At 43.9% G+C, this 1,153,433-nt stretch overlaps 1 long non-coding RNA gene across 4 annotated transcripts; it reads right to left on the bottom strand.

The window, feature by feature from the left end:
* Positions 1–349,611: 349,611 nt before the first annotated feature.
* LOC307181213 lies at positions 349,612–1,108,916 on the bottom strand. 4 transcript variants are annotated; one of them, XR_013826110.1, is made up of 5 exons: positions 1,108,831–1,108,916; positions 486,638–486,719; positions 481,900–481,981; positions 477,162–477,243; positions 349,612–349,668 (listed from the first exon to the last, which is right to left on the bottom strand). It is a non-coding gene; the product is annotated as an uncharacterized lncRNA (long non-coding RNA). The 4 variants fall into 4 exon arrangements; XR_013826111.1 differs by lacking the exon at positions 1,108,831–1,108,916 and adding an exon at positions 622,445–622,536; XR_013826112.1 differs by lacking the exons at positions 349,612–349,668; positions 1,108,831–1,108,916 and adding exons at positions 425,093–425,138; positions 622,445–622,536 and having other exon boundaries at positions 477,166–477,243.
* Positions 1,108,917–1,153,433: the final 44,517 nt, after the last annotated feature.

Raw genomic sequence — 1,153,433 nt, 5'->3', positions numbered from 1 at the left:
GTGTTTCCTGAAACATCTAAAAAACAAAGCAACAGAACCTAGGGCACTTCCACTTATGGTCCTATAGCTTAGGGAAATTAAAATCAAAAAGACACAGCCACCCCAAAGTTTGGGACGCCTCTGTTTACAAGAACCTCGTTTACAGTACAAGTTCAACATCGCAGAAAGTGAAAAATGGATAAAGAACTTGTGGTATTTACTTACAATGCAGTATCACTCAGCAATGAAATCTGTGTCATCAGGCCCTTAGCAGCACAATGAGTGGATTCAGGTATGATGATTCTAACTGAAATAAGTCACACAGAAAAAGAAACATCATAAGATATCAGTAATACACGGAATGTAAACTTGGCTACACAGGAACTGAATTACAGAACAGAACAGGGTCTCAAATTTAGAAAAGCAACTTATGCTTGCTTAAGAGTAAAGGTGAGTTGGGGTGCTGCATAAAACCAGAGATTGAAATGAGCACAGATAAAGTTCCTTAAGTCAAATATGGAATAGACAAGAGCTACTCCTTGCTCAACGAACTGGACTCAACACCCCATATTAAACGCCTAAGAATGTACCTGACTTGTAAGTATCTTAAAACCTATGGATTGCTATGTCTCCGAAAGAGAATCAAGCATGTGTACAGGGGCATAAACGCAGCAGTGATAGGATTGGAGAGGTTCAGTGAGCAAATGAAGACCCTTTGAAGTCATATTGCATGGTACCCATTCCACGGGTTTCAACTACCCAGGTTTAAGGTATTCTTCCTTCAGCTAAAACATGCATGTGGAACCTAGAGTATGATCAACCATGTGATCGGGAGACGTGTTCAAATATGTCTCAGTTTTCGTACCCTGGTACTCGGGTGCAACATTCCAGACGCTTTACTAACACTCTCCCTACTTGGAGAGTCAGTGCCTTTAACCTCCTGTTTGGCCCAGTTTGCAATTTCTGCGGAAGATGAACAGGAATAGCGAGAACCAATGAGAGGCTAGCTGGAGGTGTCTGGACGGGCAAATTTAACTCTCATTTCCCACCAGGAAGAGGAATTAACCAAAGGCTCAGCGTGCCGTGCATGAACCAGATTAGGGCCTGAAGCCATCCTGCGGTGTTGCGGCCAGCTCACAAGAAAGCGAGTTGAAGAAAGGAGCTCAGGGGCACTGTAATTCACAAACCTGCAGAGTTATAAATGACAGCTATCGTCCAAAAATAGACTGAAGTAAGGCTGCCAAGAGGACTTGAAAGCGGGGCAGAATTGCAGGAAACCGATTTCAGGAGGTAGACTGGAATTGCATTGAAAGCATAGGAAAAGAGGCAGAACGTCCACAATGATGCACTTGGCCAAAAAGGGCGTATGCGTTTTTTCCTGAATATATTCAGGAAAAAACGCATACGCCCTTTTTGGCCAACCAAGCAAGCTTGCAAAGGAAATCTGCACTACAATGAAGTCTCACTTCCCCCCGGTCAAAAGGGCCATCTGAAAAAAGTGTAAAATCCAGAAAGGCAGGACAGGCCATGGAGAACTGGGAGCCTTGTTATGCTGATGGGCGGGATGTAAATTGCCAACAGACACTCCGGAGAAGTGTATGGTGTTTCCTGAAACATCTAAAAAACAAAGCAACAGAGCCTAGGGCACTGCCACTTATGGTCCTATAGCTTAGGGAAATTAAAATAAAAAAGACACAGCCACCCCAAAGTTTGGGACGCCTCTGTTTACAAGAACCTCGTTTACCGTACAAGTTCAACATCACAGAAAGTGAAAAATGGATAAAGAACTTGTGGTACTTACGTACAATGCAGTATCACTCAGCAATGAAATCTATGTCATCAGGCCCGTAGCAGCATAATGAGTGGATTCAGGTACGATGATTCTAACTGAAATAAGTCACACAGAAAATGAAACATCATAAGATATCAGTAATACACGGAATGTAAACTTGGCTACACAGGAACTGAATTCCAAAACAGAACAGGGTCTCAAATTTAGAAAAGCAACTTATGCTTGCTTAAGGGGAAAGGTGAGTTGGGGTGCTGCATAAAACCAGAGATTGAAATGAGCACAGATAAAGTTCCTTAAGCCAAATATGGAATAGACAAGAGCTACTCCTTACTCAACGAACTGGACTCAACACCCCATATTAAACGCCTAAGAATGTACCTGACTAGTAAGTATCTTAAAACCTATGGATTGCTATGTCTCCAAAAGAGAATCAAGCGTGTGTACAGGGGCATAAACGCAGCAGTGATAGGATTGGAGAGGTTCGGTGAGCAAATGAAGACCCTTTGAAGTCATATTGCATGGGACCCATTCCACGGGTCTATACTCTCCAGGTTTAAGGTATTCTTCCTTCAGCTAAAACATGCATGTGGAACCCAAGTATGATCAACCATGTGAACGGGAGACGTGTTCAAATATGTCTCAGTTTTCCTCCCCTGGTACTCGGGTGCAACATTCCAGACGCTTTATTAACACTCTCCCCACTTGGAGAGTCAGCGCCTTTAACCTCCTGTTTGGCTCAGTTTGCAATTTCTGCGGAAGATGAACAGGAATAACGAGAACCAATGGAGACTAGCTGGAGGTGTCTGGACGGGCAAATTTAACTCTCATTTCCTACCAGGAAGAGGAATTAACCAAAGGCTCAGCGTGCCATGCCAGAACCAGATTAGGGCCTGAAGCCATCCTGCGGTGTTGCGGCCAGCTCAAAAGAAGGCGAGTTGAAGAAAGGAGCTCAGGGGCACTGTAATTCACAAACCTGCAGAGTTATAAATGACAGCTATCGTCCAAAAATAGACTGAAGTAAGGCTGCCAAGAGGACTTGAAAGCGGGGCAGAATTGCAGGAAACCGATTTCAGGAGGTAGACTGGAATTGCATTGAAAGCATAGGAAAAGAGGCAGAACGTCCACAATGATGCACTTGGCCAAAAAGGGCGTATGCGTTTTTTCCTGAATATATTCAGGAAAAAACGCATACACCCTTTTTGGCCAACCAAGCAAGCTTGCAAAGGAAATCTGCACTACAATGAAGTCTCACTTCCCCCTGGTCAAAAGGGCCATCTGAAAAATGTGTAAAATCCAGAAAGGCAGGACAGGCCATGGAGAACTGGGAGCCTTGTTATGCTGATGGGCGGGATGTAAATTGCCAACAACCACTGGGGAGAAGTGTATGGTGTTTCCTGAAACATCTAAAAAACAAAGCAACAGAACCTAGGGCACTTCCACTTATGGTCCTATAGCTTAGGGAAATTAAAATCAAAAAGACACAGCCACCCCAAAGTTTGGGACGCCTCTGTTTACAAGAACCTCGTTTACAGTACAAGTTCAACATCGCAGAAAGTGAAAAATGGATAAAGAACTTGTGGTATTTACTTACAATGCAGTATCACTCAGCAATGAAATCTGTGTCATCAGGCCCTTAGCAGCACAATGAGTGGATTCAGGTATGATGATTCTAACTGAAATAAGTCACACAGAAAAAGAAACATCATAAGATATCAGTAATACACGGAATGTAAACTTGGCTACACAGGAACTGAATTACAGAACAGAACAGGGTCTCAAATTTAGAAAACCAACTTATGCTTGCTTAAGGGTAAAGGTGAGTTGGGGTGCTGCATAAAACCAGAGATTGAAATGAGCACAGATAAAGTTCCTTAAGCCAAATATGGAATAGACAAGAGCTACTCCTTGCTCAACGAAATGGACTCAACACCGCATATTAAACGCCTAAGAATGTACCTGACTTGTAAGTATCTTAAAACCTATGGATTGCTATGTCTCCGAAAGAGAATCAAGCATTTGTACAGGGGCATAAACGCAGCAGTGATAGGATTGGAGAGGTTCAGTGAGCAAATGAAGACCCTTTGAAGTCATATTGCATGGTACCCATTCCACGGGTTTCAACTACCCAGGTTTAAGGTATTCTTCCTTCAGCTAAAACATGCATGTGGAACCTAGAGTATGATCAACCATGTGATCGGGAGACGTGTTCAAATATGTCTCAGTTTTCGTACCCTGGTACTCGGGTGCAACATTCCAGACGCTTTACTAACACTCTCCCTACTTGGAGAGTCAGTGCCTTTAACCTCCTGTTTGGCCCAGTTTGCAATTTCTGCGGAAGATGAACAGGAATAGCGAGAACCAATGAGAGGCTAGCTGGAGGTGTCTGGACGGGCAAATTTAACTCTCATTTCCCACCAGGAAGAGGAATTAACCAAAGGCTCAGCGTGCCGTGCATGAACCAGATTAGGGCCTGAAGCCATCCTGCGGTGTTGCGGCCAGCTCACAAGAAAGCGAGTTGAAGAAAGGAGCTCAGGGGCACTGTAATTCACAAACCTGCAGAGTTATAAATGACAGCTATCGTCCAAAAATATACTGAAGTAAGGCTGCCAAGAGGACTTGAAAGCGGGGCAGAATTGCAGGAAACCGATTTCAGGAGGTAGACTGGAATTGCATTGAAAGCATAGGAAAAGAGGCAGAACGTCCACAATGATGCACTTGGCCAAAAAGGGCGTATGCGTTTTTTCCTGAATATATTCAGGAAAAAACGCATACGCCCTTTTTGGCCAACCAAGCAAGCTTGCAAAGGAAATCTGCACTACAATGAAGTCTCACTTCCCCCCGGTCAAAAGGGCCATCTGAAAAAAGTGTAAAATCCAGAAAGGCAGGACAGGCCATGGAGAACTGGGAGCCTTGTTATGCTGATGGGCGGGATGTAAATTGCCAACAACCACTCGGGAGAAGTGTATGGTGTTTCCTGAAACATCTAAAAAACAAAGCAACAGAGCCTAGGGCACTTCCACTTATGGTCCTATAGCTTAGGGAATTTAAAATCAAAAAGACACAGCCACCCCAAATTTTCGAACGGCTCTGTTTACAAGAACCTCGTTTACAGTACAAGTTCAACATCGCAGAAAGTGAAAAATGGATAAAGAACTTGTGGTATTTACTTACAATGCAGTATCACTCAGCAATGAAATCTGTGTCATCAGGCCCTTAGCAGCACAATGAGTGGATTCAGGTATGATGATTCTAACTGAAATAAGTCACACAGAAAAAGAAACATCATAAGATATCAGTAATACATGGAATGTAAACTTGGCTACACAGGAACTGAATTACAGAACAGAACAGGGTCTCAAATTTAGAAAACCAACTTATGCTTGCTTAAGGGTAAAGGTGAGTTGGGGTGCTGCATAAAACCAGAGATTGAAATGAGCACAGATAAAGTTCCTTAAGCCAAATATGGAATAGACAAGAGCTACTCCTTGCTCAATGAAATGGACTCAACACCGCATATTAAACGCCTAAGAATGTACCTGACTTGTAAGTATCTTAAAACCTATGGATTGCTATGTCTCCAAAAGAGAATCAAGCATGTGTACAGGGGCATAAACGCAGCAGTGATAGGATTGGAGAGGTTCGGTGAACAAATGAAGACCCTTTGAAGTCATATTGCATGGTACCCATTCCACGGGTTTCAACTACCCAGGTTTAAGGTATTCTTCCTTCAGCTAAAACATGCATGTGGAACCTAGAGTATGATCAACCATGTGATCGGGAGACGTGTTCAAATATGTCTCAGTTTTCGTACCCTGGTACTCGGGTGCAACATTCCAGATGCTTTACTAACACTCTCCCGACTTGGAGAGTCAGTCCCTTTAACCTCCTGTTTGGTCCAGTTTGCAATTTCTGCGGAAGATGAACAGGAATAGCGAGAACCAATGAGAGGCTAGCTGGAGGTGTCTGGACGGGCAAATTTAACTCTCATTTCCCACCAGGAAGAGGAATTAACCAAAGGCTCAGCGTGCCGTGCATGAACCAGATTAGGGCCTGAAGCCATCCTGCGGTGTTGCGGCCAGCTCAAAAGAAAGGGAGTTGAAGAAAGGAGCTCAGGGGCACTGTAATTCACAAACCTGCAGAGTTATAAATGACAGCTATCGTCCAAAAATAGACTGAAGTAAGGCTGCCAAGAGGACTTGAAAGCGGGGCAGAATTGCAGGAAACCGATTTCAGGAGGTAGACTGGAATTGCATTGAAAGCATAGGAAAAGAGGCAGAACGTCCACAATGATGCACTTGGCCAAAAAGGGCGTATGCGTTTTTTCCTGAATATATTCAGGAAAAAACGCATACGCCCTTTTTGGCCAACCAAGCAAGCTTGCAAAGGAAATCTGCACTACAATGAAGTCTCACTTCCCCCCGGTCAAAAGGGCCATCTGAAAAAAGTGTAAAATCCAGAAAGGCAGGACAGGCCATGGAGAACTGGGAGCCTTGTTATGCTGATGGGCGGGATGTAAATTGCCAACAACCACTCGGGAGAAGTGTATGGTGTTTCCTGAAACATCTAAAAAACAAAGCAACAGAGCCTAGGGCAGTTCCACTTATGGTCCTATAGCTTAGGGAATTTAAAATCAAAAAGACACAGCCACCCCAAATTTTCGAACGGCTCTGTTTACAAGAACCTCGTTTACAGTACAAGTTCAACATCGCAGAAAGTGAAAAATGGATAAAGAACTTGTGGTATTTACTTACAATGCAGTATCACTCAGCAATGAAATCTGTGTCATCAGGCCCTTAGCAGCACAATGAGTGGATTCAGGTATGATGATTCTAACTGAAATAAGTCACACAGAAAAAGAAACATCATAAGATATCAGTAATACATGGAATGTAAACTTGGCTACACAGGAACTGAATTACAGAACAGAACAGGGTCTCAAATTTAGAAAACCAACTTATGCTTGCTTAAGGGTAAAGGTGAGTTGGGGTGCTGCATAAAACCAGAGATTGAAATGAGCACAGGTAAAGTTCCTTAAGCCAAATATGGAATAGACAAGAGCTACTCCTTGCTCACGAAATGGACTCAACACCGCATATTAAACGCCTAAGAATGTACCTGACTAGTAAGTATCTTAAAACCTATGGATTGCTATGTCTCCAAAAGAGAATCAAGCATGTGTACAGGGGCATAAACGCAGCAGTGATAGGATTGGAGAGGTTCGGTGAGCAAATGAAGACCCTTTGAAGTCATATTGCATGGTACCCATTCCACAGGTTTCAACTACCCAGGTTTAAGGTATTCTTCCTTCAGCTAAAACATGCATGTGGAACCTAGAGTATGATCAACCATGTGATCGGGAGACGTGTTCAAATATGTCTCAGTTTTCGTACCCTGGTACTCGGGTGCAACATTCCAGACGCTTTACTAACACTCTCCCGACTTGGAGAGTCAGTCCCTTTAACCTCCTGTTTGGTCCAGTTTGCAATTTCTGCGGAAGATGAACAGGAATAGCGAGAACCAATGGAGACTAGCTGGAGGTGTCTGGACGGGCAAATTTAACTCTCATTTCCTACCAGAAAGAGGAATTAACCAAAGGCTCAGCGTGCCATGCCAGAACCAGATTAGGGCCTGAAGCCATCCTGCGGTGTTGCGGCCAGCTCAAAAGAAGGCGAGTTGAAGAAAGGAGCTCAGGGGCACTGTAATTCACAAACCTGCAGAGTTATAAATGACAGCTATCGTCCAAAAATAGACTGAAGTAAGGCTGCCAAGAGGACTTGAAAGCGGGGCAGAATTGCAGGAAACCGATTTCAGGAGGTAGACTGGAATTGCATTGAAAGCATAGGAAAAGAGGCAGAACGTCCACAATGATGCACTTGGCCAAAAAGGGCGTATGCGTTTTTTCCTGAATATATTCAGGAAAAAACGCATACGCCCTTTTTGGCCAACCAAGCAAGCTTGCAAAGGAAATCTGCACTACAATGAAGTCTCACTTCCCCCTGGTCAAAAGGGCCATCTGAAAAAAGTGTAAAATCCAGAAAGGCAGGACAGGCCATGGAGAACTGGGAGCCTTGTTATGCTGATGGGCGGGATGTAAATTGCCAACAACCACTCGGGAGAAGTGTATGGTGTTTCCTGAAACATCTAAAAAACAAAGCAACAGAACCTAGGGCACTTCCACTTATGGTCCTATAGCTTAGGGAAATTAAAATCAAAAAGACACAGCCACCCCAAAGTTTGGGACGCCTCTGTTTACAAGAACCTCGTTTACAGTACAAGTTCAACACCGCAGAAAGTGAAAAATGGATAAAGAAGTTGTGGTATTTACTTACAAAGCAATATCACTCAGCAAAGAAATCTGTGTCATCAGGCCCTTAGCAGCACAATGAGTGGATTCAGGTATGATGATTCTAACTGAAATAAGTCACACAGAAAAAGAAACATCATAAGATATCAGTAATACACGGAATGTAAACTTGGCTACACAGGAACTGAATTACAGAACAGAACAGTGTCTCAAATTTAGAAAAACAACTTATGCTTGCTTAAGGGTAAAGGTGAGTTGGGGTGCTGCATAAAACCAGAGATTGAAATGAGCACAGATAAAGTTCCTTAAGCCAAATATGGAATAGACAAGAGCTACTCCTTGCTCAACAAAATGGACTCAACACCGCATATTAAACGCCTAAGAATGTACCTGACTTGTAAGTATCTTAAAACCTATGGATTGCTATGTCTCCAAAAGAGAATCAAGCATGTGTACAGCGGCATAAACGCAGCAGTGATAGGATTGGAGAGGTTCGGTGAGCAAATGAAGACCCTTTGAAGTCATATTGCATGGTACCCATTCCACGGGTTTCAACTCTCCAGGTTTAAGGTATTCTTCCTTCAGCTAAAACATGCATGTGGAACCTAGAGTATGATCAACCATGTGATCGGGAGACGTGTTCAAATATGTCTCAGTTTTCGTACCCTGGTACTCGGGTGCAACATTCCAGACGCTTTACTAACACTCTCCCGACTTGGAGAGTCAGTCCCTTTAACCTCCTGTTTGGCCCAGTTTGCAATTTCTGCGGAAGATGAACAGGAATAGCGAGAACCAATGGAGACTAGCTGGAGGTGTCTGGACGGGCAAATTTAACTCTCATTTCCTACCAGGAAGGGGAATTAACCAAAGGCTCAGCGTGCCATGCCAGAACCAGATTAGGGCCTGAAGCCATCCTGCGGTGTTGCGGCCAGCTCAAAAGAAGGCGAGTTGAAGAAAGGAGCTCAGGGGCACTGTAATTCACAAACCTGCAGAGTTATAAATGACAGCTATCGTCCAAAAATAGACTGAAGTAAGGCTGCCAAGAGGACTTGAAAGCGGGGCAGAATTGCAGGAAACCGATTTCAGGAGGTAGACTGGAATTGCATTGAAAGCATAGGAAAAGAGGCAGAACGTCCACAATGATGCACTTGGCCAAAAAGGGCGTATGCGTTTTTTCCTGAATATATTCAGGAAAAAACGCATACGCCCTTTTTGGCCAACCAAGCAAGCTTGCAAAGGAAATCTGCACTACAATGACGTCTCACTTCCCCCTGGTCAAAAGCGCCATCTGAAAAAAGTGTAAAATCCAGAAAGGCAGGACAGGCCATGGAGAACTGGGAGCCTTGTTATGCTGATGGGCGGGATGTAAATTGCCAACAACCACTGGGGAGAAGTGTATGGTGTTTCCTGAAACATCTAAAAAACAAAGCAACAGAGCCTAGGGCACTTCCACTTATGGTCCTATAGCTTAGGGAAATTAAAATCAAAAAGACACAGCCACCCCAAAGTTTGGAACGGCTCTGTTTACAAGAACCTCGTTTACAGTACAAGTTCAACATCGCAGAAAGTGAAAAATGGATAAACAACTTGTGGTACTTACGTACAATGCAGTATCACTCAGCAATGAAATCTATGTCATCAGGGCCGTAGCAGCATAATGAGTAGATTCAGGTACGATGATTCTAACTGAAATAAGTCACACAGAAAAAGAAACTTCATAAGATATCACTAATACACGGAATGTAAACTTGGCTACACAGGAACTGAATTCCAAAACAGAACAGGTCCTCAAATTTAGAAAACCAACTTATGCTTGCTTAAGGGTAAAGGTGAGTTGGGGTGCTGCATAAAACCAGAGATTGAAATGAGCACAGATAAAGTTCCTTAAGTCAAATATGGAATAGACAAGAGCTACTCCTTGCTCAACGAAATGGACTCAACACCGCATATTAAACGCCTAAGAATGTACCTGACTAGTAAGTATCTTAAAACCTATGGATTGCTATGTCTCCGAAAGAGAATCAAGCATGTGTACAGGGGCATAAACGCAGCAGTGATAGGATTGGAGAGGTTCAGTGAGCAAATGAAGACCCTTTGAAGTCATATTGCATGGTACCCATTCCACGGGTTTCAACTACCCAGGTTTAAGGTATTCTTCCTTCAGCTAAAACATGCATGTGGAACCTAGAGTATGATCAACCATGTGATCGGGAGACGTGTTCAAATATGTCTCAGTTTTCGTACCCTGGTACTCGGGTGCAACATTCCAGATGCTTTACTAACACTCTCCCGACTTGGAGAGTCAGTCCCTTTAACCTCCTGTTTGGTCCAGTTTGCAATTTCTGCGGAAGATGAACAGGAATAGCGAGAACCAATGGAGACTAGCTGGAGGTGTCTGGACGGGCAAATTTAACTCTCATTTCCTACCAGGAAGAGGAATTAACCAAAGGCTCAGCGTGCCATGCCAGAACCAGATTAGGGCCTGAAGCCATCCTGCGGTGTTGCGGCCAGCTCAAAAGTAGGCGAGTTGAAGAAAGGAGCTCAGGGGCACTGTAATTCACAAACCTGCAGAGTTATAAATGACAGCTATCGTCCAAAAATAGACTGAAGTAAGGCTGCCAAGAGGACTTGAAAGCGGGGCAGAATTGCAGGAAACCGATTTCAGGAGGTAGACTGGAATTGCATTGAAAGCATAGGAAAAGAGGCAGAACGTCCACAATGATGCACTTGGCCAAAAAGGGCGTATGCGTTTTTTCCTGAATATATTCAGGAAAAAACGCATACGCCCTTTTTGGCCAACCAAGCAAGCTTGCAAAGGAAATCTGCACTACAATGAAGTCTCACTTCCCCCTGGTCAAAAGGGCCATCTGAAAAAAGTGTAAAATCCAGAAAGGCAGGACAGGCCATGGAGAACTGGGAGCCTTGTTATGCTGATGGGCGGGATGTAAATTGCCAACAACCACTCGGGAGAAGTGTATGGTGTTTCCTGAAACATCTAAAAAACAAAGCAACAGAACCTAGGGCACTTCCACTTATGGTCCTATAGCTTAGGGAAATTAAAATCAAAAAGACACAGCCACCCCAAAGTTTGGGACGCCTCTGTTTACAAGAACCTCGTTTACAGTACAAGTTCAACACCGCAGAAAGTGAAAAATGGATAAAGAAGTTGTGGTATTTACTTACAAAGCAATATCACTCAGCAATGAAATCTGTGTCATCAGGCCCTTAGCAGCACAATGAGTGGATTCAGGCATGATGATTCTAACTGAAATAAGTCACACAGAAAAAGAAACATCATAAGATATCAGTAATACACGGAATGTAAACTTGGCTACACAGGAACTGAATTACAGAACAGAACAGTGTCTCAAATTTAGAAAAACAACTTATGCTTGCTTAAGGGTAAAGGTGAGTTGGGGTGCTGCATAAAACCAGAGATTGAAATGAGCACAGATAAAGTTCCTTAAGCCAAATATGGAATAGACAAGAGCTACTCCTTGCTCAACAAAATGGACTCAACACCGCATATTAAACGCCTAAGAATGTACCTGACTTGTAAGTATCTTAAAACCTATGGATTGCTATGTCTCCAAAAGAGAATCAAGCATGTGTACAGCGGCATAAACGCAGCAGTGATAGGATTGGAGAGGTTCGGTGAGCAAATGAAGACCCTTTGAAGTCATATTGCATGGTACCCATTCCACGGGTTTCAACTCTCCAGGTTTAAGGTATTCTTCCTTCAGCTAAAACATGCATGTGGAACCTAGAGTATGATCAACCATGTGATCGGGAGACGTGTTCAAATATGTCTCAGTTTTCGTACCCTGGTACTCGGGTGCAACATTCCAGACGCTTTACTAACACTCTCCCGACTTGGAGAGTCAGTCCCTTTAACCTCCTGTTTGGCCCAGTTTGCAATTTCTGCGGAAGATGAACAGGAATAGCGAGAACCAATGGAGACTAGCTGGAGGTGTCTGGACGGGCAAATTTAACTCTCATTTCCTACCAGGAAGAGGAATTAACCAAAGTCTCAGCATGCCATGCCAGAACCAGATCAGGGCCTGAAGCCATCCTGCGGTGTTGCGGCCAGGTCACAAGAAAGCGAGTTGAAGAAAGGAGCTCAGGGGCACTGTAATTCACAAACCTGCAGAGTTATAAATGACAGCTATCGTCCAAAAATAGACTGAAGTAAGGCTGCCAAGAGGACTTGAAAGCGGGGCAGAATTGCAGGAAACCGATTTCAGGAGGTAGACTGGAATTGCATTGAAAGCATAGGAAAAGAGGCAGAACGTCCACAATGATGCACTTGGCCAAAAAGGGCGTATGCGTTTTTTCCTGAATATATTCAGGAAAAAACGCATACGCCCTTTTTGGTCAACCAAGCAAGCTTGCAAAGGAAATCTGCACTACAATGAAGTCTCACTTGCCCCTGGTCAAAAGGGCCATCTGAAAAAAGTGTAAAATCCAGAAAGGCAGGACAGGCCATGGAGAACTGGGAGCCTTGTTATGCTGATGGGCGGGATGTAAATTGCCAACAACCACTCGGGAGAAGTGTATGGTGTTTCCTGAAACATCTAAAAAACAAAGCAACAGAACCTAGGGCACTTCCACTTATGGTCCTATAGCTTAGGGAATTTAAAATCAAAAAGACATAGCCACCCTAAATTTTCGAACGGCTCTGTTTACAAGAACCTCGTTTACAGTACAAGTTCAACATCGCAGAAAGTGAAAAATGGATAAAGAAGTTGTGGTATTTACTTACAATGCAGTATCACTAAGCAATGAAATCTGTGTCATCAGGCCCTTAGCAGCACAATGAGTGGATTCAGGTATGATGATTCTAACTGAAATAAGTCACACAGAAAAAGAAACATCATAAGATATCAGTAATACACGGAATGTAAACTTGGCTACACAGGAACTGAATTACAGAACAGAACAGGGTCTCAAATTTAGAAAACCAACTTATGCTTGCTTAAGGGTAAAGGTGAGTTGTGGTGCTGCATAAAACCAGAGATTGAAATGAGCACAGATAAAGTTCCTTAAGCCAAATATGGAATAGACAAGAGATACTCCTTGATCAACGAAATGGACTCAACACCGCATATTAAACGCCTAAGAATGTACCTGACTTGTAAGTATCTTAAAACCTATGGATTGCTATGTCTCCAAAAGAGAATCAAGCATGTGTACAGGGGCATAAACGCAGCAGTGATAGGATTGGAGAGGTTCGGTGAGCAAATGAAGACCCTTTGAAGTCATATTGCATGGTACCCATTCCACGGGTTTCAACTACCCAGGTTTAAGATATTCTTCCTTCAGCTAAAACATGCATGTGGAACCTAGAGTATGAACAACCATGTGATCGGGAGACGTGTTCAAATATGTCTCAGTTTTCGTACCCTGGTACTCGGGTGCAACATTCCAGACGCTTTACTAACACTCTCCCGACTTGGAGAGTCAGTCCCTTTAACCTCCTGTTTGGCCCAGTTTGCAATTTCTGCGGAAGATGAACAGGAATAGCGAGAACCAATGGAGACTAGCTGGAGGTGTCTGGACGGGCAAATTTAACTCTCATTTCCTACCAGGAAGAGGAGTTAACCAAAGGCTCAGCGTGCCATGCCAGAACCAGATTAGGGCCTGAAGCCATCCTGCGGTGTTGCGGCCAGCTCAAAAGAAGGCGAGTTGAAGAAAGGAGCTCAGGGGCACTGTAATTCACAAACCTGCAGAGTTATAAATGACAGCTATCGTCCAAAAATAGACTGAAGTAAGGCTGCCAAGAGGACTTGAAAGCGGGGCAGAATTGCAGGAATCCGATTTCAGGAGGTAGACTGGAATTGCATTGAAAGCATAGGAAAAGAGGCAGAACGTCCACAATGATGCACTTGGCCAAAAAGGGCGTATGCGTTTTTTCCTGAATATATTCAGGAAAAAACGCATACGCCCTTTTTGGCCAACCAAGCAAGCTTGCAAAGGAAATCTGCACTACAATGAAGTCTCACTTCCCCCCGGTCAAAAGGGCCATCTGAAAAAAGTGTAAAATCCAGAAAGGCAGGACAGGCCATGGAGAACTGGGAGCCTTGTTATGCTGATGGGCGGGATGTAAATTGCCAACAGCCACTCCGGAGAAGTGTATGGTGTTTCCTGAAACATCTAAAAAACAAAGCAACAGAGCCTAGTGCACTTCCACTTATGGTCCTATAGCTTAGGGAAATTAAAATCAAAAAGACACAGCCACCCCAAAGTTTGGGACGCCTCTGTTTACAAGAACCTCGTTTACCGTACAAGTTCAATATCACAGAAAGTGAAAAATGGATAAAGAAGTTGTGGTACTCATGTACAAAGCAATATCACTCAGCAATGAAATCTATGTCACCAGGCCCGTAGCAGCATAATGAGTGGATTCGGGTATGGTGATTCTAACTGAAATAAGTCACACAGAAAAAGAAACATCATAAGATATCAGTAATACACGGAATGTAAACTTGGCTACACAGGAACTGAATTACAGAACAGAACAGGGTCTCAAATTTAGAAAACCAACTTATGCTTGCTTAAGGGGAAAGGTGAGTTGGGGTGCTGCATAAAACCAGAGATTGAAATGAGCACAAAGTTCCTTAAGCCAAATATGGAATAGACAAGAGCTACTCCTTGCTCAACGAAGTGGACTCAACACCGCATATTAAACGCCTAAGAATGTACCTGACTAGTAAGTATCTTAAAACCTATAGATTGCTATGTCTCCGAAAGAGAATCAAGCATGTGTACAGGGGCATAAACGCAGCAGTGATAGGATTGGAGAGGTTCAGTGAGCAAATGAAGACCTTTGAAGTCATATTGCATGGTACCCATTCCACGGGTTTCAACTACACAGATTTTAGGTATTCTTCCTTCAGCTAAAACATGCATGTGGAACCCAGAGTATGATCAACCATGTGATCGGGAGACGTGTTCAAATATGTCTCAGTTTTCCTCCCCTGGTACTCGGGTGCAACATTCCAGACGCTTTACTAACACTCTCCCCACTTGGAGAGTCAGTCCCTTTAACCTCCTGTTTGGCCCAGTTTGCAATTTCTGCGGAAGATGAACAGGAATAGCGAGAACCAATGAGAGGCTAGCTGGAGGTGTCTGGACGGGCAAATTTAACTCTCATTTCCCACCAGGAAGAGGAAATAACCAAAGGCTCAGCGTGCCGTACCGGAACCAGATTAGGGCCTGAAGCCATCCTGCGGTGTTGCGGCCAGCTCAAAAGAAAGCGAGTTGAAGAAAGGAGCTCAGGGGCACTGTAATTCACAAACCTGCAGAGTTATAAATGACAGCTATCGTCCAAAAATAGACTGAAGTAAGGTTGCCAAGAGGACTTGAAAGCGGGGCAGAATTGCAGGAAACCGATTTCAGGAGGTAGACTGGAATTGCATTGAAAGCATAGGAAAAGAGGCAGAACGTCCACAATGATGCACTTGGCCAAAAAGGGCGTATGCGTTTTTTCCTGAATATATTCAGGAAAAAACGCATACGCCCTTTTTGGCCAACCAAGCAAGCTTGCAAAGGAAATCTGCACTACAATGAAGTCTCACTTCCCCCCGGTCAAAAGGGCCATCTGAAAAAAGTGTAAAATCCAGAAAGGCAGGACAGGACATGGAGAACTGGGAGCCTTGTTATGCTGATGGGCGGGATGTAAATTGCCAACAGCCACTCCGGAGAAGTGTATGGTGTTTCCTGAAACATCTAAAAAACAAAGCAACAGAGCCTAGTGCACTTCCACTTATGGTCCTATAGCTTAGGGAAATTAAAATCAAAAAGACACAGCCACCCCAAAGTTTGGAACGGCTCTGTTTACAAGAACCTCGTTTACCGTACAAGTTCAATATCACAGAAAGAGAAAAATGGATAAAGAAGTTGTGGTACTCATGTACAAAGCAATATCACTCAGCAATGAAATCTATGTCACCAGGCCCGTAGCAGCATAATGAATGGATTCGGGTATGGTGATTCTAACTGAAATAAGTCACACAGAAAAAGAAACATCATAAGATATCAGTAATACACGGAATGTAAACTTGGCTACACAGGAACTGAATTACAGAACAGAACAGGGTCTCAAATTTAGAAAACCAACTTATGCTTGCTTAAGGGGAAAGGTGAGTTGGGGTGCTGCATAAAACCAGAGATTGAAATGAGCACAAAGTTCCTTAAGCCAAATATGGAATAGACAAGAGCTACTCCTTGCTCAACGAAGTGGACTCAACACCGCATATTAAACGCCTAAGAATGTACCTGACTAGTAAGTATCTTAAAACCTATAGATTGCTATGTCTCCGAAAGAGAATCAAGCATGTGTACAGGGGCATAAACGCAGCAGTGATAGGATTGGAGAGGTTCAGTGAGCAAATGAACACCTTTGAAGTCATATTGCATGGTACCCATTCCACGGGTTTCAACTACACAGATTTTAGGTATTCTTCGTTCAGCTAAAACATGCATGTGGAACCCAGAGTATGATCAACCATGTGATCGGGAGACGTGTTCAAATATGTCTCAGTTTTCCTCCCCTGGTACTCGGGTGCAACATTCCAGACGCTTTACTAACACTCTCCCCACTTGGAGAGTCAGTCCCTTTAACCTCCTGTTTGGCCCAGTTTGCAATTTCTGCGGAAGATGAACAGGAATAGCGAGAACCAATGAGAGGCTAGCTGGAGGTGTCTGGACGGGCAAATTTAACTCTCATTTCCCACCAGGAAGAGGAAATAACCAAAGGCTCAGCGTGCCGTACCGGAACCAGATTAGGGCCTGAAGCCATCCTGCGGTGTTGCGGCCAGCTCAAAAGAAAGCGAGTTGAAGAAAGGAGCTCAGGGGCACTGTAATTCACAAACCTGCAGAGTTATAAATGACAGCTATCGTCCAAAAATAGACTGAAGTAAGGCTGCCAAGAGGACTTGAAAGCGGGGCAGAATTGCAGGAAACCGATTTCAGGAGGTAGACTGGAATTGCATTGAAAGCATAGGAAAAGAGGCAGAACGTCCACAATGATGCACTTGGCCAAAAAGGGCGTATGCGTTTTTTCCTGAATATATTCAGGAAAAAACGCATACGCCCTTTTTGGCCAACCAAGCAAGCTTGCAAAGGAAATCTGCACTACAATGAAGTCTCACTTCCCCCCGGTCAAAAGGGCCATCTGAAAAAAGTGTAAAATCCAGAAAGGCAGGACAGGACATGGAGAACTGGGAGCCTTGTTATGCTGATGGGCGGGATGTAAATTGCCAACAGCCACTCCGGAGAAGTGTATGGTGTTTCCTGAAACATCTAAAAAACAAAGCAACAGAGCCTAGTGCACTTCCACTTATGGTCCTATAGCTTAGGGAAATTAAAATCAAAAAGACACAGCCACCCCAAAGTTTGGGACGCCTCTGTTTACAAGAACCTCGTTTACCGTACAAGTTCAATATCACAGAAAGTGAAAAATGGATAAAGAAGTTGTGGTACTCATGTACAAAGCAATATCACTCAGCAATGAAATCTATGTCACCAGGCCCGTAGCAGCATAATGAGTGGATTCGGGTATGGTGATTCTAACTGAAATAAGTCACAAAGAAAAAGAAACATCAAAAAATATCACTAATACATGGAATTTAAACTTGGCTACAGAGGAACTGAATTGCAAAACAGAACAGGGTCTCAAATTTAGAAAACCAACTTATGCTTGCTTAAGTGGAAAGGTGAGTTGGGGTGCTGCATAAAACCAGAGATTGAAATGAGCACAGATAAAGTTCCTTAAGCCAAATATGGAATAGACAAGAGCTACTCCTTGCTCAACGAAATGGACTCCACACCCCATATTAAACGCCTAAGAATATACCTGACTAGTAAGTATCTTAAAACCTATGGATTGCTATGTCTCCAAAAGAGAATCAAGCGTGTGTACAAGGGTCATAAACGCAGCAGTGATAGGATTGGAGAGATTCGGTGAGCAAATGAAGACCCTTTGAAGTCATATTGCATGGTACCCATTCCACGGGTCTCAACTCTCCAGGTTTAAGGTATTCTTTCTTCAGGTAAAACATGCATGTGGAACCCAGAGTATGATCAACCGTGTGAACGGGAGACGTGTTCAAATATGTCTCAGTTTTCGTCCCCTGGTACTTCGGTGGAACATTCCCGACGCTTTACTAACACTCTCCCGACTTGGACAGTCAGTCCCTTTAACCTCCTGTTTGGCCCAGTTTGCAATTTCTGCGGAAGATGAACAGGAATAGCGAGAACCAATGAGAGGCTAGCTGGAGGTGTCTGGACGGGCAAATTTAACTCTCATTTCCCACCAGGAAGAGGAAATAACCAAAGGCTCAGCGTGCCGAACCGGAACCAGATTAGGGCCTGAAGCCATCCTGCGGTGTTGCGGCCAGCTCAAAAGAAACCGAGTTGAAGAAAGGAGCTCAGGGGCACTGTAATTCACAAACCTGCAGAGTTATAAATGACAGCTATCGTCCAAAAATATACTGAAGTAAGGCTGCCAAGAGGACTTGAAAGCGGGGCAGAATTGCAGGAAACCAATTTCAGGAGGTAGACTGGAATTGCATTGAAAGCATAGGAAAAGAGGCAGAACGTCCACAATGATGCACTTGGCCAAAAAGGGCGTATGCGTTTTTTCCTGAATATATTCAGGAAAAAACGCATATGCCCTTTTTGGACAACCAAGCAAGCTTGCAAAGGAAATATGCACTACAATGAAGTCTCACTTCCCCCCGGTCAAAAGGGCCATCTGAAAAAAGTGTAAAATCCAGAAAGGCAGGACAGGACATGGAGAACTGGGAGCCTTGTTATGCTGATGGGCGGGATGTAAATTGCCAACAGCCACTCCGGAGAAGTGTATGGTGTTTCCTGAAACATCTAAAAAACAAAGCAACAGAGCCTAGTGCACTTCCACTTATGGTCCTATAGCTTAGGGAAATTAAAATCAAAAAGACACAGCCACCCCAAAGTTTGGGACGCCTCTGTTTACAAGAACCTCGTTTACCGTACAAGTTCAATATCACAGAAAGTGAAAAATGGATAAAGAAGTTGTGGTACTCATGTACAAAGCAATATCACTCAGCAATGAAATCTATGTCACCAGGCCCGTAGCAGCATAATGAGTGGATTCGGGTATGGTGATTCTAACTGAAATAAGTCACACAGAAAAAGAAACATCATAAGATATCAGTAATACACGGAATGGAAACTTGGCTACACAGGAACTGAATTACAGAACAGAACAGGGTCTCAAATTTAGAAAACCAACTTATACTTGCTTAAGGGGAAAGGTGAGTTGGGGTGCTGCATAAAACCAGAGATTGAAATGAGCACAAAGTTCCTTAAGCGAAATATGGAATAGACAAGAGCTACTCCTTGCTCAACGAAATGGACTCAACACCGCATATTAAACGCCTAAGAATGTACCTGACTAGTAAGTATCTTAAAACCTATAGATTGCTATGTCTCCGAAAGAGAATCAAGCATGTGTACAGGGGCATAAACGCAGCAGTGATAGGATTGGAGAGGTTCAGTGAGCAAATGAAGTCCTTTGAAGTTATATTGCATGGTACCCATTCCACGGGTTTCAACTACACAGATTTTAGGTATTCTTCCTTCAGCTAAAACATGCATGTGGAACCCAGAGTATGATCAACCATGTGATCGGGAGACGTGTTCAAATATGTCTCAGTTTTCCTCCCCTGGTACTCGGGTGCAACATTCCAGACGCTTTACTAACACTCTCCCCACTTGGAGAGTCAGTCCCTTTAACCTCCTGTTTGGCCCAGTTTGCAATTTCTGCAGAAGATGAACAGGAATAGCGAGAACCAATGAGAGGCTAGCTGGAGGTGTCTGGACGGGCAAATTTAACTCTCATTTCCCACCAGGAAGAGGAAATAACCAAAGGCTCAGCGTGCCGTACCGGAACCAGATTAGGGCCTGAAGCCATCCTGCGGTGTTGCGGCCAGCTCAAAAGAAAGCGAGTTGAAGAAAGGAGCTCAGGGGCACTGTAATTCACAAACCTGCAAAGTTATAAATGACAGCTATCGTCCAAAAATAGACTGAAGTAAGGCTGCCAAGAGGACTTGAAAGCGGGGCAGAATTGCAGGAATCCGATTTCAGGAAGTAGACTGGAATTGCATTGAAAGCATAGGAAAAGAGGCAGAACGTCCACAATGATGCACTTGGCCAAAAAGGGCGTATGCGTTTTTTCCTGAATATATTCAGGAAAAAACGCATACGCCCTTTTTGGCCAACCAAGCAAGCTTGCAAAGGAAATCTGCACTACAATGAAGTCTCACTTCCCCCCGGTCAAAAGGGCCATCTGAAAAAAGTGTAAAATCCAGAAAGGCAGGACAGGACATGGAGAACTGGGAGCCTTGTTATGCTGATGGGCGGGATGTAAATTGCCAACAGCCACTCCGGAGAAGTGTATGGTGTTTCCTGAAACATCTAAAAAACAAAGCAACAGAGCCTAGTGCACTTCCACTTATGGTCCTATAGCTTAGGGAAATTAAAATCAAAAAGACACAGCCACCCCAAAGTTTGGGACGCCTCTGTTTACAAGAACCTCGTTTACCGTACAAGTTCAATATCACAGAAAGTGAAAAATGGATAAAGAAGTTGTGGTACTCATGTACAAAGCAATATCACTCAGCAATGAAATCTATGTCACCAGGCCCGTAGCAGCATAATGAGTGGATTCAGGTATGGTGATTCTAACTGAAATAAGTCACACAGAAAAAGAAACATCAAAAAATATCACTAATACATGGAATTTAAACTTGGCTACAGAGGAACTGAATTGCAAAACAGAACAGGGTCTCAAATTTAGAAAACCAACTTATGCTTGCTTAAGTGGAAAGGTGAGTTGGGGTGCTGCATAAAACCAGAGATTGAAATGAGCACAGATAAAGTTCCTTAAGCCAAATATGGAATAGACAAGAGCTACTCCTTGCTCAACGAAATGGACTCCACACCCCATATTAAACGCCTAAGAATATACCTGACTAGTAAGTATCTTAAAACCTATGGATTGCTATGTCTCCGAAAGAGAATCAAGCGTGTGTACTGGGGCATAAATGCAGCAGTGATAGGATTGGAGAGGTTCGGTGAGCAAATGAAGACCCTTTGAAGTCATATTGCATGGTACCCATTCCACGGGTCTCAACTCTCCAGGTTTAAGGTGTTCTTCCTTCAGCTAAAACATGCATGTGGAACCCAGAGTATGATCAACCGTGTGATCGGGAGACGTGTTCAAATATGTCTCAGTTTTCATACCATGGTACTCGGGTGCAACATTCCAGACGCTTTACTAACACTCTCCCGACTTGGACAGTCAGTGCCTTTAACCTCCTGTTTGGCCCAGTTTGCAATTTCTGCGGAAGATGAACAGGAATAGGGAGAACCAATGAGAGACTAGCTGGAGGTGTCTGGACGGGCAAATTTAACTCTCATTTCCCACTAGGAAGAGGAATTAACCAAAGGCTCAGCGTGCCGTGGCGGAAACAGATTAGGGCCTGAAGCCATCCTGCGGTGTTGCGGCCAGCTCACAAGAAAGTGAGTTGAAGAAAGGAGCTCAGGGGCTCTGTAATTCACAAACCTGCAGAGTTATAAATGACAGCTATCGTCCAAAAATAGACAGAAGTAAGGCTTCCAAGAGGACTTGAAAGCGGGGCAGAATTGCAGGATACCGATTTCAGGAGGTAGACTGGAATTGTATTGAAAGCGTAGGAAAAGAGGCAGAACGTCCACAATGATGCACTTTGCCAAAAGGGCATATGCGTTTTTTCCTGAATATATTCAGGAAAAAACGCATACGCCCTTTTTGGCCAACCAAGCAAGCTTGCAAAGGAAATCTGCACTACAATGAAGTCTCACTTCCCCCCGGTCAAAAGGGCCATGAGAATAAAGTGTAAAATCCAGAAAGGCAGGACAGGCCATGGAGAACTAGGAGCCTTGTTATGCTGATGGGCGGGATGTAAATTGCCAACAGACACTCAGGAGAAGTGTATGGTGTTTCCTGAAACATCTAAAAAACAAAGCAACAGAGCCTAGGGCACTTCCACTTATGGTCCTATAGCTTAGGGAAATTAATATCAAAAAGACACAGCAACCCCAAAATTTGGGACGGCTCTTTTTAGAGGAATCTCTTCTACGGCACAAGTTAAATATCCCAGAGAGCAAATAATGGATAAAGAAGTTGCGGTACTTCTGTACAACAGAATACCACTCAGCAATGAAATCTATGTCACCAGGCCCGTACCAGCATAATGAGTGCATTGAGGCACGATGATTCTAAGTGAAATAAGTCACACAGAAAAAGAAACATCATAAGGTATCACTAATACACGGAATGTGAACTTGGCTACACATGAACTGAATTACAAAACAGAACAGGGTCTCAAGTTTAGAAAACCAACTTATGCCTGCTTAAGGGGGAAGGTGAGTTGGGGTGCTGCATAAAAGCAGAGTTTGAAATTAGCACAGATACCGTTCCATAAGCCAAATATGGAATAGACAAGAGCTACCCCTTGCTCAACGAAATGGATTCAACAATGAGGTATCACCTCACACCTGGTAGAATAGGCATCATTGAAAATCTACAAACAAAAAATGCTGGAAAGGGTGTGGAGAAAAGGAACCCTCTTCCACTATTGTTGGGAATATAAATTGATACAGTCATTATGGAGAACAATATGGAATTTCTTAAGAAACTAACAATAGAATTACCATATGATACAGCAATCCCAGTACTGGACATATACCCAGACAAAACCATAAATCAAAAAGAGTCATTCACCGCAATGTTCATTGCATCACTATTTACAATATCGAGGTAATGGAAGCAACCTAAATGCCCACAGACAGACGAATGCATAAAGCTGTGGTACATATATAAAATGGAATATTACTAAGCCATGAAAAGGAATGAAATTGGGTCATTTGTAGAGACGTCGATGGATCTAGAGACTGTCATACAGAGTGAAGTAAGTCAGAAAGAGAAAAACAAATCTTGTATATTCATGCATATATGTGGAACCTAGAAATACTGTACAGATTAACCATTTTGCAAGGCATAAATAGAGCAACAGATGTAGACAACAAACGTATGGACAACAAGGGGGGAAAGCTGTTGGGGGGGTGGTGGTGGGAGGAGTTGAGAGACTGGGATTGGCATGTATACATTTATATGTATAAAATAGATAACCAATAAGAACCTGCTGTATAAAAATATAAAATAAAATTCAAAATTAAAAAGAAATAAAATTTAAAAAATAAAACAGAAAAAACAATTATTCCCTGCACATACATGTATTTATATGAATAAATTATTTCCATGCTTATATCTGTAAATACAAAAAAGAGGAATAAAATCTACCTTGAACCAAAAACGAAAAAGAGAAAAAAAACACAGAACCCACCAGTTACACAGAGGAAAACCGTATCAGGGCACTTGCTCCAGTTGTAAACAATTCTGAAGTTGGTCAGTGGTGGGGAATCGTCTCCCATTCAGCCAGCAGCCCCCACACAACAAGCGTCCTCATTGCAAAGCTGGGGCACCGTGCCGAGGCATCTGTGAGTAAACGTGAGCTGAGCCCCAGGCCAGTTGCTGCTGAACTATTCCCACCCGTCCCAGGTAAAACACCTGAATATATACAAGGACTTGAAAGCCTAGAGGAAGGGCCATAGAGCCACACGAGTGACAGCATGCCGGCCGACTTGGTGCCTGCAGGCCAGCCAGGATGGTCCTGGCCCTGGGTGCTCTTCTGGAAGATTTCCATTTCCCTGCCTGAGATACCCGTCCTGTCCCTGCCCCCACTGCTTTTTTCCTTCCTCACCTCTGCCCAGGGAGAAATTCCAGCAGCAGGTATGGGTGACACATCCTCTTCTTTAGCAGGTGGCAGCCTGGCAACTGCTGCAGAAAGTCCAGCAGAGCCCCACTCACACTGGGCCACCCACAAAGCCGTGGCCTCTCACTCCCTCCCACCAGCCCAGCCCCGAGACTGCTGACAGGGCAGAGAAAATGGCGTCAGGCACGGCTGCAGGGGCTCTTGCTGCCTGGAGTGGTATTTATATTGATCTCAACCCAGGCACACCTGGGGAGGGCTGGCCGGCACGGTAAGGCTGCCCAGGTCAGCCAATCATCACCCCTCCGGGGCTCACAGTTGCAGAAAATGGAACTTGCTGAACCGGCCAGGTCCAAGGAACAGGTGTGGGCTCCTGAGAGTCAGGATAGACAAGGGGCTGCAGCTTTGGCTTGTTTTCTAATCATTTTATCTGGCCCATGAGTGGGAGACAACTTCAAGAAAACCCTCTCCTAATGAGAGGAACCCAGGAGTCAGGCAGAGGAGGGGTGGGTGGTGGTTGGAGACAGAGGCCTGGTGCCCCGGGTGCAGTGGAAGTCTCTGGAAGACCAGGTGGAGGGAGGCCTCACAGAGTGATGCCCAGGGTCACAGACCTGTCGCAGCTGCTGTTTGTTAGTTCAAGTCCTGCTCTGAGGTGCTCTGTGTCAGCTCTGAGCGACAGGTGAGCTGGGGGTGCTCTGCAATGAGGGCTATGTGCACGGTTCCTGTGTGCCCAGCCCTGCCACGGTACCTGCAAGGGTAGCTCTGTATCCTGGGAGGGGCCTGACCACGAGAGCCCCGTGGGCTGGGGTGGGGGTGGGGTACCTGCCCAGGTGAGCTCCATATTCTGGGATTGGTCTGACCACGAGAGCCCCATGGGCTGCTGGGGACCTGGTAAAGGATGTCAGGACAGTCAGTGAAGCCACCGAGGATATACCTCCAGTTGCTCCTAATTCCTACACCCTGCTGGTCATTCTACCAACCACCAGGACATGGTATTCTGTATTAGTCTTCAATGATGCCTTCTTTTGTATTCCATTAGTCCCAGAGTCACAAGAAATTTTGGCTTGTGAGTGGCAGGACTCCACATACAACTAAAACAATACTTCCGGGCCGTCTGGCCCCAAGGGTGCAAAAATTCCCACACCATCTTTGGGGAAAGCTTAGCTAAAGACCTAAAAGTTCTACCTCTGGAAAAGGAAACCCTCCTTCAATATGCAGACGACATTCTGATCACCAGCCCTACTAAGGAGGCCTCTGAACTACCAAGCCAATAAAGGATAGAAGTTGTCCAAGAAAAAGCTCAAATATCACAGACTGCGGTGACCTGCCTGGGCTTCATTCTCACAGAAGGTCAGAGAAGCCCATCCCAGGAAAGGGAAGAAACCATTTTCAGCCTTACCCCTTTCTAAAACTAGAAGACAGCTTAGGGGTTCCTGGGGAGGCCAGGGTTTGCTGCTTCTGGATCCCTAACTACAGTCTACTAGCTGGGCCTCTATATGAAACACTGAAAGGAAAAGATGATGATCCTTTTGAATAGAATCCAGAAGTGGCCTTTCAAGAATGGAAAGAGCAGTCAATTCAGACCCTTGCCCTGGAACTCCCTAATTTAGCTAAACCCTTTGACCTTTACATTCCCAGTGAAAGGTGAATCGCCATTGGAGAATTAGTGCAAAAACTGGGACCGCTTGAAATGGAACAATGCAAGAATGCCATCCAGGTAGGATAAACTACGGTCACTAAGGGGCTTGGCCCACTGCCACATCTGGCCAAGATACTGGCGGTATCTAAAAACCTGGAAATCAGCAGCCCAAAAGGCCACCTCCCTCCTAAGGGAAAAGGACCCCACGTGGTGATCCTAACCACCAACCATGCCCTGAAGTTGCAGGGTTCGCTCCGTGGGCACACCGACCTCGAGTGAGGAGGCCCTCCAACTCCAACATCCAGAGAGATAACCGGGGGCAACAGGGCACCATGACGACTCGTGTGAACATCACTTGACCTGGAGTTTCTCTCATAAAACAACAAGAGTGTGTCCCAAAAGAGTAGACTACTGCTTGCAGGACTTACTGCACCCAGAGGGGAGCTAATAATCTTGGCGGGGGAACAGTATACCACACTGTCACCATAGAAAAGCCTACAGACACCGTGATGATGGTGGCCAATAAGACCGGCTGGACTCCTGTTTACTTCAAAAGGCTGTTGACTCAGTAGCCATCATGGTCCTTGGTCACCACTGACCCTGGACTGTCTGGGAGTTGAGCGGGCAGGGCTCTGACACCTGGTGCTGTTTGTACGTTAATTCAGGGGCCTAATTGAAGAAAGCGCAGACTACTGGTCAGAGCATCTAGGCTGGCAGAGACGGTCAGCCTAAGGTGGCCGAACAAATGTGGGGCGGGGTGAAACCGGCCCCCACAGCGTCTCTGCACATCTCTTTCCTGGACCCTTAAAGGTCATTAGAATCTATAACACTTCCAATGCTGGTGCTCAGGTGGACGAGCAGGGAGGCAGGGGTCCTGGGGACAATCAACGTCACCGGGAGGCTGCTGGGGAGAAGCTCTGACCCTCGCCCCAGGGTATGAGGGCTCCCAACTCAGCACTCAGCAGTTACAGAAGAAGGGTCTGCACCCTCAGCACTCCAAGAATGAGGAACGGGACAAAAGGCAGAGGAGGGGTTTGTCCCCAGCAAAGCCCATTAAAAATCCCTGGGAGATAAAAATAGAATCTGGGCAATAAAGTCAAGTCTAACCTTTTTTATCCTTTGTGCTTTGTCTAATTTCACGTGCTCCTAGGGTCCCGCATGCAGAGGTTCCACACCCGGCACTTCAGACCAGATTTCCTAGTGCAGAATGGCTGGGTCGACACCTCAGCTCCTGGGGCCCAGTGCAGACTCCACGATATAGAGCCTGAGCTACAGCCAACCCGGCCCTCGAGAGCTCCGCCGCCTCCCTCCCTCCCACTGACTCTGACAGGATCTCTACACAGCAGCCCAGCCCACAGCCCACGGGGTAGTGCATGCTCTCACCTCTCCATTCTCTGATCAAAATATAAAGTTTCCTTTGCTTGTGAACCAAACTCAGTCTCGATCTGTTGGCCCCAATGACACTGGGCAGGGGGACACTTGTTGGGGTCCACTCTGGAGGATCAGTAACAGAAATTGAGACTATTGTAACCTCAATGAACAGATGTGTGAGCCAAACTGTAGTTAACATAGAACAGTGTATAAGGCTCGGGTAAAATAAGATGTTTTTAACACTTCCATTTGATATTTCCATCACTTTTTATAAGCAAGTTCAGTGAAAAGGTTTGTCTTATTTGTCAGGTCAATATTAGAGAAACGAAGTGATTTCTTTCCAAGGATGTACAGCTAATAATCTTGGTTAAACCTTCAATCTTGTTTTAAATGCTTTTCCATTGAAAATGATACCTCTCTTTCAGCTCCCCCATTTCTGAGAAGTATAAAATCTTATAATTTATTATTACCAAAGGGGAAAGGTGGGAGGAGGGATAAATTAACAGTTTGGAATGAACACATACACACTGCTATGTATAAAATAGATCATCAACAAGGAACTACTGTATAGCACAGGGAACTACACTCAACATTTTGCAATAACCTATAAGGGGAAATAATCTGAAAAAGAATAGATATTTTTATTGACATCATCTATCAATGACAGTTAAAGTGTAGCCTAAGGGAAGCTGGTGGTGAGTGCTTCTGACCCTGAAGACTTCAATCATCTAAAGTTTGGACTCTGCCTACTTCCCAAGGCCCTTAATGAACATATGTGTAGCCGTAGCTTAAAAACTTCCCCAGTTTGGGTTTCGGGGAGACACTGATTTTGAAAAAGCCCTGGTGTTCTCCTTACATGAATGGGACTCTTCCTACTGCTAAAACATGTCTGTCACACCCAGAGGATGGTATACCGTCTGATCGGGAAGAGTTTGGAAAAGGCATCTCATCTCCTCATCTCCTGGTGCTCGGGTTCACCCCTCCAGCGTCTTTACTAACAGTCTCCCCACTTGGAGATGTCAGCACTGTCAACATCCTGTTGCGTACAGTTTGGAATTTGTCCAGAGGATGAAGCGGAAGGATGAGGAACAATGAGAGACAAGTCCTAGGTGTTCAGACAGGCACATGTCACTCTAATTTCCAATCAGGAAGACGAATTGACCAAAGGCTAGGGTTGCCCATGGAAACAGTATAGGGCTTGAGGAAATCCCGCTGCTTTGTGGCCAGTTCCCATAAACACGAGTTGAACAATGGAACTCAGGGGCAGTAAAATTCACAAAACTGCAGAGTTGAAAATATCCATCACTGAAAAATGTCTTGAGGAAAGTCAGAGAAAAGGACTTGTAAGCAAGGGAGAATGGCAGGAAAGGGATTTGAGGAGGTAGAAAGGACTCGCCATTAAGCACAAGAAAAGGAGCTGAACATTGCCAACATTGCAGTTGGCCAAAAAGGGTGTATGCGTTCTTTTCTGTATATATTCAAGAAAAGGGCATACACTTTTTTAGCCAACCAAACAGGTGGGCACTGGAAGTCAATACTACAAAAGATATCACTTCGCATCAGTCAGAAGAGCCATCCTCATAAAGCGTAAACAACAGAAATGCAGGACAGGGCAACGAGAAGAGGGAGCCCTGTGAGACTTATAGTGGAAATGTATATTGCCAACGGCCATTCTGGAGAAGTGTATTGTGTTTACTAAAGCATCTAAAAAATGAGCTACAGAGCATAGGGCACTTGCACTCATGGGCGTATATCTTGGGAAAAACAAAAATCGAGAGGACACAGGCACCCCAATGTTTACCCCCTCTCTGTTTAAAAGATCCTCGACTAGGATATAACTTAAATGTCTCTGGAGGGAAAAAATGGATAGAGATGTGGTACTTAGGTAGAGTGGAATATTATTCAGCCTGGAAATCAATGAAATACGGCCAGTTGTAACAACTCCGGAGGAGTTACGTATGATCATTCTAAGTGACAGAATTCAAAAAGAAAAAGACACATATCATAAGATATCACTTAAAGGTGGAATCCAAAATGGCTACACATGAAATAAATTACAAAACAAAAACATAGTCAAATATGTAGAAAACACGCATAAGGCTGCTAAACGGGAAAGGTGGGGAGGGGTGAGGCATCATCCAGGAGGTTGAAATTAGCAAAGATACCATTCCAAATACCAAACTGATAATCAACAAGGCCTACACGGTAGCTAAAAGAACTGCACTCAGCACACTCAAGTCACCGGAAAAGAATATATACGACTGGTAAGAATCTGAAAAAGAATTTATTGATGTCTCTCTGTACGCGAATCAAGTGGATGTACAGCAGCAAGAAACAGAGCTTTGAAAATCAGCTGTAACCAATATAGTAATAAATTGAAAAAAATAAACGACAGAGAGACAGAGAAAACCTCTTACAACTTTTCCTCAGGGACGGTGATGCAACATGGATTGAACACATCTAGACCCACAGCAGGATGAGACATAAGGCTGGAAACTGTTTGCGCTAAGAGAAATGTGAGGTTGGGTGAGGAAATGCACACCCTTTAAAGTAATACTACCTGGTACCCATTCAATGGGTCCCAAATCTGCAGGTTCAAGGGATCTTCCTACAGCTAAAACATGCATGGAAAACCCAGAGGACTGTACACCATGTGATCGGGAGATGTGTCTAAAATGCACCTCATTTATCCTCTCCTGGTGCTCCTGTTCACCATTCCAGCCACGCTACTTAGAATCTCCCCACTTGGAGAATCAGCACATTTAAACTTCTGTTTCACACATTTTGCAAATTGTGAGGAGGATGAACGGGAAGAGGGGGAACCAATGAGAGAAGAGTTGTAGGGGTTTGGACGGGCACATATCACTCTAATTTCCCATTAAGAATAAGAATTAAAGAAAGGCTCAGCCTGCCTCACCGGAGCCAAAATAGGGCCTGAAGCAATCCTGCGGGTTTGAGGCCAGCTCACAAAAGAGCAACTTAAAAAATGGAGCTCAGGGTCACTGCAATTCACAAACCTGCAGAGTTATAAATGAAAACTAACGTCCAAAAATATGTTGAGGTAAGGCAAAGAAGAGGATCTGAATGCAAGACAGAATTGCAAGAAACAGATTTCAAGAGATAGATTGGACTCGTCTTTAACGCACATGAAAAGCGGCAGAATTTCGACAATGATGCAGTTGGCCCAAAAGGGCGTATGCGTTTTTTCCTGATTATATCCAGGAAAAAACGCATACGCACTTTATGGGCAACGAAGCAAGCAAGCAATGCAAATGTGCACAACAAAGAAGTCTCACTTCCCACCGGTCAAAAGGGCCATCCTAAAAAATTGTAAAAACCAGAAATGCAGGACAGGCCATGGAGAACAGGGAGCCTTTATACGCTGATGGGCAGTGTGTGAACTGCCGAGAGCCACTCTGGAGAAGTGTATGGTGGTTCCTAAATCATCTAAAAAACAGAGCTACAGAGCATAGGACACTTCCAATCATGGGAGTATATCTAGGGAAGTCTAAAAATCAACAAGACACAAGCACACCACAGTTTAGGGCTACTCTGTTTACAAGAACCTCAACTTCAGTACACCTTAAATATCCCAGGAAAGAGAACAATGGATAAAGAAGATGTGGTACTTATGTACAATGGAATATCTCTTCACCATGAAATCAATGTAATAAGGCTAGTAGAAGGATAAAGAGTGGATTTAGGTCCGATAATACTACTTGAAATAAGTCAAACAGAAAAAGAAACATATCATAAGATATCACTTATAGAGGGAGGGTAAATATGGCTGCACAAGAAATGAATTACAGAACAGAACGGTGTCTCACATTTAGAAAACACACTTATGTCAGCTTAAGGGGAAAGGAGAGGTGGGGTGATGCATAAAACCAGAGTTTGAAATTAGCACAGATACCGTTCAATAAACCAAATAGGTATTAGACAAGATCTACACCTTGCTCAATGAACAGGCCTCAACACACCCTATACACCGCAGAGAAATATATCTGAGGAATAAGAATCTTAAAACCCATGTATTGATATATCTCCATAAGGGAATCAAGTGTGTGCAGAGCGGCACAAACACAGCAGTGAAAAGGAGCTAAACCCCATTATAGAAATAAATTTTAAAAACAAAACGCTGAAACAATGAAAGAGAGAAAAATTCTTACAAAATTCGCTCAGGGGCTGTGATGCAACCTGGATTGACCACATATAAACCCACAGCTGGATAAGACATAAGGCTGGACACTTGGGGCTGACAGGATTGGTGAGCTTTGGTGAGCAACTGCCGAAAGTTTAATGCAATACTTCATGCTACTCATTCCAAGGGTCCCAACACTCCAGGTTGAAGGGAATCTTCCTACAGCTAAACCATGCTTGGGAAACCCAGCGACTGGTATACCATATGATCGGGAAAGGTTTCTAAAACGCACCTCATTTTTCCTCTCCTGGGGCTCCGGATCGACATTCCAGCCGCTTTACTAACAACATCCCCACATGGAGTCAATGCCTTTAAGTTCTGGTATCGCACAGTCTGCAGTTAGTGCAGAGGATGAATGGGAATAGGGGGAACCAGTGAGAAACTAGCTGTAGCGGTTTCAATGGGCACATGTCACTCTAATATCACATCAGTAAGAAGAATTAACCAAAGGCACAGCAAGGTGCCCCAGAAGAAAAATAGGGCTTCAAGGAATCCTGTGGTTATGGGGCAAGACCACAAAAATAAGAGCTAAAAAATGGAGCTAAGGGCCACTGCAATTCAAAAACCTGCAGAGTTATAAAGGCCAACTATTTTTAAAAAATATATTGAGGTAAGGCTATGAAGAGGCATTGAAAGCAAGGCAGAATTGCAGGAAACCGATTTCAGGAGGTAGACTGGAATTGCATTGAAAGCATATGAAGAGAGTCAGAAACTCGACAATGATGCACTTGGCCAAAAAGGGCGTATGCGTTTTTTCCTGAATATATTCAGGAAAAAACGCATACGCCCTTTTTGGCCAACCAAGCAAGCTTGCAAAGGAAATCTGCACTACAATGAAGTCTCACTTCCCCCCGGTCAAAAGGGCCATCTGAAAAAAGTGTAAAATCCAGAAAGGCAACAGGCCATTGAGAACTGGGAGCCTTGTTATGCTGATGGGCGGGATGTAAATTGCCAACAGACACTGGGGAGAAGTGTATGGTGTTTCCTGAAACATCTAAAAAACAAAGCAACAGAGCCTAGGGCACTGCCAATTATGGTCCTATAGCTTAGGGAAATTAAAATCAAAAAGACACAGCCACCCCAAAGTTTGGGACGCCTCTGTTTACAAGAACCTCGTTTACAGTACAAGTTCAACATCGCAGAAAGTGAAAAATGGATAAAGAAGTTGTGGTATTTACTTACAAAGCAATATCACTCAGCAATGAAATCTATGTCATCAGGCCCTTAGCATCACAATGAGTGGATTCAGGTATGATGATTCTAACTGAAATAAGTCACACAGAAAAAGAAACATCATAAGATATCAGTAATACACGGAATGTAAACTTGGCTACACAGGAACTGAATTACAGAACAGAAGAGGGTCTCAAATTTAGAAAACCAACTTATGCTTGCTTAAGGGTAAAGGTGAGTTGGGGTGCTGCATAAAACCAGAGATTGAAATGAGCACAGATAAAGTTCCTTAAGTCAAATATGGAATAGACAAGAGCTACTCCTTGCTGAACGAAATGGACTCAACACCGCATATTAAACGCCTAAGAATGTACCTGACTAGTAAGTATCGTAAAACCTATGGATTGCTATGTCTCCGAAAGAGAATCAAGCGTGTGTACAGGGGCATAAACGCAGCAGTGATAGGATTGGAGAGGTTCGGTGAGCAAATGAAGACCCTTTGAAGTCATATTGCATGGTACCCATTACACGGGTCTCAACTCTCCAGGTTTAAGGTATTCTTCCTTCAGCTAAAACATGCATGTGGAACCCAAGTATGATCAACCATGTGAACGGGAGACGTGTTCAAATATGTCTCAGTTTTCCTCCCCTGGTACTCGGGTGCAACATTCCAGACGCTTTACTAACACTCTCCCCACTTGGAGAGTCAGCGCCTTTAAACTCCTGTTTGGCCCAGTTTGCAATTTCTGCGGAAGATGAACAGGAATAGCGAGAACCAATGAGAGGCTAGCTGGAGGTGTCTGGACGGGCAAATTTAACTCTCATTTCCCACCAGGAAGAGGAAATAACCAAAGGCTCAGCGTGCCGTACCGGAGCCAGATTAGGGCCTGAAGTCATCCTGCGGTGTTGCGGCCAGCTCAAAAGAAAGCAAGTTGAAGAAAGGAGCTCAGGGGCACTGTAATTCACAAACCTGCAGAGTTATAAATGACAGCTATCGTCCAAAAATAGACTGAAGTAAGGCTGCCAAGTGGACTTGAAAGCGGGGCAGAATTGCAGGAAACCGATTTCAGGAGGTAGACTGGAATTGCATTGAAAGCATAGGAAAAGAGGCAGAACGTCCACAATGATGCACTTGGCCAAAAAGGGCGTATGCGTTTTTTCCTGAATATATTCAGGAAAAAACGCATACGCCCTTTTTGGCCAACCAAGCAAGCTTGCAAAGGAAATCTGCACTACAATGAAGTCTCACTTCCCCCCGGTCAAAAGGGCCATCTGAAAAAAGTGTAAAATCCAGAAAGGCAGGACATGCCATGGAGAACTGGGAGCCTTGTTATGCTGATGGGCGGGATGTAAATTGCCAACAACCACTCGGGAGAAGTGTATGGTGTTTCCTGAAACATCTAAAAAACAAAGCAACAGAACCTAGGGCACTTCCACTTATGGTCCTATAGCTTAGGGAAATTAAAATCAAAAAGACACAGCCACCCCAAAGTTTGGAACGGCTCTGTTTACAAGAACCTTGTTTACAGTACAAGTTCAATATCACAGAAAGTGAAAAATGGATAAAGAACTTGTGGTACTTACGTACAATGCAGTATCACTCAGCAATGAAATCTATGTCATCAGGCCCGTAGCAGCACAATGAGTGGATTCAGGTACGATGATTCTAACTGAAATAAGTCACACAGAAAAAGAAACATCATAAGATATCACTAATACACGGAATGTAAACTTGGCTACACAGGAACTGCATTCCAAAACAGAACAGGGTCTCAAATTTAGAAAACCAACTTATGCTTGCTTAAGGGGAAAGGTGAGTTGGGGTGCTGCATAAAACCAGAGATTGAAATGAGCACAGATAAAGTTCCTTAAGCCAAATATGGAATAGACAAGAGCTACTCCTTGCTCAACGAAATGGACTCAACACCACATATTAAACGCCTAAGAATGTACCTGACTAGTAAGCATCTTAAAACCTATGGATTGCTATGTCTCCAAAAGAGAATCAAGCGTGTGTACACGGGCATAAACGCAGCAGTGATAGGATTGGAGAGGTTCGGTGAGCAAATGAAGACCCTTTGAAGTCATATTGCATGGTACCCATTCCACGGGTCTCCACTCTCCAGGTTTAAGGTATTCTTCCTTCAGCTAAAACATGCATGTGGAACCCAAGTATGATCAACCATGTGAACGGGAGACGTGTTCAAATATGTCTCAGTTTTCCTCCCCTGGTACTCGGGTGCAACATTCCAGACGCTTTACTAACACTCTCCCCACTTGGAGAGTCAGCGCCTTTAACCTCCTGTTTGGCCCAGTTTGCAATTTCTGCGGAAGATGAACAGGAATAGTGAGAACCAATGAGAGGCTAGCTGGAGGTGTCTGGACGGGCAAATTTAACTCTCATTTCCCACCAGGAAGAGGAAATAACCAAAGGCTCAGCGTGCCGTACCGGAACCAGATTAGGGCCTGAAGCCATCCTGCGGTGTTGCGGCCAGGTCACAAGAAAGCGAGTTGAAGAAAGGAGCTCAGGGGCACTGTAATACACAAACCTGCAGAGTTATTAATGACAGCTATCGTCCAAAAATAGACTGAAGTAAGGCTGCCAAGAGGACTTGAAAGCGGGGCAGAATTGCAGGAAACCGATTTCAGGAGGTAGACTGGAATTGCATTGAAAGCATAGGAAAAGAGGCAGAACGTCCACAATGATGCACTTGGCCAAAAAGTGCGTATGCGTTTTTTCCTGAATATATTCAGGAAAAAACGCATACGCCCTTTTTGGCCAACCAAGCAAGCTTGCAAAGGAAATCTGCACTACAATGAAGTCTCACTTCCCCTCGGTTAAAAGGGCCATCTGAAAAAAGTGTAAAATCCAGAAAGGCAACAGGCCATGGAGAACTGGGAGCCTTGTTATGCTGATGGGTGGGATGTAAATTGCCAACAGACACTTGGGAGAAGTGTATGGTGTTTCCTGAAACATCTAAAAAACAAAGCAACAGAGCCTAGGGCACTTCCACTTATGGTCCTATAGCTTAGGGAAATTAAAATCAAAAAGACACAGCCACCCCAAAGTTTGGAATGGCTCTGTTTACAAGAACCTCGCTTACAGTACAAGTTCAACATCGCAGAATGTGAAAAATGGATAAAGAAGTTGTGGTATTCACTTACAAAGCAATATCACTCAGCAATGAAATCTATGTCATCAGGCCCTTAGCAGCACAATGAGTGGGTTCAGGTATGATGATTCTAACTGAAAAAAGTCACACAGAAAAAGAAACATCATAAGATATCAGTAATACACGGAATGGAAACTTGGCTACACAGGAACTGAATTACAGAACAGACCAGGGTCTCAACTTTAGAAAAACAACTTATGCTTGCTTAAGGGGAAAGGTGAGTTGGGGTGCTGCATAAAACCAGAGATTGAAATGAGCACAGATAAAGTTCCTTAAGCCAAATATGGAATAGACAAGAGCTACTCCTTGCTCAAGGAAATGGACTCAACACCGCATATTAAACGCCTAATAATGTACCTGACTTGTAAGTATCTTAAAACCTATGGATTGCTATGTCTCCGAAAGAGAATCAAGCATGTGTACAGGGGCATAAACGCAGCAGTGATAGGATTGGAGAGGTTCGGTGAGCAAATGAAGACCCTTTGAAGTCATATTGCATGGTACCCATTCCACGGGTTTCAACTACCCAGGTTTAAGGTATTCTTCCTTCAGCTAAAACATGCATGTGGAACCTAGAGTATGATCAACCATGTGATCGGGAGACGTGTTCAAATATGTCTCACTTTTCCTCCCCTGGTACTCGGGTGCAACATTCCAGACGCTTTACTAACACTCTCCCCACTTGGAGAGTCAGTCCCTTTAACCTCCTGTTTGGCCCAGTTTGCAATTTCTGCGGAAGATGAACAGGAATAGCGAGAACCAATGAGAGACTAGCTGGAGGTATGTGGACAGGCAAATTTAACTCTCATTTCCCACCAGGAAGAGGAAATAACCAAAGGCTCAGCGTGCCATGCCGGAACCAGATTAGGGCCTGAAGACATCCTGCGGTGTTGCGGCCAGGTCACAAGAAAGCGAGTTGAAGAAAGGAGCTCAGGGGCACTGTAATTCACAAACCTGCAGAGTTATAAATGACAGCTATCGTCCAAAAATAGACTGAAGTAAGGCTGCCAAGAGGACTTGAAAGCGGGGCAGAATTGCAGGAAACCGATTTCAGGAGGTAGACTGGAATTGCATTGAAAGCATAGGAAAAGAGGCAGAACGTCCACAATGATGCACTTGGCCAAAAAGGGCGTATGCGTTTTTTCCTGAATATATTCAGGAAAAAACGCATACGCCCTTTTTGGCCAACCAAGCAAGCTTGCAAAGGAAATCTGCACTACAATGAAGTCTCACTTCCCCCCGGTCAAAAGGGCCATCTGAAAAAAGTGTAAAATCCAGAAAGGCAGGACAGGCCATGGAGAACTGGGAGCCTTGTTATGCTGATGGGCGGGACGTAAATTGCCAACAACCACTCGGGAGAAGTGTATAGTGTTTCCAGAAACATCTAAAAAACAAAGCAACAGACCCTAGGGCACTTTCACTTATGGTCCTATAGCTTAGGGAAATTAAATCAAAAAGACACAGCCACCCCAAAGTTTGGGACGCCTCCGTTTACAAGAATCTCGTTTACCGTACAAGTTCAATATCACAGAAAGTGAAAAATGGATAAAGAAGTTGTGGTATTTACTTACAAAGCAATATCACTCAGCAATGAAATCTGTGTCATCAGGCCCTTAGCAGCACAATGAGTGGATTCAGGTATGATGATTCTAACTGAAATAAGTCACACAGAAAAAGAAACATCATAAGATATCACTAATACACGGAATGTAAACTTGGCTACACAGGAACTGCATTCCAAAACAGAAGAGGGTCTCAAATTTAGAAAACCAACTTATGCTTGCTTAAGGGTAAAGGTGAGTTGGGGTGCTGCATAAAACCAGAGATTGAAATGAGCACAGATAAAGTTCCTTAAGTCAAATATGGAATAGACAAGAGCTACTCCTTGCTCAACGAAATGGACTCAACACCGCATATTAAACGCCTAAGAATGTACCTGACTAGTAAGTATCGTAAAACCGATGGATTGCTATGTCTCCAAAAGAGAATCAAGCGTGTGTACAGGGGCATAAACGCAGCAGTGATAGGATTGGAGAGGTTCGGTGAGCAAATGAAGACCCTTTGAAGTCATATTGCATGGTACCCATTCCACGGGTTTCAACTACCCAGCTTTTAGGTATTCTTCCTTCAGCTAAAACATGCATGTGGAACCCAAGTATGATCAACCATGTGAACGGGAGACGTGTTCAAATATGTCTCAGTTTTCCTCCCCTGGTACTCGGGTGCAACATTCCAGACGCTTTACTAACACTCTCCCGACTTGGAGAGTCAGTCCCTTTAACCTCCTGTTTGGCCCAGTTTGCAATTTCTGCGGAAGATGAACAGGAATAGCGAGAACCAATGAGAGACTAGCTGGAGGTGTCTGGACGAGCAAATTTAACTCTCATTTCCCACCAGGAAGAGGAATTAACCAAAGGCTCAGCGTGTCGTGCCGGAACCAGATTAGGGCCTGAAGCCATCCTGCGGTGTTGCGGCCAGGTCACAAGAAAGCGAGTTGAAGAAAGGAGCTCAGGGGCACTGTAATTCACAAACCTGCAGAGTTATAAATGACAGCTATCGTCCAAAAATAGACTGAAGTAAGGCTGCCAAGAGGACTTGAAAGCGGGGCAGAATTGCAGGAAACCGATTTCAGGAGGTAGACTGGAATTGCATTGAAAGCATAGGAAAAGAGGCAGAACGTCCACAATGATGCACTTGGCCAAAAAGGGCGTATGCGTTTTTTCCTGAATATATTCAGGAAAAAACGCATACGCCCTTTTTGGCCAACCAAGCAAGCTTGCAAAGGAAATCTGCACTACAATGAAGTCTCACTTCCCCCCGGTCAAAAGGGCCATCTGAAAAAAGTGTAAAATCCAGAAAGGCAGGACAGGCCATGGAGAACTGGGAGCCTTGTTATGCTGATGGGCGGGATGTAAATTGCCAACAACCACTCGGGAGAAGTGTATGGTGTTTCCTGAAACATCTAAAAAACAAAGCAACAGAACCTAGGGCACTTCCACTTATGGTCCTATAGCTTAGGAAAATTAAAATCAAAAACACACAGCCACCCCAAAATTTGGGACGCCTCTGTTTACAAGAACCTCATTTACCGTACAAGTTCAATATCACAGAAAGTGAAAAATGGATAAAGAACTTGTGGTACTTACGTACAATGCAGTATCACTCAGCAATGAAATCTATGTCATCAGGCCCGTAGCAGCATAATGAGTGGATTCAGGTACGATGATTCTAACTGAAATAAGTCACACAGAAAAAGAAACATCATAAGGTATCACTAATACACAGAATGTAAACTTGGCTACACAGGAACTGAATTCCAAAACAGAACAGGGTCTCAAATTTAGAAAAGCAACTTATGCTTGCTTAAGGGGAAAGGTGAGTTGGGGTGCTGCATAAAACCAGAGATTGAAATGAGCACAGATAAAGGTCCTTAAGCCAAATATGGAATAGACAAGAGCTACTCCTTGCTCAACGAAATGGACTCAACACCGCATATTAAACGCTTAAGAATGTACCTGACTAGTAAGTATCGTAAAACCTATGGATTGCTATGTCTCCAAAAGAGAATCAAGCGTGTGTACAGGGGCATAAACGCAGCAGTGATAGGATTGGAGAGGTTCGGTGAGCAAATGAAGACCCTTTGAAGTCATATTGCATGGTACCCATTCCACGGGTTTCAACTACTTAGGTTTAAGGTATTCTTCCTTCAGCTAAAACATGCATGTAGAACCTAGAGTATGATCAACCATGTCATCAGGAGACGTGTTCAAATATGTCTCAGTTTTCGTACCCTGGTACTCAGGTGCAACAATCCAGACGCTTTACTAACACTCTCCCCACTTGGAGAGTCAGCACCTTTAACCTCCTGTTTGGCCCAGTTTGCAATTTCTGCGCAAGATGAACAGGAATAGGGAGAACCAATGAGAGACTAGCTGGAGGTGTCTGGACGGGCAAATTTAACTCTCATTTCCCACCAGGAAGAGGAAATAACCAAAGGCTCAGCGTGCCGTGCCGGTAGCAGATTAGGGCCTGAAGCCATCCTGCGGTGTTGCGGCCAGCTCACAAGAAAGCGAGTTGAAGAAAGGAGCTCAGGGGCACTGTAATTCACAAACCTGCAGAGTTATAAATGACAGCTATCGTCCAAAAATATACTGAGGTAAGGCTGCCAAGAGGACTTGAAAGCGGGGCAGAATTGCAGGAAACCGATTTCAGGAGGTAGACTGGAATTGCATTGAAAGCATAGGAAAAGAGGCAGAACGTCCACAATGATGCACTTGGCCAAAAAGGGCGTATGCGTTTTTTCCTGAATATATTCAGGAAAAAACGCATACGCCCTTTTTGGCCAACCAAGCAAGCTTGCAAAGGAAATCTGCACTACAATGAAGTCTCACTTCCCCCCGGTCAAAAGGGCCATCTGAAAAAAGTGTAAAATCCAGAAAGGCAGGACAGGCCATGGAGAACTGGGAGCCTTGTTATGCTGATGGGCGGGATGTAAATTGCCAACAGACACTCGGGAGAAGTGTATGGTGTTTCCTGAAACATCTAAAAAACAAAGCAACAGAGCCTAGGGCACTGCCACTTATGGTCCTATAGCTTAGGGAAATTAAAATCAAAAAGACACAGCCACCGCAAAGTTTGGGACGCCTCTGTTTACAAGAACCTCGTTTACCGTACAAGTTCAATATCACAGAAAGTGAAAAATGGATAAAGAACTTGTGGTACTTACGTACAATGCAGTATCACTCAGCAATGAAATCTATGTCATCAGGCCCGTAGCAGCATAATGAGTGGATTCAGGTACGATGATTCTAACTGAAATAAGTCACACAGAAAAAGAAACATCATAAGATATCACTAATACACAGAATGTAAACTTGGCTACACAGGAACTGAATTCCAAAACAGAACAGGGTCTCAAATTTAGAAAAGCAACTTATGCTTGCTTAAGGGGAAAGGTGAGTTGGGGTGCTGCATAAAACCAGAGATTGAAATGAGCACAGATAAAGTTCCTTAAGCTAAATATGGAATAGACAAGAGCTACTCCTTGCTCAACGAAATGGACTCAACACCCCATATTAAACGCCTAAGAATGTACCTGACTAGTAAGTATCTTAAAACCTATGGATTGCTATGTCTCCAAAAGAGAATCAAGCGTGTGTACAGGGGCATAAACGCAGCAGTGATAGGATTGGAGAGGTTCGGTGAGCAAATGAAGACCCTTTGAAGTCATATTGCATGGGACCCATTCCACGGGTCTCAAATCTGCAGGTTTAAAGTATTCTTCCTTCAGCTAAAACATGCAGGTGGAACCCAGAGTATGATCAACCGTGTGAACGGGAGACGTGTTCAAATATGTCTCAGTTTTTCTCCCCTGGTACTCGGGTGCAACATTCCAGACGCTTTACTAACACTCTCCCCACTTGGAGAGTCAGCGCCTTTAACCTCCTGTTTGGCCCAGTTTGCAATTTCTGCGGAAGATGAACAGGAATAGCGAGAACCAATGAGAGGCTAGCTGGAGGTGTCTGGACGGGCAAATTTAACTCTCATTTCCCACCAGGAAGAGGAAATAACCAAAGGCTCAGTGTGCCGTTCCGGAACCAGATTAGGGCCTGAAGCCATCCTGCGGTGTTGCGGCCAGCTCAAAAGAAACAGAGTTGAAGAAAGGAGCTCAGGGGCACTGTAATTCACAAACCTGCAGAGTCATAAATGACAGCTATCGTCCAAAAATAGACTGAAGTAAGGCTGCCAAGAGGACTTGAAAGCGGGGCAGAATTGCAGGAAACCGATTTCAGGAGGTAGACTGGAATTGCATTGAAAGCATAGGAAAAGAGGCAGAACGTCCACAATGATGCACTTGGCCAAAAAGGGCGTATGCGTTTTTTCCTGAATATATTCAGGAAAAAACGCATACGCCCTTTTTGGCCAACCAAGCAAGCTTGCAAAGGAAATCTGCACTACAATGAAGTCTCACTTCCCCCCGGTCAAAAGGGCCATCTGAAAAAAGTGTAAAATCCAGAAAGGCAGGACATGCCATGGAGAACTGGGAGCCTTGTTATGCTGATGGGCGGGATGTAAATTGCCAACAACCACTCGGGAGAAGTGTATGGTGTTTCCTGAAACATCTAAAAAACAAAGCAACAGAACCTAGGGCACTTCCACTTATGGTTCTATAGCTTAGGGAAATTAAAATCAAAAAGACACAGCCACCCCAAAGTTTGGGACGGCTCTGTTTACAAGAACCTCATTTACAGTACAAGTTCAACATCGCAGAAAGTGAAAAATGGATAAAGAACTTGTGGTATTTACTTACAATGCAGTATCACTCAGCAATGAAATCTGTGTCATCAGGCCTTAGCAGCACAATGAGTGGATTCAGGTATGATGATTCTAACTGAAATAAGTCACACAGAAAAAGAAACATCATAAGATATCAGTAATACATGGAATGTAAACTTGGCTACACAGGAACTGAATTACAGAACAGAACAGGGTCTCAAATTTAGAAAACCAACTTATGCTTGTTTAAGGGTAGAGGTGAGTTGGGGTGCTGCATAAAACCAGAGATTGAAATGAGCACAGATAAAGTTCCTTAAGCCAAATATGGAATAGACAAGAGCTACTCCTTGCTCAACGAAATGGACTCAACACCGCATATTAAACGCCTAAGAATGTACCTGACTTGTAAGTATCTTAAAACCTATGGATTGCTATGTCTCCAAAAGAGAATCAAGCATGTGTACAGGGGCATAAACGCAGCAGTGATAAGATTGGAGAGGTTCGGTGAGCAAATGAAGACCCTTTGAAGTCATATTGCATGGTACCCATTCCACGGGTTTCAACTACCCAGGTTTAAGGTATTCTTCCTTCAGCTAAAACATGCATGTGGAACCTAGAGTATGATCAACCATGTGATCGGGAGACGTGTTCAAATATGTCTCAGTTTTCGTACCCTGGTACTCGGGTGCAACATTCCAGACGCTTTACTAACACTCTCCCGACTTGGACAGTCAGTCCCTTTAACCTCCTGTTTGGTCCAGTTTGCAATTTCTGCGGAAGATGAACAGGAATAGCGAGAACCAATGGAGACTAGCTGGAGGTGTCTGGATGGGCAAATTTAACTCTCATTTCCTACCAGGAAGAGGAATTAACCAAAGGCTCAGCGTGCCATGCCAGAACCAGATTAGGGCCTGAAGCCATCCTGCGGTGTTGCGGCCAGCTCAAAAGAAGGCGAGTTGAAGAAAGGAGCTCAGGGGCACTGTAATTCACAAACCTGCAGAGTTATAAATGACAGCTATCGTCCAAAAATAGACTGAAGTAAGGCTCCCAAGAGGACTTGAAAGCGGGGCAGAATTGCAGGAAACCGATTTTAGGAGGTAGACTGGAATTGCATTGAAAGCATAGGAAAAGAGGCAGAACGTCCACAATGATGCACTTGGCCAAAAAGGGCGTATGCGATTTTTCCTGAATATATTCAGGAAAAAACGCATACGCCCTTTTTGGCCAACCAAGCAAGCTTGCAAAGGAAATCTGCACTACAATGAAGTCTCACTTCCCCCTGGTCAAAAGGGCCATCTGAAAAAAGTGTAAAATCCAGAAAGGCAGGACATGCCATGGAGAACTGGGAGCCTTGTTATGCTGATGGGCGAGATGTAAATTGTCAACAACCACTGGGGAGAAGTGTATGGTGTTTCCTGAAACATCTAAAAATCAAAGCAACAGAACCTAGGGCACTTCCACTTATGGTCCTATAGCTTAGGGAAATTAAAATCAAAAAGACACAGCCACCCCAAAGTTTGGGACGCCTCTGTTTACAAGAACCTCGTTTACAGTACAAGTTCAACATCGCAGAAAGTGAAAAATGGATAAAGAACTTGTGGTATTTACTTACAATGCAGTATCACTCAGCAATGAAATCTGTGTCATCAGGCCCTTAGCAGCACAATGAGTGGATTCAGGTATGATGATTCTAACTGAAATAAGTCACACAGAAAAAGAAACATCATAAGATATCAGAAATACACGGAATGTAAACTTGGCTACACAGGAACTGAATTACAGAACAGAACAGGGTCTCAAATTTAGAAAACCAACATATGCTTGCTTAAGGGTAAAGGTGAGTTGGGGTCCTGCATAAAACCAGAGATTGAAATGAGCACAGATAAAGTTCCTTAAGCCAAATATGGAATAGACAAGAGCTACTCCTTGCTCAACGAAATGGACTCAACACCGCATATTAAACGCCTAAGAATGTACCTGACTTGTAAGTATCTTAAAACCTATCGATTGCTATGTCTCCGAAAGAGAATCAAGCATTTGTACAGGGGCATAAACGCAGCAGTGATAGGATTGGAGAGGTTCAGTGAGCAAATGAAGACCCTTTGAAGTCATATTGCATGGTACCCATTCCACGGGTTTCAACTACCCAGGTTTAAGGTATTCTTCCTTCAGCTAAAACATGCATGTGGAACCTAGAGTATGATCAACCATGTGATCGGGAGACGTGTTCAAATATGTCTCAGTTTTCGTACCCTGGTACTCGGGTGCAACATTCCAGACGCTTTACTAACACTCTCCCTACTTGGAGAGTCAGTGCCTTTAACCTCCTGTTTGCCCCAGTTTGCAATTTCTGCGGAAGATGAACAGGAATAGCGAGAACCAATGAGAGACTAGCTGGAGGTGTCTGGACGGGCAAATTTAACTCTCATTTCCCACCAGGAAGAGGAATTAACCAAAGGCTCAGCGTGCCGTGCCAGAACCAGATTAGGGCCTGAAGCCATCCTGCGGTGTTGCGGCCAGCTCACAAGAAAGCGAGTTGAAGAAAGGAGCTCAGGGGCACTGTAATTCACAAACCTGCAGAGTTATAAATGACAGCTATCGTCCAAAAATAGACTGAAGTAAGGCTGCCAAGAGGACTTGAAAGCGGGGCAGAATTGCAGGAAACCGATTTTAGGAGGTAGACTGGAATTGCATTGAAAGCATAGGAAAAGAGGCAGAACGTCCACAATGATGCACTTGGCCAAAAAGGGCGTATGCGTTTTTTCCTGAATATATTCAGGAAAAAACGCATACGCCCTTTTTGGCCAACCAAGCAAGCTTGCAAAGGAAATCTGCACTACAATGAAGTCTCACTTCCCCCCGGTCAAAAGGGCCATCTGAAAAAAGTGTAAAATCCAGAAAGGCAGGACAGGCCATGGAGAACTGGGAGCCTTGTTATGCTGATGGGCGGGATGTAAATTGCCAACAGACACTCGGGAGAAGTGTATGGTGTTTCCTGAAACATCTAAAAAACAAAGCAACAGAGCCTAGGGCACTTCCACTTATGGTCCTATAGCTTAGGGAAATTAAAATCAAAAAGAAACAGCCACCCCAAAGTTTGGAACGGCTCTGTTTACAAGAACCTCATTTAAAGTACAAGTTCAACATCGCAGAAAGTGAGAAATGGATAAAGAAGTTGTGGTATTCACTTAAAAAGCAATATCACTCAGCAATGAAATCTATGTCATCAGGCCCTTAGCAGCACAATGAGTGGATTCAGGTACGATGATTCTAACTGAAATAAGTCACACAGAAAAAGAAACATCATAAGATATCAGTAATACACGGAATGGAAACTTCGGTACACAGGAACTGAATTACAGAACAGAACAGGGTCTCAAATTTAGAAAACCAACTTATGCTTGCTTAAGGGTAAAGGTGAGTTGGGGTGCTGCATAAAACCAGAGATTGAAATGAGCACAGATAAGGTTCCTTAAGCCAAATATGGAATAGACAAGAGCTACTCCTTGCTCAACGAAATGGACTCAACACCGCATATTAAACGCCTAAGAATGTACCTGACTAGTAAGTATCTTAAAACCTATGGATTGCTATGTCTCCGAAAGAGAATCAAGCATGTGGACAGGGGCATAAACGCAGCAGTGATAGGATTGGAGAGGTTCGGTGAGCAAATGAAGACCCTTTGAAGTCATATTGCATGGTACCCATTCCACGGGTTTCAACTACCCAGGTTTTAGGTATTCTTCCTTCAGCTAAAACATGCATGTGGAACCCAAGTATGATCAACCATGTGAACGGGAGACGTGTTCAAATATGTCTCAGTTTTCCTCCCCTGGTACTCGGGTGCAACATTCCAGATGCTTTACTAACACTCTCCCCACTTGGAAAGTGAGCGCCTTTAACCTCTTGTTTGGCCCAGTTTGCAATTTCTGCGGAAGATGAACAAGAATAGCGAGAACCAATGAGAGGCTAGCTGGAGGTGTCTGGACGGGCAAATTTAACTCTCATTTCCCACCAGGAAGAGGAAATAACCAAAGGCTCAGTGTGCCGTGCCGGAACCAGATTAGGGCCTGAAGCCATCCTGCGGTGTTGCGGCCAGCTCACAAGAAAGCGAGTTGAAGAAAGGAGCTCAGGGGCACTGTAATTCACAAACCTGCAGAGTTATAAATGACAGCTATCGTCCAAAAATAGACTGAAGTAAGGCTGACAAGAGGACTTGAAAGCGGGGCAGAATTGCAGGAAACCGATTTCAGGAGGTAGACTGGAATTGCATTGAAAGCATAGGAAAAGAGGCAGAACGTCCACAATGATGCACTTGGCCAAAAAGGGCGTATGCGTTTTTTCCTGAATATATTCAGGAAAAAACGCATACGCCCTTTTTGGCCAACCAAGCAAGCTTGCAAAGGAAATCTGCACTACAATGAAGTCTCACTTCCCCCTGGTCAAAAGGGCCATCTGAAAAAAGTGTAAAATCCAGAAAGGCAGGACAGGCCATGGAGAACTGGGAGCCTTGTTATGCTGAAGGGCGGGATATAAATTGCCAACAAACACTCGGGAGAAGTGTATGGTGTTTCCTGAAACATCTAAAAAACAAAGCAACAGAGCCTAGGGCACTTCCACTTATGGTCCTATAGCTTAGGGAATTTAAAATCAAAAAGACACAGCCACCCCAAAGTTTCGAACGGTTCTGTTTACAAGAACCTCGTTTACAGTACAAGTTCAACATCGCAGAAAGTGAAAAATGGATAAAAAAGTTGTGGTATTTACTTACAAAGCAATATCACTCAGCAATTAAATCTGTGTCATCAGGCCCTTAGCAGCACAGTGAGTGGATTCAGGTATGATGATTCTAACTGAAATAAGTCACACAGAAAAAGAAACATCATAAGATATCAGTAATACACGGAATGTAAACTTGGCTACACAGGAACTCAATTACAGAACAGAACAGGGTCTCAAATTTAGAAAACCAACTTATGCTTGCTTAAGGGGAAAGGTGAGTTGGGGTGCTGCATAAAACCAGAGATTGAAATGAGCACAGATAAAGTTCCTTAAGCCAAATATGGAATAGACAAGAGCTACTCCTTGCTCAACGAAATGGACTCAACACCGCATATTAAACGCCTAAGAATGTACCTGACTAGTAAGTATCTTAAAACCTATGGATTGCTATGTCTTCGAAAGAGAATCAAGCATGTGTACAGGGGCATAAACGCAGCAGTGATAGGATTGGAGAGGTTCAGTGAGCAAATGAAGACCCTTTGAAGTCATATTGCATGGTACCCATTCCACGGGGTTCAACTACCCAGATTTTAGGTATTCTTCCTTCAGCTAAAACATGCATGTGGAACCCAGAGTATGATCAACCATGTGATCGGGAGACGTGTTCAAATATGTCTCAGTTTTCCTCCCCTGGTACTCGGGTGCAACATTCCAGACGCTTTACTAACACTCTCCCCACTTGGAGAGTCAGAGCCTTTAACCTCCTGTTTGGCCCAGTTTGCAATTTCTGCGGAAGATGAACAGGAATAGCGAGAACCAATGAGAGGCTAGCTGGAGGTGTCTGGACGGGCAAATTTAACTCTCACTTCCCACCAGGAACTGGAAATAACCAAAGGCTCAGCGTGCCGTACCGGAACCAGATTAGGGCCTGAAGCCATCCTGCAGTGTTGCGGCCAGCTGAAAAGAAAGCGAGTTGAAGAAAGGAGCTCAGGGGCACTGTAATTCACAAACCTGCAGAGTTATAAATGACAGCTATCGTCCCAAAATAGACTGAAGTAAGGCTGCCAAGAAGACTTGAAAGCGGGGCAGAATTGCAGGAAACCGATTTCAGGAGGTAGACTGGAATTGCATTGAAAGCATAGGAAAAGAGGCAGAACGTCCACAATGATGCACTTGGCCAAAAAGGGCATATGCGTTTTTTCCTGAATATATTCAGGAAAAAACGCATATGCCCTTTTTGGCCAACCAAGCAAGCTTGCAAAGGAAATCTGCACTACAATGAAGTCTCACTTCCCCCCGGTCAAAAGAGCCATCTGAAAAAAGTGTAAAATCCAGAAAGGCAGGACAGGCCATGGAGAACTGGGAGCCTTGTTATGCTGATGGGCGGGATGTAAATTGCCAACAACCACTCGGGAGAAGTGTATGGTGTTTCCTGAAACATCTAAAAAACAAAGCAACAGAGCCTAGGGCACTGCCACTTATGGTCCTATAGCTTAGGGAAATTAAAATCAAAAAGACACAGCCACCCCAAAGTTTGGGACGCCTCTGTTTACAAGAACCTCGTTTACCGTACAAGTTCAATATCACAGAAAGTGAAAAATGGATAAAGAAGTTGTGGTACTCATGTACAAAGCAATATCACTCAGCAATGAAATCTATGTCACCAGGCCCGTAGCAGCATAATGAGTGGATTCGGGTATGGTGATTCTAACTGAAATAAGTCACACAGAAAAAGAAACATCATAAGATATCAGTAATACACGGAATGTAAACTTGGCTACACAGGAACTGAATTACAGAACAGAACAGGGTCTCAAATTTAGAAAACCAACTTATGCTTGCTTAAGGGTAAAGGTGAGTTGGGGTGCTGCATAAAACCAGAGATTGAAATGAGCACAAAGTTCCTTAAGCCAAATATGGAATAGACAAGAGCTACTCCTTGCTCAACGAAATGGACTCAACACCGCATATTAAACGCCTAAGAATGTACCTGACTAGTAAGTATCTTAAAACCTATAGATTGCTATGTCTCCGAAAGAGAATCAAGCATGTGTACAGGGGCATAAACGCAGCAGTGATAGGATTGGAGAGGTTCAGTGAGCAAATGAAGACCTTTGGAGTCATATTGCATGGTACCCATTCCACGGGTTTCAACTACGCAGATTTTAGGTATTCTTCCTTCAGCTAAAACATGCATGTGGAACCTAGAGTATGATCAACCATGTGATCGGGAGACGTGTTCAAATATGTCTCAGTTTTCCTCCCCTGGTACTCGGGTGCAACATTCCAGACGCTTTACTAACACTCTCCCCACTTGGAGAGTCAGTCCCTTTAACCTCCTGTTTGGCCCAGTTTGCAATTTCTGTGGAAGATGAACAGGAATAGCGAGAACCATTAAGAGGCTAGCTGGAGGTGTCTGGACGGGCAAATTTAACTCTCATTTCCCACCAGGAAGAGGAAATAACCAAAGGCTCAGCGTGCCGTACCGGAACCAGATTAGGGCCTGAAGCCATCCTGCGGTGTTGCGGCCAGCTCACAAGAAAGCGAGTTGAAGAAAGGAGCTCAGGGGCACTGTAATTCACAAACCTGCAGAGTTATAAATGACAGCTATCGTCCAAAAATAGACTGAAGTAAGGCTGCCAAGTGGACTTGAAAGCGGGGCAGAATTGCAGGAAACCGATTTCAGGAGGTAGACTGGAATTGCATTGAAAGCATAGGAAAAGAGGCAGAACGTCCACAATGATGCACTTGGTCAAAAAGGGCGTATGCGTTTTTTCCTGAATATATTCAGGAAAAAACGCATACGCACTTTTTGGCCAACCAAGCAAGCTTGCAAAGGAAATCTGCACTACAATGAAGTCTCACTTCCCCCCGGTCAAAAGGGCCATCTGACAAAAGTGTAAAATCCAGAAAGGCAGGACAGGCCATGGAGAACTGGGAGCCTTGTTATGCTGATGGGCGGGATGTAAATTGCCAACAGCCACTCCGGAGAAGTGTATGGTGTTTCCTGAAACATCTAAAAAACAAAGCAACAGAGCCTAGTGCACTTCCACTTATGGTCCTATAGCTTAGGGAAATTAAAATCAAAAAGACACAGCCACCCCAAAGTTTGGGACGCCTCTGTTTACAAGAACCTCGTTTACCGTACAAGTTCAATATCACAGAAAGTGAAAAATGGATAAAGAAGTTGTGGTACTCATGTACAAAGCAATATCACTCAGCAATGAAATCTATGTCACCAGGCCCGTAGCAGCATAATGAGTGGATTCGGGTATGATGATTCTAACTGAAATAAGTCACACAGAAAAAGAAACATTATAAGATATCAGTAATACACGGAATGTAAACTTGGCTACACAGGAACTGAATTACAGAACAGAACAGGGTCTCAAATTTAGAAAACCAACTTATGCTTGCTTAAGGAGAAAGGTGAGTTGGGGTGCTGCATAAAACCAGAGATTGAAATGAGCACAAAGTTCCTTAAGCCAAATATGGAATAGACAAGAGCTACTCCTTGCTCAACGAAGTGGACTCAACACTGCATATTAAACGCCTAAGAATGTACCTGACTAGTAAGTATCTTAAAACCTATAGATTGCTATGTCTCCGAAAGAGAATCAAGCATGTGTACAGGGGCATAAACGCAGCAGTGATAGGATTGGAGAGGTTCAGTGAGCAAATGAAGACCTTTGAAGTCATATTGCATGGTACCCATTCCACGGGTTTCAACTACACAGATTTTAGGTATTCTTCCTTCAGCTAAAACATGCATGTGGAACCCAGAGTATGATCAACCATGTGATCGGGAGACGTGTTCAAATATGTCTCAGTTTTCCTCCCCTGGTACTCAGGTGCAACATTCCAGACGCTTTACTAACACTCTCCCCACTTGGAGAGTCAGTCCCTTTAACCTCCTATTCGGCCCAGTTTGCAATTTCTGCGGAAGATGAACAGGAATAGCGAGAACCAATGAGAGGCTAGCTGGAGGTGTCTGGACGGGCAAATTTAACTCTCATTTCCCACCAGGAAGAGGAAATAACCAAAGGCTCAGCGTGCCGTACCGGAACCAGATTAGGGCCTGAAGCCATCCTGCGGTGTTGCGGCCAGCTCACAAGAAAGCGAGTTGAAGAAAGGAGCTCAGGGGCACTGTAATTCACAAACCTGCAGAGTTATAAATGACAGCTATCGTCCAAAAATAGACTGAAGTAAGGCTGCCAAGAGGACTTGAAAGCGGGGCAGAATTGCAGGAATCCGATTTCAGGAGGTAGACTGGAATTGCATTGAAAGCATAGGAAAAGAGGCAGAACGTCCACAATGATGCACTTGGTCAAAAAGGGCGTATGCGTTTTTTCCTGAATATATTCAGGAAAAAACGCATACGCCCTTTTTGGCCAACCAAGCAAGCTTGCAAAGGAAATCTGCACTACAATGAAGTCTCACTTCCCCCCGGTCAAAAGGGCCATCTGAAAAAAGTGTAAAATCCAGAAAGGCAGGACAGGCCATGGAGAACTGGGAGCCTTGTTATGCTGATGGGCGGTTTGTAAATTGCCAACAACCACTCGGGAGAAGTGTATGGTGTTTCCTGAAACATCTAAAAAACAAAGCAACAGAGCCTAGGGCACTTCCACTTATGGTCCTATAGCTTAGGGAAATTAAAATCAAAAAGACACAGCCACCCCAAAGTTTGGAACGGCTCTGTTTACAAGAACCTCGTTTACAGTACAAGTTCAACATTGCAGAAAGTGAAAAATGGATAAAGAAGTTGTGGTATTTAGTTACAAAGCAATATCACTCAGCAATGAAATCTGTGTCATCAGGCCCTTAGCAGCACAATGAGTGGATTCAGGTATGATGATTCTAACTGAAATAAGTCACACAGAAAAAGAAACATCATACGATATCTGTAATACACGGAATGTAAACTTGGCTACACAGGAACAGAATTACAGAACAGAACAGGGTCTCAAATTTAGAAAACCAACTTATGCTTGCTTAAGGGGAAAGGTGAGTTGGGGTGCTGCATAAAACCAGAGATTGAAATGAGCACAAAGTTCCTTAAGCCAAATATGGAATAGACAAGAGCTACTCCTTGCTCAACGAAATGGACTCAACACCGCATATTAAACGCCTAAGAATGTACCTGACTAGTAAGTATCTTAAAACCTATAGATTGCTATGTCTCCGAAAGAGAATCAAGCATGTGTACAGGGGCATAAACGCAGCAGTGATAGGATTGGAGAGGTTCAGTGAGCAAATGAAGACCTTTGAAGTCATATTGCATGGTACCCATTCCACGGATTTCAACTACGCAGATTTTAGGTATTCTTCCTTCAGCTAAAACATGCATGTGGAACCCAGAGTATGATCAACCATGTGATCGGGAGACGTGTTCAAATATGTCTCAGTTTTCCTCCCCTGGTACTCGGGTGCAACATTCCAGACGCTTTACTAACACTCTCCCCACTTGGAGAGTCAGTCCCTTTAACCTCCTGTTTGGCCCAGTTTGCAATTTCTGCGGAAGATGAACAGGAATAGCGAGAACCAATGAGAGGCTAGCTGGAGGTGTCTGGACGGGCAAATTTAACTCTCATTTCCCACCAGGAAGAGGAAATAACCAAAGGCTCAGCGTGCCGTACCGGAACCAGATTAGGGCCTGAAGCCATCCTGCGGTGTTGCGGCCAGCTCAAAAGAAAGCGAGTTGAAGAAAGGAGCTCAGGGGCACTGTAATTCACAAACCTGCAGAGTTATAAATGACAGCTATCGTCCAAAAATAGACGAAGTAAGGCTGCCAAGAGGACTTGAAAGCGGGGCAGAATTGCAGGAAACCGATTTCAGGAGGTAGACTGGAATTGCATTGAAAGCATAGGAAAAGAGGCAGAACGTCCACAATGATGCACTTGGCCAAAAAGGGCGTATGCGTTTTTTCCTGAATATATTCAGGAAAAAACGCATACGCCCTTTTTGGCCAACCAAGCAAGCTTGCAAAGGAAATCTGCACTACAATGAAGTCTCACTTCCCCCCGGTCAAAAGGGCCATCTGAAAAAAGTGTAAAATCCAGAAAGGCAGGACAGGACATGGAGAACTGGGAGCCTTGTTATGCTGATGGGCGGGATGTAAATTGCCAACAGCCACTCCGGAGAAGTGTATGGTGTTTCCTGAAACATCTAAAAAACAAAGCAACAGAGCCTAGTGCACTTCCACTTATGGTCCTATAGCTTAGGGAAATTAAAATCAAAAAGACACAGCCACCCCAAAGTTTGGGACGCCTCTGTTTACAAGAACCTCGTTTACCGTACAAGTTCAATATCACAGAAAGTGAAAAATGGATAAAGAAGTTGTGGTACTCATGTACAAAGCAATATCACTCAGCAATGAAATCTATGTCACCAGGCCCGTAGCAGCATAATGAGTGGATTCGGGTATGGTGATTCTAACTGAAATAAGTCACACAGAAAAAGAAACATCATAAGATATCAGTAATACACGGAATGTAAACTTGGCTACACAGGAACTGAATTACAGAACAGAACAGGGTCTCAAATTTAGAAAACCAACTTATGCTTGCTTAAGGGGAAAGGTGAGTTGGGGTGCTGCATAAAACCAGAGATTGAAATGAGCACAAAGTTCCTTAAGCCAAATATGGAATAGACAAGAGCTACTCCTTGCTCAACGAAGTGGACTCAACACCGCATATTAAACGCCTAAGAATGTACCTGACTAGTAAGTATCTTAAAACCTATAGATTGCTATGTCTCTGAAAGAGAATCAAGCATGTGTACAGGGGCATAAACGCAGCAGTGATAGGATTGGAGAGGTTCAGTGAGCAAATGAAGACCTTTGAAGTCATATTGCATGGTACCCATTCCACGGGTTTCAACTACACAGATTTTAGGTATTCTTCCTTCAGCTAAAACATGCATGTGGAACCCAGAGTATGATCAACCATGTGATCGGGAGACGTGTTCAAATATGTCTCAGTTTTCCTCCCCTGGTACTCGGGTGCAACATTCCAGACGCTTTACTAACACTCTCCCCACTTGGAGAGTCAGTCCCTTTAACCTCCTGTTTGGCCCAGTTTGCAATTTCTGCGGAAGATGAACAGGAATAGCGAGAACCAATGAGAGGCTAGCTGGAGGTGTCTGGACGGGCAAATTTAACTCTCATTTCCCACCAGGAAGAGGAAATAACCAAAGGCTCAGCGTGCCGTACCGGAACCAGATTAGGGCCTGAAGCCATCCTGCGGTGTTGCGGCCAGCTCAAAAGAAAGCGAGTTGAAGAAAGGAGCTCAGGGGCACTGTAATTCACAAACCTGCAGAGTTATAAATGACAGCTATCGTCCAAAAATAGACTGAAGTAAGGCTGCCAAGAGGACTTGAAAGCGGGGCAGAATTGCAGGAATCCGATTTCAGGAGGTAGACTGGAATTGCATTGAAAGCATAGGAAAAGAGGCAGAACGTCCACAATGATGCACTTGGCCAAAAAGGGCGTATGCGTTTTTTCCTGAATATATTCAGGAAAAAACGCATACGCCCTTTTTGGCCAACCAAGCAAGCTTGCAAAGGAAATCTGCACTACAATGAAGTCTCACTTCCCCCCGGTCAAAAGGGCCATCTGAAAAAAGTGTAAAATCCAGAAAGGCAGGACAGGCCATGGAGAACTGGGAGCCTTGTTATGCTGATGGGCGGGATGTAAATTGCCAACAACCACTCGGGAGAAGTGTATGGTGTTTCCTGAAACATCTAAAAAACAAAGCAACAGAACCTAGGGCACTTCCACTTATGGTCCTATAGCTTAGGGAAATTAAAATCAAAAAGACACAGCCACCCCAAAGTTTGGAACGGCTCTGTTTACAAGAACCTCGTTTACAGTACAAGTTCAACATTGCAGAAAGTGAAAAATGGATAAAGAAGTTGTGGTATTTAGTTACAAAGCAATATCACTCAGCAATGAAATCTGTGTCATCAGGCCCTTAGCAGCACAATGAGTGGATTCAGGTATGATGATTCTAACTGAAATAAGTCACACAGAAAAAGAAACATCATAAGATGTCAGTAATACACGGAATGTAAACTTGGCTACACAGGAACTGAATTACAGAACAGAACAGGGTCTCAAATTTAGAAAACCAACTTATGCTTGCTTAAGGGTAAAGGTGAGTTGGGGTGCTGCATAAAACCAGAGATTGAAATGAGCACAAAGTTCCTTAAGCCAAATATGGAATAGACAAGAGCTACTCCTTGCTCAACGAAATGGACTCAACACCGCATATTAAACGCCTAAGAATGTACCTGACTAGTAAGTATCTTAAAACCTATAGATTGCTATGTCTCCGAAAGAGAATCAAGCATGTGTACAGGGGCATAAACGCAGCAGTGATAGGATTGGAGAGGTTCAGTGAGCAAATGAAGACCTTTGAAGTCATATTGCATGGTACCCATTCCACGGATTTCAACTACGCAATTTTAGGTATTCTTCCTTCAGCTAAAACATGCATGTGGAACCCAGAGTATGATCAACCATGTGATCGGGAGACGTGTTCAAATATGTCTCAGTTTTCCTCCCCTGGTACTCGGGTGCAACATTCCAGACGCTTTACTAACACTCTCCCCACTTGGAGAGTCAGTCCCTTTAACCTCCTGTTTGGCCCAGTTTGCAATTTCTGCGGAAGATGAACAGGAATAGCGAGAACCAATGAGAGACTAGCTGGAGGTGTCTGGACGGGCAAATTTAACTCTCATTTCCCACCAGGAAGAGGAAATAACCAAAGGCTCAGCGTGCCGTACCGGAACCAGATTAGGGCCTGAAGCCATCCTGTGGTGTTGCGGCCAGCTCAAAAGAAAGCGAGTTGAAGAAAGGAGCTCAGGGGCACTGTAATTCACAAATCTGCAGAGTTATAAATGACAGCTATCGTCCAAAAATAGACTGAAGTAAGGCTGCCAAGAGGACTTGAAAGCGGGGCAGAATTGCAGGAATCCGATTTCAGGAGGTAGACTGGAATTGCATTGAAAGCATAGGAAAAGAGGCAGAACGTCCACAATGATGCACTTGGCCAAAAAGGGCGTATGCGTTTTTTCCTGAATATATTCAGGAAAAAACGCATACGCCCTTTTTGGCCAACCAAGCAAGCTTGCAAAGGAAATCTGCACTACAATGAAGTCTCACTTCCCCCCGGTCAAAAGGGCCATCTGAAAAAAGTGTAAAATCCAGAAAGGCAGGACAGGCCATGGAGAACTGGGAGCCTTGTTATGCTGATGGGCGGGATGTAAATTGCCAACAACCACTCGGGAGAAGTGTATGGTGTTTCCTGAAACATCTAAAAAACAAAGCAACAGAACCTAGGGTACTTCCACTTATGGTCCTATAGCTTAGGGAAATTAAAATCAAAAAGACACAGCCACCCCAAAGTTTGGAACGGCTCTGTTTACAAGAACCTCGTTTACAGTACAAGTTCAACATTGCAGAAAGTGAAAAATGGATAAAGAAGTTGTGGTATTTAGTTACAAAGCAATATCACTCAGCAATGAAATCTGTGTCATCAGGCCCTTAGCAGCACAATGAGTGGATTCAGGTATGATGATTCTAACTGAAATAAGTCACACAGAAAAAGAAACATCATAAGATATCAGTAATACACGGAATGTAAACTTGGCTACACAGGAACTGAATTACAGAACAGAACAGGGTCTCAAATTTAGAAAACCAACTTATGCTTGCTTAAGGGGAAAGGTGAGTTGGGGTGCTGCATAAAACCAGAGATTGAAATGAGCACAAAGTTCCTTAAGCCAAATATGGAATAGACAAGAGCTACTCCTTGCTCAACGAAATGGACTCAACACCGCATATTAAACGCCTAAGAATGTACCTGACTAGTAAGTATCTTAAAACCTATAGATTGCTATGTCTCCGAAAGAGAATCAAGCATGTGTACAGGGGCATAAACGCAGCAGTGATAGGATTGGAGAGGTTCAGTGAGCAAATGAAGACCTTTGAAGTCATATTGCATGGTACCCATTCCACGGGTTTCAACTACACAGATTTTAGGTATTCTTCCTTCAGCTAAAACATGCATGTGGAACCCAGAGTATGATCAACCATGTGATCGGGAGACGTGTTCAAATATGTCTCAGTTTTCCTCCCCTGGTACTCGGGTGCAACATTCCAGACGCTTTACTAACACTCTCCCCACTTGGAGAGTCAGTCCCTTTAACCTCCTGTTTGGCCCAGTTTGCAATTTCTGCGGAAGATGAACAGGAATAGCGAGAACCAATGAGAGGCTAGCTGGAGGTGTCTGGACGGGCAAATTTAACTCTCATTTCCCACCAGGAAGAGGAAATAACCAAAGGCTCAGCGTGCCGTACCGGAACCAGATTAGGGCCTGAAGCCATCCTGTGGTGTTGCGGCCAGCTCAAAAGAAAGCGAGTTGAAGAAAGGAGCTCAGGGGCACTGTAATTCACAAACCTGCAGAGTTATAAATGACAGCTATCGTCCAAAAATAGACTGAAGTAAGGCTGCCAAGAGGACTTGAAAGCGGGGCAGAATTGCAGGAAACCGATTTCAGGAGGTAGACTGGAATTGCATTGAAAGCATAGGAAAAGAGGCAGAACGTCCACAATGATGCACTTGGCCAAAAAGGGCGTATGCGTTTTTTCCTGAATATATTCAGGAAAAAACGCATACGCCCTTTTTGGCCAACCAAGCAAGCTTGCAAAGGAAATCTGCACTACAATGAAGTCTCACTTCCCCCCGGTCAAAAGGGCCATCTGAAAAAAGTGTAAAATCCAGAAAGGCAGGACAGGCCATGGAGAACTGGGAGCCTTGTTATGCTGATGGGCGGGATGTAAATTGCCAACAGCCACTCCGGAGAAGTGTATGGTGTTTCCTGAAACATCTAAAAAACAAAGCAACAGAGCCTAGTGCACTTCCACTTATGGTCCTATAGCTTAGGGAAATTAAAATCAAAAAGACACAGCCACCCCAAAGTTTGGGACGCCTCTGTTTACAAGAACCTCGTTTACCGTACAAGTTCAATATCACAGAAAGTGAAAAATGGATAAAGAAGTTGTGGTACTCATGTACAAAGCAATATCACTCAGCAATGAAATCTATGTCACCAGGCCCGTAGCAGCATAATGAGTGGATTCGGGTATGGTGATTCTAACTGAAATAAGTCACAAAGAAAAAGAAACATCAAAAAATATCACTAATACATGGAATTTAAACTTGGCTACAGAGGAACTGAATTGCAAAGCAGAACAGGGTCTCAAATTTAGAAAACCAACTTATGCTTGCTTAAGTGGAAAGGTGAGTTGGGGTGCTGCATAAAACCAGAGATTGAAATGAGCACAGATAAAGTTCCTTAAGCCAAATATGGAATAGACAAGAGCTACTCCTTGCTCAACGAAATGGACTCCACACCCCATATTAAACGGCTAAGAATATACCTGACTAGTAAGTATCTTAAAACCTATGGATTGCTATGTCTCCAAAAGAGAATCAAGCGTGTGTACAAGGGTCATAAACGCAGCAGTGATAGGATTGGAGAGATTCGGTGAGCAAATGAAGACCCTTTGAAGTCATATTGCATGGTACCCATTCCACGGGTCTCAACTCTCCAGGTTTAAGGTATTCTTTCTTCAGCTAAAACATGCATGTGGAACCCAGAGTATGATCAACCGTGTGAACGGGAGACGTGTTCAAATATGTCTCAGTTTTCGTCCCCTGGTACTTCGGTGGAACATTCCCGACGCTTTACTAACACTCTCCCGACTTGGACAGTCAGTCCCTTTAACCTCCTGTTTGGCCCAGTTTGCAATTTCTGCGGAAGATGAACAGGAATAGCGAGAACCAATGAGAGGCTAGCTGGAGGTGTCTGGACGGGCAAATTTAACTCTCATTTCCCACCAGGAAGAGGAAATAACCAAAGGCTCAGCGTGCCGAACCGGAACCAGATTAGGGCCTGAAGCCATCCTGCGGTGTTGCGGCCAGCTCAAAAGAAACCGAGTTGAAGAAAGGAGCTCAGGGGCACTGTAATTCACAAACCTGCAGAGTTATAAATGACAGCTATCGTCCAAAAATATACTGAAGTAAGGCTGCCAAGAGGACTTGAAAGCGGGGCAGAATTGCAGGAAACCAATTTCAGGAGGTAGACTGGAATTGCATTGAAAGCATAGGAAAAGAGGCAGAACGTCCACAATGATGCACTTGGCCAAAAAGGGCGTATGCGTTTTTTCCTGAATATATTCAGGAAAAAACGCATATGCCCTTTTTGGACAACCAAGCAAGCTTGCAAAGGAAATCTGCACTACAATGAAGTCTCACTTCCCCCCGGTCAAAAGGGTCATCTGAAAAAAGTGTAAAATCCAGAAAGGCAGGACAGGACATGGAGAACTGGGAGCCTTGTTATGCTGATGGGCGGGATGTAAATTGCCAACAGCCACTCCGGAGAAGTGTATGGTGTTTCCTGAAACATCTAAAAAACAAAGCAACAGAGCCTAGTGCACTTCCACTTATGGTCCTATAGCTTAGGGAAATTAAAATCAAAAAGACACAGCCACCCCAAAGTTTGGGACGCCTCTGTTTACAAGAACCTCGTTTACCGTACAAGTTCAATATCACAGAAAGTGAAAAATGGATAAAGAAGTTGTGGTACTCATGTACAAAGCAATATCACTCAGCAATGAAATCTATGTCACCAGGCCCGTAGCAGCATAATGAGTGGATTCGGGTATGGTGATTCTAACTGAAATAAGTCACACAGAAAAAGAAACATCATAAGATATCAGTAATACACGGAATGGAAACTTGGCTACACAGGAACTGAATTACAGAACAGAACAGGGTCTCAAATTTAGAAAACCAACTTATACTTGCTTAAGGGGAAAGGTGAGTTGGGGTGCTGCATAAAACCAGAGATTGAAATGAGCACAAAGTTCCTTAAGCGAAATATGGAATAGACAAGAGCTACTCCTTGCTCAACGAAATGGACTCAACACCGCATATTAAACGCCTAAGAATGTACCTGACTAGTAAGTATCTTAAAACCTATAGATTGCTATGTCTCCGAAAGAGAATCAAGCATGTGTACAGGGGCATAAACGCAGCAGTGATAGGATTGGAGAGGTTCAGTGAGCAAATGAAGTCCTTTGAAGTTATATTGCATGGTACCCATTCCACGGGTTTCAACTACACAGATTTTAGGTATTCTTCCTTCAGCTAAAACATGCATGTGGAACCCAGAGTATGATCAACCATGTGATCGGGAGACGTGTTCAAATATGTCTCAGTTTTCCTCCCCTGGTACTCGGGTGCAACATTCCAGACGCTTTACTAACACTCTCCCCACTTGGAGAGTCAGTCCCTTTAACCTCCTGTTTGGCCCAGTTTGCAATTTCTGCAGAAGATGAACAGGAATAGCGAGAACCAATGAGAGGCTAGCTGGAGGTGTCTGGACGGGCAAATTTAACTCTCATTTCCCACCAGGAAGAGGAAATAACCAAAGGCTCAGCGTGCCGTACCGGAACCAGATTAGGGCCTGAAGCCATCCTGCGGTGTTGCGGCCAGCTCAAAAGAAAGCGAGTTGAAGAAAGGAGCTCAGGGGCACTGTAATTCACAAACCTGCAAAGTTATAAATGACAGCTATCGTCCAAAAATAGACTGAAGTAAGGCTGCCAAGAGGACTTGAAAGCGGGGCAGAATTGCAGGAATCCGATTTCAGGAAGTAGACTGGAATTGCATTGAAAGCATAGGAAAAGAGGCAGAACGTCCACAATGATGCACTTGGCCAAAAAGGGCGTATGCGTTTTTTCCTGAATATATTCAGGAAAAAACGCATACGCCCTTTTTGGCCAACCAAGCAAGCTTGCAAAGGAAATCTGCACTACAATGAAGTCTCACTTCCCCCCGGTCAAAAGGGCCATCTGAAAAAAGTGTAAAATCCAGAAAGGCAGGACAGGACATGGAGAACTGGGAGCCTTGTTATGCTGATGGGCGGGATGTAAATTGCCAACAGCCACTCCGGAGAAGTGTATGGTGTTTCCTGAAACATCTAAAAAACAAAGCAACAGAGCCTAGTGCACTTCCACTTATGGTCCTATAGCTTAGGGAAATTAAAATCAAAAAGACACAGCCACCCCAAAGTTTGGGACGCCTCTGTTTACAAGAACCTCGTTTACCGTACAAGTTCAATATCACAGAAAGTGAAAAATGGATAAAGAAGTTGTGGTACTCATGTACAAAGCAATATCACTCAGCAATGAAATCTATGTCACCAGGCCCGTAGCAGCATAATGAGTGGATTCAGGTATGGTGATTCTAACTGAAATAAGTCACACAGAAAAAGAAACATCAAAAAATATCACTAATACATGGAATTTAAACTTGGCTACAGAGGAACTGAATTGCAAAACAGAACAGGGTCTCAAATTTAGAAAACCAACTTATGCTTGCTTAAGTGGAAAGGTGAGTTGGGGTGCTGCATAAAACCAGAGATTGAAATGAGCACAGATAAAGTTCCTTAAGCCAAATATGGAATAGACAAGAGCTACTCCTTGCTCAACGAAATGGACTCCACACCCCATATTAAACGCCTAAGAATATACCTGACTAGTAAGTATCTTAAAACCTATGGATTGCTATGTCTCCGAAAGAGAATCAAGCGTGTGTACTGGGGCATAAATGCAGCAGTGATAGGATTGGAGAGGTTCGGTGAGCAAATGAAGACCCTTTGAAGTCATATTGCATGGTACCCATTCCACGGGTCTCAACTCTCCAGGTTTAAGGTGTTCTTCCTTCAGCTAAAACATGCATGTGGAACCCAGAGTATGATCAACCGTGTGATCGGGAGACGTGTTCAAATATGTCTCAGTTTTCATACCATGGTACTCGGGTGCAACATTCCAGACGCTTTACTAACACTCTCCCGACTTGGACAGTCAGTGCCTTTAACCTCCTGTTTGGCCCAGTTTGCAATTTCTGCGGAAGATGAACAGGAATAGGGAGAACCAATGAGAGACTAGCTGGAGGTGTCTGGACGGGCAAATTTAACTCTCATTTCCCACTAGGAAGAGGAATTAACCAAAGGCTCAGCGTGCCGTGGCGGAAACAGATTAGGGCCTGAAGCCATCCTGCGGTGTTGCGGCCAGCTCACAAGAAAGTGAGTTGAAGAAAGGAGCTCAGGGGCTCTGTAATTCACAAACCTGCAGAGTTATAAATGACAGCTATCGTCCAAAAATAGACAGAAGTAAGGCTTCCAAGAGGACTTGAAAGCGGGGCAGAATTGCAGGATACCGATTTCAGGAGGTAGACTGGAATTGTATTGAAAGCGTAGGAAAAGAGGCAGAACGTCCACAATGATGCACTTTGCCAAAAGGGCATATGCGTTTTTTCCTGAATATATTCAGGAAAAAACGCATACGCCCTTTTTGGCCAACCAAGCAAGCTTGCAAAGGAAATCTGCACTACAATGAAGTCTCACTTCCCCCCGGTCAAAAGGGCCATGAGAATAAAGTGTAAAATCCAGAAAGGCAGGACAGGCCATGGAGAACTAGGAGCCTTGTTATGCTGATGGGCGGGATGTAAATTGCCAACAGACACTCAGGAGAAGTGTATGGTGTTTCCTGAAACATCTAAAAAACAAAGCAACAGAGCCTAGGGCACTTCCACTTATGGTCCTATAGCTTAGGGAAATTAATATCAAAAAGACACAGCAACCCCAAAATTTGGGACGGCTCTTTTTAGAGGAATCTCTTCTACGGCACAAGTTAAATATCCCAGAGAGCAAATAATGGATAAAGAAGTTGCGGTACTTCTGTACAACAGAATACCACTCAGCAATGAAATCTATGTCACCAGGCCCGTACCAGCATAATGAGTGCATTGAGGCACGATGATTCTAAGTGAAATAAGTCACACAGAAAAAGAAACATCATAAGGTATCACTAATACACGGAATGTGAACTTGGCTACACATGAACTGAATTACAAAACAGAACAGGGTCTCAAGTTTAGAAAACCAACTTATGCCTGCTTAAGGGGGAAGGTGAGTTGGGGTGCTGCATAAAAGCAGAGTTTGAAATTAGCACAGATACCGTTCCATAAGCCAAATATGGAATAGACAAGAGCTACCCCTTGCTCAACGAAATGGATTCAACAATGAGGTATCACCTCACACCTGGTAGAATAGGCATCATTGAAAATCTACAAACAAAAAATGCTGGAAAGGGTGTGGAGAAAAGGAACCCTCTTCCACTATTGTTGGGAATATAAATTGATACAGTCATTATGGAGAACAATATGGAATTTCTTAAGAAACTAACAATAGAATTACCATATGATACAGCAATCCCAGTACTGGACATATACCCAGACAAAACCATAAATCAAAAAGAGTCATTCACCGCAATGTTCATTGCATCACTATTTACAATATCGAGGTAATGGAAGCAACCTAAATGCCCACAGACAGACGAATGCATAAAGCTGTGGTACATATATAAAATGGAATATTACTAAGCCATGAAAAGGAATGAAATTGGGTCATTTGTAGAGACGTCGATGGATCTAGAGACTGTCATACAGAGTGAAGTAAGTCAGAAAGAGAAAAACAAATCTTGTATATTCATGCATATATGTGGAACCTAGAAATACTGTACAGATTAACCATTTTGCAAGGCATAAATAGAGCAACAGATGTAGACAACAAACGTATGGACAACAAGGGGGGAAAGCTGTTGGGGGGGTGGTGGTGGGAGGAGTTGAGAGACTGGGATTGGCATGTATACATTTATATGTATAAAATAGATAACCAATAAGAACCTGCTGTATAAAAATATAAAATAAAATTCAAAATTAAAAAGAAATAAAATTTAAAAAATAAAACAGAAAAAACAATTATTCCCTGCACATACATGTATTTATATGAATAAATTATTTCCATGCTTATATCTGTAAATACAAAAAAGAGGAATAAAATCTACCTTGAACCAAAAACGAAAAAGAGAAAAAAAACACAGAACCCACCAGTTACACAGAGGAAAACCGTATCAGGGCACTTGCTCCAGTTGTAAACAATTCTGAAGTTGGTCAGTGGTGGGGAATCGTCTCCCATTCAGCCAGCAGCCCCCACACAACAAGCGTCCTCATTGCAAAGCTGGGGCACCGTGCCGAGGCATCTGTGAGTAAACGTGAGCTGAGCCCCAGGCCAGTTGCTGCTGAACTATTCCCACCCGTCCCAGGTAAAACACCTGAATATATACAAGGACTTGAAAGCCTAGAGGAAGGGCCATAGAGCCACACGAGTGACAGCATGCCGGCCGACTTGGTGCCTGCAGGCCAGCCAGGATGGTCCTGGCCCTGGGTGCTCTTCTGGAAGATTTCCATTTCCCTGCCTGAGATACCCGTCCTGTCCCTGCCCCCACTGCTTTTTTCCTTCCTCACCTCTGCCCAGGGAGAAATTCCAGCAGCAGGTATGGGTGACACATCCTCTTCTTTAGCAGGTGGCAGCCTGGCAACTGCTGCAGAAAGTCCAGCAGAGCCCCACTCACACTGGGCCACCCACAAAGCCGTGGCCTCTCACTCCCTCCCACCAGCCCAGCCCCGAGACTGCTGACAGGGCAGAGAAAATGGCGTCAGGCACGGCTGCAGGGGCTCTTGCTGCCTGGAGTGGTATTTATATTGATCTCAACCCAGGCACACCTGGGGAGGGCTGGCCGGCACGGTAAGGCTGCCCAGGTCAGCCAATCATCACCCCTCCGGGGCTCACAGTTGCAGAAAATGGAACTTGCTGAACCGGCCAGGTCCAAGGAACAGGTGTGGGCTCCTGAGAGTCAGGATAGACAAGGGGCTGCAGCTTTGGCTTGTTTTCTAATCATTTTATCTGGCCCATGAGTGGGAGACAACTTCAAGAAAACCCTCTCCTAATGAGAGGAACCCAGGAGTCAGGCAGAGGAGGGGTGGGTGGTGGTTGGAGACAGAGGCCTGGTGCCCCGGGTGCAGTGGAAGTCTCTGGAAGACCAGGTGGAGGGAGGCCTCACAGAGTGATGCCCAGGGTCACAGACCTGTCGCAGCTGCTGTTTGTTAGTTCAAGTCCTGCTCTGAGGTGCTCTGTGTCAGCTCTGAGCGACAGGTGAGCTGGGGGTGCTCTGCAATGAGGGCTATGTGCACGGTTCCTGTGTGCCCAGCCCTGCCACGGTACCTGCAAGGGTAGCTCTGTATCCTGGGAGGGGCCTGACCACGAGAGCCCCGTGGGCTGGGGTGGGGGTGGGGTACCTGCCCAGGTGAGCTCCATATTCTGGGATTGGTCTGACCACGAGAGCCCCATGGGCTGCTGGGGACCTGGTAAAGGATGTCAGGACAGTCAGTGAAGCCACCGAGGATATACCTCCAGTTGCTCCTAATTCCTACACCCTGCTGGTCATTCTACCAACCACCAGGACATGGTATTCTGTATTAGTCTTCAATGATGCCTTCTTTTGTATTCCATTAGTCCCAGAGTCACAAGAAATTTTGGCTTGTGAGTGGCAGGACTCCACATACAACTAAAACAATACTTCCGGGCCGTCTGGCCCCAAGGGTGCAAAAATTCCCACACCATCTTTGGGGAAAGCTTAGCTAAAGACCTAAAAGTTCTACCTCTGGAAAAGGAAACCCTCCTTCAATATGCAGACGACATTCTGATCACCAGCCCTACTAAGGAGGCCTCTGAACTACCAAGCCAATAAAGGATAGAAGTTGTCCAAGAAAAAGCTCAAATATCACAGACTGCGGTGACCTGCCTGGGCTTCATTCTCACAGAAGGTCAGAGAAGCCCATCCCAGGAAAGGGAAGAAACCATTTTCAGCCTTACCCCTTTCTAAAACTAGAAGACAGCTTAGGGGTTCCTGGGGAGGCCAGGGTTTGCTGCTTCTGGATCCCTAACTACAGTCTACTAGCTGGGCCTCTATATGAAACACTGAAAGGAAAAGATGATGATCCTTTTGAATAGAATCCAGAAGTGGCCTTTCAAGAATGGAAAGAGCAGTCAATTCAGACCCTTGCCCTGGAACTCCCTAATTTAGCTAAACCCTTTGACCTTTACATTCCCAGTGAAAGGTGAATCGCCATTGGAGAATTAGTGCAAAAACTGGGACCGCTTGAAATGGAACAATGCAAGAATGCCATCCAGGTAGGATAAACTACGGTCACTAAGGGGCTTGGCCCACTGCCACATCTGGCCAAGATACTGGCGGTATCTAAAAACCTGGAAATCAGCAGCCCAAAAGGCCACCTCCCTCCTAAGGGAAAAGGACCCCACGTGGTGATCCTAACCACCAACCATGCCCTGAAGTTGCAGGGTTCGCTCCGTGGGCACACCGACCTCGAGTGAGGAGGCCCTCCAACTCCAACATCCAGAGAGATAACCGGGGGCAACAGGGCACCATGACGACTCGTGTGAACATCACTTGACCTGGAGTTTCTCTCATAAAACAACAAGAGTGTGTCCCAAAAGAGTAGACTACTGCTTGCAGGACTTACTGCACCCAGAGGGGAGCTAATAATCTTGGCGGGGGAACAGTATACCACACTGTCACCATAGAAAAGCCTACAGACACCGTGATGATGGTGGCCAATAAGACCGGCTGGACTCCTGTTTACTTCAAAAGGCTGTTGACTCAGTAGCCATCATGGTCCTTGGTCACCACTGACCCTGGACTGTCTGGGAGTTGAGCGGGCAGGGCTCTGACACCTGGTGCTGTTTGTACGTTAATTCAGGGGCCTAATTGAAGAAAGCGCAGACTACTGGTCAGAGCATCTAGGCTGGCAGAGACGGTCAGCCTAAGGTGGCCGAACAAATGTGGGGCGGGGTGAAACCGGCCCCCACAGCGTCTCTGCACATCTCTTTCCTGGACCCTTAAAGGTCATTAGAATCTATAACACTTCCAATGCTGGTGCTCAGGTGGACGAGCAGGGAGGCAGGGGTCCTGGGGACAATCAACGTCACCGGGAGGCTGCTGGGGAGAAGCTCTGACCCTCGCCCCAGGGTATGAGGGCTCCCAACTCAGCACTCAGCAGTTACAGAAGAAGGGTCTGCACCCTCAGCACTCCAAGAATGAGGAACGGGACAAAAGGCAGAGGAGGGGTTTGTCCCCAGCAAAGCCCATTAAAAATCCCTGGGAGATAAAAATAGAATCTGGGCAATAAAGTCAAGTCTAACCTTTTTTATCCTTTGTGCTTTGTCTAATTTCACGTGCTCCTAGGGTCCCGCATGCAGAGGTTCCACACCCGGCACTTCAGACCAGATTTCCTAGTGCAGAATGGCTGGGTCGACACCTCAGCTCCTGGGGCCCAGTGCAGACTCCACGATATAGAGCCTGAGCTACAGCCAACCCGGCCCTCGAGAGCTCCGCCGCCTCCCTCCCTCCCACTGACTCTGACAGGATCTCTACACAGCAGCCCAGCCCACAGCCCACGGGGTAGTGCATGCTCTCACCTCTCCATTCTCTGATCAAAATATAAAGTTTCCTTTGCTTGTGAACCAAACTCAGTCTCGATCTGTTGGCCCCAATGACACTGGGCAGGGGGACACTTGTTGGGGTCCACTCTGGAGGATCAGTAACAGAAATTGAGACTATTGTAACCTCAATGAACAGATGTGTGAGCCAAACTGTAGTTAACATAGAACAGTGTATAAGGCTCGGGTAAAATAAGATGTTTTTAACACTTCCATTTGATATTTCCATCACTTTTTATAAGCAAGTTCAGTGAAAAGGTTTGTCTTATTTGTCAGGTCAATATTAGAGAAACGAAGTGATTTCTTTCCAAGGATGTACAGCTAATAATCTTGGTTAAACCTTCAATCTTGTTTTAAATGCTTTTCCATTGAAAATGATACCTCTCTTTCAGCTCCCCCATTTCTGAGAAGTATAAAATCTTATAATTTATTATTACCAAAGGGGAAAGGTGGGAGGAGGGATAAATTAACAGTTTGGAATGAACACATACACACTGCTATGTATAAAATAGATCATCAACAAGGAACTACTGTATAGCACAGGGAACTACACTCAACATTTTGCAATAACCTATAAGGGGAAATAATCTGAAAAAGAATAGATATTTTTATTGACATCATCTATCAATGACAGTTAAAGTGTAGCCTAAGGGAAGCTGGTGGTGAGTGCTTCTGACCCTGAAGACTTCAATCATCTAAAGTTTGGACTCTGCCTACTTCCCAAGGCCCTTAATGAACATATGTGTAGCCGTAGCTTAAAAACTTCCCCAGTTTGGGTTTCGGGGAGACACTGATTTTGAAAAAGCCCTGGTGTTCTCCTTACATGAATGGGACTCTTCCTACTGCTAAAACATGTCTGTCACACCCAGAGGATGGTATACCGTCTGATCGGGAAGAGTTTGGAAAAGGCATCTCATCTCCTCATCTCCTGGTGCTCGGGTTCACCCCTCCAGCGTCTTTACTAACAGTCTCCCCACTTGGAGATGTCAGCACTGTCAACATCCTGTTGCGTACAGTTTGGAATTTGTCCAGAGGATGAAGCGGAAGGATGAGGAACAATGAGAGACAAGTCCTAGGTGTTCAGACAGGCACATGTCACTCTAATTTCCAATCAGGAAGACGAATTGACCAAAGGCTAGGGTTGCCCATGGAAACAGTATAGGGCTTGAGGAAATCCCGCTGCTTTGTGGCCAGTTCCCATAAACACGAGTTGAACAATGGAACTCAGGGGCAGTAAAATTCACAAAACTGCAGAGTTGAAAATATCCATCACTGAAAAATGTCTTGAGGAAAGTCAGAGAAAAGGACTTGTAAGCAAGGGAGAATGGCAGGAAAGGGATTTGAGGAGGTAGAAAGGACTCGCCATTAAGCACAAGAAAAGGAGCTGAACATTGCCAACATTGCAGTTGGCCAAAAAGGGTGTATGCGTTCTTTTCTGTATATATTCAAGAAAAGGGCATACACTTTTTTAGCCAACCAAACAGGTGGGCACTGGAAGTCAATACTACAAAAGATATCACTTCGCATCAGTCAGAAGAGCCATCCTCATAAAGCGTAAACAACAGAAATGCAGGACAGGGCAACGAGAAGAGGGAGCCCTGTGAGACTTATAGTGGAAATGTATATTGCCAACGGCCATTCTGGAGAAGTGTATTGTGTTTACTAAAGCATCTAAAAAATGAGCTACAGAGCATAGGGCACTTGCACTCATGGGCGTATATCTTGGGAAAAACAAAAATCGAGAGGACACAGGCACCCCAATGTTTACCCCCTCTCTGTTTAAAAGATCCTCGACTAGGATATAACTTAAATGTCTCTGGAGGGAAAAAATGGATAGAGATGTGGTACTTAGGTAGAGTGGAATATTATTCAGCCTGGAAATCAATGAAATATGGCCAGTTGTAACAACTCCGGAGGAGTTACGTATGATCATTCTAAGTGACAGAATTCAAAAAGAAAAAGACACATATCATAAGATATCACTTAAAGGTGGAATCCAAAATGGCTACACATGAAATAAATTACAAAACAAAAACATAGTCAAATATGTAGAAAACACGCATAAGGCTGCTAAACGGGAAAGGTGGGGAGGGGTGAGGCATCATCCAGGAGGTTGAAATTAGCAAAGATACCATTCCAAATACCAAACTGATAATCAACAAGGCCTACACGGTAGCTAAAAGAACTGCACTCAGCACACTCAAGTCACCGGAAAAGAATATATACGACTGGTAAGAATCTGAAAAAGAATTTATTGATGTCTCTCTGTACGCGAATCAAGTGGATGTACAGCAGCAAGAAACAGAGCTTTGAAAATCAGCTGTAACCAATATAGTAATAAATTGAAAAAAATAAACGACAGAGAGACAGAGAAAACCTCTTACAACTTTTCCTCAGGGACGGTGATGCAACATGGATTGAACACATCTAGACCCACAGCAGGATGAGACATAAGGCTGGAAACTGTTTGCGCTAAGAGAAATGTGAGGTTGGGTGAGGAAATGCACACCCTTTAAAGTAATACTACCTGGTACCCATTCAATGGGTCCCAAATCTGCAGGTTCAAGGGATCTTCCTACAGCTAAAACATGCATGGAAAACCCAGAGGACTGTACACCATGTGATCGGGAGATGTGTCTAAAATGCACCTCATTTATCCTCTCCTGGTGCTCCTGTTCACCATTCCAGCCACGCTACTTAGAATCTCCCCACTTGGAGAATCAGCACATTTAAACTTCTGTTTCACACATTTTGCAAATTGTGAGGAGGATGAACGGGAAGAGGGGGAACCAATGAGAGAAGAGTTGTAGGGGTTTGGACGGGCACATATCACTCTAATTTCCCATTAAGAATAAGAATTAAAGAAAGGCTCAGCCTGCCTCACCGGAGCCAAAATAGGGCCTGAAGCAATCCTGCGGGTTTGAGGCCAGCTCACAAAAGAGCAACTTAAAAAATGGAGCTCAGGGTCACTGCAATTCACAAACCTGCAGAGTTATAAATGAAAACTAACGTCCAAAAATATGTTGAGGTAAGGCAAAGAAGAGGATCTGAATGCAAGACAGAATTGCAAGAAACAGATTTCAAGAGATAGATTGGACTCGTCTTTAACGCACATGAAAAGCGGCAGAATTTCGACAATGATGCAGTTGGCCCAAAAGGGCGTATGCGTTTTTTCCTGATTATATCCAGGAAAAAACGCATACGCACTTTATGGGCAACGAAGCAAGCAAGCAATGCAAATGTGCACAACAAAGAAGTCTCACTTCCCACCGGTCAAAAGGGCCATCCTAAAAAATTGTAAAAACCAGAAATGCAGGACAGGCCATGGAGAACAGGGAGCCTTTATACGCTGATGGGCAGTGTGTGAACTGCCGAGAGCCACTCTGGAGAAGTGTATGGTGGTTCCTAAATCATCTAAAAAACAGAGCTACAGAGCATAGGACACTTCCAATCATGGGAGTATATCTAGGGAAGTCTAAAAATCAACAAGACACAAGCACACCACAGTTTAGGGCTACTCTGTTTACAAGAACCTCAACTTCAGTACACCTTAAATATCCCAGGAAAGAGAACAATGGATAAAGAAGATGTGGTACTTATGTACAATGGAATATCTCTTCACCATGAAATCAATGTAATAAGGCTAGTAGAAGGATAAAGAGTGGATTTAGGTCCGATAATACTACTTGAAATAAGTCAAACAGAAAAAGAAACATATCATAAGATATCACTTATAGAGGGAGGGTAAATATGGCTGCACAAGAAATGAATTACAGAACAGAACGGTGTCTCACATTTAGAAAACACACTTATGTCAGCTTAAGGGGAAAGGAGAGGTGGGGTGATGCATAAAACCAGAGTTTGAAATTAGCACAGATACCGTTCAATAAACCAAATAGGTATTAGACAAGATCTACACCTTGCTCAATGAACAGGCCTCAACACACCCTATACACCGCAGAGAAATATATCTGAGGAATAAGAATCTTAAAACCCATGTATTGATATATCTCCATAAGGGAATCAAGTGTGTGCAGAGCGGCACAAACACAGCAGTGAAAAGGAGCTAAACCCCATTATAGAAATAAATTTTAAAAACAAAACGCTGAAACAATGAAAGAGAGAAAAATTCTTACAAAATTCGCTCAGGGGCTGTGATGCAACCTGGATTGACCACATATAAACCCACAGCTGGATAAGACATAAGGCTGGACACTTGGGGCTGACAGGATTGGTGAGCTTTGGTGAGCAACTGCCGAAAGTTTAATGCAATACTTCATGCTACTCATTCCAAGGGTCCCAACACTCCAGGTTGAAGGGAATCTTCCTACAGCTAAACCATGCTTGGGAAACCCAGCGACTGGTATACCATATGATCGGGAAAGGTTTCTAAAACGCACCTCATTTTTCCTCTCCTGGGGCTCCGGATCGACATTCCAGCCGCTTTACTAACAACATCCCCACATGGAGTCAATGCCTTTAAGTTCTGGTATCGCACAGTCTGCAGTTAGTGCAGAGGATGAATGGGAATAGGGGGAACCAGTGAGAAACTAGCTGTAGCGGTTTCAATGGGCACATGTCACTCTAATATCACATCAGTAAGAAGAATTAACCAAAGGCACAGCAAGGTGCCCCAGAAGAAAAATAGGGCTTCAAGGAATCCTGTGGTTATGGGGCAAGACCACAAAAATAAGAGCTAAAAAATGGAGCTAAGGGCCACTGCAATTCAAAAACCTGCAGAGTTATAAAGGCCAACTATTTTTAAAAAATATATTGAGGTAAGGCTATGAAGAGGCATTGAAAGCAAGGCAGAATTGCAGGAAACCGATTTCAGGAGGTAGACTGGAATTGCATTGAAAGCATATGAAGAGAGTCAGAAACTCGACAATGATGCACTTGGCCAAAAAGGGCGTATGCGTTTTTTCCTGAATATATTCAGGAAAAAACGCATACGCCCTTTTTGGCCAACCAAGCAAGCTTGCAAAGGAAATCTGCACTACAATGAAGTCTCACTTCCCCCCGGTCAAAAGGGCCATCTGAAAAAAGTGTAAAATCCAGAAAGGCAACAGGCCATTGAGAACTGGGAGCCTTGTTATGCTGATGGGCGGGATGTAAATTGCCAACAGACACTGGGGAGAAGTGTATGGTGTTTCCTGAAACAACTAAAAAACAAAGCAACAGAGCCTAGGGCACTGCCAATTATGGTCCTATAGCTTAGGGAAATTAAAATCAAAAAGACACAGCCACCCCAAAGTTTGGGACGCCTCTGTTTACAAGAACCTCGTTTACAGTACAAGTTCAACATCGCAGAAAGTGAAAAATGGATAAAGAAGTTGTGGTATTTACTTACAAAGCAATATCACTCAGCAATGAAATCTATGTCATCAGGCCCTTAGCATCACAATGAGTGGATTCAGGTATGATGATTCTAACTGAAATAAGTCACACAGAAAAAGAAACATCATAAGATATCAGTAATACACGGAATGTAAACTTGGCTACACAGGAACTGAATTACAGAACAGAAGAGGGTCTCAAATTTAGAAAACCAACTTATGCTTGCTTAAGGGTAAAGGTGAGTTGGGGTGCTGCATAAAACCAGAGATTGAAATGAGCACAGATAAAGTTCCTTAAGCCAAATATGGAATAGACAAGAGCTACTCCTTGCTGAACGAAATGGACTCAACACCGCATATTAAACGCCTAAGAATGTACCTGACTAGTAAGTATCGTAAAACCTATGGATTGCTATGTCTCCGAAAGAGAATCAAGCGTGTGTACAGGGGCATAAACGCAGCAGTGATAGGATTGGAGAGGTTCGGTGAGCAAATGAAGACCCTTTGAAGTCATATTGCATGGTACCCATTACACGGGTCTCAACTCTCCAGGTTTAAGGTATTCTTCCTTCAGCTAAAACATGCATGTGGAACCCAAGTATGATCAACCATGTGAACGGGAGACGTGTTCAAATATGTCTCAGTTTTCCTCCCCTGGTACTCGGGTGCAACATTCCAGACGCTTTACTAACACTCTCCCCACTTGGAGAGTCAGCGCCTTTAAACTCCTGTTTGGCCCAGTTTGCAATTTCTGCGGAAGATGAACAGGAATAGCGAGAACCAATGAGAGGCTAGCTGGAGGTGTCTGGACGGGCAAATTTAACTCTCATTTCCCACCAGGAAGAGGAAATAACCAAAGGCTCAGCGTGCCGTACCGGAGCCAGATTAGGGCCTGAAGTCATCCTGCGGTGTTGCGGCCAGCTCAAAAGAAAGCAAGTTGAAGAAAGGAGCTCAGGGGCACTGTAATTCACAAACCTGCAGCGTTATAAATGACAGCTATCGTCCAAAAATAGACTGAAGTAAGGCTGCCAAGTGGACTTGAAAGCGGGGCAGAATTGCAGGAAACCGATTTCAGGAGGTAGACTGGAATTGCATTGAAAGCATAGGAAAAGAGGCAGAACGTCCACAATGATGCACTTGGCCAAAAAGGGCGTATGCGTTTTTTCCTGAATATATTCAGGAAAAAACGCATACGCCCTTTTTGGCCAACCAAGCAAGCTTGCAAAGGAAATCTGCACTACAATGAAGTCTCACTTCCCCCCGGTCAAAAGGGCCATCTGAAAAAAGTGTAAAATCCAGAAAGGCAGGACATGCCATGGAGAACTGGGAGCCTTGTTATGCTGATGGGCGGGATGTAAATTGCCAACAACCACTCGGGAGAAGTGTATGGTGTTTCCTGAAACATCTAAAAAACAAAGCAACAGAACCTAGGGCACTTCCACTTATGGTCCTATAGCTTAGGGAAATTAAAATCAAAAAGACACAGCCACCCCAAAGTTTGGAACGGCTCTGTTTACAAGAACCTTGTTTACAGTACAAGTTCAATATCACAGAAAGTGAAAAATGGATAAAGAACTTGTGGTACTTACGTACAATGCAGTATCACTCAGCAATGAAATCTATGTCATCAGGCCCGTAGCAGCACAATGAGTGGATTCAGGTACGATGATTCTAACTGAAATAAGTCACACAGAAAAAGAAACATCATAAGATATCACTAATACACGGAATGTAAACTTGGCTACACAGGAACTGCATTCCAAAACAGAACAGGGTCTCAAATTTAGAAAACCAACTTATGCTTGCTTAAGGGGAAAGGTGAGTTGGGGTGCTGCATAAAACCAGAGATTGAAATGAGCACAGATAAAGTTCCTTAAGCCAAATATGGAATAGACAAGAGCTACTCCTTGCTCAACGAAATGGACTCAACACCACATATTAAACGCCTAAGAATGTACCTGACTAGTAAGTATCTTAAAACCTATGGATTGCTATGTCTCCAAAAGAGAATCAAGCGTGTGTACACGGGCATAAACGCAGCAGTGATAGGATTGGAGAGGTTCGGTGAGCAAATGAAGACCCTTTGAAGTCATATTGCATGGTACCCATTCCACGGGTCTCCACTCTCCAGGTTTAAGGTATTCTTCCTTCAGCTAAAACATGCATGTGGAACCCAAGTATGATCAACCATGTGAACGGGAGACGTGTTCAAATATGTCTCAGTTTTCCTCCCCTGGTACTCGGGTGCAACATTCCAGACGCTTTACTAACACTCTCCCCACTTGGAGAGTCAGCGCCTTTAACCTCCTGTTTGGCCCAGTTTGCAATTTCTGCGGAAGATGAACAGGAATAGTGAGAACCAATGAGAGGCTAGCTGGAGGTGTCTGGACGGGCAAATTTAACTCTCATTTCCCACCAGGAAGAGGAAATAACCAAAGGCTCAGCGTGCCGTACCGGAACCAGATTAGGGCCTGAAGCCATCCTGCGGTGTTGCGGCCAGGTCACAAGAAAGCGAGTTGAAGAAAGGAGCTCAGGGGCACTGTAATTCACAAACCTGCAGAGTTATAAATGACAGCTATCGTCCAAAAATAGACTGAAGTAAGGCTGCCAAGAGGACTTGAAAGTGGGGCAGAATTGCAGGAAACCGATTTCAGGAGGTAGACTGGAATTGCATTGAAAGCATAGGAAAAGAGGCAGAACGTCCACAATGATGCACTTGGCCAAAAAGGGCGTATGCGTTTTTTCCTGAATATATTCAGGAAAAAACGCATACGCCCTTTTTGGCCAACCAAGCAAGCTTGCAAAGGAAATCTGCACTACAATGAAGTCTCACTTCCCCCCGGTCAAAAGGGCCATCTGAAAAAAGTGTAAAATCCAGAAAGGCAGGACAGGCCATGGAGAACTGGGAGCCTTGTTATGCTGATGGGCGGGATGTAAATTGCCAACAACCACTCGGGAGAAGTGTATGGTGTTTCCTGAAACATCTAAAAATCAAAGCAACAGAGCCTAGGGCACTTCCACTTATGGTCCTATAGCTTAGGGAAATTAAAATCAAAAAGACACAGCCACCCCAAAGTTTGGGACGCCTCTGTTTACAAGAAACTCGTTTACAGTACAAGTTCAACATCGCAGAAAGTGAAAAATGGATAAAGAAGTTGTGGTATTTACTTACAAAGCAATATCACTCAGCAATGAAATGTGTGTCATCAGGCCCTTAGCAGCACAATGAGTGGATTCAGGTATGATGATTCTAACTGAAATAAGTCACACAGAAAAAGAAACATCATAAGATATCACTAATACACGGAATGTAAACTTGGCTACACAGGAACTGCATTCCAAAACAGAAGAGGGTCTCAAATTTAGAAAACCAACTTATGCTTGCTTAAGGGTAAAGGTGAGTTGGGGTGCTGCATAAAACCAGAGATTGAAATGAGCACAGATAAAGTTCCTTAAGTCAAATATGGAATAGACAAGAGCTACTCCTTGCTCAACGAAATGGACTCAACACCGCATATTAAACGCCTAAGAATGTACCTGACTAGTAAGTATCGTAAAACCGATGGATTGCTATGTCTCCAAAAGAGAATCAAGCGTGTGTACAGGGGCATAAACGCAGCAGTGATAGGATTGGAGAGGTTCGGTGAGCAAATGAAGACCCTTTGAAGTCATATTGCATGGTACCCATTCCACGGGTTTCAACTACACAGCTTTTAGGTATTCTTCCTTCAGCTAAAACATGCATGTGGAACCCAAGTATGATCAACCATGTGAACGGGAGACGTGTTCAAATATGTCTCAGTTTTCCTCCCCTGGTACTCGGGAGCAACATTCCAGACGCTTTACTAACACTCTCCCGACCTGGAGAGTCAGTGTCTTTAACCTCCTGTTTGGCCCAGTTTGCAATTTCTGCGGAAGATGAACAGGAATAGCGAGAACCAATGAGAGGCTAGCTGGAGGTGTCTGGACGGGCAAATTTAACTCTCATTTCCCACCAGGAAGAGGAAATAACCAAAGGCTCAGCGTGCCGTACCGGAGCCAGATTAGGGCCTGAAGTCATCCTGCGGTGTTGCGGCCAGCTCAAAAGAAAAGGAGTTGAAGAAAGGAGCTCAGGGGCACTGTAATTCACAAACCTGCAGAGTTATAAATGACAGCTATCGTCCAAAAATAGACTGAAGTAAGGCTGCCAAGTGGAGTTGAAAGCGGGGCAGAATTGCAGGAAACTGATTTCAGGAGGTAGACTGGAATTGCATTGAAAGCATAGGAAAAGAGGCAGAACGTCCACAATGATGCACTTGGCCAAAAAGGGCATATGCGTTTTTTCCTGAATATATTCAGGAAAAAACGCATACGCCCTTTTTGGCCAACCAAGCAAGCTTGCAAAGGAAATCTGCACTACAATGAAGTCTCACTTCCCCCCGGTCAAAAGGGCCATCTGAAAAAAGTGTAAAATCCAGAAAGGCAGGACAGGCCATGGAGAACTGGGAGCCTTGTTTTGCTGATGGGCGGGATGTAAATTGCCAACAACCACTCAGGAGAAGTGTATGGTGTTTCCTGAAACATCTAAAAAACAAAGCAACAGAACCTAGGGCACTTCCACTTATGGTCCTATAGCTTAGGGAAATTAAAATCAAAAAGACACAGCCACCCCAAAGTTTGGGAAGCCTCCGTTTACAAGAACCTCGTTTACCGTACAAGTTCAATATCACAGAAAGTGAAAAATGGATAAAGAACTTGAGGTACTTACGTACAATGCAGTATCACTCAGCAATGAAATCTATGTCATCAGGCCCTTAGCAGCATAATGAGTGGATTCAGGTATGATGATTCTAACTGAAATAAGTCACACAGAAAAAGAAACATCATAAGATATCAGTAATACACGGAATGTAAACTTGGCTACACAGGAACTGAATTACAGAACAGAACAGGGTCTCAAATTTAGAAAACCAACTTATGCTTGCTTAAGGGTAAAGGTGAGTTGGGGTGCTGCATAAAACCAGAGATTGAAATGAGCACAGATAAAGTTCCTTAAGTCAAATATGGAATAGACAAGAGCTACACCTTGCTCAACGAAATGGACTCAACACCGCATATTAAACGCCTAAGAATGTACCTGACTAGTAAGTATCGTAAAACCTGTGGATTGCTATGTCTCCGAAAGAGAATCAAGCATGTGTACAGGGGCATAAACGCAGCAGTGATAGGATTGGAGAGGTTCGGTGAGCAAATGAAGACCCTTTGAAGTCATATTGCATGGTACCCATTCCACGGGTCTCCACTCTCCAGGTTTAAGGTATTCTTCCTTCAGCTAAAACATGCATGTAGAACCCAAGTATGATCAACCATGTGAACGGGAGACGTGTTCAAATATGTCTCAGTTTTCCTCCCCTGGTACTCGGGTGCAACATTCCAGACGCTTTACTAACACTCTCCCCACTTGGAGAGTCAGCGCCTTTAACCTCCTGTTTGGCCCAGTTTGCAATTTCTGCGGAAGATGAACAGGAATAGTGAGAACCAATGAGAGGCTAGCTGGAGGTGTCTGGACGGGCAAATTTAACTCTCATTTCCCACCAGAAAGAGGAAATAACCAAAGGCTCAGCGTGCCGTACCGGAACCAGATTAGGGCCTGAAGCCATCCTGCGGTGTTGCGGCCAGGTCACAAGAAAGCGAGTTGAAGAAAGGAGCTCAGGGGCACTGTAATACACAAACCTGCAGAGTTATTAATGACAGCTATCGTCCAAAAATAGACTGAAGTAAGGCTGCCAAGAGGACTTGAAAGCGGGGCAGAATTGCAGGAAACCGATTTCAGGAGGTAGACTGGAATTGCATTGAAAGCATAGGAAAAGAGGCAGAACGTCCACAATGATGCACTTGGCCAAAAAGTGCGTATGCGTTTTTTCCTGAATATATTCAGGAAAAAACGCATACGCCCTTTTTGGCCAACCAAGCAAGCTTGCAAAGGAAATCTGCACTACAATGAAGTCTCACTTCCCCTCGGTTAAAAGGGCCATCTGAAAAAAGTGTAAAATCCAGAAAGGCAACAGGCCATGGAGAACTGGGAGCCTTGTTATGCTGATGGGTGGGATGTAAATTGCCAACAGACACTTGGGAGAAGTGTATGGTGTTTCCTGAAACATCTAAAAAACAAAGCAACAGAGCCTAGGGCACTTCCACTTATGGTCCTATAGCTTAGGGAAATTAAAATCAAAAAGACACAGCCACCCCAAAGTTTGGAATGGCTCTGTTTACAAGAACCTCGTTTACAGTACAAGTTCAACATCGCAGAATGTGAAAAATGGATAAAGAAGTTGTGGTATTCACTTACAAAGCAATATCACTCAGCAATGAAATCTATGTCATCAGGCCCTTAGCAGCACAATGAGTGGGTTCAGGTATGATGATTCTAACTGAAAAAAGTCACACAGAAAAAGAAACATCATAAGATATCAGTAATACACGGAATGGAAACTTGGCTACACAGGAACTGAATTACAGAACAGACCAGGGTCTCAACTTTAGAAAAACAACTTATGCTTGCTTAAGGGTAAAGGTGAGTTGGGGTGCTGCATAAAACCAGAGATTGAAATGAGCACAGATAAAGTTCCTTAAGCCAAATATGGAATAGACAAGAGCTACTCCTTGCTCAAGGAAATGGACTCAACACCGCATATTAAACGCCTAAGAATGTACCTGACTTGTAAGTATCTTAAAACCTATGGATTGCTATGTCTCCGAAAGAGAATCAAGCATGTGTACAGGGGCATAAACGCAGCAGTGATAGGATTGGAGAGGTTCGGTGAGCAAATGAAGACCCTTTGAAGTCATATTGCATGGTACCCATTCCACGGGTTTCAACTACCCAGGTTTAAGGTATTCTTCCTTCAGCTAAAACATGCATGTGGAACCTAGAGTATGATCAACCATGTGATCGGGAGACGTGTTCAAATATGTCTCACTTTTCCTCCCCTGGTACTCGGGTGCAACATTCCAGACGCTTTACTAACACTCTCCCCACTTGGAGAGTCAGTCCCTTTAACCTCCTGTTTGGCCCAGTTTGCAATTTCTGCGGAAGATGAACAGGAATAGCGAGAACCAATGAGAGACTAGCTGGAGGTATGTGGACGGGCAAATTTAACTCTCATTTCCCACCAGGAAGAGGAAATAACCAAAGGCTCAGCGTGCCATGCCGGAACCAGATTAGGGCCTGAAGACATCCTGCGGTGTTGCGGCCAGGTCACAAGAAAGCGAGTTGAAGAAAGGAGCTCAGGGGCACTGTAATTCACAAACCTGCAGAGTTATAAATGACAGCTATCGTCCAAAAATAGACTGAAGTAAGGCTGCCAAGAGGACTTGAAAGCGGGGCAGAATTGCAGGAAACCGATTTCAGGAGGTAGACTGGAATTGCATTGAAAGCATAGGAAAAGAGGCAGAACGTCCACAATGATGCACTTGGCCAAAAAGGGCGTATGCGTTTTTTCCTGAATATATTCAGGAAAAAACGCATACGCCCTTTTTGGCCAACCAAGCAAGCTTGCAAAGGAAATCTGCACTACAATGAAGTCTCACTTCCCCCCGGTCAAAAGGGCCATCTGAAAAAAGTGTAAAATCCAGAAAGGCAGGACAGGCCATGGAGAACTGGGAGCCTTGTTATGCTGATGGGCGGGACGTAAATTGCCAACAACCACTCGGGAGAAGTGTATAGTGTTTCCAGAAACATCTAAAAAACAAAGCAACAGACCCTAGGGCACTTTCACTTATGGTCCTATAGCTTAGGGAAATTAAATCAAAAAGACACAGCCACCCCAAAGTTTGGGACGCCTCCGTTTACAAGAATCTCGTTTACCGTACAAGTTCAATATCACAGAAAGTGAAAAATGGATAAAGAAGTTGTGGTATTTACTTACAAAGCAATATCACTCAGCAATGAAATCTGTGTCATCAGGCCCTTAGCAGCACAATGAGTGGATTCAGGTATGATGATTCTAACTGAAATAAGTCACACAGAAAAAGAAACATCATAAGATATCACTAATACACGGAATGTAAACTTGGCTACACAGGAACTGCATTCCAAAACAGAAGAGGGTCTCAAATTTAGAAAACCAACTTATGCTTGCTTAAGGGTAAAGGTGAGTTGGGGTGCTGCATAAAACCAGAGATTGAAATGAGCACAGATAAAGTTCCTTAAGTCAAATATGGAATAGACAAGAGCTACTCCTTGCTCAACGAAATGGACTCAACACCGCATATTAAACGCCTAAGAATGTACCTGACTAGTAAGTATCGTAAAACCGATGGATTGCTATGTCTCCAAAAGAGAATCAAGCGTGTGTACAGGGGCATAAACGCAGCAGTGATAGGATTGGAGAGGTTCGGTGAGCAAATGAAGACCCTTTGAAGTCATATTGCATGGTACCCATTCCACGGGTTTCAACTACCCAGCTTTTAGGTATTCTTCCTTCAGCTAAAACATGCATGTGGAACCCAAGTATGATCAACCATGTGAACGGGAGACGTGTTCAAATATGTCTCAGTTTTCCTCCCCTGGTACTCGGGTGCAACATTCCAGACGCTTTACTAACACTCTCCCGACTTGGAGAGTCAGTCCCTTTAACCTCCTGTTTGGCCCAGTTTGCAATTTCTGCGGAAGATGAACAGGAATAGCGAGAACCAATGAGAGACTAGCTGGAGGTGTCTGGACGAGCAAATTTAACTCTCATTTCCCACCAGGAAGAGGAATTAACCAAAGGCTCAGCGTGCCGTGCTGGAACCAGATTAGGGCCTGAAGCCATCCTGCGGTGTTGCGGCCAGGTCACAAGAAAGCGAGTTGAAGAAAGGAGCTCAGGGGCACTGTAATTCACAAACCTGCAGAGTTATAAATGACAGCTATCGTCCAAAAATAGACTGAAGTAAGGCTGCCAAGAGGACTTGAAAGCGGGGCAGAATTGCAGGAAACCGATTTCAGGAGGTAGACTGGAATTGCATTGAAAGCATAGGAAAAGAGGCAGAACGTCCACAATGATGCACTTGGCCAAAAAGGGCGTATGCGTTTTTTCCTGAATATATTCAGGAAAAAACGCATACGCCCTTTTTGGCCAAACAAGCAAGCTTGCAAAGGAAATCTGCACTACAATGAAGTCTCACTTCCCCCCGGTCAAAAGGGCCATCTGAAAAAAGTGTAAAATCCAGAAAGGCAACAGGCCATGGAGAACTGGGAGCCTTGTTATGCTGATGGGCGGGATGTAAATTGCCAACAACCACTCGGGAGAAGTGTATGGTGTTTCCTGAAACATCTAAAAAACAAAGCAACAGAACCTAGGGCACTTCCACTTATGGTCCTATAGCTTAGGGAAATTAAAATCAAAAAGACACAGCCACCCCAAAGTTTGGAACGGCTCTGTTTACAAGAACCTCGTTTACAGTACAAGTTCAACATCGCAGAAAGTAAAAAATGGATAAAGAAGTTGTGGTATTTACTTACAAAGCAATATCACTCAGCAATGAAATCTGTGTCATCAGGCCCTTAGCAGCACAATGAGTGGATTCAGGTATGATGATTCTAACTGAAATAAGTCACACAGAAAAAGAAACATTGTAAGATATCAGTAATACACGGAATGTAAACTTGGCTACACAGGAACTGAATTACAGAACAGAACAGGGTCTCAAATTTAGAAAACCAACTTATTCTTGCTTAAGGGGAAAGGTGAGTTGGGGTGCTGCATAAAACCAGAGATTGAAATGAGCACAGATAAAGTTCCTTAAGCCAAATATGGAATAGACAAGAGCTACTCCTTGCTCAACGAAATGGACTCAACACCGCATATTAAACGCCTAAGAATGTACCTGACTTGTAAGTATCTTAAAACCTATGGATTGCTATGTCTCCGAAAGAGAATCAAGCATGTGTACAGGGGCATAAACGCAACAGTGATAGGATTGGAGAGGTTCGGTGAGCAAATGAAGACCCTTTGAAGTCATATTGCATGGTACCCATTCCAAGGGTTTCAACTACCCAGGTTTAAGGTATTCTTCCTTCAGCTAAAACATGCATGTGGAACCTAGAGTATGATCAACCATGTGATCGGGAGACGTGTTCAAATATGTCTCAGTTTTCGTACCCTGGTACTCGGGTGCAACATTCCAGACGCTTTACTAACACTCTCCCCACTTGGAGAGTCAGCGCCTTTAACCTCCTGTTTGGCCCAGTTTGCAATTTCTGCGGAAGATGAAGAGGAATAGCGAGAACCAATGAGAGACTAGCTGGAGGTGTCTGGACGGGCAAATTTAACTCTCATTTCCCACCAGGAAGAGGAAATAACCAAAGGCTCAGCGTGTCGTGCCGGAACCAGATTAGGGCCTGAAGCCATCCTGCGGTGTTGCGGCCAGGTCACAAGAAAGCGAGTTGAAGAAAGGAGCTCAGGGGCACTGTAATTCACAAACCTGCAGAGTTATAAATGACAGCTATCGTCCAAAAATAGACTGAAGTAAGGCTGCCAAGAGGACTTGAAAGCGGGGCAGAATTGCAGGAAACCGATTTCAGGAGGTAGACTGGAATTGCATTGAAAGCATAGGAAAAGAGGCAGAACGTCCACAATGATGCACTTGGCCAAAAAGGGCGTATGCGTTTTTTCCTGAATATATTCAGGAAAAAACGCATACGCCCTTTTTGGCCAACCAAGCAAGCTTGCAAAGGAAATCTGCACTACAATGAAGTCTCACTTCCCCCCGGTCAAAAGGGCCATCTGAAAAAAGTGTAAAATCCAGAAAGGCAGGACAGGCCATGGAGAACTGGGAGCCTTGTTATGCTGATGGGCGGGATGTAAATTGCCAACAACCACTCGGGAGAAGTGTATGGTGTTTCCTGAAACATCTAAAAAACAAAGCAACAGAACCTAGGGCACTTCCACTTATGGTCCTATAGCTTAGGAAAATTAAAATCAAAAACACACAGCCACCCCAAAATTTGGGACGCCTCTGTTTACAAGAACCTCATTTACCGTACAAGTTCAATATCACAGAAAGTGAAAAATGGATAAAGAACTTGTGGTACTTACGTACAATGCAGTATCACTCAGCAATGAAATCTATGTCATCAGGCCCGTAGCAGCATAATGAGTGGATTCAGGTACGATGATTCTAACTGAAATAAGTCACACAGAAAAAGAAACATCATAAGGTATCACTAATACACAGAATGTAAACTTGGCTACACAGGAACTGAATTCCAAAACAGAACAGGGTCTCAAATTTAGAAAAGCAACTTATGCTTGCTTAAGGGGAAAGGTGAGTTGGGGTGCTGCATAAAACCAGAGATTGAAATGAGCACAGATAAAGGTCCTTAAGCCAAATATGGAATAGACAAGAGCTACTCCTTGCTCAACGAAATGGACTCAACACCGCATATTAAACGCTTAAGAATGTACCTGACTAGTAAGTATCGTAAAACCTATGGATTGCTATGTCTCCAAAAGAGAATCAAGCGTGTGTACAGGGGCATAAACGCAGCAGTGATAGGATTGGAGAGGTTCGGTGAGCAAATGAAGACCCTTTGAAGTCATATTGCATGGTACCCATTCCACGGGTTTCAACTACTTAGGTTTAAGGTATTCTTCCTTCAGCTAAAACATGCATGTAGAACCTAGAGTATGATCAACCATGTCATCAGGAGACGTGTTCAAATATGTCTCAGTTTTCGTACCCTGGTACTCGGGTGCAACAATCCAGACGCTTTACTAACACTCTCCCCACTTGGAGAGTCAGCACCTTTAACCTCCTGTTTGGCCCAGTTTGCAATTTCTGCGCAAGATGAACAGGAATAGGGAGAACCAATGAGAGACTAGCTGGAGGTGTCTGGACGGGCAAATTTAACTCTCATTTCCCACCAGGAAGAGGAAATAACCAAAGGCTCAGCATGCCGTGCCGGTAGCAGATTAGGGCCTGAAGCCATCCTGCGGTGTTGCGGCCAGCTCACAAGAAAGCGAGTTGAAGAAAGGAGCTCAGGGGCACTGTAATTCACAAACCTGCAGAGTTATAAATGACAGCTATCGTCCAAAAATATACTGAGGTAAGGCTGCCAAGAGGACTTGAAAGCGGGGCAGAATTGCAGGAAACCGATTTCAGGAGGTAGACTGGAATTGCATTGAAAGCATAGGAAAAGAGGCAGAACGTCCACAATGATGCACTTGGCCAAAAAGGGCGTATGCGTTTTTTCCTGAATATATTCAGGAAAAAACGCATACGCCCTTTTTGGCCAACCAAGCAAGCTTGCAAAGGAAATCTGCACTACAATGAAGTCTCACTTCCCCCCGGTCAAAAGGGCCATCTGAAAAAAGTGTAAAATCCAGAAAGGCAGGACAGGCCATGGAGAACTGGGAGCCTTGTTATGCTGATGGGCGGGATGTAAATTGCCAACAGACACTCGGGAGAAGTGTATGGTGTTTCCTGAAACATCTAAAAAACAAAGCAACAGAGCCTAGGGCACTGCCACTTATGGTCCTATAGCTTAGGGAAATTAAAATCAAAAAGACACAGCCACCGCAAAGTTTGGGACGCCTCTGTTTACAAGAACCTCGTTTACCGTACAAGTTCAATATCACAGAAAGTGAAAAATGGATAAAGAAATTGTGGTACTTACGTACAATGCAGTATCACTCAGCAATGAAATCTATGTCATCAGGCCCGTAGCAGCATAATGAGTGGATTCAGGTACGATGATTCTAACTGAAATAAGTCACACAGAAAAAGAAACATCATAAGATATCACTAATACACAGAATGTAAACTTGGCTACACAGGAACTGAATTCCAAAACAGAACAGGGTCTCAAATTTAGAAAAGCAACTTATGCTTGCTTAAGGGGAAAGGTGAGTTGGGGTGCTGCATAAAACCAGAGATTGAAATGAGCACAGATAAAGTTCCTTAAGCTAAATATGGAATAGACAAGAGCTACTCCTTGCTCAACGAAATGGACTCAACACCCCATATTAAACGCCTAAGAATGTACCTGACTAGTAAGTATCTTAAAACCTATGGATTGCTATGTCTCCAAAAGAGAATCAAGCGTGTGTACAGGGGCATAAACGCAGCAGTGATAGGATTGGAGAGGTTCGGTGAGCAAATGAAGACCCTTTGAAGTCATATTGCATGGGACCCATTCCACGGGTCTCAAATCTGCAGGTTTAAAGTATTCTTCCTTCAGCTAAAACATGCAGGTGGAACCCAGAGTATGATCAACCGTGTGAACGGGAGACGTGTTCAAATATGTCTCAGTTTTTCTCCCCTGGTACTCGGGTGCAACATTCCAGACGCTTTACTAACACTCTCCCCACTTGGAGAGTCAGCGCCTTTAACCTCCTGTTTGGCTCAGTTTGCAATTTCTGCGGAAGATGAACAGGAATAGCGAGAACCAATGAGAGGCTAGCTGGAGGTGTCTGGACGGGCAAATTTAACTCTCATTTCCCACCAGGAAGAGGAAATAACCAAAGGCTCAGTGTGCCGTGCCGGAACCAGATTAGGGCCTGAAGCCATCCTGCGATGTTGCGGCCAGGTCACAAGAAAGTGAGTTGAAGAAAGGAGATCAGGGGCACTGTAATTCACAAACCTGCAGAGTTATAAATGACAGCTATCGTCCAAAAATAGACTGAAGTAAGGCTGCCAAGAGGACTTGAAAGAGGGGCAGAATTGCAGGAAACCGATTTCAGGAGGTAGACTGGAATTGCATTGAAAGCATAGGAAAAGAGGCAGAACGTCCACAATGATGCACTTGGCCAAAAAGGGCGTATGCGTTTTTTCCTGAATATATTCAGGAAAAAACGCATACGCCCTTTTTGGCCAACCAAGCAAGCTTGCAAAGGAAATCTGCACTACAATGAAGTCTCACTTCTCCCCGGTCAAAAGGGCCATCTGAAAAAAGTGTAAAATCCAGAAAGGCAGGACAGGCCATGGAGAACTGGGAGCCTTGATATGCTGATGGGCGGGATGTAAATTGCAAACAACCACTCAGGAGAAGTGTATGGTGTTTCCTGAAACATCTAAAAAACAAAGCAACAGAGCCTAGGGCACTTCCACTTATGGTCCTATAGCTTAGGGAAATTAAAATCAAAAAGACACAGACACCCCAAAGTTTGGAACGGCTCTGTTTACAAGAACCTCGTTTACAGTACAAGTTCAACATCGCAGAAAGTGAGAAATGGATAAAGAACTTGTGGTACTTACGTACAATGCAGTATCACTCAGCAATGAAATCTATGTCATCAGGCCCGTAGCAGCATAATGAGTAGATTCAGGTACGATGATTCTAACTGAAATAAGTCACACAGAAAAAGAAACATCATAAGATATCACTAATACACGGAATGTAAACTTGGCTACACAGGAACTGAATTCCAAAACAGAACAGGTTCTCAAATTTAGAAAACCAACTTATGCTTGCTTAAGGGGAAAGGTGAGTTGGGGTGCTGCATAAAACCAGAGATTGAAATGAGCACAGATAAAGTTCCTTAAGCCAAATATGGAATAGACAAGAGCTACTCCTTGCTCAACGAAATGGACTCAACACCGCATATTAAACGCCTAAGAATGTACCTGACTAGTAAGTATCTTAAAACCTATGGATTGCTATGTCTCCGAAAGAGAATCAAGCATGTGTACAGGGGCATAAACGCAGCAGTGATAGGATTGGAGAGGTTCGGTGAGCAAATGAAGACCCTTTGAAGTCATATTGCATGGTACCCATTCCACGGGTTTCAACTACCCAGGTTTTAGGTATTCTTCCTTCAGCTAAAACATGCATGTGGAACCCAGAGTATGATCAACCATGTGATCGGGAGACGTGTTCAAATATGTCTCAGTTTTCCTCCCCTGGTACTCGGGTGCAACAATCCAGACGCTTTACTAACACTCTCCCGACTTGGAGAGTCAGTGTCTTTAACCTCCTGTTTGCCCCAGTTTGCAATTTCTGCGGAAGATGAACAGGAATAGCGAGAACCAATGAGAGACTAGCTGGAGGGGTCTGGACGGGCAAATTTAACTCTCATTTCCCACCAGGAAGAGGAATTAACCAAAGGCTCAGCGTGCCGTGCCGGAACCAGATTAGGGCCTGAAGCCATCCTGCGGTGTTGCGGCCAGCTCACAAGAAAGCGAGTTGAAGAAAGGAGCTCAGGGGCACTGTAATTCACAAACCTGCAGAGTTATAAATGACAGCTATCGTCCAAAAATAGACTGAAGTAAGGCTGCCAAGAGGACTTGAAAGCGGGGCAGAATTGCAGGAAACCGATTTCAGGAGGTAGACTGGAATTGCATTGAAAGCATAGGAAAAGAGGCAGAACGTCCACAATGATGCACTTGGCCAAAAAGGGCGTATGCGTTTTTTCCTGAATATATTCAGGAAAAAACGCATACGCCATTTTTGGCCAACCAAGCAAGCTTGCAAAGGAAATCTGCACTACAATGAAGTCTCACTTCCCCCCCGTCAAAAGGGCCATCTGAAAAAAGTGTAAAATCCAGAAAGGCAACAGGCCATGGAGAACTGGGAGCCTTGTTATGCTGATGGGCGGGATGTAAATTGTCAACAACCACTGGGGAGAAGTGTATGGTGTTTCCTGAAACATCTAAAAAACAAAGCAACAGAGCCTAGGGCACTTCCACTTATGGTCCTATAGCTTAGGGAAATTAAAATCAAAAAGACACAGCCACCCCAAAGTTTGGGACGCCTCTGTTTACAAGAACCTCGTTTACAGTACAAGTTCAACATCGCAGAAAGTGAAAAATGGATAAAGAACTTGTGGTACTTACGTACAATGCAGTATCACTCAGCAATGAAATCTATGTCATCAGGCCCGTAGCAGCATAATGAGTAGATTCAGGTACGATGATTCTAACTGAAATAAGTCACACAGAAAAAGAAACATCATAAGATATCAGTAATACACGGAATGTAAACGTGGCTACACAGGAACTGAATTCCAAAACAGAACAGGTTCTCAAATTTAGAAAACCAACTTATGCTTGCTTAAGGGGAAAGGTGAGTTGGGGTGCTGCATAAAACCAGAGATTGAAATGAGCACAGATAAAGTTCCTTAAGCCAAATATGGAATAGACAAGAGCTACTCCTTGCTCAACGAAATGGACTCAACACCGCATATTAAACGCCTAAGAATGTACCTGACTTGTAAGTATCTTAAAACCTAAGGATTGCTATGTCTCCGAAAGAGAATCAAGCATGTGTACAGGGGCATAAACGCAGCAGTGATAGGATTGGAGACGTTCGGTGAGCAAATGAAGACCCTTTGAAGTCATATTGCATGGTCCCCATTCCAAGGGTTTCAACTACCCAGGTTTCAGGTATTCTTCCTTCAGCTAAAACATGCATGTGGAACCTAGAGTATGATCAACCATGTGATCGGGAGACGTGTTCAAATATGTCTCAGTTTTCCTCCCCTGGTACTCGGGTGCAACATTCCAGACGCTTTACTAACACTCTCCCCACTTGGAGAGTCAGCGCCTTTAACCTCCTGTTTGGCCCAGTTTGCAATTTCTGCGGAAGATGAACAGGAATAGCGAGAACCAATGAGAGGCTAGCTGGAGGTGTCTGGACGGGCAAATTTAACTCTCATTTCCCACCAGGAAGAGGAAATAACCAAAGGCTCAGTGTGCCGTGCCGGAACCAGATTAGGGCCTGAAGCCATCCTGCGGTGTTGCGGCCAGCTCAAAAGAAACAGAGTTGAAGAAAGGAGCTCAGGGGCACTGTAATTCACAAACCTGCAGAGTCATAAATGACAGCTATCGTCCAAAAATAGACTGAAGTAAGGCTGCCAAGAGGACTTGAAAGCGGGGCAGAATTGCAGGAAACCGATTTCAGGAGGTAGACTGGAATTGCATTGAAAGCATAGGAAAAGAGGCAGAACGTCCACAATGATGCACTTGGCCAAAAAGGGCGTATGCGTTTTTTCCTGAATATATTCAGGAAAAAACGCATACGCCCTTTTTGGCCAACCAAGCAAGCTTGCAAAGGAAATCTGCACTACAATGAAGTCTCACTTCCCCCCGGTCAAAAGGGCCATCTGAAAAAAGTGTAAAATCCAGAAAGGCAGGACATGCCATGGAGAACTGGGAGCCTTGTTATGCTGATGGGCGGGATGTAAATTGCCAACAACCACTCGGGAGAAGTGTATGGTGTTTCCTGAAACATCTAAAAAACAAAGCAACAGAACCTAGGGCACTTCCACTTATGGTTCTATAGCTTAGGGAAATTAAAATCAAAAAGACACAGCCACCCCAAAGTTTGGGACGGCTCTGTTTACAAGAACCTCATTTACAGTACAAGTTCAACATCGCAGAAAGTGAAAAATGGATAAAGAACTTGTGGTATTTACTTACAATGCAGTATCACTCAGCAATGAAATCTGTGTCATCAGGCCTTAGCAGCACAATGAGTGGATTCAGGTATGATGATTCTAACTGAAATAAGTCACACAGAAAAAGAAACATCATAAGATATCAGTAATACATGGAATGTAAACTTGGCTACACAGGAACTGAATTACAGAACAGAACAGGGTCTCAAATTTAGAAAACCAACTTATGCTTGTTTAAGGGTAGAGGTGAGTTGGGGTGCTGCATAAAACCAGAGATTGAAATGAGCACAGATAAAGTTCCTTAAGCCAAATATGGAATAGACAAGAGCTACTCCTTGCTCAACGAAATGGACTCAACACCGCATATTAAACGCCTAAGAATGTACCTGACTTGTAAGTATCTTAAAACCTATGGATTGCTATGTCTCCAAAAGAGAATCAAGCATGTGTACAGGGGCATAAACGCAGCAGTGATAAGATTGGAGAGGTTCGGTGAGCAAATGAAGACCCTTTGAAGTCATATTGCATGGTACCCATTCCACGGGTTTCAACTACCCAGGTTTAAGGTATTCTTCCTTCAGCTAAAACATGCATGTGGAACCTAGAGTATGATCAACCATGTGATCGGGAGACGTGTTCAAATATGTCTCAGTTTTCGTACCCTGGTACTCGGGTGCAACATTCCAGACGCTTTACTAACACTCTCCCGACTTGGACAGTCAGTCCCTTTAACCTCCTGTTTGGTCCAGTTTGCAATTTCTGCGGAAGATGAACAGGAATAGCGAGAACCAATGGAGACTAGCTGGAGGTGTCTGGATGGGCAAATTTAACTCTCATTTCCTACCAGGAAGAGGAATTAACCAAAGGCTCAGCGTGCCATGCCAGAACCAGATTAGGGCCTGAAGCCATCCTGCGGTGTTGCGGCCAGCTCAAAAGAAGGCGAGTTGAAGAAAGGAGCTCAGGGGCACTGTAATTCACAAACCTGCAGAGTTATAAATGACAGCTATCGTCCAAAAATAGACTGAAGTAAGGCTGCCAAGAGGACTTGAAAGCGGGGCAGAATTGCAGGAAACCGATTTTAGGAGGTAGACTGGAATTGCATTGAAAGCATAGGAAAAGAGGCAGAACGTCCACAATGATGCACTTGGCCAAAAAGGGCGTATGCGATTTTTCCTGAATATATTCAGGAAAAAACGCATACGCCCTTTTTGGCCAACCAAGCAAGCTTGCAAAGGAAATCTGCACTACAATGAAGTCTCACTTCCCCCTGGTCAAAAGGGCCATCTGAAAAAAGTGTAAAATCCAGAAAGGCAGGACAGGCCATGGAGAACTGGGAGCCTTGTTATGCTGATGGGCGGGATGTAAATTGTCAACAACCACTGGGGAGAAGTGTATGGTGTTTCCTGAAACATCTAAAAATCAAAGCAACAGAACCTAGGGCACTTCCACTTATGGTCCTATAGCTTAGGGAAATTAAAATCAAAAAGACACAGCCACCCCAAAGTTTGGGACGCCTCTGTTTACAAGAACCTCGTTTACAGTACAAGTTCAACATCGCAGAAAGTGAAAAATGGATAAAGAACTTGTGGTATTTACTTACAATGCAGTATCACTCAGCAATGAAATCTGTGTCATCAGGCCCTTAGCAGCACAATGAGTGGATTCAGGTATGATGATTCTAACTGAAATAAGTCACACAGAAAAAGAAACATCATAAGATATCAGAAATACACGGAATGTAAACTTGGCTACACAGGAACTGAATTACAGAACAGAACAGGGTCTCAAATTTAGAAAACCAACATATGCTTGCTTAAGGGTAAAGGTGAGTTGGGGTCCTGCATAAAACCAGAGATTGAAATGAGCACAGATAAAGTTCCTTAAGCCAAATATGGAATAGACAAGAGCTACTCCTTGCTCAACGAAATGGACTCAACACCGCATATTAAACGCCTAAGAATGTACCTGACTTGTAAGTATCTTAAAACCTATCGATTGCTATGTCTCCGAAAGAGAATCAAGCATTTGTACAGGGGCATAAACGCAGCAGTGATAGGATTGGAGAGGTTCAGTGAGCAAATGAAGACCCTTTGAAGTCATATTGCATGGTACCCATTCCACGGGTTTCAACTACCCAGGTTTAAGGTATTCTTCCTTCAGCTAAAACATGCATGTGGAACCTAGAGTATGATCAACCATGTGATCGGGAGACGTGTTCAAATATGTCTCAGTTTTCGTACCCTGGTACTCGGGTGCAACATTCCAGACGCTTTACTAACACTCTCCCTACTTGGAGAGTCATTGCCTTTAACCTCCTGTTTGCCCCAGTTTGCAATTTCTGCGGAAGATGAACAGGAATAGCGAGAACCAATGAGAGACTAGCTGGAGGTGTCTGGACGGGCAAATTTAACTCTCATTTCCCACCAGGAAGAGGAATTAACCAAAGGCTCAGCGTGCCGTGCCAGAACCAGATTAGGGCCTGAAGCCATCCTGCGGTGTTGCGGCCAGCTCACAAGAAAGCGAGTTGAAGAAAGGAGCTCAGGGGCACTGTAATTCACAAACCTGCAGAGTTATAAATGACAGCTATCGTCCAAAAATAGACTGAAGTAAGGCTGCCAAGAGGACTTGAAAGCGGGGCAGAATTGCAGGAAACCGATTTTAGGAGGTAGACTGGAATTGCATTGAAAGCATAGGAAAAGAGGCAGAACGTCCACAATGATGCACTTGGCCAAAAAGGGCGTATGCGTTTTTTCCTGAATATATTCAGGAAAAAACGCATACGCCCTTTTTGGCCAACCAAGCAAGCTTGCAAAGGAAATCTGCACTACAATGAAGTCTCACTTCCCCCCGGTCAAAAGGGCCATCTGAAAAAAGTGTAAAATCCAGAAAGGCAGGACAGGCCATGGAGAACTGGGAGCCTTGTTATGCTGATGGGCGGGATGTAAATTGCCAACAGACACTCGGGAGAAGTGTATGGTGTTTCCTGAAACATCTAAAAAACAAAGCAACAGAGCCTAGGGCACTTCCACTTATGGTCCTATAGCTTAGGGAAATTAAAATCAAAAAGAAACAGCCACCCCAAAGTTTGGAACGGCTCTGTTTACAAGAACCTCATTTAAAGTACAAGTTCAACATCGCAGAAAGTGAGAAATGGATAAAGAAGTTGTGGTATTCACTTAAAAAGCAATATCACTCAGCAATGAAATCTATGTCATCAGGCCCTTAGCAGCACAATGAGTGGATTCAGGTACGATGATTCTAACTGAAATAAGTCACACAGAAAAAGAAACATCATAAGATATCAGTAATACACGGAATGGAAACTTCGGTACACAGGAACTGAATTACAGAACAGAACAGGGTCTCAAATTTAGAAAACCAACTTATGCTTGCTTAAGGGTAAAGGTGAGTTGGGGTGCTGCATAAAACCAGAGATTGAAATGAGCACAGATAAGGTTCCTTAAGCCAAATATGGAATAGACAAGAGCTACTCCTTGCTCAACGAAATGGACTCAACACCGCATATTAAACGCCTAAGAATGTACCTGACTAGTAAGTATCTTAAAACCTATGGATTGCTATGTCTCCGAAAGAGAATCAAGCATGTGGACAGGGGCATAAACGCAGCAGTGATAGGATTGGAGAGGTTCGGTGAGCAAATGAAGACCCTTTGAAGTCATATTGCATGGTACCCATTCCACGGGTTTCAACTACCCAGGTTTTAGGTATTCTTCCTTCAGCTAAAACATGCATGTGGAACCCAAGTATGATCAACCATGTGAACGGGAGACGTGTTCAAATATGTCTCAGTTTTCCTCCCCTGGTACTCGGGTGCAACATTCCAGATGCTTTACTAACACTCTCCCCACTTGGAAAGTGAGCGCCTTTAACCTCTTGTTTGGCCCAGTTTGCAATTTCTGCGGAAGATGAACAAGAATAGCGAGAACCAATGAGAGGCTAGCTGGAGGTGTCTGGACGGGCAAATTTAACTCTCATTTCCCACCAGGAAGAGGAAATAACCAAAGGCTCAGTGTGCCGTGCCGGAACCAGATTAGGGCCTGAAGCCATCCTGCGGTGTTGCGGCCAGCTCACAAGAAAGCGAGTTGAAGAAAGGAGCTCAGGGGCACTGTAATTCACAAACCTGCAGAGTTATAAATGACAGCTATCGTCCAAAAATAGACTGAAGTAAGGCTGACAAGAGGACTTGAAAGCGGGGCAGAATTGCAGGAAACCGATTTCAGGAGGTAGACTGGAATTGCATTGAAAGCATAGGAAAAGAGGCAGAACGTCCACAATGATGCACTTGGCCAAAAAGGGCGTATGCGTTTTTTCCTGAATATATTCAGGAAAAAACGCATACGCCCTTTTTGGCCAACCAAGCAAGCTTGCAAAGGAAATCTGCACTACAATGAAGTCTCACTTCCTCCCGGTCAAAAGGGCCATCTGAAAAAAGTGTAAAATCCAGAAAGGCAGGACAGGCCATGGAGAACTGGGAGCCTTGTTATGCTGAAGGGCGGGATATAAATTGCCAACAAACACTCGGGAGAAGTGTATGGTGTTTCCTGAAACATCTAAAAAACAAAGCAACAGAGCCTAGGGCACTTCCACTTATGGTCCTATAGCTTAGGGAATTTAAAATCAAAAAGACACAGCCACCCCAAAGTTTCGAACGGTTCTGTTTACAAGAACCTCGTTTACAGTACAAGTTCAACATCGCAGAAAGTGAAAAATGGATAAAAAAGTTGTGGTATTTACTTACAAAGCAATATCACTCAGCAATTAAATCTGTGTCATCAGGCCCTTAGCAGCACAGTGAGTGGATTCAGGTATGATGATTCTAACTGAAATAAGTCACACAGAAAAAGAAACATCATAAGATATCAGTAATACACGGAATGTAAACTTGGCTACACAGGAACTCAATTACAGAACAGAACAGGGTCTCAAATTTAGAAAACCAACTTATGCTTGCTTAAGGGGAAAGGTGAGTTGGGGTGCTGCATAAAACCAGAGATTGAAATGAGCACAGATAAAGTTCCTTAAGCCAAATATGGAATAGACAAGAGCTACTCCTTGCTCAACGAAATGGACTCAACACCGCATATTAAACGCCTAAGAATGTACCTGACTAGTAAGTATCTTAAAACCTATGGATTGCTATGTCTTCGAAAGAGAATCAAGCATGTGTACAGGGGCATAAACGCAGCAGTGATAGGATTGGAGAGGTTCAGTGAGCAAATGAAGACCCTTTGAAGTCATATTGCATGGTACCCATTCCACGGGGTTCAACTACCCAGATTTTAGGTATTCTTCCTTCAGCTAAAACATGCATGTGGAACCCAGAGTATGATCAACCATGTGATCGGGAGACGTGTTCAAATATGTCTCAGTTTTCCTCCCCTGGTACTCGGGTGCAACATTCCAGACGCTTTACTAACACTCTCCCCACTTGGAGAGTCAGCACCTTTAACCTCCTGTTTGGCCCAGTTTGCAATTTCTGCGGAAGATGAACAGGAATAGCGAGAACCAATGAGAGGCTAGCTGGAGGTGTCTGGACGGGCAAATTTAACTCTCACTTCCCACCAGGAAGAGGAAATAACCAAAGGCTCAGCGTGCCGTACCGGAACCAGATTAGGGCCTGAAGCCATCCTGCGGTGTTGCGGCCAGCTCAAAAGAAAGCGAGTTGAAGAAAGGAGCTCAGGGGCACTGTAATTCACAAACCTGCAGAGTTATAAATGACAGCTATCGTCCCAAAATAGACTGAAGTAAGGCTGCCAAGAAGACTTGAAAGCGGGGCAGAATTGCAGGAAACCGATTTCAGGAGGTAGACTGGAATTGCATTGAAAGCATAGGAAAAGAGGCAGAACGTCCACAATGATGTACTTGGCCAAAAAGGGCATATGCGTTTTTTCCTGAATATATTCAGGAAAAAACGCATATGCCCTTTTTGGCCAACCAAGCAAGCTTGCAAAGGAAATCTGCACTACAATGAAGTCTCACTTCCCCCCGGTCAAAAGAGCCATTTGAAAAAAGTGTAAAATCCAGAAAGGCAGGACAGGCCATGGAGAACTGGGAGCCTTGTTATGCTGATGGGCGGGATGTAAATTGCCAACAACCACTCGGGAGAAGTGTATGGTGTTTCCTGAAACATCTAAAAAACAAAGCAACAGAACCTAGGGCACTTCCACTTATGATCCTATAGCTTAGGGAAATTAAAATCAAAAAGACACAGCCACCCCAAAGTTTGGGACGCCTCTGTTTACAAGAACCTCGTTTACCGTACAAGTTCAATATCACAGAAAGTGAAAAATGGATAAAGAAGTTGTGGTACTCATGTACAAAGCAATATTACTCAGCAATGAAATCTATGTCACCAGGCCCGTAGCAGCATAATGAGTGGATTCGGGTATGGTGATTCTAACTGAAATAAGTCACACAGAAAAAGAAACATCATAAGATATCAGTAATACACGGAATGTAAACTTGGCTACACAGGAACTGAATTACAGAACAGAACAGGGTCTCAAATTTAGAAAACCAACTTATGCTTGCTTAAGGGTAAAGGTGAGTTGGGGTGCTGCATAAAACCAGAGATTGAAATGAGCACAAAGTTCCTTAAGCCAAATATGGAATAGACAAGAGCTACTCCTTGCTCAACGAAATGGACTCAACACCGCATATTAAACGCCTAAGAATGTACCTGACTAGTAAGTATCTTAAAACCTATAGATTGCTATGTCTCCGAAAGAGAATCAAGCATGTGTACAGGGGCATAAACGCAGCAGTGATAGGATTGGAGAGGTTCAGTGAGCAAATGAAGACCTTTGAAGTCATATTGCATGGTACCCATTCCACGGGTTTCAACTACGCAGATTTTAGGTATTCTTCCTTCAGCTAAAACATGCATGTGGAACCCAGAGTATGATCAACCATGTGATCGGGAGACGTGTTCAAATATGTCTCAGTTTTCCTCACCTGGTACTCGGGTGCAACATTCCAGACGCTTTACTAACACTCTCCCCACTTGGAGAGTCAGTCCCTTTAACCTCCTGTTTGGCCCAGTTTGCAATTTCTGCGGAAGATGAACAGGAATAGCGAGAACCAATGAGAGGCTAGCTGGAGGTGTCTGGACGGGCAAATTTAACTCTCATTTCCCACCAGGAAGAGGAAATAACCAAAGGCTCAGCGTGCCGTACCGGAACCAGATTAGGGCCTGAAGCCATCCTGCGGTGTTGCGGCCAGCTCAAAAGAAAGCGAGTTGAAGAAAGGAGCTCAGGGGCACTGTAATTCACAAACCTGCAGAGTTATAAATGACAGCTATCGTCCAAAAATAGACTGAAGTAAGGCTGCCAAGAGGACTTGAAAGCGGGGCAGAATTGCAGGAAACCGATTTCAGGAGGTAGACTGGAATTGCATTGAAAGCATAGGAAAAGAGGCAGAACGTCCACAATGATGCACTTGGCCAAAAAGGGCGTATGCGTTTTTTCCTGAATATATTCAGGAAAAAACGCATACGCCCTTTTTGGCCAACCAAGCAAGCTTGCAAAGGAAATCTGCACTACAATGAAGTCTCACTTCCCCCCGGTCAAAAGGGCCATCTGAAAAAAGTGTAAAATCCAGAAAGGCAGGACAGGCCATGGAGAACTGGGAGCCTTGTTATGCTGATGGGCGGGATGTAAATTGCCAACAACCACTCGGGAGAAGTGTATGGTGTTTCCTGAAACATCTAAAAAACAAAGCAACAGAACCTAGGGCACTTCCACTTGTGATCCTATAGCTTAGGGAAATTAAAATCAAAAAGACACAGCCACCCCAAAGTTTGGGACGCCTCTGTTTACAAGAACCTCGTTTACCGTACAAGTTCAATATCACAGAAAGTGAAAAATGGATAAAGAAGTTGTGGTACTCATGTACAAAGCAATATCACTCAGCAATGAAATCTATGTCACCAGGCCCGTAGCAGCATAATGAGTGGATTCGGGTATGGTGATTCTAACTGAAATAAGTCACACAGAAAAAGAAACATTATAAGATATCAGTAATACACGGAATGTAAACTTGGCTACACAGGAACTGAATTACAGAACAGAACAGGGTCTCAAATTTAGAAAACCAACTTATGCTTGCTTAAGGAGAAAGGTGAGTTGGGGTGCTGCATAAAACCAGAGATTGAAATGAGCACAAAGTTCCTTAAGCAAAATATGGAATAGACAAGAGCTACTCCTTGCTCAACGAAGTGGACTCAACACCGCATATTAAACGCCTAAGAATGTACCTGACTAGTAAGTATCTTAAAACCTATAGATTGCTATGTCTCCGAAAGAGAATCAAGCATGTGTACAGGGGCATAAACGCAGCAGTGATAGGATTGGAGAGGTTCAGTGAGCAAATGAAGACCTTTGAAGTCATATTGCATGGTACCCATTCCATGGGTTTCAACTACACAGATTTTAGGTATTCTTCCTTCAGCTAAAACATGCATGTGGAACCCAGAGTATGATCAACCATGTGATCGGGAGACGTGTTCAAATATGTCTCAGTTTTCCTCCCCTGGTACTCGGGTGCAACATTCCAGACGCTTTACTAACACTCTCCCCACTTGGAGAGTCAGTCCCTTTAACCTCCTGTTTGGCCCAGTTTGCAATTTCTGCGGAAGATGAACAGGAATAGCGAGAACCAATGAGAGGCTAGCTGGAGGTGTCTGGACGGGCAAATTTAACTCTCATTTCCCACCAGGAAGAGGAAATAACCAAAGGCTCAGCGTGCCGTACCGGAACCAGATTAGGGCCTGAAGCCATCCTGCGGTGTTGCGGGCAGCTCAAAAGAAAGCGAGTTGAAGAAAGGAGCTCAGGGGCACTGTAATTCACAAACCTGCAGAGTTATAAATGACAGCTATCGTCCAAAAATAGACTGAAGTAAGGCTGCCAAGAGGACTTGAAAGCGGGGCAGAATTGCAGGAATCCGATTTCAGGAGGTAGACTGGAATTGCATTGAAAGCATAGGAAAAGAGGCAGAACGTCCACAATGATGCACTTGGCCAAAAAGGGCGTATGCATTTTTTCCTGAATATATTCAGGAAAAAACGCATACGCCCTTTTTGGCCAACCAAGCAAGCTTGCAAAGGAAATCTGCACTACAATGAAGTCTCACTTCCCCCCGGTCAAAAGGGCCATCTGAAAAAAGTGTAAAATCCAGAAAGGCAGGACAGGCCATGGAGAACTGGGAGCCTTGTTATGCTGAAGGGCGGGATATAAATTGCCAACAAACACTCGGGAGAAGTGTATGGTGTTTCCTGAAACATCTAAAAAACAAAGCAACAGAGCCTAGGGCACTTCCACTTATGGTCCTATAGCTTAGGGAATTTAAAATCAAAAAGACACAGCCACCCCAAAGTTTCGAACAGTTCTGTTTACAAGAACCTCGTTTACAGTACAAGTTCAACATCGCAGAAAGTGAAAAATGTATAAAAAAGTTGTGGTATTTACTTACAAAGCAATATCACTCAGCAATGAAATCTGTGTCATCAGGCCCTTAGCAGCACAGTGAGTGGATTCAGGTATGATGATTCTAACTGAAATAAGTCACACAGAAAAAGAAACATCATAAGACATCAGTAATACACGGAATGTAAACTTGGCTACACAGGAACTGAATTACAGAACAGAACAGGGTCTCAAATTTAGAAAACCAACTTATGCTTGCTTAAGGGGAAAGGTGAGTTGGGGTGCTGCATAAAACCAGAGATTGAAATGAGCACAGATAAAGTTCCTTAAGCCAAATATGGAATAGACAAGAGCTACTCCTTGCACAACGAAATGGACTCAACACCGCATATTAAACGCCTAAGAATGTACCTGACTAGTAAGTATCTTAAAACCTATGGATTGCTATGTCTTCGAAAGAGAATCAAGCATGTGTACAGGGGCATAAACGCAGCAGTGATAGGATTGGAGAGGTTCAGTGAGCAAATGAATACCCTTTGAAGTCATATTGCATGGTACCCATTCCACGGGGTTCAACTACCCAGATTTTAGGTATTCTTCCTTCAGCTAAAACATGCATGTGGAACCCAGAGTATGATCAACCATGTGATCGGGAGACGTGTTCAAATATGTCTCAGTTTTCCTCCCCTGGTACTCGGTTGCAACATTCCAGACGCTTTACTAACACTCTCCCCACTTGGAGAGTCAGAGCCTTTAACCTCCTGTTTGGCCCAGTTTGCAATTTCTGCGGAAGATGAACAGGAATAGCGAGAACCAATGAGAGGCTAGCTGGAGGTGTCTGGACGGGCAAATTTAACTCTCACTTCCCACCAGGAACTGGAAATAACCAAAGGCTCAGCGTGCCGTACCGGAACCAGATTAGGGCCTGAAGCCATCCTGCAGTGTTGCGGCCAGCTGAAAAGAAAGCGAGTTGAAGAAAGGAGCTCAGGGGCACTGTAATTCACAAACCTGCAGAGTTATAAATGACAGCTATCGTCCCAAAATAGACTGAAGTAAGGCTGCCAAGAAGACTTGAAAGTGGGGCAGAATTGCAGGAAACCGATTTCAGGAGGTAGACTGGAATTGCATTGAAAGCATAGGAAAAGAGGCAGAACGTCCACAATGATGCACTTGGCCAAAAAGGGCATATGCGTTTTTTCCTGAATATATTCAGGAAAAAACGCATATGCCCTTTTTGGCCAACCAAGCAAGCTTGCAAAGGAAATCTGCACTACAATGAAGTCTCACTTCCCCCCGGTCAAAAGAGCCATCTGAAAAAAGTGTAAAATCCAGAAAGGCAGGACAGGCCATGGAGAACTGGGAGCCTTGTTATGCTGATGGGCGGGATGTAAATTGCCAACAACCACTCGGGAGAAGTGTATGGTGTTTCCTGAAACATCTAAAAAACAAAGCAACAGAGCCTAGGGCACTGCCACTTATGGTCCTATAGCTTAGGGAAATTAAAATCAAAAAGACACAGCCACCCCAAAGTTTGGGACGCCTCTGTTTACAAGAACCTCGTTTACCGTACAAGTTCAATATCACAGAAAGTGAAAAATGGATAAAGAAGTTGTGGTACTCATGTACAAAGCAATATCACTCAGCAATGAAATCTATGTCACCAGGCCCGTAGCAGCATAATGAGTGGATTCGGGTATGGTGATTCTAACTGAAATAAGTCACACAGAAAAAGAAACATCATAAGATATCAGTAATACACGGAATGTAAACTTGGCTACACAGGAACTGAATTACAGAACAGAACAGGGTCTCAAATTTAGAAAACCAACTTATGCTTGCTTAAGGGGAAAGGTGAGTTGGGGTGCTGCATAAAACCAGAGATTGAAATGAGCACAAAGTTCCTTAAGCCAAATATGGAATAGACAAGAGCTACTCCTTGCTCAACGAAATGGACTCAACACCGCATATTAAACGCCTAAGAATGTACCTGACTAGTAAGTATCTTAAAACCTATAGATTGCTATGTCTCCGAAAGAGAATCAAGCATGTGTACAGGGGCATAAACGCAGCAGTGATAGGATTGGAGAGGTTCAGTGAGCAAATGAAGACCTTTGGAGTCATATTGCATGGTACCCATTCCACGGGTTTCAACTACGCAGATTTTAGGTATTCTTCCTTCAGCTAAAACATGCATGTGGAACCTAGAGTATGATCAACCATGTGATCGGGAGACGTGTTCAAATATGTCTCAGTTTTCCTCCCCTGGTACTCGGGTGCAACATTCCAGACGCTTTACTAACACTCTCCCCACTTGGAGAGTCAGTCCCTTTAACCTCCTGTTTGGCCCAGTTTGCAATTTCTGTGGAAGATGAACAGGAATAGCGAGAACCATTAAGAGGCTAGCTGGAGGTGTCTGGACGGGCAAATTTAACTCTCATTTCCCACCAGGAAGAGGAAATAACCAAAGGCTCAGCGTGCCGTACCGGAACCAGATTAGGGCCTGAAGCCATCCTGCGGTGTTGCGGCCAGCTCACAAGAAAGCGAGTTGAAGAAAGGAGCTCAGGGGCACTGTAATTCACAAACCTGCAGAGTTATAAATGACAGCTATCGTCCAAAAATAGACTGAAGTAAGGCTGCCAAGTGGACTTGAAAGCGGGGCAGAATTGCAGGAAACCGATTTCAGGAGGTAGACTGGAATTGCATTGAAAGCATAGGAAAAGAGGCAGAACGTCCACAATGATGCACTTGGTCAAAAAGGGCGTATGCGTTTTTTCCTGAATATATTCAGGAAAAAACGCATACGCCCTTTTTGGCCAACCAAGCAAGCTTGCAAAGGAAATCTGCACTACAATGAAGTCTCACTTCCCCCCGGTCAAAAGGGCCATCTGACAAAAGTGTAAAATCCAGAAAGGCAGGACAGGCCATGGAGAACTGGGAGCCTTGTTATGCTGATGGGCGGGATGTAAATTGCCAACAGCCACTCCGGAGAAGTGTATGGTGTTTCCTGAAACATCTAAAAAACAAAGCAACAGAGCCTAGTGCACTTCCACTTATGGTCCTATAGCTTAGGGAAATTAAAATCAAAAAGACACAGCCACCCCAAAGTTTGGGACGCCTCTGTTTACAAGAACCTCGTTTACCGTACAAGTTCAATATCACAGAAAGTGAAAAATGGATAAAGAAGTTGTGGTACTCATGTACAAAGCAATATCACTCAGCAATGAAATCTATGTCACCAGGCCCGTAGCAGCATAATGAGTGGATTCGGGTATGATGATTCTAACTGAAATAAGTCACACAGAAAAAGAAACATTATAAGATATCAGTAATACACGGAATGTAAACTTGGCTACACAGGAACTGAATTACAGAACAGAACAGGGTCTCAAATTTAGAAAACCAACTTATGCTTGCTTAAGGAGAAAGGTGAGTTGGGGTGCTGCATAAAACCAGAGATTGAAATGAGCACAAAGTTCCTTAAGCCAAATATGGAATAGACAAGAGCTACTCCTTGCTCAACGAAGTGGACTCAACACTGCATATTAAACGCCTAAGAATGTACCTGACTAGTAAGTATCTTAAAACCTATAGATTGCTATGTCTCCGAAAGAGAATCAAGCATGTGTACAGGGGCATAAACGCAGCAGTGATAGGATTGGAGAGGTTCAGTGAGCAAATGAAGACCTTTGAAGTCATATTGCATGGTACCCATTCCACGGGTTTCAACTACACAGATTTTAGGTATTCTTCCTTCAGCTAAAACATGCATGTGGAACCCAGAGTATGATCAACCATGTGATCGGGAGACGTGTTCAAATATGTCTCAGTTTTCCTCCCCTGGTACTCAGGTGCAACATTCCAGACGCTTTACTAACACTCTCCCCACTTGGAGAGTCAGTCCCTTTAACCTCCTATTTGGCCCAGTTTGCAATTTCTGCGGAAGATGAACAGGAATAGCGAGAACCAATGAGAGGCTAGCTGGAGGTGTCTGGACGGGCAAATTTAACTCTCATTTCCCACCAGGAAGAGGAAATAACCAAAGGCTCAGCGTGCCGTACCGGAACCAGATTAGGGCCTGAAGCCATCCTGCGGTGTTGCGGCCAGCTCACAAGAAAGCGAGTTGAAGAAAGGAGCTCAGGGGCACTGTAATTCACAAACCTGCAGAGTTATAAATGACAGCTATCGTCCAAAAATAGACTGAAGTAAGGCTGCCAAGAGGACTTGAAAGCGGGGCAGAATTGCAGGAATCCGATTTCAGGAGGTAGACTGGAATTGCATTGAAAGCATAGGAAAAGAGGCAGAACGTCCACAATGATGCACTTGGTCAAAAAGGGCGTATGCGTTTTTTCCTGAATATATTCAGGAAAAAACGCATACGCCCTTTTTGGCCAACCAAGCAAGCTTGCAAAGGAAATCTGCACTACAATGAAGTCTCACTTCCCCCCGGTCAAAAGGGCCATCTGAAAAAAGTGTAAAATCCAGAAAGGCAGGACAGGCCATGGAGAACTGGGAGCCTTGTTATGCTGATGGGCGGTTTGTAAATTGCCAACAACCACTCGGGAGAAGTGTATGGTGTTTCCTGAAACATCTAAAAAACAAAGCAACAGAGCCTAGGGCACTTCCACTTATGGTCCTATAGCTTAGGGAAATTAAAATCAAAAAGACACAGCCACCCCAAAGTTTGGAACGGCTCTGTTTACAAGAACCTCGTTTACAGTACAAGTTCAACATTGCAGAAAGTGAAAAATGGATAAAGAAGTTGTGGTATTTAGTTACAAAGCAATATCACTCAGCAATGAAATCTGTGTCATCAGGCCCTTAGCAGCACAATGAGTGGATTCAGGTATGATGATTCTAACTGAAATAAGTCACACAGAAAAAGAAACATCATAAGATATCTGTAATACACGGAATGTAAACTTGGCTACACAGGAACAGAATTACAGAACAGAACAGGGTCTCAAATTTAGAAAACCAACTTATGCTTGCTTAAGGGGAAAGGTGAGTTGGGGTGCTGCAAAAAACCAGAGATTGAAATGAGCACAAAGTTCCTTAAGCCAAATATGGAATAGACAAGAGCTACTCCTTGCTCAACGAAATGGACTCAACACCGCATATTAAACGCCTAAGAATGTACCTGACTAGTAAGTATCTTAAAACCTATAGATTGCTATGTCTCCGAAAGAGAATCAAGCATGTGTACAGGGGCATAAACGCAGCAGTGATAGGATTGGAGAGGTTCAGTGAGCAAATGAAGACCTTTGAAGTCATATTGCATGGTACCCATTCCACGGATTTCAACTACGCAGATTTTAGGTATTCTTCCTTCAGCTAAAACATGCATGTGGAACCCAGAGTATGATCAACCATGTGATCGGGAGACGTGTTCAAATATGTCTCAGTTTTCCTCCCCTGGTACTCGGGTGCAACATTCCAGACGCTTTACTAACACTCTCCCCACTTGGAGAGTCAGTCCCTTTAACCTCCTGTTTGGCCCAGTTTGCAATTTCTGCAGAAGATGAACAGGAATAGCGAGAACCAATGAGAGGCTAGCTGGAGGTGTCTGGACGGGCAAATTTAACTCTCATTTCCCACCAGGAAGAGGAAATAACCAAAGGCTCAGCGTGCCGTACCGGAACCAGATTAGGGCCTGAAGCCATCCTGCGGTGTTGCGGCCAGCTCAAAAGAAAGCGAGTTGAAGAAAGGAGCTCAGGGGTACTGTAATTCACAAACCTGCAGAGTTATAAATGACAGCTATCGTCCAAAAATAGACGAAGTAAGGCTGCCAAGAGGACTTGAAAGCGGGGCAGAATTGCAGGAAACCGATTTCAGGAGGTAGACTGGAATTGCATTGAAAGCATAGGAAAAGAGGCAGAACGTCCACAATGATGCACTTGGCCAAAAAGGGCGTATGCGTTTTTTCCTGAATATATTCAGGAAAAAACGCATACGCCCTTTTTGGCCAACCAAGCAAGCTTGCAAAGGAAATCTGCACTACAATGAAGTCTCACTTCCCCCCGGTCAAAAGGGCCATCTGAAAAAAGTGTAAAATCCAGAAAGGCAGGACAGGACATGGAGAACTGGGAGCCTTGTTATGCTGATGGGCGGGATGTAAATTGCCAACAGCCACTCCGGAGAAGTGTATGGTGTTTCCTGAAACATCTAAAAAACAAAGCAACAGAGCCTAGTGCACTTCCACTTATGGTCCTATAGCTTAGGGAAATTAAAATCAAAAAGACACAGCCACCCCAAAGTTTGGGACGCCTCTGTTTACAAGAACCTCGTTTACAGTACAAGTTCAATATCACAGAAAGTGAAAAATGGATAAAGAAGTTGTGGTACTCATGTACAAAGCAATATCACTCAGCAATGAAATCTATGTCACCAGGCCCGTAGCAGCATAATGAGTGGATTCGGGTATGGTGATTCTAACTGAAATAAGTCACACAGAAAAAGAAACATCATAAGATATCAGTAATACACGGAATGTAAACTTGGCTACACAGGAACTGAATTACAGAACAGAACAGGGTCTCAAATTTAGAAAACCAACTTATGCTTGCTTAAGGGGAAAGGTGAGTTGGGGTGCTGCATAAAACCAGAGATTGAAATGAGCACAAAGTTCCTTAAGCCAAATATGGAATAGACAAGAGCTACTCCTTGCTCAACGAAGTGGACTCAACACCGCATATTAAACGCCTAAGAATGTACCTGACTAGTAAGTATCTTAAAACCTATAGATTGCTATGTCTCTGAAAGAGAATCAAGCATGTGTACAGGGGCATAAACGCAGCAGTGATAGGATTGGAGAGGTTCAGTGAGCAAATGAAGACCTTTGAAGTCATATTGCATGGTACCCATTCCACGGGTTTCAACTACACAGATTTTAGGTATTCTTCCTTCAGCTAAAACATGCATGTGGAACCCAGAGTATGATCAACCATGTGATCGGGAGACGTGTTCAAATATGTCTCAGTTTTCCTCCCCTGGTACTCGGGTGCAACATTCCAGACGCTTTACTAACACTCTCCCCACTTGGAGAGTCAGTCCCTTTAACCTCCTGTTTGGCCCAGTTTGCAATTTCTGCGGAAGATGAACAGGAATAGCGAGAACCAATGAGAGGCTAGCTGGAGGTGTCTGGACGGGCAAATTTAACTCTCATTTCCCACCAGGAAGAGGAAATAACCAAAGGCTCAGCGTGCCGTACCGGAACCAGATTAGGGCCTGAAGCCATCCTGCGGTGTTGCGGCCAGCTCAAAAGAAAGCGAGTTGAAGAAAGGAGCTCAGGGGCACTGTAATTCACAAACCTGCAGAGTTATAAATGACAGCTATCGTCCAAAAATAGACTGAAGTAAGGCTGCCAAGAGGACTTGAAAGCGGGGCAGAATTGCAGGAATCCGATTTCAGGAGGTAGACTGGAATTGCATTGAAAGCATAGGAAAAGAGGCAGAACGTCCACAATGATGCACTTGGCCAAAAAGGGCGTATGCGTTTTTTCCTGAATATATTCAGGAAAAAACGCATACGCCCTTTTTGGCCAACCAAGCAAGCTTGCAAAGGAAATCTGCACTACAATGAAGTCTCACTTCCCCCCGGTCAAAAGGGCCATCTGAAAAAAGTGTAAAATCCAGAAAGGCAGGACAGGCCATGGAGAACTGGGAGCCTTGTTATGCTGATGGGCGGGATGTAAATTGCCAACAACCACTCGGGAGAAGTGTATGGTGTTTCCTGAAACATCTAAAAAACAAAGCAACAGAACCTAGGGCACTTCCACTTATGGTCCTATAGCTTAGGGAAATTAAAATCAAAAAGACACAGCCACCCCAAAGTTTGGAACGGCTCTGTTTACAAGAACCTCGTTTACAGTACAAGTTCAACATTGCAGAAAGTGAAAAATGGATAAAGAAGTTGTGGTATTTAGTTACAAAGCAATATCACTCAGCAATGAAATCTGTGTCATCAGGCCCTTAGCAGCACAATGAGTGGATTCAGGTATGATGATTCTAACTGAAATAAGTCACACAGAAAAAGAAACATCATAAGATGTCAGTAATACACGGAATGTAAACTTGGCTACACAGGAACTGAATTACAGAACAGAACAGGGTCTCAAATTTAGAAAACCAACTTATGCTTGCTTAAGGGTAAAGGTGAGTTGGGGTGCTGCATAAAACCAGAGATTGAAATGAGCACAAAGTTCCTTAAGCCAAATATGGAATAGACAAGAGCTACTCCTTGCTCAACGAAATGGACTCAACACCGCATATTAAACACCTAAGAATGTACCTGACTAGTAAGTATCTTAAAACCTATAGATTGCTATGTCTCCGAAAGAGAATCAAGCATGTGTACAGGGGCATAAACGCAGCAGTGATAGGATTGGAGAGGTTCAGTGAGCAAATGAAGACCTTTGAAGTCATATTGCATGGTACCCATTCCACGGATTTCAACTACGCAATTTTAGGTATTCTTCCTTCAGCTAAAACATGCATGTGGAACCCAGAGTATGATCAACCATGTGATCGGGAGACGTGTTCAAATATGTCTCAGTTTTCCTCCCCTGGTACTCGGGTGCAACATTCCAGACGCTTTACTAACACTCTCCCCACTTGGAGAGTCAGTCCCTTTAACCTCCTGTTTGGCCCAGTTTGCAATTTCTGCGGAAGATGAACAGGAATAGCGAGAACCAAAGAGACTAGCTGGAGGTGTCTGGACGGGCAAATTTAACTCTCATTTCCCACCAGGAAGAGGAAATAACCAAAGGCTCAGCGTGCCGTACCGGAACCAGATTAGGGCCTGAAGCCATCCTGTGGTGTTGCGGCCAGCTCAAAAGAAAGCGAGTTGAAGAAAGGAGCTCAGGGGCACTGTAATTCACAAATCTGCAGAGTTATAAATGACAGCTATCGTCCAAAAATAGACTGAAGTAAGGCTGCCAAGAGGACTTGAAAGCGGGGCAGAATTGCAGGAATCCGATTTCAGGAGGTAGACTGGAATTGCATTGAAAGCATAGGAAAAGAGGCAGAACGTCCACAATGATGCACTTGGCCAAAAAGGGCGTATGCGTTTTTTCCTGAATATATTCAGGAAAAAACGCATACGCCCTTTTTGGCCAACCAAGCAAGCTTGCAAAGGAAATCTGCACTACAATGAAGTCTCACTTCCCCCCGGTCAAAAGGGCCATCTGAAAAAAGTGTAAAATCCAGAAAGGCAGGACAGGCCATGGAGAACTGGGAGCCTTGTTATGCTGATGGGCGGGATGTAAATTGCCAACAACCACTCGGGAGAAGTGTATGGTGTTTCCTGAAACATCTAAAAAACAAAGCAACAGAACCTAGGGCACTTCCACTTATGGTCCTATAGCTTAGGGAAATTAAAATCAAAAAGACACAGCCACCCCAAAGTTTGGAACGGCTCTGTTTACAAGAACCTCGTTTACAGTACAAGTTCAACATTGCAGAAAGTGAAAAATGGATAAAGAAGTTGTGGTATTTAGTTACAAAGCAATATCACTCAGCAATGAAATCTGTGTCATCAGGCCCTTAGCAGCACAATGAGTGGATTCAGGTATGATGATTCTAACTGAAATAAGTCACACAGAAAAAGAAACATCATAAGATATCAGTAATACACGGAATGTAAACTTGGCTACACAGGAACTGAATTACAGAACAGAACAGGGTCTCAAATTTAGAAAACCAACTTATGCTTGCTTAAGGGGAAAGGTGAGTTGGGGTGCTGCATAAAACCAGAGATTGAAATGAGCACAAAGTTCCTTAAGCCAAATATGGAATAGACAAGAGCTACTCCTTGCTCAACGAAATGGACTCAACACCGCATATTAAACGCCTAAGAATGTACCTGACTAGTAAGTATCTTAAAACCTATAGATTGCTATGTCTCCGAAAGAGAATCAAGCATGTGTACAGGGGCATAAACGCAGCAGTGATAGGATTGGAGAGGTTCAGTGAGCAAATGAAGACCTTTGAAGTCATATTGCATGGTACCCATTCCACGGGTTTCAACTACACAGATTTTAGGTATTCTTCCTTCAGCTAAAACATGCATGTGGAACCCAGAGTATGATCAACCATGTGATCGGGAGACGTGTTCAAATATGTCTCAGTTTTCCTCCCCTGGTACTCGGGTGCAACATTCCAGACGCTTTACTAACACTCTCCCCACTTGGAGAGTCAGTCCCTTTAACCTCCTGTTTGGCCCAGTTTGCAATTTCTGCGGAAGATGAACAGGAATAGCGAGAACCAATGAGAGGCTAGCTGGAGGTGTCTGGACGGGCAAATTTAACTCTCATTTCCCACCAGGAAGAGGAAATAACCAAAGGCTCAGCGTGCCGTACCGGAACCAGATTAGGGCCTGAAGCCATCCTGCGGTGTTGCGGCCAGCTCAAAAGAAAGCGAGTTGAAGAAAGGAGCTCAGGGGCACTGTAATTCACAAACCTGCAGAGTTATAAATGACAGCTATCGTCCAAAAATAGACTGAAGTAAGGCTGCCAAGAGGACTTGAAAGCGGGGCAGAATTGCAGGAAACCGATTTCAGGAGGTAGACTGGAATTGCATTGAAAGCATAGGAAAAGAGGCAGAACGTCCACAATGATGCACTTGGCCAAAAAGGGCGTATGCGTTTTTTCCTGAATATATTCAGGAAAAAACGCATACGCCCTTTTTGGCCAACCAAGCAAGCTTGCAAAGGAAATCTGCACTACAATGAAGTCTCACTTCCCCCCGGTCAAAAGGGCCATCTGAAAAAAGTGTAAAATCCAGAAAGGCAGGACAGGCCATGGAGAACTGGGAGCCTTGTTATGCTGATGGGCGGGATGTAAATTGCCAACAGCCACTCCGGAGAAGTGTATGGTGTTTCCTGAAACATCTAAAAAACAAAGCAACAGAACCTAGGGCACTTCCACTTATGATCCTATAGCTTAGGGAAATTAAAATCAAAAAGACACAGCCACCCCAAAGTTTGGGACGCCTCTGTTTACAAGAACCTCGTTTACCGTACAAGTTCAATATCACAGAAAGTGAAAAATGGATAAAGAAGTTGTGGTACTCATGTACAAAGCAATATTACTCAGCAATGAAATCTATGTCACCAGGCCCGTAGCAGCATAATGAGTGGATTCGGGTATGGTGATTCTAACTGAAATAAGTCACACAGAAAAAGAAACATCATAAGATATCAGTAATACACGGAATGTAAACTTGGCTACACAGGAACTGAATTACAGAACAGAACAGGGTCTCAAATTTAGAAAACCAACTTATGCTTGCTTAAGGGTAAAGGTGAGTTGGGGTGCTGCATAAAACCAGAGATTGAAATGAGCACAAAGTTCCTTAAGCCAAATATGGAATAGACAAGAGCTACTCCTTGCTCAACGAAATGGACTCAACACCGCATATTAAACGCCTAAGAATGTACCTGACTAGTAAGTATCTTAAAACCTATAGATTGCTATGTCTCCGAAAGAGAATCAAGCATGTGTACAGGGGCATAAACGCAGCAGTGATAGGATTGGAGAGGTTCAGTGAGCAAATGAAGACCTTTGAAGTCATATTGCATGGTACCCATTCCACGGGTTTCAACTACGCAGATTTTAGGTATTCTTCCTTCAGCTAAAACATGCATGTGGAACCCAGAGTATGATCAACCATGTGATCGGGAGACGTGTTCAAATATGTCTCAGTTTTCCTCACCTGGTACTCGGGTGCAACATTCCAGACGCTTTACTAACACTCTCCCCACTTGGAGAGTCAGTCCCTTTAACCTCCTGTTTGGCCCAGTTTGCAATTTCTGCGGAAGATGAACAGGAATAGCGAGAACCAATGAGAGGCTAGCTGGAGGTGTCTGGACGGGCAAATTTAACTCTCATTTCCCACCAGGAAGAGGAAATAACCAAAGGCTCAGCGTGCCGTACCGGAACCAGATTAGGGCCTGAAGCCATCCTGCGGTGTTGCGGCCAGCTCAAAAGAAAGCGAGTTGAAGAAAGGAGCTCAGGGGCACTGTAATTCACAAACCTGCAGAGTTATAAATGACAGCTATCGTCCAAAAATAGACTGAAGTAAGGCTGCCAAGAGGACTTGAAAGCGGGGCAGAATTGCAGGAAACCGATTTCAGGAGGTAGACTGGAATTGCATTGAAAGCATAGGAAAAGAGGCAGAACGTCCACAATGATGCACTTGGCCAAAAAGGGCGTATGCGTTTTTTCCTGAATATATTCAGGAAAAAACGCATACGCCCTTTTTGGCCAACCAAGCAAGCTTGCAAAGGAAATCTGCACTACAATGAAGTCTCACTTCCCCCCGGTCAAAAGGGCCATCTGAAAAAAGTGTAAAATCCAGAAAGGCAGGACAGGCCATGGAGAACTGGGAGCCTTGTTATGCTGATGGGCGGGATGTAAATTGCCAACAACCACTCGGGAGAAGTGTATGGTGTTTCCTGAAACATCTAAAAAACAAAGCAACAGAACCTAGGGCACTTCCACTTGTGATCCTATAGCTTAGGGAAATTAAAATCAAAAAGACACAGCCACCCCAAAGTTTGGGACGCCTCTGTTTACAAGAACCTCGTTTACCGTACAAGTTCAATATCACAGAAAGTGAAAAATGGATAAAGAAGTTGTGGTACTCATGTACAAAGCAATATCACTCAGCAATGAAATCTATGTCACCAGGCCCGTAGCAGCATAATGAGTGGATTCGGGTATGGTGATTCTAACTGAAATAAGTCACACAGAAAAAGAAACATTATAAGATATCAGTAATACACGGAATGTAAACTTGGCTACACAGGAACTGAATTACAGAACAGAACAGGGTCTCAAATTTAGAAAACCAACTTATGCTTGCTTAAGGAGAAAGGTGAGTTGGGGTGCTGCATAAAACCAGAGATTGAAATGAGCACAAAGTTCCTTAAGCAAAATATGGAATAGACAAGAGCTACTCCTTGCTCAACGAAGTGGACTCAACACCGCATATTAAACGCCTAAGAATGTACCTGACTAGTAAGTATCTTAAAACCTATAGATTGCTATGTCTCCGAAAGAGAATCAAGCATGTGTACAGGGGCATAAACGCAGCAGTGATAGGATTGGAGAGGTTCAGTGAGCAAATGAAGACCTTTGAAGTCATATTGCATGGTACCCATTCCATGGGTTTCAACTACACAGATTTTAGGTATTCTTCCTTCAGCTAAAACATGCATGTGGAACCCAGAGTATGATCAACCATGTGATCGGGAGACGTGTTCAAATATGTCTCAGTTTTCCTCCCCTGGTACTCGGGTGCAACATTCCAGACGCTTTACTAACACTCTCCCCACTTCGAGAGTCAGTCCCTTTAACCTCCTGTTTGGCCCAGTTTGCAATTTCTGCGGAAGATGAACAGGAATAGCGAGAACCAATGAGAGGCTAGCTGGAGGTGTCTGGACGGGCAAATTTAACTCTCATTTCCCACCAGGAAGAGGAAATAACCAAAGGCTCAGCGTGCTGTACCGGAACCAGATTAGGGCCTGAAGCCATCCTGCGGTGTTGCGGCCAGCTCAAAAGAAAGCGAGTTGAAGAAAGGAGCTCAGGGGCACTGTAATTCACAAACCTGCAGAGTTATAAATGACAGCTATCGTCCAAAAATAGACTGAAGTAAGGCTGCCAAGAGGACTTGAAAGCGGGGCAGAATTGCAGGAATCCGATTTCAGGAGGTAGACTGGAATTGCATTGAAAGCATAGGAAAAGAGGCAGAACGTCCACAATGATGCACTTGGCCAAAAAGGGCGTATGCATTTTTTCCTGAATATATTCAGGAAAAAACGCATACGCCCTTTTTGGCCAACCAAGCAAGCTTGCAAAGGAAATCTGCACTACAATGAAGTCTCACTTCCCCCCGGTCAAAAGGGCCATCTGAAAAAAGTGTAAAATCCAGAAAGGCAGGACAGGCCATGGAGAACTGGGAGCCTTGTTATGCTGAAGGGCGGGATATAAATTGCCAACAAACACTCGGGAGAAGTGTATGGTGTTTCCTGAAACATCTAAAAAACAAAGCAACAGAGCCTAGGGCACTTCCACTTATGGTCCTATAGCTTAGGGAATTTAAAATCAAAAAGACACAGCCACCCCAAAGTTTCGAACAGTTCTGTTTACAAGAACCTCGTTTACAGTACAAGTTCAACATCGCAGAAAGTGAAAAATGTATAAAAAAGTTGTGGTATTTACTTACAAAGCAATATCACTCAGCAATGAAATCTGTGTCATCAGGCCCTTAGCAGCACAGTGAGTGGATTCAGGTATGATGATTCTAACTGAAATAAGTCACACAGAAAAAGAAACATCATAAGACATCAGTAATACACGGAATGTAAACTTGGCTACACAGGAACTGAATTACAGAACAGAACAGGGTCTCAAATTTAGAAAACCAACTTATGCTTGCTTAAGGGGAAAGGTGAGTTGGGGTGCTGCATAAAACCAGAGATTGAAATGAGCACAGATAAAGTTCCTTAAGCCAAATATGGAATAGACAAGAGCTACTCCTTGCACAACGAAATGGACTCAACACCGCATATTAAACGCCTAAGAATGTACCTGACTAGTAAGTATCTTAAAACCTATGGATTGCTATGTCTTCGAAAGAGAATCAAGCATGTGTACAGGGGCATAAACGCAGCAGTGATAGGATTGGAGAGGTTCAGTGAGCAAATGAATACCCTTTGAAGTCATATTGCATGGTACCCATTCCACGGGGTTCAACTACCCAGATTTTAGGTATTCTTCCTTCAGCTAAAACATGCATGTGGAACCCAGAGTATGATCAACCATGTGATCGGGAGACGTGTTCAAATATGTCTCAGTTTTCCTCCCCTGGTACTCGGTTGCAACATTCCAGACGCTTTACTAACACTCTCCCCACTTGGAGAGTCAGAGCCTTTAACCTCCTGTTTGGCCCAGTTTGCAATTTCTGCGGAAGATGAACAGGAATAGCGAGAACCAATGAGAGGCTAGCTGGAGGTGTCTGGACGGGCAAATTTAACTCTCACTTCCCACCAGGAACTGGAAATAACCAAAGGCTCAGCGTGCCGTACCGGAACCAGATTAGGGCCTGAAGCCATCCTGCAGTGTTGCGGCCAGCTGAAAAGAAAGCGAGTTGAAGAAAGGAGCTCAGGGGCACTGTAATTCACAAACCTGCAGAGTTATAAATGACAGCTATCGTCCCAAAATAGACTGAAGTAAGGCTGCCAAGAAGACTTGAAAGCGGGGCAGAATTGCAGGAAACCGATTTCAGGAGGTAGACTGGAATTGCATTGAAAGCATAGGAAAAGAGGCAGAACGTCCACAATGATGCACTTGGCCAAAAAGGGCATATGCGTTTTTTCCTGAATATATTCAGGAAAAAACGCATATGCCCTTTTTGGCCAACCAAGCAAGCTTGCAAAGGAAATCTGCACTACAATGAAGTCTCACTTCCCCCCGGTCAAAAGAGCCATCTGAAAAAAGTGTAAAATCCAGAAAGGCAGGACAGGCCATGGAGAACTGGGAGCCTTGTTATGCTGATGGGCGGGATGTAAATTGCCAACAACCACTCGGGAGAAGTGTATGGTGTTTCCTGAAACATCTAAAAAACAAAGCAACAGAGCCTAGGGCACTGCCACTTATGGTCCTATAGCTTAGGGAAATTAAAATCAAAAAGACACAGCCACCCCAAAGTTTGGGACGCCTCTGTTTACAAGAACCTCGTTTACCGTACAAGTTCAATATCACAGAAAGTGAAAAATGGATAAAGAAGTTGTGGTACTCATGTACAAAGCAATATCACTCAGCAATGAAATCTATGTCACCAGGCCCGTAGCAGCATAATGAGTGGATTCGGGTATGGTGATTCTAACTGAAATAAGTCACACAGAAAAAGAAACATCATAAGATATCAGTAATACACGGAATGTAAACTTGGCTACACAGGAACTGAATTACAGAACAGAACAGGGTCTCAAATTTAGAAAACCAACTTATGCTTGCTTAAGGGGAAAGGTGAGTTGGGGTGCTGCATAAAACCAGAGATTGAAATGAGCACAAAGTTCCTTAAGCCAAATATGGAATAGACAAGAGCTACTCCTTGCTCAACGAAATGGACTCAACACCGCATATTAAACGCCTAAGAATGTACCTGACTAGTAAGTATCTTAAAACCTATAGATTGCTATGTCTCCGAAAGAGAATCAAGCATGTGTACAGGGGCATAAACGCAGCAGTGATAGGATTGGAGAGGTTCAGTGAGCAAATGAAGACCTTTGGAGTCATATTGCATGGTACCCATTCCACGGGTTTCAACTACGCAGATTTTAGGTATTCTTCCTTCAGCTAAAACATGCATGTGGAACCTAGAGTATGATCAACCATGTGATCGGGAGACGTGTTCAAATATGTCTCAGTTTTCCTCCCCTGGTACTCGGGTGCAACATTCCAGACGCTTTACTAACACTCTCCCCACTTGGAGAGTCAGTCCCTTTAACCTCCTGTTTGGCCCAGTTTGCAATTTCTGTGGAAGATGAACAGGAATAGCGAGAACCATTAAGAGGCTAGCTGGAGGTGTCTGGACGGGCAAATTTAACTCTCATTTCCCACCAGGAAGAGGAAATAACCAAAGGCTCAGCGTGCCGTACCGGAACCAGATTAGGGCCTGAAGCCATCCTGCGGTGTTGCGGCCAGCTCACAAGAAAGCGAGTTGAAGAAAGGAGCTCAGGGGCACTGTAATTCACAAACCTGCAGAGTTATAAATGACAGCTATCGTCCAAAAATAGACTGAAGTAAGGCTGCCAAGTGGACTTGAAAGCGGGGCAGAATTGCAGGAAACCGATTTCAGGAGGTAGACTGGAATTGCATTGAAAGCATAGGAAAAGAGGCAGAACGTCCACAATGATGCACTTGGTCAAAAAGGGCGTATGCGTTTTTTCCTGAATATATTCAGGAAAAAACGCATACGCCCTTTTTGGCCAACCAAGCAAGCTTGCAAAGGAAATCTGCACTACAATGAAGTCTCACTTCCCCCCGGTCAAAAGGGCCATCTGAAAAAAGTGTAAAATCCAGAAAGGCAGGACAGGCCATGGAGAACTGGGAGCCTTGTTATGCTGATGGGCGGGATGTAAATTGCCAACAGCCACTCCGGAGAAGTGTATGGTGTTTCCTGAAACATCTAAAAAACAAAGCAACAGAGCCTAGTGCACTTCCACTTATGGTCCTATAGCTTAGGGAAATTAAAATCAAAAAGACACAGCCACCCCAAAGTTTGGGACGCCTCTGTTTACAAGAACCTCGTTTACCGTACAAGTTCAATATCACAGAAAGTGAAAAATGGATAAAGAAGTTGTGGTACTCATGTACAAAGCAATATCACTCAGCAATGAAATCTATGTCACCAGGCCCGTAGCAGCATAATGAGTGGATTCGGGTATGATGATTCTAACTGAAATAAGTCACACAGAAAAAGAAACATTATAAGATATCAGTAATACACGGAATGTAAACTTGGCTACACAGGAACTGAATTACAGAACAGAACAGGGTCTCAAATTTAGAAAACCAACTTATGCTTGCTTAAGGAGAAAGGTGAGTTGGGGTGCTGCATAAAACCAGAGATTGAAATGAGCACAAAGTTCCTTAAGCCAAATATGGAATAGACAAGAGCTACTCCTTGCTCAACGAAGTGGACTCAACACTGCATATTAAACGCCTAAGAATGTACCTGACTAGTAAGTATCTTAAAACCTATAGATTGCTATGTCTCCGAAAGAGAATCAAGCATGTGTACAGGGGCATAAACGCAGCAGTGATAGGATTGGAGAGGTTCAGTGAGCAAATGAAGACCTTTGAAGTCATATTGCATGGTACCCATTCCACGGGTTTCAACTACACAGATTTTAGGTATTCTTCCTTCAGCTAAAACATGCATGTGGAACCCAGAGTATGATCAACCATGTGATCGGGAGACGTGTTCAAATATGTCTCAGTTTTCCTCCCCTGGTACTCGGGTGCAACATTCCAGACGCTTTACTAACACTCTCCCCACTTGGAGAGTCAGTCCCTTTAACCTCCTATTTGGCCCAGTTTGCAATTTCTGCGGAAGATGAACAGGAATAGCGAGAACCAATGAGAGGCTAGCTGGAGGTGTCTGGACGGGCAAATTTAACTCTCATTTCCCACCAGGAAGAGGAAATAACCAAAGGCTCAGCGTGCCGTACCGGAACCAGATTAGGGCCTGAAGCCATCCTGCGGTGTTGCGGCCAGCTCAAAAGAAAGCGAGTTGAAGAAAGGAGCTCAGGGGTACTGTAATTCACAAACCTGCAGAGTTATAAATGACAGCTATCGTCCAAAAATAGACGAAGTAAGGCTGCCAAGAGGACTTGAAAGCGGGGCAGAATTGCAGGAAACCGATTTCAGGAGGTAGACTGGAATTGCATTGAAAGCATAGGAAAAGAGGCAGAACGTCCACAATGATGCACTTGGCCAAAAAGGGCGTATGCGTTTTTTCCTGAATATATTCAGGAAAAAACGCATACGCCCTTTTTGGCCAACCAAGCAAGCTTGCAAAGGAAATCTGCACTACAATGAAGTCTCACTTCCCCCCGGTCAAAAGGGCCATCTGAAAAAAGTGTAAAATCCAGAAAGGCAGGACAGGACATGGAGAACTGGGAGCCTTGTTATGCTGATGGGCGGGATGTAAATTGCCAACAGCCACTCCGGAGAAGTGTATGGTGTTTCCTGAAACATCTAAAAAACAAAGCAACAGAGCCTAGTGCACTTCCACTTATGGTCCTATAGCTTAGGGAAATTAAAATCAAAAAGACACAGCCACCCCAAAGTTTGGGACGCCTCTGTTTACAAGAACCTCGTTTACCGTACAAGTTCAATATCACAGAAAGTGAAAAATGGATAAAGAAGTTGTGGTACTCATGTACAAAGCAATATCACTCAGCAATGAAATCTATGTCACCAGGCCCGTAGCAGCATAATGAGTGGATTCGGGTATGGTGATTCTAACTGAAATAAGTCACACAGAAAAAGAAACATCATAAGATATCAGTAATACACGGAATGTAAACTTGGCTACACAGGAACTGAATTACAGAACAGAACAGGGTCTCAAATTTAGAAAACCAACTTATGCTTGCTTAAGGGGAAAGGTGAGTTGGGGTGCTGCATAAAACCAGAGATTGAAATGAGCACAAAGTTCCTTAAGCCAAATATGGAATAGACAAGAGCTACTCCTTGCTCAACGAAGTGGACTCAACACCGCATATTAAACGCCTAAGAATGTACCTGACTAGTAAGTATCTTAAAACCTATAGATTGCTATGTCTCTGAAAGAGAATCAAGCATGTGTACAGGGGCATAAACGCAGCAGTGATAGGATTGGAGAGGTTCAGTGAGCAAATGAAGACCTTTGAAGTCATATTGCATGGTACCCATTCCACGGGTTTCAACTACACAGATTTTAGGTATTCTTCCTTCAGCTAAAACATGCATGTGGAACCCAGAGTATGATCAACCATGTGATCGGGAGACGTGTTCAAATATGTCTCAGTTTTCCTCCCCTGGTACTCGGGTGCAACATTCCAGACGCTTTACTAACACTCTCCCCACTTGGAGAGTCAGTCCCTTTAACCTCCTGTTTGGCCCAGTTTGCAATTTCTGCGGAAGATGAACAGGAATAGCGAGAACCAATGAGAGGCTAGCTGGAGGTGTCTGGACGGGCAAATTTAACTCTCATTTCCCACCAGGAAGAGGAAATAACCAAAGGCTCAGCGTGCCGTACCGGAACCAGATTAGGGCCTGAAGCCATCCTGCGGTGTTGCGGCCAGCTCAAAAGAAAGCGAGTTGAAGAAAGGAGCTCAGGGGCACTGTAATTCACAAACCTGCAGAGTTATAAATGACAGCTATCGTCCAAAAATAGACTGAAGTAAGGCTGCCAAGAGGACTTGAAAGCGGGGCAGAATTGCAGGAATCCGATTTCAGGAGGTAGACTGGAATTGCATTGAAAGCATAGGAAAAGAGGCAGAACGTCCACAATGATGCACTTGGCCAAAAAGGGCGTATGCGTTTTTTCCTGAATATATTCAGGAAAAAACGCATACGCCCTTTTTGGCCAACCAAGCAAGCTTGCAAAGGAAATCTGCACTACAATGAAGTCTCACTTCCCCCCGGTCAAAAGGGCCATCTGAAAAAAGTGTAAAATCCAGAAAGGCAGGACAGGCCATGGAGAACTGGGAGCCTTGTTATGCTGATGGGCGGGATGTAAATTGCCAACAACCACTCGGGAGAAGTGTATGGTGTTTCCTGAAACATCTAAAAAACAAAGCAACAGAACCTAGGGCACTTCCACTTATGGTCCTATAGCTTAGGGAAATTAAAATCAAAAAGACACAGCCACCCCAAAGTTTGGAACGGCTCTGTTTACAAGAACCTCGTTTACAGTACAAGTTCAACATTGCAGAAAGTGAAAAATGGATAAAGAAGTTGTGGTATTTAGTTACAAAGCAATATCACTCAGCAATGAAATCTGTGTCATCAGGCCCTTAGCAGCACAATGAGTGGATTCAGGTATGATGATTCTAACTGAAATAAGTCACACAGAAAAAGAAACATCATAAGATGTCAGTAATACACGGAATGTAAACTTGGCTACACAGGAACTGAATTACAGAACAGAACAGGGTCTCAAATTTAGAAAACCAACTTATGCTTGCTTAAGGGTAAAGGTGAGTTGGGGTGCTGCATAAAACCAGAGATTGAAATGAGCACAAAGTTCCTTAAGCCAAATATGGAATAGACAAGAGCTACTCCTTGCTCAACGAAATGGACTCAACACCGCATATTAAACGCCTAAGAATGTACCTGACTAGTAAGTATCTTAAAACCTATAGATTGCTATGTCTCCGAAAGAGAATCAAGCATGTGTACAGGGGCATAAACGCAGCAGTGATAGGATTGGAGAGGTTCAGTGAGCAAATGAAGACCTTTGAAGTCATATTGCATGGTACCCATTCCACGGATTTCAACTACGCAATTTTAGGTATTCTTCCTTCAGCTAAAACATGCATGTGGAACCCAGAGTATGATCAACCATGTGATCGGGAGACGTGTTCAAATATGTCTCAGTTTTCCTCCCCTGGTACTCGGGTGCAACATTCCAGACGCTTTACTAACACTCTCCCCACTTGGAGAGTCAGTCCCTTTAACCTCCTGTTTGGCCCAGTTTGCAATTTCTGCGGAAGATGAACAGGAATAGCGAGAACCAATGAGAGACTAGCTGGAGGTGTCTGGACGGGCAAATTTAACTCTCATTTCCCACCAGGAAGAGGAAATAACCAAAGGCTCAGCGTGCCGTACCGGAACCAGATTAGGGCCTGAAGCCATCCTGTGGTGTTGCGGCCAGCTCAAAAGAAAGCGAGTTGAAGAAAGGAGCTCAGGGGCACTGTAATTCACAAATCTGCAGAGTTATAAATGACAGCTATCGTCCAAAAATAGACTGAAGTAAGGCTGCCAAGAGGACTTGAAAGCGGGGCAGAATTGCAGGAATCCGATTTCAGGAGGTAGACTGGAATTGCATTGAAAGCATAGGAAAAGAGGCAGAACGTCCACAATGATGCACTTGGCCAAAAAGGGCGTATGCGTTTTTTCCTGAATATATTCAGGAAAAAACGCATACGCCCTTTTTGGCCAACCAAGCAAGCTTGCAAAGGAAATCTGCACTACAATGAAGTCTCACTTCCCCCCAGTCAAAAGGGCCATCTGAAAAAAGTGTAAAATCCAGAAAGGCAGGACAGGCCATGGAGAACTGGGAGCCTTGTTATGCTGATGGGCGGGATGTAAATTGCCAACAACCACTCGGGAGAAGTGTATGGTGTTTCCTGAAACATCTAAAAAACAAAGCAACAGAACCTAGGGCACTTCCACTTATGGTCCTATAGCTTAGGGAAATTAAAATCAAAAAGACACAGCCACCCCAAAGTTTGGAACGGCTCTGTTTACAAGAACCTCGTTTACAGTACAAGTTCAACATTGCAGAAAGTGAAAAATGGATAAAGAAGTTGTGGTATTTAGTTACAAAGCAATATCACTCAGCAATGAAATCTGTGTCATCAGGCCCTTAGCAGCACAATGAGTGGATTCAGGTATGATGATTCTAACTGAAATAAGTCACACAGAAAAAGAAACATCATAAGATATCAGTAATACACGGAATGTAAACTTGGCTACACAGGAACTGAATTACAGAACAGAACAGGGTCTCAAATTTAGAAAACCAACTTATGCTTGCTTAAGGGGAAAGGTGAGTTGGGGTGCTGCATAAAACCAGAGATTGAAATGAGCACAAAGTTCCTTAAGCCAAATATGGAATAGACAAGAGCTACTCCTTGCTCAACGAAATGGACTCAACACCGCATATTAAACGCCTAAGAATGTACCTGACTAGTAAGTATCTTAAAACCTATAGATTGCTATGTCTCCGAAAGAGAATCAAGCATGTGTACAGGGGCATAAACGCAGCAGTGATAGGATTGGAGAGGTTCAGTGAGCAAATGAAGACCTTTGAAGTCATATTGCATGGTACCCATTCCACGGGTTTCAACTACACAGATTTTAGGTATTCTTCCTTCAGCTAAAACATGCATGTGGAACCCAGAGTATGATCAACCATGTGATCGGGAGACGTGTTCAAATATGTCTCAGTTTTCCTCCCCTGGTACTCGGGTGCAACATTCCAGACGCTTTACTAACACTCTCCCCACTTGGAGAGTCAGTCCCTTTAACCTCCTGTTTGGCCCAGTTTGCAATTTCTGCGGAAGATGAACAGGAATAGCGAGAACCAATGAGAGGCTAGCTGGAGGTGTCTGGACGGGCAAATTTAACTCTCATTTCCCACCAGGAAGAGGAAATAACCAAAGGCTCAGCGTGCCGTACCGGAACCAGATTAGGGCCTGAAGCCATCCTGCGGTGTTGCGGCCAGCTCAAAAGAAAGCGAGTTGAAGAAAGGAGCTCAGGGGCACTGTAATTCACAAACCTGCAGAGTTATAAATGACAGCTATCGTCCAAAAATAGACTGAAGTAAGGCTGCCAAGAGGACTTGAAAGCGGGGCAGAATTGCAGGAAACCGATTTCAGGAGGTAGACTGGAATTGCATTGAAAGCATAGGAAAAGAGGCAGAACGTCCACAATGATGCACTTGGCCAAAAAGGGCGTATGCGTTTTTTCCTGAATATATTCAGGAAAAAACGCATACGCCCTTTTTGGCCAACCAAGCAAGCTTGCAAAGGAAATCTGCACTACAATGAAGTCTCACTTCCCCCCGGTCAAAAGGGCCATCTGAAAAAAGTGTAAAATCCAGAAAGGCAGGACAGGCCATGGAGAACTGGGAGCCTTGTTATGCTGATGGGCGGGATGTAAATTGCCAACAGCCACTCCGGAGAAGTGTATGGTGTTTCCTGAAACATCTAAAAAACAAAGCAACAGAGCCTAGTGCACTTCCACTTATGGTCCTATAGCTTAGGGAAATTAAAATCAAAAAGACACAGCCACCCCAAAGTTTGGGACGCCTCTGTTTACAAGAACCTCGTTTACCGTACAAGTTCAATATCACAGAAAGTGAAAAATGGATAAAGAAGTTGTGGTACTCATGTACAAAGCAATATCACTCAGCAATGAAATCTATGTCACCAGGCCCGTAGCAGCATAATGAGTGGATTCGGGTATGGTGATTCTAACTGAAATAAGTCACAAAGAAAAAGAAACATCAAAAAATATCACTAATACATGGAATTTAAACTTGGCTACAGAGGAACTGAATTGCAAAGCAGAACAGGGTCTCAAATTTAGAAAACCAACTTATGCTTGCTTAAGTGGAAAGGTGAGTTGGGGTGCTGCATAAAACCAGAGATTGAAATGAGCACAGATAAAGTTCCTTAAGCCAAATATGGAATAGACAAGAGCTACTCCTTGCTCAACGAAATGGACTCCACACCCCATATTAAACGGCTAAGAATATACCTGACTAGTAAGTATCTTAAAACCTATGGATTGCTATGTCTCCAAAAGAGAATCAAGCGTGTGTACAAGGGTCATAAACGCAGCAGTGATAGGATTGGAGAGATTCGGTGAGCAAATGAAGACCCTTTGAAGTCATATTGCATGGTACCCATTCCACGGGTCTCAACTCTCCAGGTTTAAGGTATTCTTTCTTCAGCTAAAACATGCATGTGGAACCCAGAGTATGATCAACCGTGTGAACGGGAGACGTGTTCAAATATGTCTCAGTTTTCGTCCCCTGGTACTTCGGTGGAACATTCCCGACGCTTTACTAACACTCTCCCGACTTGGACAGTCAGTCCCTTTAACCTCCTGTTTGGCCCAGTTTGCAATTTCTGCGGAAGATGAACAGGAATAGCGAGAACCAATGAGAGGCTAGCTGGAGGTGTCTGGACGGGCAAATTTAACTCTCATTTCCCACCAGGAAGAGGAAATAACCAAAGGCTCAGCGTGCCGAACCGGAACCAGATTAGGGCCTGAAGCCATCCTGCGGTGTTGCGGCCAGCTCAAAAGAAACCGAGTTGAAGAAAGGAGCTCAGGGGCACTGTAATTCACAAACCTGCAGAGTTATAAATGACAGCTATCGTCCAAAAATAGACTGAAGTAAGGCTGCCAAGAGGACTTGAAAGCGGGGCAGAATTGCAGGAAACCAATTTCAGGAGGTAGACTGGAATTGCATTGAAAGCATAGGAAAAGAGGCAGAACGTCCACAATGATGCACTTGGCCAAAAAGGGCGTATGCGTTTTTTCCTGAATATATTCAGGAAAAAACTCATATGCCCTTTTTGGACAACCAAGCAAGCTTGCAAAGGAAATCTGCACTACAATGAAGTCTCACTTCCCCCCGGTCAAAAGGGCCATCTGAAAAAAGTGTAAAATCCAGAAAGGCAGGACAGGACATGGAGAACTGGGAGCCTTGTTATGCTGATGGGCGGGATGTAAATTGCCAACAGCCACTCCGGAGAAGTGTATGGTGTTTCCTGAAACATCTAAAAAACAAAGCAACAGAGCCTAGTGCACTTCCACTTATGGTCCTATAGCTTAGGGAAATTAAAATCAAAAAGACACAGCCACCCCAAAGTTTGGGACGCCTCTGTTTACAAGAACCTCGTTTACCGTACAAGTTCAATATCACAGAAAGTGAAAAATGGATAAAGAAGTTGTGGTACTCATGTACAAAGCAATATCACTCAGCAATGAAATCTATGTCACCAGGCCCGTAGCAGCATAATGAGTGGATTCGGGTATGGTGATTCTAACTGAAATAAGTCACACAGAAAAAGAAACATCATAAGATATCAGTAATACACGGAATGGAAACTTGGCTACACAGGAACTGAATTACAGAACAGAACAGGGTCTCAAATTTAGAAAACCAACTTATACTTGCTTAAGGGGAAAGGTGAGTTGGGGTGCTGCATAAAACCAGAGATTGAAATGAGCACAAAGTTCCTTAAGCGAAATATGGAATAGACAAGAGCTACTCCTTGCTCAACGAAATGGACTCAACACCGCATATTAAACGCCTAAGAATGTACCTGACTAGTAAGTATCTTAAAACCTATAGATTGCTATGTCTCCGAAAGAGAATCAAGCATGTGTACAGGGGCATAAACGCAGCAGTGATAGGATTGGAGAGGTTCAGTGAGCAAATGAAGTCCTTTGAAGTTATATTGCATGGTACCCATTCCACGGGTTTCAACTACACAGATTTTAGGTATTCTTCCTTCAGCTAAAACATGCATGTGGAACCCAGAGTATGATCAACCATGTGATCGGGAGACGTGTTCAAATATGTCTCAGTTTTCCTCCCCTGGTTCTCGGGTGCAACATTCCAGACGCTTTACTAACACTCTCCCCACTTGGAGAGTCAGTCCCTTTAACCTCCTGTTTGGCCCAGTTTGCAATTTCTGCAGAAGATGAACAGGAATAGCGAGAACCAATGAGAGGCTAGCTGGAGGTGTCTGGACGGGCAAATTTAACTCTCATTTCCCACCAGGAAGAGGAAATAACCAAAGGCTCAGCGTGCCGTACCGGAACCAGATTAGGGCCTGAAGCCATCCTGCGGTGTTGCGGCCAGCTCAAAAGAAAGCGAGTTGAAGAAAGGAGCTCAGGGGCACTGTAATTCACAAACCTGCAAAGTTATAAATGACAGCTATCGTCCAAAAATAGACTGAAGTAAGGCTGCCAAGAGGACTTGAAAGCGGGGCAGAATTGCAGGAATCCGATTTCAGGAAGTAGACTGGAATTGCATTGAAAGCATAGGAAAAGAGGCAGAACGTCCACAATGATGCACTTGGCCAAAAAGGGCGTATGCGTTTTTTCCTGAATATATTCAGGAAAAAACGCATACGCCCTTTTTGGCCAACCAAGCAAGCTTGCAAAGGAAATCTGCACTACAATGAAGTCTCACTTCCCCCCGGTCAAAAGGGCCATCTGAAAAAAGTGTAAAATCCAGAAAGGCAGGACAGGACATGGAGAACTGGGAGCCTTGTTATGCTGATGGGCGGGATGTAAATTGCCAACAGCCACTCCGGAGAAGTGTATGGTGTTTCCTGAAACATCTAAAAAACAAAGCAACAGAGCCTAGTGCACTTCCACTTATGGTCCTATAGCTTAGGGAAATTAAAATCAAAAAGACACAGCCACCCCAAAGTTTGGGACGCCTCTGTTTACAAGAACCTCGTTTACCGTACAAGTTCAATATCACAGAAAGTGAAAAATGGATAAAGAAGTTGTGGTACTCATGTACAAAGCAATATCACTCAGCAATGAAATCTATGTCACCAGGCCCGTAGCAGCATAATGAGTGGATTCAGGTATGGTGATTCTAACTGAAATAAGTCACACAGAAAAAGAAACATCAAAAAATATCACTAATACATGGAATTTAAACTTGGCTACAGAGGAACTGAATTGCAAAACAGAACAGGGTCTCAAATTTAGAAAACCAACTTATGCTTGCTTAAGTGGAAAGGTGAGTTGGGGTGCTGCATAAAACCAGAGATTGAAATGAGCACAGATAAAGTTCCTTAAGCCAAATATGGAATAGACAAGAGCTACTCCTTGCTCAACGAAATGGACTCCACACCCCATATTAAACGCCTAAGAATATACCTGACTAGTAAGTATCTTAAAACCTATGGATTGCTATGTCTCCGAAAGAGAATCAAGCGTGTGTACTGGGGCATAAATGCAGCAGTGATAGGATTGGAGAGGTTCGGTGAGCAAATGAAGACCCTTTGAAGTCATATTGCATGGTACCCATTCCACGGGTCTCAACTCTCCAGGTTTAAGGTGTTCTTCCTTCAGCTAAAACATGCATGTGGAACCCAGAGTATGATCAACCGTGTGATCGGGAGACGTGTTCAAATATGTCTCAGTTTTCATACCATGGTACTCGGGTGCAACATTCCAGACGCTTTACTAACACTCTCCCGACTTGGACAGTCAGTGCCTTTAACCTCCTGTTTGGCCCAGTTTGCAATTTCTGCGGAAGATGAACAGGAATAGGGAGAACCAATGAGAGACTAGCTGGAGGTGTCTGGACGGGCAAATTTAACTCTCATTTCCCACTAGGAAGAGGAATTAACCAAAGGCTCAGCGTGCCGTGGCGGAAACAGATTAGGGCCTGAAGCCATCCTGCGGTGTTGCGGCCAGCTCACAAGAAAGTGAGTTGAAGAAAGGAGCTCAGGGGCTCTGTAATTCACAAACCTGCAGAGTTATAAATGACAGCTATCGTCCAAAAATAGACAGAAGTAAGGCTTCCAAGAGGACTTGAAAGCGGGGCAGAATTGCAGGATACCGATTTCAGGAGGTAGACTGGAATTGTATTGAAAGCGTAGGAAAAGAGGCAGAACGTCCACAATGATGCACTTTGCCAAAAGGGCATATGCGTTTTTTCCTGAATATATTCAGGAAAAAACGCATACGCCCTTTTTGGCCAACCAAGCAAGCTTGCAAAGGAAATCTGCACTACAATGAAGTCTCACTTCCCCCCGGTCAAAAGGGCCATGAGAATAAAGTGTAAAATCCAGAAAGGCAGGACAGGCCATGGAGAACTAGGAGCCTTGTTATGCTGATGGGCGGGATGTAAATTGCCAACAGACACTCAGGAGAAGTGTATGGTGTTTCCTGAAACATCTAAAAAACAAAGCAACAGAGCCTAGGGCACTTCCACTTATGGTCCTATAGCTTAGGGAAATTAATATCAAAAAGACACAGCAACCCCAAAATTTGGGACGGCTCTTTTTAGAGGAATCTCTTCTACGGCACAAGTTAAATATCCCAGAGAGCAAATAATGGATAAAGAAGTTGCGGTACTTCTGTACAACAGAATACCACTCAGCAATGAAATCTATGTCACCAGGCCCGTACCAGCATAATGAGTGCATTGAGGCACGATGATTCTAAGTGAAATAAGTCACACAGAAAAAGAAACATCATAAGGTATCACTAATACACGGAATGTGAACTTGGCTACACATGAACTGAATTACAAAACAGAACAGGGTCTCAAGTTTAGAAAACCAACTTATGCCTGCTTAAGGGGGAAGGTGAGTTGGGGTGCTGCATAAAAGCAGAGTTTGAAATTAGCACAGATACCGTTCCATAAGCCAAATATGGAATAGACAAGAGCTACCCCTTGCTCAACGAAATGGATTCAACAATGAGGTATCACCTCACACCTGGTAGAATAGGCATCATTGAAAATCTACAAACAAAAAATGCTGGAAAGGGTGTGGAGAAAAGGAACCCTCTTCCACTATTGTTGGGAATATAAATTGATACAGTCATTATGGAGAACAATATGGAATTTCTTAAGAAACTAACAATAGAATTACCATATGATACAGCAATCCCAGTACTGGACATATACCCAGACAAAACCATAAATCAAAAAGAGTCATTCACCGCAATGTTCATTGCATCACTATTTACAATATCGAGGTAATGGAAGCAACCTAAATGCCCACAGACAGACGAATGCATAAAGCTGTGGTACATATATAAAATGGAATATTACTAAGCCATGAAAAGGAATGAAATTGGGTCATTTGTAGAGACGTCGATGGATCTAGAGACTGTCATACAGAGTGAAGTAAGTCAGAAAGAGAAAAACAAATCTTGTATATTCATGCATATATGTGGAACCTAGAAATACTGTACAGATTAACCATTTTGCAAGGCATAAATAGAGCAACAGATGTAGACAACAAACGTATGGACAACAAGGGGGGAAAGCTGTTGGGGGGGTGGTGGTGGGAGGAGTTGAGAGACTGGGATTGGCATGTATACATTTATATGTATAAAATAGATAACCAATAAGAACCTGCTGTATAAAAATATAAAATAAAATTCAAAATTAAAAAGAAATAAAATTTAAAAAATAAAACAGAAAAAACAATTATTCCCTGCACATACATGTATTTATATGAATAAATTATTTCCATGCTTATATCTGTAAATACAAAAAAGAGGAATAAAATCTACCTTGAACCAAAAACGAAAAAGAGAAAAAAAACACAGAACCCACCAGTTACACAGAGGAAAACCGTATCAGGGCACTTGCTCCAGTTGTAAACAATTCTGAAGTTGGTCAGTGGTGGGGAATCGTCTCCCATTCAGCCAGCAGCCCCCACACAACAAGCGTCCTCATTGCAAAGCTGGGGCACCGTGCCGAGGCATCTGTGAGTAAACGTGAGCTGAGCCCCAGGCCAGTTGCTGCTGAACTATTCCCACCCGTCCCAGGTAAAACACCTGAATATATACAAGGACTTGAAAGCCTAGAGGAAGGGCCATAGAGCCACACGAGTGACAGCATGCCGGCCGACTTGGTGCCTGCAGGCCAGCCAGGATGGTCCTGGCCCTGGGTGCTCTTCTGGAAGATTTCCATTTCCCTGCCTGAGATACCCGTCCTGTCCCTGCCCCCACTGCTTTTTTCCTTCCTCACCTCTGCCCAGGGAGAAATTCCAGCAGCAGGTATGGGTGACACATCCTCTTCTTTAGCAGGTGGCAGCCTGGCAACTGCTGCAGAAAGTCCAGCAGAGCCCCACTCACACTGGGCCACCCACAAAGCCGTGGCCTCTCACTCCCTCCCACCAGCCCAGCCCCGAGACTGCTGACAGGGCAGAGAAAATGGCGTCAGGCACGGCTGCAGGGGCTCTTGCTGCCTGGAGTGGTATTTATATTGATCTCAACCCAGGCACACCTGGGGAGGGCTGGCCGGCACGGTAAGGCTGCCCAGGTCAGCCAATCATCACCCCTCCGGGGCTCACAGTTGCAGAAAATGGAACTTGCTGAACCGGCCAGGTCCAAGGAACAGGTGTGGGCTCCTGAGAGTCAGGATAGACAAGGGGCTGCAGCTTTGGCTTGTTTTCTAATCATTTTATCTGGCCCATGAGTGGGAGACAACTTCAAGAAAACCCTCTCCTAATGAGAGGAACCCAGGAGTCAGGCAGAGGAGGGGTGGGTGGTGGTTGGAGACAGAGGCCTGGTGCCCCGGGTGCAGTGGAAGTCTCTGGAAGACCAGGTGGAGGGAGGCCTCACAGAGTGATGCCCAGGGTCACAGACCTGTTGCAGCTGCTGTTTGTTAGTTCAAGTCCTGCTCTGAGGTGCTCTGTGTCAGCTCTGAGCGACAGGTGAGCTGGGGGTGCTCTGCAATGAGGGCTATGTGCACGGTTCCTGTGTGCCCAGCCCTGCCACGGTACCTGCAAGGGTAGCTCTGTATCCTGGGAGGGGCCTGACCACGAGAGCCCCGTGGGCTGGGGTGGGGGTGGGGTACCTGCCCAGGTGAGCTCCATATTCTGGGATTGGTCTGACCACGAGAGCCCCATGGGCTGCTGGGGACCTGGTAAAGGATGTCAGGACAGTCAGTGAAGCCACCGAGGATATACCTCCAGTTGCTCCTAATTCCTACACCCTGCTGGTCATTCTACCAACCACCAGGACATGGTATTCTGTATTAGTCTTCAATGATGCCTTCTTTTGTATTCCATTAGTCCCAGAGTCACAAGAAATTTTGGCTTGTGAGTGGCAGGACTCCACATACAACTAAAACAATACTTCCGGGCCGTCTGGCCCCAAGGGTGCAAAAATTCCCACACCATCTTTGGGGAAAGCTTAGCTAAAGACCTAAAAGTTCTACCTCTGGAAAAGGAAACCCTCCTTCAATATGCAGACGACATTCTGATCACCAGCCCTACTAAGGAGGCCTCTGAACTACCAAGCCAATAAAGGATAGAAGTTGTCCAAGAAAAAGCTCAAATATCACAGACTGCGGTGACCTGCCTGGGCTTCATTCTCACAGAAGGTCAGAGAAGCCCATCCCAGGAAAGGGAAGAAACCATTTTCAGCCTTACCCCTTTCTAAAACTAGAAGACAGCTTAGGGGTTCCTGGGGAGGCCAGGGTTTGCTGCTTCTGGATCCCTAACTACAGTCTACTAGCTGGGCCTCTATATGAAACACTGAAAGGAAAAGATGATGATCCTTTTGAATAGAATCCAGAAGTGGCCTTTCAAGAATGGAAAGAGCAGTCAATTCAGACCCTTGCCCTGGAACTCCCTAATTTAGCTAAACCCTTTGACCTTTACATTCCCAGTGAAAGGTGAATCGCCATTGGAGAATTAGTGCAAAAACTGGGACCGCTTGAAATGGAACAATGCAAGAATGCCATCCAGGTAGGATAAACTACGGTCACTAAGGGGCTTGGCCCACTGCCACATCTGGCCAAGATACTGGCGGTATCTAAAAACCTGGAAATCAGCAGCCCAAAAGGCCACCTCCCTCCTAAGGGAAAAGGACCCCACGTGGTGATCCTAACCACCAACCATGCCCTGAAGTTGCAGGGTTCGCTCCGTGGGCACACCGACCTCGAGTGAGGAGGCCCTCCAACTCCAACATCCAGAGAGATAATCGGGGGCAACAGGGCACCATGACGACTCGTGTGAACATCACTTGACCTGGAGTTTCTCTCATAAAACAACAAGAGTGTGTCCCAAAAGAGTAGACTACTGCTTGCAGGACTTACTGCACCCAGAGGGGAGCTAATAATCTTGGCGGGGGAACAGTATACCACACTGTCACCATAGAAAAGCCTACAGACACCGTGATGATGGTGGCCAATAAGACCGGCTGGACTCCTGTTTACTTCAAAAGGCTGTTGACTCAGTAGCCATCATGGTCCTTGGTCACCACTGACCCTGGACTGTCTGGGAGTTGAGCGGGCAGGGCTCTGACACCTGGTGCTGTTTGTACGTTAATTCAGGGGCCTAATTGAAGAAAGCGCAGACTACTGGTCAGAGCATCTAGGCTGGCAGAGACGGTCAGCCTAAGGTGGCCGAACAAATGTGGGGCGGGGTGAAACCGGCCCCCACAGCGTCTCTGCACATCTCTTTCCTGGACCCTTAAAGGTCATTAGAATCTATAACACTTCCAATGCTGGTGCTCAGGTGGACGAGCAGGGAGGCAGGGGTCCTGGGGACAATCAACGTCACCGGGAGGCTGCTGGGGAGAAGCTCTGACCCTCGCCCCAGGGTATGAGGGCTCCCAACTCAGCACTCAGCAGTTACAGAAGAAGGGTCTGCACCCTCAGCACTCCAAGAATGAGGAACGGGACAAAAGGCAGAGGAGGGGTTTGTCCCCAGCAAAGCCCATTAAAAATCCCTGGGAGATAAAAATAGAATCTGGGCAATAAAGTCAAGTCTAACCTTTTTTATCCTTTGTGCTTTGTCTAATTTCACGTGCTCCTAGGGTCCCGCATGCAGAGGTTCCACACCCGGCACTTCAGACCAGATTTCCTAGTGCAGAATGGCTGGGTCGACACCTCAGCTCCTGGGGCCCAGTGCAGACTCCACGATATAGAGCCTGAGCTACAGCCAACCCGGCCCTCGAGAGCTCCGCCGCCTCCCTCCCTCCCACTGACTCTGACAGGATCTCTACACAGCAGCCCAGCCCACAGCCCACGGGGTAGTGCATGCTCTCACCTCTCCATTCTCTGATCAAAATATAAAGTTTCCTTTGCTTGTGAACCAAACTCAGTCTCGATCTGTTGGCCCCAATGACACTGGGCAGGGGGACACTTGTTGGGGTCCACTCTGGAGGATCAGTAACAGAAATTGAGACTATTGTAACCTCAATGAACAGATGTGTGAGCCAAACTGTAGTTAACATAGAACAGTGTATAAGGCTCGGGTAAAATAAGATGTTTTTAACACTTCCATTTGATATTTCCATCACTTTTTATAAGCAAGTTCAGTGAAAAGGTTTGTCTTATTTGTCAGGTCAATATTAGAGAAACGAAGTGATTTCTTTCCAAGGATGTACAGCTAATAATCTTGGTTAAACCTTCAATCTTGTTTTAAATGCTTTTCCATTGAAAATGATACCTCTCTTTCAGCTCCCCCATTTCTGAGAAGTATAAAATCTTATAATTTATTATTACCAAAGGGGAAAGGTGGGAGGAGGGATAAATTAACAGTTTGGAATGAACACATACACACTGCTATGTATAAAATAGATCATCAACAAGGAACTACTGTATAGCACAGGGAACTACACTCAACATTTTGCAATAACCTATAAGGGGAAATAATCTGAAAAAGAATAGATATTTTTATTGACATCATCTATCAATGACAGTTAAAGTGTAGCCTAAGGGAAGCTGGTGGTGAGTGCTTCTGACCCTGAAGACTTCAATCATCTAAAGTTTGGACTCTGCCTACTTCCCAAGGCCCTTAATGAACATATGTGTAGCCGTAGCTTAAAAACTTCCCCAGTTTGGGTTTCGGGGAGACACTGATTTTGAAAAAGCCCTGGTGTTCTCCTTACATGAATGGGACTCTTCCTACTGCTAAAACATGTCTGTCACACCCAGAGGATGGTATACCGTCTGATCGGGAAGAGTTTGGAAAAGGCATCTCATCTCCTCATCTCCTGGTGCTCGGGTTCACCCCTCCAGCGTCTTTACTAACAGTCTCCCCACTTGGAGATGTCAGCACTGTCAACATCCTGTTGCGTACAGTTTGGAATTTGTCCAGAGGATGAAGCGGAAGGATGAGGAACAATGAGAGACAAGTCCTAGGTGTTCAGACAGGCACATGTCACTCTAATTTCCAATCAGGAAGACGAATTGACCAAAGGCTAGGGTTGCCCATGGAAACAGTATAGGGCTTGAGGAAATCCCGCTGCTTTGTGGCCAGTTCCCATAAACACGAGTTGAACAATGGAACTCAGGGGCAGTAAAATTCACAAAACTGCAGAGTTGAAAATATCCATCACTGAAAAATGTCTTGAGGAAAGTCAGAGAAAAGGACTTGTAAGCAAGGGAGAATGGCAGGAAAGGGATTTGAGGAGGTAGAAAGGACTCGCCATTAAGCACAAGAAAAGGAGCTGAACATTGCCAACATTGCAGTTGGCCAAAAAGGGTGTATGCGTTCTTTTCTGTATATATTCAAGAAAAGGGCATACACTTTTTTAGCCAACCAAACAGGTGGGCACTGGAAGTCAATACTACAAAAGATATCACTTCGCATCAGTCAGAAGAGCCATCCTCATAAAGCGTAAACAACAGAAATGCAGGACAGGGCAACGAGAAGAGGGAGCCCTGTGAGACTTATAGTGGAAATGTATATTGCCAACGGCCATTCTGGAGAAGTGTATTGTGTTTACTAAAGCATCTAAAAAATGAGCTACAGAGCATAGGGCACTTGCACTCATGGGCGTATATCTTGGGAAAAACAAAAATCGAGAGGACACAGGCACCCCAATGTTTACCCCCTCTCTGTTTAAAAGATCCTCGACTAGGATATAACTTAAATGTCTCTGGAGGGAAAAAATGGATAGAGATGTGGTACTTAGGTAGAGTGGAATATTATTCAGCCTGGAAATCAATGAAATATGGCCAGTTGTAACAACTCCGGAGGAGTTACGTATGATCATTCTAAGTGACAGAATTCAAAAAGAAAAAGACACATATCATAAGATATCACTTAAAGGTGGAATCCAAAATGGCTACACATGAAATAAATTACAAAACAAAAACATAGTCAAATATGTAGAAAACACGCATAAGGCTGCTAAACGGGAAAGGTGGGGAGGGGTGAGGCATCATCCAGGAGGTTGAAATTAGCAAAGATACCATTCCAAATACCAAACTGATAATCAACAAGGCCTACACGGTAGCTAAAAGAACTGCACTCAGCACACTCAAGTCACCGGAAAAGAATATATACGACTGGTAAGAATCTGAAAAAGAATTTATTGATGTCTCTCTGTACGCGAATCAAGTGGATGTACAGCAGCAAGAAACAGAGCTTTGAAAATCAGCTGTAACCAATATAGTAATAAATTGAAAAAAATAAACGACAGAGAGACAGAGAAAACCTCTTACAACTTTTCCTCAGGGACGGTGATGCAACATGGATTGAACACATCTAGACCCACAGCAGGATGAGACATAAGGCTGGAAACTGTTTGCGCTAAGAGAAATGTGAGGTTGGGTGAGGAAATGCACACCCTTTAAAGTAATACTACCTGGTACCCATTCAATGGGTCCCAAATCTGCAGGTTCAAGGGATCTTCCTACAGCTAAAACATGCATGGAAAACCCAGAGGACTGTACACCATGTGATCGGGAGATGTGTCTAAAATGCACCTCATTTATCCTCTCCTGGTGCTCCTGTTCACCATTCCAGCCACGCTACTTAGAATCTCCCCACTTGGAGAATCAGCACATTTAAACTTCTGTTTCACACATTTTGCAAATTGTGAGGAGGATGAACGGGAAGAGGGGGAACCAATGAGAGAAGAGTTGTAGGGGTTTGGACGGGCACATATCACTCTAATTTCCCATTAAGAATAAGAATTAAAGAAAGGCTCAGCCTGCCTCACCGGAGCCAAAATAGGGCCTGAAGCAATCCTGCGGGTTTGAGGCCAGCTCACAAAAGAGCAACTTAAAAAATGGAGCTCAGGGTCACTGCAATTCACAAACCTGCAGAGTTATAAATGAAAACTAACGTCCAAAAATATGTTGAGGTAAGGCAAAGAAGAGGATCTGAATGCAAGACAGAATTGCAAGAAACAGATTTCAAGAGATAGATTGGACTCGTCTTTAACGCACATGAAAAGCGGCAGAATTTCGACAATGATGCAGTTGGCCCAAAAGGGCGTATGCGTTTTTTCCTGATTATATCCAGGAAAAAACGCATACGCACTTTATGGGCAACGAAGCAAGCAAGCAATGCAAATGTGCACAACAAAGAAGTCTCACTTCCCACCGGTCAAAAGGGCCATCCTAAAAAATTGTAAAAACCAGAAATGCAGGACAGGCCATGGAGAACAGGGAGCCTTTATACGCTGATGGGCAGTGTGTGAACTGCCGAGAGCCACTCTGGAGAAGTGTATGGTGGTTCCTAAATCATCTAAAAAACAGAGCTACAGAGCATAGGACACTTCCAATCATGGGAGTATATCTAGGGAAGTCTAAAAATCAACAAGACACAAGCACACCACAGTTTAGGGCTACTCTGTTTACAAGAACCTCAACTTCAGTACACCTTAAATATCCCAGGAAAGAGAACAATGGATAAAGAAGATGTGGTACTTATGTACAATGGAATATCTCTTCACCATGAAATCAATGTAATAAGGCTAGTAGAAGGATAAAGAGTGGATTTAGGTCCGATAATACTACTTGAAATAAGTCAAACAGAAAAAGAAACATATCATAAGATATCACTTATAGAGGGAGGGTAAATATGGCTGCACAAGAAATGAATTACAGAACAGAACAGTGTCTCACATTTAGAAAACACACTTATGTCAGCTTAAGGGGAAAGGAGAGGTGGGGTGATGCATAAAACCAGAGTTTGAAATTAGCACAGATACCGTTCAATAAACCAAATAGGTATTAGACAAGATCTACACCTTGCTCAATGAACAGGCCTCAACACACCCTATACACCGCAGAGAAATATATCTGAGGAATAAGAATCTTAAAACCCATGTATTGATATATCTCCATAAGGGAATCAAGTGTGTGCAGAGCGGCACAAACACAGCAGTGAAAAGGAGCTAAACCCCATTATAGAAATAAATTTTAAAAACAAAACGCTGAAACAATGAAAGAGAGAAAAATTCTTACAAAATTCGCTCAGGGGCTGTGATGCAACCTGGATTGACCACATATAAACCCACAGCTGGATAAGACATAAGGCTGGACACTTGGGGCTGACAGGATTGGTGAGCTTTGGTGAGCAACTGCCGAAAGTTTAATGCAATACTTCATGCTACTCAGTCCAAGGGTCCCAACACTCCAGGTTGAAGGGAATCTTCCTACAGCTAAACCATGCTTGGGAAACCCAGCGACTGGTATACCATATGATCGGGAAAGGTTTCTAAAACGCACCTCATTTTTCCTCTCCTGGGGCTCCGGATCGACATTCCAGCCACTTTACTAACAACATCCCCACATGGAGTCAATGCCTTTAAGTTCTGGTATCACACAGTCTGCAGTTAGTGCAGAGGATGAATGGGAATAGGGGGAACCAGTGAGAAACTAGCTGTAGCGGTTTCAATGGGCACATGTCACTCTAATATCACATCAGTAAGAAGAATTAACCAAAGGCACAGCAAGGTGCCCCAGAAGAAAAATAGGGCTTCAAGGAATCCTGTGGTTATGGGGCAAGACCACAAAAATAAGAGCTAAAAAATGGAGCTAAGGGCCACTGCAATTCAAAAACCTGCAGAGTTATAAAGGCCAACTATTTTTAAAAAATATATTGAGGTAAGGCTATGAAGAGGCATTGAACGCAAGGCAGAATTGCAGGAAACCGATTTCAGGAGGTAGACTGGAATTGCATTGAAAGCATATGAAGAGAGTCAGAAACTCGACAATGATGCACTTGGCCAAAAAGGGCGTATGCGTTTTTTCCTGAATATATTCAGGAAAAAACGCATACGCCCTTTTTGGCCAACCAAGCAAGCTTGCAAAGGAAATCTGCACTACAATGAAGTCTCACTTCCACCCGGTCAAAAGGGCCATCTGAAAAAAGTGTAAAATCCATAAAGGCACGACAGGCCATGGAGAACTGGGAGCCTTCTTATGCTGATGGGCGGGATGTAAATTGCCAACAGCCATTCTGGAGAAGTGTATGGTGTTTCCTGAAACATCTAAAAAACAAAGCAACAGAGCCTAGGGCACTTCCACTTATGGTCCTATAGCTTAGGGAAATTAAAATCAAAAAGACACAGCCACCCCAAAGTTTGGAACGGCTCTGTTTACAAGAACCTCGTTTACGGTACAAGTTCAATATCGCAGAAAGTGAAAAATGGATAAACAACTTGTGGTACTTACGTACAATGCAATATTACTCAGCAATGAAATCTATGTCATCAGGCCCGTAGCAGCATAATGAGTGGATTCAGGTATGATGATTCGAACTGAAATAAGTCACACAGAAAAGAAACATCATAAGGTATCACTAATACACAGAATGTGAACTTGGCTACACATGAACTGAATTACAAAACAGAACAGTGTCTCAAGTTAAGAAAACCAACTTACGCTTGCTTAAGGGGGAAGGTGAGTTGGGGTGCTGCATAAAACAAGAGATTGAAATGAGCACAGATAAAGTTCCTTAAGCCAAATATGGAATAGACAAGAGCTACTCCTTGCTCAACGAAATGGACTCAACACCGCATATTAAACGCCTAAGAATGTACCTGACTAGTAAGTATCTTAAAACCTATGGATTGCTATGTCTCCGAAAGAGAATCAAGCGTGTGTACAGGGGCATAAACGCAGCAGTGATAGGATTGGAGAGGTTCGGTGAGCAAATGAAGACCCTTTGAAGTCATATTGCATGGTACCCATTACACAGGTCTCAACTCTCCAGGTTTAAGGTATTCTTCCTTCAGCTAAAACATGCATGTGGAACCCCGAGTATGATCAACCGTGTGAATGGGAGACCTGTTCAAATATGTCTCAGTTTTCCTCCCCTGGTACTCGGGTGCAACATTCCAGACGCTTTACTAACACTCTCCCCACTTGGAGAGTCAGCGCCTTTAACCTCCTGTTTGGCCCAGTTTGCAATTTCTGCAGAAGATGAACAGGAATAGCGAGAACCAATGAGAGACTAGCTGGAGGTGTCTGGATGGGCAAATTTAACTCTCATTTCCCACCAGGAAGAGGAATTAAGCAAAGGCTCAGCGTGCCGTGCCGGAACCAGATTAGGGCCTGAAGCCATCCTGCGGTGTTGCGGCCAGGTCACAAGAAAGCGAGTTGAAGAAAGGAGCTCAGGGGCACTGTAATTCACAAACCTGCAGAGTTATAAATGACAGCTATCGTCCAAAAATAGACTGAAGTAAGGCTGCCAAGAGGACTTGAAAGCGGGGCAGAATTGCAGGAAACCGATTTCAGGAGGTAGACTGGAATTGCACTGAAAGCATAGGAAAAGAGGCAGAACGTCCACAATGATGCACTTGGCCAAAAAGGGCGTATGCATTTTTTCCTGAATATATTCAGGAAAAAACGCATATGCCCTTTTTGGCCAACCAAGCAAGCTTGCAAAGGAAATCTGCACTACAATGAAGTCTCACTTCCCCCCGGTCAAAAGGGCCATCTGAAAAAAGTGTAAAATCCAGAAAGGCAGGACAGGCCATGGAGAACTGGGAGCCTTGTTATGCTGATGGGCGGGATGTAAATTGCCAACAGACACTGGGGTGAAGTGTATGGTGTTTCCTGAAACATCTAAAAAACAAAGCAACAGAGCCTAGGGCACTGCCACTTATGGTCCTATAGCTTAGGGAAATTAAAATCAAAAAGACACAGCCACCCCAAAGTTTGGGACGCCTCTGTTTACAAGAACCTCGTTTACAGTACAAGTTCAACATCGCAGAAAGTGAAAAATGGATAAAGAAGTTGTGGTATTTACTTACAAAGCAATATCACTCAGCAATGAAATCTATGTCATCAGGCCCTTAGCATCACAATGAGTGGATTCAGGTATGATGATTCTAACTGAAATAAGTCACACAGAAAAAGAAACATCATAAGATATCAGTAATACACGGAATGTAAACTTGGCTACACAGGAACTGAATTACAGAACAGAACAGGGTCTCAAATTTAGAAAACCAACTTATGCTTGCTTAAGGGTAAAGGTGAGTTGGGGTGCTGCATAAAACCAGAGATTGAAATGAGCACAGATAAAATTCCTTAAGTCAAATATGGAATAGACAAGAGCTACTCCTTGCTCAACGAAATGGACTCAACACCGCATATTAAACGCCTAAGAATGTACCTGACTAGTAAGTTTCTTAAAACCTATGGATTGCTATGTCTCCGAAAGAGAATCAAGCGTGTGTACAGGGGCATAAACGCAGCAGTGATAGGATTGGAGAGGTTCGGTGAGCAAATGAAGACCCTTTGAAGTCATATTGCATGTTACCCATTACACGGGTCTTAACTCTCCAGGTTTAAGGTATTCTTCCTTCAGCTAAAACATGCATGTGGAACCCAGAGTATGATCAACCATGTGATCGGGAGACGTGTTCAAATATGTCTCAGTTTTCCTCCCCTGGTACTCGGGTGCAACATTCCAGACGCTTTACTAACACTCTCCCCACTTGGAGAGTCAGCGCCTTTAACCTCCTGTTTGGCACAGTTTGCAATTTCTGCGGAAGATGAACAGGAATAGCGAGAACCAATGAGAGGCTAGCTGGAGGTGTCTGGACGGGCAAATTTAACTCTCATTTCCCAAAAGGAAGAGGAAATAACCAAAGGCTCAGCGTGCCGTACCGGAACCAGATTAGGGCCTGAAGCCATCCTGCGGTGTTGCGGCCAGCTCAAAAGAAACCGAGTTGAAGAAAGGAGCTCAGGGGCACTGTAATTCACAAACCTGCAGAGTTATAAATGACAGCTATCGTCCAAAAATATACTGAAGTAAGGCTGCCAAGAGGACTTGAAAGCGGGGCAGAATTGCAGGAAATCGATTTCAGGAGGTAGACTGGAATTGCATTGAAAGCATAGGAAAAGAGGCAGAACGTCCACAATGATGCACTTGGCCAAAAAGGGCGTATGCGTTTTTTCCTGAATATATTCAGGAAAAAACGCATACGCCCTTTTTGGCCAACCAAGCAAGCTTGCAAAGGAAATCTGCACTACAATGAAGTTCTCACTTCCCCCCGGTCAAAAGGGCCATCTGAAAAAAGTGTAAAATCCAGAAAGGCAGGACACGCCATGGAGAACTGGGAGCCTTGTTATGCTGATGGGCGGGATGTAAATTGCCAACAACCACTCGGGAGAAGTGTATGGTGTTTCCTGAAACATCTAAAAAACAAAGCAACAGAACCTAGGGCACTTCCACTTATGGTCCTATAGCTTAGGGAAATTAAAATCAAAAAGACACAGCCACCCCAAAGTTTGGGACGCCTCCGTTTACAAGAACCTCGTTTACCGTACAAGTTCAATATCACAGAAAGTGAAAAATGGATAAAGAACTTGAGGTACTTACGTACAATGCAGTATCACTCAGCAATGAAATCTATGTCATCAGGCCCTTAGCAGCATAATGAGTGGATTCAGGTATGATGATTCTAACTGAAATAAGTCACACAGAAAAAAAAAACATCATAAGATATCACTAATACACGGAATGTAAACTTGGCTACACAGGAACTGAATTACAGAACAGAACAGGGTCTCAAATTTAGAAAACCAACTTATGCTTGCTTAAGGGGAAAGGTGAGTTGGGCTGCTGCATAAAACCAGAGATTGAAATGAGCACAGATAAAGTTTCTTAAGTCAAATATGGAATAGACAAGAGCTACTCCTTGCTCAACGAAATGGACTCAACACCGCATATTAAACGCCTAAGAATGTATCTGACTAGTAAGTATCTTAAAACCTATGGATTGCTATGTCTCCGAAAGAGAATCAAGCATGTGTACAGGGGCATAAACGCAGCAGTGATAGGATTGGAGAGGTTCGGTGAGCAAATGAAGACCCTTTGAAGTCATATTGCATGGTACCCATTACACGGGTCTTAACTCTCCAGGTTTAAGGTATTTTTCCTTCAACTAAAACATGCATGTGGAGCCCAAGTATGATTAACCATGTGAACAGGAGACGTGTTCAAATATGTCTCAGTTTTCCTCCCCTGGTACTCGGGTGCAACATTCCAGACGCTTTACTAACACTCTCCCCACTTGGAGAGTCAGTCCCTTTAACCTCCTGTTTGGCACAGTTTGCAATTTCTGCGGAAGATGAACAGGAATAGCGAGAACCAATGAGAGACTAGCTGGAGGTGTCTGAACGGGCAAATTTAACTCTCATTTCCCACCAGGAAGAGGAAATAACCAAAGGCTCAGCATGCCGTGCCGGAACCAGATTAGGGCCTGAAGCCATCCTGCGGTGTTGCGGCCAGGTCACAAGAAAGCGAGTTGAAGAAAGGAGCTCAGGGGCACTGTAATTCACAAACCTGCAGAGTTATAAATGACAGCTATCGTCCAAAAATAGACTGAAGTAAGGCTTCCAAGAGGACTTGAAAGCGGGGCAGAATTGCAGGATACCGATTTCAGGAGGTAGACTGGAATTGCATTGAAAGCGTAGGAAAAGAGGCAGAACGTCCACAATGATGCACTTTGCCAAAAGGGCATATGCGTTTTTTCCTGAATATATTCAGGAAAAAACGCATACGCCCTTTTTGGCCAACCAAGCAAGCTTGCAAAGGAAATCTGCACTACAATGAAGTCTCACTTCCCCCCGGTCAAAAGGGCCATCAGAATAAAGTGTAAAATCCAGAAAGGCAGGACAGGCCATGGAGAACTGGGAGCCTTGTTATGCTGATGGGCGGGATGTAAATTGCCAACAGACACTCGGGAGAAGTGTATGGTGTTTCCTGAAACATCTAAAAAACAAAGCAACAGAGCCTAGGGCACTTCCACTTATGGTCCTATAGCTTAGGGAAATTAATATCAAAAAGACACAGCAACCCCAAAATTTGGGACGGCTCTTTTTACAGGAATCTCTTCTACGGCACAAGTTAAATATCCCAGAGAGCAAATAATGGATAAAGAAGTTGCGGTACTTCTGTACAACAGAATACCACTCAGCAATGAAATCTATGTCACCAGGCCCGTACCAGCATAATGAGTGGATTGAGGCACGATGATTCTAAGTGAAATAAGTCACACAGAAAAAGAAACATCATAAGGTATCACTAATACACGGAATGTGAACTTGGCTACACATGAACTGAATTACAAAACAGAACAGGGTCTCAAGTTTAGAAAACCAACTTATGCCTGCTTAAGGGGAAGGTGAGTTGGGGTGCTGCATAAAAGCAGAGTTTGAAATTAGCACAGATACCGTTCCATAAGCCAAATATGTAATAGACAAGAGCTACCCCTTGCTCAACGAAATGGATTCAACAATGAGGTATCACCTCACACCTGGTAGAATAGGCATCATTGAAAATCTACAAACAAAAAATGCTGGAAAGGGTGTGGAGAAAAGGAACCCTCTTCCACTATTGTTGGGAATATAAATTGATACAGTCATTATGGAGAACAATATGGAATTTCTTAAGAAACTAACAATAGAATTTCCATATGATACAGCAATCCCAGTACTGGACATATACCCAGACAAAACCATAAATCAAAAAGAGTCATTCACCGCAATGTTCATTGCATCACTATTTACAATATCGAGGTAATGGAAGCAACCTAAATGCCCACAGACAGACGAATGCATAAAGCTGTGGTACATATATAAAATGGAATATTACTAAGCCATGAAAAGGAATGAAATTGGGTCATTTGTAGAGACGTCGATGGATCTAGAGACTGTCATACAGAGTGAAGTAAGTCAGAAAGAGAAAAACAAATCTTGTATATTCATGCATATATGTGGAACCTAGAAAAACTGTACAGATTAACCATTTTGCAAGGCATAAATAGAGCAACAGATGTAGACAACAAACGTATGGACAACAAGGGGGGAAAGCTGTTGGGGGGGTGGTGGTGGGAGGGGTTGAGAGACTGGGATTGGCATGTATACATTTATATGTATAAAATAGATAACCAATAAGAACCTGCTGTATAAAAATATAAAATAAAATTCAAAATTAAAAAGAAGTAAAATTTAAAAAATAAAACAGAAAAAACAATTATTCCCTGCACATACATGTATTTATATGAATAAATTATTTCCATGCTTATATCTGTAAATACAAAAAAGAGGAATAAAATCTACCTTGAACCAAAAACGAAAAAGAGAAAAAAAACACAGAACCCACCAGTTACACAGAGGAAAACCGTATCAGGGCACTTGCTCCAGTTGTAAACAATTCTGAAGTTGGTCAGTGGTGGGGAATCGTCTCCCATTCAGCCAGCAGCCCCCACGCAACAAGCGTCCTCATTGCAAAGCTGGGGCACCGTGCCGAGGCATCTGTGAGTAAACGTGAGCTGAGCCCCAGGCCAGTTGCTGCTGAACTATTCCCACCCGTCCCAGGTAAAACACCTGAATATATACAAGGACTTGAAAGCCTAGAGGAAGGGCCATAGAGCCACACGAGTGACAGCATGCCGGCCGACTTGGTGCCTGCAGGCCAGCCAGGATGGTCCTGGCCCTGGGTGCTCTTCTGGAAGATTTCCATTTCCCTGCCTGAGATACCCGTCCTGTCCCTGCCCCCACTGCTTTTTTCCTTCCTCACCTCTGCCCAGGGAGAAATTCCAGCAGCAGGTATGGGTGACACATCCTCTTCTTTAGCAGGTGGCAGCCTGGCAACTGCTGCAGAAAGTCCAGCAGAGCCCCACTCACACTGGGCCACCCACAAAGCCGTGGCCTCTCACCCCCTCCCACCAGCCCAGCCCCGAGACTGCTGACAGGGCAGAGAAAATGGCGTCAGGCACGGCTGCAGGGGCTCTTGCTGCCTGGAGTGGTATTTATATTGATCTCAACCCAGGCACACCTGGGGAGGGCTGGCCGGCACGGTAAGGCTGCCCAGGTCAGCCAATCATCACCCCTCAGGGGCTCACAGTTGCAGAAAATGGAACTTGCTGAACCGGCCAGGTCCAAGGAACAGGTGTGGGCTCCTGAGAGTCAGGATAGACAAGGGGCTGCAGCTTTGGCTTGTTTTCTAATCATTTTATCTGGCCCATGAGTGGGAGACAACTTCAAGAAAACCCTCTCCTAATGAGAGGAACCCAGGAGTCAGGCAGAGGAGGGGTGGGTGGTGGTTGGAGACAGAGGCCTGGTGCCCCGGGTGCAGTGGAAGTCTCTGGAAGACCAGGTGGAGGGAGGCCTCACGGAGTGATGCCCAGGGTCACAGACCTGTCGCAGCTGCTGTTTGTTAGTTCAAGTCCTGCTCTGAGGTGCTCTGTGTCAGCTCTGAGCGACAGGTGAGCTGGGGGTGCTCTGCAATGAGGGCTATGTGCACGGTTCCTGTGTGCCCAGCCCTGCCACGGTACCTGCAAGGGTAGCTCTGTATCCTGGGAGGGGCCTGACCACGAGAGCCCCGTGGGCTGGGGTGGGGGTGGGGTACCTGCCCAGGTGAGCTCCATATTCTGGGATTGGTCTGACCACGAGAGCCCCATGGGCTGCTGGGGACCTGGTAAAGGATGTCAGGACAGTCAGTGAAGCCACCGAGGATATACCTCCAGTTGCTCCTAATTCCTACACCCTGCTGGTCATTCTACCAACCACCAGGACATGGTATTCTGTATTAGTCTTCAATGATGCCTTCTTTTGTATTCCATTAGTCCCAGAGTCACAAGAAATTTTGGCTTGTGAGTGGCAGGACTCCACATACAACTAAAACAATACTTCCGGGCCGTCTGGCCCCAAGGGTGCAAAAATTCCCACACCATCTTTGGGGAAAGCTTAGCTAAAGACCTAAAAGTTCTACCTCTGGAAAAGGAAACCCTCCTTCAATATGCAGACGACATTCTGATCACCAGCCCTACTAAGGAGGCCTCTGAACTACCAAGCCAATAAAGGATAGAAGTTGTCCAAGAAAAAGCTCAAATATCACAGACTGCGGTGACCTGCCTGGGCTTCATTCTCACAGAAGGTCAGAGAAGCCCATCCCAGGAAAGGGAAGAAACCATTTTCAGCCTTACCCCTTTCTAAAACTAGAAGACAGCTTAGGGGTTCCTGGGGAGGCCAGGGTTTGCTGCTTCTGGATCCCTAACTACAGTCTACTAGCTGGGCCTCTATATGAAACACTGAAAGGAAAAGATGATGATCCTTTTGAATAGAATCCAGAAGTGGCCTTTCAAGAATGGAAAGAGCAGTCAATTCAGACCCTTGCCCTGGAACTCCCTAATTTAGCTAAACCCTTTGACCTTTACATTCCCGGTGAAAGGTGAATCGCCATTGGAGAATTAGTGCAAAAACTGGGACCGCTTGAAATGGAACAATGCAAGAATGCCATCCAGGTAGGATAAACTACGGTCACTAAGGGGCTTGGCCCACTGCCACATCTGGCCAAGATACTGGCGGTATCTAAAAACCTGGAAATCAGCAGCCCAAAAGGCCACCTCCCTCCTAAGGGAAAAGGACCCCACGTGGTGATCCTAACCACCAACCATGCCCTGAAGTTGCAGGGTTCGCTCCGTGGGCACACCGACCTCGAGTGAGGAGGCCCTCCAACTCCAACATCCAGAGAGATAACCGGGGGCAACAGGGCACCATGACGACTCGTGTGAACATCACTTGACCTGGAGTTTCTCTCATAAAACAACAAGAGTGTGTCCCAAAAGAGTAGACTACTGCTTGCAGGACTTACTGCACCCAGAGGGGAGCTAATAATCTTGGCGGGGGAACAGTATACCACACTGTCACCATAGAAAAGCCTACAGACACCGTGATGATGGTGGCCAATAAGACCGGCTGGACTCCTGTTTACTTCAAAAGGCTGTTGACTCAGTAGCCATCATGGTCCTTGGTCACCACTGACCCTGGACTGTCTGGGAGTTGAGCGGGCAGGGCTCTGACACCTGGTGCTGTTTGTACGTTAATTCAGGGGCCTAATTGAAGAAAGCGCAGACTACTGGTCAGAGCATCTAGGCTGGCAGAGACGGTCAGCCTAAGGTGGCCGAACAAATGTGGGGCGGGGTGAAACCGGCCCCCACAGCGTCTCTGCACATCTCTTTCCTGGACCCTTAAAGGTCATTAGAATCTATAACACTTCCAATGCTGGTGCTCAGGTGGACGAGCAGGGAGGCAGGGGTCCTGGGGACAATCAACGTCACCGGGAGGCTGCTGGGGAGAAGCTCTGACCCTCGCCCCAGGGTATGAGGGCTCCCAACTCAGCACTCAGCAGTTACAGAAGAAGGGTCTGCACCCTCAGCACTCCAAGAATGAGGAACGGGACAAAAGGCAGAGGAGGGGTTTGTCCCCAGCAAAGCCCATTAAAAATCCCTGGGAGATAAAAATAGAATCTGGGCAATAAAGTCAAGTCTAACCTTTTTTATCCTTTGTGCTTTGTCTAATTTCACGTGCTCCTAGGGTCCCGCATGCAGAGGTTCCACACCCGGCACTTCAGACCAGATTTCCTAGTGCAGAATGGCTGGGTCGACACCTCAGCTCCTGGGGCCCAGTGCAGACTCCACGATATAGAGCCTGAGCTACAGCCAACCCGGCCCTCGAGAGCTCCGCCGCCTCCCTCCCTCCCACTGACTCTGACAGGATCTCTACACAGCAGCCCAGCCCACAGCCCACGGGGTAGTGCATGCTCTCACCTCTCCATTCTCTGATCAAAATATAAAGTTTCCTTTGCTTGTGAACCAAACTCAGTCTCGATCTGTTGGTCCCAATGACACTGGGCAGGGGGACACTTGTTGGGGTCCACTCTGGAGGATCAGTAACAGAAATTGAGACTATTGTAACCTCAATGAACAGATGTGTGAGCCAAACTGTAGTTAACATAGAACAGTGTATAAGGCTCGGGTAAAATAAGATGTTTTTAACACTTCCATTTGATATTTCCATCACTTTTTATAAGCAAGTTCAGTGAAAAGGTTTGTCTTATTTGTCAGGTCAATATTAGAGAAACGAAGTGATTTCTTTCCAAGGATGTACAGCTAATAATCTTGGTTAAACCTTCAATCTTGTTTTAAATGCTTTTCCATTGAAAATGATACCTCTCTTTCAGCTCCCCCATTTCTGAGAAGTATAAAATCTTATAATTTATTATTACCAAAGGGGAAAGGTGGGAGGAGGGATAAATTAACAGTTTGGAATGAACACATACACACTGCTATGTATAAAATAGATCATCAACAAGGAACTACTGTATAGCACAGGGAACTACACTCAACATTTTGCAATAACCTATAAGGGGAAATAATCTGAAAAAGAATAGATATTTTTATTGACATCATCTATCAATGACAGTTAAAGTGTAGCCTAAGGGAAGCTGGTGGTGAGTGCTTCTGACCCTGAAGACTTCAATCATCTAAAGTTTGGACTCTGCCTACTTCCCAAGGCCCTTAATGAACATATGTGTAGCCGTAGCTTAAAAACTTCCCCAGTTTGGGTTTCGGGGAGACACTGATTTTGAAAAAGCCCTGGTGTTCTCCTTACATGAATGGGACTCTTCCTACTGCTAAAACATGTCTGTCACACCCAGAGGATGGTATACCATCTGATCGGGAAGAGTTTGGAAAAGACATCTCATCTCCTCATCTCCTGGTGCTCGGGTTCACCCCTCCAGCGTCTTTACTAACAGTCTCCCCACTTGGAGATGTCAGCACTGTCAACATCCTGTTGCGTACAGTTTGGAATTTGTCCAGAGGATGAAGCGGAAGGATGAGGAACAATGAGAGACAAGTCCTAGGTGTTCAGACAGGCACATGTCACTCTAATTTCCAATCAGGAAGACGAATTGACCAAAGGCTAGGGTTGCCCATGGAAACAGTATAGGGCTTGAGGAAATCCCGCTGCTTTGTGGCCAGTTCCCATAAACATGAGTTGAACAATGGAACTCAGGGGCAGTAAAATTCACAAAACTGCAGAGTTGAAAATATCCATCACTGAAAAATGTCTTGAGGAAAGTCAGAGAAAAGGACTTGTAAGCAAGGGAGAATGGCAGGAAAGGGATTTGAGGAGGTAGAAAGGACTCGCCATTAAGCACAAGAAAAGGAGCTGAACATTGCCAACATTGCCAACATTGCAGTTGGCCAAAAAGGGTGTATGCGTTCTTTTCTGTATATATTCAAGAAAAGGGCATACACTTTTTTAGCCAACCAAACAGGTGGGCACTGGAAGTCAATACTACAAAAGATATCACTTCGCATCAGTCAGAAGAGCCATCCTCATAAAGCGTAAACAACAGAAATGCAGGACAGGGCAACGAGAAGAGGGAGCCCTGTGAGACTTATAGTGGAAATGTATATTGCCAACGGCCATTCTGGAGAAGTGTATTGTGTTTACTAAAGCATCTAAAAAATGAGCTACAGAGCATAGGGCACTTGCACTCATGGGCGTATATCTTGGGAAAAACAAAAATCGAGAGGACACAGGCACCCCAATGTTTACCCCCTCTCTGTTTAAAAGATCCTCGACTAGGATATAACTTAAATGTCTCTGGAGGGAAAAAATGGATAGAGATGTGGTACTTAGGTAGAGTGGAATATTATTCAGCCTGGAAATCAATGAAATATGGCCAGTTGTAACAACTCCGGAGGAGTTACGTATGATCATTCTAAGTGACAGAATTCAAAAAGAAAAAGACACATATCATAAGATATCACTTAAAGGTGGAATCCAAAATGGCTACACATGAAATAAATTACAAAACAAAAACATAGTCAAATATGTAGAAAACACGCATAAGGCTGCTAAACGGGAAAGGTGGGGAGGGGTGAGGCATCATCCAGGAGGTTGAAATTAGCAAAGATACCATTCCAAATACCAAACTGATAATCAACAAGGCCTACACGGTAGCTAAAAGAACTGCACTCAGCACACTCAAGTCACCGGAAAAGAATATATACGACTGGTAAGAATCTGAAAAAGAATTTATTGATGTCTCTCTGTACGCGAATCAAGTGGATGTACAGCAGCAAGAAACAGAGCTTTGAAAATCAGCTGTAACCAATATAGTAATAAATTGAAAAAAATAAACGACAGAGAGACAGAGAAAACCTCTTACAACTTTTCCTCAGGGACGGTGATGCAACATGGATTGAACACATCTAGACCCACAGCAGGATGAGACATAAGGCTGGAAACTGTTTGCGCTAAGAGAAATGTGAGGTTGGGTGAGGAAATGCACACCCTTTAAAGTAATACTACCTGGTACCCATTCAATGGGTCCCAAATCTGCAGGTTCAAGGGATCTTCCTACAGCTAAAACATGCATGGAAAACCCAGAGGACTGTACACCATGTGATCGGGAGATGTGTCTAAAATGCACCTCATTTATCCTCTCCTGGTGCTCCTGTTCACCATTCCAGCCACGCTACTTAGAATCTCCCCACTTGGAGAATCAGCACATTTAAACTTCTGTTTCACACATTTTGCAAATTGTGAGGAGGATGAACGGGAAGAGGGGGAACCAATGAGAGAAGAGTTGTAGGGGTTTGGACGGGCACATATCACTCTAATTTCCCATTAAGAATAAGAATTAAAGAAAGGCTCAGCCTGCCTCACCGGAGCCAAAATAGGGCCTGAAGCAATCCTGCGGGTTTGAGGCCAGCTCACAAAAGAGCAACTTAAAAAATGGAGCTCAGGGTCACTGCAATTCACAAACCTGCAGAGTTATAAATGAAAACTAACGTCCAAAAATATGTTGAGGTAAGGCAAAGAAGAGGATCTGAATGCAAGACAGAATTGCAAGAAACAGATTTCAAGAGATAGATTGGACTCGTCTTTAACGCACATGAAAAGCGGCAGAATTTCGACAATGATGCAGTTGGCCCAAAAGGGCGTATGCGTTTTTTCCTGATTATATCCAGGAAAAAACGCATACGCACTTTATGGGCAACGAAGCAAGCAAGCAATGCAAATGTGCACAACAAAGAAGTCTCACTTCCCACCGGTCAAAAGGGCCATCCTAAAAAATTGTAAAAACCAGAAATGCAGGACAGGCCATGGAGAACAGGGAGCCTTTATACGCTGATGGGCAGTGTGTGAACTGCCGAGAGCCACTCTGGAGAAGTGTATGGTGGTTCCTAAATCATCTAAAAAACAGAGCTACAGAGCATAGGACACTTCCAATCATGGGAGTATATCTAGGGAAGTCTAAAAATCAACAAGACACAAGCACACCACAGTTTAGGGCTACTCTGTTTACAAGAACCTCAACTTCAGTACACCTTAAATATCCCAGGAAAGAGAACAATGGATAAAGAAGATGTGGTACTTATGTACAATGGAATATCTCTTCACCATGAAATCAATGTAATAAGGCTAGTAGAAGGATAAAGAGTGGATTTAGGTCCGATAATACTACTTGAAATAAGTCAGACAGAAAAAGAAACATATCATAAGATATCACTTATAGAGGGAGGGTAAATATGGCTGCACAAGAAATGAATTACAGAACAGAACAGTGTCTCACATTTAGAAAACACACTTATGTCAGCTTAAGGGGAAAGGAGAGGTGGGGTGATGCATAAAACCAGAGTTTGAAATTAGCACAGATACCGTTCAATAAACCAAATAGGTATTAGACAAGATCTACACCTTGCTCAATGAACAGGCCTCAACACACCCTATACACCGCAGAGAAATATATCTGAGGAATAAGAATCTTAAAACCCATGTATTGATATATCTCCATAAGGGAATCAAGTGTGTGCAGAGCGGCACAAACACAGCAGTGAAAAGGAGCTAAACCCCATTATAGAAATAAATTTTAAAAACAAAACGCTGAAACAATGAAAGAGAGAAAAATTCTTACAAAATTCGCTCAGGGGCTGTGATGCAACCTGGATTGACCACATATAAACCCACAGCTGGATAAGACATAAGGCTGGACACTTGGGGCTGACAGGATTGGTGAGCTTTGGTGAGCAACTGCCGAAAGTTTAATGCAATACTTCATGCTACTCAGTCCAAGGGTCCCAACACTCCAGGTTGAAGGGAATCTTCCTACAGCTAAACCATGCTTGGGAAACCCAGCGACTGGTATACCATATGATCGGGAAAGGTTTCTAAAACGCACCTCATTTTTCCTCTCCTGGGGCTCCGGATCGACATTCCAGCCACTTTACTAACAACATCCCCACATGGAGTCAATGCCTTTAAGTTCTGGTATCACACAGTCTGCAGTTAGTGCAGAGGATGAATGGGAATAGGGGGAACCAGTGAGAAACTAGCTGTAGTGGTTTCAATGGGCACATGTCACTCTAATATCACATCAGTAAGAAGAATTAACCAAAGGCACAGCAAGGTGCCCCAGAAGAAAAATAGGGCTTCAAGGAATCCTGTGGTTATGGGGCAAGACCACAAAAATAAGAGCTAAAAAATGGAGCTAAGGGCCACTGCAATTCAAAAACCTGCAGAGTTATAAAGGCCAACTATTTTTAAAAAATATATTGAGGTAAGGCTATGAAGAGGCATTGAAAGCAAGGCAGAATTGCAGGAAACCGATTTCAGGAGGTAGACTGGAATTGCATTGAAAGCATATGAAGAGAGTCAGAAACTCGACAATGATGCACTTGGCCAAAAAGGGCGTATGCGTTTTTTCCTGAATATATTCAGGAAAAAACGCATACGCCCTTTTTGGCCAACCAAGCAAGCTTGCAAAGGAAATCTGCACTACAATGAAGTCTCACTTCCACCCGGTCAAAAGGGCCATCTGAAAAAAGTGTAAAATCCATAAAGGCACGACAGGCCATGGAGAACTGGGAGCCTTCTTATGCGGATGGGCGGGATGTAAATTGCCAACAGCCACTCTGGAGAAGTGTATGGTGTTTCCTGAAACATCTAAAAAACAAAGCAACAGAGCCTAGGGCACTTCCACTTATGGTCCTATAGCTTAGGGAAATTAAAATCAAAAAGACACAGCCACCCCAAAGTTTGGAACGGCTCAGTTTACAAGAACCTCGTTTACGGTACAAGTTCAATATCGCAGAAAGTGAAAAATGGATAAAGAACTTGTGGTACTTACGTACAATGCAATATTACTCAGCAATGAAATCTATGTCATCAGGCCCGTAGCAGCATAATGAGTGGATTCAGGTATGATGATTCGAACTGAAATAAGTCACACAGAAAAGAAACATCATAAGGTATCACTAATACACAGAATGTGAACTTGGCTACACATGAACTGAATTACAAAACAGAACAGTGTCTCAAGTTTAGAAAACCAACTTACGCTTGCTTAAGGGGGAAGGTGAGTTGGGGTGCTGCATAAAACCAGAGATTGAAATGAGCACAGATAAAGTTCCTTAAGCCAAATATGGAATAGACAAGAGCTACTCCTTGCTCAACGAAATGGACTCAACACCGCATATTAAACGCCTAAGAATGTACCTGACTAGTAAGTATCTTAAAACCTATGGATTGCTATGTCTCCGAAAGAGAATCAAGCGTGTGTACAGGGGCATAAACGCAGCAGTGATAGGATTGGAGAGGTTCGGTGAGCAAATGAAGACCCTTAGAAGTCATATTGCATGGTACCCATTACACAGGTCTCAACTCTCCAGGTTTAAGGTATTCTTCCTTCAGCTAAAACATGCATGTGGAACCCCGAGTATGATCAACCGTGTGAACGGGAGACGTGTTCAAATATGTCTCAGTTTTCCTCCCCTGGTACTCGGGTGCAACATTCCAGACGCTTTACTAACACTCTCCCCACTTGGAGAGTCAGCGCCTTTAACCTCCTGTTTGGCCCAGTTTGCAATTTCTGCAGAAGATGAACAGGAATAGCGAGAACCAATGAGAGACTAGCTGGAGGTGTCTGGATGGGCAAATTTAACTCTCATTTCCCACCAGGAAGAGGAATTAAGCAAAGGCTCAGCGTGCCCTACCGGAGCCAGATTAGGGCCTGAAGTCATCCTGCGGTGTTGCGGCCAGCTCAAAAGAAAGCGAGTTGAAGAAAGGAGCTCAGGGGCACTGTAATTCACAAACCTGCAGAGTTATAAATGACAGCTATCGTCCAAAAATAGACTGAAGTAAGGCTGCCAAGTGGACTTGAAAGCGGGGCAGAATTGCAGGAAACCGATTTCAGGAGGTAGACTGGAATTGCATTGAAAGCATAGGAAAAGAGGCAGAACGTCCACAATGATGCACTTGGCCAAAAAGGGCGTATGCGTTTTTTCCTGAATATATTCAGGAAAAAACGCATACGCCCTTTTTGGCCAACCAAGCAAGCTTGCAAAGGAAATCTGCACTACAATGAAGTCTCACTTCCCCCCGGTCAAAAGGGCCATCTGAAAAAAGTGTAAAATCCAGAAAGGCAACAGGCCATTGAGAACTGGGAGCATTGTTATGCTGATGGGTGGGATGTAAATTGCCAACAGACACTTGGGAGAAGTGTATGGTGTTTCCTGAAACATCTAAAAAACAAAGCAACAGAGCCTAGGGCACTTCCACTTATGGTCCTATAGCTTAGGGAAATTAAAATCAAAAAGACACAGCCACCCCAAAGTTTGGAACGGCTCTGTTTACAAGAACCTCGTTTACAGTACAAGTTCAACATCGCAGAAAGTGAAAAATGGATAAAGAAGTTGCGGTATTCACTTACAAAGCAATATCACTCAGCAATGAAATCTATGTCATCAGGCCCTTAGCAGCACAATGAGTGGATTCAGGTATGATGATTCTAACTGAAATAAGTCACACAGAAAAAGAAACATCATAAGATATCAGTAATACACGGAATGTAAACTTGGCTACACAGGAACTGAATTACAGAACAGAACAGGGTCTCAAATTTAGAAAACCAACTTATGCTTGCTTAAGGGTAAATGTGAGTTGGGGAGCTGCATAAAACCAGAGATTGAAATGAGCACAGATAAAGTTCCTTAATTCAAGTATGGAATAGACAAGTGCTACTCCTTGCTCAACGAAATAGACTCAACACCGCATATTAAACGTCTAAGAATGTACCTGACTAGTAAATATCTTAAAACCTATGGATTGCTATGTCTCTGAAAGAGAATCAAGCATGTGTACAGGGGCATAAACGCAGCAGTGATAGGATTGGAGAGGATCGGTGCGCAAATGAAGACCATTTGAAGTCATATTGCATGGTACCCATTACACGGGTCTCAACTCTCCAGGTTTAAGGTATTCTTACTTCAGCTAAAACATGCATGTGGAACCCAGAGTATGATCAACCATGTGAACGGGAGTCGTGTTCAAATATGTCTCAGTTTTCGTACCCTGGTACTCGGGTGCAACATTCCAGACGCTTTACTAACACTCTCCCGAATTGGAGAGTCAGTCCCTTTAACCTCCTGTTTGGCCCAGTTTGCAATTTCTGCGGAAGATGAACAGGAATAGCGAGAACCAATGAGAGGCTAGCTGGAGGTGGCTGGACGGGCAAATTTAACTCTCATTTCCCACCAGGAAGAGGAATTAACCAAAGGCTCAGCATGCCGGGCCGGAACCAGATTAGGGCCTGAAGCCATCCTGCGGTGTTGCGGCCAGGTCACAAGAAAGCGAGTTGAAGAAAGGAGCTCAGGGGCACTGTAATTCACAAACCTGCAGAGTTATAAATGACAGCTATCGTCCAAAAATAGACTGAAGTAAGGCTGCCAAGAGGACTTGAAAGCGGGGCAGAATTGCAGGAAACCGATTTCAGGAGGTAGACTGGAATTGCATTGAAAGCATAGGAAAAGAGGCAGAACGTCCACAATGATGCACTTGGCCAAAAAGGGCGTATGCGTTTTTTCCTGAATATATTCAGGAAAAAACGCATACGCCCTTTTTGGCCAACCAAGCAAGCTTGCAAAGGAAATCTGCACTACAATGAAGTCTCACTTCCCCCCGGTCAAAAGGGCCATCTGAAAAAAGTGTAAAATCCAGAAAGGCAGGACAGGCCATGGAGAACTGGGAGCCTTGTTATGCTGAAGGGCGGGATGTAAATTGCCAACAACCACTCGGGAGAAGTGTATGGTGTTTCCTGAAACATCTAAAAAACAAAGCAACAGAGCCTAGGGCACTTCCACTTACGGTCCTATAGCTTAGGCAATTTAAAATCAAAAAGACACAGACACCGCAAAGTTTGGAACGGCTCTGTTTACAAGAACCTCGTTTACAGTACAAGTTCAACATCACAGAAAGTGAAAAATGGATAAAAAAGTTGTGGTATTTACTTACAAAGCAATATTACTCAGCAATGAAATCTGTGTCATCAGGCCCTTAGCAGCACAATGAGTGGATTCAGGTATGATGATTCTAACTGAAATAAGTCACACAGAAAAAGAAACATCATAAGATATCAGTAATACACGGAATGGAAACTTGGCTACACAGGAACTGAATTACAGAACAGAACAGGGTCTCAAATTTAGAAAACCAACTTATGCTTGCTTAAGGGTAAAGGTGAGTTGGGGTGCTGCATAAAACCAGAGATTGAAATGAGCACAGATAAAGTTCCTTAAGCCAAATATGGAATAGACAAGAGCTACTCCTTGCTCAACGAAATGGACTCAACACCGCATATTAAACGCCTAAGAATGTACCTGACTAGTAAGTATCTTAAAACCTATGGATTGCTATGTCTCCGAAAGAGAATCAAGCATGTGTACAGGGGCATAAACGCAGCAGTGATAGGATTGGAGAGGTTCGGTGAGCAAGTGAAGACCCTTTAAAGACATATTGCATGGTACCCATTCCACGGGTCTCAACTCTCCAGGTTTAAGGTATTCTTCCTTCAGCTAAAACATGCATGTGGAACCCAGAGTGTGATCAACTGTGTGAACGGGAGACGTGTTCAAATATGTCTCAGTTTTCCTCCCCTGGTACTCGGGTGCAACATTCCAGATGCTTTACTAACACTCTCCCCACTTGGAGAGTCAGCGTCTTTAACCTCCTGTTTGGCCCAGTTTGCAATTTCTGCGGAAGATAAACAGGAATAGGGAGAACCAATGAGAGGCTAGCTGGAGGTGTCTGGACGGGCAAATTTAACTCTCATTTCCCACCAGGAAGAGGAAATAACCAAAGGCTCAGCGTGCCGTGCCGGAACCAGATTAGGGCCTGAAGCCATCCTGCGGTGTTGCGGCCAGCTCACAAGAAAGCGAGTTGAAGAAAGGAGCTCAGGGACACTGTAATTCACAAACCTGCAGAGTTATAAATGACAGCTATCGTCCAAAAATAGACTGAAGTAAGGCTGCCAAGAGGACTTGAAAGCGGGGCAGAATTGCAGGAAACCGATTTCAGGAGGTAGACTGGAATTGCATTGAAAGCATAGGAAAAGAGGCAGAACGTCCACAATGATGCACTTGGCCAAAAAGGGCGTATGCGTTTTTTCCTGAATATATTCAGGAAAAAACGCATACGCCCTTTTTGGCCAACCAAGCAAGCTTGCAAAGGAAATCTGCACTACAATGAAGTCTCACTTCACCCCCGGTCAAAAGGGCCATCTGAAAAAAGTGTAAAATCCAGAAAGGCAGGACAGGCCATGGAGAACTGGGAGCCTTGTTATGCTGACGGGCGGGATGTAAATTGCAAACAACCACTCGGGAGAAGTGTATGGTGTTTCCTGAAACATCTAAAAAACAAAGCAACAGAACCTAGGGCACTTCCACTTATGGTCCTATAGCTTAGGGAAATTAAAATCAAAAAGACACAGCCACCACAAAGTTTGGAACGGCTCTGCTTACAAGAACCTCGTTTACAGTACAAGTTCAACATCGCAGAAAGTGAAAAATGGATAAAGAAGTTGTGGTATTTACTTACAAAGCAATATCACTCAGCAATGAAAACTGTGTCATCAGGCCCTTAGCATCACAATGAGTGGGTTCAGGTATGATGATTCTAACTGAAATAAGTCACACAGAAAAAGAAACATCATAAGATATCAGTAATACACGGAATGTAAACTTGGCTACACAGGAACTGAATTACAGAACAGAACAGGGTCTCAAATTTAGAAAACCAACCTATGCTTGCTTAAGGGTAAAGGTGAGTTGGGGTGGTGCATAAAACCAGAGATTGAAATGAGCACAGATAAAGTTCCTTAAGCCAAATATGGAATACACAAGAGCTACTCCTTGCTCAACGAAATGGACTCAACACCGCATATTAAACGCCTAAGAATGTACCTGACTAGTAAGTATCTTAAAACCTATGGATTGCTATGTCTCCGAAAGAGAATCAAGCATGTGTACAGGGGCATAAACGCAGCAGTGATAGGATTGGAGAGGTTCGGTGAGCAAATGAAGACCCTTTGAAGTCATATTGCATGGTACCCATTCCACGGGTTTCAACTACCCAGGTTTTAGGTATTCTTCCTTCAGCTAAAACATGCATGTGGAACCCAGAGTATGATCAACCATGTGATCGGGAGACGTGTTCAAATATGTCTCAGTTTTCGTACCCTGGTACTCGGGTGCAACATTCCAGACGCTTTACTAACACTCTCCCGACTTGGAGAGTCAGTCCCTTTAACCTCCTGTTTGGCCCAGTTTGCAATTTCTGCGGAAGATGAACAGGAATAGCGAGAACCAATGAGAGACTAGCTGGAGGTGTCTGGACGGGCAAATTTAACTCTCATTTCCCACCAGGAAGAGGAATTAACCAAAGGCTCAGCGTACCGTACCGGAACCAGATTAGGGCCTGAAGGCATCCTGCAGTGTTGCGGCCAGGTCACAAGAAAGCAAGTTGAAGAAAGGAGCTCAGGGGCACTGTAATTCACAAACCTGCAGAGTTATAAATGACAGCTATCGTCCAAAAATAGACTGAAGTAAGGCTGCCAAGAGGACTTGAAAGCGGGGCAGAATTGCAGGAAACCGATTTCAGGAGGTAGACTGGGATTGCATTGAAAGCATAGGAAAAGAGGCAGAACGTCCACAATGATGCACTTGGCCAAAAAGGGCGTATGCGTTTTTTCCTGAATATATTCAGGAAAAAACGCATACGCCCTTTTTGGCCAACCAAGCAAGCTTGCAAAGGAAATCTGCACTACAATGAAGTCTCACTTCCCCCCGGTCAAAAGGGCCATCTGAAAAAAGTGTAAAATCCAGAAAGGCAGGACAGGCCATGGAGAACTGGGAGCCTTGTTATGCTGACGGGCGGGATGTAAATTGCCAACAACCACTCGGGAGAAGTGTATGGTGTTTCCTGAAACATCTAAAAAACAAAGCAACAGAACCTAGGGCACTTCCACTTATGGTCCTATAGCTTAGGGAAATTAAAATCAAAAAGACACAGCCACCCCAAAGTTTGGAACGGCTCTGTTTACAAGAACATTGTTTACAGTACAAGTTCAATATCGCAGAAAGTGAAAAATGGATAAAGAAGTTGTGGTATTTACTTACAAAGCAATATCACTCAGCAATGAAAACTGTGTCATCAGGCACTTAGCATCACAATGAGTGGGTTCAGGTATGATGATTCTAACTGAAATAAGTCACACAGAAAAAGAAACATCATAAGATATCAGTAATACACGGAATGTAAACTTGGCTACACAGGAACTGAATTACAGAACAGAACAGGGTCTCAAATTTAGAAAACCAACCTATGCTTGCTTAAGGGTAAAGGTGAGTTGGGGTGCTGCATAAAACCAGAGATTGAAATGAGCACAGATAAAGTTCCTTAAGCCAAATATGGAATACACAAGAGCTACTCCTTGCTCAACGAAATGGACTCAACACCGCATATTAAACGCCTAAGAATGTACCTGACTAGTAAGTATCTTAAAACCTATGGATTGCTATGTCTCCGAAAGAGAATCAAGCATGTGTACAGGGGCATAAACGCAGCAGTGATAGGATTGGAGAGGTTCGGTGAGCAAATGAAGACCCTTTGAAGTCATATAGCATGGTACCCATTCCACGGGTTTCATATACCCAGGTTTAAGGTATTCTTCCTTCAGCTAAAACATGCATGTGGAACCTAGAGTATGATCAACCATGTGATCGGGAGACGTGTTCAAATATGTCTCAGTTTTCGTACCCTGGTACTCGGGTGCAACATTCCAGACGCTTTACTAACACTCTCCCGACTTGGAGAGTCAGTCCCTTTAACCTCCTGTTTGGCCCAGTTTGCAATTTCTGCGGAAGATGAACAGGAATAGCGAGAACCAATGAGAGACTAGCTGGAGGTGTCTGGACGGGCAAATTTAACTCTCATTTCCCACCAGGAAGAGGAATTAACCAAAGGCTCAGCGTACCGTGCCGAAACCAGATTAGGGCCTGAAGCCATCCTGCAGTGTTGCGGCCAGGTCACAAGAAAGCGAGTTGAAGAAAGGAGCTCAGGGGCACTGTAATTCACAAACCTGCAGAGTTATAAATGACAGCTATCGTCCAAAAATAGACTGAAGTAAGGCTGCCAAGAGGACTTGAAAGCGGGGCAGAATTGCAGGAAACCGATTTCAGGAGGTAGACTGGAATTGCATTGAAAGCATAGGAAAAGAGGCAGAACGTCCACAATGATGCACTTGGCCAAAAAGGGCGTATGCGTTTTTTCCTGAATATATTCAGGAAAAAACGCATACGCCCTTTTTGGCCAACCAAGCAAGCTTGCAAAGGAAATCTGCACTACAATGAAGTCTCACTTCCCCCCGGTCAAAAGGGCCATCTGAAAAAAGTGTAAAATCCAGAAAGGCAGGACAGGCCATGGAGAACTGGGAGCCTTGTTATGCTGACGGGCGGGATGTAAATTGCCAACAACCACTCGGGAGAAGTGTATGGTGTTTCCTGAAACATCTAAAAAACAAAGCAACAGAACCTAGGGCACTTCCACTTATGGTCCTATAGCTTAGGGAAATTAAAATCAAAAAGACACAGCCACCCCAAAGTTTGGAACGGCTCTGTTTACAAGAACATCGTTTACAGTACAAGTTCAATATCGCAGAAAGTGAAAAATGGATAAAGAAGTTGTGGTATTTACTTACAAAGCAATATCACTCAGCAATGAAAACTGTGTCATCAGGCCCTTAGCATCACAATGAGTGGGTTCAGGTATGATGATTCTAACTGAAATAAGTCACACAGAAAAAGAAACATCATAAGATATCAGTAATACACGGAATGTAAACTTGGCTACACAGGAACTGAATTACAGAACAGAACAGGGTCTCAAATTTAGAAAACCAACCTATGCTTGCTTAAGGGTAAAGGTGAGTTGGGGTGCTGCATAAAACCAGAGATTGAAATGAGCACAGATAAAGTTCCTTAAGCCAAATATGGAATACACAAGAGCTACTCCTTGCTCAACGAAATGGACTCAACACCGCATATTAAACGCCTAAGAATGTACCTGACTAGTAAGTATCTTAAAACCTATGGATTGCTATGTCTCCGAAAGAGAATCAAGCATGTGTACAGGGGCATAAACGCAGCAGTGATAGGATTGGAGAGGTTCGGTGAGCAAATGAAGACCCTTTGAAGTCATATAGCATGGTACCCATTCCACGGGTTTCATATACCCAGGTTTAAGGTATTCTTCCTTCAGCTAAAACATGCATGTGGAACCTAGAGTATGATCAACCATGTGATCGGGAGACGTGTTCAAATATGTCTCAGTTTTCGTACCCTGGTACTCGGGTGCAACATTCCAGACGCTTTACTAACACTCTCCCGACTTGGAGAGTCAGTCCCTTTAACCTCCTGTTTGGCCCAGTTTGCAATTTCTGCGGAAGATGAACAGGAATAGCGAGAACCAATGAGAGACTAGCTGGAGGTGTCTGGACGGGCAAATTTAACTCTCATTTCCCACCAGGAAGAGGAATTAACCAAAGGCTCAGCGTACCGTGCCGAAACCAGATTAGGGCCTGAAGCCATCCTGCAGTGTTGCGGCCAGGTCACAAGAAAGCGAGTTGAAGAAAGGAGCTCAGGGGCACTGTAATTCACAAACCTGCAGAGTTATAAATGACAGCTATCGTCCAAAAATAGACTGAAGTAAGGCTGCCAAGAGGACTTGAAAGTGGGGCAGAATTGCAGGAAACCGATTTCAGGAGGTAGACTGGAATTGCATTGAAAGCATAGGAAAAGAGGCAGAACGTCCACAATGATGCACTTGGCCAAAAAGGGCGTATGCGTTTTTTCCTGAATATATTCAGGAAAAAACGCATACGCCCTTTTTGGCCAACCAAGCAAGCTTGCAAAGGAAATCTGCACTACAATGAAGTCTCACTTCACCCCCGGTCAAAAGGGCCATCTGAAAAAAGTGTAAAATCCAGAAAGGCAGGACAGGCCATGGAGAACTGGGAGCCTTGTTATGCTGATGGGCGGGATGTAAATTGCCAACAGACACTCGGGAGAAGTGTATGGTGTTTCCTGAAACATCTAAAAAACAAAGCAACAGAGCCTAGGGCACTTCCACTTATGGTCCTATAGCTTAGGGAAATTAAAATCAAAAAGACACAGCCACCCAAAAGTTTGGGACGCCTCTGTTTACAAGAACCTCGTTTACAGTACAAGTTCAACATCGCAGAAAGTGAAAAATGGATAAAGAAGTTGTGGTATTTACTTACAAAGCAATATCACTCAGCAATGAAAACTGTGTCATCAGGCCCTTAGCATCACAATGAGTGGGTTCAGGTATGATGATTCTAACTGAAATAAGTCACACAGAAAAAGAAACATCATAAGATATCAGTAATACACGGAATGTAAACTTGGCTACACAGGAACTGAATTACAGAACAGAACAGGGTCTCAAATTTAGAAAACCAACTTATGCTTGCTTAAGGGGAAAGGTGAGTTGGGGTGCTGCATAAAACCAGAGATTGAAATGAGCACAGATAAAGTTCCTTAAGTCAAATATGGAATAGACAAGAGCTACTCCTTGCTCAACCAAATGGACTCAACACCGCATATTAAACGCCTAAGAATGTACCTGACTAGTAAGTATCTTAAAACCTATGGATTGCTATGTCTCCGAAAGAGAATCAAGCATGTATTCAGGGGCATAAACGCAGCAGTGATAGGATTGGAGAGGTTCAGTGAGCAAATGAAGACCCTTTGAAGTCATATTGCATGGTACCCATTACACGGGTCTCAACTCTCCAGGTTTAAGGTATTCTTCCTTCAGCTAAAACATGCATGTGGAACCCAAGTATGATCAACCATGTGAACGGGAGACGTGTTCAAATATGTCTCAGTTTTCCTCCCCTGGTACTCAGGTGCAACATTCCAGACGCTTTACTAACACTCTCCCCACTAGGAGAGTCAGCACCTTTAACCTCCTGTTTGGCCCAGTTTGCAATTTCTGCGGAAGATGAACGTGAATAGCGAGAACCAATGAGAGACTAGCTGGAGGTGTCTGGACGGGCAAATTTAACTCTCATTTCCCACCAGGAAGAGGAAATAACCAAAGGCTCAGCGTGCCGTGCCGGAACCAGATTAGGGCCTGAAGCCATCCTGCGGTGTTGCGGCCAGGTCACAAGAAAGCAAGTTGAAGAAAGGAGCTCAGGGGCACTGTAATTCACAAACCTGCAGAGTTATAAATGACAGCTATCGTCCAAAAATAGACTGAAGTAAGGCTGCCAAGAGGACTTGAAAGCGGGGCAGAATTGCAGGAAACCGATTTCAGGAGGTAGACTGGGATTGCATTGAAAGCATAGGAAAAGAGGCAGAACGTCCACAATGATGCACTTGGCCAAAAAGGGCGTATGCGTTTTTTCCTGAATATATTCAGGAAAAAACGCATACGCCCTTTTTGGCCAACCAAGCAAGCTTGCAAAGGAAATCTGCACTACAATGAAGTCTCACTTCCCCCCGGTCAAAAGGGCCATCTGAAAAAAGTGTAAAATCCAGAAAGGCAGGACAGGCCATGGAGAACTGGGAGCCTTGTTATGCTGACGGGCGGGATGTAAATTGCCAACAACCACTCGGGAGAAGTGTATGGTGTTTCCTGAAACATCTAAAAAACAAAGCAACAGAACCTAGGGCACTTCCACTTATGGTCCTATAGCTTAGGGAAATTAAAATCAAAAAGACACAGCCACCCCAAAGTTTGGAACGGCTCTGTTTACAAGAACATCGTTTACAGTACAAGTTCAATATCGCAGAAAGTGAAAAATGGATAAAGAAGTTGTGGTATTTACTTACAAAGCAATATCACTCAGCAATGAAAACTGTGTCATCAGGCCCTTAGCATCACAATGAGTGGGTTCAGGTATGATGATTCTAACTGAAATAAGTCACACAGAAAAAGAAACATCATAAGATATCAGTAATACACGGAATGTAAACTTGGCTACACAGGAACTGAATTACAGAACAGAACAGGGTCTCAAATTTAGAAAATCAACCTATGCTTGCTTAAGGGTAAAGGTGAGTTGGGGTGGTGCATAAAACCAGAGATTGAAATGAGCACAGATAAAGTTCCTTAAGCCAAATATGGAATACACAAGAGCTACTCCTTGCTCAACGAAATGGACTCAACACCGCATATTAAACGCCTAAGAATGTACCTGACTAGTAAGTATCTTAAAACCTATGGATTGCTATGTCTCCGAAAGAGAATCAAGCATGTGTACAGGGGCATAAACGCAGCAGTGATAGGATTGGAGAGGTTCGGTGAGCAAATGAAGACCCTTTGAAGTCATATAGCATGGTACCCATTCCACGGGTTTCATATACCCAGGTTTAAGGTATTCTTCCTTCAGCTAAAACATGCATGTGGAACCTAGAGTATGATCAACCATGTGATCGGGAAACGTGTTCAAATATGTCTCAGTTTTCGTACCCTGGTACTCGGGTGCAACATTCCAGACGCTTTACTAATACTCTCCCGACTTGGAGAGTCAGTCCCTTTAACCTCCTGTTTGGCCCAGTTTGCAATTTCTGCGGAAGATGAACAGGAATAGCGAGAACCAATGAGAGACTAGCTGGAGGTGTCTGGACGGGCAAATTTAACTCTCATTTCCCACCAGGAAGAGGAATTAACCAAAGGCTCAGCGTACCGTGCCGAAACCAGATTAGGGCCTGAAGCCATCCTGCAGTGTTGCGGCCAGGTCACAAGAAAGCGAGTTGAAGAAAGGAGCTCAGGGGCACTGTAATTCACAAACCTGCAGAGTTATAAATGACAGCTATCGTCCAAAAATAGACTGAAGTAAGGCTGCCAAGAGGACTTGAAAGTGGGGCAGAATTGCAGGAAACCGATTTCAGGAGGTAGACTGGAATTGCATTGAAAGCATAGGAAAAGAGGCAGAACGTCCACAATGATGCACTTGGCCAAAAAGGGCGTATGCGTTTTTTCCTGAATATATTCAGGAAAAAACGCATACGCCCTTTTTGGCCAACCAAGCAAGCTTGCAAAGGAAATCTGCACTACAATGAAGTCTCACTTCACCCCCGGTCAAAAGGGCCATCTGAAAAAAGTGTAAAATCCAGAAAGGCAGGACAGGCCATGGAGAACTGGGAGCCTTGTTATGCTGATGGGCGGGATGTAAATTGCCAACAGACACTCGGGAGAAGTGTATGGTGTTTCCTGAAACATCTAAAAAACAAAGCAACAGAGCCTAGGGCACTTCCACTTATGGTCCTATAGCTTAGGGAAATTAAAATCAAAAAGACACAGCCACCCAAAAGTTTGGGACGCCTCTGTTTACAAGAACCTCGTTTACAGTACAAGTTCAACATCGCAGAAAGTGAAAAATGGATAAAGAAGTTGTGGTATTTACTTACAAAGCAATATCACTCAGCAATGAAAACTGTGTCATCAGGCCCTTAGCATCACAATGAGTGGGTTCAGGTATGATGATTCTAACTGAAATAAGTCACACAGAAAAAGAAACATCATAAGATATCAGTAATACACGGAATGTAAACTTGGCTACACAGGAACTGAATTACAGAACAGAACAGGGTCTCAAATTTAGAAAACCAACTTATGCTTGCTTAAGGGGAAAGGTGAGTTGGGGTGCTGCATAAAACCAGAGATTGAAATGAGCACAGATAAAGTTCCTTAAGTCAAATATGGAATAGACAAGAGCTACTCCTTGCTCAATGAAATGGACTCAACACCGCATATTAAACGCCTAAGAATGTACCTGACTAGTAAGTATCTTAAAACCTATGGATTGCTATGTCTCCGAAAGAGAATCAAGCATGTATTCAGGGGCATAAACGCAGCAGTGATAGGATTGGAGAGGTTCAGTGAGCAAATGAAGACCCTTTGAAGTCATATTGCATGGTACCCATTACACGGGTCTCAACTCTCCAGGTTTAAGGTATTCTTCCTTCAGCTAAAACATGCATGTGGAACCCAAGTATGATCAACCATGTGAACGGGAGACGTGTTCAAATATGTCTCAGTTTTCCTCCCCTGGTACTCAGGTGCAACATTCCAGACGCTTTACTAACACTCTCCCCACTTGGAGAGTCAGTCCCTTTAACCTCCTGTTTGGCCCAGTTTGCAATTTCTGCGGAAGATGAACAGGAATAGCGAGAACCAATGAGAGGCTAGCTGGAGGTGTCTGGACGGGCAAATTTAACTCTCATTTCCCACCAGGAAGAGGAAATAACCAAAGGCTCAGCGTGCCGTACCGGAACCAGATTAGGGCCTGAAGCCATCCTGCGGTGTTGCGGCCAGCTCAAAAGAAAGCGAGTTGAAGAAAGGAGCTCAGGGGCACTGTAATTCACAAACCTGCAGAGTTATAAATGACAGCTATCGTCCAAAAATAGACTGAAGTAAGGCTGCCAAGAGGACTTGAAAGCGGGGCAGAATTGCAGGAATCCGATTTCAGGAGGTAGACTGGAATTGCATTGAAAGCATAGGAAAAGAGGCAGAACGTCCACAATGATGCACTTGGCCAAAAAGGGCGTATGCGTTTTTTCCTGAATATATTCAGGAAAAAACGCATACGCCCTTTTTGGCCAACCAAGCAAGCTTGCAAAGGAAATCTGCACTACAATGAAGTCTCACTTCCCCCCGGTCAAAAGGGCCATCTGAAAAAAGTGTAAAATCCAGAAAGGCAGGACAGGCCATGGAGAACTGGGAGCCTTGTTATGCTGATGGGCGGGATGTAAATTGCCAACAGACACTCGGGAGAAGTGTATGGTGTTTCCTGAAACATCTAAAAAACAAAGCAACAGAGCCTAGGGCACTTCCACTTATGGTCCTATAGCTTAGGGAAATTAAAATCAAAAAGACACAGCCACCCCAAAGTTTGGAACGGCTCTGTTTACAAGAACCTCGTTTACAGTACAAGTTCAACATCGCAGAAAGTGAAAAATGGATAAAGAAGTTGTGGTATTTAGTTACAAAGCAATATCACTCAGCAATGAAATCTGTGTCATCAGGCCCTTAGCAGCACAATGAGTGGATTCAGGTATGATGATTCTAACTGAAATAAGTCACACAGAAAAAGAAACATCATAAGATATCAGTAATACACGGAATGTAAACTTGGCTACACAGGAACTGAATTACAGAACAGAACAGGGTCTCAAATTTAGAAAACCAACTTATGCTTGCTTAAGGGGAAAGGTGAGTTGGGGTGCTGCATAAAACCAGAGATTGAAATGAGCACAAAGTTCCTTAAGCCAAATATGGAATAGACAAGAGCTACTCCTTGCTCAACGAAGTGGACTCAACACCGCATATTAAACGCCTAAGAATGTACCTGACTAGTAAGTATCTTAAAACCTATGGATTGCTATGTCTCCGAAAGAGAATCAAGCATGTGTACAGGGGCATAAACGCAGCAGTGATAGGATTGGAGAGGTTCGGTGAGCAAATGAAGACCCTTTGAAGTCATATAGCATGGTACCCATTCCACGGGTTTCATATACCCAGGTTTAAGGTATTCTTCCTTCAGCGAAAACATGCATGTGGAACCTAGAGTATGATCAACCATGTGATCGGGAGACGTGTTCAAATATGTCTCAGTTTTCGTACCCTGGTACTCGGGTGCAACATTCCAGACGCTTTACTAACACTCTCCCGACTTGGAGAGTCAGTCCCTTTAACCTCCTGTTTGGCCCAGTTTGCAATTTCTGCGGAAGATGAACAGGAATAGCGAGAACCAATGAGAGACTAGCTGGAGGTGTCTGGACGGGCAAATTTAACTCTCATTTCCCACCAGGAAGAGGAATTAACCAAAGGCTCAGCGTACCGTGCCGAAACCAGATTAGGGCCTGAAGCCATCCTGCAGTGTTGCGGCCAGGTCACAAGAAAGCGAGTTGAAGAAAGGAGCTCAGGGGCACTGTAATTCACAAACCTGCAGAGTTATAAATGACAGCTATCGTCCAAAAATAGACTGAAGTAAGGCTGCCAAGAGGACTTGAAAGCGGGGCAGAATTGCAGGAAACCGATTTCAGGAGGTAGACTGGAATTGCATTGAAAGCATAGGAAAAGAGGCAGAACGTCCACAATGATGAACTTGGCCAAAAAGGGCGTATGCGTTTTTTCCTGAATATATTCAGGAAAAAACGCATACGCCCTTTTTGGCCAACCAAGCAAGCTTGCAAAGGAAATCTGCACTACAATGAAGTCTCACTTCACCCCCAGTCAAAAGTGCCATCTGAAAAAAGTGTAAAATCCAGAAAGGCAGGACAGGCCATGGAGAACTGGGAGCCTTGTTATGCTGATGGGCGGGATGTAAATTGCCAACAGACACTCGGGAGAAGTGTATGGTGTTTCCTGAAACATCTAAAAAACAAAGCAACAGAGCCTAGGGCACTTCCACTTATGGTCCTATAGCTTAGGGAAATTAAAATCAAAAAGACACAGCCACCCAAAAGTTTGGGACGCCTCTGTTTACAAGAACCTCGTTTACAGTACAAGTTCAACATCGCAGAAAGTGAAAAATGGATAAAGAAGTTGTGGTATTTACTTACAAAGCAATATCACTCAGCAATGAAAACTGTGTCATCAGGCCCTTAGCATCACAATGAGTGGGTTCAGGTATGATGATTCTAACTGAAATAAGTCACACAGAAAAAGAAACATCATAAGATATCAGTAATACACGGAATGTAAACTTGGCTACACAGGAACTGAATTACAGAACAGAACAGGGTCTCAAATTTAGAAAACCAACTTATGCTTGCTTAAGGGGAAAGGTGAGTTTGGGTGCTGCATAAAACCAGAGATTGAAATGAGCACAGATAAAGTTCCTTAAGTCAAATATGGAATAGACAAGAGCTACTCCTTGCTCAACGAAATGGACTCAACACCGCATATTAAACGCCTAAGAATGTACCTGACTAGTAAGTATCTTAAAACCTATGGATTGCTATGTCTCCGAAAGAGAATCAAGCATGTATTCAGGGGCATAAACGCAGCAGTGATAGGATTGGAGAGGTTCAGTGAGCAAATGAAGACCCTTTGAAGTCATATTGCATGGTACCCATTACACGGATCTCAACTCTCCAGGTTTAAGGTATTCTTCCTTCAGCTAAAACATGCATGTGGAACCCAAGTATGATCAACCATGTGAACGGGAGACGTGTTCAAATATGTCTCAGTTTTCCTCCCCTGGTACTCAGGTGCAACATTCCAGACGCTTTACTAACACTCTCCCCACTAGGAGAGTCAGCACCTTTAACCTCCTGTTTGGCCCAGTTTGCAATTTCTGCGGAAGATGAACAGGAATAGCGAGAACCAATGAGAGACTAGCTGGAGGTGTCTGGACGGGCAAATTTAACTCTCATTTCCCACCAGGAAGAGGAAATAACCAAAGGCTCAGCGTGCCGTGCCGGAACCAGATTAGGGCCTGAAGCCATCCTGCGGTGTTGCGGCCAGGTCACAAGAAAGCAAGTTGAAGAAAGGAGCTCAGGGGCACTGTAATTCACAAACCTGCAGAGTTATAAATGACAGCTATCGTCCAAAAATAGACTGAAGTAAGGCTGCCAAGAGGACTTGAAAGCGGGGCAGAATTGCAGGAAACCGATTTCAGGAGGTAGACTGGAATTGCATTGAAAGCATAGGAAAAGAGGCAGAACGTCCACAATGATGCACTTGGCCAAAAAGGGCGTATGCGTTTTTTCCTGAATATATTCAGGAAAAAACGCATACGCCCTTTTTGGCCAACCAAGCAAGCTTGCAAAGGAAATCTGCACTACAATGAAGTCTCACTTCCCCCCGGTCAAAAGGGCCATCTGAAAAAAGTGTAAAATCCAGAAAGGCAGGACAGGCCATGGAGAACTGGGAGCCTTGTTATGCTGATGGGCGGGATGTAAATTGCCAACAGACACTCGGGAGAAGTGTATGGTGTTTCCTGAATCATCTAAAAAACAAAGCAACAGAGCCTAGGGCACTTCCACTTATGGTCCTATAGCTTAGGGAAATTAAAATCAAAAAGACACAGCCACCCCAAAGTTTGGGACGCCTCTGTTTACAAGAACCTCGTTTACCGTACAAGTTCAATATCACAGAAAGTGAAAAATGGATAAAGAAGTTGTGGTACTCATGTACAAAGCAATATCACTCAGCAATGAAATCTATGTCACCAGGCCCGTAGCAGCATAATGAGTGGATTCGGGTATGGTGATTCTAACTGAAATAAGTCACACAGAAAAAGAAACATCATAAGATATCAGTAATACACGGAATGTAAACTTGGCTACACAGGAACTGAATTACAGAACAGAACAGGGTCTCAAATTTAGAAAACCAACTTATGCTTGCTTAAGGGGAAAGGTGAGTTGGGGTGCTGCATAAAACCAGAGATTGAAATGAGCACAAAGTTCCTTAAGCCAAATATGGAATAGACAAGAGCTACTCCTTGCTCAACGAAGTGGACTCAACACCGCATATTAAACGCCTAAGAATGTACCTGACTAGTAAGTATCTTAAAACCTATAGATTGCTATGTCTCCGAAAGAGAATCAAGCATGTGTACAGGGGCATAAACGCAGCAGTGATAGGATTGGAGAGGTTCAGTGAGCAAATGAAGACCTTTGAAGTCATATTGCATGGTACCCATTCCACGGGTTTCAACTACACAGATTTTAGGTATTCTTCCTTCAGCTAAAACATGCATGTGGAACCCAGAGTATGATCAACCATGTGATCGGGAGACGTGTTCAAATATGTCTCAGTTTTCCTCCCCTGGTACTCGGGTGCAACATTCCAGACGCTTTACTAACACTCTCCCCACTTGGAGAGTCAGTCCCTTTAACCTCCTGTTTGGCCCAGTTTGCAATTTCTGCGGAAGATGAACAGGAATAGCGAGAACCAATGAGAGGCTAGCTGGAGGTGTCTGGACGGGCAAATTTAACTCTCATTTCCCACCAGGAAGAGGAAATAACCAAAGGCTCAGCGTGCCGTACCGGAACCAGATTAGGGCCTGAAGCCATCCTGCGGTGTTGCGGCCAGCTCAAAAGAAAGCGAGTTGAAGAAAGGAGCTCAGGGGCACTGTAATTCACAAACCTGCAGAGTTATAAATGACAGCTATCGTCCAAAAATAGACTGAAGTAAGGCTGCCAAGAGGACTTGAAAGCGGGGCAGAATTGCAGGAATCCGATTTCAGGAGGTAGACTGGAATTGCATTGAAAGCATAGGAAAAGAGGCAGAACGTCCACAATGATGCACTTGGCCAAAAAGGGCGTATGCGTTTTTTCCTGAATATATTCAGGAAAAAACGCATACGCCCTTTTTGGCCAACCAAGCAAGCTTGCAAAGGAAATCTGCACTACAATGAAGTCTCACTTCCCCCCGGTCAAAAGGGCCATCTGAAAAAAGTGTAAAATCCAGAAAGGCAGGACAGGCCATGGAGAACTGGGAGCCTTGTTATGCTGATGGGCGGGATGTAAATTGCCAACAGACACTCGGGAGAAGTGTATGGTGTTTCCTGAAACATCTAAAAAACAAAGCAACAGAGCCTAGGGCACTTCCACTTATGGTCCTATAGCTTAGGGAAATTAAAATCAAAAAGACACAGCCACCCCAAAGTTTGGAACGGCTCTGTTTACAAGAACCTCGTTTACAGTACAAGTTCAACATCGCAGAAAGTGAAAAATGGATAAAGAAGTTGTGGTATTTAGTTACAAAGCAATATCACTCAGCAATGAAATCTGTGTCATCAGGCCCTTAGCAGCACAATGAGTGGATTCAGGTATGATGATTCTAACTGAAATAAGTCACACAGAAAAAGAAACATCATAAGATATCAGTAATACACGGAATGTAAACTTGGCTACACAGGAACTGAATTACAGAACAGAACAGGGTCTCAAATTTAGAAAACCAACTTATGCTTGCTTAAGGGGAAAGGTGAGTTGGGGTGCTGCATAAAACCAGAGATTGAAATGAGCACAAAGTTCCTTAAGCCAAATATGGAATAGACAAGAGCTACTCCTTGCTCAACGAAGTGGACTCAACACCGCATATTAAACGCCTAAGAATGTACCTGACTAGTAAGTATCTTAAAACCTATAGATTGCTATGTCTCCGAAAGAGAATCAAGCATGTGTACAGGGGCATAAACGCAGCAGTGATAGGATTGGAGAGGTTCAGTGAGCAAATGAAGACCTTTGAAGTCATATTGCATGGTACCCATTCCACGGGTTTCAACTACACAGATTTTAGGTATTCTTCCTTCAGCTAAAACATGCATGTGGAACCCAGAGTATGATCAACCGTGTGATCGGGAGACGTGTTCAAATATGTCTCAGTTTTCCTCCCCTGGTACTCGGGTGCAACATTCCAGACGCTTTACTAACACTCTCCCCACTTGGAGAGTCAGTCCCTTTAACCTCCTGTTTGGCCCAGTTTGCAATTTCTGCGGAAGATGAACAGGAATAGCGAGAACCAATGAGAGGCTAGCTGGAGGTGTCTGGACGGGCAAATTTAACTCTTATTTCCCACCAGGAAGAGGAAATAACCAAAGGCTCAGCGTGCCGTACCGGAACCAGATTAGGGCCTGAAGCCATCCTGCGGTGTTGCGGCCAGCTCAAAAGAAAGCGAGTTGAAGAAAGGAGCTCAGGGGCACTGTAATTCACAAACCTGCAGAGTTATAAATGACAGCTATCGTCCAAAAATAGACTGAAGTAAGGCTGCCAAGAGGACTTGAAAGCAGGGCAGAATTGCAGGAAACCGATTTCAGGAGGTAGACTGGAATTGCATTGAAAGCATAGGAAAAGAGGCAGAACGTCCACAATGATGCACTTGGCCAAAAAGGGCGTATGCGTTTTTTCCTGAATATATTCAGGAAAAAACGCATACGCCCTTTTTGGCCAACCAAGCAAGCTTGCAAAGGAAATCTGCACTACAATGAAGTCTCACTTCCCCCCGGTCAAAAGGGCCATCTGAAAAAAGTGTAAAATCCAGAAAGGCAGGACAGGCCATGGAGAACTGGGAGCCTTGTTATGCTGATGGGCGGGATGTAAATTGCCAACAGCCACTCCGGAGAAGTGTATGGTGTTTCCTGAAACATCTAAAAAACAAAGCAACAGAGCCTAGTGCACTTCCACTTATGGTCCTATAGCTTAGGGAAATTAAAATCAAAAAGACACAGCCACCCCAAAGTTTGGGACGCCTCTGTTTACAAGAACCTCGTTTACCGTACAAGTTCAATATCACAGAAAGTGAAAAATGGATAAAGAAGTTGTGGTACTCATGTACAAAGCAATATCACTCAGCAATGAAATCTATGTCACCAGGCCCGTAGCAGCATAATGAGTGGATTCGGGTATGGTGATTCTAACTGAAATAAGTCACACAGAAAAAGAAACATCATAAGATATCAGTAATACACGGAATGTAAACTTGGCTACACAGGAACTGAATTACAGAACAGAACAGGGTCTCAAATTTAGAAAACCAACTTATGCTTGCTTTAGGGGAAAGGTGAGTTGGGGTGCTGCATAAAACCAGAGATTGAAATGAGCACAAAGTTCCTTAAGCCAAATATGGAATAGACAAGAGCTACTCCTTGCTCAACGAAGTGGACTCAACACCGCATATTAAACGCCTAAGAATGTACCTGACTAGTAAGTATCTTAAAACCTATAGATTGCTATGTCTCCGAAAGAGAATCAAGCATGTGTACAGGGGCATAAACGCAGCAGTGATAGGATTGGAGAGGTTCAGTGAGCAAATGAAGACCTTTGAAGTCATATTGCATGGTACCCATTCCACGGGTTCCAACTACACAGATTTTAGGTATTCTTCATTCAGCTAAAACATGCATGTGGAACCCAGAGTATGATCAACCATGTGATCGGGAGACGTGTTCAAATATGTCTCAGTTTTCCTCCCCTGGTACTCGGGTGCAACATTCCAGACGCTTTACTAACACTCTCCCCACTTGGAGAGTCAGTCCCTTTAACCTCCTGTTTGGCCCAGTTTGCAATTTCTGCGGAAGATGAACAGGAATAGCGAGAACCAATGAGAGGCTAGCTGGAGGTGTCTGGACGGGCAAATTTAACTCTCATTTCCCACCAGGAAGAGGAAATAACCAAAGGCTCAGCGTGCCGTACCGGAACCAGATTAGGGCCTGAAGCCATCCTGCGGTGTTGCGGCCAGCTCAAAAGAAAGCGAGTTGAAGAAAGGAGCTCAGGGGCACTGTAATTCACAAACCTGCAGAGTTATAAATGACAGCTATCATCCAAAAATAGACTGAAGTAAGGCTGCCAAGAGGACTTGAAAGCGGGGCAGAATTGCAGGAATCCGATTTCAGGAGGTAGACTGGAATGGCATTGAAAGCATAGGAAAAGAGGCAGAACGTCCACAATGATGCACTTGGCCAAAAAGGGCGTATGCGTTTTTTCCTGAATATATTCAGGAAAAAACGCATACGCCCTTTTTGGCCAACCAAGCAAGCTTGCAAAGGAAATCTGCACTACAATGAAGTCTCACTTCCCCCCGGTCAAAAGGGCCATCTGAAAAAAGTGTAAAATCCAGAAAGGCAGGACAGGCCATGGAGAACTGGGAGCCTTGTTATGCTGATGGGCGGGATGTAAATTGCCAACAACCACTCGGGAGAAGTGTATGGTGTTTCCTGAAACATCTAAAAAACAAAGCAACAGAACCTAGGGCACTTCCACTTATGGTCCTATAGCTTAGGGAAATTAAAATCAAAAAGACACAGCCACCCCAAAGTTTGGAACGGCTCTGTTTACAAGAACCTCGTTTACAGTACAAGTTCAACATTGCAGAAAGTGAAAAATGGATAAAGAAGTTGTGGTATTTAGTTACAAAGCAATATCACTCAGCAATGAAATCTGTGTCATCAGGCCCTTAGCAGCACAATGAGTGGATTCAGGTATGATGATTCTAACTGAAATAAGTCACACAGAAAAAGAAACATCATAAGATATCAGTAATACACGGAATGTAAACTTGGCTACACAGGAACTGAATTACAGAACAGAACAGGGTCTCAAATTTAGAAAACCAACTTATGCTTGCTTAAGGGGAAAGGTGAGTTGGGGTGCTGCATAAAACCAGAGATTGAAATGAGCACAAAGTTCCTTAAGCCAAATATGGAATAGACAAGAGCTACTCCTTGCTCAACGAAATGGACTCAACACCGCATATTAAACGCCTAAGAATGTACCTGACTAGTAAGTATCTTAAAACCTATAGATTGCTATGTCTCCGAAAGAGAATCAAGCATGTGTACAGGGGCATAAACGCAGCAGTGATAGGATTGGAGAGGTTCAGTGAGCAAATGAAGACCTTTGAAGTCATATTGCATGGTACCCATTCCACGGATTTCAACTACGCAATTTTAGGTATTCTTCCTTCAGCTAAAACATGCATGTGGAACCCAGAGTATGATCAACCATGTGATCGGGAGACGTGTTCAAATATGTCTCAGTTTTCCTCCCCTGGTACTCGGGTGCAACATTCCAGACGCTTTACTAACACTCTCCCCACTTGGAGAGTCAGTCCCTTTAACCTCCTGTTTGGCCCAGTTTGCAATTTCTGCGGAAGATGAACAGGAATAGCGAGAACCAATGAGAGGCTAGCTGGAGGTGTCTGGACGGGCAAATTTAACTCTCATTTCCCACCAGGAAGAGGAAATAACCAAAGGCTCAGCGTGCCGTACCGGAACCAGATTAGGGCCTGAAGCCATCCTGCGGTGTTGCGGCCAGCTCAAAAGAAAGCGAGTTGAAGAAAGGAGCTCAGGGGCACTGTAATTCACAAACCTGCAGAGTTATAAATGACAGCTATCGTCCAAAAATAGACTGAAGTAAGGCTGCCAAGAGGACTTGAAAGCGGGGCAGAATTGCAGGAAACCGATTTCAGGAGGTAGACTGGAATTGCATTGAAAGCATAGGAAAAGAGGCAGAACGTCCACAATGATGCACTTGGCCAAAAAGGGCGTATGCGTTTTTTCCTGAATATATTCAGGAAAAAACGCATACGCCCTTTTTGGCCAACCAAGCAAGCTTGCAAAGGAAATCTGCACTACAATGAAGTCTCACTTCCCCCCGGTCAAAAGGGCCATCTGAAAAAAGTGTAAAATCCAGAAAGGCAGGACAGGCCATGGAGAACTGGGAGCCTTGTTATGCTGATGGGCGGGATGTAAATTGCCAACAGCCACTCCGGAGAAGTGTATGGTGTTTCCTGAAACATCTAAAAAACAAAGCAACAGAGCCTAGTGCACTTCCACTTATGGTCCTATAGCTTAGGGAAATTAAAATCAAAAAGACACAGCCACCCCAAAGTTTGGGACGCCTCTGTTTACAAGAACCTCGTTTACCGTACAAGTTCAATATCACAGAAAGTGAAAAATGGATAAAGAAGTTGTGGTACTCTTGTACAAAGCAATATCACTCAGCAATGAAATCTATGTCACCAGGCCCGTAGCAGCATAATGAGTGGATTCGGGTATGGTGATTCTAACTGAAATAAGTCACACAGAAAAAGAAACATCATAAGATATCAGTAATACACGGAATGTAAACTTGGCTACACAGGAACTGAATTACAGAACAGAACAGGGTCTCAAATTTAGAAAACCAACTTATGCTTGCTTAAGGGGAAAGGTGAGTTTGGGTGCTGCATAAAACCAGAGATTGAAATGAGCACAAAGTTCCTTAAGCCAAATATGGAATAGACAAGAGCTACTCCTTGCTCAACGAAGTGGACTCAACACCGCATATTAAACGCCTAAGAATGTACCTGACTAGTAAGTATCTTAAAACCTATAGATTGCTATGTCTCCGAAAGAGAATCAAGCATGTGTACAGGGGCATAAACGCAGCAGTGATAGGATTGGAGAGGTTCAGTGAGCAAATGAAGACCTTTGAAGTCATATTGCATGGTACCCATTCCACGGGTTCCAACTACACAGATTTTAGGTATTCTTCCTTCAGCTAAAACATGCAGGTGGAACCCAGAGTATGATCAACCATGTGATCGGGAGACGTGTTCAAATATGTCTCAGTTTTCCTCCCCTGGTACTCGGGTGCAACATTCCAGACGCTTTACTAACACTCTCCCCACTTGGAGAGTCAGTCCCTTTAACCTCCTGTTTGGCCCAGTTTGCAATTTCTGCGGAAGATGAACAGGAATAGCGAGAACCAATGAGAGGCTAGCTGGAGGTGTCTGGACGGGCAAATTTAACTCTCATTTCCCACCAGGAAGAGGAAATAACCAAAGGCTCAGCATGCCGTACCGGAACCAGATTAGGGCCTGAAGCCATCCTGCGGTGTTGCGGCCAGCTCAAAAGAAAGCGAGTTGAAGAAAGGAGCTCAGGGGCACTGTAATTCACAAACCTGCAGAGTTATAAATGACAGCTATCATCCAAAAATAGACTGAAGTAAGGCTGCCAAGAGGACTTGAAAGCGGGGCAGAATTGCAGGAAACCGATTTCAGGAGGTAGACTGGAATGGCATTGAAAGCATAGGAAAAGAGGCAGAACGTCCACAATGATGCACTTGGCCAAAAAGGGCGTATGCGTTTTTTCCTGAATATATTCAGGAAAAAACGCATACGCCCTTTTTGGCCAACCAAGCAAGCTTGCAAAGGAAATCTGCACTACAATGAAGTCTCACTTCCCCCCGGTCAAAAGGGCCATCTGAAAAAAGTGTAAAATCCAGAAAGGCAGGACAGGCCATGGAGAACTGGGAGCCTTGTTATGCTGATGGGCGGGATGTAAATTGCCAACAACCACTCGGGAGAAGTGTATGGTGTTTCCTGAAACATCTAAAAAACAAAGCAACAGAACCTAGGGCACTTCCACTTATGGTCCTATAGCTTAGGGAAATTAAAATCAAAAAGACACAGCCACCCCAAAGTTTGGAACGGCTCTGTTTACAAGAACCTCGTTTACAGTACAAGTTCAACATTGCAGAAAGTGAAAAATGGATAAAGAAGTTGTGGTATTTAGTTACAAAGCAATATCACTCAGCAATGAAATCTGTGTCATCAGGCCCTTAGCAGCACAATGAGTGGATTCAGGTATGATGATTCTAACTGAAATAAGTCACACAGAAAAAGAAACATCATAAGATATCAGTAATACACGGAATGTAAACTTGGCTACACAGGAACTGAATTACAGAACAGAACAGGGTCTCAAATTTAGAAAACCAACTTATGCTTGCTTAAGGGGAAAGGTGAGTTGGGGTGCTGCATAAAACCAGAGATTGAAATGAGCACAAAGTTCCTTAAGCCAAATATGGAATAGACAAGAGCTACTCCTTGCTCAACGAAATGGACTCAACACCGCATATTAAACGCCTAAGAATGTACCTGACTAGTAAGTATCTTAAAACCTATAGATTGCTATGTCTCCGAAAGAGAATCAAGCATGTGTACAGGGGCATAAACGCAGCAGTGATAGGATTGGAGAGGTTCAGTGAGCAAATGAAGACCTTTGAAGTCATATTGCATGGTACCCATTCCACGGATTTCAACTACGCAATTTTAGGTATTCTTCCTTCAGCTAAAACATGCATGTGGAACCCAGAGTATGATCAACCATGTGATCGGGAGACGTGTTCAAATATGTCTCAGTTTTCCTCCCCTGGTACTCGGGTGCAACATTCCAGACGCTTTACTAACACTCTCCCCACTTGGAGAGTCAGTCCCTTTAACCTCCTGTTTGGCCCAGTTTGCAATTTCTGCGGAAGATGAACAGGAATAGCGAGAACCAATGAGAGGCTAGCTGGAGGTGTCTGGACGGGCAAATTTAACTCTCATTTCCCACCAGGAAGAGGAAATAACCAAAGGCTCAGCGTGCCGTACCGGAAGCAGATTAGGGCCTGAAGCCATCCTGCGGTGTTGCGGCCAGCTCAAAAGAAAGCGAGTTGAAGAAAGGAGCTCAGGGGCACTGTAATTCACAAACCTGCAGAGTTATAAATGACAGCTATCGTCCAAAAATAGACTGAAGTAAGGCTGCCAAGAGGACTTGAAAGCGGGGCAGAATTGCAGGAAACCGATTTCAGGAGGTAGACTGGAATTTCATTGAAAGCATAGGAAAAGAGGCAGAACGTCCACAATGATGCACTTGGCCAAAAAGGGCGTATGCGTTTTTTCCTGAATATATTCAGGAAAAAACGCATACGCCCTTTTTGGCCAACCAAGCAAGCTTGCAAAGGAAATCTGCACTACAATGAAGTCTCACTTCCCCCCGGTCAAAAGGGCCATCTGAAAAAAGTGTAAAATCCAGAAAGGCAGGACAGGCCATGGAGAACTGGGAGCCTTGTTATGCTGATGGGCGGGATGTAAATTGCCAACAACCACTCGGGAGAAGTGTATGGTGTTTCCTGAAACATCTAAAAAACAAAGCAACAGAACCTAGGGCACTTCCACTTATGGTCCTATAGCTTAGGGAAATTAAAATCAAAAAGACACAGCCACCCCAAAGTTTGGGACGCCTCTGTTTACAAGAACCTCGTTTACCGTACAAGTTCAATATCACAGAAAGTGAAAAATGGATAAAGAAGTTGTGGTACTCATGTACAAAGCAATATCACTCAGCAATGAAATCTATGTCACCAGGCCCGTAGCAGCATAATGAGTGGATTCGGGTATGGTGATTCTAACTGAAATAAGTCACACAGAAAAAGAAACATCATAAGATATCAGTAATACACGGAATGTAAACTTGGCTACACAGGAACTGAATTACAGAACAGAACAGGGTCTCAAATTTAGAAAACCAACTTATGCTTGCTTAAGGGGAAAGGTGAGTTGGGGTGCTGCATAAAACCAGAGATTGAAATGAGCACAAAGTTCCTTAAGCCAAATATGGAATAGACAAGAGCTACTCCTTGCTCAACGAAGTGGACTCAACACCGCATATTAAACGCCTAAGAATGTACCTGACTAGTAAGTATCTTAAAACCTATAGATTGCTATGTCTCCGAAAGAGAATCAAGCATGTGTACAGGGGCATAAACGCAGCAGTGATAGGATTGGAGAGGTTCAGTGAGCAAATGAAGACCTTTGAAGTCATATTGCATGGTACCCATTCCACGGGTTTCAACTACACAGATTTTAGGTATTCTTCCTTCAGCTAAAACATGCATGTGGAACCCAGAGTATGATCAACCATGTGATCGGGAGACGTGTTCAAATATGTCTCAGTTTTCTCCCCTGGTACTCGGGTGCAACATTCCAGACGCTTTACTAACACTCTCCCCACTTGGAGAGTCAGTCCCTTTAACCTCCTGTTTGGCCCAGTTTGCAATTTCTGCGGAAGATGAACAGGAATAGCGAGAACCAATGAGAGGCTAGCTGGAGGTGTCTGGACGGGCAAATTTAACTCTCATTTCCCACCAGGAAGAGGAAATAACCAAAGGCTGAGCGTGCCGTACCGGAACCAGATTAAGGCCTGAAGCCATCCTGCGGTGTTGCGGCCAGCTCAAAAGAAAGCGAGTTGAAGAAAGGAGCTCAGGGGCACTGTAATTCACAAACCTGCAGAGTTATAAATGACAGCTATCGTCCAAAAATAGACTGAAGTAAGGCTGCCAAGAGGACTTGAAAGCGGGGCAGAATTGCAGGAATCCGATTTCAGGAGGTAGACTGGAATTGCATTGAAAGCATAGGAAAAGAGGCAGAACGTCCACAATGATGCACTTGGCCAAAAAGGGCGTATGCGTTTTTTCCTGAATATATTCAGGAAAAAACGCATACGCCCTTTTTGGCCAACCAAGCAAGCTTGCAAAGGAAATCTGCACTACAATGAAGTCTCACTTCCCCCCGGTCAAAAGGGCCATCTGAAAAAAGTGTAAAATCCAGAAAGGCAGGACAGGCCATGGAGAACTGGGAGCCTTGTTATGCTGATGGGCGGGATGTAAATTGCCAACAACCACTCGGGAGAAGTGTATGGTGTTTCCTGAAACATCTAAAAAACAAAGCAACAGAGCCTAGTGCACTTCCACTTATGGTCCTATAGCTTAGGGAAATTAAAATCAAAAAGACACAGCGACCCCAAAGTTTGGGACGCCTCTGTTTACAAGAACCTCATTTACCGTACAAGTTCAATATCACAGAAAGTGAAAAATGGATAAAGAAGTTGTGGTACTCATGTACAAAGCAATATCACTCAGCAATGAAATCTATGTCACCAGGCCCGTAGCAGCATAATGAGTGGATTCGGGTATGGTGATTCTAACTGAAATAAGTCACACAGAAAAAGAAACATCATAAGATATCAGTAATACACGGAATGTAAACTTGGCTACACAGGAACTGAATTACAGAACAGAACAGGGTCTCAAATTTAGAAAACCAACTTATGCTTGCTTAAGGGGAAAGGTGAGTTGGGGTGCTGCATAAAACCAGAGATTGAAATGAGCACAAAGTTCCTTAAGCCAAATATGGAATAGACAAGAGCTACTCCTTGCTCAACGAAATGGACTCAACACCGCATATTAAACGCCTAAGAATGTACCTGACTAGTAAGTATCTTAAAACCTATAGATTGCTATGTCTCCGAAAGAGAATCAAGCATGTGTACAGGGGCATAAATGCAGCAGTGATAGGATTGGAGAGGTTCAGTGAGCAAATGAAGACCTTTGAAGTCATATTGCATGGTACCCATTCCACGGGTTTCAACTACACAGATTTTAGGTATTCTTCCTTCAGCTAAAACATGCATGTGGAACCCAGAGTATGATCAACCATGTGATCGGGAGACGTGTTCAAATATGTCTCAGTTTTCCTCCCCTGGTACTCGGGTGCAACATTCCAGACGCTTTACTAACACTCTCCCCACTTGGAGAGTCAGTCCCTTTAACCTCCTGTTTGGCCCAGTTTGCAATTTCTGCGGAAGATGAACAGGAATAGCGAGAACCAATGAGAGGCTAGCTGGAGGTGTCTGGACGGGCAAATTTAACTCTCATTTCCCACCAGGAAGAGGAAATAACCAAAGGCTCAGCGTGCCGTACCGGAACCAGATTAGGGCCTGAAGCCATCCTGCGGTGTTGCGGCCAGCTCAAAAGAAAGCGAGTTGAAGAAAGGAGCTCAGGGGCACTGTAATTCACAAACCTGCAGAGTTATAAATGACAGCTATCGTCCAAAAATAGACTGAAGTAAGGCTGCCAAGAGGACTTGAAAGCGGGGCAGAATTGCAGGAAACCGATTTCAGGAGGTAGACTGGAATTGCATTGAAAGCATAGGAAAAGAGGCAGAACGTCCACAATGATGCACTTGGCCAAAAAGGGCGTATGCGTTTTTTCCTGAATATATTCAGGAAAAAACGCATACGCCCTTTTTGGCCAACCAAGCAAGCTTGCAAAGGAAATCTGCACTACAATGAAGTCTCACTTCCCCCCGGTCAAAAGGGCCATCTGAAAAAAGTGTAAAATCCAGAAAGGCAGGACAGGCCATGGAGAACTGGGAGCCTTGTTATGCTGATGGGCGGGATGTAAATTGCCAACAACCACTCGGGAGAAGTGTATGGTGTTTCCTGAAACATCTAAAAAACAAAGCAACAGAACCTAGGGCACTTCCACTTATGGTCCTATAGCTTAGGGAAATTAAAATCAAAAAGACACAGCCACCCCAAAGTTTGGAACGGCTCTGTTTACAAGAACCTCATTTACAGTACAAGTTCAACATTGCAGAAAGTGAAAAATGGATAAAGAAGTTGTGGTATTTAGTTACAAAGCAATATCACTCAGCAATGAAATCTGTGTCATCAGGCCCTTAGCAGCACAATGAGTGGATTCAGGTATGATGATTCTAACTGAAATAAGTCACACAGAAAAAGAAACATCATAAGATATCAGTAATACACGGAATGTAAACTTGGCTACACAGGAACTGCATTACAGAACAGAACAGGGTCTCAAATTTAGAAAACCAACTTATGCTTGCTTAAGGGGAAAGGTGAGTTGGGGTGCTGCATAAAACCAGAGATTGAAATGAGCACAAAGTTCCTTAAGCCAAATATGGAATAGACAAGAGCTACTCCTTGCTCAACGAAATGGACTCAACACCGCATATTAAACGCCTAAGAATGTACCTGACTAGTAAGTATCTTAAAACCTATAGATTGCTATGTCTCCGAAAGAGAATCAAGCATGTGTACAGGGGCATAAACGCAGCAGTGATAGGATTGGAGAGGTTCAGTGAGCAAATGAAGACCTTTGAAGTCATATTGCATGGTACGCATTCCACGGATTTCAACTACGCAGATTTTAGGTATTCTTCCTTCAGCTAAAACATGCATGTGGAACCCAGAGTATGATCAACCATGTGATCGGGAGACGTGTTCAAATATGTCTCAGTTTTCCTCCCCTGGTACTCGGGTGCAACATTCCAGACGCTTTACTAACACTCTCCCCACTTGGAGAGTCAGTCCCTTTAACCTCCTGTTTGGCCCAGTTTGCACTTTCTGCGGAAGATGAACAGGAATAGCGAGAACCAATGAGAGGCTAGCTGGAGGTGTCTGGACGGACAAATTTAACTCTCATTTCCCACCAGGAAGAGGAAATAACCAAAGGCTCACCGTGCCATACCGGAACCAGATTAGGGCCTGAAGCCATCCTGCGGTGTTGCGGCCAGCTCAAAAGAAAGCGAGTTGAAGAAAGGAGCTCAGGGGCACTGTAATTCACAAACCTGCAGAGTTATAAATGACAGCTATCGTCCAAAAATAGACTGAAGTAAGGCTGCCAAGAGGACTTGAAAGCGGGGCAGAATTGCAGGAAACCGATTTCAGGAGGTAGACTGGAATTGCATTGAAAGCATAGGAAAAGAGGCAGAACGTCCACAATGATGCACTTGGCCAAAAAGGGCGTATGCGTTTTTTCCTGAATATATTCAGGAAAAAACGCATACGCCCTTTTTGGCCAACCAAGCAAGCTTGCAAAGGAAATCTGCACTACAATGAAGTCTCACTTCCCCCCGGTCAAAAGGGCCATCTGAAAAAAGTGTAAAATCCAGAAAGGCAGGACAGGACATGGAGAACTGGGAGCCTTGTTATGCTGATGGGCGGGATGTAAATTGCCAACAGCCACTCCGGAGAAGTGTATGGTGTTTCCTGAAACATCTAAAAGCAAAGCAACAGAGCCTAGTGCACTTCCACTTATGGTCCTATAGCTTAGGGAAATTAAAATCAAAAAGACACAGCCACCCCAAAGTTTGGGACGCCTCTGTTTACAAGAACCTCGTTTACCGTACAAGTTCAATATCACAGAAAGTGAAAAATGGATAAAGAAGTTGTGGTACTCATGTACAAAGCAATATCACTCAGCAATGAAATCTATGTCACCAGGCCCGTAGCAGCATAATGAGTGGATTCGGATATGGTGATTCTAACTGAAATAAGTCACACAGAAAAAGAAACATCATAAGATATCAGTAATACATGGAATGTAAACTTGGCTACACAGGAACTGAATTACAGAACAGAACAGGGTCTCAAATTTAGAAAACCAACTTATGCTTGCTTAAGGGGAAAGGTGAGTTGGGGTGCTGCATAAAACCAGAGATTGAAATGAGCACAAAGTTCCTTAAGCCAAATATGGAATAGACAAGAGCTACTCCTTGCTCAACGAAGTGGACTCAACACCGCATATTAAACGCCTAAGAATGTACCTGACTAGTAAGTATCTTAAAACCTATAGATTGCTATGTCTCCGAAAGAGAATCAAGCATGTGTACAGGGGCATAAACGCAGCAGTGATAGGATTGGAGAGGTTCAGTGAGCAAATGAAGACCTTTGAAGTCATATTGCATGGTATTCATTCCACGGGTTTCAACTACAAAAATTTTAGGTATTCTTCCTTCAGCTAAAACATGCATGTGGAACCCAAGTATGATTAACCATGTGAACAGGAGACGTGTTCAAATATGTCTCAGTTTTCCTCCCCTGGTACTCGGGTGCAACATTCCAGACGCTTTACTAACACTCTCCCCACTTGGAGAGTCAGTCCCTTTAACCTCCTGTTTGGCACAGTTTGCAATTTCTGCGGAAGATGAACAGGAATAACGAGAACCAATGAGAGACTAGCTGGAGGTGTCTGGACGGGCAAATTTAACTCTCATTTCCCACCAGGAAGAGGAATTAACCAAAGGCTCAGCGTGCCGTGCCGGAACCAGATTAGGGCCTGAAGCCATCCTGCGGTGTTGCGGCCAGGTCACAAGAAAGCGAGTTGAAGAAAGGAGCTCAGGGGCACTGTAATTCACAAACCTGCAGAGTTATAAATGACAGCTATCGTCCAAAAATAGACTGAAGTAAGGCTGCCAAGAGGACTTGAAAGCGGGTCAGAATTGCAAGAAACCGATTTCAGGAGGTAGACTGAAATTGCATTGAAAGCATAGGAAAAGAGGCAGAACGTCCACAATGATGCACTTGGCCAAAAAGGGCGTATGCGTTTTTTCCTGAATATATTCAGGAAAAAACGCATACGCCCTTTTTGGCCAACCAAGCAAGCTTGCAAATGAAATCTGCACTACAATGAAGTCTCACTTCCCCCGGTCAAAAGGGCCATCTGAAAAAAGTGTAAAATCCAGAAAGGCAGGACAGGCCATGGAGAACTGGGAGCCTTGTTATGCTGATGGGCGGGATGTAAATTGCCAACAACCACTGGGGAGAAGTGTATGGTGTTTCCTGAAACATCTAAAAAACAAAGCAACAGAACCTAGGGCACTTCCACTTATGGTCCTATAGCTTAGGGAAATTAAAATCAAAAAGACACAGCCACCCCAAAGTTTGGAACGGCTCTGTTTACAAGAACCTCGTTTACAGTACAAGTTCAACATCGCAGAAAGTGAAAAATGGATAAAGAAGTTGTGGTATTTACTTACAAAGCAATATCACTCAGCAATGAAATCTGTGTCATCAGGCCCTTAGCAGCACAATGAGTGGATTCAGGTATGATGATTCTAACTGAAGTAAGTCACACAGAAAAAGAAACTTCATAAGATATCAGTAATACACGGAATGGAAACTTGGCTACACAGGAACTGAATTACAGAACAGAACAGGGTCTCAAATTTAGAAAACCAACTTATGCTTGCTTAAGGGTAAAGGTGAGTTGGGGTGCTGCATAAAACCAGAGATTGAAATGAGCACAGATAAAGTTCCTTAAGCCAAATATGGAATAGACAAGAGCTACTCCTTGCTCAACGAAATGGACTCAACACCGCATATTAAACGCCTAAGAATGTACCTGACTAGTAAGTATCTTAAAAGCTATGGATTGCTAAGTCTCCGAAAGAGAATCAAGCATGTGTACAGGGACATAAACGCAGCAGTGATAGGATTGGAGAGGTTCGGTGAGCAAATGAAGACCCTTTGAAGTCATATTGCATGGTACCCATTCCACGGGTCTCAACTCTCCAGGTTTAAGGTATTCTTCCTTCAGCTAAAACATGCATGTGGAACCCAAGTATGATCAACGATGTGAACGGGAGACGTGTTCAAATATGTCTCAGTTTTCCTCCCCTGGTACTCAGGTGCAACATTCCAGACGCTTTACTAACACTCTCCCCACTTGGAGAGTCAGCGCCTTTAACCTCTTGTTTGGCTCAGTTTGCAATTTCTGCGGAAGATGAACAGGAATAGCGAGAACCAATGAGAGGCTAGCTGGAGGTGTCTGGACTGGCAAATTTTACTCTCATTTCCCACCAGGAAGAGGAAATAACCAAAGGCTCAGTGTGCCGTGCCGGAACCAGATTAGGGCCTGAAGCCATCCTGCGGTGTTGCGGCCAGGTCACAAGAAAGCGAGTTGAAGAAAGGAGCTCAGGGGCACTGTAATTCACAAACCTGCAGAGTTATAAATGACAGCTATCGTCCAAAAATAGACTGAAGTAAAGCTGCCAAGAGGACTTGAAAGCGGGGCAGAATTGCAGGAAACCGATTTCAGGAGGTAGACTGGAATTGCATTGAAAGCATAGGAAAAGAGGCAGAACGTCCACAATGATGCACTTGGCCAAAAAGGGCGTATGCGTTTTTTCCTGAATATATTCAGGAAAAAACGCATACGCCCTTTTTGGCCAACCAAGCAAGCTTTCAAAGGAAATCTGCACTACAATGAAGTCTCACTTCCCCCCGGTCAAAAGGGCCATCTGAAAAAAGTGTAAAATCCAGAAAGGCAGGACAGGCCATGGAGAACTGGGAGCCTTGTTATGCTGATGGGCGGGATGTAAATTGCCAACAACCACTCGGGAGAAGTGTATGGTGTTTCCTGAAACATCTAAAAAACAAAGCAACAGAGCCTAGGGCACTTCCACTTATGGTCCTATAGCTTAGGGAAATTAAAATCAAAAAGACACAGCCACCCCAAAGTTTGGGACGCCTCTGTTTACAAGAACCTCGTTTACAGTACAAGTTCAACATCGCAGAAAGTGAAAAATGGATAAAGAAGTTGTGGTATTTACTTACAAAGCAATATCACTCAGCAATGAAATCTGTGTCATCAGGCCCTTAGCAGCACAATGAGTGGATTCAGGTATGATGATTCTAACTGAAATAAGTCACACAGAAAAAGAAACATCATAAGATATCACTAATACACGGAATGTAAACTTGGCTACACAGGAACTGCATTCCAAAACAGAAGAGGGTCTCAAATTTAGAAAACCAACTTATGCTTGCTTAAGGGTAAAGGTGAGTTGGGGTGCTGCATAAAACCAGAGATTGAAATGAGCACAGATAAAGTTCCTTAAGTCAAATATGGAATAGACAAGAGCTACTCCTTGCTCAACGAAATGGACTCAACACCGCATATTAAACGCCTAAGAATGTACCTGACTAGTAAGTACCGTAAAACCGATGGATTGCTATGTCTCCAAAAGAGAATCAAGCGTGTGTACAGGGGCATAAACGCAGCAGTGATAGGATTGGAGAGGTTCGGTGAGCAAATGAAGACCCTTTGAAGTCATATTGCATGGTACCCATTCCACGGGTTTCAACTACCCAGCTTTTAGGTATTCTTCCTTCAGCTAAAACATGCATGTGGAACCCAAGTATGATCAACCATGTGAACGGGAGACGTGTTCAAATATGTCTCAGTTTTCCTCCCCTGGTACTCGGGTGCAACATTCCAGACGCTTTACTAACACTCTCCCGACTTGGAGAGTCAGTCCCTTTAACCTCCTGTTTGGCCCAGTTTGCAATTTCTGCGGAAGATGAACAGGAATAGCAAGAACCAATGAGAGACTAGCTGGAGGTGTCTGGACGGGCAAATTTAACTCTCATTTCCCACCAGGAAGAGGAATTAACCAAAGGCTCAGCGTGCCGTGCTGGAACCAGATTAGGGCCTGAAGCCATCCTGCGGTGTTGCGGCCAGGTCACAAGAAAGCGAGTTGAAGAAAGGAGCTCAGGGGCACTGTAATTCACAAACCTGCAGAGTTATAAATGACAGCTATCGTCCAAAAATAGACTGAAGTAAGGCTGCCAAGAGGACTTGAAAGCGGGGCAGAATTGCAGGAAACCGATTTCAGGAGGTAGACTGGAATTGCATTGAAAGCATAGGAAAAGAGGCAGAACGTCCACAATGATGCACTTGGCCAAAAAGGGCGTATGCGTTTTTTCCTGAATATATTCAGGAAAAAACGCATACGCCCTTTTTGGCCAACCAAGCAAGCTTGCAAAGGAAATCTGCACTACAATGAAGTCTCACTTCCCCCCGGTCAAAAGGGCCATCTGAAAAAAGTGTAAAATCCAGAAAGGCAACAGGCCATGGAGAACTGGGAGCCTTGTTATGCTGATGGGCGGGATGTAAATTGCCAACAGACACTCAGGAGAAGTGTATGGTGTTTCCTGAAACATCTAAAAAACAAAGCAACAGAGCCTAGGGCACTTCCACTTATGGTCCTATAGCTTAGGGAAAATAAATCAAAAAGACACAGCCACCCCAAAGTTTGGAACGGCTCTGTTTACAAGAACCTCGTTTACAGTACTAGTTCAACATCGCAGAAAGTGAAAAATGGATAAAGAACTTGTGGTACTTACGTACAATGCAGTATCACTCAGCAATGAAATCTATGTCATCAGGCCCGTAGCAGCATAATGAGTAGATTCAGGTACGATGATTCTAACTGAAATAAGTCACACAGAAAAAGAAACATCATAAGATATCACTAATACACGGAATGTAATCTTGGCTACACAGGAACTGCATTCCAAAACAGAACAGGTTCTCTAATTTACAAAACCAACTTATGCTTGCTTAAGGGGAAAGGTGAGTTGGGTTGCTGCATAAAACCAGAGATTGAAATGAGCACAAATAAAGTTCCTTAAGCCAAATATGGAACAGACAAGAGCTACTCCTTGCTCAACGAAATGGACTCAACACCGCATATTAAACGCCTAAGAATGTACCTGACTAGTAAGTATCTTAAAACCTATGGATTGCTATGTCTCCGAAAGAGAATCAAGCATGTGTACAGGGGCATAAACGCAGCAGTGATAGGATTGGAGAGGTTCGGTGAGCAAATGAAGACCCTTTGAAGTCATATTGCATGGTACCCATTCCACGGGTTTCAACTACCCAGGTTTTAGGTATTCTTCCTTCAGCTAAAACATGCATGTGGAAACCAGAGTATGATCAACCATGTGATCGGGAGACGTGTTCAAATATGTCTCAGTTTTCCTCCCCTGGTACTCGGGTGCAACATTCCAGACGCTTTACTAACACTCTCCCGACCTGGAGAGTCAGTGTCTTTAACCTCCTGTTTGGCCCAGTTTGCAATTTCTGCGGAAGATGAACAGGAATAGCGAGAACCAATGAGAGGCTAGCTGGAGGTGTCTGGACGGGCAAATTTAACTCTCATTTCCCACCAGGAAGAGGAAATAACCAAAGGCTCAGCGTGCCGTACCGGAGACAGATTAGGGCCTAAAGTCATCCTGCGGTGTTGCGGCCAGCTCAAAAGAAAGCGAGTTGAAGAAAGGAGCTCAGGGGCACTGTAATTCACAAACCTGCAGAGTTATAAATGACAGCTATCGTCCAAAAATAGACTGAAGTAAGGCTGCCAAGTGGACTTGAAAGCGGGGCAGAATTGCAGGAAACCGATTTCAGGAGGTAGACTGGAATTGCATTGAAAGCATAGGAAAAGAGGCAGAACGTCCACAATGATGCACTTGGCCAAAAAGGGCGTATGCGTTTTTTCCTGAATATATTCAGGAAAAAATGCATACGCCCTTTCTGGCCAACCAAGCAAGCTTGCAAAGGAAATCTGCACTACAATGAAGTCTCACTTCCCCCCGGTCAAAAGGGCCATCTGAAAAAAGTGTAAAATCCAGAAAGGCAGGACATGCCATGGAGAACTGGGAGCCTTGTTATGCTGATGGGCGGGATGTAAATTGCCAACAGACACTCGGGAGAAGTGTATGGTGTTTCCTGAAACATCTAAAAAACAAAGCAACAGAGCCTAGGGCACTTCCACTTATGGTCCTATAGCTTAGGGAAATTAAAATCAAAAAGACACAGCCACCCCAAAGTTTGGGACGCCTCCGTTTACAAGAACCTCGTTTACCGAACAAGTTCAATATCACAGAAAGTGAAAAATGGATAAAGAACTTGAGGTACTTACGTACAATGCAGTATCACTCAGCAATGAAATCTATGTCATCAGGCCCTTAGCAGCATAATGAGTGGATTCAGGTATGATGATTCTAACTGAAATAAGTCACACAGAAAAAGAAACATCATAAGATATCACTAATACACGGAATGTAAACTTGGCTACACAGGAACTGAATTACAGAACAGAACAGGGTCTCAAATTTAGAAAACCAACTTATGCTTGCTTAAGGGGAAAGGTGAGTTGGGGTGCTGCATAAAACCAGAGATTGAAATGAGCACAGATAAAGTTTCTTAAGTCAAATATGGAATAGACAAGAGCTACTCCTTGCTCAACGAAATGGACTCAACACCGCATATTAAACGCCTAAGAATGTATCTGACTAGTAAGTATCTTAAAACCTATGGATTGCTATGTCTCCGAAAGAGAATCAAGCATGTGTACAGGGGCATAAACGCAGCAGTGATAGGATTGGAGAGGTTCGGTGAGCAAATGAAGACCCTTTGAAGTCATATTGCATGGTACCCATTACACGGGTCTTAACTCTCCAGGTTTAAGGTATTCTTCCTTCAGCTAAAACATGCATGTGGAACCCAAGTATGATTAACCATGTAAACAGGAGACGTGTTCAAATATGTCTCAGTTTTCCTCCCCTGGTACTCGGGTGCAACATTCCAGACGCTTTACTAACACTCTCCCCACTTGGAGAGTCAGTCCCTTTAACCTCCTGTTTGGCACAGTTTGCAATTTCTGCGGAAGATGAACAGGAATAGCGAGAACCAATGAGAGACTAGCTGGAGGTGTCTGGACGGGCAAATTTAACTCTCATTTCCCACCAGGAAGAGGAATTAACCAAAGGCTCAGCGTGCCATGCCGGAACAAGATTAGGGCCTGAAGCCATCTTGCGGTGTTGCAGCCAGGTCACAAGAAAGCGAGTTGAAGAAATGAGCTCAGGGGCACTGTAATTCACAAACCTGCAGAGTCATAAATGACAGCTATCATCCAAAAATAGACTGAAGTAAGGCTGCCAAGAGGACTTGAAAGCGGGGCAGAATTGCAGGAAACCGATTTCAGGAGGTAGACTGGAATTGCATTGAAAGCATAGGAAAAGAGGCAGAACGTCCACAATGATGCACTTGGCCAAAAAGTGCGTATGCGTTTTTTCCTGAATATATTCAGGAAAAAACGCATACGCCCTTTTTGGCCAACCAAGCAAGCTTACAAAGGAAATCTGCACTACAATGAAGTCTCACTTCCCCTCGGTCAAAAGGGCCATCTGAAAAAAGTGTAAAATCCAGAAAGGCAACAGGCCATTGAGAACTGGGAGCCTTGTTATGCTGATGGGTGGGATGTAAATTGCCAACAGACACTTGGGAGAAGTGTATGGTGTTTCCTGAAACATCTAAAAAACAAAGCAACAGAGCCTAGGGCACTTCCACTTATGGTCCTATAGCTTAGGGAAATTAAAATCAAAAAGACACAGCCACCCCAAAGTTTGGAACGGCTCTGTTTACAAGAACCTCGTTTACAGTACAAGTTCAACATCGCAGAATGTGAAAAATGGATAAAGAAGTTGTGGTATTCACTTACAAAGCAATATCACTCAGCAATGAAATCTATGTCATCAGGCCCTTAGCAGCACAATGAGTGGGTTCAGGTATGATGATTCTAACTGAAATAAGTCACACAGAAAAAGAAACATCATAAGATATCAGTAATACACGGAATGGAAACTTGGCTACACAGGAACTGAATTACAGAACAGAACAGGGTCTCAAATTTAGAAAAACAACTTATGCTTGCTTAAGGGTAAAGGTGAGTTGGCGTGCTGCATAAAACCAGAGATTGAAATGAGCACAGATAAAGTTCCTTAAGCCAAATATGGAATAGACAAGAGCTACTCCTTGCTCAACGAAATGGACTCAACACCGCATATTAAACGCCTAAGAATGTACCTGACTTGTAAGTATCTTAAAACCTATGGATTGCTATGTCTCCGAAAGAGAATCAAGCATGTGTACAGGGGCATAAACGCAGCAGTGATAGGATTGGAGAGGTTCGGTGAGCAAATGAAGACCCTTTGAAGTCATATTGCATGGTACCCATTCCACGGGTTTCAACTACCCAGGTTTAAGGTATTCTTCCTTCAGCTAAAACATGCATGTGGAACCTAGAGTATGATCAACCATGTGATCGGGAGACGTGTTCAAATATGTCTCACTTTTCCTCCCCTGGTACTCAGGTGCAACATTCCAGACGCTTTACTAACACTCTCCCCACTTGGAGAGTCAGTCCCTTTAACCTCCTGTTTGGCCCAGTTTGCAATTTCTGCGGAAGATGAACAGGAATAGCGAGAACCAATGAGAGACTAGCTGGAGGTGTGTGGACGGGTAAATTTAACTCTCATTTCCCACCAGGAAGAGGAAATAACCAAAGGCTCAGTGTGCCATGCCGGAACCAGATTAGGGCCTGAAGCCATCCTGCGGTGTTGCGGCCAGGTCACAAGAAAGCGAGTTGAAGAAAGGAGCTCAGGGGCACTGTAATTCACAAACCTGCAGAGTTATAAATGACAGCTATCGTCCAAAAATAGACTGAAGTAAGGCTGCCAAGAGGACTTGAAAGCGGGGCAGAATTGCAGGAAACCGATTTCAGGAGGTAGACTGGAATTGCATTGAAAGCATAGGAAAAGAGGCAGAACGTCCACAATGATGCACTTGGCCAAAAAGGGCGTATGCGTTTTTTCCTGAATATATTCAGGAAAAAACGCATACGCCCTTTTTGGCCAACCAAGCAAGCTTGCAAAGGAAATCTGCACTTCAATGAAGTCTCACTTCCCCCCGGTCAAAAGGGCCATCTGAAAAAAGTGTAAAATCCAGAAAGGCAGGACAGGCCATGGAGAACTGGGAGCCTTGTTATGCTGATGGGCGGGACATAAATTGCCAACAACCACTCGGGAGAAGTGTATAGTGTTTCCAGAAACATCTAAAAAACAAAGCAACAGAGCCTAGGGCACTTTCACTTATGGTCCTATAGCTTAGGGAAATTAAATCAAAAAGACACAGCCACCCCAAAGTTTGGGACGCCTCCGTTTACAAGAACCTCGTTTACCGTACAAGTTCAATATCACAGAAAGTGAAAAATGGATAAAGAACTTGTGGTACTTACGTACAATGCAGTATCACTCAGCAATGAAATCTATGTCATCAGGCCCGTAGCAGCACAATGAGTGGATTCAGGTACGATGATTCTAACTAAAATAAGTCACACAGAAAAAGAAACATCATAAGATATCACTAATACACGGAATGTAAACTTGGCTACACAGGAACTGCATTCCAAAACAGAACAGGGTCTCAAATTTAGAAAACCAACTTATGCTTGCTTAAGGGTAAAGGTGAGTTGGGGTGCTGCATAAAACCAGAGATTGAAATGAGCACAGATAAAGTTCCTTAAGTCAAATATGGAATAGACAAGAGCTACTCCTTGCTCAACGAAATGGACTCAACACCGCATATTAAACGCCTAAGAATGTATCTGACTAGTAAGTATCTTAAAACCTATGGATTGCTATGTCTCCGAAAGAGAATCAAGCATGTGTACAGGGGCATAAACGCAGCAGTGATAGGATTGGAGAGGTTCGGTGAGCAAATGAAGACCCTTTGAAGTCATATTGCATGGTACCCATTACACGGGTCTCAACTCTCCAGGTTTAAGGTATTCTTCCTTCAGCTAAAACATGCATGTGGAACCCAAGTATGATTAACCATGTGAACAGGAGACGTGTTCAAATATGTCTCAGTTTTCCTCCCCTGGTACTCGGGTGCAACATTCCAGACGCTTTACTAACACTCTCCCCACTTGGAGAGTCAGTCCCTTTAACCTCCTGTTTGGCACAGTTTGCAATTTCTGCGGAAGATGAACAGGAATAGCGAGAACCAATGAGAGACTAGCTGGAGGTGTCTGGACGGGCAAATTTAACTCTCATTTCCCACCAGGAAGAGGAATTAACCAAAGGCTCAGCGTGCCGTGCCGGAACAAGATTAGGGCCTGAAGCCATCTTGCGGTGTTGCAGCCCGGTCACAAGAAAGCGAGTTGAAGAAATGAGCTCAGGGGCACTGTAATTCACAAACCTGCAGAGTCATAAATGACAGCTATCATCCAAAAATAGACTGAAGTAAGGCTGCCAAGAGGACTTGAAAGCGGGGCAGAATTGCAGGAAACCGATTTCAGGAGGTAGACTGGAATTGCATTGAAAGCATAGGAAAAGAGGCAGAACGTCCACAATGATGCACTTGGCCAAAAAGGGCGTATGCGTTTTTTCCTGAATATATTCAGGAAAAAACGCATACGCCCTTTTTGGCCAACCAAGCAAGCTTGCAAAGGAAATCTGCACTACAATGAAGTCTCACTTCCCCTCGGTCAAAAGGGCCATCTGAAAAAAGTGTAAAATCCAGAAAGGCAACAGGCCATTGAGAACTGGGAGCCTTGTTATGCTGATGGGTGGGATGTAAATTGCCAACAGACACTTGGGAGAAGTGTATGGTGTTTCCTGAAACATCTAAAAAACAAAGCAACAGAGCCTAGGGCACTTCCACTTATGGTCCTATAGCTTAGGGAAATTAAAATCAAAAAGACACAGCCACCCCAAAGTTTGGAACGGCTCTGTTTACAAGAACCTCGTTTACAGTACAAGTTCAACATCGCAGAATGTGAAAAATGGATAAAGAAGTTGTGGTATTCACTTACAAAGCAATATCACTCAGCAATGAAATCTATGTCATCAGGCCCTTAGCAGCACAATGAGTGGGTTCAGGTATGATGATTCTAACTGAAATAAGTCACACAGAAAAAGAAACATCATAAGATATCAGTAATACACGGAATGGAAACTTGGCTACACAGGAACTGAATTACAGAACAGAACAGGGTCTCAAATTTAGAAAAACAACTTATGCTTGCTTAAGGGTAAAGGTGAGTTGGGGTGCTGCATAAAACCAGAGATTGAAATGAGCACAGATAAAGTTCCTTAAGCCAAATATGGAATAGACAAGAGCTACTCCTTGCTCAACGAAATGGACTCAACACCGCATATTAAACGCCTAAGAATGTACCTGACTTGTAAGTATCTTAAAACCTATGGATTGCTATGTCTCCGAAAGAGAATCAAGCATGTGTACAGGGGCATAAACGCAGCAGTGATAGGATTGGAGAGGTTCGGTGAGCAAATGAAGACCCTTTGAAGTCATATTGCATGGTACCCATTCCACGGGTTTCAACTACCCAGGTTTAAGGTATTCTTCCTTCAGCTAAAACATGCATGTGGAACCTAGAGTATGATCAACCATGTGATCGGGAGACGTGTTCAAATATGTCTCACTTTTCCTCCCCTGGTACTCAGGTGCAACATTCCAGAGGCTTTACTAACACTCTCCCCACTTGGAGAGTCAGTCCCTTTAACCTCCTGTTTGGCCCAGTTTGCAATTTCTGCGGAAGATGAACAGGAATAGCGAGAACCAATGAGAGACTAGCTGGAGGTGTGTGGACGGGCAAATTTAACTCTCATTTCCCACCAGGAAGAGGAAATAACCAAAGGCTCAGCGTGCCATGCCGGAACCAGATTAGGGCCTGAAGCCATCCTGCGGTGTTGCGGCCAGCTCACAAGAAAGCGAGTTGAAGAAAGGAGCTCAGGGGCACTGTAATTCACAAACCTGCAGAGTTATAAATGACAGCTATCGTCCAAAAATAGACTGAAGTAAGGCTGCCAAGAGGACTTGAAAGCGGGGCAGAATTGCAGGAAACCGATTTCAGGAGGTAGACTGGAATTGCATTGAAAGCATAGGAAAAGAGGCAGAACGTCCACAATGATGCACTTGGCCAAAAAGGGCGTATGCGTTTTTTCCTGAATATATTCAGGAAAAAACGCATACGCCCTTTTTGGCCAACCAAGCAAGCTTGCAAAGGAAATCTGCACTTCAATGAAGTCTCACTTCCCCCCGGTCAAAAGGGCCATCTGAAAAAAGTGTAAAATCCAGAAAGGCAGGACAGGCCATGGAGAACTGGGAGCCTTGTTATGCTGATGGGCGGGACATAAATTGCCAACAACCACTCGGGAGAAGTGTATAGTGTTTCCAGAAACATCTAAAAAACAAAGCAACAGAGCCTAGGGCACTTTCACTTATGGTCCTATAGCTTAGGGAAATTAAATCAAAAAGACACAGCCACCCCAAAGTTTGGGACGCCTCCGTTTACAAGAACCTCGTTTACCGTACAAGTTCAATATCACAGAAAGTGAAAAATGGATAAAGAACTTGTGGTACTTACGTACAATGCAGTATCACTCAGCAATGAAATCTATGTCATCAGGCCCGTAGCAGCACAATGAGTGGATTCAGGTACGATGATTCTAACTAAAATAAGTCACACAGAAAAAGAAACATCATAAGATATCACTAATACACGGAATGTAAACTTGGCTACACAGGAACTGCATTCCAAAACAGAACAGGGTCTCAAATTTAGAAAACCAACTTATGCTTGCTTAAGGGGAAAGGTGAGTTGGGGTGCTGCATAAAACCAGAGATTGAAATGAGCACAGATAAAGTTCCTTAAGCCAAATATGGAATAGACAAGAGCTACTCCTTGCTCAACGAAATGGACTCAACACCCCATATTAAACGCCTAAGAATGTACCTGACTAGTAAGTATCTTAAAACCTATGGATTGCTATGTCTCCAAAAGAGAATCAAGCGTGTGTACAGGGGCATAAACGCAGCAGTGATAGGATTGGAGAGGTTCGGTGAGCAAATGAAGACCCTTTGAAGTCATATTGCATGGTACCCATTCCACGGGTCTCAACTCTCCAGGTTTAAGGTATTCTTCCTTCAGCTAAAACATGCATGTGGAACCCAAGTATGATCAACCATGTGAACGGGAGACGTGTTCAAATATGTCTCAGTTTTCCTCCCCTGGTACTCAGGTGCAACATTCCAGACGCTTTACTAACACTCTCCCGACTTGGAGAGTCAGTCCCTTTAACCTCCTATTTGGCCCAGTTTGCAATTTCTGCGGAAGATGAACAGGAATAGCGAGAACCAATGAGAGACTAGCTGGAGGTGTCTGGACGGGCAAATTTAACTCTCATTTCCCACCAGGAAGAGGAATTAACCAAAGGCTCAGCATGCCGGGCCGGAACCAGATTAGGGCCTGAAGCCATCCTGCGGTGTTGCGGCCAGCTCACAAGAAAGCGAGTTGAAGAAAGGAGCTCAGGGGCACTGTAATTCACAAACCTGCAGAGTTATAAATGACAGCTATCGTCCAAAAATAGACTGAAGTAAGGCTGCCAAGAGGACTTGAAAGCGGGGCAGAATTGCAGGAAACCGATTTCAGGAGGTAGACTGGAATTGCATTGAAAGCATAGGAAAAGAGGCAGAACGTCCACAATGATGCACTTGGACAAAAAGGGCGTATGCGTTTTTCCCTGAATATATTCAGGAAAAAACGCATACGCCCTTTTTGGCCAACCAAGCAAGCTTGCAAAGGAAATCTGCACTACAATGAAGTCTCACTTCCCCCCGGTCAAAAGGGCCATCTGAAAAAAGTGTAAAATCCAGAAAGGCAGGACAGGCCATGGAGAACTGGGAGCCTTGTAATGCTGATGGGCGGGATGTAAATTGCCAACAACCACTCAGGAGAAGTGTATGGTGTTTCCTGAAACATCTAAAAAACAAAGCAACAGAGCCTAGGGCACTGCCACTTATGGTCCTATAGCTTAGGGAAATTAAAATCAAAAAGACACAGCCTCCCCAAAGTTTGGGACGACTCTGTTTACAAGAACCTCGTTTACAGTACAAGTTCAACATCACAGAAAGTGAAAAATGGATAAAGAAGTTGTGGTATTTACTTACAAAGCAATATCATTCAGCAATGAAATCTATGTCATCAGGCCTTTAGCATCACAATGAGTGGATTCAGGTATGATGATTCTAACTGAAATAAGTCACACAGAAAAAGAAACATCATAAGATATCAGTAATACACGGAATGTAAACTTGGCTACACAGGAACTGAATTACAGAACAGAACAGGGTCTCAAATTTAGAAAACCAACTTATGCTTGCTTAAGGGTAAAGGTGAGTTGGGGTGCTGCATAAAACCAGAGATTGAAATGAGCACAGATAAAGTTCCTTAAGTCAAATATGGAATAGACAAGAGCTACTCCTTGCTCAACGAAATGGACTCAACACCGCATATTAAACGCCTAAGAATGTACCTGACTAGTAAGTATCGTAAAACCTATAGATTGCTATGTCTCCGAAAGAGAATCAAGCATGTGTACAGGGGCATAAACGCAGCAGTGATAGGATTGGAGAGGTTCGGTGAGCAAATGAAGACCCTTTGAAGTCATATTGCATGGTACCCATTCCACGGGTCTCAACTCTCCAGGTTTAAGGTATTCTTCCTTCAGCTAAAACATGCATGTGGAACCCAAGTATGATCACCCATGTGAACGGGAGACGTGTTCAAATATGTCTCAGTTTTCCTCCCCTAGTACTCGGGTGCAACATTCCAGACGCTTTACTAACACTCTCCCCACTTGGAGAGTCAGCGCCTTTAACCTCCTGTTTGGCCCAGTTTGCAATTTCTGCGGAAGATGAACAGGAATAGCGAGAACCAATGAGAGACTAGCTGGAGGTGTCTGGACGGGCAAATTTAACTCTCATTTCCCACCAGGAAGAGGAAATAACCAAAGGCTCAGTGTGCCGTGCCGGAACCAGATTAGGGCCTGAAGCCATCCTGCGGTGTTGCGGCCAGCTCAAAAGAAACCGAGTTGAAGAAAGGAGCTCAGGGGCACTGTAATTCACAAACCTGCAGAGTTATAAATGACAGCTATCGTCCAAAAATAGACTGAAGTAAGGCTGCCAAGAGGACTTGAAAGCGGGGCAGAATTGCAGGAAACCGATTTCAGGAGGTAGACTGGAATTGCATTGAAAGCATAGGAAAAGAGGCAGAACGTCCACAATGATGCACTTGGCCAAAAAGGGCGTATGCGTTTTTTCCTGAATATATTCAGGAAAAAACGCATACGCCCTTTTTGGCCAACCAAGCAAGCTTGCAAAGGAAATCTGCACTACAATGAAGTCTCACTTCCCCCCGGTCAAAAGGGCCATCTGAAAAAAGTGTAAAATCCAGAAAGGCAGGACAGGCCATGGAGAACTGGGAGCCTTGTTATGCTGATGGGCGGGATGTAAATTGCCAACAACCACTCGGGGGGAAGTGTATGGTGTTTCCTGAAACATCTAAAAAACAAAGCAACAGAACCTAGGGCACGTCCACTTATGGTCCTATAGCTTAGGGAAATTAAAATCAAAAAGACACAGCCACCCCAAAGTTTGGGACGCCTCTGTTTACAAGAACCTCATTTACAGTACAAGTTCAACATCGCAGAAAGTGAAAAATGGATAAAGAACTTGTGGTATTTACTTACAATGCAGTATCACTCAGCAATGAAATCTGTGTCATCAGGCCCTTAGCAGCACAATGAGTGGATTCAGGTATGATGATTCTAACTGAAATAAGTCACACAGAAAAAGAAACATCATAAGATATCAGTAATACACGGAATGTAAACTTGGCTACACAGGAACTGAATTACAGAACAGAATAGGGTCTCAAATTTAGAAAACCAACTTATGCTTGTTTAAGGGTAAAGGTGAGTTGGGGTGCTGCATAAAACCAGAGATTGAAATGAGCACAGATAAAGTTCCTTAAGCCAAATATGGAATAGACAAGAGCTACTCCTTGCTCAACGTAATGGACTCAACACCGCATATTAAACGCCTAAGAATGTACCTCACTTGTAAGTATCTTAAAACCTATGGATTGCTATGTCTCCAAAAGAGAATCAAGCATGTGTACAGGGGCATAAACGCAGCAGTGATAGGATTGGAGAGGTTCGGTGAGCAAATGAAGACCCTTTGAAGTCATATTGCATGGTACCCATTCCACGGGTTTCAACTCTCCAGGTTTAAGGTATTCTTCCTTCAGCTAAAACATGCATGTGGAACCTAGAGTATGATCAACCATGTGATCGGGAGACGTGTTCAAATATGTCTCAGTTTTCGTACCCTGGTACTCGGGTGCAACATTCCAGATGCTTTACTAACACTCTCCCGACTTGGAGAGTCAGTCCCTTTAACCTCCTGTTTGGCCCAGTTTGCAATTTCTGCGGAAGATGAACAGGAATAGCGAGAACCAATGGAGACTAGCTGGAGGTGTCTGGACGGGCAAATTTAACTCTCATTTCCTACCAGGAAGAGGAATTAACCAAAGGCTCAGCGTGCCATTCCAGAACCAGATTAGGGCCTGAAGCCATCCTGCGGTGTTGCGGCCAGCTTAAAAGAAGGCGAGTTGAAGAAAGGAGCTCAGGGGCACTGTAATTCACAAACCTGCAGAGTTATAAATGACAGCTATCGTCCAAAAATAGACTGAAGTAAGGCTGCCAAGAGGACTTGAAAGCGGGGCAGAATTGCAGGAAACCGATTTCAGGAGGTAGACTGGAATTGCATTGAAAGCATAGGAAAAGAGGCAGAACGTCCACAATGATGCACTTGGCCAAAAAGGGCGTATGCGTTTTTTCCTGAATATATTCAGGAAAAAACGCATACGCCCTTTTTGGCCAACCAAGCAAGCTTGCAAAGGAAATCTGCACTACAATGAAGTCTCACTACCCCCAGGTCAAAAGGGCCATCTGAAAAAAGTGTAAAATCCAGAAAGGCAGGACAGGCCATGGAGAACTGGGAGCCTTGTTATGCTGATGGGCGGGATGTAAATTGCCAACAACCACTCGGGAGAAGTGTATGGTGTTTCCTGAAACATCTAAAAAACAAAGCAACAGAGCCTAGGGCACTTCCACTTATGGTCCTATAGCTTAGGGAAATTAAAATCAAAAAGACACAGCCACCCCAAAGTTTGGGACGCCTCTGTTTACAAGAACCTCGTTTACAGTACAAGTTCAACATCGCAGAAAGTGAAAAATGGATAAAGAAGTTGTGGTATTTACTTACAAAGCAATATCACTCAGCAATGAAATCTGTGTCATCAGGCCCTTAGCAGCACAATGAGTGGATTCAGGTATGATGATTCTAACTGAAATAAGTCACACAGAAAAAGAAACATCATAAGATATCACTAATACACGGAATGTAAACTTGGCTACACAGGAACTGAATTACAGAACAGAACAGGGTCTCAAATTTAGAAAACCAACTTATGCTTGCTTAAGGGTAAAGGTGAGTTGGGGTGCTGCATAAAACCAGAGATTGAAATGAGCACAGATAAAGTTCCTTAAGCCAAATATGGAATAGACAAGAGCTACTCCTTGCTCAACGAAATGGACTCAACACCCCATATTAAACGCCTAAGAATGTACCTGACTTGTAAGTATCTTAAAACCTGTGGATTGCTATGTCTCCGAAAGAGAATCAAGCATGTGTACAGGGGCATAAACGCAGCAGTGATAGGATTGGAGAGGTTCGGTGAGCAAATGAAGACCCTTTGAAGTCATATTGCATGGTACCCATTCCAAGGGTTTCAACTACCCAGGTTTAAGGTATTCTTCCTTCAGCTAAAACATGCATGTGGAACCTAGAGTATGATCAACCATGTGATCGGGAGACGTGTTCAAATATGTCTCAGTTTTCGTACCCTGGTACTCGGGTGCAACATTCCAGACGCTTTACTAACACTCTCCCGACTTGGAGAGTCAGTGTCTTTAACCTCCTGTTTGTCCCAGTTTGCAATTTCTGCGGAAGATGAACAGGAATAGCGAGAACCAATGAGAGACTAGCTGGAGGTGTCTGGACGGGCAAATTTAACTCTCATTTCCCACCAGGAAGAGGAATTAACCAAAGGCTCAGCGTGCCGTGCCAGAACCAGATTAGGGCCTGAAGCCATCCTGCGGTGTTGCGGCCAGCTCACAAGAAAGCGAGTTGAAGAAAGGAGCTCAGAGGCACTGTAATTCACAAACCTGCAGAGTTATAAATGACAGCTATCGTCCAAAAATAGACTGAAGTAAGGCTGCCAAGAGGACTTGAAAGCGGGGCAGAATTGCAGGAAACCGATTTCAGGAGGTAGACTGGAATTGCATTGAAAGCATAGGAAAAGAGGCCGAACGTCCACAATGATGCACTTGGCCAAAAAGGGCGTATGCGTTTTTTCCTGAATATATTCAGGAAAAAACGCATACGCCCTTTTTGGCCAACCAAGCAAGCTTGCAAAGGAAATCTGCACTACAATGAAGTCTCACTTCCGCCCCACCCCCGGTCAAAAGGGCCATCTGAAAAAAGTGTAAAATCCAGAAAGGCAGGACAGGCCATGGAGAACTGGGAGCCTTGTTATGCTGATGGGCGGGATGTAAATTGCCAACAACCACTTGGGAGAAGTGTATGGTGTTTCCTGAAACATCTAAAAAACAAAGCAACAGAGCCTAGGGCACTTCCACTTATGGTCCTATAGCTTAGGGAAATTAAAATCAAAAAGACACAGCCACCCCAAAGTTTGGGACGCCTCTGTTTACAAGAATCTCGTTTACAGTACAAGTTCAACATCGCAGAAAGTGAAAAATGGATAAAGAAGTTGTGGTATTTACTTACAAAGCAATATCACTCAGCAATGAAATCTGTGTCATCAGGCCCTTAGCAGCACAATGAGTGGATTCAGGTATGATGATTCTAACTGAAATAAGTCACACAGAAAAAGAAACATCATAAGATATCAGTAATACACGGAATGTAAACTTGGCTACACAGGAACTGAATTACAGAACAGAACAGGGTCTCAAATTTAGAAAACCAACTTATGCTTGCTTAAGGGGAAAGGTGAGTTGGGGTGCTGCATAAAACCAGAGATTGAAATGAGCACAGATAGAGTTCCTTAAGCCAAATATGGAATAGACAAGAGCTACTCCTTGCTCAACGAAATGGACTCAACACCGCATATTAAACGCCTAAGAATGTACCTGACTAGTAAGTATCTTAAAACCTATGGATTGCTATGTCTCCGAAAGAGAATCAAGCATGTGTACAGGGACATAAACGCAGCAGTGATAGGATTGGAGAGGTTCGGTGAGCAAATGAAGACCCTTTGAAGTCATATTGCATGGTACCCATTCCACGGGTTTCAACTACCCAGGTTTTAGGTATTCTTCCTTCAGCTAAAACATGCATGTGGAACCCAGAGTATGATCAACCATGTGATCGGGAGACGTGTTCAAATATGTCTCAGTTTTCGTACCCTGGTACTCGGGTGCAACATTCCAGACGCTTTACTAACACTCTCCCGACTTGGAGAGTCAGTGTCTTTAACCTCCTGTTTGTCCCAGTTTGCAATTTCTGCGGAAGATGAACAGGAATAGCGAGAACCAATGTGAGACTAGCTGGAGGTGTCTGGACGGGCAAATTTAACTCTCATTTCCCACCAGGAAGAGGAATTAACCAAAGGCTCAGCGTGCCGTGCCAGAACCAGATTAGGGCCTGAAGCTATCCTGCGGTGTTGCGGCCAGCTCACAAGAAAGCGAGTTGAAGAAAGGAGCTCAGGGGCACTGTAATTCACAAACCTGCAGAGTTATAAATGACAGCTATCGTCCAAAAATAGACTGAAGTAAGGCTGCCAAGAGGACTTGAAAGCGGGGCAGAATTGCAGGAAACCGATTTCAGGTGGTAGACTGGAATTGCATTGAAAGCATAGGAAAAGAGGCAGAACGTCCACAATGATGCACTTGGCCAAAAAGGGCGTATGCGTTTTTTCCTGAATATATTCAGGAAAAAACGCATACGCCCTTTTTGGCCAACCAAGCAAGCTTGCAAAGGAAATCTGCACTACAATGAAGTCTCACTTCCCCCCGGTCAAAAGGGCCATCTGAAAAAAGTGTAAAATCCAGAAAGGCAGGACAGGCCATGGAGAACTGGGAGCCTTGTTATGCTGATGGGCGGGATGTAAATTGCCAACAACCACTCGGGAGAAGTGTATGGTGTTTCCTGAAACATCTAAAAAACAAAGCAACAGAGCCTAGGGCACTTCCACTTATGGTCCTATAGCTTAGGGAAATTAAAATCAAAAAGACACAGACACCCCAAAGTTTGGGACGCCTCTGTTTACAAGAACCTCGTTTACAGTACAAGTTCAACATCGCAGAAAGTGAAAAATGGATAAAGAAGTTGTGGTATTTACTTACAAAGCAATATCACGCAGCAATGAAATCTGTGTCATCAGGCCCTTAGCAGCACAATGAGTGGATTCAGGTATGATGATTCTCACTGAAATAAGTCACACAGAAAAAGAAACATCATAAGATATCAGTAATACACGGAATGTAAACTTGGCTACACAGGAACTGAATTACAGAACAGAACAGGGTCTCAAATTTAGAAAAGCAACTTATGCTTGCTTAAGGGGAAAGGTGAGTTGGGGTGCTGCATAAAACCAGAGATTGAAATGAGCACAGATAGAGTTCCTTAAGCCAAATATGGAATAGACAAGAGCTACTCCTTGCTCAACGAAATGGACTCAACACCGCATATTAAACGCCTAAGAATGTACCTGACTAGTAAGTATCTTAAAACCTATGGATTGCTATGTCTCCGAAAGAGAATCAAGCATGTGTACAGGGACATAAACGCAGCAGTGATAGGATTGGAGAGGTTCGGTGAGCAAATGAAGACCCTTTGAAGTCATATTGCATGGTACCCATTCCACGGGTTTCAACTACCCAGGTTTTAGGTATTCTTCCTTCAGCTAAAACATGCATGTGGAACCCAGAGTATGATCAACCATGTGATCGGGAGACGTGTTCAAATATGTCTCAGTTTTCGTACCCTGGTACTCGGGTGCAACATTCCAGATGCTTTACTAACACTCTCCCGACTTGGAGAGTCAGTGTCTTTAACCTCCTGTTTGTCCCAGTTTGCAATTTCTGCGGAAGATGAACAGGAATAGCGAGAACCAATGAGAGACTAGCTGGAGGTGTCTGGACGGGCAAATTTAACTCTCATTTCCCACCAGGAAGAGGAATTAACCAAAGGCTCAGCGTGCCGTGCCAGAACCAGATTAGGGCCTGAAGCCATCCTGCGGTGTTGCGGCCAGCTCACAAGAAAGCGAGTTGAAGAAAGGAGCTCAGGGGCACTGTAATTCACAAACCTGCAGAGTTATAAATGACAGCTATCGTCCAAAAATAGACTGAAGTAAGGCTGCCAAGAGGACTTGAAAGCGGGGCAGAATTGCAGGAAACCGATTTCAGGAGGTAGACTGGAATTGCATTGAAAGCATAGGAAAAGAGGCAGAACGTCCACAATGATGCACTTGGCCAAAAAGGGCGTATGCGTTTTTTCCTGAATATATTCAGGAAAAAACGCATACGCCCTTTTTGGCCAACCAAGCAAGCTTGCAAAGGAAATCTGCACTACAATGAAGTCTCACTTCCCCCCGGTCAAAAGGGTCATCTGAAAAAAGTGTAAAATCCAGAAAGGCAGGACAGGCCATGGAGAACTGGGAGCCTTGTTATGCTGATGGGCGGGATGTAAATTGCCAACAACCACTCGGGAGAAGTGTATGGTGTTTCCTGAAACATCTAAAAAACAAAGCAACAGAACCTAGGGCACTTCCACTTATGGTCCTATAGCTTAGGGAAATTAAAATCAAAAAGACACAGCCACCCCAAAGTTTGGGACGCCTCTGTTTACAAGAATCTCGTTTACAGTACAAGTTCAACATCGCAGAAAGTGAAAAATGGATAAAGAAGTTGTGGTATTTACTTACAAAGCAATATCACGCAGCAATGAAATCTGTGTCATCAGGCCCTTAGCAGCACAATGAGTGGATTCAGGTATGATGATTCTCACTGAAATAAGTCACACAGAAAAAGAAACATCATAAGATATCAGTAATACACGGAATGTAAACTTGGCTACACAGGAACTGAATTACAGAACAGAACAGGGTCTCAAATTTAGAAAAGCAACTTATGCTTGCTTAAGGGGAAAGGTGAGTTGGGGTGCTGCATAAAACCAGAGATTGAAATGAGCACAGATAAAGTTCCTTAAGCCAAATATGGAATAGACAAGAGCTACTCCTTGCTCAACGAAATGGACTCAACACCGCATATTAAACGCCTAAGAATGTACCTGACTTGTAAGTATCTTAAAACCTATGGATTGCTATGTCTCCGAAAGAGAATCAAGCATTTGTACAGGGGCATAAACGCAGCAGTGATAGGATTGGAGAGGTTCAGTGAGCAAATGAAGACCCTTTGAAGTCATATTGCATGGTACCCATTCCACGGGTTTCAACTACCCAGGTTTAAGGTATTCTTCCTTCAGCTAAAACATGCATGTGGAACCTAGAGTATGATCAACCATGTGATCGGGAGACGTGTTCAAATATGTCTCAGTTTTCGTACCCTGGTACTCGGGTGCAACATTCCAGACGCTTTACTCACACTCTCCCTACTTGGTCAGTCAGTGCCTTTAACATCCTGTTTGCCCCAGTTTGCAATTTCTGCGGAAGATGAACAGGAATAGCGAGAACCAATGAGAGACTAGCTGGAGGTGTCTGGACGGGCAAATTTAACTCTCATTTCCCACCAGGAAGAGGAATTAACCAAAGGCTCAGCGTGCCGTGCCGGAACCAGATTAGGGCCTGAAGCCATCCTGCGGTGTTGCGGCCAGCTCACAAGAAAGCGAGTTGAAGAAAGGAGCTCAGGGGCACTGTAATTCACAAACCTGCAGAGTTATAAATGACAGCTATCGTCCAAAAATAGACTGAAGTAAGGCTGCCAAGAGGACTTGAAAGCGGGGCAGAATTGCAGGAAACCGATTTCAGGAGGTAGACTGGAATTGCATTGAAAGCATAGGAAAAGAGGCAGAACGTCCACAATGATGCACTTGGCCAAAAAGGGCGTATGCGTTTTTTCCTGAATACATTCAGGAAAAAACGCATACGCCCTTTTTGGCCAACCAAGCAAGCTTGCAAAGGAAATCTGCACTACAATGAAGTCTCACTTCCCCCTGGTCAAAAGGGCCATCTGAAAAAAGTGTAAAATCCAGAAAGGCAGGACAGGCCATGGAGAACTGGGAGCCTTGTTATGCTGATGGGCGGGATGTAAATTGCCAACAACCACTTGGGAGAAGTGTATGGTGTTTCCTGAAACATCTAAAAAACAAAGCAACAGAGCCTAGGGCACTTCCACTTATGGTCCTATAGCTTAGGGAAATTAAAATCAAAAAGACACAGCCACCCCAAAGTTTGGGACGCCTCTGTTTACAAGAACCTCGTTTACAGTACAAGTTCAACATCGCAGAAAGTGAAAAATGGATAAAGAAGTTGTGGTATTTACTTACAAAGCAATATCACTCAGCAATGAAATCTGTGTCATCAGGCCCTTAGCAGCACAATGAGTGGATTCAGGTATGATGATTCTAACTGAAATAAGTCACACAGAAAAAGAAACATCATAAGATATCAGTAATACACGGAATGTAAACTTGGCTACACAGGAACTGAATTACAGAACAGAACAGGGTCTCAAATTTCGAAAACCGACTTATGCTTGCGTAAGGGGAAAGGTGAGTTGGGGTGCTGCATAAAACCAGAGATTGAAATGAGCACAGATAGAGTTCCTTAAGCCAAATATGGAATAGACAAGAGCTACTCCTTGCTCAACGAAATGGACTCAACACCGCATATTAAACGCCTAAGAATGTACCTGACTAGTAAGTATCTTAAAACCTATGGATTGCTATGTCTCCGAAAGAGAATCAAGCATGTGTACAGGGACATAAACGCAGCAGTGATAGGATTGGAGAGGTTCGGTGAGCAAATGAAGACCCTTTGAAGTCATATTGCATGGTACCCATTCCACGGGTTTCAACTACCCAGGTTTTAGGTATTCTTCCTTCAGCTAAAACATGCATGTGGAACCCAGAGTATGATCAACCATGTGATCGGGAGACGTGTTCAAATATGTCTCAGTTTTCGTACCCTGGTACTCGGGTGCAACATTCCAGACGCTTTACTAACACTCTCCCGACTTGGAGAGTCAGTGTCTTTAACCTCCTGTTTGGCCCAGTTTGCAATTTCTGCGGAAGATGAACAGGAATAGCGAGAACCAATGAGAGACTAGCTGGAGGTGTCTGGACGGGCAAATTTAACTCTCATTTCCCACCAGGAAGAGGAATTAACCAAAGGCTCAGCGTGCCATACCGGAAACAGATTAGGGCCTGAAGCCATCCTGCGGTGTTGCGGCCAGCTCACAAGAAAGCGAGTTGAAGAAAGGAGCTCAGGGGCACTGTAATTCACAAACCTGCAGAGTTATAAATGACAGCTATCGTCCAAAAATAGACTGAAGTAAGGCTGCCAAGAGGACTTGAAAGCGGGGCAGAATTGCAGGAAACCGATTTCAGGAGGTAGACTGGAATTGCATTGAAAGCATAGGAAAAGAGGCAGAACGTCCACAATGATGCACTTGGCCAAAAAGGGCGTATGCGTTTTTTCCTGAATATATTCAGGAAAAAACGCATACGCCCTTTTTGGCCAACCAAGCAAGCTTGCAAAGGAAATCTGCACTACAATGAAGTCTCACTACCCCCCGGTCAAAAGGGCCATCTGAAAAAAGTGTAAAATCCAGAAAGGCAGGACAGGCCATGGAGAACTGGGAGCCTTGTTATGCTGATGGGCGGGATGTAAATTGCCAACAACCACTCGGGAGAAGTGTATGGTGTTTCCTGAAACATCTAAAAAACAAAGCAACAGAGCCTAGGGCACTTCCACTTATGGTCCTATAGCTTAGGGAAATTAAAATCAAAAAGACACAGCCACCCCAAAGTTTGGGACGCCTCTGTTTACAAGAACCTCGTTTACAGTACAAGTTCAACATCGCAGAAAGTGAAAAATGGATAAAGAAGTTGTGGTATTTACTTACAAAGCAATATCACTCAGCAATGAAATCTGTGTCATCAGGCCCTTAGCAGCACAATGAGTGGATTCAGGTATGATGATTCTAACTGAAATAAGTCACACAGAAAAAGAAACATCATAAGATATCATTAATACACGGAATGTAAACTTGGCTACACAGGAACTGAATTACAGAACAGAACAGGGTCTCAAATTTAGAAAACCAACTTATGCTTGCTTAAGGGTAAAGGTGAGTTGGGGTGCTGCATAAAACCAGAGATTGAAATGAGCACAGATAAAGTTCCTTAAGCCAAATATGGAATAGACAAGAGCTACTCCTTGCTCAACGAAATGGACTCAACACCCCATATTAAACGCCTAAGAATGTACCTGACTTGTAAGTATCTTAAAACCTGTGGATTGCTATGTCTCCGAAAGAGAATCAAGCATGTGTACAGGGGCATAAACGCAGCAGTGATAGGATTGGAGAGGTTCGGTGAGCAAATGAAGACCCTTTGAAGTCATATTGCATGGTACCCATTCCAAGGGTTTCAACTACCCAGGTTTAAGGTATTCTTTCTTCAGCTAAAACATGCATGTGGAACCTAGAGTATGATCAACCATGTGATCGGGAGACGTGTTCAAATATGTCTCAGTTTTCGTACCCTGGTACTCGGGTGCAACATTCCAGACGCTTTACTAACACTCTCCCGACTTGGAGAGTCAGTGTCTTTAACCTCCTGTTTGGCCCAGTTTGCAATTTCTGCGGAAGATGAACAGGAATAGCGAGAACCAATGAGAGACTAGCTGGAGGTGTCTGGACGGGCAAATTTAACTCTCATTTCCCACCAGGAAGAGGAATTAACCAAAGGCTCAGCGTGCCGTGCCAGAACCAGATTAGGGCCTGAAGCCATCCTGCGGTGTTGCGGCCAGCTCACAAGAAAGCGAGTTGAAGAAAGGAGCTCAGGGGCACTGTAATTCACAAACCTGCAGAGTTATAAATGACAGCTATCGTCCAAAAATAGACTGAAGTAAGGCTGCCAAGAGGACTTGAAAGCGGGGCAGAATTGCAGGAAACCGATTTCAGGTGGTAGACTGGAATTGCATTGAAAGCATAGGAAAAGAGGCAGAACGTCCACAATGATGCACTTGGCCAAAAAGGGCGTATGCGTTTTTTCCTGAATACATTCAGGAAAAAACGCATACGCCCTTTTTGGCCAACCAAGCAAGCTTGCAAAGGAAATCTGCACTACAATGAAGTCTCACTTCCCCCCGGTCAAAAGGGCCATCTGAAAAAAGTGTAAAATCCAGAAAGGCAGGACAGGCCATGGAGAACTGGGAGCCTTGTTATGCTGATGAGCGGGATGTAAATTGCCAACAACCACTCGGGAGAAGTGTATGGTGTTTCCTGAAACATCTAAAAAACAAAGCAACAGAGCCTAGGGCACTTCCACTTATGGTCCTATAGCTTAGGGAAATTAAAATCAAAAAGACACAGACACCCCAAAGTTTGGACGCCTCTGTTTACAAGAACCTCGTTTACAGTACAAGTTCAACATCGCAGAAAGTGAAAAATGGATAAAGAAGTTGTGGTATTTACTTACAAAGCAATATCACGCAGAAATGAAATCTGTGTCATCAGGCCCTTAGCAGCACAATGAGTGGATTCAGGTATGATGATTCTCACTGAAATAAGTCACACAGAAAAAGAAACATCATAAGATATCAGTAATACACGGAATGTAAACTTGGCTACACAGGAACTGAATTACAGAACAGAACAGGGTCTCAAATTTAGAAAAGCAACTTATGCTTGCTTAAGGGGAAAGGTGAGTTGGGGTGCTGCATAAAACCAGAGATTGAAATGAGCACAGATAGAGTTCCTTAAGCCAAATATGGAATAGACAAGAGCTACTCCTTGCTCAACGAAATGGACTCAACACCGCATATTAAACGCCTAAGAATGTACCTGACTAGTAAGTATCTTAAAACCTATGGATTGCTATGTCTCCGAAAGAGAATCAAGCATGTGTACAGGGACATAAACGCAGCAGTGATAGGATTGGAGAGGTTCGGTGAGCAAATGAAGACCCTTTGAAGTCATATTGCATGGTACCCATTCCACGGGTTTCAACTACCCAGGTTTTAGGTATTCTTCCTTCAGCTAAAACATGCATGTGGAACCCAGAGTATGATCAACCATGTGATCGGGAGACGTGTTCAAATATGTCTCAGTTTTCGTACCCTGGTACTCGGGTGCAACTTTCCAGACGCTTTACTAACACTCTCCCGACTTGGAGAGTCAGTGTCTTTAACCTCCTGTTTGGCCCAGTTTGCAATTTCTGCGGAAGATGAACAGGAATAGCGAGAACCAATGAGAGACTAGCTGGAGGTGTCTGGACGGGCAAATTTAACTCTCATTTCCCACCAGGAAGAGGAATTAACCAAAGGCTCAGCGTGCCGTGCCAGAACCAGATTAGGGCCTGAAGCCATCCTGCGGTGTTGCGGCCAGCTCACAAGAAAGCGAGTTGAAGAAAGGAGCTCAGGGGCACTGTAATTCACAAACCTGCAGAGTTATAAATGACAGCTATCGTCCAAAAATAGACTGAAGTAAGGCTGCCAAGAGGACTTGAAAGCGGGGCAGAATTGCAGGAAACCGATTTCAGGAGGTAGACTGGAATTGCATTGAAAGCATAGGAAAAGAGGCAGAACGTCCACAATGATGCACTTGGCCAAAAAGGGCGTATGCGTTTTTTCCTGAATATATTCAGGAAAAAACGCATACGCCCTTTTTGGCCAACCAAGCAAGCTTGCAAAGGAAATCTGCACTACAATGAAGTCTCACTTCCCCCCGGTCAAAAGGGCCGTCTGAAAAAAGTGTAAAATCCAGAAAGGCAGGACCGGCCATGGAGAACTGGGAGCCTTGTTATGCTGATGGGCGGGATGTAAATTGCCAACAACCACTCGGGAGAAGTGTATGGTGTTTCCTGAAACATCTAAAAAACAAAGCAACAGAACCTAGGGCACTTCCACTTATGGTCCTATAGCTTAGGGAAATTAAAATCAAAAAGACACAGCCACCCCAAAGTTTGGGACGCCTCTGTTTACAAGAATCTCGTTTACAGTACAAGTTCAACATCGCAGAAAGTGAAAAATGGATAAAGAAGTTGTGGTATTTACTTACAAAGCAATATCACGCAGCAATGAAATCTGTGTCATCAGGCCCTTAGCAGCACAATGAGTGGATTCAGGTATGATGATTCTCACTGAAATAAGTCACACAGAAAAAGAAACATCATAAGATATCAGTAATACACGGAATGTAAACTTGGCTACACAGGAACTGAATTACAGAACAGAACAGTGTCTCAAATTTAGAAAAGCAACTTATGCTTGCTTAAGGGTAAAGGTGAGTTGGGGTGCTGCATAAAACCAGAGATTGAAATGAGCACAGATAAAGTTCCTTAAGCCAAATATGGAATAGACAAGAGCTACTCCTTGCTCAACGAAATGGACTCAACACCGCATATTAAACGCCTAAGAATGTACCTGACTTGTAAGTATCTTAAAACCTATGGATTGCTATGTCTCCGAAAGAGAATCAAGCATGTGTACAGGGGCATAAACGCAGCAGTGATAGGATTGGAGAGGTTCAGTGAGCAAATGAAGACCCTTTGAAGTCATATTGCATGGTACCCATTCCACGGGTTTCAACTACCCAGGTTTAAGGTATTCTTCCTTCAGCTAAAACATGCATGTGGAACCTAGAGTATGATCAACCATGTGATCGGGAGACGTGTTCAAATATGTCTCAGTTTTCCTCCCCTGGTACTCGGGTGCAACATTCCAGACGCTTTACTCACACTCTCCCTACTTGGTCAGTCAGTGCCTTTAACATCCTGTTTGCCCCAGTTTGCAATTTCTGCGGAAGATGAACAGGAATAGCGAGAACCAATGAGAGACTAGCTGGAGGTGTCTGGACGGGCAAATTTAACTCTCATTTCCCACCAGGAAGAGGAATTAACCAAAGGCTCAGCGTGCCGTGCCGGAACCAGATTAGGGCCTGAAGCCATCCTGCGGTGTTGCGGCCAGGTCACAAGAAAGCGAGTTGAAGAAAGGAGCTCAGGGGCACTGTAATTCACAAACCTGCAGAGTTATAAATGACAGCTATCGTCCAAAAATAGACTGAAGTAAGGCTGCCAAGAGGACTTGAAAGCGGGGCAGAATTGCAGGAAACCGATTTCAGGAGGTAGACTGGAATTGCATTGAAAGCATAGGAAAAGAGGCCGAACGTCCACAATGATGCACTTGGCCAAAAAGGGCGTATGCGTTTTTTCCTGAATACATTCAGGAAAAAACGCATACGCCCTTTTTGGCCAACCAAGCAAGCTTGCAAAGGAAATCTGCACTACAATGAAGTCTCACTTCCCCCTGGTCGAAAGGGCCATCTGAAAAAAGTGTAAAATCCAGAAAGGCAGGACAGGCCATGGAGAACTGGGAGCCTTGTTATGCTGATGGGCGGGATGTAAATTGCCAACAACCACTTGGGAGAAGTGTATGGTGTTTCCTGAAACATCTAAAAAACAAAGCAACAGAGCCTAGGGCACTTCCACTTATGGTCCTATAGCTTAGGGAAATTAAAATCAAAAAGACACAGCCACCCCAAAGTTTGGGACGCCTCTGTTTACAAGAACCTCGTTTACAGTACAAGTTCAACATCGCAGAAAGTGAAAAATGGATAAAGAAGTTGTGGTATTTACTTACAAAGCAATATCACTCAGCAATGAAATCTGTGTCATCAGGCCCTTAGCAGCACAATGAGTGGATTCAGGTATGATGATTCTAACTGAAATAAGTCACACAGAAAAAGAAACATCATAAGATATCAGTAATACACGGAATGTAAACTTGGCTACACAGGAACTGAATTACAGAACAGAACAGGGTCTCAAATTTCGAAAACCGACTTATGCTTGCTTAAGGGGAAAGGTGAGTTGGGGTGCTGCATAAAACCAGAGATTGAAATGAGCACAGATAGAGTTCCTTAAGCCAAATATGGAATAGACAAGAGCTACTCCTTGCTCAACGAAATGGACTCAACACCGCATATTAAACGCCTAAGAATGTACCTGACTAGTAAGTATCTTAAAACCTATGGATTGCTATGTCTCCGAAAGAGAATCAAGCATGTGTACAGGGACATAAACGCAGCAGTGATAGGATTGGAGAGGTTCGGTGAGCAAATGAAGACCCTTTGAAGTCATATTGCATGGTACCCATTCCACGGGTTTCAACTACCCAGGTTTTAGGTATTCTTCCTTCAGCTAAAACATGCATGTGGAACCCAGAGTATGATCAACCATGTGATCGGGAGACGTGTTCAAATATGTCTCAGTTTTCGTACCCTGGTACTCGGGTGCAACATTCCAGACGCTTTACTAACACTCTCCCGACTTGGAGAGTCAGTGTCTTTAACCTCCTGTTTGGCCCAGTTTGCAATTTCTGCGGAAGATGAACAGGAATAGCGAGAACCAATGAGAGACTAGCTGGAGGTGTCTGGACGGGCAAATTTAACTCTCATTTCCCACCAGGAAGAGGAATTAACCAAAGGCTCAGCGTGCCGTGCCAGAACCAGATTAGGGCCTGAAGCCATCCTGCGGTGTTGCGGCCAGCTCACAAGAAAGCGAGTTGAAGAAAGGAGCTCAGGGGCACTGTAATTCACAAACCTGCAGAGTTATAAATGACAGCTATCGTCCAAAAATAGACTGAAGTAAGGCTGCCAAGAGGACTTGAAAGCGGGGCAGAATTGCAGGAAACCGATTTCAGGAGGTAGACTGGAATTGCATTGAAAGCATAGGAAAAGAGGCAGAACGTCCACAATGATGCACTTGGCCAAAAAGGGCGTATGCGTTTTTTCCTGAATATATTCAGGAAAAAACGCATACGCCCTTTTTGGCCAACCAAGCAAGCTTGCAAAGGAAATCTGCACTACAATGAAGTCTCACTTCCCCCCGGTCAAAAGGGCCATCTGAAAAAAGTGTAAAATCCAGAAAGGCAGGACAGGCCATGGAGAACTGGGAGCCTTGTTATGCTGATGGGCGGGATGTAAATTGCCAACAACCACTCGGGAGAAGTGTATGGTGTTTCCTGAAACATCTAAAAAACAAAGCAACAGAGCCTAGGGCACTTCCACTTATGGTCCTATAGCTTAGGGAAATTAAAATCAAAAAGACACAGCCACCCCAAAGTTTGGGACGCCTCTGTTTACAAGAACCTCGTTTACAGTACAAGTTCAACATCGCAGAAAGTGAAAAATGGATAAAGAAGTTGTGGTATTTACTTACAAAGCAATATCACGCAGCAATGAAATCTGTGTCATCAGGCCCTTAGCAGCACAATGAGTGGATTCAGGTATGATGATTCTCACTGAAATAAGTCACACAGAAAAAGAAACATCATAAGATATCAGTAATACACGGAATGTAAACTTGGCTACACAGGAACTGAATTACAGAACAGAACAGGGTCTCAAATTTAGAAAAGCAACTTATGCTTGCTTAAGGGGAAAGGTGAGTTGGGGTGCTGCATAAAACCAGAGATTGAAATGAGCACAGATAAAGTTCCTTAAGCCAAATATGGAATAGACAAGAGCTACTCCTTGCTCAACGAAATGGACTCAACACCGCATATTAAACGCCTAAGAATGTACCTGACTAGTAAGTATCTTAAAACCTATGGATTGCTATGTCTCCGAAAGAGAATCAAGCATGTGTACAGGGGCATAAACGCAGCAGTGATAGGATTGGAGAGGTTCGGTGAGCAAATGAAGACCCTTTGAAGTCATATTGCATGGTACCCATTCCACGGGTTTCAACTACCCAGGTTTTAGGTATTCTTCCTTCAGCTAAAACATGCATGTGGAACCCAGAGTATGATCAACCATGTGATCAGGAGACGTGTTCAAATATGTCTCAGTTTTCGTACCCTGGTACTCGGGTGCAACATTCCAGACGCTTTACTAACACTCTCCCGACTTGGAGAGTCAGTGTCTTTAACCTCCTGTTTGGCCCAGTTTGCAATTTCTGCGGAAGATGAACAGGAATAGTGAGAACCAATGAGAGACTAGCTGGAGGTGTCTGGACGGGCAAATTTAACTCTCATTTCCCACCAGGAAGAGGAATTAACCAAAGGCTCAGCGTGCCGTGCCAGAACCAGATTAGGGCCTGAAGCCATCCTGCGGTGTTTCGGCCAGGTCACAAGAAAGCGAGTTGAAGAAAGGAGCTCAGGGGCACTGTAATTCACAAACCTGCAGAGTTATAAATGACAGCTATCGTCCAAAAATAGACTGAAGTAAGGCTGCCAAGAGGACTTGAAAGAGGGGCAGAAATGCAGGAAACCGATTTCAGGAGGTAGACTGGAATTGCATTGAAAGCATAGGAAAAGAGGCAGAACGTCCACAATGATGCACTTGGCCAAAAAGGGCGTATGCGTTTTTTCCTGAATATATTCAGGAAAAAACGCATACGCCCTTTTTGGCCAACCAAGCAAGCTTGCAAAGGAAATCTGCACTACAATGAAGTCTCACTTCCCCCCCACCCCCGGTCAAAAGGGCCATCTGAAAAAAGTGTAAAATCCAGAAAGGCAGGACAGGCCATGGAGAACTGGGAGCCTTGTTATGCTGATGGGCGGGATGTAAATTGCCAACAACCACTTGGGAGAAGTGTATGGTGTTTCCTGAAACATCTAAAAAACAAAGCAACAGAGCCTAGGGCACTTCCACTTATGGTCCTATAGCTTAGGGAAATTAAAATCAAAAAGACACAGCCACCCCAAAGTTTGGGACGCCTCTGTTTACAAGAACCTCGTTTACAGTACAAGTTCAACATCGCAGAAAGTGAAAAATGGATAAAGAAGTTGTGGTATTTACTTACAAAGCAATATCACTCAGCAATGAAATCTGTGTCATCAGGCCCTTAGCAGCACAATGAGTGGATTCAGGTATGATGATTCTAACTGAAATAAGTCACACAGAAATAGAAACATCATAAGATATCAGTAATACACGGAATGTAAACTTGGCTACACAGGAACTGAATTACAGAACAGAACAGGGTCTCAAATTTCGAAAACCGACTTATGCTTGCTTAAGGGGAAAGGTGAGTTGGGGTGCTGCATAAAACCAGAGATTGAAATGAGCACAGATAGAGTTCCTTAAGCCAAATATGGAATAGACAAGAGCTACTCCTTGCTCAACGAAATGGACTCAACACCGCATATTAAACGCCTAAGAATGTACCTGACTAGTAAGTATCTTAAAACCTATGGATTGCTATGTCTCCGAAAGAGAATCAAGCATGTGTACAGGGACATAAACGCAGCAGTGATAGGATTGGAGAGGTTCGGTGAGCAAATGAAGACCCTTTGAAGTCATATTGCATGGTACCCATTCCACGGGTTTCAACTACCCAGGTTTTAGGTATTCTTCCTTCAGCTAAAACATGCATGTGGAACCCAGAGTATGATCAACCATGTGATCGGGAGACGTGTTCAAATATGTCTCAGTTTTCGTACCCTGGTACTCGGGTGCAACATTCCAGACGCTTTACTAACACTCTCCCCCTTGGAGAGTCAGTCCCTTTAACCTCCTGTTTGGCCCAGTTTGCAATTTCTGCGGAAGATGAACAGGAATAGCGAGAACCAATGAGAGACTAGCTGGAGGTGTCTGGACGGGCAAATTTAACTCTCATTTCCCACCAGGAAGAGGAATTAACCAAAGGCTCAGCGTGCCGTGCCAGAACCAGATTAGGGCCTGAAGCCATCCTGCGGTGTTGCGGCCAGCTCACAAGAAAGCGAGTTGAAGAAAGGAGCTCAGGGGCACTGTAATTCACAAACCTGCAGAGTTATAAATGACAGCTATCGTCCAAAAATAGACTGAAGTAAGGCTGCCAAGAGGACTTGAAAGCGGGGCAGAATTGCAGGAAACCGATTTCAGGAGGTAGACTGGAATTGCATTGAAAGCATAGGAAAAGAGGCAGAACGTCCACAATGATGCACTTGGCCAAAAAGGGCGTATGCGTTTTTTCCTGAATATATTCAGGAAAAAACGCATACGCCCTTTTTGGCCAACCAAGCAAGCTTGCAAAGGAAATCTGCACTACAATGAAGTCTCACTTCCCCCCGGTCAAAAGGGCCATCTGAAAAAAGTGTAAAATCCAGAAAGGCAGGACAGGCCATGGAGAACTGGGAGCCTTGTTATGCTGATGGGCGGGATGTAAATTGCCAACAACCACTCGGGAGAAGTGTATGGTGTTTCCTGAAACATCTAAAAAACAAAGCAACAGAGCCTAGGGCACTTCCACTTATGGTCCTATAGCTTAGGGAAATTAAAATCAAAAAGACACAGCCACCCCAAAGTTTGGGACGCCTCTGTTTACAAGAACCTCGTTTACAGTACAAGTTCAACATCGCAGAAAGTGAAAAATGGATAAAGAAGTTGTGGTATTTACTTACAAAGCAATATCACGCAGCAATGAAATCTGTGTCATCAGGCCCTTAGCAGCACAATGAGTGGATTCAGGTATGATGATTCTCACTGAAATAAGTCACACAGAAAAAGAAACATCATAAGATATCTGTAATACACGGAATGTAAACTTGGCTACACAGGAACTGAATTACAGAACAGAACAGGGTCTCAAATTTAGAAAAGCAACTTATGCTTGCTTAAGGGGAAAGGTGAGTTGGGGTGCTGCATAAAACCAGAGATTGAAATGAGCACAGATAAAGTTCCTTAAGCCAAATATGGAATAGACAAGAGCTACTCCTTGCTCAACGAAATGGACTCAACACCGCATATTAAACGCCTAAGAATGTACCTGACTAGTAAGTATCTTAAAACCTATGGATTGCTATGTCTCCGAAAGAGAATCAAGCATTTGTACAGGGGCATAAACGCAGCAGTGATAGGATTGGAGAGGTTCAGTGAGCAAATGAAGACCCTTTGAAGTCATATTGCATGGTACCCATTCCACAGGTTTCAACTACCCAGGTTTAAGGTATTCTTCCTTCAGCTAAAACATGCATGTGGAACCTAGAGTATGATCAACCATGTGATCGGGAGACGTGTTCAAATATGTCTCAGTTTTCGTACCCTGGTACTCGGGTGCAACATTCCAGACGCTTTACTAACACTCTCCCTACTTGGTCAGTCAGTGCCTTTAACCTCCTGTTTGGCCCAGTTTGCAATTTCTGCGGAAGATGAACAGGAATAGCGAGAACCAATGAGAGACTAGCTGGAGGTGTCTGGACGGGCAAATTTAACTCTCATTTCCCACCAGGAAGAGGAATTAACCAAAGGCTCAGCGTGCCGTGCCGGAACCAGATTAGGGCCTGAAGCCATCCTGCGGTGTTGTGGCCAGGTCACAAGAAAGCGAGTTGAAGAAAGGAGCTCAGGGGCACTGTAATTCACAAACCTGCAGAGTTATAAATGACAGCTATCGTCCAAAAATAGACTGAAGTAAGGCTGCCAAGAGGACTTGAAAGCGGGGCAGAATTGCAGGAAACCGATTTCAGGAGGTAGACTGGAATTGCATTGAAAGCATAGGAAAAGAGGCCGAACGTCCACAATGATGCACTTGGCCAAAAAGGGCGTATGCGTTTTTTCCTGAATACATTCAGGAAAAAACGCATACGCCCTTTTTGGCCAACCAAGCAAGCTTGCAAAGGAAATCTGCACTACAATGAAGTCTCACTTCCCCCTGGTCAAAAGGGCCATCTGAAAAAAGTGTAAAATCCAGAAAGGCAGGACAGGCCATGGAGAACTGGGAGCCTTGTTATGCTGATGGGCGGGATGTAAATTGCCAACAACCACTTGGGAGAAGTGTATGGTGTTTCCTGAAACATCTAAAAAACAAAGCAACAGAGCCTAGGGCACTTCCACTTATGGTCCTATAGCTTAGGGAATTTAAAATCAAAAAGACACAGCCACCCCAAAGTTTGGGACGCCTCTGTTTACAAGAACCTCGTTTACAGTACAAGTTCAACATCGCAGAAAGTGAAAAATGGATAAAGAAGTTGTGGTATTTACTTACAAAGCAATATCACTCAGCAATGAAATCTGTGTCATCAGGCCCTTAGCAGCACAATGAGTGGATTCAGGTATGATGATTCTAACTGAAATAAGTCACACAGAAAAAGAAACATCATAAGATATCAGTAATACACGGAATGTAAACTTGGCTACACAGGAACTGAATTACAGAACAGAACAGGGTCTCAAATTTCAAAAACCGACTTATGCTTGCTTAAGGGGAAAGGTGAGTTGGGGTGCTGCATAAAACCAGAGATTGAAATGAGCACAGATAGAGTTCCTTAAGCCAAATATGGAATAGACAAGAGCTACTCCTTGCTCAACGAAATGGACTCAACACCGCATATTAAACGCCTAAGAATGTACCTGACTAGTAAGTATCTTAAAACCTATGGATTGCTATGTCTCCGAAAGAGAATCAAGCATGTGTACAGGGACATAAACGCAGCAGTGATAGGATTGGAGAGGTTCGGTGAGCAAATGAAGACCCTTTGAAGTCATATTGCATGGTACCCATTCCACGGGTTTCAACTACCCAGGTTTTAGGTATTCTTCCTTCAGCTAAAACATGCATGTGGAACCCAGAGTATGATCAACCATGTGATCGGGAGACGTGTTCAAATATGTCTCAGTTTTCGTACCCTGGTACTCGGGTGCAACATTCCAGACGCTTTACTAACACTCTCCCGACTTGGAGAGTCAGTGTCTTTAACCTCCTGTTTGGCCCAGTTTGCAATTTCTGCGGAAGATGAACAGGAATAGCGAGAACCAATGAGAGACTAGCTGGAGGTGTCTGGACGGGCAAATTTAACTCTCATTTCCCACCAGGAAGAGGAATTAACCAAAGGCTCAGCGTGCCGTGCCGGAACCAGATTAGGGCCTGAAGCCATCCTGCGGTGTTGCGGCCAGGTCACAAGAAAGCAAGTTGAAGAAAGGAGCTCAGGGGCACTGTAATTCACAAACCTGCAGAGTTATAAATGACAGCTATCGTCCAAAAATAGACTGAAGTAAGGCTGCCAAGAGGACTTGAAAGCGGGGCAGAATTGCAGGAAACCGATTTCAGGAGGCAGACTGGAATTGCATTGAAAGCATAGGAAAAGAGGCCGAACGTCCACAATGATGCACTTGGCCAAAAAGGGCGTATGCGTTTTTTCCTGAATACATTCAGGAAAAAACGCATACGCCCTTTTTGGCCAACCAAGCAAGCTTGCAAAGGAAATCTGCACTACAATGAAGTCTCACTTCCCCCCGGTCAAAAGGGCCATCTGAAAAAAGTGTAAAATCCAGAAAGGCAGGACAGGCCATGGAGAACTGGGAGCCTTGTTATGCTGATGGGCGGGATGTAAACTGCCAACAACCACTCGGGAGAAGTGTATGGTGTTTCCTGAAACATCTAAAAAACAAAGCAACAGAGCCTAGGGCACTTCCACTTATGGTCCTATAGCTTAGGGAAATTAAAATCAAAAAGACACAGCCACCCCAAAGTTTGGGACGCCTCTGTTTACAAGAACCTCGTTTACAGTACAAGTTCAACATCGCAGAAAGTGAAAAATGGATAAAGAAGTTGTGGTATTTACTTACAAAGCAATATCACGCAGCAATGAAATCTGTGTCATCAGGCCCTTAGCAGCACAATGAGTGGATTCAGGTATGATGATTCTCACTGAAATAAGTCACACAGAAAAAGAAACATCGTAAGATATCAGTAATACACGGAATGTAAACTTGGCTACACAGGAACTGAATTACAGAACAGAACAGGGTCTCAAATTTAGAAAAGCAACTTATGCTTGCTTAAGGGGAAAGGTGAGTTGGGGTGCTGCATAAAACCAGAAATTGAAATGAGCACAGATAAAGTTCCTTAAGCCAAATATGGAATAGACAAGAGCTACTCCTTGCTCAACGAAATGGACTCAACACCGCATATTAAACGCCTAAGAATGTACCTGACTAGTAAGTATCTTAAAACCTATGGATTGCTATGTCTCCGAAAGAGAATCAAGCATTTGTACAGGTGTATAAACGCAGCAGTGATAGGATTGGAGAGGTTCAGTGAGCAAATGAAGACCCTTTGAAGTCATATTGCATGGTACCCATTCCACGGGTTTCAACTACCCAGGTTTAAGGTATTCTTCCTTCAGCTAAAACATGCATGTGGAACCTAGAGTATGATCAACCATGTGATCGGGAGACGTGTTCAAATATGTCTCAGTTTTCCTCCCCTGGTACTCGGGTGCAACATTCCAGACGCTTTACTAACACTCTCCCTACTTGGTTAGTCAGTGCCTTTAACCTCCTGTTTGCCCCAGTTTGCAATTTCTGCGGAAGATGAACAGGAATAGCGAGAACCAATGAGAGACTAGCTGGAGGTGTCTGGACGGGCAAATTTAACTCTCATTTCCCACCAGGAAGAGGAATTAACCAAAGGCTCAGCGTGCCGTGCTGGAACCAGATTAGGGCCTGAAGCCATCCTGCGGTGTTGCGGCCAGGTCACAAGAAAGCGAGTTGAAGAAAGGAGCTCAGGGGCACTGTAATTCACAAACCTGCAGAGTTATAAATGACAGCTATCGTCCAAAAATAGACTGAAGTAAGGCTGCCAAGAGGACTTGAAAGCGGGGCAGAATTGCAGGAAACCGATTTCAGGAGGTAGACTGGAATTGCATTGAAAGCAGAGGAAAAGAGGCCGAACGTCCACAATGATGCACTTGGCCAAAAAGGGCGTATGCGTTTTTTCCTGAATATATTCAGGAAAAAACGCATACGCCCTTTTTGGCCAACCAAGCAAGCTTGCAAAGGAAATCTGCACTACAATGAAGTCTCACTTCCCCCTGGTCAAAAGGGCCATCTGAAAAAAGTGTAAAATCCAGAAAGGCAGGACAGGCCATGGAGAACTGGGAGCCTTGTTATGCTGATAGGCGGGATGTAAATTGCCAACAACCACTCGGGAGAAGTGTATGGTGTTTCCTGAAACATCTAAAAAACAAAGCAACAGAGCCTAGGGCACTTCCACTTATGGTCCTATAGATTAGGGAATTTAAAATCAAAAAGACACAGCCACCCCAAAGTTTGGAACGGCTCTGTTTACAAGAACCTCGTTTACAGTACAAGTTCAACATCGCAGAAAGTGAAAAATGGATAAAGAAGTTGTGGTATTTACTTACAAAGCAATATCACTCAGCAATGAAATCTGTGTCATCAGGCCCTTAGCAGCACAATGAGTGGATTCAGGTATGATGATTCTAACTGAAATAAGTCACACAGAAAAAGAAACATCATAAGATATCAGTAATACACGGAATGTAAACTTGGCTACACAGGAACTGAATTACAGAACAGAACAGGGTCTCAAATTTAGAAAACCAACGTATGCTTGCTTAAGGGGAAAGGTGAGTTGGGGTGCTGCATAAAACCAGAGATTGAAATGAGCACAGATAAAGTTCCTTAAGCCAAATATGGAATAGACAAGAGCTACTCCTTGCTCAACGAAATGGACTCAACACCGCATATTAAACGCCTAAGAATGTACCTGACTAGTAAGTATCTTAAAACCTATGGATTGCTATGTCTCCGAAAGAGAATCAAGCGTGTGTACAGGGGCATAAACGCAGCAGTGATAGGATTGGAGAGGTTCGGTGAGCAAATGAAGACCCTTAGAAGTCATATTGCATGGTACCCATTACACAGGTCTCAACTCTCCAGGTTTAAGGTATTCTTCCTTCAGCTAAAACATGCATGTGGAACCCCGAGTATGATCAACCGTGTGAACGGGAGACGTGTTCAAATATGTCTCAGTTTTCCTCCCCTGGTACTCGGGTGCAACATTCCAGATGCTTTACTAACACTCTCCCCACTTGGAGAGTCAGCGCCTTTAACCTCCTGTTTGGCCCAGTTTGCAATTTCTGCGGAAGACGAACAAGAATAGCGAGAACCAATGAGAGGCTAGCTGGAGGTGTCTGGACGGGCAAATTTAACTCTCATTTCCCACCAGGAAGAGGAAATAACCAAAGGCTCAGCGTGCCGTGCCGGAACCAGATTAGGGCCTGAAGCCATCCTGCGGTGTTGCGGCCAGCTCAAAAGAAAGCGAGTTGAAGAAAGGAGCTCAGGGGCACTGTAATTCACAAACCTGCGGAGTTATAAATGACAGCTATCGTCCAAAAATAGACTGAAGTAAGGCTGCCAAGAGGACTTGAAAGCGGGGCAGAATTGCAGGAAACCGATTTCAAGAGGTAGACTGGAATTGCATTGAAAGCATAGGAAAAGAGGCAGAACGTCCACAATGATGCACTTGGCCAAAAAGGGCGTATGCGTTTTTTCCTGAATATATTCAGGAAAAAACGCATACGCCCTTTTTGGCCAACCAAGCAAGCTTGCAAAGGAAATCTGCACTACAATGAAGTCTCACTTCCCCCCGGTCAAAAGGGCCATCTGAGAAAAGTGTAAAATCCAGAAAGGCAGGACAGGCCATGGAGAACTGGGAGCCTTGTTATGCTGAAGGGCGGGATGTAAATTGCCAACAACCACTCGGGAGAAGTGTATGGTGTTTCCTGAAACATCTAAAAAACAAAGCAACAGAGCCTAGGGCACTTCCACTTATGGTCCTATAGCTTAGGGAATTTAAAATCAAAAAGACACAGCCACCCCAAAGTTTGGAACGGCTCTCTTTACAAGAACCTCGTTTACAGTACAAGTTCAACATCGCAGAAAGTGAAAAATGGATAAAAAAGTTGTGGTATTTACTTACAAAGCAATATCACTCAGCAATGAAATCTGTGTCATCAGGCCCTTAGCAGCACAGTGAGTGGATTCAGGTATGATGATTCTAACTGAAATAAGTCACACAGAAAAAGAAACATCATAAGATATCAGTAATAAACGGAATGTAAACTTGGCTACACAGGAACTGAATTACAGAACAGAACAGGGTCTCAAATTTAGAAAACCAACTTATGCTTGCTTAAGGGGAAAGGTGAGTTGGGGTGCTGCATAAAACCAGAGATTGAAATGAGCACAGATAAAGTTCCTTAAGCCAAATATGGAATAGACAAGAGCTACTCCTTGCTCAACGAAATGGACTCAACACCGCATATTAAAGGCCTAAGAATGTACCTGACTAGTAAGTATCTTAAAACCTAGGGATTGCTATGTCTCCGAAAGAGAATCAAGCATGTGTACAGGGGCATAAACGCAGCAGTGATAGGATTGGAGAGGTTCGGTGAGCAAATGAAGACCCTTTGAAGTCATATTGCATGGTACCCATTCCACGGGTTTCAACTACCCAGGTTTTAGGTATTCTTCCTTCAGCTAAAACATGCATGTGGAACCCAGAGTATGATCAACCATGTGATCGGGAGACGTGTTCAAATATGTCTCAGTTTTCCTCCCCTGGTACTCGGGTGCAACATTCCAGACGCTTTACTAACACTCTCCCCACTTGGAGAGTCAGCGCCTTTAACCTCCTGTTTGGCCCAGTTTGCAATTTCTGCGGAAGATGAACAGGAATAGCGAGAACCAATGAGAGACTAGCTGGAGGTGTCTGGACGGGCAAATTTAACTCTCATTTCCCACCAGGAAGAGGAAATAACCAGAGGCTCAGCGTGCCGAGCCGGAACCAGATTAGGGCCTGAAGCCATCCTGCGGTGTTGCGGCCAGGTCACAAGAAAGCAAGTTGAAGAAAGGAGCTCAGGGGCACTGTAATTCACAAACCTGCAGAGTTATAAATGACAGCTATCGTCCAAAAATAGACTGAAGTAAGGCTGCCAAGAGGACTTGAAAGCGGGGCAGAATTGCAGGAAACCGATTTCAGGAGGTAGACTGGAATTGCATTGAAAGTATAGGAAAAGAGGCAGAACGTCCACAATGATGCACTTGGCCAAAAAGGGCGTATGCGTTTTTTCCTGAATATATTCAGGAAAAAACGCATACGCCATTTTTGGCCAACCAAGCAAGCTTGCAAAGGAAATCTGCACTACAATGAAGTCTCACTTCCTCCCGGTCAAAAGGGCCATCTGAAAAAAGTGTAAAATACAGAAAGGCAGGACAGGCCATGGAGAACTGGGAGCCTTGTTATGCTGATGGGCGGGATGTAAATTGCCAACAACCACTCGGCAGAAGTGTATGGTGTTTCCTGAAACATCTAAAAAACAAAGCAACAGAGCCTAGGGCACTTCCACTTATGGTCCTATAGCTTAGGGAAATTAAAATCAAAAAGACACAGCCACCCCAAAGTTTGGGACGCCTCTGTTTACAAGAACCTCGTTTACAGTACAAGTTCAACATCGCAGAAAGTGAAAAATGGATAAAGAAGTTGTGGTATTTACTTACAAAGCAATATCACTCAGCAATGAAATCTGTGTCATCAGGCCCTTAGCAGCACAATGAGTGGATTCAGGTATGATGATTCTAACTGAAATAAGTCACACAGAAAAAGAAACATCATAAGATATCAGTAATACACGGAATGTAAACTTGGCTACACAGGAACTGAATTACAGAACAGAACAGGGTCTCAAATTTCGAAAACCAACTTATGCTTGCTTAAGGGGAAAGGTGAATTGGGGTGCTGCATAAAACCAGAGATTGAAATGAGCACAGATAAAGTTCCTTAAGCCAAATATGGAATAGACAAGAGCTACTCCTTGCTCAACGAAATGGACTCAACACCGCATATTAAACGCCTAAGAATGTACCGGACTAGTAAGTATCTTAAAACCTATGGATTGCTATGTCTCCGAAAGAGAATCAAGCGTGTGTACAGGGGCATAAACGCAGCAGTGATAGGATTGGAGAGGTTCGGTGAGCAAATGAAGACCCTTTGAAGTCATATTGCATGGTACCCATTCCACGGGTTTCAACTACCCAGGTTTTAGGTATTCTTCCTTCAGCTAAAACATGCATGTGGAACCCAGAGTATGATCAACCATGTGATCGGGAGACGTGTTCAAATATGTCTCAGTTTTCGTACCCTGGTACTCGGGTGCAACATTCCAGACGCTTTACTAACACTCTCCCGACTTGGAGAGTCAGTGTCTTTAACCTCCTGTTTGGCCCAGTTTGCAATTTCTGCGGAAGATGAACAGGAATAGCGAGAACCAATGAGAGACTAGCTGGAGGTGTCTGGACGGGCAAATTTAACTCTCATTTCCCACCAGGAAGAGGAATTAACCAAAGGCTCAGCGTGCCGTGCCAGAACCAGATTAGGGCCTGAAGCCATCCTGCGGTGTTGCGGCCAGCTCACAAGAAAGCGAGTTGAAGAAAGGAGCTCAGGGGCACTGTAATTCACAAACCTGCAGAGTTATAAATGACAGCTATCGTCCAAAAATAGACTGAAGTAAGGCTGCCAAGAGGACTTGAAAGCGGGGCAGAATTGCAGGAAACCGATTTCAGGAGGTAGACTGGAATTGCATTGAAAGCATAGGAAAAGAGGCAGAACGTCCACAATGATGCACTTGGCCAAAAAGGGCGTATGCGTTTTTTCCTGAATATATTCAGGAAAAAACGCATACGCCCTTTTTGGCCAACCAAGCAAGCTTGCAAAGGAAATCTGCACTACAATGAAGTCTCACTTCCTCCCGGTCAAAAGGGACATCTGAAAAAAGTGTAAAATCCAGAAAGGCAGGACAGGCCATGGAGAACTGGGAGCCTTGTTATGCTGATGGGCGGGATGTAAATTGCCAACAACCACTCGGGAGAAGTGTATGGTGTTTCCTGAAACATCTAAAAAACAATGCAACAGAGCCTAGGGCACTTCTACTTATGGTCCTATAGCTTAGGGAAATTAAAATCAAAAAGACACAGCCACCCCAAAGTTTGGGACGCCTCTGTTTACAAGAACCTCGTTTACAGTACAAGTTCAACATCGCAGAAAATGAAAAATGGATAAAGAAGTTGTGGTATTTACTTACAAAGCAATATCACTCAGCAATGAAATCTGTGTCATCAGGCCCTTAGCAGCACAATGAGTGGATTCAGGTATGATGATTCTAACTGAAATAAGTCACACAGAAAAAGAAACATCATAAGATATCAGTAATACACGGAATGTAAACTTGGCTACACAGGAACTGAATTACAGAACAGAACAGGGTCTCAAATTTAGAAAACCAACTTATGCTTGCTTAAGGGGAAAGGTGAATTGGGGTGCTGCATAAAACCAGAGATTGAAATGAGCACAGATAAAGTTCCTTAAGCCAAATATGGAATAGACAAGAGCTACTCCTTGCTCAACGAAATGGACTCAACACCGCATATTAAACGCCTAAGAATGTACCGGACTAGTAAGTATCTTAAAACCTATGGATTGCTATGTCTCCGAAAGAGAATCAAGCGTGTGTACAGGGGCATAAACGCAGCAGTGATAGGATTGGAGAGGTTCGGTGAGCAAATGAAGACCCTTTGAAGTCATATTGCATGGTACCCATTCCACGGGTTTCAACTACCCAGGTTTTAGGTATTCTTCCTTCAGCTAAAACATGCATGTGGAACCCAGAGTATGATCAACCATGTGATCGGGAGACGTGTTCAAATATGTCTCAGTTTTCGTACCCTGGTACTCGGGTGCAACATTCCAGACGCTTTACTAACACTCTCCCGACTTGGAGAGTCAGTGTCTTTAACCTCCTGTTTGGCCCAGTTTGCAATTTCTGCGGAAGATGAACAGGAATAGCGAGAACCAATGAGAGACTAGCTGGAGGTGTCTGGACGGGCAAATTTAACTCTCATTTCCCACCAGGAAGAGGAATTAACCAAAGGCTCAGCGTGCCGTGCCAGAACCAGATTAGGGCCTGAAGCCATCCTGCGGTGTTGCGGCCAGCTCACAAGAAAGCGAGTTGAAGAAAGGAGCTCAGGGGCACTGTAATTCACAAACCTGCAGAGTTATAAATGACAGCTATCGTCCAAAAATAGACTGAAGTAAGGCTGCCAAGAGGACTTGAAAGCGGGGCAGAATTGCAGGAAACCGATTTCAGGAGGTAGACTGGAATTGCATTGAAAGTATAGGAAAAGAGGCCGAACGTCCACAATGATGCACTTGGCCAAAAAGGGCGTATGCGTTTTTTCCTGAATATATTCAGGAAAAAACGCATACGCCCTTTTTGGCCAACCAAGCAAGCTTGCAAAGGAAATCTGCACTACAATGAAGTCTCACTTCCTCCCGGTCAAAAGGGACATCTGAAAAAAGTGTAAAATCCAGAAAGGCAGGACAGGCCATGGAGAACTGGGAGCCTTGTTATGCTGATGGGCGGGATGTAAATTGCCAACAACCACTCGGGAGAAGTGTATGGTGTTTCCTGAAACATCTAAAAAACAAAGCAACAGAGCCTAGGGCACTTCCACTTATGGTCCTATAGCTTAGGGAAATTAAAATCAAAAAGACACAGCCACCCCAAAGTTTGGGACGCCTCTGTTTACAAGAACCTCGTTTACAGTACAAGTTCAACATCGCAGAAAGTGAAAAATGGATAAAGAAGTTGTGGTATTTACTTACAAAGCAATATCACTCAGCAATGAAATCTGTGTCATCAGGCCCTTAGCAGCACAATGAGTGGATTCAGGTATGATGATTCTAACTGAAATAAGTCACACAGAAAAAGAAACATCATAAGATATCAGTAATACACGGAATGTAAACTTGGCTACACAGGAACTGAATTACAGAACAGAACAGGGTCTCAAATTTCGAAAACCAACTTATGCTTGCTTAAGGGGAAAGGTGAATTGGGGTGCTGCATAAAACCAGAGATTGAAATGAGCACAGATAAAGTTCCTTAAGCCAAATATGGAATAGACAAGAGCTACTCCTTGCTCAACGAAATGGACTCAACACCGCATATTAAACGCCTAAGAATGTACCGGACTAGTAAGTATCTTAAAACCTATGGATTGCTATGTCTCCGAAAGAGAATCAAGCATGTGTACAGGGGCATAAACGCAGCAGTGATAGGATTGGAGAGGTTCGGTGAGCAAATGAAGACCCTTTGAAGTCATATTGCATGGTACCCATTCCACGGGTTTCAACTACCCAGGTTTTAGGTATTCTTCCTTCAGCTAAAACATGCATGTGGAACCCAGAGTATGATCAACCATGTGATCGGGAGACGTGTTCAAATATGTCTCAGTTTTCGTACCCTGGTACTCGGGTGCAACATTCCAGACGCTTTACTAACACTCTCCCGACTTGGAGAGTCAGTGTCTTTAACCTCCTGTTTGGCCCAGTTTGCAATTTCTGCGGAAGATGAACAGGAATAGCGAGAACCAATGAGAGACTAGCTGGAGGTGTCTGGACGGGCAAATTTAACTCTCATTTCCCACCAGGAAGAGGAATTAACCAAAGGCTCAGCGTGCCGTGCCAGAACCAGATTAGGGCCTGAAGCCATCCTGCGGTGTTGCGGCCAGCTCACAAGAAAGCGAGTTGAAGAAAGGAGCTCAGGGGCACTGTAATTCACAAACCTGCAGAGTTATAAATGACAGCTATCGTCCAAAAATAGACTGAAGTAAGGCTGCCAAGAGGACTTGAAAGCGGGGCAGAATTGCAGGAAACCGATTTCAGGAGGTAGACTGGAATTGCATTGAAAGCATAGGAAAAGAGGCAGAACGTCCACAGTGATGCACTTGGCCAAAAAGGGCGTATGCGTTTTTTCCTGAATATATTCAGGAAAAAATGCATACGCCCTTTTTGGCCAACCAAGCAAGCTTGCAAAGGAAATCTGCACTACAATGAAGTCTCACTTCCCCCCCCCCCGCCCCGGTCAAAAGGGCCATCTGAAAAAAGTGTAAAATCCAGAAAGGCAGGACAGGCCATGGAGAACTGGGAGCCTTGTTATGCTGATGGGCGGGATGTAAATTGCCAACAACCACTCGGGAGAAGTGTATGGTGTTTCCTGAAACATCTAAAAAACAAAGCAACAGAGCCTAGGGCACTTCCACTTATGGTCCTATAGCTTAGGGAAATTAAAATCAAAAAGACACAGCCACCCCAAAGTTTGGGACGCCTCTGTTTACAAGAACCTCGTTTACAGTACAAGTTCAACATCGCAGAAAGTGAAAAATGGATAAAGAAGTTGTGGTATTTACTTACAAAGCAATATCACTCAGCAATGAAATCTGTGTCATCAGGCCCTTAGCAGCACAATGAGTGGATTCAGGTATGATGATTCTAACTGAAATAAGTCACACAGAAAAAGACACATCATAAGATATCAGTAATACACGGAATGTAAACTTGGCTACACAGGAACTGAATTACAGAACAGAACAGGGTCTCAAATTTAGAAAACCAACTTATGCTTGCTTAAGGGTAAAGGTGAGTTGGGGTGCTGCATAAAACCAGAGATTGAAATGAGCACAGATAAAGTTCCTTAAGCCAAATATGGAATAGACAAGAGCTACTCCTTGCTCAACGAAATGGACTCAACACCGCATATTAAACGCCTAAGAATGGACCTGACTTGTAAGTATCTTAAAACCTATGGATTGCTATGTTTCCGAAAGAGAGTCAAGCATTTGTACAGGGGCATAAACGCAGCAGTGATAGGATTGGAGAGGTTCAGTGAGCAAATGAAGACCCTTTGAAGTCATATTGCATGGTACCCATTACACGGGTTTCAACTACCCAGGTTTTAGGTATTCTTCCTTCAGCTAAAACATGCATGTGGAACCTAGAGTATGATCAACCATGTGATCGGGAGACGTGTTCAAATATGTCTCAGTTTTCGTACCCTGGTACTCGGGTGCAACATTCCAGACGCTTTACTAACACTCTCCCTACTTGGTCAGTCAGTGCCTTTAACCTCCTGTTTGCCTCAGTTTGCAATTTCTGCGGAAGATGAACAGGAATAGCGAGAACCAATGAGAGACTAGCTGGAGGTGTCTGGACAGGCAAATTTAACTCTCATTTCCCACCAGGAAGAGGAATTAACCAAAGGCTCAGCGTGCCGTGCCGGAACCAGATTAGGGCCTGAAGCCATCCTGCGGTGTTGCGGCCAGCTCACAAGAAAGCGAGTTGAAGAAAGGAGCTCAGGGGCACTGTAATTCACAAACCTGCAGAGTTATAAATGACAGCTATCGTCCAAAAATAGACTGAAGTAAGGCTGCCAAGAGGACTTGAAAGCGGGGCAGAATTGCAGGAAACCGATTTCAGGAGGTAGACTGGAATTGCATTGAAAGCATAGGAAAAGAGGCCGAACGTCCACAATGATGCACTTGGCCAAAAAGGGCGTATGCGTTTTTTCCTGAATATATTCAGGAAAAAACGCATACGCCCTTTTTGGCCAACCAAGCAAGCTTGCAAAGGAAATCTGCACTACAATGAAGTCTCACTTCCCCCTGGTCAAAAGGGCCATCTGAAAAAAGTGTAAAATCCAGAAAGGCAGGACAGGCCATGGAGAACTGGGAGCCTTGTTATGCTGATAGGCGGGATGTAAATTGCCAACAACCACTCGGGAGAAGTGTATGGTGTTTCCTGAAACATCTAAAAAACAAAGCAACAGAGCCTAGGGCACTTCCACTTATGGTCCTATAGATTAGGGAATTTAAAATCAAAAAGACACAGCCACCCCAAAGTTTGGAACGGCTCTGTTTACAAGAACCTCGTTTACAGTACAAGTTCAACATCGCAGAAAGTGAAAAATGGATAAAGAAGTTGTGGTATTTACTTACAAAGCAATATCACTCAGCAATGAAATCTGTGTCATCAGGCCCTTAGCAGCACAATGAGTGGATTCAGGTATGATGATTCTAACTGAAATAAGTCACACAGAAAAAGAAACATCATAAGATATCAGTAATACACGGAATGTAAACTTGGCTACACAGGAACTGAATTACAGAACAGAACAGGGTCTCAAATTTAGAAAACCAACTTATGCTTGCTTAAGGGGAAAGGTGAGTTGGGGTGCTGCATAAAACCAGAGATTGAAATGAGCACAGATAAAGTTCCTTAAGCCAAATATGGAATAGAAAAGAGCTACTCCTTGCTCAACGAAATGGACTCAACACCGCATATTAAACGCCTAAGAATGTACCTGACTAGTAAGTATCTTAAAACCTATGGATTGCTATGTCTCCGAAAGAGAATCAAGCATGTGTACAGGGGCATAAACGCAGCAGTGATAGGATTGGAGAGGTTCGGTGAGCAAATGAAGACCCTTTGAAGTCATATTGCATGGTACCCATTCCACGGGTTTCAACTACCCAGGTTTTAGGTATTCTTCCTTCAGCTAAAACATACATGTGGAACCCAAGTATGATCAACCATGTGAACGGGAGACGTGTTCAAATATGTCTCAGTTTTCCTCCCCTGGTACTCGGGTGCAACATTCCAGATGCTTTACTAACACTCTCCCCACTTGGAGAGTCAGTCCCTTTAACCTCCTGTTTGGCCCAGTTTGCAATTTCTGCGGAAGATGAACAGGAATAGTGAGAACCAATGAGAGGCTAGCTGGAGGTGTCTGGACGGGCAAATTTAACTCTCATTTCCCACCAGGAAGAGGAAATAACCAAAGGCTCAGCGTGCCGTGCCGGAACCAGATTAGGGCCTGAAGCCATCCTGCGGTGTTGCAGCCACCTCACAAGAAAGCGAGTTGAAGAAAGGAGCTCAGGGGCACTGTAATTCACAAACCTGCAGAGTTATAAATGACAGCTATCGTCCAAAAATAGACTGAAGTAAGGCTGCCAAGAGGACTTGAAAGCGGGGCAGAATTGCAGGAAACCGATTTCAGGAGGTAGACTGGAATTGCATTGAAAGCATAGGAAAAGAGGCAGAACGTCCACAATGATGCACTTGGCCAAAAAGGGCGTATGCGTTTTTTCCTGAATATATTCAGGAAAAAACGCATACGCCCTTTTTGGCCAACCAAGCAAGCTTGCAAAGGAAATCTGCACTACAATGAAGTCTCACTTCCCCCCGGTCAAAAGGGCCATCTGAGAAAAGTGTAAAATCCAGAAAGGCAGGACAGGCCATGGAGAACTGGGAGCCTTGTTCTGCTGAAGGGCGGGATGTAAATTGCCAACAACCACTTGGGAGAAGTGTATGGTGTTTCCTGAAACATCTAAAAAACAAAGCAACAGAGCCTAGGGCACTTCCACTTATGGTCCTATAGCTTAGGGAATTTGAAATCAAAAAGACACAGCCACCCCAAAGTTTGGAACGGCTCTGTTTACAAGAACCTCGTTTACAGTACAAGTTCAACATCGCAGAAAGTGAAAAATGGATAAAAAATTTGTGGTATTTACTTACAAAGCAATATCACTCAGCAATGAAATCTGTGTCATCAGGCCCTTAGCAGCACAGTGAGTGGATTCAGGTATGATGATTCTAACTGAAATAAGTCACACAGAAAAAGAAACATCATAAGATATCAGTAATACACGGAATGTAAACTTGGCTACACAGGAACTGAATTACAGAACAGAACAGGGTCTCAAATTTAGAAAACCAACTTATGCTTGCTTAAGGGGAAAGGTGAGTTGGGGTGCTGCATAAAACCAGAGATTGAAATGAGCACAGATAAAGTTCCTTAAGCCAAATATGGAATAGACAAGAGCTACTCCTTGCTCAACGAAATGGACTCAACACCGCATATTAAAGGCCTAAGAATGTACCTGACTAGTAAGTATCTTAAAACCTAGGGATTGCTATGTCTCCGAAAGAGAATCAAGCATGTGTACAGGGGCATAAACGCAGCAGTGATAGGATTGGAGAGGTTCGGTGAGCAAATGAAGACCCTTTGAAGTCATATTGCATGGTACCCATTCCACGGGTTTCAACTACCCAGGTTTTAGGTATTCTTCCTTCAGCTAAAACATGCATGTGGAACCCAGAGTATGATCAACCATGTGATCGGGAGACGTGTTCAAATATGTCTCAGATTTCCTCCCCTGGTACTCGGGTGCAACATTCCAGACGCTTTACTAACACTCTCCCCACTTGGAGAGTCAGCGCCTTTAACCTCCTGTTTGGCCCAGTTTGCAATTTCTGCGGAAGATGAACAGGAATAATGAGAACCAATGAGAGACTAGCTGGAGGTGTCTGGACGGGCAAATTTAACTCTCATTTCCCACCAGGAAGAGGAAATAACCAGAGGCTCAGCGTGCCGAGCCGGAACCAGATTAGGGCCTGAAGCCATCCTGCGGTGTTGCGGCCAGGTCACAAGAAAGCAAGTTGAAGAAAGGAGCTCAGGGGCACTGTAATTCACAAACCTGCAGAGTTATAAATGACAGCTATCGTCCAAAAATAGACTGAAGTAAGGCTGCCAAGAGGACTTGAAAGCGGGGCAGAATTGCAGGAAACCGATTTCAGGAGGTAGACTGGAATTGCATTGAAAGTATAGGAAAAGAGGCAGAACGTCCACAATGATGCACTTGGCCAAAAAGGGCGTATGCGTTTTTTCCTGAATATATTCAGGAAAAAACGCATACGCCCTTTTTGGCCAACCAAGCAAGCTTGCAAAGGAAATCTGCACTACAATGAAGTCTCACTTCCTCCCGGTCAAAAGGGCCATCTGAAAAAAGTGTAAAATACAGAAAGGCAGGACAGGCCATGGAGAACTGGGAGCCTTGTTATGCTGATGGGCGGGATGTAAATTGCCAACAACCACTCGGGAGAAGTGTATGGTGTTTCCTGAAACATCTAAAAAACAAAGCAACAGAGCCTAGGTCACTTCCACTTATGGTCCTATAGCTTAGGGAAATTAAAATCAAAAAGACACAGCCACCCCAAAGTTTGGGACGCCTCTGTTTACAAGAACCTCGTTTACAGTACAAGTTCAACATCGCAGAAAGTGAAAAATGGATAAAGAAGTTGTGGTATTTACTTACAAAGCAATATCACTCAGCAATGAAATCTGTGTCATCAGGCCCTTAGCAGCACAATGAGTGGATTCAGGTATGATGATTCTAACTGAAATAAGTCACACAGAAAAAGACACATCATAAGATATCAGTAATACACGGAATGTAAACTTGGCTACACAGGAACTGAATTACAGAACAGAACAGGGTCTCAAATTTAGAAAACCAACTTATGCTTGCTTAAGGGTAAAGGTGAGTTGGGGTGCTGCATAAAACCAGAGATTGAAATGAGCACAGATAAAGTTCCTTAAGCCAAATATGGAATAGACAAGAGCTACTCCTTGCTCAACGAAATGGACTCAACACCGCATATTAAACGCCTAAGAATGTACCTGACTTGTAAGTATCTTAAAACCTATGGATTGCTATGTTTCCGGAAGAGAGTCAAGCATTTGTACAGGGGCATAAACGCAGCAGTGATAGGATTGGAGAGGTTCAGTGAGCAAATGAAGACCCTTTGAAGTCATATTGCATGGTACCCATTACACGGGTTTCAACTACCCAGGTTTTAGGTATTCTTCCTTCAGCTAAAACATACATGTGGAACCCAAGTATGATCAACCATGTGAACGGGAGACGTGTTCAAATATGTCTCAGTTTTCCTCCCCTGGTACTCGGGTGCAACATTCCAGATGCTTTACTAACACATTCCCCACTTGGAGAGTCAGCGCCTTTAACCTCCTGTTTGGCCCAGTTTGCAATTTCTGCGGAAGATGAACAGGAATAGCGAGAACCAATGAGAGACTAGCTGGAGGTGTCTGGACTGGCAAATTTAACTCTCATTTCCCACCAGGAAGAGGAAATAACCAAAGGCTCAGCATGCCGTGCCGGAACCAGATTAGGGCCTGAATCCATCCTGCGGTGTTGCGGCCAGGTCACAAGAAAGCGAGTTGAAGAAAGGAGCTCAGGGGCACTGTAATTCACAAACCTGCAGAGTTATAAATGACAGCTATCGTCCAAAAATAGACTGAAGTAAGGCTGCCAAGAGGACTTGAAAGCGGGGCAGAATTGCAGGAAACCGATTTCAGGAGGTAGACTGGAATTGCATTGAAAGCATAGGAAAAGAGGCAGAACGTCCACAATGATGCACTTGGCCAAAAAGGGCGTATGCGTTTTTTCCTGAATATATTCAGGAAAAAACGCATACGCCCTTTTTGGCCAACCAAGCAAGCTTGCAAAGGAAATCTGCACTACAATGAAGTCTCACTTCCCCCCGCTCAAAAGGGCCATCTGAAAATAGTGTAAAATTCAGAAAGGCAGGACAGGCCATGGAGAACTGGGAGCCTTGTTATGCTGATGGGCGGGATGTGAATTGCCAACAACCACTCGGGAGAAGTGTATGGTGTTTCCTGAAACATCTAAAAAACAAAGCAACAGAGCCTAGGGCACTGCCACTTATGGTCCTATAGCTTAGGGAAATTAAAATCAAAAATACACAGCCACCCCAAAGTTTGGAAGGGCTCTGTTTACAAGAACCTCGTTTACAGTACAAGTTCAACATCGCAGAAAGTGAAAAATGGATAAAGAACTTGTGGTACTTACGTACAATGCAGTATCACTCAGCAATGAAATCTATGTCATCAGGCCCTTAGCAGCATAATGAGTGGATTCAGGTACGATGATTCTAACTGAAATAAGTCACACAGAAAAAGAAACATCATAAGATATCAGTAATACACGGAATGTAAACTTGGCTACACAGGAACTGCATTCCAAAACAGAACAGGGTCTCAAATTTAGAAAACCAACTTATGCTTGCTTAAGGGGAAAGGTGAGTTGGGGTGCTGCATAAAACCAGAGATTGAAATGAGCACAAATAAAGTTCCTTAAGCCAAATATGGAATAGACAAGAGCTACTCCTTGCTCAACGAAATGGACTCAACACCCCATATTAAACGCCTAAGAATGTACCTGACTAGTAAGTATCTTAAAACCTATGGATTGCTATGTCTCCAAAAGAGAATCAAGCGTGTGTACAGGGGCATAAACGCAGCAGTGATAGGATTGGAGAGGTTCGGTGAGCAAATGAAGACCCTTTGAAGTCATATTGCATGGTACCCATTACACGGGTCTCAACTCTCCAGTTTTAAGGTATTCTTCCTTCAGCTAAAACATGCATGTGGAACCCAGAGTATGATCAACCATGTGAACGGGAGACGTGTTCAAATATGTCTCAGTTTTCCTCCCCTGGTACTCGGGTGCAACATTCCAGACGCTTTACTAACACTCTCCCCACTTGGAGAGTCAGCGCCTTTAACCTCCTGTTTGGCCCAGTTTGCAATTTCTGCGGAAGATGAACAGGAATAGCGAGAACCAATGAGAGGCTAGCTGGAGGTGTCTGGACGGGCAAATTTAACTCTCATTTCCCACCAGGAAGAGGAAATAACCAAAGGCTCAGCGTGCCATACCGGAACCAGATTAGGGCCTGAAGCCTTCCTGCGGTGTTGCGGCCAGCTCAAAAGAAAGCGAGTTGAAGAAAGGAGCTCAGGGGCACTGTAATTCACAAACCTGCAGAGTTATAAATGACAGCTATCGTCCAAAAATAGACTGAAGTAAGGCTGCCAAGAGGACTTGAAAGCGGGGCAGAATTGCAGTAAACCGATTTCAGGAGGTAGACTGGAATTGCATTGAAAGCATAGGAAAAGAGGCAGAACGTCCACAATGATGCACTTGGCCAAAAAGGGCGTATGCGTTTTTTCCTGAATATATTCAGGAAAAAACGCATACGCCCTTTTTGGCCAACCAAGCAAGCTTGCAAAGGAAATCTGCACTACAATGAAGTCTCACTTCCCCCCGGTCAAAAGGGCCATCTGAAAAAAGTGTAAAATCCAGAAAGGCAGGACAGGCCATGGAGAACTGGGAGCCTTGTTATGCTGATGGGCGGGATGTAAATTGCCAACAGACACTTGGGAGAAGTGTATGGTGTTTCCTGAAACATCTAAAAAACAAAGCAACAGAGCCTAGGGCACTTCCACTTATGGTCCTATAGCTTAGGGAAATTAAAATCAAAAAGACACAGCCACCCCAAAGTTTGGAACGGCTCTGTTTACAAGAACCTCATTTAAAGTACAAGTTCAACATCGCAGAAAGTGAGAAATGGATAAGAAGTTGTGGTATTCACTTAAAAAGCAATATCACTCAGCAATGTAATCTATGTCATCAGGCCCTTAGCAGCACAATGAGTGGATTCAGGTACGATGATTCTAACTGAAATAAGTCACACAGAAAAAGAAACATCATAAGATATCAGTAATACACTGAATGGAAACTTCGGTACACAGGAACTGAATTACAGAACAGAACAGGGTCTCAAATTTAGAAAACCAACTTATGCATGTTTAAGGGTAAAGGTGAGTTGGGGTGCTGCATAAAACCAGAGATTGAAATGAGCACAGATAAGGTTCCTTAAGCCAAATATGGAATAGACAAGAGCTACTCCTTGCTCAACGAAATGGACTCAACACCGCATATTAAACGCCTAAGAATGTACCTGACTAGTAAGTATCTTAAAACCTATGGATTGCTATGTCTCCGAAAGAGAATCAAGCATGTGTACAGGGGCATAAACGAAGCAGTGATAGGATTGGAGAGGTTCGGTGAGCAAATGAAGACCCTTTGAATTCATATTGCATGGTACCCATTCCACGGGTTTCAACTACCCAGGTTTTAGGTATTCTTCCTTCAGCTAAAACATGCATGTGGAACCCAAGTATGATCAACCATGTGAACGGGAGACGTGTTCAAATATGTCTCAGTTTTCCTCCCCTGGTACTCGGGTGCAACATTCCAGACACTTTACTAACACTCTCCCCACTTGGAAAGTGAGCGCCTTTAACCTCTTGTTTGGCCCAGTTTGCAATTTCTGCGGAAGATGAACAAGAATAGCGAGAACCAATGAGAGGCTAGCTGGAGGTGTCTGGACGGGCAAATTTAACTCTCATTTCCCACCAGGAAGAGGAAATAACCAAAGGCTCAGTGTGCCGTGCCGGAACCAGATTAGGGCCTGAAGCCATCCTGCGGTGTTGCGGCCAGCTCACAAGAAAGCGAGTTGAAGAAAGGAGCTCAGGGGCACTGTAATTCACAAACCTGCAGAGTTATAAATGACAGCTATCGTCGAAAAATAGACTGAAGTAAGGCTGCCAAGAGGACTTGAAAGCGGGGCAGAATTGCAGGAAACCTATTTCAGGAGGTAGACTGGAATTGCATTGAAAGCATAGGAAAAGAGGCAGAACGTCCACAATGATGCACTTGGACAAAAAGGGCGTATGCATTTTTTCCTGAATATATTCAGGAAAAAACGCATACGCCCTTTTTGGCCAACCAAGCAAGCTTGCAAAGGAAATCTGCACTACAATGAAGTCTCACTTTCCCCCGGTCAAAAGGGCCATCTGAAAAAAGTGTAAAATCCAGAAAGGCAGGACAGTCCATGGAGAACTGGGAGCCTTGTTATGCTGAAGGTCGGGATATAAATTGCCAACAAACACTCGGGAGAAGTGTATGGTGTTTCCTGAAACATCTAAAAAACAAAGCAACAGAGCCTAGGGCACTTCCACTTATGGTCCTGTAGCTTAGGGAATTTAAAATCAAAAAGACACAGCCACCCCAAAGTTTCGAACGGTTCTGTTTACAAGAACCTCGTTTACAGTACAAGTTCAACATCGCAGAAAGTGAAAAATGGATAAAAAAGTTGTAGTATTTACTTACAAAGCAATATCACTCAGCAATGAAATCTGTGTCATCAGGCCCTTAGCAGCACAGTGAGTGGATTCAGGTATGATGATTCTAACTGAAATAAGTCACACAGAAAAAGAAACATCATAAGATATCAGTAATACACGGAATGTAAACTTGGCTACACAGGAACTGAATTACAGAACAGAACAGGGTCTCAAATTTAGAAAACCAACTTATGCTTGCTTAAGGGGAAAGGTGAGTTGGGGTGCTGCATAAAACCAGAGATTGAAATGAGCACAGATAAAATTCCTTAAGCCAAATATGGAATAGACAAGAGCTACTCCTTGCTCAACGAAATGGACTCAACACCGCATATTAAACGCCTAAGAATGTACCTGACTAGTAAGTATCTTAAAACCTATGGATTGCTATGTCTTCGAAAGAGAATCAAGCATGTGTACAGGGGCATAAACGCAGCAGTGATAGGATTGGAGAGGTTCAGTGAGCAAATGAAGACCCTTTGAAGTCATATTGCATGGTACCCATTCCACGGGGTTCAACTACCCAGATTTTAGGTATTCTTCCTTCAGCTAAAACATGCATGTGGAACCCAGAGTATGATCAACCATGTGATCGGGAGACGTGTTCAAATATGTCTCAGTTTTCCTCCCCTGGTACTCGGGTGCAACATTCCAGACGCTTTACTAACACTCTCCCCACTTGGAGAGTCAGTCCCTTTAACCTCCTGTTTGGCCCAGTTTGCAATTTCTGCGGAAGATGAACAGGAATAGCGAGAACCAATGAGAGGCTAGCTGGAGGTGTCTGGACGGGCAAATTTAACTCTCACTTCCCACCAGGAAGAGGAAATAACCAAAGGCTCAGCGTGCCGTACCGGAACCAGATTAGGGCCTGAAGCCATCCTGCGGTGTTGCGGCCAGCTCAAAAGAAAGCGAGTTGAAGAAAGGAGCTCAGGGGCACTGTAATTCACAAACCTGCAGAGTTATAAATGACAGCTATCGTCCAAAAATAGACTGAAGTAAGGCTGCCAAGAAGACTTGAAAGCGGGGCAGAATTGCAGGAAACCGATTTCAGGAGGTAGACTGCAATTGCATTGAAAGCATAGGAAAAGAGGCAGAACGTCCACAATGATGCACTTGGCCAAAAAGGGCGTATGCGTTTTTTCCTGAATATATTCAGGAAAAAACGCATACGCCCTTTTTGGCCAACCAAGCAAGCTTGCAAAGGAAATCTGCACTACAATGAAGTCTCACTTCCCCCCGGTCAAAAGGGCCATCTGAAAAAAGTGTAAAATCCAGAAAGGCAGGACAGGCCATGGAGAACTGGGAGCCTTGTTATGCTGATGGGCGGGATGTAAATTGCCAACAACCACTCGGGAGAAGTGTATGGTGTTTCCTGAAACATCTAAAAAACAAAGCAACAGAACCTAGGGCACTTCCACTTATGATCCTATAGCTTAGGGAAATTAAAATCAAAAAGACACAGCCACCCCAAAGTTTGGAACGGCTCTATTTACAAGAACCTCGTTTACAGTACAAGTTCAACATTGCAGAAAGTGAAAAATGGATAAAGAAGTTGTGGTATTTAGTTACAAAGCAATATCACTCAGCAATGAAATCTGTGTCATCAGGCCCTTAGCAGCACAATGAGTGGATTCAGGTATGATGATTCTAACTGAAATAAGTCACACAGAAAAAGAAACATCATAAGATATCAGTAATACACGGAATGTAAACTTGGCTACACAGGAACTGAATTACAGAACAGAACAGGGTCTCAAATTTAGAAAACCAACTTATGCTTGCTTAAGGGGAAAGGTGAGTTGGGGTGCTGCATAAAACCAGAGATTGAAATGAGCACAAAGTTCCTTAAGCCAAATATGGAATAGACAAGAGCTACTCCTTGCTCAACGAAATGGACTCAACACCGCATATTAAACGCCTAAGAATGTACCTGACTAGTAAGTATCTTAAAACCTATAGATTGCTATGTCTCCGAAAGAGAATCAAGCATGTGTACAGGGGCATAAACGCAGCAGTGATAGAATTGGAGAGGTTCAGTGAGCAAATGAAGACCTTTGAAGTCATATTGCATGGTACACATTCCACGGGTTTCAACTACGCAGATTTTAGGTATTCTTCCTTCAGCTAAAACATGCATGTGGAACCCAGAGTATGATCAACCATGTGATCGGGAGACGTGTTCAAATATGTCTCAGTTTTCCTCCCCTGGTACTCGGGTGCAACATTCCAGAAGCTTTACTAACACTCTCCCCACTTGGAGAGTCAGTCCCTTTAACCTCCTGTTTGGCCCAGTTTGCAATTTCTGCGGAAGATGAACAGGAATAGCGAGAACCAATGAGAGGCTAGCTGGAGGTGTCTGGACGGGCAAATTTAACTCTCATTTCCCACCAGGAAGAGGAAATAACCAAAGGCTCAGCGTGCCGTACCGGAACCAGATTAGGGCCTGAAGCCATCCTGCGGTGTTGCGGCCAGCTCAAAAGAAAGCGAGTTGAAGAAAGGAGCTCAGGGGCACTGTAATTCACAAACCTGCAGAGTTATAAATGACAGCTATCGTCCAAAAATAGACTGAAGTAAGGCTGCCAAGAGGACTTGAAAGCGGGGCAGAATTGCAGGAAACCGATTTCAGGAGGTAGACTGGAATTGCATTGAAAGCATAGGAAAAGAGGCAGAACGTCCACAATGATGCACTTGGCCAAAAAGGGCGTATGCGTTTTTTCCTGAATATATTCAGGAAAAAACGCATACGCCCTTTTTGGCCAACCAAGCAAGCTTGCAAAGGAAATCTGCACTACAAAGAAGTCTCACTTCCCCCCGGTCAAAAGGGCCATCTGAAAAAAGTGTAAAATCCAGAAAGGCAGGACAGGACATGGAGAACTGGGAGCCTTGTTATGCTGATGGGCGGGATGTAAATTGCCAACAGCCACTCCGGAGAAGTGTATGGTGTTTCCTGAAACATCTAAAAAACAAAGCAACAGAGCCTAGTGCACTTCCACTTATGGTCCTATAGCTTAGGGAAATTAAAATCAAAAAGACACAGCCACCCCAAAGTTTGGGACGCCTCTGTTTACAAGAACCTCGTTTACCGTACAAGTTCAATATCTCAGAAAGTGAAAAATGGATAAAGAAGTTGTGGTACTCATGTACAAAGCAATATCACTCAGCAATGAAATCTATGTCACCAGGCCCGTAGCAGCATAATGAGTGGATTCGGGTATGGTGATTCTAACTGAAATAAGTCACACAGAAAAAGAAACATCATAAGATATCAGTAATACACGGAATGTAAACTTGGCTACACAGGAACTGAATTACAGAACAGAACAGTGTCTCAAATTTAGAAAACCAACTTATGCTTGCTTAAGGGGAAAGGTGAGTTGGGGTGCTGCATAAAACCAGAGATTGAAATGAGCACAAAGTTCCTTAAGCCAAATATGGAATAGACAAGAGCTACTCCTTGCTCAACGAAGTGGACTCAACACCGCATATTAAACGCCTAAGAATGTACCTGACTAGTAAGTATCTTAAAACCTATAGATTGCTATGTCACCGAAAGAGAATCAAGCATGTGTACAGGGGCATAAACGCAGCAGTGATAGGATTGGAGAGGTTCAGTGAGCAAATGAAGACCTTTGAAGTCATATTGCATGGTATTCATTCCACGGGTGTCAACTACACAGATTTTAGGTATTCTTCCTTCAGCTAAAACATGCATGTGGAACCCAGAGTATGATCAACCATGTGATCGGGAGACGTGTTCAAATATGTCTCAGTTTTCCTCCCCTGGTACTCGGGTGCAACATTCCAGACGCTTTACTAACACTCTCCCCACTTGGAGAGTCAGTCCCTTTAACCTCCTGTTTGGCCCAGTTTGCAATTTCTGCGGAAGATGAACAGGAATAGCGAGAACCAATGAGAGGCTAGCTGGAGGTGTCTGGACGGGCAAATTTAACTCTCATTTCCCACCAGGAAGAGGAAATAACCAAAGGCTCAGCGTGCCGTACCGGAACCAGATTAGGGCCTGAAGCCATCCTGCGGTGTTGCGGCCAGCTCAAAAGAAAGCGAGTTGAAGAAAGGAGCTCAGGGGCACTGTAATTCACAAACCTGCAGAGTTATAAATGACAGCTATCGTCCAAAAATAGACTGAAGTAAGGCTGCCAAGAGGACTTGAAAGCGGGGCAGAATTGCAGGAAACCGATTTCAGGAGGTAGACTGCAATTGCATTGAAAGCATAGGAAAAGAGGCAGAACGTCCACAATGATGCACTTGGCCAAAAAGGGCGTATGCGTTTTTTCCTGAATATATTCAGGAAAAAACGCATACGCCCTTTTTGGCCAACCAAGCAAGCTTGCAAAGGAAATCTGCACTACAATGAAGTCTCACTTCCCCCCGGTCAAAAGGGCCATCTGAATAAAGTGTAAAATCCAGAAAGGCAGGACAGGCCATGGAGAACTGGGAGCCTTGTTATGCTGATGGGCGGGATGTAAATTGCCAACAACCACTCGGGAGAAGTGTATGGTGTTTCCTGAAACATCTAAAAAACAAAGCAACAGAACCTAGGGCACTTCCACTTACGGTCCTATAGATTAGGGAAATTAAAATCAAAAAGACACAGCCACCCCAAAATTTGGATCGGCTCTGTTTACAAGAACCTCGTTTACAGTCAAGTTCAACATCGCAGAAAGTGAAAAATGGATAAAGAAGTTGTGGTATTTACTTACAAAGCAATATCACACAGCAATGAAATCTGTGTCATCAGGCCCTTAGCAGCACAATGAGTGGATTCAGGTATGATGATTCTAACTGAAATAAGTCACACAGAAAAAGAAACATCATAAGATATCAGTAATACACGGAATGTAAACTTGGCTACACAGGAACTGAATTACAGAACAGAACAGGGTCTCAAATTTAGAAAACCAAATTATGCTTGCTTAAGGGGAAAGGTGAGTTGGGGTGCAGCATAAAACCAGAGATTGAAATGAGCACAGATAAAGTTCCTTAAGCCAAATATGGAATAGACAAGAGCTACTCCTTGCTCAACGAAATGGACTCAACACCCCATATTAAACGCCTAAGAATGTACATGACTAGTAACTATCTTAAAACCTATGGATTGCTATGTCTCCGATAGAGAATCAAGCATGTGTACAGGGGCATAAACGCAGCAGTGATAGGATTGGAGAGGTTCGGTGAGCAAATGAAGACCCTTTGAAGTCATATTGCATGGTACCCATTCCACGGGTTTCAACTACCCAGGTTTAAGGTATTCTTCCTTCAGCTAAAACATGCATGTGGAACCCAGAGTATGATCAACCATGTGATCGGGAGACGTGTTCAAATATGTCTCAGTTTTCGTACCCTGGTACTCGGGTGCAACATTCCAGACGCTTTACTAACACTCTCCCGACTTGGAGAGTCAGTCCCTTTAACCTCCTGTTTGGCCCAGTTTGCAATTTCTGCGGAAGATGAACAGGAATAGCGAGAACCAATGAGAGACTAGCTGGAGGTGTCTGGACGGGCAAATTTAACTCTCACTTCCCACCAGGAAGAGGAAATAACCAAAGGCTCAGCGTGCCGTGCCAGAACCAGATTAGGGCCTGAAGCCATCCTGCGGTGTTGTGGCCAGGTCACAAGAAAGCGAGTTGAAGAAAGGAGCTCAGGGGCACTGTAATTCACAAACCTGCAGAGTTATAAATGACAGCTATCGTCCAAAAATAGACTGAAGTAAGGCTGCCAAGAGGACTTGAAAGCGGGGCAGCATTGCAGGAAACCAATTTCAGGAGGTAGACTGGAATTGCATTGAAAGCATAGGAAAAGAGGCAGAACGTCCACAATGATGCACTTGGCCAAAAAGGGCGTATGCGTTTTTTCCTGAATATATTCAGGAAAAAACGCATACGCCCTTTTTGGCCAACCAAGCAAGCTTGCAAAGGAAATCTGCACTACAATGAAGTCTCACTTCCCCCCGGTCAAAAGGGCCATCTGAAAAAAGTGTAAAATCCAGAAAGGCAGGACAGGCCATGGAGAACTGGGAGCCTTGTTATGCTGATGGGCGGGATGTAAATTGCCAACAGACACTTGGGAGAAGTGTATGGTGTTTCCTGAAACATCTAAAAAACAAAGCAACAGAGCCTAGGGCACTTCCACTTATGGTCCTATAGCTTAGGGAAATTAAAATCAAAAAGACACAGCCACCCCAAAGTTTGGAACGGCTCTGTTTACAAGAACCTCATTTAAAGTACAAGTTCAACATCGCAGAAAGTGAGAAATGGATAAAGAAGTTGTGGTATTCACTTAAAAAGCAATATCACTCAGCAATGTAATCTATGTCATCAGGCCCTTAGCAGCACAATGAGTGGATTCAGGTACGATGATTCTAACTGAAATAAGTCACACAGAAAAAGAAACATCATAAGATATCAGTAATACACTGAATGGAAACTTCGGTACACAGGAACTGAATTACAGAACAGAACAGGGTCTCAAATTTAGAAAACCAACTTATGCATGTTTAAGGGTAAAGGTGAGTTGGGGTGCTGCATAAAACCAGAGATTGAAATGAGCACAGATAAGGTTCCTTAAGCCAAATATGGAATAGACAAGAGCTACTCCTTGCTCAACGAAATGGACTCAACACCGCATATTAAACGCCTAAGAATGTACCTGACTAGTAAGTATCTTAAAACCTATGGATTGCTATGTCTCCGAAAGAGAATCAAGCATGTGTACAGGGGCATAAACGAAGCAGTGATAGGATTGGAGAGGTTCGGTGAGCAAATGAAGACCCTTTGAATTCATATTGCATGGTACCCATTCCACGGGTTTCAACTACCCAGGTTTTAGGTATTCTTCCTTCAGCTAAAACATGCATGTGGAACCCAAGTATGATCAACCATGTGAACGGGAGACGTGTTCAAATATGTCTCAGTTTTCCTCCCCTGGTACTCGGGTGCAACATTCCAGACACTTTACTAACACTCTCCCCACTTGGAAAGTGAGCGCCTTTAACCTCTTGTTTGGCCCAGTTTGCAATTTCTGCGGAAGATGAACAAGAATAGCGAGAACCAATGAGAGGCTAGCTGGAGGTGTCTGGACGGGCAAATTTAACTCTCATTTCCCACCAGGAAGAGGAAATAACCAAAGGCTCAGTGTGCCGTGCCGGAACCAGATTAGGGCCTGAAGCCATCCTGCGGTGTTGCGGCCAGCTCACAAGAAAGCGAGTTGAAGAAAGGAGCTCAGGGGCACTGTAATTCACAAACCTGCAGAGTTATAAATGACAGCTATCGTCGAAAAATAGACTGAAGTAAGGCTGCCAAGAGGACTTGAAAGCGGGGCAGAATTGCAGGAAACCTATTTCAGGAGGTAGACTGGAATTGCATTGAAAGCATAGGAAAAGAGGCAGAACGTCCACAATGATGCACTTGGACAAAAAGGGCGTATGCGTTTTTTCCTGAATATATTCAGGAAAAAACGCATACGCCCTTTTTGGCCAACCAAGCAAGCTTGCAAAGGAAATCTGCACTACAATGAAGTCTCACTTTCCCCCGGTCAAAAGGGCCATCTGAAAAAAGTGTAAAATCCAGAAAGGCAGGACAGTCCATGGAGAACTGGGAGCCTTGTTATGCTGAAGGTCGGGATATAAATTGCCAACAAACACTCGGGAGAAGTGTATGGTGTTTCCTGAAACATCTAAAAAACAAAGCAACAGAGCCTAGGGCACTTCCACTTATGGTCCTGTAGCTTAGGGAATTTAAAATCAAAAAGACACAGCCACCCCAAAGTTTCGAACGGTTCTGTTTACAAGAACCTCGTTTACAGTACAAGTTCAACATCGCAGAAAGTGAAAAATGGATAAAAAAGTTGTAGTATTTACTTACAAAGCAATATCACTCAGCAATGAAATCTGTGTCATCAGGCCCTTAGCAGCACAGTGAGTGGATTCAGGTATGATGATTCTAACTGAAATAAGTCACACAGAAAAAGAAACATCATAAGATATCAGTAATACACGGAATGTAAACTTGGCTACACAGGAACTGAATTACAGAACAGAACAGGGTCTCAAATTTAGAAAACCAACTTATGCTTGCTTAAGGGGAAAGGTGAGTTGGGGTGCTGCATAAAACCAGAGATTGAAATGAGCACAGATAAAATTCCTTAAGCCAAATATGGAATAGACAAGAGCTACTCCTTGCTCAACGAAATGGACTCAACACCGCATATTAAACGCCTAAGAATGTACCTGACTAGTAAGTATCTTAAAACCTATGGATTGCTATGTCTTCGAAAGAGAATCAAGCATGTGTACAGGGGCATAAACGCAGCAGTGATAGGATTGGAGAGGTTCAGTGAGCAAATGAAGACCCTTTGAAGTCATATTGCATGGTACCCATTCCACGGGGTTCAACTACCCAGATTTTAGGTATTCTTCCTTCAGCTAAAACATGCATGTGGAACCCAGAGTATGATCAACCATGTGATCGGGAGACGTGTTCAAATATGTCTCAGTTTTCCTCCCCTGGTACTCGGGTGCAACATTCCAGACGCTTTACTAACACTCTCCCCACTTGGAGAGTCAGTCCCTTTAACCTCCTGTTTGGCCCAGTTTGCAATTTCTGCGGAAGATGAACAGGAATAGCGAGAACCAATGAGAGGCTAGCTGGAGGTGTCTGGACGGGCAAATTTAACTCTCACTTCCCACCAGGAAGAGGAAATAACCAAAGGCTCAGCGTGCCGTACCGGAACCAGATTAGGGCCTGAAGCCATCCTGCGGTGTTGCGGCCAGCTCAAAAGAAAGCGAGTTGAAGAAAGGAGCTCAGGGGCACTGTAATTCACAAACCTGCAGAGTTATAAATGACAGCTATCGTCCAAAAATAGACTGAAGTAAGGCTGCCAAGAAGACTTGAAAGCGGGGCAGAATTGCAGGAAACCGATTTCAGGAGGTAGACTGGAATTGCATTGAAAGCATAGGAAAAGAGGCAGAACGTCCACAATGATGCACTTGGCCAAAAAGGGCGTATGCGTTTTTTCCTGAATATATTCAGGAAAAAACGCATACGCCCTTTTTGGCCAACCAAGCAAGCTTGCAAAGGAAATCTGCACTACAATGAAGTCTCACTTCCCCCCGGTCAAAAGGGCCATCTGAAAAAAGTGTAAAATCCAGAAAGGCAGGACAGGCCATGGAGAACTGGGAGCCTTGTTATGCTGATGGGCGGGATGTAAATTGCCAACAACCACTCGGGAGAAGTGTATGGTGTTTCCTGAAACATCTAAAAAACAAAGCAACAGAACCTAGGGCACTTCCACTTATGATCCTATAGCTTAGGGAAATTAAAATCAAAAAGACACAGCCACCCCAAAGTTTGGAACGGCTCTATTTACAAGAACCTCGTTTACAGTACAAGTTCAACATTGCAGAAAGTGAAAAATGGATAAAGAAGTTGTGGTATTTAGTTACAAAGCAATATCACTCAGCAATGAAATCTGTGTCATCAGGCCCTTAGCAGCACAATGAGTGGATTCAGGTATGATGATTCTAACTGAAATAAGTCACACAGAAAAAGAAACATCATAAGATATCAGTAATACACGGAATGTAAACTTGGCTACACAGGAACTGAATTACAGAACAGAACAGGGTCTCAAATTTAGAAAACCAACTTATGCTTGCTTAAGGGGAAAGGTGAGTTGGGGTGCTGCATAAAACCAGAGATTGAAATGAGCACAAAGTTCCTTAAGCCAAATATGGAATAGACAAGAGCTACTCCTTGCTCAACGAAATGGACTCAACACCGCATATTAAACGCCTAAGAATGTACCTGACTAGTAAGTATCTTAAAACCTATAGATTGCTATGTCTCCGAAAGAGAATCAAGCATGTGTACAGGGGCATAAACGCAGCAGTGATAGAATTGGAGAGGTTCAGTGAGCAAATGAAGACCTTTGAAGTCATATTGCATGGTACACATTCCACGGGTTTCAACTACGCAGATTTTAGGTATTCTTCCTTCAGCTAAAACATGCATGTGGAACCCAGAGTATGATCAACCATGTGATCGGGAGACGTGTTCAAATATGTCTCAGTTTTCCTCCCCTGGTACTCGGGTGCAACATTCCAGACGCTTTACTAACACTCTCCCCACTTGGAGAGTCAGTCCCTTTAACCTCCTGTTTGGCCCAGTTTGCAATTTCTGCGGAAGATGAACAGGAATAGCGAGAACCAATGAGAGGCTAGCTGGAGGTGTCTGGACGGGCAAATTTAACTCTCATTTCCCACCAGGAAGAGGAAATAACCAAAGGCTCAGCGTGCCGTACCGGAACCAGATTAGGGCCTGAAGCCATCCTGCGGTGTTGCGGCCAGCTCAAAAGAAAGCGAGTTGAAGAAAGGAGCTCAGGGGCACTGTAATTCACAAACCTGCAGAGTTATAAATGACAGCTATCGTCCAAAAATAGACTGAAGTAAGGCTGCCAAGAGGACTTGAAAGCGGGGCAGAATTGCAGGAAACCGATTTCAGGAGGTAGACTGGAATTGCATTGAAAGCATAGGAAAAGAGGCAGAACGTCCACAATGATGCACTTGGCCAAAAAGGGCGTATGCGTTTTTTCCTGAATATATTCAGGAAAAAACGCATACGCCCTTTTTGGCCAACCAAGCAAGCTTGCAAAGGAAATCTGCACTACAAAGAAGTCTCACTTCCCCCCGGTCAAAAGGGCCATCTGAAAAAAGTGTAAAATCCAGAAAGGCAGGACAGGACATGGAGAACTGGGAGCCTTGTTATGCTGATGGGCGGGATGTAAATTGCCAACAGCCACTCCGGAGAAGTGTATGGTGTTTCCTGAAACATCTAAAAAACAAAGCAACAGAGCCTAGTGCACTTCCACTTATGGTCCTATAGCTTAGGGAAATTAAAATCAAAAAGACACAGCCACCCCAAAGTTTGGGACGCCTCTGTTTACAAGAACCTCGTTTACCGTACAAGTTCAATATCACAGAAAGTGAAAAATGGATAAAGAAGTTGTGGTACTCATGTACAAAGCAATATCACTCAGCAATGAAATCTATGTCACCAGGCCCGTAGCAGCATAATGAGTGGATTCGGGTATGGTGATTCTAACTGAAATAAGTCACACAGAAAAAGAAACATCATAAGATATCAGTAATACACGGAATGTAAACTTGGCTACACAGGAACTGAATTACAGAACAGAACAGTGTCTCAAATTTAGAAAACCAACTTATGCTTGCTTAAGGGGAAAGGTGAGTTGGGGTGCTGCATAAAACCAGAGATTGAAATGAGCACAAAGTTCCTTAAGCCAAATATGGAATAGACAAGAGCTACTCCTTGCTCAACGAAGTGGACTCAACACCGCATATTAAACGCCTAAGAATGTACCTGACTAGTAAGTATCTTAAAACCTATAGATTGCTATGTCACCGAAAGAGAATCAAGCATGTGTACAGGGGCATAAACGCAGCAGTGATAGGATTGGAGAGGTTCAGTGAGCAAATGAAGACCTTTGAAGTCATATTGCATGGTATTCATTCCACGGGTGTCAACTACACAGATTTTAGGTATTCTTCCTTCAGCTAAAACATGCATGTGGAACCCAGAGTATGATCAACCATGTGATCGGGAGACGTGTTCAAATATGTCTCAGTTTTCCTCCCCTGGTACTCGGGTGCAACATTCCAGACGCTTTACTAACACTCTCCCCACTTGGAGAGTCAGTCCCTTTAACCTCCTGTTTGGCCCAGTTTGCAATTTCTGCGGAAGATGAACAGGAATAGCGAGAACCAATGAGAGGCTAGCTGGAGGTGTCTGGACGGGCAAATTTAACTCTCATTTCCCACCAGGAAGAGGAAATAACCAAAGGCTCAGCGTGCCGTACCGGAACCAGATTAGGGCCTGAAGCCATCCTGCGGTGTTGCGGCCAGCTCAAAAGAAAGCGAGTTGAAGAAAGGAGCTCAGGGGCACTGTAATTCACAAACCTGCAGAGTTATAAATGACAGCTATCGTCCAAAAATAGACTGAAGTAAGGCTGCCAAGAGGACTTGAAAGCGGGGCAGAATTGCAGGAAACCGATTTCAGGAGGTAGACTGCAATTGCATTGAAAGCATAGGAAAAGAGGCAGAACGTCCACAATGATGCACTTGGCCAAAAAGGGCGTATGCGTTTTTTCCTGAATATATTCAGGAAAAAACGCATACGCCCTTTTTGGCCAACCAAGCAAGCTTGCAAAGGAAATCTGCACTACAATGAAGTCTCACTTCCCCCCGGTCAAAAGGGCCATCTGAATAAAGTGTAAAATCCAGAAAGGCAGGACAGGCCATGGAGAACTGGGAGCCTTGTTATGCTGATGGGCGGGATGTAAATTGCCAACAACCACTCGGGAGAAGTGTATGGTGTTTCCTGAAACATCTAAAAAACAAAGCAACAGAACCTAGGGCACTTCCACTTACGGTCCTATAGATTAGGGAAATTAAAATCAAAAAGACACAGCCACCCCAAAATTTGGATCGGCTCTGTTTACAAGAACCTCGTTTACAGTCAAGTTCAACATCGCAGAAAGTGAAAAATGGATAAAGAAGTTGTGGTATTTACTTACAAAGCAATATCACACAGCAATGAAATCTGTGTCATCAGGCCCTTAGCAGCACAATGAGTGGATTCAGGTATGATGATTCTAACTGAAATAAGTCACACAGAAAAAGAAACATCATAAGATATCAGTAATACACGGAATGTAAACTTGGCTACACAGGAACTGAATTACAGAACAGAACAGGGTCTCAAATTTAGAAAACCAAATTATGCTTGCTTAAGGGGAAAGGTGAGTTGGGGTGCAGCATAAAACCAGAGATTGAAATGAGCACAGATAAAGTTCCTTAAGCCAAATATGGAATAGACAAGAGCTACTCCTTGCTCAACGAAATGGACTCAACACCCCATATTAAACGCCTAAGAATGTACATGACTAGTAACTATCTTAAAACCTATGGATTGCTATGTCTCCGATAGAGAATCAAGCATGTGTACAGGGGCATAAACGCAGCAGTGATAGGATTGGAGAGGTTCGGTGAGCAAATGAAGACCCTTTGAAGTCATATTGCATGGTACCCATTCCACGGGTTTCAACTACCCAGGTTTAAGGTATTCTTCCTTCAGCTAAAACATGCATGTGGAACCCAGAGTATGATCAACCATGTGATCGGGAGACGTGTTCAAATATGTCTCAGTTTTCGTACCCTGGTACTCGGGTGCAACATTCCAGACGCTTTACTAACACTCTCCCGACTTGGAGAGTCAGTCCCTTTAACCTCCTGTTTGGCCCAGTTTGCAATTTCTGCGGAAGATGAACAGGAATAGCGAGAACCAATGAGAGACTAGCTGGAGGTGTCTGGACGGGCAAATTTAACTCTCACTTCCCACCAGGAAGAGGAAATAACCAAAGGCTCAGCGTGCCGTGCCAGAACCAGATTAGGGCCTGAAGCCATCCTGCGGTGTTGTGGCCAGGTCACAAGAAAGCGAGTTGAAGAAAGGAGCTCAGGGGCACTGTAATTCACAAACCTGCAGAGTTATAAATGACAGCTATCGTCCAAAAATAGACTGAAGTAAGGCTGCCAAGAGGACTTGAAAGCGGGGCAGCATTGCAGGAAACCAATTTCAGGAGGTAGACTGGAATTGCATTGAAAGCATAGGAAAAGAGGCAGAACGTCCACAATGATGCACTTGGCCAAAAAGGGCGTATGCGTTTTTTCCTGAATATATTCAGGAAAAAACGCATACGCCCTTTTTGGCCAACCAAGCAAGCTTGCAAAGGAAATCTGCACTACAATGAAGTCTCACTTCCCCCCGGTCAAAAGGGCCATCTGAAAAAAGTGTAAAATCCAGAAAGGCAGGACAGGACATGGAGAACTGGGAGCCTTGTTATGCTGATGGGCGGGATGTAAATTGCCAACAAACACTCGGGAGAAGTGTATGGTGTTTCCTGAAACATCTAAAAAACAAAGCAACTGAGCCTAGGGCACTTCCACTTATGGTCCTATAGCTTCGGGAAATTAAAATCAAAAAGACACAGCCACCCCAAAATTTGGGACGCCTCTGTTTACAAGAACCTCGTTTACCGTACAAGTTCAATATCACAGAAAGTGAAAAATGGATAAAGAACTTGTGGTACTTACGTACAATGCAGTATCACTCAGCAATGAAATCTATGTCATCAGGCCCGTAGCAGCATAATGAGTGGATTCAGGTACGATGATTCTAACTGAAATAAGTCACACAGAAAAAGAAACATAAAAAGATATCACTAATACACGGAATGTAAACTTGGCTACACAGGAACTGAATTCCAAAACAGAACAGGGTCTCAAATTTAGAAAACCAACTTCTGCTTGCTTAAGGGGAAAGGTGAGTTGGGGTCCTGCATAAAACCAGAGATTGAAATGAGCACAGATAAAGTTCCTTAAGCCAAATATGGAATAGACAAGAGCTACTCCTAGCTCAACGAAATGGACTCAACACCCCATATTAAACGTCTAAGAATGTACCTGACTAGTAAGTATCTTAAAACCTAGGGATTGCTATGTCTCTGAAAGAGAATCAAGCGTGTGTACTGGGGCATAAATGCAGCAGTGATAGGATTGGAGAGGTTCGGTGAGCAAATGAAGACCCTTTGAAGTCATATTGCATGGTACCCATTACACGGGTCTCAACTCTCCAGGTTTAAGGTATTCTTCCTTCAGCTAAAACATGCATGTGGAACCCAGAGTATGATCAACCGTGTGATCGGAAGACGTGTTCAAATATGTCTCAGTTTTCATACCCTGGTACTCGCGTGCAACATTCCAGACGCTTTACTAACACTCTCCCGACTTGGACAGTCAGTGCCTTTAACCTCCTGTTTGGCCCAGTTTGCAATTTCTGCGGAAGATGAACAGGAATAGGGAGAACCAATGAGAGACTAGCTGGAGGTGTCTGGACCGGCAAATTTAACTCTCATTTCCCACTAGGAAGAGGAATTAACCAAAGGCTCAGCGTGCCGTGGCGGAAACAGATTAGGGCCTGAAGCCATCCTGCGGTGTTGCGGCCAGCTCACAAGAAAGTGAGTTGAAGAAAGGAGCTCAGGGGCACTGTAATTCACAAACCTGCAGAGTTATAAATGACAGCTATCGTCCAAAAATAGACAGACGTAAGGCTTCCAAGAGGACTTGAAAGCGGGGCAGAATTGCAGGATACCGATTTCAGGAGGTAGACTGGAATTGTATTGAAAGCGTAGGAAAAGAGGCAGAACGTCCACAATGATGCACTTTGTCAAAAGGGCATATGCGTTTTTTCCTGAATATATTCAGGAAAAAACGCATACGCCCTTTTTGGCCAACCAAGCAAGCTTGCAAAGGAAATCTGCACTACAATGAAGTCTCACTTCCCCCCGGTCAAAAGGGCCATCAGAATAAAGTGTAAAATCCAGAAAGGCAGGACAGGCCATGGAGAACTGGGAGCCTTGTTATGCTGATGGGCGGGATGTAAATTGCCAACAGACACTCAGGAGAAGTGTATGGTGTTTCCTGAAACATCTAAAAAACAAAGCAACAGAGCCTAGGGCACTTCCACTTATGGTCCTATAGCTTAGGGAAATTAATATCAAAAAGACACAGCAACCCCAAAATTTAGGACGGCTCTTTTTACAGGAATCTCTTCTACGGCACAAGTTAAATATCCCAGAGAGCAAATAATGGATAAAGAAGTTGCGGTACTTCTGTACAACAGACTACCACTCAGCAATGAAATCTATGTCACCAGGCCCGTACCAGCATAATGAGTGCATTGAGGCACGATGATTCTAAGTGAAATAAGTCACACAGAAAAAGAAACATCATAAGGTATCACTAATACACGGAATGTGAACTTGGCTACACATGAACTGAATTACAAAACAGAACAGGGTCTCAAGTTTAGAAAACCAACTTATGCCTGCTTAAGGGGGAAGGTGAGTTGGGGTGCTGCATAAAAGCAGAGTTTGAAATTAGCACAGATACCGTTCCATAAGCCAAATATGTAATAGACAAGAGCTACCCCTTGCTCAACGAAATGGATTCAACAATGAGGTATCACCTCACACCTGGTAGAATAGGCATCATTGAAAATCTACAAACAAAAAATGCTGGAAAGGGTGTGGAGAAAAGGAACCCTCTTCCACTATTGTTGGGAATATAAATTGATACAGTCATTATGGAGAACAATATGGAATTTCTTAAGAAACTAACAATAGAATTACCATATGATACAGCAATCCCAGTACTGGACATATACCCAGACAAAACCATAAATCAAAAAGAGTCATTCACCGCAATGTTCATTGCATCACTATTTACAATATCGAGGTAATGCTAGCAACCTAAATGCCCACAGACAGACGAATGCATAAAGCTGTGGTACATATATAAAATGGAATATTACTAAGCCATGAAAAGGAATGAAATTGGGTCATTTGTAGAGACGTCGATGGATCTAGAGACTGTCATACAGAGTGAAGTAAGTCAGAAAGAGAAAAACAAATCTTGTATATTCATGCATATATGTGGAACCTAGAAAAACTGTACAGATTAACCATTTTGCAAGGCATAAATAGAGCAACAGATGTAGACAACAAACGTATGGACAACAAGGGGGGAAAGCTGTTGGGGGGGTGGTGGTGGGAGGAGTTGAGAGACTGGGATTGGCATGTATACATTTATATGTATAAAATAGATAACCAATAAGAACCTGCTGTATAAAAATATAAAATAAAATTCAAAATTAAAAAGAAGTAAAATTTAAAAAATAAAACAGAAAAAACAATTATTCCCTGCACATACATGTATTTATATGAATAAATTATTTCCATGCTTATATCTGTAAATACAAAAAAGAGGAATAAAATCTACCTTGAACCAAAAACGAAAAAGAGAAAAAAAACACAGAACCCACCAGTTACACAGAGGAAAACCGTATCAGGGCACTTGCTCCAGTTGTAAACAATTCTGAAGTTGGTCAGTGGTGGGGAATCGTCTCCCATTCAGCCAGCAGCCCCCACGCAACAAGCGTCCTCATTGCAAAGCTGGGGCACCGTGCCGAGGCATCTGTGAGTAAACGTGAGCTGAGCCCCAGGCCAGTTGCTGCTGAACTATTCCCACCCGTCCCAGGTAAAACACCTGAATATATACAAGGACTTGAAAGCCTAGAGGAAGGGCCATAGAGCCACACGAGTGACAGCATGCCGGCCGACTTGGTGCCTGCAGGCCAGCCAGGATGGTCCTGGCCCTGGGTGCTCTTCTGGAAGATTTCCATTTCCCTGCCTGAGATACCCGTCCTGTCCCTGCCCCCACTGCTTTTTTCCTTCCTCACCTCTGCCCAGGGAGAAATTCCAGCAGCAGGTATGGGTGACACATCCTCTTCTTTAGCAGGTGGCAGCCTGGCAACTGCTGCAGAAAGTCCAGCAGAGCCCCACTCACACTGGGCCACCCACAAAGCCGTGGCCTCTCACTCCCTCCCACCAGCCCAGCCCCGAGACTGCTGACAGGGCAGAGAAAATGGCGTCAGGCACGGCTGCAGGGGCTCTTGCTGCCTGGAGTGGTATTTATATTGATCTCAACCCAGGCACACCTGGGGAGGGCTGGCCGGCACGGTAAGGCTGCCCAGGTCAGCCAATCATCACCCCTCCGGGGCTCACAGTTGCAGAAAATGGAACTTGCTGAACCGGCCAGGTCCAAGGAACAGGTGTGGGCTCCTGAGAGTCAGGATAGACAAGGGGCTGCAGCTTTGGCTTGTTTTCTAATCATTTTATCTGGCCCATGAGTGGGAGACAACTTCAAGAAAACCCTCTCCTAATGAGAGGAACCCAGGAGTCAGGCAGAGGAGGGGTGGGTGGTGGTTGGAGACAGAGGCCTGGTGCCCCGGGTGCAGTGGAAGTCTCTGGAAGACCAGGTGGAGGGAGGCCTCACAGAGTGATGCCCAGGGTCACAGACCTGTCGCAGCTGCTGTTTGTTAGTTCAAGTCCTGCTCTGAGGTGCTCTGTGTCAGCTCTGAGCGACAGGTGAGCTGGGGGTGCTCTGCAATGAGGGCTATGTGCACGGTTCCTGTGTGCCCAGCCCTGCCACGGTACCTGCAAGGGTAGCTCTGTATCCTGGGAGGGGCCTGACCACGAGAGCCCCGTGGGCTGGGGTGGGGGTGGGGTACCTGCCCAGGTGAGCTCCATATTCTGGGATTGGTCTGACCACGAGAGCCCCATGGGCTGCTGGGGACCTGGTAAAGGATGTCAGGACAGTCAGTGAAGCCACCGAGGATATACCTCCAGTTGCTCCTAATTCCTACACCCTGCTGGTCATTCTACCAACCACCAGGACATGGTATTCTGTATTAGTCTTCAATGATGCCTTCTTTTGTATTCCATTAGTCCCAGAGTCACAAGAAATTTTGGCTTGTGAGTGGCAGGACTCCACATACAACTAAAACAATACTTCCGGGCCGTCTGGCCCCAAGGGTGCAAAAATTCCCACACCATCTTTGGGGAAAGCTTAGCTAAAGACCTAAAAGTTCTACCTCTGGAAAAGGAAACCCTCCTTCAATATGCAGACGACATTCTGATCACCAGCCCTACTAAGGAGGCCTCTGAACTACCAAGCCAATAAAGGATAGAAGTTGTCCAAGAAAAAGCTCAAATATCACAGACTGCGGTGACCTGCCTGGGCTTCATTCTCACAGAAGGTCAGAGAAGCCCATCCCAGGAAAGGGAAGAAACCATTTTCAGCCTTACCCCTTTCTAAAACTAGAAGACAGCTTAGGGGTTCCTGGGGAGGCCAGGGTTTGCTGCTTCTGGATCCCTAACTACAGTCTACTAGCTGGGCCTCTATATGAAACACTGAAAGGAAAAGATGATGATCCTTTTGAATAGAATCCAGAAGTGGCCTTTCAAGAATGGAAAGAGCAGTCAATTCAGACCCTTGCCCTGGAACTCCCTAATTTAGCTAAACCCTTTGACCTTTACATTCCCGGTGAAAGGTGAATCGCCATTGGAGAATTAGTGCAAAAACTGGGACCGCTTGAAATGGAACAATGCAAGAATGCCATCCAGGTAGGATAAACTACGGTCACTAAGGGGCTTGGCCCACTGCCACATCTGGCCAAGATACTGGCGGTATCTAAAAACCTGGAAATCAGCAGCCCAAAAGGCCACCTCCCTCCTAAGGGAAAAGGACCCCACGTGGTGATCCTAACCACCAACCATGCCCTGAAGTTGCAGGGTTCGCTCCGTGGGCACACCGACCTCGAGTGAGGAGGCCCTCCAACTCCAACATCCAGAGGGATAACCGGGGGCAACAGGGCACCATGACGACTCGTGTGAACATCACTTGACCTGGAGTTTCTCTCATAAAACAACAAGAGTGTGTCCCAAAAGAGTAGACTACTGCTTGCAGGACTTACTGCACCCAGAGGGGAGCTAATAATCTTGGCGGGGGAACAGTATACCACACTGTCACCATAGAAAAGCCTACAGACACCGTGATGATGGTGGCCAATAAGACCGGCTGGACTCCTGTTTACTTCAAAAGGCTGTTGACTCAGTAGCCATCATGGTCCTTGGTCACCACTGACCCTGGACTGTCTGGGAGTTGAGCGGGCAGGGCTCTGACACCTGGTGCTGTTTGTACGTTAATTCAGGGGCCTAATTGAAGAAAGCGCAGACTACTGGTCAGAGCATCTAGGCTGGCAGAGACGGTCAGCCTAAGGTGGCCGAACAAATGTGGGGCGGGGTGAAACCGGCCCCCACAGCGTCTCTGCACATCTCTTTCCTGGACCCTTAAAGGTCATTAGAATCTATAACACTTCCAATGCTGGTGCTCAGGTGGACGAGCAGGGAGGCAGGGGTCCTGGGGACAATCAACGTCACCGGGAGGCTGCTGGGGAGAAGCTCTGACCCTCGCCCCAGGGTATGAGGGCTCCCAACTCAGCACTCAGCAGTTACAGAAGAAGGGTCTGCACCCTCAGCACTCCAAGAATGAGGAACGGGACAAAAGGCAGAGGAGGGGTTTGTCCCCAGCAAAGCCCATTAAAAATCCCTGGGAGATAAAAATAGAATCTGGGCAATAAAGTCAAGTCTAACCTTTTTTATCCTTTGTGCTTTGTCTAATTTCACGTGCTCCTAGGGTCCCGCATGCAGAGGTTCCACACCCGGCACTTCAGACCAGATTTCCTAGTGCAGAATGGCTGGGTCGACACCTCAGCTCCTGGGGCCCAGTGCAGACTCCACGATATAGAGCCTGAGCTACAGCCAACCCGGCCCTCGAGAGCTCCGCCGCCTCCCTCCCTCCCACTGACTCTGACAGGATCTCTACACAGCAGCCCAGCCCACAGCCCACGGGGTAGTGCATGCTCTCACCTCTCCATTCTCTGATCAAAATATAAAGTTTCCTTTGCTTGTGAACCAAACTCAGTCTCGATCTGTTGGCCCCAATGACACTGGGCAGGGGGACACTTGTTGGGGTCCACTCTGGAGGATCAGTAACAGAAATTGAGACTATTGTAACCTCAATGAACAGATGTGTGAGCCAAACTGTAGTTAACATAGAACAGTGTATAAGGCTCGGGTAAAATAAGATGTTTTTAACACTTCCATTTGATATTTCCATCACTTTTTATAAGCAAGTTCAGTGAAAAGGTTTGTCTTATTTGTCAGGTCAATATTAGAGAAACGAAGTGATTTCTTTCCAAGGATGTACAGCTAATAATCTTGGTTAAACCTTCAATCTTGTTTTAAATGCTTTTCCATTGAAAATGATACCTCTCTTTCAGCTCCCCCATTTCTGAGAAGTATAAAATCTTATAATTTATTATTACCAAAGGGGAAAGGTGGGAGGAGGGATAAATTAACAGTTTGGAATGAACACATACACACTGCTATGTATAAAATAGATCATCAACAAGGAACTACTGTATAGCACAGGGAACTACACTCAACATTTTGCAATAACCTATAAGGGGAAATAATCTGAAAAAGAATAGATATTTTTATTGACATCATCTATCAATGACAGTTAAAGTGTAGCCTAAGGGAAGCTGGTGGTGAGTGCTTCTGACCCTGAAGACTTCAATCATCTAAAGTTTGGACTCTGCCTACTTCCCAAGGCCCTTAATGAACATATGTGTAGCCGTAGCTTAAAAACTTCCCCAGTTTGGGTTTCGGGGAGACACTGATTTTGAAAAAGCCCTGGTGTTCTCCTTACATGAATGGGACTCTTCCTACTGCTAAAACATGTCTGTCACACCCAGAGGATGGTATACCGTCTGATCGGGAAGAGTTTGGAAAAGGCATCTCATCTCCTCATCTCCTGGTGCTCGGGTTCACCCCTCCAGCGTCTTTACTAACAGTCTCCCCACTTGGAGATGTCAGCACTGTCAACATCCTGTTGCGTACAGTTTGGAATTTGTCCAGAGGATGAAGCGGAAGGATGAGGAACAATGAGAGACAAGTCCTAGGTGTTCAGACAGGCACATGTCACTCTAATTTCCAATCAGGAAGACGAATTGACCAAAGGCTAGGGTTGCCCATGGAAACAGTATAGGGCTTGAGGAAATCCCGCTGCTTTGTGGCCAGTTCCCATAAACACGAGTTGAACAATGGAACTCAGGGGCAGTAAAATTCACAAAACTGCAGAGTTGAAAATATCCATCACTGAAAAATGTCTTGAGGAAAGTCAGAGAAAAGGACTTGTAAGCAAGGGAGAATGGCAGGAAAGGGATTTGAGGAGGTAGAAAGGACTCGCCATTAAGCACAAGAAAAGGAGCTGAACATTGCCAACATTGCAGTTGGCCAAAAAGGGTGTATGCGTTCTTTTCTGTATATATTCAAGAAAAGGGCATACACTTTTTTAGCCAACCAAACAGGTGGGCACTGGAAGTCAATACTACAAAAGATATCACTTCGCATCAGTCAGAAGAGCCATCCTCATAAAGCGTAAACAACAGAAATGCAGGACAGGGCAACGAGAAGAGGGAGCCCTGTGAGACTTATAGTGGAAATGTATATTGCCAACGGCCATTCTGGAGAAGTGTATTGTGTTTACTAAAGCATCTAAAAAATGAGCTACAGAGCATAGGGCACTTGCACTCATGGGCGTATATCTTGGGAAAAACAAAAATCGAGAGGACACAGGCACCCCAATGTTTACCCCCTCTCTGTTTAAAAGATCCTCGACTAGGATATAACTTAAATGTCTCTGGAGGGAAAAAATGGATAGAGATGTGGTACTTAGGTAGAGTGGAATATTATTCAGCCTGGAAATCAATGAAATACGGCCAGTTGTAACAACTCCGGAGGAGTTATGTATGATCATTCTAAGTGACAGAATTCAAAAAGAAAAAGACACATATCATAAGATATCACTTAAAGGTGGAATCCAAAATGGCTACACATGAAATAAATTACAAAACAAAAACATAGTCAAATATGTAGAAAACACGCATAAGGCTGCTAAACGGGAAAGGTGGGGAGGGGTGAGGCATCATCCAGGAGGTTGAAATTAGCAAAGATACCATTCCAAATACCAAACTGATAATCAACAAGGCCTACACGGTAGCTAAAAGAACTGCACTCAGCACACTCAAGTCACCGGAAAAGAATATATACGACTGGTAAGAATCTGAAAAAGAATTTATTGATGTCTCTCTGTACGCGAATCAAGTGGATGTACAGCAGCAAGAAACAGAGCTTTGAAAATCAGCTGTAACCAATATAGTAATAAATTGAAAAAAATAAACGACAGAGAGACAGAGAAAACCTCTTACAACTTTTCCTCAGGGACGGTGATGCAACATGGATTGAACACATCTAGACCCACAGCAGGATGAGACATAAGGCTGGAAACTGTTTGCGCTAAGAGAAATGTGAGGTTGGGTGAGGAAATGCACACCCTTTAAAGTAATACTACCTGGTACCCATTCAATGGGTCCCAAATCTGCAGGTTCAAGGGATCTTCCTACAGCTAAAACATGCATGGAAAACCCAGAGGACTGTACACCATGTGATCGGGAGATGTGTCTAAAATGCACCTCATTTATCCTCTCCTGGTGCTCCTGTTCACCATTCCAGCCACGCTACTTAGAATCTCCCCACTTGGAGAATCAGCACATTTAAACTTCTGTTTCACACATTTTGCAAATTGTGAGGAGGATGAACGGGAAGAGGGGGAACCAATGAGAGAAGAGTTGTAGGGGTTTGGACGGGCACATATCACTCTAATTTCCCATTAAGAATAAGAATTAAAGAAAGGCTCAGCCTGCCTCACCGGAGCCAAAATAGGGCCTGAAGCAATCCTGCGGGTTTGAGGCCAGCTCACAAAAGAGCAACTTAAAAAATGGAGCTCAGGGTCACTGCAATTCACAAACCTGCAGAGTTATAAATGAAAACTAACGTCCAAAAATATGTTGAGGTAAGGCAAAGAAGAGGATCTGAATGCAAGACAGAATTGCAAGAAACAGATTTCAAGAGATAGATTGGACTCGTCTTTAACGCACATGAAAAGCGGCAGAATTTCGACAATGATGCAGTTGGCCCAAAAGGGCGTATGCGTTTTTTCCTGATTATATCCAGGAAAAAACGCATACGCACTTTATGGGCAACGAAGCAAGCAAGCAATGCAAATGTGCACAACAAAGAAGTCTCACTTCCCACCGGTCAAAAGGGCCATCCTAAAAAATTGTAAAAACCAGAAATGCAGGACAGGCCATGGAGAACAGGGAGCCTTTATACGCTGATGGGCAGTGTGTGAACTGCCGAGAGCCACTCTGGAGAAGTGTATGGTGGTTCCTAAATCATCTAAAAAACAGAGCTACAGAGCATAGGACACTTCCAATCATGGGAGTATATCTAGGGAAGTCTAAAAATCAACAAGACACAAGCACACCACAGTTTAGGGCTACTCTGTTTACAAGAACCTCAACTTCAGTACACCTTAAATATCCCAGGAAAGAGAACAATGGATAAAGAAGATGTGGTACTTATGTACAATGGAATATCTCTTCACCATGAAATCAATGTAATAAGGCTAGTAGAAGGATAAAGAGTGGATTTAGGTCCGATAATACTACTTGAAATAAGTCAAACAGAAAAAGAAACATATCATAAGATATCACTTATAGAGGGAGGGTAAATATGGCTGCACAAGAAATGAATTACAGAACAGAACGGTGTCTCACATTTAGAAAACACACTTATGTCAGCTTAAGGGGAAAGGAGAGGTGGGGTGATGCATAAAACCAGAGTTTGAAATTAGCACAGATACCGTTCAATAAACCAAATAGGTATTAGACAAGATCTACACCTTGCTCAATGAACAGGCCTCAACACACCCTATACACCGCAGAGAAATATATCTGAGGAATAAGAATCTTAAAACCCATGTATTGATATATCTCCATAAGGGAATCAAGTGTGTGCAGAGCGGCACAAACACAGCAGTGAAAAGGAGCTAAACCCCATTATAGAAATAAATTTTAAAAACAAAACGCTGAAACAATGAAAGAGAGAAAAATTCTTACAAAATTCGCTCAGGGGCTGTGATGCAACCTGGATTGACCACATATAAACCCACAGCTGGATAAGACATAAGGCTGGACACTTGGGGCTGACAGGATTGGTGAGCTTTGGTGAGCAACTGCCGAAAGTTTAATGCAATACTTCATGCTACTCAGTCCAAGGGTCCCAACACTCCAGGTTGAAGGGAATCTTCCTACAGCTAAACCATGCTTGGGAAACCCAGCGACTGGTATACCATATGATCGGGAAAGGTTTCTAAAACGCACCTCATTTTTCCTCTCCTGGGGCTCCGGATCGACATTCCAGCCGCTTTACTAACAACATCCCCACATGGAGTCAATGCCTTTAAGTTCTGGTATCGCACAGTCTGCAGTTAGTGCAGAGGATGAATGGGAATAGGGGGAACCAGTGAGAAACTACCTGTAGCGGTTTCAATGGGCACATGTCACTCTAATATCACATCAGTAAGAAGAATTAACCAAAGGCACAGCAAGGTGCCCCAGAAGAAAAATAGGGCTTCAAGGAATCCTGTGGTTATGGGGCAAGACCACAAAAATAAGAGCTAAAAAATGGAGCTAAGGGCCACTGCAATTCAAAAACCTGCAGAGTTATAAAGGCCAACTATTTTTAAAAAATATATTGAGGTAAGGCTATGAAGAGGCATTGAAAGCAAGGCAGAATTGCAGGAAACCGATTTCAGGAGGTAGACTGGAATTGCATTGAAAGCATATGAAGAGAGTCAGAAACTCGACAATGATGCACTTGGCCAAAAAGGGCGTATGCGTTTTTTCCTGAATATATTCAGGAAAAAACGCATACGCCCTTTTTGGCCAACCAAGCAAGCTTGCAAAGGAAATCTGCACTACAATGAAGTCTCACTTCCACCCGGTCAAAAGGGCCATCTGAAAAAAGTGTAAAATCCATAAAGGCACGACAGGCCATGGAGAACTGGGAACCTTCTTATGCTGATGGGCGGGATGTAAATTGCCAACAGCCATTCTGGAGAAGTGTATGGTGTTTCCTGAAACATCTAAAAAACAAAGCAACAGAGCCTAGGGCACTTCCACTTATGGTCCTATAGCTTAGGGAAATTAAAATCAAAAAGACACAGCCACCCCAAAGTTTGGGACGCCTCTGTTTACAAGAACCTCGTTTACGGTACAAGTTCAATATCGCAGAAAGTGAAAAATGGATAAAGAACTTGTGGTACTTACGTACAATGCAATATCACTCAGCAATGAAATCTATGTCATCAGGCCCGTAGCAGCATAATGAGTGGATTCAGGTATGATGATTCGAACTGAAATAAGTCACACAGAAAAGAAACATCATAAGGTATCACTAATACACAGAATGTGAACTTGGCTACACATGAACTGAATTACAAAACAGAACAGTGTCTCAAGTTTAGAAAACCAACTTACGCTTGCTTAAGGGGGAAGGTGAGTTGGGGTGCTGCATAAAACCAGAGATTGAAATGAGCACAGATAAAGTTCCTTAAGCCAAATATGGAATAGACAAGAGCTACTCCTTGCTCAACGAAATGGACTCAACACCGCATATTAAACGCCTAAGAATGTACCTGACTAGTAAGTATCTTAAAACCTATGGATTGCTATGTCTCCGAAAGAGAATCAAGCGTGTGTACAGGGGCATAAACGCAGCAGTGATAGGATTGGAGAGGTTCGGTGAGCAAATGAAGACCCTTAGAAGTCATATTGCATGGTACCCATTACACGGGTCTCAACTCTCCAGGTTTAAGGTATTCTTCCTTCAGCTAAAACATGCATGTGGAACCCCGAGTATGATCAACCGTGTGAACGGGAGACGTGTTCAAATATGTCTCAGTGTTCCTCCCCTGGTACTCGGGTGCAACATTCCAGACGCTTTACTAACACTCTCCCCACTTGGAGAGTCAGCGCCTTTAACCTCCTGTTTGGCCCCGTTTGCAATTTCTGCGGAAGATGAACAGGAATAGCGAGAACCAATGAGAGACTAGCTGGAGGTGTCTGGATGGGCAAATTTAACTCTCATTTCCCACCAGGAAGAGGAATTAAGCAAAGGCTCAGCGTGCCGTGCCGGAACCAGATTAGGGCCTGAAGCCATCCTGCGGTGTTGCGGCCGGGTCACAAGAAAGCGAGTTGAAGAAAGGAGCTCAGGGGCACTGTAATTCACAAACCTGCAGAGTTATAAATGACAGCTATCGTCCAAAAATAGACTGAAGTAAGGCTGCCAAGAGGACTTGAAAGCGGGGCAGAATTGCAGGAAACCGATTTCAGGAGGTAGACTGGAATTGCATTGAAAGCATAGGAAAAGAGGCAGAACGTCCACAATGATGCACTTGGCCAAAAAGGGCGTATGCGTTTTTTCCTGAATATATTCAGGAAAAAACGCATACGCCCTTTTTGGCCAACCAAGCAAGCTTGCAAAGGAAATCTGCACTACAATGAAGTCTCACTTCCCCCCGGTCAAAAGGGCCATCTGAAAAAAGTGTAAAATCCAGAAAGGCAGGACAGGCCATGGAGAACTGGGAGCCTTGTTATGCTGATGGGCGGGATGTAAATTGCCAACAAACACTCGGGAGAAGTGTATGGTGTTTCCTGAAACATCTAAAAAACAAAGCAACAGAACCTAGGGCACTGCCACTTATGGTCCTATAGCTTAGGGAAATTAAAATCAAAAAGACACAGCCACCCCAAACTTTGGAACGGCTCTGTTTACAAGAACCTCGTTTACAGTACAAGTTCAACATCGCAGAAAGTGAAAAATGGATAAAGAAGTTGTGGTATTTACTTACAAAGCAATATCACTCAGCAATGAAATCTGTGTCATCAGGCCCTTAGCAGCACAATGAGTGGATTCAGGTATGATGATTCTAACTGAAATAAGTCACACAGAAAAAGAAACATCATAAGATATCAGTAATACACGGAATGTAAACTTGGCTACACAGGAACTGAATTACAGAACAGAACAGGGTCTCAAATTTAGAAAACCAACTTATGCTTGCTTAAGGGTAAAGGTGAGTTGGGGTGCTGCATAAAACCAGAGATTGAAATGAGCACAGATAAAGTTCCTTAAGCCAAATATGGAATAGACAAGAGCTACTCCTTGCTCAACGAAATGGACTCAAAACCCCATATTAAACGCCTAAGAATGTACCTGACTAGTAAGTATCTTAAAACCTATGGATTGCTATGTCTCCAAAAGAGTATCAAGCATGTGTACAGGGGCATAAATGCAGCAGTAATAGGATTGGAGAGGTTCGGTGAGCAAATGAAGACCCTTTGAAGTCATATTGCATGGTACCCATTACACGGGTCTCAACTCTCCAGGTTTAAGGTATTCTTCCTTCAGCTAAAACATGCATGTGGAACCCAGAGTATGATCAACCATGTGAACGGGAGACGTGTTCAAATATGTCTCAGTTTTCCTCCCCTGGTACTCGGGTGCAACATTCCAGACGCTTTACTAACACTCTCCCGACTTGGAGAGTCAGTCCCTTTAACCTCCTGTTTGGCCCAGTTTGCAATTTCTGCGGAAGATGAACAGGAATAGCGAGAACCAATGAGAGGCTAGCTGGAGGTGTCTGGACGGGCAAATTTAACTCTCATTTCCCACCAGGAAGAGGAATTAACCAAAGGCTCAGCATGCTGGGCCGGAACAAGATTAGGGCCTGAAGCCATCCTGCGGTGTTGCGGCCAGCTCACAAGAAAGCGAGTTGAAGAAAGGAGCTCAGGGGCACTGTAATTCACAAACCTGCAGAGTTATAAATGACAGCTATCGTCCAAAAATAGACTGAAGTAAGGCTGCCAAGAGGACTTGAAAGCGGGGCAGAATTGCAGGAAACCGATTTCAGGAGGTAGACTGGAATTGCATTGAAAGCATAGGAAAAGAGGCCGAACGTCCACAATGATGCACTTGGCCAAAAAGGGCGTATGCGTTTTTTCCTGAATATATTCAGGAAAAAACACATACGCCCTTTTTGGCCAACCAAGCAAGCTTGCAAAGGAAATCTGCACTACAATGAAGTCTCACTTCCCCCCGGTCAAAAGGGTCATCTGAAAAAAGTGTAAAATCCAGAAAGGCAGGACAGGCCATGGAGAACTGGGAGCCTTGTTATGCTGATGGGCGGGATGTAAATTGCCAACAACCACTCGGGAGAAGTGTATGGTGTTTCCTGAAACATCTAAAAAACAAAGCAACAGAACCTAGGGCACTTCCACTTATGGTCCTATAGCTTAGGGAAATTAAAATCAAAAAGACACAGCCACCCCAAAGTTTGGAACGGCTCTGTTTACAAGAACCTCGTTTACAGTACAAGTTCAACATTGCAGAAAGTGAAAAATGGATAAAGAAATTGTGGTATTTACTTACAAAGCAATATCACTCAGCAATGAAATCTGTGTCATCAGGCCCTTAGCAGCACAATGAGTGGATTCAGGTATGATGATTCTAACTGAAGTAAGTAACACAGAAAAAGAAACATCATAAGATATCAGTAATACACGGAATGTAAACTTGGCTACACAGGAACTGAATTACAGAACAGAACAGGGTCTCAAATTTAGAAAACCAACTTATGCTTGCTTAAGGGTAAAGGTGAGTTGGGGTGCTGCATAAAACCAGAGATTGAAATGAGCACAGATAAAGTTCCTTAAGTCAAATATGGAATAGACAAGAGCTACTCCTTGCTCAACGAAATGGACTCAACACCGCATATTAAACGCCTAAGAATGTACCTGACTAGTAAGTATCTTAAAACCTATGGATTGCTATGTCTCCGAAAGAGAATCAAGCATGTGTGCAGGGGCATAAACGCAGCAGTGATAGGATTGGAGAGGTTCTGTGAGCAAATGAAGACCCTTTGAAGTCATATTGCATGGTACCCATTCCACGGGTTTCAACTACCCAGGTTTTAGGTATTCTTCCTTCAGCTAAAACATGCATGTGGAACCCAGAGTATGATCAACCATGTGATCGGGAGACGTGTTCAAATATGTCTCAGTTTTCGTACCCTGGTACTCGGGTGCAACATTCCAGACGCTTTACTAACACTCTCCCCACTTGGAGAGTCAGCACCTTTAACCTCCTGTTTGGCCCAGTTTGCAATTTCTGCGGAAGATGAACAGGAATAGCGAGAACCAATGAGAGACTAGCTGGAGGTGTCTGGACGGGCAAATTTAACTCTCATTTCCCACCAGGAAGAGGAATTAACCAAAGGCTCAGCGTGCCGTGCCGGAACCAGATTAGGGCCTGAAGCCATCCTGCGGTGTTGCGGCCAGCTCACAAGAAAGCGAGTTGAAGAAAGGAGCTCAGGGGCACTGTAATTCACAAACCTGCAGAGTTATAAATGACAGCAATCGTCCAATAATAGACTGAAGTAAGGCTGCCAAGAGGACTTGAAAGCAGGGCAGAATTGCAGGAAACCGATTTCAGGAGGTAGACTGGAATTGCATTGAAAGCATAGGAAAAGAGGCAGAACGTCCACAATGATGCACTTGGCCAAAAAGGGCGTATGCGTTTTTTCCTGAATATATTCAGGAAAAAACGCATACGCCCTTTTTGGCCAACCAAGCAAGCTTGCAAAGGAAATCTGCACTACAATGAAGTCTCACTTCCCCCCGGTCAAAAGGGCCATCTGAAAAAAGTGTAAAATCCAGAAAGGCAGGACAGGCCATGGAGAACTGGGAGCCTTGTTATGCTGATGGGCGGGATGTAAATTGCCAACAGACACTAGGGAGAAGTGTATGGTGTTTCCTGAAACATCTAAAAAACAAAGCAACAGAGCCTAGGGCACTTCCACTTATGGTCCTATAGCTTAGGGAAATTAAAATCAAAAAGACACAGCCACCCCAAAGTTTGGGACGCCTCCATTTACAAGAACCTCGTTTACCGTACAAGTTCAATATCACAGAAAGTGAAAAATGGATAAAGAACTTGTGGTACTTACGTACAATGCAGTATCACTCAGCAATGAAATCTATGTCATCAGGCCCGTAGCAGCATAATGAGTGGATTCAGGTACGATGATTCTAACTGAAATAAGTCACACAGAAAAAGAAACATCATAAGATATCACTAATACACGGAATGTAAACTTGGCTACACAGGAACTGCATTCCAAAACAGAACAGGGTCTCAAATTTAGAAAACCAACTTATGCTTGCTTAAGGGGAAAGGTGAGTTGGGGTGCTGCATAAAACCAGAGATTGAAATGAGCACAGATAAAGTTCCTTAAGCCAAATATGGAATAGACAAGAGCTACTCCTTGCTCAACGAAATGGACTCAAAACCCCATATTAAACGCCTAAGAATGTACCTGACTAGTAAGTATCTTAAAACCTATGGATTGCTGTGTCTCCAAAAGAGAATCAAGCGTGTGTACAGGGGCATAAACGCAGCAGTGATAGGATTGGAGAGGTTCGGTGAGCAAATGAAGACCCTTTGAAGTCATATTGCATGGTACCCATTACACGGGTCTCAACTCTCCAGGTTTAAGGTATTCTTCCTTCAGCTAAAACATGCATGTGGAACCCAGAGTATGATCAACCATGTGAACGGGAGACGTGTTCAAATATGTCTCAGTTTTCGTACCCTGGTACTCGAGTGCAACATTCCAGATGCTTTACTAACACTCTCCCTACTTGGAGAGTCAGCACCTTTAACCTCCTGTTTGGCCCAGTTTGCAATTTCTGCGGAAGATGAACAGGAATAGCGAGAACCAATGAGAGACTAGCTGGAGGTGTCTGGACGGGCAAATTTAACTCTCATTTCCCACCAGGAAGAGGAATTAACCAAAGGCTCAGCGTGCCGTGCTGGAACCAGATTAGGGCCTGAAGCCATCCTGCGGTGTTGCGGCCAGCTCACAAGAAAGCGAGTTGAAGAAAGGAGCTCAGGGGCACTGTAATTCACAAACCTGCAGAGTTATAAATGACAGCAATCGTCCAAAAATAGACTGAAGTAAGGCTGCCAAGAGGACTTAAAAGCGGGGCAGAATTGCAGGAAACCGATTTCAGGAGGTAGACTGGAATTGCATTGAAAGCATAGGAAAAGAGGCAGAACGTCCACAATGATGCACTTGGCCAAAAAGGGCGTATGCGTTTTTTCCTGAATATATTCAGGAAAAAACGCATACGCCCTTTTTGGCCAACCAAGCAAGCTTGCAAAGGAAATCTGCAGTACAATGAAGTCTCACTTCCCCCCGGTCAAAAGGGCCATCTGAAAAAAGTGTAAAATCCAGAAAGGCAGGACAGGCCATGGAGAACTGGGAGCCTTGTTATGCTGATGGGTGGGATGTAAATTGCCAACAGACACTTGGGAGAAGTGTATGGTGTTTCCTGAAACATCTAAAAAACAAAGCAACAGAGCCTAGGGCACTTCCACTTATGGTCCTATAGCTTAGGGAAATTAAAATCAAAAAGACACAGCCACCCCAAAGTTTGGAACGGCTCTGTTTACAAGAACCTCGTTTGCAGTACAAGTTCAACATCGCAGAAAGTGAAAAATGGATAAAGAACTTGTGGTACTTACGTACAATGCAGTATCACTCAGCAATGAAATCTATGTCATCAGGCCCGTAGCAGCATAATGAGTAGATTCAGGTATGATGATTCTAACTGAAATAAGTCACACAGAAAAAGAAACATCATAAGATATCAGTAATACACGGAATGGAAACTTGGCTACACAGGAACTGAATTACAGAACAGAACAGGGTCTCAAATTTAGAAAAACAACTTATGCTTGCTTAAGGGTAAAGGTGAGTTGGGGTGCTGCATAAAACCAGAGATTGAAATGAGCACAGATAAAGTTCCTTAAGCCAAATATGGAATAGACAAGAGCTACTCCTTGCTCAACGAAATGGACTCAACACCGCATATTAAACGCCTAAGAATGTACCTGACTTGTAAGTATCTTAAAACCTATGGATTGCTATGTCTCCGAAAGAGAATCAAGCATGTGTACAGGGGCATAAACGCAGCAGTGATAGGATTGGAGAGGTTCGGTGACCAAATGAAGACCCTTTGAAGTCATATTGCATGGTACCCATTCCACGGGTTTCAACTACCCAGGTTTAAGGTATTCTTCCTTCAGCTAAAACATGCATGTGGAACCTAGAGTATGATCAACCATGTGATCGGGAGACGTGTTCAAATATGTCTCAGTTTTCCTCCCCTGGTACTCGGGTGCAACATTCCAGACGCTTTACTAACACTCTCCCCACTTGGAGAGTCAGTCCCTTTAACCTCCTGTTTGGCCCAGTTTGCAATTTCTGCGGAAGATGAACAGGAATAGCGAGAACCAATGAGAGGCTAGCTGGAGGTGTCTGCACGGGCAAATTTAACTCTCATTTCCCACCAGGAAGAGGAATTAACCAAAGGCTCAGCATGCCGGGCCAGAACCAGATTAGGGCCTGAAGCCATCCTGCGGTGTTGCGGCCAGGTCACAAGAAAGCGAGTTGAAGAAAGGAGCTCAGGGGCACTGTAATTCACAAACCTGCAGAGTTATAAATGACAGCTATCGTCCAAAAATAGACTGAAGTAAGGCTGCCAAGAGGACTTGAAAGCGGGGCAGAATTGCAGGAAACCGATTTCAGGAGGTAGACTGGAATTGCATTGAAAGCATAGGAGAAGAGGCAGAACGTCCACAATGATGCACTTGGCCAAAAAGGGCGTATGCGTTTTTTCCTGAATATATTCAGGAAAAAACGCATACGCCCTTTTTGGCCAACCAAGCAAGCTTGCAAAGGAAATCTGCACTACAATGAAGTCTCACTTCCCCCCGGTCAAAAGGGCCATCTGAAAAAAGTGTAAAATCCAGAAAGGCAGGACAGGCCATGGAGAACTGGGAGCCTTGTTATGCTGATGGGCGGGATGTAAATTGCCAAGAGGCACTCAGGAGAAGTGTATGGTGTTTCCTGAAACATCTAAAAAACAAAGCAACAGAGCCAAGGGCACTTCCACTTATGGTCCTATAGCTTAGGGAAATTAAAATCAAAAAGACACAGCCACCCCAATGTTTGGAACGGCTCTGTTTACAAGAACCTCGTTTACAGTACAAGTTCAACATCGCAGAAAGTGAAAAATGGATAAAGAAGTTGTGGTATTTACTTACAAAGCAATATCACTCAGCAATGAAATCTGTGTCATCAGGCCCTTAGCAGCACAATGAGTGGATTCAGGTATGATGATTCTAACTGAAGTAAGTCACACAGAAATAGAAACATCATAAGATATCAGTAATACACGGAATGTAAACTTGGCTACACAGGAACTGAATTACAGAACAGAACAGGGTCTCAAATTTAGAAAACCAACTTATGCTTGCTTAAGGGTAAAGGTGAGTTGGGGTGCTGCATAAAACCAGAGATTGAAATGAGCACAGATAAAGTTCCTTAAGTCAAATATGGAATAGACAAGAGCTACTCCTTGCTCAATGAAATGGACTCAACACCGCATATTAAACGCCTAAGAATGTACCTGACTAGTAAGTATCTTAAAACCTATGGATTGCTATGTCTCCGAAAGAGAATCAAGCATGTGTACAGGGGCATAAACGCAGCAGTGATAGGATTGGAGAGGTTCGGTGAGCAAATGAAGACCCTTTGAAGTCATATTGCATGGTACCCATTCCACGGGTTTCAACTACCCAGGTTTAAGGTATTCTTCCTTCAGCTAAAACATGCATGTGGAACCTAGAGTATGATCAACCATGTGATCGGGAGACGTGTTCAAATATGTCTCAGTTTTCCTCCCCTGGTACTCGGGTGCAACATTCCAGACGCTTTACTAACACTCTCCCCACTTGGAGAGTCAGTCCCTTTAACCTCCTGTTTGGCCCAGTTTGCAATTTCTGCGGAAGATGAACAGGAATAGCGAGAACCAATGAGAGGCTAGCTGGAGGTGTCTGGACGGGCAAATTTAACTCTCATTTCCCACCAGGAAGAGGAATTAACCAAAGGCTCAGCATGCCGGGCCGGAACCAGATTAGGGCCTGAAGCCATCCTGCAGTGTTGCGGCCAGGTCACAAGAAAGCAAGTTGTAGAAAGGAGCTCAGGGGCACTGTAATTCACAAACCTGCAGAGTTATAAATGACAGCTATCGTCCAAAAATAGACTGAAGTAAGGCTGCCAAGAGGACTTGAAAGCGGGGCAGAATTGCAGGAAACCGATTTCAGGAGGTAGACTGGAATTGCATTGAAAGCATAGGAAAAGAGGCAGAACGTCCACAATGATGCACTTGGCCAAAAAGGGCGTATGCGTTTTTTCCTGAATATATTCAGGAAAAAACGCATACGCCCTTTTTGGCCAACCAAGCAAGCTTGCAAAGGAAATCTGCACTACAATGAAGTCTCACTTCCCCCCGGTCAAAAGGGCCATCTGAAAAAAGTGTAAAATCCAGAAAGGCAACAGCCCATTGAGAACTGGGAGCCTTGTTATGCTGATGGGTGGGATGTAAATTGCCAACAGACACTTGGGAGAAGTGTATGGTGTTTCCTGAAACATCTAAAAAACAAAGCAACAGAGCCTAGGGCACTTCCACTTATGGTCCTATAGCTTAGGGAAATTAAAATCAAAAAGACACAGCCACCCCAAAGTTTGGAACGGCTCTGTTTACAAGAACCTCGTTTACAGTACAAGTTCAACATCGCAGAAAGTGAAAAATGGATAAAGAACTTGTGGTACTTACGTACAATGCAGTATCACTCAGCAATGAAATCTATGTCATCAGGCCCGTAGCAGCATAATGAGTAGATTCAGGTACGATGATTCTAACTGAAATAAGTCACACAGAAAAAGAAACATCATAAGATATCAGTAATACACGGAATGTAAACTTGGCTACACAGGAACTGAATTACAGAACAGAACAGGGTCTCAAATTTAGAAAACCAACTTATGCTTGCTTAAGGGTAAAGGTGAGTTGGGGTGCTGCATAAAACCAGAGATTGAAATGAGCACAGATAAAGTTCCTTAAGCCAAATATGGAATAGACAAGAGCTACTCCTTGCTCACCGAAATGGACTCAACACCCCATATTAAACGCCTAAGAATGTACCTGACTAGTAAGTATCTTAAAACCTATGGATTGCTATGTCTCCGAAAGAGAATCAAGCTTGTGTACAGGGGCATAAACGCAGCAGTGATAGGATTGCAGAGGTTCGGTGAGCAAATGAAGACCCTTTGAAGTCATATTGCATGGTACCCATTCCACGGGTTTCAACTACCCAGGTTTAAGGTATGATTCCTTCAGCTAAAACATGAATGTGGAACCTAGAGTATGATCAACCATGTGATCGGGAGACGTGTTCAAATATGTCTCAGTTTTCCTCCCCTGGTACTCGGGTGCAACATTCCAGATGCTTTACTAACACTCTCCCCCACTTGGAGAGTCAGTCCCTTTAACCTCCTGTTTGGCCCAGTTTGCAATTTCTGCGGAAGATGAACAGGAATAGCGAGAACCAATGAGAGGCTAGCTGGAGGTGTCTGGACTTGCAAATTTAACTCTCATTTCCCACCAGGAAGAGGAATTAACCAAAGGCTCAGCATGCCGGGCCGGAACCAGATTAGGGCCTGAAGCCATCCTGCGGTGTTGCGGCCAGGTCACAAGAAAGCGAGTTGAAGAAAGGACCTCAGGGGCACTGTAATTCACAAACCTGCAGAGTTATAAATGACAGCTATCGTCCAAAAATAGACTGAAGTAAGGCTGCCAAGAGGACTTGAAAGCGGGGCAGAATTGCAGGAAACCGATTTCAGGAGGTAGACTGGAATTGCATTGAAAGCATAGGAAAAGAGGCAGAACGTCCACAATGATGCACTTGGCCATAAAGGGCGTATGCGTTTTTTCCTGAATATATTCAGGAAAAAACGCATACGCCCTTTTTGGCCAACCAAGCAAGCTTGCAAAGGAAATCTGCACTACAATGAAGTCTCACTTCCCCCCGGTCAAAAGGGCCATCTGAAAAAAGTGTAAAATCCAGAAAGGCAGGACAGGCCATGGAGAACTGGGAGCCTTGTTATGCTGATGGGCGGGATGTAAATTGCCAACAACCACTCAGGAGAAGTGTATGGTGTTTCCTGAAACATCTAAAAAACAAAGCAACAGAACCTAGGGCACTTCCACTTATGGTCCTATAGCTTAGGGAAATTAAAATCAAAAAGACACAGCCACCCCAAAGTTTGGAACGGCTCTGTTTACAAGAACCTCGTTTACAGTACAAGTTCAACATCGCAGAAAGTGAAAAATGGATAAAGAAGTTGTGGTATTTACTTACAAAGCAATATCACTCAGCAATGAAATCTGTGTCATCAGGCCCTTAGCAGCACAATGAGTGGATTCAGGTATGATGATTCTAACTGAAATAAGTCACACAGAAAAAGAAACATCATAAGATATCAGTAATACACGGAATGTAAACTTGGCTACACAGGAACTGAATTACAGAACAGAACAGGGTCTCAAATTTAGAAAACCAACTTATGCTTGCTTAAGGGTAAAGGTGAGTTGGGGTGCTGCATAAAACCAGAGATTGAAATGAGCACAGATAAAGTTCCTTAAGTCAAATATGGAATAGACAAGAGCTACTCCTTGCTCAACGAAATGGACTCAACACCGCATATTAAACGCCTAAGAATGTACCTGACTAGTAAGTATCTTAAAACCTATGGATTGCTATGTCTCCGAAAGAGAATCAAGCATGTGTACAGGGGCATAAACGCAGCAGTGATAGGATTGGAGAGGTTCGGTGAGCAAATGAAGACCCTTTGAAGTCATATTGCATGGTACCCATTACAAGGGTCTTAACTCTCCAATTTAAGGTATTCTTCCTTCAGCTAAAACATGCATGTGGAACCCAAGTATGATCAAGCATGTGAACGGGAGACGTGTTCAAATATGTCTCAGTTTTCCTCCCCTGGTACTCGGGTGCAACATTCCAGACGCTTTACTAACACTCTCCCCACTTGGAGAGTCAGCGCCTTTAACCTCCTGTTTGGCCCAGTTTGCAATTTCTGCGGAAGATGAACAGGAATAGCGAGAACCAATGAGAGACTAGCTGGAGGTGTCTGGACGGGCAAATTTAACTCTCATTTCCCACCAGGAAGAGGAAATAACCAAAGGCTCAGCGTGCCGTGCCGGAACCAGATTAGGGCCTGAAGCCATCCTGCGGTGTTGCGGCCAGGTCACAAGAAAGCAAGTTGAAGAAAGGAGCTCAGGGGCACTGTAATTCACAAACCTGCAGAATTATAAATGACAGCTATCGTCCAAAAATAGACTGAAGTAAGGCTGCCAAGAGGACTTGAAAGCGGGGCAGAATTGCAGGAAACCGATTTCAGGAGGTAGACTGGAATTGCATTGAAAGCATAGGAAAAGAGGCAGAACGTCCACAATGATGCACTTGGCCAAAAAGGGCGTATGCGTTTTTTCCTGAATATATTCAGGAAAAAACGCATACGCCCTTTTTGGCCAACCAAGCAGGCTTGCAAAGGAAATCTGCACTACAATGAAGTCTCACTTCCCCCCGGTCAAAAGGGCCATCTGAAAAAAGTGTAAAATCCAGAAAGGCAGGACAGGCCATGGAGAACTGGGAGCCTTGTTATGCTGATGGGCGGGATGTAAATAGCCAACAGACACTCGGGAGAAGTGTATGGTGTTTCCTGAAACATCTAAAAAACAAAGCAACAGAGCCTACGGCACTGCCACTTATGGTTCTATAGCTTAGGGAAATTAAAATCAAAAAGACACAGCCACCCCAAAGTTTGGGACGCCTCTGTTTACAAGAACCTCGTTTACAGTACAAGTTCAACATCACAGAAAGTGAAAAATGGATAAAGAAGTTGTGGTATTTACTTACAAAGCAATATCACTCAGCAATGAAATCTATGTCATCAGGCCCTTAGCATCACAATGAGTGGATTCAGGTATGATGATTCTAACTGAAATAAGTCACACAGAAAAAGAAACATCATAAGATATCAGTAATACACGGAATGTAAACTTGGCTACACAGGAACTGAATTACAGAACAGAACAGGGTCTCAAATTTAGAAAACCAACTTATGCTTGCTTAAGGGTAAAGGTGAGTTGGGGTGCTGCATAAAACCAGAGATTGAAATGAGCACAGATAAAGTTCCTTAAGTCAAATATGGAATAGACAAGAGCTACTCCTTGCTCAACGAAATGGACTCAACACCGCATATTAAACGCCTAAGAATGTACCTGACTAGTAAGTATCTTAAAACCTATGGATTGCTATGTCTCAGAAAGAGAATCAAGCATGTGTACAGGGGCATAAACGCAGCAGTGATAGGATTGGAGAGGTTCGGTGAGCAAATGAAGACCCTTTGAAGTCATATTGCATGGTACCCATTACACGGGTCTTAACTCTCCAGGTTTAAGGTATTCTTCCTTCAGCTAAAACATGCATGTGGAACCCAAGTATGATCAAGCATGTGAACGGGAGACGTGTTCAAATATGTCTCAGTTTTCCTCCCCTGGTACTCGGGTGCAACATTCCAGACGCTTTACTAACACTCTCCCCACTTGGAGAGTCAGCGCCTTTAACCTCCTGTTTGGCCCAGTTTGCAATTTCTGCGGAAGATGAACAGGAATAGCGAGAACCAATGAGAGACTAGCTGGAGGTGTCTGGACGGGCAAATTTAACTCTCATTTCCCACCAGGAAGAGGAAATAACCAAAGGCTCAGCGTGCCGTGCCGGAACCAGATTAGGGCCTGAAGCCATCCTGCGGTGTTGCGGCCAGGTCACAAGAAAGCAAGGTGAAGAAAGGAGCTCAGGGGCACTGTAATTCACAAACCTGCAGAGTTATAAATGACAGCTATCGTCCAAAAATAGACTGAAGTAAGGCTGCCAAGAGGACTTGAAAGCGGGGCAGAATTGCAGGAAACCGATTTCAGGAGGTAGACTGGAATTGCATTGAAAGCATAGGAAAAGAGGCAGAACGTCCACAATGATGCACTTGGCCAAAAAGGGCGTATGCGTTTTTTCCTGAATATATTCAGGAAAAAACGCATACGCCCTTTTTGGCCAACCAAGCAAGCTTGCAAAGGAAATCTGCACTACAATGAAGTCTCACTTCTCCCCCGTCAAAAGGGCTATCTGAAAAAAAGTGTAAAATCCAGAAAGGCAGGACAGGCCATGGAGAACTGGGAGCCTTGTTATGCTGATGGGCGGGATGTAAATTGCCAACAGACACTCGGGAGAAGTGTATGGTGTTTCCTGAAACATCTAAAAAACAAAGCAACAGAGCCTACGGCACTGCCACTTATGGTTCTATAGCTTAGGGAAATTAAAATCAAAAAGACACAGCCACCCCAAAGTTTGGGACGCCTCTGTTTACAAGAACCTCGTTTACAGTACAAGTTCAACATCGCAGAAAGTGAAAAATGGATAAAGAAGTTGTGGTATTTACTTACAAAGCAATATCACTCAGCAATGAAATCTATGTCATCAGGCCCTTAGCATCACAATGAGTGGATTCAGGTATGATGATTCTAACTGAAATAAGTCACACAGAAAAAGAAACATCATAACATATCAGTAATACACGGAATGTAAACTTGGCTACACAGGAACTGAATTACAGAACAGAACAGGGTCTCAAATTTAGAAAACCAACTTATGCTTGCTTAAGGGGAAAGGTGAGTTGGGGTGCTGCATAAAACCAGAGATTGAAATGAGCACAGATAAAGTTCCTTAAGTCAAATATGGAATAGACAAGAGCTACTCCTTGCTCAACGAAATGGACTCAACACCCCATATTAAACGCCTAAGAATGTACCGGACTAGTAAGTATCTTAAAACCTATGGATTGCTATGTCTCCGAAAGACAATCAAGCATGTGTACAGGGGCATAAACGCAGCAGTGATAGGATTGGAGAGGTTCGGTGAGCAAATGAAGACCCTTTGAAGTCATATTGCATGGTACCCATTCCACGGGTTTCAACTACCCAGGTTTAAGGTATTCTTCCTTCAGCTAAAACATGCATGTGGAAGCCAAGTATGATCAACCATGTGAACGGGAGACGTGTTCAAATATGTCTCAGTTTTCCTCCCCTGGTACTCGGGTGCAACATTCCAGACGCTTTACTAACACTCTCCCCACTTGGAGAGTCAGCGCCTTTAACCTCCTGTTTGGCCCAGTTTGCAATTTCTGCGGAAGATGAACAGGAATAGCGAGAACCAATGAGAGACTAGCTGGAGGTGTCTGGACGGGCAAATTTAACTCTCATTTCCCACCAGGAAGAGGAAATAACCAAAGGCTCAGCGTGCCGTGCTGGAACCAGATTAGGGCCTGAAGCCATCCTGCGGTGTTGCGGCCAGGTCACAAGAAAGCAAGTTGAAGAAAGGAGCTCAGGGGCACTGTAATTCACAAACCTGCAGAGTTATAAATGACAGCTATCGTCCAAAAATAGACTGAAGTAAGGCTGCCAAGAGGACTTGAAAGCGGGGCAGAATTGCAGGAAACCGATTTCAGGAGGTAGACTGGAATTGCATTGAAAGCATAGGAAAAGAGGCAGAACGTCCACAATGATGCACTTGGCCAAAAAGGGCATAAGCGTGTTTTCCTGAATATATTCAGGAAAAAACGCATACGCCCTTTTTGGCCAACCAAGCAAGCTTGCAAAGGAAATCTGCACTACAATGAAGTCTCACTTTCCCCCGGTCAAAAGGGCCATCTGAAAAAAGTGTAAAATCCAGAAAGGCAACAGGCCATTGAGAACTGGGAGCCTTGTTATGCTGATGGGCGGGATGTAAATTGCCAACAGACACTTGGGAGAAGTGTATGGTGTTTCCTGAAACATCTAAAAAACAAAGCAACAGAGCCTAGGGTACTTCCACTTATGTTCCTATAGCTTAGGGAAATTAAAATCAAAAAGACACAGCCACCCCAAAGTTTGGAACGGCTCTGTTTACAAGAACCTCGTTTACAGTACAAGTTCAACATCGCAGAAAGTGAAAAATGGATAAAGAAGTTGTGGTATTCACTTACAAAGCAATATCAATCAGCAATGAAATCTGTGTCATCAGGCCCTTAGCAGCACAATGAGTGGATTCAGGTATGATGATTCTAACTGAAATAAGTCACACAGAAAAAGAAACATCATAACATATCAGTAATACACGGAATGTAAACTTGGCTACACAGGAACTGAATTACAGAACAGAACAGGGTCTCAAATTTAGAAAACCAACTTATGCTTGCTTAAGGGTAAAGGTGAGTTGGGGTGCTGCATAAAACCAGAGATTGAAATGAGCACAGATAAAGTTCCTTAAGTCAAATATGGAATAGACAAGAGCTACTCCTTGCTCAACGAAATGGACTCAACACCGCATATTAAATGCCTAAGAATGTACCTGACTAGTAAGTATCGTAAAATCTATGGATTGCTATGTCTCCAAAAGAGAATCAAGCATGAGTACAGGGGCATAAACGCAGCAGTGATAGGATTGGAGAGGTTCGGTGAGCAAATGAAGACCCTTTGAAGTCATATTGCATGGTACCCATTACACGGGTCTCAACTCTCCAGGTTTAAGGTATTCTTCCTTCAGCTAAAACATGCATGTGGAACCCAAGTATGATCAACCATGTGAACGGGAGACGTGTTCAAATATGTCTCAGTTTTCCTCCCCTGGTACTCGGGTGCAACATTCCAGACGCTTTACTAACACTCTCCCCACTTGGAGAGTCAGCGCCTTTAACCTCCTGTTTGGCCCAGTTTGCAATTTCTGCGGAAGATGAACAGGAATAGCGAGAACCAATGAGAGACTAGCTGGAGGTGTCTGGACGGGCAAATTTAACTCTCATTTCCCACCAGGAAGAGGAAATAACCAAAGGCTCAGCGTGCCGTGCCGGAACCAGATTAGGGCCTGAAGCCATCCTGCGGTGTTGCGGCCAGGTCACAAGAAAGCAAGTTGAAGAAAGGAGCTCAGGGGCACTGTAATTCACAAACCTGCAGAGTTATAAATGACAGCTATCGTCCAAAAATAGACTGAAGTAAGGCTGCCAAGAGGACTTGAAAGCGGGGCAGAATTGCAGGAAACCGATTTCAGGAGGTAGACTGGAATTGCATTGAAAGCATAGGAAAAGAGGCAGAACGTCCACAATGATGCACTTGGCCAAAAAGGGCGTATGCGTTTTTTCCTGAATATATTCAGGAAAAAACGCATACGCCCTTTTTGGCCAACCAAGCAAGCTTGCAAAGGAAATCTGCACTACAATGAAGTCTCACTTCCCCCCGGTCAAAAGGGCCATCAGAAAAAAAGTGTAAAATCCAGAAAGGCAGGACAGGCCATGGAGAACTGGGAGCCTTGTTATGCTGATGGGCGGGATGTAAATTGCCAACAGACACTCGGGAGAAGTGTATGGTGTTTCCTGAAACATCTAAAAAACAAAGCAACAGAGCCTACGGCAATGCCACTTATGGTTCTATAGCTTAGGGAAATTAAAATCAAAAAGACACAGCCACCCCAAAGTTTGGGACGCCTCTGTTTACAAGAACCTCGTTTACAGTACAAGTTCAACATCGCAGAAAGTGAAAAATGGATAAAGAAGTTGTGGTATTTACTTACAAAGCAATATCACTCAGCAATGAAATCTATGTCATCAGGCCCTTAGCATCACAATGAGTGGATTCAGGTATGATGATTCTAACTGAAATAAGTCACACAGAAAAAGAAACATCATAAGATATCAGTAATACACGGAATGTAAACTTGGCTACACAGGAACTGAATTACAGAACAGAACAGGGTCTCAAATTTAGAAAACCAACTTATGCTTGCTTAAGGGGAAAGGTGAGTTGGGGTGCTGCATAAAACCAGAGATTGAAATGAGCACAGATAAAGTTCCTTAAGTCAAATATGGAATAGACAAGAGCTACTCCTTGCTCAACGAAATGGACTCAACACCCCATATTAAACGCCTAAGAATGTACCTGACTAGTAAGTATCTTAAAACCTATGGATTGCTATGTCTCCGAAAGAGAATCAAGCATGTGTACAGGGGCATAAACGCAGCAGTGATAGGATTGGAGAGGTTCGGTGAGCAAATGAAGACCCTTTGAAGTCATATTGCATGGTACCCATTCCACGGGTTTCAACTACCCAGGTTTAAGGTATTCTTCCTTCAGCTAAAACATGCATGTGGAAGCCAAGTATGATCAACCATGTGAACGGGAGACGTGTTCAAATATGTCTCAGTTTTCCTCCCCTGGTACTCGGGTGCAACATTCCAGACCCTTAATAACACTCTCCCCACTTGGAGAGTCAGCGCCTTTAACCTCCTGTTTGGCCCAGTTTGCAATTTCTGCGGAAGATGAACAGGAATAGCGAGAACCAATGAGAGACTAGCTGGAGGTGTCTGGACGGGCAAATTTAACTCTCATTTCCCACCAGGAAGAGGAAATAACCAAAGGCTCAGCGTGCCGTGCTGGAACCAGATTAGGGCCTGAAGCCATCCTGCGGTGTTGCGGCCAGGTCACAAGAAAGCAAGTTGAAGAAAGGAGCTCAGGGGCACTGTAATTCACAAACCTGCAGAGTTATAAATGACAGCTATCGTCCAAAAATAGACTGAAGTAAGGCTGCCAAGAGGACTTGAAAGCGGGGCAGAATTGCAGGAAACCGATTTCAGGAGGTAGACTGGAATTGCATTGAAAGCATAGGAAAAGAGGCAGAACGTCCACAATGATGCACTTGGCCAAAAAGGGCGTATGCGTTTTTTCCTGAATATATTCAGGAAAAAAAGCATACGCCCTTTTTGGCCAACCAAGCAAGCTTGCAAAGGAAATCTGCACTACAATGAAGTCTCACTTCCCCCCGGTCAAAAGGGCCATCTGAAAAAAGTGTAAAATCCAGAAAGGCAACAGGCCATTGAGAACTGGGAGCCTTGTTATGCTGATGGGCGGGATGTAAATTGCCAACAGACACTTGGGAGAAGTGTATGGTGTTTCCTGAAACATCTAAAAAACAAAGCAACAGAGCCTAGGGTACTTCCACTTATGGTCCTATAGCTTAGGGAAATTAAAATAAAAAAGACACAGCCACCCCAAAGTTTGGAACGCCTCTGTTTACAAGAACCTCGTTTACAGTACAAGTTCAACATCGCAGAAAGTGAAAAATGGATAAAGAAGTTGTGGTATTCACTTACAAAGCAATATCAATCAGCAATGAAATCTGTGTCATCAGGCCCTTAGCAGCACAATGAGTGGATTCAGGTATGATGATTCTAACTGAAATAAGTCACACAGAAAAAGAAACATCATAACATATCAGTGATACACGGAATGTAAACTTGGCTACACAGGAACTGAATTACAGAACAGAACAGGGTCTCAAATTTAGAAAACCAACTTATGCTTGCTTAAGGGTAAAGGTGAGTTGGGGTGCTGCATAAAACCAGAGATTGAAATGAGCACAGATAAAGTTCCTTAAGTCAAATATGGAATAGACAAGAGCTACTCCTTGCTCAACGAAATGGACTCAACACCGCATATTAAATGCCTAAAAATGTACCTCACTAGTAAGTATCGTAAAACCTATGGATTGCTATGTCTCCGAAAGAGAATCAAGCATGAGTACAGGGGCATAAACGCAGCAGTGATAGGATTGGAGAGGTTCGGTGAGCAAATGAAGACCCTTTGAAGTCATATTGCATAGTACCCATTACACGGGTCTCAACTCTCCAGGTTTAAGGTATTCTTCCTTCAGCTAAAACATGCATGTGGAACCCAAGTATGATCAACCATGTGAACGGGAGACGTGTTCAAATATGTCTCAGTTTTCCTCCCCTGGTACTCGGGTGCAACATTCCAGACGCTTTACTAACACTCTCCCCACTTGGAGAGTCAGCGCCTTTAACCTCCTGTTTGGCCCAGTTTGCAATTTCTGCGGAAGATGAACAGGAATAGCGAGAACCAATGAGAGACTAGCTGGAGGTGTCTGGACGGGCAAATTTAACTCTCATTTCCCACCAGGAAGAGGAAATAACCAAAGGCTCAGCATGCCGTGCTGGAACCAGATTAGGGCCTGAAGCCATCCTGCGGTGTTGCGGCCAGGTCACAAGAAAGCAAGTTGAAGAAAGGAGCTCAGGGGCACTGTAATTCACAAACCTGCAGAGTTATAAATGACAGCTATCGTCCAAAAATAGACTGAAGTAAGGCTGCCAAGAGGACTTGAAAGCGGGGCAGAATTGCAGGAAACCGATTTCAGGAGGTAGACTGAAATTGCATTGAAAGCATAGGAAAAAAGGCAGAACGTCCACAATGATGCACTTGGCCAAAAAGGGCGTATGCGTTTTTTCCTGAATATATTCAGGAAAAAACGCATACGCCCTTTTTGGCCAACGAAGCAAGCTTGCAAAGGAAATCTGCACTACAATGAAGTCTCACTTCCCCCCGGTCAAAAGGGCCATCTGAAAAAAGTGTAAAATCCAGAAAGGCAACAGGCCATTGAGAACTGGGAGCCTTGTTATGCTGATGGGCGGGATGTAAATTGCCAACAACCACTTGGGAGAAGTGTATGGTGTTTCCTGAAACATCTAAAAAACAAAGCAACAGAGCCTAGGGTACTTCCACTTATGGTCCTATAGCTTAGGGAAATTAAAATCAAAAAGACACAGCCACCCCAGTTTGGAACGGCTCTGTTTACAAGAACCTCGTTTACAGTACAAGTTCAACATCGCAGAAAGTGAAAAATGGATAAAGAAGTTGTGGTATTCACTTACAAAGCAATATCAATCAGCAATGAAATCTGTGTCATCAGGCCCTTAGCAGCACAATGAGTGGATTCAAGTATGATGATTCTAACTGAAATAAGTCACACAGAAAAAGAAACATCATAACATATCAGTGATACACGGAATGTAAACTTGGCTACACAGGAACTGAATTACAGAACAGAACAGGGTCTCAAATTTAGAAAACCAACTTATGCTTGCTTAAGGGTAAAGGTGAGTTGGGGTGCTGCATAAAACCAGAGATTGCAATGAGCACAGATAAAGTTCCTTAAGTCAAATATGGAATAGACAAGAGCTACTCCTTGCTCAACGAAATGGACTCAACACCGCATATTAAATGCCTAAGAATGTACCTGACTAGTAAGTATCGTAAAACCTATGGATTGCTATGTCTCCGAAAGAGAATCAAGCATGAGTACAGGGGCATAAACGCAGCAGTGATAGGATTGGAGAGGTTCGGTGAGCAAATGAAGACCCTTTGAAGTCATATTGCATGGTACCCATTACACGGGTCTCAACTCTCCAGGTTTAAGGTATTCTTCCTTCAGCTAAAACATGCATGTGGAACCCAAGTATGATCAACCATGTGAACGGGAGACGTGTTCAAATATGTCTCAGTTTTCCTCCCCTGGTACTCGGGTGCAACATTCCAGACGCTTTACTAACACTCTCCCCACTTGGAGAGTCAGCGCCTTTAACCTCCTGTTTGGCCCAGTTTGCAATTTCTGCGGAAGATGAACAGGAATAGCGAGAACCAATGAGAGACTAGCTGGAGGTGTCTGGACGGGCAAATTTAACTCTCATTTCCCACCAGGAAGAGGAAATAACCAAAGGCTCAGCGTGCCATGCCGGAACCAGATTAGGGCCTGAAGCCATCCTGCGGTGTTGCGGCCAGGTCACAAGAAAGCAAGTTGAAGAAAGGAGCTCAGGGGCACTGTAATTCACAAACCTGCAGAATTATAAATGACAGCTATCGTCCAAAAATAGACTGAAGTAAGGCTGCCAAGAGGACTTGAAAGCGGGGCAGAATTGCAGGAAACCGATTTCAGGAGGTAGACGGGAATTGCATTGAAAGCATAGGAAAAGAGGCAGAACGTCCACAATGATGCACTTGGCCAAAAAGGGCGTATGCGTTTTTTCCTGAATATATTCAGGAAAAAACGCATACGCCCTTTTTGGCCAACCAAGCAAGCTTGCAAAGGAAATCTGCACTACAATGAAGTCTCACTTCTCCCCGGTCAAAAGGGCCATCTGAAAAAAAGTGTAAAATCCAGAAAGGCAGGACAGGCCATGGAGAACTGGGAGCCTTGTTATGCTGATGGGCGGGATGTAAATTGCCAACAGACACTCGGGAGAAGTGTATGGTGTTTCCTGAAACATCTAAAAAACAAAGCAACAGAGCCTACGGCACTGCCACTTATGGTTCTATAGCTTAGGGAAATTAAAATCAAAAAGACACAGCCACCCCAAAGTTTGGGACGCCTCTGTTTACAAGAACCTCGTTTACAGTACAAGTTCAACATCGCAGAAAGTGAAAAATGGATAAAGAAGTTGTGGTATTTACTTACAAAGCAATATCACTCAGCAATGAAATCTATGTCATCAGGCCCTTAGCATCACAATGAGTGGATTCAGGTATGATGATTCTAACTGAAATAAGTCACACAGAAAAAGAAACATCATAAGATATCAGTAATACACGGAATGTAAACTTGTCTACACAGGAACTGAATTACAGAACAGAACAGGGTCTCAAATTTAGAAAACCAACTTATGCTTGCTTAAGGGTAAAGGTGAGTTGGGGTGCTGCATAAAACCAGAGATTGAAATGAGCACAGATAAAGTTCCTTAAGTCAAATATGGAATAGACAAGAGCTACTCCTTGCTCAACGAAATGGACTCAACACCCCATATTAAACGCCTAAGAATGTACCTGACTAGTAAGTATCTTAAAACCTATGGATTGCTATGTCTCCGAAAGAGAATCAAGCATGTGTACAGGGGCATAAACGCAGCAGTGATAGGATTGGAGAGGTTCGGTGTGCAAATGAAGACCCTTTGAAGTCATATTGCATGGTACCCATTCCACGGGTTTCAACTCTCCAGGTTTAAGGTATTCTTCCTTCAGCTAAAACATGCATGTGGAACGCAAGTATGATCAACCATGTGATCAGGAGACGTGTTCAAATATGTCTCAGTTTTCCTCACCTGGTACTCGGGTGCAACATTCCAGACACTTTACTAACACTCTCCCCACTTGGAGAGTCAGCGCCTTTAACCTCCTGTTTGGCCCAGTTTGCAATTTCTGCGGAAGATGAACAGGAATAGCGAGACCCAATGAGAGACTAGCTGGAGGTGTCTGGACGGGCAAATTTAACTCTCATTTCCCACCAGGAAGAGGAAATAACCAAAGGCTCAGCGTGCCGTGCCGGAACCAGATTAGGGCCTGAAGCCATCCTGCGGTGTTGCGGCCAGGTCACAAGAAAGCAAGTTGAAGAAAGGAGCTCAGGGGCACTGTAATTCACAAACCTGCAGAGTTATAAATGACAGCAATCGTCCAAAAATAGACTGAAGTAAGGCTGCCAAGAGGACTTGAAAGCGGGGCAGAATTGCAGGAAACCGATTTCAGGAGGTAGACTGGAATTGCATTGAAAGCATAGGAAAAGAGGCAGAACATCCACAATGATGCACTTGGCCAAAAAGGGCATATGCGTTTTTTCCTGAATATATTCAGGAAAAAACGCATACGCACTTTTTGGCCAACCAAGCAAGCTTGCAAAGGAAATCTGCACTACAATGAAGTCTCACTTCCCCCCGGTCAAAAGGGCCATCTGAAAAAAGTGTAAAATCCAGAAAGGCAGGACAGGCCATGGAGAACTGGGAGCCTTGTTATGCTGATGGGCGGGATGTAAATTGCCAAGAGGCACTCGGGAGAAGTGTATGGTGTTTCCTAAAACATCTAAAAAACAAAGCAACAGAGTCAAGGGCACTTCCACTTATGGTCCTATAGCTTAGGGAAATTAAAATCAAAAAGACACAGCCACCCCAAAGTTTGGAACGGCTCTGTTTACAAGAACCTCGTTTACAGTACAAGTTCAACATCGCAGAAAGTGAAAAATGGATAAAGAAGTTGTGGTATTTACTTACAAAGCAATATCACACAGCAATGAAATCTGTGTCATCAGGCCCTTAGCAGCACAATGAGTGGATTCAGGTATGATGATTCTAACTGAAATAAGTCACACAGAAAAAGAAACATCATAAGATATCAGTAATACACGGAATGTAAACTTGGCTACACAGGAACTGAATTACAGAACAGAACAGGTTCTCAAATTTAGAAAACCAACTTATTCTTGCTTAAGGGTAAAGGGGAGTTGGGGTGCTGCATAAAATGAGAGATTGAAATGAGCACAGATAAAGTTCCTTAAGTGAAATATGGAATAGACAAGAGCTACTCCTTGCTCAACGAAATGGACTCAACACCGCATATTAAACGCCTAAGAATGTACCTGAATTGTAAGTATCTTAAAACCTATGGATTGCTATGTCTCCAAAAGAGAATCAAGCATGTGTACAGGGGCATAAACGCAGCAGTGATAGGATTGGAGAGGTTCGGTGATCAAATGAAGACCCTTTGAAGTCATATTGCATGGTACCCATTCCACGGGTTTCAACTACCCAGGTTTAAGGTATTCTTCCTTCAGCTAAAACATGCATGTGGAACCTAGAGTATGATCAACCATGTGATCGGGAGACGTGTTCAAATATGTCTCAGTTTTCCTCCCCTGGTACTCGGGTGCAACATTCCAGACGCTTTACTAACACTCTCCCCACTTGGAGAGTCAGTCCCTTTAACCTCCTGTTTGGCCCAGTTTGCAATTTCTGCGGAAGATGAACAGGAATAGCGAGAACCAATGAGAGGCTAGCTGGAGGTGTCTGGACGGGCAAATTTAACTCTCATTTCCCACCAGGAAGAGGAATTAACCAAAGGCTCAGCATGCCGGCCTGGAACCAGATTAGGGCCTGAAGCCATCCTGTGGTGTTGCGGCCAGCTCAAAAGAAAGCGAGTTGAAGAAAGGAGCTCAGGGGCACTGTAATTCACAAACCTGCAGAGTTATAAATGACAGCTATCGTCCAAAAATAGACTGAAGTAAGGCTGCCAAGAGGACTTGAAAGCGGGGCAGAATTGCAGGAAACCGATTTCAGGAGGTAGACTGGAATTGCATTGAAAGCATAGGCAAAGAGGCAGAACGTCCGCAATGATGCACTTGGCCAAAAAGGGCGTATGCGTTTTTTCCTGAAAATATTCAGGAAAAAACGCATACGCCCTTTTTGGCCAACCAAGCAAGCTTGCAAAGGAAATCTGCACTACAATGAAGTCTCACTTCCCCCCGGTCAAAAGGGCCATCTGAAAAAAGTGTAAAATCCAGAAAGGCAGGACAGGCCATGGAGAACTGGGAGCCTTGTTATGCTGATGGGCGGGATGTAAATTGCCAACAGACACTCGGGAGAGGTGTATGGTGTTTCCTGAAACATCTAAAAAACAAAGCAACAGAGCCTAGGGCACTGCCACTTATGGTCCTATAGCTTAGGGAAATTAAAATCAAAAAGACACAGCCACCCCAAAGTTTGAGACGCCTCTGTTTACAAGAACCTCGTTTACAGTACAAGTTCAACATCACAAAAGTGAAAAATGGATAAAGAAGTTGTGGTATTTACTTACAAAGCAATATCACTCAGCAATGAAATCTATGTCATCAGGACCTTAGCATCACAATGAGTGGATTCAGGTATGATGATTCTAACTGAAATAAGTCACACAGAAAAAGAAACATCATAAGATATCAGTAATACACGGAATGGAAACTTGGCTACACAGGAACTGAATTACAGAACAGAACAGGGTCTCAAATTTAGAAAACCATCTTATGCTTGCTTAAGCGTAAAGGTGAGTTGGGGTGCTGCATAAAACCAGAGATTGAAATGAGCACAGATAAAGTTCCTTAAGTCAAATATGGAATAGACAAGAGCTACTCCTTGCTCAACGAAATGGACTCAACACCGCATATGAAACGCCTAAGAATGTACCTGACTAGTAAGTATCGTAAAACCTATGGATTGCTATGTCTCCAAAAGAGAATCAAGCATGTGTACAGGGGCATAAACGCAGCAGTGATAGGATTGGAGAGGATCGGTGAGCAAATGAACACCCTTTGCAGTCATATTGCATGGTACCCATTACACGGGTCTCAACTCTCCAGGTTTAAGGTATTCTTCCTTCAGCTAAAACATGCATGTGGAACCCAAGTATGATCAACCATGTGAACGGGAGACGTGTTCAAATATGTCTCAGTTTTCCTCCCCTGGTACTCGGGTGCAACATTCCAGACGCTTTACTAACACTCTCCCCACTTGGAGAGTCAGCGCCTTTAACTCCTGTTTGGCCCAGTTTGCAATTTCTGCGGAAGATGAACAGGAATAGCGAGAACCAATGAGAGGCTAGCTGGAGGTGTCTGGACGGGCAAATTTAACTCTCATTTCCCACCAGGAAGAGGAAATAACCAAAGGCTCAGCGTGCCGTGCCGGAACCAGATTAGGGCCTGAAGCCATCCTGCGGTGTTGCGGCCAGCTCACAAGAAAGCAAGTTGAAGAAAGGAGCTCAGGGGCACTGTAATTCACAAACCTGCAGAGTTATAAATGACAGCTATCGTCCAAAAATAGACTGAAGTAAGGCTGCCAAGAGGACTTGAAAGCGGGGCAGAATTGCAGGAAACCGATTTCAGGAGGTAGACTGGAATTGCATTGAAAGCATAGGAAAAGAGGCAGAACGTTCACAATGATGCACTTGGCCAAAAAGGGCATATGCGTTTTTTCCTGAATATATTCAGGAAAAAACGCATACGCCCTTTTTGGCCAACCAAGCAAGCTTGCAAAGGAAATCTGCACTACAATGAAGTCTCACTTCCCCCCGGTCAAAAGGGCCATCTGAATAAAGTGTAAAATCCAGAAAGGCAGGACAGGCCATGGAGAACTGGGAGCCTTGTTATGCTGATGGGCGGGATGTAAATTGCCAACAGACACTCGGGAGAAGTGTATGGTGTTTCCTGAAACATCTAAAAAACAAAGCAACAGAGCCTAGGGCACTGCCACTTATGGTCCTATAGCTTAGGGAAATTAAAATCAAAAAGACACAGCCACCCCAAAGTTTGGGACGCCTCTGTTTACAAGAACCTCATTTACAGTACAAGTTCAACATCGCAGAAAATGAAAAATGGATAAAGAAGTTGTGGTATTTACTTACAAAGCAATATCACTCAGAAATGAAATCTATGTCATCAGGCCCTTAGCATCACAATGAGTGGATTCAGGTATGATGATTCTAACTGAAATAAGTCACACAGAAAAAGAAACATCATAAGATATCAGTAATACACGGAATGTAAACTTGGCTACACAGGAACTGAATTACAGAACAGAACAGGGTCTCAAATTTAGAAAACCAACTTATGCTTGCTTAAGGGTAAAGGTGAGTTGGGGTGCTGCATAAAACAAGAGATTGAAATGAGCACAGATAAAGTTCCTTAAGTCAAATATGGAATAGACAAGAGCTACTCCTTGCTCAACGAAATGGACTCAACACCGCATATTAAACGCCTAAGAATGTACCTGACTAGTAAGTATCTTAAAACCTATGGATTGCTATGTCTCCGAAAGAGAATCAAGCATGTGTACAGGGGCATAAACGCAGCAGTGATAGGATTGGAGAGGTTCGGTGAGCAAATGAAGACCCTTTGAAGTCATATTGCATGGTACCCATTCCACGGGTTTCAACTACCCAGGTTTAAGGTATTCTTCCTTCAGCTAAAACATGCGTGTGGAACCCAGAGTATGATCAACCATGTGATCGGGAGACGTGTTCAAATATGTCTCAGTTTTCGTACCCTGGTACTCGGGTGCAACATTCCAGACGCTTTACTAACACTCTCCCCACTTGGAGAGTCAGTCCCTTTAACCTCCTGTTTGGCCCAGTTTGCAATTTCTGCGGAAGATGAACAGGAATAGCGAGAACCAATGAGAGGCTAGCTGGAGGTGTCTGGACGGGCAAATTTAACTCTCATTTCCCACCAGGAAGAGGAATTAACCAAAGGCTCAGCATGCCGGGCCGGAACCAGATTAGGGCCTGAAGCCATCCTGCGGTGTTGCGGCCAGGTCACAAGAAAGCGAGTTGAAGAAAGGAGCTCAGGGGCACTGTAATTCACAAACCTGCAGAGTTATAAATGACAGCTATCGTCCAAAAATAGACTGAAGTAAGGCTGCCAAGAGGACTTGAAAGAGGGGCAGAATTGCAGGAAACCGATTTCAGGAGGTAGACTGGAATTGCATTGAAAGCATAGGAAAAGAGGCAGAACGTCCACAATGATGCACTAGGCCAAAAAGGGTGTATGCGTTTTTTCCTGAATATATTCAGGAAAAAACGCATACGCCCTTTTTGGCCAACCAAGCAAGCTTGCAAAGGAAATCTGCACTACAATGAAGTCTCACTTCCCCCCGGTCAAAAGGGCCATCTGAAAAAAGTGTAAAATCCAGAAAGGCAGGACAGGCCATTGAGAACTGGGAGCCTTGTTATGCTGATGGGCGGGATGTAAATTGCCAACAGACACTCGGGAGAAGTGTATGGTGTTTCCTGAAACATCTAAAAAACAAAGCAACAGAGCCTAGGGCACTTCCACTTATGGTCCTATAGCTTAGGGAAATTAAAATCAAAAAGGCACAGCCACCCCAAAGTTTGGAACGGCTCTGTTTACAAGAACCTCGTTTACAGTACAAGTTCAACATCGCAGAAAGTGAAAAATGGATAAAGAACTTGTGGTACTTACGTACAATGCAGTATCACTCAGCAATGAAATCTATGTCATCAGGCCCGTAGCAGCATAATGAGTAGATTCAGGTACGATGATTCTAACTGAAATAAGTCACACAGAAAAAGAAACATCATAAGATATCACTAATACACGGAATGGAAACTTGACTACACAGGAACTGAATTCCAAAACAGAACAGGTTCTCAAATTTAGAAAACCAACTTATGCTTGCTTAAGGGGAAAGGTGAGTTGGGGTGCTGCATAAAACCAGAGATTGAAATGAGCACAGATAAAGTTCCTTAAGCCAAATATGGAATAGACAAGAGCTACTCCTTGCTCAACGAAATGGACTCAACACCGCATATTAAACGCCTAAGAATGTACCTGACTAGTAAGTATCGTAAAACCTATGGATTGCTATGTCTCCGAAAGAGAATCAAGCATGTGTACAGGGGCATAAACGCAGCAGTGATAGGATTGGAGAGGTTCGGTGAGCAAATGAAGACCCTTTGAAGTCATATTGCATGGTACCCATTACACGGGTCTCAACTCTCCAGGTTTAAGGTATTCTTCCTTCAGCTAAAACATGCATGTGGAACCCAAGTATGATCAACCATGTGAACGGGAGACGTGTTCAAATATGTCTCAGTTTTCCTCCCCTGGTACTCGGGTGCAACATTCCAGACGCTTTACTAACACTCTCCCCACTTGGAGAGTCAGCGCCTTTAACCACCTGTTTGGCCCAGTTTGCAATTTCTGCGGAAGATGAACAGGAATAGCGAGAACCAATGAGAGGCTAGCTGGAGGTGTCTGGACGGGCAAATTTAACTCTCATTTCCCACCAGGAAGAGGAAATAACCAAAGGCTCAGCGTGCCGTGCCGGAACCAGCTTAGGGCCTGAAGCCATCCTGCGGTGTTGCGGCCAGCTCAAAAGAAAGCGAGTTGAAGAAAGGAGCTCAGGGGCACTGTAATTCACAAACCTGCAGAGTTATAAATGACAGCTATCGTCGAAAAATAGACTGAAGTAAGGCTGCCAAGAGGACTTGAAAGCGGGGCAGAATTGCAGGAAACCGATTTCAGGAGGTAGACTGGAATTGCATTGAAAGCATAGGAAAAGAGGCAGAACGTCCACAATGATGCACTTGGCCAAAAAGGGCGTATGCGTTTTTTCCTGAATATATTCAGGAAAAAACGCATACGCCCTTTTTGGCCAACCAAGCAAGCTTGCAAAGGAAATCTGCACTACAATGAAGTCTCACTTCCCCCCGGTCAAAAGGGCCATCTGAAAAAAGTGTAAAATCCAGAAAGGCAGGACAGGCCATGGAGAACTGGGAGCCTTGTTATGCTGATGGGCGGGTTGTAAATTGCCAACAACCACTCGGGAGAAGTGTATGGTGTTTCCTGAAACATCTAAAAAACAAAGCAACAGAACCTAGGGCACTTCCACTTATGGTCCTATAGCTTAGGGAAATTAAAATCAAAAAGACACAGCCACCCCAAAGTTTGGAACGGCTCTGTTTACAAGAACCTCGTTTACAGTACAAGTTCAACATCGCAGAAAGTGAAAAATGGATAAAGAAGTTGTGGTATTTACTTACAAAGCAATATCACTCAGCAATGAAATCTGTGTCATCAGGCCCTTAGCAGCACAATGAGTGGATTCAGGTATGATGATTCTAACTGAAGTAAGTCACACAGAAAAAGAAACATCATAAGATATCAGTAATACACGGAATGTAAACTTGGCTACACAGGAACTGAATTACAGAACAGAACAGGGTCTCAAATTTAGAAAACCAACTTATGCTTGCTTAAGGGTAAAGGTGAGTTGGGGTGCTGCATAAAACCAGAGATTGAAATGAGCACAGATAAAGTTCCTTAAGTCAAATATGGAATAGACAAGAGCTACTCCTTGCTCAACGAAATGGACTCAACACCGCATATTAAACGCCTAAGAATGTACCTGACTAGTAAGAGACCCTTTGAAGTCATATTGCATGGTACCCATTACACGGGTCTCAACTCTCCAGGTTTAAGGTATTCTTCCTTCAGCTAAAACATGCATGTGGAACCCAAGTATGATCAACCATGTGATCGGGAGACGTGTTCAAATATGTCTCAGTTTTCCTCCCCTGGTACTCGGGTGCAACATTCCAGACGCTTTACTAACACTCTCCCCACTTGGAGAGTCAGCGCCTTTAACCTCCTGTTTGGCCCAGTTTGCAATTTCTGCGGAAGATGAACAGGAATAGCGAGAACCAATGAGAGGCTAGCTGGAGGTGTCTGGACGGGCAAATTTAACTCTCATTTCCCACCAGGAAGAGGAAATAACCAAAGGCTCAGCGTGCCGTACCGGAACCAGATTAGGGCCTGAAGACATCCTGCGGTGTTGCGGCCAGCTCAAAAGAAAGCGAGTTGAAGAAAGGAGCTCAGGGGCACTGTAATTCACAAACCTGCAGAGTTATAAATGACAGCTATCGTCCAAAAATAGACTGAAGTAAGGCTGCCAAGAGGACTTGAAAGCGGGGCAGAATTGCAGGAAACCGATTTCAGGAGGTAGACTGGAATTGCATTGAAAGCATAGGAAAAGAGGCAGAACGTCCACAATGATGCACTTGGCCAAAAAGGGCGTATGCGTTTTTTCCTGAATATATTCAGGAAAAAACGCATACGCCCTTTTTGGCCAACCAAGCAAGCTTGCAAAGGAAATCTGCACTACAATGAAGTCTCACTTCCCCCCGGTCAAAAGGGCCATCTGAAAAAAGTGTAAAATCCAGAAAGGCAGGACAGGCCATGGAGAACTGGGAGCCTTGTTATGCTGAAGGGCGGGATGTAAATTGCCAACAACCACTCGGGAGAAGTGTATGGTGTTTCCTGAAACATCTAAAAAACAAAGCAACAGAACCTAGGGCACTTCCACTTATGGTCCTATAGCTTAGGGAAATTAAAATCAAAAAGACACAGCCACCCCAAAGTTTGGAACGGCTCTGTTTACAAGAACCTCGTTTACAGTACAAGTTCAACATCGCAGAAAGTGAAAAATGGATAAAGAAGTTGTGGTATATACTTACAATGCAGTATCACTCAGCAATGAAATCTGTGTCATCAGGCCCTTAGCAGCACAATGAGTGGATTCAGGTATGATGATTCTAACTGAAATAAGTCACACAGAAAATGAAACATCATAAGATATCAGTAATACACGGAATGTAAACTTGGCTACACAGGAACTGAATTACAGAACAGAACAGGGTCTCTAATTTAGAAAAACAACTTATGCTTGCTTAAGGGTAAAGGTGAGTTGGGATGCTGCATAAAACCAGAGATTGAAATGAGCACAGATAAAGTTCCTTAAGTCAAATATGGAATAGACAAGAGCTACTCCTTGCTCAACGAAATGGACTCAACACCGCATATTAAACGCCTAAGAATGTACCTGACTAGTAAGTATCTTAAAACCTATGGATTGCTATGTCTCCGAAAGAGAATCAAGGATGTGTACAGGGGCATAAACGCAGCAGTGATAGGATTGGAGAGGTTCGGTGAGCAAATGAAGACCCTTTGAAGTCATATTGCATGTTACCCATTACACGGGTCTTAACTCTCTAGGTTTAAGGTATTCTTCCTTCAGCTAAAACATGCATGTGGAACCCAAGTATGATCAACCATGTGAACGGGAGACGTGTTCAAATATGTCTCAGTTTTCCTCCCCTGGTACTCGGGTGCAACATTCCAGACGCTTTACTAACACTCTCCCCACTTGGAGAGTCAGCGCCTTTAACCTCCTGTTTGGCCCAGTTTGCAATTTCTGCGGAAGATGAACAGGAATAGCGAGAACCAATGAGAGACTGGCTGGAGGTGTCTGGACGGGCAAATTTAACTCTCATTTCCCACCAGGAGGAGGAAATAACCAAAGGCTCAGCATGCCATGCCGGAACCAGATTAGGGCCTGAAGCCATCCTGCGGTGTTGCGGCCAGGTCACAAGAAAGCGAGTTGAAGAAAGGAGCTCAGGGGCACTGTAATTCACAAACCTGCAGAGTTATAAATGACAGCTATCGTCGAAAAATAGACTGAAGTAAGGCTGCCAAGAGGACTTGAAAGTGGGGCAGAATTGCAGGAAACCGATTTCAGGAGGTAGACTGGAATTGCATTGAAAGCATAGGAAAAGAGGCAGAACGTCCACAATGATGCACTTGGCCAAAAAGGGCGTATGCGTTTTTTCCTGAATATATTCAGGAAAAAACGCATACGCCCTTTTTGGCCAACCAAGCAAGCTTGCAAAGGAAATCTGCACTACAATGAAGTCTCACTTCCCCCCGGTCAAAAGGGCCATCTGAAAAAAGTGTAAAATCCAGAAAGGCAGGACAGGCCATGGAGAACTGGGAGCCTTGTTATGCTGATGGGCGGGATGTAAATTGCCAACAACCACTCGGGAGAAGTGTATGGTGTTTCCTGAAACATCTAAAAAACAAAGCAACAGAGCCTAGGGCACTTCCACTTATGGTCCTATAGCTTAGGGAAATTAAAATCAAAAAGACACAGCCACCCCAAATTTTGGGACGCCTCCGTTTACAAGAACCTCGTTTACCGTACAAGTTCAATATCACAGAAAGTGAAAAATGGATAAAGAACTTGTGGTACTTACGTACAATGCAGTATCACTCAGCAATGAAATCTATGTCATCAGGCCCGTAGCAGCATAATGAGTGGATTCAGGTACGATGATTCTAACTGAAATAAGTCACACAGAAAAAGAAACATCATAAGATATCCCTAATACACGGAATGTAAACTTGGCTACAGAGGAACTGCATTCCAAAACAGAACAGGGTCTCAAATTTAGAAAACCAACTTATGCTTGCTTAAGGGTAAAGGTGAGTTGGGGTGCTGCATAAAACCAGAGATTGAAATGAGCACAGATAAAGTTCCTTAAGCCAAATATGGAATAGACAAGAGCTACTCCTGGCTCAACGAAATGGACTCAACACCGCACATTAAACGCCTAAGAATGTACCTGACTAGTAAGTATCTTAAAACCTATGGATTGCTATGTCTCCGAAAGAGAATCAAGCATGTGTACAGGGGCATAAACGCAGCAGTGATAGGATTGGAGAGGTTCGGTGAGCAAATGAAGACCCTTTGAAGTCATATTGCATGGTACCCATTACACGGGTTTCAACTACCCAGGTTTTAGGTATTCTTCCTTCAGCTAAAATATGCATGTGGAACCCAGAGTATGATCAACCATGTGATCGGGAGACGTGTTCAAATATGTCTCAGTTTTCCTCCCCTGCTACTCGGGTGCAACATTCCAGACGCTTTACTAACACTCTCCCCACTTGGAGAGTCAGCGTCTTTAACCTCCTGTTTGGCACAGTTTGCAATTTCTGCGGAAGATGAACAGGAATAGCGAGAACCAATGAGAGGCTAGCTGGAGGTGTCTGGACGGGCAAATTTAACTCTCATTTCCCACCAGGAAGAGGAAATAACCAAAGGCTCAGCGTGCCGTACCGGAACCAGATTAGGGCCTGAAGCCATCCTGCGGTGTTGCGGCCAGGTCACAAGAAAGCGAGTTGAAGAAAGGAGCTCAGGGGCACTGTAATTCACAAACCTGCAGAGTTATAAATGACAGCTATCGTCCAAAAATAGACTGAAGTAAGGCTGCCAAGAGGACTTGAAAGCGGGGCAGAATTGCAGGAAACCGATTTCAGGAGGTAGACTGGAATTGCATTGAAAGCATAGGAAAAGAGGCAGAACGTCCACAATGATGCACTTGGCCAAAAAGGGCGTATGCGTTTTTTCCTGAATATATTCAGGAAAAAACGCATACGCCCTTTTTGGCCAACCAAGCAAGCTTGCAAAGGAAATCTGCACTACAATGAAGTCTCACTTCCCCCCGGTCAAAAGGGCCATCTGAAAAAAGTGTAAAATCCAGAAAGGCAGGACAGGCCATGGAGAACTGGGAGCCTTGTTATGCTGAAGGGCGGGATGTAAATTGCCAACAACCACTCGGGAGAAGTGTATGGTGTTTCCTGAAACATCTAAAAAACAAAGCAACAGAACCTAGGGCACTTCCACTTATGGTCCTATAGCTTAGGGAAATTAAAATCAAAAAGACACAGCCACCCCAAAGTTTGGAACGGCTCTGTTTACAAGAACCTCGTTTACAGTACAAGTTCAACATCGCAGAAAGTGAAAAATGGATAAAGAAGTTGTGGTATATACTTACAATGCAGTATCACTCAGCAATGAAATCTGTGTCATCAGGCCCTTAGCAGCACAATGAGTGGATTCAGGTATGATGATTCTAACTGAAATAAGTCACACAGAAAATGAAACATCATAAGATATCAGTAATACACGGAATGTAAACTTGGCTACACAGGAACTGAATTACAGAACAGAACAGGGTCTCAAATTTAGAAAAACAACTTATGCTTGCTTAAGGGTAAAGGTGAGTTGGGATGCTGCATAAAACCAGAGATTGAAATGAGCACAGATAAAGTTCCTTAAGTCAAATATGGAATAGACAAGAGCTACTCCTTGCTCAACGAAATGGACTCAACACCGCATATTAAACGCCTAAGAATGTACCTGACTAGTAAGTATCTTAAAACCTATGGATTGCTATGTCTCCGAAAGAGAATCAAGGATGTGTACAGGGGCATAAACGCAGCAGTGATAGGATTGGAGAGGTTCGGTGAGCAAATGAAGACCCTTTGAAGTCATATTGCATGTTACCCATTACACGGGTCTTAACTCTCTAGGTTTAAGGTATTCTTCCTTCAGCTAAAACATGCATGTGGAACCCAAGTATGATCAACCATGTGAACGGGAGACGTGTTCAAATATGTCTCAGTTTTCCTCCCCTGGTACTCGGGTGCAACATTCCAGACGCTTTACTAACACTCTCCCCACTTGGAGAGTCAGCGCCTTTAACCTCCTGTTTGGCCCAGTTTGCAATTTCTGCGGAAGATGAACAGGAATAGCGAGAACCAATGAGAGACTGGCTGGAGGTGTCTGGACGGGCAAATTTAACTCTCATTTCCCACCAGGAGGAGGAAATAACCAAAGGCTCAGCATGCCATGCCGGAACCAGATTAGGGCCTGAAGCCATCCTGCGGTGTTGCGGCCAGGTCACAAGAAAGCGAGTTGAAGAAAGGAGCTCAGGGGCACTGTAATTCACAAACCTGCAGAGTTATAAATGACAGCTATCGTCGAAAAATAGACTGAAGTAAGGCTGCCAAGAGGACTTGAAAGCGGGGCAGAATTGCAGGAAACCGATTTCAGGAGGTAGACTGGAATTGCATTGAAAGCATAGGAAAAGAGGCAGAACGTCCACAATGATGCACTTGGCCAAAAAGGGCGTATGCGTTTTTTCCTGAATATATTCAGGAAAAAACGCATACGCCCTTTTTGGCCAACCAAGCAAGCTTGCAAAGGAAATCTGCACTACAATGAAGTCTCACTTCCCCCCGGTCAAAAGGGCCATCTGAAAAAAGTGTAAAATCCAGAAAGGCAGGACAGGCCATGGAGAACTGGGAGCCTTGTTATGCTGATGGGCGGGATGTAAATTGCCAACAACCACTCGGGAGAAGTGTATGGTGTTTCCTGAAACATCTAAAAAACAAAGCAACAGAGCCTAGGGCACTTCCACTTATGGTCCTATAGCTTAGGGAAATTAAAATCAAAAAGACACAGCCACCCCAAATTTTGGGACGCCTCCGTTTACAAGAACCTCGTTTACCGTACAAGTTCAATATCACAGAAAGTGAAAAATGGATAAAGAACTTGTGGTACTTACGTACAATGCAGTATCACTCAGCAATGAAATCTATGTCATCAGGCCCGTAGCAGCATAATGAGTGGATTCAGGTACGATGATTCTAACTGAAATAAGTCACACAGAAAAAGAAACATCATAAGATATCCCTAATACACGGAATGTAAACTTGGCTACAGAGGAACTGCATTCCAAAACAGAACAGGGTCTCAAATTTAGAAAACCAACTTATGCTTGCTTAAGGGTAAAGGTGAGTTGGGGTGCTGCATAAAACCAGAGATTGAAATGAGCACAGATAAAGTTCCTTAAGCCAAATATGGAATAGACAAGAGCTACTCCTGGCTCAACGAAATGGACTCAACACCGCACATTAAACGCCTAAGAATGTACCTGACTAGTAAGTATCTTAAAACCTATGGATTGCTATGTCTCCGAAAGAGAATCAAGCATGTGTACAGGGGCATAAACGCAGCAGTGATAGGATTGGAGAGGTTCGGTGAGCAAATGAAGACCCTTTGAAGTCATATTGCATGGTACCCATTACACGGGTTTCAACTACCCAGGTTTTAGGTATTCTTCCTTCAGCTAAAATATGCATGTGGAACCCAGAGTATGATCAACCATGTGATCGGGAGACGTGTTCAAATATGTCTCAGTTTTCCTCCCCTGCTACTCGGGTGCAACATTCCAGACGCTTTACTAACACTCTCCCCACTTGGAGAGTCAGCGTCTTTAACCTCCTGTTTGGCACAGTTTGCAATTTCTGCGGAAGATGAACAGGAATAGCGAGAACCAATGAGAGGCTAGCTGGAGGTGTCTGGACGGGCAAATTTAACTCTCATTTCCCACCAGGAAGAGGAAATAACCAAAGGCTCAGCGTGCCGTACCGGAACCAGATTAGGGCCTGAAGCCATCCTGCGGTGTTGCGGCCAGGTCACAAGAAAGCGAGTTGAAGAAAGGAGCTCAGGGGCACTGTAATTCACAAACCTGCAGAGTTATAAATGACAGCTATCGTCGAAAAATAGACTGAAGTAAGGCTGCCAAGAGGACTTGAAAGCGGGGCAGAATTGCAGGAAACCGATTTCAGGAGGTAGACTGGAATTGCATTGAAAGCATAGGAAAAGAGGCAGAACGTGCACAATGATGCACTTGGCCAAAAAGGGCGTATGCGTTTTTTCCTGAATATATTCAGGAAAAAACGCATACGCCCTTTTTGGCCAACCAAGCAAGCTTGCAAAGGAAATCTGCACTACAATGAAGTCTCACTTCCCCCCGGTCAAAAGGGCCATCTGAAAAAAGTGTAAAATCCAGAAAGGCAGGACAGGCCATGGAGAACTGGGAGCCTTGTTATGCTGATGGGCGGGATGTAAATTGCCAACAGACACTCGGGAGAAGTGTATGGTGTTTCCTGAAACATCTAAAAAACAAAGCAACAGAGCCTAGGGCACTGCCACTTATGGTCCTATAGCTTAGGGAAATTAAAATCAAAAAGACACAGCCACCCCAACGTTTGGGACGCCTCCGTTTACAAGAACCTCGTTTACAGTACAAGTTCAACATCGCAGAAAGTGAAAAATGGATAAAGAACTTGTGGTACTTACGTACAATGCAGTATCACTCAGCAATGAAATCTATGTCATCAGGCCCGTAGCAGCATAATGAGTGGATTCAGGTACGATGATTCTAACTGAAGTAAGTCACACAGAAAAAGAAACATCATAAGATATCAGTAATACACGGAATGTAAACTTGGCTACACAGGAACTGCATTCCAAAACAGAACAGGGTCTCAAATTTAGAAAACCAACTTATGCTTGCTTAAGGGGAAAGGTGAGTTGGGTTGCTGCATAAAACCAGAGATTGAAATGAGCACAGATAAAGTTCCTTAAGCCAAATATGGAATAGACAAGAGCTACTCCTTGCTCAACGAAATGGACTCAAAACCCCATATTAAACCCCTAAGAATGTACCTGACTAGTAAGTATCTTAAAACCTATGGATTGCTATGTCTCCAAAAGAGAATCAAGCGTGTGTACAGGGGCATAAACGCAGCAGTGATAGGATTGGAGAGGTTCGGTGAGCAAATGAAGACCCTTTGAAGTCATATTGCATGGTACCCATTACACGGGTCTCAACTCTGCAGGTTTAAGGTATTCTTCCTTCAGCTAAAACATGCATGTGGAACCCAGAGTATCATCAACCATGTGAACGGGAGACGTGTTCAAATATGTCTCAGTTTTCCTCCCCTGGTACTCGGGTGCAACATTCCAGACGCTTTACTAACACTCTCCCCACTTGGAGAGTCAGTCCCTTTAAACTCCTGTTTGGCCCAGTTTGCAATTTCTGCGGAAGATGAACAGGAATAGCGAGAACCAATGAGAGGCTAGCTGGAGGTGTCTGGACGGGCAAATTTAACTCTCATTTCCCACCAGGAAGAGGAAATAACCAAAGGCTCAGCGTGCCGTGCCGGAACCAGCTTAGGGCCTGAAGCCATCCTGCGGTGTTGCGGCCAGCTCAAAAGAAAGCGAGTTGAAGAAAGGAGCTCAGGGGCACTGTAATTCACAAACCTGCAGAGTTATAAATGACAGCTATCGTCGAAAAATAGACTGAAGTAAGGCTGCCAAGAGGACTTGAAAGCGGGGCAGAATTGCAGGAAACCGATTTCAGGAGGTAGACTGGAATTGCATTGAAAGCATAGGAAAAGAGGCAGAACGTCCACAATGATGCACTTGGCCAAAAAGGGCGTATGCGTTTTTTCCTGAATATATTCAGGAAAAAACGCATACGCCCTTTTTGGCCAACCAAGCAAGCTTGCAAAGGAAATCTGCACTACAATGAAGTCTCACTTCCCCCCGGTCAAAAGGGCCATCTGAAAAAAGTGTAAAATCCAGAAAGGCAGGACAGGCCATGGAGAACTGGGAGCCTTGTTATGCTGATGGGCGGGTTGTAAATTGCCAACAACCACTCGGGAGAAGTGTATGGTGTTTCCTGAAACATCTAAAAAACAAAGCAACAGAACCTAGGGCACTTCCACTTATGGTCCTATAGCTTAGGGAAATTAAAATCAAAAAGACACAGCCACCCCAAAGTTTGGAACGGCTCTGTTTACAAGAACCTCGTTTACAGTACAAGTTCAACATCGCAGAAAGTGAAAAATGGATAAAGAAGTTGTGGTATATACTTACAATGCAGTATCACTCAGCAATGAAATCTGTGTCATCAGGCCCTTAGCAGCACAATGAGTGGATTCAGGTATGATGATTCTAACTGAAGTAAGTCACACAGAAAAAGAAACATCATAAGATATCAGTAATACACGGAATGTAAACTTGGCTACACAGGAACTGAATTACAGAACAGAACAGGGTCTCAAATTTAGAAAACCAACTTATGCTTGCTTAAGGGTAAAGGTGAGTTGGGGTGCTGCATAAAACCAGAGATTGAAATGAGCACAGATAAAGTTCCTTAAGTCAAATATGGAATAGACAAGAGCTACTCCTTGCTCAACGAAATGGACTCAACACCGCATATTAAACGCCTAAGAATGTACCTGACTAGTAAGTATCGTAAAACCTATGGATTGCTATGTCTCCGAAAGAGAATCAAGCATGTGTACAGGGGCATAAACGCAGCAGTGATAGGATTGGAGAGGTTCAGTGAGCAAATGAAGACCCTTTGAAGTCATATTGCATGGTACCCATTTCACGGGTCTCAACTCTCCAGGTTTAAGGTATTCTTCCTTCAGCTAAAACATGCATGTGGAACCCAAGTATGATCAACCATGTGAACGGGAGACGTGTTCAAATATGTCTCAGTTTTCCTCCCCTGGTACTCGGGTGCAACATTCCAGACGCTTTACTAACACTCTCCCCACTTGGAGAGTCAGCGCCTTTAACCTCCTGTTTGGCCCAGTTTGCAATTTCTGTGGAAGATGAACAGGAATAGCGAGAACCAATGAGAGACTAGCTGGAGGTGTCTGGACGGGCAAATTTAACTCTCATTTCCCAACATGAAGAGGAAATAACCAAAGGCTCAGCGTGTCGTGCCGGAACCAGATTAGGGCCTGAAGCCATCCTGCGGTGTTGCGGCCAGCTCAAAAGAAAGCGAGTTGAAGAAAGGAGCTCAGGGGCACTGTAATTCACAAACCTGCAGAGTTATAAATGACAGCTATCGTCCAAAAATAGACTGAAGTAAGGCTGCCAAGAGGACTTGAAAGCGGGGCAGAATTGCAGGAAACCGATTTCAGGAGGTAGACTGGAATTGCATTGAAAGCATAGGAAAAGAGGCAGAACGTCCACAATGATGCACTTGGCCAAAAAGGGCGTATGCGTTTTTTCCTGAATATATTCAGGAAAAAACGCATACGCCCTTTTTGGCCAACCAAGCAAGCTTGCAAAGGAAATCTGCACTACAATGAAGTCTCACTTCCCCCCGGTCAAAAGGGCCATCTGAAAAAAGTGTAAAATCCAGAAAGGCAGGACAGGCCATGGAGAACTGGGAGCCTTGTTATGCTGATGGGCGGGTTGTAAATTGCCAACAACCACTCGGGAGAAGTGTATGGTGTTTCCTGAAACATCTAAAAAACAAAGCAACAGAACCTAGGGCACTTCCACTTATGGTCCTATAGTTTAGGGAAATTAAAATCAAAAAGACACAGCCACCCCAAAGTTTGGAACGGCTCTGTTTACAAGAACCTCGTTTACAGTACAAGTTCAACATCGCAGAAAGTGAAAAATGGATAAAGAAGTTGTGGTATTTACTTACAAAGCAATATCACTCAGCAATGAAATCTGTGTCATCAGGCCCTTAGCAGCACAATGAGTGGATTCAGGTATGATGATTCTAACTGAAGTAAGTCACACAGAAAAAGAAACATCATAAGATATCAGTAATACACGGAATGTAAACTTGGCTACACAGGAACTGAATTACAGAACAGAACAGGGTCTCAAATTTAGAAAACCAACTTATGCTTGCTTAAGGGTAAAGGTGAGTTGGGGTGCTGCATAAAACCAGAGATTGAAATGAGCACAGATAAAGTTCCTTAAGTCAAATATGGAATAGACAAGAGCTACTCCTTGCTCAACGAAATGGACTCAACACCGCATATTAAACGCCTAAGAATGTACCTGACTAGTAAGTATCGTAAAACCTATGGATTGCTATGTCTCCGAAAGAGAATCAAGCATGTGTACAGGGGCATAAACGCAGCAGTGATAGGATTGGAGAGGTTCAGTGAGCAAATGAAGACCCTTTGAAGTCATATTGCATGGTACCCATTTCACGGGTCTCAACTCTCCAGGTTTAAGGTATTCTTCCTTCAGCTAAAACATGCATGTGGAACCCAAGTATGATCAACCATGTGAACGGGAGACGTGTTCAAATATGTCTCAGTTTTCCTCCCCTGGTACTCGGGTGCAACATTCCAGACGCTTTACTAACACTCTCCCCACTTGGAGAGTCAGCGCCTTTAACCTCCTGTTTGGCCCAGTTTGCAATTTCTGTGGAAGATGAACAGGAATAGCGAGAACCAATGAGAGACTAGCTGGAGATGTATGGACGGGCAAATTTAACTCTCATTTCCCAACATGAAGAGGAAATAACCAAAGGCTCAGCGTGCCGTGCCGGAACCAGATTAGGGCCTGAAGCCATCCTGCGGTGTTGCGGCCAGCTCAAAAGAAAGCGAGTTGAAGAAAGGAGCTCAGGGGCACTGTAATTCACAAACCTGCAGAGTTATAAATGACAGCTATCGTCCAAAAATAGACTGAAGTAAGGCTGCCAAGAGGACTTGAAAGCGGGGCAGAATTGCAGGAAACCGATTTCAGGAGGTAGACTGGAATTGCATTGAAAGCATAGGAAAAGAGGCAGAACGTCCACAATGATGCACTTGGCCAAAAAGGGCGTATGCGTTTTTTCCTGAATATATTCAGGAAAAAACGCATACGCCCTTTTTGGCCAACCAAGCAAGCTTGCAAAGGAAATCTGCACTACAATGAAGTCTCACTTCCCCCCGGTCAAAAGGGCCATCTGAAAAAAGTGTAAATCCAGAAAGGCAGGACAGGCCATGGAGAACTGGGAGCCTTGTTATGCTGATGGGCGGGATGTAAATTGCCAACAACCACTCGGGAGAAGTGTATGGTGTTTCCTGAAACATCTAAAAAACAAAGCAACAGAACCTAGGGCACTTCCACTTATGGTCCTATAGCTTAGGGAAATTAAAATCAAAAAGACACAGCCACCCCAAAGTTTGGAACGGCTCTGTTTACAAGAACCTCGTTTACAGTACAAGTTCAACATCGCAGAAAGTGAAAAATGGATAAAGAAGTTGTGGTATTTACTTACAAAGCAATATCACTCAGCAATGAAATCTGTGTCATCAGGCCCTTAGCAGCACAATGAGTGGATTCAGGTATGATGATTCTAACTGAAATAAGTCACACAGAAAAAGAAACATCATAAGATATCAGTAATACACGGAATGTAAACTTGGCTACACAGGAACTGAATTACAGAAAAGGACAGGGTCTCAAATTTAGAAAACCAACTTATTCTTGCTTAAGAGTAAAGGTGAGTTGGGGTGCTGCATAAAACCAGAGATTGAAATGAGCACAGATAAAGTTCCTTAAGCCAAATATGGAATAGACAAGAGCTACTCCTTGCTCAACGAAATGGACTCAACACCCCATATTAAACGCCTAAGAATGTACCTGACTAGTAAGAGACCCTTTGAAGTCATATTGCATGGTACCCATTACACGGGTCTCAACTCTCCAGGTTTAAGGTATTCTTCCTTCAGCTAAAACATGCATGTGGAACCCAAGTATGATCAACCATGTGATCGGGAGACGTGTTCAAATATGTCTCAGTTTTCCTCCCCTGGTACTCGGGTGCAACATTCCAGACGCTTTACTAACACTCTCCCCACTTGGAGAGTCAGCGCCTTTAACCTCCTGTTTGGCCCAGTTTGCAATTTCTGCGGAAGATGAACAGGAATAGCGAGAACCAATGAGAGGCTAGCTGGAGGTGTCTGGACGGGCAAATTTAACTCTCATTTCCCACCAGGAAGAGGAAATAACCAAAGGCTCAGCGTGCCGTACCGGAACCAGATTAGGGCCTGAAGACATCCTGCGGTGTTGCGGCCAGCTCAAAAGAAAGCGAGTTGAAGAAAGGAGCTCAGGGGCACTGTAATTCACAAACCTGCAGAGTTATAAATGACAGCTATCGTCCAAAAATAGACTGAAGTAAGGCTGCCAAGAGGACTTGAAAGCGGGGCAGAATTGCAGGAAACCGATTTCAGGAGGTAGACTGGAATTGCATTGAAAGCATAGGAAAAGAGGCAGAACGTCCACAATGATGCACTTGGCCAAAAAGGGCGTATGCGTTTTTTCCTGAATATATTCAGGAAAAAACGCATACGCCCTTTTTGGCCAACCAAGCAAGCTTGCAAAGGAAATCTGCACTACAATGAAGTCTCACTTCCCCCCGGTCAAAAGGGCCATCTGAAAAAAGTGTAAAATCCAGAAAGGCAGGACAGGCCATGGAGAACTGGGAGCCTTGTTATGCTGAAGGGCGGGATGTAAATTGCCAACAACCACTCGGGAGAAGTGTATGGTGTTTCCTGAAACATCTAAAAAACAAAGCAACAGAACCTAGGGCACTTCCACTTATGGTCCTATAGCTTAGGGAAATTAAAATCAAAAAGACACAGCCACCCCAAAGTTTGGAACGGCTCTGTTTACAAGAACCTCGTTTACAGTACAAGTTCAACATCGCAGAAAGTGAAAAATGGATAAAGAAGTTGTGGTATATACTTACAATGCAGTATCACTCAGCAATGAAATCTGTGTCATCAGGCCCTTAGCAGCACAATGAGTGGATTCAGGTATGATGATTCTAACTGAAATAAGTCACACAGAAAATGAAACATCATAAGATATCAGTAATACACGGAATGTAAACTTGGCTACACAGGAACTGAATTACAGAACAGAACAGGGTCTCAAATTTAGAAAAACAACTTATGCTTGCTTAAGGGTAAAGGTGAGTTGGGATGCTGCATAAAACCAGAGATTGAAATGAGCACAGATAAAGTTCCTTAAGTCAAATATGGAATAGACAAGAGCTACTCCTTGCTCAACGAAATGGACTCAACACCGCATATTAAACGCCTAAGAATGTACCTGACTAGTAAGTATCTTAAAACCTATGGATTGCTATGTCTCCGAAAGAGAATCAAGGATGTGTACAGGGGCATAAACGCAGCAGTGATAGGATTGGAGAGGTTCGGTGAGCAAATGAAGACCCTTTGAAGTCATATTGCATGTTACCCATTACACGGGTCTTAACTCTCTAGGTTTAAGGTATTCTTCCTTCAGCTAAAACATGCATGTGGAACCCAAGTATGATCAACCATGTGAACGGGAGACGTGTTCAAATATGTCTCAGTTTTCCTCCCCTGGTACTCGGGTGCAACATTCCAGACGCTTTACTAACACTCTCCCCACTTGGAGAGTCAGCGCCTTTAACCTCCTGTTTGGCCCAGTTTGCAATTTCTGTGGAAGATGAACAGGAATAGCGAGAACCAATGAGAGACTGGCTGGAGGTGTCTGGACGGGCAAATTTAACTCTCATTTCCCACCAGGAGGAGGAAATAACCAAAGGCTCAGCATGCCATGCCGGAACCAGATTAGGGCCTGAAGCCATCCTGCGGTGTTGCGGCCAGGTCACAAGAAAGCGAGTTGAAGAAAGGAGCTCAGGGGCACTGTAATTCACAAACCTGCAGAGTTATAAATGACAGCTATCGTCGAAAAATAGACTGAAGTAAGGCTGCCAAGAGGACTTGAAAGCGGGGCAGAATTGCAGGAAACCGATTTCAGGAGGTAGACTGGAATTGCATTGAAAGCATAGGAAAAGAGGCAGAACGTCCACAATGATGCACTTGGCCAAAAAGGGCGTATGCGTTTTTTCCTGAATATATTCAGGAAAAAACGCATACGCCCTTTTTGGCCAACCAAGCAAGCTTGCAAAGGAAATCTGCACTACAATGAAGTCTCACTTCCCCCCGGTCAAAAGGGCCATCTGAAAAAAGTGTAAAATCCAGAAAGGCAGGACAGGCCATGGAGAACTGGGAGCCTTGTTATGCTGATGGGCGGGATGTAAATTGCCAACAACCACTCGGGAGAAGTGTATGGTGTTTCCTGAAACATCTAAAAAACAAAGCAACAGAGCCTAGGGCACTTCCACTTATGGTCCTATAGCTTAGGGAAATTAAAATCAAAAAGACACAGCCACCCCAAAGTTTGGAACGCCTCCGTTTACAAGAACCTCGTTTACCGTACAAGTTCAATATCACAGAAAGTGAAAAATGGATAAAGAACTTGTGGTACTTACGTACAATGCAGTATCACTCAGCAATGAAATCTATGTCATCAGGCCCGTAGCAGCATAATGAGTGGATTCAGGTACGATGATTCTAACTGAAATAAGTCACACAGAAAAAGAAACATCATAAGATATCACTAATACACGGAATGTAAACTTGGCTACAGAGGAACTGCATTCCAAAACAGAACAGGGTCTCAAATTTAGAAAACCAACTTATGCTTGCTTAAGGGTAAAGGTGAGTTGGGGTGCTGCATAAAACCAGAGATTGAAATGAGCACAGATAAATTTCCTTAAGCCAAATATGGAATAGACAAGAGCTACTCCTTGCTCAACGAAATGGACTCAACACCGCATATTAAACGCCTAAGAATGTTCCTGACTAGTAAGTATCTTAAAACCTATGGATTGCTATGTCTCCAAAAGAGAATCAAGCGTGTGTACAGGGGCATAAACGCAGCAGTGATAGGATTGGAGAGGTTTGGTGAGCAAATGAAGACCCTTTGAAGTCATATTGCATGGTACCCATTCCACGGGTTTCAACTTCCCAGCTTTTAGGTATTCTTCCTTCAGCTAAAACATGCATGTGGAACCCGGAGTATGATCAACCATGTGATCGGGAGACGTGTTCAAATATGTCTCAGTTTTCCTCCCCTGGTACTCGGGTGCAACATTCCAGATGCTTTACTAACACTCTCCCCACTTGGAGAGTCAGCGCCTTTAACCTCCTGTTTGGCACAGTTTGCAATTTCTGCGGAAGATGAACAGGAATAGCGAGAACCAATGAGAGGCTAGCTGGAGGTGTCTGGACGGGCAAATTTAACTCTCATTTCCCAACATGAAGAGGAAATAACCAAAGGCTCAGCGTGCCGTACCGGAACCAGCTTAGGGCCTGAAGCCATCCTGCGGTGTTGCGGCCAGCTCAAAAGAAACCGAGTTGAAGAAAGGAGCTCAGGGGCACTGTAATTCACAAACCTGCAGAGTTATAAATGACAGCTATCGTCCAAAAATAGACTGAAGTAAGGCTGCCAAGAGGACTTGAAAGCGGGGCAGAATTGCAGGAAACCGATTTCAGGAGGTAGACTGGAATTGCATTGAAAGCATAGGAAAAGAGGCAGAACGTCCACAATGATGCACTTGGCCAAAAAGGGCGTATGCGTTTTTTCCTGAATATATTCAGGAAAAAACGCATACGCCCTTTTTGGCCAACCAAGCAAGCTTGCAAAGGAAATCTGCACTACAATGAAGTCTCACTTCCCCCCGGTCAAAAGGGCCATCTGAAAAAAGTGTAAAATCCAGAAAGGCAGGACAGGCCATGGAGAACTGGGAGCCTTGTTATGCTGATGGGCGGGTTGTAAATTGCCAACAACCACTCGGGAGAAGTGTATGGTGTTTCCTGAAACATCTAAAAAACAAAGCAACAGAACCTAGGGCACTTCAACTTATGGTCCTATAGCTTAGGGAAATTAAAATCAAAAAGACACAGCCACCCCAAAGATTGGAACGGCTCTGTTTACAAGAACCTCGTTTACAGTACAAGTTCAACATCGCAGAAACTGAAAAATGGATAAAGAACTTGTGGTATTTCCTTACAAAGCAATATCACTCAGCAATGAAATCTGTGTCATCAGGCCCTTAGCAGCACAATGGGTGGATTCAGGTATGATGATTCTAACTGAAATAAGTCACACAGAAAAAGAAACATCATAAGATATCAGTAATACACGGAATGTAAACTTGGCTACACAGGAACTGAATTACAGAACAGAACAGGGTCTCAAATTTAGAAAACCAACTTATTCTTGCTTAAGGGTAAAGGTGAGTTGGGGTGCTGCATAAAACCAGAGATTGAAATTAGCACAGATAAAGTTCCTTAAGCCAAATATGGAATAGACAAGAGCTACTCCTTGCTCAACGAAATGGACTCAACACCCCATATTAAACGCCTAAGAATGTACCTGACTAGTAAGTATCTTAAAACCTATGGATTGCTATGTCTCCGAAAGAGAATCAACCATGTGTACAGGGGCATACACGCAGCAGTGATAGGATTGGAGAGGTTCGGTGAGCAAATGAAGACCCTTTGAAGTCATATTGCATGGTACCCATTCCACGGGTTTCAACTACCCAGGTTTAAGGTATTCTTCCTTCAGCTAAAACATGCATGTGGAACCTAGAGTATGATCAACCATGTGATCAGGAGACGTGTTCAAATATGTCTCAGTTTTCCTCCCCTGGTACTCGGGTGCAACATTCCAGACGCTTTACTAACACTCTCCCCACTTGGAGAGTCAGTCCCTTTAACCTCCTGTTTGGCACAGTTTGCAATTTCTGCGGAAGATGAACAGGAATAGCGAGAACCAATGAGAGACTAGCTGGAGGTGTCTGGACGGGCAAATTTAACTCTCATTTCCCACCAGGAAGAGGAATTAACCAAAGGCTCAGCGTGCCGTGCCAGAACCAGATTAGGGCCTGAAGACATCCTGCGGTGTTGCGGCCAGCTCAAAAGAAACCGAGTTGAAGAAAGGAGCTCAGGGGCACTGTAATTCACAAACCTGCAGAGTTATAAATGACAGCTATCGTCCAAAAATAGACTGAAGTAAGGCTGCCAAGAGGACTTGAAAGCGGGGCAGAATTGCAGGAAACCGATTTCAGGAGGTAGACTGGAATTGCATTGAAAGCATAGGAAAAGAGGCAGAACGTCCACAATGATGCACTTGGCCAAAAAGGGCGTATGCGTTTTTTCCTGAATATATTCAGGAAAAAACGCATACGCCCTTTTTGGCCAACCAAGCAAGCTTGCAAAGGAAATCTGCACTACAATGAAGTCTCACTTCCCCCCGGTCAAAAGGGCCATCTGAAAAAAGTGTAAAATCCAGAAAGGCAGGACAGGCCATAGAGAACTGGGAGCCTTGTTATGCTGATGGGCGGGATGTAAATTGCCAACAACCACTCGGGAGAAGTGTATGGTGTTTCCTGAAACATCTAAAAAACAAAGCAACAGAGCCTAGGGCACTTCCACTTATGGTCCTATAGCTTAGGGAAATTAAAATCAAAAAGACACAGCCACCCCAAAGTTTGGGACGCCTCCGTTTACAAGAACCTCGTTTACCGTACAAGTTCAATATCACAGAAAGTGAAAAATGGATAAAGAACTTGTGGTACTTACGTACAATGCAGTATCACTCAGCATGAAATCTATGTCATCAGGCCCGTAGCAGCATAATGAGTGGATTCAGGTACGATGATTCTAACTGAAATAAGTCACACAGAAAAAGAAACATCATAAGATATCACTAATACACGGAATGTAAACTTGGCTACACAGGAACTGCATTCCAAAAGAGAACAGGGTCTCAAATTTAGAAAACCAACTTATGCTTGCTTAAGGGGAAAGGTGAGTTGGGGTGCTGCATAAAACCAGAGATTGAAATGAGCACAGATAAAGTTCCTTAAGCCAAATATGGAATAGACAAGAGCTACTCCTTGCTCAACGAAATGGACTCAACACCGCATATTAAACGCCTAAGAATGTACCTGACTAGTAAGTATCTTAAAACCTATGGATTGCTATGTCTCCAAAAGAGAATCAAGCGTGTGTTCAGGGGCATAAATGCAGCAGTGATAGGATTGGAGAGGTTTGGTGAGCAAATGAAGACCCTTTGAAGTCATATTGCATGGTACCCATTCCACGGGTTTCAACTACCCAGGTTTTAGGTATTCTTCCTTCAGCTAAAACATGCATGTGGAACCCGGAGTATGATCAACCATGTGATCGGGAGACGTGTTCAAATATGTCTCAGTTTTCCTCCCCTGGTACTCGGGTGCAACATTCCAGACGCTTTACTAACACTCTCCCCACTTGGAGAGTCAGCGCCTTTAACCTCCTGTTTGGCCCAGTTTGCAATTTCTGCGGAAGATGAACAGGAATAGCGAGAACCAATGAGAGGCTAGCTGGAGGTGTCTGGACGGGCAAATTTAACTCTCATTTCCCAACATGAAGAGGAAATAACCAAAGGCTCAGCGTGCCGTACCGGAACCAGCTTAGGGCCTGAAGCCATCCTGCGGTGTTGCGGCCAGCTCAAAAGAAAGCGAGTTGAAGAAAGGAGCTCAGGGGCACTGTAATTCACAAACCTGCAGAGTTATAAATGACAGCTATCGTCCAAAAATAGACTGAAGTAAGGCTGCCAAGAGGACCTGAAAGCGGGGCAGAATTGCAGGAAACCGATTTCAGGAGGTAGACTGGAATTGCATTGAAAGCATAGGAAAAGAGGCAGAACGTCCACAATGATGCACTTGGCCAAAAAGGGCGTATGCTTTTTTTCCTGAATATATTCAGGAAAAAACGCATACGCACTTTTTGGCCAACCAAGCAAGCTTGCAAAGGAAATCTGCACTTCAATGAAGTCTCACTTCCCCCCGGTCAAAAGGGCCATCTGAAAAAAGTGTAAAATCCAGAAAGGCAGGACAGGCCATGGAGAACTGGGAGCCTTGTTATGCTGATGGGCGGGTTGTAAATTGCCAACAACCACTCGGGAGAAGTGTATGGTGTTTCCTGAAACATCTAAAAAACAAAGCAACAGAACCTAGGGCACTTCCACTTATGGTCCTATAGCTTAGGGAAATTAAAATCAAAAAGACACAGCCACCCCAAAGTTTGGAACGGCTCTGTTTACAAGAACCTCGTTTACAGTACAAGTTCAACATCGCAGAAACTGAAAAATGGATAAAGAAGTTGTGGTATTTCCTTACAAAGCAATATCACTCAGCAATGAAATCTGTGTCATCAGGCCCTTAGCAGCACAATGAGTGGATTCAGGTATGATGATTCTAACTGAAATAAGTCACACAGAAAAAGAAACATCATAAGATATCAGTAATACACGGAATGTAAACTTGGCTACACAGGAACTGAATTACAGAACAGAACAGGGTCTCAAATTTAGAAAACCAACTTATTCTTGCTTAAGGGTAAAGGTGAGTTGGGGTGCTGCATAAAACCAGAGATTGAAATTAGCACAGATAAAGTTCCTTAAGCCAAATATGGAATAGACAAGAGCTACTCCTTGCTCAACGAAATGGACTCAACACCCCATATTAAACGCCTAAGAATGTACCTGACTAGTAAGTATCTTAAAACCTATGGATTGCTATGTCTCCGAAAGAGAATCAACCATGTGTACAGGGGCATACACGCAGCAGTGATAGGATTGGAGAGGTTCGGTGAGCAAATGAAGACCCTTTGAAGTCATATTGCATGGTACCCATTCCACGGGTTTCAACTACCCAGGTTTAAGGTATTCTTCCTTCAGCTAAAACATGCATGTGGAACCTAGAGTATGATCAACCATGTGATCAGGAGACGTGTTCAAATATGTCTCAGTTTTCCTCCCCTGGTACTCGGGTGCAACATTCCAGACGCTTTACTAACACTCTCCCCACTTGGAGAGTCAGTCCCTTTAACCTCCTGTTTGGCACAGTTTGCAATTTCTGCGGAAGATGAACAGGAATAGCGAGAACCAATGAGAGACTAGCTGGAGGTGTCTGGACGGGCAAATTTAACTCTCATTTCCCACCAGGAAGAGGAATTAACCAAAGGCTCAGCGTGCCGTGCCAGAACCAGATTAGGGCCTGAAGACATCCTGCGGTGTTGCGGCCAGCTCAAAAGAAACCGAGTTGAAGAAAGGAGCTCAGGGGCACTGTAATTCACAAACCTGCAGAGTTATAAATGACAGCTATCGTCCAAAAATAGACTGAAGTAAGGCTGCCAAGAGGACTTGAAAGCGGGGCAGAATTGCAGGAAACCGATTTCAGGAGGTAGACTGGAATTGCATTGAAAGCATAGGAAAAGAGGCAGAACGTCCACAATGATGCACTTGGCCAAAAAGGGCGTATGCGTTTTTTCCTGAATATATTCAGGAAAAAACGCATACGCCCTTTTTGGCCAACCAAGCAAGCTTGCAAAGGAAATCTGCACTACAATGAAGTCTCACTTCCCCCCGGTCAAAAGGGCCATCTGAAAAAAGTGTAAAATCCAGAAAGGCAGGACAGGCCATAGAGAACTGGGAGCCTTGTTATGCTGATGGGCGGGATGTAAATTGCCAACAACCACTCGGGAGAAGTGTATGGTGTTTCCTGAAACATCTAAAAAACAAAGCAACAGAGCCTAGGGCACTTCCACTTATGGTCCTATAGCTTAGGGAAATTAAAATCAAAAAGACACAGCCACCCCAAAGTTTGGGACGCCTCCGTTTACAAGAACCTCGTTTACCGTACAAGTTCAATATCACAGAAAGTGAAAAATGGATAAAGAACTTGTGGTACTTACGTACAATGCAGTATCACTCAGCATGAAATCTATGTCATCAGGCCCGTAGCAGCATAATGAGTGGATTCAGGTACGATGATTCTAACTGAAATAAGTCACACAGAAAAAGAAACATCATAAGATATCACTAATACACGGAATGTAAACTTGGCTACACAGGAACTGCATTCCAAAAGAGAACAGGGTCTCAAATTTAGAAAACCAACTTATGCTTGCTTAAGGGGAAAGGTGAGTTGGGGTGCTGCATAAAACCAGAGATTGAAATGAGCACAGATAAAGTTCCTTAAGCCAAATATGGAATAGACAAGAGCTACTCCTTGCTCAACGAAATGGACTCAACACCGCATATTAAACGCCTAAGAATGTACCTGACTAGTAAGTATCTTAAAACCTATGGATTGCTATGTCTCCAAAAGAGAATCAAGCGTGTGTTCAGGGGCATAAATGCAGCAGTGATAGGATTGGAGAGGTTTGGTGAGCAAATGAAGACCCTTTGAAGTCATATTGCATGGTACCCATTCCACGGGTTTCAACTACCCAGGTTTTAGGTATTCTTCCTTCAGCTAAAACATGCATGTGGAACCCGGAGTATGATCAACCATGTGATCGGGAGACGTGTTCAAATATGTCTCAGTTTTCCTCCCCTGGTACTCGGGTGCAACATTCCAGACGCTTTACTAACACTCTCCCCACTTGGAGAGTCAGCGCCTTTAACCTCCTGTTTGGCCCAGTTTGCAATTTCTGCGGAAGATGAACAGGAATAGCGAGAACCAATGAGAGGCTAGCTGGAGGTGTCTGGACGGGCAAATTTAACTCTCATTTCCCAACATGAAGAGGAAATAACCAAAGGCTCAGCGTGCCGTACCGGAACCAGCTTAGGGCCTGAAGCCATCCTGCGGTGTTGCGGCCAGCTCAAAAGAAAGCGAGTTGAAGAAAGGAGCTCAGGGGCACTGTAATTCACAAACCTGCAGAGTTATAAATGACAGCTATCGTCCAAAAATAGACTGAAGTAAGGCTGCCAAGAGGACCTGAAAGCGGGGCAGAATTGCAGGAAACCGATTTCAGGAGGTAGACTGGAATTGCATTGAAAGCATAGGAAAAGAGGCAGAACGTCCACAATGATGCACTTGGCCAAAAAGGGCGTATGCTTTTTTTCCTGAATATATTCAGGAAAAAACGCATACGCACTTTTTGGCCAACCAAGCAAGCTTGCAAAGGAAATCTGCACTTCAATGAAGTCTCACTTCCCCCCGGTCAAAAGGGCCATCTGAAAAAAGTGTAAAATCCAGAAAGGCAGGACAGGCCATGGAGAACTGGGAGCCTTGTTATGCTGATGGGCGGGTTGTAAATTGCCAACAACCACTCGGGAGAAGTGTATGGTGTTTCCTGAAACATCTAAAAAACAAAGCAACAGAACCTAGGGCACTTCCACTTATGGTCCTATAGCTTAGGGAAATTAAAATCAAAAAGACACAGCCACCCCAAAGTTTGGAACGGCTCTGTTTACAAGAACCTCGTTTACAGTACAAGTTCAACATCGCAGAAACTGAAAAATGGATAAAGAAGTTGTGGTATTTCCTTACAAAGCAATATCACTCAGCAATGAAATCTGTGTCATCAGGCCCTTAGCAGCACAATGAGTGGATTCAGGTATGATGATTCTAACTGAAATAAGTCACACAGAAAAAGAAACATCATAAGATATCAGTAATACACGGAATGTAAACTTGGCTACACAGGAACTGAATTACAGAACAGAACAGGGTCTCAAATTTAGAAAACCAACTTATTCTTGCTTAAGGGTAAAGGTGAGTTGGGGTGCTGCATAAAACCAGAGATTGAAATTAGCACAGATAAAGTTCCTTAAGCCAAATATGGAATAGACAAGAGCTACTCCTTGCTCAACGAAATGGACTCAACACCCCATATTAAACGCCTAAGAATGTACCTGACTAGTAAGTATCTTAAAACCTATGGATTGCTATGTCTCCGAAAGAGAATCAAGCATGTGTACAGGGGCATACACGCAGCAGTGATAGGTTTGGAGAGGTTCGGTGAGCAAATGAAGAACCTTTGAAGTCATATTGCATGGTACCCATTCCACGGGTTTCAACTACCCAGGTTTAAGGTATTCTTCCTTCAGCTAAAACATGCATGTGGAACCTAGAGTATGATCAACCATGTGATCAGGAGACGTGTTCAAATATGTCTCAGTTTTCCTCCCCTGGTACTCGGGTGCAACATTCCAGACGCTTTACTAACACTCTCCCCACTTGGAGAGTCAGTCCCTTTAACCTCCTGTTTGGCCCAGTTTGCAATTTCTGCGGAAGATGAACAGGAATAGCGAGAACCAATGAGAGGCTAACTGGAGGTGTCTGGACGGGCAAATTTAACTCTCATTTCCCACCAGGAAGAGGAATTAACCAAAGGCTCAGAATGCCGGGCCGGAACCAGATTAGGGCCTGAAGCCATCCTGCGGTGTTGCGGCCAAGTCACAAGAAAGCGAGTTGAAGAAAGGAGCTCAGGGGCACTGTAATTCACAAACCTGCAGAGTTATAAATGACAGCTATCGTCCAAAAATAGACTGAAGTAAGGCTGCCAAGAGGACTTGAAAGCGGGGCAGAATTGCAGGAAACCGATTTCAGGAGGTAGACTGGAATTGCATTGAAAGCATAGGAAAAGAGGCAGAACGTCCACAATGATGCACTTGGCCAAAAAGGGCGTATGCGTTTTTTCCTGAATATATTCAGGAAAAAACGCATACGCCCTTTTTGGCCAACCAAGCAAGCTTGCAAAGGAAATCTGCACTACAATGAAGTCTCACTTCCCCCCGGTCAAAAGGGCCATCTGAAAAAAGTGTAAAATCCAGAAAGGCAGGACAGGCCATGGAGAACTGGGAGCCTTGTTATGCTGATGGGCGGGATGTAAATTGCCAACAACCACTCGGGAGAAGTGTATGGTGTTTCCTGAAACATCTAAAAAACAAAGCAACAGAGCCTAGGGCACTGCCACTTATGGTCCTATAGCTTAGGGAAATTAAAATCAAAAAGACACAGCCACCCCAAAGTTTGGGACGCCTCTGTTTACAAGAACCTCATTTACAGTACAAGTTCAACATCGCAGAAAGTGAAAAATGGATAAAGAAGTTGTGGTATTTCCTTACAAAGCAATATCACTCAGCAATGAAATCTGTGTCATCAGGCCCTTAGCAGCACAATGAGTGGATTCAGGTATGATGATTCTAACTGAAATAAGTCACACAGAAAAAGAAACATCATAAGATATCAGTAATACACGGAATGTAAACTTGGCTACACAGGAACTGAATTACAGAACAGAACAGGGTCTCAAATTTAGAACACCAACTTATGCTTGCTTAAGGGGAAAGGTGAGTTGGGGTGCTGCATAAAACCAGAGATTGAAATGAGCACAGATAAAGTTCCTTAAGCCAAATATGGAATAGACAAGAGCTACTCCTTGCTCAACGAAATGGACTCAACACCGCATATTAAACGCCTAAGAATGTACCTGACTAGTAAGTATCTTAAAACCTATAGATTGCTATGTCTCCGAAAGAGAATGAAGCATGTGTACAGGGGCATAAACGCAGCAGTGATAGGATTGGAGAGGTTCGGTGAGCAAATGAAGACCCTTTGAAGTCATATTGCATGGTACCCATTCCACGGGTTTCAACTACCCAGGTTTTAGGTATTCTTCCTTCAGCTAAAACATGCATGTGGAACCCAGAGTATGATCAACCATGTGATCGGGAGACGTGTTCAAATATGTCTCAGTTTTCCTCCCCTGCTACTCGGGTGCAACATTCCAGACGCTTTACTAACACTCTCCCCACTTGGAGAGTCAGCACCTTTAACCTCCTGTTTGGCCCAGTTTGCAATTTCTGCGGAAGATGAACAGGAATAGCGAGAACCAATGAGAGGCTAGCTGGAGGTGTCTGGACGGGCAAATTTAACTCTCATTTCCCACCAGGAGGAGGAAATAACCAAAGGCTCAGCGTTCCGTGCCGGAACCAGATTAGGGCCTGAAGCCATCCTGCGGTGTTGCGGCCAGGTCACAAGAAAGCGAGTTGAAGAAAGGAGCTCAGGGGCACTGTAATTCACAAACCTGCAGAGTTATAAATGACAGCTATCGTCCAAAAATAGACTGAAGTAAGGCTGCCAAGAGGACTTGAAAGCGGGGCAGAATTGCAGGAAACCGATTTCAGGAGGTAGACTGGAATTGCATTGAAAGCATAGGAAAAGAGGCAGAACGTCCACAATGATGCACTTGGCCAAAAAGGGCGTATGCGTTTTTTCCTGAATATATTCAGGAAAAAACGCATACGCCCTTTTTGGCCAACCAAGCAAGCTTGCAAAGGAAATCTGCACTTCAATGAAGTCTCACTTCCCCCCGGTCAAAAGGGCCATCTGAAAAAAGTGTAAAATCCAGAAAGGCAACAGGCCATTGAGAACTGGGAGCCTTGTTATGCTGATGGGCGGGATGTAAATTGCCAACAGACACTTGGGAGAAGTGTATGGTGTTTCCTGAAACATCTAAGAAACAAAGCAACAGAACCTAGGGCACTTCCACTTATGGTCTTATAGCTTAGGGAAATTAAAATCAAAAAGACACAGCCACCCCAAAGTTTGGGACGCCTCTGTTTACAAGAACCTCGTTTACAGTACAAGTTCAACATCGCAGAAAGTGAAAAATGGATAAAGAACTTGTGGTATTTACTTACAAAGCAATATCACTCAGCAATGAAATCTATGTCATCAGGCCCGTAGCAGCATAATGAGTGGATTCAGGTACGATGATTCTAACTGAAATAAGTCACACAGAAAAAGAAACATCATAAGATATCAGTAATACACGGAATGTAAACTTGGCTACACAGGAACTGAATTACAGAACAGAACAGGGTCTCAAATTTAGAAAAACAACTTATGCTTGCTTAAGGGTAAAGGTGAGTTGGGGTGCTGCATAAAACCAGAGATTGAAATGAGCACAGATAAAGTTCCTTAAGCCAAATATGGAATAGACAAGAGCTACTCCTTGCTCAACGAAATGGACTCAACACCGCATATTAAACGCCTAAGAATGTACCTGACTAGTAAGTATCGTAAAACCTATGGATTGCTATGTCTCCAAAAGAGAATCAAGCATGTGTACAGGGGCATAAACGCAGCAGTGATAGGACTGGAGAGGTTCGGTGAGCAAATGAAGACCCTTTGAAGTCATATTGCATGGTACCCATTCCACGGGTCTCAACTCTCCAGGTTTAAGGTATTCTTCCTTCAGCTAAAACATGCATGTGGAACCCAAGTATGATCAACCATGTGAACGGGAGACGTGTTCAAATATGTCTCAGTTTTCCTCCCCTGGTACTCGGGTGCAACATTCCAGACGCTTTACTAACACTCTCCCGACTTGGAGAGTCAGTCCCTTTAACCTCCTGTTTGGCCCAGTTTGCAATTTCTGCGGAAGATGAACAGGAATAGCGAGAACCAATGGAGACTAGCTGGAGGTGTCTGGACGGGCAAATTTAACTCTCATTTCCTACCAGGAAGAGGAATTAACCAAAGGCTCAGCGTGCCATGCCAGAACCAGATTAGGGCCTGAAGCCATCCTGCGGTCTTGCAGCCAGCTCAAAAGAAAGCGAGTTGAAGAAAGGAGCTCAGGGGCACTGTAATTCACAAACCTGCAGAGTTATAAATGACAGCTATCGTCGAAAAATAGACTGAAGTAAGGCTGCCAAGAGGACTTGAAAGCGGGGCAGAATTGCAGGAAACCGATTTCAGGAGGTAGACTGGAATTGCATTGAAAGCATAGGAAAAGAGGCAGAACGTCCACAATGATGCACTTGGCCAAAAAGGGCGTATGCGTTTTTTCCTGAATATATTCAGGAAAAAACGCATACGCCCTTTTTGGCCAACCAAGCAAGCTTGCAAAGGAAATCTGCACTACAATGAAGTCTCACTTCCCCCCGGTCAAAAGGGCCATCTGAAAAAAGTGTAAAATCCAGAAAGGCAGGACAGGCCATGGAGAACTGGGAGCCTTGTTATGCTGATGGGCGGGATGTAAATTGCCAACAACCACTCGGGAGAAGTGTATGGTGTTTCCTGAAACATCTAAAAAACAAAGCAACAGAACCTAGGGCACTTCCACTTATGGTCCTATAGCTTAGGGAAATTAAAATCAAAAAGACACAGCCACCCCAAAGTTTGGAACGGCTCTGTTTACAAGAACCTCGTTTACAGTACAAGTTCAACATCGCAGAAAGTGAAAAATGGATAAAGAAGTTGTGGTATTTACTTACAAAGCAATATCACTCAGCAATGAAATCTGTGTCATCAGGCCCTTAGCAGCACAATGAGTGGATTCAGGTATGATGATTCTAACTGAAGTAAGTCACACAGAAAAAGAAACATCATAAGATATCAGTAATACACGGAATGTAAACTTGGCTACACAGGAACTGAATTACAGAACAGAACAGGGTCTCAAATTTAGAAAAACAAATTATGCTTGCTTAAGGGTAAAGGTGAGTTGGGTGCTGCATAAAACCAGAGATTGAAATGAGCACAGATAAAGTTCCTTAAGCCAAATATGGAATAGACAAGAGCTACTCCTTGCTCAACGAAATGGACTCAACACCGCATATTAAACACCTAAGAATGTACCTGACTTGTAAGTATCTTAAAACCTATGGATTGCTATGTCTCCAAAAGAGAATCAAGCATGTGTACAGGGGCATAAACGCAGCAGTGATAGGATTGGAGAGGTTCGGTGAGCAAATGAAGACCCTTTGAAGTCATATTGCATGGTACCCATTCCACGGGTTTCAACTACCCAGGTTAAAGGTATTCTTCCTTCAGCTAAAACATGCATGTGGAACCTAGAGTATGATCAACCATGTGATCGGGAGACGTGTTCAAATATGTCTCAGTTTTCGTACCCTGGTACTCGGGTGCAACATTCCAGATGCTTTACTAACACTCTCCCTACTTGGAGAGTCAGTGCCTTTAACCTCCTGTTTGCCCCAGTTTGCAATTTCTGCGGAAGATGAACAGGAATAGCGAGAACCAATGAGAGACTAGCTGGAGGTGTCTGGACGGGCAAATTTAACTCTCATTTCCCACCAGGAAGAGGAATTAACCAAAGGCTCAGCGTGCCGTGCCGGAACAAGATTAGGGCCTGAAGCCATCCTGCGGTGTTGCGGCCAGCACACAAGAAAGCGAGTTGAAGAAAGGAGCTCAGGGGCACTGTAATTCACAAACCTGCAGAGTTATAAATGACAGCTATCGTCCAAAAATATACTGAAGTAAGGCTGCCAAGAGGACTTGAAAGCGGGGCAGAATTGCAGGAAACCGATTTCAGGAGGTAGACTGGAATTGCATTGAAAGCATAGGAAAAGAGGCAGAACGTCCACAATGATGCACTTGGCCAAAAAGGGCGTATGCGTTTTTTCCTGAATATATTCAGGAAAAAACGCATACGCCCTTTTTGGCCAACCAAGCAAGCTTGCAAAGGAAATCTGCACTACAATGAAGTCTCACTTCCCCCCGGTCCAAAGGGCCATCTGAAAAAAGTGTAAAATCCAGAAAGGCAGGACAGGCCATGGAGAACTGGGAGCCTTGTTATGCTGATGGGCGGGATGTAAATTGCCAACAACCACTCGGGAGAAGTGTATGGTGTTTCCTGAAACATCTAAAAAACAAAGCAACAGAGCCTAGGGCACTGCCACTTATGGTCCTATAGCTTAGGGAAATTAAAATCAAAAAGACACAGCCACCCCAAAGTTTGGAATGGCTCTGTTTACAAGAACCTCATTTACAGTACAAGTTCAACATCGCAGAAAGTGAAAAATGGATAAAGAAGTTGTGGTATTTACTTACAAAGCAATATCACTCAGCAATGAAATCTGTGTCATCAGGCCAGTAGCAGCACAATGAGTGGATTCAGGTATGATGATTCTAACTGAAATAAGTCACACAGAAAAGAAACATCATAAGATATCAGTAATACATGGAATTAAACTTGGCTACACAGGAACTGAATTACAGAACAGAACAGGGTCTCAAATTTAGAAAACCAACTTATGCTTGCTTAAGGGTAAAGGTGAGTTGGGGTGCTGCATAAAACCAGAGATTGAAATGAGCACAGATAAAGTTCCTTAAGTCAAATATGGAATAGACAAGAGCTACTCCTTGCTCAACGAAATGGATTCAACACCGCATATTAAACGCCTAAGAATGTACCTGACTAGTAAGTATCATAAAACCTATGGATTGCTATGTCTCCAAAAGAGAATCAAGCATGTGTACAGGGGCATAAACGCAGCAGTGATAGGATTGGAGAGGTTCGGTGAGCAAATGAAGACCCTTTGAAGTCATATTGCATGGTACCCATTACACTAGTCTCAACTCTCCAGGTTTAAGGTATTCTTCCTTCAGCTAAAACATGCATGTGGAACCCAAGTATGATCAACCATGTGAACGGGAGACGTGTTCAAATATGTCTCAGTTTTCCTCCCCTGGTACTCGGGTGCAACATTCCAGACGCTTTACTAACACTCTCCCCACTTGGAGAGTCAGCGCCTTTAACCTCCTGTTTGGCCCAGTTTGCAATTTCTGCGGAAGATGAACAGGAATACCGAGAACCAATGAGAGGCTAGCTGGAGGTGTCTGGACGGGCCAATTTAACTCTCATTTCCCACCAGGAAGAGGAATTAAACAAAGGCTCAGCGTTCCGTGACGGAACCAGATTAGGGCCTGAAGCCATCCTGCGGTGTTGCAGCTAGCTCACAAGAAAGCGAGTTGAAGAAAGGAGCTCAGGGGCACTGTAATTCACAAACCTGTAGAGTCATAAATGACAGCTATCGTCCAAAAATATACTGAAGTAAGGCTGCCAAGAGGACTTGAAAGCGGGGCAGAATTGCAGGAAACCGATTTCAGGAGGTAGACTGGAATTGCATTGAAAGCATAGGAAAAGAGGCAGAACGTCCACAATGATGCACTTGACCATAAAGGGCGTATGCGTTTTTTCCTGAATATATTCAGGAAAAAACGCATACGCCCTTTTTGGCCAACCAAGCAAGCTTGCAAAGGAAATCTGCACTACAATGAAGTCTCACTTCCCCCCGGTCAAAAGGGCCATCTGAAAAAAGTGTAAAATCCAGAAAGGCAGGACAGGCCATGGAGAACTGGGAGCCTTGTTATGCTGATGGGCGGGATGTAAATTGCCAACAGACACTCGGGAGAAGTGTATGGTGTTTCCTGAAACATCTAAAAAACAAAGCAACAGAACCTAGGGCACTTCCACTTATGGTCCTATAGCTTAGGGAAATTAAAATCAAAAAGACACAGCCACCCCAAAGTTTGGAACGGCTCTGTTTACAAGAACCTCGTTTACAGTACAAGTTCAACATCGCAGAAAGTGAAAAATGGATAAAGAAGTTGTGGTATTTACTTACAAAGCAATATCACTCAGCAATGAAATCTGTGTCATCAGGCCCTTAGCAGCACAATGAGTGGATTCAGGTATGATGATTCTAACTGAAATAAGTCACACAGAAAAAGAAACATCATAAGATATCAGTAATACACGGAATGTAAACTTGGCTACACAGGAACTGAATTACAGAACAGAACAGGGTCTCAAATTTAGAAAACCAACTTATTCTTGCTTAAGAGTAAAGGTGAGTTGGGGTGCTGCATAAAACCAGAGATTGAAATGAGCACAGATAAAGTTCCTTAAGCCAAATATGGAATAGACAAGAGCTACTCCTTGCTCAACGAAATGGACTCAACACCCCATATTAAACGCCTAAGAATGTACCTGACTAGTAAGAGACCCTTTGAAGTCATATTGCATGGTACCCATTACACGGGTCTCAACTCTCCAGGTTTAAGGTATTCTTCCTTCAGCTAAAACATGCATGTGGAACCCAAGTATGATCAACCATGTGAACGGGAGACGTGTTCAAATATGTCTCAGTTTTCCTCCCCTGGTACTCGGGTGCAACATTCCAGACGCTTTACTAACACTCTCCCCACTTGGAGAGTCAGTCCCTTTAACCTCCTGTTTGGCCCAGTTTGCAATTTCTGCGGAAGATGAACAGGAATAGCGAGAACCAATGAGAGGCTAGCTGGAGGTGTCTGGATGGGCAAATTTAACTCTCATTTCCCACCAGGAAGAGGAATTAACCAAAGGCTCAGAATGCCGGGCCGGAACCAGATTAGGGCCTGAAGCCATCCTGCGGTGTTGCGGCCAGGTCACAAGAAAGCGAGTTGAAGAAAGGAGCTCAGGGGCACTGTAATTCACAAACCTGCAGAGTTATAAATGACAGCTATCGTCGAAAAATAGACTGAAGTAAGGCTGCCAAGAGGACTTGAAAGCGGGGCAGAATTGCAGGAAACCGATTTCAGGAGGTAGACTGGAATTGCATTGAAAGCATAGGAAAAGAGGCAGAACGTCCACAATGATGCACTTGGCCAAAAAGGGCGTATGCGTTTTTTCCTGAATATATTCAGGAAAAAACGCATACGCCCTTTTTGGCCAACCAAGCAAGCTTGCAAAGGAAATCTGCACTACAATGAAGTCTCACTTCCCCCCGGTCAAAAGGGCCATCTGAAAAAAGTGTAAAATCCAGAAAGGCAGGACAGGCCATGGAGAACTGGGAGCCTTGTTATGCTGATGGGCGGGATGTAAATTGCCAACAACCACTCGGGAGAAGTGTATGGTGTTTCCTGAAACATCTAAGAAACAAAGCAACAGAGCCTAGGGCACTGCCACTTATGGTCCTATAGCTTAGGGAAATTAAAATCAAAAAGACACAGCCACCCCAAAGTTTGGGACGCCTCTGTTTACAAGAACCTCATTTACAGTACAAGTTCAACATCGCAGAAAGTGAAAAATGGATAAAGAAGTTGTGGTATTTCCTTACAAAGCAATATCACTCAGCAATGAAATCTGTGTCATCAGGCCCTTAGCAGCACAATGAGTGGATTCAGGTATGATGATTCTAACTGAAATAAGTCACACAGAAAAAGAAACATCATAAGATATCAGTAATACACGGAATGTAAACTTGGCTACACAGGAACTGAATTACAGAACAGAACAGGGTCTCAAATTTAGAAAACCAACTTATGCTTGCTTAAGGGGAAAGGTGAGTTGGGGTGCTGCATAAAACCAGAGATTGAAATGAGCACAGATAAAGTTCCTTAAGCCAAATATGGAATAGACAAGAGCTACTCCTTGCTCAACGAAATGGACTCAACACCGCATATTAAACGCCTAAGAATGTACCTGACTAGTAAGTATCTTAAAACCTATAGATTGCTATGTCTCCGAAAGAGAATGAAGCATGTGTACAGGGGCATAAACGCAGCAGTGATAGGATTGGAGAGGTTCGGTGAGCAAATGAAGACCCTTTGAAGTCATATTGCATGGTACCCATTCCACGGGTTTCAACTACCCAGGTTTTAGGTATTCTTCCTTCAGCTAAAACATGCATGTGGAACCCAGAGTATGATCAACCATGTGATCGGGAGACGTGTTCAAATATGTCTCAGTTTTCCTCCCCTGCTACTCGGGTGCAACATTCCAGACGCTTTACTAACACTCTCCCCACTTGGAGAGTCAGCACCTTTAACCTCCTGTTTGGCCCAGTTTGCAATTTCTGCGGAAGATGAACAGGAATAGCGAGAACCAATGAGAGGCTAGCTGGAGGTGTCTGGACGGGCAAATTTAACTCTCATTTCCCACCAGGAGGAGGAAATAACCAAAGGCTCAGCGTTCCGTGCCGGAACCAGATTAGGGCCTGAAGCCATCCTGCGGTGTTGCGGCCAGGTCACAAGAAAGCGAGTTGAAGAAAGGAGCTCAGGGGCACTGTAATTCACAAACCTGCAGAGTTATAAATGACAGCTATCGTCCAAAAATAGACTGAAGTAAGGCTGCCAAGAGGACTTGAAAGCGGGGCAGAATTGCAGGAAACCGATTTCAGGAGGTAGACTGGAATTGCATTGAAAGCATAGGAAAAGAGGCAGAACGTCCACAATGATGCACTTGGCCAAAAAGGGCGTATGCGTTTTTTCCTGAATATATTCAGGAAAAAACGCATACGCCCTTTTTGGCCAACCAAGCAAGCTTGCAAAGGAAATCTGCACTTCAATGAAGTCTCACTTCCCCCCGGTCAAAAGGGCCATCTGAAAAAAGTGTAAAATCCAGAAAGGCAACAGGCCATTGAGAACTGGGAGCCTTGTTATGCTGATGGGCGGGATGTAAATTGCCAACAGACACTTGGGAGAAGTGTATGGTGTTTCCTGAAACATCTAAGAAACAAAGCAACAGAACCTAGGGCACTTCCACTTATGGTCTTATAGCTTAGGGAAATTACAATCAAAAAGACACAGCCACCCCAAAGTTTGGGACGCCTCAGTTTACAAGAACCTCGTTTACAGTACAAGTTCAACATCGCAGAAAGTGAAAAATGGATAAAGAACTTGTGGTATTTACTTACAAAGCAATATCACTCAGCAATGAAATCTATGTCATCAGGCCCGTAGCAGCATAATGAGTGGATTCAGGTACGATGATTCTAACTGAAATAAGTCACACAGAAAAAGAAACATCATAAGATATCAGTAATACACGGAATGTAAACTTGGCTACACAGGAACTGAATTACAGAACAGAACAGGGTCTCAAATTTAGAAAACCAACTTATGCTTGCTTAAGGGTAAAGGTGAGTTGGGGTGCTGCATAAAACCAGAGATTGAAATGAGCACAGATAAAGTTCCTTAAGCCAAATATGGAATAGACAAGAGCTACTCCTTGCTCAACGAAATGGACTCAACACCGCATATTAAACGCCTAAGAATGTACCTGACTAGTAAGTATCGTAAAACCTATGGATTGCTATGTCTCCAAAAGAGAATCAAGCATGTGTACAGGGGCATAAACGCAGCAGTGATAGGACTGGAGAGGTTCGGTGAGCAAATGAAGACCCTTTGAAGTCATATTGCATGGTACCCATTCCACGGGTCTCAACTCTCCAGGTTTAAGGTATTCTTCCTTCAGCTAAAACATGCATGTGGAACCCAAGTATGATCAACCATGTGAACGGGAGACGTGTTCAAATATGTCTCAGTTTTCCTCCCCTGGTACTCGGGTGCAACATTCCAGACGCTTTACTAACACTCTCCCGACTTGGAGAGTTAGTCCCTTTAACCTCCTGTTTGGCCCAGTTTGCAATTTCTGCGGAAGATGAACAGGAATAGCGAGAACCAATGGAGACTAGCTGGAGGTGTCTGGACGGGCAAATTTAACTCTCATTTCCTACCAGGAAGAGGAATTAACCAAAGGCTCAGCGTGCCATGCCAGAACCAGATTAGGGCCTGAAGCCATCCTGCGGTCTTGCAGCCAGCTCAAAAGAAAGCGAGTTGAAGAAAGGAGCTCAGGGGCACTGTAATTCACAAACCTGCAGAGTTATAAATGACAGCTATCGTCCAAAAATAGACTGAAGTAAGGCTGCCAAGAGGACTTGAAAGCGGGGCAGCATTGCAGGAAACCGATTTCAGGAGGTAGACTGGAATTGCATTGAAAGCATAGGAAAAGAGGCAGAACGTCCACAATGATGCACTTGGCCAAAAAGGGCGTATGCGTTTTTTCCTGAATATATTCAGGAAAAAACGCATACGCCCTTTTTGGCCAACCAAGCAAGCTTGCAAAGGAAATCTGCACTACAATGAAGTCTCACTTCCCCCCGGTCAAAAGGGCCATCTGAAAAAAGTGTAAAATCCAGAAAGGCAGGACAGGCCATGGAGAACTGGGAGCCTTGTTATGCTGATGGGCGGGATGTAAATTGCCAACAACCACTCGGGAGAAGTGTATGGTGTTTCCTGAAACATCTAAAAAACAAAGCAACAGAACCTAGGGCACTTCCACTTATGGTCCTATAGCTTAGGGAAATTAAAATCAAAAAGACACAGCCACCCCAAAGTTTGGAACGGCTCTGTTTACAAGAACCTCGTTTACAGTACAAGTTCAACATCGCAGAAAGTGAAAAATGGATAAAGAAGTTGTGGTATTTACTTACAAAGCAATATCACTCAGCAATGAAATCTGTGTCATCAGGCCCTTAGCAGCACAATGAGTGGATTCAGGTATGATGATTCTAACTGAAGTAAGTCACACAGAAAAAGAAACATCATAAGATATCAGTAATACACGGAATGTAAACTTGGCTACACAGGAACTGAATTACAGAACAGAACAGGGTCTCAAATTTAGAAAAACAACTTATGCTTGCTTAAGGGGAAAGGTGAGTTGGGTGCTGCATAAAACAAGAGATTGAAATGAGCACAGATAAAGTTCCTTAAGCCAAATATGGAATAGACAAGAGCTACTCCTTGCTCAACGAAATGGACTCAACACCGCATATTAAACACCTAAGAATGTACCTGACTTGTAAGTATCTTAAAACCTATGGATTGCTATGTCTCCAAAAGAGAATCAAGCATGTGTACAGGGGCATAAACGCAGCAGTGATAGGATTGGAGAGGTTCAGTGAGCAAATGAAGACCCTTTGAAGTCATATTGCATGGTACCCATTCCACGGGTTTCAACTACCCAGGTTAAAGGTATTCTTCCTTCAGCTAAAACATGCATGTGGAACCTAGAGTATGATCAACCATGTGATCGGGAGACGTGTTCAAATATGTCTCAGTTTTCGTACCCTGGTACTCGGGTGCAACATTCCAGATGCTTTACTAACACTCTCCCTACTTGGAGAGTCAGTGCCTTTAACCTCCTGTTTGCCCCAGTTTGCAATTTCTGCGGAAGATGAACAGGAATAGCGAGAACCAATGAGAGACTAGCTGGAGGTGTCTGGACGGGCAAATTTAACTCTCATTTCCCACCAGGAAGAGGAATTAACCAAAGGCTCAGCGTGCCGTGCCGGAACAAGATTAGGGCCTGAAGCCATCCTGCGGTGTTGCGGCCAGCACACAAGAAAGCGAGTTGAAGAAAGGAGCTCAGGGGCACTGTAATTCACAAACCTGCAGAGTTATAAATGACAGCTATCGTCCAAAAATATACTGAAGTAAGGCTGCCAAGAGGACTTGAAAGCGGGGCAGAATTGCAGGAAACCGATTTCAGGAGGTAGACTGGAATTGCATTGAAAGCATAGGAAAAGAGGCAGAACGTCCACAATGATGCACTTGGCCAAAAAGGGCGTATGCGTTTTTTCCTGAATATATTCAGGAAAAAACGCATACGCCCTTTTTGGCCAACCAAGCAAGCTTGCAAAGGAAATCTGCACTACAATGAAGTCTCACTTCCCCCCGGTCCAAAGGGCCATCTGAAAAAAGTGTAAAATCCAGAAAGGCAGGACAGGCCATGGAGAACTGGGAGCCTTGTTATGCTGATGGGCGGGATGTAAATTGCCAACAACCACTCGGGAGAAGTGTATGGTGTTTCCTGAAACATCTAAAAAACAAAGCAACAGAGCCTAGGGCACTGCCACTTATGGTCCTATAGCGTAGGGAAATTAAAATCAAAAAGACACAGCCACCCCAAAGTTTGGAATGGCTCTGTTTACAAGAACCTCATTTACAGTACAAGTTCAACATCGCAGAAAGTGAAAAATGGATAAAGAAGTTGTGGTATTTACTTACAAAGCAATATCACTCAGCAATGAAATCTGTGTCATCAGGCCAGTAGCAGCACAATGAGTGGATTCAGGTATGATGATTCTAACTGAAATAAGTCACACAGAAAAGAAACATCATAAGATATCAGTAATACATGGAATTAAACTTGGCTACACAGGAACTGAATTACAGAACAGAACAGGGTCTCAAATTTAGAAAACCAACTTATGCTTGCTTAAGGGTAAAGGTGAGTTGGGATGCTGCATAAAACCAGAGATTGAAATGAGCACAGATAAAGTTCCTTAAGTCAAATATGGAATAGACAAGAGCTACTCCTTGCTCAACGAAATGGACTCAACACCGCATATTAAACGCCTAAGAATGTACCTGACTAGTAAGTATCATAAAACCTATGGATTGCTATGTCTCCAAAAGAGAATCAAGCATGTGTACAGGGGCATAAACGCAGCAGTGATAGGATTGGAGAGGTTCGGTGAGCAAATGAAGACCCTTTGAAGTCATATTGCATGGTACCCATTACACTAGTCTCAACTCTCCAGGTTTAAGGTATTCTTCCTTCAGCTAAAACATGCATGTGGAACCCAAGTATGATCAACCATGTGAACGGGAGACGTGTTCAAATATGTCTCAGTTTTCCTCCCCTGGTACTCGGGTGCAACATTCCAGACGCTTTACTAACACTCTCCCCACTTGGAGAGTCAGCGCCTTTAACCTCCTGTTTGGCCCAGTTTGCAATTTCTGCGGAAGATGAACAGGAATACCGAGAACCAATGAGAGGCTAGCTGGAGGTGTCTGGACGGGCCAATTTAACTCTCATTTCCCACCAGGAAGAGGAATTAAACAAAGGCTCAGCGTTCCGTGACGGAACCAGATTAGGGCCTGAAGCCATCCTGCGGTGTTGCAGCTAGCTCACAAGAAAGCGAGTTGAAGAAAGGAGCTCAGGGGCACGGTAATTCACAAACCTGTAGAGTCATAAATGACAGCTATCGTCCAAAAATATACTGAAGTAAGGCTGCCAAGAGGACTTGAAAGCGGGGCAGAATTGCAGGAAACCGATTTCAGGAGGTAGACTGGAATTGCATTGAAAGCATAGGAAAAGAGGCAGAACGTCCACAATGATGCACTTGACCAAAAAGGGCGTATGCGTTTTTTCCTGAATATATTCAGGAAAAAACGCATACGCCCTTTTTGGCCAACCAAGCAAGCTTGCAAAGGAAATCTGCACTACAATGAAGTCTCACTTCCCCCCCGGTCAAAAGGGCCATCTGAAAAAAGTGTAAAATCCAGAAAGGCAGGACAGGCCATGGAGAACTGGGAGCCTTGTTATGCTGATGGGCGGGATGTAAATTGCCAACAGACACTCGGGAGAAGTGTATGGTGTTTCCTGAAACATCTAAAAAACAAAGCAACAGAACCTAGGGCACTTCCACTTATGGTCCTATAGCTTAGGGAAATTAAAATCAAAAAGACACAGCCACCCCAAAGTTTGGAACGGCTCTGTTTACAAGAACCTCGTTTACAGTACAAGTTCAACATTGCAGAAAGTGAAAAATGGATAAAGAAGTTGTGGTATTTACTTACAAAGCAATATCACTCAGCAATGAAATCTGTGTCATCAGGCCCTTAGCAGCACAATGAGTGGATTCAGGTATGATGATTCTAACTGAAATAAGTCACACAGAAAAAGAAACATCATAAGATATCAGTAATACACGGAATGTAAACTTGGCTACACAGGAACTGAATTACAGAACAGAACAGGGTCTCAAATTTAGAAAACCAACTTATTCTTGCTTAAGAGTAAAGGTGAGTTGGGGTGCTGCATAAAACCAGAGATTGAAATGAGCACAGATAAATTTCCTTAAGCCAAATATGGAATAGACAAGAGCTACTCCTTGCTCAACGAAATGGACTCAACACCCCATATTAAACGCCTAAGAATGTACCTGACTAGTAAGAGACCCTTTGAAGTCATATTGCATGGTACCCATTACACGGGTCTCAACTCTCCAGGTTTAAGGTATTCTTCCTTCAGCTAAAACATGCATGTGGAACCCAAGTATGATCAACCATGTGAACGGGAGACGTGTTCAAATATGTCTCAGTTTTCCTCCCCTGGTACTCGGGTGCAACATTCCAGACGCTTTACTAACACTCTCCCCACTTGGAGAGTCAGCGCCTTTAACCTCCTGTTTGGCCCAGTTTGCAATTTCTGCGGAAGATGAACAGGAATAGCGAGAACCAATGAGAGGCTAGCTGGAGGTGTCTGGACGGGCAAATTTAACTCTCATTTCCCACCAGGAAGAGGAAATAACCAAAGGCTCAGCGTGCCGTACCGGAACCAGATTAGGGCCTGAAGCCATCCTGCGGTGTTGCGGCCAGCTCAAAAGAAAGCGAGTTGAAGAAAGGAGCTCAGGGGCACTGTAATTCACAAACCTGTAGAGTCATAAATGACAGCTATCGTCCAAAAATATACTGAAGTAAGGCTACCAAGAGGACTTGAAAGCGGGGCAGAATTGCAGGAAACCGATTTCAGGAGGTAGACTGGAATTGCATTGAAAGCATAGGAAAAGAGGCAGAACGTCCACAATGATGCACTTGACCATAAAGGGCGTATGCGTTTTTTCCTGAATATATTCAGGAAAAAACGCATACGCCCTTTTTGGCCAACCAAGCAAGCTTGCAAAGGAAATCTGCACTACAATGAAGTCTCACTTCCCCCCGGTCAAAAGGGCCATCTGAAAAAAGTGTAAAATCCAGAAAGGCAGGACAGGCCATGGAGAACTGGGAGCCTTGTTATGCTGATGGGCGGGATGTAAATTGCCAACAGACACTCGGGAGAAGTGTATGGTGTTTCCTGAAACATCTAAAAAACAAAGCAACAGAACCTAGGGCACTTCCACTTATGGTCCTATAGCTTAGGGAAATTAAAATCAAAAAGACACAGCCACCCCAAAGTTTGGAACGGCTCTGTTTACAAGAACCTCGTTTACAGTACAAGTTCAACATCGCAGAAAGTGAAAAATGGATAAAGAAGTTGTGGTATTTACTTACAAAGCAATATCACTCAGCAATGAAATCTGTGTCATCAGGCCCTTAGCAGCACAATGAGTGGATTCAGGTATGATGATTCTAACTGAAATAAGTCACACAGAAAAAGAAACATCATAAGATATCAGTAATACACGGAATGTAAACTTGGCTACACAGGAACTGAATTACAGAACAGAACAGGGTCTCAAATTTAGAAAACCAACTTATTCTTGCTTAAGAGTAAAGGTGAGTTGGGGTGCTGCATAAAACCAGAGATTGAAATGAGCACAGATAAAGTTCCTTAAGCCAAATATGGAATAGACAAGAGCTACTCCTTGCTCAACGAAATGGACTCAACACCCCATATTAAACGCCTAAGAATGTACCTGACTAGTAAGAGACCCTTTGAAGTCATATTGCATGGTACCCATTACACGGGTCTCAACTCTCCAGGTTTAAGGTATTCTTCCTTCAGCTAAAACATGCATGTGGAACCCAAGTATGATCAACCATGTGAACGGGAGACGTGTTCAAATATGTCTCAGTTTTCCTCCCCTGGTACTCGGGTGCAACATTCCAGACGCTTTACTAACACTCTCCCCACTTGGAGAGTCAGTCCCTTTAACCTCCTGTTTGGCCCAGTTTGCAATTTCTGCGGAAGATGAACAGGAATAGCGAGAACCAATGAGAGGCTAGCTGGAGGTGTCTGGACGGGCAAATTTAACTCTCATTTCCCACCAGGAAGAGGAATTAACCAAAGGCTCAGAATGCCGGGCCGGAACCAGATTAGGGCCTGAAGCCATCCTGCGGTGTTGCGGCCAGGTCACAAGAAAGCGAGTTGAAGAAAGGAGCTCAGGGGCACTGTAATTCACAAACCTGCAGAGTTATAAATGACAGCTATCGTCGAAAAATAGACTGAAGTAAGGCTGCCAAGAGGACTTGAAAGCGGGGCAGAATTGCAGGAAACCGATTTCAGGAGGTAGACTGGAATTGCATTGAAAGCATAGGAAAAGAGGCAGAACGTCCACAATGATGCACTTGGCCAAAAAGGGCGTATGCGTTTTTTCCTGAATATATTCAGGAAAAAACGCATACGCCCTTTTTGGCCAACCAAGCAAGCTTGCAAAGGAAATCTGCACTACAATGAAGTCTCACTTCCCCCCGGTCAAAAGGGCCATCTGAAAAAAGTGTAAAATCCAGAAAGGCAGGACAGGCCATGGAGAACTGGGAGCCTTGTTATGCTGATGGGCGGGATGTAAATTGCCAACAACCACTCGGGAGAAGTGTATGGTGTTTCCTGAAACATCTAAAAAACAAAGCAACAGAGCCTAGGGCACTGCCACTTATGGTCCTATAGCTTAGGGAAATTAAAATCAAAAAGACACAGCCACCCCAAAGTTTGGGACGCCTCTGTTTACAAGAACCTCATTTACAGTACAAGTTCAACATCGCAGAAAGTGAAAAATGGATAAAGAAGTTGTGGTATTTCCTTACAAAGCAATATCACTCAGCAATGAAATCTGTGTCATCAGGCCCTTAGCAGCACAATGAGTGGATTCAGGTATGATGATTCTAACTGAAATAAGTCACACAGAAAAAGAAACATCATAAGATATCAGTAATACACGGAATGTAAACTTGGCTACACAGGAACTGAAATACAGAACAGAACAGGGTCTCAAATTTAGAAAACCAACTTATGCTTGCTTAAGGGGAAAGGTGAGTTGGGGTGCTGCATAAAACCAGAGATTGAAATGAGCACAGATAAAGTTCCTTAAGCCAAATATGGAATAGACAAGAGCTACTCCTTGCTCAACGAAATGGACTCAACACCGCATATTAAACGCCTAAGAATGTACCTGACTAGTAAGTATCTTAAAACCTATAGATTGCTATGTCTCCGAAAGAGAATGAAGCATGTGTACAGGGGCATAAACGCAGCAGTGATAGGATTGGAGAGGTTCGGTGAGCAAATGAAGACCCTTTGAAGTCATATTGCATGGTACCCATTCCACGGGTTTCAACTACCCAGGTTTTAGGTATTCTTCCTTCAGCTAAAACATGCATGTGGAACCCAGAGTATGATCAACCATGTGATCGGGAGACGTGTTCAAATATGTCTCAGTTTTCCTCCCCTGCTACTCGGGTGCAACATTCCAGACGCTTTACTAACACTCTCCCCACTTGGAGAGTCAGCACCTTTAACCTCCTGTTTGGCCCAGTTTGCAATTTCTGCGGAAGATGAACAGGAATAGCGAGAACCAATGAGAGGCTAGCTGGAGGTGTCTGGACTGGCAAATTTAACTCTCATTTCCCACAAGGAGGAGGAAATAACCAAAGGCTCAGCGTTCCGTGCCGGAACCAGATTAGGGCCTGAAGCCATCCTGCGGTGTTGCGGCCAGGTCACAAGAAAGCGAGTTGAAGAAAGGAGCTCAGGGGCACTGTAATTCACAAACCTGCAGAGTTATAAATGACAGCTATCGTCCAAAAATAGACTGAAGTAAGGCTGCCAAGAGGACTTGAAAGCGGGGCAGAATTGCAGGAAACCGATTTCAGGAGGTAGACTGGAATTGCATTGAAAGCATAGGAAAAGAGGCAGAACGTCCACAATGATGCACTTGGCCAAAAAGGGCGTATGCGTTTTTTCCTGAATATATTCAGGAAAAAACGCATACGCCCTTTTTGGCCAACCAAGCAAGCTTGCAAAGGAAATCTGCACTTCAATGAAGTCTCACTTCCCCCCGGTCAAAAGGGCCATCTGAAAAAAGTGTAAAATCCAGAAAGGCAACAGGCCATTGAGAACTGGGAGCCTTGTTATGCTGATGGGCGGGATGTAAATTGCCAACAGACACTTGGGAGAAGTGTATGGTGTTTCCTGAAACATCTAAGAAACAAAGCAACAGAACCTAGGGCACTTCCACTTATGGTCTTATAGCTTAGGGAAATTACAATCAAAAAGACACAGCCACCCCAAAGTTTGGGACGCCTCTGTTTACAAGAACCTCGTTTACAGTACAAGTTCAACATCGCAGAAAGTGAAAAATGGATAAAGAACTTGTGGTATTTACTTACAAAGCAATATCACTCAGCAATGAAATCTATGTCATCAGGCCCGTAGCAGCATAATGAGTGGATTCAGGTACGATGATTCTAACTTAAATAAGTCACACAGAAAAAGAAACATCATAAGATATCAGTAATACACGGAATGTAAACTTGGCTACACAGGAACTGAATTACAGAACAGAACAGGGTCTCAAATTTAGAAAACCAACTTATGCTTGCTTAAGGGTAAAGGTGAGTTGGGGTGCTGCATAAAACCAGAGATTGAAATGAGCACAGATAAAGTTCCTTAAGTCAAATATGGAATAGACAAGAGCTACTCCTTGCTCAACGAAATGGACTCAACACCGCATATTAAACGCCTAAGAATGTACCTGACTAGTAAGTATCGTAAAACCTATGGATTTCTATGTCTCCAAAAGAGAATCAAGCATGTGTACAGGGGCATAAACGCAGCAGTGATAGGACTGGAGAGGTTCGGTGAGCAAATGAAGACCCTTTGAAGTCATATTGCATGGTACCCATTCCACGGGTCTCAACTCTCCAGGTTTAAGGTATTCTTCCTTCAGCTAAAACATGCATGTGGAACCCAAGTATGATCAACCATGTGAACGGGAGACGTGTTCAAATATGTCTCAGTTTTCCTCCCCTGGTACTCGGGTGCAACATTCCAGACGCTTTACTAACACTCTCCCGACTTGGAGAGTCAGTCCCTTTAACCTCCTGTTTGGCCCAGTTTGCAATTTCTGCGGAAGATGAACAGGAATAGCGAGAACCAATGGAGACTAGCTGGAGGTGTCTGGACGGGCAAATTTAACTCTCATTTCCTACCAGGAAGAGGAATTAACCAAAGGCTCAGCGTGCCATGCCAGAACCAGATTAGGGCCTGAAGCCATCCTGCGGTCTTGCAGCCAGCTCAAAAGAAAGCGAGTTGAAGAAAGGAGCTCAGGGGCACTGTAATTCACAAACCTGCAGAGTTATAAATGACAGCTATCGTCCAAAAATAGACTGAAGTAAGGCTGCCAAGAGGACTTGAAAGCGGGGCAGCATTGCAGGAAACCGATTTCAGGAGGTAGACTGGAATTGCATTGAAAGCATAGGAAAAGAGGCAGAACGTCCACAATGATGCACTTGGCCAAAAAGGGCGTATGCGTTTTTTCCTGAATATATTCAGGAAAAAACGCATACGCCCTTTTTGGCCAACCAAGCAAGCTTGCAAAGGAAATCTGCACTACAATGAAGTCTCACTTCCCCCCGGTCAAAAGGGCCATCTGAAAAAAGTGTAAAATCCAGAAAGGCAGGACAGGCCATGGAGAACTGGGAGCCTTGTTATGCTGATGGGCGGGATGTAAATTGCCAACAACCACTCGGGAGAAGTGTATGGTGTTTCCTGAAACATCTAAAAAACAAAGCAACAGAACCTAGGGCACTTCCACTTATGGTCCTATAGCTTAGGGAAATTAAAATCAAAAAGACACAGCCACCCCAAAGTTTGGAACGGCTCTGTTTACAAGAACCTCGTTTACAGTACAAGTTCAACATCGCAGAAAGTGAAAAATGGATAAAGAAGTTGTGGTATTTACTTACAAAGCAATATCACTCAGCAATGAAATCTGTGTCATCAGGCCCTTAGCAGCACAATGAGTGGATTCAGGTATGATGATTCTAACTGAAGTAAGTCACACAGAAAAAGAAACATCATAAGATATCAGTAATACACGGAATGTAAACTTGGCTACACAGGAACTGAATTACAGAACAGAACAGGGTCTCAAATTTAGAAAAACAACTTATGCTTGCTTAAGGGGAAAGGTGAGTTGGGTGCTGCATAAAACAAGAGATTGAAATGAGCACAGATAAAGTTCCTTAAGCCAAATATGGAATAGACAAGAGCTACTCCTTGCTCAACGAAATGGACTCAACACCGCATATTAAACACCTAAGAATGTACCTGACTTGTAAGTATCTTAAAACCTATGGATTGCTATGTCTCCAAAAGAGAATCAAGCATGTGTACAGGGGCATAAACGCAGCAGTGATAGGATTGGAGAGGTTCAGTGAGCAAATGAAGACCCTTTGAAGTCATATTGCATGGTACCCATTCCACGGGTTTCAACTACCCAGGTTAAAGGTATTCTTCCTTCAGCTAAAACATGCATGTGGAACCTAGAGTATGATCAACCATGTGATCGGGAGACGTGTTCAAAAATGTCTCAGTTTTCGTACCCTGGTACTCGGGTGCAACATTCCAGATGCTTTACTAACACTCTCCCTACTTGGAGAGTCAGTGCCTTTAACCTCCTGTTTGCCCCAGTTTGCAATTTCTGCGGAAGATGAACAGGAATAGCGAGAACCAATGAGAGACTAGCTGGAGGTGTCTGGACGGGCAAATTTAACTCTCATTTCCCACCAGGAAGAGGAATTAACCAAAGGCTCAGCGTGCCGTGCCGGAACAAGATTAGGGCCTGAAGCCATCCTGCGGTGTTGCGGCCAGCACACAAGAAAGCGAGTTGAAGAAAGGAGCTCAGGGGCACTGTAATTCACAAACCTGCAGAGTTATAAATGACAGCTATCGTCCAAAAATATACTGAAGTAAGGCTGCCAAGAGGACTTGAAAGCGGGGCAGAATTGCAGGAAACCGATTTCAGGAGGTAGACTGGAATTGCATTGAAAGCATAGGAAAAGAGGCAGAACGTCCACAATGATGCACTTGGCCAAAAAGGGCGTATGCGTTTTTTCCTGAATATATTCAGGAAAAAACGCATACGCCCTTTTTGGCCAACCAAGCAAGCTTGCAAAGGAAATCTGCACTACAATGAAGTCTCACTTCCCCCCGGTCCAAAGGGCCATCTGAAAAAAGTGTAAAATCCAGAAAGGCAGGACAGGCCATGGAGAACTGGGAGCCTTGTTATGCTGATGGGCGGGATGTAAATTGCCAACAACCACTCGGGAGAAGTGTATGGTGTTTCCTGAAACATCTAAAAAACAAAGCAACAGAGCCTAGGGCACTGCCACTTATGGTCCTATAGCGTAGGGAAATTAAAATCAAAAAGACACAGCCACCCCAAAGTTTGGAATGGCTCTGTTTACAAGAACCTCATTTACAGTACAAGTTCAACATCGCAGAAAGTGAAAAATGGATAAAGAAGTTGTGGTATTTACTTACAAAGCAATATCACTCAGCAATGAAATCTGTGTCATCAGGCCAGTAGCAGCACAATGAGTGGATTCAGGTATGATGATTCTAACTGAAATAAGTCACACAGAAAAGAAACATCATAAGATATCAGTAATACATGGAATTAAACTTGGCTACACAGGAACTGAATTACAGAACAGAACAGGGTCTCAAATTTAGAAAACCAACTTATGCTTGCTTAAGGGTAAAGGTGAGTTGGGATGCTGCATAAAACCAGAGATTGAAATGAGCACAGATAAAGTTCCTTAAGTCAAATATGGAATAGACAAGAGCTACTCCTTGCTCAACGAAATGGACTCAACACCGCATATTAAACGCCTAAGAATGTACCTGACTAGTAAGTATCATAAAACCTATGGATTGCTATGTCTCCAAAAGAGAATCAAGCATGTGTACAGGGGCATAAACGCAGCAGTGATAGGATTGGAGAGGTTCGGTGAGCAAATGAAGACCCTTTGAAGTCATATTGCATGGTACCCATTACACTAGTTTCAACTCTCCAGGTTTAAGGTATTCTTCCTTCAGCTAAAACATGCATGTGGAACCCAAGTATGATCAACCATGTGAACGGGAGACGTGTTCAAATATGTCTCAGTTTTCCTCCCCTGGTACTCGGGTGCAACATTCCAGACGCTTTACTAACACTCTCCCCACTTGGAGAGTCAGCGCCTTTAACCTCCTGTTTGGCCCAGTTTGCAATTTCTGCGGAAGATGAACAGGAATACCGAGAACCAATGAGAGGCTAGCTGGAGGTGTCTGGACGGGCCAATTTAACTCTCATTTCCCACCAGGAAGAGGAATTAAACAAAGGCTCAGCGTTCCGTGACGGAACCAGATTAGGGCCTGAAGCCATCCTGCGGTGTTGCAGCTAGCTCACAAGAAAGCGAGTTGAAGAAAGGAGCTCAGGGGCACGGTAATTCACAAACCTGTAGAGTCATAAATGACAGCTATCGTCCAAAAATATACTGAAGTAAGGCTGCCAAGAGGACTTGAAAGCGGGGCAGAATTGCAGGAAACCGATTTCAGGAGGTAGACTGGAATTGCATTGAAAGCATAGGAAAAGAGGCAGAACGTCCACAATGATGCACTTGACCAAAAAGGGCGTATGCGTTTTTTCCTGAATATATTCAGGAAAAAACGCATACGCCCTTTTTGGCCAACCAAGCAAGCTTGCAAAGGAAATCTGCACTACAATGAAGTCTCACTTCCCCCCCGGTCAAAAGGGCCATCTGAAAAAAGTGTAAAATCCAGAAAGGCAGGACAGGCCATGGAGAACTGGGAGCCTTGTTATGCTGATGGGCGGGATGTAAATTGCCAACAGACACTCGGGAGAAGTGTATGGTGTTTCCTGAAACATCTAAAAAACAAAGCAACAGAACCTAGGGCACTTCCACTTATGGTCCTATAGCTTAGGGAAATTAAAATCAAAAAGACACAGCCACCCCAAAGTTTGGAACGGCTCTGTTTACAAGAACCTCGTTTACAGTACAAGTTCAACATTGCAGAAAGTGAAAAATGGATAAAGAAGATGTGGTATTTACTTACAAAGCAATATCACTCAGCAATGAAATCTGTGTCATCAGGCCCTTAGCAGCACAATGAGTGGATTCAGGTATGATGATTCTAACTGAAATAAGTCACACAGAAAAAGAAACATCATAAGATATCAGTAATACACGGAATGTAAACTTGGCTACACAGGAACTGAATTACAGAACAGAACAGGGTCTCAAATTTAGAAAACCAACTTATTCTTGCTTAAGAGTAAAGGTGAGTTGGGGTGCTGCATAAAACCAGAGATTGAAATGAGCACAGATAAATTTCCTTAAGCCAAATATGGAATAGACAAGAGCTACTCCTTGCTCAACGAAATGGACTCAACACCCCATATTAAACGCCTAAGAATGTACCTGACTAGTAAGAGACCCTTTGAAGTCATATTGCATGGTACCCATTACACGGGTCTCAACTCTCCAGGTTTAAGGTATTCTTCCTTCAGCTAAAACATGCATGTGGAACCCAAGTATGATCAACCATGTGAACGGGAGACGTGTTCAAATATGTCTCAGTTTTCCTCCCCTGGTACTCGGGTGCAACATTCCAGACGCTTTACTAACACTCTCCCCACTTGGAGAGTCAGCGCCTTTAACCTCCTGTTTGGCCCAGTTTGCAATTTCTGCGGAAGATGAACAGGAATAGCGAGAACCAATGAGAGGCTAGCTGGAGGTGTCTGGACGGGCAAATTTAACTCTCATTTCCCACCAGGAAGAGGAAATAACCAAAGGCTCAGCGTGCCGTACCGGAACCAGATTAGGGCCTGAAGCCATCCTGCGGTGTTGCGGCCAGGTCACAAGAAAGCGAGTTGAAGAAAGGAGCTCAGGGGCACTGTAATTCACAAACCTGCAGAGTTATAAATGACAGCTATCGTCCAAAAATAGACTGAAGTAAGGCTGCCAAGAGGACCTGAAAGCGGGGCAGAATTGCAGGAAACCGATTTCAGGAGGTAGACTGGAATTGCATTGAAAGCATAGGAAAAGAGGCAGAACGTCCACAATGATGCACTTGGCCAAAAAGGGCGTATGCGTTTTTTCCTGAATATATTCAGGAAAAAACGCATACGCCCTTTTTGGCCAACCAAGCAAGCTTGCAAAGGAAATCTGCACTACAATGAAGTCTCACTTCCCCCCGGTCAAAAGGGCCATCTGAAAAAAGTGTAAAATCCAGAAAGGCAGGACAGGCCATGGAGAACTGGGAGCCTTGTTATGCTGAAGGGCGGGATGTAAATTGCCAACAACCACTCGGGAGAAGTGTATGGTGTTTCCTGAAACTTCTAAAAAACAAAGCAACAGAACCTAGGGCACTTCCACTTATGGTTCTATAGCTTAGGGAAATTAAAATCAAAAAGACACAGCCACCCCAAAGTTTGGAACGGCTCTGTTTACAAGAACCTCATTTACAGTACAAGTTCAACATCGCAGAAAGTGAAAAATGGATAAAGAAGTTGTGGTATTTACTTACAATGCAGTATCACTCAGCAATGAAATCTGTGTCATCAGGCCCTTAGCAGCACAATGAGTGGATTCAGGTATGATGATTCTAACTGAAATAAGTCACACAGAAAATGAAACATCATAAGATATCAGTAATACACGGAATGTAAACTTGGCTACACAGGAACTGAATTACAGAACAGAACAGGGTCTCAAATTTAGAAAAACAACTTATGCTTGCTTAAGGGTAAAGGTGAGTTGGGGTGCTGCATAAAACCAGAGATTGAAATGAGCACAGATAAAGTTCCTTAAGCCAAATATGGAATAGAGAAGAGCTACTCCTTGCTCAACGAAATGGACTCAACACCGCATATTAAACGCCTAAGAATGTACCTGACTTGTAAGTATCTTAAAACCTATGGATTGCTATGTCTCCAAAAGAGAATCAAGCATGTGTACAGGGGCATAAACGCAGCAGTGATAGGATTGGAGAGGTTCGGTGAGCAAATGAAGACCCTTTGAAGTCATATTGCATGGTACCCATTCCACGGGTTTCAACTACCCAGGTTTAAGGTATTCTTCCTTCAGCTAAAACATGCATGTGGAACCTAGAGTATGATCAACCATGTGATCAGGAGACGTGTTCAAATATGTCTCAGTTTTCCTCCCCTGGTACTCGGGTGCAACATTCCAGACGCTTTACTAACACTCTCCCCACTTGGAGAGTCAGTCCCTTTAACCTCCTGTTTGGCCCAGTTTGCAATTTCTGCGGAAGATGAACAGGAATAGCGAGAACCAATGAGAGGCTAGCTGGAGGTGTCTGGATGGGCAAATTTAACTCTCATTTCCCACCAGGAAGAGGAATTAACCAAAGGCTCAGAATGCCGGGCCGGAACAAGATTAGGGCCTGAAGCCATCCTGCGGTGTTGCGGCCAGGTCACAAGAAAGCGAGTTGAAGAAAGGAGCTCAGGGGCACTGTAATTCACAAACCTGCAGAGTTATAAATGACAGCTATCGTCCAAAAATAGACTGAAGTAAGGCTGCCAAGAGGACTTGAAAGCGGGGCAGAATTGCAGGAAACCGATTTCAGGAGGTAGACTGGAATTGCATTGAAAGCATAGGAAAAGAGGCAGAACGTCCACAATGATGCACTTGGCCAAAAAGGGCGTATGCGTTTTTTCCTGAATATATTCAGGAAAAAACGCATACGCCCTTTTTGGCCAACCAAGCAAGCTTGCAAAGGAAATCTGCACTACAATGAAGTCTCACTTCCCCCCGTCAAAAGGGCCATCTGAAAAAAGTGTAAAATCCAGAAAGGCAGGACAGGCCATGGAGAACTGGGAGCCTTGTTATGCTGATGAGCGGGATGTAAATTGCGAACAACCACTCGGGAGAAGTGTATGGTGTTTCCTGAAACATCTAAAAAACAAAGCAACAGAGCCTAGGGCACTGCCACTTATGGTCCTATAGCTTAGGGAAATTAAAATCAAAAAGACACAGCCACCCCAAAGTTTGGGACGCCTCTGTTTACAAGAACCTCCTTTACAGTACAAGTTCAACATCGCAGAAAGTGAAAAATGGATAAAGAACTTGTGGTACTTACGTACAATGCAGTATCACTCAGCAATGAAATCTATGTCATCAGGCCCGTAGCAGCATAATGAGTAGATTCAGGTACGATGATTCTAACTGAAATAAGTCACACAGAAAAAGAAACATCATAAGATATCACTAATACACGGAATGTAAACTTGGCTACACAGGAACTGAATTCCAAAACAGAACAGGTTCTCAAATTTAGAAAACCAACTTATGCTTGCTTAAGGGGAAAGGTGAGTTGGGTTGCTGCATAAAACCAGAGATTGAAATGAGCACAGATAAAGTTCCTTAAGCCAAATATGGAATAGACAAGAGCTACTCCTTGCTCAACGAAATGGACTCAACACCGCATATTAAACGCCTAAGAATGTACCTGACTAGTAAGTATCTTAAAACCTATGGATTGCTATGTCTCTGAAAGAGAATCAAGCATGTGTACAGGGGCATAAACGCAGCAGTGATATGATTGGAGAGGTTCGGTGAGCAAATGAAGACCCTTTGAAGTCATATTGCATGGTACCCATTCCACGGGTTTCAACTACCCAGGTTTTAGGTATTCTTCCTTCAGCTAAAAGATGCATGTGGATCCCAGAGTATGATCAACCATGTGATCGGGAGACGTGTTCAAATATGTCTCAGTTTTCCTCCCCTGGTACTCGAGTGCAACATTCCAGACGCTTTACTAACACTCTCCCCACTTGGAGAGTCAGCGCCTTTAACCTCCTGTTTGGCACAGTTTGCAATTTCTGCGGAAGATGAACAGGAATAGCGAGAACCAATGAGAGGCTAGCTGGAGGTGTCTGGACGGGCAAATTTAACTCTCATTTCCCACCAGGAAGAGGAAATAACGAAAGGCTCAGAATGCCGGGCCGGAACCAGATTAGGGCCTGAAGCCATCCTGCGGTGTTGCGGCCAGGTCACAAGAAAGCGAGTTGAAGAAAGGAGCTCAGGGGCACTGTAATTCACAAACCTGCAGAGTTATAAATGACAGCTATCGTCGAAAAATAGACTGAAGTAAGGCTGCCAAGAGGACTTGAAAGCGGGGCAGAATTGCAGGAAACCGATTTCAGGAGGTAGACTGGAATTGCATTGAAAGCATAGGAAAAGAGGCAGAACGTCCACAATGATGCACTTGGCCAAAAAGGGCGTATGCGTTTTTTCCTGAATATATTCAGGAAAAAACGCATACGCCCTTTTTGGCCAACCAAGCAAGCTTGCAAAGGAAATCTGCACTACAATGAAGTCTCACTTCCCCCCGGTCAAAAGGGCCATCTGAAAAAAGTGTAAAATCCAGAAAGGCAGGACAGGCCATGGAGAACTGGGAGCCTTGTTATGCTGATGGGCGGGATGTAAATTGCCAACAACCACTCGGGAGAAGTGTATGGTGTTTCCTGAAACATCTAAAAAACAAAGCAACAGAGCCTAGGGCACTGCCACTTATGGTCCTATAGCTTAGGGAAATTAAAATCAAAAAGACACAGCCACCCCAAAGTTTGGGACGCCTCTGTTTACAAGAACCTCATTTACAGTACAAGTTCAACATCGCAGAAAGTGAAAAATGGATAAAGAAGTTGTGGTATTTCCTTACAAAGCAATATCACTCAGCAATGAAATCTGTGTCATCAGGCCCTTAGCAGCACAATGAGTGGATTCAGGTATGATAATTCTAAATGAAATAAGTCACACAGAAAAAGAAACATCATAAGATATCAGTAATACACGGAATGTAAACTTGGCTACACAGGAACTGAATTACAGAACAGAACAGGGTCTCAAATTTCGAACACCAACTTATGCTTGCTTAAGGGGAAAGGTGAGTTGGGGTGCTGCATAAAACCAGAGATTGAAATGAGCACAGATAAAGTTCCTTAAGCCAAATATGGAATAGACAAGAGCTACTCCTTGCTCAACGAAATGGACTCAACACCGCATATTAAACGCCTAAGAATGTACCTGACTAGTAAGTATCTTAAAACCTATAGATTGCTATGTCTCCGAAAGAGAATGAAGCATGTGTACAGGGGCATAAACGCAGCAGTGATAGGATTGGAGAGGTTCGGTGAGCAAATGAAGACCCTTTGAAGTCATATTGCATGGTACCCATTCCACGGGTTTCAACTACCCAGGTTTTAGGTATTCTTCCTTCAGCTAAAACATGCATGTGGAACCCAGAGTATGATCAACCATGTGATCGGGAGACGTGTTCAAATATGTCTCAGTTTTCCTCCCCTGCTACTCGGGTGCAACATTCCAGACGCTTTACTAACACTCTCCCCACTTGGAGAGTCAGCACCTTTAACCTCCTGTTTGGCCCAGTTTGCAATTTCTGCGGAAGATGAACAGGAATAGCGAGAACCAATGAGAGGCTAGCTGGAGGTGTCTGGACGGGCAAATTTAACTCTCATTTCCCACCAGGAGGAGGAAATAACCAAAGGCTCAGCGTTCCGTGCCGGAACCAGATTAGGGCCTGAAGCCATCCTGCGGTGTTGCGGCCAGGTCACAAGAAAGCGAGTTGAAGAAAGGAGCTCAGGGGCACTGTAATTCACAAACCTGCAGAGTTATAAATGACAGCTATCGTCCAAAAATAGACTGAAGTAAGGCTGCCAAGAGGACTTGAAAGCGGGGCAGAATTGCAGGAAACCGATTTCAGGAGGTAGACTGGAATTGCATTGAAAGCATAGGAAAAGAGGCAGAACGTCCACAATGATGCACTTGGCCAAAAAGGGCGTATGCGTTTTTTCCTGAATATATTCAGGAAAAAACGCATACGCCCTTTTTGGCCAACCAAGCAAGCTTGCAAAGGAAATCTGCACTTCAATGAAGTCTCACTTCCCCCCGGTCAAAAGGGCCATCTGAAAAAAGTGTAAAATCCAGAAAGGCAACAGGCCATTGAGAACTGGGAGCCTTGTTATGCTGATGGGCGGGATGTAAATTGCCAACAGACACTTGGGAGAAGTGTATGGTGTTTCCTGAAACATCTAAGAAACAAAGCAACAGAACCTAGGGCACTTCCACTTATGGTCTTATAGCTTAGGGAAATTACAATCAAAAAGACACAGCCACCCCAAAGTTTGGGACGCCTCTGTTTACAAGAACCTCGTTTACAGTACAAGTTCAACATCGCAGAAAGTGAAAAATGGATAAAGAACTTGTGGTATTTACTTACAAAGCAATATCACTCAGAAATGAAATCTATGTCATCAGGCCCGTAGCAGCATAATGAGTGGATTCAGGTACGATGATTCTAACTGAAATAAGTCACACAGAAAAAGAAACATCATAAGATATCAGTAATACACGGAATGTAAACTTGGCTACACAGGAACTGAATTACAGAACAGAACAGGGTCTCAAATTTAGAAAACCAACTTATGCTTGCTTAAGGGTAAAGGTGAGTTGGGGTGCTGCATAAAACCAGAGATTGAAATGAGCACAGATAAAGTTCCTTAAGTCAAATATGGAATAGACAAGAGCTACTCCTTGCTCAACGAAATGGACTCAACACCGCATATTAAACGCCTAAGAATGTACCTGACTAGTAAGTATCGTAAAACCTATGGATTGCTATGTCTCCAAAAGAGAATCAAGCATGTGTACAGGGGCATAAACGCAGCAGTGATAGGACTGGAGAGGTTCGGTGAGCAAATGAAGACCCTTTGAAGTCATATTGCATGGTACCCATTCCACGGGTCTCAACTCTCCAGGTTTAAGGTATTCTTCCTTCAGCTAAAACATGCATGTGGAACCCAAGTATGATCAACCATGTGAACGGGAGACGTGTTCAAATATGTCTCAGTTTTCCTCCCCTGGTACTCGGGTGCAACATTCCAGACGCTTTACTAACACTCTCCCGACTTGGAGAGTCAGTCCCTTTAACCTCCTGTTTGGCCCAGTTTGCAATTTCTGCGGAAGATGAACAGGAATAGCGAGAACCAATGGAGACTAGCTGGAGGTGTCTGGACGGGCAAATTTAACTCTCATTTCCTACCAGGAAGAGGAATTAACCAAAGGCTCAGCGTGCCATGCCAGAACCAGATTAGGGCCTGAAGCCATCCTGCGGTCTTGCAGCCAGCTCAAAAGAAAGCGAGTTGAAGAAAGGAGCTCAGGGGCACTGTAATTCACAAACCTGCAGAGTTATAAATGACAGCTATCGTCCAAAAATAGACTGAAGTAAGGCTGCCAAGAGGACTTGAAAGCGGGGCAGCATTGCAGGAAACCGATTTCAGGAGGTAGACTGGAATTGCATTGAAAGCATAGGAAAAGAGGCAGAACGTCCACAATGATGCACTTGGCCAAAAAGGGCGTATGCGTTTTTTCCTGAATATATTCAGGAAAAAACGCATACGCCCTTTTTGGCCAACCAAGCAAGCTTGCAAAGGAAATCTGCACTACAATGAAGTCTCACTTCCCCCCGGTCAAAAGGGCCATCTGAAAAAAGTGTAAAATCCAGAAAGGCAGGACAGGCCATGGAGAACTGGGAGCCTTGTTATGCTGATGGGCGGGATGTAAATTGCCAACAACCACTCGGGAGAAGTGTATGGTGTTTCCTGAAACATCTAAAAAACAAAGCAACAGAACCTAGGGCACTTCCACTTATGGTCCTATAGCTTAGGGAAATTAAAATCAAAAAGACACAGCCACCCCAAAGTTTGGAACGGCTCTGTTTACAAGAACCTCGTTTACAGTACAAGTTCAACATCGCAGAAAGTGAAAAATGGATAAAGAAGTTGTGGTATTTACTTACAAAGCAATATCACTCAGCAATGAAATCTGTGTCATCAGGCCCTTAGCAGCACAATGAGTGGATTCAGGTATGATGATTCTAACTGAAGTAAGTCACACAGAAAAAGAAACATCATAAGATATCAGTAATACACGGAATGTAAACTTGGCTACACAGGAACTGAATTACAGAACAGAACAGGGTCTCAAATTTAGAAAAACAACTTATGCTTGCTTAAGGGGAAAGGTGAGTTGGGTGCTGCATAAAACCAGAGATTGAAATGAGCACAGATAAAGTTCCTTAAGCCAAATATGGAATAGACAAGAGCTACTCCTTGCTCAACGAAATGGACTCAACACCGCATATTAAACACCTAAGAATGTACCTGACTTGTAAGTATCTTAAAACCTATGGATTGCTATGTCTCCAAAAGAGAATCAAGCATGTGTACAGGGGCATAAACGCAGCAGTGATAGGATTGGAGAGGTTCGGTGAGCAAATGAAGACCCTTTGAAGTCATATTGCATGGTACCCATTCCACGGGTTTCAACTACCCAGGTTAAAGGTATTCTTCCTTCAGCTAAAACATGCATGTGGAACCTAGAGTATGATCAACCATGTGATCGGGAGACGTGTTCAAATATGTCTCAGTTTTCGTACCCTGGTACTAGGGTGCAACATTCCAGATGCTTTACTAACACTCTTCCTACTTGGAGAGTCAGTGCCTTTAACCTCCTGTTTGCCCCAGTTTGCAATTTCTGCGGAAGATGAACAGGAATAGCGAGAACCAATGAGAGACTAGCTGGAGGTGTCTGGACGGGCAAATTTAACTCTCATTTCCCACCAGGAAGAGGAATTAACCAAAGGCTCAGCGTGCCGTGCCGGAACAAGATTAGGGCCTGAAGCCATCCTGCGGTGTTGCGGCCAGCTCACAAGAAAGCGAGTTGAAGAAAGGAGCTCAGGGGCACTGTAATTCACAAACCTGCAGAGTTATAAATGACAGCTATCGTCCAAAAATAGACTGAAGTAAGGCTGCCAAGAGGACTTGAAAGCGGGGCAGAATTGCAGGAAACCGATTTCAGGAGGTAGACTGGAATTGCATTGAAAGCATAGGAAAAGAGGCAGAACGTCCACAATGATGCACTTGGCCAAAAAGGGCGTATGCGTTTTTTCCTGAATATATTCAGGAAAAAACGCATACGCCCTTTTTGGCCAACCAAGCAAGCTTGCAAAGGAAATCTGCACTACAATGAAGTCTCACTTCCCCCCGGTCCAAAGGGCCATCTGAAAAAAGTGTAAAATCCAGAAAGGCAGGACAGGCCATGGAGAACTGGGAGCCTTGTTATGCTGATGGGCGGGATGTAAATTGCCAACAACCACTCGGGAGAAGTGTATGGTGTTTCCTGAAACATCTAAAAAACAAAGCAACAGAGCCTAGGGCACTGCCACTTATGGTCCTATAGCGTAGGGAAATTAAAATCAAAAAGACACAGCCACCCCAAAGTTTGGAATGGCTCTGTTTACAAGAACCTCATTTACAGTACAAGTTCAACATCGCAGAAAGTGAAAAATGGATAAAGAAGTTGTGGTATTTACTTACAAAGCAATATCACTCAGCAATGAAATCTGTGTCATCAGGCCAGTAGCAGCACAATGAGTGGATTCAGGTATGATGATTCTAACTGAAATAAGTCACACAGAAAAGAAACATCATAAGATATCAGTAATACATGGAATTAAACTTGGCTACACAGGAACTGAATTACAGAACAGAACAGGGTCTCAAATTTAGAAAACCAACTTATGCTTGCTTAAGGGTAAAGGTGAGTTGGGGTGCTGCATAAAACCAGAGATTGAAATGAGCACAGATAAAGTTCCTTAAGTCAAATATGGAATAGACAAGAGCTACTCCTTGCTCAACGAAATGGACTCAACACCGCATATTAAACGCCTAAGAATGTACCTGACTAGTAAGTATCATAAAACCTATGGATTGCAATGTCTCCAAAAGAGAATCAAGCATGTGTACAGGGGCATAAACGCAGCAGTGATAGGATTGGAGAGGTTCGGTGAGCAAATGAAGACCCTTTGAAGTCATATTGCATGGTACCCATTACACTAGTCTCAACTCTCCAGGTTTAAGGTATTCTTCATTCAGCTAAAACATGCATGTGGAACCCAAGTATGATCAACCATGTGAACGGGAGACGTGTTCAAATATGTCTCAGTTTTCCTCCCCTGGTACTCGGGTGCAACATTCCAGACGCTTTACTAACACTCTCCCCACTTGGAGAGTCAGCGCCTTTAACCTCCTGTTTGGCCCAGTTTGCAATTTCTGCGGAAGATGAACAGGAATACCGAGAACCAATGAGAGGCTAGCTGGAGGTGTCTGGACGGGCCAATTTAACTCTCATTTCCCACCAGGAAGAGGAATTAAACAAAGGCTCAGCGTTCCGTGACGGAACCAGATTAGGGCCTGAAGCCATCCTGCGGTGTTGCAGCTAGCTCACAAGAAAGCGAGTTGAAGAAAGGAGCTCAGGGGCACGGTAATTCACAAACCTGTAGAGTCATAAATGACAGCTATCGTCCAAAAATATACTGAAGTAAGGCTGCCAAGAGGACTTGAAAGCGGGGCAGAATTGCAGGAAACCGATTTCAGGAGGTAGACTGGAATTGCATTGAAAGCATAGGAAAAGAGGCAGAACGTCCACAATGATGCACTTAACCAAAAAGGGCGTATGCGTTTTTTCCTGAATATATTCAGGAAAAAACGCATACGCCCTTTTTGGCCAACCAAGCAAGCTTGCAAAGGAAATCTGCACTACAATGAAGTCTCACTTCCCCCCCGGTCAAAAGGGCCATCTGAAAAAAGTGTAAAATCCAGAAAGGCAGGACAGGCCATGGAGAACTGGGAGCCTTGTTATGCTGATGGGCGGGATGTAAATTGCCAACAGACACTCGGGAGAAGTGTATGGTGTTTCCTGAAACATCTAAAAAACAAAGCAACAGAACCTAGGGCACTTCCACTTATGGTCCTATAGCTTAGGGAAATTAAAATCAAAAGGACACAGCCACCCCAAAGTTTGGAACGGCTCTGTTTACAAGAACCTCGTTTACAGTACAAGTTCAACATTGCAGAAAGTGAAAAATGGATAAAGAAGTTGTGGTATTTACTTACAAAGCAATATCACTCAGCAATGAAATCTGTGTCATCAGGCCCTTAGCAGCACAATGAGTGGATTCAGGTATGATGATTCTAACTGAAATAAGTCACACAGAAAAAGAAACATCATAAGATATCAGTAATACATGGAATGTAAACTTGGCTACACAGGAACTGAATTACAGAACAGAACAGGGTCTCAAATTTAGAAAACCAACTTATTCTTGCTTAAGAGTAAAAGTGAGTTGGGGTGCTGCATAAAACCAGAGATTGAAATGAGCACAGATAAAGTTCCTTAAGCCAAATATGGAATAGACAAGAGCTACTCCTTGCTCAACGAAATGGACTCAACACCCCATATTAAACGCCTAAGAATGTACCTGACTAGTAAGAGACCCTTTGAAGTCATATTGCATGGTACCCATTACACGGGTCTCAACTCTCCAGGTTTAAGGTATTCTTCCTTCAGCTAAAACATGCATGTGGAACCCAAGTATGATCAACCATGTGAACGGGAGACGTGTTCAAATATGTCTCAGTTTTCCTCCCCTGGTACTCGGGTGCAACATTCCAGACGCTTTACTAACACTCTCCCCACTTGGAGAGTCAGCGCCTTTAACCTCCTGTTTGGCCCAGTTTGCAATTTCTGTGGAAGATGAACAGGAATAGCGAGAACCAATGAGAGGCTAGCTGGAGGTGTCTGGACGGGCAAATTTAACTCTCATTTCCCACCAGGAAGAGGAAATAACCAAAGGCTCAGCGTGCCGTACCGGAACCAGATTAGGGCCTGAAGCCATCCTGCGGTGTTGCGGCCAGCTCAAAAGAAACCGAGTTGAAGAAAGGAGCTCAGGGGCACTGTAATTCACAAACCTGCAGAGTTATAAATGACAGCTATCGTCCAAAAATAGACTGAAGTAAGGCTGCCAAGAGGACTTGAAAGCGGGGCAGAATTGCAGGAAACCGATTTCAGGAGGTAGACTGGAATTGCATTGAAAGCATAGGAAAAGAGGCAGAACGTCCACAATGATGCACTTGGCCAAAAAGGGCGTATGCGTTTTTTCCTGAATATATTCAGGAAAAAACGCATACGCCCTTTTTGGCCAACCAAGCAAGCTTGCAAAGGAAATCTGCACTACAATGAAGTCTCACTTCCCCCCGGTCAAAAGGGCCATCTGAAAAAAGTGTAAAATCCAGAAAGGCAGGACAGGCCATGGAGAACTGGGAGCCTTGTTATGCTGATGGGCGGGATGTAAATTGCCAACAGACACTCGGGAGAAGTGTATGGTGTTTCCTGAAACATCTAAAAAACAAAGCAACAGAACCTAGGGCACTTCCACTTATGGTCCTATAGCTTAGGGAAATTAAAATCAAAAGGACACAGCCACCCCAAAGTTTGGAACGGCTCTGTTTACAAGAACCTCGTTTACAGTACAAGTTCAACATTGCAGAAAGTGAAAAATGGATAAAGAAGTTGTGGTATTTACTTACAAAGCAATATCACTCAGCAATGAAATCTGTGTCATCAGGCCCTTAGCAGCACAATGAGTGGATTCAGGTATGATGATTCTAACTGAAATAAGTCACACAGAAAAAGAAACATCATAAGATATCAGTAATACATGGAATGTAAACTTGGCTACACAGGAACTGAATTACAGAACAGAACAGGGTCTCAAATTTAGAAAACCAACTTATTCTTGCTTAAGAGTAAAGGTGAGTTGGGGTGCTGCATAAAACCAGAGATTGAAATGAGCACAGATAAAGTTCCTTAAGCCAAATATGGAATAGACAAGAGCTACTCCTTGCTCAACGAAATGGACTCAACACCCCATATTAAACGCCTAAGAATGTACCTGACTAGTAAGAGACCCTTTGAAGTCATATTGCATGGTACCCATTACACGGGTCTCAACTCTCCAGGTTTAAGGTATTCTTCCTTCAGCTAAAACATGCATGTGGAACCCAAGTATGATCAACCATGTGAACGGGAGACGTGTTCAAATATGTCTCAGTTTTCCTCCCCTGGTACTCGGGTGCAACATTCCAGACGCTTTACTAACACTCTCCCCACTTGGAGAGTCAGCGCCTTTAACCTCCTGTGTGGCCCAGTTTGCAATTTCTGTGGAAGATGAACAGGAATAGCGAGAACCAATGAGAGGCTAGCTGGAGGTGTCTGGACGGGCAAATTTAACTCTCATTTCCCACCAGGAAGAGGAAATAACCAAAGGCTCAGCGTGCCGTACCGGAACCAGATTAGGGCCTGAAGCCATCCTGCGGTGTTGCGGCCAGCTCAAAAGAAACCGAGTTGAAGAAAGGAGCTCAGGGGCACTGTAATTCACAAACCTGCAGAGTTATAAATGACAGCTATCGTCCAAAAATAGACTGAAGTAAGGCTGCCAAGAGGACTTGAAAGCGGGGCAGAATTGCAGGAAACCGATTTCAGGAGGTAGACTGGAATTGCATTGAAAGCATAGGAAAAGAGGCAGAACGTCCACAATGATGCACTTGGCCAAAAAGGGCGTATGCGTTTTTTCCTGAATATATTCAGGAAAAAACGCATACGCCCTTTTTGGCCAACCAAGCAAGCTTGCAAAGGAAATCTGCACTACAATGAAGTCTCACTTCCCCCCGGTCAAAAGGGCCATCTGAAAAAAGTGTAAAATCCAGAAAGGCAGGACAGGCCATGGAGAACTGGGAGCCTTGTTATGCTGAAGGGCGGGATGTAAATTGCCAACAACCACTCGGGAGAAGTGTATGGTGTTTCCTGAAACTTCTAAAAAACAAAGCAACAGAACCTAGGGCACTTCCACTTATGGTCCTATAGCTTAGGGAAATTAAAATCAAAAAGACACAGCCACCCCAAAGTTTGGAACGGCTCTGTTTACAAGAACCTCATTTACAGTACAAGTTCAACATCGCAGAAAGTGAAAAATGGATAAAGAAGTTGTGGTATTTACTTACAATGCAGTATCACTCAGCAATGAAATCTGTGTCATCAGGCCCTTAGCAGCACAATGAGTGGATTCAGGTATGATGATTCTAACTGAAATAAGTCACACAGAAAATGAAACATCATAAGATATCAGTAATACACGGAATGTAAACTTGGCTACACAGGAACTGAATTACAGAACAGAACAGGGTCTCAAATTTAGAAAAACAACTTATGCTTGCTTAAGGGTAAAGGTGAGTTGGGGTGCTGCATAAAACCAGAGATTGAAATGAGCACAGATAAAGTTCCTTAAGCCAAATATGGAATAGACAAGAGCTACTCCTTGCTCAACGAAATGGACTCAACACCGCATATTAAACGCCTAAGAATGTACCTGACTTGTAAGTATCTTAAAACCTATGGATTGCTATGTCTCCAAAAGAGAATCAAGCATGTGTACAGGGGCATAAACGCAGCAGTGATAGGATTGGAGAGGTTCGGTGAGCAAATGAAGACCCTTTGAAGTCATATTGCATGGTACCCATTCCACGGGTTTCAACTACCCAGGTTTAAGGTATTCTTCCTTCAGCTAAAACATGCATGTGGAACCTAGAGTATGATCAACCATGTGATCAGGAGACGTGTTCAAATATGTCTCAGTTTTCCTCCCCTGGTACTCGGGTGCAACATTCCAGACGCTTTACTAACACTCTCCCCACTTGGAGAGTCAGTCCCTTTAACCTCCTGTTTGGCCCAGTTTGCAATTTCTGCGGAAGATGAACAGGAATAGCGAGAACCAATGAGAGGCTAGCTGGAGGTGTCTGGATGGGCAAATTTAACTCTCATTTCCCACCAGGAAGAGGAATTAACCAAAGGCTCAGAATGCCGGGCCGGAACAAGATTAGGGCCTGAAGCCATCCTGTGGTGTTGCGGCCAGGTCACAAGAAAGCGAGTTGAAGAAAGGAGCTCAGGGGCACTGTAATTCACAAACCTGCAGAGTTATAAATGACAGCTATCGTCCAAAAATAGACTGAAGTAAGGCTGCCAAGAGGACTTGAAAGCGGGGCAGAATTGCAGGAAACCGATTTCAGGAGGTAGACTGGAATTGCATTGAAAGCATAGGAAAAGAGGCAGAACGTCCACAATGATGCACTTGGCCAAAAAGGGCGTATGCGTTTTTTCCTGAATATATTCAGGAAAAAACGCATACGCCCTTTTTGGCCAACCAAGCAAGCTTGCAAAGGAAATCTGCACTACAATGAAGTCTCACTTCCCCCCGTCAAAAGGGCCATCTGAAAAAAGTGTAAAATCCAGAAAGGCAGGACAGGCCATGGAGAACTGGGAGCCTTGTTATGCTGATGGGCGGGATGTAAATTGCGAACAACCACTCGGGAGAAGTGTATGGTGTTTCCTGAAACATCTAAAAAACAAAGCAACAGAGCCTAGGGCACTGCCACTTATGGTCCTATAGCTTAGGGAAATTAAAATCAAAAAGACACAGCCACCCCAAAGTTTGGGACGCCTCTGTTTACAAGAACCTCCTTTACAGTACAAGTTCAACATCGCAGAAAGTGAAAAATGGATAAAGAACTTGTGGTACTTACGTACAATGCAGTATCACTCAGCAATGAAATCTATGTCATCAGGCCCGTAGCAGCATAATGAGTAGATTCAGGTACGATGATTCTAACTGAAATAAGTCACACAGAAAAAGAAACATCATAAGATATCACTAATACACGGAATGTAAACTTGGCTACACAGGAACTGAATTCCAAAACAGAACAGGTTCTCAAATTTAGAAAACCAACTTATGCTTGCTTAAGGGGAAAGGTGAGTTGGGTTGCTGCATAAAACCAGAGATTGAAATGAGCACAGATAAAGTTCCTTAAGCCAAATATGGAATAGACAAGAGCTACTCCTTGCTCAACGAAATGGACTCAACACCGCATATTAAACGCCTAAGAATGTACCTGACTAGTAAGTATCTTAAAACCTATGGATTGCTATGTCTCTGAAAGAGAATCAAGCATGTGTACAGGGGCATAAACGCAGCAGTGATATGATTGGAGAGGTTCGGTGAGCAAATGAAGACCCTTTGAAGTCATATTGCATGGTACCCATTCCACGGGTTTCAACTACCCAGGTTTTAGGTATTCTTCCTTCAGCTAAAAGATGCATGTGGATCCCAGAGTATGATCAACCATGTGATCGGGAGACGTGTTCAAATATCTCTCAGTTTTCCTCCCCTGGTACTCGAGTGCAACATTCCAGACGCTTTACTAACACTCTCCCCACTTGGAGAGTCAGCGCCTTTAACCTCCTGTTTGGCACAGTTTGCAATTTCTGCGGAAGATGAACAGGAATAGCGAGAACCAATGAGAGGCTAGCTGGGGGTGTCTGGACGGGCAAATTTAACTCTCATTTCCCACCAGGAAGAGGAAATAACGAAAGGCTCAGCGTGCCGTACCGGAACCAGATTGGGGCCTGAAGCCATCCTGCGGTGTTGCGGCCAGCTCAAAAGAAAGCGAGTTGAAGAAAGGAGCTCAGGGGCACTGTAATTCACAAACCTGCAGAGTTATAAATGACAGCTATCGTCCAAAAATAGACTGAAGTAAGGCTGCCAAGAGGACTTGAAAGCGGGGCAGAATTGCAGGAAACCGATTTCAGGAGGTAGACTGGAATTGCATTGAAAGCATAGGAAAAGAGGCAGAACGTCCACAATGATGCACTTGGCCAAAAAGGGCGTATGCGTTTTTTCCTGAATATATTCAGGAAAAAACGCATACGCCCTTTTTGGCCAACCAAGCAAGCTTGCAAAGGAAATCTGCACTACAATGAAGTCTCACTTACCCCCGGTCAAAAGGGCCATCTGAAAAAAGTGTAAAATCCAGAAAGGCAGGACAGGCCATGGAGAACTGGGAGCCTTGTTATGCTGATGGGCGGGATGTAAATTGCCAACAACCACTCGGGAGAAGTGTATGGTGTTTCCTGAAACATCTAAAAAACAAAGCAACAGAGCCTAGGGCACTTCCACTTATGGTCCTATAGCTTAGGGAAATTAAAATCAAAAAGACACAGCCACCCCAAAGTTTGGGACGCCTCTGTTTACAAGAACCTCGTTTACAGTACAAGTTCAACATCGCAGAAAGTGAAAAATGGATAAAGAAGTTGTGGTATTTACTTACAAAGCAATATCACTCAGCAATGAAATCTGTGTCATCAGGCCCTTAGCAGCACAATGAGTGGACTCAGGTATGATGATTCTAACTGAAGTAAGTCACACAGAAAAAGAAACATCATAAGATATCAGTAATACACGGAATGTAAACTTGGCTACACAGGAACTGAATTACAGAACAGAACAGGGTCTCAAATTTAGAAAACCAACTTATGCTTGCTTAAGGGTAAAGGTGAGTTGGGATGCTGCATAAAACCAGAGATTGAAATGAGCACAGATAAAGTTCCTTAAGTCAAATATGGAATAGACAAGAGCTACTCCTTGCTCAACGAAATGGACTCAACACCGCATATTAAACGCCTAAGAATGTACCTGACTAGTAAGTATCTTAAAACCTATGGATTGCTATGTCTCCGAAAGAGAATCAAGCATGTGTACAGGGGCATAAACGCAGCAGTGATAGGATTGGAGAGGTTCGGTGAGCAAATGAAGACCCTTTGAAGTCATATTGCATGGTACCCATTACACGGGTCTTAACTCTCTAGGTTTAAGGTATTCTTCCTTCAGCTAAAACATGCATGTGGAACCCAAGTATGATCAACCATGTGAACGGGAGACGTGTTCAAATATGTCTCAGTTTTCCTCCCCTGGTACTCGGGTGCAACATTCCAGACGCTTTACTAACACTCTCCCCACTTGGAGAGTCAGCGCCTTTAACCTCCTGTTTGGCCCAGTTTGCAATTTCTGCGGAAGATGAACAGGAATACCGAGAACCAATGAGAGGCTAGCTGGAGGTGTGTGGACGGGCCAATTTAACTCTCATTTCCCACCAGGAAGAGGAATTAAAAAAAGGCTCAGCGTTCCGTGATGGAACCAGATTAGGGCCTGAAGCCATCCTGCGGTGTTGCAGCTAGCTCACAAGAAAGCGAGTTGAAGAAAGGAGCTCAGGGGCACTGTAATTCACAAACCTGTAGAGTCATAAATGACAGCTATCGTCCAAAAATATACTGAAGTAAGGCTGCCAAGAGGACTTGAAAGCGGGGCAGAATTGCAGGAAACCGATTTCAGGAGGTAGACTGGAATTGCATTGAAAGCATAGGAAAAGAGGCAGAACGTCCACAATGATGCACTTGACCAAAAAGGGCGTATGCGTTTTTTCCTGAATATATTCAGGAAAAAACGCATACGCCCTTTTTGGCCAACCAAGCAAGCTTGCAAAGGAAATCTGCACTACAATGAAGTCTCACTTCCCCCCGGTCAAAAGGGCCATCTGAAAAAAGTGTAAAATCCAGAAAGGCAGGACAGGCCATGGAGAACTGGGAGCCTTGTTATGCTGATGGGCGGGATGTAAGTTGCCAACAGACACTCGGGAGAAGTGTATGGTGTTTCCTGAAACATCTAAAAAACAAAGCAACAGAACCTAGGGCACTTCCACTTATGGTCCTATAGCTTAGGGAAATTAAAATCAAAAAGACACAGCCACCCCAAAGTTTGGAACGGCTCTGTTTACAAGAACCTCGTTTACAGTACAAGTTCAACATCGCAGAAAGTGAAAAATGGATAAAGAAGTTGTGGTATTTACTTACAAAGCAATATCACTCAGCAATGAAATCTGTGTCATCAGGCCCTTAGCAGCACAATGAGTGGATTCAGGTATGATGATTCTAACTGAAATAAGTCACACAGAAAAAGAAACATCATAAGATATCAGTAATACACGGAATGTAAACTTGGCTACACAGGAACTGAATTACGGAACAGAACAGGGTCTCAAATTTAGAAAACCAACTTATGCTTGTTTAAGGGTAAAGGTGAGTTGGGGTGCTGCATAAAACCAGAGATTGAAATGAAGACAGATAAAGTTCCTTAAGCCAAATATGGAATAGACAAGAGCTACTCCTGGCTCAACGAAATGGACTCAACACCGCACATTAAACGCCTAAGAATGTACCTGACTAGTAAGTATCTTAAAACCTATGGATTGCTATGTCTCCGAAAGAGAATCAAGCATGTGTACAGGGGCATAAACGCAGCAGTGATAGGATTGGAGAGGTTCGGTGAGCAAATGAAGACCCTTTGAAGTCATATTGCATGGTACCCATTACACGGGTCTCAACTCTCCAGGTTTAAGGTATTCTTCCTTCAGCTAAAATATGCATGTGGATCCCAGAGTATGATCAACCATGTGATCGGGAGACGTGTTCAAATATGTCTCAGTTTTCCTCCCCTGGTACTCGGGTGCAACATTCCAGACGCTTTACTAACACTCTCCCCACTTGGAGAGTCAGCGTCTTTAACCACCTGTTTGGCACAGTTTGCAATTTCTGCGGAAGATGAACAGGAATAGCGAGAACCAATGAGAGGCTAGCTGGAGGTGTCTGGACGGGCAAATTTAACTCTCATTTCCCAACAGGAAGAGGAAATAACCAAAGGCTCAGCGTGCCGTACCGGAACCAGATTAGGGCCTGAAGCCATCCTGCGGTGTTGCGGCCAGCTCAAAAGAAAGCGAGTTGAAGAAAGGAGCTCAGGGGCACTGTAATTCACAAACCTGCAGAGTTATAAATGACAGCTATCGTCCAAAAATAGACTGAAGTAAGCCTGCCAAGAGGACTTGAAAGCGGGGCAGAATTGCAGGAAACCGATTTCAGGAGGTAGACTGGAATTGCATTGAAAGCATAGGAAAAGAGGCAGAACGTCCACAATGATGCACTTGGCCAAAAAGGGCGTATGCGTTTTTTCCTGAATATATTCAGGAAAAAACGCATACGCCCTTTTTGGCCAACCAAGCAAGCTTGCAAAGGAAATCTGCACTACAATGAAGTCTCACTTCCCCCCGGTCAAAAGGGCCATCTGAAAAAAGTGTAAAATCCAGAAAGGCAGGACAGGCCATGGAGAACTGGGAGCCTTGTTATGCTGATGGGCGGGATGTAAATTGCCAACAACCACTCGGGAGAAGTGTATGGTGTTTCCTGAAACATCTAAAAAACAAAGCAACAGAACCTAGGGCACTTCCACTTATGGTTCTATAGCTTAGGGAAATTAAAATCAAAAAGACACAGCCACCCCAAAGTTTGGAACGGCTCTGTTTACAAGAACCTCGTTTACAGTACAAGTTCAACATCGCAGAAAGTGAAAAATGGATAAAGAAGTTGTGGTATTTACTTACAAAGCAATATCACTCAGCAATGAAATCTGTGTCATCAGGCCCTTAGCAGCACAATGAGTGGATTCAGGTATGATGATTCTAACTGAAATAAGTCACACAGAAAAAGAAACATCATAAGATATCAGTAATACACGGAATGTAAACTTGGCTACACAGGAACTGAATTACAGAACAGAACAGGGTCTCAAATTTAGAAAACCAACTTATTCTTGCTTAAGAGTAAAGGTGAGTTGGGGTGCTGCATAAAACCAGAGATTGAAATGAGCACAGATAAAGTTCCTTAAGCCAAATATGGAATAGACAAGAGCTACTCCTTGCTCAACGAAATGGACTCAACACCCCATATTAAACGCCTAAGAATGTACCTGACTAGTAAGTATCTTAAAACCTATGGATTGCTATGTCTCCAAAAGAGAATCAAGCGTGTGTACAGGGGCATAAACGCAGCAGTGATAGGATTGGAGAGGTTTGGTGAGCAAATGAAGACCCTTTGAAGTCATATTGCATGGTACCCATTCCACGGGTTTCAACTACCCAGGTTTTAGGTATTCTTCCTTCAGCTAAAACATGCATGTGGAACCCGGAGTATGATCAACCATGTGATCGGGAGACGTGTTCAAATATGTCTCAGTTTTCCTCCCCTGGTACTCGGGTGTAACATTCCAGACGCTTTACTAACACTCTCCCCACTTGGAGAGTCAGCGCCTTTAACCTCCTGTTTGGCCCAGTTTGCAATTTCTGCGGAAGATGAACAGGAATAGCGAGAACCAATGAGAGGCTAGCTGGAGGTGTCTGGACGGGCAAATTTAACTCTCATTTCCCACCAGGAAGAGGAAATAACCAAAGGCTCAGCGTGCCGTACCGGAACCAGATTAGGGCCTGAAGCCATCCTGCGGTGTTGCGGCCAGGTCACAAGAAAGCGAGTTGAAGAAAGGAGCTCAGGGGCACTGTAATTCACAAACCTGCAGAGTTATAAATGACAGCTATCGTCCAAAAATAGACTGAAGTAAGGCTGCCAAGAGGACTTGAAAGCGGGGCAGAATTGCAGGAAACCGATTTCAGGAGGTAGACTGGAATTGCATTGAAAGCATAGGAAAAGAGGCAGAACGTCCACAATGATGCACTTGGCCAAAAAGGGCGTATGCGTTTTTTCCTGAATATATTCAGGAAAAAACGCATACGCCCTTTTTGGCCAACCAAGCAAGCTTGCAAAGGAAATCTGCACTACAATGAAGTCTCACTTCCCCCCGGTCAAAAGGGCCATCTGAAAAAAGTGTAAAATCCAGAAAGGCAGGACAGGCCATGGAGAACTGGGAGCCTTGTTATGCTGATGGGCGGGATGTAAATTGCCAACAACCACTCTGGAGAAGTGTATGGTGTTTCCTGAAACATCTAAAAAACAAAGCAACAGAGCCTAGGGCACTTCCACTTATGGTCCTATAGCTTAGGGAAATTAAAATCAAAAAGACACAGCCACCCCAAAGTTTGGGACGCCTCTGTTTACAAGAACCTCCTTTACAGTACAAGTTCAACATCGCAGAAAGTGAAAAATGGATAAAGAACTTGTGGTACTTACGTACAATGCAGTATCACTCAGCAATGAAATCTATGTCATCAGGCCCGTAGCAGCATAATGAGTAGATTCAGGTACGATGATTCTAACTGATATAAGTCACACAGAAAAAGAAACATCATAAGATATCACTAATACACGGAATGTAAACTTGGCTACACAGGAACTGAATTCCAAAACAGAACAGGTTCTCAAGTTTAGAAAACCAACTTATGCTTGCTTAAGGGGAAAGGTGAGTTGGGTTGCTGCATAAAACCAGAGATTGAAATGAGCACAGATAAAGTTCCTTAAGCCAAATATGGAATAGACAAGAGCTACTCCTTGCTCAACGAAATGGACTCAACACCGCATATTAAACGCCTAAGAATGTACCTGACTAGTAAGTATCTTAAAACCTATGGATTGCTATGTCTCTGAAAGAGAATCAAGCATGTGTACAGGGGCATAAACGCAGCAGTGATAGGATTGGAGAGGTTCGGTGAGCAAATGAAGACCCTTTGAAGTCATATTGCATGGTACCCATTCCACGGGTTTCAACTACCCAGGTTTTAGGTATTCTTCCTTCAGCTAAAACATGCATGTGGAACCCAGAGTATGATCAACCATGTGATCGGGAGACGTGTTCAAATATGTCTCAGTTTTCCTCCCCTGGTACTCGGGTGCAACATTCCAGACGCTTTACTAACACTCTCCCCACTTGGAGAGTCAGCGCCTTTAACCTCCTGTTTCGCACAGTTTGCAATTTCTGCGGAAGATGAACAGGAATAGCGAGAACCAATGAGAGACTAGCTGGAGGTGTCTGGACGGGCAAATTTAACTCTCATTTCCCACCAGGAAGAGGAATTAACCAAAGGCTCAGCGTGCCGTGCCAGAACCAGATTAGGGCCTGAAGACATCCTGCGGTGTTGCGGCCAGGTCACAAGAAAGCGAGTTGAAGAAAGGAGCTCAGGGGCACTGTAATTCACAAACCTGCAGAGTTATAAATGACAGCTATCGTCCAAAAATAGACTGAAGTAAGGCTGCCAAGAGGACTTGAAAGCGGGGCAGAATTGCAGGAAACCGATTTCAGGAGGTAGACTGGAATTGCATTGAAAGCATAGGAAAAGAGGCAGAACGTCCACAATGATGCACTTGGCCAAAAAGGGCGTATGCGTTTTTTCCTGAATATATTCAGGAAAAAACGCATACGCCCTTTTTGGCCAACCAAGCAAGCTTGCAAAGGAAATCTGCACTACAATGAAGTCTCACTTCCCCCCGGTCAAAAGGGCCATCTGAAAAAAGTGTAAAATCCAGAAAGGCAGGACAGGCCATGGAGAACTGGGAGCCTTGTTATGCTGATGGGCGGGATGTAAATTGCCAACAACCACTCGGGAGAAGTGTATGGTGTTTCCTGAAACATCTAAAAAACAAAGCAACAGAGCCTAGGACACTTCCACTTATGGTCCTATAGCTTAGGGAAATTAAAATCAAAAAGACACAGCCACCCCAAAGTTTGGGACGCCTCCGTTTACAAGAACCTCGTTTACCGTACAAGTTCAATATCACAGAAAGTGAAAAATGGATAAAGAACTTGTGGTACTTACGTACAATGCAGTATCACTCAGCAATGAAATCTATGTCATCAGGCCCGTAGCAGCATAATGAGTGGATTCAGGTACGATGATTCTAACTGAAATAAGTCACACAGAAAAAGAAACATCATAAGATATCACTAGTACACGGAATGTAAACTTGGCTACACAGGAACTGCATTCCAAAACAGAACAGGGTCTCAAATTTAGAAAACCAACTTATGCTTGCTTAAGGGGAAAGGTGAGTTGGGGTGCTGCATAAAACCAGAGATTGAAATGAGCACAGATAAAGTTCCTTAAGCCAAATATGGAATAGACAAGAGCTACTCCTTGCTCAACGAAATGGACTCAACACTGCATATTAAACGCCTAAGAATGTACCTGACTAGTAAGTATCTTAAAACCTATGGATTGCTATGTCTCCAAAAGAGAATCAAGCGTGTGTTCAGGGACATAAACGCAGCAGTGATAGGATTGGAGAGGTTTGGTGAGCAAATGAAGACCCTTTGAAGTCATATTGCATGGTACCCATTCCACGGGTTTCAACTACCAAGGTTTTAGGTATTCTTCCTTCAGCTAAAACATGCATGTGGAACCCGGAGTATGATCAACCATGTGATCGGGAGACGTGTTCAAATATGTCTCAGTTTTCCTCCCCTGGTACTCGGGTGCAACATTCCAGATGCTTTACTAACACTCTCCCCACTTGGAGAGTCAGCGCCTTTAACCTCCTGTTTGGCACAGTTTGCAATTTCTGCGGAAGATGAACAGGAATAGCGAGAACCAATGAGAGGCTAGCTGGAGGTGTCTGGACGGGCAAATTTAACTCTCATTTCCCAACATGAAGAGGTAATAACCAAAGGCTCAGCATGCCGTACCGGAACCAGCTTAGGGCCTGAAGCCATCCTGCGGTGTTGCGGCCAGCTCAAAAGAAAGCGAGTTGAAGAAAGGAGCTCAGGGGCACTGTAATTCACAAACCTGCAGAGTTATAAATGACAGCTATCGTCCAAAAATAGACTGAAGTAAGGCTGCCAAGAGGACTTGAAAGCGGGGCAGAATTGCAGGAAACCGATTTCAGGAGGTAGACTGGAATTGCATTGAAAGCATAGGAAAAGAGGCAGAACGTCCACAATGATGCACTTGGCCAAAAAGGGCGTATGCGTTTTTTCCTGAATATATTCAGGAAAAAACGCATACGCCCTTTTTGGCCAACCAAGCAAGCTTGCAAAGGAAATCTGCACTACAATGAAGTCTCACTTCCCCCCGGTCAAAAGGGCCATCTGAAAAAAGTGTAAAATCCAGAAAGGCAGGACAGGCCATGGAGAACTGGGAGCCTTGTTATGCTGATGGGCGGGATGTAAATTGCCAACAACCACTCGGGAGAAGTGTATGGTGTTTCCTGAAACATCTAAAAAACAAAGCAACAGAGCCTAGGACACTTCCACTTATGGTCCTATAGCTTAGGGAAATTAAAATCAAAAAGACACAGCCACCCCAAAGTTTGGGACGCCTCCGTTTACAAGAACCTCGTTTACCGTACAAGTTCAATATCACAGAAAGTGAAAAATGGATAAAGAACTTGTGGTACTTACGTACAATGCAGTATCACTCAGCAATGAAATCTATGTCATCAGGCCCGTAGCAGCATAATGAGTGGATTCAGGTACGATGATTCTAACTGAAATAAGTCACACAGAAAAAGAAACATCATAAGATATCACTAATACACGGAATGTAAACTTGGCTACACAGGAACTGCATTCCAAAACAGAACAGGGTCTCAAATTTAGAAAACCAACTTATGCTTGCTTAAGGGGAAAGGTGAGTTGGGGTGCTGCATAAAACCAGAGATTGAAATGAGCACAGATAAAGTTCCTTAAGCCAAATATGGAATAGACAAGAGCTACTCCTTGCTCAACGAAATGGACTCAACACTGCATATTAAACGCCTAAGAATGTACCTGACTAGTAAGTATCTTAAAACCTATGGATTGCTATGTCTCCAAAAGAGAATCAAGCGTGTGTTCAGGGACATAAACGCAGCAGTGATAGGATTGGAGAGGTTTGGTGAGCAAATGAAGACCCTTTGAAGTCATATTGCATGGTACCCATTCCACGGGTTTCAACTACCAAGGTTTTAGGTATTCTTCCTTCAGCTAAAACATGCATGTGGAACCCGGAGTATGATCAACCATGTGATCGGGAGACGTGTTCAAATATGTCTCAGTTTTCCTCCCCTGGTACTCGGGTGCAACATTCCAGATGCTTTACTAACACTCTCCCCACTTGGAGAGTCAGCGCCTTTAACCTCCTGTTTGGCACAGTTTGCAATTTCTGCGGAAGATGAACAGGAATAGCGAGAACCAATGAGAGGCTAGCTGGAGGTGTCTGGACGGGCAAATTTAACTCTCATTTCCCAACATGAAGAGGTAATAACCAAAGGCTCAGCATGCCGTACCGGAACCAGCTTAGGGCCTGAAGCCATCCTGCGGTGTTGCGGCCAGCTCAAAAGAAAGCGAGTTGAAGAAAGGAGCTCAGGGGCACTGTAATTCACAAACCTGCAGAGTTATAAATGACAGCTATCGTCCAAAAATAGACTGAAGTAAGGCTGCCAAGAGGACTTGAAAGCGGGGCAGAATTGCAGGAAACCGATTTCAGGAGGTAGACTGGAATTGCATTGAAAGCATAGGAAAAGAGGCAGAACGTCCACAATGATGCACTTGGCCAAAAAGGGCGTATGCGTTTTTTCCTGAATATATTCAGGAAAAAACGCATACGCCCTTTTTGGCCAACCAAGCAAGCTTGCAAAGGAAATCTGCACTACAATGAAGTCTCACTTCCCCCCGGTCAAAAGGGCCATCTGAAAAAAGTGTAAAATCCAGAAAGGCAGGACAGGCCATGGAGAACTGGGAGCCTTGTTATGCTGATGGGCGGGTTGTAAATTGCCAACAACCACTCGGGAGAAGTGTATGGTGTTTCCTGAAACATCTAAAAAACAAAGCAACAGAGCCTAGGGCACTTCCACTTATGGTCCTATAGCTTAGGGAAATTAAAATAAAAAAGACACAGCCACCCCAAAGTTTGGAACGGCTCTGTTTACAAGAACCTTGTTTACAGTACAAGTTCAACATCGCAGAAAGTGAAAAATGGATAAAGAAGTTGTGGTATTTCCTTACAAAGCAATATCACTCAGAAATGAAATCTGTGTCATCAGGCCCTTAGCAGCACAATGAGTGGATTCAGGTATGATGATTCTAACTGAAATAAGTCACACAGAAAAAGAAACATCATAAGATATCAGTAATACACGGAATGTAAACTTGGCTACACAGGAACTGAATTACAGAACAGAACAGGGTCTCAAATTTAGAAAACCAACTTATTCTTGCTTAAGGGTAAAGGTGAGTTGGGGTGCTGCATAAAACCAGAGATTGAAATGAGCACAGATAAAGTTCCTTAAGCCAAATATGGAATAGACAAGAGCTACTCCTTGCTCAACGAAATGGACTCAACACCCCATATTAAACGCCTAAGAATGTACCTGACTAGTAAGTATCTTAAAACCTATGGATTGCTATGTCTCCGAAAGAGAATCAAGCATGTGTACAGGGGCATACACGCAGCAGTGATAGGATTGGAGAGGTTCGGTGAGCAAATGAAGAACCTTTGAAGTCATATTGCATGGTACCCATTCCACGGGTTTCAACTACCCAGGTTTAAGGTATTCTTCCTTCAGCTAAAACATGCATGTGGAACCTAGACTATGATCAACCATGTGATCAGGAGACGTGTTCAAATATGTCTCAGTTTTCCTCCCCTGGTACTCGGGTGCAACATTCCAGACGCTTTACTAACACTCTCCCCACTTGGAGAGTCAGTCCCTTTAACCTCCTGTTTGGCCGAGTTTGCAATTTCTGCGGAAGATGAACAGGAATAGCGAGAACCAATGAGAGGCTAGCTGGAGGTGTCTGGATGGGCAAATTTAACTCTCATTTCCCACCAGGAAGAGGAATTAACCAAAGGCTCAGAATGCCGGGCCGGAACCAGATTAGGGCCTGAAGCCATCCTGCGGTGTTGCGGCCAGGTCACAAGAAAGCGAGTTGAAGAAAGGAGCTCAGGGGCACTGTAATTCACAAACCTGCAGAGTTATAAATGACAGCTATCGTCCAAAAATAGACTGAAGTAAGGCTGCCAAGAGGACTTGAAAGCGGGGCAGAATTGCAGGAAACCGATTTCAGGAGGTAGACTGGAATTGCATTGAAAGCATAGGAAAAGAGGCAGAACGTCCACAATGATGCACTTGGCCAAAAAGGGCGTATGCGTTTTTTCCTGAATATATTCAGGAAAAAACGCATACGCCCTTTTTGGCCAACCAAGCAAGCTTGCAAAGGAAATCTGCACTACAATGAAGTCTCACTTCCCCCCGGTCAAAAGGGCCATCTGAAAAAAGTGTAAAATCCAGAAAGGCAGGACAGGCCATGGAGAACTGGGAGCCTTGTTATGCTGATGGGCGGGATGTAAATTGCCAACAACCACTCGGGAGAAGTGTATGGTGTTTCCTGAAACATCTAAAAAACAAAGCAACAGAGCCTAGGGCACTGCCACTTATGGTCCTATAGCTTAGGGAAATTAAAATCAAAAAGACACAGCCACCCCAAAGTTTGGGACGCCTCTGTTTACAAGAACCTCATTTACAGTACAAGTTCAACATCGCAGAAAGTGAAAAATGGATAAAGAAGTTGTGGTATTTCCTTACAAAGCAATATCACTCAGCAATGAAATCTGTGTCATCAGGCCCTTAGCAGCACAATGAGTGGATTCAGGTATGATGATTCTAACTGAAATAAGTCACACAGAAAAAGAAACATCATAAGATATCAGTAATACACGGAATGTAAACTTGGCTACACAGGAACTGAATTACAGAACAGAACAGGGTCTCAAATTTCGAACACCAACTTATGCTTGCTTAAGGGGAAAGGTGAGTTGGGGTGCTGCATAAAACCAGAGATTGAAATGAGCACAGATAAAGTTCCTTAAGCCAAATATGGAATAGACAAGAGCTACTCCTTGCTCAACGAAATGGACTCAACACCGCATATTAAACGCCTAAGAATGTACCTGACTACTAAGTATCTTAAAACCTATAGATTGCTATGTCTCCGAAAGAGAATGAAGCATGTGTACAGGGGCATAAACGCAGCAGTGATAGGATTGGAGAGGTTCGGTGAGCAAATGAAGACCCTTTGAAGTCATATTGCATGGTACCCATTCCACGGGTCTCAACTACCCAGGTTTTAGGTATTCTTCCTTCAGCTAAAACATGCATGTGGAACCCAGAGTATGATCAACCATGTGATCGGGAGACGTGTTCAAATATGTCTCAGTTTTCCTCCCCTGCTACTCGGGTGCAACATTCCAGACGCTTTACTAACACTCTCCCCACTTGGAGAGTCAGCGCCTTTAACCTCCTGTTTGGCACAGTTTGCAATTTCTGCGGAAGATGAACAGGAATAGCGAGAACCAATGAGAGGCTAGCTGGAGGTGTCTGGACGGGCAAATTTAACTCTCATTTCCCACCAGGAGGAGGAAATAACCAAAGGCTCAGCGTGCCGTGCCGGAACCAGATTAGGGCCTGAAGCCATCCTGCGGTGTTGCGGCCAGGTCACAAGAAAGCGAGTTGAAGAAAGGAGCTCAGGGGCACTGTAATTCACAAACCTGCAGAGTTATAAATGACAGCTATCGTCCAAAAATAGACTGAAGTAAGGCTGCCAAGAGGACTTGAAAGCGGGGCAGAATTGCAGGAAACCGATTTCAGGAGGTAGACTGGAATTGCATTGAAAGCATAGGAAAAGAGGCAGAACGTCCACAATGATGCACTTGGCCAAAAAGGGCGTATGCGTTTTTTCCTGAATATATTCAGGAAAAAACGCATACGCCATTTTTGGCCAACCAAGCAAGCTTGCAAAGGAAATCTGCACTTCAATGAAGTCTCACTTCCCCCCGGTCAAAAGGGCCATCTGAAAAAAGTGTAAAATCCAGAAAGGCAACAGGCCATTGAGAACTGGGAGCCTTGTTATGCTGATGGGCGGGATGTAAATTGCCAACAGACACTTGGGAGAAGTGTATGGTGTTTCCTGAAACATCTAAGAAACAAAGCAACAGAACCTAGGGCACTTCCACTTATGGTCTTATAGCTTAGGGAAATTACAATCAAAAAGACACAGCCACCCCAAAGTTTGGGACGCCTCTGTTTACAAGAACCTCGTTTACAGTACAAGTTCAACATCGCAGAAAGTGAAAAATGGATAAAGAACTTGTGGTATTTACTTACAAAGCAATATCACTCAGCAATGAAATCTATGTCATCAGGCCCGTAGCAGCATAATGAGTGGATTCAGGTACGATGATTCTAACTGAAATAAGTCACACAGAAAAAGAAACATCATAAGATATCAGTAATACACGGAATGTAAACTTGGCTACACAGGAACTGAATTACAGAACAGAACAGGGTCTCAAATTTAGAAAACCAACTTATGCTTGCTTAAGGGTAAAGGTGAGTTGGGGTGCTGCATAAAACCAGAGATTGAAATGAGCACAGATAAAGTTCCTTAAGTCAAATATGGAATAGACAAGAGCTACTCCTTGCTCAACGAAATGGACTCAACACCGCATATTAAACGCCTAAGAATGTACCTGACTAGTAAGTATCGTAAAACCTATGGATTGCTATGTCTCCAAAAGAGAATCAAGCATGTGTACAGGGGCATAAACGCAGCAGTGATAGGATTAGAGAGGTTCGGTGAGCAAATGAAGACCCTTTGAAGTCATATTGCATGGTACCCATTACACGGGTCTCAACTCTCCAGGTTTAAGGTATTCTTCCTTCAGCTAAAACATGCATGTGGAACCCAAGTATGATCAACCATGTGAACGGGAGACGTGTTCAAATATGTCTCAGTTTTCCTCCCCTGGTACTCGGGTGCAACATTCCAGACGCTTTACTAACACTCTCCCCACTTGGAGAGTCAGCGCGTTTAACCTCCTGTTTGGCCCAGTTTGCAATTTCTGCGGAAGATGAACAGGAATAGCGAGAACCAATGAGAGACTAGCTGGAGGTGTCTGGACGGGCAAATTTAACTCTCATTTCCCACCAGGAATAGGAAATAACCAAAGGCTCAGTGTGCCGGGCCGGAACCAGAATAGGGCCTGAAGCCATCCTGCGGTGTTGCGGCCAGCTCAAAAGAAAGCGAGTTGAAGAAAGGAGCTCAGGGGCACTGTAATTCACAAACCTGCAGAGTTATAAATGACAGCTATCGTCCAAAAATAGACTGAAGTAAGGCTGCCAAGGGGACTTGAAAGCGGGGCAGAATTGCAGGAAACCGATTTCAGGAGGTAGACTGGAATTGCATTGAAAGCATAGGAAAAGAGGCAGAACGTCCACAATGATGCACTTGGCCAAAAAGGGCGTATGCGTTTTTTCCTGAATATATTCAGGAAAAAACGCATACGCCCTTTTTGGCCAACCAAGCAAGCTTGCAAAGGAAATCTGCACTACAATGAAGTCTCACTTACCCCCGGTCAAAAGGGCCATCTGAAAAAAGTGTAAAATCCAGAAAGGCAGGACAGGCCATGGAGAACTGGGAGCCTTGTTATGCTGATGGGCGGGATGTAAATTGCCAACAACCACTCGGGAGAAGTGTATGGTGTTTCCTGAAACATCTAAAAAACAAAGCAACAGAACCTAGGGCACTTCCACTTATGGTCCTATAGCTTAGGGAATTTAAAATCAAAAAGACACAGCCACCCCAAAGTTTGGAACGGCTCTGTTTACAAGAACCTCGTTTACAGTACAAGTTCAACATCGCAGAAAGTGAAAAATGGATAAAGAAGTTGTGGTATTTACTTACAAAGCAATATCACTCAGCAATGAAATCTGTGTCATCAGGCCCTTAGCAGCACAATGAGTGGATTCAGGTATGATCATTCTAACTGAAATAAGTCACACAGAAAAAGAAACATCATAAGATATCAGTAATACACGGAATGGAAACTTGGCTACACAGGAACTGAATTACAGAACAGAACAGGGTCTCAAATTTAGAAAAACAACTTATGCTTGCTTAAGGGGAAAGGTGAGTTGGGGTGCTGCATAAAACCAGAGATTGCAATGAGCACAGATAAAGTTCCTTAAGCCAAATATGGAATAGACAAGAGCTACTCCTTGCTCAAAGAAATGGACTCAACACCGCATATTAAACGCCTAAGAATGTACCTGACTTGTAAGTATCTTAAAACCTATGGATTGCTATGTCTCCAAAAGAGAATCAAGCATGTGTACAGGGGCATAAACGCAGCAGTGATAGGATTGGAGAGGTTCGGTGAGCAAATGAAGACCCTTTGAAGTCATATTGCATGGTACCCATTCCACGGGTTTCAACTACCCAGGTTTAAGGTATTCTTCCTTCAGCTAAAACATGCATGTGGAAACTAGAGTATGATCAACCATGTGATCGGGAGACGTGTTCAAATATGTCTCAGTTTTCCTCCCCTGGTACTCGGGTGCAACATTCCAGATGCTTTACTAACACTCTCCCTACTTGGAGAGTCAGTCCCTTTAACCTCCTGTTTGGCCCAGTTTGCAATTTCTGCGGAAGATGAACAGGAATAGCGAGAACCAATGGAGACTAGCTGGAGGTGTCTGGACGGGCAAATTTAACTCTCATTTCCTACCAGAAAGAGGAATTAACCAAAGGCTCAGCGTGCCATGCCAGAACCAGATTAGGGCCTGAAGCCATCCTGTGGTCTTGCGGCCAGCTCAAAAGAAAGCGAGTTGAAGAAAGGAGCTCAGGGGCACTGTAATTCACAAACCTGCAGAGTTATAAATGACAGCTATCGTCCAAAAATAGACTGAAGTAAGGCTGCCAAGAGGACTTGAAAGCGGGGCAGCATTGCAGGAAACCGATTTCAGGAGGTAGACTGCAATTGCATTGAAAGCATAGGAAAAGAGGCAGAACGTCCACAATGATGCACTTGGCCAAAAAGGGCGTATGCGTTTTTTCCTGAATATATTCAGGAAAAAACGCATACGCCCTTTTTGGCCAACCAAGCAAGCTTGCAAAGGAAATCTGCACTACAATGAAGTCTCACTTCCCCCCGGTCCAAAGGGCCATCTGAAAAAAGTGTAAAATCCAGAAAGGCAGGACAGGCCATGGAGAACTGGGAGCCTTGTTATGCTGATGGGCGGGATGTAAATTGCCAACAACCACTCGGGAGAAGTGTATGGTGTTTCCTGAAACATCTAAAAAACAAAGCAACAGAGCCTAGGGCACTGCCACTTATGGTCCTATAGCGTAGGGAAATTAAAATCAAAAAGACACAGCCACCCCAAAGTTTGGAATGGCTCTGTTTACAAGAACCTCGTTTACAGTACAAGTTCAACATCGCAGAAAGTGAAAAATGGATAAAGAAGTTGTGGTATTTACTTACAAAGCAATATCACTCAGCAATGAAATCTGTGTCATCAGGCCAGTAGCAGCACAATGAGTGGATTCAGGTATGATGATTCTAACTGAAATAAGTCACACAGAAAAGAAACATCATAAGATATCAGTAATACATGGAATTAAACTTGGCTACACAGGAACTGAATTACAGAACAGAACAGGGTCTCAAATTTAGAAAACCAACTTATGCTTGCTTAAGGGTAAAGGTGAGTTGGGGTGCTGCATAAAACCAGAGATTGAAATGAGCACAGATAAAGTTCCTTAAGTCAAATATGGAATAGACAAGAGCTACTCCTTGCTCAACGAAATGGACTCAACACCGCATATTAAACGCCTAAGAATGTACCTGACTAGTAAGTATCATAAAACCTATGGATTGCTATGTCTCCAAAAGAGAATCAAGCATGTGTACAGGGGCATAAACGCAGCAGTGATAGGATTGGAGAGGTTCGGTGAGCAAATGAAGACCCTTTGAAGTCATATTGCATGGTACCCATTACACGGGTCTCAACTCTCCAGGTTTAAGGTATTCTTCCTTCAGCTAAAACATGCATGTGGAACCCAAGTATGATCAACCATGTGAACGGGAGACGTGTTCAAATATGTCTCAGTTTTCCTCCCCTGGTACTCGGGTGCAACATTCCAGACGCTTTACTAACACTCTCCCCACTTGGAGAGTCAGCGCCTTTAACCTCCTGTTTGGCCCAGTTTGCAATTTCTGCGGAAGATGAACAGGAATAGCGAGAACCAATGAGAGGCTAGCTGGAGGTGTCTGGACGGACAAATGTAACTCTCATTTCCCACCAGGAAGAGGAAATAACCAAAGGCTTAGCGTGCCATGCCGGAACCAGATTAGGGCCTGAAGCCATCCTGCGGTGTTGCGGCCAGGTCACAAGAAAGCGAGTTGAAGAAAGGAGCTCAGGGGCACTGTAATTCACAAACCTGCAGAGTTATAAATGACAGCTATCGTCCAAAAATAGACTGAAGTAAGGCTGCCAAGAGGACTTGAAAGCGGGGCAGAATTGCAGGAAACCGATTTCAGGAGGTAGACTGCAATTGCATTGAAAGCATAGGAAAAGAGGCAGAACGTCCACAATGATGCACTTGGCCAAAAAGGGCGTATGCGTTTTTTCCTGAATATATTCAGGAAAAAACGCATACGCCCTTTTTGGCCAACCAAGCAAGCTTGCAAAGGAAATCTGCACTACAATGAAGTCTCACTTCCCCCCGGTCAAAAGGGCCATCTGAAAAAAGTGTAAAATCCAGAAAGGCAACAGGCCATGGAGAACTGGGAGCCTTGTTATGCTGATGGGCGGGATGTAAATTGCCAACAAACACTTGGGAAAAGTGTATGGTGTTTCCTGAAACATCTAAAAAACAAAGCAACAGAGCCTAGGGCACTTCCACTTATGGTCCTATAGCTTAGGGAAATTAAAATCAAAAAGACACAGCCACCCCAAAGTTTGGAACGGCTCTGTTTACAAGAACCTCGTTTACAGTACAAGTTCAACATCGCAGAAAGTGAAAAATGGATAAAGAAGTTGTGGTATTCACTTACAAAGCAATATCACTCAGCAATGAAATCTATGTCATCAGGCCCTTAGCATCACAATGAGTGGATTCAGGTATGATGATTCTAACTGAAATAAGTCACACAGAAAAAGAAACATCATAAGATATCAGTAATACACGGAATGTAAACTTGGCTACACAGGAACTGAATTACAGAACAGAACAGGGTCTCAAATTTAGAAAACCAACTTATGCTTGCTTAAGGGTAAAGGTGAATTGGGGTGCTGCATAAAACCAGAGATTGAAATGAGCACAGATAAAGTTCCTTAAGCCAAATATGGAATAGACAAGAGCTACTCCTTGCTCAACGAAATGGACTAAACACCCCATATTAAACGCCTAAGAATGTTCCTGACTAGTAAGTATCTTAAAACCTATGGATTGCTATGTCTCCAAAAGAGAATCAAGCATGTGTACAGGGGCATAAACGCAGCAGTGATAGGATTGGAGAGGTTCGGTGAGCAAATGAAGACCCTTTGAAGTCATATTGCATGGTACCCATTCCACGGGTTTCAACTATCCAGGTTTAAGGTATTCTTCCTTCAGCTAAAACATGCATGTGGAACCTAGAGTATGATCAACCATGTGATCGGGAGACGTGTTCAAATATGTCTCAGTTTTCCTCCCCTGGTACTCGGGTGCAACATTCCAGACGCTTTACTAACACTCTCCCGACTTGGAGAGTCAGTCCCTTTAACCTCCTGTTTGGCCCAGTTTGCAATTTCTGCGGAAGATGAACAGGAATAGCGAGAACCAATGAGAGACTAGCTGGAGGTGTCTGGACGGGCAAATTTAACTGTCATTTCCCACCAGGAAGAGGAATTAACCAAAGGCTCAGCATGCCGGGCCGGAACCAGATTAGGGCCTGAAGCCATCCTGCGGTGTTGCGGCCAGGTCACAAGAAAGCGAGTTGAAGAAAGGAGCTCAGGGGCACTGTAATTCACAAACCTGCAGAGTTATAAATGACAGCTATCGTCCAAAAATAGACTGAAGTAAGGCTGCCAAGAGGACTTGAAAGCGGGGCAGAATTGCAGGAAACCGATTTCAGGAGGTAGACTGGAATTGCATTGAAAGCATAGGAAAAGAGGCAGAACGTCCACAATGATGCACTTGGCCAAAAAGAGCGTATGCGTTTTTTCCTGAATATATTCAGGAAAAAACGCATACGCCCTTTTTGGCCAACCAAGCAAGCTTGCAAAGAAATCTGCACTACAATGATGTCTCACTTCCGCCCGGTCAAAAGGGCCATCTGAAAAAAGTGTAAAATCCAGAAAGGCAGGACAGGCCATGGAGAACTGGGAGCCTTGTTATGCTGATGGGCGGGATGTAAATTGCCAACAACCACTCGGGAGAAGTGTATGGTGTTTCCTGAAACATCTAAAAAACAAAGCAACAGAGCCTAGGGCACTGCCACTTATGGTCCTATAACTTAGGGAAATTAAAATCAAAAAGACACAGCCACCCCAAAGTTTGGAACGGCTCTGTTTACAAGAACCTCGTTTACAGTACAAGTTCATCATCGCAGAAAGTGAAAAATGGATAAAGAAGTTGTGGTACTTACGTACAATGCAGTATGACTCAGCAATGAAATCTGTGTCATCAGGCCCGTAGCAGCATAATGAGTAGATTCAGGTATGATGATTCTAACTGAAATAAGTCACACAGAAAAAGAAACATCATAAGATATCAGTAATACACGGAATGTAAACTTGGCTACACAGGAACTGAATTACAGAACAGAACAGGGTCTCAAATTTAGAAAACCAACTTATGCTTGCTTAAGGGTAAAGGTGAGTTGGGGTGCTGCATAAAACCAGAGATTGAAATGAGCACAGATAAAGTTCCTTAAGTCAAATATGGAATAGACAAGAGCTACTCTTGCTCAACGAAATGGACTCAACACCCCATATTAAACGCCTAAGAATGTACCTGACTAGTAAGTATCGTAAAACCTATGGATTGCTATGTCTCCAAAAGAGATCAAGAATGTGTACAGGGGCATAAACGCAGCAGTGATAGGATTGGAGAGGTTCGGTGAGCAAATGAAGACCCTTTGAAGTCATATTTCATTGTACCCATTACACGGGTCTCAACTCTATAGGTTTAAGGTATTCTTCCTTCAGCTAAAACATGCATGTGGAACCCAAGTATGATCAACCATGTGAACGGGAGACGTGTTCAAATATGTCTCAGTTTTCCTCCCCTGGTACTCGGGTGCAACATTCCAGACGCTTTACTAACACTCTCCCCACTTGGAGAGTCAGCGCCTTTAACCTCCTGTTTGGCCCAGTTTGCAATTTCTGCGGAAGATGAACAGGAATAGCGAGAACCAATGAGAGGCTAGCTGGAGGTGTCTGGACGGGCAAATTTAACTCTCATTTCCCACCAGGAAGAGGAAATAATCAAAGGCTCAGCGTGCCGTACCGGAACCAGATTAGGGCCTGAAGCCATCCTGCGGTGTTGCGGCCAGCTCAAAAGAAAGCGAGTTGAAGAAAGGAGCTCAGGGGCACTGTAATTCACAAACCTGCAGAGTTATAAATGACAGCTATCGTCCAAAAATAGACTGAAGTAAGGCTGCCAAGAGGACTTGAAAGCGGGGCAGAATTGCAGGAAACCGATTTCAGGAGGTAGACTGGAATTGCATTGAAAGCATAGGAAAAGAGGCAGAACGTCCACAATGATGCACTTGGCCAAAAAGGGCGTATGCGTTTTTTCCTGAATATATTCAGGAAAAAACGCATATGCCCTTTTTGGCCAACCAAGCAAGCTTGCAAAGGAAATCTGCACTACAATGAAGTCTCACTTCCCCCCGGTCAAAAGGGCCATCTGAAAAAAGTGTAAAATCCAGAAAGGCAGGACAGGCCATGGAGAACTGGGAGCCTTGTTATGCTGATGGGCGGGATGTAAATTGCCAACAACCACTCGGGAGAAGTGTATGGTATTTCCTGAAACATCTAAAAAACAAAGCAACAGAACCTAGGGCACTTCCACTTATGGTCCTATAGCTTAGGGAAATTAAAATCAAAAAGACACAGCCACCCCAAAGTTTGGGACGCCTCTGTTTACAAGAACCTCGTTTACAGTACAAGTTCAACATCGCAGAAAGTGAAAAATGGATAAAGAAGTTGTGGTATTTACTTACAAAGCAATATCACTCAGCAATGAAATCTATGTCATCAGGCCCTTAGCATCACAATGAGTGGATTCAGGTATGATGATTCTAACTGAAATAAGTCACACAGAAAAAGAAACATCATAAGATATCAGTAATACACGGAATGTAAACTTGTCTACACAGGAACTGAATTACAGAACAGAACAGGGTCTCAAATTTAGAAAACCAACTTATGCTTGCTTAAGGGTAAAGGTGAGTTGGGGTGCTGCATAAAACCAGAGATTGAAATGAGCACAGATAAAGTTCCTTAAGTCAAATATGGAATAGACAAGAGCTACTCCTTGCTCAACGAAATGGACTCAACACCGCATATTAAATGCCTAAAATGTACCTGACTAGTAAGTATCGTAAAACCTATGGATTGCTATGTCTCCAAAAGAGAATCAAGCATGTGTACAGGGGCATAAACGCAGCAGTGATAGGATTGGAGAGGTTCAGTGAGCAAATGAAGACCCTTTGAAGTCATATTGCATGGTACCCATTACACGGGTCTCAACTCTCCAGGTTTAAGGTATTCTTCCTTCAGCTAAAACATGCATGTGGAACCCAAGTATGATCAACCATGTGAACGGGAGACGTGTTCAAATATGTCTCAGTTTTCCTCCCCTGGTACTCGGGTGCAACATTCCAGACGCTTTACTAACACTCTCCCCACTTGGAGAGTCAGCGCCTTTAACCTCCTGTTTGGCCCAGTTTGCAATTTCTGCGGAAGATGAACAGAAATAGCGAGAACCAATGAGAGACTAGCTGGAGGTGTCTGGACGGGCAAATTTAACTCTCATTTCCCACCAGGAAGAGGAAATAACCAAAGGCTCAGCGTGCCGTGCCGGAAACAGATTAGGGCCTGAAGCTATCCTGCGGTGTTGCGGCCAGGTCACAAGAAAGCAAGTTGAAGAAAGGAGCTCAGGGGCACTGTAATTCACAAACCTGCAGAGTTATAAATGACAGCTATCGTCCAAAAATAGACTGAAGTAAGGCTGCCAAGAGGACTTGAAAGCGGGGCAGAATTGCAGGAAACCGATTTCAGGAGGTAGACTGGAATTGCATTGAAAGCATAGGAAAAGAGGCAGAACGTCCACAATGATGCACTTGGCCAAAAAGGGCGTATGCGTTTTTTCCTGAATATATTCAGGAAAAAACGCATACGCCCTTTTTGGCCAACCCAGCAAGCTTGCAAAGGAAATCTGCACTACAATGAAGTCTCACTTCTCCCCGGTCAAAAGGGCCATCTGAAAAAAGTGTAAAATCCAGAAAGGCAACAGGCCATTGAGAACTGGGAGCCTTGTTATGCTGATGGGCGGGATGTAAATTGCCAACAACCACTCGGGAGAAGTGTATGGTGTTTCCTGAAACATCTAAAAAACAAAGCAACAGAGCCTAGGGCACTGCCACTTATGGTCCTATAGCTTAGGGAAATTAAAATCAAAAAGACACAGCCACCCCAAAGTTTGGAATGGCTCTGTTTACAAGAACCTCGTTTACAGTACAAGTTCAACATCGCAGAAAGTGAAAAATGGATAAAGAAGTTGTGGTATTTACTTACAAAGCAATATCACTCAGCAATGAAATCTGTGTCATCAGGCCAGTAGCAGCACAATGAGTGGATTCAGGTATGATGATTCTAACTGAAATAAGTCACACAGAAAAGAAACATCATAAGATATCAGTAATACATGGAATTAAACTTGGCTACACAGGAACTGAATTACAGAACAGAACAGGGTCTCAAATTTAGAAAACCAACTTATGCTTGCTTAAGGGTAAAGGTGAGTTGGGGTGCTGCATAAAACCAGAGATTGAAATGAGCACAGATAAAGTTCCTTAAGTCAAATATGGAATAGACAAGAGCTACTCCTTGCTCAACGAAATGGACTCAACACCGCATATTAAACGCCTAAGAATGTACCTGACTAGTAAGTATCATAAAACCTATGGATTGCTATGTCTCCGAAAGAGAATCAAGCATGTGTACAGGGGCATAAACGCAGCAGTGATAGGATTGGAGAGGTTCGGTGAGCAAATGAAGACCCTTTGAAGTCATATTGCATGGTACCCATTACACGGGTCTCAACTCTCCAGGTTTAAGGTATTCTTCCTTCAGCTAAAACATGCATGTGGAACCCAAGTATGATCAACCATGTGAACGGGAGACGTGTTCAAATATGTCTCAGTTTTCCTCCCCTGGTACTCGGGTGCAACATTCCAGACGCTTTACTAACACTCTCCCCACTTGGAGAGTCAGCGCCTTTAACCTCCTGTTTGGCCCAGTTTGCAATTTCTGCGGAAGATGAACAGGAATAGCGAGAACCAATGAGAGGCTAGCTGGAGGTGTCTGGACGGACAAATGTAACTCTCATTTCCCACCAGGAAGAGGAAATAACCAAAGGCTTAGCGTGCCATGCCGGAACCAGATTAGGGCCTGAAGCCATCCTGCGGTGTTGCGGCCAGGTCACAAGAAAGCAAGTTGAAGAAAGGAGCTCAGGGGCACTGTAATTCACAAACCTGCAGAGTTATAAATGACAGCTATCGTCCAAAAATAGACTGAAGTAAGGCTGCCAAGAGGACTTGAAAGCGGGGCAGAATTGCAGGAAACCGATTTCAGGAGGTAGACTGGAATTGCATTGAAAGCATAGGAAAAGAGGCAGAACGTCCACAATGATGCACTTGGCCAAAAAGGGCGTATGCGTTTTTTCCTGAATATATTCAGGAAAAAACGCATACGCCCTTTTTGGCCAACCAAGCAAGCTTGCAAAGGAAATCTGCACTACAATGAAGTCTCACTTCTCCCCGGTCAAAAGGGCCATCTGAAAAAAGTGTAAAATCCAGAAAGGCAACAGGCCATTGAGAACTGGGAGCCTTGTTATGCTGATGGGCGGGATGTAAATTGCCAACAGACACTCGGGAGAAGTGTATGGTGTTTCCTGAAACATCTAAAAAACAATGCAACAGAACCTAGGGCACTTCCACTTATGGTCCTATAGCTTAGGGAAATTAAAATCAAAAAGACACAGCCACCCCAAAGTTTGGAACGGCTCTGTTTACAAGAACCTCGTTTACAGTACAAGTTCAACATCGCAGAAAGTGAAAAATGGATAAAGAAGTTGTGGTATTTACTTACAAAGCAATATCACTCAGCAATGAAATCTGTGTCATCAGGCCCTTAGCAGCACAATGAGTGGATTCAGGTATGATGATTCTAACTGAAATAAGTCACACAGAAAAACAAAACATCATAACATATCAGTAATACACGGAATGTAAACTTGGCTACACAGGAACTGAATTACAGAACAGAACAGGGTCTCAAATTTAGAAAACCAACTTATGCTTGCTTAAGGGTAAAGGTGAGTTGGGGTGCTGCATAAAACCAGAGATTGAAATGAGCACAGATAAAGTTCCTTAAGTCAAATATGGAATAGACAAGAGCTACTCCTTGCTCAACGAAATGGACTCAACACCGCATATTAAATGCCTAAGAATGTACCTGACTAGTAAGTATCGTAAAACCTATGGATTGCTATGTCTCCGAAAGAGAATCAAGCATGAGTACAGGGGCATAAACGCAGCAGTGATAGGATTGGAGAGGTTCGGTGAGCAAATGAAGACCCTTTGAAGTCATATTGCATGGTACCCATTACACGGGTCTTAACTCTCCAGGTTTAAGGTATTCTTCCTTCAGCTAAAACATGCATGTGGAACCCAAGTATGATCAACCATGTGAACGGGAGACGTGTTCAAATATGTCTCAGTTTTCCTCCCCTGGTACTCGGGTGCAACATTCCAGACGCTTTACTAACACTCTCCCCACTTGGAGAGTCAGCGCCTTTAACCTCCTGTTTGGCCCAGTTTGCAATTTCTGCGCAAGATGAACAGGAATAGCGAGAACCAATGAGAGACTAGCTGGAGGTGTCTGGACGGGCAAATTTAACTCTCATTTCCCACCAGGAAGAGGAAATAACCAAAGGCTCAGCGTGCCGTGCCGGAACCAGATTAGGGCCTGAAGCCATCCTGCGGTGTTGCGGCCAGCTCACAAGAAAGCAAGTTGAAGAAAGGAGCTCAGGGGCACTGTAATTCACAAACCTGCAGAGTTATAAATGACAGCTATCGTCCAAAAATAGACTGAAGTAAGGCTGCCAAGAGGACTTGAAAGCGGGGCAGAATTGCAGGAAACCGATTTCAGGAGGTAGACTGGAATTGCATTGAAAGCATAGGAAAAGAGGCAGAACGTCCACAATGATGCACTTGGCCAAAAAGGGCGTATGCGTTTTTTCCTGAATATATTCAGGAAAAAACGCATACGCCCTTTTTGGCCAACCAAGCAAGCTTGCAAAGGAAATCTGCACTACAATGAAGTCTCACTTCCCCCCGGTCAAAAGGGCCATCTGAAAAAAGTGTAAAATCCAGAAAGGCAACAGGCCATTGAGAACTGGGAGCCTTGTTATGCTGATGGGCGGGATGTAAATTGCCAACAGACACTTGGGAAAAGTGTATGGTGTTTCCTGAAACATCTAAAAAACAAAGCAACAGAGCCTAGGGCACTTCCACTTATGGTCCTATAGCTTAGGGAAATTAAAATCAAAAAGACACAGCCACCCCAAAGTTTGGAACGGCTCTGTTTACAAGAACCTCGTTTACAGTACAAGTTCAACATCGCAGAAAGTGAAAAATGGATAAAGAAGTTGTGGTATTCACTTACAAAGCAATATCACTCAGCAATGAAATCTATGTCATCAGGCCCTTAGCATCACAATGAGTGGATTCAGGTATGATGATTCTAACTGAAATAAGTCACACAGAAAAAGAAACATCATAAGATATCAGTAATACACGGAATGTAAACTTGGCTACACAGGAACTGAATTACAGAACAGAACAGGGTCTCAAATTTAGAAAACCAACTTATGCTTGCTTAAGGGTAAAGGTGAATTGGGGTGCTGCATAAAACCAGAGATTGAAATGAGCACAGATAAAGTTCCTTAAGCCAAATATGGAATAGACAAGAGCTACTCCTTGCTCAACGAAATGGACTAAACACCCCATATTAAACGCCTAAGAATGTTCCTGACTAGTAAGTATCTTAAAACCTATGGATTGCTATGTCTCCAAAAGAGAATCAAGCATGTGTACAGGGGCATAAACGCAGCAGTGATAGGATTGGAGAGGTTCGGTGAGCAAATGAAGACCCTTTGAAGTCATATTGCATGGTACCCATTCCACGGGTTTCAACTATCCAGGTTTAAGGTATTCTTCCTTCAGCTAAAACATGCATGTGGAACCTAGAGTATGATCAACCATGTGATCGGGAGACGTGTTCAAATATGTCTCAGTTTTCCTCCCCTGGTACTCGGGTGCAACATTCCAGACGCTTTACTAACACTCTCCCGACTTGGAGAGTCAGTCCCTTTAACCTCCTGTTTGGCCCAGTTTGCAATTTCTGCGGAAGATGAACAGGAATAGCGAGAACCAATGAGAGACTAGCTGGAGGTGTCTGGACGGGCAAATTTAACTCTCATTTCCCACCAGGAAGAGGAATTAACCAAAGGCTCAGCATGCCGGGCCGGAACCAGATTAGGGCCTGAAGCCATCCTGCGGTGTTGCGGCCAGGTCACAAGAAAGCGAGTTGAAGAAAGGAGCTCAGGGGCACTGTAATTCACAAACCTGCAGAGTTATAAATGACAGCTATCGTCCAAAAATAGACTGAAGTAAGGCTGCCAAGAGGACTTGAAAGCGGGGCAGAATTGCAGGAAACCGATTTCAGGAGGTAGACTGGAATTGCATTGAAAGCATAGAAAAGAGGCAGAACGTCCACAATGATGCACTTGGCCAAAAAGAGCGTATGCGTTTTTTCCTGAATATATTCAGGAAAAAACGCATACGCCCTTTTTGGCCAACCAAGCAAGCTTGCAAAGAAATCTGCAATACAATGATGTCTCACTTCCGCCCGGTCAAAAGGGCCATCTGAAAAAAGTGTAAAATCCAGAAAGGCAGGACAGGCCATGGAGAACTGGGAGCCTTGTTATGCTGATGGGCGGGATGTAAATTGCCAACAACCACTCGGGAGAAGTGTATGGTGTTTCCTGAAACATCTAAAAAACAAAGCAACAGAGCCTAGGGCACTGCCACTTATGGTCCTATAACTTAGGGAAATTAAAATCAAAAAGACACAGCCACCCCAAAGTTTGGAACGGCTCTGTTTACAAGAACCTCGTTTACAGTACAAGTTCATCATCGCAGAAAGTGAAAAATGGATAAAGAAGTTGTGGTACTTACATACAATGCAGTATGACTCAGCAATGAAATCTGTGTCATCAGGCCCGTAGCAGCATAATGAGTAGATTCAGGTATGATGATTCTAACTGAAATAAGTCACACAGAAAAAGAAACATCATAAGATATCAGTAATACACGGAATGTAAACTTGGCTACACAGGAACTGAATTACAGAACAGAACAGGGTCTCAAATTTAGAAAACCAACTTATGCTTGCTTAAGGGTAAAGGTGAGTTGGGGTGCTGCATAAAACCAGAGATTGAAATGAGCACAGATAAAGTTCCTTAAGTCAAATATGGAATAGACAAGAGCTACTCTTGCTCAACGAAATGGACTCAACACCCCATATTAAACGCCTAAGAATGTACCTGACTAGTAAGTATCGTAAAACCTATGGATTGCTATGTCTCCAAAAGAGATCAAGCATGTGTACAGGGGCATAAACGCAGCAGTGATAGGATTGGAGAGGTTCGGTGAGCAAATGAAGACCCTTTGAAGTCATATTTCATTGTACCCATTACACGGGTCTCAACTCTACAGGTTTAAGGTATTCTTCCTTCAGCTAAAACATGCATGTGGAACCCAAGTATGATCAACCATGTGAACGGGAGACGTGTTCAAATATGTCTCAGTTTTCCTCCCCTGGTACTCGGGTGCAACATTCCAGACGCTTTACTAACACTCTCCCCACTTGGAGAGTCAGCGCCTTTAACCTCCTGTTTGGCCCAGTTTGCAATTTCTGCGGAAGATGAACAGGAATAGCGAGAACCAATGAGAGACTAGCTGGAGGTGTCTGGACGGGCAAATTTAACTCTCATTTCCCACCAGGAAGAGGAAATAACCAAAGGCTCAGCGTGCCGTGCCGGAACCAGATTAGGGCCTGAAGCTATCCTGCGGTGTTGCGGCCAGGTCACAAGAAAGCAAGTTGAAGAAAGGAGCTCAGGGGCACTGTAATTCACAAACCTGCAGAGTTATAAATGACAGCTATCGTCCAAAAATAGACTGAAGTAAGGCTGCCAAGAGGACTTGAAAGCGGGGCAGAATTGCAGGAAACCGATTTCAGGAGGTAGACTGGAATTGCATTGAAAGCATAGGAAAAGAGGCAGAACGTCCACAATGATGCACTTGGCCAAAAAGGGCGTATGCGTTTTTTCCTGAATATATTCAGGAAAAAACGCATACGCCCTTTTTGGCCAACCAAGCAAGCTTGCAAAGGAAATCTGCACTACAATGAAGTCTCACTTCTCCCCGGTCAAAAGGGCCATCTGAAAAAAGTGTAAAATCCAGAAAGGCAACAGGCCATTGAGAACTGGGAGCCTTGTTATGCTGATGGGCGGGATGTAAATTGCCAACAACCACTCGGGAGAAGTGTATGGTGTTTCCTGAAACATCTAAAAAACAAAGCAACAGAACCTAGGGCACTTCCACTTATGGTCCTATAGCTTAGGGAAATTAAAATCAAAAAGACACAGCCACCCCAAAGTTTGGAACGGCTCTGTTTACAAGAACCTCGTTTACAGTACAAGTTCAACATCGCAGAAAGTGAAAAATGGATAAAGAAGTTGTGGTATTTACTTACAAAGCAATATCACTCAGCAATGAAATCTGTGTCATCAGGCCCTTAGCAGCACAATGAGTGGATTCAGGTATGATGATTCTAACTGAAATAAGTCACACAGAAAAAGAAACATCATAACATATCAGTAATACACGGAATGTAAACTTGGCTACACAGGAACTGAATTACAGAACAGAACAGGGTCTCAAATTTAGAAAACCAACTTATGCTTGCTTAAGGGTAAAGGTGAGTTGGGGTGCTGCATAAAACCAGAGATTGAAATGAGCACAGATAAAGTTCCTTAAGTGAAATATGGAATAGACAAGAGCTACTCCTTGCTCAACGAAATGGACTCAACACCGCATATTAAATGCCTAAGAATGTACCTGACTAGTAAGTATCGTAAAACCTATGGATTGCTATGTCTCCGAAAGAGAATCAAGCATGAGTACAGGGGCATAAACGCAGCAGTGATAGGATTGGAGAGGTTCGGTGAGCAAATGAAGACCCTTTGAAGTCATATTGCATGGTACCCATTACACGGGTCTTAACTCTCCAGGTTTAAGGTATTCTTCCTTCAGCTAAAACATGCATGTGGAACCCAAGTATGATCAACCATGTGAACGGGAGACGTGTTCAAATATGTCTCAGTTTTCCTCCCCTGGTACTCGGGTGCAACATTCCAGACGCTTTACTAACACTCTCCCCACTTGGAGAGTCAGCGCCTTTAACCTCCTGTTTGGCCCAGTTTGCAATTTCTGCGGAAGATGAACAGGAATAGCGAGAACCAATGAGAGACTAGCTGGAGGTGTCTGGACGGGCAAATTTAACTCTCATTTCCCACCAGGAAGAGGAAATAACCAAAGGCTCAGCGTGCCGTGCCGGAACCAGATTAGGGCCTGAAGCCATCCTGCGGTGTTGCGGCCAGGTCACAAGAAAGCAAGTTGAAGAAAGGAGCTCAGGGGCACTGTAATTCACAAACCTGCAGAGTTATAAATGACAGCTATCGTCCAAAAATAGACTGAAGTAAGGCTGCCAAGAGGACTTGAAAGCGGGGCAGAATTGCAGGAAACCGATTTCAGGAGGTAGACTGGAATTGCATTGAAAGCATAGGAAAAGAGGCAGAACGTCCACAATGATGCACTTGGCCAAAAAGGGCGTATGCGTTTTTTCCTGAATATATTCAGGAAAAAACGCATACGCCCTTTTTGGCCAACCAAGCAAGCTTGCAAAGGAAATCTGCACTACAATGAAGTCTCACTTCCCCCCGGTCAAAAGGGCCATCTGAAAAAAGTGTAAAATCCAGAAAGGCAGGACAGGCCATGGAGAACTGGGAGCCTTGTTATGCTGATGGGCGGGATGTAAATTGCCAAGAGGCACTCGGGAGAAGTGTATGGTGTTTCCTGAAACATCTAAAAAACAAAGCAACAGAGCCAAGGGCACTTCCACTTATGGTCCTATAGCTTAGGGAAATTAAAATCAAAAAGACACAGCCACCCCAAAGTTTGGAACGGCTCTGTTTACAAGAACCTCATTTACAGTACAAGTTCAACATCGCAGAAAGTGAAAAATGGATAAAGAAGTTGTGGTATTTACTTACAAAGCAATATCACTCAGCAATGAAATCTGTGTCATCAGGCCCTTAGCAGCACAATGAGTGGATTCAGGTATGATGATTCTAACTGAAATAAGTCACACAGAAAAAGAAACATCATAACATATCAGTAATACACGGAATGTAAACTTGGTTACACAGGAACTGAATTACAGAACAGAACAGGGTCTCAAATTTAGAAAACCAACTTATGCTTGCTTAAGGGTAAAGGTGAGTTGGGGTGCTGCATAAAACCAGAGATTGAAATGAGCACAGATAAAGTTCCTTAAGTGAAATATGGAATAGACAAGAGCTACTCCTTGCTCAACGAAATGGACTCAACACCGCATATTAAATGCCTAAGAATGTACCTGACTAGTAAGTATCGTAAAACCTATGGATTGCTATGTCTCCGAAAGAGAATCAAGCATGAGTACAGGGGCATAAACGCAGCAGTGATAGGATTGGAGAGGTTCGGTGAGCAAATGAAGACCCTTTGAAGTCATATTGCATGGTACCCATTACACGGGTCTTAACTCTCCAGGTTTAAGGTATTCTTCCTTCAGCTAAAACATGCATGTGGAACCCAAGTATGATCAACCATGTGAACGGGAGACGTGTTCAAATATGTCTCAGTTTTCCTCCCCTGGTACTCGGGTGCAACATTCCAGACGCTTTACTAACACTCTCCCCACTTGGAGAGTCAGCGCCTTTAACCTCCTGTTTGGCCCAGTTTGCAATTTCTGCGCAAGATGAACAGGAATAGCGAGAACCAATGAGAGACTAGCTGGAGGTGTCTGGACGGGCAAATTTAACTCTCATTTCCCACCAGGAAGAGGAAATAACCAAAGGCTCAGCGTGCCGTGCCGGAACCAGATTAGGGCCTGAAGCCATCCTGCGGTGATGCGGCCAGCTCACAAGAAAGCAAGTTGAAGAAAGGAGCTCAGGGGCACTGTAATTCACAAACCTGCAGAGTTATAAATGACAGCTATCGTCCAAAAATAGACTGAAGTAAGGCTGCCAAGAGGACTTGAAAGCGGGGCAGAATTGCAGGAAACCGATTTCAGGAGGTAGACTGGAATTGCATTGAAAGCATAGGAAAAGAGGCAGAACGTCCACAATGATGCACTTGGCCAAAAAGGGCGTATGCGTTTTTTCCTGAATATATTCAGGAAAAAACGCATACGCCCTTTTTGGCCAACCAAACAAGCTTCAAAGGAAATCTGCACTACAATGAAGTCTCACTTCCCCCCGGTCAAAAGGGCCATCTGAAAAAAGTGTAAAATCCAGAAAGGCAGGACAGGCCATGGAGAACTGGGAGACTTGTTATGCTGAAGGGCGGGATGTAAATTGCCAACAGACACTCGGGAGAAGTGTATGGTGTTTCCTGAAACATCTAAAAAACAAAGCAACAGAGCCTACGGCACTGCCACTTATGGTTCTATAGCTTAGGGAAATTAAAATCAAAAAGACACAGCCACCCCAAAGTTTAGGACGCCTCTGTTTACAAGAACCTCATTTACAGTACAAGTTCAACATCGCAGAAAGTGAAAAATGGATAAAGAAGTTGTGGTATTTACTTACAAAGCAATATCACTCAGCAATGAAATCTATGTCATCAGGCCCTTAGCATCACAATGAGCGGATTCAGGTATGATGATTCTAACTGAAATAAGTCACACAGAAAAAGAAACATCATAACATATCAGTAATACACGGAATGTAAACTTGTCTACACAGGAACTGAATTACAGAACAGAACAGGGTCTCAAATTTAGAAAACCAACTTATGCTTGCTTAAGGGTAAAGGTGAGTTGGGGTGCTGCATAAAACCAGAGATTGAAATGAGCACAGATAAAGTTCCTTAAGTCAAATATGGAATAGACAAGAGCTACTCCTTGCTCAACGAAATGGACTCAACACCGCATATTAAATGCCTAAGAATGTACCTGACTAGTAAGTATCGTAAAACCTATGGATTGCTATGTCTCCAAAAGAGAATCAAGCATGTGTACAGGGGCATAAACGCAGCAGTGATAGGATTGGAGAGGTTCGGTGAGCAAATGAAGACCCTTTGAAGTCATATTGCATGGTACCCATTACACGGGTCTCAACTCTCCAGGTTTAAGGTATTCTTCCTTCAGCTAAAACATGCATGTGGAACCCAAGTATGATCAACCATGTGAACGGGAGACGTGTTCAAATATGTCTCAGTTTTCCTCCCCTGGTACTCGGGTGCAACATTCCAGACGCTTTACTAACACTCTCCCCACTTGGAGAGTCAGCGCCTTTAACCTCCTGTTTGGCCCAGTTTGCAATTTCTGCGGAAGATGAACAGGAATAGCGAGAACCAATGAGAGACTAGCTGGAGGTGTCTGGACGGGCAAATTTAACTCTCATTTCCCACCAGGAAGAGGAAATAACCAAAGGCTCAGCGTGCCGTGCCGGAACCAGATTAGGGCCTGAAGCCATCCTGCGGTGTTGCGGCCAGGTCACAAGAAAGCAAGTTGAAGAAAGGAGCTCAGGGGCACTGTAATTCACAAACCTGCAGAGTTATAAATGACAGCTATCGTCCAAAAATAGACTGAAGTAAGGCTGCCAAGAGGACTTGAAAGCGGGGCAGAATTGCAGGAAACCGATTTCAGGAGGTAGACTGGAATTGCATTGAAAGCATAGGAAAAGAGGCAGAACGTCCACAATGATGCACTTGGCCAAAAAGGGCGTATGCGTTTTTTCCTGAATATATTCAGGAAAAAACGCATACGCCCTTTTTGGCCAACCAAGCAAGCTTGCAAAGGAAATCTGCACTACAATGAAGTCTCACTTCTCCCCTGTCAAAAGGGCCATCTGAAAAAAGTGTAAAATCCAGAAAGGCAACAGGCCATTGAGAACTGGGAGCCTTGTTATGCTGATGGGCGGGATGTAAATTGCCAACAGACACTCGGGAGAAAAGTATGGTGTTTCCTGAAACATCTAAAAAACAATGCAACAGAACCTAGGGCACTTCCACTTATGGTCCTATAGCTTAGGGAAATTAAAATCAAAAAGACACAGCCACCCCAAAGTTTGGAACGGCTCTGTTTACAAGAACCTCGTTTACAGTACAAGTTCAACATCGCAGAAAGTGAAAAATGGATAAAGAAGTTGTGGTATTTACTTACAAAGCAATATCACTCAGCAATGAAATCTGTGTCATCAGGCCCTTAGCAGCACAATGAGTGGATTCAGGTATGATGATTCTAACTGAAATAAGTCACACAGAAAAACAAAACATCATAACATATCAGTAATACACGGAATGTAAACTTGGCTACACAGGAACTGAATTACAGAACAGAACAGGGTCTCAAATTTAGAAAACCAACTTATGCTTGCTTAAGGGTAAAGGTGAGTTGGGGTGCTGCATAAAACCAGAGATTGAAATGAGCACAGATAAAGTTCCTTAAGTCAAATATGGAATAGACAAGAGCTACTCCTTGCTCAACGAAATGGACTCAACACCGCATATTAAATGCCTAAGAATGTACCTGACTAGTAAGTATCGTAAAACCTATGGATTGCTATGTCTCCGAAAGAGAATCAAGCATGAGTACAGGGGCATAAACGCAGCAGTGATAGGATTGGAGAGGTTCGGTGAGCAAATGAAGACCCTTTGAAGTCATATTGCATGGTACCCATTACACGGGTCTTAACTCTCCAGGTTTAAGGTATTCTTCCTTCAGCTAAAACATGCATGTGGAACCCAAGTATGATCAACCATGTGAACGGGAGACGTGTTCAAATATGTCTCAGTTTTCCTCCCCTGGTACTCGGGTGCAACATTCCAGACGCTTTACTAACACTCTCCCCACTTGGAGAGTCAGCGCCTTTAACCTCCTGTTTGGCCCAGTTTGCAATTTCTGCGCAAGATGAACAGGAATAGCGAGAACCAATGAGAGACTAGCTGGAGGTGTCTGGACGGGCAAATTTAACTCTCATTTCCCACCAGGAAGAGGAAATAACCAAAGGCTCAGCGAGCCGTTGCGGAACCAGATTAGGACCTGAAGCCATCCTGCGGTGTTGCGGCCAGGTCACAAGAAAGCGAGTTGAAGAAAGGAGCTCAGGGGCACTGTAATTCACAAACCTGCAGAGTTATAAATGACAGCTATCGTCCATAAATAGACTGAAGTAAGGCTGCCAAGAGGACTTGAAAGCGGGGCAGAATTGCAGGAAACCGATTTCAGGAGGTAGACTGGAATTGCATTGAAAGCATAGGAAAAGAGGCAGAACGTCCACAATGATGCACTTGGCCAAAAATGGCGTATGCGTTTTTTCCTGAATATATTCAGGAAAAAACGCATACGCCCTTTTTGGCCAACCAAGCAAGCTTGCAAAGGAAATCTGCACTACAATGAAGTCTCACTTCCCCCCGGTCAAAAGGGCCATGTGAAAAAAGTGTAAAATCCAGAAAGGCAGGACAGGCCATGGAGAACTGGGAGCCTTGTTATGCTGATGGGCGGGATGTAAATTGCCAAGAGGCACTCCGGAGAAGTGTATGGTGTTTCCTGAAACATCTAAAAAACAAAGCAACAGAGCCAAGGGCACTTCCACTTATGGTCCTATAGCTTAGGGAAATTAAAATCAAAAAGACACAGCCACCCCAAAGTTTGGAAAGGCTCTGTTTACAAGAACCTCGTTTACAGTACAAGTTCAACATCGCAGAAAGTGAAAAATGGATAAAGAAGTTGTGGTATTTACTTACAAAGCAATATCACTCAGCAATGAAATCTGTGTCATCAGGCCCTTAGCAGCACAATGAGTGGATTCAGGTATGATGATTCTAACTGAAATAAGTCACACAGAAAAAGAAACATCATAAGTTATCAGTAATACACGGAATGTAAACTTGGTTACACAGGAACTGAATTACAGAACAGAACAGGGTCTCAAATTTAGAAAACCAACTTATTCTTGCTTAAGGGTAAAGGTGAGTTGGGGTGCTGCATAAAACCAGAGATTGAAATGAGCACAGATAAAGTTCCTTAAGCCAAATATGGAATAGACAAGAGCTACTCCTTGCTCAACGAAATGGACTCAACACCCCATATTAAACGCCTAAGAATGTACCTGACTAGTAAGTATCGTAAAACCTATGGATTGCTATGTCTCCAAAAGAGATCAAGCATGTGTACAGGGGCATAAACGCAGCAGTGATAGGATTGGAGAGGTTCGGTGAGCAAATGAAGACCCTTTGAAGTCATATTTCATTGTACCCATTACACGGGTCTCAACTCTACAGGTTTAAGGTATTCTTCCTTCAGCTAAAACATGCATGTGGAACCCAAGTATGATCAACCATGTGAACGGGAGACGTGTTCAAATATGTCTCAGTTTTCCTCCCCTGGTACTCGGGTGCAACATTCCAGACGCTTTACTAACACTCTCCCCACTTGGAGAGTCAGCGCCTTTAACCTCCTGTTTGGCCCAGTTTGCAATTTCTGCGGAAGATGAACAGGAATAGCGAGAACCAATGAGAGGCTAGCTGGAGGTGTCTGGACGGGCAAATTTAACTCTCATTTCCCACCAGGAAGAGGAAATAATCAAAGGCTCAGCGTGCCGTACCGGAACCAGATTAGGGCCTGAAGCCATCCTGCGGTGTTGCGGCCAGCTCAAAAGAAAGCGAGTTGAAGAAAGGAGCTCAGGGGCACTGTAATTCACAAACCTGCAGAGTTATAAATGACAGCTATCGTCCAAAAATAGACTGAAGTAAGGCTGCCAAGAGGACTTGAAAGCGGGGCAGAATTGCAGGAAACCGATTTCAGGAGGTAGACTGGAATTGCATTGAAAGCATAGGAAAAGAGGCAGAACGTCCACAATGATGCACTTGGCCAAAAAGGGCGTATGCGTTTTTTCCTGAATATATTCAGGAAAAAACGCATATGCCCTTTTTGGCCAACCAAGCAAGCTTGCAAAGGAAATCTGCACTACAATGAAGTCTCACTTCCCCCCGGTCAAAAGGGCCATCTGAAAAAAGTGTAAAATCCAGAAAGGCAGGACAGGCCATGGAGAACTGGGAGCCTTGTTATGCTGATGGGCGGGATGTAAATTGCCAACAACCACTCGGGAGAAGTGTATGGTGTTTCCTGAAACATCTAAAAAACAAAGCAACAGAACCTAGGGCACTTCCACTTATGGTCCTATAGCTTAGGGAAATTAAAATCAAAAAGACACAGCCACCCCAAAGTTTGGGACGCCTCTGTTTACAAGAACCTCGTTTACAGTACAAGTTCAACATCGCAGAAAGTGAAAAATGGATAAAGAAGTTGTGGTATTTACTTACAAAGCAATATCACTCAGCAATGAAATCTATGTCATCAGGCCCTTAGCATCACAATGAGTGGATTCAGGTATGATGATTCTAACTGAAATAAGTCACACAGAAAAAGAAACATCATAAGATATCAGTAATACACGGAATGTAAACTTGTCTACACAGGAACTGAATTACAGAACAGAACAGGGTCTCAAATTTAGAAAACCAACTTATGCTTGCTTAAGGGTAAAGGTGAGTTGGGGTGCTGCATAAAACCAGAGATTGAAATGAGCACAGATAAAGTTCCTTAAGTCAAATATGGAATAGACAAGAGCTACTCCTTGCTCAACGAAATGGACTCAACACCGCATATTAAATGCCTAAAATGTACCTGACTAGTAAGTATCGTAAAACCTATGGATTGCTATGTCTCCAAAAGAGAATCAAGCATGTGTACAGGGGCATAAACGCAGCAGTGATAGGATTGGAGAGGTTCAGTGAGCAAATGAAGACCCTTTGAAGTCATATTGCATGGTACCCATTACACGGGTCTCAACTCTCCAGGTTTAAGGTATTCTTCCTTCAGCTAAAACATGCATGTGGAACCCAAGTATGATCAACCATGTGAACGGGAGACGTGTTCAAATATGTCTCAGTTTTCCTCCCCTGGTACTCGGGTGCAACATTCCAGACGCTTTACTAACACTCTCCCCACTTGGAGAGTCAGCGCCTTTAACCTCCTGTTTGGCCCAGTTTGCAATTTCTGCGGAAGATGAACAGGAATAGCGAGAACCAATGAGAGACTAGCTGGAGGTGTCTGGACGGGCAAATTTAACTCTCATTTCCCACCAGGAAGAGGAAATAACCAAAGGCTCAGCGTGCCGTGCCGGAACCAGATTAGGGCCTGAAGCTATCCTGCGGTGTTGCGGCCAGGTCACAAGAAAGCAAGTTGAAGAAAGGAGCTCAGGGGCACTGTAATTCACAAACCTGCAGAGTTATAAATGACAGCTATCGTCCAAAAATAGACTGAAGTAAGGCTGCCAAGAGGACTTGAAAGCGGGGCAGAATTGCAGGAAACCGATTTCAGGAGGTAGACTGGAATTGCATTGAAAGCATAGGAAAAGAGGCAGAACGTCCACAATGATGCACTTGGCCAAAAAGGGCGTATGCGTTTTTTCCTGAATATATTCAGGAAAAAACGCATACGCCCTTTTTGGCCAACCAAGCAAGCTTGCAAAGGAAATCTGCACTACAATGAAGTCTCACTTCTCCCCGGTCAAAAGGGCCATCTGAAAAAAGTGTAAAATCCAGAAAGGCAACAGGCCATTGAGAACTGGGAGCCTTGTTATGCTGATGGGCGGGATGTAAATTGCCAACAACCACTCGGGAGAAGTGTATGGTGTTTCCTGAAACATCTAAAAAACAAAGCAACAGAACCTACGGCACTTCCACTTATGGTCCTATAGCTTAGGGAAATTAAAATCAAAAAGACACAGCCACCCCAAAGTTTGGAACGGCTCTGTTTACAAGAACCTCGTTTACAGTACAAGTTCAACATCGCAGAAAGTGAAAAATGGATAAAGAAGTTGTGGTATTTACTTACAAAGCAATATCACTCAGCAATGAAATCTGTGTCATCAGGCCCTTAGCAGCACAATGAGTGGATTCAGGTATGATGATTCTAACTGAAATAAGTCACACAGAAAAAGAAACATCATAACATATCAGTAATACACGGAATGTAAACTTGGCTACACAGGAACTGAATTACAGAACAGAACAGGGTCTCAAATTTAGTAAACCAACTTATGCTTGCTTAAGGGTAAAGGTGAGTTGGGGTGCTGCATAAAACCAGAGATTGAAATGAGCACAGATAAAGTTCCTTAAGTGAAATATGGAATAGACAAGAGCTACTCCTTGCTCAACGAAATGGACTCAACACCGCATATTAAATGCCTAAGAATGTACCTGACTAGTAAGTATCGTAAAACCTATGGATTGCTATGTCTCCGAAAGAGAATCAAGCATGAGTACAGGGGCATAAACGCAGCAGTGATAGGATTGGAGAGGTTCGGTGAGCAAATGAAGACCCTTTGAAGTCATATTGCATGGTACCCATTACACGGGTCTTAACTCTCCAGGTTTAAGGTATTCTTCCTTCAGCTAAAACATGCATGTGGAACCCAAGTATGATCAACCATGTGAACGGGAGACGTGTTCAAATATGTCTCAGTTTTCCTCCCCTGGTACTCGGGTGCAACATTCCAGACACTTTACTAACACTCTCCCCACTTGGAGAGTCAGCGCCTTTAACCTCCTGTTTGGCCCAGTTTGCAATTTCTGCGGAAGATGAACAGGAATAGCGAGAACCAATGAGAGACTAGCTGGAGGTGTCTGGACGGGCAAATTTAACTCTCATTTCCCACCAGGAAGAGGAAATAACCAAAGGCTCAGCGTGCCGTGCCGGAACCAGATTAGGGCCTGAAGCCATCCTGCGGTGTTGCGGCCAGGTCACAAGAAAGCAAGTTGAAGAAAGGAGCTCAGGGGCACTGTAATTCACAAACCTGCAGAGTTATAAATGACAGCTATCGTCCAAAAATAGACTGAAGTAAGGCTGCCAAGAGGACTTGAAAGCGGGGCAGAATTGCAGGAAACCGATTTCAGGAGGTAGACTGGAATTGCATTGAAAGCATAGGAAAAGAGGCAGAACGTCCACAATGATGCACTTGGCCAAAAAGGGCGTATGCGTTTTTTCCTGAATATATTCAGGAAAAAACGCATACGCCCTTTTTGGCCAACCAAGCAAGCTTGCAAAGGAAATCTGCACTACAATGAAGTCTCACTTCCCCCCGGTCAAAAGGGCCATCTGAAAAAAGTGTAAAATCCAGAAAGGCAGGACAGGCCATGGAGAACTGGGAGCCTTGTTATGCTAATGGGCGGGATGTAAATTGCCAAGAGGCACTCGGGAGAAGTGTATGGTGTTTCCTGAAACATCTAAAAAACAAAGCAACAGAGCCAAGGGCACTTCCACTTATGGTCCTATAGCTTAGGGAAATTAAAATCAAAAAGACACAGCCACCCCAAAGTTTGGAACGGCTCTGTTTACAAGAACCTCATTTACAGTACAAGTTCAACATCGCAGAAAGTGAAAAATGGATAAAGAAGTTGTGGTATTTACTTACAAAGCAATATCACTCAGCAATGAAATCTGTGTCATCAGGCCCTTAGCAGCACAATGAGTGGATTCAGGTATGATGATTCTAACTGAAATAAGTCACACAGAAAAAGAAACATCATAACATATCAGTAATACACGGAATGTAAACTTGGTTACACAGGAACTGAATTACAGAACAGAACAGGGTCTCAAATTTAGAAAACCAACTTATGCTTGCTTAAGGGTAAAGGTGAGTTGGGGTGCTGCATAAAACCAGAGATTGAAATGAGCACAGATAAAGTTCCTTAAGCCAAATATGGAATAGAAAAGAGCTACTCCTTGCTCAACGAAATGGACTCAACACCGCATATTAAACGCCTAAGAATGTACCTGACTAGTAAGTATCTTAAAACCTATGGATTGCTATGTCTCTGAAAGAGAATCAAGCATGTGTACAGGGGCATAAACGCAGCAGTGATAGGATTGGAGAGGTTCGGTGAGCAAATGAAGACCCTTTGAAGTCATATTGCATGGTACCCATTACACGGGTCTTAACTCTCCAGGTTTAAGGTATTCTTCCTTCAGCTAAAACATGCATGTGGAACCCAAGTATGATCAAACATGTGAACGGGAGACGTGTTCAAATATGTCTCAGTTTTCCTCCCCTGGTACTCGGGTGCAACATTCCAGACGCTTTACTAACACTCTCCCCACTTGGAGAGTCAGCGCCTTTAACCTCCTGTTTGGCCCAGTTTGCAATTTCTGCGGAAGATGAACAGGAATAGCGAGAACCAATGAGAGACTAGCTGGAGGTGTCTGGACGGGCAAATTTAACTCTCATTTCCCACCAGGAAGAGGAAATAACCAAAGGCTCAGCGTGCCGTGCCGGAACCAGATTAGGGCCTGAAGCCATCCTGCGGTGATGCGGCCAGGTCACAAGAAAGCAAGTTGAAGAAAGGAGCTCAGGGGCACTGTAATTCACAAACCTGCAGAGTTATAAATGACAGCTATCGTCCAAAAATAGACTGAAGTAAGGCTGCCAAGAGGACTTGAAAGCGGGGCAGAATTGCAGGAAACCGATTTCAGGAGGTAGACTGGAATTGCATTGAAAGCATAGGAAAAGAGGCAGAACGTCCACAATGATGCACTTGGCCAAAAAGGGCGTATGCGTTTTTTCCTGAATATATTCAGGAAAAAACGCATACGCCCTTTTTGGCCAACCAAACAAGCTTCAAAGGAAATCTGCACTACAATGAAGTCTCACTTCCCCCCGGTCAAAAGGGCCATCTGAAAAAAGTGTAAAATCCAGAAAGGCAGGACAGGCCATGGAGAACTGGGAGACTTGTTATGCTGAAGGGCGGGATGTAAATTGCCAACAGACACTCGGGAGAAGTGTATGGTGTTTCCTGAAACATGTAAAAAACAAAGCAACAGAGCCTACGGCACTGCCACTTATGGTTCTATAGATTAGGGAAATTAATATCAAAAAGACACAGCCACCCCAAAGTTTGGGACGCCTCTGTTTACAAGAACCTCATTTACAGTACAAGTTCAACATCGCAGAAAGTGAAAAATGGATAAAGAAGTTGTGGTATTTACTTACAAAGCAATATCACTCAGCAATGAAATCTATGTCATCAGGCCCTTAGCATCACAATGAGCGGATTCAGGTATGATGATTCTAACTGAAATAAGTCACACAGAAAAAGAAACATCATAACATATCAGTAATACACGGAATGTAAACTTGTCTACACAGGAACTGAATTACAGAACAGAACAGGGTCTCAAATTTAGAAAACCAACTTATGCTTGCTTAAGGGTAAAGGTGAGTTGGGGTGCTGCATAAAACCAGAGATTGAAATGAGCACAGATAAAGTTCCTTAAGTCAAATATGGAATAGACAAGAGCTACTCCTTGCTCAACGAAATGGACTCAACACCGCATATTAAATGCCTAAGAATGTACCTGACTAGTAAGTATCGTAAAACCTATGGATTGCTATGTCTCCAAAAGAGAATCAAGCATGTGTACAGGGGCATAAACGCAGCAGTGATAGGATTGGAGAGGTTCGGTGAGCAAATGAAGACCCTTTGAAGTCATATTGCATGGTACCCATTACACGGGTCTCAACTCTCCAGGTTTAAGGTATTCTTCCTTCAGCTAAAACATGCATGTGGAACCCAAGTATGATCAACCATGTGAACGGGAGACGTGTTCAAATATGTCTCAGTTTTCCTCCCCTGGTACTCGGGTGCAACATTCCAGACGCTTTACTAACACTCTCCCCACTTGGAGAGTCAGCGCCTTTAACCTCCTGTTTGGCCCAGTTTGCAATTTCTGCGCAAGATGAACAGGAATAGCGAGAACCAATGAGAGACTAGCTGGAGGTGTCTGGACGGGCAAATTTAACTCTCATTTCCCACCAGGAAGAGGAAATAACCAAAGGCTCAGCGTGCCGTGCCGGAACCAGATTAGGGCCTGAAGCCATCCTGCGGTGTTGCGGCCAGGTCACAAGAAAGCAAGTTGAAGAAAGGAGCTCAGGGGCACTGTAATTCACAAACCTGCAGAGTTATAAATGACAGCTATCGTCCAAAAATAGACTGAAGTAAGGCTGCCAAGAGGACTTGAAAGCGGGGCAGAATTGCAGGAAACCGATTTCAGGAGGTAGACTGGAATTGCATTGAAAGCATAGGAAAAGAGGCAGAACGTCCACAATGATGCACTTGGCCAAAAAGGGCGTATGCGTTTTTTCCTGAATATATTCAGGAAAAAACGCATACGCCCTTTTTGGCCAACCAAGCAAGCTTGCAAAGGAAATCTGCACTACAATGAAGTCTCACTTCTCCCCGGTCAAAAGGGCCATCTGAAAAAAGTGTAAAATCCAGAAAGGCAACAGGCCATTGAGAACTGGGAGCCTTGTTATGCTGATGGGCGGGATGTAAATTGCCAACAGACACTCGGGAGAAGTGTATGGTGTTTCCTGAAACATCTAAAAAACAATGCAACAGAACCTAGGGCACTTCCACTTATGGTCCTATAGCTTAGGGAAATTAAAATCAAAAAGACACAGCCACCCCAAAGTTTGGAACGGCTCTGTTTACAAGAACCTCGTTTACAGTACAAGTTCAACATCGCAGAAAGTGAAAAATGGATAAAGAAGTTGTGGTATTTACTTACAAAGCAATATCACTCAGCAATGAAATCTGTGTCATCAGGCCCTTAGCAGCACAATGAGTGGATTCAGGTATGATGATTCTAACTGAAATAAGTCACACAGAAAAACAAAACATCATAACATATCAGTAATACACGGAATGTAAACTTGGCTACACAGGAACTGAATTACAGAACAGAACAGGGTCTCAAATTTAGAAAACCAACTTATGCTTGCTTAAGGGTAAAGGTGAGTTGGGGTGCTGCATAAAACCAGAGATTGAAATGAGCACAGATAAAGTTCCTTAAGTCAAATATGGAATAGACAAGAGCTACTCCTTGCTCAATGAAATGGACTCAACACCGCATATTAAATGCCTAAGAATGTACCTGACTAGTAAGTATCGTAAAACCTATGGATTGCTATGTCTCCGAAAGAGAATCAAGCATGAGTACAGGGGCATAAACGCAGCAGTGATAGGATTGGAGAGGTTCGGTGAGCAAATGAAGACCCTTTGAAGTCATATTGCATGGTACCCATTCCACGGGTCTTAACTCTCCAGGTTTAAGGTATTCTTCCTTCAGCTAAAACATGCATGTGGAACCCAAGTATGATCAACCATGTGAACGGGAGACGTGTTCAAATATGTCTCAGTTTTCCTCCCCTGGTACTCGGGTGCAACATTCCAGACGCTTTACTAACACTCTCCCCACTTGGAGAGTCAGCGCCTTTAACCTCCTGTTTGGCCCAGTTTGCAATTTCTGCGCAAGATGAACAGGAATAGCGAGAACCAATGAGAGACTAGCTGGAGGTGTCTGGACGGGCAAATTTAACTCTCATTTCCCACCAGGAAGAGGAAATAACCAAAGGCTCAGCGTGCCGTGCCGGAACCAGATTAGGGCCTGAAGCCATCCTGCGGTGTTGCGGCCAGCTCACAAGAAAGCAAGTTGAAGAAAGGAGCTCAGGGGCACTGTAATTCACAAACCTGCAGAGTTATAAATGACAGCTATCGTCCAAAAATAGACTGAAGTAAGGCTGCCAAGAGGACTTGAAAGCGGGGCAGAATTGCAGGAAACCGATTTCAGGAGGTAGACTGGAATTGCATTGAAAGCATAGGAAAAGAGGCAGAACGTCCACAATGATGCACTTGGCCAAAAAGGGCGTATGCGTTTTTTCCTGAATATATTCAGGAAAAAACGCATACGCCCTTTTTGGCCAACCAAGCAAGCTTGCAAAGGAAATCTGCACTACAATGAAGTCTCACTTCCCCCCGGTCAAAAGGGCCATCTGAAAAAAGTGTAAAATCCAGAAAGGCAGGACAGGCCATGGAGAACTGGGAGCCTTGTTATGCTGATGGGCGGGATGTAAATTGCCAACAGACACTCGGGAGAAGTGTATGGTGTTTCCTGAAACATCTAAAAAACAAAGCAACAGAGCCTAGGGTACTTCCACTTATGGTTCTATAGCTTAGGGAAATTAAAATCAAAAAGACACAGCCACCCCAAAGTTTGGGACGCCTCTGTTTACAAGAACCTCGTTTACAGTACAAGTTCAACATCGCAGAAAGTGAAAAATGGATAAAGAAGTTGTGGTATTTACTTACAAAGCAATATCACTCAGCAATGAAATCTATGTCATCAGGCCCTTAGCATCACAATGAGTGGATTCAGGTATGATGATTCTAACTGAAATAAGTCACACAGAAAAAGAAACATCATAAGATATCAGTAATACACGGAATGTAAACTTGGCTACACAGGAACTGAATTACAGAACAGAACAGGGTCTCAAATTCAGAAAACCAACTTATGCTTGCTTAAGGGTAAAGGTGAGTTGGGGTGCTGCATAAAACCAGAGATTGAAATGAGCACAGATAAAGTTCCTTAAGTCAAATATGGAATAGACAAGAGCTACTCCTTGCTCAACGAAATGGACTCAACACCCCATATTAAACGCCTAAGAATGTACCTGACTAGTAAGTATCTTAAAACCTATGGATTGCTATGTCTCCGAAAGAGAATCAAGCATGTGTACAGGGGCATAAACGCAGCAGTGATAGGATTGGAGAGGTTCGGTGAGCAAATGAAGACCCTTTGAAGTCATATTGCATGGTACCCATTCCACGAGTTTCAACTACCCAGGTTTAAGGTATTCTTCCTTCAGCTAAAACATGCATGTGGAACCCAAGTATGATCAACCATGTGATCAGGATACGTGTTCAAATATGTCTCAGTTTTCCTCCCCTGGTACTCGGGTGCAACATTCCAGATGCTTTACTAACACTCTCCCCACTTGGAGAGTCAGTCCCTTTAACCGCCTGTTTGGCCCAGTTTGCAATTTCTGCGGAAGATGAACAGGAATAGCGAGAACCAATGAGAGACTAGCTGGAGGTGTCTGGACGGGCAAATTTAACTCTCATTTCCCACCAGGAAGAGGAAATAACCAAAGGCTCAGCGAGCCGTTGCGGAACCAGATTAGGACCTGAAGCCATCCTGCGGTGTTGCGGCCAGGTCACAAGAAAGCGAGTTGAAGAAAGGAGCTCAGGGGCACTGTAATTCACAAACCTGCAGAGTTATAAATGACAGCTATCGTCCAAAAATAGACTGAAGTAAGGCTGCCAAGAGGACTTGAAAGCGGGGCAGAATTGCAGGAAACCGATTTCAGGAGGTAGACTGGAATTGCATTGAAAGCATAGGAAAAGAGGCAGAACGTCCACAATGATGCACTTGGCCAAAAATGGCGTATGCGTTTTTTCCTGAATATATTCAGGAAAAAACGCATACGCCCTTTTTGGCCAACCAAGCAAGCTTGCAAAGGAAATCTGCACTACAATGAAGTCTCACTTCCCCCCGGTCAAAAGGGCCATGTGAAAAAAGTGTAAAATCCAGAAAGGCAGGACAGGCCATGGAGAACTGGGAGCCTTGTTATGCTGATGGGCGGGATGTAAATTGCCAAGAGGCACTCCGGAGAAGTGTATGGTGTTTCCTGAAACATCTAAAAAACAAAGCAACAGAGCCAAGGGCACTTCCACTTATGGTCCTATAGCTTAGGGAAATTAAAATCAAAAAGACACAGCCACCCCAAAGTTTGGAAAGGCTCTGTTTACAAGAACCTCGTTTACAGTACAAGTTCAACATCGCAGAAAGTGAAAAATGGATAAAGAAGTTGTGGTATTTACTTTCAAAGCAATATCACTCAGCAATGAAATCTGTGTCATCAGGCCCTTAGCAGCACAATGAGTGGATTCAGGTATGATGATTCTAACTGAAATAAGTCACACAGAAAAAGAAACATCATAAGTTATCAGTAATACACGGAATGTAAACTTGGTTACACAGGAACTGAATTACAGAACAGAACAGGGTCTCAAATTTAGAAAACCAACTTATTCTTGCTTAAGGGTAAAGGTGAGTTGGGGTGCTGCATAAAACCAGAGATTGAAATGAGCACAGATAAAGTTCCTTAAGCCAAATATGGAATAGACAAGAGCTACTCCTTGCTCAACGAAATGGACTCAACACCCCATATTAAACGCCTAAGAATGTACCTGACTAGTAAGTATCTTAAAACCTATGGATTGCTATGTCTCTGAAAGAGAATCAAGCATGTGTACAGGGGCATAAACGCAGCAGTGATAGGATTGGAGAGGTTCGGTGAGCAAATGAAGACCCTTTGAAGTCATATTGCATGGTACCCATTCCACGGGTTTCAACTACCCAGGTTTAAGGTATTCTTCCTTCAGCTAAAACATGCATGTGGAACCTAGAGTATGATCAACCATGTGATCGGGAGACGTGTTCAAATATGTCTCAGTTTTCCTCCCCTGGTACTCGGGTGCAACATTCCAGACGCTTTACTAACACTCTCCCCACTTGGAGAGTCAGCGCCTTTAACCTCCTGTTTGGCCCAGTTTGCAATTTCTGCGGAAGATGAACAGGAATAGCGAGAACCAATGAGAGACTAGCTGGAGGTGTCTGGACGGGCAAATTTAACTCTCATTTCCCACCAGGAAGAGGAAATAACCAAAGGCTCAGCGTGCCGTGCCGGAACCAGATTAGGGCCTGAAGCCATCCTGCGGTGTTGCGGCCAGGTCACAAGAAAGCAAGTTGAAGAAAGGAGCTCAGGGGCACTGTAATTCACAAACCTGCAGAGTTATAAATGACAGCTATCGTCCAAAAATAGACTGAAGTAAGGCTGCCAAGAGGACTTGAAAGCGGGGCAGAATTGCAGGAAACCGATTTCAGGAGGTAGACTGGAATTGCATTGAAAGCATAGGAAAAGAGGCAGAACGTCCACAATGATGCACTTGGCCAAAAAGGGCGTATGCGTTTTTTCCTGAATATATTCAGGAAAAAACGCATACGCCCTTTTTGGCCAACCAAGCAAGCTTGCAAAGGAAATCTGCACTACAATGAAGTCTCACTTCTCCCCGGTCAAAAGGGCCATCTGAAAAAAGTGTAAAATCCAGAAAGGCAACAGGCCATTGAGAACTGGGAGCCTTGTTATGCTGATGGGCGGGATGTAAATTGCCAACAGACACTCGGGAGAAGTGTATGGTGTTTCCTGAAACATCTAAAAAACAATGCAACAGAACCTAGGGCACTTCCACTTATGGTCCTATAGCTTAGGGAAATTAAAATCAAAAAGACACAGCCACCCCAAAGTTTGGAACGGCTCTGTTTACAAGAACCTCGTTTACAGTACAAGTTCAACATCGCAGAAAGTGAAAAATGGATAAAGAAGTTGTGGTATTTACTTACAAAGCAATATCACTCAGCAATGAAATCTGTGTCATCAGGCCCTTAGCAGCACAATGAGTGGATTCAGGTATGATGATTCTAACTGAAATAAGTCACACAGAAAAAGAAACATCATAACATATCAGTAATACACGGAATTAAACTTGGCTACACAGGAACTGAATTACAGAACAGAACAGGGTCTCAAATTTAGAAAACCAACTTATTCTTGCTTAAGAGTAAAGGTGAGTTGGGGTGCTGCATAAAACCAGAGATTGAAATGAGCACAGATAAAGTTCCTTAAGCCAAATATGGAATAGACAAGAGCTACTCCTTGCTCAACGAAATGGACTCAACACCGCATATTAAACGCCTAAGAATGTACCTGACTAGTAAGTATCGTAAAACCTATGGATTGCTATGTCTCCGAAAGAGAATCAAGCATGAGTACAGGGGCATAAACGCAGCAGTGATAGGATTGGAGAGGTTCGGTGAGCAAATGAAGACCCTTTGAAGTCATATTGCATGGTACCCATTACACGGGTCTTAACTCTCCAGGTTTAAGGTATTCTTCCTTCAGCTAAAACATGCATGTGGAACCCAAGTATGATCAACCATGTGAACGGGAGACGTGTTCAAATATGTCTCAGTTTTCCTCCCCTGGTACTCGGGTGCAACATTCCAGACGCTTTACTAACACTCTCCCCACTTGGAGAGTCAGCGCCTTTAACCTCCTGTTTGGCCCAGTTTGCAATTTCTGCGGAAGATGAACAGGAATAGCGAGAACCAATGAGAGACTAGCTGGAGGTGTCTGGACGGGCAAATTTAACTCTCATTTCCCACCAGGAAGAGGAAATAACCAAAGGCTCAGCGTGCCGTGCCGGAACCAGATTAGGGCCTGAAGCCATCCTGCGGTGTTGCGGCCAGCTCACAAGAAAGCAAGTTGAAGAAAGGAGCTCAGGGGCACTGTAATTCACAAACCTGCAGAGTTATAAATGACAGCTATCGTCCAAAAATAGACTGAAGTAAGGCTGCCAAGAGGACTTGAAAGCGGGGCAGAATTGCAGGAAACCGATTTCAGGAGGTAGACTGGAATTGCATTGAAAGCATAGGAAAAGAGGCAGAACGTCCACAATGATGCACTTGGCCAAAAAGGGCGTATGCGTTTTTTCCTGAATATATTCAGGAAAAAACGCATACGCCCTTTTTGGCCAACCAAGCAAGCTTGCAAAGGAAATCTGCACTACAATGAAGTCTCACTTCCCCCCGGTCAAAAGGGCCATCTGAAAAAAGTGTAAAATCCAGAAAGGCAGGACAGGCCATGGAGAACTGGGAGCCTTGTTATGCTGATGGGCGGGATGTAAATTGCCAACAGACACTCGGGAGAAGTGTATGGTGTTTCCTGAAACATCTAAAAAACAAAGCAACAGAGCCTAGGGTACTTCCACTTATGGTTCTATAGCTTAGGGAAATTAAAATCAAAAAGACACAGCCACCCCAAAGTTTGGGACGCCTCTGTTTACAAGAACCTCGTTTACAGTACAAGTTCAACATCGCAGAAAGTGAAAAATGGATAAAGAAGTTGTGGTATTTACTTACAAAGCAATATCACTCAGCAATGAAATCTATGTCATCAAGCCCTTAGCATCACAATGAGTGGATTCAGGTATGATGATTCTAACTGAAATAAGTCACACAGAAAAAGAAACATCATAAAATATCAGTAATACACGGAATGTAAACTTGGCTACACAGGAACTGAATTACAGAACAGAACAGGGTCTCAAATTCAGAAAACCAACTTATGCTTGCTTAAGGGTAAAGGTGAGTTGGGGTGCTGCATAAAACCAGAGATTGAAATGAGCACAGATAAAGTTCCTTAAGTCAAATATGGAATAGACAAGAGCTACTCCTTGCTCAACGAAATGGACTCAACACCCCATATTAAACGCCTAAGAATGTACCTGACTAGTAAGTATCTTAAAACCTATGGATTGCTATGTCTCCGAAAGAGAATCAAGCATGTGTACAGGGGCATAAACGCAGCAGTGATAGGATTGGAGAGGTTCGGTGAGCAAATGAAGACCCTTTGAAGTCATATTGCATGGTACCCATTCCACGGGTTTCAACTACCCAGGTTTAAGGTATTCTTCCTTCAGCTAAAACATGCATGTGGAACCCAAGTATGATCAACCATGTGATCAGGATACGTGTTCAAATATATCTCAGTTTTCCTCCCCTGGTACTCGGGTGCAACATTCCAGATGCTTTACTAACACTCTCCCCACTTGGAGAGTCAGTCCCTTTAACCGCCTGTTTGGCCCAGTTTGCAATTTCTGCGGAAGATGAACAGGAATAGCGAGAACCAATGAGAGACTAGCTGGAGGTGTCTGGACGGGCAAATTTAACTCTCATTTCCCACCAGGAAGAGGAAATAACCAAAGGCTCAGCGTGCCGTTGCGGAACCAGATTAGGACCTGAAGCCATCCTGCGGTGTTGCGGCCAGGTCACAAGAAAGCAAGTTGAAGAAAGGAGCTCAGGGGCACTGTAATTCACAAACCTGCAGAGTTATAAATGACAGCTATCGTCCAAAAATAGACTGAAGTAAGGCTGCCAAGAGGACTTGAAAGCGGGGCAGAATTGCAGGAAACCGATTTCAGGAGGTAGACTGGAATTGCATTGAAAGCATAGGAAAAGAGGCAGAACGTCCACAATGATGCACTTGGCCAAAAACGGCGTATGCGTTTTTTCCTGAATATATTCAGGAAAAAACGCATACGCCCTTTTTGGCCAACCAAGCAAGCTTGCAAAGGAAATCTGCACTACAATGAAGTCTCACTTCCCCCCGGTCAAAAGGGCCATCTGAAAAAAGTGTAAAATCCAGAAAGGCAGGACAGGCCATGGAGAACTGGGAGCCTTGTTATGCTGATGGGCGGGATGTAAATTGCCAAGAGGCACTCCGGAGAAGTGTATGGTGTTTCCTGAAACATCTAAAAAACAAAGCAACAGAGCCAAGGGCACTTCCACTTATGGTCCTATAGCTTAGGGAAATTAAAATCAAAAAGACACAGCCACCCCAAAGTTTGGAAAGGCTCTGTTTACAAGAACCTCGTTTACAGTACAAGTTCAACATCGCAGAAAGTGAAAAATGGATAAAGAAGTTGTGGTATTTACTTACAAAGCAATATCACTCAGCAATGAAATCTGTGTCATCAGGCCCTTAGCAGCACAATGAGTGGATTCAGGTATGATGATTCTAACTGAAATAAGTCACACAGAAAAAGAAACATCATAAGTTATCAGTAATACACGGAATGTAAACTTGGTTACACAGGAACTGAATTACAGAACAGAACAGGGTCTCAAATTTAGAAAACCAACTTATTCTTGCTTAAGGGTAAAGGTGAGTTGGGGTGCTGCATAAAACCAGAGATTGAAATGAGCACAGATAAAGTTCCTTAAGCCAAATATGGAATAGACAAGAGCTACTCCTTGCTCAACGAAATGGACTCAACACCCCATATTAAACGCCTAAGAATGTACCTGACTAGTAAGTATCTTAAAACCTATGGATTGCTATGTCTCTGAAAGAGAATCAAGCATGTGTACAGGGGCATAAACGCAGCAGTGATAGGATTGGAGAGGTTCGGTGAGCAAATGAAGACCCTTTGAAGTCATATTGCATGGTACCCATTCCACGGGTTTCAACTACCCAGGTTTAAGGTATTCTTCCTTCAGCTAAAACATGCATGTGGAACCTAGAGTATGATCAACCATGTGATCGGGAGACGTGTTCAAATATGTCTCAGTTTTCCTCCCCTGGTACTCGGGTGCAACATTCCAGACGCTTTACTAACACTCTCCCCACTTGGAGAGTCAGTCCCTTTAACCTCCTGTTTGGCCCAGTTTGCAATTTCTGCGGAAGACGAACAGGAATAGCGAGAACCAATGAGAGGCTAGCTGGAGGTGTCTGGACGGGCAAATTTAACTCTCATTTCCCACCAGGAAGAGGAATTCACCAAAGGCTCAGCATGCCGGGCCGGAACCAGATTAGGGCCTGAAGCCATCCTGCGGTGTTGTGGCCAGGTCACAAGAAAGCGAGTTGAAGAAAGGAGCTCAGCGGCACTGTAATTCACAAACCTGCAGAGTTATAAATGACAGCTATCGTCCAAAAATAGACTGAAGTAAGGCTGCCAAGAGGACTTGAAAGCGGGGCAGAATTGCAGGAAACCGATTTCAGGAGGTAGACTGGAATTGCATTGAAAGCATAGGAAAAGAGGCAGAACGTCCACAATGATGCACTAGGCCAAAAAGGGCGTATGCGTTTTTTCCTGAATATATTCAGGAAAAAACGCATATGCCCTTTTTGGCCAACCAAGCAAGCTTGCAAAGGAAATCTGCACTACAATGAAGTCTCACTTCCCCCCGGTCAAAAGGGCCATCTGAAAAAAGTGTAAAATCCAGAAAGGCAGGACAGGCCATGGAGAACTGGGAGCCTTGTTATGCTGATGGGCGGGATGTAAATTGCCAAGAGGCACTCCGGAGAAGTGTATGGTGTTTCCTGAAACATCTAAAAAACAAAGCAACAGAGCCTAGGGCACTTCCACTTATGGTCCTATAGCTTAGGGAAATTAAAATCAAAAAGGCACAGCCACCCCAAAGTTTGGAACGGCTCTGTTTACAAGAACCTCGTTTACAGTACAAGTTCAACATCGCAGAAAGTGAAAAATGGATAAAGAACTTGTGGTACTTACGTACAATGCAGTATCACTCAGCAATTAAATCTATGTCATCAGGCCCGTAGCAGCATAATGAGTAGATTCAGGTACGATGATTCTAACTGAAATAAGTCACACAGAAAAAGAAACATCATAAGATATCACTAATACACGGAATGGAAACTTGGCTACACAGGAACTGAATTTCAAAACAGAACAGGTTCTCAAATTTAGAAAACCAACTTATGCTTGCTTAAGGGGAAAGGTGAGTTGGGGTGCTGCATAAAACCAGAGATTGAAATGAGCACAGATAAAGTTCCTTAAGCCAAATATGGAATAGACAAGAGCTACTCCTTGCTCAATGAAATGGACTCAACACCGCATATTAAACGCCTAAGAATGTACCTGACTAGTAAGTATCGTAAAACCTATGGATTGCTATGTCTCCGAAAGAGAATCAAGCATGTGTACAGGGGCATAAACGCAGCAGTGATAGGATTGGAGAGGTTCGGTGAGCAAATGAAGACCCTTTGAAGTCATATTGCATGGTACCCATTACATGGGTCTCAACTCTCCAGGTTTAAGGTATTCTTCCTTCAGCTAAAACATGCATGTGGAACCCAAGTATGATCAACCATGTGAACGGGAGACGTGTTCAAATATGTCTCAGTTTTCCTCCCCTGGTACTCGGGTGCAACATTCCAGACGCTTTACTAACACTCTCCCCACTTGGAGAGTCAGCGCCTTTAACCACCTGTTTGGCCCAGTTTGCAATTTCTGCGGAAGATGAACAGGAATAGCGAGAACCAATGAAAGGCTAGCTGGAGGTGTCTGGACGGGCAAATTTAACTCTCATTTCCCACCAGGAAGAGGAAATAACCAAAGGCTCAGCGTGCCGTACCGGAACCAGATTAGGGCCTGAAGCCATCCTGCGGTGTTGCGGCCAGCTCAAAAGAAAGCGAGTTGAAGAAAGGAGCTCAGGGGCACTGTAATTCACAAACCTGCAGAGTTATAAATGACAGCTATCGTCCAAAAATAGACTGAAGTAAGGCTGCCAAGAGGACTTGAAAGCGGGGCAGAATTGCAGGAAACCGATTTCAGGAGGTAGACTGGAATTGCTTTGAAAGCATAGGAAAAGAGGCAGAACGTCCACAATGATGCACTTGGCCAAAAAGGGCGTATGCGTTTTTTCCTGAATATATTCAGGAAAAAACGCATACGCCCTTTTTGGCCAACCAAGCAAGCTTGCAAAGGAAATCTGCACTACAATGAAGTCTCACTTCCCCCCGGTCAAAAGGGCCATCTGAAAAAAGTGTAAAATCCAGAAAGGCAGGACAGGCCATGGAGAACTGGGAGCCTTGTTATGCTGATGGGCGGGATGTAAATTGCCAACAGACACTCGGGAGAAGTGTATGGTGTTTCCTGAAACATCTAAAAAACAAAGCAACAGAGCCTAGGGCACTGCCACTTATGGTCCTATAGCTTAGGGAAATTAAAATCAAAAAGACACAGCCACCCCAACGTTTGGGACGCCTCCGTTTACAAGAACCTCGTTTACAGTACAAGTTCAACATCGCAGAAAGTGAAAAATGGATAAAGAACTTGTGGTACTTACGTACAATGCAGTATCACTCAGCAATGAAATCTATGTCATCAGGCCCGTAGCAGCATAATGAGTGGATTCAGGTACGATGATTCTAACTGAAGTAAGTCACACAGAAAAAGAAACATCATAAGATATCACTAATACACGGAATGTAAACTTGGCTACACAGGAACTGCATTCCAAAACAGAACAGGGTCTCAAATTTAGAAAACCAACTTATGCTTCCTTAAGGGGAAAGGTGAGTTGGGTTGCTGCATAAAACCAGAGATTGAAATGAGCACAGATAAAGTTCCTTAAGCCAAATATGGAATAGACAAGAGCTACTCCTTGCTCAACGAAATGGACTCAAAACCCCATATTAAACCCCTAAGAATGTACCTGACTAGTAAGTATCTTAAAACCTATGGATTGCTATGTCTCCAAAAGAGAATCAAGCGTGTGTACAGGGGCATAAACGCAGCAGTGATAGGATTGGAGAGGTTCGGTGAGCAAATGAAGACCCTTTGAAGTCATATTGCATGGTACCCATTACACGGGTCTCAACTCTGCAGGTTTAAGGTATTCTTCCTTCAGCTAAAACATGCATGTGGAACCCAGAGTATCATCAACCATGTGAACGGGAGACGTGTTCAAATATGTCTCAGTTTTCCTCCCCTGGTACTCGGGTGCAACATTCCAGACGCTTTACTAACACTCTCCCCACTTGGAGAGTCAGCGCCTTTAACCTCCTGTTTGGCCCAGTTTGCAATTTCTGCGGAAGATGAACAGGAATAGCGAGAACCAATGAGAGGCTAGCTGGAGGTGTCTGGACGGGCAAATTTAACTCTCATTTCCCACCAGGAAGAGGAAATAACCAAAGGCTCAGCGTGCCGTGCCGGAACCAGCTTAGGGCCTGAAGCCATCCTGCGGTGTTGCGGCCAGCTCAAAAGAAAGCGAGTTGAAGAAAGGAGCTCAGGGGCACTGTAATTCACAAACCTGCAGAGTTATAAATGACAGCTATCGTCCAAAAATAGACTGAAGTAAGGCTGCCAAGAGGACTTGAAAGCGGGGCAGAATTGCAGGAAACCGATTTCAGGAGGTAGACTGGAATTGCATTGAAAGCATAGGAAAAGAGGCAGAACGTCCACAATGATGCACTTGGCCAAAAAGGGCGTATGCGTTTTTTCCTGAATATATTCAGGAAAAAACGCATACGCCCTTTTTGGCCAACCAAGCAAGCTTGCAAAGGAAATCTGCACTACAATGAAGTCTCACTTCCCCCCGGTCAAAAGGGCCATCTGAAAAAAGTGTAAAATCCAGAAAGGCAGGACAAGCCATGGAGAACTGGGAGCCTTGTTATGCTGATGGGCGGGTTGTAAATTGCCAACAACCACTCGGGAGAAGTGTATGGTGTTTCCTGAAACATCTAAAAAACAAAGCAACAGAACCTAGGGCACTTCCACTTATGGTCCTATAGCTTAGGGAAATTAAAATCAAAAAGACACAGCCACCCCAAATTTTGGAACGGCTCTGTTTACAAGAACCTCGTTTACAGTACAAGTTCAACATCGCAGAAAGTGAAAAATGGATAAAGAAGTTGTGGTATTTACTTACAAAGCAATATCACTCAGCAATGAAATCTGTGTCATCAGGCCCTTAGCAGCACAATGAGTGGATTCAGGTATGATGATTCTAACTGAAGTAAGTCACACAGAAAAAGAAACATCATAAGATATCAGTAATACACGGAATGTAAACTTGGCTACACAGGAACTGAATTACAGAACAGAACAGGGTCTCAAATTTAGAAAACCAACTTATGCTTGCTTAAGGGTAAAGGTGAGTTGGGGTGCTGCATAAAACCAGAGATTGAAATGAGCACAGATAAACTTCCTTAAGTCAAATATGGAATAGACAAGAGCTACTCCTTGCTCAACGAAATGGACTCAACACCGCATATTAAACGCCTAAGAATGTACCTGACTAGTAAGTATCGTAAAACCTATGGATTGCTATGTCTCCGAAAGAGAATCAAGCATGTGTACAGGGGCATAAACGCAGCAGTGATAGGATTGGAGAGGTTCAGTGAGCAAATGAAGACCCTTTGAAGTCATATTGCATGGTACCCATTTCACGGGTCTCAACTCTCCAGGTTTAAGGTATTCTTCCTTCAGCTAAAACATGAATGTGGAACCCAAGTATGATCAACCATGTGAACGGGAGACGTGTTCAAATATGTCTCAGTTTTCCTCCCCTGGTACTCGGGTGCAACATTCCAGACGCTTTACTAACACTCTCCCCACTTGGAGAGTCAGTGCCTTTAACCTCCTGTTTGGCCCAGTTTGCAATTTCTGTGGAAGATGAACAGGAATAGCGAGAACCAATGAGAGACTAGCTGGAGGTGTCTGGACGGGCAAATTTAACTCTCATTTCCCAACATGAAGAGGAAATAACCAAAGGCTCAGCGTGCCGTGCCGGAACCAGATTAGGGCCTGAAGCCATCCTGCGGTGTTGCGGCCAGCTCAAAAGAAACCGAGTTGAAGAAAGGAGCTCAGGGGCACTGTAATTCACAAACCTGCAGAGTTATAAATGACAGCTATCGTCCAAAAATAGACTGAAGTAAGGCTGCCAAGAGGACTTGAAAGCGGGGCAGAATTGCAGGAAACCGATTTCAGGAGGTAGACTGGAATTGCATTGAAAGCATAGGAAAAGAGGCAGAACGTCCACAATGATGCACTTGGCCAAAAAGTGCGTATGCGTTTTTTCCTGAATATATTCAGGAAAAAACGCATACGCCCTTTTTGGCCAACCAAGCAAGCTTGCAAAGGAAATCTGCACTACAATGAAGTCTCACTTCCCCCCGGTCAAAAGGGCCATCTGAAAAAAGTGTAAAATCCAGAAAGGCAGGACAGGCCATGGAGAACTGGGAGCCTTGTTATGCTGATGGGCGGGATGTAAATTGCCAACAACCACTCAGGAGAAGTGTATGGTGTTTCCTGAAACATCTAAAAAACAAAGCAACAGAACCTAGGGCACTTCCACTTATGGTCCTATAGCTTAGGGAAATTAAAATCAAAAAGACACAGCCACCCCAAAGTTTGGAACGGCTCTGTTTACAAGAACCTCGTTTACAGTACAAGTTCAACATCGCAGAAAGTGAAAAATGGATAAAGAAGTTGTGGTATTTACTTACAAAGCAATATCACTCAGCAATGAAATCTGTGTCATCAGGCCCTTAGCAGCACAATGAGTGGATTCAGGTATGATGATTCTAACTGAAATAAGTCACACAGAAAAAGAAACATCATAAGATATCAGTAATACACGGAATGTAAACTTGGCTACACAGGAACTGAATTACAGAACAGAACAGGGTCTCAAATTTAGAAAACCAACTTATTCTTGCTTAAGAGTAAAGGTGAGTTGGGGTGCTGCATAAAACCAGAGATTGAAATGAGCACAGATAAAGTTCCTTAAGCCAAATATGGAATAGACAAGAGCTACTCCTTGCTCAACGAAATGGACTCAACACCCCATATTAAACGCCTAAGAATGTACCTGACTAGTAAGAGACCCTTTGAAGTCATATTGCATGGTACCCATTTCACGGGTCTCAACTCTCCAGGTTTAAGGTATTCTTCCTTCAGCTAAAACATGCATGTGGAACCCAAGTATGATCAACCATGTGAACGGGAGACGTGTTCAAATATGTCTCAGTTTTCCACCCCTGGTACTCGGGTGCAACATTCCAGACGCTTTACTAACACTCTCCCCACTTGGAGAGTCAGCGCCTTTAACCTCCTGTTTGGCCCAGTTTGCAATTTCTGCGGAAGATGAACAGGAATAGCGAGAACCAATGAGATACTGGCTGGAGGTGTCTGGACGGGCAAATTTAACTCTCATTTCCCACCAGGAGGAGGAAATAACCAAAGGCTCAGCATGCCATGCCGGAACCAGATTAGGGCCTGAAGCCATCCTGCGGTGTTGCGGCCAGGTCACAAGAAAGCAAGTTGAAGAAAGGAGCTCATGGGCACTGTAATTCACAAACCTGCAGAGTTATAAATGACAGCTATCGTCCAAAAATAGACTGAAGTAAGGCTGCCAAGAGGACTTGAAAGCGGGGCAGAATTGCAGGAAACCGATTTCAGGAGGTAGACTGGAATTGCATTGAAAGCATAGGAAAAGAGGCAGAACGTCCACAATGATGCACTTGGCCAAAAAGGGCGTATGCGTTTTTTCCTGAATATATTTTCCTGAATATATTCAGGAAAAAACGCATACGCCCTTTTTGGCCAACCAAGCAAGCTTGCAAAGGAAATCTGCACTACAATGAAGTCTCACTTCCCCCCGGTCAAAAGGGCCATCTGAAAAAAGTGTAAAATCCAGAAAGGCAGGACAGGCCATGGAGAACTGGGAGCCTTGTTATGCTGATGGGCGGGATGTAAATTGCCAACAACCACTCGGGAGAAGTGTATGGTGTTTCCTGAAACATCTAAAAAACAAAGCAACAGAGCCTAGGGCACTTCCACTTATGGTCCTATAGCTTAGGGAAATTAAAATCAAAAAGACACAGCCACCCCAAATTTTGGGACGCCTCCGTTTACAAGAACCTCGTTTACCGTACAAGTTCAATATCACAGAAAGTGAAAAATGGATAAAGAACTTGTGGTACTTACGTACAATGCAGTATCACTCAGCAATGAAATCTATGTCATCAGGCCCGTAGCAGCATAATGAGTGGAATCAGGTACGATGATTCTAACTGAAATAAGTCACACAGAAAAAGAAACATCATAAGATATCCCTAATACACGGAATGTAAACTTGGCTACAGAGGAACTGCATTCCAAAACAGAACAGGGTCTCAAATTTAGAAAACCAACTTATGCTTGCTTAAGGGGAAAGGTGAGTTGGGGTGCTGCATAAAACCAGAGATTGAAATGAGCACAGATAAAGTTCCTTAAGCCAAATATGGAATAGACAAGAGCTACTCCTTGCTCAACGAAATGGACTCAACACCGCATATTAAACGCCTAAGAATGTACCTGACTAGTAAGTATCTTAAAACCTATGGATTGCTATGTCTCCAAAAGAGAATCAAGCATGTGTACAGGGGCATAAACGCAGCAGTGATAGGATTGGAGAGTTTCGTGAGCAAATGAAGACCGTTTGAAGTCATATTGCATGGTACCCATTACACGGGTCTCAACTCTCCAGGTTTAAGGTATTCTTCCTTCAGCTAAAACATGCATGTGGAACCCAGAGTATGATCAACAGTGTGAATGGGAGACGTGTTCAAATATGTCTCAGTTTTCCTCCCCTGGTACTCGGGTGCAACATTCCAGACGCTTAACTAACACTCTCCCCACTTGGAGAGTCAGCACCTTTAACCTCCTGTTTGGCCCCGTTTGCAATTTCTGCGGAAGATGAACAGGAATAGGGAGAACCAATGAGAGACTAGCTGGAGGTGTGTGGACGGGCAAATTTAACTCTCATTTCCCACCAGAAAGAGGAAATAACCAAAGGCTCAGCGTGCCGTGCCGGAACCAGATTAGGGCCTGAAGCCATCCTGCGGTGTTGCGGCCAGGTCACAAGAAAGCGAGTTGAAGAAAGGAGCTCAGGGGCACTGTAATTCACAAACCTGTAGAGTTATAAATGACAGCTATCGTCCAAAAATATACTGAAGTAAGGCTGCCAAGAGGACTTGAAAGCGGGGCAGAATTGCAGGAAACTGATTTCAGGAGGTAGACTGGAATTGCATTGAAAGCATAGGAAAAGAGGCAGAACGTCCACAATGATGCACTTGGCCAAAAAGGGCGTATGCGTTTTTTCCTGAATATATTCAGGAAAAAACGCATACGCCCTTTTTGGCCAACCAAGCAAGCTTGCAAAGGAAATCTGCACTACAATGAAGTCTCACTTCCCCCCGGTCAAAAGGGCCATCTGAAAAAAGTGTAAAATCCAGAAAGGCAGGACAGGCCATGGAGAACTGGGAGCCTTGTTATGCTGATGGGCGGGATGTAAATTGTCAACAGACACTCGGGAGAAGTGTATGGTGTTTCCTGAAACATCGAAAAAACAAAGCAACAGAGCCTAGGGCACTTCCACTTATGGTCCTATAGCTTAGGGAAATTAAAATCAAAAAGACACAGCCACCCCAAAGTTTGGGATGCCTCTGTTTACAAGAACCTCGTTTACAGTACAAGTTCAACATCGCAGAAAATGAAAAATGGATAAAGAAGCTGTGGTATTTACTTACAAAGCAATAACACTCAGCAATGAAATCTATGTCATCAGGCCCTTAGCAGCACAATGAGTGGATTCAGGTATGATGATTCTAACTGAAATAAGTCACACAGAAAAAGAAACATCATAAGATATCACTAATACACGGAATGTAAACTTGGCTACACAGGAACTGAATTACAGAACAGAACAGGGTCTCAAATTTAGAAAACCAACTTATGCTTGCTTAAGGGGAAAGGTGAGTTGGGGTGCTGCATAAAACCAGAGATTGAAATGAGCACAGATAAAGTTCCTTAAGTCAAATATGGAATAGACAAGAGCTACTCCTTGCTCAACGAAATGGACTCAACACCGCATATTAAACGCCAAAGAATGTACCTGACTAGTAAGTATCTTAAAACCTATGGATTGCTATGTCTCCGAAAGAGAATCAAGCGTGTGTACAGGGGCATAAACGCAGCAGTGATAGGATTGGAGAGGTTCGGTGAGCAAATGAAGACCCTTTGAAGTCATATTGCATGGTACCCATTCCACGGGTTTCAACTACCCTGGTTTAAGGTATTCTTCCTTCAGCTAAAACATGCATGTGTAACCCAGAGTATGATCATCCTTGTGAACGGGAGACGTGTTCAAATATGTCTCAGTTTTTGTACCCTGGTACTCGGGTGCAGCATTCCAGACACTTTACTAACACTCTCCCGACTTGGAGAGTCAGCGCCTTTAACCTCCTGTTTGGCCCAGTTTGCAATTTCTGCGGAAGATGAACAGGAATAGCGAGAACCAATGAGAGACTAGCTGGAGGTGTCTGGACGGGCAAATTTAACTCTCATTTCCCACCAGGAAGAGGAATTAACCAAAGGCTCAGCGGGCCGTGCCAGAACCAGATTAGGGCCTGAAGCCATCCTGCGGTGTTGCGGTCAGGTCACAAGAAAGCGAGTTGAAGAAAGGAGCTCAGGGGCACTGTAATTCACAAACCTGCAGAGTTATAAATGACAGCTATCGTCCAAAAATAGACTGAAGTAAGGCTGCCAAGAGGACTTGAAAGCGGGGCAGCATTGCAGGAAACCGATTTCAGGAGGTAGACTGGAATTGCATTGAAAGCATAGGAAAAGAGGCAGAACGTCCACAATGATGCACTTGGCCAAAAAGGGCGTATGCGTTTTTTCCTGAATATATTCAGGAAAAAACGCATACGCCCTTTTTGGCCAACCAAGCAAGCTTGCAAAGGAAATCTGCACTACAATTAAGTCTCACTTTCCCCCGGTCAAAAGGGCCATCTGAAAAAAGTGTAAAATCCAGAAAGGCAGGACAGGCCATGGAGAACTGGGAGCCTTGTTATGCTGATGGGCGGGATGTAAATTGCCAACAACCACTTGGGAGAAGTGTATGGTGTTTCCTGAAACATCTAAAAAACAAAGCAACAGAGCCTAGGGCACTTCCACTTATGGTCCTATAGCTTAGGGAATTTAAAATCAAAAAGACACAGCCACCCCAAAGTTTGGAACGGCTCTGTTTACAAGAACCTCGTTTACAGTACAAGTTCAACATCGCAGAAAGTGAAAAATGGATAAAGAAGTTGTGGTATTTACTTACAAAGCAATATCACTCAGCAATGAAATCTGTGTCATCAGGCCCTTAGCAGCAAAATGAGTGGATTCAGGTATGATGATTCTAACTGAAATAAGTCACACAGAAAAAGAAACATCATAAGATATCAGTAATACACGGAATGTAAACTTGGCTACACAGGAACTGCATTCCAAAACAGAACAGGGTCTCAAATTTAGAAAACCAACTTATACTTGCTTAAGGGTAAAGGTGAGTTGGGGTGCTGCATAAAACCAGAGATTGAAATGAGCACAGATAAAGTTCCTTAAGCCAAATATGGAATACACAAGAGCTACTCCTTGCTCAACGAAATGGACTCAACACCGCATATTAAACGCCTAAGAATGTACCTGACTAGTAAGTATCTTAAAACCTATGGATTGCTATGTCTCCGAAAGAGAATCAAGCATGTGTACAGGGGCATAAACGCAGCAGTGATAGGATTGGAGAGGTTCGGTGAGCAAATGAAGACCCTTTGAAGTCATATTGCATGGTACCCATTCCACGGGTTTCAACTACCCAGGTTTTAGGTATTCTTCCTTCAGCTAAAACATGCATGTGGAACCCAGAGTATGATCAACCATGTGATCGGGAGACGTGTTCAAATATGTCTCAGTTTTCGTACCCTGGTACTCGGGTGCAACATTCCAGACGCTTTACTAACACTCTCCCCACTTGGAGAGTCAGTCCCTTTAACCTCCTGTTTGGCCCAGTTTGCAATTTCTGCGGAAGATGAACAGGAATAGTGAGAACCAATGAGAGACTAGCTGGAGGTGTCTGGACGGGCAAATTTAACTCTCATTTCCCACCAGGAAGAGGAATTAACCAAAGGCTCAGCGTGCCGTGCCGGAACCAGATTAGGGCCTGAAGCCATCCTGCGGTGTTGCGGCCAGCTCACAAGAAAGCGAGTTGAAGAAAGGAGCTCAGGGGCACTGTAATTCACAAACCTGCAGAGTTATAAATGACAGCTATCGTCCAAAAATAGACTGAAGTAAGGCTGCCAAGAGGACTTGAAAGCGGGGCAGAATTGCAGGAAACCGATTTCAGGAGGTAGACTGGAATTGCATTGAAAGCATAGGAAAAGAGGCAGAACGTCCACAATGATGCACTTGGCCAAAAAGGGCGTATGCGTTTTTTCCTGAATATATTCAGGAAAAAACGCATACGCACTTTTTGGCCAACCAAGCAAGCTTGCAAAGGAAACCTGCACTACAATGAAGTCTCACTTCCCCCTGGTCAAAAGGGCCATCTGAATAAAGTGTAAAATCCAGAAAGGCAGGACAGGCCATGGAGAACTGGGAGCCTTGTTATGCTGATGGGCGGGATGTAAATTGCCAACAACCACTTGGGAGAAGTGTATGGTGTTTCCTGAAACATCTAAAAAACAAAGCAACAGAGCCTAGGGCACTTCCACTTATGGTCCTATAGCTTAGGGAATTTAAAATCAAAAACACACAGCCACCCCAAAGTTTGGAACGGCTCTGTTTACAAGAACCTCGTTTACAGTACAAGTTCAACATCGCAGAAAGTGAAAAATGGATAAAGAAGTTGTGGTATTTACTTACAAAGCAATATCACTCAGCAATGAAATCTGTGTCATCAGGCCCTTAGCAGCAAAATGAGTGGATTCAGGTATGATGATTCTAACTGAAATAAGTCACACAGAAAAAGAAACATCATAAGATATCAGTAATACACGGAATGTAAACTTGGCTACACAGGAACTGCATTCCAAAACAGAACAGGGTCTCAAATTTAGAAAACCAACTTATACTTGCTTAAGGGTAAAGGTGAGTTGGGGTGCTGCATAAAACCAGAGATTGAAATGAGCACAGATAAAGTTCCTTAAGCCAAATATGGAATACACAAGAGCTACTCCTTGCTCAACGAAATGGACTCAACACCGCATATTAAACGCCTAAGAATGTACCTGACTAGTAAGTATCTTAAAACCTATGGATTGCTATGTCTCCGAAAGAGAATCAAGCATGTGTACAGGGGCATAAACGCAGCAGTGATAGGATTGGAGAGGTTCGGTGAGCAAATGAAGACCCTTTGAAGTCATATTGCATGGTACCCATTCCACGGGTTTCAACTACCCAGGTTTTAGGTATTCTTCCTTCAGCTAAAACATGCATGTGGAACCCAGAGTATGATCAACCATGTGATCGGGAGACGTGTTCAAATATGTCTCAGTTTTCGTACCCTGGTACTCGGGTGCAACATTCCAGACGCTTTACTAACACTCTCCCCACTTGGAGAGTCAGTCCCTTTAACCTCCTGTTTGGCCCAGTTTGCAATTTCTGCGGAAGATGAACAGGAATAGTGAGAACCAATGAGAGACTAGCTGGAGGTGTCTGGACGGGCAAATTTAACTCTCATTTCCCACCAGGAAGAGGAATTAACCAAAGGCTCAGCGTGCCGTGCCGGAACCAGATTAGGGCCTGAAGCCATCCTGCGGTGTTGCGGCCAGCTCACAAGAAAGCGAGTTGAAGAAAGGAGCTCAGGGGCACTGTAATTCACAAACCTGCAGAGTTATAAATGACAGCTATCGTCCAAAAATAGACTGAAGTAAGGCTGCCAAGAGGACTTGAAAGCGGGGCAGAATTGCAGGAAACCGATTTCAGGAGGTAGACTGGAATTGCATTGAAAGCATAGGAAAAGAGGCAGAACGTCCACAATGATGCACTTGGCCAAAAAGGGCGTATGCGTTTTTTCCTGAATATATTCAGGAAAAAACGCATACGCACTTTTTGGCCAACCAAGCAAGCTTGCAAAGGAAACCTGCACTACAATGAAGTCTCACTTCCCCCTGGTCAAAAGGGCCATCTGAATAAAGTGTAAAATCCAGAAAGGCAGGACAGGCCATGGAGAACTGGGAGCCTTGTTATGCTGATGGGCGGGATGTAAATTGCCAACAGACACTTGGGAGAAGTGTATGGTGTTTCCTGAAACATCTAAAAAACAAAGCAACAGAGCCTAGGGCACTGCCACTTATGGTCCTATAGCTTAGGGAAATTAAAATCAAAAAGACACAGCCACCCCAAAGTTTGGGACGCCTCTGTTTACAAGAACCTCGTTTACAGTACAAGTTCAACATCGCAGAAAGTGAAAAATGGATAAAGAACTTGAGGTACTTACGTACAATGCAGTATCACTCAGCAAAGAAATCTATGTCATCAGGCCCTTAGCAGCATAATGAGTGGATTCAGGTACGATGATTCTAACTGAAATAAGTCACACAGAAAAAGAAACATCATAAGATATCAGTAATACACGGAATGTAAACTTGGCTACACAGGAACTGCATTCCAAAACAGAACAGGGTCTCAAATTTAGAAAACCAACTTATACTTGCTTAAGGGTAAAGGTGAGTTGGGGTGCTGCATAAAACCAGAGATTGAAATGAGCACAGATAAAGTTCCTTAAGCCAAATATGGAATACACAAGAGCTACTCCTTGCTCAACGAAATGGACTCAACACCGCATATTAAACGCCTAAGAATGTACCTGACTAGTAAGTATCTTAAAACCTATGGATTGCTATGTCTCCGAAAGAGAATCAAGCATGTGTACAGGGGCATAAACGCAGCAGTGATAGGATTGGAGAGGTTCGGTGAGCAAATGAAGACCCTTTGAAGTCATATTGCATGGTACCCATTCCACGGGTTTCAACTACCCAGGTTTTAGGTATTCTTCCTTCAGCTAAAACATGCATGTGGAACCCAGAGTATGATCAACCATGTGAACAGGAGATGTGTTCAAATATGTCTCAGTTTTCGTACCCTGGTACTCGGGTGCAACATTCCAGACGCTTTACTAACACTCTCCCGACTTGGAGAGTCAGTGCCTTTAACCTCCTGTTTGGCCCAGTTTGCAATTTCTGCGGAAGATGAACAGGAATAGCGAGAACCAATGAGAGGCTAGCTGGAGGTGTCTGAACGGGCAAATTTAACTCTCATTTCCCACCAGGAAGAGGAATTAACCAAAGGCTCAGCATGCCGGGCCGGAACCAGATTAGGGCCTGAAGCCATCCTGCGGTGTTGCGGCCAGGTCACAAGAAAGCGAGTTGAAGAAAGGAGCTCAGGGGCACTGTAATTCACAAACCTGCAGAGTTATAAATGACAGCTATCGTCCAAAAATAGACTGAAGTAAGGCTGCCAAGAGGACTTGAAAGCGGGGCAGAATTGCAGGAAACCGATTTCAGGAGGTAGACTGGAATTGCATTGAAAGCATAGGAAAAGAGGCAGAACGTCCACAATGATGCACTTGGCCAAAAAGGGCGTATGCGTTTTTTCCTGAATATATTCAGGAAAAAACGCATACGCCCTTTTTGGCCAACCAAGCAAGCTTGCAAAGGAAATCTGCACTACAATGAAGTCTCACTTCCCCCGGTCAAAAGGGCCATCTGAAAAAAGTGTAAAATCCAGAAAGGCAACAGGCCATTGAGAACTGGGAGCCTTGTTATGCTGCTGGGTGGGATGTAAATTGCCAACAGACACTTGGGAGAAGTGTATGGTGTTTCCTGAAACATCTAAAAAACAAAGCAACAGAGCCTAGGGCACTTCCACTTATGGTCCTATAGCTTAGGGAAATTAAAATCAAAAAGACACAGCCACCCCAAAGTTTGGAACGGCTCTGTTTACAAGAACCTCGTTTACAGTACAAGTTCAACATCGCAGAAAGTGAAAAATGGATAAAGAAGTTGTGGTATTCACTTACAAAGCAATATCACTCAGCAATGAAATCTATGTCATCAGGCCCTTAGCAGCACAATGAGTGGATTCAGGTATGATGATTCTAACTGAAATAAGTCACACAGAAAAAGAAACATCATAAGATATCAGTAATACACGGAATGTAAACTTGGCTACACAGGAACTGAATTACAGAACAGAACAGGGTCTCAAATTTAGAAAACCAACTTATGCTTGCTTAAGGGTAAAGGTGAGTTGGGGTGCTGCATAAAACCAGAGATTGAAATGAGCAGAGATAAAGTTCCTTAAGCCAAATATGGAATAGACAAGAGCTACTCGTTGCTCAACGAAATGGACTCAACACCGCATATTAAACGTCTAAGAATGTACCTGACTAGTAAGTATTTTAAAACCTATGGATTGCTATGTCTCCGAAAGAGAATCAAGCATGTGTACAGGGGCATAAACGCAGCAGTGATAGGATTGGAGAGGTTCGTGAGCAAATGAAGACCCTTTGAAGTCATATTGCATGGTACCCATTCCACGGGTTTCAACTACCCAGGTTTAAGGTATTCTTCCTTCAGCTAAAACATGCATGTGGAACCCAAGTATGATCAACCATGTGAACAGGAGACGTGTTCAAATATGTCTCAGTTTTCCTCCCCTGGTACTCGGGTGCAACATTCCAGATGCTTTCCTAACACTCTCCCCACTTGGAGAGTCAGCGCCTTTAACCTCCTGTTTGGCCCAGTTTGCAATTTCTGCGGAAGATGAACAGGAATAGCGAGAACCAATGAGAGGCTAGCTGGAGGTGTCTGGACGGGCAAATTTAACTCTCATTTCCCACCAGGAAGAGGAAATAACCAAAGGCTCAGCGTGCCATGCCGGAACCAGATTAGGGCCTGAAGCCATCCTGCGGTGTTGCGGCCAGCTCAAAAGAAAGCGAGTTGAAGAAAGGAGCTCAGGGACACTGTAATTCACAAACCTGCAGAGTTATAAATGACAGCTATCGTCCAAAAATAGACTGAAGTAAGGCTGCCAAGAGGACTTGAAAGCGGGGCAGAATTGCAGGAAACCGATTTCAGGAGGTAGACTGGAATTGCATTGAAAGCATAGGAAAAGAGGCAGAACGTCCACAATGATGCACTTGGCCAAAAAGGGCGTATGCGTTTTTTCCTGAATATATTCAGGAAAAAACGCATACGCCCTTTTTGGCCAACCAAGCAAGCTTGCAAAGGAAATCTGCACTACAATGAAGTCTCACTTCCCCCCGGTCAAAAGGGCCATCTGAAAAAAGTGTAAAATCCAGAAAGGCAGGACAGGCCATGGACAACTGGGAGCCTTGTTATGCTGATGGGCGGGATGTAAATTGCCAACAGACACTGGGGAGAAGTGCACGGTGTTTCCTTAAACATCTAAAAAACAAAGCAACAGAGCCTAGGGCACTGCCACTTATGGTCCTATAGCTTAGGGAAATTAAAATCAAAAAGACACAGCCACCCCAAAGTTTGGAACGGCTCTGTTTACAAGAACCTCATTTACAGTACAAGTTCAACATCGCAGAAAGTGAAAAATGGATAAAGAAGTTGTGGTATTTACTTACAAAGCAATATCACTCAGCAATGAAATCTGTGTCATCAGGCCCTTAGCAGCACAATGAGTGGATTCAGGTATGATGATTCTAACTGAAGTAAGTCACACAGAAAAAGAAACATCATAAGATATCAGTAATACACGGAATGTAAACTTGGCTACACAGGAACTGAATTACAGAACAGAACAGGGTCTCAAATTTAGAAAACCAACTTATGCTTGCTTAAGGGTAAAGGTGAGTTGGGGTGCTGCATAAAACCAGAGATTGAAATGAGCACAGATAAAGTTCCTTAAGTCAAATATGGAATAGACAAGAGCTACTCCTTGCTCAACGAAATGGACTCAACACCGCATATTAAACGCCTAAGAATGTACCTGACTAGTAAGTATCGTAAAACCTATGGATTGCTATGTCTCCGAAAGAGAATCAAGCATGTGTACAGGGGCATAAACGCAGCAGTGATAGGATTGGAGAGGTTCAGTGAGCAAATGAAGACCCTTTGAAGTCATATTGCATGGTACCCATTTCACGGGTCTCAACTCTCCAGGTTTAAGGTATTCTTCCTTCAGCTAAAACATGCATGTGGAACCCAAGTATGATCAACCATGTGAACGGGAGACGTGTTCAAATATGTCTCAGTTTTCCTCCCCTGGTACTCGGGTGCAACATTCCAGACGCTTTACTAACACTCTCCCCACTTGGAGAGTCAGCGCCTTTAACCTCCTGTTTGGCCCAGTTTGCAATTTCTGTGGAAGATGAACAGGAATAGCGAGAACCAATGAGAGACTAGCTGGAGGTGTCTGGACGGGCAAATTTAACTCTCATTTCCCAACATGAAGAGGAAATAACCAAAGGCTCAGCGTGCCGTGCCGGAACCAGATTAGGGCCTGAAGCCATCCTGCGGTGTTGCGGCCAGCTCAAAAGAAAGCGAGTTGAAGAAAGGAGCTCAGGGGCACTGTAATTCACAAACCTGCAGAGTTATAAATGACAGCTATCGTCCAAAAATAGACTGAAGTAAGGCTGCCAAGAGGACTTGAAAGCGGGGCAGAATTGCAGGAAACCGATTTCAGGAGGTAGACTGGAATTGCATTGAAAGCATAGGAAAAGAGGCAGAACGTCCACAATGATGCACTTGGCCAAAAAGGGCGTATGCGTTTTTTCCTGAATATATTGAGGAGAAAACGCATACGCCCTTTTTGGCCAACCAAGCAAGCTTGCAAAGGAAATCTGCACTACAATGAAGTCTCACTTCCCCCCGGTCAAAAGGGCCATCTGAAACAAGTGTAAAATCCAGAAAGGCAGGACAGGCCATGGAGAACTGGGAGCCTTGTTATGCTGATGGGCGGGATGTAAATTGCCAACAGACACTTGGGAGAAGTGTATGGTGTTTCCTGAAACATCTAAAAAACAAAGCAACAGAGCCTAGGGCACTTCCACTTAAGGTCCTATAGCTTAGGGAAATTAAAATCAAAAAGACACAGCCACAACAAAGTTTCGAACGGCTCTGTTTACAAGAACCTCGTTTACAGTACAAGTTCAACATCGCAGAAAGTGAAAAATGGATAAAGAAGTTGTGGTATTCACTTACAAAGCAATATCACTCAGCAATGAAATCTATGTCATCAGGCCCTTAGCAGCACAATGAGTGGATTCAGGTATGATGATTCTAACTGAAATAAGTCACACAGAAAAAGAAACATCATAAGATATCAGTAATACACGGAATGTAAACTTGGCTACACAGGAACTGAATTACAGAACAGAACAGGGTCTCAAATTTAGAAAACCAACTTATGCTTGCTTAAGGGGAAAGGTGAGTTGGGGTGCTGCATAAAACCAGAGATTGAAATGAGCACAGATAAAGTTCCTTAAGCCAAATATGGAATAGACAAGAGCTACTCCTTGCTCAACGAAATGGACTCAACACCGCATATTAAACGCCTAAGAATGTACCTGACTAGTAAGTATCTTAAAACCTATGGATTGCTATGTCTCCGAAAGAGAATCAAGCGTGTGTACAGGGGCATAAACGCAGCAGTGATAGGATTGGAGAGGTTCGGTGAGCAAATGAAGACCCTTTGAAGTCATATTGCATGGTACCCATTACACGGGTCTCAACTCTCCAGGTTTAAGGTATTCTTCCCTCAGCTAAAACATGCATGTGGAACCCAAGTATGATCAACCATGTGAACGGGAGACGTGTTCAAATATGTCTCAGTTTTCCTCCCCTGGTACTCGGGTGCAACATTCCAGACGCTTTACTAACACTCTCCCCACTTGGAGAGTCAGCGCCTTTAACCTCCTGTTTGGCCCAGTTTGCAATTTCTGCGGAAGATGAACAGGAATAGCGAGAACCAATGAGAGGCTAGCTGGAGGTGTCTGGACGGGCAAATTTAACTCTCATTTCCCACCAGGAAGAGGAAATAACCAAAGGCTCAGCGTGCCGTGCCGGAACCAGATTAGGGCCTGAAGCCATCCTGCGGTGTTGCGGCCAGCTCAAAAGAAAGCGAGTTGAAGAAAGGAGCTCAGGGACACTGTAATTCACAAACCTGCAGAGTTATAAATGACAGCTATCGTCCAAAAATAGACTGAAGTAAGGCTGCCAAGAGGACTTGAAAGCGGGGCAGAATTGCAGGAAACCGATTTCAGGAGGTAGACTGGAATTGCATTGAAAGCATAGGAAAAGAGGCAGAACGTCCACAATGATGCACTTGGTCAAAAAGGGCGTATGCGTTTTTTCCTGAATATATTCAGGAAAAAACGCATACGCCCTTTTTGGCCAACCAAGCAAGCTTGCAAAGGAAATCTGCACTACAATGAAGTCTCACTTCCCCCCGGTCAAAAGGGCCATCTGAAAAAAGTGTAAAATCCAGAAAGGCAGGACAGGCCATGGAGAACTGGGAGCCTTGTTATGCTGATGGGCGGGATGTAAATTGCCAACAGACACTGGGGAGAAGTGTATGGTGTTTCCTTAAACATCTAAAAAACAAAGCAACAGAGCCTAGGGCACTGCCACTTATGGTCCTATAGCTTAGGGAAATTAAAATCAAAAAGACACAGCCACCTCAAAGTTTGGAACGGCTCTGTTTACAAGAACCTCGTTTACAGTACAAGTTCAACATCGCAGAAAGTGAAAAATGGATAAAGAAGTTGTGGTAATCACTTACAAAGCAATATCACTCAGCAATGAAATCTATGTCATCAGGCCCTTAGCAGCACAATGAGTGGATTGAGGTATGATGATTCTAACTGAAATAAGTCACACAGAAAAAGAAACATCATAAGATATCAGTAATACACGGAATGGAAACTTGGCTACACAGGAACTGAATTACAGAACAGAACAGGGTCTCAATTTTAGAAAACCAACTTATGCTTGCTTAAGGGTAAAGGTGAGTTGGGGTGCTGCATAAAACCAGAGATTGAAATGAGCACAGATAAAGTTCCTTAAGCCAAATATGGAATAGACAAGAGCTACTCCTTGCTCAACGAAATGGACTCAACACCGCATATTAAACGCCTAAGAATGTACCTGACTAGTAAGTATCTTAAAACCTATGGATTGCTATGTCTCCAAAAGAGAATCAAGCGTGTGTACAGGGGCATAAACGCAGCAGTGATAGGATTGGAGAGGTTCGGTGAGCAAATGAAGACCCTTTGAAGTCATATTGCATGGTACCCATTCCACGGGTTTCACCTACCCAGGTTTAAGGTATTCTTCCTTCAGCTAAAACATGCATGTGGAACCTAGAGTATGATCAACCATGTGATCGGGAGACGTGTTCAAATATGTCTCAGTTTTCGTACCCTGGTACTCGGGTGCAACATTCCAGACGCTTTACTAACACTCTCCCGACTTGGAGAGTCAGTCCCTTTAACCTCCTGTTTGGCCCAGTTTGCAATTTCTGCGGAAGATGAACAGGAATAGCGAGAACCAATGAGAGACTAGCTGGAGGTGTCTGAACGGGCAAATTTAACTCTCATTTCCCACCAGGAAGAGGAATTAACCAAAGGCTCAGCGTGTCGTGCCGGAACCAGATTAGGGCCTGAAGCCATCCTGCGGTGTTGCGGCCAGCTCACAAGAAAGCGAGTTGAAGAAAGGAGCTCAGGGGCACTGTAATTCACAAACCTGCAGAGTTATAAATGACAGCTATCATCCAAAAATAGACTGAAGTAAGGCTGCAAAGAGGACTTGAAAGCGGGGCAGAATTGCAGGAAACCGATTTCAGGAGGTAGACTGGAATTGCATTGAAAGCATAGGAAAAGAGGCAGAACGTCCACAATGATGCACTTGGCCAAAAAGGGCGTATGCGTTTTTTCCTGAATATATTCAGGAAAAAACGCATACGCCCTTTTTGGCCAACCAAGCAAGCTTGCAAAGGAAATCTGCACTACAATGAAGTCTCACTTCCCCCCGGTCAAAAAGGCAATCTGAAAAAAGTGTAAAATCCAGAAAGGCAGGACAGGCCATGGAGAACTGGGAGCCTTGTTATGCTGATGGGCGGGATGTAAATTGCCAACAGACACTTGGGAGAAGTGTATGGTGTTTCCTGAAACATCTAAAAAACAAAGCAACAGAGCCTAGGGCACTTCCACTTAAGGTCCTATAGCTTAGGGAAATTAAAATCAAAAAGACACAGCCACCCCAAAGTTTGGAACGGCTCTGTTTACAAGAACCTCGTTTACAGTACAAGTTCAACATCGCAGAAAGTGAAAAATGGATAAAGAAGTTGTGGTATTCACTTACAAAGCAATATCACTCAGCAATGAAATCTATGTCATCAGGCCCTTAGCAGCACAATGAGTGGATTCAGGTATGATGATTCTAACTGAAATAAGTCACACAGAAAAAGAAACATCATAAGATATCAGTAATACACGGAATGGAAACTTGGCTACACAGGAACTGAATTACAGAACAGAACAGGGTCTCAATTTTAGAAAACCAACTTATGCTTGCTTAAGGGTAAAGGTGAGTTGGGGTGCTGCATAAAACCAGAGATTGAAATGAGCACAGATAAAGTTCCTTAAGCCAAATATGGAATAGACAAGAGCTACTCCTTGCTCAACGAAATGGACTCAACACCGCATATTAAACGCCTAAGAATGTACCTGACTAGTAAGTATCTTAAAACCTATGGATTGCTATGTCTCCGAAAGAGAATCAAGCATGTGTACAGGGGCATAAACGCAGCAGTGATAGGATTGGAGAGGTTCGGTGAGCAAATGAAGACCCTTTGAAGTCATATTGCATGGTACCCATTCCACGGGTTTCACCTACCCAGGTTTAAGGTATTCTTCCTTCAGCTAAAACATGCATGTGGAACCTAGAGTATGATCAACCATGTGATCGGGAGACGTGTTCAAATATGTCTCAGTTTTCGTACCCTGGTACTCGGGTGCAACATTCCAGACGCTTTACTAACACTCTCCCGACTTGGAGAGTCAGTCCCTTTAACCTCCTGTTTGGCCCAGTTTGCAATTTCTGCGGAAGATGAACAGGAATAGCGAGAACCAATGAGAGACTAGCTGGAGGTGTCTGAACGGGCAAATTTAACTCTCATTTCCCACCAGGAAGAGGAATTAACCAAAGGCTCAGCGTGTCGTGCCGGAACCAGATTAGGGCCTGAAGCCATCCTGCGGTGTTGCGGCCAGCTCACAAGAAAGCGAGTTGAAGAAAGGAGCTCAGGGGCACTGTAATTCACAAACCTGCAGAGTTATAAATGACAGCTATCGTCCAAAAATAGACTGAAGTAAGGCTGCCAAGAGGACTTGAAAGCGGGGCAGAATTGCAGGAAACCGATTTCAGGAGGTAGACTGGAATTGCATTGAAAGCATAGGAAAAGAGGCAGAACGTCCACAATGATGCACTTGGCCAAAAAGGGCGTATGCGTTTTTTCCTGAATATATTCAGGAAAAAACGCATACGCCCTTTTTGGCCAACCAAGCAAGCTTGCAAAGGAAATCTGCACTACAATGAAGTCTCACTTCCCCCCGGTCAAAAAGGCAATCTGAAAAAAGTGTAAAATCCAGAAAGGCAGGACAGGCCATGGAGAACTGGGAGCCTTGTTATGCTGATGGGCGGGATGTAAATTGCCAACAGACACTCGGGAGAAGTGTATGGTGTTTCCTGAAACATCTAAAAAACAAAGCAACAGAACCTAGGGCACTTCCACTTATGGTCCTATAGCTTAGGGAATTTAAAATCAAAAAGACACAGCCACCCCAAAGTTTGGAACGGCTCAGTTTACAAGAACCTCGTTTACAGTACAAGTTCAACATCGCAGAAAGTGAAAAATGGATAAAGAAGTTGTGGTATTTACTTACAAAGCAATATCACTCAGCAATGAAATCTGTGTCATCAGGCCCTTAGCAGCACAATGAGTGGATTCAGGTATGATGATTCTAACTGAAATAAGTCACACAGAAAAAGAAACATCATAAGATATCAGTAATACATGGAATGTAAACTTGGCTACACAGGAACTGAATTACAGAACAGAACAGGGTCTCAAATTTAGAAAACCAACTTATGCTTGCTTAAGGGGAAAGGTGAGTTGGGGTGCTGCATAAAACCAGAGATTGAAATGAGCACAGATAAAGTTCCTTAAGTCAAATATGGAATAGACAAGAGCTACTCCTTGCTCAACGAAATGGACTCAACACCGCATATTAAACGCCTAAGAATGTACCTGACTAGTAAGTATCTTAAAACCTATGGATTGCTGTGTCTCCGAAAGAGAATCAAGCATGTGTACAGGGGCATAAACGCAGCAGTGATAGGATTGGAGAGGTTCGGTGAGCAAATGAAGACCCTTTGAAGTCATATTGCATGGTACCCATTCCACGGGTTTCAACTACCTAGGTTTACGGTATTCTTCCTTCAGCTAAAACATGCATGTGGAACCCAAGTATGATCAACCATGTGAACGGGAGACGTGTTCAAATATGTCTCAGTTTTCCTCCCCGGGTACTCGGGTGTAACATTCCAGACGCTTTACTAACATTCTCCCCACTTGGAGAGTCAGCGCCTTTAACCTCCTGTTTGGCCCAGTTTGCAATTTCTGCGGAAGATGAACAGGAATAGCGAGAACCAATGAGAGCCTAGCTGGAGGTGTCTGGACGGGCAAATTTAACTCTCATTTCCCACCAGGAAGAGGAAATTACCAAAGGCTCAGCGTGCCGTGCCGGAACCAGATTAGGGCCTGAAGCCATCCTGCGGTGTTGCGGCCAGCTCAAAAGAAAGCGAGTTGAAGAAAGGAACTCAGGGTCTCTGTAATTCACAAACCTGCAGAGTTATAAATGACAGCTATCGTCCAAAAATAGACTGAAGTAAGGCTGCCAAGAGGACTTGAAAGCGGGGCAGAATTGCAGGAAACCGATTTCAGGAGGTAGCCTGGAATTGCATTGAAAGCATAGGAAAAGAGGCAGAACGTCCACAATGATGCACTTGGCCAAAAAGGGCGTATGCGTTTTTTCCTGAATATATTCAGGAAAAAACGCATACGCCCTTTTTGGCCAACCAAGCAAGCTTGCAAAGGAAATCTGCACTACAATGAAGTCTCACTTCCCCCCGGTCAAAAGGGCCATCTGAAAAAAGTGTAAAATACAGAAAGGCAGGACAGGCCATGGAGAACTGGGAGCCTTGTTATGCTGATGGGCGGGATGTAAATTGCCAACAGAAACTGGGGAGAAGTGTATGGTGTTTCCTGAAACATCTAAAAAACAAAGCAACAGAACCTAGGGCACTTCCACTAATGGTCCTATAGCTTAGGGAATTTAAAATCAAAAAGACACAGCCACCCCAAAGTTTGGAACGGCTCTGTTTACAAGAACCTCGTTTACAGTACAAGTTCAACATCGCAGAAAGTGAAAAATGGATAAAGAAGTTGTGGTATTTACTTACAAAGCAATATCACTCAGCAATGAAATCTGTGTCATCAGGCCCTTAGCAGCACAATGAGTGGATTCAGGTATGATGATTCTAACTGAAATAAGTCACACAGAAAAAGAAACATCATAAGATATCAGTAATACATGGAATGTAAACTTGGCTACACAGGAACTGAATTACAGAACAGAACAGGGTCTCAAATTTAGAAAACCAACTTATGCTTGCTTAAGGGGAAAGGTGAGTTGGGGTGCTGCATAAAACCAGAGATTGAAATGAGCACAGATAAAGTTCCTTAAGTCAAATATGGAATAGACAAGAGCTACTCCTTGCTCAACGAAATGGACTCAACACCGCATATTAAACGCCTAAGAATGTACCTGACTAGTAAGTATCTTAAAACCTATGGATTGCTATGTCTCCGAAAGAGAATCAAGCATGTGTACAGGGGCATAAACGCAGCAGTGATAGGATTGGAGAGGTTCGGTGAGCAAATGAAGACCCTTTGAAGTCATATTGCATGGTACCCATTCCACGGGTTTCAACTACCCAGGTTTAAGGTATTCTTCCTTCAGCTAAAACATGCATGTGGAACCCAAGTATGATCAACCATGTGAACGGGAGACATGTTCAAATATGTCTCAGTTTTCCTCCCCTGGTACTCGCGTGCAACATTCCAGACGCTTTACTAACACTCTCCCCACTTGGAGAGTCAGCGCCTTTAACCTCCTGTTTGGCCCAGTTTGCAATTTCTGCGGAAGATGAACAGGAATAGCGAGAACCAATGAGAGGCTAGCTGGAGGTGTCTGGACGGGCAAATTTAACTCTCATTTCCCACCAGGAAGAGGAAATAACCAAAGGCTCAGCGTGCCGTACCGGAACCAGATTAGGGCCTGAAGCCATCCTGCGGTGTTGCGGCCAGCTCAAAAGAAAGCGAGTTGAAGAAAGGAGCTCAGGGGCACTGTAATTCACAAACCTGCAGAGTTATAAATGACAGCTATCATCCAAAAATAGACTGAAGTAAGGCTGCCAAGAGGACTTGAAAGCGGGGCAGAATTGCAGGAAACCGATTTCAGGAGGTAGAGTGGAATTGCATTGAAAGCATAGGAAAAGAGGCAGAACGTCCACAATGATGCACTTGGCCAAAAAGGGCGTATGCGTTTTTTCCTGAATATATTCAGGAAAAAACGCATACGCCCTTTTTGGCCAACCAAGCAAGCTTGCAAAGGAAATCTGCACTACAATGAAGTCTCACTTCCCCCCGGTCAAAAGGGCCATCTGAAAAAAGGGTAAAATCCAGAAAGGCAGGACAGGCCATGGAGAACTGGGAGCCTTGTTATGCTGATGGGCGGGATGTAAATTGCCAACAGACACTCGGGAGAAGTGTATGGTGTTCCCTGAAACATCTAAAAAACAAAGCAACAGAGCCTAGGGCACTGCCACTTATGGTCCTATAGCTTAGGGAATTTAAAATCAAAAAGACACAGCCACCCCAAAGTTTGGAACGGCTCTGTTTACAAGAACCTCGTTTACAGTACAAGTTCAACATCGCAGAAAGTGAAAAATGGATAAAGAAGTTGTGGTATTTACTTACAAAGCAATATCACTCAGCAATGAAATCTGTGTCATCAGGCCCTTAGCAGCACAATGAGTGGATTCAGGTATGATGATTCTAACTGAAATAAGTCACACAGAAAATGAAACATCATAAGATATCAGTAATACATGGAATGTAAACTTGGCTACACAGGAACTGAATTACAGAACAGAACAGGGTCTCAAATTTAGAAAACCAACTTATGCTTGCTTAAGGGGAAAGGTGAGTTGGGGTGCTGCATAAAACCAGAGATTGAAATGAGCACAGATAAAGTTCCTTAAGTCAAATATGGAATAGACAAGAGCTACTCCTTGCTCAACGAAATGGACTCAACACCGCATATTAAACGCCTAAGAATGTACCTGACTAGTAAGTATCTTAAAACCTATGGATTGCTATGTCTCCGAAAGTGAATCAAGCATGTGTACAGGGGCATAAACGCAGCAGTGATAGGATTGGAGAGGTTCGGTGAGCAAATGAAGACCCTTTGAAGTCATATTGCTTGGTACCCATTCCACGGGTTTCAACTACCCAGGTTTAAGGTATTCTTCCTTCAGCTAAAACATGCATGTGGAACCCAAGTATGATCAACCATGTGAACGGGAGACATGTTCAAATATGTCTCAGTTTTCCTCCCCTGGTACTCGCGTGCAACATTCCAGACGCTTTACTAACACTCTCCCCACTTGGAGAGTCAGCGCCTTTAACCTCCTGTTTGGCCCAGTTTGCAATTTCTGCGGAAGATGAACAGGAATAGCGAGAACCAATGAGAGGCTAGCTGGAGGTGTCTGGACGGGCAAATTTAACTCTCATTTCCCACCAGGAAGAGGAAATAACCAAAGGCTCAGCGTGCCGTACCGGAACCAGATTAGGGCCTGAAGCCATCCTGCGGTGTTGCGGCCAGCTCAAAAGAAAGCGAGTTGAAGAAAGGAGCTCAGGGGCACTGTAATTCACAAACCTGCAGAGTTATAAATGACAGCTATCGTCCAAAAATAGACTGAAGTAAGGCTGCCAAGAGGACTTGAAAGCGGGGCAGAATTGCAGGAAACCGATTTCAGGAGGTAGAGTGGAATTGCATTGAAAGCATAGGAAAAGAGGCAGAACGTCCACAATGATGCACTTGGCCAAAAAGGGCGTATGCGTTTTTTCCTGAATATATTCAGGAAAAAACGCATACGCCCTTTTTGGCCAACCAAGCAAGCTTGCAAAGGAAATCTGCACTACAATGAAGTCTCACTTCCCCCGGTCAAAAGGGCCATCTGAAAAAAGGGTAAAATCCAGAAAGGCAGGACAGGCCATGGAGAACTGGGAGCCTTGTTATGCTGATGGGCGGGATGTAAATTGCCAACAGACACTGGGGAGAAGTGTATGGTGTTTCCTGAAACATCTAAAAAACAAAGCAACAGAACCTAGGGCACTGCCACTTATGGTCCTATAGCTTAGGGAATTTAAAATCAAAAAGACACAGCCACCCCAAAGTTTGGAACGGCTCTGTTTACAAGAACCTCGTTTACAGTACAAGTTCAACATCGCAGAAAGTGAAAAATGGATAAAGAAGTTGTGGTATTTACTTACAAAGCAATATCACTCTGCAATGAAATCTGTGTCATCAGGCCCTTAGCAGCACAATGAGTGGATTCAGGTATGATGATTCTAACTGAAATAAGTCACACAGAAAAAGAAACATCATAAGATATCAGTAATACACGGAATGTAAACTTGGCTACACAGGAACTGAATTACAGAACAGAACAGGGTCTCAAATTGAGAAAACCAACTTATGCTTGCTTAAGGGGAAAGGTGAGTTGGGGTGCTGCATAAAACCAGAGATTGAAATGAGCACAGATAAAGTTCCTTAAGCCAAATATGGAATAGACAAGAGCTACTCCTTGCTCAACGAAATGGACTCAACACCGCATATTAAACGCCTAAGAATGTACCTGACTAGTAAGTATCTTAAAACCTATGGATTGCTATGTCTCCGAAAGAGAATCAAGCATGTGTACAGGGGCATAAATGCAGCAGTGATAGGATTGGAGAGGTTCGTGAGCAAATGAAGACCCTTTGAAGTCATATTGCATGGTACCCATTCCACGGGTTTCAACTACCCAGGTGTAAGGTATTGTTCCTTCAGCTAAAACATGCATGTGGAACCTAGAGTATGATCAACCATGTGATCGGGAGTAGTGTTCAAATATGTCTCAGTTTTTGTACCCTGGTACTCGGGTGCAACATTCCAGACGCTTTACTAACACTCTCCCCACTTGGAGAGTCAGTCCCTTTAACCTCCTGTTTGGCCCAGTTTGCAATTTCTGCGGAAGATGAACAGGAATAGCGAGAACCAATGAGAGACTAGCTGGAGGTGTCTGGACGGGCAAATTTAACTCTCATTTCCCACCAGGAAGAGGAATTAACCAAAGGCTCAGCGTGCCGTGCCAGAACCAGATTAGGGCCTGAAGCCATCCTGCGGTGTTGCGGCCAGGTCACAAGAAAGCGAGTTGAAGAAAGGAGCTCAGGGGCACTGTAATTCACAAACCTGCAGAGTTATAAATGACAGCTATCGTCCAAAAATAGACTGAAGTAAGGTTGCCAAGAGGACTTGAAAGCGGGGCAGAATTGCAGGAAACCGATTTCAGGAGGTAGAGTGGAATTGCATTGAAAGCATAGGAAAAGAGGCAGAACGTCCACAATGATGCACTTGGCCAAAAAGGGCGTATGCGTTTTTTCCTGAATATATTCAGGAAAAAACGCATACGCCCTTTTTGGCCAACCAAGCAAGCTTGCAAAGGAAATCTGCACTACAATGAAGTCTCACTTCCCCCCGGTCAAAAGGGCCATCTGAAAAAAGTGTAAAATCCAGAAAGGCAGGACAGGCCATGGAGAACTGGGAGCCTTGTTATGCTGATGGGCGGGATGTAAATTGCCAACAACCACTTGGGAGAAGTGTATGGTGTTTCCTGAAACATCTAAAAAACAAAGCAACAGAACCTAGGGCACTTCCACTTATGGTGCTATAGCTTAGGGAAATTAAAATCAAAAAGACACAGCCACCCCAAAATTTGGAACGGCTCTGTTTACAAGAACCTCGTTTACAGTACAAGTTCAACATCGCAGAAAGTGAAAAATGGATAAAGAAGTTGTGGTATTTACTTACAAAGCAATATCACTCAGCAATGAAATCTGTGTCATCAGGCCCTTAGCAGCACAATGAGTGGATTCAGGTATGATGATTCTAACTGAAATAAGTCACACAGAAAAAGAAACATCATAAGATATCAGTAATACACGGAATGTAAACTTGGCTACACAGGAACTGAATTACAGAACAGAACAGGGTCTCAAATTGAGAAAACCAACTTATGCTTGCTTAAGGGTAAAGGTGAGTTGGGGTGCTGCATAAAACCAGAGATTGAAATGAGCACAGATAAAGTTCCTTAAGTCAAATATTGAATAGACAAGAGCTACTCCTTGCTCAATGAAATGGACTCAACACCGCATATTAAACGCCTAAGAATGTATCTGACTAGTAAGTATCTTAAAACCTATGGATTGCTATGTCTCCGAAAGAGAATCAAGCATGTGTACAGGGGCATAAATGCAGCAGTGATAGGATTGGAGAGGTTCGTGAGCAAATGAAGACCCTTTGAAGTCATATTGCATGGTACCCATTCCACGGGTTTCAACTACCCAGGTTTTAGGTATTCTTCCTTCAGCTAAAACATGCATGTGGAACCCAGAGTATGATCAAGAATGTGATCGGGAGACGTGTTCAAATATGTCTCAGTTTTCCTACCCTGGTACTCGGGTGCAACATTCCAGACGCTTTACTAACACTCTCCCCACTTGGAGAGTCAGCGCCTTTAACCTCCTGTTTGGCCCAGTTTGCAATTTCTGCGGAAGATGAACAGGAATAGCGAGAACCAATGAGAGACTAGCTGGAGGTGTCTGGACGGGCAAATTTAACTCTCATTTCCCACCAGGAAGAGGAAATAACCAGAGGCTCAGCGTGCCGTGCCGGAACCAGATTAGGACCTGAAGCCATCCTGCGGTGTTGCGGCCAGTTCACAAGAAAACGAGTTGAAGAAAGGAGCTCAGGGGCACTGTAATTCACAAACCTGCAGAGTTATAAATGACAGCTATCGTCCAAAAATAGACTGAAGTAAGGCTGCCAAGAGGACTTGAAAGCGGGGCAGAATTGCAGGAAACCGATTTCAGGAGGTAGACTGGAATTGCATTGAAAGCATAGGAAAAGAGGCAGAACGTCCACAATGATGCACTTGGCCAAAAAGGGCGTATGCGTTTTTTCCTGAATATATTCAGGAAAAAACGCATACGCCCTTTTTGGCCAACCAAGCAAGCTTGCAAAGGAAATCTGCACTACAATGAAGTCTCACTTCCCCCCGGTCAAAAGGGCCATCTGAAAAAAGTGTAAAATCCAGAAAGGCAGGACAGGCCATGGAGAACTGGGAGCCTTGTTATGCTGATGGGCGGGATGTAAATTGCCAACAACCACTCGGGAGAAGTGTATGGTGTTTCCTGAAACATCTAAAAAACAAAGCAACAGAACCTAGGGCACTTCCACTTATGGTCCTATAGCTTAGGGAAATTAAAATCAAAAAGACACAGCCACCCCAAAGTTTGGGACGCCTCTGTTTACAAGAACCTCTTTTACAGTACAAGTTCAACATCGAAGAAAGTGAAAAATGGATAAAGAAGTTGTGGTATTTACTTACAAAGCAATATCACTCAGCAATGAAATCTGTGTCATCAGGCCCTTAGCAGCACAATGAGTGGATTCAGGTATGATGATTCTAACTGAAATAAGTCACACAGAAAAAGAAACATCATAAGATATCAGTAATACACGGAATGTAAACTTGGCTACACAGGAACTGAATTACAGAACAGAACAGGGTCTCAAATTTAGAAAACCAACTTATGCTTGCTTAAGGGTAAAGGTGAGTTGGGGTGCTGCATAAAACCAGAGATTGAAATGAGCACAGATAAAGTTCCTTAAGCCAAATATGGAATAGACAAGAGCTACTCCTTGCTCAACGAAATGGACTCAACACCCCATATTAAACGCCTAAGAATGTACCTGACTAGTAAGTATCTTAAAACCTATGGATTGCTATGTCTCCGAAAGAGAATCAAGCGTGTGTACAGGGGCATAAACGCAGCAGTGATAGGATTGGAGAGGTTCGGTGAGCAAATGAAGACCCTTTGAAGTCATATTGCATGGTACCCATTCCACGGGTTTCAAATACACAGGTTTAAGGTATTCTTCCTTCAGCTAAAACATGCATGTGGAACCCAAGTATGATCAACCATGTGAACGGGAGACGTGTTCAAATATGTCTCAGTTTTCCTCCCCTGGTACTCGGGTGCAACATTCCAGACGCTTTACTAACACTCTCCCCACTTGGAGAGTCAGCGCCTTTAACCTCCTGTTTGGCCCAGTTTGCAATTTCTGCGGAAGATGAACAGGAATAGCGAGAACCAATGAGAGGCTAGCTGGAGGTGTCTGGACGGGCAAATTTAACTCTCATTTCCCAACAGGAAGAGGAAATAACCAAAGGCTCAGCGTGCCGTACCGGAACCAGATTAGGGCTTGAAGCCATCCTGCGGTGTTGCGGCCAGCTCAAAAGAAAGCGAGTTGAAGAAAGGAGCTCAGGGGCACTGTAATTCACAAACCTGCAGAGTTATAAATGACAGCTATCGTCCAAAAATAGACTGAAGTAAGGCTGCCAAAAGGACTTGAAAGCAGGGCAGAATTGCAGGAAACCGATTTCAGGAGGTAGAGTGGAATTGCATTGAAAGCATAGGAAAAGAGGCAGAACGTACACAATGATGCACTTGGCCAAAAAGGGCGTATGCGTTTTTCCTGAATATATTCAGGAAAAAACGCATACGCCCTTTTTGGCCAACCAAGCAAGCTTGCAAAGGAAATCTGCACTACAATGAAGTCTCACTTCCCCCCGGTCAAAAGGGCCATCTGAAAAAAGTGTAAAATCCAGAAAGGCAGGACAGGCCATGTACAACTGGGAGCCTTGTTATGCTGATGGGCGGGATGTAAATTGCCAACAGACACTCGGGAGAAGTGTATGGTGTTTCCTTAAACATCTAAAAAACAAAGCAACAGAGCCTAGGGCGCTGCCACTTATGGTCCTATAGCTTAGGGAAATTAAAATCAAAAAGACACAGCCACCCCAAAGTTTGGAACGGCTCTGTTTACAAGAACCTCGTTTACAGTACAAGTTCAACATCGCAGAAAGTGAAAAATGGATAAAGAAGTTGTGGTATTTACTTACAAAGCAATATCACTCAGCAATGAAATCTGTGTCATCAGGCCCTTAGCAGCACAATGAGTGGATTCAGGTATGATGATTCTAACTGAAATAAGTCACACAGAAAAAGAAACATCATAAGATATCAGTAATACACGGAATGTAAACTTGGCTACACAGGAACTGAATTACAGAACAGAACAGGGTCTCAAATTTAGAAAACCAACTTATGCTTGCTTAAGGGGAAAGGTGAGTTGGGGTGCTGCATAAAACCAGAGATTGAAATGAGCACAGATAAAGTTCCTTAAGCCAAATATGGAATAGACAAGAGCTACTCCTTGCTCAACGAAATGGACTCAACACCGCATATTAAACGCCTAAGAATGTACCTGACTAGTAAGTATCTTAAAACCTATGGATTGCTATGTCTCTGAAAGAGAATCAAGCATGTGTACAGGGGCATAAATGCAGCAGTGATAGGATTGGAGAGTTTCGTGAGCAAATGAAGACCCTTTGAAGTCATATTGCATGGTACCAATTCCACGGGTTTCAACTACCCAGGTGTAAGGTATTGTTCCTTCAGCTAAAACATGCATGTGGAACCTAGAGTATGATCAACCATGTGATCGGGAGACGTGTTCAAATATGTCTCAGTTTTCGTACCCTGGTACTCGGGTGCAACATTCCAGACGCTTTACTAACACTCTCCCCACTTGGAGAGTCAGTCCCTTTAACCTCCTGTTTGGCCCAGTTTGCAATTTCTGCAGAAGATGAACAGGAATAGCGAGAACCAATGAGAGACTAGCTGGAGGTGTCTGGACGGGCAAATTTAACTCTCATTTCCCACCAGGAAGAGGAATTAACCAAAGGCTCAGCGTGCCGTGCCAGAACCAGATTAGGGCCTGAAGCCATACTGCAGTGTTGCGGCTAGGTCACAAGAAAGCGAGTTGAAGAAACGAGCTCAGGGGCACTGTAATTCACAAACCTGCAGAGTTATAAATGACAGCTATCGTCCAAAAATAGACTGAAGTAAGGTTGCCAAGAGGACTTGAAAGCGGGGCAGAATTGCAGGAAACAGATTTCAGGAGGTAGACTGGAATTGCATTGAAAGCATAGGAAAAGAGGCAGAACGTCCACAATGATGCACTTGGCCAAAAAGGGCGTATGCGTTTTTTCCTGAATATATTCAGGAAAAAACGCATACGCCCTTTTTGGCCAACCAAGCAAGCTTGCAAAGGAAATCTGCACTACAATGAAGTCTCACTTCCCCCCGGTCAAAAGGGCCATCTGAAAAAAGTGTAAAATCCAGAAAGGCAGGACAGGCCATGGAGAACTGGGAGCCTTGTTATGCTGATGGGCGGGATGTAAATTGCCAACAGACACTCGGGAGAAGTGTATGGTGTTTCCTGAAACATCTAAAAAACAAAGCAACAGAACCTAGGGCACTTCCACTTATGGTCCTATAGCTTAGGGAAATTAAAATAAAAAAGACACAGCCACCCCAAAGTTTGGAACGGCTCTGTTTACAAGAACCTCGTTTACAGTACAAGTTCAACATCGCAGAAAGTGAAAAATGGATAAAGAAGTTGTGGTATTTACTTACAAAGCAATATCACTCAGCAATGAAATCTGTGTCATCAGGCCCTTGGCAGCACAATGAGTGGATTCAGGTATGATGATTCTAACTGAAGTAAGTCACACAGAAAAAGAAACATCATAAGATATCAGTAATACACGGAATGTAAACTTGGCTACACAGGAACTGAATTACAGAACAGAACAGGGACTCAAATTTAGAAAACCAACTTATGCTTGCTTAAGGGTAAAGGTGAGTTGGGGTGCTGCATAAAACCAGAGATTGAAATGAGCACAGATAAAGTTCCTTAAGTCAAATATGGAATAGACAAGAGCTACTCCTTGCTCAACGAAATGGACTCAACACTGCATATTAAACGCCTAAGAATGTACCTGACTAGTAAGTATCTTAAAACCTATGGATTGCTATGTCTCCGAAAGAGAATCAAGCATGTGTACAGGGGCATAAATGCAGCAGTGATAGGATTGGAGAGGTTCGGTGAGCAAATGAAGACCCTTTGAAGTCATGTTGCATGGTACCCATTCCACGGGTTTCAACTACCCAGGTTTAAGGTATTCTTCCTTCAGCTAAAACATGCATGTGGAACCTAGAGTATAATCAACCATGTGATCGGGAGACGTGTTCAAATATGTCTCAGTTTTCCTCCCCTGGTACTCGGGTGCAACATTCCAGACACTTTACTAACACTCTCCCCACTTGGAGAGTCAGTCCCTTTAACCTCCTGTTTGGCCCAGTTTGCAATTTCTGCGGAAGATGAACAGGAATAGCGAGAACCAATGAGAGGCTAGCTGGAGGTGTCTGGACGGGCAAATTTAACTCTCATTTCCCACCAGGAAGAGGAATTAACCAAAGGCTCAGCGGGCGTGCCGGAACCAGATTAGGGCCTGAAGCCATCCTGCGGTGTTGCGGCCAGCTCAAAAGAAAGCGAGTTGAAGAAAGGAGCTCAGGGGCACTGTAATTCACAAACCTGCAGAGTTATAAATGACAGCTATCGTCCAAAAATAGACTGAAGTAAGGCTGCCAAGAGGACTTGAAAGCGGGGCAGAATTGCAGGAAACCGATTTCAGGAGGTAGACTGGAATTGCATTGAAAGCATAGGAAAAGAGGCAGAACGTCCACAATGATGCACTTGGCCAAAAAGGGCGTATGCATTTTTTCCTGAATATATTCAGGAAAAAACGCATACGCCCTTTTTGGCCAACCAAGCAAGCTTGCAAAGGAAATCTGCACTACAATGAAGTCTCACTTCCCCCCGGTCAAAAGGGCCATCTGAAAAAAGTGTAAAATCCAGAAAGGCAGGACAGGCCATGGAGAACTGGGAGCCTTGTTATGCTGATGGGCGGGATGTAAATTGCCAACAGACACTCAGGAGAAGTGTATGGTGTTTCCTGAAACATCTAAAAAACAAAGCAACAGAGCCTAGGGCACTGCCACTTATGGTCCTATAGCTTAGGGAAATTAAAATCAAAAAGACACAGCCACCCCAAAGTTTGGGACGCCTCTGTTTACAAGAACCTCGTTTACAGTACAAGTTCAACATCGCAGAAAGTGAAAAATGGATAAAGAAGTTGTGGTATTTACTTACAAAGCAATATCACTCAGCAATGAAATCTGTGTCATCAGGCCCTTGGCAGCACAATGAGTGGATTCAGGTATGATGATTCTAACTGAAGTAAGTCACACAGAAAAAGAAACATCATAAGATATCAGTAATACACGGAATGTAAACTTGGCTACACAGGAACTGAATTACAGAACAGAACAGGGACTCAAATTTAGAAAACCAACTTATGCTTGCTTAAGGGTAAAGGTGAGTTGGGGTGCTGCATAAAACCAGAGATTGAAATGAGCACAGATAAAGTTCCTTAAGTCAAATATGGAATAGACAAGAGCTACTCCTTGCTCAACGAAATGGACTCAACACCGCATATTAAACGCCTAAGAATGTACCTGACTAGTAAGTATCTTAAAACCTATGGATTGCTATGTCTCCGAAAGAGAATCAAGCATGTGTACAGGGGCATAAACGCAGCAGTGATAGGATTGGAGAGGTTCGGTGAGCAAATGAAGACCCTTTGAAGTCATATTGCATGGTACCCATTCCACGGGTTTCAACTACCCAGGTTTAAGGTATTCTTCCTTCAGCTAAAACATGCATGTGGAACCTAGAGTATGATCAACCATGTGATCGGGAGACGTGTTCAAATATGTCTCAGTTTTCGTACCCTGGTACTCGGGTGCAACATTCCAGACGCTTTACTAACACTCTCCCGACTTGGAGAGTCAGTCCCTTTAACCTCCTGTTTGGCCCAGTTTGCAATTTCTGCGGAAGATGAACAGGAATAGCGAGAACCAATGAGAGGCTAGCTGGAGGTGTCTGGACGGGCAAATTTAACTCTCATTTCCCACCAGGAAGAGGAATTAACCAAAGGCTCAGCGTGCCGTGCCGGAACCAGATTAGGGCCTGAAGCCATCCTGCGGTGTTGCGGCCAGCTCAAAAGAAAGCGAGTTGAAGAAAGGAGCTCAGGGGCACTGTAATTCACAAACCTGCAGAGTTATAAATGACAGCTATCGTCCAAAAATAGACTGAAGTAAGGCTGCCAAGAGGACTTGAAAGCGGGGCAGAATTGCAGGAAACCGATTTCAGGAGGTAGACTGGAATTGCATTGAAAACATAGGAAAAGAGGCAGAACGTCCACAATGATGCACTTGGCCAAAAAGGGCGTATGCGTTTTTTCCTGAATATATTCAGGAAAAAACGCATACGCCCTTTTTGGCCAACCAAGCAAGCTTGCAAAGGAAATCTGCACTACAATGAAGTCTCACTTCCCCCCGGTCAAAAGGGCCATCTGAAAAAAGTGTAAAATCCAGAAAGGCAGGACAGGCCATGGAGAACTGGGAGCCTTGTTATGCTGATGGGCGGGATGTAAATTGCCAACAGACACTTGGGAGAAGTGTATGGTGTTTCCTGAAACATCTAAAAAACAAAGCAACAGAGCCTAGGGCACTGCCACTTATGGTCCTATAGCTTAGGGAAATTAAAATCAAAAAGACACAGCCACCCCAAAGTTTGGGACGCCTCTGTTTACAAGAACCTCGTTTACAGTACAAGTTCAACATCGCAGAAAGTGAAAAATGGATAAAGAACTTGTGGTACTTACGTACAATGCAGTATCACTCAGCAATGAAATCTATGTCATCAGGCCCGTAGCAGCATAATGAGTGGATTCAGGTACGATGATTCTAACTGAAATAAGTCACACAGAAAAAGAAACATCATAAGATATCACTAATAAACGGAATGTAAACTTGGCTACACAGGAACTGCATTCCAAAACAGAACAGGGTCTCAAATTTAGAAAACCATCTTATGCTTGCTTAAGGGGAAAGGTGAGTTGGGGTGCTGCATAAAACCAGAGATTGAAATGAGCACAGATAAAGTTCCTTAAGCCAAATATGGAATAGACAAGAGCTACTCCTTGCTCAACGAAATGGACTCAAAACCCCATATTAAACCCCTAAGAATGTACCTGACTAGTAAGTATCTTAAAACCTATGGATTGCTATGTCTCCAAAAGAGAATCAAGCGTGTGTACAGGGGAATAAACGCAGCAGTGATAGGATTGGAGAGGTTCGGTGAGCAAATGAAGACCCGTTGAAGTCATATTGCATGGTACCCATTACACGGGTCTCAACTCTCCAGGTTTAAGGTATTCTTCCTTCAGCTAAAACATGCATGTGGAACCCAGAGTATGATCAACCATGTGAACGGGAGACGTGTTCAAATATGTCTCAGTTTTCCTCCCCTGGTACTCGGGTGCAACATTCCAGACGCTTTACTAACACTCTCCCCACTTGGAGAGTCAGTCCCTTTAACCTCCTGTTTGGCCCAGTTTGCAATTTCTGCGGAAGATGAACAGGAATAGCGAGAACCAATGAGAGCCTAGCTGGAGGTGTCTGGACGGGCAAATTTAACTCTCATTTCCCACCAGGAAGAGGAATTAACCAAAGGCTCAGCATGCCGGGCCGGAACCAGATTAGGAGCTGAAGCCATCCTGCGGTGTTGCGGCCAGGTCACAAGAAAGCGAGTTGAAGAAAGGAGCTCAGGGGCACTGTAATTCACAAACCTGCAGAGTTATAAATGACAGCTATCGTCCAAAAATAGACTGAAGTAAGGTTGCCAAGAGGACTTGAAAGCGGGGCAGAATTGCAGGAAACCGATTTCAGGAGGTAGACTGGAATTGCATTGAAAGCATAGGAAAAGAGGCAGAACGTCCACAATGATGCACTTGGCCAAAAAGGGCGTATGCGTTTTTTCCTGAATATATTCAGGAAAAAACGCATACGCCCTTTTTGGCCAACCAAGCAAGCTTGCAAAGGAAATCTGCACTACAATGAAGTCTCACTTCCCCCCGGTCAAAAGGGCCATCTGAAAAAAGTGTAAAATCCAGAAAGGCAGGACAGGCCATGGAGAACTGGGAGCCTTGTTATGCTGATGGGCGGGATGTAAATTGCCAACAACCACTCGGGAGAAGTGTATGGTGTTTCCTGAAACATCTAAAAAACAAAGCAACAGAACCTAGGGCACTTCCACTTATGGTCCTATAGCTTAGGGAAATTAAAATCAAAAAGACACAGCCACCCCAAAGTTTGGAACGGCTCTGTTTACAAGAACCTCGTTTACAGTACAAGTTCAACATCGCAGAAAGTGAAAAATGGATAAAGAAGTTGTGGTATTTACTTACAAAGCAATATCACTCAGCAATGAAATCTGTGTCATCAGGCCCTTAGCAGCACAATGAGTGGATTCAGGTATGATGATTCTAACTGAAATAAGTCACACAGAAAAAGAAACATCATAAGATATCAGTAATACACGGAATGTAAACTTGGCTACACAGGAACTGAATTACAGAAAAGAACAGGGTCTCAAATTTAGAAAACCAACTTATGCTTGCTTAAGGGTAAAGGTGAGTTGGGGTGCTGCATAAAACCAGAGATTGAAATGAGCACAGATAAAGTTCCTTAAGTCAAATATGGAATAGACAACAGCTACTCCTTGCTCAACGAAATGGACTCAACACCGCATATTAAACGCCTAAGAATGTACCTGACTAGTAAGTATCTTAAAACCTATGGATTGCTATGTCTCCAAAAGAGAATCAAGCATGTGTACAGGGGCATAAACGCAGCAGTGATAGGATTGGAGAGGTTCGGTGAGCAAATGAAGACCCTTTGAAGTCATATTGCATGGTACCCATTACACGGGTCTCAACTCTCCAGGTTTAAGGTATTCTTCCTTCAGCTAAAACATGCATGTGGAACCCAAGTACGATCAACCATGTGAACGGGAGATGTGTTCAAATATGTCTCAGTTTTCCTCCCCTGGTACTCGGGTGCAACATTCCAGACGCTTTACTAACACTCTCCCCACTTGGAGAGTCAGCGCCTTTAACCTCCTGTTTGGCCCAGTTTGCAATTTCTGCGGAAGATGAACAGGAATAGCGAGAACCAATGAGAGGCTAGCTGGAGGTGTCTGGACGGGCAAATTTAACTCTCATTTCCCAACAGGAAGAGGAAATAACCAAAGGCTCAGCGTGCCGTACCGGAACCAGATTATGGCCTGAAGCCATCCTGCGGTGTTGCGGCCAGCTCAAAAGAAACCGAGTTGAAGAAAGGAGCTCAGGGGCACTGTAATTCACAAACCTGCAGAGTTATAAATGACAGCTATCATCCAAAAATAGACTGAAGTAAGGCTGCCAAGAGGACTTGAAAGCGGGGCAGAATTGCAGGAAACCGATTTCAGGAGGTAGACTGGAATTGCATTGAAAGCATAGGAAAAGAGGCAGAACGTCCACAATGATGCACTTGGCCAAAAAGGGCGTATGCGTTTTTTCCTGAATATATTCAGGAAAAAACGCATACGCCCTTTTTGGCCAACCAAGCAAGCTTGCAAAGGAAATCTGCACTACAATGAAGTCTCACTTCCCCCCGGTCAAAAGGGCCATCTGAAAAAAGTGTAAAATCCAGAAAGGCAGGACAGGCCATGGAGAACTGGGAGCCTTGTTATGCTGATGGGCGGGATGTAAATTGCCAACAGACACTTGGGAGAAGTGTATGGTGTTTCCTGAAACATCTAAAAAACAAAGCAACAGAGCCTAGGGCACTGCCACTTATGGTCCTATAGCTTAGGGAAATTAAAATCAAAAAGACACAGCCACCCCAAAGTTTGGGACGCCTCTGTTTACAAGAACCTCGTTTACAGTACAAGTTCAACATCGCAGAAAGTGAAAAATGGATAAAGAACTTGTGGTACTTACGTACAATGCAGTATCACTCAGCAATGAAATCTATGTCATCAGGCCCGTAGCAGCATAATGAGTGGATTCAGGTACGATGATTCTAACTGAAATAAGTCACACAGAAAAAGAAACATCATAAGATATCACTAATAAACGGAATGTAAACTTGGCTACACAGGAACTACATTCCAAAACAGAACAGGGTCTCAAATTTAGAAAACCATCTTATGCTTGCTTAAGGGGAAAGGTGAGTTGGGGTGCTGCATAAAACCAGAGATTGAAATGAGCACAGATAAAGTTCCTTAAGCCAAATATGGAATAGACAAGAGCTACTCCTTGCTCAACGAAATGGACTCAAAACCCCATATTAAACCCCTAAGAATGTACCTGACTAGTAAGTATCTTAAAACCTATGGATTGCTATGTCTCCAAAAGAGAATCAAGCGTGTGTACAGGGGAATAAACGCAGCAGTGATAGGATTGGAGAGGTTCGGTGAGCAAATGAAGACCCGTTGAAGTCATATTGCATGGTACCCATTACACGGGTCTCAACTCTCCAGGTTTAAGGTATTCTACCTTCAGCTAAAACATGCATGTGGAACCCAGAGTATGATCAACCATGTGAACGGGAGACGTGTTCAAATATGTCTCAGTTTTCATACCCTGGTACTCGGGTGCAACATTCCAGACGCTTTACTAACACTCTCCCGACTTGGAGAGTCAGTCCCTTTAACCTCCTGTTTGGCCCAGTTTGCAATTTCTGCGGAAGATGAACAGGAATAGCGAGAACCAATGAGAGCCTAGCTGGAGGTGTCTGGACGGGCAAATTTAACTCTCATTTCCCACCAGGAAGAGGAATTAACCAAAGGCTCAGCATGCCGGGCCGGAACCAGATTAGGACCTGAAGCCATCCTGCGGTGTTGCGGCCAGGTCACAAGAAAGCGAGTTGAAGAAAGGAGCTCAGGGGCACTGTAATTCACAAACCTGCAGAGTTATAAATGACAGCTATCGTCCAAAAATAGACTGAAGTAAGGCTGCCAAGAGGACTTGAAAGCGGGGCAGAATTGCAGGAAACCGATTTCAGGAGGTAGACTGGAATTGCATTGAAAGCATAGGAAAAGAGGCAGAACGTCCACAATGATGCACTTGGCCAAAAAGGGCGTATGCGTTTTTTCCTGAATATATTCAGGAAAAAACGCATACGCCCTTTTTGGCCAACCAAGCAAGCTTGCAAAGGAAATCTGCACTACAATGAAGTCTCACTTCCCCCCGGTGAAAAGGGCCATCTGAAAAAAGTGTAAAATCCAGAAAGGCAGGACAGGCCATGGAGAACTGGGAGGCTTGTTATGCTGATGGGCGGGATGTAAATTGCCAACAACCACTCGGGAGAAGTGTATGGTGTTTCCTGAAACATCTAAAAAACAAAGCAACAGAACCTAGGGCACTTCCACTTATGGTCCTATAGCTTAGGGAAATTAAAATCAAAAAGACACAGCCACCCCAAAGTTTGGAACGGCTCTGTTTACAAGAACCTCGTTTACAGTACAAGTTCAACATCGCAGAAAGTGAAAAATGGATAAAGAAGTTGTGGTATTTACTTACAAAGCAATATCACTCAGCAATGAAATCTGTGTCATCAGGCCCTTAGCAGCACAATGAGTGGATTCAGGTATGATGATTCTAACTGAAATAAGTCACACAGAAAAAGAAACATCATAAGATATCAGTAATACACGGAATGTAAACTTGGCTACACAGGAACTGAATTTCAGAACAGAACAGGGTCTCAAATTTAGAAAACCAACTTATGCTTGCTTAAGGGGAAAGGTGAGTTGGGGTGCTGCATAAAACCAGAGATTGAAATGAGCACAGATAAAGTTCCTTAAGCCAAATATGGAATAGACAAGAGCTACTCCTTGCTCAACGAAATGGACTCAACACCGCATATTAAACGCCTAAGAATGTACCTGACTAGTAAGTATCTTAAAACCTAGAGATTGCTATGTCTCCGAAAGAGAATCAAGCATGTGTACAGGGGCATAAACGCAGCAGTGATAGGATTGGAGAGGCTCGGTGAGCAAATGAAGACCCTTTGAAGTCATATTGCATGGTACCCATTCCACGGGTTTCAACTACCCAGGTTTTAGGTATTCTTCCTTCAGCTAAAACATGCATGTGGAACCCAAGTATGATCAACCATGTGAACGGGAGACGTGTTCAAATATGTCTTAGTTTTCCTCCCCTGGTACTCGGGTGCAACATTCCAGACGCTTTACTAACACTCTCCCCACTTGGAGAGTCAGCGCCTTTAACCTCCTGTTTGGCCCAGTTTGCAATTTCTGCGGAAGATGAACAGGAATAGCGAGAACCAATGAGAGGCTAGCTGGAGGTGTCTGGACGGGCAAATTTAACTCTCATTTCCCACCAGGAAGAGGAAATAACCAAAGGCTCACCGACCGTACCAGAACCAGATTAGGGCCTGAAGCCATCCTGCGGTGTTGCGGCCAGCTCAAAAGAAAGGGAGTTGAAGAAAGGAGCTCAGGGGCACTGTAATTCACAAACCTGCAGAGTTATAAATGACAGCTATCGTCCAAAAATATACTGAAGTAAGGCTGCCAAGAGGACTTGAAAGCGGGGCAGAATTGCAGGAAACCGATTTCAGGAGGTAGACTGGAATTGCATTGAAAGCATAGGAAAAGAGGCAGAACGTCCACAATGATGCACTTGGCCAAAAAGGGCGTATGCGTTTTTTCCTGAATATATTCAGGAAAAAACGCATACGCCCTTTTTGGCCAACCAAGCAAGCTTGCAAAGGAAATCTGCACTACAATGAAGTCTCACTTCCCCCCGGTCAAAAGGGCCATCTGAAAAAAGTGTAAAATCCAGAAAGGCAGGACAGGCCATGGAGAACTGGGAGCCTTGTTATGCTGATGGGCGGGATGTAAATTGCCAACAACCACTCGGGAGAAGTGTATGGTGTTTCCTGAAACATCTAAAAAACAAAGCAACAGAACCTAGGGCACTTCCACTTATGGTCCTATAGCTTAGGGAAATTAAAATCAAAAAGACACAGCCACCCCAAAGTTTGGAACGGCTCTGTTTACAAGAACCTCGTTTACAGTACAAGTTCAACATCGCAGAAAGTGAAAAATGGATAAAGAAGTTGTGGTATTTACTTACAAAGCAATATCACTCAGCAATGAAATCTGTGTCATCAGGCCCTTAGCAGCACAATGAGTGGATTCAGGTATGATGATTCTAACTGAAATAAGTCACACAGAAAAAGAAACATCATAAGATATCAGTAATACACGGAATGTAAACTTGGCTACACAGGAACTGAATTACAGAACAGAACAGGGTCTCAAATTTAGAAAACCAACTTATGCTTGCTTAAGGGGAAAGGTGAGTTGGGGTGCTGCATAAAACCAGAGATTGAAATGAGCACAGATAAAGTTCCTTAAGCCAAATATGTAATACACAAGAGCTACTCCTTGCTCAACGAAATGGACTCAACACCCCATATTAAACGCCTAAGAATGTACCTGACTAGTAAGTATCTTAAAACCTATGGATTGCTATGTCTCCGAAAGAGAATCAAGCATGTGTACAGGGGCATAAACGCAGCAGTGATAGGATTGGAGAGGTTCGGTGAGCAAATGAAGACCCTTTGAAATCATATTGCATGGTACCCATTCCACGGGTTTCAACTAACCAGGTTTAAGGTATTCTTCCTTCAGCTAAAACATGCATGTGGAACCTAGAGTATGATCAACCATGTGATCGGGAGACGTGTTCAAATATGTCTCAGTTTTCCTCCCCTGGTACTCGGGTGCAACATTCCAGACGCTTTACTAACACTCTCCCCACTTGGAGAGTCAGTCCCTTTAACCTCCTGTTTGGCCCAGTTTGCAATTTCTGCGGAAGATGAACAGGAATAGCGAGAACCAATGAGAGCCTAGCTGGAGGTGTCTGGACGGGCAAATTTAACTCTCATTTCCCACCAGGAAGAGGAATTAACCAAAGGCTCAGCATGCCGGGCCGGAACCAGATTAGGGCCTGAAGCCATCCTGCGGTGTTGCGGCCAGGTCACAAGAAAGCGAGTTGAAGAAAGGAGCTCAGGGGCACTGTAATTCACAAACCTGCAGAGTTATAAATGACAGCTATCGTCCAAAAATAGACTGAAGTAAGGCTGCCAAGAGGACTTGAAAGCGGGGCAGAATTGCAGGAAACCGATTTCAGGAGGTAGACTGGAATTGCATTGAAAGCATAGGAAAAGAGGCAGAACGTCCACAATGATGCACTTGGCCAAAAAGGGCGTATGCGTTTTTTCCGGAATATATTCAGGAAAAAACGCATACGCCCTTTTTGGCCAACCAAGCAAGCTTGCAAAGGAAATCTGCACTACAATGAAGTCTCACTTCCCCCCGGTGAAAAGGGCCATCTGAAAAAAGTGTAAAATCCAGAAAGGCAGGACAGGCCATGGAGAACTGGGAGGCTTGTTATGCTGATGGGCGGGATGTAAATTGCCAACAACCACTCGGGAGAAGTGTATGGTGTTTCCTGAAACATCTAAAAAACAAAGCAACAGAACCTAGGGCACTTCCACTTATGGTCCTATAGCTTAGGGAAATTAAAATCAAAAAGACACAGCCACCCCAAAGTTTGGAACGGCTCTGTTTACAAGAACCTCGTTTACAGTACAAGTTCAACATCGCAGAAAGTGAAAAATGGAAAAGAAGTTGTGGTATTTACTTACAAAGCAATATCACTCAGCAATGAAATCTGTGTCATCAGGCCCTTAGCAGCACAATGAGTGGATTCAGGTATGATGATTCTAACTGAAGTAAGTCACACAGAAAAAGAATCATCATAAGATATCAGTAATACACGGAATGTAAACTTGGCTACACAGGAACTGAATTACAGAACAGAACAGGGTCTCAAATTTAGAAAACCAACTTATGCTTGCTTAAGGGTAAAGGTGAGTTGGGGTGCTGCATAAAACCAGAGATTGAAATGAGCACAGATAAAGTTCCTTAAGCCAAATATGGAATAGACAAGAGCTACTCCTTGCTCAACGAAATGGACTCAACACCGCATATTAAACGTCTAAGAATGTACCTGACTAGCAAGTATCTTAAAACCTATGGATTGCTATGTCTCCAAAAGAGAATCAAGCATGTGTACAGGGGCATAAACGCAGCAGTGATAGGATTGGAGAGGTTCAGTGAGCAAATGAAGACCCTTTGAAGTCATATTGCATGGTACCCATTACACGGGTCTTAACTCTCCAGGTTTAAGGTGTTCTTCCTTCAGCTAAAACATGCATGTGGAACCCAAGTATGATCAACCATGTGAACGGGAGACGTGTTCAAATATGTCTCAGTTTTCCTCCCCTGGTACTCGGGTGCAACATTCCAGACGCTTTACTAACACTCTCCCCACTTGGAGAGTCAGTCCCTTTAACTTCCTGTTTGGCCCAGTTTGCAATTTCTGCGGAAGATGAACAGGAATAGCGAGAACCAATGAGAGGCTAGCTGGAGGTGTCTGGATGGGCAAATTTAACTCTCATTTCCCACCAGGAAGAGGAATTAACCAAAGGCTCAGCGTGCCGTACCGGAACCATATTAGGGCCTGAAGCCATCCTGCGGTGTTGCGGCCAGCTCAAAAGAAAGCGAGTTGAAGAAAGGAGCTCAGGGGCACTGTAATTCACAAACCTGCAGAGTTATAAATGACAGCTATCGTCCAAAAATAGACTGAAGTAAGGCTGCCAAGAGGACTTGAAAGCGGGGCAGAATTGCAGGAAACCGATTTTAGGAGGTAGACTGGAATTGCATTGAAAACATAGGAAAAGAGGCAGAACGTCCACAATGATGCACTTGGCCAAAAAGGGCGTATGCGTTTTTTCCTGAATATATTCAGGAAAAAACGCATACGCCCTTTTTGGCCAACCAAGCAAGCTTGCAAAGGAAATCTGCACTACAATGAAGTCTCACTTCCCCCGGGTCAAAAGGGCCATCTGAAAAAAGTGTAAAATCCAGAAAGGCAGGACAGGCCATGGAGAACTGGGAGCCTTGTTATGCTGATGGGCGGGATGTAAATTGCCAACAGACACTCGGGAGAAGTGTATGGTGTTTCCTGAAACATCTAAAAAACAAAGCAACAGAACCTAGGGCACTTCCACTTATGGTCCTATAGCTTAGGGAAATTAAAATCAAAAAGACACAGCCACCCCAAAGTTTGGGACGCCTCTGTTTACAAGAACCTCGTTTACAGTATAAGTTCAACATCGCAGAAAGTGAAAAATGGATAAAGAAGTTGTGGTATTTACTTACAAAGCAATATCACTCAGCAATGAAATCTGTGTCATCAGGCCCTTAGCAGCACAATGAGTGGATTCAGGTATGATGATTCTAACTGAAATAAGTCACACAGAAAAAGAAACATCATAAGATATCACTAATACACGGAATGTAAACTTGGCTACACAGGAACTGCATTCCAAAACAGAACAGGGTCTCAAATTTAGAAAACCAACTTATGCTTGCTTAAGGGGAAAGGTGAGTTGGGGTGCTGCATAAAACCAGAGATTGAAATGAGCACAGATAAAGTTCCTTAAGCCAAATATGGAATAGACAAGAGCTACTCCTTGCTCAACGAAATGGACTCAACACCCCATATTAAACGCCTAAGAATGTACCTGACTAGTAAGTATCTTAAAACCTATGGATTGCTATGTCTCCGAAAGAGAATCAAGCATGTGTACAGGGGCATAAACGCAGCAGTGATAGGATTGGAGAGGTTCGGTGAGCAAATGAAGACCCTTTGAAGTCATATTGCATGGTACCCATTCCACGGGTTTCAACTACCCAGGTTTAAGGTATTCTTCCTTCAGCTAAAACATGCATGTGGAAGCTAGAGTATGATCAACCATGTGATCGGGAGACGTGTTCAAATATGTCTCAGTTTTCCTCCCCTGGGACTCGGGTGCAACATTCCAGACGCTTTACTAACACTCTCCCCACTTCGAGAGTCAGTCCCTTTAACCTCCTGTTTGGCCCAGTTTGCAATTTCTGCGGAAGATGAACAGGAATAGCGAGAACCAATGAGAGCCTAGCTGGAGGTGTCTGGACGGGCAAATTTAACTCTCATTTCCCACCAGGAAGAGGAATTAACCAAAGGCTCAGCATGCCGGGCCGGAACCAGATTAGGGCCTGAAGCCATCCTGCGGTGTTGCGGCCAGGTCACAAGAAAGCGAGTTGAAGAAAGGAGCTCAGGGGCACTGTAATTCACAAACCTGCAGAGTTATAAATGACAGCTATCGTCCAAAAATAGACTGAAGTAAGGCTGCCAAGAGGACTTGAAAGCGGGGCAGAATTGCAGGAAACCGATTTCAGGAGGTAGACTGGAATTGCATTGAAAGCATAGGAAAAGAGGCAGAACGTCCACAATGATGCACTTGGCCAAAAAGGGCGTATGCGTTTTTTCCTGAATATATTCAGGAAAAAACGCATACGCACTTTTTGGCCAACCAAGCAAGCTTGCAAAGGAAATCTGCACTACAATGAAGTCTCACTTCACCCCGGTCAAAAGGGCCATCTGAAAAAAGTGTAAAATCCAGAAAGGCAGGACAGGCCATGGAGAACTGGGAGCCTTGTTATGCTGATGGGCGGGATGTAAATTGCCAACAGACACTCAGGAGAAGTGTATGGTGTTTCCTGAAACATCTAAAAAACAAAGCAACAGAGCCTAGGGCACTGCCACTTATGGTCCTATAGCTTAGGGAAATTAAAATCAAAAAGACACAGCCACCCCAAAGTTTGGGACGCCTCTGTTTACAAGAACCTCGTTTACAGTACAAGTTCAACATCGCAGAAAGTGAAAAATGGATAAAGAAGTTGTGGTATTTACTTACAAAGCAATATCACTCAGCAATGAAATCTATGTCATCAGGCCCTTAGCATCACAATGAGTGGATTCAGGTATGATGATTCTAACTGAAATAAGTCACACAGAAAAAGAAACATCATAAGATATCAGTAATACACGGAATGTAAACTTGGCTACACAGGAACTGAATTACAGAACAGAACAGGGTCTCAAATTTAGGAAACCAACTTATGCCTGCTTAAGGGTAAAGGTGAGTTGGGGTGCTGCATAAAACCAGAGATTGAAATGAGCACAGATAAAGTTCCTTAAGTCAAATATGGAATAGACAACAGCTACTCCTTGCTCAACGAAATGGACTCAACACCGCATATTAAACGCCTAAGAATGTACCTGACTAGTAAGTATCTTAAAACCTATGGATTGCTATGTCTCCAAAAGAGAATCAAGCATGTGTACAGGGGCATAAACGCAGCAGTGATAGGATTGGAGAGGTTCGGTGAGCAAATGAAGACCCTTTGAAGTCATATTGCATGGTACCCATTCCACGGGTTTCAACTACCCAGGTTTAAGGTATTCTTCCTTCAGCTAAAACATGCATGTGGAACCTAGAGTATAATCAACCATGTGATCGGGAGACGTGTTCAAATATGTCTCAGTTTTCCTCCCCTGGTACTCGGGTGCAACATTCCAGACGCTTTACTAACACTCTCCCGACTTGGAGAGTCAGTCCCTTTAACCTCCTGTTTGGCCCAGTTTGCAATTTCTGCGGAAGATGAACAGGAATAGCGAGAACCAATGAGAGGCTAGCTGGAGGTGTCTGGACGGGCAAATTTAACTCTCATTTCCCACCAGGAAGAGGAAATAACCAAAGGCTCAGCGGGCGTGCCGGAACCAGATTAGGGCCTGAAGCCATCCTGCGGTGTTGCGGCCAGCTCAAAAGAAAGCGAGTTGAAGAAAGGAGCTCAGGGGCACTGTAATTCACAAACCTGCAGAGTTATAAATGACAGCTATCGTCCAAAAATAGACTGAAGTAAGGCTGCCAAGAGGACTTGAAAGCGGGGCAGAATTGCAGGAAACCGATTTCAGGAGGTAGACTGGAATTGCATTGAAAGCATAGGAAAAGAGGCAGAACGTCCACAATGATGCACTTGGCCAAAAAGGGCGTATGCGTTTTTTCCTGAATATATTCAGGAAAAAACGCATACGCCCTTTTTGGCCAACCAAGCAAGCTTGCAAAGGAAATCTGCACTACAATGAAGTCTCACTTACCCCCGGTCAAAAGGGCCATCTGAAAAAAGTGTAAAATACAGAAAGGCAGGACAGGCCATGGAGAACTGGGAGCCTTGTTATGCTGATGGGCGGGATGTAAATTGCCAACAGACACTCGGGAGAAGTGTATGGTGTTTCCTGAAACATCTAAAAAACAAAGCAACAGAACCTAGGGCACTTCCACTTATGGTCCTATAGCTTAGGGAAATTAAAATCAAAAAGACACAGCCACCCCAAAGTTTGGAACGGCTCTGTTTACAAGAACCTCGTTTACAGTACAAGTTCAACATCGCAGAAAGTGAAAAATGGATAAAGAAGTTGTGGTATTTACTTACAAAGCAATATCACTCAGCAATGAAATCTGTGTCATCAGGCCCTTAGCAGCACAATGAGTGGATTCAGGTATGATGATTCTAACTGAAGTAAGTCACACAGAAAAAGAAACATCATAAGATATCAGTAATACACGGAATGTAAACTTGGCTACACAGGAACTGAATTACAGAACAGAACAGGGACTCAAATTTAGAAAACCAACTTATGCTTGCTTAAGGGTAAAGGTGAGTTGGGGTGCTGCATAAAACCAGAGATTGAAATGAGCACAGATAAAGTTCCTTAAGTCAAATATGGAATAGACAAGAGCTACTCCTTGCTCAACGAAATGGACTCAACACCGCATATTAAACGCCTAAGAATGTACCTGACTAGTAAGTATCTTAAAACCTATGGATTGCTATGTCTCCGAAAGAGAATCAAGCATGTGTACAGGGGCATAAACGCAGCAGTGATAGGATTGGAGAGGTTCGGTGAGCAAATGAAGACCCTTTGAAGTCATATTGCATGGTACCCATTCCACGGGTTTCAACTACCCAGGTTTAAGGTATTCTTCCTTCAGCTAAAACATGCATGTGGAACCTAGAGTATGATCAACCATGTGATCGGGAGACGTGTTCAAATATGTCTCAGTTTTCGTACCCTGGTACTCGGGTGCAACATTCCAGACGCTTTACTAACACTCTCCCGACTTGGAGAGTCAGTCCCTTTAACCTCCTGTTTGGCCCAGTTTACAATTTCTGCGGAAGATGAACAGGAATAGCGAGAACAAATGAGAGGCTAGCTGGAGGTGTCTGGACGGGCAAATTTAACTCTCATTTCCCACCAGGAAGAGGAATTAACCAAAGGCTCAGCGTGCCGTGCCGGAACCAGATTAGGGCCTGAAGCCATCCTGCGGTGTTGCGGCCAGCTCAAAAGAAAGCGAGTTGAAGAAAGGAGCTCAGGGGCACTGTAATTCACAAACCTGCAGAGTTATAAATGACAGCTATCGTCCAAAAATAGACTGAAGTAAGGCTGCCAAGAGGACTTGAAAGCGGGGCAGAATTGCAGGAAACCGATTTCAGGAGGTAGACTGGAATTGCATTGAAAGCATAGGAAAAGAGGCAGAACGTCCACAATGATGCACTTGGCCAAAAAGGGCGTATGCGTTTTTTCCTGAATATATTCAGGAAAAAACGCATACGCCCTTTTTGGCCAACCAAGCAAGCTTGCAAAGGAAATCTGCACTACAATGAAGTCTCACTTACCCCCGGTCAAAAGGGCCATCTGAAAAAAGTGTAAAATACAGAAAGGCAGGACAGGCCATGGAGAACTGGGAGCCTTGTTATGCTGATGGGCGGGATGTAAATTGCCAACAGACACTTGGGAGAAGTGTATGGTGTTTCCTGAAACATCTAAAAAACAAAGCAACAGAGCCTAGGGCACTGCCACTTATGGTCCTATAGCTTAGGGAAATTAAAATCAAAAAGACACAGCCACCCCAAAGTTTGGGACGCCTCTGTTTACAAGAACCTCGTTTACAGTACAAGTTCAACATCGCAGAAAGTGAAAAATGGATAAAGAACTTGTGGTACTTACGTACAATGCAGTATCACTCAGCAATGAAATCTATGTCATCAGGCCCGTAGCAGCATAATGAGTGGATTCAGGTACGATGATTCTAACTGAAATAAGTCACACAAAAAAAGAAACATCATAAGATATCACTAATACACGGAATGTAAACTTGGCTACACAGGAACTGCATTCCAAAACAGAACAGGGTCTCAAATTTAGAAAACCAACTTATGCTTGCTTAAGGGGAAAGGTGAGTTGGGGTGCTGCATAAAACCAGAGATTGAAATGAGCACAGATAAAGTTCCTTAAGCCAAATATGGAATAGACAAGAGCTACTCCTTGCTCAACGAAATGGACTCAAAACCCCATATTAAACCCCTAAGAATGTACCTGACTTGTAAGTATCTTAAAACCTATGGATTGCTATGTCTCCAAAAGAGAATCAAGCGTGTGTACAGGGGAATAAACGCAGCAGTGATAGGATTGGAGAGGTTCGGTGAGCAAATGAAGACCCGTTGAAGTCATATTGCATGGTACCCATTACACGGGTCTCAACTCTCCAGGTTTAAGGTATTCTTCCTTCAGCTAAAACATGCATGTGGAACCCAGAGTATGATCAACCATGTGAACGGGAGACGTGTTCAAATATGTCTCAGTTTTCATATCCTGGTACTCGGGTGCAACATTCCAGACGCTTTACTAACACTCTCCCGACTTGGAGAGTCAGTCCCTTTAACCTCCTGTTTGGCCCAGTTTGCAATTTCTGCGGAAGATGAACAGGAATAGCGAGAACCAATGAGAGGCTAGCTGGAGATGTCTGGACGGGCAAATTTAACTCTCATTTCCCACCAGGAAGAGGAATTAACCAAAGGCTCAGCATGCCAGGCCGGAACCAGATTAGGGCCTGAAGCCATCCTGCGGTGTTGCGGCCAGCTCAAAAGAAAGCGAGTTGAAGAAAGGAGCTCAGGGGCACTGTAATTCACAAACCTGCAGAGTTATAAATGACAGCTATCGTCCAAAAATAGACTGAAGTAAGGCTGCCAAGAGGACTTGAAAGCGGGGCAGAATTGCAGGAAACCGATTTCAGGAGGTAGACTGGAATTGCATTGAAAGCATAGGAAAAGAGGCAGAACGTCCACAATGATGCACTTGGCCAAAAAGGGCGTATGCGTTTTTTCCTGAATATATTCAGGAAAAAACGCATACGCCCTTTTTGGCCAACCAAGCAAGCTTGCAAAGGAAATCTGCACTACAATGAAGTCTCACTTCCCCCCGGTCAAAAGGGCCATCTGAAAAAAGTGTAAAATCCAGAAAGGCAGGACAGGCCATGGAGAACTGGGAGCCTTGTTATGCTGATGGGCGGGATGTAAATTGCCAACAACCACTCGGGAGAAGTGTATGGTGTTTCCTGAAACATCTAAAAAACAAAGCAACAGAACCTAGGGCACTTCCACTTATGGTCCTATAGCTTAGGGAAATTAAAATCAAAAAGACACAGCCACCCCAAAGTTTGGAACGGCTCTGTTTACAAGAACCTCGTTTACAGTACAAGTTCAACATCGCAGAAAGTGAAAAATGGATAAAGAAGTTGTGGTACTTACTTACAAAGCAATATCACTCAGCAATGAAATCTGTGTCATCAGGCCCTTAGCAGCACAATGAGTGGATTCAGGTATGATGATTCTAACTGAAATAAGTCACACAGAAAAAGAAACATCATAAGATATCAGTAATACATGGAATGTAAACTTGGCTACACAGGAACTGAATTTCAGAACAGAACTGGGTCTCAAATTTAGAAAACCAACTTATGCTTGCTTAAGGGGAAAGGTGAGTTGGGGTGCTGCATAAAACCAGAGATTGAAATGAGCACAGATAAAGTTCCTTAAGCCAAATATGGAATAGACAAGAGCTACTCCTTGCTCAACGAAATGGACTCAACACCGCATATTAAACGCCTAAGAATGTACCAGACTAGTAAGTATCTTAAAACCTAGAGATTGCTATGTCTCCGAAAGAGAATCAAGCATGTGTACAGGGGCATAAACGCAGCAGTGATAGGATTGGAGAGGCTCGGTGAGCAAATGAAGACCCTTTGAAGTCATATTGCATGGTACCCATTCCACGGGTTTCAACTACCCAGGTTTTAGGTATTCTTCCTTCAGCTAAAACATGCATGTGGAACCCAAGTATGATCAACCATGTGAACGGGAGACGTGTTCAAATATGTCTCAGTTTTCCTCCCCTGGTACTCGGGTGCAACATTCCAGACGCTTTACTAACACTCTCCCCACTTGGAGAGTCAGCGCCTTTAACCTCCTGTTTGGCCCAGTTTGCAATTTCTGCGGAAGATGAACAGGAATAGCGAGAACCAATGAGAGGCTAGCTGGAGGTGTCTGGACGGGCAAATTTAACTCTCATTTCCCACCAGGAAGAGGAAATAACCAAAGGCTCACCGACCGTACCAGAACCAGATTAGGGCCTGAAGCCATCCTGCGGTGTTGCGGCCAGCTCAAAAGAAAGGGAGTTGAAGAAAGGAGCTCAGGGGCACTGTAATTCACAAACCTGCAGAGTTATAAATGACAGCTATCGTCCAAAAATAGACTGAAGTAAGGCTGCCAAGAGGACTTGAAAGCGGGGCAGAATTGCAGGAAACCGATTTCAGGAGGTAGACTGGAATTGCATTGAAAGCATAGGAAAAGAGGCAGAACGTCCACAATGATGCACTTGGCCAAAAAGGGCGTATGCGTTTTTTCCTGAATATATTCAGGAAAAAACGCATACGCCCTTTTTGGCCAACCAAGCAAGCTTGCAAAGGAAATCTGCACTACAATGAAGTCTCACTTCCCCCCGGTCAAAAGGGCCATCTGAAAAAAGTGTAAAATCCAGAAAGGCAGGACAGGCCATGGAGAACTGGGAGCCTTGTTATGCTGATGGGCGGGATGTAAATTGCCAACAACCACTCGGGAGAAGTGTATGGTGTTTCCTGAAACATCTAAAAAACAAAGCAACAGAACCTAGGGCACTTCCACTTATGGTCCTATAGCTTAGGGAAATTAAAATCAAAAAGACACAGCCACCCCAAAGTTTGGAACGGCTCTGTTTACAAGAACCTCGTTTACAGTACAAGTTCAACATCGCAGAAAGTGAAAAATGGATAAAGAAGTTGTGGTATTTACTTACAAAGCAATATCACTCAGCAATGAAATCTGTGTCATCAGGCCCGTAGCAGCACAATGAGTGGATTCAGGTATGATGATTCTAACTGAAATAAGTCACACAGAAAAAGAAACATCATAAGATATCAGTAATACACGGAATGTAAACTTGGCTACACAGGAACTGAATTACAGAACAGAACAGGGTCTCAAATTTAGAAAACCAACTTATGCTTGCTTAAGGGTAAAGGTGAGTTGGGGTGCTGCATAAAACCAGAGATTGAAATGAGCACAGATAAAGTTCCTTAAGCCAAATATGGAATAGACAAGAGCTACTCCTTGCTCAACGAAATGGACTCAACACCCCATATTAAACGCCTAAGAATGTACCTGACTAGTAAGTATCTTAAAACCTATGGATTGCTATGTCTCCGAAAGAGAATCAAGCATGTGTACAGGGGCATAAACGCAGCAGTGATAGGATTGGAGAGGTTCGGTGAGCAAATGAAGACCCTTTGTAATCATATTGCATGGTACCCATTCCACAGGTTTCAACTACCCAGGTTTAAGGTATTCTTCCTTCAGCTAAAACATGCATGTGGAACCTAGAGTATGATCAACCATGTGATCGGGAGACGTGTTCAAATATGTCTCAGTTTTCCTCCCCTGGTACTCGGGTGCAACATTCCAGACGCTTTACTAACACTCTCCCCACTTGGAGAGTCAGTCCCTTTAACCTCCTGTTTGGCCCAGTTTGCAATTTCTGCGGAAGATGAACAGGAATAGCGAGAACCAATGAGAGGCTAGCTGGAGGTGTCTGGACGGGCAAATTTAACTCTCATTTCCCACCAGGAAGAGGAATTAACCAAAGGCTCAGCATGCCGGGCCGGAACCAGATTAGGGCCTGAAGCCATCCTGCGGTGTTGCGGCCAGCTCACAAGAAAGCGAGTTGAAGAAAGGAGCTCAGGGGCACTGTAATTCACAAACCTGCAGAGTTATAAATGACAGCTATCGTCCAAAAATAGACTGAAGTAAGGCTGCCAAGAGGACTTGAAAGCGGGGCAGAATTGCAGGAAACCGATTTCAGGAGGTAGACTGGAATTGCATTGAAAGCATAGGAAAAGAGGCAGAACGTCCACAATGATGCACTTGGCCAAAAAGTGCGTATGTGTTTTTTCCTGAATATATTCAGGATAAATCGCATACGCCCTTTTTGGCCAACCAAGCAAGCTTGCAAAGGAAATCTGCACTTCAATGAAGTCTCACTTCCCCCCGGTCAAAAGGGCCATCTGAAAAAAGTGTAAAATCCAGAAAGGCAACAGGCCATTGAGAACTGGGAGCCTTGTTATGCTGATGGGCGGGATGTAAATTGCCAACAGACACTTGGGAGAAGTGTATGGTGTTTCCTGAAACATCTAAAAAACAAAGCAAAAGAGCCTAGGGCACTTCCACTTATGGTCCTATAGCTTAGGGAAATTAAAATCAAAAAGACACAGCCACCCCAAAGTTTGGGACGCCTCTGTTTACAAGAACCTCGTTTACAGTACAAGTTCAACATCGCAGAAAGAGAAAAATGGATAAAGAAGTTGTGGTATTCACTTACAAAGCAATATCACTCAGCAATGAAATCTATGTCATTAGGCCCTTAGCAGCACAATGAGTGGATTCACGTATGATGATTCTAACTGAAATAAGTCACAAAGAAAAAGAAACATCATAAGATATCAGTAATACACGGAATGGAAACTTGGCTACACAGGAACTGAATTACAGAACAGAACAGGGTCTCAAATTTAGAAAAACAACTTATGCTTGCTTAAGGGTAAAGGTGAGTTGGGGTGCTGCATAAAACCAGAGATTGAATTGAGCACAGATAAAGTTCCTTAAGTCAAATATGGAATAGACAAGAGCTACTCCTTGCTCAACGAAATGGACTCAACACCCCATATTAAACGCCTAAGAATGTACATGACTTGTAAGTATCTTAAAACCTATGGATTGCTATGTCTCCGAAAGAGAATCAAGCATGTGTACAGGGGCATAAACGCAGCAGTGATAGGATTGGAGAGGTTCGGTGAGCAAATGAAGACCCTTTGAAGTCATATTGCATGGTACCCATTCCACGGGTTTCAACTACCCAGGTTTAAGGTATTCTTCCTTCAGCTAAAACATGCATGTGGAACCTAGAGTATGATCAACCATGTGATCGGGAGACGTGTTCAAATATGTCTCAGTTTTCCTCCCCTGGTACTCGGGTGCAACATTCCAGACGCTTTACTAACACTCTCCCCACTTGGAGAGTCAGTCCCTTTAACCTCCTGTTTGGCCCAGTTTGCAATTTCTGCGGAAGATGAACAGGAATAGCGAGAACCAATGAGAGGCTAGCTGGAGGTGTCTGGACGGGCAAATTTAACTCTCATTTCCCACCAGGAAGAGGAATTAACCAAAGGCTCAGCATGCCGGGCCAGAACCAGATTAGGGCCTGAAGCCATCCTGCGGTGTTGCGGCCAGGTCACAAGAAAGCGAGTTGAAGAAAGGAGCTCAGGGGCACTGTAATTCACAAACCTGCAGAGTTATAAATGACAGCTATCGTCCAAAAATAGACTGAAGTAAGGCTGCCAAGAGGACTTGAAAGCGGGGCAGAATTGCAGGAAACCGATTTCAGGAGGTAGACTGGAATTGCATTGAAAGCATAGGAAAAGAGGCAGAACGTCCACAATGATGCACTTGGCCAAAAAGTGCGTATGTGTTTTTTCCTGAATATATTCAGGATAAATCGCATACGCCCTTTTTGGCCAACCAAGCAAGCTTGCAAAGGAAATCTGCACTTCAATGAAGTCTCACTTCCCCCCGGTCAAAAGGGCCATCTGAAAAAAGTGTAAAATCCAGAAAGGCAACAGGCCATTGAGAACTGGGAGCCTTGTTATGCTGATGGGCGGGATGTAAATTGCCAACAGACACTTGGGAGAAGTGTATGGTGTTTCCTGAAACATCTAAAAAACAAAGCAAAAGAGCCTAGGGCACTTCCACTTATGGTCCTATAGCTTAGGGAAATTAAAATCAAAAAGACACAGCCACCCCAAAGTTTGGGACGCCTCTGTTTACAAGAACCTCGTTTACAGTACAAGTTCAACATCGCAGAAAGAGAAAAATGGATAAAGAAGTTGTGGTATTCACTTACAAAGCAATATCACTCAGCAATGAAATCTATGTCATTAGGCCCTTAGCAGCACAATGAGTGGATTCACGTATGATGATTCTAACTGAAATAAGTCACAAAGAAAAAGAAACATCATAAGATATCAGTAATACACGGAATGGAAACTTGGCTACACAGGAACTGAATTACAGAACAGAACAGGGTCTCAAATTTAGAAAAACAACTTATGCTTGCTTAAGGGTAAAGGTGAGTTGGGGTGCTGCATAAAACCAGAGATTGAATTGAGCACAGATAAAGTTCCTTAAGTCAAATATGGAATAGACAAGAGCTACTCCTTGCTCAACGAAATGGACTCAACACCCCATATTAAACGCCTAAGAATGTACATGACTTGTAAGTATCTTAAAACCTATGGATTGCTATGTCTCCGAAAGAGAATCAAGCATGTGTACAGGGGCATAAACGCAGCAGTGATAGGATTGGAGAGGTTCGGTGAGCAAATGAAGACCCTTTGAAGTCATATTGCATGGTACCCATTCCACGGGTTTCAACTACCCAGGTTTAAGGTATTCTTCCTTCAGCTAAAACATGCATGTGGAACCTAGAGTATGATCAACCATGTGATCAGGAGACGTGTTCAAATATGTCTCAGTTTTCCTCCCCTGGTACTCGGGTGCAACATTCCAGACGCTTTACTAACACTCTCCCCACTTGGAGAGTCAGTCCCTTTAACCTCCTGTTTGGCCCAGTTTGCAATTTCTGCGGAAGATGAACAGGAATAGCGAGAACCAATGAGAGGCTAGCTGGAGGTGTCTGGACGGGCAAATTTAACTCTCATTTCCCACCAGGAAGAGGAATTAACCAAAGGCTCAGCATGCCGGGCCAGAACCAGATTAGGGCCTGAAGCCATCCTGCGGTGTTGCGGCCAGGTCACAAGAAAGCGAGTTGAAGAAAGGAGCTCAGGGGCACTGTAATTCACAAACCTGCAGAGTTATAAATGACAGCTATCGTCCAAAAATAGACTGAAGTAAGGCTGCCAAGAGGACTTGAAAGCGGGGCAGAATTGCAGGAAACCGATTTCAGGAGGTAGACTGGAATTGCATTGAAAGCATAGGAAAAGAGGCAGAACGTCCACAATGATGCACTTGGCCAAAAAGTGCGTATGTGTTTTTTCCTGAATATATTCAGGATAAATCGCATACGCCCTTTTTGGCCAACCAAGCAAGCTTGCAAAGGAAATCTGCACTACAATGAAGTCTCACTTCCCCCCGGTCAAAAGGGCCAACTGAAAATAGTGTAAAATCCAGAAAGGCAGGACAGGCCATGGAGAACTGGGAGCCTTGTTATGCTGATGGGCGGGATGTAAATTGCCAACAACCACTCGGGAGAAGTGTATGGTGTTTCCTGAAACATCTAAAAAACAAAGCAACAGAGCCTAGGGCACTTCCACTTATGGTCCTATAGCTTAGGGAAATTAAAATCAAAAAGACACAGCCACCCCAAAGTTTGGGATGCCTCTGTTTACAAGAACTTCGTTTACAGTACAAGTTCAACATCGCAGAAAGTGAAAAATGGATAAAGAACTTGTGGTATTTACTTACAAAGCAATATCACTCAGCAATGAAATCTATGTCATCAGTCCCTTAGCATCACAATGAGTGGATTCAGGTATGATGATTCTAACTGAAATAAGTCACACAGAAAAAGAAACATCATAAGATATCAGTAATACACGGAATGTAAACTTGGCTACACAGGAACTGAATTACAGAACAGAACAGGGTCTCAAATTTAGAAAACCAACTTATGCTTGCTTAAGGGTAAAGGTGAGTTGGGGTGCTGCATAAAACCAGAGATTGAAATGAGCACAGATAAAGTTCCTTAAGTCAAATATGGAATAGACAAGAGCTACTCCTTGCTCAACGAAATGGACTCAACACCGCATATTAAACGCCTAAGAATGTACCTGACTAGTAAGTATCTTAAAACCTATGGATTGCTATGTCTCCAAAAGAGAATCAAGCATGTGTACAGGGGCATAAACGCAGCAGTGATAGGATTGGAGAGGTTCGGTGAGCAAATGAAGACCCTTTGAAGTCATATTGCATGGTACCCATTCCAAGGGTCTCAACTACCCAGGTTTAAGGTATTCTTCCTTCAGCTAAAACATGCATGTGGAACCCAAGTATGATCAACCATGTGAACGGGAGACGTGTTCAAATATGTCTCAGTTTTCCTCCCCTCGTACTCGGGTGCAACATTCCAGACGCTTTACTAACACTCTCCCCACTTGGAGAGTCAGCGCCTTTAACCTCCTGTTTGGCCCAGTTTGCAATTTCTGAGGAAGATGAACAGGAATAGCGAGAACCAATGAGAGGCTAGCTGGAGGTGTCTGGACGGGCAAATTTAACTCTCATTTCCCACCAGGAAGAGGAAATAACCAAAGGCTCAGCGTGCCGTACCGGAACCAGATTAGGGCCTGAAGCCATCCTGCGGTGTTGCGGCCAGGTCACAAGAAAGCGAGTTGAAGAAAGGAGCTCAGGGGCACTGTAATTCACAAACCTGCAGAGTTATAAATGACAGCTATCGTCCAAAAATAGACTGAAGTAAGGCTGCCAAGAGGACTTGAAAGCGGGGCAGAATTGCAGGAAACCGATTTCAGGAGGTAGACTGGAATTGCATTGAAAGCATAGGAAAAGAGGCAGAACGTCCACAATGATGCACTTGGCCAAAAAGGGCGTATGCGTTTTTTCCTGAATATATTCAGGAAAAAACGCATACGCCCTTTTTGGCCAACCAAGCAAGCTTGCAAAGGAAATCTGCACTACAATGAAGTCTCACTTCCCCCCGGTCAAAAGGGCCATCTGAAAAAAGTGTAAAATCCAGAAAGGCAGGACAGGCCATGGAGAACTGGGAGCCTTGTTATGCTGATGGGCGGGATGTAAATTGCCAACAGACACTCGGGAGAAGTGTATGGTGTTTCCTGAAACATCTAAAAAACAAAGCAACAGAACCTAGGGCACTTCCACTTATGGTCCTATAGCTTAGGGAAATTAAAATCAAAAAGACACAGCCACCCCAAAGTTTGGAACGGCTCTGTTTACAAGAACCTCGTTTACAGTACAAGTTCAACATTGCAGAAAGTGAAAAATGGATAAAGAAGTTGTGGTATTTACTTACAAAGCAATATCACTCAGCAATGAAATCTGTGTCATCAGGCCCTTAGCAGCACAATGAGTGGATTCAGGTATGATGATTCTAACTGAAGTAAGTCACACAGAAAAAGAAACATCATAAGATATCAGTAATACACGGAATGTAAACTTGGCTACACAGGAACTGAATTACAGAACAGAACAGGGTCTCAAATTTAGAAAACCAACTTATGCTTGCTTAAGGGTAAAGGTGAGTTGGGGTGCTGCATAAAACCAGAGATTGAAATGAGCACAGATAAAGTTCCTTAAGCCAAATATGGAATAGACAAGAGCTACTCCTTGCTCAACGAAATGGACTCAACACCGCATATTAAACGCCTAAGAATGTACCTGACTAGTAAGTATCTTAAAACCTATGGATTGCTATGTCTCCAAAAGAGAATCAAGCATGTGTACAGGGGCATAAACGCAGCAGTGATAGGATTGGAGAGGTTCGGTGAGCAAATGAAGACCCTTTGAAGTCATATTGCATGGTACCCATTCCACGGGTTTCAACTACCCAGGTTTAAGGTATTCTTCCTTCAGCTAAAACATGCATGTGGAACCTAGAGTATGATCAACCATGTGATCGGGAGACGTGTTCAAATATGTCTCTGTTTTCGTACCCTGGTACTCGGGTGCAACATTCCAGACGCTTTACTAACACTCTCCCGACTTGGAGAGTCAGTCCCTTTAACCTCCTGTTTGGCCCAGTTTGCAATTTCTGCGGAAGATGAACAGGAATAGCGAGAACAAATGAGAGACTAGCTGGAGGTGTCTGGACGGGCAAATTTAACTCTCATTTCCCACCAGGAAGAGGAATTAACCAAAGGCTCAGCGTGCCATGCCAGAACCAGATTAGGGCCTGAAGCCATCCTGCGGTGTTGCGGCCAGGTCACAAGAAAGCGAGTTGAAGAAAGGAGCTCAGGGGCACTGTAATTCACAAACCTGCAGAGTTATAAATGACAGCTATCGTCCAAAAATAGACTGAAGTAAGGCTGCCAAGAGGACTTGAAAGCAGGGCAGAATTGCAGGAAACCGATTTCAGGAGGTAGACTGGAATTGCATTGAAAGCATAGGAAAAGAGGCAGAACGTCCACAATGATGCACTTGGCCAAAAAGGGCGTATGCGTTTTTTCCTGAATATATTCAGGAAAAAACGCATACGCACTTTTTGGCCAACCAAGCAAGCTTGCAAAGGAAATCTGCACTACAATGAAGTCTCACTTCCCCCTGGTCAAAAGGGCCATCTGAAAAAAGAGTAAAATCCAGAAAGGCAAAAGGCCATTGAGAACTGGGAGCCTTGTTATGCTGATGGGCGGGATGTAAATTGGCAACAGACACTTGGGAGAAGAGTATGGTGTTTCCTGAAACATCTAAAAAACAAAGCAACAGAGCCTAGGGCACTTCCACTTATGGTCCTATAGCTTAGGGAAATTAAAATCAAAAAGACAGAGCCACCCCAAAGTTTGGAACGGCTCTGTTTACAAGAACCTCTTTTACAGTACAAGTTCAACATCGCAGAAAGTGAAAAATGGATAAAGAACTTGTGGTATTTACGTACAATGCAGTATCACTCAGCAATGAAATCTATGTCATCAGGCCCGTAGCAGCATAATGAGTAGATTCAGGTACGATGACTTTAACTGACATAAGTCACACAGAAGAAGAAACATCATAAGATATCACTAATACACGGAATGTAAACTTGGCTACACAGGAACTGAATTCCAAAACAGAACAGGTTCTCAGATTTAGAAAACCAACTTATGCTTGCTTAAGGGGAAAGGTGAGTTGGGTTGCTGCATAAAAGCAGAGATTGAAATGAGCACAGATAAAGTTCCTTAAGCCAAATATGGAATAGACAAGAGCTACTCCTTGCTCAACGAAATGGACTCAACACCGCATATTAAACGCCTAAGAATGTACCTGACTAGTAAGTATCTTAAAACCTATGGATTGCTATGTCTCCGAAAGAGAATCAAGCATGTTTACAGGGGCATAAACGCAGCAGTGATAGGATTGGAGAGGTTCGGTGAGCAAATGAAGACCCTTTGAAGTCATATTGCATGGTACCCATTCCACGGGTTTCAACTACCCAGGTTTTAGGTATTCTTCCTTCAGCTAAAACATGCATGTGGAACCCAGAGTATGATAAACCATGTGATCGGGAGACGTGTTCAAATATGTCTTCAGTTTTCCTCCCCTGGTACTCGGGTGCAACATTCCAGACGCTTTACTAACACTCTCCCCACTTGGAGAGTCAGCGCCTTTAACCTCCTGTTTGGCCCAGTTTGCAATTTCTGCGGAAGATGAACAGGAATAGCGAGAACCAATGAGAGGCTAGCTGGAGGTGTCTGGACGGGCAAATTTAACTCTCATTTCCCAACAGGAAGAGGAAATAACCAAAGGCTCAGCGTGCCATACCGGAACCAGATTAGGGCCTGAAGCCATCCTGCGGTGTTGCGGCCAGGTCACAAGAAAGCGAGTTGAAGAAAGGAGCTCAGGGGCACTGTAATTCACAAACCTGCAGAGTTATAAATGACAGCTATCGTCCAAAAATAGACTGAAGTAAGGCTGCCAAGAGGACTTGAAAGGGGGGCAGAATTGCAGGAAACCGATTTCAGGAGGTAGACTGGAATTGCATTGAAAGCATAGGAAAAGAGGCAGAACGTCCACAATGATGCACTTGGCCAAAAAGGGCGTATGCGTTTTTTCCTGAATATATTCAGGAAAAAACGCATACGCCCTTTTTGGCCAACCAAGCAAGCTTGCAAAGGAAATCTGCACTACAATGAAGTCTCACTTCCCCCCGGTCAAAAGGGCCATCTGAAAAAAGTGTAAAATCCAGAAAGGCAGGACAGGCCATGGAGAACTGGGAGCCTTGTTATGCTGATGGGCGGGATGTAAATTGCCAACAACCACTCGGGAGAAGTGTATGGTGTTTCCTGAAACATCTAAAAAACAAAGCAACAGAACCTAGGGCACTTCCACTTATGGTCCTATAGCTTAGGGAAATTAAAATCAAAAAGACACAGCCACCCCAAAGTTTGGAACGGCTCTGTTTACAAGAACCTCGTTTACAGTACAAGTTCAACATCGCAGAAAGTGAAAAATAGATAAAGAAGTTGTGGTATTTACTTACAAAGCAATATCACTCAGCAATGAAATCTGTGTCATCAGGCCCTTAGCAGCACAATGAGTGGATTCAGGTATGATGATTCTAAATGAAATAAGTCACACAGAAAAAGAAACATCATAAGATATCAGTAATACACGGATTGTAAACTTGGCTACACAGGAACTGAATTACAGAACAGAACAGGGTCTCAAATTTAGAAAACCAACTTATGCTTGCTTAAGGGTAAAGGTGAGTTGGGGTGCTGCATAAAACCAGAGATTGAAATGAGCACAGATAAAGTTCCTTAAGTCAAATATGGAATAGACAAGAGCTACTCCTTGCTCAACGAAATGGACTCAACACCGCATATTAAACGCCTAAGAATGTACCTGACTAGTAAGTATCGTAAAACCTATGGATTGCTATGTCTCCAAAAGAGAATCAAGCATGTGTACAGGGGCATAAACGCAGCAGTGATAGGATTGGAGAGGTTCGGTGAGCAAATGAAGACCCTTTGAAGTCATATTGCATGGTAGCCATTACACGGGTCTCAACTCTGCAGGTTTAAGGTATTCTTCCTTCAGCTAAAACATGCATGTGGAACCCAAGTATGATCAACCATGTGAACGGGAGACGTGTTCAAATAGGTCTCAGTTTTCCTCCACTGGTACTCGGGTGCAACATTCCAGACGCTTTACTAACACTCTCCCCACTTGGAGAGTCAGCGCCTTTAACCTCCTGTTTGGCCCAGTTTGCAATTTCTGCGGAAGATGAACAGGAATAGCGAGAACCAATGAGAGACTAGCTGGAGGTGTCTGGACGGGCAAATTTAACTCTCATTTCCCACCAGGAAGAGGAAATAACCAAAGGCTCAGCGTGCCGTACCGGAACCATATTAGGGCCTGAAGCCATCCTGCGGTGTTGCGGCCAGCTCAAAAGAAACCGAGTTGAAGAAAGGAGCTCAGGGGCACTGTAATTCACAAACCTGCAGAGTTATAAATGACAGCTATCGTCCAAAAATAGACTGAAGTAAGGCTGCCAAGAGGACTTGAAAGCGGAGCAGAATTGCAGGAAACCGATTTCAGGAGGTAGACTGGAATTGCATTGAAAGCATAGGAAAAGAGGCAGAACGTCCACAATGATGCACTTGGCCAAAAAGGGCGTATGCGTTTTTTCCTGAATATATTCAGGAAAAAACGCATACGCCCTTTTTGGCCAACCAAGCAAGCTTGCAAAGGAAATCTGCACTACAATGAAGTCTCACTTCCCCCAGGTCAAAAGGGCCATCTGAAAAAAGTGTAAAATCCAGAAAGGCAGGACAGGCCATGGAGAACTGGGAGCCTTGTTATGCTGATGGGCGGGATGTAAATTGCCAACAACCACTCGGGAGAAGTGTATGGTGTTTCCTAAAACATCTAAAAAACAAAGCAACAGAACCTAGGGCACTTCCACTTATGGTCCTATAGCTTAGGGAAATTAAAATCAAAAAGACACAGCCACCCCAAAGTTTGGAACGGCTCTGTTTACAAGAACCTCGTTTACAGTACAAGTTCAACATCGCAGAAAGTGAAAAATGGATAAAGAAGTTGTGGTATTTACTTACAAAGCAATATCACTCAGCAATGAAATCTGTGTCATCAGGCCCTTAGCAGCACAATGAGTGGATTCAGGTATGATGATTCTAACTGAAGTAAGTCACACAGAAAAAGAAACATCATAAGATATCAGTAATACACGGAATGTAAACTTGGCTACACAGGAACTGAATTACAGAACAGAACAGGGTCTCAAATTTAGAAAACCAACTTATGCTTGCTTAAGGGTAAAGGTGAGTTGGGGTGCTGCATAAAACCAGAGATTGAAATGAGCACAGATAAAGTTCCTTAAGTCAAATATGGAATAGACAAGAGCTACTCCTTGCTCAACGAAATGGACTCAACACCCCATATTAAACGCCTAAGAATGTTCCTGACTAGTAAGTATCTTAAAACCTATGGATTGCTATGTCTCCGAAAGAGAATCAAGCATGTGTACAGGGGCATAAACGCAGCAGTGATAGGATTGGAGAGGTTCGGTGAGCAAATGAAGACCCTTTGAAGTCATATTGCATGGTACCCATTCCACGGGTTTCAACTACCCAGGTTTAAGGTATTCTTCCTTCAGCTAAAACATGCATGTGGAACCTAGAGTATGATCAACCATGTGATCGGGAGACGTGTTCAAATATGTCTCAGTTTTCGTACCCTGGTACTCGGGTGCAACATTCCAGACGCTTTACTAACACTCTCCCGACTTGGAGAGTCAGTCCCTTTAACCTCCTGTTTGGCCCAGTTTGCAAATTCTGCGGAAGATGAACAGGAATAGCGAGAACCAATGAGAGACTAGCTGGAGGTGTCTAGACGGGCAAATTTAACTCTCATTTCCCACCAGGAAGAGGAATTAACCAAAGGCTCAGCGTGCCGTGCCAGAACCAGATTAGGGCCTGAAGCCATCCTGCGGTGTTGCGGCCAGGTCACAAGAAAGCGAGTTGAAGAAAGGAGCTCAGGGGCACTGTAATTCACAAACCTGCAGAGTTATAAATGACAGCTATCGTCCAAAAATAGACTGAAGTAAGGCTGCCAAGAGGACTTGAAAGCAGGGCAGAATTGCAGGAAACCGATTTCAGGAGGTAGACTGGAATTGCATTGAAAGCATAGGAAAAGAGGCAGAACGTCCACAATGATGCACTTGGCCAAAAAGGGCGTATGCGTTTTTTCCTGAATATATTCAGGAAAAAACGCATACGCCCTTTTTGGCCAACCAAGCAAGCTTGCAAAGGAAATCTGCACTACAATGAAGTCTCACTTCCCCCTGGTCAAAAGGGCCATCTGAAAAAAGTGTAAAATCCAGAAAGGCAAAAGGCCATTGAGAACTGGGAGCCTTGTTATGCTGATGGGCGGGATGTAAATTGGCAACAGACACTTGGGAGAAGAGTATGGTGTTTCCTGAAACATCTAAAAAACAAAGCAACAGAGCCTAGGGCACTTCCACTTATGGTCCTATAGCTTAGGGAAATTAAAATCAAAAAGACAGAGCCACCCCAAAGTTTGGAACGGCTCTGTTTACAAGAACCTCGTTTACAGTACAAGTTCAACATCGCAGAAAGTGAAAAATGGATAAAGAACTTGTGGTATTTACGTACAATGCAGTATCACTCAGCAATGAAATCTATGTCATCAGGCCCGTAGCAGCATAATGAGTAGATTCAGGTACGATGATTCTAACTGACATAAGTCACACAGAAGAAGAAACATCATAAGATATCACTAATACACGGAATGTAAACTTGGCTACACAGGAACTGAATTCCAAAACAGAACAGGTTCTCAGATTTAGAAAACCAACTTATGCTTGCTTAAGGGGAAAGGTGAGTTGGGTTGCTGCATAAAACCAGAGATTGAAATGAGCACAGATAAAGTTCCTTAAGCCAAATATGGAATAGACAAGAGCTACTCCTTGCTCAACGAAATGGACTCAACACCGCATATTAAACGCCTAAGAATGTACCTGACTAGTAAGTATCTTAAAACCTATGGATTGCTATGTCTCCGAAAGAGAATCAAGCATGTGTACAGGGGCATAAACGCAGCAGTGATAGGATTGGAGAGGTTCGGTGAGCAAATGAAGACCCTTTGAAGTCATATTGCATGGTACCCATTCCACGGGTTTCAACTACCCAGGTTTTAGGTATTCTTCCTTCAGCTAAAACATGCATGTGGAACCCAGAGTATGATCAACCATGTGATCGGGAGACGTGTTCAAATATGTCTTCAGTTTTCCTCCCCTGGTACTCGGGTGCAACATTCCAGACGCTTTACTAACACTCTCCCCACTTGGAGAGTCAGCGCCTTTAACCTCCTGTTTGGCACAGTTTGCAATTTCTGCGGAAGATGTACAGGAATAACGAGAACCAATGAGAGGCTAGCTGGAGGTGTCTGGACGGGCAAATTTAACTCTCATTTCCCAACAGGAAGAGGAAATAACCAAAGGCTCAGCGTGCCATACCGGAACCAGATTAGGGCCTGAAGCCATCCTGCGGTGTTGCGGCCAGGTCACAAGAAAGCGAGTTGAAGAAAGGAGCTCAGGGGCACTGTAATTCACAAACCTGCAGAGTTATAAATGACAGCTATCGTCCAAAAATAGACTGAAGTAAGGCTGCCAAGAGGACTTGAAAGCGGGGCAGAATTGCAGGAAACCGATTTCAGGAGGTAGACTGGAATTGCATTGAAAGCATAGGAAAAGAGGCAGAACGTCCACAATGATGCACTTGGCCAAAAAGGGCGTATGCGTTTTTTCCTGAATATATTCAGGAAAAAACGCATACGCCCTTTTTGGCCAACCAAGCAAGCTTGCAAAGGAAATCTGCACTACAATGAAGTCTCACTTCCCCCCGGTCAAAAGGGCCATCTGAAAAAAGTGTAAAATCCAGAAAGGCAGGACAGGCCATGGAGAACTGGGAGCCTTGTTATGCTGATGGGCGGGATGTAAATTGCCAACAACCACTCGGGAGAAGTGTATGGTGTTTCCTGAAACATCTAAAAAACAAAGCAACAGAACCTAGGGCACTTCCACTTATGGTCCTATAGCTTAGGGAAATTAAAATCAAAAAGACACAGCCACCCCAAAGTTTGGAACGGCTCTGTTTACAAGAACCTCGTTTACAGTACAAGTTCAACATCGCAGAAAGTGAAAAATGGATAAAGAAGTTGTGGTATTTACTTACAAAGCAATATCACTCAGCAATGAAATCTGTGTCATCAGGCCCTTAGCAGCACAATGAGTGGATTCAGGTATGATGATTCTAAATGAAATAAGTCACACAGAAAAAGAAACATCATAAGATATCAGTAATACACGGATTGTAAACTTGGCTACACAGGAACTGAATTACAGAACAGAACAGGGTCTCAAATTTAGAAAACCAACTTATGCTTGCTTAAGGGTAAAGGTGAGTTGGGGTGCTGCATAAAACCAGAGATTGAAATGAGCACAGATAAAGTTCCTTAAGTCAAATATGGAATAGACAAGAGCTACTCCTTGCTCAACGAAATGGACTCAACACCGCATATTAAACGCCTAAGAATGTACCTGACTAGTAAGTATCGTAAAACCTATGGATTGCTATGTCTCCAAAAGAGAATCAAGCATGTGTACAGGGGCATAAACGCAGCAGTGATAGGATTGGAGAGGTTCGGTGAGCAAATGAAGACCCTTTGAAGTCATATTGCATGGTACCCATTACACGGGTCTCAACTCTGCAGGTTTAAGGTATTCTTCCTTCAGCTAAAACATGCATGTGGAACCCAAGTATGATCAACCATGTGAACGGGAGACGTGTTCAAATATGTCTCAGTTTTCCTCCACTGGTACTCGGGTGCAACATTCCAGACGCTTTACTAACACTCTCCCCACTTGGAGAGTCAGCGCCTTTAACCTCCTGTTTGGCCCAGTTTGCAATTTCTGCGGAAGATGAACAGGAATAGCGAGAACCAATGAGAGACTAGCTGGAGGTGTCTGGACGGGCAAATTTAACTCTCATTTCCCACCAGGAAGAGGAAATAACCAAAGGCTCAGCGTGCCGTGCCGGAACCAGATTAGGGCCTGAAGCCATCCTGCGGTGTTGCGGCCAGCTCAAAAGAAACCGAGTTGAAGAAAGGAGCTCAGGGGCACTGTAATTCACAAACCTGCAGAGTTATAAATGACAGCTATCGTCCAAAAATAGACTGAAGTAAGGCTGCCAAGAGGACTTGAAAGCGGAGCAGAATTGCAGGAAACCGATTTCAGGAGGTAGACTGGAATTGCATTGAAAGCATAGGAAAAGAGGCAGAACGTCCACAATGATGCACTTGGCCAAAAAGGGCGTATGCGTTTTTTCCTGAATATATTCAGGAAAAAACGCATACGCCCTTTTTGGCCAACCAAGCAAGCTTGCAAAGGAAATCTGCACTACAATGAAGTCTCACTTCCCCCAGGTCAAAAGGGCCATCTGAAAAAAGTGTAAAATCCAGAAAGGCAGGACAGGCCATGGAGAACTGGGAGCCTTGTTATGCTGATGGGCGGGATGTAAATTGCCAACAACCACTCGGGAGAAGTGTATGGTGTTTCCTAAAACATCTAAAAAACAAAGCAACAGAACCTAGGGCACTTCCACTTATGGTCCTATAGCTTAGGGAAATTAAAATCAAAAAGACACAGCCACCCCAAAGTTTGGAACGGCTCTGTTTACAAGAACCTCGTTTACAGTACAAGTTCAACATCGCAGAAAGTGAAAAATGGATAAAGAAGTTGTGGTATTTACTTACAAAGCAATATCACTCAGCAATGAAATGTGTGTCATCAGGCCCTTAGCAGCACAATGAGTGGATTCAGGTATGATGATTCTAACTGAAGTAAGTCACACAGAAAAAGAAACATCATAAGATATCAGTAATACACGGAATGTAAACTTGGCTACACAGGAACTGAATTACAGAACAGAACAGGGTCTCAAATTTAGAAAACCAACTTATGCTTGCTTAAGGGTAAAGGTGAGTTGGGGTGCTGCATAAAACCAGAGATTGAAATGAGCACAGATAAAGTTCCTTAAGTCAAATATGGAATAGACAAGAGCTACTCCTTGCTCAACGAAATGGACTCAACACCCCATATTAAACGCCTAAGAATGTTCCTGACTAGTAAGTATCTTAACACCTATGGATTGCTATGTCTCCGAAAGAGAATCAAGCATGTGTACAGGGGCATAAACGCAGCAGTGATAGGATTGGAGAGGTTCGGTGAGCAAATGAAGACCCTTTGAAGTCATATTGCATGGTACCCATTCCACGGGTTTCAACTACCCAGGTTTAAGGTATTCTTCCTTCAGCTAAAACATGCATGTGGAACCTAGAGTATGATCAACCATGTGATCGGGAGACGTGTTCAAATATGTCTCAGTTTTCGTACCCTGGTACTCGGGTGCAACATTCCAGACGCTTTACTAACACTCTCCCGACTTGGAGAGTCAGTCCCTTTAACCTCCTGTTTGGCCCAGTTTGCAATTTCTGCGGAAGATGAACAGGAATAGCGAGAACCAATGAGAGACTAGCTGGAGGTGTCTAGACGGGCAAATTTAACTCTCATTTCCCACCAGGAAGAGGAATTAACCAAAGGCTCAGCGTGCCGTGCCAGAACCAGATTAGGGCCTGAAGCCATCCTGCGGTGTTGCGGCCAGGTCACAAGAAAGCGAGTTGAAGAAAGGAGCTCAGGGGCACTGTAATTCACAAACCTGCAGAGTTATAAATGACAGCTATCGTCCAAAAATAGACTGAAGTAAGGCTGCCAAGAGGACTTGAAAGCAGGGCAGAATTGCAGGAAACCGATTTCAGGAGGTAGACTGGAATTGCATTGAAAGCATAGGAAAAGAGGCAGAACGTCCACAATGATGCACTTGGCCAAAAAGGGCGTATGCGTTTTTTCCTGAATATATTCAGGAAAAAACGCATACGCCCTTTTTGGCCAACCAAGCAAGCTTGCAAAGGAAATCTGCACTACAATGAAGTCTCACTTCCCCCTGGTCAAAAGGGCCATCTGAAAAAAGTGTAAAATCCAGAAAGGCAACAGGCCATTGAGAACTGGGAGCCTTGTTATGCTGATGGGCGGGATGTAAATTGGCAACAGACACTTGGGAGAAGAGTATGGTGTTTCCTGAAACATCTAAAAAACAAAGCAACAGAGCCTAGGGCACTTCCACTTATGGTCCTATAGCTTAGGGAAATTAAAATCAAAAAGACAGAGCCACCCCAAAGTTTGGAACGGCTCTGTTTACAAGAACCTCGTTTACAGTACAAGTTCAACATCGCAGAAAGTGAAAAATGGATAAAGAACTTGTGGTATTTACGTACAATGCAGTATCACTCAGCAATGAAATCTATGTCATCAGGCCCGTAGCAGCATAATGAGTAGATTCAGGTACGATGATTCTAACTGACATAAGTCACACAGAAGAAGAAACATCATAAGATATCACTAATACACGGAATGTAAACTTGGCTACACAGGAACTGAATTCCAAAACAGAACAGGTTCTCAGATTTAGAAAACCAACTTATGCTTGCTTAAGGGGAAAGCTGAGTTGGGTTGCTGCATAAAACCAGAGATTGAAATGAGCACAGATAAAGTTCCTTAAGCCAAATATGGAATAGACAAGAGCTACTCCTTGCTCAACGAAATGGACTCAACACCGCATATTAAACGCCTAAGAATGTACCTGACTAGTAAGTATCTTAAAACCTATGGATTGCTATGTCTCCGAAAGAGAATCAAGCATGTGTACAGGGGCATAAACGCAGCAGTGATAGGATTGGAGAGGTTCGGTGATCAAATGAAGACCCTTTGAAGTCATATTGCATGGTACCCATTCCACGGGTTTCAACTACCCAGGTTTTAGGTATTCTTCCTTCAGCTAAAACATGCATGTGGAACCCAGAGTATGATCAACCATGTGATCGGGAGACGTGTTCAAATATGTCTTCAGTTTTCCTCCCCTGGTACTCGGGTGCAACATTCCAGACGCTTTACTAACACTCTCCCCACTTGGAGAGTCAGCGCCTTTAACCTCCTGTTTGGCCCAGTTTGCAATTTCTGCGGAAGATGAACAGGAATAACGAGAACCAATGAGAGGCTAGCTGGAGGTGTCTGGACGGGCAAATTTAACTCTCATTTCCCAACAGGAAGAGGAAATAACCAAAGGCTCAGCGTGCCATACCGGAACCAGATTAGGGCCTGAAGCCATCCTGCGGTGTTGCGGCCAGGTCACAAGAAAGCGAGTTGAAGAAAGGAGCTCAGGGGCACTGTAATTCACAAACCTGCAGAGTTATAAATGACAGCTATCGTCCAAAAATAGACTGAAGTAAGGCTGCCAAGAGGACTTGAAAGCGGGGCAGAATTGCAGGAAACCGATTTCAGGAGGTAGACTGGAATTGCATTGAAAGCATAGGAAAAGAGGCAGAACGTCCACAATGATGCACTTGGCCAAAAAGGGCGTATGCGTTTTTTCCTGAATATATTCAGGAAAAAACGCATACGCCCTTTTTGGCCAACCAAGCAAGCTTGCAAAGGAAATCTGCACTACAATGAAGTCTCACTTCCCCCAGGTCAAAAGGGCCATCTGAAAAAAGTGTAAAATCCAGAAAGGCAGGACAGGCCATGGAGAACTGGGAGCCTTGTTATGCTGATGGGCGGGATGTAAATTGCCAACAACCACTCGGGAGAAGTGTATGGTGTTTCCTGAAACATCTAAAAAACAAAGCAACAGAACCTAGGGCACTTCCACTTATGGTCCTATAGCTTAGGGAAATTAAAATAAAAAAGACACAGCCACCCCAAAGTTTGGAACGGCTCTGTTTACAAGAACCTCGTTTACAGTACAAGTTCAACATCGCAGAAAGTGAAAAATGGATAAAGAAGTTGTGGTATTTACTTACAAAGCAATATCACTCAGCAATGAAATCTGTGTCATCAGGCCCTTAGCAGCACAATGAGTGGATTCAGGTATGATGATTCTAAATAAAATAAGTCACACAGAAAAAGAAACATCATAAGATATCAGTAATACACGGATTGTAAACTTGGCTACACAGGAACTGAATTACAGAACAGAACAGGGTCTCAAATTTAGAAAACCAACTTATGCTTGCTTAAGGGTAAAGGTGAGTTGGGGTGCTGCATAAAACCAGAGATTGAAATGAGCACAGATAAAGTTCCTTAAGTCAAATATGGAATAGACAAGAGCTACTCCTTGCTCAACGAAATGGACTCAACACCGCATATTAAACGCCTAAGAATGTACCTGACTAGTAAGTATCGTAAAACCTATGGATTGCTATGTCTCCAAAAGAGAATCAAGCATGTGTACAGGGGCATAAACGCAGCAGTGATAGGATTGGAGAGGTTCGGTGAGCAAATGAAGACCCTTTGAAGTCATATTGCATGGTACCCATTACACGGGTCTCAACTCTGCAGGTTTAAGGTATTCTTCCTTCAGCTAAAACATGCATGTGGAACCCAAGTATGATCAACCATGTGAACGGGAGACGTGTTCAAATATGTCTCAGTTTTCCTCCACTGGTACTCGGGTGCAACATTCCAGACGCTTTACTAACACTCTCCCCACCTGGAGAGTCAGCGCCTTTAACCTCCTGTTTGGCCCAGTTTGCAATTTCTGCGGAAGATGAACAGGAATAGCGAGAACCAATGAGAGACTAGCTGGAGGTGTCTGGACGGGCAAATTTAACTCTCATTTCCCACCAGGAAGAGGAAATAACCAAAGGCTCAGCGTGCCGTACCGGAACCATATTAGGGCCTGAAGCCATCCTGCGGTGTTGCGGCCAGCTCAAAAGAAACCGAGTTGAAGAAAGGAGCTCAGGGGCACTGTAATTCACAAACCTGCAGAGTTATAAATGACAGCTATCGTCCAAAAATAGACTGAAGTAAGGCTGCCAAGAGGACTTGAAAGCGGAGCAGAATTGCAGGAAACCGATTTCAGGAGGTAGACTGGAATTGCATTGAAAGCATAGGAAAAGAGGCAGAACGTCCACAATGATGCACTTGGCCAAAAAGGGCGTATGCGTTTTTTCCTGAATATATTCAGGAAAAAACGCATACGCCCTTTTTGGCCAACCAAGCAAGCTTGCAAAGGAAATCTGCACTACAATGAAGTCTCACTTCCCCCAGGTCAAAAGGGCCATCTGAAAAAAGTGTAAAATCCAGAAAGGCAGGACAGGCCATGGAGAACTGGGAGCCTTGTTATGCTGATGGGCGGGATGTAAATTGCTAACAACCACTGGGGAGAAGTGTATGGTGTTTCCTAAAACATCTAAAAAACAAAGCAACAGAACCTAGGGCACTTCCACTTATGGTCCTATAGCTTAGGGAAATTAAAATCAAAAAGACACAGCCACCCCAAAGTTTGGAACGGCTCTGTTTACAAGAACCTCGTTTACAGTACAAGTTCAACATCGCAGAAAGTGAAAAATGGATAAAGAAGTTGTGGTATTTACTTACAAAGCAATATCACTCAGCAATGAAATCTGTGTCATCAGGCCCTTAGCAGCACAATGAGTGGATTCAGGTATGATGATTCTAACTGAAGTAAGTCACACAGAAAAAGAAACATCATAAGATATCAGTAATACACGGAATGTAAACTTGGCTACACAGGAACTGAATTACAGAACAGAACAGGGTCTCAAATTTAGAAAACCAACTTATGCTTGCTTAAGGGGAAAGGTGAGTTGGGGTGCTGCATAAAACCAGAGATTGAAATGAGCACAGATAAAGTTCCTTAAGTCAAATATGGAATAGACAAGAGCTACTCCTTGCTCAACGAAATGGACTCAACACCGCATATTAAACGCCTAAGAATGTACCTGACTAGTAAGTATCTTAAAACCTATGGATTGCTATGTCTCTGAAAGAGAATCATGCATGTGTACAGGGGCATAAACGCAGCAGTGATAGGATTGGAGAGGTTCGGTGAGCAAATGAAGACCCTTTGAAGTCATATTGCATGGTACCCATTACACGGGTCTCAACTCTGCAGGTTTAAGGTATTCTTCCTTCAGCTAAAACATGCATGTGGAACCCAGAGTATGATCAACCGTGTGATCGGGAGACGTGTTCAAATATGTCTCAGTTTTCGTACCCTGGTACTCGGGTGCAACATTCCAGACGCTTTACTAACACTCTCCCCACTTGGAGAGTCAGCGCCTTTAACCTCCTGTTTGGCCCAGTTTGCAATTTCTGCAGTAGATGAACAGGAATAGGGAGAACCAATGAGAGACTAGCTGGAGGTGTCTGGACGGGCAAATTTAACTCTCATTTCCCACCAGGAAGAGGAAATAACCAAAGGCTCAGCGTGCCGTGCCGGAACGAGATTAGGGCCTGAAGCCATCCTGCGGTGTTGCGGCCAGCTCAAAAGAAAGCGATTTGAAGAAAGGAATTCAGGGGCACTGTAATTCACAAACCTGCAGAGTTATAAATGACAGCTATCGTCCAAAAATAGACTGAAGTAAGGCTGCCAAGAGGACTTGAAAGGGGGGCAGAATTGCAGGAAACCGATTTCAGGAGGTAGACTGGAATTGCATTGAAAGCATAGGAAAAGAGGCAGAACGTCCACAATGATGCACTTGGCCAAAAAGGGCATATGCATTTTTTCCTGAATATATTCAGGAAAAAACGCATACGCCCTTTTTGGCCAACCAAGCAAGCTTGCAAAGGAAATCTGCACTACAATGAAGTCTCACTTCCCCCCGGTCAAAAGGGCCATCTGAAAAAAGTGTAAAATCCAGAAAGGCAGGACAGGCCATGGAGAACTGGGAGCCTTGTTATGCTGATGGGCGGGATGTAAATTGCCAACAAGCACTCGGGAGAAGTGTATGGTGTTTCCTGAAACATCTAAAAAACAAAGCAACAGAGCCTAGGGCACTTCCACTTATGGTCCTATAGCTTAGGGAAATTAAAATCAAAAAGACACAGCCACCCTAAAGTTTGGGACGCCTCTGTTTACAAGAACCTCGTTTACCGTACAAGTTCAATATCACAGAAAGTGAAAAATGGATAAAGAACTTGTGGTACTTACGTACAATGCAGTATCACTCAGCAATGAAATCTATGTCATCAGGCCCGTAGCAGCATAATGAGTGGATTCAGGTACGATGATTCTAACTGAAATAAGTCACACAGAAAAAGAAACATCATAAGATATCACTAATACACGGAATGTAAACTTGGCTACACAGGAACTGAATTCCAAAACAGAACAGGGTATCAAATTTAGAAAACCAACTTATGCTTGCTTAAGGGTAAAGGTGAGTTGGGGTGCTGCATAAAACCAGAGATTCAAATGAGCACAGATAACGTTCCTTAAGCCAAATATGGAATAGACAAGAGCTACTCCTTGCTCAACGAAATGGACCCAACACCCCATATTAAACGCCTAAGAATGTACCTGACTAGTAAGTATCCTAAAACCTATGGATTGCTATGTCTCTGAAAGAGAATCAAGCGTGTGTACAGGGGCATAAACGCAGCAGTGATAGGATTGGAGAGGTTTGGTGAGCAAATGAAGACCCTTTGAAGTCATATTGCATGGTACCCATTCCACGGGTTTCAACTACCCATGTTTAAGGTATTCTTCCTTCAGCTAAAACATGCATGTGGAACCCAGAGTATGATCAACTGTGTGATCGGGAGACATGTTCAAATATGTCTCACTTTTGGTCCCCTGGTACTCGGGTGCAACATTCCAGACGCTTAACGAACACTCTCCCCACTTGGAGAGTCAGTGCCTTTAATCTCCTGTTTGGCCCAGTTTGCAATTTCTGCGGAAGATGAACAGGAATAGGGAGAACCAATGAGAGACTAGCTGGAAGTTTCTGGACGGACAAATTTAACTCTCATTTCCAACCAGGAAGAGGAAATAACCAAAGGCTCAGCGTGCCGTGCCGGAACCAGATTAGGGCCTGAAGCCATCCTGCGGTGTTGCGGCCAGCTCAAAAGAAAGCGAGTTGAAGAAAGGAGCTCAGGGGCACTGTAATTCACAAACCTGTAGAGTTATAAATGACAGCTATCGTCCAAAAATAGACTGAAGTAAGGCTGCCAAGAGGACTTGAAAGCGGGGCAGAATTGCAGGAAACCGATTTCAGGAGGTAGACTGGAATTGCATTGAAAGCATAGGAAAAGAGGCAGAACGTCCACAGTGATGCACTTGGCCAAAAAGGGCGTATGCGTTTTTTCCTGAATATATTCAGGAAAAAAAGCATACGCCCTTTTTGGCCAACCAAGCAAGCTTGCAAAGGAAATCTGCACTACAATGAAGTCTCACTTCCCCCCGGTCAAAAGGGCCATCTGAAAAAAGTGTAAAATCCAGAAAGGCAGGACAGGCCATGGAGAACTGGGAGCCTTGTTATGCTGATGGGCGGGATGTAAATTGCCAACAGACACTCGGGAGAAGTGTATGGTGTTTCCTGAAACATCTAAAAAACAAAGCAACAGAGCCTAGGGCACTTCCACTTATGGTCCTATAGCTTAGGGAAATTAAAATAAAAAAGACACAGCCACCCCAAAGTTTGGAACGGCTCTGTTTACAAGAACCTCGTTTTCAGTACAAGTTCAACATCTCAGAAAGTGAAAAATGGATAAAGAAGTTGCGGTATTTACTTACAAAGCAATATCACTCAGCAATGAAATCTATGTCACCAGGCCCTTAGCAGCACAATGAGTGGATTCAGGTATGATGATTCTAACTGAAATAAGTCACACAGAAAAAGAAACATCATAAGATATCAGTAATACACGGAATGTAAACTTGGCTACACAGGAACTGAATTACAGAACAGAACAGGGACTCAAATTTAGAAAACCAACATATGCTTGCTTAAGGGGAAAGGTGAGTTGGGGTGCTGCATAAAACCAGAGATTGAAATGAGCACAGATAAAGTTCCTTAAGCCAAATATGGAATAGACAAGAGCTACTCCTTGCTCAACGAAATGGACTCAACACCCCATATTAAACGCCTAAGAATGTACCTGACTAGTAAGTATCTTAAAACCTATGGATTGCTATGTCTCCGAAAGAGAATCAAGCATGTGTACAGGGGCATAAACGCAGCAGTGATAGGATTGGAGAGGTTCGGTGAGCAAATGAAGACCCTTTGAAGTCATATTGCATGGTACCCATTCCACGGGTTTCAACTACCCAGGTTTAAGGTATTCTTCCTTCAGCTAAAACATGCATGTGGAACCTAGAGTATGATCAACCATGTGAACGGGAGACGTGTTCAAATATGTCTCAGTTTTCCTCCCCTGGTACTCGGGTGCAACATTCCAGACACTTTACTAACACTCTCCCCACCTGGAGAGTCAGCGCCTTTAACCTCCTGTTTGGCCCAGTTTGCAATTTCTGCAGAAGATGAACAGGAATAGCGAGAACCAATGAGAGGCTAGCTGGAGGTGTCTGGACGGGCAAATTTAACTCTTATTTCCCACCAGGAAGAGGAAATAACCAAAGGCTCAGCGTGCCGTACCAGAACCAGATTAGGGCCTGAAGCCATCCTGCGGTGTTGCGGCCAGCTCAAAAGAAAGCGAGTTGAAGAAAGGAGCTCAGGGGCACTGTAATTCACAAACCTGCAGAGTTATAAATGACAGCTATCGTCCAAAAATAGACTGAAGTAAGGCTGCCAAGAGGACTTGAAAGCGGGGCAGAATTGCAGGAAACCGATTTCAGGAGGTAGACTGGAATTGCATTGAAAGCATAGGAAAAGAGGCAGAACGTCCACAATGATGCACTTGGCCAAAAAGGGCGTATGCGTTTTTTCCTGAATATATTCAGGAAAAAACACATACGCCCTTTTTGGCCAACCAAGCAAGCTTGCAAAGGAAATCTGCACTACAATGAAGTCTCACTTCCCCCTGGTCAAAAGGGCCATCTGAAAAAAGTGTAAAATCCAGAAAGGCAGGACAGGCCATGGAGAACTGGGAGCCTTGTTATGCTGATGGGCGGGATGTAAATTGCCAACAACCACTCGGGAGAAGTGTATGGTGTTTCCTGAAACATCTAAAAAACAAAGCAACAGAGCCTAGGGCACTGCCACTTATGGTCCTATAGCATAGGGAATTTAAAATCAAAAAGACACAGCCACCCCAAAGTTTGGGACGCCTCTGTTTACAAGAACCTCATTTACCGTACAAGTTCAATATCACAGAAAGTGAAAAATGGATAAAGAACTTGTGGTACTTACGTACAATGCAGTATCACTCAGCAATGAAATCTATGTCATCAGGCCCGTAGCAGCATAATGAGTAGATTCAGGTACGATGATTCTAACTGAAATAAGTCACACAGAAAAAGAAACGTCATAAGATATCAGTAATACACGGAATGGAAACTTGGCTACACAGGAACTGAATTACAGAACAGAACAGGGTCTCAAATTTAGAAAACCAACTTATGCTTGCTTAAGGGGAAAGGTGAGTTGGGGTGCTGCATAAAACCAGAGATTGAAATGAGCACAGATAAAGTTCCTTAAGCCAAATATGGAATAGACAAGAGCTACTCCTTGCTCAACGAAATGGACTCAACACCGCATATTAAACGCCTAAGAATGTACCTGCCTAGTAAGTATCTTAAAACCTATGGATTGCTATGTCTCCGAAAGAGAATCAAGCATGTGTACAGGGGCATAAACGCAGCAGTAATAGGATTGGAGAGGTTCGGTGAGCAAATGAAGACCCTTTGAAGTCATATTGCATGGTACCCATTCCACGGGTTTCAACTACCCAGGTTTTAGGTATTCTTCCTTCAGCTAAAACATGCATGTGGAACCCAGAGTATGATCAACCATGTGATCGGGAGACGTGTTCAAATATGTCTCAGTGTTCCTCCCCTGGTACTCGGGTGCAACATTCCAGACGCTTTACTAACACTCTCCCCACTTGGAGAGTCAGCGCCTTTAACTTCCTGTTTGGCACAGTTTGCAATTTCTGCGGAAGATGAACAGGAATAGCGAGAACCAATGAGAGGCTAGCTGGAGGTGTCTGGACGGGCAAATTTAACTCTCATTTCCCAACAGGAAGAGGAAATAACCAAAGGCTCAGCGTGCCGTACCGGAACGAGATTAGGGCCTGAAGCCATCCTGCGGTGTTGCGGCCAGCTCAAAAGAAAGCGAGTTGAAGAAAGGAGCTCAGGGGCACTGTAATTCACAAACCTGCAGAGTTATAAATGACAGCTATCGTCCAAAAATAGACTGAAGTAAGGCTGCCAAGAGGACTTGAAAGCGGGGCAGAATTGCAGGAAACCGATTTCAGGAGGTAGACTGGAATTGCATTGAAAGCATAGGAAAAGAGGCAGAACGTCCACAATGATGCACTTGGCCAAAAAGGGCGTATGCGTTTTTTCCTGAATATATTCAGGAAAAAACGCATACGCCCTTTTTGGCCAACCAAGCAAGCTTGCAAAGGAAATCTGCACTACAATGAAGTCTCACTTCCCCCCGGTCAAAAGGGCCATCTGAAAAAAGTGTAAAATCCAGAAAGGCAGGACAGGCCATGGAGAACTGGGAGCCTTGTTATGCTGATGGGCGGGATGTAAATTGCCAACAACCACTCGGGAGAAGTGTATGGTGTTTCCAAAACATCTAAAAAACAAAGCAACAGAGCCTAGGGCACTTCCACTTATGGTCCTATAGCTTAGGGAAATTAAAATAAAAAAGACACAGCCACCCCAAAGTTTGGAACGGCTCTGTTTACAAGAAACTCGTTTACAGTACAAGTTCAACATCGCAGAAAGTGAAAAATGGATAAAGAACTTGTGGTACCTACGTACAATGCAGTATCACTCAGCAATGAAATCTATGTCATCAGGCCCGTAGCAGCATAATGAGTGGATTCAGGTACGATGATTCTAACTGAAATAAGTCACACAGAAAAAGAAACATCATAAGATATCACTAATACACTGAATGTAAACTTGACTACACAGGAACTGAATTCCAAAACAGAAAAGGTTCTCAAATTTAGAAAACCAACTTATGCTTGCTTAAGGGGAAAGGTGAGTTGGGTTGCTGCATAAAACCAGAGATTGAAATGAGCACAGATAAAGTTCCTTAAGCCAAATATGGAATAGACAAGAGCTACTCCTTGCTCAACGAAATGGACTCAACACCGCATATTAAACGCCTAAGAATGTACCTGACTAGTAAGTATCTTAAAACCTATGGATTGCTATGTCTCCGAAAGAGAATCAAGCATGTGTACAAGGGCATAAACGCAGCAGTGATAGGATTGGAGAGGTTCGGTGAGCAAATGAAGACCCTTTGAAGTCATATTGCATGGTACCCATTCCACGGGTTTCAACTACCCAGGTTTTAGGTATTCTTCCTTCAGCTAAAACATGCATGTGGAACCCAGAGTATGATCAACCATGTGATCGGGAGACGTGTTCAAATATGTCTCAGTTTTCCTCCCCTGGTACTCGGGTGCAACATTCCAGATGCTTTACTAACACTCTCCCCACTTGGAGAGTCAGCGCCTTTAACCTCCTGTTTGGCACAGTTTGCAATTTCTGCGGAAGATGAACAGGAATAGCGAGAACCAATGAGAGGCTAGCTGGAGGTGTCTGGACGGGCAAATTTAACTCTCATTTCCCACCAGGAAGAGGAAATAACCAAAGGCTCAGCGTGCCGTACCGGAACCAGATTAGGGCCTGAAGCCATCCTGCGGTGTTGTGGCCAGCTCAAAAGAAACCGAGTTGAAGAAAGGAGCTCAGGGGCACTGTAATTCACAAACCTGCAGAGTTATAAATGACAGCTATCGTCCAAAAATAGACTGAAGTAAGGCTGCCAAGAGGACTTGAAAGCGGGGCAGAATTGCAGGAAACCGATTTCAGGAGGTAGACTGGAATTGCATTGAAAGCATAGGAAAAGAGGCAGAACGTCCACAATGATGCACTTGGCCAAAAAGGGCGTATGCGTTTTTTCCTGAATATATTCAGGAAAAAACGCATACGCCCTTTTTGGCCAACCAAGCAAGCTTGCAAAGGAAATCTGCACTACAATGAAGTCTCACTTCCCCCCGGTCAAAAGGGCCATCTGAAAAAAGTGTAAAATCCAGAAAGGCAGGACAGGCCATGGAGAACTGGGAGCCTTGTTATGCTGAAGGGCGGGATGTAAATTGCCAACAGACACTCGGGAGAAGTGTATGGTGTTTCCTGAAACATCTAAAAAACAAAGCAACAGAGCCTAGGGCACTTCCACTTATGGTCCTATAGCTTAGGGAAATTAAAATCAAAAAGACACAGCCACCCCAAAGTTTGGGACGCCTCTGTTTACAAGAACCTCGTTTACCGTACAAGTTCAATATCACAGAAAGTGAAAAATGGATAAAGAACTTGTGGTACTTACGTACAATGCAGTATCACTCAGCAATGAAATCTATGTCATCAGGCCCATAGCAGCATAATGAGTGGATTCAGGTACGATGATTCTAACTGAAATAAGTCACACAGAAAAAGAAACATCATAAGATATCACTAATACACGGAATGTAAACTTGGCTACACAGGAACTGAATTACAGAACAGAACAGGGACTCAAATTTAGAAAACCAACTTATGCTTGCTTAAGGGGAAAGGTGAGTTGGGGTGCTGCATAAAACCAGAGATTGAAATGAGCACAGATAAAGTTCCTTAAGTCAAATATGGAATAGACAAGAGCTACTCCTTGCTCAACGAAATGGACTCAACACCGCATATTAAACGCCTAAGAATGTACCTGACTAGTAAGTATCGTAAAACCTATGGATTGCTATGTCTCCAAAAGAGAATCAAGCATGTGTACAGGGGCATAAACGCAGCAGTGATAGGATTGGAGAGGTTCGGTGAGCAAATGAAGACCCTTTGAAGTCATATTGCATGGTACCCATTCCACGGGTTTCAACTACCCAGGTTTAAGGTATTCTTCCTTCAGCTAAAACATGCATGTGGAACCCAAGTATGATCAACCATGTGAACGGGAGACGTGTTCAAATATGTCTCAGTTTTCCTCCCCTGGTACTCGGGTGCAACATTCCAGACGCTTTACGAACACTCTCCCCACTTGGAGAGTCAGCGCCTTTAACCTCCTGTTTGGCCCAGTTTACAATTTCTGCGGAAGATGAACAGGAATAGCGAGAACCAATGAGAGGCTAGCTGGAGGTGTCTGGACGGGCAAATTTAACTCTCATTTCCCACCAGGAAGAGGAAATAACCAAAGGCTCAGCGTGCCATACCGGAACCAGATTAGGGCCTGAAGCCATCCTGCGGTGTTGCGGCCAGCTCAAAAGAAAGCGAGTTGAAGAAAGGAGCTCAGGGGCACTGTAATTCACAAACCTGCAGAGTTATAAATGACAGCTATCGTCCAAAAATAGACTGAAGTAAGGCTGCCAAGAGGACTTGAAAGCGGGGCAGAATTGCAGGAAACCAATTTCAGGAGGTAGACTGGAATTGCATTGAAAGCATAGGAAAAGAGGCAGAACGTCCACAATGATGCACTTGGCCAAAAAGGGCGTATGCGTTTTTTCCTGAATATATTCAGGAAAAAACGCATACGCCCTTTTTGGCCAACCAAGCAAGCTTGCAAAGGAAATCTGCACTACAATGAAGTCTCACTTCCCCCCGGTCAAAAGGGCCATCTGAAAAAAGTGTAAAATCCAGAAAGGCAGGACAGGCCATGGAGAACTGGGAGCCTTGTTATGCTGAAGGGCGGGATATAAATTGCGAACAACCACAAGGGAGAAGTGTATGGTGTTTCCTGAAACATCTAAAAAACAAAGCAACAGAGCCTAGGGCACTTCCACTTATGGTCCTATAGCTTAGGGAATTTAAAATCAAAAAGACACAGCCACCCCAAAATTTGGAACGGCTCTGTTTACAAGAACCTCGTTTAAAACACAAGTTCAACATCGCAGAAAGTGAAAAATGGATAAAAAAGTTGTGGTATTTACTTACAAAGCAATATCACTCAGCAATGAAATCTATGTCATCAGGCCCGTAGCAGCATAATGAGTGGATTCAGGTAGGATGATTCTAACTGAAATAAGTCACACAGAAAAAGAAACATCATAAGATATCACTAATACACGGAATGTAAACTTGGCTACACAGGAACTGAATTCCAAAACAGAACAGGGTATCAAATTTAGAAAACCAACTTATGCTTGCTTAAGGGTAAAGGTGAGTTGGGGTGCTGCATAAAACCAGAGATTCAAATGAGCACAGATAACGTTCCTTAAGCCAAATATGGAATAGACAAGAGCTACTCCTTGCTCAACGAAATGGACCCAACACCCCATATTAAACGCCTAAGAATGTACCTGACTAGTAAGTATCCTAAAACCTATGGATTGCTATGTCTCTGAAAGAGAATCAAGCGTGTGTACAGGGGCATAAACGCAGCAGTGATAGGATTGGAGAGGTTTGGTGAGCAAATGAAGACCCTTTGAAGTCATATTGCATGGTACCCATTCCACGGGTTTCAACTACCCATGTTTAAGGTATTCTTCCTTCAGCTAAAACATGCATGTGGAACACAGAATATGATCAACTGTGTGATCGGGAGACATGTTCAAATATGTCTCACTTTTGGTCCCCTGGTACTCGGGTGCAACATTCCAGACGCTTAACGAACACTCTCCCCACTTGGAGAGTCAGTGCCTTTAATCTCCTGTTTGGCCCAGTTTGCAATTTCTGCAGAAAATGAACAGGAATAGCGAGAACCAATGAGAGGCTAGCTGGAGGTGTCTGGACGGGCAAATTTAATTCTTATTTCCCACCAGGAAGAGGAAATAACCAAAGGCTCAGCGTGCCGTGCCGGAACCAGATTAGGGCCTGAAGCCATCCTGCGGTGTTGCGGCCAGCTCAAAAGAAAACGAGTTGAAGAAAGGAGCTCAGGGGCACTGTAATTCACAAACCTGCAGAGTTATAAATGACAGCTATCGTCCAAAAATAGACTGAAGTAAGGCTGCCAAGAGGACTTGAAAGCGGGGCAGAATTGCAGGAAACCGATTTCAGGAGGTAGACTGGAATTGCATTGAAAGCATAGGAAAAGAGGCAGAACGTCCACAATGATGCACTTGGCCAAAAAGGGCGTATGCGTTTTTTCCTGAATATATTCAGGAAAAAACGCATACGCCCTTTTTGGCCAACCAAGCAAGCTTGCAAAGGAAATCTGCACTACAATGAAGTCTCACTTCCCCCCGGTCAAAAGGGCCATATGAAAAAAGTGTAAAATCCAGAAAGGCAGGACAGGCCATGGAGAACTGGGAGCCTTGTTATGCTGATGGGCGGGATGTAAATTGCCAACAGACACTCGGGAGAAGTGTATGGTGTTTCCTGAAACATCTAAAAAACAAAGCAACAGAGCTTAGGGCACTTCCACTTATGGTCCTATAGCTTAGGGAAATTAAAATAAAAAAGACACAGCCACCCCAAAGTTTGGAACGGCTCTGTTTACAAGAACCTCGTTTTCAGTACAAGTTCAACATCTCAGAAAGTGAAAAATGGATAAAGAAGTTGCGGTATTTACTTACAAAGCAATATCACTCAGCAATGAAATCTATGTCACCAGGCCCTTAGCAGCACAATGAGTGGATTCAGGTATGATGATTCTAACTGAAATAAGTCACACAGAAAAAGAAACATCATAAGATATCAGTAATACACGGAATGTAAACTTGGCTACACAGGAACTGAATTACAGAACAGAACAGGGACTCAAATTTAGAAAACCAACATATGCTTGCTTAAGGGGAAAGGTGAGTTGGGGTGCTGCATAAAACCAGAGATTGAAATGAGCACAGATAAAGTTCCTTAAGCCAAATATGGAATAGACAAGAGCTACTCCTTGCTCAACGAAATGGACTCAACACCCCATATTAAACGCCTAAGAATGTACCTGACTTGTAAGTATCTTAAAACCTATGGATTGCTATGTCTCCGAAAGAGAATCAAGCATGTGTACAGGGGCATAAACGCAGCAGTGATAGGATTGGAGAGGTTCGGTGAGCAAATGAAGACCCTTTGAAGTCATATTGCATGGTACCCATTCCACGGGTTTCAACTACCCAGGTTTAAGGTATTCTTCCTTCAGCTAAAACATGCATGTGGAACCTAGAGTATGATCAACCATGTGATCGGGAGACGTGTTCAAATATGTCTCAGTTTTCCTCCCCTGGTACTCGGGTGCAACATTCCAGACACTTTACTAACACTCTCCCCACCTGGAGAGTCAGCGCCTTTAACCTCCTGTTTGGCCCAGTTTGCAATTTCTGCAGAAGATGAACAGGAATAGCGAGAACCAATGAGAGGCTAGCTGGAGGAGTCTGGACGGGCAAATTTAACTCTTATTTCCCACCAGGAAGAGGAAATAACCAAAGGCTCAGCGTGCCGTACCAGAACCAGATTAGGGCCTGAAGCCATCCTGCGGTGTTGCGGCCAGCTCAAAAGAAAGCGAGTTGAAGAAAGGAGCTCAGGGGCACTGTAATTCACAAACCTGCAGAGTTATAAATGACAGCTATCGTCCAAAAATAGACTGAAGTAAGGCTGCCAAGAGGACTTGAAAGCGGGGCAGAATTGCAGGAAACCGATTTCAGGAGGTAGACTGGAATTGCATTGAAAGCATAGGAAAAGAGGCAGAACGTCCACAATGATGCACTTGGCCAAAAAGGGCGTATGCGTTTTTTCCTGAATATATTCAGGAAAAAACGCATACGCCCTTTTTGGCCAACCAAGCAAGCTTGCAAAGGAAATCTGCACTACAATGAAGTCTCACTTCCCCCTGGTCAAAAGGGCCATCTGAAAAAAGTGTAAAATCCAGAAAGGCAGGACAGGCCATGGAGAACTGGGAGCCTTGTTATGCTGATGGGCGGGATGTAAATTGCCAACAACCACTCGGGAGAAGTGTATGGTGTTTCCTGAAACATCTAAAAAACAAAGCAACAGAGCCTAGGGCACTGCCACTTATGGTCCTATAGCATAGGGAAATTAAAATCAAAAAGACACAGCCACCCCAAAGTTTGGGACGCCTCTGTTTACAAGAACCTCATTTACCGTACAAGTTCAATATCACAGAAAGTGAAAAATGGATAAAGAACTTGTGGTACTTACGTACAATGCAGTATCACTCAGCAATGAAATCTATGTCATCAGGCCCGTAGCAGCATAATGAGTAGATTCAGGTACGATGATTCTAACTGAAATAAGTCACACAGAAAAAAAAACATCATAAGATATCAGTAATACACGGAATGGAAACTTGGCTACACAGGAACTGAATTACAGAACAGAACAGGGTCTCAAATTTAGAAAACCAACTTATGCTTGCTTAAGGGGAAAGGTGAGTTGGGGTGCTGCATAAAACCAGAGATTGAAATGAGCACAGATAAAGTTCCTTAAGCCAAATATGGAATAGACAAGAGCTACTCCTTGCTCAACGAAATGGACTCAACACCGCATATTAAACGCCTAAGAATGTACCTGACTAGTAAGTATCTTAAAACCTATGGATTGCTATGTCTCCGAAAGAGAATCAAGCATGTGTACAGGGGCATAAACGCAGCAGTAATAGGATTGGAGAGGTTCGGTGAGCAAATGAAGACCCTTTGAAGTCATATTGCATGGTACGCATTCCACGGGTTTCAACTACCCAGGTTTTAGGTATTCTTCCTTCAGCTAAAACATGCATGTGGAACCCAGAGTATGATCAACCATGTGATCGGGAGACGTGTTCAAATATGTCTCAGTTTTCCTCCCCTGGTACTCGGGTGCAACATTCCAGACGCTTTACTAACACTCTCCCCACTTGGAGAGTCAGCGCCTTTAACTTCCTGTTTGGCACAGTTTGCAATTTCTGCGGAAGATGAACAGGAATAGCGAGAACCAATGAGAGGCTAGCTGGAGGTGTCTGGACGGGCAAATTTAACTCTCATTTCCCAACAGGAAGAGGAAATAACCAAAGGCTCAGCGTGCCGTACCGGAACGAGATTAGGGCCTGAAGCCATCCTGCGGTGTTGCGGCCAGGTCACAAGAAAGCGAGTTGAAGAAAGGAGCTCAGGGGCACTGTAATTCACAAACCTGCAGAGTTATAAATGACAGCTATCGTCCAAAAATAGACTGAAGTAAGGCTGCCAAGAGGACTTGAAAGCGGGGCAGAATTGCAGGAAACCGATTTCAGGAGGTAGACTGGAATTGCATTGAAAGCATAGGAAAAGAGGCAGAACGTCCACAATGATGCACTTGGCCAAAAAGGGCGTATGCGTTTTTTCCTGAATATATTCAGGAAAAAACGCATACGCCCTTTTTGGCCAACCAAGCAAGCTTGCAAAGGAAATCTGCACTACAATGAAGTCTCACTTCCCCCCGGTCAAAAGGGCCATCTGAAAAAAGTGTAAAATCCAGAAAGGCAGGACAGGCCATGGAGAACTGGGAGCCTTGTTATGCTGATGGGCGGGATGTAAATTGCCAACAACCACTCAGGAGAAGTGTATGGTGTTTCCTGAAACATCTAAAAAACAAAGCAACAGAGCCTAGGGCACTTCCACTTATGGTCCTATAGCTTAGGGAAATTAAAATAAAAAAGACACAGCCACCCCAAAGTTTGGAACGGCTCTGTTTACAAGAAACTCGTTTACAGTACAAGTTCAACATCGCAGAAAGTGAAAAATGGATAAAGAATTTGTGGTACCTACGTACAATGCAGTATCACTCAGCAATGAAATCTATGTCATCAGGCCCGTAGCAGCATAATGAGTAGATTCAGGTACGATGATTCTAACTGAAATAAGTCACACAGAAAAAGAAACATCATAAGATATCACTAATACACTGAATGTAAACTTGACTACACAGGAAATGAATTCCAAAACAGAAAAGGTTCTCAAATTTAGAAAACCAACTTATGCTTGCTTAAGGGTAAAGGTGAGTTGGGTTGCTGCATAAAACCAGAGATTGAAATGAGCACAGATAAAGTTCCTTAAGCCAAATATGGAATAGACAAGAGCTACTCCTTGCTCAACGAAATGGACTCAACACCGCATATTAAACGCCTAAGAATGTACCTGACTAGTAAGTATCTTAAAACCTATGGATTGCTATGTCTCCGAAAGAGAATCAAGCATGTGTACAAGGGCATAAACGCAGCAGTGATAGGATTGGAGAGGTTCGGTGAGCAAATGAAGACCCTTTGAAGTCATATTGCATGGTACCCATTCCACGGGTTTCAACTACCCAGGTTTTAGGTATTCTTCCTTCAGCTAAAACATGCATGTGGAACCCAGAGTATGATCAACCATGTGATCGGGAGACGTGTTCAAATATGTCTCAGTTTTCCTCCCCTGGTACTCGGGTGCAACATTCCAGATGCTTTACTAACACTCTCCCCACTTGGAGAGTCAGCGCCTTTAACCTCCTGTTTGGCACAGTTTGCAATTTCTGCGGAAGATGAACAGGAATAGCGAGAACCAATGAGAGGCTAGCTGGAGGTGTCTGGACGGGCAAATTTAACTCTCATTTCCCACCAGGAAGAGGAAATAACCAAAGGCTCAGCGTGCCGTACCGGAACCAGATTAGGGCCTGAAGCCATCCTGCGGTGTTGCGGCCAGCTCAAAAGAAACCGAGTTGAAGAAAGGAGCTCAGGGGCACTGTAATTCACAAACCTGCAGAGTTATAAATGACAGCTATCGTCCAAAAATAGACTGAAGTAAGGCTGCCAAGAGGACTTGAAAGCGGGGCAGAATTGCAGGAAACCGATTTCAGGAGGTAGACTGGAATTGCATTGAAAGCATAGGAAAAGAGGCAGAACGTCCACAATGATGCACTTGGCCAAAAAGGGCGTATGCGTTTTTTCCTGAATATATTCAGGAAAAAACGCATACGCCCTTTTTGGCCAACCAAGCAAGCTTGCAAAGGAAATCTGCACTACAATGAAGTCTCACTTCCCCCCGGTCAAAAGGGTCATCTGAAAAAAGTGTAAAATCCAGAAAGGCAGGACAGGCCATGGAGAACTGGGAGCCTTGTTATGCTGAAGGGCGGGATGTAAATTGCGAACAACCACTCGGGAGAAGTGTATGGTGTTTCCTGAAACATCTAAAAAACAAAGCAACAGAGCCTAGGGCACTTCCACTTATGGTCCTATAGCTTAGGGAAATTAAAATCAAAAAGACACAGCCACCCCAAAGTTTGGGACGCCTCTGTTTACAAGAACCTCGTTTACCGTACAAGTTCAATATCACAGAAAGTGAAAAATGGATAAAGAACTTGTGGTACTTACGTACAATGCAGTATCACTCAGCAATGAAATCTATGTCATCAGGCCCGTAGCAGCATAATGAGTGGATTCAGGTACGATGATTCTAACTGAAATAAGTCACACAGAAAAAGAAACATCATAAGATATCACTAATACACGGAATGTAAACTTGGCTACACAGGAACTGAATTCCAAAACAGAACAGGGTATCAAATTTAGAAAACCAACTTATGCTTGCTTAAGGGTAAAGGTGAGTTGGGGTGCTGCATAAAACCAGAGATTCAAATGAGCACAGATAACGTTCCTTAAGCCAAATATGGAATAGACAAGAGCTACTCCTTGCTCAACGAAATGGACCCAACACCCCATATTAAACGCCTAAGAATGTACCTGACTAGTAAGTATCCTAAAACCTATGGATTGCTATGTCTCTGAAAGAGAATCAAGCGTGTGTACAGGGGCATAAACGCAGCAGTGATAGGATTGGAGAGGTTTGGTGAGCAAATGAAGACCCTTTGAAGTCATATTGCATGGTACCCATTCCACGGGTTTCAACTACCCATGTTTAAGGTATTCTTCCTTCAGCTAAAACATGCATGTGGAACCTAGAGTATGATCAACCATGTGATCGGGAGACGTGTTCAAATATGTCTCAGTTTTCCTCCCCTGGTACTCGGGTGCAACATTCCAGACGCTTTACTAACACTCTCCCCACTTGGAGAGTCAGCGCCTTTAACCTCCTGTTTGGCCCAGTTTGCAATTTCTGCAGTAGATGAACAGGAATAGGGAGAACCAATGAGAGACTAGCTGGAGGTGTCTGGACGGGCAAATTTAACTCTCATTTCCCACCAGGAAGAGGAAATAACCAAAGGCTCAGCCTGCCTTGCCGGAACCAGATTAGGGCCTGAAGCCATCCTGCGGTGTTGCGGCCAGCTCAAAAGAAACCGAGTTGAAGAAAGGAGTTCAGGGGCACTGTAATTCACAAACCTGCAGAGTTATAAATGACAGCTATCGTCCAAAAATAGACTGAAGTAAGGCTGCCAAGAGGACTTGAAAGCGGGGCAGAATTGCAGGAAACCGATTTCAGGAGGTAGACTGGAATTGCATTGAAAGCATAGGAAAAGAGGCAGAACGTCCACAATGATGCACTTGGCCAAAAAGGGCGTATGCGTTTTTTCCTGAATATATTCAGGAAAAAACGCATACGCCCTTTTTGGCCAACCAAGCAAGCTTGCAAAGGAAATCTGCACTACAATGAAGTCTCACTTACCCCCGGTCAAAAGGGCCATCTGAAAAACGTGTAAAATCCAGAAAGGCAGGACAGGCCATGGAGAACTGGGAGCCTTGTTATGCTGAAGGGCGGGATGTAAATTGCGAACAACCACTCGGGAGAAGTGTATGTTGTTTCCTGATACATCTAAAAAACAAAGCAACAGAGCCTAGGGCACTTCCACTTATGGTCCTATAGCTTAGGGAAATTAAAATCAAAAAGACACAGCCACCCCAAAGTTTGGGACGCCTCTGTTTACAAGAACCTCGTTTACCGTACAAGTTCAATATCACAGAAAGTGAAAAATGGATAAAGAACTTGTGGTACTTACGTACAATGCAGTATCACTCAGCAATGAAATCTATGTCATCAGGCCCGTAGCAGCATAATGAGTGGATTCAGGTAGGATGATTCTAACTGAAATAAGTCTCACAGAAAAAGAAACGTCATAAGATATCACTAATACACGGAATGTAAACTTGGCTACACAGGAACTGAATTCCAAAACAGAACAGGGTATCAAATTTAGAAAACCAACTTATGCTTGCTTAAGGGTAAAGGTGAGTTGGGGTGCTGCATAAAACCAGAGATTCAAATGAGCACAGATAACGTTCCTTAAGCCAAATATGGAATAGACAAGAGCTACTCCTTGCTCAATGAAATGGACCCAACACCCCATATTAAACGCCTAAGAATGTACCTGACTAGTAAGTATCCTAAAACCTATGGATTGCTATGTCTCTGAAAGAGAATCAAGCGTGTGTACTGGGGCATAAACGCAGCAGTGATAGGATTGGAGAGGTTTGGTGAGCAAATGAAGACCCTTTGAAGTCATATTGCATGGTACCCATTCCACGGGTTTCAACTACCCATGTTTAAGGTATTCTTCCTTCAGCTAAAACATGCATGTGGAACCCCGAGTATGATCAACCTTGTGATCGGGAGACATGTTCAAATATGTCTCACTTTTGGTCCCCTGGTACTCGGGTGCAACATTCCAGACGCTTAACGAACACTCTCCCCACTTGGAGAGTCAGTGCCTTTAATCTCCTGTTTGGCCCAGTTTGCAATTTCTGCGGAAGATGAACAGGAATATTGAGAACCAATGAGAGACTAGCTGGAAGTTTCTGGACGGACAAATTTAACTCTAATTTCCCACCAGGAAGAGGAAATAACCAAAGGCTCAGCGTGCCGTGCCGGAACCAGATTAGGGCCTGAAGCCATCCTGCGGTGTTGCGGCCAGCTCAAAAGAAAGCGAGTTGAAGAAAGGAGCTCAGGGGCACTGTAATTCACAAACCTGCAGAGTTATAAATGACAGCTATCGTCCAAAAATAGACTGAAGTAAGGCTGCCAAGAGGACTTGAAAGCGGGGCAGAATTGCAGGAAACCGATTTCAGGAGGTAGACTGGAATTGCATTGAAAGCATAGGAAAAGAGGCAGAACGTCCACAGTGATGCACTTGGCCAAAAAGGGCGTATGCGTTTTATCCTGAATATATTCAGGAAAAAACGCATACGCCCTTTTTTGCCAACCAAGCAAGCTTGCAAAGGAAATCTGCACTACAATGAAGTCTCACTTCCCCCCCGTCAAAAGGGCCATCTGAAAAAAGTGTAAAATCCAGAAAGGCAACACAGGCCATGGAGAACCGGGAGCCTTGTTATGCTGATGGGCGGGATGTAAATTGCCAACGGACACTGGGGAGAAGTGTATGGTGTTTCCTGAAACATCTAAAAAACAAAGCAACAGAGCCTAGGGCACTTCCACTTATGGTCCTATAGCTTAGGGAAATTAAAATCAAAAAGACACAGCCACCCCAAAGTTTGGGACGCCTCTGTTTACAAGAACCTCGTTTACCGTACAAGTTCAATATCACAGAAAGTGAAAAATGGATAAAGAACTTGTGGTATTTACGTACAATGCAGTATCACTCAGCAATGAAATCTATGTCATCAGGCCCGTAGCAGCATAATGAGTGGATTCAGGTACGATGATTCTAACTGAAATAAGTCACACAGAAAAAGAAACATCATAAGATATCAGTAATACACGGAATGTAAACTTGGCTACACAGGAACTGAATTAAAGAACAGAACAGGGTCTCAAATTTAGAAAACCAACTTATGCTTGCTTAAGGGGAAAGGTGAGTTGGGGTGCTGCATAAAACCAGAGATCGAAATGAGCACAAAGTTCCTTAAGCCAAATATGGAATAGACAAGTGCTACTCCTTGCTCAATGAAATGGACTCAACACCCCATGTTAAATGCCTAAGGATGTACCTGACTAGTAAGTATCTTAAAACCTATGGATTGCTATGTCTCCGAAAGAGAATCAAGCATGTGTACAGGGGCATAAACGCAGCAGTGATAGGACTGGAGAGGTTCGGTGAGCAAATGAAGACCCTTTGAAGTCATATTGCATGGTACCCATTACACGGGTCTCATCTCCCCAGGTTTCAGGTATTCTTCCTTCAGCTAAAACATGCATGTGGAACCCAGAGTATGATCAACCGTGTGATCGGGAGACGTGTTCAAATATGTCTCAGTTTTCCTCCCCTGGTACTCGGGTGCAACATTCCAGACGCTTTACTAACACTCTCCCCACTTGGAGAGTCAGCGCCTTTAACCTCCTGTTTGGCCCAGTTTGCAATTTCTGCAGTAGATGAACAGGAATAGGGAGAACCAATGAGAGACTAGCTGGAGGTGTCTGGACGGGCAAATTTAACTCTCATTTCCCACCAGGAAGAGGAAATAACCAAAGGCTCAGCATGCCGTGCCGGAACCAGATTAGGGCCTGAAGTCATCCTGCGGTGTTGCGGCCAGCTCAAAAGAAACCGAGTTGAAGAAAGGAGCTCAGGGGCACTGTAACTCACAAACCTGCAGTTATAAATGACAGCTATCGTCCAAAAATATACTGAAGTAAGGCTGCCAAGAGGACTTGAAAGCGGGGCAGAATTGCAGGAAACCGATTTCAGGAGGTAGACTGGAATTGCATTGAAAGCATAGGAAAAGAGGCAGAACGTCCACAATGATGCACTTGGCCAAAAAGGGCGTATGCGTTTTTTCCTGAATATATTCAGGAAAAAACGCATACGCCCTTTTTGGCCAACCAAGCAAGCTTGCAAAGGAAATCTGCACTACAATGAAGTCTCACTTCCCCCCAGTCAAAAGGGCCATCTGAAAAAAGTGTAAAATCCAGAAAGGCAGGACAGGCCATGGAGAACCGGGAGCCTTGTTATGCTGATGGGCAGGATGTAAATTGCCAACGGACACTGGAGAGAAGTGTATGGTGTTTCCTGAAACATCTAAAAAACAAAGCAACAGACCCTAGGGCACTTCCACTTATGGTCCTATAGCTTAGGGAAATTAAAATCAAAAAGACACAGCCACCCCAAAGTTTGGAACGGCTCTGTTTACAAGAACCTCGTTTACAGTACAAGTTCAACATCTCAGAAAGTGAAAAATGGATAAAGAAGTTGTGGTATTTACTTACAAAGCAATATCACTCAGCAATGAAATCTATGTCATCAGGCCCTTAGCATCACAATGAGTGGATTCAGGTATGATGATTCTAACTGAAATAAGTCACACAGAAAAAGAAACATCATAAGATATCAGTAATACACGGAATGTAATCTTGGCTACACAGGAACTGAATTACAGAACAGAACAGGGACTCAAATTTAGAAAACCAACTTATGCTTGCTTAAGGGTAAAGGTGAGTAGGGGTGCTGCATAAAACCAGAGATTGAAATGAGCACAGATAAAGTTCCTTAAGCCAAATATGGAATAGACAAGAGCTACTCCTTGCTCAACGAAATGGACTCAACACCGCATATTAAACACCTAAGAATGTACCTGACTAGTAAGTATCTTAAAACCTATGGATTGCTATGTCTCTGAACGAGAATCAAGCGTGTGTACAGGGGCATAAATGCAGCAGTGATAGGATTGGAGAGGTTCGGTGAGCAAATGAAGACCCTTTGAAGTCATATTGCATGGTACCCATTACACGGGTCTCAGCTCTCCAGGTTTAAGGTATTCTTCCTTCAGCTAAAACATGCATGTGGAACCCAGAGTATGATCAACCATGTGATCGGGAGACGTGTTCATATATGTCTCAGTTTTCGTCCCCTGGTACTCGGGTACAACATTCCAGACGCTTTACTAACGCTCTCCCGACTTGGAGAGTCAGTGCCTTTAACCTCCTGTTTGGCCCAGTTTGCAATTACTGCGGAAGATGAACAGGAATAGGGAGAACCAATGAGAGACTAGCTGGAGGTGTCTGGACGGGCAAATTTAACTCTTATTTCCCACCAGGAAGAGGAATTAACCAAAGGCTCAGCGTGCCGTGCCAGAACCAGATTAGGGCCTGAAACCATCCTACGGTGTTGCGGCCAGGTCACAAGAAAGCGAGTTGAAGAAAGGAGCTCAGGGGCACTGTAATTCAAAAACCTGCAGAGTTATAAATGACAGCTATCGTCCAAAAATAGACTGAAGTAAGGCTGCCAAGAGGACTTGAAAGCGGGGCAGAATTGCAGGAAACCGATTTCAGGAGGTAGACTGGAATTGCATTGAAAGCATAGGAAAAGAGGCAGAACGTCCACAATGATGCACTTGGCCAAAAAGGGCGTATGCGTTTTTTCCTGAATATATTCAGGAAAAAACGCATACGCCCTTTTTGGCCAACCAAGCAAGCTTGCAAAGGAAATCTGCACTACAAAGAAGTCTCACTTCCCCCAGGTCAAAAGGGCCATCTGAAAAAGGTGTAAAATCCAGAAAGGCAGGACAGGCCATGGAGAACTGGGAGCCTTGTTATGCTGATGGGCGGGATGTAAATTGTCAACAGACACTCCGGAGAAGTGTATGGTGTTTCCTGAAACATCTAAAAAACAAAGCAACAGAGCCTAGGGCACTTCCACTTATGGTCCTATAGCTTAGGGAAATTAAAATCAAAAAGACACAGCCACCCCAAAGTTTGGGACGCCTCTGTTTACAAGAACCTCGTTTACCGTACAAGTTCAATATCACAGAAAGTGAAAAATGGATAAAGAACTTGTGGTACTTACGTACAATGCAGTATCACTCAGCAATGAAATCTATGTCATCAGGCCCGTAGCAGCATAATGAGTGGATTCAGGTACGATGATTCTAACTGAAATAAGTCACACAGAAAAAGAAACATCATAAGGTATCACTAATACACGGAATGTAAACTTGGCTACACAGGAACTGAATTCCAAAACAGAACAGGGTCTCAAATTTAGAAAACCAACTTATGCTTGCTTAAGGGGAAAGGTGAGTTGGGGTGCTGCATAAAACCAGAGATTGAAATGAGCACAGATAAAGTTCCTTAAGCCAAATATGGAATAGACAAGAGCTACTCCTTGCTCAACGAAATGGACTCAACACCCCATATTAAATGCCTAAGAATGTACATGACTAGTAAGTATCTTAAAACCTATGGATTGCTATGTCTCCAACAGAGAATCAAGCGTGTGTACAGGGGCATAAACGCAGCAGTGATAGGATTGGAGAGGTTCGGTGAGCAAATGAAGACCCTTTGAAGTCATATTGCATGGTACCCATTCCACGGGTCTCAGCTCTCCAGGTTTAAGGTATTTTTCCTTCAGCTAAAACATGCATGTGGAACCCAGAGTATGATCAACCGTGTGATCGGGAGACGTGTTCAAATATGTCTCAGTTTTCGTCCCCTGGTACTCGGGTGCAACATTCCAGATACTTTACTAACGCTCTCCCGACTTGGAGAGTCAGTGCCTTTAACTTCCTGTTTGGCCCAGTTTGCAATTACTGCGGAAGTTGAACAGGAATAGGGAGAACCAATGAGAGACTAGCTGGAGGTGTCTGGATGGGCAAATTTAACTCTCATTTCCCACCAGGAAGAGGAATTAACCAAAGGCTCAGTGTGCCGTGCCAGAACCAGATTAGGGCCTGAAGACATCCTGCGGTGTTGCGGCCAGCTCACAAGAAAGCGAGTTGAAGAAAGGAGCTCAGGGACACTGTAATTCACAAACCTGCAGAGTTATAAATGACAGCTATCGTCCAAAAATAGACTGAAGTAAGGCTGCCAAGAGGACTTGAAAGCGGGGCAGAATTGCAGGAAACCGATTTCAGGAGGTAGACTGGAATTGCATTGAAAGCATAGGAAAAGAGGCAGAACGTCCACAATGATGCACTTGGCCAAAAAGGGCGTATGCGTTTTTTCCTGAATATATTCAGGAAAAAACGCATACGCCCTTTTTGGCCAACCAAGCAAGCTTGCAAAGGAAATCTGCACTACAATGAAGTCTCACTTCCCCCCGGTCAAAAGGGCCATCTGATAAAAGTGTAAAATCCAGAAAGGCAGGACAGGCCATGGAGAACTGGGAGCCTTGTTATGCTGATGGGCGGGATGTAAATTGCCAACAACCACTCGGGAGAAGTGTATGGTGTTTCCTGAAACATCTAAAAAACAAAGCAACAGAACCTAGGGCACTTCCACTTATGGTCCTATAGCTTAGGGAAATTAAAATCAAAAACACACAGCCACCCCAAAGTTTGGAACGGCTCTGTTTACAAGAACCTCGTTTACAGTACAAGTTCAACATCGCAGAAAGTGAAAAATGGATAAAGAAGTTGTGGTATTTACTTACAAAGCAATATCACTCAGCAATGAAATCTGTGTCATCAGGCCCTTAGCAGCACAATGAGTGGATTCAGGTATGATGATTCTAACTGAAGTAAGTCACACAGAAAAAGAAACATCATAAGATATCAGTAGTACACGGAATGGAAACTTGGCTACACAGGAACTGAATTACAGAACAGAACAGGGACTCAAATTTAGAAAAACAACTTATGCTTGCTTAAGGGTAAAGGTGAGTTGGGGTGCTGCATAAAACCAGAGATTGAAATGAGCACAGATAAAGTTCCTTAAGCCAAATATGGAATAGACAAGAGCTACTCCTTGCTCAACGAAATGGACTCAACACCGCATATTAAACGCCTAAGAATGTACCTGACTTGTAAGTATCTTAAAACCTATGGATTGCTATGTCTCCAAAAGAGAATCAAGCATGTGTACAGGGGCATAAACGCAGCAGTGATAGGATTGGAGAGGTTCGGTGAGCAAATGAAGACCCTTTGAAGTCATATTGCATGGTACCCATGACACGGGTCTCAACTCTCCAGGTTTAAGGTACTCTTCCTTCAGCTAAAACATGCATGTGGAACCCAAGTATGATCAACCATGTGAACGGGAGACGTGTTCAAATATGTCTCAGTTTTCCTCCCCTGGTACTCGGGTGCAACATTCCAGACTCTTTACTAACACTCTCCCCACTTGGAGAGTCAGCGCCTTTAACCTCCTGTTTGGCCCAGTTTGCAATTTCTGCGGAAGATGAACAGGAATAGCGAGAACCAATGAGAGGCTAGCTGGAGGTGTCTGGACGGGCAAATTTAACTCTCATTTCCCACCAGGAAGAGGAAATAACCAAAGGCTCAGCGTGCCGTGCCAGAACCAGATTAGGGCCTGAAGCCATCCTGCGGTGTTGCGGCCAGCTCAAAAGAAAGCGAGTTGAAGAAAGGAGCTCAGGGGCACTGTAATTCACAAACCTGCAGTTATAAATGACAGCTATCGTCCAAAAATATACTGAAGTAAGGCTGCCAAGAGGACTTGAAAGCGGGGCAGAATTGCAGGAAACCGATTTCAGGAGGTAGACTGGAATTGCACTGAAAGCATAGGAAAAGAGGCAGAACGTCCACAATGATGCACTTGGCCAAAAAGGGCGTATGCGTTTTTTCCTGAATATATTCAGGAAAAAACGCATACGCCCTTTTTGGCCAACCAAGCAAGCTTGCAAAGGAAATCTGCACTACAATGAAGTCTCACTTCCCCCCGGTCAAAAGGGCCATCTGAAAAAAGTGTAAAATCCAGAAAGGCAGGACAGGCCATGGTGAACCGGGAGCCTTGTTATGCTGATGGGCGGGATGTAAATTGCCAACAGACACCGGGTAGAAGTGTATGGTGTTTCCTGAAACATCTAAAAAACAAAGCAACAGACCCTAGGGCACTTCCACTTATGGTCCTATAGCTTAGGGAAATTAAAATCAAAAAGACACAGCCACCCCAAAGTTTGGGACACCTCTGTTTACAAGAACCTCGTTTACCGTACAAGTTCAATATCACAGAAAGTGAAAAATGGATAAAGAACTTGTGGTACTTACGTACAATGCAGTATCACTCAGCAATGAAATCTATGACATCAGGCCCGTAGCAGCATAATGAGTGGATTAATGTACGATGATTCTAACTGAAATAAGTCACACAGAAAAAGAAACATCATAAGGTATCACTAATACACGAAATGTAAACTTGGCTACACAGGAACTGAATTAAAGAACAGAACAGGGTCTCAAATTTAGAAAACCAACTTATGCTTGCTTAAGGGGAAAGGTGAGTTGGGGTGCTGCATAAAACCAGAGATCGAAATGAGCAGAGATAAAGTTCCTTAAGCCAAATATGGAATAGACAAGTGCTACTCCTTGCTCAACGAAATGGACTCAACACCCCATATTAAACGCCTAAGGATGTACCTGACTAGTAAGTATCTTAAAACCTATGGATTGCTATGTCTCCGAAAGAGAATCAAGCGTGTGTACAGGGGCATAAACGCAGCAGTGATAGGATTGGAGAGGTTCGGTGAGCAAATGAAGACCCTTTGAAGTCATATTGCATGGTACCCATTACACGGGTCTCAACTCTCCAGGTTTAAGGTATTCTTCCTTCAGCTAAAACATGCATGTGGAACCTAGAGTATGATCAACCATGTGATCGGGAGACGTGTCCAAATATGTCTCAGTTTTCGTACCCTGGTACTCGGGTGCAACATTCCAGACGCTTTACTAACACTCTCCCGACTTGGAGAGTCAGTCCCTTTAACCTCCTGTTTGGCCCAGTTTGCAATTTCTGCGGAAGATGAACAGGAATAGCGAGAACCAATGGAGACTAGCTGGAGGTGTCTGGACGGGCAAATTTAACTCTCATTTCCTACCAGGAAGAGGAAATAACCAAACGCTCAGCGTGCCGTACCGGAACCAGATTAGGGGCTGAAGCCATCCTGCGGTGTTGCGGCCAGCTCAAAAGAAACCGAGTTGAAGAAAGGAGCTCAGGGGCACTGTAATTCACAAACCTGCAGAGTTATAAATGACAGCTATCGTCCAAAAATAGACTGAAGTAAGGCTGCCAAGAGGACTTGAAAGCGGGGCAGAATTGCAGGAAACCGATTTCAGGAGGTAGACTGGAATTGCATTGAAAGCATAGGAAAAGAGGCAGAACGTCCACAATGATGCACTTGGCCAAAAAGGGCGTATGCGTTTTTTCCTGAATATATTCAGGAAAAAACGCATACGCCCTTTTTGGCCAACCAAGCAAGCTTGCAAAGGAAATCTGCACTACAATGAAGTCTCACTTCCCCCCGGTCAAAAGGGCCATCTGAAAAAAGTGTAAAATCCAGAAAGGCAGGACAGGACATGGAGAACTGGGAGCCTTGTTATGCTGATGGGCGGGATGTAAATTGCCAACAACCACTCGGGAGAAGTGTATGGTGTTTCCTGAAACATCTAAAAAACAAAGCAACAGAACCTAGGGCACTTCCACTTATGGTCCTATAGCTTAGGGAAATTAAAATCTAAAAGACACAGCCACCCCAAAGTTTGGAACGGCTCTGTTTACAAGAACCTCGTTTACAGTACAAGTTCAACATCGCAGAAAGTGAAAAATGGATAAAGATGTTGTGGTATTTACTTACAAAGCAATATCACTCAGCAATGAAATCTGTGTCATCAGGCCCTTAGCAGCACAATGAGTGGATTCAGGTATGATGATTCTAACTGAAATAAGTCACACAGAAAAAGAAACATCATAAGATATCAGTAATACACGGAATGTAAACTTGGCTACACAGGAACTGAATTACAGAACAGAACAGGGTCTCAAATTTAGAAAACCAACTTATTCTTGCTTAAGGGGAAAGGTGAGTTGGGGTGCTGCATAAAACCAGAGATTGAAATGAGCACAGATAAAGTTCCTTAAGCCAAATATGGAATAGACAAGAGCTAATCCTTGCTCAACGAAATGGACTCAACACCCCATATTAAACGTCTAAGAATGTACCTGACTAGTAAGTATCTTAAAATCTATGGATTGCTATGTCTCTGAAAGAGAATCAAGCATGTGTACAGGGGCATAAACGCAGCAGTGATAGGATTGGAGAGGTTTGGTGAGCAAATGAAGACCCTTTGAAGTCATATTGCATGGTACCCATTCCACGGGTTTCAACTACCCAGGTTTAAGGTATTCTTCCTTCAGCTAAAACATGCATGTGGAACCTAGAGTATGATCAACCATGTGATCGGGAGACGTGTTCAAATATGTCTTCAGTTTTCCTCCCCTGGTACTCGGGTGCAACATTCCAGACGCTTTACTAACACTCTCCCCACTTGGAGAGTCAGTCCCTTTAACCTCCTGTTTGGCCCAGTTTGCAATTTCTGCGGAAGATGAACAGGAATAGCGAGAACCAATGAGAGCCTAGCTGGAGGTGTCTGGACGGGCAAATTTAACTCTCATTTCCCACCAGGAAGAGGAATTAACCAAAGGCTCAGCATGCCAGGCCGGAACCAGATTAGGGCCTGAAGCCATCCTGCGGTGTTGCGGCCAGGTCACAAGAAAGCGAGTTGAAGAAAGGAGCTCAGGGGCACTGTAATTCACAAACCTGCAGAGTTATAAATGACAGCTATCGTCCAAAAATAGACTGAAGTAAGGCTGCCAAGAGGACTTGAAAGCGGGGCAGAATTGCAGGAAACCGATTTCAGGAGGTAGACTGGAATTGCATTGAAAGCATAGGAAAAGAGGCAGAACGTCCACAATGATGCACTTGGCCAAAAAGGGCGTATGCGTTTTTTCCTGAATATATTCAGGAAAAAACGCATACGCCCTTTTTGGCCAACCAAGCAAGCTTGCAAAGGAAATCTGCACTACAATGAAGTCTCACTTCCCCCCGGTCAAAAGGGCCATCTGAAAAAAGTGTAAAATCCAGAAAGGCAGGACAGGCCATGGAGAACTGGGAGCCTTGTTATGCTGATGGGCGGGATGTAAATTGCCAACAGACACTTGGGAGAAGTGTATGGTGTTTCCTGAAACATCTAAAAAACAAAGCAACAGAGCCTAGGGCACTGCCACTTATGGTCCTATAGCTTCGGGAAATTAAAATCAAAAAGACACAGCCACCCCAAAGTTTGGGACGCCTCTGTTTACAAGAACCTCGTTTACAGTACAAGTTCAACATTGCAGAAAGTGAAAAATGGATAAAGAAGTTGTGGTATTTACTTACAAAGCAATATCACTCAGCAATGAAATCTATGTCATCAGGCCCTTAGCATCACAATGAGTGGATTCAGGTATGATGATTCTAACTGAAATAAGTCACACAGAAAAAGAAACATCATAAGATATCAGTAATACACGGAATGTAAACTTGGCTACACAGGAACTGAATTACAGAACAGAACAGGGTCTCAAATTTAGAAAACCAACTTATGCTTGCTTAAGGGTAAAGGTGAGTTGGGGTGCTGCATAAAACCAGAGATTGAAATGAGCACAGATAAAGTTCCTTAAGTCAAATATGGAATAGACAAGAGCTACTCCTTGCTCAACGAAATGGACTCAACACCGCATATTAAACGCCTAAGAATGTACCTGACTAGTAAGTATCGTAAAACCTATGGATTGCTATGTCTCCAAAAGAGAATCAAGCATGTGTACAGGGGCATAAACGCAGCAGTGATAGGATTGGAGAGGTTCGGTGAGCAAATGAAGACCCTTTGAAGTCATATTGCATGGTACCCATTACACGGGTCTCAACTCTCCAGGTTTAAGGTATTCTTCCTTCAGCTAAAACATGCATGTGGAACCCAGAGTATGATCAACCATGTGAACGGGAGACGTGTTCAAATATGTCTCAGTTTTCCTCCCCTGGTACTCGGGTGCAACATTCCAGACGCTTTACTAACACTCTCCCCACTTGGAGAGTCAGCGCCTTTAACCTCCTGTTTGGCACAGTTTGCAATTTCTGCGGAAGATGAACAGGAATAGCGAGAACCAATGAGAGGCTAGCTGGAGGTGTCTGGACGGGCAAATTTAACTCTCATTTCCCAACAGGAAGAGGAAATAACCAAAGGCTCAGCGTGCCGTACCGGAAACAGATTAGGGCCTGAAGCCATCCTGCGGTGTTGCGGCCAGCTCAAAAGAAACCGAGTTGAAGAAAGGAGCTCAGGGGCACTGTAATTCACAAACCTGCAGAGTTATAAATGACAGCTATCGTCCAAAAATAGACTGAAGTAAGGCTGCCAAGAGGACTTGAAAGCGGGGCAGAATTGCAGGAAACCGATTTCAGGAGGTAGACTGGAATTGCATTGAAAGCATAGGAAAAGAGGCAGAACGTCCACAATGATGCACTTGGCCAAAAAGGGCGTATGCGTTTTTTCCTGAATATATTCAGGAAAAAACGCATACGCCCTTTTTGGCCAACCAAGCAAGCTTGCAAAGGAAATCTGCACTACAATGAAGTCTCACTTCCCCCCGGTCAAAAGGGCCATCTGAAAAAAGTGTAAAATCCAGAAAGGCAGGACAGGCCATGGAGAACTGGGAGCCTTGTTATGCTGATGGGCGGGATGTAAATTGCCAACAACCACTCGGGAGAAGTGTATGGTGTTTCCTGAAACATCTAAAAAACAAAGCAACAGAACCTAGGGCACTTCCACTTCTGGTCCTATAGCTTAGGGAAATTAAAATCAAAAAGACACAGCCACCCCAAAGTTTGGAACGGCTCTGTTTACAAGAACCTCGTTTACAGTACAAGTTCAACATCGCAGAAAGTGAAAAATGGATAAAGAAGTTGTGGTATTCACTTACAAAGCAATATCACTCAGCAATGAAATCTATGTCATCAGGCCCTTAGCAGCACAATGAGTGGATTCAGCTATGATGATTCTAACTGAAATAAGTCACACAGAAAAAGAAACATCATAAGATATCAGTAATACACGGAATGGAAACTTGGCTACACAGAAACTGAATTACAGAACAGAACAGGGTCTCAAATTTAGAAAACCAACTTATGCTTGCTTAAGGGTAAAGGTGAGTTGGGGTGCTGCATAAAACCAGAGATTGAAATGAGCACAGATAAAGTTCCTTAAGCCAAATATGGAATAGACAAGAGCTACTCCTTGCTCAACGAAATGGACTCAACACCGCATATTAAACGCCTAAGAATGTACCTGACTTGTAAGTATCATAAAACCTATGGATTGCTATGTCTCCGAAAGAGAATCAAGCATGTGTACAGGGGCATAAACGCAGCAGTGATAGGGTTGGAGAGGTTCGGTGAGCAAATGAAGACCCTTTGAAGTCATATTGCATGGTACCCATTCCACGGGTTTCAACTACCCAGGTTTAAGGTATTCTTCCTTCAGCTAAAACATGCATGTGGAACCTAGAGTATGATCAACCATGTGATCGGGAGACGTGTTCAAATATGTCTCAGTTTTCCTCCCCTGGTACTCGGGTGCAACATTCCAGACGCTTTACTAACACTCTCCCCACTTGGAGAGTCAGTCCCTTTAACCTCCTGTTTGGCCCAGTTTGCAATTTCTGCGGAAGATGAACAGGAATAGCGAGAACCAATGAGAGGCTAGCTGGAGGTGTCTGGACGGGCAAATTTAACTCTCATTTCCCACCAGGAAGAGGAATTAACCAAAGGCTCAGCATGCCGGCCCGGAACCAGATTAGGGCCTGAAGCCATCCTGCGGTGTTGCGGCCAGGTCACAAGAAAGCGAGTTGAAGAAAGGAGCTCAGGGGCACTGTAATTCACAAACCTGCAGAGTTATAAATGACAGCTATCGTCCAAAAATAGACTGAAGTAAGGCTGCCAAGAGGACTTCAAAGCGGGGCAGAATTGCAGGAAACCGATTTCAGGAGGTAGACTGGAATTGCATTGAAAGCATAGGAAAAGAGGCAGAACGTCCACAATGATGCACTTGGCCAAAAAGGGCGTATGCGTTTTTTCCTGAATATATTCAGGAAAAAACGCATACGCCCTTTTTGGCCAACCAAGCAAGCTTGCAAAGGAAATCTGCACTACAATGAAGTCTCACTTCCCCCCGGTCAAAAGAGCCATCAGAAAAAAGTGTAAAATCCAGAAAGGCAGGACAGGCCATGGAGAACTGGGAGCCTTGTTATGCTGATGGGCGGGATGTAAATTGCCAACAGACACTTGGGAGAAGTGTATGGTGTTTCCTGAAACATCTAAAAAACAAAGCAACAGAGCCTAGGGCACTTCCACTTATGGTCCTATAGCTTAGGGAAATTAAAATCAAAAAGACACAGCCACCCCAAAGTTTGGGACGCCTCTGTTTACAAGAACCTCGTTTACAGTACAAGTTCAACATCGCAGAAAGTGAAAAATGGATAAAGAAGTTGTGGTATTTACTTACAAAGCAATATCACTCAGCAATGAAATCTGTGTCACAAGGCCCTTAGCAGCACAATGAGTGGATTCAGGTATGATGATTCTAACTGAAATAAGTCACACAGAAAAAGAAACATCATAAGATATCAGTAATACACGGAATGTAAACTTGGCTACACAGGAACTGAATTACAGAACAGAACAGGGTCTCAAATTTAGAAAACCAACTTATGCTTGCTTAAGGGTAAAGGTGAGTTGGGGTGCTGCATAAAACCAGAGATTGAAATGAGCACAGATAAAGTTCCTTAAGCCAAATATGGAATAGACAAGAGCTACTCCTTGCTCAACGAAATGGACTCAACACCGCATATTAAACGCCTAAGAATGTACCTGACTAGTAAGTATCTTAAAACCTATAGATTGCTATGTCTCCGAAAGAGAATCAAGCATGTGTACAGGGGCATAAACGCAGCAGTGATAAGATTGGAGAGGTTTGGTGAGCAAATGAAGACCCTTTGAAGTCATATTGCATGGTACCCATTCCACGGGTTTCAACTACCCAGGTTTTAGGTATTCTTCCTTCAGCTAAAACATGCATGTGGAACCCAGAGTATGATCAACCATGTGATCGGGAGACGTGTTCAAATATGTCTCAGTTTTCGTCCCCTGGTACTGGGGTGCAACATTCCAGACGCTTTACTAACACTCTCCCCACTTGGAGAGTCAGCGCCTTTAACCTCCTGTTTGGCCCAGTTTGCAATTTCTGCGGAAGATGAACAGGAATAGCGAGAACCAATGAGAGGCTAGCTGGAGGTGTCTGGACGGGCAAATTTAACTCTCATTTCCCACTAGGAGGAGGAAATAACCAAAGGCTCAGCGTGCCGTGCCAGAACCAGATTAGGGCCTGAAGCCATCCTGTGGTGTTGCGGCCAGGTCACAAGAAAGCGAGTTGAAGAAAGGAGCTCAGGGGCACTGTAATTCACAAACCTGCAGAGTTATAAATGACAGCTATCGTCCAAAAATAGACTGAAGTAAGGCTGCCAAGAGGACTTGAAAGCGGGGCAGAATTGCAGGAAACCGATTTCAGGAGGTAGACTGAAATTGCATTGAAAGCATAGGAAAAGAGGCAGCACGTCCACAATGATGCACTTGGCCAAAAAGAGCGTATGCGTTTTTTCCTGAATATATTCAGGAAAAAACGCATACGCCCTTTTTGGCCAACCAAGCAAGCTTGCAAAGGAAATCTGCACTACACTGAAGTCTCACTTCCCCCCGGTCAAAAGGGCCATCTGAAAAAAGTGTAAAATCCAGAAAGGCAGGACAGGCCATTGAGAACTGGGAGCCTTGTTATGCTGATGGGTGGGATGTAAATTGCCAACAGACACTTGGGAGAAGTGTATGGTGTTTCCTGAAACATCTAAAAAACAAAGCAACAGAGCCTAGGGCACTTCCACATATGGTCCTATAGCTTAGGGAAATTAAAATCAAAAAGACACAGCCACCCCAAAGTTTGGAACGGCTCTGTTTACAAGAACCTCGTTTACAGTACAAGTTCAACATCGCAGAAAGTGAAAAATGGATAAAGAAGTTGTGGTATTTACTTACAAAGCAATATCACTCAGCAATGAAATCTGTGTCATCAGGCCCTTAGCAGCACAATGAGTGGATTCAGGTATGATGATTCTAACTGAAATAAGTCACACAGAAAAAGAAACATCATAAGATATCAGTAATACACGGAATGTAAACTTGGCTACACAGGAACTGAATTACAGAACAGAACAGGGTTTCAAATTTAGAAAACCAACTTATGCTTGCTTAAGGGTAAAGGTGAGTTGAGGTGCTGCATAAAACCAGAGATTGAAATGAGCACAGATAAAGTTCCTTAAGCCAAATATGGAATAGACAAGAGCTACTCCTTGCTCAACGAAATGGACTCAACACCGCATATTACACGCCTAAGAATGTACCTGACTAGTAAGTATCTTAAAACCTATAGATTGCTATGTCTCCGAAAGAGAATCAAGCATGTGTACAGGGGCATAAACGCAGCAGTGATAGGATTGGAGAGGTTCGGTGAGCAAATGAAGACCCTTTGAAGTCATATTGCATGGTACCCATTCCACGGGTTTCAACTACCCAGGTTTTAGGTATTCTTCCTTCAGCTAAAACATGCATGTGGAACCCAGAGTATGATCAACCATGTGATCGGGAGACGTGTTCAAATATGTCTCAGTTTTCCTCCCCTGGTACTCGGGTGCAACATTCCAGACGCTTTACTATCACTCTCCCCACTTGGAGAGTCAGCGCCTTTAACCTCCTGTTTGGCACAGTTTGCAATTTCTGCGGAAGATGAACAGGAATAGCGAGAACCAATGAGAGGCTAGCTGGAGGTTTCTGGACGGGCAAATTTAACTCTCATTTCCCACCAGGAGGAGGAAATAACCAAAGGCTCAGCGTGCCGTGCCAGTACCAGATTAGGGCCTGAAGCCATCCTGCGGTGTTGCGGCCAGGTCACAAGAAAGCGAGTTGAAGAAAGGAGCTCAGGGGCACTGTAATTCACAAACATGCAGAGTTATAAATGACAGCTATCGTCCAAAAATAGACTGAAGTAAGGCTGCCAAGTGGACTTGAAAGCGGGGCAGAATTGCAGGAAACCGATTTCAGGAGGTAGACTGAAATTGCATTGAAAGCATAGGAATAGAGGCAGAACGTCCACAATGATGCACTTGGCCAAAAAGGGCGTATGCGTTTTTTCCTGAATATATTCAGGAAAAAACGCATACGCACTTTTTGGCCAACCAAGCAAGCTTGCAAAGGAAATCTGCACTAAAATGAAGTCTCACTTCCCCCCGGTCAAAAGGGCCATCTGAAAAAAGTGTAAAATCCAGAAAGGCAGGACAGGCCATGGAGAACTGGGAGCCTTGTTATGCTGATGGGCGGGATGTAAATTGCCAACAGACACTCGGGAGAAGTGTATGGTGTTTCCTGAAACATCTAAAAAACAAAGCAACAGAGCCTAGGGCACTGCCACTTATGGTCCTATAGCTTAGGGAAATTAAAATCAAAAAGACACAGCCACCCCAAAGTTTGGGACGCCTCTGTTTACAAGAACCTCGTTTACAGTACAAGTTCAACATCGCAGAAAGTGAAAAATGGATAAAGAAGTTGTGGTATATACTTACAAAGCAATATCACTCAGCAATGAAATCTGTGTCATCAGGCCCTTAGCAGCACAATGAGTGGATTCAGGTATGATGATTCTAACTGAAGTAAGTCACACAGAAAAAGAACCATCATAAGATATCAGTAATACACGGAATGTAAACTTGGCTACACAGGAACTGAATTACAGAACAGAACAGGGTCTCAAATTTAGAAAACCAACTTATGCTTGCTTAAGGGTAAAGGTGAGTTGGGGTGCTGCATAAAACCAGAGATTGAAATGAGCACAGATAAAGTTCCTTATGTCAAATATGGAATAGACAAGAGCTACTCCTTGCTCAACGAAATGGACTCAACACCGCATATTAAACGCCTAAGAATGTACCTGACTAGTAAGTATCTTAAAACCTATGGACTGCTATGTCTCCGAAAGAGAATCAAGCATGTGTACAGGGACATAAACGCAGCAGTGATAGGATTGGAGAGGTTCGGTGAGCAAATGAAGACCCTTAGAAGACTTATTGCATGGTACCCATTACACGGGTCTGAACTCTCCAGGTTTAAGGTATTCTTCCTTCAGCTAAAACATGCATGTGGAACCCAAGTATGATCAACCATGTGAACGGGAGACGTGTTCAAATATGTCTCAGTTTTCCTCCCCTGGTACTCGGGTGCAACATTCCAGACGCTTTACTAACACTCTCCCCACTTGGAGAGTCAGCGCCTTTAACCTCCTGTTTGGCACAGTTTGCAATTTCTGCGGAAGATGAACAGGAATAGCGAGAACCAATGAGAGGCTAGCTGGAGGTGTCTGGACGGGCAAATTTAACTCTCATTTCCCACCAGGAAGAGGAAATAACCAAAGGCTCAGCGTGCCGTACCGGAACCAGATTAGGGCCTGAAGCCATCCTGCGGTGTTGCGGCCAGCTCAAAAGAAAGCGAGTTGAAGAAAGGAGCTCAGGGGCACTGTAATTCACAAGCCTGCAGAGTTATAAATGACAGCTATCGTCCAAAAATAGACTGAAGTAAGGCTGCCAAGAGGACTTGAAAGCGGGGCAGAATTGCAGGAAACCGATTTCAGGAGGTAGACTGGAATTGCATTGAAAGCATAGGAAAAGAGGCAGAACGTCCACAATGATGCACTTGGCCAAAAAGGGCGTATGCGTTTTTTCCTGAATATATTCAGGAAAAAACGCATACGCCCTTTTTCGCCAACCAAGGAAGCTTGCAAAGGAAATCTGCACTACAATGAAGTCTCACTTCCCCCCGGTCAAAAGGGCCATCTGAAAAAAGTGTAAAATCCAGAAAGGCAGGACAGGCCATGGAGAACTGGGAGCCTTGTTATGCTGATGGGCGGGATGTAAATTGCCAACAACCACTCGGGAGAAGTGTATGGTGTTTCCTGAAACATCTAAAAAACAAAGCAACAGAGCCTAGGGCACTTCCACTTATGGTCCTATAGCTTAGGGAAATTAAAATCAAAAAGACACAGCCACCGCAAAGTTTGGAACGGCTCTGTTTACAAGAAACTCGTTTACAGTACAAGTTCAACATCGCAGAAAGTGAAAAATGGATAAAGAACTTGTGGTACTTACGTACAATGCAGTATCACTCAGCAATGAAATCTATGTCATCAGTCCCGTAGCAGCATAATAAGTAGATTCAGGTATGATGATTCTAACTGAAGTAAGTCACACAGAAAAAGAAACATCATAAGATATCAGTAATACACGGAATGTAAACATGGCTACACAGGAACTTAATTACAGAACAGAACAGGGTCTCAAATTTAGAAAACCAACTTATGCTTGCTTAAGGGTAAAGGTGAGTTGGGGTGCTGCATAAAACCAGAGATTGAAATGAGCACAGATAAAGTTCCTTAAGTCAAATATGGAATAGACAAGAGCTACACCTTGCTCAACGAAATGGACTCAACACCGCATATTAAACGCCTAAGAATGTACCTGACTAGTAAGTATCTTAAAACCTATGGATTGCTATGTCTCCGAAAGAGAATCAAGCATGTGTACAGGGGCATAAACGCAGCAGTGATAGGATTGGAGAGGTTCGGTGAGCAAATGAAGACCCTTTGAAGTCATATTGCATGGTACCCATTACACGGGTCTTAACTCTCCAGGTTTAAGGTATTCTTCCTTCAGCTAAAACATGCATGTGGAACCCAAGTATGATCAACCATGTGAACGGGAGACGTGTTCAAATATGTCTCAGTTTTCCTCCCCTGGTACTCGGGTGCAACATTCCAGACGCTTTACTAACACTCTCCCCACTTGGAGAGTCAGCGCCTTTAACCTCCTGTTTGGCCCAGTTTGCAATTTCTGCGGAAGATGAACAGGAATAGCGAGAACCAATGAGAGGCTAGCTGGAGGTGTCTGGACGGGCAAATTTAACTCTCATTTCCCACCAGGAAGAGGAAATAACCAAAGGCTCAGCGTGCCGTACCGGAACCAGATTAGGGCCTGAAGCCATCCTGCGGTGTTGCGGCCAGCTCAAAAGAAACCGAGTTGAAGAAAGGAGCTCAGGGGCACTGTAATTCACAAACCTGCAGAGTTATAAATGACAGCTATCGTCCAAAAATAGACTGAAGTAAGGCTGCCAAGAGGACTTGAAAGCGGGGCAGAATTGCAGGAAACCGATTTCAGGAGGTAGACTGGAATTGCATTGAAAGCATAGGAAAAGAGGCAGAACGTCCACAATGATGCACTTGGCCAAAAAGGGCGTATGCGTTTTTTCCTGAATATATTCAGGAAAAAACGCATACGCCCTTTTTGGCCAACCAAGCAAGCTTGCAAAGGAAATCTGCACTACAATGAAGTCTCACTTCCCCCCGGTCAAAAGGGCCATCTGAAAAAAGTGTAAAATCCAGAAAGGCAGGACAGGCCATGGAGAACTGGGAGCCTTGTTATGCTGATGGGCGGGATGTAAATTGCCAACAACCACTCGGGAGAAGTGTATGGTGTTTCCTGAAACATCTAGAAAACAAAGCAACAGAGCCTAGGGCACTTCCACTTATGGTCCTATAGCTTAGGGAAATTAAAATAAAAAAGACACAGCCACCGCAAAGTTTGGAACGGCTCTGTTTACAAGAAACTCGTTTACAGTACAAGTTCAACATCGCAGAAAGTGAAAAATGGATAAAGAAGTTGTGGTATTTACTTACAAAGCAATATCACTCAGCAATGAAATCTGTGTCATCAGGCCCTTAGCAGCACAATGAGTGGATTCAGGTATGATGATTCTAACTGAAGTAAGTCACACAGAAAAAGAAACATCATAAGATATCAGTAATACACGGAATGTAAACTTGGCTACACAGGAACTGAATTACAGAACAGAACAGGGTCTCAAATTTAGAAAACCAACTTATGCTTGCTTAAGGGTAAAGGCGAGTTGGGGTGCTGCATAAAACCAGAGATTGAAATGAGCACAGATAAAGTTCCTTAAGTCAAATATGGAATAGACAAGAGCTACTCCTTGCTCAACGAAATGGACTCAACACCGCATATTAAACGCCTAAGAATGTACCTGACTAGTAAGTATCTTAAAACCTATGGATTGCTATGTCTCCGAAAGAGAATCAAGCATGTGTACAGGGGCATAAACGCAGCAGTGATAGGATTGGAGAGGTTCGGTGAGCAAATGAAGACCCTTTGAAGTCATATTGCATGGTACCAATTACACGGGTCTCAACTCACCAGGTTTAAGGTATTCTTCCTTCAGCTAAAACATGCATGTGGAACCCAAGTATGATCAACCATGTGAACGGGAGACGTGTTCAAATATGTCTCAGTTTTCCTCCCCTGGTACTCGGGTGCAACATTCTAGACGCTTTACTAACACTCTCCCCACTTGGAGAGTCAGCGCCTTTAACCTCCTGTTTGGCCCAGTTTGCAATTTCTGCGGAAGATGAACAGGAATAGCGAGAACCAATGAGAGACTAGCTGGAGGTGTCTGGACGGGCAAATTTAACTCTCATTTCCCACCAGGAAGAGGAATTAACCAAAGGCTCAGCGTGCCGTGCCGGAACCAGATTAGGGCCTGAAGCCATCCTGCGGTGTTGCGGCCAGCTCACAAGAAAGCGAGTTGAAGAAAGGAGCTCAGGGGCACTGTAATTCACAAACCTGCAGAGTTATAAATGACAGCTATCGTCCAAAAATAGACTGAAGTAAGGCTGCCAAGTGGACTTGAAAGCGGGGCAGAATTGCAGGAAACCGATTTCAGGAGGTAGACTGAAATTGCATTGAAAGCATAGGAATAGAGGCAGAACGTCCACAATGATGCACTTGGCCAAAAAGGGCGTATGCGTTTTTTCCTGAATATATTCAGGAAAAAACGCATACGCACTTTTTGGCCAACCAAGCAAGCTTGCAAAGGAAATCTGCACTAAAATGAAGTCTCACTTCCCCCCGGTCAAAAGGGCCATCTGAAAAAAGTGTAAAATCCAGAAAGGCAGGACAGGCCATGGAGAACTGGGAGCCTTGTTATGCTGATGGGCGGGATGTAAATTGCCAACAGACACTCGGGAGAAGTGTATGGTGTTTCCTGAAACATCTAAAAAACAAAGCAACAGAGCCTAGGGCACTGCCACTTATGGTCCTATAGCTTAGGGAAATTAAAATCAAAAAGACACAGCCACCCCAAAGTTTGGGACGCCTCTGTTTACAAGAACCTCGTTTACAGTACAAGTTCAACATCGCAGAAAGTGAAAAATGGATAAAGAAGTTGTGGTATATACTTACAAAGCAATATCACTCAGCAATGAAATCTGTGTCATCAGGCCCTTAGCAGCACAATGAGTGGATTCAGGTATGATGATTCTAACTGAAGTAAGTCACACAGAAAAAGAACCATCATAAGATATCAGTAATACACGGAATGTAAACTTGGCTACACAGGAACTGAATTACAGAACAGAACAGGGTCTCAAATTTAGAAAACCAACTTATGCTTGCTTAAGGGTAAAGGTGAGTTGGGGTGCTGCATAAAACCAGAGATTGAAATGAGCACAGATAAAGTTCCTTATGTCAAATATGGAATAGACAAGAGCTACTCCTTGCTCAACGAAATGGACTCAACACCGCATATTAAACGCCTAAGAATGTACCTGACTAGTAAGTATCTTAAAACCTATGGACTGCTATGTCTCCGAAAGAGAATCAAGCATGTGTACAGGGACATAAACGCAGCAGTGATAGGATTGGAGAGGTTCGGTGAGCAAATGAAGACCCTTAGAAGACTTATTGCATGGTACCCATTACACGGGTCTGAACTCTCCAGGTTTAAGGTATTCTTCCTTCAGCTAAAACATGCATGTGGAACCCAAGTATGATCAACCATGTGAACGGGAGACGTGTTCAAATATGTCTCAGTTTTCCTCCCCTGGTACTCGGGTGCAACATTCCAGACGCTTTACTAACACTCTCCCCACTTGGAGAGTCAGCGCCTTTAACCTCCTGTTTGGCACAGTTTGCAATTTCTGCGGAAGATGAACAGGAATAGCGAGAACCAATGAGAGGCTAGCTGGAGGTGTCTGGACGGGCAAATTTAACTCTCATTTCCCACCAGGAAGAGGAAATAACCAAAGGCTCAGCGTGCCGTACCGGAACCAGATTAGGGCCTGAAGCCATCCTGCGGTGTTGCGGCCAGCTCAAAAGAAAGCGAGTTGAAGAAAGGAGCTCAGGGGCACTGTAATTCACAAGCCTGCAGAGTTATAAATGACAGCTATCGTCCAAAAATAGACTGAAGTAAGGCTGCCAAGAGGACTTGAAAGCGGGGCAGAATTGCAGGAAACCGATTTCAGGAGGTAGACTGGAATTGCATTGAAAGCATAGGAAAAGAGGCAGAACGTCCACAATGATGCACTTGGCCAAAAAGGGCGTATGCGTTTTTTCCTGAATATATTCAGGAAAAAACGCATACGCCCTTTTTCGCCAACCAAGGAAGCTTGCAAAGGAAATCTGCACTACAATGAAGTCTCACTTCCCCCCGGTCAAAAGGGCCATCTGAAAAAAGTGTAAAATCCAGAAAGGCAGGACAGGCCATGGAGAACTGGGAGCCTTGTTATGCTGATGGGCGGGATGTAAATTGCCAACAACCACTCGGGAGAAGTGTATGGTGTTTCCTGAAACATCTAAAAAACAAAGCAACAGAGCCTAGGGCACTTCCACTTATGGTCCTATAGCTTAGGGAAATTAAAATCAAAAAGACACAGCCACCGCAAAGTTTGGAACGGCTCTGTTTACAAGAAACTCGTTTACAGTACAAGTTCAACATCGCAGAAAGTGAAAAATGGATAAAGAACTTGTGGTACTTACGTACAATGCAGTATCACTCAGCAATGAAATCTATGTCATCAGTCCCGTAGCAGCATAATAAGTAGATTCAGGTATGATGATTCTAACTGAAGTAAGTCACACAGAAAAAGAAACATCATAAGATATCAGTAATACACGGAATGTAAACATGGCTACACAGGAACTTAATTACAGAACAGAACAGGGTCTCAAATTTAGAAAACCAACTTATGCTTGCTTAAGGGTAAAGGTGAGTTGGGGTGCTGCATAAAACCAGAGATTGAAATGAGCACAGATAAAGTTCCTTAAGTCAAATATGGAATAGACAAGAGCTACACCTTGCTCAACGAAATGGACTCAACACCGCATATTAAACGCCTAAGAATGTACCTGACTAGTAAGTATCTTAAAACCTATGGATTGCTATGTCTCCGAAAGAGAATCAAGCATGTGTACAGGGGCATAAACGCAGCAGTGATAGGATTGGAGAGGTTCGGTGAGCAAATGAAGACCCTTTGAAGTCATATTGCATGGTACCCATTACACGGGTCTTAACTCTCCAGGTTTAAGGTATTCTTCCTTCAGCTAAAACATGCATGTGGAACCCAAGTATGATCAACCATGTGAACGGGAGACGTGTTCAAATATGTCTCAGTTTTCCTCCCCTGGTACTCGGGTGCAACATTCCAGACGCTTTACTAACACTCTCCCCACTTGGAGAGTCAGCGCCTTTAACCTCCTGTTTGGCCCAGTTTGCAATTTCTGCGGAAGATGAACAGGAATAGCGAGAACCAATGAGAGGCTAGCTGGAGGTGTCTGGACGGGCAAATTTAACTCTCATTTCCCACCAGGAAGAGGAAATAACCAAAGGCTCAGCGTGCCGTACCGGAACCAGATTAGGGCCTGAAGCCATCCTGCGGTGTTGCGGCCAGCTCAAAAGAAACCGAGTTGAAGAAAGGAGCTCAGGGGCACTGTAATTCACAAACCTGCAGAGTTATAAATGACAGCTATCGTCCAAAAATAGACTGAAGTAAGGCTGCCAAGAGGACTTGAAAGCGGGGCAGAATTGCAGGAAACCGATTTCAGGAGGTAGACTGGAATTGCATTGAAAGCATAGGAAAAGAGGCAGAACGTCCACAATGATGCACTTGGCCAAAAAGGGCGTATGCGTTTTTTCCTGAATATATTCAGGAAAAAACGCATACGCCCTTTTTGGCCAACCAAGCAAGCTTGCAAAGGAAATCTGCACTACAATGAAGTCTCACTTCCCCCCGGTCAAAAGGGCCATCTGAAAAAAGTGTAAAATCCAGAAAGGCAGGACAGGCCATGGAGAACTGGGAGCCTTGTTATGCTGATGGGCGGGATGTAAATTGCCAACAACCACTCGGGAGAAGTGTATGGTGTTTCCTGAAACATCTAGAAAACAAAGCAACAGAGCCTAGGGCACTTCCACTTATGGTCCTATAGCTTAGGGAAATTAAAATAAAAAAGACACAGCCACCGCAAAGTTTGGAACGGCTCTGTTTACAAGAAACTCGTTTACAGTACAAGTTCAACATCGCAGAAAGTGAAAAATGGATAAAGAAGTTGTGGTATTTACTTACAAAGCAATATCACTCAGCAATGAAATCTGTGTCATCAGGCCCTTAGCAGCACAATGAGTGGATTCAGGTATGATGATTCTAACTGAAGTAAGTCACACAGAAAAAGAAACATCATAAGATATCAGTAATACACGGAATGTAAACTTGGCTACACAGGAACTGAATTACAGAACAGAACAGGGTCTCAAATTTAGAAAACCAACTTATGCTTGCTTAAGGGTAAAGGCGAGTTGGGGTGCTGCATAAAACCAGAGATTGAAATGAGCACAGATAAAGTTCCTTAAGTCAAATATGGAATAGACAAGAGCTACTCCTTGCTCAACGAAATGGACTCAACACCGCATATTAAACGCCTAAGAATGTACCTGACTAGTAAGTATCTTAAAACCTATGGATTGCTATGTCTCCGAAAGAGAATCAAGCATGTGTACAGGGGCATAAACGCAGCAGTGATAGGATTGGAGAGGTTCGGTGAGCAAATGAAGACCCTTTGAAGTCATATTGCATGGTACCAATTACACGGGTCTCAACTCACCAGGTTTAAGGTATTCTTCCTTCAGCTAAAACATGCATGTGGAACCCAAGTATGATCAACCATGTGAACGGGAGACGTGTTCAAATATGTCTCAGTTTTCCTCCCCTGGTACTCGGGTGCAACATTCTAGACGCTTTACTAACACTCTCCCCACTTGGAGAGTCAGCGCCTTTAACCTCCTGTTTGGCCCAGTTTGCAATTTCTGCGGAAGATGAACAGGAATAGCGAGAACCAATGAGAGACTAGCTGGAGGTGTCTGGACGGGCAAATTTAACTCTCATTTCCCACCAGGAAGAGGAATTAACCAAAGGCTCAGCGTGCCGTGCCGGAACCAGATTAGGGCCTGAAGCCATCCTGCGGTGTTGCGGCCAGCTCACAAGAAAGCGAGTTGAAGAAAGGAGCTCAGGGGCACTGTAATTCACAAACCTGCAGAGTTATAAATGACAGCTATCGTCCAAAAATAGACTGAAGTAAGGCTGCCAAGAGGACTTGAAAGCGGGGCAGAATTGCAGGAAACCGATTTCAGGAGGTAGACTGGAATTGCATTGAAAGCATAGGAAAAGAGGCAGAACGTCCACAATGATGCACTTGGCCAAAAAGGGCGTATGCGTTTTTTCCTGAATATATTCAGGAAAAAACGCATACGCCCTTTTTGGCCAACCAAGCAAGCTTGCAAAGGAAATCTGCACTACAATGAAGTCTCACTTCCCCCCGGTCAAAAGGGCCATCTGAAAAAAGTGTAAAATCCAGAAAGGCAACAGGCCATGGAGAACTGGGAGCCTTGTTATGCTGATGGGCGGGATGTAAATTGCCAACAGACACTTGGGAGAAGAGTATGGTGTTTCCTGAAACATCTAAAAAACAAAGCAACAGAGCCTAGGGCACTTCCACTTATGGTCCTATAGCTTAGGGAAATTAAAATCAAAAAGACAGAGCCACCCCAAAGTTTGGAACGCCTCTGTTTACAAGAACCTCGTTTACAGTACAAGTTCAACATCGCAGAAAGTGAAAAATGGATAAAGAACTTGTGGTACTTACGTACAATGCAGTATCACTCAGCAATGAAATCTATGTCATCAGGCCCGTAGCAGCATAATGAGCAGATTCAGGTACGATGATTCTAACTGAGAGAAGTCACACAGAAGAAGAAACATCATAAGATATCACTAATACACGGAATGTAAACTTGGCTACACAGGAACTGAATTACAGAACAGAACAGGGTCTCAAATTTAGAAAACCAACTTATGCTTGCTTAAGGGTAAAGGTGAGTTGGGGTGCTGCATAAAACCAGAGATTGAAATGAGCACAGATAAAGTTCCTTAAGTCAAATATGGAATAGACAAGAGCTACTCCTTGCTCAATGAAATGGACTCAACACCGCATATTAACCGCCTAAGAATGTACCTGACTAGTAAGTAGCGTAAAACCTATGGATTGCTATGTCTTCAAAGGAGAATCAAGCATGTGTACAGGGGCATAAACGCAGCAGTGATAGGATTGGAGAGGTTCGGTGAGCAAATGAAGACCCTTTGAAGTCATATTGCATGGTACCCATTACACGGGTCTCAACTCAACAGGTTTAAGGTATTCTTTCTTCAGCTAAAACATTCATGTGGAACCCAAGTATGATCAACCATGTGAACGGGAGACGTGTTCAAATATGTCTCAGTTTTCCTCCCCTGGTACTCGGGTGCAACATACCAGACGCTTTACTAACACTCTCCCCACTTGGAGAGTCAGCGCCTTTAACCTCCTGTTTGGCACAGTTTGCAATTTCTGCGGAAGATGAACAGGAATAGCGAGAACCAATGAGAGGCTAGCTGGAGGTGTCTGGACGGGCAAATTTAACTCTCATTTCCCACCAGGAAGAGGAATTAACCAAAGGCTCAGCATGCCGGGCCGGAACCAGATTATGGCCTGAAGCCATCCTGCGGTGTTGCGGCCAGGTCACAAGAAAGCGAGTTGAAGAAAGGAGCTCAGGGGCACTGTAATTCACAAACCTGCAGAGTTATAAATGACAGCTATCGTCCAAAAATAGACTGAAGTAAGGCTGCCAAGAGGACTTGAAAGCGGGGCAGAATTGCAGGAAACCGATTTCAGGAGGTAGACTGGAATTGCATTGAAAGCATAGGAAAAGAGGCAGAACGTCCACAATGATGCACTTGGCCAAAAAGGGCGTATGCGTTTTTTCCTGAATATATTCAGGAAAAAACGCATACGCCCTTTTTGGCCAACCAAGCAAGCTTGCAAAGGAAATCTGCACTACAATGAAGTCTCACTTCCCCCCGGTCAAAAGGGCCATCTGAAAAAAGTGTAAAATCCAGAAAGGCAGGACAGGCCATGGAGAACTGGGAGCCTTGTTATGCTGATGGGCGGGATGTAAATTGCCAACAACCACTCGGGAGAAGTGTATGGTGTTTCCTGAAACATCTAAAAAACAAAGCAACAGAGCCTACGGCACTGCCACTTATGGTCCTATAGCTTAGGGAAATTAAAATCAAAAAGACACAGCCACCCCAAAGTTTGGGACGCCTCTGTTTACAAGAACCTCGTTTACAGTACAAGTTCAACATCGCAGAAAGTGAAAAATGGATAAAGAAGTTGTGGTATTTACTTACAAAGCAATATCACTCAGCAATGAAATCTATGTCATCAGGCCCTTAGCATCACAATGAGTGGATTCAGGTATGATGATTCTAACTGAAATAAGTCACACAGAAAAAGAAACATCATAAGATATCAGTAATACACGGAATGTAAACTTGGCTACACAAGAACTGAATTACAGAACAGAACAGGGTCTCAAATTTAGAAAACCAACTTATGCTTGCTTAAGGGTAAAGGTGAGTTGGGGTGTTGCATAAAACCAGAGATTGAAATGAGCACAGATAAAGTTCCTTAAGTCAAATATGGAATAGACAAGAGCTACACCTTGCTCAACGAAATGGACTCAACACCGCATATTAAACGCCTAAGAATGTACCTGACTAGTAAGTATCGTAAAACCTATGGATTGCTATGTCTCCGAAAGAGAATCAAGCATGTGTACAGGGGCATAAACGCAGCAGTGATAGGATTGGAGAGGTTCGGTGAGCAAATGAAGACCCTTTGAAGTCATATTGCATGGTACCCATTCCACGGGTCTCCACTCTCCAGGTTTAAGGTATTCTTCCTTCAGCTAAAACATGCATGTAGAACCCAAGTATGATCAACCATGTGAACGGGAGACGTGTTCAAATATGTCTCAGTTTTCCTCCCCTGGTACTCGGGTGCAACATTCCAGACGCTTTACTAACACTCTCCCCACTTGGAGAGTCAGCGCCTTTAAACTCCTGTTTGGCCCAGTTTGCAATTTCTGCGGAAGATGAACAGGAATAGTGAGAACCAATGAGAGGCTAGCTGGAGGTGTCTGGACGGGCAAATTTAACTCTCATTTCCCACCAGGAAGAGGAAATAACCAAAGGCTCAGCGTGCCGTACCGGAACCAGATTAGGGCCTGAAGCCTTCCTGCGGTGTTGCGGCCAGGTCACAAGAAAGCGAGTTGAAGAAAGGAGCTGAGGGGCACTGTAATTCACAAACCTGCAGAGTTATAAATGACAGCTATCGTCCAAAAATAGACTGAAGTAAGGCTGCCAAGAGGACTTGAAAGCGGGGCAGAATTACAGGAAACCGATTTCAGGAGGTAGACTGGAATTGCATTGAAAGCATAGGAAAAGAGGCAGAACGTCCACAATGATGCACTTGGCCAAAAAGGGCGTATGCGTTTTTTCCTGAATATATTCAGGAAAAAACGCATACGCCCTTTTTGGCCAACCAAGCAAGCTTGCAAAGGAAATCTGCACTACAATGAAGTCTCACTTCCCCCCGGTCAAAAGGGCCATCTGAAAAAAGTGTAAAATCCAGAAAGGCAGGACAGGCCATGGAGAACTGGGAGCCTTGTTATGCTGATGGGCGGGATGTAAATTGCCAACAACCACTCGGGAGAAGTGTATGGTGTTTCCTGAAACATCTAAAAAACAAAGCAACAGAACCTAGGGCACTTCCACTTATGGTCCTATAGCTTAGGGAAATTAAAATCAAAAAGACACAGCCACCCCAAAGTTTGGAACGGCTCTGTTTACAAGAACCTCGTTTACAGTACAAGTTCAACATCGCAGAAAGTGAAAAATGGATAAAGAAGTTGTGGTATTTACTTACAAAGCAATATCACTCAGCAATGAAATCTGTGTCATCAGGCCCTTAGCAGCACAATGAGTGGATTCAGGTATGATGATTCTAACTGAAGTAAGTCACACAGAAAAAGAAACATCATAAGATATCAGTAATACACGGAATGGAAACTTGGCTACACAGGAACTGAATTACAGAACAGAACAGGGTCTCAAATTTAGAAAACCAACTTATGCTTGCTTAAGGGTAAAGGTGAGTTGGGGTGCTGCATAAAACCAGAGATTGAAATGAGCACAGATAAAGTTCCTTAAGCCAAATATGGAATAGACAAGAGCTACTCCTTGCTCAACGAATTGGACTCAACACCCCATATTAAACGCCTAAGAATGTACCTGACTAGTAAGTATCTTAAAACCTATGGATTGCTATGTCTCCGAAAGAGAATCAAGCATGTGTACAGGGGCATAAACGCAGCAGTGATAGGATTGGAGAGGTTCGGTGAGCAAATGAAGACCCTTTGAAGTCATATTGCATGGTACCCATTACACGGGTCTCAACTCTCCAGGTTTAAGGTATTCTTTCTTCAGCTAAAACATTCATGTGGAACCCAAGTATGATCAACCATGTGAACGGGAGACGTGTTCAAATATGTCTCAGTTTTCCTCCCCTGGTACTCGGGTGCAACATTCCAGACGCTTTACTAACACTCTCCCCACTTGGAGAGTCAGCGCCTTTAAACTCCTGTTTGGCACAGTTTGCAATTTCTGCGGAAGATGAACAGGAATAGCGAGAACCAATGAGAGGCTAGCTGGAGGTGTCTGGACGGGCAAATTTAACTCTCATTTCCCACCAGGAAGAGGAAATAACCAAAGGCTCAGCGTGCCGTACCGGAACCAGATTAGGGCCTGAAGCCATCCTGCGGTGTTGCGGCCAGCTCAAAAGAAACCAAGTTGAAGAAAGGAGCTCAGGGGCACTGTAATTCACAAACCTGCAGAGTTATAAATGACAGCTATCGTCCAAAAATAGACTGAAGTAAGGCTGCCAAGAGGACTTGAAAGCGGGGCAGAATTGCAGGAAACCGATTTCAGGAGGTAGACTGGAATTGCATTGAAAGCATAGGAAAAGAGGCAGAACGTCCACAATGATGCACTTGGCCAAAAAGGGCGTATGCGTTTTTTCCTGAATATATTCAGGAAAAAACGCATACGCCCTTTTTGGCCAACCAAGCAAGCTTGCAAAGGAAATCTGCACTACAATGAAGTCTCACTTCCCCCCAGTCAAAAGGGCCATCTGAAAAAAGTGTAAAATCCAGAAAGGCAGGACAGGCCATGGAGAACTGGGAGCCTTGTTATGCTGATGGGTGGGATGTAAATTGCCAACAACCACTCGGGAGAAGTGTATGGTGTTTCCTGAAACATCTAAAAAACAAAGCAACAGAACCTAGGGCACTTCCACTTATGGTCCTATAGCTTAGGGAAATTAAAATCAAAAAGACACAGCCACCGCAAAGTTTGGAACGGCTCTGTTTACAAGAAACTCGTTTACAGTACAAGTTCAACATCGCAGAAAGTGAAAAATGGATAAAGAAGTTGTGGTATTTACTTACAAAGCAATATCACTCAGCAATGAAATCTGTGTCATCAGGCCCTTAGCAGCACAATGAGTGGATTCAGGTATGATGATTCTAACTGAAGTAAGTCACACAGAAAAAGAAACATCATAAGATATCAGTAATACACGGAATGGAAACTTGGCTACACAGGAACTGAATTACAGAACAGAACAGGGTCTCAAATTTAGAAAACCAACTTATGCTTGCTTAAGGGTAAAGGTGAGTTGGGGTGCTGCATAAAACCAGAGATTGAAATGAGCACAGATAAAGTTCCTTAAGCCAAATATGGAATAGACAAGAGCTACTCCTTGCTCAACGAATTGGACTCAACACCCCATATTAAACGCCTAAGAATGTACCTGACTAGTAAGTATCTTAAAACCTATGGATTGCTATGTCTCCGAAAGAGAATCAAGCATGTGTACAGGGGCATAAACGCAGCAGTGATAGGATTGGAGAGGTTCGGTGAGCAAATGAAAACCCTTTGAAATCATATTGCATGGTACCCATTCCACGGGTTTCAACTCTCCAGGTTTAAGGTATTCTTCCTTCAGCTAAAACATGCATGTGGAACCTAGAGTATGATCAACCATGTGATCGGGAGACGTGCTCAAATATGTCTCAGTTTTCCTCCCCTGGTACTCGGGTGCAACATTCCAGACGCTTTACTAACACTCTCCCCACTTGGAGAGTCAGTCCCTTTAACCTCCTGTTTGGCCCAGTTTGCAATTTCTGCGGAAGATGAACAGGAATAGTGAGAACCAATGAGAGGCTAGCTGGAGGTGTCTGGATGGGCAAATTTAACTCTCATTTCCCACCAGGAAGAGGAAATAACCAAAGGCTCAGCATGCCGGGCCGGAACAAGATTAGGGCCTGAAGCCATCCTGCGGTGTTGCGGCCAGGTCACAAGAAAGCAAGTTGAAGAAAGGAGCTCAGGGGCACTGTAATTCACAAACCTGCAGAGTTATAAATGACAGCTATCGTCCAAAAATAGACTGAAGTAAGGCTGCCAAGAGGACTTGAAAGCGGGGCAGAATTTCAGGAAACCGATTTCAGGAGGTAGACTGGAATTGCATTGAAAGCATAGGAAAAGAGGCAGAACGTCCACAATGATGCACTTGGCCAAAAAGGGCGTATGCGTTTTTTCCTGAATATATTCAGGAAAAAATGCATACGCCCTTTTTGGCCAACCAAGCAAGCTTGCAAAGGAAATCTGCACTACAATGAAGTCTCACTTCCCCCCGGTCAAAAGGGACATCTGAAAAAAGTGTAAAATCCAGAAAGGCAGGACAGGCCATGGAGAACTGGGAGCCTTGTTATGCTGATGGGCGGGATGTAAATTGCCAACAGACACTTGGGAGAAGTGTATGGTGTTTCCTGAAACATCTAAAAAACAAAGCAACAGAGCCTAGGGCACTGCCACTTATGGTCCTATAGCTTAGGGAAATTAAACTCAAAAAGACACAGCCACCCCAAAGTTTGGGACACCTCTGTTTACAAGAACCTCGTTTACAGTACAAGTTCAACATCGCAGAAAGTGAAAAATGGATAAAGAAGTTGTGGTATTTACTTACAAAGCAATATCACTCAGCAATGAAATCTGTGTCATCAGGCCCTTAGCAGCACAATGAGTGGATTCAGGTATGATGATTCTAACTGAAGTAAGTCACACAGAAAAAGAAACATCATAAGATATCAGTAATACACGGAATGTAAACTTGGCTACACAGGAACTGAATTACAGAACAGAACAGGGTCTCAAATTTAGAAAACCAACTTATGCTTGCTTAAGGGTAAAGGTGAGTTGGGGTGCTGCATAAAACCAGAGATTGAAATGAGCACAGATAAAGTTCCTTAAGTCAAATATGGAATAGACAAGAGCTACTCCTTGCTCAACGAAATGGACTCAACACCGCATATTAAACACCTAAGAATGTACCTGACTAGTAAGTATCTTAAAACCTATGGATTGCTATGTCTCCGAAAGAGAATCAAGCATGTGTACAGGGGCATAAACGCAGCAGTGATAGGATTGGAGAGGTTCGGTGAGCAAATGAAGACCCTTTGAAGTCATATTGCATGGTACCCATTACACGGGTCTCAACTCTCCAGGTTTAAGGTATTCTTTCTTCAGCTAAAACATTCATGTGGAACCCAAGTATGATCAACCATGTGAACGGGAGACGTGTTCAAATATGTCTCAGTTTTCCTCCCCTGGTACTCGGGTGCAACATTCCAGACGCTTTACTAACACTCTCCCCACTTGGAGAGTCAGCGCCTTTAACCTCCTGTTTGGCACAGTTTGCAATCTGCGGAAGATGAACAGGAATAGCGAGAACCAATGAGAGGCTAGCTGGAGGTGTCTGGACGGGCAAATTTAACTCTCATTTCCCACCAGGAAGAGGAAATAACCAAAGGCTCAGCGTGCCGTACCGGAACCAGATTAGGGCCTGAAGCCATCCTGCGGTGTTGCGGCCAGCTCAAAAGAAACCGAGTTGAAGAAAGGAGCTCAGGGGCACTGTAATTCACAAACCTGCAGAGTTATAAATGACAGCTATCGTCCAAAAATAGACTGAAGTAAGGCTGCCAAGAGGACTTGAAAGCGGGGCAGAATTGCAGGAAACCGATTTCAGGAGGTAGACTGGAATTGCATTGAAAGCATAGGAAAAGAGGCAGAACGTCCACAATGATGCACTTGGCCAAAAAGGGCGTATGCGTTTTTTCCTGAATATATTCAGGAAAAAACGCATACGCCCTTTTTGGCCAACCAAGCAAGCTTGCAAAGGAAATCTGCACTACAATGAAGTCTCACTTCCCCCCGGTCAAAAGGGCCATCTGAAAAAAGTGTAAAATCCAGAAAGGCAACAGGCCATTGAGAACTGGGAGCCTTGTTATGCAGATGGGCGGGATGTAAATTGCCAACAGACACTTGGGAGAAGAGTATGGTGTTTCCTGAAACATCTAAAAAACAAAGCAACAGAGCCTAGGGCACTTCCACTTATGGTCCTATAGCTTAGGGAAATTAAAATCAAAAAGACAGAGCCACCCCAAAGTTTGGAACGGCTCTGTTTACAAGAACCTCGTTTACAGTACAAGTTCAACATCGCAGAAAGTGAAAAATGGATAAAGAACTTGTGGTACTTACGTACAATGCAGTATCACTCAGCAATGAAATCTATGTCACCAGGCCCGTAGCAGCATAATGAGTGGATTCGGGTATGGTGATTCTAACTGAAATAAATCACACAGAAAAAGAAACATCATAAGATATCAGTAATACACGGAATGTAAACTTGGCTACACAGGAACTGAATTACAGAACAGAACAGGGTCTCAAATTTAGAAAACCAACTTATGCTTGCTTAAGGGTAAAGGTGAGTTGGGGTGCTGCATAAAAGCAGAGATTGAAATGAGCACAGATAAAGTTCCTTAAGTCAAATATGGAATAGACAAGAGCTACTCCTTGCTCAACGAAATGGACTCAACACCGCATATTAAACGCCTAGGAATGTACCTGACTAGTAAGTATCTTAAAACCTATGGATTGCTATGTCTCCGAAAGAGAATCAAGCATGTGTACAGGGGCATAAACGCAGCAGTGATAGGATTGGAGAGGTTCGGTGAGCAAATGAAGACCCTTTGAAGTCATATTGCATGGTACCCATTCCACGGGTTTCAACTACCCAGGTTTAAGGTATTCTTCCTTCAGCTAAAACATGCATGTGGAACCCCGAGTATGATCAACCATGTGATCGGGAGACGTGTTCAAATATGTCCCAGTTTTCCTCCCCTGGTACTCGGGTGCAACATTCCAGACGCTTTACTAACACTCTCCCCACTTGGAGAGTCAGCGCCTTTAAACTCCTGTTTGGCACAGTTTGCAATTTCTGCGGAAGATGAACAGGAATAGCGAGAACCAATGAGAGGCTAGCTGGAGGTGTCTGGACGGGCAAATTTAACTCTCATTTCCCACCAGGAAGAGGAATTAACCAAAGGCTCAGCATGCCGGGCCGGAACCAGATTATGGCCTGAAGCCATCCTGCGGTGTTGCGGCCAGGTCACAAGAAAGCGAGTTGAAGAAAGGAGCTCAGGGGCACTGTAATTCACAAACCTGCAGAGTTATAAATGACAGCTATCGTCCAAAAATACACTGAAGTAAGGCTGCCAAGAGGACTTGAAAGCGGGGCAGAATTGCAGGAAACCGATTTCAGGAGGTAGACTGGAATTGCATTGAAAGCATAGGAAAAGAGGCAGAACGTCCACAATGATGCACTTGGCCAAAAAGGGCGTATGCGTTTTTTCCTGAATATATTCAGGAAAAAACGCATACGCCCTTTTTGGCCAACCAAGCAAGCTTGCAAAGGAAATCTGCACTACAATGAAGTCTCACTTCCCCCCGGTCAAAAGGGCCATCTGAAAATAGTGTAAAATCCAGAAAGGCAGGACAGGCCATGGAGAACTGGGAGCCTTGTTATGCTGATGGGCGGGATGTAAATTGCCAACAACCACTCGGGAGAAGTGTATGGTGTTTCCTGAAACATCTAAAAAACAAAGCAACAGAACCTAGGGCACTTCCACTTATGGTCCTATAGCTTAGGGAAATTAAACTCAAAAAGACACAGCCACCCCAAAGTTTGGAACGGCTCTGTTTACAAGAACCTCGTTTACAGTACAAGTTCAACATCGCAGAAAGTGAAAAATGGATAAAGAAGTTGTGGTATTTACTTACAAAGCAATATCACTCAGCAATGAAATCTGTGTCATCAGGCCCTTAGCAGCACAATGAGTGGATTCAGGTATGATGATTCTAACTGAAGTAAGTCACACAGAAAAAGAAACATCATAAGATATCAGTAATACACGGAATGTAAACTTGGCTACACAGGAACTGAATTACAGAACAGAACAGGGTCTCAAATTTAGAAAACCAACTTATGCTTGCTTAAGGGTAAAGGTGAGTTGGGGTGCTGCATAAAACCAGAGATTGAAATGAGCACAGATAAAGTTCCTTAAGTCAAATATGGAATAGACAAGAGCTACTCCTTGCTCAACGAAATGGACTCAACACCGCATATTAAACGCCTAAGAATGTACCTGACTAGTAAGTATCTTAAAACCTATGGATTGCTATGTCTCCGAAAGAGAATCAAGCATGTGTACAGGGGCATAAACGCAGCAGTGATAGGATTGGAGAGGTTCGGTGAGCAAATGAAGACCCTTTGAAGTCATATTGCATGGTACCCATTCCACGGGTTTCAACTACCCAGGTTTAAGGTATTCTTCCTTCAGCTAAAACATGCATGTGGAACCTAGAGTATGATCAACCATGTGATCGGGAGACGTGTTCAAATATGTCTCAGTTTTCCTCCCCTGGTACTCGGGTGCAACATTCCAGACGCTTTACTAACACTCTCCCCACTTGGAGAGTCAGCGCCTTTAACCTCCTGTTTGGCCCACTTTGCAATTTCTGCGGATGATGAACAGGAATAGCGAGAACCAATGAGAGGCTAGCTGGAGGTGTCTGGACGGGCAAATTTAACTCTCATTTCCCACCAGGAAGAGGAATTAACCAAAGGCTCAGCATGCCGGGCCGGAACCAGATTATGGCCTGAAGCCATCCTGCGGTGTTGCGGCCAGCTCACAAGAAAGCGAGTTGAAGAAAGGAGCTCAGGGGCACTGTAATTCACAAACCTGCAGAGTTATAAATGACAGCTATCGTCCAAAAAGAGACTGAAGTAAGGCTGCCAAGAGGACTTGAAAGCAGGGCAGAATTGCAGGAAACCGATTTCAGGAGGTAGACTGGAATTGCATTGAAAGCATAGGAAAAGAGGCAGAACGTCCACAATGATGCACTTGGCCAAAAAGGGCGTATGCGTTTTTTCCTGAATATATTCAGGAAAAAACGCATACGCCCTTTTTGGCCAACTAAGCAAGCTTGCAAAGGAAATCTGCACTACAATGAAGTCTCACTTCCCCCCGGTCAAAAGGGCCATCTGAAAAAAGTGTAAAATCCAGAAAGGCAGGACAGGCCATGGAGAACTGGGAGCCTTGTTATGCTGATGGGCGGGATGGAAATTGCCAACAGACACTCGGGAGAAGTGTATGGTGTTTCCTGAAACATCTAAAAAACAAAGCAACAGAGCCTAGGGCACTGCCACTTATGGTCCTATAGCTTAGGGAAATTAAAATCAAAAAGACACAGCCACCCCAAAGTTTGGGAAGCCTCTCTTTACAAGAACCTCGTTTACAGTACAAGTTCAACATCGCAGAAAGTGAAAAATGGATAAAGAAGTTGTGGTATTTACTTACAAAGCAATATCACTCAGCAATGAAATCTATGTCATCAGGGCCTTAGCATCACAATGAGTGGATTCAGGTATGATGATTCTAACTGAAATAAGTCACACAGAAAAAGAAACATCATAAGATATCACTAATACACGGAATGTAAACTTGGCTACACAGGAACTGAATTACAGAACAGAACAGGGTCTCAAATTTAGAAAACCAACTTATGCTTGCTTAAGGGTAAAGGTGAGTTGGGGTGCTGCATAAAACCAGAGATTGAAATGAGCACAGATAAAGTTCCTTAAGTCAAATATGGAATAGACAAGAGCTACTCCTTGCTCAACGAAATGGACTCAACACCGCATATTAAACGCCTAAGAATGTACCTGACTAGTAAGTATCGTAAAACCTATGGATTGCTATGTCTCCGAAAGAGAATCAAGCATGTGTACAGGGGCATAAACGCAGCAGTGATAGGATTGGAGAGGTTCGGTGAGCAAATGAAGACCCTTTGAAGTCATATTGCATGGTACCCATTACACGGGTCTCAACTCTCCAGGTTTAAGGTATTCTTCCTTCAGCTAAAACATGCTTGTGGAACCCAAGTATGATCAACCATGTGAACGGGAGACGTGTTCAAATATGTCTCAGTTTTCCTCCCCTGGTACTCGGGTGCAACATTCCAGACGCTTTACTAACACTCTCCCCACTTGGAGAGTCAGCGCCTTTAACCTCCTGTTTGGCCCAGTTTGCAATTTCTGCGGAAGATGAACAGGAATAGCGAGAACCAATGAGAGGCTATCTGGAGGTGTCTGGACGGGCAAATTTAACTCTCATTTCCCACCAGGAAGAGGAAATAACCAAAGGCTCAGCATGCCGTACCGGAACCAGATTAGGGCCTGAAGCCATCCTGCGGTGTTGCGGCCAGCTCAAAAGAAAGCGAGTTGTAGGAAAGGAGCTCAGGGGCACTGTAATTCACAAACCTGCAGAGTTATAAATGACAGCTATCGTCCAAAAATATACTGAAGTAAGGCTGCCAAGAGGACTTGAAAGCGGGGCAGAATTGCAGGCAACCGTATTCAGGAGGTAGACTGGAATTGCACTGAAAGCATAGGAAAAGAGGCAGAACGTCCACAATGATGCACTTGGCCAAAAAGGGCGTATGCGTTTTTTCCTGAATATATTCAGGAAAAAACGCATACGCCCTTTTTGGCCAACCAAGCAAGCTTGCAAAGGAAATCTGCACTACAATGAAGTCTCACTTCCCCCCGGTCAAAAGGGCCATCTGAAAAAAGTGTAAAATCCAGAAAGGCAGGACAGGCCATGGAGAACTGGGAGCCTTGTTATGCTGATGGGCGGGATGTAAATTGCCAACAGCCACTCGGGAGAAGTGTATGGTGTTTCCTGAAACATCTAAAAAACAAAGCAACAGAGCCTAGGGCACTTCCACTTATGGTCCTATAGCTTAGGGAAATTAAAATCAAAAAGACACAGCCACCCCAAAGTTTGGAACGGCTCTGTTTACAAGAACCTCGTATACAGTACAAGTACAACATCGCAGAAAGTGAAAAATGGATAAAGAAGTTGTGGTATTTACTTACAAAGCAATATCACTCAGCAATGAAATCTATGTCATCAGGTCCTTAGCATCACAATGAGTGGATTCAGGTATGATGATTCTAACTGAAGTAAGTCACACAGAAAAAGAAACATCATAAGATATCAGTAATATACGGAATGTAAACTTGGCTACACAGGAACTGAATTACAGAACAGAACAGGGTCTCAAATTTAGAAAACCAACTTATGCTTGCTTAAGGGTAAAGGTGAGTTGGGGTGCTGCATAAAACCAGAGATTGAATTGAGCACAGATAAAGTTCCTTAAGTCAAATATGGAATAGACAAGAGCTACTCCTTGCTCAACGAAATGGACTCAATACCGCATATTAAACGCCTAAGAATGTACCTGACTAGTAAGTATCGTAAAACCTATGGATTGCTATGTCTCCAAAAGAGAATCAAGCATGTGTACAGGGGCATAAACGCAGCAGTGATAGGATTGGAGAGGTTCGGTGAGCAAATGAAGACCCTTTGAAGTCATATTGCATGGTACCCATTACACGGGTCTCAACTCTCCAGGTTTAAGGTATTCTTCCTTCAGCTAAAACATGCATGTGGAACCCAAGTATGATCAACCATGTGAACGGGAGACGTGTTCAAATATGTCTCAGTTTTCCTCCCCTGGTACTCGGGTGCAACATTCCAGACGCTTTACTAACACTCTCCCCACTTGGAGAGTCAGCGCCTTTAACCTCCTGTTTGGCCCAGTTTGCAATTTCTGCGGAAGATGAACAGGAATAGCGAGAACCAATGAGAGGCTAGCTGGAGGTGTCTGGACGGGCAAATTTAACTCTCATTTCCCACCAGGAAGAGGAAATAACGAAAGGCTCAGCGTGCCGTACCGGAACCAGATTAGGGCCTGAAGCCATCCTGCGGTGTTGCGGCCAGGTCACAAGAAAGCGAGTTGAAGAAAGGAGCTCAGGGGCACTGTAATTCACAAACCTGCAGAGTTATAAATGACAGCTATCGTCCAAAAATAGACTGAAGTAAGGCTGCCAAGAGGACTTGAAAACGGGGCAGAATTTCAGGAAACCGATTTCAGGAGGTAGACTGGAATTGCATTGAAAGCATAGGAAAAGAGGCAGAACGTCCACAATGATGCACTTGGCCAAAAAGGGCGTATGCATTTTTTCCTGAATATATTCAGGAAAAAACGCATACGCCCTTTTTGGCCAACCAAGCAAGCTTGCAAAGGAAATCTGCACTACAATGAAGTCTCACTTCCCCCCCGTCAAAAGGGCCATCTGAAAAAAGTGTAAAATCCAGAAAGGCAGGACAGGCCATGGAGAACTGGGAGCCTTGTTATGCTGATGGGCGGGATTTAAATTGCCAACAACCACTGGGGAGAAGTGTATGGTGTTTCCTGAAACATCTAAAAAACAAAGCAACAGAACCTAGGGCACTTCCACTTATGGTCCTATAGCTTAGGGAAATTAAAATCAAAAAGACACAGCCACCCCAAAGTTTGGAACGGCTCTGTTTACAAGAACCTCGTTTACAGTACAAGTTCAACATCGCAGAAAGTGAAAAATGGATAAAGAAGTTGTGGTATTTACTTACAAAGCAATATCACTCAGCAATGAAATCTGTGTCATCAGGCCCTTAGCAGCACAATGAGTGGATTCAGGTATGATGATTCTAACTGAAGTAAGTCACACAGAAAAAGAAACATCATAAGATATCAGTAATACACAGAATGTAAACTTGGCTACACAGGAACTGAATTACAGAACAGAACAGGGTCTCAAATTTAGAAAACCAACTTATGCTTGCTTAAGGGTAAAGGTGAGTTGGGGTGCTGCATAAAACCAGAGATTGAAATGAGCACAGAAAAAGTTCCTTAAGTCAAATATGGAATAGACAAGAGCTACTCCTTGCTCAACGAAATGGACTCAACATCGCATATTAAACGCCTAAGAATGTACCTGACTAGTAAGTATCTTAAAACCTATGGATTGCTATGTCTCCGAAAGAGAATCAAGCATGTGTACAGGGGCATAAACGCAGCAGTGATAGGATTGGAGAGGTTCGGTGAGCAAATGAAGGCCCTTTGAAGACATATTGCATGGTACCCATTACACGGGTCTTAACTCTCCAGGTTTAAGGTATTCTTCCTTCAGCTTAAACATGCATGTGGAACCCAAGTATGATCAACCATGTGAACAGGAGACGTGTTCAAATATGTCTCAGTTTTCTTCCCCTGGTACTCGGGTGCAACATTCCAGACGCTTTACTTACACTCTCCCCACTTGGAGAGTCAGCACCTTTAACCTCCTGTTTGGCCCAGTTTGCAATTTCTGCGGAAGATGAACAGGAATAGCGAGAACCAATGAGAGACTAGCTGGAGGTGTCTGGACGGGCAAATTTAACTCTCATTTCCCACCAGGAAGAGGAATTAACCAAAGGCTCAGCGTGCCGTGCCAGAACCATATTAGGGCCTGAAGCCATACTGCGGTGTTGCGGCCAGGTCACAAGAAAGCGAGTTGAAGAAACGAGCTCAGGGGCACTGTAATTCACAAACCTGCAGAGTTATAAATGACAGCTATCGTCCAAAAATAGACTGAAGTAAGGCTGCCAAGAGGACTTGAAAGCGGGGCAGAATTGCAGGAAACCGATTTCAGGAGGTAGACTGGAATTGCATTGAAAGCATAGGAAAAGAGGCAGAACGTCCACAATGATGCACTTGGCCAAAAAGGGCGTATGCGTTTTTTCCTGAATATATTCAGGAAAAAACGCATACGCCCTTTTTGGCCAACCAAGCAAGCTTGCAAAGGAAATCTGCACTACAATGAAGTCTCACTTCCCCCCGGTCAAAAGGGCCATCTGAAAAAAGTGTAAAATCCAGAAAGGCAGGACAGGCCATGGAGAACTGGGAGCCTTGTTATGCTGATGGGCGGGATGTAAATTGCCAACAACCACTCGGGAGAAGTGTATGGTGTTTCCTGAAACATCTAAAAAACAAAGCAACAGAGCCTAGGGCACTTCCACTTATGGTCCTATAGCTTAGGGAAATTAAAATCAAAAAGACACAGCCACCCCAAAGTTTGGGACGCCTCCGTTTACAAGAACCTCGTTTACCGTACAAGTTCAATATCACAGAAAGTGAAAAATGGATAAAGAACTTGTGGTACTTACGTACAATGCAGTATCACTCAGCAATGAAATCTGTGTCATCAGGCCCTTAGCAGCACAATGAGTGGATTCAGGTATGATGATTCTAACTGAAATAAGTCACACAGAAAAAGAAACATCGTAAGGTAACAGTAATACACGGAATGTAAACTTGGCTACACAGGAACTGAATTACAGAACAGAACAGGGTCTCAAATTTAGACAACCAACTTATTCTTGCTTAAGGGGAAAGGTGAGTTGGGGTGCTGCATAAAACCAGAGATTGAAATGAGCACAGATAAAGTTCCTTAAGCCAAATATGGAATAGACAAGAGCTACTCCTTGCTCAACGAAATGGACTCAACACCGCATATTAAACGCCTAAGAATGTACCTGACTTGTAAGTATCTTAAAACCTATGGATTGCTATGTCTCCGAAAGAGAATCAAGCATGTGTACAGGGGCATAAACGCAGCAGTGATAGGATTGGAGAGGTTCGGTGAGCAAATGAAGACCCTTTGAAGTCATATTGCATGGTACCCATTCCAAGGGTTTCAACTACCCAGGTTTAAGGTATTCTTCCTTCAGCTAAAACATGCATGTGGAACCTAGAGTATGATCAACCATGTGATCGGGAGACGTGTTCAAATATGTCTCAGTTTTCCTCCCCTGGTACTCGGGTGCAACATTCCAGATGCTTTACTAACACTCTCCCCACTTGGAGAGTCAGTCCCTTTAACCTCCTGTTTGGCCCAGTTTGCAATTTCTGAGGAAGATGAACAGGAATAGCGAGAACCAATGAGAGGCTAGCTGGAGGTGTCTGGACGGGCAAATTTAACTCTCATTTCCCACCAGGAAGAGGAATTAACCAAAGGCTCAGCATGCCGGTCCGGAACCAGATTAGGGCCTGAAGCCATCCTGCGGTGTTGCGGCCAGGTCACAAGAAAGCGAGTTGAAGAAAGGAGCTCAGGGGCACTGTAATTCACAAACCTGCAGAGTTATAAATGACAGCTATCGTCCAAAAATAGACTGAAGTAAGGCTGCCAAGAGGACTTGAATGCGGGGTAGAATTGCAGGAAACCGATTTCAGGAGGTAGACTGAAATTGCATTGAAAGCATAGGAAAAGAGGCAGAACGTCCACAATGATGCACTTGGCCAAAAAGGGCATATGCGTTTTTTCCTGAATATATTCAGGAAAAAACGCATACGCCCTTTTTGGCCAACCAAGCAAGCTTGCAAAGGAAATCTGCACTACAATATAGTCTCACTTCCCCCCGGTCAAAAGGGCCATCTGAAAAAAGTGTAAAATCCAGAAAGGCAGGACAGGCCATGGAGAACTGGGAGCCTTGTTATGCTGATGGGCGGGATGTAAATTGCCAACAGACACTTGGGAGAAGTGTATGGTGTTTCCTGAAACATCTAAAAAACAAAGCAACAGAGCCTAGGGCACTGCCACTTATGGTCCTATAGCTTAGGGAAATTAAAATCAAAAAGACACAGCCACCCCAAAGTTTGGGACGCCTCTGTTTACAAGAACCTCGTTTACAGTACAAGTTCAACATCGCAGAAAGTGAAAAATGGATAAAGAAGTTGTGGTATTTACTTACAAAGCAATATCATTCAGCAATGAAATCTATGTCATTAGGCCCGTAGCATCACAATGAGTGGATTCAGGTATGATGATTCTAACTGAAATAAGTCACACAGAAAAAGAAACATCATAAGATATTAGTAATACACGGAATGTAATCTTGGCTACACAGGAACTGAATTACAGAACAGAACAGGGTCTCAAATTTAGAAAACCAACTTATGCTTGCTTAAGGGTAAAGGTGAGTTGGGGTGCTGCATAAAACCAGAGATTGAACTGAGCACAGATAAAGTTCCTTAAGTCAAATATGGAATAGACAAGAGCTACTCCTTGCTCAACGAAATGGACTCAACACCGCATATTAAACGCCTAAGAATGTACCTGACTAGAAAGTATCGTAAAACCTATGGATTGCTATGTCTCCAAAAGAGAATCAAGCATTTGTACAGGGGCATAAACGCAGCAGTGATAGGATTGGAGAGGTTCGGTGAGCAAATGAAGACCCTTTGAAGTCATATTGCATGGTACCCATTCCACGGGTCTCAACTCTCCAGGTTTAAGGTATTCTTCCTTCAGCTAAAACATGCATGTGGAACCCAAGTATGATCAACCATGTGAACGGGAGACGTGTTCAAATATGTCTCAGTTTTCCTCCCCTGGTACTCGGGTGCAACATTCCAGACGCTTTACTAACACTCTCCCCACTTGGAGAGTCAGCGCCTTTAAACTCCTGTTTGGCCCAGTTTGCAATTTCTGCGGAAGATGAACAGGAATAGTGAGAACCAATGAGAGGTTAGCTGGAGGTGTCTGGACGGGCAAATTTAACTCTCATTTCCCACCAGGAAGAGGAAATAACCAAAGGCTCAGCGTGCCGTACCGGAACCAGATTAGGGCCTGAAGCCATCCTGCGGTGTTGCGGCCAGCTCAAAAGAAAGCGAGTTGAAGAAAGGAGCTCAGGGGCACTGTAATTCACAAACCTGCAGAGTTATAAATGACAGCTATCGTCCAAAAATAGACTGAAGTAAGGCTGCCAAGAGGACTTGAAAGCGGGGCAGAATTGCAGGAAACCGATTTCAGGAGGTAGACTGGAATTGCATTGAAAGCATAGGAAAAGAGGCAGAACGTCCACAATGATGCACTTGGCCAAAAAGGGCGTATGCGTTTTTTCCTGAATATATTCAGGAAAAAACGCATACGCCCTTTTTGGCCAACCAAGCAAGCTTGCAAAGGAAATCTGCACTACAATGAAGTCTCACTTCCCCCCGGTCAAAAGGGCCATCTGAAAAAAGTGTAAAATCCAGAAAGGCAGGACAGGCCATGGAGAACTGGGAGCCTTGTTATGCTGATGGGCGGGATGTAAATTGCCAACAACCACTCGGGAGAAGTGTATGGTGTTTCCTGAAACATCTAAAAAACAAAGCAACAGAGCCTAGGGCACTTCCACTTATGGTCCTATAGCTTAGGGAAATTAAAATCAAAAAGACACAGCCACCCCAAAGTTTGGAACGGCTCTGTTTACAAGAACCTCGTTTACAGTACAAGTTCAACATCGCAGAAAGTGAAAAATGGATAAAGAAGTTGTGGTATTTACTTACAAAGCAATATCACTCAGCAATGAAATCTGTGTCATCAGGCCCTTAGCAGCACAATGAGTGGATTCAGGTATGATGATTCTAACTGAAGTAAGTCACACAGAAAAAGAAACATCATAAGATATCAGTAATACACGGAATGTAAACTTGGCTACACAGGAACTGAATTACAGAACAGAACAGGGTCTCAAATTTAGAAAACCAACTTATGCTTGCTTAAGGGTAAAGGTGAGTTGGGGTGCTGCATAAAACCAGAGATTGAAATGAGCACAGATAAAGTTCCTTAAGCCAAATATGGAATAGACAAGAGCTACTCCTTGCTCAACGAAATGGACTCAACACCGCATATTAAACGCCTAAGAATGTACCTGACTATTAAGTATCTTAAAAGCTATGGATTGCTAAGTCTCCGAAAGAGAATCAAGTATGTGTACAGGGGCATAAATGCAGCAGTGATAGGATTGGAGAGGTTCGGTGAGCAAATGAAGACCCTTTGAAGTCATATTGCATGGTACCCATTCCACGGGTCTTAACTCTCCAGGTTTAAGGTATTCTTCCTTCAGCTAAAACATGCATGTGGAACCCAAGTATGATCAACCATGTGAACGGGAGACGTGTTCAAATGTGTCTCAGTTTTCCTCCCCTGGTACTCGGGTGCAACATTCCAGACGCTTTACTAACACTCTCCCCACTTGGAGAGTCAGCGCCTTTAACCTCCTGTTTGGCCCAGTTTGCAATTTCTGCGGAAGATGAACAGGAATAGCGAGAACCAATGAGAGACTAGCTGGAGGTGTCTGGACGGGCAAATTTAACTCTCATTTCCCACCAGGAAGAGGAAATAACCAAAGGCTCAGCGTGCCGTGCCGGTAGCAGATTAGGGCCTGAAGCCATCCTGCGGTGTTGCGGCCAGCTCACAAGAAAGCGAGTTGAAGAAAGGAGCTCAGGGGCACTGTAATTCACAAACCTGCAGAGTTATAAATGACAGCTATCGTCCAAAAATAGACTGAAGTAAGCCTGCCAAGAGGACTTGAAAGCGGGGCAGAATTGCAGGAAATCGATTTCAGGAGGTAGACTGGAATTGCATTGAAAGCATAGGAAAAGAGGCAGAACGTCCACAATGATGCACTTGGCCAAAAAGTGCGTATGCGTTTTTTCCTGAATATATTCAGGAAAAAACGCATACGCCCTTTTTGGCCAACCAAGCAAGCTTGCAAAGGAAATCTGCACTACAATGAAGTCTCACTTCCCCCCGGTCAAAAGGGCCATCTGAAAAAAGTGTAAAATCCAGAAAGGCAGGACAGGCCATGGAGAACTGGGAGCCTTGTTATGCTGATGGGCGGGATGTAAATTGCCAACAGACACTCCGGAGAAGTGTATGGTGTTTCCTGAAACATCTAAAAAACAAAGCAACAGAGCCTAGGGCACTGCCACTTATGGTCCTATAGCTTAGGGAAATTAAAATAAAAAAGACACAGCCACCCCAAAGTTTGGGACGCCTCTGTTTACAAGAACCTCGTTTACAGTACAAGATCAACATCGCAGAAAGTGAAAAATGGATAAAGAACTTGTAGTATTTACTTACAACGCAGTATCACTCAGCAATGAAATCTATGTCATCAGGCCCGTAGCAGCATAATGAGTGGATTCAGGTACGATGATTCTAACTGAAATAAGTCACACAGAAAAAGAAACATCATAAGATATCACTAATACACGGAATGTAAACTTGGCTACACAGGAACTGAATTCCAAAACAGAACAGGTTCTGAAATTTAGAAAACCAACTTATGCTTGCTTAAGGGGAAAGGTGAGTTGGGTTGCTGCATAAAACCAGAGATTGAAATGAGCACAGATAAAGTTCCTTAAGTCAAATATGGAATAGACAAGAGCTACTCCTTGCTCAACGAAATGGACTCAACACCGCATATTAAACGCCTAAGAATGTACCCGACTAGTAAGTATCTTAAAACCTATGGATTGCTATGTCTCCGAAAGAGAATCAAGCATGTGTACAGGGGCATAAACGCAGCAGTGATAGGATTGGAGAGGTTCGGTGAGCAAATGAAGACCCTTTGAAGTCATATTGCATGGTACCCATTACACGGGTCTCAACTCTCCAGGTTTAAGGTATTCTTCCTTCAGCTAAAACATGCATGTGGAACCCAGAGTATGATCAACCATGTGATCGGGAGACGTGTTCAAATATGTCTCAGTTTTCCTCCCCTGGTACTCCGGTGCAACAATCCAGACGCTTTACTAACACTCTCCCGACTTGGAGAGTCAGCGTCTTTAACCTCCTGTTTGGCCCAGTTTGCAATTTCTGCGGAAGATGAACAGGAATAGCGAGAACCAATGAGAGACTAGCTGGAGGTGTCTGGACGGGCAAATTTAACTCTCATTTCCCACCAGGAAGAGGAATTAACCAAAGGCTCAGCGTGCCGTGCCAGAACCATATTAGTGCCTGAAGCCATACTGCGGTGTTGCGGCCAGGTCACAAGAAAGCGAGTTGAAGAAACGAGCTCAGGGGCACTGTAATTCACAAACCTGCAGAGTTATAAATGACAGCTATCGTCCAAAAATAGACTGAAGTAAGGCTGCCAAGAGGACTTGAAAGCGGGGCAGAATTGCAGGAAACCGATTTCAGGAGGTAGACTGGAATTGCATTGAAAGCATAGGAAAAGAGGCAGAACGTCCACAATGATGCACTTGGCCAAAAAGGGCGTATGCGTTTTTTCCTGAATATATTCAGGAAAAAACGCATACGCCCTTTTTGGCCAACCAAGCAAGCTTGCAAAGGAAATCTGCACTACAATGAAGTCTCACTTCCCCCCGGTCAAAAGGGCCATCTGAAAAAAGTGTAAAATCCAGAAAGGCAGGACAGGCCATGGAGAACTGGGAGCCTTGTTATGCTGATGGGCGGGATGTAAATTGCCAACAACCACTCGGGAGAAGTGTATGGTGTTTCCTGAAACATCTAAAAAACAAAGCAACAGAGCCTAGGGCACTTCCACTTATGGTCCTATAGCTTAGGGAAATTAAAATCAAAAAGACACAGCCACCTCAAAGTTTGGGACGCCTCCGTTTACAAGAACCTCGTTTACCGTACAAGTTCAATATCACAGAAAGTGAAAAATGGATAAAGAACTTGTGGTACTTACGTACAATGCAGTATCACTCAGCAATGAAATCTGTGTCATCAGGCCCTTAGCAGCACAATGAGTGGATTCAGGTATGATGATTCTAACTGAAATAAGTCACACAGAAAAAGAAACATCGTAAGGTAACAGTAATACACGGAATGTAAACTTGGCTACACAGGAACTGAATTACAGAACAGAACAGGGTCTCAAATTTAGACAACCAACTTATTCTTGCTTAAGGGGAAAGGTGAGTTGGGGTGCTGCATAAAACCAGAGATTGAAATGAGCACAGATAAAGTTCCTTAAGCCAAATATGGAATAGACAAGAGCTACTCCTTGCTCAACGAAATGGACTCAACACCGCATATTAAACGCCTAAGAATGTACCTGACTTGTAAGTATCTTAAAACCTATGGATTGCTATGTCTCCGAAAGAGAATCAAGCATGTGTACAGGGGCATAAACGCAGCAGTGATAGGATTGGAGAGGTTCGGTGAGCAAATGAAGACCCTTTGAAGTCATATTGCATGGTACCCATTCCAAGGGTTTCAACTACCCAGGTTTAAGGTATTCTTCCTTCAGCTAAAACATGCATGTGGAACCTAGAGTATGATCAACCATGTGATCGGGAGACGTGTTCAAATATGTCTCAGTTTTCCTCCCCTGGGACTCGGGTGCAACATTCCAGACGCTTTACTAACACTCTCCCCACTTGGAGAGTCAGTCCCTTTAACCTCCTGTTTGGCCCAGTTTGCAATTTCTGAGGAAGATGAACAGGAATAGCGAGAACCAATGAGAGGCTAGCTGGAGGTGTCTGGACGGGCAAATTTAACTCTCATTTCCCACCAGGAAGAGGAATTAACCAAAGGCTCAGCATGCCGGTCCGGAACCAGATTAGGGCCTGAAGCCATCCTGCGGTGTTGCGGCCAGGTCACAAGAAAGCGAGTTGAAGAAAGGAGCTCAGGGGCACTGTAATTCACAAACCTGCAGAGTTATAAATGACAGCTATCGTCCAAAAATAGACTGAAGTAAGGCTGCCAAGAGGACTTGAATGCGGGGCAGAATTGCAGGAAACCGATTTCAGGAGGTAGACTGAAATTGCATTGAAAGCATAGGAAAAGAGGCAGAACGTCCACAATGATGCACTTGGCCAAAAAGGGCGTATGCGTTTTTTCCTGAATATATTCAGGAAAAAACGCATACGCCCTTTTTGGCCAACCAAGCAAGCTTGCAAAGGAAATCTGCACTACAATGAAGTCTCACTTCCCCCCGGTCAAAAGGGCCATCTGAAAAAAGTGTAAAATCCAGAAAGACAGGACAGGCCATGGAGAACTGGGAGCCTTGTTATGCTGATGGGCGGGATGTAAATTGCCAACAGACACTTGGGAGAAGTGTATGGTGTTTCCTGAAACATCTAAAAAACAAAGCATCAGAGCCTAGGGCACTGCCACTTATGGTCCTATAGCTTAGGGAAATTAAAATCAAAAAGACACAGCCACCCCAAAGTCTGGGACGCCTCTGTTTACAAGAACCTCGTTTACAGTACAAGTTCAACATCGCAGAAAGTGAAAAATGGATAAAGAAGTTGTGGTATTTACTTACAAAGCAATATCATTCAGCAATGAAATCTATGTCATTAGGCCCGTAGCATCACAATGAGTGGATTCAGGTATGATGATTCTAACTGAAATAAGTCACACAGAAAAAGAAACATCATAAGATATTAGTAATACACGGAATGTAATCTTGGCTACACAGGAACTGAATTACAGAACAGAACAGGGTCTCAAATTTAGAAAACCAACTTATGCTTGCTTAAGGGTAAAGGTGAGTTGGGGTGCTGCATAAAACCAGAGATTGAAATGAGCACAGATAAAGTTCCTTAAGTCAAATATGGAATAGACAAGAGCTACTCCTTGCTCAACGAAATGGACTCAACACCGCATATTAAACGCCTAAGAATGTACCTGACTAGTAAGTATCGTAAAACCTATGGATTGCTATGTCTCCAAAAGAGAATCAAGCATGTGTACAGGGGCATAAACGCAGCAGTGATAGGATTGGAGAGGTTCGGTGAGCAAATGAAGACCCTTTGAAGTCATATTGCATGGTACCCATTCCACGGGTCTCAACTCTCCAGGTTTAAGGTATTCTTCCTTCAGCTAAAACATGCATGTGGAACCCAAGTATGATCAACCATGTGAACGGGAGACGTGTTCAAATATGTCTCAGTTTTCCTCCCCTGGTACTCGGGTGCAACATTCCAGACGCTTTACTAACACTCTCCCCACTTGGAGAGTCAGCGCCTTTAACCTCCTGTTTGGCCCAGTTTGCAATTTCTGCGGAAGATGAACAGGAATAGCGAGAACCAATGAGAGGTTAGCTGGAGGTGTCTGGACGGGCAAATTTAACTCTCATTTCCCACCAGGAAGAGGAAATAACCAAAGGCTCAGCGTGCCGTACCGGAACCAGATTAGGGCCTGAAGCCATCCTGCGGTGTTGCGGCCAGCTCAAAAGAAAGCGAGTTGAAGAAAGGAGCTCAGGGGCACTGTAATTCACAAACCTGCAGAGTTATAAATGACAGCTATCGTCCAAAAATAGACTGAAGTAAGGCTGCCAAGAGGACTTGAAAGCGGGGCAGAATTGCAGGAAACCAATTTCAGGAGGTAGACTGGAATTGCATTGAAAGCATAGGAAAAGAGGCAGAACGTCCACAATGATGCACTTGGCCAAAAAGGGCGTATGCGTTTTTTCCTGAATATATTCAGGAAAAAACGCATACGCCCTTTTTGGCCAACCAAGCAAGCTTGCAAAGGAAATCTGCACTACAATGAAGTCTCACTTCCCCCCGGTCAAAAGGGCCATCTGAAAAAAGTGTAAAATCCAGAAAGGCAACAGGCCATGGAGAACTGGGAGCCTTGTTATGCTGATGGGCGGGATGTAAATTGCCAACAACCACTCGGGAGAAGTGTATGGTGTTTCCTGAAACATCTAAAAAACAAAGCAACAGAACCTAGGGCACTTCCACTTATGGTCCTATAGCTTAGGGAAATTAAAATCAAAAAGACACAGCCACCCCAAAGTTTGGAACGGCTCTGTTTACAAGAACCTCGTTTACAGTACAAGTTCAACATCGCAGAAAGTGAAAAATGGATAAAGAAGTTGTGGTATTTACTTACAAAGCAATATCACTCAGCAATGAAATCTGTGTCATCAGGCCCTTAGCAGCACAATGAGTGGATTCAGGTATGATGATTCTAACTGAAGTAAGTCACACAGAAAAAGAAACATCATAAGATATCAGTAATACACGGAATGTAAACTTGGCTACACAGGAACTGAATTACAGAACAGAACAGGGTCTCAAATTTAGAAAACCAACTTATGCTTGCTTAAGGGTAAAGGTGAGTTGGGGTGCTGCATAAAACCAGAGATTGAAATGAGCACAGATAAAGTTCCTTAAGCCAAATATGGAATAGACAAGAGCTACTCCTTGCTCAACGAAATGGACTCAACACCGCATATTAAACGCCTAAGAATGTACCTGACTACTAAGTATCTTAAAAGCTATGGATTGCTAAGTCTCTGAAAGAGAATCAAGCATGTGTACAGGGGCATAAATGCAGCAGTGATAGGATTGGAGAGGTTCGGTGAGCAAATGAAGACCCTTTGAAGTCATATTGCATGGTACCCATTCCACGGGTCTTAACTCTCCAGGTTTAAGGTATTCTTCCTTCAGCTAAAACATGCATGTGGAACCCAGAGTATGATCAACCATGTGATCGGGAGACGTGTTCAAATATGTCTCAGTTTTCCTCCCCTGGTAGTTGGGTGCAACAATCCAGACGCTTTACTAACACTCTCCCGACTTGGAGAGTCAGTGTCTTTAACCTCCTGTTTGGCCCAGTTTGCAATTTATGCGGAAGATGAACAGGAATAGCGAGAACCAATGAGAGACTAGCTGGAGGTGTCTGGACGGGCAAATTTAACTCTCATTTCCCACCAGGAAGAGGAATTAACCAAAGGCTCAGCGTGCCGTGCCGGAACCAGATTAGGGCCTGAAGCCATCCTGCGGTGTTGCGGCCAGCTCACAAGAAAGCGAGTTGAAGAAAGGAGCTCAGGGGCACTGTAATTCACAAACCTGCAGAGTTATAAATGACAGCTATCGTCCAAAAATAGACTGAAGTAAGGCTGCCAAGAGGACTTGAAAGCGGGGCAGAATTGCAGGAAACCGATTTCAGGAGGTAGACTGGAATTGCATTGAAAGCATAGGAAAAGAGGCAGAACGTCCACAATGATGCACTTGGCCAAAAAGGGCGTATGCGTTTTTTCCTGAATATATTCAGGAAAAAACGCATACGCCCTTTTTGGCCAACCAAGCAAGCTTGCAAAGGAAATCTGCACTACAATGAAGTCTCACTTCCCCCCGGTCAAAAGGGCCATCTGAAAAAAGTGTAAAATCCAGAAAGGCAGGACAGGCCATGGAGAACTGGAAGCCTTGTTATGCTGATGGGCGGGATGTAAATTACCAACAACCACTCAGGAGAAGTGTATGGTGTTTCCTGAAACATCTAAAAAACAAAGCAACAGAACCTAGGGCACTTCCACTTATGGTCCTATAGCTTAGAGAAATTAAAATCAAAAAGACACAGCCACCCCAAAGTTTGGAACGCCTCTGTTTACAAGAACCTCGTTTACAGTACAAGTTCAACATCGCAGAAAGTGAAAAATGGATAAAGAAGTTGTGGTATTTACTTACAAAGCAATATCACTGAGCAATGAAATCTGTGTCATCAGGCCCTTAGCAGCACAATGAGTGGATACAGGTATGATGATTCTAACTGAAATAAGTCACACAGAAAAAGAAACATCATAAGATATCAGTAATACACGGAATGTAAACTTGGCTACACAGGAACTGAATTACAGAACAGGACAGGGTCTCAAATTTAGAAAACCAACTTATGCTTGCTTAAGGGGAAAGGTGAGTTGGGGTGCTGCATAAAACCAGAGATTGAAATGAGCACAGATAAAGTTCCTTAAGCCAAATATGGAATAGACAAGAGCTACTCCTTGCTCAACGAAATGGACTCAACACCGCATATTAAACGCCTAAGAATGTACCTGACTAGTAAGTATCTTAAAACCTATGGATTGCTATGTCTCCAAAAGAGAATCAAGCATGTGTACAGGGGCATAAACGCAGCAGTGATAGGATTGGAGAGGTTCGGTGAGCAAATGAAGACCCTTTGAAGTCATATTGCATGGTACCCATTCCACGGGTCTCAACTCTCCAGGTTTAAGGTATTCTTCCTTCAGCTAAAACATGCATGTGGAACCCAAGTATGATCAACCATGTGAACGGGAGACGTGTTCAAATATGTCTCAGTTTTCCTCCCCTGGTACTCGGGTGCAACATTCCAGACCCTTTACTAACACTCTCCCCACTTGGAGAGTCAGCGCCTTTAACCTCCTGTTTGGCCCAGTATGCAATTTCTGCGGAAGATGAACAGGAATAGCGAGAACCAATGAGAGACTAGCTGGAGGTGTCTGGACGGGCAAATTTAACTCTCATTTCCCACCAGGAAGAGGAAATAACCAAAGGCTCAGCGTGCCGTACCGGAACCAGATTAGGGCCTGAAGCCATCCTGCGGTGTTGCGGCCAGCTCAAAAGAAAGCGAGTTGAAGAAAGGAGCTCAGGGGCACTGTAATTCACAAACCTGCAGAGTTATAAATGACAGCTATCGTCCAAAAATAGACTGAAGTAAGGCTGCCAAGAGGACTTGAAAGCGGGGCAGAATTGCAGGAAACCGATTTCAGGAGGTAGACTGGAATTGCATTGAAAGCATAGGAAAAGAGGCAGAACGTCCACAATGATGCACTTGGCCAAAAAGGGCGTATGCGTTTTTTCCTGAATATATTCAGGAAAAAACGCATACGCCCTTTTTGGCCAACCAAGCAAGCTTGCAAAGGAAATCTGCACTACAATGAAGTCTCACTTCCCCCCGGTCAAAAGGGCCATCTGAAAAAAGTGTAAAATCCAGAAAGGCAGGACAGGCCATGGAGAACTGGGAGCCTTGTTATGCTGATGGGCGGGATGTAAATTGCCAACAACCACTCGGGAGAAGTGTATGGTGTTTCCTGAAACATCTAAAAAACAAAGCAACAGAACCTAGGGCACTTCCACTTATGGTCCTATAGCTTAGGGAAATTAAAATCAAAAAGACACAGCCACCCCAAAGTTTGGGACGCCTCTGTTTACAAGAACCTCGTTTACAGTACAAGTTCAACACCGCAGAAAGTGAAAAATGGATAAAGAAGTTGTGGTATTTACTTACAAAGCAATATCACTCAGCAATGAAATCTGTGTCATCAGGCCCTTAGCAGCACAATGAGTGGATTCAGGCATGATGATTCTAACTGAAATAAGTCACACAGAAAAAGAAACATCATAAGATATCAGTAATACACGGAATGTAAACTTGGCTACACAGGAACTGAATTACAGAACAGGACAGGGTCTCAAATTTAGAAAACCAACTTATGCTTGCTTAAGGGGAAAGGTGAGTTGGGGTGCTGCATAAAACCAGAGATTGAAATGAGCACAGATAAAGTTCCTTAAGCCAAATATGGAATAGACAAGAGCTACTCCTTGCTCAACGAAATGGACTCAACACCGCATATTAAACGCCTAAGAATGTACCTGACTAGTAAGTATCTTAAAACCTATGGATTGCTATGTCTCCAAAAGAGAATCAAGCATGTGTACAGGGGCATAAACGCAGCAGTGATAGGATTGGAGAGGTTCGGTGAGCAAATGAAGACCCTTTGAAGTCATATTGCATGGTACCCATTCCACGGGTCTCAACTCTCCAGGTTTAAGGTATTCTTCCTTCAGCTAAAACATGCATGTGGAACCCAAGTATGATCAACCATGTGAACGGGAGACGTGTTCAAATATGTCTCAGTTTTCCTCCCCTGGTACTCGGGTGCAACATTCCAGACCCTTTACTAACACTCTCCCCACTTGGAGAGTCAGCGCCTTTAACCTCCTGTTTGGCCCAGTTTGCAATTTCTGCGGAAGATGAACAGGAATAGCGAGAACCAATGAGAGACTAGCTGGAGGTGTCTGGACGGGCAAATTTAACTCTCATTTCCCACCAGGAAGAGGAAATAACCAAAGGCTCAGCGTGCCGTACCGGAACCAGATTAGGGCCTGAAGCCATCCTGCGGTGTTGCGGCCAGCTCAAAAGAAAGCGAGTTGAAGAAAGGAGCTCAGGGGCACTGTAATTCACAAACCTGCAGAGTTATAAATGACAGCTATCGTCCAAAAATAGACTGAAGTAAGGCTGCCAAGAGGACTTGAAAGCGGGGCAGAATTGCAGGAAACCGATTTCAGGAGGTAGACTGGAATTGCATTGAAAGCATAGGAAAAGAGGCAGAACGTCCACAATGATGCACTTGGCCAAAAAGGGCGTATGCGTTTTTTCCTGAATATATTCAGGAAAAAACGCATACGCCCTTTTTGGCCAACCAAGCAAGCTTGCAAAGGAAATCTGCACTACAATGAAGTCTCACTTCCCCCCGGTCAAAAGGGCCATCTGAAAAAAGTGTAAAATCCAGAAAGGCAGGACAGGCCATGGAGAACTGGGAGCCTTGTTATGCTGATGGGCGGGATGTAAATTGCCAACAACCACTCGGGAGAAGTGTATGGTGTTTCCTGAAACATCTAAAAAACAAAGCAACAGAACCTAGGGCACTTCCACTTATGGTCCTATAGCTTAGGGAAATTAAAATCAAAAAGACACAGCCACCCCAAAGTTTGGAACGGCTCTGTTTACAAGAACCTCGTTTACAGTACAAGTTCAACATCGCAGAAAGTGAAAAATGGATAAAGAAGTTGTGGTATTTACTTACAAAGCAATATGACTCAGCAATGAAATCTATGTCATCAGGCCCTTAGCATCACAATGAGTGGATTCAGGTATGATGATTCTAACTGAAGTAAGTCACACAGAAAAAGAAACATCATAAGATATCAGTAATACACGGAATGTAAACTTGGCTACACAGGAACTGAATTACAGAACAGAACAGGGTCTCAAATTTAGAAAACCAACTTATGCTTGCTTAAGGGTAAAGGTGAGTTGGGGTGCTGCATAAAACCAGAGATTGAAATGAGCACAGATAAAGTTCCTTAAGCCAAATATGGAATAGACAAGAGCTACTCCTTGCTCAACGAAATGGACTCAACACCGCATATTAAACGCCTAAGAATGTACCTGACTACTAAGTATCTTAAAAGCTATGGATTGCTAAGTCTCTGAAAGAGAATCAAGCATGTGTACAGGGGCATAAATGCAGCAGTGATAGGATTGGAGAGGTTCGGTGAGCAAATGAAGACCCTTTGAAGTCATATTGCATGGTACCCATTCCACGGGTCTTAACTCTCCAGGTTTAAGGTATTCTTCCTTCAGCTAAAACATGCATGTGGAACCCAGAGTATGATCAACCATGTGATCGGGAGACGTGTTCAAATATGTCTCAGTTTTCCTCCCCTGGTAGTCGGGTGCAACAATCCAGACGCTTTACTAACACTCTCCCGACTTGGAGAGTCAGTGTCTTTAACCTCCTGTTTGGCCCAGTTTGCAATTTCTGCGGAAGATGAACAGGAATAGCGAGAACCAATGAGAGACTAGCTGGAGGTGTCTGGACGGGCAAATTTAACTCTCATTTCCCACCAGGAAGAGGAATTAACCAAAGGCTCAGCGTGCCGTGCCGGAACCAGATTAGGGCCTGAAGCCATCCTGCGGTGTTGCGGCCAGCTCACAAGAAAGCGAGTTGAAGAAAGGAGCTCAGGGGCACTGTAATTCACAAACCTGCAGAGTTATAAATGACAGCTATCGTCCAAAAATAGACTGAAGTAAGGCTGCCAAGAGGACTTGAAAGCGGGGCAGAATTGCAGGAAACCGATTTCAGGAGGTAGACTGGAATTGCATTGAAAGCATAGGAAAAGAGGCAGAACGTCCACAATGATGCACTTGGCCAAAAAGGGCGTATGCGTTTTTTCCTGAATATATTCAGGAAAAAACGCATACGCCCTTTTTGGCCAACCAAGCAAGCTTGCAAAGGAAATCTGCACTACAATGAAGTCTCACTTCCCCCCGGTCAAAAGGGCCATCTGAAAAAAGTGTAAAATCCAGAAAGGCAGGACAGGCCATGGAGAACTGGGAGCCTTGTTATGCTGATGGGCGGGATGTAAATTGCCAACAACCACTCAGGAGAAGTGTATGGTGTTTCCTGAAACATCTAAAAAACAAAGCAACAGAACCTAGGGCACTTCCACTTATGGTCCTATAGCTTAGAGAAATTAAAATCAAAAAGACACAGCCACCCCAAAGTTTGGAACGCCTCTGTTTACAAGAACCTCGTTTACAGTACAAGTTCAACATCGCAGAAAGTGAAAAATGGATAAAGAAGTTGTGGTATTTACTTACAAAGCAATATCACTGAGCAATGAAATCTGTGTCATCAGGCCCTTAGCAGCACAATGAGTGGATTCAGGTATGATGATTCTAACTGAAATAAGTCACACAGAAAAAGAAACATCATAAGATATCAGTAATACACGGAATGTAAACTTGGCTACACAGGAACTGAATTACAGAACAGGACAGGGTCTCAAATTTAGAAAACCAACTTATGCTTGCTTAAGGGGAAAGGTGAGTTGGGGTGCTGCATAAAACCAGAGATTGAAATGAGCACAGATAAAGTTCCTTAAGCCAAATATGGAATAGACAAGAGCTACTCCTTGCTCAACGAAATGGACTCAACACCGCATATTAAACGCCTAAGAATGTACCTGACTAGTAAGTATCGTAAAACCTATAGATTGCTATGTCTCTGAAAGAGAATCAAGCATGTGTACAGGGGCATAAACGCAGCAGTGATAGGATTGGAGAGGTTCGGTGAGCAAATGAAGACCCTTTGAAGTCATATTGCATGGTACCCATTCCACGGGTCTCAACTCTCCAGGTTTAAGGTATTCTTCCTTCAGCTAAAACATGCATGTGGAACCCAAGTATGATCAACCATGTGAACGGGAGACGTGTTCAAATATGTCTCAGTTTTCCTCCCCTGGTACTCGGGTGCAACATTCCAGACGCTTTACTAACACTCTCCCCACTTGGAGAGTCAGCGCCTTTAACCTCCTGTTTGGCCCAGTTTGCAATTTCTGCGGAAGATGAACAGGAATAGCGAGAACCAATGAGAGACTAGCTGGAGGTGTCTGGACGGGCAAATTTAACTCTCATTTCCCACCAGGAAGAGGAAATAACCAAAGGCTCAGCTTGCCGTACCGGAACCAGATTAGGGCCTGAAGCCATCCTGCGGTGTTGCGGCCAGCTCACAAGAAAGCGAGTTGAAGAAAGGAGCTCAGGGGCACTGTAATTCACAAACCTGCAGAGTTATAAATGACAGCTATCGTCCAAAAATAGACTGAAGTAAGGCTGCCAAGAGGACTTGAAAGCGGGGCAGAATTGCAGGAAACCGATTTCAGGAGGTAGACTGGAATTGCATTGAAAGCATAGGAAAAGAGGCAGAACGTCCACAATGATGCACTTGGCCAAAAAGGGCGTATGCGTTTTTTCCTGAATATATTCAGGAAAAAACGCATACGCCCTTTTTGGCCAACCAAGCAAGCTTGCAAAGGAAATCTGCACTACAATGAAGTCTCACTTCCCCCCGGTCAAAAGGGCCATCTGAAAAAAGTGTAAAATCCAGAAAGGCAGGACAGGCCATGGAGAACTGGGAGCCTTGTTATGCTGATGGGCGGGATGTAAATTGCCAACAACCACTCAGGAGAAGTGTATGGTGTTTCCTGAAACATCTAAAAAACAAAGCAACAGAACCTAGGGCACTTCCACTTATGGTCCTATAGCTTAGAGAAATTAAAATCAAAAAGACACAGCCACCCCAAAGTTTGGAACGCCTCTGTTTACAAGAACCTCGTTTACAGTACAAGTTCAACATCGCAGAAAGTGAAAAATGGATAAAGAAGTTGTGGTATTTACTTACAAAGCAATATCACTGAGCAATGAAATCTGTGTCATCAGGCCCTTAGCAGCACAATGAGTGGATTCAGGTATGATGATTCTAACTGAAATAAGTCACACAGAAAAAGAAACATCATAAGATATCAGTAATACACGGAATGTAAACTTGGCTACACAGGAACTGAATTACAGAACAGGACAGGGTCTCAAATTTAGAAAACCAACTTATGCTTGCTTAAGGGGAAAGGTGAGTTGGGGTGCTGCATAAAACCAGAGATTGAAATGAGCACAGATAAAGTTCCTTAAGCCAAATATGGAATAGACAAGAGCTACTCCTTGCTCAACGAAATGGACTCAACACCGCATATTAAACGCCTAAGAATGTACCTGACTAGTAAGTATCGTAAAACCTATAGATTGCTATGTCTCTGAAAGAGAATCAAGCATGTGTACAGGGGCATAAACGCAGCAGTGATAGGATTGGAGAGGTTCGGTGAGCAAATGAAGACCCTTTGAAGTCATATTGCATGGTACCCATTCCACGGGTCTCAACTCTCCAGGTTTAAGGTATTCTTCCTTCAGCTAAAACATGCATGTGGAACCCAAGTATGATCAACCATGTGAACGGGAGACGTGTTCAAATATGTCTCAGTTTTCCTCCCCTGGTACTCGGGTGCAACATTCCAGACGCTTTACTAACACTCTCCCCACTTGGAGAGTCAGCGCCTTTAACCTCCTGTTTGGCCCAGTTTGCAATTTCTGCGGAAGATGAACAGGAATAGCGAGAACCAATGAGAGACTAGCTGGAGGTGTCTGGACGGGCAAATTTAACTCTCATTTCCCACCAGGAAGAGGAAATAACCAAAGGCTCAGCTTGCCGTACCGGAACCAGATTAGGGCCTGAAGCCATCCTGCGGTGTTGCGGCCAGGTCACAAGAAAGCGAGTTGAAGAAAGGAGCTCAGGGGCACTGTAATTCACAAACCTGCAGAGTTATAAATGACAGCTATCGTCCAAAAATAGACTGAAGTAAGGCTGCCAAGAGGACTTGAAAGCGGGGCAGAATTGCAGGAAACCGATTTCAGGAGGTAGACTGGAATTGCATTGAAAGCATAGGAAAAGAGGCAGAACGTCCACAATGATGCACTTGGCCAAAAAGGGCGTATGCGTTTTTTCCTGAATATATTCAGGAAAAAACGCATACGCCCTTTTTGGCCAACCAAGCAAGCTTGCAAAGGAAATCTGCACTACAATGAAGTCTCACTTCCCCCCGGTCAAAAGGGCCATCTGAAAAAAGTGTAAAATCCAGAAAGGCAGGACAGGCCATGGAGAACTGGGAGCCTTGTTATGCTGATGGGCGGGATGTAAATTGCCAACAGACACTCAGGAGAAGTGTATGGTGTTTCCTGAAACATCTAAGAAACAAAGCAACAGAGCCTAGGGCACTTCCACTTATGGTCCTATAGCTTAGGGAAATTAAAATCAAAAAGACACAGCCACCCCAAAGTTTGGGACGCCTCTGTTTACAAGAACCTCGTTTACAGTACAAGTTCAACATCGCAGAAAGTGAAAAATGGATAAAGAACTTGTGGTACTTACGTACAATGCACTATCACTCAGCAATGAAATCTATGTCATCAGGCCCATAGCAGCATAATGAGTAGATTCAGGTACGATGATTCTAACTGAAATAAGTCACACAGAAAAAGAAACATCATAAGATATCACTAATACACGGAATGTAAACGTGGCTACACAGGAACTGAATTCCAAAACAGAACAGGTTCTCAAATTTAGAAAACCAACTTATGCTTGCTTAAGGGTAAAGGTGAGTTGGGGTGCTGCATAAAACCAGAGATTGAAATGAGCACAGATAAAGTTCCTTAAGCCAAATATGGAATAGACAAGAGCTACTCCTTGCTCAACGAAATGGACTCAACACCGCATATTAAACGCCTAAGAATGTACCTGACTAGTAAGTATCTTAAAACCTATGGATTGCTATGTCTCCGAAAGAGAATCAAGCATGTGTACAGGGGCATAAACGCAGCAGTGATAGGATTGGAGAGGTTCGGTGAGCAAATGAAGACCCTTTGAAGTCATATAGCATGGTACCCATTACACGGGTCTCAACTCTCCAGGTTTAAGGTATTCTTCCTTCAGCTAAAACATGCATGTGGAACCCAAGTATGATCAACCATGTGAACGGGAGACGTGTTCAAATATGTCTCAGTTTTCCTCCCCTGGTACTCGGGTGCAACATTCCAGACCCTTTACTAACACTCTCCCCACTTGGAGAGTCAGTCCCTTTAACCTCCTGTTTGGCCCAGTTTGCAATTTCTGCGGAAGATGAACAGGAATAGCGAGAACCAATGAGAGACTAGCTGGAGGTGTCTGGACGGGCAAATTTAACTCTCATTTCCCACCAGGAAGAGGAAATAACCAAAGGCTCAGCGTGCCGTGCCGGAACCAAATTAGGGCCTGAAGCCATCCTGCGGTGTTGCGGCCAGCTCACAAGAAAGCGAGTTGAAGAAAGGAGCTCAGGGGCACTGTAATTCACAAACCTGCAGAGTTATAAATGACAGCTATCGTCCAAAAATAGACTGAAGTAAGGCTGCCAAGAGGACTTGAAAGCGGGGCAGAATTGCAGGAAACCGATTTCAGGAGGTAGACTGGAATTGCATTGAAAGCATAGGAAAAGAGGCAGAACGTCCACAATGATGCACTTGGCCAAAAAGGGCGTATGCGTTTTTTCCTGAATATATTCAGGAAAAAATGCATACGCACTTTTTGGCCAACCAAGCAAGCTTGCAAAGGAAATCTGCACTACAATGAAGTCTCACTTCCCCCTGGTCAAAAGGGTCATCTGAAAAAAGTGTAAAATCCAGAAAGGCAGGACAGGCCATGGAGAACTGGGAGCCTTGTTATGCTGATGGGCGGGATGTAAATTGCCAACAACCACTCGGGAGAAGTGTATGGTGTTTCCTGAAACATCTAAAAAACAAAGCAACAGAACCTAGGGCACTTCCACTTATGGTCCTATAGCTTAGGGAAATTAAAATCAAAAAGACACAGCCACCCCAAAGTTTGGAACGGCTCTGTTTACAAGAACCTCGTTTACAGTACAAGTTCAACATCGCAGAAAGTGAAAAATGGATAAAGAAGTTGTGGTATTTACTTACAAAGCAATATCACTCAGCAATGAAATCTGTGTCATCAGGCCCTTAGCAGCACAATGAGTGGATTCAGGTATGATGATTCTAACTGAAATAAGTCACACAGAAAAAGAAACATCATAAGATATCACTAATACACAGAATGTAAACTTGGCTACACAGGAACTGAATTACAGAATAGAACAGGGTCTCAAATTTAGAAAACCAACTTATTCTTGCTTAAGGGGAAAGGTGAGTTGGGGTGCTGCATAAAACCAGAGATTGAAATGAGCACAGATAAAGTTCCTTAAGCCAAATATGGAATAGACAAGAGCTACTCCTTACTCAACGAAATGGACTCAACACCGCATATTAAACGCCTAAGAATGTACCTGACTAGTAAGTATCTTAAAACCTATGGATTGCTATGTCTCCGAAAGAGAATCAAGCATGTGTACAGGGGCATAAACGCAGCAGTGATAGGGTTGGAGAGGTTCGGTGAGCAAATGAAGACCCTTTGAAGTCATATTGCATGGTACCCATTCCACGGGTTTCAACTACCCAGGTTTAAGGTATTCTTCCTTCAGCTAAAACATGCATGTGGAACCTAGAGTATGATCAACCATGTGATCGGGAGACGTGTTCAAATATGTCTCAGTTTTCCTCCCCTGGTACTCGGGTGCAACATTCCAGACGCTTTACTAACACTCTCCTCACTTGGAGAATCAGTCCCTTTAAACTCCTGTTTGGCCCAGTTTGCAATTTCTGCGGAAGATTAACAGGAATAGCGAGAACCAATGAGAGGCTAGCTGGAGGTGTCTGGACGGGCAAATTTAACTCTCATTTCCCACCAGGAAGAGGAATTAACCAAAGGCTCAACATGCCCGGCCGGAACCAGATTAGGGCCTGAAGCCATCCTGCTGTGTTGCGGCCAGGTCACAAGAAAGCGAGTTGAAGAAAGGAGCTCAGGGGCACTGTAATTCACAAACCTGCAGAGTTATAAATGACAGCTATCGTCCAAAAATAGACTGAAGTAAGGCTGCCAAGAGGACTTGAAAGCGGGGCAGAATTGTAGGAAACCGATTTCAGGAGGTAGACTGGAATTGCATTGAAAGCATAGGAAAAGAGGCAGAACGTCCACAATGATGCACTTGGCCAAAAAGGGCGTATGAGTTTTTTCCTGAATATATTCAGGAAAAAACGCATACGCCCTTTTTGGCCAACCAAGCAAGCTTGCAAAGGAAATCTGCACTACAATGAAGTCTCACTTCCCCCCGGTCAAAAGGGCCATCTGAAAAAAGTGTAAAATCCAGAAAGGCAACAGGCCATTGAGAACTGGGAGCCTTGTTATGCTGATGGGCGGGATGTAAATTGCCAACAGACACTTGGGAGAAGTGTATGGTGTTTCCTGAAACATCTAAAAAACAAAGCAACAGAGCCTAGGGCACTTCCACTTATGGTCCTATAGCTTAGGGAAATTAAAATCAAAAAGACACAGCCACCCCAAAGTTTGGAACGGCTCTGTTTACAAGAACCTCGTTTACAGTACAAGTTCAACATCGCAGAAAGTGAAAAATGGATAAAGAAGTTGTGGTATTCACTTACAAAGCAATATCACTCAGCAATGAAATCTATGTCATCAGGCCCTTAGCAGCACAATGAGTGGATTCAGGTATGATGATTCTAACTGAAATAAGTCACACAGAAAAAGAAACATCATAAGATATCAGTAATACACGGAATGGAAACTTGGCTACACAGGAACTGAATTACAGAACAGAACAGTGTCTCAAATTTAGAAAAACAACTTATGCTTGCTTAAGGGTAAAGGTGAGTTGGGGTGCTGCATAAAACCAGAGATTGAAATGAGCACAGATAAAGTTCCTTAAGCCAAATATGGAATAGACAAGAGCTACTCCTTGCTCAACAAAATGGACTCAACACCGCATATTAAACGCCTAAGAATGTACCTGACTTGTAAGTATCTTAAAACCTATGGATTGCTATGTCTCCGAAAGAGAATCAAGCATGTGTACAGGGGCATAAACGCAGCAGTGATAGGATTGGAGAGGTTCGGTGAGCAAATGAAGACCCTTTGAAGTCATATTGCATGGTACCCATTCCAAGGGTTTCAACTACCCAGGTTTCAGGTATTCTTCCTTCAGCTAAAACATGCATGTGGAACCTAGAGTATGATCAACCATGTGATCGGGAGACGTGTTCAAATATGTCTCAGTTTTCCTCCCCTGGTACTCGGGTGCAACATTCCAGATGCTTTACTAACACTCTCCCCACTTGGAGAGTCAGTCCCTTTAACCTCCTGTTTGGCCCAGTTTGCAATTTCTGCGGAAGATGAACAGGAATAGCGAGAACCAATGAGAGGCTAGCTGGAGGTGTCTGGACGGGCAAATTTAACTCTCATTTCCCACCAGGAAGAGGAATTAACCAAAGGCTCAGCATGCCGGGCCGGAACCAGATTAGGGCCTGAAGCCATCCTGCGGTGTTGCGGCCAGGTCACAAGAAAGCGAGTTGAAGAAAGGAGCTCAGGGGCACTGTAATTCACAAACCTGCAGAGTTATAAATGACAGCTATCGTCCAAAAATAGACTGAAGTAAGGCTGCCAAGAGGACTTGAAAGCGGGGCAGAATTGCAGGAAACCGATTTCAGGAGGTAGACTGAAATTGCATTGAAAGCATAGGAAAAGAGGCAGAACGTCCACAATGATGCACTTGGCCAAAAAGGGCGTATGCGTTTTTTCCTGAATATATTCAGGAAAAAACGCATACGCCCTTTTTGGCCAACCAAGCAAGCTTGCAAAGGAAATCTGCACTACAATGAAGTCTCACTTCCCCCCGGTCAAAAGGGCCATCTGAAAAAAGTGTAAAATCCAGAAAGGCAACAGGCCATGGAGAACTGGGAGCCTTGTTATGCTGATGGGCGGGATGTAAATTGCCAACAGACACTCGGGAGAAGTGTATGGTGTTTCCTGAAACATCTAAAAAACAAAGCAACAGAGCCTAGGGCACTTCCACTTATGGTCCTATAGCTTAGGGAAATTAAAATCAAAAAGACACAGCCACCCAAAAGTTTGGAACGGCTCTGTTTACAAGAACCTCGTTTACAGTACAAGTTCAACATCGCAGAAAGTGAAAAATGGATAAAGAACTTGTGGTACTTACGTACAATGCAGTATCACTCAGCAATGAAATCTATGTCATCAGGCCCGTAGCAGCATAATGAGTGGATTCAGGTACGATGATTCTAACTGAAATAAGTCACACAGAAAAAGAAACATCATAAGATATCACTAATACACGGAATGTAAACTTGGCTACACAGGAACTGAATTCCAAAACAGAACAGGTTCTCAAATTTAGAAAACCAACTTATGCTTGCTTAAGGGGAAAGGTGAGTTGGGTTGCTGCATAAAACCAGAGATTGAAATGAGCACAGATAAAGTTCCTTAAGCCAAATATGGAATAGACAAGAGCTATTCCTTGCTCAATGAAATGGACTCAACACCGCATATTAAACGCCTAAGAATGTACCTGACTAGTAAGTATCTTAAAACCTATGGATTGCTATGTCTCCGAAAGAGAATCAAGCATGTGTACAGGGGCATAAACGCAGCAGTGATAGGATTGGAGAGGTTCGGTGAGCAAATGAAGACCCTTTGAAGTCATATTGCATGGTACCCATTCCACGGGTTTCAACTACCCAGGTTTTAGGTATTCTTCCTTCAGCTAAAACATGCATGTGGAACCCAGAGTATGATCAACCATGTGATCGGGAGACGTGTTCAAATATGTCTCAGTTTTCGTACCCTGGTACTCGGGTGCAACATTCCAGACGCTTTACTAACACTCTCCCGACTTGGAGAGTCAGTGTCTTTAACCTCCTGTTTGGCCCAGTTTGCAATTTCTGCGGAAGATGAACAGGAATAGCGAGAACCAATGAGAGACTAGCTGGAGGTGTCTGGACGGGCAAATTTAACTCTCATTTCCCACCAGGAAGAGGAATTAACCAAAGGCTCAGCGTGCCGTGCCGGAACCAGATTAGGGCCTGAAGCCATCCTGCGGTGTTGCGGCCAGCTCACAAGAAAGCGAGTTGAAGAAAGGAGCTCAGGGGCACTGTAATTCACAAACCTGCAGAGTTATAAATGACAGCTATCGTCCAAAAATAGACTGAAGTAAGGCTGCCAAGAGGACTTGAAAGCGGGGCAGAATTGCAGGAAACCGATTTCAGGAGGTAGACTGGAATTGCATTGAAAGCATAGGAAAAGAGGCAGAACGTCCACAATGATGCACTTGGCCAAAAAGGGCGTATGCATTTTTTCCTGAATATATTCAGGAAAAAACGCATACGCCCTTTTTGGCCAACCAAGCAAGCTTGCAAAGGAAATCTGCACTACAATGAAGTCTCAATTCCCCCCGGTCAAAAGGGCCATCTGAAAAAAGTGTAAAATCCAGAAAGGCAGGACAGGCCATGGAGAACTGGGAGCCTTGTTATGCTGATGGGCGGGATGTAAATTGCCAACAACCACTCGGGAGAAGTGTATGGTGTTTCCTGAAACATCTAAAAAACAAAGCAACAGAGCCTAGGGCACTGCCACTTACGGTCCTATAGCTTAGGGAAATTAAAATCAAAAAGACACAGCCACCCCAAAGTTTGGAACGGCTCTGTTTACAAGAACCTCGTTTACAGTACAAGTTCAACATCGCAGAAAGTGAAAAATGGATAAAGAACTTGTGGTACTTACGTACAATGCAGTATCACTCAGCAATGAAATCTATGTCATCAGGCCCGTAGCAGCATAATGAGTAGATTCAGGTACGATGATTCTAACTGAAATAAGTCACACAGAAAAAGAAACATCATAAGATATCACTAATACACGGAATGTAAACGTGGCTACACAGGAACTGAATTCCAAAACAGAACAGGTTCTCAAATTTAGAAAACCAACTTATGCTTGCTTAAGGGGAAAGGTGAGTTGGGTTGCTGCATAAAACCAGAGATTGAAATGAGCACAGATAAAGTTCCTTAAGCTAAATATGGAATAGACAAGAGCTACTCCTTGCTCAACGAAATGGACTCAACACCGCATATTAAACGCCTAAGAATGTACCTGACTAGTAAGTATCGTAAAACCTATGGATTGCTATGTCTCCGAAAGAGAATCAAGCATGTGTACAGGGGCATAAACGCAGCAGTGATAGGATTGGAGAGGTTCGGTGAGCAAATGAAGACCCTTTGAAGTCATATTGCATGGTACCCATTCCAAGGGTTTCAACTACCCAGGTTTAAGGTATTCTTCCTTCAGCTAAAACATGCATGTGGAACCCAGAGTATGATCAACCATGTGATCGGGAGACGTGTTCAAATATGTCTCAGTTTTCGTACCCTGGTACTCGGGTGCAACATTCCAGACGCTTTACTAACACTCTCCCGACTTGGAGAGTCAGTGTCTTTAACCTCCTGTTTGGCCCAGTTTGCAATTTCTGCGGAAGATGAACAGGAATAGCGAGAACCAATGAGAGACTAGCTGGAGGTGTCTGGACGGGCAAATTTAACTCTCATTTCCCACCAGGAAGAGGAATTAACCAAAGGCTCAGCGTGCCGTGCCGGAACCAGATTAGGGCCTGAAGCCATCCTGCGGTGTTGCGGCCAGCTCACAAGAAAGCGAGTTGAAGAAAGGAGCTCAGGGGCACTGTAATTCACAAACCTGCAGAGTTATAAATGACAGCTATCGTCCAAAAATAGACTGAAGTAAGGCTGCCAAGAGGACTTGAAAGCGGGGCAGAATTGCAGGAAACCGATTTCAGGAGGTAGACTGGAATTGCATTGAAAGCATAGGAAAAGAGGCAGAACGTCCACAATGATGCACTTGGCCAAAAAGGGCGTATGCGTTTTTTCCTGAATATATTCAGGAAAAAACGCATACGCCCTTTTTGGCCAACCAAGCAAGCTTGCAAAGGAAATCTGCACTACAATGAAGTCTCACTTCCCCCCGGTCAAAAGGGCCATCTGAAAAAAGTGTAAAATCCAGAAAGGCAGGACAGGCCATGGAGAACTGGGAGCCTTGTTATGCTGATGGGCGGGATGTAAATTGCCAACAACCACTCGGGAGAAGTGTATGGTGTTTCCTGAAACATCTAAAAAACAAAGCAACAGAGCCTAGGGCACTGCCACTTACAGTCCTATAGCTTAGGGAAATTAAAATCAAAAAGACACAGCCACCCCAAAGTTTGGAACGGCTCTGTTTACAAGAACCTCGTTTACAGTACAAGTTCAACATCGCAGAAAGTGAAAAATGGATAAAGAACTTGTGGTACTTACGTACAATGCAGTATCACTCAGCAATGAAATCTATGTCATCAGGCCCGTAGCAGCATAATGAGTAGATTCACGTACGATGATTCTAACTGAAATAAGTCACACAGAAAAAGAAACATCATAAGATATCACTAATACACGGAATGTAAACTTGGCTACACAGGAACTGAATTCCAAAACAGAACAGGTTCTCAAATTTAGAAAACCAACTTATGCTTGCTTAAGGGGAAAGGTGAGTTGGGTTGCTGCATAAAACCAGAGATTGAAATGAGCACAGATAAAGTTCCTTAAGCTAAATATGGAATAGACAAGAGCTACTCCTTGCTCAACGAAATGGACTCAACACCGCATATTAAACGCCTAAGAATGTACCTGACTAGTAAGTATCGTAAAACCTATGGATTGCTATGTCTCCGAAAGAGAATCAAGCATGTGTACAGGGGCATAAACGCAGCAGTGATAGGATTGGAGAGGTTCGGTGAGCAAATGAAGACCCTTTGAAGTCATATTGCATGGTACCCATTCCAAGGGTTTCAACTACCCAGGTTTAAGGTATTCTTCCTTCAGCTAAAACATGCATGTGGAACCTAGAGTATGATCAACCATGTGATCGGGAGACGTGTTCAAATATGTCTCAGTTTTCCTCCCCTGGGACTCGGGTGCAACATTCCAGACGCTTTACTAACACTCTCCCCACTTGGAGAGTCAGTCCCTTTAACCTCCTGTTTGGCCCAGTTTGCAATTTCTGCGGAAGATGAACAGGAATAGCGAGAACCAATGAGAGGCTAGCTGGAGGTGTCTGGACGGGCAAATTTAACTCTCATTTCCCACCAGGAAGAGGAATTAACCAAAGGCTCAGCGTGCCGTGCCGGAACCAGATTAGGGCCTGAAGCCATCCTGCGGTGTTGCGGCCAGCTCACAAGAAAGCGAGTTGAAGAAAGGAGCTCAGGGGCACTGTAATTCACAAACCTGCAGAGTTATAAATGACAGCTATCGTCCAAAAATAGACTGAAGTAAGGGTGCCAAGAGGACTTGAAAGCGGGGCAGAATTGCAGGAAACCGATTTCAGGAGGTAGACTGGAATTGCATTGAAAGCATAGGAAAAGAGGCAGAACGTCCACAATGATGCACTTGGCCAAAAAGGGCGTATGCGTTTTTTCCTGAATATATTCAGGAAAAAACGCATACGCCCTTTTTGGCCAACCAAGCAAGCTTGCAAAGGAAATCTGCACTACAATGAAGTCTCACTTCCTCCCGGTCAAAAGGGCCATCTGAAAAAAGTGTAAAATCCAGAAAGGCAACAGGCCATGGAGAACTGGGAGCCTTGTTATGCTGATGGGCGGGATGTAAATTGCCAACAGACACTCGGGAGAAGTGTATGGTGTTTCCTGAAACATCTAAAAAACAAAGCAACAGAGCCTAGGGCACTTCCACTTATGGTCCTATAGCTTAGGGAAATTAAAATCAAAAAGACACAGCCACCCCAAAGTTTGGAACGGCTCTGTTTACAAGAACCTCGTTTACAGTACAAGTTCAACATCGCAGAAAGTGAAAAATGGATAAAGAACTTGTGGTACTTACGTACAATGCAGTATCACTCAGCAATGAAATCTATGTCATCAGGGCCGTAGCAGCATAATGAGTAGATTCAGGTACGATGATTCTAACTGAAATAAGTCACACAGAAAAGAAACATCATAAGTTATCACTAATACACGGAATGTAAACTTGGCTACACAGGAACTGAATTCCAAAACAGAACAGGTTCTCAAATTTAGAAAACCAACTTATGCTTGCTTAAGGGGAAAGGTGAGTTGGGTTGCTGCATAAAACCAGAGATTGAAATGAGCACAGATAAAGTTCCTTAAGCTAAATATGGAATAGACAAGAGCTACTCCTTGCTCAAAGAAATGGACTCAACACCGCATATTAAACGCCTAAGAATGTACCTGACTAGTAAGTATCTTAAAACCTATGGATTGCTATGTCTCCGAAAGAGAATCAAGCATGTGTACAGGGGCATAAACGCAGCAGTGATAGGATTGGAGAGGTTCGGTGAGCAAATGAAGACCCTTTGAAGTCATATTGCATGGTACCCATTCCACGGGTTTCAACTACCCAGGTTTTAGGTATTCTTCCTTCAGCTAAAACATGCATGTGGAACCCAGAGTATGATCAACCATGTGATCGGGAGACGTGTTCAAATATGTCTCAGTTTTCGTACCCTGGTACTCAGGTGCAACATTCTAGACGCTTTACTAACACTCTCCCGACTTGGAGAGTCAGTGTCTTTAACCTCCTGTTTGGCCCAGTTTGCAATTTCTGCGGAAGATGAACAGGAATAGCGAGAACCAATGAGAGACTAGCTGGAGGTGTCTGGACGGGCAAATTTAACTCTCATTTCCCACCAGGAAGAGGAATTAACCAAAGGCTCAGCGTGCCGTGCCGGAACCAGATTAGGGCCTGAAGCCATCCTGCGGTGTTGCGGCCAGCTCACAAGAAAGCGAGTTGAAGAAAGGAGCTCAGGGGCACTGTAATTCACAAACCTGCAGAGTTATAAATGACAGCTATCGTCCAAAAATAGACTGAAGTAAGGCTGCCAAGAGGACTTGAAAGCGGGGCAGAATTGCAGGAAACCGATTTCAGGAGGTAGACTGGAATTGCATTGAAAGCATAGGAAAAGAGGCAGAACGTCCACAATGATGCACTTGGCCAAAAAGGGCGTATGCGTTTTTTCCTGAATATATTCAGGAAAAAACGCATACGCCCTTTTTGGCCAACCAAGCAAGCTTGCAAAGGAAATCTGCACTACAATGAAGTCTCACTTCCTCCCGGTCAAAAGGGCCATCTGAAAAAAGTGTAAAATCCACAAAGGCAACAGGCCATGGAGAACTGGGAGCCTTGTTATGCTGATGGGCGGGATGTAAATTGCCAACAGACACTCGGGAGAAGTGTATGGTGTTTCCTGAAACATCTAAAAAACAAAGCAACAGAGCCTAGGGCACTTCCACTTATGGTCCTATAGCTTAGGGAAATTAAAATCAAAAAGACACAGCCACCCAAAAGTTTGGAACGGCTCTGTTTACAAGAACCTCGTTTACAGTACAAGTTCAACATCGCAGAAAGTGAAAAATGGATAAAGAACTTGTGGTACTTACGTACAATGCAGTATCACTCAGCAATGAAATCTATGTCATCAGGGCCGTAGCAGCATAATGAGTAGATTCAGGTACGATGATTCTAACTGAAATAAGTCACACAGAAAAGAAACATCATAAGTTATCACTAATACACGGAATGTAAACTTGGCTACACAGGAACTGAATTCCAAAACAGAACAGGTTCTCAAATTTAGAAAACCAACTTATGCTTGCTTAAGGGTAAAGGTGAGTTGGGGTGCTGCATAAAACCAGAGATTGAAATGAGCACAGATAAAGTTCCTTAAGCCAAATATGGAATAGACAAGAGCTACTCCTTGCTCAACGAAATGGACTCAACACCGCATATTAAACGCCTAAGAATGTACCTGACTACTAAGTATCTTAAAACCTATGGATTGCTATGTCTCCGAAAGAGAATCAAGCATGTGTACAGGGGCATAAATGCAGCAGTGATAGGATTGGAGAGGTTCGGTGAGCAAATGAAGACCCTTTGAAGTCATATTGCATGGTACCCATTCCACGGGTTTCAACTACCCAGGTTTTAGGTATTCTTCCTTCAGCTAAAACATGCATGTGGAACCCAGAGTATGATCAACCATGTGATCGGGAGACGTGTTCAAATATGTCTCAGTTTTCGTACCCTGGTACTCGGGTGCAACATTCCAGACGCTTTACTAACACTCTCCCGACTTGGAGGGTCAGTGTCTTTAACCTCCTGATTGGCCCAGTTTGCAATTTCTGCGGAAGATGAACAGGAATAGCGAGAACCAATGAGAGACTAGCTGGAGGTGTCTGGACGGGCAAATTTAACTCTCATTTCCCACCAGGAAGAGGAATTAACCAAAGGCTCAGCATGCCGTGCCGGAACCAGATTAGGGCCTGAAGCCATCCTGCGGTGTTGCGGCCAGCTCACAAGAAAGCGAGTTGAAGAAAGGAGCTCAGGGGCACTGTAATTCACAAACCTGCAGAGTTATAAATGACAGCTATCGTCCAAAAATAGACTGAAGTAAGGCTGCCAAGAGGACTTGAAAGCGGGGCAGAATTGCAGGAAACCGATTTCAGGAGGTAGACTGGAATTGCATTGAAAGCATAGGAAAAGAGGCAGAACGTCCACAATGATGCACTTGGCCAAAAAGGGCGTATGCGTTTTTTCCTGAATATATTCAGGAAAAAACGCATACGCCCTTTTTGGCCAACCAAGCAAGCTTGCAAAGGAAATCTGCACTACAATGAAGTCTCACTTCCCCCCGGTCAAAAGGGCCAACTGAAAATAGTGTAAAATCCAGAAAGGCAGGACAGGCCATGGAGAACTGGGAGCCTTGTTATGCTGATGGGCGGGATGTAAATTGCCAACAACCACTCGGGAGAAGTGTATGGTGTTTCCTGAAACATCTAAAAAACAAAGCAACAGAACCTAGGGCACTTCCACTTATGGTCCTATAGCTTAGGGAAATTAAAATCAAAAAGACACAGCCACCCCAAAGTTTGGGACGCCTCCGTATACAAGAACCTTGTTTACCGTACATGTTCAATATCACAGAAAGTGAAAAATGGATAAAGAACTTGTGGTACTTACGTACAATGCAGTATCACTCAGCAATGAAATCTATGTCATCAGGCCCGTAGCAGCATAATGAGTGGATTCAGGTACCATGATTCAAACTGAAATAAGTCACACAGAAAAAGAAACATCATAAGATATCACTAATACACGGAATGTAAACTTGGCTACACAGGAACTGAATTACAGAACAGAACAGGGTCTCAAATTTAGAAAACCAACTTATGCTTGCTTAAGGGTAAAGGTGAGTTGGGGTGCTGCATAAAACCAGAGATTGAAATGAGCACAGATAAAGTTCCTTAAGTCAAATATTGAATAGACAAGAGCTACTCCTTGCTCAATGAAATGGACTCAACACCGCATATTAAACACCTAAGAATGTACCTGACTAGTAAGTATCTTAAAACCTATGGATTGCTATGTCTCCGAAAGAGAATCAAGCATGTGTACAGGGGCATAAACGCAGCAGTGATAGGATTGGAGAGGTTCGGTGAGCAAATGAAGACCCTTTGAAGTCATATTGCATGGTACCCATTCCACGGGTCTTAACTCTCCAGGTTTAAGGTATTCTTCCTTCAGCTAAAACATGCATGTGGAACCCAAGTATGATCAACCATGTGAACGGGAGACGTGTTCAAATATGTCTCAGTTTTCCTCCCCTGGTACTCGGGTGCAACATTCCAGACGCTTTACTAACACTCTCCCCACTTGGAGAGTCAGCGCCTTTAACCTCCTGTTTGGCCCGGTTTGCAATTTCTGCGGAAGATGAACAGGAATAGCGAGAACCAATGAGAGACTAGCTGGAGGTGTCTGGACGGGCAAATTTAACTCTCAATTCCCACCAGGAAGAGGAAATAACCAAAGGCTCAGCGTGCCGTGCCGGAACCAGATTAGGGCCTGAAGCCATCCTGCGGTGTTGCGGCCAGGTCACAAGAAAGCAAGTTGAAGAAAGGAGCTCAGGGGCACTGTAATTCACAAACCTGCAGAGTTATAAATGACAGCTATCGTCCAAAAATAGACTGAAGTAAGGCTGCCAAGAGGACTTGAAAGCGGGGCAGAATTGCAGGAAACCGATTTCAGGAGGTAGACTGGAATTGCATTGAAAGCATAGGAAAAGAGGCAGAACGTCCACAATGATGCACTTGGCCAAAAAGGGCATATGCGTTTTTTCCTGAATATATTCAGGAAAAAACGCATACGCCCTTTTTGGCCAACCAAGCAAGCTTGCAAAGGAAATCTGCACTACAATGAAGTCTCACTTCCCCCCGGTCAAAAGGGCCATCTGAAAAAAGTGTAAAATCCAGAAAGGCAGGACAGGCCATGGAGAACTGGGAGCCTTGTTATGCTGATGGGCGGGATGTAAATTGCCAACAACCACTCGGGAGAAGTGTATGGTGTTTCCTGAAACATCTAAAAAACAAAGCAACAGAGCCTAGGGCACTGCCACTTATAGTCCTATAGCTTAGGGAAATTAAAATCAAAAAGACACAGCCACCCCAAAGTTTGGGACGCCTCCGTTTACAAGAACCTTGTTTACCGTACATGTTCAATATCACAGAAAGTGAAAAATGGATAAAGAACTTGTGGTACTTACGTACAATGCAGTATCACTCAGCAATGAAATCTATGTCATCAGGCCCGTAGCAGCATAATGAGTGGATTCAGGTACGATGATTCTAACTGAAATAAGTCACACAGAAAAAGAAACATCATAAGATATCACTAATACACGGAATGTAAACTTGGCTACACAGGAACTGAATTACAGAACAGAACAGGGTCTCAAATTTAGAAAACCAACTTATGCTTGCTTAAGGGTAAAGGTGAGTTGGGGTGCTGCATAAAACCAGAGATTGAAATGAGCACAGATAAAGTTCCTTAAGTCAAATATTGAATAGACAAGAGCTACTCCTTGCTCAATGAAATGGACTCAACACCGCATATTAAACACCTAAGAATGTACCTGACTAGTAAGTATCTTAAAACCTATGGATTGCTATGTCTCCGAAAGAGAATCAAGCATGTGTACAGGGGCATAAACGCAGCAGTGATAGGATTGGAGAGGTTCGGTGAGCAAATGAAGACCCTTTGAAGTCATATTGCATGGTACCCATTACACGGGTCTCAACTCTTCAGGTTTAAGGTATTCTTCCTTCAGCTAAAACATGCATGTGGAACCCAGAGTATGATCAACCATGTGAACGGGAGACGTGTTCAAATATGTCTCAGTTTTCCTCCCCTGGTACTCGGGTGCAACATTCCAGACGTTTTACTAACACTCTCCCGACTTGGAGAGTCAGTCCCTTTAACCTCCTGTTTGGCCCAGTTTGCAATTTCTGCGGAAGATGAACAGGAATAGCGAGAACCAATGAGAGGCTAGCTGGAGGTGTCTGGACGGGCAAATTTAACTCTCATTTCCCACCAGGAAGAGGAATTAACCAAAGGCTCAGCATGCCGGGCCGGAACAAAATTAGGGCCTGAAGCCATCCTGCGGTGTTGCGGCCAGGTCACAAGAAAGCGAGTTGAAGAAAGGAGCTCAGGGGCACTGTAATTCACAAACCTGCAGAGTTATAAATGACAGCTATCGTCCAAAAATAGACTGAAGTAAGGCTGCCAAGAGGACTTGAAAGCGGGGCAGAATTGCAGGAAACCGATTTCAGGAGGTAGACTGGAATTGCATTGAAAGCATAGGAAAAGAGGCAGAACGTCCACAATGATGCACTTGGCCAAAAAGGGCGTATGCGTTTTTTCCTGAATATATTCAGGAAAAAACGCATACGCCCTTTTTGGCCAACCAAGCAAGCTTGCAAAGGAAATCTGCACTACAGTGAAGTCTCACTTCCCCCCGGTCAAAACGGCCATCTGAAAAAAGTGTAAAATCCAGAAAGTCAGGACAGGCCATGGAGAACTGGGAGCCTTGTTATGCTGATGGGCGGGATGTAAATTGCCAACAACCACTCGGGAGAAGTGTATGGTGTTTCCTGAAACATCTAAAAAACAAAGCAACAGAGCCTAGGGCACTTCCACTTATGGTCCTATAGCTTAGGGAAATTAAAATCAAAAAGACACAGCCACCCCAAAGTTTGGGACGCCTCTGTTTACAAGAACCTCGTTTACAGTACAAGTTCAACATCGCAGAAAGTGAAAAATGGATAAAGAAGTTGTGGTATTTACTTACAAAGCAATATCACTCAGCAATGAAATCTGTGTCATCAGGCCCTTAGCAGCACAATGAGTGGATTCAGGTATGATGATTCTAACTGAAATAAGTCACACAGAAAAAGAAACATCATAAGATATCAGTAATACACGGAATGTAAACTTGGCTTAACAGGAACTGAATTCCAAAACAGAACAGTTTCTCAAATTTAGAAAACCAACTTATGCTTGCTTAAGGGTAAAGGTGAGTTGGGTTGCTGCATAAAACCAGAGATTGAAATGAGCACAGATAAAGTTCCTTAAGCCAAATATGGAATAGACAAGAGCTACTCCTTGCTCAACGAAATGGACTCAACACCGCATATTAAACGCCTAAGAATGTACCTGACTAGTAAGTATCTTAAAACCTATGGATTGCTATGTCTCCGAAAGAGAATCAAGCATCTGTACAGGGGCATAAACGCAGCAGTGATAGGATTGGAGAGGTTCGGTGAGCAAATGAAGACCCTTTGAAGTCATATTGCATGGTACCCATTCCACGGGTTTCAACTACCCAGGTTTTAGGTATTCTTCCTTCAGCTAAAACATGCATGTGGAACCCAGAGTATGATCAACCATGTGATCGGGAGACGTGTTCAAATATGTCTCAGTTTTCGTACCCTGGTACTCGGGTGCAACATTCCAGACGCTTTACTAACACTCTCCTGACTTGGAGAGTCAGTGTCTTTAACCTCCTGTTTGGCCCAGTTTGCAATTTCTGCGGAAGATGAACAGAAATAGCGAGAACCAATGAGAGACTAGCTGGAGGTGTCTGGACGGGCAAATTTAACTCTCATTTCCCACCAGGAAGAGGAATTAACCAAAGGCTCAGCGTGCCGTGCCGGAACCAGATTAGGGCCTGAAGCCATCCTGCGGTGTTGCGGCCAGCTCAAAAGAAGGCGAGTTGAAGAAAGGAGCTCAGGGGCACTGTAATTCACAAACCTGCAGAGTTATAAATGACAGCTATCGTCCAAAAATAGACTGAAGTAAGGCTGCCAAGAGGACTTGAAAGCGGGGCAGAATTGCAGGAAACCGATTTCAGGAGGTAGACTGGAATTGCATTGAAAGCATAGGAAAAGAGGCAGAACGTCCACAATGATGCACTTGGCCAAAAAGGGTGTATGCGTTTTTTCCTGAATATATTCAGGAAAAAACGCATACGCCCTTTTTGGCCAACCAAGCAAGCTTGCAAAGGAAATCTGCACTACAATGAAGTCTCACTTCCCCCCGGTCAAAAGGGCCATCTGAAAAAAGTGTAAAATCCAGAAAGGCAACAGGCCATGGAGAACTGGGAGCCTTGTTATGCTGATGGGCGGGATGTAAATTGCCAACAGACACTCGGGAGAAGTGTATGGTGTTTCCTGAAACATCTAAAAAACAAAGCAACAGAGCCTAGGGCACTTCCACTTATGGTCCTATAGCTTAGGGAAATTAAAATCAAAAAGACACAGCCACCCCAAAGTTTGGAACGCCTCTGTTTACAAGAACCTCGTTTACAGTACAAGTTCAACATCGCAGAAAGTGAAAAATGGATAAACAACTTGTGGTACTTACGTACAATGCAGTATCACTCAGCAATGAAATCTGTGTCATCAGGCCCTTAGCAGCACAATGAGTGGATTCAGGTATGATGATTCTAACTGAAATAAGTCACACAGAAAAAGAAACATCATAAGATATCAGTAATACACGGAATGTAAACTTGGCTACACAGGAATTGAATTCCAAAACAGAACAGGGTCTCAAATTTAGAAAAGCAACTTATGCTTGCTTAAGGGGAAAGGTGAGTTCGGGTGCTGCATAAAACCAGAGATTGAAATGAGCACAGATAAATTTCCTTAAGCCAAATATGGAATAGACAAGAGCTACTCCTTGCTCAACGAAATGGACTCAACACCCCATATTAAACGCCTAAGAATGTACCTGACTAGTAAGTATCTTAAAACCTATGGATTGCTATGTCTCCAAAAGAGAATCAAGCATGTGTACAGGGGCATAAACGCAGCAGTGATAGGATTGGAGAGGTTCGGTGAGCAAATGAAGACCCTTTGAAGTCATATTGCATGGGACCCATTCCACGGGTCTCAACTCTGCAGGTTTAAAGTATTCTTCCTTCAGCTAAAACATGCAGGTGGAACCCAGAGTATGATCAACCGTGTGAACGGGAGACGTGTTCAAATATGTCTCAGTTTTCCTCCCCTGGTACTCGGGTGCAACATTCCAGACGCCTTACTAACACTCTCCCCACTTGGAGAGTCAGCGCCTTTAACCTCCTGATTGGCCCAGTTTGCAATTTCTGCGGAAGATGAACAGGAATAGCGAGAACCAATGAGAGGCTAGCTGGAGGTGTCTGGACGGGCAAATTTAACTCTCATTTCCCACCAGGATGAGGAAATAACCAAAGGCTCAGTGTGCCATGCCGGAACCATATTAGGGCCTGAAGCCATCCTGCGGTGTTGCGGCCAGCTCACAAGAAAGCGAGTTGAAGAAAGGCGCTCAGGGGCACTGTAATTCACAAACCTGCAGAGTTATAAATGACAGCTATCGTCCAAAAATAGACTGAAGTAAGGCTGCCAAGAGGACTTGAAAGCGGGGCAGAATTGCAGGAAACCGATTTCAGGAGGTAGACTGGAATTGCATTGAAAGCATAGGAAAAGAGGCATAACGTCCACAATGATGCACTTGGCCAAAAAGGGCGTATGCGTTTTTTCCTGAATATATTCAGGAAAAAACGCATACGCCCTTTTTGGCCAACCAAGCAAGCTTGCAAAGGAAATCTGCACTACAATTAAGTCTCACTTCCCCCCGGTCAAAAGGGCCATCTGAAAAAAGTGTAAAATCCAGAAAGGCAGGACAGGCCATGGAGAACTGGGAGCCTTGTTATGCTGATGGGCGGGATGTAAATTGCCAACAACCACTCGGGAGAAGTGTATGGTGTTTCCTGAAACATCTAAAAAACAAAGCAACAGAGCCTAGGGCACTTCCAATTATGGTCCTATAGCTTAGGGAAATTAAAATCAAAAAGACACAGCCACCCCAAAGTTTGGGACGCCTCCGTTTACAAGAACCTTGTTTACCGTACATGTTCAATATCACAGAAAGTGAAAAATGGATAAAGAACTTGTGGTACTTACGTACAATGCAGTATCACTCAGCAATGAAATCTATGTCATCAGGCCCGTAGCAGCATAATGAGTGGATTCAGGTACGATGATTCTAACTGAAATAAGTCACACAGAAAAAGAAACATCATAAGATATCACTAATACACGGAATGTAAACTTGGCTACACAGGAACTGAATTACAGAACAGAACAGGGTCTCAAATTTAGAAAACCAACTTATGCTTGCTTAAGGGTAAAGGTGAGTTGGGGTGCTGCATAAAACCAGAGATTGAAATGAGCACAGATAAAGTTCCTTAAGTCAAATATTGAATAGACAAGAGCTACTCCTTGCTCAATGAAATGGACTCAACACCGCATATTAAACACCTAAGAATGTACCTGACTAGTAAGTATCTTAAAACCTATGGATTGCTATGTCTCCGAAAGAGAATCAAGCATGTGTACAGGGGCATAAACGCAGCAGTGATAGGATTGGAGAGGTTCGGTGAGCAAATGAAGACCCTTTGAAGTCATATTGCATGGTACCCATTACACGGGTCTCAACTCTCCAGGTTTAAGGTATTCTTCCTTCAGCTAAAACATGCATGTGGAACCCAGAGTATGATCAACCATGTGAACGGGAGACGTGTTCAAATATGTCTCAGTTTTCCTCCCCTGGTACTCGGGTGCAACATTCCAGACGTTTTACTAACACTCTCCCGAATTGGAGAGTCAGTCCCTTTAACCTCCTGTTTGGCCCAGTTTGCAATTTCTGCGGAAGATGAACAGGAATAGCGAGAACCAATGAGAGGCTAGCTGGAGGTGTCTGGACGGGCAAATTTAACTCTCATTTCCCACCAGGAAGAGGAATTAACCAAAGGCTCAGCATGCCGGGCCGGAACAAAATTAGGGCCTGAAGCCATCCTGCGGTGTTGCGGCCAGGTCACAAGAAAGCGAGTTGAAGAAAGGAGCTCAGGGGCACTGTAATTCACAAACCTGCAGAGTTATAAATGACAGCTATCGTCCAAAAATAGACTGAAGTAAGGCTGCCAAGAGGACTTGAAAGCGGGGCAGAATTGCAGGAAACCGATTTCAGGAGGTAGACTGGAATTGCATTGAAAGCATAGGAAAAGAGGCAGAACGTCCACAATGATGCACTTGGCCAAAAAGGGCGTATGCGTTTTTTCCTGAATATATTCAGGAAAAAACGCATACGCCCTTTTTGGCCAACCAAGCAAGCTTGCAAAGGAAATCTGCACTACAATGAAGTCTCACTTCCCCCCGGTCAAAACGGCCATCTGAAAAAAGTGTAAAATCCAGAAAGGCAGGACAGGCCATGGAGAACTGGGAGCCTTGTTATGCTGATGGGCGGGATGTAAATTGCCAACAACCACTCCGGAGAAGTGTATGGTGTTTCCTGAAACATCTAAAAAACAAAGCAACAGAGCCTAGGGCACTTCCACTTATGGTCCTACAGCTTAGGGAAATTAAAATCAAAAAGACACAGCCACCCCAAAGTTTGGGACGCCTCTGTTTACAAGAACCTCGTTTACAGTACAAGTTCAACATCGCAGAAAGTGAAAAATGGATAAAGAAGTTGTGGTATTTACTTACAAAGCAATATCACTCAGCAATGAAATCTGTGTCATCAGTCCCTTAGCAGCACAATGAGTGGATTCAGGTATGATGATTCTAACTGAAGTAAGTCACACAGAAAAAGAAACATCATAAGATATCAGTAATACACGGAATGTAAACTTGGCTACACAGGAACTGAATTACAGAACAGAACAGGGTCTCAAATTTAGAAAACCAACTTATGCTTGCTTAAGGGTAAAGGTGAGTTGGGGTGCTGCATAAAACCAGAGATTGAAATGAGCACAGATAAAGTTCCTTAAGCCAAATATGGAATAGACAAGAGCTACTCCTTGCTCAACGAAATGGACTCAACATCGCATATTAAACGCCTAAGAATGTACCTGACTAGTAAGTATCTTAAAACCTATGGATTGCTATGTCTCCGAAAGAGAATCAAGCATGTGTACAGGGGCATAAACGCAGCAGTGATAGGATTGGAGAGGTTCGGTGAGCAAATGAAGACCCTTTGAAGTCATATTGCATGGTACCCATTCCACGGGTCTTAACTCTCCAGGTTTAAGGTATTCTTCCTTCAGCTAAAACATGCATGTGGAACCCAAGTATGATCAACCATGTGAACGGGAGACGTGTACAAATATGTCTCAGTTTTCCTCCCCTGGTACTCGGGTGCAACATTCCAGACGCTTTACTAACACTCTCCCCACTTGGAGAGTCAGCGCCTTTAACCTCCTGTTTGGCCCAGTTTGCAATTTCTGCGGAAGATGAACAGGAATAGCGAGAACCAATGAGAGGCTAGCTGGAGGTGTCTGGACGGGCAAATTTAACTCTCAATTCCCACCAGGAAGAGGAAATAACCAAAGGCTCAGCGTGCCGTGCCAGAACCAGATTAGGGCCTGAAGCCATCCTGCGGTGTTGCGGCCAGGTCACAAGAAAGCAAGTTGAAGAAAGGAGCTCAGGGGCACTGTAATTCACAAACCTGCAGAGTTATAAATGACAGCTATCGTCCAAAAATAGACTGAAGTAAGGCTGCCAAGAGGACTTGAAAGCGGGGCAGAATTGCAGGAAACCGATTTCAGGAGGTAGACTGGAATTGCATTGAAAGCATAGGAAAAGAGGCAGAACGTCCACAATGATGCACTTGGCCAAAAAGTGCGTATGCGTTTTTTCCTGAATATATTCAGGAAAAAACGCATACGCCCTTTTTGGCCAACCAAGCAAGCTTGCAAAGGAAATCTGCACTACAATGAAGTCTCACTTCCCCCCGGTCAAAAGGGCCATCTGAAAAAAGTGTAAAATCCAGAAAGGCAGGACAGGCCATGGAGAACTGGGAGCCTTGTTATGCTGATGGGCAGGATGTAAATTGCCAACAACCACTCGGGAGAAGTGTATGGTGTTTCCTGAAACATCTAAAAAACAAAGCAACAGAGCCTAGGGCACTGCCACTTATAGTCCTATAGCTTAGGGAAATTAAAATCAAAAAGACACAGCCACCCCAAAGTTTGGGACGCCTCCGTTTACAAGAACCTTGTTTACCGTACATGTTCAATATCACAGAAAGTGAAAAATGGATAAAGAACTTGTGGTACTTACGTACAATGCAGTATCACTCAGCAATGAAATCTATGTCATCAGGCCCGTAGCAGCATAATGAGTGGATTCAGGTACGATGATTCTAACTGAAATAAGTCACACAGAAAAAGAAACATCATAAGATATCACTAATACACGGAATGTAAACTTGGCTACACAGGAACTGAATTACAGAACAGAACAGGGTCTTAAATTTAGAAAACCAACTTATGCTTGCTTAAGGGTAAAGGTGAGTTGGGGTGCTGCATAAAACCAGAGATTGAAATGAGCACAGATAAAGTTCCTTAAGTCAAATATTGAATAGACAAGAGCTACTCTTTGCTCAATGAAATGGACTCAACACCGCATATTAAACACCTAAGAATGTACCTGACTAGTAAGTATCTTAAAACCTATGGATTGCTATGTCTCCGAAAGAGAATCAAGCATCTGTACAGGGGCATAAACGCAGCAGTGATAGGATTGGAGAGGTTCGGTGAGCAAATGAAGACCCTTTGAAGTCATATTGCATGGTACCCATTACACGGGTCTCAACTCTCCAGGTTTAAGGTATTCTTCCTTCAGCTAAAACATGCGTGTGGAACCCAGAGTATGATCAACCATGTGAACGGGAGACGTGTTCAAATATGTCTCAGTTTTCCTCCCCTGGTACTCGGGTGCAACATTCCAGACGTTTTACTAACACTCTCCCGACTTGGAGAGTCAGTCCCTTTAACCTCCTGTTTGGTCCAGTTTGCAATTTCTGCGGAAGATGAACAGGAATAGCGAGAACCAATGAGAGGCTAGCTGGAGGTGTCTGGACGGGCAAATTTAACTCTCATTTCCCACCAGGAAGAGGAATTAACCAAAGGCTCAGCATGCCGGGCCGGAACAAAATTAGGCCCTGAAGCCATCCTGCGGTGTTGCGGCCAGGTCACAAGAAAGCGAGTTGAAGAAAGGAGCTCAGGGGCACTGTAATTCACAAACCTGCAGAGTTATAAATGACAGCTATCGTCCAAAAATAGACTGAAGTAAGGCTGCCAAGAGGACTTGAAAGCGGGGCAGAATTGCAGGAAACCGATTTCAGGAGGTAGACTGGAATTGCATTGAAAGCATAGGAAAAGAGGCAGAACGTCCACAATGATGCACTTGGCCAAAAAGGGCGTATGCGTTTTTTCCTGAATATATTCAGGAAAAATCGCATACGCCCTTTTTGGCCAACCAAGCAAGCTTGCAAAGGAAATCTGCACTACAATGAAGTCTCACTTCCCCCCGGTCAAAACGGCCATCTGAAAAAAGTGTAAAATCCAGAAAGTCAGGACAGGCCATGGAGAACTGGGAGCCTTGTTATGCTGATGGGCGGGATGTAAATTGCCAACAACCACTCGGGAGAAGTGTATGGTGTTTCCTGAAACATCTAAAAAACAAAGCAACAGAGCCTAGGGCACTTCCACTTATGGTCCTATAGCTTAGGGAAATTAAAATCAAAAAGACACAGCCACCCCAAAGTTTGGGACGCCTCTGTTTACAAGAACCTCGTTTACAGTACAAGTTCAACATCGCAGAAAGTGAAAAATGGATAAAGAAGTTGTGGTATTTACTTACAAAGCAATATCACTCAGCAATGAAATCTGTGTCATCAGGCCCTTAGCAGCACAATGAGTGGATTCAGGTATGATGATTCTAACTGAAATAAGTCACACAGAAAAAGAAACATCATAAGATATCAGTAATACACGGAATGTAAACTTGGCTTAACAGGAACTGAATTCCAAAACAGAACAGTTTCTCAAATTTAGAAAACCAACTTATGCTTGCTTAAGGGTAAAGGTGAGTTGGGTTGCTGCATAAAACCAGAGATTGAAATGAGCACAGATAAAGTTCCTTAAGCCAAATATGGAATAGACAAGAGCTACTCCTTGCTCAACGAAATGGACTCAACACCGCATATTAAACGCCTAAGAATGTACCTGACTAGTAAGTATCTTAAAACCTATGGATTGCTATGTCTCCGAAAGAGAATCAAGCATGTGTACAGGGGCATAAACGCAGCAGTGATAGGATTGGAGAGGTTCGGTGAGCAAATGAAGACCCTTTGAAGTCATATTGCATGGTACCCATTCCACGGGTTTCAACTACCCAGGTTTTAGGTATTCTTCCTTCAGCTAAAACATGCATGTGGAACCCAGAGTATGATCAACCATGTGATCGGGAGACGTGTTCAAATATGTCTCAGTTTTCGTACCCTGGTACTCGGGTGCAACATTCCAGACGCTTTACTAACACTCTCCTGACTTGGAGAGTCAGTGTCTTTAACCTCCTGTTTGGCCCAGTTTGCAATTTCTGCGGAAGATGAACAGGAATAGCGAGAACCAATGAGAGACTAGCTGGAGGTGTCTGGACGGGCAAATTTAACTCTCATTTCCCACCAGTAAGAGGAATTAACCAAAGGCTCAGCGTGACGTGCCGGAACCAGATTAGGGCCTGAAGCCATCCTGCGGTGTTGCGGCCAGCTCACAAGAAAGCGAGTTGAAGAAAGGAGCTCAGGGGCACTGTAATTCACAAACCTGCAGAGTTATAAATGACAGCTATCGTCCAAAAATAGACTGAAGTAAGGCTGCCAAGAGGACTTGAAAGCGGGGCAGAATTGCAGGAATCCGATTTCAGGAGGTAGACTGGAATTGCATTGAAAGCATAGGAAAAGAGGCAGAACGTCCACAATGATGCACTTGGCCAAAAAGGGCATATGCGTTTTTTCCTGAATATATTCAGGAAAAAACGCATACGCCCTTTTTGGCCAACCAAGCAAGCTTGCAAAGGAAATCTGCACTACAATGAAGTCTCACTTCCCCCCGGTCAAAAGGGCCATCTGAAAAAAGTGTAAAATCCAGAAAGGCAACAGGCCATGGAGAACTGGGAGCCTTGTTATGCTGATGGGCGGGATGTAAATTGCCAACAGACACTCGGGAGAAGTGTATGGTGTTTCCTGAAACATCTAAAAAACAAAGCAACAGAGCCTAGGGCACTTCCACTTATGGTCCTATAGCTTAGGGAAATTAAAATCAAAAAGACACAGCCACCCCAAAGTTTGGAACGCCTCTGTTTACAAGAACCTCGTTTACAGTACAAGTTCAACATCGCAGAAAGTGAAAAATGGATAAACAACTTGTGGTACTTACGTACAATGCAGTATCACTCAGCAATGAAATCTGTGTCATCAGGCCCTTAGCAGCACAATGAGTGGATTCAGGTATGATGATTCTAACTGAAATAAGTCACACAGAAAAAGAAACATCATAAGATATCAGTAATACACGGAATGTAAACTTGGCTACACAGGAATTGAATTCCAAAACAGAACAGGGTCTCAAATTTAGAAAAGCAACTTATGCTTGCTTAAGGGGAAAGGTGAGTTGGGGTGCTGCATAAAACCAGAGATTGAAATGAGCACAGATAAATTTCCTTAAGCCAAATATGGAATAGACAAGAGCTACTCCTTGCTCAACGAAATGGACTCAACACCCCATATTAAACGCCTAAGAATGTACCTGACTAGTAAGTATCTTAAAACCTATGGATTGCTATGTCTCCAAAAGAGAATCAAGCATGTGTACAGGGGCATAAACGCAGCAGTGATAGGATTGGAGAGGTTCGGTGAGCAAATGAAGACCCTTTGAAGTCATATTGCATGGGACCCATTCCACGGGTCTCAACTCTGCAGGTTTAAAGTATTCTTCCTTCAGCTAAAACATGCAGGTGGAACCCAGAGTATGATCAACCGTGTGAACGGGAGACGTGTTCAAATATGTCTCAGTTTTCCTCCCCTGGTACTCGGGTGCAACATTCCAGACACCTTACTAACACTCTCCCCACTTGGAGAGTCAGCGCCTTTAACCTCCTGTTTGGCCCAGTTTGCAATTTCTGCGGAAGATGAACAGGAATAGCGAGAACCAATGAGAGACTAGCTGGAGGTGTCTGGACGGGCAAATTTAACTCTCATTTCCCACCAGGATGAGGAAATAACCAAAGGCTCAGCGTGCCGTGCCGGAACCATATTAGGGCCTGAAGCCATCCTGCGGTGTTGCGGCCAGGTCACAAGAAAGCGAGTTGAAGAAAGGAGCTCAGGGGCACTGTAATTCACAAACCTGCAGAGTTATAAATGACAGCTATCGTCCAAAAATAGACTGAAGTAAGGCTGCCAAGAGGACTTGAAAGCGGGGCAGAATTGCAGGAAACCGATTTCAGGAGGTAGACTGGAATTGCATTGAAAGCATAGGAAAAGAGGCAGAACGTCCACAATGATGCACTTGGCCAAAAAGGGCGTATGCGTTTTTTCCTGAATATATTCAGGAAAAAACGCATACGCCCTTTTTGGCCAACCAAGCAAGCTTGCAAAGGAAATCTGCACTACAATGAAGTCGCACTTCCCCCCGGTCTAAAGGGCCATCTGAAAAAAGTGTAAAATCCAGAAAGGCAGGACAGGCCATGGAGAACTGGGAGCCTTGTTATGCTGATTGGCGGGATGTAAATTGCCAACAACCACTCGGGAGAAGTGTATGGTGTTTCCTGAAACATCTAAAAAACAAAGCAACAGAGCCTAGGGCACTGCCACTTATGGTCCTATAGCTTAGGGAAATTAAAATCAAAAAGACACAGCCACCCCAAAGTTTGGGACGCCTCTGTTTACAAGAACCTCGTTTACAGTACAAGTTCAACATCGCAGAAAGTGAAAAATGGATAAAGAACTTGTGGTATTTACTTACAAAACAATATCACTCAGCAATGAAATCTGTGTCATCAGGCCCTTAGCAGCACAATGAGTGGATTCAGGTATGATGATTCTAACTGAAATAAGTCACACAGAAAAAGAAACATCATAAGATATCAGTAATACACGGAATGTAAACTTGGCTTAACAGGAACTGAATTCCAAACAGAACAGGTTCTCAAATTTAGAAAACCAACTTATGCTTGCTTAAGGGGAAAGGTGAGTTGGGTTGCTGCATAAAACCAGAGATTGAAATGAGCACAGATAAAGTTCCTTAAGCCAAATATGGAATAGACAAGAGCTACTCCTTGCTCAACGAAATGGACTCAACACCGCATATTAAACGCCTAAGAATGTACCTGACTTGTAAGTATCTTAAAACCTATGGATTGCTATGTCTCCGAAAGAGAATCAAGCATGTGTACAGGGGCATAAACGCAGCAGTGATAGGATTGGAGAGGTTCGGTGAGCAAATGAAGACCCTTTGAAGTCATATTGCATGGTACCCATTCCACGGCTTTCAACTACCCAGGTTTAAGGTATTCTTCCTTCAGCTAAAACATGCATGTGGAACCTAGAGTATGATCAACCATGTGATCGGGAGACGTGTTCAAATATGTCTCAGTTTTCGTACCCTGGTACTCGGGTGCAACATTCCAGACGCTTTACTAACACTCTCCCGACTTGGAGAGTCAGTCCCTTTAACCTCCTGTTTGGTCCAGTTTGCAATTTCTGCGGAAGATGAACAGGAATAGCGAGAACCAATGGAGACTAGCTGGAGGTGTCTGGACGGGCAAATTTAACTCTCATTTCCTACCAGGAAGAGGAATTAACCAAAGGCTCAGCGTGCCATGCCAGAACCAGATTACGGCCTGAAGCCATCCTGCGGTGTTGCGGCCAGCTCAAAAGAAGGCGAGTTGAAGAAAGGAGCTCAGGGGCACTGTAATTCACAAACCTGCAGAGTTATAAATGACAGCTATCGTCCAAAAATAGACTGAAGTAAGGCTGCCAAGAGGACTTGAAAGCGGGGCAGAATTGCAGGAAACCGATTTCAGGAGGTAGACTGGAATTGCATTGAAAGCATAGGAAAAGAGGCAGAACGTCCACAATGATGCACTTGGCCAAAAAGGGCGTATGCGTTTTTTCCTGAATATATTCAGGAAAAAACGCATACGCCCTTTTTGGCCAACCAAGCAAGCTTGCAAAGGAAATCTGCACTACAATGAAGTCTCACTTCCCCCCGGTCAAAAGGGCCATCTGAAAAAAGTGTAAAATCCAGAAAGGCAGGACAGGCCATGGAGAACTGGGAGCCTTGTTATGCTGATGGGCGGGATGTAAATTGCCAACAACCACTCGGGAGAAGTGTATGGTGTTTCCTGAAACATCTAAAAAACAAAGCAACAGAACCTAGGGCACTTCCACTTATGGTCCTATAGCTTAGAGAAATTAAAATCAAAAAGACACAGCCACCCCAAAGTTTGGGACGCCTCTGTTTACAAGAACCTCATTTACAGTACAAGTTCAACATCGCAGAAAGTGAAAAATGGATAAAGAACTTGTGGTATTTACTTACAATGCAGTATCACTCAGCAATGAAATCTGTGTCATCAGGCCCTTAGCAGCACAATGAGTGGATTCAGGTATGATGATTCTAACTGAAATAAGTCACACAGAAAAAGAAACATCATAAGATATCAGTAATACACGGAATGTAAACTTGGCTACACAGGAACTGAATTACAGAACAGAACAGGGTCTCAAATTTAGAAAACCAACTTATGCTTGCTTAAGGGGAAAGGTGAGTTGGGGTGCTGCATAAAACCAGAGATTGAAATGAGCACAGATAAAGTTCCTTAAGCCAAATATGGAATAGACAAGAGCTACTCCTTGCTCAACGAAATGGACTCAACACCGCATATTAAACGCCTAAGAATGTACCTGACTTGTAAGTATCTTAAAACCTATGGATTGCTATGTCTCCAAAAGAGAATCAAGCATGTGTACAGGGGCATAAACGCAGCAGTGATAGGATTGGAGAGGTTCGGTGAGCAAATGAAGACCCTTTGAAGTCATATTGCATGGTACCCATTCCATGGGTTTCAACTACCCAGGTTTAAGGTATTCTTCCTTCAGCTAAAACATGCATGTGGAACCTAGAGTATGATCAACCATGTGATCGGGAGACGTGTTCAAATATGTCTCAGTTTTCGTACCCTGGTACTCAGGTGCAACATTCCAGACGCTTTACTAACACTCTCCCGACTTGGAGAGTCAGTCCCTTTAACCTCCTGTTTGGTCCAGTTTGCAATTTCTGCGGAAGATGAACAGGAATAGCGAGAACCAATGGAGACTAGCTGGAGGTGTCTGGACGGGCAAATTTAACTCTCATTTCCTACCAGGAAGAGGAATTAACCAAAGGCTCAGCGTGCCATGCCAGAACCAGATTAGGGCCTGAAGCCATCCTGCGGTGTTGCGCCCAGCTCAAAAGAAGGCGAGTTGAAGAAAGGAGCTCAGGGGCTCTGTAATTCACAAACCTGCAGAGTTATAAATGACAGCTATCGTCCAAAAATAGACTGAAGTAAGGCTGCCAAGAGGACTTGAAAGCGGGGCAGAATTGCAGGAAACCGATTTCAGGAGGTAGACTGGAATTGCATTGAAAGCATAGGAAAAGAGGCAGAACGTCCACAATGATGCACTTGGCCAAAAAGGGCGTATGCGTTTTTTCCTGAATATATTCAGGAAAAAACGCATACGCCCTTTTTGGCCAACCAAGCAAGCTTGCAAAGGAAATCTGCACTACAATGACGTCTCACTTCCCCCCGGTCAAAAGGGCCATCTGAAAAAAGTGTAAAATCCAGAAAGGCAGGACAGGCCATGGAGAACTGGGAGCCTTGTTATGCTGATGGGCGGGATGTAAATTGCCAACAACCACTCGGGAGAAGTGTATGGTGTTTCCTGAAACATCTAAAAAACAAAGCAACAGAACCTAGGGCACTTCCACTTATGGTCCTATAGCTTAGGGAAATTAAAATCAAAAAGACACAGCCACCCCAAAGTTTGGGACGCCTCTGTTTACAAGAACCTCGTTTACAGTACACGTTCAACATCGCAGAAAGTGAAAAATGGATAAAGAACTTGTGGTATTTACTTACAATGCAGTATCACTCAGCAATGAAATCTGTGTCATCAGGCCCTTAGCAGCACAATGAGTGGATTCAGGTATGATGATTCTAACTGAAATAAGTCACACAGAAAAAGAAACATCATAAGATATCAGTAATACACGGAATGTAAACTTGGCTACACAGGAACTGAATTACAGAACAGAACAGGGTCTCAAATTTAGAAAACCAACTTATGCTTGCTTAAGGGGAAAGGTGAGTTGGGGTGCTGCATAAAACCAGAGATTGAAATGAGCACAGATAAAGTTCCTTAAGCCAAATATGGAATAGACAAGAGCTACTCCTTGCTCAACGAAATGGACTCAACACCGCATATTAAACGCCTAAGAATGTACCTGACTTGTAAGTATCTTAAAACCTATGGATTGCTATGTCTCCAAAAGAGAATCAAGCATGTGTACAGGGGCATAAACACAGCAGTGATAGGATTGGAGAGGTTCGGTGAGCAAATGAAGACCCTTTGAAGTCATATTGCATGGTACCCATTCCACGGGTTTCAACTACCCAGGTTTAAGGTATTCTTCCTTCAGCTAAAACATGCATGTGGAACCTAGAGTATGATCAACCATGTGATCGGGAGACGTGTTCAAATATGTCTCAGTTTTCGTACCCTGGTAGTCGGGTGCAACATTCCAGACGCTTTACTAACACTCTCCCGACTTGGAGAGTCAGTCCCTTTAACCTCCTGTTTGGTCCAGTTTGCAATTTCTGCGGAAGATGAACAGGAATAGCGAGAACCAATGGAGACTAGCTGGAGGTGTCTGGACGGGCAAATTTAACTCTCATTTCCTACCAGGAAGAGGAATTAACCAAAGGCTCAGCGTGCCATGCCAGAACCAGATTAGGGCCTGAAGCCATCCTGCGGTGTTGCGGCCAGCTCAAAAGAAGGCGAGTTGAAGAAAGGAGCTCAGGGGCACTGTAATTCACAAACCTGCAGAGTTATAAATGACAGCTATCGTCCAAAAATAGACTGAAGTAAGGCTGCCAAGAGGACTTGAAAGCGGGGCAGAATTGCAGGAAACCGATTTCAGGAGGTAGACTGGAATTGCATTGAAAGCATAGGAAAAGAGGCAGAACGTCCACAATGATGCACTTGGCCAAAAAGGGCGTATGCGTTTTTTCCTGAATATATTCAGGAAAAAACGCATACGCCCTTTTTGGCCAACCAAGCAAGCTTGCAAAGGAAATCTGCACTACAATTAAGTCTCACTTCCCCCCGGTCAAAAGGGCCATCTGAAAAAAGTGTAAAATCCAGAAAGGCAGGACAGGCCATGGAGAACTGGGAGCCTTGTTATGCTGATGGGCGGGATGTAAATTGCCAACAACCACTCGGGAGAAGTGTATGGTGTTTCCTGAAACATCTAAAAAACAAAGCAACAGAACCTAGGGCACTTCCACTTATGGTCCTATAGCTTAGGGAAATTAAAATCAAAAAGACACAGCCACCCCAAAGTTTGGGACGCCTCTGTTTACAAGAACCTCGTTTACAGTACAAGTTCAACATCGCAGAAAGTGAAAAATGGATAAAGAACTTGTGGTATTTACTTACAATGCAGTATCACTCAGCAATGAAACCTGTGTCATCAGGCCCTTAGCAGCACAATGAGTGGATTCAGGTATGATGATTCTAACTGAAATAAGTCACACAGAAAAAGAAACATCATAAGATATCAGTAATACACGGAATGTAAACTTGGCTACACAGGAATTGAATTCCAAAACAGAACAGGGTCTCAAATTTAGAAAAGCAACTTATGCTTGCTTAAGGGGAAAGGTGAGTTGGGGTGCTGCATAAAACCAGAGATTGAAATGAGCACAGATAAATTTCCTTAAGCCAAATATGGAATAGACAAGAGCTACTCCTTGCTCAACGAAATGGACTCAACACCCCATATTAAACGCCTAAGAATGTACCTGACTAGTAAGTATCTTAAAACCTATGGATTGCTATGTCTCCAAAAGAGAATCAAGCATGTGTACAGGGGCATAAACGCAGCAGTGATAGGATTGGAGAGGTTCGGTGAGCAAATGAAGACCCTTTGAAGTCATATTGCATGGGACCCATTCCACGGGTCTCAACTCTGCAGGTTTAAAGTATTCTTCCTTCAGCTAAAACATGCAGGTGGAACCCAGAGTATGATCAACCGTGTGAACGGGAGACGTGTTCAAATATGTCTCAGTTTTCCTCCCCTGGTACTCGGGTGCAACATTCCAGACACCTTACTAACACTCTCCCCACTTGGAGAGTCAGCGCCTTTAACCTCCTGTTTGGCCCAGTTTGCAATTTCTGCGGAAGATGAACAGGAATAGCGAGAACCAATGAGAGACTAGCTGGAGGTGTCTGGACGGGCAAATTTAACTCTCATTTCCCACCAGGATGAGGAAATAACCAAAGGCTCAGCGTGCCGTGCCGGAACCATATTAGGGCCTGAAGCCATCCTGCGGTGTTGCGGCCAGGTCACAAGAAAGCGAGTTGAAGAAAGGAGCTCAGGGGCACTGTAATTCACAAACCTGCAGAGTTATAAATGACAGCTATCGTCCAAAAATAGACTGAAGTAAGGCTGCCAAGAGGACTTGAAAGCGGGGCAGAATTGCAGGAAACCGATTTCAGGAGGTAGACTGGAATTGCATTGAAAGCATAGGAAAAGAGGCAGAACGTCCACAATGATGCACTTGGCCAAAAAGGGCGTATGCGTTTTTTCCTGAATATATTCAGGAAAAAACGCATACGCCCTTTTTGGCCAACCAAGCAAGCTTGCAAAGGAAATCTGCACTACAATGAAGTCGCACTTCCCCCCGGTCTAAAGGGCCATCTGAAAAAAGTGTAAAATCCAGAAAGGCAGGACAGGCCATGGAGAACTGGGAGCCTTGTTATGCTGATTGGCGGGATGTAAATTGCCAACAACCACTCGGGAGAAGTGTATGGTGTTTCCTGAAACATCTAAAAAACAAAGCAACAGAGCCTAGGGCACTGCCACTTATGGTCCTATAGCTTAGGGAAATTAAAATCAAAAAGACACAGCCACCCCAAAGTTTGGGACGCCTCTGTTTACAAGAACCTCGTTTACAGTACAAGTTCAACATCGCAGAAAGTGAAAAATGGATAAAGAACTTGTGGTATTTACTTACAAAACAATATCACTCAGCAATGAAATCTGTGTCATCAGGCCCTTAGCAGCACAATGAGTGGATTCAGGTATGATGATTCTAACTGAAATAAGTCACACAGAAAAAGAAACATCATAAGATATCAGTAATACACGGAATGTAAACTTGGCTTAACAGGAACTGAATTCCAAACAGAACAGGTTCTCAAATTTAGAAAACCAACTTATGCTTGCTTAAGGGGAAAGGTGAGTTGGGTTGCTGCATAAAACCAGAGATTGAAATGAGCACAGATAAAGTTCCTTAAGCCAAATATGGAATAGACAAGAGCTACTCCTTGCTCAACGAAATGGACTCAACACCGCATATTAAACGCCTAAGAATGTACCTGACTTGTAAGTATCTTAAAACCTATGGATTGCTATGTCTCCGAAAGAGAATCAAGCATGTGTACAGGGGCATAAACGCAGCAGTGATAGGATTGGAGAGGTTCGGTGAGCAAATGAAGACCCTTTGAAGTCATATTGCATGGTACCCATTCCACGGGTTTCAACTACCCAGGTTTAAGGTATTCTTCCTTCAGCTAAAACATGCATGTGGAACCTAGAGTATGATCAACCATGTGATCGGGAGACGTGTTCAAATATGTCTCAGTTTTCGTACCCTGGTAATCGGGTGCAACATTCCAGACGCTTTACTAACACTCTCCCGACTTGGAGAGTCAGTCCCTTTAACCTCCTGTTTGGTCCAGTTTGCAATTTCTGCGGAAGATGAACAGGAATAGCGAGAACCAATGGAGACTAGCTGGAGGTGTCTGGACGGGCAAATTTAACTCTCATTTCCTACCAGGAAGAGGAATTAACCAAAGGCTCAGCGTGCCATGCCAGAACCAGATTACGGCCTGAAGCCATCCTGCGGTGTTGCGGCCAGCTCAAAAGAAGGCGAGTTGAAGAAAGGAGCTCAGGGGCACTGTAATTCACAAACCTGCAGAGTTATAAATGACAGCTATCGTCCAAAAATAGACTGAAGTAAGGCTGCCAAGAGGACTTGAAAGCGGGGCAGAATTGCAGGAAACCGATTTCAGGAGGTAGACTGGAATTGCATTGAAAGCATAGGAAAAGAGGCAGAACGTCCACAATGATGCACTTGGCCAAAAAGGGCGTATGCGTTTTTTCCTGAATATATTCAGGAAAAATCGCATACGCCCTTTTTGGCCAACCAAGCAAGCTTGCAAAGGAAATCTGCACTACAATGACGTCTCACTTCCCCCCGGTCAAAAGGGCCATCTGAAAAAAGTGTAAAATCCAGAAAGGCAGGACAGGCCATGGAGAACTGGGAGCCTTGTTATGCTGATGGGCGGGATGTAAATTGCCAACAACCACTCGGGAGAAGTGTATGGTGTTTCCTGAAACATCTAAAAAACAAAGCAACAGAACCTAGGGCACTTCCACTTATGGTCCTATAGCTTAGGGAAATTAAAATCAAAAAGACACAGCCACCCCAAAGTTTGGGACGCCTCTGTTTACAAGAACCTCGTTTACAGTACACGTTCAACATCGCAGAAAGTGAAAAATGGATAAAGAACTTGTGGTATTTACTTACAATGCAGTATCACTCAGCAATGAAATCTGTGTCATCAGGCCCTTAGCAGCACAATGAGTGGATTCAGGTATGATGATTCTAACTGAAATAAGTCACACAGAAAAAGAAACATCATAAGATATCAGTAATACACGGAATGTAAACTTGGCTACACAGGAACTGAATTACAGAACAGAACAGGGTCTCAAATTTAGAAAACCAACTTATGCTTGCTTAAGGGGAAAGGTGAGTTGGGGTGCTGCATAAAACCAGAGATTGAAATGAGCACAGATAAAGTTCCTTAAGCCAAATATGGAATAGACAAGAGCTACTCCTTGCTCAACGAAATGGACTCAACACCGCATATTAAACGCCTAAGAATGTACCTGACTTGTAAGTATCTTAAAACCTATGGATTGCTATGTCTCCAAAAGAGAATCAAGCATGTGTACAGGGGCATAAACACAGCAGTGATAGGATTGGAGAGGTTCGGTGAGCAAATGAAGACCCTTTGAAGTCATATTGCATGGTACCCATTCCACGGGTTTCAACTACCCAGGTTTAAGGTATTCTTCCTTCAGCTAAAACATGCATGTGGAACCTAGAGTATGATCAACCATGTGATCGGGAGACGTGTTCAAATATGTCTCAGTTTTCGTACCCTGGTACTCGGGTGCAACATTCCAGACGCTTTACTAACACTCTCCCGACTTGGAGAGTCAGTCCCTTTAACCTCCTGTTTGGTCCAGTTTGCAATTTCTGCGGAAGATGAACAGGAATAGCGAGAACCAATGGAGACTAGCTGGAGGTGTCTGGACGGGCAAATTTAACTCTCATTTCCTACCAGGAAGAGGAATTAACCAAAGGCTCAGCGTGCCATGCCAGAACCAGATTAGGGCCTGAAGCCATCCTGCGGTGTTGCGGCCAGCTCAAAAGAAGGCGAGTTGAAGAAAGGAGCTCAGGGGCACTGTAATTCACAAACCTGCAGAGTTATAAATGACAGCTATCGTCCAAAAATAGACTGAAGTAAGGCTGCCAAGAGGACTTGAAAGCGGGGCAGAATTGCAGGAAACCGATTTCAGGAGGTAGACTGGAATTGCATTGAAAGCATAGGAAAAGAGGCAGAACGTCCACAATGATGCACTTGGCCAAAAAGGGCATATGCGTTTTTTCCTGAATATATTCAGGAAAAAACGCATACGCCCTTTTTGGCCAACCAAGCAAGCTTGCAAAGGAAATCTGCACTACAATGACGTCTCACTTCCCCCTGGTCAAAAGGGCCATCTGAAAAAAGTGTAAAATCCAGAAAGGCAGGACAGGCCATGGAGAACTGGGAGCCTTGTTATGCTGATGGGCGGGATGTAAATTGCCAACAACCACTCGGGAGAAGTGTATGGTGTTTCCTGAAACATCTAAAAAACAAAGCAACAGAACCTAGGGCACTTCCACTTATGGTCCTATAGCTTAGGGAAATTAAAATCAAAAAGACACAGCCACCCCAAAGTTTGGGACGCCTCTGTTTACAAGAACCTCGTTTACAGTACAAGTTCAACATCGCAGAAAGTGAAAAATGGATAAAGAACTTGTGGTATTTACTTACAATGCAGTATCACTCAGCAATGAAACCTGTGTCATCAGGCCCTTAGCAGCACAATGAGTGGATTCAGGTATGATGATTCTAACTGAAATAAGTCACACAGAAAAAGAAACATCATAAGATATCAGTAATACACGGAATGTAAACTTGGCTACACAGGAACTGAATTACAGAACAGAACAGGGTCTCAAATTTAGAAAACCAACTTATGCTTGTTTAAGGGTAAAGGTGAGTTGGGGTGCTGCATAAAACCAGAGATTGAAATGAGCACAGATAAAGTTCCTTAAGCCAAATATGGAATAGACAAGAGCTACTCCTTGCTCAACGAAATGGACTCAACACCGCATATTAAACGCCTAAGAATGTACCTGACTTGTAAGTATCTTAAAACCTATGGATTGCTATGTCTCCGAAAGAGAATCAAGCATTTGTACAGGGGCATAAACGCAGCAGTGATAGGATTGGAGAGGTTCAGTGAGCAAATGAAAACCCTTTGAAGTCATATTGCATGGTACCCATTCCACGGGTTTCAACTACCCAGGTTTAAGGTATTCTTCCTTCAGCTAAAACATGCATGTGGAACCTAGAGTATGATCAACCATGTGATCGCGAGACGTGTTCAAATATGTCTCAGTTTTCGTACCCTGGTACTCGGGTGCAACATTCCAGACGCTTTACTAACACTCTCCCCACTTGGAGAGTCAGCGCCTTTAACCTCCTGTTTGGCCCAGTTTGCAATTTCTGTGCAAGATGAACAGGAATAGCGAGAACCAATGAGAGACTAGCTGGAGGTGTCTGGACGGGCAAATTTAACTCTCATTTCCCACCAGGAAGAGGAATTAACCAAAGGCTCAGCGTGCCGTGCCGGAACCAGATTAGGGCCTGAAGCCATCCTGCGGTGTTGCGGCCAGCTCACAAGAAAGCGAGTTGAAGAAAGGAGCTCAGGGGCACTGTAATTCACAAACCTGCAGAGTTATAAATGACAGCTATAGTCCAAAAATATACTGAGGTAAGGCTGCCAAGAGGACTTGAAAGCGGGGCAGAATTGCAGGAAACCGATTTCAGGAGGTAGACTGGAATTGCATTGAAAGCATAGGAAAAGAGGCAGAACGTCCACAATGATGCACTTGGCCAAAAAGGGCGTATGCGTTTTTTCCTGAATATATTCAGGAAAAAACGCATACGCCCTTTTTGGCCAACCAAGCAAGCTTGCAAAGGAAATCTGCACTACAATGAAGTCTCACTTCCCCCCGGTCAAAAGGGCCATCTGAAAAAAGTGTAAAATCCAGAAAGGCAGGACAGGCCATGGAGAACTGGGAGCCTTGTTATGCTGATGGGTAGGATGTAAACTGCCAACAGACACTCCGGAGAAGTGTATGGTGTTTCCTGAAACATCTAAAAAACAAAGCAACAGAGCCTAGGGCACTGCCACTTATGGTCCTATAGCTTAGGGAAATTAAAATAAAAAAGACACAGCCACCCCAAAGTTTGGGACGCCTCTGTTTACAAGAACCTCGTTTACCGTACAAGTTCAACATCACAGAAAGTGAAAAATGGATAAAGAACTAGTGGTACTTACGTACAATGCAGTATCACTCAGCAATGAAATCTATGTCATCAGGCCCGTAGCAGCATAATGAGTGGATTCAGGTACGATGATTCTAACTGAAATAAGTCACACAGAAAAAGAAACATCATAAGATATCACTAATACACAGAATGTAAACTTGGCTACACAGGAACTGAATTCCAAAACAGAACAGGGTCTCAAATTTAGAAAAGCAACTTATGCTTGCTTAAGGGGAAAGGTGAGTTGGGGTGCTGCATAAAACCAGAGATTGAAATGAGCACAGATAAAGTTCCTTAAGCCAAATATGGAATAGACAAGAGCTACTCCTTGCTCAACGAAATGGACTCAACACCGCATATTAAACACCTAAGAATGTACCTGACTAGTAAGTATCTTAAAACCTATGGATTGCTATGTCTCCGAAAGAGAATCAAGCATGTGTACAGGGGCATAAACGCAGCAGTGATAGGATTGGAGAGGTTCGGTGAGCAAATGAAGACCCTTTGAAGTCATATTGCATGGTACCCATTCCACGGGTCTCAACTCTCCAGGTTTAAGGTATTCTTCCTTCAGCTAAAACATGCATGTGGAACCCAAGTATGATCAACCATGTGAACGGGAGACGTGTTCAAATATGTCTCAGTTTTCCTCCCCTGGTACTCGGGTGCAACATTCCAGACGCTTTACTAACACTCTCCCCACTTGGAGAGTCAGCGCCTTTAACCTCCTGTTTGGCTCAGTTTGCAATTTCTGCGGAAGATGAACAGGAATAGCGAGAACCAATGAGAGGCTATCTGGAGGTGTCTGGACGGGCAAATTTAACTCTCATTTCCCACCAGGAAGAGGAAATAACCAAAGGCTCAGTGTGCCGTGCCGGAACCAGCTTAGGGCCTGAAGCCATCCTGCGGTGTTGCGGCCAGCTCAAAAGAAACCGAATTGAAGAAAGGAGCTCAGGGGCACTGTAATTCACAAACCTGCAGAGTCATAAATGACAGCTATCGTGCAAAAATAGACTGAAGTAAGCCTGCCAAGAGGACTTGAAAGCGGGGCAGAATTGCAGGAAACCGATTTCAGGAGGTAGACTGGAATTGCATTGAAAGCATAGGAAAAGAGGCAGAACGTCCTCAATGATGCACTTGGCCAAAAAGGGCGTATGCGTTTTTTCCTGAATATATTCAGGAAAAAACGCATACGCCCTTTTTGGCCAACCAAGCAAGCTTGCAAAGGAAATCTGCACTACAATGAAGTCTCACTTCCCCCGGTCAAAAGGGCCATCTGAAAAAAGTGTAAAATCCAGAAAGGCAGGACAGGCCATGGAGAACTGGGAGCCTTGTTATGCTGATGGGCGGGATGTAAATTGCCAACAACCACTCGGGAGAAGTGTATGGTGTTTCCTGAAACATCTAAAAAACAAAGCAACAGAACCTAGGGCACTTCCACTTATGGTCCTATAGCTTAGGGAAATTAAAATCAAAAAGACACAGCCACCCCAAAGTTTGGGACGCCTCTGTTTACAAGAACCTCATTTACAGTACAAGTTCAACATCGCAGAAAGTGAAAAATGGATAAAGAACTTGTGGTATTTACTTACAATGCAGTATCACTCAGCAATGAAATCTGTGTCATCAGGCCCTTAGCAGCACAATGAGTGGATTCAGGTATGATGATTCTAACTGAAATAAGTCACACAGAAAAAGAAACATCATAAGATATCAGTAATACACGGAATGTAAACTTGGCTACACAGGAACTGAATTACAGAACAGAACAGGGTCTCAAATGTAGAAAAACAACTTATGCTTGTTTAAGGGTAAAAGTGAGTTGGGGTGCTGCATAAAACCAGAGATTGAAATGATCACAGATAAAGTTCCTTAAGCCAAATATGGAATAGACAAGAGCTACTCCTTGCTCAACGAAATGGACTCAACACCGCATATTAAACGCCTAAGAATGTACCTGACTTGTAAGTATCTTAAAACCTATGGATTGCTATGTCTCCAAAAGAGAATCAAGCATGTGTACAGGGGCATAAACGCAGCAGTGATAGGATTGGAGAGGTTCGGTGAGCAAATGAAGACCCTTTGAAGTCATATTGCATGGTACCCATTCCACGGGTTTCAACTACCCAGGTTTAAGGTATTCTTCCTTCAGCTAAAACATGCATGTGGAACCTAGAGTATGATCAACCATGTGATCGGGAGACGTGTTCAAATATGTCTCAGTTTTCGTACCCTGGTACTCAGGTGCAACATTCCAGACGCTTTACTAACACTCTCCCGACTTGGAGAGTCAGTCCCTTTAACCTCCTGTTTGGTCCAGTTTGCAATTTCTGCGGAAGATGAACAGGAATAGCGAGAACCAATGGAGACTAGCTGTAGGTGTCTGGACGGGCAAATTTAACTCTCATTTCCTACCAGGAAGAGGAATTAACCAAAGGCTCAGCGTGCCATGCCAGAACCAGATTAGGGCCTGAAGCCATCCTGCGGTGTTGCGGCCAGCTCAAAAGAAGGCGAGTTGAAGAAAGGAGCTCAGGGGCACTGTAATTCACAAACCTGCAGAGTTATAAATGACAGCTATCGTCCAAAAATAGACTGAAGTAAGGCTGCCAAGAGGACTTGAAAGCGGGGCAGAATTGCAGGAAACCGATTTCAGGAGGTAGACTGGAATTGCATTGAAAGCATAGGAAAAGAGGCAGAACGTCCACAATGATGCACTTGGCCAAAAAGGGCGTATGCGTTTTTTCCTGAATATATTCAGGAAAAAACGCATACGCCCTTTTTGGCCAACCAAGCAAGCTTGCAAAGGAAATCTGCACTACAATGAAGTCTCACTTCCCCCCGGTCAAAAGGGCCATCTGAAAAATGTGTAAAATCCAGAAAGGCAGGACAGGCCATGGAGAACTGGGAGCCTTGTTATGCTGATGGGCGGGATGTAAATTGCCAACAACCACTGGGGAGAAGTGTATGGTGTTTCCTGAAACATCTAAAAAACAAAGCAACAGAACCTAGGGCACTTCCACTTATGGTCCTATAGCTTAGGGAAATTAAAATCAAAAAGACACAGCCACCCCAAAGTTTGGGACGCCTCTGTTTACAAGAACCTCGTTTACAGTACAAGTTCAACATCGCAGAAAGTGAAAAATGGATAAAGAACTTGTGGTATTTACTTACAATGCAGTATCACTCAGCAATGAAATCTGTGTCATCAGGCCCTTAGCAGCACAATGAGTGGATTCAGGTATGATGATTCTAACTGAAATAAGTCACACAGAAAAAGAAACATCATAAGATATCAGTAATACACGGAATGTAAACTTGGCTACACAGGAACTGAATTACAGAACAGAACAGGGTCTCAAATTTAGAAAACCAACTTATGCTTGCTTAAGGGTAAAGGTGAGTTGGGGTGCTGCATAAAACCAGAGATTGAAATGAGCACAGATAAAGTTCCTTAAGCCAAATATGGAATAGACAAGAGCTACTCCTTGCTCAACGAAATGGACTCAACACCGCATATTAAACGCCTAAGAATGTACCTGACTTGTAAGTATCTTAAAACCTATGGATTGCTATGTCTCCGAAAGAGAATCAAGCATTTGTACAGGGGCATAAACGCAGCAGTGATAGGATTGGAGAGGTTCAGTGAGCAAATGAAGACCCTTTGAAGTCATATTGCATGGTACCCATTCCACGGGTTTCAACTACCCAGGTTTAAGGTATTCTTCCTTCAGCTAAAACATGCATGTGGAACCTAGAGTATGATCAACCATGTGATCGGGAGACGTGTTCAAATATGTCTCAGTTTTCGTACCCTGGTACTCGGGTGCAACATTCCAGACGCTTTACTAACACTCTCCCTACTTGGAGAGTCAGTGCCTTTAACCTCCTGTTTGGCCCAGTTTGCAATTTCTGCGGAAGATGAACAGGAATAGCGAGAACCAATGAGAGGCTAGCTGGAGGTGTCTGGACGGGCAAATTTAACTCTCATTTCCCACCAGGAAGAGGAATTAACCAAAGGCTCAGCGTGCCGTGCATGAACCAGATTAGGGCCTGAAGCCATCCTGCGGTGTTGCGGCCAGCTCACAAGAAAGCGAGTTGAAGAAAGGAGCTCAGGGGCACTGTAATTCACAAACCTGCAGAGTTATAAATGACAGCTATCGTCCAAAAATAGACTGAAGTAAGGCTGCCAAGAGGACTTGAAAGCGGGGCAGAATTGCAGGAAACCGATTTCAGGAGGTAGACTGGAATTGCATTGAAAGCATAGGAAAAGAGGCAGAACGTCCACAATGATGCACTTGGCCAAAAAGGGCGTATGCGTTTTTTCCTGAATATATTCAGGAAAAAACGCATACGCCCTTTTTGGCCAACCAAGCAAGCTTGCAAAGGAAATCTGCACTACAATGAAGTCTCACTTCCCCCCGGTCAAAAGGGCCATCTGAAAAAAGTGTAAAATCCAGAAAGGCAGGACAGGCCATGGAGAACTGGGAGCCTTGTTATGCTGATGGGCGGGATGTAAATTGCCAACAACCACTCGGGAGAAGTGTATGGTGTTTCCTGAAACATCTAAAAAACAAAGCAACAGAGCCTAGGGCACTTCCACTTATGGTCCTATAGCTTAGGGAATTTAAAATCAAAAAGACACAGCCACCCCAAATTTTCGAATTGCTCTGTTTACAAGAACCTCGTTTACAGTACAAGTTCAACATCGCAGAAAGTGAAAAATGGATAAAGAACTTGTGGTATTTACTTACAATGCAGTATCACTCAGCAATGAAATCTGTGTCATCAGGCCCTTAGCAGCACAATGAGTGGATTCAGGTATGATGATTCTAACTGAAATAAGTCACACAGAAAAAGAAACATCATAAGATATCAGTAATACAGGGAATGTAAACTTGGCTACACAGGAACTGAATTACAGAACAGAACAGGGTCTCAAATTTAGAAAACCAACTTATGCTTGCTTAAGGGTAAAGGTGAGTTGGGGTGCTGCATAAAACCAGAGATTGAAATGAGCACAGATAAAGTTCCTTAAGCCAAATATGGAATAGACAAGAGCTACTCCTTGCTCAATGAAATGGACTCAACACCGCATATTAAACGCCTAAGAATGTACCTGACTTGTAAGTATCTTAAAACCTATGGATTGCTATGTCTCCAAAAGAGAATCAAGCATGTGTACAGGGGCATAAACGCAGCAGTGATAGGATTGGAGAGGTTCGGTGAGCAAATGAAGACCCTTTGAAGTCATATTGCATGGTACCCATTCCACGGGTTTCAACTACCCAGGTTTAAGGTATTCTTCCTTCAGCTAAAACATGCATGTGGAACCTAGAGTATGATCAACCATGTGATCGGGAGACGTGTTCAAATATGTCTCAGTTTTCGTACCCTGGTACTCGGGTGCAACATTCCAGACGCTTTACTAACACTCTCCCGACTTGGAGAGTCAGTCCCTTTAACCTCCTGTTTGGTCCAGTTTGCAATTTCTGCGGAAGATGAACAGGAATAGCGAGAACCAATGGAGACTAGCTGGAGGTGTCTGGACGGGCAAATTTAACTCTCATTTCCTACCAGGAAGAGGAATTAACCAAAGGCTCAGCGTGCCATGCCAGAACCAGATTAGGGCCTGAAGCCATCCTGCGGTGTTGCGGCCAGCTCAAAAGAAGGCGAGTTGAAGAAAGGAGTTCAGGGGCACTGTAATTCACAAACCTGCAGAGTTATAAATGACAGCTATCGTCCAAAAATAGACTGAAGTAAGGCTGCCAAGAGGACTTGAAAGCGGGGCAGAATTGCAGGAAACCGATTTCAGGAGGTAGACTGGAATTGCATTGAAAGCATAGGAAAAGAGGCAGAACGTCCACAATGATGCACTTGGCCAAAAAGGGCGTATGCGTTTTTTCCTGAATATATTCAGGAAAAAACGCATACGCCCTTTTTGGCCAACCAAGCAAGCTTGCAAAGGAAATCTGCACTACAATGAAGTCTCACTTCCCCCCGGTCAAAAGGGCCATCTGAAAAAAGTGTAAAATCCAGAAAGGCAGGACAGGCCATGGAGAACTGGGAGCCTTGTTATGCTGATGGGCGGGATGTAAATTGCCAACAACCACTGGGGAGAAGTGTATGGTGTTTCCTGAAACATCTAAAAAACAAAGCAACAGAACCTAGGGCACTTCCACTTATGGTCCTATAGCTTAGGGAAATTAAAATCAAAAAGACACAGCCACCCCAAAGTTTGGGACGCCTCTGTTTACAAGAACCTCGTTTACAGTACAACTTCAACATCGCAGAAAGTGAAAAATGGATAAAGAAGTTGTGGTATTTACTTACAATGCAGTATCACTCAGCAATGAAATCTGTGTCATCAGGCCCTTAGCAGCACAATGAGTGGATTCAGGTATGATGATTCTAACTGAAATAAGTCACACAGAAAAAGAAACATCATAAGATATCAGTAATACACGGAATGTAAACTTGGCTACACAGGAACTGAATTACAGAACAGAACAGGGTCTCAAATTTAGAAAACCAACTTATGCTTGCTTAAGGGTAAAGGTGAGTTGGGGTGCTGCATAAAACCAGAGATTGAAATGAGCACAGATAAAGTTCCTTAAGCCAAATATGGAATAGACAAGAGCTACTCCTTGCTCAACGAAATGGACTCAACACCGCATATTAAACGCCTAAGAATGTACCTGACTTGTAAGTATCTTAAAACCTATGGATTGCTATGTCTCCGAAAGAGAATCAAGCATTTGTACAGGGGCATAAACGCAGCAGTGATAGGATTGGAGAGGTTCAGTGAGCAAATGAAGACCCTTTGAAGTCATATTGCATGGTACCCATTCCACGGGTTTCAACTACCCAGGTTTAAGGTATTCTTCCTTCAGCTAAAACATGCATGTGGAACCTAGAGTATGATCAACCATGTGATCGGGAGACGTGTTCAAATATGTCTCAGTTTTCGTACCCTGGTACTCGGGTGCAACATTCCAGACGCTTTACTAACACTCTCCCTACTTGGAGAGTCAGTGCCTTTAACCTCCTGTTTGGCCCAGTTTGCAATTTCTGCGGAAGATGAACAGGAATAGCGAGAACCAATGAGAGGCTAGCTGGAGGTGTCTGGACGGGCAAATTTAACTCTCATTTCCCACCAGGAAGAGGAATTAACCAAAGGCTCAGCGTGCCGTGCATGAACCAGATTAGGGCCTGAAGCCATCCTGCGGTGTTGCGGCCAGCTCACAAGAAAGCGAGTTGAAGAAAGGAGCTCAGGGGCACTGTAATTCACAAACCTGCAGAGTTATAAATGACAGCTATCGTCCAAAAATAGACTGAAGTAAGGCTGCCAAGAGGACTTGAAAGCGGGGCAGAATTGCAGGAAACCGATTTCAGGAGGTAGACTGGAATTGCATTGAAAGCATAGGAAAAGAGGCAGAACGTCCACAATGATGCACTTGGCCAAAAAGGGCGTATGCGTTTTTTCCTGAATATATTCAGGAAAAAACGCATACGCCCTTTTTGGCCAACCAAGCAAGCTTGCAAAGGAAATCTGCACTACAATGAAGTCTCACTTACCCCCGGTCAAAAGGGCCATCTGAAAAAAGTGTAAAATCCAGAAAGGCAGGACAGGCCATGGAGAACTGGGAGCCTTGTTATGCTGATGGGCGGGATGTAAATTGCCAACAACCACTCGGGAGAAGTGTATGGTGTTTCCTGAAACATCTAAAAAACAAAGCAACAGAGCCTAGGGCAGTTCCACTTATGGTCCTATAGCTTAGGGAATTTAAAATCAAAAAGACACAGCCACCCCAAATTTTCGAACGGCTCTGTTTACAAGAACCTCGTTTACAGTACAAGTTCAACATCACAGAAAGTGAAAAATGGATAAAGAACTTGTGGTATTTACTTACAATGCAGTATCACTCAGCAATGAAATCTGTGTCATCAGGCCCTTAGCAGCACAATGAGTGGATTCAGGTATGATGATTCTAACTGAAATAAGTCACACAGAAAAAGAAACATCATAAGATATCAGTAATACATGGAATGTAAACTTGGCTACACAGGAACTGAATTACAGAACAGAACAGGGTCTCAAATTTAGAAAACCAACTTATGCTTGCTTAAGGGTAAAGGTGAGTTGGGGTGCTGCATAAAACCAGAGATTGAAATGAGCACAGATAAAGTTCCTTAAGCCAAATATGGAATAGACAAGAGCTACTCCTTGCTCAACGAAATGGACTCAACACCGCATATTAAACGCCTAAGAATGTACCTGACTAGTAAGTATCTTAAAACCTATGGATTGCTATGTCTCCAAAAGAGAATCAAGCATGTGTACAGGGGCATAAACGCAGCAGTGATAGGATTGGAGAGGTTCGGTGAGCAAATGAAGACCCTTTGAAGTCATATTGCATGGTACCCATTCCACAGGTTTCAAGTACCCAGGTTTAAGGTATTCTTCCTTCAGCTAAAACATGCATGTGGAACCTAGAGTATGATCAACCATGTGATCGGGAGACGTGTTCAAATATGTCTCAGTTTTCGTACCCTGGTACTCGGGTGCAACATTCCAGACGCTTTACTAACACTCTCCCGACTTGGAGAGTCAGTCCCTTTAACCTCCTGTTTGGTCCAGTTTGCAATTTCTGCGGAAGATGAACAGGAATAGCGAGAACCAATGGAGACTAGCTGGAGGTGTCTGGACGGGCAAATTTAACTCTCATTTCCTACCAGGAAGAGGAATTAACCAAAGGCTCAGCGTGCCATGCCAGAACCAGATTAGGGCCTGAAGCCATCCTGCGGTGTTGCGGCCAGCTCAAAAGAAGGCGAGTTGAAGAAAGGAGCTCAGGGGCACTGTAATTCACAAACCTGCAGAGTTATAAATGACAGCTATCGTCCAAAAATAGACTGAAGTAAGGCTGCCAAGAGGACTTGAAAGCGGGGCAGAATTGCAGGAAACCGATTTCAGGAGGTAGACTGGAATTGCATTGAAAGCATAGGAAAAGAGGCAGAACGTCCACAATGATGCACTTGGCCAAAAAGGGCGTATGCGTTTTTTCCTGAATATATTCAGGAAAAAACGCATACGCCCTTTTTGGCCAACCAAGCAAGCTTGCAAAGGAAATCTGCACTACAATGACGTCTCACTTCCCCCTGGTCAAAAGCGCCATCTGAAAAAAGTGTAAAATCCAGAAAGGCAGGACAGGCCATGGAGAACTGGGAGCCTTGTTATGCTGATGGGCGGGATGTAAATTGCCAACAACCACTGGGGAGAAGTGTATGGTGTTTCCTGAAACATCTAAAAAACAAAGCAACAGAGCCTAGGGCACTTCCACTTATGGTCCTATAGCTTAGGGAAATTAAAATCAAAAAGACACAGCCACCCCAAAGTTTGGAACGGCTCTGTTTACAAGAACCTCGTTTACAGTACAAGTTCAACATCGCAGAAAGTGAAAAATGGATAAACAACTTGTGGTACTTACGTACAATGCAGTATCACTCAGCAATGAAATCTATGTCATCAGGGCCGTAGCAGCATAATGAGTAGATTCAGGTACGATGATTCTAACTGAAATAAGTCACACAGAAAAAGAAACATCATAAGATATCACTAATACACGGAATGTAAACTTGGCTACACAGGAACTGAATTCCAAAACAGAACAGGTTCTCAAATTTAGAAAAACAACTTATGCTTGCTTAAGGGTAAAGGTGAGTTGGGGTGCTGCATAAAACCAGAGATTGAAATGAGCTCAGATAAAGTTCCTTAAGTCAAATATGGAATAGACAAGAGCTACTCCTTGCTCAACGAAATGGACTCAACACCGCATATTAAACGCCTAAGAATGTACCTGACTAGTAAGTATCTTAAAACCTATGGATTGCTATGTCTCCGAAAGAGAATCAAGCATGTGTACAGGGGCATAAACGCAGCAGTGATAGGATTGGAGAGGTTCAGTGAGCAAATGAAGACCCTTTGAAGTCATATTGCATGGTACCCATTCCACGGGTTTCAACTACCCAGGTTTAAGGTATTCTTCCTTCAGCTAAAACATGCATGTGGAACCTAGAGTATGATCAACCATGTGATCGGGAGACGTGTTCAAATATGTCTCAGTTTTCGTACCCTGGTACTCGGGTGCAACATTCCAGATGCTTTACTAACACTCTCCCGACTTGGAGAGTCAGTCCCTTTAACCTCCTGTTTGGTCCAGTTTGCAATTTCTGCGGAAGATGAACAGGAATAGCGAGAACCAATGGAGACTAGCTGGAGGTGTCTGGACGGGCAAATTTAACTCTCATTTCCTACCAGGAAGAGGAATTAACCAAAGGCTCAGCGTGCCATGCCAGAACCAGATTAGGGCCTGAAGCCATCCTGCGGTGTTGCGGCCAGCTCAAAAGTAGGCGAGTTGAAGAAAGGAGCTCAGGGGCACTGTAATTCACAAACCTGCAGAGTTATAAATGACAGCTATCGTCCAAAAATAGACTGAAGTAAGGCTGCCAAGAGGACTTGAAAGCGGGGCAGAATTGCAGGAAACCGATTTCAGGAGGTAGACTGGAATTGCATTGAAAGCATAGGAAAAGAGGCAGAACGTCCACAATGATGCACTTGGCCAAAAAGGGCGTATGCGTTTTTTCCTGAATATATTCAGGAAAAAACGCATACGCACTTTTTGGCCAACCAAGCAAGCTTGCAAAGGAAATCTGCACTACAATGAAGTCTCACTTCCCCCTGGTCAAAAGGGCCATCTGAAAAAAGTGTAAAATCCAGAAAGGCAGGACAGGCCATGGAGAACTGGGAGCCTTGTTATGCTGATGGGCGGGATGTAAATTGCCAACAACCACTCGGGAGAAGTGTATGGTGTTTCCTGAAACATCTAAAAAACAAAGCAACAGAACCTAGGGCACTTCCACTTATGGTCCTATAGCTTAGGGAAATTAAAATCAAAAAGACACAGCCACCCCAAAGTTTGGGACGCCTCTGTTTACAAGAACCTCGTTTACAGTACAAGTTCAACACCGCAGAAAGTGAAAAATGGATAAAGAAGTTGTGGTATTTACTTACAAAGCAATATCACTCAGCAATGAAATCTGTGTCATCAGGCCCTTAGCAGCACAATGAGTGGATTCAGGCATGATGATTCTAACTGAAATAAGTCACACAGAAAAAGAAACATCATAAGATATCAGTAATACACGGAATGTAAACTTGGCTACAGAGGAACTGAATTACAGAACAGAACAGGGTCTCAAATTTAGAAAAACAACTTATGCTTGCTTAAGGGTAAAGGTGAGTTGGGGTGCTGCATAAAACCAGAGATTGAAATGAGCACAGATAAAGTTCCTTAAGCCAAATATGGAATAGACAAGAGCTACTCCTTGCTCAACAAAATGGACTCAACACCGCATATTAAACGCCTAAGAATGTACCTGACTTGTAAGTATCTTAAAACCTATGGATTGCTATGTCTCCAAAAGAGAATCAAGCATGTGTACAGCGGCATAAACGCAGCAGTGATAGGATTGGAGAGGTTCGGTGAGCAAATGAAGACCCTTTGAAGTCATATTGCATGGTACCCATTCCACGGGTTTCAACTCTCCAGGTTTAAGGTATTCTTCCTTCAGCTAAAACATGCATGTGGAACCTAGAGTATGATCAACCATGTGATCGGGAGACGTGTTCAAATATGTCTCAGTTTTCGTACCCTGGTACTCGGGTGCAACATTCCAGACGCTTTACTAACACTCTCCCGACTTGGAGAGTCAGTCCCTTTAACCTCCTGTTTGGCCCAGTTTACAATTTCTGCGGAAGATGAACAGGAATAGCGAGAACCAATGGAGACTAGCTGGAGGTGTCTGGACGGGCAAATTTAACTCTCATTTCCTACCAGGAAGAGGAATTAACCAAAGGCTCAGCATGCCATGCCAGAACCAGATTAGGGCCTGAAGCCATCCTGCGGTGTTGCGGCCAGGTCACAAGAAAGCGAGTTGAAGAAAGGAGCTCAGGGGCACTGTAATTCACAAACCTGCAGAGTTATAAATGACAGCTATCGTCCAAAAATAGACTGAAGTAAGGCTGCCAAGAGGACTTGAAAGCGGGGCAGAATTGCAGGAAACCGATTTCAGGAGGTAGACTGGAATTGCATTGAAAGCATAGGAAAAGAGGCAGAACGTCCACAATGATGCACTTGGCCAAAAAGGGCGTATGCGTTTTTTCCTGAATATATTCAGGAAAAAACGCATACGCCCTTTTTGGTCAACCAAGCAAGCTTGCAAAGGAAATCTGCACTACAATGAAGTCTCACTTGCCCCTGGTCAAAAGGGCCATCTGAAAAAAGTGTAAAATCCAGAAAGGCAGGACAGGCCATGGAGAACTGGGAGCCTTGTTATGCTGATGGGCGGGATGTAAATTGCCAACAGACACTCGGGAGAAGTGTATGGTGTTTCCTGAAACATCTAAAAAACAAAGCAACAGAGCCTAGGGCACTTCCACTTATGGTCCTATAGCTTAGGGAAATTAAAATCAAAAAGACACAGCCACCCCAAAGTTTGGAACGCCTCTGTTTACAAGAACCTCGTTTACAGTACAAGGTCAACATCGCAGAAAGTGAAAAATGGATAAAGAACTTGTGGTATTTACTTACAATGCAGTATCACTCAGCAATGAAATCTGTGTCATCAGGCCCTTAGCAGCACAATGAGTGGATTCAGGTATGATGATTCTAACTGAAATAAGTCACACAGAAAAAGAAACATCATAAGATATCAGTAATACACGGAATGTAAACTTGGCTACACAGGAACTGAATTACAGAACAGAACAGGGTCTCAAATTTAGAAAACCAACTTATGCTTGCTTAAGGGTAAAGGTGAGTTGGGGTGCTGCATAAAACCAGAGATTGAAATGAGCACAGATAAAGTTCCTTAAGCCAAATATGGAATAGACAAGAGCTACTCCTTGCTCAACAAAATGGACTCAACACCGCATATTAAACGCCTAAGAATGTACCTGACTTGTAAGTATCTTAAAACCTATGGATTGCTATGTCTCCAAAAGAGAATCAAGCATGTGTACAGGGGCATAAACGCAGCAGTGATAGGATTGGAGAGGTTCGGTGAGCAAATGAAGACCCTTTGAAGTCATATTGCATGGTACCCATTCCACGGGTTTCAACTCTCCAGGTTTAAGGTATTCTTCCTTCAGCTAAAATATGCATGTGGAACCTAGAGTATGATCAACCATGTGATCGGGAGACGTGTTCAAATATGTCTCAGTTTTCGTACCCTGGTACTCGGGTGCAACATTCCAGACGCTTTACTAACACTCTCCCGACTTGGAGAGTCAGTCCCTTTAACCTCCTGTTTGGTCCAGTTTGCAATTTCTGCGGAAGATGAACAGGAATAGCGAGAACCAATGGAGACTAGCTGGAGGTGTCTGGACGGGCAAATTTAACTCTCATTTCCTACCAGGAAGAGGAATTAACCAAAGGCTCAGCGTGCCATGCCAGAACCAGATTAGGGCCTGAAGCCATCCTGCGGTGTTGCGGCCAGCTCAAAAGAAGGCGAGTTGAAGAAAGGAGCTCAGGGGCACTGTAATTCACAAACCTGCAGAGTTATAAATGACAGCTATCGTCCAAAAATAGACTGAAGTAAGGCTGCCAAGAGGACTTGAAAGCGGGGCAGAATTGCAGGAAACCGATTTCAGGAGGTAGACTGGAATTGCATTGAAAGCATAGGAAAAGAGGCAGAACGTCCACAATGATGCACTTGGCCAAAAAGGGCGTATGCGTTTTTTCCTGAATATATTCAGGAAAAAACGCATACGCCCTTTTTGGCCAACCAAGCAAGCTTGCAAAGGAAATCTGCACTACAATGAAGTCTCACTTCCCCCTGGTCAAAAGGGCCATCTGAAAAAAGTGTAAAATCCAGAAAGGCAGGACAGGCCATGGAGAACTGGGAGCCTTGTTATGCTGATGGGCGGGATGTAAATTGCCAACAACCACTCGGGAGAAGTGTATGGTGTTTCCTGAAACATCTAAAAAACAAAGCAACAGAACCTAGGGCACTTCCACTTATGGTCCTATAGCTTAGGGAAATTAAAATCAAAAAGACACAGCCACCCCAAAGTTTGGGACGCCTCTGTTTACAAGAACCTCGTTTACAGTACAAGTTCAACACCGCAGAAAGTGAAAAATGGATAAAGAAGTTGTGGTATTTACTTACAAAGCAATATCACTCAGCAATGAAATCTGTGTCATCAGGTCCTTAGCAGCACAATGAGTGGATTCAGGTATGATGATTCTAACTGAAATAAGTCACACAGAAAAAGAAACATCATAAGATATCAGTAATACACGGAATGTAAACTTGGCTACAGAGGAACTGAATTACAGAACAGAACAGGGTCTCAAATTTAGAAAAACAACTTATGCTTGCTTAAGGGTAAAGGTGAGTTGGGGTGCTGCATAAAACCAGAGATTGAAATGAGCACAGATAAAGTTCCTTAAGCCAAATATGGAATAGACAAGAGCTACTCCTTGCTCAACAAAATGGACTCAACACCGCATATTAAACGCCTAAGAATGTACCTGACTTGTAAGTATCTTAAAACCTATGGATTGCTGTGTCTCCAAAAGAGAATCAAGCATGTGTACAGTGGCATAAACACAGCAGTGATAGGATTGGAGAGGTTCGGTGAGCAAATGAAGACCCTTTGAAGTCATATTGCATGGTACCCATTCCACGGGTTTCAACTCTCCAGGTTTAAGGTATTCTTCCTTCAGCTAAAACATGCATGTGGAACCTAGAGTATGATCAACCATGTGATCGGGAGACGTGTTCAAATATGTCTCAGTTTTCGTACCCTGGTACTCGGGTGCAACATTCCAGACGCTTTACTAACACTCTCCCGACTTGGAGAGTCAGTCCCTTAACCTCCTGTTTGGCCCAGTTTGCAATTTCTGCGGAAGATGAACAGGAATAGCGAGAACCAATGGAGACTAGCTGGAGGTGTCTGGACGGGCAAATTTAACTCTCATTTCCTACCAGGAAGGGGAATTAACCAAAGGCTCAGCGTGGCATGCCAGAACCAGATTAGGGCCTGAAGCCATCCTGCGGTGTTGCGGCCAGCTCAAAAGAAGGCGAGTTGAAGAAAGGAGCTCAGGGGCACTGTAATTCACAAACCTGCAGAGTTATAAATGACAGCTATCGTCCAAAAATAGACTGAAGTAAGGCTGCCAAGAGGACTTGAAAGCGGGGCAGAATTGCAGGAAACCGATTTCAGGAGGTAGACTGGAATTGCATTGAAAGCATAGGAAAAGAGGCAGAACATCCACAATGATGCACTTGGCCAAAAAGGGCGTATGCGTTTTTTCCTGAATATATTCAGGAAAAAACGCATACGCCCTTTTTGGCCAACCAAGCAAGCTTGCAAAGGAAATCTGCACTACAATGAAGTCTCACTTCCCCCCGGTCAAAAGGGCCATCTGAAAAAAGTGTAAAATCCAGAAAGGCAGGACAGGCCATGGAGAACTGGGAGCCTTGTTATGCTGATGGGCGGGATGTAAATTGCCAACAACCACTCGGGAGAAGTGTATGGTGTTTCCTGAAACATCTAAAAAACAAAGCAACAGAACCTAGGGCACTTCCACTTATGGTCCTATAGCTTAGGGAAATTAAAATCAAAAAGACACAGCCACCCCAAAGTTTGGGACGCCTCTGTTTACAAGAACCTCGTTTACAGTACAAGTTCAACATCGCAGAAAGTGAAAAATGGATAAAGAACTTGTGGTATTTACTTACAAAGCAGTATCACTCAGCAATGAAATCTGTGTCATCAGGCCCTTAGCAGCACAATGAGTGGATTCAGGTATGATGATTCTAACTGAAATAAGTCACACAGAAAAAGAAACATCATAAGATATCAGTAATACACGGAATGTAAACTTGGCTACACAGGAACTGAATTACAGAACAGAACAGGGTCTCAAATTTAGAAAAGCAACTTATGCTTGCTTAAGAGTAAAGGTGAGTTGGGGTGCTGCATAAAACCAGAGATTGAAATGAGCACAGATAAAGTTCCTTAAGCCAAATATGGAATAGACAAGAGCTACTCCTTGCTCAACGAAATGGACTCAACACCCCATATTAAACGCCTAAGAATGTACCTGACTTGTAAGTATCTTAAAACCTATGGATTGCTATGTCTCCGAAAGAGAATCAAGCATGTGTACAGGGGCATAAACGCAGCAGTGATAGGATTGGAGAGGTTCAGTGAGCAAATGAAGACCCTTTGAAGTCATATTGCATGGTACCCATTCCACGGCTTTCAACTACCCAGGTTTAAGGTATTCTTCCTTCAGCTAAAACATGCATGTGGAACCTAGAGTATGATCAACCATGTGATCGGGAGACGTGTTCAAATATGTCTCAGTTTTCGTACCCTGGTACTCGGGTGCAACATTCCAGACGCTTTACTAACACTCTCCCCACTTGGAGAGTCAGCGCCTTTAACCTCCTGTTTGGCCCAGTTTGCAATTTCTGCGCAAGATGAACAGGAATAGCGAGAACCAATGAGAGACTAGCTGGAGGTGTCTGGACGGGCAAATTTAACTCTCATTTCCCACCAGGAAGAGGAATTAACCAAAGGCTCAGCGTGCCGTGCCGGAACCAGATTAGGGCCTGAAGCCATCCTGCGGTGTTGCGGCCAGCTCACAAGAAAGCGAGTTGAAGAAAGGAGCTCAGGGGCACTGTAATTCACAAACCTGCAGAGTTATAAATGACAGCTATAGTCCAAAAATATACTGAGGTAAGGCTGCCAAGAGGACTTGAAAGCGGGGCAGAATTGCAGGAAACCGATTTCAGGAGGTAGACTGGAATTGCATTGAAAGCATAGGAAAAGAGGCAGAACGTCCACAATGATGCACTTGGCCAAAAAGGGCGTATGCGTTTTTTCCTGAATATATTCAGGAAAAAACGCATACGCCCTTTTTGGCCAACCAAGCAAGCTTGCAAAGGAAATCTGCACTACAATGAAGTCTCACTTCCCCCCGGTCAAAAGGGCCATCTGAAAAAAGTGTAAAATCCAGAAAGGCAGGACAGGCCATGGAGAACTGGGAGCCTTGTTATGCTGATGGGCGGGATGTAAATTGCCAACAGACACTCCGGAGAAGTGTATGGTGTTTCCTGAAACATCTAAAAAACAAAGCATCAGAGCCTAGGGCACTGCCACTTATGGTCCTATAGCTTAGGGAAATTAAAATAAAAAAGACACAGCCACCCCAAAGTTTGGGACGCCTCTGTTTACAAGAACCTCGTTTACCGTACAAGTTCAACATCACAGAAAGTGAAAAATGGATAAAGAACTTGTGGTACTTACGTAAAATGCAGTATCACTCAGCAATGAAATCTATGTCATCAGGCCCGTAGCAGCATAATGAGTGGATTCAGGTACGATGATTCTAACTGAAATAAGTCACACAGAAAATGAAACATCATAAGATATCAGTAATACACGGAATGTAAACTTGGCTACACAGGAACTGAATTCCAAAACAGAACAGGGTCTCAAATTTAGAAAAGCAACTTATGCTTGCTTAAGGGGAAAGGTGAGTTGGGGTGCTGCATAAAACCAGAGATTGAAATGAGCACAGATAAAGTTCCTTAAGCCAAATATGGAATAGACAAGAGCTACTCCTTGCTCAACGAACTGGACTCAACACCCCATATTAAACGCCTAAGAATGTACCTGACTAGTAAGTATCTTAAAACCTATGGATTGCTATGTCTCCGAAAGAGAATCAAGCATGTGTACAGGGGCATAAACGCAGCAGTGATAGGATTGGAGAGGTTCGGTGAGCAAATGAAGACCCTTTGAAGTCATATTGCATGGTACCCATTCCACGGGTTTCAACTACCCAGGTTTAAGGTATTCTTCCTTCAGCTAAAACATGCATGTGGAACCTAGAGTATGATCAACCATGTGATCGGGAGACGTGTTCAAATATGTCTCAGTTTTCGTACCCTGGTACTCGGGTGCAACATTCCAGACGCTTTACTAACACTCTCCCGACTTGGAGAGTCAGTCCCTTAACCTCCTGTTTGGCCCAGTTTGCAATTTCTGCGGAAGATGAACAGGAATAGCGAGAACCAATGGAGACTAGCTGGAGGTGTCTGGACGGGCAAATTTAACTCTCATTTCCTACCAGGAAGGGGAATTAACCAAAGGCTCAGCGTGCCATGCCAGAACCAGATTAGGGCCTGAAGCCATCCTGCGGTGTTGCGGCCAGCTCAAAAGAAGGCGAGTTGAAGAAAGGAGCTCAGGGGCACTGTAATTCACAAACCTGCAGAGTTATAAATGACAGCTATCGTCCAAAAATAGACTGAAGTAAGGCTGCCAAGAGGACTTGAAAGCGGGGCAGAATTGCAGGAAACCGATTTCAGGAGGTAGACTGGAATTGCATTGAAAGCATAGGAAAAGAGGCAGAACATCCACAATGATGCACTTGGCCAAAAAGGGCGTATGCGTTTTTTCCTGAATATATTGAGGAAAAAACACATACGCCCTTTTTGGCCAACCAAGCAAGCTTGCAAAGGAAATCTGCACTACAATGAAGTCTCACTTCCCCCCGGTCAAAAGGGCCATCTGAAAAAAGTGTAAAATCCAGAAAGGCAGGACAGGCCATGGAGAACTGGGAGCCTTGTTATGCTGATGGGCGGGATGTAAATTGCCAACAACCACTCGGGAGAAGTGTATGGTGTTTCCTGAAACATCTAAAAAACAAAGCAACAGAACCTAGGGCACTTCCACTTATGGTCCTATAGCTTAGGGAAATTAAAATCAAAAAGACACAGCCACCCCAAAGTTTGGGACGCCTCTGTTTACAAGAACCTCGTTTACAGTACAAGTTCAACATCGCAGAAAGTGAAAAATGGATAAAGAACTTGTGGTATTTACTTACAATGCAGTATCACTCAGCAATGAAATCTGTGTCATCAGGCCCTTAGCAGCACAATGAGTGGATTCAGGTATGATGATTCTAACTGAAATAAGTCACACAGAAAAAGAAACATCATAAGATATCAGTAATACACGGAATGTAAACTTGGCTACACAGGAACTGAATTACAGAACAGAACAGGGTCTCAAATTTAGAAAAGCAACTTATGCTTGCTTAAGAGTAAAGGTGAGTTGGGGTGCTGCATAAAACCAGAGATTGAAATGAGCACAGATAAAGTTCCTTAAGCCAAATATGGAATAGACAAGAGCTACTCCTTGCTCAACGAAATGGACTCAACACCCCATATTAAACGCCTAAGAATGTACCTGACTTGTAAGTATCTTAAAACCTATGGATTGCTATGTCTCCGAAAGAGAATCAAGCATGTGTACAGGGGCATAAACGCAGCAGTGATAGGATTGGAGAGGTTCAGTGAGCAAATGAAGACCCTTTGAAGTCATATTGCATGGTACCCATTCCACGGCTTTCAACTACCCAGGTTTAAGGTATTCTTCCTTCAGCTAAAACATGCATGTGGAACCTAGAGTATGATCAACCATGTGATCGGGAGACGTGTTCAAATATGTCTCAGTTTTCGTACCCTGGTACTCGGGTGCAACATTCCAGACGCTTTACTAACACTCTCCCCACTTGGAGAGTCAGCGCCTTTAACCTCCTGTTTGGCCCAGTTTGCAATTTCTGCGCAAGATGAACAGGAATAGCGAGAACCAATGAGAGACTAGCTGGAGGTGTCTGGACGGGCAAATTTAACTCTCATTTCCCACCAGGAAGAGGAATTAACCAAAGGCTCAGCGTGCCGTGCCGGAACCAGATTAGGGCCTGAAGCCATCCTGCGGTGTTGCGGCCAGCTTACAAGAAAGCGAGTTGAAGAAAGGAGCTCAGGGGCACTGTAATTCACAAACCTGCAGAGTTATAAATGACAGCTATAGTCCAAAAATATACTGAGGTAAGGCTGCCAAGAGGACTTGAAAGCGGGGCAGAATTGCAGGAAACCGATTTCAGGAGGTAGACTGGAATTGCATTGAAAGCATAGGAAAAGAGGCAGAACGTCCACAATGATGCACTTGGCCAAAAAGGGCGTATGCGTTTTTTCCTGAATATATTCAGGAAAAAACGCATACGCCCTTTTTGGCCAACCAAGCAAGCTTGCAAAGGAAATCTGCACTACAATGAAGTCTCACTTCCCCCCGGTCAAAAGGGCCATCTGAAAAAAGTGTAAAATCCAGAAAGGCAGGACAGGCCATGGAGAACTGGGAGCCTTGTTATGCTGATGGGCGGGATGTAAATTGCCAACAGACACTCCGGAGAAGTGTATGGTGTTTCCTGAAACATCTAAAAAACAAAGCAACAGAGCCTAGGGCACTGCCACTTATGGTCCTATAGCTTAGGGAAATTAAAATAAAAAAGACACAGCCACCCCAAAGTTTGGGACGCCTCTGTTTACAAGAACCTCGTTTACCGTACAAGTTCAACATCACAGAAAGTGAAAAATGGATAAAGAACTTGTGGTACTTACGTACAATGCAGTATCACTCAGCAATGAAATCTATGTCATCAGGCCCGTAGCAGCATAATGAGTGGATTCAGGTACGATGATTCTAACTGAAATAAGTCACACAGAAAATGAAACATCATAAGATATCAGTAATACACGGAATGTAAACTTGGCTACACAGGAACTGAATTCCAAAACAGAACAGGGTCTCAAATTTAGAAAAGCAACTTATGCTTGCTTAAGGGGAAAGGTGAGTTGGGGTGCTGCATAAAACCAGAGATTGAAATGAGCACAGATAAAGTTCCTTAAGCCAAATATGGAATAGACAAGAGCTACTCCTTGCTCAACGAACTGGACTCAACACCCCATATTAAACGCCTAAGAATGTACCTGACTAGTAAGTATCTTAAAACCTATGGATTGCTATGTCTCCGAAAGAGAATCAAGCATGTGTACAGGGGTATAAACGCAGCAGTGATAGGATTGGAGAGGTTCGGTGAGCAAATGAAGACCCTTTGAAGTCATATTGCATGGTACCCATTCCACGGGTTTCAACTACCCAGGTTTAAGGTATTCTTCCTTCAGCTAAAACATGCATGTGGAACCTAGAGTATGATCAACCATGTGATCGGGAGACGTGTTCAAATATGTCTCAGTTTTCGTACCCTGGTACTCGGGTGCAACATTCCAGACGCTTTACTAACACTCTCCCGACTTGGAGAGTCAGTCCCTTTAACCTCCTGTTTGGTCCAGTTTGCAATTTCTGCGGAAGATGAACAGGAATAGCGAGAACCAATGGAGACTAGCTGGAGGTGTCTGGACGGGCAAATTTAACTCTCATTTCCTACCAGGAAGAGGAATTAACCAAAGGCTCAGCGTGCCATGCGAGATCCAGATTAGGGCCTGAAGCCATCCTGCGGTGTTGCGGCCAGCTCAAAAGAAGGCGAGTTGAAGAAAGGAGCTCAGGGGCACTGTAATTCACAAACCTGCAGAGTTATAAATGACAGCTATCGTCCAAAAATAGACTGAAGTAAGGCTGCCAAGAGGACTTGAAAGCGGGGCAGAATTGCAGGAAACCGATTTCAGGAGGTAGACTGGAATTGCATTGAAAGCATAGGAAAAGAGGCAGAACGTCCACAATGATGCACTTGGCCAAAAAGGGCATATGCGTTTTATCCTGAATATATTCAGGAAAAAACGCATACGCCCTTTTTGGCCAACCAAGCAAGCTTGCAAAGGAAATCTGCACTACAATGAAGTCTCACTTCCCCCTGGTCAAAAGGGCCATCTGAAAAAAGTGTAAAATCCAGAAAGGCAGGACAGGCCATGGAGAACTGGGAGCCTTGTTATGCTGATGGGCGGGATGTAAATTGCCAACAACCACTCGGGAGAAGTGTATGGTGTTTCCTGAAACATCTAAAAAACAAAGCAACAGAACCTAGGGCACTTCCACTTATGGTCCTATAGCTTAGGGAAATTAAAATCAAAAAGACACAGCCACCCCAAAGTTTGGGACGCCTCTGTTTACAAGAACCTCGTTTACAGTACAAGTTCAACACCGCAGAAAGTGAAAAATGGATAAAGAAGTTGTGGTATTTACTTACAAAGCAATATCACTCAGCAATGAAATCTGTGTCATCAGGCCCTTAGCAGCACAATGAGTGGATTCAGGCATGATGATTCTAACTGAAATAAGTCACACAGAAAAAGAAACATCATAAGATATCAGTAATACACGGAATGTAAACTTGGCTACACAGGAACTGAATTACAGAACAGAACAGGGTCTCAAATTTAGAAAAACAACTTATGCTTGCTTAAGGGTAAAGGTGAGTTGGGGTGCTGCATAAAACCAGAGATTGAAATGAGCACAGATAAAGTTCCTTAAGCCAAATATGGAATAGACAAGAGCTACTCCTTGCTCAACAAAATGGACTCAACACCGCATATTAAACGCCTAAGAATGTACCTGACTTGTAAGTATCTTAAAACCTATGGATTGCTATGTCTCCAAAAGAGAATCAAGCGTGTGTACAGCGGCATAAACGCAGCAGTGATAGGATTGGAGAGGTTCGGTGAGCAAATGAAGACCCTTTGAAGTCATATTGCATGGTACCCATTCCACGGGTTTCAACTCTCCAGGTTTAAGGTATTCTTCCTTCAGCTAAAACATGCATGTGGAACCTAGAGTATGATCAACCATGTGATCGGGAGACGTGTTCAAATATGTCTCAGTTTTCGTACCCTGGTACTCGGGTGCAACATTCCAGACGCTTTACTAACACTCTCCCGACTTGGAGAGTCAGTCCCTTTAACCTCCTGTTTGGCCCAGTTTGCAATTTCTGCGGAAGATGAACAGGAATAGCGAGAACCAATGGAGACTAGCTGGAGGTGTCTGGACGGGCAAATTTAACTCTCATTTCCTACCAGGAAGAGGAATTAACCAAAGGCTCAGCATGCCATGCCAGAACCAGATTAGGGCCTGAAGCCATCCTGCGGTGTTGCGGCCAGCTCAAAAGAAGGCGAGTTGAAGAAAGGAGCTCAGGGGCACTGTAATTCACAAACTTGCAGAGTTATAAATGACAGCTATCGTCCAAAAATAGACTGAAGTAAGGCTGCCAAGAGGACTTGAAAGCGGGGCAGAATTGCAGGAAACCGATTTCAGGAGGTAGACTGGAATTGCATTGAAAGCATAGGAAAAGAGGCAGAACGTCCACAATGATGCACTTGGCCAAAAAGGGCGTATGCGTTTTTTCCTGAATATATTCAGGAAAAAACGCATACGCCCTTTTTGGCCAACCAAGCAAGCTTGCAAAGGAAATCTGCACTACAATGACGTCTCACTTCCCCCTGGTCAAAAGGGCCATCTGAAAAAAGTGTAAAATCCAGAAAGGCAGGACAGGCCATGGAGAACTGGGAGCCTTGTTATGCTGATGGGCGGGATGTAAATTGCCAACAGACACTCGGGAGAAGTGTATGGTGTTTCCTGAAACATCTAAAAAACAAAGCAACAGAGCCTAGGGCACTTCCACTTATGGTCCTATAGCTTAGGGAAATTAAAATCAAAAAGACACAGCCACCCCAAAGTTTGGAACGCCTCTGTTTACAAGAACCTCGTTTACAGTACAAGGTCAACATCGCAGAAAGTGAAAAATGGATAAAGAACTTGTGGTATTTACTTACAATGCAGTATCACTCAGCAATGAAATCTGTGTCATCAGGCCCTTAGCAGCACAATCAGTGGATTCAGGTATGATGATTCTAACTGAAATAAGTCACACAGAAAAAGAAACATCATAAGATATCAGTAATACACGGAATGTAAACTTGGCTACACAGGAACTGAATTACAGAACAGAACAGGGTCTCAAATTTAGAAAACCAACTTATGCTTGCTTAAGGGTAAAGGTGAGTTGGGGTGCTGCATAAAACCAGAGATTGAAATGAGCACAGATAAAGTTCCTTAAGCCAAATATGGAATAGACAAGAGCTACTCCTTGCTCAACAAAATGGACTCAACACCGCATATTAAACGCCTAAGAATGTACCTGACTTGTAAGTATCTTAAAACCTATGGATTGCTATGTCTCCAAAAGAGAATCAAGCATGTGTACAGGGGCATAAACGCAGCAGTGATAGGATTGGAGAGGTTCGGTGAGCAAATGAAGACCCTTTGAAGTCATATGGCATGGTACCCATTCCACGGGTTTCAACTCTCCAGGTTTAAGGTATTCTTCCTTCAGCTAAAACATGCATGTGGAACCTAGAGTATGATCAACCATGTGATCGGGAGACGTGTTCAAATATGTCTCAGTTTTCATACCCTGGTACTCGGGTGCAACATTCCAGACGCTTTACTAACACTCTCCCGACTTGGAGAGTCAGTCCCTTTAACCTCCTGTTTGGTCCAGTTTGCAATTTCTGCGGAAGATGAACAGGAATAGCGAGAACCAATGGAGACTAGCTGGAGGTGTCTGGACGGGCAAATTTAACTCTCATTTCCTACCAGGAAGAGGAATTAACCAAAGGCTCAGCGTGCCATGCCAGAACCAGATTAGGGCCTGAAGCCATCCTGCGGTGTTGCGGCCAGCTCAAAAGAAGGCGAGTTGAAGAAAGGAGCTCAGGGGCACTGTAATTCACAAACCTGCAGAGTTATAAATGACAGCTATCGTCCAAAAATAGACTGAAGTAAGGCTGCCAAGAGGACTTGAAAGCGGGGCAGAATTGCAGGAAACCGATTTCAGGAGGTAGACTGGAATTGCATTGAAAGCATAGGAAAAGAGGCAGAACGTCCACAATGATGCACTTGGCCAAAAAGGGCGTATGCGTTTTTTCCTGAATATATTCAGGAAAAAACGCATACGCCCTTTTTGGCCAACCAAGCAAGCTTGCAAAGGAAATCTGCACTACAATGAAGTCTCACTTCCCCCTGGTCAAAAGGGCCATCTGAAAAAAGTGTAAAATCCAGAAAGGCAGGACAGGCCATGGAGAACTGGGAGCCTTGTTATGCTGATGGGCGGGATGTAAATTGCCAACAACCACTCGGGAGAAGTGTATGGTGTTTCCTGAAACATCTAAAAAACAAAGCAACAGAACCTAGGGCACTTCCACTTATGGTCCTATAGCTTAGGGAAATTAAAATCAAAAAGACACAGCCACCCCAAAGTTTGGGACGCCTCTGTTTACAAGAACCTCGTTTACAGTACAAGTTCAACACCGCAGAAAGTGAAAAATGGATAAAGAAGTTGTGGTATTTACTTACAAAGCAATATCACTCAGCAATGAAATCTGTGTCATCAGGTCCTTAGCAGCACAATGAGTGGATTCAGGTATGATGATTCTAACTGAAATAAGTCACACAGAAAAAGAAACATCATAAGATATCAGTAATACACGGAATGTAAACTTGGCTACACAGGAACTGAATTACAGAACAGAACAGGGTCTCAAATTTAGAAAAACAACTTATGCTTGCTTAAGGGTAAAGGTGAGTTGCGGTGCTGCATAAAACCAGAGATTGAAATGAGCACAGATAAAGTTCCTTAAGCCAAATATGGAATAGACAAGAGCTACTCCTTGCTCAACAAAATGGACTCAACACCGCATATTAAACGCCTAAGAATGTACCTGACTTGTAAGTATCTTAAAACCTATATATTGCTATGTCTCCAAAAGAGAATCAAGCATGTGTACAGTGGCATAAACACAGCAGTGATAGGATTGGAGAGGTTCGGTGAGCAAATGAAGACCCTTTGAAGTCATATTGCATGGTACCCATTCCACGGGTTTCAACTCTCCAGGTTTAAGGTATTCTTCCTTCAGCTAAAACATGCATGTGGAACCTAGAGTATGATCAACCATGTGATCGGGAGACGTGTTCAAATATGTCTCAGTTTTCGTACCCTGGTACTCGGGTGCAACATTCCAGACGCTTTACTAACACTCTCCCGACTTGGAGAGTCAGTCCCTTAACCTCCTGTTTGGCCCAGTTTGCAATTTCTGCGGAAGATGAACAGGAATAGCGAGAACCAATGGAGACTAGCTGGAGGTGTCTGGACGGGCAAATTTAACTCTCATTTCCTACCAGGAAGGGGAATTAACCAAAGGCTCAGCGTGCCATGCCAGAACCAGATTAGGGCCTGAAGCCATCCTGCGGTGTTGCGGCCAGCTCAAAAGAAGGCGAGTTGAAGAAAGGAGCTCAGGGGCACTGTAATTCACAAACCTGCAGAGTTATAAATGACAGCTATCGTCCAAAAATAGACTGAAGTAAGGCTGCCAAGAGGACTTGAAAGCGGGGCAGAATTGCAGGAAACCGATTTCAGGAGGTAGACTGGAATTGCATTGAAAGCATAGGAAAAGAGGCAGAACATCCACAATGATGCACTTGGCCAAAAAGGGCGTATGCGTTTTTTCCTGAATATATTCAGGAAAAAACGCATACGCCCTTTTTGGCCAACCAAGCAAGCTTGCAAAAGAAATCTGCACTACAATGAAGTCTCACTTCCCCCCGGTCAAAAGGGCCATCTGAAAAAAGTGTAAAATCCAGAAAGGCAGGACAGGCCATGGAGAACTGGGAGCCTTGTTATGCTGATGGGCGGGATGTAAATTGCCAACAACCACTCGGGAGAAGTGTATGGTGTTTCCTGAAACATCTAAAAAACAAAGCAACAGAACCTAGGGCACTTCCACTTATGGTCCTATAGCTTAGGGAAATTAAAATCAAAAAGACACAGCCACCCCAAAGTTTGGGACGCCTCTGTTTACAAGAACCTCGTTTACAGTACAAGTTCAACATCGCAGAAAGTGAAAAATGGATAAAGAACTTGTGGTATTTACTTACAATGCAGTATCACTCAGCAATGAAATCTGTGTCATCAGGCCCTTAGCAGCACAATGAGTGGATTCAGGTATGATGATTCTAACTGAAATAAGTCACACAGAAAAAGAAACATCATAAGATATCAGTAATACACGGAATGTAAACTTGGCTACACAGGAACTGAATTACAGAACAGAACAGGGTCTCAAATTTAGAAAAGCAACTTATGCTTGCTTAAGAGTAAAGGTGAGTTGGGGTGCTGCATAAAACCAGAGATTGAAATGAGCACAGATAAAGTTCCTTAAGTCAAATATGGAATAGACAAGAGCTACTCCTTGCTCAACGAACTGGACTCAACACCCCATATTAAACGCCTAAGAATGTACATGACTTGTACGTATCTTAAAACCTATGGATTGCTATGTCTCCGAAAGAGAATCAAGCATGTGTACAGGGGCATAAACGCAGCAGTGATAGGATTGGAGAGGTTCAGTGAGCAAATGAAGACCCTTTGAAGTCATATTGCATGGTACCCATTCCACGGGTTTCAACTACCCAGGTTTAAGGTATTCTTCCTTCAGCTAAAACATGCATGTGGAACCTAGAGTATGATCAACCATGTGATCGGGAGACGTGTTCAAATATGTCTCAGTTTTCGTACCCTGGTACTCGGGTGCAACATTCCAGACGCTTTACTAACACTCTCCCCACTTGGAGAGTCAGCGCCTTTAACCTCCTGTTTGGCCCAGTTTGCAATTTCTGCGCAAGATGAACAGGAATAGCGAGAACCAATGAGAGACTAGCTGGAGGTGTCTGGACGGGCAAATTTAACTCTCATTTCCCACCAGGAAGAGGAATTAACCAAAGGCTCAGCGTGCCGTACCGGAACCAGATTAGGGCCTGAAGCCATCCTGCGGTGTTGCGGCCAGCTCACAAGAAAGCGAGTTGAAGAAAGGAGCTCAGGGGCACTGTAATTCACAAACCTGCAGAGTTATAAATGACAGCTATAGTCCAAAAATATACTGAGGTAAGGCTGCCAAGAGGACTTGAAAGCGGGGCAGAATTGCAGGAAACCGATTTCAGGAGGTAGACTGGAATTGCATTGAAAGCATAGGAAAAGAGGCAGAACGTCCACAATGATGCACTTGGCCAAAAAGGGCGTATGCGTTTTTTCCTGAATATATTCAGGAAAAAACGCATACGCCCTTTTTGGCCAACCAAGCAAGCTTGCAAAGGAAATCTGCACTACAATGAAGTCTCACTTCCCCCCGGTCAAAAGGGCCATCTGAAAAAAGTGTAAAATCCAGAAAGGCAGGACAGGCCATGGAGAACTGGGAGCCTTGTTATGCTGATGGGCGGGATGTAAATTGCCAACAGACACTCCGGAGAAGTGTATGGTGTTTCCTGAAACATCTAAAAAACAAAGCAACAGAGCCTAGGGCACTGCCACTTATGGTCCTATAGCTTAGGGAAATTAAAATAAAAAAGACACAGCCACCCCAAAGTTTGGGACGCCTCTGTTTACAAGAACCTCGTTTACCGTACAAGTTCAACATCACAGAAAGTGAAAAATGGATAAAGAACTTGTGGTACTTACGTACAATGCAGTATCACTCAGCAATGAAATCTATGTCATCAGGCCCGTAGCAGCATAATGAGTGGATTCAGGTACGATGATTCTAACTGAAATAAGTCACACAGAAAATGAAACATCATAAGATATCAGTAATACACGGAATGTAAACTTGGCTACACAGGAACTGAATTCCAAAACAGAACAGGGTCTCAAATTTAGAAAAGCAACTTATGCTTGCTTAAGGGGAAAGGTGAGTTGGGGTGCTGCATAAAACCAGAGATTGAAATGAGCACAGATAAAGTTCCTTAAGCCAAATATGGAATAGACAAGAGCTACTCCTTGCTCAACGAACTGGACTCAACACCCCATATTAAACGCCTAAGAATGTACCTGACTAGTAAGTATCTTAAAACCTATGGATTGCTATGTCTCCAAAAGAGAATCAAGCGTGTGTACAGGGGCATAAACGCAGCAGTGATAGGATTGGAGAGGTTCGGTGAGCAAATGAAGACCCTTTGAAGTCATATTGCATGGGACCCATTCCACGGGTCTATACTCTCCAGGTTTAAGGTATTCTTCCTTCAGCTAAAACATGCATGTGGAACCCAAGTATGATCAACCATGTGAACGGGAGACGTGTTCAAATATGTCTCAGTTTTCCTCCCCTGGTACTCGGGTGCAACATTCCAGACGCTTTATTAACACTCTCCCCACTTGGAGAGTCAGCGCCTTTAACCTCCTGTTTGGCCCAGTTTGCAATTTCTGCGGAAGATGAACAGGAATAGCGAGAACCAATGAGAGGCTAGCTGGAGGTGTCTGGACGGGCAAATTTAACTCTCATTTCCCACCAGGAAGAGGAATTAACCAAAGGCTCAGCGTGCCGTGCATGAACCAGATTAGGGCCTGAAGCCATCCTGCGGTGTTGCGGCCAGCTCACAAGAAAGCGAGTTGAAGAAAGGAGCTCAGGGGCACTGTAATTCACAAACCTGCAGAGTTATAAATGACAGCTATCGTCCAAAAATATACTGAAGTAAGGCTGCCAAGAGGACTTGAAAGCGGGGCAGAATTGCAGGAAACCGATTTCAGGAGGTAGACTGGAATTGCATTGAAAGCATAGGAAAAGAGGCAGAACGTCCACAATGATGCACTTGGCCAAAAAGGGCGTATGCGTTTTTTCCTGAATATATTCAGGAAAAAACGCATACGCCCTTTTTGGCCAACCAAGCAAGCTTGCAAAGGAAATCTGCACTACAATGAAGTCTCACTTCCCCCCGGTCAAAAGGGCCATCTGAAAAAAGTGTAAAATCCAGAAAGGCAGGACAGGCCATGGAGAACTGGGAGCCTTGTTATGCTGATGGGCGGGATGTAAATTGCCAACAGACACTCGGGAGAAGTGTATGGTGTTTCCTGAAACATCTAAAAAACAAAGCAACAGAGCCTAGGGCACTTCCACTTATGGTCCTATAGCTTAGGGAATTTAAAATCAAAAAGACACAGCCACCCCAAATTTTCGAACGGCTCTGTTTACAAGAACCTCGTTTACAGTACAAGTTCAACATCGCAGAAAGTGAAAAATGGATAAAGAACTTGTGATATTTACTTACAATGCAGTATCACTCAGCAATGAAATCTGTGTCATCAGGCCCTTAGCAGCACAATGAGTGGATTCAGGTATGATGATTCTAACTGAAATAAGTCACACAGAAAAAGAAACATCATAAGATATCAGTAATACATGGAATGTAAACTTGGCTACACAGGAACTGAATTACAGAACAGAACAGGGTCTCAAATTTAGAAAACCAACTTATGCTTGCTTAAGGGTAAAGGTGAGTTGGGGTGCTGCATAAAACCAGAGATTGAAATGAGCACAGATAAAGTTCCTTAAGCCAAATATGGAATAGACAAGAGCTACTCCTTGCTCAATGAAATGGACTCAACACCGCATATTAAACGCCTAAGAATGTACCTGACTTGTAAGTATCTTAAAACCTATGGATTGCTATGTCTCCAAAAGAGAATCAACCATGTGTACAGGGGCATAAACGCAGCAGTGATAGGATTGGAGAGGTTCGGTGAGCAAATGAAGACCCTTTGAAGTCATATTGCATGGTACCCATTCCACGGGTTTCAACTACCCAGGTTTAAGGTATTCTTCCTTCAGCTAAAACATGCATGTGGAACCTAGAGTATGATCAACCATGTGATCGGGAGACGTGTTCAAATATGTCTCAGTTTTCGTACCCTGGTACTCGGGTGCAACATTCCAGACGCTTTACTAACACTCTCCCGACTTGGAGAGTCAGTCCCTTTAACCTCCTGTTTGGTCCAGTTTGCAATTTCTGCGGAAGATGAACAGGAATAGCGAGAACCAATGGAGACTAGCTGGAGGTGTCTGGACGGGCAAATTTAACTCTCATTTCCTACCAGGAAGAGGAATTAACCAAAGGCTCAGCGTGCCATGCCAGAACCAGATTAGGGCCTGAAGCCATCCTGCGGTGTTGCGGCCAGCTCAAAAGAAGGCGAGTTGAAGAAAGGAGCTCAGGGGCACTGTAATTCACAAACCTGCAGAGTTATAAATGACAGCTATCGTCCAAAAATAGACTGAAGTAAGGCTGCCAAGAGGACTTGAAAGCGGGGCAGAATTGCAGGAAACCGATTTCAGGAGGTAGACTGGAATTGCATTGAAAGCATAGGAAAAGAGGCAGAACGTCCACAATGATGCACTTGGCCAAAAAGGGCGTATGCGTTTTTTCCTGAATATATTCAGGAAAAAACGCATACGCCCTTTTTGGCCAACCAAGCAAGCTTGCAAAGGAAATCTGCACTACAATGAAGTCTCACTTCCCCCTGGTCAAAAGGGCCATCTGAAAAATGTGTAAAATCCAGAAAGGCAGGACAGGCCATGGAGAACTGGGAGCCTTGTTATGCTGATGGGCGGGATGTAAATTGCCAACAACCACTGGGGAGAAGTGTATGGTGTTTCCTGAAACATCTAAAAAACAAAGCAACAGAACCTAGGGCACTTCCACTTATGGTCCTATAGCTTAGGGAAATTAAAATCAAAAAGACACAGCCACCCCAAAGTTTGGGACGCCTCTGTTTACAAGAACCTCGTTTACAGTACAACTTCAACATCGCAGAAAGTGAAAAATGGATAAAGAAGTTGTGGTATTTACTTACAATGCAGTATCACTCAGCAATGAAATCTGTGTCATCAGGCCCTTAGCAGCACAATGAGTGGATTCAGGTATGATGATTCTAACTGAAATAAGTCACACAGAAAAAGAAACATCATAAGATATCAGTAATACACGGAATGTAAACTTGGCTACACAGGAACTGAATTACAGAACAGAACAGGGTCTCAAATTTAGAAAACCAACTTATGCTTGCTTAAGGGTAAAGGTGAGTTGGGGTGCTGCATAAAACCAGAGATTGAAATGAGCACAGATAAAGTTCCTTAAGCCAAATATGGAATAGACAAGAGCTACTCCTTGCTCAACGAAATGGACTCAACACCGCATATTAAACGCCTAAGAATGTACCTGACTTGTAAGTATCTTAAAACCTATGGATTGCTATGTCTCCGAAAGAGAATCAAGCATTTGTACAGGGGCATAAACGCAGCAGTGATAGGATTGGAGAGGTTCAGTGAGCAAATGAAGACCCTTTGAAGTCATATTGCATGGTACCCATTCCACGGGTTTCAACTACCCAGGTTTAAGGTATTCTTCCTTCAGCTAAAACATGCATGTGGAACCTAGAGTATGATCAACCATGTGATCGGGAGACGTGTTCAAATATGTCTCAGTTTTCGTACCCTGGTACTCGGGTGCAACATTCCAGACGCTTTACTAACACTCTCCCTACTTGGAGAGTCAGTGCCTTTAACCTCCTGTTTGGCCCAGTTTGCAATTTCTGCGGAAGATGAACAGGAATAGCGAGAACCAATGAGAGGCTAGCTGGAGGTGTCTGGACGGGCAAATTTAACTCTCATTTCCCACCAGGAAGAGGAATTAACCAAAGGCTCAGCGTGCCGTGCATGAACCAGATTAGGGCCTGAAGCCATCCTGCGGTGTTGCGGCCAGCTCACAAGAAAGCGAGTTGAAGAAAGGAGCTCAGGGGCACTGTAATTCACAAACCTGCAGAGTTATAAATGACAGCTATCGTCCAAAAATAGACTGAAGTAAGGCTGCCAAGAGGACTTGAAAGCGGGGCAGAATTGCAGGAAACCGATTTCAGGAGGTAGACTGGAATTGCATTGAAAGCATAGGAAAAGAGGCAGAACGTCCACAATGATGCACTTGGCCAAAAAGGGCGTATGCGTTTTTTCCTGAATATATTCAGGAAAAAACGCATACGCCCTTTTTGGCCAACCAAGCAAGCTTGCAAAGGAAATCTGCACTACAATGAAGTCTCACTTCCCCCCGGTCAAAAGGGCCATCTGAAAAAAGTGTAAAATCCAGAAAGGCAGGACAGGCCATGGAGAACTGGGAGCCTTGTTATGCTGATGGGCGGGATGTAAATTGCCAACAACCACTCGGGAGAAGTGTATGGTGTTTCCTGAAACATCTAAAAAACAAAGCAACAGAGCCTAGGGCACTTCCACTTATGGTCCTATAGCTTAGGGAATTTAAAATCAAAAAGACACAGCCACCCCAAATTTTCGAACGGCTCTGTTTACAAGAACCTCGTTTACAGTACAAGTTCAACATCGCAGAAAGTGAAAAATGGATAAAGAACTTGTGGTATTTACTTACAATGCAGTATCACTCAGCAATGAAATCTGTGTCATCAGGCCCTTAGCAGCACAATGAGTGGATTCAGGTATGATGATTCTAACTGAAATAAGTCACACAGAAAAAGAAACATCATAAGATATCAGTAATACATGGAATGTAAACTTGGCTACACAGGAACTGAATTACAGAACAGAACAGGGTCTCAAATTTAGAAAACCAACTTATGCTTGCTTAAGGGTAAAGGTGAGTTGGGGTGCTGCATAAAACCAGAGATTGAAATGAGCACAGATAAAGTTCCTTAAGCCAAATATGGAATAGACAAGAGCTACTCCTTGCTCAACGAAATGGACTCAACACCGCATATTAAACGCCTAAGAATGTACCTGACTAGTAAGTATCTTAAAACCTATGGATTGCTATGTCTCCAAAAGAGAATCAAGCATGTGTACAGGGGCATAAACGCAGCAGTGATAGGATTGGAGAGGTTCGGTGAGCAAATGAAGACCCTTTGAAGTCATATTGCATGGTACCCATTCCACAGGTTTCAACTACCCAGGTTTAAGGTATTCTTCCTTCAGCTAAAACATGCATGTGGAACCTAGAGTATGATCAACCATGTGATCGGGAGACGTGTTCAAATATGTCTCAGTTTTCGTACCCTGGTACTCGGGTGCAACATTCCAGACGCTTTACTAACACTCTCCCGACTTGGAGAGTCAGTCCCTTTAACCTCCTGTTTGGTCCAGTTTGCAATTTCTGCGGAAGATGAACAGGAATAGCGAGAACCAATGGAGACTAGCTGGAGGTGTCTGGACGGGCAAATTTAACTCTCATTTCCTACCAGGAAGAGGAATTAACCAAAGGCTCAGCGTGCCATGCCAGAACCAGATTAGGGCCTGAAGCCATCCTGCGGTGTTGCGGCCAGCTCAAAAGAAGGCGAGTTGAAGAAAGGAGCTCAGGGGCACTGTAATTCACAAACCTGCAGAGTTATAAATGACAGCTATCGTCCAAAAATAGACTGAAGTAAGGCTGCCAAGAGGACTTGAAAGCGGGGCAGAATTGCAGGAAACCGATTTCAGGAGGTAGACTGGAATTGCATTGAAAGCATAGGAAAAGAGGCAGAACGTCCACAATGATGCACTTGGCCAAAAAGGGCGTATGCGTTTTTTCCTGAATATATTCAGGAAAAAACGCATACGCCCTTTTTGGCCAACCAAGCAAGCTTGCAAAAGAAATCTGCACTACAATGAAGTCTCACTTCCCCCTGGTCAAAAGGGCCATCTGAAAAAAGTGTAAAATCCAGAAAGGCAGGACAGGCCATGGAGAACTGGGAGCCTTGTTATGCTGATGGGCGGGATGTAAATTGCCAACAACCACTCGGGAGAAGTGTATGGTGTTTCCTGAAACATCTAAAAAACAAAGCAACAGAACCTAGGGCACTTCCACTTATGGTCCTATAGCTTAGGGAAATTAAAATCAAAAAGACACAGCCACCCCAAAGTTTGGGACGCCTCTGTTTACAAGAACCTCGTTTACAGTACAAGTTCAACACCGCAGAAAGTGAAAAATGGATAAAGAAGTTGTGGTATTTACTTACAAAGCAATATCACTCAGCAAAGAAATCTGTGTCATCAGGCCCTTAGCAGCACAATGAGTGGATTCAGGTATGATGATTCTAACTGAAATAAGTCACACAGAAAAAGAAACATCATAAGATATCAGTAATACACGGAATGTAAACTTGGCTACACAGGAACTGAATTACAGAACAGAACAGTGTCTCAAATTTAGAAAAACAACTTATGCTTGCTTAAGGGTAAAGGTGAGTTGGGGTGCTGCATAAAACCAGAGATTGAAATGAGCACAGATAAAGTTCCTTAAGCCAAATATGGAATAGACAAGAGCTACTCCTTGCTCAACAAAATGGACTCAACACCGCATATTAAACGCCTAAGAATGTACCTGACTTGTAAGTATCTTAAAACCTATGGATTGCTATGTCTCCAAAAGAGAATCAAGCATGTGTACAGCGGCATAAACGCAGCAGTGATAGGATTGGAGAGGTTCGGTGAGCAAATGAAGACCCTTTGAAGTCATATTGCATGGTACCCATTCCACGGGTTTCAACTCTCCAGGTTTAAGGTATTCTTCCTTCAGCTAAAACATGCATGTGGAACCTAGAGTATGATCAACCATGTGATCGGGAGACGTGTTCAAATATGTCTCAGTTTTCGTACCCTGGTACTCGGGTGCAACATTCCAGACGCTTTACTAACACTCTCCCGACTTGGAGAGTCAGTCCCTTTAACCTCCTGTTTGGCCCAGTTTGCAATTTCTGCGGAAGATGAACAGGAATAGCGAGAACCAATGGAGACTAGCTGGAGGTGTCTGGACGGGCAAATTTAACTCTCATTTCCTACCAGGAAGGGGAATTAACCAAAGGCTCAGCGTGCCATGCCAGAACCAGATTAGGGCCTGAAGCCATCCTGCGGTGTTGCGGCCAGCTCAAAAGAAGGCGAGTTGAAGAAAGGAGCTCAGGGGCACTGTAATTCACAAACCTGCAGAGTTATAAATGACAGCTATCGTCCAAAAATAGACTGAAGTAAGGCTGCCAAGAGGACTTGAAAGCGGGGCAGAATTGCAGGAAACCGATTTCAGGAGGTAGACTGGAATTGCATTGAAAGCATAGGAAAAGAGGCAGAACGTCCACAATGATGCACTTGGCCAAAAAGGGCGTATGCGTTTTTTCCTGAATATATTCAGGAAAAAACGCATACGCCCTTTTTGGCCAACCAAGCAAGCTTGCAAAGGAAATCTGCACTACAATGACGTCTCACTTCCCCCTGGTCAAAAGCGCCATCTGAAAAAAGTGTAAAATCCAGAAAGGCAGGACAGGCCATGGAGAACTGGGAGCCTTGTTATGCTGATGGGCGGGATGTAAATTGCCAACAACCACTGGGGAGAAGTGTATGGTGTTTCCTGAAACATCTAAAAAACAAAGCAACAGAGCCTAGGGCACTTCCACTTATGGTCCTATAGCTTAGGGAAATTAAAATCAAAAAGACACAGCCACCCCAAAGTTTGGAACGGCTCTGTTTACAAGAACCTCGTTTACAGTACAAGTTCAACATCGCAGAAAGTGAAAAATGGATAAACAACTTGTGGTACTTACGTACAATGCAGTATCACTCAGCAATGAAATCTATGTCATCAGGGCCGTAGCAGCATAATGAGTAGATTCAGGTACGATGATTCTAACTGAAATAAGTCACACAGAAAAAGAAACATCATAAGATATCACTAATACACGGAATGTAAACTTGGCTACACAGGAACTGAATTCCAAAACAGAACAGGTTCTCAAATTTAGAAAACCAACTTATGCTTGCTTAAGGGTAAAGGTGAGTTGGGGTGCTGCATAAAACCAGAGATTGAAATGAGCACAGATAAAGTTCCTTAAGTCAAATATGGAATAGACAAGAGCTACTCCTTGCTCAACGAAATGGACTCAACACCGCATATTAAACGCCTAAGAATGTACCTGACTAGTAAGTATCTTAAAACCTATGGATTGCTATGTCTCCGAAAGAGAATCAAGCATGTGTACAGGGGCATAAACGCAGCAGTGATAGGATTGGAGAGGTTCAGTGAGCAAATGAAGACCCTTTGAAGTCATATTGCATGGTACCCATTCCACGGGTTTCAACTACCCAGGTTTAAGGTATTCTTCCTTCAGCTAAAACATGCATGTGGAACCTAGAGTATGATCAACCATGTGATCGGGAGACGTGTTCAAATATGTCTCAGTTTTCGTACCCTGGTACTCGGGTGCAATATTCCAGATGCTTTACTAACACTCTCCCGACTTGGAGAGTCAGTCCCTTTAACCTCCTGTTTGGTCCAGTTTGCAATTTCTGCGGAAGATGAACAGGAATAGCGAGAACCAATGGAGACTAGCTGGAGGTGTCTGGACGGGCAAATTTAACTCTCATTTCCTACCAGGAAGAGGAATTAACCAAAGGCTCAGCGTGCCATGCCAGAACCAGATTAGGGCCTGAAGCCATCCTGCGGTGTTGCGGCCAGCTCAAAAGTAGGCGAGTTGAAGAAAGGAGCTCAGGGGCACTGTAATTCACAAACCTGCAGAGTTATAAATGACAGCTATCGTCCAAAAATAGACTGAAGTAAGGCTGCCAAGAGGACTTGAAAGCGGGGCAGAATTGCAGGAAACCGATTTCAGGAGGTAGACTGGAATTGCATTGAAAGCATAGGAAAAGAGGCAGAACGTCCACAATGATGCACTTGGCCAAAAAGGGCGTATGCGTTTTTTCCTGAATATATTCAGGAAAAAACGCATACGCCCTTTTTGGCCAACCAAGCAAGCTTGCAAAGGAAATCTGCACTACAATGAAGTCTCACTTCCCCCTGGTCAAAAGGGCCATCTGAAAAAAGTGTAAAATCCAGAAAGGCAGGACAGGCCATGGAGAACTGGGAGCCTTGTTATGCTGATGGGCGGGATGTAAATTGCCAACAACCACTCGGGAGAAGTGTATGGTGTTTCCTGAAACATCTAAAAAACAAAGCAACAGAACCTAGGGCACTTCCACTTATGGTCCTATAGCTTAGGGAAATTAAAATCAAAAAGACACAGCCACCCCAAAGTTTGGGACGCCTCTGTTTACAAGAACCTCGTTTACAGTACAAGTTCAACACCGCAGAAAGTGAAAAATGGATAAAGAAGTTGTGGTATTTACTTACAAAGCAATATCACTCAGCAATGAAATCTGTGTCATCAGGCCCTTAGCAGCACAATGAGTGGATTCAGGCATGATGATTCTAACTGAAATAAGTCACACAGAAAAAGAAACATCATAAGATATCAGTAATACACGGAATGTAAACTTGGCTACACAGGAACTGAATTACAGAACAGAACAGGGTCTCAAATTTAGAAAAACAACTTATGCTTGCTTAAGGGTAAAGGTGAGTTGGGGTGCTGCATAAAACCAGAGATTGAAATGAGCACAGATAAAGTTCCTTAAGCCAAATATGGAATAGACAAGAGCTACTCCTTGCTCAACAAAATGGACTCAACACCGCATATTAAACGCCTAAGAATGTACCTGACTTGTAAGTATCTTAAAACCTATGGATTGCTATGTCTCCAAAAGAGAATCAAGCATGTGTACAGCGGCATAAACGCAGCAGTGATAGGATTGGAGAGGTTCGGTGAGCAAATGAAGACCCTTTGAAGTCATATTGCATGGTACCCATTCCACGGGTTTCAACTCTCCAGGTTTAAGGTATTCTTCCTTCAGCTAAAACATGCATGTGGAACCTAGAGTATGATCAACCATGTGATCGGGAGACGTGTTCAAATATGTCTCAGTTTTCGTACCCTGGTACTCGGGTGCAACATTCCAGACGCTTTACTAACACTCTCCCGACTTGGAGAGTCAGTCCCTTTAACCTCCTGTTTGGCCCAGTTTGCAATTTCTGCGGAAGATGAACAGGAATAGCGAGAACCAATGGAGACTAGCTGGAGGTGTCTGGACGGGCAAATTTAACTCTCATTTCCTACCAGGAAGAGGAATTAACCAAAGGCTCAGCATGCCATGCCAGAACCAGATTAGGGCCTGAAGCCATCCTGCGGTGTTGCGGCCAGGTCACAAGAAAGCGAGTTGAAGAAAGGAGCTCAGGGGCACTGTAATTCACAAACCTGCAGAGTTATAAATGACAGCTATCGTCCAAAAATAGACTGAAGTAAGGCTGCCAAGAGGACTTGAAAGCGGGGCAGAATTGCAGGAAACCGATTTCAGGAGGTAGACTGGAATTGCATTGAAAGCATAGGAAAAGAGGCAGAACGTCCACAATGATGCACTTGGCCAAAAAGGGCGTATGCGTTTTTTCCTGAATATATTCAGGAAAAAACGCATACGCCCTTTTTGGTCAACCAAGCAAGCTTGCAAAGGAAATCTGCACTACAATGAAGTCTCACTTGCCCCTGGTCAAAAGGGCCATCTGAAAAAAGTGTAAAATCCAGAAAGGCAGGACAGGCCATGGAGAACTGGGAGCCTTGTTATGCTGATGGGCGGGATGTAAATTGCCAACAGACACTCGGGAGAAGTGTATGGTGTTTCCTGAAACATCTAAAAAACAAAGCAACAGAGCCTAGGGCACTTCCACTTATGGTCCTATAGCTTAGGGAAATTAAAATCAAAAAGACACAGCCACCCCAAAGTTTGGAACGCCTCTGTTTACAAGAACCTCGTTTACAGTACAAGGTCAACATCGCAGAAAGTGAAAAATGGATAAAGAACTTGTGGTATTTACTTACAATGCAGTATCACTCAGCAATGAAATCTGTGTCATCAGGCCCTTAGCAGCACAATGAGTGGATTCAGGTATGATGATTCTAACTGAAATAAGTCACACAGAAAAAGAAACATCATAAGATATCAGTAATACACGGAATGTAAACTTGGCTACACAGGAACTGAATTACAGAACAGAACAGGGTCTCAAATTTAGAAAACCAACTTATGCTTGCTTAAGGGTAAAGGTGAGTTGGGGTGCTGCATAAAACCAGAGATTGAAATGAGCACAGATAAAGTTCCTTAAGCCAAATATGGAATAGACAAGAGCTACTCCTTGCTCAACAAAATGGACTCAACACCGCATATTAAACGCCTAAGAATGTACCTGACTTGTAAGTATCTTAAAACCTATGGATTGCTATGTCTCCAAAAGAGAATCAAGCATGTGTACAGGGGCATAAACGCAGCAGTGATAGGATTGGAGAGGTTCGGTGAGCAAATGAAGACCCTTTGAAGTCATATTGCATGGTACCCATTCCACGGGTTTCAACTCTCCAGGTTTAAGGTATTCTTCCTTCAGCTAAAATATGCATGTGGAACCTAGAGTATGATCAACCATGTGATCGGGAGACGTGTTCAAATATGTCTCAGTTTTCGTACCCTGGTACTCGGGTGCAACATTCCAGACGCTTTACTAACACTCTCCCGACTTGGAGAGTCAGTCCCTTTAACCTCCTGTTTGGTCCAGTTTGCAATTTCTGCGGAAGATGAACAGGAATAGCGAGAACCAATGGAGACTAGCTGGAGGTGTCTGGACGGGCAAATTTAACTCTCATTTCCTACCAGGAAGAGGAATTAACCAAAGGCTCAGTGTGCCATGCCAGAACCAGATTAGGGCCTGAAGCCATCCTGCGGTGTTGCGGCCAGCTCAAAAGAAGGCGAGTTGAAGAAAGGAGCTCAGGGGCACTGTAATTCACAAACCTGCAGAGTTATAAATGACAGCTATCGTCCAAAAATAGACTGAAGTAAGGCTGCCAAGAGGACTTGAAAGCGGGGCAGAATTGCAGGAAACCGATTTCAGGAGGTAGACTGGAATTGCATTGAAAGCATAGGAAAAGAGGCAGAACGTCCACAATGATGCACTTGGCCAAAAAGGGCGTATGCGTTTTTTCCTGAATATATTCAGGAAAAAACGCATACGCCCTTTTTGGCCAACCAAGCAAGCTTGCAAAGGAAATCTGCACTACAATGAAGTCTCACTTCCCCCTGGTCAAAAGGGCCATCTGAAAAAAGTGTAAAATCCAGAAAGGCAGGACAGGCCATGGAGAACTGGGAGCCTTGTTATGCTGATGGGCGGGATGTAAATTGCCAACAACCACTCGGGAGAAGTGTATGGTGTTTCCTGAAACATCTAAAAAACAAAGCAACAGAACCTAGGGCACTTCCACTTATGGTCCTATAGCTTAGGGAAATTAAAATCAAAAAGACACAGCCACCCCAAAGTTTGGGACGCCTCTGTTTACAAGAACCTCGTTTACAGTACAAGTTCAACACCGCAGAAAGTGAAAAATGGATAAAGAAGTTGTGGTATTTACTTACAAAGCAATATCACTCAGCAATGAAATCTGTGTCATCAGGTCCTTAGCAGCACAATGAGTGGATTCAGGTATGATGATTCTAACTGAAATAAGTCACACAGAAAAAGAAACATCATAAGATATCAGTAATACACGGAATGTAAACGTGGCTACACAGGAACTGAATTACAGAACAGAACAGGGTCTCAAATTTAGAAAAACAACTTATGCTTGCTTAAGGGTAAAGGTGAGTTGGGGTGCTGCATAAAACCAGAGATTGAAATGAGCACAGATAAAGTTCCTTAAGCCAAATATGGAATAGACAAGAGCTACTCCTTGCTCAACAAAATGGACTCAACACCGCATATTAAACGCCTAAGAATGTACCTGACTTGTAAGTATCTTAAAACCTATGGATTGCTGTGTCTCCAAAAGAGAATCAAGCATGTGTACAGTGGCATAAACACAGCAGTGATAGGATTGGAGAGGTTCGGTGAGCAAATGAAGACCCTTTGAAGTCATATTGCATGGTACCCATTCCACGGGTTTCAACTCTCCAGGTTTAAGGTATTCTTCCTTCAGCTAAAACATGCATGTGGAACCTAGAGTATGATCAACCATGTGATCGGGAGACGTGTTCAAATATGTCTCAGTTTTCGTACCCTGGTACTCGGGTGCAACATTCCAGACGCTTTACTAACACTCTCCCGACTTGGAGAGTCAGTCCCTTAACCTCCTGTTTGGCCCAGTTTGCAATTTCTGCGGAAGATGAACAGGAATAGCGAGAACCAATGGAGACTAGCTGGAGGTGTCTGGACGGGCAAATTTAACTCTCATTTCCTACCAGGAAGGGGAATTAACCAAAGGCTCAGCGTGCCATGCCAGAACCAGATTAGGGCCTGAAGCCATCCTGCGGTGTTGCGGCCAGCTCAAAAGAAGGCGAGTTGAAGAAAGGAGCTCAGGGGCACTGTAATTCACAAACCTGCAGAGTTATAAATGACAGCTATCGTCCAAAAATAGACTGAAGTAAGGCTGCCAAGAGGACTTGAAAGCGGGGCAGAATTGCAGGAAACCAATTTCAGGAGGTAGACTGGAATTGCATTGAAAGCATAGGAAAAGAGGCAGAACATCCACAATGATGCACTTGGCCAAAAAGGGCGTATGCGTTTTTTCCTGAATATATTCAGGAAAAAACGCATACGCCCTTTTTGGCCAACCAAGCAAGCTTGCAAAGGAAATCTGCACTACAATGAAGTCTCACTTCCCCCCGGTCAAAAGGGCCATCTGAAAAAAGTGTAAAATCCAGAAAGGCAGGACAGGCCATGGAGAACTGGGAGCCTTGTTATGCTGATGGGCGGGATGTAAATTGCCAACAACCACTCGGGAGAAGTGTATGGTGTTTCCTGAAACATCTAAAAAACAAAGCAACAGAACCTAGGGCACTTCCACTTATGGTCCTATAGCTTAGGGAAATTAAAATCAAAAAGACACAGCCACCCCAAAGTTTGGGACGCCTCTGTTTACAAGAACCTCGTTTACAGTACAAGTTCAACATCGCAGAAAGTGAAAAATGGATAAAGAACTTGTGGTATTTACTTACAATGCAGTATCACTCAGCAATGAAATCTGTGTCATCAGGCCCTTAGCAGCACAATGAGTGGATTCAGGTATGATGATTCTAACTGAAATAAGTCACACAGAAAAAGAAACATCATAAGATATCAGTAATACACGGAATGTAAACTTGGCTACACAGGAACTGAATTACAGAACAGAACAGGGTCTCAAATTTAGAAAAGCAACTTATGCTTGCTTAAGAGTAAAGGTGAGTTGGGGTGCTGCATAAAACCAGAGATTGAAATGAGCACAGATAAAGTTCCTTAAGCCAAATATGGAATAGACAAGAGCTACTCCTTGCTCAACGAAATGGACTCAACACCCCATATTAAACGCCTAAGAATGTACCTGACTTGTAAGTATCTTAAAACCTATGGATTGCTATGTCTCCGAAAGAGAATCAAGCATGTGTACAGGGGCATAAACGCAGCAGTGATAGGATTGGAGAGGTTCAGTGAGCAAATGAAGACCCTTTGAAGTCATATTGCATGGTACCCATTCCACGGCTTTCAACTACCCAGGTTTAAGGTATTCTTCCTTCAGCTAAAACATGCATGTGGAACCTAGAGTATGATCAACCATGTGATCGGGAGACGTGTTCAAATATGTCTCAGTTTTCGTACCCTGGTACTCGGGTGCAACATTCCAGACGCTTTACTAACACTCTCCCCACTTGGAGAGTCAGAGCCTTTAACCTCCTGTTTGGCCCAGTTTGCAATTTCTGCGCAAGATGAACAGGAATAGCGAGAACCAATGAGAGACTAGCTGGAGGTGTCTGGACGGGCAAATTTAACTCTCATTTCCCACCAGGAAGAGGAATTAACCAAAGGCTCAGCGTGCCGTGCCGGAACCAGATTAGGGCCTGAAGCCATCCTGCGGTGTTGCGGCCAGCTCACAAGAAAGCGAGTTGAAGAAAGGAGCTCAGGGGCACTGTAATTCACAAACCTGCAGAGTTATAAATGACAGCTATAGTCCAAAAATATACTGAGGTAAGGCTGCCAAGAGGACTTGAAAGCGGGGCAGAATTGCAGGAAACCGATTTCAGGAGGTAGACTGGAATTGCATTGAAAGCATAGGAAAAGAGGCAGAACGTCCACAATGATGCACTTGGCCAAAAAGGGCGTATGCGTTTTTTCCTGAATATATTCAGGAAAAAACGCATACGCCCTTTTTGGCCAACCAAGCAAGCTTGCAAAGGAAATCTGCACTACAATGAAGTCTCACTTCCCCCCGGTCAAAAGGGCCATCTGAAAAAAGTGTAAAATCCAGAAAGGCAGGACAGGCCATGGAGAACTGGGAGCCTTGTTATGCTGATGGGCGGGATGTAAATTGCCAACAGACACTCCGGAGAAGTGTATGGTGTTTCCTGAAACATCTAAAAAACAAAGCAACAGAGCCTAGGGCACTGCCACTTATGGTCCTATAGCTTAGGGAAATTAAAATAAAAAAGACACAGCCACCCCAAAGTTTGGGACGCCTCTGTTTACAAGAACCTCGTTTACCGTACAAGTTCAACATCACAGAAAGTGAAAAATGGATAAAGAACTTGTGGTACTTACGTACAATGCAGTATCACTCAGCAATGAAATCTATGTCATCAGGCCCGTAGCAGCATAATGAGTGGATTCAGGTACGATGATTCTAACTGAAATAAGTCACACAGAAAATGAAACATCATAAGATATCAGTAATACACGGAATGTAAACTTGGCTACACAGGAACTGAATTCCAAAACAGAACAGGGTCTCAAATTTAGAAAAGCAACTTATGCTTGCTTAAGGGGAAAGGTGAGTTGGGGTGCTGCATAAAACCAGAGATTGAAATGAGCACAGATAAAGTTTCTTAAGCCAAATATGGAATAGACAAGAGCTACTCCTTGCTCAACGAACTGGACTCAACACCCCATATTAAACGCCTAAGAATGTACCTGACTAGTAAGTATCTTAAAACCTATGGATTGCTATGTCTTCGAAAGAGAATCAAGCATGTGTACAGGGGCATAAACGCAGCAGTGATAGGATTGGAGAGGTTCGGTGAGCAAATGAAGACCCTTTGAAGTCATATTGCATGGTACCCATTCCACGGGTTTCAACTCTCCAGGTTTAAGGTATTCTTCCTTCAGCTAAAACATGCATGTGGAACCTAGAGTATGATCAACCATGTGATCGGGAGACGTGTTCAAATATGTCTCAGTTTTCGTACCCTGGTACTCGGGTGCAACATTCCAGACGCTTTACTAACACTCTCCCGACTTGGAGAGTCAGTCCCTTAACCTCCTGTTTGGCCCAGTTTGCAATTTCTGCGGAAGATGAACAGGAATAGCGAGAACCAATGGAGACTAGCTGGAGGTGTCTGGACGGGCAAATTTAACTCTCATTTCCTACCAGGAAGGGGAATTAACCAAAGGCTCAGCGTGCCATGCCAGAACCAGATTAGGGCCTGAAGCCATCCTGCGGTGTTGCGGCCAGCTCAAAAGAAGGCGAGTTGAAGAAAGGAGCTCAGGGGCACTGTAATTCACAAACCTGCAGAGTTATAAATGACAGCTATCGTCCAAAAATAGACTGAAGTAAGGCTGCCAAGAGGACTTGAAAGCGGGGCAGAATTGCAGGAAACCGATTTCAGGAGGTAGACTGGAATTGCATTGAAAGCATAGGAAAAGAGGCAGAACATCCACAATGATGCACTTGGCCAAAAAGGGCGTATGCGTTTTTTCCTGAATATATTCAGGAAAAAACACATACGCCCTTTTTGGCCAACCAAGCAAGCTTGCAAAGGAAATCTGCACTACAATGAAGTCTCACTTCCCCCCGGTCAAAAGGGCCATCTGAAAAAAGTGTAAAATCCAGAAAGGCAGGACAGGCCATGGAGAACTGGGAGCCTTGTTATGCTGATGGGCGGGATGTAAATTGCCAACAACCACTCGGGAGAAGTGTATGGTGTTTCCTGAAACATCTAAAAAACAAAGCAACAGAACCTAGGGCACTTCCACTTATGGTCCTATAGCTTAGGGAAATTAAAATCAAAAAGACACAGCCACCCCAAAGTTTGGGACGCCTCTGTTTACAAGAACCTCGTTTACAGTACAAGTTCAACATCGCAGAAAGTGAAAAATGGATAAAGAACTTGTGGTATTTACTTACAATGCAGTATCACTCAGCTATGAAATCTGTGTCATCAGGCCCTTAGCAGCACAATGAGTGGATTCAGGTATGATGATTCTAACTGAAATAAGTCACACAGAAAAAGAAACATCATAAGATATCAGTAATACACGGAATGTAAACTTGGCTACACAGGAACTGAATTACAGAACAGAACAGGGTCTCAAATTTAGAAAAGCAACTTATGCTTGCTTAAGAGTAAAGGTGAGTTGGGGTGCTGCATAAAACCAGAGATTGAAATGAGCACAGATAAAGTTCCTTAAGCCAAATATGGAATAGACAAGAGCTACTCCTTGCTCAACGAAATGGACTCAACACCCCATATTAAACGCCTAAGAATGTACCTGACTTGTAAGTATCTTAAAACCTATGGATTGCTATGTCTCCGAAAGAGAATCAAGCATGTGTACAGGGGCATAAACGCAGCAGTGATAGGATTGGAGAGGTTCAGTGAGCAAATGAAGACCCTTTGAAGTCATATTGCATGGTACCCATTCCACGGCTTTCAACTACCCAGGTTTAAGGTATTCTTCCTTCAGCTAAAACATGCATGTGGAACCTAGAGTATGATCAACCATGTGATCGGGAGACGTGTTCAAATATGTCTCAGTTTTCGTACCCTGGTACTCGGGTGCAACATTCCAGACGCTTTACTAACACTCTCCCCACTTGGAGAGTCAGCGCCTTTAACCTCCTGTTTGGCCCAGTTTGCAATTTCTGCGCAAGATGAACAGGAATAGCGAGAACCAATGAGAGACTAGCTGGAGGTGTCTGGACGGGCAAATTTAACTCTCATTTCCCACCAGGAAGAGGAATTAACCAAAGGCTCAGCGTGCCGTGCCGGAACCAGATTAGGGCCTGAAGCCATCCTGCGGTGTTGCGGCCAGCTCACAAGAAAGCGAGTTGAAGAAAGGAGCTCAGGGGCACTGTAATTCACAAACCTGCAGAGTTATAAATGACAGCTATCGTCCAAAAATAGACTGAAGTAAGGCTGCCAAGAGGACTTGAAAGCGGGGCAGAATTGCAGGAAACCGATTTCAGGAGGTAGACTGGAATTGCATTGAAAGCATAGGAAAAGAGGCAGAACGTCCACAATGATGCACTTGGCCAAAAAGGGCGTATGCGTTTTTTCCTGAATATATTCAGGAAAAAACGCATACGCCCTTTTTGGCCAACCAAGCAAGCTTGCAAAGGAAATCTGCACTACAATGAAGTCTCACTTCCCCCCGGTCAAAAGGGCCATCTGAAAAAAGTGTAAAATCCAGAAAGGCAGGACAGGCCATGGAGAACTGGGAGCCTTGTTATGCTGATGGGCGGGATGTAAATTGCCAACAGACACTCCGGAGAAGTGTATGGTGTTTCCTGAAACATCTAAAAAACAAAGCAACAGAGCCTAGGGCACTGCCACTTATGGTCCTATAGCTTAGGGAAATTAAAATAAAAAAGACACAGCCACCCCAAAGTTTGGGACGCCTCTGTTTACAAGAACCTCGTTTACCGTACAAGTTCAACATCACAGAAAGTGAAAAATGGATAAAGAACTTGTGGTACTTACGTACAATGCAGTATCACTCAGCAATGAAATCTATGTCATCAGGCCCGTAGCAGCATAATGAGTGGATTCAGGTACGATGATTCTAACTGAAATAAGTCACACAGAAAATGAAACATCATAAGATATCAGTAATACACGGAATGTAAACTTGGCTACACAGGAACTGAATTCCAAAACAGAACAGGGTCTCAAATTTAGAAAAGCAACTTATGCTTGCTTAAGGGGAAAGGTGAGTTGGGGTGCTGCATAAAACCAGAGATTGAAATGAGCACAGATAAAGTTCCTTAAGCCAAATATGGAATAGACAAGAGCTACTCCTTGCTCAACGAACTGGACTCAACACCCCATATTAAACGCCTAAGAATGTACCTGACTAGTAAGTATCTTAAAACCTATGGATTGCTATGTCTCCGAAAGAGAATCAAGCATGTGTACAGGGGCATAAACGCAGCAGTGATAGGATTGGAGAGGTTCGGTGAGCAAATGAAGACCCTTTGAAGTCATATTGCATGGTACCCATTCCACGGGTTTCAACTACCCAGGTTTAAGGTATTCTTCCTTCAGCTAAAACATGCATGTGGAACCTAGAGTATGATCAACCATGTGATCGGGAGACGTGTTCAAATATGTCTCAGTTTTCGTACCCTGGTACTCGGGTGCAACATTCCAGACGCTTTACTAACACTCTCCCGACTTGGAGAGTCAGTCCCTTTAACCTCCTGTTTGGTCCAGTTTGCAATTTCTGCGGAAGATGAACAGGAATAGCGAGAACCAATGGAGACTAGCTGGAGGTGTCTGGACGGGCAAATTTAACTCTCATTTCCTACCAGGAAGAGGAATTAACCAAAGGCTCAGCGTGCCATGCGAGATCCAGATTAGGGCCTGAAGCCATCCTGCGGTGTTGCGGCCAGCTCAAAAGTAGGCGAGTTGAAGAAAGGAGCTCAGGGGCACTGTAATTCACAAACCTGCAGAGTTATAAATGACAGCTATCGTCCAAAAATAGACTGAAGTAAGGCTGCCAAGAGGACTTGAAAGCGGGGCAGAATTGCAGGAAACCGATTTCAGGAGGTAGACTGGAATTGCATTGAAAGCATAGGAAAAGAGGCAGAACGTCCACAATGATGCACTTGGCCAAAAAGGGCATATGCGTTTTTTCCTGAATATATTCAGGAAAAAACGCATACGCCCTTTTTGGCCAACCAAGCAAGCTTGCAAAGGAAATCTGCACTACAATGAAGTCTCACTTCCCCCTGGTCAAAAGGGCCATCTGAAAAAAGTGTAAAATCCAGAAAGGCAGGACAGGCCATGGAGAACTGGGAGCCTTGTTATGCTGATGGGCGGGATGTAAATTGCCAACAACCACTCGGGAGAAGTGTATGGTGTTTCCTGAAACATCTAAAAAACAAAGCAACAGAACCTAGGGCACTTCCACTTATGGTCCTATAGCTTAGGGAAATTAAAATCAAAAAGACACAGCCACCCCAAAGTTTGGGACGCCTCTGTTTACAAGAACCTCGTTTACAGTACAAGTTCAACACCGCAGAAAGTGAAAAATGGATAAAGAAGTTGTGGTATTTACTTACAAAGCAATATCACTCAGCAATGAAATCTGTGTCATCAGGCCCTTAGCAGCACAATGAGTGGATTCAGGCATGATGATTCTAACTGAAATAAGTCACACAGAAAAAGAAACATCATAAGATATCAGTAATACACGGAATGTAAACTTGGCTACACAGGAACTGAATTACAGAACAGAACAGGGTCTCAAATTTAGAAAAACAACTTATGCTTGCTTAAGGGTAAAGGTGAGTTGCGGTGCTGCATAAAACCAGAGATTGAAATGAGCACAGATAAAGTTCCTTAAGCCAAATATGGAATAGACAAGAGCTACTCCTTGCTCAACGAAATGGACTCAACACCGCATATTAAACGCCTAAGAATGTACCTGACTTGTAAGTATCTTAAAACCTATGGATTGCTATGTCTCCAAAAGAGAATCAAGCGTGTGTACAGCGGCATAAACGCAGCAGTGATAGGATTGGAGAGGTTCGGTGAGCAAATGAAGACCCTTTGAAGTCATATTGCATGGTACCCATTCCACGGGTTTCAACTCTCCAGGTTTAAGGTATTCTTCCTTCAGCTAAAACATGCATGTGGAACCTAGAGTATGATCAACCATGTGATCGGGAGACGTGTTCAAATATGTCTCAGTTTTCGTACCCTGGTACTCGGGTGCAACATTCCAGACGCTTTACTAACACTCTCCCGACTTGGAGAGTCAGTCCCTTTAACCTCCTGTTTGGCCCAGTTTGCAATTTCTGCGGAAGATGAACAGGAATAGCGAGAACCAATGGAGACTAGCTGGAGGTGTCTGGACGGGCAAATTTAACTCTCATTTCCTACCAGGAAGAGGAATTAACCAAAGGCTCAGCATGCCATGCCAGAACCAGATTAGGGCCTGAAGCCATCCTGCGGTGTTGCGGCCAGCTCAAAAGAAGGCGAGTTGAAGAAAGGAGCTCAGGGGCACTGTAATTCACAAACTTGCAGAGTTATAAATGACAGCTATCGTCCAAAAATAGACTGAAGTAAGGCTGCCAAGAGGACTTGAAAGCGGGGCAGAATTGCAGGAAACCGATTTCAGGAGGTAGACTGGAATTGCATTGAAAGCATAGGAAAAGAGGCAGAACGTCCACAATGATGCACTTGGCCAAAAAGGGCGTATGCGTTTTTTCCTGAATATATTCAGGAAAAAACGCATACGCCCTTTTTGGCCAACCAAGCAAGCTTGCAAAGGAAATCTGCACTACAATGACGTCTCACTTCCCCCTGGTCAAAAGGGCCATCTGAAAAAAGTGTAAAATCCAGAAAGGCAGGACAGGCCATGGAGAACTGGGAGCCTTGTTATGCTGATGGGCGGGATGTAAATTGCCAACAGACACTCGGGAGAAGTGTATGGTGTTTCCTGAAACATCTAAAAAACAAAGCAACAGAGCCTAGGGCACTTCCACTTATGGTCCTATAGCTTAGGGAAATTAAAATCAAAAAGACACAGCCACCCCAAAGTTTGGAACGCCTCTGTTTACAAGAACCTCGTTTACAGTACAAGGTCAACATCGCAGAAAGTGAAAAATGGATAAAGAACTTGTGGTATTTACTTACAATGCAGTATCACTCAGCAATGAAATCTGTGTCATCAGGCCCTTAGCAGCACAATCAGTGGATTCAGGTATGATGATTCTAACTGAAATAAGTCACACAGAAAAAGAAACATCATAAGATATCAGTAATACACGGAATGTAAACTTGGCTACACAGGAACTGAATTACAGAACAGAACAGGGTCTCAAATTTAGAAAACCAACTTATGCTTGCTTAAGGGTAAAGGTGAGTTGGGGTGCTGCATAAAACCAGAGATTGAAATGAGCACAGATAAAGTTCCTTAAGCCAAATATGGAATAGACAAGAGCTACTCCTTGCTCAACAAAATGGACTCAACACCGCATATTAAACGCCTAAGAATGTACCTGACTTGTAAGTATCTTAAAACCTATGGATTGCTATGTCTCCAAAAGAGAATCAAGCATGTGTACAGGGGCATAAACGCAGCAGTGATAGGATTGGAGAGGTTCGGTGAGCAAATGAAGACCCTTTGAAGTCATATGGCATGGTACCCATTCCACGGGTTTCAACTCTCCAGGTTTAAGGTATTCTTCCTTCAGCTAAAACATGCATGTGGAACCTAGAGTATGATCAACCATGTGATCGGGAGACGTGTTCAAATATGTCTCAGTTTTCATACCCTGGTACTCGGGTGCAACATTCCAGACGCTTTACTAACACTCTCCCGACTTGGAGAGTCAGTCCCTTTAACCTCCTGTTTGGTCCAGTTTGCAATTTCTGCGGAAGATGAACAGGAATAGCGAGAACCAATGGAGACTAGCTGGAGGTGTCTGGACGGGCAAATTTAACTCTCATTTCCTACCAGGAAGAGGAATTAACCAAAGGCTCAGCGTGCCATGCCAGAACCAGATTAGGGCCTGAAGCCATCCTGCGGTGTTGCGGCCAGCTCAAAAGAAGGCGAGTTGAAGAAAGGAGCTCAGGGGCACTGTAATTCACAAACCTGCAGAGTTATAAATGACAGCTATCGTCCAAAAATAGACTGAAGTAAGGCTGCCAAGAGGACTTGAAAGCGGGGCAGAATTGCAGGAAACCGATTTCAGGAGGTAGACTGGAATTGCATTGAAAGCATAGGAAAAGAGGCAGAACGTCCACAATGATGCACTTGGCCAAAAAGGGCGTATGCGTTTTTTCCTGAATATATTCAGGAAAAAACGCATACGCCCTTTTTGGCCAACCAAGCAAGCTTGCAAAGGAAATCTGCACTACAATGAAGTCTCACTTCCCCCCGGTCAAAAGGGCCATCTGAAAAAAGTGTAAAATCCAGAAAGGCAGGACAGGCCATGGAGAACTGGGAGCCTTGTTATGCTGATGGGCGGGATGTAAATTGCCAACAGACACTCCGGAGAAGTGTATGGTGTTTCCTGAAACATCTAAAAAACAAAGCAACAGAGCCTAGGGCACTGCCACTTATGGTCCTATAGCTTAGGGAAATTAAAATAAAAAAGACACAGCCACCCCAAAGTTTGGGACGCCTCTGTTTACAAGAACCTCGTTTACCGTACAAGTTCAACATCACAGAAAGTGAAAAATGGATAAAGAACTTGTGGTACTTACGTACAATGCAGTATCACTCAGCAATGAAATCTATGTCATCAGGCCCGTAGCAGCATAATGAGTGGATTCAGGTACGATGATTCTAACTGAAATAAGTCACACAGAAAATGAAACATCATAAGATATCAGTAATACACGGAATGTAAACTTGGCTACACAGGAACTGAATTCCAAAACAGAACAGGGTCTCAAATTTAGAAAAGCAACTTATGCTTGCTTAAGGGGAAAGGTGAGTTGGGGTGCTGCATAAAACCAGAGATTGAAATGAGCACAGATAAAGTTCCTTAAGCCAAATATGGAATAGACAAGAGCTACTCCTTGCTCAACGAACTGGACTCAACACCCCATATTAAACGCCTAAGAATGTACCTGACTAGTAAGTATCTTAAAACCTATGGATTGCTATGTCTTCGAAAGAGAATCAAGCATGTGTACAGGGGCATAAACGCAGCAGTGATAGGATTGGAGAGGTTCGGTGAGCAAATGAAGACCCTTTGAAGTCATATTGCATGGTACCCATTCCACGGGTTTCAACTACCCAGGTTTAAGGTATTCTTCCTTCAGCTAAAACATGCATGTGGAACCTAGAGTATGATCAACCATGTGATCGGGAGACGTGTTCAAATATGTCTCAGTTTTCGTACCCTGGTACTCGGGTGCAACATTCCAGACGCTTTACTAACACTCTCCCGACTTGGAGAGTCAGTCCCTTAACCTCCTGTTTGGCCCAGTTTGCAATTTCTGCGGAAGATGAACAGGAATAGCGAGAACCAATGGAGACTAGCTGGAGGTGTCTGGACGGGCAAATTTAACTCTCATTTCCTACCAGGAAGGGGAATTAACCAAAGGCTCAGCGTGCCATGCCAGAACCAGATTAGGGCCTGAAGCCATCCTGCGGTGTTGCGGCCAGCTCAAAAGAAGGCGAGTTGAAGAAAGGAGCTCAGGGGCACTGTAATTCACAAACCTGCAGAGTTATAAATGACAGCTATCGTCCAAAAATAGACTGAAGTAAGGCTGCCAAGAGGACTTGAAAGCGGGGCAGAATTGCAGGAAACCGATTTCAGGAGGTAGACTGGAATTGCATTGAAAGCATAGGAAAAGAGGCAGAACATCCACAATGATGCACTTGGCCAAAAAGGGCGTATGCGTTTTTTCCTGAATATATTCAGGAAAAAACACATACGCCCTTTTTGGCCAACCAAGCAAGCTTGCAAAGGAAATCTGCACTACAATGAAGTCTCACTTCCCCCCGGTCAAAAGGGCCATCTGAAAAAAGGGTAAAATCCAGAAAGGCAGGACAGGCCATGGAGAACTGGGAGCCTTGTTATGCTGATGGGCGGGATGTAAATTGCCAACAACCACTCGGGAGAAGTGTATGGTGTTTCCTGAAACATCTAAAAAACAAAGCAACAGAACCTAGGGCACTTCCACTTATGGTCCTATAGCTTAGGGAAATTAAAATCAAAAAGACACAGCCACCCCAAAGTTTGGGACGCCTCTGTTTACAAGAACCTCGTTTACAGTACAAGTTCAACATCGCAGAAAGTGAAAAATGGATAAAGAACTTGTGGTATTTACTTACAATGCAGTATCACTCAGCAATGAAATCTGTGTCATCAGGTCCTTAGCAGCACAATGAGTGGATTCAGGTATGATGATTCTAACTGAAATAAGTCACACAGAAAAAGAAACATCATAAGATATCAGTAATACACGGAATGTAAACTTGGCTACACAGGAACTGAATTACAGAACAGAACAGGGTCTCAAATTTAGAAAAGCAACTTATGCTTGCTTAAGAGTAAAGGTGAGTTGGGGTGCTGCATAAAACCAGAGATTGAAATGAGCACAGATAAAGTTCCTTAAGCCAAATATGGAATAGACAAGAGCTACTCCTTGCTCAACGAAATGGACTCAACACCCCATATTAAACGCCTAAGAATGTACCTGACTTGTAAGTATCTTAAAACCTATGGATTGCTATGTCTCCGAAAGAGAATCAAGCATGTGTACAGGGGCATAAACGCAGCAGTGATAGGATTGGAGAGGTTCAGTGAGCAAATGAAGACCCTTTGAAGTCATATTGCATGGTACCCATTCCACGGCTTTCAACTACCCAGGTTTAAGGTATTCTTCCTTCAGCTAAAACATGCATGTGGAACCTAGAGTATGATCAACCATGTGATCGGGAGACGTGTTCAAATATGTCTCAGTTTTCGTACCCTGGTACTCGGGTGCAACATTCCAGACGCTTTACTAACACTCTCCCCACTTGGAGAGTCAGCGCCTTTAACCTCCTGTTTGGCCCAGTTTGCAATTTCTGCGCAAGATGAACAGGAATAGCGAGAACCAATGAGAGACTAGCTGGAGGTGTCTGGACGGGCAAATTTAACTCTCATTTCCCACCAGGAAGAGGAATTAACCAAAGGCTCAGCGTGCCGTGCCGGAACCAGATTAGGGCCTGAAGCCATCCTGCGGTGTTGCGGCTAGCTCACAAGAAAGCGAGTTGAAGAAAGGAGCTCAGGGGCACTGTAATTCACAAACCTGCAGAGTTATAAATGACAGCTATAGTCCAAAAATATACTGAGGTAAGGCTGCCAAGAGGACTTGAAAGCGGGGCAGAATTGCAGGAAACCGATTTCAGGAGGTAGACTGGAATTGCATTGAAAGCATAGGAAAAGAGGCAGAACGTCCACAATGATGCACTTGGCCAAAAAGGGCGTATGCGTTTTTTCCTGAATATATTCAGGAAAAAACGCATACGCCCTTTTTGGCCAACCAAGCAAGCTTGCAAAGGAAATCTGCACTACAATGAAGTCTCACTTCCCCCCGGTCAAAAGGGCCATCTGAAAAAAGTGTAAAATCCAGAAAGGCAGGACACGCCATGGAGAACTGGGAGCCTTGTTATGCTGATGGGCGGGATGTAAATTGCCAACAGACACTCCGGAGAAGTGTATGGTGTTTCCTGAAACATCTAAAAAACAAAGCAACAGAGCCTAGGGCACTGCCACTTATGGTCCTATAGCTTAGGGAAATTAAAATAAAAAAGACACAGCCACCCCAAAGTTTGGGACGCCTCTGTTTACAAGAACCTCGTTTACCGTACAAGTTCAACATCACAGAAAGTGAAAAATGGATAAAGAACTTGTGGTACTTACGTACAATGCAGTATCACTCAGCAATGAAATCTATGTCATCAGGCCCGTAGCAGCATAATGAGTGGATTCAGGTACGATGATTCTAACTGAAATAAGTCACACAGAAAATGAAACATCATAAGATATCAGTAATACACGGAATGTAAACTTGGCTACACAGGAACTGAATTCCAAAACAGAACAGGGTCTCAAATTTAGAAAAGCAACTTATGCTTGCTTAAGGGGAAAGGTGAGTTGGGGTGCTGCATAAAACCAGAGATTGAAATGAGCACAGATAAAGTTCCTTAAGCCAAATATGGAATAGACAAGAGCTACTCCTTGCTCAACGAACTGGACTCAACACCCCATATTAAACGCCTAAGAATGTACCTGACTAGTAAGTATCTTAAAACCTATGGATTGCTATGTCTCCGAAAGAGAATCAAGCATGTGTACAGGGGCATAAACGCAGCAGTGATAGGATTGGAGAGGTTCGGTGAGCAAATGAAGACCCTTTGAAGTCATATTGCATGGTACCCATTCCACGGGTTTCAACTACCCAGGTTTAAGGTATTCTTCCTTCAGCTAAAACATGCATGTGGAACCTAGAGTATGATCAACCATGTGATCGGGAGACGTGTTCAAATATGTCTCAGTTTTCGTACCCTGGTACTCGGGTGCAACATTCCAGACGCTTTACTAACACTCTCCCGACTTGGAGAGTCAGTCCCTTTAACCTCCTGTTTGGTCCAGTTTGCAATTTCTGCGGAAGATGAACAGGAATAGCGAGAACCAATGGAGACTAGCTGGAGGTGTCTGGACGGGCAAATTTAACTCTCATTTCCTACCAGGAAGAGGAATTAACCAAAGGCTCAGCGTGCCATGCGAGATCCAGATTAGGGCCTGAAGCCATCCTGCGGTGTTGCGGCCAGCTCAAAAGTAGGCGAGTTGAAGAAAGGAGCTCAGGGGCACTGTTATTCACAAACCTGCAGAGTTATAAATGACAGCTATCGTCCAAAAATAGACTGAAGTAAGGCTGCCAAGAGGACTTGAAAGCGGGGCAGAATTGCAGGAAACCGATTTCAGGAGGTAGACTGGAATTGCATTGAAAGCATAGGAAAAGAGGCAGAACGTCCACAATGATGCACTTGGCCAAAAAGGGCATATGCGTTTTTTCCTGAATATATTCAGGAAAAAACGCATACGCCCTTTTTGGCCAACCAAGCAAGCTTGCAAAGGAAATCTGCACTACAATGAAGTCTCACTTCCCCCTGGTCAAAAGGGCCATCTGAAAAAAGTGTAAAATCCAGAAAGGCAGGACAGGCCATGGAGAACTGGGAGCCTTGTTATGCTGATGGGCGGGATGTAAATTGCCAACAACCACTCGGGAGAAGTGTATGGTGTTTCCTGAAACATCTAAAAAACAAAGCAACAGAACCTAGGGCACTTCCACTTATGGTCCTATAGCTTAGGGAAATTAAAATCAAAAAGACACAGCCACCCCAAAGTTTGGGACGCCTCTGTTTACAAGAACCTCGTTTACAGTACAAGTTCAACACCGCAGAAAGTGAAAAATGGATAAAGAAGTTGTGGTATTTACTTACAAAGCAATATCACTCAGCAATGAAATCTGTGTCATCAGGCCCTTAGCAGCACAATGAGTGGATTCAGGCATGATGATTCTAACTGAAATAAGTCACACAGAAAAAGAAACATCATAAGATATCAGTAATACACGGAATGTAAACTTGGCTACACAGGAACTGAACTACAGAACAGAACAGGGTCTCAAATTTAGAAAAACAACTTATGCTTGCTTAAGGGTAAAGGTGAGTTGGGGTGCTGCATAAAACCAGAGATTGAAATGAGCACAGATAAAGTTCCTTAAGCCAAATATGGAATAGACAAGAGCTACTCCTTGCTCAACGAACTGGACTCAACACCCCATATTAAACGCCTAAGAATGTACCTGACTAGTAAGTATCTTAAAACCTATGGATTGCTATGTCTCCGAAAGAGAATCAAGCATGTGTACAGGGGCATAAACGCAGCAGTGATAGGATTGGAGAGGTTCGGTGAGCAAATGAAGACCCTTTGAAGTCATATTGCATGGTACCCATTCCACGGGTTTCAACTACCCAGGTTTAAGGTATTCTTCCTTCAGCTAAAACATGCATGTGGAACCTAGAGTATGATCAACCATGTGATCGGGAGACGTGTTCAAATATGTCTCAGTTTTCGTACGCTGGTACTCGGGTGCAACATTCCAGACGCTTTACTAACACTCTCCCGACTTGGAGAGTCAGTCCCTTTAACCTCCTGTTTGGTCCAGTTTGCAATTTCTGCGGAAGATGAACAGGAATAGCGAGAACCAATGGAGACTAGCTGGAGGTGTCTGGACGGGCAAATTTAACTCTCATTTCCTACCAGGAAGAGGAATTAACCAAAGGCTCAGCGTGCCATGCGAGATCCAGATTAGGGCCTGAAGCCATCCTGCGGTGTTGCGGCCAGCTCAAAAGTAGGCGAGTTGAAGAAAGGAGCTCAGGGGCACTGTAATTCACAAACCTGCAGAGTTATAAATGACAGCTATCGTCCAAAAATAGACTGAAGTAAGGCTGCCAAGAGGACTTGAAAGCGGGGCAGAATTGCAGGAAACCGATTTCAGGAGGTAGACTGGAATTGCATTGAAAGCATAGGAAAAGAGGCAGAACGTCCACAATGATGCACTTGGCCAAAAAGGGCATATGCGTTTTTTCCTGAATATATTCAGGAAAAAACGCATACGCCCTTTTTGGCCAACCAAGCAAGCTTGCAAAGGAAATCTGCACTACAATGAAGTCTCACTTCCCCCTGGTCAAAAGGGCCATCTGAAAAAAGTGTAAAATCCAGAAAGGCAGGACAGGCCATGGAGAACTGGGAGCCTTGTTATGCTGATGGGCGGGATGTAAATTGCCAACAACCACTCGGGAGAAGTGTATGGTGTTTCCTGAAACATCTAAAAAACAAAGCAACAGAACCTAGGGCACTTCCACTTATGGTCCTATAGCTTAGGGAAATTAAAATCAAAAAGACACAGCCACCCCAAAGTTTGGGACGCCTCTGTTTACAAGAACCTCGTTTACAGTACAAGTTCAACACCGCAGAAAGTGAAAAATGGATAAAGAAGTTGTGGTATTTACTTACAAAGCAATATCACTCAGCAATGAAATCTGTGTCATCAGGCCCTTAGCAGCACAATGAGTGGATTCAGGCATGATGATTCTAACTGAAATAAGTCACACAGAAAAAGAAACATCATAAGATATCAGTAATACACGGAATGTAAACTTGGCTACACAGGAACTGAATTACAGAACAGAACAGGGTCTCAAATTTAGAAAAACAACTTATGCTTGCTTAAGGGTAAAGGTGAGTTGGGGTGCTGCATAAAACCAGAGATTGAAATGAGCACAGATAAAGTTCCTTAAGCCAAATATGGAATAGACAAGAGCTACTCCTTGCTCAACAAAATGGACTCAACACCGCATATTAAACGCCTAAGAATGTACCTGACTTGTAAGTATCTTAAAACCTATGGATTGCTATGTCTCCAAAAGAGAATCAAGCGTGTGTACAGCGGCATAAACGCAGCAGTGATAGGATTGGAGAGGTTCGGTGAGCAAATGAAGACCCTTTGAAGTCATATTGCATGGTACCCATTCCACGGGTTTCAACTCTCCAGGTTTAAGGTATTCTTCCTTCAGCTAAAACATGCATGTGGAACCTAGAGTATGATCAACCATGTGATCGGGAGACGTGTTCAAATATGTCTCAGTTTTCGTACCCTGGTACTCGGGTGCAACATTCCAGACGCTTTACTAACACTCTCCCGACTTGGAGAGTCAGTCCCTTTAACCTCCTGTTTGGCCCAGTTTGCAATTTCTGCGGAAGATGAACAGGAATAGCGAGAACCAATGGAGACTAGCTGGAGGTGTCTGGACGGGCAAATTTAACTCTCATTTCCTACCAGGAAGAGGAATTAACCAAAGGCTCAGCATGCCATGCCAGAACCAGATTAGGGCCTGAAGCCATCCTGCGGTGTTGCGGCCAGCTCAAAAGAAGGCGAGTTGAAGAAAGGAGCTCAGGGGCACTGTAATTCACAAACTTGCAGAGTTATAAATGACAGCTATCGTCCAAAAATAGACTGAAGTAAGGCTGCCAAGAGGACTTGAAAGCGGGGCAGAATTGCAGGAAACCGATTTCAGGAGGTAGACTGGAATTGCATTGAAAGCATAGGAAAAGAGGCAGAACGTCCACAATGATGCACTTGGCCAAAAAGGGCGTATGCGTTTTTTCCTGAATATATTCAGGAAAAAACGCATACGCCCTTTTTGGCCAACCAAGCAAGCTTGCAAAGGAAATCTTCACTACAATGACGTCTCACTTCCCCCTGGTCAAAAGGGCCATCTGAAAAAAGTGTAAAATCCAGAAAGGCAGGACAGGCCATGGAGAACTGGGAGCCTTGTTATGCTGATGGGCGGGATGTAAATTGCCAACAGACACTCGGGAGAAGTGTATGGTGTTTCCTGAAACATCTAAAAAACAAAGCAACAGAGCCTAGGGCACTTCCACTTATGGTCCTATAGCTTAGGGAAATTAAAATCAAAAAGACACAGCCACCCCAAAGTTTGGAACGCCTCTGTTTACAAGAACCTCGTTTACAGTACAAGGTCAACATCGCAGAAAGTGAAAAATGGATAAAGAACTTGTGGTATTTACTTACAATGCAGTATCACTCAGCAATGAAATCTGTGTCATCAGGCCCTTAGCAGCACAATCAGTGGATTCAGGTATGATGATTCTAACTGAAATAAGTCACACAGAAAAAGAAACATCATAAGATATCAGTAATACACGGAATGTAAACTTGGCTACACAGGAACTGAATTACAGAACAGAACAGGGTCTCAAATTTAGAAAACCAACTTATGCTTGCTTAAGGGTAAAGGTGAGTTGGGGTGCTGCATAAAACCAGAGATTGAAATGAGCACAGATAAAGTTCCTTAAGCCAAGTATGGAATAGACAAGAGCTACTCCTTGCTCAACAAAATGGACTCAACACCGCATATTAAACGCCTAAGAATGTACCTGACTTGTAAGTATCTTAAAACCTATGGATTGCTATGTCTCCAAAAGAGAATCAAGCATGTGTACAGGGGCATAAACGCAGCAGTGATAGGATTGGAGAGGTTCGGTGAGCAAATGAAGACCCTTTGAAGTCATATGGCATGGTACCCATTCCACGGGTTTCAACTCTCCAGGTTTAAGGTATTCTTCCTTCAGCTAAAACATGCATGTGGAACCTAGAGTATGATCAACCATGTGATCGGGAGACGTGTTCAAATATGTCTCAGTTTTCATACCCTGGTACTCGGGTGCAACATTCCAGACGCTTTACTAACACTCTCCCGACTTGGAGAGTCAGTCCCTTTAACCTCCTGTTTGGTCCAGTTTGCAATTTCTGCGGAAGATGAACAGGAATAGCGAGAACCAATGGAGACTAGCTGGAGGTGTCTGGACGGGCAAATTTAACTCTCATTTCCTACCAGGAAGAGGAATTAACCAAAGGCTCAGCGTGCCATGCCAGAACCAGATTAGGGCCTGAAGCCATCCTGCGGTGTTGCGGCCAGCTCAAAAGAAGGCGAGTTGAAGAAAGGAGCTCAGGGGCACTGTAATTCACAAACCTGCAGAGTTATAAATGACAGCTATCGTCCAAAAATAGACTGAAGTAAGGCTGCCAAGAGGACTTGAAAGCGGGGCAGAATTGCAGGAAACCGATTTCAGGAGGTAGACTGGAATTGCATTGAAAGCATAGGAAAAGAGGCAGAACGTCCACAATGATGCACTTGGCCAAAAAGGGCGTATGCGTTTTTTCCTGAATATATTCAGGAAAAAACGCATACGCCCTTTTTGGCCAACCAAGCAAGCTTGCAAAGGAAATCTGCACTACAATGAAGTCTCACTTCCCCCTGGTCAAAAGGGCCATCTGAAAAAAGTGTAAAATCCAGAAAGGCAGGACAGGCCATGGAGAACTGGGAGCCTTGTTATGCTGATGGGCGGGATGTAAATTGCCAACAACCACTCGGGAGAAGTGTATGGTGTTTCCTGAAACATCTAAAAAACAAAGCAACAGAACCTAGGGCACTTCCACTTATGGTCCTATAGCTTAGGGAAATTAAAATCAAAAAGACACAGCCACCCCAAAGTTTGGGACGCCTCTGTTTACAAGAACCTCGTTTACAGTACAAGTTCAACACCGCAGAAAGTGAAAAATGGATAAAGAAGTTGTGGTATTTACTTACAAAGCAATATCACTCAGCAATGAAATCTGTGTCATCAGGTCCTTAGCAGCACAATGAGTGGATTCAGGTATGATGATTCTAACTGAAATAAGTCACACAGAAAAAGAAACATCATAAGATATCAGTAATACACGGAATGTAAACTTGGCTACACAGGAACTGAATTACAGAACAGAACAGGGTCTCAAATTTAGAAAAACAACTTATGCTTGCTTAAGGGTAAAGGTGAGTTGCGGTGCTGCATAAAACCAGAGATTGAAATGAGCACAGATAAAGTTCCTTAAGCCAAATATGGAATAGACAAGAGCTACTCCTTGCTCAACAAAATGGACTCAACACCGCATATTAAACGCCTAAGAATGTACCTGACTTGTAAGTATCTTAAAACCTATGGATTGCTATGTCTCCAAAAGAGAATCAAGCATGTGTACAGTGGCATAAACACAGCAGTGATAGGATTGGAGAGGTTCGGTGAGCAAATGAAGACCCTTTGAAGTCATATTGCATGGTACCCATTCCACGGGTTTCAACTCTCCAGGTTTAAGGTATTCTTCCTTCAGCTAAAACATGCATGTGGAACCTAGAGTATGATCAACCATGTGATCGGGAGACGTGTTCAAATATGTCTCAGTTTTCGTACCCTGGTACTCGGGTGCAACATTCCAGACGCTTTACTAACACTCTCCCGACTTGGAGAGTCAGTCCCTTAACCTCCTGTTTGGCCCAGTTTGCAATTTCTGCGGAAGATGAACAGGAATAGCGAGAACCAATGGAGACTAGCTGGAGGTGTCTGGACGGGCAAATTTAACTCTCATTTCCTACCAGGAAGGGGAATTAACCAAAGGCTCAGCGTGCCATGCCAGAACCAGATTAGGGCCTGAAGCCATCCTGCGGTGTTGCGGCCAGCTCAAAAGAAGGCGAGTTGAAGAAAGGAGCTCAGGGGCACTGTAATTCACAAACTTGCAGAGTTATAAATGACAGCTATCGTCCAAAAATAGACTGAAGTAAGGCTGCCAAGAGGACTTGAAAGCGGGGCAGAATTGCAGGAAACCGATTTCAGGAGGTAGACTGGAATTGCATTGAAAGCATAGGAAAAGAGGCAGAACATCCACAATGATGCACTTGGCCAAAAAGGGCGTATGCGTTTTTTCCTGAATATATTCAGGAAAAAACGCATACGCCCTTTTTGGCCAACCAAGCAAGCTTGCAAAGGAAATCTGCACTACAATGAAGTCTCACTTCCCCCCGGTCAAAAGGGCCATCTGAAAAAAGTGTAAAATCCAGAAAGGCAGGACAGGCCATGGAGAACTGGGAGCCTTGTTATGCTGATGGGCGGGATGTAAATTGCCAACAACCACTCGGGAGAAGTGTATGGTGTTTCCTGAAACATCTAAAAAACAAAGCAACAGAACCTAGGGCACTTCCACTTATGGTCCTATAGCTTAGGGAAATTAAAATCAAAAAGACACAGCCACCCCAAAGTTTGGGACGCCTCTGTTTACAAGAACCTCGTTTACAGTACAAGTTCAACATCGCAGAAAGTGAAAAATGGATAAAGAACTTGTGGTATTTACTTACAATGCAGTATCACTCAGCAATGAAATCTGTGTCATCAGGCCCTTAGCAGCACAATGAGTGGATTCAGGTATGATGATTCTAACTGAAATAAGTCACACAGAAAAAGAAACATCATAAGATATCAGTAATACACGGAATGTAAACTTGGCTACACAGGAACTGAATTACAGAACAGAACAGGGTCTCAAATTTAGAAAAGCAACTTATGCTTGCTTAAGAGTAAAGGTGAGTTGGGGTGCTGCATAAAACCAGAGATTGAAATGAGCACAGATAAAGTTCCTTAAGTCAAATATGGAATAGACAAGAGCTACTCCTTGCTCAACGAACTGGACTCAACACCCCATATTAAACGCCTAAGAATGTACCTGACTTGTAAGTATCTTAAAACCTATGGATTGCTATGTCTCCGAAAGAGAATCAAGCATGTGTACAGGGGCATAAACGCAGCAGTGATAGGATTGGAGAGGTTCAGTGAGCAAATGAAGACCCTTTGAAGTCATATTGCATGGTACCCATTCCACGGGTTTCAACTACCCAGGTTTAAGGTATTCTTCCTTCAGCTAAAACATGCATGTGGAACCTAGAGTATGATCAACCATGTGATCGGGAGACGTGTTCAAATATGTCTCAGTTTTCGTACCCTGGTACTCGGGTGCAACATTCCAGACGCTTTACTAACACTCTCCCCACTTGGAGAGTCAGCGCCTTTAACCTCCTGTTTGGCCCAGTTTGCAATTTCTGCGCAAGATGAACAGGAATAGCGAGAACCAATGAGAGACTAGCTGGAGGTGTCTGGACGGGCAAATTTAACTCTCATTTCCCACCAGGAAGAGGAATTAACCAAAGGCTCAGCGTGCCGTACCGGAACCAGATTAGGGCCTGAAGCCATCCTGCGGTGTTGCGGCCAGCTCACAAGAAAGCGAGTTGAAGAAAGGAGCTCAGGGGCACTGTAATTCACAAACCTGCAGAGTTATAAATGACAGCTATAGTCCAAAAATATACTGAGGTAAGGCTGCCAAGAGGACTTGAAAGCGGGGCAGAATTGCAGGAAACCGATTTCAGGAGGTAGACTGGAATTGCATTGAAAGCATAGGAAAAGAGGCAGAACGTCCACAATGATGCACTTGGCCAAAAAGGGCGTATGCGTTTTTTCCTGAATATATTCAGGAAAAAACGCATACGCCCTTTTTGGCCAACCAAGCAAGCTTGCAAAGGAAATCTGCACTACAATGAAGTCTCACTTCCCCCCGGTCAAAAGGGCCATCTGAAAAAAGTGTAAAATCCAGAAAGGCAGGACAGGCCATGGAGAACTGGGAGCCTTGTTATGCTGATGGGCGGGATGTAAATTGCCAACAGACACTCCGGAGAAGTGTATGGTGTTTCCTGAAACATCTAAAAAACAAAGCAACAGAGCCTAGGGCACTGCCACTTATGGTCCTATAGCTTAGGGAAATTAAAATAAAAAAGACACAGCCACCCCAAAGTTTGGGACGCCTCTGTTTACAAGAACCTCGTTTACCGTACAAGTTCAACATCACAGAAAGTGAAAAATGGATAAAGAACTTGTGGTACTTACGTACAATGCAGTATCACTCAGCAATGAAATCTATGTCATCAGGCCCGTAGCAGCATAATGAGTGGATTCAGGTACGATGATTCTAACTGAAATAAGTCACACAGAAAATGAAACATCATAAGATATCAGTAATACACGGAATGTAAACTTGGCTACACAGGAACTGAATTCCAAAACAGAACAGGGTCTCAAATTTAGAAAAGCAACTTATGCTTGCTTAAGGGGAAAGGTGAGTTGGGGTGCTGCATAAAACCAGAGATTGAAATGAGCACAGATAAAGTTCCTTAAGCCAAATATGGAATAGACAAGAGCTACTCCTTACTCAACGAAATGGACTCAACACCCCATATTAAACGCCTAAGAATGTACCTGACTAGTAAGTATCTTAAAACCTATGGATTGCTATGTCTCCAAAAGAGAATCAAGCGTGTGTACAGGGGCATAAACGCAGCAGTGATAGGATTGGAGAGGTTCGGTGAGCAAATGAAGACCCTTTGAAGTCATATTGCATGGGACCCATTCCACGGGTCTATACTCTCCAGGTTTAAGGTATTCTTCCTTCAGCTAAAACATGCATGTGGAACCCAAGTATGATCAACCATGTGAACGGGAGACGTGTTCAAATATGTCTCAGTTTTCCTCCCCTGGTACTCGGGTGCAACATTCCAGACGCTTTATTAACACTCTCCCCACTTGGAGAGTCAGCGCCTTTAACCTCCTGTTTGGCTCAGTTTGCAATTTCTGCGGAAGATGAACAGGAATAACGAGAACCAATGGAGACTAGCTGGAGGTGTCTGGACGGGCAAATTTAACTCTCATTTCCTACCAGGAAGAGGAATTAACCAAAGGCTCAGCGTGCCATGCCAGAACCAGATTAGGGCCTGAAGCCATCCTGCGGTGTTGCGGCCAGCTCAAAAGAAGGCGAGTTGAAGAAAGGAGCTCAGGGGCACTGTAATTCACAAACCTGCAGAGTTATAAATGACAGCTATCGTCCAAAAATAGACTGAAGTAAGGCTGCCAAGAGGACTTGAAAGCGGGGCAGAATTGCAGGAAACCGATTTCAGGAGGTAGACTGGAATTGCATTGAAAGCATAGGAAAAGAGGCAGAACGTCCACAATGATGCACTTGGCCAAAAAGGGCGTATGCGTTTTTTCCTGAATATATTCAGGAAAAAACGCATACGCCCTTTTTGGCCAACCAAGCAAGCTTGCAAAGGAAATCTGCACTACAATGAAGTCTCACTTCCCCCTGGTCAAAAGGGCCATCTGAAAAATGTGTAAAATCCAGAAAGGCAGGACAGGCCATGGAGAACTGGGAGCCTTGTTATGCTGATGGGCGGGATGTAAATTGCCAACAACCACTGGGGAGAAGTGTATGGTGTTTCCTGAAACATCTAAAAAACAAAGCAACAGAACCTAGGGCACTTCCACTTATGGTCCTATAGCTTAGGGAAATTAAAATCAAAAAGACACAGCCACCCCAAAGTTTGGGACGCCTCTGTTTACAAGAACCTCGTTTACAGTACAAGTTCAACATCGCAGAAAGTGAAAAATGGATAAAGAACTTGTGGTATTTACTTACAATGCAGTATCACTCAGCAATGAAATCTGTGTCATCAGGCCCTTAGCAGCACAATGAGTGGATTCAGGTATGATGATTCTAACTGAAATAAGTCACACAGAAAAAGAAACATCATAAGATATCAGTAATACACGGAATGTAAACTTGGCTACACAGGAACTGAATTACAGAACAGAACAGGGTCTCAAATTTAGAAAACCAACTTATGCTTGCTTAAGGGTAAAGGTGAGTTGGGGTGCTGCATAAAACCAGAGATTGAAATGAGCACAGATAAAGTTCCTTAAGCCAAATATGGAATAGACAAGAGCTACTCCTTGCTCAACGAAATGGACTCAACACCGCATATTAAACGCCTAAGAATGTACCTGACTTGTAAGTATCTTAAAACCTATGGATTGCTATGTCTCCGAAAGAGAATCAAGCATTTGTACAGGGGCATAAACGCAGCAGTGATAGGATTGGAGAGGTTCAGTGAGCAAATGAAGACCCTTTGAAGTCATATTGCATGGTACCCATTCCACGGGTTTCAACTACCCAGGTTTAAGGTATTCTTCCTTCAGCTAAAACATGCATGTGGAACCTAGAGTATGATCAACCATGTGATCGGGAGACGTGTTCAAATATGTCTCAGTTTTCGTACCCTGGTACTCGGGTGCAACATTCCAGACGCTTTACTAACACTCTCCCTACTTGGAGAGTCAGTGCCTTTAACCTCCTGTTTGGCCCAGTTTGCAATTTCTGCGGAAGATGAACAGGAATAGCGAGAACCAATGAGAGGCTAGCTGGAGGTGTCTGGACGGGCAAATTTAACTCTCATTTCCCACCAGGAAGAGGAATTAACCAAAGGCTCAGCGTGCCGTGCATGAACCAGATTAGGGCCTGAAGCCATCCTGCGGTGTTGCGGCCAGCTCACAAGAAAGCGAGTTGAAGAAAGGAGCTCAGGGGCACTGTAATTCACAAACCTGCAGAGTTATAAATGACAGCTATCGTCCAAAAATATACTGAAGTAAGGCTGCCAAGAGGACTTGAAAGCGGGGCAGAATTGCAGGAAACCGATTTCAGGAGGTAGACTGGAATTGCATTGAAAGCATAGGAAAAGAGGCAGAACGTCCACAATGATGCACTTGGCCAAAAAGGGCGTATGCGTTTTTTCCTGAATATATTCAGGAAAAAACGCATACGCCCTTTTTGGCCAACCAAGCAAGCTTGCAAAGGAAATCTGCACTACAATGAAGTCTCACTTCCCCCCGGTCAAAAGGGCCATCTGAAAAAAGTGTAAAATCCAGAAAGGCAGGACAGGCCATGGAGAACTGGGAGCCTTGTTATGCTGATGGGCGGGATGTAAATTGCCAACAACCACTCGGGAGAAGTGTATGGTGTTTCCTGAAACATCTAAAAAACAAAGCAACAGAGCCTAGGGCACTTCCACTTATGGTCCTATAGCTTAGGGAATTTAAAATCAAAAAGACACAGCCACCCCAAATTTTCGAACGGCTCTGTTTACAAGAACCTCGTTTACAGTACAAGTTCAACATCGCAGAAAGTGAAAAATGGATAAAGAACTTGTGGTATTTACTTACAATGCAGTATCACTCAGCAATGAAATCTGTGTCATCAGGCCCTTAGCAGCACAATGAGTGGATTCAGGTATGATGATTCTAACTGAAATAAGTCACACAGAAAAAGAAACATCATAAGATATCAGTAATACATGGAATGTAAACTTGGCTACACAGGAACTGAATTACAGAACAGAACAGGGTCTCAAATTTAGAAAACCAACTTATGCTTGCTTAAGGGTAAAGGTGAGTTGGGGTGCTGCATAAAACCAGAGATTGAAATGAGCACAGATAAAGTTCCTTAAGCCAAATATGGAATAGACAAGAGCTACTCCTTGCTCAATGAAATGGACTCAACACCGCATATTAAACGCCTAAGAATGTACCTGACTTGTAAGTATCTTAAAACCTATGGATTGCTATGTCTCCAAAAGAGAATCAAGCATGTGTACAGGGGCATAAACGCAGCAGTGATAGGATTGGAGAGGTTCGGTGAGCAAATGAAGACCCTTTGAAGTCATATTGCATGGTACCCATTCCACGGGTTTCAACTACCCAGGTTTAAGGTATTCTTCCTTCAGCTAAAACATGCATGTGGAACCTAGAGTATGATCAACCATGTGATCGGGAGACGTGTTCAAATATGTCTCAGTTTTCGTACCCTGGTACTCGGGTGCAACATTCCAGACGCTTTACTAACACTCTCCCGACTTGGAGAGTCAGTCCCTTTAACCTCCTGTTTGGTCCAGTTTGCAATTTCTGCGGAAGATGAACAGGAATAGCGAGAACCAATGGAGACTAGCTGGAGGTGTCTGGACGGGCAAATTTAACTCTCATTTCCTACCAGGAAGAGGAATTAACCAAAGGCTCAGCGTGCCATGCCAGAACCAGATTAGGGCCTGAAGCCATCCTGCGGTGTTGCGGCCAGCTCAAAAGAAGGCGAGTTGAAGAAAGGAGCTCAGGGGCACTGTAATTCACAAACCTGCAGAGTTATAAATGACAGCTATCGTCCAAAAATAGACTGAAGTAAGGCTGCCAAGAGGACTTGAAAGCGGGGCAGAATTGCAGGAAACCGATTTCAGGAGGTAGACTGGAATTGCATTGAAAGCATAGGAAAAGACGCAGAACGTCCACAATGATGCACTTGGCCAAAAAGGGCGTATGCGTTTTTTCCTGAATATATTCAGGAAAAAACGCATACGCCCTTTTTGGCCAACCAAGCAAGCTTGCAAAGGAAATCTGCACTACAATGAAGTCTCACTTCCCCCTGGTCAAAAGGGCCATCTGAAAAATGTGTAAAATCCAGAAAGGCAGGACAGGCCATGGAGAACTGGGAGCCTTGTTATGCTGATGGGCGGGATGTAAATTGCCAACAACCACTCGGGAGAAGTGTATGGTGTTTCCTGAAACATCTAAAAAACAAAGCAACAGAACCTAGGGCACTTCCACTTATGGTCCTATAGCTTAGGGAAATTAAAATCAAAAAGACACAGCCACCCCAAAGTTTGGGACGCCTCTGTTTACAAGAACCTCGTTTACAGTACAACTTCAACATCGCAGAAAGTGAAAAATGGATAAAGAAGTTGTGGTATTTACTTACAATGCAGTATCACTCAGCAATGAAATCTGTGTCATCAGGCCCTTAGCAGCACAATGAGTGGATTCAGGTATGATGATTCTAACTGAAATAAGTCACACAGAAAAAGAAACATCATAAGATATCAGTAATACATGGAATGTAAACTTGGCTACACAGGAACTGAATTACAGAACAGAACAGGGTCTCAAATTTAGAAAACCAACTTATGCTTGCTTAAGGGTAAAGGTGAGTTGGGGTGCTGCATAAAACCAGATATTGAAATGAGCACAGATAAAGTTCCTTAAGCCAAATATGGAATAGACAAGAGCTACTCCTTGCTCAACGAAATGGACTCAACACCGCATATTAAACGCCTAAGAATGTACCTGACTAGTAAGTATCTTAAAACCTATGGATTGCTATGTCTCCAAAAGAGAATCAAGCATGTGTACAGGGGCATAAACGCAGCAGTGATAGGATTGGAGAGGTTCGGTGAGCAAATGAAGACCCTTTGAAGTCATATTGCATGGTACCCATTCCACAGGTTTCAACTACCCAGGTTTAAGGTATTCTTCCTTCAGCTAAAACATGCATGTGGAACCTAGAGTATGATCAACCATGTGATCGGGAGACGTGTTCAAATATGTCTCAGTTTTCGTACCCTGGTACTCGGGTGCAACATTCCAGACGCTTTACTAACACTCTCCCGACTTGGAGAGTCAGTCCCTTTAACCTCCTGTTTGGTCCAGTTTGCAATTTCTGCGGAAGATGAACAGGAATAGCGAGAACCAATGGAGACTAGCTGGAGGTGTCTGGACGGGCAAATTTAACTCTCATTTCCTACCAGGAAGAGGAATTAACCAAAGGCTCAGCGTGCCATGCCAGAACCAGATTAGGGCCTGAAGCCATCCTGCGGTGTTGCGGCCAGCTCAAAAGAAGGCGAGTTGAAGAAAGGAGCTCAGGGGCACTGTAATTCACAAACCTGCAGAGTTATAAATGACAGCTATCGTCCAAAAATAGACTGAAGTAAGGCTGCCAAGAGGACTTGAAAGCGGGGCAGAATTGCAGGAAACCGATTTCAGGAGGTAGACTGGAATTGCATTGAAAGCATAGGAAAAGAGGCAGAACGTCCACAATGATGCACTTGGCCAAAAAGGGCGTATGCGTTTTTTCCTGAATATATTCAGGAAAAAACGCATACGCCCTTTTTGGCCAACCAAGCAAGCTTGCAAAGGAAATCTGCACTACAATGAAGTCTCACTTCCCCCTGGTCAAAAGGGCCATCTGAAAAAAGTGTAAAATCCAGAAAGGCAGGACAGGCCATGGAGAACTGGGAGCCTTGTTATGCTGATGGGCGGGATGTAAATTGCCAACAACCACTCGGGAGAAGTGTATGGTGTTTCCTGAAACATCTAAAAAACAAAGCAACAGAACCTAGGGCACTTCCACTTATGGTCCTATAGCTTAGGGAAATTAAAATCAAAAAGACACAGCCACCCCAAAGTTTGGGACGCCTCTGTTTACAAGAACCTCGTTTACAGTACAAGTTCAACACCGCAGAAAGTGAAAAATGGATAAAGAAGTTGTGGTATTTACTTACAAAGCAATATCACTCAGCAAAGAAATCTGTGTCATCAGGCCCTTAGCAGCACAATGAGTGGATTCAGGTATGATGATTCTAACTGAAATAAGTCACACAGAAAAAGAAACATCATAAGATATCAGTAATACACGGAATGTAAACTTGGCTACACAGGAACTGAATTACAGAACAGAACAGTGTCTCAAATTTAGAAAAACAACTTATGCTTGCTTAAGGGTAAAGGTGAGTTGGGGTGCTGCATAAAACCAGAGATTGAAATGAGCACAGATAAAGTTCCTTAAGCCAAATATGGAATAGACAAGAGCTACTCCTTGCTCAACAAAATGGACTCAACACCGCATATTAAACGCCTAAGAATGTACCTGACTTGTAAGTATCTTAAAACCTATGGATTGCTATGTCTCCAAAAGAGAATCAAGCATGTGTACAGCGGCATAAACGCAGCAGTGATAGGATTGGAGAGGTTCGGTGAGCAAATGAAGACCCTTTGAAGTCATATTGCATGGTACCCATTCCACGGGTTTCAACTCTCCAGGTTTAAGGTATTCTTCCTTCAGCTAAAACATGCATGTGGAACCTAGAGTATGATCAACCATGTGATCGGGAGACGTGTTCAAATATGTCTCAGTTTTCGTACCCTGGTACTCGGGTGCAACATTCCAGACGCTTTACTAACACTCTCCCGACTTGGAGAGTCAGTCCCTTTAACCTCCTGTTTGGCCCAGTTTGCAATTTCTGCGGAAGATGAACAGGAATAGCGAGAACCAATGGAGACTAGCTGGAGGTGTCTGGACGGGCAAATTTAACTCTCATTTCCTACCAGGAAGGGGAATTAACCAAAGGCTCAGCGTGCCATGCCAGAACCAGATTAGGGCCTGAAGCCATCCTGCGGTGTTGCGGCCAGCTCAAAAGAAGGCGAGTTGAAGAAAGGAGCTCAGGGGCACTGTAATTCACAAACCTGCAGAGTTATAAATGACAGCTATCGTCCAAAAATAGACTGAAGTAAGGCTGCCAAGAGGACTTGAAAGCGGGGCAGAATTGCAGGAAACCGATTTCAGGAGGTAGACTGGAATTGCATTGAAAGCATAGGAAAAGAGGCAGAACGTCCACAATGATGCACTTGGCCAAAAAGGGCGTATGCGTTTTTTCCTGAATATATTCAGGAAAAAACGCATACGCCCTTTTTGGCCAACCAAGCAAGCTTGCAAAGGAAATCTGCACTACAATGACGTCTCACTTCCCCCTGGTCAAAAGCGCCATCTGAAAAAAGTGTAAAATCCAGAAAGGCAGGACAGGCCATGGAGAACTGGGAGCCTTGTTATGCTGATGGGCGGGATGTAAATTGCCAACAACCACTGGGGAGAAGTGTATGGTGTTTCCTGAAACATCTAAAAAACAAAGCAACAGAGCCTAGGGCACTTCCACTTATGGTCCTATAGCTTAGGGAAATTAAAATCAAAAAGACACAGCCACCCCAAAGTTTGGAACGGCTCTGTTTACAAGAACCTCGTTTACAGTACAAGTTCAACATCGCAGAAAGTGAAAAATGGATAAACAACTTGTGGTACTTACGTACAATGCAGTATCACTCAGCAATGAAATCTATGTCATCAGGGCCGTAGCAGCATAATGAGTAGATTCAGGTACGATGATTCTAACTGAAATAAGTCACACAGAAAAAGAAACATCATAAGATATCACTAATACACGGAATGTAAACTTGGCTACACAGGAACTGAATTCCAAAACAGAACAGGTTCTCAAATTTAGAAAACCAACTTATGCTTGCTTAAGGGTAAAGGTGAGTTGGGGTGCTGCATAAAACCAGAGATTGAAATGAGCACAGATAAAGTTCCTTAAGTCAAATATGGAATAGACCAGAGCTACTCCTTGCTCAACGAAATGGACTCAACACCGCATATTAAACGCCTAAGAATGTACCTGACTAGTAAGTATCTTAAAACCTATGGATTGCTATGTCTCCAAAAGAGAATCAAGCATGTGTACAGGGGCATAAACGCAGCAGTGATAGGATTGGAGAGGTTCAGTGAGCAAATGAAGACCCTTTGAAGTCATATTGCATGGTACCCATTCCACGGATTTCAACTACCCAGGTTTAAGGTATTCTTCCTTCAGCTAAAACATGCATGTGGAACCTAGAGTATGATCAACCATGTGATCGGGAGACGTGTTCAAATATGTCTCAGTTTTCGTACCCTGGTACTCGGGTGCAACATTCCAGATGCTTTACTAACACTCTCCCGACTTGGAGAGTCAGTCCCTTTAACCTCCTGTTTGGTCCAGTTTGCAATTTCTGCGGAAGATGAACAGGAATAGCGAGAACCAATGGAGACAAGCTGGAGGTGTCTGGACGGGCAAATTTAACTCTCATTTCCTACCAGGAAGAGGAATTAACCAAAGGCTCAGCGTGCCATGCCAGAACCAGATTAGGGCCTGAAGCCATCCTGCGGTGTTGCGGCCAGCTCAAAAGTAGGCGAGTTGAAGAAAGGAGCTCAGGGGCACTGTAATTCACAAACCTGCAGAGTTATAAATGACAGCTATCGTCCAAAAATAGACTGAAGTAAGGCTGCCAAGAGGACTTGAAAGCGGGGCAGAATTGCAGGAAACCGATTTCAGGAGGTAGACTGGAATTGCATTGAAAGCATAGGAAAAGAGGCAGAACGTCCACAATGATGCACTTGGCCAAAAAGGGCGTATGCGTTTTTTCCTGAATATATTCAGGAAAAAACGCATACGCCCTTTTTGGCCAACCAAGCAAGCTTGCAAAGGAAATCTGCACTACAATGAAGTCTCACTTCCCCCTGGTCAAAAGGGCCATCTGAAAAAAGTGTAAAATCCAGAAAGGCAGGACAGGCCATGGAGAACTGGGAGCCTTGTTATGCTGATGGGCGGGATGTAAATTGCCAACAACCACTCGGGAGAAGTGTATGGTGTTTCCTGAAACATCTAAAAAACAAAGCAACAGAACCTAGGGCACTTCCACTTATGGTCCTATAGCTTAGGGAAATTAAAATCAAAAAGACACAGCCACCCCAAAGTTTGGGACGCCTCTGTTTACAAGAACCTCGTTTACAGTACAAGTTCAACACCGCAGAAAGTGAAAAATGGATAAAGAAGTTGTGGTATTTACTTACAAAGCAATATCACTCAGCAATGAAATCTGTGTCATCAGGCCCTTAGCAGCACAATGAGTGGATTCAGGCATGATGATTCTAACTGAAATAAGTCACACAGAAAAAGAAACATCATAAGATATCAGTAATACACGGAATGTAAACTTGGCTACACAGGAACTGAATTACAGAACAGAACAGTGTCTCAAATTTAGAAAAACAACTTATGCTTGCTTAAGGGTAAAGGTGAGTTGGGGTGCTGCATAAAACCAGAGATTGAAATGAGCACAGATAAAGTTCCTTAAGCCAAATATGGAATAGACAAGAGCTACTCCTTGCTCAACAAAATGGACTCAACACCGCATATTAAACGCCTAAGAATGTACCTGACTTGTAAGTATCTTAAAACCTATGGATTGCTATGTCTCCAAAAGAGAATCAAGCATGTGTACAGCGGCATAAACGCAGCAGTGATAGGATTGGAGAGGTTCGGTGAGCAAATGAAGACCCTTTGAAGTCATATTGCATGGTACCCATTCCACGGGTTTCAACTCTCCAGGTTTAAGGTATTCTTCCTTCAGCTAAAACATGCATGTGGAACCTAGAGTATGATCAACCATGTGATCGGGAGACGTGTTCAAATATGTCTCAGTTTTCGTACCCTGGTACTCGGGTGCAACATTCCAGACGCTTTACTAACACTCTCCCGACTTGGAGAGTCAGTCCCTTTAACCTCCTGTTTGGCCCAGTTTGCAATTTCTGCGGAAGATGAACAGGAATAGCGAGAACCAATGGAGACTAGCTGGAGGTGTCTGGACGGGCAAATTTAACTCTCATTTCCTACCAGGAAGAGGAATTAACCAAAGGCTCAGCATGCCATGCCAGAACCAGATTAGGGCCTGAAGCCATCCTGCGGTGTTGCGGCCAGGTCACAAGAAAGCGAGTTGAAGAAAGGAGCTCAGGGGCACTGTAATTCACAAACCTGCAGAGTTATAAATGACAGCTATCGTCCAAAAATAGACTGAAGTAAGGCTGCCAAGAGGACTTGAAAGCGGGGCAGAATTGCAGGAAACCGATTTCAGGAGGTAGACTGGAATTGCATTGAAAGCATAGGAAAAGAGGCAGAACGTCCACAATGATGCACTTGGCCAAAAAGGGCGTATGCGTTTTTTCCTGAATATATTCAGGAAAAAACGCATACGCCCTTTTTGGTCAACCAAGCAAGCTTGCAAAGGAAATCTGCACTACAATGAAGTCTCACTTGCCCCTGGTCAAAAGGGCCATCTGAAAAAAGTGTAAAATCCAGAAAGGCAGGACAGGCCATGGAGAACTGGGAGCCTTGTTATGCTGATGGGCGGGATGTAAATTGCCAACAACCACTCGGGAGAAGTGTATGGTGTTTCCTGAAACATCTAAAAAACAAAGCAACAGAACCTAGGGCACTTCCACTTATGGTCCTATAGCTTAGGGAATTTAAAATCAAAAAGACATAGCCACCCTAAATTTTCGAACGGCTCTGTTTACAAGAACCTCGTTTACAGTACAAGTTCAACATCGCAGAAAGTGAAAAATGGATAAAGAAGTTGTGGTATTTACTTACAATGCAGTATCACTCAGCAATGAAATCTGTGTCATCAGGCCCTTAGCAGCACAATGAGTGGATTCAGGTATGATGATTCTAACTGAAATAAGTCACACAGAAAAAGAAACATCATAAGATATCAGTAATACACGGAATGTAAACTTGGCTACACAGGAACTGAATTACAGAACAGAACAGGGTCTCAAATTTAGAAAACCAACTTATGCTTGCTTAAGGGTAAAGGTGAGTTGTGGTGCTGCATAAAACCAGAGATTGAAATGAGCACAGATAAAGTTCCTTAAGCCAAATATGGAATAGACAAGAGATACTCCTTGATCAACGAAATGGACTCAACACCGCATATTAAACGCCTAAGAATGTACCTGACTTGTAAGTATCTTAAAACCTATGGATTGCTATGTCTCCAAAAGAGAATCAAGCATGTGTACAGGGGCATAAACGCAGCAGTGATAGGATTGGAGAGGTTCGGTGAGCAAATGAAGACCCTTTGAAGTCATATTGCATGGTACCCATTCCACGGGTTTCAACTACCCAGGTTTAAGATATTCTTCCTTCAGCTAAAACATGCATGTGGAACCTAGAGTATGAACAACCATGTGATCGGGAGACGTGTTCAAATATGTCTCAGTTTTCGTACCCTGGTACTCGGGTGCAACATTCCAGACGCTTTACTAACACTCTCCCGACTTGGAGAGTCAGTCCCTTTAACCTCCTGTTTGGCCCAGTTTGCAATTTCTGCGGAAGATGAACAGGAATAGCGAGAACCAATGGAGACTAGCTGGAGGTGTCTGGACGGGCAAATTTAACTCTCATTTCCTACCAGGAAGAGGAGTTAACCAAAGGCTCAGCGTGCCATGCCAGAACCAGATTAGGGCCTGAAGCCATCCTGCGGTGTTGCGGCCAGCTCAAAAGAAGGCGAGTTGAAGAAAGGAGCTCAGGGGCACTGTAATTCACAAACCTGCAGAGTTATAAATGACAGCTATCGTCCAAAAATAGACTGAAGTAAGGCTGCCAAGAGGACTTGAAAGCGGGGCAGAATTGCAGGAATCCGATTTCAGGAGGTAGACTGGAATTGCATTGAAAGCATAGGAAAAGAGGCAGAATGTCCACAATGATGCACTTGGCCAAAAAGGGCGTATGCGTTTTTTCCTGAATATATTCAGGAAAAAACGCATACGCCCTTTTTGGCCAACCAAGCAAGCTTGCAAAGGAAATCTGCACTACAATGAAGTCTCACTTCCCCCCGGTCAAAAGGGCCATCTGAAAAAAGTGTAAAATCCAGAAAGGCAGGACAGGCCATGGAGAACTGGGAGCCTTGTTATGCTGATGGGCGGGATGTAAATTGCCAACAGCCACTCAGGAGAAGTGTATGGTGTTTCCTGAAACATCTAAAAAACAAAGCAACAGAGCCTAGTGCACTTCCACTTATGGTCCTATAGCTTAGGGAAATTAAAATCAAAAAGACACAGCCACCCCAAAGTTTGGGACGCCTCTGTTTACAAGAACCTCGTTTACCGTACAAGTTCAATATCACAGAAAGTGAAAAATGGATAAAGAAGTTGTGGTACTCATGTACAAAGCAATATCACTCAGCAATGAAATCTATGTCACCAGGCCCGTAGCAGCATAATGAGTGGATTCGGGTATGGTGATTCTAACTGAAATAAGTCACACAGAAAAAGAAACATCATAAGATATCAGTAATACACGGAATGTAAACTTGGCTACACAGGAACTGAATTACAGAACAGAACAGGGTCTCAAATTTAGAAAACCAACTTATGCTTGCTTAAGGGGAAAGGTGAGTTGGGGTGCTGCATAAAACCAGAGATTGAAATGAGCACAAATTTCCTTAAGCCAAATATGGAATAGACAAGAGCTACTCCTTGCTCAACGAAGTGGACTCAACACCGCATATTAAACGCCTAAGAATGTACCTGACTAGTAAGTATCTTAAAACCTATAGATTGCTATGTCTCCGAAAGAGAATCAAGCATGTGTACAGGGGCATAAACGCAGCAGTGATAGGATTGGAGAGGTTCAGTGAGCAAATGAAGACCTTTGAAGTCATATTGCATGGTACCCATTCCACGGGTTTCAACTACACAGATTTTAGGTATTCTTCCTTCAGCTAAAACATGCATGTCGAACCCAGAGTATGATCAACCATGTGATCGGGAGACGTGTTCAAATATGTCTCAGTTTTCCTCCCCTGGTACTCGGGTGCAACATTCCAGACGCTTTACTAACACTCTCCCCACTTGGAGAGTCAGTCCCTTTAACCTCCTGTTTGGCCCAGTTTGCAATTTCTGCGGAAGATGAACAGGAATAGCGAGAACCAATGAGAGGCTAGCTGGAGGTGTCTGGACGGGCAAATTTAACTCTCATTTCCCACCAGGAAGAGGAAATAACCAAAGGCTCAGCGTGCCGTACCGGAACCAGATTAGGGCCTGAAGCCATCCTGCGGTGTTGCGGCCAGCTCAAAAGAAAGCGAGTTGAAGAAAGGAGCTCAGGGGCACTGTAATTCACAAACCTGCAGAGTTATAAATGACAGCTATCGTCCAAAAATAGACTGAAGTAAGGTTGCCAAGAGGACTTGAAAGCGGGGCAGAATTGCAGGAAACCGATTTCAGGAGGTAGACTGGAATTGCATTGAAAGCATAGGAAAAGAGGCAGAACGTCCACAATGATGCACTTGGCCAAAAAGGGCGTATGCGTTTTTTCCTGAATATATTCAGGAAAAAACGCATACGCCCTTTTTGGCCAACCAAGCAAGCTTGCAAAGGAAATCTGCACTACAATGAAGTCTCACTTCCCCCCGGTCAAAAGGGCCATCTGAAAAAAGTGTAAAATCCAGAAAGGCAGGACAGGACATGGAGAACTGGGAGCCTTGTTATGCTGATGGGCGGGATGTAAATTGCCAACAGCCACTCCGGAGAAGTGTATGGTGTTTCCTGAAACATCTAAAAAACAAAGCAACAGAGCCTAGTGCACTTCCACTTATGGTCCTATAGCTTAGGGAAATTAAAATCAAAAAGACACAGCCACCCCAAAGTTTGGAACGGCTCTGTTTACAAGAACCTCGTTTACCGTACAAGTTCAATATCACAGAAAGAGAAAAATGGATAAAGAAGTTGTGGTACTCATGTACAAAGCAATATCACTCAGCAATGAAATCTATGTCACCAGGCCCGTAGCAGCATAATGAATGGATTCGGGTATGGTGATTCTAACTGAAATAAGTCACACAGAAAAAGAAACATCATAACATATCAGTAATACACGGAATGTAAACTTGGCTACACAGGAACTGAATTACAGAACAGAACAGGGTCTCAAATTTAGAAAACCAACTTATGCTTGCTTAAGGGGAAAGGTGAGTTGGGGTGCTGCATAAAACCAGAGATTGAAATGAGCACAAAGTTCCTTAAGCCAAATATGGAATAGACAAGAGCTACTCCTTGCTCAACGAAGTGGACTCAACACCGCATATTAAACGCCTAAGAATGTACCTGACTAGTAAGTATCTTAAAACCTATAGATTGCTATGTCTCCGAAAGAGAATCAAGCATGTGTACAGGGGCATAAACGCAGCAGTGATAGGATTGGAGAGGTTCAGTGAGCAAATGAACACCTTTGAAGTCATATTGCATGGTACCCATTCCACGGGTTTCAACTACACAGATTTTAGGTATTCTTCGTTCAGCTAAAACATGCATGTGGAACCCAGAGTATGATCAACCATGTGATCGGGAGACGTGTTCAAATATGTCTCAGTTTTCCTCCCCTGGTACTCGGGTGCAACATTCCAGACGCTTTACTAACACTCTCCCCACTTGGAGAGTCAGTCCCTTTAACCTCCTGTTTGGCCCAGTTTGCAATTTCTGCGGAAGATGAACAGGAATAGCGAGAACCAATGAGAGGCTAGCTGGAGGTGTCTGGACGGGCAAATTTAACTCTCATTTCCCACCAGGAAGAGGAAATAACCAAAGGCTCAGCGTGCCGTACCGGAACCAGATTAGGGCCTGAAGCCATCCTGCGGTGTTGCGGCCAGCTCAAAAGTAGGCGAGTTGAAGAAAGGAGCTCAGGGGCACTGTAATTCACAAACCTGCAGAGTTATAAATGACAGCTATCGTCCAAAAATAGACTGAAGTAAGGCTGCCAAGAGGACTTGAAAGCGGGGCAGAATTGCAGGAAACCGATTTCAGGAGGTAGACTGGAATTGCATTGAAAGCATAGGAAAAGAGGCAGAACGTCCACAATGATGCACTTGGCCAAAAAGGGCGTATGCGTTTTTTCCTGAATATATTCAGGAAAAAACGCATACGCCCTTTTTGGCCAACCAAGCAAGCTTGCAAAGGAAATCTGCACTACAATGAAGTCTCACTTCCCCCCGGTCAAAAGGGCCATCTGAAAAAAGTGTAAAATCCAGAAAGGCAGGACAGGCCATGGAGAACTGGGAGCCTTGTTATGCTGATGGGCGGGATGTAAATTGCCAACAGCCACTCCGGAGAAGTGTATGGTGTTTCCTGAAACATCTAAAAAACAAAGCAACAGAGCCTAGTGCACTTCCACTTATGGTCCTATAGCTTAGGGAAATTAAAATCAAAAAGACACAGCCACCCCAAAGTTTGGGACGCCTCTGTTTACAAGAACCTCGTTTACCGTACAAGTTCAATATCACAGAAAGTGAAAAATGGATAAAGAAGTTGTGGTACTCATGTACAAAGCAATATCACTCAGCAATGAAATCTATGTCACCAGGCCCGTAGCAGCATAATGAGTGGATTCGGGTATGGTGATTCTAACTGAAATAAGTCACAAAGAAAAAGAAACATCAAAAAATATCACTAATACATGGAATTTAAACTTGGCTACAGAGGAACTGAATTGCAAAACAGAACAGGGTCTCAAATTTAGAAAACCAACTTATGCTTGCTTAAGTGGAAAGGTGAGTTGGGGTGCTGCATAAAACCAGAGATTGAAATGAGCACAGATAAAGTTCCTTAAGCCAAATATGGAATAGACAAGAGCTACTCCTTGCTCAACGAAATGGACTCCACACCCCATATTAAACGCCTAAGAATATACCTGACTAGTAAGTATCTTAAAACCTATGGATTGCTATGTCTCCAAAAGAGAATCAAGCGTGTGTACAAGGGTCATAAACGCAGCAGTGATAGGATTGGAGAGATTCGGTGAGCAAATGAAGACCCTTTGAAGTCATATTGCATGGTACCCATTCCACGGGTCTCAACTCTCCAGGTTTAAGGTATTCTTTCTTCAGGTAAAACATGCATGTGGAACCCAGAGTATGATCAACCGTGTGAACGGGAGACGTGTTCAAATATGTCTCAGTTTTCGTCCCCTGGTACTTCGGTGGAACATTCCCGACGCTTTACTAACACTCTCCCGACTTGGACAGTCAGTCCCTTTAACCTCCTGTTTGGCCCAGTTTGCAATTTCTGCGGAAGATGAACAGGAATAGCGAGAACCAATGAGAGGCTAGCTGGAGGTGTCTGGACGGGCAAATTTAACTCTCATTTCCCACCAGGAAGAGGAAATAACCAAAGGCTCAGCGTGCCGAACCGGAACCAGATTAGGGCCTGAAGCCATCCTGCGGTGTTGCGGCCAGCTCAAAAGAAAGCGAGTTGAAGAAAGGAGCTCAGGGGCACTGTAATTCACAAACCTGCAGAGTTATAAATGACAGCTATCGTCCAAAAATAGACTGAAGTAAGGCTGCCAAGAGGACTTGAAAGCGGGGCAGAATTGCAGGAAACCGATTTCAGGAGGTAGACTGGAATTGCATTGAAAGCATAGGAAAAGAGGCAGAACGTCCACAATGATGCACTTGGCCAAAAAGGGCGTATGCGTTTTTTCCTGAATATATTCAGGAAAAAACGCATACGCCCTTTTTGGCCAACCAAGCAAGCTTGCAAAGGAAATCTGCACTACAATGAAGTCTCACTTCCCCCCGGTCAAAAGGGCCATCTGAAAAAAGTGTAAAATCCAGAAAGGCAGGACAGGCCATGGAGAACTGGGAGCCTTGTTATGCTGATGGGCGGGATGTAAATTGCCAACAGCCACTCCGGAGAAGTGTATGGTGTTTCCTGAAACATCTAAAAAACAAAGCAACAGAGCCTAGTGCACTTCCACTTATGGTCCTATAGCTTAGGGAAATTAAAATCAAAAAGACACAGCCACCCCAAAGTTTGGGACGCCTCTGTTTACAAGAACCTCGTTTACCGTACAAGTTCAATATCACAGAAAGTGAAAAATGGATAAAGAAGTTGTGGTACTCATGTACAAAGCAATATCACTCAGCAATGAAATCTATGTCACCAGGCCCGTAGCAGCATAATGAGTGGATTCGGGTATGGTGATTCTAACTGAAATAAGTCACAAAGAAAAAGAAACATCAAAAAATATCACTAATACATGGAATTGAAACTTGGCTACAGAAGAACTGAATTGCAAAGCAGAACAGGGTCTCAAATTTAGAAAACCAACTTATGCTTGCTTAAGTGGAAAGGTGAGTTGGGGTGCTGCATAAAACCAGAGATTGAAATGAGCACAGATAAAGTTCCTTAAGCCAAATATGGAATAGACAAGAGCTACTCCTTGCTCAACGAAATGGACTCCACACCCCATATTAAACGGCTAAGAATATACCTGACTAGTAAGTATCTTAAAACCTATGGATTGCTATGTCTCCAAAAGAGAATCAAGCGTGTGTACAAGGGTCATAAACGCAGCAGTGATAGGATTGGAGAGATTCGGTGAGCAAATGAAGACCCTTTGAAGTCATATTGCATGGTACCCATTCCACGGGTCTCAACTCTCCAGGTTTAAGGTATTCTTTCTTCAGCTAAAACATGCATGTGGAACCCAGAGTATGACCAACCGTGTGAACGGGAGACGTGTTCAAATATGTCTCAGTTTTCGTCCCCTGGTACTTCGGTGGAACATTCCCGACGCTTTACTAACACTCTCCCGACTTGGACAGTCAGTCCCTTTAACCTCCTGTTTGGCCCAGTTTGCAATTTCTGCGGAAGATGAACAGGAATAGCGAGAACCAATGAGAGGCTAGCTGGAGGTGTCTGGACGGGCAAATTTAACTCTCATTTCCCACCAGGAAGAGGAAATAACCAAAGGCTCAGCGTGCCGAACCGGAACCAGATTAGGGCCTGAAGCCATCCTGCGGTGTTGCGGCCAGCTCAAAAGAAACCGAGTTGAAGAAAGGAGCTCAGGGGCACTGTAATTCACAAACCTGCAGAGTTATAAATGACAGCTATCGTCCAAAAATATACTGAAGTAAGGCTGCCAAGAGGACTTGAAAGCGGGGCAGAATTGCAGGAAACCAATTTCAGGAGGTAGACTGGAATTGCATTGAAAGCATAGGAAAAGAGGCAGAACGTCCACAATGATGCACTTGGCCAAAAAGGGCGTATGCGTTTTTTCCTGAATATATTCAGGAAAAAACGCATATGCCCTTTTTGGACAACCAAGCAAGCTTGCAAAGGAAATCTGCACTACAATGAAGTCTCACTTCCCCCCGGTCAAAAGGGCCATCTGAAAAAAGTGTAAAATCCAGAAAGGCAGGACAGGACATGGAGAACTGGGAGCCTTGTTATGCTGATGGGCGGGATGTAAATTGCCAACAGCCACTCCGGAGAAGTGTATGGTGTTTCCTGAAACATCTAAAAAACAAAGCAACAGAGCCTAGTGCACTTCCACTTATGGTCCTATAGCTTAGGGAAATTAAAATCAAAAAGACACAGCCACCCCAAAGTTTGGGACGCCTCTGTTTACAAGAACCTCGTTTACCGTACAAGTTCAATATCACAGAAAGTGAAAAATGGATAAAGAAGTTGTGGTACTCATGTACAAAGCAATATCACTCAGCAATGAAATCTATGTCACCAGGCCCGTAGCAGCATAATGAGTGGATTCGGGTATGGTGATTCTAACTGAAATAAGTCACACAGAAAAAGAAACATCATAAGATATCAGTAATACACGGAATGGAAACTTGGCTACACAGGAACTGAATTACAGAACAGAACAGGGTCTCAAATTTAGAAAACCAACTTATACTTGCTTAAGGGGAAAGGTGAGTTGGGGTGCTGCATAAAACCAGAGATTGAAATGAGCACAAAGTTCCTTAAGCGAAATATGGAATAGACAAGAGCTACTCCTTGCTCAACGAAATGGACTCAACACCGCATATTAAACGCCTAAGAATGTACCTGACTAGTAAGTATCTTAAAACCTATAGATTGCTATGTCTCCGAAAGAGAATCAAGCATGTGTACAGGGGCATAAACGCAGCAGTGATAGGATTGGAGAGGTTCAGTGAGCAAATGAAGTCCTTTGAAGTTATATTGCATGGTACCCATTCCACGGGTTTCAACTACACAGATTTTAGGTATTCTTCCTTCAGCTAAAACATGCATGTGGAACCCAGAGTATGATCAACCATGTGATCGGGAGACGTGTTCAAATATGTCTCAGTTTTCCTCCCCTGGTACTCGGGTGCAACATTCCAGACGCTTTACTAACACTCTCCCCACTTGGAGAGTCAGTCCCTTTAACCTCCTGTTTGGCCCAGTTTGCAATTTCTGCAGAAGATGAACAGGAATAGCGAGAACCAATGAGAGGCTAGCTGGAGGTGTCTGGACGGGCAAATTTAACTCTCATTTCCCACCAGGAAGAGGAAATAACCAAAGGCTCAGCGTGCCGTACCGGAACCAGATTAGGGCCTGAAGCCATCCTGCGGTGTTGCGGCCAGCTCAAAAGAAAGCGAGTTGAAGAAAGGAGCTCAGGGGCACTGTAATTCACAAACCTGCAAAGTTATAAATGACAGCTATCGTCCAAAAATAGACTGAAGTAAGGCTGCCAAGAGGACTTGAAAGCGGGGCAGAATTGCAGGAATCCGATTTCAGGAAGTAGACTGGAATTGCATTGAAAGCATAGGAAAAGAGGCAGAACGTCCACAATGATGCACTTGGCCAAAAAGGGCGTATGCGTTTTTTCCTGAATATATTCAGGAAAAAACGCATACGCCCTTTTTGGCCAACCAAGCAAGCTTGCAAAGGAAATCTGCACTACAATGAAGTCTCACTTCCCCCCGGTCAAAAGGGCCATCTGAAAAAAGTGTAAAATCCAGAAAGGCAGGACAGGACATGGAGAACTGGGAGCCTTGTTATGCTGATGGGCGGGATGTAAATTGCCAACAGCCACTCCGGAGAAGTGTATGGTGTTTCCTGAAACATCTAAAAAACAAAGCAACAGAGCCTAGTGCACTTCCACTTATGGTCCTATAGCTTAGGGAAATTAAAATCAAAAAGACACAGCCACCCCAAAGTTTGGGACGCCTCTGTTTACAAGAACCTCGTTTACCGTACAAGTTCAATATCACAGAAAGTGAAAAATGGATAAAGAAGTTGTGGTACTCATGTACAAAGCAATATCACTCAGCAATGAAATCTATGTCACCAGGCCCGTAGCAGCATAATGAGTGGATTCAGGTATGGTGATTCTAACTGAAATAAGTCACACAGAAAAAGAAACATCAAAAAATATCACTAATACATGGAATTTAAACTTGGCTACAGAGGAACTGAATTGCAAAACAGAACAGGGTCTCAAATTTAGAAAACCAACTTATGCTTGCTTAAGTGGAAAGGTGAGTTGGGGTGCTGCATAAAACCAGAGATTGAAATGAGCACAGATAAAGTTCCTTAAGCCAAATATGGAATAGACAAGAGCTACTCCTTGCTCAACGAAATGGACTCCACACCCCATATTAAACGCCTAAGAATATACCTGACTAGTAAGTATCTTAAAACCTATGGATTGCTATGTCTCCGAAAGAGAATCAAGCGTGTGTACTGGGGCATAAATGCAGCAGTGATAGGATTGGAGAGGTTCGGTGAGCAAATGAAGACCCTTTGAAGTCATATTGCATGGTACCCATTCCACGGGTCTCAACTCTCCAGGTTTAAGGTGTTCTTCCTTCAGCTAAAACATGCATGTGGAACCCAGAGTATGATCAACCGTGTGATCGGGAGACGTGTTCAAATATGTCTCAGTTTTCATACCATGGTACTCGGGTGCAACATTCCAGACGCTTTACTAACACTCTCCCGACTTGGACAGTCAGTGCCTTTAACCTCCTGTTTGGCCCAGTTTGCAATTTCTGCGGAAGATGAACAGGAATAGGGAGAACCAATGAGAGACTAGCTGGAGGTGTCTGGACGGGCAAATTTAACTCTCATTTCCCACTAGGAAGAGGAATTAACCAAAGGCTCAGCGTGCCGTGGCGGAAACAGATTAGGGCCTGAAGCCATCCTGCGGTGTTGCGGCCAGCTCACAAGAAAGTGAGTTGAAGAAAGGAGCTCAGGGGCTCTGTAATTCACAAACCTGCAGAGTTATAAATGACAGCTATCGTCCAAAAATAGACAGAAGTAAGGCTTCCAAGAGGACTTGAAAGCGGGGCAGAATTGCAGGATACCGATTTCAGGAGGTAGACTGGAATTGTATTGAAAGCGTAGGAAAAGAGGCAGAACGTCCACAATGATGCACTTTGCCAAAAGGGCATATGCGTTTTTTCCTGAATATATTCAGGAAAAAACGCATACGCCCTTTTTGGCCAACCAAGCAAGCTTGCAAAGGAAATCTGCACTACAATGAAGTCTCACTTCCCCCCGGTCAAAAGGGCCATGAGAATAAAGTGTAAAATCCAGAAAGGCAGGACAGGCCATGGAGAACTAGGAGCCTTGTTATGCTGATGGGCGGGATGTAAATTGCCAACAGACACTCAGGAGAAATGTATGGTGTTTCCTGAAACATCTAAAAAACAAAGCAACAGAGCCTAGGGCACTTCCACTTATGGTCCTATAGCTTAGGGAAATTAATATCAAAAAGACACAGCAACCCCAAAATTTGGGACGGCTCTTTTTAGAGGAATCTCTTCTACGGCACAAGTTAAATATCCCAGAGAGCAAATAATGGATAAAGAAGTTGCGGTACTTCTGTACAACAGAATACCACTCAGCAATGAAATCTATGTCACCAGGCCCGTACCAGCATAATGAGTGCATTGAGGCACGATGATTCTAAGTGAAATAAGTCACACAGAAAAAGAAACATCATAAGGTATCACTAATACACGGAATGTGAACTTGGCTACACATGAACTGAATTACAAAACAGAACAGGGTCTCAAGTTTAGAAAACCAACTTATGCCTGCTTAAGGGGGAAGGTGAGTTGGGGTGCTGCATAAAAGCAGAGTTTGAAATTAGCACAGATACCGTTCCATAAGCCAAATATGGAATAGACAAGAGCTACCCCTTGCTCAACGAAATGGATTCAACAATGAGGTATCACCTCACACCTGGTAGAATAGGCATCATTGAAAATCTACAAACAAAAAATGCTGGAAAGGGTGTGGAGAAAAGGAACCCTCTTCCACTATTGTTGGGAATATAAATTGATACAGTCATTATGGAGAACAATATGGAATTTCTTAAGAAACTAACAATAGAATTACCATATGATACAGCAATCCCAGTACTGGACATATACCCAGACAAAACCATAAATCAAAAAGAGTCATTCACCGCAATGTTCATTGCATCACTATTTACAATATCGAGGTAATGGAAGCAACCTAAATGCCCACAGACAGACGAATGCATAAAGCTGTGGTACATATATAAAATGGAATATTACTAAGCCATGAAAAGGAATGAAATTGGGTCATTTGTAGAGACGTCGATGGATCTAGAGACTGTCATACAGAGTGAAGTAAGTCAGAAAGAGAAAAACAAATCTTGTATATTCATGCATATATGTGGAACCTAGAAATACTGTACAGATTAACCATTTTGCAAGGCATAAATAGAGCAACAGATGTAGACAACAAACGTATGGACAACAAGGGGGGAAAGCTGTTGGGGGGGTGGTGGTGGGAGGAGTTGAGAGACTGGGATTGGCATGTATACATTTATATGTATAAAATAGATAACCAATAAGAACCTGCTGTATAAAAATATAAAATAAAATTCAAAATTAAAAAGAAATAAAATTTAAAAAATAAAACAGAAAAAACAATTATTCCCTGCACATACATGTATTTATATGAATAAATTATTTCCATGCTTATATCTGTAAATACAAAAAAGAGGAATAAAATCTACCTTGAACCAAAAACGAAAAAGAGAAAAAAAACACAGAACCCACCAGTTACACAGAGGAAAACCGTATCAGGGCACTTGCTCCAGTTGTAAACAATTCTGAAGTTGGTCAGTGGTGGGGAATCGTCTCCCATTCAGCCAGCAGCCCCCACACAACAAGCGTCCTCATTGCAAAGCTGGGGCACCGTGCCGAGGCATCTGTGAGTAAACGTGAGCTGAGCCCCAGGCCAGTTGCTGCTGAACTATTCCCACCCGTCCCAGGTAAAACACCTGAATATATACAAGGACTTGAAAGCCTAGAGGAAGGGCCATAGAGCCACACGAGTGACAGCATGCCGGCCGACTTGGTGCCTGCAGGCCAGCCAGGATGGTCCTGGCCCTGGGTGCTCTTCTGGAAGATTTCCATTTCCCTGCCTGAGATACCCGTCCTGTCCCTGCCCCCACTGCTTTTTTCCTTCCTCACCTCTGCCCAGGGAGAAATTCCAGCAGCAGGTATGGGTGACACATCCTCTTCTTTAGCAGGTGGCAGCCTGGCAACTGCTGCAGAAAGTCCAGCAGAGCCCCACTCACACTGGGCCACCCACAAAGCCGTGGCCTCTCACTCCCTCCCACCAGCCCAGCCCCGAGACTGCTGACAGGGCAGAGAAAATGGCGTCAGGCACGGCTGCAGGGGCTCTTGCTGCCTGGAGTGGTATTTATATTGATCTCAACCCAGGCACACCTGGGGAGGGCTGGCCGGCACGGTAAGGCTGCCCAGGTCAGCCAATCATCACCCCTCCGGGGCTCACAGTTGCAGAAAATGGAACTTGCTGAACCGGCCAGGTCCAAGGAACAGGTGTGGGCTCCTGAGAGTCAGGATAGACAAGGGGCTGCAGCTTTGGCTTGTTTTCTAATCATTTTATCTGGCCCATGAGTGGGAGACAACTTCAAGAAAACCCTCTCCTAATGAGAGGAACCCAGGAGTCAGGCAGAGGAGGGGTGGGTGGTGGTTGGAGACAGAGGCCTGGTGCCCCGGGTGCAGTGGAAGTCTCTGGAAGACCAGGTGGAGGGAGGCCTCACAGAGTGATGCCCAGGGTCACAGACCTGTCGCAGCTGCTGTTTGTTAGTTCAAGTCCTGCTCTGAGGTGCTCTGTGTCAGCTCTGAGCGACAGGTGAGCTGGGGGTGCTCTGCAATGAGGGCTATGTGCACGGTTCCTGTGTGCCCAGCCCTGCCACGGTACCTGCAAGGGTAGCTCTGTATCCTGGGAGGGGCCTGACCACGAGAGCCCCGTGGGCTGGGGTGGGGGTGGGGTACCTGCCCAGGTGAGCTCCATATTCTGGGATTGGTCTGACCACGAGAGCCCCATGGGCTGCTGGGGACCTGGTAAAGGATGTCAGGACAGTCAGTGAAGCTACCGAGGATATACCTCCAGTTGCTCCTAATTCCTACACCCTGCTGGTCATTCTACCAACCACCAGGACATGGTATTCTGTATTAGTCTTCAATGATGCCTTCTTTTGTATTCCATTAGTCCCAGAGTCACAAGAAATTTTGGCTTGTGAGTGGCAGGACTCCACATACAACTAAAACAATACTTCTGGGCCGTCTGGCCCCAAGGGTGCAAAAATTCCCACACCATCTTTGGGGAAAGCTTAGCTAAAGACCTAAAAGTTCTACCTCTGGAAAAGGAAACCCTCCTTCAATATGCAGACGACATTCTGATCACCAGCCCTACTAAGGAGGCCTCTGAACTACCAAGCCAATAAAGGATAGAAGTTGTCCAAGAAAAAGCTCAAATATCACAGACTGCGGTGACCTGCCTGGGCTTCATTCTCACAGAAGGTCAGAGAAGCCCATCCCAGGAAAGGGAAGAAACCATTTTCAGCCTTACCCCTTTCTAAAACTAGAAGACAGCTTAGGGGTTCCTGGGGAGGCCAGGGTTTGCTGCTTCTGGATCCCTAACTACAGTCTACTAGCTGGGCCTCTATATGAAACACTGAAAGGAAAAGATGATGATCCTTTTGAATAGAATCCAGAAGTGGCCTTTCAAGAATGGAAAGAGCAGTCAATTCAGACCCTTGCCCTGGAACTCCCTAATTTAGCTAAACCCTTTGACCTTTACATTCCCAGTGAAAGGTGAATCGCCATTGGAGAATTAGTGCAAAAACTGGGACCGCTTGAAATGGAACAATGCAAGAATGCCATCCAGGTAGGATAAACTACGGTCACTAAGGGGCTTGGCCCACTGCCACATCTGGCCAAGATACTGGCGGTATCTAAAAACCTGGAAATCAGCAGCCCAAAAGGCCACCTCCCTCCTAAGGGAAAAGGACCCCACGTGGTGATCCTAACCACCAACCATGCCCTGAAGTTGCAGGGTTCGCTCCGTGGGCACACCGACCTCGAGTGAGGAGGCCCTCCAACTCCAACATCCAGAGAGATAACCGGGGGCAACAGGGCACCATGACGACTCGTGTGAACATCACTTGACCTGGAGTTTCTCTCATAAAACAACAAGAGTGTGTCCCAAAAGAGTAGACTACTGCTTGCAGGACTTACTGCACCCAGAGGGGAGCTAATAATCTTGGCGGGGGAACAGTATACCACACTGTCACCATAGAAAAGCCTACAGACACCGTGATGATGGTGGCCAATAAGACCGGCTGGACTCCTGTTTACTTCAAAAGGCTGTTGACTCAGTAGCCATCATGGTCCTTGGTCACCACTGACCCTGGACTGTCTGGGAGTTGAGCGGGCAGGGCTCTGACACCTGGTGCTGTTTGTACGTTAATTCAGGGGCCTAATTGAAGAAAGCGCAGACTACTGGTCAGAGCATCTAGGCTGGCAGAGACGGTCAGCCTAAGGTGGCCGAACAAATGTGGGGCGGGGTGAAACCGGCCCCCACAGCGTCTCTGCACATCTCTTTCCTGGACCCTTAAAGGTCATTAGAATCTATAACACTTCCAATGCTGGTGCTCAGGTGGACGAGCAGGGAGGCAGGGGTCCTGGGGACAATCAACGTCACCGGGAGGCTGCTGGGGAGAAGCTCTGACCCTCGCCCCAGGGTATGAGGGCTCCCAACTCAGCACTCAGCAGTTACAGAAGAAGGGTCTGCACCCTCAGCACTCCAAGAATGAGGAACGGGACAAAAGGCAGAGGAGGGGTTTGTCCCCAGCAAAGCCCATTAAAAATCCCTGGGAGATAAAAATAGAATCTGGGCAATAAAGTCAAGTCTAACCTTTTTTATCCTTTGTGCTTTGTCTAATTTCACGTGCTCCTAGGGTCCCGCATGCAGAGGTTCCACACCCGGCACTTCAGACCAGATTTCCTAGTGCAGAATGGCTGGGTCGACACCTCAGCTCCTGGGGCCCAGTGCAGACTCCACGATATAGAGCCTGAGCTACAGCCAACCCGGCCCTCGAGAGCTCCGCCGCCTCCCTCCCTCCCACTGACTCTGACAGGATCTCTACACAGCAGCCCAGCCCACAGCCCACGGGGTAGTGCATGCTCTCACCTCTCCATTCTCTGATCAAAATATAAAGTTTCCTTTGCTTGTGAACCAAACTCAGTCTCGATCTGTTGGCCCCAATGACACTGGGCAGGGGGACACTTGTTGGGGTCCACTCTGGAGGATCAGTAACAGAAATTGAGACTATTGTAACCTCAATGAACAGATGTGTGAGCCAAACTGTAGTTAACATAGAACAGTGTATAAGGCTCGGGTAAAATAAGATGTTTTTAACACTTCCATTTGATATTTCCATCACTTTTTATAAGCAAGTTCAGTGAAAAGGTTTGTCTTATTTGTCAGGTCAATATTAGAGAAACGAAGTGATTTCTTTCCAAGGATGTACAGCTAATAATCTTGGTTAAACCTTCAATCTTGTTTTAAATGCTTTTCCATTGAAAATGATACCTCTCTTTCAGCTCCCCCATTTCTGAGAAGTATAAAATCTTATAATTTATTATTACCAAAGGGGAAAGGTGGGAGGAGGGATAAATTAACAGTTTGGAATGAACACATACACACTGCTATGTATAAAATAGATCATCAACAAGGAACTACTGTATAGCACAGGGAACTACACTCAACATTTTGCAATAACCTATAAGGGGAAATAATCTGAAAAAGAATAGATATTTTTATTGACATCATCTATCAATGACAGTTAAAGTGTAGCCTAAGGGAAGCTGGTGGTGAGTGCTTCTGACCCTGAAGACTTCAATCATCTAAAGTTTGGACTCTGCCTACTTCCCAAGGCCCTTAATGAACATATGTGTAGCCGTAGCTTAAAAACTTCCCCAGTTTGGGTTTCGGGGAGACACTGATTTTGAAAAAGCCCTGGTGTTCTCCTTACATGAATGGGACTCTTCCTACTGCTAAAACATGTCTGTCACACCCAGAGGATGGTATACCGTCTGATCGGGAAGAGTTTGGAAAAGGCATCTCATCTCCTCATCTCCTGGTGCTCGGGTTCACCCCTCCAGCGTCTTTACTAACAGTCTCCCCACTTGGAGATGTCAGCACTGTCAACATCCTGTTGCGTACAGTTTGGAATTTGTCCAGAGGATGAAGCGGAAGGATGAGGAACAATGAGAGACAAGTCCTAGGTGTTCAGACAGGCACATGTCACTCTAATTTCCAATCAGGAAGACGAATTGACCAAAGGCTAGGGTTGCCCATGGAAACAGTATAGGGCTTGAGGAAATCCCGCTGCTTTGTGGCCAGTTCCCATAAACACGAGTTGAACAATGGAACTCAGGGGCAGTAAAATTCACAAAACTGCAGAGTTGAAAATATCCATCACTGAAAAATGTCTTGAGGAAAGTCAGAGAAAAGGACTTGTAAGCAAGGGAGAATGGCAGGAAAGGGATTTGAGGAGGTAGAAAGGACTCGCCATTAAGCACAAGAAAAGGAGCTGAACATTGCCAACATTGCAGTTGGCCAAAAAGGGTGTATGCGTTCTTTTCTGTATATATTCAAGAAAAGGGCATACACTTTTTTAGCCAACCAAACAGGTGGGCACTGGAAGTCAATACTACAAAAGATATCACTTCGCATCAGTCAGAAGAGCCATCCTCATAAAGCGTAAACAACAGAAATGCAGGACAGGGCAACGAGAAGAGGGAGCCCTGTGAGACTTATAGTGGAAATGTATATTGCCAACGGCCATTCTGGAGAAGTGTATTGTGTTTACTAAAGCATCTAAAAAATGAGCTACAGAGCATAGGGCACTTGCACTCATGGGCGTATATCTTGGGAAAAACAAAAATCGAGAGGACACAGGCACCCCAATGTTTACCCCCTCTCTGTTTAAAAGATCCTCGACTAGGATATAACTTAAATGTCTCTGGAGGGAAAAAATGGATAGAGATGTGGTACTTAGGTAGAGTGGAATATTATTCAGCCTGGAAATCAATGAAATATGGCCAGTTGTAACAACTCCGGAGGAGTTACGTATGATCATTCTAAGTGACAGAATTCAAAAAGAAAAAGACACATATCATAAGATATCACTTAAAGGTGGAATCCAAAATGGCTACACATGAAATAAATTACAAAACAAAAACATAGTCAAATATGTAGAAAACACGCATAAGGCTGCTAAACGGGAAAGGTGGGGAGGGGTGAGGCATCATCCAGGAGGTTGAAATTAGCAAAGATACCATTCCAAATACCAAACTGATAATCAACAAGGCCTACACGGTAGCTAAAAGAACTGCACTCAGCACACTCAAGTCACCGGAAAAGAATATATACGACTGGTAAGAATCTGAAAAAGAATTTATTGATGTCTCTCTGTACGCGAATCAAGTGGATGTACAGCAGCAAGAAACAGAGCTTTGAAAATCAGCTGTAACCAATATAGTAATAAATTGAAAAAAATAAACGACAGAGAGACAGAGAAAACCTCTTACAACTTTTCCTCAGGGACGGTGATGCAACATGGATTGAACACATCTAGACCCACAGCAGGATGAGACATAAGGCTGGAAACTGTTTGCGCTAAGAGAAATGTGAGGTTGGGTGAGGAAATGCACACCCTTTAAAGTAATACTACCTGGTACCCATTCAATGGGTCCCAAATCTGCAGGTTCAAGGGATCTTCCTACAGCTAAAACATGCATGGAAAACCCAGAGGACTGTACACCATGTGATCGGGAGATGTGTCTAAAATGCACCTCATTTATCCTCTCCTGGTGCTCCTGTTCACCATTCCAGCCACGCTACTTAGAATCTCCCCACTTGGAGAATCAGCACATTTAAACTTCTGTTTCACACATTTTGCAAATTGTGAGGAGGATGAACGGGAAGAGGGGGAACCAATGAGAGAAGAGTTGTAGGGGTTTGGACGGGCACATATCACTCTAATTTCCCATTAAGAATAAGAATTAAAGAAAGGCTCAGCCTGCCTCACCGGAGCCAAAATAGGGCCTGAAGCAATCCTGCGGGTTTGAGGCCAGCTCACAAAAGAGCAACTTAAAAAATGGAGCTCAGGGTCACTGCAATTCACAAACCTGCAGAGTTATAAATGAAAACTAACGTCCAAAAATATGTTGAGGTAAGGCAAAGAAGAGGATCTGAATGCAAGACAGAATTGCAAGAAACAGATTTCAAGAGATAGATTGGACTCGTCTTTAACGCACATGAAAAGCGGCAGAATTTCGACAATGATGCAGTTGGCCCAAAAGGGCGTATGCGTTTTTTCCTGATTATATCCAGGAAAAAACGCATACGCACTTTATGGGCAACGAAGCAAGCAAGCAATGCAAATGTGCACAACAAAGAAGTCTCACTTCCCACCGGTCAAAAGGGCCATCCTAAAAAATTGTAAAAACCAGAAATGCAGGACAGGCCATGGAGAACAGGGAGCCTTTATACGCTGATGGGCAGTGTGTGAACTGCCGAGAGCCACTCTGGAGAAGTGTATGGTGGTTCCTAAATCATCTAAAAAACAGAGCTACAGAGCATAGGACACTTCCAATCATGGGAGTATATCTAGGGAAGTCTAAAAATCAACAAGACACAAGCACACCACAGTTTAGGGCTACTCTGTTTACAAGAACCTCAACTTCAGTACACCTTAAATATCCCAGGAAAGAGAACAATGGATAAAGAAGATGTGGTACTTATGTACAATGGAATATCTCTTCACCATGAAATCAATGTAATAAGGCTAGTAGAAGGATAAAGAGTGGATTTAGGTCCGATAATACTACTTGAAATAAGTCAAACAGAAAAAGAAACATATCATAAGATATCACTTATAGAGGGAGGGTAAATATGGCTGCACAAGAAATGAATTACAGAACAGAACGGTGTCTCACATTTAGAAAACACACTTATGTCAGCTTAAGGGGAAAGGAGAGGTGGGGTGATGCATAAAACCAGAGTTTGAAATTAGCACAGATACCGTTCAATAAACCAAATAGGTATTAGACAAGATCTACACCTTGCTCAATGAACAGGCCTCAACACACCCTATACACCGCAGAGAAATATATCTGAGGAATAAGAATCTTAAAACCCATGTATTGATATATCTCCATAAGGGAATCAAGTGTGTGCAGAGCGGCACAAACACAGCAGTGAAAAGGAGCTAAACCCCATTATAGAAATAAATTTTAAAAACAAAACGCTGAAACAATGAAAGAGAGAAAAATTCTTACAAAATTCGCTCAGGGGCTGTGATGCAACCTGGATTGACCACATATAAACCCACAGCTGGATAAGACATAAGGCTGGACACTTGGGGCTGACAGGATTGGTGAGCTTTGGTGAGCAACTGCCGAAAGTTTAATGCAATACTTCATGCTACTCATTCCAAGGGTCCCAACACTCCAGGTTGAAGGGAATCTTCCTACAGCTAAACCATGCTTGGGAAACCCAGCGACTGGTATACCATATGATCGGGAAAGGTTTCTAAAACGCACCTCATTTTTCCTCTCCTGGGGCTCCGGATCGACATTCCAGCCGCTTTACTAACAACATCCCCACATGGAGTCAATGCCTTTAAGTTCTGGTATCGCACAGTCTGCAGTTAGTGCAGAGGATGAATGGGAATAGGGGGAACCAGTGAGAAACTAGCTGTAGCGGTTTCAATGGGCACATGTCACTCTAATATCACATCAGTAAGAAGAATTAACCAAAGGCACAGCAAGGTGCCCCAGAAGAAAAATAGGGCTTCAAGGAATCCTGTGGTTATGGGGCAAGACCACAAAAATAAGAGCTAAAAAATGGAGCTAAGGGCCACTGCAATTCAAAAACCTGCAGAGTTATAAAGGCCAACTATTTTTAAAAAATATATTGAGGTAAGGCTATGAAGAGGCATTGAAAGCAAGGCAGAATTGCAGGAAACCGATTTCAGGAGGTAGACTGGAATTGCATTGAAAGCATATGAAGAGAGTCAGAAACTCGACAATGATGCACTTGGCCAAAAAGGGCGTATGCGTTTTTTCCTGAATATATTCAGGAAAAAACGCATACGCCCTTTTTGGCCAACCAAGCAAGCTTGCAAAGGAAATCTGCACTACAATGAAGTCTCACTTCCCCCCGGTCAAAAGGGCCATCTGAAAAAAGTGTAAAATCCAGAAAGGCAACAGGCCATTGAGAACTGGGAGCCTTGTTATGCTGATGGGCGGGATGTAAATTGCCAACAGACACTGGGGAGAAGTGTATGGTGTTTCCTGAAACATCTAAAAAACAAAGCAACAGAGCCTAGGGCACTGCCAATTATGGTCCTATAGCTTAGGGAAATTAAAATCAAAAAGACACAGCCACCCCAAAGTTTGGGACGCCTCTGTTTACAAGAACCTCGTTTACAGTACAAGTTCAACATCGCAGAAAGTGAAAAATGGATAAAGAAGTTGTGGTATTTACTTACAAAGCAATATCACTCAGCAATGAAATCTATGTCATCAGGCCCTTAGCATCACAATGAGTGGATTCAGGTATGATGATTCTAACTGAAATAAGTCACACAGAAAAAGAAACATCATAAGATATCAGTAATACACGGAATGTAAACTTGGCTACACAGGAACTGAATTACAGAACAGAAGAGGGTCTCAAATTTAGAAAACCAACTTATGCTTGCTTAAGGGTAAAGGTGAGTTGGGGTGCTGCATAAAACCAGAGATTGAAATGAGCACAGATAAAGTTCCTTAAGTCAAATATGGAATAGACAAGAGCTACTCCTTGCTGAACGAAATGGACTCAACACCGCATATTAAACGCCTCAGAATGTACCTGACTAGTAAGTATCGTAAAACCTATGGATTGCTATGTCTCCGAAAGAGAATCAAGCGTGTGTACAGGGGCATAAACGCAGCAGTGATAGGATTGGAGAGGTTCGGTGAGCAAATGAAGACCCTTTGAAGTCATATTGCATGGTACCCATTACACGGGTCTCAACTCTCCAGGTTTAAGGTATTCTTCCTTCAGCTAAAACATGCATGTGGAACCCAAGTATGATCAACCATGTGAACGGGAGACGTGTTCAAATATGTCTCAGTTTTCCTCCCCTGGTACTCGGGTGCAACATTCCAGACGCTTTACTAACACTCTCCCCACTTGGAGAGTCAGCGCCTTTAAACTCCTGTTTGGCCCAGTTTGCAATTTCTGCGGAAGATGAACAGGAATAGCGAGAACCAATGAGAGGCTAGCTGGAGGTGTCTGGACGGGCAAATTTAACTCTCATTTCCCACCAGGAAGAGGAAATAACCAAAGGCTCAGCGTGCCGTACCGGAGCCAGATTAGGGCCTGAAGTCATCCTGCGGTGTTGCGGCCAGCTCAAAAGAAAGCAAGTTGAAGAAAGGAGCTCAGGGGCACTGTAATTCACAAACCTGCAGAGTTATAAATGACAGCTATCGTCCAAAAATAGACTGAAGTAAGGCTGCCAAGTGGACTTGAAAGCGGGGCAGAATTGCAGGAAACCGATTTCAGGAGGTAGACTGGAATTGCATTGAAAGCATAGGAAAAGAGGCAGAACGTCCACAATGATGCACTTGGCCAAAAAGGGCGTATGCGTTTTTTCCTGAATATATTCAGGAAAAAACGCATACGCCCTTTTTGGCCAACCAAGCAAGCTTGCAAAGGAAATCTGCACTACAATGAAGTCTCACTTCCCCCCGGTCAAAAGGGCCATCTGAAAAAAGTGTAAAATCCAGAAAGGCAGGACATGCCATGGAGAACTGGGAGCCTTGTTATGCTGATGGGCGGGATGTAAATTGCCAACAACCACTCGGGAGAAGTGTATGGTGTTTCCTGAAACATCTAAAAAACAAAGCAACAGAACCTAGGGCACTTCCACTTATGGTCCTATAGCTTAGGGAAATTAAAATCAAAAAGACACAGCCACCCCAAAGTTTGGAACGGCTCTGTTTACAAGAACCTTGTTTACAGTACAAGTTCAATATCACAGAAAGTGAAAAATGGATAAAGAACTTGTGGTACTTACGTACAATGCAGTATCACTCAGCAATGAAATCTATGTCATCAGGCCCGTAGCAGCACAATGAGTGGATTCAGGTACGATGATTCTAACTGAAATAAGTCACACAGAAAAAGAAACATCATAAGTTATCACTAATACACGGAATGTAAACTTGGCTACACAGGAACTGCATTCCAAAACAGAACAGGGTCTCAAATTTAGAAAACCAACTTATGCTTGCTTAAGGGGAAAGGTGAGTTGGGGTGCTGCATAAAACCAGAGATTGAAATGAGCACAGATAAAGTTCCTTAAGCCAAATATGGAATAGACAAGAGCTACTCCTTGCTCAACGAAATGGACTCAACACCACATATTAAACGCCTAAGAATGTACCTGACTAGTAAGTATCTTAAAACCTATGGATTGCTATGTCTCCAAAAGAGAATCAAGCGTGTGTACACGGGCATAAACGCAGCAGTGATAGGATTGGAGAGGTTCGGTGAGCAAATGAAGACCCTTTGAAGTCATATTGCATGGTACCCATTCCACGGGTCTCAACTCTCCAGGTTTAAGGTATTCTTCCTTCAGCTAAAACATGCATGTGGAACCCAGAGTATGATCAACCATGTGAACGGGAGACGTGTTCAAATATGTCTCAGTTTTCCTCCCCTGGTACTCAGGTGCAACATTCCAGACGCTTTACTAACACTCTCCCGACTTGGAGAGTCAGTCCCTTTAACCTCCTATTTGGCCCAGTTTGCAATTTCTGCGGAAGATGAACAGGAATAGCGAGAACCAATGGAGACTAGCTGGAGGTGTCTGAACGGGCAAATTTAACTCTCATTTCCCACCGGGAAGAGGAATTAACCAAAGGCTCAGCATGCCGGGCCGGAACCAGATTAGGGCCTGAAGCCATCCTGCGGTGTTGCGGCCAGGTCACAAGAAAGCGAGTTGAAGAAAGGAGCTCAGGGGCACTGTAATTCACAAACCTGCAGAGTTATAAATGACAGCTATCGTCCAAAAATAGACTGAAGTAAGGCTGCCAAGAGGACTTGAAAGTGGGGCAGAATTGCAGGAAACCGATTTCAGGAGGTAGACTGGAATTGCATTGAAAGCATAGGAAAAGAGGCAGAACGTCCACAATGATGCACTTGGCCAAAAAGGGCGTATGCGTTTTTTCCTGAATATATTCAGGAAAAAACGCATACGCCCTTTTTGGCCAACCAAGCAAGCTTGCAAAGGAAATCTGCACTACAATGAAGTCTCACTTCCCCCCGGTCAAAAGGGCCATCTGAAAAAAGTGTAAAATCCAGAAAGGCAGGACAGGCCATGGAGAACTGGGAGCCTTGTTATGCTGATGGGCGGGATGTAAATTGCCAACAACCACTCGGGAGAAGTGTATGGTGTTTCCTGAAACATCTAAAAAACAAAGCAACAGAGCCTAGGGCACTTCCACTTATGGTCCTATAGCTTAGGGAAATTAAAATCAAAAAGACACAGCCACCCCAAAGTTTGCGACGCCTCTGTTTACAAGAAACTCGTTTACAGTACAAGTTCAACATCGCAGAAAGTGAAAAATGGATAAAGAAGTTGTGGTATTTACTTACAAAGCAATATCACTCAGCAATGAAATGTGTGTCATCAGGCCCTTAGCAGCACAATGAGTGGATTCAGGTATGATGATTCTAACTGAAATAAGTCACACAGAAAAAGAAACATCATAAGATATCACTAATACACGGAATGTAAACTTGGCTACACAGGAACTGCATTCCAAAACAGAAGAGGGTCTCAAATTTAGAAAACCAACTTATGCTTGCTTAAGGGTAAAGGTGAGTTGGGGTGCTGCATAAAACCAGAGATTGAAATGAGCACAGATAAAGTTCCTTAAGTCAAATATGGAATAGACAAGAGCTACTCCTTGCTCAACGAAATGGACTCAACACCGCATATTAAACGCCTAAGAATGTACCTGACTAGTAAGTATCTTAAAACCTATGGATTGCTATGTCTCCAAAAGAGAATCAAGCGTGTGTACACGGGCATAAACGCAGCAGTGATAGGATTGGAGAGGTTCGGTGAGCAAATGAAGACCCTTTGAAGTCATATTGCATGGTACCCATTCCACGGGTCTCAACTCTCCAGGTTTAAGGTATTCTTCCTTCAGCTAAAACATGCATGTGGAACCCAGAGTATGATCAACCATGTGAACGGGAGACGTGTTCAAATATGTCTCAGTTTTCCTCCCCTGGTACTCAGGTGCAACATTCCAGACGCTTTACTAACACTCTCCCGACTTGGAGAGTCAGTCCCTTTAACCTCCTATTTGGCCCAGTTTGCAATTTCTGCGGAAGATGAACAGGAATAGCGAGAACCAATGGAGACTAGCTGGAGGTGTCTGAACGGGCAAATTTAACTCTCATTTCCCACCGGGAAGAGGAATTAACCAAAGGCTCAGCATGCCGGGCCGGAACCAGATTAGGGCCTGAAGCCATCCTGCGGTGTTGCGGCCAGGTCACAAGAAAGCGAGTTGAAGAAAGGAGCTCAGGGGCACTGTAATTCACAAACCTGCAGAGTTATAAATGACAGCTATCGTCCAAAAATAGACTGAAGTAAGGCTGCCAAGAGGACTTGAAAGTGGGGCAGAATTGCAGGAAACCGATTTCAGGAGGTAGACTGGAATTGCATTGAAAGCATAGGAAAAGAGGCAGAACGTCCACAATGATGCACTTGGCCAAAAAGGGCGTATGCGTTTTTTCCTGAATATATTCAGGAAAAAACGCATACGCCCTTTTTGGCCAACCAAGCAAGCTTGCAAAGGAAATCTGCACTACAATGAAGTCTCACTTCCCCCCGGTCAAAAGGGCCATCTGAAAAAAGTGTAAAATCCAGAAAGGCAGGACAGGCCATGGAGAACTGGGAGCCTTGTTATGCTGATGGGCGGGATGTAAATTGCCAACAACCACTCGGGAGAAGTGTATGGTGTTTCCTGAAACATCTAAAAAACAAAGCAACAGAGCCTAGGGCACTTCCACTTATGGTCCTATAGTTTAGGGAAATTAAAATCAAAAAGACACAGCCACCCCAAAGTTTGCGACGCCTCTGTTTACAAGAAACTCGTTTACAGTACAAGTTCAACATCGCAGAAAGTGAAAAATGGATAAAGAAGTTGTGGTATTTACTTACAAAGCAATATCACTCAGCAATGAAATGTGTGTCATCAGGCCCTTAGCAGCACAATGAGTGGATTCAGGTATGATGATTCTAACTGAAATAAGTCACACAGAAAAAGAAACATCATAAGATATCACTAATACACGGAATGTAAACTTGGCTACACAGGAACTGCATTCCAAAACAGAAGAGGGTCTCAAATTTAGAAAACCAACTTATGCTTGCTTAAGGGTAAAGGTGAGTTGGGGTGCTGCATAAAACCAGAGATTGAAATGAGCACAGATAAAGTTCCTTAAGTCAAATATGGAATAGACAAGAGCTACTCCTTGCTCAACGAAATGGACTCAACACCGCATATTAAACGCCTAAGAATGTACCTGACTAGTAAGTATCGTAAAACCGATGGATTGCTATGTCTCCAAAAGAGAATCAAGCGTGTGTACAGGGGCATAAACGCAGCAGTGATAGGATTGGAGAGGTTCGGTGAGCAAATGAAGACCCTTTGAAGTCATATTGCATGGTACCCATTCCACGGGTTTCAACTACCCAGCTTTTAGGTATTCTTCCTTCAGCTAAAACATGCATGTGGAACCCAAGTATGATCAACCATGTGAACGGGAGACGTGTTCAAATATGTCTCAGTTTTCCTCCCCTGGTACTCGGGAGCAACATTCCAGACGCTTTACTAACACTCTCCCGACCTGGAGAGTCAGTGTCTTTAACCTCCTGTTTGGCCCAGTTTGCAATTTCTGCGGAAGATGAACAGGAATAGCGAGAACCAATGAGAGGCTAGCTGGAGGTGTCTGGACGGGCAAATTTAACTCTCATTTCCCACCAGGAAGAGGAAATAACCAAAGGCTCAGCGTGCCGTACCGGAGCCAGATTAGGGCCTGAAGTCATCCTGCGGTGTTGCGGCCAGCTCAAAAGAAAAGGAGTTGAAGAAAGGAGCTCAGGGGCACTGTAATTCACAAACCTGCAGAGTTATAAATGACAGCTATCGTCCAAAAATAGACTGAAGTAAGGCTGCCAAGTGGAGTTGAAAGCGGGGCAGAATTGCAGGAAACTGATTTCAGGAGGTAGACTGGAATTGCATTGAAAGCATAGGAAAAGAGGCAGAACGTCCACAATGATGCACTTGGCCAAAAAGGGCATATGCGTTTTTTCCTGAATATATTCAGGAAAAAACGCATACGCCCTTTTTGGCCAACCAAGCAAGCTTGCAAAGGAAATCTGCACTACAATGAAGTCTCACTTCCCCCCGGTCAAAAGGGCCATCTGAAAAAAGTGTAAAATCCAGAAAGGCAGGACAGGCCATGGAGAACTGGGAGCCTTGTTATGCTGATGGGCGGGATGTAAATTGCCAACAACCACTCAGGAGAAGTGTATGGTGTTTCCTGAAACATCTAAAAAACAAAGCAACAGAACCTAGGGCACTTCCACTTATGGTCCTATAGCTTAGGGAAATTAAAATCAAAAAGACACAGCCACCCCAAAGTTTGGGAAGCCTCCGTTTACAAGAACCTCGTTTACCGTACAAGTTCAATATCACAGAAAGTGAAAAATGGATAAAGAACTTGAGGTACTTACGTACAATGCAGTATCACTCAGCAATGAAATCTATGTCATCAGGCCCTTAGCAGCATAATGAGTGGATTCAGGTATGATGATTCTAACTGAAATAAGTCACACAGAAAAAGAAACATCATAAGATATCACTAATACACGGAATGTAAACTTGGCTACACAGGAACTGAATTACAGAACAGAACAGGGTCTCAAATTTAGAAAACCAACTTATGCTTGCTTAAGGGTAAAGGTGAGTTGGGGTGCTGCATAAAACCAGAGATTGAAATGAGCACAGATAAAGTTCCTTAAGTCAAATATGGAATAGACAAGAGCTACACCTTGCTCAACGAAATGGACTCAACACCGCATATTAAACGCCTAAGAATGTACCTGACTAGTAAGTATCGTAAAACCTATGGATTGCTATGTCTCCGAAAGAGAATCAAGCATGTGTACAGGGGCATAAACGCAGCAGTGATAGGATTGGAGAGGTTCGGTGAGCAAATGAAGACCCTTTGAAGTCATATTGCATGGTACCCATTCCACGGGTCTCCACTCTCCAGGTTTAAGGTATTCTTCCTTCAGCTAAAACATGCATGTAGAACCCAAGTATGATCAACCATGTGAACGGGAGACGTGTTCAAATATGTCTCAGTTTTCCTCCCCTGGTACTCGGGTGCAACATTCCAGACGCTTTACTAACACTCTCCCCACTTGGAGAGTCAGCGCCTTTAACCTCCTGTTTGGCCCAGTTTGCAATTTCTGCGGAAGATGAACAGGAATAGTGAGAACCAATGAGAGGCTAGCTGGAGGTGTCTGGACGGGCAAATTTAACTCTCATTTCCCACCAGGAAGAGGAAATAACCAAAGGCTCAGCGTGCCGTACCGGAACCAGATTAGGGCCTGAAGCCATCCTGCGGTGTTGCGGCCAGGTCACAAGAAAGCGAGTTGAAGAAAGGAGCTCAGGGGCACTGTAATACACAAACCTGCAGAGTTATTAATGACAGCTATCGTCCAAAAATAGACTGAAGTAAGGCTGCCAAGAGGACTTGAAAGCGGGGCAGAATTGCAGGAAACCGATTTCAGGAGGTAGACTGGAATTGCATTGAAAGCATAGGAAAAGAGGCAGAACGTCCACAATGATGCACTTGGCCAAAAAGTGCGTATGCGTTTTTTCCTGAATATATTCAGGAAAAAACGCATACGCCCTTTTTGGCCAACCAAGCAAGCTTGCAAAGGAAATCTGCACTACAATGAAGTCTCACTTCCCCTCGGTTAAAAGGGCCATCTGAAAAAAGTGTAAAATCCAGAAAGGCAACAGGCCATGGAGAACTGGGAGCCTTGTTATGCTGATGGGTGGGATGTAAATTGCCAACAGACACTTGGGAGAAGTGTATGGTGTTTCCTGAAACATCTAAAAAACAAAGCAACAGAGCCTAGGGCACTTCCACTTATGGTCCTATAGCTTAGGGAAATTAAAATCAAAAAGACACAGCCACCCCAAAGTTTGGAATGGCTCTGTTTACAAGAACCTCGTTTACAGTACAAGTTCAACATCGCAGAATGTGAAAAATGGATAAAGAAGTTGTGGTATTCACTTACAAAGCAATATCACTCAGCAATGAAATCTATGTCATCAGGCCCTTAGCAGCACAATGAGTGGGTTCAGGTATGATGATTCTAACTGAAAAAAGTCACACAGAAAAAGAAACATCATAAGATATCAGTAATACACGGAATGGAAACTTGGCTACACAGGAACTGAATTACAGAACAGACCAGGGTCTCAACTTTAGAAAAACAACTTATGCTTGCTTAAGGGTAAAGGTGAGTTGGGGTGCTGCATAAAACCAGAGATTGAAATGAGCACAGATAAAGTTCCTTAAGCCAAATATGGAATAGACAAGAGCTACTCCTTGCTCAAGGAAATGGACTCAACACCGCATATTAAACGCCTAAGAATGTACCTGACTTGTAAGTATCTTAAAACCTATGGATTGCTATGTCTCCGAAAGAGAATCAAGCATGTGTACAGGGGCATAAACGCAGCAGTGATAGGATTGGAGAGGTTCGGTGAGCAAATGAAGACCCTTTGAAGTCATATTGCATGGTACCCATTCCACGGGTTTCAACTACCCAGGTTTAAGGTATTCTTCCTTCAGCTAAAACATGCATGTGGAACCTAGAGTATGATCAACCATGTGATCGGGAGACGTGTTCAAATATGTCTCACTTTTCCTCCCCTGGTACTCGGGTGCAACATTCCAGACGCTTTACTAACACTCTCCCCACTTGGAGAGTCAGTCCCTTTAACCTCCTGTTTGGCCCAGTTTGCAATTTCTGCGGAAGATGAACAGGAATAGCGAGAACCAATGAGAGACTAGCTGGAGGTATGTGGACGGGCAAATTTAACTCTCATTTCCCACCAGGAAGAGGAAATAACCAAAGGCTCAGCGTGCCATGCCGGAACCAGATTAGGGCCTGAAGACATCCTGCGGTGTTGCGGCCAGGTCACAAGAAAGCGAGTTGAAGAAAGGAGCTCAGGGGCACTGTAATTCACAAACCTGCAGAGTTATAAATGACAGCTATCGTCCAAAAATAGACTGAAGTAAGGCTGCCAAGAGGACTTGAAAGCGGGGCAGAATTGCAGGAAACCGATTTCAGGAGGTAGACTGGAATTGCATTGAAAGCATAGGAAAAGAGGCAGAACGTCCACAGTGATGCACTTGGCCAAAAAGGGCGTATGCGTTTTATCCTGAATATATTCAGGAAAAAACGCATACGCCCTTTTTGGCCAACCAAGCAAGCTTGCAAAGGAAATCTGCACTACAATGAAGTCTCACTTCCCCCCCGTCAAAAGGGCCATCTGAAAAAAGTGTAAAATCCAGAAAGGCAACACAGGCCATGGAGAACCGGGAGCCTTGTTATGCTGATGGGCGGGATGTAAATTGCCAACGGACACTGGGGAGAAGTGTATGGTGTTTCCTGAAACATCTAAAAAACAAAGCAACAGAGCCTAGGGCACTTCCACTTATGGTCCTATAGCTTAGGGAAATTAAAATCAAAAAGACACAGCCACCCCAAAGTTTGGGACGCCTCTGTTTACAAGAACCTCGTTTACCGTACAAGTTCAATATCACAGAAAGTGAAAAATGGATAAAGAACTTGTGGTATTTACGTACAATGCAGTATCACTCAGCAATGAAATCTATGTCATCAGGCCCGTAGCAGCATAATGAGTGGATTCAGGTACGATGATTCTAACTGAAATAAGTCACACAGAAAAAGAAACATCATAAGATATCAGTAATACACGGAATGTAAACTTGGCTACACAGGAACTGAATTAAAGAACAGAACAGGGTCTCAAATTTAGAAAACCAACTTATGCTTGCTTAAGGGGAAAGGTGAGTTGGGGTGCTGCATAAAACCAGAGATCGAAATGAGCACAAAGTTCCTTAAGCCAAATATGGAATAGACAAGTGCTACTCCTTGCTCAATGAAATGGACTCAACACCCCATGTTAAATGCCTAAGGATGTACCTGACTAGTAAGTATCTTAAAACCTATGGATTGCTATGTCTCCGAAAGAGAATCAAGCATGTGTACAGGGGCATAAACGCAGCAGTGATAGGACTGGAGAGGTTCGGTGAGCAAATGAAGACCCTTTGAAGTCATATTGCATGGTACCCATTACACGGGTCTCATCTCCCCAGGTTTCAGGTATTCTTCCTTCAGCTAAAACATGCATGTGGAACCCAGAGTATGATCAACCGTGTGATCGGGAGACGTGTTCAAATATGTCTCAGTTTTCCTCCCCTGGTACTCGGGTGCAACATTCCAGACGCTTTACTAACACTCTCCCCACTTGGAGAGTCAGCGCCTTTAACCTCCTGTTTGGCCCAGTTTGCAATTTCTGCAGTAGATGAACAGGAATAGGGAGAACCAATGAGAGACTAGCTGGAGGTGTCTGGACGGGCAAATTTAACTCTCATTTCCCACCAGGAAGAGGAAATAACCAAAGGCTCAGCATGCCGTGCCGGAACCAGATTAGGGCCTGAAGTCATCCTGCGGTGTTGCGGCCAGCTCAAAAGAAACCGAGTTGAAGAAAGGAGCTCAGGGGCACTGTAACTCACAAACCTGCAGTTATAAATGACAGCTATCGTCCAAAAATATACTGAAGTAAGGCTGCCAAGAGGACTTGAAAGCGGGGCAGAATTGCAGGAAACCGATTTCAGGAGGTAGACTGGAATTGCATTGAAAGCATAGGAAAAGAGGCAGAACGTCCACAATGATGCACTTGGCCAAAAAGGGCGTATGCGTTTTTTCCTGAATATATTCAGGAAAAAACGCATACGCCCTTTTTGGCCAACCAAGCAAGCTTGCAAAGGAAACCTGCACTACAATGAAGTCTCACTTCCCCCCGGTCAAAAGGGCCATCTGAAAAAAGTGTAAAATCCAGAAAGGCAGGACAGGCCATGGAGAACCGGGAGCCTTGTTATGCTGATGGGCAGGATGTAAATTGCCAACGGACACTGGGGAGAAGTGTATGGTGTTTCCTGAAACATCTAAAAAACAAAGCAACAGACCCTAGGGCACTTCCACTTATGGTCCTATAGCTTAGGGAAATTAAAATCAAAAAGACACAGCCACCCCAAAGTTTGGAACGGCTCTGTTTACAAGAACTTCGTTTACAGTACAAGTTCAACATCTCAGAAAGTGAAAAATGGATAAAGAAGTTGTGGTATTTACTTACAAAGCAATATCACTCAGCAATGAAATCTATGTCATCAGGCCCTTAGCATCACAATGAGTGGATTCAGGTATGATGATTCTAACTGAAATAAGTCACACAGAAAAAGAAACATCATAAGATATCAGTAATACACGGAATGTAATCTTGGCTACACAGGAACTGAATTACAGAACAGAACAGGGACTCAAATTTAGAAAACCAACTTATGCTTGCTTAAGGGTAAAGGTGAGTAGGGGTGCTGCATAAAACCAGAGATTGAAATGAGCACAGATAAAGTTCCTTAAGCCAAATATGGAATAGACAAGAGCTACTCCTTGCTCAACGAAATGGACTCAACACCGCATATTAAACACCTAAGAATGTACCTGACTAGTAAGTATCTTAAAACCTATGGATTGCTATGTCTCTGAACGAGAATCAAGCGTGTGTACAGGGGCATAAATGCAGCAGTGATAGGATTGGAGAGGTTCGGTGAGCAAATGAAGACCCTTTGAAGTCATATTGCATGGTACCCATTACACGGGTCTCAGCTCTCCAGGTTTAAGGTATTCTTCCTTCAGCTAAAACATGCATGTGGAACCCAGAGTATGATCAACCATGTGATCGGGAGACGTGTTCATATATGTCTCAGTTTTCGTCCCCTGGTACTCGGGTACAACATTCCAGACGCTTTACTAACGCTCTCCCGACTTGGAGAGTCAGTGCCTTTAACCTCCTGTTTGGCCCAGTTTGCAATTACTGCGGAAGATGAACAGGAATAGGGAGAACCAATGAGAGACTAGCTGGAGGTGTCTGGACGGGCAAATTTAACTCTTATTTCCCACCAGGAAGAGGAATTAACCAAAGGCTCAGCGTGCCGTGCCAGAACCAGATTAGGGCCTGAAACCATCCTACGGTGTTGCGGCCAGGTCACAAGAAAGCGAGTTGAAGAAAGGAGCTCAGGGGCACTGTAATTCAAAAACCTGCAGAGTTATAAATGACAGCTATCGTCCAAAAATAGACTGAAGTAAGGCTGCCAAGAGGACTTGAAAGCGGGGCAGAATTGCAGGAAACCGATTTCAGGAGGTAGACTGGAATTGCATTGAAAGCATAGGAAAAGAGGCAGAACGTCCACAATGATGCACTTGGCCAAAAAGGGCGTATGCGTTTTTTCCTGAATATATTCAGGAAAAAACGCATACGCCCTTTTTGGCCAACCAAGCAAGCTTGCAAAGGAAATCTGCACTACAAAGAAGTCTCACTTCCCCCAGGTCAAAAGGGCCATCTGAAAAAGGTGTAAAATCCAGAAAGGCAGGACAGGCCATGGAGAACTGGGAGCCTTGTTATGCTGATGGGCGGGATGTAAATTGTCAACAGACACTCCGGAGAAGTGTATGGTGTTTCCTGAAACATCTAAAAAACAAAGCAACAGAGCCTAGGGCACTTCCACTTATGGTCCTATAGCTTAGGGAAATTAAAATCAAAAAGACACAGCCACCCCAAAGTTTGGGACGCCTCTGTTTACAAGAACCTCGTTTACCGTACAAGTTCAATATCACAGAAAGTGAAAAATGGATAAAGAACTTGTGGTACTTACGTACAATGCAGTATCACTCAGCAATGAAATCTATGTCATCAGGCCCGTAGCAGCATAATGAGTGGATTCAGGTACGATGATTCTAACTGAAATAAGTCACACAGAAAAAGAAACATCATAAGGTATCACTAATACACGGAATGTAAACTTGGCTACACAGGAACTGAATTCCAAAACAGAACAGGGTCTCAAATTTAGAAAACCAACTTATGCTTGCTTAAGGGGAAAGGTGAGTTGGGGTGCTGCATAAAACCAGAGATTGAAATGAGCACAGATAAAGTTCCTTAAGCCAAATATGGAATAGACAAGAGCTACTCCTTGCTCAACGAAATGGACTCAACACCGCATATTAAATGCCTAAGAATGTACATGACTAGTAAGTATCTTAAAACCTATGGATTGCTATGTCTCCAACAGAGAATCAAGCGTGTGTACAGGGGCATAAACGCAGCAGTGATAGGATTGGAGAGGTTCGGTGAGCAAATGAAGACCCTTTGAAGTCATATTGCATGGTACCCATTCCACGGGTCTCAGCTCTCCAGGTTTAAGGTATTTTTCCTTCAGCTAAAACATGCATGTGGAACCCAGAGTATGATCAACCGTGTGATCGGGAGACGTGTTCAAATATGTCTCAGTTTTCGTCCCCTGGTACTCGGGTGCAACATTCCAGATACTTTACTAACGCTCTCCCGACTTGGAGAGTCAGTGCCTTTAACTTCCTGTTTGGCCCAGTTTGCAATTACTGCGGAAGTTGAACAGGAATAGGGAGAACCAATGAGAGACTAGCTGGAGGTGTCTGGATGGGCAAATTTAACTCTCATTTCCCACCAGGAAGAGGAATTAACCAAAGGCTCAGTGTGCCGTGCCAGAACCAGATTAGGGCCTGAAGACATCCTGCGGTGTTGCGGCCAGCTCACAAGAAAGCGAGTTGAAGAAAGGAGCTCAGGGACACTGTAATTCACAAACCTGCAGAGTTATAAATGACAGCTATCGTCCAAAAATAGACTGAAGTAAGGCTGCCAAGAGGACTTGAAAGCGGGGCAGAATTGCAGGAAACCGATTTCAGGAGGTAGACTGGAATTGCATTGAAAGCATAGGAAAAGAGGCAGAACGTCCACAATGATGCACTTGGCCAAAAAGGGCGTATGCGTTTTTTCCTGAATATATTCAGGAAAAAACGCATACGCCCTTTTTGGCCAACCAAGCAAGCTTGCAAAGGAAATCTGCACTACAATGAAGTCTCACTTCCCCCCGGTCAAAAGGGCCATCTGATAAAAGTGTAAAATCCAGAAAGGCAGGACAGGCCATGGAGAACTGGGAGCCTTGTTATGCTGATGGGCGGGATGTAAATTGCCAACAACCACTCGGGAGAAGTGTATGGTGTTTCCTGAAACATCTAAAAAACAAAGCAACAGAACCTAGGGCACTTCCACTTATGGTCCTATAGCTTAGGGAAATTAAAATCAAAAACACACAGCCACCCCAAAGTTTGGAACGGCTCTGTTTACAAGAACCTCGTTTACAGTACAAGTTCAACATCGCAGAAAGTGAAAAATGGATAAAGAAGTTGTGGTATTTACTTACAAAGCAATATCACTCAGCAATGAAATCTGTGTCATCAGGCCCTTAGCAGCACAATGAGTGGATTCAGGTATGATGATTCTAACTGAAGTAAGTCACACAGAAAAAGAAACATCATAAGATATCAGTAGTACACGGAATGGAAACTTGGCTACACAGGAACTGAATTACAGAACAGAACAGGGACTCAAATTTAGAAAAACAACTTATGCTTGCTTAAGGGTAAAGGTGAGTTGGGGTGCTGCATAAAACCAGAGATTGAAATGAGCACAGATAAAGTTCCTTAAGCCAAATATGGAATAGACAAGAGCTACTCCTTGCTCAACGAAATGGACTCAACACCGCATATTAAACGCCTAAGAATGTACCTGACTTGTAAGTATCTTAAAACCTATGGATTGCTATGTCTCCAAAAGAGAATCAAGCATGTGTACAGGGGCATAAACACAGCAGTGATAGGATTGGAGAGGTTCGGTGAGCAAATGAAGACCCTTTGAAGTCATATTGCATGGTACCCATGACACGGGTCTCAACTCTCCAGGTTTAAGGTACTCTTCCTTCAGCTAAAACATGCATGTGGAACCCAAGTATGATCAACCATGTGAACGGGAGACGTGTTCAAATATGTCTCAGTTTTCCTCCCCTGGTACTCGGGTGCAACATTCCAGACTCTTTACTAACACTCTCCCCACTTGGAGAGTCAGCGCCTTTAACCTCCTGTTTGGCCCAGTTTGCAATTTCTGCGGAAGATGAACAGGAATAGCGAGAACCAATGAGAGGCTAGCTGGAGGTGTCTGGACGGGCAAATTTAACTCTCATTTCCCACCAGGAAGAGGAAATAACCAAAGGCTCAGCGTGCCGTGCCAGAACCAGATTAGGGCCTGAAGCCATCCTGCGGTGTTGCGGCCAGCTCAAAAGAAAGCGAGTTGAAGAAAGGAGCTCAGGGGCACTGTAATTCACAAACCTGCAGTTATAAATGACAGCTATCGTCCAAAAATATACTGAAGTAAGGCTGCCAAGAGGACTTGAAAGCGGGGCAGAATTGCAGGAAACCGATTTCAGGAGGTAGACTGGAATTGCACTGAAAGCATAGGAAAAGAGGCAGAACGTCCACAATGATGCACTTGGCCAAAAAGGGCGTATGCGTTTTTTCCTGAATATATTCAGGAAAAAACGCATACGCCCTTTTTGGCCAACCAAGCAAGCTTGCAAAGGAAATCTGCACTACAATGAAGTCTCACTTCCCCCCGGTCAAAAGGGCCATCTGAAAAAAGTGTAAAATCCAGAAAGGCAGGACAGGCCATGGTGAACCGGGAGCCTTGTTATGCTGATGGGCGGGATGTAAATTGCCAACAGACACCGGGGAGAAGTGTATGGTGTTTCCTGAAACATCTAAAAAACAAAGCAACAGACCCTAGGGCACTTCCACTTATGGTCCTATAGCTTAGGGAAATTAAAATCAAAAAGACACAGCTACCCCAAAGTTTGGGACACCTCTGTTTACAAGAACCTCGTTTACCGTACAAGTTCAATATCACAGAAAGTGAAAAATGGATAAAGAACTTGTGGTACTTACGTACAATGCAGTATCACTCAGCAATGAAATCTATGACATCAGGCCCGTAGCAGCATAATGAGTGGATTAATGTACGATGATTCTAACTGAAATAAGTCACACAGAAAAAGAAACATCATAAGGTATCACTAATACACGAAATGTAAACTTGGCTACACAGGAACTGAATTAAAGAACAGAACAGGGTCTCAAATTTAGAAAACCAACTTATGCTTGCTTAAGGGGAAAGGTGAGTTGGGGTGCTGCATAAAACCAGAGATCGAAATGAGCAGAGATAAAGTTCCTTAAGCCAAATATGGAATAGACAAGTGCTACTCCTTGCTCAACGAAATGGACTCAACACCCCATATTAAACGCCTAAGGATGTACCTGACTACTAAGTATCTTAAAACCTATGGATTGCTATGTCTCCGAAAGAGAATCAAGCGTGTGTACAGGGGCATAAACGCAGCAGTGATAGGATTGGAGAGGTTCGGTGAGCAAATGAAGACCCTTTGAAGTCATATTGCATGGTACCCATTACACGGGTCTCAACTCTCCAGGTTTAAGGTATTCTTCCTTCAGCTAAAAAATGCATGTGGAACCTAGAGTATGATCAACCATGTGATCGGGAGACGTGTCCAAATATGTCTCAGTTTTCGTACCCTGGTACTCGGGTGCAACATTCCAGACGCTTTACTAACACTCTCCCGACTTGGAGAGTCAGTCCCTTTAACCTCCTGTTTGGCCCAGTTTGCAATTTCTGCGGAAGATGAACAGGAATAGCGAGAACCAATGGAGACTAGCTGGAGGTGTCTGGACGGGCAAATTTAACTCTCATTTCCTACCAGGAAGAGGAAATAACCAAACGCTCAGCGTGCCGTACCGGAACCAGATTAGGGGCTGAAGCCATCCTGCGGTGTTGCGGCCAGCTCAAAAGAAACCGAGTTGAAGAAAGGAGCTCAGGGGCACTGTAATTCACAAACCTGCAGAGTTATAAATGACAGCTATCGTCCAAAAATAGACTGAAGTAAGGCTGCCAAGAGGACTTGAAAGCGGGGCAGAATTGCAGGAAACCGATTTCAGGAGGTAGACTGGAATTGCATTGAAAGCATAGGAAAAGAGGCAGAACGTCCACAATGATGCACTTGGCCAAAAAGGGCGTATGCGTTTTTTCCTGAATATATTCAGGAAAAAACGCATACGCCCTTTTTGGCCAACCAAGCAAGCTTGCAAAGGAAATCTGCACTACAATGAAGTCTCACTTCCCCCCGGTCAAAAGGGCCATCTGAAAAAAGTGTAAAATCCAGAAAGGCAGGACAGGACATGGAGAACTGGGAGCCTTGTTATGCTGATGGGCGGGATGTAAATTGCCAACAACCACTCGGGAGAAGTGTATGGTGTTTCCTGAAACATCTAAAAAACAAAGCAACAGAACCTAGGGCACTTCCACTTATGGTCCTATAGCTTAGGGAAATTAAAATCTAAAAGACACAGCCACCCCAAAGTTTGGAACGGCTCTGTTTACAAGAACCTCGTTTACAGTACAAGTTCAACATCGCAGAAAGTGAAAAATGGATAAAGATGTTGTGGTATTTACTTACAAAGCAATATCACTCAGCAATGAAATCTGTGTCATCAGGCCCTTAGCAGCACAATGAGTGGATTCAGGTATGATGATTCTAACTGAAATAAGTCACACAGAAAAAGAAACATCATAAGATATCAGTAATACACGGAATGTAAACTTGGCTACACAGGAACTGAATTACAGAACAGAACAGGGTCTCAAATTTAGAAAACCAACTTATTCTTGCTTAAGGGGAAAGGTGAGTTGGGGTGCTGCATAAAACCAGAGATTGAAATGAGCACAGATAAAGTTCCTTAAGCCAAATATGGAATAGACAAGAGCTAATCCTTGCTCAACGAAATGGACTCAACACCCCATATTAAACGTCTAAGAATGTACCTGACTTGTAAGTATCTTAAAATCTATGGATTGCTATGTCTCCGAAAGAGAATCAAGCATGTGTACAGGGGCATAAACGCAGCAGTGATAGGATTGGAGAGGTTTGGTGAGCAAATGAAGACCCTTTGAAGTCATATTGCATGGTACCCATTCCACGGGTTTCAACTACCCAGGTTTAAGGTATTCTTCCTTCAGCTAAAACATGCATGTGGAACCTAGAGTATGATCAACCATGTGATCGGGAGACGTGTTCAAATATGTCTTCAGTTTTCCTCCCCTGGTACTCGGGTGCAACATTCCAGACGCTTTACTAACACTCTCCCCACTTGGAGAGTCAGTCCCTTTAACCTCCTGTTTGGCCCAGTTTGCAATTTCTGCGGAAGATGAACAGGAATAGCGAGAACCAATGAGAGCCTAGCTGGAGGTGTCTGGACGGGCAAATTTAACTCTCATTTCCCACCAGGAAGAGGAATTAACCAAAGGCTCAGCATGCCGGGCCGGAACCAGATTAGGGCCTGAAGCCATCCTGCGGTGTTGCGGCCAGGTCACAAGAAAGCGAGTTGAAGAAAGGAGCTCAGGGGCACTGTAATTCACAAACCTGCAGAGTTATAAATGACAGCTATCGTCCAAAAATAGACTGAAGTAAGGCTGCCAAGAGGACTTGAAAGCGGGGCAGAATTGCAGGAAACCGATTTCAGGAGGTAGACTGGAATTGCATTGAAAGCATAGGAAAAGAGGCAGAACGTCCACAATGATGCACTTGGCCAAAAAGGGCGTATGCGTTTTTTCCTGAATATATTCAGGAAAAAACGCATACGCCCTTTTTGGCCAACCAAGCAAGCTTGCAAAGGAAATCTGCACTACAATGAAGTCTCACTTCCCCCCGGTCAAAAGGGCCATCTGAAAAAAGTGTAAAATCCAGAAAGGCAGGACAGGCCATGGAGAACTGGGAGCCTTGTTATGCTGATGGGCGGGATGTAAATTGCCAACAGACACTTGGGAGAAGTGTATGGTGTTTCCTGAAACATCTAAAAAACAAAGCAACAGAGCCTAGGGCACTGCCACTTATGGTCCTATAGCTTCGGGAAATTAAAATCAAAAAGACACAGCCACCCCAAAGTTTGGGACGCCTCTGTTTACAAGAACCTCGTTTACAGTACAAGTTCAACATTGCAGAAAGTGAAAAATGGATAAAGAAGTTGTGGTATTTACTTACAAAGCAATATCACTCAGCAATGAAATCTATGTCATCAGGCCCTTAGCATCACAATGAGTGGATTCAGGTATGATGATTCTAACTGAAATAAGTCACACAGAAAAAGAAACATCATAAGATATCAGTAATACACGGAATGTAAACTTGGCTACACAGGAACTGAATTACAGAACAGAACAGGGTCTCAAATTTAGAAAACCAACTTATGCTTGCTTAAGGGTAAAGGTGAGTTGGGGTGCTGCATAAAACCAGAGATTGAAATGAGCACAGATAAAGTTCCTTAAGTCAAATATGGAATAGACAAGAGCTACTCCTTGCTCAACGAAATGGACTCAACACCGCATATTAAACGCCTAAGAATGTACCTGACTAGTAAGTATCGTAAAACCTATGGATTGCTATGTCTCCAAAAGAGAATCAAGCATGTGTACAGGGGCATAAACGCAGCAGTGATAGGATTGGAGAGGTTCGGTGAGCAAATGAAGACCCTTTGAAGTCATATTGCATGGTACCCATTACACGGGTCTCAACTCTCCAGGTTTAAGGTATTCTTCCTTCAGCTAAAACATGCATGTGGAACCCAGAGTATGATCAACCATGTGAACGGGAGACGTGTTCAAATACGTCTCAGTTTTCCTCCCCTGGTACTCGGGTGCAACATTCCAGACGCTTTACTAACACTCTCCCCACTTGGAGAGTCAGCGCCTTTAACCTCCTGTTTGGCACAGTTTGCAATTTCTGCGGAAGATGAACAGGAATAGCGAGAACCAATGAGAGGCTAGCTGGAGGTGTCTGGACGGGCAAATTTAACTCTCATTTCCCAACAGGAAGAGGAAATAACCAAAGGCTCAGCGTGCCGTACCAGAAACAGATTAGGGCCTGAAGCCATCCTGCGGTGTTGCGGCCAGCTCAAAAGAAACCGAGTTGAAGAAAGGAGCTCAGGGGCACTGTAATTCACAAACCTGCAGAGTTATAAATGACAGCTATCGTCCAAAAATAGACTGAAGTAAGGCTGCCAAGAGGACTTGAAAGCGGGGCAGAATTGCAGGAAACCGATTTCAGGAGGTAGACTGGAATTGCATTGAAAGCATAGGAAAAGAGGCAGAACGTCCACAATGATGCACTTGGCCAAAAAGGGCGTATGCGTTTTTTCCTGAATATATTCAGGAAAAAACGCATACGCCCTTTTTGGCCAACCAAGCAAGCTTGCAAAGGAAATCTGCACTACAATGAAGTCTCACTTCCCCCCGGTCAAAAGGGCCATCTGAAAAAAGTGTAAAATCCAGAAAGGCAGGACAGGCCATGGAGAACTGGGAGCCTTGTTATGCTGATGGGCGGGATGTAAATTGCCAACAACCACTCGGGAGAAGTGTATGGTGTTTCCTGAAACATCTAAAAAACAAAGCAACAGAACCTAGGGCACTTCCACTTCTGGTCCTATAGCTTAGGGAAATTAAAATCAAAAAGACACAGCCACCCCAAAGTTTGGAACGGCTCTGTTTACAAGAACCTCGTTTACAGTACAAGTTCAACATCGCAGAAAGTGAAAAATGGATAAAGAAGTTGTGGTATTCACTTACAAAGCAATATCACTCAGCAATGAAATCTATGTCATCAGGCCCTTAGCAGCACAATGAGTGGATTCAGCTATGATGATTCTAACTGAAATAAGTCACACAGAAAAAGAAACATCATAAGATATCAGTAATACACGGAATGGAAACTTGGCTACACAGAAACTGAATTACAGAACAGAACAGAGTCTCAAATTTAGAAAAGCAACTTATGCTTGCTTAAGAGTAAAGGTGAGTTGGGGTGCTGCATAAAACCAGAGATTGAAATGAGCACAGATAAAGTTCCTTAAGCCAAATATGGAATAGACAAGAGCTACTCCTTGCTCAACGAAATGGACTCAACACCGCATATTAAACGCCTAAGAATGTACCTGACTTGTAAGTATCTTAAAACCTATGGATTGCTATGTCTCCGAAAGAGAATCAAGCATGTGTACAGGGACATAAACGCAGCAGTTATAGGATTGGAGAGGTTCGGTGAGCAAATGAAGACCCTTTGAAGTCATATTGCATGGTACCCATTCCACGGGTTTCAACTACCCAGGTTTAAGGTATTCTTCCTTCAGCTAAAACATGCATGTGGAACCTAGAGTATGATCAACCATGTGATCGGGAGATGTGTTCAAATATGTCTCAGTTTTCCTCCCCTGGTACTCGGGTGCAACATTCCAGACGCTTTACTAACACTCTCCCCACTTGGAGAGTCAGTCCCTTTAACCTCCTGTTTGGCCCAGTTTGCAATTTCTGCGGAAGATGAACAGGAATAGCGAGAACCAATGAGAGGCTAGCTGGAGGTGTCTGGACGGGCAAATTTAACTCTCATTTCCCACCAGGAAGAGGAATTAACCAAAGGCTCAGCATGCCGGCCCGGAACCAGATTAGGGCCTGAAGCCATCCTGCGGTGTTGCGGCCAGGTCACAAGAAAGCGAGTTGAAGAAAGGAGCTCAGGGGCACTGTAATTCACAAACCTGCAGAGTTATAAATGACAGCTATCGTCCAAAAATAGACTGAAGTAAGGCTGCCAAGAGGACTTCAAAGCGGGGCAGAATTGCAGGAAACCGATTTCAGGAGGTAGACTGGAATTGCATTGAAAGCATAGGAAAAGAGGCAGAACGTCCACAATGATGCACTTGGCCAAAAAGGGCGTATGCGTTTTTTCCTGAATATATTCAGGAAAAAACGCATACGCCCTTTTTGGCCAACCAAGCAAGCTTGCAAAGGAAATCTGCACTACAATGAAGTCTCACTTCCCCCCGGTCAAAAGAGCCATCAGAAAAAAGTGTAAAATCCAGAAAGGCAGGACAGGCCATGGAGAACTGGGAGCCTTGTTATGCTGATGGGCGGGATGTAAATTGCCAACAGACACTTGGGAGAAGTGTATGGTGTTTCCTGAAACATCTAAAAAACAAAGCAACAGAGCCTAGGGCACTTCCACTTATGGTCCTATAGCTTAGGGAAATTAAAATCAAAAAGACACAGCCACCCCAAAGTTTGGGACGCCTCTGTTTACAAGAACCTCGTTTACAGTACAAGTTCAACATCGCAGAAAGTGAAAAATGGATAAAGAAGTTGTGGTATTTACTTACAAAGCAATATCACTCAGCAATGAAATCTGTGTCACAAGGCCCTTAGCAGCACAATGAGTGGATTCAGGTATGATGATTCTAACTGAAATAAGTCACACAGAAAAAGAAACATCATAAGATATCAGTAATACACGGAATGTAAACTTGGCTACACAGGAACTGAATTACAGAACAGAACAGGGTCTCAAATTTAGAAAACCAACTTATGCTTGCTTAAGGGTAAAGGTGAGTTGGGGTGCTGCATAAAACCAGAGATTGAAATGAGCACAGATAAAGTTCCTTAAGCCAAATATGGAATAGACAAGAGCTACTCCTTGCTCAACGAAATGGACTCAACACCGCATATTAAACGCCTAAGAATGTACCTGACTAGTAAGTATCTTAAAACCTATAGATTGCTATGTCTCCGAAAGAGAATCAAGCATGTGTACAGGGGCATAAACGCAGCAGTGATAAGATTGGAGAGGTTTGGTGAGCAAATGAAGACCCTTTGAAGTCATATTGCATGGTACCCATTCCACGGGTTTCAACTACCCAGGTTTTAGGTATTCTTCCTTCAGCTAAAACATGCATGTGGAACCCAGAGTATGATCAACCATGTGATCGGGAGACGTGTTCAAATATGTCTCAGTTTTCCTCCCCTGGTACTGGGGTGCAACATTCCAGACGCTTTACTAACACTCTCCCCACTTGGAGAGTCAGCGCCTTTAACCTCCTGTTTGGCCCAGTTTGCAATTTCTGCGGAAGATGAACAGGAATAGCGAGAACCAATGAGAGGCTAGCTGGAGGTGTCTGGACGGGCAAATTTAACTCTCATTTCCCACTAGGAGGAGGAAATAACCAAAGGCTCAGCGTGCCGTGCCAGAACCAGATTAGGGCCTGAAGCCATCCTGTGGTGTTGCGGCCAGGTCACAAGAAAGCGAGTTGAAGAAAGGAGCTCAGGGGCACTGTAATTCACAAACCTGCAGAGTTATAAATGACAGCTATCGTCCAAAAATAGACTGAAGTAAGGCTGCCAAGAGGACTTGAAAGCGGGGCAGAATTGCAGGAAACCAATTTCAGGAGGTAGACTGAAATTGCATTGAAAGCATAGGAAAAGAGGCAGCACGTCCACAATGATGCACTTGGCCAAAAAGAGCGTATGCGTTTTTTCCTGAATATATTCAGGAAAAAACGCATACGCCCTTTTTGGCCAACCAAGCAAGCTTGCAAAGGAAATCTGCACTACACTGAAGTCTCACTTCCCCCCGGTCAAAAGGGCCATCTGAAAAAAGTGTAAAATCCAGAAAGGCAGGACAGGCCATTGAGAACTGGGAGCCTTGTTATGCTGATGGGTGGGATGTAAATTGCCAACAGACACTTGGGAGAAGTGTATGGTGTTTCCTGAAACATCTAAAAAACAAAGCAACAGAGCCTAGGGCACTTCCACTTATGGTCCTATAGCTTAGGGAAATTAAAATCAAAAAGACACAGCCACCCCAAAGTTTGGAACGGCTCTGTTTACAAGAACCTCGTTTACAGTACAAGTTCAACATCGCAGAAAGTGAAAAATGGATAAAGAAGTTGTGGTATTTACTTACAAAGCAATATCACTCAGCAATGAAATCTGTGTCATCAGGCCCTTAGCAGCACAATGAGTGGATTCAGGTATGATGATTCTAACTGAAATAAGTCACACAGAAAAAGAAACATCATAAGATATCAGTAATACACGGAATGTAAACTTGGCTACACAGGAACTGAATTACAGAACAGAACAGGGTTTCAAATTTAGAAAAGCAACTTATGCTTGCTTAAGGGTAAAGGTGAGTTGAGGTGCTGCATAAAACCAGAGATTGAAATGAGCACAGATAAAGTTCCTTAAGCCAAATATGGAATAGACAAGAGCTACTCCTTGCTCAACGAAATGGACTCAACACCGCATATTACACGCCTAAGAATGTACCTGACTAGTAAGTATCTTAAAACCTATAGATTGCTATGTCTCCGAAAGAGAATCAAGCATGTGTACAGGGGCATAAACGCAGCAGTGATAGGATTGGAGAGGTTCGGTGAGCAAATGAAGACCCTTTGAAGTCATATTGCATGGTACCCATTCCACGGGTTTCAACTACCCAGGTTTTAGGTATTCTTCCTTCAGCTAAAACATGCATGTGGAACCCAGAGTATGATCAACCATGTGATCGGGAGACGTGTTCAAATATGTCTCAGTTTTCCTCCCCTGGTACTCGGGTGCAACATTCCAGACGCTTTACTATCACTCTCCCCACTTGGAGAGTCAGCGCCTTTAACCTCCTGTTTGGCACAGTTTGCAATTTCTGCGGAAGATGAACAGGAATAGCGAGAACCAATGAGAGGCTAGCTGGAGGTTTCTGGACGGGCAAATTTAACTCTCATTTCCCACCAGGAGGAGGAAATAACCAAAGGCTCAGCGTGCCGTGCCAGTACCAGATTAGGGCCTGAAGCCATCCTGCGGTGTTGCGGCCAGGTCACAAGAAAGCGAGTTGAAGAAAGGAGCTCAGGGGCACTGTAATTCACAAACCTGCAGAGTTATAAATGACAGCTATCGTCCAAAAATAGACTGAAGTCAGGCTGCCAAGTGGACTTGAAAGCGGGGCAGAATTGCAGGAAACCGATTTCAGGAGGTAGACTGAAATTGCATTGAAAGCATAGGAATAGAGGCAGAACGTCCACAATGATGCACTTGGCCAAAAAGGGCGTATGCGTTTTTTCCTGAATATATTCAGGAAAAAACGCATACGCACTTTTTGGCCAACCAAGCAAGCTTGCAAAGGAAATCTGCACTACAATGAAGTCTCACTTCCCCCCGGTCAAAAGGGCCATCTGAAAAAAGTGTAAAATCCAGAAAGGCAGGACAGGCCATGGAGAACTGGGAGCCTTGTTATGCTGATGGGCGGGATGTAAATTGCCAACAGACACTCGGGAGAAGTGTATGGTGTTTCCTGAAACATCTAAAAAACAAAGCAACAGAGCCTAGGGCACTGCCACTTATGGTCCTATAGCTTAGGGAAATTAAAATCAAAAAGACACAGCCACCCCAAAGTTTGGGACGCCTCTGTTTACAAGAACCTCGTTTACAGTACAAGTTCAACATCGCAGAAAGTGAAAAATGGATAAAGAAGTTGTGGTATATACTTACAAAGCAATATCACTCAGCAATGAAATCTGTGTCATCAGGCCCTTAGCAGCACAATGAGTGGATTCAGGTATGATGATTCTAACTGAAGTAAGTCACACAGAAAAAGAACCATCATAAGATATCAGTAATACACGGAATGTAAACTTGGCTACACAGGAACTGAATTACAGAACAGAACAGGGTCTCAAATTTAGAAAACCAACTTATGCTTGCTTAAGGGTAAAGGTGAGTTGGGGTGCTGCATAAAACCAGAGATTGAAATGAGCACAGATAAAGTTCCTTATGTCAAATATGGAATAGACAAGAGCTACTCCTTGCTCAACGAAATGGACTCAACACCGCATATTAAACGCCTAAGAATGTACCTGACTAGTAAGTATCTTAAAACCTATGGACTGCTATGTCTCCGAAAGAGAATCAAGCATGTGTACAGGGACATAAACGCAGCAGTGATAGGATTGGAGAGGTTCGGTGAGCAAATGAAGACCCTTAGAAGACTTATTGCATGGTACCCATTACACGGGTCTGAACTCTCCAGGTTTAAGGTATTCTTCCTTCAGCTAAAACATGCATGTGGAACCCAAGTATGATCAACCATGTGAACGGGAGACGTGTTCAAATATGTCTCAGTTTTCCTCCCCTGGTACTCGGGTGCAACATTCCAGACGCTTTACTAACACTCTCCCCACTTGGAGAGTCAGCGCCTTTAACCTCCTGTTTGGCACAGTTTGCAATTTCTGCGGAAGATGAACAAGAATAGCGAGAACCAATGAGAGGCTAGCTGGAGGTGTCTGGACGGGCAAATTTAACTCTCATTTCCCACCAGGAAGAGGAAATAACCAAAGGCTCAGCGTGCCGTACCGGAACCAGATTAGGGCCTGAAGCCATCCTGCGGTGTTGCGGCCAGCTCAAAAGAAACCGAGTTGAAGAAAGGAGCTCAGGGGCACTGTAATTCACAAACCTGCAGAGTTATAAATGACAGCTATCGTCCAAAAATAGACTGAAGTAAGGCTGCCAAGAGGACTTGAAAGCGGGGCAGAATTGCAGGAAACCGATTTCAGGAGGTAGACTGGAATTGCATTGAAAGCATAGGAAAAGAGGCAGAACGTCCACAATGATGCACTTGGCCAAAAAGGGCGTATGCGTTTTTTCCTGAATATATTCAGGAAAAAACGCATACGCCCTTTTTGGCCAACCAAGGAAGCTTGCAAAGGAAATCTGCACTACAATGAAGTCTCACTTCCCCCCGGTCAAAAGGGCCATCTGAAAAAAGTGTAAAATCCAGAAAGGCAGGACAGGCCATGGAGAACTGGGAGCCTTGTTATGCTGATGGGCGGGATGTAAATTGCCAACAACCACTCGGGAGAAGTGTATGGTGTTTCCTGAAACATCTAAAAAACAAAGCAACAGAGCCTAGGGCACTTCCACTTATGGTCCTATAGCTTAGGGAAATTAAAATCAAAAAGACACAGCCACCGCAAAGTTTGGAACGGCTCTGTTTACAAGAAACTCGTTTACAGTACAAGTTCAACATCGCAGAAAGTGAAAAATGGATAAAGAACTTGTGGTACTTATGTACAATGCAGTATCACTCAGCAATGAAATCTATGTCATCAGTCCCGTAGCAGCATAATAAGTAGATTCAGGTATGATGATTCTAACTGAAGTAAGTCACACAGAAAAAGAAACATCATAAGATATCAGTAATACACGGAATGTAAACATGGCTACACAGGAACTTAATTACAGAACAGAACAGGGTCTCAAATTTAGAAAACCAACTTATGCTTGCTTAAGGGTAAAGGTGAGTTGGGGTGCTGCATAAAACCAGAGATTGAAATGAGCACAGATAAAGTTCCTTAAGTCAAATATGGAATAGACAAGAGCTACACCTTGCTCAACGAAATGGACTCAACACCGCATATTAAACGCCTAAGAATGTACCTGACTAGTAAGTATCTTAAAACCTATGGATTGCTATGTCTCCGAAAGAGAATCAAGCATGTGTACAGGGGCATAAACGCAGCAGTGATAGGATTGGAGAGGTTCGGTGAGCAAATGAAGACCCTTTGAAGTCATATTGCATGGTACCCATTACACGGGTCTTAACTCTCCAGGTTTAAGGTATTCTTCCTTCAGCTAAAACATGCATGTGGAACCCAAGTATGATCAACCATGTGAACGGGAGACGTGTTCAAATATGTCTCAGTTTTCCTCCCCTGGTACTCGGGTGCAACATTCCAGACGCTTTACTAACACTCTCCCCACTTGGAGAGTCAGCGCCTTTAACCTCCTGTTTGGCCCAGTTTGCAATTTCTGCGGAAGATGAACAGGAATAGCGAGAACCAATGAGAGGCTAGCTGGAGGTGTCTGGACGGGCAAATTTAACTCTCATTTCCCACCAGGAAGAGGAAATAACCAAAGGCTCAGCGTGCCGTACCGGAACCAGATTAGGGCCTGAAGCCATCCTGCGGTGTTGCGGCCAGCTCAAAAGAAACCGAGTTGAAGAAAGGAGCTCAGGGGCACTGTAATTCACAAACCTGCAGAGTTATAAATGACAGCTATCGTCCAAAAATAGACTGAAGTAAGGCTGCCAAGAGGACTTGAAAGCGGGGCAGAATTGCAGGAAACCGATTTCAGGAGGTAGACTGGAATTGCATTGAAAGCATAGGAAAAGAGGCAGAACGTCCACAATGATGCACTTGGCCAAAAAGGGCGTATGCGTTTTTTCCTGAATATATTCAGGAAAAAACGCATACGCCCTTTTTGGCCAACCAAGCAAGCTTGCAAAGGAAATCTGCACTACAATGAAGTCTCACTTCCCCCCGGTCAAAAGGGCCATCTGAAAAAAGTGTAAAATCCAGAAAGGCAGGACAGGCCATGGAGAACTGGGAGCCTTGTTATGCTGATGGGCGGGATGTAAATTGCCAACAGACACTCGGGAGAAGTGTATGGTGTTTCCTGAAACATCTAAAAAACAAAGCAACAGAGCCTAGGGCACTGCCACTTATGGTCCTATAGCTTAGGGAAATTAAAATCAAAAAGACACAGCCACCCCAAAGTTTGGGACGCCTCTGTTTACAAGAACCTCGTTTACAGTACAAGTTCAACATCGCAGAAAGTGAAAAATGGATAAAGAAGTTGTGGTATTTACTTACAAAGCAATATCACTCAGCAATGAAATCTGTGTCATCAGGCCCTTAGCAGCACAATGAGTGGATTCAGGTATGATGATTCTAACTGAAGTAAGTCACACAGAAAAAGAACCATCATAAGATATCAGTAATACACGGAATGTAAACTTGGCTACACAGGAACTGAATTACAGAACAGAACAGGGTCTCAAATTTAGAAAACCAACTTATGCTTGCTTAAGGGTAAAGGTGAGTTGGGGTGCTGCATAAAACCAGAGATTGAAATGAGCACAGATAAAGTTCCTTAAGTCAAATATGGAATAGACAAGAGCTACTCCTTGCTCAACGAAATGGACTCAACACCGCATATTAAACACCTAAGAATGTACCTGACTAGTAAGTATCTTAAAACCTATGGATTGCTATGTCTCCGAAAGAGAATCAAGCATGTGTACAGGGGCATAAACGCAGCAGTGATAGGATTGGAGAGGTTCGGTGAGCAAATGAAGACCCTTTGAAGTCATATTGCATGGTACCCATTACACGGGTCTCAACTCTCCAGGTTTAAGGTATTCTTTCTTCAGCTAAAACATTCATGTGGAACCCAAGTATGATCAACCATGTGAACGGGAGACGTGTTCAAATATGTCTCAGTTTTCCTCCCCTGGTACTCGGGTGCAACATTCCAGACGCTTTACTAACACTCTCCCCACTTGGAGAGTCAGCGCCTTTAACCTCCTGTTTGGCACAGTTTGCAATCTGCGGAAGATGAACAGGAATAGCGAGAACCAATGAGAGGCTAGCTGGAGGTGTCTGGACGGGCAAATTTAACTCTCATTTCCCACCAGGAAGAGGAAATAACCAAAGGCTCAGCGTGCCGTACCGGAACCAGATTAGGGCCTGAAGCCATCCTGCGGTGTTGCGGCCAGCTCAAAAGAAACCGAGTTGAAGAAAGGAGCTCAGGGGCACTGTAATTCACAAACCTGCAGAGTTATAAATGACAGCTATCGTCCAAAAATAGACTGAAGTAAGGCTGCCAAGAGGACTTGAAAGCGGGGCAGAATTGCAGGAAACCGATTTCAGGAGGTAGACTGGAATTGCATTGAAAGCATAGGAAAAGAGGCAGAACGTCCACAATGATGCACTTGGCCAAAAAGGGCGTATGCGTTTTTTCCTGAATATATTCAGGAAAAAACGCATACGCCCTTTTTGGCCAACCAAGCAAGCTTGCAAAGGAAATCTGCACTACAATGAAGTCTCACTTCCCCCCGGTCAAAAGGGCCATCTGAAAAAAGTGTAAAATCCAGAAAGGCAACAGGCCATTGAGAACTGGGAGCCTTGTTATGCAGATGGGCGGGATGTAAATTGCCAACAGACACTTGGGAGAAGAGTATGGTGTTTCCTGAAACATCTAAAAAACAAAGCAACAGAGCCTAGGGCACTTCCACTTATGGTCCTATAGCTTAGGGAAATTAAAATCAAAAAGACAGAGCCACCCCAAAGTTTGGAACGGCTCTGTTTACAAGAACCTCGTTTACAGTACAAGTTCAACATCGCAGAAAGTGAAAAATGGATAAAGAACTTGTGGTACTTACGTACAATGCAGTATCACTCAGCAATGAAATCTATGTCACCAGGCCCGTAGCAGCATAATGAGTGGATTCGGGTATGGTGATTCTAACTGAAATAAATCACACAGAAAAAGAAACATCATAAGATATCAGTAATACACGGAATGTAAACTTGGCTACACAGGAACTGAATTACAGAACAGAACAGGGTCTCAAATTTAGAAAACCAACTTATGCTTGCTTAAGGGTAAAGGTGAGTTGGGGTGCTGCATAAAAGCAGAGATTGAAATGAGCACAGATAAAGTTCCTTAAGTCAAATATGGAATAGACAAGAGCTACTCCTTGCTCAACGAAATGGACTCAACACCGCATATTAAACGCCTAGGAATGTACCTGACTAGTAAGTATCTTAAAACCTATGGATTGCTATGTCTCCGAAAGAGAATCAAGCATGTGTACAGGGGCATAAACGCAGCAGTGATAGGATTGGAGAGGTTCGGTGAGCAAATGAAGACCCTTTGAAGTCATATTGCATGGTACCCATTCCACGGGTTTCAACTACCCAGGTTTAAGGTATTCTTCCTTCAGCTAAAACATGCATGTGGAACCCCGAGTATGATCAACCATGTGATCGGGAGACGTGTTCAAATATGTCCCAGTTTTCCTCCCCTGGTACTCGGGTGCAACATTCCAGACGCTTTACTAACACTCTCCCCACTTGGAGAGTCAGCGCCTTTAAACTCCTGTTTGGCACAGTTTGCAATTTCTGCGGAAGATGAACAGGAATAGCGAGAACCAATGAGAGGCTAGCTGGAGGTGTCTGGACGGGCAAATTTAACTCTCATTTCCCACCAGGAAGAGGAATTAACCAAAGGCTCAGCATGCCGGGCCGGAACCAGATTATGGCCTGAAGCCATCCTGCGGTGTTGCGGCCAGGTCACAAGAAAGCGAGTTGAAGAAAGGAGCTCAGGGGCACTGTAATTCACAAACCTGCAGAGTTATAAATGACAGCTATCGTCCAAAAATACACTGAAGTAAGGCTGCCAAGAGGACTTGAAAGCGGGGCAGAATTGCAGGAAACCGATTTCAGGAGGTAGACTGGAATTGCATTGAAAGCATAGGAAAAGAGGCAGAACGTCCACAATGATGCACTTGGCCAAAAAGGGCGTATGCGTTTTTTCCTGAATATATTCAGGAAAAAACGCATACGCCCTTTTTGGCCAACCAAGCAAGCTTGCAAAGGAAATCTGCACTACAATGAAGTCTCACTTCCCCCCGGTCAAAAGGGCCATCTGAAAATAGTGTAAAATCCAGAAAGGCAGGACAGGCCATGGAGAACTGGGAGCCTTGTTATGCTGATGGGCGGGATGTAAATTGCCAACAACCACTTGGGAGAAGTGTATGGTGTTTCCTGAAACATCTAAAAAACAAAGCAACAGAACCTAGGGCACTTCCACTTATGGTCCTATAGCTTAGGGAAATTAAACTCAAAAAGACACAGCCACCCCAAAGTTTGGAACGGCTCTGTTTACAAGAAACTCGTTTACAGTACAAGTTCAACATCGCAGAAAGTGAAAAATGGATAAAGAAGTTGTGGTATTTACTTACAAAGCAATATCACTCAGCAATGAAATCTGTGTCATCAGGCCCTTAGCAGCACAATGAGTGGATTCAGGTATGATGATTCTAACTGAAGTAAGTCACACAGAAAAAGAAACATCATAAGATATCAGTAATACACGGAATGTAAACTTGGCTACACAGGAACTGAATTACAGAACAGAACAGGGTCTCAAATTTAGAAAACCAACTTATGCTTGCTTAAGGGTAAAGGTGAGTTGGGGTGCTCCATAAAACCAGAGATTGAAATGAGCACAGATAAAGTTCCTTAAGTCAAATATGGAATAGACAAGAGCTACTCCTTGCTCAACGAAATGGACTCAACACCGCATATTAAACGCCTAAGAATGTACCTGACTAGTAAGTATCTTAAAACCTATGGATTGCTATGTCTCCGAAAGAGAATCAAGCATGTGTACAGGGGCATAAACGCAGCAGTGATAGGATTGGAGAGGTTCGGTGAGCAAATGAAAACCCTTTGAAGTCATATTGCATGGTACCCATTCCACGGGTTTCAACTACCCAGGTTTAAGGTATTCTTCCTTCAGCTAAAACATGCATGTGGAACCTAGAGTATGATCAACCATGTGATCGGGAGACGTGTTCAAATATGTCTCAGTTTTCCTCCCCTGGTACTCGGGTGCAACATTCCAGACGCTTTACTAACACTCTCCCCACTTGGAGAGTCAGCGCCTTTAACCTCCTGTTTGGCCCACTTTGCAATTTCTGCGGATGATGAACAGGAATAGCGAGAACCAATGAGAGGCTAGCTGGAGGTGTCTGGACGGGCAAATTTAACTCTCATTTCCCACCAGGAAGAGGAATTAACCAAAGGCTCAGCATGCCGGGCCGGAACCAGATTATGGCCTGAAGCCATCCTGCGGTGTTGCGGCCAGCTCACAAGAAAGCGAGTTGAAGAAAGGAGCTCAGGGGCACTGTAATTCACAAACCTGCAGAGTTATAAATGACAGCTATCGTCCAAAAAGAGACTGAAGTAAGGCTGCCAAGAGGACTTGAAAGCAGGGCAGAATTGCAGGAAACCGATTTCAGGAGGTAGACTGGAATTGCATTGAAAGCATAGGAAAAGAGGCAGAACGTCCACAATGATGCACTTGGCCAAAAAGGGCGTATGCGTTTTTTCCTGAATATATTCAGGAAAAAACGCATACGCCCTTTTTGGCCAACTAAGCAAGCTTGCAAAGGAAATCTGCACTACAATGAAGTCTCACTTCCCCCCGGTCAAAAGGGCCATCTGAAAAAAGTGTAAAATCCAGAAAGGCAGGACAGGCCATGGAGAACTGGGAGCCTTGTTATGCTGATGGGCGGGATGGAAATTGCCAACAGACACTCGGGAGAAGTGTATGGTGTTTCCTGAAACATCTAAAAAACAAAGCAACAGAGCCTAGGGCACTGCCACTTATGGTCCTATAGCTTAGGGAAATTAAAATCAAAAAGACACAGCCACCCCAAAGTTTGGGAAGCCTCTCTTTACAAGAACCTCGTTTACAGTACAAGTTCAACATCGCAGAAAGTGAAAAATGGATAAAGAAGTTGTGGTATTTACTTACAAAGCAATATCACTCAGCAATGAAATCTATGTCATCAGGGCCTTAGCATCACAATGAGTGGATTCAGGTATGATGATTCTAACTGAAATAAGTCACACAGAAAAAGAAACATCATAAGATATCACTAATACACGGAATGTAAACTTGGCTACACAGGAACTGAATTACAGAACAGAACAGGGTCTCAAATTTAGAAAACCAACTTATGCTTGCTTAAGGGTAAAGGTGAGTTGGGGTGCTGCATAAAACCAGAGATTGAAATGAGCACAGATAAAGTTCCTTAAGTCAAATATGGAATAGACAAGAGCTACTCCTTGCTCAACGAAATGGACTCAACACCGCATATTAAACGCCTAAGAATGTACCTGACTAGTAAGTATCGTAAAACCTATGGATTGCTATGTCTCCGAAAGAGAATCAAGCATGTGTACAGGGGCATAAACGCAGCAGTGATAGGATTGGAGAGGTTCGGTGAGCAAATGAAGACCCTTTGAAGTCATATTGCATGGTACCCATTACACGGGTCTCAACTCTCCAGGTTTAAGGTATTCTTCCTTCAGCTAAAACATGCTTGTGGAACCCAAGTATGATCAACCATGTGAACGGGAGACGTGTTCAAATATGTCTCAGTTTTCCTCCCCTGGTACTCGGGTGCAACATTCCAGACGCTTTACTAACACTCTCCCCACTTGGAGAGTCAGCGCCTTTAACCTCCTGTTTGGCCCAGTTTGCAATTTCTGCGGAAGATGAACAGGAATAGCGAGAACCAATGAGAGGCTATCTGGAGGTGTCTGGACGGGCAAATTTAACTCTCATTTCCCACCAGGAAGAGGAAATAACCAAAGGCTCAGCATGCCCTACCGGAACCAGATTAGGGCCTGAAGCCATCCTGCGGTGTTGCGGCCAGCTCAAAAGAAAGCGAGTTGTAGGAAAGGAGCTCAGGGGCACTGTAATTCACAAACCTGCAGAGTTATAAATGACAGCTATCGTCCAAAAATATACTGAAGTAAGGCTGCCAAGAGGACTTGAAAGCGGGGCAGAATTGCAGGCAACCGTATTCAGGAGGTAGACTGGAATTGCACTGAAAGCATAGGAAAAGAGGCAGAACGTCCACAATGATGCACTTGGCCAAAAAGGGCGTATGCGTTTTTTCCTGAATATATTCAGGAAAAAACGCATACGCCCTTTTTGGCCAACCAAGCAAGCTTGCAAAGGAAATCTGCACTACAATGAAGTCTCACTTCCCCCCGGTCAAAAGGGCCATCTGAAAAAAGTGTAAAATCCAGAAAGGCAGGACAGGCCATGGAGAACTGGGAGCCTTGTTATGCTGATGGGCGGGATGTAAATTGCCAACAGCCACTCGGGAGAAGTGTATGGTGTTTCCTGAAACATCTAAAAAACAAAGCAACAGAGCCTAGGGCACTTCCACTTATGGTCCTATAGCTTAGGGAAATTAAAATCAAAAAGACACAGCCACCCCAAAGTTTGGAACGGCTCTGTTTACAAGAACCTCGTATACAGTACAAGTACAACATCGCAGAAAGTGAAAAATGGATAAAGAAGTTGTGGTATTTACTTACAAAGCAATATCACTCAGCAATGAAATCTATGTCATCAGGTCCTTAGCATCACAATGAGTGGATTCAGGTATGATGATTCTAACTGAAATAAGTCACACAGAAAAAGAAACATCATAAGATATCAGTAATATACGGAATGTAAACTTGGCTACACAGGAACTGAATTACAGAACAGAACAGGGTCTCAAATTTAGAAAACCAACTTATGCTTGCTTAAGGGTAAAGGTGAGTTGGGGTGCTGCATAAAACCAGAGATTGAATTGAGCACAGATAAAGTTCCTTAAGTCAAATATGGAATAGACAAGAGCTACTCCTTGCTCAACGAAATGGACTCAATACCGCATATTAAACGCCTAAGAATGTACCTGACTAGTAAGTATCGTAAAACCTATGGATTGCTATGTCTCCAAAAGAGAATCAAGCATGTGTACAGGGGCATAAACGCAGCAGTGATAGGATTGGAGAGGTTCGGTGAGCAAATGAAGACCCTTTGAAGTCATATTGCATGGTACCCATTACACGGGTCTCAACTCTCCAGGTTTAAGGTATTCTTCCTTCAGCTAAAACATGCATGTGGAACCCAAGTATGATCAACCATGTGAACGGGAGACGTGTTCAAATATGTCTCAGTTTTCCTCCCCTGGTACTCGGGTGCAACATTCCAGACGCTTTACTAACACTCTCCCCACTTGGAGAGTCAGCGCCTTTAACCTCCTGTTTGGCCCAGTTTGCAATTTCTGCGGAAGATGAACAGGAATAGCAAGAACCAATGAGAGGCTAGCTGGAGGTGTCTGGACGGGCAAATTTAACTCTCATTTCCCACCAGGAAGAGGAAATAACGAAAGGCTCAGCGTGCCGTACCGGAACCAGATTAGGGCCTGAAGCCATCCTGCGGTGTTGCGGCCAGGTCACAAGAAAGCGAGTTGAAGAAAGGAGCTCAGGGGCACTGTAATTCACAAACCTGCAGAGTTATAAATGACAGCTATCGTCCAAAAATAGACTGAAGTAAGGCTGCCAAGAGGACTTGAAAGCGGGGCAGAATTGCAGGAAACCGATTTCAGGAGGTAGACTGGAATTGCATTGAAAGCATAGGAAAAGAGGCAGAAAGTCCACAATGATGCACTTGGCCAAAAAGGGCGTATGCATTTTTTCCTGAATATATTCAGGAAAAAACGCATACGCCCTTTTTGGCCAACCAAGCAAGCTTGCAAAGGAAATCTGCACTACAATGAAGTCTCACTTCCCCCCCGTCAAAAGGGCCATCTGAAAAAAGTGTAAAATCCAGAAAGGCAGGACAGGCCATGGAGAACTGGGAGCCTTGTTATGCTGATGGGCGGGATGTAAATTGCCAACAACCACTGGGGAGAAGTGTATGGTGTTTCCTGAAACATCTAAAAAACAAAGCAACAGAACCTAGGGCACTTCCACTTATGGTCCTATAGCTTAGGGAAATTAAAATCAAAAAGACACAGCCACCCCAAAGTTTGGAACGGCTCTGTTTACAAGAACCTCGTTTACAGTACAAGTTCAACATCGCAGAAAGTGAAAAATGGATAAAGAAGTTGTGGTATTTACTTACAAAGCAATATCACTCAGCAATGAAATCTGTGTCATCAGGCCCTTAGCAGCACAATGAGTGGATTCAGGTATGATGATTCTAACTGAAGTAAGTCACACAGAAAAAGAAACATCATAAGATATCAGTAATACACAGAATGTAAACTTGGCTACACAGGAACTGAATTACAGAACAGAACAGGGTCTCAAATTTAGAAAACCAACTTATGCTTGCTTAAGGGTAAAGGTGAGTTGGGGTGCTGCATAAAACCAGAGATTGAAATGAGCACAGAAAAAGTTCCTTAAGTCAAATATGGAATAGACAAGAGCTACTCCTTGCTCAACGAAATGGACTCAACATCGCATATTAAACGCCTAAGAATGTACCTGACTAGTAAGTATCTTAAAACCTATGGATTGCTATGTCTCCGAAAGAGAATCAAGCATGTGTACAGGGGCATAAACGCAGCAGTGATAGGATTGGAGAGGTTCGGTGAGCAAATGAAGGCCCTTTGAAGACATATTGCATGGTACCCATTACACGGGTCTTAACTCTCCAGGTTTAAGGTATTCTTCCTTCAGCTTAAACATGCATGTGGAACCCAAGTATGATCAACCATGTGAACAGGAGACGTGTTCAAATATGTCTCAGTTTTCTTCCCCTGGTACTCGGGTGCAACATTCCAGACGCTTTACTTACACTCTCCCCACTTGGAGAGTCAGCACCTTTAACCTCCTGTTTGGCCCAGTTTGCAATTTCTGCGGAAGATGAACAGGAATAGCGAGAACCAATGAGAGACTAGCTGGAGGTGTCTGGACGGGCAAATTTAACTCTCATTTCCCACCAGGAAGAGGAATTAACCAAAGGCTCAGCGTGCCGTGCCAGAACCATATTAGGGCCTGAAGCCATACTGCGGTGTTGCGGCCAGGTCACAAGAAAGCGAGTTGAAGAAACGAGCTCAGGGGCACTGTAATTCACAAACCTGCAGAGTTATAAATGACAGCTATCGTCCAAAAATAGACTGAAGTAAGGCTGCCAAGAGGACTTGAAAGCGGGGCAGAATTGCAGGAAACCGATTTCAGGAGGTAGACTGGAATTGCATTGAAAGCATAGGAAAAGAGGCAGAACGTCCACAATGATGCACTTGGCCAAAAAGGGCGTATGCGTTTTTTCCTGAATATATTCAGGAAAAAACGCATACGCCCTTTTTGGCCAACCAAGCAAGCTTGCAAAGGAAATCTGCACTACAATGAAGTCTCACTTCCCCCCGGTCAAAAGGGCCATCTGAAAAAAGTGTAAAATCCAGAAAGGCAGGACAGGCCATGGAGAACTGGGAGCCTTGTTATGCTGATGGGCGGGATGTAAATTGCCAACAACCACTCGGGAGAAGTGTATGGTGTTTCCTGAAACATCTAAAAAACAAAGCAACAGAGCCTAGGGCACTTCCACTTATGGTCCTATAGCTTAGGGAAATTAAAATCAAAAAGACACAGCCACCCCAAAGTTTGGGACGCCTCCGTTTACAAGAACCTCGTTTACCGTACAAGTTCAATATCACAGAAAGTGAAAAATGGATAAAGAACTTGTGGTACTTACGTACAATGCAGTATCACTCAGCAATGAAATCTGTGTCATCAGGCCCTTAGCAGCACAATGAGTGGATTCAGGTATGATGATTCTAACTGAAATAAGTCACACAGAAAAAGAAACATCGTAAGGTAACAGTAATACACGGAATGTAAACTTGGCTCCACAGGAACTGAATTACAGAACAGAACAGGGTCTCAAATTTAGACAACCAACTTATTCTTGCTTAAGGGGAAAGGTGAGTTGGGGTGCTGCATAAAACCAGAGATTGAAATGAGCACAGATAAAGTTCCTTAAGCCAAATATGGAATAGACAAGAGCTACTCCTTGCTCAACGAAATGGACTCAACACCGCATATTAAACGCCTAAGAATGTACCTGACTTGTAAGTATCTTAAAACCTATGGATTGCTATGTCTCCGAAAGAGAATCAAGCATGTGTACAGGGGCATAAACGCAGCAGTGATAGGATTGGAGAGGTTCGGTGAGCAAATGAAGACCCTTTGAAGTCATATTGCATGGTACCCATTCCAAGGGTTTCAACTACCCAGGTTTAAGGTATTCTTCCTTCAGCTAAAACATGCATGTGGAACCTAGAGTATGATCAACCATGTGATCGGGAGACGTGTTCAAATATGTCTCAGTTTTCCTCCCCTGGTACTCGGGTGCAACATTCCAGATGCTTTACTAACACTCTCCCCACTTGGACAGTCAGTCCCTTTAACCTCCTGTTTGGCCCAGTTTGCAATTTCTGAGGAAGATGAACAGGAATAGCGAGAACCAATGAGAGGCTAGCTGGAGGTGTCTGGACGGGCAAATTTAACTCTCATTTCCCACCAGGAAGAGGAATTAACCAAAGGCTCAGCATGCCGGTCCGGAACCAGATTAGGGCCTGAAGCCATCCTGCGGTGTTGCGGCCAGGTCACAAGAAAGCGAGTTGAAGAAAGGAGCTCAGGGGCACTGTAATTCACAAACCTGCAGAGTTATAAATGACAGCTATCGTCCAAAAATAGACTGAAGTAAGGCTGCCAAGAGGACTTGAATGCGGGGTAGAATTGCAGGAAACCGATTTCAGGAGGTAGACTGAAATTGCATTGAAAGCATAGGAAAAGAGGCAGAACGTCCACAATGATGCACTTGGCCAAAAAGGGCATATGCGTTTTTTCCTGAATATATTCAGGAAAAAACGCATACGCCCTTTTTGGCCAACCAAGCAAGCTTGCAAAGGAAATCTGCACTACAATATAGTCTCACTTCCCCCCGGTCAAAAGGGCCATCTGAAAAAAGTGTAAAATCCAGAAAGGCAGGACAGGCCATGGAGAACTGGGAGCCTTGTTATGCTGATGGGCGGGATGTAAATTGCCAACAGACACTTGGGAGAAGTGTATGGTGTTTCCTGAAACATCTAAAAAACAAAGCAACAGAGCCTAGGGCACTGCCACTTATGGTCCTATAGCTTAGGGAAATTAAAATCAAAAAGACACAGCCACCCCAAAGTTTGGGACGCCTCTGTTTACAAGAACCTCGTTTACAGTACAAGTTCAACATCGCAGAAAGTGAAAAATGGATAAAGAAGTTGTGGTATTTACTTACAAAGCAATATCATTCAGCAATGAAATCTATGTCATTAGGCCCGTAGCATCACAATGAGTGGATTCAGGTATGATGATTCTAACTGAAATAAGTCACACAGAAAAAGAAACATCATAAGATATTAGTAATACACGGAATGTAATCTTGGCTACACAGGAACTGAATTACAGAACAGAACAGGGTCTCAAATTTAGAAAACCAACTTATGCTTGCTTAAGGGTAAAGGTGAGTTGGGGTGCTGCATAAAACCAGAGATTGAAATGAGCACAGATAAAGTTCCTTAAGTCAAATATGGAATAGACAAGAGCTACTCCTTGCTCAACGAAATGGACTCAACACCGCATATTAAACGCCTAAGAATGTACCTGACTAGTAAGTATCGTAAAACCTATGGATTGCTATGTCTCCAAAAGAGAATCAAGCATTTGTACAGGGGCATAAACGCAGCAGTGATAGGATTGGAGAGGTTCGGTGAGCAAATGAAGACCCTTTGAAGTCATATTGCATGGTACCCATTCCACGGGTCTCAACTCTCCAGGTTTAAGGTATTCTTCCTTCAGCTAAAACATGCATGTGGAACCCAAGTATGATCAACCATGTGAACGGGAGACGTGTTCAAATATGTCTCAGTTTTCCTCCCCTGGTACTCGGGTGCAACATTCCAGACGCTTTACTAACACTCTCCCCACTTGGAGAGTCAGCGCCTTTAACCTCCTGTTTGGCCCAGTTTGCAATTTCTGCGGAAGATGAACAGGAATAGCGAGAACCAATGAGAGGTTAGCTGGAGGTGTCTGGACGGGCAAATTTAACTCTCATTTCCCACCAGGAAGAGGAAATAACCAAAGGCTCAGCGTGCCGTACCGGAACCAGATTAGGGCCTGAAGCCATCCTGCGGTGTTGCGGCCAGCTCAAAAGAAAGCGAGTTGAAGAAAGGAGCTCAGGGGCACTGTAATTCACAAACCTGCAGAGTTATAAATGACAGCTATCGTCCAAAAATAGACTGAAGTAAGGCTGCCAAGAGGACTTGAAAGCGGGGCAGAATTGCAGGAAACCGATTTCAGGAGGTAGACTGGAATTGCATTGAAAGCATAGGAAAAGAGGCAGAACGTCCACAATGATGCACTTGGCCAAAAAGGGCGTATGCGTTTTTTCCTGAATATATTCAGGAAAAAACGCATACGCCCTTTTTGGCCAACCAAGCAAGCTTGCAAAGGAAATCTGCACTACAATGAAGTCTCACTTCCCCCCGGTCAAAAGGGCCATCTGAAAAAAGTGTAAAATCCAGAAAGGCAGGACAGGCCATGGAGAACTGGGAGCCTTGTTATGCTGATGGGCGGGATGTAAATTGCCAACAACCACTCGGGAGAAGTGTATGGTGTTTCCTGAAACATCTAAAAAACAAAGCAACAGAACCTAGGGCACTTCCACTTATGGTCCTATAGCTTAGGGAAATTAAAATCAAAAAGACACAGCCACCCCAAAGTTTGGAACGGCTCTGTTTACAAGAACCTCGTTTACAGTACAAGTTCAACATCGCAGAAAGTGAAAAATGGATAAAGAAGTTGTGGTATTTACTTACAAAGCAATATCACTCAGCAATGAAATCTGTGTCATCAGGCCCTTAGCAGCACAATGAGTGGATTCAGGTATGATGATTCTAACTGAAGTAAGTCACACAGAAAAAGAAACATCATAAGATATCAGTAATACACGGAATGTAAACTTGGCTACACAGGAACTGAATTACAGAACAGAACAGGGTCTCAAATTTAGAAAACCAACTTATGCTTGCTTAAGGGTAAAGGTGAGTTGGGGTGCTGCATAAAACCAGAGATTGAAATGAGCACAGATAAAGTTCCTTAAGCCAAATATGGAATAGACAAGAGCTACTCCTTGCTCAACGAAATGGACTCAACACCGCATATTAAACGCCTAAGAATGTACCTGACTAGTAAGTATCGTAAAACCTATGGATTGCTATGTCTCCAAAAGAGAATCAAGCATTTGTACAGGGGCATAAACGCAGCAGTGATAGGATTGGAGAGGTTCGGTGAGCAAATGAAGACCCTTTGAAGTCATATTGCATGGTACCCATTCCACGGGTCTCAACTCTCCAGGTTTAAGGTATTCTTCCTTCAGCTAAAACATGCATGTGGAACCCAAGTATGATCAACCATGTGAACGGGAGACGTGTTCAAATATGTCTCAGTTTTCCTCCCCTGGTACTCGGGTGCAACATTCCAGACGCTTTACTAACACTCTCCCCACTTGGAGAGTCAGCGCCTTTAACCTCCTGTTTGGCCCAGTTTGCAATTTCTGCGGAAGATGAACAGGAATAGCGAGAACCAATGAGAGGTTAGCTGGAGGTGTCTGGACGGGCAAATTTAACTCTCATTTCCCACCAGGAAGAGGAAATAACCAAAGGCTCAGCGTGCCGTACCGGAACCAGATTAGGGCCTGAAGCCATCCTGCGGTGTTGCGGCCAGCTCAAAAGAAAGCGAGTTGAAGAAAGGAGCTCAGGGGCACTGTAATTCACAAACCTGCAGAGTTATAAATGACAGCTATCGTCCAAAAATAGACTGAAGTAAGGCTGCCAAGAGGACTTGAAAGCGGGGCAGAATTGCAGGAAACCGATTTCAGGAGGTAGACTGGAATTGCATTGAAAGCATAGGAAAAGAGGCAGAACGTCCACAATGATGCACTTGGCCAAAAAGGGCGTATGCGTTTTTTCCTGAATATATTCAGGAAAAAACGCATACGCCCTTTTTGGCCAACCAAGCAAGCTTGCAAAGGAAATCTGCACTACAATGAAGTCTCACTTCCCCCCGGTCAAAAGGGCCATCTGAAAAAAGTGTAAAATCCAGAAAGGCAGGACAGGCCATGGAGAACTGGGAGCCTTGTTATGCTGATGGGCGGGATGTAAATTGCCAACAACCACTCGGGAGAAGTGTATGGTGTTTCCTGAAACATCTAAAAAACAAAGCAACAGAACCTAGGGCACTTCCACTTATGGTCCTATAGCTTAGGGAAATTAAAATCAAAAAGACACAGCCACCCCAAAGTTTGGAACGGCTCTGTTTACAAGAACCTCGTTTACAGTACAAGTTCAACATCGCAGAAAGTGAAAAATGGATAAAGAAGTTGTGGTATTTACTTACAAAGCAATATCACTCAGCAATGAAATCTGTGTCATCAGGCCCTTAGCAGCACAATGAGTGGATTCAGGTATGATGATTCTAACTGAAGTAAGTCACACAGAAAAAGAAACATCATAAGATATCAGTAATACACGGAATGTAAACTTGGCTACACAGGAACTGAATTACAGAACAGAACAGGGTCTCAAATTTAGAAAACCAACTTATGCTTGCTTAAGGGTAAAGGTGAGTTGGGGTGCTGCATAAAACCAGAGATTGAAATGAGCACAGATAAAGTTCCTTAAGCCAAATATGGAATAGACAAGAGCTACTCCTTGCTCAACGAAATGGACTCAACACCGCATATTAAACGCCTAAGAATGTACCTGACTACTAAGTATCTTAAAAGCTATGGATTGCTAAGTCTCCGAAAGAGAATCAAGTATGTGTACAGGGGCATAAATGCAGCAGTGATAGGATTGGAGAGGTTCGGTGAGCAAATGAAGACCCTTTGAAGTCATATTGCATGGTACCCATTCCACGGGTCTTAACTCTCCAGGTTTAAGGTATTCTTCCTTCAGCTAAAACATGCATGTGGAACCCAAGTATGATCAACCATGTGAACGGGAGACGTGTTCAAATGTGTCTCAGTTTTCCTCCCCTGGTACTCGGGTGCAACATTCCAGACGCTTTACTAACACTCTCCCCACTTGGAGAGTCAGCGCCTTTAACCTCCTGTTTGGCCCAGTTTGCAATTTCTGCGGAAGATGAACAGGAATAGCGAGAACCAATGAGAGACTAGCTGGAGGTGTCTGGACGGGCAAATTTAACTCTCATTTCCCACCAGGAAGAGGAAATAACCAAAGGCTCAGCGTGCCGTGCCGGTAGCAGATTAGGGCCTGAAGCCATCCTGCGGTGTTGCGGCCAGCTCACAAGAAAGCGAGTTGAAGAAAGGAGCTCAGGGGCACTGTAATTCACAAACCTGCAGAGTTATAAATGACAGCTATCGTCCAAAAATAGACTGAAGTAAGCCTGCCAAGAGGACTTGAAAGCGGGGCAGAATTGCAGGAAATCGATTTTAGGAGGTAGACTGGAATTGCATTGAAAGCATAGGAAAAGAGGCAGAACGTCCACAATGATGCACTTGGCCAAAAAGGGCGTATGCGTTTTTTCCTGAATATATTCAGGAAAAACGCATACGCCCTTTTTGGCCAACCAAGCAAGCTTGCAAAGGAAATCTGCACTACAATGAAGTCTCACTTCCCCCCGGTCAAAAGGGCCATCTGAAAAAAGTGTAAAATCCAGAAAGGCAGGACAGGCCATGGAGAACTGGGAGCCTTGTTATGCTGATGGGCGGGATGTAAATTGCCAACAGACACTCCGGAGAAGTGTATGGTGTTTCCTGAAACATCTAAAAAACAAAGCAACAGAGCCTAGGGCACTGCCACTTATGGTCCTATAGCTTAGGGAAATTAAAATAAAAAAGACACAGCCACCCCAAAGTTTGGGACGCCTCTGTTTACAAGAACCTCGTTTACAGTACAAGATCAACATCGCAGAAAGTGAAAAATGGATAAAGAACTTGTAGTATTTACTTACAACGCAGTATCACTCAGCAATGAAATCTATGTCATCAGGCCCGTAGCAGCATAATGAGTGGATTCAGGTACGATGATTCTAACTGAAATAAGTCACACAGAAAAAGAAACATCATAAGATATCACTAATACACGGAATGTAAACTTGGCTACACAGGAACTGAATTCCAAAACAGAACAGGTTCTGAAATTTAGAAAACCAACTTATGCTTGCTTAAGGGGAAAGGTGAGTTGGGTTGCTGCATAAAACCAGAGATTGAAATGAGCACAGATAAAGTTCCTTAAGTCAAATATGGAATAGACAAGAGCTACTCCTTGCTCAACGAAATGGACTCAACACCGCATATTAAACGCCTAAGAATGTACCCGACTAGTAAGTATCTTAAAACCTATGGATTGCTATGTCTCCGAAAGAGAATCAAGCATGTGTACAGGGGCATAAACGCAGCAGTGATAGGATTGGAGAGGTTCGGTGAGCAAATGAAGACCCTTTGAAGTCATATTGCATGGTACCCATTACACGGGTCTCAACTCTCCAGGTTTAAGGTATTCTTCCTTCAGCTAAAACATGCATGTGGAACCCAGAGTATGATCAACCATGTGATCGGGAGACGTGTTCAAATATGTCTCAGTTTTCCTCCCCTGGTACTCCGGTGCAACAATCCAGACGCTTTACTAACACTCTCCCGACTTGGAGAGTCAGCGTCTTTAACCTCCTGTTTGGCCCAGTTTGCAATTTCTGCGGAAGATGAACAGGAATAGCGAGAACCAATGAGAGACTAGCTGGAGGTGTCTGGACGGGCAAATTTAACTCTCATTTCCCACCAGGAAGAGGAATTAACCAAAGGCTCAGCTTGCCGTGCCAGAACCATATTAGTGCCTGAAGCCATACTGCGGTGTTGCGGCCAGGTCACAAGAAAGCGAGTTGAAGAAACGAGCTCAGGGGCACTGTAATTCACAAACCTGCAGAGTTATAAATGACAGCTATCGTCCAAAAATAGACTGAAGTAAGGCTGCCAAGAGGACTTGAAAGCGGGACAGAATTGCAGGAAACCGATTTCAGGAGGTAGACTGGAATTGCATTGAAAGCATAGGAAAAGAGGCAGAACGTCCACAATGATGCACTTGGCCAAAAAGGGCGTATGCGTTTTTTCCTGAATATATTCAGGAAAAAACGCATACGCACTTTTTGGCCAACCAAGCAAGCTTGCAAAGGAAATCTGCACTACAATGAAGTCTCACTTCCCCCCGGTCAAAAGGGCCATCTGAAAAAAGTGTAAAATCCAGAAAGGCAGGACAGGCCATGGAGAACTGGGAGCCTTGTTATGCTGATGGGCGGGATGTAAATTGCCAACAACCACTCGGGAGAAGTGTATGGTGTTTCCTGAAACATCTAAAAAACAAAGCAACAGAGCCTAGGGCACTTCCACTTATGGTCCTATAGCTTAGGGAAATTAAAATCAAAAAGACACAGCCACCTCAAAGTTTGGGACGCCTCCGTTTACAAGAACCTCGTTTACCGTACAAGTTCAATATCACAGAAAGTGAAAAATGGATAAAGAACTTGTGGTACTTACGTACAATGCAGTATCACTCAGCAATGAAATCTGTGTCATCAGGCCCTTAGCAGCACAATGAGTGGATTCAGGTATGATGATTCTAACTGAAATAAGTCACACAGAAAAAGAAACATCGTAAGGTAACAGTAATACACGGAATGTAAACTTGGCTACACAGGAACTGAATTACAGAACAGAACAGGGTCTCAAATTTAGACAACCATCTTATTCTTGCTTAAGGGGAAAGGTGAGTTGGGGTGCTGCATAAAACCAGAGATTGAAATGAGCACAGATAAAGTTCCTTAAGCCAAATATGGAATAGACAAGAGCTACTCCTTGCTCAACGAAATGGACTCAACACCGCATATTAAACGCCTAAGAATGTACCTGACTTGTAAGTATCTTAAAACCTATGGATTGCTATGTCTCCGAAAGAGAATCAAGCATGTGTACAGGGGCATAAACGCAGCAGTGATAGGATTGGAGAGGTTCGGTGAGCAAATGAAGACCCTTTGAAGTCATATTGCATGGTACCCATTCCAAGGGTTTCAACTACCCAGGTTTAAGGTATTCTTCCTTCAGCTAAAACATGCATGTGGAACCTAGAGTATGATCAACCATGTGATCGGGAGACGTGTTCAAATATGTCTCAGTTTTCCTCCCCTGGGACTCGGGTGCAACATTCCAGACGCTTTACTAACACTCTCCCCACTTGGAGAGTCAGTCCCTTTAACCTCCTGTTTGGCCCAGTTTGCAATTTCTGAGGAAGATGAACAGGAATAGCGAGAACCAATGAGAGGCTAGCTGGAGGTGTCTGGACGGGCAAATTTAACTCTCATTTCCCACCAGGAAGAGGAATTAACCAAAGGCTCAGCATGCCGGTCCGGAACCAGATTAGGGCCTGAAGCCATCCTGCGGTGTTGCGGCCAGGTCACAAGAAAGCGAGTTGAAGAAAGGAGCTCAGGGGCACTGTAATTCACAAACCTGCAGAGTTATAAATGACAGCTATCGTCCAAAAATAGACTGAAGTAAGGCTGCCAAGAGGACTTGAATGCGGGGCAGAATTGCAGGAAACCGATTTCAGGAGGTAGACTGAAATTGCATTGAAAGCATAGGAAAAGAGGCAGAACGTCCACAATGATGCACTTGGCCAAAAAGGGCGTATGCATTTTTTCCTGAATATATTCAGGAAAAAACGCATACGCCCTTTTTGGCCAACCAAGCAAGCTTGCAAAGGAAATCTGCACTACAATGAAGTCTCACTTCCCCCCGGTCAAAAGGGCCATCTGAAAAAAGTGTAAAATCCAGAAAGGCAGGACAGGCCATGGAGAACTGGGAGCCTTGTTATGCTGATGGGCGGGATGTAAATTGCCAACAGACACTTGGGAGAAGTGTATGGTGTTTCCTGAAACATCTAAAAAACAAAGCATCAGAGCCTAGGGCACTGCCACTTATGGTCCTATAGCTTAGGGAAATTAAAATCAAAAAGACACAGCCACCCCAAAGTTTGGGACGCCTCTGTTTACAAGAACCTCGTTTACAGTACAAGTTCAACATCGCAGAAAGTGAAAAATGGATAAAGAAGTTGTGGTATTTACTTACAAAGCAATATCATTCAGCAATGAAATCTATGTCATTAGGCCCGTAGCATCACAATGAGTGGATTCAGGTATGATGATTCTAACTGAAATAAGTCACACAGAAAAAGAAACATCATAAGATATTAGTAATACACGGAATGTAATCTTGGCTACACAGGAACTGAATTACAGAACAGAACAGGGTCTCAAATTTAGAAAACCAACTTATTCTTGCTTAAGGGTAAAGGTGAGTTGGGGTGCTGCATAAAACCAGAGATTGAAATGAGCACAGATAAAGTTCCTTAAGTCAAATATGGAATAGACTAGAGCTACTCCTTGCTCAACGAAATGGACTCAACACCGCATATTAAACGCCTAAGAATGTACCTGACTAGTAAGTATCGTAAAACCTATGGATTGCTATGTCTCCAAAAGAGAATCAAGCATGTGTACAGGGGCATAAACGCAGCAGTGATAGGATTGGAGAGGTTCGGTGAGCAAATGAAGACCCTTTGAAGTCATATTGCATGGTACCCATTCCACGGGTCTCAACTCTCCAGGTTTAAGGTATTCTTCCTTCAGCTAAAACATGCATGTGGAACCCAAGTATGATCAACCATGTGAACGGGAGACGTGTTCAAATATGTCTCAGTTTTCCTCCCCTGGTACTCGGGTGCAACATTCCAGACGCTTTACTAACACTCTCCCCACTTGGAGAGTCAGCGCCTTTAACCTCCTGTTTGGCCCAGTTTGCAATTTCTGCGGAAGATGAACAGGAATAGCGAGAACCAATGAGAGGTTAGCTGGAGGTGTCTGGACGGGCAAATTTAACTCTCATTTCCCACCAGGAAGAGGAAATAACCAAAGGCTCAGCGTGCCGTACCGGAACCAGATTAGGGCCTGAAGCCATCCTGCGGTGTTGCGGCCAGCTCAAAAGAAAGCGAGTTGAAGAAAGGAGCTCAGGGGCACTGTAATTCACAAACCTGCAGAGTTATAAATGACAGCTATCGTCCAAAAATAGACTGAAGTAAGGCTGCCAAGAGGACTTGAAAGCGGGGCAGAATTGCAGGAAACCAATTTCAGGAGGTAGACTGGAATTGCATTGAAAGCATAGGAAAAGAGGCAGAACGTCCACAATGATGCACTTGGCCAAAAAGGGCGTATGCGTTTTTTCCTGAATATATTCAGGAAAAAACGCATACGCCCTTTTTGGCCAACCAAGCAAGCTTGCAAAGGAAATCTGCACTACAATGAAGTCTCACTTCCCCCCGGTCAAAAGGGCCATCTGAAAAAAGTGTAAAATCCAGAAAGGCAACAGGCCATGGAGAACTGGGAGCCTTGTTATGCTGATGGGCGGGATGTAAATTGCCAACAACCACTCGGGAGAAGTGTATGGTGTTTCCTGAAACATCTAAAAAACAAAGCAACAGAACCTAGGGCACTTCCACTTATGGTCCTATAGCTTAGGGAAATTAAAATCAAAAAGACACAGCCACCCCAAAGTTTGGAACGGCTCTGTTTACAAGAACCTCGTTTACAGTACAAGTTCAACATCGCAGAAAGTGAAAAATGGATAAAGAAGTTGTGGTATTTACTTACAAAGCAATATCACTCAGCAATGAAATCTGTGTCATCAGGCCCTTAGCAGCACAATGAGTGGATTCAGGTATGATGATTCTAACTGAAGTAAGTCACACAGAAAAAGAAACATCATAAGATATCAGTAATACACGGAATGTAAACTTGGCTACACAGGAACTGAATTACAGAACAGAACAGGGTCTCAAATTTAGAAAACCAACTTATGCTTGCTTAAGGGTAAAGGTGAGTTGGGGTGCTGCATAAAACCAGAGATTGAAATGAGCACAGATAAAGTTCCTTAAGCCAAATATGGAATAGACAAGAGCTACTCCTTGCTCAACGAAATGGACTCAACACCGCATATTAAACGCCTAAGAATGTACCTGACTACTAAGTATCTTAAAAGCTATGGATTGCTAAGTCTCTGAAAGAGAATCAAGCATGTGTACAGGGGCATAAATGCAGCAGTGGTAGGATTGGAGAGGTTCGGTGAGCAAATGAAGACCCTTTGAAGTCATATTGCATGGTACCCATTCCACGGGTCTTAACTCTCCAGGTTTAAGGTATTCTTCCTTCAGCTAAAACATGCATGTGGAACCCAGAGTATGATCAACCATGTGATCGGGAGACGTGTTCAAATATGTCTCAGTTTTCCTCCCCTGGTAGTTGGGTGCAACAATCCAGACGCTTTACTAACACTCTCCCGACTTGGAGAGTCAGTGTCTTTAACCTCCTGTTTGGCCCAGTTTGCAATTTCTGCGGAAGATGAACAGGAATAGCGAGAACCAATGAGAGACTAGCTGGAGGTGTCTGGACGGGCAAATTTAACTCTCATTTCCCACCAGGAAGAGGAATTAACCAAAGGCTCAGCGTGCCGTGCCGGAACCAGATTAGGGCCTGAAGCCATCCTGCGGTGTTGCGGCCAGCTCACAAGAAAGCGAGTTGAAGAAAGGAGCTCAGGGGCACTGTAATTCACAAACCTGCAGAGTTATAAATGACAGCTATCGTCCAAAAATAGACTGAAGTAAGGCTGCCAAGAGGACTTGAAAGCGGGGCAGAATTGCAGGAAACCGATTTCAGGAGGTAGACTGGAATTGCATTGAAAGCATAGGAAAAGAGGCAGAACGTCCACAATGATGCACTTGGCCAAAAAGGGCGTATGCGTTTTTTCCTGAATATATTCAGGAAAAAACGCATACGCCCTTTTTGGCCAACCAAGCAAGCTTGCAAAGGAAATCTGCACTACAATGAAGTCTCACTTCCCCCCGGTCAAAAGGGCCATCTGAAAAAAGTGTAAAATCCAGAAAGGCAGGACAGGCCATGGAGAACTGGAAGCCTTGTTATGCTGATGGGCGGGATGTAAATTACCAACAACCACTCAGGAGAAGTGTATGGTGTTTCCTGAAACATCTAAAAAACAAAGCAACAGAACCTAGGGCACTTCCACTTATGGTCCTATAGCTTAGAGAAATTAAAATCAAAAAGACACAGCCACCCCAAAGTTTGGAACGCCTCTGTTTACAAGAACCTCGTTTACAGTACAAGTTCAACATCGCAGAAAGTGAAAAATGGATAAAGAAGTTGTGGTATTTACTTACAAAGCAATATCACTGAGCAATGAAATCTGTGTCATCAGGCCCTTAGCAGCACAATGAGTGGATTCAGGTATGATGATTCTAACTGAAATAAGTCACACAGAAAAAGAAACATCATAAGATATCACTAATACACGGAATGTAAACTTGGCTACACAGGAACTGAATTACAGAACAGGACAGGGTCTCAAATTTAGAAAACCAACTTATGCTTGCTTAAGGGGAAAGGTGAGTTGGGGTGCTGCATAAAACCAGAGATTGAAATGAGCACAGATAAAGTTCCTTAAGCCAAATATGGAATAGACAAGAGCTACTCCTTGCTCAACGAAATGGACTCAACACCGCATATTAAACGCCTAAGAATGTACCTGACTAGTAAGTATCTTAAAACCTATGGATTGCTATGTCTCCAAAAGTGAATCAAGCATGTGTACAGGGGCATAAACGCAGCAGTGATAGGATTGGAGAGGTTCGGTGAGCAAATGAAGACCCTTTGAAGTCATATTGCATGGTACCCATTCCACGGGTCTCAACTCTCCAGGTTTAAGGTATTCTTCCTTCAGCTAAAACATGCATGTGGAACCCAAGTATGATCAACCATGTGAACGGGAGACGTGTTCAAATATGTCTCAGTTTTCCTCCCCTGGTACTCGGGTGCAACATTCCAGACCCTTTACTAACACTCTCCCCACTTGGAGAGTCAGCGCCTTTAACCTCCTGTTTGGCCCAGTTTGCAATTTCTGCGGAAGATGAACAGGAATAGCGAGAACCAATGAGAGACTAGCTGGAGGTGTCTGGACGGGCAAATTTAACTCTCATTTCCCACCAGGAAGAGGAAATAACCAAAGGCTCAGCGTGCCGTACCGGAACCAGATTAGGGCCTGAAGCCATCCTGCGGTGTTGCGGCCAGCTCAAAAGAAAGCGAGTTGAAGAAAGGAGCTCAGGGGCACTGTAATTCACAAACCTGCAGAGTTATAAATGACAGCTATCGTCCAAAAATAGACTGAAGTAAGGCTGCCAAGAGGACTTGAAAGCGGGGCAGAATTGCAGGAAACCGATTTCAGGAGGTAGACTGGAATTGCATTGAAAGCATAGGAAAAGAGGCAGAACGTCCACAATGATGCACTTGGCCAAAAAGGGCGTATGCGTTTTTTCCTGAATATATTCAGGAAAAAACGCATACGCCCTTTTTGGCCAACCAAGCAAGCTTGCAAAGGAAATCTGCACTACAATGAAGTCTCACTTCCCACCGGTCAAAAGGGCCATCTGAAAAAAGTGTAAAATCCAGAAAGGCAGGACAGGCCATGGAGAACTGGGAGCCTTGTTATGCTGATGGGCGGGATGTAAATTGCCAACAACCACTCGGGAGAAGTGTATGGTGTTTCCTGAAACATCTAAAAAACAAAGCAACAGAACCTAGGGCACTTCCACTTATGGTCCTATAGCTTAGGGAAATTAAAATCAAAAAGACACAGCCACCCCAAAGTTTGGGACGCCTCTGTTTACAAGAACCTCGTTTACAGTACAAGTTCAACACCGCAGAAAGTGAAAAATGGATAAAGAAGTTGTGGTATTTACTTACAAAGCAATATCACTCAGCAATGAAATCTGTGTCATCAGGCCCTTAGCAGCACAATGAGTGGATTCAGGCATGATGATTCTAACTGAAATAAGTCACACAGAAAAAGAAACATCATAAGATATCAGTAATACACGGAATGTAAACTTGGCTACACAGGAACTGAATTACAGAACAGGACAGGGTCTCAAATTTAGAAAACCAACTTATGCTTGCTTAAGGGTAAAGGTGAGTTGGGGTGCTGCATAAAACCAGAGATTGAAATGAGCACAGATAAAGTTCCTTAAGCCAAATATGGAATAGACAAGAGCTACTCCTTGCTCAACGAAATGGACTCAACACCGCATATTAAACGCCTAAGAATGTACCTGACTAGTAAGTATCTTAAAACCTATGGATTGCTATGTCTCCGAAAGAGAATCAAGCATGTGTACAGGGGCATAAACGCAGCAGTGATAGGATTGGAGAGGTTCGGTGAGCAAATGAAGACCCTTTGAAGTCATATTGCATGGTACCCATTCCACGGGTCTCAACTCTCCAGGTTTAAGGTATTCTTCCTTCAGCTAAAACATGCATGTGGAACCCAAGTATGATCAACCATGTGAACGGGAGACGTGTTCAAATATGTCTCAGTTTTCCTCCCCTGGTACTCGGGTGCAACATTCCAGACCCTTTACTAACACTCTCCCCACTTGGAGAGTCAGCGCCTTTAACCTCCTGTTTGGCCCAGTTTGCAATTTCTGCGGAAGATGAACAGGAATAGCGAGAACCAATGAGAGACTAGCTGGAGGTGTCTGGACGGGCAAATTTAACTCTCATTTCCCACCAGGAAGAGGAAATAACCAAAGGCTCAGCGTGCCGTACCGGAACCAGATTAGGGCCTGAAGCCATCCTGCGGTGTTGCGGCCAGCTCAAAAGAAAGCGAGTTGAAGAAAGGAGCTCAGGGGCACTGTAATTCACAAACCTGCAGAGTTATAAATGACAGCTATCGTCCAAAAATAGACTGAAGTAAGGCTGCCAAGAGGACTTGAAAGCGGGGCAGAATTGCAGGAAACCGATTTCAGGAGGTAGACTGGAATTGCATTGAAAGCATAGGAAAAGAGGCAGAACGTCCACAATGATGCACTTGGCCAAAAAGGGCGTATGCGTTTTTTCCTGAATATATTCAGGAAAAAACGCATACGCCCTTTTTGGCCAACCAAGCAAGCTTGCAAAGGAAATCTGCACTACAATGAAGTCTCACTTCCCACCGGTCAAAAGGGCCATCTGAAAAAAGTGTAAAATCCAGAAAGGCAGGACAGGCCATGGAGAACTGGGAGCCTTGTTATGCTGATGGGCGGGATGTAAATTGCCAACAACCACTCGGGAGAAGTGTATGGTGTTTCCTGAAACATCTAAAAAACAAAGCAACAGAACCTAGGGCACTTCCACTTATGGTCCTATAGCTTAGGGAAATTAAAATCAAAAAGACACAGCCACCCCAAAGTTTGGGACGCCTCTGTTTACAAGAACCTCGTTTACAGTACAAGTTCAACACCGCAGAAAGTGAAAAATGGATAAAGAAGTTGTGGTATTTACTTACAAAGCAATATCACTCAGCAATGAAATCTGTGTCATCAGGCCCTTAGCAGCACAATGAGTGGATTCAGGCATGATGATTCTAACTGAAATAAGTCACACAGAAAAAGAAACATCATAAGATATCAGTAATACACGGAATGTAAACTTGGCTACACAGGAACTGAATTACAGAACAGGACAGGGTCTCAAATTTAGAAAACCAACTTATGCTTGCTTAAGGGTAAAGGTGAGTTGGGGTGCTGCATAAAACCAGAGATTGAAATGAGCACAGATAAAGTTCCTTAAGCCAAATATGGAATAGACAAGAGCTACTCCTTGCTCAACGAAATGGACTCAACACCGCATATTAAACGCCTAAGAATGTACCTGACTAGTAAGTATCTTAAAACCTATGGATTGCTATGTCTCCGAAAGAGAATCAAGCATGTGTACAGGGGCATAAACGCAGCAGTGATAGGATTGGAGAGGTTCGGTGAGCAAATGAAGACCCTTTGAAGTCATATTGCATGGTACCCATTCCACGGGTCTCAACTCTCCAGGTTTAAGGTATTCTTCCTTCAGCTAAAACATGCATGTGGAACCCAAGTATGATCAACCATGTGAACGGGAGACGTGTTCAAATATGTCTCAGTTTTCCTCCCCTGGTACTCGGGTGCAACATTCCAGACCCTTTACTAACACTCTCCCCACTTGGAGAGTCAGCGCCTTTAACCTCCTGTTTGGCCCAGTTTGCAATTTCTGCGGAAGATGAACAGGAATAGCGAGAACCAATGAGAGACTAGCTGGAGGTGTCTGGACGGGCAAATTTAACTCTCATTTCCCACCAGGAAGAGGAAATAACCAAAGGCTCAGCGTGCCGTACCGGAACCAGATTAGGGCCTGAAGCCATCCTGCGGTGTTGCGGCCAGCTCAAAAGAAAGCGAGTTGAAGAAAGGAGCTCAGGGGCACTGTAATTCACAAACCTGCAGAGTTATAAATGACAGCTATCGTCCAAAAATAGACTGAAGTAAGGCTGCCAAGAGGACTTGAAAGCGGGGCAGAATTGCAGGAAACCGATTTCAGGAGGTAGACTGGAATTGCATTGAAAGCATAGGAAAAGAGGCAGAACGTCCACAATGATGCACTTGGCCAAAAAGGGCGTATGCGTTTTTTCCTGAATATATTCAGGAAAAAACGCATACGCCCTTTTTGGCCAACCAAGCAAGCTTGCAAAGGAAATCTGCACTACAATGAAGTCTCACTTCCCCCCGGTCAAAAGGGCCATCTGAAAAAAGTGTAAAATCCAGAAAGGCAGGACAGGCCATGGAGAACTGGGAGCCTTGTTATGCTGATGGGCGGGATGTAAATTGCCAACAACCACTCGGGAGAAGTGTATGGTGTTTCCTGAAACATCTAAAAAACAAAGCAACAGAACCTAGGGCACTTCCACTTATGGTCCTATAGCTTAGGGAAATTAAAATCAAAAAGACACAGCCACCCCAAAGTTTGGAACGGCTCTGTTTACAAGAACCTCGTTTACAGTACAAGTTCAACATCGCAGAAAGTGAAAAATGGATAAAGAAGTTGTGGTATTTACTTACAAAGCAATATGACTCAGCAATGAAATCTATGTCATCAGGCCCTTAGCATCACAATGAGTGGATTCAGGTATGATGATTCTAACTGAAGTAAGTCACACAGAAAAAGAAACATCATAAGATATCAGTAATACACGGAATGTAAACTTGGCTACACAGGAACTGAATTACAGAACAGAACAGGGTCTCAAATTTAGAAAACCAACTTATGCTTGCTTAAGGGTAAAGGTGAGTTGGGGTGCTGCATAAAACCAGAGATTGAAATGAGCACAGATAAAGTTCCTTAAGCCAAATATGGAATAGACAAGAGCTACTCCTTGCTCAACGAAATGGACTCAACACCGCATATTAAACGCCTAAGAATGTACCTGACTACTAAGTATCTTAAAAGCTATGGATTGCTAAGTCTCTGAAAGAGAATCAAGCATGTGTATAGGGGCATAAATGCAGCAGTGATAGGATTGGAGAGGTTCGGTGAGCAAATGAAGACCCTTTGAAGTCATATTGCATGGTACCCATTCCACGGGTCTTAACTCTCCAGGTTTAAGGTATTCTTCCTTCAGCTAAAACATGCATGTGGAACCCAGAGTATGATCAACCATGTGATCGGGAGACGTGTTCAAATATGTCTCAGTTTTCCTCCCCTGGTAGTCGGGTGCAACAATCCAGACGCTTTACTAACACTCTCCCGACTTGGAGAGTCAGTGTCTTTAACCTCCTGTTTGGCCCAGTTTGCAATTTCTGCGGAAGATGAACAGGAATAGCGAGAACCAATGAGAGACTAGCTGGAGGTGTCTGGACGGGCAAATTTAACTCTCATTTCCCACCAGGAAGAGGAATTAACCAAAGGCTCAGCGTGCCGTGCCGGAACCAGATTAGGGCCTGAAGCCATCCTGCGGTGTTGCGGCCAGCTCACAAGAAAGCGAGTTGAAGAAAGGAGCTCAGGGGCACTGTAATTCACAAACCTGCAGAGTTATAAATGACAGCTATCGTCCAAAAATAGACTGAAGTAAGGCTGCCAAGAGGACTTGAAAGCGGGGCAGAATTGCAGGAAACCGATTTCAGGAGGTAGACTGGAATTGCATTGAAAGCATAGGAAAAGAGGCAGAACGTCCACAATGATGCACTTGGCCAAAAAGGGCGTATGCGTTTTTTCCTGAATATATTCAGGAAAAAACGCATACGCCCTTTTTGGCCAACCAAGCAAGCTTGCAAAGGAAATCTGCACTACAATGAAGTCTCACTTCCCCCCGGTCAAAAGGGCCATCTGAAAAAAGTGTAAAATCCAGAAAGGCAGGACAGGCCATGGAGAACTGGGAGCCTTGTTATGCTGATGGGCGGGATGTAAATTGCCAACAACCACTCAGGAGAAGTGTATGGTGTTTCCTGAAACATCTAAAAAACAAAGCAACAGAACCTAGGGCACTTCCACTTATGGTCCTATAGCTTAGAGAAATTAAAATCAAAAAGACACAGCCACCCCAAAGTTTGGAACGCCTCTGTTTACAAGAACCTCGTTTACAGTACAAGTTCAACATCGCAGAAAGTGAAAAATGGATAAAGAAGTTGTGGTATTTACTTACAAAGCAATATCACTGAGCAATGAAATCTGTGTCATCAGGCCCTTAGCAGCACAATGAGTGGATTCAGGTATGATGATTCTAACTGAAATAAGTCACACAGAAAAAGAAACATCATAAGATATCAGTAATACACGGAATGTAAACTTGGCTACACAGGAACTGAATTACAGAACAGGACAGGGTCTCAAATTTAGAAAACCAACTTATGCTTGCTTAAGGGGAAAGGTGAGTTGGGGTGCTGCATAAAACCAGAGATTGAAATGAGCACAGATAAAGTTCCTTAAGCCAAATATGGAATAGACAAGAGCTACTCCTTGCTCAACGAAATGGACTCAACACCGCATATTAAACGCCTAAGAATGTACCTGACTAGTAAGTATCGTAAAACCTATAGATTGCTATGTCTCTGAAAGAGAATCAAGCATGTGTACAGGGGCATAAACGCAGCAGTGATAGGATTGGAGAGGTTCGGTGAGCAAATGAAGACCCTTTGAAGTCATATTGCATGGTACCCATTCCACGGGTCTCAACTCTCCAGGTTTAAGGTATTCTTCCTTCAGCTAAAACATGCATGTGGAACCCAAGTATGATCAACCATGTGAACGGGAGACGTGTTCAAATATGTCTCAGTTTTCCTCCCCTGGTACTCGGGTGCAACATTCCAGACGCTTTACTAACACTCTCCCCACTTGGAGAGTCAGCGCCTTTAACCTCCTGTTTGGCCCAGTTTGCAATTTCTGCGGAAGATGAACAGGAATAGCGAGAACCAATGAGAGACTAGCTGGAGGTGTCTGGACGGGCAAATTTAACTCTCATTTCCCACCAGGAAGAGGAAATAACCAAAGGCTCAGCTTGCCGTACCGGAACCAGATTAGGGCCTGAAGCCATCCTGCGGTGTTGCGGCCAGGTCACAAGAAAGCGAGTTGAAGAAAGGAGCTCAGGGGCACTGTAATTCACAAACCTGCAGAGTTATAAATGACAGCTATCGTCCAAAAATAGACTGAAGTAAGGCTGCCAAGAGGACTTGAAAGCGGGGCAGAATTGCAGGAAACCGATTTCAGGAGGTAGACTGGAATTGCATTGAAAGCATAGGAAAAGAGGCAGAACGTCCACAATGATGCACTTGGCCAAAAAGGGCGTATGCGTTTTTTCCTGAATATATTCAGGAAAAAACGCATACGCCCTTTTTGGCCAACCAAGCAAGCTTGCAAAGGAAATCTGCACTACAATGAAGTCTCACTTCCCCCCGGTCAAAAGGGCCATCTGAAAAAAGTGTAAAATCCAGAAAGGCAGGACAGGCCATGGAGAACTGGGAGCCTTGTTATGCTGATGGGCGGGATGTAAATTGCCAACAGACACTCGGGAGAAGTGTATGGTGTTTCCTGAAACATCTAAGAAACAAAGCAACAGAGCCTAGGGCACTTCCACTTATGGTCCTATAGCTTAGGGAAATTAAAATCAAAAAGACACAGCCACCCCAAAGTTTGGGACGCCTCTGTTTACAAGAACCTCGTTTACAGTACAAGTTCAACATCGCAGAAAGTGAAAAATGGATAAAGAACTTGTGGTACTTACGTACAATGCACTATCACTCAGCAATGAAATCTATGTCATCAGGCCCATAGCAGCATAATGAGTAGATTCAGGTACGATGATTCTAACTGAAATAAGTCACACAGAAAAAGAAACATCATAAGATATCACTAATACACGGAATGTAAACGTGGCTACACAGGAACTGAATTCCAAAACAGAACAGGTTCTCAAATTTAGAAAACCAACTTATGCTTGCTTAAGGGTAAAGGTGAGTTGGGGTGCTGCATAAAACCAGAGATTGAAATGAGCACAGATAAAGTTCCTTAAGCCAAATATGGAATAGACAAGAGCTACTCCTTGCTCAACGAAATGGACTCAACACCGCATATTAAACGCCTAAGAATGTACCTGACTAGTAAGTATCTTAAAACCTATGGATTGCTATGTCTCCGAAAGAGAATCAAGCATGTGTACAGGGGCATAAACGCAGCAGTGATAGGATTGGAGAGGTTCGGTGAGCAAATGAAGACCCTTTGAAGTCATATAGCATGGTACCCATTACACGGGTCTCAACTCTCCAGGTTTAAGGTATTCTTCCTTCAGCTAAAACATGCATGTGGAACCCAAGTATGATCAACCATGTGAACGGGAGACGTGTTCAAATATGTCTCAGTTTTCCTCCCCTGGTACTCGGGTGCAACATTCCAGACCCTTTACTAACACTCTCCCCACTTGGAGAGTCAGTCCCTTTAACCTCCTGTTTGGCCCAGTTTGCAATTTCTGCGGAAGATGAACAGGAATAGCGAGAACCAATGAGAGACTAGCTGGAGGTGTCTGGACGGGCAAATTTAACTCTCATTTCCCACCAGGAAGAGGAAATAACCAAAGGCTCAGCGTGCCGTGCCGGAACCAAATTAGGGCCTGAAGCCATCCTGCGGTGTTGCGGCCAGCTCACAAGAAAGCGAGTTGAAGAAAGGAGCTCAGGGGCACTGTAATTCACAAACCTGCAGAGTTATAAATGACAGCTATCGTCCAAAAATAGACTGAAGTAAGGCTGCCAAGAGGACTTGAAAGCGGGGCAGAATTGCAGGAAACCGATTTCAGGAGGTAGACTGGAATTGCATTGAAAGCATAGGAAAAGAGGCAGAACGTCCACAATGATGCACTTGGCCAAAAAGGGCGTATGCGTTTTTTCCTGAATATATTCAGGAAAAAATGCATACGCACTTTTTGGCCAACCAAGCAAGCTTGCAAAGGAAATCTGCACTACAATGAAGTCTCACTTCCCCCTGGTCAAAAGGGTCATCTGAAAAAAGTGTAAAATCCAGAAAGGCAGGACAGGCCATGGAGAACTGGGAGCCTTGTTATGCTGATGGGCGGGATGTAAATTGCCAACAACCACTCGGGAGAAGTGTATGGTGTTTCCTGAAACATCTAAAAAACAAAGCAACAGAACCTAGGGCACTTCCACTTATGGTCCTATAGCTTAGGGAAATTAAAATCAAAAAGACACAGCCACCCCAAAGTTTGGAACGGCTCTGTTTACAAGAACCTCGTTTACAGTACAAGTTCAACATCGCAGAAAGTGAAAAATGGATAAAGAAGTTGTGGTATTTACTTACAAAGCAATATCACTCAGCAATGAAATCTGTGTCATCAGGCCCTTAGCAGCACAATGAGTGGATTCAGGTATGATGATTCTAACTGAAATAAGTCACACAGAAAAAGAAACATCATAAGATATCACTAATACACAGAATGTAAACTTGGCTACACAGGAACTGAATTACAGAATAGAACAGGGTCTCAAATTTAGAAAACCAACTTATTCTTGCTTAAGGGGAAAGGTGAGTTGGGGTGCTGCATAAAACCAGAGATTGAAATGAGCACAGATAAAGTTCCTTAAGCCAAATATGGAATAGACAAGAGCTACTCCTTACTCAACGAAATGGACTCAACACCGCATATTAAACGCCTAAGAATGTACCTGACTAGTAAGTATCTTAAAACCTATGGATTGCTATGTCTCCGAAAGAGAATCAAGCATGTGTACAGGGGCATAAACGCAGCAGTGATAGGGTTGGAGAGGTTCGGTGAGCAAATGAAGACCCTTTGAAGTCATATTGCATGGTACCCATTCCACGGGTTTCAACTACCCAGGTTTAAGGTATTCTTCCTTCAGCTAAAACATGCATGTGGAACCTAGAGTATGATCAACCATGTGATCGGGAGACGTGTTCAAATATGTCTCAGTTTTCCTCCCCTGGTACTCGGGTGCAACATTCCAGACGCTTTACTAACACTCTCCTCACTTGGAGAATCAGTCCCTTTAAACTCCTGTTTGGCCCAGTTTGCAATTTCTGCGGAAGATTAACAGGAATAGCGAGAACCAATGAGAGGCTAGCTGGAGGTGTCTGGACGGGCAAATTTAACTCTCATTTCCCACCAGGAAGAGGAATTAACCAAAGGCTCAACATGCCCGGCCGGAACCAGATTAGGGCCTGAAGCCATCCTGCGGTGTTGCGGCCAGGTCACAAGAAAGCGAGTTGAAGAAAGGAGCTCAGGGGCACTGTAATTCACAAACCTGCAGAGTTATAAATGACAGCTATCGTCCAAAAATAGACTGAAGTAAGGCTGCCAAGAGGACTTGAAAGCGGGGCAGAATTGTAGGAAACCGATTTCAGGAGGTAGACTGGAATTGCATTGAAAGCATAGGAAAAGAGGCAGAACGTCCACAATGATGCACTTGGCCAAAAAGGGCGTATGAGTTTTTTCCTGAATATATTCAGGAAAAAACGCATACGCCCTTTTTGGCCAACCAAGCAAGCTTGCAAAGGAAATCTGCACTACAATGAAGTCTCACTTCCCCCCGGTCAAAAGGGCCATCTGAAAAAAGTGTAAAATCCAGAAAGGCAACAGGCCATTGAGAACTGGGAGCCTTGTTATGCTGATGGGCGGGATGTAAATTGCCAACAGACACTTGGGAGAAGTGTATGGTGTTTCCTGAAACATCTAAAAAACAAAGCAACAGAGCCTAGGGCACTTCCACTTATGGTCCTATAGCTTAGGGAAATTAAAATCAAAAAGACACAGCCACCCCAAAGTTTGGAACGGCTCTGTTTACAAGAACCTCGTTTACAGTACAAGTTCAACATCGCAGAAAGTGAAAAATGGATAAAGAAGTTGTGGTATTCACTTACAAAGCAATATCACTCAGCAATGAAATCTATGTCATCAGGCCCTTAGCAGCACAATGAGTGGATTCAGGTATGATGATTCTAACTGAAATAAGTCACACAGAAAAAGAAACATCATAAGATATCAGTAATACACGGAATGGAAACTTGGCTACACAGGAACTGAATTACAGAACAGAACAGTGTCTCAAATTTAGAAAAACAACTTATGCTTGCTTAAGGGTAAAGGTGAGTTGGGGTGCTGCATAAAACCAGAGATTGAAATGAGCACAGATAAAGTTCCTTAAGCCAAATATGGAATAGACAAGAGCTACTCCTTGCTCAACAAAATGGACTCAACACCGCATATTAAACGCCTAAGAATGTACCTGACTTGTAAGTATCTTAAAACCTATGGATTGCTATGTCTCCGAAAGAGAATCAAGCATGTGTACAGGGGCATAAACGCAGCAGTGATAGGATTGGAGAGGTTCGGTGAGCAAATGAAGACCCTTTGAAGTCATATTGCATGGTACCCATTCCAAGGGTTTCAACTACCCAGGTTTCAGGTATTCTTCCTTCAGCTAAAACATGCATGTGGAACCTAGAGTATGATCAACCATGTGATCGGGAGACGTGTTCAAATATGTCTCAGTTTTCCTCCCCTGGTACTCGGGTGCAACATTCCAGATGCTTTACTAACACTCTCCCCACTTGGACAGTCAGTCCCTTTAACCTCCTGTTTGGTCCAGTTTGCAATTTCTGCGGAAGATGAACAGGAATAGCGAGAACCAATGAGAGGCTAGCTGGAGGTGTCTGGACGGGCAAATTTAACTCTCATTTCCCACCAGGAAGAGGAATTAACCAAAGGCTCAGCATGCCGGGCCGGAACCAGATTAGGGCCTGAAGCCATCCTGCGGTGTTGCGGCCAGGTCACAAGAAAGCGAGTTGAAGAAAGGAGCTCAGGGGCACTGTAATTCACAAACCTGCAGAGTTATAAATGACAGCTATCGTCCAAAAATAGACTGAAGTAAGGCTGCCAAGAGGACTTGAAAGCGGGGCAGAATTGCAGGAAACCGATTTCAGGAGGTAGACTGAAATTGCATTGAAAGCATAGGAAAAGAGGCAGAACGTCCACAATGATGCACTTGGCCAAAAAGGGCGTATGCGTTTTTTCCTGAATATATTCAGGAAAAAACGCATACGCCCTTTTTGGCCAACCAAGCAAGCTTGCAAAGGAAATCTGCACTACAATGAAGTCTCACTTCCCCCCGGTCAAAAGGGCCATCTGAAAAAAGTGTAAAATCCAGAAAGGCAACAGGCCATGGAGAACTGGGAGCCTTGTTATGCTGATGGGCGGGATGTAAATTGCCAACAGACACTCGGGAGAAGTGTATGGTGTTTCCTGAAACATCTAAAAAACAAAGCAACAGAGCCTAGGGCACTTCCACTTATGGTCCTATAGCTTAGGGAAATTAAAATCAAAAAGACACAGCCACCCCAAAGTTTGGAACGGCTCTGTTTACAAGAACCTCGTTTACAGTACAAGTTCAACATCGCAGAAAGTGAAAAATGGATAAAGAACTTGTGGTACTTACGTACAATGCAGTATCACTCAGCAATGAAATCTATGTCATCAGGCCCGTAGCAGCATAATGAGTGGATTCAGGTACGATGATTCTAACTGAAATAAGTCACACAGAAAAAGAAACATCATAAGATATCACTAATACACGGAATGTAAACTTGGCTACACAGGAACTGAATTCCAAAACAGAACAGGTTCTCAAATTTAGAAAACCAACTTATGCTTGCTTAAGGGGAAAGGTGAGTTGGTTGCTGCATAAAACCAGAGATTGAAATGAGCACAGATAAAGTTCCTTAAGCCAAATATGGAATAGACAAGAGCTACTCCTTGCTCAATGAAATGGACTCAACACCGCATATTAAACGCCTAAGAATGTACCTGACTAGTAAGTATCTTAAAACCTATGGATTGCTATGTCTCCGAAAGAGAATCAAGCATGTGTACAGGGGCATAAACGCAGCAGTGATAGGATTGGAGAGGTTCGGTGAGCAAATGAAGACCCTTTGAAGTCATATTGCATGGTACCCATTCCACGGGTTTCAACTACCCAGGTTTTAGGTATTCTTCCTTCAGCTAAAACATGCATGTGGAACCCAGAGTATGATCAACCATGTGATCGGGAGACGTGTTCAAATATGTCTCAGTTTTCGTACCCTGGTACTCGGGTGCAACATTCCAGACGCTTTACTAACACTCTCCCGACTTGGAGAGTCAGTGTCTTTAACCTCCTGTTTGGCCCAGTTTGCAATTTCTGCGGAAGATGAACAGGAATAGCGAGAACCAATGAGAGACTAGCTGGAGGTGTCTGGACGGGCAAATTTAACTCTCATTTCCCACCAGGAAGAGGAATTAACCAAAGGCTCAGCGTGCCGTGCCGGAACCAGATTAGGGCCTGAAGCCATCCTGCGGTGTTGCGGCCAGCTCACAAGAAAGCGAGTTGAAGAAAGGAGCTCAGGGGCACTGTAATTCACAAACCTGCAGAGTTATAAATGACAGCTATCGTCCAAAAATAGACTGAAGTAAGGCTGCCAAGAGGACTTGAAAGCGGGGCAGAATTGCAGGAAACCGATTTCAGGAGGTAGACTGGAATTGCATTGAAAGCATAGGAAAAGAGGCAGAACGTCCACAATGATGCACTTGGCCAAAAAGGGCGTATGCGTTTTTTCCTGAATATATTCAGGAAAAAACGCATACGCCCTTTTTGGCCAACCAAGCAAGCTTGCAAAGGAAATCTGCACTACAATGAAGTCTCACTTCCCCCCGGTCAAAAGGGCCATCTGAAAAAAGTGTAAAATCCAGAAAGGCAGGACAGGCCATGGAGAACTGGGAGCCTTGTTATGCTGATGGGCGGGATGTAAATTGCCAACAACCACTCGGGAGAAGTGTATGGTGTTTCCTGAAACATCTAAAAAACAAAGCAACAGAGCCTAGGGCACTGCCACTTACGGTCCTATAGCTTAGGGAAATTAAAATCAAAAAGACACAGCCACCCCAAAGTTTGGAACGGCTCTGTTTACAAGAACCTCGTTTACAGTACAAGTTCAACATCGCAGAAAGTGAAAAATGGATAAAGAACTTGTGGTACTTACGTACAATGCAGTATCACTCAGCAATGAAATCTATGTCATCAGGCCCGTAGCAGCATAATGAGTAGATTCAGGTACGATGATTCTAACTGAAATAAGTCACACAGAAAAAGAAACATCATAAGATATCACTAATACACGGAATGTAAACTTGGCTACACAGGAACTGAATTCCAAAACAGAACAGGTTCTCAAATTTAGAAAACCAACTTATGCTTGCTTAAGGGGAAAGGTGAGTTGGGTTGCTGCATAAAACCAGAGATTGAAATGAGCACAGATAAAGTTCCTTAAGCTAAATATGGAATAGACAAGAGCTACTCCTTGCTCAACGAAATGGACTCAACACCGCATATTAAACGCCTAAGAATGTACCTGACTAGTAAGTATCGTAAAACCTATGGATTGCTATGTCTCCGAAAGAGAATCAAGCATGTGTACAGGGGCATAAACGCAGCAGTGATAGGATTGGAGAGGTTCGGTGAGCAAATGAAGACCCTTTGAAGTCATATTGCATGGTACCCATTCCAAGGGTTTCAACTACCCAGGTTTAAGGTATTCTTCCTTCAGCTAAAACATGCATGTGGAACCCAGAGTATGATCAACCATGTGATCGGGAGACGTGTTCAAATATGTCTCAGTTTTCGTACCCTGGTACTCGGGTGCAACATTCCAGATGCTTTACTAACACTCTCCCGACTTGGAGAGTCAGTGTCTTTAACCTGCTGTTTGGCCCAGTTTGCAATTTCTGCGGAAGATGAACAGGAATAGCGAGAACCAATGAGAGACTAGCTGGAGGTGTCTGGACGGGCAAATTTAACTCTCATTTCCCACCAGGAAGAGGAATTAACCAAAGGCTCAGCGTGCCGTGCCGGAACCAGATTAGGGCCTGAAGCCATCCTGCGGTGTTGCGGCCAGCTCACAAGAAAGCGAGTTGAAGAAAGGAGCTCAGGGGCACTGTAATTCACAAACCTGCAGAGTTATAAATGACAGCTATCGTCCAAAAATAGACTGAAGTAAGGCTGCCAAGAGGACTTGAAAGCGGGGCAGAATTGCAGGAAACCGATTTCAGGAGGTAGACTGGAATTGCATTGAAAGCATAGGAAAAGAGGCAGAACGTCCACAATGATGCACTTGGCCAAAAAGGGCGTATGCGTTTTTTCCTGAATATATTCAGGAAAAAACGCATACGCCCTTTTTGGCCAACCAAGCAAGCTTGCAAAGGAAATCTGCACTACAATGAAGTCTCACTTCCCCCCGGTCAAAAGGGCCATCTGAAAAAAGTGTAAAATCCAGAAAGGCAGGACAGGCCATGGAGAACTGGGAGCCTTGTTATGCTGATGGGCGGGATGTAAATTGCCAACAACCACTCGGGAGAAGTGTATGGTGTTTCCTGAAACATCTAAAAAACAAAGCAACAGAGCCTAGGGCACTGCCACTTACGGTCCTATAGCTTAGGGAAATTAAAATCAAAAAGACACAGCCACCCCAAAGTTTGGAACGGCTCTGTTTACAAGAACCTCGTTTACAGTACAAGTTCAACATCGCAGAAAGTGAAAAATGGATAAAGAACTTGTGGTACTTACGTACAATGCAGTATCACTCAGCAATGAAATCTATGTCATCAGGCCCGTAGCAGCATAATGAGTAGATTCAGGTACGATGATTCTAACTGAAATAAGTCACACAGAAAAAGAAACATCATAAGATATCACTAATACACGGAATGTAAACTTGGCTACACAGGAACTGAATTCCAAAACAGAACAGGTTCTCAAATTTAGAAAACCAACTTATGCTTGCTTAAGGGGAAAGGTGAGTTGGGTTGCTGCATAAAACCAGAGATTGAAATGAGCACAGATAAAGTTCCTTAAGCTAAATATGGAATAGACAAGAGCTACTCCTTGCTCAACGAAATGGACTCAACACCGCATATTAAACGCCTAAGAATGTACCTGACTAGTAAGTATCGTAAAACCTATGGATTGCTATGTCTCCGAAAGAGAATCAAGCATGTGTACAGGGGCATAAACGCAGCAGTGATAGGATTGGAGAGGTTCGGTGAGCAAATGAAGACCCTTTGAAGTCATATTGCATGGTACCCATTCCAAGGGTTTCAACTACCCAGGTTTAAGGTATTCTTCCTTCAGCTAAAACATGCATGTGGAACCCAGAGTATGATCAACCATGTGATCGGGAGACGTGTTCAAATATGTCTCAGTTTTCGTACCCTGGTACTCGGGTGCAACATTCCAGACGCTTTACTAACACTCTCCCGACTTGGAGAGTCAGTGTCTTTAACCTCCTGTTTGGCCCAGTTTGCAATTTCTGCGGAAGATGAACAGGAATAGCGAGAACCAATGAGAGACTAGCTGGAGGTGTCTGGACGGGCAAATTTAACTCTCATTTCCCACCAGGAAGAGGAATTAACCAAAGGCTCAGCGTGCCGTGCCGGAACCAGATTAGGGCCTGAAGCCATCCTGCGGTGTTGCGGCCAGCTCACAAGAAAGCGAGTTGAAGAAAGGAGCTCAGGGGCACTGTAATTCACAAACCTGCAGAGTTATAAATGACAGCTATCGTCCAAAAATAGACTGAAGTAAGGCTGCCAAGAGGACTTGAAAGCGGGGCAGAATTGCAGGAAACCGATTTCAGGAGGTAGACTGGAATTGCATTGAAAGCATAGGAAAAGAGGCAGAACGTCCACAATGATGCACTTGGCCAAAAAGGGCGTATGCGTTTTTTCCTGAATATATTCAGGAAAAAACGCATACGCCCTTTTTGGCCAACCAAGCAAGCTTGCAAAGGAAATCTGCACTACAATGAAGTCTCACTTCCCCCCGGTCAAAAGGGCCATCTGAAAAAAGTGTAAAATCCAGAAAGGCAGGACAGGCCATGGAGAACTGGGAGCCTTGTTATGCTGATGGGCGGGATGTAAATTGCCAACAACCACTCGGGAGAAGTGTATGGTGTTTCCTGAAACATCTAAAAAACAAAGCAACAGAGCCTAGGGCACTGCCACTTACGGTCCTATAGCTTAGGGAAATTAAAATCAAAAAGACACAGCCACCCCAAAGTTTGGAACGGCTCTGTTTACAAGAACCTCGTTTACAGTACAAGTTCAACATCGCAGAAAGTGAAAAATGGATAAAGAACTTGTGGTACTTACGTACAATGCAGTATCACTCAGCAATGAAATCTATGTCATCAGGCCCGTAGCAGCATAATGAGTAGATTCAGGTACGATGATTCTAACTGAAATAAGTCACACAGAAAAAGAAACATCATAAGATATCACTAATACACGGAATGTAAACTTGGCTACACAGGAACTGAATTCCAAAACAGAACAGGTTCTCAAATTTAGAAAACCAACTTATGCTTGCTTAAGGGGAAAGGTGAGTTGGGTTGCTGCATAAAACCAGAGATTGAAATGAGCACAGATAAAGTTCCTTAAGCTAAATATGGAATAGACAAGAGCTACTCCTTGCTCAACGAAATGGACTCAACACCGCATATTAAACGCCTAAGAATGTACCTGACTAGTAAGTATCGTAAAACCTATGGATTGCTATGTCTCCGAAAGAGAATCAAGCATGTGTACAGGGGCATAAACGCAGCAGTGATAGGATTGGAGAGGTTCGGTGAGCAAATGAAGACCCTTTGAAGTCATATTGCATGGTACCCATTCCAAGGGTTTCAACTACCCAGGTTTAAGGTATTCTTCCTTCAGCTAAAACATGCATGTGGAACCCGGAGTATGATCAACCATGTGATCGGGAGACGTGTTCAAATATGTCTCAGTTTTCCTCCCCTGGGACTCGGGTGCAACATTCCAGACGCTTTACTAACACTCTCCCCACTTGGAGAGTCAGTCCCTTTAACCTCCTGTTTGGCCCAGTTTGCAATTTCTGCGGAAGATGAACAGGAATAGCGAGAACCAATGAGAGGCTAGCTGGAGGTGTCTGGACGGGCAAATTTAACTCTCATTTCCCACCAGGAAGAGGAATTAACCAAAGGCTCAGCGTGCCGTGCCGGAACCAGATTAGGGCCTGAAGCCATCCTGCGGTGTTGCGGCCAGCTCACAAGAAAGCGAGTTGAAGAAAGGAGCTCAGGGGCACTGTAATTCACAAACCTGCAGAGTTATAAATGACAGCTATCGTCCAAAAATAGACTGAAGTAAGGCTGCCAAGAGGACTTGAAAGCGGGGCAGAATTGCAGGAAACCGATTTCAGGAGGTAGACTGGAATTGCATTGAAAGCATAGGAAAAGAGGCAGAACGTCCACAATGATGCACTTGGCCAAAAAGGGCGTATGCGTTTTTTCCTGAATATATTCAGGAAAAAACGCATACGCCCTTTTTGGCCAACCAAGCAAGCTTGCAAAGGAAATCTGCACTACAATGAAGTCTCACTTCCTCCCGGTCAAAAGGGCCATCTGAAAAAAGTGTAAAATCCACAAAGGCAACAGGCCATGGAGAACTGGGAGCCTTGTTATGCTGATGGGCGGGATGTAAATTGCCAACAGACACTCGGGAGAAGTGTATGGTGTTTCCTGAAACATCTAAAAAACAAAGCAACAGAGCCTAGGGCACTTCCACTTATGGTCCTATAGCTTAGGGAAATTAAAATCAAAAAGACACAGCCACCCCAAAGTTTGGAACGGCTCTGTTTACAAGAACCTCGTTTACAGTACAAGTTCAACATCGCAGAAAGTGAAAAATGGATAAAGAACTTGTGGTACTTACGTACAATGCAGTATCACTCAGCAATGAAATCTATGTCATCAGGGCCGTAGCAGCATAATGAGTAGATTCAGGTACGATGATTCTAACTGAAATAAGTCACACAGAAAAGAAACATCATAAGTTATCACTAATACACGGAATGTAAACTTGGCTACACAGGAACTGAATTCCAAAACAGAACAGGTTCTCAAATTTAGAAAACCAACTTATGCTTGCTTAAGGGGAAAGGTGAGTTGGGTTGCTGCATAAAACCAGAGATTGAAATGAGCACAGATAAAGTTCCTTAAGCTAAATATGGAATAGACAAGAGCTACTCCTTGCTCAACGAAATGGACTCAACACCGCATATTAAACGCCTAAGAATGTACCTGACTAGTAAGTATCGTAAAACCTATGGATTGCTATGTCTCCGAAAGAGAATCAAGCATGTGTACAGGGGCATAAACGCAGCAGTGATAGGATTGGAGAGGTTCGGTGAGCAAATGAAGACCCTTTGAAGTCATATTGCATGGTACCCATTCCACGGGTTTCAACTACCCAGGTTTTAGGTATTCTTCCTTCAGCTAAAACATGCATGTGGAACCCAGAGTATGATCAACCATGTGATCGGGAGACGTGTTCAAATATGTCTCAGTTTTCGTACCCTGGTACTCAGGTGCAACATTCTAGACGCTTTACTAACACTCTCCCGACTTGGAGAGTCAGTGTCTTTAACCTCCTGTTTGGCCCAGTTTGCAATTTCTGCGGAAGATGAACAGGAATAGCGAGAACCAATGAGAGACTAGCTGGAGGTGTCTGGACGGGCAAATTTAACTCTCATTTCCCACCAGGAAGAGGAATTAACCAAAGGCTCAGCGTGCCGTGCCGGAACCAGATTAGGGCCTGAAGCCATCCTGCGGTGTTGCGGCCAGCTCACAAGAAAGCGAGTTGAAGAAAGGAGCTCAGGGGCACTGTAATTCACAAACCTGCAGAGTTATAAATGACAGCTATCGTCCAAAAATAGACTGAAGTAAGGCTGCCAAGAGGACTTGAAAGCGGGGCAGAATTGCAGGAAACCGATTTCAGGAGGTAGACTGGAATTGCATTGAAAGCATAGGAAAAGAGGCAGAACGTCCACAATGATGCACTTGGCCAAAAAGGGCGTATGCGTTTTTTCCTGAATATATTCAGGAAAAAACGCATACGCCCTTTTTGGCCAACCAAGCAAGCTTGCAAAGGAAATCTGCACTACAATGAAGTCTCACTTCCTCCCGGTCAAAAGGGCCATCTGAAAAAAGTGTAAAATCCACAAAGGCAACAGGCCATGGAGAACTGGGAGCCTTGTTATGCTGATGGGCGGGATGTAAATTGCCAACAGACACTCGGGAGAAGTGTATGGTGTTTCCTGAAACATCTAAAAAACAAAGCAACAGAGCCTAGGGCACTTCCACTTATGGTCCTATAGCTTAGGGAAATTAAAATCAAAAAGACACAGCCACCCCAAAGTTTGGAACGGCTCTGTTTACAAGAACCTCGTTTACAGTACAAGTTCAACATCGCAGAAAGTGAAAAATGGATAAAGAACTTGTGGTACTTACGTACAATGCAGTATCACTCAGCAATGAAATCTATGTCATCAGGGCCGTAGCAGCATAATGAGTAGATTCAGGTACGATGATTCTAACTGAAATAAGTCACACAGAAAAGAAACATCATAAGTTATCACTAATACACGGAATGTAAACTTGGCTACACAGGAACTGAATTCCAAAACAGAACAGGTTCTCAAATTTAGAAAACCAACTTATGCTTGCTTAAGGGTAAAGGTGAGTTGGGGTGCTGCATAAAACCAGAGATTGAAATGAGCACAGATAAAGTTCCTTAAGCCAAATATGGAATAGACAAGAGCTACTCCTTGCTCAACGAAATGGACTCAACACCGCATATTAAACGCCTAAGAATGTACCTGACTACTAAGTATCTTAAAACCTATGGATTGCTATGTCTCCGAAAGAGAATCAAGCATGTGTACAGGGGCATAAATGCAGCAGTGATAGGATTGGAGAGGTTCGGTGAGCAAATGAAGACCCTTTGAAGTCATATTGCATGGTACCCATTCCACGGGTTTCAACTACCCAGGTTTTAGGTATTCTTCCTTCAGCTAAAACATGCATGTGGAACCCAGAGTATGATCAACCATGTGATCGGGAGACGTGTTCAAATATGTCTCAGTTTTCGTACCCTGGTACTCGGGTGCAACATTCCAGACGCTTTACTAACACTCTCCCGACTTGGAGGGTCAGTGTCTTTAACCTCCTGATTGGCCCAGTTTGCAATTTCTGCGGAAGATGAACAGGAATAGCGAGAACCAATGAGAGACTAGCTGGAGGTGTCTGGACGGGCAAATTTAACTCTCATTTCCCACCAGGAAGAGGAATTAACCAAAGGCTCAGCATGCCGTGCCGGAACCAGATTAGGGCCTGAAGCCATCCTGCGGTGTTGCGGCCAGCTCACAAGAAAGCGAGTTGAAGAAAGGAGCTCAGGGGCACTGTAATTCACAAACCTGCAGAGTTATAAATGACAGCTATCGTCCAAAAATAGACTGAAGTAAGGCTGCCAAGAGGACTTGAAAGCGGGGCAGAATTGCAGGAAACCGATTTCAGGAGGTAGACTGGAATTGCATTGAAAGCATAGGAAAAGAGGCAGAACGTCCACAATGATGCACTTGGCCAAAAAGGGCGTATGCGTTTTTTCCTGAATATATTCAGGAAAAAACGCATACGCCCTTTTTGGCCAACCAAGCAAGCTTGCAAAGGAAATCTGCACTACAATGAAGTCTCACTTCCCCCCGGTCAAAAGGGCCAACTGAAAATAGTGTAAAATCCAGAAAGGCAGGACAGGCCATGGAGAACTGGGAGCCTTGTTATGCTGATGGGCGGGATGTAAATTGCCAACAACCACTCGGGAGAAGTGTATGGTGTTTTCTGAAACATCTAAAAAACAAAGCAACAGAACCTAGGGAACTTCCACTTATGGTCCTATAGCTTAGGGAAATTAAAATCAAAAAGACACAGCCACCCCAAAGTTTGGGACGCCTCCGTATACAAGAACCTTGTTTACCGTACATGTTCAATATCACAGAAAGTGAAAAATGGATAAAGAACTTGTGGTACTTACGTACAATGCAGTATCACTCAGCAATGAAATCTATGTCATCAGGCCCGTAGCAGCATAATGAGTGGATTCAGGTACCATGATTCAAACTGAAATAAGTCACACAGAAAAAGAAACATCATAAGATATCACTAATACACGGAATGTAAACTTGGCTACACAGGAACTGAATTACAGAACAGAACAGGGTCTCAAATTTAGAAAACCAACTTATGCTTGCTTAAGGGTAAAGGTGAGTTGGGGTGCTGCATAAAACCAGAGATTGAAATGAGCACAGATAAAGTTCCTTAAGTCAAATATTGAATAGACAAGAGCTACTCCTTGCTCAATGAAATGGACTCAACACCGCATATTAAACACCTAAGAATGTACCTGACTAGTAAGTATCTTAAAACCTATGGATTGCTATGTCTCCGAAAGAGAATCAAGCATGTGTACAGGGGCATAAACGCAGCAGTGATAGGATTGGAGAGGTTCGGTGAGCAAATGAAGACCCTTTGAAGTCATATTGCATGGTACCCATTCCACGGGTCTTAACTCTCCAGGTTTAAGGTATTCTTCCTTCAGCTAAAACATGCATGTGGAACCCAAGTATGATCAACCATGTGAACGGGAGACGTGTTCAAATATGTCTCAGTTTTCCTCCCCTGGTACTCGGGTGCAACATTCCAGACGCTTTACTAACACTCTCCCCACTTGGAGAGTCAGCGCCTTTAACCTCCTGTTTGGCCCGGTTTGCAATTTCTGCGGAAGATGAACAGGAATAGCGAGAACCAATGAGAGACTAGCTGGAGGTGTCTGGACGGGCAAATTTAACTCTCAATTCCCACCAGGAAGAGGAAATAACCAAAGGCTCAGCGTGCCGTGCCGGAACCAGATTAGGGCCTGAAGCCATCCTGCGGTGTTGCGGCCAGGTCACAAGAAAGCAAGTTGAAGAAAGGAGCTCAGGGGCACTGTAATTCACAAACCTGCAGAGTTATAAATGACAGCTATCATCCAAAAATAGACTGAAGTAAGGCTGCCAAGAGGACTTGAAAGCGGGGCAGAATTGCAGGAAACCGATTTCAGGAGGTAGACTGGAATTGCATTGAAAGCATAGGAAAAGAGGCAGAACGTCCACAATGATGCACTTGGCCAAAAAGGGCGTATGCGTTTTTTCCTGAATATATTCAGGAAAAAACGCATACGCCCTTTTTGGCCAACCAAGCAAGCTTGCAAAGGAAATCTGCACTACAATGAAGTCTCACTTCCCCCCGGTCAAAAGGGCCATCTGAAAAAAGTGTAAAATCCAGAAAGGCAGGACAGGCCATGGAGAACTGGGAGCCTTGTTATGCTGATGGGCGGGATGTAAATTGCCAACAACCACTCGGGAGAAGTGTATGGTGTTTCCTGAAACATCTAAAAAACAAAGCAACAGAGCCTAGGGCACTGCCACTTATAGTCCTATAGCTTAGGGAAATTAAAATCAAAAAGACACAGCCACCCCAAAGTTTGGGACGCCTCCGTTTACAAGAACCTTGTTTACCGTACATGTTCAATATCACAGAAAGTGAAAAATGGATAAAGAACTTGTGGTACTTACGTACAATGCAGTATCACTCAGCAATGAAATCTATGTCATCAGGCCCGTAGCAGCATAATGAGTGGATTCAGGTACGATGATTCTAACTGAAATAAGTCACACAGAAAAAGAAACATCATAAGATATCACTAATACACGGAATGTAAACTTGGCTACACAGGAACTGAATTACAGAACAGAACAGGGTCTCAAATTTAGAAAACCAACTTATGCTTGCTTAAGGGAAAAGGTGAGTTGGGGTGCTGCATAAAACCAGAGATTGAAATGAGCACAGATAAAGTTCCTTAAGTCAAATATTGAATAGACAAGAGCTACTCCTTGCTCAATGAAATGGACTCAACACCGCATATTAAACACCTAAGAATGTACCTGACTAGTAAGTATCTTAAAACCTATGGATTGCTATGTCTCCGAAAGAGAATCAAGCATGTGTACAGGGGCATAAACGCAGCAGTGATAGGATTGGAGAGGTTCGGTGAGCAAATGAAGACCCTTTGAAGTCATATTGCATGGTACCCATTACACGGGTCTCAACTCTTCAGGTTTAAGGTATTCTTCCTTCAGCTAAAACATGCATGTGGAACCCAGAGTATGATCAACCATGTGAACGGGAGACGTGTTCAAATATGTCTCAGTTTTCCTCCCCTGGTACTCGGGTGCAACATTCCAGACGTTTTACTAACACTCTCCCGACTTGGAGAGTCAGTCCCTTTAACCTCCTGTTTGGCCCAGTTTGCAATTTCTGCGGAAGATGAACAGGAATAGCGAGAACCAATGAGAGGCTAGCTGGAGGTGTCTGGACGGGCAAATTTAACTCTCATTTCCCACCAGGAAGAGGAATTAACCAAAGGCTCAGCATGCCGGGCCGGAACAAAATTAGGGCCTGAAGCCATCCTGCGGTGTTGCGGCCAGGTCACAAGAAAGCGAGTTGAAGAAAGGAGCTCAGGGGCACTGTAATTCACAAACCTGCAGAGTTATAAATGACAGCTATCGTCCAAAAATAGACTGAAGTAAGGCTGCCAAGAGGACTTGAAAGCGGGGCAGAATTGCAGGAAACCGATTTCAGGAGGTAGACTGGAATTGCATTGAAAGCATAGGAAAAGAGGCAGAACGTCCACAATGATGCACTTGGCCAAAAAGGGCGTATGCGTTTTTTCCTGAATATATTCAGGAAAAAACGCATACGCCCTTTTTGGCCAACCAAGCAAGCTTGCAAAGGAAATCTGCACTACAGTGAAGTCTCACTTCCCCCCGGTCAAAACGGCCATCTGAAAAAAGTGTAAAATCCAGAAAGTCAGGACAGGCCATGGAGAACTGGGAGCCTTGTTATGCTGATGGGCGGGATGTAAATTGCCAACAACCACTCGGGAGAAGTGTATGGTGTTTCCTGAAACATCTAAAAAACAAAGCAACAGAGCCTAAGGCACTTCCACTTATGGTCCTATAGCTTAGGGAAATTAAAATCAAAAAGACACAGCCACCCCAAAGTTTGGGACGCCTCTGTTTACAAGAACCTCGTTTACAGTACAAGTTCAACATCGCAGAAAGTGAAAAATGGATAAAGAAGTTGTGGTATTTACTTACAAAGCAATATCACTCAGCAATGAAATCTGTGTCATCAGGCCCTTAGCAGCACAATGAGTGGATTCAGGTATGATGATTCTAACTGAAATAAGTCACACAGAAAAAGAAACATCATAAGATATCAGTAATGCACGGAATGTAAACTTGGCTTAACAGGAACTGAATTCCAAAACAGAACAGTTTCTCAAATTTAGAAAACCAACTTATGCTTGCTTAAGGGTAAAGGTGAGTTGGGTTGCTGCATAAAACCAGAGATTGAAATGAGCACAGATAAAGTTCCTTAAGCCAAATATGGAATAGACAAGAGCTACTCCTTGCTCAACGAAATGGACTCAACACCGCATATTAAACGCCTAAGAATGTACCTGACTAGTAAGTATCTTAAAACCTATGGATTGCTATGTCTCCGAAAGAGAATCAAGCATCTGTACAGGGGCATAAACGCAGCAGTGATAGGATTGGAGAGGTTCGGTGAGCAAATGAAGACCCTTTGAAGTCATATTGCATGGTACCCATTCCACGGGTTTCAACTACCCAGGTTTTAGGTATTCTTCCTTCAGCTAAAACATGCATGTGGAACCCAGAGTATGATCAACCATGTGATCGGGAGACGTGTTCAAATATGTCTCAGTTTTCGTACCCTGGTACTCGGGTGCAACATTCCAGACGCTTTACTAACACTCTCCTGACTTGGAGAGTCAGTGTCTTTAACCTCCTGTTTGGCCCAGTTTGCAATTTCTGCGGAAGATGAACAGAAATAGCGAGAACCAATGAGAGACTAGCTGGAGGTGTCTGGACGGGCAAATTTAACTCTCATTTCCCACCAGGAAGAGGAATTAACCAAAGGCTCAGCGTGCCGTGCCGGAACCAGATTAGGGCCTGAAGCCATCCTGCGGTGTTGCGGCCAGCTCAAAAGAAGGCGAGTTGAAGAAAGGAGCTCAGGGGCACTGTAATTCACAAACCTGCAGAGTTATAAATGACAGCTATCGTCCAAAAATAGACTGAAGTAAGGCTGCCAAGAGGACTTGAAAGCGGGGCAGAATTGCAGGAAACCGATTTCAGGAGGTAGACTGGAATTGCATTGAAAGCATAGGAAAAGAGGCAGAACGTCCACAATGATGCACTTGGCCAAAAAGGGTGTATGCGTTTTTTCCTGAATATATTCAGGAAAAAACGCATACGCCCTTTTTGGCCAACCAAGCAAGCTTGCAAAGGAAATCTGCACTACAATGAAGTCTCACTTCCCCCCGGTCAAAAGGGCCATCTGAAAAAAGTGTAAAATCCAGAAAGGCAACAGGCCATGGAGAACTGGGAGCCTTGTTATGCTGATGGGCGGGATGTAAATTGCCAACAGACACTCGGGAGAAGTGTATGGTGTTTCCTGAAACATCTAAAAAACAAAGCAACAGAGCCTAGGGCACTTCCACTTATGGTCCTATAGCTTAGGGAAATTAAAATCAAAAAGACACAGCCACCCCAAAGTTTGGAACGCCTCTGTTTACAAGAACCTCGTTTACAGTACAAGTTCAACATCGCAGAAAGTGAAAAATGGATAAACAACTTGTGGTACTTACGTACAATGCAGTATCACTCAGCAATGAAATCTGTGTCATCAGGCCCTTAGCAGCACAATGAGTGGATTCAGGTATGATGATTCTAACTGAAATAAGTCACACAGAAAAAGAAACATCATAAGATATCAGTAATACACGGAATGTAAACTTGGCTACACAGGAATTGAATTCCAAAACAGAACAGGGTCTCAAATTTAGAAAAGCAACTTATGCTTGCTTAAGGGGAAAGGTGAGTTGGGGTGCTGCATAAAACCAGAGATTGAAATGAGCACAGATAAATTTCCTTAAGCCAAATATGGAATAGACAAGAGCTACTCCTTGCTCAACGAAATGGACTCAACACCCCATATTAAACGCCTAAGAATGTACCTGACTAGTAAGTATCTTAAAACCTATGGATTGCTATGTCTCCAAAAGAGAATCAAGCATGTGTACAGGGGCATAAACGCAGCAGTGATAGGATTGGAGAGGTTCGGTGAGCAAATGAAGACCCTTTGAAGTCATATTGCATGGGACCCATTCCACGGGTCTCAACTCTGCAGGTTTAAAGTATTCTTCCTTCAGCTAAAACATGCAGGTGGAACCCAGAGTATGATCAACCGTGTGAACGGGAGACGTGTTCAAATATGTCTCAGTTTTCCTCCCCTGGTACTCGGGTGCAACATTCCAGACGCCTTACTAACACTCTCCCCACTTGGAGAGTCAGCGCCTTTAACCTCCTGATTGGCCCAGTTTGCAATTTCTGCGGAAGATGAACAGGAATAGCGAGAACCAATGAGAGACTAGCTGGAGGTGTCTGGACGGGCAAATTTAACTCTCATTTCCCACCAGGATGAGGAAATATCCAAAGGCTCAGCGTGCCATGCCGGAACCATATTAGGGCCTGAAGCCATCCTGCGGTGTTGCGGCCAGCTCACAAGAAAGCGAGTTGAAGAAAGGAGCTCAGGGGCACTGTAATTCACAAACCTGCAGAGTTATAAATGACAGCTATCGTCCAAAAATAGACTGAAGTAAGGCTGCCAAGAGGACTTGAAAGCGGGGCAGAATTGCAGGAAACCGATTTCAGGAGGTAGACTGGAATTGCATTGAAAGCATAGGAAAAGAGGCATAACGTCCACAATGATGCACTTGGCCAAAAAGGGCGTATGCGTTTTTTCCTGAATATATTCAGGAAAAAACGCATACGCCCTTTTTGGCCAACCAAGCAAGCTTGCAAAGGAAATCTGCACTACAATTAAGTCTCACTTCCCCCCGGTCAAAAGGGCCATCTGAAAAAAGTGTAAAATCCAGAAAGGCAGGACAGGCCATGGAGAACTGGGAGCCTTGTTATGCTGATGGGCGGGATGTAAATTGCCAACAACCACTCGGGAGAAGTGTATGGTGTTTCCTGAAACATCTAAAAAACAAAGCAACAGAGCCTAGGGCACTTCCAATTATGGTCCTATAGCTTAGGGAAATTAAAATCAAAAAGACACAGCCACCCCAAAGTTTGGGACGCCTCCGTTTACAAGAACCTTGTTTACCGTACATGTTCAATATCACAGAAAGTGAAAAATGGATAAAGAACTTGTGGTACTTACGTACAATGCAGTATCACTCAGCAATGAAATCTATGTCATCAGGCCCGTAGCAGCATAATGAGTGGATTCAGGTACGATGATTCTAACTGAAATAAGTCACACAGAAAAAGAAACATCATAAGATATCACTAATACACGGAATGTAAACTTGGCTACACAGGAACTGAATTACAGAACAGAACAGGGTCTCAAATTTAGAAAACCAACTTATGCTTGCTTAAGGGTAAAGGTGAGTTGGGGTGCTGCATAAAACCAGAGATTGAAATGAGCACAGATAAAGTTCCTTAAGTCAAATATTGAATAGACAAGAGCTACTCCTTGCTCAATGAAATGGACTCAACACCGCATATTAAACACCTAAGAATGTACCTGACTAGTAAGTATCTTAAAACCTATGGATTGCTATGTCTCCGAAAGAGAATCAAGCATGTGTACAGGGGCATAAACGCAGCAGTGATAGGATTGGAGAGGTTCGGTGAGCAAATGAAGACCCTTTGAAGTCATATTGCATGGTACCCATTACACGGGTCTCAACTCTCCAGGTTTAAGGTATTCTTCCTTCAGCTAAAACATGCATGTGGAACCCAGAGTATGATCAACCATGTGAACGGGAGACGTGTTCAAATATGTCTCAGTTTTCCTCCCCTGGTACTCGGGTGCAACATTCCAGACGTTTTACTAACACTCTCCCGAATTGGAGAGTCAGTCCCTTTAACCTCCTGTTTGGCCCAGTTTGCAATTTCTGCGGAAGATGAACAGGAATAGCGAGAACCAATGAGAGGCTAGCTGGAGGTGTCTGGACGGGCAAATTTAACTCTCATTTCCCACCAGGAAGAGGAATTAACCAAAGGCTCAGCATGCCGGGCCGGAACAAAATTAGGGCCTGAAGCCATCCTGCGGTGTTGCGGCCAGGTCACAAGAAAGCGAGTTGAAGAAAGGAGCTCAGGGGCACTGTAATTCACAAACCTGCAGAGTTATAAATGACAGCTATCGTCCAAAAATAGACTGAAGTAAGGCTGCCAAGAGGACTTGAAAGCGGGGCAGAATTGCAGGAAACCGATTTCAGGAGGTAGACTGGAATTGCATTGAAAGCATAGGAAAAGAGGCAGAACGTCCACAATGATGCACTTGGCCAAAAAGGGCGTATGCGTTTTTTCCTGAATATATTCAGGAAAAAACGCATACGCCCTTTTTGGCCAACCAAGCAAGCTTGCAAAGGAAATCTGCACTACAATGAAGTCTCACTTCCCCCCGGTCAAAACGGCCATCTGAAAAAAGTGTAAAATCCAGAAAGGCAGGACAGGCCATGGAGAACTGGGAGCCTTGTTATGCTGATGGGCGGGATGTAAATTGCCAACAACCACTCCGGAGAAGTGTATGGTGTTTCCTGAAACATCTAAAAAACAAAGCAACAGAGCCTAGGGCACTTCCACTTATGGTCCTACAGCTTAGGGAAATTAAAATCAAAAAGACACAGCCACCCCAAAGTTTGGGACGCCTCTGTTTACAAGAACCTCGTTTACAGTACAAGTTCAACATCGCAGAAAGTGAAAAATGGATAAAGAAGTTGTGGTATTTACTTACAAAGCAATATCACTCAGCAATGAAATCTGTGTCATCAGGCCCTTAGCAGCACAATGAGTGGATTCAGGTATGATGATTCTAACTGAAGTAAGTCACACAGAAAAAGAAACATCATAAGATATCAGTAATACACGGAATGTAAACTTGGCTACACAGGAACTGAATTACAGAACAGAACAGGGTCTCAAATTTAGAAAACCAACTTATGCTTGCTTAAGGGTAAAGGTGAGTTGGGGTGCTGCATAAAACCAGAGATTGAAATGAGCACAGATAAAGTTCCTTAAGCCAAATATGGAATAGACAAGAGCTACTCCTTGCTCAACGAAATGGACTCAACATCGCATATTAAACGCCTAAGAATGTACCTGACTAGTAAGTATCTTAAAACCTATGGATTGCTATGTCTCCGAAAGAGAATCAAGCATGTGTACAGGGGCATAAACGCAGCAGTGATAGGATTGGAGAGGTTCGGTGAGCAAATGAAGACCCTTTGAAGTCATATTGCATGGTACCCATTACACGGGTCTCAACTCTCCAGGTTTAAGGTATTCTTCCTTCAGCTAAAACATGCGTGTGGAACCCAGAGTATGATCAACCATGTGAACGGGAGACGTGTTCAAATATGTCTCAGTTTTCCTCCCCTGGTACTCGGGTGCAACATTCCAGACGTTTTACTAACACTCTCCCGACTTGGAGAGTCAGTCCCTTTAACCTCCTGTTTGGTCCAGTTTGCAATTTCTGCGGAAGATGAACAGGAATAGCGAGAACCAATGAGAGGCTAGCTGGAGGTGTCTGGACGGGCAAATTTAACTCTCATTTCCCACCAGGAAGAGGAATTAACCAAAGGCTCAGCATGCCGGGCCGGAACAAAATTAGGGCCAGAAGCCATCCTGCGGTGTTGCGGCCAGGTCACAAGAAAGCGAGTTGAAGAAAGGAGCTCAGGGGCACTGTAATTCACAAACCTGCAGAGTTATAAATGACAGCTATCGTCCAAAAATAGACTGAAGTAAGGCTGCCAAGAGGACTTGAAAGCGGGGCAGAATTGCAGGAAACCGATTTCAGGAGGTAGACTGGAATTGCATTGAAAGCATAGGAAAAGAGGCAGAACGTCCACAATGATGCACTTGGCCAAAAAGGGCGTATGCGTTTTTTCCTGAATATATTCAGGAAAAAACGCATACGCCCTTTTTGGCCAACCAAGCAAGCTTGCAAAGGAAATCTGCACTACAATGAAGTCTCACTTCCCCCCGGTCAAAACGGCCATCTGAAAAAAGTGTAAAATCCAGAAAGTCAGGACAGGCCATGGAGAACTGGGAGCCTTGTTATGCTGATGGGCGGGATGTAAATTGCCAACAACCACTCGGGAGAAGTGTATGGTGTTTCCTGAAACATCTAAAAAACAAAGCAACAGAGCCTAGGGCACTTCCACTTATGGTCCTATAGCTTAGGGAAATTAAAATCAAAAAGACACAGCCACCCCAAAGTTTGGGACGCCTCTGTTTACAAGAACCTCGTTTACAGTACAAGTTCAACATCGCAGAAAGTGAAAAATGGATAAAGAAGTTGTGGTATTTACTTACAAAGCAATATCACTCAGCAATGAAATCTGTGTCATCAGGCCCTTAGCAGCACAATGAGTGGATTCAGGTATGATGATTCTAACTGAAATAAGTCACACAGAAAAAGAAACATCATAAGATATCAGTAATACACGGAATGTAAACTTGGCTTAACAGGAACTGAATTCCAAAACAGAACAGTTTCTCAAATTTAGAAAACCAACTTATGCTTGCTTAAGGGTAAAGGTGAGTTGGGTTGCTGCATAAAACCAGAGATTGAAATGAGCACAGATAAAGTTCCTTAAGCCAAATATGGAATAGACAAGAGCTACTCCTTGCTCAACGAAATGGACTCAACACCGCATATTAAACGCCTAAGAATGTACCTGACTAGTAAGTATCTTAAAACCTATGGATTGCTATGTCTCCGAAAGAGAATCAAGCATGTGTACAGGGGCATAAACGCAGCAGTGATAGGATTGGAGAGGTTCGGTGAGCAAATGAAGACCCTTTGAAGTCATATTGCATGGTACCCATTCCACGGGTTTCAACTACCCAGGTTTTAGGTATTCTTCCTTCAGCTAAAACATGCATGTGGAACCCAGAGTATGATCAACCATGTGATCGGGAGACGTGTTCAAATATGTCTCAGTTTTCGTACCCTGGTACTCGGGTGCAACATTCCAGACGCTTTACTAACACTCTCCTGACTTGGAGAGTCAGTGTCTTTAACCTCCTGTTTGGCCCAGTTTGCAATTTCTGCGGAAGATGAACAGGAATAGCGAGAACCAATGAGAGACTAGCTGGAGGTGTCTGGACGGGCAAATTTAACTCTCATTTCCCACCAGGAAGAGGAATTAACCAAAGGCTCAGCGTGACGTGCCGGAACCAGATTAGGGCCTGAAGCCATCCTGCGGTGTTGCGGCCAGCTCACAAGAAAGCGAGTTGAAGAAAGGAGCTCAGGGGCACTGTAATTCACAAACCTGCAGAGTTATAAATGACAGCTATCGTCCAAAAATAGACTGAAGTAAGGCTGCCAAGAGGACTTGAAAGCGGGGCAGAATTGCAGGAATCCGATTTCAGGAGGTAGACTGGAATTGCATTGAAAGCATAGGAAAAGAGGCAGAACGTCCACAATGATGCACTTGGCCAAAAAGGGCGTATGCGTTTTTTCCTGAATATATTCAGGAAAAAACGCATACGCCCTTTTTGGCCAACCAAGCAAGCTTGCAAAGGAAATCTGCACTACAATGACGTCTCACTTCCCCCCGGTCAAAAGGGCCATCTGAAAAAAGTGTAAAATCCAGAAAGGCAACAGGCCATGGAGAACTGGGAGCCTTGTTATGCTGATGGGCGGGATGTAAATTGCCAACAGACACTCGGGAGAAGTGTATGGTGTTTCCTGAAACATCTAAAAAACAAAGCAACAGAGCCTAGGGCACTTCCACTTATGGTCCTATAGCTTAGGGAAATTAAAATCAAAAAGACACAGCCACCCCAAAGTTTGGAACGGCTCTGTTTACAAGAACCTCGTTTACAGTACAAGTTCAACATCGCAGAAAGTGAAAAATGGATAAACAACTTGTGGTACTTACGTACAATGCAGTATCACTCAGCAATGAAATCTGTGTCATCAGGCCCTTAGCAGCACAATGAGTGGATTCAGGTATGATGATTCTAACTGAAATAAGTCACACAGAAAAAGAAACATCATAAGATATCAGTAATACACGGAATGTAAACTTGGCTACACAGGAATTGAATTCCAAAACAGAACAGGGTCTCAAATTTAGAAAAGCAACTTATGCTTGCTTAAGGGGAAAGGTGAGTTGGGGTGCTGCATAAAACCAGAGATTGAAATGAGCACAGATAAATTTCCTTAAGCCAAATATGGAATAGACAAGAGCTACTCCTTGCTCAACGAAATGGACTCAACACCCCATATTAAACGCCTAAGAATGTACCTGACTAGTAAGTATCTTAAAACCTATGGATTGCTATGTCTCCAAAAGAGAATCAAGCATGTGTACAGGGGCATAAACGCAGCAGTGATAGGATTGGAGAGGTTCGGTGAGCAAATGAAGACCCTTTGAAGTCATATTGCATGGGACCCATTCCACGGGTCTCAACTCTGCAGGTTTAAAGTATTCTTCCTTCAGCTAAAACATGCAGGTGGAACCCAGAGTATGATCAACCGTGTGAACGGGAGACGTGTTCAAATATGTCTCAGTTTTCCTCCCCTGGTACTCGGGTGCAACATTCCAGACACCTTACTAACACTCTCCCCACTTGGAGAGTCAGCGCCTTTAACCTCCTGTTTGGCCCAGTTTGCAATTTCTGCGGAAGATGAACAGGAATAGCGAGAACCAATGAGAGACTAGCTGGAGGTGTCTGGACGGGCAAATTTAACTCTCATTTCCCACCAGGATGAGGAAATAACCAAAGGCTCAGCGTGCCGTGCCGGAACCAGATTAGGGCCTGAAGCCATCCTGCGGTGTTGCGGCCAGGTCACAAGAAAGCGAGTTGAAGAAAGGAGCTCAGGGGCACTGTAATTCACAAACCTGCAGAGTTATAAATGACAGCTATCGTCCAAAAATAGACTGAAGTAAGGCTGCCAAGAGGACTTGAAAGCGGGGCAGAATTGCAGGAAACCGATTTCAGGAGGTAGACTGGAATTGCATTGAAAGCATAGGAAAAGAGGCAGAACGTCCACAATGATGCACTTGGCCAAAAAGGGCATATGCGTTTTTTCCTGAATATATTCAGGAAAAAACGCATACGCCCTTTTTGGCCAACCAAGCAAGCTTGCAAAGGAAATCTGCACTACAATGAAGTCGCACTTCCCCCCGGTCTAAAGGGCCATCTGAAAAAAGTGTAAAATCCAGAAAGGCAGGACAGGCCATGGAGAACTGGGAGCCTTGTTATGCTGATTGGCGGGATGTAAATTGCCAACAACCACTCGGGAGAAGTGTATGGTGTTTCCTGAAACATCTAAAAAACAAAGCAACAGAGCCTAGGGCACTGCCACTTATGGTCCTATAGCTTAGGGAAATTAAAATCAAAAAGACACAGCCACCCCAAAGTTTGGGACGCCTCTGTTTACAAGAACCTCGTTTACAGTACAAGTTCAACATCGCAGAAAGTGAAAAATGGATAAAGAACTTGTGGTATTTACTTACAAAACAATATCACTCAGCAATGAAATCTGTGTCATCAGGCCCTTAGCAGCACAATGAGTGGATTCAGGTATGATGATTCTAACTGAAATAAGTCACACAGAAAAAGAAACATCATAAGATATCAGTAATACACGGAATGTAAACTTGGCTACACAGGAACTGAATTACAGAACAGAACAGGGTCTCAAATTTAGAAAACCAACTTATGCTTGCTTAAGGGGAAAGGTGAGTTGGGTTGCTGCATAAAACCAGAGATTGAAATGAGCACAGATAAAGTTCCTTAAGCCAAATATGGAATAGACAAGAGCTACTCCTTGCTCAACGAAATGGACTCAACACCGCATATTAAACGCCTAAGAATGTACCTGACTTGTAAGTATCTTAAAACCTATGGATTGCTATGTCTCCGAAAGAGAATCAAGCATGTGTACAGGGGCATAAACGCAGCAGTGATAGGATTGGAGAGGTTCGGTGAGCAAATGAAGACCCTTTGAAGTCATATTGCATGGTACCCATTCCACGGGTTTCAACTACCCAGGTTTAAGGTATTCTTCCTTCAGCTAAAACATGCATGTGGAACCTAGAGTATGATCAACCATGTGATCGGGAGACGTGTTCAAATATGTCTCAGTTTTCGTACCCTGGTACTCGGGTGCAACATTCCAGACGCTTTACTAACACTCTCCCGACTTGGAGAGTCAGTCCCTTTAACCTCCTGTTTGGTCCAGTTTGCAATTTCTGCGGAAGATGAACAGGAATAGCGAGAACCAATGGAGACTAGCTGGAGGTGTCTGGACGGGCAAATTTAACTCTCATTTCCTACCAGGAAGAGGAATTAACCAAAGGCTCAGCGTGCCATGCCAGAACCAGATTACGGCCTGAAGCCATCCTGCGGTGTTGCGGCCAGCTCAAAAGAAGGCGAGTTGAAGAAAGGAGCTCAGGGGCACTGTAATTCACAAACCTGCAGAGTTATAAATGACAGCTATCGTCCAAAAATAGACTGAAGTAAGGCTGCCAAGAGGACTTGAAAGCGGGGCAGAATTGCAGGAAACCGATTTCAGGAGGTAGACTGGAATTGCATTGAAAGCATAGGAAAAGAGGCAGAACGTCCACAATGATGCACTTGGCCAAAAAGGGCGTATGCGTTTTTTCCTGAATATATTCAGGAAAAAACGCATACGCCCTTTTTGGCCAACCAAGCAAGCTTGCAAAGGAAATCTGCACTACAATGAAGTCTCACTTCCCCCCGGTCAAAAGGGCCATCTGAAAAAAGTGTAAAATCCAGAAAGGCAGGACAGGCCATGGAGAACTGGGAGCCTTGTTATGCTGATGGGCGGGATGTAAATTGCCAACAACCACTCGGGAGAAGTGTATGGTGTTTCCTGAAACATCTAAAAAACAAAGCAACAGAACCTAGGGCACTTCCACTTATGGTCCTATAGCTTAGGGAAATTAAAATCAAAAAGACACAGCCACCCCAAAGTTTGGGACGCCTCTGTTTACAAGAACCTCATTTACAGTACAAGTTCAACATCGCAGAAAGTGAAAAATGGATAAAGAACTTGTGGTATTTACTTACAATGCAGTATCACTCAGCAATGAAATCTGTGTCATCAGGCCCTTAGCAGCACAATGAGTGGATTCAGGTATGATGATTCTAACTGAAATAAGTCACACAGAAAAAGAAACATCATAAGATATCAGTAATACACGGAATGTAAACTTGGCTACACAGGAACTGAATTACAGAACAGAACAGGGTCTCAAATTTAGAAAACCAACTTATGCTTGCTTAAGGGGAAAGGTGAGTTGGGGTGCTGCATAAAACCAGAGATTGAAATGAGCACAGATAAAGTTCCTTAAGCCAAATATGGAATAGACAAGAGCTACTCCTTGCTCAACGAAATGGACTCAACACTGCATATTAAACGCCTAAGAATGTACCTGACTTGTAAGTATCTTAAAACCTATGGATTGCTATGTCTCCAAAAGAGAATCAAGCATGTGTACAGGGGCATAAACGCAGCAGTGATAGGATTGGAGAGGTTCGGTGAGCAAATGAAGACCCTTTGAAGTCATATTGCATGGTACCCATTCCATGGGTTTCAACTACCCAGGTTTAAGGTATTCTTCCTTCAGCTAAAACATGCATGTGGAACCTAGAGTATGATCAACCATGTGATCGGGAGACGTGTTCAAATATGTCTCAGTTTTCGTACCCTGGTACTCAGGTGCAACATTCCAGACGCTTTACTAACACTCTCCCGACTTGGAGAGTCAGTCCCTTTAACCTCCTGTTTGGTCCAGTTTGCAATTTCTGCGGAAGATGAACAGGAATAGCGAGAACCAATGGAGACTAGCTGGAGGTGTCTGGACGGGCAAATTTAACTCTCATTTCCTACCAGGAAGAGGAATTAACCAAAGGCTCAGCGTGCCATGCCAGAACCAGATTAGGGCCTGAAGCCATCCTGCGGTGTTGCGCCCAGCTCAAAAGAAGGCGAGTTGAAGAAAGGAGCTCAGGGGCTCTGTAATTCACAAACCTGCAGAGTTATAAATGACAGCTATCGTCCAAAAATAGACTGAAGTAAGGCTGCCAAGAGGACTTGAAAGCGGGGCAGAATTGCAGGAAACCGATTTCAGGAGGTAGACTGGAATTGCATTGAAAGCATAGGAAAAGAGGCAGAACGTCCACAATGATGCACTTGGCCAAAAAGGGCGTATGCGTTTTTTCCTGAATATATTCAGGAAAAAACGCATACGCCCTTTTTGGCCAACCAAGCAAGCTTGCAAAGGAAATCTGCACTACAATGACGTCTCACTTCCCCCCGGTCAAAAGGGCCATCTGAAAAAAGTGTAAAATCCAGAAAGGCAGGACAGGCCATGGAGAACTGGGAGCCTTGTTATGCTGATGGGCGGGATGTAAATTGCCAACAACCACTCGGGAGAAGTGTATGGTGTTTCCTGAAACATCTAAAAAACAAAGCAACAGAGCCTAGGGCACTGCCACTTATGGTCCTATAGCTTAGGGAAATTAAAATCAAAAAGACACAGCCACCCCAAAGTTTGGGACGCCTCTGTTTACAAGAACCTCGTTTACAGTACAAGTTCAACATCGCAGAAAGTGAAAAATGGATAAAGAACTTGTGGTATTTACTTACAAAACAATATCACTCAGCAATGAAATCTGTGTCATCAGGCCCTTAGCAGCACAATGAGTGGATTCAGGTATGATGATTCTAACTGAAATAAGTCACACAGAAAAAGAAACATCATAAGATATCAGTAATACACGGAATGTAAACTTGGCTTAACAGGAACTGAATTCCAAACAGAACAGGTTCTCAAATTTAGAAAACCAACTTATGCTTGCTTAAGGGGAAAGGTGAGTTGGGGTGCTGCATAAAACCAGAGATTGAAATGAGCACAGATAAAGTTCCTTAAGCCAAATATGGAATAGACAAGAGCTACTCCTTGCTCAACGAAATGGACTCAACACCGCATATTAAACGCCTAAGAATGTACCTGACTTGTAAGTATCTTAAAACCTATGGATTGCTATGTCTCCGAAAGAGAATCAAGCATGTGTACAGGGGCATAAACGCAGCAGTGATAGGATTGGAGAGGTTCGGTGAGCAAATGAAGACCCTTTGAAGTCATATTGCATGGTACCCATTCCACGGGTTTCAACTACCCAGGTTTAAGGTATTCTTCCTTCAGCTAAAACATGCATGTGGAACCTAGAGTATGATCAACCATGTGATCGGGAGACGTGTTCAAATATGTCTCAGTTTTCGTACCCTGGTAATCGGGTGCAACATTCCAGACGCTTTACTAACACTCTCCCGACTTGGAGAGTCAGTCCCTTTAACCTCCTGTTTGGTCCAGTTTGCAATTTCTGCGGAAGATGAACAGGAATAGCGAGAACCAATGGAGACTAGCTGGAGGTGTCTGGACGGGCAAATTTAACTCTCATTTCCTACCAGGAAGAGGAATTAACCAAAGGCTCAGCGTGCCATGCCAGAACCAGATTAGGGCCTGAAGCCATCCTGCGGTGTTGCGCCCAGCTCAAAAGAAGGCGAGTTGAAGAAAGGAGCTCAGGGGCTCTGTAATTCACAAACCTGCAGAGTTATAAATGACAGCTATCGTCCAAAAATAGACTGAAGTAAGGCTGCCAAGAGGACTTGAAAGCGGGGCAGAATTGCAGGAAACCGATTTCAGGAGGTAGACTGGAATTGCATTGAAAGCATAGGAAAAGAGGCAGAACGTCCACAATGATGCACTTGGCCAAAAAGGGCGTATGCGTTTTTTCCTGAATATATTCAGGAAAAATCGCATACGCCCTTTTTGGCCAACCAAGCAAGCTTGCAAAGGAAATCTGCACTACAATGACGTCTCACTTCCCCCCGGTCAAAAGGGCCATCTGAAAAAAGTGTAAAATCCAGAAAGGCAGGACAGGCCATGGAGAACTGGGAGCCTTGTTATGCTGATGGGCGGGATGTAAATTGCCAACAACCACTCGGGAGAAGTGTATGGTGTTTCCTGAAACATCTAAAAAACAAAGCAACAGAACCTAGGGCACTTCCACTTATGGTCCTATAGCTTAGGGAAATTAAAATCAAAAAGACACAGCCACCCCAAAGTTTGGGACGCCTCTGTTTACAAGAACCTCGTTTACAGTACACGTTCAACATCGCAGAAAGTGAAAAATGGATAAAGAACTTGTGGTATTTACTTACAATGCAGTATCACTCAGCAATGAAATCTGTGTCATCAGGCCCTTAGCAGCACAATGAGTGGATTCAGGTATGATGATTCTAACTGAAATAAGTCACACAGAAAAAGAAACATCATAAGATATCAGTAATACACGGAATGTAAACTTGGCTACACAGGAACTGAATTACAGAACAGAACAGGGTCTCAAATTTAGAAAACCAACTTATGCTTGCTTAAGGGGAAAGGTGAGTTGGGGTGCTGCATAAAACCAGAGATTGAAATGAGCACAGATAAAGTTCCTTAAGCCAAATATGGAATAGACAAGAGCTACTCCTTGCTCAACGAAATGGACTCAACACCGCATATTAAACGCCTAAGAATGTACCTGACTTGTAAGTATCTTAAAACCTATGGATTGCTATGTCTCCAAAAGAGAATCAAGCATGTGTACAGCGGCATAAACGCAGCAGTGATAGGATTGGAGAGGTTCGGTGAGCAAATGAAGACCCTTTGAAGTCATATTGCATGGTACCCATTCCACGGGTTTCAACTACCCAGGTTTTAGGTATTCTTCCTTCAGCTAAAACATGCATGTGGAACCCAGAGTATGATCAACCATGTGATCGGGAGACGTGTTCAAATATGTCTCAGTTTTCGTACCCTGGTACTCGGGTGCAACATTCCAGACGCTTTACTAACACTCTCCTGACTTGGAGAGTCAGTGTCTTTAACCTCCTGTTTGGCCCAGTTTGCAATTTCTGCGGAAGATGAACAGGAATAGCGAGAACCAATGAGAGACTAGCTGGAGGTGTCTGGACGGGCAAATTTAACTCTCATTTCCCACCAGGAAGAGGAATTAACCAAAGGCTCAGCGTGACGTGCCGGAACCAGATTAGGGCCTGAAGCCATCCTGCGGTGTTGCGGCCAGCTCACAAGAAAGCGAGTTGAAGAAAGGAGCTCAGGGGCACTGTAATTCACAAACCTGCAGAGTTATAAATGACAGCTATCGTCCAAAAATAGACTGAAGTAAGGCTGCCAAGAGGACTTGAAAGCGGGGCAGAATTGCAGGAATCCGATTTCAGGAGGTAGACTGGAATTGCATTGAAAGCATAGGAAAAGAGGCAGAACGTCCACAATGATGCACTTGGCCAAAAAGGGCGTATGCGTTTTTTCCTGAATATATTCAGGAAAAAACGCATACGCCCTTTTTGGCCAACCAAGCAAGCTTGCAAAGGAAATCTGCACTACAATGAAGTCTCACTTCCCCCCGGTCAAAAGGGCCATCTGAAAAAAGTGTAAAATCCAGAAAGGCAACAGGCCATGGAGAACTGGGAGCCTTGTTATGCTGATGGGCGGGATGTAAATTGCCAACAGACACTCGGGAGAAGTGTATGGTGTTTCCTGAAACATCTAAAAAACAAAGCAACAGAGCCTAGGGCACTTCCACTTATGGTCCTATAGCTTAGGGAAATTAAAATCAAAAAGACACAGCCACCCCAAAGTTTGGAACGGCTCTGTTTACAAGAACCTCGTTTACAGTACAAGTTCAACATCGCAGAAAGTGAAAAATGGATAAACAACTTGTGGTACTTACGTACAATGCAGTATCACTCAGCAATGAAATCTGTGTCATCAGGCCCTTAGCAGCACAATGAGTGGATTCAGGTATGATGATTCTAACTGAAATAAGTCACACAGAAAAAGAAACATCATAAGATATCAGTAATACACGGAATGTAAACTTGGCTACACAGGAATTGAATTCCAAAACAGAACAGGGTCTCAAATTTAGAAAAGCAACTTATGCTTGCTTAAGGGGAAAGGTGAGTTGGGGTGCTGCATAAAACCAGAGATTGAAATGAGCACAGATAAATTTCCTTAAGCCAAATATGGAATAGACAAGAGCTACTCCTTGCTCAACGAAATGGACTCAACACCCCATATTAAACGCCTAAGAATGTACCTGACTAGTAAGTATCTTAAAACCTATGGATTGCTATGTCTCCAAAAGAGAATCAAGCATGTGTACAGGGGCATAAACGCAGCAGTGATAGGATTGGAGAGGTTCGGTGAGCAAATGAAGACCCTTTGAAGTCATATTGCATGGGACCCATTCCACGGGTCTCAACTCTGCAGGTTTAAAGTATTCTTCCTTCAGCTAAAACATGCAGGTGGAACCCAGAGTATGATCAACCGTGTGAACGGGAGACGTGTTCAAATATGTCTCAGTTTTCCTCCCCTGGTACTCGGGTGCAACATTCCAGACACCTTACTAACACTCTCCCCACTTGGAGAGTCAGCGCCTTTAACCTCCTGTTTGGCCCAGTTTGCAATTTCTGCGGAAGATGAACAGGAATAGCGAGAACCAATGAGAGACTAGCTGGAGGTGTCTGGACGGGCAAATTTAACTCTCATTTCCCACCAGGATGAGGAAATAACCAAAGGCTCAGCGTGCCGTGCCGGAACCATATTAGGGCCTGAAGCCATCCTGCGGTGTTGCGGCCAGGTCACAAGAAAGCGAGTTGAAGAAAGGAGCTCAGGGGCACTGTAATTCACAAACCTGCAGAGTTATAAATGACAGCTATCGTCCAAAAATAGACTGAAGTAAGGCTGCCAAGAGGACTTGAAAGCGGGGCAGAATTGCAGGAAACCGATTTCAGGAGGTAGACTGGAATTGCATTGAAAGCATAGGAAAAGAGGCAGAACGTCCACAATGATGCACTTGGCCAAAAAGGGCATATGCGTTTTTTCCTGAATATATTCAGGAAAAAACGCATACGCCCTTTTTGGCCAACCAAGCAAGCTTGCAAAGGAAATCTGCACTACAATGAAGTCGCACTTCCCCCCGGTCTAAAGGGCCATCTGAAAAAAGTGTAAAATCCAGAAAGGCAGGACAGGCCATGGAGAACTGGGAGCCTTGTTATGCTGATGGGCGGGATGTAAATTGCCAACAACCACTCGGGAGAAGTGTATGGTGTTTCCTGAAACATCTAAAAAACAAAGCAACAGAGCCTAGGGCACTGCCACTTATGGTCCTATAGCTTAGGGAAATTAAAATCAAAAAGACACAGCCACCCCAAAGTTTGGGACGCCTCTGTTTACAAGAACCTCGTTTACAGTACAAGTTCAACATCGCAGAAAGTGAAAAATGGATAAAGAACTTGTGGTATTTACTTACAAAACAATATCACTCAGCAATGAAATCTGTGTCATCAGGCCCTTAGCAGCACAATGAGTGGATTCAGGTATGATGATTCTAACTGAAATAAGTCACACAGAAAAAGAAACATCATAAGATATCAGTAATACACGGAATGTAAACTTGGCTTAACAGGAACTGAATTCCAAACAGAACAGGTTCTCAAATTTAGAAAACCAACTTATGCTTGCTTAAGGGGAAAGGTGAGTTGGGTTGCTGCATAAAACCAGAGATTGAAATGAGCACAGATAAAGTTCCTTAAGCCAAATATGGAATAGACAAGAGCTACTCCTTGCTCAACGAAATGGACTCAACACCGCATATTAAACGCCTAAGAATGTACCTGACTTGTAAGTATCTTAAAACCTATGGATTGCTATGTCTCCGAAAGAGAATCAAGCATGTGTACAGGGGCATAAACGCAGCAGTGATAGGATTGGAGAGGTTCGGTGAGCAAATGAAGACCCTTTGAAGTCATATTGCATGGTACCCATTCCACGGGTTTCAACTACCCAGGTTTAAGGTATTCTTCCTTCAGCTAAAACATGCATGTGGAACCTAGAGTATGATCAACCATGTGATCGGGAGACGTGTTCAAATATGTCTCAGTTTTCGTACCCTGGTACTCGGGTGCAACATTCCAGACGCTTTACTAACACTCTCCCGACTTGGAGAGTCAGTCCCTTTAACCTCCTGTTTGGTCCAGTTTGCAATTTCTGCGGAAGATGAACAGGAATAGCGAGAACCAATGGAGACTAGCTGGAGGTGTCTGGACGGGCAAATTTAACTCTCATTTCCTACCAGGAAGAGGAATTAACCAAAGGCTCAGCGTGCCATGCCAGAACCAGATTACGGCCTGAAGCCATCCTGCGGTGTTGCGGCCAGCTCAAAAGAAGGCGAGTTGAAGAAAGGAGCTCAGGGGCACTGTAATTAACAAACCTGCAGAGTTATAAATGACAGCTATCGTCCAAAAATAGACTGAAGTAAGGCTGCCAAGAGGACTTGAAAGCGGGGCAGAATTGCAGGAAACCGATTTCAGGAGGTAGACTGGAATTGCATTGAAAGCATAGGAAAAGAGGCAGAACGTCCACAATGATGCACTTGGCCAAAAAGGGCGTATGCGTTTTTTCCTGAATATATTCAGGAAAAAACGCATACGCCCTTTTTGGCCAACCAAGCAAGCTTGCAAAGGAAATCTGCACTACAATGAAGTCTCACTTCCCCCCGGTCAAAAGGGCCATCTGAAAAAAGTGTAAAATCCAGAAAGGCAGGACAGGCCATGGAGAACTGGGAGCCTTGTTATGCTGATGGGCGGGATGTAAATTGCCAACAACCACTCGGGAGAAGTGTATGGTGTTTCCTGAAACATCTAAAAAACAAAGCAACAGAACCTAGGGCACTTCCACTTATGGTCCTATAGCTTAGGGAAATTAAAATCAAAAAGACACAGCCACCCCAAAGTTTGGGACGCCTCTGTTTACAAGAACCTCATTTACAGTACAAGTTCAACATCGCAGAAAGTGAAAAATGGATAAAGAACTTGTGGTATTTACTTACAATGCAGTATCACTCAGCAATGAAATCTGTGTCATCAGGCCCTTAGCAGCACAATGAGTGGATTCAGGTATGATGATTCTAACTGAAATAAGTCACACAGAAAAAGAAACATCATAAGATATCAGTAATACACGGAATGTAAACTTGGCTACACAGGAACTGAATTACAGAACAGAACAGGGTCTCAAATTTAGAAAACCAACTTATGCTTGCTTAAGGGGAAAGGTGAGTTGGGGTGCTGCATAAAACCAGAGATTGAAATGAGCACAGATAAAGTTCCTTAAGCCAAATATGGAATAGACAAGAGCTACTCCTTGCTCAACGAAATGGACTCAACACTGCATATTAAACGCCTAAGAATGTACCTGACTTGTAAGTATCTTAAAACCTATGGATTGCTATGTCTCCAAAAGAGAATCAAGCATGTGTACAGGGGCATAAACGCAGCAGTGATAGGATTGGAGAGGTTCGGTGAGCAAATGAAGACCCTTTGAAGTCATATTGCATGGTACCCATTCCATGGGTTTCAACTACCCAGGTTTAAGGTATTCTTCCTTCAGCTAAAACATGCATGTGGAACCTAGAGTATGATCAACCATGTGATCGGGAGACGTGTTCAAATATGTCTCAGTTTTCGTACCCTGGTACTCAGGTGCAACATTCCAGACGCTTTACTAACACTCTCCCGACTTGGAGAGTCAGTCCCTTTAACCTCCTGTTTGGTCCAGTTTGCAATTTCTGCGGAAGATGAACAGGAATAGCGAGAACCAATGGAGACTAGCTGGAGGTGTCTGGACGGGCAAATTTAACTCTCATTTCCTACCAGGAAGAGGAATTAACCAAAGGCTCAGCGTGCCATGCCAGAACCAGATTAGGGCCTGAAGCCATCCTGCGGTGTTGCGCCCAGCTCAAAAGAAGGCGAGTTGAAGAAAGGAGCTCAGGGGCTCTGTAATTCACAAACCTGCAGAGTTATAAATGACAGCTATCGTCCAAAAATAGACTGAAGTAAGGCTGCCAAGAGGACTTGAAAGCGGGGCAGAATTGCAGGAAACCGATTTCAGGAGGTAGACTGGAATTGCATTGAAAGCATAGGAAAAGAGGCAGAACGTCCACAATGATGCACTTGGCCAAAAAGGGCGTATGCGTTTTTTCCTGAATATATTCAGGAAAAAACGCATACGCCCTTTTTGGCCAACCAAGCAAGCTTGCAAAGGAAATCTGCACTACAATGACGTCTCACTTCCCCCCGGTCAAAAGGGCCATCTGAAAAAAGTGTAAAATCCAGAAAGGCAGGACAGGCCATGGAGAACTGGGAGCCTTGTTATGCTGATGGGCGGGATGTAAATTGCCAACAACCACTCGGGAGAAGTGTATGGTGTTTCCTGAAACATCTAAAAAACAAAGCAACAGAGCCTAGGGCACTGCCACTTATGGTCCTATAGCTTAGGGAAATTAAAATCAAAAAGACACAGCCACCCCAAAGTTTGGGACGCCTCTGTTTACAAGAACCTCGTTTACAGTACAAGTTCAACATCGCAGAAAGTGAAAAATGGATAAAGAACTTGTGGTATTTACTTACAAAACAATATCACTCAGCAATGAAATCTGTGTCATCAGGCCCTTAGCAGCACAATGAGTGGATTCAGGTATGATGATTCTAACTGAAATAAGTCACACAGAAAAAGAAACATCATAAGATATCAGTAATACACGGAATGTAAACTTGGCTTAACAGGAACTGAATTCCAAACAGAACAGGTTCTCAAATTTAGAAAACCAACTTATGCTTGCTTAAGGGGAAAGGTGAGTTGGGGTGCTGCATAAAACCAGAGATTGAAATGAGCACAGATAAAGTTCCTTAAGCCAAATATGGAATAGACAAGAGCTACTCCTTGCTCAACGAAATGGACTCAACACCGCATATTAAACGCCTAAGAATGTACCTGACTTGTAAGTATCTTAAAACCTATGGATTGCTATGTCTCCGAAAGAGAATCAAGCATGTGTACAGGGGCATAAACGCAGCAGTGATAGGATTGGAGAGGTTCGGTGAGCAAATGAAGACCCTTTGAAGTCATATTGCATGGTACCCATTCCACGGGTTTCAACTACCCAGGTTTAAGGTATTCTTCCTTCAGCTAAAACATGCATGTGGAACCTAGAGTATGATCAACCATGTGATCGGGAGACGTGTTCAAATATGTCTCAGTTTTCGTACCCTGGTAATCGGGTGCAACATTCCAGACGCTTTACTAACACTCTCCCGACTTGGAGAGTCAGTCCCTTTAACCTCCTGTTTGGTCCAGTTTGCAATTTCTGCGGAAGATGAACAGGAATAGCGAGAACCAATGGAGACTAGCTGGAGGTGTCTGGACGGGCAAATTTAACTCTCATTTCCTACCAGGAAGAGGAATTAACCAAAGGCTCAGCGTGCCATGCCAGAACCAGATTAGGGCCTGAAGCCATCCTGCGGTGTTGCGCCCAGCTCAAAAGAAGGCGAGTTGAAGAAAGGAGCTCAGGGGCTCTGTAATTCACAAACCTGCAGAGTTATAAATGACAGCTATCGTCCAAAAATAGACTGAAGTAAGGCTGCCAAGAGGACTTGAAAGCGGGGCAGAATTGCAGGAAACCGATTTCAGGAGGTAGACTGGAATTGCATTGAAAGCATAGGAAAAGAGGCAGAACGTCCACAATGATGCACTTGGCCAAAAAGGGCGTATGCGTTTTTTCCTGAATATATTCAGGAAAAATCGCATACGCCCTTTTTGGCCAACCAAGCAAGCTTGCAAAGGAAATCTGCACTACAATGACGTCTCACTTCCCCCCGGTCAAAAGGGCCATCTGAAAAAAGTGTAAAATCCAGAAAGGCAGGACAGGCCATGGAGAACTGGGAGCCTTGTTATGCTGATGGGCGGGATGTAAATTGCCAACAACCACTCGGGAGAAGTGTATGGTGTTTCCTGAAACATCTAAAAAACAAAGCAACAGAACCTAGGGCACTTCCACTTATGGTCCTATAGCTTAGGGAAATTAAAATCAAAAAGACACAGCCACCCCAAAGTTTGGGACGCCTCTGTTTACAAGAACCTCGTTTACAGTACACGTTCAACATCGCAGAAAGTGAAAAATGGATAAAGAACTTGTGGTATTTACTTACAATGCAGTATCACTCAGCAATGAAATCTGTGTCATCAGGCCCTTAGCAGCACAATGAGTGGATTCAGGTATGATGATTCTAACTGAAATAAGTCACACAGAAAAAGAAACATCATAAGATATCAGTAATACACGGAATGTAAACTTGGCTACACAGGAACTGAATTACAGAACAGAACAGGGTCTCAAATTTAGAAAACCAACTTATGCTTGCTTAAGGGGAAAGGTGAGTTGGGGTGCTGCATAAAACCAGAGATTGAAATGAGCACAGATAAAGTTCCTTAAGCCAAATATGGAATAGACAAGAGCTACTCCTTGCTCAACGAAATGGACTCAACACCGCATATTAAACGCCTAAGAATGTACCTGACTTGTAAGTATCTTAAAACCTATGGATTGCTATGTCTCCAAAAGAGAATCAAGCATGTGTACAGGGGCATAAACACAGCAGTGATAGGATTGGAGAGGTTCGGTGAGCAAATGAAGACCCTTTGAAGTCATATTGCATGGTACCCATTCCACGGGTTTCAACTACCCAGGTTTAAGGTATTCTTCCTTCAGCTAAAACATGCATGTGGAACCTAGAGTATGATCAACCATGTGATCGGGAGACGTGTTCAAATATGTCTCAGTTTTCGTACCCTGGTACTCGGGTGCAACATTCCAGACGCTTTACTAACACTCTCCCGACTTGGAGAGTCAGTCCCTTTAACCTCCTGTTTGGTCCAGTTTGCAATTTCTGCGGAAGATGAACAGGAATAGCGAGAACCAATGGAGACTAGCTGGAGGTGTCTGGACGGGCAAATTTAACTCTCATTTCCTACCAGGAAGAGGAATTAACCAAAGGCTCAGCGTGCCATGCCAGAACCAGATTAGGGCCTGAAGCCATCCTGCGGTGTTGCGGCCAGCTCAAAAGAAGGCGAGTTGAAGAAAGGAGCTCAGGGGCACTGTAATTCACAAACCTGCAGAGTTATAAATGACAGCTATCGTCCAAAAATAGACTGAAGTAAGGCTGCCAAGAGGACTTGAAAGCGGGGCAGAATTGCAGGAAACCGATTTCAGGAGGTAGACTGGAATTGCATTGAAAGCATAGGAAAAGAGGCAGAACGTCCACAATGATGCACTTGGCCAAAAAGGGCATATGCGTTTTTTCCTGAATATATTCAGGAAAAAACGCATACGCCCTTTTTGGCCAACCAAGCAAGCTTGCAAAGGAAATCTGCACTACAATGACGTCTCACTTCCCCCTGGTCAAAAGGGCCATCTGAAAAAAGTGTAAAATCCAGAAAGGCAGGACAGGCCATGGAGAACTGGGAGCCTTGTTATGCTGATGGGCGGGATGTAAATTGCCAACAACCACTCGGGAGAAGTGTATGGTGTTTCCTGAAACATCTAAAAAACAAAGCAACAGAACCTAGGGCACTTCCACTTATGGTCCTATAGCTTAGGGAAATTAAAATCAAAAAGACACAGCCACCCCAAAGTTTGGGACGCCTCTGTTTACAAGAACCTCGTTTACAGTACAAGTTCAACATCGCAGAAAGTGAAAAATGGATAAAGAACTTGTGGTATTTACTTACAATGCAGTATCACTCAGCAATGAAACCTGTGTCATCAGGCCCTTAGCAGCACAATGAGTGGATTCAGGTATGATGATTCTAACTGAAATAAGTCACACAGAAAAAGAAACATCATAAGATATCAGTAATACACGGAATGTAAACTTGGCTACACAGGAACTGAATTACAGAACAGAACAGGGTCTCAAATTTAGAAAACCAACTTATGCTTGTTTAAGGGTAAAGGTGAGTTGGGGTGCTGCATAAAACCAGAGATTGAAATGAGCACAGATAAAGTTCCTTAAGCCAAATATGGAATAGACAAGAGCTACTCCTTGCTCAACGAAATGGACTCAACACCGCATATTAAACGCCTAAGAATGTACCTGACTTGTAAGTATCTTAAAACCTATGGATTGCTATGTCTCCGAAAGAGAATCAAGCATTTGTACAGGGGCATAAACGCAGCAGTGATAGGATTGGAGAGGTTCAGTGAGCAAATGAAAACCCTTTGAAGTCATATTGCATGGTACCCATTCCACGGGTTTCAACTACCCAGGTTTAAGGTATTCTTCCTTCAGCTAAAACATGCATGTGGAACCTAGAGTATGATCAACCATGTGATCGCGAGACGTGTTCAAATATGTCTCAGTTTTCGTACCCTGGTACTCGGGTGCAACATTCCAGACGCTTTACTAACACTCTCCCCACTTGGAGAGTCAGCGCCTTTAACCTCCTGTTTGGCCCAGTTTGCAATTTCTGCGCAAGATGAACAGGAATAGCGAGAACCAATGAGAGACTAGCTGGAGGTGTCTGGACGGGCAAATTTAACTCTCATTTCCCACCAGGAAGAGGAATTAACCAAAGGCTCAGCGTGCCGTGCCGGAACCAGATTAGGGCCTGAAGCCATCCTGCGGTGTTGCGGCCAGCTCACAAGAAAGCGAGTTGAAGAAAGGAGCTCAGGGGCACTGTAATTCACAAACCTGCAGAGTTATAAATGACAGCTATAGTCCAAAAATATACTGAGGTAAGGCTGCCAAGAGGACTTGAAAGCGGGGCAGAATTGCAGGAAACCGATTTCAGGAGGTAGACTGGAATTGCATTGAAAGCATAGGAAAAGAGGCAGAACGTCCACAATGATGCACTTGGCCAAAAAGGGCGTATGCGTTTTTTCCTGAATATATTCAGGAAAAAACGCATACGCCCTTTTTGGCCAACCAAGCAAGCTTGCAAAGGAAATCTGCACTACAATGAAGTCTCACTTCCCCCTGGTCAAAAGGGCCATCTGAAAAAAGTGTAAAATCCAGAAAGGCAGGACAGGCCATGGAGAACTGGGAGCCTTGTTATGCTGATGGGTAGGATGTAAACTGCCAACAGACACTCCGGAGAAGTGTATGGTGTTTCCTGAAACATCTAAAAAACAAAGCAACAGAGCCTAGGGCACTGCCACTTATGGTCCTATAGCTTAGGGAAATTAAAATAAAAAAGACACAGCCACCCCAAAGTTTGGGACGCCTCTGTTTACAAGAACCTCGTTTACCGTACAAGTTCAACATCACAGAAAGTGAAAAATGGATAAAGAACTAGTGGTACTTACGTACAATGCAGTATCACTCAGCAATGAAATCTATGTCATCAGGCCCGTAGCAGCATAATGAGTGGATTCAGGTACGATGATTCTAACTGAAATAAGTCACACAGAAAAAGAAACATCATAAGATATCACTAATACACAGAATGTAAACTTGGCTACACAGGAACTGAATTCCAAAACAGAACAGGGTCTCAAATTTAGAAAAGCAACTTATGCTTGCTTAAGGGTAAAGGTGAGTTGGGGTGCTGCATAAAACCAGAGATTGAAATGAGCACAGATAAAGTTCCTTAAGCCAAATATGGAATAGACAAGAGCTACTCCTTGCTCAACGAAATGGACTCAACACCCCATATTAAACGCCTAAGAATGTACCTGACTAGTAAGTATCTTAAAACCTATGGATTGCTATGTCTCCAAAAGAGAATCAAGCGTGTGTACAGGGGCATAAACGCAGCAGTGATAGGATTGGAGAGGTTCGGTGAGCAAATGAAGACCCTTTGAAGTCATATTGCATGGGACCCATTCCACGGGTCTCAACTCTCCAGGTTTAAGGTATTCTTCCTTCAGCTAAAACATGCATGTGGAACCCAAGTATGATCAACCATGTGAACGGGAGACGTGTTCAAATATGTCTCAGTTTTCCTCCCCTGGTACTCGGGTGCAACATTCCAGACGCTTTACTAACACTCTCCCCACTTGGAGAGTCAGCGCCTTTAACCTCCTGTTTGGCTCAGTTTGCAATTTCTGCGGAAGATGAACAGGAATAGCGAGAACCAATGAGAGGCTATCTGGAGGTGTCTGGACGGGCAAATTTAACTCTCATTTCCCACCAGGAAGAGGAAATAACCAAAGGCTCAGTGTGCCGTGCCGGAACCAGATTAGGGCCTGAAGCCATCCTGCGGTGTTGCGGCCAGCTCAAAAGAAACCGAATTGAAGAAAGGAGCTCAGGGGCACTGTAATTCACAAACCTGCAGAGTCATAAATGACAGCTATCGTGCAAAAATAGACTGAAGTAAGCCTGCCAAGAGGACTTGAAAGCGGGGCAGAATTGCAGGAAACCGATTTCAGGAGGTAGACTGGAATTGCATTGAAAGCATAGGAAAAGAGGCAGAACGTCCTCAATGATGCACTTGGCCAAAAAGGGCGTATGCGTTTTTTCCTGAATATATTCAGGAAAAAACGCATACGCCCTTTTTGGCCAACCAAGCAAGCTTGCAAAGGAAATCTGCACTACAATGAAGTCTCACTTCCCCCGGTCAAAAGGGCCATCTGAAAAAAGTGTAAAATCCAGAAAGGCAGGACAGGCCATGGAGAACTGGGAGCCTTGTTATGCTGATGGGCGGGATGTAAATTGCCAACAACCACTCGGGAGAAGTGTATGGTGTTTCCTGAAACATCTAAAAAACAAAGCAACAGAACCTAGGGCACTTCCACTTATGGTCCTATAGCTTAGGGAAATTAAAATCAAAAAGACACAGCCACCCCAAAGTTTGGGACGCCTCTGTTTACAAGAACCTCATTTACAGTACAAGTTCAACATCGCAGAAAGTGAAAAATGGATAAAGAACTTGTGGTATTTACTTACAATGCAGTATCACTCAGCAATGAAATCTGTGTCATCAGGCCCTTAGCAGCACAATGAGTGGATTCAGGTATGATGATTCTAACTGAAATAAGTCACACAGAAAAAGAAACATCATAAGATATCAGTAATACACGGAATGTAAACTTGGCTACACAGGAACTGAATTACAGAACAGAACAGGGTCTCAAATGTAGAAAAACAACTTATGCTTGTTTAAGGGTAAAGGTGAGTTGGGGTGCTGCATAAAACCAGAGATTGAAATGATCACAGATAAAGTTCCTTAAGCCAAATATGGAATAGACAAGAGCTACTCCTTGCTCAACGAAATGGACTCAACACCGCATATTAAACGCCTAAGAATGTACCTGACTTGTAAGTATCTTAAAACCTATGGATTGCTATGTCTCCAAAAGAGAATCAAGCATGTGTACAGGGGCATAAACGCAGCAGTGATAGGATTGGAGAGGTTCGGTGAGCAAATGAAGACCCTTTGAAGTCATATTGCATGGTACCCATTCCACGGGTTTCAACTACCCAGGTTTAAGGTATTCTTCCTTCAGCTAAAACATGCATGTGGAACCTAGAGTATGATCAACCATGTGATCGGGAGACGTGTTCAAATATGTCTCAGTTTTCGTACCCTGGTACTCAGGTGCAACATTCCAGACGCTTTACTAACACTCTCCCGACTTGGAGAGTCAGTCCCTTTAACCTCCTGTTTGGTCCAGTTTGCAATTTCTGCGGAAGATGAACAGGAATAGCGAGAACCAATGGAGACTAGCTGTAGGTGTCTGGACGGGCAAATTTAACTCTCATTTCCTACCAGGAAGAGGAATTAACCAAAGGCTCAGCGTGCCATGCCAGAACCAGATTAGGGCCTGAAGCCATCCTGTGGTGTTGCGGCCAGCTCAAAAGAAGGCGAGTTGAAGAAAGGAGCTCAGGGGCACTGTAATTCACAAACCTGCAGAGTTATAAATGACAGCTATCGTCCAAAAATAGACTGAAGTAAGGCTGCCAAGAGGACTTGAAAGCGGGGCAGAATTGCAGGAAACCGATTTCAGGAGGTAGACTGGAATTGCATTGAAAGCATAGGAAAAGAGGCAGAACGTCCACAATGATGCACTTGGCCAAAAAGGGCGTATGCGTTTTTTCCTGAATATATTCAGGAAAAAACGCATACGCCCTTTTTGGCCAACCAAGCAAGCTTGCAAAGGAAATCTGCACTACAATGAAGTCTCACTTCCCCCCGGTCAAAAGGGCCATCTGAAAAATGTGTAAAATCCAGAAAGGCAGGACAGGCCATGGAGAACTGGGAGCCTTGTTATGCTGATGGGCGGGATGTAAATTGCCAACAACCACTGGGGAGAAGTGTATGGTGTTTCCTGAAACATCTAAAAAACAAAGCAACAGAACCTAGGGCACTTCCACTTATGGTCCTATAGCTTAGGGAAATTAAAATCAAAAAGACACAGCCACCCCAAAGTTTGGGACGCCTCTGTTTACAAGAACCTCGTTTACAGTACAAGTTCAACATCGCAGAAAGTGAAAAATGGATAAAGAACTTGTGGTATTTACTTACAATGCAGTATCACTCAGCAATGAAATCTGTGTCATCAGGCCCTTAGCAGCACAATGAGTGGATTCAGGTATGATGATTCTAACTGAAATAAGTCACACAGAAAAAGAAACATCATAAGATATCAGTAATACACGGAATGTAAACTTGGCTACACAGGAACTGAATTACAGAACAGAACAGGGTCTCAAATTTAGAAAACCAACTTATGCTTGCTTAAGGGTAAAGGTGAGTTGGGGTGCTGCATAAAACCAGAGATTGAAATGAGCACAGATAAAGTTCCTTAAGCCAAATATGGAATAGACAAGAGCTACTCCTTGCTCAACGAAATGGACTCAACACCGCATATTAAACGCCTAAGAATGTACCTGACTTGTAAGTATCTTAAAACCTATGGATTGCTATGTCTCCGAAAGAGAATCAAGCATTTGTACAGGGGCATAAACGCAGCAGTGATAGGATTGGAGAGGTTCAGTGAGCAAATGAAGACCCTTTGAAGTCATATTGCATGGTACCCATTCCACGGGTTTCAACTACCCAGGTTTAAGGTATTCTTCCTTCAGCTAAAACATGCATGTGGAACCTAGAGTATGATCAACCATGTGATCGGGAGACGTGTTCAAATATGTCTCAGTTTTCGTACCCTGGTACTCGGGTGCAACATTCCAGACGCTTTACTAACACTCTCCCTACTTGGAGAGTCAGTGCCTTTAACCTCCTGTTTGGCCCAGTTTGCAATTTCTGCGGAAGATGAACAGGAATAGCGAGAACCAATGAGAGGCTAGCTGGAGGTGTCTGGACGGGCAAATTTAACTCTCATTTCCCACCAGGAAGAGGAATTAACCAAAGGCTCAGCGTGCCGTGCATGAACCAGATTAGGGCCTGAAGCCATCCTGCGGTGTTGCGGCCAGCTCACAAGAAAGCGAGTTGAAGAAAGGAGCTCAGGGGCACTGTAATTCACAAACCTGCAGAGTTATAAATGACAGCTATCGTCCAAAAATAGACTGAAGTAAGGCTGCCAAGAGGACTTGAAAGCGGGGCAGAATTGCAGGAAACCGATTTCAGGAGGTAGACTGGAATTGCATTGAAAGCATAGGAAAAGAGGCAGAACGTCCACAATGATGCACTTGGCCAAAAAGGGCGTATGCGTTTTTTCCTGAATATATTCAGGAAAAAACGCATACGCCCTTTTTGGCCAACCAAGCAAGCTTGCAAAGGAAATCTGCACTACAATGAAGTCTCACTTCCCCCCGGTCAAAAGGGCCATCTGAAAAAAGTGTAAAATCCAGAAAGGCAGGACAGGCCATGGAGAACTGGGAGCCTTGTTATGCTGATGGGCGGGATGTAAATTGCCAACAACCACTCGGGAGAAGTGTATGGTGTTTCCTGAAACATCTAAAAAACAAAGCAACAGAGCCTAGGGCACTTCCACTTATGGTCCTATAGCTTAGGGAATTTAAAATCAAAAAGACACAGCCACCCCAAATTTTCGAACGGCTCTGTTTACAAGAACCTCGTTTACAGTACAAGTTCAACATCGCAGAAAGTGAAAAATGGATAAAGAACTTGTGGTATTTACTTACAATGCAGTATCACTCAGCAATGAAATCTGTGTCATCAGGCCCTTAGCAGCACAATGAGTGGATTCAGGTATGATGATTCTAACTGAAATAAGTCACACAGAAAAAGAAACATCATAAGATATCAGTAATACAGGGAATGTAAACTTGGCTACACAGGAACTGAATTACAGAACAGAACAGGGTCTCAAATTTAGAAAACCAACTTATGCTTGCTTAAGGGTAAAGGTGAGTTGGGGTGCTGCATAAAACCAGAGATTGAAATGATCACAGATAAAGTTCCTTAAGCCAAATATGGAATAGACAAGAGCTACTCCTTGCTCAAGGAAATGGACTCAACACCGCATATTAAACGCCTAAGAATGTACCTGACTTGTAAGTATCTTAAAACCTATGGATTGCTATGTCTCCAAAAGAGAATCAAGCATGTGTACAGGGGCATAAACGCAGCAGTGATAGGATTGGAGAGGTTCGGTGAGCAAATGAAGACCCTTTGAAGTCATATTGCATGGTACCCATTCCACGGGTTTCAACTACCCAGGTTTAAGGTATTCTTCCTTCAGCTAAAACATGCATGTGGAACCTAGAGTATGATCAACCATGTGATCGGGAGACGTGTTCAAATATGTCTCAGTTTTCGTACCCTGGTACTCGGGTGCAACATTCCAGACGCTTTACTAACACTCTCCCGACTTGGAGAGTCAGTCCCTTTAACCTCCTGTTTGGTCCAGTTTGCAATTTCTGCGGAAGATGAACAGGAATAGCGAGAACCAATGGAGACTAGCTGGAGGTGTCTGGACGGGCAAATTTAACTCTCATTTCCTACCAGGAAGAGGAATTAACCAAAGGCTCAGCGTGCCATGCCAGAACCAGATTAGGGCCTGAAGCCATCCTGCGGTGTTGCGGCCAGCTCAAAAGAAGGCGAGTTGAAGAAAGGAGCTCAGGGGCACTGTAATTCACAAACCTGCAGAGTTATAAATGACAGCTATCGTCCAAAAATAGACTGAAGTAAGGCTGCCAAGAGGACTTGAAAGCGGGGCAGAATTGCAGGAAACCGATTTCAGGAGGTAGACTGGAATTGCATTGAAAGCATAGGAAAAGAGGCAGAACGTCCACAATGATGCACTTGGCCAAAAAGGGCGTATGCGTTTTTTCCTGAATATATTCAGGAAAAAACGCATACGCCCTTTTTGGCCAACCAAGCAAGCTTGCAAAGGAAATCTGCACTACAATGAAGTCTCACTTCCCCCCGGTCAAAAGGGCCATCTGAAAAAAGTGTAAAATCCAGAAAGGCAGGACAGGCCATGGAGAACTGGGAGCCTTGTTATGCTGATGGGCGGGATGTAAATTGCCAACAACCACTGGGGAGAAGTGTATGGTGTTTCCTGAAACATCTAAAAAACAAAGCAACAGAACCTAGGGCACTTCCACTTATGGTCCTATAGCTTAGGGAAATTAAAATCAAAAAGACACAGCCACCCCAAAGTTTGGGACGCCTCTGTTTACAAGAACCTCGTTTACAGTACAACTTCAACATCGCAGAAAGTGAAAAATGGATAAAGAAGTTGTGGTATTTACTTACAATGCAGTATCACTCAGCAATGAAATCTGTGTCATCAGGCCCTTAGCAGCACAATGAGTGGATTCAGGTATGATGATTCTAACTGAAATAAGTCACACAGAAAAAGAAACATCATAAGATATCAGTAATACACGGAATGTAAACTTGGCTACACAGGAACTGAATTACAGAACAGAACAGGGTCTCAAATTTAGAAAACCAACTTATGCTTGCTTAAGGGTAAAGGTGAGTTGGGGTGCTGCATAAAACCAGAGATTGAAATGAGCACAGATAAAGTTCCTTAAGCCAAATATGGAATAGACAAGAGCTACTCCTTGCTCAACGAAATGGACTCAACACCGCATATTAAACGCCTAAGAATGTACCTGACTTGTAAGTATCTTAAAACCTATGGATTGCTATGTCTCCGAAAGAGAATCAAGCATTTGTACAGGGGCATAAACGCAGCAGTGATAGGATTGGAGAGGTTCAGTGAGCAAATGAAGACCCTTTGAAGTCATATTGCATGGTACCCATTCCACGGGTTTCAACTACCCAGGTTTAAGGTATTCTTCCTTCAGCTAAAACATGCATGTGGAACCTAGAGTATGATCAACCATGTGATCGGGAGACGTGTTCAAATATGTCTCAGTTTTCGTACCCTGGTACTCGGGTGCAACATTCCAGACGCTTTACTAACACTCTCCCTACTTGGAGAGTCAGTGCCTTTAACCTCCTGTTTGGCCCAGTTTGCAATTTCTGCGGAAGATGAACAGGAATAGCGAGAACCAATGAGAGGCTAGCTGGAGGTGTCTGGACGGGCAAATTTAACTCTCATTTCCCACCAGGAAGAGGAATTAACCAAAGGCTCAGCGTGCCGTGCATGAACCAGATTAGGGCCTGAAGCCATCCTGCGGTGTTGCGGCCAGCTCACAAGAAAGCGAGTTGAAGAAAGGAGCTCAGGGGCACTGTAATTCACAAACCTGCAGAGTTATAAATGACAGCTATCGTCCAAAAATAGACTGAAGTAAGGCTGCCAAGAGGACTTGAAAGCGGGGCAGAATTGCAGGAAACCGATTTCAGGAGGTAGACTGGAATTGCATTGAAAGCATAGGAAAAGAGGCAGAACGTCCACAATGATGCACTTGGCCAAAAAGGGCGTATGCGTTTTTTCCTGAATATATTCAGGAAAAAACGCATACGCCCTTTTTGGCCAACCAAGCAAGCTTGCAAAGGAAATCTGCACTACAATGAAGTCTCACTTCCCCCCGGTCAAAAGGGCCATCTGAAAAAAGTGTAAAATCCAGAAAGGCAGGACAGGCCATGGAGAACTGGGAGCCTTGTTATGCTGATGGGCGGGATGTAAATTGCCAACAACCACTCGGGAGAAGTGTATGGTGTTTCCTGAAACATCTAAAAAACAAAGCAACAGAGCCTAGGGCAGTTCCACTTATGGTCCTATAGCTTAGGGAATTTAAAATCAAAAAGACACAGCCACCCCAAATTTTCGAACGGCTCTGTTTACAAGAACCTCGTTTACAGTACAAGTTCAACATCGCAGAAAGTGAAAAATGGATAAAGAACTTGTGGTATTTACTTACAATGCAGTATCACTCAGCAATGAAATCTGTGTCATCAGGCCCTTAGCAGCACAATGAGTGGATTCAGGTATGATGATTCTAACTGAAATAAGTCACACAGAAAAAGAAACATCATAAGATATCAGTAATACATGGAATGTAAACTTGGCTACACAGGAACTGAATTACAGAACAGAACAGGGTCTCAAATTTAGAAAACCAACTTATGCTTGCTTAAGGGTAAAGGTGAGTTGGGGTGCTGCATAAAACCAGAGATTGAAATGAGCACAGATAAAGTTCCTTAAGCCAAATATGGAATAGACAAGAGCTACTCCTTGCTCAACGAAATGGACTCAACACCGCATATTAAACGCCTAAGAATGTACCTGACTTGTAAGTATCTTAAAACCTATGGATTGCTATGTCTCCAAAAGAGAATCAAGCATGTGTACAGGGGCATAAACGCAGCAGTGATAGGATTGGAGAGGTTCGGTGAGCAAATGAAGACCCTTTGAAGTCATATTGCATGGTACCCATTCCACAGGTTTCAACTACCCAGGTTTAAGGTATTCTTCCTTCAGCTAAAACATGCATGTGGAACCTAGAGTATGATCAACCATGTGATCGGGAGACGTGTTCAAATATGTCTCAGTTTTCGTACCCTGGTACTCGGGTGCAACATTCCAGACGCTTTACTAACACTCTCCCGACTTGGAGAGTCAGTCCCTTTAACCTCCTGTTTGGTCCAGTTTGCAATTTCTGCGGAAGATGAACAGGAATAGCGAGAACCAATGGAGACTAGCTGGAGGTGTCTGGACGGGCAAATTTAACTCTCATTTCCTACCAGGAAGAGGAATTAACCAAAGGCTCAGCGTGCCATGCCAGAACCAGATTAGGGCCTGAAGCCATCCTGCGGTGTTGCGGCCAGCTCAAAAGAAGGCGAGTTGAAGAAAGGAGCTCAGGGGCACTGTAATTCACAAACCTGCAGAGTTATAAATGACAGCTATCGTCCAAAAATAGACTGAAGTAAGGCTGCCAAGAGGACTTGAAAGCGGGGCAGAATTGCAGGAAACCGATTTCAGGAGGTAGACTGGAATTGCATTGAAAGCATAGGAAAAGAGGCAGAACGTCCACAATGATGCACTTGGCCAAAAAGGGCGTATGCGTTTTTTCCTGAATATATTCAGGAAAAAACGCATACGCCCTTTTTGGCCAACCAAGCAAGCTTGCAAAGGAAATCTGCACTACAATGAAGTCTCACTTCCCCCTGGTCAAAAGGGCCATCTGAAAAAAGTGTAAAATCCAGAAAGGCAGGACAGGCCATGGAGAACTGGGAGCCTTGTTATGCTGATGGGCGGGATGTAAATTGCCAACAACCACTCGGGAGAAGTGTATGGTGTTTCCTGAAACATCTAAAAAACAAAGCAACAGAACCTAGGGCACTTCCACTTATGGTCCTATAGCTTAGGGAAATTAAAATCAAAAAGACACAGCCACCCCAAAGTTTGGGACGCCTCTGTTTACAAGAACCTCGTTTACAGTACAAGTTCAACACCGCAGAAAGTGAAAAATGGATAAAGAAGTTGTGGTATTTACTTACAAAGCAATATCACTCAGCAAAGAAATCTGTGTCATCAGGCCCTTAGCAGCACAATGAGTGGATTCAGGTATGATGATTCTAACTGAAATAAGTCACACAGAAAAAGAAACATCATAAGATATCAGTAATACACGGAATGTAAACTTGGCTACACAGGAACTGAATTACAGAACAGAACAGTGTCTCAAATTTAGAAAACCAACTTATGCTTGCTTAAGGGTAAAGGTGAGTTGGGGTGCTGCATAAAACCAGAGATTGAAATGAGCACAGATAAAGTTCCTTAAGCCAAATATGGAATAGACAAGAGCTACTCCTTGCTCAACAAAATGGACTCAACACCGCATATTAAACGCCTAAGAATGTACCTGACTTGTAAGTATCTTAAAACCTATGGATTGCTATGTCTCCAAAAGAGAATCAAGCATGTGTACAGCGGCATAAACGCAGCAGTGATAGGATTGGAGAGGTTCGGTGAGCAAATGAAGACCCTTTGAAGTCATATTGCATGGTACCCATTCCACGGGTTTCAACTACCCAGGTTTAAGGTATTCTTCCTTCAGCTAAAACATGCATGTGGAACCTAGAGTATGATCAACCATGTGATCGGGAGACGTGTTCAAATATGTCTCAGTTTTCGTACCCTGGTACTCGGGTGCAACATTCCAGACGCTTTACTAACACTCTCCCGACTTGGAGAGTCAGTCCCTTTAACCTCCTGTTTGGCCCAGTTTGCAATTTCTGCGGAAGATGAACAGGAATAGCGAGAACCAATGGAGACTAGCTGGAGGTGTCTGGACGGGCAAATTTAACTCTCATTTCCTACCAGGAAGGGGAATTAACCAAAGGCTCAGCGTGCCATGCCAGAACCAGATTAGGGCCTGAAGCCATCCTGCGGTGTTGCGGCCAGCTCAAAAGAAGGCGAGTTGAAGAAAGGAGCTCAGGGGCACTGTAATTCACAAACCTGCAGAGTTATAAATGACAGCTATCGTCCAAAAATAGACTGAAGTAAGGCTGCCAAGAGGACTTGAAAGCGGGGCAGAATTGCAGGAAACCGATTTCAGGAGGTAGACTGGAATTGCATTGAAAGCATAGGAAAAGAGGCAGAACGTCCACAATGATGCACTTGGCCAAAAAGGGCGTATGCGTTTTTTCCTGAATATATTCAGGAAAAAACGCATACGCCCTTTTTGGCCAACCAAGCAAGCTTGCAAAGGAAATCTGCACTACAATGACGTCTCACTTCCCCCTGGTCAAAAGCGCCATCTGAAAAAAGTGTAAAATCCAGAAAGGCAGGACAGGCCATGGAGAACTGGGAGCCTTGTTATGCTGATGGGCGGGATGTAAATTGCCAACAACCACTGGGGAGAAGTGTATGGTGTTTCCTGAAACATCTAAAAAACAAAGCAACAGAGCCTAGGGCACTTCCACTTATGGTCCTATAGCTTAGGGAAATTAAAATCAAAAAGACACAGCCACCCCAAAGTTTGGAACGGCTCTGTTTACAAGAACCTCGTTTACAGTACAAGTTCAACATCGCAGAAAGTGAAAAATGGATAAACAACTTGTGGTACTTACGTACAATGCAGTATCACTCAGCAATGAAATCTATGTCATCAGGCCCGTAGCAGCATAATGAGTAGATTCAGGTACGATGATTCTAACTGAAATAAGTCACACAGAAAAAGAAACATCATAAGATATCACTAATACACGGAATGTAAACTTGGCTACACAGGAACTGAATTCCAAAACAGAACAGGTTCTCAAATTTAGAAAACCAACTTATGCTTGCTTAAGGGTAAAGGTGAGTTGGGGTGCTGCATAAAACCAGAGATTGAAATGAGCTCAGATAAAGTTCCTTAAGTCAAATATGGAATAGACAAGAGCTACTCCTTGCTCAACGAAATGGACTCAACACCGCATATTAAACGCCTAAGAATGTACCTGACTAGTAAGTATCTTAAAACCTATGGATTGCTATGTCTCCGAAAGAGAATCAAGCATGTGTACAGGGGCATAAACGCAGCAGTGATAGGATTGGAGAGGTTCAGTGAGCAAATGAAGACCCTTTGAAGTCATATTGCATGGTACCCATTCCACGGGTTTCAACTACCCAGGTTTAAGGTATTCTTCCTTCAGCTAAAACATGCATGTGGAACCTAGAGTATGATCAACCATGTGATCGGGAGACGTGTTCAAATATGTCTCAGTTTTCGTACCCTGGTACTCGGGTGCAACATTCCAGATGCTTTACTAACACTCTCCCGACTTGGAGAGTCAGTCCCTTTAACCTCCTGTTTGGTCCAGTTTGCAATTTCTGCGGAAGATGAACAGGAATAGCGAGAACCAATGGAGACTAGCTGGAGGTGTCTGGACGGGCAAATTTAACTCTCATTTCCTACCAGGAAGAGGAATTAACCAAAGGCTCAGCGTGCCATGCCAGAACCAGATTAGGGCCTGAAGCCATCCTGCGGTGTTGCGGCCAGCTCAAAAGTAGGCGAGTTGAAGAAAGGAGCTCAGGGGCACTGTAATTCACAAACCTGCAGAGTTATAAATGACAGCTATCGTCCAAAAATAGACTGAAGTAAGGCTGCCAAGAGGACTTGAAAGCGGGGCAGAATTGCAGGAAACCGATTTCAGGAGGTAGACTGGAATTGCATTGAAAGCATAGGAAAAGAGGCAGAACGTCCACAATGATGCACTTGGCCAAAAAGGGCGTATGCGTTTTTTCCTGAATATATTCAGGAAAAAACGCATACGCACTTTTTGGCCAACCAAGCAAGCTTGCAAAGGAAATCTGCACTACAATGAAGTCTCACTTCCCCCTGGTCAAAAGGGCCATCTGAAAAAAGTGTAAAATCCAGAAAGGCAGGACAGGCCATGGAGAACTGGGAGCCTTGTTATGCTGATGGGCGGGATGTAAATTGCCAACAACCACTCGGGAGAAGTGTATGGTGTTTCCTGAAACATCTAAAAAACAAAGCAACAGAACCTAGGGCACTTCCACTTATGGTCCTATAGCTTAGGGAAATTAAAATCAAAAAGACACAGCCACCCCAAAGTTTGGGACGCCTCTGTTTACAAGAACCTCGTTTACAGTACAAGTTCAACACCGCAGAAAGTGAAAAATGGATAAAGAAGTTGTGGTATTTACTTACAAAGCAATATCACTCAGCAATGAAATCTGTGTCATCAGGCCCTTAGCAGCACAATGAGTGGATTCAGGCATGATGATTCTAACTGAAATAAGTCACACAGAAAAAGAAACATCATAAGATATCAGTAATACACGGAATGTAAACTTGGCTACAGAGGAACTGAATTACAGAACAGAACAGGGTCTCAAATTTAGAAAAACAACTTATGCTTGCTTAAGGGTAAAGGTGAGTTGGGGTGCTGCATAAAACCAGAGATTGAAATGAGCACAGATAAAGTTCCTTAAGCCAAATATGGAATAGACAAGAGCTACTCCTTGCTCAACGAAATGGACTCAACACCGCATATTAAACGCCTAAGAATGTACCTGACTTGTAAGTATCTTAAAACCTATGGATTGCTATGTCTCCAAAAGAGAATCAAGCATGTGTACAGCGGCATAAACGCAGCAGTGATAGGATTGGAGAGGTTCGGTGAGCAAATGAAGACCCTTTGAAGTCATATTGCATGGTACCCATTCCACGGGTTTCAACTCTCCAGGTTTAAGGTATTCTTCCTTCAGCTAAAACATGCATGTGGAACCTAGAGTATGATCAACCATGTGATCGGGAGACGTGTTCAAATATGTCTCAGTTTTCGTACCCTGGTACTCGGGTGCAACATTCCAGACGCTTTACTAACACTCTCCCGACTTGGAGAGTCAGTCCCTTTAACCTCCTGTTTGGCCCAGTTTACAATTTCTGCGGAAGATGTACAGGAATAGCGAGAACCAATGGAGACTAGCTGGAGGTGTCTGGACGGGCAAATTTAACTCTCATTTCCTACCAGGAAGAGGAATTAACCAAAGGCTCAGCATGCCATGCCAGAACCAGATTAGGGCCTGAAGCCATCCTGCGGTGTTGCGGCCAGGTCACAAGAAAGCGAGTTGAAGAAAGGAGCTCAGGGGCACTGTAATTCACAAACCTGCAGAGTTATAAATGACAGCTATCGTCCAAAAATAGACTGAAGTAAGGCTGCCAAGAGGACTTGAAAGCGGGGCAGAATTGCAGGAAACCGATTTCAGGAGGTAGACTGGAATTGCATTGAAAGCATAGGAAAAGAGGCAGAACGTCCACAATGATGCACTTGGCCAAAAAGGGCGTATGCGTTTTTTCCTGAATATATTCAGGAAAAAACGCATACGCCCTTTTTGGTCAACCAAGCAAGCTTGCAAAGGAAATCTGCACTACAATGAAGTCTCACTTGCCCCTGGTCAAAAGGGCCATCTGAAAAAAGTGTAAAATCCAGAAAGGCAGGACAGGCCATGGAGAACTGGGAGCCTTGTTATGCTGATGGGCGGGATGTAAATTGCCAACAGACACTCGGGAGAAGTGTATGGTGTTTCCTGAAACATCTAAAAAACAAAGCAACAGAGCCTAGGGCACTTCCACTTATGGTCCTATAGCTTAGGGAAATTAAAATCAAAAAGACACAGCCACCCCAAAGTTTGGAACGCCTCTGTTTACAAGAACCTCGTTTACAGTACAAGGTCAACATCGCAGAAAGTGAAAAATGGATAAAGAACTTGTGGTATTTACTTACAATGCAGTATCACTCAGCAATGAAATCTGTGTCATCAGGCCCTTAGCAGCACAATGAGTGGATTCAGGTATGATGATTCTAACTGAAATAAGTCACACAGAAAAAGAAACATCATAAGATATCAGTAATACACGGAATGTAAACTTGGCTACACAGGAACTGAATTACAGAACAGAACAGGGTCTCAAATTTAGAAAACCAACTTATGCTTGCTTAAGGGTAAAGGTGAGTTGGGGTGCTGCATAAAACCAGAGATTGAAATGAGCACAGATAAAGTTCCTTAAGCCAAATATGGAATAGACAAGAGCTACTCCTTGCTCAACAAAATGGACTCAACACCGCATATTAAACGCCTAAGAATGTACCTGACTTGTAAGTATCTTAAAACCTATGGATTGCTATGTCTCCAAAAGAGAATCAAGCATGTGTGCAGGGGCATAAACGCAGCAGTGATAGGATTGGAGAGGTTCGGTGAGCAAATGAAGACCCTTTGAAGTCATATTGCATGGTACCCATTCCACGGGTTTCAACTCTCCAGGTTTAAGGTATTCTTCCTTCAGCTAAAATATGCATGTGGAACCTAGAGTATGATCAACCATGTGATCGGGAGACGTGTTCAAATATGTCTCAGTTTTCGTACCCTGGTACTCGGGTGCAACATTCCAGACGCTTTACTAACACTCTCCCGACTTGGAGAGTCAGTCCCTTTAACCTCCTGTTTGGTCCAGTTTGCAATTTCTGCGGAAGATGAACAGGAATAGCGAGAACCAATGGAGACTAGCTGGAGGTGTCTGGACGGGCAAATTTAACTCTCATTTCCTACCAGGAAGAGGAATTAACCAAAGGCTCAGCGTGCCATGCCAGAACCAGATTAGGGCCTGAAGCCATCCTGCGGTGTTGCGGCCAGCTCAAAAGAAGGCGAGTTGAAGAAAGGAGCTCAGGGGCACTGTAATTCACAAACCTGCAGAGTTATAAATGACAGCTATCGTCCAAAAATAGACTGAAGTAAGGCTGCCAAGAGGACTTGAAAGCGGGGCAGAATTGCAGGAAACCGATTTCAGGAGGTAGACTGGAATTGCATTGAAAGCATAGGAAAAGAGGCAGAACGTCCACAATGATGCACTTGGCCAAAAAGGGCGTATGCGTTTTTTCCTGAATATATTCAGGAAAAAACGCATACGCCCTTTTTGGCCAACCAAGCAAGCTTGCAAAGGAAATCTGCACTACAATGAAGTCTCACTTCCCCCTGGTCAAAAGGGCCATCTGAAAAAAGTGTAAAATCCAGAAAGGCAGGACAGGCCATGGAGAACTGGGAGCCTTGTTATGCTGATGGGCGGGATGTAAATTGCCAACAACCACTCGGGAGAAGTGTATGGTGTTTCCTGAAACATCTAAAAAACAAAGCAACAGAACCTAGGGCACTTCCACTTATGGTCCTATAGCTTAGGGAAATTAAAATCAAAAAGACACAGCCACCCCAAAGTTTGGGACGCCTCTGTTTACAAGAACCTCGTTTACAGTACAAGTTCAACACCGCAGAAAGTGAAAAATGGATAAAGAAGTTGTGGTATTTACTTACAAAGCAATATCACTCAGCAATGAAATCTGTGTCATCAGGTCCTTAGCAGCACAATGAGTGGATTCAGGTATGATGATTCTAACTGAAATAAGTCACACAGAAAAAGAAACATCATAAGATATCAGTAATACACGGAATGTAAACTTGGCTACACAGGAACTGAATTACAGAACAGAACAGGGTCTCAAATTTAGAAAAACAACTTATGCTTGCTTAAGGGTAAAGGTGAGTTGGGGTGCTGCATAAAACCAGAGATTGAAATGAGCACAGATAAAGTTCCTTAAGCCAAATATGGAATAGACAAGAGCTACTCCTTGCTCAACAAAATGGACTCAACACCGCATATTAAACGCCTAAGAATGTACCTGACTTGTAAGTATCTTAAAACCTATGGATTGCTGTGTCTCCAAAAGAGAATCAAGCATGTGTACAGTGGCATAAACACAGCAGTGATAGGATTGGAGAGGTTCGGTGAGCAAATGAAGACCCTTTGAAGTCATATTTCATGGTACCCATTCCACGGGTTTCAACTCTCCAGGTTTAAGGTATTCTTCCTTCAGCTAAAACATGCATGTGGAACCTAGAGTATGATCAACCATGTGATCGGGAGACGTGTTCAAATATGTCTCAGTTTTCGTACCCTGGTACTCGGGTGCAACATTCCAGACGCTTTACTAACACTCTCCCGACTTGGAGAGTCAGTCCCTTAACCTCCTGTTTGGCCCAGTTTGCAATTTCTGCGGAAGATGAACAGGAATAGCGAGAACCAATGGAGACTAGCTGGAGGTGTCTGGACGGGCAAATTTAACTCTCATTTCCTACCAGGAAGGGGAATTAACCAAAGGCTCAGCGTGCCATGCCAGAACCAGATTAGGGCCTGAAGCCATCCTGCGGTGTTGCGGCCAGCTCAAAAGAAGGCGAGTTGAAGAAAGGAGCTCAGGGGCACTGTAATTCACAAACCTGCAGAGTTATAAATGACAGCTATCGTCCAAAAATAGACTGAAGTAAGGCTGCCAAGAGGACTTGAAAGCGGGGCAGAATTGCAGGAAACCGATTTCAGGAGGTAGACTGGAATTGCACTGAAAGCATAGGAAAAGAGGCAGAACATCCACAATGATGCACTTGGCCAAAAAGGGCGTATGCGTTTTTTCCTGAATATATTCAGGAAAAAACGCATACGCCCTTTTTGGCCAACCAAGCAAGCTTGCAAAGGAAATCTGCACTACAATGAAGTCTCACTTCCCCCCGGTCAAAAGGGCCATCTGAAAAAAGTGTAAAATCCAGAAAGGCAGGACAGGCCATGGAGAACTGGGAGCCTTGTTATGCTGATGGGCGGGATGTAAATTGCCAACAACCACTCGGGAGAAGTGTATGGTGTTTCCTGAAACATCTAAAAAACAAAGCAACAGAACCTAGGGCACTTCCACTTATGGTCCTATAGCTTAGGGAAATTAAAATCAAAAAGACACAGCCACCCCAAAGTTTGGGACGCCTCTGTTTACAAGAACCTCGTTTACAGTACAAGTTCAACATCGCAGAAAGTGAAAAATGGATAAAGAACTTGTGGTATTTACTTACAATGCAGTATCACTCAGCAATGAAATCTGTGTCATCAGGCCCTTAGCAGCACAATGAGTGGATTCAGGTATGATGATTCTAACTGAAATAAGTCACACAGAAAAAGAAACATCATAAGATATCAGTAATACACGGAATGTAAACTTGGCTACACAGGAACTGAATTACAGAACAGAACAGGGTCTCAAATTTAGAAAAGCAACTTATGCTTGCTTAAGAGTAAAGGTGAGTTGGGGTGCTGCATAAAACCAGAGATTGAAATGAGCACAGATAAAGTTCCTTAAGCCAAATATGGAATAGACAAGAGCTACTCCTTGCTCAACGAAATGGACTCAACACCCCATATTAAACGCCTAAGAATGTACCTGACTTGTAAGTATCTTAAAACCTATGGATTGCTATGTCTCCGAAAGAGAATCAAGCATGTGTACAGGGGCATAAACGCAGCAGTGATAGGATTGGAGAGGTTCAGTGAGCAAATGAAGACCCTTTGAAGTCATATTGCATGGTACCCATTCCACGGCTTTCAACTACCCAGGTTTAAGGTATTCTTCCTTCAGCTAAAACATGCATGTGGAACCTAGAGTATGATCAACCATGTGATCGGGAGACGTGTTCAAATATGTCTCAGTTTTCGTACCCTGGTACTCGGGTGCAACATTCCAGACGCTTTACTAACACTCTCCCCACTTGGAGAGTCAGCGCCTTTAACCTCCTGTTTGGCCCAGTTTGCAATTTCTGCGCAAGATGAACAGGAATAGCGAGAACCAATGAGAGACTAGCTGGAGGTGTCTGGACGGGCAAATTTAACTCTCATTTCCCACCAGGAAGAGGAATTAACCAAAGGCTCAGCGTGCCGTGCCGGAACCAGATTAGGGCCTGAAGCCATCCTGCGGTGTTGCGGCCAGCTCACAAGAAAGCGAGTTGAAGAAAGGAGCTCAGGGGCACTGTAATTCACAAACCTGCAGAGTTATAAATGACAGCTATAGTCCAAAAATATACTGAGGTAAGGCTGCCAAGAGGACTTGAAAGCGGGGCAGAATTGCAGGAAACCGATTTCAGGAGGTAGACTGGAATTGCATTGAAAGCATAGGAAAAGAGGCAGAACGTCCACAATGATGCACTTGGCCAAAAAGGGCGTATGCGTTTTTTCCTGAATATATTCAGGAAAAAACGCATACGCCCTTTTTGGCCAACCAAGCAAGCTTGCAAAGGAAATCTGCACTACAATGAAGTCTCACTTCCCCCCGGTCAAAAGGGCCATCTGAAAAAAGTGTAAAATCCAGAAAGGCAGGACAGGCCATGGAGAACTGGGAGCCTTGTTATGCTGATGGGCGGGATGTAAATTGCCAACAGACACTCCGGAGAAGTGTATGGTGTTTCCTGAAACATCTAAAAAACAAAGCAACAGAGCCTAGGGCACTGCCACTTATGGTCCTATAGCTTAGGGAAATTAAAATAAAAAAGACACAGCCACCCCAAAGTTTGGGACGCCTCTGTTTACAAGAACCTCGTTTACCGTACAAGTTCAACATCACAGAAAGTGAAAAATGGATAAAGAACTTGTGGTACTTACGTAAAATGCAGTATCACTCAGCAATGAAATCTATGTCATCAGGCCCGTAGCAGCATAATGAGTGGATTCAGGTACGATGATTCTAACTGAAATAAGTCACACAGAAAATGAAACATCATAAGATATCAGTAATACACGGAATGTAAACTTGGCTACACAGGAACTGAATTCCAAAACAGAACAGGGTCTGAAATTTAGAAAAGCAACTTATGCTTGCTTAAGGGGAAAGGTGAGTTGGGGTGCTGCATAAAACCAGAGATTGAAATGAGCACAGATAAAGTTCCTTAAGCCAAATATGGAATAGACAAGAGCTACTCCTTGCTCAACGAACTGGACTCAACACCCCATATTAAACGCCTAAGAATGTACCTGACTAGTAAGTATCTTAAAACCTATGGATTGCTATGTCTCCGAAAGAGTATCAAGCATGTGTACAGGGGCATAAACGCAGCAGTGATAGGATTGGAGAGGTTCGGTGAGCAAATGAAGACCCTTTGAAGTCATATTGCATGGTACCCATTCCACGGGTTTCAACTACCCAGGTTTAAGGTATTCTTCCTTCAGCTAAAACATGCATGTGGAACCTAGAGTATGATCAACCATGTGATCGGGAGACGTGTTCAAATATGTCTCAGTTTTCGTACCCTGGTACTCGGGTGCAACATTCCAGACGCTTTACTAACACTCTCCCGACTTGGAGAGTCAGTCCCTTAACCTCCTGTTTGGTCCAGTTTGCAATTTCTGCGGAAGATGAACAGGAATAGCGAGAACCAATGGAGACTAGCTGGAGGTGTCTGGACGGGCAAATTTAACTCTCATTTCCTACCAGGAAGGGGAATTAACCAAAGGCTCAGCGTGCCATGCCAGAACCAGATTAGGGCCTGAAGCCATCCTGCGGTGTTGCGGCCAGCTCAAAAGAAGGCGAGTTGAAGAAAGGAGCTCAGGGGCACTGTAATTCACAAACCTGCAGAGTTATAAATGACAGCTATCGTCCAAAAATAGAGTGAAGTAAGGCTGCCAAGAGGACTTGAAAGCGGGGCAGAATTGCAGGAAACCGATTTCAGGAGGTAGACTGGAATTGCATTGAAAGCATAGGAAAAGAGGCAGAACATCCACAATGATGCACTTGGCCAAAAAGGGCGTATGCGTTTTTTCCTGAATATATTCAGGAAAAAACACATACGCCCTTTTTGGCCAACCAAGCAAGCTTGCAAAGGAAATCTGCACTACAATGAAGTCTCACTTCCCCCCGGTCAAAAGGGCCATCTGAAAAAAGTGTAAAATCCAGAAAGGCAGGACAGGCCATGGAGAACTGGGAGCCTTGTTATGCTGATGGGCGGGATGTAAATTGCCAACAACCACTCGGGAGAAGTGTATGGTGTTTCCTGAAACATCTAAAAAACAAAGCAACAGAACCTAGGGCACTTCCACTTATGGTCCTATAGCTTAGGGAAATTAAAATCAAAAAGACACAGCCACCCCAAAGTTTGGGACGCCTCTGTTTACAAGAACCTCGTTTACAGTACAAGTTCAACATCGCAGAAAGTGAAAAATGGATAAAGAACTTGTGGTATTTACTTACAATGCAGTATCACTCAGCAATGAAATCTGTGTCATCAGGCCCTTAGCAGCACAATGAGTGGATTCAGGTATGATGATTCTAACTGAAATAAGTCACACAGAAAAAGAAACATCATAAGATATCAGTAATACACGGAATGTAAACTTGGCTACACAGGAACTGAATTACAGAACAGAACAGGGTCTCAAATTTAGAAAAGCAACTTATGCTTGCTTAAGAGTAAAGGTGAGTTGGGGTGCTGCATAAAACCAGAGATTGAAATGAGCACAGATAAAGTTCCTTAAGCCAAATATGGAATAGACAAGAGCTACTCCTTGCTCAACGAAATGGACTCAACACCCCATATTAAACGCCTAAGAATGTACCTGACTTGTAAGTATCTTAAAACCTATGGATTGCTATGTCTCCGAAAGAGAATCAAGCATGTGTACAGGGGCATAAACGCAGCAGTGATAGGATTGGAGAGGTTCAGTGAGCAAATGAAGACCCTTTGAAGTCATATTGCATGGTACCCATTCCACGGGTTTCAACTACCCAGGTTTAAGGTATTCTTCCTTCAGCTAAAACATGCATGTGGAACCTAGAGTATGATCAACCATGTGATCGGGAGACGTGTTCAAATATGTCTCAGTTTTCGTACCCTGGTACTCGGGTGCAACATTCCAGACGCTTTACTAACACTCTCCCCACTTGGAGAGTCAGCGCCTTTAACCTCCTGTTTGGCCCAGTTTGCAATTTCTGCGCAAGATGAACAGGAATAGCGAGAACCAATGAGAGACTAGCTGGAGGTGTCTGGACGGGCAAATTTAACTCTCATTTCCCACCAGGAAGAGGAATTAACCAAAGGCTCAGCGTGCCGTGCCGGAACCAGATTAGGGCCTGAAGCCATCCTGCGGTGTTGCGGCCAGCTCACAAGAAAGCGAGTTGAAGAAAGGAGCTCAGGGGCACTGTAATTCACAAACCTGCAGAGTTATAAATGACAGCTATAGTCCAAAAATATACTGAGGTAAGGCTGCCAAGAGGACTTGAAAGCGGGGCAGAATTGCAGGAAACCGATTTCAGGAGGTAGACTGGAATTGCATTGAAAGCATAGGAAAAGAGGCAGAACGTCCACAATGATGCACTTGGCCAAAAAGGGCGTATGCGTTTTTTCCTGAATATATTCAGGAAAAAACGCATACGCCCTTTTTGGCCAACCAAGCAAGCTTGCAAAGGAAATCTGCACTACAATGAAGTCTCACTTCCCCCCGGTCAAAAGGGCCATCTGAAAAAAGTGTAAAATCCAGAAAGGCAGGACAGGCCATGGAGAACTGGGAGCCTTGTTATGCTGATGGGCGGGATGTAAATTGCCAACAGACACTCCGGAGAAGTGTATGGTGTTTCCTGAAACATCTAAAAAACAAAGCAACAGAGCCTAGGGCACTGCCACTTATGGTCCTATAGCTTAGGGAAATTAAAATAAAAAAGACACAGCCACCCCAAAGTTTGGGACGCCTCTGTTTACAAGAACCTCGTTTACCGTACAAGTTCAACATCACAGAAAGTGAAAAATGGATAAAGAACTTGTGGTACTTACGTACAATGCAGTATCACTCAGCAATGAAATCTATGTCATCAGGCCCGTAGCAGCATAATGAGTGGATTCAGGTACGATGATTCTAACTGAAATAAGTCACACAGAAAATGAAACATCATAAGATATCAGTAATACACGGAATGTAAACTTGGCTACACAGGAACTGAATTCCAAAACAGAACAGGGTCTGAAATTTAGAAAAGCAACTTATGCTTGCTTAAGGGGAAAGGTGAGTTGGGGTGCTGCATAAAACCAGAGATTGAAATGAGCACAGATAAAGTTCCTTAAGCCAAATATGGAATAGACAAGAGCTACTCCTTGCTCAACGAACTGGACTCAACACCCCATATTAAACGCCTAAGAATGTACCTGACTAGTAAGTATCTTAAAACCTATGGATTGCTATGTCTCCGAAAGAGAATCAAGCATGTGTACAGGGGCATAAACGCAGCAGTGATAGGATTGGAGAGGTTCGGTGAGCAAATGAAGACCCTTTGAAGTCATATTGCATGGTACCCATTCCACGGGTTTCAACTACCCAGGTTTAAGGTATTCTTCCTTCAGCTAAAACATGCATGTGGAACCTAGAGTATGATCAACCATGTGATCGGGAGACGTGTTCAAATATGTCTCAGTTTTCGTACCCTGGTACTCGGGTGCAACATTCCAGACGCTTTACTAACACTCTCCCGACTTGGAGAGTCAGTCCCTTTAACCTCCTGTTTGGTCCAGTTTGCAATTTCTGCGGAAGATGAACAGGAATAGCGAGAACCAATGGAGACTAGCTGGAGGTGTCTGGACGGGCAAATTTAACTCTCATTTCCTACCAGGAAGAGGAATTAACCAAAGGCTCAGCGTGCCATGCGAGATCCAGATTAGGGCCTGAAGCCATCCTGCGGTGTTGCGGCCAGCTCAAAAGTAGGCGAGTTGAAGAAAGGAGCTCAGGGGCACTGTAATTCACAAACCTGCAGAGTTATAAATGACAGCTATCGTCCAAAAATAGACTGAAGTAAGGCTGCCAAGAGGACTTGAAAGCGGGGCAGAATTGCAGGAAACCGATTTCAGGAGGTAGACTGGAATTGCATTGAAAGCATAGGAAAAGAGGCAGAACGTCCACAATGATGCACTTGGCCAAAAAGGGCATATGCGTTTTTTCCTGAATATATTCAGGAAAAAACGCATACGCCCTTTTTGGCCAACCAAGCAAGCTTGCAAAGGAAATCTGCACTACAATGAAGTCTCACTTCCCCCTGGTCAAAAGGGCCATCTGAAAAAAGTGTAAAATCCAGAAAGGCAGGACAGGCCATGGAGAACTGGGAGCCTTGTTATGCTGATGGGCGGGATGTAAATTGCCAACAACCACTCGGGAGAAGTGTATGGTGTTTCCTGAAACATCTAAAAAACAAAGCAACAGAACCTAGGGCACTTCCACTTATGGTCCTATAGCTTAGGGAAATTAAAATCAAAAAGACACAGCCACCCCAAAGTTTGGGACGCCTCTGTTTACAAGAACCTCGTTTACAGTACAAGTTCAACACCGCAGAAAGTGAAAAATGGATAAAGAAGTTGTGGTATTTACTTACAAAGCAATATCACTCAGCAATGAAATCTGTGTCATCAGGCCCTTAGCAGCACAATGAGTGGATTCAGGCATGATGATTCTAACTGAAATAAGTCACACAGAAAAAGAAACATCATAAGATATCAGTAATACACGGAATGTAAACTTGGCTACACAGGAACTGAATTACAGAACAGAACAGGGTCTCAAATTTAGAAAAACAACTTATGCTTGCTTAAGGGTAAAGGTGAGTTGGGGTGCTGCATAAAACCAGAGATTGAAATGAGCACAGATAAAGTTCCTTAAGCCAAATATGGAATAGACAAGAGCTACTCCTTGCTCAACAAAATGGACTCAACACCGCATATTAAACGCCTAAGAATGTACCTGACTTGTAAGTATCTTAAAACCTATGGATTGCTATGTCTCCAAAAGAGAATCAAGCGTGTGTACAGCGGCATAAACGCAGCAGTGATAGGATTGGAGAGGTTCGGTGAGCAAATGAAGACCCTTTGAAGTCATATTGCATGGTACCCATTCCACGGGTTTCAACTCTCCAGGTTTAAGGTATTCTTCCTTCAGCTAAAACATGCATGTGGAACCTAGAGTATGATCAACCATGTGATCGGGAGACGTGTTCAAATATGTCTCAGTTTTCGTACCCTGGTACTCGGGTGCAACATTCCAGACGCTTTACTAACACTCTCCCGACTTGGAGAGTCAGTCCCTTTAACCTCCTGTTTGGCCCAGTTTGCAATTTCTGCGGAAGATGAACAGGAATAGCGAGAACCAATGGAGACTAGCTGGAGGTGTCTGGACGGGCAAATTTAACTCTCATTTCCTACCAGGAAGAGGAATTAACCAAAGGCTCAGCATGCCATGCCAGAACCAGATTAGGGCCTGAAGCCATCCTGCGGTGTTGCGGCCAGCTCAAAAGAAGGCGAGTTGAAGAAAGGAGCTCAGGGGCACTGTAATTCACAAACTTGCAGAGTTATAAATGACAGCTATCGTCCAAAAATAGACTGAAGTAAGGCTGCCAAGAGGACTTGAAAGCGGGGCAGAATTGCAGGAAACCGATTTCAGGAGGTAGACTGGAATTGCATTGAAAGCATAGGAAAAGAGGCAGAACGTCCACAATGATGCACTTGGCCAAAAAGGGCGTATGCGTTTTTTCCTGAATATATTCAGGAAAAAACGCATACGCCCTTTTTGGCCAACCAAGCAAGCTTGCAAAGGAAATCTGCACTACAATGACGTCTCACTTCCCCCTGGTCAAAAGGGCCATCTGAAAAAAGTGTAAAATCCAGAAAGGCAGGACAGGCCATGGAGAACTGGGAGCCTTGTTATGCTGATGGGCGGGATGTAAATTGCCAACAGACACTCGGGAGAAGTGTATGGTGTTTCCTGAAACATCTAAAAAACAAAGCAACAGAGCCTAGGGCACTTCCACTTATGGTCCTATAGCTTAGGGAAATTAAAATCAAAAAGACACAGCCACCCCAAAGTTTGGAACGCCTCTGTTTACAAGAACCTCGTTTACAGTACAAGGTCAACATCGCAGAAAGTGAAAAATGGATAAAGAACTTGTGGTATTTACTTACAATGCAGTATCACTCAGCAATGAAATCTGTGTCATCAGGCCCTTAGCAGCACAATCAGTGGATTCAGGTATGATGATTCTAACTGAAATAAGTCACACAGAAAAAGAAACATCATAAGATATCAGTAATACACGGAATGTAAACTTGGCTACACAGGAACTGAATTACAGAACAGAACAGGGTCTCAAATTTAGAAAACCAACTTATGCTTGCTTAAGGGTAAAGGTGAGTTGGGGTGCTGCATAAAACCAGAGATTGAAATGAGCACAGATAAAGTTCCTTAAGCCAAATATGGAATAGACAAGAGCTACTCCTTGCTCAACAAAATGGACTCAACACCGCATATTAAACGCCTAAGAATGTACCTGACTTGTAAGTATCTTAAAACCTATGGATTGCTATGTCTCCAAAAGAGAATCAAGCATGTGTACAGGGGCATAAACGCAGCAGTGATAGGATTGGAGAGGTTCGGTGAGCAAATGAAGACCCTTTGAAGTCATATGGCATGGTACCCATTCCACGGGTTTCAACTCTCCAGGTTTAAGGTATTCTTCCTTCAGCTAAAACATGCATGTGGAACCTAGAGTATGATCAACCATGTGATCGGGAGACGTGTTCAAATATGTCTCAGTTTTCATACCCTGGTACTCGGGTGCAACATTCCAGACGCTTTACTAACACTCTCCCGACTTGGAGAGTCAGTCCCTTTAACCTCCTGTTTGGTCCAGTTTGCAATTTCTGCGGAAGATGAACAGGAATAGCGAGAACCAATGGAGACTAGCTGGAGGTGTCTGGACGGGCAAATTTAACTCTCATTTCCTACCAGGAAGAGGAATTAACCAAAGGCTCAGCGTGCCATGCCAGAACCAGATTAGGGCCTGAAGCCATCCTGCGGTGTTGCGGCCAGCTCAAAAGAAGGCGAGTTGAAGAAAGGAGCTCAGGGGCACTGTAATTCACAAACCTGCAGAGTTATAAATGACAGCTATCGTCCAAAAATAGACTGAAGTAAGGCTGCCAAGAGGACTTGAAAGCGGGGCAGAATTGCAGGAAACCGATTTCAGGAGGTAGACTGGAATTGCATTGAAAGCATAGGAAAAGAGGCAGAACGTCCACAATGATGCACTTGGCCAAAAAGGGCGTATGCGTTTTTTCCTGAATATATTCAGGAAAAAACGCATACGCCCTTTTTGGCCAACCAAGCAAGCTTGCAAAGGAAATCTGCACTACAATGAAGTCTCACTTCCCCCTGGTCAAAAGGGCCATCTGAAAAAAGTGTAAAATCCAGAAAGGCAGGACAGGCCATGGAGAACTGGGAGCCTTGTTATGCTGATGGGCGGGATGTAAATTGCCAACAACCACTCGGGAGAAGTGTATGGTGTTTCCTGAAACATCTAAAAAACAAAGCAACAGAACCTAGGGCACTTCCACTTATGGTCCTATAGCTTAGGGAAATTAAAATCAAAAAGACACAGCCACCCCAAAGTTTGGGACGCCTCTGTTTACAAGAACCTCGTTTACAGTACAAGTTCAACACCGCAGAAAGTGAAAAATGGATAAAGAAGTTGTGGTATTTACTTACAAAGCAATATCACTCAGCAATGAAATCTGTGTCATCAGGTCCTTAGCAGCACAATGAGTGGATTCAGGTATGATGATTCTAACTGAAATAAGTCACACAGAAAAAGAAACATCATAAGATATCAGTAATACACGGAATGTAAACTTGGCTACACAGGAACTGAATTACAGAACAGAACAGGGTCTCAAATTTAGAAAAACAACTTATGCTTGCTTAAGGGTAAAGGTGAGTTGCGGTGCTGCATAAAACCAGAGATTGAAATGAGCACAGATAAAGTTCCTTAAGCCAAATATGGAATAGACAAGAGCTACTCCTTGCTCAACAAAATGGACTCAACACCGCATATTAAACGCCTAAGAATGTACCTGACTTGTAAGTATCTTAAAACCTATGGATTGCTATGTCTCCAAAAGAGAATCAAGCATGTGTACAGTAGCATAAACACAGCAGTGATAGGATTGGAGAGGTTCGGTGAGCAAATGAAGACCCTTTGAAGTCATATTGCATGGTACCCATTCCACGGGTTTCAACTCTCCAGGTTTAAGGTATTCTTCCTTCAGCTAAAACATGCATGTGGAACCTAGAGTATGATCAACCATGTGATCGGGAGACGTGTTCAAATATGTCTCAGTTTTCGTACCCTGGTACTCGGGTGCAACATTCCAGACGCTTTACTAACACTCTCCCGACTTGGACAGTCAGTCCCTTAACCTCCTGTTTGGCCCAGTTTGCAATTTCTGCGGAAGATGAACAGGAATAGCGAGAACCAATGGAGACTAGCTGGAGGTGTCTGGACGGGCAAATTTAACTCTCATTTCCTACCAGGAAGGGGAATTAACCAAAGGCTCAGCGTGCCATGCCAGAACCAGATTAGGGCCTGAAGCCATCCTGCGGTGTTGCGGCCAGCTCAAAAGAAGGCGAGTTGAAGAAAGGAGCTCAGGGGCACTGTAATTCACAAACCTGCAGAGTTATAAATGACAGCTATCGTCCAAAAATAGACTGAAGTAAGGCTGCCAAGAGGACTTGAAAGCGGGGCAGAATTGCAGGAAACCGATTTCAGGAGGTAGACTGGAATTGCATTGAAAGCATAGGAAAAGAGGCAGAACATCCACAATGATGCACTTGGCCAAAAAGGGCGTATGCGTTTTTTCCTGAATATATTCAGGAAAAAACGCATACGCCCTTTTTGGCCAACCAAGCAAGCTTGCAAAAGAAATCTGCACTACAATGAAGTCTCACTTCCCCCCGGTCAAAAGGGCCATCTGAAAAAAGTGTAAAATCCAGAAAGGCAGGACAGGCCATGGAGAACTGGGAGCCTTGTTATGCTGATGGGCGGGATGTAAATTGCCAACAACCACTCGGGAGAAGTGTATGGTGTTTCCTGAAACATCTAAAAAACAAAGCAACAGAACCTAGGGCACTTCCACTTATGGTCCTATAGCTTAGGGAAATTAAAATCAAAAAGACACAGCCACCCCAAAGTTTGGGACGCCTCTGTTTACAAGAACCTCGTTTACAGTACAAGTTCAACATCGCAGAAAGTGAAAAATGGATAAAGAACTTGTGGTATTTACTTACAATGCAGTATCACTCAGCAATGAAATCTGTGTCATCAGGCCCTTAGCAGCACAATGAGTGGATTCAGGTATGATGATTCTAACTGAAATAAGTCACACAGAAAAAGAAACATCATAAGATATCAGTAATACACGGAATGTAAACTTGGCTACACAGGAACTGAATTACAGAACAGAACAGGGTCTCAAATTTAGAAAAGCAACTTATGCTTGCTTAAGAGTAAAGGTGAGTTGGGGTGCTGCATAAAACCAGAGATTGAAATGAGCACAGATAAAGTTCCTTAAGTCAAATATGGAATAGACAAGAGCTACTCCTTGCTCAACGAACTGGACTCAACACCCCATATTAAACGCCTAAGAATGTACCTGACTTGTACGTATCTTAAAACCTATGGATTGCTATGTCTCCGAAAGAGAATCAAGCATGTGTACAGGGGCATAAACGCAGCAGTGATAGGATTGGAGAGGTTCAGTGAGCAAATGAAGACCCTTTGAAGTCATATTGCATGGTACCCATTCCACGGGTTTCAACTACCCAGGTTTAAGGTATTCTTCCTTCAGCTAAAACATGCATGTGGAACCTAGAGTATGATCAACCATGTGATCGGGAGACGTGTTCAAATATGTCTCAGTTTTCGTACCCTGGTACTCGGGTGCAACATTCCAGACGCTTTACTAACACTCTCCCCACTTGGAGAGTCAGCGCCTTTAACCTCCTGTTTGGCCCAGTTTGCAATTTCTGCGCAAGATGAACAGGAATAGCGAGAACCAATGAGAGACTAGCTGGAGGTGTCTGGACGGGCAAATTTAACTCTCATTTCCCACCAGGAAGAGGAATTAACCAAAGGCTCAGCGTGCCGTACCGGAACCAGATTAGGGCCTGAAGCCATCCTGCGGTGTTGCGGCCAGCTCACAAGAAAGCGAGTTGAAGAAAGGAGCTCAGGGGCACTGTAATTCACAAACCTGCAGAGTTATAAATGACAGCTATAGTCCAAAAATATACTGAGGTAAGGCTGCCAAGAGGACTTGAAAGCGGGGCAGAATTGCAGGAAACCGATTTCAGGAGGTAGACTGGAATTGCATTGAAAGCATAGGAAAAGAGGCAGAACGTCCACAATGATGCACTTGGCCAAAAAGGGCGTATGCGTTTTTTCCTGAATATATTCAGGAAAAAACGCATACGCCCTTTTTGGCCAACCAAGCAAGCTTGCAAAGGAAATCTGCACTACAATGAAGTCTCACTTCCCCCCGGTCAAAAGGGCCATCTGAAAAAAGTGTAAAATCCAGAAAGGCAGGACAGGCCATGGAGAACTGGGAGCCTTGTTATGCTGATGGGCGGGATGTAAATTGCCAACAGACACTCCGGAGAAGTGTATGGTGTTTCCTGAAACATCTAAAAAACAAAGCAACAGAGCCTAGGGCACTGCCACTTATGGTCCTATAGCTTAGGGAAATTAAAATAAAAAAGACACAGCCACCCCAAAGTTTGGGACGCCTCTGTTTACAAGAACCTCGTTTACCGTACAAGTTCAACATCACAGAAAGTGAAAAATGGATAAAGAACTTGTGGTACTTACGTACAATGCAGTATCACTCAGCAATGAAATCTATGTCATCAGGCCCGTAGCAGCATAATGAGTGGATTCAGGTACGATGATTCTAACTGAAATAAGTCACACAGAAAATGAAACATCATAAGATATCAGTAATACACGGAATGTAAACTTGGCTACACAGGAACTGAATTCCAAAACAGAACAGGGTCTCAAATTTAGAAAAGCAACTTATGCTTGCTTAAGGGGAAAGGTGAGTTGGGGTGCTGCATAAAACCAGAGATTGAAATGAGCACAGATAAAGTTCCTTAAGCCAAATATGGAATAGACAAGAGCTACTCCTTGCTCAACGAACTGGACTCAACACCCCATATTAAACGCCTAAGAATGTACCTGACTAGTAAGTATCTTAAAACCTATGGATTGCTATGTCTCCAAAAGAGAATCAAGCGTGTGTACAGGGGCATAAACGCAGCAGTGATAGGATTGGAGAGGTTCGGTGAGCAAATGAAGACCCTTTGAAGTCATATTGCATGGGACCCATTCCACGGGTCTATACTCTCCAGGTTTAAGGTATTCTTCCTTCAGCTAAAACATGCATGTGGAACCCAAGTATGATCAACCATGTGAACGGGAGACGTGTTCAAATATGTCTCAGTTTTCCTCCCCTGGTACTCGGGTGCAACATTCCAGACGCTTTATTAACACTCTCCCCACTTGGAGAGTCAGCGCCTTTAACCTCCTGTTTGGCCCAGTTTGCAATTTCTGCGGAAGATGAACAGGAATAGCGAGAACCAATGAGAGGCTAGCTGGAGGTGTCTGGACGGGCAAATTTAACTCTCATTTCCCACCAGGAAGAGGAATTAACCAAAGGCTCAGCGTGCCGTGCATGAACCAGATTAGGGCCTGAAGCCATCCTGCGGTGTTGCGGCCAGCTCACAAGAAAGCGAGTTGAAGAAAGGAGCTCAGGGGCACTGTAATTCACAAACCTGCAGAGTTATAAATGACAGCTATCGTCCAAAAATATACTGAAGTAAGGCTGCCAAGAGGACTTGAAAGCGGGGCAGAATTGCAGGAAACCGATTTCAGGAGGTAGACTGGAATTGCATTGAAAGCATAGGAAAAGAGGCAGAACGTCCACAATGATGCACTTGGCCAAAAAGGGCGTATACGTTTTTTCCTGAATATATTCAGGAAAAAACGCATACGCCCTTTTTGGCCAACCAAGCAAGCTTGCAAAGGAAATCTGCACTACAATGAAGTCTCACTTCCCCCCGGTCAAAAGGGCCATCTGAAAAAAGTGTAAAATCCAGAAAGGCAGGACAGGCCATGGAGAACTGGGAGCCTTGTTATGCTGATGGGCGGGATGTAAATTGCCAACAACCACTCGGGAGAAGTGTATGGTGTTTCCTGAAACATCTAAAAAACAAAGCAACAGAGCCTAGGGCACTTCCACTTATGGTCCTATAGCTTAGGGAATTTAAAATCAAAAAGACACAGCCACCCCAAATTTTCGAACGGCTCTGTTTACAAGAACCTCGTTTACAGTACAAGTTCAACATCGCAGAAAGTGAAAAATGGATAAAGAACTTGTGGTATTTACTTACAATGCAGTATCACTCAGCAATGAAATCTGTGTCATCAGGCCCTTAGCAGCACAATGAGTGGATTCAGGTATGATGATTCTAACTGAAATAAGTCACACAGAAAAAGAAACATCATAAGATATCAGTAATACATGGAATGTAAACTTGGCTACACAGGAACTGAATTACAGAACAGAACAGGGTCTCAAATTTAGAAAACCAACTTATGCTTGCTTAAGGGTAAAGGTGAGTTGGGGTGCTGCATAAAACCAGAGATTGAAATGAGCACAGATAAAGTTCCTTAAGCCAAATATGGAATAGACAAGAGCTACTCCTTGCTCAATGAAATGGACTCAACACCGCATATTAAACGCCTAAGAATGTACCTGACTTGTAAGTATCTTAAAACCTATGGATTGCTATGTCTCCAAAAGAGAATCAACCATGTGTACAGGGGCATAAACGCAGCAGTGATAGGATTGGAGAGGTTCGGTGAGCAAATGAAGACCCTTTGAAGTCATATTGCATGGTACCCATTCCACGGGTTTCAACTACCCAGGTTTAAGGTATTCTTCCTTCAGCTAAAACATGCATGTGGAACCTAGAGTATGATCAACCATGTGATCGGGAGACGTGTTCAAATATGTCTCAGTTTTCGTACCCTGGTACTCGGGTGCAACATTCCAGACGCTTTACTAACACTCTCCCGACTTGGAGAGTCAGTCCCTTTAACCTCCTGTTTGGTCCAGTTTGCAATTTCTGCGGAAGATGAACAGGAATAGCGAGAACCAATGGAGACTAGCTGGAGGTGTCTGGACGGGCAAATTTAACTCTCATTTCCTACCAGGAAGAGGAATTAACCAAAGGCTCAGCGTGCCATGCCAGAACCAGATTAGGGCCTGAAGCCATCCTGCGGTGTTGCGGCCAGCTCAAAAGAAGGCGAGTTGAAGAAAGGAGCTCAGGGGCACTGTAATTCACAAACCTGCAGAGTTATAAATGACAGCTATCGTCCAAAAATAGACTGAAGTAAGGCTGCCAAGAGGACTTGAAAGCGGGGCAGAATTGCAGGAAACCGATTTCAGGAGGTAGACTGGAATTGCATTGAAAGCATAGGAAAAGAGGCAGAACGTCCACAATGATGCACTTGGCCAAAAAGGGCGTATGCGTTTTTTCCTGAATATATTCAGGAAAAAACGCATACGCCCTTTTTGGCCAACCAAGCAAGCTTGCAAAGGAAATCTGCACTACAATGAAGTCTCACTTCCCCCTGGTCAAAAGGGCCATCTGAAAAATGTGTAAAATCCAGAAAGGCAGGACAGGCCATGGAGAACTGGGAGCCTTGTTATGCTGATGGGCGGGATGTAAATTGCCAACAACCACTGGGGAGAAGTGTATGGTGTTTCCTGAAACATCTAAAAAACAAAGCAACAGAACCTAGGGCACTTCCACTTATGGTCCTATAGCTTAGGGAAATTAAAATCAAAAAGACACAGCCACCCCAAAGTTTGGGACGCCTCTGTTTACAAGAACCTCGTTTACAGTACAACTTCAACATCGCAGAAAGTGAAAAATGGATAAAGAAGTTGTGGTATTTACTTACAATGCAGTATCACTCAGCAATGAAATCTGTGTCATCAGGCCCTTAGCAGCACAATGAGTGGATTCAGGTATGATGATTCTAACTGAAATAAGTCACACAGAAAAAGAAACATCATAAGATATCAGTAATACACGGAATGTAAACTTGGCTACACAGGAACTGAATTACAGAACAGAACAGGGTCTCAAATTTAGAAAACCAACTTATGCTTGCTTAAGGGTAAAGGTGAGTTGGGGTGCTGCATAAAACCAGAGATTGAAATGAGCACAGATAAAGTTCCTTAAGCCAAATATGGAATAGACAAGAGCTACTCCTTGCTCAACGAAATGGACTCAACACCGCATATTAAACGCCTAAGAATGTACCTGACTTGTAAGTATCTTAAAACCTATGGATTGCTATGTCTCCGAAAGAGAATCAAGCATTTGTACAGGGGCATAAACGCAGCAGTGATAGGATTGGAGAGGTTCAGTGAGCAAATGAAGACCCTTTGAAGTCATATTGCATGGTACCCATTCCACGGCTTTCAACTACCCAGGTTTAAGGTATTCTTCCTTCAGCTAAAACATGCATGTGGAACCTAGAGTATGATCAACCATGTGATCGGGAGACGTGTTCAAATATGTCTCAGTTTTCGTACCCTGGTACTCGGGTGCAACATTCCAGACGCTTTACTAACACTCTCCCTACTTGGAGAGTCAGTGCCTTTAACCTCCTGTTTGGCCCAGTTTGCAATTTCTGCGGAAGATGAACAGGAATAGCGAGAACCAATGAGAGGCTAGCTGGAGGTGTCTGGACGGGCAAATTTAACTCTCATTTCCCACCAGGAAGAGGAATTAACCAAAGGCTCAGCGTGCCGTGCATGAACCAGATTAGGGCCTGAAGCCATCCTGCGGTGTTGCGGCCAGCTCACAAGAAAGCGAGTTGAAGAAAGGAGCTCAGGGGCACTGTAATTCACAAACCTGCAGAGTTATAAATGACAGCTATCGTCCAAAAATAGACTGAAGTAAGGCTGCCAAGAGGACTTGAAAGCGGGGCAGAATTGCAGGAAACCGATTTCAGGAGGTAGACTGGAATTGCATTGAAAGCATAGGAAAAGAGGCAGAACGTCCACAATGATGCACTTGGCCAAAAAGGGCGTATGCGTTTTTTCCTGAATATATTCAGGAAAAAACGCATACGCCCTTTTTGGCCAACCAAGCAAGCTTGCAAAGGAAATCTGCACTACAATGAAGTCTCACTTCCCCCCGGTCAAAAGGGCCATCTGAAAAAAGTGTAAAATCCAGAAAGGCAGGACAGGCCATGGAGAACTGGGAGCCTTGTTATGCTGATGGGCGGGATGTAAATTGCCAACAACCACTCGGGAGAAGTGTATGGTGTTTCCTGAAACATCTAAAAAACAAAGCAACAGAGCCTAGGGCACTTCCACTTATGGTCCTATAGCTTAGGGAATTTAAAATCAAAAAGACACAGCCACCCCAAATTTTCGAACGGCTCTGTTTACAAGAACCTCGTTTACAGTACAAGTTCAACATCGCAGAAAGTGAAAAATGGATAAAGAACTTGTGGTATTTACTTACAATGCAGTATCACTCAGCAATGAAATCTGTGTCATCAGGCCCTTAGCAGCACAATGAGTGGATTCAGGTATGATGATTCTAACTGAAATAAGTCACACAGAAAAAGAAACATCATAAGATATCAGTAATACATGGAATGTAAACTTGGCTACACAGGAACTGAATTACAGAACAGAACAGGGTCTCAAATTTAGAAAACCAACTTATGCTTGCTTAAGGGTAAAGGTGAGTTGGGGTGCTGCATAAAACCAGAGATTGAAATGAGCACAGATAAAGTTCCTTAAGCCAAATATGGAATAGACAAGAGCTACTCCTTGCTCAACGAAATGGACTCAACACCGCATATTAAACGCCTAAGAATGTACCTGACTAGTAAGTATCTTAAAACCTATGGATTGCTATGTCTCCAAAAGAGAATCAAGCATGTGTACAGGGGCATAAACGCAGCAGTGATAGGATTGGAGAGGTTCGGTGAGCAAATGAAGACCCTTTGAAGTCATATTGCATGGTACCCATTCCACAGGTTTCAACTACCCAGGTTTAAGGTATTCTTCCTTCAGCTAAAACATGCATGTGGAACCTAGAGTATGATCAACCATGTGATCGGGAGACGTGTTCAAATATGTCTCAGTTTTCGTACCCTGGTACTCGGGTGCAACATTCCAGACGCTTTACTAACACTCTCCCGACTTGGAGAGTCAGTCCCTTTAACCTCCTGTTTGGTCCAGTTTGCAATTTCTGCGGAAGATGAACAGGAATAGCGAGAACCAATGGAGACTAGCTGGAGGTGTCTGGACGGGCAAATTTAACTCTCATTTCCTACCAGGAAGAGGAATTAACCAAAGGCTCAGCGTGCCATGCCAGAACCAGATTAGGGCCTGAAGCCATCCTGCGGTGTTGCGGCCAGCTCAAAAGAAGGCGAGTTGAAGAAAGGAGCTCAGGGGCACTGTAATTCACAAACCTGCAGAGTTATAAATGACAGCTATCGTCCAAAAATAGACTGAAGTAAGGCTGCCAAGAGGACTTGAAAGCGGGGCAGAATTGCAGGAAACCGATTTCAGGAGGTAGACTGGAATTGCATTGAAAGCATAGGAAAAGAGGCAGAACGTCCACAATGATGCACTTGGCCAAAAAGGGCGTATGCGTTTTTTCCTGAATATATTCAGGAAAAAACGCATACGCCCTTTTTGGCCAACCAAGCAAGCTTGCAAAAGAAATCTGCACTACAATGAAGTCTCACTTCCCCCTGGTCAAAAGGGCCATCTGAAAAAAGTGTAAAATCCAGAAAGGCAGGACAGGCCATGGAGAACTGGGAGCCTTGTTATGCTGATGGGCGGGATGTAAATTGCCAACAACCACTCGGGAGAAGTGTATGGTGTTTCCTGAAACATCTAAAAAACAAAGCAACAGAACCTAGGGCACTTCCACTTATGGTCCTATAGCTTAGGGAAATTAAAATCAAAAAGACACAGCCACCCCAAAGTTTGGGACGCCTCTGTTTACAAGAACCTCGTTTACAGTACAAGTTCAACACCGCAGAAAGTGAAAAATGGATAAAGAAGTTGTGGTATTTACTTACAAAGCAATATCACTCAGCAAAGAAATCTGTGTCATCAGGCCCTTAGCAGCACAATGAGTGGATTCAGGTATGATGATTCTAACTGAAATAAGTCACACAGAAAAAGAAACATCATAAGATATCAGTAATACACGGAATGTAAACTTGGCTACACAGGAACTGAATTACAGAACAGAACAGTGTCTCAAATTTAGAAAAACAACTTATGCTTGCTTAAGGGTAAAGGTGAGTTGGGGTGCTGCATAAAACCAGAGATTGAAATGAGCACAGATAAAGTTCCTTAAGCCAAATATGGAATAGACAAGAGCTACTCCTTGCTCAACAAAATGGACTCAACACCGCATATTAAACGCCTAAGAATGTACCTGACTTGTAAGTATCTTAAAACCTATGGATTGCTATGTCTCCAAAAGAGAATCAAGCATGTGTACAGCGACATAAACGCAGCAGTGATAGGATTGGAGAGGTTCGGTGAGCAAATGAAGACCCTTTGAAGTCATATTGCATGGTACCCATTCCACGGGTTTCAACTCTCCAGGTTTAAGGTATTCTTCCTTCAGCTAAAACATGCATGTGGAACCTAGAGTATGATCAACCATGTGATCGGGAGACGTGTTCAAATATGTCTCAGTTTTCGTACCCTGGTACTCGGGTGCAACATTCCAGACGCTTTACTAACACTCTCCCGACTTGGAGAGTCAGTCCCTTTAACCTCCTGTTTGGCCCAGTTTGCAATTTCTGCGGAAGATGAACAGGAATAGCGAGAACCAATGGAGACTAGCTGGAGGTGTCTGGACGGGCAAATTTAACTCTCATTTCCTACCAGGAAGGGGAATTAACCAAAGGCTCAGCGTGCCATGCCAGAACCAGATTAGGGCCTGAAGCCATCCTGCGGTGTTGCGGCCAGCTCAAAAGAAGGCGAGTTGAAGAAAGGAGCTCAGGGGCACTGTAATTCACAAACCTGCAGAGTTATAAATGACAGCTATCGTCCAAAAATAGACTGAAGTAAGGCTGCCAAGAGGACTTGAAAGCGGGGCAGAATTGCAGGAAACCGATTTCAGGAGGTAGACTGGAATTGCATTGAAAGCATAGGAAAAGAGGCAGAACGTCCACAATGATGCACTTGGCCAAAAAGGGCGTATGCGTTTTTTCCTGAATATATTCAGGAAAAAACGCATACGCCCTTTTTGGCCAACCAAGCAAGCTTGCAAAGGAAATCTGCACTACAATGACGTCTCACTTCCCCCTGGTCAAAAGCGCCATCTGAAAAAAGTGTAAAATCCAGAAAGGCAGGACAGGCCATGGAGAACTGGGAGCCTTGTTATGCTGATGGGCGGGATGTAAATTGCCAACAACCACTGGGGAGAAGTGTATGGTGTTTCCTGAAACATCTAAAAAACAAAGCAACAGAGCCTAGGGCACTTCCACTTATGGTCCTATAGCTTAGGGAAATTAAAATCAAAAAGACACAGCCACCCCAAAGTTTGGAACGGCTCTGTTTACAAGAACCTCGTTTACAGTACAAGTTCAACATCGCAGAAAGTGAAAAATGGATAAACAACTTGTGGTACTTACGTACAATGCAGTATCACTCAGCAATGAAATCTATGTCATCAGGGCCGTAGCAGCATAATGAGTAGATTCAGGTACGATGATTCTAACTGAAATAAGTCACACAGAAAAAGAAACATCATAAGATATCACTAATACACGGAATGTAAACTTGGCTACACAGGAACTGAATTCCAAAACAGAACAGGTTCTCAAATTTAGAAAACCAACTTATGCTTGCTTAAGGGTAAAGGTGAGTTGGGGTGCTGCATAAAACCAGAGATTGAAATGAGCACAGATAAAGTTCCTTAAGCCAAATATGGAATAGACAAGAGCTACTCCTTGCTCAACGAAATGGACTCAACACCGCATATTAAACGCCTAAGAATGTACCTGACTAGTAAGTATCTTAAAACCTATGGATTGCTATGTCTCCGAAAGAGAATCAAGCATGTGTACAGGGGCATAAACGCAGCAGTGATAGGATTGGAGAGGTTCAGTGAGCAAATGAAGACCCTTTGAAGTCATATTGCATGGTACCCATTCCACGGGTTTCAACTACCCAGGTTTAAGGTATTCTTCCTTCAGCTAAAACATGCATGTGGAACCTAGAGTATGATCAACCATGTGATCGGGAGACGTGTTCAAATATGTCTCAGTTTTCGTACCCTGGTACTCGGGTGCAACATTCCAGATGCTTTACTAACACTCTCCCGACTTGGAGAGTCAGTCCCTTTAACCTCCTGTTTGGTCCAGTTTGCAATTTCTGCGGAAGATGAACAGGAATAGCGAGAACCAATGGAGACTAGCTGGAGGTGTCTGGACGGGCAAATTTAACTCTCATTTCCTACCAGGAAGAGGAATTAACCAAAGGCTCAGCGTGCCATGCCAGAACCAGATTAGGGCCTGAAGCCATCCTGCGGTGTTGCGGCCATCTCAAAAGTAGGCGAGTTGAAGAAAGGAGCTCAGGGGCACTGTAATTCACAAACCTGCAGAGTTATAAATGACAGCTATCGTCCAAAAATAGACTGAAGTAAGGCTGCCAAGAGGACTTGAAAGCGGGGCAGAATTGCAGGAAACCGATTTCAGGAGGTAGACTGGAATTGCATTGAAAGCATAGGAAAAGAGGCAGAACGTCCACAATGATGCACTTGGCCAAAAAGGGCGTATGCGTTTTTTCCTGAATATATTCAGGAAAAAACGCATACGCCCTTTTTGGCCAACCAAGCAAGCTTGCAAAGGAAATCTGCACTACAATGAAGTCTCACTTCCCCCTGGTCAAAAGGGCCATCTGAAAAAAGTGTAAAATCCAGAAAGGCAGGACAGGCCATGGAGAACTGGGAGCCTTGTTATGCTGATGGGCGGGATGTAAATTGCCAACAACCACTCGGGAGAAGTGTATGGTGTTTCCTGAAACATCTAAAAAACAAAGCAACAGAACCTAGGGCACTTCCACTTATGGTCCTATAGCTTAGGGAAATTAAAATCAAAAAGACACAGCCACCCCAAAGTTTGGGACGCCTCTGTTTACAAGAACCTCGTTTACAGTACAAGTTCAACACCGCAGAAAGTGAAAAATGGATAAAGAAGTTGTGGTATTTACTTACAAAGCAATATCACTCAGCAATGAAATCTGTGTCATCAGGCCCTTAGCAGCACAATGAGTGGATTCAGGCATGATGATTCTAACTGAAATAAGTCACACAGAAAAAGAAACATCATAAGATATCAGTAATACACGGAATGTAAACTTGGCTACACAGGAACTGAATTACAGAACAGAACAGGGTCTCAAATTTAGAAAAACAACTTATGCTTGCTTAAGGGTAAAGGTGAGTTGGGGTGCTGCATAAAACCAGAGATTGAAATGAGCACAGATAAAGTTCCTTAAGCCAAATATGGAATAGACAAGAGCTACTCCTTGCTCAACAAAATGGACTCAAAACCGCATATTAAACGCCTAAGAATGTATCCTGACTTGTAAGTATCTTAAAACCTATGGATTGCTATGTCTCCAAAAGAGAATCAAGCATGTGTACAGCGGCATAAACGCAGCAGTGATAGGATTGGAGAGGTTCGGTGAGCAAATGAAGACCCTTTGAAGTCATATTGCATGGTACCCATTCCACGGGTTTCAACTCTCCAGGTTTAAGGTATTCTTCCTTCAGCTAAAACATGCATGTGGAACCTAGAGTATGATCAACCATGTGATCGGGAGACGTGTTCAAATATGTCTCAGTTTTCGTACCCTGGTACTCGGGTGCAACATTCCAGACGCTTTACTAACACTCTCCCGACTTGGAGAGTCAGTCCCTTTAACCTCCTGTTTGGCCCAGTTTGCAATTTCTGCGGAAGATGAACAGGAATAGCGAGAACCAATGGAGACTAGCTGGAGGTGTCTGGACGGGCAAATTTAACTCTCATTTCCTACCAGGAAGAGGAATTAACCAAAGGCTCAGCATGCCATGCCAGAACCAGATTAGGGCCTGAAGCCATCCTGCGGTGTTGCGGCAAGGTCACAAGAAAGCGAGTTGAAGAAAGGAGCTCAGGGGCACTGTAATTCACAAACCTGCAGAGTTATAAATGACAGCTATCGTCCAAAAATAGACTGAAGTAAGGCTGCCAAGAGGACTTGAAAGCGGGGCAGAATTGCAGGAAACCGATTTCAGGAGGTAGACTGGAATTGCATTGAAAGCATAGGAAAAGAGGCAGAACGTCCACAATGATGCACTTGGCCAAAAAGGGCGTATGCGTTTTTTCCTGAATATATTCAGGAAAAAACGCATACGCCCTTTTTGGTCAACCAAGCAAGCTTGCAAAGGAAATCTGCACTACAATGAAGTCTCACTTGCCCCTGGTCAAAAGGGCCATCTGAAAAAAGTGTAAAATCCAGAAAGGCAGGACAGGCCATGGAGAACTGGGAGCCTTGTTATGCTGATGGGCGGGATGTAAATTGCCAACAGACACTCGGGAGAAGTGTATGGTGTTTCCTGAAACATCTAAAAAACAAAGCAACAGAGCCTAGGGCACTTCCACTTATGGTCCTATAGCTTAGGGAAATTAAAATCAAAAAGACACAGCCACCCCAAAGTTTGGAACGCCTCTGTTTACAAGAACCTCGTTTACAGTACAAGGTCAACATCGCAGAAAGTGAAAAATGGATAAAGAACTTGTGGTATTTACTTACAATGCAGTATCACTCAGCAATGAAATCTGTGTCATCAGGCCCTTAGCAGCACAATGAGTGGATTCAGGTATGATGATTCTAACTGAAATAAGTCACACAGAAAAAGAAACATCATAAGATATCAGTAATACACGGAATGTAAACTTGGCTACACAGGAACTGAATTACAGAACAGAACAGGGTCTCAAATTTAGAAAACCAACTTATGCTTGCTTAAGGGTAAAGGTGAGTTGGGGTGCTGCATAAAACCAGAGATTGAAATGAGCACAGATAAAGTTCCTTAAGCCAAATATGGAATAGACAAGAGCTACTCCTTGCTCAACAAAATGGACTCAACACCGCATATTAAACGCCTAAGAATGTACCTGACTTGTAAGTATCTTAAAACCTATGGATTGCTATGTCTCCAAAAGAGAATCAAGCATGTGTACAGGGGCATAAACGCAGCAGTGATAGGATTGGAGAGGTTCGGTGAGCAAATGAAGACCCTTTGAAGTCATATTGCATGGTACCCATTCCACGGGTTTCAACTCTCCAGGTTTAAGGTATTCTTCCTTCAGCTAAAATATGCATGTGGAACCTAGAGTATGATCAACCATGTGATCGGGAGACGTGTTCAAATATGTCTCAGTTTTCGTACCCTGGTACTCGGGTGCAACATTCCAGACGCTTTACTAACACTCTCCCGACTTGGAGAGTCAGTCCCTTTAACCTCCTGTTTGGTCCAGTTTGCAATTTCTGCGGAAGATGAACAGGAATAGCGAGAACCAATGGAGACTAGCTGGAGGTGTCTGGACGGGCAAATTTAACTCTCATTTCCTACCAGGAAGAGGAATTAACCAAAGGCTCAGCGTGCCATGCCAGAACCAGATTAGGGCCTGAAGCCATCCTGCGGTGTTGCGGCCAGCTCAAAAGAAGGCGAGTTGAAGAAAGGAGCTCAGGGGCACTGTAATTCACAAACCTGCAGAGTTATAAATGACAGCTATCGTCCAAAAATAGACTGAAGTAAGGCTGCCAAGAGGACTTGAAAGCGGGGCAGAATTGCAGGAAACCGATTTCAGGAGGTAGACTGGAATTGCATTGAAAGCATAGGAAAAGAGGCAGAACGTCCACAATGATGCACTTGGCCAAAAAGGGCGTATGCGTTTTTTCCTGAATATATTCAGGAAAAAACGCATACGCCCTTTTTGGCCAACCAAGCAAGCTTGCAAAGGAAATCTGCACTACAATGAAGTCTCACTTCCCCCTGGTCAAAAGGGCCATCTGAAAAAAGTGTAAAATCCAGAAAGGCAGGACAGGCCATGGAGAACTGGGAGCCTTGTTATGCTGATGGGCGGGATGTAAATTGCCAACAGACACTCGGGAGAAGTGTATGGTGTTTCCTGAAACATCTAAAAAACAAAGCAACAGAACCTAGGGCACTTCCACTTATGGTCCTATAGCTTAGGGAAATTAAAATCAAAAAGACACAGCCACCCCAAAGTTTGGGACGCCTCTGTTTACAAGAACCTCGTTTACAGTACAAGTTCAACACCGCAGAAAGTGAAAAATGGATAAAGAAGTTGTGGTATTTACTTACAAAGCAATATCACTCAGCAATGAAATCTGTGTCATCAGGTCCTTAGCAGCACAATGAGTGGATTCAGGTATGATGATTCTAACTGAAATAAGTCACACAGAAAAAGAAACATCATAAGATATCAGTAATACACGGAATGTAAACTTGGCTACACAGGAACTGAATTACAGAACAGAACAGGGTCTCAAATTTAGAAAAACAACTTATGCTTGCTTAAGGGTAAAGGTGAGTTGGGGTGCTGCATAAAACCAGAGATTGAAATGAGCACAGATAAAGTTCCTTAAGCCAAATATGGAATAGACAAGAGCTACTCCTTGCTCAACAAAATGGACTCAACACCGCATATTAAACGCCTAAGAATGTACCTGACTTGTAAGTATCTTAAAACCTATGGATTGCTGTGTCTCCAAAAGAGAATCAAGCATGTGTACAGTGGCATAAACACAGCAGTGATAGGATTGGAGAGGTTCGGTGAGCAAATGAAGACCCTTTGAAGTCATATTGCATGGTACCCATTCCACGGGTTTCAACTCTCCAGGTTTAAGGTATTCTTCCTTCAGCTAAAACATGCATGTGGAACCTAGAGTATGATCAACCATGTGATCGGGAGACGTGTTCAAATATGTCTCAGTTTTCGTACCCTGGTACTCGGGTGCAACATTCCAGACGCTTTACTAACACTCTCCCGACTTGGAGAGTCAGTCCCTTAACCTCCTGTTTGGCCCAGTTTGCAATTTCTGCGGAAGATGAACAGGAATAGCGAGAACCAATGGAGACTAGCTGGAGGTGTCTGGACGGGCAGATTTAACTCTCATTTCCTACCAGGAAGGGGAATTAACCAAAGGCTCAGCGTGCCATGCCAGAACCAGATTAGGGCCTGAAGCCATCCTGCGGTGTTGCGGCCAGCTCAAAAGAAGGCGAGTTGAAGAAAGGAGCTCAGGGGCACTGTAATTCACAAACCTGCAGAGTTATAAATGACAGCTATCGTCCAAAAATAGACTGAAGTAAGGCTGCCAAGAGGACTTGAAAGCGGGGCAGAATTGCAGGAAACCAATTTCAGGAGGTAGACTGGAATTGCATTGAAAGCATAGGAAAAGAGGCAGAACATCCACAATGATGCACTTGGCCAAAAAGGGCGTATGCGTTTTTTCCTGAATATATTCAGGAAAAAACGCATACGCCCTTTTTGGCCAACCAAGCAAGCTTGCAAAGGAAATCTGCACTACAATGAAGTCTCACTTCCCCCGGTCAAAAGGGCCATCTGAAAAAAGTGTAAAATCCAGAAAGGCAGGACAGGCCATGGAGAACTGGGAGCCTTGTTATGCTGATGGGCGGGATGTAAATTGCCAACAACCACTCGGGAGAAGTGTATGGTGTTTCCTGAAACATCTAAAAAACAAAGCAACAGAACCTAGGGCACTTCCACTTATGGTCCTATAGCTTAGGGAAATTAAAATCAAAAAGACACAGCCACCCCAAAGTTTGGGACGCCTCTGTTTACAAGAACCTCGTTTACAGTACAAGTTCAACATCGCAGAAAGTGAAAAATGGATAAAGAACTTGTGGTATTTACTTACAATGCAGTATCACTCAGCAATGAAATCTGTGTCATCAGGCCCTTAGCAGCACAATGAGTGGATTCAGGTATGATGATTCTAACTGAAATAAGTCACACAGAAAAAGAAACATCATAAGATATCAGTAATACACGGAATGTAAACTTGGCTACACAGGAACTGAATTACAGAACAGAACAGGGTCTCAAATTTAGAAAAGCAACTTATGCTTGCTTAAGAGTAAAGGTGAGTTGGGGTGCTGCATAAAACCAGAGATTGAAATGAGCACAGATAAAGTTCCTTAAGCCAAATATGGAATAGACAAGAGCTACTCCTTGCTCAACGAAATGGACTCAACACCCCATATTAAACGCCTAAGAATGTACCTGACTTGTAAGTATCTTAAAACCTATGGATTGCTATGTCTCCGAAAGAGAATCAAGCATGTGTACAGGGGCATAAACGCAGCAGTGATAGGATTGGAGAGGTTCAGTGAGCAAATGAAGACCCTTTGAAGTCATATTGCATGGTACCCATTCCACGGCTTTCAACTACCCAGGTTTAAGGTATTCTTCCTTCAGCTAAAACATGCATGTGGAACCTAGAGTATGATCAACCATGTGATCGGGAGACGTGTTCAAATATGTCTCAGTTTTCGTACCCTGGTACTCGGGTGCAACATTCCAGACGCTTTACTAACACTCTCCCCACTTGGAGAGTCAGCGCCTTTAACCTCCTGTTTGGCCCAGTTTGCAATTTCTGCGCAAGATGAACAGGAATAGCGAGAACCAATGAGAGACTAGCTGGAGGTGTCTGGACGGGCAAATTTAACTCTCATTTCCCACCAGGAAGAGGAATTAACCAAAGGCTCAGCGTGCCGTGCCGGAACCAGATTAGGGCCTGAAGCCATCCTGCGGTGTTGCGGCCAGCTCACAAGAAAGCGAGTTGAGGAAAGGAGCTCAGGGGCACTGTAATTCACAAACCTGCAGAGTTATAAATGACAGCTATAGTCCAAAAATATACTGAGGTAAGGCTGCCAAGAGGACTTGAAAGCGGGGCAGAATTGCAGGAAACCGATTTCAGGAGGTAGACTGGAATTGCATTGAAAGCATAGGAAAAGAGGCAGAACGTCCACAATGATGCACTTGGCCAAAAAGGGCGTATGCGTTTTTTCCTGAATATATTCAGGAAAAAACGCATACGCCCTTTTTGGCCAACCAAGCAAGCTTGCAAAGGAAATCTGCACTACAATGAAGTCTCACTTCCCCCCGGTCAAAAGGGCCATCTGAAAAAAGTGTAAAATCCAGAAAGGCAGGACAGGCCATGGAGAACTGGGAGCCTTGTTATGCTGATGGGCGGGATGTAAATTGCCAACAGACACTCCGGAGAAGTGTATGGTGTTTCCTGAAACATCTAAAAAACAAAGCAACAGAGCCTAGGGCACTGCCACTTATGGTCCTATAGCTTAGGGAAATTAAAATAAAAAAGACACAGCCACCCCAAAGTTTGGGACGCCTCTGTTTACAAGAACCTCGTTTACCGTACAAGTTCAACATCACAGAAAGTGAAAAATGGATAAAGAACTTGTGGTACTTACGTACAATGCAGTATCACTCAGCAATGAAATCTATGTCATCAGGCCCGTAGCAGCATAATGAGTGGATTCAGGTACGATGATTCTAACTGAAATAAGTCACACAGAAAATGAAACATCATAAGATATCAGTAATACACGGAATGTAAACTTGGCTACACAGGAACTGAATTCCAAAACAGAACAGGGTCTCAAATTTAGAAAAGCAACTTATGCTTGCTTAAGGGGAAAGGTGAGTTGGGGTGCTGCATAAAACCAGAGATTGAAATGAGCACAGATAAAGTTCCTTAAGCCAAATATGGAATAGACAAGAGCTACTCCTTGCTCAACGAACTGGACTCAACACCCCATATTAAACGCCTAAGAATGTACCTGACTAGTAAGTATCTTAAAACCTATGGATTGCTATGTCTCCGAAAGAGAATCAAGCATGTGTACAGGGGCATAAACGCAGCAGTGATAGGATTGGAGAGGTTCGGTGAGCAAATGAAGACCCTTTGAAGTCATATTGCATGGTACCCATTCCACGGCTTTCAACTACCCAGGTTTAAGGTATTCTTCCTTCAGCTAAAACATGCATGTGGAACCTAGAGTATGATCAACCATGTGATCGGGAGACGTGTTCAAATATGTCTCAGTTTTCGTACCCTGGTACTCGGGTGCAACATTCCAGACGCTTTACTAACACTCTCCCCACTTGGAGAGTCAGCGCCTTTAACCTCCTGTTTGGCCCAGTTTGCAATTTCTGCGCAAGATGAACAGGAATAGCGAGAACCAATGAGAGACTAGCTGGAGGTGTCTGGACGGGCAAATTTAACTCTCATTTCCCACCAGGAAGAGGAATTAACCAAAGGCTCAGCGTGCCGTGCCGGAACCAGATTAGGGCCTGAAGCCATCCTGCGGTGTTGCGGCCAGCTCACAAGAAAGCGAGTTGAAGAAAGGAGCTCAGGGGCACTGTAATTCACAAACCTGCAGAGTTATAAATGACAGCTATAGTCCAAAAATATACTGAGGTAAGGCTGCCAAGAGGACTTGAAAGCGGGGCAGAATTGCAGGAAACCGATTTCAGGAGGTAGACTGGAATTGCATTGAAAGCATAGGAAAAGAGGCAGAACGTCCACAATGATGCACTTGGCCAAAAAGGGCGTATGCGTTTTTTCCTGAATATATTCAGGAAAAAACGCATACGCCCTTTTTGGCCAACCAAGCAAGCTTGCAAAGGAAATCTGCACTACAATGAAGTCTCACTTCCCCCCGGTCAAAAGGGCCATCTGAAAAAAGTGTAAAATCCAGAAAGGCAGGACAGGCCATGGAGAACTGGGAGCCTTGTTATGCTGATGGGCGGGATGTAAATTGCCAACAGACACTCCGGAGAAGTGTATGGTGTTTCCTGAAACATCTAAAAAACAAAGCAACAGAGCCTAGGGCACTGCCACTTATGGTCCTATAGCTTAGGGAAATTAAAATAAAAAAGACACAGCCACCCCAAAGTTTGGGACGCCTCTGTTTACAAGAACCTCGTTTACCGTACAAGTTCAACATCACAGAAAGTGAAAAATGGATAAAGAACTTGTGGTACTTACGTACAATGCAGTATCACTCAGCAATGAAATCTATGTCATCAGGCCCGTAGCAGCATAATGAGTGGATTCAGGTACGATGATTCTAACTGAAATAAGTCACACAGAAAATGAAACATCATAAGATATCAGTAATACACGGAATGTAAACTTGGCTACACAGGAACTGAATTCCAAAACAGAACAGGGTCTCAAATTTAGAAAAGCAACTTATGCTTGCTTAAGGGGAAAGGTGAGTTGGGGTGCTGCATAAAACCAGAGATTGAAATGAGCACAGATAAAGTTCCTTAAGCCAAATATGGAATAGACAAGAGCTACTCCTTGCTCAACGAACTGGACTCAACACCCCATATTAAACGCCTAAGAATGTACCTGACTAGTAAGTATCTTAAAACCTATGGATTGCTATGTCTTCGAAAGAGAATCAAGCATGTGTACAGGGGCATAAACGCAGCAGTGATAGGATTGGAGAGGTTCGGTGAGCAAATGAAGACCCTTTGAAGTCATATTGCATGGTACCCATTCCACGGGTTTCAACTACCCAGGTTTAAGGTATTCTTCCTTCAGCTAAAACATGCATGTGGAACCTAGAGTATGATCAACCATGTGATCGGGAGACGTGTTCAAATATGTCTCAGTTTTCGTACCCTGGTACTCGGGTGCAACATTCCAGACGCTTTACTAACACTCTCCCGACTTGGAGAGTCAGTCCCTTAACCTCCTGTTTGGCCCAGTTTGCAATTTCTGCGGAAGATGAACAGGAATAGCGAGAACCAATGGAGACTAGCTGGAGGTGTCTGGACGGGCAAATTTAACTCTCATTTCCTACCAGGAAGGGGAATTAACCAAAGGCTCAGCGTGCCATGCCAGAACCAGATTAGGGCCTGAAGCCATCCTGCGGTGTTGCGGCCAGCTCAAAAGAAGGCGAGTTGAAGAAAGGAGCTCAGGGGCACTGTAATTCACAAACCTGCAGAGTTATAAATGACAGCTATCGTCCAAAAATAGACTGAAGTAAGGCTGCCAAGAGGACTTGAAAGCGGGGCAGAATTGCAGGAAACCGATTTCAGGAGGTAGACTGGAATTGCATTGAAAGCATAGGAAAAGAGGCAGAACATCCACAATGATGCACTTGGCCAAAAAGGGCGTATGCGTTTTTTCCTGAATATATTCAGGAAAAAACACATACGCCCTTTTTGGCCAACCAAGCAAGCTTGCAAAGGAAATCTGCACTACAATGAAGTCTCACTTCCCCCTGGTCAAAAGGGCCATCTGAAAAAAGTGTAAAATCCAGAAAGGCAGGACAGGCCATGGAGAACTGGGAGCCTTGTTATGCTGATGGGCGGGATGTAAATTGCCAACAACCACTCGGGAGAAGTGTATGGTGTTTCCTGAAACATCTAAAAAACAAAGCAACAGAACCTAGGGCACTTCCACTTATGGTCCTATAGCTTAGGGAAATTAAAATCAAAAAGACACAGCCACCCCAAAGTTTGGGACGCCTCTGTTTACAAGAACCTCGTTTACAGTACAAGTTCAACATCGCAGAAAGTGAAAAATGGATAAAGAACTTGTGGTATTTACTTACAATGCAGTATCACTCAGCTATGAAATCTGTGTCATCAGGCCCTTAGCAGCACAATGAGTGGATTCAGGTATGATGATTCTAACTGAAATAAGTCACACAGAAAAAGAAACATCATAAGATATCAGTAATACACGGAATGTAAACTTGGCTACACAGGAACTGAATTACAGAACAGAACAGGGTCTCAAATTTAGAAAAGCAACTTATGCTTGCTTAAGAGTAAAGGTGAGTTGGGGTGCTGCATAAAACCAGAGATTGAAATGAGCACAGATAAAGTTCCTTAAGCCAAATATGGAATAGACAAGAGCTACTCCTTGCTCAACGAAATGGACTCAACACCCCATATTAAACGCCTAAGAATGTACCTGACTTGTAAGTATCTTAAAACCTATGGATTGCTATGTCTCCGAAAGAGAATCAAGCATGTGTACAGGGGCATAAACGCAGCAGTGATAGGATTGGAGAGGTTCAGTGAGCAAATGAAGACCCTTTGAAGTCATATTGCATGGTACCCATTCCACGGCTTTCAACTACCCAGGTTTAAGGTATTCTTCCTTCAGCTAAAACATGCATGTGGAACCTAGAGTATGATCAACCATGTGATCGGGAGACGTGTTCAAATATGTCTCAGTTTTCGTACCCTGGTACTCGGGTGCAACATTCCAGACGCTTTACTAACACTCTCCCCACTTGGAGAGTCAGCGCCTTTAACCTCCTGTTTGGCCCAGTTTGCAATTTCTGCGCAAGATGAACAGGAATAGCGAGAACCAATGAGAGACTAGCTGGAGGTGTCTGGACGGGCAAATTTAACTCTCATTTCCCACCAGGAAGAGGAATTAACCAAAGGCTCAGCGTGCCGTGCCGGAACCAGATTAGGGCCTGAAGCCATCCTGCGGTGTTGCGGCCAGCTCACAAGAAAGCGAGTTGAAGAAAGGAGCTCAGGGGCACTGTAATTCACAAACCTGCAGAGTTATAAATGACAGCTATAGTCCAAAAATATACTGAGGTAAGGCTGCCAAGAGGACATGAAAGCGGGGCAGAATTGCAGGAAACCGATTTCAGGAGGTAGACTGGAATTGCATTGAAAGCATAGGAAAAGAGGCAGAACGTCCACAATGATGCACTTGGCCAAAAAGGGCGTATGCGTTTTTTCCTGAATATATTCAGGAAAAAACGCATACGCCCTTTTTGGCCAACCAAGCAAGCTTGCAAAGGAAATCTGCACTACAATGAAGTCTCACTTCCCCCCGGTCAAAAGGGCCATCTGAAAAAAGTGTAAAATCCAGAAAGGCAGGACAGGCCATGGAGAACTGGGAGCCTTGTTATGCTGATGGGCGGGATGTAAATTGCCAACAGACACTCCGGAGAAGTGTATGGTGTTTCCTGAAACATCTAAAAAACAAAGCAACAGAGCCTAGGGCACTGCCACTTATGGTCCTATAGCTTAGGGAAATTAAAATAAAAAAGACACAGCCACCCCAAAGTTTGGGACGCCTCTGTTTACAAGAACCTCGTTTACCGTACAAGTTCAACATCACAGAAAGTGAAAAATGGATAAAGAACTTGTGGTACTTACGTACAATGCAGTATCACTCAGCAATGAAATCTATGTCATCAGGCCCGTAGCAGCATAATGAGTGGATTCAGGTACGATGATTCTAACTGAAATAAGTCACACAGAAAATGAAACATCATAAGATATCAGTAATACACGGAATGTAAACTTGGCTACACAGGAACTGAATTCCAAAACAGAACAGGGTCTCAAATTTAGAAAAGCAACTTATGCTTGCTTAAGGGGAAAGGTGAGTTGGGGTGCTGCATAAAACCAGAGATTGAAATGAGCACAGATAAAGTTCCTTAAGCCAAATATGGAATAGACAAGAGCTACTCCTTGCTCAACGAACTGGACTCAACACCCCATATTAAACGCCTAAGAATGTACCTGACTAGTAAGTATCTTAAAACCTATGGATTGCTATGTCTCCGAAAGAGAATCAAGCATGTGTACAGGGGCATAAACGCAGCAGTGATAGGATTGGAGAGGTTCGGTGAGCAAATGAAGACCCTTTGAAGTCATATTGCATGGTACCCATTCCACGGGTTTCAACTACCCAGGTTTAAGGTATTCTTCCTTCAGCTAAAACATGCATGTGGAACCTAGAGTATGATCAACCATGTGATCGGGAGACGTGTTCAAATATGTCTCAGTTTTCGTACCCTGGTACTCGGGTGCAACATTCCAGACGCTTTACTAACACTCTCCCGACTTGGAGAGTCAGTCCCTTTAACCTCCTGTTTGGTCCAGTTTGCAATTTCTGCGGAAGATGAACAGGAATAGCGAGAACCAATGGAGACTAGCTGGAGGTGTCTGGACGGGCAAATTTAACTCTCATTTCCTACCAGGAAGAGGAATTAACCAAAGGCTCAGCGTGCCATGCGAGATCCAGATTAGGGCCTGAAGCCATCCTGCGGTGTTGCGGCCAGCTCAAAAGTAGGCGAGTTGAAGAAAGGAGCTCAGGGGCACTGTAATTCACAAACCTGCAGAGTTATAAATGACAGCTATCGTCCAAAAATAGACTGAAGTAAGGCTGCCAAGAGGACTTGAAAGCGGGGCAGAATTGCAGGAAACCGATTTCAGGAGGTAGACTGGAATTGCATTGAAAGCATAGGAAAAGAGGCAGAACGTCCACAATGATGCACTTGGCCAAAAAGGGCGTATGCGTTTTTTCCTGAATATATTCAGGAAAAAACGCATACGCCCTTTTTGGCCAACCAAGCAAGCTTGCAAAGGAAATCTGCACTACAATGAAGTCTCACTTCCCCCTGGTCAAAAGGGCCATCTGAAAAAAGTGTAAAATCCAGAAAGGCAGGACAGGCCATGGAGAACTGGGAGCCTTGTTATGCTGATGGGCGGGATGTAAATTGCCAACAACCACTCGGGAGAAGTGTATGGTGTTTCCTGAAACATCTAAAAAACAAAGCAACAGAACCTAGGGCACTTCCACTTATGGTCCTATAGCTTAGGGAAATTAAAATCAAAAAGACACAGCCACCCCAAAGTTTGGGACGCCTCTGTTTACAAGAACCTCGTTTACAGTACAAGTTCAACACCGCAGAAAGTGAAAAATGGATAAAGAAGTTGTGGTATTTACTTACAAAGCAATATCACTCAGCAATGAAATCTGTGTCATCAGGCCCTTAGCAGCACAATGAGTGGATTCAGGCATGATGATTCTAACTGAAATAAGTCACACAGAAAAAGAAACATCATAAGATATCAGTAATACACGGAATGTAAACTTGGCTACACAGGAACTGAATTACAGAACAGAACAGGGTCTCAAATTTAGAAAAACAACTTATGCTTGCTTAAGGGTAAAGGTGAGTTGGGGTGCTGCATAAAACCAGAGATTGAAATGAGCACAGATAAAGTTCCTTAAGCCAAATATGGAATAGACAAGAGCTACTCCTTGCTCAACAAAATGGACTCAACACCGCATATTAAACGCCTAAGAATGTACCTGACTTGTAAGTATCTTAAAACCTATGGATTGCTATGTCTCCAAAAGAGAATCAAGCGTGTGTACAGCGGCATAAACGCAGCAGTGATAGGATTGGAGAGGTTCGGTGAGCAAATGAAGACCCTTTGAAGTCATATTGCATGGTACCCATTCCACGGGTTTCAACTCTCCAGGTTTAAGGTATTCTTCCTTCAGCTAAAACATGCATGTGGAACCTAGAGTATGATCAACCATGTGATCGGGAGACGTGTTCAAATATGTCTCAGTTTTCGTACCCTGGTACTCGGGTGCAACATTCCAGACGCTTTACTAACACTCTCCCGACTTGGAGAGTCAGTCCCTTTAACCTCCTGTTTGGCCCAGTTTGCAATTTCTGCGGAAGATGAACAGGAATAGCGAGAACCAATGGAGACTAGCTGGAGGTGTCTGGACGGGCAAATTTAACTCTCATTTCCTACCAGGAAGAGGAATTAACCAAAGGCTCAGCATGCCATGCCAGAACCAGATTAGGGCCTGAAGCCATCCTGCGGTGTTGCGGCCAGCTCAAAAGAAGGCGAGTTGAAGAAAGGAGCTCAGGGGCACTGTAATTCACAAACTTGCAGAGTTATAAATGACAGCTATCGTCCAAAAATAGACTGAAGTAAGGCTGCCAAGAGGACTTGAAAGCGGGGCAGAATTGCAGGAAACCGATTTCAGGAGGTAGACTGGAATTGCATTGAAAGCATAGGAAAAGAGGCAGAACGTCCACAATGATGCACTTGGCCAAAAAGGGCGTATGCGTTTTTTCCTGAATATATTCAGGAAAAAACGCATACGCCCTTTTTGGCCAACCAAGCAAGCTTGCAAAGGAAATCTGCACTACAATGACGTCTCACTTCCCCCTGGTCAAAAGGGCCATCTGAAAAAAGTGTAAAATCCAGAAAGGCAGGACAGGCCATGGAGAACTGGGAGCCTTGTTATGCTGATGGGCGGGATGTAAATTGCCAACAGACACTCGGGAGAAGTGTATGGTGTTTCCTGAAACATCTAAAAAACAAAGCAACAGAGCCTAGGGCACTTCCACTTATGGTCCTATAGCTTAGGGAAATTAAAATCAAAAAGACACAGCCACCCCAAAGTTTGGAACGCCTCTGTTTACAAGAACCTCGTTTACAGTACAAGGTCAACATCGCAGAAAGTGAAAAATGGATAAAGAACTTGTGGTATTTACTTACAATGCAGTATCACTCAGCAATGAAATCTGTGTCATCAGGCCCTTAGCAGCACAATCAGTGGATTCAGGTATGATGATTCTAACTGAAATAAGTCACACAGAAAAAGAAACATCATAAGATATCAGTAATACACGGAATGTAAACTTGGCTACACAGGAACTGAATTACAGAACAGAACAGGGTCTCAAATTTAGAAAACCAACTTATGCTTGCTTAAGGGTAAAGGTGAGTTGGGGTGCTGCATAAAACCAGAGATTGAAATGAGCACAGATAAAGTTCCTTAAGCCAAATATGGAATAGACAAGAGCTACTCCTTGCTCAACAAAATGGACTCAACACCGCATATTAAACGCCTAAGAATGTACCTGACTTGTAAGTATCTTAAAACCTATGGATTGCTATGTCTCCAAAAGAGAATCAAGCATGTGTACAGGGGCATAAACGCAGCAGTGATAGGATTGGAGAGGTTCGGTGAGCAAATGAAGACCCTTTGAAGTCATATGGCATGGTACCCATTCCACGGGTTTCAACTCTCCAGGTTTAAGGTATTCTTCCTTCAGCTAAAACATGCATGTGGAACCTAGAGTATGATCAACCATGTGATCGGGAGACGTGTTCAAATATGTCTCAGTTTTCATACCCTGGTACTCGGGTGCAACATTCCAGACGCTTTACTAACACTCTCCCGACTTGGAGAGTCAGTCCCTTTAACCTCCTGTTTGGTCCAGTTTGCAATTTCTGCGGAAGATGAACAGGAATAGCGAGAACCAATGGAGACTAGCTGGAGGTGTCTGGACGGGCAAATTTAACTCTCATTTCCTACCAGGAAGAGGAATTAACCAAAGGCTCAGCGTGCCATGCCAGAACCAGATTAGGGCCTGAAGCCATCCTGCGGTGTTGCGGCCAGCTCAAAAGAAGGCGAGTTGAAGAAAGGAGCTCAGGGGCACTGTAATTCACAAACCTGCAGAGTTATAAATGACAGCTATCGTCCAAAAATAGACTGAAGTAAGGCTGCCAAGAGGACTTGAAAGCGGGGCAGAATTGCAGGAAACCGATTTCAGGAGGTAGACTGGAATTGCATTGAAAGCATAGGAAAAGAGGCAGAACGTCCACAATGATGCACTTGGCCAAAAAGGGCGTATGCGTTTTTTCCTGAATATATTCAGGAAAAAACGCATACGCCCTTTTTGGCCAACCAAGCAAGCTTGCAAAGGAAATCTGCACTACAATGAAGTCTCACTTCCCCCTGGTCAAAAGGGCCATCTGAAAAAAGTGTAAAATCCAGAAAGGCAGGACAGGCCATGGAGAACTGGGAGCCTTGTTATGCTGATGGGCGGGATGTAAATTGCCAACAACCACTCGGGAGAAGTGTATGGTGTTTCCTGAAACATCTAAAAAACAAAGCAACAGAACCTAGGGCACTTCCACTTATGGTCCTATAGCTTAGGGAAATTAAAATCAAAAAGACACAGCCACCCCAAAGTTTGGGACGCCTCTGTTTACAAGAACCTCGTTTACAGTACAAGTTCAACACCGCAGAAAGTGAAAAATGGATAAAGAAGTTGTGGTATTTACTTACAAAGCAATATCACTCAGCAATGAAATCTGTGTCATCAGGTCCTTAGCAGCACAATGAGTGGATTCAGGTATGATGATTCTAACTGAAATAAGTCACACAGAAAAAGAAACATCATAAGATATCAGTAATACACGGAATGTAAACTTGGCTACACAGGAACTGAATTACAGAACAGAACAGGGTCTCAAATTTAGAAAAACAACTTATGCTTGCTTAAGGGTAAAGGTGAGTTGCGGTGCTGCATAAAACCAGAGATTGAAATGAGCACAGATAAAGTTCCTTAAGCCAAATATGGAATAGACAAGAGCTACTCCTTGCTCAACAAAATGGACTCAACACCGCATATTAAACGCCTAAGAATGTACCTGACTTGTAAGTATCTTAAAACCTATGGATTGCTATGTCTCCAAAAGAGAATCAAGCATGTGTACAGTGGCATAAACACAGCAGTGATAGGATTGGAGAGGTTCGGTGAGCAAATGAAGACCCTTTGAAGTCATATTGCATGGTACCCATTCCACGGGTTTCAACTCTCCAGGTTTAAGGTATTCTTCCTTCAGCTAAAACATGCATGTGGAACCTAGAGTATGATCAACCATGTGATCGGGAGACGTGTTCAAATATGTCTCAGTTTTCGTACCCTGGTACTCGGGTGCAACATTCCAGACGCTTTACTAACACTCTCCCGACTTGGAGAGTCAGTCCCTTAACCTCCTGTTTGGCCCAGTTTGCAATTTCTGCGGAAGATGAACAGGAATAGCGAGAACCAATGGAGACTAGCTGGAGGTGTCTGGACGGGCAAATTTAACTCTCATTTCCTACCAGGAAGGGGAATTAACCAAAGGCTCAGCGTGCCATGCCAGAACCAGATTAGGGCCTGAAGCCATCCTGCGGTGTTGCGGCCAGCTCAAAAGAAGGCGAGTTGAAGAAAGGAGCTCAGGGGCACTGTAATTCACAAACCTGCAGAGTTATAAATGACAGCTATCGTCCAAAAATAGACTGAAGTAAGGCTGCCAAGAGGACTTGAAAGCGGGGCAGAATTGCAGGAAACCGATTTCAGGAGGTAGACTGGAATTGCATTGAAAGCATAGGAAAAGAGGCAGAACATCCACAATGATGCACTTGGCCAAAAAGGGCGTATGCGTTTTTTCCTGAATATATTCAGGAAAAAACGCATACGCCCTTTTTGGCCAACCAAGCAAGCTTGCAAAGGAAATCTGCACTACAATGAAGTCTCACTTCCCCCCGGTCAAAAGGGCCATCTGAAAAAAGTGTAAAATCCAGAAAGGCAGGACAGGCCATGGAGAACTGGGAGCCTTGTTATGCTGATGGGCGGGATGTAAATTGCCAACAACCACTCGGGAGAAGTGTATGGTGTTTCCTGAAACATCTAAAAAACAAAGCAACAGAACCTAGGGCACTTCCACTTATGGTCCTATAGCTTAGGGAAATTAAAATCAAAAAGACACAGCCACCCCAAAGTTTGGGACGCCTCTGTTTACAAGAACCTCGTTTACAGTACAAGTTCAACATCGCAGAAAGTGAAAAATGGATAAAGAACTTGTGGTATTTACTTACAATGCAGTATCACTCAGCAATGAAATCTGTGTCATCAGGCCCTTAGCAGCACAATGAGTGGATTCAGGTATGATGATTCTAACTGAAATAAGTCACACAGAAAAAGAAACATCATAAGATATCAGTAATACACGGAATGTAAACTTGGCTACACAGGAACTGAATTACAGAACAGAACAGGGTCTCAAATTTAGAAAAGCAACTTATGCTTGCTTAAGAGTAAAGGTGAGTTGGGGTGCTGCATAAAACCAGAGATTGAAATGAGCACAGATAAAGTTCCTTAAGTCAAATATGGAATAGACAAGAGCTACTCCTTGCTCAACGAACTGGACTCAACACCCCATATTAAACGCCTAAGAATGTACCTGACTTGTAAGTATCTTAAAACCTATGGATTGCTATGTCTCCGAAAGAGAATCAAGCATGTGTACAGGGGCATAAACGCAGCAGTGATAGGATTGGAGAGGTTCAGTGAGCAAATGAAGACCCTTTGAAGTCATATTGCATGGTACCCATTCCACGGGTTTCAACTACCCAGGTTTAAGGTATTCTTCCTTCAGCTAAAACATGCATGTGGAACCTAGAGTATGATCAACCATGTGATCGGGAGACGTGTTCAAATATGTCTCAGTTTTCGTACCCTGGTACTCGGGTGCAACATTCCAGACGCTTTACTAACACTCTCCCCACTTGGAGAGTCAGCGCCTTTAACCTCCTGTTTGGCCCAGTTTGCAATTTCTGCGCAAGATGAACAGGAATAGCGAGAACCAATGAGAGACTAGCTGGAGGTGTCTGGACGGGCAAATTTAACTCTCATTTCCCACCAGGAAGAGGAATTAACCAAAGGCTCAGCGTGCCGTACCGGAACCAGATTAGGGCCTGAAGCCATCCTGCGGTGTTGCGGCCAGCTCACAAGAAAGCGAGTTGAAGAAAGGAGCTCAGGGGCACTGTAATTCACAAACCTGCAGAGTTATAAATGACAGCTATAGTCCAAAAATATACTGAGGTAAGGCTGCCAAGAGGACTTGAAAGCGGGGCAGAATTGCAGGAAACCGATTTCAGGAGGTAGACTGGAATTGCATTGAAAGCATAGGAAAAGAGGCAGAACGTCCACAATGATGCACTTGGCCAAAAAGGGCGTATGCGTTTTTTCCTGAATATATTCAGGAAAAAACGCATACGCCCTTTTTGGCCAACCAAGCAAGCTTGCAAAGGAAATCTGCACTACAATGAAGTCTCACTTCCCCCCGGTCAAAAGGGCCATCTGAAAAAAGTGTAAAATCCAGAAAGGCAGGACAGGCCATGGAGAACTGGGAGCCTTGTTATGCTGATGGGCGGGATGTAAATTGCCAACAGACACTCCGGAGAAGTGTATGGTGTTTCCTGAAACATCTAAAAAACAAAGCAACAGAGCCTAGGGCACTGCCACTTATGGTCCTATAGCTTAGGGAAATTAAAATAAAAAAGACACAGCCACCCCAAAGTTTGGGACGCCTCTGTTTACAAGAACCTCGTTTACCGTACAAGTTCAACATCACAGAAAGTGAAAAATGGATAAAGAACTTGTGGTACTTACGTACAATGCAGTATCACTCAGCAATGAAATCTATGTCATCAGGCCCGTAGCAGCATAATGAGTGGATTCAGGTACGATGATTCTAACTGAAATAAGTCACACAGAAAATGAAACATCATAAGATATCAGTAATACACGGAATGTAAACTTGGCTACACAGGAACTGAATTCCAAAACAGAACAGGGTCTCAAATTTAGAAAAGCAACTTATGCTTGCTTAAGGGGAAAGGTGAGTTGGGGTGCTGCATAAAACCAGAGATTGAAATGAGCACAGATAAAGTTCCTTAAGCCAAATATGGAATAGACAAGAGCTACTCCTTACTCAACGAACTGGACTCAACACCCCATATTAAACGCCTAAGAATGTACCTGACTAGTAAGTATCTTAAAACCTATGGATTGCTATGTCTCCAAAAGAGAATCAAGCGTGTGTACAGGGGCATAAACGCAGCAGTGATAGGATTGGAGAGGTTCGGTGAGCAAATGAAGACCCTTTGAAGTCATATTGCATGGGACCCATTCCACGGGTCTATACTCTCCAGGTTTAAGGTATTCTTCCTTCAGCTAAAACATGCATGTGGAACCCAAGTATGATCAACCATGTGAACGGGAGACGTGTTCAAATATGTCTCAGTTTTCCTCCCCTGGTACTCGGGTGCAACATTCCAGACGCTTTATTAACACTCTCCCCACTTGGAGAGTCAGCGCCTTTAACCTCCTGTTTGGCTCAGTTTGCAATTTCTGCGGAAGATGAACAGGAATAACGAGAACCAATGGAGACTAGCTGGAGGTGTCTGGACGGGCAAATTTAACTCTCATTTCCTACCAGGAAGAGGAATTAACCAAAGGCTCAGCGTGCCATGCCAGAACCAGATTAGGGCCTGAAGCCATCCTGCGGTGTTGCGGCCAGCTCAAAAGAAGGCGAGTTGAAGAAAGGAGCTCAGGGGCACTGTAATTCACAAACCTGCAGAGTTATAAATGACAGCTATCGTCCAAAAATAGACTGAAGTAAGGCTGCCAAGAGGACTTGAAAGCGGGGCAGAATTGCAGGAAACCGATTTCAGGAGGTAGACTGGAATTGCATTGAAAGCATAGGAAAAGAGGCAGAACGTCCACAATGATGCACTTGGCCAAAAAGGGCGTATGCGTTTTTTCCTGAATATATTCAGGAAAAAACGCATACGCCCTTTTTGGCCAACCAAGCAAGCTTGCAAAGGAAATCTGCACTACAATGAAGTCTCACTTCCCCCTGGTCAAAAGGGCCATCTGAAAAATGTGTAAAATCCAGAAAGGCAGGACAGGCCATGGAGAACTGGGAGCCTTGTTATGCTGATGGGCGGGATGTAAATTGCCAACAACCACTGGGGAGAAGTGTATGGTGTTTCCTGAAACATCTAAAAAACAAAGCAACAGAACCTAGGGCACTTCCACTTATGGTCCTATAGCTTAGGGAAATTAAAATCAAAAAGACACAGCCACCCCAAAGTTTGGGACGCCTCTGTTTACAAGAACCTCGTTTACAGTACAAGTTCAACATCGCAGAAAGTGAAAAATGGATAAAGAACTTGTGGTATTTACTTACAATGCAGTATCACTCAGCAATGAAATCTGTGTCATCAGGCCCTTAGCAGCACAATGAGTGGATTCAGGTATGATGATTCTAACTGAAATAAGTCACACAGAAAAAGAAACATCATAAGATATCAGTAATACACGGAATGTAAACTTGGCTACACAGGAACTGAATTACAGAACAGAACAGGGTCTCAAATTTAGAAAACCAACTTATGCTTGCTTAAGGGTAAAGGTGAGTTGGGGTGCTGCATAAAACCAGAGATTGAAATGAGCACAGATAAAGTTCCTTAAGCCAAATATGGAATAGACAAGAGCTACTCCTTGCTCAACGAAATGGACTCAACACCGCATATTAAACGCCTAAGAATGTACCTGACTTGTAAGTATCTTAAAACCTATGGATTGCTATGTCTCCAAAAGAGAATCAAGCATGTGTACAGGGGCATAAACGCAGCAGTGATAGGATTGGAGAGGTTCGGTGAGCAAATGAAGACCCTTTGAAGTCATATTGCATGGTACCCATTCCACGGGTTTCAACTACCCAGGTTTAAGGTATTCTTCCTTCAGCTAAAACATGCATGTGGAACCTAGAGTATGATCAACCATGTGATCGGGAGACGTGTTCAAATATGTCTCAGTTTTCGTACCCTGGTACTCGGGTGCAACATTCCAGACGCTTTACTAACACTCTCCCGACTTGGAGAGTCAGTCCCTTTAACCTCCTGTTTGGTCCAGTTTGCAATTTCTGCGGAAGATGAACAGGAATAGCGAGAACCAATGGAGACTAGCTGGAGGTGTCTGGACGGGCAAATTTAACTCTCATTTCCTACCAGGAAGAGGAATTAACCAAAGGCTCAGCGTGCCATGCCAGAACCAGATTAGGGCCTGAAGCCATCCTGCGGTGTTGCGGCCAGCTCAAAAGAAGGCGAGTTGAAGAAAGGAGCTCAGGGGCACTGTAATTCACAAACCTGCAGAGTTATAAATGACAGCTATCGTCCAAAAATAGACTGAAGTAAGGCTGCCAAGAGGACTTGAAAGCGGGGCAGAATTGCAGGAAACCGATTTCAGGAGGTAGACTGGAATTGCATTGAAAGCATAGGAAAAGAGGCAGAACGTCCACAATGATGCACTTGGCCAAAAAGGGCGTATGCGTTTTTTCCTGAATATATTCAGGAAAAAACGCATACGCCCTTTTTGGCCAACCAAGCAAGCTTGCAAAGGAAATCTGCACTACAATGAAGTCTCACTTCCCCCTGGTCAAAAGGGCCATCTGAAAAATGTGTAAAATCCAGAAAGGCAGGACAGGCCATGGAGAACTGGGAGCCTTGTTATGCTGATGGGCGGGATGTAAATTGCCAACAACCACTGGGGAGAAGTGTATGGTGTTTCCTGAAACATCTAAAAAACAAAGCAACAGAACCTAGGGCACTTCCACTTATGGTCCTATAGCTTAGGGAAATTAAAATCAAAAAGACACAGCCACCCCAAAGTTTGGGACGCCTCTGTTTACAAGAACCTCGTTTACAGTACAACTTCAACATCGCAGAAAGTGAAAAATGGATAAAGAACTTGTGGTATTTACTTACAATGCAGTATCACTCAGCAATGAAATCTGTGTCATCAGGCCCTTAGCAGCACAATGAGTGGATTCAGGTATGATGATTCTAACTGAAATAAGTCACACAGAAAAAGAAACATCATAAGATATCAGTAATACACGGAATGTAAACTTGGCTACACAGGAACTGAATTACAGAACAGAACAGGGTCTCAAATTTAGAAAACCAACTTATGCTTGCTTAAGGGTAAAGGTGAGTTGGGGTGCTGCATAAAACCAGAGATTGAAATGAGCACAGATAAAGTTCCTTAAGCCAAATATGGAATAGACAAGAGCTACTCCTTGCTCAACGAAATGGACTCAACACCGCATATTAAACGCCTAAGAATGTACCTGACTTGTAAGTATCTTAAAACCTATGGATTGCTATGTCTCCGAAAGAGAATCAAGCATTTGTACAGGGGCATAAACGCAGCAGTGATAGGATTGGAGAGGTTCAGTGAGCAAATGAAGACCCTTTGAAGTCATATTGCATGGTACCCATTCCACGGGTTTCAACTACCCAGGTTTAAGGTATTCTTCCTTCAGCTAAAACATGCATGTGGAACCTAGAGTATGATCAACCATGTGATCGGGAGACGTGTTCAAATATGTCTCAGTTTTCGTACCCTGGTACTCGGGTGCAACATTCCAGACGCTTTACTAACACTCTCCCTACTTGGAGAGTCAGTGCCTTTAACCTCCTGTTTGGCCCAGTTTGCAATTTCTGCGGAAGATGAACAGGAATAGCGAGAACCAATGAGAGGCTAGCTGGAGGTGTCTGGACGGGCAAATTTAACTCTCATTTCCCACCAGGAAGAGGAATTAACCAAAGGCTCAGCGTGCCGTGCATGAACCAGATTAGGGCCTGAAGCCATCCTGCGGTGTTGCGGCCAGCTCAAAAGAAAGGGAGTTGAAGAAAGGAGCTCAGGGGCACTGTAATTCACAAACCTGCAGAGTTATAAATGACAGCTATCGTCCAAAAATAGACTGAAGTAAGGCTGCCAAGAGGACTTGAAAGCGGGGCAGAATTGCAGGAAACCGATTTCAGGAGGTAGACTGGAATTGCATTGAAAGCATAGGAAAAGAGGCAGAACGTCCACAATGATGCACTTGGCCAAAAAGGGCGTATGCGTTTTTTCCTGAATATATTCAGGAAAAAACGCATACGCCCTTTTTGGCCAACCAAGCAAGCTTGCAAAGGAAATCTGCACTACAATGAAGTCTCACTTCCCCCCGGTCAAAAGGGCCATCTGAAAAAAGTGTAAAATCCAGAAAGGCAGGACAGGCCATGGAGAACTGGGAGCCTTGTTATGCTGATGGGCGGGATGTAAATTGCCAACAACCACTCGGGAGAAGTGTATGGTGTTTCCTGAAACATCTAAAAAACAAAGCAACAGAGCCTAGGGCACTTCCACTTATGGTCCTATAGCTTAGGGAATTTAAAATCAAAAAGACACAGCCACCCCAAATTTTCGAACGGCTCTGTTTACAAGAACCTCGTTTACAGTACAAGTTCAACATCGCAGAAAGTGAAAAATGGATAAAGAACTTGTGGTATTTACTTACAATGCAGTATCACTCAGCAATGAAATCTGTGTCATCAGGCCCTTAGCAGCACAATGAGTGGATTCAGGTATGATGATTCTAACTGAAATAAGTCACACAGAAAAAGAAACATCATAAGATATCAGTAATACATGGAATGTAAACTTGGCTACACAGGAACTGAATTACAGAACAGAACAGGGTCTCAAATTTAGAAAACCAACTTATGCTTGCTTAAGGGTAAAGGTGAGTTGGGGTGCTGCATAAAACCAGAGATTGAAATGAGCACAGATAAAGTTCCTTAAGCCAAATATGGAATAGACAAGAGCTACTCCTTGCTCAACGAAATGGACTCAACACCGCATATTAAACGCCTAAGAATGTACCTGACTAGTAAGTATCTTAAAACCTATGGATTGCTATGTCTCCAAAAGAGAATCAAGCATGTGTACAGGGGCATAAACGCAGCAGTGATAGGATTGGAGAGGTTCGGTGAGCAAATGAAGACCCTTTGAAGTCATATTGCATGGTACCCATTCCACAGGTTTCAACTACCCAGGTTTAAGGTATTCTTCCTTCAGCTAAAACATGCATGTGGAACCTAGAGTATGATCAACCATGTGATCGGGAGACGTGTTCAAATATGTCTCAGTTTTCGTACCCTGGTACTCGGGTGCAACATTCCAGACGCTTTACTAACACTCTCCCGACTTGGAGAGTCAGTCCCTTTAACCTCCTGTTTGGTCCAGTTTGCAATTTCTGCGGAAGATGAACAGGAATAGCGAGAACCAATGGAGACTAGCTGGAGGTGTCTGGACGGGCAAATTTAACTCTCATTTCCTACCAGGAAGAGGAATTAACCAAAGGCTCAGCGTGCCATGCCAGAACCAGATTAGGGCCTGAAGCCATCCTGCGGTGTTGCGGCCAGCTCAAAAGAAGGCGAGTTGAAGAAAGGAGCTCAGGGGCACTGTAATTCACAAACCTGCAGAGTTATAAATGACAGCTATCGTCCAAAAATAGACTGAAGTAAGGCTGCCAAGAGGACTTGAAAGCGGGGCAGAATTGCAGGAAACCGATTTCAGGAGGTAGACTGGAATTGCATTGAAAGCATAGGAAAAGAGGCAGAACGTCCACAATGATGCACTTGGCCAAAAAGGGCGTATGCGTTTTTTCCTGAATATATTCAGGAAAAAACGCATACGCCCTTTTTGGCCAACCAAGCAAGCTTGCAAAGGAAATCTGCACTACAATGAAGTCTCACTTCCCCCTGGTCAAAAGGGCCATCTGAAAAAAGTGTAAAATCCAGAAAGGCAGGACAGGCCATGGAGAACTGGGAGCCTTGTTATGCTGATGGGCGGGATGTAAATTGCCAACAACCACTCGGGAGAAGTGTATGGTGTTTCCTGAAACATCTAAAAAACAAAGCAACAGAACCTAGGGCACTTCCACTTATGGTCCTATAGCTTAGGGAAATTAAAATCAAAAAGACACAGCCACCCCAAAGTTTGGGACGCCTCTGTTTACAAGAACCTCGTTTACAGTACAAGTTCAACACCGCAGAAAGTGAAAAATGGATAAAGAAGTTGTGGTATTTACTTACAAAGCAATATCACTCAGCAAAGAAATCTGTGTCATCAGGCCCTTAGCAGCACAATGAGTGGATTCAGGTATGATGATTCTAACTGAAATAAGTCACACAGAAAAAGAAACATCATAAGATATCAGTAATACACGGAATGTAAACTTGGCTACACAGGAACTGAATTACAGAACAGAACAGTGTCTCAAATTTAGAAAAACAACTTATGCTTGCTTAAGGGTAAAGGTGAGTTGGGTTGCTGCATAAAACCAGAGATTGAAATGAGCACAGATAAAGTTCCTTAAGCCAAATATGGAATAGACAAGAGCTACTCCTTGCTCAACAAAATGGACTCAACACCGCATATTAAACGCCTAAGAATGTACCTGACTTGTAAGTATCTTAAAACCTATGGATTGCTATGTCTCCAAAAGAGAATCAAGCATGTGTACAGCGGCATAAACGCAGCAGTGATAGGATTGGAGAGGTTCGGTGAGCAAATGAAGACCCTTTGAAGTCATATTGCATGGTACCCATTCCACGGGTTTCAACTCTCCAGGTTTAAGGTATTCTTCCTTCAGCTAAAACATGCATGTGGAACCTAGAGTATGATCAACCATGTGATCGGGAGACGTGTTCAAATATGTCTCAGTTTTCGTACCCTGGTACTCGGGTGCAACATTCCAGACGCTTTACTAACACTCTCCCGACTTGGAGAGTCAGTCCCTTTAACCTCCTGTTTGGCCCAGTTTGCAATTTCTGCGGAAGATGAACAGGAATAGCGAGAACCAATGGAGACTAGCTGGAGGTGTCTGGACGGGCAAATTTAACTCTCATTTCCTACCAGGAAGGGGAATTAACCAAAGGCTCAGCGTGCCATGCCAGAACCAGATTAGGGCCTGAAGCCATCCTGCGGTGTTGCGGCCAGCTCAAAAGAAGGCGAGTTGAAGAAAGGAGCTCAGGGGCACTGTAATTCACAAACCTGCAGAGTTATAAATGACAGCTATCGTCCAAAAATAGACTGAAGTAAGGCTGCCAAGAGGACTTGAAAGCGGGGCAGAATTGCAGGAAACCGATTTCAGGAGGTAGACTGGAATTGCATTGAAAGCATAGGAAAAGAGGCAGAACGTCCACAATGATGCACTTGGCCAAAAAGGGCGTATGCGTTTTTTCCTGAATATATTCAGGAAAAAACGCATACGCCCTTTTTGGCCAACCAAGCAAGCTTGCAAAGGAAATCTGCACTACAATGACGTCTCACTTCCCCCTGGTCAAAAGCGCCATCTGAAAAAAGTGTAAAATCCAGAAAGGCAGGACAGGCCATGGAGAACTGGGAGCCTTGTTATGCTGATGGGCGGGATGTAAATTGCCAACAACCACTGGGGAGAAGTGTATGGTGTTTCCTGAAACATCTAAAAAACAAAGCAACAGAGCCTAGGGCACTTCCACTTATGGTCCTATAGCTTAGGGAAATTAAAATCAAAAAGACACAGCCACCCCAAAGTTTGGAACGGCTCTGTTTACAAGAACCTCGTTTACAGTACAAGTTCAACATCGCAGAAAGTGAAAAATGGATAAACAACTTGTGGTACTTACGTACAATGCAGTATCACTCAGCAATGAAATCTATGTCATCAGGGCCGTAGCAGCATAATGAGTAGATTCAGGTACGATGATTCTAACTGAAATAAGTCACACAGAAAAAGAAACATCATAAGATATCACTAATACACGGAATGTAAACTTGGCTACACAGGAACTGAATTCCAAAACAGAACAGGTTCTCAAATTTAGAAAACCAACTTATGCTTGCTTAAGGGTAAAGGTGAGTTGGGGTGCTGCATAAAACCAGAGATTGAAATGAGCACAGATAAAGTTCCTTAAGTCAAATATGGAATAGACAAGAGCTACTCCTTGCTCAACGAAATGGACTCAACACCGCATATTAAACGCCTAAGAATGTACCTGACTAGTAAGTATCTTAAAACCTATGGATTGCTATGTCTCCGAAAGAGAATCAAGCATGTGTACAGGGGCATAAACGCAGCAGTGATAGGATTGGAGAGGTTCAGTGAGCAAATGAAGACCCTTTGAAGTCATATTGCATGGTACCCATTCCACGGGTTTCAACTACCCAGGTTTAAGGTATTCTTCCTTCAGCTAAAACATGCATGTGGAACCTAGAGTATGATCAACCATGTGATCGGGAGACGTGTTCAAATATGTCTCAGTTTTCGTACCCTGGTACTCGGGTGCAACATTCCAGATGCTTTACTAACACTCTCCCGACTTGGAGAGTCAGTCCCTTTAACCTCCTGTTTGGTCCAGTTTGCAATTTCTGCGGAAGATGAACAGGAATAGCGAGAACCAATGGAGACTAGCTGGAGGTGTCTGGACGGGCAAATTTAACTCTCATTTCCTACCAGGAAGAGGAATTAACCAAAGGCTCAGCGTGCCATGCCAGAACCAGATTAGGGCCTGAAGCCATCCTGCGGTGTTGCGGCCAGCTCAAAAGTAGGCGAGTTGAAGAAAGGAGCTCAGGGGCACTGTAATTCACAAACCTGCAGAGTTATAAATGACAGCTATCGTCCAAAAATAGACTGAAGTAAGGCTGCCAAGAGGACTTGAAAGCGGGGCAGAATTGCAGGAAACCGATTTCAGGAGGTAGACTGGAATTGCATTGAAAGCATAGGAAAAGAGGCAGAACGTCCACAATGATGCACTTGGCCAAAAAGGGCGTATGCGTTTTTTCCTGAATATATTCAGGAAAAAACGCATACGCCCTTTTTGGCCAACCAAGCAAGCTTGCAAAGGAAATCTGCACTACAATGAAGTCTCACTTCCCCCTGGTCAAAAGGGCCATCTGAAAAAAGTGTAAAATCCAGAAAGGCAGGACAGGCCATGGAGAACTGGGAGCCTTGTTATGCTGATGGGCGGGATGTAAATTGCCAACAACCACTCGGGAGAAGTGTATGGTGTTTCCTGAAACATCTAAAAAACAAAGCAACAGAACCTAGGGCACTTCCACTTATGGTCCTATAGCTTAGGGAAATTAAAATCAAAAAGACACAGCCACCCCAAAGTTTGGGACGCCTCTGTTTACAAGAACCTCGTTTACAGTACAAGTTCAACACCGCAGAAAGTGAAAAATGGATAAAGAAGTTGTGGTATTTACTTACAAAGCAATATCACTCAGCAATGAAATCTGTGTCATCAGGCCCTTAGCAGCACAATGAGTGGATTCAGGCATGATGATTCTAACTGAAATAAGTCACACAGAAAAAGAAACATCATAAGATATCAGTAATACACGGAATGTAAACTTGGCTACACAGGAACTGAATTACAGAACAGAACAGTGTCTCAAATTTAGAAAAACAACTTATGCTTGCTTAAGGGTAAAGGTGAGTTGGGGTGCTGCATAAAACCAGAGATTGAAATGAGCACAGATAAAGTTCCTTAAGCCAAATATGGAATAGACAAGAGCTACTCCTTGCTCAACAAAATGGACTCAACACCGCATATTAAACGCCTAAGAATGTACCTGACTTGTAAGTATCTTAAAACCTATGGATTGCTATGTCTCCAAAAGAGAATCAAGCATGTGTACAGCGGCATAAACGCAGCAGTGATAGGATTGGAGAGGTTCGGTGAGCAAATGAAGACCCTTTGAAGTCATATTGCATGGTACCCATTCCACGGGTTTCAACTCTCCAGGTTTAAGGTATTCTTCCTTCAGCTAAAACATGCATGTGGAACCTAGAGTATGATCAACCATGTGATCGGGAGACGTGTTCAAATATGTCTCAGTTTTCGTACCCTGGTACTCGGGTGCAACATTCCAGACGCTTTACTAACACTCTCCCGACTTGGAGAGTCAGTCCCTTTAACCTCCTGTTTGGCCCAGTTTGCAATTTCTGCGGAAGATGAACAGGAATAGCGAGAACCAATGGAGACTAGCTGGAGGTGTCTGGACGGGCAAATTTAACTCTCATTTCCTACCAGGAAGAGGAATTAACCAAAGGCTCAGCATGCCATGCCAGAACCAGATTAGGGCCTGAAGCCATCCTGCGGTGTTGCGGCCAGGTCACAAGAAAGCGAGTTGAAGAAAGGAGCTCAGGGGCACTGTAATTCACAAACCTGCAGAGTTATAAATGACAGCTATCGTCCAAAAATAGACTGAAGTAAGGCTGCCAAGAGGACTTGAAAGCGGGGCAGAATTGCAGGAAACCGATTTCAGGAGGTAGACTGGAATTGCATTGAAAGCATAGGAAAAGAGGCAGAACGTCCACAATGATGCACTTGGCCAAAAATGGCGTATGCGTTTTTTCCTGAATATATTCAGGAAAAAACGCATACGCCCTTTTTGGTCAACCAAGCAAGCTTGCAAAGGAAATCTGCACTACAATGAAGTCTCACTTGCCCCTGGTCAAAAGGGCCATCTGAAAAAAGTGTAAAATCCAGAAAGGCAGGACAGGCCATGGAGAACTGGGAGCCTTGTTATGCTGATGGGCGGGATGTAAATTGCCAACAACCACTCGGGAGAAGTGTATGGTGTTTCCTGAAACATCTAAAAAACAAAGCAACAGAACCTAGGGCACTTCCACTTATGGTCCTATAGCTTAGGGAATTTAAAATCAAAAAGACATAGCCACCCTAAATTTCCGAACGGCTCTGTTTACAAGAACCTCGTTTACAGTACAAGTTCAACATCGCAGAAAGTGAAAAATGGATAAAGAAGTTGTGGTATTTACTTACAATGCAGTATCACTCAGCAATGAAATCTGTGTCATCAGGCCCTTAGCAGCACAATGAGTGGATTCAGGTATGATGATTCTAACTGAAATAAGTCACACAGAAAAAGAAACATCATAAGATATCAGTAATACACGGAATGTAAACTTGGCTACACAGGAACTGAATTACAGAACAGAACAGGGTCTCAAATTTAGAAAACCAACTTATGCTTGCTTAAGGGTAAAGGTGAGTTGTGGTGCTGCATAAAACCAGAGATTGAAATGAGCACAGATAAAGTTCCTTAAGCCAAATATGGAATAGACAAGAGATACTCCTTGATCAACGAAATGGACTCAACACCGCATATTAAACGCCTAAGAATGTACCTGACTTGTAAGTATCTTAAAACCTATGGATTGCTATGTCTCCAAAAGAGAATCAAGCATGTGTACAGGGGCATAAACGCAGCAGTGATAGGATTGGAGAGGTTCGGTGAGCAAATGAAGACCCTTTGAAGTCATATTGCATGGTACCCATTCCACGGGTTTCAACTACCCAGGTTTAAGATATTCTTCCTTCAGCTAAAACATGCATGTGGAACCTAGAGTATGAACAACCATGTGATCGGGAGACGTGTTCAAATATGTCTCAGTTTTCGTACCCTGGTACTCGGGTGCAACATTCCAGACGCTTTACTAACACTCTCCCGACTTGGAGAGTCAGTCCCTTTAACCTCCTGTTTGGCCCAGTTTGCAATTTCTGCGGAAGATGAACAGGAATAGCGAGAACCAATGGAGACTAGCTGGAGGTGTCTGGACGGGCAAATTTAACTCTCATTTCCTACCAGGAAGAGGAGTTAACCAAAGGCTCAGCGTGCCATGCCAGAACCAGATTAGGGCCTGAAGCCATCCTGCGGTGTTGCGGCCAGCTCAAAAGAAGGCGAGTTGAAGAAAGGAGCTCAGGGGCACTGTAATTCACAAACCTGCAGAGTTATAAATGACAGCTATCGTCCAAAAATAGACTGAAGTAAGGCTGCCAAGAGGACTTGAAAGCGGGGCAGAATTGCAGGAATCCGATTTCAGGAGGTAGACTGGAATTGCATTGAAAGCATAGGAAAAGAGGCAGAACGTCCACAATGATGCACTTGGCCAAAAAGGGCGTATGCGTTTTTTCCTGAATATATTCAGGAAAAAACGCATACGCCCTTTTTGGCCAACCAAGCAAGCTTGCAAAGGAAATCTGCACTACAATGAAGTCTCACTTCCCCCCGGTCAAAAGGGCCATCTGAAAAAAGTGTAAAATCCAGAAAGGCAGGACAGGCCATGGAGAACTGGGAGCCTTGTTATGCTGATGGGCGGGATGTAAATTGCCAACAGCCACTCCGGAGAAGTGTATGGTGTTTCCTGAAACATCTAAAAAACAAAGCAACAGAGCCTAGTGCACTTCCACTTATGGTCCTATAGCTTAGGGAAATTAAAATCAAAAAGACACAGCCACCCCAAAGTTTGGGACGCCTCTGTTTACAAGAACCTCGTTTACCGTACAAGTTCAATATCACAGAAAGTGAAAAATGGATAAAGAAGTTGTGGTACTCATGTACAAAGCAATATCACTCAGCAATGAAATCTATGTCACCAGGCCCGTAGCAGCATAATGAGTGGATTCGGGTATGGTGATTCTAACTGAAATAAGTCACACAGAAAAAGAAACATCATAAGATATCAGTAATACACGGAATGTAAACTTGGCTACACAGGAACTGAATTACAGAACAGAACAGGGTCTCAAATTTAGAAAACCAACTTATGCTTGCTTAAGGGGAAAGGTGAGTTGGGGTGCTGCATAAAACCAGAGATTGAAATGAGCACAAAGTTCCTTAAGCCAAATATGGAATAGACAAGAGCTACTCCTTGCTCAACGAAGTGGACTCAACACCGCATATTAAACGCCTAAGAATGTACCTGACTAGTAAGTATCTTAAAACCTATAGATTGCTATGTCTCCGAAAGAGAATCAAGCATGTGTACAGGGGCATAAACGCAGCAGTGATAGGATTGGAGAGGTTCAGTGAGCAAATGAAGACCTTTGAAGTCATATTGCATGGTACCCATTCCACGGGTTTCAACTACACAGATTTTAGGTATTCTTCCTTCAGCTAAAACATGCATGTGGAACCCAGAGTATGATCAACCATGTGATCGGGAGACGTGTTCAAATATGTCTCAGTTTTCCTCCCCTGGTACTCGGGTGCAACATTCCAGACGCTTTACTAACACTCTCCCCACTTGGAGAGTCAGTCCCTTTAACCTCCTGTTTGGCCCAGTTTGCAATTTCTGCGGAAGATGAACAGGAATAGCGAGAACCAATGAGAGGCTAGCTGGAGGTGTCTGGACGGGCAAATTTAACTCTCATTTCCCACCAGGAAGAGGAAATAACCAAAGGCTCAGCGTGCCGTACCGGAACCAGATTAGGGCCTGAAGCCATCCTGCGGTGTTGCGGCCAGCTCAAAAGAAAGCGAGTTGAAGAAAGGAGCTCAGGGGCACTGTAATTCACAAACCTGCAGAGTTATAAATGACAGCTATCGTCCAAAAATAGACTGAAGTAAGGTTGCCAAGAGGACTTGAAAGCGGGGCAGAATTGCAGGAAACCGATTTCAGGAGGTAGACTGGAATTGCATTGAAAGCATAGGAAAAGAGGCAGAACGTCCACAATGATGCACTTGGCCAAAAAGGGCGTATGCGTTTTTTCCTGAATATATTCAGGAAAAAACGCATACGCCCTTTTTGGCCAACCAAGCAAGCTTGCAAAGGAAATCTGCACTACAATGAAGTCTCACTTCCCCCCGGTCAAAAGGGCCATCTGAAAAAAGTGTAAAATCCAGAAAGGCAGGACAGGACATGGAGAACTGGGAGCCTTGTTATGCTGATGGGCGGGATGTAAATTGCCAACAGCCACTCCGGAGAAGTGTATGGTGTTTCCTGAAACATCTAAAAAACAAAGCAACAGAGCCTAGTGCACTTCCACTTATGGTCCTATAGCTTAGGGAAATTAAAATCAAAAAGACACAGCCACCCCAAAGTTTGGAACGGCTCTGTTTACAAGAACCTCGTTTACCGTACAAGTTCAATATCACAGAAAGAGAAAAATGGATAAAGAAGTTGTGGTACTCATGTACAAAGCAATATCACTCAGCAATGATATCTATGTCACCAGGCCCGTAGCAGCATAATGAATGGATTCGGGTATGGTGATTCTAACTGAAATAAGTCACACAGAAAAAGAAACATCATAAGATATCAGTAATACACGGAATGTAAACTTGGCTACACAGGAACTGAATTACAGAACAGAACAGGGTCTCAAATTTAGAAAACCAACTTATGCTTGCTTAAGGGGAAAGGTGAGTTGGGGTGCTGCATAAAACCAGAGATTGAAATGAGCACAAAGTTCCTTAAGCCAAATATGGAATAGACAAGAGCTACTCCTTGCTCAACGAAGTGGACTCAACACCGCATATTAAACGCCTAAGAATGTACCTGACTAGTAAGTATCTTAAAACCTATAGATTGCTATGTCTCCGAAAGAGAATCAAGCATGTGTACAGGGGCATAAACGCAGCAGTGATAGGATTGGAGAGGTCCAGTGAGCAAATGAACACCTTTGAAGTCATATTGCATGGTACCCATTCCACGGGTTTCAACTACACAGATTTTAGGTATTCTTCGTTCAGCTAAAACATGCATGTGGAACCCAGAGTATGATCAACCATGTGATCGGGAGACGTGTTCAAATATGTCTCAGTTTTCCTCCCCTGGTACTCGGGTGCAACATTCCAGACGCTTTACTAACACTCTCCCCACTTGGAGAGTCAGTCCCTTTAACCTCCTGTTTGGCCCAGTTTGCAATTTCTGCGGAAGATGAACAGGAATAGCGAGAACCAATGAGAGGCTAGCTGGAGGTGTCTGGACGGGCAAATTTAACTCTCATTTCCCACCAGGAAGAGGAAATAACCAAAGGCTCAGCGTGCCGTACCGGAACCAGATTAGGGCCTGAAGCCATCCTGCGGTGTTGCGGCCAGCTCAAAAGAAAGCGAGTTGAAGAAAGGAGCTCAGGGGCACTGTAATTCACAAACCTGCAGAGTTATAAATGACAGCTATCGTCCAAAAATAGACTGAAGTAAGGCTGCCAAGAGGACTTGAAAGCGGGGCAGAATTGCAGGAAACCGATTTCAGGAGGTAGACTGGAATTGCATTGAAAGCATAGGAAAAGAGGCAGAACGTCCACAATGATGCACTTGGCCAAAAAGGGCGTATGCGTTTTTTCCTGAATATATTCAGGAAAAAACGCATACGCCCTTTTTGGCCAACCAAGCAAGCTTGCAAAGGAAATCTGCACTACAATGAAGTCTCACTTCCCCCCGGTCAAAAGGGCCATCTGAAAAAAGTGTAAAATCCAGAAAGGCAGGACAGGCCATGGAGAACTGGGAGCCTTGTTATGCTGATGGGCGGGATGTAAATTGCCAACAGCCACTCCGGAGAAGTGTATGGTGTTTCCTGAAACATCTAAAAAACAAAGCAACAGAGCCTAGTGCACTTCCACTTATGGTCCTATAGCTTAGGGAAATTAAAATCAAAAAGACACAGCCACCCCAAAGTTTGGGACGCCTCTGTTTACAAGAACCTCGTTTACCGTACAAGTTCAATATCACAGAAAGTGAAAAATGGATAAAGAAATTGTGGTACTCATGTACAAAGCAATATCACTCAGCAATGAAATCTATGTCACCAGGCCCGTAGCAGCATAATGAGTGGATTCGGGTATGGTGATTCTAACTGAAATAAGTCACAAAGAAAAAGAAACATCAAAAAATATCACTAATACATGGAATTTAAACTTGGCTACAGAGGAACTGAATTGCAAAACAGAACAGGGTCTCAAATTTAGAAAACCAACTTATGCTTGCTTAAGTGGAAAGGTGAGTTGGGGTGCTGCATAAAACCAGAGATTGAAATGAGCACAGATAAAGTTCCTTAAGCCAAATATGGAATAGACAAGAGCTACTCCTTGCTCAACGAAATGGACTCCACACCCCATATTAAACGCCTAAGAATATACCTGACTAGTAAGTATCTTAAAACCTATAGATTGCTATGTCTCCAAAAGAGAATCAAGCGTGTGTACAAGGGTCATAAACGCAGCAGTGATAGGATTGGAGAGATTCGGTGAGCAAATGAAGACCCTTTGAAGTCATATTGCATGGTACCCATTCCACGGGTCTCAACTCTCCAGGTTTAAGGTATTCTTTCTTCAGGTAAAACATGCATGTGGAACCCAGAGTATGATCAACCGTGTGAACGGGAGACGTGTTCAAATATGTCTCAGTTTTCGTCCCCTGGTACTTCGGTGGAACATTCCCGACGCTTTACTAACACTCTCCCGACTTGGACAGTCAGTCCCTTTAACTTCCTGTTTGGCCCAGTTTGCAATTTCTGCGGAAGATGAACAGGAATAGCGAGAACCAATGAGAGGCTAGCTGGAGGTGTCTGGACGGGCAAATTTAACTCTCATTTCCCACCAGGAAGAGGAAATAACCAAAGGCTCAGCGTGCCGAACCGGAACCAGATTAGGGCCTGAAGCCATCCTGCGGTGTTGCGGCCAGCTCAAAAGAAACCGAGTTGAAGAAAGGAGCTCAGGGGCACTGTAATTCACAAACCTGCAGAGTTATAAATGACAGCTATCGTCCAAAAATATACTGAAGTAAGGCTGCCAAGAGTACTTGAAAGCGGGGCAGAATTGCAGGAAACCAATTTCAGGAGGTAGACTGGAATTGCATTGAAAGCATAGGAAAAGAGGCAGAACGTCCACAATGATGCACTTGGCCAAAAAGGGCGTATGCGTTTTTTCCTGAATATATTCAGGAAAAAACGCATATGCCCTTTTTGGACAACCAAGCAAGCTTGCAAAGGAAATCTGCACTACAATGAAGTCTCACTTCCCCCCGGTCAAAAGGGCCATCTGAAAAAAGTGTAAAATCCAGAAAGGCAGGACAGGACATGGAGAACTGGGAGCCTTGTTATGCTGATGGGCGGGATGTAAATTGCCAACAGCCACTCCGGAGAAGTGTATGGTGTTTCCTGAAACATCTAAAAAACAAAGCAACAGAGCCTAGTGCACTTCCACTTATGGTCCTATAGCTTAGGGAAATTAAAATCAAAAAGACACAGCCACCCCAAAGTTTGGGACGCCTCTGTTTACAAGAACCTCGTTTACCGTACAAGTTCAATATCACAGAAAGTGAAAAATGGATAAAGAAGTTGTGGTACTCATGTACAAAGCAATATCACTCAGCAATGAAATCTATGTCACCAGGCCCGTAGCAGCATAATGAGTGGATTCGGGTATGGTGATTCTAACTGAAATAAGTCACACAGAAAAAGAAACATCATAAGATATCAGTAATACACGGAATGGAAACTTGGCTACACAGGAACTGAATTACAGAACAGAACAGGGTCTCAAATTTAGAAAACCAACTTATACTTGCTTAAGGGGAAAGGTGAGTTGGGGTGCTGCATAAAACCAGAGATTGAAATGAGCACAAAGTTCCTTAAGCGAAATATGGAATAGACAAGAGCTACTCCTTGCTCAACGAAATGGACTCAACACCGCATATTAAACGCGTAAGAATGTACCTGACTAGTAAGTATCTTAAAACCTATAGATTGCTATGTCTCCGAAAGAGAATCAAGCATGTGTACAGGGGCATAAACGCAGCAGTGATAGGATTGGAGAGGTTCAGTGAGCAAATGAAGTCCTTTGAAGTTATATTGCATGGTACCCATTCCACGGGTTTCAACTACACAGATTTTAGGTATTCTTCCTTCAGCTAAAACATGCATGTGGAACCCAGAGTATGATCAACCATGTGATCGGGAGACGTGTTCAAATATGTCTCAGTTTTCCTCCCCTGGTACTCGGGTGCAACATTCCAGACGCTTTACTAACACTCTCCCCACTTGGAGAGTCAGTCCCTTTAACCTCCTGTTTGGCCCAGTTTGCAATTTCTGCAGAAGATGAACAGGAATAGCGAGAACCAATGAGAGGCTAGCTGGAGGTGTCTGGACGGGCAAATTTAACTCTCATTTCCCACCAGGAAGAGGAAATAACCAAAGGCTCAGCGTGCCGTACCGGAACCAGATTAGGGCCTGAAGCCATCCTGCGGTGTTGCGGCCAGCTCAAAAGAAAGCGAGTTGAAGAAAGGAGCTCAGGGGCACTGTAATTCACAAACCTGCAAAGTTATAAATGACAGCTATCGTCCAAAAATAGACTGAAGTAAGGCTGCCAAGAGGACTTGAAAGCGGGGCAGAATTGCAGGAATCCGATTTCAGGAAGTAGACTGGAATTGCATTGAAAGCATAGGAAAAGAGGCAGAACGTCCACAATGATGCACTTGGCCAAAAAGGGCGTATGCGTTTTTTCCTGAATATATTCAGGAAAAAACGCATACGCCCTTTTTGGCCAACCAAGCAAGCTTGCAAAGGAAATCTGCACTACAATGAAGTCTCACTTCCCCCCGGTCAAAAGGGCCATCTGAAAAAAGTGTAAAATCCAGAAAGGCAGGACAGGACATGGAGAACTGGGAGCCTTGTTATGCTGATGGGCGGGATGTAAATTGCCAACAGCCACTCCGGAGAAGTGTATGGTGTTTCCTGAAACATCTAAAAAACAAAGCAACAGAGCCTAGTGCACTTCCACTTATGGTCCTATAGCTTAGGGAAATTAAAATCAAAAAGACACAGCCACCCCAAAGTTTGGGACGCCTCTGTTTACAAGAACCTCGTTTACCGTACAAGTTCAATATCACAGAAAGTGAAAAATGGATAAAGAAGTTGTGGTACTCATGTACAAAGCAATATCACTCAGCAATGAAATCTATGTCACCAGGCCCGTAGCAGCATAATGAGTGGATTCAGGTATGGTGATTCTAACTGAAATAAGTCACACAGAAAAAGAAACATCAAAAAATATCACTAATACATGGAATTTAAACTTGGCTACAGAGGAACTGAATTGCAAAACAGAACAGGGTCTCAAATTTAGAAAACCAACTTATGCTTGCTTAAGTGGAAAGGTGAGTTGGGGTGCTGCATAAAACCAGAGATTGAAATGAGCACAGATAAAGTTCCTTAAGCCAAATATGGAATAGACAAGAGCTACTCCTTGCTCAACGAAATGGACTCCACACCCCATATTAAACGCCTAAGAATATACCTGACTAGTAAGTATCTTAAAACCTATGGATTGCTATGTCTCCGAAAGAGAATCAAGCGTGTGTACTGGGGCATAAATGCAGCAGTGATAGGATTGGAGAGGTTCGGTGAGCAAATGAAGACCCTTTGAAGTCATATTGCATGGTACCCATTCCACGGGTCTCAACTCTCCAGGTTTAAGGTGTTCTTCCTTCAGCTAAAACATGCATGTGGAACCCAGAGTATGATCAACCGTGTGATCGGGAGACGTGTTCAAATATGTCTCAGTTTTCATACCATGGTACTCGGGTGCAACATTCCAGACGCTTTACTAACACTCTCCCGACTTGGACAGTCAGTGCCTTTAACCTCCTGTTTGGCCCAGTTTGCAATTTCTGCGGAAGATGAACAGGAATAGGGAGAACCAATGAGAGACTAGCTGGAGGTGTCTGGACGGGCAAATTTAACTCTCATTTCCCACTAGGAAGAGGAATTAACCAAAGGCTCAGCGTGCCGTGGCGGAAACAGATTAGGGCCTGAAGCCATCCTGCGGTGTTGCGGCCAGCTCACAAGAAAGTGAGTTGAAGAAAGGAGCTCAGGGGCTCTGTAATTCACAAACCTGCAGAGTTATAAATGACAGCTATCGTCCAAAAATAGACAGAAGTAAGGCTTCCAAGAGGACTTGAAAGCGGGGCAGAATTGCAGGATACCGATTTCAGGAGGTAGACTGGAATTGTATTGAAAGCGTAGGAAAAGAGGCAGAACGTCCACAATGATGCACTTTGCCAAAAGGGCATATGCGTTTTTTCCTGAATATATTCAGGAAAAAACGCATACGCCCTTTTTGGCCAACCAAGCAAGCTTGCAAAGGAAATCTGCACTACAATGAAGTCTCACTTCCCCCCGGTCAAAAGGGCCATGAGAATAAAGTGTAAAATCCAGAAAGGCAGGACAGGCCATGGAGAACTAGGAGCCTTGTTATGCTGATGGGCGGGATGTAAATTGCCAACAGACACTCAGGAGAAGTGTATGGTGTTTCCTGAAACATCTAAAAAACAAAGCAACAGAGCCTAGGGCACTTCCACTTATGGTCCTATAGCTTAGGGAAATTAATATCAAAAAGACACAGCAACCCCAAAATTTGGGACGGCTCTTTTTAGAGGAATCTCTTCTACGGCACAAGTTAAATATCCCAGAGAGCAAATAATGGATAAAGAAGTTGCGGTACTTCTGTACAACAGAATACCACTCAGCAATGAAATCTATGTCACCAGGCCCGTACCAGCATAATGAGTGCATTGAGGCACGATGATTCTAAGTGAAATAAGTCACACAGAAAAAGAAACATCATAAGGTATCACTAATACACGGAATGTGAACTTGGCTACACATGAACTGAATTACAAAACAGAACAGGGTCTCAAGTTTAGAAAACCAACTTATGCCTGCTTAAGGGGGAAGGTGAGTTGGGGTGCTGCATAAAAGCAGAGTTTGAAATTAGCACAGATACCGTTCCATAAGCCAAATATGGAATAGACAAGAGCTACCCCTTGCTCAACGAAATGGATTCAACAATGAGGTATCACCTCACACCTGGTAGAATAGGCATCATTGAAAATCTACAAACAAAAAATGCTGGAAAGGGTGTGGAGAAAAGGAACCCTCTTCCACTATTGTTGGGAATATAAATTGATACAGTCATTATGGAGAACAATATGGAATTTCTTAAGAAACTAACAATAGAATTACCATATGATACAGCAATCCCAGTACTGGACATATACCCAGACAAAACCATAAATCAAAAAGAGTCATTCACCGCAATGTTCATTGCATCACTATTTACAATATCGAGGTAATGGAAGCAACCTAAATGCCCACAGACAGACGAATGCATAAAGCTGTGGTACATATATAAAATGGAATATTACTAAGCCATGAAAAGGAATGAAATTGGGTCATTTGTAGAGACGTCGATGGATCTAGAGACTGTCATACAGAGTGAAGTAAGTCAGAAAGAGAAAAACAAATCTTGTATATTCATGCATATATGTGGAACCTAGAAATACTGTACAGATTAACCATTTTGCAAGGCATAAATAGAGCAACAGATGTAGACAACAAACGTATGGACAACAAGGGGGGAAAGCTGTTGGGGGGGTGGTGGTGGGAGGAGTTGAGAGACTGGGATTGGCATGTATACATTTATATGTATAAAATAGATAACCAATAAGAACCTGCTGTATAAAAATATAAAATAAAATTCAAAATTAAAAAGAAATAAAATTTAAAAAATAAAACAGAAAAAACAATTATTCCCTGCACATACATGTATTTATATGAATAAATTATTTCCATGCTTATATCTGTAAATACAAAAAAGAGGAATAAAATCTACCTTGAACCAAAAACGAAAAAGAGAAAAAAAACACAGAACCCACCAGTTACACAGAGGAAAACCGTATCAGGGCACTTGCTCCAGTTGTAAACAATTCTGAAGTTGGTCAGTGGTGGGGAATCGTCTCCCATTCAGCCAGCAGCCCCCACACAACAAGCGTCCTCATTGCAAAGCTGGGGCACCGTGCCGAGGCATCTGTGAGTAAACGTGAGCTGAGCCCCAGGCCAGTTGCTGCTGAACTATTCCCACCCGTCCCAGGTAAAACACCTGAATATATACAAGGACTTGAAAGCCTAGAGGAAGGGCCATAGAGCCACACGAGTGACAGCATGCCGGCCGACTTGGTGCCTGCAGGCCAGCCAGGATGGTCCTGGCCCTGGGTGCTCTTCTGGAAGATTTCCATTTCCCTGCCTGAGATACCCGTCCTGTCCCTGCCCCCACTGCTTTTTTCCTTCCTCACCTCTGCCCAGGGAGAAATTCCAGCAGCAGGTATGGGTGACACATCCTCTTCTTTAGCAGGTGGCAGCCTGGCAACTGCTGCAGAAAGTCCAGCAGAGCCCCACTCACACTGGGCCACCCACAAAGCCGTGGCCTCTCACTCCCTCCCACCAGCCCAGCCCCGAGACTGCTGACAGGGCAGAGAAAATGGCGTCAGGCACGGCTGCAGGGGCTCTTGCTGCCTGGAGTGGTATTTATATTGATCTCAACCCAGGCACACCTGGGGAGGGCTGGCCGGCACGGTAAGGCTGCCCAGGTCAGCCAATCATCACCCCTCCGGGGCTCACAGTTGCAGAAAATGGAACTTGCTGAACCGGCCAGGTCCAAGGAACAGGTGTGGGCTCCTGAGAGTCAGGATAGACAAGGGGCTGCAGCTTTGGCTTGTTTTCTAATCATTTTATCTGGCCCATGAGTGGGAGACAACTTCAAGAAAACCCTCTCCTAATGAGAGGAACCCAGGAGTCAGGCAGAGGAGGGGTGGGTGGTGGTTGGAGACAGAGGCCTGGTGCCCCGGGTGCAGTGGAAGTCTCTGGAAGACCAGGTGGAGGGAGGCCTCACAGAGTGATGCCCAGGGTCACAGACCTGTCGCAGCTGCTGTTTGTTAGTTCAAGTCCTGCTCTGAGGTGCTCTGTGTCAGCTCTGAGCGACAGGTGAGCTGGGGGTGCTCTGCAATGAGGGCTATGTGCACGGTTCCTGTGTGCCCAGCCCTGCCACGGTACCTGCAAGGGTAGCTCTGTATCCTGGGAGGGGCCTGACCACGAGAGCCCCGTGGGCTGGGGTGGGGGTGGGGTACCTGCCCAGGTGAGCTCCATATTCTGGGATTGGTCTGACCACGAGAGCCCCATGGGCTGCTGGGGACCTGGTAAAGGATGTCAGGACAGTCAGTGAAGCCACCGAGGATATACCTCCAGTTGCTCCTAATTCCTACACCCTGCTGGTCATTCTACCAACCACCAGGACATGGTATTCTGTATTAGTCTTCAATGATGCCTTCTTTTGTATTCCATTAGTCCCAGAGTCACAAGAAATTTTGGCTTGTGAGTGGCAGGACTCCACATACAACTAAAACAATACTTCCGGGCCGTCTGGCCCCAAGGGTGCAAAAATTCCCACACCATCTTTGGGGAAAGCTTAGCTAAAGACCTAAAAGTTCTACCTCTGGAAAAGGAAACCCTCCTTCAATATGCAGACGACATTCTGATCACCAGCCCTACTAAGGAGGCCTCTGAACTACCAAGCCAATAAAGGATAGAAGTTGTCCAAGAAAAAGCTCAAATATCACAGACTGCGGTGACCTGCCTGGGCTTCATTCTCACAGAAGGTCAGAGAAGCCCATCCCAGGAAAGGGAAGAAACCATTTTCAGCCTTACCCCTTTCTAAAACTAGAAGACAGCTTAGGGGTTCCTGGGGAGGCCAGGGTTTGCTGCTTCTGGATCCCTAACTACAGTCTACTAGCTGGGCCTCTATATGAAACACTGAAAGGAAAAGATGATGATCCTTTTGAATAGAATCCAGAAGTGGCCTTTCAAGAATGGAAAGAGCAGTCAATTCAGACCCTTGCCCTGGAACTCCCTAATTTAGCTAAACCCTTTGACCTTTACATTCCCAGTGAAAGGTGAATCGCCATTGGAGAATTAGTGCAAAAACTGGGACCGCTTGAAATGGAACAATGCAAGAATGCCATCCAGGTAGGATAAACTACGGTCACTAAGGGGCTTGGCCCACTGCCACATCTGGCCAAGATACTGGCGGTATCTAAAAACCTGGAAATCAGCAGCCCAAAAGGCCACCTCCCTCCTAAGGGAAAAGGACCCCACGTGGTGATCCTAACCACCAACCATGCCCTGAAGTTGCAGGGTTCGCTCCGTGGGCACACCGACCTCGAGTGAGGAGGCCCTCCAACTCCAACATCCAGAGAGATAACCGGGGGCAACAGGGCACCATGACGACTCGTGTGAACATCACTTGACCTGGAGTTTCTCTCATAAAACAACAAGAGTGTGTCCCAAAAGAGTAGACTACTGCTTGCAGGACTTACTGCACCCAGAGGGGAGCTAATAATCTTGGCGGGGGAACAGTATACCACACTGTCACCATAGAAAAGCCTACAGACACCGTGATGATGGTGGCCAATAAGACCGGCTGGACTCCTGTTTACTTCAAAAGGCTGTTGACTCAGTAGCCATCATGGTCCTTGGTCACCACTGACCCTGGACTGTCTGGGAGTTGAGCGGGCAGGGCTCTGACACCTGGTGCTGTTTGTACGTTAATTCAGGGGCCTAATTGAAGAAAGCGCAGACTACTGGTCAGAGCATCTAGGCTGGCAGAGACGGTCAGCCTAAGGTGGCCGAACAAATGTGGGGCGGGGTGAAACCGGCCCCCACAGCGTCTCTGCACATCTCTTTCCTGGACCCTTAAAGGTCATTAGAATCTATAACACTTCCAATGCTGGTGCTCAGGTGGACGAGCAGGGAGGCAGGGGTCCTGGGGACAATCAACGTCACCGGGAGGCTGCTGGGGAGAAGCTCTGACCCTCGCCCCAGGGTATGAGGGCTCCCAACTCAGCACTCAGCAGTTACAGAAGAAGGGTCTGCACCCTCAGCACTCCAAGAATGAGGAACGGGACAAAAGGCAGAGGAGGGGTTTGTCCCCAGCAAAGCCCATTAAAAATCCCTGGGAGATAAAAATAGAATCTGGGCAATAAAGTCAAGTCTAACCTTTTTTATCCTTTGTGCTTTGTCTAATTTCACGTGCTCCTAGGGTCCCGCATGCAGAGGTTCCACACCCGGCACTTCAGACCAGATTTCCTAGTGCAGAATGGCTGGGTCGACACCTCAGCTCCTGGGGCCCAGTGCAGACTCCACGATATAGAGCCTGAGCTACAGCCAACCCGGCCCTCGAGAGCTCCGCCGCCTCCCTCCCTCCCACTGACTCTGACAGGATCTCTACACAGCAGCCCAGCCCACAGCCCACGGGGTAGTGCATGCTCTCACCTCTCCATTCTCTGATCAAAATATAAAGTTTCCTTTGCTTGTGAACCAAACTCAGTCTCGATCTGTTGGCCCCAATGACACTGGGCAGGGGGACACTTGTTGGGGTCCACTCTGGAGGATCAGTAACAGAAATTGAGACTATTGTAACCTCAATGAACAGATGTGTGAGCCAAACTGTAGTTAACATAGAACAGTGTATAAGGCTCGGGTAAAATAAGATGTTTTTAACACTTCCATTTGATATTTCCATCACTTTTTATAAGCAAGTTCAGTGAAAAGGTTTGTCTTATTTGTCAGGTCAATATTAGAGAAACGAAGTGATTTCTTTCCAAGGATGTACAGCTAATAATCTTGGTTAAACCTTCAATCTTGTTTTAAATGCTTTTCCATTGAAAATGATACCTCTCTTTCAGCTCCCCCATTTCTGAGAAGTATAAAATCTTATAATTTATTATTACCAAAGGGGAAAGGTGGGAGGAGGGATAAATTAACAGTTTGGAATGAACACATACACACTGCTATGTATAAAATAGATCATCAACAAGGAACTACTGTATAGCACAGGGAACTACACTCAACATTTTGCAATAACCTATAAGGGGAAATAATCTGAAAAAGAATAGATATTTTTATTGACATCATCTATCAATGACAGTTAAAGTGTAGCCTAAGGGAAGCTGGTGGTGAGTGCTTCTGACCCTGAAGACTTCAATCATCTAAAGTTTGGACTCTGCCTACTTCCCAAGGCCCTTAATGAACATATGTGTAGCCGTAGCTTAAAAACTTCCCCAGTTTGGGTTTCGGGGAGACACTGATTTTGAAAAAGCCCTGGTGTTCTCCTTACATGAATGGGACTCTTCCTACTGCTAAAACATGTCTGTCACACCCAGAGGATGGTATACCGTCTGATCGGGAAGAGTTTGGAAAAGGCATCTCATCTCCTCATCTCCTGGTGCTCGGGTTCACCCCTCCAGCGTCTTTACTAACAGTCTCCCCACTTGGAGATGTCAGCACTGTCAACATCCTGTTGCGTACAGTTTGGAATTTGTCCAGAGGATGAAGCGGAAGGATGAGGAACAATGAGAGACAAGTCCTAGGTGTTCAGACAGGCACATGTCACTCTAATTTCCAATCAGGAAGACGAATTGACCAAAGGCTAGGGTTGCCCATGGAAACAGTATAGGGCTTGAGGAAATCCCGCTGCTTTGTGGCCAGTTCCCATAAACACGAGTTGAACAATGGAACTCAGGGGCAGTAAAATTCACAAAACTGCAGAGTTGAAAATATCCATCACTGAAAAATGTCTTGAGGAAAGTCAGAGAAAAGGACTTGTAAGCAAGGGAGAATGGCAGGAAAGGGATTTGAGGAGGTAGAAAGGACTCGCCATTAAGCACAAGAAAAGGAGCTGAACATTGCCAACATTGCAGTTGGCCAAAAAGGGTGTATGCGTTCTTTTCTGTATATATTCAAGAAAAGGGCATACACTTTTTTAGCCAACCAAACAGGTGGGCACTGGAAGTCAATACTACAAAAGATATCACTTCGCATCAGTCAGAAGAGCCATCCTCATAAAGCGTAAACAACAGAAATGCAGGACAGGGCAACGAGAAGAGGGAGCCCTGTGAGACTTATAGTGGAAATGTATATTGCCAACGGCCATTCTGGAGAAGTGTATTGTGTTTACTAAAGCATCTAAAAAATGAGCTACAGAGCATAGGGCACTTGCACTCATGGGCGTATATCTTGGGAAAAACAAAAATCGAGAGGACACAGGCACCCCAATGTTTACCCCCTCTCTGTTTAAAAGATCCTCGACTAGGATATAACTTAAATGTCTCTGGAGGGAAAAAATGGATAGAGATGTGGTACTTAGGTAGAGTGGAATATTATTCAGCCTGGAAATCAATGAAATATGGCCAGTTGTAACAACTCCGGAGGAGTTACGTATGATCATTCTAAGTGACAGAATTCAAAAAGAAAAAGACACATATCATAAGATATCACTTAAAGGTGGAATCCAAAATGGCTACACATGAAATAAATTACAAAACAAAAACATAGTCAAATATGTAGAAAACACGCATAAGGCTGCTAAACGGGAAAGGTGGGGAGGGGTGAGGCATCATCCAGGAGGTTGAAATTAGCAAAGATACCATTCCAAATACCAAACTGATAATCAACAAGGCCTACACGGTAGCTAAAAGAACTGCACTCAGCACACTCAAGTCACCGGAAAAGAATATATACGACTGGTAAGAATCTGAAAAAGAATTTATTGATGTCTCTCTGTACGCGAATCAAGTGGATGTACAGCAGCAAGAAACAGAGCTTTGAAAATCAGCTGTAACCAATATAGTAATAAATTGAAAAAAATAAACGACAGAGAGACAGAGAAAACCTCTTACAACTTTTCCTCAGGGACGGTGATGCAACATGGATTGAACACATCTAGACCCACAGCAGGATGAGACATAAGGCTGGAAACTGTTTGCGCTAAGAGAAATGTGAGGTTGGGTGAGGAAATGCACACCCTTTAAAGTAATACTACCTGGTACCCATTCAATGGGTCCCAAATCTGCAGGTTCAAGGGATCTTCCTACAGCTAAAACATGCATGGAAAACCCAGAGGACTGTACACCATGTGATCGGGAGATGTGTCTAAAATGCACCTCATTTATCCTCTCCTGGTGCTCCTGTTCACCATTCCAGCCACGCTACTTAGAATCTCCCCACTTGGAGAATCAGCACATTTAAACTTCTGTTTCACACATTTTGCAAATTGTGAGGAGGATGAACGGGAAGAGGGGGAACCAATGAGAGAAGAGTTGTAGGGGTTTGGACGGGCACATATCACTCTAATTTCCCATTAAGAATAAGAATTAAAGAAAGGCTCAGCCTGCCTCACCGGAGCCAAAATAGGGCCTGAAGCAATCCTGCGGGTTTGAGGCCAGCTCACAAAAGAGCAACTTAAAAAATGGAGCTCAGGGTCACTGCAATTCACAAACCTGCAGAGTTATAAATGAAAACTAACGTCCAAAAATATGTTGAGGTAAGGCAAAGAAGAGGATCTGAATGCAAGACAGAATTGCAAGAAACAGATTTCAAGAGATAGATTGGACTCGTCTTTAACGCACATGAAAAGCGGCAGAATTTCGACAATGATGCAGTTGGCCCAAAAGGGCGTATGCGTTTTTTCCTGATTATATCCAGGAAAAAACGCATACGCACTTTATGGGCAACGAAGCAAGCAAGCAATGCAAATGTGCACAACAAAGAAGTCTCACTTCCCACCGGTCAAAAGGGCCATCCTAAAAAATTGTAAAAACCAGAAATGCAGGACAGGCCATGGAGAACAGGGAGCCTTTATACGCTGATGGGCAGTGTGTGAACTGCCGAGAGCCACTCTGGAGAAGTGTATGGTGGTTCCTAAATCATCTAAAAAACAGAGCTACAGAGCATAGGACACTTCCAATCATGGGAGTATATCTAGGGAAGTCTAAAAATCAACAAGACACAAGCACACCACAGTTTAGGGCTACTCTGTTTACAAGAACCTCAACTTCAGTACACCTTAAATATCCCAGGAAAGAGAACAATGGATAAAGAAGATGTGGTACTTATGTACAATGGAATATCTCTTCACCATGAAATCAATGTAATAAGGCTAGTAGAAGGATAAAGAGTGGATTTAGGTCCGATAATACTACTTGAAATAAGTCAAACAGAAAAAGAAACATATCATAAGATATCACTTATAGAGGGAGGGTAAATATGGCTGCACAAGAAATGAATTACAGAACAGAACGGTGTCTCACATTTAGAAAACACACTTATGTCAGCTTAAGGGGAAAGGAGAGGTGGGGTGATGCATAAAACCAGAGTTTGAAATTAGCACAGATACCGTTCAATAAACCAAATAGGTATTAGACAAGATCTACACCTTGCTCAATGAACAGGCCTCAACACACCCTATACACCGCAGAGAAATATATCTGAGGAATAAGAATCTTAAAACCCATGTATTGATATATCTCCATAAGGGAATCAAGTGTGTGCAGAGCGGCACAAACACAGCAGTGAAAAGGAGCTAAACCCCATTATAGAAATAAATTTTAAAAACAAAACGCTGAAACAATGAAAGAGAGAAAAATTCTTACAAAATTCGCTCAGGGGCTGTGATGCAACCTGGATTGACCACATATAAACCCACAGCTGGATAAGACATAAGGCTGGACACTTGGGGCTGACAGGATTGGTGAGCTTTGGTGAGCAACTGCCGAAAGTTTAATGCAATACTTCATGCTACTCATTCCAAGGGTCCCAACACTCCAGGTTGAAGGGAATCTTCCTACAGCTAAACCATGCTTGGGAAACCCAGCGACTGGTATACCATATGATCGGGAAAGGTTTCTAAAACGCACCTCATTTTTCCTCTCCTGGGGCTCCGGATCGACATTCCAGCCACTTTACTAACAACATCCCCACATGGAGTCAATGCCTTTAAGTTCTGGTATCGCACAGTCTGCAGTTAGTGCAGAGGATGAATGGGAATAGGGGGAACCAGTGAGAAACTAGCTGTAGCGGTTTCAATGGGCACATGTCACTCTAATATCACATCAGTAAGAAGAATTAACCAAAGGCACAGCAAGGTGCCCCAGAAGAAAAATAGGGCTTCAAGGAATCCTGTGGTTATGGGGCAAGACCACAAAAATAAGAGCTAAAAAATGGAGCTAAGGGCCACTGCAATTCAAAAACCTGCAGAGTTATAAAGGCCAACTATTTTTAAAAAATATATTGAGGTAAGGCTATGAAGAGGCATTGAAAGCAAGGCAGAATTGCAGGAAACCGATTTCAGGAGGTAGACTGGAATTGCATTGAAAGCATATGAAGAGAGTCAGAAACTCGACAATGATGCACTTGGCCAAAAAGGGCGTATGCGTTTTTTCCTGAATATATTCAGGAAAAAACGCATACGCCCTTTTTGGCCAACCAAGCAAGCTTGCAAAGGAAATCTGCACTACAATGAAGTCTCACTTCCCCCCGGTCAAAAGGGCCATCTGAAAAAAGTGTAAAATCCAGAAAGGCAACAGGCCATTGAGAACTGGGAGCCTTGTTATGCTGATGGGCGGGATGTAAATTGCCAACAGACACTGGGGAGAAGTGTATGGTGTTTCCTGAAACATCTAAAAAACAAAGCAACAGAGCCTAGGGCACTGCCAATTATGGTCCTATAGCTTAGGGAAATTAAAATCAAAAAGACACAGCCACCCCAAAGTTTGGGACGCCTCTGTTTACAAGAACCTCGTTTACAGTACAAGTTCAACATCGCAGAAAGTGAAAAATGGATAAAGAAGTTGTGGTATTTACTTACAAAGCAATATCACTCAGCAATGAAATCTATGTCATCAGGCCCTTAGCATCACAATGAGTGGATTCAGGTATGATGATTCTAACTGAAATAAGTCACACAGAAAAAGAAACATCATAAGATATCAGTAATACACGGAATGTAAACTTGGCTACACAGGAACTGAATTACAGAACAGAACAGGGTCTCAAATTTAGAAAACCAACTTATGCTTGCTTAAGGGTAAAGGTGAGTTGGGGTGCTGCATAAAACCAGAGATTGAAATGAGCACAGATAAAGTTCCTTAAGTCAAATATGGAATAGACAAGAGCTACTCCTTGCTGAACGAAATGGACTCAACACCGCATATTAAACGCCTAAGAATGTACCTGACTAGTAAGTATCGTAAAACCTATGGATTGCTATGTCTCCGAAAGAGAATCAAGCGTGTGTACAGGGGCATAAACGCAGCAGTGATAGGATTGGAGAGGTTCGGTGAGCAAATGAAGACCCTTTGAAGTCATATTGCATGGTACCCATTACACGGGTCTCAACTCTCCAGGTTTAAGGTATTCTTCCTTCAGCTAAAACATGCATGTGGAACCCAAGTATGATCAACCATGTGAACGGGAGACGTGTTCAAATATGTCTCAGTTTTCCTCCCCTGGTACTCGGGTGCAACATTCCAGACGCTTTACTAACACTCTCCCCACTTGGAGAGTCAGCACCTTTAACCTCCTGTTTGGCCCAGTTTGCAATTTCTGCGCAAGATGAACAGGAATAGCGAGAACCAATGAGAGGCTAGCTGGAGGTGTCTGGACGGGCAAATTTAACTCTCATTTCCCACCAGGAAGAGGAAATAACCAAAGGCTCAGCGTGCCGTACCGGAGCCAGATTAGGGCCTGAAGTCATCCTGCGGTGTTGCGGCCAGCTCAAAAGAAAGCGAGTTGAAGAAAGGAGCTCAGGGGCACTGTAATTCACAAACCTGCAGAGTTATAAATGACAGCTATCGTCCAAAAATAGACTGAAGTAAGGCTGCCAAGTGGACTTGAAAGCGGGGCAGAATTGCAGGAAACCGATTTCAGGAGGTAGACTGGAATTGCATTGAAAGCATAGGAAAAGAGGCAGAACGTCCACAATGATGCACTTGGCCAAAAAGGGCGTATGCGTTTTTTCCTGAATATATTCAGGAAAAAACGCATACGCCCTTTTTGGCCAACCAAGCAAGCTTGCAAAGGAAATCTGCACTACAATGAAGTCTCACTTCCCCCTGGTCAAAAGGGCCATCTGAAAAAAGTGTAAAATCCAGAAAGGCAGGACATGCCATGGAGAACTGGGAGCCTTGTTATGCTGATGGGCAGGATGTAAATTGCCAACAACCACTCGGGAGAAGTGTATGGTGTTTCCTGAAACATCTAAAAAACAAAGCAACAGAACCTAGGGCACTTCCACTTATGGTCCTATAGCTTAGGGAAATTAAAATCAAAAAGACACAGCCACCCCAAAGTTTGGAACGGCTCTGTTTACAAGAACCTCGTTTACAGTACAAGTTCAACATCGCAGAAAGTGAAAAATGGATAAAGAAGTTGTGGTATTTACTTACAAAGCAATATCACTCAGCAATGAAATCTGTGTCATCAGGCCCTTAGCAGCACAATGAGTGGATTCAGGTATGATGATTCTAACTGAAGTAAGTCACACAGAAAAAGAAACATCATAAGATATCAGTAATACACGGAATGTAAACTTGGCTACACAGGAACTGAATTACAGAACAGAACAGGGTCTCAAATTTAGAAAATCAACTTATGCTTGCTTAAGGGTAAAGGTGAGTTGGGGTGCTGCATAAAACCAGAGATTGAAATGAGCACAGATAAAGTTCCTTAAGTCAAATATGGAATAGACAAGAGCTATTCCTTGCTCAACGAAATGGACTCAACACCGCATATTAAACGCCTAAGAATGTATCTGACTAGTAAGTATCTTAAAACCTATGGATTGCTATGTCTCCGAAAGAGAATCAAGCATGTGTACAGGGGCATAAACGCAGCAGTGATAGGATTGGAGAGGTTCGGTGAGCAAATGAAGACCCTTTGAAGTCATATTGCATGGTACCCATTACACGGTTCTTAACTCTCCAGGTTTAAGGTATTCTTCCTTCAGCTAAAACATGCATGTGGAACCCAAGTATGATTAACCATGTGAACAGGAGACCTGTTCAAATATGTCTCAGTTTTCCTCCCCTGGTACTCGGGTGCAACATTCCAGATGCTTTACTAACACTCTCCCCACTTGGAGAGTCAGTCCCTTTAACCTCCTGTTTGGCCCAGTTTGCAATTTCTGCGGAAGATGAACAGGAATAGCGAGAACCAATGAGAGGCTAGCTGGAGGTGTCTGGACGGGCAAATTTAACTCTCATTTCCCACCAGGAAGAGGAATTAACCAAAGGCTCAGTGTGCCGGGCCGGAACCAGATTAGGGCCTGAAGCCATCCTGCGGTGTTGCGGCCAGGTCACAAGAAAGCGAGTTGAAGAAAGGAGCTCAGGGGCACTGTAATTCACAAACCTGCAGAGTTATAAATGACAGCTATCGTCCAAAAATAGACTGAAGTAAGGCTGCCAAGAGGACTTGAAAGCGGGGCAGAATTGCAGGAAACCGATTTCAGGAGGTAGACTGGAATTGCATTGAAAGCATAGGAAAAGAGGCAGAACGTCCACAATGATGCACTTGGCCAAAAAGGGCGTATGCGTTTTTTCCTGAATATATTCAGGAAAAAACGCATACGCCCTTTTTGGCCAACCAAGCAAGCTTGCAAAGGAAATCTGCACTACAATGAAGTCTCACTTCCCCCCGGTCAAAAGGGCCATCTGAAAAAAGTGTAAAATCCAGAAAGGCAGGACAGGCCATGGACAACTGGGAGCCTTGTTATGCTGATGGGCGGGATGTAAATTGCCAACAGACACTCGGGAGAAGTGTATGGTGTTTCCTGAAACATCTAAAAAACAAAGCAACAGAGCCTAGGGCACTGCCACTTATGGTCCTATAGCTTAGGGAAATTAAAATCAAAAAGACACAGCCACCCCAAAGTTTGGGACGCCTCTGTTTACAAGAACCTCGTTTACAGTACAAGTTCAACATCGCAGAAAGTGAAAAATGGATAAAGAAGTTGTGGTATTTACTTACAAAGCAATATCACTCAGCAATGAAATCTGTGTCATCAGGCCCTTAGCAGCACAATGAGTGGATTCAGGTATGATGATTCTAACTGAAATAAGTCACACAGAAAAAGAAACATCATAAGATATCAGTAATACACGGAATGTAAACTTGGCTACACAGGAACTGAATTACAGAACAGAACAGGGTCTCAAATTTAGAAAACCAACTTATGCTTGCTTAAGGGGAAAGGTGAGTTGGGGTGCTGCATAAAACCAGAGATTGAAATGAGCACAAAGTTCCTTAAGCCAAATATGTAATAGACAAGAGCTACTCCTTGCTCAACGAAATGGACTCAACACCGCATATTAAACGCCTAAGAATGTACCTGACTAGTAAGTATCTTAAAACCTATGGATTGCTATGTCTCCGAAAGAGAATCAAGCATGTGTACAGGGGCATAAACGCAGCAGTGATAGGATTGGAGAGGTTCGGTGAGCAAATGAAGACCCTTTGAAGTCATATTGCATGGTACCCATTCCACGGGTTTCAACTACCCAGGTTTTAGGTATTCTTCCTTCAGCTAAAATATGCATGTGGAACCCAGAGTATGATCAACCATGTGATCGGGAGACGTGTTCAAATATGTTTCAGTTTTCCTCCCCTGGTATTCGGGTGCAACATTCCAGACGCTTTACTAACACTCTCCCCACTTGGAGAGTCAGCGCCTTTAACCTCCTGTTTGGCACAGTTTGCAATTTCTGCGGAAGATGAACAGGAATAGCGAGAACCAATGAGAGGCTAGCTGGAGGTGTCTGGACGGGCAAATTTAACTCTCATTTCCCAACAGGAAGAGGAAATAACCAAAGGCTCAGCATGCCGTACCGGAACCAGATTAGGGCCTGAAGCCATCCTGCGGTGTTGCGGCCAGCTCAAAAGAAAGCGAGTTGAAGAAAGGAGCTCAGGGGCACTGTAATTCACAAACCTGCAGAGTTATAAATGACAGCTATCGTCCAAAAATACACTGAAGTAAGGCTGCCAAGAGGACTTGAAAGCGGGGCAGAATTGCAGGAAACCGATTTCAGGAGGTAGACTGGAATTGCACTGAAAGCATAGGAAAAGAGGCAGAACGTCCACAATGATGCACTTGGCCAAAAAGGGCGTATGCGTTTTTTCCTGAATATATTCAGGAAAAAACGCATACGCCCTTTTTGGCCAACCAAGCAAGCTTGCAAAGGAAATCTGCACTACAATGAAGTCTCACTTCCCCCCGGTCAAAAGGGCCATCTGAAAAAAGTGTAAAATCCAGAAAGGCAGGACAGGCCATGGAGAACTGGGAGCCTTGTTATGCTGATGGGCGGGATGTAAATTGCCAACAACCACTCGGGAGAAGTGTATGGTGTTTCCTGAAACATCTAAAAAACAAAGCAACAGAACCTAGGGCACTTCCACTTATGGTCCTATAGCTTAGGGAAATTAAAATCAAAAAGACACAGCCACCCCAAAGTTTGGAACGGCTCTGTTTACAAGAACCTCGTTTACAGTACAAGTTCAACATCGCAGAAAGTGAAAAATGGATAAAGAAGTTGTGGTATTTACTTACAAAGCAATATCACTCAGCAATGAAATCTGTGTCATCAGGCCCTTAGCAGCACAATGAGTGGATTCAGGTATGATGATTCTAACTGAAATAAGTCACACAGAAAAAGAAACATCATAAGATATCAGTAATACACGGAATGTAAACTTGGCTACACAGGAACTGAATTACAGAACAGAACAGGGTCTCAAATTTAGAAAACCAACTTATGCTTGCTTAAGGGTAAAGGTGAGTTGGGGTGCTGCATAAAACCAGAGATTGAAATGAGCACAGATAAAGTTCCTTAAGCCAAATATGGAATAGACAAGAGCTACTCCTTGCTCAACGAAACGGACTCAACACCGCATATTAAACGCCTAAGAATGTACCTGACTAGCAAGTATCTTAAAACCTATGGATTGCTATGTCTCCGAAAGAGAATCAAGCATGTGTACAGGGGCATAAACGCAGCAGTGATAGGATTGGAGAGGTTCGGTGAGCAAATGAAGACCCTTTGAAGTCATATTGCATGGTACCCATTCCACGGGTTTCAACTACCCAGGTTTAAGGTATTCTTCCTTCAGCTAAAACATGCATGTGGAACCTAGAGTATGATCAACCATGTGATCGGGAGACGTCTTCAAATATGTCTCAGTTTTCGTACCCTGGTACTCGGGTGCAACATTCCTATGCTTTACTAACACTCTCCCCACTTGGAGAGTCAGTCCCTTTAACCTCCTGTTTGGCCCAGTTTGCAATTTCTGCGGAAGATGAACAGGAATAGCGAGAACCAATGAGAGGCTAGCTGGAGGTGTCTGGACGGGCAAATTTAACTCTCATTTCCCACCAGGAAGAGGAATTAACCAAAGGCTCAGCATGCCGGGTCGGAACCAGATTAGGGCCTGAAGCCATCCTGCGGTGTTGCGGCCAGCTCAGAAGAAACCGAGTTGAAGAAAGGAGCTCAGGGGCACTGTAATTCACAAACCTGCAGAGTTATAAATGACAGCTATCGTCCAAAAATAGACTGAAGTAAGGCTGCCAAGAGGACTTGAAAGCGGGGCAGAATTGCAGGAAACCAATTTCAGGAGGTAGACTGGAATTGCACTGAAAGCATAGGAAAAGAGGCAGAACGTCCACAATGATGCACTTGGCCAAAAAGGGCGTATGCGTTTTTTCCTGAATATATTCAGGAAAAAACGCATACGCCCTTTTTGGCCAACCAAGCAAGCTTGCAAAGGAAATCTGCACTACAATGAAGTCTCACTTCCCCCCGGTCAAAAGGGCCATCTGAAAAAAGTGTAAAATCCAGAAAGGCAGGACAGGCCATGGAGAACTGGGAGCCTTGTTATGCTGATGGGCGGGATGTAAATTACCAACAGACACTCGGGAGAAGTGTATGGTGTTTCCTGAAACATCTAAAAAACAAAGCAACAGAGCCTAGGGCACTGCCACTTATGGTCCTATAGCTTAGGGAAATTAAAATCAAAAAGACACAGCCACCCCAAAGTTTGGGACGCCTCTGTTTACAAGAACCTCGTTTACAGTACAAGTTCAACATCGCAGAAAGTGAAAAATGGATAAAGAAGTTGTGGTATTTACTTACAAAGCAATATCACTCAGCAATGAAATCTGTGTCATCAGGCCCTTAGCAGCACAATGAGTGGATTCAGGTATGATGATTCTAACTGAAGTAAGTCACACAGAAAAAGAAACATCATAAGATATCAGTAATACACGGAATGTAAACTTGGCTACACAGGAACTGAATTACAGAACAGAACAGGGTCTCAAATTTAGAAAACCAACTTATGCTTGCTTAAGGGTAAAGGTGAGTTGGGGTGCTGCATAAAACCAGAGATTGAAATGAGCACAGATAAAGTTCCTTAAGTCAAATATGGAATAGACAAGAACTACTCCTTGCTCAACGAAATGGACTCAACACCGCATATTAAACGCCTAAGAATGTACCTGACTAGTAAGTATCGTCAAACCTATGGATTGCTATGTCTCCGAAAGAGAATCAAGCATGTGTACAGGGGCATAAACGCAGCAGTGATAGGATTGGAGAGGTTCGGTGAGCAAATGAAGACCCTTTGAAGTCATATTGCATGGTACCCATTACACGGGTCTCAACTCTCCAGGTTTAAGGTATTCTTCCTTCAGCTAAAACATGCATGTGGAACCCAAGTATGATCAACCATGTGAACGGGAGACGTGTTCAAATATGTCTCAGTTTTCCTCCCCTGGTACTCGGGTGCAACATTCCAGACGCTTTACTAACACTCTCCCCACTTGGAGAGTCAGTCCCTTTAACCTCCTGTTTGGCCCAGTTTGCAATTTCTGCGGAAGATGAACAGGAATAGCGAGAACCAATGAGAGGCTAGCTGGAGGTGTCTGGACGGGCAAATTTAACTCTCATTTCCCACCAGGAAGAGGAATTAACCAAAGGCTCAGTGTGCCGGGCCGGAACCAGATTAGGGCCTGAAGCCATACTGCGGTGTTGCGGCCAGGTCACAAGAAAGCGAGTTGAAGAAAGGAGCTCAGGGGCACTGTAATTCACAAACCTGCAGAGTTATAAATGACAGCTATCGTCCAAAAATAGACTGAAGTAAGGCTGCCAAGAGGACTTGAAAGCGGGGCAGAATTGCAGGAAACCGATTTCAGGAGGTAGACTGGAATTGCATTGAAAGCATAGGAAAAGAGGCAGAACGTCCACAATGATGCACTTGGCCAAAAAGGGCGTATGCGTTTTTTCCTGAATATATTCAGGAAAAAACGCATACGCCCTTTTTGGCCAACCAAGCAAGCTTGCAAAGGAAATCTGCACTACAATGAAGTCTCACTTCCCCCCGGTCAAAAGGGCCATCTGAAAAAAGTGTAAAATCCAGAAAGGCAGGACAGGCCATGGAGAACTGGGAGCCTTGTTATGCTGATGGGTGGGATGTAAATTGCCAACAGACACTCGGGAGAAGTGTATGGTGTTTCCTGAAACATCTAAAAAACAAAGCAACAGAGCCTAGGGCACTGCCACTTATGGTCCTATAGCTTAGGGAAATTAAAATCAAAAAGACACAGCCACCCCAAAGTTTGGGACGCCTCTGTTTACAAGAACCTCGTTTACAGTACAAGTTCAACATCGCAGAAAGTGAAAAATGGATAAAGAAGTTGTGGTATTTACTTACAAAGCAATATCACTCAGCAATGAAATCTGTGTCATCAGGCCCTTAGCAGCACAATGAGTGGATTCAGGTATGATGATTCTAACTGAAGTAAGTCACACAGAAAAAGAAACATCATAAGATATCAATAATACACGGAATGTAAACTTGGCTACACAGGAACTGAATTACAGAACAGAACAGGGTCTCAAATTTAGAAAACCAACTTATGCTTGCTTAAGGGTAAAGGTGAGTTGGGGTGCTGCATAAAACCAGAGATTGAAATGAGCACAGATAAAATTCCTTAAGTCAAATATGGAATAGACAAGAACTACTCCTTGCTCAACGAAATGGACTCAACACCGCATATTAAACGCCTAAGAATGTACCTGACTAGTAAGTATCGTCAAACCTATGGATTGCTATGTCTCCGAAAGAGAATCAAGCATGTGTACAGGGGCATAAACGCAGCAGTGATAGGATTGGAGAGGTTCGGTGAGCAAATGAAGACCCTTTGAAGTCATATTGCATGGTACCCATTACACGGGTCTCAACTCTCCAGGTTTAAGGTATTCTTCCTTCAGCTAAAACATGCATGTGGAACCCAAGTATGATCAACCATGTGAACGGGAGACGTGTTCAAATATGTCTCAGTTTTCCTCCCCTGGTACTCGGGTGCAACATTCCAGACGCTTTACTAACACTCTCCCCACTTGGAGAGTCAGTCCCTTTAACCTCCTGTTTGGCCCAGTTTGCAATTTCTGCGGAAGATGAACAGGAATAGCGAGAACCAATGAGAGGCTAGCTGGAGGTGTCTGGACGGGCAAATTTAACTCTCATTTCCCACCAGGAAGATGAATTAACCAAAGGCTCAGTGTGCCGGGCCGGAACCAGATTAGGGCCTGAAGCCATCCTGCGGTGTTGCGGCCAGGTCACAAGAAAGCGAGTTGAAGAAAGGAGCTCAGGGGCACTGTAATTCACAAACCTGCAGAGTTATAAATGACAGCTATCGTCCAAAAATAGACTGAAGTAAGGCTGCCAAGAGGACTTGAAAGCGGGGCAGAATTGCAGGAAACCGATTTCAGGAGGTAGACTGGAATTGCATTGAAAGCATAGGAAAAGATGCAGAACGTCCACAATGATGCACTTGGCCAAAAAGGGCGTATGCGTTTTTTCCTGAATATATTCAGGAAAAAACGCATACGCCCTTTTTGGCCAACCAAGCAAGCTTGCAAAGGAAATCTGCACTACAATGAAGTCTCACTTCCCCCCGGTCAAAAGGGCCATCTGAAAAAAGTGTAAAATCCAGAAAGGCAGGACAGGCCATGGACAACTGGGAGCCTTGTTATGCTGATGGGCGGGATGTAAATTGCCAACAGACACTCGGGAGAAGTGTATGGTGTTTCCTGAAACATCTAAAAAACAAAGCAACAGAGCCTAGGGCACTGCCACTTATGGTCCTATAGCTTAGGGAAATTAAAATCAAAAAGACACAGCCACCCCAAAGTTTGGGACGCCTCTGTTTACAAGAACCTCGTTTACAGTACAAGTTCAACATCGCAGAAAGTGAAAAATGGATAAAGAACTTGTGGTATTTACTTACAAAGCAATATCACTCAGCAATGAAATCTGTGTCATCAGGCCCTTAGCAGCACAATGAGTGGATTCAGGTATGATGATTCTAACTGAAGTAAGTCACACAGAAAAAGAAACATCATAAGATATCAGTAATACACGGAATGTAAACTTGGCTACACAGGAACTGAATTACAGAACAGAACAGGGTCTCAAATTTAGAAAACCAACTTATGCTTGCTTAAGGGTAAAGGTGAGTTGGGGTGCTGCATAAAACCAGAGATTGAAATGAGCACAGATAAAGTTCCTTAAGTCAAATATGGAATAGACAAGAGCTACTCCTTGCTCAACGAAATGGACTCAACACCGCATATTAAACGCCTAAGAATGTACCTGACTAGTAAGTATCTCAAAACCTATGGATTGCTATGTCTCCGAAAGAGAATCAAGCATGTGTACAGGGGCATAAACGCAGCAGTGATAGGATTGGAGAGGTTCGGTGAGCAAATGAAGACCCTTTGAAGTCATATTGCATGGTACCCATTACACGGGTCTCAACTCTCCAGGTTTAAGGTATTCTTCCTTCAGCTAAAACATGCATGTGGAACCCAAGTATGATCAACCATGTGAACGGGAGACGTGTTCAAATATGTCTCAGTTTTCCTCCCCTGGTACTCGGGTGCAACATTCCAGACGCTTTACTAACACTCTCCCCACTTGGAGAGTCAGTCCCTTTAACCTCCTGTTTGGCCCAGTTTGCAATTTCTGCGGAAGATGAACAGGAATAGCGAGAACCAATGATAGACGAGCTGGAGGTTTCTGGACGGGCAAATTTAACTCTCATTTCCCACCAGGAAGAGGAAATAACCAAAGGCTCAGCGTGCCGTGTCGGAACCAAATTAGGGCCTGAAGCCATCCTGCGGTGTTGCGGCCAGGTCACAAGAAAACAAGTTGAAGAAAGGAGCTCAGGGGCACTGTAATTCACAAACCTGCAGAGTTATAAATGACAGCTATCGTCCAAAAATAGACTGAAGTAAGGCTGCCAAGAGGACTTGAAAGCGGGGCAGAATTGCAGGAAACCGATTTCAGGAGGTAGACTGGAATTGCATTGAAAGCATAGGAAAAGAGGCAGAACGTCCACAATGATGCACTTGGCCAAAAAGGGCGTATGCGTTTTTTCCTGAATATATTCAGGAAAAAACGCATACGCCCTTTTTGGCCAACCAAGCAAGCTTGCAAGGGAAATCTGCACTACAATGAAGTCTCACTTCCCCCCGGTCAAAAGGGCCATCTGAAAAAAGTGTAAAATCCAGAAAGGCAGGACAGGCCATGGAGAACTGGGAGCCTTGTTATGCTGATGGGCGGGATGTAAATTGCCAACAACCACTCCGGAGAAGTGTATGGTGTTTCCTGAAACATCTAAAAAACAAAGCAACAGAGCCTAGGGCACTTCCACTTATGGTTCTATAGCTTAGGGAAATTAAAATAAAAAAGACACAGCCACCCCAAAGTTTGGGACGCCTCCGTTTACAAGAAACTCGTTTACCGTACAAGTTCAATATCACAGAAAGTGAAAAATGGATAAAGAACTTGTGGTACTTACGTACAATGCAGTATCACTCAGCAATGAAATCTATGTCATCAGGCCCGTAGCAGCATAATGAGTGGATTCAGGTACGATGATTCTAACTGAAATAAGTCACACAGAAAAAGAAACATCATAAGATATGACTAATACACGGAATGTAAACTTGGCTACACAGGAACTGCATTCCAAAACAGAACAGGGTCTCAAATTTAGAAAACCAACTTATGCTTGCTTAAGGGGAAAGGTGAGTTGGGGTGCTGCATAAAACCAGAGATTGAAATGAGCACAGATAAAGTTCCTTAAGCCAAATATGGAATAGACAAGAGCTACTCCTTGCTCAACGAAATGGACTCAACACCGCATATTAAACGCCTAAGAATGTACCTGACTAGTAAGTATCTTAAAACCTATGGATTGCTATGTCTCCGAAAGAGAATCAAGCATGTGTACAGGGGCATAAACGCAGCAGTGATAGGATTGGAGAGGTTCGGTGAGCAAATGAAGACCCTTTGAAGTCATATTGCATGGTACCCATTCCACGGGTTTCAACTACCCAGGTTTTAGGTATTCTTCCTTCAGCTAAAATATGCATGTGGAACCCAGAGTATGATCAACCATGTGATCGGGAGACGTGTTCAAATATGTTTCAGTTTTCCTCCCCTGGTATTCGGGTGCAACATTCCAGACGCTTTACTAACACTCTCCCCACTTGGAGAGTCAGCGCCTTTAACCTCCTGTTTGGCACAGTTTGCAATTTCTGCGGAAGATGAACAGGAATAGCGAGAACCAATGAGAGGCTAGCTGGAGGTGTCTGGACGGGCAAATTTAACTCTCATTTCCCAACAGGAAGAGGAAATAACCAAAGGCTCAGCATGCCGTACCGGAACCAGATTAGGGCCTGAAGCCATCCTGCGGTGTTGCGGCCAGCTCAAAAGAAAGCGAGTTGAAGAAAGGAGCTCAGGGGCACTGTAATTCACAAACCTGCAGAGTTATAAATGACAGCTATCGTCCAAAAATAGACTGAAGTAAGGCTGCCAAGAGGACTTGAAAGCGGGGCAGAATTGCAGGAAACCGATTTCAGGAGGTAGACTGGAATTGCATTGAAAGCATAGGAAAAGAGGCAGAACGTCCACAATGATGCACTTGGCCAAAAAGGGCGTATGCGTTTTTTCCTGAATATATTCAGGAAAAAACGCATACGCCCTTTTTGGCCAACCAAGCAAGCTTGCAAAGGAAATCTGCACTACAATGAAGTCTCACTTCCCCCCGGTCAAAAGGGCCATCTGAAAAAAGTGTAAAATCCAGAAAGGCAGGACAGGCCATGGAGAACTGGGAGCCTTGTTATGCTGATGGGCGGGATGTAAATTGCCAACAACCACTCGGGAGAAGTGTATGGTGTTTCCTGAAACATCTAAAAAACAAAGCAACAGAACCTAGGGCACTTCCACTTATGGTCCTATAGCTTAGGGAAATTAAAATCAAAAAGACACAGCCACCCCAAAGTTTGGAACGGCTCTGTTTACAAGAACCTCGTTTACAGTACAAGTTCAACATCGCAGAAAGTGAAAAATGGATAAAGAAGTTGTGGTATTTACTTACAAAGCAATATCACTCAGCAATGAAATCTGTGTCATCAGGCCCTTAGCAGCACAATGAGTGGATTCAGGTATGATGATTCTAACTGAAATAAGTCACACAGAAAAAGAAACATCATAAGATATCAGTAATACACGGAATGTAAACTTGGCTACACAGGAACTGAATTACAGAACAGAACAGGGTCTCAAATTTAGAAAACCAACTTATGCTTGCTTAAGGGTAAAGGTGAGTTGGGGTGCTGCATAAAACCAGAGATTGAAATGAGCACAGATAAAGTTCCTTAAGCCAAATATGGAATAGACAAGAGCTACTCCTTGCTCAACGAAATGGACTCAACACCGCATATTAAACGCCTAAGAATGTACCTGACTAGCAAGTATCTTAAAACCTATGGATTGCTATGTCTCCGAAAGAGAATCAAGCATGTGTACAGGGGCATAAACGCAGCAGTGATAGGATTGGAGAGGTTCGGTGAGCAAATGAAGACCCTTTGAAGTCATATTGCATGGTACCCATTACACGGGTCTCAACTCTCCAGGTTTCAGGTATTCTTCCTTCAGCTAAAACATGCATGTGGAACCCAAGTATGATCAACCATGTGAACGGGAGACGTGTTCAAATATGTCTCAGTTTTCCTCCCCTGGTACTCGGGTGCAACATTCCAGACGCTTTACTAACACTCTCCCCACTTGGAGAGTCAGCACCTTTAACCTCCTGTTTGGCCCAGTTTGCAATTTCTGCGGAAGATGAACAGGAATAGCGAGAACCAATGAGAGGCTAGCTGGAGGTGTCTGGACGGGCAAATTTAACTCTCATTTCCCACCAGGAAGAGGAAATAACCAAAGGCTCAGCGTGCCGTACCGGAACCAGATTAGGGCCTGAAGCCATCCTGCGGTGTTGCGGCCAGCTCAAAAGCAAGCGACTTGAAGAAAGGAGCTCAGGGGCACTGTAATTCACAAACCTGCAGAGTTATAAATGACAGCTATCGTCCAAAAATAGACTGAAGTAAGGCTGCCAAGAGGACTTGAAAGCGGGGCAGAATTGCAGGAAACCGATTTCAGGAGGTAGACTGGAATTGCATTGAAAGCATAGGAAAAGAGGCAGAACGTCCACAATGATGCACTTGGCCAAAAAGGGCGTATGCGTTTTTTCCTGAATATATTCAGGAAAAAACGCATACGCCCTTTTTGGCCAACCAAGCAAGCTTGCAAAGGAAATCTGCACTACAATGAAGTCTCACTTCCCCCCGGTCAAAAGGGCCATCTGAAAAAAGTGTAAAATCCAGAAAGGCAGGACAGGCCATGGAGAACTGGGAGCCTTGTTATGCTGATGGGCGGGATGTAAATTGCCAACAACCACTCGGGAGAAGTGTATGGTGTTTCCTGAAACATCTAAAAAACAAAGCAACAGAGCCTAGGGCACTTCCACTTATGGTCCTATAGCTTAGGGAAATTAAAATCAAAAAGACACAGCCACCCCAAAGTTTGGGACGCCTCCGTTTACAAGAACCTCGTTTACCGTACAAGTTCAATATCACAGAAAGTGAAAAATGGATAAAGAACTTGTGGTACTTACGTACAATGCAGTATCACTCAGCAATGAAATCTATGTCATCAGGCCCGTAGCAGCATAATGAGTGGATTCAGGTACGATGATTCTAACTGAAATAAGTCACACAGAAAAAGAAACATCATAAGATATGACTAATACACGGAATGTAAACTTGGCTACACAGGAACTGCATTCCAAAACAGAACAGGGTCTCAAATTTAGAAAACCAACTTATGCTTGCTTAAGGGGAAAGGTGAGTTGGGGTGCTGCATAAAACCAGAGATTGAAATGAGCACAGATAAAGTTCCTTAAGCCAAATATGGAATAGACAAGAGCTACTCCTTGCTCAACGAAATGGACTCAACACCGCATATTAAACGCCTAAGAATGTACCTGACTAGTAAGTATCTTAAAACCTATGGATTGCTATGTCTCCGAAAGAGAATCAAGCATGTGTACAGGGGCATAAACGCAGCAGTGATAGGATTGGAGAGGTTCGGTGAGCAAATGAAGACCCTTTGAAGTCATATTGCATGGTACCCATTCCACGGGTTTCAACTACCCAGGTTTCAGGTATTCTTCCTTCAGCTAAAACATGCATGTGGAACCTAGAGTATGATCAACCATGTGATCGGGAGACGTGTTCAAATATGTCTCAGTTTTCCTCCCCTGGTACTCGGGTGCAACATTCCTATGCTTTACTAACACTCTCCCCACTTGGAGAGTCAGTCCCTTTAACCTCCTGTTTGGCCCAGTTTGCAATTTCTGCGGAAGATGAACAGGAATAGCGAGAACCAATGAGAGGCTAGCTGGAGGTGTCTGGACGGGCAAATTTAACTCTCATTTCCCACCAGGAAGAGGAATTAACCAAAGGCTCAGCATGCCGGGCCGGAACAAGATTAGGGCCTGAAGCCATCCTGCGGTGTTGCGGCCAGCTCAAAAGAAACCGAGTTGAAGAAAGGAGCTCAGGGGCACTGTAATTCACAAACCTGCAGAGTTATAAATGACAGCTATCGTCCAAAAATAGACTGAAGTAAGGCTGCCAAGAGGACTTGAAAGCAGGGCAGAATTGCAGGAAACCGATTTCAGGAGGTAGACTGGAATTGCATTGAAAGCATAGGAAAAGAGGCAGAACGTCCACAATGATGCACTTGGCCAAAAAGGGCGTATGCGTTTTTTCCTGAATATATTCAGGAAAAAACGCATACGCCCTTTTTGGCCAACCAAGCAAGCTTGCAAAGGAAATCTGCACTACAATGAAGTCTCACTTCCCCCCGGTCAAAAGGGCCATCTGAAAAAAGTGTAAAATCCAGAAAGGCAGGACAGGCCATGGAGAACTGGGAGCCTTGTTATGCTGATGGGCGGGATGTAAATTGCCAACAACCACTCGGGAGAAGTGTATGGTGTTTCCTGAAACATCTAAAAAACAAAGCAACAGAGCCTAGGGCACTTCCACTTATGGTCCTATAGCTTAGGGAAATTAAAATCAAAAAGACACAGCCACCCCAAAGTTTGGGACGCCTCCGTTTACAAGAACCTCGTTTACCGTACAAGTTCAATATCACAGAAAGTGAAAAATGGATAAAGAACTTGTGGTACTTACGTACAATGCAGTATCACTCAGCAATGAAATATATGTCATCAGGCCCGTAGCAGCATAATGAGTGGATTCAGGTACGATGATTCTAACTGAAATAAGTCACACAGAAAAAGAAACATCATAAGATATGACTAATACACGGAATGTAAACTTGGCTACACAGGAACTGCATTCCAAAACAGAACAGGGTCTCAAATTTAGAAAACCAACTTATGCTTGCTTAAGGGGAAAGGTGAGTTGGGGTGCTGCATAAAACCAGAGATTGAAATGAGCACAGATAAAGTTCCTTAAGCCAAATATGGAATAGACAAGAGCTACTCCTTGCTCAACGAAATGGACTCAACACCGCATATTAAACGCCTAAGAATGTACCTGACTAGCAAGTATCTTAAAACCTATGGATTGCTATGTCTCCGAAAGAGAATCAAGCATGTGTACAGGGGCATAAACGCAGCAGTGATAGGATTGGAGAGGTTCGGTGAGCAAATGAAGACCCTTTGAAGTCATATTGCATGGTACCCATTACACGGGTCTCAACTCTCCAGGTTTCAGGTATTCTTCCTTCAGCTAAAACATGCATGTGGAACCCAAGTATGATCAACCATGTGAACGGGAGATGTGTTCAAATATGTCTCAGTTTTCCTCCCCTGGTACTCGGGTGCAACATTCCAGACGCTTTACTAACACTCTCCCCACTTGGAGAGTCAGCACCTTTAACCTCCTGTTTGGCCCAGTTTGCAATTTCTGCGGAAGATGAACAGGAATAGCGAGAACCAATGAGAGGCTAGCTGGAGGTGTCTGGACGGGCAAATTTAACTCTCATTTCCCACCAGGAAGAGGAAATAACCAAAGGCTCAGCGTGCCGTACCGGAACCAGATTAGGGCCTGAAGCCATCCTGCGGTGTTGCGGCCAGCTCAAAAGCAAGCGACTTGAAGAAAGGAGCTCAGGGGCACTGTAATTCACAAACCTGCAGAGTTATAAATGACAGCTATCGTCCAAAAATAGACTGAAGTAAGGCTGCCAAGAGGACTTGAAAGCGGGGCAGAATTGCAGGAAACCGATTTCAGGAGGTAGACTGGAATTGCATTGAAAGCATAGGAAAAGAGGCAGAACGTCCACAATGATGCACTTGGCCAAAAAGGGCGTATGCGTTTTTTCCTGAATATATTCAGGAAAAAACGCATACGCCCTTTTTGGCCAACCAAGCAAGCTTGCAAAGGAAATCTGCACTACAATGAAGTCTCACTTCCCCCCGGTCAAAAGGGCCATCTGAAAAAAGTGTAAAATCCAGAAAGGCAGGACAGGCCATGGAGAACTGGGAGCCTTGTTATGCTGATGGGCGGGATGTAAATTGCCAACAACCACTCGGGAGAAGTGTATGGTGTTTCCTGAAACATCTAAAAAACAAAGCAACAGAGCCTAGGGCACTTCCACTTATGGTCCTATAGCTTAGGGAAATTAAAATCAAAAAGACACAGCCACCCCAAAGTTTGGGACGCCTCCGTTTACAAGAACCTCGTTTACCGTACAAGTTCAATATCACAGAAAGTGAAAAATGGATAAAGAACTTGTGGTACTTACGTACAATGCAGTATCACTCAGCAATGAAATCTATGTCATCAGGCCCGTAGCAGCATAATGAGTGGATTCAGGTACGATGATTCTAACTGAAATAAGTCACACAGAAAAAGAAACATCATAAGATATGACTAATACACGGAATGTAAACTTGGCTACACAGGAACTGCATTCCAAAACAGAACAGGGTCTCAAATTTAGAAAACCAACTTATGCTTGCTTAAGGGGAAAGGTGAGTTGGGGTGCTGCATAAAACCAGAGATTGAAATGAGCACAGATAAAGTTCCTTAAGCCAAATATGGAATAGACAAGAGCTACTCCTTGCTCAACGAAATGGACTCAACACCGCATATTAAACGCCTAAGAATGTACCTGACTAGTAAGTATCTTAAAACCTATGGATTGCTATGTCTCCGAAAGAGAATCAAGCATGTGTACAGGGGCATAAACGCAGCAGTGATAGGATTGGAGAGGTTCGGTGAGCAAATGAAGACCCTTTGAAGTCATATTGCATGGTACCCATTCCACGGGTTTCAACTACCCAGGTTTCAGGTATTCTTCCTTCAGCTAAAACATGCATGTGGAACCTAGAGTATGATCAACCATGTGATCGGGAGACGTGTTCAAATATGTCTCAGTTTTCCTCCCCTGGTACTCGGGTGCAACATTCCTATGCTTTACTAACACTCTCCCCACTTGGAGAGTCAGTCCCTTTAACCTCCTGTTTGGCCCAGTTTGCAATTTCTGCGGAAGATGAACAGGAATAGCGAGAACCAATGAGAGGCTAGCTGGAGGTGTCTGGACGGGCAAATTTAACTCTCATTTCCCACCAGGAAGAGGAATTAACCAAAGGCTCAGCATGCCGGGCCGGAACAAGATTAGGGCCTGAAGCCATCCTGCGGTGTTGCGGCCAGCTCAAAAGAAACCGAGTTGAAGAAAGGAGCTCAGGGGCACTGTAATTCACAAACCTGCAGAGTTATAAATGACAGCTATCGTCCAAAAATAGACTGAAGTAAGGCTGCCAAGAGGACTTGAAAGCAGGGCAGAATTGCAGGAAACCGATTTCAGGAGGTAGACTGGAATTGCATTGAAAGCATAGGAAAAGAGGCAGAACGTCCACAATGATGCACTTGGCCAAAAAGGGCGTATGCGTTTTTTCCTGAATATATTCAGGAAAAAACGCATACGCCCTTTTTGGCCAACCAAGCAAGCTTGCAAAGGAAATCTGCACTACAATGAAGTCTCACTTCCCCCCGGTCAAAAGGGCCATCTGAAAAAAGTGTAAAATCCAGAAAGGCAGGACAGGCCATGGAGAACTGGGAGCCTTGTTATGCTGATGGGCGGGATGTAAATTGCCAACAACCACTCGGGAGAAGTGTATGGTGTTTCCTGAAACATCTAAAAAACAAAGCAACAGAGCCTAGGGCACTTCCACTTATGGTCCTATAGCTTAGGGAAATTAAAATCAAAAAGACACAGCCACCCCAAAGTTTGGGACGCCTCCGTTTACAAGAACCTCGTTTACCGTACAAGTTCAATATCACAGAAAGTGAAAAATGGATAAAGAACTTGTGGTACTTACGTACAATGCAGTATCACTCAGCAATGAAATATATGTCATCAGGCCCGTAGCAGCATAATGAGTGGATTCAGGTACGATGATTCTAACTGAAATAAGTCACACAGAAAAAGAAACATCATAAGATATGACTAATACACGGAATGTAAACTTGGCTACACAGGAACTGCATTCCAAAACAGAACAGGGTCTCAAATTTAGAAAACCAACTTATGCTTGCTTAAGGGGAAAGGTGAGTTGGGGTGCTGCATAAAACCAGAGATTGAAATGAGCACAGATAAAGTTCCTTAAGCCAAATATGGAATAGACAAGAGCTACTCCTTGCTCAACGAAATGGACTCAACACCGCATATTAAACGCCTAAGAATGTACCTGACTAGTAAGTATCTTAAAACCTATGGATTGCTATGTCTCCGAAAGAGAATCAAGCATGTGTACAGGGGCATAAACGCAGCAGTGATAGGATTGGAGAGGTTCGGTGAGCAAATGAAGACCCTTTGAAGTCATATTGCATGGTACCCATTCCACGGGTTTCAACTACCCAGGTTTCAGGTATTCTTCCTTCAGCTAAAACATGCATGTGGAACCTAGAGTATGATCAACCATGTGATCGGGAGACGTGTTCAAATATGTCTCAGTTTTCCTCCCCTGGTACTCGGGTGCAACATTCCTATGCTTTACTAACACTCTCCCCACTTGGAGAGTCAGTCCCTTTAACCTCCTGTTTGGCCCAGTTTGCAATTTCTGCGGAAGATGAACAGGAATAGCGAGAACCAATGAGAGGCTAGCTGGAGGTGTCTGGACGGGCAAATTTAACTCTCATTTCCCACCAGGAAGAGGAATTAACCAAAGGCTCAGCATGCCGGGCCGGAACCAGATTAGGGCCTGAAGCCATCCTGCGGTGTTGCGGCCAGCTCAAAAGAAACCGAGTTGAAGAAAGGAGCTCAGGGGCACTGTAATTCACAAACCTGCAGAGTTATAAATGACAGCTATCGTCCAAAAATAGACTGAAGTAAGGCTGCCAAGAGGACTTGAAAGCGGGGCAGAATTGCAGGAAACCGATTTCAGGAGGTAGACTGGAATTGCACTGAAAGCATAGGAAAAGAGGCAGAACGTCCACAATGATGCACTTGGCCAAAAAGGGCGTATGCGTTTTTTCCTGAATATATTCAGGAAAAAACGCATACGCCCTTTTTGGCCAACCAAGCAAGCTTGCAAAGGAAATCTGCACTACAATGAAGTCTCACTTCCCCCCGGTCAAAAGGGCCATCTGAAAAAAGTGTAAAATCCAGAAAGGCAGGACAGGCCATGGAGAACTGGGAGCCTTGTTATGCTGATGGGCGGGATGTAAATTGCCAACAGACACTCGGGAGAAGTGTATGGTGTTTCCTGAAACATCTAAAAAACAAAGCAACAGAGCCTAGGGCACTGCCACTTATGGTCCTAGAGCTTAGGGAAATTAAAATCAAAAAGACACAGCCACCCCAAAGTTTGGGACGCCTCTGTTTACAAGAACCTCGTTTACAGTACAAGTTCAACATCGCAGAAAGTGAAAAATGGATAAAGAAGTTGTGGTATTTACTTACAAAGCAATATCACTCAGCAATGAAATCTATGTCATCAGGCCCTTAGCATCACAATGAGTGGATTCAGGTATGATGATTCTAACTGAAATAAGTCACACAGAAAAAGAAACATCATAAGATATCAGTAATACATGGAATGTAAACTTGGCTACACAGGAACTGAATTACAGAACAGAACAGGGTCTCAAATTTAGAAAACCAACTTATGCTTGCTTAAGGGTAAAGGTGAGTTGGGGTGCTGCATAAAACCAGAGATTGAAATGAGCACAGATAAAGTTCCTTAAGTCAAATATGGAATAGACAAGAACTACTCCTTGCTCAACGAAATGGACTCAACACCGCATATTAAACGCCTAAGAATGTACCTGACTAGTAAGTATCGTCAAACCTATGGATTGCTATGTCTCCAAAAGTGAATCAAGCATGTGTACAGGGGCATAAACGCAGCAGTGATAGGATTGGAGAGGTTCGGTGAGCAAATGAAGACCCTTTGAAGTGATATTGCATGGTACCCATTACACGGGTCTCAACTCTCCAGGTTTAAGGTATTCTTCCTTCAGCTAAAACATGCATGTGGAACCCAAGTATGATCAACCATGTGAACGGGAGACGTGTTCAAATATGTCTCAGTTTTCCTCCCCTGGTACTCGGGTGCAACATTCCAGACGCTTTACTAACACTCTCCCCACTTGGAGAGTCAGTCCCTTTAACCTCCTGTTTGGCCCAGTTTGCAATTTCTGCGGAAGATGAACAGGAATAGCGAGAACCAATGAGAGGCTAGCTGGAGGTGTCTGGACGGGCAAATTTAACTCTCATTTCCCACCAGGAAGAGGAATTAACCAAAGGCTCAGCATGCCGGGCCGGAACCAGATTAGGGCCTGAAGCCATCCTGCGGTGTTGCGGCCAGCTCAAAAGAAACCGAGTTGAAGAAAGGAGCTCAGGGGCACTGTAATTCACAAACCTGCAGAGTTATAAATGACAGCTATCGTCCAAAAATAGACTGAAGTAAGGCTGCCAAGAGGACTTGAAAGCGGGGCAGAATTGCAGGAAACCGATTTCAGGAGGTAGACTGGAATTGCACTGAAAGCATAGGAAAAGAGGCAGAACGTCCACAATGATGCACTTGGCCAAAAAGGGCGTATGCGTTTTTTCCTGAATATATTCAGGAAAAAACGCATACGCCCTTTTTGGCCAACCAAGCAAGCTTGCAAAGGAAATCTGCACTACAATGAAGTCTCACTTCCCCCCGGTCAAAAGGGCCATCTGAAAAAAGTGTAAAATCCAGAAAGGCAGGACAGGCCATGGAGAACTGGGAGCCTTGTTATGCTGATGGGCGGGATGTAAATTGCCAACAGACACTCGGGAGAAGTGTATGGTGTTTCCTGAAACATCTAAAAAACAAAGCAACAGAGCCTAGGGCACTGCCACTTATGGTCCTAGAGCTTAGGGAAATTAAAATCAAAAAGACACAGCCACCCCAAAGTTTGGGACGCCTCTGTTTACAAGAACCTCGTTTACAGTACAAGTTCAACATCGCAGAAAGTGAAAAATGGATAAAGAAGTTGTGGTATTTACTTACAAAGCAATATCACTCAGCAATGAAATCTATGTCATCAGGCCCTTAGCATCACAATGAGTGGATTCAGGTATGATGATTCTAACTGAAATAAGTCACACAGAAAAAGAAACATCATAAGATATCAGTAATACATGGAATGTAAACTTGGCTACACAGGAACTGAATTACAGAACAGAACAGGGTCTCAAATTTAGAAAACCAACTTATGCTTGCTTAAGGGTAAAGGTGAGTTGGGGTGCTGCATAAAACCAGAGATTGAAATGAGCACAGATAAAATTCCTTAAGTCAAATATGGAATAGACAAGAACTACTCCTTGCTCAACGAAATGGACTCAACACCGCATATTAAACGCCTAAGAATGTACCTGACTAGTAAGTATCGTCAAACCTATGGATTGCTATGTCTCCAAAAGTGAATCAAGCATGTGTACAGGGGCATAAACGCAGCAGTGATAGGATTGGAGAGGTTCGGTGAGCAAATGAAGACCCTTTGAAGTCATATTGCATGGTACCCATTACACGGGTCTCAACTCTCCAGGTTTAAGGTATTCTTCCTTCAGCTAAAACATGCATGTGGAACCCAAGTATGATCAACCATGTGAACGGGAGACGTGTTCAAATATGTCTCAGTTTTCCTCCCCTGGTACTCGGGTGCAACATTCCAGACGCTTTACTAACACTCTCCCCACTTGGAGAGTCAGCGCCTTTAACCTCCTGTTTGGCCCAGTTTGCAATTTCTGCGGAAGATGAACAGGAATAGCGAGAACCAATGAGAGACTAGCTGGAGGTGTCTGGACGGGCAAATTTAACTCTCATTTCCCACCAGGAAGAGGAAACAACGAAAGGCTCAGCGTGCCGTGCCGGAACCAGATTAGGGCCTGAAGCCATCCTGCGGTGTTGCGGCCAGCTCAAAAGAAAGCGAGTTGAAGAAAGGAGCTCAGGGGCACTGTAATTCACAAACCTGCAGAGTTATAAATGACAGCTATCGTCCAAAAATAGACTGAAGTAAGGCTGCCAAGAGGACTTGAAAGCGGGGCAGAATTGCAGGAAACCGATTTCAGGAGGTAGACTGGAATTGCATTGAAAGCATAGGAAAAGAGGCAGAACGTCCACAATGATGCACTTGGCCAAAAAGGGCGTATGCGTTTTTTCCTGAATATATTCAGGAAAAAACGCATACGCCCTTTTTGGCCAACCAAGCAAGCTTGCAAAGGAAATCTGCACTACAATGAAGTCTCACTTCCCCCCGGTCAAAAGGGCCATCTGAAAAAAGTGTAAAATCCAGAAAGGCAGGACAGGCCATGGAGAACTGGGAGCCTTGTTATGCTGATGGGCGGGATGTAAATTGCCAACAGACACTTGGGAGAAGTGTATGGTGTTTCCTGAAACATCTAAAAAACAAAGCAACAGAGCCTAGGGCACTGCCACTTATGGTCCTATAGCTTAGGGAAATTAAAATCAAAAAGACACAGCCACCCCAAAGTTTGGGACACCTCTGTTTACAAGAACCTCGTTTACAGTACAAGTTCAACATCGCAGAAAGTGAAAAATGGATAAAGAAGTTGTGGTATTTACTTACAAAGCAATATCACTCAGCAATGAAATCTATGTCATCAGGCCCTTAGCATCACAATGAGTTGATTCAGGTATGATGATTCTAACTGAAATAAGTCACACAGAAAAAGAAACATCATAAGATATCAGTAATACACGGAATGTAAACTTGGCTACACAGGAACTGAATTACAGAACAGAACAGGGTCTCAAATTTAGAAAACCAACTTATGCTTGCTTAAGGGTAAAGGTGAGTTGAGGTGCTGCATAAAACCAGAGATTGAAATGAGCACAGATAAAGTTCCTTAAGTCAAATATGGAATAGACAAGAGCTACTCCTTGCTCAACGAAATGGACTCAACACCGCATATTAAACGCCTAAGAATGTACCTGACTAGTAAGTATCGTAAAACCTATGGATTACTATGTCTCTGAAAGAGAATCAAGCATGTGTACAGGGGCATAAACGCAGCAGTGATAGGATTGGAGAGGTTCGGTGAGCAAATGAAGACCCTTTGAAGTCATATTGCATGGTAGCCATTACACGGGTCTCAACTCTCCAGGTTTAAGGTATTCTTCCTTCAGCTAAAACATGCATGTGGAACCCAAGTATGATCAACCATGTGAACGGGAGACGTGTTCAAATATGTCTCAGTTTTCCTCCCCTGGTACTCGGGTGCAACATTCCAGACGCTTTACTAACACTCTCCCCACTTGGAGAGTCAGCGCCTTTAACCTCCTGTTTGGCCCAGTTTGCAATTTCTGCGGAAGATGAACAGGAATAGCGAGAACCAATGAGAGGCTAGCTGGAGGTGTCTGGACGGGCAAATTTAACTCTCATTTCCCACCAGGAAGAGGAAATAACCGAAGGCTCAGCGTGCCATGCCAGAACCAGATTAGGGCCTGAAGCCATCCTGCGGTGTTGCGGCCAGCTCAAAAGAAAGCGAGTTGAAGAAAGGAGCTCAGGGGCACTGTAATTCACAAACCTGCAGAGTTATAAATGACAGCTATCGTCCAAAAATAGACTGAAGTAAGGCTGCCAAGAGGACTTGAAAGCGGGGCAGAATTGCAGGAAACCGATTTCAGGAGGTAGACTGGAATTGCATTGAAAGCATAGGAAAAGAGGCAGAACGTCCACAATGATGCACTTGGCCAAAAAGGGCGTATGCGTTTTTTCCTGAATATATTCAGGAAAAAACGCATACGCCCTTTTTGGCCAACCAAGCAAGCTTGCAAAGGAAATCTGCACTACAATGAAGTCTCACTTCCCCCCGGTCAAAAGGGCCATCTGAAAAAAGTGTAAAATCCAGAAAGGCAGGACAGGCCATGGAGAACTGGGAGCCTTGTTATGCTGATGGGCGGGATGTAAATTGCCAACAGACACTTGGGAGAAGTGTATGGTGTTTCCTGAAACATCTAAAAAACAAAGCAACAGAGCCTAGGGCACTGCCACTTATGGTCCTATAGCTTAGGGAAATTAAAATCAAAAAGACACAGCCACCCCAAAGTTTGGGACACCTCTGTTTACAAGAACCTCGTTTACAGTACAAGTTCAACATCGCAGAAAGTGAAAAATGGATAAAGAAGTTGTGGTATTTACTTACAAAGCAATATCACTCAGCAATGAAATCTATGTCATCAGGCCCTTAGCATCACAATGAGTGGATTCAGGTATGATGCTTCTAACTGAAATAAGTCACACAGAAAAAGAAACATCATAAGATATCAGTAATACACGGAATGTAAACTTGGCTACACAGGAACTGAATTACAGAACAGAACAGGGTCTCAAATTTAGAAAACCAACTTATGCTTGCTTAAGGGTAAAGGTGAGTTGGGGTGCTGCATAAAACCAGAGATTGAAATGAGCACAGATAAAGTTCCTTAAGTCAAATATGGAATAGACAAGAGCTACTCCTTGCTCAACGAAATGGACTCAACACCGCATATTAAACGCCTAAGAATGTACCTGACTAGTAAGTATCGTAAAACCTATGGATTACTATGTCTCCGAAAGAGAATCAAGCATGTGTACAGGGGCATAAACGCAGCAGTGATAGGATTGGAGAGGTTCGGTGAGCAAATGAAGACCCTTTGAAGTCATATTGCATGGTAGCCATTACACGGGTCTCAACTCTCCAGGTTTAAGGTATTCTTCCTTCAGCTAAAACATGCATGTGGAACCCAAGTATGATCAACCATGTGAACGGGAGACGTGTTCAAATATGTCTCAGTTTTCCTCCCCTGGTACTCGGGTGCAACATTCCAGACGCTTTACTAATACTCTCCCCACTTGGAGAGTCAGCGCCTTTAACCTCCTGTTTGGCCCAGTTTGCAATTTCTGCGGAAGATGAACAGGAATAGCGAGAACCAATGAGAGGCTAGCTGGAGGTGTCTGGACGGGCAAATTTAACTCTCATTTCCCACCAGGAAGAGGAAATAACCGAAGGCTCAGCGTGCCATGCCAGAACCAGATTAGGGCCTGAAGCCATCCTGCGGTGTTGCGGCCAGCTCAAAAGAAAGCGAGTTGAAGAAAGGAGCTCAGGGGCACTGTAATTCACAAACCTGCAGAGTTATAAATGACAGCTATCGTCCAAAAATAGACTGAAGTAAGGCTGCCAAGAGACTTGAATGCGGGGCAGAATTGCAGGAAACCGATTTCAGGAGGTAGACTGGAATTGCATTGAAAGCATAGGAAAAGAGGCAGAACGTCCACAATGATGCACTTGGCCAAAAAGGGCGTATGCGTTTTTTCCTGAATATATTCAGGAAAAAACGCATACGCCCTTTTTGGCCAACCAAGCAAGCTTGCAAAGGAAATCTGCACTACAATGAAGTCTCACTTCCCCCCGGTCAAAAGGGCCATCTGAAAAAAGTGTAAAATCCAGAAAGGCAGGACAGGCCATGGAGAACTGGGAGCCTTGTTATGCTGATGGGCGGGATGTAAATTGCCAACAACCACTCGGGAGAAGTGTATGGTGTTTCCTGAAACATCTAAAAAACAAAGCAACAGAACCTAGGGCACTTCCACTTATGGTCCTATAGCTTAGGGAAATTAAAATCAAAAAGACACAGCCACCCCAAAGTTTGGAACGGCTCTGTTTACAAGAACCTCGTTTACAGTACAAGTTCAACATCGCAGAAAGTGAAAAATGGATAAAGAAGTTGTGGTATTTACTTACAAAGCAATATCACTCAGCAATGAAATCTGTGTCATCAGGCCCTTAGCAGCACAATGAGTGGATTCAGGTATGATGATTCTAACTGAAGTAAGTCACACAGAAAAAGAAACATCATAAGATATCAGTAATACACGGAATGTAAACTTGGCTACACAGGAACTGAATTACAGAACAGAACAGGGTCTCAAATTTAGAAAACCAACTTATGCTTGCTTAAGGGTAAAGGTGAGTTGGGGTGCTGCATAAAACCAGAGATTGAAATGAGCACAGATAAAGTTCCTTAAGTCAAATATGGAATAGACAAGAGCTACTCCTTGCTCAACGAAATGGACTCAACACCACATATTAAACGCCTAAGAATGTACCTGACTAGTAAGTATCTTAAAACCTATGGATTGCTATGTCTCCGAAAGAGAATCAAGCATGTGTACAGGGGCATAAACGCAGCAGTGATAGGATTGGAGAGGTTCGGTGAGCAAATGAAGACCCTTTGAAGTCATATTGCATGGTAGCCATTACACGGGTCTCAACTCTCCAGGTTTAAGGTATTCTTCCTTCAGCTAAAACATGCATGTGGAACCCAAGTATGATCAACCATGTGAACGGGAGACGTGTTCAAATATGTCTCAGTTTTCCTCCCCTGGTACTCGGGTGCAACATTCCAGACGCTTTACTAATACTCTCCCCACTTGGAGAGTCAGCGCCTTTAACCTCCTGTTTGGCCCAGTTTGCAATTTCTGCGGAAGATGAACAGGAATAGCGAGAACCAATGAGAGGCTAGCTGGAGGTGTCTGGACGGGCAAATTTAACTCTCATTTCCCACCAGGAAGAGGAAATAACCGAAGGCTCAGCGTGCCATGCCAGAACCAGATTAGGGCCTGAAGCCATCCTGCGGTGTTGCGGCCAGCTCAAAAGAAAGCGAGTTGAAGAAAGGAGCTCAGGGGCACTGTAATTCACAAACCTGCAGAGTTATAAATGACAGCTATCGTCCAAAAATAGACTGAAGTAAGGCTGCCAAGAGACTTGAATGCGGGGCAGAATTGCAGGAAACCGATTTCAGGAGGTAGACTGGAATTGCATTGAAAGCATAGGAAAAGAGGCAGAACGTCCACAATGATGCACTTGGCCAAAAAGGGCGTATGCGTTTTTTCCTGAATATATTCAGGAAAAAACGCATACGCCCTTTTTGGCCAACCAAGCAAGCTTGCAAAGGAAATCTGCACTACAATGAAGTCTCACTTCCCCCCGGTCAAAAGGGCCATCTGAAAAAAGTGTAAAATCCAGAAAGGCAGGACAGGCCATGGAGAACTGGGAGCCTTGTTATGCTGATGGGCGGGATGTAAATTGCCAACAACCACTCGGGAGAAGTGTATGGTGTTTCCTGAAACATCTAAAAAACAAAGCAACAGAACCTAGGGCACTTCCACTTATGGTCCTATAGCTTAGGGAAATTAAAATCAAAAAGACACAGCCACCCCAAAGTTTGGAACGGCTCTGTTTACAAGAACCTCGTTTACAGTACAAGTTCAACATCGCAGAAAGTGAAAAATGGATAAAGAAGTTGTGGTATTTAGTTACAAAGCAATATCACTCAGCAATGAAATCTGTGTCATCAGGCCCTTAGCAGCACAATGAGTGGATTCAGGTATGATGATTCTAACTGAAGTAAGTCACACAGAAAAAGAAACATCATAAGATATCAGTAATACACGGAATGTAAACTTGGCTACACAGGAACTGAATTACAGAACAGAACAGGGTCTCAAATTTAGAAAACCAACTTATGCTTGCTTAAGGGTAAAGGTGAGTTGGGGTGCTGCATAAAACCAGAGATTGAAATGAGCACAGATAAAGTTCCTTAAGTCAAATATGGAATAGACAAGAGCTACTCCTTGCTCAACGAAATGGACTCAACACCACATATTAAACGCCTAAGAATGTACCTGACTAGTAAGTATCTTAAAACCTATGGATTGCTATGTCTCCGAAAGAGAATCAAGCATGTGTACAGGGGCATAAACGCAGCAGTGATAGGATTGGAGAGGTTCGGTGAGCAAATGAAGACCCTTTGAAGTCATATTGCATGGTACCCATTACACGGGTCTTAACTCTCCAGGTTTAAGGTATTCTTCCTTCAGCTAAAACATGCATGTGGAACCCAAGTATGATCAACCATGTGAACGGGAGACGTGTTCAAATATGTCTCAGTTTTCCTCCCTTGGTACTCGGGTGCAACATTCCAGACGCTTTACTAACACTCTCCCCGCTTGGAGAGTCAGCGCCTTTAACCTCCTGTTTGGCCCAGTTTGCAATTTCTGCGGAAGATGAACAGGAATAGCGAGAAACAATGAGAGACTAGCTGGAGGTGTCTGGACGGGCAAATTTAACTCTCATTTCCCACCAGGAAGAGGAAACAACGAAAGGCTCAGCGTGCCGTGCCGGAACCAGATTAGGGCCTGAAGCCATCCTGCGGTGTTGCGGCCAGCTCAAAAGAAAGCGAGTTGAAGAAAGGAGCTCAGGGGCACTGTAATTCACAAACCTGCAGACTTATAAATGACAGCTATCGTCCAAAAATAGACTGAAGTAAGGCTGCCAAGAGGACTTGAAAGCGGGGCAGAATTGCAGGAAACCGATTTCAGGAGGTAGACTGGAATTGCATTGAAAGCATAGGAAAAGAGGCAGAACGTCCACAATGATGCACTTGGCCAAAAAGGGCGTATGCGTTTTTTCCTGAATATATTCAGGAAAAAACGCATACGCCCTTTTTGGCCAACCAAGCAAGCTTGCAAAGGAAATCTGCACTACAATGAAGTCTCACTTCCCCCCGGTCAAAAGGGCCATCTGAAAAAAGTGTAAAATCCAGAAAGGCAGGACAGGCCATGGAGAACTGGGAGCCTTGTTATGCTGATGGGCGGGATGTAAATTGCCAACAGACACTTGGGAGAAGTGTATGGTGTTTCCTGAAACATCTAAAAAACAAAGCAACAGAGCCTAGGGCACTGCCACTTATGGTCCTATAGCTTAGGGAAATTAAAATCAAAAAGACACAGCCACCCCAAAGTTTGGGACACCTCTGTTTACAAGAACCTCGTTTACAGTACAAGTTCAACATCGCAGAAAGTGAAAAATGGATAAAGAAGTTGTGGTATTTACTTACAAAGCAATATCACTCAGCAATGAAATCTATGTCATCAGGCCCTTAGCATCACAATGAGTGGATTCAGGTATGATGATTCTAACTGAAATAAGTCACACAGAAAAAGAAACATCATAAGATATCAGTAATACACGGAATGTAAACTTGGCTACACAGGAACTGAATTACAGAACAGAACAGGGTCTCAAATTTAGAAAACCAACTTATGCTTGCTTAAGGGTAAAGGTGAGTTGGGGTGCTGCATAAAACCAGAGATTGAAATGAGCACAGATAAAGTTCCTTAAGTCAAATATGGAATAGACAAGAGCTACTCCTTGCTCAACGAAATGGACTCAACACCGCATATTAAACGCCTAAGAATGTACCTGACTAGTAAGTATCGTAAAACCTATGGATTACTATGTCTCCGAAAGAGAATCAAGCATGTGTACAGGGGCATAAACGCAGCAGTGATAGGATTGGAGAGGTTCGGTGAGCAAATGAAGACCCTTTGAAGTCATATTGCATGGTAGCCATTACACGGGTCTCAACTCTCCAGGTTTAAGGTATTCTTCCTTCAGCTAAAACATGCATGTGGAACCCAAGTATGATCAACCATGTGAACGGGAGACGTGTTCAAATATGTCTCAGTTTTCCTCCCCTGGTACTCGGGTGCAACATTCCAGACGCTTTACTAACACTCTCCCCACTTGGAGAGTCAGCGCCTTTAACCTCCTGTTTGGCCCAGTTTGCAATTTCTGCGGAAGATGAACAGGAATAGTGAGAACCAATGAGAGGCTAGCTGGAGGTGTCTGGACGGGCAAATTTAACTCTCATTTCCCACCAGGAAGAGGAATTAACCAAAGGCTCACCATTCCGGGCCGGAACAAGATAAGGGCCTGAAGCCATCCTGCGGTGTTGTGGCCAGGTCACAAGAAAGCGAGTTGAAGAAAGGAGCTCAGGGGCACTGTAATTCACAAACCTGCAGAGTTATAAATGACAGCTATCGTCCAAAAATAGACTGAAGTAAGGCTGCCAAGAGGACTTGAAAGCGGGGCAGAATTGCAGGAAACCGATTTCAGGAGGTAGACTGGAATTGCATTGAAAGCATAGGAAAAGAGGCAGAACGTCCACAATGATGCACTTGGCCAAAAAGGGCGTATGCGTTTTTTCCTGAATATATTCAGGAAAAAACGCATACGCCCTTTTTGGCCAACCAAGCAAGCTTGCAAAGGAAATCTGCACTACAATGAAGTCTCACTTCCCCCCGGTCAAAAGGGCCATCTGAAAAAAGTGTAAAATCCAGAAAGGCAGGACAGGCCATGGAGAACTGGGAGCCTTGTTATGCTGATGGGCGGGATGTAAATTGCCAACAGACACTCGGGAGAAGTGTATGGTGTTTCCTGAAACATCTAAAAAACAAAGCAACAGAGCCTAGGGCACTGCCACTTATGGTCCTATAGCTTAGGGAAATTAAAATCAAAAAGACACAGCCACCCCAAATTTTGGGACGCCTCTGTTTACAAGAACCTCGTTTACAGTACAAGTTCAACATCGCAGAAAGTGAAAAATGGATAAAGATCTTGTAGTACTTACTTACAATGCAGTATCACTCAGCAATGAAATCTGTGTCATCAGGCCCGTAGCAGCATAATGAGTAGATTCAGGTACGATGATTCTAACTGAAATAAGTCACACAGAAAAAGAAACGTCATAAGATATCACTAATACACGGAACGTAAACTTGGCTACACAGGAACTGAATTCCAAAACAGATCAGGTTCTCAAATTTAGAAAACCAACTTATGCTTGCTTAAGGGGAAAGGTGAGTTGGGTTGCTGCATATAACCAGAGATTGAAATGAGCACAGATAAAGTTCCTTAAGCCAAATATGGAATAGACAAGAGCTACTCCTTGCTCAATGAAATGGACTCAACACCGCATATTAAACGCCTAAGAATGTACCTGACTAGTAAGTATCTTAAAACCTATGGATTGCTATGTCTCCGAAAGAGAATCAAGCATGTGTACAGGGGCATAAACGCAGCAGTGATAGGATTGGAGAGGTTCGGTGAGCAAATGAAGACCCTTTGAAGTCATATTGCATGGTACCCATTCCACGGGTTTCAACTACCCAGGTTTTAGGTATTCTTCCTTCAGCTAAAACATGCATGTGGAACCCAGAGTATGATCAACCATGGGATCAGGAGACGTGTTCAAATATGTCTCAGTTTTCCTCCCCTGGTACTCGGGTGCAACATTCCAGATGCTTTACTAACACTCTCCCCACTTGGAGAGTCAGCGCCTTTAACCTCCTGTTTGGCACAGTTTGCAATTTCTGCGGAAGATGAACAGGAATAGCGAGAACCAATGAGAGGCTAGCTGGAGGTGTCTGGACGGGCAAATTTAACTCTCATTTCCCAACAGGAAGAGGAAATAACCAAAGGCTCAGCGTGCCGTACCGGAACCAGATTAGGGCCTGAAGCCATCCTGCGGTGTTGCGGCCAGCTCAAAAGAAAGCGAGTTGAAGAAAGGAGCTCAGGGGCACTGTAATTCACAAACCTGCAGAGTTATAAATGACAGCTATCGTCCAAAAATAGACTGAAGTAAGGCTGCCAAAGGACTTGAAAGCGGGGCAGAATTGCAGGAAACCGATTTCAGGAGGTAGACTGGAATTGCATTGAAAGCATAGGAAAAGAGGCAGAACGTCCACAATGATGCACTTGGCCAAAAAGGGCGTATGCGTTTTTTCCTGAATATATTCAGGAAAAAACGCATACGCCCTTTTTGGCCAACCAAGCAAGCTTGCAAAGGAAATCTGCACTACAATGAAGTCTCACTTCCCCCTGGTCAAAAGGGCCATCTGAAAAAAGTGTAAAATCCAGAAAGGCAGGACAGGCCATGGAGAACTGGGAGCCTTGTTATGCTGATGGGCGGGATGTAAATTGCCAACAACCACTCGGGAGAAGTGTATGGTGTTTCCTGAAACATCTAAAAAACAAAGCAACAGAACCTAGGGCACTTCCACTTATGGTCCTATAGCTTAGGGAAATTAAAATCAAAAAGACACAGCCACCCCAAAGTTTGGAACGGCTCTGTTTACAAGAACCTCGTTTACAGTACAAGTTCAACATCGCAGAAAGTGAAAAATGGATAAAGAAGTTGTGGTATTTACTTACGAAGCAATATCACTCAGCAATGAAATCTGTGTCATCAGGCCCTTAGCAGCACAATGAGTGGATTCAGGTATGATGATTCTAACTGAAATAAGTCACACAGAAAAAGAAACATCATAAGATATCAGTAATACACGGAATGTAAACTTGGCTACACAGGAACTGAATTACAGAACAGAACAGGGTCTCAAATTTAGAAAACCAACTTATTCTTGCTTAAGGGTAAAGGTGAGTTGGGGTGCTGCATAAAACCAGAGATTGAAATGAGCACAGATAAAGTTCCTTAAGCCAAATATGGAATAGACAAGAGCTACTCCTTGCTCAACGAAATGGACTCAACACCCCATATTAAACGCCTAAGAATGTACCTGACTAGTAAGTATCTTAAAACCTATGGATTGCTATGTCTCCGAAAGAGAATCAAGCATGTGTACAGGGGCATAAACGCAGCAGTGATAGGATTGGAGAGGTTCGGTGAGCAAATGAAGACCCTTTGAAGTCATATTGCATGGTACCAATTCCACGGGTTTCAACTACCCAGGTTTAAGGTATTCTTCCTTCAGCTAAAACATGCATGTGGAACCTAGAGTATGATCAACCATGTGATCGGGAGACGTGTTCAAATATGTCTCAGTTTTCCTCCCCTGGTACTCGGGTGCAACATTCCAGACGCTTTACTAACACTCTCCCCACTTGGAGAGTCAGTCCCTTTAACCTCCTGTTTGGCCCAGTTTGCAATTTCTGCGGAAGATGAACAGGAATAGCGAGAACCAATGAGAGGCTAGCTGGAGGTGTCTGGACGGACAAATTTAACTCTCATTTCCCACCAGGAAGAGGAATTAACCAAAGGCTCAGCATGCCGGGCCGGAACCAGATTAGGGCCTGAAGCCATCCTGCGGTGTTGCGGCCAGGTCACAAGAAAGCGAGTTGAAGAAAGGAGCTCAGGGGCACTGTAATTCACAAACCTGCAGAGTTATAAATGACAGCTATCGTCCAAAAATAGACTGAAGTAAGGCTGCCAAGAGGACTTGAAAGCGGGGCAGAATTGCAGGAAACCGATTTCAGGAGGTAGACTGGAATTGCATTGAAAGCATAGGAAAAGAGGCAGAACGTCCACAATGATGCACTTGGCCAAAAAGGGCGTATACGTTTTTTCCTGAATATATTCAGGAAAAAACGCATACATCCTTTTTGGCCAACCAAGCAAGCTTGCAAAGGAAATCTGCACTACAATGAAATCTCACTTCCCCCCGGTCAAAAGGGCCATCTGAAAAAAGTGTAAAATCCAGAAAGGCAGGACAGGCCATGGAGAACTGGGAGCCTTGTTATGCTGATGGGCGGGATGTAAATTGCCAACAGACACTTGGGAGAAGTGTATGGTGTTTCCAGAAACATCTAAAAAACAAAGCAACAGAGCCTAGGGCACTGCCACTTATGGTCCTATAGCTTAGGGAAATTAAAATCAAAAAGACACAGCCACCCCAAAGTTTGGGACGCCTCTGTTTACAAGAACCTCGTTTACAGTACAAGTTCAACATCGCAGAAAGTGAAAAATGGATAAAGAAGTTGTGGTATTTACTTACAAAGCAATATCACTCAGCAATGAAATCTATGTCATCAGGCCCTTAGCATCACAATGAGTGGATTCAGGTATGATGATTCTAACTGAAATAAGTCACACAGAAAAAGAAACATCATAAGATATCAGTAATACACGGAATGTAAACTTGGCTACACAGGAACTGAATTACAGAACAGAACAGGGTCTCAAATTTAGAAAACCAACTTATGCTTGCTTAAGGGTAAAGGTGAGTTGGGGTGCTGCATAAAACCAGAGATTGAAATGAGCACAGATAAAGTTCCTTAAGTCAAATATGGAATAGACAAGAGCTACTCCTTGCTCAACGAAATGGACTCAACACCGCATATTAAACGCCTAAGAATGTACCTGATTAGTAAGTATCGTAAAACCTATGGATTGCTATGTCTCCGAAAGAGAATCAAGCATGTGTACAGGGGCATAAACGCAGCAGTGATAGGATTGGAGAGGTTCGGTGAGCAAATGAAGACCCTTTGAAGTCATATTGCATGGTAGCCATTACACGGGTCTCAACTCTCCAGGTTTAAGGTATTCTTCCTTCAGCCAAAACATGCATGTGGAACCCAAGTATGATCAACCATGTGAACGGGAGACGTGTTCAAATATGTCTCAGTTTTCCTCCCCTGGTACTCGGGTGCAACATTCCAGACGCTTTACTAACACTCTCCCCACTTGGAGAGTCAGCGCCTTTAACCTCCTGTTTGGCCCAGTTTGCAATTTCTGCGGAAGATGAACAGGAATAGCGAGAACCAATGAGAGGCTAGCTGGAGGTGTCTGGACGGCAAATTTAACTCTCATTTCCCACCAGGAAGAGGAAATAACCAAAGGCTCAGCGTGCCGTACCGGAACCAGATTAGGGCCTGAAGCCATCCTGCGGTGTTGCGGCCAGCTCAAAAGAAAGCGAGTTGAAGAAAGGAGCTCAGGGGCACTGTAATTCACAAACCTGCAGAGTTATAAATGACAGCTATCGTCCAAAAATATACTGAAGTAAGGCTGCCAAGAGGACTTGAAAGCGGGGCAGAATTGCAGGAAACCGATTTCAGGAGGTAGACTGGAATTGCATTGAAAGCATAGGAAAAGAGGCAGAACGTCCACAATGATGCACTTGGCCATAAAGGGCGTATGCGTTTTTTCCTGAATATATTCAGGAAAAAACGCATATGCCCTTTTTGGCCAACCAAGCAAGCTTGCAAAGGAAATCTGCACTACAATGAAGTCTCACTTCCCCCCGGTCAAAAGGGCCATCTGAAAAAAGTGTAAAATCCAGAAAGGCAGGACAGGCCATGGAGAACTGGGAGCCTTGTTATGCTGATGGGCGGGATGTAAATTGCCAACAGACACTTGGGAGAAGTGTATGGTGTTTCCTGAAACATCTAAAAAACAAAGCAACAGAACCTAGGGCACTTCCACTTAGAGTCCTATAGCTTAGGGAAATTAAAATCAAAAAGACACAGCCACCCCAAAGTTTGGAACGGCTCTGTTTACAAGAACCTCGTTTACAGTACAAGTTCAACATCGCAGAAAGTGAAAAATGGATAAAGAACTTGTGGTATTTACTTACAAAGCAATATCACTCAGCAATGAAATCTGTGTCATCAGGCCCTTAGCAGCACAATGAGTGGATTCAGGTATGATGATTCTAACTGAAATAAGTCACACAGAAAAAGAAACATCATAAGATATCAGTAATACATGGAATGTAAACTTGGCTACACAGGAACTGAATTACAGAACAGAACAGGGTCTCAAATTTACAAAACCAACTTATTCTTGCTTAAGGGTAAAGGTGAGTTGGGGTGCTGCATAAAACCAGAGATTGAAATGAGCACAGATAAAGTTCCTTAAGCCAAATATGGAATAGACAAGAGCTACTCCTTGCTCAACGAAATGGACTCAACACCGCATATTAAACGCCTAAGAATGTACCTGACTAGTAAGTATCTTAAAACCGATGGATTGCTATGTCTCCGAAAGAGAATCAAGCATGTGTACAGGGGCATAAACGCAGCAGTGATAGGATTGGAGAGGTTCGGTGAGCAAATGAAGACCCTTTGAAGTCATATTGCATGGTACCCATTACACGGGTCTTAACTCTCCAGGTTTAAGGTATTCTTCCTTCAGCTAAAACATGCATGTGGAACCCAAGTATGATCAACCATGTGAACGGGAGACGTGTTCAAATATGTCTCAGTTTTCCTCCCCTGGTACTCGGGTGCAACATTCCAGACGCTTTACTAACACTCTCCCCACTTGGAGAGTCAGCGCCTTTAACCTCCTGTTTGGCCCAGTTTGCAATTTCTGCGGAAGATGAACAGGAATAGTGAGAACCAATGAGAGACTAGCTGGAGGTGTCTGGACGGGCAAATTTAACTCTCATTTCCCACCAGGAAAAGGAAATAACCAAAAGCTCAGCGTGCCGTGCCGGAACCAGATTAGGGCCTGAAGCCATCCTGCGGTGTTGCGGCCAGGTGACAAGAAAGCGAGTTGAAGAAAGGAGCTCAGGGGCACTGTAATTCACAAACCTGCAGAGTTATAAATGACAGCTATCGTCCAAAAATAGACTGAAGTAAGGCTGCCAAGAGGACTTGAAAGCGGGGCAGAATTGCAGGAAACCGATTTCAGGAGGTAGACTGGAATTGCATTGAAAGCATAGGAAAAGAGGCAGAACGTCCACAATGATGCACTTGGCCAAAAAGGGCGTATGCGTTTTTTCCTGAATATATTCAGGAAAAAACGCATACGCCCTTTTTGGCCAACCAAGCAAGCTTGCAAAGGAAATCTGCACTACAATGAAGTCTCACTTCCCCCCGGTCAAAAGGGCCATCTGAAAAAAGTGTAAAATCCAGAAAGGCAGGACAGGCCATGGAGAACTGGGAGCCTTGTTATGCTGATGGGCGGGATGTAAATTGCCAACAACCACTCGGGAGAAGTGTATGGTGTTTCCTGAAACATCTAAAAAACAAAGCAACAGAACCTAGGGCACTTCCACTTATGGTCCTATAGCTTAGGGAAATTAAAATCAAAAAGACACAGCCACCCCAAAGTTTGGAACGGCTCTGTTTACAAGAACCTCGTTTACAGTACAAGTTCAACATCGCAGAAAGTGAAAAATGGATAAAGTAGTTGTGGTATTTACTTACAAAGCAATATCACTCAGCAATGAAATCTGTGTCATCAGGCCCTTAGCAGCACAGTGAGTGGATTCAGGTATGATGAATCTAACTGAAATAAGTCACACAGAAAAAGAAACATCATAAGATATCAGTAATACACGGAATGTAAACTTGGCTACACAGGAACTGAATTACAGAACAGAACAGGGTCTCATATTTAGAAAACCAACTTATTCTTGCTTAAGGGTAAAGGTGAGTTGGGGTGCTGCATAAAACCAGAGATTGAAATGAGCACAGATAAAGTTCCTTAAGCCAAATATGGAATAGACAAGAGCTACTCCATGCTCAATGAAATGGACTCATCACCCCATATTAAATGCCTAAGAATGTTCCTGACTAGTAAGTATCTTAAAACCTATGGATTGCTATGTCTCCGAAAGAGAATCAAGCATGTGTACAGGGGCATAAACGCAGCAGTGATAGGATTGGAGAGGTTCGGTGAGCAAATGAAGACCCTTTGAAGTCATATTGCATGGTACCCATTCCACGGGTTTCAACTACCCAGGTTTAAGGTATTCTTCCTTCAGCTAAAACATGCATGTGGAACCTAGAGTATGATCAACCATGTGATCGGGAGACGTGTTCAAATATGTCTCAGTTTTCCTCCCCTGGTACTCGGGTGCAACATTCCAGACGCTTTACTAACACTCTCCCGACCTGGAGAGTCAGTCCCTTTAACCTCCTGTTTGGCCCAGTTTGCAATTTCTGCGGAAGATGAACACGAATAGCGAGAACCAATGAGAGACTAGCTGGAGGTGTCTGGACGGGCAAATTTAACTCTCATTTCCCACCAGGAAGAGGAATTAACCAAAGGCTCAGCGTGCCGTGCCGGAACCAGATTAGGGCCTGAAGCCATCCTGCGGTGTTGCGGTCAGGTCACAAGAAAGCGAGTTGAAGAAAGGAGCTCAGGGGCACTGTAATTCACAAACCTGCAGAGTTATAAATGACAGCTATCGTCCAAAAATAGACTGAAGTAAGGCTGCCAAGAGGACTTGAAAGTGGGGCAGAATTGCAGGAAACCGATTTCAGGAGGTAGACTGGAATTGCATTGAAAGCATAGGAAAAGAGGCAGAACGTCCACAATGATGCACTTGGCCAAAAAGGGCGTATGCGTTTTTTCCTGAATATATTCAGGAAAAAACGCATACGCACTTTTTGGCCAACCAAGCAAGCTTGCAAAGGAAATCTGCACTACAATGAAGTCTCACTTCCCCCCGGTCAAAAGGGCCATCTGAAAAAAGTGTAAAATCCAGAAAGGCAACAGGCCATTGAGAACTGGGAGCCTTGTTATGCTGATGGGTGGGATATAAATTGCCAACAGACACTTGGGAGAAATGTATGGTGTTTCCTGAAACATATAAAAAACAAAGCAACAGAGCCTAGGGCACTTCTACTTATGGTCCTATAGCTTAGGGAAATTAAAATCAAAAAGACACAGCCACCCCAAAGTTTGGAACGGCTCTGTTTACAAGAACCTCGTTTACAGTACAAGTTCAACATCGCAGAAAGTGAAAAATGGATAAAGAACTTGTGGTACTTACGTACAATGCAGTATCACTCAGCAATGAAATCTATGTCATCAGGCCCGTAGCAGCATAATGAGTAGATTCAGGTACGATGATTCTAACTGAAATAAGTCACACAGAAAAAGAAACATCATAAGATATCACTAATACACGGAATGTAAACTTGGCTACACAGGAACTGAATTACAGAACAGAACAGGGTCTCAAATTTAGAAAACCAACTTATGCTTGCTTAAGGGGAAAGGTGAGTTGGGGTGCTGCATAAAACCAGAGATTGAAATGAGCACAGATAAAGTTCCTTAAGTCAAATATGGAATAGACAGGAGCTACTCCTTGCTCAACGAAATGGACTCAACACCGCATATTAAACGCCTAAGAATGTACCTGACTAGTAAGTATCGTAAAACCTATGGATTGCTATGTCTCCAAAAGAGAATCAAGCATGTGTACAGGGGCATAAACGCAGCAGTGATAGGATTGGAGATGTTCGGTGAGCAAATGAAGACCCTTTGAAGTCATATTGCATGGTACCCATTACACGGGTCTCAACTCTCCAGGTTTAAGGTATTCTTCCTTCAGCTAAAACATGCATGTGGAACCCAAGTATGATCAACCATGTGAACGGGAGACGTGTTCAAATATGTCTCAATTTTCCTCCCCTGGTACTCGGGTGCAACATTCCAGACGCTTTACTAACACTCTCCCCACTTTGAGAGTCAGCGCCTTTAACCTACTGTTTGGCCCAGTTTGCAATTTCTGCGGAAGATGAACAGGAATAGCGAGAACCAATGAGAGGCTAGCTGGAGCTGTCTGGACGGGCAAATTTAACTCTCATTTCCCACCAGGAAGAGGAAATAACCAAAGGCTCAGCGTGCCGTACCGGAACCAGATTAGGGCCTGAAGCCATCCTGCGGTGTTGCGGCCAGCTCAAAAGAAAGCGAGTTGAAGAAAGGAGCTCAGGGGTACTGTAATTCACAAACCTGCAGAGTTCTAAATGACAGCTATCGTCCAAAAATAAACTGAAGTAAGGCTGCCAAGAGGACTTGAAAGCGGGGCAGAATTGCAGGAAACCGATTTCAGGAGGTAGACTGGAATTGCATTGAAAGCATAGGAAAAGAGGCAGAACGTCCACAATGATGCACTTGGCCAAAAAGGGCGTATGCGTTTTTTCCTGAATATATTCAGGAAAAAACGCATACGCACTTTTTGGCCAACCAAGCAAGCTTGCAAAGGAAATCTGCACTACAATGAAGTCTCACTTCCCCCCGGTCAAAAGGGCCATCTGAAAAAAGTGTAAAATCCAGAAAGGCAACAGGCCATTGAGAACTGGGAGCCTTGTTATGCTGATGGGTGGGATGTTAATTGCCAACAGACACTTGGGAGAAATGTATGGTGTTTCCTGAAACATATAAGAAACAAAGCAACAGAGCCTAGGGCACTTCTACTTATGGTCCTATAGCTTAGGGAAATTAAAATCAAAAAGACACAGCCACCCCAAAGTTTGGAACGGCTCTGTTTACAAGAACCTCGTTTACAGTACAAGTTCAACATCGCAGAAAGTGAAAAATGGATAAAGAACTTGTGGTACTTACGTACAATGCAGTATCACTCAGCAATGAAATCTATGTCATCAGGCCCGTAGCAGCATAATGAGTAGATTCAGGTACGATGATTCTAACTGAAATAAGTCACACAGAAAAAGAAACATCATAAGATATCACTAATACACGGAATGTAAACTTGGCTACACAGGAACTGAATTACAGAACAGAACAGGGTCTCAAATTTAGAAAACCAACTTATGCTTGCTTAAGGGGAAAGGTGAGTTGGGGTGCTGCATAAAACCAGAGATTGAAATGAGCACAGATAAAGTTCCTTAAGTCAAATATGGAATAGACAAGAGCTACTCCTTGCTCAACGAAATGGACTCAACACCGCATATTAAACGCCTAAGAATGTACCTGACTAGTAAGTATCGTAAAACCTATGGATTGCTATGTCTCCAAAAGAGAATCAAGCATGTGTACAGGGGCATAAACGCAGCAGTGATAGGATTGGAGAGGTTCGGTGAGCAAATGAAGACCCTTTGAAGTCATATTGCATGGTACCCATTACACGGGTCTCAACTCTCCAGGTTTAAGGTATTCTTCCTTCAGCTAAAACATGCATGTGGAACCCAAGTATGATCAACCATGTGAACGGGAGACGTGTTCAAATATGTCTCAGTTTTCCTCCCCTGGTACTCGGGTGCAACATTCCAGACGCTTTACTAACACTCTCCCCACTTTGAGAGTCAGCGCCTTTAACCTACTGTTTGGCCCAGTTTGCAATTTCTGCGGAAGATGAACAGGAATAGCGAGAACCAATGAGAGGCTAGCTGGAGCTGTCTGGACGGGCAAATTTAACTCTCATTTCCCACCAGGAAGAGGAAATAACCAAAGGCTCAGCGTGCCGTACCGGAACCAGATTAGGGCCTGAAGCCATCCTGCGGTGTTGCGGCCAGCTCAAAAGAAAGCGAGTTGAAGAAAGGAGCTCAGGGGTACTGTAATTCACAAACCTGCAGAGTTCTAAATGACAGCTATCGTCCAAAAATAAACTGAAGTAAGGCTGCCAAGAGGACTTGAAAGCGGGGCAGAATTGCAGGAAACCGATTTCAGGAGGTAGACTGGAATTGCATTGAAAGCATAGGAAAAGAGGCAGAACGTCCACAATGATGCACTTGGCCAAAAAGGGCGTATGCGTTTTTTCCTGAATATATTCAGGAAAAAACGCATACGCCCTTTTTGGCCAACCAAGCAAGCTTGCAAAGGAAATCTGCACTACAATGAAGTCTCACTTCCCCCCGGTCAAAAGGGCCATCTGAAAAAAGTGTAAAATCCAGAAAGGCAGGACAGGCCATGGAGAACTGGGAGCCTTGTTATGCTGATGGGCGGGATGTAAATTGCCAACAACCACTCGGGAGAAGTGTATGGTGTTTCCTAAAACATCTAAAAAACAAAGCAACAGAACCTAGGGCACTTCCACTTATGGTCCTATAGCTTAGGGAAATTAAAATCAAAAAGACACAGCCACCCCAAAGTTTGGAACGGCTCTGTTTACAAGAACCTCGTTTACAGTACAAGTTCAACATCGCAGAAAGTGAAAAATGGATAAAGAAGTTGTGGTATTTACTTACAAAGCAATATCACTCAGCAATGAAATCTGTGTCATCAGGCCCTTAGCAGCACAATGAGTGGATTCAGGTATGATGATTCTAACTGAAGTAAGTCACACAGAAAAAGAAACATCATAAGATATCAGTAATACACGGAATGTAAACTTGGCTACACAGGAACTGAATTACAGAACAGAACAGGGTCTCAAATTTAGAAAACCAACTTATGCTTGCTTAAGGGGAAAGGTGAGTTGGGGTGCTGCATAAAACCAGAGATTGAAATGAGCACAGATAAAGTTCCTTAAGCCAAATATGGAATAGACAAGAGCTACTCCTTGCTCAACGAAATGGACTCAACACCCCATATTAAACGTCTAAGAATGTACCTGACTAGTAAGTATCTTAAAACCTATGGATTGCTATGTCTCCGAAAGAGAATCAAGCATGTGTACAGGGGCATAAACGCAGCAGTGATAGGATTGCAGAGGTTCGGTGAGCAAATGAAGACCCTTTGAAGTCATATTGCATGGTACCCATTCCACGGGTTTCAACTACCGAGGTTTAAGGTATGATTCCTTCAGCTAAAACATGCATGTGGAACCTAGAGTATGATCAACCATGTGATCGGGAGACGTGTTCAAATATGTCTCAGTTTTCCTCCCCTGGTACTCGGGTGCAACATTCCAGACGCTTTACTAACACTCTCCCCCACTTGGAGAGTCAGTCCCTTTAACCTCCTGTTTGGCCCAGTTTGCAATTTCTGCGGAAGATGAACAGGAATAGCGAGAATGAATGAGAGGCTAGCTGGAGGTGTCTGGACGGGCAAATTTAACTCTCATTTCCCACCAGGAAGAGGAATTAACCAAAGGCTCAGCATGCCGGGCCGGAACCAGATTAGGGCCTGAAGCCATCCTGCGGTGTTGCGGCCAGGTCACAAGAAAGCGAGTTGAAGAAAGGAGCTCAGGGGCACTGTAATTCACAAACCTGCAGAGTTATAGATGACAGCTATCGTTCAAAAATACACTGAAGTAAGGCTGCCAAGAGGACTTGAAAGCGGGGCAGAATTGCAGGAAACCGATTTCAGGAGGTAGACTGGAATTGCATTGAAAGCATAGGAAAAGAGGCAGAACGTCCACAATGATGCACTTGGCCAAAAAGGGCGTATGCGTTTTTTCCTGAATATATTCAGGAAAAAACGCATACGCCCTTTTTGGCCAACCAAGCAAGCTTGCAAAGGAAATCTGCACTACAATGAAGTCTCACTTCCCCCCGGTCAAAAGGGCCATCTGAAAAAAGTGTAAAATCCAGAAAGGCAGGACAGGCCATGGAGAACTGGGAGCCTTGTTATGCTGATGGGCGGGATGTAAATTGCCAACAACCACTCGGGAGAAGTGTATGGTGTTTCCTGAAACATCTAAAAAACAAAGCAACAGAACCTAGGGCACTTCCACTTATGGTCCTATAGCTTAGGGAAATTAAAATCAAAAAGACACAGCCACCCCAAAGTTTGGAACGGCTCTGTTTACAAGAACCTCGTTTACAGTACAAGTTCAACATCGCAGAAAGTGAAAAATGGATAAAGAAGTTGTGGTATTTACTTACAAAGCAATATCACTCAGCAATGAAATCTGTGTCATCAGGCCCTTAGCAGCACAGTGAGTGGATTCAGGTATGATGATTCTAACTGAAATAAGTCACACAGAAAAAGAAACATCATAAGATATCAGTAATACACGGAATGTAAACTTGGCTACACAGGAACTGAATTACAGAACAGAACAGGGTCTCAAATTTACAAAACCAACTTATTCTTGCTTAAGGGTAAAGGTGAGTTGGGGTGCTGCATAAAACCAGAGATTGAAATGAGCACAGATAAAGTTCCTTAAGCCAAATATGGAATAGACAAGAGCTACTCCTTGCTCAACGAAATGGACTCAACACCGCATATTAAACGCCTAAGAATGTACTTAACTAGTAAGTATCTTAAAACCTATGGATTGCTATGTCTCCGAAAGAGAATCAAGCATGTGTACAGGGGCATAAACGCAGCAGTGATAGGATTGGAGAGGTTTGGTGAGCAAATGAAGACCCTTTGAAGTCATATTGCATGGTACCCATTACACGGGTCTTAACTCTCCAGGTTTAAGGTATTCTTCCTTCAGCTAAAACATGCATGTGGAACACAAGTATGATCAACCATGTGAACGGGAGACGTGTTCAAATATGTCTCAATTTTCCTCCCCTGGTACTCGGGTGCAACATTCCAGACGCTTTACTAACACTCTCCCCACTTGGAGAGTCAGCGCCTTTAACCTCCTGTTTGGCCCAGTTTGCAATTTCTGGGAAAGATGAACAGGAATAGCGAGAACCAATGAGAGACTAGCTGGAGGTGTCTGGACGGGCAAATTTAACTCTCATTTCCCACCAGGAGAAGGAAATAATCAAAGGCCCAGCGTGCCGTGCCGGAACCAGATTAGGGCCTGAAGCCATCCTGCGGTGTTGCGGCCAGGTCACAAGAAAGCAAATTGAAGAAAGGAGCTTAGGGGCACTGTAATTCACAAACCTGCAGAGTTATAAATGACAGCTATCGTCCAAAAATAGACTGAAGTAAGGCTGCCAAGAGGACTTGAAAGCGGGGCAGAATTGCAGGAAACCGATTTCAGGAGGTAGACTGGAATTGCATTGAAAGCATAGGAAAAGAGGCAGAACGTCCACAATGATGCACTTGGCCAAAAAGGGCGTATGCGTTTTTTCCTGAATATATTCAGGAAAAAACGCATACGCCCTTTTTGGCCAACCAAGCAAGCTTGCAAAGGAAATCTGCACTAAAATGAAGTCTCACTTCCCCCCGGTCAAAAGGGCCATCTGAAAAAAGTGTAAAATCCAGAAAGGCAACAGGTCATTGAGAACTGGGAGCCTTGTTATGCTGATGGGCGGGATGTAAATTGCCAACAGACACTTGGGAGAAGTGTATGGTGTTTCCTGAAACATCTAAAAAACAAAGCAACAGAGTCTAGGGCACTTCCACTTATGGTCCTATAGCTTAGGGAAATTAAAATCAAAAAGACACAGCCACCCCAAAGTTTGGAACGGCTCTGTTTACAAGAACCTCGTTTACAGTACAAGTTCAACATCGCAGAAAGTGAAAAATGGATAAAGTACTTGTGGTACTTACGTACAATGCAGTATCACTCAGCAATGAAATCTATGTCATCAGGCCCGTAGCAGCATAATGAGTAGATTCAGGTACGATGATTCTAACTGAAATAAGTCACACAGAAAAAGCAACATCATAAGATATCAGTAATACATGGAATGGAAACTTGGCTACACAGGAACTGAATTACAGAACAGAACAGGGTCTCAAATTTAGAAAAACAACTTATGCTTGCTTAAGGGTAAAGGTGAGTTGGGGTGCTGCATAAAACCAGAGATTGAAATGAGCACAGATAAAGTTCCTTAAGCCAAATATGGAATAGATAAGAGCTACTCCTTGCTCAACGAAATGGACTCAACACCCCATATTAAACGCCTAAGAATGTACCTGACTTGTAAGTATCTTAAAACCTATGGATTGCTATGTCTCCGAAAGAGAATCAAGCATGTGTACAGGGGCATAAACGCAGCAGTGATAGGATTGGAGAGGTTCGGTGAGCAAATGAAGACCCTTTGAAGTCATATTGCATGGTACCCATTCCACGGGTTTCAACTACCCAGGTTTAAGGTATTCTTCCTTCAGCTAAAACATGCATGTGGAACCTAGAGTATGATCAGCCATCTGATCAGGAGACGTGTTCAAATATGTCTCAGTTTTCCTCCCCTGGTACTCGGGTGCAACATTCCAGACGCTTTACTAACACTCTCCCCACTTGGAGAGTCAGCGCCTTTAACCGCCTGTTTGGCCCAGTTTGCAATTTCTGCGGAAGATGAACAGGAATAGCGAGAACCAATGAGAGACTAGCTGGAGGTGTCTGGACGGGCAAATTTAACTCTCATTTCCCACCAGGAAAAGGAAATAACCAAAGGTTCAGCGTGCCGTGCCGGAACCAGATTAGGGCCTGAAGCCATCCTGCGGTGTTGCGGCCAGGTCACAAGAAAGCGAGTTGAAGAAAGGAGCTCAGGGGCACTGTAATTCACAAACCTGCAGAGTTATAAATGACAGCTATCGTCCAAAAATAGACTGAAGTAAGGCTGCCAAGAGGACTTGAAAGCGGGGCAGAATTGCAGGAAACCGATTTCAGGAGGTAGACTGGAATTGCATTGAAAGCATAGGAAAAGAGGCAGAACGTCCACAATGATGCACTTGGCCAAAAAGGGCGTATGCGTTTTTTCCTGAATATATTCAGGAAAAAACGCATACGCCCTTTTTGGCCAACCAAGCAAGCTTGCAAAGGAAATCTGCACTACAATGAAGTCTCACTTCCCCCCGGTCAAAAGGGCCATCTGAAAAAAGTGTAAAATCCAGAAAGGCAGGACAGGCCATGGAGAACTGGGAGCCTTGTTATGCTGATGGGCGGGATGTAAATTGCCAACAACCACTCGGGAGAAGTGTATGGTGTTTCCTGAAACATCTAAAAAACAAAGCAACAGAACCTAGGGCACTTCCACTTATGGTCCTATAGCTTAGGGAAATTAAAATCAAAAAGACACAGCCACCCCAAAGTTTGGAACGGCTCTGTTTACAAGAACCTCGTTTACAGTACAAGTTCAACATCGCAGAAAGTGAAAAATGGATAAAGAAGTTGTGGTATTTACTTACAAAGCAATATCACTCAGCAATGAAATCTGTGTCATCAGGCCCTTAGCAGCACAGTGAGTGGATTCAGGTATGATGATTCTAACTGAAATAAGTCACACAGAAAAAGAAACATCATAAGATATCAGTAATACACGGAATGTAAACTTGGCTACACAGGAACTGAATTACAGAACAGAACAGGGTCTCAAATTTACAAAACCAACTTATTCTTGCTTAAGGGTAAAGGTGAGTTGGGGTGCTGCATAAAACCACAGATTGAAATGAGCACAGATAAAGTTCCTTAAGCCAAATATGGAATAGACAAGAGCTACTCCTTGCTCAACGAAATGGACTCAACACCGCATATTAAACGCCTAAGAATGTACTTAACTAGTAAGTATCTTAAAACCTATGGATTGCTATGTCTCCCAAAGAGAATCAAGCATGTGTACAGGGGCATAAACGCAGCAGTGATAGGATTGGAGAGGTTTGGTGAGCAAATGAAGACCCTTTGAAGTCATATTGCATGGTACCCATTACACGGGTCTTAACTCTCCAGGTTTAAGGTATTCTTCTTTCAGCTAAAACATGCATGTGGAACCTAGAGTATGATCAAGCATGTGATCGGGAGACGTGTTCAAATATGTCTCAGTTTTCCTCCCCTGGTACTCGGGTGCAACATTCCAGACGCTTTACTAACACTCTCCCCACTTGGAGAGTCAGCGCCTTTAACCGCCTGTTTGGCCCAGTTTGCAATTTCTGCGGAAGATGAACAGGAATAGCGAGAACCAATGAGAGACTAGCTGGAGGTGTCTGGACGGGCAAATTTAACTCTCATTACCCACCAGGAAAAGGAAATAACCAAAGGCTCAGCGTGCCGTGCCAGAACCAGATTAGGGCCTGAAGCCATCCTGCAGTGTTGCGGCCAGGTCACAAGAAAGCGAGTTGAAGAAAGGAGCTCAGGGGCACTGTAATTCACAAACCTGCAGACTTATAAATGACAGCTATCGTCCAAAAATAGACTGAAGTAAGGCTGCCAAGAGGACTTGAAAACGGGGCAGAATTGCAGGAAACCGATTTCAGGAGGTAGACTGGAATTGCATTGAAAGCATAGGAAAAGAGGCAGAACGTCCACAATGATGCACTTGGCCAAAAAGGGCGTATGCGTTTTTTCCTGAATATATTCAGGAAAAAACGCATACGCCCTTTTTGGCCAACCAAGCAAGCTTGCAAAGGAAATCTGCACTACAATGAAGTCTCACTTCCCCCCGGTCAAAAGGGCCATCTGAAAAAAGTGTAAAATCCAGAAAGGCAGGACAGGCCATGGAGAACTGGGAGCCTTGTTATGCTGATGGGCGGGATGTAAATTGCCAACAACCACTCGGGAGAAGTGTATGGTGTTTCCTGAAACATCTAAAAAACAAAGCAACAGAACCTAGGGCACTTCCACTTATGGTCCTATAGCTTAGGGAAATTAAAATCAAAAAGACACAGCCACCCCAAAGTTTGGAATGGCTCTGTTTACAAGAACCTCGTTTACAGTACAAGTTCAACATCGCAGAAAGTGAAAAATGGATAAAGAAGTTGTGGTATTTACTTACAAAGCAATATCACTCAGCAATGAAATCTGTGTCATCAGGCCCTTAGCAGCACAGTGAGTGGATTCAGGTATGATGATTCTAACTGAAATAAGTCACACAGAAAAAGAAACATCATAAGATATCAGTAATACACGGAATGTAAACTTGGCTACACAGGAACTGAATTACAGAACAGAACAGGGTCTCAAATTTACAAAACCAACTTATTCTTGCTTAAGGGTAAAGGTGAGTTGGGGTGCTGCATAAAACCACAGATTGAAATGAGCACAGATAAAGTTCCTTAAGCCAAATATGGAATAGACAAGAGCTACTCCTTGCTCAACGAAATGGACTCAACACCGCATATTAAACGCCTAAGAATGTACTTAACTAGTAAGTATCTTAAAACCTATGGATTGCTATGTCTCCCAAAGAGAATCAAGCATGTGTACAGGGGCATAAACGCAGCAGTGATAGGATTGGAGAGGTTTGGTGAGCAAATGAAGACCCTTTGAAGTCATATTGCATGGTACCCATTACACGGGTCTTAACTCTCCAGGTTTAAGGTATTCTTCTTTCAGCTAAAACATGCATGTGGAACCTAGAGTATGATCAAGCATGTGATCGGGAGACGTGTTCAAATATGTCTCAGTTTTCCTCCCCTGGTACTCGGGTGCAACATTCCAGACGCTTTACTAACACTCTCCCCACTTGGAGAGTCAGCGCCTTTAACCGCCTGTTTGGCCCAGTTTGCAATTTCTGCGGAAGATGAACAGGAATAGCGAGAACCAATGAGAGACTAGCTGGAGGTGTCTGGACGGGCAAATTTAACTCTCATTACCCACCAGGAAAAGGAAATAACCAAAGGCTCAGCGTGCCGTGCCGGAACCAGATTAGGGCCTGAAGCCATCCTGCGGTGTTGCGGCCAGGTCACAAGAAAGCGAGTTGAAGAAAGGAGCTCAGGGGCACTGTAATTCACAAACCTGCAGACTTATAAATGACAGCTATCGTCCAAAAATAGACTGAAGTAAGGCTGCCAAGAGGACTTGAAAACGGGGCAGAATTGCAGGAAACCGATTTCAGGAGGTAGACTGGAATTGCATTGAAAGCATAGGAAAAGAGGCAGAACGTCCACAATGATGCACTTGGCCAAAAAGGGCGTATGCGTTTTTTCCTGAATATATTCAGGAAAAAACGCATACGCCCTTTTTGGCCAACCAAGCAAGCTTGCAAAGGAAATCTGCACTACAATGAAGTCTCACTTCCCCCCGGTCAAAAGGGCCATCTGAAAAAAGTGTAAAATCCAGAAAGGCAGGACAGGCCATGGAGAACTGGGAGCCTTGTTATGCTGATGGGCGGGATGTAAATTGCCAACAACCACTCGGGAGAAGTGTATGGTGTTTCCTGAAACATCTAAAAAACAAAGCAACAGAACCTAGGGCACTTCCACTTATGGTCCTATAGCTTAGGGAAATTAAAATCAAAAAGACACAGCCACCCCAAAGTTTGGAATGGCTCTGTTTACAAGAACCTCGTTTACAGTACAAGTTCAACATCGCAGAAAGTGAAAAATGGATAAAGAAGTTGTGGTATTTACTTACAAAGCAATATCACTCAGCAATGAAATCTGTGTCATCAGGCCCTTAGCAGCACAGTGAGTGGATTCAGGTATGATGATTCTAACTGAAATAAGTCACACAGAAAAAGAAACATCATAAGATATCAGTAATACACGGAATGTAAACTTGGCTACACAGGAACTGAATTACAGAACAGAACAGGGTCTCAAATTTACAAAACCAACTTATTCTTGCTTAAGGGTAAAGGTGAGTTGGGGTGCTGCATAAAACCACAGATTGAAATGAGCACAGATAAAGTTCCTTAAGCCAAATATGGAATAGACAAGAGCTACTCCTTGCTCAACGAAATGGACTCAACACCGCATATTAAACGCCTAAGAATGTACTTAACTAGTAAGTATCTTAAAACCTATGGATTGCTATGTCTCCCAAAGAGAATCAAGCATGTGTACAGGGGCATAAACGCAGCAGTGATAGGATTGGAGAGGTTTGGTGAGCAAATGAAGACCCTTTGAAGTCATATTGCATGGTACCCATTACACGGGTCTTAACTCTCCAGGTTTAAGGTATTCTTCTTTCAGCTAAAACATGCATGTGGAACCTAGAGTATGATCAAGCATGTGATCGGGAGACGTGTTCAAATATGTCTCAGTTTTCCTCCCCTGGTACTCGGGTGCAACATTCCAGACGCTTTACTAACACTCTCCCCACTTGGAGAGTCAGCGCCTTTAACCGCCTGTTTGGCCCAGTTTGCAATTTCTGCGGAAGATGAACAGGAATAGCGAGAACCAATGAGAGACTAGCTGGAGGTGTCTGGACGGGCAAATTTAACTCTCATTACCCACCAGGAAAAGGAAATAACCAAAGGCTCAGCGTGCCGTGCCGGAACCAGATTAGGGCCTGAAGCCATCCTGCAGTGTTGCGGCCAGGTCACAAGAAAGCGAGTTGAAGAAAGGAGCTCAGGGGCACTGTAATTCACAAACCTGCAGACTTATAAATGACAGCTATCGTCCAAAAATAGACTGAAGTAAGGCTGCCAAGAGGACTTGAAAACGGGGCAGAATTGCAGGAAACCGATTTCAGGAGGTAGACTGGAATTGCATTGAAAGCATAGGAAAAGAGGCAGAACGTCCACAATGATGCACTTGGCCAAAAAGGGCGTATGCGTTTTTTCCTGAATATATTCAGGAAAAAACGCATACGCCCTTTTTGGCCAACCAAGCAAGCTTGCAAATGAAATCTGCACTACAATGAAGTCTCACTTCCCCCCGGTCAAAAGGGCCATCTGAAAAAAGTGTAAAATCCAGAAAGGCAGGACAGGCCATGGAGAACTGGGAGCCTTGTTATGCTGATGGGCGGGATGTAAATTGCCAACAACCACTCGGGAGAAGTGTATGGTGTTTCCTGAAACATCTAAAAAACAAAGCAACAGAACCTAGGGCACTTCCACTTATGGTCCTATAGCTTAGGGAAATTAAAATCAAAAAGACACAGCCACCCCAAAGTTTGGACCTCGTTTACAGTACAAGTTCAACATCGCAGAAAGTGAAAAATGGATAAAGAAGTTGTGGTATTTACTTACAAAGCAATATCACTCAGCAATGAAATCTGTGTCATCAGGCCCTTAGCAGCACAGTGAGTGGATTCAGGTATGATGATTCTAACTGAAATAAGTCACACAGAAAAAGAAACATCATAAGATATCAGTAATACACGGAATGTAAACTTGGCTACACAGGAACTGAATTACAGAACAGAACAGGGTCTCAAATTTACAAAACCAACTTATTCTTGCTTAAGGGTAAAGGTGAGTTGGGGTGCTGCATAAAACCAGAGATTGAAATGAGCACAGATAAAGTTCCTTAAGCCAAATATGGAATAGACAAGAGCTACTCCTTGCTCAACGAAATGGACTCAACACCGCATATTAAACGCCTAAGAATGTACTTAACTAGTAAGTATCTTAAAACCTATGGATTGCTATGTCTCCGAAAGAGAATCAAGCATGTGTACAGGGGCATAAACGCAGCAGTGATAGGATTGGAGAGGTTTGGTGAGCAAATGAAGACCCTTTGAAGTCATATTGCATGGTACCCATTACACGGGTCTTAACTCTCCAGGTTTAAGGTATTCTTCCTTCAGCTAAAACATGCATGTGGAACACAAGTATGATCAACCATGTGAACGGGAGACGTGTTCAAATATGTCTCAATTTTCCTCCCCTGGTACTCGGGTGCAACATTCCAGACGCTTTACTAACACTCTCCCCACTTGGAGAGTCAGCGCCTTTAACCTCCTGTTTGGCCCAGTTTGCAATTTCTGGGAAAGATGAACAGGAATAGCGAGAACCAATGAGAGACTAGCTGGAGGTGTCTGGACGGGCAAATTTAACTCTCATTTCCCACCAGGAAAAGGAAATAATCAAAGGCCCAGCGTGCCGTGCCGGAACCAGATTAGGGCCTGAAGCCATCCTGCGGTGTTGCGGCCAGGTCACAAGAAAGCAAGTTGAAGAAAGGAGCTCAGGGGCACTGTAATTCACAAACCTGCAGAGTTGTAAATGACAGCTATCGTCCAAAAATAGACTGAAGTAAGGCTGCCAAGAGGACTTGAAAGCGGGGCAGAATTGCAGGAAACCGATTTCAGGAGGTAGACTGGAATTGCATTGAAAGCATAGGAAAAGAGGCAGAACGTCCACAATGATGCACTTGGCCAAAAAGGGCGTATGCGTTTTTTCCTGAATATATTCAGGAAAAAACGCATACGCCCTTTTTGGCCAACCAAGCAAGCTTGCAAAGGAAATCTGCAGTACAATGAAATCTCACTTCCCCCCGGTCAAAAGGGCCATCTGAAAAAAGTGTAAAACCCAGAAAGGCAACAGGCCATTGAGAACTGGGAGCCTTGTTATGCTGATGGGCGGGATGTAAATTGCCAACAGACACTTGGGAGAAGTGTATGGTGTTTCCTGAAACATTTAAAAAACAAAGCAACAGAGCCTAGGGCACTTCCACTTATGGTCCTATAGCTTAGGGAAATTAAAATCAAAAAGACACAGCCACCCCAAAGTTTGGAACGGCTCTGTTTACAAGAACCTCGTTTACAGTACAAGTTCAACATCGCAGAAAGTGAAAAATGGATAAAGAAGTTGTGGTATTCACTTACAAAGCAATATCACTCAGCAATGAAATCTATGTCATCAGGTCCTTAGCAGCACAATGAGTGGATTCAGGTATGATGATTCTAACTGAAATAAGTCACACAGAAAAAGAAACATCATAAGATATCAGTAATACACGGAATGGAAACTTGGCTACACAGGAACTGAATTACAGAACAGAACAGGGTCTCAAATTTAGAAAAACAACTTATGCTTGCTTAAGGGTAAAGGTGAGTTGGGGTGCTGCATAAAACCAGAGATTGAAATGAGCACAGATAAAGTTCCTTAAGTCAAATATGGAATAGACAAGAGCTACTCCTTGCTCAACGAAATGGACTCAACACCGCATATTAAACGCCTAAGAATGTACCTGACTAGTAAGTATCTTAAAACCTATGGATTGCTATGTCTCCGAAAGAGAATCAAGCATGTGTACAGGGGCATAAACGCAGCAGTGATAGGATTGGAGAGGTTCGGTGAGCAAATGAAGACCCTTTGAAGTCATATTGCATGGTACCCATTCCACGGGTTTCAACTACCAAGGTTTAAGGTATTCTTCCTTCAGCTAAAACATGCATGTGGAACCTAGAGTATGATCAACCATGTGATCGGGAGACGTGTTCAAATATGTCTCAGTTTTCGTACCCTGGTACTCGGGTGCAACATTCCAGACGCTTTACTAACAATCTCCCCACTTGGAGAGTCAGTCCCTTTAACCTCCTGTTTGGCCCAGTTTGCAATTTCTGCGGAAGATGAACAGGAATAGCGAGAACCAATGAGAGGCTAGCTGGAGGTGTCTGGACGGGCAAATTTAACTCTCATTTCCCACCAGGAAGAGGAATTAACCAAAGGCTCAGCATGCCGGGCCGGAACCAGATTAGGGCCTGAAGCCATCCTGCGGTGTTGCGGCCAGGTCACAAGAAAGCGACTTGAAGAAAGGAGCTCAGGGGCACTGTAATTCACAAACCTGCAGAGTTATAAATGACAGCTATCGTCCAAAAATAGACTGAAGTGAGGCTGCCAAGAGGACTTGAAAGCGGGGCAGAATTGCAGGAAACCGATTTCAGGAGGTAGACTGGAATTGCATTGAAAGCATAGGAGAAGAGGCAGAACGTCCACAATGATGCACTTGGCCAAAAAGGGCGTATGCGTTTTTTCCTGAATATATTCAGGAAAAAACGGATACGCCCTTTTTGGCCAACCAAGCAAGCTTGCAAAGGAAATCTGCACTACAATGAAGTCTCACTTCCCCCCGGTCAAAAGGGCCATCTGAAAAAAGTGTAAAATCCAGAAAGGCAGGACAGGCCATGGAGAACTGGGAGCCTTGTTATGCTGATGGGCGGGATGTAAATTGCCAACAACCACTCGGGAGAAGTGTATGGTGTTTCCTGAAACATCTAAAAAACAAAGCAACAGAACCTAGGGCACTTCCACTTATGGTCCTATAGCTTAGGGAAATTAAAATCAAAAAGACACAGCCACCCCAAAGTTTGGAACGGCTCTGTTTACAAGAACCTCGTTTACAGTACAAGTTCAACATCGCAGAAAGTGAAAAATGGATAAAGAAGTTGTGGTATTTACTTACAAAGCAATATCACTCAGCAATGAAATCTGTGTCATCAGGCCCTTAGCAGCACAATGAGTGGATTCAGGTATGATGATTCTAACTGAAGTAAGTCACACAGAAATAGAAACATCATAAGATATCAGTAATACACGGAATGTAAACTTGGCTACACAGGAACTGAATTACAGAACAGAACAGGGTCTCAAATTTAGAAAACCAACTTATGCTTGCTTAAGGGTAAAGGTGAGTTGGGGTGCTGCATAAAACCAGAGATTGAAATGAGCACAGATAAAGTTCCTTAAGCCAAATATGGAATAGACAAGAGCTACTCCTTGCTCAACGAAATGGACTCAACACCGCATATTAAACGCCTAAGAATGTACCTGACTAGTAAGTGTCTTAAAACCTATGGATTGCTATGTCTCCGAAAGAGAATCAAGCATGTGTACAGGGGCATAAACGCAGCATTGATAAGATTGCAGAGGTTCGGTGAGCAAATGAAGACCCTTTGAAGTCATATTGCATGGTACCCATTACACGGGTCTTAACTCTCCAGGTTTAAGGTATTCTTCCTTCAGCTAAAACATGCATGTGGAACCCAAGTATGATCAACCATGTGAACCGGAGACGTGTTCAAATATGTCTCAGTTTTCCTCCCCTGGTACTCGGGTGCAACATTCCAGACGCTTTACTAACACTCTCCCCACTTGGAGAGTCAGCGCCTTTAACTGCCTGTTTGGCCCAGTTTGCAATTTCTGCGGAAGATGAACAGGAATAGCGAGAACCAATGAGAGGCTAGCTGGAGGTGTCTGGACGGGCAAATTTAACTCTCATTTCCCACCAGGAAGAGGAATTAACCAAAGGCTCAGCATGCCGGGCCGGAACCAGATTAGGGCCTGAAGCCATCCTGCGGTGTTGCGGCCAGGTCACAAGAAAGCAAGTTGTAGAAAGGAGCTAAGGGGCACTGTAATTCACAAACCTGCAGAGTTATAAATGACAGCTATCGTCCAAAAATAGACTGAAGTAAGGCTGCCAAGAGGACTTGAAAGCGGGGCAGAATTGCAGGAAACCGATTTCAGGAGGTAGACTGGAATTGCATTGAAAGCATAGGAAAAGAGGCAGAACGTCCACAATGATGCACTTGGCCAAAAAGGGCGTATGCGTTTTTTCCTGAATATATTCAGGAAAAAACGCATACGCCCTTTTTGGCCAACCAAGCAAGCTTGCAAAGGAAATCTGCACTACAATGAAGTCTCACTTCCCCCCGGTCAAAAGGGCCATCTGAAAAAAGTGTAAAATCCAGAAAGGCAGGACAGGCCATGGAGAACTGGGAGCCTTGTTATGCTGATGGGCGGGATGTAAATTGCCAACAGACACTCGGGAGAAGTGTATGGTGTTTCCTGAAACATCTAAAAAACAAAGCAACAGAGCCTAGGGCACTGCCACTTATGGTCCTATAGCTTAGGGAAATTAAAATCAAAAAGACACAGCCACCCCAAATTTTGGGACGCCTCTGTTTACAAGAACCTCGTTTACAGTACAAGTTCAACATCGCAGAAAGTGAAAAATGGATAAAGAACTTGTAGTACTTACTTACAATGCAGTATCACTCAGCAATGAAATCTGTGTCATCAGGCCCGTAGCAGCATAATGAGTAGATTCAGGTACGATGATTCTAACTGAAATAAGTCACACAGAAAAAGAAACGTCATAAGATATCACTAATACACAGAACGTAAACTTGGCTACACAGGAACTGAATTCCAAAACAGAACAGGTTCTCAAATTTAGAAAACCAACTTATGCTTGCTTAAGGGGAAAGGTGAGTTGGGTTGCTGCATAAAACCAGAGATTGAAATGAGCACAGATAAAGTTCCTTAAGCCAAATATGGAATAGACAAGAGCTACTCCTTGCTCAACGAAATGGACTCAACACCGCATATTAAACGCCTAAGAATGTACCTGACTAGTAAGTATCTTAAAACCTATGGATTGCTATGTCTCCGAAAGAGAATCAAGCATGTGTACAGGGGCATAAACGCAGCAGTGATAGGATTGGAGAGGTTCGGTGAGCAAATGAAGACCCTTTGAAGTCATATTGCATGGTACCCATTCCACGGGTTTCAACTACCCAGGTTTTAGGTATTCTTCCTTCAGCTAAAACATGCATGTGGAACCCAGAGTATGATCAACCATGTGATCAGGAGACGTGTTCAAATATGTCTCAGTTTTCCTCCCCTGGTACTCAGGTGCAACATTCCAGATGCTTTACTAACACTCTCCCCACTTGGAGAGTCAGCGCCTTTAACCTCCTGTTTGGCACAGTTTGCAATTTCTGCGGAAGATGAACAGGAATAGCGAGAACCAATGAGAGGCTAGCTGGAGGTGTCTGGACGGACAAATTTAACTCTCATTTCCCAACAGGAAGAGGAAATAACCAAAGGCTCAGCGTGCCGTACCGGAACCAGATTAGGGCCTGAAGCCATCCTGCGGTGTTGCGGCCAGCTCAAAAGAAAGCGAGTTGAAGAAAGGAGCTCAGGGGCACTGTAATTCACAAACCTGCAGAGTTATAAATGACAGCTATCGTCCAAAAATAGACTGAAGTAAGGCTGCCAAAGGACTTGAAAGCGGGGCAGAATTGCAGGAAACCGATTTCAGGAGGTAGACTGGAATTGCATTGAAAGCATAGGAAAAGAGGCAGAACGTCCACAATGATGCACTTGGCCAAAAAGGGCGTATGCGTTTTTTCCTGAATATATTCACGAAAAAACGCATACGCCCTTTTTGGCCAACCAAGCAAGCTTGCAAAGAAATCTGCACTACAATGAAGTCTCACTTCCCCCTGGTCAAAAGGGCCATCTGAAAAAAGTGTAAAATCCAGAAAGGCAGGACAGGCCATGGAGAACTGGGAGCCTTGTTATGCTGATGGGCGGGATGTAAATTGCCAACAACCACTCGGGAGAAGTGTATGGTGTTTCCTGAAACATCTAAAAAACAAAGCAACAGAACCTAGGGCACTTCCACTTATGGTCCTATAGCTTAGGGAAATTAAAATCAAAAAGACACAGCCACCCCAAAGTTTGGAACGGCTCTGTTTACAAGAACCTCGTTTACAGTACAAGTTCAACATCGCAGAAAGTGAAAAATGGATAAAGAAGTTGTGGTATTTACTTACGAAGCAATATCACTCAGCAATGAAATCTGTGTCATCAGGCCCTTAGCAGCACAATGAGTGGATTCAGGTATGATGATTCTAACTGAAATAAGTCACACAGAAAAAGAAACATCATAAGATATCAGTAATACACGGAATGTAAACTTGGCTACACAGGAACTGAATTACAGAACAGAACAGGGTCTCAAATTTAGAAAACCAACTTATTCTTGCTTAAGGGTAAAGGTGAGTTGGGGTGCTGCATAAAACCAGAGATTGAAATGAGCACAGATAAAGTTCCTTAAGCCAAATATGGAATAGACAAGAGCTACTCCTTGCTCAACGAAATGGACTCAACACCGCATATTAAACGCCTAAGAATGTACCTGATTAGTAAGTATCGTAAAACCTATGGATTGCTATGTCTCCGAAAGAGAATCAAGCATGTGTACAGGGGCATAAACGCAGCAGTGATAGGATTGGAGAGGTTCGGTGAGCAAATGAAGACCCTTTGAAGTCATATTGTATGGTACCCATTCCACGGGTTTCAACTCTCCAGGTTTAAGGTATTCTTCCTTCAGCTAAAACATGCATGTGGAACCTAGAGTATGATCAAGCATGTGATCGGGAGACGTGTTCAAATATGTCTCAGTTTTCCTCCCCTGGTACTCGGGTGCAACATTCCAGACGCTTTACTAACACTCTCCCCACTTGGAGAGTCAGTCCCTTTAACCTCCTGTTTGGCCCAGTTTGCAATTTCTGCGGAAGATGAACAGGAATAGCGAGAACCAATGAGAGGCTAGCTGGAGGTGTCTGGACGGACAAATTTAACTCTCATTTCCCACCAGGAAGAAGAATTAACCAAAGGCTCAGCATGCCGGGCCGGAACCAGATTAGGGCCTGAAGCCATCCTGCGGTGTTGCGGCCAGGTCACAAGAAAGCGAGTTGAAGAAAGGAGCTCAGGGGCACTGTAATTCACAAACCTGCAGAGTTATAAATGACAGCTATCGTCCAAAAATAGACTGAAGTAAGGCTGCCAAGAGGACTTGAAAGCGGGGCAGAATTGCAGGAAACCGATTTCAGGAGGTAGACTGGAATTGCATTGAAAGCATAGGAAAAGAGGCAAAACGTCCACAATCATGCACTTGGCCAAAAAGGGCGTATGTGTTTTTTCCTGAATATATTCACGAAAAAACGCATACGCCCTTTTTGGCCAACCAAGCAAGCTTGCAAAGGAAATCTGCAGTACAATGAAGTCTCACTTCCCCCCGGTCAAAAGGGCCATCTGAAAAAAGTGTAAAATCCAGAAAGGCAACAGGCCATTGAGAACTGGGAGCCTTGTTATGCTGATGGGCGGGATGTAAATTGCCAACAGACACTTGGGAGAAGTGTATGGTGTTTCCTGAAACATTTAAAAAACAAAGCAACAGAGCCTAGGGCACTTCCACTTATGGTCCTATAGCTTAGGGAAATTAAAATCAAAAAGACACAGCCACCCCAAAGTTTGGAACGGCTCTGTTTACAAGAACCTCGTTTACAGTACAAGTTCAACATCGCAGAAAGTGAAAAATGGATAAAGAAGTTGTGGTATTTACTTACAAAGCAATATCACTCAGCAATGAAATCTGTGTCATCAGGCCCTTAGCAGCACAATGAGTGGATTCAGGTATGATGATTCTAACTGAAATAAGTCACACAGAAAAAGAAACATCATAAGATATCAGTAATACACGGAATGTAAACTTGGCTACACAGGAACTGAATTACAGAACAGAACAGGGTCTCAAATTTACAAAACCAACTTATTCTTTCTTAAGGGTAAAGGTGAGTTGGGGTGCTGCATAAAACCAGAGATTGAAATGAGCACAGATAAAGTTCCTTAAGCCAAATATGGAATAGACAAGAGCTACTCCTTGCTCAACGAAATGGACTCAACACCCCATATTAAACGCCTAAGAATGTACCTGACTAGTAAGTATCTTAAAACCTATGGATTGCTAGGTCTCCGAAAGAGAATCAAGCATGTGTACAGGGGCATAAACGCAGCAGTGATAGGATTGGAGAGGTTTGGTGAGCAAATGAAGACCCTTTGAAGTCATATTGCATGGTACCCATTCCACGGGTTTCAACTACCCAGGTTTAAGGTATTCTTCCTTCAGCTAAAACATGCATGTGGAACCTAGAGTATGATCAACCATGTGATCGGGAGACGTGTTCAAATATGTCTCAGTTTTCCTCCCCTGGTACTCGGGTGCAACATTCCAGATGCTTTACTAACACTCTCTCCACTTGGAGAGTCAGCGCCTTTAACCTCCTGTTTGGCCCAGTTTGCAATTTCTGCGGAAGATGAACAGGAATAGCGAGAACCAATGAGAGGCTAGCTGGAGGTGTCTGGACGGGCAAATTTAACTCTCATTTCCCAACAGGAAGAGGAAATAACCAAAGGCTCAGCGTGCCGTACCGGAACCAGATTAGGGCCTGAAGCCATCCTGCGGTGTTGCGGCCAGCTCAAAAGAAAGCGAGTTGAAGAAAGGAGCTCAGGGGCACTGTAATTCACAAACCTGCAGAGTTATAAATGACAGCTATCGTCCAAAAATAGACTGAAGTAAGGCTGCCAAAGGACTTGAAAGCGGGGCAGAATTGCAGGAAACCGATTTCAGGAGGTAGACTGGAATTGCATTGAAAGCATAGGAAAAGAGGCAGAACGTCCACAATGATGCACTTGGCCAAAAAGGGCGTATGCGTTTTTTCCTGAATATATTCACGAAAAAACGCATACGCCCTTTTTGGCCAACCAAGCAAGCTTGCAAAGGAAATCTGCACTACAATGAAGTCTCACTTCCCCCTGGTCAAAAGGGCCATCTGAAAAAAGTGTAAAATCCAGAAAGGCAGGACAGGCCATGGAGAACTGGGAGCCTTGTTATGCTGATGGGCGGGATGTAAATTGCCAACAACCACTCGGGAGAAGTGTATGGTGTTTCCTGAAACATCTAAAAAACAAAGCAACAGAACCTAGGGCACTTCCACTTATGGTCCTATAGCTTAGGGAAATTAAAATCAAAAAGACACAGCCACCCCAAAGTTTGGAACGGCTCTGTTTACAAGAACCTCGTTTACAGTACAAGTTCAACATCGCAGAAAGTGAAAAATGGATAAAGAAGTTGTGGTATTTACTTACGAAGCAATATCACTCAGCAATGAAATCTGTGTCATCAGGCCCTTAGCAGCACAATGAGTGGATTCAGGTATGATGATTCTAACTGAAATAAGTCACACAGAAAAAGAAACATCATAAGATATCAGTAATACACGGAATGTAAACTTGGCTACAAAGGAACTGAATTACAGAACAGAACAGGGTCTCAAATTTAGAAAACCAACTTATTCTTGCTTAAGGGTAAAGGTGAGTTGGGGTGCTGCATAAAACCAGAGATTGAAATGAGCACAGATAAAGTTCCTTAAGCCAAATATGGAATAGACAAGAGCTACTCCTTGCTCAACGAAATGGACTCAACACCGCATATTAAACGCCTAAGAATGTACCTGACTAGTAAGTATCTTAAAACCTATGGATTGCTATGTCTCCGAAAGAGAATCAAGCATGTGTACAGGGGCATAAACGCAGCAGTGATAGGATTGGAGAGGTTCGGTGAGCAAATGAAGACCCTTTGAAGTCATATTGCATGGTACCCATTCCACGGGTTTCAACTCTCCAGGTTTAAGGTATTCTTCCTTCAGCTAAAACATGCATGTGGAACCTAGAGTATGATCAAGCATGTGATCGGGAGACGTGTTCAAATATGTCTCAGTTTTCCTCCCCTGGTACTCGGGTGCAACATTCCAGACGCTTTACTAACACTCTCCCCACTTGGAGAGTCAGTCCCTTTAACCTCCTGTTTGGCCCAGTTTGCAATTTCTGCGGAAGATGAACAGGAATAGCGAGAACCAATGAGAGGCTAGCTGGAGGTGTCTGGACGGACAAATTTAACTCTCATTTCCCACCAGGAAGAGGAATTAACCAAAGGCTCAGCATGCCGGGCCGGAACCAGATTAGGGCCTGAAGCCATCCTGCGGTGTTGCGGCCAGGTCACAAGAAAGCGAGTTGAAGAAAGGAGCTCAGGGGCACTGTAATTCACAAACCTGCAGAGTTATAAATGACAGCTATCGTCCAAAAATAGACTGAAGTAAGGCTGCCAAGAGGACTTGAAAGCGGGGCAGAATTGCAGGAAACCGATTTCAGGAGGTAGACTGGAATTGCATTGAAAGCATAGGAAAAGAGGCAGAACGTCCACAATGATGCACTTGGCCAAAAAGGGCGTATACGTTTTTTCCTGAATATATTCAGGAAAAAACGCATACGCCCTTTTTGGCCAACCAAGCAAGCTTGCAAAGGAAATCTGCACTACAATGAAGTCTCACTTCCCCCCGGTCAAAAGGGCCATCTGAAAAAAGTGTAAAATCCAGAAAGGCAGGACAGGCCATGGAGAACTGGGAGCCTTGTTATGCTGATGGGCGGGATGTAAATTGCCAACAGACACTCGGGAGAAGTGTATGGTGTTTCCTGAAACATCTAAAAAACAAAGCAACAGAGCCTAGGGCACTGCCACTTATGGTCCTATAGCTTAGGGAAATTAAAATCAAAAAGACACAGCCACCCCAAAGTTTGGGACGCCTCTGTTTACAAGAACCTCGTTTACAGTACAAGTTCAACATCGCAGAAAGTGAAAAATGGATAAAGAAGTTGTGGTATTTACTTACAAAGCAATATCACTCAGCAATGAAATCTATGTCATCAGGCCCTTAGCATCACAATCAGTGGATTCAGGTATGATGATTCTAACTGAAATAAGTCACACAGAAAAAGAAACATCATAAGATATCAGTAATACACGGAATGTAAACTTGGCTACACAGGAACTGAATTACAGAACAGAACAGGGTCTCAAATTTAGAAAACCAACTTATGCTTGCTTAAGGGTAAAGGTGAGTTGGGGTGCTGCATAAAACCAGAGATTGAAATGAGCACAGATAAAGTTCCTTAAGTCAAATATGGAATAGACAAGAGCTACTCCTTGCTCAACGAAATGGACTCAACACCGCATATTAAACGCCTAAGAATGTACCTGATTAGTAAGTATCGTATAACCTATGGATTGCTATGTCTCCGAAAGAGAATCAAGCATGTGTACAGGGGCATAAACGCAGCAGTGATAGGATTGGAGAGGTTCGGTGAGCAAATGAAGACCCTTTGAAGTCATATTGCATGGTACCCATTACACGGGTCTCAACTCTCCAGGTTTAAGGTATTCTTCCTTCAGCCAAAACATGCATGTGGAACCCAAGTATGATCAACCATGTGATCGGGAGACGTGTTCAAATATGTCTCAGTTTTCCTCCCCTGGTACTCGGGTGCAACATTCCAGATGCTTTACTAACACTCTCTCCACTTGGAGAGTCAGCGCCTTTAACCTCCTGTTTGGCCCAGTTTGCAATTTCTGCGGAAGATGAACAGGAATAGCGAGAACCAATGAGAGGCTAGCTGGAGGTGTCTGGACGGGCAAATTTAACTCTCATTTCCCACCAGGAAGAAGAATTAACCAAAGGTTCAGCATGCCGGGCCAGAACCAGATTAGGGACTGAAGCCATCCTGCGGTGTTGCGGCCAGCTCAAAAGAAAGCGAGTTGAAGAAAGGAGCTCAGGGGCACTGTAATTCACAAACCTGCAGAGTTATAAATGACAGCTATCGTCCAAAAATAGACTGAAGTAAGGCTGCCAAGAGGACTTGAAAGCGGGGCAGAATTGCAGGAAACCGATTTCAGGAGGTAGACTGGAATTGCATTGAAAGCATAGGAAAAGAGGCAGAACGTCCACAATGATGCACTTGGCCAAAAAAGGCGTATGCGTTTTTTCCTGAATATATTCAGGAAAAAACGCATACGCCCTTTTTGGCCAACCAAGCAAGCTTGCAAAGGAAATCTGCACTACAATGAAGTCTCACTTCCCCCCGGTCAATAGGGCCATCTGAAAAAAGTGTAAAATCCAGAAAGGCAGGACAGGCCATGGAGAACTGGGAGCCTTGTTATGCTGATGGGCGGGATGTAAATTGCCAACAGACACTTGGGAGAAGTGTATGGTGTTTCCTGAAACATCTAAAATACAAAGCAACAGAGCCTAGGGCACTGCCACTTATGGTCCTATACCTTAGGGAAATTAAAATCAAAAAGACACAGCCACCCCAAAGTTTGGGACACCTCTGTTTACAAGAACCTCGTTTACAGTACAAGTTCAACATCGCAGAAAGTGAAAAATGGAAAAAGAAGTTGTGGTATTTACTTACAAAGCAATATCACTCAGCAATGAAATCTATGTCATCAGGCCCAGCATCACAATGAGTGGATTCAGGTATGATGATTCTAACTGAAATAAGTCACACAGAAAAAGAAACATCATAAGATATCAGTAATACATGGAATGTAAACTTGGCTACACAGGAACTGAATTACAGAACAGAACAGGGTCTCAAATTTAGAAAACCAACTTATGCTTGCTTAAGGGTAAAGGTGAGTTGGGGTGCTGCATAAAACCAGAGATTGAAATGAGCACAGAAAAAGTTCCTTAAGTCAAATATGGAATAGACAAGAGCTACTCCTTGCTCAACGAAATGGACTCAACACCGCATATTAAACGCCTAAGAATGTACCTGACTAGTAAGTATCGTAAAACCTATGGATTGCTATGTCTCCAAAAGAGAATCAAGCATGTGTACAGGGGCATAAACACAGCAGTGATAGGATTGGAGAGGTTCGGTGAGCAAATGAAGACCCTTTGAAGTCATATTGCATGGTACCCATTACACGGGTCTCAACTCTCCAGGTTTAAGGTATTCTTCCTTCAGCTAAAACATGCATGTGGAACCCAAGTATGATCAACCATGTGAACGGGAGACGTGTTCAAATATGTCTCAGTTTTCCTCCCCTGGTACTCGGGTGCAACATTCCAGACGCTTTACTAACACTCTCCCCACTTGGAGAGTCAGCGCCTTTAACCTCCTGTTTGGCCCAGTTTGCAATTTCTGCGGAAGATGAACAGGAATAGCGAGAACCAATGAGAGGCTAGCTGGAGGTGTCTGGACGGCAAATTTAACTCTCATTTCCCACCAGGAAGAGGAAATAACCAAAGGCTCAGCGTGCCGTACCGGAACCAGATTAGGGCCTGAAGCCATCCTGCGGTGTTGCGGCCAGCTCAAAAGAAAGCGAGTTGAAGAAAGGAACTCAGGGGCACTGTAATTCACAAACCTGCAGAGTTATAAATGACAGCTATCGTCCAAAAATAGACTGAAGTAAGGCTGCCAAGAGGACTTGAAAGCGGGGCAGAATTGCAGGAAACCGATTTCAGGAGGTAGACTGGAATTGCATTGAAAGCATAGGAAAAGAGGCAGAACGTCCACAATGATGCACTTGGCCAAAAAGGGCGTATGCGTTTTTTCCTGAATATATTCAGGAAAAAACGCATACGCCCTTTTTGGCCAACCAAGCAAGCTTGCAAAGGAAATCTGCACTACAATGAAGTCTCACTTCCCCCCGGTCAAAAGGGCCATCTGAAAAAAGTGTAAAATCCAGAAAGGCAGGACAGGCCATGGAGAACTGGGAGCCTTGTTATGCTGATGGGCGGGATGTAAATTGCCAACAACCACTCGGGAGAAGTGTATGGTGTTTCCTGAAACATTTAAAAAACAAAGCAACAGAGCCTAGGGCACTTCCACTTATGGTCCTATAGCTTAGGGAAATTAAAATCAAAAAGACACAGCCACCCCAAAGTTTGGGACGCCTCTGTTTACAAGAACCTCGTTTACAGTACAAGTTCAACATCGCAGAAAGTGAAAAATGGATAAAGAAGTTGTGGTATTTACTTACAAAGCAATATCACTCAGCAATGAAATCTGTGTCATCAGGCCCTTAGCAGCACAATGAGTGGATTCAGGTATGATGATTCTAACTGAAATAAGTCACACAGAAAAAGAAACATCATAAGATATCAGTAATACACGGAATGTAAACTTGGCTACACAGGAACTGAATTACAGAACAGAACAGGGTCTCAAATTTAGAAAACCAACTTATGCTTGCTTAAGGGTAAAGGTGAGTTGGGGTGCTGCATAAAACCAGAGATTGAAATGAGCACAGAAAAAGTTCCTTAAGTCAAATATGGAATAGACAAGAGCTACTCCTTGCTCAACGAAATGGACTCAACACCGCATATTAAACGCCTAAGAATGTACCTGACTAGTAAGTATCGTAAAACCTATGGATTGCTATGTCTCCAAAAGAGAATCAAGCATGTGTACAGGGGCATAAACACAGCAGTGATAGGATTGGAGAGGTTCGGTGAGCAAATGAAGACCCTTTGAAGTCATATTGCATGGTACCCATTACACGGGTCTCAACTCTCCAGGTTTAAGGTATTCTTCCTTCAGCTAAAACATGCATGTGGAACCCAAGTATGATCAACCATGTGAACGGGAGACGTGTTCAAATATGTCTCAGTTTTCCTCCCCTGGTACTCGGGTGCAACATTCCAGACGCTTTACTAACACTCTCCCCACTTGGAGAGTCAGCGCCTTTAACCTCCTGTTTGGCCCAGTTTGCAATTTCTGCGGAAGATGAACAGGAATAGCGAGAACCAATGAGAGGCTAGCTGGAGGTGTCTGGACGGCAAATTTAACTCTCATTTCCCACCAGGAAGAGGAAATAACCAAAGGCTCAGCGTGCCGTACCGGAACCAGATTAGGGCCTGAAGCCATCCTGCGGTGTTGCGGCCAGCTCAAAAGAAAGCGAGTTGAAGAAAGGAACTCAGGGGCACTGTAATTCACAAACCTGCAGAGTTATAAATGACAGCTATCGTCCAAAAATAGACTGAAGTAAGGCTGCCAAGAGGACTTGAAAGCGGGGCAGAATTGCAGGAAACCGATTTCAGGAGGTAGACTGGAATTGCATTGAAAGCATAGGAAAAGAGGCAGAACGTCCACAATGATGCACTTGGCCAAAAAGGGCGTATGCGTTTTTTCCTGAATATATTCAGGAAAAAACGCATACGCCCTTTTTGGCCAACCAAGCAAGCTTGCAAAGGAAATCTGCACTACAATGAAGTCTCACTTCCCCCCGGTCAAAAGGGCCATCTGAAAAAAGTGTAAAATCCAGAAAGGCAGGACAGGCCATGGAGAACTGGGAGCCTTGTTATGCTGATGGGCGGGATGTAAATTGCCAACAACCACTCGGGAGAAGTGTATGGTGTTTCCTGAAACATTTAAAAAACAAAGCAACAGAGCCTAGGGCACTTCCACTTATGGTCCTATAGCTTAGGGAAATTAAAATCAAAAAGACACAGCCACCCCAAAGTTTGGGACGCCTCTGTTTACAAGAACCTCGTTTACAGTACAAGTTCAACATCGCAGAAAGTGAAAAATGGATAAAGAAGTTGTGGTATTTACTTACAAAGCAATATCACTCAGCAATGAAATCTGTGTCATCAGGCCCTTAGCAGCACAATGAGTGGATTCAGGTATGATGATTCTAACTGAAATAAGTCACACAGAAAAAGAAACATCATAAGATATCAGTAATACACGGAATGTAAACTTGGCTACACAGGAACTGAATTACAGAACAGAACAGGGTCTCAAATTTAGAAAACCAACTTATGCTTGCTTAAGGGTAAAGGTGAGTTGGGGTGCTGCATAAAACCAGAGATTGAAATGAGCACAGATAAAGTTCCTTAAGCCAAATATGGAATAGACAAGAGCTACTCCTTGCTCAACGAAATGGCCTCAACACCCCATATTAAATGCCTAAGAATGTTCCTGACTAGTAAGTATCTTAAAACCTATGGATTGCTATGTCTCCAAAAGAGAATCAAGCATGTGTACAGGGGCATAAACGCAGCAGTGATAGGATTGGAGAGGTTCGGTGAGCAAATGAAGACCCTTTGAAGTCATATTGCATGGTACCCATTCCACGGGTTTCAACTACCCAGGTTTAAGGTATTCTTCCTTCAGCTAAAACATGCATGTGGAACCTAGAGTATGATCAACCATGTGATCGGGAGACGTGTTCAAATATGTCTCAGTTTTCGTACCCTGGTACTCGGGTGCAACATTCCAGACGCTTTACTAACACTCTCCCGACCTGGAGAGTCAGTCCCTTTAACCTCCTGTTTGGCCCAGTTTGCAATTTCTGCGGAAGATGAACAGGAATAGCGAGAACCAATGAGAGACTAGCTGGAGGTGTCTGGACGGGCAAATTTAACTCTCATTTCCCACCAGGAAGAGGAATTAACCAAAGGCTCAGCGTGCCATGCCGGAACCAGATTAGGGCCTGAAGCCATCCTGCGGTGTTGCGGCCAGGTCACAAGAAAGCGACTTGAAGAAAGGAGCTCAGGGGCACTGTAATTCACAAACCTGCAGAGTTATAAATGACAGCTATCGTCCAAAAATAGACTGAAGTAAGGCTGCCAAGAGGACTTGAAAGCGGGGTAGAATTGCAGGAAACAGATTTCAGGAGGTAGTCTGGAATTGCACTGAAAGCATAGGAAAAGAGGCAGAACGTCCACAATGATGCACTTGGCCAAAAAGGGCGTATGCGTTTTTTCCTGAATATATTCAGGAAAAAACGCATACGCCCTTTTTGGCCAACCAAGCAAGCTTGCAAAGGAAATCTGCACTACAATGAAGTCTCACTTCCCCCCGGTCAAAAGGGCCATCTGAAAAAAGTGTAAAATCCAGAAAGGCAACAGGTCATTGAGAACTGGGAGCCTTGTTATGCTGATGGGCGGGATGTAAATTGCCAACAGACACTTGGGAGAAGTGTATGGTGTTTCCTGAAACATCTAAAAAACAAAGCAACAGAGTCTAGGACACTTCTACTTATGGTCCTATAGCTTAGGGAAATTAAAATCAAAAAGACACAGCCACCCCAAAGTTTGGAACGGCTCTGTTTACAAGAACCTCGTTTACAGTACAAGTTCAACATCGCAGAAAGTGAAAAATGGATAAAGAAGTTGTGGTACTTACGTACAATGCAGTATCACTCAGCAATGAAATCTATGTCATCAGGCCTGTAGCAGCATCATGAGTAGATTCAGGTACGATGATTCTAACTGAAATAAGTCACACAGAAAAAGAAACATCATAAGATATCAGTAATACACGGAATGTAAACTTGGCTACACAGGAACTGAATTCCAAAACAGAACAGGTTCTCAAATTTAGAAAACCAACATATGCTTGCTTAAGGGGAAAGGTGAGTTGGGGTGCTGCATAAAACCAGAGATTGAAATGAGCACAGATAAAGTTCCTTAAGCCAAATATGGAATAGACAAGAGCTACTCCTTGCTCAATGAAATGGACTCAACACCGCATATTAAACGCCTAAGAATGTACCTGACTAGTAAGTATCGTAAAACCTATGGATTGCTATGTCTCCGAAAGAGAATCAAGCATGTGTACAGGGGCATAAACGCAGCAGTGATAGGATTGGAGAGGTTCGGTGAGCAAATGAAGACCCTTTGAAGTCATATTGCATGGTACCCATTCCACGGGTTTCAATTACCCAGGTTTTGGTATTCTTCCTTCAGCTAAAATATGCATGTGGAACCCAGAGTATGATCAACCATGTGATCGGGAGACGTGTTCAAATATGTCTCAGTTTTCCTCCCCTGGTACTCGGGTGCAACTTTCCAGACGCTTTACTAACACTCTCCCCACTTGGAGAGTCAGCGCCTTTAACCTCCTGTTTGGCCCAGTTTGCAATTTCTGCGGAAGATGAACAGGAATAGCGAGAACCAATGAGAGGCTAGCTGGAGGTGTCTGGACGGGAAAATTTAACTCTCATTTCCCACCAGGAAGAGGAAATAACCAAAGGCTCAGCGTGCCGTACCGGAACCAGATTAGGGCCTGAAGCCATCCTGCGGTGTTGCGGCCAGGTCACAAGAAAGCGAGTTGAAGAAAGGAGCTCAGGGGCACTGTAATTCACAAACCTGCAGAGTTATAAATGACAGCTATCGTCCAAAAATAAACTGAAGTAAGGCTGCCAAGAGGACTTGAAAGCGGGGCAGAATTGCAGGAAACCGATTTCAGGAGGTAGACTGGAATTGCATTGAAAGCATAGGAAAAGAGGCAGAACGTCCACAATGATGCACTTGGCCAAAAAGGGCGTATGCGTTTTTTCCTGAATATATTCAGGAAAAAACGCATACGCCCTTTTTGGCCAACCAAGCAAGCTTGCAAAGGAAATCTGCACTACAATGACGTCTCACTTCCCCCCGGTCAAAAGGGCCATCTGAAAAAAGTGTAAAATCCAGAAAGGCAGGACAGGCCATGGAGAACTGGGAGCCTTGTTATGCTGATGGGCGGGATGTAAATTGCCAACAACCACTCGGGAGAAGTGTATGGTGTTTCCTAAAACATCTAAAAAACAAAGCAACAGAACCTAGGGCACTTCCACTTATGGTCCTATAGCTTAGGGAAATTAAAATCAAAAAGACACAGCCACCCCAAAGTTTGGAACGGCTCTGTTTACAAGAACCTCGTTTACAGTACAAGTTCAACATCGCAGAAAGTGAAAAATGGATAAAGAAGTTGTGGTATTTACTTACAAAGCAATATCACTCAGCAATGAAATCTGTGTCATCAGGCCCTTAGCAGCACAATGAGTGGATTCAGGTATGATGATTCTAACTGAAGTAAGTCACACAGAAAAAGAAACATCATAAGATATCAGTAATACACGGAATGTAAACTTGGCTACACAGGAACTGAATTACAGAACAGAACAGGGTCTCAAATTTAGAAAACCAACTTATGCTTGCTTAAGGGTAAAGGTGAGTTGGGGTGCTGCATAAAACCAGAGATTGAAATGAGCACAGATAAAGTTCCTTAAGCCAAATATGGAATAGACAAGAGCTACTCCTTGCTCAACGAAATGGACTCAAAACCCCATATTAAACGCCTAAGAATGTACCTGACTAGTAAGTATCTTAAAACCTATGGATTGCTATGTCACCGAAAGAGAATCAAGCATGTGTACAGGGGCATAAACGCAGCAGTGATAGGATTGGAGAGGTTCGGTGAGCAAATGAAGACCCTTTGAAGTCATATTGCATGGTACCCATTCCACGGGTTTCAACTACCCAGGTTTAAGGTATGATTCCTTCAGCTAAAACATGCATGTGGAACCTAGAGTATGATCAACCATGTGATCGGGAGACGTGTTCAAATATGTCTCAGTTTTCCTCCCCTGGTACTCGGGTGCAACATTCCAGACGCTTTACTAACACTCTCCCCCACTTGGAGAGTCAGTCCCTTTAACCTCCTGTTTGGCCCAGTTTGCAATTTCTGCGGAAGATGAACAGGAATAGCGAGAACCAATGAGAGGCTAGCTGGAGGTGTCTGGACGGCAAATTTAACTCTCATTTCCCACCAGGAAGAGGAATTAACCAAACGCTCAGCATGCCGGGCCAGAACCAGATTAGGGCCTGAAGCCATCCTGCGGTGTTGCGGCCAGGTCACAAGAAAGCGAGTTGAAGAAAGGAGCTCAGGGGCACTGTAATTCACAAACCTGCAGAGTTATAAATGAGAGCTATCGTCCAAAAATACACTGAAGTAAGGCTGCCAAGAGGACTTGAAAGCGGGGCAGAATTGCAGGAAACCGATTTCAGGAGGTAGACTGGAATTGCATTGAAAGCATAGGAAAAGAGGCAGAACGTCCACAATGATGCACTTGGCCAAAAAGGGCGTATGCGTTTTTTCCTGAATATATTCAGGAAAAAACGCATACGCCCTTTTTGGCCAACCAAGCAAGCTTGCAAAGGAAATCTGCAGTACAATGAAATCTCACTTCCCCCCGGTCAAAAGGGCCATCTGAAAAAAGTGTAAAATCCAGAAAGGCAACAGGCCATGGAGAACTGGGAGCCTTGTTATGCTGATGGGCGGGATGTAAATTGCCAACAACCACTCGGGAGAAGTGTATGGTGTTTCCTGAAACATTTAAAAAACAAAGCAACAGAGCCTAGGGCACTTCCACTTATGGTCCTATAGCTTAGGGAAATTAAAATCAAAAAGACACAGCCACCCCAAAGTTTGGAACGGCTCTGTTTACAAGAACCTCGTTTACAGTACAAGTTCAACATCGCAGAAAGTGAAAAATGGATAAAGAAGTTGTGGTATTCACTTACAAAGCAATATCACTCAGCATGAAATCTATGTCATCAGGTCCTTAGCAGCACAATGAGTGGATTCAGGTATGATGATTCTAACTGAAATAAGTCACACAGAAAAAGAAACATCATAAGATATCACTAATACACGGAATGTAAACTTGGCTACACAGGAACTGAATTCCAAAACAGAACAGGTTCTCAAATTTAGAAAACCAACTTATGCTTGCTTAAGGGGAAAGGTGAGTTGGGGTGCTGCATAAAACCAGAGATTGAAATGAGCACAGATAAAGTTCCTTAAGCCAAATATGGAATAGACAAGAGCTACTCCTTGCTCAACGAAATGGACTCAACACCGCATATTAAACGCCTAAGAATGTACCTGACTACTAAGTATCTTAAAACCTATTTATTGCTATGTCTCCAAAAGAGAATCAAGCATGTGTACAGGGGCATAAACGCAGCAGTGATAGGATTGGAGAGGTTCGGTGAGCAAATGAAGACCCTTTGAAGTCATATTGCATGGTACCCATTCCACGGGTTTCAACTACCCAGGTTTTAGGTATTCTTCCTTCAGCTAAAACATGCATGTGGAACCCAGAGTATGATCAACCATGTGATCGGGAGACGTGTTCAAATATGTCTCAGTTTTCGTACCCTGGTACTCGGGTGCAACATTCCAGACGCTTTACTAACACTCTCCCGACTTGGAGGGTCAGTGTCTTTAACCTCCTGATTGGCCCAGTTTGCAATTTCTGCGGAAGATGAACAGGAATAGCGAGAACCAATGAGAGACTAGCTGGAGGTGTCTGGACGGGCAAATTTAACTCTCATTTCCCACCAGGAAGAGGAATTAACCAAAGGCTCAGCGTGCCGTGCCGGAACCAGATTATGGCCTGAAGCCATCCTGCGGTGTTGCGGCCAGCTCACAAGAAAGCGAGTTGAAGAAAGGAGCTCAGGGGCACTGTAATTCACAAACCTGCAGAGTTATAAATGACAGCTATCGTCCAAAAATAGACTGAAGTAAGGCTGCCAAGAGGACTTGAAAGCGGGGCAGAATTGCAGGAAACCGATTTCAGGAGGTAGACTGGAATTGCATTGAAAGCATAGGAAAAGAGGCAGAACGTCCACAATGATGCACTTGGCCAAAAAGGGCGTATGCGTTTTTTCCTGAATATATTCAGGAAAAAACGCATACGCCCTTTTTGGCCAACCAAGCAAGCTTGCAAAGGAAATCTGCACTACAATGAAGTCTCACTTCCCCCCGGTCAAAAGGGCCATCTGTAAAAAGTGTAAAATCCAGAAAGGCAGGACAGGCCATGGAGAACTGGGAGCCTTGTTATGCTGATGGGCGGGATGTAAATTGCCAACAACCACTCGGGAGAAGTGTATGGTGTTTCCTGAAACATCTAAAAAACAAAGCAACAGAGCCTAGGGCACTGCCACTTACGGTCCTATAGCTTAGGGAAATTAAAATCAAAAAGACACAGCCACCCCAAAGTTTGGAACGGCTCTGTTTACAAGAACCTCGTTTACAGTACAAGTTCAACATCGCAGAAAGTGAAAAATGGATAAAGAACTTGTGGTACTTACGTACAATGCAGTATCACTCAGCAATGAAATCTATGTCATCAGGCCCGTAGCAGCATAATGAGTAGATTCAGGTACGATGATTCTAACTGAAATAAGTCACACAGAAAAAGAAACATCATAAGATATCACTAATACACGGAATGTAAACTTGGCTACACAGGAACTGAATTCCAAAACAGAACATGTTCTCAAATTTAGAAAACCAACTTATGCTTGCTTAAGGGGAAAGGTGAGTTGGGTTGCTGCATAAAACCAGAGATTGAAATGAGCACAGATAAAGTTCCTTAAGCTAAATATGGAATAGACAAGAGCTACTCCTTGCTCAACGAAATGGACTCAACACCGCATATTAAACGCCTAAGAATGTACCTGACTAGTAAGTATCTTAAAACCTATGGATTGCTATGTCTCCGAAAGAGAATCAAGCATGTGTACAGGGGCATAAACGCAGCAGTGATAGGATTGGAGAGGTTCGGTGAGCAAATGAAGACCCTTTGAAGTCATATTGCATGGTACCCATTCCACGGGTTTCAACTACCCAGGTTTTAGGTATTCTTCCTTCAGCTAAAACATGCATGTGGAACCCAGAGTATGATAAACCATGTGATCGGGAGACGTGTTCAAATATGTCTCAGTTTTCGTACCCTGGTACTCGGGTGCAACATTCCAGACGCTTTACTAACACTCTCCCGACTTGGAGAGTCAGTGTCTTTAACCTCCTGTTTGGCCCAGTTTGCAATTTCTGCGGAAGATGAACAGGAATAGCGAGAACCAATGAGAGACTAGCTGGAGGTGTCTGGACGGGCAAATTTAACTCTCATTTCCCACCAGGAAGAGGAATTAACCAAAGGCTCAGCGTGCCGTGCCGGAACCAGATTAGGGCCTGAAGCCATCCTGCGGTGTTGCGGCCAGCTCACAAGAAAGCGAGTTGAAGAAAGGAGCTCAGGGGCACTGTAATTCACAAACCTGCAGAGTTATAAATGACAGCTATCGTCCAAAAATAGACTGAAGTAAGGCTGCCAAGAGGACTTGAAAGCGGGGCAGAATTGCAGGAAACCGATTTCAGGAGGTAGACTGGAATTGCATTGAAAGCATAGGAAAAGAGGCAGAACGTCCACAATGATGCACTTGGCCAAAAAGGGCGTATGCGTTTTTTCCTGAATATATTCAGGAAAAAACGCATACGCCCTTTTTGGCCAACCAAGCAAGCTTGCAAAGGAAATCTGCACTACAATGAAGTCTCACTTCCTCCCGGTCAAAAGGGCCATCTGAAAAAAGTGTAAAATCCACAAAGGCAACAGGCCATGGAGAACTGGGAGCCTTGTTATGCTGATGGGCGGGATGTAAATTGCCAACAGACACTCGGGAGAAGTGTATGGTGTTTCCTGAAACATCTAAAAAACAAAGCAACAGAGCCTAGGGCACTTCCACTTATGGTCCTATAGCTTAGGGAAATTAAAATCAAAAAGACACAGCCACCCCAAAGTTTGGAACGGCTCTGTTTACAAGAACCTCGTTTACAGTACAAGTTCAACATCGCAGAAAGTGAAAAATGGATAAAGAACTTGTGGTACTTACGTACAATGCAGTATCACTCAGCAATGAAATCTATGTCATCAGGGCCGTAGCAGCATAATGAGTAGATTCAGGTACGATGATTCTAACTGAAATAAGTCACACAGAAAAAGAAACATCATAAGGTATCACTAATACACGGAATGTAAACTTGGCTACACAGGAACTGAATTCCAAAACAGAACAGGTTCTCAAATTTAGAAAAGCAACTTATGCTTGCTTAAGGGGAAAGGTGAGTTGGGGTGCTGCATAAAACCAGAGATTGAAATGAGCACAGATAAAGGTCCTTAAGCCAAATATGGAATAGACAAGAGCTACTCCTTGCTCAACGAAATGGACTCAACACCGCATATTAAACGCTTAAGAATGTACCTGACTAGTAAGTATCGTAAAACCTATGGATAGCTATGTCTCCAAAAGAGAATCAAGCGTGTGTACAGGGGCATAAACGCAGCAGTGATAGGATTGGAGAGGTTCGGTGAGCAAATGAAGACCCTTTGAAGTCATATTGCATGGGACCCATTCCACGGGTTTCAACTACCCAGGTTTTAGGTATTCTTCCTTCAGCTAAAACATGCATGTGGAACCCAGAGTATGATCAACCATGTGATCGGGAGACGTGTTCAAATATGTCTCAGTTTTCGTACCCTGGTACTCGGGTGCAACATTCCAGACGCTTTACTAACACTCTCCCGACTTGGAGAGTCAGTGTCTTTAACCTCCTGTTTGGCCCAGTTTGCAATTTCTGCGGAAGATGAACAGGAATAGCGAGGACCAATGAGAGACTAGCTGGAGGTGTCTGGACGGGCAAATTTAACTCTCATTTCCCACCAGGAAGAGGAATTAACCAAAGGCTCAGCGTGCCGTGCCGGAACCAGATTAGGGCCTGAAGCCATCCTGCGGTGTTGCGGCCAGCTCACAAGAAAGCGAGTTGAAGAAAGGAGCTCAGGGGCACTGTAATTCACAAACCTGCAGAGTTATAAATGACAGCTATCGTCCAAAAATAGACTGAAGTAAGGCTGCCAAGAGGACTTGAAAGCGGGGCAGAATTGCAGGAAACCGATTTCAGGAGGTAGACTGGAATTGCATTGAAAGCATAGGAAAAGAGGCAGAACGTCCACAATGATGCACTTGGCCAAAAAGGGCGTATGTGTTTTTTCCTGAATATATTCAGGAAAAAACGCATACGCCCTTTTTGGCCAACCAAGCAAGCTTGCAAAGGAAATCTGCACTACAATGAAGTCTCACTTCCTCCCGGTCAAAAGGGCCATCTGAAAAAAGTGTAAAATCCACAAAGGCAACAGGCCATGGAGAACTGGGAGCCTTGTTATGCTGATGGGCGGGATGTAAATTGCCAACAGACACTCGGGAGAAGTGTATGGTGTTTCCTGAAACATCTAAAAAACAAAGCAACAGAGCCTAGGGCACTTCCACTTATGGTCCTATAGCTTAGGGAAATTAAAATCAAAAAGACACAGCCACCCCAAAGTTTGGAACGGCTCTGTTTACAAGAACCTCGTTTACAGTACAAGTTCAACATCGCAGAAAGTGAAAAATGGATAAAGAACTTGTGGTACTTACGTACAATGCAGTATCACTCAGCAATGAAATCTATGTCATCAGGGCCGTAGCAGCATAATGAGTAGATTCAGGTACGATGATTCTAACTGAAATAAGTCACACAGAAAAGAAACATCATAAGTTATCACTAATACACGGAATGTAAACTTGGCTACACAGGAACTGAATTCCAAAACAGAACAGGTTCTCAAATTTAGAAAACCAACTTATGCTTGCTTAAGGGGAAAGATGAGTTGGGTTGCTGCATAAAACCAGAGATTGAAATGAGCACAGATAAAGTTCCTTAAGCTAAATATGGAATAGACAAGAGCTACTCCTTGCTCAACGAAATGGACTCAACACCGCATATTAAACGCCTAAGAATGTACCTGACTTGTAAGTATCTTAAAACCTATGGATTGCTATGTCTCCGAAAGAGAATCAAGCATGTGTACAGGGGCATAAACGCAGCAGTGATAGGATTGGAGAGGTTCGGTGAGCAAATGAAGACCCTTTGAAGTCATATTGCATGGTACCCATTCCACGGGTTTCAACTACCCAGGTTTTAGGTATTCTTCCTTCAGCTAAAACATGCATGTGGAACCCAGAGTATGATCAACCATGTGATCGGGAGACGTGTTCAAATATGTCTCAGTTTTCGTACCCTGGTACTCGGGTGCAACATTCCAGACGCTTTACTAACACTCTCCCGACTTGGAGAGTCAGTGTCTTTAACCTCCTGTTTGGCCCAGTTTGCAATTTCTGCGGAAGATGAACAGGAATAGCGAGAACCAATGAGAGACTAGCTGGAGGTGTCTGGACGGGCAAATTTAACTCTCATTTCCCACCAGGAAGAGGAATTAACCAAAGGCTCAGCGTGCCGTGCCGGAACCAGATTAGGGCCTGAAGCCATCCTGCGGTGTTGCGGCCAGCTCACAAGAAAGCGAGTTGAAGAAAGGAGCTCAGGGGCACTGTAATTCACAAACCTGCAGAGTTATAAATGACAGCTATCGTCCAAAAATAGACTGAAGTAAGGCTGCCAAGAGGACTTGAAAGCGGGGCAGAATTGCAGGAAACCGATTTCAGGAGGTAGACTGGAATTGCATTGAAAGCATAGGAAAAGAGGCAGAACGTCCACAATGATGCACTTGGCCAAAAAGGGCGTATGCGTTTTTTCCTGAATATATTCAGGAAAAAACGCATACGCCCTTTTTGGCCAACCAAGCAAGCTTGCAAAGGAAATCTGCACTACAATGAAGTCTCACTTCCTCCCGGTCAAAAGGGCCATCTGAAAAAAGTGTAAAATCCACAAAGGCAACAGGCCATGGAGAACTGGGAGCCTTGTTATGCTGATGGGCGGGATGTAAATTGCCAACAGACACTCGGGAGAAGTGTATGGTGTTTCCCGAAACATCTAAAAAACAAAGCAACAGAGCCTAGGGCACTTCCACTTATGGTCCTATAGCTTAGGGAAATTAAAATCAAAAAGACACAGCCACCCCAAAGTTTGGAACGGCTCTGTTTACAAGAACCTCGTTTACAGTACAAGTTCAACATCGCAGAAAGTGAAAAATGGATAAAGAACTTGTGGTACTTACGTACAATGCAGTATCACTCAGCAATGAAATCTATGTCATCAGGGCCGTAGCAGCATAATGAGTAGATTCAGGTACGATGATTCTAACTGAAATAAGTCACACAGAAAAGAAACATCATAAGTTATCACTAATACACGGAATGTAAACTTGGCTACACAGGAACTGAATTCCAAAACAGAACAGGTTCTCAAATTTAGAAAACCAACTTATGCTTGCTTAAGGGTAAAGGTGAGTTGGGGTGCTGCATAAAACCAGAGATTGAAATGAGCACAGATAAAGTTCCTTAAGCCAAATATGGAATAGACAAGAGCTACTCCTTGCTCAACGAAATGGACTCAACATCGCATATTAAACGCCTAAGAATGTACCTGACTAGTAAGTATCTTAAAACCTATGGATTGCTATGTCTCCGAAAGAGAATCAAGCATGTGTACAGGGGCATAAACGCAGCAGTGATAGGATTGGAGAGGTTCGGTGAGCAAATGAAGACCCTTTGAAGTCATATTGCATGGTACCCATTCCACGGGTCTTAACTCTCCAGGTTTAAGGTATTCTTCCTTCAGCTAAAACATGCATGTGGAACCCAAGTATGATCAACCATGTGAACGGGAGACGTGTTCAAATATGTGTCAGTTTTCCTCCCCTGGTACTCGGGTGCAACATTCCAGACGCTTTACTAACACTCTCCCCACTTTGAGAGTCAGCGCCTTTAACCTCCTGTTTGGCCCGGTTTGCAATTTCTGCGGAAGATGAACAGGAATAGCGAGAACCAATGAGAGACTAGCTGGAGGTGTCTGGACGGGCAAATTTAACTCTCAATTCCCACCAGGAAGAGGAAATAACCAAAGGCTCAGCATGCCGTGCCGGAACCAGATTAGGGCCTGAAGCCATCCTGCGGTGTTGCGGCCAGGTCACAAGAAAGCAAGTTGAAGAAAGGAGCTCAGGGGCACTGTAATTCACAAACCTGCAGAGTTATAAATGACAGCTATCGTCCAAAAATAGACTGAAGTAAGGCTGCCAAGAGGACTTGAAAGCGGGGCAGAATTGCAGGAAACCGATTTCAGGAGGTAGACTGGAATTGCATTGAAAGCATAGGAAAAGAGGCAGAACGTCCACAATGATGCACTTGGCCAAAAAGTGCGTATGCGTTTTTTCCTGAATATATTCAGGAAAAAACGCATACGCCCTTTTTGGCCAACCAAGCAAGCTTGCAAAGGAAATCTGCACTACAATGAAGTCTCACTTCCCCCCGGTCAAAAGGGCCATCTGAAAAAAGTGTAAAATCCAGAAAGGCAGGACAGGCCATGGAGAACTGGGAGCCTTGTTATGCTGATGGGCGGGATGTAAATTGCCAACAACCACTCGGGAGAAGTGTATGGTGTTTCCTGAAACATCTAAAAAACAAAGCAACAGAGCCTAGGGCACTGCCACTTATAGTCCTATAGCTTAGGGAAATTAAAATCAAAAAGACACAGCCACCCCAAAGTTTGGGACGCCTCCGTTTACAAGAACCTTGTTTACCGTACATGTTCAATATCACAGAAAGTGAAAAATGTATAAAGAACTTGTGGTACTTACGTACAATGCAGTATCACTCAGCAATGAAATCTATGTCATCAGGCCCGTAGCAGCATAATGAGTGGATTCAGGTACGATGATTCTAACTGAAATAAGTCACACAGAAAAAGAAACATCATAAGATATCACTAATACACGGAATGTAAACTTGGCTACACAGGAACTGAATTACAGAACAGAACAGGGTCTCAAATTTAGAAAACCAACTTATGCTTGCTTAAGGGTAAAGGTGAGTTGGGGTGCTGCATAAAACCAGAGATTGAAATGAGCACAGATAAAGTTCCTTAAGTCAAATATTGAATAGACAAGAGCTACTCCTTGCTCAATGAAATGGACTCAACACCGCATATTAAACACCTAAGGATGTACCTGACTAGTAAGTATCTTAAAACCTATGGATTGCTATGTCTCCGAAAGAGAATCAAGCATGTGTACAGGGGCATAAACGCAGCAGTGATAGGATTGGAGAGGTTCGGTGAGCAAATGAAGACCCTTTGAAGTCATATTGCATGGTACCCATTACACGGGTCTCAACTCTCCAGGTTTAAGGTATTCTTCCTTCAGCTAAAACATGCATGTGGAACCCAGAGTATGATCAACCATGTGAACGGGAGACGTGTTCAAATATGTCTCAGTTTTCCTCCCCTGGTACTCGGGTGCAACATTCCAGACGTTTTACTAACACTCTCCCGACTTGGAGAGTCAGTCCCTTTAACCTCCTGTTTGGCCCAGTTTGCAATTTCTGCGGAAGATGAACAGGAATAGCGAGAACCAATGAGAGGCTAGCTGGAGGTGTCTGGACGGGCAAATTTAACTCTCATTTCCCACCAGGAAGAGGAATTAACCAAAGGCTCAGCATGCCGGGCCGGAACAAAATTAGGGCCTGAAGCCATCCTGCGGTGTTGCGGCCAGGTCACAAGAAAGCGAGTTGAAGAAAGGAGCTCAGGGGCACTGTAATTCACAAACCTGCAGAGTTATAAATGACAGCTATCGTCCAAAAATAGACTGAAGTAAGGCTGCCAAGAGGACTTGAAAGCGGGGCAGAATTGCAGGAAACCGATTTCAGGAGGTAGACTGGAATTGCATTGAAAGCATAGGAAAAGAGGCAGAACGTCCACAATGATGCACTTGGCCAAAAAGTGCGTATGCGTTTTTTCCTGAATATATTCACGAAAAAACGCATACGCCCTTTTTGGCCAACCAAGCAAGCTTGCAAAGGAAATCTGCACTACAATGAAGTCTCACTTCCCCCCGGTCAAAACGGCCATCTGAAAAAAGTGTAAAATCCAGAAAGTCAGGACAGGCCATGGAGAACTGGGAGCCTTGTTATGCTGAAGGGCGGGATGTAAATTGCCAACAAACACTCGGGAGAAGTGTATGGTGTTTCCTGAAACATCTAAAAAACAAAGCAACAGAGCCTAGGGCACTTCCACTTATGGTCCTATAGCTTAGGGAAATTAAAATCAAAAAGACACAGCCACCCCAAAGTTTGGGACGCCTCTGTTTACAAGAACCTCGTTTACAGTACAAGTTCAACATCGCAGAAAGTGAAAAATGGATAAAGAAGTTGTGGTATTTACTTACAAAGCAATATCACTCAGCAATGAAATCTGTGTCATCAGGCCCTTAGCAGCACAATGAGTGGATTCAGGTATGATGATTCTAACTGAAATAAGTCACACAGAAAAAGAAACATCATAAGATATCAGTAATACACGGAATGTAAACTTGGCTTAACAGGAACTGAATTCCAAAACAGAACAGTTTCTCAAATTTAGAAAACCAACTTATGCTTGCTTAAGGGTAAAGGTGAGTTGGGTTGCTGCATAAAACCAGAGATTGAAATGAGCACAGATAAAGTTCCTTAAGCCAAATATGGAATAGACAAGAGCTACTCCTTGCTCAACGAAATGGACTCAACACCGCATATTAAACGCCTAAGAATGTACCTGACTAGTAAGTATCTTAAAACCTATGGATTGCTATGTCTCCGAAAGAGAATCAAGCATGTGTACAGGGGCATAAACGCAGCAGTGATAGGATTGGAGAGGTTCGGTGAGCAAATGAAGACCCTTTGAAGTCATATTGCATGGTACCCATTCCACGGGTTTCAACTACCCAGGTTTTAGGTATTCTTCCTTCAGCTAAAACATGCATGTGGAACCCAGAGTATGATCAACCATGTGATCGGGAGACGTGTTCAAATATGTCTCAGTTTTCGTACCCTGGTACTCGGGTGCAACATTCCAGACGCTTTACTAACACTCTCCTGACTTGGAGAGTCAGTGTCTTTAACCTCCTGTTTGGCCCAGTTTGCAATTTCTGCGGAAGATGAACAGGAATAGCGAGAACCAATGAGAGACTAGCTGGAGGTGTCTGGACGGGCAAATTTAACTCTCATTTCCCACCAGGAAGAGGAATTAACCAAAGGCTCAGCGTGCCGTGCCGGAACCAGATTAGGGCCTGAAGCCATCCTGCGGTGTTGCGGCCAGCTCACAAGAAAGCGAGTTGAACAAAGGAGCTCAGGGGCACTGTAATTCACAAATCTGCAGAGTTATAAATGACAGCTATCGTCCAAAAATAGACTGAAGTAAGGCTGCCAAGAGGACTTGAAAGCGGGGCAGAATTGCAGGAAACCGATTTCAGGAGGTAGACTGGAATTGCATTGAAAGCATAGGAAAAGAGGCAGAACGTCCACAATGATGCACTTGGCCAAAAAGGGTGTATGCGTTTTTTCCTGAATATATTCAGGAAAAAACGCATACGCCCTTTTTGGCCAACCAAGCAAGCTTGCAAAGGAAATCTGCACTACAATGAAGTCTCACTTCCCCCCGGTCAAAAGGGCCATCTGAAAAAAGTGTAAAATCCAGAAAGGCAACAGGCCATGGAGAACTGGGAGCCTTGTTATGCTGATGGGCGGGATGTAAATTGCCAACAGACACTCGGGAGAAGTGTATGGTGTTTCCTGAAACATCTAAAAAACAAAGCAACAGAGCCTAGGGCACTTCCACTTATGGTCCTATAGCTTAGGGAAATTAAAATCAAAAAGACACAGCCACCCCAAAGTTTGGAACGGCTCTGTTTACAAGAACCTCGTTTACAGTACAAGTTCAACATCGCAGAAAGTGAAAAATGGATAAAGAAGTTGTGGTACTTACGTACAATGCAGTATCACTCAGCAATGAAATCTGTGTCATCAGGCCCTTAGCAGCACAATGAGTGGATTCAGGTATGATGATTCTAACTGAAATAAGTCACACAGAAAAAGAAACATCATAAGATATCAGTAATACACGGAATGTAAACTTGGCTACACAGGAATTGAATTCCAAAACAGAACAGGGTCTCAAATTTAGAAAAGCAACTTATGCTTGCTTAAGGGGAAAGGTGAGTTGGGGTGCTGCATAAAACCAGAGATTGAAATGAGCACAGATAAATTTCCTTAAGCCAAATATGGAATAGACAAGAGCTACTCCTTGCTCAACGAAATGGACTCAACACCCCATATTAAACGCCTAAGAATGTACCTGACTAGTAAGTATCTTAAAACCTATGGATTGCTATCTCTCCAAAAGAGAATCAAGCATGTGTACAGGGGCATAAACGCAGCAGTGATAGGATTGGAGAGGTTCGGTGAGCAAATGAAGACCCTTTGAAGTCATATTGCATGGGACCCATTCCACGGGTCTCAACTCTGCAGGTTTAAAGTATTCTTCCTTCAGCTAAAACATGCAGGTGGAACCCAGAGTATGATCAACCGTGTGAACGGGAGACGTGTTCAAATATGTCTCAGTTTTCCTCCCCTGGTACTCGGGTGCAACATTCCAGACGCCTTACTAACACTCTCCCCACTTGGAGAGTCAGCGCCTTTAACCTCCTGTTTGGCCCAGTTTGCAATTTCTGCGGAAGATGAACAGGAATAGCGAGAACCAATGAGAGACTAGCTGGAGGTGTCTGGACGGGCAAATTTAACTCTCATTTCCCACCAGGATGAGGAAATAACCAAAGGCTCAGCGTGCCGTGCCGGAACCATATTAGGGCCTGAAGCCATCCTGCGGTGTTGCGGCCAGCTCACAAGAAAGCGAGTTGAAGAAAGGAGCTCAGGGGCACTGTAATTCACAAACCTGCAGAGTTATAAATGACAGCTATCGTCCAAAAATAGACTGAAGTAAGGCTGCCAAGAGGACTTGAAAGCGGGGCAGAATTGCAGGAAACCGATTTCAGGAGGTAGACTGGAATTGCATTGAAAGCATAGGAAAAGAGGCAGAACGTCCACAATGATGCACTTGGCCAAAAAGGGCGTATGCGTTTTTTCCTGAATATATTCAGGAAAAAACGCATACGCCCTTTTTGGCCAACCAAGCAAGCTTGCAAAGGAAATCTGCACTACAATGAAGTCTCACTTCCCCCCGGTCAAAAGGGCCATCTGAAAAAAGTGTAAAATCCAGAAAGACAGGACAGGCCATGGAGAACTGGGAGCCTTGTTATGCTGATGGGCGGGATGTAAATTGCCAACAACCACTCGGGAGAAGTGTATGGTGTTTCCTGAAACATCTAAAAAACAAAGCAACAGAGCCTAGGGCACTTCCAATTATGGTCCTATAGCTTAGGGAAATTAAAATCAAAAAGACACAGCCACCCCAAAGTTTGGGACGCCTCCGTTTACAAGAACCTTGTTTACCGTACATGTTCAATATCACAGAAAGTGAAAAATGGATAAAGAACTTGTGGTACATACGTACAATGCAGTATCACTCAGCAATGAAATCTATGTCATCAGGCCCGTAGCAGCATAATGAGTGGATTCAGGTACGATGATTCTAACTGAAATAAGTCACACAGAAAAAGAAACATCATAAGATATCACTAATACACGGAATGTAAACTTGGCTACACAGGAACTGAATTACAGAACAGAACAGGGTCTCAAATTTAGAAAACCAACTTATGCTTGCTTAAGGGTAAAGGTGAGTTGGGGTGCTGCATAAAACCAGAGATTGAAATGAGCACAGATAAAGTTCCTTAAGTCAAATATTGAATAGACAAGAGCTACTCCTTGCTCAATGAAATGGACTCAACACCGCATATTAAACACCTAAGAATGTACCTGACTAGTAAGTATCTTAAAACCTATGGATTGCTATGTCTCCGAAAGAGAATCAAGCATGTGTACAGGGGCATAAACGCAGCAGTGATAGGATTGGAGAGGTTCGGTGAGCAAATGAAGACCCTTTGAAGTCATATTGCATGGTACCCATTCCACGGGTCTCAACTCTCCAGGTTTAAGGTATTCTTCCTTCAGCTAAAACATGCATGTGGAACCCAGAGTATGATCAACCATGTGAACGGGAGACGTGTTCAAATATGTCTCAGTTTTCCTCCCCTGGTACTCGGGTGCAACATTCCAGACGTTTTACTAACACTCTCCCGACTTGGAGAGTCAGTCCCTTTAACCTCCTGTTTGGCCCAGTTTGCAATTTCTGCGGAAGATGAACAGGAATAGCGAGAACCAATGAGAGGCTAGCTGGAGGTGTCTGGACGTGCAAATTTAACTCTCATTTCCCACCAGGAAGAGGAATTAACCAAAGGCTCAGCTTGCCGGGCCGGAACAAAATTAGGGCCTGAAGCCATCCTGCGGTGTTGCGGCCAGGTCACAAGAAAGCGAGTTGAAGAAAGGAGCTCAGGGGCACTGTAATTCACAAACCTGCAGAGTTATAAATGACAGCTATCGTCCAAAAATAGACTGAAGTAAGGCTGCCAAGAGGACTTGAAAGCGGGGCAGAATTGCAGGAAACCGATTTCAGGAGGTAGACTGGAATTGCATTGAAAGCATAGGAAAAGAGGCAGAACGTCCACAATGATGCACTTGGCCAAAAAGGGCGTATGCGTTTTTTCCTGAATATATTCAGGAAAAAACGCATACGCCCTTTTTGGCCAACCAAGCAAGCTTGCAAAGGAAATCTGCACTACAATGAAGTCTCACTTCCCCCCGGTCAAAAGGGCCATCTGAAAAAAGTGTAAAATCCAGAAAGGCAGGACAGGCCATGGAGAACTGGGAGCCTTGTTATGCTGATGGGCGGGATGTAAATTGCCAACAACCACTCGGGAGAAGTGTATGGTGTTTCCTGAAACATCTAAAAAACAAAGCAACAGAGCCTAGGGCACTTCCACTTATGGTCCTATAGCTTAGGGAAATTAAAATCAAAAAGACACAGCCACCCCAAAGTTTGGGACGCCTCTGTTTACAAGAACCTCGTTTACAGTACAAGTTCAACATCGCAGAAAGTGAAAAATGGATAAAGAAGTTGTCGTATTTACTTACAAAGCAATATCACTCAGCAATGAAATCTGTGTCATCAGGCCCTTAGCAGCACAATGAGTGGATTCAGGTATGATGATTCTAACTGAAGTAAGTCACACAGAAAAAGAAACATCATAAGATATCAGTAATACACGGAATGTAAACTTGGCTACACAGGAACTGAATTACAGAACAGAACAGGGTCTCAAATTTAGAAAACCAACTTATGCTTGCTTAAGGGTAAAGGTGAGTTGGGGTGCTGCATAAAACCAGAGATTGAAATGAGCACAGATAAAGTTCCTTAAGTCAAATATGGAATAGACAAGAGCTACTCCTTGCTCAACGAAATGGACTCAACATCGCATATTAAACGCCTAAGAATGTACCTGACTAGTAAGTATCTTAAAACCTATGGATTGCTATGTCTCCGAAAGAGAATCAAGCATGTGTACAGGGGCATAAACGCAGCAGTGATAGGATTGGAGAGGTTCGGTGAGCAAATGAAGACCCTTTGAAGTCATATTGCATGGTACCCATTCCACGGGTCTTAACTCTCCAGGTTTAAGGTATTCTTCCTTCAGCTAAAACATGCATGTGGAACCCAAGTATGATCAACCATGTGAACGGGAGACGTGTTCAAATATGTCTCAGTTTTCCTCCCCTGGTACTCGGGTGCAACATTCCAGACGCTTTACTAACACTCTCCCCACTTGGAGAGTCAGCGCCTTTAACCTCCTGTTTGGCCCGGTTTGCAATTTCTGCGGAAGATGAACAGGAATAGCGAGAACCAATGAGAGACTAGCTGGAGGTGTCTGGACGGGCAAATTTAACTCTCAATTCCCACCAGGAAGAGGAAATAACCAAAGGCTCAGCGTGCCGTGCCGGAACCAGATTAGGGCCTGAAGCCATCCTGCGATGTTGCGGCCAGGTCACAAGAAAGCAAGTTGAAGAAAGGAGCTCAGGGGCACTGTAATTCACAAACCTGCAGAGTTATAAATGACAGCTATCGTCCAAAAATAGACTGAAGTAAGGCTGCCAAGAGGACTTGAAAGCGGGGCAGAATTGCAGGAAACCGATTTCAGGAGGTAGACTGGAATTGCATTGAAAGCATAGGAAAAGAGGCAGAACGTCCACAATGATGCACTTGGCCAAAAAGTGCGTATGCGTTTTTTCCTGAATATATTCAGGAAAAAACGCATACGCCCTTTTTGGCCAACCAAGCAAGCTTGCAAAGGAAATCTGCACTACAATGAAGTCTCACTTCCCCCCGGTCAAAAGGGCCATCTGAAAAAAGTGTAAAATCCAGAAAGGCAGGACAGGCCATGGAGAACTGGGAGCCTTGTTATGCTGATGGGCGGGATGTAAATTGCCAACAACCACTCGGGAGAAGTGTATGGTGTTTCCTGAAACATCTAAAAAACAAACAACAGAGCCTAGGGCACTGCCACTCATAGTCCTATAGCTTAGGGAAATTAAAATCAAAAAGACACAGCCACCCCAAAGTTTGGGACGCCTCCGTTTACAAGAACCTTGTTTACCGTACATGTTCAATATCACAGAAAGTGAAAAATGGATAAAGAACTTGTGGTACTTACGTACAATGCAGTATCACTCAGCAATGAAATCTATGTCATCAGGCCCGTAGCAGCATAATGAGTGGATTCAGGTACGATGATTCTAACTGAAATAAGTCACACAGAAAAAGAAACATCATAAGATATCACTAATACACGGAATGTAAACTTGGCTACACAGGAACTGAATTACAGAACAGAACAGGGTCTTAAATTTAGAAAACCAACTTATGCTTGCTTAAGGGTAAAGGTGAGTTGGGGTGCTGCATAAAACCAGAGATTGAAATGAGCACAGATAAAGTTCCTTAAGTCAAATATAGAATAGACAAGAGCTACTCCTTGCTCAATGAAATGGACTCAACACCGCATATTAAACACCTAAGAATGTACCTGACTAGTAAGTATCTTAAAACCTATGGATTGCTATGTCTCCGAAAGAGAATCAAGCATGTGTACAGGGGCATAAATGCAGCAGTGATAGGATTGGAGAGGTTCGGTGAGCAAATGAAGACCCTTTGAAGTCATATTGCATGGTACCCATTACACGGGTCTCAACTCTCCAGGTTTAAGGTATTCTTCCTTCAGCTAAAACATGCGTGTGGAACCCAGAGTATGATCAACCATGTGAACGGGAGACGTGTTCAAATATGTCTCAGTTTTCCTCCCCTGGTACTCGGGTGCAACATTCCAGACGTTTTACTAACACTCTCCCGACTTGGAGAGTCAGTCCCTTTAACCTCCTGTTTGGCCCAGTTTGCAATTTCTGCGGAAGATGAACAGGAATAGCGAGAACCAATGAGAGGCTAGCTGGAGGTGTCTGGACGGGCAAATTTAACTCTCATTTCCCACCAGGAAGAGGAATTAACCAAAGGCTCAGCATGCCGGGCCGGAACAAAATTAGGGCCTGAAGCCATCCTGCGGTGTTGCGGCCAGGTCACAAGAAAGCGAGTTGAAGAAAGGAGCTCAGGGGCACTGTAATTCACAAACCTGCAGAGTTATAAATGACAGCTATCGTCCAAAAATAGACTGAAGTAAGGCTGCCAAGAGGACTTGAAAGCGGGGCAGAATTGCAGGAAACCGATTTCAGGAGGTAGACTGGAATTGCATTGAAAGCATAGGAAAAGAGGCAGAACGTCCACAATGATGCACTTGGCCAAAAAGGGCGTATGCGTTTTTTCCTGAATATATTCAGGAAAAAACGCATACGCCCTTTTTGGCCAACCAAGCAAGCTTGCAAAGGAAATCTGCACTACAATGAAGTCTCACTTCCCCCCGGTCAAAAGGGCCATCTGAAAAAAGTGTAAAATCCAGAAAGGCAGGACAGGCCATGGAGAACTGGGAGCCTTGTTATGCTGATGGGCGGGATGTAAATTGCCAACAACCACTCGGGAGAAGTGTATGGTGTTTCCTGAAACATCTAAAAAACAAAGCAACAGAGCCTAGGGCACTTCCACTTATGGTCCTATAGCTTAGGGAAATTAAAATCAAAAAGACACAGCCACCCCAAATTTTGGGACGCCTCTGTTTACAAGAACCTCGTTTACAGTACAAGTTCAACATCGCAGAAAGTGAAAAATGGATAAAGAAGTTGTGGTATTTACTTACAAAGCAATATCACTCAGCAATGAAATCTGTGTCATCAGGCCCTTAGCAGCACAATGAGTGGATTCAGGTATGATGATTCTAACTGAAATAAGTCACACAGAAAAAGAAACATCATAAGATATCAGTAATACACGGAATGTAAACTTGGCTTAACAGGAAGTGAATTCCAAAACAGAACAGTTTCTCAAATTTAGAAAACCAACTTATGCTTGCTTAAGGGGAAAGGTGAGTTGGGTTGCTGTATAAAACCAGAGATTGAAATGAGCACAGATAAAGTTCCTTAAGCCAAATATGGAATAGACAAGAGCTACTCCTTGCTCAACGAAATGGACTCAACACCGCATATTAAACGCCTAAGAATGTACCTGACTAGTAAGTATCTTAAAACCTATGGATTGCTATGTCTCCGAAAGAGAATCAAGCATGTGTACAGGGGCATAAACGCAGCAGTGATAGGATTGGAGAGGTTCGGTGAGCAAATGAAGACCCTTTGAAGTCATATTGCATGGTACCCATTCCACTGGTTTCAACTACCCAGGTTTTAGGTATTCTTCCTTCAGCTAAAACATGCATGTGGAACCCAGAGTATGATCAACCATGTGATCGGGAGACGTGTTCAAATATGTCTCAGTTTTCGTACCCTGGTACTCGGGTGCAACATTCCAGACGCTTTACTAACACTCTCCTGACTTGGAGAGTCAGTGTCTTTAACCTCCTGTTTGGCCCAGTTTGCAATTTCTGCGGAAGATGAACAGGAATAGCGAGAACCAATGAGAGACTAGCTGGAGGTGTCTGGACGGGCAAATTTAACTCTCATTTCCCACCAGGAAGAGGAATTAACCAAAGGCTCAGCGTGCCGTGCCGGAACCAGATTAGGGCCTGAAGCCATCCTGCGGTGTTGCGGCCAGCTCACAAGAAAGCGAGTTGAAGAAAGGAGCTCAGGGGCACTGTAATTCACAAACCTGCAGAGTTATAAATGACAGCTATCGTCCAAAAATAGACTGAAGTAAGGCTGCCAAGAGGACTTGAAAGCGGGGCAGAATTGCAGGAAACCGATTTCAGGAGGTAGACTGGAATTGCATTGAAAGCATAGGAAAAGAGGCAGAACGTCCACAATGATGCACTTGGCCAAAAAGGGCGTATGCGTTTTTTCCTGAATATATTCAGGAAAAAACGCATACGCCCTTTTTGGCCAACCAAGCAAGCTTGCAAAGGAAATCTGCACTACAATGAAGTCTCACTTCCCCCCGGTCAAAAGGGCCATCTGAGAAAAGTGTAAAATCCAGAAAGGCAACAGGCCATGGAGAACTGGGAGCCTTGTTTTGCTGATGGGCGGGATGTAAATTGCCAACAGACACTCGGGAGAAGTGTATGGTGTTTCCTGAAACATCTAAAAAACAAAGCAACAGAGCCTAGGGCACTTCCACTTATGGTCCTATAGCTTAGGGAAATTAAAATCAAAAAGACACAGCCACCCCAACGTTTGGAACGCCTCTGTTTACAAGAACCTCGTTTACAGTACAAGGTCAACATCGCAGAAAGTGAAAAATGGATAAACAACTTGTGGTACTTACGTACAATGCAGTATCACTCAGCAATGAAATCTGTGTCATCAGGCCCTTAGCAGCACAATGAGTGGATTCAGGTATGATGATTCTAACTGAAATAAGTCACACAGAAAAAGAAACATCATAAGATATCAGTAATACACGGAATGTAAACTTGGCTACACAGGAATTGAATTCCAAAACAGAACAGGGTCTCAAATTTAGAAAAGCAACTTATGCTTGCTTAAGGGGAAAGGTGAGTTGGGGTGCTGCATAAAACCAGAGATTGAAAGGAGCACAGATAAATTTCCTTAAGCCAAATATGGAATAGACAAGAGCTACTCCTTGCTCAACGAAATGGACTCAACACCCCATATTAAACGCCTAAGAATGTACCTGACTAGTAAGTATCTTAAAACCTATGGATTGCTATGTCTCCAAAAGAGAATCAAGCATGTGTACAGGGGCATAAACGCAGCAGTGATAGGATTGGAGAGGTTCGGTGAGCAAATGAAGACCCTTTGAAGTCATATTGCATGGGACCCATTCCACGGGTCTCAACTCTGCAGGTTTAAAGTATTCTTCCTTCAGCTAAAACATGCAGGTGGAACCCAGAGTATGATCAACCGTGTGAACGGGAGACGTGTTCAAATATGTCTCAGTTTTCCTCCCCTGGTACTCGGGTGCAACATTCCAGACACCTTACTAACACTCTCCCCACTTGGAGAGTCAGCGCCTTTAACCTCCTGTTTGGCCCAGTTTGCAATTTGTGCGGAAGATGAACAGGAATAGCGAGAACCAATGAGAGACTAGCTGGAGGTGTCTGGACGGGCAAATTTAACTCTCATTTCCCACCAGGATGAGGAAATAACCAAAGGCTCAGCGTGCCGTGCCGGAACCATATTAGGGCCTGAAGCCATCCTGCGGTGTTGCGGCCAGGTCACAAGAAAGCGAGTTGAAGAAAGGAGCTCAGGGGCACTGTAATTCACAAACCTGCAGAGTTATAAATGACAGCTATCGTCCAAAAATAGACTGAAGTAAGGCTGCCAAGAGGACTTGAAAGCGGGGCAGAATTGCAGGAAACCGATTTCAGGAGGTAGACTGGAATTGCATTGAAAGCATAGGAAAAGAGGCAGAACGTCCACAATGATGCACTTGGCCAAAAAGGGCGTATGCGTTTTTTCCTGAATATATTCAGGAAAAAACGCATACGCCCTTTTTGGCCAACCAAGCAAGCTTGCAAAGGAAATCTGCACTACAATGAAGTCTCACTTCCCCCCGGTCTAAAGGGCCATCTGAAAAAAGTGTAAAATCCAGAAAGGCAGGACAGGCCATGGAGAACAGGGAGCCTTGTTATGCTGATGGGCGGGATGTAAATTGCCAACAACCACTCGGGAGAACTGTATGGTGTTTCCTGAAACATCTAAAAAACAAAGCAACAGAGCCTAGGGCACTTCCACTTATGGTCCTATAGCTTAGGGAAATTAAAATCAAAAAGACACAGCCACCCCAAAGTTTGGGACGCCTCTGTTTACAAGAACCTCGTTTACAGTACAAGTTCAACATCGCAGAAAGTGAAAAATGGATAAAGAAGTTGTGGTATTTACTTACAAAGCAATATCACTCAGCAATGAAATCTGTGTCATCAGGCCCTTAGCAGCACAATGAGTGGATTCAGGTATGATGATTCTAACTGAAATAAGTCACACAGAAAAAGAAACATCATAAGATATCAGTAATACACGGAATGTAAACTTGGCTACACAGGAACTGAATTACAGAACAGAACAGGGTCTCAAATTTAGAAAACCAACTTATGCTTGCTTAAGGGTAAAGGTGAGTTGGGGTGCTGCATAAAACCAGAGATTGAAATGAGCACAGATAAAGTTCCTTAAGCCAAATATGGAATAGACAAGAGCTACTCCTTGCTCAACGAAATGGACTCAACACCGCATATTAAACGCCTAAGAATGTACCTGACTTGTAAGTATCTTAAAACCTATGGATTGCTATGTCTCCGAAAGAGAATCAAGCATTTGTACAGGGGCATAAACGCAGCAGTGATAGGATTGGAGAGGTTCAGTGAGCAAATGAAGACCCTTTGAAGTCATATTGCATGGTACCCATTCCACGGGTTTCAACTACCCAGGTTTAAGGTATTCTTCCTTCAGCTAAAACATGCATGTGGAACCTAGAGTATGATCAACCATGTGATCGGGAGACGTGTTCAAATATGTCTCAGTTTTCGTACCCTGGTACTCGGGTGCAACATTCCAGACGCTTTACTAACACTCTCCCCACTTGGAGAGTCAGCGCCTTTAACCTCCTGTTTGGCCCAGTTTGCAATTTCTGCGCAAGATGAACAGGAATAGCGAGAACCAATGAGAGACTAGCTGGAGGTGTCTGGACGGGCAAATTTAACTCTCATTTCCCACCAGGAAGAGGAATTAACCAAAGGCTCAGCGTGCCGTGCCGGAACCAGATTAGGGCCTGAAGCCATCCTGCGGTGTTGCGGCCAGCTCACAAGAAAGCGAGTTGAAGAAAGGAGCTCAGGGGCACTGTAATTCACAAACCTGCAGAGTTATAAATGACAGCTATAGTCCAAAAATATACTGAGGTAAGGCTGCCAGGAGGACTTGAAAGCGGGGCAGAATTGCAGGAAACCGATTTCAGGAGGTAGACTGGAATTGCATTGAAAGCATAGGAAAAGAGGCAGAACGTCCACAATGATGCACTTGGCCAAAAAGGGCGTATGCGTTTTTTCCTGAATATATTCAGGAAAAAACGCATACGCCCTTTTTGGCCAACCAAGCAAGCTTGCAAAGGAAATCTGCACTACAATGAAGTCTCACTTCCCCCCGGTCAAAAGGGCCATCTGAAAAAAGTGTAAAATCCAGAAAGGCAGGACAGGCCATGGAGAACTGGGAACCTTGTTATGCTGATGGGCGGGATGTAAATTGCCAACAACCACTGGGGAGAAGTGTATGGTGTTTCCTGATACATCTAAAAAACAAAGCAACAGAACCTAGGGCACTTCCACTTATGGTCCTATAGCTTAGGGAAATTAAAATCAAAAAGACACAGCCACCCCAAAGTTTGGGACGCCTCCTTTTACAAGAACCTCATGTACAGTACAAGTTCAACATCGCAGAAAGTGAAAAATGGATAAAGAACTTGTGGTATTTACTTACAATGCAGTATCACTCAGCAATGAAATCTGTGTCATCAGGCCCTTAGCAGCACAATGAGTGGATTCAGGTATGATGATTCTAACTGAAATAAGTCACACAGAAAAAGAAACATCATAAGATATCAGTAATACACGGAATGTAATCTTGGCTACACAGGAACTGAATTACAGAACAGAACAGGGTCTCAAATTTAGAAAAACAACTTATGCTTGCTTAAGGGTAAAGGTGAGTTGGGGTGCTGCATAAAACCAGAGATTGAAATGATCACAGATAAAGTTCCTTAAGCCAAATATGGAATAGACAAGAGCTACTCCTTGCTCAACGAAATGGACTCAACACCGCATATTAAACGCCTAAGAATGTACCTGACTTGTAAGTATCTTAAAACCTATGGATTGCTATGTCTCCAAAAGAGAATCAAGCATGTGTACAGGGGCATAAACGCAGCAGTGATAGGATTGGAGAGGTTCGGTGAGCAAATGAAGACCCTTTGAAGTCATATTGCATGGTACCCATTCCACGGGTTTCAACTACCCAGGTTTAAGGTATTCTTCCTTCAGCTAAAACATGCATGTGGAACCTAGAGTATGATCAACCATGTGATCGGGAGACGTGTTCAAATATGTCTCAGTTTTCGTACCCTGGTACTCAGGTGCAACATTCCAGACGCTTTACTAACACTCTCCCGACTTGGAGAGTCAGTCCCTTTAACCTCCTGTTTGGTCCAGTTTGCAATTTCTGCGGAAGATGAACAGGAATAGCGAGAACCAATGGAGACTAGCTGGAGGTGTCTGGACGGGCAAATTTAACTCTCATTTCCTACCAGGAAGGGGAATTAACCAAAGGCTCAGCGTGCCATGCCAGAACCAGATTAGGGCCTGAAGCCATCCTGCGGTGTTGCGGCCAGCTCAAAAGAAGGCGAGTTGAAGAAAGGAGCTCAGGGGCACTGTAATTCACAAACCTGCAGAGTTATAAATGACAGCTATCGTCCAAAAATAGACTGAAGTAAGGCTGCCAAGAGGACTTGAAAGCGGGGCAGAATTGCAGGAAACCGATTTCAGGAGGTAGACTGGAATTGCATTGAAAGCATAGGAAAAGAGGCAGAACGTCCACAATGATGCACTTGGCCAAAAAGGGCGTATGCGTTTTTTCCTGAATATATTCAGGAAAAAACGCATACGCCCTTTTTGGCCAACCAAGCAAGCTTGCAAAGGAAATCTGCACTACAATGAAGTCTCACTTCCCCCTGGTCAAAAGGGCCATCTGAAAAATGTGTAAAATCCAGAAAGGCAGGACAGGCCATGGAGAACTGGGAGCCTTGTTATGCTGATGGGCGGGATGTAAATTGCCAACAACCACTGGGGAGAAGTGTATGGTGTTTCCTGAAACATCTAAAAAACAAAGCAACAGAACCTAGGGCACTTCCACTTATGGTCCTATAGCTTAGGGAAATTAAAATCAAAAAGACACAGCCACCCCAAAGTTTGGGACGCCTCTGTTTACAAGAACCTCGTTTACAGTACAACTTCAACATCGCAGAAAGTGAAAAATGGATAAAGTAGTTGTGGTATTTACTTACAATGCAGTATCACTCAGCAATGAAATCTGTGTCATCAGGCCCTTAGCAGCACAATGAGTGGATTCAGGTATGATGATTCTAACTGAAATAAGTCACACAGAAAAAGAAACATCATAAGATATCAGTAATACACGGAATGTAAACTTGGCTACACAGGAACTGAATTACAGAACAGAACAGGGTCTCAAATTTAGAAAACCAACTTATGCTTGCTTAAGGGGAAAGGTGAGTTGGGGTGCTGCATAAAACCAGAGATTGAAATGAGCACAGATAAAGTTCCTTAAGCCAAATATGGAATAGACAAGAGCTACTCCTTGCTCAACGAAATGGACTCAACACCGCATATTAAACGCCTAAGAATGTACCTGACTTGTAAGTATCTTAAAACCTATGGATTGCTATGTCTCCGAAAGAGAATCAAGCATTTGTACAGGGGCATAAACGCAGCAGTGATAGGATTGGAGAGGTTCAGTGAGCAAATGAAGACCCTTTGAAGTCATATTGCATGGTACCCATTCCACGGGTTTCAATTACCCAGGTTTTGGTATTCTTCCTTCAGCTAAAATATGCATGTGGAACCCAGAGTATGATCAACCATGTGAATGAGAGACGTGTTCAAATATGTCTCAGTTTTCGTACCCTGGTACTCGGGTGCAACATTCCAGACGCTTTACTAACACTCTCCCCACTTGGAGAGTCAGCGCCTTTAACCTCCTGTTTGGCCCAGTTTGCAATTTCTGCGGAAGATGAACAGGAATAGCGAGAACCAATGAGAGGCTAGCTGTAGGTGTCTGGACGGGCAAATTTAACTCTCATTTCCCACCAGAAAGAGGAAATAACCAAAGGCTCAGCGTGCCGTACCGGAACCAGATTAGGGCCTGAAGCCATCCTGCGGTGTTGCGGCCAGCTCAAAAGAAGGCGAGTTGAAGAAAGGAGCTCAGGGGCACTGTAATTCACAAACCTGCAGAGTTATAAATGACAGCTATCGTCCAAAAATAGACTGAAGTAAGGCTGCCAAGAGGACTTGAAAGCGGGGCAGAATTGCAGGAAACCGATTTCAGGAGGTAGACTGGAATTGCATTGAAAGCATAGGAAAAGAGGCAGAACGTCCACAATGATGCACTTGGCCAAAAAGGGCGTATGCGTTTTTTCCTGAATATATTCAGGAAAAAACGCATACGCCCTTTTTGGCCAACCAAGCAAGCTTGCAAAGGAAATCTGCACTACAATGACGTCTCACTTCCCCCCGGTCAAAAGGGAAATCTGAAAAAAGTGTAAAATCCAGAAAGGCAGGACAGGCCATGGAGAACTGGGAGCCTTGTTATGCTGATGGGCGGGATGTAAATTGCCAACAACCACTGGGGAGAAGTGTATGGTGTTTCCTGAAACATCTAAAAAACAAAGCAACAGAGCCTAGGGCACTTCCACTTATGGTCCTATAGCTTAGGGAATTTAAAATCAAAAAGACACCGCCACCCCAAATTTTCGAACGGCTCTGTTTACAAGAACCTCGTTTACAGTACAAGTTCAACATCGCAGAAAGTGAAAAATGGATAAAGAAGTTGTGGTATTTACTTACAATGCAGTATCACTCAGCAATGAAATCTGTGTCATCAGGCACTTAGCAGCACAATGAGTGGATTCAGGTATGATGATTCTAACTGAAATAAGTCACACAGAAAAAGAAACATCATAAGATATCAGTAATACATGGAATGTAAACTTGGCTACACAGGAACTGAATTACAGAACAGAACAGGGTCTCAAATTTAGAAAACCAACTTATGCTTGCTTAAGGGTAAAGGTGAGTTGGGGTGCTGCATAAAACCAGAGATTGAAATGAGCACAGATAAAGTTCCTTAAGCCAAATATGGAATAGACAAGAGCTACTCCTTGCTCAACGAAATGGACTCAACACCGCATATTAAACGCCTAAGAATGTACCTGACTTGTAAGTATCTTAAAACCTATGGATTGCTATGTCTCCAAAAGAGAATCAAGCATGTGTACAGGGGCATAAACGCAGCAGTGATAGGATTGGAGAGGTTCGGTGAGCAAATGAAGACCCTTTGAAGTCATATTGCATGGTACCCATTCCACGGGTTTCAACTACCCAGGTTTAAGGTATTCTTCCTTCAGCTAAAACATGCATGTGGAACCTAGAGTATGATCAACCATGTGATCGGGAGACGTGTTCAAATATGTCTCAGTTTTCGTACCCTGGTACTCGGGTGCAACATTCCAGACGCTTAACTAACACTCTCCCGACTTGGAGAGTCAGTCCCTTTAACCTCCTGTTTGGTCCAGTTTGCAATTTCTGCGGAAGATGAACAGGAATAGCGAGAACCAATGGAGACTAGCTGGAGGTGTCTGGACGGGCAAATTTAACTCTCATTTCCTACCAGGAAGAGGAATTAACCAAAGCCTCAGCGTGCCATGCCAGAACAAGATTAGGGCCTGAAGCCATCCTGTGGTGTTGCGGCCAGCTCAAAAGAAGGCGAGTTGAAGAAAGGAGCTCAGGGGCACTGTAATTCACAAACCTGCAGAGTTATAAATGACAGCTATCGTCCAAAAATAGACTGAAGTAAGGCTGCCAAGAGGACTTGAAAGCGGGGCAGAATTGCAGGAAACCGATTTCAGGAGGTAGACTGGAATTGCATTGAAAGCATAGGAAAAGAGGCAGAACGTCCACAATGATGCACTTGGCCAAAAAGGGCGTATGCGTTTTTTCCTGAATATATTCAGGAAAAAACGCATACGCCCTTTTTGGCCAACCAAGCAAGCTTGCAAAGGAAATCTGCACTACAATGAAGTCTCACTTCCCCCTGGTCAAAAGGGCCATCTGAAAAAAGTGTAAAATCCAGAAAGGCAGGACAGGCCATGGAGAACTGGGAGCCTTGTTATGCTGATGGGCGGGATGTAAATTGCCAACAACCACTCGGGAGAAGTGTATGGTGTTTCCTGAAACATCTAAAAAACAAAGCAACAGAACCTAGGGCACTTCCACTTATGGTCCTATAGCTTAGGGAAATTAAAATCAAAAAGACACAGCCACCCCAAAGTTTGGGACGCCTCTGTTTACAAGAACCTCGTTTACAGTACAAGTTCAACACCGCAGAAAGTGAAAAATGGATAAAGAAGTTGTGGTATTTACTTACAAAGCAATATCACTCAGCAATGAAATCTGTGTCATCAGGCCCTTAGCAGCACAATGAGTGGATTCAGGTATGATGATTCTAACTGAAATAAGTCACACAGAAAAAGAAACATCATAAGATATCAGTAATACACGGAATGTAAACTTGGCTACACAGGAACTGAATTACAGAACAGAACAGTGTCTCAAATTTAGAAAAACAACTTATGCTTGCTTAAGGGTAAAGGTGAGTTGGGGTGCTGCATAAAACCAGAGATTGAAATGAGCACAGATAAAGTTCCTTAAGCCAAATATGGAATAGACAAGAGCTACTCCTTGCTCAACAAAATGGACTCAACACCGCATATTAAACGCCTAAGAATGTACCTGACTTGTAAGTATCTTAAAACCTATGGATTGCTATGTCTCCAAAAGAGAATCAAGCATGTGTACAGCGGCATAAACGCAGCAGTGATAGGATTGGAGAGGTTCGGTGAGCAAATGAAGACCCTTTGAAGTCATATTGCATGGTACCCATTCCACGGGTTTCAACTCTCCAGGTTTAAGGTATTCTTCCTTCAGCTAAAACATGCATGTGGAACCTAGAGTATGATCAACCATGTGATCGGGAGACGTGTTCAAATATGTCTCAGTTTTCGTACCCTGGTACTCGGGTGCAACATTCCAGATGCTTTACTAACACTCTCCCGACTTGGAGAGTCAGTCCCTTTAACCTCCTGTTTGGCCCAGTTTGCAATTTCTGCGGAAGATGAACAGGAATAGCGAGAACCAATGGAGACTAGCTGGAGGTGTCTGGACGGGCAAATTTAACTCTCATTTCCTACCAGGAAGGGGAATTAACCAAAGGCTCAGCGTGCCATGCCAGAACCAGATTAGGGCCTGAAGCCATCCTGCGGTGTTGCGGCCAGCTCAAAAGAAGGCGAGTTGAAGAAAGGAGCTCAGGGGCACTGTAATTCACAAACCTGCAGAGTTATAAATGACAGCTATCGTCCAAAAATAGACTGAAGTAAGGCTGCCAAGAGGACTTGAAAGCGGGGCAGAATTGCAGGAAACCGATTTCAGGAGGTAGACTGGAATTGCATTGAAAGCATAGGAAAAGAGGCAGAACGTCCACAATGATGCACTTGGCCAAAAAGGGCGTATGCGTTTTTTCCTGAATATATTCAGGAAAAAACGCATACGCCCTTTTTGGCCAACCAAGCAAGCTTGCAAAGGAAATCTGCACTACAATGACGTCTCACTTCCCCCTGGTCAAAAGCGCCATCTGAAAAAAGTGTAAAATCCAGAAAGGCAGGACAGGCCATGGAGAACTGGGAGCCTTGTTATGCTGATGGGCGGGATGTAAATTGCCAACAACCACTGGGAAGAAGTGTATGGTGTTTCCTGAAACATCTAAAAAACAAAGCAACAGAGCCTAGGGCACTTCCACTTATGGTCCTATAGCTTAGGGAAATTAAAATCAAAAAGACACAGCCACCCCAAAGTTTGGAACGGCTCTGTTTACAAGAACCTCGTTTACAGTACAAGTTCAACATCGCAGAAAGTGAAAAATGGATAAACAACTTGTGGTACTTACGTACAATGCAGTATCACTCAGCAATGAAATCTATGTCATCAGGGCCGTAGCAGCATAATGAGTAGATTCAGGTACGATGATTCTAACTGAAATAAGTCACACAGAAAAAGAAACATCATAAGATATCACTAATACACGGAATGTAAACTTGGCTACACAGGAACTGAATTCCAAAACAGAACAGGTTCTCAAATTTAGAAAACCAACTTATGCTTGCTTAAGGGTAAAGGTGAGTTGGGGTGCTGCATAAAACCAGAGATTGAAATGAGCACAGATAAAGTTCCTTAAGCCAAATATGGAATAGACAAGAGCTACTCCTTGCTCAACGAAATGCACTCAACACCGCATATTAAACGCCTAAGAATGTACCTGACTAGTAAGTATCTTAAAACCTATGGATTGCTATGTCTCCGAAAGAGAATCAAGCATGTGTACAGGGGCATAAACGCAGCAGTGATAGGATTGGAGAGGTTCGGTGAGCAAATGAAGACCCTTTGAAGTCATATTGCATGGTACCCATTCCACGGGTTTCAACTACCCAGGTTTAAGGTATTCTTCCTTCAGCTAAAACATGCATGTGGAACCTAGAGTATGATCAACCATGTGATCGGGAGACGTGTTCAAATATGTCTCAGTTTTCGTACCCTGGTACTCGGGTGCAACATTCCAGACGCTTTACTAACACTCTCCCGACTTGGAGAGTCAGTCCCTTTAACCTCCTGTTTGGTCCAGTTTGCAATTTCTGCGGAAGATGAACAGGAATAGCGAGAACCAATGGAGACTAGCTGGAGGTGTCTGGACGGGCAAATTTAACTCTCATTTCCTACCAGGAAGAGGAATTAACCAAAGGCTCAGCGTGCCATGCCAGAACCAGATTAGGGCCTGAAGCCATCCTGCGGTGTTGCGGCCAGCTCAAAAGTAGGCGAGTTGAAGAAAGGAGCTCAGGGGCACTGTAATTCACAAACCTGCAGAGTTATAAATGACAGCTATCGTCCAAAAATAGACTGAAGTAAGGCTGCCAAGAGGACTTGAAAGCGGGGCAGAATTGCAGGAAACCGATTTCAGGAGGTAGATTGGAATTGCATTGAAAGCATAGGAAAAGAGGCAGAACGTCCACAATGATGCACTTGGCCAAAAAGGGCGTATGCGTTTTTTCCTGAATATATTCAGGAAAAAACGCATACGCCCTTTTTGGCCAACCAAGCAAGCTTGCAAAGGAAATCTGCACTACAATGAAGTCTCACTTCCCCCTGGTCAAAAGGGCCATCTGAAAAAAGTGTAAAATCCAGAAAGGCAGGACAGGCCATGGAGAACTGGGAGCCTTGTTATGCTGATGGGCGGGATGTAAATTGCCAACAACCACTCGGGAGAAGTGTATGGTGTTTCCTGAAACATCTAAAAAACAAAGCAACAGAACCTAGGGCACTTCCACTTATGGTCCTATAGCTTAGGGAAATTAAAATCAAAAAGACACAGCCACCCCAAAGTTTGGGACGCCTCTGTTTACAAGAACCTCGTTTACAGTACAAGTTCAACACCGCAGAAAGTGAAAAATGGATAAAGAAGTTGTGGTATTTACTTACAAAGCAATATCACTCAGCAATGAAATCTGTGTCATCAGGCCCTTAGCAGCACAATGAGTGGATTCAGGTATGATGATTCTAACTGAAATAAGTCACACAGAAAAAGAAACATCATAAGATATCAGTAATACACGGAATGTAAACTTGGCTACACAGGAACTGAATTACAGAACAGAACAGTGTCTCAAATTTAGAAAAACAACTTATGCTTGCTTAAGGGTAAAGGTGAGTTGGGGTGCTGCATAAAACCAGAGATTGAAATGAGCACAGATAAAGTTCCTTAAGCCAAATATGGAATAGACAAGAGCTACTCCTTGCTCAACAAAATGGACTCAACACCGCATATTAAACGCCTAAGAATGTACCTGACTTGTAAGTATCTTAAAACCTATGGATTGCTATGTCTCCAAAAGAGAATCAAGCATGTGTACAGCGGCATAAACGCAGCAGTGATAGGATTGGAGAGGTTCGGTGAGCAAATGAAGACCCTTTGAAGTCATATTGCATGGTACCCATTCCACGGGTTTCAACTCTCCAGGTTTAAGGTATTCTTCCTTCAGCTAAAACATGCATGTGGAACCTAGAGTATGATCAACCATGTGATCGGGAGACGTGTTCAAATATGTCTCAGTTTTCGTACCCTGGTACTCGGGTGCAACATTCCAGATGCTTTACTAACACTCTCCCGACTTGGAGAGTCAGTCCCTTTAACCTCCTGTTTGGCCCAGTTTGCAATTTCTGCGGAAGATGAACAGGAATAGCGAGAACCAATGGAGACTAGCTGGAGGTGTCTGGACGGGCAAATTTAACTCTCATTTCCTACCAGGAAGGGGAATTAACCAAAGGCTCAGCGTGCCATGCCAGAACCAGATTAGGGCCTGAAGCCATCCTGCGGTGTTGCGGCCAGCTCAAAAGAAGGCGAGTTGAAGAAAGGAGCTCAGGGGCACTGTAATTCACAAACCTGCAGAGTTATAAATGACAGCTATCGTCCAAAAATAGACTGAAGTAAGGCTGCCAAGAGGACTTGAAAGCGGGGCAGAATTGCAGGAAACCGATTTCAGGAGGTAGACTGGAATTGCATTGAAAGCATAGGAAAAGAGGCAGAACGTCCACAATGATGCACTTGGCCAAAAAGGGCGTATGCGTTTTTTCCTGAATATATTCAGGAAAAAACGCATACGCCCTTTTTGGCCAACCAAGCAAGCTTGCAAAGGAAATCTGCACTACAATGACGTCTCACTTCCCCCTGGTCAAAAGCGCCATCTGAAAAAAGTGTAAAATCCAGAAAGGCAGGACAGGCCATGGAGAACTGGGAGCCTTGTTATGCTGATGGGCGGGATGTAAATTGCCAACAACCACTGGGAAGAAGTGTATGGTGTTTCCTGAAACATCTAAAAAACAAAGCAACAGAGCCTAGGGCACTTCCACTTATGGTCCTATAGCTTAGGGAAATTAAAATCAAAAAGACACAGCCACCCCAAAGTTTGGAACGGCTCTGTTTACAAGAACCTCGTTTACAGTACAAGTTCAACATCGCAGAAAGTGAAAAATGGATAAACAACTTGTGGTACTTACGTACAATGCAGTATCACTCAGCAATGAAATCTATGTCATCAGGGCCGTAGCAGCATAATGAGTAGATTCAGGTACGATGATTCTAACTGAAATAAGTCACACAGAAAAAGAAACATCATAAGATATCACTAATACACGGAATGTAAACTTGGCTACACAGGAACTGAATTCCAAAACAGAACAGGTTCTCAAATTTAGAAAACCAACTTATGCTTGCTTAAGGGTAAAGGTGAGTTGGGGTGCTGCATAAAACCAGAGATTGAAATGAGCACAGATAAAGTTCCTTAAGCCAAATATGGAATAGACAAGAGCTACTCCTTGCTCAACGAAATGCACTCAACACCGCATATTAAACGCCTAAGAATGTACCTGACTAGTAAGTATCTTAAAACCTATGGATTGCTATGTCTCCGAAAGAGAATCAAGCATGTGTACAGGGGCATAAACGCAGCAGTGATAGGATTGGAGAGGTTCGGTGAGCAAATGAAGACCCTTTGAAGTCATATTGCATGGTACCCATTCCACGGGTTTCAACTACCCAGGTTTAAGGTATTCTTCCTTCAGCTAAAACATGCATGTGGAACCTAGAGTATGATCAACCATGTGATCGGGAGACGTGTTCAAATATGTCTCAGTTTTCGTACCCTGGTACTCGGGTGCAACATTCCAGACGCTTTACTAACACTCTCCCGACTTGGAGAGTCAGTCCCTTTAACCTCCTGTTTGGTCCAGTTTGCAATTTCTGCGGAAGATGAACAGGAATAGCGAGAACCAATGGAGACTAGCTGGAGGTGTCTGGACGGGCAAATTTAACTCTCATTTCCTACCAGGAAGAGGAATTAACCAAAGGCTCAGCGTGCCATGCCAGAACCAGATTAGGGCCTGAAGCCATCCTGCGGTGTTGCGGCCAGCTCAAAAGTAGGCGAGTTGAAGAAAGGAGCTCAGGGGCACTGTAATTCACAAACCTGCAGAGTTATAAATGACAGCTATCGTCCAAAAATAGACTGAAGTAAGGCTGCCAAGAGGACTTGAAAGCGGGGCAGAATTGCAGGAAACCGATTTCAGGAGGTAGATTGGAATTGCATTGAAAGCATAGGAAAAGAGGCAGAACGTCCACAATGATGCACTTGGCCAAAAAGGGCGTATGCGTTTTTTCCTGAATATATTCAGGAAAAAACGCATACGCCCTTTTTGGCCAACCAAGCAAGCTTGCAAAGGAAATCTGCACTACAATGAAGTCTCACTTCCCCCTGGTCAAAAGGGCCATCTGAAAAAAGTGTAAAATCCAGAAAGGCAGGACAGGCCATGGAGAACTGGGAGCCTTGTTATGCTGATGGGCGGGATGTAAATTGCCAACAACCACTCGGGAGAAGTGTATGGTGTTTCCTGAAACATCTAAAAAACAAAGCAACAGAACCTAGGGCACTTCCACTTATGGTCCTATAGCTTAGGGAAATTAAAATCAAAAAGACACAGCCACCCCAAAGTTTGGGACGCCTCTGTTTACAAGAACCTCGTTTACAGTACAAGTTCAACACCGCAGAAAATGAAAAATGGATAAAGAAGTTGTGGTATTTACTTACAAAGCAATATCACTCAGCAATGAAACCTGTGTCATCAGGCCCTTAGCAGCACAATGAGTGGATTCAGGTATGATGATTCTAACTGAAATAAGTCACACAGAAAAAGAAACATCATAAGATATCAGTAATACACGGAATGTAAACTTGGCTACACAGGAACTGAATTACAGAACAGAACAGGGTCTCAAATTTAGAAAACCAACTTATGCTTGCTTAAGGGTAAAGGTGAGTTGGGGTGCTGCATAAAACCAGAGATTGAAATGAGCACAGATAAAGTTCCTTAAGCCAAATATGGAATAGACAAGAGCTACTCCTTGCTCAACGAAATGGACTCAACACCGCATATTAAACGCCTAAGAATGTACCTGACTTGTAAGTATCTTAAAACCTATGGATTGCTATGTCTCCAAAAGAGAATCAAGCATGTGTACAGGGGCATAAACGCAGCAGTGATAGGATTGGAGAGGTTCGGTGAGCAAATGAAGACCCTTTGAAGTCATATTGCATGGTACCCATTCCACGGGTTTCAACTACCCAGGTTTAAGGTATTCTTCCTTCAGCTAAAACATGCATGTGGAACCTAGAGTATGATCAACCATGTGATCGGGAGACGTGTTCAAATATGTCTCAGTTTTCGTACCCTGGTACTCGGGTGCAACATTCCAGACGCTTTACTAACACTCTCCCGACTTGGAGAGTCAGTCCCTTTAACCTCCTGTTTGGCCCAGTTTGCAATTTCTGCGGAAGATGAACAGGAATAGCGAGAACCAATGGAGACTAGCTGGAGGTGTCTGGACGGGCAAATTTAACTCTCATTTCCTACCAGGAAGGGGAATTAACCAAAGGCTCAGCGTGCCATGCCAGAACCAGATTAGGGCCTGAAGCCATCCTGCGGTGTTGCGGCCAGCTCAAAAGAAGGCGAGTTGAAGAAAGGAGCTCAGGGGCACTGTAATTCACAAACCTGCAGAGTTATAAATGACAGCTATCGTCCAAAAATAGACTGAAGTAAGGCTGCCAAGAGGACTTGAAAGCGGGGCAGAATTGCAGGAAACCGATTTCAGGAGGTAGACTGGAATTGCATTGAAAGCATAGGAAAAGAGGCAGAACGTCCACAATGATGCACTTGGCCAAAAAGGGCGTATGCGTTTTTTCCTGAATATATTCAGGAAAAAACGCATACGCCCTTTTTGGCCAACCAAGCAAGCTTGCAAAGGAAATCTGCACTACAATGACGTCTCACTTCCCCCTGGTCAAAAGGGCCATCTGAAAAAAGTGTAAAATCCAGAAAGGCAGGACAGGCCATGGAGAACTGGGAGCCTTGTTATGCTGATGGGCGGGATGTAAATTGCCAACAGACACTCGGGAGAAGTGTATGGTGTTTCCTGAAACATCTAAAAAACAAAGCAACAGAGCCTAGGGCACTTCCACTTATGGTCCTATAGCTTAGGGAAATTAAAATCAAAAAGACACAGCCACCCCAAAGTTTGGAACGCCTCTGTTTACAAGAACCTCGTTTACAGTACAAGGTCAACATCGCAGAAAGTGAAAAATGGATAAAGAACTTGTGGTATTTACTTACAATGCAGTATCACTCAGCAATGAAATCTGTGTCATCAGGCCCTTAGCAGCACAATGAGTGGATTCAGGTATGATGATTCTAACTGAAATAAGTCACACAGAAAAAGAAACATCATAAGATATCAGTAATACACGGAATGTAAACTTGGCTACACAGGAACTGAATTACAGAACAGAACAGGGTCTCAAATTTAGAAAACCAACTTATGCTTGCTTAAGGGTAAAGGTGAGTTGGGGTGCTGCATAAAACCAGAGATTGAAATGAGCACAGATAAAGTTCCTTAAGCCAAATATGGAATAGACAAGAGCTACTCCTTGCTCAACAAAATGGACTCAACACCGCATATTAAACGCCTAAGAATGTACCTGACTTGTAAGTATCTTAAAACCTATGGATTGCTATGTCTCCAAAAGAGAATCAAGCATGTGTACAGCGGCATAAACGCAGCAGTGATAGGATTGGAGAGGTTCGGTGAGCAAATGAAGACCCTTTGAAGTCATATTGCATGGTACCCATTCCACGGGTTTCAACTCTCCAGGTTTAAGGTATTCTTCCTTCAGCTAAAACATGCATGTGGAACCTAGAGTATGATCAACCATGTGATCGGGAGACGTGTTCAAATATGTCTCAGTTTTCGTACCCTGGTACTCGGGTGCAACATTCCAGACGCTTTACTAACACTCTCCCGACTTGGAGAGTCAGTCCCTTTAACCTCCTGTTTGGCCCAGTTTGCAATTTCTGCGGAAGATGAACAGGAATAGCGAGAACCAATGGAGACTAGCTGGAGGTGTCTGGACGGGCAAATTTAACTCTCATTTCCTACCAGGAAGGGGAATTAACCAAAGGCTCAGCGTGCCATGCCAGAACCAGATTAGGGCCTGAAGCCATCCTGCGGTGTTGCGGCCAGCTCAAAAGAAGGCGAGTTGAAGAAAGGAGCTCAGGGGCACTGTAATTCACAAACCTGCAGAGTTATAAATGACAGCTATCGTCCAAAAATAGACTGAAGTAAGGCTGCCAAGAGGACTTGAAAGCGGGGCAGAATTGCAGGAAACCGATTTCAGGAGGTAGACTGGAATTGCATTGAAAGCATAGGAAAAGAGGCAGAACATCCACAATGATGCACTTGGCCAAAAAGGGCGTATGCGTTTTTTCCTGAATATATTCAGGAAAAAACGCATACGCCCTTTTTGGCCAACCAAGCAAGCTTGCAAAGGAAATCTGCACTACAATGAAGTCTCACTTCCCCCCGGTCAAAAGGGCCATCTGAAAAAAGTGTAAAATCCAGAAAGGCAGGACAGGCCATGGAGAACTGGGAGCCTTGTTATGCTGATGGGCGGGATGTAAATTGCCAACAACCACTCGGGAGAAGTGTATGGTGTTTCCTGAAACATCTAAAAAACAAAGCAACAGAACCTAGGGCACTTCCACTTATGGTCCTATAGCTTAGGGAAATTAAAATCAAAAAGACACAGCCACCCCAAAGTTTGGGACGCCTCTGTTTACAAGAACCTCGTTTACAGTACAAGTTCAACATCGCAGAAAGTGAAAAATGGATAAAGAACTTGTGGTATTTACTTACAATGCAGTATCACTCAGCAATGAAATCTGTGTCATCAGGCCCTTAGCAGCACAATGAGTGGATTCAGGTATGATGATTCTAACTGAAATAAGTCACACAGAAAAAGAAACATCATAAGATATCAGTAATACACGGAATGTAAACTTGGCTACACAGGAACTGAATTACAGAACAGAACAGGGTCTCAAATTTAGAAAACCAACTTATGCTTGCTTAAGGGTAAAGGTGAGTTGGGGTGCTGCATAAAACCAGAGATTGAAATGAGCACAGATAAAGTTCCTTAAGCCAAATATGGAATAGACAAGAGCTACTCCTTGCTCAACAAAATGGACTCAACACCGCATATTAAACGCCTAAGAATGTACCTGACTTGTAAGTATCTTAAAACCTATGGATTGCTATGTCTCCAAAAGAGAATCAAGCATGTGTACAGCGGCATAAACGCAGCAGTGATAGGATTGGAGAGGTTCGGTGAGCAAATGAAGACCCTTTGAAGTCATATTGCATGGTACCCATTCCACGGGTTTCAACTCTCCAGGTTTAAGGTATTCTTCCTTCAGCTAAAACATGCATGTGGAACCTAGAGTATGATCAACCATGTGATCGGGAGACGTGTTCAAATATGTCTCAGTTTTCGTACCCTGGTACTCGGGTGCAACATTCCAGACGCTTTACTAACACTCTCCCGACTTGGAGAGTCAGTCCCTTTAACCTCCTGTTTGGCCCAGTTTGCAATTTCTGCGGAAGATGAACAGGAATAGCGAGAACCAATGGAGACTAGCTGGAGGTGTCTGGACGGGCAAATTTAACTCTCATTTCCTACCAGGAAGGGGAATTAACCAAAGGCTCAGCGTGCCATGCCAGAACCAGATTAGGGCCTGAAGCCATCCTGCGGTGTTGCGGCCAGCTCAAAAGAAGGCGAGTTGAAGAAAGGAGCTCAGGGGCACTGTAATTCACAAACCTGCAGAGTTATAAATGACAGCTATCGTCCAAAAATAGACTGAAGTAAGGCTGCCAAGAGGACTTGAAAGCGGGGCAGAATTGCAGGAAACCGATTTCAGGAGGTAGACTGGAATTGCATTGAAAGCATAGGAAAAGAGGCAGAACATCCACAATGATGCACTTGGCCAAAAAGGGCGTATGCGTTTTTTCCTGAATATATTCAGGAAAAAACGCATACGCCCTTTTTGGCCAACCAAGCAAGCTTGCAAAGGAAATCTGCACTACAATGAAGTCTCACTTCCCCCCGGTCAAAAGGGCCATCTGAAAAAAGTGTAAAATCCAGAAAGGCAGGACAGGCCATGGAGAACTGGGAGCCTTGTTATGCTGATGGGCGGGATGTAAATTGCCAACAACCACTCGGGAGAAGTGTATGGTGTTTCCTGAAACATCTAAAAAACAAAGCAACAGAACCTAGGGCACTTCCACTTATGGTCCTATAGCTTAGGGAAATTAAAATCAAAAAGACACAGCCACCCCAAAGTTTGGGACGCCTCTGTTTACAAGAACCTCGTTTACAGTACAAGTTCAACATCGCAGAAAGTGAAAAATGGATAAAGAACTTGTGGTATTTACTTACAATGCAGTATCACTCAGCAATGAAATCTGTGTCATCAGGCCCTTAGCAGCACAATGAGTGGATTCAGGTATGATGATTCTAACTGAAATAAGTCACACAGAAAAAGAAACATCATAAGATATCAGTAATACACGGAATGTAAACTTGGCTACACAGGAACTGAATTACAGAACAGAACAGGGTCTCAAATTTAGAAAACCAACTTATGCTTGCTTAAGGGTAAAGGTGAGTTGGGGTGCTGCATAAAACCAGAGATTGAAATGAGCACAGATAAAGTTCCTTAAGCCAAATATGGAATAGACAAGAGCTACTCCTTGCTCAACGAAATGGACTCAACACCGCATATTAAACGCCTAAGAATGTACCTGACTTGTAAGTATCTTAAAACCTATGGATTGCTATGTCTCCAAAAGAGAATCAAGCATGTGTACAGGGGCATAAACGCAGCAGTGATAGGATTGGAGAGGTTCGGTGAGCAAATGAAGACCCTTTGAAGTCATATTGCATGGTACCCATTCCACGGGTTTCAACTACCCAGGTTTAAGGTATTCTTCCTTCAGCTAAAACATGCATGTGGAACCTAGAGTATGATCAACCATGTGATCGGGAGACGTGTTCAAATATGTCTCAGTTTTCGTACCCTGGTACTCGGGTGCAACATTCCAGACGCTTTACTAACACTCTCCCCACTTGGAGAGTCAGCGCCTTTAACCTCCTGTTTGGCCCAGTTTGCAATTTCTGCGCAAGATGAACAGGAAAAGCGAGAACCAATGAGAGACTAGCTGGAGGTGTCTGGACGGGCAAATTTAACTCTCATTTCCCACCAGGAAGAGGAATTAACCAAAGGCTCAGCGTGCCGTGCCGGAACCAGATTAGGGCCTGAAGCCATCCTGCGGTGTTGCGGCCAGCTCACAAGAAAGCGAGTTGAAGAAAGGAGCTCAGGGGCACTGTAATTCACAAACCTGCAGAGTTATAAATGACAGCTATAGTCCAAAAATATACTGAGGTAAGGCTGCCAAGAGGACTTGAAAGCGGGGCAGAATTGCAGGAAACCGATTTCAGGAGGTAGACTGGAATTGCATTGAAAGCATAGGAAAAGAGGCAGAACGTCCACAATGATGCACTTGGCCAAAAAGGGCGTATGCGTTTTTTCCTGAATATATTCAGGAAAAAACGCATACGCCCTTTTTGGCCAACCAAGCAAGCTTGCAAAGGAAATCTGCACTACAATGAAGTCTCACTTCCCCCCGGTCAAAAGGGCCATCTGAAAAAAGTGTAAAATCCAGAAAGGCAGGACAGGCCATGGAGAACTGGGAGCCTTGTTATGCTGATGGGCGGGATGTAAATTGCCAACAGACACTCCGGAGAAGTGTATGGTGTTTCCTGAAACATCTAAAAAACAAAGCAACAGAGCCTAGGGCACTGCCACTTATGGTCCTATAGCTTAGGGAAATTAAAATAAAAAAGACACAGCCACCCCAAAGTTTGGGACGCCTCTGTTTACAAGAACCTCGTTTACCGTACAAGTTCAACATCACAGAAAGTGAAAAATGGATAAAGAACTTGTGGTACTTACGTACAATGCAGTATCACTCAGCAATGAAATCTATGTCATCAGGCCCGTAGCAGCATAATGAGTGGATTCAGGTACGATGATTCTAACTGAAATAAGTCACACAGAAAATGAAACATCATAAGATATCAGTAATACACGGAATGTAAACTTGGCTACAAAGGAACTGAATTCCAAAACAGAAAAGGGTCTCAAATTTAGAAAAGCAACTTATGCTTGCTTAAGGGGAAAGGTGAGTTGGGGTGCTGCATAAAACCAGAGATTGAAATGAGCACAGATAAAGGTCCTTAAGCCAAATATGGAATAGACAAGAGCTACTCCTTGCTCAACGAACTGGACTCAACACCCCATATTAAACGCCTAAGAATGTACCTGACTAGTAAGTATCTTAAAACCTATGGATTGCTATGTCTCCAAAAGAGAATCAAGCGTGTGTACAGGGGCATAAACGCAGCAGTGATAGGATTGGAGAGGTTCGGTGAGCAAATGAAGACCCTTTGAAGTCATATTGCATGGGACCCATTCCACGGGTCTCAACTCTCCAGGTTTAAGGTATTCTTCCTTCAGCTAAAACATGCATGTGAAACCCAAGTATGATCAACCATGTGAACGGGAGACGTGTTCAAATATGTCTCAGTTTTCCTCCCCTGGTACTCGGGTGCAACATTCCAGACGCTTTATTAACACTCTCCCCACTTGGAGAGTCAGCGCCTTTAACCTCCTGTTTGGCCCAGTTTGCAATTTCTGCGGAAGATGAACAGGAATAGCGAGAACCAATGGAGACTAGCTGGAGGTGTCTGGACGGGCAAATTTAACTCTCATTTCCTACCAGGAAGAGGAATTAACCAAAGGCTCAGCGTGCCATGCCAGAACCAGATTAGGGCCTGAAGCCATCCTGCGGTGTTGCGGCCAGCTCAAAAGAAAGCGAGTTGAAGAAAGGAGCTCAGGGGCACTGTAATTCACAAACCTGCAGAGTTATAAATGACAGCTATCGTCCAAAAATAGACTGAAGTAAGGCTGCCAAGAGGACTTGAAAGCGGGGCAGAATTGCAGGAAACCGATTTCAGGAGGTAGACTGGAATTGCATTGAAAGCATAGGAAAAGAGGCAGAACGTCCACAATGATGCACTTGGCCAAAAAGGGCGTATGCGTTTTTTCCTGAATATATTCAGGAAAAAACGCATACGCCCTTTTTGGCCAACCAAGCAAGCTTGCAAAGGAAATCTGCACTACAATGAAGTCTCACTTCCCCCTGGTCAAAAGGGCCATCTGAAAAAAGTGTAAAATCCAGAAAGGCAGGACAGGCCATGGAGAACTGGGAGCCTTGTTATGCTGATGGGCGGGATGTAAATTGCCTACAACCACTCGGGAGAAGTGTATGGTGCTTCCTGAAACATCTAAAAAACAAAGCAACAGAACCTAGGGCACTTCCACTTATGGTCCTATAGCTTAGGGAATTTAAAATCAAAAAGACACAGCCACCCTAAATTTTCGAACGGCTCTGTTTACAAGAACCTCGTTTACAGTACAAGTTCAACATCGCAGAAAGTGAAAAATGGATAAAGAACTTGTGGTATTTACTTACAATGCAGTATCACTCAGCAATGAAATCTGTGTCATCAGGCCCTTAGCAGCACAATGAGTGGATTCAGGTATGATGATTCTAACTGAAATAAGTCACACAGAAAAAGAAACATCATAAGATATCAGTAATACACGGAATGTAAACTTGGCTACACAGGAACTGAATTACAGAACAGAACAGGGTCTCAAATTTAGAAAACCAACTTATGCTTGCTTAAGGGTAAAGGTGAGTTGGGGTGCTGCATAAAACCAGAGATTGAAATGAGCACAGATAAAGTTCCTTAAGCCAAATATGGAATAGACAAGAGCTACTCCTTGCTCAACGAAATGGACTCAACACCGCATATTAAACGCCTAAGAATGTACCTGACTTGTAAGTATCTTAAAACCTATGGATTGCTATGTCTCCAAAAGAGAATCAAGCATGTGTACAGGGGCATAAACGCAGCAGTGATAGGATTGGAGAGGTTCGGTGAGCAAATGAAGACCCTTTGAAGTCATATTGCATGGTACCCATTCCACGGGTTTCAACTACCCAGGTTTAAGATATTCTTCCTTCAGCTAAAACATGCATGTGGAACCTAGAGTATGATCAACCATGTGATCGGGAGACGTGTTCAAATATGTCTCAGTTTTCGTACCCTGGTACTCGGGTGCAACATTCCAGACGCTTTACTAACACTCTCCCGACTTGGAGAGTCAGTCCCTTTAACCTCCTGTTTGGCCCAGTTTGCAATTTCTGCGGAAGATGAACAGGAATAGCGAGAACCAATGGAGACTAGCTGGAGGTGTCTGGACGGGCAAATTTAACTCTCATTTCCTACCAAGAAGAGGAATTAACCAAAGGCTCAGCGTGCCATGCCAGAACCAGATTAGGGCCTGAAGCCATCCTGCGGTGTTGCGGCCAGCTCAAAAGAAGGCGAGTTGAAGAAAGGAGCTCAGGGGCACTGTAATTCACAAACCTGCAGAGTTATAAATGACAGCTATCGTCCAAAAATAGACTGAAGTAAGGCTGCCAAGAGGACTTGAAAGCGGGGCAGAATTGCAGGAAACCGATTTCAGGAGGTAGACTGGAATTGCATTGAAAGCATAGGAAAAGAGGCAGAACGTCCACAATGATGCACTTGGCCAAAAAGGGCGTATGCGTTTTTTCCTGAATATATTCAGGAAAAAACGCATACGCCCTTTTTGGCCAACCAAGCAAGCTTGCAAAGGAAATCTGCACTACAATGAAGTCTCACTTCCCCCTGGTAAAAAGGGCCATCTGAAAAAAGTGTAAAATCCAGAAAGGCAGGACAGGCCATGGAGAACTGGGAGCCTTGTTATGCTGATGGGCGGGATGTAAATTGCCAACAACCACTCGGGAGAAGTGTATGGTGTTTCCTGAAACATCTAAAAAACAAAGCAACAGAACCTAGGGCACTTCCACTTATGGTCCTATAGCTTAGGGAAATTAAAATCAAAAAGACACAGCCACTCCAAAGTTTGGGACGCCTCTGTTTACAAGAACCTCGTTTACAGTACAAGTTCAACACCGCAGAAAGTGAAAAATGGATAAAGAAGTTGTGGTATTTACTTACAAAGCAATATCACTCAGCAATGAAATCTGTGTCATCAGGCCCTTAGCAGCACAATGAGTGGATTCAGGTATGATGATTCTAACTGAAATAAGTCACACAGAAAAAGAAACATCATAAGATATCAGTAATACACGGAATGTAAACTTGGCTACACAGGAACTGAATTACAGAACAGAACAGGGTCTCAAATTTAGAAAAACAACTTATGCTTGCTTAAGGGTAAAGGTGAGTTGGGCTGCTGCATAAAACCAGAGATTGAAATGAGCACAGATAAAGTTCCTTAAGCCAAATATGGAATAGACAAGAGCTACTCCTTGCTCAACGAAATGGACTCAACACCGCATATTAAACGCCTAAGAATGTACCTGACTAGTAAGTATCTTAAAACCTATGGATTGCTATGTCTCCGAAACAGAATCAAGCATGTGTACAGGGGCATAAACGCAGCAGTGATAGGATTGGAGAGGTTCGGTGAGCAAATGAAGACCCTTTGAAGTCATATTGCATGGTACCCATTCCACGGGTTTCAACTCTCCAGGTTTAAGGTATTCTTCCTTCAGCTAAAACATGCATGTGGAACCCAGAGTATGATCAACCATGTGATCGGGAGACGTGTTCAAATATGTCTCAGTTTTCGTACCCTGGTACTCGGGTGCAACATTCCAGACGCTTTACTAACACTCTCCCGACTTGGAGAGTCAGTCCCTTTAACCTCCTGTTTGGCCCAGTTTGCAATTTCTGCGGAAGATGAACAGGAATAGCGAGAACCAATGGAGACTAGCTGGAGGTGTCTGGACGGGCAAATTTAACTCTCATTTCCCACCAGGAAGAGGAAATAACCAAAGGCTCAGCGTGCCGTACCGGAACCAGATTAGGGCCTGAAGCCATCCTGCGGTGTTGCGGCCATCTCAAAAGAAAGCGAGTTGAAGAAAGGAGCTCAGGGGCACTGTAATTCACAAACCTGCAGAGTTATAAATGACAGCTATCGTCCAAAAAGAGACTGAAGTAAGGCTGCCAAAAGGACTTGAAAGCGGGGCAGAATTGCAGGAAACCGATTTCAGGAGGTAGACTGGAATTGCATTGAAAGCATAGGAAAAGAGGCAGAACGTCCACAATGATGCACTTGGCCAAAAAGGGCGTATGCGTTTTTTCCTGAATATATTCAGGAAAAAACGCATACGCCCTTTTTGGCCAACCAAGCAAGCTTGCAAAGGAAATCTGCACTACAATGAAGTCTCACTTCCCACCGGTCAAAAGGGCCATCTGAAAAAAGTGTAAAATCCAGAAAGGCAGGACAGGCCATGGAGAACTGGGAGCCTTGTTATGCTGATGGGCGGGATGTAAATTGCCAACAACCACTCGGGAGAAGTGTATGGTGTTTCCTGAAACATCTAAAAAACAAAGCAACAGAACCTAGGGCCCTTCCACTTATGGTCCTATAGCTTAGGGAAATTAAAATCAAAAAGACACAGCCACCCCAAAGTTTGGGACGCCTCTGTTTACAAGAACCTCGTTTACAGTACAAGTTCAACATCGCAGAAAGTGAAAAATGGATAAAGAACTTGTGGTATTTACTTACAATGCAGTATCACTCAGCAATGAAATCTGTGTCATCAGGCCCTTAGCAGCACAATGAGTGGATTCAGGTATGATGATTCTAACTGAAATAAGTCACACAGAAAAAGAAACATCATAAGATATCAGTAATACACGGAATGTAAACTTGGCTACACAGGAACTGAATTACAGAACAGAACAGGGTCTCAAATTTAGAAAACCAACTTATGCTTGCTTAAGGGTAAAGGTGAGTTGGGGTGCTGCATAAAACCAGAGATTGAAATGAGCACAGATAAAGTTGGAATAGCCAAATATGGAATAGACAAGAGCTACTCCTTGCTCAACGAAATGGACTCAACACCGCATATTAAACGCCTAAGAATGTACCTGACTAGTAAGTATCTTAAAACCTATGGATTGCTATGTCTCCGAAACAGAATCAAGCATGTGTACAGGGGCATAAACGCAGCAGTGATAGGATTGGAGAGGTTCGGTGAGCAAATGAAGACCCTTTGAAGTCATATTGCATGGTACCCATTCCACGGGTTTCAACTACCCAGGTTTTAGGTATTCTTCCTTCAGCTAAAACATGCATGTGGAACCCAGAGTATGATCAACCATGTGATCGGGAGACGTGTTCAAATATGTCTCAGTTTTCGTACCCTGGTACTCGGGTGCAACATTCCAGACGCTTTACTAACACTCTCCCGACTTGGAGAGTCAGTGTCTTTAACCTCCTGTTTGGCCCAGTTTGCAATTTCTGCGGAAGATGAACAGGAAAAGCGAGAACCAATGAGAGACTAGCTGGAGGTGTCTGGACGGGCAAATTTAACTCTCATTTCCCACCAGGAAGAGGAATTAACCAAAGGCTCAGCGTGCCGTGCCGGAACCAGATTAGGGCCTGAAGCCATCCTGCGGTGTTGCGGCCAGCTCACAAGAAAGCGAGTTGAAGAAAGGAGCTCAGGGGCACTGTAATTCACAAACCTGCAGAGTTATAAATGACAGCTATCGTCCAAAAATATACTGAAGTAAGGCTGCCAAGAGGACTTGAAAGCGGGGCAGAATTGCAGGAAACCGATTTCAGGAGGTAGACTGGAATTGCACTGAAAGCATAGGAAAAGAGGCAGAACGTCCACAATGATGCACTTGGCCAAAAAGGGCGTATGCGTTTTTTCCTGAATATATTCAGGAAAAAACGCATACGCCCTTTTTGGCCAACCAAGCAAGCTTGCAAAGGAAATCTGCACTACAATGAAGTCTCACTTCCCCCCTACCCCCGGTCAAAAGGGCCATCTGAAAAAAGTGTAAAATCCAGAAAGGCAGGACAGGCCATGGAGAACTGGGAGCCTTGTTATGCTGATGGGAGGTATGTAAATTGCCAACAACCACTTGGGAGAAGTGTATGGTGTTTCCTGAAACATCTAAAAAACAAAGCAACAGAGCCTAGGGCACTTCCACTTATGGTCCTATAGCTTAGGAAAATTGAAATCAAAAAGACACAGCCACCCCAAAGTTTGGGACGCCTCTGTTTACAAGAACCTCGTTTACAGTACAAGTTCAACATCGCAGAAAGTGAAAAATGGATAAAGAAGTTGTGGTATTTACTTACAAAGCAATATCACTCAGCAATGAAATCTGTGTCATCAGGCCCTTAGCAGCACAATGAGTGGATTCAGGTATGATGATTCTAACTGAAATAAGTCACACAGAAAAAGAAACATCATAAGATATCAGTAATAAACGGAATGTAAACTTGGCTACACAGGAACTGAATTACAGAACAGAACAGGGTCTCAAATTTCGAAAACCGACTTATGCTTGCTTAAGGGGAAAGGTGAGTTGGGGTGCTGCATAAAACCAGAGATTGAAATGAGCACAGATAAAGTTCCTTAAGCCAAATATGGAATAGACAAGAGCTACTCCTTGCTCAACGAAATGGACTCAACACCGCATATTAAACGCCTAAGAATGTACCTGACTAGTAAGTATCTTAAAACCTATGGATTGCTATGTCTCCGAAAGAGAATCAAGCATGTGTACACGGACATAAACGCAGCAGTTGTAGGATTGGAGAGGTTCAGTGAGCAAATGAAGACCCTTTGAAGTCATATTGCATGGTACCCATTCCACGGGTTTCAACTACCCAGGTTTTAGGTATTCTTCCTTCAGCTAAATCATGCATGTGGAACCCAGAGTATGATCAACCATGTGATCGGGAGACGTGTTCAAATATGTCTCAGTTTTCGTACCCTGGTACTCGGGTGCAACATTCCAGACGCTTTACTAACACTCTCCCGACTTGGAGAGTCAGTGTCTTTAACCTCCTGTTTGGCCCAGTTTGCAATTTCTGCGGAAGATGAACAGGAATAGCGAGAACCAATGAGAGACTAGCTGGAGGTGTCTGGACGGGCAAATTTAACTCTCATTTCCCACCAGGAAGAGGAATTAACCAAAGGCTCAGCGTGCCGTGCCAGAACCAGATTAGGGCCTGAAGCCATCCTGCAGTGTTGCGGCCAGCTCACAAGAAAGCGAGTTGAAGAAAGGAGCTCAGGGGCACTGTAATTCACAAACCTGCAGAGTTATAAATGACAGCTATCGTCCAAAAAGAGACTGAAGTAAGGCTGCCAAGAGGACTTGAAAGCGGGGCAGAATTGCAGGAAACCGATTTCAGGAGGTAGACTGGAATTGCATTGAAAGCATAGGAAAAGAGGCAGAACGTCCACAATGATGCACTTGGCCAAAAAGGGCGTATGCGTTTTTTCCTGAATATATTCAGGAAAAAACGCATACGCCCTTTTTGGCCAACCAAGCAAGCTTGCAAAGGAAATCTGCACTACAATGAAGTCTCACTTCCCCCTGGTCAAAAGGGCCATCTGAAAAATGTGTAAAATCCAGAAAGGCAGGACAGGCCATGGAGAACTGGGAGCCTTGTTATGCTGATGGGCGGGATGTAAATTGCCAACAACCACTGGGGAGAAGTGTATGGTGTTTCCTGAAACATCTAAAAAACAAAGCAACAGAGCCTAGGGCACTGCCACTTATGGTCCTATAGCTTAGGGAAATTAAAATAAAAAAGACACAGCCACCCCAAAGTTTGGGACGCCTCTGTTTACAAGAACCTCATTTACAGTACAAGTTCAACATCGCAGAAAGTGAAAAATGGATAAAGAACTTGTGGTATTTACTTACAATGCAGTATCACTCAGCAATGAAATCTGTGTCATCAGGCCCTTAGCAGCACAATGAGTGGATTCAGGTATGATGATTCTAACTGAAATAAGTCACACAGAAAAAGAAACATCATAAGATATCAGTAATACACGGAATGTAAACTTGGCTACACAGGAACTGAATTACAGAACAGAACAGGGTCTCAAATTTAGAAAACCAACTTATGCTTGCTTAAGGGGAAAGGTGAGTTGGGGTGCTGCATAAAACCAGAGATTGAAATGAGCACAGATAAAGTTCCTTAAGCCAAATATGGAATAGACAAGAGCTACTCCTTGCTCAACGAAATGGACTCAACACCGCATATTAAACGCCTAAGAATGTACCTGACTTGTAAGTATCTTAAAACCTATGGATTGCTATGTCTCCAAAAGAGAATCAAGCATGTGTACAGGGGCATAAACGCAGCAGTGATAGGATTGGAGAGGTTCGGTGAGCAAATGAAGACCCTTTGAAGTCATATTGCATGGTACCCATTCCACGGGTTTCAACTACCCAGGTTTAAGGTATTCTTCCTTCAGCTAAAACATGCATGTGGAACCTAGAGTATGATCAACCATGTGATCGGGAGACGTGTTCAAATATGTCTCAGTTTTCGTACCCTGGTACTCGGGTGCAACATTCCAGACGCTTTACTAACACTCTCCCGACTTGGAGAGTCAGTCCCTTTAACCTCCTGTTTGGTCCAGTTTGCAATTTCTGCGGAAGATGAACAGGAATAGCGAGAACCAATGGAGACTAGCTGGAGGTGTCTGGACGGGCAAATGTAACTCTCATTTCCTACCAGGAAGAGGAATTAACCAAAGGCTCAGCGTGCCATGCCAGAACCAGATTAGGGCCTGAAGCCATCCTGCGGTGTTGCGCCCAGCTCAAAAGAAGGCGAGTTGAAGAAAGGAGCTCAGGGGCACTGTAATTCACAAACCTGCAGAGTTATAAATGACAGCTATCGTCCAAAAATAGACTGAAGTAAGGCTGCCAAGAGGACTTGAAAGCGGGGCAGAATTGCAGGAAACCGATTTCAGGAGGTAGACTGGAATTGCATTGAAAGCATAGGAAAAGAGGCAGAACGTCCACAATGATGCACTTGGCCAAAAAGGGCGTATGCGTTTTTTCCTGAATATATTCAGGAAAAAACGCATACGCCCTTTTTGGCCAACCAAGCAAGCTTGCAAAGGAAATCTGCACTACAATGACGTCTCACTTCCCCCTGGTCAAAAGGGCCATCTGAAAAAAGTGTAAAATCCAGAAAGGCAGGACAGGCCATGGAGAACTGGGAGCCTTGTTATGCTGATGGGCGGGATGTAAATTGCCAACAACCACTCGGGAGAAGTGTATGGTGTTTCCTGAAACATCTAAAAAACAAAGCAACAGAACCTAGCGCACTTCCACTTATGGTCCTATAGCTTAGGGAAATTAAAATCAAAAAGACACAGCCACCCCAAAGTTTGGGACGCCTCTGTTTACAAGAACCTCGTTTACAGTACAAGTTCAACATCGCAGAAAGTGAAAAATGGATAAAGAACTTGTGGTATTTACTTACAATGCAGTATCACTCAGCAATGAAACCTGTGTCATCAGGCCCTTAGCAGCACAATGAGTGGATTCAGGTATGATGATTCTAACTGAAATAAGTCACACAGAAAAAGAAACATCATAAGATATCAGTAATACACGGAATGTAAACTTGGCTACACAGGAACTGAATTACAGAACAGAACAGGGTCTCAAATTTAGAAAACCAACTTATGCTTGCTTAAGGGTAAAGGTGAGTTGGGGTGCTGCATAAAACCAGAGATTGAAATGAGCACAGATAAAGTTCCTTAAGCCAAATATGGAATAGACAAGAGCTACTCCTTGCTCAACGAAATGGACTCAACACCGCATATTAAACGCCTAAGAATGTACCTGACTTGTAAGTATCTTAAAACCTATGGATTGCTATGTCTCCGAAAGAGAATCAAGCATTTGTACAGGGGCATAAACGCAGCAGTGATAGGATTGGAGAGGTTCAGTGAGCAAATGAAGACCCTTTGAAGTCATATTGCATGGTACCCATTCCACGGGTTTCAACTACCCAGGCTTAAGGTATTCTTCCTTCAGCTAAAACATGCATGTGGAACCTAGAGTATGATCAACCATGTGATCGGGAGACGTGTTCAAATATGTCTCAGTTTTCGTACCCTGGTACTCGGGTGCAACATTCCAGACGCTTTACTAACACTCTCCCCACTTGGAGAGTCAGCGCCTTTAACCTCCTGTTTGGCCCAGTTTGCAATTTCTGCGCAAGATGAACAGGAATAGCGAGAACCAATGAGAGACTAGCTGGAGGTGTCTGGACGGGCAAATTTAACTCTTATTTCCCACCAGGAAGAGGAATTAACCAAAGGCTCAGCGTGCCGTGCCGGAACCAGATTAGGGCCTGAAGCCATCCTGCGGTGTTGCGGCCAGCTCACAAGAAAGCGAGTTGAAGAAAGGAGCTCAGGGGCACTGTAATTCACAAACCTGCAGAGTTATAAATGACAGCTATAGTCCAAAAATATACTGAGGTAAGGCTGCCAGGAGGACTTGAAAGCGGGGCAGAATTGCAGGAAACCGATTTCAGGAGGTAGACTGGAATTGCATTGAAAGCATAGGAAAAGAGGCAGAACGTCCACAATGATGCACTTGGCCAAAAAGGGCGTATGCGTTTTTTCCTGAATATATTCAGGAAAAAACGCATACGCCCTTTTTGGCCAACCAAGCAAGCTTGCAAAGGAAATCTGCACTACAATGAAGTCTCACTTCCCACCGGTCAAAAGGGCCATCTGAAAAAAGTGTAAAATCCAGAAAGGCAGGACAGGCCATGGAGAACTGGGAGCCTTGTTATGCTGATGGGCGGGATGTAAATTGCCAACAACCACTCGGGAGAAGTGTATGGTGTTTCCTGAAACATCTAAAAAACAAAGCAACAGAGCCTAGGGCACTGCCACTTATGGTCCTATAGCTTAGGGAAATTAAAATAAAAAAGACACAGCCACCCCAAAGTTTGGGACGCCTCTGTTTACAAGAACCTCGTTTACCGTACAAGTTCAACATCACAGAAAGTGAAAAATGGATAAAGAACTTGTGGTACTTACGTACAATGCAGTATCACTCAGCAATGAAATCTATGTCATCAGGCCCGTAGCAGCATAGTGAGTGGATTCAGGTACGATGATTCTAACTGAAATAAGTCACACAGAAAAAGAAACATCATAAGATATCACTAATACACAGAATGTAAACTTGGCTACACAGGAACTGAATTCCAAAATAGAACAGGGTCTCAAATTTAGAAAAGCAACTTATGCTTGCTTAAGGGTAAAGGTGAGTTGGGGTGCTGCATAAAACCAGAGATTGAAATGAGCACAGATAAAGTTCCTTAAGCCAAATATGGAATAGACAAGAGCTACTCCTTGCTCAACGAAATGGACTCAACACCCCATATTAAACGCCTAAGAATGTACCTGACTAGTAAGTATCTTAAAACCTATGGATTGCTATGTCTCCAAAAGAGAATCAAGCGTGTGTACAGGGGTATAAACGCAGCAGTGATAGGATTGGAGAGGTTCGGTGAGCAAATGAAGACCCTTTGAAGTCATATTGCATGGGACACATTCCACGGGTCTCAACTCTCCAGGTTTAAGGTATTATTCCTTCAGCAAAAACATGCATGTGGAACCCAAGTATGATCAACCATGTGAACGGGAGACGTGTTCAAATATGTCTCAGTTTTCCTCCCCTGGTACTCGGGTGCAACATTCCAGACGCTTTATTAACACTCTCCCCACTTGGAGAGTCAGCGCCTTTAAACTCCTGTTTGGCTCAGTTTGCAATTTCTGCGGAAGATGAACAGGAATAGCGAGAACCAATGAGAGGCTAGCTGGAGGTGTCTGGACGGGCAAATTTAACTCTCATTTCCCACCAGGAAGAGGAAATAACCAAAGGCTCAGTGTGCCGTGCCGGAACCAGATTAGGGCCTGAAGCCATCCTGCGGTGTTGCGGCCAGCTCAAAAGAAACCGAGTTGAAGAAAGGAGCTCAGGGCCACTGTAATTCACAAACCTGCAGAGTCATAAATGACAGCTATCGTCCAAAAATAGACTGAAGTAAGGCTGCCAAGAGGACTTGAAAGCGGGGCAGAATTGCAGGAAACCGATTTCAGGAGGTAGACTGGAATTGCATTGAAAGCATAGGAAAAGAGGCAGATCGTCCACAATGATGCACTTGGCCAAAAAGGGCGTATGCGTTTTTTCCTGAATATATTCAGGAAAAAACGCATACGCCCTTTTTGGCCAACCAAGCAAGCTTGCAAAGGAAATCTGCACTACAATGAAGTCTCACTTCCCCCCGGTCAAAAGGGCCATCTGAAAAAAGTGTAAAATCCAGAAAGGCAGGACAGGCCATGGAGAACTGGGAACCTTGTTATGCTGATGGGCGGGATGTAAATTGCCAACAACCACTCGGGAGAAGTGTATGGTGTTTCCTGAAACATCTAAAAAACAAAGCAACAGAACCTAGGGAACTTCCACTTATGGTCCTATAGCTTAGGGAAATTAAAATCAAAAAGACACAGCCACCCCAAAGTTTGGGACGCCTCTGTTTACAAGAACCTCATTTACAGTACAAGTTCAACATCGCAGAAAGTGAAAAATGGATAAAGAACTTGTGGTATTTACTTACAATGCAGTATCACTCAGCAATGAAATCTGTGTCATCAGGCCCTTAGCAGCACAATGAGTGGATTCAGGTATGATGATTCTAACTGAAATAAGTCACACAGAAAAAGAAACATCATAAGATATCAGTAATACACGGAATGTAAACTTGGCTACACAGGAACTGAATTACAGAACAGAACAGGGTCTCAAATTTAGAAAAACAACTTATGCTTGTTTAAGGGTAAAGGTGAGTTGGGGTGCTGCATAAAACCAGAGATTGAAATGATCACAGATAAAGTTCCTTAAGCCAAATATGGAATAGACAAGAGCTACTCCTTGCTCAACGAAATGGACTCAACACCGCATATTAAACGCCTAAGAATGTACCTGACTTGTAAGTATCTTAAAACCTATGGATTGCTATGTCTCCAAAAGAGAATCAAGCATGTGTACAGGGGCATAAACGCAGCAGTGATAGGATTGGAGAGGTTCGGTGAGCAAATGAAGACCCTTTGAAGTCATATTGCATGGTACCCATTCCACGGGTTTCAACTACCCAGGTTTAAGGTATTCTTCCTTCAGCTAAAACATGCATGTGGAACCTAGAGTATGATCAACCATGTGATCGGGAGACGTGTTCAAATATGTCTCAGTTTTCGTACCCTGGTACTCAGGTGCAACATTCCAGACGCTTTACTAACACTCTCCCGACTTGGAGAGTCAGTCCCTTTAACCTCCTGTTTGGTCCAGTTTGCAATTTCTGCGGAAGATGAACAGGAATAGCGAGAACCAATGGAGACTAGCTGGAGGTGTCTGGACGGGCAAATTTAACTCTCATTTCCTACCAGGAAGGGGAATTAACCAAAGGCTCAGCGTGCCATGCCAGAACCAGATTAGGGCCTGAAGCCATCCTGCGGTGTTGCGGCCAGCTCAAAAGAAGGCGAGTTGAAGAAAGGAGCTCAGGGGCACTGTAATTCACAAACCTGCAGAGTTATAAATGACAGCTATCGTCCAAAAATAGACTGAAGTAAGGCTGCCAAGAGGACTTGAAAGCGGGGCAGAATTGCAGGAAACCGATTTCAGGAGGTAGACTGGAATTGCATTGAAAGCATAGGAAAAGAGGCAGAACGTCCACAATGATGCACTTGGCCAAAAAGGGCGTATGCGTTTTTTCCTGAATATATTCAGGAAAAAACGCATACGCCCTTTTTGGCCAACCAAGCAAGCTTGCAAAGGAAATCTGCACTACAATGACGTCTCACTTCCCCCTGGTCAAAAGGGCCATCTGAAAAAAGTGTAAAATCCAGAAAGGCAGGACAGGCCATGGAGAACTGGGAGCCTTGTTATGCTGATGGGCGGGATGTAAATTGCCAACAACCACTCGGGAGAAGTGTATGGTGTTTCCTGAAACATCTAAAAAACAAAGCAACAGAACCTAGGGCACTTCCACTTATGGTCCTATAGCTTAGGGAAATTAAAATCAAAAAGACACAGCCACCCCAAAGTTTGGGACGCCTCTGTTTACAAGAACCTCGTTTACAGTACAAGTTCAACACCGCAGAAAGTGAAAAATGGATAAAGAAGTTGTGGTATTTACTTACAAAGCAATATCACTCAGCAATGAAATCTGTGTCATCAGGCCCTTAGCAGCACAATGAGTGGATTCAGGTATGATGATTCTAACTGAAATAAGTCACACAGAAAAAGAAACATCATAAGATATCAGTAATACACGGAATGTAAACTTGGCTACACAGGAACTGAATTACAGAACAGAACAGTGTCTCAAATTTAGAAAAACAACTTATGCTTGCTTAATGGTAAAGGTGAGTTGGGGTGCTGCATAAAACCAGAGATTGAAATGAGCACAGATAAAGTTCCTTAAGCCAAATATGGAATAGACAAGAGCTACTCCTTGCTCAACAAAATGGACTCAACACCGCATATTAAACGCCTAAGAATGTACCTGACTTGTAAGTATCTTAAAACCTATGGATTGCTATGTCTCCAAAAGAGAATCAAGCATGTGTACAGCGGCATAAACGCAGCAGTGATAGGATTGGAGAGGTTCGGTGAGCAAATGAAGACCCTTTGAAGTCATATTGCATGGTACCCATTCCACGGGTTTCAACTCTCCAGGTTTAAGGTATTCTTCCTTCAGCTAAAACATGCATGTGGAACCTAGAGTATGATCAACCATGTGATCGGGAGACGTGTTCAAATATGTCTCAGTTTTCGTACCCTGGTACTCGGGTGCAACATTCCAGACGCTTTACTAACACTCTCCCGACTTGGAGAGTCAGTCCCTTTAACCTCCTGTTTGGTCCAGTTTGCAATTTCTGCGGAAGATGAACAGGAATAGCGAGAACCAATGGAGACTAGCTGGAGGTGTCTGGACGGGCAAATTTAACTCTCATTTCCTACCAGGAAGGGGAATTAACCAAAGGCTCAGCGTGCCATGCCAGAACCAGATTAGGGCCTGAAGCCATCCTGCGGTGTTGCGGCCAGCTCAAAAGAAGGCGAGTTGAAGAAAGGAGCTCAGGGGCACTGTAATTCACAAACCTGCAGAGTTATAAATGACAGCTATCGTCCAAAAATAGACTGAAGTAAGGCTGCCAAGAGGACTTGAAAGCGGGGCAGAATTGCAGGAAACCGATTTCAGGAGGTAGACTGGAATTGCATTGAAAGCATAGGAAAAGAGGCAGAACGTCCACAATGATGCACTTGGCCAAAAAGGGCGTATGCGTTTTTTCCTGAATATATTCAGGAAAAAACGCATACGCCGTTTTGGCCAACCAAGCAAGCTTGCAAAGGAAATCTGCACTACAATGACGTCTCACTTCCCCCTGGTCAAAAGGGCCATCTGAAAAAAGTGTAAAATCCAGAAAGGCAGGACAGGCCATGGAGAACTGGGAGCCTTGTTATGCTGATGGGCGGGATGTAAATTGCCAACAACCACTCGGGAGAAGTGTATGGTGTTTCCTGAAACATCTAAAAAACAAAGCAACAGAACCTAGGGCACTTCCACTTATGGTCCTATAGATTAGGGAAATTAAAATCAAAAAGACACAGCCACCCCAAAGTTTGGGACGCCTCTGTTTACAAGAACCTCGTTTACAGTACAAGTTCAACACCGCAGAAAGTGAAAAATGGATAAAGAAGTTGTGGTATTTACTTACAAAGCAATATCACTCAGCAATGAAATCTGTGTCATCAGGCCCTTAGCAGCACAATGAGTGGATTCAGGTATGATGATTCTAACTGAAATAAGTCACACAGAAAAAGAAACATCATAAGATATCAGTAATACACGGAATGTAAACTTGGCTACACAGGAACTGAATTACAGAACAGAACAGTGTCTCAAATTTAGAAAAACAACTTATGCTTGCTTAAGGGTAAAGGTGAGTTGGGGTGCTGCATAAAACCAGAGATTGAAATGAGCACAGATAAAGTTCCTTAAGCCAAATATGGAATAGACAAGAGCTACTCCTTGCTCAACAAAATGGACTCAAAACCGCATATTAAACGCCTAAGAATGTACCTGACTTGTAAGTATCTTAAAACCTATGGATTGCTATGTCTCCAAAAGAGAATCAAGCATGTGTACAGCGGCATAAACGCAGCAGTGATAGGATTGGAGAGGTTCGGTGAGCAAATGAAGACCCTTTGAAGTCATATTGCATGGTACCCATTCCACGGGTTTCAACTCTCCAGGTTTAAGGTATTCTTCCTTCAGCTAAAACATGCATGTGGAACCTAGAGTATGATCAACCATGTGATCGGGAGACGTGTTCAAATATGTCTCAGTTTTCGTACCCTGGTACTCGGGTGCAACATTCCAGACGCTTTACTAACACTCTCCCGACTTGGAGAGTCAGTCCCTTTAACCTCCTGTTTGGCCCAGTTTGCAATTTCTGCGGAAGATGAACAGGAATAGCGAGAACCAATGGAGACTAGCTGGAGGTGTCTGGACGGGCAAATTTAACTCTCATTTCCTACCAGGAAGGGGAATTAACCAAAGGCTCAGCGTGCCATGCCAGAACCAGATTAGGGCCTGAAGCCATCCTGCGGTGTTGCGGCCAGCTCAAAAGAAGGCGAGTTGAAGAAAGGAGCTCAGGGGCACTGTAATTCACAAACCTGCAGAGTTATAAATGACAGCTATCGTCCAAAAATAGACTGAAGTAAGGCTGCCAAGAGGACTTGAAAGCGGGGCAGAATTGCAGGAAACCGATTTCAGGAGGTAGACTGGAATTGCATTGAAAGCATAGGAAAAGAGGCAGAACGTCCACAATGATGTACTTGGCCAAAAAGGGCGTATGCGTTTTTTCCTGAATATATTCAGGAAAAAACGCATACGCACTTTTTGGCCAACCAAGCAAGCTTGCAAAGGAAATCTGCACTACAATGACGTCTCACTTCCCCCTGGTCAAAAGCGCCATCTGAAAAAAGTGTAAAATCCAGAAAGGCAGGACAGGCCATGGAGAACTGGGAGCCTTGTTATGCTGATGGGCGGGATGTAAATTGCCAACAACCACTCGGGAGAAGTGTATGGTGTTTCCTGAAACATCTAAAAAACAAAGCAACAGAGCCTAGGGCACTTCCACTTATGGTCCTATAGCTTAGGGAAATTAAAATCAAAAAGACACAGCCACCCCAAAGTTTGGAACGCCTCTGTTTACAAGAACCTCGTTTACAGTACAAGGTCAACATCGCAGAAAGTGAAAAATGGATAAAGAACTTGTGGTATTTACTTACAATGCAGTATCACTCAGCAATGAAATCTGTGTCATCAGACCCTTAGCAGCACAATGAGTGGATTCAGGTATGATGATTCTAACTGAAATAAGTCACACAGAAAAAGAAACATCATAAGATATCAGTAATACACGGAATGTAAACTTGGCTACACAGGAACTGAATTACAGAACAGAACAGGGTCTCAAATTTAGAAAACCAACTTATGCTTGCTTAAGGGTAAAGGTGAGTTGGGGTGCTGCATAAAACCAGAGATTGAAATGAGCACAGATAAAGTTCCTTAAGCCAAATATGGAATAGACAAGAGCTACTCCTTGCTCAACGAAATGGACTCAACACCGCATATTAAACGCCTAAGAATGTACCTGACTTGTAAGTATCTTAAAACCTATGGATTGCTATGTCTCCAAAAGAGAATCAAGCATGTGTACAGCGGCATAAACGCAGCAGTGATAGGATTGGAGAGGTTCGGTGAGCAAATGAAGACCCTTTGAAGTCATATTGCATGGTACCCATTCCACGGGTTTCAACTCTCCAGGTTTAAGGTATTCTTCCTTCAGCTAAAACATGCATGTGGAACCTAGAGTATGATCAACCATGTGATCGGGAGACGTGTTCAAATATGTCTCAGTTTTCGTACCCTGGTACTCGGGTGCAACATTCCAGACGCTTTACTAACACTCTCCCGACTTGGAGAGTCAGTCCCTTTAACCTCCTGTTTGGCCCAGTTTGCAATTTCTGCGGAAGATGAACAGGAATAGTGAGAACCAATGGAGACTAGCTGGAGGTGTCTGGACGGGCAAATTTAACTCTCATTTCCTACCAGGAAGGGGAATTAACCAAAGGCTCAGCGTGCCATGCCAGAACCAGATTAGGGCCTGAAGCCATCCTGCGGTGTTGCGGCCAGCTCAAAAGAAGGCGAGTTGAAGAAAGGAGCTCAGGGGCACTGTAATTCACAAACCTGCAGAGTTATAAATGACAGCTATCGTCCAAAAATAGACTGAAGTAAGGCTGCCAAGAGGACTTGAAAGCGGGGCAGAATTGCAGGAAACCGATTTCAGGAGGTAGACTGGAATTGCATTGAAAGCATAGGAAAAGAGGCAGAACGTCCACAATGATGCACTTGGCCAAAAAGGGCGTATGCGTTTTTTCCTGAATATATTCAGGAAAAAACGCATACGCCCTTTTTGGCCAACCAAGCAAGCTTGCAAAGGAAATCTGCACTACAATGAAGTCTCACTTCCCCCTGGTCAAAAGGGCCATCTGAAAAAAGTGTAAAATCCAGAAAGGCAGGACAGGCCATGGAGAACTGGGAGCCTTGTTATGCTGATGGGCGGGATGTAAATTGCCAACAACCACTCGGGAGAAGTGTATGGTGTTTCCTGAAACATCTAAAAAACAAAGCAACAGAACCTAGGGCACTTCCACTTATGGTCCTATAGCTTAGGGAAATTAAAATCAAAAAGACACAGCCACCCCAAAGTTTGGGACGCCTCTGTTTACAAGAACCTCGTTTACAGTACAAGTTCAACACCGCAGAAAGTGAAAAATGGATAAAGAAGTTGTGGTATTTACTTACAAAGCAATATCACTCAGCAATGAAATCTGTGTCATCAGGTCCTTAGCAGCACAATGAGTGGATTCAGGTATGATGATTCTAACTGAAATAAGTCACACAGAAAAAGAAACATCATAAGATATCAGTAATACACGGAATGTAAACTTGGCTACACAGGAACTGAATTACAGAACAGAACAGGGTCTCAAATTTAGAAAACCAACTTATGCTTGCTTAAGGGTAAAGGTGAGTTGGGGTGCTGCATAAAACCAGAGATTGAAATGAGCACAGATAAAGTTCCTTAAGCCAAATATGGAATAGACAAGAGCTACTCCTTGCTCAACAAAATGGACTCAACACCGCATATTAAACGCCTAAGAATGTACCTGACTTGTAAGTATCTTAAAACCTATGGATTGCTATGTCTCCAAAAGAGAATCAAGCATGTGTACAGCGGCATAAACGCAGCAGTGATAGGATTGGAGAGGTTCGGTGAGCAAATGAAGACCCTTTGAAGTCATATTGCATGGTACCCATTCCACGGGTTTCAACTCTCCAGGTTTAAGGTATTCTTCCTTCAGCTAAAACATGCATGTGGAACCTAGAGTATGATCAACCATGTGATCGGGAGACGTGTTCAAATATGTCTCAGTTTTCGTACCCTGGTACTCGGGTGCAACATTCCAGACGCTTTACTAACACTCTCCCGACTTGGAGAGTCAGTCCCTTTAACCTCCTGTTTGGCCCAGTTTGCAATTTCTGCGGAAGATGAACAGGAATAGTGAGAACCAATGGAGACTAGCTGGAGGTGTCTGGACGGGCAAATTTAACTCTCATTTCCTACCAGGAAGGGGAATTAACCAAAGGCTCAGCGTGCCATGCCAGAACCAGATTAGGGCCTGAAGCCATCCTGCGGTGTTGCGGCCAGCTCAAAAGAAGGCGAGTTGAAGAAAGGAGCTCAGGGGCACTGTAATTCACAAACCTGCAGAGTTATAAATGACAGCTATCGTCCAAAAATAGACTGAAGTAAGGCTGCCAAGAGGACTTGAAAGCGGGGCAGAATTGCAGGAAACCGATTTCAGGAGGTAGACTGGAATTGCATTGAAAGCATAGGAAAAGAGGCAGAACATCCACAATGATGCACTTGGCCAAAAAGGGCGTATGCGTTTTTTCCTGAATATATTCAGGAAAAAACGCATACGCCCTTTTTGGCCAACCAAGCAAGCTTGCAAAGGAAATCTGCACTACAATGAAGTCTCACTTCCCCCCGGTCAAAAGGGCCATCTGAAAAAAGTGTAAAATCCAGAAAGGCAGGACAGGCCATGGAGAACTGGGAGCCTTGTTATGCTGATGGGCGGGATGTAAATTGCCAACAACCACTCGGGAGAAGTGTATGGTGTTTCCTGAAACATCTAAAAAACAAAGCAACAGAACCTAGGGCACTTCCACTTATGGTCCTATAGCTTAGGGAAATTAAAATCAAAAAGACACAGCCACCCCAAAGTTTGGGACGCCTCTGTTTACAAGAACCTCGTTTACAGTACAATTTCAACATCGCAGAAAGTGAAAAATGGATAAAGAACTTGTGGTATTTACTTACAATGCAGTATCACTCAGCAATGAAATCTGTGTCATCAGGCCCTTAGCAGCACAATGAGTGGATTCAGGTATGATGATTCTAACTGAAATAAGTCACACAGAAAAAGAAACATCATAAGATATCAGTAATACACGGAATGTAAACTTGGCTACACAGGAACTGAATTACAGAACAGAACAGGGTCTCAAATTTAGAAAACCAACTTATGCTTGCTTAAGGGTAAAGGTGAGTTGGGGTGCTGCATAAAACCAGAGATTGAAATGAGCACAGATAAAGTTCCTTAAGCCAAATATGGAATAGACAAGAGCTACTCCTTGCTCAACAAAATGGACTCAACACCGCATATTAAACGCCTAAGAATGTACCTGACTTGTAAGTATCTTAAAACCTATGGATTGCTATGTCTCCAAAAGAGAATCAAGCATGTGTACAGCGGCATAAACGCAGCAGTGATAGGATTGGAGAGGTTCGGTGAGCAAATGAAGACCCTTTGAAGTCATATTGCATGGTACCCATTCCACGGGTTTCAACTCTCCAGGTTTAAGGTATTCTTCCTTCAGCTAAAACATGCATGTGGAACCTAGAGTATGATCAACCATGTGATCGGGAGACGTGTTCAAATATGTCTCAGTTTTCGTACCCTGGTACTCGGGTGCAACATTCCAGACGCTTTACTAACACTCTCCCGACTTGGAGAGTCAGTCCCTTTAACCTCCTGTTTGGCCCAGTTTGCAATTTCTGCGGAAGATGAACAGGAATAGCGAGAACCAATGGAGACTAGCTGGAGGTGTCTGGACGGGCAAATTTAACTCTCATTTCCTACCAGGAAGGGGAATTAACCAAAGGCTCAGCGTGCCATGCCAGAACCAGATTAGGGCCTGAAGCCATCCTGCGGTGTTGCGGCCAGCTCAAAAGAAGGCGAGTTGAAGAAAGGAGCTCAGGGGCACTGTAATTCACAAACCTGCAGAGTTATAAATGACAGCTATCGTCCAAAAATAGACTGAAGTAAGGCTGCCAAGAGGACTTGAAAGCGGGGCAGAATTGCAGGAAACCGATTTCAGGAGGTAGACTGGAATTGCATTGAAAGCATAGGAAAAGAGGCAGAACGTCCACAATGATGCACTTGGCCAAAAAGGGCGTATGCGTTTTTTCCTGAATATATTCAGGAAAAAACGCATACGCCCTTTTTGGCCAACCAAGCAAGCTTGCAAAGGAAATCTGCACTACAATGAAGTCTCACTTCCCCCCGGTCAAAAGGGCCATCTGAAAAAAGTGTAAAATCCAGAAAGGCAGGACAGGCCATGGAGAACTGGGAGCCTTGTTATGCTGATGGGCGGGATGTAAATTGCCAACAACCACTCGGGAGAAGTGTATGGTGTTTCCTGAAACATCTAAAAAACAAAGCAACAGAACCTAGGGCACTTCCACTTATGGTCCTATAGCTTAGGGAAATTAAAATCAAAAAGACACAGCCACCCCAAAGTTTGGGACGCCTCTGTTTACAAGAACCTCGTTTACAGTACAAGTTCAACATCGCAGAAAGTGAAAAATGGATAAAGAACTTGTGGTATTTACTTACAATGCAGTATCACTCAGCAATGAAATCTGTGTCATCAGGCCCTTAGCAGCACAATGAGTGGATTCAGGTATGATGATTCTAACTGAAATAAGTCACACAGAAAAAGAAACATCATAAGATATCAGTAATACACGGAATGTAAACTTGGCTACACAGGAACTGAATTACAGAACAGAACAGGGTCTCAAATTTAGAAAACCAACTTATGCTTGCTTAAGGGTAAAGGTGAGTTGGGGTGCTGCATAAAACCAGAGATTGAAATGAGCACAGATAAAGTTCCTTAAGCCAAATATGGAATAGACAAGAGCTACTCCTTGCTCAACGAAATGGACTCAACACCGCATATTAAACGCCTAAGAATGTACCTGACTTGTAAGTATCTTAAAACCTATGGATTGCTATGTCTCCAAAAGAGAATCAAGCATGTGTACAGGGGCATAAACGCAGCAGTGATAGGATTGGAGAGGTTCGGTGAGCAAATGAAGACCCTTTGAAGTCATATTGCATGGTACCCATTCCACGGGTTTCAACTACCCAGGTTTAAGGTATTCTTCCTTCAGCTAAAACATGCGTGTGGAACCTAGAGTATGATCAACCATGTGATCGGGAGACGTGTTCAAATATGTCTCAGTTTTCGTACCCTGGTACTCGGGTGCAACATTCCAGACGCTTTACTAACACTCTCCCCACGTGGAGAGTCAGCGCCTTTAACCTCCTGTTTGGCCCAGTTTGCAATTTCTGCGCAAGATGAACAGGAATAGCGAGAACCAATGGAGACTAGCTGGAGGTGTCTGGACGGGCAAATTTAACTCTCATTTCCTACCAGGAAGGGGAATTAACCAAAGGCTCAGCGTGCCATGCCAGAACCAGATTAGGGCCTGAAGCCATCCTGCGGTGTTGCGGCCAGCTCAAAAGAAGGCGAGTTGAAGAAAGGAGCTCAGGGGCACTGTAATTCACAAACCTGCAGAGTTATAAATGACAGCTATCGTCCAAAAATAGACTGAAGTAAGGCTGCCAAGAGGACTTGAAAGCGGGGCAGAATTGCAGGAAACCGATTTCAGGAGGTAGACTGGAATTGCATTGAAAGCATAGGAAAAGAGGCAGAACGTCCACAATGATGCACTTGGCCAAAAAGGGCGTATGCGTTTTTTCCTGAATATATTCAGGAAAAAACGCATACGCCCTTTTTGGCCAACCAAGCAAGCTTGCAAAGGAAATCTGCACTACAATGACGTCTCACTTCCCCCTGGTCAAAAGCGCCATCTGAAAAAAGTGTAAAATCCAGAAAGGCAGGACAGGCCATGGAGAACTGGGAGCCTTGTTATGCTGATGGGCGGGATGTAAATTGCCAACAACCACTGGGGAGAAGTGTATGGTGTTTCCTGAAACATCTAAAAAACAAAGCAACAGAGCCTAGGGCACTTCCACTTATGGTCCTATAGCTTAGGGAAATTAAAATCAAAAAGACACAGCCACCCCAAAGTTTGGAACGCCTCTGTTTACAAGAACCTCGTTTACAGTACAAGGTCAACATCGCAGAAAGTGAAAAATGGATAAAGAACTTGTGGTATTTACTTACAATGCAGTATCACTCAGCAATGAAATCTGTGTCATCAGACCCTTAGCAGCACAATGAGTGGATTCAGGTATGATGATTCTAACTGAAATAAGTCACACAGAAAAAGAAACATCATAAGATATCAGTAATACACGGAATGTAAACTTGGCTACACAGGAACTGAATTACAGAACAGAACAGGGTCTCAAATTTAGAAAACCAACTTATGCTTGCTTAAGGGTAAAGGTGAGTTGGGGTGCTGCATAAAACCAGAGATTGAAATGAGCACAGATAAAGTTCCTTAAGCCAAATATGGAATAGACAAGAGCTACTCCTTGCTCAACGAAATGGACTCAACACCGCATATTAAACGCCTAAGAATGTACCTGACTTGTAAGTATCTTAAAACCTATGGATTGCTATGTCTCCAAAAGAGAATCAAGCATGTGTACAGGGGCATAAACGCAGCAGTGATAGGATTGGAGAGGTTCGGTGAGCAAATGAAGACCCTTTGAAGTCATATTGCATGGTACCCATTCCACGGGTTTCAACTACCCAGGTTTAAGGTATTCTTCCTTCAGCTAAAACATGCATGTGGAACCTAGAGTATGATCAACCATGTGATCGGGAGACGTGTTCAAATATGTCTCAGTTTTCGTACCCTGGTACTCGGGTGCAACATTCCAGACGCTTTACTAACACTCTCCCGACTTGGAGAGTCAGTCCCTTTAACCTCCTGTTTGGCCCAGTTTGCAATTTCTGCGGAAGATGAACAGGAATAGCGAGAACCAATGGAGACTAGCTGGAGGTGTCTGGACGGGCAAATTTAACTCTCATTTCCTACCAGGAAGGGGAATTAACCAAAGGCTCAGCGTGCCATGCCAGAACCAGATTAGGGCCTGAAGCCATCCTGCGGTGTTGCGGCCAGCTCAAAAGAAGGCGAGTTGAAGAAAGGAGCTCAGGGGCACTGTAATTCACAAACCTGCAGAGTTATAAATGACAGCTATCGTCCAAAAATAGACTGAAGTAAGGCTGCCAAGAGGACTTGAAAGCGGGGCAGAATTGCAGGAAACCGATTTCAGGAGGTAGACTGGAATTGCATTGAAAGCATAGGAAAAGAGGCAGAACGTCCACAATGATGCACTTGGCCAAAAAGGGCGTATGCGTTTTTTCCTGAATATATTCAGGAAAAAACGCATACGCCCTTTTTGGCCAACCAAGCAAGCTTGCAAAGGAAATCTGCACTACAATGAAGTCTCACTTCCCCCCGGTCAAAAGGGCCATCTGAAAAAAGTGTAAAATCCAGAAAGGCAGGACAGGCCATGGAGAACTGGGAGCCTTGTTATGCTGATGGGCGGGATGTAAATTGCCAACAACCACTCGGGAGAAGTGTATGGTGTTTCCTGAAACATCTAAAAAACAAAGCAACAGAACCTAGGGCACTTCCACTTATGGTCCTATAGCTTAGGGAAATTAAAATCAAAAAGACACAGCCACCCCAAAGTTTGGGACGCCTCTGTTTACAAGAACCTCGTTTACAGTACAATTTCAACATCGCAGAAAGTGAAAAATGGATAAAGAACTTGTGGTATTTACTTACAATGCAGTATCACTCAGCAATGAAATCTGTGTCATCAGGCCCTTAGCAGCACAATGAGTGGATTCAGGTATGATGATTCTAACTGAAATAAGTCACACAGAAAAAGAAACATCATAAGATATCAGTAATACACGGAATGTAAACTTGGCTACACAGGAACTGAATTACAGAACAGAACAGGGTCTCAAATTTAGAAAACCAACTTATGCTTGCTTAAGGGTAAAGGTGAGTTGGGGTGCTGCATAAAACCAGAGATTGAAATGAGCACAGATAAAGTTCCTTAAGCCAAATATGGAATAGACAAGAGCTACTCCTTGCTCAACAAAATGGACTCAACACCGCATATTAAACGCCTAAGAATGTACCTGACTTGTAAGTATCTTAAAACCTATGGATTGCTATGTCTCCAAAAGAGAATCAAGCATGTGTACAGCGGCATAAACGCAGCAGTGATAGGATTGGAGAGGTTCGGTGAGCAAATGAAGACCCTTTGAAGTCATATTGCATGGTACCCATTCCACGGGTTTCAACTCTCCAGGTTTAAGGTATTCTTCCTTCAGCTAAAACATGCATGTGGAACCTAGAGTATGATCAACCATGTGATCGGGAGACGTGTTCAAATATGTCTCAGTTTTCGTACCCTGGTACTCGGGTGCAACATTCCAGACGCTTTACTAACACTCTCCCGACTTGGAGAGTCAGTCCCTTTAACCTCCTGTTTGGCCCAGTTTGCAATTTCTGCGGAAGATGAACAGGAATAGCGAGAACCAATGGAGACTAGCTGGAGGTGTCTGGACGGGCAAATTTAACTCTCATTTCCTACAAGGAAGGGGAATTAACCAAAGGCTCAGCGTGCCATGCCAGAACCAGATTAGGGCCTGAAGCCATCCTGCGGTGTTGCGGCCAGCTCAAAAGAAGGCGAGTTGAAGAAAGGAGCTCAGGGGCACTGTAATTCACAAACCTGCAGAGTTATAAATGACAGCTATCGTCCAAAAATAGACTGAAGTAAGGCTGCCAAGAGGACTTGAAAGCGGGGCAGAATTGCAGGAAACCGATTTCAGGAGGTAGACTGGAATTGCATTGAAAGCATAGGAAAAGAGGCAGAACATCCACAATGATGCACTTGGCCGAAAAGGGCATATGCGTTTTTTCCTGAATATATTCAGGAAAAAACGCATACGCCCTTTTTGGCCAACCAAGCAAGCTTGCAAAGGAAATCTGCACTACAATGAAGTCTCACTTCCCCCCGGTCAAAAGGGCCATCTGAAAAAAGTGTAAAATCCAGAAAGGCAGGACAGGCCATGGAGAACTGGGAGCCTTGTTATGCTGATGGGCGGGATGTAAATTGCCAACAACCACTCGGGAGAAGTGTATGGTGTTTCCTGAAACATCTAAAAAACAAAGCAACAGAACCTAGGGCACTTCCACTTATGGTCCTATAGCTTAGGGAAATTAAAATCAAAAAGACACAGCCACCCCAAAGTTTGGGACGCCTCTGTTTACAAGAACCTCGTTTACAGTACAAGTTCAACATCGCAGAAAGTGAAAAATGGATAAAGAACTTGTGGTATTTACTTACAATGCAGTATCACTCAGCAATGAAATCTGTGTCATCAGGCCCTTAGCAGCACAATGAGTGGATTCAGGTATGATGATTCTAACTGAAATAAGTCACACAGAAAAAGAAACATCATAAGATATCAGTAATACACGGAATGTAAACTTGGCTACACAGGAACTGAATTACAGAACAGAACAGGGTCTCAAATTTAGAAAACCAACTTATGCTTGCTTAAGGGTAAAGGTGAGTTGGGGTGCTGCATAAAACCAGAGATTGAAATGAGCACAGATAAAGTTCCTTAAGCCAAATATGGAATAGACAAGAGCTACTCCTTGCTCAACGAAATGGACTCAACACAGCATATTAAACGCCTAAGAATGTACCTGACTTGTAAGTATCTTAAAACCTATGGATTGCTATGTCTCCAAAAGAGAATCAAGCATGTGTACAGGGGCATAAACGCAGCAGTGATAGGATTGGAGAGTTTCGGTGAGCAAATGAAGACCCTTTGAAGTCATATTGCATGGTACCCATTCCACGGGTTTCAACTACCCAGGTTTAAGGTATTCTTCCTTCAGCTAAAACATGCATGTGGAACCTAGAGTATGATCAACCATGTGATCGGGAGACGTGTTCAAATATGTCTCAGTTTTCGTACCCTGGTACTCGGGTGCAACATTCCAGACGCTTTACTAACACTCTCCCCACTTGGAGAGTCAGCGCCTTTAACCTCCTGTTTGGCCCAGTTTGCAATTTCTGCGCAAGATGAACAGGAAAAGCGAGAACCAATGAGAGACTAGCTGGAGGGATCTGGACGGGCAAATTTAACTCTCATTTCCCACCAGGAAGAGGAATTAACCAAAGGCTCAGCGTGCCGTGCCGGAACCAGATTAGGGCCTGAAGCCATCCTGCGGTGTTGCGGCCAGCTCACAAGAAAGCGAGTTGAAGAAAGGAGCTCAGGGGCACTGTAATTCACAAACCTGCAGAGTTATAAATGACAGCTATAGTCCAAAAATATACTGAGGTAAGGCTGCCAAGAGGACTTGAAAGCGGGGCAGAATTGCAGGAAACCGATTTCAGGAGGTAGACTGGAATTGCATTGAAAGCATAGGAAAAGAGGCAGAACGTCCACAATGATGCACTTGGCCAAAAAGGGCGTATGCGTTTTTTCCTGAATATATTCAGGAAAAAACGCATACGCCCTTTTTGGCCAACCAAGCAAGCTTGCAAAGGAAATCTGCACTACAATGAAGTCTCACTTCCCCCCGGTCAAAAGGGCCATCTGAAAAAAGTGTAAAATCCAGAAAGGCAGGACAGGCCATGGAGAACTGGGAGCCTTGTTATGCTGATGGGCGGGATGTAAATTGCCAACAGACACTCCGGAGAAGTGTATGGTGTTTCCTGAAACATCTAAAAAACAAAGCAACAGAGCCTAGGGCACTGCCACTTATGGTCCTATAGCTTAGGGAAATTAAAATAAAAAAGACACAGCCACCCCAAAGTTTGGGACGCCTCTGTTTACAAGAACCTCGTTTACCGTACAAGTTCAACATCACAGAAAGTGAAAAATGGATAAAGAACTTGTGGTACTTACGTACAATGCAGTATCACTCAGCAATGAAATCTATGTCATCAGGCCCGTAGCAGCATAATGAGTGGATTCAGGTACGATGATTCTAACTGAAATAAGTCACACAGAAAATGAAACATCATAAGATATCAGTAATACACGGAATGTAAACTTGGCTACAAAGGAACTGAATTCCAAAACAGAAAAGGGTCTCAAATTTAGAAAAGCAACTTATGCTTGCTTAAGGGGAAAGGTGAGTTGGGGTGCTGCATAAAACCAGAGATTGAAATGAGCACAGATAAAGTTCCTTAAGCCAAATATGGAATAGACAAGAGCTACTCCTTGCTCAACGAAATGGACTCAACACCCCATATTAAACGCCTAAGAATGTACCTGACTAGTAAGTATCTTAAAACCTATGGATTGCTATGTCTCCAAAAGAGAATCAAGCGTGTGTACAGGGGCATAAACGCAGCAGTGATAGGATTGGAGAGGTTCGGTGAGCAAATGAAGACCCTTTGAAGTCATATTGCATGGGACCCATTCCACGGGTCTCAACTCTCCAGGTTTAAGGTATTCTTCCTTCAGCTAAAACATGCATGTGGAACCCAAGTATGATCAACCATGTGAACGGGAGACGTGTTCAAATATGTCTCAGTTTTCCTCCCCTGGTACTCGGGTGCAACATTCCAGACGCTTTATTAACACTCTCCCCACTTGGAGAGTCAGCGCCTTTAACCTCCTGTTTGGCCCAGTTTGCAATTTCTGCGGAAGATGAACAGGAATAGCGAGAACCAATGGAGACTAGCTGGAGGTGTCTGGACGGGCAAATTTAACTCTCATTTCCTACCAGGAAGAGGAATTAACCAAAGGCTCAGCGTGCCATGCCAGAACCAGATTAGGGCCTGAAGCCATCCTGCGGTGTTGCGGCCAGCTCAAAAGAAAGCGAGTTGAAGAAAGGAGCTCAGGGGCACTGTAATTCACAAACCTGCAGAGTTATAAATGACAGCTATCGTCCAAAAATAGACTGAAGTAAGGCTGCCAAGAGGACTTGAAAGCGGGGCAGAATTGCAGGAAACCGATTTCAGGAGGTAGACTGGAATTGCATTGAAAGCATAGGAAAAGAGGCAGAACGTCCACAATGATGCACTTGGCCAAAAAGGGCGTATGCGTTTTTTCCTGAATATATTCAGGAAAAAACGCATACGCCCTTTTTGGCCAACCAAGCAAGCTTGCAAAGGAAATCTGCACTACAATGAAGTCTCACTTCCCCCTGGTCAAAAGGGCCATCTGAAAAAAGTGTAAAATCCAGAAAGGCAGGACAGGCCATGGAGAACTGGGAGCCTTGTTATGCTGATGGGCGGGATGTAAATTGCCAACAACCACTCGGGAGAAGTGTATGGTGTTTCCTGAAACATCTAAAAAACAAAGCAACAGAACCTAGGGCACTTCCACTTATGGTCCTATAGCTTAGGGAATTTAAAATCAAAAAGACACAGCCACCCTAAATTTTCGAACGGCTCTGTTTACAAGAACCTCGTTTACAGTACAAGTTCAACATCGCAGAAAGTGAAAAATGGATAAAGAACTTGTGGTATTTACTTACAATGCAGTATCACTCAGCAATGAAATCTGTGTCATCAGGCCCTTAGCAGCACAATGAGTGGATTCAGGTATGATGATTCTAACTGAAATAAGTCACACAGAGAAAGAAACATCATAAGATATCAGTAATACACGGAATGTAAACTTGGCTACACAGGAACTGAATTACAGAACAGAACAGGGTCTCAAATTTAGAAAACCAACTTATGCTTGCTTAAGGGTAAAGGTGAGTTGGGGTGCTGCATAAAACCAGAGATTGAAATGAGCACAGATAAAGTTCCTTAAGCCAAATATGGTATAGACAAGAGCTACTCCTTGCTCAACGAAATGGACTCAACACCGCATATTAAACGCCTAAGAATGTACCTGACTTGTAAGTATCTTAAAACCTATGGATTGCTATGTCTCCAAAAGAGAATCAAGCATGTGTACAGGGGCATAAACGCAGCAGTGATAGGATTGGAGAGGTTCGGTGAGCAAATGAAGACCCTTTGAAGTCATATTGCATGGTACCCATTCCACGGGTTTCAACTACCCAGGTTTAAGATATTCTTCCTTCAGCTAAAACATGCATGTGGAACCTAGAGTATGATCAACCATGTGATCGGGAGACGTGTTCAAATATGTCTCAGTTTTCGTACCCTGGTACTCGGGTGCAACATTCCAGATGCTTTACTAACACTCTCCCGACTTGGAGAGTCAGTCCCTTTAACCTCCTGTTTGGCCCAGTTTGCAATTTCTGCGGAAGATGAACAGGAATAGCGAGAACCAATGGAGACTAGCTGGAGGTGTCTGGACGGGCAAATTTAACTCTCATTTCCCACCAGGAAGAGGAAATAACCAAAGGCTCAGTGTGCCGTACCGGAACCAGATTAGGGCCTGAAGCCATCCTGCGGTGTTGCGGCCAGGTCACAAGAAAGCGAGTTGAAGAAAGGAGCTCAGGGGCACTGTAATTCACAAACCTGCAGAGTTATAAATGACAGCTATCGTCCAAAAAGAGACTGAAGTAAGGCTGCCAAGAGGACTTGAAAGCGGGGCAGAATTGCAGGAAACCGATTTCAGGAGGTAGACTGGAATTGCATTGAAAGCATAGGAAAAGAGGCAGAACGTCCACAATGATGCACTTGGCCAAAAAGGGCGTATGCGTTTTTTCCTGAATATATTCAGGAAAAAACGCATACGCCCTTTTTGGCCAACCAAGCAAGCTTGCAAAGGAAATCTGCACGACAATGAAGTCTCACTTCCCACCGGTCAAAAGGGCCATCTGAAAAAAGTGTAAAATCCAGAAAGGCAGGACAGGCCATGGAGAACTGGGAGCCTTGTTATGCTGATGGGCGGGATGTAAATTGCCAACAGACACTCGGGAGAAGTGTATGGTGTTTCCTGAAACATCTAAAAAACAAAGCAACAGAGCCTAGGGCACTGCCACTTATGGTCCTATAGCTTAGGGAAATTAAAATCAAAAAGACACAGCCACCCCAAAGTGTGGGACGCCTCTGTTTACAAGAACCTCGTTTACAGTACAAGTTCAACATCGCAGAAAGTGAAAAATGGATAAAGAAGTTGTGGTATTTACTTACAAAGCAATATCACTCAGCAATGAAATCTATGTCATCAGGCCCTTAGCATCACAATGAGTGGATTCAGGTATGATGATTCTAACTGAAATAAGTCACACAGAAAAAGAAACATCATAAGATATCAGTAATACACGGAATGTAAACTTGGCTACACAGGAACTGAATTACAGAACAGAAGAGGGTCTCAAATTTAGAAAACCAACTTATGCTTGCTTAAGGGTAAAGGTGAGTTGGGGTGCTGCATAAAACCAGAGATTGAAATGAGCACAGATAAAGTTCCTTAAGTCAAATATGGAATAGACAAGAGCTACTCCTTGCTGAACGAAATGGACTCAACACCGCATATTAAACGCCTAAGAATGTACCTGACTAGTAAGTATCGTAAAACCTATGGATTGCTATGTCTCCGAAAGAGAATCAAGCGTGTGTACAGGGGCATAAACGCAGCAGTGATAGGATTGGAGAGGTTCGGTGAGCAAATGAAGACCCTTTGAAGTCATATTGCATGGTACCCATTACACGGGTCTCAACTCTCCAGGTTTAAGGTATTCTTCCTTCAGCTAAAACATGCATGTGGAACCCAAGTATGATCAACCATGTGAACGGGAGACGTGTTCAAATATGTCTCAGTTTTCGTACCCTGGTACTCGGGTGCAACATTCCAGACGCTTTACTAACACTCTCCCCACTTGGAGAGTCAGCGCCTTTAACCTCCTGTTTGGCCCAGTTTGCAATTTCTGCGGAAGATGAACAGGAATAGCGAGAACCAATGAGAGGCTAGCTGGAGGTGTCTGGACGGGCAAATTTAACTCTCATTTCCCACCAGGAAGAGGAAATAACCAAAGGCTCAGCGTGCCGTACCGGAGCCAGATTAGGGCCTGAAGTCATCCTGCGGTGTTGCGCCCAGCTCAAAAGAAAGCGAGTTGAAGAAAGGAGCTCAGGGGCACTGTAATTCACAAACCTGCAGAGTTATAAATGACAGCTATCGTCCAAAAATAGACTGAAGTAAGGCTGCCAAGTGGACTTGAAAGCGGGGCAGAATTGCAGGAAACCGATTTCAGGAGGTAGACTGAAATTGCATTGAAAGCATAGGAAAAGAGGCAGAACGTCCACAATGATGCACTTGGCCAAAAAGGGCGTATGCGTTTTTTCCTGAATATATTCAGGAAAAAACGCATACGCCCTTTTTGGCCAACCAAGCAAGCTTGTAAAGGAAATCTGCACTACAATGAAGTCTCACTTCCCCCCGGTCAAAAGGGCCATCTGAAAAAAGTGTAAAATCCAGAAAGGCAGGACATGCCATGGAGAACTGGGAGCCTTGTTATGCTGATGGGCGGGATGTAAATTGCCAACAACCACTCCGGAGAAGTGTATGGTGTTTCCTGAAACATCTAAAAAACAAAGCAACAGAACCTAGGGCACTTCCACTTATGGTCCTATAGCTTAGGGAAATTAAAATCAAAAAGACACAGCCACCCCAAAGTTTGGAACGGCTCTGTTTACAAGAACCTCGTTTACAGTACAAGTTCAACATCGCAGAAAGTGAAAAATGGATAAAGAAGTTGTGGTATTTACTTACAAAGCAATATCACTCAGCAATGAAATCTGTGTCATCAGGCCCTTAGCAGCACAATGAGTGGATTCAGGTATGATGATTCTAACTGAAGTAAGTCACACAGAAAAAGAAACATCATAAGATATCAGTAATACACGGAATGTAAACTTGGCTACACAGGAACTGAATTACAGAACAGAACAGGGTCTCAAATTTAGAAAATCAACTTATGCTTGCTTAAGGGTAAAGGTGAGTTGGGGTGCTGCATAAAACCAGAGATTGAAATGAGCACAGATAAAGTTCCTTAAGTCAAATATGGAATAGACAAGAGCTACTCCTTGCTCAACGAAATGGACTCAACACCGCATATTAAACGCCTAAGAATGTATCTGACTAGTAAGTATCTTAAAACCTATGGATTGCTATGTCTCCGAAAGAGAATCAAGCATGTGTACAGGGGCATAAACGCAGCAGTGATAGGATTGGAGAGGTTCGGTGAGCAAATGAAGACCCTTTGAAGTCATATTGCATGGTACCCATTACACGGGTCTTAACTCTCCAGGTTTAAGGTATTCTTCCTTCAGCTAAAACATGCATGTGGAACCCAAGTATGATTAACCATGTGAACAGGAGACCTGTTCAAATATGTCTCAGTTTTCCTCCCCTGGTACTCGGGTGCAACATTCCAGACGCTTTACTAACACTCTCCCCACTTGGAGAGTCAGCGCCTTTAACCTCCTGTTTGGCCCAGTTTGCAATTTCTGCGCAAGATGAACAGGAATAGCGAGAACCAATGGAGACTAGCTGGAGGTGTCTGGACGGGCAAATTTAACTCTCATTTCCCACCAGGATGAGGAAATAACCAAAGGCTCAGCGTGCCATGCCGGAACCAGATTAGGGCCTGAAGACATCCTGCGGTGTTGCGGCCAGGTCACAAGAAAGCGAGTTGAAGAAAGGAGCTCAGGGGCACTGTAATTCACAAACCTGCAGAGTTATAAATGACAGCTATCGTCCAAAAATAGACTGAAGTAAGGCAGCCAAGAGGACTTGAAAGCGGGGCAGAATTGCAGGAAACCGATTTCAGGAGGTAGACTGGAATTGCATTGAAAGCATAGGAAAAGAGGCAGAACGTCCATAATGATGCACTTGGCCAAAAAGGGCGTATGCGTTTTTTCCTGAATATATTCAGGAAAAAACGCATACGCCCTTTTTGGCCAACCAAGCAAGCTTGCAAAGGAAATCTGCACTACAATGAAGTCTCACTTCCCCCCGGTCAAAAGGGCCATCTGAAAAAAGTGTAAAATCCAGAAAGGCAGGACAGGCCATGGAGAACTGGGAGCCTTGTTATGCTGATGGGCGGGACGTAAATTGCCAACAACCACTCGGGAGAAGTGTATAGTGTTTCCAGAAACATCTAAAAAACAAAGCAACAGAGCCTAGGGCACTTTCACTTATGGTCCTATAGCTTAGGGAAATTAAATCAAAAAGACACAGCCACCCCAAAGTTTGGGACGCCTCCGTTTACAAGAACCTCGTTTACCGTACAAGTTCAATATCACAGAAAGTGAAAAATGGATAAAGAACTTGTGGTACTTACGTACAATGCAGTATCACTCAGCAATGAAATCTATGTCATCAGGCCCGTAGCAGCACAATGAGTGGATTCAGGTACGATGATTCTAACTGAAATAAGTCACACAGAAAAAGAAACATCATAAGATATCACTAATACACGGAATGTAAACTTGGCTACACAGGAACTGCATTCCAAAACAGAACAGGGTCTCAAATTTAGAAAACCAACTTATGCTTGCTTAAGGGGAAAGGTGAGTTGGGGTGCTGCATAAAACCAGAGATTGAAATGAGCACAGATAAAGTTCCTTAAGCCAAATATGGAATAGACAAGAGCTACTCCTTGCTCAACGAAATGGACTCAACACCCCATATTAAACGCCTAAGAATGTACCTGACTAGTAAGTATCTTAAAACCTATGGATTGCTATGTCTCCAAAAGAGAATCAAGCGTGTGTACACGGGCATAAACGCAGCAGTGATAGGATTGGAGAGGTTCGGTGAGCAAATGAAGACCCTTTGAAGTCATATTGCATGGTACCCATTCCACGGGTCTCAACTCTCCAGGTTTAAGGTATTCTTCCTTCAGCTAAAACATGCATGTGGAACCCAGAGTATGATCAACCATGTGAACGGGAGACGTGTTCAAATATGTCTCAGTTTTCCTCCCCTGGTACTCAGGTGCAACATTCCAGACGCTTTACTAACACTCTCCCGACTTGGAGAGTCAGTCCCTTTAACCTCCTATTTGGCCCAGTTTGCAATTTCTGCGGAAGATGAACAGGAATAGCGAGAACCAATGAGAGACTAGCTGGAGGTGTCTGAACGGGCAAATTTAACTCTCATTTCCCACCGGGAAGAGGAATTAACCAAAGGCTCAGCATGCCGGGCCGGAACCAGATTAGGGCCTGAAGCCATCCTGCGGTGTTGCGGCCAGGTCACAAGAAAGCGAGTTGAAGAAAGGAGCTCAGGGGCACTGTAATTCACAAACCTGCAGAGTTATAAATGACAGCTATCGTCCAAAAATAGACTGAAGTAAGGCTGCCAAGAGGACTTGAAAGCGAGTCAGAATTGCAAGAAACTGATTTCAGGAGGTAGACTGAAATTGCATTGAAAGCATAGGAAAAGAGGCAGAACGTCCACAATGATGCACTTGGCCAAAAAGGGCGTATGCGTTTTTTCCTGAATATATTCAGGAAAAAACGCATACGCCCTTTTTGGCCAACCAAGCAAGCTTGCAAAGGAAATCTGCACTACAATGAAGTCTCACTTCCCCCCGGTCAAAAGGGCCATCTGAAAAAAGTGTAAAATCCAGAAAGGCAGGACAGGCCATGGAGAACTGGGAGCCTTGTTATGCTGATGGGCGGGATGTAAATTGCCAACAACCACTGGGAAGAAGTGTATGGTGTTTCCTGAAACATCTAAAAAACAAAGCAACAGAACCTAGGGCACTTCCACTTATGGTCCTATAGCTTAGGGAAATTAAAATCAAAAAGACACAGCCACCCCAATGTTTGGAACGGCTCTGTTTACAAGAACCTCGTTTATAGTACAAGTTCAACATCGCAGAAAGTGAAAAATGGATAAAGAAGTTGTGGTATTTACTTACAAAGCAATATCACTCAGCAATGAAATCTGTGTCATCAGGCCCTTAGCAGCACAATGAGTGGATTCAGGTATGATGATTCTAACTGAAGTAAGTCACACAGAAAAAGAAACTTCATAAGATATCAGTAATACACGGAATGGAAACTTGGCTACACAGGAACTGAATTACAGAACAGAACAGGGTCTCAAATTTAGAAAACCAACTTATGCTTGCTTAAGGGTAAAGGTGAGTTGGGGTGCTGCATAAAACCAGAGATTGAAATGAGCACAGATAAAGTTCCTTAAGCCAAATATGGAATAGACAAGAGCTACTCCTTGCTAAACGAAATGGACTCAACACCGCATATTAAACGCCTAAGAATGTACCTGACTAGTAAGTATCTTAAAAGCTATGGATTGCTAAGTCTCCGAAAGAGAATCAAGCATGTGTACAGGGGCATAAACGCAGCAGTGATAGGATTGGAGAGGTTCGGTGAGCAAATGAAGACCCTTTGAAGTCATATTGCATGGTACCCATTACACGGGTCTCAACTCTCCAGGTTTAAGGTATTCTTCCTTCAGCTAAAACATGCATGTGGAACCCAAGTATGATCAACCATGTGAACGGGAGACGTGTTCAAATATGTCTCAGTTTTCCTCCCCTGGTACTCAGGTGCAACATTCCAGACGCTTTACTAACACTCTCCCCACTTGGAGAGTCAGCGCCTTTAACCTCCTGTTTGGCTCAGTTTGCAATTTCTGCGGAAGATGAACAGGAATAGCGAGAACCAATGAGAGGCTAGCTGGAGGTGTCTGGACGGGCAAATTTAACTCTCATTTCCCACCAGGAAGAGGAAATAACCAAAGGCTCAGTGTGCCGTGCCGGAACCAGATTAGGGCCTGAAGCCATCCTGCGGTGTTGCGGCCAGGTCACAAGAAAGCGAGTTGAAGAAAGGAGCTCAGGGGCACTGTAATTCACAAACCTGCAGAGTTATAAATGACAGCTATCGTCCAAAAATAGACTGAAGTAAGGCAGCCAAGAGGACTTGAAAGCGGGGCAGAATTGCAGGAAACCGATTTCAGGAGGTAGACTGGAATTGCATTGAAAGCATAGGAAAAGAGGCAGAACGTCCACAATGATGCACTTGGCCAAAAAGGGCGTATGCGTTTTTTCCTGAATATATTCAGGAAAAAACGCATACGCCCTTTTTGGCCAACCAAGCAAGCTTGCAAAGGAAATCTGCACTACAATGAAGTCTCACTTCCCCCCGGTCAAAAGGGCCATCTGAAAAAAGTGTAAAATCCAGAAAGGCAGGACAGGCCATGGAGAACTGGGAGCCTTGTTATGCTGATGGGCGGGACGTAAATTGCCAACAACCACTCGGGAGAAGTGTATAGTGTTTCCAGAAACATCTAAAAAACAAAGCAACAGAGCCTAGGGCACTTTCACTTATGGTCCTATAGCTTAGGGAAATTAAATCAAAAAGACACAGCCACCCCAAAGTTTGGGACGCCTCCGTTTACAAGAACCTCGTTTACCGTACAAGTTCAATATCACAGAAAGTGAAAAATGGATAAAGAACTTGTGGTACTTACGTACAATGCAGTATCACTCAGCAATGAAATCTATGTCATCAGGCCCGTAGCAGCACAATGAGTGGATTCAGGTACGATGATTCTAACTGAAATAAGTCACACAGAAAAAGAAACATCATAAGATATCACTAATACACGGAATGTAAACTTGGCTACACAGGAACTGCATTCCAAAACAGAACAGGGTCTCAAATTTAGAAAACCAACTTATGCTTGCTTAAGGGGAAAGGTGAGTTGGGGTGCTGCATAAAACCAGAGATTGAAATGAGCACAGATAAAGTTCCTTAAGCCAAATATGGAATAGACAAGAGCTACTCCTTGCTCAACGAAATGGACTCAACACCCCATATTAAACGCCTAAGAATGTACCTGACTAGTAAGTATCTTAAAACCTATGGATTGCTATGTCTCCAAAAGAGAATCAAGCGTGTGTACACGGGCATAAACGCAGCAGTGATAGGATTGGAGAGGTTCGGTGAGCAAATGAAGACCCTTTGAAGTCATATTGCATGGTACCCATTCCACGGGTCTCAACTCTCCAGGTTTAAGGTATTCTTCCTTCAGCTAAAACATGCATGTGGAACCCAGAGTATGATCAACCATGTGAACGGGAGACGTGTTCAAATATGTCTCAGTTTTCCTCCCCTGGTACTCAGGTGCAACATTCCAGACGCTTTACTAACACTCTCCCGACTTGGAGAGTCAGTCCCTTTAACCTCCTATTTGGCCCAGTTTGCAATTTCTGCGGAAGATGAACAGGAATAGCGAGAACCAATGAGAGACTAGCTGGAGGTGTCTGAACGGGCAAATTTAACTCTCATTTCCCACCGGGAAGAGGAATTAACCAAAGGCTCAGCATGCCGGGCCGGAACCAGATTAGGGCCTGAAGCCATCCTGCGGTGTTGCGGCCAGGTCACAAGAAAGCGAGTTGAAGAAAGGAGCTCAGGGGCACTGTAATTCACAAACCTGCAGAGTTATAAATGACAGCTATCGTCCAAAAATAGACTGAAGTAAGGCTGCCAAGAGGACTTGAAAGCGGGTCAGAATTGCAAGAAACCGATTTCAGGAGGTAGACTGAAATTGCATTGAAAGCATAGGAAAAGAGGCAGAACGTCCACAATGATGCACTTGGCCAAAAAGGGCGTATGCGTTTTTTCCTGAATATATTCAGGAAAAAACGCATACGCCCTTTTTGGCCAACCAAGCAAGCTTGCAAAGGAAATCTGCACTACAATGAAGTCTCACTTCCCCCCGGTCAAAAGGGCCATCTGAAAAAAGTGTAAAATCCAGAAAGGCAGGACAGGCCATGGAGAACTGGGAGCCTTGTTATGCTGATGGGCGGGATGTAAATTGCCAACAACCACTGGGAAGAAGTGTATGGTGTTTCCTGAAACATCTAAAAAACAAAGCAACAGAACCTAGGGCACTTCCACTTATGGTCCTATAGCTTAGGGAAATTAAAATCAAAAAGACACAGCCACCCCAAAGTTTGGAACGGCTCTGTTTACAAGAACCTCGTTTATAGTACAAGTTCAACATCGCAGAAAGTGAAAAATGGATAAAGAAGTTGTGGTATTTACTTACAAAGCAATATCACTCAGCAATGAAATCTGTGTCATCAGGCCCTTAGCAGCACAATGAGTGGATTCAGGTATGATGATTCTAACTGAAGTAAGTCACACAGAAAAAGAAACTTCATAAGATATCAGTAATACACGGAATGGAAACTTGGCTACACAGGAACTGAATTACAGAACAGAACAGGGTCTCAAATTTAGAAAACCAACTTATGCTTGCTTAAGGGTAAAGGTGAGTTGGGGTGCTGCATAAAACCAGAGATTGAAATGAGCACAGATAAAGTTCCTTAAGCCAAATATGGAATAGACAAGAGCTACTCCTTGCTAAACGAAATGGACTCAACACCGCATATTAAACGCCTAAGAATGTACCTGACTAGTAAGTATCTTAAAAGCTATGGATTGCTAAGTCTCCGAAAGAGAATCAAGCATGTGTACAGGGGCATAAACGCAGCAGTGATAGGATTGGAGAGGTTCGGTGAGCAAATGAAGACCCTTTGAAGTCATATTGCATGGTACCCATTACACGGGTCTCAACTCTCCAGGTTTAAGGTATTCTTCCTTCAGCTAAAACATGCATGTGGAACCCAAGTATGATCAACCATGTGAACGGGAGACGTGTTCAAATATGTCTCAGTTTTCCTCCCCTGGTACTCAGGTGCAACATTCCAGACGCTTTACTAACACTCTCCCCACTTGGAGAGTCAGCGCCTTTAACCTCCTGTTTGGCTCAGTTTGCAATTTCTGCGGAAGATGAACAGGAATAGCGAGAACCAATGAGAGGCTAGCTGGAGGTGTCTGGACGGTCAAATTTAACTCTCATTTCCCACCAGGAAGAGGAAATAACCAAAGGCTCAGTGTGCCGTGCCGGAACCAGATTAGGGCCTGAAGCCATCCTGCGGTGTTGCGGCCAGGTCACAAGAAAGCGAGTTGAAGAAAGGAGCTCAGGGGCACTGTAATTCACAAACCTGCAGAGTTATAAATGACAGCTATCGTCCAAAAATAGACTGAAGTAAGGCAGCCAAGAGGACTTGAAAGCGGGGCAGAATTGCAGGAAACCGATTTCAGGAGGTAGACTGGAATTGCATTGAAAGCATAGGAAAAGAGGCAGAACGTCCACAATGATGCACTTGGCCAAAAAGGGCGTATGCATTTTTTCCTGAATATATTCAGGAAAAAACGCATACGCCCTTTTTGGCCAACCAAGCAAGCTTGCAAAGGAAATCTGCACTACAATGACTTCTCACTTCCCCCCGGTCAAAAGGGCCATCTGAAAAAAGTGTAAAATCCAGAAAGGCAGGACAGGCCATGGAGAACTGGGAGCCTTGTTATGCTGATGGGCGGGATGTAAATTGCCAACAACCACTCGGGAGAAGTGTATGGTGTTTCCTGAAACATCTAAAAAACAAAGCAACAGAGCCTAGGGCACTTCCACTTATGGTCCTATAGCTTAGGGAAATTAAAATCAAAAAGACACAGCCACCCCAAAGTTTGGGACGCCTCTGTTTACAAGAACCTCGTTTACAGTACAAGTTCAACATTGCAGAAAGTGAAAAATGGATAAAGAAGTTGTGGTATTTACTTACAAAGCAATATCACTCAGCAATGAAATCTGTGTCATCAGGCCCTTAGCAGCACAATGAGTGGATTCAGGTATGATGATTCTAACTGAAATAAGTCACACAGAAAAAGAAACATCATAAGATATCACTAATACACGGAATGTAAACTTGGCTACACAGGAACTGCATTCCAAAACAGAAGAGGGTCTCAAATTTAGAAAACCAACTTATGCTTGCTTAAGGGTAAAGGTGAGTTGGGGTGCTGCATAAAACCAGAGATTGAAATGAGCACAGATAAAGTTCCTTAAGTCAAATATGGAATAGACAAGAGCTACTCCTTGCTCAACGAAATGGACTCAACACCGCATATTAAACGCCTAAGAATGTACCTGACTAGTAAGTATCGTAAAACCGATGGATTGCTATGTCTCCAAAAGAGAATCAAGCGTGTGTACAGGGGCATAAACGCAGCAGTGATAGGATTGGAGAGGTTCGGTGAGCAAATGAAGACCCTTTGAAGTCATATTGCATGGTACCCATTCCACGGGTTTCAACTACCCAGCTTTTAGGTATTCTTCCTTCAGCTAAAACATGCATGTGGAACCCAAGTATGATCAACCATGTGAACGGGAGACGTGTTCAAATATGTCTCAGTTTTCCTCCCCTGGTACTCGGGTGCAACATTCCAGACGCTTTACTAACACTCTCCCGACCTGGAGAGTCAGTGTCTTTAACCTCCTGTTTGGCCCAGTTTGCAATTTCTGCGGAAGATGAACAGGAATAGCGAGAACCAATGAGAGGCTAGCTGGAGGTGTCTGGACGGGCAAATTTAACTCTCATTTCCCACCAGGAAGAGGAAATAACCAAAGGCTCAGCGTGCCGTACCGGAGCCAGATTAGGGCCTGAAGTCATCCTGCGGTGTTGCGGCCAGCTCAAAAGAAAGCGAGTTGAAGAAAGGAGCTCAGGGGCACTGTAATTCACAAACCTGCAGAGTTATAAATGACAGCTATCGTCCAAAAATAGACTGAAGTAAGGCTGCCAAGTGGACTTGAAAGCGGGGCAGAATTGCAGGAAACCGATTTCAGGAGGTAGACTGGAATTGCATTGAAAGCATAGGAAAAGAGGCAGAACGTCCACAATGATGCACTTGACCAAAAAGGGCGTATGCGTTTTTTCCTGAATATATTCAGGAAAAAACGCATACGCCCTTTTTGGCCAACCAAGCAAGCTTGCAAAGGAAATCTGCACTACAATGAAGTCTCACTTCCCCCCGGTCAAAAGGGCCATCTGAAAAAAGTGTAAAATCCAGAAAGGCAGGACAGGCCATGGAGAACTGGGAGCCTTGTTATGCTGATGGGCGGGATGTAAATTGCCAACAACCACTGGGAAGAAGTGTATGGTGTTTCCTGAAACATCTAAAAAACAAAGCAACAGAACCTAGGGCACTTCCACTTATGGTCCTATAGCTTAGGGAAATTAAAATCAAAAAGACACAGCCACCCCAACGTTTGGAACGGCTCTGTTTACAAGAAACTCGTTTATAGTACAAGTTCAACATCGCAGAAAGTGAAAAATGGATAAAGAAGTTGTGGTATTTACTTACAAAGCAATATCACTCAGCAATGAAATCTGTGTCATCAGGCCCTTAGCAGCACAATGAGTGGATTCAGGTATGATGATTCTAACTGAAGTAAGTCACACAGAAAAAGAAACTTCATAAGATATCAGTAATACACGGAATGGAAACTTGGCTACACAGGAACTGAATTACAGAACAGAACAGGGTCTCAAATTTAGAAAACCAACTTATGCTTGCTTAAGGGTAAAGGTGAGTTGGGGTGCTGCATAAAACCAGAGATTGAAATGAGCACAGATAAAGTTCCTTAAGCCAAATATGGAATAGACAAGAGCTACTCCTTGCTAAACGAAATGGACTCAACACCGCATATTAAACGCCTAAGAATGTACCTGACTAGTAAGTATCTTAAAAGCTATGGATTGCTAAGTCTCCGAAAGAGAATCAAGCATGTGTACAGGGGCATAAACGCAGCAGTGATAGGATTGGAGAGGTTCGGTGAGCAAATGAAGACCCTTTGAAGTCATATTGCATGGTACCCATTACACGGGTCTCAACTCTCCAGGTTTAAGGTATTCTTCCTTCAGCTAAAACATGCATGTGGAACCCAAGTATGATCAACCATGTGAACGGGAGACGTGTTCAAATATGTCTCAGTTTTCCTCCCCTGGTACTCAGGTGCAACATTCCAGACGCTTTACTAACACTCTCCCCACTTGGAGAGTCAGCGCCTTTAACCTCCTGTTTGGCTCAGTTTGCAATTTCTGCGGAAGATGAACAGGAATAGCGAGAACCAATGAGAGGCTAGCTGGAGGTGTCTGGACGGGCAAATTTAACTCTCATTTCCCACCAGGAAGAGGAAATAACCAAAGGCTCAGTGTGCCGTGCCGGAACCAGATTAGGGCCTGAAGCCATCCTGCGGTGTTGCGGCCAGGTCACAAGAAAGCGAGTTGAAGAAAGGAGCTCAGGGGCACTGTAATTCACAAACCTGCAGAGTTATAAATGACAGCTATCGTCCAAAAATAGACTGAAGTAAGGCAGCCAAGAGGACTTGAAAGCGGGGCAGAATTGCAGGAAACCGATTTCAGGAGGTAGACTGGAATTGCATTGAAAGCATAGGAAAAGAGGCAGAACGTCCACAATGATGCACTTGGCCAAAAAGGGCGTATGCGTTTTTTCCTGAATATATTCAGGAAAAAACGCATACGCCCTTTTTGGCCAACCAAGCAAGCTTTCAAAGGAAATCTGCACTACAATGAAGTCTCACTTCCCCCCGGTCAAAAGGGCCATCTGAAAAAAGTGTAAAATCCAGAAAGGCAGGACAGGCCATGGAGAACTGGGAGCCTTGTTATGCTGATGGGCGGGATGTAAATTGCCAACAACCACTCGGGAGAAGTGTATGGTGTTTCCTGAAACATCTAAAAAACAAAGCAACAGAGCCTAGGGCACTTCCACTTATGGTCCTATAGCTTAGGGAAATTAAAATCAAAAAGACACAGCCACCCCAAAGTTTGGGACGCCTCTGTTTACAAGAACCTCGTTTACAGTACAAGTTCAACATCGCAGAAAGTGAAAAATGGATAAAGAAGTTGTGGTATTTACTTACAAAGCAATATCACTCAGCAATGAAATCTGTGTCATCAGGCCCTTAGCAGCACAATGAGTGGATTCAGGTATGATGATTCTAACTGAAATAAGTCACACAGAAAAAGAAACATCATAAGATATCACTAATACACGGAATGTAAACTTGGCTACACAGGAACTGCATTCCAAAACAGAAGAGGGTCTCAAATTTAGAAAACCAACTTATGCTTGCTTAAGGGTAAAGGTGAGTTGGGGTGCTGCATAAAACCAGAGATTGAAATGAGCACAGATAAAGTTCCTTAAGTCAAATATGGAATAGACAAGAGCTACTCCTTGCTCAACGAAATGGACTCAACACCGCATATTAAACGCCTAAGAATGTACCTGACTAGTAAGTATCTTAAAACTTATAGATTGCTATGTCTCCGAAAGAGAATCAAGCATGTGTACAGGGGCATAAACGCAGCAGTGATAGGATTGGAGAGGTTCAGTGAGCAAATGAAGACCTTTGAAGTCATATTGCATGGTACCCATTCCACGGGTTTCAACTACACAGATTTTAGGTATTCTTCCTTCAGCTAAAACATGCATGTGGAACCCAGAGTATGATCAACCATGTGATCGGGAGACGTGTTCAAATATGTCTCAGTTTTCCTCCCCTGGTACTCGGGTGCAACATTCCAGACGCTTTACTAACACTCTCCCCACTTGGAGAGTCAGCGCCTTTAACCGCCTGTTTGGCCCAGTTTGCAATTTCTGCGGAAGATGAACAGGAATAGCGAGAACCAATGAGAGACTAGCTGGAGGTGTCTGGACGGGCAAATTTAACTCTCATTTCCCACCAGGAAGAGGAATTAACCAAAGGCTCAGCGTGCCGTGCTGGAACCAGATTAGGGCCTGAAGCCATCCTGCGGTGTTGCGGCCAGGTCACAAGAAAGCGAGTTGAAGAAAGGAGCTCAGGGGCACTGTAATTCACAAACCTGCAGAGTTATAAATGACAGCTATCGTCCAAAAATAGACTGAAGTAAGGCTGCCAAGAGGACTTGAAAGCGGGGCAGAATTGCAGGAAACCGATTTCAGGAGGTAGACTGGAATTGCATTGAAAGCATAGGAAAAGAGGCAGAACGTCCACAATGATGCACTTGGCCAAAAAGGGCGTATGCGTTTTTTCCTGAATATATTCAGGAAAAAACGCATACGCCCTTTTTGGCCAACCAAGCAAGCTTGCAAAGGAAATCTGCACTACAATGAAGTCTCACTTCCCCCCGGTCAAAAGGGCCATCAGAATAAAGTGTAAAATCCAGAAAGGCAGGACAGGCCATGGAGAACTAGGAGCCTTGTTATGCTGATGGGCGGGATGTAAATTGCCAACAGACACTCAGGAGAAGTGTATGGTGTTTCCTGAAACATCTAAAAAACAAAGCAACAGAGCCTAGGGCACTTCCACTTATGGTCCTATAGCTTAGGGAAATTAATATCAAAAAGACACAGCAACCCCAAAATTTGGGACGGCTCTTTTTAGAGGAATCTCTTCTACGGCACAAGTTAAATATCCCAGAGAGCAAATAATGGATAAAGAAGTTGCGGTACTTCTGTACAACAGAATACCACTCAGCAATGAAATCTATGTCACCAGGCCCGTACCAGCATAATGAGTGCATTGAGGCACGATGATTCTAAGTGAAATAAGTCACACAGAAAAAGAAACATCATAAGGTATCACTAATACACGGAATGTGAACTTGGCTACACATGAACTGAATTACAAAACAGAACAGGGTCTCAAGTTTAGAAAACCAACTTATGCCTGCTTAAGGGGGAAGGTGAGTTGGGGTGCTGCATAAAAGCAGAGTTTGAAATTAGCACAGATACCGTTCCATAAGCCAAATATGGAATAGACAAGAGCTACCCCTTGCTCAACGAAATGGATTCAACAATGAGGTATCACCTCACACCTGGTAGAATAGGCATCATTGAAAATCTACAAACAAAAAATGCTGGAAAGGGTGTGGAGAAAAGGAACCCTCTTCCACTATTGTTGGGAATATAAATTGATACAGTCATTATGGAGAACAATATGGAATTTCTTAAGAAACTAACAATAGAATTACCATATGATACAGCAATCCCAGTACTGGACATATACCCAGACAAAACCATAAATCAAAAAGAGTCATTCACCGCAATGTTCATTGCATCACTATTTACAATATCGAGGTAATGGAAGCAACCTAAATGCCCACAGACAGACGAATGCATAAAGCTGTGGTACATATATAAAATGGAATATTACTAAGCCATGAAAAGGAATGAAATTGGGTCATTTGTAGAGACGTCGATGGATCTAGAGACTGTCATACAGAGTGAAGTAAGTCAGAAAGAGAAAAACAAATCTTGTATATTCATGCATATATGTGGAACCTAGAAATACTGTACAGATTAACCATTTTGCAAGGCATAAATAGAGCAACAGATGTAGACAACAAACGTATGGACAACAAGGGGGGAAAGCTGTTGGGGGGGTGGTGGTGGGAGGAGTTGAGAGACTGGGATTGGCATGTATACATTTATATGTATAAAATAGATAACCAATAAGAACCTGCTGTATAAAAATATAAAATAAAATTCAAAATTAAAAAGAAATAAAATTTAAAAAATAAAACAGAAAAAACAATTATTCCCTGCACATACATGTATTTATATGAATAAATTATTTCCATGCTTATATCTGTAAATACAAAAAAGAGGAATAAAATCTACCTTGAACCAAAAACGAAAAAGAGAAAAAAAACACAGAACCCACCAGTTACACAGAGGAAAACCGTATCAGGGCACTTGCTCCAGTTGTAAACAATTCTGAAGTTGGTCAGTGGTGGGGAATCGTCTCCCATTCAGCCAGCAGCCCCCACACAACAAGCGTCCTCATTGCAAAGCTGGGGCACCGTGCTGAGGCATCTGTGAGTAAACGTGAGCTGAGCCCCAGGCCAGTTGCTGCTGAACTATTCCCACCCGTCCCAGGTAAAACACCTGAATATATACAAGGACTTGAAAGCCTAGAGGAAGGGCCATAGAGCCACACGAGTGACAGCATGCCGGCCGACTTGGTGCCTGCAGGCCAGCCAGGATGGTCCTGGCCCTGGGTGCTCTTCTGGAAGATTTCCATTTCCCTGCCTGAGATACCCGTCCTGTCCCTGCCCCCACTGCTTTTTTCCTTCCTCACCTCTGCCCAGGGAGAAATTCCAGCAGCAGGTATGGGTGACACATCCTCTTCTTTAGCAGGTGGCAGCCTGGCAACTGCTGCAGAAAGTCCAGCAGAGCCCCACTCACACTGGGCCACCCACAAAGCCGTGGCCTCTCACTCCCTCCCACCAGCCCAGCCCCGAGACTGCTGACAGGGCAGAGAAAATGGCGTCAGGCACGGCTGCAGGGGCTCTTGCTGCCTGGAGTGGTATTTATATTGATCTCAACCCAGGCACACCTGGGGAGGGCTGGCCGGCACGGTAAGGCTGCCCAGGTCAGCCAATCATCACCCCTCCGGGGCTCACAGTTGCAGAAAATGGAACTTGCTGAACCGGCCAGGTCCAAGGAACAGGTGTGGGCTCCTGAGAGTCAGGATAGACAAGGGGCTGCAGCTTTGGCTTGTTTTCTAATCATTTTATCTGGCCCATGAGTGGGAGACAACTTCAAGAAAACCCTCTCCTAATGAGAGGAACCCAGGAGTCAGGCAGAGGAGGGGTGGGTGGTGGTTGGAGACAGAGGCCTGGTGCCCCGGGTGCAGTGGAAGTCTCTGGAAGACCAGGTGGAGGGAGGCCTCACAGAGTGATGCCCAGGGTCACAGACCTGTCGCAGCTGCTGTTTGTTAGTTCAAGTCCTGCTCTGAGGTGCTCTGTGTCAGCTCTGAGCGACAGGTGAGCTGGGGGTGCTCTGCAATGAGGGCTATGTGCACGGTTCCTGTGTGCCCAGCCCTGCCACGGTACCTGCAAGGGTAGCTCTGTATCCTGGGAGGGGCCTGACCACGAGAGCCCCGTGGGCTGGGGTGGGGGTGGGGTACCTGCCCAGGTGAGCTCCATATTCTGGGATTGGTCTGACCACGAGAGCCCCATGGGCTGCTGGGGACCTGGTAAAGGATGTCAGGACAGTCAGTGAAGCCACCGAGGATATACCTCCAGTTGCTCCTAATTCCTACACCCTGCTGGTCATTCTACCAACCACCAGGACATGGTATTCTGTATTAGTCTTCAATGATGCCTTCTTTTGTATTCCATTAGTCCCAGAGTCACAAGAAATTTTGGCTTGTGAGTGGCAGGACTCCACATACAACTAAAACAATACTTCCGGGCCGTCTGGCCCCAAGGGTGCAAAAATTCCCACACCATCTTTGGGGAAAGCTTAGCTAAAGACCTAAAAGTTCTACCTCTGGAAAAGGAAACCCTCCTTCAATATGCAGACGACATTCTGATCACCAGCCCTACTAAGGAGGCCTCTGAACTACCAAGCCAATAAAGGATAGAAGTTGTCCAAGAAAAAGCTCAAATATCACAGACTGCGGTGACCTGCCTGGGCTTCATTCTCACAGAAGGTCAGAGAAGCCCATCCCAGGAAAGGGAAGAAACCATTTTCAGCCTTACCCCTTTCTAAAACTAGAAGACAGCTTAGGGGTTCCTGGGGAGGCCAGGGTTTGCTGCTTCTGGATCCCTAACTACAGTCTACTAGCTGGGCCTCTATATGAAACACTGAAAGGAAAAGATGATGATCCTTTTGAATAGAATCCAGAAGTGGCCTTTCAAGAATGGAAAGAGCAGTCAATTCAGACCCTTGCCCTGGAACTCCCTAATTTAGCTAAACCCTTTGACCTTTACATTCCCGGTGAAAGGTGAATCGCCATTGGAGAATTAGTGCAAAAACTGGGACCGCTTGAAATGGAACAATGCAAGAATGCCATCCAGGTAGGATAAACTACGGTCACTAAGGGGCTTGGCCCACTGCCACATCTGGCCAAGATACTGGCGGTATCTAAAAACCTGGAAATCAGCAGCCCAAAAGGCCACCTCCCTCCTAAGGGAAAAGGACCCCACGTGGTGATCCTAACCACCAACCATGCCCTGAAGTTGCAGGGTTCGCTCCGTGGGCACACCGACCTCGAGTGAGGAGGCCCTCCAACTCCAACATCCAGAGAGATAACCGGGGGCAACAGGGCACCATGACGACTCGTGTGAACATCACTTGACCTGGAGTTTCTCTCATAAAACAACAAGAGTGTGTCCCAAAAGAGTAGACTACTGCTTGCAGGACTTACTGCACCCAGAGGGGAGCTAATAATCTTGGCGGGGGAACAGTATACCACACTGTCACCATAGAAAAGCCTACAGACACCGTGATGATGGTGGCCAATAAGACCGGCTGGACTCCTGTTTACTTCAAAAGGCTGTTGACTCAGTAGCCATCATGGTCCTTGGTCACCACTGACCCTGGACTGTCTGGGAGTTGAGTGGGCAGGGCTCTGACACCTGGTGCTGTTTGTACGTTAATTCAGGGGCCTAATTGAAGAAAGCGCAGACTACTGGTCAGAGCATCTAGGCTGGCAGAGACGGTCAGCCTAAGGTGGCCGAACAAATGTGGGGCGGGGTGAAACCGGCCCCCACAGCGTCTCTGCACATCTCTTTCCTGGACCCTTAAAGGTCATTAGAATCTATAACACTTCCAATGCTGGTGCTCAGGTGGACGAGCAGGGAGGCAGGGGTCCTGGGGACAATCAACGTCACCGGGAGGCTGCTGGGGAGAAGCTCTGACCCTCGCCCCAGGGTATGAGGGCTCCCAACTCAGCACTCAGCAGTTACAGAAGAAGGGTCTGCACCCTCAGCACTCCAAGAATGAGGAACGGGACAAAAGGCAGAGGAGGGGTTTGTCCCCAGCAAAGCCCATTAAAAATCCCTGGGAGATAAAAATAGAATCTGGGCAATAAAGTCAAGTCTAACCTTTTTTATCCTTTGTGCTTTGTCTAATTTCACGTGCTCCTAGGGTCCCGCATGCAGAGGTTCCACACCCGGCACTTCAGACCAGATTTCCTAGTGCAGAATGGCTGGGTCGACACCTCAGCTCCTGGGGCCCAGTGCAGACTCCACGATATAGAGCCTGAGCTACAGCCAACCCGGCCCTCGAGAGCTCCGCCGCCTCCCTCCCTCCCACTGACTCTGACAGGATCTCTACACAGCAGCCCAGCCCACAGCCCACGGGGTAGTGCATGCTCTCACCTCTCCATTCTCTGATCAAAATATAAAGTTTCCTTTGCTTGTGAACCAAACTCAGTCTCGATCTGTTGGCCCCAATGACACTGGGCAGGGGGACACTTGTTGGGGTCCACTCTGGAGGATCAGTAACAGAAATTGAGACTATTGTAACCTCAATGAACAGATGTGTGAGCCAAACTGTAGTTAACATAGAACAGTGTATAAGGCTCGGGTAAAATAAGATGTTTTTAACACTTCCATTTGATATTTCCATCACTTTTTATAAGCAAGTTCAGTGAAAAGGTTTGTCTTATTTGTCAGGTCAATATTAGAGAAACGAAGTGATTTCTTTCCAAGGATGTACAGCTAATAATCTTGGTTAAACCTTCAATCTTGTTTTAAATGCTTTTCCATTGAAAATGATACCTCTCTTTCAGCTCCCCCATTTCTGAGAAGTATAAAATCTTATAATTTATTATTACCAAAGGGGAAAGGTGGGAGGAGGGATAAATTAACAGTTTGGAATGAACACATACACACTGCTATGTATAAAATAGATCATCAACAAGGAACTACTGTATAGCACAGGGAACTACACTCAACATTTTGCAATAACCTATAAGGGGAAATAATCTGAAAAAGAATAGATATTTTTATTGACATCATCTATCAATGACAGTTAAAGTGTAGCCTAAGGGAAGCTGGTGGTGAGTGCTTCTGACCCTGAAGACTTCAATCATCTAAAGTTTGGACTCTGCCTACTTCCCAAGGCCCTTAATGAACATATGTGTAGCCGTAGCTTAAAAACTTCCCCAGTTTGGGTTTCGGGGAGACACTGATTTTGAAAAAGCCCTGGTGTTCTCCTTACATGAATGGGACTCTTCTTACTGCTAAAACATGTCTGTCACACCCAGAGGATGGTATACCGTCTGATCGGGAAGAGTTTGGAAAAGGCATCTCATCTCCTCATCTCCTGGTGCTCGGGTTCACCCCTCCAGCGTCTTTACTAACAGTCTCCCCACTTGGAGATGTCAGCACTGTCAACATCCTGTTGCGTACAGTTTGGAATTTGTCCAGAGGATGAAGCGGAAGGATGAGGAACAATGAGAGACAAGTCCTAGGTGTTCAGACAGGCACATGTCACTCTAATTTCCAATCAGGAAGACGAATTGACCAAAGGCTAGGGTTGCCCATGGAAACAGTATAGGGCTTGAGGAAATCCCGCTGCTTTGTGGCCAGTTCCCATAAACACGAGTTGAACAATGGAACTCAGGGGCAGTAAAATTCACAAAACTGCAGAGTTGAAAATATCCATCACTGAAAAATGTCTTGAGGAAAGTCAGAGAAAAGGACTTGTAAGCAAGGGAGAATGGCAGGAAAGGGATTTGAGGAGGTAGAAAGGACTCGCCATTAAGCACAAGAAAAGGAGCTGAACATTGCCAACATTGCCAACATTGCAGTTGGCCAAAAAGGGTGTATGCGTTCTTTTCTGTATATATTCAAGAAAAGAGCATACACTTTTTTAGCCAACCAAACAGGTGGGCACTGGAAGTCAATACTACAAAAGATATCACTTTGCATCAGTCAGAAGAGCCATCCTCATAAAGCGTAAACAACAGAAATGCAGGACAGGGCAACGAGAAGAGGGAGCCCTGTGAGACTTATAGTGGAAATGTATATTGCCAACGGCCATTCTGGAGAAGTGTATTGTGTTTACTAAAGCATCTAAAAAATGAGCTACAGAGCATAGGGCACTTGCACTCATGGGCGTATATCTTGGGAAAAACAAAAATCGAGAGGACACAGGCACCCCAATGTTTACCCCCTCTCTGTTTAAAAGATCCTCGACTAGGATATAACTTAAATGTCTCTGGAGGGAAAAAATGGATAGAGATGTGGTACTTAGGTAGAGTGGAATATTATTCAGCCTGGAAATCAATGAAATATGGCCAGTTGTAACAACTCCGGAGGAGTTACGTATGATCATTCTAAGTGACAGAATTCAAAAAGAAAAAGACACATATCATAAGATATCACTTAAAGGTGGAATCCAAAATGGCTACACATGAAATAAATTACAAAACAAAAACATAGTCAAATATGTAGAAAACACGCATAAGGCTGCTAAACGGGAAAGGTGGGGAGGGGTGAGGCATCATCCAGGAGGTTGAAATTAGCAAAGATACCATTCCAAATACCAAACTGATAATCAACAAGGCCTACACGGTAGCTAAAAGAACTGCACTCAGCACACTCAAGTCACCGGAAAAGAATATATACGACTGGTAAGAATCTTAAAAAGAATTTATTGATGTCTCTCTGTACGCGAATCAAGTGGATGTACAGCAGCAAGAAACAGAGCTTTGAAAATCAGCTGTAACCAATATAGTAATAAATTGAAAAAAATAAACGACAGAGAGACAGAGAAAACCTCTTACAACTTTTCCTCAGGGACGGTGATGCAACATGGATTGAACACATCTAGACCCACAGCAGGATGAGACATAAGGCTGGAAACTGTTTGCGCTAAGAGAAATGTGAGGTTGGGTGAGGAAATGCACACCCTTTAAAGTAATACTACCTGGTACCCATTCAATGGGTCCCAAATCTGCAGGTTCAAGGGATCTTCCTACAGCTAAAACATGCATGGAAAACCCAGAGGACTGTACACCATGTGATCGGGAGATGTGTCTAAAATGCACCTCATTTATCCTCTCCTGGTGCTCCTGTTCACCATTCCAGCCACGCTACTTAGAATCTCCCCACTTGGAGAATCAGCACATTTAAACTTCTGTTTCACACATTTTGCAAATTGTGAGGAGGATGAACGGGAAGAGGGGGAACCAATGAGAGAAGAGTTGTAGGGGTTTGGACGGGCACATATCACTCTAATTTCCCATTAAGAATAAGAATTAAAGAAAGGCTCAGCCTGCCTCACCGGAGCCAAAATAGGGCCTGAAGCAATCCTGCGGGTTTGAGGCCAGCTCACAAAAGAGCAACTTAAAAAATGGAGCTCAGGGTCACTGCAATTCACAAACCTGCAGAGTTATAAATGAAAACTAACGTCCAAAAATATGTTGAGGTAAGGCAAAGAAGAGGATCTGAATGCAAGACAGAATTGCAAGAAACAGATTTCAAGAGATAGATTGGACTCGTCTTTAACGCACATGAAAAGCGGCAGAATTTCGACAATGATGCAGTTGGCCCAAAAGGGCGTATGCGTTTTTTCCTGATTATATCCAGGAAAAAACGCATACGCACTTTATGGGCAACGAAGCAAGCAAGCAATGCAAATGTGCACAACAAAGAAGTCTCACTTCCCACCGGTCAAAAGGGCCATCCTAAAAAATTGTAAAAACCAGAAATGCAGGACAGGCCATGGAGAACAGGGAGCCTTTATACGCTGATGGGCAGTGTGTGAACTGCCGAGAGCCACTCTGGAGAAGTGTATGGTGGTTCCTAAATCATCTAAAAAACAGAGCTACAGAGCATAGGACACTTCCAATCATGGGAGTATATCTAGGGAAGTCTAAAAATCAACAAGACACAAGCACACCACAGTTTAGGGCTACTCTGTTTACAAGAACCTCAACTTCAGTACACCTTAAATATCCCAGGAAAGAGAACAATGGATAAAGAAGATGTGGTACTTATGTACAATGGAATATCTCTTCACCATGAAATCAATGTAATAAGGCTAGTAGAAGGATAAAGAGTGGATTTAGGTCCGATAATACTACTTGAAATAAGTCAAACAGAAAAAGAAACATATCATAAGATATCACTTATAGAGGGAGGGTAAATATGGCTGCACAAGAAATGAATTACAGAACAGAACGGTGTCTCACATTTAGAAAACACACTTATGTCAGCTTAAGGGGAAAGGAGAGGTGGGGTGATGCATAAAACCAGAGTTTGAAATTAGCACAGATACCGTTCAATAAACCAAATAGGTATTAGACAAGATCTACACCTTGCTCAATGAACAGGCCTCAACACACCCTATACACCGCAGAGAAATATATCTGAGGAATAAGAATCTTAAAACCCATGTATTGATATATCTCCATAAGGGAATCAAGTGTGTGCAGAGCGGCACAAACACAGCAGTGAAAAGGAGCTAAACCCCATTATAGAAATAAATTTTAAAAACAAAACGCTGAAACAATGAAAGAGAGAAAAATTCTTACAAAATTCGCTCAGGGGCTGTGATGCAACCTGGATTGACCACATATAAACCCACAGCTGGATAAGACATAAGGCTGGACACTTGGGGCTGACAGGATTGGTGAGCTTTGGTGAGCAACTGCCGAAAGTTTAATGCAATACTTCATGCTACTCATTCCAAGGGTCCCAACACTCCAGGTTGAAGGGAATCTTCCTACAGCTAAACCATGCTTGGGAAACCCAGCGACTGGTATACCATATGATCGGGAAAGGTTTCTAAAACGCACCTCATTTTTCCTCTCCTGGGGCTCCGGATCGACATTCCAGCCACTTTACTAACAACATCCCCACATGGAGTCAATGCCTTTAAGTTCTGGTATCGCACAGTCTGCAGTTAGTGCAGAGGATGAATGGGAATAGGGGGAACCAGTGAGAAACTAGCTGTAGCGGTTTCAATGGGCACATGTCACTCTAATATCACATCAGTAAGAAGAATTAACCAAAGGCACAGCAAGGTGCCCCAGAAGAAAAATAGGGCTTCAAGGAATCCTGTGGTTATGGGGCAAGACCACAAAAATAAGAGCTAAAAAATGGAGCTAAGGGCCACTGCAATTCAAAAACCTGCAGAGTTATAAAGGCCAACTATTTTTAAAAAATATATTGAGGTAAGGCTATGAAGAGGCATTGAACGCAAGGCAGAATTGCAGGAAACCGATTTCAGGAGGTAGACTGGAATTGCATTGAAAGCATATGAAGAGAGTCAGAAACTCGACAATGATGCACTTGGCCAAAAAGGGCGTATGCGTTTTTTCCTGAATATATTCAGGAAAAAACGCATACGCCCTTTTTGGCCAACCAAGCAAGCTTGCAAAGGAAATCTGCACTACAATGAAGTCTCACTTCCCCCCGGTCAAAAGGGCCATCTGAAAAAAGTGTAAAATCCAGAAAGGCAGGACAGGCCATGGAGAACTGGGAGCCTTGTTATGCTGATGGGCGGGATGTAAATTGCCAACAGACACTCGGGAGAAGTGTATGGTGTTTCCTGAAACATCTAAAAAACAAAGCAACAGAGCCTAGGGCACTGCCACTTATGGTCCTATAGCTTAGGGAAATTAAAATCAAAAAGACACAGCCACCCCAAAGTTTGGGACGCCTCTGTTTACAAGAACCTCGTTTACAGTACAAGTTCAACATCGCAGAAAGTGAAAAATGGATAAAGAAGTTGTGGTATTTACTTACAAAGCAATATCACTCAGCAATGAAATCTATGTCATCAGGCCCTTAGCATCACAATGAGTGGATTCAGGTATGATGATTCTAACTGAAATAAGTCACACAGAAAAAGAAACATCATAAGATATCAGTAATACACGGAATGTAAACTTGGCTACACAGGAACTGAATTACAGAACAGAAGAGGGTCTCAAATTTAGAAAACCAACTTATGCTTGCTTAAGGGTAAAGGTGAGTTGGGGTGCTGCATAAAACCAGAGATTGAAATGAGCACAGATAAAGTTCCTTAAGTCAAATATGGAATAGACAAGAGCTACTCCTTGCTGAACGAAATGGACTCAACACCGCATATTAAACGCCTAAGAATGTACCTGACTAGTAAGTATCGTAAAACCTATGGTTTGCTATGTCTCCGAAAGAGAATCAAGCGTGTGTACAGGGGCATAAACGCAGCAGTGATAGGATTGGAGAGGTTCGGTGAGCAAATGAAGACCCTTTGAAGTCATATTGCATGGTACCCATTACACGGGTCTCAACTCTCCAGGTTTAAGGTATTCTTCCTTCAGCTAAAACATGCATGTGGAACCCAAGTATGATCAACCATGTGAACGGGAGACGTGTTCAAATATGTCTCAGTTTTCCTCCCCTGGTACTCGGGTGCAACATTCCAGACGCTTTACTAACACTCTCCCCACTTGGAGAGTCAGCGCCTTTAACCTCCTGTTTGGCCCAGTTTGCAATTTCTGCGGAAGATGAACAGGAATAGCGAGAACCAATGAGAGGCTAGCTGGAGGTGTCTGGACGGGCAAATTTAACTCTCATTTCCCACCAGGAAGAGGAAATAACCAAAGGCTCAGCGTGCCGTACCGGAGCCAGATTAGGGCCTGAAGTCATCCTGCGGTGTTGCGGCCAGCTCAAAAGAAAGCGAGTTGAAGAAAGGAGCTCAGGGGCACTGTAATTCACAAACCTGCAGAGTTATAAATGACAGCTATCGTCCAAAAATAGACTGAAGTAAGGCTGCCAAGTGGACTTGAAAGCGGGGCAGAATTGCAGGAAACCGATTTCAGGAGGTAGACTGAAATTGCATTGAAAGCATAGGAAAAGAGGCAGAACGTCCACAATGATGCACTTGGCCAAAAAGGGCGTATGCGTTTTTTCCTGAATATATTCAGGAAAAAACGCATACGCCCTTTTTGGCCAACCAAGCAAGCTTGCAAAGGAAATCTGCACTACAATGAAGTCTCACTTCCCCCCGGTCAAAAGGGCCATCTGAAAAAAGTGTAAAATCCAGAAAGGCAGGACATGCCATGGAGAACTGGGAGCCTTGTTATGCTGATGGGCGGGATGTAAATTGCCAACAACCACTCCGGAGAAGTGTATGGTGTTTCCTGAAACATCTAAAAAACAAAGCAACAGAACCTAGGGCACTTCCACTTATGGTCCTATAGCTTAGGGAAATTAAAATCAAAAAGACACAGCCACCCCAAAGTTTGGGACGCCTCTGTTTACAAGAACCTCGTTTACAGTACAAGTTCAACATCGCAGAAAGTGAAAAATGGATAAAGAAGTTGTGGTATTTACTTACAAAGCAATATCACTCAGCAATGAAATCTGTGTCATCAGGCCCTTAGCAGCACAATGAGTGGATTCAGGTATGATGATTCTAACTGAAGTAAGTCACACAGAAAAAGAAACATCATAAGATATCAGTAATACACGGAATGTAAACTTGGCTACACAGGAACTGAATTACAGAACAGAACAGGGTCTCAAATTTAGAAAATCAACTTATGCTTGCTTAAGGGTAAAGGTGAGTTGGGGTGCTGCATAAAACCAGAGATTGAAATGAGCACAGATAAAGTTCCTTAAGTCAAATATGGAATAGACAAGAGCTACTCCTTGCTCAACGAAATGGACTCAACACCGCATATTAAACGCCTAAGAATGTATCTGACTAGTAAGTATCTTAAAACCTATGGATTGCTATGTCTCCGAAAGAGAATCAAGCATGTGTACAGGGGCATAAACGCAGCAGTGATAGGATTGGAGAGGTTCGGTGAGCAAATGAAGACCCTTTGAAGTCATATTGCATGGTACCCATTACACGGGTCTTAACTCTCCAGGTTTAAGGTATTCTTCCTTCAGCTAAAACATGCATGTGGAACCCAAGTATGATTAACCATGTGAACAGGAGACCTGTTCAAATATGTCTCAGTTTTCCTCCCCTGGTACTCGGGTGCAACATTCCAGACGCTTTACTAACACTCTCCCCACTTAGAGAGTCAGCGCCTTTAACCTCCTGTTTGGCCCAGTTTGCAATTTCTGCGCAAGATGAACAGGAATAGCGAGAACCAATGGAGACTAGCTGGAGGTGTCTGGACGGGCAAATTTAACTCTCATTTCCCACCAGGATGAGGAAATAACCAAAGGCTCAGCGTGCCATGCCGGAACCAGATTAGGGCCTGAAGACATCCTGCGGTGTTGCGGCCAGGTCACAAGAAAGCGAGTTGAAGAAAGGAGCTCAGGGGCACTGTAATTCACAAACCTGCAGAGTTATAAATGACAGCTATCGTCCAAAAATAGACTGAAGTAAGGCAGCCAAGAGGACTTGAAAGCGGGGCAGAATTGCAGGAAACCGATTTCAGGAGGTAGACTGGAATTGCATTGAAAGCATAGGAAAAGAGGCAGAACGTCCACAATGATGCACTTGGCCAAAAAGGGCGTATGCGTTTTTTCCTGAATATATTCAGGAAAAAACGCATACGCCCTTTTTGGCCAACCAAGCAAGCTTGCAAAGGAAATCTGCACTACAATGAAGTCTCACTTCCCCCCGGTCAAAAGGGCCATCTGAAAAAAGTGTAAAATCCAGAAAGGCAGGACAGGCCATGGAGAACTGGGAGCCTTGTTATGCTGATGGGCGGGACGTAAATTGCCAACAACCACTCGGGAGAAGTGTATAGTGTTTCCAGAAACATCTAAAAAACAAAGCAACAGAGCCTAGGGCACTTTCACTTATGGTCCTATAGCTTAGGGAAATTAAATCAAAAAGACACAGCCACCCCAAAGTTTGGGACGCCTCCGTTTACAAGAACCTCGTTTACCGTACAAGTTCAATATCACAGAAAGTGAAAAATGGATAAAGAACTTGTGGTACTTACGTACAATGCAGTATCACTCAGCAATGAAATCTATGTCATCAGGCCCGTAGCAGCACAATGAGTGGATTCAGGTACGATGATTCTAACTGAAATAAGTCACACAGAAAAAGAAACATCATAAGATATCACTAATACACGGAATGTAAACTTGGCTACACAGGAACTGCATTCCAAAACAGAACAGGGTCTCAAATTTAGAAAACCAACTTATGCTTGCTTAAGGGGAAAGGTGAGTTGGGGTGCTGCATAAAACCAGAGATTGAAATGAGCACAGATAAAGTTCCTTAAGCCAAATATGGAATAGACAAGAGCTACTCCTTGCTCAACGAAATGGACTCAACACCCCATATTAAACGCCTAAGAATGTACCTGACTAGTAAGTATCTTAAAACCTATGGATTGCTATGTCTCCAAAAGAGAATCAAGCGTGTGTACACGGGCATAAACGCAGCAGTGATAGGATTGGAGAGGTTCGGTGAGCAAATGAAGACCCTTTGAAGTCATATTGCATGGTACCCATTCCACGGGTCTCAACTCTCCAGGTTTAAGGTATTCTTCCTTCAGCTAAAACATGCATGTGGAACCCAGAGTATGATCAACCATGTGAACGGGAGACGTGTTCAAATATGTCTCAGTTTTCCTCCCCTGGTACTCAGGTGCAACATTCCAGACGCTTTACTAACACTCTCCCGACTTGGAGAGTCAGTCCCTTTAACCTCCTATTTGGCCCAGTTTGCAATTTCTGCGGAAGATGAACAGGAATAGCGAGAACCAATGAGAGACTAGCTGGAGGTGTCTGAACGGGCAAATTTAACTCTCATTTCCCACCGGGAAGAGGAATTAACCAAAGGCTCAGCATGCCGGGCCGGAACCAGATTAGGGCCTGAAGCCATCCTGCGGTGTTGCGGCCAGGTCACAAGAAAGCGAGTTGAAGAAAGGAGCTCAGGGGCACTGTAATTCACAAACCTGCAGAGTTATAAATGACAGCTATCGTCCAAAAATAGACTGAAGTAAGGCTGCCAAGAGGACTTGAAAGCGAGTCAGAATTGCAAGAAACCGATTTCAGGAGGTAGACTGAAATTGCATTGAAAGCATAGGAAAAGAGGCAGAACGTCCACAATGATGCACTTGGCCAAAAAGGGCGTATGCGTTTTTTCCTGAATATATTCAGGAAAAAACGCATACGCCCTTTTTGGCCAACCAAGCAAGCTTGCAAAGGAAATCTGCACTACAATGAAGTCTCACTTCCCCCCGGTCAAAAGGGCCATCTGAAAAAAGTGTAAAATCCAGAAAGGCAGGACAGGCCATGGAGAACTGGGAGCCTTGTTATGCTGATGGGCGGGATGTAAATTGCCAACAACCACTGGGAAGAAGTGTATGGTGTTTCCTGAAACATCTAAAAAACAAAGCAACAGAACCTAGGGCACTTCCACTTATGGTCCTATAGCTTAGGGAAATTAAAATCAAAAAGACACAGCCACCCCAAAGTTTGGAACGGCTCTGTTTACAAGAACCTCGTTTATAGTACAAGTTCAACATCGCAGAAAGTGAAAAATGGATAAAGAAGTTGTGGTATTTACTTACAAAGCAATATCACTCAGCAATGAAATCTGTGTCATCAGGCCCTTAGCAGCACAATGAGTGGATTCAGGTATGATGATTCTAACTGAAGTAAGTCACACAGAAAAAGAAACTTCATAAGATATCAGTAATACACGGAATGGAAACTTGGCTACACAGGAACTGAATTACAGAACAGAACAGGGTCTCAAATTTAGAAAACCAACTTATGCTTGCTTAAGGGTAAAGGTGAGTTGGGGTGCTGCATAAAACCAGAGATTGAAATGAGCACAGATAAAGTTCCTTAAGCCAAATATGGAATAGACAAGAGCTACTCCTTGCTAAACGAAATGGACTCAACACCGCATATTAAACTCCTAAGAATGTACCTGACTAGTAAGTATCTTAAAAGCTATGGATTGCTAAGTCTCCGAAAGAGAATCAAGCATGTGTACAGGGGCATAAACGCAGCAGTGATAGGATTGGAGAGGTTCGGTGAGCAAATGAAGACCCTTTGAAGTCATATTGCATGGTACCCATTACACGGGTCTCAACTCTCCAGGTTTAAGGTATTCTTCCTTCAGCTAAAACATGCATGTGGAACCCAAGTATGATCAACCATGTGAACGGGAGACGTGTTCAAATATGTCTCAGTTTTCCTCCCCTGGTACTCAGGTGCAACATTCCAGACGCTTTACTAACACTCTCCCCACTTGGAGAGTCAGCGCCTTTAACCTCCTGTTTGGCTCAGTTTGCAATTTCTGCGGAAGATGAACAGGAATAGCGAGAACCAATGAGAGGCTAGCTGGAGGTGTCTGGACGGGCAAATTTAACTCTCATTTCCCACCAGGAAGAGGAAATAACCAAAGGCTCAGTGTGCCGTGCCGGAACCAGATTAGGGCCTGAAGCCATCCTGCGGTGTTGCGGCCAGGTCACAAGAAAGCGAGTTGAAGAAAGGAGCTCAGGGGCACTGTAATTCACAAACCTGCAGAGTTATAAATGACAGCTATCGTCCAAAAATAGACTGAAGTAAGGCAGCCAAGAGGACTTGAAAGCGGGGCAGAATTGCAGGAAACCGATTTCAGGAGGTAGACTGGAATTGCATTGAAAGCATAGGAAAAGAGGCAGAACGTCCACAATGATGCACTTGGCCAAAAAGGGCGTATGCGTTTTTTCCTGAATATATTCAGGAAAAAACGCATACGCCCTTTTTGGCCAACCAAGCAAGCTTGCAAAGGAAATCTGCACTACAATGAAGTCTCACTTCCCCCCGGTCAAAAGGGCCATCTGAAAAAAGTGTAAAATCCAGAAAGGCAGGACAGGCCATGGAGAACTGGGAGCCTTGTTATGCTGATGGGCGGGACGTAAATTGCCAACAACCACTCGGGAGAAGTGTATAGTGTTTCCAGAAACATCTAAAAAACAAAGCAACAGAGCCTAGGGCACTTTCACTTATGGTCCTATAGCTTAGGGAAATTAAATCAAAAAGACACAGCCACCCCAAAGTTTGGGACGCCTCCGTTTACAAGAACCTCGTTTACCGTACAAGTTCAATATCACAGAAAGTGAAAAATGGATAAAGAACTTGTGGTACTTACGTACAATGCAGTATCACTCAGCAATGAAATCTATGTCATCAGGCCCGTAGCAGCACAATGAGTGGATTCAGGTACGATGATTCTAACTGAAATAAGTCACACAGAAAAAGAAACATCATAAGATATCACTAATACACGGAATGTAAACTTGGCTACACAGGAACTGAATTCCAAAACAGAACAGGGTCTCAAATTTAGAAAACCAACTTATGCTTGCTTAAGGGGAAAGGTGAGTTGGGGTGCTGCATAAAACCAGAGATTGAAATGAGCACAGATAAAGTTCCTTAAGCCAAATATGGAATAGACAAGAGCTACTCCTTGCTCAACGAAATGGACTCAACACCCCATATTAAACGCCTAAGAATGTACCTGACTAGTAAGTATCTTAAAACCTATGGATTGCTATGTCTCCAAAAGAGAATCAAGCGTGTGTACACGGGCATAAACGCAGCAGTGATAGGATTGGAGAGGTTCGGTGAGCAAATGAAGACCCTTTGAAGTCATATTGCATGGTACCCATTCCACGGGTCTCAACTCTCCAGGTTTAAGGTATTCTTCCTTCAGCTAAAACATGCATGTGGAACCCAGAGTATGATCAACCATGTGAACGGGAGACGTGTTCAAATATGTCTCAGTTTTCCTCCCCTGGTACTCAGGTGCAACATTCCAGACGCTTTACTAACACTCTCCCGACTTGGAGAGTCAGTCCCTTTAACCTCCTATTTGGCCCAGTTTGCAATTTCTGCGGAAGATGAACAGGAATAGCGAGAACCAATGAGAGACTAGCTGGAGGTGTCTGAACGGGCAAATTTAACTCTCATTTCCCACCGGGAAGAGGAATTAACCAAAGGCTCAGCATGCCGGGCCGGAACCAGATTAGGGCCTGAAGCCATCCTGCGGTGTTGCGGCCAGGTCACAAGAAAGCGAGTTGAAGAAAGGAGCTCAGGGGCACTGTAATTCACAAACCTGCAGAGTTATAAATGACAGCTATCGTCCAAAAATAGACTGAAGTAAGGCTGCCAAGAGGACTTGAAAGCGGGTCAGAATTGCAAGAAACCGATTTCAGGAGGTAGACTGAAATTGCATTGAAAGCATAGGAAAAGAGGCAGAACGTCCACAATGATGCACTTGGCCAAAAAGGGCGTATGCGTTTTTTCCTGAATATATTCAGGAAAAAACGCATACGCCCTTTTTGGCCAACCAAGCAAGCTTGCAAAGGAAATCTGCACTACAATGAAGTCTCACTTCCCCCCGGTCAAAAGGGCCATCTGAAAAAAGTGTAAAATCCAGAAAGGCAGGACAGGCCATGGAGAACTGGGAGCCTTGTTATGCTGATGGGCGGGATGTAAATTGCCAACAACCACTGGGGAGAAGTGTATGGTGTTTCCTGAAACATCTAAAAAACAAAGCAACAGAACCTAGGGCACTTCCACTTATGGTCCTATAGCTTAGGGAAATTAAAATCAAAAAGACACAGCCACCCCAAAGTTTGGAACGGCTCTGTTTACAAGAACCTCGTTTATAGTACAAGTTCAACATCGCAGAAAGTGAAAAATGGATAAAGAAGTTGTGGTATTTACTTACAAAGCAATATCACTCAGCAATGAAATCTGTGTCATCAGGCCCTTAGCAGCACAATGAGTGGATTCAGGTATGATGATTCTAACTGAAGTAAGTCACACAGAAAAAGAAACTTCATAAGATATCAGTAATACACGGAATGGAAACTTGGCTACACAGGAACTGAATTACAGAACAGAACAGGGTCTCAAATTTAGAAAACCAACTTATGCTTGCTTAAGGGTAAAGGTGAGTTGGGGTGCTGCATAAAACCAGAGATTGAAATGAGCACAGATAAAGTTCCTTAAGCCAAATATGGAATAGACAAGAGCTACTCCTTGCTAAACGAAATGGACTCAACACCGCATATTAAACGCCTAAGAATGTACCTGACTAGTAAGTATCTTAAAAGCTATGGATTGCTAAGTCTCCGAAAGAGAATCAAGCATGTGTACAGGGGCATAAACGCAGCAGTGATAGGATTGGAGAGGTTCGGTGAGCAAATGAAGACCCTTTGAAGTCATATTGCATGGTACCCATTACACGGGTCTCAACTCTCCAGGTTTAAGGTATTCTTCCTTCAGCTAAAACATGCATGTGGAACCCAAGTATGATCAACCATGTGAACGGGAGACGTGTTCAAATATGTCTCAGTTTTCCTCCCCTGGTACTCAGGTGCAACATTCCAGACGCTTTACTAACACTCTCCCCACTTGGAGAGTCAGCGCCTTTAACCTCCTGTTTGGCTCAGTTTGCAATTTCTGCGGAAGATGAACAGGAATAGCGAGAACCAATGAGAGGCTAGCTGGAGGTGTCTGGACGGGCAAATTTAACTCTCATTTCCCACCAGGAAGAGGAAATAACCAAAGGCTCAGTGTGCCGTGCCGGAACCAGATTAGGGCCTGAAGCCATCCTGCGGTGTTGCGGCCAGGTCACAAGAAAGCGAGTTGAAGAAAGGAGCTCAGGGGCACTGTAATTCACAAACCTGCAGAGTTATAAATGACAGCTATCGTCCAAAAATAGACTGAAGTAAGGCAGCCAAGAGGACTTGAAAGCGGGGCAGAATTGCAGGAAACTGATTTCAGGAGGTAGACTGGAATTGCATTGAAAGCATAGGAAAAGAGGCAGAACGTCCACAATGATGCACTTGGCCAAAAAGGGCGTATGCATTTTTTCCTGAATATATTCAGGAAAAAACGCATACGCCCTTTTTGGCCAACCAAGCAAGCTTGCAAAGGAAATCTGCACTACAATGACTTCTCACTTCCCCCCGGTCAAAAGGGCCATCTGAAAAAAGTGTAAAATCCAGAAAGGCAGGACAGGCCATGGAGAACTGGGAGCCTTGTTATGCTGATGGGCGGGATGTAAATTGCCAACAACCACTCGGGAGAAGTGTATGGTGTTTCCTGAAACATCTAAAAAACAAAGCAACAGAGCCTAGGGCACTTCCACTTATGGTCCTATAGCTTAGGGAAATTAAAATCAAAAAGACACAGCCACCCCAAAGTTTGGGACGCCTCTGTTTACAAGAACCTCGTTTACAGTACAAGTTCAACATCGCAGAAAGTGAAAAATGGATAAAGAAGTTGTGGTATTTACTTACAAAGCAATATCACTCAGCAATGAAATCTGTGTCATCAGGCCCTTAGCAGCACAATGAGTGGATTCAGGTATGATGATTCTAACTGAAATAAGTCACACAGAAAAAGAAACATCATAAGATATCACTAATACACGGAATGTAAACTTGGCTACACAGGAACTGCATTCCAAAACAGAAGAGGGTCTCAAATTTAGAAAACCAACTTATGCTTGCTTAAGGGTAAAGGTGAGTTGGGGTGCTGCATAAAACCAGAGATTGAAATGAGCACAGATAAAGTTCCTTAAGTCAAATATGGAATAGACAAGAGCTACTCCTTGCTCAACGAAATGGACTCAACACCGCATATTAAACGCCTAAGAATGTACCTGACTAGTAAGTATCGTAAAACCGATGGATTGCTATGTCTCCAAAAGAGAATCAAGCGTGTGTACAGGGGCATAAACGCAGCAGTGATAGGATTGGAGAGGTTCGGTGAGCAAATGAAGACCCTTTGAAGTCATATTGCATGGTACCCATTCCACGGGTTTCAACTACCCAGCTTTTAGGTATTCTTCCTTCAGCTAAAACATGCATGTGGAACCCAAGTATGATCAACCATGTGAACGGGAGACGTGTTCAAATATGTCTCAGTTTTCCTCCCCTGGTACTCGGGTGCAACATTCCAGACGCTTTACTAACACTCTCCCGACTTGGAGAGTCAGTCCCTTTAACCTCCTGTTTGGCCCAGTTTGCAATTTCTGCGGAAGATGAACAGGAATAGCGAGAACCAATGAGAGACTAGCTGGAGGTGTCTGGACGGGCAAATTTAACTCTCATTTCCCACCAGGAAGAGGAATTAACCAAAGGCTCAGCGTGCCGTGCTGGAACCAGATTAGGGCCTGAAGCCATCCTGCGGTGTTGCGGCCAGGTCACAAGAAAGCGAGTTGAAGAAAGGAGCTCAGGGGCACTGTAATTCACAAACCTGCAGAGTTATAAATGACAGCTATCGTCCAAAAATAGACTGAAGTAAGGCTGCCAAGAGGACTTGAAAGCGGGGCAGAATTGCAGGAAACCGATTTCAGGAGGTAGACTGGAATTGCATTGAAAGCATAGGAAAAGAGGCAGAACGTCCACAATGATGCACTTGGCCAAAAAGGGCGTATGCGTTTTTTCCTGAATATATTCAGGAAAAAACGCATACGCACTTTTTGGCCAACCAAGCAAGCTTGCAAAGGAAATCTGCACTACAATGAAGTCTCACTTCCCCCTGGTAAAAAGGGCCATCTGAAAAAAGTGTAAAATCCAGAAAGGCAACAGGCCATGGAGAACTGGGAGCCTTGTTATGCTGATGGGCGGGATGTAAATTGCCAACAACCACTCGGGAGAAGTGTATGGTGTTTCCTGAAACATCTAAAAAACAAAGCAACAGAGCCTAGGGCACTTCCACTTATGGTCCTATAGCTTAGGGAAAATAAATCAAAAAGACACAGCCACCCCAAAGTTTGGAATGGCTCTGTTTACAAAAACCTCGTTTACAGTACAAGTTCAACATCGCAGAAAGTGAAAAATGGATAAAGAACTTGTGGTACTTACGTACACTGCAGTATCACTCAGCAATGAAATCTATGTCATCAGGCCCGTAGCAGCATAATGAGTAGATTCAGGTACGATGATTCTAACTGAAATAAGTCACACAGAAAAAGAAACATCATAAGATATCACTAATACACGGAATGTAAACTTGGCTACACAGGAACTGAATTCCAAAACAGAACAGGTTCTCAAATTTACAAAACCAACTTATGCTTGCTTAAGGGGAAAGGTGAGTTGGGTTGCTGCATAAAACCAGAGATTGAAATGAGCACAGATAAAGTTCCTTAAGCCTAATATGGAATAGACAAGAGCTACTCCTTGATCAACGAAATGGACTCAACACCGCATATTAAACGCCTAAGAATGTACCTGACTAGTAAGTATCTTAAAACCTATGGATTGCTATGTCTCCGAAAGAGAATCAAGCATGTGTACAGGGGCATAAACGCAGCAGTGATAGGATTGGAGAGGTTCGGTGAGCAAATGAAGACCCTTTGAAGTCATATTGCATGGTACCCATTCCACGGGTTTCAACTACCCAGGTTTTAGGTATTCTTCCTTCAGCTAAAACATGCATGTGGAACCCAGAGTATGATCAACCATGTGATCGGGAGACGTGTTCAAATATGTCTCAGTTTTCCTCCCCTGGTACTCGGGTGCAACATTCCAGACGCTTTACTAACACTCTCCCGACCTGGAGAGTCAGTGTCTTTAACCTCCTGTTTGGCCCAGTTTGCAATTTCTGCGGAAGATGAACAGGAATAGCGAGAACCAATGAGAGGCTAGCTGGAGGTGTCTGGACGGGCAAATTTAACTCTCATTTCCCACCAGGAAGAGGAAATAACCAAAGGCTCAGCGTGCCGTACCGGAGCCAGATTAGGGCCTGAAGTCATCCTGCGGTGTTGCGGCCAGCTCAAAAGAAAGCGAGTTGAAGAAAGGAGCTCAGGGGCACTGTAATTCACAAACCTGCAGAGTTATAAATGACAGCTATCGTCCAAAAATAGACTGAAGTAAGGCTGCCAAGTGGACTTGAAAGCGGGGCAGAATTGCAGGAAACCGATTTCAGGAGGTAGACTGGAATTGCATTGAAAGCATAGGAAAAGAGGCAGAACGTCCACAATGATGCACTTGACCAAAAAGGGCGTATGCGTTTTTTCCTGAATATATTCAGGAAAAAACGCATACGCCCTTTTTGGCCAACCAAGCAAGCTTGCAAAGGAAATCTGCACTACAATGAAGTCTCACTTCCCCCCGGTCAAAAGGGCCATCTGAAAAAAGTGTAAAATCCAGAAAGGCAGGACAGGCCATGGAGAACTGGGAGCCTTGTTATGCTGATGGGCGGGATGTAAATTGCCAACAACCACTGGGAAGAAGTGTATGGTGTTTCCTGAAACATCTAAAAAACAAAGCAACAGAACCTAGGGCACTTCCACTTATGGTCCTATAGCTTAGGGAAATTAAAATCAAAAAGACACAGCCACCCCAACGTTTGGAACGGCTCTGTTTACAAGAAACTCGTTTATAGTACAAGTTCAACATCGCAGAAAGTGAAAAATGGATAAAGAAGTTGTGGTATTTACTTACAAAGCAATATCACTCAGCAATGAAATCTGTGTCATCAGGCCCTTAGCAGCACAATGAGTGGATTCAGGTATGATGATTCTAACTGAAGTAAGTCACACAGAAAAAGAAACTTCATAAGATATCAGTAATACACGGAATGGAAACTTGGCTACACAGGAACTGAATTACAGAACAGAACAGGGTCTCAAATTTAGAAAACCAACTTATGCTTGCTTAAGGGTAAAGGTGAGTTGGGGTGCTGCATAAAACCAGAGATTGAAATGAGCACAGATAAAGTTCCTTAAGCCAAATATGGAATAGACAAGAGCTACTCCTTGCTAAACGAAATGGACTCAACACCGCATATTAAACGCCTAAGAATGTACCTGACTAGTAAGTATCTTAAAAGCTATGGATTGCTAAGTCTCCGAAAGAGAATCAAGCATGTGTACAGGGGCATAAACGCAGCAGTGATAGGATTGGAGAGGTTCGGTGAGCAAATGAAGACCCTTTGAAGTCATATTGCATGGTACCCATTACACGGGTCTCAACTCTCCAGGTTTAAGGTATTCTTCCTTCAGCTAAAACATGCATGTGGAACCCAAGTATGATCAACCATGTGAACGGGAGACGTGTTCAAATATGTCTCAGTTTTCCTCCCCTGGTACTCAGGTGCAACATTCCAGACGCTTTACTAACACTCTCCCCACTTGGAGAGTCAGCGCCTTTAACCTCCTGTTTGGCTCAGTTTGCAATTTCTGCGGAAGATGAACAGGAATAGCGAGAACCAATGAGAGGCTAGCTGGAGGTGTCTGGACGGGCAAATTTAACTCTCATTTCCCACCAGGAAGAGGAAATAACCAAAGGCTCAGTGTGCCGTGCCGGAACCAGATTAGGGCCTGAAGCCATCCTGCGGTGTTGCGGCCAGGTCACAAGAAAGCGAGTTGAAGAAAGGAGCTCAGGGGCACTGTAATTCACAAACCTGCAGAGTTATAAATGACAGCTATCGTCCAAAAATAGACTGAAGTAAGGCAGCCAAGAGGACTTGAAAGCGGGGCAGAATTGCAGGAAACCGATTTCAGGAGGTAGACTGGAATTGCATTGAAAGCATAGGAAAAGAGGCAGAACGTCCACAATGATGCACTTGGCCAAAAAGGGCGTATGCGTTTTTTCCTGAATATATTCAGGAAAAAACGCATACGCCCTTTTTGGCCAACCAAGCAAGCTTTCAAAGGAAATCTGCACTACAATGAAGTCTCACTTCCCCCCGGTCAAAAGGGCCATCTGAAAAAAGTGTAAAATCCAGAAAGGCAGGACAGGCCATGGAGAACTGGGAGCCTTGTTATGCTGATGGGCGGGATGTAAATTGCCAACAACCACTCGGGAGAAGTGTATGGTGTTTCCTGAAACATCTAAAAAACAAAGCAACAGAGCCTAGGGCACTTCCACTTATGGTCCTATAGCTTAGGGAAATTAAAATCAAAAAGACACAGCCACCCCAAAGTTTGGGACGCCTCTGTTTACAAGAACCTCGTTTACAGTACAAGTTCAACATCGCAGAAAGTGAAAAATGGATAAAGAAGTTGTGGTATTTACTTACAAAGCAATATCACTCAGCAATGAAATCTGTGTCATCAGGCCCTTAGCAGCACAATGAGTGGATTCAGGTATGATGATTCTAACTGAAATAAGTCACACAGAAAAAGAAACATCATAAGGTATCACTAATACACAGAATGTAAACTTGGCTACACAGGAACTGAATTCCAAAACACAACAGGGTCTCAAATTTAGAAAAGCAACTTATGCTTGCTTAAGGGGAAAGGTGAGTTGGGGTGCTGCATAAAACAAGAGATTGAAATGAGCACAGATAAAGGTCCTTAAGCCAAATATGGAATAGACAAGAGCTACTCCTTGCTTAACGAAATGGACTCAACACCGCATATTAAACGCTTAAGAATGTACCTGACTAGTAAGTATCGTAAAACCTATGGATTGCTATGTCTCCAAAAGAGAATCAAGCGTGTGTACAGGGGCATAAACGCAGCAGTGATAGGATTGGAGAGGTTCGGTGAGCAAATGAAGACCCTTTGAAGTCATATTGCATGGTACCCATTCCACGGGTTTCAACTACCCAGGTTTAAGGTATTCTTCCTTCAGCTAAAACATGCATGTAGAACCTAGAGTATGATCAACCATGTGATCAGGAGACGTGTTCAAATATGTCTCAGTTTTCGTACCCTGGTACTCGGGTGCAACATTCCAGACGCTTTACTAACACTCTCCCCACTTGGAGAGTCAGCACCTTTAACCTCCTGTTTGGCCCAGTTTGCAATTTCTGCGCAGGATGAACAGGAATAGGGAGAACCAATGAGAGACTAGCTGGAGGTGTCTGGACGGGCAAATTTAACTCTCATTTCCCACCAGGAAGAGGAAATAACCAAAGGCTCAGCGTGCTGTGCCGGTAGCAGATTAGGGCCTGAAGCCATCCTGCGGTGTTGCGGCCAGCTCACAAGAAAGCGAGTTGAAGAAAGGAGCTCAGGGGCACTGTAATTCACAAACCTGCAGAGTTATAAATGACAGCTATCGTCCAAAAATATACTGAGGTAAGGCTGCCAAGAGGACTTGAAAGCGGGGCAGAATTGCAGGAAACCAATTTCAGGAGGTAGACTGGAATTGCATTGAAAGCATAGGAAAAGAGGCAGAACGTCCACAATGATGCACTTGGCCAAAAAGGGCGTATGCGTTTTTTCCTGAATATATTCAGGAAAAAACGCATACGCCCTTTTTGGCCAACCAAGCAAGCTTGCAAAGGAAATCTGCACTACAATGAAGTCTCACTTCCCCCCGGTCAAAAGGGCCATCTGAAAAAAGTGTAAAATCCAGAAAGGCAACAGGCCATGGAGAACTGGGAGCCTTGTTATGCTGATGGGCGGGATGTAAATTGCCAACAGACACTCGGGAGAAGTGTATGGTGTTTCCTGAAACATCTAAAAAACAAAGCAACAGAGCCTAGGGCACTTCCACTTATGGTCCTATAGCTTAGGGAAAATAAATCAAAAAGACACAGCCACCCCAAAGTTTGGAACGGCTCTGTTTACAAAAACCTCGTTTACAGTACAAGTTCAACATCGCAGAAAGTGAAAAATGGATAAAGAACTTGTGGTACTTACGTACACTGCAGTATCACTCAGCAATGAAATCTATGTCATCAGGCCCGTAGCAGCATAATGAGTAGATTCAGGTACGATGATTCTAACTGAAATAAGTCACACAGAAAAAGAAACATCATAAGATATCACTAATACACGGAATGTAAACTTGGCTACACAGGAACTGAATTCCAAAACAGAACAGGTTCTCAAATTTACAAAACCAACTTATGCTTGCTTAAGGGGAAAGGTGAGTTGGGTTGCTGCATAAAACCAGAGATTGAAATGAGCACAGATAAAGTTCCTTAAGCCAAATATGGAATAGACAAGAGCTACTCCTTGCTCAACGAAATGGACTCAACACCGCATATTAAACGCCTAAGAATGTACCTGACTAGTAAGTATCTTAAAACCTATGGATTGCTATGTCTCCGAAAGAGAATCAAGCATGTGTACAGGGGCATAAACGCAGCAGTGATAGGATTGGAGAGGTTCGGTGAGCAAATGAAGACCCTTTGAAGTCATATTGCATGGTACCCATTCCACGGGTTTCAACTACCCAGGTTTTAGGTATTCTTCCTTCAGCTAAAACATGCATGTGGAACCCAGAGTATGATCAACCATGTGATCGGGAGACGTGTTCAAATATGTCTCAGTTTTCCTCCCCTGGTACTCGGGTGCAACATTCCAGACGCTTTACTAACACTCTCCCGTCCTGGAGAGTCAGTGTCTTTAACCTCCTGTTTGGCCCAGTTTGCAATTTCTGCGGAAGATGAACAGGAATAGCGAGAACCAATGAGAGGCTAGCTGGAGGTGTCTGGACGGGCAAATTTAACTCTCATTTCCCACCAGGAAGAGGAAATAACCAAAGGCTCAGCGTGCCGTACCGGAGCCAGATTAGGGCCTGAAGTCATCCTGCGGTGTTGCGGCCAGCTCAAAAGAAAGCGAGTTGAAGAAAGGAGCTCAGGGGCACTGTAATTCACAAACCTGCAGAGTTATAAATGACAGCTATCGTCCAAAAATAGACTGAAGTAAGGCTGCCAAGTGGACTTGAAAGCGGGGCAGAATTGCAGGAAACCGATTTCAGGAGGTAGACTGGAATTGCATTGAAAGCATAGGAAAAGAGGCAGAACGTCCACAATGATGCACTTGACCAAAAAGGGCGTATGCGTTTTTTCCTGAATATATTCAGGAAAAAACGCATACGCCCTTTTTGGCCAACCAAGCAAGCTTGCAAAGGAAATCTGCACTACAATGAAGTCTCACTTCCCCCCGGTCAAAAGGGCCATCTGAAAAAAGTGTAAAATCCAGAAAGGCAGGACAGGCCATGGAGAACTGGGAGCCTTGTTATGCTGATGGGCGGGATGTAAATTGCCAACAACCACTCAGGAGAAGTGTATGGTGTTTCCTGAAACATCTAAAAAACAAAGCAACAGAACCTAGGGCACTTCCACTTATGGTCCTATAGCTTAGGGAAATTAAAATCAAAAAGACACAGCCACCCCAAAGTTTGGGAAGCCTCCGTTTACAAGAACCTCGTTTACCGTACAAGTTCAATATCACAGAAAGTGAAAAATGGATAAAGAACTTGAGGTACTTACGTACAATGCAGTATCACTCAGCAATGAAATCTATGTCATCAGGCCCTTAGCAGCATAATGAGTGGATTCAGGTATGATGATTCTAACTGAAATAAGTCACACAGAAAAAGAAACATCATAAGATATCACTAATACACGGAATGTAAACTTGGCTACACAGGAACTGAATTACAGAACAGAACAGGGTCTCAAATTTAGAAAAGCAACTTATGCTTGCTTAAGGGGAAAGGTGAGTTGGGGTGCTGCATAAAACCAGAGATTGAAATGAGCACAGATAAAGTTCCTTAAGCCAAATATGGAATAGACAAGAGCTACTCCTTGCTCAACGAAATGGACTCAACACCGCATATTAAACGCCTAAGAATGTACCTGACTTGTAAGTATCTTAAAACCTATGGATTGCTATGTCTCCGAAAGAGAATCAAGCATGTGTACAGGGGCATAAACGCAACAGTGATAGGATTGGAGAGGTTCGGTGAGCAAATGAAGACCTTTGAAGTCATATTGCATGGTACCCATTCCAAGGGTTTCAACTACCCAGGTTTAAGGTATTCTTCCTTCAGCTAAAACATGCATGTGGAACCTAGAGTATGATCAACCATGTGATCGGGAGACGTGTTCAAATATGTCTCAGTTTTCGTACCCTGGTACTCGGGTGCAACATTCCAGACGCTTTACTAACACTCTCCCCACTTGGAGAGTCAGCGCCTTTAACCTCCTGTTTGGCCCAGTTTGCAATTTCTGCGGAAGATGAACAGGAATAGCGAGAACCAATGAGAGACTAGCTGGAGGTGTCTGGACGGGCAAATTTAACTCTCATTTCCCACCAGGAAGAGGAAATAACCAAAGGCTCAGCGTGTCGTGCCGGAACCAGATTAGGGCCTGAAGCCATCCTGCGGTGTTGCGGCCAGGTCACAAGAAAGCGAGTTGAAGAAAGGAGCTCAGGGGCACTGTAATTCACAAACCTGCAGAGTTATAAATGACAGCTATCGTCCAAAAATAGACTGAAGTAAGGCTGCCAAGAGGACTTGAAAGCGGGGCAGAATTGCAGGAAACCGATTTCAGGAGGTAGACTGGAATTGCATTGAAAGCATAGGAAAAGAGGCAGAACGTCCACAATGATGCACTTGGCCAAAAAGGGCGTATGCGTTTTTTCCTGAATATATTCAGGAAAAAACGCATACGCCCTTTTTCGCCAACCAAGCAAGCTTGCAAAGGAAATCTGCACTACAATGAAGTCTCACTTCCCCCCGGTCAAAAGGGCCATCTGAAAAAAGTGTAAAATCCAGAAAGGCAGGACAGGCCATGGAGAACTGGGAGCCTTGTTATGCTGATGGGCGGGATGTAAATTGCGAACAACCACTCGGGAGAAGTGTATGGTGTTTCCTGAAACATCTAAAAAACAAAGCAACAGAACCTAGGGCACTTCCACTTATGGTCCTATAGCTTAGGAAAATTAAAATCAAAAACACACAGCCACCCCAAAGTTTGGGACGCCTCTGTTTACAAGAACCTCATTTACCGTACAAGTTCAATATCACAGAAAGTGAAAAATGGATAAAGAACTTGTGGTACTTACGTACAATGCAGTATCACTCAGCAATGAAATCTATGTCATCAGGCCCGTAGCAGCATAATGAGTGGATTCAGGTACGATGATTCTAACTGAAATAAGTCACACAGAAAAAGAAACATCATAAGGTATCACTAATACACAGAATGTAAACTTGGCTACACAGGAACTGAATTCCAAAACACAACAGGGTCTCAAATTTAGAAAAGCAACTTATGCTTGCTTAAGGGGAAAGGTGAGTTGGGGTGCTGCATAAAACAAGAGATTGAAATGAGCACAGATAAAGGTCCTTAAGCCAAATATGGAATAGACAAGAGCTACTCCTTGCTTAACGAAATGGACTCAACACCGCATATTAAACGCTTAAGAATGTACCTGACTAGTAAGTATCGTAAAACCTATGGATTGCTATGTCTCCAAAAGAGAATCAAGCGTGTGTACAGGGGCATAAACGCAGCAGTGATAGGATTGGAGAGGTTCGGTGAGCAAATGAAGACCCTTTGAAGTCATATTGCATGGTACCCATTCCACGGGTTTCAACTACCCAGGTTTAAGGTATTCTTCCTTCAGCTAAAACATGCATGTAGAACCTAGAGTATGATCAACCATGTGATCAGGAGACGTGTTCAAATATGTCTCAGTTTTCGTACCCTGGTACTCGGGTGCAACATTCCAGACGCTTTACTAACACTCTCCCCACTTGGAGAGTCAGCACCTTTAACCTCCTGTTTGGCCCAGTTTGCAATTTCTGCGCAAGATGAACAGGAATAGGGAGAACCAATGAGAGACTAGCTGGAGGTGTCTGGACGGGCAAATTTAACTCTCATTTCCCACCAGGAAGAGGAAATAACCAAAGGCTCAGCGTGCCGTGCCGGTAGCAGATTAGGGCCTGAAGCCATCCTGCGGTGTTGCGGCCAGCTCACAAGAAAGCGAGTTGAAGAAAGGAGCTCAGGGGCACTGTAATTCACAAACCTGCAGAGTTATAAATGACAGCTATCGTCCAAAAATATACTGAGGTAAGGCTGCCAAGAGGACTTGAAAGCGGGGCAGAATTGCAGGAAACCAATTTCAGGAGGTAGACTGGAATTGCATTGAAAGCATAGGAAAAGAGGCAGAACGTCCACAATGATGCACTTGGCCAAAAAGGGCGTATGCGTTTTTTCCTGAATATATTCAGGAAAAAACGCATACGCCCTTTTTGGCCAACCAAGCAAGCTTGCAAAGGAAATCTGCACTACAATGAAGTCTCACTTCCCCCCGGTCAAAAGGGCCATCTGAAAAAAGTGTAAAATCCAGAAAGGCAGGACAGGCCATGGAGAACTGGGAGCCTTGTTATGCTGATGGGCGGGATGTAAATTGCCAACAGACACTCGGGAGAAGTGTATGGTGTTTCCTGAAACATCTAAAAAACAAAGCAACAGAGCCTAGGGCACTGCCACTTATGGTCCTATAGCTTAGGGAAATTAAAATCAAAAACACACAGCCACCCCAAAGTTTGGGACGCCTCTGTTTACCAGAACCTCGTTTACCGTACAAGTTCAATATCACAGAAAGTGAAAAATGGATAAAGAACTTGTGGTACTTACGTACAATGCAGTATCACTCAGCAATGAAATCTATGTCATCAGGCCCGTAGCAGCATAATGAGTGGATTCAGGTACGATGATTCTAACTGAAATAAGTCACACAGAAAAAGAAACATCATAAGATATCACTAATACACAGAATGTAAACTTGGCTACACAGGAACTGAATTCCAAAACAGAACAGGGTCTCAAATTTAGAAAAGCAACTTATGCTTGCTTAAGGGGAAAGGTGAGTTGGGGTGCTGCATAAAACCAGAGATTGAAATGAGCACAGATAAAGTTCCTTAAGCCAAATATGGAATAGACAAGAGCTACTCCTTGCTCAACGAAATGGACTCAACACCCCATATTAAACGCCTAAGAATGTACCTGACTAGTAAGTATCTTAAAACCTATGGATTGCTATGTCTCCAAAAGAGAATCAAGCGTGTGTACAGGGGCATAAACGCAGCAGTGATAGGATTGGAGAGGTTCGGTGAGCTAATGAAGACCCTTTGAAGTCATATTGCATGGGACCCATTCCACGGGTCTCAAATCTGCAGGTTTAAAGTATTCTTCCTTCAGCTAAAACATGCAGGTGGAACCCAGAGTATGATCAACCGTGTGAACGGGAGACGTGTTCAAATATGTCTCAGTTTTTCTCCCCTGGTACTCGGGTGCAACATTCCAGACGCTTTACTAACACACTCCCCACTTGGAGAGTCAGCGCCTTTAACCTCCTGTTTGGCCCAGTTTGCAATTTCTGCGGAAGATGAACAGGAATAGCGAGAACCAATGAGAGACTAGCTGGAGGTGTCTGGACGGGCAAATTTAACTCTCATTTCCCACCAGGATGAGGAAATAACCAAAGGCTCAGCGTGCCGTGCCGGAACCAGATTAGGGCCTGAAGCCATCCTGCGGTGTTGCGGACAGCTCACAAGAAAGCGAGTTGAAGAAAGGAGCTCAGGGGCACTGTAATTCACAAACCTGCAGAGTTATAAATGACAGCTATCGTCCAAAAATAGACTGAAGTAAGGCTGCCAAGAGGACTTGAAAGCGGGGCAGAATTGCAGGAAACCGATTTCAGGAGGTAGACTGGAATTGCATTGAAAGCATAGGAAAAGAGGCAGAACGTCCACAATGATGCACTTGGCCAAAAAGGGCGTATGCGTTTTTTCCTGAATATATTCAGGAAAAAACGCATACGCCCTTTTTGGCCAACCAAGCAAGCTTGCAAAGGAAATCTGCACTACAATGAAGTCTCACTTCCCCCCGGTCAAAAGGGCCATCTGAAAAAAGTGTAAAATCCAGAAAGGCAGGACAGGCCATGGAGAACTGGGAGCCTTCTAATGCTGATGGGCGGGATGTAAATTGCAAACAACCACTCGGGAGAAGTGTATGGTGTTTCCTGAAACATCTAAAAAACAAAGCAACAGAACCTAGGGCACTTCCACTTATGGTCCTATAGCTTAGGAAAATTAAAATCAAAAACACACAGCCACCCCAAAGTTTGGGACGCCTATGTTTACAAGAACCTCATTTACCGTACAAGTTCAATATCACAGAAAGTGAAAAATGGATAAAGAACTTGTGGTACTTACGTACAATGCAGTATCACTCAGCAATGAAATCTATGTCATCAGGCCCGTAGCAGCATAATGAGTGGATTCAGGTACGATGATTCTAACTGAAATAAGTCACACAGAAAAAGAAACATCATAAGATATCACTAATACACGGAATGTAAACGTGGCTACACAGGAACTGAATTCCAAAACACAACAGGGTCTCAAATTTAGAAAAGCAACTTATGCTTGCTTAAGGGGAAAGGTGAGTTGGGGTGCTGCATAAAACCAGAGATTGAAATGAGCACAGATAAAGGTCCTTAAGCCAAATATGGAATAGACAAGAGCTACTCCTTGCTTAACGAAATGGACTCAACACCGCATATTAAACGCTTAAGAATGTACCTGACTAGTAAGTATCGTAAAACCTATGGATTGCTATGTCTCCAAAAGAGAATCAAGCGTGTGTACAGGGGCATAAACGCAGCAGTGATAGGATTGGAGAGGTTCGGTGAGCAAATGAAGACCCTTTGAAGTCATATTGCATGGTACCCATTCCACGGGTTTCAACTACCCAGGTTTAAGGTATTCTTCCTTCAGCTAAAACATGCATGTAGAACCTAGAGTATGATCAACCATGTGATCAGGAGACGTGTTCAAATATGTCTCAGTTTTCGTACCCTGGTACTCGGGTGCAACATTCCAGACGCTTTACTAACACTCTCCCCACTTGGAGAGTCAGCACCTTTAACCTCCTGTTTGGCCCAGTTTGCAATTTCTGCGCAAGATGAACAGGAATAGGGAGAACCAATGAGAGACTAGCTGGAGGTGTCTGGACGGGCAAATTTAACTCTCATTTCCCACCAGGAAGAGGAAATAACCAAAGGCTCAGCGTGCCGTGCCGGTAGCAGATTAGGGCCTGAAGCCATCCTGCGGTGTTGCGGCCAGCTCACAAGAAAGCGAGTTGAAGAAAGGAGCTCAGGGGCACTGTAATTCACAAACCTGCAGAGTTATAAATGACAGCTATCGTCCAAAAATATACTGAGGTAAGGCTGCCAAGAGGACTTGAAAGCGGGGCAGAATTGCAGGAAACCAATTTCAGGAGGTAGACTGGAATTGCATTGAAAGCATAGGAAAAGAGGCAGAACGTCCACAATGATGCACTTGGCCAAAAAGGGCGTATGCGTTTTTTCCTGAATATATTCAGGAAAAAACGCATACGCCCTTTTTGGCCAACCAAGCAAGCTTGCAAAGGAAATCTGCACTACAATGAAGTCTCACTTCCCCCCGGTCAAAAGGGCCATCTGAAAAAAGTGTAAAATCCAGAAAGGCAGGACAGGCCATGGAGAACTGGGAGCCTTGTTATGCTGATGGGCGGGATGTAAATTGCCAACAGACACTCGGGAGAAGTGTATGGTGTTTCCTGAAACATCTAAAAAACAAAGCAACAGAGCCTAGGGCACTGCCACTTATGGTCCTATAGCTTAGGGAAATTAAAATCAAAAAGACACAGCCACCCCAAAGTTTGGGACGCCTCTGTTTACAAGAACCTCGTTTACCGTACAAGTTCAATATCACAGAAAGTGAAAAATGGATAAAGAACTTGTGGTACTTACGTACAATGCAGTATCACTCAGCAATGAAATCTATGTCATCAGGCCCGTAGCAGCATAATGAGTGGATTCAGGTACGATGATTCTAACTGAAATAAGTCACACAGAAAAAGAAACATCATAAGATATCACTAATACACAGAATGTAAACTTGGCTACACAGGAACTGAATTCCAAAACAGAACAGGGTCTCAAATTTAGAAAAGCAACTTATGCTTGCTTAAGGGGAAAGGTGAGTTGGGGTGCTGCATAAAACCAGAGATTGAAATGAGCACAGATAAAGTTCCTTAAGCCAAATATGGAATAGACAAGAGCTACTCCTTGCTCAACGAAATGGACTCAACACCCCATATTAAACGCCTAAGAATGTACCTGACTAGTAAGTATCTTAAAACCTATGGATTGCTATGTCTCCAAAAGAGAATCAAGCGTGTGTACAGGGGCATAAACGCAGCAGTGATAGGATTGGAGAGGTTCGGTGAGCAAATGAAGACCCTTTGAAGTCATATTGCATGGGACCCATTCCACGGGTCTCAAATCTGCAGGTTTAAAGTATTCTTCCTTCAGCTAAAACATGCAGGTGGAACCCAGAGTATGATCAACCGTGTGAACGGGAGACGTGTTCAAATATGTCTCAGTTTTTCTCCCCTGGTACTCGGGTGCAACATTCCAGACGCTTTACTAACACACTCCCCACTTGGAGAGTCAGCGCCTTTAACCTCCTGTTTGGCCCAGTTTGCAATTTCTGCGGAAGATGTACAGGAATAGCGAGAACCAATGAGAGACTAGCTGGAGGTGTCTGGACGGGCAAATTTAACTCTCATTTCCTACCAGGATGAGGAAATAACCAAAGGCTCAGCGTGCCGTGCCGGAACCAGATTAGGGCCTGAAGCCATCCTGCGGTGTTGCGGCCAGCTCACAAGAAAGCGAGTTGAAGAAAGGAGCTCAGGGGCACTGTAATTCACAAACCTGCAGAGTTATAAATGACAGCTATCGTCCAAAAATAGACTGAAGTAAGGCTGCCAAGAGGACTTGAAAGCGGGGCAGAATTGCAGGAAACCGATTTCAGGAGGTAGACTGGAATTGCATTGAAAGCATAGGAAAAGAGGCAGAACGTCCACAATGATGCACTTGGCCAAAAAGGGCGTATGCGTTTTTTCCTGAATATATTCAGGAAAAAACGCATACGCCCTTTTTGGCCAACCAAGCAAGCTTGCAAAGGAAATCTGCACTACAATGAAGTGTCACTTCCCCCCGGTCAAAAGGGCCATCTGAAAAAAGTGTAAAATCCAGAAAGGCAGGACAGGCCATGGAGAACTGGGAGCCTTGTTATGCTGATGGGCGGGATGTAAATTGCCAACAACCACTCGGGAGAAGTGTATGGTGTTTCCTGAAATATCTAAAAAACAAAGCAACAGAGCCTAGGGCACTTCCACTTATGGTCCTATAGCTTAGGGAAATTAAAATCAAAAAGACACAGCCACCCCAAAGTTTGGGACGCCTCTGTTTACAAGAACCTCGTTTACAGTACAAGTTCAACATCGCAGAAAGTGAAAAATGGATAAAGAACTTGTGGTATTTACTTACAACGCAGTATCACTCAGCAATGAAATCTATGTCATCAGGCCCGTAGCAGCATAATGAGTGGATTCAGGTACGATGATTCTAACTGAAATAAGTCACACAGAAAAAGAAACATCATAAGATATCACTAATACACGGAATGTAAACTTGGCTACACAGGAACTGCATTCCAAAACAGAAGAGGGTCTCAAATTTAGAAAACCAACTTATGCTTGCTTAAGGGAAAAGGAGAGTTGGGGTGCTGCATAAAACCAGAGATTGAAATGAGCACAGATAAAGTTCCTTAAGTCAAATATGGAATAGACAAGAGCTACTCCTTGCTCAACGAAATGGACTCAACACCGCATATTAAACGCCTAAGAATGTACCTGACTAGTAAGTATCTTAAAACCTATGGATTGCTATGTCTCCAAAAGAGAATCAAGCGTGTGTACAGGGGCATAAACGCAGCAGTGATAGGATTGGAGAGGTTCGGTGAGCAAATGAAGACCCTTTGAAGTCATATTGCATGGTACCCATTACACGGGTCTCAACTCTCCAGGTTTAAGGTATTCTTCCTTCAGCTAAAACATGCATGTGGAACCCAAGTATGATCAACCATGTGAACGGGAGACGTGTTCAAATATGTCTCAGTTTTCCTCCCCTGGTACTCAGGTGCAACATTCCAGACGCTTTACTAACACTCTCCCCACTTGGAGAGTCAGCGCCTTTAACCTCCTGTTTGGCTCAGTTTGCAATTTCTGCGGAAGATGAACAGGAATAGCGAGAACCAATGAGAGGCTAGCTGGAGGTGTCTGGACGGGCAAATTTAACTCTCATTTCCCACCAGGAAGAGGAAATAACCAAAGGCTCAGTGTGCCGTGCCGGAACCAGATTAGGGCCTGAAGCCATCCTGCGATGTTGCGGCCAGCTCAAAAGAAAGCGAGTTGAAGAAAGGAGCTCAGGGGCACTGTAATTCACAAACCTGCAGAGTTATAAATGACAGCTATCGTCCAAAAATAGACTGAAGTAAGGCTGCCAAGAGGACTTGAAAGCGGGGCAGAATTGCAGGAAACCGATTTCAGGAGGTAGACTGGAATTGCATTGAAAGCATAGGAAAAGAGGCAGAACGTCCACAATGATGCACTTGGCCAAAAAGGGCGTATGCGTTTTTTCCTGAATATATTCAGGAAAAAACGCATACGCCCTTTTTGGCCAACCAAGCAAGCTTGCAAAGGAAATCTGCACTACAATGAAGTCTCACTTCCCCCCGGTCAAAAGGGCCATCTGAAAAAAGTGTAAAATCCAGAAAGGCAGGACAGGCCATGGAGAACTGGGAGCCTTGATATGCTGATGGGCGGGATGTAAATTGCCAACAACCACTCGGGAGAAGTGTATGGTGTTTCCTGAAACATCTAAAAAACAAAGCAACAGAGCCTAGGGCACTTCCACTTATGGTCCTATAGCTTAGGGAAATTAAAATCAAAAAGACACAGCCACCCCAAAGTTTGGAACGGCTCTGTTTACAAGAACCTCGTTTACAGTACAAGTTCAACATCGCAGAAAGTGAAAAATGGATAAAGAACTTGTGGTACTTACGTACAATGCAGTATCACTCAGCAATGAAATCTATGTCATCAGGCCCGTAGCAGCATAATGAGTAGATTCAGGTACGATGATTCTAACTGAAATAAGTCACACAGAAAAAGAAACATCATAAGATATCACTAATACACGGAATGTAAACTTGGCTACACAGGAACTGAATTCCAAAACAGAACAGGTTCTCAAATTTAGAAAACCAACTTATGCTTGCTTAAGGGGAAAGGTGAGTTGGGTTGCTGCATAAAACCAGAGATTGAAATGAGCACAGATAAAGTTCCTTAAGCCAAATATGGAATAGACAAGAGCTACTCCTTGCTCAACGAAATGGACTCAACACCGCATATTAAACGCCTAAGAATGTACCTGACTAGTAAGTATCTTAAAACCTATGGATTGCTATGTCTCCGAAAGAGAATCAAGCATGTGTACAGGGGCATAAACGCAGCAGTGATAGGATTGGAGAGGTTCGGTGAGCAAATGAAGACCCTTTGAAGTCATATTGCATGGTACCCATTCCACGGGTTTCAACTACCCAGGTTTTAGGTATTCTTCCTTCAGCTAAAACATGCATGTGGAACCCAGAGTATGATCAACCATGTGATCGGGAGACGTGTTCAAATATGTCTCAGTTTTCCTCCCTTGGTACTCGGGTGCAACAATCCAGACGCTTTACTAACACTCTCCCGACTTGGAGAGTCAGTGTCTTTAACCTCCTGTTTGCCCCAGTTTGCAATTTCTGCGGAAGATGAACAGGAATAGCGAGAACCAATGAGAGACTAGCTGGAGGTGTCTGGACGGGCAAATTTAACTCTCATTTCCCACCAGGAAGAGGAATTAACCAAAGGCTCAGCGTGCCGTGCCGGAACCAGATTAGGGCCTGAAGCCATCCTGCGGTGTTGCGGCCAGCTCACAAGAAAGCGAGTTGAAGAAAGGAGCTCAGGGGCACTGTAATTCACAAACCTGCAGAGTTATAAATGACAGCTATCGTCCAAAAATAGACTGAAGTAAGGCTGCCAAGAGGACTTGAAAGCGGGGCAGAATTGCAGGAAACCGATTTCAGGAGGTAGACTGGAATTGCATTGAAAGCATAGGAAAAGAGGCAGAACGTCCACAATGATGCACTTGGCCAAAAAGGGCATATGCGTTTTTTCCTGAATATATTCAGGAAAAAACGCATATGCCCTTTTTGGCCAACCAAGCAAGCTTGCAAAGGAAATCTGCACTACAATGAAGTCTCACTTCCCCCCGGTCAAAAGGGCCATCTGAAAAAAGTGTAAAATCCAGAAAGGCAGGACAGGCCATGGAGAACTGGGAGCCTTGTTATGCTGATGGGCGGGATGTAAATTGCCAAAAGACACTCGGGAGAAGTGTATGGTGTTTCCTGAAACATCTAAAAAACAAAGCAACAGAGCCTAGGGCACTTCCACTTATGGTCCTATAGCTTAGGGAAATTAAAATCAAAAAGACACAGCCACCCCAAAGTTTGGGACGCCTCTGTTTACAAGAACCTCGTTTACAGTACAAGTTCAACATCGCAGAAAGTGAAAAATGGATAAAGAACTTGTGGTACTTACGTACAATGCAGTATCACTCAGCAATGAAATCTATGTCATCAGGCCCGTAGCAGCATAATGAGTAGATTCAGGTACGATGATTCTAACTGAAATAAGTCACACAGAAAAAGAAACATCATAAGATATCACTAATACACGGAATGTAAACGTGGCTACACAGGAACTGAATTCCAAAACAGAACAGGGTCTCAAATTTAGAAAACCAACTTATGCTTGCTTAAGGGGAAAGGTGAGTTGCGGTGCTGCATAAAACCAGAGATTGAAATGAGCACAGATAAAGTTCCTTAAGCCAAATATGGAATAGACAAGAGCTACTCCTTGCTCAACGAAATGGACTCAACACCGCATATTAAACGCCTAAGAATGTACCTGACTAGTAAGTATCTTAAAACCTATGGATTGCTATGTCTCCGAAAGAGAATCAAGCATGTGTACAGGGGCATAAACGCAGCAGTGATAGGATTGGAGAGGTTCGGTGAGCAAATGAAGACCCTTTGAAGTCATATTGCATGGTACCCATTCCACGGGTTTCAACTACCCAGGTTTTAGGTATTCTTCCTTCAGCTAAAACATGCATGTGGAACCCAGAGTATGATCAACCATGTGATCGGGAGACGTGTTCAAATATGTCTCAGTTTTCCTCCCTTGGTACTCGGGTGCAACAATCCAGACGCTTTACTAACACTCTCCCGACTTGGAGAGTCAGTGTCTTTAACCTCCTGTTTGCCCCAGTTTGCAATTTCTGCGGAAGATGAACAGGAATAGCGAGAACCAATGAGAGACTAGCTGGAGGTGTCTGGACGGGCAAATTTAACTCTCATTTCCCACCAGGAAGAGGAATTAACCAAAGGCTCAGCGTGCCGTGCCGGAACCAGATTAGGGCCTGAAGCCATCCTGCGGTGTTGCGGCCAGCTCACAAGAAAGCGAGTTGAAGAAAGGAGCTCAGGGGCACTGTAATTCACAAACCTGCAGAGTTATAAATGACAGCTATCGTCCAAAAATAGACTGAAGTAAGGCTGCCAAGAGGACTTGAAAGCGGGGCAGAATTGCAGGAAACCGATTTCAGGAGGTAGACTGGAATTGCATTGAAAGCATAGGAAAAGAGGCAGAACGTCCACAATGATGCACTTGGCCAAAAAGGGCGTATGCGTTTTTTCCTGAATATATTCAGGAAAAAACGCATATGCCCTTTTTGGCCAACCAAGCAAGCTTGCAAAGGAAATCTGCACTACAATGAAGTCTCACTTCCCCCCGGTCAAAAGGGCCATCTGAAAAAAGTGTAAAATCCAGAAAGGCAGGACAGGCCATGGAGAACTGGGAGCCTTGTTATGCTGATGGGCGGGATGTAAATTGCCAAAAGACACTCGGGAGAAGTGTATGGTGTTTCCTGAAACATCTAAAAAACAAAGCAACAGAGCCTAGGGCACTTCCACTTATGGTCCTATAGCTTAGGGAAATTAAAATCAAAAAGACACAGCCACCCCAAAGTTTGGGACGCCTCTGTTTACAAGAACCTCGTTTACAGTACAAGTTCAACATCGCAGAAAGTGAAAAATGGATAAAGAACTTGTGGTACTTACGTACAATGCAGTATCACTCAGCAATGAAATCTATGTCATCAGGCCCGTAGCAGCATAATGAGTAGATTCAGGTACGATGATTCTAACTGAAATAAGTCACACAGAAAAAGAAACATCATAAGATATCACTAATACACGGAATGTAAACGTGGCTACACAGGAACTGAATTCCAAAACAGAACAGGTTCTCAAATTTAGAAAACCAACTTATGCTTGCTTAAGGGGAAAGGTGAGTTGGGGTGCTGCATAAAACCAGAGATTGAAATGAGCACAGATAAAGTTCCTTAAGCCAAATATGGAATAGACAAGAGGTACTCCTTGCTCAACGAAATGGACTCAACACCGCATATTAAACGCCTAAGAATGTACCTGACTTGTAAGTATCTTAAAACCTAAGGATTGCTATGTCTCCGAAAGAGAATCAAGCATGTGTACAGGGGCATAAACGCAGCAGTGATAGGATTGGAGAGGTTCGGTGAGCAAATGAAGACCCTTTGAAGTCATATTGCATGGTACCCATTCCAAGGGTTTCAACTACCCAGGTTTAAGGTATTCTTCCTTCAGCTAAAACATGCATGTGGAACCTAGAGTATGATCAACCATGTGATCGGGAGACGTGTTCAAATATGTCTCAGTTTTCCTCCCCTGGTACTCGGGTGCAACATTCCAGACGCTTTACTAACACTCTCCCCACTTGGAGAGTCAGCGCCTTTAACCTCCTGTTTGGCCCAGTTTGCAATTTCTGCGGAAGATGAACAGGAATAGCGAGAACCAATGAGAGGCTAGCTGGAGGTGTCTGGACGGGCAAATTTAACTGTCATTTCCCACCAGGAAGAGGAATTAACCAAAGGCTCAGCATGCCGGGCCGGAACCAGATTAGGGCCTGAAGCCATCCTGCGGTGTTGCGGCCAGGTCACAGGAAAGCGAGTTGAAGAAAGGAGCTCAGGGGCACTGTAATTCACAAACCTGCAGAGTTATAAATGACAGCTATCGTCCAAAAATAGACTGAAGTAAGGCTGCCAAGAGGACTTGAAAGCGGGGCAGAATTGCAGGAAACCGATTTCAGGAGGTAGACTGAAATTGCATTGAAAGCATAGGAAAAGAGGCAGAACGTCCACAATGATGCACTTGGCCAAAAAGGGCGTATGCATTTTTTCCTGAATATATTCAGGAAAAAACGCATACGCCCTTTTTGGCCAACCAAGCAAGCTTGCAAAGGAAATCTGCACTACAATGAAGTCTCACTTCCCCCCGGTCAAAAGGGCCATCTGAAAAAAGTGTAAAATCCAGAAAGGCAGGACAGGCCATGGAGAACTGGGAGCCTTGTTATGCTGATGGGCGGGATGTAAATTGCCAACAGACACTTGGGAGAAGTGTATGGTGTTTCCTGAAATATCTAAAAAACAAAGCAACAGAGCCTAGGGCACTTCCACTTATGGTCCTATAGCTTAGGGAAATTAAAATCAAAAAGACACAGCCTCCCCAAAGTTTGGGACGACTCTGTTTACAAGAACCTCGTTTACAGTACAAGTTCAACATCGCAGAAAGTGAAAAATGGATAAAGAAGTTGTGGTATTTACTTACAAAGCAATATCATTCAGCAATGAAATCTATGTCATCAGGCCCTTAGCATCACAATGAGTGGATTCAGGTATGATGATTCTAACTGAAATAAGTCACACAGAAAAAGAAACATCATAAGATATCAGTAATACACGGAATGTAAACTTGGCTACACAGGAACTGAATTACAGAACAGAAGAGGGTCTCAAATATAGAAAACCAACTTATGCTTGCTTAAGGGTAAAGGTGAGTTGGGGTGCTGCATAAAACCAGAGATTGAAATGAGCACAGATAAAGTTCCTTAAGTCAAATATGGAATAGACAAGAGCTACTCCTTGCTCAACGAAATGGACTCAACACCGCATATTAAACGCCTAAGAATGTACCTGACTAGTAAGTATCGTAATACCTATAGATTGCTATGTCTCCGAAAGAGAATCAAGCATGTGTACAGGGGCATAAACGCAGCAGTGATAGGATTGGAGAGGTTCGGTGAGCAAATGAAGACCCTTTGAAGTCATATTGCATGGTACCCATTCCACGGGTCTCAACTCTCCAGGTTTAAGGTATTCTTCCTTCAGCTAAAACATGCATGTGGAACCCAAGTATGATCAACCATGTGAACGGGAGACGTGTTCAAATATGTCTCAGTTTTCCTCCCCTGGTACTCGGGTGCAACATTCCAGACGCTTTACTAACACTCTCCCCACTTGGAGAGTCAGCGCCTTTAACCTCCTGTTTGGCCCAGTTTGCAATTTCTGCGGAAGATGAACAGGAATAGCGAGAACCAATGAGAGACTAGCTGGAGGTGTCTGGACGGGCAAATTTAACTCTCATTTCCCACCAGGAAGAGGAATTAACCAAAGGCTCAGCGTGCCGTGCCGGAACCAGATTAGGGCCTGAAGCCATCCTGCGGTGTTGCGGCCAGCTCACAAGAAAGCGAGTTGAAGAAAGGAGCTCAGGGGCACTGTAATTCACAAACCTGCAGAGTTATAAATGACAGCTATCGTCCAAAAATAGACTGAAGTAAGGCTGCCAAGAGGACTTGAAAGCGGGGCAGAATTGCAGGAAACCGATTTCAGGAGGTAGACTGGAATTGCATTGAAAGCATAGGAAAAGAGGCAGAACGTCCACAATGATGCACTTGGCCAAAAAGGGCGTATGCGTTTTTTCCTGAATATATTCAGGAAAAAACGCATACGCCCTTTTTGGCCAACCAAGCAAGCTTGCAAAGGAAATCTGCACTACAATGAAGTCTCACTTCCCCCCGGTCAAAAGGGCCATCTGAAAAAAGTGTAAAATCCAGAAAGGCAACAGGCCATGGAGAACTGGGAGCCTTGTTATGCTGATGGGCGGGATGTAAATTGCCAACAGACACTCGGGAGAAGTGTATGGTGTTTCCTGAAACATCTAAAAAACAAAGCAACAGAGCCTAGGGCACTTCCACTTATGGTCCTATAGCTTAGGGAAATTAAAATCAAAAAGACACAGCCACCCCAAAGTTTGGGACGCCTCTGTTTACAAGAACCTCGTTTACCGTACAAGTTCAATATCACAGAAAGTGAAAAATGGATAAAGAACTTGTGGTACTTACGTACAATGCAGTATCACTCAGCAATGAAATCTATGTCATCAGGCCCGTAGCAGCATAATGAGTGGATTCAGGTACGATGATTCTAACTGAAATAAGTCACACAGAAAAAGAAACATCATAAGATATCACTAATACACAGAATGTAAACTTGGCTACACAGGAACTGAATTCCAAAACAGAACAGGGTCTCAAATTTAGAAAAGCAACTTATGCTTGCTTAAGGGGAAAGGTGAGTTGGGGTGCTGCATAAAACCAGAGATTGAAATGAGCACAGATAAAGTTCCTTAAGCCAAATATGGAATAGACAAGAGCTACTCCTTGCTCAACGAAATGGACTCAACACCCCATATTAAACGCCTAAGAATGTACCTGACTAGTAAGTATCTTAAAACCTATGGATTGCTATGTCTCCAAAAGAGAATCAAGCGTGTGTACAGGGGCATAAACGCAGCAGTGATAGGATTGGAGAGGTTCGGTGAGCAAATGAAGACCCTTTGAAGTCATATTGCATGGGACCCATTCCACGGGTCTCAAATCTGCAGGTTTAAAGTATTCTTCCTTCAGCTAAAACATGCAGGTGGAACCCAGAGTATGATCAACCGTGTGAACGGGAGACGTGTTCAAATATGTCTCAGTTTTTCTCCCCTGGTACTCGGGTGCAACATTCCAGACGCTTTACTAACACACTCCCCACTTGGACAATCAGTCCATTTAAACTCCTGTTTGGCCCAGTTTGCAATTTCTGCGGAAGATGAACAGGAATAGCGAGAACCAATGAGAGACTAGCTGGAGGTGTCTGGACGGGCAAATTTAACTCTCATTTCCCACCAGGATGAGGAAATAACCAAAGGCTCAGCGTGCCGTGCCGGAACCAGATTAGGGCCTGAAGCCATCCTGCGGTGTTGCGGCCAGCTCACAAGAAAGCGAGTTGAAGAAAGGAGCTCAGGGGCACTGTAATTCACAAACCTGCAGAGTTATAAATGACAGCTATCGTCCAAAAATAGACTGAAGTAAGGCTGCCAAGAGGACTTGAAAGCGGGGCAGAATTGCAGGAAACCGATTTCAGGAGGTAGACTGGAATTGCATTGAAAGCATAGGAAAAGAGGCAGAACGTCCACAATGATGCACTTGGCCAAAAAGGGCGTATGCGTTTTTTCCTGAATATATTCAGGAAAAAACGCATACGCCCTTTTTGGCCAACCAAGCAAGCTTGCAAAGGAAATCTGCACTACAATGAAGTCTCACTTCCCCCCGGTCAAAAGGGCCATCTGAAAAAAGTGTAAAATCCAGAAAGGCAACAGGCCATGGAGAACTGGGAGCCTTGTTATGCTGATGGGCGGGATGTAAATTGCCAACAGACACTCGGGAGAAGTGTATGGTGTTTCCTGAAACATCTAAAAAACAAAGCAACAGAGCCTAGGGCACTTCCACTTATGGTCCTATAGCTTAGGGAAATTAAAATCAAAAAGACACAGCCACCCCAAAGTTTGGGACGCCTCTGTTTACAAGAACCTCGTTTACCGTACAAGTTCAATATCACAGAAAGTGAAAAATGGATAAAGAACTTGTGGTACTTACGTACAATGCAGTATCACTCAGCAATGAAATCTATGTCATCAGGCCCGTAGCAGCATAATGAGTGGATTCAGGTACGATGATTCTAACTGAAATAAGTCACACAGAAAAAGAAACATCATAAGATATCACTAATACACAGAATGTAAACTTGGCTACACAGGAACTGAATTCCAAAACAGAACAGGGTCTCAAATTTAGAAAACCAACTTATGCTTGCTTAAGGGGAAAGGTGAGTTGGGGTGCTGCATAAAACCAGAGATTGAAATGAGCACAGATAAAGTTCCTTAAGCCAAATATGGAATAGACAAGAGCTACTCCTTGCTCAACGAAATGGACTCAACACCCCATATTAAACGCCTAAGAATGTACCTGACTAGTAAGTATCTTAAAACCTATGGATTGCTATGTCTCCAAAAGAGAATCAAGCGTGTGTACAGGGGCATAAACGCAGCAGTGATAGGATTGGAGAGGTTCGGTGAGCAAATGAAGACCCTTTGAAGTCATATTGCATGGGACCCATTCCACGGGTCTCAAATCTGCAGGTTTAAAGTATTCTTCCTTCAGCTAAAACATGCAGGTGGAACCCAGAGTATGATCAACCGTGTGAACGGGAGACGTGTTCAAATATGTCTCAGTTTTTCTCCCCTGGTACTCGGGTGCAACATTCCAGACGCTTTACTAACACACTCCCCACTTGGACAATCAGTCCATTTAACCTCCTGTTTGGCCCAGTTTGCAATTTCTGCGGAAGATGAACAGGAATAGCGAGAACCAATGAGAGACTAGCTGGAGGTGTCTGGACGGGCAAATTTAACTCTCATTTCCCACCAGGATGAGGAAATAACCAAAGGCTCAGCGTGCCGTGCCGGAACCAGATTAGGGCCTGAAGCCATCCTGCGGTGTTGCGGCCAGCTCACAAGAAAGCGAGTTGAAGAAAGGAGCTCAGGGGCACTGTAATTCACAAACCTGCAGAGTTATAAATGACAGCTATCGTCCAAAAATAGACTGAAGTAAGGCTGCCAAGAGGACTTGAAAGCGGGGCAGAATTGCAGGAAACCGATTTCAGGAGGTAGACTGGAATTGCATTGAAAGCATAGGAAAAGAGGCAGAACGTCCACAATGATGCACTTGGCCAAAAAGGGCGTATGCGTTTTTTCCTGAATATATTCAGGAAAAAACGCATACGCCCTTTTTGGCCAACCAAGCAAGCTTGCAAAGGAAATCTGCACTACAATGAAGTCTCACTTCCCCCCGGTCAAAAGGGCCATCTGAAAAAAGTGTAAAATCCAGAAAGGCAACAGGCCATGGAGAACTGGGAGCCTTGTTATGCTGATGGGCGGGATGTAAATTGCCAACAGACACTCGGGAGAAGTGTATGGTGTTTCCTGAAACATCTAAAAAACAAAGCAACAGAGCCTAGGGCACTTCCACTTATGGTCCTATAGCTTAGGGAAATTAAAATCAAAAAGACACAGCCACCCCAAAGTTTGGGACGCCTCTGTTTACAAGAACCTCGTTTACCGTACAAGTTCAATATCACAGAAAGTGAAAAATGGATAAAGAACTTGTGGTACTTACGTACAATGCAGTATCACTCAGCAATGAAATCTATGTCATCAGGCCCGTAGCAGCATAATGAGTGGATTCAGGTACGATGATTCTAACTGAAATAAGTCACACAGAAAAAGAAACATCATAAGATATCACTAATACACAGAATGTAAACTTGGCTACACAGGAACTGAATTCCAAAACAGAACAGGGTCTCAAATTTAGAAAAGCAACTTATGCTTGCTTAAGGGGAAAGGTGAGTTGGGGTGCTGCATAAAACCAGAGATTGAAATGAGCACAGATAAAGTTCCTTAAGCCAAATATGGAATAGACAAGAGCTACTCCTTGCTCAACGAAATGGACTCAACACCCCATATTAAACGCCTAAGAATGTACCTGACTAGTAAGTATCTTAAAACCTATGGATTGCTATGTCTCCAAAAGAGAATCAAGCGTGTGTACAGGGGCATAAACGCAGCAGTGATAGGATTGGAGAGGTTCGGTGAGCAAATGAAGACCCTTTGAAGTCATATTGCATGGGACCCATTCCACGGGTCTCAAATCTGCAGGTTTAAAGTATTCTTCCTTCAGCTAAAACATGCAGGTGGAACCCAGAGTATGATCAACCGTGTGAACGGGAGACGTGTTCAAATATGTCTCAGTTTTTCTCCCCTGGTACTCGGGTGCAACATTCCAGACGCTTTACTAACACACTCCCCACTTGGACAATCAGTCCATTTAACCTCCTGTTTGGCCCAGTTTGCAATTTCTGCGGAAGATGAACAGGAATAGCGAGAACCAATGAGAGACTAGCTGGAGGTGTCTGGACGGGCAAATTTAACTCTCATTTCCCACCAGGATGAGGAAATAACCAAAGGCTCAGCGTGCCGTGCCGGAACCAGATTAGGGCCTGAAGCCATCCTGCGGTGTTGCGGCCAGCTCACAAGAAAGCGAGTTGAAGAAAGGAGCTCAGGGGCACTGTAATTCACAAACCTGCAGAGTTATAAATGACAGCTATCGTCCAAAAATAGACTGAAGTAAGGCTGCCAAGAGGACTTGAAAGCGGGGCAGAATTGCAGGAAACCGATTTCAGGAGGTAGACTGGAATTGCATTGAAAGCATAGGAAAAGAGGCAGAACGTCCACAATGATGCACTTGGCCAAAAAGGGCATATGCGTTTTTTCCTGAATATATTCAGGAAAAAACGCATACGCCCTTTTTGGCCAACCAAGCAAGCTTGCAAAGGAAATCTGCACTACAATGAAGTGTCACTTCCCCCCGGTCAAAAGGGCCATCTGAAAAAAGTGTAAAATCCAGAAAGGCAGGACAGGCCATGGAGAACTGGGAGCCTTGTTATGCTGATGGGCGGGATGTAAATTGCGAACAACCACTCGGGAGAAGTGTATGGTGTTTCCTGAAACATCTAAAAAACAAAGCAACAGAACCTAGGGCACTTCCACTTATGGTCCTATAGCTTAGGAAAATTAAAATTAAAAACACACAGCCACCCCAAAGTTTGGGACGCCTCTGTTTACAAGAACCTCATTTACCGTACAAGTTCAATATCACAGAAAGTGAAAAATGGATAAAGAACTTGTGGTACTTACGTACAATGCAGTATCACTCAGCAATGAAATCTATGTCATCAGGCCCGTAGCAGCATAATGAGTGGATTCAGGTACGATGATTCTAACTGAAATAAGTCACACAGAAAAAGAAACATCATAAGGTATCACTAATACACAGAATGTAAACTTGGCTACACAGGAACTGAATTCCAAAACACAACAGGGTCTCAAATTTAGAAAAGCAACTTATGCTTGCTTAAGGGGAAAGGTGAGTTGGGGTGCTGCATAAAACCAGAGATTGAAATGAGCACAGATAAAGGTCCTTAAGCCAAATATGGAATAGACAAGAGCTACTCCTTGCTTAACGAAATGGACTCAACACCGCATATTAAACGCTTAAGAATGTACCTGACTAGTAAGTATCGTAAAACCTATGGATTGCTATGTCTCCAAAAGAGAATCAAGCGTGTGTACAGGGGCATAAACGCAGCAGTGATAGGATTGGAGAGGTTCGGTGAGCAAATGAAGACCCTTTGAAGTCATATTGCATGGTACCCATTCCACGGGTTTCAACTACCCAGGTTTAAGGTATTCTTCCTTCAGCTAAAACATGCATGTAGAACCTAGAGTATGATCAACCATGTGATCAGGAGACGTGTTCAAATATGTCTCAGTTTTCGTACCCTGGTACTCGGGTGCAACATTCCAGACGCTTTACTAACACTCTCCCCACTTGGAGAGTCAGCACCTTTAACCTCCTGTTTGGCCCAGTTTGCAATTTCTGCGCAAGATGAACAGGAATAGGGAGAACCAATGAGAGACTAGCTGGAGGTGTCTGGACGGGCAAATTTAACTCTCATTTCCCACCAGGAAGAGGAAATAACCAAAGGCTCAGCGTGCCGTGCCGGTAGCAGATTAGGGCCTGAAGCCATCCTGCGGTGTTGCGGCCAGCTCACAAGAAAGCGAGTTGAAGAAAGGAGCTCAGGGGCACTGTAATTCACAAACCTGCAGAGTTATAAATGACAGCTATCGTCCAAACATATACTGAGGTAAGGCTGCCAAGAGGACTTGAAAGCGGGGCAGAATTGCAGGAAACCAATTTCAGGAGGTAGACTGGAATTGCATTGAAAGCATAGGAAAAGAGGCAGAACGTCCACAATGATGCACTTGGCCAAAAAGGGCGTATGCGTTTTTTCCTGAATATATTCAGGAAAAAACGCATACGCCCTTTTTGGCCAACCAAGCAAGCTTGCAAAGGAAATCTGCACTACAATGAAGTCTCACTTCCCCCCGGTCAAAAGGGCCATCTGAAAAAAGTGTAAAATCCAGAAAGGCAGGACAGGCCATGGAGAACTGGGAACCTTGTTATGCTGATGGGCGGGATGTAAATTGCCAACAGACACTCGGGAGAAGTGTATGGTGTTTCCTGAAACATCTAAAAAACAAAGCAACAGAGCCTAGGGCACTGCCACTTATGGTCCTATAGCTTAGGGAAATTAAAATAAAAACACACAGCCACCCCAAAGTTTGGGACGCCTCTGTTTACAAGAACCTCGTTTACCGTACAAGTTCAATATCACAGAAAGTGAAAAATGGATAAAGAACTTGTGGTACTTACGTACAATGCAGTATCACTCAGCAATGAAATCTATGTCATCAGGCCCGTAGCAGCATAATGAGTGGATTCAGGTACGATGATTCTAACTGAAATAAGTCACACAGAAAAAGAAACATCATAAGATATCACTAATACACAGAATGTAAACTTGGCTACACAGGAACTGAATTCCAAAACAGAACAGGGTCTCAAATTTAGAAAAGCAACTTATGCTTGCTTAAGGGGAAAGGTGAGTTGGGGTGCTGCATAAAACCAGAGATTGAAATGAGCACAGATAAAGTTCCTTAAGCCAAATATGGAATAGACAAGAGCTACTCCTTGCTCAACGAAATGGACTCAACACCCCATATTAAACGCCTAAGAATGTACCTGACTAGTAAGTATCTTAAAACCTATGGATTGCTATGTCTCCAAAAGAGAATCAAGCGTGTGTACAGGGGCATAAACGCAGCAGTGATAGGATTGGAGAGGTTCGGTGAGCAAATGAAGACCCTTTGAAGTCATATTGCATGGGACCCATTCCACGGGTCTCAAATCTGCAGGTTTAAAGTATTCTTCCTTCAGCTAAAACATGCAGGTGGAACCCAAGTATGATCAACCATGTGAACGGGAGACGTGTTCAAATATGTCTCAGTTTTTCTCCCCTGGTACTCGGGTGCAACATTCCAGACGCTTTACTAACACACTCCCCACTTGGAGAGTCAGCACCTTTAACCTCCTGTTTGGCCCAGTTTGCAATTTCTGCGGAAGATGAACAGGAATAGCGAGAACCAATGAGAGACTAGCTGGAGGTGTCTGGACGGGCAAATTTAACTCTCATTTCCCACCAGGAAGAGGAAATAACCAAAGGCTCAGTGTGCCGTGCCGGAACCAGATTAGGGCCTGAAGCCATCCTGCGGTTTTGCGGCCAGCTCAAAAGAAACCGAGTTGAAGAAAGGAGCTCAGGGGCACTGTAATTCACAAACCTGCAGAGTCATAAATGACAGCTATCGTCCAAAAATAGACTGAAGTAAGGCTGCCAAGAGGACTTGAAAGCGGGGCAGAATTGCAGGAAACCGATTTCAGGAGGTAGACTGGAATTGCATTGAAAGCATAGGAAAAGAGGCAGAACGTCCACAATGATGCACTTGGCCAAAAAGGGCGTATGCGTTTTTTCCTGAATATATTCAGGAAAAAACGCATACGCCCTTTTTGGCCAACCAAGCAAGCTTGCAAAGGAAATCTGCACTACAATGAAGTCTCACTTCCCCCTGGTCAAAAGGGCCATCTGAAAAAAGTGTAAAATCCAGAAAGGCAGGACAGGCCATGGAGAACTGGGAGCCTTGTTATGCTGATGGGCGGGATGTAAATTGCCAATAACCACTCGGGAGAAGTGTATGGTGTTTCCTGAAACATCTAAAAAACAAAGCAACAGAACCTAGGGCACTTCCACTTATGGTCCTATAGCTTAGGGAAATTAAAATCAAAAAGACACAGCCACCCCAAAGTTTGGGACGCCTCTGTTTACAAGAACCTCATTTACAGTACAAGTTCAACATCGCAGAAAGTGAAAAATGGATAAAGAACTTGTGGTATTTACTTACAATGCAGTATCACTCAGCAATGAAATCTGTGTCATCAGGCCCTTCGTAGCACAATGAGTGGATTCAGGTATGATGATTCTAACTGAAATAAGTCACACAGAAAAAGAAACATCATAAGATATCAGTAATACACGGAATGTAAACTTGGCTACACAGGAACTGAATTACAGAACAGAACAGTGTCTCAAATTTAGAAAACCAACTTATGCTTGTTTAAGGGTAAAGGTGAGTTGGGGTGCTGCATAAAACCAGAGATTGAAATGAGCACAGATAAAGTTCCTTAAGCCAAATATGGAATAGACAAGAGCTACTCCTTGCTCAACGAAATGGACTCAACACCGCATATTAAACGCCTAAGAATGTACCTGACTTGTAAGTATCTTAAAACCTATGGATTGCTATGTCTCCAAAAGAGAATCAAGCATGTGTACAGGGGCATAAACGCAGCAGTGATAAGATTGGAGAGGTTCGGTGAGCAAATGAAGACCCTTTGAAGTCATATTGCATGGTACCCATTCCACGGGTTTCAACTACCCAGGTTTAAGGTATTCTTCCTTCAGCTAAAACATGCATGTGGAACCTAGAGTATGATCAACCATGTGATCGGGAGACGTGTTCAAATATGTCTCAGTTTTCGTACCCTGGTACTCGGGTGCAACATTCCAGACGCTTTACTAACACTCTCCCGACTTGGAGAGTCAGTCCCTTTAACCTCCTGTTTGGTCCAGTTTGCAATTTCTGCGGAAGATGAACAGGAATAGCGAGAACCAATGAGAGACTAGCTGGAGGTGTCTGGACGGGCAAATTTAACTCTCATTTCCCACCAGGAAGAGGAATTAACCAAAGGCTCAGCATGCCGTACCGGAACCAGATTAGGGCCTGAAGCCATCCTGCGGTGTTGCGGCCAGCTCACAAGAAAGCGAGTTGAAGAAAGGAGCTCAGGGGCACTGTAATTCACAAACCTGCAGAGTTATAAATGACAGCTATCGTCCAAAAATATACTGAAGTAAGGCTGCCAAGAGGACTTGAAAGCGGGGCAGAATTGCAGGAAACCGATTTCAGGAGGTAGACTGGAATTGCATTGAAAGCATAGGAAAAGAGGCAGAACGTCCACAATGATGCACTTGGCCAAAAAGGGCGTATGCGTTTTTTCCTGAATATATTCAGGAAAAAACGCATACGCCCTTTTTGGCCAACCAAGCAAGCTTGCAAAGGAAATCTGCACTACAATGAAGTCTCACTTCCCCCCGGTCAAAAGGGAAATCTGAAAAAAGTGTAAAATCCAGAAAGGCAGGACAGGCCATGGAGAACTGGGAGCCTTGTTATGCTGATGGGCGGGATGTAAATTGCCAACAACCACTCCGGAGAAGTGTATGGTGTTTCCTGAAACATCTAAAAAACAAAGCAACAGAGCCTAGGGCACTTCCACTTATGGTCCTATAGCTTAGGGAATTTAAAATCAAAAAGACACAGCCACCCCAAATTTTCGAACGGCTCTGTTTACAAGAACCTCGTTTACAGTACAAGTTCAACATCGCAGAAAGTGAAAAATGGATAAAGAACTTGTGGTATTTACTTATAATGCAGTATCACTCAGCAATGAAATCTGTGTCATCAGGCCCTTAGCAGCACAATGAGTGGATTCAGGTATGATGATTCTACCTGAAATAAGTCACACAGAAAAAGAAACATCATAAGATATCAGTAATACACGGAATGTAAACTTGGCTACACAGGAACTGAATTACAGAACAGAACAGGGTCTCAAATTTAGAAAACCAACTTATGCTTGCTTAAGGGTAAAGGTGAGTTGGGGTGCTGCATAAAACCAGAGATTGAAATGAGCACAGATAAAGTTCCTTAAGCCAAATATGGAATAGACAAGAGCTACTCCTTGCTCAACGAAATGGACTCAACACCGCATATTAAACGCCTAAGAATGTACCTGACTTGTAAGTATCTTAAAACCTATGGATTGCTATGTCTCCAAAAGAGAATCAAGCATGTGTACAGGGGCATAAACGCAGCAGTGATAGGATTGGAGAGGTTCGGTGAGCAAATGAAGACCCTTTGAAGTCATATTGCATGGTACCCATTCCACGGGTTTCAACTACCCAGGTTTAAGGTATTCTTCCTTCAGCTAAAACATGCATGTGGAACCTAGAGTATGATCAACCATGTGATCGGGAGACGTGTTCAAATATGTCTCAGTTTTCGTACCCTGGTACTCGGGTGCAACATTCCAGACGCTTTACTAACACTCTCCCGACTTGGAGAGACAGTCCCTTTAACCTCCTGTTTGGTCCAGTTTGCAATTTCTGCGGAAGATGAACAGGAATAGCGAGAACCAATGGAGACTAGCTGGAGGTGTCTGGACGGGCAAATTTAACTCTCATTTCCTACCAGGAAGAGGAATTAACCAAAGGCTCAGCGTGCCATGCCAGAACCAGATTAGGGCCTGAAGCCATCCTGCGGTGTTGCGGCCAGCTCAAAAGAAGGCGAGTTGAAGAAAGGAGCTCAGGGGCACTGTAATTCACAAACCTGCAGAGTTATAAATGACAGCTATCGTCCAAAAATAGACTGAAGTAAGGCTGCCAAGAGGACTTGAAAGCGGGGCAGAATTGCAGGAAACCGATTTCAGGAGGTAGACTGGAATTGCATTGAAAGCATAGGAAAAGAGGCAGAACGTCCACAATGATGCACTTGGCCAAAAAGGGCGTATGCGATTTTTCCTGAATATATTCAGGAAAAAACGCATACGCACTTTTTGGCCAACCAAGCAAGCTTGCAAAGGAAATCTGCACTACAATGAAGTCTCACTTCCCCCTGGTCAAAAGGGCCATCTGAAAAAAGTGTAAAATCCAGAAAGGCAGGACAGGCCATGGAGAACTGGGAGCCTTGTTATGCTGATGGGCGGGATGTAAATTGTCAACAACCACTGGGGAGAAGTGTATGGTGTTTCCTGAAACATCTAAAAATCAAAGCAACAGAACCTAGGGCACTTCCACTTATGGTCCTATAGCTTAGGGAAATTAAAATCAAAAAGACACAGCCACCCCAAAGTTTGGGACGCCTCTGTTTACAAGAACCTCGTTTACAGTACAAGTTCAACATCGCAGAAAGTGAAAAATGGATAAAGAAGTTGTGGTATTTACTTACAAAGCAATATCACTCAGCAATGAAATCTGTGTCATCAGGCCCTTAGCAGCACAGTGAGTGGATTCAGGTATGATGATTCTAACTGAAATAAGTCACACAGAAAAAGAAACATCATAAGATATCAGTAATACACGGAATGTAAACTTGGCTACACAGGAACTGAATTACAGAACAGAACAGGGTCTCAAATTTAGAAAACCAACTTATGCTTGCTTAAGGGTAAAGGTGAGTTGGGGTGCTGCATAAAACCAGAGATTGAAATGAGCACAGATAAAGTTCCTTAAGCCAAATATGGAATAGACAAGAGCTACTCCTTGCTCAACGAAATGGACTCAACACCGCATATTAAACGCCTAAGAATGTACCTGACTTGTAAGTATCTTAAAACCTATGGATTGCTATGTCTCCGAAAGAGAATCAAGCATTTGTACAGGGGCATAAACGCAGCAGTGATAGGATTGGAGAGGTTCAGTGAGCAAATGAAGACCCTTTGAAGTCATATTGCATGGTACCCATTCCACGGGTTTCAACTACGCAGATTTTAGGTATTCTTCCTTCAGCTAAAACATGCATGTGGAACCTAGAGTATGATCAACCATGTGATCGGGAGACGTGTTCAAATATGTCTCAGTTTTCGTACACTGGTACTCGGGTGCAACATTCCAGACGCTTTACTAACACTCTCCCTACTTGGAGAGTCAGTGCCTTTAACCTCCTGTTTGCCCCAGTTTGCAATTTCTGCGGAAGATGAACAGGAATAGCGAGAACCAATGAGAGACTAGCTGGAGGTGTCTGGACGGGCAAATTTAACTCTCATTTCCCACCAGGAAGAGGAATTAACCAAAGGCTCAGCGTGCCGTGCCAGAACCAGATTAGGGCCTGAAGCCATCCTGCGGTGTTGCGGCCAGCTCACAAGAAAGCGAGTTGAAGAAAGGAGCTCAGGGGCACTGTAATTCACAAACCTGCAGAGTTATAAATGACAGCTATCGTCCAAAAATAGACTGAAGTAAGGCTGCCAAGAGGACTTGAAAGCGGGGCAGAATTGCAGGAAACCGATTTCAGGAGGTAGACTGGAATTGCATTGAAAGCATAGGAAAAGAGGCAGAACGTCCACAATGATGCACTTGGCCAAAAAGGGCGTATGCGTTTTTTCCTGAATATATTCAGGAAAAAACGCATACGCCCTTTTTGGCCAACCAAGCAAGCTTGCAAAGGAAATCTGCACTACAATGAAGTCTCACTTCCCCCCCCCCCCCGGTCAAAAGGGCCATCTGAAAAAAGTGTAAAATCCAGAAAGGCAGGACAGGCCATGGAGAACTGGGAGCCTTGTTATGCTGATGGGCGGGATGTAAATTGCCAACAACCACTCGGGAGAAGTGTATGGTGTTTCCTGAAACATCTAAAAAACAAAGCAACAGAGCCTAGGGCACTTCCACTTATGGTCCTATAGCTTAGGGAAATTAAAATCAAAAAGACACAGCCACCCCAAAGTTTGGGACGCCTCTGTTTACAAGAACCTCGTTTACAGTACAAGTTCAATATCGCAGAAAGTGAAAAATGGATAAAGAACTTGTGGTATTTACTTACAAAGCAATATCACTCAGCAATGAAATCTGTGTCATCAGGCACTTAGCAGCACAATGAGTGGATTCAGGTATGATGATTCTAACTGAAATAAGTCACACAGAAAAAGACACATCATAAGATATCAGTAATACACGGAATGTAAACTTGGCTACACAGGAACTGAATTACAGAACAGAACAGGGTCTCAAATTTAGAAAACCAACTTATGCTTGCTTAAGGGTAAAGGTGAGTTGGGGTGCTGCATAAAACCAGAGATTGAAATGAGCACAGATAAAGTTCCTTAAGCCAAATATGGAATAGACAAGAGCTACTCCTTGCTCAACGAAATGGACTCAACACCGCATATTAAACGCCTAAGAATGTACCTGACTTGTAAGTATCTTAAAACCTATGGATTGCTATGTCTCCGAAAGAGAATCAAGCATTTGTACAGGGGCATAAACGCAGCAGTGATAGGATTGGAGAGGTTCAGTGAGCAAATGAAGACCCTTTGAAGTCATATTGCATGGTACCCATTACACGGGTTTCAACTACCCAGGTTTAAGGTATTCTTCCTTCAGCTAAAATATGCATGTGGAACCTAGAGTATGATCAACCATGTGATCGGGAGACGTGTTCAAATATGTCTCAGTTTTCGTACCCTGGTACTCGGGTGCAACATTCCAGACGCTTTACTAACACTCTCCCTACTTGGTCAGTCAGTGCCTTTAACCTCCTGTTTGCCCCAGTTTGCAATTTCTGCGGAAGATGAACAGGAATAGCGAGAACCAATGAGAGACTAGCTGGAGGTGTCTGGACGGGCAAATTTAACTCTCATTTCCCACCAGGAAGAGGAATTAACCAAAGGCTCAGCATGCTGTGCCGGAACCAGATTAGGGCCTGAAGCCATCCAGCGGTGTTGCGGCCAGCTCACAAGAAAGCGAGTTGAAGAAAGGAGCTCAGGGGCACTGTAATTCACAAACCTGCAGAGTTATAAATGACAGCTATCGTCCAAAAATAGACTGAAGTAAGGCTGCCAAGAGGACTTGAAAGCGGGGCAGAATTGCAGGAAACCGATTTCAGGAGGTAGACTGGAATTGCATTGAAAGCATAGGAAAAGAGGCCGAACGTCCACAATGATGCACTTGGCCAAAAAGGGCGTATGCGTTTTTTCCTGAATATATTCAGGAAAAAACGCATACGCCCTTTTTGGCCAACCAAGCAAGCTTGCAAAGGAAATCTGCACTACAATGAAGTCTCACTTCCCCCTGGTCAAAAGGGCCATCTGAAAAAAGTGTAAAATCCAGAAAGGCAGGACAGGCCATGGAGAACTGGGAGCCTTGTTATGCTGATGGGCGGGATGTAAATTGCCAACAACCACTCGGGAGAAGTGTATGGTGTTTCCTGAAACATCTAAAAAACAAAGCAACAGAGCCTAGGGCACTTCCACTTATGGTCCTATAGCTTAGGGAATTTAAAATCAAAAAGACACAGCCACCCCAAAGTTTGGAACGGCTCTGTTTACGAGAACCTCGTTTACAGTACAAGTTCAACATCGCAGAAAGTGAAAAATGGATAAAGAAGTTGTGGTATTTACTTACAAAGCAATATCACTCAGCAATGAAATCTGTGTCATCAGGCCCTTAGCAGCACAATGAGTGGATTCAGGTATGATGATTCTAACTGAAATAAGTCACACAGAAAAAGAAACATCATAAGATATCAGTAATACACGGAATGTAAACTTGGCTACACAGGAACTGAATTACAGAACAGAACAGGGTCTCAAATTTCGAAAACCGACTTATGCTTGCTTAAGGGGAAAGGTGAGTTGGGGTGCTGCATAAAACCAGAGATTGAAATGAGCACAGATAAAGTTCCTTAAGCCAAATATGGAATAGACAAGAGCTACTCCTTGCTCAACGAAATGGACTCAACACCGCATATTAAACGCCTAAGAATGTACCTGACTAGTAAGTATCTTAAAACCTATGGATTGCTATGTCTCCGAAAGAGTATCAAGCATGTGTACAGGGGCATAAACGCAGCAGTGATAGGATTGGAGAGGTTCGGTGAGCAAATGAAGACCCTTTGAAGTCATATTGCATGGTACCCATTCCACGGGTTTCAACTACCCAGGTTTTAGGTATTCTTCCTTCAGCTAAAACATGCATGTGGAACCCAGAGTATGATCAACCATGTGATCGGGAGACGTGTTCAAATATGTCTCAGTTTTCCTCCCCTGGTACTCGGGTGCAACATTCCAGATGCTTTACTAACACTCTCCCCACTTGGAGAGTCAGCGCCTTTAACCTCCTGTTTGGCCCAGTTTGCATTTTCTGCGGAAGATGAACAGGAATAGCGAGAACCAATGAGAGGCTAGCTGTAGGTGTCTGGACGGGCAAATTTAACTCTCATTTCCCACCAGGAAGAGGAATTAACCAAAGGCTCAGCGTGCCGTGCCGGAACCAGATTAGGGCCTGAAGCCATCCTGCGGTGTTGCGGCCAGCTCACAAGAAAGCGAGTTGAAGAAAGGAGCTCAGGGGCACTGTAATTCACAAACCTGCAGAGTTATAAATGACAGCTATCGTCCAAAAATAGACTGAAGTAAGGCTGCCAAGAGGACTTGAAAGCGGGGCAGAATTGCAGGAAACCGATTTCAGGAGGTAGACTGGAATTGCATTGAAAGCATAGGAAAAGAGGCAGAACGTCCACAATGATGCACTTGGCCAAAAAGGGCGTATGCGTTTTTTCCTGAATATATTCAGGAAACAACGCATACGCCCTTTTTGGCCAACCAAGCAAGCTTGCAAAGGAAATCTGCACTACAATGAAGTCTCACTTCCTCCCGGTCAAAAGGGCCATCTGAAAAAAGTGTAAAATACAGAAAGGCAGGACAGGCCATGGAGAACTGGGAGCCTTGTTATGCTGATGGGCGGGATGTAAATTGCCAACAACCACTCGGGAGAAGTGTATGGTGTTTCCTGAAACATCTAAAAAACAAAGCAACAGAACCTAGGGCACTTCCACTTATGGTCCTATAGCTTAGGGAAATTAAAATCAAAAAGACACAGCCACCCCAAAGTTTGGAACTTCTCTGTTTACAAGAACCTCGTTTACAGTACAAGTTCAACATCGCAGAAAGTGAAAAATGGATAAAGAAGTTGTGGTATTTACTTACAAAGCAATATCACACAGCAATGAAATATGTGTCATCAGGCCCTTAGCAGCACAATGAGTGGATTCAGGTATGATGATTCTAACTGAAATAAGTCACACAGAAAAAGAAACATCATAAGATATCAGTAATACACGGAATGTAAACTTGGCTACACAGGAACTGAATTACAGAACAGAACAGGGTCTCAAATTTAGAAAACCAACTTATGCTTGCTTAAGGGGAAAGGTGAGTTGGGGTGCTGCATAAAACCAGAGATTGAAATGAGCACAGATAAAGTTCCTTAAGTCAAATATGGAATAGACAAGAGCTACTCCTTGCTCAACGAAATGGACTCAACACCCCATATTAAACGCCTAAGAATGTACCTGACTAGTAAGTATCTTAAAACCTATGGATTGCTATGTCTCCGAAAGAGAATCAAGCATGTGTACTGGGGCATAAACGCAGCAGTGATAGGATTGGAGAGGTTCGGAGAGCAAATGAAGACCCTTTGAAGTCATATTGCATGGTACCCATTCCACGGGTTTCAACTACCCAGGTTTTAGTTATTCTTCCTTCAGCTAAAACATGCATGTGGAACCCAGAGTATGATCAACCATGTGATCGGGAGACGTGTTCAAATATGTCTCAGTTTTCCTCCCCTGGTACTCGGGTGCAACATTCCAGACGCTTTACTAACACTCTCCCCACTTGGAGAGTCAGCGCCTTTAACCTCCTGTTTGGCCCAGTTTGCAATTTCTGCGGAAGATGAACAGGAATAGCGAGAACCAATGAGAGACTAGCTGGAGGTGTCTGGACGGGCAAATTTAACTCTCATTTCCCACCAGGAAGAGGAAATAACCAAAGGCTCAGCATGCCATGCCGGAACCAGATTAGGGCCTGAATCCATCCTGCGGTGTTGCGGCCAGGTCACAAGAAAGCGAGTTGAAGAAAGGAGCTCAGGGGCACTGTAATTCACAAACCTGCAGAGTTATAAATGACAGCTATCATCCAAAAATAGACTGAAGTAAGGCTGCCAAGAGGACTTGAAAGCGGGGCAGAATTGCAGGAAACCGATTTCAGGAGGTAGACTGGAATTGCATTGAAAGCATAGGAAAAGAGGCAGAACGTCCACAATGATGCACTTGGCCAAAAAGGGCGTATGCGTTTTTTCCTGAATATATTCAGGAAAAAACGCATACGCCCTTTTTGGCCAACCAAGCAAGCTTGCAAAGGAAATCTGCACTACAATGAAGTCTCACTTCCCCCCGGTCAAAAGGGCCATCTGAAAAAAGTGTAAAATTCAGAAAGGCAGGACAGGCCATGGAGAACTGGGAGCCTTGTTATGCTGATGGGCGGGATGTGAATTGCCAACAACCACTCGGGAGAAGTGCATGGTGTTTCCTGAAACATCTAAAAAACAAAGCAACAGAGCCTAGGCCACTTCCACTTATGGTCCTATAGCTTAGGGAAATTAAAATCAAAAAGACACAGCCACCCCAAAGTTTGGAACGGCTCTGTTTACAAGAACCTCGTTTACAGTACATGTTCAACATCGCAGAAAGTGAAAAATGGATAAAGAACTTGTGGTACTTACGTACAATGCAGTATCACTCAGCAATGAAATCTATGTCATCAGGCCCTTATCAGCATAATGAGTGGATTCAGGTACGATGAATCTAACTGAAATAAGTCACACAGAAAAAGAAACATCATAAGATATCACTAATACACGGAATGTAAACTTGGCTACACAGGAACTGCATTCCAAAACAGAACAGGGTCTCAAATTTAGAAAACCAACTTATGCTTGCTTAAGGGGAAAGGTGAGTTGGGGTGCTGCATAAAACCAGAGATTGAAATGAGCACAGATAAAGTTCCTTAAGCCAAATATGGAATAGACAAGAGCTACTCCTTGCTCAACGAAATGGACTCAACACCCCATATTAAACGCCTAAGAATGTACCTGACTAGTAAGTATCTTAAAACCTATGGATTGCTATGTCTCCAAAAGAGAATCAAGCGTGTGTACAGGGGCATAAATGCAGCAGTGATAGGATTGGAGAGGTTCGGTGAGCAAATGAAGACCCTTTGAAGTCATATTGCATGGTACCCATTACACGGGTCTCAACTCTCCAGGTTTAAGGTATTCTTCCTTCAGCTAAAACATGCATGTGGAACCCAGAGTATGATCAACCATGTGAACGGGAGACGTGTTCAAATATGTCTCAGTTTTCCTCCCCTGGTACTCGGGTGCAACATTCCAGACGCTTTACTAACACTCTCCCCACTTGGAGAGTCAGCGCCTTTAACCTCCTGTTTGGCCCAGTTTGCAATTTCTGCGGAAGATGAACAGGAATAGCGAGAACCAATGAGAGGCTAGCTGGAGGTGTCTGGACGGGCAAATTTAACTCTCATTTCCCACCAGTAAGAGGAAATAACCAAAGGCTCAGCGTGCCGTGCCGGAACCAGATTATGGCCTGAAGCCATCCTGCGGTGTTGCGGCCAGCTCAAAAGAAAGCGAGTTGAAGAAAGGAGCTCAGGGGCACTGTAATTCACAAACCTGCAGAGTTATAAATGACAGCTATCGTCCAAAAATAGACTGAAGTAAGGCTGCCAAGAGGACTTGAAAGCGGGGCAGAATTGCAGGAAACCGATTTCAGGAGGTAGACTGGAATTGCATTGAAAGCATAGGAAAAGAGGCAGAACGTCCACAATGATGCACTTGGCCAAAAAGGGCGTATGCGTTTTTTCCTGAATATATTCAGGAAAAAACGCATACGCCCTTTTTGGCCAACCAAGCAAGCTTGCAAAGGAAATCTGCACTACAATGAAGTCTCACTTCCCCCCGGTCAAAAGGGCCATCTGAAAAAAGTGTAAAATCCAGAAAGGCAGGACAGGCCATGGAGAACTGGGAACCTTGTTATGCTGATGGGCGGGATGTAAATTGCCAACAACCACTTGGGAGAAGTGTATGGTGTTTCCTGAAACATCTAAAAAACAAAGCAACAGAGCCTAGGGCACTTCCACTTATGGTCCTATAGCTTAGGGAAATTAAAATCAAAAAGACACAGCCACCCCAAAGTTTGGAACGGCTCTGTTTACAAGAACCTCATTTAAAGTACAAGTTCAACATCGCAGAAAGTGAGAAATGGATAAAGAAGTTGTGGTATTCACTTAAAAAGCAATATCACTCAGCAATGAAATCTATGTCATCAGGCCCTTAGCAGCACAATGAGTGGATTCAGGTACGATGATTCTAACTGAAATAAGTCACACAGAAAAAGAAACATCATAAGATATCAGTAATACACGGAATGGAAACTTCGGTACACAGGAACTGAATTACAGAACAGAACAGGGTCTCAAATTTAGAAAACCAACTTATGCTTGCTTAAGGGTAAAGGTGAGTTGGGGTGCTGCATAAAACCAGAGATTGAAATGAGCACAGATAAGGTTCCTTAAGCCAAATATGGAATAGACAAGAGCTACTCCTTGCTCAACGAAATGGACTCAACACCGCATATTAAACGCCTAAGAATGTACCTGACTAGTAAGTATCTTAAAACCTATGGATTGCTATGTCTCCGAAAGAGAATCAAGCATGTGGACAGGGGCATAAACGCAGCAGTGATAGGATTGGAGAGGTTCGGTGAGCAAATGAAGACCCTTTGAAGTCATATTGCATGGTACCCATTCCACGGGTTTCAACTACCCAGGTTTTAGGTATTCTTCCTTCAGCTAAAACATGCATGTGGAACCCAAGTATGATCAACCATGTGAATGGGAGACGTGTTCAAATATGTCTCAGTTTTCCTCCCCTGGTACTCGGGTGCAACATTCCAGATGCTTTACTAACACTCTCCCCACTTGGAAAGTGAGCGCCTTTAACCTCTTGTTTGGCCCAGTTTGCAATTTCTGCGGAAGATGAACAAGAATAGCGAGAACCAATGAGAGGCTAGCTGGAGGAGTCTGGACGGGCAAATTTAACTCTCATTTCCCACCAGGAAGAGGAAATAACCAAAGGCTCAGTGTGCCGTGCCGGAACCAGATTAGGGCCTGAAGCCATCCTGCGGTGTTGCGGCCAGCTCACAAGAAAGCGAGTTGAAGAAAGGAGCTCAGGGGCACTGTAATTCACAAACCTGCAGAGTTATAAATGACAGCTATCGTCCAAAAATAGACTGAAGTAAGGCTGCCAAGAGGACTTGAAAGCGGGGCAGAATTGCAGGAAACCGATTTCAGGAGGTAGACTGGAATTGCATTGAAAGCATAGGAAAAGAGGCAGAACGTCCACAATGATGCACTTGGCCAAAAAGGGCGTATGCGTTTTTTCCTGAATATATTCAGGAAAAAACGCATACGCCCTTTTTGGCCAACCAAGCAAGCTTGCAAAGGAAATCTGCACTACAATGAAGTCTCACTTCCCCCCGGTCAAAAGGGCCATCTGAAAAAAGTGTAAAATCCAGAAAGGCAGGACAGGACATGGAGAACTGGGAGCCTTGTTATGCTGATGGGCGGGATGTAAATTGCCAACAGCCACTCCGGAGAAGTGTATGGTGTTTCCTGAAACATCTAAAAAACAAAGCAACAGAGCCTAGTGCACTTCCACTTATGGTCCTATAGCTTAGGGAAATTAAAATCAAAAAGACACAGCCACCCCAAAGTTTGGGACGCCTCTGTTTACAAGAACCTCGTTTACCGTACAAGTTCAATATCACAGAAAGTGAAAAATGGATAAAGAAGTTGTGGTACTCATGTACAAAGCAATATCACTCAGCAATGAAATCTATGTCACCAGGCCCGTAGCAGCATAATGAGTGGATTCGGGTATGGTGATTCTAACTGAAATAAGTCACACAGAAAAAGAAACATCATAAGATATCAGTAATACACGGAATGTAAACTTGGCTACACAGGAACTGAATTACAGAACAGAACAGGGTCTCAAATTTAGAAAACCAACTTATGCTTGCTTAAGGGTAAAGGTGAGTTGGGGTGCTGCATAAAACCAGAGATTGAAATGAGCACAAAGTTCCTTAAGCCAAATATGGAATAGACAAGAGCTACTCCTTGCTCAACGAAATGGACTCAACACCGCATATTAAACGCCTAAGAATGTACCTGACTAGTAAGTATCTTAAAACCTATAGATTGCTATGTCTCCGAAAGAGAATCAAGCATGTGTACAGGGGCATAAACGCAGCAGTGATAGGATTGGAGAGGTTCAGTGAGCAAATGAAGACCTTTGAAGTCATATTGCATGGTACCCATTCCACGGGTTTCAACTACGCAGATTTTAGGTATTCTTCCTTCAGCTAAAACATGCATGTTGAACCCAGAGTATGATCAACCATGTGATCGGGAGACGTGTTCAAATATGTCTCAGTTTTCCTCCCCTGGTACTCGGGTGCAACATTCCAGACGCTTTACTAACACTCTCCCCACTTGGAGAGTCAGTCCCTTTAACCTCCTGTTTGGCCCAGTTTGCAATTTCTGCGGAAGATGAACAGGAATAGCGAGAACCAATGAGAGGCTAGCTGGAGGTGTCTGGACGGGCAAATTTAACTCTCATTTCCCACCAGGAAGAGGAAATAACCAAAGGCTCAGCGTGCCGTACCGGAACCAGATTAGGGCCTGAAGCCATCCTGCGGTGTTGCGGCCAGCTCAAAAGAAAGCGAGTTGAAGAAAGGAGCTCAGGGGCACTGTAATTCACAAACCTGCAGAGTTATAAATGACAGCTATCGTCCAAAAATAGACTGAAGTAAGGCTGCCAAGAGGACTTGAAAGCGGGGCAGAATTGCAGGAAACCGATTTCAGGAGGTAGACTGGAATTGCATTGAAAGCATAGGAAAAGAGGCAGAACGTCCACAATGATGCACTTAGCCAAAAAGGGCGTATGCGTTTTTTCCTGAATATATTCAGGAAAAAACGCATACGCCCTTTTTGGCCAACCAAGCAAGCTTGCAAAGGAAATCTGCACTACAATGAAGTCTCACTTCCCCCCGGTCAAAAGGGCCATCTGAAAAAAGTGTAAAATCCAGAAAGGCAGGACAGGACATGGAGAACTGGGAGCCTTGTTATGCTGATGGGCGGGATGTAAATTGCCAACAGCCACTCCGGAGAAGTGTATGGTGTTTCCTGAAACATCTAAAAAACAAAGCAACAGAGCCTAGTGCACTTCCACTTATGGTCCTATAGCTTAGGGAAATTAAAATCAAAAAGACACAGCCACCCCAAAGTTTGGGACGCCTCTGTTTACAAGAACCTCGTTTACCGTACAAGTTCAATATCACAGAAAGTGAAAAATGGATAAAGAAGTTGTGGTACTCATGTACAAAGCAATATCATTCAGCAATGAAATCTATGTCACCAGGCCCGTAGCAGCATAATGAGTGGATTCGGGTATGGTGATTCTAACTGAAATAAGTCACACAGAAAAAGAAACATCATAAGATATCAGTAATACACGGAATATAAACTTGGCTACACAGGAACTGAATTACAGAACAGAACAGGGTCTCAAATTTAGAAAACCAACTTATGCTTGCTTAAGGGTAAAGGTGAGTTGGGGTGCTGCATAAAACCAGAGATTGAAATGAGCACAAAGTTCCTTAAGCCAAATATGGAATAGACAAGAGCTACTCCTTGCTCAACGAAATGGACTCAACACCGCATATTAAACGCCTAAGAATGTACCTGACTAGTAAGTATCTTAAAACCTATAGATTGCTATGTCTCCGAAAGAGAATCAAGCATGTGTACAGGGGCATAAACGCAGCAGTGATAGGATTGGAGAGGTTCAGTGAGCAAATGAAGACCTTTGAAGTCATATTGCATGGTACCCATTCCACGGGTTTCAACTACGCAGATTTTAGGTATTCTTCCTTCAGCTAAAACATGCATGTGGAACCCAGAGTATGATCAACCATGTGATCGGGAGACGTGTTCAAATATGTCTCAGTTTTCCTCCCCTGGTACTCGGGTGCAACATTCCAGACGCTTTACTAACACTCTCCCCACTTGGAGAGTCAGCGCCTTTAACCTCCTGTTTGGCCCAGTTTGCAATTTCTGCGGAAGATGAACAGGAATAGCGAGAACCAATGAGAGGCTAGCTGGAGGTGTCTGGACGGGCAAATTTAACTCTCATTTCCCACCAGGAAGAGGAAATAACCAAAGGCTCAGCGTGCCGTACCGGAACCAGATTAGGGCCTGAAGCCATCCTGCGGTGTTGCGGCCAGCTCAAAAGAAAGCGAGTTGAAGAAAGGAGCTCAGGGGCACTGTAATTCACAAACCTGCAGAGTTATAAATGACAGCTATCATCCAAAAATAGACTGAAGTAAGGCTGCCAAGAGGACTTGAAAGCGGGGCAGAATTGCAGGAAACCGATTTCAGGAGGTAGACTGGAATTGCATTGAAAGCATAGGAAAAGAGGCAGAACGTCCACAATGATGCACTTGGCCAAAAAGGGCGTATGCGTTTTTTCCTGAATATATTCAGGAAAAAACGCATATGCCCTTTTTGGCCAACCAAGCAAGCTTGCAAAGGAAATCTGCACTACAATGAAGTCTCACTTCCCCCCGGTCAAAAGGGCCATCTGAAAAAAGTGTAAAATCCAGAAAGGCAGGACAGGCCATGGAGAACTGGGAGCCTTGTTATGCTGATGGGCGGGATGTAAATTGCCAACAACCACTCGGGAGAAGTGTATGGTGTTTCCTGAAACATCTAAAAAACAAAGCAACAGAACCTAGGGCACTTCCACTTGTGATCCTATAGCTTAGGGAAATTAAAATCAAAAAGACACAGCCACCCCAAAGTTTGGAACGGCTCTGTTTACAAGAACCTCGTTTACAGTACAAGTTCAACATTGCAGAAAGTGAAAAATGGATAAAGAAGTTGTGGTATTTACTTACAAAGCAATATCACTCAGCAATGAAATCTGTGTCATCAGACCCTTAGCAGCACAGTGAGTGGATTCAGGTATGATGATTCTAACTGAAATAAGTCACACAGAAAAAGAAACATCATAAGATATCAGTAATACACAGAATGTAAACTTGGCTACACAGGAACTGAATTACAGAACAGAACAGGGTCTCAAATTTAGAAAACCAACTTATGCTTGCTTAAGGGGAAAGGTGAGTTGGGGTGCTGCATAAAACCAGAGATTGAAATGAGCACAGATAAAGTTCCTTAAGCCAAATATGGAATAGACAAGAGCTACTCCTTGCTCAACGAAATGGACTCAACACCGCATATTAAACGCCTAAGAATGTACCTGACTAGTAAGTATCTTAAAACCTATAGATTGCTATGTCTTCGAAAGAGAATCAAGCATGTGTACAGGGGCATAAACGCAGCAGTGATAGGATTGGAGAGGTTCAGTGAGCAAATGAAGACCCTTTGAAGTCATATTGCATGGTACCCATTCCACGGGGTTCAACTACCCAGATTTTAGGTATTCTTCCTTCAGCTAAAACATGCATGTGGAACCCAGAGTATGATCAACCATGTGATCGGGAGACGTGTTCAAATATGTCTCAGTTTTCCTCCCCTGGTACTCGGGTGCAACATTCCAGACGCTTTACTAACACTCTCCCCACTTGGAGAGTCAGCGCCTTTAAACTCCTGTTTGGCCCAGTTTGCAATTTCTGCGGAATATGAACAGGAATAGCGAGAACCAATGAGAGGCTAGCTGGAGGTGTCTGGACGGGCAAATTTAACTCTCACTTCCCACCAGGAAGAGGAAATAACCAAAGGCTCAGCGTGCCGTACCGGAACCAGATTAGGGCCTGAAGCCATCCTGCGGTGTTGCGGCCAGCTCAAAAGAAAGCGAGTTGAAGAAAGGAGCTCAGGGGCACTGTAATTCACAAACCTGCAGAGTTATAAATGACAGCTATCGTCCAAAAATAGACTGAAGTAAGGCTGCCAAGAAGACTTGAAAGCGGGGCAGAATTGCAGGAAACCGATTTCAGGAGGTAGACTGGAATTGCATTGAAAGCATAGGAAAAGAGGCAGAACGTCCACAATGATGCACTTGGCCAAAAAGGGCGTATGCGTTTTTTCCTGAATATATTCAGGAAAAAACGCATATGCCCTTTTTGGACAACCAAGCAAGCTTGCAAAGGAAATCTGCACTACAATGAAGTCTCACTTCCCCCCGGTCAAAAGGGCCATCTGAAAAAAGTGTAAAATCCAGAAAGGCAGGACAGGCCATGGAGAACTGGGAGCCTTGTTATGCTGATGGGCGGGATGTAAATTGCCAACAACCACTCGGGAGAAGTGTATGGTGTTTCCTGAAACATCTAAAAAACAAAGCAACAGAGCCTAGGGCACTGCCACTTATGGTCCTATAGCTTAGGGAAATTAAAATCAAAAAGACACAGCCACCCCAAAGTTTGGGACGCCTCTGTTTACAAGAACCTCGTTTACCGTACAAGTTCAATATCACAGAAAGTGAAAAATGGATAAAGAAGTTGTGGTACTCATGTACAAAGCAATATCACTCAGCAATGAAATCTATGTCACCAGGCCCGTAGCAGCATAATGAGTGGATTCGGGTATGGTGATTCTAACTGAAATAAGTCACACAGAAAAAGAAACATCATAAGATATCAGTAATACACGGAATGTAAACTTGGCTACACAGGAACTGAATTACAGAACAGAACAGGGTCTCAAATTTAGAAAACCAACTTATGCTTGCTTAAGGGTAAAGGTGAGTTGGGGTGCTGCATAAAACCAGAGATTGAAATGAGCACAAAGTTCCTTAAGCCAAATATGGAATAGACAAGAGCTACTCCTTGCTCAACGAAATGGACTCAACACCGCATATTAAACGCCTAAGAATGTACCTGACTAGTAAGTATCTTAAAACCTATAGATTGCTATGTCTCCGAAAGAGAATCAAGCATGTGTACAGGGGCATAAACGCAGCAGTGATAGGATTGGAGAGGTTCAGTGAGCAAATGAAGACCTTTGAAGTCATATTGCATGGTACCCATTCCACGGGTTTCAACTACGCAGATTTTAGGTATTCTTCCTTCAGCTAAAACATGCATGTGGAACCTAGAGTATGATCAACCATGTGATCGGGAGACGTGTTCAAATATGTCTCAGTTTTCCTCCCCTGGTACTCGGGTGCAACATTCCAGACGCTTTACTAACACTCTCCCCACTTGGAGAGTCAGTCCCTTTAACCTCCTGTTTGGCCCAGTTTGCAATTTCTGTGGAAGATGAACAGGAATAGCGAGAACCAATGAGAGGCTAGCTGGAGGTGTCTGGACGGGCAAATTTAACTCTCATTTCCCACCAGGAAGAGGAAATAACCAAAGGCTCAGCGTGCCGTACCGGAACCAGATTAGGGCCTGAAGCCATCCTGCGGTGTTGCGGCCAGCTCACAAGAAAGCGAGTTGAAGAAAGGAGCTCAGGGGCACTGTAATTCACAAACCTGCAGAGTTATAAATGACAGCTATCGTCCAAAAATAGACTGAAGTAAGGCTGCCAAGAGGACTTGAAAGCGGGGCAGAATTGCAGGAAACCGATTTCAGGAGGTAGACTGGAATTGCATTGAAAGCATAGGAAAAGAGGCAGAACGTCCACAATGATGCACTTGGCCAAAAAGGGCGTATGCGTTTTTTCCTGAATATATTCAGGAAAAAACGCATATGCCCTTTTTGGCCAACCAAGCAAGCTTGCAAAGGAAATCTGCACTACAATGAAGTCTCACTTCCCCCCGGTCAAAAGAGCCATCTGAAAAAAGTGTAAAATCCAGAAAGGCAGGACAGGCCATGGAGAACTGGGAGCCTGGTTATGCTGATGGGCGGGATGTAAATTGCCAACAACCACTCGGGAGAAGTGTATGGTGTTTCCTGAAACATCTAAAAAACAAAGCAACAGAACCTAGGGCACTTCCACTTGTGATCCTATAGCTTAGGGAAATTAAAATCAAAAAGACACAGCCACCCCAAAGTTTGGAACGGCTCTGTTTACAAGAACCTCGTTTACAGTACAAGTTCAACATTGCAGAAAGTGAAAAATGGATAAAGAAGTTGTGGTATTTAGTTACAAAGCAATATCACTCAGCAATGAAATCTGTGTCATCAGGCCCTTAGCAGCACAATGAGTGGATTCAGGTATGATGATTCTAACTGAAATAAGTCACACAGAAAAAGAAACATCATAAGATATCAGTAATACACGGAATGTAAACTTGGCTACACAGGAACTGAATTACAGAACAGAACAGGGTCTCAAATTTAGAAAACCAACTTATGCTTGCTTAAGGGGAAAGGTGAGTTGGGGTGCTGCATAAAACCAGAGATTGAAATGAGCACAAAGTTCCTTAAGCCAAATATGGAATAGACAAGAGCTACTCCTTGCTCAACGAAATGGACACAACACCGCATATTAAACGCCTAAGAATGTACCTGACTAGTAAGTATCTTAAAACCTATAGATTGCTATGTCTCCGAAAGAGAATCAAGCATGTGTACACTGGCATAAACGCAGCAGTGATAGGATTGGAGAGGTTTAGTGAGCAAATGAAGACCTTTGAAGTCATATTGCATGGTACCCATTCCACGGGTTTCAACTACGCAGATTTTAGGTATTCTTCCTTCAGCTAAAACATGCATGTGGAACCCAGAGTATGATCAACCATGTGATCGGGAGACGTGTTCAAATATGTCTCAGTTTTCCTCCCCTGGTACTCGGATGCAACATTCCAGACGCTTTACTAACACTCTCCCCACTTGGAGAGTCAGTCCCTTTAACCTCCTGTTTGGCCCAGTTTGCAATTTCTGTGGAAGATGAACAGGAATAGCGAGAACCAATGAGAGGCCAGCTGGAGGTGTCTGGACGGGCAAATTTAACTCTCATTTCCCACCAGGAAGAGGAAATAACCAAAGGCTCAGCGTGCCGTACCGGAACCAGATTAGGGCCTGAAGCCATCCTGCGGAGTTGCGGCCAGGTCACAGGAAAGCGAGTTGAAGAAAGGAGCTCAGGGGCACTGTAATTCACAAACCTGCAGAGTTATAAATGACAGCTATCGTCCAAAAATAGACTGAAGTAAGGCTGCCAAGAGGACTTGAAAGCGGGGCAGAATTGCAGGAAACCGATTTCAGGAGGTAGACTGGAATTGCATTGAAAGCATAGGAAAAGAGGCAGAACGTCCACAATGATGCACTTGGTCAAAAAGGGTGTATGCGTTTTTTCCTGAATATATTCAGGAAAAAACGCATACGCCCTTTTTGGCCAACCAAGCAAGCTTGCAAAGGAAATCTGCACTACAATGAAGTCTCACTTCCCCCCGGTCAAAAGGGCCATCTGAAAAAAGTGTAAAATCCAGAAAGGCAGGACAGAACATGGAGAACTGGGAGCCTTGTTATGCTGATGGGCGGGATGTAAATTGCCAACAGCCACTCCGGAGAAGTGTATGGTGTTTCCTGAAACATCTAAAAAACAAAGCAACAGAGCCTAGTGCACTTCCACTTATGGTCCTATAGCTTAGGGAAATTAAAATCAAAAAGACACAGCCACCCCAAAGTTTGGGACGCCTCTGTTTACAAGAACCTCGTTTACCGTACAAGTTCAATATCACAGAAAGTGAAAAATGGATAAAGAAGTTGTGGTACTCATGTACAAAGCAATATCACTCAGCAATGAAATCTATGTCACCAGGCCCGTAGCAGCATAATGAGTGGATTCGGGTATGGTGATTCTAACTGAAATAAGTCACACAGAAAAAGAAACATTATAAGATATCAGTAATACACGGAATGTAAACTTGGCTACACAGGAACTGAATTACAGAACAGAACAGGGTCTCAAATTTAGAAAACCAACTTATGCTTGCTTAAGGAGAAAGGTGAGTTGGGGTGCTGCATAAAACCAGAGATTGAAATGAGCACAAAGTTCCTTAAGCCAAATATGGAATAGACAAGAGCTACTCCTTGCTCAACGAAGTGGACTCAACACCGCATATTAAACGCCTAAGAATGTACCTGACTAGTAAGTATCTTAAAACCTATAGATTGCTATGTCTCCGAAAGAGAATCAAGCATGTGTACAGGGGCATAAACGCAGCAGTGATAGGATTGGAGAGGTTCAGTGAGCAAATGAAGACCTTTGAAGTCATATTGCATGGTACCCATTCCACGGGTTTCAACTACACAGATTTTAGGTATTCTTCCTTCAGCTAAAACATGCATGTGGAACCCAGAGTATGATCAACCATGTGATCGGGAGACGTGTTCAAATATGTCTCAGTTTTCCTCCCCTGGTACTCAGGTGCAACATTCCAGACGCTTTACTAACACTCTCCCCACTTGGAGAGTCAGTCCCTTTAACCTCCTGTTTGGCCCAGTTTGCAATTTCTGCGGAAGATGAACAGGAATAGCGAGAACCAATGAGAGGCTAGCTGGAGGTGTCTGGACGGGCAAATTTAACTCTCATTTCCCACCAGGAAGAGGAAATAACCAAAGGCTCAGCGTGCCGTACCGGAACCAGATTAGGGCCTGAAGCCATCCTGCGGTGTTGCGGCCAGCTCAAAAGAAAGCGAGTTGAAGAAAGGAGCTCAGGGGCACTGTAATTCACAAACCTGCAGAGTTATAAATGACAGCTATCGTCCAAAAATAGACTGAAGTAAGGCTGCCAAGAGGACTTGAAAGCGGGGCAGAATTGCAGGAAACCGATTTCAGGAGGTAGACTGGAATTGCACTGAAAGCATAGGAAAAGAGGCAGAACGTCCACAATGATGCACTTGGCCAAAAAGGGCGTATGCGTTTTTTCCTGAATATATTCAGGAAAAAACGCATACGCCCTTTTTGGCCAACCAAGCAAGCTTGCAAAGGAAATCTGTACTACAATGAAGTCTCACTTCCCCCCGGTCAAAAGGGCCATCTGAAAAAAGTGTAAAATCCAGAAAGGCAGGACAGGCCATGGAGAACTGGGAGCCTTGTTATGCTGAAGGGCGGGATATAAATTGCCAACAAACACTCGGGAGAAGTGTATGGTGTTTCCTGAAACATCTAAAAAACAAAGCAACAGAGCCTAGGGCACTTCCACTTATGGTCCTATAGCTTAGGGAATTTAAAATCAAAAAGACACAGCCACCCCAAAGTTTCGAACGGTTCTGTTTACAAGAACCTCGTTTACAGTACAAGTTCAACATTGCAGAAAGTGAAAAATGGATAAAAAAGTTGTGGTATTTACTTACAAAGCAATATCACTCAGCAATGAAATCTGTGTCATCAGGCCCTTAGCAGCACAGTGAGTGGATTCAGGTATGATGATTCTAACTGAAATAAGTCACACAGAAAAAGAAACATCATAAGATATCAGTAATACACGGAATGTAAACTTGGCTACACAGGAACTGAATTACAGAACAGAACAGGGTCTCAAATTTAGAAAACCAACTTATGCTTGCTTAAGGGGAAAGGTGAGTTGGGGTGCTGCATAAAACCAGAGATTGAAATGAGCACAGATAAAGTTCCTTAAGCCAAATATGGAATAGACAAGAGCTACTCCTTGCTCAACGAAATGGACTCAACACCGCATATTAAACGCCTAAGAATGTACCTGACTAGTAAGTATCTTAAAACCTATGGATTGCTATGTCTTCGAAAGAGAATCAAGCATGTGTACAGGGGCATAAACGCAGCAGTGATAGGATTGGAGAGGTTCAGTGAGCAAATGAAGACCCTTTGAAGTCATATTGCATGGTACCCATTCCACGGGGTTCAACTACCCAGATTTTAGGTATTCTTCCTTCAGCTAAAACATGCATGTGGAACCCACAGTATGATCAACCATGTGATCGGGAGACGTGTTCAAATATGTCTCAGTTTTCCTCCCCTGGTACTCGGGTGCAACATTCCAGACGCTTTACTAACACTCTCCCCACTTGGAGAGTCAGTCCCTTTAACCTCCTGTTTGGCCCAGTTTGCAATTTCTGTGGAAGATGAACAGGAATAGCGAGAACCAATGAGAGGCTAGCTGGAGGTGTCTGGACGGGCAAATTTAACTCTCATTTCCCACCAGGAAGAGGAAATAACCAAAGGCTCAGCGTGCCGTACCGGAACCAGATTAGGGCCTGAAGCCATCCTGCGGTGTTGCGGCCAGCTCACAAGAAAGCGAGTTGAAGAAAGGAGCTCAGGGGCACTGTAATTCACAAACCTGCAGAGTTATAAATGACAGCTATCGTCCAAAAATAGACTGAAGTAAGGCTGCCAAGAGGACTTGAAAGCGGGGCAGAATTGCAGGAAACCGATTTCAGGAGGTAGACTGGAATTGCATTGAAAGCATAGGAAAAGAGGCAGAACGTCCACAATGATGCACTTGGCCAAAAAGGGCGTATGCGTTTTTTCCTGAATATATTCAGGAAAAAACGCATATGCCCTTTTTGGCCAACCAAGCAAGCTTGCAAAGGAAATCTGCACTACAATGAAGTCTCACTTCCCCCCGGTCAAAAGAGCCATCTGAAAAAAGTGTAAAATCCAGAAAGGCAGGACAGGCCATGGAGAACTGGGAGCCTTGTTATGCTGATGGGCGGGATGTAAATTGCCAACAACCACTCGGGAGAAGTGTATGGTGTTTCCTGAAACATCTAAAAAACAAAGCAACAGAACCTAGGGCACTTCCACTTGTGATCCTATAGCTTAGGGAAATTAAAATCAAAAAGACACAGCCACCCCAAAGTTTGGAACGGCTCTGTTTACAAGAACCTCGTTTACAGTACAAGTTCAACATTGCAGAAAGTGAAAAATGGATAAAGAAGTTGTGGTATTTAGTTACAAAGCAATATCACTCAGCAATGAAATCTGTGTCATCAGGCCCTTAGCAGCACAATGAGTGGATTCAGGTATGATGATTCTAACTGAAATAAGTCACACAGAAAAAGAAACATCATAAGATATCAGTAATACACGGAATGTAAACTTGGCTACACAGGAACTGAATTACAGAACAGAACAGGGTCTCAAATTTAGAAAACCAACTTATGCTTGCTTAAGGGGAAAGGTGAGTTGGGGTGCTGCATAAAACCAGAGATTGAAATGAGCACAAAGTTCCTTAAGCCAAATATGGAATAGACAAGAGCTACTCCTTGCTCAACGAAATGGACACAACACCGCATATTAAACGCCTAAGAATGTACCTGACTAGTAAGTATCTTAAAACCTATAGATTGCTATGTCTCCGAAAGAGAATCAAGCATGTGTACACTGGCATAAACGCAGCAGTGATAGGATTGGAGAGGTTTAGTGAGCAAATGAAGACCTTTGAAGTCATATTGCATGGTACCCATTCCACGGGTTTCAACTACGCAGATTTTAGGTATTCTTCCTTCAGCTAAAACATGCATGTGGAACCCAGAGTATGATCAACCATGTGATCGGGAGACGTGTTCAAATATGTCTCAGTTTTCCTCCCCTGGTACTCGGGTGCAACATTCCAGACGCTTTACTAACACTCTCCCCACTTGGAGAGTCAGTCCCTTTAACCTCCTGTTTGGCCCAGTTTGCAATTTCTGTGGAAGATGAACAGGAATAGCGAGAACCAATGAGAGGCTAGCTGGAGGTGTCTGGACGGGCAAATTTAACTCTCATTTCCCACCAGGAAGAGGAAATAACCAAAGGCTCAGCGTGCCGTACCGGAACCAGATTAGGGCCTGAAGCCATCCTGCGGAGTTGCGGCCAGGTCACAGGAAAGCGAGTTGAAGAAAGGAGCTCAGGGGCACTGTAATTCACAAACCTGCAGAGTTATAAATGACAGCTATCGTCCAAAAATAGACTGAAGTAAGGCTGCCAAGAGGACTTGAAAGCGGGGCAGAATTGCAGGAAACCGATTTCAGGAGGTAGACTGGAATTGCATTGAAAGCATAGGAAAAGAGGCAGAACGTCCACAATGATGCACTTGGTCAAAAAGGGTGTATGCGTTTTTTCCTGAATATATTCAGGAAAAAACGCATACGCCCTTTTTGGCCAACCAAGCAAGCTTGCAAAGGAAATCTGCACTACAATGAAGTCTCACTTCCCCCCGGTCAAAAGGGCCATCTGAAAAAAGTGTAAAATCCAGAAAGGCAGGACAGAACATGGAGAACTGGGAGCCTTGTTATGCTGATGGGCGGGATGTAAATTGCCAACAGCCACTCCGGAGAAGTGTATGGTGTTTCCTGAAACATCTAAAAAACAAAGCAACAGAGCCTAGTGCACTTCCACTTATGGTCCTATAGCTTAGGGAAATTAAAATCAAAAAGACACAGCCACCCCAAAGTTTGGGACGCCTCTGTTTACAAGAACCTCGTTTACCGTACAAGTTCAATATCACAGAAAGTGAAAAATGGATAAAGAAGTTGTGGTACTCATGTACAAAGCAATATCACTCAGCAATGAAATCTATGTCACCAGGCCCGTAGCAGCATAATGAGTGGATTCGGGTATGGTGATTCTAACTGAAATAAGTCACACAGAAAAAGAAACATTATAAGATATCAGTAATACACGGAATGTAAACTTGGCTACACAGGAACTGAATTACAGAACAGAACAGGGTCTCAAATTTAGAAAACCAACTTATGCTTGCTTAAGGAGAAAGGTGAGTTGGGGTGCTGCATAAAACCAGAGATTGAAATGAGCACAAAGTTCCTTAAGCCAAATATGGAATAGACAAGAGCTACTCCTTGCTCAACGAAGTGGACTCAACACCGCATATTAAACGCCTAAGAATGTACCTGACTAGTAAGTATCTTAAAACCTATAGATTGCTATGTCTCCGAAAGAGAATCAAGCATGTGTACAGGGGCATAAACGCAGCAGTGATAGGATTGGAGAGGTTCAGTGAGCAAATGAAGACCTTTGAAGTCATATTGCATGGTACCCATTCCACGGGTTTCAACTACACAGATTTTAGGTATTCTTCCTTCAGCTAAAACATGCATGTGGAACCCAGAGTATGATCAACCATGTGATCGGGAGACGTGTTCAAATATGTCTCAGTTTTCCTCCCCTGGTACTCAGGTGCAACATTCCAGACGCTTTACTAACACTCTCCCCACTTGGAGAGTCAGTCCCTTTAACCTCCTGTTTGGCCCAGTTTGCAATTTCTGCGGAAGATGAACAGGAATAGCGAGAACCAATGAGAGGCTAGCTGGAGGTGTCTGGACGGGCAAATTTAACTCTCATTTCCCACCAGGAAGAGGAAATAACCAAAGGCTCAGCGTGCCGTACCGGAACCAGATTAGGGCCTGAAGCCATCCTGCGGTGTTGCGGCCAGCTCAAAAGAAAGCGAGTTGAAGAAAGGAGCTCAGGGGCACTGTAATTCACAAACCTGCAGAGTTATAAATGACAGCTATCGTCCAAAAATAGACTGAAGTAAGGCTGCCAAGAGGACTTGAAAGCGGGTCAGAATTGCAGGAAACCGATTTCAGGAGGTAGACTGGAATTGCACTGAAAGCATAGGAAAAGAGGCAGAACGTCCACAATGATGCACTTGGCCAAAAAGGGCGTATGCGTTTTTTCCTGAATATATTCAGGAAAAAACGCATACGCCCTTTTTGGCCAACCAAGCAAGCTTGCAAAGGAAATCTGTACTACAATGAAGTCTCACTTCCCCCCGGTCAAAAGGGCCATCTGAAAAAAGTGTAAAATCCAGAAAGGCAGGACAGGCCATGGAGAACTGGGAGCCTTGTTATGCTGAAGGGCGGGATATAAATTGCCAACAAACACTCGGGAGAAGTGTATGGTGTTTCCTGAAACATCTAAAAAACAAAGCAACAGAGCCTAGGGCACTTCCACTTATGGTCCTATAGCTTAGGGAATTTAAAATCAAAAAGACACAGCCACCCCAAAGTTTCGAACGGTTCTGTTTACAAGAACCTCGTTTACAGTACAAGTTCAACATTGCAGAAAGTGAAAAATGGATAAAAAAGTTGTGGTATTTACTTACAAAGCAATATCACTCAGCAATGAAATCTGTGTCATCAGGCCCTTAGCAGCACAGTGAGTGGATTCAGGTATGATGATTCTAACTGAAATAAGTCACACAGAAAAAGAAACATCATAAGATATCAGTAATACACGGAATGTAAACTTGGCTACACAGGAACTGAATTACAGAACAGAACAGGGTCTCAAATTTAGAAAACCAACTTATGCTTGCTTAAGGGGAAAGGTGAGTTGGGGTGCTGCATAAAACCAGAGATTGAAATGAGCACAGATAAAGTTCCTTAAGCCAAATAAGGAATAGACAAGAGCTACTCCTTGCTCAACGAAATGGACTCAACACCGCATATTAAACGCCTAAGAATGTACCTGACTAGTAAGTATCTTAAAACCTATGGATTGCTATGTCTTCGAAAGAGAATCAAGCATGTGTACAGGGGCATAAACGCAGCAGTGATAGGATTGGAGAGGTTCAGTGAGCAAATGAAGACCCTTTGAAGTCATATTGCATGGTACCCATTCCACGGGGTTCAACTACCCAGATTTTAGGTATTCTTCCTTCAGCTAAAACATGCATGTGGAACCCACAGTATGATCAACCATGTGATCGGGAGACGTGTTCAAATATGTCTCAGTTTTCCTCCCCTGGTACTCGGGTGCAACATTCCAGACGCTTTACTAACACTCTCCCCACTTGGAGAGTCAGCGCCTTTAACCTCCTGTTTGGCCCAGTTTGCAATTTCTGCGGAAGATGAACAGGAATAGCGAGAACCAATGAGAGGCTAGCTGGAGGTGTCTGGACGGGCAAATTTAACTCTCACTTCCCACCAGGAAGAGGAAATAACCAAAGGCTCAGCGTGCCGTACCGGAACCAGATTAGGGCCTGAAGCCATCCTGCGGTGTTGCGGCCAGCTCAAAAGAAAGCGAGTTGAAGAAAGGAGCTCAGGGGCACTGTAATTCACAAACCGGCAGAATTATAAATGACAGCTATCGTCCCAAAATAGACTGAAGTAAGGCTGCCAAGAAGACTTGAAAGCGGGGCAGAATTGCAGGAAACCGATTTCAGGAGGTAGACTGGAATTGCATTGAAAGCATAGGAAAAGAGGCAGAACGTCCACAATGATGCACTTGGCCAAAAAGGGCGTATGCGTTTTTTCCTGAATATATTCAGGAAAAAACGCATATGCCCTTTTTGGCCAACCAAGCAAGCTTGCAAAGGAAATCTGCACTACAATGAAGTCTCACTTCCCCCCGGTCAAAAGAGCCATCTGAAAAAAGTGTAAAATCCAGAAAGGCAGGACAGGCCATGGAGAACTGGGAGCCTTGTTATGCTGATGGGCGGGATGTAAATTGCCAACAACCACTCGGGAGAAGTGTATGGTGTTTCCTGAAACATCTAAAAAACAAAGCAACAGAGCCTAGGGCACTGCCACTTATGGTCCTATAGCTTAGGGAAATTAAAATCAAAAAGACACAGCCACCCCAAAGTTTGGGACGCCTCTGTTTACAAGAACCTCGTTTACCGTACAAGTTCAATATCACAGAAAGTGAAAAATGGATAAAGAAGTTGTGGTACTCATGTACAAAGCAATATCACTCAGCAATGAAATCTATGTCACCAGGCCCGTAGCAGCATAATGAGTGGATTCGGGTATGGTGATTCTAACTGAAATAAGTCACACAGAAAAAGAAACATCATAAGATATCAGTAATACACGGAATGTAAACTTGGCTACACAGGAACTGAATTACAGAACAGAACAGGGTCTCAAATTTAGAAAACCAACTTATGCTTGCTTAAGGGGAAAGGTGAGTTGGGGTGCTGCATAAAACCAGAGATTGAAATGAGCACAAAGTTCCTTAAGCCAAATATGGAATAGACAAGAGCTACTCCTTGCTCAACGAAGTGGACTCAACACCGCATATTAAACGCCTAAGAATGTACCTGACTAGTAAGTATCTTAAAACCTATGGATTGCTATGTCTCCGAAAGAGAATCAAGCATGTGTACAGGGGCATAAACGCAGCAGTGATAGGATTGGAGAGGTTCAGTGAGCAAATGAAGACCTTTGAAGTCATATTGCATGGTACCCATTCCACGGGTTTCAACTACACAGATTTTAGGTATTCTTCCTTCAGCTAAAACATGCATGTGGAACCCAGAGTATGATCAACCATGTGATCGGGAGACGTGTTCAAATATGTCTCAGTTTTCCTCCCCTGGTACTCGGGTGCAACATTCCAGACGCTTTACTAACACTCTCCCCACTTGGAGAGTCAGTCCCTTTAACCTCCTGTTTGGCCCAGTTTGCAATTTCTGCGGAAGATGAACAGGAATAGCGAGAACCAATGAGAGGCTAGCTGGAGGTGTCTGGACGGCCAAATTTAACTCTCATTTCCCACCAGGAAGAGGAAATAACCAAAGGCTCAGCGTGCCGTACCGGAACCAGATTAGGGCCTAAAGCCATCCTGCGGTGTTGCGGCCAGCTCAAAAGAAAGCGAGTTGAAGAAAGGAGCTCAGGGGCACTGTAATTCACAAACCTGCAGAGTTATAAATGACAGCTATCGTCCAAAAATAGACTGAAGTAAGGCTGCCAAGAGGACTTGAAAGCGGGGCAGAATTGCAGGAATCCGATTTCAGGAGGTAGACTGGAATTGCATTGAAAGCATAGGAAAAGAGGCAGAACGTCCACAATGATGCACTTGGCCAAAAAGGGCGTATGCGTTTTTTCCTGAATATATTCAGGAAAAAACGCATACGCCCTTTTGGCCAACCAAGCAAGCTTGCAAAGGAAATCTGCACTACAATGAAGTCTCACTTCCCCCCGGTCAAAAGGGCCATCTGAAAAAAGTGTAAAATCCAGAAAGGCAGGACAGGCCATGGAGAACTGGGAGCCTTGTTATGCTGATGGGCGGGATGTAAATTGCCAACAACCACTCGGGAGAAGTGTATGGTGTTTCCTGAAACATCTAAAAAACAAAGCAACAGAACCTAGGGCACTTCCACTTATGGTCCTATAGCTTAGGGAAATTAAAATCAAAAAGACACAGCCACCCCAAAGTTTGGAACGGCTCTGTTTACAAGAACCTCCTTTACAGTACAAGTTCAACATTGCAGAAAGTGAAAAATGGATAAAGAAGTTGTGGTATTTAGTTACAAAGCAATATCACTCAGCAATGAAATCTGTGTCATCAGGCCCTTAGAAGCACAATGAGTGGATTCAGGTATGATGATTCTAACTGAAATAAGTCACACAGAAAAAGAAACATCATAAGATATCAGTAATACACGGAATGTAAACTTGGCTACACAGGAACTGAATTACAGAACAGAACAGGGTCTCAAATTTAGAAAACCAACTTATGCTTGCTTAAGGGGAAAGGTGAGTTGGCGTGTTGCATAAAACCAGAGATTGAAATGAGCACAAAGTTCCTTAAGCCAAATATGGAATAGACAAGAGCTACTCCTTGCTCAACGAAATGGACTCAACACCGCATATTAAACGCCTAAGAATGTACCTGTTTAGTAAGTATCTTAAAACCTATGGATTGCTATGTCTCCGAAAGAGAATCAAGCATGTGTACAGGGGCATAAACGCAGCAGTGATAGGATTGGAGAGGTTCAGTGAGCAAATGAAGACCTTTGAAGTCATATTGCATGGTACCCATTCCACGGATTTCAACTACGCAGATTTTAGGTATTCTTCCTTCAGCTAAAACATGCATGTGGAACCCAGAGTATGATCAACCATGTGATCGGGAGACGTGTTCAAATATGTCTCAGTTTTCCTCCCCTGGTACTCGGGTGCAACATTCCAGACGCTTTACTAACACTCTCCCCACTTGGAGAGTCAGTCCCTTTAACCTCCTGTTTGGCCCAGTTTGCAATTTCTGCGGAAGATGAACAGGAATAGCGAGAACCAATGAGAGGCTAGCTGGAGGTGTCTGGACGGGCAAATTTAACTCTCATTTCCCACCAGGAAGAGGAAATAACCAAAGGCTCAGCGTGCCGTACCGGAACCAGATTAGGGCCTGAAGCCATCCTGCGGTGTTGCGGCCAGCTCAAAAGAAAGCGAGTTGAAGAAAGGAGCTCAGGGGCACTGTAATTCACAAACCTGCAGAGTTATAAATGACAGCTATCGTCCAAAAATAGACTGAAGTAAGGCTGCCAAGAGGACTTGAAAGCGGGGCAGAATTGCAGGAAACCGATTTCAGGAGGTAGACTGGAATTGCATTGAAAGCATAGGAAAAGAGGCAGAACGTCCACAATGATGCACTTGGCCAAAAAGGGCGTATGCGTTTTTTCCTGAATATATTCAGGAAAAAACGCATACGCCCTTTTTGGCCAACCAAGCAAGCTTGCAAAGGAAATCTGCACTACAATGAAGTCTCACTTCCCCCCGGTCAAAAGGGCCATTTGAAAAAAGTGTAAAATCCAGAAAGGCAGGACAGGACATGGAGAACTGGGAGCCTTGTTATGCTGATGGGCGGGATGTAAATTGACAACAGCCACTCCGGAGAAGTGTATGGTGTTTCCTGAAACATCTAAAAAACAAAGCAACAGAGCCTAGTGCACTTCCACTTATGGTCCTATAGCTTAGGGAAATTAAAATCAAAAAGACACAGCCACCCCAAAGTTTGGGACGCCTCTGTTTACAAGAACCTCGTTTACCGTACAAGTTCAATATCACAGAAAGTGAAAAATGGATAAAGAAGTTGTGGTACTCATGTACAAAGCAATATCACTCAGCAATGAAATCTATGTCACCAGGCCCGTAGCAGCATAATGAGTGGATTCGGGTATGGTGATTCTAACTGAAATAAGTCACACAGAAAAAGAAACATCATAAGATATCAGTAATACACGGAATGTAAACTTGGCTACACAGGAACTAAATTACAGAACAGAACAGGGTCTCAAATTTAGAAAACCAACTTATGCTTGCTTAAGGGGAAAGGTGAGTTGGGGTGCTGCATAAAACCAGAGATTGAAATGAGCACAAAGTTCCTTAAGCCAAATATGGAATAGACAAGAGCTACTCCTTGCTCAACGAAGTGGACTCAACACCGCATATTAAACGCCTAAGAATGTACCTGACTAGTAAGTATCTTAAAACCTATAGATTGCTATGTCACCGAAAGAGAATCAAGCATGTGTACAGGGGCATAAACGCAGCAGTGATAGGATTGGAGAGGTTCAGTGAGCAAATGAAGACCTTTGAAGTCATATTGCATGGTACCCATTCCACGGGTTTCAACTACCCAGGTTTTATGTATTCTTCCTTCAGCTAAAACATGCATGTGGAACCCAGAGTATGATCAACCATGTGATCGGGAGACGTGTTCAAATATGTCTCAGTTTTCGTACCCTGGTACTCGGGTGCAACATTCCAGACGCTTTACTAACACTCTCCCCAAGTGGAGAGTCAGCACCTTTAACCTCCTGTTTGGCCCAGTTTCCAATTTCTGCGGAAGATGAACAGGAATAGCGAGAACCAATGAGAGACTAGCTGGAGGTGTCTGGACGGGCAAATTTAACTCTCATTTCCCACCAGGAAGAGGAATTAACCAAAGGCTCAGCGTGCCATGCCGGAACCAGATTAGGGCCTGAAGCCATCCTGCGGTGTTGCGGCCAGCTCACAAGAAAGCGAGTTGAAGAAAGGAGCTCAGGGGCACTGTAATTCACAAACCTGCAGAGTTATAAATGACAGCAATCGTCCAAAAATAGACTGAAGTAAGGCTGCCAAGAGGACTTGAAAGCGGGGCAGAATTGCAGGAAACCGATTTCAGGAGGTAGACTGGAATTGCATTGAAAGCATAGGAAAAGAGGCAGAACGTCCACAATGATGCACTTGGCCAAAAAGGGCGTATGCGTTTTTTCCTGAATATATTCAGGAAAAAACGCATACGCCCTTTTTGGCCAACCAAGCAAGCTTGCAAAGGAAATCTGCACTACAATGAAGTCTCACTTCCCCCCGGTCAAAAGGGTCATCTGAAAAAAGTGTAAAATCCAGAAAGGCAGGACAGGCCATGGAGAACTGGGAGCCTTGTTATGCTGATGGGCGGGATGTAAATTGCCAACAGACACTAGGGAGAAGTGTATGGTGTTTCCTGAAACATCTAAAAAACAAAGCAACAGAGCCTAGGGCACTTCCACTTATGGTCCTATAGCTTAGGGAAATTAAAATCAAAAAGACACAGCCACCCCAAAGTTTGGGACGCCTCCGTTTACAAGAACCTCGTTTACCGTACAAGTTCAATATCACAGAAAGTGAAAAATGGATAAAGAACTTGTGGTACTTACGTACAATGCAGTATCACTCAGCAATGAAATCTATGTCATCAGGCCCGTAGCAGCATAATGAGTGGATTCTGGTACGATGATTCTAACTGAAATAAGTCACACAGAAAAAGAAACATCATAAGATATCACTAATACACGGAATGTAAACTTGGCTACACAGGAACTGCATTCCAAAACAGAACAGGGTCTCAAATTCAGAAAACCAACTTATGCTTGCTTAAGGGGAAAGGTGAGTTGGGGTGCTGCATAAAACCAGAGATTGAAATGAGCACAGATAAAGTTCCTTAAGCCAAATATGGAATAGACAAGAGGTACTCCTTGCTCAACGAAATGGACTCAAAACCCCATATTAAACGCCTAAGAATGTACCTGACTAGTAAGTATCTTAAAACCTATGGATTGCTATGTCTCCAAAAGAGAATCAAGCGTGTGTACAGGGGCATAAACGCAGCAGTGATAGGATTGGAGAGGTTCGGTGAGCAAATGAAGACCCTTTGAAGTCATATTGCATGGTACCCATTACACGGGTCTCAACTCTCCAGGTTTAAGGTATTCTTCCTTCAGCTAAAACATGCATGTGGAACCCAGAGTATAATCAACCATGTGAACGGGAGACGTGTTCAAATATGTCTCAGTTTTCCTCCCCTGGTACTCGGGTGCAACATTCCAGACGCTTTACTAACACTCTCCCGACTTGGAGAGTCAGCACCTTTAACCTCCTGTTTGGCCCAGTTTCCAATTTCTGCGGAAGATGAACAGGAATAGCGAGAACCAATGAGAGACTAGCTGGAGGTGTCTGGACGGGCAAATTTAACTCTCATTTCCCACCAGGAAGAGGAATTAACCAAAGGCTCAGCGTGCCGTGCCGGAACCAGATTAGGGCCTGAAGCCATCCTGCGGTGTTGCGGCCAGCTCACAAGAAAGCGAGTTGAAGAAAGGAGCTCAGGGGCACTGTAATTCACAAACCTGCAGAGTTATAAATGACAGCAATCGTCCAAAAATAGACTGAAGTAAGGCTGCCAAGAGGACTTGAAAGCGGGGCAGAATTGCAGGAAACCGATTTCAGGAGGTAGACTGGAATTGCATTGAAAGCATAGGAAAAGAGGCAGAACGTCCACAATGATGCACTTGGCCAAAAAGGGCGTATGCGTTTTTTCCTGAATATATTCAGGAAAAAACGCATACGCCCTTTTTGGCCAACCAAGCAAGCTTGCAAAGGAAATCTGCACTACAATGAAGTTTCACTTCCCCCCGGTCAAAAGGGCCATCTGAAAAAAGTGTAAAATCCAGAAAGGCAGGACAGGCCATGGAGAACTGGGAGCCTTGTTATGCTGATGGGCGGGATGTAAATTGCCAACAGACACTAGGGAGAAGTGTATGGTGTTTCCTGAAACATCTAAAAAACAAAGCAACAGAGCCTAGGGCACTTCCACTTATGGTCCTATAGCTTAGGGAAATTAAAATCAAAAAGACACAGCCACCCCAAAGTTTGGGACGCCTCCGTTTACAAGAACCTCGTTTACCGTACAAGTTCAATATCACAGAAAGTGAAAAATGGATAAAGAACTTGTGGTACTTACGTACAATGCAGTATCACTCAGCAATGAAATCTATGTCATCAGGTCCGTAGCAGCATAATGAGTGGATTCAGGTACGATGATTCTAACTGAAATAAGTCACACAGAAAAGGAAACATCATAAGATATCACTAATACACGGAATGTAAACTTGGCTACACAGGAACTGCATTCCAAAACAGAACAGGTTCTCAAATTTAGAAAAACAACTTATGCTTGCTTAAGGGGAAAGGTGAGTTGGGGTGCTGCATAAAACCAGAGATTGAAAGGAGCACAGATAAAGTTCCTTAAGCCAAATATGGAATAGACAGGAGCTACTCCTTGCTCAACGAAATGGACTCAAAACCCCATATTAAACGCCTAAGAATGTACCTGACTAGTAAGTATCTTAAAACCTATGGATTGCTATGTCTCCAAAAGAGAATCAAGCGTGTGTACAGGGGCATAAACGCAGCAGTGATAGGATTGGAGAGGTTCGGTGAGCAAATGAAGACCCTTTGAAGTCATATTGCATGCTACCCATTACACGGGTCTCAACTCTCCAGGTTTAAGGTATTCTTCCTTCAGCTAAAACATGCATGTGGAACCCAGAGTATGATCAACCATGTGAACGGGAGACGTGTTCAAATATGTCTCAGTTTTCCTCCCCTGGTACTCGGGTGCAACATTCCAGACGCTTTACTAACACTCTCCCGATTTGGAGAGTCAGTCCCTTTAACCTCCTGTTTGGCCCAGTTTGCAATTTCTGCGGAAGATGAACAGGAATAGCGAGAACCAATGAGAGGCTAGCTGGAGGTGTCTGGACGGGCAAATTTAACTCTCATTTCCCACCAGGAAGAGGAATTAACCAAAGGCTCAGCATGCCGGGCCGGAACAGGATTAGGGCCTGAAGCCATCCTGTGGTGTTGCGGCCAGGTCACAAGAAAGCGAGTTGAAGAAAGGAGCTCAGGGGCACTGTAATTCACAAACCTGCAGAGTTATAAATGACAGCTATCGTCCAAAAATAGACTGAAGTAAGGCTGCCAAGAGGACTTGAAAGCGGGGCAGAATTGCAGGAAACCGATTTCAGGAGGTAGACTGGAATTGCATTGAAAGCATAGGAAAAGAGGCAGAACGTCCACAATGATGCACTTGGCCAAAAAGGGCGTATGCGTTTTTTCCTGAATATATTCAGGAAAAAACGCATACGCCCTTTTTGGCCAACCAAGCAAGCTTGCAAAGGAAATCTGCACTACAATGAAGTCTCACTTCCCCCCGGTCAAAAGGGCCATCTGAAAAAAGTGTAAAATCCAGAAAGGCAGGACAGGCCATGGAGAACTGGGAGCCTTGTTATGCTGATGGGCGGGATGTAAATTGCCAACAACCACTCGGGAGAAGTGTATGGTGTTTCCTGAAACATCTAAAAAACAAAGCAACAGAACCTAGGGCACTTCCACTTATGGTCCTATAGCTTAGGGAAATTAAAATCAAAAAGACACAGCCACCCCAAAGTTTGGGACGCCTCTGTTTACAAGAACCTCGTTTACAGTACAATTTCAACATCGCAGAAAGTGAAAAATGGATAAAGAACTTGTGGTATTTACTTACAATGCAGTATCACTCAGCAATGAAATCTGTGTCATCAGGCCCTTAGCAGCACAATGAGTGGATTCAGGTATGATGATTCTAACTGAAATAAGTCACACAGAAAAAGAAACATCATAAGATATCAGTAATACACGGAATGTAAACTTGGCTACACAGGAACTGAATTACAGAACAGAACAGGGTCTCAAATTTAGAAAACCAACTTATGCTTGCTTAAGGGTAAAGGTGAGTTGGGGTGCTGCATAAAACCAGAGATTGAAATGAGCACAGATAAAGTTCCTTAAGTCAAATATGGAATAGACAAGAGCTACTCCTTGCTCAACGAAATGGACTCAACACCGCATATTAAACGCCTAAGAATGTACCTGACTAGTAAGTATCTTAAAACCTATGGATTGCTATGTCTCCGAAAGAGAATCAAGCATGTGTACAGGGGCATAAACGCAGCAGTGATAGGATTGGAGAGGTTCTGTGAGCAAATGAAGACCCTTTGAAGTCATATTGCATGGTACCCATTACACGGGTTTCAACTACCCAGGTTTTAGGTATACTTCCTTCACCTAAAACATGCATGTGGAACCCAGAGTATGATCAACCATGTGATCGGGAGACGTGTTCAAATATGTCTCAGTTTTCCTCCCCTGGTACTCGGGTGCAACATTCCAGACGCTTTACTAACACTCTCCCCACTTGGAGAGTCAGCACCTTTAACCTCCTGTTTGGCCCAGTTTGCAATTTCTGTGGAAGATGAACAGGAATAGCGAGAACCAATGAGAGACTAGCTGGAGGTGTCTGGACGGGCAAATTTAACTCTCATTTCCCACCAGGAAGAGGAATTAACCAAAGGCTCAGCGTGCCGTGCCGGAACCAGATTAGGGCCTGAAGCCATCCTGCGGTGTTGCGGCCAGCTCACAAGAAAGCGAGTTGAAGAAAGGAGCTCAGGGGCACTGTAATTCACAAACCTGCAGAGTTATAAATGACAGCTATCGTCCAAAAATAGACTGAAGTAAGGCTGCCAAGAGGACTTGAAAGCAGGGCAGAATTGCAGGAAACCGATTTCAGGAGGTAGACTGGAATTGCATTGAAAGCATAGGAAAAGAGGCAGAACGTCCACAATGATGCACTTGGCCAAAAAGGGCGTATGCGTTTTTTCCTGAATATATTCAGGAAAAAACGCATATGCCCTTTTTGGCCAACCAAGCAAGCTTGCAAAGGAAATCTGCACTACAATGAAGTCTCACTTCCCCCCGGTCAAAAGAGCCATCTGAAAAAAGTGTAAAATCCAGAAAGGCAGGACAGGCCATGGAGAACTGGGAGCCTTGTTATGCTGATGGGCGGGATGTAAATTGCCAACAACCACTCGGGAGAAGTGTATGGTGTTTCCTGAAACATCTAAAAAACAAAGCAACAGAACCTAGGGCACTTCCACTTGTGATCCTATAGCTTAGGGAAATTAAAATCAAAAAGACACAGCCACCCCAAAGTTTGGAACGGCTCTGTTTACAAGAACCTCGTTTACAGTACAAGTTCAACATTGCAGAAAGTGAAAAATGGATAAAGAAGTTGTGGTATTTAGTTACAAAGCAATATCACTCAGCAATGAAATCTGTGTCATCAGGCCCTTAGCAGCACAATGAGTGGATTCAGGTATGATGATTCTAACTGAAATAAGTCACACAGAAAAAGAAACATCATAAGATATCAGTAATACACGGAATGTAAACTTGGCTACACAGGAACTGAATTACAGAACAGAACAGGGTCTCAAATTTAGAAAACCAACTTATGCTTGCTTAAGGGGAAAGGTGAGTTGGGGTGCTGCATAAAACCAGAGATTGAAATGAGCACAAAGTTCCTTAAGCCAAATATGGAATAGACAAGAGCTACTCCTTGCTCAACGAAATGGACACAACACCGCATATTAAACGCCTAAGAATGTACCTGACTAGTAAGTATCTTAAAACCTATAGATTGCTATGTCTCCGAAAGAGAATCAAGCATGTGTACACTGGCATAAACGCAGCAGTGATAGGATTGGAGAGGTTTAGTGAGCAAATGAAGACCTTTGAAGTCATATTGCATGGTACCCATTCCACGGGTTTCAACTACGCAGATTTTAGGTATTCTTCCTTCAGCTAAAACATGCATGTGGAACCCAGAGTATGATCAACCATGTGATCGGGAGACGTGTTCAAATATGTCTCAGTTTTCCTCCCCTGGTACTCGGGTGCAACATTCCAGACGCTTTACTAACACTCTCCCCACTTGGAGAGTCAGTCCCTTTAACCTCCTGTTTGGCCCAGTTTGCAATTTCTGTGGAAGATGAACAGGAATAGCGAGAACCAATGAGAGGCTAGCTGGAGGTGTCTGGACGGGCAAATTTAACTCTCATTTCCCACCAGGAAGAGGAAATAACCAAAGGCTCAGCGTGCCGTACCGGAACCAGATTAGGGCCTGAAGCCATCCTGCGGAGTTGCGGCCAGGTCACAGGAAAGCGAGTTGAAGAAAGGAGCTCAGGGGCACTGTAATTCACAAACCTGCAGAGTTATAAATGACAGCTATCGTCCAAAAATAGACTGAAGTAAGGCTGCCAAGAGGACTTGAAAGCGGGGCAGAATTGCAGGAAACCGATTTCAGGAGGTAGACTGGAATTGCATTGAAAGCATAGGAAAAGAGGCAGAACGTCCACAATGATGCACATGGTCAAAAAGGGTGTATGCGTTTTTTCCTGAATATATTCAGGAAAAAACGCATACGCCCTTTTTGGCCAACCAAGCAAGCTTGCAAAGGAAATCTGCACTACAATGAAGTCTCACTTCCCCCCGGTCAAAAGGGCCATCTGAAAAAAGTGTAAAATCCAGAAAGGCAGGACAGAACATGGAGAACTGGGAGCCTTGTTATGCTGATGGGCGGGATGTAAATTGCCAACAGCCACTCCGGAGAAGTGTATGGTGTTTCCTGAAACATCTAAAAAACAAAGCAACAGAGCCTAGTGCACTTCCACTTATGGTCCTATAGCTTAGGGAAATTAAAATCAAAAAGACACAGCCACCCCAAAGTTTGGGACGCCTCTGTTTACAAGAACCTCGTTTACCGTACAAGTTCAATATCACAGAAAGTGAAAAATGGATAAAGAAGTTGTGGTACTCATGTACAAAGCAATATCACTCAGCAATGAAATCTATGTCACCAGGCCCATAGCAGCATAATGAGTGGATTCGGGTATGGTGATTCTAACTGAAATAAGTCACACAGAAAAAGAAACATTATAAGATATCAGTAATACACGGAATGTAAACTTGGCTACACAGGAACTGAATTACAGAACAGAACAGGGTCTCAAATTTAGAAAACCAACTTATGCTTGCTTAAGGAGAAAGGTGAGTTGGGGTGCTGCATAAAACCAGAGATTGAAATGAGCACAAAGTTCCTTAAGCCAAATATGGAATAGACAAGAGCTACTCCTTGCTCAACGAAGTGGACTCAACACCGCATATTAAACGCCTAAGAATGTACCTGACTAGTAAGTATCTTAAAACCTATAGATTGCTATGTCTCCGAAAGAGAATCAAGCATGTGTACAGGGGCATAAACGCAGCAGTGATAGGATTGGAGAGGTTCAGTGAGCAAATGAAGACCTTTGAAGTCATATTGCATGGTACCCATTCCACGGGTTTCAACTACACAGATTTTAGGTATTCTTCCTTCAGCTAAAACATGCATGTGGAACCCAGAGTATGATCAACCATGTGATCGGGAGACGTGTTCAAATATGTCTCAGTTTTCCTCCCCTGGTACTCAGGTGAAACATTCCAGACGCTTTACTAACACTCTCCCCACTTGGAGAGTCAGTCCCTTTAACCTCCTGTTTGGCCCAGTTTGCAATTTCTGCGGAAGATGAACAGGAATAGCGAGAACCAATGAGAGGCTAGCTGGAGGTGTCTGGACGGGCAAATTTAACTCTCATTTCCCACCAGGAAGAGGAAATAACCAAAGGCTCAGCGTGCCGTACCGGAACCAGATTAGGGCCTGAAGCCATCCTGCGGTGTTGCGGCCAGCTCAAAAGAAAGCGAGTTGAAGAAAGGAGCTCAGGGGCACTGTAATTCACAAACCTGCAGAGTTATAAATGACAGCTATCGTCCAAAAATAGACTGAAGTAAGGCTGCCAAGAGGACTTGAAAGCGGGGCAGAATTGCAGGAAACCGATTTCAGGAGGTAGACTGGAATTGCACTGAAAGCATAGGAAAAGAGGCAGAACGTCCACAATGATGCACTTGGCCAAAAAGGGCGTATGCGTTTTTTCCTGAATATATTCAGGAAAAAACGCATACGCCCTTTTTGGCCAACCAAGCAAGCTTGCAAAGGAAATCTGTACTACAATGAAGTCTCACTTCCCCCCGGTCAAAAGGGCCATCTGAAAAAAGTGTAAAATCCAGAAAGGCAGGACAGGCCATGGAGAACTGGGAGCCTTGTTATGCTGAAGGGCGGGATATAAATTGCCAACAAACACTCGGGAGAAGTGTATGGTGTTTCCTGAAACATCTAAAAAACAAAGCAACAGAGCCTAGGGCACTTCCACTTATGGTCCTATAGCTTAGGGAATTTAAAATCAAAAAGACACAGCCACCCCAAAGTTTCGAACGGTTCTGTTTACAAGAACCTCGTTTACAGTACAAGTTCAACATTGCAGAAAGTGAAAAATGGATAAAAAAGTTGTGGTATTTACTTACAAAGCAATATCACTCAGCAATGAAATCTGTGTCATCAGGCCCTTAGCAGCACAGTGAGTGGATTCAGGTATGATGATTCTAACTGAAATAAGTCACACAGAAAAAGAAACATCATAAGATATCAGTAATACACGGAATGTAAACTTGGCTACACAGGAACTGAATTACAGAACAGAACAGGGTCTCAAATTTAGAAAACCAACTTATGCTTGCTTAAGGGGAAAGGTGAGTTGGGGTGCTGCATAAAACCAGAGATTGAAATGAGCACAGATAAAGTTCCTTAAGCCAAATATGGAATAGACAAGAGCTACTCCTTGCTCAACGAAATGGACTCAACACCGCATATTAAACGCCTAAGAATGTACCTGACTAGTAAGTATCTTAAAACCTATGGATTGCTATGTCTTCGAAAGAGAATCAAGCATGTGTACAGGGGCATAAACGCAGCAGTGATAGGATTGGAGAGGTTCAGTGAGCAAATGAAGACCCTTTGAAGTCATATTGCATGGTACCCATTCCACGGGGTTCAACTACCCAGATTTTAGGTATTCTTCCTTCAGCTAAAACATGCATGTGGAACCCACAGTATGATCAACCATGTGATCGGGAGACGTGTTCAAATATGTCTCAGTTTTCCTCCCCTGGTACTCGGGTGCAACATTCCAGACGCTTTACTAACACTCTCCCCACTTGGAGAGTCAGCGCCTTTAACCTCCTGTTTGGCCCAGTTTGCAATTTCTGCGGAAGATGAACAGGAATAGCGAGAACCAATGAGAGGCTAGCTGGAGGTGTCTGGACGGGCAAATTTAACTCTCACTTCCCACCAGGAAGAGGAAATAACCAAAGGCTCAGCGTGCCGTACCGGAACCAGATTAGGGCCTGAAGCCATCCTGCGGTGTTGCGGCCAGCTCAAAAGAAAGCGAGTTGAAGAAAGGAGCTCAGGGGCACTGTAATTCACAAACCGGCAGAATTATAAATGACAGCTATCGTCCCAAAATAGACTGAAGTAAGGCTGCCAAGAAGACTTGAAAGCGGGGCAGAATTGCAGGAAACCGATTTCAGGAGGTAGACTGGAATTGCATTGAAAGCATAGGAAAAGAGGCAGAACGTCCACAATGATGCACTTGGCCAAAAAGGGCATATGCGTTTTTTCCTGAATATATTCAGGAAAAAACGCATATGCCCTTTTTGGCCAACCAAGCAAGCTTGCAAAGGAAATCTGCACTACAATGAAGTCTCACTTCCCCCCGGTCAAAAGAGCCATCTGAAAAAAGTGTAAAATCCAGAAAGGCAGGACAGGCCATGGAGAACTGGGAGCCTTGTTATGCTGATGGGCGGGATGTAAATTGCCAACAACCACTCGGGAGAAGTGTATGGTGTTTCCTGAAACATCTAAAAAACAAAGCAACAGAGCCTAGGGCACTGCCACTTATGGTCCTATAGCTTAGGGAAATTAAAATCAAAAAGACACAGCCACCCCAAAGTTTGGGACGCCTCTGTTTACAAGAACCTCGTTTACCGTACAAGTTCAATATCACAGAAAGTGAAAAATGGATAAAGAAGTTGTGGTACTCATGTACAAAGCAATATCACTCAGCAATGAAATCTATGTCACCAGGCCCGTAGCAGCATAATGAGTGGATTCGGGTATGGTGATTCTAACTGAAATAAGTCACACAGAAAAAGAAACATCATAAGATATCAGTAATACACGGAATGTAAACTTGGCTACACAGGAACTGAATTACAGAACAGAACAGGGTCTCAAATTTAGAAAACCAACTTATGCTTGCTTAAGGGGAAAGGTGAGTTGGGGTGCTGCATAAAACCAGAGATTGAAATGAGCACAAAGTTCCTTAAGCCAAATATGGAATAGACAAGAGCTACTCCTTGCTCAACGAAGTGGACTCAACACCGCATATTAAACGCCTAAGAATGTACCTGACTAGTAAGTATCTTAAAACCTATGGATTGCTATGTCTCCGAAAGAGAATCAAGCATGTGTACAGGGGCATAAACGCAGCAGTGATAGGATTGGAGAGGTTCAGTTAGCAAATGAAGACCTTTGAAGTCATATTGCATGGTACCCATTCCACGGGTTTCAACTACACAGATTTTAGGTATTCTTCCTTCAGCTAAAACATGCATGTGGAACCCAGAGTATGATCAACCATGTGATCGGGAGACGTGTTCAAATATGTCTCAGTTTTCCTCCCCTGGTACTCGGGTGCAACATTCCAGACGCTTTACTAACACTCTCCCCACTTGGAGAGTCAGTCCCTTTAACCTCCTGTTTGGCCCAGTTTGCAATTTCTGCGGAAGATGAACAGGAATAGCGAGAACCAATGAGAGGCTAGCTGGAGGTGTCTGGACGGCCAAATTTAACTCTCATTTCCCACCAGGAAGAGGAAATAACCAAAGGCTCAGCGTGCCGTACCGGAACCAGATTAGGGCCTAAAGCCATCCTGCGGTGTTGCGGCCAGCTCAAAAGAAAGCGAGTTGAAGAAAGGAGCTCAGGGGCACTGTAATTCACAAACCTGCAGAGTTATAAATGACAGCTATCGTCCAAAAATAGACTGAAGTAAGGCTGCCAAGAGGACTTGAAAGCGGGGCAGAATTGCAGGAATCCGATTTCAGGAGGTAGACTGGAATTGCATTGAAAGCATAGGAAAAGAGGCAGAACGTCCACAATGATGCACTTGGCCAAAAAGGGCGTATGCGTTTTTTCCTGAATATATTCAGGAAAAAACGCATACGCCCTTTTGGCCAACCAAGCAAGCTTGCAAAGGAAATCTGCACTACAATGAAGTCTCACTTCCCCCCGGTCAAAAGGGCCATCTGAAAAAAGTGTAAAATCCAGAAAGGCAGGACAGGCCATGGAGAACTGGGAGCCTTGTTATGCTGATGGGCGGGATGTAAATTGCCAACAACCACTCGGGAGAAGTGTATGGTGTTTCCTGAAACATCTAAAAAACAAAGCAACAGAACCTAGGGCACTTCCACTTATGGTCCTATAGCTTAGGGAAATTAAAATCAAAAAGACACAGCCACCCCAAAGTTTGGAACGGCTCTGTTTACAAGAACCTCCTTTACAGTACAAGTTCAACATTGCAGAAAGTGAAAAATGGATAAAGAAGTTGTGGTATTTAGTTACAAAGCAATATCACTCAGCAATGAAATCTGTGTCATCAGGCCCTTAGCAGCACAATGAGTGGATTCAGGTATGATGATTCTAACTGAAATAAGTCACACAGAAAAAGAAACATCATAAGATATCAGTAATACACGGAATGTAAACTTGGCTACACAGGAACTGAATTACAGAACAGAACAGGGTCTCAAATTTAGAAAACCAACTTATGCTTGCTTAAGGGGAAAGGTGAGTTGGCGTGTTGCATAAAACCAGAGATTGAAATGAGCACAAAGTTCCTTAAGCCAAATATGGAATAGACAAGAGCTACTCCTTGCTCAACGAAATGGACTCAACACCGCATATTAAACGCCTAAGAATGTACCTGTTTAGTAAGTATCTTAAAACCTATGGATTGCTATGTCTCCGAAAGAGAATCAAGCATGTGTACAGGGGCATAAACGCAGCAGTGATAGGATTGGAGAGGTTCAGTGAGCAAATGAAGACCTTTGAAGTCATATTGCATGGTACCCATTCCACGGATTTCAACTACGCAGATTTTAGGTATTCTTCCTTCAGCTAAAACATGCATGTGGAACCCAGAGTATGATCAACCATGTGATCGGGAGACGTGTTCAAATATGTCTCAGTTTTCCTCCCCTGGTACTCGGGTGCAACATTCCAGACGCTTTACTAACACTCTCCCCACTTGGAGAGTCAGTCCCTTTAACCTCCTGTTTGGCCCAGTTTGCAATTTCTGCGGAAGATGAACAGGAATAGCGAGAACCAATGAGAGGCTAGCTGGAGGTGTCTGGACGGGCAAATTTAACTCTCATTTCCCACCAGGAAGAGGAAATAACCAAAGGCTCAGCGTGCCGTACCGGAACCAGATTAGGGCCTGAAGCCATCCTGCGGTGTTGCGGCCAGCTCACAAGAAAGCGAGTTGAAGAAAGGAGCTCAGGGGCACTGTAATTCACAAACCTGCAGAGTTATAAATGACAGCTATCGTCCAAAAATAGACTGAAGTAAGGCTGCCAAGAGGACTTGAAAGCGGGGCAGAATTGCAGGAAACCGATTTCAGGAGGTAGACTGGAATTGCATTGAAAGCATAGGAAAAGAGGCAGAACGTCCACAATGATGCACTTGGCCAAAAAGGGCGTATGCGTTTTTTCCTGAATATATTCAGGAAAAAACGCATACGCCCTTTTTGGCCAACCAAGCAAGCTTGCAAAGGAAATCTGCACTACAATGAAGTCTCACTTCCCCCCGGTCAAAAGGGCCATTTGAAAAAAGTGTAAAATCCAGAAAGGCAGGACAGGACATGGAGAACTGGGAGCCTTGTTATGCTGATGGGCGGGATGTAAATTGACAACAGCCACTCCGGAGAAGTGTATGGTGTTTCCTGAAACATCTAAAAAACAAAGCAACAGAGCCTAGTGCACTTCCACTTATGGTCCTATAGCTTAGGGAAATTAAAATCAAAAAGACACAGCCACCCCAAAGTTTGGGACGCCTCTGTTTACAAGAACCTCGTTTACCGTACAAGTTCAATATCACAGAAAGTGAAAAATGGATAAAGAAGTTGTGGTACTCATGTACAAAGCAATATCACTCAGCAATGAAATCTATGTCACCAGGCCCGTAGCAGCATAATGAGTGGATTCGGGTATGGTGATTCTAACTGAAATAAGTCACACAGAAAAAGAAACATCATAAGATATCAGTAATACACGGAATGTAAACTTGGCTACACAGGAACTGAATTACAGAACAGAACAGGGTCTCAAATTTAGAAAACCAACTTATGCTTGCTTAAGGGGAAAGGTGAGTTGGGGTGCTGCATAAAACCAGAGATTGAAATGAGCACAAAGTTCCTTAAGCCAAATATGGAATAGACAAGAGCTACTCCTTGCTCAACGAAGTGGACTCAACACCGCATATTAAACGCCTAAGAATGTACCTGACTAGTAAGTATCTTAAAACCTATAGATTGCTATGTCACCGAAAGAGAATCAAGCATGTGTACAGGGGCATAAACGCAGCAGTGATAGGATTGGAGAGGTTCAGTGAGCAAATGAAGACCTTTGAAGTCATATTGCATGGTACCCATTCCACGGGTTTCAACTACCCAGGTTTTATGTATTCTTCCTTCAGCTAAAACATGCATGTGGAACCCAGAGTATGATCAACCATGTGATCGGGAGACGTGTTCAAATATGTCTCAGTTTTCGTACCCTGGTACTCGGGTGCAACATTCCAGACGCTTTACTAACACTCTCCCCAAGTGGAGAGTCAGCACCTTTAACCTCCTGTTTGGCCCAGTTTCCAATTTCTGCGGAAGATGAACAGGAATAGCGAGAACCAATGAGAGACTAGCTGGAGGTGTCTGGACGGGCAAATTTAACTCTCATTTCCCACCAGGAAGAGGAATTAACCAAAGGCTCAGCGTGCCATGCCGGAACCAGATTAGGGCCTGAAGCCATCCTGCGGTGTTGCGGCCAGCTCACAAGAAAGCGAGTTGAAGAAAGGAGCTCAGGGGCACTGTAATTCACAAACCTGCAGAGTTATAAATGACAGCAATCGTCCAAAAATAGACTGAAGTAAGGCTGCCAAGAGGACTTGAAAGCGGGGCAGAATTGCAGGAAACCGATTTCAGGAGGTAGACTGGAATTGCATTGAAAGCATAGGAAAAGAGGCAGAACGTCCACAATGATGCACTTGGCCAAAAAGGGCGTATGCGTTTTTTCCTGAATATATTCAGGAAAAAACGCATACGCCCTTTTTGGCCAACCAAGCAAGCTTGCAAAGGAAATCTGCACTACAATGAAGTCTCACTTCCCCCCGGTCAAAAGGGTCATCTGAAAAAAGTGTAAAATCCAGAAAGGCAGGACAGGCCATGGAGAACTGGGAGCCTTGTTATGCTGATGGGCGGGATGTAAATTGCCAACAGACACTAGGGAGAAGTGTATGGTGTTTCCTGAAACATCTAAAAAACAAAGCAACAGAGCCTAGGGCACTTCCACTTATGGTCCTATAGCTTAGGGAAATTAAAATCAAAAAGACACAGCCACCCCAAAGTTTGGGACGCCTCCGTTTACAAGAACCTCGTTTACCGTACAAGTTCAATATCACAGAAAGTGAAAAATGGATAAAGAACTTGTGGTACTTACGTACAATGCAGTATCACTCAGCAATGAAATCTATGTCATCAGGCCCGTAGCAGCATAATGAGTGGATTCTGGTACGATGATTCTAACTGAAATAAGTCACACAGAAAAAGAAACATCATAAGATATCACTAATACACGGAATGTAAACTTGGCTACACAGGAACTGCATTCCAAAACAGAACAGGGTCTCAAATTCAGAAAACCAACTTATGCTTGCTTAAGGGGAAAGGTGAGTTGGGGTGCTGCATAAAACCAGAGATTGAAATGAGCACAGATAAAGTTCCTTAAGCCAAATATGGAATAGACAAGAGGTACTCCTTGCTCAACGAAATGGACTCAAAACCCCATATTAAACGCCTAAGAATGTACCTGACTAGTAAGTATCTTAAAACCTATGGATTGCTATGTCTCCAAAAGAGAATCAAGCGTGTGTACAGGGGCATAAACGCAGCAGTGATAGGATTGGAGAGGTTCGGTGAGCAAATGAAGACCCTTTGAAGTCATATTGCATGGTACCCATTACACGGGTCTCAACTCTCCAGGTTTAAGGTATTCTTCCTTCAGCTAAAACATGCATGTGGAACCCAGAGTATAATCAACCATGTGAACGGGAGACGTGTTCAAATATGTCTCAGTTTTCCTCCCCTGGTACTCGGGTGCAACATTCCAGACGCTTTACTAACACTCTCCCGACTTGGAGAGTCAGCACCTTTAACCTCCTGTTTGGCCCAGTTTCCAATTTCTGCGGAAGATGAACAGGAATAGCGAGAACCAATGAGAGACTAGCTGGAGGTGTCTGGACGGGCAAATTTAACTCTCATTTCCCACCAGGAAGAGGAATTAACCAAAGGCTCAGCGTGCCGTGCCGGAACCAGATTAGGGCCTGAAGCCATCCTGCGGTGTTGCGGCCAGCTCACAAGAAAGCGAGTTGAAGAAAGGAGCTCAGGGGCACTGTAATTCACAAACCTGCAGAGTTATAAATGACAGCAATCGTCCAAAAATAGACTGAAGTAAGGCTGCCAAGAGGACTTGAAAGCGGGGCAGAATTGCAGGAAACCGATTTCAGGAGGTAGACTGGAATTGCATTGAAAGCATAGGAAAAGAGGCAGAACGTCCACAATGATGCACTTGGCCAAAAAGGGCGTATGCGTTTTTTCCTGAATATATTCAGGAAAAAACGCATACGCCCTTTTTGGCCAACCAAGCAAGCTTGCAAAGGAAATCTGCACTACAATGAAGTTTCACTTCCCCCCGGTCAAAAGGGCCATCTGAAAAAAGTGTAAAATCCAGAAAGGCAGGACAGGCCATGGAGAACTGGGAGCCTTGTTATGCTGATGGGCGGGATGTAAATTGCCAACAGACACTAGGGAGAAGTGTATGGTGTTTCCTGAAACATCTAAAAAACAAAGCAACAGAGCCTAGGGCACTTCCACTTATGGTCCTATAGCTTAGGGAAATTAAAATCAAAAAGACACAGCCACCCCAAAGTTTGGGACGCCTCCGTTTACAAGAACCTCGTTTACCGTACAAGTTCAATATCACAGAAAGTGAAAAATGGATAAAGAACTTGTGGTACTTACGTACAATGCAGTATCACTCAGCAATGAAATCTATGTCATCAGGTCCGTAGCAGCATAATGAGTGGATTCAGGTACGATGATTCTAACTGAAATAAGTCACACAGAAAAGGAAACATCATAAGATATCACTAATACACGGAATGTAAACTTGGCTACACAGGAACTGCATTCCAAAACAGAACAGGTTCTCAAATTTAGAAAAACAACTTATGCTTGCTTAAGGGGAAAGGTGAGTTGGGGTGCTGCATAAAACCAGAGATTGAAAGGAGCACAGATAAAGTTCCTTAAGCCAAATATGGAATAGACAGGAGCTACTCCTTGCTCAACGAAATGGACTCAAAACCCCATATTAAACGCCTAAGAATGTACCTGACTAGTAAGTATCTTAAAACCTATGGATTGCTATGTCTCCAAAAGAGAATCAAGCGTGTGTACAGGGGCATAAACGCAGCAGTGATAGGATTGGAGAGGTTCGGTGAGCAAATGAAGACCCTTTGAAGTCATATTGCATGCTACCCATTACACGGGTCTCAACTCTCCAGGTTTAAGGTATTCTTCCTTCAGCTAAAACATGCATGTGGAACCCAGAGTATGATCAACCATGTGAACGGGAGACGTGTTCAAATATGTCTCAGTTTTCCTCCCCTGGTACTCGGGTGCAACATTCCAGACGCTTTACTAACACTCTCCCGATTTGGAGAGTCAGTCCCTTTAACCTCCTGTTTGGCCCAGTTTGCAATTTCTGCGGAAGATGAACAGGAATAGCGAGAACCAATGAGAGGCTAGCTGGAGGTGTCTGGACGGGCAAATTTAACTCTCATTTCCCACCAGGAAGAGGAATTAACCAAAGGCTCAGCATGCCGGGCCGGAACAGGATTAGGGCCTGAAGCCATCCTGTGGTGTTGCGGCCAGGTCACAAGAAAGCGAGTTGAAGAAAGGAGCTCAGGGGCACTGTAATTCACAAACCTGCAGAGTTATAAATGACAGCTATCGTCCAAAAATAGACTGAAGTAAGGCTGCCAAGAGGACTTGAAAGCGGGGCAGAATTGCAGGAAACCGATTTCAGGAGGTAGACTGGAATTGCATTGAAAGCATAGGAAAAGAGGCAGAACGTCCACAATGATGCACTTGGCCAAAAAGGGCGTATGCGTTTTTTCCTGAATATATTCAGGAAAAAACGCATACGCCCTTTTTGGCCAACCAAGCAAGCTTGCAAAGGAAATCTGCACTACAATGAAGTCTCACTTCCCCCCGGTCAAAAGGGCCATCTGAAAAAAGTGTAAAATCCAGAAAGGCAGGACAGGCCATGGAGAACTGGGAGCCTTGTTATGGTGATGGGCGGGATGTAAATTGCCAACAACCACTCGGGAGAAGTGTATGGTGTTTCCTGAAACATCTAAAAAACAAAGCAACAGAACCTAGGGCACTTCCACTTATGGTCCTATAGCTTAGGGAAATTAAAATCAAAAAGACACAGCCACCCCAAAGTTTGGGACGCCTCTGTTTACAAGAACCTCGTTTACAGTACAATTTCAACATCGCAGAAAGTGAAAAATGGATAAAGAACTTGTGGTATTTACTTACAATGCAGTATCACTCAGCAATGAAATCTGTGTCATCAGGCCCTTAGCAGCACAATGAGTGGATTCAGGTATGATGATTCTAACTGAAATAAGTCACACAGAAAAAGAAACATCATAAGATATCAGTAATACACGGAATGTAAACTTGGCTACACAGGAACTGAATTACAGAACAGAACAGGGTCTCAAATTTAGAAAACCAACTTATGCTTGCTTAAGGGTAAAGGTGAGTTGGGGTGCTGCATAAAACCAGAGATTGAAATGAGCACAGATAAAGTTCCTTAAGTCAAATATGGAATAGACAAGAGCTACTCCTTGCTCAACGAAATGGACTCAACACCGCATATTAAACGCCTAAGAATGTACCTGACTAGTAAGTATCTTAAAACCTATGGATTGCTATGTCTCCGAAAGAGAATCAAGCATGTGTACAGGGGCATAAACGCAGCAGTGATAGGATTGGAGAGGTTCTGTGAGCAAATGAAGACCCTTTGAAGTCATATTGCATGGTACCCATTACACGGGTTTCAACTACCCAGGTTTTAGGTATACTTCCTTCACCTAAAACATGCATGTGGAACCCAGAGTATGATCAACCATGTGATCGGGAGACGTGTTCAAATATGTCTCAGTTTTCCTCCCCTGGTACTCGGGTGCAACATTCCAGACGCTTTACTAACACTCTCCCCACTTGGAGAGTCAGCACCTTTAACCTCCTGTGTGGCCCAGTTTGCAATTTCTGTGGAAGATGAACAGGAATAGCGAGAACCAATGAGAGACTAGCTGGAGGTGTCTGGACGGGCAAATTTAACTCTCATTTCCCACCAGGAAGAGGAATTAACCAAAGGCTCAGCGTGCCGTGCCGGAACCAGATTAGGGCCTGAAGCCATCCTGCGGTGTTGCGGCCAGCTCACAAGAAAGCGAGTTGAAGAAAGGAGCTCAGGGGCACTGTAATTCACAAACCTGCAGAGTTATAAATGACAGCAATCGTCCAAAAATAGACTGAAGTAAGGCTGCCAAGAGGACTTGAAAGCGGGGCAGAATTGCAGGAAACCGATTTCAGGAGGTAGACTGGAATTGCATTGAAAGCATAGGAAAAGAGGCAGAACGTCCACAATGATGCACTTGGCCAAAAAGGGCGTATGCGTTTTTTCCTGAATATATTCAGGAAAAAACGCATACGCCCTTTTTGGCCAACCAAGCAAGCTTGCAAAGGAAATCTGCACTACAATGAAGTCTCACTTCCCCCCGGTCAAAAGGGCCATCTGAAAAAAGTGTAAAATCCAGAAAGGCAGGACAGGCCATGGAGAACTGGGAGCCTTGTTATGCTGATGGGCGGGATGTAAATTGCCAACAGACACTAGGGAGAAGTGTATGGTGTTTCCTGAAACATCTAAAAAACAAAGCAACAGAGCCTAGGGCACTTCCACTTATGGTCCTATAGCTTAGGGAAATTAAAATCAAAAAGACACAGCCACCCCAAAGTTTGGGACGCCTCCGTTTACAAGAACCTCGTTTACCGTACAAGTTCAATATCACAGAAAGTGAAAAATGGATAAAGAACTTGTGGTACTTACGTACAATGCAGTATCACTCAGCAATGAAATCTATGTCATCAGGTCCGTAGCAGCATAATGAGTGGATTCAGGTACGATGATTCTAACTGAAATAAGTCACACAGAAAAGGAAACATCATAAGATATCACTAATACACGGAATGTAAACTTGGCTACACAGGAACTGCATTCCAAAACAGAACAGGTTCTCAAATTTAGAAAAACAACTTATGCTTGCTTAAGGGGAAAGGTGAGTTGGGGTGCTGCATAAAACCAGAGATTGAAAGGAGCACAGATAAAGTTCCTTAAGCCAAATATGGAATAGACAGGAGCTACTCCTTGCTCAACGAAATGGACTCAAAACCCCATATTAAACGCCTAAGAATGTACCTGACTAGTAAGTATCTTAAAACCTATGGATTGCTATGTCTCCAAAAGAGAATCAAGCGTGTGTACAGGGGC

Source organism: Stenella coeruleoalba, assembly GCF_951394435.1.
Source record: "Stenella coeruleoalba genome assembly, contig: scaffold_73, whole genome shotgun sequence".
NCBI lineage: Eukaryota > Metazoa > Chordata > Mammalia > Artiodactyla > Delphinidae > Stenella > Stenella coeruleoalba.
This window is presented reverse-complemented; position numbering and strand designations above follow the sequence as displayed.